Raw genomic sequence first — 1,093,845 nt, forward strand, 5'->3', positions numbered from 1 at the left:
AGATTCTTGTGGGCCCTGAACTTAACAGTGCCGATGTTCAATTGGGCATTGGCTATTTGCTTGTATTTCAGTTTATGTGGGCCATTTTCTTTTGCAAATAAAAGTGGAGGTAAGTCATTTTATATAAGGCCTGCATGGGGAGGAAGTTTCCTGCTTGTTAAAGGTGGTTATGCAGGGTGAAAGGGGGGGGGGGCAGTGTAGGAAATAGTCTCCCTCTGAAGGGGGGAAACATTAAAGAATGCTAAGCTTCCCCTGCGTTGAAACGGAATGCCATCTTTTAATGCCTTTTGAATTGCAGGGGCATTTATTTGCACAGGAAGCCTCTGGAAAGAAAAAAAACCTCCTTTTCATTTCTCCCAACAGGTTTGGAGGCAGCAGCAATGTGAATTTTGAGGGTTTTTTTGGTCAAAAAGATCATACCAGTAACACCCCCCACAAACTTTCCCTATGATGCACATGTTGGACAAGGCAGGCAACAGGATAATCAGGTGCCTGTAAAAGCTTTCCCTGGTGCAGAAGATGGCCCTGGGAGTGTGCAGCGATTCAGCAGACAAGCCACTTGTTAGTTGAGCCTAACTGGAAAAGGCTGAGTTTGCGCTCTGCTTCCGTCGGGTGCGTGCGTGCATGCTAGACACCCAATTAAATACAGAAAACAGCAACAGAAACCCAACTGCAGCAGGGTGGTTGTGAAATCACAAGGCCCAGGGTGCTGATGAGTGGAAGGGAACATAACCCACGCAATTGGCTTCTGAGCAGAGGAGCTGTAAGCGGGGCTGGTGCGTTTCATCACCAATGGGTCGATGTAGGAAATGGCCCCAGAGTCCAGATTTCCATCTCAAGCTGCTGCTGCTGGGTGAGCTGGGCAAAGAAGCTGCGCCTCTGCAGATAGGGCTATAAATGTTACAGCCAAAAGCTTTGAATGCGGAACACCCCCCTCCCCACTCCAGAATGACAAGCAGGATTTCTCACAAGATTGTGAAAGGAGAGGCCTCCATCCAAGATCTTCAGAGGCCAGCTGAACAAGAAATATCAACTTGCATGCATTTCCAGGCCTGCGATGTGCAGGGTCTCTCAGCCTTGTCTTCCAGAAAGGCAAAATGTGGGAAGAGCTAAACTTGGGAGGGAGGGTCATCCTTACAACAGCACTGTGTGGATTGCTGGTGGCGATCCTAGTCTTGCAAATGGTGATCTGGTGTGTAGAGCCACTCCCCAAAGGGAAGCATTCAGTAAATATATAACGGTGTTTCTCAACCTGGGCCACTTTTAAGATGTGTGGACTTCAACTCTCAGAATACCCCAGCCAGCTGTTCTGGGAATTGAAGTCCACACATCTTAAAAGTGGCCAGGTTGAGAAACATATAATGCATGTGAGACTTTCTACCAGGCATTTTTGAGTTCACATGCCTGCATCCTGCCCCAGTTCACTGTTGACAATTCCTAAACTCGGGCTACCTGCTGTCTGTACAGCCCAAGCCTTCACAAAGAGGCATGTGGCATTAGCCAAACCTACTATGACTCAGTTCAGTGATGGGAACGCTGAAGCTTGCTTTGGTGGGGTGGGTAGTCTTCAGAGCAGATCTGGGAGCCAGCGCCCATCCAGATAGTCCTGGTGAGTTTTCCCTTGTCTTCCAGCAGCCACCTTCCATGCTGTGGCTTTTGCTTTTTTTTAAGATAATTGCATCTGAAGTGGGGATGCATAAGTCCAGATCCTGCCTTTTGCTCCCCAGAAGCTGAGCAAAGCTCAATCCTTTCAGCCATGAGAGCAGGTGCTGAGGCTGGGCCTTGCTCAAAAGGTGTTTTGTTTTTGCAGTTTTGAGTTTCGCTAAAAAGGGCAGCACAGTAGGCTGAGCTGCAGAGTCAAACTCCTCCCTCACCCAAACACCCCCAAAAGGCAAGCCATGACAGCGTCACATCAAAGCTGCACAGGTAGGTTCATCTTGGTCACCAGGAACAGAACTCAACCTGAAGTAGACTTCAGTGGGGGGTTTTTCCTCCACAAGAAAAAATGGTGTTGCTTAGGTGACAGCTTTAATTCAGCATTTTGTATCCTGCCATTCACAGTTCAAGGACAAGCACAATTGGAGCTGTATGGTTGGATTGGAGCATTGAAGCAAAGGAAAACTGCCAGGCTGAAACGTGACATGGTTTGTGATTAGGTGTGAATTTGGTCTGTGTAGCTTATGATTGATTGTGTTGTGCAACTCCAGGCAACTGCATTAAGTAAGAGTCCCCCGTGAGGCCAAGATGGGCGGTGAATAATTTAATTAATAAAAATAAGTAAACTGGGTTAATGTGTTGCACGAACCTAGCCCCTTTTTTAGTTTATTGCTCAAATTTATATAGCCGCCCATCTCGTGGGAAGTGACTGGGCGGCATGCAATAATCAAAAACCATGGGTCTTAAGCCTCATAAACTCATCTTTGCAATGAAACTTGATGTGTGGAGTTTCTAGCCTCATGCAGCCGTTCTGGAAGCCTCAGTAACAAGAACAGGGATGCTGGTGTGTGAAGGAAAATTAACATGGTGGTTTCCTTTGCAGGATTTGAGCCATTCAATACAGTGCTGCCTACTAGTGTTGGCATATATTCATTTTGCTTTTTTTTTTTATGGTAGAGCTTTTTTCCTCCTTTCTTGCAGCTACTCCAGGATATTTTCTAAATGGAATAAAATAAAGCAGTCATCTTGTTCTGCCAACAAATTCAAAAGCACTCTTACCTCCCCTCCGTGTTTTACAACAACCTTAAAGACTGTACATGGACTGCCCCCCCCACACCCCTATGTAATGATCAATAAGTTGTCAGCTTTTTTCTTTTTAACATCCCCTGTGTCTTCTCATTAGGTCTGTCCTAAGAGCTGGATTACAGATCAGAGATGATGAGCGTTAGGATTTAATTCCTTTCTGACTCAGTCACTGGTGGCTTGACTCAGAAATAAACACAACAGGGTCATGAGCCAATCTGACTCACTTTTCCAGTCAGTAAACAATCAGTTTAAGATCCAGACGCCACATCTCAAGAGATCTTGCATCTCTGAGAAATGGGATCCCTCTAAAACAAGCTTCTTAGTGAATCTTCTGCGTAATCCCTGTTGAAGAGAGTAAAGTAATTCTTAAAATGGAATTGAGAAAAAGCCTTGTACGTTTAGGCAAGCTTGGGTGACTTCTGTTCAATCTGATACAGTGAATAGCACCCCACAAAAGTAACACTGTCAACTCGGCCTTTGTGGTGCCACAGAGTTCTTTGACAAACTCACCCAACCACCTCTGGAAGTTGGATTGATTAATCCAGACTGGGAATGTTGCAAAATTTAAATTCATCGAACTGCTTCAAAGCTACATTAAGGGTGGGGATAGGGAGATTTTTGTTGAGAGAAACGGGCTTCTGCATGCAAAATCTTTGTTGTGGTGCTCCCCTTCCAACAAAGGAGATTGGAAGCGCTTAGGGCTTTAAAGTGTGTCTAGAAAATGTTGAATAGTTCTGTCCATTCTTAGAACAAAAGCCGAAAATGCAGTAAAAGGCATTTTGCCTTTTCCATCCCATCAGTTTAAATCCCAGGGTGTACGTTTGACTAGGAACAGTGTTTCTCAATCTTGGCAACTTTAAGATGTGTGGACTTCAACTCCCAGAATTCCCCAGCAAGCCAGCTGGCTGAGGAATTCTGGGAGTTGAAGTCCATACATCTTAAAAGTTGCCAAGGTTGAGAAACATGGACTGGGAAGAAGGCAAGGGAAAACCATTTCTGTCCCATCGCTGGATAGCCCAAGTGGATGCATGCATCAAATCCCCAAGAGTCTGACTTTTCACCTTCCATGCTGATGGCTGACCAAACAAAGGCCCCAATTAAAATGGAGGATGCTCCATTCTGGCTCCCTTTAGAAATCGGGAAAGGTTAACTTCAAATACTTTCTCAGAAGAAACCAAGAGAAAAGAATTGCTTCACTGTTTAGAAGTGGAGGGTCCACAATGAATGTTTCAGGGCACCTCTTTTCAGCATCCCTGTAAAGAGGATCCCTGTCTCAAATATGAGGTTCCTTTTAAAGCCCGCCCTCTACTTGGCCCCACCTTTGCTGCTTTTCTCAAAGCCAGGCTATAGCATGTTCTATTTAGTTGGGAATGTGGGGTGCTCTGTGACGAATGGCCCTGTGGATGGGGGTGCGGCCAGCCTTTATCATGTGCAGGAAGGGATGTACTTCCAAGTTGCTTCAAAAGGCTGGAGCAGGAGGGACAGTTGAAGGGTCATTCGGAAAGTGTCAAGTTCACAGAGTTTTATTTGCAAGTGGTGTGTGTGCATGCAGGAAAACGATGGGTTTAAGTGTGGGATGGGATGACTGTGAAATGGTGTCAAGGAAGTCTGCCCTGTGGAGCTCAGTACAGACTCATGGGCTGCTAGGGGATCCCTGTCTTGTTTGCTTGATTAAAAGGGCCAAACTCTCATCTTGTGAAGTTTGGGGCTTTTAATGTTTTTCAGACTTTGAGACATATTTTTATAATGCTTTTAATAAAAATAATAATTCATCACATGCCATATCATGTGCAGTCACAGAAGGATGCTGGTTACCAGAAAAGCTTGTTCCACCCTATCTTACCAGATGATTTGTAGGATTGGGATCCGCAAATTACTCCAATTTCCACTGGGATCGCGTTTCCATACATCCAAAAGTTGCGGCCCGGGGGAAGGTGCTCTAATAGTACAACTTGTCCCATGAAGCTCATTAGATGGACTTCTGCAAATTAGTCCCAGAATTCCAACCTCCCAGGGTTGTTGTGTGGGTGTTTAGGATTAGATTCAGGCCCATGTTGCTTTCCTGCCCCTGTGACTCATGCTGACTGCCTGACCCACTTATGCACAGCTTATGGAATTCAGTTTCCTGAGTTTCCAGGACACATTGAACAATAAGTTAACTACCCATGTTTGCTCAGTATCTGGGCTGAAATGCGGGTGGCTACTTTGTGGCTTAGAAACCATCCCTTGTTTAGTTGCATCTATTAATGGTTGCAACAGTTTATTTGTTACAATGGTATCCCACCTTTCCTTTAAGATCCCAAGATGGCCTAAATAGCACTCCCCTTTCCCATTTTTTTTCACAACAACCACCCTGTGAGGTAGCTTGGACTAAGACTGCTCCAAAGTCACCCAATAAAATTCTGTTCCGGGGTGGGGGATGGGACCAGGTCCTGAGTCTCCCTGGTGCCTATCCAGCACCTTTACCATTATTGGTGAGATCTCAACAGGATAATACAAATGCCACCTGGCACCCCATGGAGAAAAGGGTATGAACAAAATAAGAATATAAAAATAAAAGTTCCAACATCCAAAAGGTACAATATATGGATTCATTTAGTGATGGTTTGGACTTACAATGGTGCTGAAAAAAAAACTTGTGACCAGTCTTCAAACTTACAACCGTTGCAGCATCATGTGATCATGATTTGGGTGCATCAGCGTGGAAGGTGAAAATGCAAGCCCGTCTGCATTTATGACCATCACAGCGTCCCGTGGTCACATCATCACCTTTTTTGACCTTCACGGCCAACCTCTGGCAAGCAAAATCAATGGGGAACCGTGCGATTCACTTAACAATCACATGGTTTGCTTAACACCCATGGTGATTCACTTAACAACCACTGCAAAAAAGGTTGTAAAATCAGGTCAGATTCTCTTAATGACTGCTTCACTTAGCAACCAAAATTCTGGTCCCAACTGTGGTAGTTAAGCGAGGACTACCTGGAAGTGGAAGTGGTTTGCCTTGCCTTCTTTTGGGCTGGTTTTTCAACAGCCTTGGGATGCCCTGAGGTATCCAAGGCCTAACTAGATCCAAACTTGCTTAGCTTTTTTCAAGATCAGCCAAGGTTAGATGGCTGCTGGTACCTGCTGAAACTCTCAAAAGGCAAGAGGATAATAAATTACCTTAAGACCATCAGATCCAATCTTAATGTCTTGGGCAACAGAGAGCAAGCATTTGGCAGCTATTTTCCTAGTGAAACAATGCTAAGGCTGCAGGTGCAGTTACCACAATGGGAGAACCATTAAAATATGGAAGTGTTCTGCCCGTGGATTGGCTGTCCAGTGTGTTTAACTGTGCCTGAAGCCTGCATCTGTGTCTGAGGATGGGAAGAATGCTGTTATTGTTCTCCTATACAAAGGGGAAAGTAGCAAAGTGAATGGAAAAACCACAGGGGGGATAGATTGTTAAGTGTGCCTGGGAAGGATCATATTTGCTTTTCAGCAGGTCATTGAAAAATGTAGGACTGTGAGAAACAAAGTTTATTATATGTCTGTTGACTTAAAGAAAGCATCAATAAAGGGAAGAGGCTTAATTTATGGGATGCTTTGCATTGATATAGGGTGGAAGGTTGGTTGTTCAATGTGATTAAAGTACAGGTAGTTCTCAACTTACGACCACAATTGGGACCGGCGTTTCCATTGTAAGCCATTGTGGTCATAAGTCACCACATGACCGATTTTATGACCATTTTTCTGGCATTTGTTAAGTGAATCCAGCTTTCCCAATGGGCGTTTTTTGCCTGGAAATGGCAAAAAACGTTGCAAAACGCAATTACATGACCACGGGACGCTGCAACTGGTCATAAATGCAAGCCAGTTGCCAAGCGCCTGAAATGCGGTCATGTGACTGCGGGGATGGTGGTGTGACATTTTGTGATGCTCGGAAGTGCTTTACAGGCCATAAAGCACCCATTCTAGACCATTGTAACTTTAGACCGTTGTTAAACAAACAGTCGTAAGTCAAGGACTGCCTGTAAAGCATATGAGAGAATACGTTGATTGTTTAGTGAATGATTCAGCATTAAGCATGGGGCAAGACAAGATGCGGTAATGTTCCTTTGGTAGTTGAATATATTTATGGGTAAATGTATAAAGAATGTTTATGGTAATAGTAGAGAGATGTTCCTTGCAAACATGAATATGCACTTTTGTTTGCAGAGGATGCTGTGCTGTTGACCGGAAATCTGAATGACTTGCCATGAACGTTAGATAGACTGTACGATGCAGCAAGAAGGACAAGACTAAAATAGTTGTGTTTGGCAGGGAACACATAACAAATAATTGCCAGCGTACTAAGGGGGTAACACGCTACAGCAAGTAGATGAATGTGTGTACCCTAGTAGAATCTTTACTAAAAGTGGGAAAATGGATGGGGAAATGTTAAGATGTGCAAATGCTGCAAGAAAGGTAGTAGGTTAGTGTGCAGTTTGTGGTAAGGAATTAACATTTGTCAAAAGAAGCAAAAATGGCTGGGTATAAAACTGTGCCTATCCTGAAAGGGAACAGCTTGAGGGGTATGTTTGCATGAGCGTATGTAAAGATGATAATCACCGGCAACTTTTTTTTTCTGGGAGTGATAAAGGGTGCACCCCAAACTTTACAAGGATTATGCTCTTGGCATAATTAATAGCATTAATTTCTCCAGTGTTTCTCCAGGTCTTCCTCAAACAAAAAACCCTGAGCTCTGAGGTGAGAGCAACTCACAGGCCCTTGTGACTGGTTTAATGAGTTCACTGGGGAATTGGAGAGAAAAGCAGGTTTCCCAGCAGTTGATGATGGTGTAGAAAGATAACGCAGTTAAGAGTAATATTTTGTTGCTGGCTTCAGTTATGGAATATTGGAGAAATGGAGCAAATGGCGTTACATTGTTTTTAAATGCGTGATCACATCAAACCAACTGGCTATCCCGTTTTCCCACCCCCTGACCATCCATCCACAAGGGCTTAGAAAGTAGATGGTGAAAACCATTTTATTTACTATTTATTTACTATGGTTTCTAGGCCACTCAGTTCCCAGGGCTCTTACATCCACCAGAAACATAGTATTAAAACGTAACAGCCATCATCACAACAAATATCTGCTAGATGCACCACCAAACAGGGAAAGGTTAATCCTCAGCTTCCCTCAAATGGCCTCCTGAACAGCCATGTCTTTGGGGATGTTTGGAAGCCCAATAGAGAAGGAGTGGTCCAGATACCTGGAGCCAGATGTTCCACAGAATGGGAGGAGCCACCACTGATGTCCCCTCAGAGGAGGGACCTTGAGCAAGCAATCTCTCCTAGAGTTTATCTGATGGGGCACAGTCAACCCAGAGAAGGCAGTCTCCAAGATACCCAGGCCCTGAACCACATAGGGCTTGAAAGATGATACCAACACCTTGATTGCACCCAGAACAAACATAATTATTATTTACATAGCTTCACTGAAAATGAGAAAAATAAGTTGTTCCCTGCCTCCAGGAATCTACAATTTGCAACAAAAATGGGGTGGGGAAAAAACATCAGAGGAAGAGACAATGTAATTGGAAAGGTATGTAAACAGAGGCAGTTATTCAAAATAACCTTCCCCTATACCAGCACATCTGGATGCAGCAGATCAGGGAGGGGTGGCTCAATCCTTCTCCTGCTAGTAACATCTTCCTGAAATCCTCCCTCCCTCCCACATCTGAATGAGCTGGGAAGGTACAACAAGAGTCACTTGTTGAGATGGTGGCTATAGAAATGAAATACAGGTAGCCCTTGCTTAATGACCACAATTCGGACCAGAATTTTGGTTGCTAAGCGAAGCGGTCATTAAGTGAATCTGACCCAATTTTACAACCTTTTTTGTGGCAACCTTTAAGCAATCACTGTGGGCTTTAAGCTTGCCAGAATCAGACTGGGAAGGACAAAAATAGCAATCGTAACCACAGGACTCTGTGATGATCATAAATGCAAACTAGTTGCCAAATGCCAGAATGGTGATCATGTGAGCGTGGGGAACACTGTAACAGTTGTAAGTGTGAGGACTGGTCGCAAGTTGTTTTTTCCAGCACCGTCGTAAGTCCGAACCATCCCTAAACGAACGGTTGTTAAGTGAAGACTACCTGTACATACATACATACATACATACAAGCAAGCAAGGGAGGAATGAAGCTCAGGAGTGCTGGGAGGATCAAACACCGGTTCTACCTTCGCTGTTTCAACACATCTGCTGCTCTGAGCATTTTACAAGGATGATGGAGCTTTGAAGAAGGACATCGGTGGATGTAAATCATTGTAACATGCTGTGTGCTATTATATTATAGAAGGTTTTCTATCCACACAAGGACAATGGGACTCCTGGAAGTCCAATATGGAGATGGGAAAGAATTTGCAGCCAGAATTGAATGGGTGTGGAGTGCTTAGATTTTCCTATGCCACTTTTTCTCTCCTGCAAATGTTCCCTTTGGTACTTTTAATTAAAGTTATTTTTTCCCCTCCAGGCACTAAAAACAGCAGACAGCTTATCTCCAAAACCTCCCAACTCAGGAGCATTTGGATGCTGACTGGGGGATTCTGGGAGTTGAATTCAACCAACTTACGTTCCTATGGTTGGGAAACACTGCACTATATAAACATATACCCCCTCATAAATCCTGCTTCTAATCCTGTATTTATATTACTTTACTTTCCCATAAGCCAGAAATATGTCAAGTAGGAAAACTCCCTCTCCACCATTGCCCAGACCTGATAATCCAGACTTCTCATTCACGGTGGAAGCATGCAGTAGGTTCTCTTTAAGAGACACTCCTCACAAAACACTGTAGATGGAAAGGAGATCTGAGGTGTGGAGGTTCCCCTTACACTCCGCACTGCAGAGGGAACGCCCAATCCAGATTCCCAACGTAACACAATGTAGGTCAACCTTCCATCCACAGCCTCGTCAGATCCTGAATCCTGACCCTGTTTCCCGCCACCCAAATTTTGGGGGCACAATTGGTGCAAAATTGGCAATGCCAGCATTTGAATTGGGAGCTAGGGGAAATCCTTTTAATGAGATGAGAAAACAATGAGAAAGATTTGTTAATGAGAAAACAAATGTAAAGATTTTAAAGCAAAACATTGCTACTTCTGCCTTCTTGCTGCTGTGAGGCAAATTAAAGGCCAGCAAGAATGCCTCTGACCTCGCATTTTATTTATTTGTTTGTTTGTTTATCAAATTTGTCACTGCCCATCTCCGACTCACATCAAAGCAGCTGGGAGAAAAAAAAACTCGAGAAGCTTGGACCCTTTAGCGCGTTAATATTTTGTTGGACATTAAAATAAAAGTGAGGAAACACGTCAGCAGACGATATTACTCTCAGCTGTGAGTGAAGTGGAAGAGAGAGATTTTGCTGGAATGTCTGAACCCTGGCTGACAGGCAGAACCTGTTTAGAAAAATAATAGGCTGAGAAATGGGAGGTGATCTCCTTGCTGTCAACAGGAGGATATGAGCCATTGGCATGCAGGTTGTTGGAGGCACAAGTCGACCATAGATCTAGATTTTCGCCAGAGCATCCTTGGAGAAGATGCTCTCAGTGGGCACAGTTTCTTATTCCTGTTCCCTATTCGTTCACAGGGCTTAATCTACAGCATTCCCCAAATGAGCAACCTACGGAACTTGCACACCAGAAGCAAACCCATGCTAGATTGTGGTTTCAGCAAATAATTGTGCCAAACTCTGATGCTGTCCCAGTATGAGTCCCAGCAAAATGATCCCAGTACTGAGAAACACCCTATGTAGAAATCAAGGGGTTAGACAAACAGGGGTCTCAGACTTGGCTGAGCTATAGGTCTAACTGAGAGCCAATTTGGTGTAGTGGTTGAAGCCTCCCTGGTTCCCACCTCTGACATCTCAAACTGGATCAAGTGCAGCAGTGTTTTTCCTCTCCAGGGCTGCAGCCAACTTGTCAATGGCCATCTGAAAATTCAGGTCTTTCCTGCCATATCTGTCAATCAGTTTGGTTAGCAGCAGCTTTCCACCGATTTCAGGAAACAGCAGCTGAGAGAGAGGCACCACAACCCTATTCCAAGCCCTTCTGGCCATCAATTTTGGAAGGCAGGAAGAGAAATGTGTACTGAAAGTCTATTTGCCTTTTAACAGGATTACAATAAATTGCTTTATATGACGCTGTCCTTGAAGACCACCTAGAAACTTCAACTGGTACAAAATGAAATGGTCTGTGTGCTTCTTGGACAAGCTTGTGAATGCCGTTACACCATTGCTATGGGAGTTGCATTGGTTGCTGGCATATTTCCGAGATCAATTCAAGGACTGGTGATTACTTGTGAAACCCTGTATGACTCAGGATCTGGGGATCTGTGAGAAAGCCCAGATAGAATCTGCCCATCCAGTCAGAGTGAACAGAGAATGTCTCTGGAAGGTACAATGGGGATGTGCATGGTAAGGGGCATACACTACTTTGTAAGAGTACTTCGTGGTCCCTCTCCTGGACCAACATCCCCCCACCTGAAGCAAGGGCACCTTACACACTCATGGCCTTCTGAAGTCTTGGGAAAACTTGGCTGTTTCAGAAGACCTTCAGGGATTGATTGTTGTCAGCATCAAATTGGATACTTGCCTTGTGCTTAATTCTAAGCTTTGATTTTATTTATGGTGTCGGTTATGCATTTGTAACCTTGTTATTGTTACTTGTATGTCTCTACATTTTACAAATAAAATAAATCCATAAAATAAATGTCATTGCTTTGAAACAATGCTGTGAAACGCAAAAACCTAAGGATACATTACAATTAACCTTTTGTGTGTGTGTGTGCAATTGGACAAACCGCTCGTACTGGTAATTAGTAAGAGCTCCAAATGGATCTGTCTTCTACGAACAGTCTTTAGTGGAGCATTTAATGGTGAGATGAGGCTAGTACGAATGTCTCTGTAATATAGGCAGTGGAGAAGCACCTGCTCTGTTGTATCTGTGTGTCCAGAGTCACAGGGGCATTGTCTCTCCAGGTAAGGAAGCTTCCTGTATTGGCCTTCAAGGACAGCTGTGGGGAGGTCATGACATCATGCCAGAGTAAAGGCCCTCTGGTGTTTAGGTGCTTCGAGTTTACTTAAGTATGCCATAGGGGAGGAAGAATACCTGTTGGATTCACTGGCAATAAAGATTGGGGTCCTGGCTAGATCCAATTGGCACACTGTGTCTGCTACACACTGTTTAATGAGTGCTTTGGCCTGATCATATCCCATGCTGAGTAGAAGACCTGGAGAGAAGCCCAAGGATGCGATTTTAGTTGCCACTGCCTGTTTCCATGTGGATTGAAAACCATCACTCATATGGTTTTCAATGGGGTGAGGCCAAGGGGAAAAAGGATAGTCTGAGTCAATAGTTGAGTATGGTCACCCACACTCTAGCCTCCACTTTCATGAGGCCTGTCTCTAGTCGCAGGGTGGCATTAGAGACACATTTTGGGACTTGAAGGGCCGATCTTATAAATTTGGATTGCACAAGTTCTAATGGTGCAAAATTGGAGAAGGGGCTCAGTTGGCCACCATAAAGAAGTTGTGCTATTGGCTTGGCTTCAAATGATTTGAGTGCTGCAGGTACATGGTGGCCACCTCTTGTCTTAAGGAATTTAAGGATGGCAGATGAGCTCCTCTGGGCATTTTCAGCAATGTAGTCCCCATGGGCTTTCCTACTGCCAGCAGAATCGGAGGACAACCCCTGGTATTTGAAACAGGAGACCTGCTCAGTCCTGTGGCCATCTATGCTCCAGGAGTGGCTCTTGGGCCTTTTGGCAAATGGCATGATTTTAATTGAGTTCTAGCTGGTCTTCCTTGCAGTACTGCATTAGTGCTCTCAGTGCTCTTGTAAGGCCAGCAGGTATTCTTGAAAGTATTGCTGCATTGTCTGCATAGAGTAAAACAGAGATGTGTCTTCCAGCAAGATTTGGGGACTGAAAGTTTGGCTTGAAGAGATGGCCCACCATAGAGTTGATATAAAAATTGAATAACAATGGGGCCAATATGCAGCCTTGCTTGACACCTTTCTCAGTTTCAGTGGCACTAGTGAGATGGCCCTGGGGGTTACATCTTACTTGACTGAGGTCCCTTCATGGAGCATACATATTAAATGAAGTAGACGTCGGTCAATCAAGGAGGCCTCCACCCAAACCTTCAAAATGCAGCCATCAGGCCAACCTCAATCTATTGGAGTCCTTCTGCTCACATCTCTTTTCTGGATCCAGGGCAACCCAATGCTCTCCATCAGCAACTGTCAGCCTTCCCAGATAAACCAGACAGGAAACACAACTAGATGAGCTAGTTCTACTTTATTGTAAGGCTACATTAACAAAATCTTGCAAGTCTGAAAGTACAAATCTCCTGCCATCCCTATTTACTGCCTGAGTAGTTAGGGCGGGTCCTTCCTAAGTTTTTTTCTCTGGCCATTACTCTGTTGTGGGCTCCTTTCTCCTTTATCTGATCATTTCCTAGGTGGCACCTCTCCACCCCCACCCCCATCTTCCAAGGTCACCCTCACATTCCATCACATCATCCTTCACTCTCACACTATCACCACCACCATGGTCGTTCCAGCATTGACTCCAATGATTTCAATCCACCACCTCAAAAGCCCAACAATTCACCTCTGGGCCCGCCTGCTAACATTCAGTAACATCTACTAACATTCAATTTCTTGTGGGTATCATCTTAAAAAAAGGTGTGCCCAAACTAGCACAACAGGTGCAAATTTTCAGCTTTTTTATCTAGACAGAGAGAGATCTCTCTTCTCTTGGACTAGAAATGGGGAGACCATGAAGCTCACTTCTCGACTTCTGGCCATCATTCTTTCTTAACCTAAGGTCCCCTGAAGGATTATTGTGAGAATAAAATCTAATCGCTTTGAGCTCCTGGAGGACAAATGGCATATAAATGCAACATTTCCTACCTAACCTGTCATGAGCACTGATGGAGAGCAGGAGGGGGCCCCTATCCAGGGGGGAAAATGCATGCGTAATATTGAGGAGTTAAGCAGCCATTCAAAGAGACACAGATCAGACCCACCTTGACTTTTACTGTCTGGGTTTTTCCCACGCCTCTTCAGTTTGTTAGGATTTTCTGTCTAATGTAGCAGTAATAAAACACTAGAGACCTATTCCTTGTCTCAGCGTGGTTCCTATTAGGACATAACCAGGCCAATTGTACATTCAAAAGTAAGTTCTATTAAGTTTGGTGGGAGTTACTGCCAGGTCAAGCCAATCCCCCCCAAACTTGGTGGGCTTGGACCTGGGTATGGAAAGTCCCTGAATTTGAAACACCCAATACCTTTGCAAAGTGGCTTTTTTGCCTCCCCCCCACCCCAATATGAACCACAAGTACTTGAGGCAAAGCAAAAGGCATTTTATTAAGGGGGGGTCAAGTCTTTATATAGGGTACAGAAGCAAATGATACATACATTTGATATATGTGATGCATCAGAAAGCAACAAATCAAACAATAAAAGACATTGATTAGACGTGAGAAAAGGAAAGATAGACCCCCTTAAAATAGGTTGCATCTCTTCCTTTCCCACCCAGGTTTGCTTCTTTAACACTTGCAACGCTCAAGGACTTCAGAATACAGCCCTAAAGGACTAGTTTTTGCACTTCAAAGGAAATGGCTTTGGTTCAAAGGAAAAACATGGCTTCCTAAACTTCAAAAGGAGGCCTAGATGCCATGCTAAAATGCTAATATCACCTTTATTAAAATGCTAATAATGAAGCCCAGAATTCCAGGTAACATAGGCTTGACATAGGTAACATAGGCTAGAGATGTTGAAAGAACCGTTCTGAAGAAGGCTGTTGCAAATCCCTTTCTTATCACACCAAGATAATGACATGGAAGTATCCACCAAGTCACCAGAAGCCTAATTTGAAGGCATCTCATTCTTCTTAGATGCACAGAGCATTGCGGCTTAGAAATGCAAAATTTTACTTCCAGCAAAGGAAAGCCTAGGTGCAAGATCAGCTTGCTCTTATAGTTTTGAGTGCGATGGAGGTTCAAGTGAGCTCCCCATCAAGATGAGTCAAACTGAGTCAACTTTGCCACTATCAGTAGAAGGAATCTCCAAAACGACTCCTATAGATTGGGGTAAAACTCTGCAAGTTAGAAAATCAAAACAATGACAGTTTCTAGTTTCAACCCCAGACTGAAAGAAATGCAGCTCCTCATTATCGCTAAATAATGGTTGCATGTACAATTTCCAACAGGATTCATTGTGGGCCTCCAGTGAATCTTTAGAAGGTTATTAGAGCTTGTTTTGGTTTAATTTTAAATAAGTATCTAGCAGGAAATAATCCTAGAGGTTTCATTATATGGATGCTGCAGAGAGAGGGGGGAAAAAAGTATCCTTAGGGGAAAACAAGCTTTTTCTGTATTTTCAAGGGATTTCTGAGACTGCTAGGATGTAGGACAGAAGATGCTTAGAGCTGACATCTGTGCCATAAACCAGTATTATAATTGCTTTTTCTTCCAACTAAGCTCTCAGGAAGAAGCTGAAAGACTAATCAGGAGTTTCTGAAAAACCTATTTTAGGCTTGTTTGCAGGTACTGAAATCTCTGCTGGTGGGCAACACATTTTCTTTAAACGAAGCCCCTCCCCAATTGCTTCTTAGTGGAGAGAGCCCAACTCAGAGGGATTTCTTTCTAAACGCGCATCTATTTGCAGGATGCACCAGTAAAACCTCAGCAGATGCCAATCCTTGGCAGTACAGCAGTGCATTGTGAGTTATTATTATTATTTTTGGTAGTTTTACTATAGTGTGGAAATTGATAGCGTGGAAAAGCATTTATGTAAAGCCGCCTGGCCGGCCTTCTGACTTCCAGGTAGGCCTCAAAAGGCCCGTATTCCCATAGCAACAGTTGAGCAAACGAATGGGCCAATAGAAAACGAGGTCTCGCGGACAGCCTTGAACAAGTCACTTTAAAAGACGTTGCGAAGGGAAGAAGGGGGAGGCAATCACCCCCCCGCTCACGTCACGCGACAACAAGGAGTCCGGGTTGCATTTGGAAGGGCCAACCAAAAGCTGAAGAAATAAAGAAAGGCGGGTTCTATGGGCGAGCCCGCCAATCGCCGCGAGGAGCAGCGCCATTCTATAAAGCCCCCCCAGAGGAGATCGGCCCCAATGGGAAGTGGGACTCGGGGGAAGGAGAGGGGGGGGCGGCCCTATCAGAGCGCGGAGGAGGTGCCCTCCCTCCTGCGCGAGCCAATGGCGACGCGGCCAGCGAACAAAAGGCGCTCCCGAAGCGCCCGCCCCTTCCCTCCTTTTCGGAACCATTTCGGATGACGCAGCGGTTGGAGTCGGAGGACAGAAGGCGTTCGCGAGCTGCAGGAGTCGCCGCCGCCGCCGCCATTTTGTGCGTGCGTTTGTGAGGGAGAGGGAGAAAAAGAAACGCGGCTGGTCGAGGAAACGGCGGAGGCGGCGGCGGCCGACGGCTTGAGGAGAAAACGGCGGCGGCGAAGCGGAGGATGCGCTAGAAGAGGCCGGCGGGAGCAGCAGCAGCAGCGACCACAGCGGCAGCGAAGGAGAAAAGGCTCGCCTGGCCTGCCCTCCTCGGCGGGGATCGGTCGTGTCCGCGGCCTGTCAGCCCTGCGGGGGAGAATGTCGGGCGGCGGCACGACGGCGTCCGAGGGGGCCGCCAGTGGCGGCGGCGCCGGCGGCAGCAGCGAAGACGCCTGCCGCGACTACCAGTCGTCGCTGGAAGACCTGACGTTCAACAGCAAACCGCACATCAACATGCTGACCATCCTGGCCGAGGAGAACGTGCCCTTCGCCAAGGACATCGTCTCGCTGATCGAGGCGCAAATCGCCAAGGTTTTTATATACTCTACGCCGAATACGCTCTCTCTAAACCCCCTCCCTGAACCCAGCCTCCTTCCCATCTCTAGGGCCAGTCTTTCTCCTTCTCCCCTCAACCCGTGTGTTTATTTTTGAGTCAGAGGATTAGTGGGGGGGGGGTCCGCCTATGTGTATGTGTGTGAGTGCGAGATTCAGAGAAGGTCACACGTGAGGGGGAGAAGCAGCAGGCTGGGGGGGCATATTGGGGAGGGAGGGGAGGGGTAGGCAAGGAGGGGCTGAAGGGCAGAATTGAAGCCTGGGATAGAGCCAGCTAGGTAGCCGAAGGAGCGTACGTTTTGGAGGGAGAGGACCAAGTCAGGCCAAGGAGGGGGGAAAAAGAAGAAGTCCTAAGGAGGTGAAAGGGGAAATAGTTGCAGGCAAGCAGCCTCCTAATCGGGTTCTTCCTTGGATCCCTCCGTTGCTCAAAGTCGAAGTTGCCCTCAGTGCAGACACAACCCTTGCAAAATGTGCCTTCAAAAAGGACATTTTGTGCATCTCCCAGTAAAAAAGGCCAAGTATGCCAGTGCAAGGGTATTAATAAACTGAACTCCAAGTCATACAAAAAGCATGTTTTTCAGGCAGCTGGGCAGTGATGACAGACATGGTTGGGTGGGGGCCTGGATTGTAGTGGTAAGCACTGTAGATGAAGTCAAGGTTAAGGGGGAGAGGCAGAGCAATTTGAAAGTTGAACTGCTAGGGGGCAAGAGTCTAGAGCCACCCCACCCCCGCACGTGGCAGTGCAGCAGTGCTAGGAACAGATAGTCATAACTACTTGCTTTCAGATATTTTTATGGAAGCCAATTTAGAAAAAAAGAGGTAAAGACAATGGATGGATTTTTTAAAAAAAGGTATTCTGTTAAAATCAGAGAAGAATAGGAATCACGTGTGAGAACACTGTAGCGAGAGACAGTTTACAGATAAAGGAAAGGGAATCAAGAATGGTAGAACAAACGAAGGTTAAGGTGGAAAGTGAGACTAGGCCGTAGTTGGCAGGAAAAAAAATATTTATGATGAAATTAAGGCACGAGGAGGATTAGTCCTTTCTGTAGAATAGTTACAAGGAAGAGATAAATCTGCCAAGTTCAGGAAGGGGGCTGATTCTTCCCCAAGTAATTAGTGAAGATGTGAAGGATTTTTAAGCCTGCATAAATTGGATATACAACATGGCGGCCTGGCAGGGATTGTGCAGTAATAACTGCTTGAAACATGCAATTTTAAGTCTCCCAGGTTACATATATCTATTTAATTAGCTGTACCAAATATTTTTAAAAGGATAAAATCATTTGAGGGACAGCTGGCTTAAATTCATGAGACGTGAAAAGGAGTTTTGTTAAGAGGAGTGGAATTTCCTCATTATTTTCAGTGGAATAAATTTCTACAGGTGAAGGAGGATTTTTATGCTCCTGGAATGCTTTTAGTAACATGCATGATAGACTAGGGGTGTGTGTCTGCATGTGTATGCACGATCCATTCCTTGTTAGAGCAGCCCGTTCATGAAGGCATGGAAAGAAATGTTCAACCCTGCCTGCAGGAACCACAGCAGCCTGGCTAATCTCAACATGGCGCCGGAGAAGCATACGATGCAAAAAGAGTAGGCTTCATATTCATCCATAAATTTTCTGACAAAATTCACCTATAGCTTGTGGTACAGGTTTATTCCATCGTTTTTTCTGGGGAGTCTTGGTCATTTAAGTAGAAGGGTAGCACATCTCCATTATAATTAAACATTTCTGCTTTCTTGCTGTTTCTTCCTCCTCACCCATTTTCCTCAGCTTCTTCCAGATCATTGGGTTTTTATTTTGCTAATTTAATCTGGGATATTAAATTATAATAAAATGGAAAGACAGGGTAGAGGATGATTGTTTACAGTGCAGATTGGTTAGTTTCAGTGTGCTCTCTAGAAACCTTCCCTGTTTACTTTTAATATTTTGAGTCTCTCTAGAAGTTCATAACACATAAATTCCAGTTCTGTTATTTGGCTTTGGGGTAATGGGGATGGTTACATAGCTATCCCTTGAGTGTATTTAAAGATACCTAAAATCTGTACTTCTAATTGGATTTGCATAGTTGTCTTTAGTGACCAGGATGAAACGAGATTTGAGTTCTCTGAAAACCACTTTTGAAAGAAAGTATTGTCTGGAGACAATTTCTATTTAGTGTAATGCAGAGTGGTTTGACTACCTTTTTAATAAATGATTTTGAAATGTGTGACTGGTATTAAAAATGTAAATAAAATGTATAAAATATGTATTTGTCTTTTTATTTACCGGGTGTAGTGCAGAATCTGTTACCGAAGTGTTAAATATTCTATGGTGTGGTTTACAGGAAAAAAAGTCTGAGGAAAGCTCAATTTTTAGGGAAATCTTAAGAAAAACACAGACCCACACATATTCAACACTCAATTCATATGATGTTTGAAGGAGTGCACCAAGCATTCTGTTGAGAACTCTGGACATGGTTTTTCTGTAGATAAGCTTTTTTAATTTTATCTCCACTTTCTTGGTGGTTTGAGTTGTCTTTCTCGCCTTCCACAGCTGCTTGATATCTGACTTGGGTTTGCCTCAGCTTGGGTGGACCTCCAGTATATCACAATGCATTTCTGTTCGGTGAATTAACTACTGCAGTTGTAAATCCTGGTTCTCAAAACGTGGCATTCCACTCATTTAAAGCTGGGATTTGCTTTCCAATTTCTAAAAACAGATTCTAGGATAAATTTGCTTCTTTGTTTCACAATTTCACACATAGTTTTCACAGCTTTGTGAATATAATAGGACATTTTCTAATTCTTCAAACAGTAGTTTTATGGCTTAAAAGGGAAATGAACATATACTTTTGGGAAAAAGATTTTAAAGGTCAACTATATTTCATTGACAGCTGTCCTTTACAGTCTTAAGAGCTACCACAGATGGGGTTTAAGAGCAGAGTACTGAAGTGTTCAAGAGGCTTAATACTTCCCATTCAAGAGGCTTAATACTTCCCAATACTTTCGAAGCCCTGTTGTAACAAGTTAAATTCAATCCTAACAGTTTGCACATTACACCTAGTAAATTATTTTCAAGTCCAGCTATTAGGGAATTGATACTTGACAGATGATGATATACATGCCTTACCTGTTCGTTTATATATATATATATATGAAGGCATGTTGTTCTCTACTCTTAACTTCTCCTTAAATGCAGTCAATAAAAGCCACGTGTGGTTATAAAGAGTTGCTGATATGCTTCCCTCTTGAGCAGATTTCAAACGAAGGTTTGATGAAAGGGTTTGAATACTAGTTTTGAGGAAATAAACCCTACACATTTAAGAGCAAAGAAGATAAAATGTGGTTTAGGTTTGTCAAGATTGAAAATAGCTTATGTGTTTGCATCTTCTATAAATATCTTCACAATCTGAGCTATCTTAAAGGGAAAGATGCTAGTTACAAGAACAAGACACTTGCTACAAGGACAGTCAAACAACATATTTGGGCAGTGGAATTTTGGCAATGAATGCAGACCCTCTTAGCTGCTTAATGTTAAACTGCCTGTAAATTTTGAGAATCATTGGGTGTTAAATGGGAATTAAGCTATTTCTGTGTAAAACATCAGTGTGCAGTGTGATAGAATCATTTAATCTCAACAAATCTATACATGCTGATACTTTTTGGAAGCTTGTGGCCCTTAATATGGATGAGACATTAATACTCATTTTGAACAGAAACGGGAAGGCTTCCGCTGTCTCAACAACAATTTGTACTACATGAACTTGGGGCGTGCCTTATGTTCAGAAAAAAGAATCCATCTTGACTCCTTGGGCATTGAGGAGTGTCCAGACTTTGAAGATTGTCTTCTGTGCCAGTCTTTGGTTCCAGTTATTTATAAGTGTGTCTGTTCAACACCATAACACCATTATGGATTTATATTTTTTTGGTTCCAGCTATATGGCTTGCGTATAATTTTGAGAGCGTCTGATTGGCATTTCTCCAACTGTCTAGAATTGGTAATACTTGCATTTGGATTACGGCAAGTCACTTTATTTGAAGCGTGGCTCACCTAACAACACTGGTATTCACCATCTTTCTTTCCACTGAGAATTCTCCCCTTCATTTTGTGAGATCTAGTTAATTGATCCATGTCCCATTTTATAGAGATCACAACAGAAACTACTGTGTGTTCCCTCAAAGTATAGTCCAATAAGATGTGAAGTGGCTCATTACAAGACCCCAATAGTTAATTTTTCATCATGGGCCAGTACTTTCTGCCACTGAGAATCACCTTAAAGGAAAACCTAATGTACCAAATAATAGCTGCATTGGTATCTATTGATTCTTTTAATAGTTCTAAAATTAGTAAATTACATTTTTGTTTGTAATTGTTACATAGCAGGGATACAGTGATCTAGGGTATGGTAATTCCTTGATTTAAAAAGATCAAAATGTTTTTGTTACAGCTAAATGTCTCAGTTTTCTTCTTATTACTCCAGGCTCCTTCTAATGAGAAACTTCCTGTTATGTACCTAATGGACTCCATTGTCAAGAATGTTGGACGAGAATATCTTGCTGCATTTACTAAAAACCTAGTTTCAACATTTGTTAATGTGTTTGAAAAGGTATATATAAATGTGCTTCCCTAAAACGTTTAAAATTGCTCTTGTATAAATAAGGACGTGGCACATTGTCTTGTTTTTTTGCAGTTGTAAGGGGAAAGAATGCAATTGATCCATGACTTCATTTATTTCACACCCATAAGAAAAAAGGATAGATAGATGGAACATATAGGACATATCCTCCATAAGAAAATTTGCATTAGAAAACAAGATGAATGCAATTCTGTTCATGTTGTTGTGTATTATGCTTTCTGTGAGTCGCTCAGTAGAAAGGGCTGTTAGTAAAAATGCAGCTCATTAAATTTTTCTTGTATATTTTTAGCTTTACAGAAGAATGAGTAACCAAGTGTATGTTTGCATCTTGTTTGTGTTAATTATAAAATAATTTCGAGTTTTATTTATTTAATAGGGAGAAAAGTAAACATTGAACCTGCCTGCCAAGATTTATAAAGATTTATTTTGATCACCCTTTCTCTAGCCATTTCAGTTTTGCATACCTGACTTAATTTAGGGCAATTGATCATAGACAGTATTTTTAGCACTAATTTGCTTGATGAATTTTAAAGATATCAAAAAAGGCAGAGTTTTCCTTTACAAATGTACTTTGCTGTGAATGTTAAAGGAAATTGAAGTAACATTTCCATTTCAGTAGGGTATGGTTGAAAGAGGCTAAAATATCTGAGTTGCTTAAACATTCAATCAATTTAATCTTACATAAGGTACAGCATTTTGCCTTACCAACTTTCAAAATAACGGCAATTGTATTTCTGTGTGACCTATAAAGCTGTAGGTGATGGAAAAGAATTCATCTTTTGACTGAGCTCTTTAGAGTTGGGTTCTTTGCACATTTACATACAAAAAAGCTTTGCCTTCAGTGCAGTAGTGCAGCCTCTTCAACCTGGCACCCTTCAAATATGTTGAATAACAATTTCCTTCATGCAAACGCAGCAGTGGACATGCTGTCTCTGGATAATGGGAACTCCAAATCAGGGGGGGGGGAACCCTAAGGAACTGATGAATATGCTTGTGTTTGGTTTTCATCATCTGATTGGAATACACCAAATAGTAAAAAACAGGAAATAATTATTTTATCCATGGATGCTGAGAACTTGTTTTGTGAGATATGTCAGCTTCCAGTTGGTGGTAGATACATTTTAAAAATAAAATAGGATATCACTGCTATACCTCTATAAGTCAGATCTGAAAGATGAAAGACAGACATTTGACTGCTCAAATGTGTGCTGTATTGTCTGCGTATTAGTATATCAACAGAATGTAGTACTTGTTTCAGTTGTGCTCATTGGAGTTCTATACTCTTTTCACTGGAACTTGAGTACACAAATGAACAGGGTATAACCATAGAACATCTATGTGATCTTGAGTTTTAGAAGGAAGGATAACATGTTATATTGACTTAACAAGCCATAGAATTGTTCTGTTGTTCTTAGGTGGATGAAAATACTAGGAAAAGTTTATTTAAATTGCGTTCCACGTGGGATGAAATTTTCCCTTTGAAGATTCTCTATGCTCTCGATGTGCGGGTGAATTCAGTTGATCCTGCTTGGCCTGTTAAGCCGCTACCCCCTAATGTGAATACTTCTAGCATCCATGTGAATCCTAAGTTTTTAAGTAAATCGGTAAGTTTCTCAAACTAATGTTAGTGTTTTTAACTGTGGCTTGGCTTTAGCATACCATGAAATGATACTTGAATGTCAACAGTTAAGGCAAAGAACTATCACAGATATGCTTTTATGTTGCATGATATGCCTGATACACATTCTAATTTATTTGTACAAATAAAACTAAATTACATAGCTATGAATAATAGCTGTTTTTCTTTGTAAGTAAGAATCATGTTATTTACCATTTTCTTGGTAGCCTGAGGAACCTGCTGCACCTAGCTCTACAGTCTGTTCTCTTCCTGTGTCCTGTTCTGCTGTGTCCTCCACTCCAGTTGTTCCTGAAATACAAAAGAACTTAACACAAGAGCAGCTAATAAGACAACAGCTGCTGGCAAAACAAAAACAATTGTTAGAACTTCAACAGAAGAAATTAGAACTTGAATTAGAACAGACAAAAGCACAGCTGGTGAGTAAGATGACTGTGGCTGCTCTAATGTTTCAGGAACGGATTCTTTTCTGGTTCCTGATAAGGCCGGTTTAGCTTTGTGGTGCTTGCAGCCTATTCCTTTTACTTTTAATAAACTAATAGAACTTCTGGTAGAATGTATTTTTCCTAGTTATTAATCATTGCTAAAGTGCAGATGATAACATGTTAACAAGGTGGACGTAGAGACTCACAGATAAAACTTCTCTTTCGTGGGAAAACCACCTGTTCTTGTACGTGTCACGATTGATATGTAAATTGCACGTAACCGGTGCAGCATCTTCCACATTCAGTACAGCCCTGTGCTTCACATGGGATTGTTCCTGCTCTGCTTGCCACTAGAAATGGTAGATTTAAGCTGCAGATTTAACGTATGACAGAGGCTATGTATGAGGATCACCAATTGTATTACAAAAGAAGTAGAAACAAGGTGGAGGATCTTGGTATATTTGTCTTCCTGAATGAAGAATTTCTATGACATACTTTGTAACGTGCTGCTGGAAGGTCTTAGGTTTAGAATTTTGAACAATTTTCATATTGTGGTATCATGCAGAACATTGAATCTAAATGACTGGATTGCAGAGCTTATATTTTGAAGACATTGTGAAGTAGTATGAATATTAGTTTCAGATTTGTGCTCTTTTATTAGCGTTACTGAAAAGCTAGCTGTAAAAATATATTTACATCTTTTACCACAATTAGATACTGAAAACTTTTTAATACATTTCAACTTACTGATAGCTGTGGGAAGAAAATTGACCCCAAACCTATGTTTATGTTGTTTATCATAAGCATCTAAATATTATTACATTGAAATTCTGGAATTAGTTGTTACATAAAAGTAATTTCCTTATGCAACTTACATTGTTTTACAGGTAGTCCTCCCTTAACAATCACAATTGGGACAGGCAACTCCATTGCTAACTGATGTGGTTGTTAAGCGAGACATCACATGACCGCAACTTGTGATTTTACTGCTGGCTTCTCCATTGACACTGCTTGTTGGAAGCCGCCTGTGAAGTGCACAAATGATGATCACATGGCCATAGGACACTGTGATGATTGTAAACACCCGCCAGTTGTAAAGCACCCAAATCTTGATCATATGACCATGGGGATGGTGCAGCAGTCCTAAGTGTGAGGACCAGTCATAAAGTTACCTTTTCAGCGCTGTCTTAACTTTGAACAGTTGCTAAACAGAGCAGTCGTTAAGCAAGGACTACTTGTATATTGTTGAACAACTAAGAGAAATAAAATGGTGCTTGTGTCTGAAATTCTTGTTTCCCCTTCCTCCTCATTTTAGGCTGTTTCCCTTAGTGTTCAGCAAAGTGGATCTACTCTGGGCCAAACATCCTTAAAACAACATGTGCCACAGCCACCTCACATACCAGTTAAAGCTCCCCATCAAGTTTGTCTGCCACCTGAGAAAAACCGTTTGTCTCCGCTCCATGATGCCAAAATAGCCAATAGAGATCCTCGTCTTAATAGAACAAGTCAGCACTCTTCTCATTCTAAAGATCAGAGTCATAGGAAAGACTTCATAATTAATCCAGTCAGTCAGCCTGACCCGAAGACTAGCAAAACTCCACAAAGTGAAAAGCAAAATACAACAAAGCAAGAAAAATTAAAACAGAATGAGAAACTGCAGAAGAAAGAGTTTGATCAAATAGATGCAAAATTAAAATCAAAATCACCATCTCCTTTGCAAAATAAGCTGCTTCATGTTAAAGAAACCAGAAATCAAGAATGTGAGAATCCCAGAGTCCTGGAAATAAGCAAGAGAGATCCCAGATTAAAAAAACATCTTCTAGAGAAGCCAGATGGTAAAGATGATGACATAAAAGAAAAAAGAAGAAGTGTGGAGAGAAAAGACAAAGAGGAACATAGATCAGTTGGTGGTAGAAATAAAATAATTAATGGCATTGTACAAAAGCAAGATCCCAATACAGAAGAGTCAGAGAAACAGAGTGGAAAACCAGGAAGGTCAAGTACTAGGAAAAGGTCACGTTCTCCTAGATCTCGATCACCATCTGCACATTCTCCAAAACGAAGAGAAAGAAGGTCACCTAAAAGAAGGCTCAGAAGTCTCTCTCCATCTGGACCTAAGATAGGGAAACCACGGCAGTCTGGGCCAAAACAATCCCATGTAGAAGAGTTTGCCTCAGGAGCACGGGATGAAAGAAGCTCTAATAAGAGGAACATTAAGCAGGAAGTGAGAGATTCAAGGAGGCTGAAGAAAACACATGAAGACCGACCACAAGAAGGAATGAATCAGCATTCTTCCAAGTCAAATTCAGAACCCAAAGAAAATGTGGAGAATTGGCAAAGTTCCAAATCAAGCAAAAGATGGAAATCTGGCTGGGAGGAAAATAAAAAGTAAGTTGATGTTTATGAGTGGCAATTGATTAGCTAAGTGTAAATCTAAAATTACTGCTAAAAGATGTCTTTATAAAGAAACAAAGTGAAATTTCAATTCCTGTGTGTAGGGAAAGTATGTAAAGTAACATGTTTCTATTGCTTTCAGTCCTCAACTTACTGAAGAGCATCAAGGACTTTGTAAATCACCTCATCAGAGGCACAGGGATACATGGGCAACTAATAAAGGAGTTCCTTCCCCTCGCACACCAAAGCAGCAACATCGATTAAGTGTAGATGCTAATTTGCAGATACCCAAAGAACTGACCTTGGCAAACAAGAGAGAGATACTTAAGAAGGTAATATGTTAACCTGTTCTTGAGGATTACTTTTTTCTTAAAAGCATTAAGAATTAACTCTTAATGTTTTCTTTTGACACACAGGCAAATGAACGTCTCTCATCTGGTGAAATAACACAGGATGATTTCCTTGTTCTGTGTCATAAGATTCGCCAACTTTTCCAGTATCAGGAAGGAAAGCATAGATGCGAATGGGATAATACAACAGGTGAAAAGGGGATTTCAAAAAAGAAGCCCTTATTGTCTGAATCAGATTTAATATATCATGAACATAAAGCTAAGCTAAAAAGAACACAAGTTCAACATTCATTTCCAAGACTCAATATGATAGATGCTGAAGAAATACTAGACTATCACTTAACTGATGGATTTCTTTCTGGAATGGACTGTGAGCAAACAAAAAACAAATGTGGGGGTCAGTTTGGTGAAAGATCAAGGCGACATTCCCCCGTTGGTGGTAGCAGACCATACTCTGATAACTCCCCACATGATGGCAGGAGAAGACATGATGAGCCAAATGCCTCGAAAGGTAAAAGTGTTTTGGAAAAATACTATCAGTATTTATATTTTAGTGAAGGAAAGCCAGTCAGTATATAATTGAGCTATAGTGGTGTACGTGAGCTTTATATAATGGATTTAGTGATTAATAAACATAATTTTAATCTATCTTAAAGGTCTTCGAGAAGAGCAGAGGATCAGTGACATTTTCAAGCGAACAAGATATGAAGATGCAGAGAAACCGTTCACTGACCTTCAAGGATCACGATTTGGGGTGTCTGATGGAAAGCAAAGATTTAGTTCATTGATTGAGGACAGATCTCATTTTGAGGGTTCTCCTAGACATCCTGGCACAAGGGCAGGTGGAGATGGGCAAGTTGGTCATTTTGAAGGACCAGTTAATGCAGCTTCTCGAATTGAAGGGCCACAAGCACAGACTAATTTAAGGTTTGAAGGCTCTCTAGGTCAGCCAGCCACTCAGTTTGATGGGCCCCCAGGACAGTCTGGAGGAAAAGGTTCTCACATGTTTGATGGCCCACCAGCACAGCTTGGTGGTGGTCCCTTGAGGTTTGATGGGCCCTCAGGGCAAGTTAACACGGGGAGTGCTATACGGTTTGAGGGTCCAATAGGACAACCAGGGGGAGGTTTAAGATTTGAGGGACCTTCAGGCCAATCTGTGGGTGGAATGAGATTTGAAGGGACCCATGGTCAACCCTCAGGAGGAATGAGGTTTGAGGGACCTCATGGTCATGCAACTGCTGGTATTAGGTTTGAGGGTCCTCATGGCCAATCGACTGCTGGAATGAGGTTTGAAGGGATGCATGACCAGCCGTCAAATAATATAAGATTTGATGGCCAACCTTCAGGTGGACTGAGGTTTGAAGGGCCTCATGGCCAACCTTCAAATGCCATAAGATTTGAAGGACCTCATGACCGGCCAGTGGGACCTCATGGTCCACCAGGAGGTGGAATGAGATTTGAGGGACCACATGGACAGCCTGTAGGACCTCATGGTCAACAAGGATCTGGTATAAGATTAGAAGGCCCGCTCATGCAATCAGTGGGGTCCCTTGGACAACCAGGAAGCAATATGCAGTTTGAAGCACCACATGGACAGCCTATTGGTCCTCATGGGCAGCCTGCAAGTGGACTGAGATTTGAGGGTCCTCATGGGCAGCCTGTAGGGCCACATGGTCAACCCCTTGGCTCTAGGTTTGAGGGGCCTCATAGTCAGCCTCTGGGGCCACATGGGCAGCTGGGAATTACTCCCAGGTTTGAGGCACCTTCTGTTCAGACTGGAGGTGGGCTTAGATTTGAAGGGCCTATTAACCAGACAAGGTTTGATGGCTGTCAGTCAAGATTTGATGGTCAACCTGGTCAGCCATCAATTTTACAAAGACTGGATGGATTACATGTACAGCCTGGCCCAAGGTTTGAAATGGTTCCTACTCAACAAACACCACCTCGATTTGATGGTCCACCTGGTCAGCAGGTCCAACCCCGTTTTGATACAATACTTCAGCGGTTTGATGATCCTCAACATCCGGCAACACGATATGATATCCTCCTTGGTCATCAAGGTCCAAGAATTGAAAATGTAGCCAACCTTCCTGCCTCAAGATTAGATACACCACCATATGGACAAACTGGCCCTTACAGTGAAGCTCCCAGTCAGCCACCTTATAATGGGGCATCACAAGGAATGCAGTTCCAGAGACCTGACCAAATATTTGATAACCCCCAAGGACCAAACTTCAATGGCCCACCTGTTTCTGGAGCACAGCACTTTTCTAATACAATTAACAGGGCACCAGGACCTTTTTACGATGACAAGAATCTTCAAGGCCCCCAGTTCAGAAATTTTAGTAATATGGCAGTGGGAAACGTTCAGCCTCCACAGCAGGTAAGAGTGTTACGGTGTTTCTGTTGGACTATTCTTCCGAAATTAAATCTCTACCTTCAGTTGGCAGCAAATTATTTTTCACTGAGATTTACTTTTTTATTTTTTGTGTTTGTACCTTTGAGTCAGTCTTAATTCCCAACAACTGCCTGGACTAGTCCGTATAGTTTTCTTGGCAAGGTGTCGGAAGTGGTTTGCCATTGCCTCCTTCCTAGGGCTGAGGGAGTGAATGGCCCAAGGTCACCCAGCTGGCCTTGTGCCCAAGGCTGGACTAGAACTCATGGTCTCCAAACTGGCTGCATCTTATTAAGAAATACTTAACATTAATAAAGTTGTAAAACAATACAATTAAGTGACTCAAGCATTTTCATTGAAGCTGATTGATGCCATGAAAAGTTCTGAATCTTGATTATTAATTTCTGACACAACGTCTGAAATGTTTTTGTTAGCATTAAAAACTTTTTACAGTATATTGGTATTCCTAAACTATTTCTTTGCTTTGCTAAATTTCTGTGCATGCAAAATTATATCAATAAAACTAGTGTAATCCCTTAAATTCATAGCTAATTTCATTGGCTAAATGAATATTATACATAATTTAGCAGTTGAAGAAAATATGATCACCAGTATTCTTTTGGGGAAACCTTGGGAGCAAAGCAAAATTACATTTTTTTTTAGATTTCTTTTATCCCACCTTTATTATTGGTGGCTAGCTTATATAGATTGTATAAAAGGGTTTTAAGAAGGATGTTTAAAATTTAATATTTATAACGTTATTGATAACACTTTCATTTCTGTAAATGGTTTTATATTCTGTTCATGACCGAAATAAAAATTTGTTGATTTTTGTCTTTAATGAGGAGGAGAAAAGGCATTTGAACAGGGTTGTTTCTCTTCACAGGTATCTGTTCTGTCAGTATCTTCTGGCCAGCCTTTCAGTCAAGGGCAGCCACTATTGCCGGTTCATACACAAAATCCTGGAGGTTTTGTTCAAAATCAGCCAGGTTAGCATTTACTTTTTTGGGGGGTTGTTTTACTGAAATACTACTTTATTTGAAACTTGAATAGGAATATTTTGTCTATATGGAGTTCCAAAGATGTGTTCAGCAGCAAGGGTCGGTACAACTGCCTGAAATTTTAATCTAATTCAGTTTGGTATCAGAGGGACTCTAAGGTAAAACTGGTGCGTACATCCTGCTTGTAGATAAGATACTTACGTACAGGTACTTTCTTCCCTGAGACAAGATGGGTAAGAAATTCAGAGTTCAAATTACAGTTCCTAACTGCACCCTAGAAAATGATCTGTACCCATTTGGATTGTGGATTTATGATTCTTGAACATAAAGTAATTCCCCCCCCCCATGTTCAACAATCACTGAAAACAAAAAAATTGTAACGATTGCTGTAGCTCTGGATTGTGATCTGTGATAGCAACAGGAACTTCATCCACTCCTGAAACTTTTGAAGATAGCAGAAATAAATAGTGATGGTAGGTAGGTGGCATATAAAAAAGGAGATTGAAGGGAGGTAGTTAATCCTTTGAGTGCTGGATATTAGCAGTTCAAAGTTTAGTTGGACTGCAGGGTTAGAGTGTGTAAGAGCTGTTTTGAAGTGTGCAGTACGCAGAGCAAAATGAGAGCAAAGGAGGATTAAAAATGGCTTTATGGGTTCTGATTTGAATTTTCTAGAACCTCAAGTTTACCAACCAGAACCAGATCTTTATTTAAGAATGTCTGCTATAAAATGGTTTCTAAACTATGGCCTATTTTTTCCACACTCTAAGAATATAACTAATAAATTTCAGTTTAGTACGTATTCTCTATATTTTAAGATAGCTTTCAGAGATTCTTACAGTCTGACCAGAGTTACATTTGTTTATATGTTAATAAAAACATATTTGTATTACTGTGGATTAATTTCTAGGTCTGAATTTATTAAATCTATTTCTGTGCAGATTTATTTAAATACTAAGGTTTCCAGAACATCAGAAGCAGAATTAAATTTGAGTAAAATAAATTGGTATTCAGAAAGCTATATTTTAAACATTATTAAAATAGACATAATTGTACCCCTGATCCATGAGGCTTTTTATGTACCCATTGTGATTTTTTACTTTCAACTTCTAGAACAGTGTATCGTAATACAGATAGTTTTTCAAGTTCCCCTTTAAAAGAAGAAAGCCATATGTATCTATGACCTCCAGTTTGGAAGAATAAATCCTAAGGATTTTGGGGCACACAAAACCATTTCAGCATTTCTTTATCACAGTCTTCTATAACATATGTTTGATAGATTCTCAAATGCTGTTTCTGCATTTATACATGCAGGGTTATTGTATAAATTAAAGTGGGAAGGTGGTTAAAGTAGTACTTAGAAGTTATTTTAAGAGGAGCTAAAGTTGAAGGTGGAGAAATGGATCATTAATGATTTTGTTTAACTTTTGACAGTTAATTATTTAAGATACTTGAATTCTATATTGAGTTTCTGGAGTAATATATTGTAAAGTGACATTTTCACCCATTTCTAGGGAACATCCCACTTTCCTACCCTGATAATCATCTTGGACAACTTGATGTGAATGAGTTGTTCTCAAAACTACTTTCTACGGGAATCCTTAAATCTTTACAGCCCGATTCATCTTCATCACGTAAGTACATCCTTTTCACTGTTTGTGTTGAATTTCCTTTCTATTTTAATCAAAATTTTTGAACAAGTTCAAAAGTAATGAATGTTCATAGCCACCATTCAGTATGAAGTATAAAAAATAATTTGGTTTTCTTTTTTCTGGGTAGAAATTGACCTGTTGAAAGTGGATCTTTCTTTTGTAAAAGCTTAGTTTTTAAGCCTATCAGTTGGAAATAGTGTGTATATATATGATTGCACAAATGTGTGTACGGTACTTCCAACTGATACATATCTGTATGTGTGTAGAGGTATATATGTATATAAAGAAAGTTAAACCAGGAGATAAAGTTAGATGTATTAAAAGAAATTTATCACAATCACTGTCCCTGAACACTTTACATTTTGGAATACTAGTCAGAACAATGCTGATCTTATCAGATAAAGCTATTTTAACTTTTTTTTAACAGTTAAAATTGTAGAAGCAAAGGTTATGTCCCAGTACTTAAAAATACATCTCATTTATTTAGAAGTCAGTGAAGTTTCAACTCAGCCAACTCCAGAGGAAGAAGAGGATGATCAAGATCAGAATGAGGATGTCCCAGACTTAACTAATTTTGTGATAGAAGAACTAAAACAGTATGTGCATTTATGGGGGAAAGGGGGGGTTATATCCAATAGTGTGGTTTAAATAAGTAGTTTCAAAGGAAACAAGGATGTAATTGTAAAAAAATAAATCAGGCAACTCCTGTTCTAAGGGCAGAAAATTGCTATAGTTGTGTATAAATTGAGAATCACTTTGGCATTTTACATACTGTGACATTTATTCAATTAAGCATTAATCATTCTAGATTAAAGGTCCCAAGGTTTGCAGTGGATTTCTTTAACGTGGCATGTTTTTATAACCAGTCTGAACTGTAAAAAGTTACAAAGCCAGATGCTTTCTGTCAGATATTTATCCTAATTCCATAATGTTCCTCTTCATTAGTTTATTGCCTGTTTCCAGTGCCTAGCAAGTTTATGTTCTTGCAACTGAACAAATCCCTTTTCACATCTTTTATACGTGAACTAAATGTATTTAGCTGCTCTATTTTTTGCCCTCTTATCATTCATACCCTATTCCCTGTGAAGGAAAACTATATTTGTCTTTGATACAGTAATTTTCAGATCCATACTCCTTATTGCATTATACAGTCTAACATTCACTGCAAATCGTTCAGGATTTCAGTCATCAACTAGCATCATTTACATGCAAAAATACACATAAACTCAAATCCCCAACTAACACAATTCTTAACATCGTAAGCACTTCTTATACATTTATCTTTAAACAGCCAAGGAGATAACACACTTTTTCACTTTTTTCACTTCCGATTGTCATTGAACATTGTCATTAAGCCTCCATTTATTCTCATGTGTGCTTTATTTCCATCATATGTTGCTCTTAGTGTGTTCATCGATCCATATTTGGGCAACACATCCCATAATTAAAACCTTTTGTATTTTCTCTAAATCAACAAATGTGCAATAAAATTCCTTTCCCATATTCATACATTTCTCATTGATCTGCTGAAGATTAAAAGCCTGATTTGCACAATTTCTGCCTGGCATAAAGCCATCTTGTACTTCCCTAATTACACTCACTGGCATCTCTGGTGTCTTTTCAATTAGAATTGTGCCAACCCCTTACGTAGGCACACTTAACAAATTAATCTCCCTATAGTTCTTACATTCACTCTTGCTACCTGTCACTTTCAGTGGGGGAATAGTAATGATGTTCTTCCAGCCATTGGCCAGATGCAATCTTCACCTACAGATTAAATAAGTTGCACAGCTGCTCAGTAAGCAGGCCACATCCATATTTTAACATTTCTTGAGTTATACCATCTGTACCTGCAGCCTTACTATTTTTCAACATTCTCACAGCATTTGTGACTTCTTTTTCATCAGTATTTTCATTAGCATTTTTCGTTTCAACTTTTTGACCTACCACTGTCATTTCTATACAAATTTCTAAAATATTCCTTCCAGTATTCCCTAAATGTTTCATTGTGAATCATCACTTTTATTTTTAATTCCATTCATTTTCATTCATCCATTCTCCAAATGGTCCAGTCACTTTCTCTATACTCTGTTGTACTATTCCCATATATCCATTTATACACAGACACACAGAGACACACCCCAATTTGGTTTGGAAACTTCACAGTTTTTCACAACTCACCTCTGGTTCTATTGTTGTCACCTTTCACCGGAGCATAATATGCAGCTATCACCAATCTGGATTCCCACCTCTGTGTGCAGCAAAACAACCTAGGTGATTGTTGTTGTTTATTCGTTTAGTCGCTTCCGACTCTGTGACTTCGTGGACCAGCCCACGCCAGAGCTTCCTGTCAGTCATCAACACCCCCAGCTCCCCCAGGGACGAGTCCGTCACCTCTAGAATGTCATCCATCCATCTTGCCCTTGGTCGGCCCCTCTTCCTTTTGCCTTCCACTCTCCCTAGCATCAGGATCTTCTCCAGGGTGTCCTGTCTTCTCATTATGTGGCCAAAGTATTTCGGTTTTGCCTTTAATCATTCCCTCAAGTGAGCAGTCTGGCTTTATTTCCTGGAGGATGGACTGGTTTGATTTTCTTGCAGTCCAAGGCACTCTCAGAATTTTCCTCCAACACCACAGTTCAAAAGCATCTATTTTCCTTCTCTCAGCTTCCTTATGGTCCAGCTCTCGCAGCCATATGTTACTACGGGGAACACCATTGCTTTAACGATGCGGACCTTTGTTGTCAGTGTGATGTCTCTGCTCTTAACTATTTTATTGAGATTTGTCATTGCTCTTCTCCCAAGGATTAAGCATCTTCTGATTCCCTGACTGCAGTCAGCATCTGCAGTAATCTTCGCACCTAGAAATACAAAGTCTTTCACTGCTTCTACATTTTCTCCCTCTATTTGCCAGTTATCAATCAAGCTGGTTGCCATCATCTTGGTTTTTTTGAGGTTTAGCTGCAAGCCAGCTTTTGCACTTTCTTCTTTCACCTTCATCATAAGGCTCCTCAGTTCCTCTTCGCTTTCAGCCATCAAAGTGGTATCATCTGCATATCTGAGATTGTTAATGTTTCCTCCAGTGATTTTAACTCCAGCCTTGGATTCCTCAAGCCCAGCATGTCACATGGTGTGTTCTGCGTACAAGTTGAATAGGTAGGTTGAGAGTATACAGCCATACTCCTTTCCCAATCTTAAACCAGTCTGTTGTTCCGTGGTCTGTTCTTACTGTTGCTACTTGGTCGTTACACAGATTCTTCAGGAGGCAGACAAGATGACTTGGTATCCCGATACCACTAAGAACTTGCCACAATTTGTTATGGTCCACACAGTCAAAGGCTTTAGAATAGTCAATAAAACAGAAATAGATGTTTTTCTGAAACTCCCTGGCTTTTTCCATTATCCAGTGGATATTGGCAATTTGGTCCCTAGTTCCTCTGCCTTTTCTAAACCCAGCTTGTACATCTGGCAATTCTCGCTCCATGAATTGCTGAAGTCTACCTTGCAGGATCTTGAGCATTACCTTACTGGCATGTGAAATGAGTGCCACTGTTCGATAGTTTGAACATTCTTTAGTGTTTCCCTTTTTTGGTATGGGGATATAAGTTGATTTTTTCCAATCTGATGGCCATTCTTGTGTTTTCCGAATTTGCTGGCATATAGCATGCATTACCTTGACCGCATCATCTCGCAAGATTTTGAACAGTTCAGCTGGGATGCCGTCGTCTCCTGCTGCCTTGTTATTAGCAATGCTTCTTAAGGCCCATTCAACCTCACTCTTCAGGATGTCTGGCTCTAGCTCACTGACCACACCGTCAAAGCTATCCCCGATATTGTTATCCTTCCTGTACAGGTCTTCCGTATATTCTTGCCACCTTTTCTTGATCTCTTCTTCTGTTAGGTCCTTGCCATCTTTGTTTTTGATCATACCCATTTTTGCCTGGAATTTACCTCTGATGTTTCTAATTTTCTGGAAGAGGTCTCTTGTCCTTCCTATTCTATTGTCTTCTGCCACTTCCACATATTGCTTGTTTAAAAATAATTCCTTATCTCTTCTGGCTAACCTCTGGAATTTTGCATTTAATTGGGCATATCTCCCCCTATCACTGTTGCTTTTTGCTTCTTTCTTGGGCTACTTCTAGTGTCTCAGCAGACAGCCATTTTGCCTTCTTGGTTTTCTCTTTCTTTGGGATGTATTTTGTTGCCACCTCCTGAACAATGCTGCCAACTTCTGTCCAGAGTTCTTCCGGGACCCTATCTCCTAAGTCCAGTCCCTTAAATCTGTTCTTCACCTCCACTGCATATTCCTTAGGAATATTAGTGAGCTCATATCTAGCTGATCTGTGGGTCTTCCCTAATCTCTTTAGTCTGATCCTAAATTGTGCAAGAAGAAGTTCGTGATCTGAACTACAGTCAGCTCCAGCTCTTGTTTTTATTGACTCTATAGAAGTCCGCCACCTTTGGCTGCAAAGGAGGTAATTAATCTGATTTCGGTGTTGTCCATCTGGTGAAGTCCATGTATAAAGCCGTCTCTTAGGTTGTTGGAAGAGAGTGTTTGTTATGCAGAGTGAGTTGTCTTGGCAAAATTCTATCAGCCTATGTCCTGCTTTGTTTTGTTCTCCCAGGCCATGCTTACCTGTAATTCCAGGTGTCATTTGACTGCCCACCTTAGCATTCCAGTCTCCCATGATGAAAATAACATCTCTTTTAGGCGTGTTGTCCAGTAGGTGCTGCAGATCCTCATAGCACCGCTCTACTTCAGCTTCTTCAGCATCTGTGGTTGGGGCGTCTATTTGGATCACTGTGATGTTAGATGGCTTGCCCTGAATTCGAATTGAGATCATTCTCTTGTTTTTTGGATTGTATCCAAGCACTGCTTTAGCCACTTGACTATTAATTATGAAGGCTACTCCATTTCTTCTGTGGTCCTCTTGTCCACAGTAGTAGATCTGGTAGTCATTTGATGTGAAGTGGCCCTAGGTGATATCAGTTCATAATTTCTGACATAGATTTTAGTTGTTTCATTCTTAAGTAAAGCCTTCCTGCATATATCTATCAACTCCTTTAAGATCAGCCCTTCATCTGTTCTAACATCTTTCACATTTCTTTCTGAAAACTCTCAACATACTAATTTTTCTTTCCTTCATTTGATAATTTATTCCTTTTACATTCCAAGTTGCAATCTTCCATATGCCACTGTAGGCACCAAGTGAGCTTATAGATGTTGACTTCCACTTTCACATACATAAAGGCTTTCACATACAGGTAGTCCTTGAGTTACGGCACTGAACAAAGGGACTTAAGACTGGTCCTCAAAGTTCTGGCTGTTGCAGCACCCCCAAAGTCACATGAACAAAGTTTGAGCACTTGGCAACCAGCTTGCACTTACAACTGGTTGCAGCATCCTGCAGTCACGTGATTGCCATTTGCGACTTTCCCTGCCGACTTTCCACAAGCAAAGTCGATGGGGAACCCAGCAGGGAAGGTTGCGCATTGCTCGGGTAAGCGTCCCCCACCTCTAGCCTTTCTTTGCTTGCACGCACTATGCCCTCCTTACCCCCTTCACTTACAGACACCCTGCGCGCTCTTTCCCTGGCCTCCCTGCGCTCGCTCGCACGCGCGCACCCTTCACCCTCGTTCCCCAGCCTCCCTGTGCTCTCACACACTCCACACACTGTGTCCCTGAGCTTGTGCTGCACTGCAGCACCCTACTCGCACAACTTGTGCAGGGCCTGTACTAGACCTCCCAGGGTCTCCCCCTCTCCCCTGTGGCACCTTTGTACTCTTCCTGGGACTCACTCTGCTTCCTGGCTTCCCACTTAACAACCCATGCATCTGGGGTGACAACAACAACCGGGACTGCCTGGATTGCCGTCGCTAACTGATGTGGTCACGGTGAATTTGCGTTTTAGAGCCGCATTGTTTAGTGATGGCAACTCTGGTCCCAATTGCAATTGTAACTTGAGGACTACCTGCATAACATTTTAGTAAGATAGAGAAGGTATAGAATAGGCTAGCTGCCTCTGTGTCATATGCATTGTTCCCTGCTAACAATAAGACCACTATAGGTCAATTTTGACATATTTTGGCCAGTATGCTAGAAGCCCAATTTTATTCCAAGCATATTCACACTATTTGATTCACGTTAGGTTCTCTAATTCAGAGACAGTCTTGCAAGCCTACATAATGTTGTTCTCATCCTACCAGCTACAAGGTATGTGTAGTGTACTGAGAATTTGAGTTTAACCATCTTCCACCTTGAAAATAAAATTGAACTGAATTTCCATGCCATAATAAGTATTTGAACTTCACAAGTTTCTCCTTCAGGTAGTTGCCATGAATCAGATGCTAAAAGATTTCTAACTTGATATTCCTGACTTGTTTTCAGACGCTACGACAGCGTTATAAACAGGCTCTATACTGGCATTCAGTGTTACTCTTGTGGAATGAGGTTTACGACATCACAGACGGATGTGTATGCAGACCATTTGGATTGGCACTATCGCCAGAACCGCACAGAAAAAGACGTTAGCAGGAAAATCACTCACAGAAGATGGTACTATAGTTTAACGGTAAGCAACCCATTACTCTATATGGTTTGCCATAGAGAATGTTTATTCAGTGTTCTTGGTACATCTTTTCCAAAGGATTGAGGTCGTAACTATATCACCAAAATCAGTGTAACAAAGAATCTTCTAGCATCTTAGAGACGAAGACGGTATCACAGACCATTTCATCAGATGCACAAACTCTTGTCCCAAGAGAGAGAGATTGAGGGGAGAAAAGGGGATAGTATAAAAATGTTACAAGCACTTGAGAATTACTTTTAGGCAGCAACAAGAAAATACTGAAATGCGGTAGACTTTCCTACACTGATAACTTGATAAATGCAGGTAATTGTCCTTGTTTAATTCATGAGGAATACTGTAAAATCTAACAAATTTTAGTTTGCTGTTTTGCAGGGAGATGTGATCTTTGTAATTCCTTTGCTTAAGGATGGACATTTCTAATAATGCATAATTTTTAAAATGGTGCAAGATTCTGCTGGGTTTGCTCGAACAGATTATTATGGCTCTGCCTTTGGAAGCTAAGACAAACATTAGTGTAAGCTGTGTAATTCTTTGAATCTATCTTAAATGAAAATTCTTTAACTGCTCAGCTTTCTTGGGAAAGAGAATTCCATATTTGGTATTAGCCTTTCAGCAGTATTAAATCTGTGACACTTTAATGCTTGGATCATTAAGATCACTTGCTGCTATTGTTTTAATAGGTCTTTGGATACTAATCCAGCTTCCAGACTTAACATACCTTTTTCTCTGATTCATATAAACAACAGTGTGTTCTCTTTGTAATCCACTGCCACATAAGTGCTCTCTGCTGGTGACATCTGGTTACAGCCTCTACCTCTAAAAATAATGCCATATAGCCTTGCAACTGTGTTAAGAAGAAAAGAACATGCCGTTGCAGCAGTTAAATTCTAAATTGAAAAGTTGAAAGCTGAGGTTTTAGTGACATCCGGAGTGAAAGCATTTTCCCCCGCATGCCTGATCTAAACATTTTCCTAGGTGCTATGTCATACATGGACCTTTGGTCTTTCTTTTTTGTTCACAGATGTATTGGTGGTAGGGTTTTCTTGCATGTGGCACCTATCAGGTGAGAACTGGGTGGCCTGAAGTTGCTTGCCTATTGCCCCTTTTCAGAAGATTCAGGGAAGGATCAAAAACGAGATAAAAACTTTATGTTAATACAGGTAGTTCTCACTTACCAACCACAATCGGGACTGGCAACTCTGTTGCTAAGTGACGCGGTCATTAAGTGAAAAGTGACCATGCCAACGTACACATCAGTTCTGGCTGTGGTCATGAAGCAAATCACTGACAGTTACTGAGCGCGATGTTATATGACCGCGACTGGTGATTGTCGGCTTCCTCATTGACTTTGCTTGTTGGAAGCTGGCTTTCATGGCGATCATGTGGGATGCTGTGACCGTGATAAATGTGTGCCAGTTGCCAAGAGCCTGAATCGCTATCACATGACCGTGGGGATGCTACAACGGCCGCAGCTTCGAGGACCAGACATAAATCTCTTTTCAGCGCCATCGTAACTTTGGTTGTTGAACGAGTGGTCAGTAAGCGAGGGCTACCTGTACATCACTGGGTGTATTGTGTTCCACATGGCTCACTGAATCAAGCACTTGTTTCATATACCACTAGAGAACTCAGATGGATTGAAGAATAAAAAAGCAGCATGTCAGTAGGTCTGTTTTTTTTTCAGGATAAGAAGACTGCACAAACTTGATCCTATTGCTGGAATATGATCATAAAGTACTGTTGGTCAGTGGGAACAAAAGACAAATACATATTCAACAGACAAAGTCATACTACCATTTAAAAATTTGGAAAGTGGGTCAAACATTTTTCAATGTTTTTCTTTAGGATTGGATAGAGTTTGAAGAAATAGCTGATTTAGAGGAGCGTGCAAAGAGTCAGTTCTTTGAAAAAGTGCATGAAGAAGTTGTATTAAAAACTCAAGAAGCTGCTAAGGAGAAGGAGTTTCAGAGTGTCCCTGCAGGCCCAGCCGGAGTAGATGAAGTAAGCATTGCTCTGTAACCTGCTTTCATGTAACTGATGTTTTCAATTTGGAATAATTTTACTGCAATCCTTGGTTTGGCACTTAACGTTTTATTAGCACTTGGAAAAAATAAAAAAACAGATCCGTTCGTTTTACATTGATAAAATTAAAAAAGTCTACTATGAAAAACTACATACTTGGCTTTGTAGATAAATATATTTACAGTAAGATTAAACCCCCCCCCCCCCAAATTATTCTTGGGAAGAAAATTTTGTTCACGTAGCTACTGCTTGTCTTCCTTTGGACTTCACATTTTGGAACTTAGTTGTAGCAGTAATGTAGCATCACGGTCAGCATTTGTAGATGACAATGGATTTTAAAATAATCTCCCAAGTTGTATATTAGTAATAATGATGGTGCAGAATTTTTGCATTTGTCATGGGCCTGCCAGTGTCTTAGGCTGAAAATGCAATTGTTCTGCTACTCACCTGAAAATATAAATGATATGCTGTAGGTATAATTAACTTAAATTGCTTTTCAGAGCTGTGAAATCTGCCAAGAGCAGTTTGAGCAATATTGGGATGAGGAAGAGGAGGAGTGGCACTTAAAAAATGCAATTCGTGTCGAGGAAAAGGTAATGTTGCATCTGTTTGTGTACGCAGAACGCTTAAAAAATGGCTATAATGTCCATTTTGGGCTGATATGCCTTTGTTATTTCTATGAATTTTAGGAATTGGTGTCCCTGAAAATATTCCTTCCTAATCATACCCATGCTAACTTACATCAGTCTACTTCTTTGAGATTGGCCACAGTCCAAAGTAGATTGAATCAAATATAGTGAAATACTAGCAAAGGAAAGGTAACAGCTATAACTTCCTATAGACATAGAAATAGTTTAGAGAAAGAGATGCCTCTGCAGAAACAGATACTGTGTAGCTTTGCAATATACTCTGTGTACCTTTTTGTATATTTGTAAACTAAGATTGGCTTGCTTTCCCTTCATAGATCTACCATCCATCATGTTATGAAGATTATCAAAAGGTAAACAAAACCTTTGCACTGATTTTTGGTGGGCTTATATGTTAACGCTGCAAAAGCTGTTACTTGGGTCATTAGTTCATTGTAATCCTTATTGAGCTTATTTGACTATTGCAATAGGAGCTAACCTGATGTCTTCTAGATCAGGTTTCATATTTCTTGCTGTGGATCATTATTCCCAGGGCTGATTGACATTGAAGGACATCTGAATAATATCTGCATTTTAAGTGTGCTGCCTTGACTGTACTAAAAAAAAAAAAGCTGGGTGACAGTAGGCACTCTCTGTTGTAAAAATCCTAAGTACAGAGAATCTGAAACACCTGTTCAAGATGGTATTAGTGTGATTTTTAAAAATCACAAAGATTTAAGCATGAATTTGCTGTAATAAGCTTTTAAACCTGTGCCATCTTGTGAACCAGTGTTACAACCTCTTTTCTATATGAAAGCTGAAATTCCTAGTATCCTAGCAGAACAAAAGTATTTTATCTGCTCATGAACAGTTAATGAAAGAGTACGCACCGATTGTGAGGGCAGCATTTTACCTTTTTCTTTTTATCGTATTAAAGAAAAATTCAAAGTCTATCCTATATGTGATGTTAATTTTGACTTGCAGACTTCATCATTTGATTCTACCCCATCTCCAAGCAAGACTCCTGTAGAAAACCCACTAAATATTATGTTGAATATTGTCAAACAAGACATACAGGATTCCTGTAACAGCCCCAAAGTCAAAGAAGAACCAGAGGAAAAGCCTAATGATTGCACCGATGGGAATACATCTGAATCTGTTGAAATTAAAACAGAACCTGAAAAGGTTGAGTCGGTTTAAACTGTGGGTTTTTTTTTTAATTACAGAGAAGAGCTTATTGTGTCCTACTGACTCTAGAATGCAAATAATTTTTATATGAATAAAGTGTTCGCCTGGGGCAGGGCCCCAGCTACTGACTTGGTTAATAAATACATTTTTGTATTTGAATTTCTTATTGCCTGCACCGTGTCAGGTGTCTATCGTGTGGAAGTTCTGTAGATGGCGTACAAATTTGACAGGAATAGACTGTATATGTAAGAAAAATTGTACATTTTTTTTTCATTTGTGGAAATGTAAATTATAAATAAAAATATTTTTGCTATCTATGGAGTGTAATGTTTATGCACACCATCCAATTAAAAAACAACACCGCACTTACCTTGGGGGTGTTTTAATGAAACGGAACTCAGGCTTCTCCACAGGGCTTGTGCTTCAATAGGATTCTCACAGAAATGGCAAGGAAGATTCTTTTGCTGTAAAGTTTGATAAGGAGAAAATTACTGTTTGAGAAAAGGTCTTTGAAACATTGGATTGCTTTTCTTAACTACATTCACATTAGACATTTAAAAAGAAAAGTAGGTTTACATAAATAAAACAGTTCTCTTTGGATACTTGCCTACATTTTACAGCTGGTCTAGATTCATAATTTCAACTACTCAGTACATAAAAGCTTAATACTTTTTTTTTCATTTTAGAGGAACAAATGTAAGATTGCTCGTTTGCAACATGGTTAACATTTTTGTTGGTTTATTGGATCTAAATAGTAGAAGAGATTACAAAGAAATGTTAATATTTATTTCGTGTAATAAACTAGAATGAAGCATTTAGCTGTTTTGAGTCTTTATTTCATGGGTTGGTTTGGGAAAATCCAACTTGTTACATAGCATATAAATAATAACTTGGGCCTTGAAGTGAATTGAACTGGATGGAGTTGCACTCAACGCTTGTTGAAATGTTATTCAAGCCCAGGTTTTCTAAAGCAGTATTTCCAAGTTGCAAGGCTACTTGAGGGAAAATCTCTAAATATCTGTCCTTTAAGAAAGCAGCTGTCTGGGGAGTGGGGATTTGAATTGGTATAATACTGGGGAGAGAAAATGTAACTTTGGAAAATGTATATGCCATTCATTCCTTTAATGGCTATGGGTAGCTTACAAGGCGCAATAAAACATCACAAGCATTCATAAAAAAAATAGTGGCATTAAAAGACATAAAAAATATTTGTAACCCCCTTCTGAACTATTGAGGACCTTGCTTCAATTCCAATGGCAATTCTGTAATACGGTTCTACTACAAAGAAATGTAGAAGGTTATTGATGCTGAACATCCTTGGCGGGACCTGTAAAACATGCTCCGTTTATGACTTAAGAATGCAGGAAGGGCTGTATGGAAGTAGGTCTTACAAACTTGGTAAATAATTTAAGATTATATTCCATTGTGAGCACTTTGAATTGAGTTGAGCAGGCAACTTCCAACTGGTGAAGTTTCATTACAGGAATAATGTAATGGGGGATATCAAGGAGGCCCCACTCACTAATCCTGCTGTTGGATCAGACCAGACCAGACCAGACCATCATCAAGGAACTGCCCCATGAAGAGTGTATTGCTATAATTCAATTTTGAGAATACCAACCTATGAGTACTTCCAGAGTTGCATATTTAATCTCAAAGGTGATGCAGCCTCATCCAGGCCGAATAATAGCTGTCTTGCCTGAATAGACTTCAGTTTATTTTGCCACATATAGTCCTTTACAATCTGGATTACATGAAGGCAGTGGTGATTGGACCCCAGGGTCTGCAGGAAAAGAGAAACAGATGGGTATCTTTAGTATGTTGATGACAACTCTGGTGCTTTCCAGTGGCTTAATGTGGGAGATACAATGGAAATCGCCAGTTTGCCAGGAAGCTTCCAAGAAGCCAAGCAGAAATCTGTCAATTTTACATCTATTTTGAAAATCTGCTTTCACAACAGGATTCATTTTTATCTTGCTGATGCTAATTAAATCATCACATGCTCTAACCTTGTTCTTAACCCATGCTAGGAACAAGGTTCTCTTCCATCGAAAGACAAGTTTCTAAATCAAGTTTCCATGAATGTGGTTGATACTCTTTAGAGGAAAAAGAAGAGAAGGCTAATGCTTGGTAGCTTTTATTAAGAGTTATGTCCAAATTGCCCATAAACCAAGCACACATTACAATTGTCCAGTTCTCACAACACACTAAGCTAAATCACTGTTGGTTAGCTTGAAGTTCAATGTGTCTTGCAAATTTAGCTGCAGTGACTCATCTAGAATCATCTAAGGAGCTTCAGTAGCCAAGTATGGACACCAACTTGGGTTTTCCTTAACCCCTTCCCCTCTATGCCACGTGCTATGCCTGTACAGTTGCTGCATCCCCAACCCCGTCGTCTGTGCCTGGAGGCCTCCATTCCTCCTGCCAGGAGGGAACATGGCCAACAGAGCATTGCAGGAAGTGTACACGGTTTCCACGGCAACCTCCTCCTAGCAGCCACAGAAGAGTGAGAAGCAAGCAGAGAGGAAGAAAGGAGGGCTGTGAGAATTGGGGGGACCCTGAACCATGCCTGCTGCTGTCACCCCCCAACAAGGTGAGATTTGCTTTGCTGCCTCCTCCCGTGGTCTTTTTTTTTTTTTGGAAAGGGGTTGGATAAGCACTTACTCTTTAATTCTCACTGGTCGTCAAAACTATCTTAAACTTCCTAGTATCTGTCCATTTGTTAAGGTTCAGGAAGTCCCTCAAGACCTGGTTATGCCACCAGGCTTGGGGGCCCCAGGGAACCGGCCACATTTTAAGGTGGCTCCCCTATTGTGGTTGATATATTTACTCTCTCCATTTGTGGTTTGTATACTCTAATTTTTATAATATTTTAATTTTTAATAATGATTGTATTTTTATAATGATTGTGTTTTTATAATGACTGATGGTTTTAGACTTTTTTTTATCCCGCTTTTATATTTTTTATGAATAACTCAAGGCGACGAACAGACCTAATACTCCTTCCTCCACTTATTTTCCACACAGCAACAATCCTGTGCGGTGGGTTGGGCTGAGAGAGAGTCACCCAGCAGGCTTTCATGCCTAAGGCGGGACCATAAATTTGATAAATCAATAAATCAATAAATGGGCTGAAGATGCTGCTCTGAACTGTTCTTTGGATTGTAATTTTCTACATGGAATTATGCCACCTCTGAAATTCGGGGTTTTAACACTCTAGCTCTAAAGGATCTGTTAAATCCAAATTGATCTTCAGTAGCTTATCGAGAATGGGCTGTAACTATTAATTTTATTTTCTGGTTTATACTGGGTTGATTACTACTGTTGAAATTTATATATTGCATGGGTGTTAACAATGACCTTGGCTTTTAGAATGATATAATATATTCAGTTACTTAAAACCTATCAGTGAAACACTGAAATTTTTCACCTGATTCTACGATGCTTGTTAACTTCCTGTTTATAAAACTTCATTTTATTTTTCTTTATTTCTTCCTTTTCTTTTCTTTTCTTTTCTTTTGTTCGTCGATCTTCTTTTTCATTTTTTTAAATACGTACAATAATAAAAATATAATTAAAAAAAATGAAGCTCTCTCTTTGTTCACTTCAAAGGTATTTTTAAAATGTACCCACAGTCACACAAGACAGACACAAATAACAGCCTTGTATTATTGATAGTGCAGTTTGCAAACCATCTCAGAGAGAAAGAGATGGTCAGAAATAATGCAGATGTTCATTACTTAAAATAAAAAGCAAAGAAAAGCAGACCGTTTGAGTTAATTTTCAAATGTCAAAGCACATGTATGCAGTTCGCCTTAAGTTTTTGCAACTATATCCTGAAAGGGCATCCTGTTTTTTGTAGTGCCCCCCCCACACAATTTTTTAAAGGAAAAAAGTAGTTTTACATTTCACTTTTTAGACAAATGATGTTAAAGATCTGTAATTTCTCTCATTCCCCCTCACCCCATACTTTCTGCCTCCAAACTCTTTCTTTCTGATTTAACTGTTCAGTTCAACCGTTAGAGTAGAAGTAGCATAGGAATTACCAGTAATAAAAAATAAATTCCTAATATCCTTTTACTTTTTGATGGTATTAGTAACAGCGGGTAACAATTGCATATCTTACGTAGAATTAACTTGCAACAATCAAATAACCTGTTTTTCAAACAACACATGCATCTTCAAGTTGTCAAAGTTGAGAAACACTGATCTAGACCACAGTGCAGGAAAACCAATTCAACTATCCGCAAGAGTTGTCCAGATTCTTCTTAAAAACTTCCAGAGATGGAAAAAAGAAAGTCTTTTTTACCCACTATAGGTAAAACACTGTAAATCCATTTAAACGTCCCTGTTGTGATTGGGTAATGGGTTCGTGTGTCTTTACCCAAGGAAAACCACTTTTATCCAATTTTGGGTAATTTATCCAGGTTTGGGAAGCCCTGCTCTAGGTAGACCAGACCATGAAACCAGCTCCACAGGAAGGCTAAAACTACTTTTATTAAGATGGGCTCTCATAACAGAACCTTACAAGTTTGACTGTGCTGAACCTCCTCCTCCTTCTTCTAGTTCAGAAATTAGGGGAGCTTCTGTATGAGCCATTTCTGAATGTTACCTTGTTCTGGACTTAAAAAATGCTTCAGCCCCTTTTGTCTAGGCAACAGCTCCAGTATAACTCAATCAAGGTCATCTCCCTTACTCTCTACATTAGATGACAACAAAGACTTAGGGATTTCTGTATCTTTTTGCTGCCATCGGTGTTCATCTGATTTTTGCAATCCAAAACTGGCAGCTGTGCATGTGAAGGTCACCTCAGGTACTCTTTCTCCAAGGTCAGCTCAAGTGTCACATTGACCTGCAGCCTGTGCCCTTAATGAGTTGGTGTCCCGTTGCTCTTCTGCAGAAAGGCCAAAGAAAACAAAGTGCAAAAGCATTCATGAGGCCGTCAAAACTGGGAACATAGAACAACTGAATGAAATGGTGACCTTTGGCATCAGCATTAATGAGGTGGATCCAGTCTACAAGTTTACACCTTTGCACTGGGCAGCCCATTCTGGAAGCCTGGAGGTAAGAGATGTTCCAAGGTGGCACTGTATTCTTTCTAACTGAAAAGCATGGAAGGATGGATGGATGGATGGATGCTTACATAAAGAAATCAATAGTCTCTATCAGTCCCACAAAAGCCTAATCACTGACCTTGGCTGATCTTGAAAGCTTGAGTAGAATCAGATCTAGTTAATATTAGAACAGGAGATCATCAACTACATTTCAGGATTGTAGATTAGAAGGAGAGGAAAAATCCCAGGAGAAGGCAATAGCACTTCTGCTCCATTGCCAAGAAAACTACATGGACATGTTGATGAAATCACCAGGACTTGACTTAGTTTAAAGTTAGGAGACTTTTTCCTTAATTCATGAGAGAAGGACCAAGCATTTTATGGAGGACACTTAACTGCCTTCAACTGAACATACTGTAATAATAGCCCCTTTTTAGACTATCAACAGTGGAAATCTGGGATAGAGGGATAGGTTGCTCTTCAGAGCTTCTGTTTCTTCCTAACCTGTTTACTGAATGTATTGATTCGGTATGTTGAAACATAAGCAAACCAAATGGGCTATATTCTCACAACCAACTCACACCTAGAAGGATGTTTTAAGCAAGATTAGCCTCTTGTGCAATGCAGCCACTAGGTCTTTAACTGACTGCGTAGTTTGAAAACAGTTGACGTTGCTGAGCAATGTAGCAATGAATTGGCAAACAGAGATGGTAACACAAACTCAACGTTTGTGTTCTTGTTTGCTAGTGCCTTCACTGGCTTCTCTGGCATGGAGCTGATCAGACAGCAGTGACAGTGAGAGGCTGGACAGGAACTCATTTGGCTGCGATTAGAGGCCAAGATGCCTGCATGCAGGTGAGTGTCCCCATTCAATCTAGTTTAAGGATTAAACTGGATTAATTCAAAATCAGGATTTATTTGGACAGAAGGGGCACATTTGTTCCAAGTTGATTTCTAGGACAGATACTGTACATTTCCTTTACGATTCTGCTGTCGGCTAGGAATTCTTTATTGGTTAGAGCAGTGTTTCTCAACTGGGGAGGCTTTAAGACGTGTGGACTTCAACTCCCAGAATTCCCCAGCCAGCATGCTGGCTGGGGAATTCTAGGAGTTGAAGTCCACACACCTTAAAGCCACCAAGATTCATATTGTAGTAGACCAGGAACTTGGAAGGAAGTTAAGGTTCAAAGATGTTAAATTATATCCCCCAAATTTGCAGCTTCTCTGGATATGAAGAACTTGGATATATCTTGCCTGGTGATACTATATTCCTGGAAAAATGAATTTGTACCAGATTTTAAACTTTGCTTCAATGAAAATTGACATTTCTTAGCCTGAGATAGCTTTATACCGATGGAGACTGAAGTTTCAAAAATTTCTCTATTGTTAGGTGTTTTTTTTAGATTTCACTCTTTTATTTAGTTAGTTTTTACACTCTTGTTTTTATGATAATAGGTTAAATGAAATTCAGTAGTCTTGTTTGTAGTTACCATTTGCAGTCTTTACTACCATTTGTATTGGCTTAAAAATAAAACAAAAGTCCTGCTCTCATCATTCCCAAAATGAATTCATTTATTTACTTTGCAAGATTTCCCCAATTGTAAGATGCGGGGGGGCGCTCACCAACTGAAAATGGGTAAACTTAAGTATCATGCATTTGATCTTAAACTGACATTGTTACCTCTTTTATCTGCTTTTTCCTGATTGCATAATATCCTAGGCTAGTTTGTGTGGAGGCCATTATTGTAGATTGTATTCTGTTTCCTCAGTTCTTTGCAAGCAATTAAAACCTTATTTAAAAATAACATTGTATAAAGATATGACACAGAATAGGGTGATTCTTTTTAAAGAGTCTATTGTGGGTGGAAGCACCTAACTGATGGTGGCTGATCTTGAAAAGCTAAGTACAGTCAAACATAATTTGTACTTGGATGGGAGACCACTAGGAAATACCAGGGTAGTAGGCTAGATGTAGAAATTGAAAAATCATCCTGGAAGAGAACAGGAGCAAACCAAGTACCAAAAAAACCTAAATAGATTTTCCTGTGTAATTACCAGAGTGCTGCTTGACTTGACTTCTTATTTCTCTGTTTTAAGGTACATCAGCAAAGGGCTCTGTGCTTAATTACAGAATGACTGCTTAGCTTGTTACTAGAGTGCGGTCCTTCCCTTTCCTTTGTTTTAGATATATTGGCTATCTCCTTTTCTTTTGCCCCCCCCTTTTTTTTACTGTGTTTGTCAATTGCCTCTAAGTTTTCTTAGCTTTTTGGCTGTCTTTCTAATAGGCATGATGCCAGTTTATTTTGTACTAGCATTCCTGCAGGGCAACAAAATACCCTTTCATTATAAGTGGATTTTTTTTTTTTAGTATCCAGATAAATAAATTTCACCCCCACCCTTTTTTATGTTTCAGAATTCCAAAGATCTGGATTTTGGTGCTGGAAAAAGAGAAAGAAATGTTTTCTCTATAGTGGTTTTATTCAGTGAAACCTATGGGGGACTGAAAGAATTCCTTTTTTTTTTTTTAATGCAGTGTGATTAATCTATGGAATGAGCTATATATGAGTTGTACTGAAAGCTGCAGTTGAGGATTAGACAAACTTATTTACGGCTATGAGCCAATCATAGTTTGGGAACTGTTCAACTTCCCTTGCTGAGAGCAGCAACAGAGATAAGATGCCAGGAGGCTAGTGGTTTATAAGTGTCAGGATGCCATCCTGCCAGACGCCATCCTGCCATGCTTTCAGATAGAGTTTGTAGTTGTTAGACAGATGCGGTTTGTAGTAATTAGATGCCTGCTTGCAGAGTAGTAAAAGTGCTGTAGAGATAGGAATGGTATGCAAGACCATTGGAATGCAGGAAGGAGGGCTGAGAGCAAGACAGCAAGGTCAGTGAGCCAGGACATCAAAGGACTGGCAGTTTAGGGGGGGGGGCAGAAATGGAATCGACGAGGAAGGGGCTAATTAGGAGGGAGTGAAACTGGAGGGTTTAAACTAGCGATTAGGCTGGCTTTTGCTTAATCTGCTCTTTATATGGATTCTACTCACTTGTATTCATTAAAGAGCTTTTCCATATCCTACTAAGGCTCATGGCAACAGTTACTGAATGCATAACAAACGGAGGGAGTCATCACAATAGGGTTGCTGTGTCTGGACTGCAAGGATCCAGGTCTCGAGTCGATGGCAGCAAAGTGGTAGATTTTTATGACTCTCTTTGCTGTCATCTGTTTTTTGAGGCCCAGATGTGACAACCATTTTCATATGGAAGTTTGAAGGGGCGCACTAGGTGGTCTAGAGATACACAACTTTGGGGAGCAAAAAGTCACACTAAGATTTTTTAAAATATTTATTTATTTATTTATTTATTTTCTATCCCGCCTTTATTATTTTTATAAATAACTGAAGGTGGTGAACATACCTAATACTCCTTCCTCCTCCTATTTTCCCCACAACAGCAACCCTGTGAGGTGGGTTGGGCTGAGAGAGAGGGACTGGGCCAAGGCCACCCAGCCGGCTTTCAGGCCTAAGGCGGGACTAGAACTCTCCTACCACGCCTGATTGGCTCTTGGGCTGAGAGAGAGGGACTGGCCCAAGGTCACCCAGCCGGCTTTCATGCCTAAGGTGGGACTAGAACTCTCGGTCTCCTGGTTTCTGGCCCATTGCCTTAACCACTAGACCAAACTGGCTCTGTTCTGCTGGTGTCAGCTGCACTGGGTAGATCGGAGCAGGAAATTTACTCCACAAAAGTTAAAACTACTTTTATTGAGATTGGCTAAAATAAACAGAATGTGCTATACCTCTTCCTCCTCCTTATACTCCAGTGAATTAGGGAGGTGTCTGTTTGAGTCACTTCTGAATATTACCTTATTTCCCAGGACTTAAAGAACATTTCAGCCCTCTTGGCCTGGGTCAGTGTTTCTCAACCTTGGCAACTTGAAGATGTGTGGCCTTCAACTCCCAGAATTCCCCAGCCAGCACAGAACAACTAAGGAGAGGCACACTCTTCCACAAATGTTGTGGAACTCCTTCCCTTTGCTCTAGGCCAGTGTTTCTCAGCCTTGGCAGCTTGAAGATGTGTGGACTTCAACTCCCAGAATTCCCCAGCCAGCATGCTGGCTGGAGAATTCTGGGAGTTGAAGTCCACACATCTTCAAGCTGCCATGGTTGAGAAACACTAGCTTAGGTAATGGCTCTTGCAAATTTCCCTCAAGGTCATATTTCTGCAGCTACATTAGGTTACATTCCTAAAAGTTGGGTAGAGCTAGATGGAACTTTAATGTGATTCAGCTGGGCTTATACTTACAAAGTCCTTAATCTAGAGCTCCATACAAGCTGAAATGTATGTAAAAAAATTCTTATTAGCGATGATGAGCTTCTCTATTACTTTCTCCTTATACAAATTAGGAGAAAGTAATAGAGAAGTTCCATGTGCTCATGAGACCTTCCATGCCATCAAATGGTAACAGTGAAATCTCCAACCAGACCTTGACACCTGGTAATTTAACAGAAAGCAATCCTATTCTTTTGGCTACATTACAGGAGTAGTTTGCCAGTCTAGCCTACAGCTTCAGGATTTCCTGGTGTCTCTACAAGTACTAACCAGGTACTTGTCTTGCCCTGTCTAGCTTTCTGAGATCAGCAAGGACTGCTAGATGTTGCTGCCAGTCCGTATGTTTAAGGTTGGGAGATATGATTATATATTTTCACAGGCCCTCCATCTCAACGGGGTAAATCTAGGGGCTCCGGATGACCTAGGGTGTACTCCAGCACATCTTGCAGCGACCCACGGACACTCATTCACTTTACAAACCATACTCCGGAGTGGGGTGGTAAGAAACGTAACTCCTTTTAGTTTTATTTCTATTGGGAATTGGTATAATTCACTTTGCTCTTAGTCTAACATTTTTGTCTTGTTCTTCAACAAGGGTGTCTGCAGGGGGGTTGAAAAAGTCAAGATGGCAGTCACAAGCATACAGTGGAAGCCCTGCCTTTTTATGTTCATTGCATGGTTGTGGCCTTGACTTTTGATTGTCTCCCGGTGGACACCCCTACTCTTTATATAAGGAGGTCAAGCTGGAGACAAATTTCATCCTCTCCTTTCCTACCTTCCCATGTTACGTTCATTGTCTTGTTCACCTGGGCGGTGAAGTCACTCATTTGGGAGCTAAAAGGAATATGCACCATGGTTAATAGTTTTAGTGGCTAACAGCTATCAAGGATGAATTTGGTTTTCATTGCAGAAGTCTTGCACTTGTGGTTTTCCTGTGGTTATGTGGTCACCTGGATCCAATACAGCCACCATTTCCTCTCAGTACTGGACAGAATTTGAAGCCATTATTTTCTGTGGAATTCAAATTTGAATCAGTGCTAACTGCAGAATCCACAGAAAAGTCACCAATGGTCACTAAGAAGCTAGGCCAGAAAGGAGTAAGATAATATTGCTAAGTGCATCAAGCAAAGGAGGAAGAAACATATGGTCTAAGGCAGGATTTCTCAACCAGGGTTCTGTGGCACCCTTGGGTTTCATGAGAGGTCACTAGGGGTTCCCCGGAAGATCACAATTTATTTAAAAAAATATTTCAAATTCAGGCAACTTCACATTAAAGAGGTAAATTTCCTTCTTTATTTTTAGTTTAAGAACACTGTTAATTTTATTTATTTATTTATGTGTTCAATTTGTATTGCCGCCCATCTCAAACCGGTTAACAACATCTGGGCGGTTAACAACAATAAAAACAGTAAAAACAATAACAAAAATTAAATATAAATATTTAATGCACATATACAGGCCTACCCCTGAAACAAATATAATAATTTTGTAACTTCTGGCCTATATTTGAGCCTGAATGTGCAGGGGTTCCCAAGGCCTGAAAAATATTTCAAGGGTTCCTCCAGGGTGAAAACGTTAAGAAAGGCTGGTCTAAGGGATACAACTCTTTTTATGCTCCTGTGTTTACTCTTTCACCTACCGTACTTGGCTTCCTCTGAAACATTGGCTTCTTTCCATCTTAAAAACCAGGATGTCAACGCTTCTGATAAGAATGACTGGAAACCTATACACAATGCTGCTTTCTATGGCCGGCTAGGCTGCCTCCAGCTTCTTGTAAGGTGGGGAGCTACTTTAGAAGATGCGGATAAAGATGGAAATCTTCCAGGTATGGTAGTGGAAGTATCCTGTCAATCCAGTGAAGCAGGGCACAGAGGGTGAACTTATTATTGTAGATTGCCAAGGGAGCTGGTGGTCTGTTGTATATTTCTGCTCTTCCCCAACCAGAAGTAGGATTTCCTGTCTAAAGCTTTTGTGTAATGAGTTGGGTGGATGGGTTTCAGGGACACTACAGCATGGAGAGTAAGACTGAACTATTCATATGGTTTTTGACTATTTGCAAGAAAAATCCTTTGGTTTTGATATTGCTCTTTCCTCTTGTTAGCAAAAATCCTTCCCCTCCATACACATCATACCTGTTTTGATAATTACCATCATACCTGTTTTGATTCCAAATTTACTTATTTTTGTTTGACTTCCAATGAGAATTGTACCATCCATCCATCCATCCATCCATCCATCCATCCATCCATCCTACTATTCCACTTTTCTATTCAGTTTGAGTTCTCAAATCTGTTACTTGCTTAGTTAGATAGATGCCATCCAGTCAGGTCTAAAGCCTGGTAATTTCATGAGCAACTGCTCACCATTTCAACCTGTCTTTAGTAATACCGCATAGCACTTTCAAGGACGGTCTTGTGATCTCCTTGAACTTGTCCATCCACCTTAACATTGGACAAGGAATTGTTAACATTTTTTGTCCCTCAGTCTTGCAGGCCTTTGTTCTGATCTACCATCTCATGTCAAAGTACACAAGTTGCTGCTTGCTGGTGATCAGCTCAAGGGAACTGAAGACCTTAGTTTGGTCCAGCATTGAGTGATTTTTCTTGCAGTCCATGGTACTCGTTTTCATGGTCTCCAAATCCATAATTCAAAGGAATCCATTATTCATGATCTATCGTGTCTGGTTTTTTTCCCCCTCTTGCTCTTTTTCAGTGTCCAGCTTTCACCGCTGTACGTTATCTCTGGAAAGGCTACCATTTTAACTGTTCTGATCTTTCTTACTACTGAAATATTATCTCAATCAATAAAATATAGTGCAGATTTTTTTAAAATGCAGAAAAAAATCACACACACACACAGGCACACATCTCTACCTTCTGGTACTCTACAGGGACTTCTACAATGTGGTGTCCTGCTGTGATCCCAGCAGGATGTGTTGTTAACCCAAAATTTTTGTCCAGTTTAGCTCAAATGTTGGATTAATTTTCCTTGTTGTGTCACAGTTCATTTGGCAGCTATGGAAGGTCACCTGCACTGCTTTAAGTATTTGGTGAGCAAAATGCCCACATTGATCCATTCCTTGAAAGCCCGGAATGACCATGGTGAGACCCCAAGGGATCTGGCAGAGAGGTTCTACAAGGAAAGTATCCTTGTATACATTGACCGTCTACAGGAGGAAGCAGATCCATTGGACAAGGAAGAAAGTAAGTGATGATGAGTTCCTTGGAAGGGAGAAAAATTGTGAGGGTAGGTCTTTGTTCTTCTCAAATGCAGTTCTCACTTTTACTAGAACCTGCAATACACAGGATCCAGGTTTTATTTAATTAACTTATTTATTTACATACCCAGACTTCCATTTGATCTAATCTGAAGGGCTCCCAAACCCTTAACTTTATTTTAAATAAATGATTTTTTAAAGTTAAAAAATGCAGTATAACTCCAAATAAACAAAAATAACAATAATCTCAACCACTAATCCTACAATGCCATTTCTTCATGAAAACAGTCAATTTTCCATTCCCTTGCTATAGGCCCTCCTAAAGAGCCAGATGTCGAGACCTAGTCACCGCCAAGAAAGCCAGATATTTACTAAATATCTTTAGTCAGGTATACTCTTAAGTTAAAAAGGGATTATGTATTATGGAATTTTGAAAACTGGATATGTGTACTTTCACCCTCAATTAGCAGTAAGTATTTAAGCACAGCCTCCTTGATGTCACTGATTCTCTTTCTAATGCCTCTTGACTCAACAGGACATCACTACTCATGTAGAAGATATGAAATGAATACCCATCTATTCTTGGTTTGCAGTGTTGGTTTGCTAACAAAATGGCTGCCATGGGGAGGGCTATATATTCAAAGAAATGGCTACCTTGATTTATCATAATGCCCCCCTTCCCCCCATTACAAGAAGGCAAACTCCTGGTGAGTTGCTTCTCGTTACCCCTCAAAAGTATTATCTAAATTGGGCAACAATTATTTCTCACAGTAATTTGTCATGTCAGCCCTTCAAAATGAGAAATATCCAAGTAATTAATATTCAGGGTATACCAATGCATTTTTGTATTATTTCAACAGACATGGTGAGTCACAAGAATGCTAAAAAGACAAAGATTCTTAAACTTTGTGGTGCCATGAACCCTTCAAATTTGAAATAGGATGGACCTTATCGCCTTGATATCACAGATTCAGGAAACTGTTAAAGTTACACTGAAGCCTTTAAGAACTGTGGTGGTTTTAGAAAGTAAGACTGATGGAAAAAACCTTCCAGATAAAGTATTTTATTTGGGCTGGACTTTTCTTGACAGCTAAAGGTTAGAGAATTTGGTCCTGATTGTTCTGCACAGACAGTTGAAGACAGAAGGAGAAATAATTTGATACCCCTCTTGAATGTGGATGGTGAAAGTATGGGTTTTGAACCATTTTAAAAAAAATTTAACCCTTCCCCTTGGGAAAAATATTGTTAATACTGTACACAGTTAGATAATCAAAATATGTTTAAAAGCTTTGCCAGTTAAAAGGCATCAGCTGAAATACTAAACTCCTTGGTCCCACTTTTGCTTAGAATTGGGTTGATAATGTAATACAGTTTTGTGCCCAGACTCCTATAGATCTAAATTTGGGATGAATTGTCATCAAGTTTTATTCAGAGTTAAATTCTTCATTAGCTTCTTAAGTCCCAGTACTTTCAATTCAATTAAAGTTATAAACTCTAATTTTCCCTGCTTTGCCTGGATATGCTCTGAGTTTTCTTCTTTACTCTTCCAGGATAAGGTTGAGTCTCTGGACATAATGGAAAAATTGAAGGTTTTGGCTTAGTTATAACATGTATGATAATTTAACCAAGACTTGACCAACTGGATAGATAATGGTGCTGTCACTTCCTCATCCTCTCCAACCCCCCAGCTTATTTTTTTTGGTCCTGATTTCAGGAAAAAAAACCCCGGGCCAGATAAGCATATTTCCCACCAAACGCTAGGTGTATCCATCCATCCACCCTCTATTAGATTTAGATTTCAATTCTCAGACTATTTCTGCCAGTTGATGATGATAATTATGTGCCATCAAGTTGTTTGCAACTCCTAGCAACCACACAGATAGATTTTCTCCATGATGATCTGTCCCTAACCTGGTCTTTCAGGTCTTCCAATGGTAACTGAGTCCATCTACCCTGCTGCTGGTCATCCTCTTCTCTCTCCTTCTACCTTTATATATTTGTTGGGAATTCTGAAAACCTTCAGATGTCTAGAGACTTATGGCTACCAAGCTGGAAAAGAATGTATTAAAGAACGTTTGATCTCCAAGTTCTTGAACATCTTAGGTGGACCATTATGTATCTCCCTAGAGATGATTCAAATTAATGGATTCCTTCTCTCTCTTTTTGCATAGATTTAAGCTCTCCAGGCCATGATGCTGCCTTCAGAGGGGACCTGGACACCTTAAGAATGCTACTGGAAAATAACATCATCAGTATTAATGAGCGGGATGATAAGGGATCTACCCTCCTGCACAAAGGTCAGGAGGAGCTGTGTTTTCCAGCTGCCTTGATCTGTTGCTTTAAGTTTTGTTTTCTAAGGGGTTTCAGACTTTATTTTGATTTTTTAAATTACATATTTATTTATTTACTGGACTTATAGGTGACTCTGGTCATAGTATACCTCCCAAAAACTCAGACTAGCTTTGATTTTCCTCTTCCCCATCTTACCTATAAGATGGCAACATCTGAAGAAAGAATAATTATGCTACCTTAAAGGAATCAGTTTTTGAATCACCTGGATGTTTTCAGGGAGTACATTCATCTGTGGTCTCATGGGAGGTTTCCCTCAACCTGGGACTTTCCAAATATTCTGGAGTGTAATTTCCATAGTCTTCCTCAACCAGCTGAAGGGTGAGAATGCAATCCATTTGAAAGAAAGCTTGATTTGGAGAAATATTGTTTTGGTTTCTTGATGGCATCAAAAAGTCACATATGCTTGTGAAATAGAAACTAAACTGCCTTAATTTGTCAGGTGAAAAAAAAAGTCTCCTTCAAGTTGAGCTGGTCCCCTGTGGATTCATGGACACATCTGTAATGTGAAGGAGCTTTGCTATTGGCTGTTTTCAGAAAAAAATTCTGACTCCCAGCCCAGCCTACTGCCCTGAAATTCCCTGGGAGTCGTAACCAGTCTGATCCTGCTTAGCTTTGCAGCCCAAACAAGATTGGCTGGTGCTTTCTATCATTTGCAGTAATGTTACTCTGGATTTCTTAACCATTCTTCTTTCTACATTGCTTTGTGGCCTTAATCTTTGATCCTCATAATCAGCCACAACTAAATTAACTGAGATATAACCTCAGCCCCGTGGTGGTGGTGGACTTTAGATATTAATCACCTGACTAAACAAGACCATGAACTAAGGTTTAGTAGGCAAAGCAAGTGATGCATTGGATGTTTTCTTTGTCTTTCACCAGCGGCTGGACAAGGTCATTTACATATCTTAGAGTGGCTGATCAACAGGGAAGCCAACTGCAATATTGCCAACGACAGTGGAGAAACACCAAAAGATGTCGCAAAGAGGTGACTGTAACTCTTCCATCTACAAGAGATGAGCAAATGGGGAGTACTTCCCTACTTGTTAAACCAACGGAACAGCCACTTAAATGGGGAATCAGCACAGTAAAGATGAATGAACAAAAGCTAAGTCTGGGTGACACGAGGCCAGGCAATGGCCTGTTTTTAACAGGTGGGGGCTGCTGCCTCCCACCCCGGCCCTGGCATCCACCAAATGCATCTGTAATGAAGTGCGCCAAGAACCCCACAACATGTACAGCCCTGGGGGTGATGCAGATAGTGCACTGCTCCTGCCATGTAAGGTGTGTCAATGAGTTCAGTCCACGTGGTAGTATTTTCCCCCTTTTAAACCCCTCCTGGCTTTCAAGGACATCAGGGCAATTGCATAAAAATGGCATGCTGTGTAGAATTTTAGCACAGGCTTTGAGGTGTGCTCTTGTTTCCTGAGGGGCATGAGGATATCTACAACGCTTGGCTATTGAGTCCTACAGACTGCATTTGCACTAAGCCAGGAGTGTATAAGCTGCCTTTGGCCACATCCCACCCCATCTTCAGTTCAGCCTTACAAGACTGCACACTGAAATTTAGAAGGTCAAATAGTGGAGCGATTTGGGGCTGCTTTTGGGGGGTTGGAAGGACAGTGAAGTGTGGGAATAGGAGCAGTTTATCTCCCAGGGGCCTCCCACTCCTACTCCCACTCCAACCACAGCCAGCCCTCCCAATGACTGAAATATTCACCTATATCATAGCGTTGCTGGGCAAACTCCTGTTGTCAGCCCAACTAGGTAGACCAAACGAAGCAGTCAACTGCACATGAAGGTTAAAACTACTTTCGTTGAGATTGGCTATGACAGTCCAGAATCTTGCAAGCCTGACTGTGCTGTACCTCTTCCCCCACTTCTTATAGTTCAGTGAATTAGGGAGGCATCTGTCTGAGCCACTTCCCAACATTACCTGGCTGTTGTTGACTTAAAATGTGTTTTGCCCCTCATTGCCTTGCCATAACTCCATCCTTACTCTCTACACCTATGGTCTTTCACAAGGTTCCTGCCCTGGGCAGAGAGTTGCAATAGAAGGCCCTCCTAGGTCCACTCCCACCCTATGATTCTATGGTTCTACTGTAAATTGGTAGGCCAAGTTGTGCTTCTAACTCTGCCCTAAATCATAATTATCTACGACTGGTTGATTCAGCCACGATTGGCTGAATTTACACACTAGGGTAAGCCATCATCCACAGTAGCTGGACTCACACAAGATAAAGGTAAGAATGCCTTTGAGTTGGGCTTAACTCCTGATGGCTCCATGCAGTTTTTAGGACTGCAAAGCAGTCCATACTCAAAGGGCAAAAGATTATTTGGAGTGTGCATGTCATAACCCGCTAGAAACACTTTTAACCATATGTATCATTTTCTGAGATTGGGCACTACAAGCTTGGGGATCTTGCAGGTTTTGACATCCCAGCCTCTATCATATGGCTGGAGCTTGGTTTCCCATTGTCTTCTTCCCAGGTGCAGTTTGACTTCTTGGTCTTGCTACATCCCTGTGATAGCTAAGTGTTCGCCCATCCAAATATTAACCAGAGTCTGATCCTACTTAGCTTCCAAACCAGATAAGGTTAGCCTGATGGTTAATAAGTTAAAGTTAACCTAGCCAAACCTAATAAAAATTGCTATGTTTGAATCAATTAAGTAGACTATTCTAACAGGTGGGCTTCCAACTAGTAAGCTACCTCTGAACCCAAGAGCAGGAATTGGAATTGGTATGGGAACCCTTTGTTTTTCAATTTCCAGTAACCAAACTGGTCTGTGAACTGTGCAGGTTTGCCCAGCTGGCTGCTGTGGCATATCTAAAAAACAAGATTGGAAATGACTCAGATGAGGAACTTGATATAAAAGATCCAAAGTTCTTTGAAAGTCATGGTGTGGAAGGGAGTACAGATGACAAGGGGGATCTGAATGCAGACAAGCAAGACAAAACCGACGCTCGTGGTAAGTCCAGGATTTTCTTGGTAAAGATTTTAACTTTTTATCTGAGAGGTGGGAAGCCACCTGTGGAGAACATAATAAAATTCTGGCTTATTTGGCAATGAGATCAATAACAACATTTTCACGTCGATAGATTGGCGCCATGCCGAAGAATTCTCCTACATCTTTTTCTATCAATTTTCATTCAGTTCAATGAAATGGAATGGACTGTGGTGAAGGACAGGTTCCAGGTTCATGGTGGCCAGATGACCTGCCAGATAGTCACAGAAGCAACCTCTTTGAAAGCAGAGATGCTGTTTGTCACATGGACACAGAAAGAGTCCCCGCCACCCCTCCTTCTTAGAGGAAAAAAGTTTGAGACACAGGGAGCACTCAGAAGGCAGAATCGGAGAAGGAAGATGGGTACCAAGGCTGGGGTTTTGTTCATGTCCACAACACTCTCAGAATTAACTTACAGTACTGGGATCCGCAGGAAATGAGGAGTCCAGGAATAATTGAGACAGAAAGAAATCTGTTTGAGGAAATTTGTGACATTTAAAAAAGCTTCATTAGGAATGTTATGATTAATTTAATTTGTTGTGTTGTGCTAAAGTCTCTTGTTTTCTCTGCACAAGATAAGGTTAATGAACGTAACTTCATTAAGTTACAGTATTTCTACTGAATCTTATATTAGGACATTATTAACTTGAATTCTGCTCCAATCTCTTTAAAGAGAGGTCTTTTCCTGCCTTCCAATGGTTTGCACGAGAGCCAGTTTGGTGTAGTGCTTAAGGCATCAGGCTCAAAACCAGGAGACTGTGAGTTCTAGTCCTGCCTTGGGCACAAAGCCAGCGAGCTGGGTGACCTCGGGCTGGTCACTTTCTCTCAGCCTTAGGAAGGAGGCAATGGCAAATCATTTGTGAATAACCTTGCCAAGAAAACTGCAGGGACTTGTCCAGGTGGTCTCTGAAAATCAGACATGACTGAACGGATTAAAAAAAAAGTTCAGCTAAAGAGAGCCAATGTAGCATAGTGGTTTAAGGCACCAGGACAGAAACCAGGAGAACATGAGTTCGAGTCCTACAAGCCACCTGGGGGACTTTGGGCCAGTCTGTCTCTCTCAGCCCAGGAAGAAGGGAAGGGCCATGTCCAAAAACACTGCCAAGAAAACTGCAGGGACTTGTCTGGGCATTGCCAGGAGAAGACTGTGACTCAAAGGCACCTCCAACCCCCATAACAGATTAATTCAAATAGGGATTTCTACAATTTCTTAACAGGGCCCTTAATACAGGGGTGAGACCCAGTTTGGTGTAGTGGTTAGGGCATCAGGCTAGAAATCTGGAGATCTTTTGTTCTTAGGCACAAAGCTAGCTGGGTGACCTTGGGCCAGTCACTTTCTCTCAGCCCTAGGCAGCAGGCAATGGCAAACCACTTCTGAAAAACGTTGCCAAGAAAACTGCAGGGACTTGTCTAAGCAGTCTCCAAGAATTGGACATGAATGAATAGATTAAAAAAAAATGGTCTGCATGGAAAATCTTTTTTGTTTGTGTATGTGTATGGTTTTCTATTTAGTTGCTGATCCTGATCCAGGCAACTCTTTTTATATTTTATATATTTTATATTTTATGGAAGGTTTGCATCTTAATATCAATAGTTACTGCAATTTTACTTCCCCTCCCTTCCTTTTCCTGCCATTCTTCCTTCCTTGATTTTGTTTCTGTTTGATGAGATTGGTCGATCTCCCGAGGAGGAAAGGAAAGCTATACAACCAGGAGTTAGTATCACAGAGCTATTTCTCACTCCCTCTTCCACCCCACCTTTTCTCTTTTAATTGCCAGAACGATAGCCCAGGTTGTAAAACCCCATTTTTTTCTCATATGCTGGAGTTAGAGGGAAAGTGCTAGGTGATCCCCCCCAGAAGACAGGTGCTGACAGCGGGAACTATATCTGCTAACCCACTACCAAGCAGGGAAGTTTAAAGACTCAGAGGGCTTTGGGGAGAAGAGGATTGAGACCTCCAGTCTTCCCCCTTTTGGGTTCCTTTGTTCTATTACATGCAACTCTTTATCTTTTTAAGGGATAAAGGCATTTTGATTAGAGTGTAGAACATGGAGCTCTCACACATTACTGTCAAGATATGAAAATCCTGTCTTTCATACTATAATTCCCCAGTGATCTGCAGCCTCCTTGGCTCCCTATGTTTCAATTAAATCCCAAGAGAAGAAGGAATTCCTCCCCTGGCTCTTATTCAGACTGGAAAGAGTGGGCAGCCAAGAGGCTTTAGAGGAATGGAAAGTTGCATAACATAAAACAGCTTTAGCTGCCTCCATTGCACCCTGATTTTTTTTTAATCCATTCAATTGTGTCCAATTCTCGGAGACTGCCTGCACAAGTCCCAGCAGTTTTCTTGGCAAGGTTTTTATTTATTTATTTTTATTTATTTTTCAAATTTCTATCACCGCCCATCTCTCCCAAAAAGGGGACTCTGGGCAGTTTGCCATTGCCTTCTTCCTAGGGTTTATTATTTGAGTTTGAATTATTATTTGAGTTTGCACCAACAGACTCAAAGAATAATTCAAAATAAACTTCCAAGCAGTTTGAGAATAAAGTAGAAGAGGAGAGAAAACTTTTTGGAAACAGCAGGATAGACTTTGACACAACTTTACTGCAGTTGCAATTTTAGTGGAGGGTGACACTGAGTGCGTGTGTGGATGTGTGTGTACACCTGCAATGTTAAAGCTTTGGGAGCTGCGCTGTGTACTATAAACCAGGAAAGAGAGTCTTAATCTGCCTTCTGTATTTTGCTCGTTTCTGTCCCTACAGAGTTTCTGCTGGTTCCCTCCTAAGAATTTTCTTGCGGCTATACTTTTACTTTTGCATGTTGCCAGACAAGGCCACCTGTTGCCACTATTACCATTATTACTATTTCTTGTAGCACCTATAGATTTGGCTTATATGTGTCACATCAGTTTTATTATCCACCTGGTGTATTATTCCTGAGTCTCTCTCCTGCCTCCGATTCTTGGCAGATCCTTGCAACCAGTGTTTCTCAACCTTAGCAACTTTAATATGGGTGGACTTCAACTCCCAGAATTCCCCAGCCAGCAAGGGGATTCTGGGAGTTGAAGTCCAAGGGGATTCTGGGAGTTGAAGCCAGCAGTTCTGGGGGTTGAAGTCCACTCATCTTAAGGTTGCCCAGGTTGAGGAACACTGCTTGCAACTATTCAAGTGCAACCAGGAACCCAAGCCAGGGGGCTGGAGTGAAACTGGCAAGGGTTATGTTTCTCCTTTGAGTCCCAGAGACAGATCCCAGGGACAGAAGGGGGGCATGCCTTGAAGTGGAAGAACAGCCCCTGATTGTTCATCACTGCTCCTCCTTTGACCCTATGATTTGTAACTCAGCCTATTTCTGAATGTGATTCCAGTGCTTTTTTGAAAGAGTGCTAAACCCATGTCAAAGAATAGCCTAGCTGACAACCTGCAGGCATGGGGGAGATATGCTGGGTGAAGTAGGAGAGAGTGTCCTTGGTGCTCCTCATAATCCCTCTTCCTGTGACCTATGCCTGTGACTGGTCACTTGGGTTATTTCTGAGCAGGATGGAGGAGAATGGAATTATCATTGCAAAACAAAGCAGAGAGACTTCTCCAGCAGTCCTGCCTCTTTGGACAACATGCAAATGCGCAGTGTGTGCATCCTCTTCTCCACCTAACATCTTCCAGATGTGTTTGGAACTCCCAGTGTTCCCTAATCAGGTTTGCTTAAATGGTTGGGGTTGTCACTTTTTTGGTTTGAAGCAGGTTCATAAAAAGGCTCAGAGAAAAAAAAAAAATCCCTTGCAGAAAGAGCCTACCAAAAAGTGGAAGAGTTGCAACGTCTCCTAGAAATGGCTACCAGCAACTTCAAGCAGCTTGGAGGCATCACTCTGCAGGAAAGGCAGATCAAACTGGAAGAGAAAAGGCTCAGAAGGTAAGTCTTTTGCAAGCAGCTGGGGATTCTGCCACCACTGCCTCCATGATGCCAAGGCAGGGGAAGTCATGGCTCATCATCATCTCACCCCCCTTGAATTCCAGAATCACCTTCATGGACAATTTAGGGTTAGCTGCTGAGATGAGACATTCGTGAGGCTTTAAAGCAGCCTTTCTCAACCTTTTGCCTTGTGCAGGAACCCTTGAAATATTTTTCAGGCCTCGGGGAACCCGTGCACATTCAGGCTCAAATAGAGGCCAGAAGTTACAAAATTATTATATTCCCTTCCATATGAAGTCATAGTGTTTGTAAACTTAAAATAAAGAATGAAACTTACCTCTTTAATGTGAAGTTGCCCAAATTTGAAACTTTTAAATAAATTGTGATCTCCCAGGGAACCCCTCGTGACCTCTCGTGGAACCCTAGGGTGCCATGGAACCCTGGTTGAGAAACCCTGCTTTAAAGTGTGGCAGCACTTCTCATTGTTTTCAATAACATGGTGATCACTGGTCTCTTAGACTTAGGTTGACTGCAATAGAGAGCAATCCTGATGTGATGATTGCCTTATCCCAACGAAGTCAGTCTCACCAGAGTTTAGTGAATAAAACTGATTTATTGAAAGGATAGTATGCAAATACGAAGAAAGCTGAGAATAAGCAAAAGCGCGCCAAATACAAACTAAAAACCCTCGCCTCTAAGCCGATCCCGCCCCCCACCCCACCATCGCAACCACCCCCTCCCGGGCCTGGCAAGCGTCACACATCTGCCTGGGAAAGTAACCTTGAATACATGTCCTAACCCAAACACACATTCCTTCAGGGCAGCAGAAAGATAACAGCCTGGCAGAGCTGAAATTCCCCACCCCGCAGGTGATCGACATGGATTAGAAACATGACATGTGAAACGTTACGATGTATGCAAACCATTGGAACGATGAACATGACATATCGCCCCCCTTCAATAAAGGAAATGACCTTACGGAGCAGGCTTAGCGGGATAAGCAGCGTGGAAATGGGTAACTAGAATAGGGGAGTGAACATCGTGGGCAGCAACCCATTCAGGATGAGGGAAATGTTTCCAGCGAACCAGGTATTGTAAAACAGAACGACATCGTCGGGAATCCAGGATTTCTCGGACCTCAAAGTGTTGTTGACCATCAATCATGATAGGTGCAGGGGGTGGAGGCTGTGGATGCCAGCGGGCTGATTCGTGGAAAGACTTAAGCAGGCTGCAATGAAAGACAGGGTGTAAGCATTTAAGATTTGCAGGCAAATCTAATTTAAAAGTAACAGGGTTAATTTGAGCAACGATAGGGAAAGGGCCAATAAACTTAGGTGCCAACTTTTTTGGAGGTTGTGTAGACTTGATGAACTTGGTGGAAAGATACACCTTATCACCCACTTGGAAAGGTGGCGAGGTGGATCGTTTGGAATCTGCATGTCGTTTGTAAGTGGCTTGAGCATCAGTGAGCGCTTGTTGTATTTTTGGCCAGGCAGCTGCCAAACGTGTAGCCCAATCAGCAGGTGAAGACGGGGGGGGGGGGGGGGGGGGAGGCTGGCTGCGGCAGTTCTGGGATCAGGACAAAGTCACGGCCAAAAACGGTATGGAATGGCACCTGGCCAGTGCTTTGATGAACAGCATTGTTGTAGGCAACTTCTGCGAATGGGAGGAGGTCGACCCAATCATCTTGTTGATAATTGACAAAAGCACGGAGATATTGTTCAAGGGTAGAATTGACCGCCTCCGTATTTCCGTCAGTCTCCGGATGCAACGCAGTTGACAATGCTTGATTAGTACCCAGTAATTTCATAAATTCCCGCCAAAACTTTGACGTGAATTGTGTTCCTCTGTCCGTCACCAAGCGGGCGGGGCATCCATGGATTTTGTACACGTGTACAATGAAGAGGCGGGCTAGCTGCTGGGCAGATGGGATGGAGGTACATGGGATGAAATGGGCTTGTTTAGAGAAAAAATCTTTCACCACCCAAATGACAGTTTTCCTCTGGCTAGGAGGTAAATCAACAATGAAGTCCATAGAGATCTCCTCCCAAGGGCGGGAAGGATTAGCCACTGGTTGTAACAAGCCCTGGGGTTTTCCCACTTTCCGTTTGGAAGCAGCACATACTGGGCAGGAATTGACGTAGTCTTTGATGTCGCGCCGGAGCATTGGCCACCAGAATTGGCGTCTAACCAGATGAAGGGTCTTTCCGAACCCAAAATGCCCAGCCATTCTGTCATCATGGGATCGTGACAGAATGGTTTTGCATAACGTCTCAGGTACATAGAGATGATCATGCTTCCATGCAAAATCTTGTTTAAAAGTAACCTTGTTGAGGTTTGCTTGCAACCAAGTGTCAGTTTTTAACTCGGAAAGAAACTGTTGTTGCAAGTCTGAGGGAACAGGCAGGCGAGGTGAAACTGAAGCGTCTGTGCGCTGCGCTCGGGTTTGGCTGCGAGTCACAGCTGCTAGACTCATTTGGGGCTCAGTCCAGAGAGTTCCCACTAGATCTGGCACCGTATTAGCATCCTGAGGCTGGCGCGAAAGCGCATCAGCCAGGAAGTTGGTTTTTCCAGGTATAAATTTCAGTTTAAAGTCAAAACGACTAAAGAATTGAGCCCACCTAATTTGTTTTGGGCTCAGGTTACGAGAGGCAGTCAATGCCTCCAGGTTTTTATGATCAGTCCAAACTTCGAACGGGTGGGTAGCACCCTCCAACAAGTGACGCCAGCTTTCCAAAGCAGCTTTAACAGCAAAAGCCTCTTTCTCCCAAACGTGCCATCTCCTTTGTGTCTCCGAAAATTTTCAGGAGAGGTAAGCACAGGGTTTTAACTGTCCGAGACTGTCCCTTTGCATTAATAGAGCTCCAATTGAGAAATCAGAAGCATCCACCTGTACCACAAATGGTTTGTCAGGATCAGGATGCTGCAGGATGGGTTCGGACATAAACAGCTGTTTAAGGGTGTGAAAAGCCCTCTGGCATGCGGGTGTCCACTTTAGCAGCGCTCCTGGATTTTTCACCCTCCATGTGTCCCCCAAACCTTTAGTTTTGAGCAACTCAGTGAGGGGTAGCGCAATTTCCACGAACCCCTGGATGAAGGGCCGATAAAAATTTGCGAATCCAAGGAGACTTTGAAGCTGCTTACGTGTGCATGGTGGCTCCCATGCCAAAATGGCTTCAATTTTAGCGGGATCCATTTCAATTCCTTTATTGGAAATCCTATAGCCTAGGTAATCAATTTGCGACTTATGAAATGCACATTTTGACAGTTTAGCATACAATTCTGCCTTTTTCAGTTTGCTTAGCACCTGTCTGACTAGATATATATGTTCCTCCATCGTTTTGGTATATATTAAAACATCATCTAGATACACCAATACCCCTTTAAATAGGTGGTCATGCAAGACCTCATTGATAAGTTGCATAAAAACTCCTGTTGCCCCCGCCAACCCAAATGGCAACACTTTGTATTGAAAAGCACCCAAAGGACAATTAAACACCGTTTTCCATTCATCCCCCTCCCGTATGCGAATACGGAAATATGCCTCCCTCAAGTCCAGCTTAGAGAATATTTTCCCCTTTGCCAGATGTGTTAGCATGTCCTTTATCAGGGGCAAAGGATATTTATTTAATATCGATACTGCATTGAGCCCACGGAAATCTGTACACAGTCTCAACGTGCCGTCCTTCTTTGGTTGAAACAGTACAGGTGCGCCTACTGGAGAGCTGGCAGGTTGAATGAAACTTCTAGCTAGATTTTTGTCAATGAACTCTCGTAGTGCTGCCAGCTCCTTCTGGGTCATAGAATAAATTTTCGGACTAGGCAATTTCACATTTGGAACAAATTCTATTGCACAGTCAGTTTTACGATGAGGCGGTAGCTGATCCGCCTCTTTTTCACCAAACACATCTGCAAAGTCCTGGTATTGCTCCGGCAGCCCCTCCAGCGGCTGGAGGACTTGCAGAGAAGTGGTTGCTGCCTGTCCCACCTCGTTGTCGTCTAGCTGGTCTTTCGCAGGGGCTTTATAAAATCCATCTGCGAACGTCACCATTCGATGCACCCAGTTTATGGAGGGATTTTGCCATACAAACCAGGGCATCCCCAAGATGACCAAAGGTCCCCCTACCGGTGCCACAATAAATGGTAATTTTTCCCAATGGCTGCCCATTTGCAAGGCAACCATCCCGGTAGAGTGGGTGACTGGTTTCCCCCCTGCCATGGTCCTGTCCAACTGGGTAAAGATCATCGGCCGCTTTAAAGGGAACGTGGGTAACCCCAACGCAGTAACCACATTGGGGTGCATCAAGGACCGTGAGCACCCCGAATCAATCATGGCCCACAGTTCTATGGTTCGGGTGCTGGACCCCAACTTCACTCTAACGGTCAGGGTAGGGAAATCCCCACTCACCGAAACATGGTCGCGCCTATCCTCTGCTTCTTCCACCTGCCCCATGGCGCCCTTTAAAGCAGGTGGCTGGCGTTTCCCGCCGGCTCATCGGTCTCCTGTTCCCCCTCATCTCCAAAGAAAGGGATGCCCTCAGGTTCCACCTCAGCCAGGGTGGCTTTCATCTTCCTTGGTAGGGATGGCGATTTCCCAGCCGGTTTAGCTGGGCGATCCCCGGCTCGTCTTTTTGGGCACGCCACCGCCCGGTGCCCTTCCTTCCCGCAGCGCAGACATTGCCCCTTTGCAAAGCGACGCTCCCTCTCCTCTTCCCACGCACGATGGCTGGGTCGTCCTGAAGAGATCGGAGCATGGGCGCTTTTGATGGTTTTGCCTTGCTTCACCGCCTTACGATGTGCGAAGGTTTCCAGGGCGTTTTCGGCGCTGCCCGCTAGTTGAATCCACCCATACAAAGTCTTTGGGTCATCACGCCCCAGAGCCCACCGAAGGACTTCAGTTTCCAGTCCATCTTTAAACATCTCTACTAAGGTGGACTGGGACCAATCCTCAACTTTTCCGGCCAGTGCTTTGAACTCTAACGCGTAGTCTGCCACTGACAGCAATCCTTGTGCCAGGTTCTTTAGAGCGTTTTGCCCTTTCTTGTGCTAGAGGGTCCTCGAAGTGTTGCTTTAGCGCCCACAGGAACTCCTCAAAGTCCTCTAGCTCTGGGGCCTCTGCTTGACACAGCTGGACGTACCAATCCGCCGCCCTCCCCTTCAGCCTATTTGCCACAGCATTGATTTTTCCCCTCTCGGAACGGAAACTCTGCTCCCAATCCTCCATGTAGCTATTAGCATTGGTAATGAAGAAAGACAGCTTCGTAGGGTCGCCGTCAAACTTCACAGGAAAGGGGGGGGGGTCTCGCCGCCTCCAGCCGTTTGGCTTTTTCAGTCACGTCTAGGGTCCTCCTCCCTGTCGCCGACTGTCGGAATCGAGTCTGACCTCTTCTCCGCGGAGATGGGGGTGGTGACTCCGGGTGAACGCTCTGATCCTTAGCGTCCTTTCGTCTCCCCTCAGCCGACCCCGACTTCCCACGGCTTTCTCTTAGCATCACCGCCAAAGACTCCAACTTCTCTTCCAGAGCCTTCATTTGCGTGGGGGTGACCGATTCTTCGGCTGCACCAGTTACCACTACCACTGTAGGTGACAACGGAGGTCCTGGTTTCCGGACCTTTTGGGCATCCCCTACAGCGGAGTCCTCGTCCTCGTCCCCCGTTCTATATTCGGCCCCTGACGTGCCCGTCGTTTCCGACATTACCAACTGCTCACCGGGTAGTAGCCCCAGCTGTTCCCGGCGGGCCGCCCTCTCCGTGCGGGCACTCCGGGCCACCGCACCATGGTGTCCGGTTCCTCTTCAATCCACTCGGCTTCCCGTAGTAGAGACATCGCTAGCGCTCCCCGTCACAGGTAACCTGGCTAGGGGCTAGCGGGATAAGTTTCTTTGATGATTCTCAGCTTTATGTAATGATTGCCTTATCCCAACGAAGTCAGTCTCACCAGAGTTTAGTGAATAAAACTGATTTATTGAAAGGATAGTATGCAAATACGAAGAAAGCTGAGAATAAGCAAAAGCACGCCAAATACAAACTAAAAACCCTTGCCTCCAAGCCGATCCCGCCCCCCACCCCACCATCGCAACCACCCCCTCCCGGGCCTGGCAAGCGTCACACATCTGCCTGGGAAAGTAACCTTGAATACATGTCCTAACCCAAACACACATTTCTTCAGGGCAGCAGAAAGATAACAGCCTGGCAGAGCTGAAATTCCCCACCCCGCAGGTGATTGACACGGATCAGAAACATGACATGTGAAACGTTACGATGTATGCAAACCATTGGAACGATGAACATGACACCTGAGGCACTTGAGAATGGCTGGTGGATGTCATCTGGAGTCTTTTATTGTGATACAGTAACGTGCTTTACATGTGGCTGTTTCTGAAGACCATCCAGAAGCTTCAGTTGGTCCAGAGAACAGCAGCCTGGTTGTTGCTGGGTATCTGCTGGCATGAGAATATTACAACTGAGTTTAGGGCTCTGCACTGACTCCCTGTTGTCTTCCAAGTACAATTCAAACTCCTACTTTTAACCTTTAAAGCTTGATGTACTGTAGCTTAGCACCAGAATACTTGCAGGACCCCTTCTCTATCTGGTTTTAACCCACCAAACGTAGATGTCCTGGGAGAATTTGCTAGCTGTCCCTCACATTCACAAGGTAAAAAGGGGGGAGGTTCATGGGAGCTGTTTTTTGGCTGCTGGTTCTACCCTGTGGAATACCCTTCCCCTTGAGATATGACCAGCCCCTATTTTATTACTAGCATTTCATAAATTCCTTGAGACACAGCCATTGAGGAGTGTGTCTGAACTGGGATTGCGACCCTCTATTTTTTTTCCTTTATCTTTTTGTAGTGGTTTTTATGCATTTTGTTAAGTGTTTTTATTTCTGTGTTACACAATACCACTGATGTTTTCATGTATTTGGCAACTTTGCAAGCCACTGAGATTCATTTGATTGCTGCAAGAAACAAACCAAATAAATAAATAAGCAAGCAAGCAAGCCGCAATAGCAGCTTCTTCTGAAGCTGGTTTTGACCTGGCTTTGAACAGATCCATCTCGGAGCTGAATGTGCAGCTGGAATACGAGCGGATGCGACGGGAGAAGCTAGAAGCTCAGCTGGACGAGGCCCGGGCAGAAATAGGAAGACTCAAAGAGTTACAAGAAAGAAACGAGATGGCTCTGACCCATAAAATCTCTGTGGTGGGTACCATTATTTTTTTAGAATAATGGAGGTTCTTGGCATCCCTGACAATTGGCTATCCTCCCTTTTTAAATTCCTGTGCCTCTGGTTTCAATGTATAGGAGTATTTGCCATTTGAATTTACCAAGATGACCCAAGTGATGAAACCAGGAATGATTTCAATTGAAGTAGCATAATTTTGTCTTTATTTGGGAGATTAAACAAAAGAGATGTTAAAACATCACTGGTGTACAGATATTTCCATTTACACTGATGTCCCCTTTCCTCTGGTTCTTTATCTGGTCAGGTAGTATCTTTGACATGGCATGGGGGGATTAAATTCTCTCTCTTTCAGCACAGCAGTTTGATGATGAATAATTAACATTTATTGAACAGCTTCATATGAACAAATATTAAGAGAGACAATAACTTGCTTGTCTTTATAGAGGAACATGAACATGCCTCCTCCGTGCTTCATTTAAGAATGTATGTTTAGCTCATCACAAGAGGTTATTACCAACCTCTTTCTTTTTGCTTTCAATATACTCCTTTCTTCTCATTTTACTCTGACCAGCTCTCCTTCCAAGTTCCTTTACCTTTCTCAGTTTATGGACAAGTGAACAGTTAGCAAGTTACTTGCATCCATCCTAGAATCCCAGCCCCGTAGGAAATTAATGTGGCAGCTGGGAGCCATTGCATATGGTGACGTTCCTCAGCACCTTCCTGAGATATTGAAAAGGCATCTTCTGGGACTTCCTCCCAGCATTTGGGACCTGTAGTCTCAACATACCTGGTATGGGATAACAGCCCTTTACGGTTTGTGCACCGGTCAGCTCTTGTGATGTCTCTTTCTCACTCTAAAAATATTACCTTTTTGTGGGAAAGGGAGTATTAATCAGTTGGGGAGCTTTTCTAGTTGATGCTAGAAAAAAATCTGCATATATCTAGTTAGGAGCACTTAGCTGACCATGGGAATCTTGACAAGCCAAGCAGATTTGGGCCTGGTTAGTACTTGGATGGGACATAATCAGGGAATCCCACAGGAATTTAGCCTGGGAATTGGAGAAAACATTCCTGAACAAACCCCTTCCATATTGTTGCCAAGAAAACTACATGGAGGTGCCCATGAGGTCACCAGGGTTTTTGGTCATCTTGAGGGAGTTCTTTACTTCTAATACTACATATAGAGGAAATCTGTGCCTTCAAGTTATTCGTCTCTCTTGGCGATTTTCTTGGCAAGGTTTTTCACAAGTGGTTTGCCATTGCCCCCTTCCTAGGGCTGAGAGAGAGGGACTGGCCCAAGGTCACCCAGCTGTCTTTGTGCCTAAGGTGGGACTAGAAGTCTCCTGGTTTCTAGCTTGATGCCTTAACCACTGCACCAAATTGGCTCTCTAATATTGTATCTAAAGAACACAAATAGTCAATTGGCTACTGCTTCCCTAGAACTTAGAAGGCCAAACTGCTATTGGGGTAACTGCATTTAAAATCGTCATTTCTATTTTGTTTATCATCAAGAGCACAGGAGTATGTTAATTTCTATTATCACTTGCAGGAGGCGTTGGATTCCTTTAAAGGAGGGGCTGACACAGACAAAGCGGCCTCTGACTTGCATCAAGTGACTTTTGACTCCCGGAAGGAGAAGAAGAAACTGAAGAAAAGGCCTCTCTTTAGCCCTGGTGGATCGTTTGTGAGAAGATTCTAAGAAAAGCAAAGAGCAAATAGAGGAGCATCTTACTCAGCGATAGGGAAAATTAAGTTCAGCTGCCTTCCCAGAGACTTCTCAGCATGAAGGAACGTCAACTAACAATGCCATGTCCTTAACTAGTCAAAGCATATCTTTTTTTTTTTTGATGTCATAAATACAGCATATTGCCTTGCAAGAATCTGGATTTGAAGGGAAAAAGGTAAATTGGAGTACCCATGGGTATGCACACGCCCACCTGTTGGAACTTAAGTTACATCTTTTCCTGGCGTTTAAGGGGAGACTAACAGGTTTAAGGCATGTGGCCCCGGTTGCCTCCAAATCACCTTTCTCCTTCAAGTCCAGATTACTTTATACCAATGTTTCTCAACCTTGTCAACTTCAAGCTGTATGGACTTCAACTCCCAGAATTCCCCAGCCAGCATTCAAGGCTGGCTGGGGAATTCTGGGAGTTGAAGTCCACATAGCTTGAAGTTGACAAGGTTGAGAAACACTGCTTTATACAGACTATTGAACATCATTCTTGTGCAAACTTGTAGATGTGAAACACCACAGCTTTCATACTGAAATTCTAGCAATTTTGGGGATCATGGTTTTAACTCATCTTGAGGATCCACAATTGGGAAAGGCTGTCCCTGAACCAGAAGTAGGTTTTGAAACGTACTGCCAATTACGATACACTAGCACTTCATTAAAGATTGATTTTTTAAAAACTATTTCTCTAATGCTTACCTCGCTCCTCAGCCAAGGTTCAGTACTATTTCTGCTGTATGAAGACACTAGTAAACCGAACAATTTAACATGAACAATGCATCTGTCTGATTTTTATATATCAGCAAGTACAAGAACCCTGGCAGAGATGGCTGAAAATGCAAGATTCCTTTGGATATAACATGTTAAAACTGTTCTTTTAAAGAGGGGGAAAGGAAAAAAAAATTGTTTAAGAAGATGAATATAAACGATGGCAATAAGAGGTGGGGAAAACAAGGGATCTTCAAAAGAGGAAAGCGAAGTGTAATGATAGGTTGAAAAAGCCATCCTATTTTGACACTACTTATATTGACCACCAGGAGGCAGTATGTGATTAGTTTTGTCCTATTTGGGACTCTTCAGAGGTATGTGGTCACAAGTCTTTCTATGGAATTCAAACCCTCTACCAGGGATTGAACTCATAGACCATTGAACTTTATAGACGACCGTATACAAAGCCTTAGTTTTAGGAGTTATCCAAGTTCTGGGGGTCAGCGGTGTGGAAGGAAGATACATATGGTGTCTATATATTCTATAGAGAGCCAGTCTGGTGTATTGATTAAGGCAACAGGCTAGAAACTGGGAGACTGTGAGTTCTAGTCCCGCCTTAGGCACAAAGCCAGCTGGTTGACCATGGGCCAGTCACTCTCTCTCAGCCGTAGGAAGGAAGCAATGGCAAACCACTTCTGAAAAATTTCGCCAAGAAAACTGCAGGGACTTGTCCAGACAGTCTCCGAGAACTGGACACAATTGAATGGATTAAAAAAAAAATCCTTTAAGAGCTAGAGTTCTATAGATTCTATTATTCCAGTGTCCAGAATAGTATATATAGTCCACCTTCCCTTAAGCTCTCGTAGTAGAAAGATATGGATGTCATCTTATGTCACATCCTTATGCACAGAAGACAAGGTGACTAAATGCTATCATTAATGACACAAGCAGGGGTTTACAAGAATTCAAAGAAACAATTGTTGAAGGCAAGCCTGGTGAAATGAGGTCTGTTGGGTCACAGATCAAGTGTAGGAAGGAACTGAATGATTAAGCAATTCTGGCATAATTGTAGCCAAGCTGAAAATTCAGAGGTGAACCCTAGGGGACACCAGAACCCTAATAATATTAAAACAGAGGCATTCCCTCAAAAAATTTCATTTTGAAAAATTCAGCAGCAGGAATTCTGAAGAAATCCAGCTCCTTATGCTTTGCGGCCACTCTCCTAACGCACCTTCCTTCAACATTTCAAACTAAAAATTCAATTATTTCTCCAACATCTGGAAAGCACAAGATGAGGCAAGACTGCTTTATAGAAGTACAATACACAATATTGCATTTTTAAAAAAAGTTCTGTATGATACACATACTGTATTTGGGGGGACTGGGGAAGTTAGTCAGCTGGGGATGCCCACTTAAGTCTACAAAGGAAAAAATCTGGCAGCTTTAAGTACCCTGTATTTTACAGACATTACAAGAGAAAATGCAAGTAGTACAGTCTTCTGCATCTGGAGAGGCAGCTTTAATGTTCCCATGAATTAATGTGGCATTTTAAAGGGTATCTTCAATAAAAGATCCTTCCTTCCTCCCACTCACACCAAAGCTTCTAAAACTGTCTTCTCAACGTGATACCTCAATATTCTGGATAGGCTAATTGGGAAAGTCCTAAAGTTCTGGAGTGGGTTAGATCAGAAACAAGTTGTATAAGACATGGTATCCTATTAAGGCTCCATATTCAGGGCCCAGGTTCACACCACCTCCTTTACTAGGCGGTGATATGTACATTGCCCTCTGCATGGTATGGAAAATCAGCCTTTGTCAATTGTGGAAATGGTTTCACCTTAATATGAGCACACCATCTTATGTAAACACTAATTGCTTTAACTAGTCCGGTCCTATCATGTTGTGCAAACTCAACCTCCATGTGGCTTATTTGCTGTTGGGAGAAAGGGGTGTCAAAAATGCAGCCCAGTAGCAGACTTTTTTGATTCTTCCAGTGATGAAGCCATAATTCTGGAACTTTTCTGCATTTTGGGGGGTGTTAACTATGTACATGCCCAAGGCACCCATTTCAGGCCTAGTGTCCAGTCCCTTTCGGAGTGTGTCGATGGCTGCTGGGAAATTTAGCATGGTCCTTGAATCAGCAAAAGTTGTGCAAATCAGACTACCAGCAACCGCAGTTTATGAACCATAGTTTTATGATTTAGTGTGCTGCGTGAACCCAGATAATCAAGACTTATTCAGTAAAATATGGCTAACAAGCCAGAGTGCCATGTTAGTCTGTAAGCGAGTCAGGGTGTGAAACCCAACCAAGTTATACTGGCAGCTGTATGGCTGCTCCAAAACAGCCGCTGGGATAAGGCAAATCCAATCAATTCTCGGCATGAGAAGAGTAATCTGGCAAGAACACCACAGGTTAACAAATACACTCAGAGAAACTTCCACTGAACTACCATGGAAGAGTTTGACTGAGAAGTCTGAAATTGCTCTGGCATTCTTCCTTCATTACACTGCTAAGCCACATTACAGAAGGCACTTTTTTGCTTAACTGAAAAAGGCCAGGATTTAGTAATAAAGCACATACTTTTCCTCAAAAGGCCGAGTTAGTTAGAATATCCTAGACCAGCCTTTCCTAAAATTACTAATTCTCCAGATGCATGCCTCTGTTCCCAGAATTCCCAGCAATGCCCATGGTAGTTAGGGAATTTTGGGAGATGAAGTCCATGCATTTGGAAGCTGCCCAGGTTGAGGAACATGGGGACAGAATTGCTGCCATGAAGTTCTGAGAATACTAAACATTTGCAGTACATTCAATCATCTTAGACATCAAGTAGAATCCCTTGTTTGAACATTCTCTGCTGGCTGGTTTTCTCATCCCAAGTGGGACAGGATCTCTGGTGGTGGTGTGTATGAGGGCAATGGAGTACCTGATGGGATGGTGATGGTGATGGTAAGAAATCTCTCCATCAGCAGCATTAAGCTCTGAACCACATCTGTGCACGGGGACCAGCATTCTGCTACTGGGATCTTCCAGATATGTTGGGAGTGCAACTGTGCAACTTGTTAGCCAATCTGAATTCTCAAAGCTATAGTCTCAATTCAGCTGGGGTAGACAGCAAGTAGATTCAACTCAGAAGATGATGACCAAGAGGACCAGGCTGGAGAAGGGAAAACCAGCTACCTGTACATGACATGACAACTGGTTGCAGCTTTTGAATCATCCAATACACCTTTACCTCCCTTTTCTAGATTTTCAAGCTCCACAGATCTCTTGGGCTCCAGTATATCAGCCTCCACAACTCTTTAATTGAGGACAAATTGTTTGAGCTGTTCTGTCCATAGCAATATATGATAAAAAGGGATCATGGCTGATAGAAGAGAGCTGAAAGGATCAGCCAGAGGACGTTATCTCAGATATGTTGTAGGTGTCAAACTAGGAGTGTTTTTGTTCTGTCCTCTTTTCCATTGGTGGGCTTCCTATTTCCAAAATCGATAAAATCCCAAAGCAATGGCAAGGCAAGTGAAAACAGAGGCTGAAATTAAAAGAAAAAACAATAGTGAATCTATTTGGGTGAAAGAGTTTCATGCAATATGACCTCCCCCTGTGATACCAACTAAAGATCTTCACTAGAGGTCTTCAAACAGAGGCTGGATGGTCATCTGTTAGAGATGTTTAGAGGACCCTGCATTAAAATGTACAAATTGGAGAGGATCTTATGGGCCATCTAGTCCAACCCCCTGCTCAGGAAAAGAGTCCAGTATGCCATTCCCAACAAATGGTCAACCAACTGCCCTGAAGAACTCCAGCCAGGGGAACTCCACTGTTTGCCGAAGACCACAGAGAGGACCTTGGAGAAGTTATGCAGAGACTGTTAGCAACACATGAGCTTAGTCCAGGAAAACATGTGTGAGAAAGAAAACAAACTCTGTATAACAGGGAGGGAGGGGGAAATGCTGACAAACTTTCCAGATTCTGTTATTACACTCTACGTCACTAAAATAGAGTTCTAGTATTCTTGTGGTGTCTGTTTCCTGGCCAGGCCTACTATCAGTCTTGAAAATCTGCCATGCTCTATTTCGAGAGGCAGAGAATCTTGCCTTTGATCATAGAGGTGGCTGCTGGACAGTCTGATGAACCACTTGCTGGAACATTACAGCACCACCCAAAAATGGATTTACAAATAACTAATTTGCACAATGCCATGGTGCAACTAATGTAGCACTTGGGACAAAGCTTGCTTCAGCCCAGAGCAAGCCGGCAGCCCAGCCAATATTTCTGCATTTCTCTACACTGATTTAGGCAGATGTTTGCACTGCTTAATAGCTTTTATAGGTTCCTTCCAACACTTGGCTTGAATCTGCTTCCTCTCCACTCAGTCTCAGGAGCAAGCAGGCCCACCCGTTCTTCTACAAGGCAGTCTAGTAGATGTTCAAAGATGCAATCGTGTCTTCCCTTATACTTCCCTTTTGTAAGCTAAATATACCCAATTGTAGAGACTCGTTTCCTAACCTCCTTATCCTAATAGTTCACCTCTGAACCAGCCTGGCCTTTCATATTTCTGTAAGGCCCCTTCCTTGCTTTTGATATTCCCATCACATTGTCTTTGATTAACGGTGCCAGGATAAAACATGGAAGCAAAGTAGCCCTCCTTTCCATTCTCAAGGTTCTGAGCACTACCGCCATTGTTTAAGTTACCCAAATAGTACTAGCCCTGCAAAGGAGAGGTATATCACAGTGAGGTTGGAACTCCAATATTTGGAAAAGTAAATCTCTCTCTCTCTCTCTCGCCTTGCTGGGGACAGTAGACATCACTAACTGCTAAAGCAAAAGAAAGCAGAAGACGGGTCTGGAATAGTATGAAGAGGCTGAAATCATCCAGCAATGACCAGATATGCTGCCAGTTTCAACTGCTAAGCATTCTACTTGGAAGCTGGATTTTAATGCACTAGGCACATACCTGCCAAATAACGGATGGTTTCCAGTTTATTCGACTCCATGAGAGTTTTGAGGGCTGCAATTTCAGCATCAATTTTATTGCCTACTTCTGTAAGGGAACTGTTGGTACTTGAATCCTAGAAGGACACAAGGCATCATTTTGCACCCAAGAGGAGCAGGGCAGTTAGCAGAGACAGGCAATTATCTCCACGTGGCTTGATGTGGCATCAACACTCTTTGGATACCAGGCAAAGGGAAGTCTGTTCTCTCCGGTCATTTAAAAATGTGCATCTCCTTCTCCCATGTTGCTGCCTATTACAAATGTACGCAGGTTTTTAAACTGCCCTGGAAACAACTTAAAAAAAACAGCATTCTTTATTATTGAAATAATAGCAGATGGAAGGACCTAACCAAGCTTGGCTGATCTCAGAAAGGCTAAGCAAGGTCAGACCAGGTTAAATATTGGGATAAGAGATCACTAGGCAATCCTAGGGTTGCAGACTAGACTAGACTAGACAATTGAAAACACATCCTAGAAGATGGCAAATGGCGAACCATGTCCCTATTTTTGGCCAGGAAACATAGATGGGTCCTTTGATTTACCAGAAGCCAACCTTGACTTGAGGGAGATTTCTCTTTCCATTAATTTAAAATATATATCTCCTATTATTCATTCCAAAAAAAGTGGGCTTGAGAGTAAATAACAGAAACCAAAAGTGCAAAACACTAATGCGTGTATTAGATAATGCTTCCAAAAATCACATCTGGAGGTACAAAGTACCCATCTTGCGGCATCCTGATGTTCTTCTCCTTTACTTCTGCGAAAGTCAAATATTCTACAAGAATTATGTCTTTGTAAGGAATATAAAATCAGTTGCTGTCTTTCCTTTACTCTAAGTTGTAAGGGCAAATGCTTGATTTATATATAATGGTCAAACATAGTTTTCTTAATCATGGTTTCTCAAACAATTCCAAATGGCCTGATTCATATATCGTGTTGAGCGTATGTAACCTTTCTTTACAAATTACAGAAGCTGGACTCATACTTAATGCTAGGCCAAAATTGAAGAAAACATATTCTGATCGACTGCACTGCACAAACCTAGAAGTATTATGGTACTTGCAATGTCATTGCTTTTGTTTTCATTGGCCAAGACGAGTTTGGGGTAAATACCAGGGAGAGAGAAAAGGAGAGAAATCTGCTCCACCAGCGCTCTGGACTGCAACTTAAATCTAAATTATGCTTTCTCTCTTTCTTTAATAAAAAGAAAATAATCTCAGGAACCTCAATAGGGCATGTAACTTTGCTTCTAGGAAGCTCAGTTGGTGGCCTGAAACAGCCTTCCCCAATCAAGGCACCCCCAGATGAGTGAACTTCAACTCCCAGCATTCTTAAGCCATTAGGCCATGGCAGAGAATTCTGGGAATTGAGGTCCACCCACCTGGAATGTACCCAGACTGTAGAAATCTGGCCCCAGTGCTTCCTCTAATAATTAAAAAGAAAAAAAAAGGAAATCAGAAGAATAATTCCAAGTAAGATAGATATATTTGTCCCACCTTTATTATTTTTATAAATAACTCAAGGCAGGGAACACACCTAATACTCTTTCCTCCTCTTATTTTCCCCACAACAACAACCCTGTGAGGTGAGTTGGGCCGAGAGAGAGTTTCTGGCCCAAAGTCACCCAGCCGGCTCTGTTTATTAAAATTAAACAGCTTTTTCTGGTATGCTTTAGATTGTGGACTTTTATTCTCAGAATTGCAGCTGGCATGGCAACTGAAGAGAATTCTGGGAATTGGAGTCCACCAAACCAGAGGCCTGCAGGGATAGGGAGCTGGTCAGTGAGCATCAGAGATCTGAACTTCCCCCCACCCGTCCCCATGTTGTCTGAAAATCAGCAGATGTAATTCAAACCAAAGATCTAAAAACTGGTCCTGGTTCAAACGCTTACTTTTTTATGGAATTCTGTTGAGGCTTCCATGAGCTTTCTTTCCTGATCTGCGAACTGGAGAATTAGAAAAGGAGAGACCAAAAAAAAAAAAAAGAATTAAAAAAAGCAGGAATACATACAGGCAGTCCTTGCTTAACAATCGTTCATTTAGCGACAGTTCAGACTTATGATGGCACTGCAAAAAAATAACTTACAACTGGTCCTCTCGCTTACGACTGTCATAGCATCCCCGCAGTCACGTGATTGTGATTCGGGTGCTTGGCAACCGGTTTGCATTTACTACCATCACATGATCACCATTTTCAATCTTCCCAGCTGGCTTTGGGCAAGCAAAATCAATGGGGAACCATGTGGCTCACTTAATGACCACCACAAAAAATGTCATAAAATCGGGTTGGATTTACTTAATGACCGCATTGCTTGGTGACCAAAATTCCAGTCCCAATTGTGGTCGTTAAGCGAGGACTACCTGTAGTCAGGTCAGAAAGCAGAGAGAAAAAAGACAGTAGAGAACTACTCACCATATCTGTCACTCTGCTTCTCTCCAAGTTGATGTCCAGCTTGTTTTCTGCTCTGCTCTGACTAGTTTCATTCTTTAAAAAGGGAAAGAAAAACACCCCCCTCCCTGTTTCAGGAAGGAGAAAACAGAATACCCTTTTCCTCCCTTTCAAGCCTGCCTGAAAATTCTATTCTCTTTGGAGATCCCCACTTGCTATTTTAAACCCCATTCCAGCAACTTGTCTGAGATGCCCATCTCCACTTTCCTGCTGTTGCACAGTTGCGGTTGGCAATCTTTATTTAGGCATTATTTACTCTGCACTGTTGCAGCATGTGGCAGAATGCAACAGAGCTGGGTGGGGGCCCTGCCCAAGGTTTTCCAAGAAGGGCGCAAGCAGTGTGGGGGCTCCATTTCTGCAGCTCTGCACAAAACCAAGAGGACAAGATTTTCTTGAATGAAAAGGTTTTCCGCAACTATTTTTAAAAGCAGGTTTAGGTCTGTCCTCAAACCTAATGGTTTGACTGATCCTGGTCTACTTACCATTAGTTGCTGTTTAACTTGATCCAATTCAATTTTCATTTTCTAAGGAAGAGAGGAAGGAAGTAGAGAAACAGCCGTTCGTGTATAGAAGCTATAAAGCAAAATGTATGTTAAATTTTGCAGCTGCCCTGACAATCTCTGGACAACGATGCAGCTGCTTTAAAGGGCTGTAGCCAGCCATACCATTCACACCCCCAAAAGCTCCTGTTTGGGACTGAACCTGAAACATTGCACATAGTGTATAAAATCTGAGGAGGTCAATTTTGCAGAGAACCATCATAAGCTAAACAAATACAGTTTAGGGCATTTCTTGGGATAATACCTCATTTTCTGCTCTCAAATTGGCAAATTCGCTCTTCTCAAGAATGACCATGTCCTTCCGAATGGAATCCAGTTGAGCCATTATCTGTTGCAAAGTTATTTCCTAAGAAAATAAAAATACACATACACACACACAACTCTCAAGGCTTCTTAAATATTCTTTGTTTTCTGGCAGAACGTTTAATTTATGAGATGGGAATCTGTAACGAGAATGTTCTGGGTAAGGACAACACATCTGATTGAACATTTTGGGGAAGCCGAGTGGCAAACTTCATATATAGTATCTATACATTATATACATACATATACATTTATAGACATTTCTGAAGGCACATATCTAATGTCAAGACCAATTGGGTTTCCAGCCCCACAATTTCCCCTCAGTGTGACATGACCAATTTATATATTCATTTATGATATTATGAAATGCTGGGCTATTGCATTTTAAATTTATTTATACTGCTTTCTGGTTGCTTGGTTCATGATTTTATCTGTAATTTATGGAGGGGGAGGCTTATTTTTAATTGTTATGTAATTTCAGTTGTACTGTAGACCTGTTATTGTTGGGACTGTAAGCCACTGAAAATCTCAAATGCAGTGGGCAAAAACAAAAACAAAAACCCAACATCAATAAATTTCATTTGCTGGATTGGAGTGTGCACCACTTAAGAGAAGGTTTACGGATGAAGTAGCATATAAGTCTGAGAAACAAAGACATTTAAAAATATGACCAAAACCAGTAAATTTAGAATAGCACACTTGCTATTATTGTGACTAAGCAGAACAGTCTGTTTCCAATTTTGGGAAATGCAGCCATCTTCCCCAGCTTTGGTAAATAAATTATCCTTGCTTAACTGCTTATAGGGTATCAGTGACCTGTAAACCACAGGCAGTACGGGTTGCCCATACAGATTTTCCAAATGTTGCTTTATGCTAAAGAACATAAAAAGAGCACTGAGGCTGGATGAGGCCCACAGCCAATCTAGTACAGGCTCCTAAGTCACCAGCAATTCAGATGTTGGATTTGGAGTGGGGAGACCAAGGTTCAAGTCCACCCTGAGCTAATGCACAGTATGATTTAGGATCAGTCACTTTCTCTTAACCAAATCTATCTCACATATATTTATAAGAAAGGGAGATCTCCATACTGACAACCCTAAATTCCTGGAAAAAAGGCAGAAAATCTAAAAGTTCAAAAAAAATCCCTGCAACATGTTTCATGCAACTGGTTTCAAGCTGGGAGAACCAGTGTGTGCTTAAGCTATGCATTGCCTAAAGAATTATGAAGACCATTGGAAGATTATGTCAAGGTTACTAATGCGTGTAAAAGGTGATGCACATAAGAACAAACCATTTGTTACCTGTTGGGCTTGGGTTACCATATCCTTGTAGACAGTGTCCAGGCTGACCGTTGACAAACTCATTAACGCTGAGACAACGGTTTCAGCCTGTTCTTTTGCAAATCCTGTTGAGTACACAAAGTACATAAAATTCTGGTGAATTCACAGTTAGGGTTAGCCAACTGAGAAGCAGAGCTCCATTTTTTTTTCTTATCCTTCTAATAATCCAAAATGTTTTATGCTATTTGCTATCAACACCATATTCAGGGATGTAAGGGAGTGGGCAGCAGTACCACAGTGACCTTGTTTGGGCTTGGAAGCAAAGCAGGGTCAGGCCTAGTTAATACTTGGATGAGAAACAATAAAGGAATCCTAGGGGGGTAAGTTAGACAGGAAAGTTGAGAAACTTTCCAGAAGACGACAATGGGAAACCAAGTCCGTGATACTGACAAGAAAGCTGTACAGTAGTGATATTCAATACAATAAGAAGGACGGACATTTTGGAGGGCTGATGTCAACCACTGAAGGACCCCACCAAGAGGCCAGTGCTCAGAACTCAAAGATGTCCACAGGTGGAATTTGCATGGAGGAAAGCTCTCTTAGACACTTTTCACCAGAGACTTTTGCTCACCATGGGCCTCTAGATCTCGCACAAGACGATGAGTGTCAAAGGTAAGTTTTCTTTGTTCCAGCGGAGTTATTTCGACTCTTCTCATATCGTACGACTGCGTTGAGGCAGAAGCAGCAAAACCTGAGAAGTGTGATATGATTGAGTTGTCTGCTTATGTCAAATAACATATGATCACCTTCTAAGGCAGGGTTTCTCAACCTTTGTAACGTTAAGATGTGTGGACTTCAAGATGTGTGGACTTCAACTTCAACATGCTGGCTGGGGAATTCTGGGAGTTGAAGTCCACGCATCTTTAAGTTACTAAAATTGAGAAATACTGTTCTAAGGTAAATGAGGAAAAGCATCACATGCATTTTCCTTGGAAGGAAATCCTGTTGTATTTACAGACTTCCTTACAGGTGAGCACGTGCCTCAGTTCTGCGACTTAAATCCCTGCATATGGAAAGCCTCTGAACATACTCCCTAAACCATCCTCCCCATTTTTTAAAAAAAACAAGTATCCAATATTAGGGTTGCTTCAAAGATATGTTTGAAGAGGTGCTCTGGATAGGAGCTGTGTCTTTTTTAAGGCTCAGAGTTTGCTACTGAGCTTTGTGACTTGGTGGAGACTGGAACCTGCTCTTGACTAAGCTGGGTTGGACTGATTAGTACTTGGATGGGAGACCATCAGAAAAGCCAAACTCTAGGCTAGATGCAAAGTCAAAAAAAAAGTCTTCTCCTGAAAGACTTTTCAGGAAATAATTTCTTCATGGAAAAGTTCTGTCCACAAATTCAGCATGTTTCAAGGGAACCTTTGTGTTTTTTTTTAAAAAGTTCTCACTCCTAATCCAGCCATTACAATAGCTTCTCCCAACCTGGGACTCTGTATCTGTGGTTGGATTCCCATTGCCAACGATCCCCAGCCAGCAAGGCCAACAAGCAGGCCAGCTGGGAATTATGGGATCTGACGTGCAAGTTGGAGAAGGCCACACTAGACCACATGGACTCTGCAGCTGAGTTCCTATGACCTTCTCAACCAAAATCAAAGAAGCCACTTGAGGGATTAATGGGATTAATGGGGATTCCACCAACATACACGGTACTCTTCTTCTGTATCTGTGTTTCTTAAATTTTTGCTCTCCGGACCCTTTCCACTTTTAAAAATTAAGGAGGACCCCAAAAGAGCTTTTGTTTGCATGGGTTATATTTAGAGATACCTACTGTATTAAAAGTTAAAACTGATTTATGCATTCATAGAATATTTACTGAATCATGTAAAAACAATTATAAACCCATTAGATATTAACAAATAAGATGTTTTTCATGAAAAAACCCTTTTTTTAACAAATAAAAAGTTGTAAGAAGATTAAATGTCTTCAATATCTGGCAAATAATTTTGATTTTGCAGAGTCTTATAGGGTCTTGGGGGACCCCCAGGAGTCCTCAGACCCCCCTTTAAGAAACACTGTTCTGGATGAAGGGCCTATGACCCAATTCACACGTTCCAACATGCATTATTGCATTCAGCTGTCCTTCTGTATTTATGTCTATAGTATTGGTTTGTGCATTGCTGGTTGATTGCTCGTGCATTCCAGCCTGCATTTCAGCATCACATATTTAGACAACGTTTGGTTTAGCTTGCATTTAGATTTTGTTTTGTTGCAAAATATATATATATATATATACACACGCACACATATATACGTACGTACACGCACACACACACAATAATGCATCTCTCTGAGCGCTATCTCTGAATGGTGGTTTTAAAACAGGTTTGATTTTGGTTCAAGAGATTGGGAGAATAATTACCCAGGTATAATTTTGAGAAACCAGCAAGCAAATCGTGTAATAACATAGCCTGGGAATAATACCAGGCGAAACGCGCTAGCTTTCTCGGTTTATCAGATTGCAAGCGAAGCAGACCCTGTTAATGGACTAAAAGGTCTCTCACCTCTTAATCGTGTAGAGAATCTGTGGGTCCCCCGGAACGACAGACTCACACCCCTGGCACTAATTTGCAACATCTTTCCACCGCCCTTGCTGGAAACACAGAATTTAAACCAAAAGAAATCCAAATCAAGTCTGAAAAGACTCACGTCCGGCCTGGAACCCAATGGGTCTCTGGGAAATGTAGTTCTTATCGGGCCGGCGCTCCTCCTTTCTTCCTCCTCCATCCTCAAAGCATGGTGGGAAATGTATGCAAAGCGGACTGGGACTCTTAGAAGCGAAGGAAACGAGGTGATAGTCGCTGGAAAAGCCCCGACCACTAGATGGCAGCACTTTCTATCTCTCTCCGTGCTTCTAGCTCTCTGCTGGATTTTTGCAGCTCAGATACGGTAGCTATGATAGATCCAAATACTTCATTTTTAAATCTGTGCCTGGCTCACCTAGCCGTGCTGGATTATAAATCTCATATTCCCAACTTCATGAAAGGATTGAATCTGCATCAACTCCCAGCCAGCATGGACAAAGGCGATGCAAGATGGTGATTAGATGATGATGATGATGATGATGATGATAGGGGTTTACATTTTTTTCATGCCTTTGATCGTGGTGACCAAAGCATTTTCTGTGGCTTCACATCCATAATCCACCAGAATCTTATTCCAGATTGTTTCTTTTTGTCAATCAAACATGGACGTCCTAGCTTGCCATCAATCAATCAATCAATCAATCAATCAATCAATCGATCAATACGGTGAACCTACTTGTAGAATCAAATGTGGATAGAATTTGGATTCTAAAGTCACAACTTCTGCTCAGCCCTGAGCTTCAGGAAACTCTATATTTGAACCCTGATTTGGAAGAATAGAGCATTTATTCTGACTCCCCTACCTGGGGTCTGGACTACAGACTCCATCATTCTCAGCCAGCATGTTTGTGCAAATGGAAGTTGGAGTCCCAACACAGGCAGCTCTGGTTTAGGGAACTCAGCACCACCTTGGAGAAGAAATGAACATGCATTTGGAACTTTGGAGAAAAGCTATTGTTTTTAACTATAGCTAGTAAATAACTTTTACTTTAAACTAATTTTTGCAAAAAAAGGTTATCTTAGCCATTAGAGGGCAGTGGTCTATAGCAGAACCACCTGCTGATACTCAATGTAAAAAGACACAACAGTCTTTTTCTATGTTGTTCTTCTTTAGGAGAAACAGATTCTACATTGTGGCATTAATAATACAGTTTATCGGTAGAAATATACAGAAGATTAGGGGCAGACCATTTATTAATTCTTAATAGTGGAGTGTTTTTAATGGTTTGGGACAAGGCTGTAATTCAGTGTTTCTCTATCTTGGGGACTTTAAGATGTGTGGACTTCAACTCCCAGAGTGCCATGCTGGCTGGGGAATTCTGGGAGTTGAAGTCCACACTTCTTAAAGTCCTCAACGTTGAGAAACACTGCTCTAATTCCTCAGTTTCCCTCCTACCTTATTTCATTTGCAGTCATGGGGATAATATTGCAACTTTGCATTTAGCTTCAAAGAACAGCCTCCATCCCAACCCAATAATTTATTTTTAAAATAAATGGGTAGGTAAAGGTAAAGGTTTCCCTTGACGTAAAGTCCAGTCGTGTCCAACTCTAGGGGGCGGTGCTCATCTCCGTTTCTAAGCCTTGGAGCCGGTGTTGTCCGTAAGGACCCGTCCGTGGTCATGTGGCCAGCATGACGACACGGAACACCGTTACCTTCCCGCCGAAGCGGTACCTATTGATCTACTCACATTTGCATGTTTTCGAACTGCTAGGTGAGCAGGAGCTGGGACTAGCAACGGGAGCTCACCCCGCCGCGCGGTTTCGAACTGCCGACCTTCCGATCGGCAGCTCAGCGGTTTAACCCGCAGCACCACCGCGTCCCTACAAAATAAATGGGAGGGGTGCCTTAAATTTGCTGAGGATATAGAAAAAGGAAGCAGTTAAGGGGTTTTTTTGGTCTATTTTTTATTTTGGAAGGAGTAAGATAAAGTTTCTTTGGAATGAAGCTCAATGCATAGACATGTCTAGATAGATTTCTTGGAAACCATATAGAAATTTGCTATGCATTCCCCCCTCCCTTCTACAATCCTGACTTTTCTGATGGTCTCCCATCCATACATTAACCAGATCTAACCTTGCTTAGTTTCCCAACTCAGGGAGGCCCATCCAGCAGCACCACCTATTGAGACAGCCCACATATTTATTGCAATGTGTAAATTTGCATTATTTTATTAAAATGACTAACAATGTTTTTCTGCAGTGGGGAGGGTTGTGTATGGTACAAAATGTTTCCAGGAGATATCTAGCAGGAATCTAGCAGCTGCCATCTTGGATCCTCTCTTCCAACTGTTAAAATGCAGCTCCAAATTCGCCAAAGCTGATGGACATGACATTTTAATGCAAGCTACAACCTCCACTGTTACTTTTGTTGGTATTTGTTTTTTCTGCCAGAAATTTGGCTGTAGAGGAATTAAGTTACTATGGTAACAAATCAGTTTGGCAGGGTGAACAGGTCAGACTTAATTGTCCTCAGGTTGGGGTGTGAAAAGGATGACCATATAAGCTAAAGCTGCTGATTGCCTAGAGGACGCTTGCCTAGACTTGTTACAGTTTCCTTTTTGCAGCCTTCCTTCCGGTCCAGCTTTGTGCGTGTGAATGCATGAGCTTGTAAATATGTTTATGTAAGAAGCTTTTGTGCCTATCCAGGATTTCTGGATATGGAACCTGTTCATGTTTTATGCTTTCTGTAAATACACTTATTTTTATAAAAATGCCTGGTGTGTGTTTTTTCTGATCTCTCGGGCCAAACGCTTTCCAGCACTCTGCCACAACTTTTACCTATTTTCTCTGCTTGAATAGATTAAAGGAGAACTTAACAACTTTTTGCACACTGTTGTCCTATTTATGAGCTTGGAAAGGCAGAGTGTAGATTTCGTTGTGAGTCGGCATGTGTGATTTTCCAAGTAGAACTTCACAAACCTTCAAGCTCGGGAAAAACGGGTGGAAAAGCCAAACAGCACTCAGCAGATGTTGATCTCAGATATTGGAGGGCTATCAAGGGAAACTATATTCTGTGGGCAAATTTCTGGGAAGAAAGGGTTCCTTTCTCAGGACCCTACTGTTACTGACACGGTAAGAACAGCGATTTCCAGCTTTTCGTTCTGAACAGATAACAGAGTTGTCGCAACACGACATGGGCAGTGAAGAAATATGATAAATAAAAAAATAAACTTACATGCCGTACTGATTTGTTCCCCGAGCAGTGTGGGCCTATGTGGCAATGTGCCAAATGTGGATAGTGCGGAAGAATTTAAGCCATTTCAATATTAAAAAATGTTTTAAACAAATATTTAGCAAGCACTAGAAGCAAGTAGGGACATAAGAACAGTTTCTATATTCTACTTAGAGTATATAGTGTAAGGTCGGAGAACCCAGAAGCAATAGCTAATTATGACTGGGTACTCTAACCTTACACATCAAGGGGAATGAAAGAGAGAAGAGAAATAATGGAGGGACGAGGGATGAGAAGAGAGCAGCTAGCAACAACCCCACTCACAACTGAAAGACTGCGAAGCCACCATCACACAAGCTGTCAACGCAGAGGAAGGGGTGGGACAAAGAAAAGGCAGGAGGCTTAGGAAGGGAGGCGGGAGGAAGGCGGGCTAGTTGTGGCTTTGACAGCCTGAGAGAAAGACCTAAAAACTTTGCATATCCATCGTGGCTTGTGCTGTGAGTTTCTAAAATTAGGCCTTAAAATCATAACTCTCACATATAGTCAGACTAGCTAGAAGACTAGCTAGAAGCTGTAGTTTGACATTTAGCAGGTACAGCGTAGCAATTTGGGTCTATCCTAAACTCTGTCTTTTTACAATTAATCTGTAACCAACCACAGTTATAATCTTGTATTTCCCTGTTGCTTGATTATAAATACACCCTGTTTTGGATGTGTTAGGATCTTGTCAATGGAATGTTGATGAACATCTCCATGTGTGCTTGACCTGGCTTTACAAACCCATAATAAAATGTATGGGGGCTGAACTACTTTTGAGGAGACAAAATGAACTCATCTTGAGAAGGGAGAGAAAACTTGTAAGTCTCAGATGGGATGGAACAGAAGTTCCTTCTCAGAGATTTTTCTCCAACCATCAAAGAGGAAGGGTTTCAAACTCATGGCCCATGGGCCGTATGTGGCCCTCCCAGGCATTTTCTGCAGCTCACACTAATAGCTTGTATGTGCTGGTTTTTAAAAAAAATATTGCATAACAACCCAGGAACAGTAGTCTGGCTAATGTAAACACTGCCAGGTAAGTGCCAGATATGAAACAACTCTGATCACAGCTCTGGTTTGCACAAAATGTATTGATTAATTTTAATGGAGTACCCTAATACTCATTACTTTCTTCCCTTTTGACTCACTGAAATCTGACTTCAACAGACCTCCACATAAAGATGGGGAAGCAGGGAGGTGTGCAAGCTGCAATCTCCTTTTTGCAACGTCAAACAATGATTTCCCAGGTATGAACCATCCATTTGTGATCAGGTCTGATGGAAATCTTCTGAAGTTGTCCTTTTTCTGCCCTGAACTTTCTGATTTCCTTTAGCAGTCTTTGATTGAGTCCTCTTCTGGAAGTGCCCTCCATAACTGGAGCAAGGTGGGGGGGGGGGCGGACTGTACCTCCAACACAATCCTAGGTTGAATCCCCAGGTTGAATCCCCAGTTTCAAGCTTCATGCACTTGTTAGCATTTCTGAAAATAAAGCTCTCCATGTTCAGTGCAGTTGGAAACCCTCATTGCTTCAGACTCCTGAGCACCAGATGTACAGCTTACTGTTCGGAACATTAGACAACACGTAACACTTTCTTTGTTTTGTGTTTTTTGGACTGTTTTCTTGTTTTTAAACATTTTAAATATTTGTAAACTGCCCAGAGTTGCTGGGAGTTGGGCAGCATATAGGTGGTGGTGGTGGTGGTGGTGGTGAGTGCAGGGAAGTTGGGAGGTGGAATATGAATCAGGATCCTATTCTTCCTTCCATCCTATTCTTTTTTTGCCCATCCTTCCTTCCTTCTGAATGCATGGAGATGGATGAATGGGTGAAAGAAGAGGACATTAAAGTAGCTAAATTCTGTGTTCATTGCTTTGTTCATCTTCCACCCCTGCAACCATCATACAACTTTCCCAGGAATAGTGGGCATTCCTATTCTTTTTATTTTAGATGTGTATTGATTTTTGACACCTAAGATGACAGTGTAATGGAATAGGAGGCACGTGTCCAAGCAAGTGACCCAATTTCCTTTTGCTCATTAGGGCACAATGGCCCTAGAGTTAATGGCATTTCTGGTCTCCCATCTCACTGTCCTTTTCTATTTGCTCTGAGAATTAATAGCCCCATCCCAGCCCAATAGGAGTTAGTGAGTTCCTTCTTTTCAGATCTCTCAAAAGGAACCCTGTACCATTAATCTGGCAGTAAATATAAAGAGAAATAAGTCAATGCAGCTAATTTCTAACAAAAAAATGTGCATTTGATTTCCATTTCCTGAGTAAAGAACTTTGCATTTGGCAAATTTCATTCAAGTATTTTCAGCCTATCTCAAGAAGCCATCAAGATTATTTTGAATGTTGCATGTTGTATCTGACTGCTACACTAGTAGCTGTGTTCTACCAAGTTCACAGAATCTGGTTTTGCAAACTCTCCACCACTTTAGGAAGTTCCAGAATCTGCAAATCTGCCTCTAGGAGATCACTTGTGTCTGTTCTCCACCTCAGCAAGATCATTTGTGAAAAAATGGAAGAGTATGAGGCCTAGGACCAAGCCCTGTGGCATCCAGCTGTTACTTCTTTGCATTGATGGCAAACATTGATAAGCACTGTCTGAATACGCTTTCCAAGCCAGCTGTGGATCTACCAAAAAGTCAGCTTAATGACTGCTTCGCTCAACAACCAAAATTCCGGTCCCAAGCCTGGTCGTTAAGTGAGGACTACCTGTAACTGAGCAGGGATGTAGCTGAATATGAGGTTGATTTTCCTGGTTTGAATTAATCAATGCTGAATCAATGAAGAATTATTCCTTGTTTCCCCTGAACCAATCATCATCATCATCATCATATTGATGTACAAAAGGCCTTTTGCTTCATTTTAATTCTATGGGGAAATAAAAGTGCAGAAAGAGACTCTGTGTTATAACTTCCTTGGAGTCGATTAAAATATTCTATTTAGATCTTTAATGAATCACTGCAGTCTGAAGCCGAAACTTTCTTGATACGCCTCAGTAACATTCAAAACCTGGAAACAACTTGAACAGAGGACAAAGAAGGATGGTGGATTTGTGTTTCATCAAGTCAAGTCCTTAGTGCCCTATGTACATTTGATTGTTTATATGGCTTGCGAGTTCCTTTGCGGACAATGGAAGTTGCGTTGTTGCTGGTTGGTTTTCATTTTTAAATATTGCACTATGGCTCCGTGTTTTATACAACCATTTTATGAGATGGTGTTACAGTACACTGACACTTATCAGTTTTCTGATAAAATCAGTTTCTGAGGCTTGTAAACAAAGCTGTTGACTTTGAGCTGAAACGCATCTCAGGATAGAATTAAGCTGGTGATTAGAACCCTTGTTAATGATAGTGTGTCTTTGTTTGTAGGTGTGCGTGCTTGCACCAGTGTTTTTATTTATTTGTACTTCAAATTTAGTCACTGCCCATCTCACTCAGGGAGCGACTCTGGGCAGTTTACAATAAAAACAGGAATAAATAATCATTAAAATACAATAAAACAATATTCTTAAACAGAAATATGATCCAAGACAGAAGTGTTAAAAAGTTCTTAATGTGTAGGAGCATCTTCAAGGTGCTAACCACTCCCAGGGTTGGTTACCCCTCCTCACACCCCTTGCGAGATGGCAGAGCCAGGTCTTCACCGCCTTCTGGAAGGCCGGGAGAGTGGGGGCCCGCCTACCTCTGGGGGAGGAATGTTCCATAGGGTGGGGGCCATGGCAGAGAAGGCTTTCTTCATGGCCCCCGCTAATCGAAATTCTTTCATACCCTCTCTGCCTGACTGGGTGGGATGGGTCAATGTAATGGGGATGAGACAGTCCCTCAGGTAACCTGGACCCATGCCATGTTTGGTGGAACAGCCTGAGTAGGTCCTTAAAAGGTTGTCCTAGTTGTAAGATCCTCAAGTATTACTTGAGTTAGCTAGCTTCATGGAGAGAGGATGAGAAGAAATATCCGTTTTTTCCCCATTCTACTTTGAATCAAATCTGAGTATGCTGTAGCAGTTAATGTAGGGTTAAGCCTGAGGCTGGCAAGGTTCCAATTCCCCCTTAGCCATAAAGCTCACAGGGACAGAATTAATCAAGTTGTTTGCTTATTTGTTAAATTTCTAGGCTGTCGAACATTTGAACAATTCTGGTGGCTTCACAAGTTTAAAAGACAATATTATATGTAGACCGAACACACAGTATTATATAAAAGCTCAATAGGCATATGAAGGGAGCAACAGAAACTAATACAGGTAGTCCTCACTTAACGACTGCCTTGTTTAGCAATCGTTCAAAGTTATGACGAAAAAGTAACTTTACAACCAGTCCTTGCAGTGTGCCGCAATCACATAATCACCATTTGCAGACTTCACAGCCGGCTTCCAACAAGCAGAAATGGAAAATCTGGCAGTAAAATCACAAGTCACAGTCGTGTGATGTCTCGATTAATGACCATGGGGAAAAGTGACATAAATCTGGCTTGGTCATGTGATGTCTCATTTAACCACTGCATCACTTAGCGATGGAGTTGCCAGTCCCAATTGTAGTCACTAAGTGAGGACTATCTGTACATCTCAGCATCACCCCTATGTAAAGCATCACCCATCCAACAAGTTATTATATGGCCAAAATTCAAGTGAGAGATGATGTACCCCACAGAAACCACACTATAAATATGAGCTGGTTATCTGAAAAGATTGGAGCCACTTTGTCTAACTGCAAAATGATACTCCAATAGGCCACTTGGGTTAGTTGGTGGCATAAATGACCCACCATTCACCATGCACTTTTTTGCTTTTCCATCTTAGCCTCTGATTCCAGTTGCTACTCTCTAACCCCCTTAAACAAGCACAGAACAACTAAAGAGAGGCACTTTCTGTTGTTGACTCCTTCCCTTTGCTCTAGGCCAGTGTTTCTCAACCTTGGCCACTTGAAGATGTGTGGATTTGCTGGCCGGAGAATTCTGGGAGTTGAAGTCCACACATCTTCAAGTGGCCTCTTCTCAAGGTACTCTAGGGTACTTGAACCAGAGTTCCAGAAAGGAATTAAAGACTGGCTTAGCTGAAACATGGGCAATATATACCTTGATCACTCTTCTCCTTCCTTTTTCTTTGAATGATAGACAGAAACTAGAATGATAGAAAGAAGCCAGAAACCATCCTGAGAACTTTGACTTTTATACTCCCTAGAAGACAGCATCAGGAAGTGAAGTGATTTAAGCAATGGCTGTTTCTGGGTTACAAATTCCTCTGTTTATAGTTCATTCATATTTTCCTCTTTTAAGCTCCCCCCTGAGAGACATAGGAGCCAGAGAGGGATTGCTGAGGCTTCAAAGCACATAGCCTTGGTTGGCCAGGGCATAGGTGGATGGGAGCTTTTAGTGTATACATTCCTACATTCACAAATTTGCAATGGAGATACAGGTGTTCAGGATCTTATAAGTGATCAAATGCTCCAGGTAACAGAACACAGACAGAGTGTCTGTTAAACTGGAAAAACTTCCTTGGATATGATTTGCTCAAGCAGTACTCATTCACACATACACATCGTTTGTTATTCATCTTCACGGTTTCCCCATGACAAAGTGGCCAAGTTTGTAAGGGGGTTGGGAATGATGAGGTGCCAAAATCCAGTGGTAATGTGATGAATGGTGAAGAATCTCAAAATGCAAAGACAAGTCCCTTACGGCTTGTCCCTTTAGCCTTTGCCAGCATTGTCCATCACACACCCGGTTCATGTCACCTCAGCCTTTTGCTTCATTTATTTTATTTATTTATTCAGATTTATTAACTACCCAACTCTGGTAGACTCTTGTTGAGCTTCACCCAACCTGCTGCTTGTCAGGTCCTATCTTTGGTACCTTCCATTCTGGTCATTGTCTGATCTTGATGGCTTGCTTCTCAGGGACCTGCTGAATGGTAGTTCTTCTCTCTGATACCTAATACCCAGATCTGGTCTGCTGTCCTCTTTGCTCTTCTGTTCATCTCCTGATATTTTATTTCTTGGAGTACTCTTTGAATATATTTGTTATGAGCTTGGTCTCCAGGTGCTTCATGTCCAGTCCAAGCCCTCAGACAAGGACAGACTCTGCCACTGATGGGAGATTATTCTCTGTACAGAGTTCAGAGTCTGCCCCGACCCCCGCACCTGAAGTTTGGAGCATTTAGGCAAACTGGAGAAAATAATGGTAGCCATATCCACCTGGAAAGCAAGCTTGCCTCTCTCCCATAAATTCACAGACACATTCACAACATGAACAGACTCCACAAAGTAGTCATATCAACTCCCAGGAATAAAATATTGCATAGGAACTTTTGGAGGCTGCAGACATCTCCATGAAAAAAATAACACAAAATGTTGTGAGTCCCTGTTTTGATTTACTGAGAGCAAGCTAATGCTCTGAAATCCACCGAGAGCCACAAACATTAATTTTGTAACCTAAATGATAAAGGCAGCTCTTGAATAAATGCATGCTGGAGAAAGTCAGTGACACTTATATTCCTAAGCCCTTTTTATCAGGTAGGACAGGACAGTACTAAATTCAACCCTGATAGAAGAAGAGTCACCTCCATTATTTAAATACTTTGGTAAGTCCTTGCAAAATAACATCTTTGCCTTTTGTTCTTCTCCTGGAATGGAGCCAATCTGTGGAAAGGACTATGGAAGAACAAACTTCTGAAGGATCGGCACACTCTAGTGGCTGAAATTGAGCTAGGCTAGTCCCACCTCAAACTTCATTTCAGCAACCCAGTTTTTGCCTTGTCCCTTTAGCTTTTCAATCTCCTTCAGGCTAAGGAAAAAGAGGGCTGCCTCCAGGTCTTTATACTTGAATTAAGCAGCAGCTCACTTGTGAGGAGTTCGTCTTAATTGCAAAGATGATGAGCAGATGCAGGGAAGATTTGCTCTGATAACACTGGTTGAGGTCAGAATCATAAAATCAAAGACTGTTAGGGTTACAAAAGTCCTTGAAGATCACCGAGTTTAACTCCCTGCTCAGTTCTGTTGTTTCTGTTACGATGGTAGTCCATTGAGTCATCCCTGACTCCTGGTGACTTCTGGAACAGGTCCCTGTAGTTTTCTTGGCAAGGTTTTCAGAAGTGTTTCACCCTTGCCTTCTTCCTTGAGTTGAGAATGAAACTGGCCCATAGTCACCCAGCTGGCTTCCATCATGCCTAAGGTAGAACTGGACCTCATGGTCTCCTGGTTTCTAATTCACCACTTTTAACCACTATATTGGCTCATGGCCAGAATCCAGTGTTACAGCATCACTGACAGATGGCCATCTGGCTTCCTAGCAGAGAGAGCCCACCACCACCCAAGATGGTCTGTTCCATTGCAGAACATTTTTTTTCCTGGTGTCCAACCAAAATATACTTCCTTGTAACTCAAACCCATTGTTTCTTGTCCTTTCCTTGGGAAGAAATCTAAAAAAAAGTTGCCTTGTCTTCTACTTGATAATTCTGCAGGTACTTGAAGGCAACCATCATATCTTCCTGCAGTCTTCTCTTTTCCACATTAAACATACCCAGTGCTGCCAAACTGTTGCCCACCCATAGGTTTTTTCTTCCTTCCCTTTATCATTCTGATTGCTTTGCTTGGAACTCACACCAGTCTGTGGTCTGAGTATGGTCTAACACAATATAAACAGAACAATGACCTCTTCAACCTTGTACTATACCTCTGTGGATGCATTGCATTTCAGATGGTCTCTTGTGGAGTAAATTTCTGCCAGAAGTAGGATTGACTCCCCAACCCCCAATTCTTTCCATTTTTAGAAATGGGGTCTATGCCCAGTTTGGCCTTTTAGATTATTTTGGCTTTTCATTGTGGATTTACATTTTTGCGTAAGGAAGGTTTTATTGCCAGTTTGATACCTTGGTGGGACTATTTCTTTGTTTTGCAGACTGATCATCATGTCAACAGCTTTTTAGCAGAATAAGTGGCCTCAAAATATTATAACTCAATCAATAAAAACTTAGTTGAAACAAACTCAGGAAAAAGCTTAGGCTGTTGAACTTTGGCTATACAAGAGGATACAAAGACTGCTTATGCCTAGCATTAATTTTGTGGCCTCCCCAAGTAGCCTTTGAGTCAATTGTTGGATTGATTAATTTATTATGTGCTTCATCATCCTCAAAGGAGATCTTTTTAAGTCAATAGGATCAAGATAATGATGACCAAGTTAAGTTCTTCTGTTTTAAATGGGTCTACTCTCAGTATTGCTAAGTCTAGGTGGAACTCAATGTTTTGTATGAAGATAAATCTCATGTTAATTAGTCATCGGGGTCATTGAAATTCTTAGGTCCTTGACTGTGCTTGAGAAACTCAAAGAGTACTAAACTGAGATTTACTGTAAGCTTTGTGCACTCATGTTTCTCTTGTGAATTACATAAACTTGCAGAACAAATCCTTTTTTTAAAGATGATTCACAGAGCCGGATCTGTGGCTTTCAAAATACGCCTGCAGCAATGCTGTCTGGTTCTTTCAGCTTGCCTCAGCTGATGTTCTTAAATACAGACTTTTAGCCCAAGACTCTTACCCATTCTTTTCTGGTGGAGAGTCCTGTTGGTCTTGCAATTCACCCCACTGTTTTAAAATAAACTCTCTTTCCATTATAAATGACCTCTCTCCATTGACCTCATAACTAGCATAACAAACAAAATATCCCTGACATTCCCATAGTTTTTAAGGTGCAGAAGCATGGACTTAGAGAAACTTAGCTTTCAATTTTCTCTCCAGCTTTAGTTCTTTTGCAGCTAATGCCACACCTCTAATTTTGTGCACACTGTCTTGATCCTGGGGTGCTGCTTTTTAAAAGAAATGCAGTAGTGAATACTACCCAGATTACAGTGAGGCATTCTAAAATCATGTTGACTTCATGGGAAGAATTAAGCACATAAATGAGGCTGCAATCCTGTACCTCAGTGGTGGTCATGTTGAAGACCAAGAACTGTTTCTTTGAGCTATCTGGGAGCCTGTCAGGGGAACAGGCAAAGAACCATGCTGAGCTGGATTTCCAACTCTAGTTCTTTATTGCTCTTGCCATAAAACAGAATCTTGCCAGACTAAAGGCAGGGCCACAACTAGGGTCTGTGTCACCCGGGGCAAACATGGATTCCATGTTTGGTGCCCCCCCAGCACTCATTTTGGTGCCCCCCGTGCTCATTTTGGCTCCGCACCAGTGTGGTGCCCAGGGCACATGCCCCGGTTGCCCTCCCTAGTTGCGGCCCTGACTAAAGGTACTCTAACTGAACTATGGGTAAATTTTCAGCAATGGCTCTAAGGCAGTTACCTTGAACCTCTTAACTTTCCCACCAGCAGAACCTGGACTGTGCAATCTTCCATCTCTCTGGAATGTGCCCCCTCCCTCTTGGGAAGGAGCAGTAGCTCTGAAACCCACCACAGGCCTTCCAGCTACACCATCAACTTCCATGTGCAGTTGTCTTGACATTTTTGAAGTTGAAAAATGGAAGATTTAATTCATATATGTATGTGGGTGCCTATATATGTATCTAGATATATATTTAAAGGAAACATCCCATCCCTATCAAAATAAAAGAGTTGAGTTGGTGTTTGAAGGTGGCATTATTTTTGCAAGTCTCTATTTTTTCAGGGTTGTGAGCATGAGCATTTGCCACATACTCATCCTGAGTGGGGTCCCTTTTTGCTGCTACTCTCTCATTAGCCCTCTTCTTCTGGACACAGTCTGCAGAAGAAATAAGCAAGGCATATAGACACAACTCTCCTCTTATGTCTCCTTACTTGGAAAGGCCAGGAAAACCAGAAATGAGGAGTAGAGGGCCTAGTTATAGGAGAAATGAACAGTGACCCTCCATGTATGGTATGAGGCTTTACGAAAGTAGCCTCTCATGGGGGAATGGTGCAAAGATGCCATCTAAATACCACAGAAGGACATCCCTAGCCAATGACTAACTCACCTTCACTTTCAAGGTCTCCTCTGGGTTGTTTTTTTAAAATTGGTCTTTTTCTACAAGTTCTCACAAAGAAGTAAAGATCAGGAGAAGAGGTCACAGCAAGTTTTGTATTTCGGTTTGTACGACTTGCAAATCCCTGCTGGGGGAAAAGATCACTGAGGGCATAAAACCAGCCGTCTCAAAGCAGGAATGTGAATGCAAGTAGAAAATGCAATCTGACATCATTCCCATCCCCCCCCCCAAAAACATTCTTGTTGTTTCTTTCTGCTTGGTGGAAGCCAAGAAAGAACAAACTGAAAAATACAACAATACCAACCCCCCCGCCCTTAATTTGAAAAGTAATTAATCTGTCTAGTCTATTTTAAAATATCTGTACAAATATTAACATATATCTTCTTTTTTCTCAATAGTGGTAGTGGTGATTCACATGGTTCAGAAAAGAAAATACACACAAACTTCTGAGATGTCTTTATATTGAGACCATTTGTATATCCAACCCAGTATCTTCTTACTTGGAGTCTTCAGCAGAGGTCTTTTCCACCACCTGATAATCTCTTGGGAGATACTGGAGATGTGTGTGTATGTATGTGAGTATGTGATTATACTGTATGTATATGGTGTGTGTTTGTGTGTGTATATGCATGCATGCCATGTGGCTTCTCTAGGACAGGCTAAGAAAATTGACACTTCTAGACAAAAATATCTCAGATGGTATGACCATGACAGTGTTCTTGGACAGATGCTGCCAGCCACAGCAAACAACTCTGCTTGAGCTTAATCAGCCATCCCTGATGACTTCACCAGATCTGTTGAGAATGCAAATCTGCCTCAGTCCAAAGTGACTTTTTATGTTCATCAGACATCATTCCATGCACATACCCTGCATGCTGAAAGCTCCAGATTCAATATCTGGAATCCCCATTTAAAGCAGATATTACTTTGTAGATAGACCAATGGCCTGACATAGCATTAGCTTCCTGTATAAGCAAATATGGAATTTTGCTGACAATTCATGGATGTGCATAGATGGTGATTTTGTGAGCTTTGATTTCATGAAGTCCTAGGCTTCAACCAATGAATAAGTAAGGATAACAGATTAATATTCCTTGCTGGTTAATACTCACATGTTAGTGTCATTTTTTTTAGAAACTTATAATGGTCCAAGTTGACCATTATATGTTATTAAGAGTATAACTTTTAAAGAGAGCCAATGGCTTACATTGCTTTGTAAAGTGAAGAGAGGCTGGTCTTTAGTATTGGAGGTAGAGCCTGTGGCTTCCCAGATATTGTTGGACCCCATACCATATGAGGCAAGCTGGAATGACCAGTGATCTGAAGTGGTGGGTGGTATATTCCAAGAAATCCTGTAAAGTGCTTTCTGACTAAGGGTTGAAGCAGATTAAAGTCCACTGGTATAATGGTATGTGGGAATGACCTTGGGAGACAGGGGAAGAACCTCAGCCAAGGGCAACAGTCGGATAAGAGGTGGCTTAGCCCACAGCAGGAATATGGACATGGCAAACATCTCAGAAGGGATCCTCCCTAGTTTCTTGGGCTGTAAAGGCGATGGGGGAGAAACTTTCAGACTTGCAGGATTGATGCCAGCCTTGCAATGTAGTCTAGACAAGAAGCACAACCAGATGAACTAATTCTACTTTATTGTAAGGTTGCTTCCTAACCACTGAGTTATGAAAGTCAGATTTTTCACTCCTTAAAAACAAACCAGCAAGAGGATATCTGTTAAATTAGCACATAGGTTTTACTGAACACCTTTTATCCCAAAATTACATGTTTCATCTTTCCTATTAAAATATAGTGGCCACGCTCCCAGTTAGTGCTCTTAAAAGTGATCTCTTATCTAATTTCCTTTCTTTGTGAAAACACAAAATTCTTTTTAATTAGTAACAAGGAACATATTGAGCAGATCACCAGACAAGCAATTTTATTTGTTAAAATCTGAAAAATAATACAGTTACGATAGGTTTTGCATGGTTGATGAATATACAGTATATTACAACAGGCTTGATTGAGTTCTGTAAATTACAGTATTAGGTCTTTTGTGGGTCCACATTTTATTCTTTTGAGCTGCCGCTTTAGAGCACTTGTCAGTTCATTTCCCTCTCTACTGACAGTTATGAAGCTATATAAGTGAAAGAGTCAAAATCAATTCTAGAGATAAAATTTCTCTAAGGCTGGAGGATTCTGTTTGGTTTTATCTTATTATTAGAAATGAACATATACTAAGTGTATTATATCAACCTAGCTAGGACTGCAAAAATGCCAGCCCATTGTTTTTCTAATGAGTAGGAGGTGTTTTTGTAATAGTATGTGGGAGTGACCTTGGGAGACAGGGGGAAGAGCCACAGCCATGATGTCAGGCTAGCAATTTAGTCCAGACAGGAAACACAACCAGATGGACTAATTCTACTTTACTGTAAGGTTACATTAACAGAAACTTGCAAGTCTGAAAGTACATTTCTCCCCCTTCACCTTTACAGCCCAAGAAACTAGGGAGGGTCCCTTCTGAAATGCTTGCCATGCCCCCATGCCCTCTGCTGCTCAGCTGCCCCTTGTCTAACCATTGCCTAGTCTGCAGCCCTTCCCCGTCTCCCAAGGTTATTCCCACAGACCTTTGCAGTTTTGCACAGAACTTTTGTGGTTGTAAGCAAGGGATGCAGTTGTCAATGGTTCTCTTATTTACAATTATTGGAAAGATTTAAATTAGACAAAAGAATTTAGGATTTTGAACATTGTAAGACTGCGTTTGAAATAGAATTGTGTATAAATGATGAACATGTAATTGCTAAACTGTATAAACTTTTATTGAAATTTGAAGCAGAAGAGGAACAAGTGAAAGAATGTAATAAAGTGGGCTAAAATTTTGGTTATAATATACATATGGAACAATGGGAAAATATGTGGCTGAAAGGATTGAAATTTATACGTTATAATTTTAAAGAGAATTTTTGTAAAATGATGTACTGTTGATATATGTAATCAGAGAAATTGTATAGAATGTATAAACGTACTTCAAATTTATGTTGGAAAAGTGAACAAGAAGGGACATTTTATCATGTTTGGTGGACGTGTAAAAAAGCTAGAAAATTCTGGATTGAAATACATATACAGATTCAGAGGATTTTAAAGATTAATATACAATTGAGACCAGAGGTTCTTCTTTTGGGATTTTGGTTGGCAAATAGTTGGAAAAAAGTCATGGAACTTTGTTTTTGTACATGGTAACCGCAGCGAGATTATTGAATGCACAAAGATGGAAAGATTCGGCATTGCCCACAATGGAGGAATGGATGGTGAGGATGACAGAATTTGCTGAGATGGCCAAACTGGCTTCTTTGATCAGAGAAAAGACAATGTCTATGTTTACTGCTGACTGGGAACCCCTTTTGGACTTTTTGCATGAAATAGAAAAAAATGAACTTAGGATTTATGGTTTTGGTGACCGGACAGGATAGGTTATAGAAAGAAGAGAGCTATGTTGCAACCACAGAGTAAGAGGTAAATTTATAATTGTACTTATAACTGCTGTAAAGAAGATTGGAAGCTACTTCTTTGTATCTTTTTTTCTTTCTTTTCTATTTTTCTTTTATTCCCCCCCTTGTTGCACTTTTAGCTTTCTTTTAGCTTTCTTTTCCTTACTTTATATTAGTTTGTATTTTCCTTTTTAAAAAATTATTTAATAAAAATTATATATATATATGTCTGTGTGTGTGTGTGTACTTTATGTGTGTAAGTATATGTGTGTGTGTGTGTGTGTATGTATATGTATATGTATATGCATATGCATATGTATATATATATATATTCCCTTCTCACCCCTATGGGTGGTGTGTGTCTCTCTCTCAACTTCGGGTCCTCTATCAGAAGCCTGGGAGTTTGAGGGTTCTGCGCAGGATCTTGGCTGTTCCTGGCACTGCACTCTTCTGGACAGAGAGCTCAGAGGTTGCTCCTGGGATCTGTTGGATCCACTCTCCCAGCTTGGGAGCCACAGCTCTGAGTGCTCCTCTTCCCACCACTGGGACCACAATTCCTCCTTCCTTTGAGTTTCGATCTCCCTCTGTAAATCTTCTGCTCACTGGTTCTTGCTCTACCCTTAGACACTACGTAGAATAAAGCCTTCCATGTAGTGGAAGATTGATACCATGTTTCCTCTTAGCCTTCTATTCTTGAAGCTAAACGTACTCGGTTTATGTTTAGCCTTTAACCATTTTTTATATAATTTAGCCCCCAAGCTCCTTGCCATTTTTGTCTTTCTTCTCTTCACTCTTTCCAGGTCCTCAGCATCCTTCTTATACTGTGACAACCAGAACTGGATGCAGTATTCCACGTGTGGCCTTGCTAATGGAGAAGACTTTACAAAATCTTTTTGGAACACTTGCATTAAGGCAGTTGTAGGAGCTGAGAAACTGGGCTGATTTCCAAACAGATGTGTTTATACCTTGTTCGAAGTGGAACAACTTGTCTTGGGGGGCCCATTGGAGGTATCTAGGCAGCAGCTGTAGAGCCATCTGTCAGGGAAGCTTTTGTGTTTTTTTCCATTAAGCAGAGAGTGGGATTAGGTCATCTTTCCCCAACCTGGCGCTTTCCAATTGTGTTCCCAAAATACTTAGTCTGCATGGTCAAATCATCATTTGGAAGGTTGAGCAGAATGAATTAGAATATGCTCTAAAATCTTTCCCAACTGAGATTCTATAAACATACGGTTCCTTTGATCTTGGGTCTTCATTTTTCGCTTCTTTCTATCATCAGCAAAACTTCTTTTCTGCCCTTCCTGAAATCTTATTTAATGCCTCTAATAGTCTGGGGCCTGGCCTAATCATATTTTTCCCAATCTGCTATATTACTTACAATTTTTTTACTAGAACTGTGATATGACTTTACAAAAGCAAAGATACCTGCAATTTAGGGGAAAAAAATGCCAGGTTTTCTCTCACTTGAAACAAATTAGGCAAGTGTTGAATGTGTCTTGTTCTAGGTCTTTCCTTTTCGATCTTCTGCCCAAGGATGCATTACCTCAAACTCTGGGACCATATGTTTTCCTTCAATATGTCCTCGGAGACCTATTGACAATTGCTGAAAAGAATGGGTCGTGATTGTATTTACTGTGCCTAGTTTGATTTAATTTTCAGTAAGTTAACAAACAGGCATATCTTTGGCTCTACCATTTGGCATGCATTCTGTTGAAAAACCATGTAGCTCACCTCCATGGTGACAGCATCACTAGAAAAATGCAAGGCCTGAATTTTTTGTTACCCAATGTCTTCAAAAAAGTTATCTTAGCTCTGACTAATCAACAAAGAAGAAGACACAGCCTCTACAATATTGTGTAGAATGTTTTTCTTGACCCAGTTATGTTTGTTACCTTATATAAAATTGAAGCTATCAAAGAACGGCAGATGGGAAACAACACAGCTTACAATGAGGCTAAAGTGGTCCAAGGGTATGAAAAGCTTTAAAAAAAATGAAAAAGCAAGCCAACAGGTTCACAGCTCCAGAGGGAGAATTACTAGGCTGGAAAATCCGATTGGGTTCTGTAACTCCACTATTCCACTGTTTTCTTGTAGCAAAGACATCTTCTAAAGATACATCTCATCAGCCTTGATGAGAGAAACATTTGTGACAAGTATTTCATTTGTCAGTCAAACGAGCCAAGGAAAATTTGCACTTCGCTTAAGAATAAACACATGTGCATTTTTAAAATGTCACTTCAAGAAATGTTTAAGGGCTTTCTGTCATTATTAATGCTTTTAGTGTTATTTTTTAAAAAAATATTACACATATTTTTATTTCACTTAGCTCCCAAGTCTCTGGATGATTTACAAATACTGTAAGATACCCCAAAGAAATCTCAGCTTCAGCTGACCTCATACAGGAGAATGGGAGCAATACAATGGTCCACTACTACAAATAAAGCAATTACAGGATTAAAAAGTAACAGCCCAGCTTCTCCATAAGACAATATAAAAGTACAAAAAAATCCCAAGAATCTGAAAATCCAGTCCCACTTTTTCTGGCAGCCTGGTGAAAAGTCAACAAAGGGGAAAGAGAACCATGTTCCTTAATCTCTCTCAGGGGCAGGACCCTAAGCATTTTCTCCCTGGAGGTGAATATAGGACAGGAATAGTGATTTGGGAGATTTTATTTTCCTCATCATGGTGGGAAATCATAGACATGATCCATTCCAGTAATATTAAAGCGGTGGGATTAAAAAGGAATCAGTTCTAGAGCAATGCGGGTGTTAGAATTAAAGATTTTAGAAGGCACAATGGAGACAGGTTGCATTTGTTGAGGAAGGACATGGCACCATTTTCCCTTGATTTTTGGTCTCAGAGGACTACATGGGTGGCATGGGGATTTATTCATTTATTTGATTTATATCCACTTGTATTTTGCACCACTCAAGGTAATGTACAGAATGTTTCCTCCTCCTGTTTTTCCCACAGCAACTATCTGAGAGTTGGGTTGGGCTGAGACAGATGGACTGGCTCAAAGTCCCTCAACATGCTTCTGTGGCTGAAGGAGGACTAGAACCTAGGTTTCTCTGCTCCTACTCCAGCGCCTTTACCACTGCTCCACCTGGCTCTTGGCCTGGGAGGGAGGCACTGATCCAAAGTCCCCAGGGAGCTTCTGTGTCTGGGACTCCCCCCTCCTAGACCAGCACTTTCACCACTACTCATACCAGCTGTTAGGCTGGGAGAGAGACTGGGCCAAAGTGTCAGCCCTCCCAGGTAAATCAGACAGGAAATATGACCAGATGAGCTACTTCTACTTTATTGTTAGGCTCATTAACAGAATTTTGCAAGTCTGAAAGTACAAATATCCTGCTTCCTTATTTACTGCCTAACCAGTTAGGGTGGATCCTTCCTAAGTTTCTTTCTCTATCTGTTATGCAGCTGTGGGCTAAGCCCTCTCTTATTGTTCCCTAGGCATCTAGCATCTCTTCCCCCCATCTCCCAAGGTAATTCTCACATTCCATTATACAGTCACCCAGATGGTTTCTGTGCCTAATGGAGAACTAGAACTGAAAGTCTCCTGGTTACTGGATACAGTCCAGTTTCAAACTGGCTGTCAAAAACGATCTCCTCCAAACTAGAATTGAACCAGGGATCTCAGGATTTCAACAAGACACATTCTTTGTTCTATCAGCTTTGCTACTGAAGGAATACCACAGTGATGACTCTGGAAAATTATTGGGATGAGCAGGGGCAAAAACTTTGGCCTTTTTTGTTTCCAGTCTGTCAGATTCCCTGATCAAATGTTCCCAGAACATCTTTATTAGACTCGCATCCATCTTCAAGAAACCCGTGTCTGCAGACTGCAAGTCACCAGCAGGGAGGGGGAGTTGGACTGGAGTGTGAATCATTTTGTTTGGGCTAGATGCTATTTGCCCAAGGTCAGCAGGCCAAATACTGTTCAGGCCATCTGCTGGCACTGAAAGGGGGGTGCATACCTCTGTGGGTAGTGGGGGGGGGGAATTAGAGGCTTTGTGATTTTAAACACACAGGAAATGCCATTCTCAACTTTTACCTTGTATCGAATGCTACGCTTCATTAAACAGTTAAATAAGCAAAGGCTTATGGACTGTCATTGAGTGAATGCTTGAGTGTTCTGGTCATTACACAGGAGTTCGAGATTTTAAAAAATAAATCAGTACACAAGAGCAATAAGCCGATTTTATTGCTCTCCCTCCAAAGTTAAGAATAGCATGGGCGAAAAAAGGCCATTTTGATCCTGAACATTGGTAGTACAGTCTTGGAGGATCGAAAAGTGCAAAAATGGGGTATGAGTTGCAGAAGAAAAAGTCAGGCTTTGAGGAAATTATGACAGCTGTCATTAAATATGTTTTATTGATGCATTGATGCCAAACACTTAACCTGGTTATTGAATTCACACTTTTTCTTGGTTTGAACAATACATTGAACTTTAAACTAACCAATGTCCTGGGCATACCATGCTAAAAACAAAAACAAACAAGCCAAGCTTAAACGTAGCCAAAGTTTGTTTATTATGCAAAGACAGCCATTAGTTTGTAACCTAGGGTGAAACATGTGTGAATCCAACCTCTGAATTCTTGGACTAAAGCCTCTAAAAGTTTTCTTCAGAAGCCAGTCAAAAGTTGTCACCATGTTTCCAAAAGATACCCTGTCTGGGAAGTGAAAGAAAACATGCCTGAAGGTCAACCTTATAATTAGGCTAGGGGTGCATCTTACCTTGGAAAGCAAATTTTCCAGAGAGAGGGAATTACTAAGAAAGTAAATGTTGGCATCCCAGCCTCACTGATCTCTTTCAGGGTGGATATCCAGAGCACGCTGTCCACCTGAAGAAGATGCTGGTGATGGTACAAGGGTCCAAGCTATAAAACACTTCTTTTTAAAAGGAATGGATAAACTGTCTCACTGGAGCAGAGCTGTCAGGCAGCATTATGGGAAAGTTGTTCCATGTTTTTTTATGAGAAGGATATCAAAGACAAGAATCATAAATTATTGTTCCCAAAATATTCTGATTACTTGGCCAGCAAGAATTTATTTGGAGTTGATAAAATGTAACTTTTCTCAGGAAAATTACAGGTGTGGATCTCTTGCTGTAATGTGCTTTGCACAAAAATGTTTTCTCTCTAGATTAGTGTTTCTCAACCTTAGCCATTTTAAGATGTGTAGACTTCAACTCCCCAGATTGCTGGCTGGGATATTCTGAAAGTTGAAGTCCACACATCTTAAAATGCCCAAGGTGACTTAAAAAAGTTAGGTCCAAGAAGTTGGCTCAGATCCAACAGTAAATGACCAATGAGAAACATCCTATATTACACTGTTTTTGTCATCCTGCAAGAATGTATATTGACAATACTCCCCTTCCACTTCCCTAATTTATTTGGTGGTAGGAAAGTACACAATTCTTTTACAGAGAGTGAATTCAGAAAGCTTCTTATTGAATAATATATATAAATTGCATGTTTAGTTGCAATTAAATAAGAATAAACATGTAACAAATATCAACTGACATGAGTAACAAAAGAAATTATAGATCATTTCCTACAGGGCCACAACTGAGGGGGGCAAGCGGGGCATGTGCCCCGGGCACTGTGCTGGGGTGGGTGCCAAAATGAGTGCGGGGTGGGGTCACCAAAATGGGCACAATATCCATGTTTGCCCCAGGTGACACAGACCCTAGTTGCGGGGCTGATTTCCTATAATGCCCTTACAGTCTCAACCCATCTCAAGCATCTTGACTTTGAAAAGAGTGGTTTTGATTTTATTGAAAATTAAATACAAATTATTGATTCGATCTGAGAATTCTTAAAGAAGTTAGATAGGGGCTTCTTGATCTAAATAAACATATGTCATTGATAGTATGGATTGGAACATGCCCAGTGCAACACCATTTTTTTTTCAAAAGAGATCTGTGAGATTTTGGAAATTACAAATTAATTAATTTAACCTCTGGGAGGACTTGAGAAGTAAAACACTATTAATCAAGAAAACTGTGAAACACATGGAAGTACAAGTTTTTCTGGTGATGCATGAACATGGCTTCGGTGAGACAAACACTGCCTTATTAATCTTACTGTAAACCAGGATTTCTCAGCCAGGGTTCTGTGGAATCCTAGGGTTCCACAAGAGGTCACTAGGGATTCCCTGGGAGATCACAATTGATTTAAAAAATTATTTCAAATTCAGGCAACTTCACATTAAAGAAGTAAGTTTCATTCTTTATTTTTAGTTTTAAGAACGCTGTTAATGCACATATACAGGCCTACCCATGAAAGGAATATAATGATTTTCTAATGTCTGGCCTATATTTGAGCCTGAATGTGCAGGGGTTCCCCGAGGTCTGAAAATATTTCAAGGGTTCCTCCAGGGTCAAAAGATTGAGAAAGGCTGGCCTATAATATTGAGAGAGACACGTGGGGTGATTGTAAAAAATTAAAAGCCAATGGACAACTTCACTCTCCCTAAACATAAGGAAATGCCAACATAAAAGATATGTCTCCTCTCCCATTGATGGTCATTCACCCCCCTTGACAAGAGCTACTGCCTGACTTCTGGTCAGAATGTGAAATGAGCCATTAAGAATTCATGGTACTTTTTTTTTTCTGTTTAAACAGGTTCACTGAAGAAAGTTAAAATCACTGTAGGAGAATAGCTTTGGTTGCTATGATGATAACCTTTCAGCTAGCTCAAAATCTGTAAATGCCAAAGAGCAGACACCTTTTAAAGTGCTGGAGCAAGCAACTGGTATCAATTGTGTTGAAATGTGAAGGAAGGAAGGGAGGGAGGGAGAAAGAGGGAGGGAGGATTCTAGCTGCAGAAACATCTGTAGGGGGGGGCAGAAAAAGTCAATATAGTGGGTGTGACCACATGATCAAAATCCCACATTTTTTAAAATGTTTGTCACCATGCATGTAAACAGGGACAAGCTTTGTGTATCAAGACTTCCTTTTCTGTACCCTTCTGAGGAAACACCTGCCTGGCTGCATACACCACCTGTATGTGGTTTCTCATTGTATCAGGATTCCAGGGCAATGAACCAGCTGTATCTTCGTACACATAACACAAAGTATCACAACAAAAAGTTATGTTAAATTAAGTTTCTCTGAGTAAGGCTTTTGGCTAGTGCTGAAAAGCTTGTAAGGTGGACACCAAAAGAGCCTCTTTAAGCAGCTCATTCTGTAACCTGGCTGCAACTGTTCAATAGATCATCCCTTTCACTTGTGAATCCAGAGAAAGTTTAAACAGGTTCTTAACATATGTGAGGGACCACATATTAAGAGATCTTTGTGTCATAGCCTGGACATGTGTCTAAGCAAGTTAGGAGAAAGAAAGAGAAGAGGGGGGGAAATGTCAAAAGATTATTTTTTACTTCCAAGTTACAATTTATTGAATGATAAGCACACAATGCCAGGGAAGAACAAGCTTATTCAATTAGCATTCAATTGCCAATCAAATAGCTAACCATTTCAGAGAAGTTTAGTCTTAATGTTCAAGTATGAAAACAGGATTGAAAGCTTACAGGATTTAAAATATAGAGATGGATACAGAGAATTTAAAGGCAATCTTCTACTAGAAAGGAAATGTTGTTTATTCGTTTAGTCGCTTCCGACTCTTTGTGACTTCATGGACCAGCCCACGCCAGAGCTTCCTGTCGGTCGTTGCCACCCCCAGCTCCCCCAGGGATGAGTCCGTCACCTCTAGAATATCATCCATCCATCTTGCCCTTGGTCGGCCCCTCTTCCTTTTGCCTTCCACTCTCCCTAGCATCAGGATCTTCTCCAGGGTGTTCTGTCTTCTCATTATGTGGCCAAAGTATTTCAGTTTTGCCTTTAATATCATTCCCTCCAGTGAGCAGTCTGGCTATATTTCCTGGAGTATGGACTGGTTTGATCTTCTTGAAGTCCAAGGCACTCTCAGAATTTTCCTCCAACACCACAGTTCCAAAGCATCGATCTTCCTTCTCTCAGCCTTCTTCCTCTCCTTTCACTAGGGCAAGCATTGTATCCTTGATGTATCAGGAAATGCAATTAAACAACTTCAAGTTGCACAACTGTACCCTATTGCTATCTTCATTAAGCCTAAGTCATGGGAGCCCTTGATGTGAGTACCTTCTCCTCCAGCCTACCGTTTAACCACGGGGTGAAGCTTTCTAGAACTCCAATCTCCCATTGCAAGGATTTGCATATCTGTATTTAACGTGCCATCCCATTCACATGCATGAATGCAGGAAGTAGAGAACATTTCTTGTGTTCAAACACACCTTGAACGCTGAACTCAGATCTCACGGGGCTAGTAATGCAGCTTTGGCCCAATGGAAGGCCTCCTTCCACATTGCTGAATGGGGTGTCTTTCTCTTGATCAGTAGGACCTCCATAAAAAGATGGAAACAACATCTTAAAGTCTGAGTTAGCAATCAATCTGTTAGCACAACAGTTTCAGCTTACAGAGTGCCCAAACCAGAGTTTGGAGGAGGTGAGTTAGGGACACTTGGTTTTTTTTTTATTGTGTGTTTATCTGAGAAACATGGACGCAGAGGAAATCGATGTTGTGACCTTGTGAATGCTTTCCTCGCCTTAAAGGGAAGCAAACAAAATCTTTTCCAGTAATAATAATACAAAAAAACCACCACCACCACCACCACCTGTTAGGGACAAGGATACTCACCTAGCTTTTCATAGTAGGTTTTTCTGCATTCAAGATGTTTCTCGAATAGAACTACAGGGGTTCTTTCCCACCCTTCAGCTCCTTCCAATATCTGAAATACCAGAGCCCAGGAAGAGGTGTTCCGTGTGAATCCTCTGACTGGGCAATAGCTCCATTCTGTCTTAGGTACAGAATCTCCAGACCAGGGTTTCTCAGCCAGGGTTCCGGGAGAGGTCGCTAGGGGTTCCCTGGGAGATCACGATTTATTTAAAAAACTATTTCAGATTCAGGCAACTTCACATTCAAGAGGTAAGTTTCATTCTTTATTTTTAGTTTAAGAACCCTGTTCATGCATAGAGACAGGCCTACCCATGAAACGAATAGAATAATTTTGTAACGTCTGGCCTATATTTGAGCCTGAATGTGCAGGGGTTCCCCGAGGCCTGAAAAATATTTCAAGGGTTCCTCCAGGGTCAAAAGGTTGAGAAAGGCAGCTCCAGAGCAATGTCCAGGTGGGAACCGAAATGGAAGGCCCCACAGTTCTATTTTGCTGCTTTTTCATTCTCTGTTTCATCCATGCACACAGTTCAGTGAGCAACACAGTTGCATATGGGCACTGGCATGATCATCTCAGCCCATCCTTTACGTATCACAGTGCGTACTGTTTTCTCCAAACAACACACGTAGGTTATTCTGCTGAGGCTGTGCAGGCTTCTCTGACAAAGATTTGGCTGGAGTGCCTCTGTCTTGTTTGGCTACATCTCTCAGCTGATTTTCTAAAATTAACCAGTGCCTCGAAGGGAAGCCATGTCCTAAGATCCAAAAATCACACACAATAATTTCAGATGATGCGTAAGATGCAGTTATTCTCACCAGCAAAGCGGAAGCTTCTTCGGTGGCAAAGACACTGATTTTTTTTAATGTTTCTGGGCTGAATTTGGCACTGGAAATATATTTTAGAAAACTTGTTTGACCAAGCCTTGGACAGATAAAGCTCTGGCCCTATAGCTTTGGGAATATTCTGACTAAGCACTGTGAAAAAAGGAGGGGTGGAGAGGAAAGGGATCTATCCCTGAAAGGTTTAACTTGAATTTTATATCATTGGCTTTGTTAGTGTTGTATCCCACTTTCCTTTTAGGAGGTCAAGGCAGAATACATAGCACTCCTTCTAACTTTTCCCCCAACAACAGCCATGTGAGGTAGGTTGGGCTGCAAGAGTTGGTCTGGTCGCACAGTGAGCTTCCATGACTTGAATCAGGGTCCTTCTTGCCTGAATCCCACCGAGGAAGGCCTGGCTGACCGGCCCAAAAGCAAAACATCATGTTTCTGTGACTGAGGGTGGACTAGAACCTGGGTCTTCCTCACTGTTAGTCCAACAGTTTAACCATTCAACCATACAGGCAGGAAATGTGTGCAAAATGTTTTCCACTTGCCAACAGTGAGTATTTATTTCCAGAGTCTCAAACAGGGTAGCCATATTTTCCCCAATAATGCCTACATTGAATTATCTGACTAAACTATGGCCTTATTTTTTAACTATGTCCGTTTGGGATTGATATTTATTGCTTTATTTTTATTTCTGCCAAGGGCAAATGAAATGTGGCTTGGATTTCTCCCTCTCCCTTACTTGAGCTTTCAAACTGTGTTTCAGGGAAATGAACAAACGCCTCACGGAGGAGCAGGCCAAGAAGACATATGACCGAGCCATGAAATTAGAACAAGAATTTGGAGAATATTTTACAGGTATGTTTGAAAAGGCTTCCTTTTTTCATGAAGGAGGGGAAAGTGCATCATTTATTCCTTGTGACACTTTGGGGATAAGACATGAGAAACTGAATTATCAGAGGAAGACAGGCAGTCCTCATTTACCAACTGCAATTGGGAGTGGCAACTCCATCACTAAGCAGGGCAGTCATTGAGCACAATGTCACGTGACTGCAACTCATGACTTCCTGCCAGCTTCCTCATTGACTCTGCTTGTCAGAAGCCAGCTACAGTATGAAGATCACAAATGGTCATCACACGACCGCAGGGATGCTGCGGTCGTAAGTCTCATTGTTCAGTGCTGTCATAAATTCAAAAAGTCACTGAACAAGTGGTTGGTAAACAAGGACTACCTGTAGTAGCATAAAAATGATTGTGTACAAGTTTATTTTTTTTTCCTGGGGCGAAACAATGATCAGCCTAGCTTTGTATGTTTCTTCTGAATGTTAGCAGCTCTCCAAACATTCAAGCAAAAATTAACTCTGGGATCAGCCAGAGACTTATCCTGAGGTATGCTGCATTCGTGTGGCTCTGTCTCAGAACTGTGGACCTTGTTTGCAACACAGTGTAAGACCCAGAGCCAACTCAGGACCAGACCTTCTGGCAAAGTTTCAGAACAATAGGATTCATGGTTTACAACTGGAGAGACTCAAAAAGAGTGGTTTATTCAAGCAAAGGAAACTTTATAGGAGGAGATCCATGTTAGCCTGTTGTTTATTCGTTTAGTCGCTTCCGACTCTTCATGACTTCATGGACCAGTCCACGCCAGAGCTTCCTGTCGGTCGTCAACACCCCCAGCTCCCCCAGGGACGAGTCCATCACCTCTAGAATATCATCCATCCACCTTGCCCTTGGTCGGCCCCTCTTCCTTTTGCCCTCCACTCTCCCTAGCATCACCATCTTCTCCAGGGTGTCCTGTCTTCTCATTATGTGGCCAAAGTATTTCAGTTTTGCCTTTAATATCATTCCCTCTAGTGAGCAGTCTGGCTTTATTTCCTGGAGGATGGACTGGTTTGATCTTCTTGCAGTCCAAGGCACTCTCAGAATTTTCCTCCAACACCACAGTTCCAAAGCATCGATCTTCCTTCGCTCAGCCTTCCTTACGGTCCAGCTCTCGCAGTCATATGTTACTCCGGGGAACACCATTGCTTTAACTATGCAGACCTTTGTTGTCAGTGTGATGTCTCAGCTCTTAACTATTTTATCAAGATTTGTCATTGCTCTTCTCCCAAGGATTAAACGTATTCTGATTCCCTGACTGCAATCAGCATCTGCAGTAATCTTCGCACCTAGAAATACAAAGTCTGTCACTGCCTCTATGTTTTCTCCCTCTATTTGCCAGTTATCAATCAAGCTGGTTGCCATCATCTTGGTTTTTTTGAGGTTTAGCTGCAAGACAGCTTTTGCACTTTCTTCTTTCACCTTCATCATAAGGCTCCTCAGTTCCTCTTCGCTTTCAGCCATCAAAGTGGTATCATCTGCATATCTGAGATTGTTAATGTTTCTTCCAGCGATTTTAACTCCAGCCTTGGATTCCGCAAGCCCAGCATGTTGCTTAATGTGTTCTGTGTACAAGTTGAATAGGTAGGGTGAGAGTATACAGCCCTGCCGTACTCCTTTCCCAATCTTAAACCAGTCCGTTGTTCCGTGGTCTGTTCTTACTGTTGCTACTTGGTCGTTATACAGATTCTTCAGGAGGCATACAAGATGACTTGGTATCCCCATACCACTAAGAACTTGCCACAATTTGTTATGGTCCACACAGTCAAAGGCTTTAGAATAGTCAATAAAACAGAAATAGATGTTTTTCTGAAACTCCCTGGCTGTTTCCATTATCCAGTGGATATTGGCAATTTGGTCCCTAGTTCCTCTGCCTTTTCTAAACCCAGCTTGTACATCTGGCAATTCTCGCTCCATGAACTGCTGAAGTCTACCTTGCAGGATCTTGAGCATTACCTTACTGGCATGTGAAATGAGTGCCACTGTTCGATAGTTTGAACATTCTTTAGTGTTTCCCTTTTTTGGTATGGGGATATAAGTTGATTTTTTCCAATCTGATGGCCATTCTTATGTTTTCCAAATTTGCTGGTATATAGCATGCATTACCTTGACCACATCATCTCACAAGATTTTGAACAGTTCAGCTGGGATGCCGTTGTCTCCTGCTGCCTTGTTATTAGCAATGCTTCTTAAGGCCCATTCAACCTCACTCTTCAGGAGGTCTGGCTCTAGCTCACTGACCACACCATCAAAGCCATCCCCGATATTGTTATCCTTCCTATACAGGTCTTCTGTATATTCTTGCCACCTTTTCTTGATCTCTTCTTCTTCTGTTAGGTCCTTGCCATCTTTGTTTTTGATCATACCCATTTTTGCCTGGAATTTACCTCCAATGGTTCTAATTTTCTGGAAGAGGTCTCTTGTCCTTCCTATTCTATTGTCTTCTTCCACTTCCGTGCATTGCTTGTTTAAAAATAATTCCTTATCTCTTCTGGCTAACCTCTGGAATTTTGCATTTAATTGGGCATATCTCCCCCTATCACTGTTGCCTTTTGCTTTCCTTCTTTCTTGGGCTGCTTCTAGTGGCTCGGCAGACAGCCATTTTGCCTTCTTGGTTTTCTCTTTCTTTGGAATGTATTTTGTTGCTGCCTCCTGAACAATGTTGCGAACTTCTGTCCATAGTTCTTCTGGGACCCTATCTCCTAAGTCCAGTCCCTTAAATCTATTCTTCACCTCCACTGCATATTCCTTAGGAATATTAGTGAGCTCATATCTAGCTGATCTGTGGGTCTTCCCTAATCTCTTTAGTCTGATCCTAAGTTGTGCAATAAGAACTTCGTGATCTGAACTACAGTCAGCTCCAGGTCTTGTTTTTACCGACTGTATAGATGTCCGCCACCTTTGGCTGCAATGGATGTAGTCAATCTGATTTCGGTGTTGTCCATCTGGTGAAGTCCATGTATAAAGCCGTCTCTTAGGTTGTTGGAAGAGAGTGTTTGTTATGCAGAGTGACTTTTCTTGGCAAAATTCTATCAGCCTATGTCCTGCTTTGTTTTGTTCTCTCAGGCCATGCTTACCTGTAATTCCAGGTGTCATTTGACTGCCCACCTTAGCATTCCAGTCTCCCGTGATGAAAATAACATCTCTTTTAGGCGTGTTGTCCAGTAGGTGCTGCAGATCCTCATAGAACTGCTCTACTTCAGCTTCTTCAGCATCTGTGGTTGGGGCGTATATTTGGATCACTGTGATGTTAGATGGCTTGCCCTGAATTCGAATTGAGATCATTCTATCGTTTTTTGGATTGTCTCCAAGCACTGCTTTAGCCACTTTACGATTAATTATGAAGGCTACTCCATTTCTTCTGTGGTCCTCTTGTCCACAGTAGTAGATCTGGTGGTCATTTGATGTGAAGTGGCCCATTCCAGTCCATTTCAGTTCACTGACACCCAAAATGTCTATCTTTAATCTTGACATCTCACCAATAACCACATCCAATTTGCCCTTGCTCATAGATCTTACATTCCAGGTTCCAATGGTGTGTTGATCCTTAGAACATCGGATTCGCTGTTCACCACCAGCACCGTTGGCCGCTAGCCGTCCTTTCGGCTTTGAGCTAGCTGCGTCATCACGTCTGGGGCTAGTTGACCTCATCCTCTGTTCCTCCCCAGTAGCATTTTGACCATCTTCCGACCTGGGGGTCTCATCTTCTGATGGTATACCGACATATCTCTGGTTGTACTGATCCATTTAGTCTTCACGGCAAGAATACTGGGGTGGGTTGCCATTACCTTCCCCAGGGATCGCCTTTAGTCTGACCTCTCTGTCATGACCTTCCCGTCTTGGGTGGCCCTTCACAGTTTAGCTCATGGCATCATTGAGGTGCTCAAGCTCCAGCACCACGACAAGGTAATGATCCTTTGCTGAAGAGAAAGGAAATACTCTACTTATATAGAGGGGAAATTGGAAGACAGAGTGGATTAAAGGTATGCTTCACCAGAATTTCTGTAGAATAGGGATGTTACAGAAGTCAGCAGATTGTTTTGCAGCCAAGCAGAGGCCCAATGTTTGAGGAGAGAAAGGCAAGAGAACTCTGCCAACATCACACACACAAACACAATGAGCAACAACAGAGACATGAGGACCTCATGAGGCAATGGGTTTCTGTTACAGCTACCAGATCTGGGTGGCAACAATCCAGAAGACCCCAAGATAGCAGGAAAGAGATGCTATCTATTGGTCACCCAGATTTTTTCAGAACTCTTTGCTGCCATCTAGCAGTCTTCTGAATTGTTGCTGTCCAGATCTGGTGGCCCTTGCTTTATTACCTTGTATCACGTCCAGCTCCTCCCAATCCAGGCCCTTGATCTCTATCTGGGATTCTCAATAGATGCTGAGATTTTTTTTGGCCCTGGGTTTGAAATTTTCCCCTTTTGGAAAACGTGCCAAAGATCCTTTTACTAGAGATCCACCATATGGTCTCACTCCTCAATTTACCTAAAAATAGAAGTCAACTTCCTGACTACGATCAGAAGTTATCTTGATTCTTTTGGAACAGGCCCTTCCTCATAGAATTCTCTTTGGTGGAGTCAGCTGTGATTTTCTCTTTGGTTTTGATGAAGGGACTGTCTCCCTAGGATTGGTACTCTCCTTAGTAATGGGATTTGAGCTTAACTCTCTTTTTCCCAATATGCCCAAGTCTCTCTGTGTCCATTTTCAGGATTACATTTTCCTTTGACTTTGGTTTCCAAATGCCACATTCGCAAGTTCATGTCAATGATTATATCACTGAAAAGCCTTAACAGAGCACTGTAGCAAAAGAACATAAAAGTCTTATTCCCTGTTGGCTTACACTCTGGTTTTTGCACTTGGTGTGTTGTTCTGCTTTGGAGTTTCGATGACTTGATCATAGAGGGATTTGAAGATTGCTTCAGCAGTGCTTCAGAACCAACAAGAACCAACAAGAACCAACAAGAACCAACAAGAACCAACAAGAACCCTAAGTCAGCATAAGAGGAGATGTCTGTAAGCTCTATATCTTCAGAAGCAATTCTTGGGGTTTTAAGAGCTACATCTTGTTTCAACGTTGCCTAGAAAGTCTATTGACATTGGTATTGATATATGACAATATGACATATTGATAGATGACATTAGGCATGGGATGGTTATGGAAGAGTGCCCCTTTCAAGTTAGAGGTCATTTGGGAGTCTACATGACTACAAGCTGCTACCCAGAAGTTAGAGCAAAACTGATTGTGGAATCTATACACAGCAAATGCTGTTTCCCGCAGCCATCCATTTAAATTTCATTGGCAGGGCCACTTGATGAAAAATCTCCTGCAATAATCTAAGCTTTATCCTCTTAACATCTGTGACATAAATTTAGCTGAGAGTTCTGATCAGTGTCACTCAGAAAGCCTAATGGCTAGATTGGAGTTTGAACTCAGGTCACATGCCTGCACTTTGCTTTGAGTCCTCTAACAACTCCAAGAAAGTTGGATTTTTCACAAATTTATTAGGAATAATTTATTGGGAGCCAAATATATTGTGAAGAAAAGGGGATTAGGTTACAGAATCTTGGAAACTAGGTACCGTATCTGTATGTTGGTCTACTTTTTTATCAGCTAGAGGATTAGTGTAAGGCAACTTAATGCCTTTGATCCTCTTTCTAACTCTCTCTTGGTTTAAAGGGGGGATGGCTACCTGTTCATGAGTTACCAATTTGTTCTTCTTCTGAAATTTTTGCAGACATCCATTCTTATTTCCTGTGACAGAGATTATTATTATTCTTTGTTAATTTTCTCCAGACCTACTCAACTGGAAGGCACTAAGTTCAGAAATAAACCTGATTTATTGGGTCTGCCTACTCTCTTGCTGCTGAACTGCTCCTGCCTGAAGAATCAGGACTTGTATTGCAAGGAAAGTCTCTCTGCTTTTTAGCTCCCAAATGTAAATTTATATTTTCTTTCATTTAATTTTCATCACCTTCTCTGATCTTCACCAGTGTTTGGGAGCTGGGACTCCCAAAGTTCCTTGTATTTGGATTTGAAAAGGAATGTGAAATATGTAGGTTGCCTCTCAGCCTAGATTCTTATGAGACTAAATGATGAATAATCCTGCCAAGATGAGCTGGCAGGAAACTCATAGCTGTTAAATGTTCTGCCCAAACCCAACTTTTTCTTAATATGTATCTTAACTGCTCATGTGACCTCAACTGAAAAACCAGGAGCAACCAAAAAGGAAATATTGGAGACTTGTGTTGCCACCAGGTGGCCAGCTAGAAGGCAGAGGTTCTTTTGAATTCAGACAGGATGAAATGCCAAAAAGGATGTTATTGAGCAAATATCAAGAGAGTTACAGAGAGGAAAGATATGCCAATCCACACCTCTTCAGCTTGCTAGGAATCCCAAGAATGGCAGGAGACGGACCTTTTGGAGCTAAGTAGTTGCAAAGCACCTTCCCTGGACTTTGGGTCTACAATGAGGTTCAAATTGACTGAAGGACAGAGTATAAGCAATAACACATGGAATGGTTTTGTAGCACATCATATTAGAGACTTGTTCATAACTTTAGACAGGGGACCCTCTGCCAAAGATATTTTTTAGGGAAGACAGGGTCTCTAGAAGACAACACCTGGGGATAGTCAGCAGGTCAATAAGTTGGAAACCCAAATAAGTGATCTTTCACTCAAAATATGCTTATGAAAATATTGCTTCTGGTATGCAGCTGTTGCTTTTTCTTGCCTGAGCAGATGTTAGATTAAGGAGCTGGTCTTGTCCTCTTTATCTTAATTGTTACAAGTAGGAACACAGGTAAGAGGTTTCCCAGCAAGAATGATGTACAATGCATTGATGCAATCCACAAAACTTGCTAAGGAACTTCTAAACACAGGTGTGGAGGAATGTGCAATACTATGCTTGCTAAGATCCCCAAAATTTGCCTCAGCTGGCTAAATAACATTGTAAGTATATTTAACCATTGTAAGCCATCCAGAATCTCTTTGGAGTCAGGTGGCTTCAGAAACCCATACATACATACATACATACATACATACATACATACATTCAAAGGGGGAAAAAGGGGTCCGCACACTATTTCCTCACCAATTTTCCAGGGTGCCAATACAAGACTTTCAAATAGAGGTCTCCATAAGCTTTGGGTATACATCTCAGAAAGCCTCCTGAGGTTCCCAATAGATTGCAGTATGTAATGTAACATAAGAGTAAATAAAATGCAGGGTTTATTTATTTATTTTATTTATTAATTTATTAGCTGCTCGACTGCAATGGACTTACAAGTAACATCACATCACATCTAATGGTCCTGTCTACATCTTTGTCTAGGTCTCAACTATGCATCATCTGGCATTTGGGTAGCTGTTAGGAGGGGTCAAAATCTCCAAGATGGTGGGTTGAATTACGGTTGAAATCTCACCCCTTTTGTACATGTTGTGACATTGCATGCATGTAGAAAAGGTGTGGGGCTTCGGCCACAAGGCTGTGCCTGCCATCTTGTAGATTTTGATGTCTCTACTCTGGCTCATCCCTCAAGGAGCAGTGTGGCCCTCAGACCAAAAAAGACTGCATGCCCCTGACTTAAGGCCTCAGTTTTCCTTTGCTTTTATTTATTAAAAGAAAAAAGAAAAACCAAAGAACTCAAACTGGCTGAAGGAAACAAAAGGAAACCATACCAGGCTAATGAGCATGAAAAATGGAAGTGAGTACATGACATTCTCTTTACCTGTCCTGTTTAGGTTGGGGAAAAAGGACATTTCAAAAGCCAGCAAATAGAAGAAAGTCCCTGAAGGCAATAGCAAAATGAAAATGTCAAATAACATTTTGTTTGGCCTTTAGCAGCAAGCAGCATTTTCTCCTTCTTTGTGTGGCTGTTTGTATGAGTTATGTTCAGTTTTAGCTTTGAAGAAAAACACAGCTGTCCATTGGGAAGCTGGAGTGAAGCTTTCATATCAATCTTTGAGGATGTCCAGATTTTGCAACTGAAAGTGGTGCAGAGGAAGGATTCGCTCTTTTGATGCTGTTTGAAAAAAATTATCCCACTGAGATTTTCAGAAGATGCTGTTTAGTGTAGCATCCTGGTTCTAGAGTGGACAATCCAGTGCTATCAGACAGTTCAAAAGGAGGACCAAAAATAGGGACAATGAGCTTGTACAGCAACTAATAAATTCATAGACTGATTGTAAGAAGTTAGCTAACTATCATGGGAAGTAGCCAATCACTAATTCTCCATGAATTTGTCTAGTACACTAGTGATGTGTTATTATTATTATTATTACTATTATTATTACAATTATTATTATTATTATGCCCAATAACAGATTTCTCAGGGGACCTTGCAAAATCATCTCAAATATTAAAATGATATTTTAATATCTGTCTGGTGTCATGTTTTATCTGTCTTTATCGATTTTTGTTTTTACATACCACCCAGAGTCCATTGGAATTGGCTATAATCGATCAAACAAACAAACAAACAAACAAATAAATAAATAGCTAGCTAGCTAGCTAGCTAGCATTAGGAAAATATAAGCACATGAAACATAAAAGTCACTCTTCTAGGTTAACGTGGATACTTAGAATCCATTAAACGATATAAAAATACTTTAGAAAAGAGGTATTTTAGTTAGGTACCAAAAAAGCATGAACATGTATGAATGTGTGAATACCCTTCCCTGTAGAGTATTCTAAAAGTGGAACCCCTTCAATGAGAGAACTTTCCCCTTGTAGTCACCTAGGTGCTTTCACTTGGTGAAAGTACCCCCAAGAGATCTGAAAATGACATTCAGAAGAGGCTTGAAAGGATGAAAAATACTTCTACAGCTTCTGCAATTTGTGTGTTCCTGGGCAGGGTGCAAGCAAAAGATGCCCTCCTTGCAACCTCATGATTCATGATTCATGAGACAAGTGGCAGTGGCTCCTGTCTAGGCTCAGAAGGAAATGGAGTTGCACCTGATTAATTCTTAGATGGAAGACTTCCAGGGAATCTTGGCTAGACTAAGAAAATGAAAAAAATAAATCCCAGAGCCAGTGGCAAAGCATTTCTGTATTGTTCACAAGAAATTGACCTGGGTCCATGAAGTCACTTAAAGTTGGGCTCAACTTGAAGAAAACTTTACCTTTATTTATCAGATCAACTCTGGACTGGAAAAATAAGGACTAGCTCCACTTTTTCCTCTTTCCCATGTCTGCACTACAGTGATAACACTCTGACTGTATTAGATTCCTCCAGCTTTAGCATACAAAGGAAGATTACAATGTACATGCTTCTGAATTGTTTTTGGAAAAACCAGAATGGAAGTTGTTCACTTTGGTTGAAGGGTTCATGCTAAGGTTTCCAGCTGGGAGTCAGCATCGAGTCTTCTCCTTTGCTTCCTCCCTTCCACTCCTGCAATGTCATGCAATGTCAACAGATCTGCTGGGCCTCAGATGCAGCATAGTGCTCAAATATTTGCAGGTATGTCAGCCAATCTGTGTTGGCATCTGTGGGTGAACAGGCTGTCCCCAAAGCATGTGGGGTGACCTCAGTGGCCTTTCTGAGGATGCTTAATTGCTCTATTCCTCTAGCACAGACTTTCTCAATCCATGGAAGCTCACCAGGGGTTCCCTGGGAGATCACGATTTATTTAAAACAAAAATTCAAATTCAGGCAACTTCACATTAAAGAGGTAAGTTTCATTCTTTATTTTCATTTTAAGAACCCTTTTAATGCATATAGACAGGCCTACCCATGAAACGGATATAATGATTTTGTAACTCCAGGCCTACATTTGAACCTGAATGTGCAGGGGTTCTCCGAGGCCTGAAAAATATTTCAAGGGTTCCTCCAGGGCCCAAAGGTTGAGAAAGGCTGGTCTAGCATATGCTTGTAAAGCATCCTGGCATCCCAACCCATCAGGGAGCACAGAAACAAGAAGGGGAGCTCATCTCATCATTGACTTCCCTCCATTCTCCTGGTGTTGGCTTCTCCAACTTGCTGCTCCCTTCTGTGTCAGCTTCCCACTTGTCCTTTCTCCACTTTTTATCTCCCTTTTCCTTTCCAATCTTCTCCCACCCTTGTTCTCTTTTACCAGAAGAAAGGAAAGAAGCTCAGTTCATTTTTAAGGCATTTGTATGAAGAAAAAAAACACATACACACAAGACTATAACACTTGATTTGCTCTGCTAGCTTCATTTTGTCAAAGGCAGGAGATCAGAATTGTTGAGCACACTTTTTTGATTTTCTTTTTAGCACTGAAATGTTTTGTTCCTTCCTTTAAAAAAAATAATTTATGGTGGAATTAATCAGATTTCAGTAATGTCACTCCAACCTGGCAAGGCAGTAAAAATTCAGAGATTTTCATTTCTTGTTTTAAAAAAATACTTGGAAGCTTTGCTAGGCGTTATTTGAGAAGGTTTCTGATGGCATGGGTTGATTACGCACATGGGACTTGCAGCATTTTTGAGGTGATATCACATAGTCATTTTGGTACGGTCGCATTTTGATGCACGTGCTGCTGATTATGCAACAGAGTCAGGTGTGGTATATAAGCAAGTATGTGTACATTGGGGGGAAATGCATTTGTAAACTGGTGACTTGCTTTCTTCATACTAACATCAAAACTTGGAGATTTAAATTTCAAAATGGAGCAGATGCTAATTCAAATTTATCCAAGGAGGATAGAATCACCTTTAATTCTCTTCAGTGCTGGGCATTTCACTGAAGTAATTTTGGAGCAGTTCCTCTCTTTCCCCTTAACATGTCTCAAGGGTTCAAATGGGAAGGAGTCATTCTTTGTACAAATGCTATGTGCCTGTGCAGGAAAGGTGGGATCCAAAAAATAAAATAAAATAATAAAATAAAATAAAAATCCTTTCAATCATGTCTGATTCTTGGAGACTACCTGGACAAGTCCCTGCAGTCTTCCTGGCAAGGTTTTTTGGAATTGGTTTGCCACTGTCTCCTTCCTAGGGCTGAGAGAGAGTGACTGGCCCAAGATCACCCATTTGGCTTCGTGCCTAAGGCAGGACGGTCTCACAGTCTCCTTAATCACCACACCTTAACCACTATACCAAAATGGCTCTCAAAATAAGAAATGTTAATCTCAGAACCCTGCCATGATCCTTTATGTTCATGATGGGCCTATCTGTTGATGAGCTAGATCCCTTCAGTGAGCTTCCTGCTCCTATTGTATGGGAAGCCACTGTTACTCTGCCTCAGCTCCCAAGTTCTTCTCAATGAAGACCAATCCCTTGGTTACAGTTCAACAGTTTGCAAATGTTTGCCAATCCCATCTGCTCCAAAATGCCAAAAGCACAGTTTGCATTCTGTCTACTGTGTTAGGAAGGGACGCCTGCTGTTTGTGTGGGCTTCGTTTCCAGTTTTGTAAGAGAAGAACCTTGTGGGCATTCATTTGGATGCATAAATGCCATCTGCTCCAAGATTTTATCAAGTTTTGCTCAGTGACCCCATAATGAGGATGCAGAACCATGGATCACAGAGATGTAGGACTGATTTCCCTTTGCTGAGGAGAATTGGGAGAGTATCAAGGGAAGCAAATTGCTTTCACTCAGGTTTGTTTGTCTGAAACTGTGAACATTTATGGTGCAGCCATATGGCATCACTGTCAGCCTGTCACATACTATTATTTTCTTTGCTTTCCATTGTTTTGTCAGAACTGATTTACGGGTCTGTGTGTGTATGGAGAAATAATGAAGGGTAATCCAGCACCATCTTGTCTAGAGTGGCAAGCGTTGAAGGAAATTTTAAATTGTGATTTTGCTGCTAGAAACATGGCACTTTGCAAATTCTACCCATTGTGGAATCCAGCACAGGACCCAAAGCAAATAATCAAGGCTGAACTGCAGTCTTTATTAAATAGTGCGCACTGGAGGGGCTCTCACCAAGATGGTGGGTGCCTCCCCTGCAGACAAAAGAAATTCACTGATATTTACACACTAAGGTAAAGGTAAAGGTTTCCCTTGACATTAAGTCCAGTCGTGTCTGACTCTAGGGGGCGGTGCTCATCTCCGTTTCAAAGCTGAAGAGCCGGCGTTTGTCCATAGACACTTCCGAAGCGGTACCTATTAATCTATTCACATTCGCATGTTTTCGAACTGCTAGGTTGGCAGGAGCTGGGACTAGTAACGGGAGCTCACCCCGTCACGCGGATTCAAACCGCTGACCTTCTGATCGGCAAGCTCAGCAGCTCAGCAGCTCAGCGGTTTAACCTGCAGCACCACTGTGCCCCCAAAAGGTGAAAGGTTGCCTGTGCAAGCACCGAGTCATGTCTGACCCTTTGGGGGGATGCTGCTTTTGTGATGTTTTCTTGGCAGACTAAAGCGGGGTGGTTTGCCATTGCCTTCCCCAGTTGTCACCTTCCCCAGCAAGCTGGGTACTCATTTACCGACCTCGGAAGGATGGGAGGCTGAGTTGACCTGAGCCAGCTACCCAAGAATCAAGGAAATGATGTAAGCACACATATTCATAGGATGACGCAGGCATGCATATGTATTCATAAGCAATAGATCTCAAGTTACTTTCTGAATCACTTACCTACTCTGAAGAAAGCCATTGTCTTAGTGGGAAGAAGGGAGGGAGCAAACTTCTTGAATACAGAGATCCATGGGTTAATATGGGAATGTCCTGATAACACTGGTGTGAGAAGCCTGCTTCAAGGCTATAGCACATTCATTACTTTGCAATTTGGTTTAAGTGAGACTATTCCCTGGAAAACTCATTTAACATTGAACTCCACAGTTCAACGCTGAGCTACATTTATTCTCTTCTATTGGAATTTCATTACCCAGTTAGGTAACATCATCAGGGCAGAGGAGAATGGAGTTTGCTTGTTGTTTATATCTAGCCATTTGTCCTACAAGTTAGGTTGGGATGTGCTTTCTTCCTTGATGATTCCTTGATTAGGGGATTGTTCCTTCCCTGTCTGATTGTCTGATGCTCATCTGGGTGTTGGTTGCTAAGAAGGATGGACTCTGACTCTTTGTTTCCTTCCTTGACTTTGGTCATATAATTTAAATGGTATGTAGATGGGGTTTATCTCTTTTTAACCTTGCCTGGAAAACTACAGTGGGTCCAAATACATTAGCTGATGATTTTCTGGTGCACATTTTGTTGGCCAAAACAGATTGGGGGCCCATCGAGCCCAATGATGCTAATTTGCTTCCAGAGATAATTCAAAAAGCTTATCCTTATAACGCTAAAGAGTTCTGAGCCAGAATATATGAAATATCACTTGCTGAGAGGATAAACCCTGCTGAGAGAGATTAAGTTGTTGAGAACACAGGACAGGTTTTTTTCTGTGCACAGTCCTATCTTCAAGGAAGTTAGACCTGCACCTTCTTTCTTTAGTTCTAGGGCATTTCTTAATATGTACTTGTTTGATCTGCATTGGTTTTAACTAATTTTGATCCCGTATCAGTTTTTCAAAGGATTGCTTTCTCATGTCTTTTCATGTTTTGCTGTGCATATCTGCCCATTGCACTGATGCTTTAAATTTGTTTTTTCTTTTTAAAATTTTAATTGTATGTTAGCTTAAGGGTTTTCTCATGGCCACAATCTGACTCAACAATGCTTTGAGAAACATTTGGAAGATCAAAAAGCAACAGTCTTTCCCACTACTGTAGGAATGGAAATTGGGGAAATTGTGCAGAACTGTTCTATTGACAAGATTTCATCTTTATAACTTGGTCCAACCTGAATGGGGCACTATGATGCTTTTGTTTTTCCATAGGAATTTTACTGTATTGCATTGTTTGTTTGTTTTAATGGTACTGTTGTTTTATTGTTTACCACCCAAAGGGAGTAGAGTGGCCTAGAAATGCCATAACATTAAAAAAAAAAAAAGATTGCACACAATTGCCAAAGAAGCATCCCTCAGACTATCTCTAATGATTTGTTGACCCTCTCATTACAAAGTTTTGGAACTGCCCATAGCAGAAGATCCATTCTTGTTATTTTCATTAGCATTATCCCCAGGTGTTTTTTTCCCATCCATATCTCAAAAGATAACTTCTAGGTCCTGCAGACTTTGGCAAGTTTAAGTGTATTAAAATTCACAGTCATAGACCAAACATTCAAAAGTTAAAAAATAGTATAATGCTGCATTCAGTTAAGATTCATGCCTGCACAAGATACACCTAGAAAAAGAATCAGCCCCAAAAAACGTCTGATTGACCCAGTGATGATACAAAATTTGGCTACAATTTTGTAGACTTCCTGAGCTTGGTAATTTAGGAGGTGGTGCATGACTGCCATATGATAGTGGTCTGCATAGTTTGTAATTAGAGAAATGTGTAATTTTGCCCTCCAAAAATGATAGATAGGGCATTTCAGAAGTATGTGTGCTACTATCTCAATTTCAGAGTCTGAGCAGATACATGGATGCTCTTGGTAAGAAATGCCATTCTATCTGGATTTTGGCAAAGTTTCTCAAACACATATTTCCTCACAATAAACTAATTGTCCTTCACTTGAAAGAGAGGTGCAGGACTATGGGTGATGGGTTTAAAAGTAAGGGTAAAGGTTTCCCTTGACATGAAGTCCAGTCGTGTCTGACTCTAGGGGGCAGTGCTCATCTCCGTTTCAAAGCCGAAGAGCCGGCGTTTGTCTGTAGACACTTCCGTGGTCATGTGGCCGGCATGACTGAACAGAACGCCGTTACCTGCCTGCCGAAGTGGTACCTATTAATCTACTCACATTTGCATGTTTTCGAACTGCTAGGTTGGCAGGAGCTTTACAAAGGGTTTAAAACAGGTGGAGTAATAAGGCCACAACATGAATGGTGGAATTGCAAAGGAGACAGGTTTATTAAGAGTCTAGATTTGGGTCTTGTTCAGGGGTGTTAGCCAGTTCAGCCTGTTTCTTGTTAAATTCTACCTGTTCCTTTGAGGAAAAGGTAGGAGGCCTATCAAGCTCAGGGTGCGTGGAGAGCTCACAACTCTAGTACCAAACTTGAGATGTTCTCCTCTACACCCTTGCTGCCTGGGTTCCATTGGCAGCATCCTCTACAGCCATGGCTTTGTAGGAATATGCTTTGCTGTGGCTTGGAAATGAGATTAGCCTGGTTCCCACTAGTCAATATCTGGGATGACAGTCCAGTGGGTGGACATTGCCTGGGAGGTGGATAGTGATGATCCTGTATTAAATCTTGACTGTTGCCAGATGCCTTTCTCTGTAGGTGACTAGATGTGAGTGCCTCTATCTGAACTTAGGCTTTATGGAAAATCTTGGAATATTGCTTATAATGTCTGTCCTATAGTGTTTCTACCTGAGTTCCCAGACCTCATAGCAGGACTGGTTGGCTATTGGTTCTGGAAGATTTCAATCTCCATGCTTTAGGAGTGGAGTCTGGAAAGGCTCAAGAGTTTATGGTCTCGATGGGCTTGTTCTTGGTGATATCAGGCCCAACTCATTCAACTGGGCGTATGCTGGTTATTGTCTATTTAACTTGGAGCAGATACCCTGTGATCTGAAAGAAGAAATTCAAATCCTTTGTTATGGTCAGATCACTTTGCAAGCATAGGGGACCAATTAGGGTAGTCCACCCTAGGTACCTTATGGATCCAATTGGTTTTCAGTGGGTCCTTAAGATTCCTCCCAGCAATATGGCAGGCAGCTCTGTCATAAGTCTTCTGGAGCTCTGCAATTTAGAGATGGCAAGGGCACTGGATGAAATTGCTCCCAAATGGCCCTTCTCAATATACTGATTTTGAAGAGTTCCTAGGTTCACCAGGAAGCTAAGGGAGATGAAGTAACAGACCTGACAGCTGGAGCATTGGCCATGAAAGATGAGGAATGATCATGACTGAACATGAATATGAGCCTAGATTCAGGCCACACTGTGACAGCAAGGGCAGTGAAGCATCAATAACTTCTGTGTTCCTCTTGCATCAGCAGAAAGTTATGTAGCAACACTTTTAAGCTGACCTCTTTTGGGGAATGATGGGGGAGACAGACTCCCTGCAGGCCACTGTCATATTTTTGTAAGTCATTTTGCTAAAAGATCATTCACATTTGCTGTGACTTGGACCCCACATGGATAGATGCAACAGAGGCGACTGGACAATTATCCTGTGAAGTCATATGTGATTCCTTTCAGCTTGTGGACTCTGAGGAAGTGGACAGGGTTTTCTGTGTGACCGACGCACTTGATCAATGCCCTGCCTGGCTCCTTCAGATGGTCCAGATCAGAGTGTGCAGCTGGATTTGAGAGAGGAATAAAGAAGGGGACTTGTAACTTCTGTCTTGAAGCTAGTGGTGCAATCCCTCTAAAGGACTTCTTGAATTTTCATTTTCTTTAATTAAACATTTTCAATACAATAGTAAAAGCAAATACAAATTAAACTCAGAAAAAGAGATAGAAAGAAGTGCAAAGAAAGAAAAACAAAAATAGGAAAGAAAGAAGTAGAAAAAGTAAAAGAAAAGAAATATGTAAAGAAGTGACTTCCAGTCTTCATCACACTAAGTAAAAAAAAATGGATAACTCATCACCCACTATAAAGTTACAAACAAATACTTCTTCTTCACATAACCCATCCCTTCTATATGCAAAACCATAAATCATCAACTTTTCAGTCCTGGTGTCAGCAAAATGTCTTGGATTTTTGGAAGAACTGTTTCCTCCCTCCTCTCTAGATCTGGATGGCTCCTTCAATCTCAGTGCTCAGGAATGTAGCAAACCAAGTTCTCTTCCACTGTGCATTTAGAGCTTAAACTTAAAGCACTGACTGTTTCTAGTTTTATTTTTACATGAGTGTTTTACTGTGGATTGTAATTATTAATTTTATTTTTAACTGATTGTGCAATGTTGTTTACTCTTTTGAATGTATGTAAGCAACCCAGAATTAACTGAATGGGATGGGGTGCATGTTTTGTAACAAATAAATAAATATGCTTCACCTATAAGACACTTCCCTGTGTTTCTGGGTCACTTCTTGACTCATTCAGGTTCACACTGCATGCTGCTCATGGCTTATTCAACCATGGTTTAAGAACCCAAAAGGCCTGGGTTTGTGCATGCACAAAACAATAAAACTGACCACTGTGTGTGCAATGCATTGGACCACTGAGCCAGTGAATTGCATTGGAGTGTAGAATGTTGTATAACCCCAATTTCTGTGTCAGAACCACCTAAAACAAATTATAATACTGCCACACCTGTTCAGTTATTGCAAAAGAAATAGCAGCTTTTAAAAAATTCCCTAATTTGCTCTTAATAATAAGGAAGCAAGCAGTCTCAGATCATAAACTGACATGAATGCCTTACCTAATAGTCTGCAACTGCTGGACAGCTGAATGGCTGAAGATAGATCATCTGCCAAAAAGGTTTTGTTTCTTAATCCATCTGAACTGGAGCTAGACCGACTGATTGTGATTCCTGCCTGAGAACTGGCAAGAAATTGTTTGCAAAGTTAGCAGCCACAGACTTACTTTACCTGAGCATCATTGGCTTTCTGATCCCATTCAAATTCTGCCTTGTTAAGAGCTTAATTTCCCCAAACTGGCATTGGCAAACAAGGCCAAGGTATTTAACAGAACTCTTTATGTTTCTGAAAGTTGGTGAGCATAATTTGAATATTCGTAGATATAGGAATCAAGTAATTTTCTTCCCCAATGACTGCTCCTGGCCATTCTCTATCTATATCACGGGGATCACCTTCATCTTACCAGATTCTGGAAGCAGTCAGCGGTGTCCTGCAGATGAAACTGGTGTGAAATTTGAAGAAAATATGGGATCATAGTAGTGATGGACTCCAATAATTCCCTGATAGCAATTCCATTTAGCAGTTGTGCCACAGGGAATATGGTTTTGCTAGAAAAGGGAGCAAAATCTTTGTAAAAAAGGAATCCAGTGGAATTCCAGTAGAACACTCTGCCCATTCCAATCAGCCTGTGGGCCACATCTAGGTTTTCCCCTGGGAACAGACTTGGAAAAGGGATGGACCTTTCCGATTGTAACCTATTCCTGCCTTCTTATCCCTGGCACAGCCTGCTGGTGTCCCCAAGAGATGTGCCTCTGGATCCAGAGTAAGATCCTCTTGAGTTTGGAGTCCCATCTCCACCTTCAGAGGAGAAAGTCTGAGGTACACTGTGGTTCCTGCTGCTGTTTCTCATCCTGACAAACACATTCTTGCCAAAGACATAGATGCTTCATTGTGTTTGGAATGAATTTCTAGGCCATATCCAATTTATCCGTGGTTTTGTTGGGTTGGCTACAGGCAAGATTGGCTTTATCTTCACAAGAAGACTGAGATCCTCATGTTCCTAGAGTGTCTTGAATGGAACCCATTGGCAAAAATTAGTCTGAAGAGACATTACATCTCTTTTGAACTGACAAAAATGGAATTGAATTTTCTTTTTAAAGGTGCAATAGTGTAACCTGCCCATCCAGACTTAGGGATTTCTCTCAGAGGGTGGCATGTGAGTGAATGTTGGAGCAACCTCACTGTGTGCATTTATCTGTGTGAGGGGGAGAGAGAAGAAGTATATAAAAAGTGTTCCTTGTGGTTGGCTTGGGTTGAACCATGGATGGGAAGGCTAAAGGGTCTGACTTACTTCCATGGCAATTTATGAGAGTCAGGAAACTTATGCTTTTCTGAAATTGGCTAAGATATTTGAGGTAGGATTTATTCATTTATTGCATTTATAGACCATCTTTCTTCTTGAAAGTTTGAGGTGATACAACAGGAACTCGCCTCATTTATCACAGCAGCCACTCTGTAAGATACAAGAACTGGCCCCAAATCATCCAGTGAGCTTGAGTGTGTAAGGACTTGGATCTGGCTCTTCTTGGTCCAGGTTCAATATCGCAACTGCTGCATCAGTGGCATCCATAGGCAGGCAAGGGAGACATGTCATACTGATGAAAGCAATGTTGCAATATAGGTTCCATCCTTTTTCTAGATGTGTTTTGATGATTCACACATGCCCCAAAGGGGCAGATTTGCAGCACAACACTGCAACACTGCTTTTGACCTGATGAAAACAACACCCTGCAGATACTGCTGTGGTGCACAAGGCATATACACAAGGCATATATAATGGGCCAAATGTCACCCTTGCCACCATACTGTTTGACAATTTTTTAACAATTTTATTTGTTAAATCTTTTGCAATTTTAATTGCCCCAATTGTACCCAAAGTGACATCTTCTAAATGTACTAGAAAACCCAGAGTTCTGAGCCAGCATGCCAACAGAGAATTCTGACATTCCGCAAACTTCTGGAGAACATCCATTTGAGGAAAGGCTACACTAAATAGTTCATTATTTTTCTACACTTTTCCACAGAGGTTTAATGATGCATTAGTGCTTGGTCATCAAATTAGATACATTAATTAGTAGCAGAAATATCCACCTAGGCATACATTATTGCTGTTAATTTCACCTTGAACCTCTGTTTTTATCTCCATTGGTATATTCAGTTTCATTAATTTCTACTAATAGTCAAATTCTGGGAGTTGAAGTCCACACATCTTAAAGATCCCAAGGTTGAGAAACACTGCATTGATGTCTTGTATGTGGTGTGAGAGGGATTGGATCTAATTCTGCCACTGTGTTATTATCCATTCCTTGAACATCTTACTTGCATTTCTAGCAAGTAAGAACTGCTGCATTTGAATGAGCTTGAGACTCAATAAACACACAAGGACACAGATGGTATGAAACATACATCTTAACTTTTTTTTTCATTGTGTGTGCTTTATTTTATTTTATTTTTTACACAAATGGAATGGATGCATCGAGTATTTACACTTAACAGGAGTGAAAGCTGTCTAGTGTATTTGTAAACTCCACTTTCGATTCAGAGTAAGCCCACCCCACAAGATTACATCTGAGTTAAGAAACATCCAATCAAAGCATGTGAAAGGAACAAAACATACAGGCTGTAATTACTCTTTAATGAATGAAGTAGCCAATTTCAACACAGGAAAAAAAAAGTCCTGCTTTTAAAAGTAATTGAGAAAGAGTGAGTTTGCCAAGATTCCACATTGCCATTTGTTTCAGAAATGAGGTCCGCTGAAAATTGAAGCCCTGCTTTTTATCAATAGAAAAAGCGATTTGTCCATCTAGCTTGGCAACCATCTATTCCCTACACAAATAAGCATCTTTCTGGGTCCCCTATGGCAAGGGCAAATCTAATATTTGCAACCAACTGATGTTTTTGTCAACAAATCCTGAGTTGGAATGGGATTTACATCTAACTTGATTAGCAGAATACAGGTTTTAGTTCTTGATTGGCAAAAACTATGGTTTTTCAAGCTGTTGGATCCTCAGATAGCTAACAAGGGTTCTTTAAACCTTCTGGGAAAGTGTGATTTTTAAGGCTTGCAGGAACTGTTGAAGGGGAGAACGTCATAATTATTTAACTGCATTATCCTATAGCAGGCAATTGGATAGAACACTTCCCTTTTTCTTTACATGAAAAATATTAAAGGTGAAAATTAATCTGCTAATCCTCATTTTGACTCTGTTCTTGTTCCTTAGTACATCGGAGCTATTAGAAACCATGCAGAGTATAGGATTAATTGTGAATTGTTTTCCTGATGCCTAGCAAATGGGCAAAACTATGGAAAGACCTCTATGTTCTGCATGTTCTCACGTGCTGTTTACAGGGGCTATGGGTATTGTAAGCTTCCAAAAGACTTGGCATGTACTCTTTCTATTATCTTGAATTTACTGATCTTCTTTCATTCCTGCATCAAGTTGTATTCCAAGTACTTAATGCACTACAGTCTGCTCACAGAATGCAAACCTGTGATTGAAGCGTTTGCTTCCGAAACACTTTCCAAGCCTGACAATTACTCCATTTTAGCTCAATAACTTTTGCACTGGCTGTTAGTGGCTTTCTAGACCAGTGTTTCTTAACCTCAGCAACTTAAAGATGTGTGGGCTTCAACTCCCAGAATTCCCCCAGCCAGCGATGCTGGGACTTGAAGTCCACACTTCTTAAAGTTGCTGAGGTTGAGAAACACTGTGCTAGACAGTAGTCTTCTTTAAACTAGCTATCTGATCTCTTTACTAGAGTTGTTAGGATCTGAACATTTTAAGTTTATGTTCTGCTATTGAGCAAAAGTTCCTTGTGAAAACAGGCTCAGGGTATCTTTGCAAATCAATTTAATCCATATTTGATCTAAGATAGTTGAGGAATTGAGATTTGTAATAGTTACTTCTCCTCTTCAAACAGAACAATGCTACCCATCCTTTTACCTAGTTGGTAAAATTTAGGCAGGCAGTTCCAAGATTTAAAAAAATAGCTTTGGAGGTTTTGCCATGACTGAGAGAACGATTCAAAAACTCCATCTCCTCCTTGGTGGGAAATCCTGACCCCGCTCTTCATGGGAGAGATGTGACATATCCTATGGTCTCTTGAACGCCCAATGTGGCATATTCTAAATTCTTCCCCCTCCAGTCCACAGGATTGAAGTGTTAGTTATTTTGGAAAGTCTGTTTTAACAGACTAGTTTGCCTTAAAGTTACATGCTGGAAATGTGGGAATGGGGCACAATCTAAATTCCTTCAAAGTATTGTCTTCATATAAGCTGTGGCCTAGGATTCTTTTTAATGCATTTGTATCCAGATGTATCATCCCCAAATTAAGCTTTGGATGCAAAAAGCTGTATTTAGAGTATATTAGGATCATGCATTTTCCTGGAGTAAGTATCTTAAATGTGATTTGTATGATTCTTTTTCCAACAAAACCTGCAAGCTTGTAGGCTTCATGCCTCCTCTGCCCCTTCCTTCAGCAAAGTTTATGGAATTCTAAAGGTAAAGGTAATTAATTTGCTGTTTTGTCTTTCAGTCTCTCACCACTCCAAGGCAGAACATGCCAGTCATATCCAATGTCCCTTTGTTTGCTAATGAAAGGCTCCCTTTTGAGAAGAGAAAGGAAACAGAACCTCTAGTTTTTAATTGTTCTGATTATATGAATTCATCCTGTGTTGCTCTGTTTCATTTCCAACTTCTGAGAGTATTGTCTTCAAGGAGCTATCAAAAGAATGGGTTGCACAGGAGAGCAGGATAGGCGCATCAAACCCATCCTTCCATCCTAATATCTCTATCTTGATGGGGAAGATCCAAAGAGAAACTACAGCCACATTCAGCCCAGCTTAGGTATTACTTCATTACGAAAATTCCCTCTACTCTACATGTTCTTGTGATGAATTCGTGAAGAAGACTGAATAGGGTAACGAAAAGGGGTATGAGTCACACGTGTGAAGGCTGAAATCAGGAAGACCAGCAGCAAAGGATGTGTGATTAGATAAAACTTTTATCAAGACAAAGTGGAGATGCTTTCAACATCCAAGCTGAGGAAAGAGTAGCAAAAGGTACATTGCCATGTAAGAGTAGGAGAAAGAGATGCAGGGACCAAACCCTAGAGCAGACATATAGATTCCTAGCTTCTGCAGGATATGATCTTAAGAAGTTCTTTTGCATCTGCAATAAAACCAACCTATCTAACTAAGCTTTGACCTTGAATCTTCTGATAAGCTCATGAGTGGGTGTTTAGATTTCTGGAGAAGGATTTATCCTCACTTTATTGTCATGAAGGTCTGACAGTAAAGATTGGTGGAGAGGAAAAGGAAGGAAGGACATAAGCAAATCTGAAAGGAAGGTGGAGAGACAGATAAGGAAGGAACTGGAAGTTAGATGATGATTTAATGAAGATGTTGGGAGAAGGTTCTTCCATCCCATATTTCCTTGTTTTCAAGGTTCCTGCTGTGGCAACCAACATAGAGATAGTGGTGAGGCATCATCTCCCTGAAAGCAGGGTATTTTTCCTGGCCATACATTGGTATTTCTGAATTCACAAAGCTATAAAAGAATATTGTTGGCAGGGTTTTAGGAGTTCATCTCCCATCAGTACAGGACAGACACTCACCAGCTTCTGCTTAAACACTCGAGTAGAACTGAGTTTTCTATTTCCCCAAATAGTTTGTTTCACTGCCAAAAAACTGTTATCATTCTAAACTTTCTCCTAATGTTTGGCCAGAATCAGCTTCCCTGAAATTTATGCCATTGGTTCGAGTTCTGCAACAAATGACACAACTCCTCCATTTTATGCCTGACAGCTATTTAAAAATAGCTATCTCTCTTTAATTTTTCCTTCTCCAGGATTAGCATATGCAGGCTTATTTTTCCACTGTGCCTAATAGAATTTTGTGACCTTTCCTTCTTTCCTTCCTCTGCCATACTCCAGTTTGTCAATGTTCTTAAAACATAGTACCCACTGGTCAGATTTTGTTGTTATGCATGGTCAGATTATGTTGTTATGCATGTTATGTAAGGAGCATGTGCCTAAAAGGAAAAAAGGCATCCTAAAAGCACACTGGAAAAAGAAAATCAGAATAGTGCAAGCCATAAAGTTCTCTGTGACACTCTGTGGAAGCGAAAGTTGGACTTTGAAGCAGGACAGGAAGAGTATTGACACTTTTGAACTTTGGTGCTGGAGAAGACTCCTAAGAAAACAAACTGATGGGCCATTGAACAAATCAACCTAGAGTTCTCACTCGGGACACAAATGACTAGGCTCAAATTATTATACTTCAAATACATTAGATGAAGACCCAGCTCCCTGGGGAAGGCTCTAATGCTGGGAAAGGTAGAAAGAAAGAGAAGTGGATGGCCAGCAGCAAGATGGATAGACTCAGTTACACTGACAATGGGTGCACCATTGGAAGAGCTGAAGGACCAGTTTAGGGACAAATTGTCATGGAGAAAATCTATCTATGTGATCACTAAGAGTTGACACCAACTTAATCAGTAACTCCATCAATTTTCCATATAAACTTTGATGGTTTTCTTATTAACAATATTTCTTTTTCTTATACAATGTTTGTAATCATTGTGTAATTTCTGGTGCTAACATTCCTGCACAGCATTGCATATTTTGAGGTTGTCACTCACTTTAAGGATAAGCCTTTCAATGGAACCGTAGAAATGTTGACCATATATGTCTGTGGATGTGTAAATAATTTAAATGATATGTAAGGCAATAGTTCAAAATGCACCCTCATTCACTTGGAAAATGGAACACCCACATTCTTATGAAGCAGGATACAGATGAGTTGTGATGGGGAAATGAGGAGAGATGATCACAAAAGGGGGGGACTGTAAACATTGGTTTAATTCCATGCCATTGTTTTCCTGTGGAAACAGGTCACAGGACAGCAGGAACAGCTCTTCTGTTCTCTATTTGCTATATTCCTGTGTGTTGATTTAGGTGCCATGGATCATAGTAGACTTGGAGGTAAAGAAGTTACATGATGGAGGACAGTCAATCTGCCCCAACGAAACCATTCCAATGAAGAGTTTCACTGCACAAGGAGTGGATAGCTTTTGGGCATAATTATTTGGGAGGAAGACCCATCGAAGTCAATGGCATTTACTCATGTGCCAATTATGCTGTAGTACATGGTCAAAGTGACACAGAACTCCCTCTGTAGAAGTGGCACGAAGTCACTGATTTCAAGGAACAGCAAAACTTCCCAAGGATTATTAAATTGGATTGCCGGTTAATCTTGCCAATCCTGCTAATTTGTTTTAGGCTAATGCGAGCTGAGGATAAGGGGAAAAAACTAGTGTAATCTGCTCTTTTTGGTTCACTGGCCTCAAAGCAAGGCTGGTTCTCTTCCAAGTCTTGGTTCCATTCTGTTTGCTTGCTTGCTTCTTTAATAATACTTTTAAACATTTGGAACCTCTTGGAAATTGACCATTAATACTTCAGAGAACTTTAGTGTTAGAGGCACATAGGGAGTCCTTTTCCCATACACAGATTTACTTCTGAGTAAAGCTTGAAATGGTTTTTGTGTGGAAAGGGGTTTGCAAGAGAGCTGTGGGCCAACTAACCAACCTTTTTTTTTTCTTAAGCTGCATCACTTTCCTTCTAAAAAAAGAACGGCCACAATTTACAAACAAAGGAATACAAAAAAGGCCAATCCTGAGGACATGTTAGGTGTGTAAAAAGTGGTTTGAGAACAGAGAGGAGAAACAAGTTAAAATCATGTTTGTCAGTATATGCACAGCAAGATGGTTTCTCACTGATGATAAAGCTATGGTTTATTTTTTGCTCTTTTTGCTGTTTGTTTTTGCCCTACAACTGATGGTGCTACAGTTTGTTACACATTGTGTTAAAAAAATAGCACCTGGGATGTGCTCTAACACATTTCCCTAAAGCATCTAGTGTTTGCCATCCAACTCATCCATGTCCCAGACCCTTGGAAGGTGTTTTTACATGGAAAATTAACACATGAATTGCTCTGAGCTTTAGCACCAATGATATCCAAGATATCTTCTGCTGAATCGTTAATAATTGCTTCTACCCCACTCCAAATCTGCTCACAACTGCAAAAGGTCATTCTGCATTCGCTTATAGCTCTGGAAAAATTCTGGTTCAACCTTGATTTGCAAAATAGCCACCAAGGGAGGGGGGTGGGAACATCCCATTCAGTGCATGCATCCTAACTTTTCTATCCTTGAACATCCACATTAGACTGTGATGTCTGAAAATGGTCTATATTTCTACTATTCAATTATCACTGGCCAAAAAGATACAATTCGTTACTAGGTTCTACTCAGTTCCACTTAAACATGGACTCCTCCCCCAAGCAATGTACAGAGATGTTAGGAACAGCTTTGCGCTTTGAATGAATGGGCAAAGGAAGATGTTGCCACATATGAACCAGACTGGGACTCAGGCATCATTCCACCAGTCTCTCCATAGATTATAAAAAATGGAGCTTTGCCATTTCAATAATCTTTTCAAAACAGATGACCTTTGCAGTTAGGCATTTTCTCTTTTGCATGAATCCCTACCTGTTCCTATGTCTCCATAGATCTTTATCAGGTGGATTAATGGAATACTTGAGAAGGACCAAGCTACCATATAGGACCTCCTTCAGCTGTCAAGAAGGACAAAACTCATTGGCATCCAGACATGAAACAAATGGAAATGTAAATCGTAAGGAGAACAAGACTCCTTGTGAGCTTATTATAGTCCTCTTTCTTTCAAAGCCTGCCTTCCTTCCTTCCTTCCTTCCTTCCTTCCTTCCTTCCTTCCTTCCTTCCTTCCTTCCTTCCTTCCTTCCTTCCTTCCTTCCTTCCTTCCTTCCTTCCTTCCTTCCTTCCTTCCTTCCTTCCTTCCTTCCTTCCTTCCTTCCTTCCTTCCTTCCTTCCTTCCTTCCTTCCTTCCTTCCTTCCTTCCTTCCTTCCTTCCTTCCTGGTAAAGAGCAATTCTAAACATGAAGCACAAAACCTAGTCACAGGGAAAAAAAGAAAAAATGGTTACTACATTAACCAAGGACTTGTGGACAAACTGATTGTGCCAAAGCACAGTGTTACTGCCAGATTGGAAAGCATTGCACAAGACAGAATAGTACATTTACCATTAGGTTGGTTCTCCTAAAAGATATGCATGCTTAAGAGAGAAACAAACCAGAACAAAACAAAACAAAACAGCTGATGTGAAGGCTAGAAAACAGCTAGATGAAAAACGCACAGGCTTTTTTTTGTTGTTGCTGTTTGTTTTTTTGCTTCAGGCCTGTAAGGAAATGTGCTGAGCCCTGGTCCTGAAACAACACTTTTATGCTGATGTAAAAATAAGCCATTGTTCTCAGAGGTTTGGATTTTTTTCTGCAGATTTCTGCAAAAACAATTCCAAAACTTCAACACTGATTGATTTCTACTTTTTTTAAGAAAAAAGTTTCTAGCCCTTTTGATCTGGTAAATAATTCAATGAAATCACCCTCCTTCCTTCCTTCCTTCCTTCCTTCCTTCCTTCCTTCCTTCCTTCCTTCCTTCCTTCCTTCCTTCCTTCCCCCTTTACCTAGCATCGTGAAACAAAATTGGACTTAAAAAAGGATTTTCCCACATTCATCTTAAATGGGTGGGAAATTTAAATCAGTCTGGTTGGGCAGAGCAAGTTAAACTGTGATGATGAAGAAAAATTGATTTTCAGTTCTCTCAGTGGCTCCATTTGCACAGCACATGAAACCCTAAATCTGACTTAACAAAATACAATTGCTGTGCTCACATGACATACTCTGTCCTAACAAAGAAATAAACCATATTACGGTATAACATGATTACAGGTAGTCCTCGCTTAATGACCACAATTGGGACTGGAATTTCAGTTGCTAAGTGAAGTGGTCATTAAGTGAATCTGACCCAATTTTATGACTTTTTTTGCGGCGGTTGTTAAACAAATCACTGTGGGCATTAAGTGACTATGTGGGCATTAAGTGAATCATGTGGTTCCCCATTGATTTTGCTTGCCAGAAGCTGGTCGGGAAGGTCGAAAATGGCGATCACAAGACCACGATGGTCATAAATGAGAAATAGTTGCCAAGAGCCCAAATTGTGATAATGTGACTGTGGGGACGCTGCAACGGTTGTAAGTGTGAGAACTGGTCATAAGTTGGGTTTTTTTAGCACCGTCATAAGTCTGAACTAAACGAATGGTTGTTAAGTGAGGACTACCTGTATACAACCTGCTAAGGCAATGACTTCTGCAAAAATGAGGAATCTCATCTTCCAAATGATGATTACTTGACCTCATTTTAATCTAACCACATGTGTTGTTCAAATCCAGCCAGCAAGAAGTTTTGGCCAAATCTCTTTGACTTACTCTCCTTTTTAAAATGGGAATAATTCACTTCAAGTGGTTGTTTGAGGACAAGCAAGTGGTTATGGACACCTTGCGTTTTGAGAAAGTGCTACATAAAAGTTTAAATTCCCAGAAGCATTGCACTCATTCATGTCCGAGAGCTTTCTTATTAGGAGTTCTTTCTAATTCTGCTCTAATGTAGCTTCTCAGTTGTTTTCCAGGGCACACATGGATTTTCCTCCTGTTCCAATATATGTTTGGAATTCCACTACTCACAGGAGTTTCAATTCAGGAAAAAACAACATTAAAAACACTTCCTTTTTATGGAGCACATGAGAGAAAATTATGTTTTAACCGTACTATTGTTTTATACTTCCAAAGGTATAGAAAGAAACACGACAGAATTAATTTTCTCTCCTCTGAAAAACAATCCAGCAGCTAAGACCAATTTGAGATCATCTGGTTTTGAAAGGCTAGGTTGAAACCAAAGTAGTATTTCTGTCCTTTCCAGCAGCGCTGAACAAATCAAACAACTGCTTAACACAGTCAAAGAATTTGGAATTATAGAAATTCAGGGCTGAAGAAACACTTCAAGGGGGTTGCATTGAAACATTAAGGCTGCGGCCTTAAAGCACCAGGAACAATGTTACGTAATCCCAGCTCTCTGCCATGACCCCAAAGGGGAGGCAGAGAGAATTAGTTGAAACAGTAGTTTCCCTAATTTTTTTTTTTTTTTTACTGAAAAGGAAAAAGAAAGGAACTTGGAAAGAGCAGAAACTTTTACTGGCTGGGTTTTAATTTGTTCAAAGTTTCTGAAGTTGGAACTACTTAGCTGTTCTGCAAATTAGATTGCTCTGTGAAGAAAGTGGGTGGTCCTGTGAAGTGGATTATTCTTTGAAAGTAGCTTTTATGTTCCATAATTAGAAAACCAAATATCTAGATGGTTTCTACAAAGTTGAACTTTTTGACTTTTTTAAAAAATCAAATGAATACTGATTTTCAGCTAGCCCAAAATGAATTATTTTGACTGACTCCAAAATCTGCTTCCAAAGTGTAGTATTTTGTTTGTGACTTTACCAACCACTTTGGACCAAACGACTAATTAGTGGCTTGCTAGCAACCATTCCTACTGGCAATTTCTCTATAAACCATTGTGGAAAAGCTGGTAAGAGAGTTTATAATGGCAGCTGTCTAATTAAAAAAATAAATCAGAAATTACATTCAAACCACCCCAATACTTTATTTTTTGGAGTGGGGGAGCAAGTGTGTGGTGAGGGTGGGGTGGGAGCTTTTTTAACCAAGAGATATATTTTCTTTTGCACTAAGTGCATTTTAGGAATATTATGCACAGTAATTTTTGTTAACTAAAATAAAATAGGAAAACATGAGATTTAAATTCATAAATTGAAACAAAGAGGATGAATACATAGAAGTTAAAATTCTCAAGAAACCTCCTGGGAAAAAGAATGAAATAGTGCAAATTGAAAATTCTCCTTTTGCATTTTTCTGCCAGGCAAGGTGAAAAACAATTCACCTTTCAATTACTTAATCTTTACAAAACATCTCACAAAATATTTTGTTACCTATAGAAATTAGCGCCTATACATCAATATAGATTCTTTAATAAATTATTCCATCTTTAAGTGCCTTCTATCTTCATATAAATGATAATATAGACAATTAAAATAAAATGTAAAGCTTCTCCCAATTGTACCCTTCTTGGTCAAGTTCAAGTACCCTGAATCTTGCATGTTCATATGAGTGCACTTTAGTATGAAAGCTTTCCTTCCCACCAAATCTCATCGAATGATTAAGAACCAGATGCAGTGGTGGGTCTGAAGTAGATGGAGAGACATTATGTTCCAGACTGGGCTGGGATGGGGGAAGGAGAGGTATGCATAGTTATGTGAAAGTCGAGGTGCTGCAAATACAGATGTACTATGATCAAAGTAAGTCCCCGATCCAACATCTGGGAAACAAATAATAATAAAAGCATTTAAGGTCTCAGCAGAGTCCAGTGGAACATGGATCAGGATCTGCAAGGCGCAGGCCATTCAGCTCTTCCTCCAGAGAACTGTAAAGTAGAACTTATGGCCACATCTGCTTTAAATGGGAGCTCAAAAGACATGTCCTGCAGGATTAAGACACCCAGGAGATTCTTTCAACCGTCAAAAAACAGACTGAGCTGAGCCAATACAGGCTGGGACAGAGGCAGCCTGCTGGCCATTTCTGCCTCCAACATCCATCCTTCCAAAGCTGTGTGGTGAGCACACAGAACAGTTTGTGTGTGTGTGTGTGTGTGTGTGTGAGAGAGAGAGATTTAATATGGCAGACTTTTTTTAAAAAAAAGGTCTTTCTTTTTTTTCTTTCCCCTTTATGACCAAATCAGTGTCCTTCATGGCTTCAATCAGTTTGTGTTGTATGCTCAGAAAAAAAAAATCACATTGACAGCAAGAAACGTGAAAGTAACTCCCCCTGCCCTCCCCAAAGCTTCCAAATAAGTTAGGATTAAATTTTCTTCTAAATACTTCTCCGTTGGGATGACAGGCGAATGGGCTACTTTATAGCTTTTCCTTGGAAGGAATCCAGATGAAAGGTCCCGATTGTTCTTCAATTACAAGTTTGGTTTGGTTATATATATCTTCTAAGGTTTCTCCTTGCACAATTGCTATAGGAAGGAAAATAGATTTTATCCCTTTTCAAAAACAAAATTTGTCAGCATTTCTTTTATCTATATATCATATACGTAACAGAGCTTCATTTTGAACAGGGAAGCAACCTATGGCTTGAAAATTCATTTTTACGAGCTGTGGAACCTAAGTATTGCACTCTGAACATCAGTGGAAAACTGCTGAAGAATACTTATGTATAATTTTTTTTACTGCTTTGGGGTTTTTCTTTGCAAAACAACAAGTAATTAAGTACACCGAGTTTCTGATGCACTTCCTGTACTTTTTAGTTAAAAAAAAGCAAATTAAGCTACAGATCAATGGAACAGAACGCAGAATTTCACTCCTGCCCACCTTAGCAATGTTGTTATATTAGTGGGATGTTGCTCCAATGTCCCAAACATTCATTATTTTAAAAAGTGTGTGATCCGATCCAAAGGTGGACAACATTTGAGGAGCTGCTGGCTACAACCTGGCCTCTTCAGCTCCTGAAAGGCCACCAAAGACTAAATCACCTGCATTCCCATCCTTAAAAATACCAGCCCCCTTCAAAAGAGGCAAGAATCAGGCCACCCCACATTTGCCCTTTTGGCATAATTTTTCTCCAAGGGACACACATAGTTTACTCAGCCGAATCTGTTTCTGAAGCTTCTTCTACTTTAAGTCCAGAACTGTCAAGTACAGTTGCATGCCTCCACCATGTTTGTCTCTCAGCTGATTTTCTAAAGTTAACCGATGCCTTGATAGACACCATGCCTTCTGACCCAGAAACTGCACACGCTGTATTTCAGCACAATTTGTTGGGGTCCTGGGATGTTTGGATTAGTTACGTGTATTGTATATCACCTTCCTTTAATCTTTTGGGCTTATGGAGGCAGGCGCTGAGAGTTTTGCTTGAATTATTCCAGATTTCCCCAACCTGGTGCCTTCCAAGTGTTTCAGACAACAGCCCATCACTTTAATTAGCTTTTGGCCTTGTTGGCTAGAACTGATGGAACATGTTGCAGCCAAACATTTCTGGAAATTCCCTGACTAGACAAGGATGATGGACTATGATGCCCAGAGTCAACAAACACAGAAACAAATGCCTTCCTACTTTGCTAGGCATCAGGAGACTGGTAACAGACTAACCAATCATGAAAGCTTATGCCTTTTAATAAAATTTGTTAGCTGGAAAAGGATCTACTAGACTTCTGATTATTTTTGCCCCTCGAGACTAACAGCGAGAATTGCCAGATGTACAAGCTGGGTTTAGAAAAGGCAGAGGAACTAGGGACCAAATTGCCAATATCCGCTGGATAATGGAAAAAGCCAGGGAGTTTCAGAAAAACATCTATTTCTGTTTTATTGACTATTCTAAAGCCTTTGACTGTGTGGACCATAACAAATTGCGGCAAGTTCTTAGCGGTATGGGGATACCAAGTCATCTTGTCTGCCTCCTGAAGAATCTGTATAACGACCAAGTAGCAACAGTAAGAACAGACCACGGAACAACGGACTGGTTTAAGATTGGGAAAGGAGTACGGCAGGGCTGTATACTCTCACCCTCCCTATTCAACTTGTATGCAGAACACGTCATGCGACGTGCTGGGCTTGAGGAATCCAAGGCTGGAGTTAAAATCGCTGGAAGAAACATTAACAATCTCAGATATGCAGATGATACCACTTTGATGGCTGAAAGCAAAGAGGAACTGAGGAGCCTTATGATGAAGGTGAAAGAAGAAAGTGCAAAAGCTGGCTTGCAGCTAAACCTCAAAAAAACCAAGATGATGGCAACCAGCTTGATTGATAACTGGCAAATAGAGGGAGAACATGTAGAAGCAGTGAAAGACTTTGTATCTCTAGGTGCGAAGATTACTGCGCATGCTGACTGCAGTCAGGAAATCAGAAGACGCTTAATCCTTGGGAGAAGAGCAATGACAAATCTTGATAAAATAGTTAAGAGCTGAGACATCACACTGACAACAAAGGTCCGCATAGTTAAAGCAATGGTGTTCCCCGGAGTAACATATGGCTGCGAGAGCTGGACCATAAGGAAGGCTGAGAGAAGGAAGATCGATGCTTTGGAACTGTGGTATTGGAGGAAAATTCTGAGAGTGCCTTGGACTGCAAGAAGATCAAACCAGTCCATCCTCCAGGAAATAAAGCCAGACTGCTCACTTGAGCATGATATTAAAGGCAAAACTGAAATACTTTGGCCACATAATGAGAAGACAGGACACCCTGGAGAAGATCCTGATGCTAGGGAGAGTGGAAGGCAAAAGGAAGAGGGGCCGACCAAGGGCAAGGTGGATGGATGATATTCTAGAGGTGATGGACTCGTCCCTGGGGGAGCTGGGGCTGTTGACGACCGACAGGAGGCTCTGGCGTGGGCTGGTCCATGAAGTCATGAAGAGTCGGAAGCAACTAAACAAATAAACAACAGGCTAACATGGATCTCCTCCTATAATGTTTCCTTTGCTTGAATAAACCACTCTTTTTGAGTCTCGCCAGTTGTAAACCATGAATCCTATTGTTCTGAAATGTTGCCAGAAGGTCTGGTCCTGAGTTGGCTCTGGGTCTTACACTGTGTTGCAAACAAGGTCCACAGTTCTGAGACAGAGCCACATGAATGCAGCATACCTCAGGATAAGTCTCTGGCTGATCCCAGAGTTAATTTTTGCTTGAATGTTTGGAGAGCTGCTAACATTCAGAAGAAACATACAAAGCTAGGCTGATCATTGTTTCGCCCCAGGAAAAAAAAATAAACTTGTACACAATCATTTTTATGCTACTACAGGTAGTCCTTGTTTACCAACCACTTGTTCAGTGACTTTTTGAACTTATGACACCACTGAACAATGAGACTTACGACCGCAGCATCCCTGCGGTCGTGTGATGACCATTTGTGATCTTCATACTGTAGCTGGCTTCTGACAAGCAGAGTCAATGAGGAAGCTGGCAGGAAGTCATGAGTTGCAGTCACGTGACATTGTGCTCAATGACTGCCCTGCTTAGTGATGGAGTTGCCACTCCCAATTGCGGCTGGTAAATGAGGACTGCCTGTCTTCCTCTGATAATTCAGTTTCTCATGTCTTATCCCCAAAGTGTCACAAGGAATAAATGATGCACTTTCCCCTCCTTCATGAAAAAAGGAAGCCTTTTCAAACATACCTGTAAAATATTCTCCAAATTCTTGTTCTAATTTCATGGCTCGGTCATATGTCTTCTTGGCCTGCTCCTCCGTGAGGCGTTTGTTCATTTCCCTGAAACACAGTTTGAAAGCTCAAGTAAGGGAGAGGGAGAAATCCAAGCCACATTTCATTTGCCCTTGGCAGAAATAAAAACAAAGCAATAAATATCAATCCCAAATGGACATAGTTAAAAAATAAGGCCATAGTTTAGTCAGATAATTCAATGTAGGCATTATTGGGGAAAATATGGCTACCCTGTTTGAGACTCTGGAAATAAATACTTACTGTTGGCAAGTAGAAAACATTTTGCACACATTTCCTGCCTGTATGGTTGAATGGTTAAACTGTTGGACTAACAGTGAGGAAGACCCAGGTTCTAGTCCACCCTCAGTCACAGAAACGTGATGTTTTGCTTTTGGGCCGGTCAGCCAGGCCTTCCTCGGTGGGATTCAGGCAAGAAGGACCCTGATTCAAGTCATGGAAGCTCACTGTGCGACCAGACCAACTCTTGCAGCCCAACCTACCTCACATGGCTGTTGTTGGGGGAAAAGTTAGAAGGAGTGCTATGTATTCTGTCTTAACCTCCTAAAAGGAAAGTGGGATACAACACTAACAAAGCCAATGATATAAAATTCAAGTTAAACCTATCAGGGATAGATCCCTTTCCTCTCCACCCCTCCTTTTTTCACAGTGCTTAGTCAGAATATTCCCAAAGCTATAGGGCCAGAGCTTTATCTGTCCAAGGCTTGGTCAAACACGTTTTCTAAAATATATTTCCAGTGCCAAATTCAGCCCAGAAACATTAAAAAAAATCAGCGTCTTTGCCACCGAAGAAGCTTCCGCTTTGCTGGTGAGAATAACTGCATCTTACGCATCATCTGAAATTATTGTGTGTGATTTTTGGATCTTAGGACATGGCTTCCCTTCGAGGCACTGGTTAATTTTAGAAAATCAGCTGAGAGATGTAGCCAAACAAGACAGAGGCACTCCAGCCAAATCAAAAACTCTGGCTTTGTCAGAGAAGCCTGCACAGCCTCAGCAGAATAACCTACGTGTGTTGTTTGGAGAAAACGGTACGCACTGTGATACGTAAAGGATGGGCTGAGATGATCATGCCAGTGCCCATATGCAACTGTGTTGCTCACTGAACTGTGTGCATGGATGAAACAGAGAATGAAAAAGCAGCAAAATAGAACTGTGGGGCCTTCCATTTCGGTTCCCACCTGGACATTGCTCTGGAGCTGCCTTTCTCAACCTTTTGACCCTGGAGGAACCCTTGAAATATTTTTCAGGCCTCGGGGAACCCCTGCACATTCAGGCTCAAATATAGGCCAGACGTTACAACATTATTCTATTCGTTTCATGGGTAGGCCTGTCTCTATGCATGAACAGGGTTCTTAAACTAAAAATAAAGAATGAAACTTACCTCTTGAATGTGAAGTTGCCTGAATCTGAAATAGTTTTTTAAATAAATCGTGATCTCCCAGGGAACCCCTAGCAACCTCTCCCAGGACCCTGGCTGAGAAACCCTGGTCTGGAGATTCTGTACCTAAGACAGAATGGAGCTATTGCCCAGTCAGAGGATTCACACGGAACACCTCTTCCTGGGCTCTGGTATTTCAGATATTGGAAGGAGCTGAAGGGTGGGAAAGAACCCCTGTAGTTCTATTCGAGAAACATCTTGAATGCAGAAAAACCTACTATGAAAAGCTAGGTGAGTATCCTTGTCCCTAACAGGTGGTGGTGGTGGTTTGTTTTTGTATTATTATTACTGGAAAAGATTTTGTTTGCTTCCCTTTAAGGCGAGGAAAGCATTCACAAGGTCACAACATCGATTTCCTCTGCGTCCATGTTTCTCAGATAAACACACAATAAAAAAAAAACTAAGTGTCCCTAACTCACTTCCTCCAAACTCTGGTTTGGGCACTCCGTAAGCTGAAACTGTTGTGCTAACAGATTGATTGCTAACTCAGACTTTAAGATGTTGTTTCCATCTTTTTATGGAGGTCCTACTGATCAAGAGAAAGACACCCCATTCAGCAATGTGGGAGGAGGCCTTCCATTGGGCCAAAGCTACATTACTAGCCCCGTGAGATCTGAGTTCAGCGTTCAAAGTGTGTTTGAACACAAGAAATGTTCTCTACTTCCCGCATTCATGCATGTGAATGGGACGGCACGTTAAATACAGATATGCAAATCCTTGCAATGGGAGATTGGGGTTCTAGAAAGCTTCACCCCGTGGTTAAACGGTAGGCTGGAGGAGAAGGTACTCACATCAAGGGCTCCCATGACTTAGGCTTAATGAAGATAGCAATAGGGTACAGTTGTGCAACTTGAAGTCGTTTAATTGCATTTCCTGATACATCAAGGATACAATGCTTGCCCTAGTGAAAGGAGAGGAAGAAGGCTTTACTTTTGAGGTGCTGGTGGCATTTCAGGGGACAAAAAGGGCAGAACTTTCAAGATGGACCACTTTCAAAATGAGCAAGCAGCGTAGTAGTTATTTTGTATAGGCCCCTGAAAAATAACAGATGCAATATGAGGACATTACAGTATCTGTCCAAACCTTCTGTTCATTGAAATATGATATTGATATTCATTGGAATAAATTTGGCTTGGTTGCCATGCACCTGTCTTACTTACTGTCCTCTTTGGCAGATGGTTTGCTCAGCTTTGTGGACAACATCTGTGGCATTTTCTTGTGCAACTCCCAGTTAGGAGTGGAAGACCGAGTGTGTGCTCACTCTCAGCTATGGAAAGTCACTGGCTTTGGGCCAGGCCCTCTAATCAACTTGTCCTACCTCACAGGGTTATTGTTGTAGGGTAGGGACAAAATTGTCACAGGGCCAAAATGAAGGGAGACCTGCCTTGGGCTGCTGGCAATAGAGTGGAATGTAAATGTAACAAATACATAAAATAGGGAAGATGGTCTTTTTTTTTAAAAAACAAAACAAAACAGCACAGTTTAGGACAGTGTTTCTCAACCTTGGCCACTTGTAGATTTGTGGACTTCATCTACCAGAATTCCCTTTGTCTACCAGATAATTTTGGGAGTTGAAGTCAGCAGATCTTCAAGTGACCAAGGCTGAGAAACATTGGTTTAGGAATATATGAAGTGCTTAGTCTAAGTGAGATCACTGGCCCATGTGGACCAGTGTCTCCACGCTAAAAGTGACTCTGACCAAGCCAGGATTGCTTCTAACATGAAAACATTTTCCACACACACACCAGCCCTTCCAAAGTGGTTCAAAAATGGACAGAGGAGCTCTGAATGCAGGTGTGGGCAAAAGGAAGGGGTCTGGTCTGGTCTACATGGGCCAGCACCCTCTCATGTTCTTTCAATGTCTGTGAGCTGGTTACAAGAACCACCACACTGCATGTCCAACTTTAATTGCCTTTTTAAATATTAGCTTTACTGTCCTGTCAGAAATAATTTACCTTTCATGTCTTTCTTCCCTTCCCTGAACATGGAGTGCTTCCACCTCTAACGGTGAGGGAAAATCTAAGCCTGTTTTGGAAACCTTCCTTGCAATTCCTGAAAAGGGTTCTTCTCCTGCAAAAGAGGCTTCTGTTTTTTTGCCCCATTCTCAGGAAGCTTCAGAAGGTCTTTGAGGCAATGACTGGGTTTGGGGGTAGAGTGGGGGACCAAGGGGGTTGGGGGTCTTGCTGGTGTTGCCTTCCTATCACTCTATAGCTTCTCTGGCTGCTTATTCTTCCCAAGCTAAGAAAGCTGGCAGATAGGAGTTTCCTCATGATGTTTTCCTTTGTGACTGAATGGAAGGCTGCAGACCTGCTGGGGAGCAGTTTGTGCAATGATATGTAATTTGCCCCCTTTGTAATTAAGATAAGGAAGCCCAGTCTTGACAATCTGATCTCAATTTTCTTCTCCTTTGGGAGAATTTCTTTCTGAATAAGAATGGACGGGGTAAAAAATAGAGAAGAAATATTTGGCCCTGCGTTAGCAAAACTCACCCAACATGCTTGCTGTTGAACATCATATGCTATTTGCATCATTATATGGAACTCTTTCAAGAGGACAGAAGTCATATGCTTTTATAAATATCTAAGCTGGTTCTTAGCTTTCCCTAAATTAAAGGAATTTAGACCTAGAATTGCATTTAGTATAATTCATTATTATATAGCACTTTCTGCATTTGTACCATCTGGGTCATTTACCCTTTCGGCCACAAATCTCACGGACTGCACGCTTGTTCCATACAGATTATCATTATACTGGCCAGCCTCGATGAACTTGTGCTCTTGAATGTCCTTTTCCATTTGTTCTCTGGAGATGACAAAGTGGTAATCTCTACCATCCACTTCATAATCACGCTTTGGTCGAGTGGTATCTTGGGGGTAACAAAAAATGAAAGAGGTTTTGCTAAGTGAACCAAGACACAGGCATTCTTCTTTTCTGATCCTCCTTCTTTACATTCTTAGTCTGAGGTCATTGCCAGCTCATGAGCTGATATATGCAAAGAGGGTTGTATGCCCTTGTGTCCCCCTGGACATCATCGGTCTTGGGATGTTTTCGGCAGCTGAGCTGATAAATATCAAGCAGAATTGCTCCAGACATCATTCTGCAAAGAACATTGCAGTATTTCTTTAACATTAAAAATGAAGCAGAGCATAGGGATTTGCAAAGTGAAGCACCAGGCTCTAGGGCGCTGTTTCTCAACCCTGGCAGCTTGAAGATGTGTGGGCCTCAACTCCCAGAATTCCCCAGCCAACAAACTTGAGTTGAAGTCCACACATCTTCAAGCTGCCAAGGTTGAGAAACACTGCTCTAGGGTCATCCTTCTTTCCAATGCTGTTTTCCAACAGCAAGTGGTTCTTAGAAAATAAAAATGAGGGAAGAGTTACAGCCAAATGCTTTGTACAGAATGGTGTCTACTTACCTAGGAAGAAGCTAAAGACAAGCCAGGAATGTCAAGAATCATTATGGGGATGTGGGAACATCTCTAGTCTGCCTCCTAATAAAGGGTATTTTATGACTAACCATGACCCCCTGGGCAGCCATTTTGTGAATGAGCAAGCCCTTTCCTTCGTGGTAACCATTTTGGAAGCATGCCCAAGGCATTCCCAAATGTGTCTACTGTCCAACAGAGATGAGGGCCACTGCCCTACTAGTTTCTAAGGGATACATTAGCATAAAATAAACATGGCTGCTAATTTTATAAGAGTTTCAGAAAGAGGACAACAACAGAGGCAAATTAGCTTGCTGCACCTGATTCTAACCCAGAAGTGTTGACAGAGATGCCTCCTGAAATATAATACTTACGTGGGACACAGGAGCCAAATTTGTCAGGGAATTCAGATATCAAATCATCATTAATCCGATCTTTCATTGGTCCGAGGATGATAACTGGCCTGGTGTAATTAACTGAAATGCAGAAAGAGGGGTTGATGACTAAACATTAATTTTGAGTAGATATCAATTGAATTCAATCAGTTTTGATTATGCATTTAGATCTAATAAATGGAACAATGGACAAATAATTCCATGAGATGAACTGACGATGTCTCTTCAAAAGGCCTGTTGGAATGCTTCTTCACTGAATTGTTCTCCAAAAGATGTAATGGCCATTATTTTTCTATGAAACTGGTTTTTCTTATTGAAAAACAAATGCTGAATAGTGCAATCATGAAATCTAGCAAGGTCCTTCTTACAGCATATGGGACATTGGGCAGATTAGGTTTTTTTTTTAAATGTCCTCTTCCATCGTGTACTTTGAATGGGGTTGAAGACACGAGCTGCGAACATGTTGTAGAACTTGTCCTAAAGAAATGTGAATGGATTCAACATCTTAGATCTGGGCTGCATGTAAAACACAGTGAAGTAGAAAATATCTGTACTGAGAAACTGCACGTATACAGCCCAGATCACAGAGCAAATCATAATCTCAAAAGTTGTAACTGATCGCACTTGAAGTTACATGGTTTAAATATGCATTAAAATGACTAACAAAGTGGAATATTAAAATTTGGAAGCAAGACGTTTGCTCCACATTCAGCCACTCTGTTATGAATGAAAGTGTGTCTTTAGATGGCAGGACATTAAATAATTGCTATCTCTGAATTGGAATGTGTAATGATTCATTGCACAGCTCCACCTCCTGCTTCTCTCATGCATGGATCTTGGCAGAGGCTAGATCTGTGTTTGCAGAAAGCGAGAAGGTGGAGTTAAAAAATGCAAGCAGAACCTGAACAGAGACGAAGTGAGCTAGAACCACTTATTCCGCCATGACAGACTTAGGGAGGGAGTTTTTAGGTGGTGGTGGGGACATATTTAAAAATGGTAGTCCCTGTAATCTACAGTGCAAAGTGGTACCACCCACTCTAACAGCCTAGGATTTTGCCACCTTGTTTTGCTATACAAATGGGCTAGGCTTTGGTATAGTTAGCTGAAACCAACTAAGGAGGACACCAGAGCTTGCTTACTTTCCTGCCTTGTTACAGGTTCATAGGACAGAATGCAGTCCTCTTGTCCTCCTGGCGAGAGAAGAAAATAGAGAGAAAATCAGCATTGAGAAACAGTGCTTGGAAAACTCTCTCAAAGGTCACACTTACTTCCTTGAATAGGCTTACACACAAGTTACTCCAGAATGCTTTCACGCAATCTACCTCAGTTTAAAGTCTCAAGTTACACCCTGACTTATCATTACAAACCAATAATAACACAGGAGTCACAGATGATCTAGTGGATGATCCTCTATGCATGAACAGGACAGGATGGAGAACCTTTATTCTAGACCTCCACACAAGCTGTAGAGTCTTTGCAAGTTCAAAGTTCTTGATTCAAATCTTATTAGACAAGTCAGCATTGCCAATAGTAATGTTTGTGCATATATATGGAGGGCACTAGCTTATCAAATCTTGATTCTTCATGTCTTGGTTCTTCTTTCATAGAGATGCAGACAACTGGAGAAACAAGTACAGCAGAAATACTCAATATCCTCTCCATTCAGGTGCGCCCTTTTTAAGATTGGGATTGAATTTCTATGAATATTGCAGTGGATTAACATAATTGGTATAGCTCAGTGGGTCCTTAATAGGTAAAGTGGTGTGAGAAGTTCATGTGATATAATTTGAATATCACACCTCACTTTAACTCTTCCCTCAATGGGCAGATCAAATATAAGCTACTATTTTAGATTTAGAGCCCAACACTTGGCAAAGGGTAGCAATTATCCAATCTATGGGTATTCTGGGGCAGCCATAGTAATTCAGTTCTCTGAAAATGTGAAGTTTCATTTCTTTTACCCTCCCCAAAGTTTTTAGCCCTTATGATTGCTAAGATGTTTTTAAAACTAAGTTAATTTCTTAATTATGAATGAAGCAGTTCAAAAACATGCAAATGTGAGTAGATTAATAGGTACCGCTTTGGCGGGCAGGTAACGGCGTTCCGTTTAGTCATGCTGGCCACATGACCACGGAAGTGTCTACGGACAAACACCGGCTCTTCAGCTTTGAAACGGAGATGAGCACCTCCCCCTAGAGTCGGACACGACTGGACTTAATGCCAGGGGAAACCTTTACCTTTACTAATTCTCTATATGATATCCATTACTGGAACATTACTCTGTTGCCATTCTTGAACTAAGTTACAAACTTTTTAAGCCCAGGTCTTTCTTTCTCTTTTTTCATTCCAATCCACTGCCCCCTACAGCTCTCATAAGACCACTAAACCTTGCAAGTATTCTCTCATGGGAATACTAGAATCCTGTCAAGTTCTTCATAGGAATACTTAGAAATCTTGTGATGTTCTGGGTTGTGATGTGAACTATTGTAAGATGTTGATACCTTGTGCAATTTCAATGATTTTTTTAAAATTAGAAGCATTCTTTATTTTTGTTTAATTTTGGGAGTTGCAAGTGCCATTTGAGGACCAGTGACAATATCCATGTCCCCCAGGGACAGGTCTTTATTTAAATCATGAATGCAAAAAATTTGCAAGTTGAATACTGTACTTGCCACTTCTAGTTTACAATCTACAATCTACACATTCCACTGCAATGGAATGAAGGAACAGCTGGCCCACTGCTCTTCAGAAGCTCTATCCTGAATTAACAAAGACATCGAATGCACTGACTCATTAGCGAAAGTTCCATACGTTCCCAAAATCTTCCATAGATCTGGAAGTGGAACTTTTTTTTCCAGGTGAGGCTATTGCTTAATGGCTAGCCCCATATCTTCAACATTCAATTGCTCCCTTTGCATTGCTTACTAAAGGATCTTCTGCAGCAGAGTTAAGGGAAAGTTCACCTTAAGCTGCTGGAGATCCATCAACAACAAGGTATACCATCCTGGAGCCCATGGATCACTTGCCAAATTGAGCATAAGCTACTTGAAAGTTATCTGAGATATCTAAGGAATCTTTTGATATGTTTTCTATGCCCTGACAACACATGTGTGCCTGAGTCCTGGGAAAAAAGCCCTTTCACGCATGGGAATGATTTGGAAGCTGCTGTCTGAGTGCTACATGAAATGACCAATAGCCAAATTTAAAATGAAATATAAACAGCTGTGGATGGTTAATATTGGATCTAGTACAACCAATAAGCAAAATTTGCAGCCAGAGAAATTCTGTTCCAGCCAAAGCCCATGAAACTGCTAGATCAGAATGGGGAAAAATTGCACAAAAAGCAGCATTTCAGAAATTCTGTTGTTTGCTACGGAACATTTAATTTCATTTGAAATGCAGAGACATGCACACAGGTACACGCACACACATTTCTTGTTGCAGTGTGACCTATTTAGTTGATTTGGGCCATTGTGACCAACTGAGCAATTAGGCAAAGTCGAGGCAGGAGTGAATGAACAATTGACGTTAATTGTGTTATTCATATAATTCAGTGCAGTTTAATGGAAATATGTTTCTGAACCCACACCTGTGTGCCGGTTCATGAATGCAGTGGAAAGATATTATTACAACTCCATAAAAAAATTTGGGCTGATTGGGAATTATGGGAGATGGACCCCATCCTCTTGCAGAAAAGCTGTTTGAAACAACCAAGAGATATATTCAAATTTGAAAGCTTTTTAAAAACCCACTTAATTGCTTTATGCAATTGGATTAATGAGAGAAGCTGAACTGGAACTTTTAAAATTCTCCAATGCTCTTATGGCCTTAAGTGATCCCGAATGGCCCTTCTTCCATTCACCCTGCCCTGAGTTTCCACATGCATTCAATCCCTGGTGCAGCTGGATTAAGCTCATGTATGAAGTCCTGGATTGCTGTTAATCAGGGCAGTGGTCACAGACAGTCAACATTTGTGGGGTGGGGGCAGGAGATACATTGAGAATTATGAGAATTCCCACAAAAAGGGTCCCTGATGCAATGGGTCTGGCCAGTCATAATGGATGATTGTTATTTCATTTCATTTTTGTAATTTTTTATTACAATTGGCTTTAATTATCATGTAAGTGGGTAGACAAAGCATTTGAAAGGCAGGATGAAGAGTTTCATTTAAATCAATAGCAGTTTCTTTTGTTAATGGTGGTGGAGACATTTGGCTTTGGTCAAATGGGAGAGAGAGAACTAGCCTATATGGACAACTCTTCTGATTAGATCTAAGGAAGCTTCCTGGGTTTTGGGAGAGTCTAAACCTTAATCGTAGAGCGTATGTAGAAGATTCTACAATTGTTTCTGGCTTCTGCAGATAAGCTTTCCAAGAACTGTAACTGAGAACATGGTGTGAAGGAATGTGAGGGTGACCTTCGAGGACCTTGGAGGACAGATTAACAGAATTCTTGCAAGATTCTGTTAATGTAGCCTTACAATAAAGTAGAATTAGTTCCACTTTATTAGAATTAGTCACGTTTCCTGTCTGGTTTACCTGCAAGGGCTGACATCAATCTTGCAAGTCCTTTCAGACTTACAAATCTCCCACCCTCCCTATTTGTCGCTTAAATGTTCAGGATGGGTCTTTCCTAAGTTTCTTCTTTAGATCTCTCTTGGACTCCCTTTCCTTTTATCTGATCATTCCCTAGGCAGCATCTCTTCCCTCCGTTCTCCAAGGTCACCCTCACATTCTATCACACATGGAAAGCTTCTGCCAATTAATGTTGAACTAATTGGATAAAACATCTAACGGGGTAAAACATGCAACTTTCCCATCCATCCAGCTGAGGCAGTTCCCAAGGGCTTAGATTCAGAAGAGAAACTGACTTGGGGGGACTATTAGGGAATCCACCAGTTCCAACCCTCATCTCTAATACCCCACAAAAGGGAAGGGGCAGGTCCCTCTTTCTTCCCAATTTTGATAGGTTTATTGCTTCCTAATATGCCTCTGAGCTTCTCAGATACATATGTGTAGGTATCATTGGAAATTCGTGTGCTGAACTGAAAGTGTTTGCTCCACCAGGGCTATTCTTACAAACCATTTTCTTGAAAGATGATGTTTGGATGTTGACCAGCTGGACATAAATTACAAAACAACATTAATTTTTGGAAAGGCCTTGCCAAAGGAGACCATGTCCATTTTCGAGGTGCATTAAAAAGTGATAAGCATTTGCAGCCAGTTATAAATCAACCTCTTGACACTTTCACAAGGTCTTTTTAAAGTCTGAAAAGCAAAGAGAAGAAGAAAGACCAAGGAGAGAAGGACAAGAAACCAAATCATAAGAGGCAAGCCAAAGTAAAAGGGCCCCAAGAAATGCCATAACTTACTGTAGCTACTTTCGCTATCGCTGGCATTAGAAGAAAGTTGTTCTGCAAGAACAGGACAGCAAATTAAAAGGACATAGTCAAGCACCAGAATGTCGAGCAATCACTCCGGTCATGCAGTCAGCGTGCAGAGTATGAATCAAAGAAACAGTGTGGTAGGTCAGCCAAAGAGTTTCAGAGGACTTGAGCATGAAGGCCAAAGACATTATCACTTGTGGATACCCTAAGAAAGAGTTGTAGAGCTGGGTGCCAGTCATATATTTAAAATAACAGCAGCCAAAGAAAGCATTAGTGATGTCTGTGCAAAGACATTTTTTCTTAAACTTCTCTTAAATGTTCTCCAAGGATGATGATGAAAAACCAAAGAGGAGCATCAGCCATGTGACACAACTCATACGCGATATACATGGACTTGCTAGTAATGTATGGGGCTGTCTACATCTTCTGTGGAAAGACAAGCACAATTACCCTTTTTCCTTGGGAAAAGCACTGTGGAGAAGGGGTGACTCAGTAGGAGCAATGTAGAGGGAGCAATTAACTCTTTCCTGACCCACCACTACTCTTCTTTCATTTGTTACCCCCTAAAGCTTCTGCTCTAAAAGGAAGGCACCATGGCTGCTACTTATATTGTTGTTGTTATTAGTAATAGTGGTAGAAGTCATATTGTTATCTAGATGGGTCTTTGATATTATACAATATACACAAAAGTTTCACATGTAGAGAGACATTGCAATATTACAATTTTGCGACTCTTCTTCAGCTTCTCAAGTTAGTTCAGAAAAAACTCAGGGTCTAAAAACTGTGCGAATCACAGGCACTGTTCTGTTAAACTCATAGGGACCATTCCTATCCTAGATACTCTTTCCAATGTAAGCACTAGCAGTCAATATGCAAAATTAGTTCATTCTCTTTGACCGAGTCTTATGCATTCAGTATGGTAATTACTTTAAACAACCTCACATACTTCCATTACGACAGCTTAAACTTCCCAAGTATGTGCCTAGAGAAAAGCCTGCAGCTTGGCCTCACGCTTGGAAACATGTTCGGCACTGGTGGTAGCCCACTGGGGTTAAAATTGGGAAGTAGAAATGGGAAGTACAAGTGATTTTCTTTTCTAACAATGTCTGATTTAGTCCTGTAGACACATAAATATATTTATTTACAAAATACAAAATTGTGTTATATTGTACTAAACCTTCAAAGCAAAGTACTATTTACTCTCCAATCTGTTGTTCCCCAGATGTGTGGACTGACAACTCCAGAATTCTTGGCCAGCATAGTTTTGGCCCACAGCATTATTACTGCATCATAGACATGCTCCTCCATCTCACAACAGAATGAAATGAATTTAGAAACTTACAAATAGTAGCCTACTCTTGTTGTAGACCAACATACCTGGGTTGGGAGCAACAGCCTTTGAAAGCTAGTCTACTTTGTCATTTATCTATAGGTTAGCCATGAGGAACATGTAACCCTACAGGTATTTTTGGACTATAATTTTCTTTAAACCTGATCATTAGCCTTCTGTCCAGGGTTGATGGAGTTGGAATCCAACATCTGGAGTATCACAGGTTTCTCCTCCCCTACTGTAGACTCCGAGAGAGATGTTTTCTACATCCTTGCTCCCCAGGATTTTTTCTTAGCTGGAGAGTTGGCATGCAAAATGTATGTTGTGTCACTGAAATATGACTCTGAGGAGACAGAAATCACTTCTAAGATTAATAATGATGCTTCTAGAAGCATCGGATTGCTTGACCTTCATCTGATCCAGGACATTTCTGCTCTAGGTCTTCTGGAGCAGGAAAGTAGACTTTCAACACGACACCTACTCTTCTATTGGTAGTCTACTGTTGTCAAAAGTACACAGAGTTTTACATAAATTGGGAATCTAAATTGGGAATCCTTACGACACAAACCTTGCAGAGATCATCTCCATTTTAAAAAGAAAAAAGATCATAAGCATAATTCTGCCTAGCTTTCACATGATGTGATATGGATGCTTGCTAGCTTTCTTTAGCTGTGACTCCTGAATGGATTAGCGTGCTGATGATGGCATCTGCATGAGAACTCCAGTACTGTGCTACTGAGCTTGAGTTCCACAAGAGATAATGTGTCTGCCTTTACAAGGGAACCAATTACCAGAAGAGATTAACTGATGCTCAGCAAGAAAAGAAACCCAAGAAACAGCATCTGATTGAGCACACATACCTTTTCCAGAATTAAAACAGCTTTCAGAGAAATAGGTGATGCAGTGGGAACATTGGCAACTGTTATTTTGTTTTGCTTGAACTGGCTTGTTCTTCAGGGAAACAAAGTCAGCAAACTCTGAAGGAAGCAAGTGATTGTTCTACCTGTTCTATATGGCTATTGAAAAGTAATGCCAATGGAACGCAATCGCAAGACACTGGCATATATAAGAATATTGACACCAATAGCAAAAAAGGATCCAGTTTGTTATATATAGTTTTCTGTTGGTCGCAGTTGGTTATTTCTGGATTGCTCTGCCTCTACTCTTGGACGCAAAACTATCCTTGCTTAGGGTGAGTGCCAGTCCTTACAGCTAGAATACCATTCCTTGTGAAAACTGAAAGCTTAGCAGAAACACCAAAGTTTCTGGAAACTTGTCAAATCTTTAATTGGAAGAAGCCTAAGGGGGAGGATAATCAAAGCAGTCCAGTGGTGACTGAGCAGGCTCATTGCCAGAGAATGCAAAAGGTTTTCTGGGGGAAGAAATAGAGTAGAGTAGCTGATACAGGGCGTGGTTGACTGGCTGACTGGAACCCTAATTAGGAACATCCACATATACTCTTATGTTGCAGATTTGTTAGCATTTAAAGGAAATTCAATGATATAGAATGATATAGAAGCCCACAGAAGAGAAGGTTAAGGGGAGACATAAGAGCAGTCTTCCAATACTTGAAAGGCCGTCATAGAGAAAATGTGTGGATTTATTCTCTGTAGTGCCTGAGGGTAGGACAAGAACCAATGGGTGGAACCTTGACAAAGGGAGATTCAAACAAAAAATAAGGAGGAATTTCTTGACAGTGAGAGCTATGAAGCAGTGGAACATCCTGCCTCCTGGAGTCATGGGTGCTCCATCACTGGAGGTTTCAAGCAAAGGTTACACAGCCATTTGTGTGGGATAGTTTGAGGATTCCTGCCCTGCACAGGACTGGAAGATCTCCAAGGTCCCTCCCAACTCTATGATTCTATGAAATAGACCAAAATATGGATTCTCTTAAATGTGTCTGTACAAACCTTCCATAGATGCTCTCTCCAGATATACACTGAACTAGCACACTGGTGCAACAGTAATGCACCAGTTAATGCCCTTTCCCCTTGAAACCTCTGCATGTCTGCAGCAGATGCTATATGTTCTGCAAAGAAGTCAGAGATAGGTTCTAGAGGGCATAGCTTCTTCAGAATTTTGAGCAGATGTTGAATGCAACTGTCATGCTGGATGAGACACCCTCCAGCTGTGTTAGGTTGTAACTCCTATCCCTCACCTCCAGCACTGCAGTGCTGTGATGGACGGGAATGAAAGCAGTTGTATTCTAGGACATTTGCAGGGTAGCAGTTCCAGAAAGGTTACTTTAAATATGATCAACATTTATCCATCGTTGCACTTTGTAGCAACATGATATTGCTACTGATAAGAGGACTTGCTTGCTGCCTGTACTCATTTCTGAACTCCTGCACAGTTTGAAAACCAGTAATCTAGAAGCAAGGATTCCATGCCAAGAAATAATAATGCATTTCTAGACTGATTTATTTAAAGAACGTATTTAAAGGACTTAACTAACTTAAATTCAGAGCAACAGTGGTAGCCTAGGCTCAGGTGCGAGGAAAATGCCATCCAATCTTGAATAGGTTTTCTGCGTAGGATTTGGCCGGCTTTATAACCATTTCTCTTTGTTGGAGTCTAAGTAAAATGTTTGATTCACTAACATGGGTCTAAAAATCAGTTATGTGTGGGCAAGGAAATGCTTCCAGATCTGACTTCTGCGAAAAACAGAACACTAAATAGTAATCTCTTAAAAATTAATAATAAAAGTGCTTCTTTTAATGTGTTGGGAGGAAGGATTAAGATGAAAGTTCAGAAGAAAAAATATTAACCAACTCCAACTCTTTGATTTGAAATGCAACCTAAGGAACGTAAGAGCCACAAGGAAGGGCATTCTGGGGTGCCAGTTCTGAGCTGGCAAGTCTCCAGAACAGTGATTTGCTACATTCTGGGAGATTTTTCCACAATGGCTTGTCTTTTGCACAGAACTGCTGGATTCTTCAGAGTGGGTAGTGGGCAGGCCTGTAGGTCTCCTTTATATCAACTCATATCATGAGAACAGGTCTTAGAATATTCTGACATCACCATCTGTCTCTGTATATGAAGGGAATACAGGAAGTGATGCCTGGACTAAGAACTGGTGCCATCAACTTGACTATATACTGTCTCACCTACTTTGCATGGTCCTCTTAAGTAAGCAGGAAAGTGATAGAGAAAGGAATAGCCGATGCCTCCATTTACTGCCACTTGCCTTCCTATTGACTGAATTAAATGATTTGTGTCCCACTTTTCTACTTTAAAACACCCCCTAATGTCAGTCTTGGAGAAGTCATCTTTTGGGCAGCTTCTTCAGCATCAATAATTTTCTGGCTGAGGACCTGTTAATAAGCTTCTCAAAAATCCTAAGCTTCTTTAAAAAAACACACACATTTTTTTAAAAAAAAAAAACCCTTTGTCACAAAAGAATCAATAATGCATTACTGGGAAACAGAGTTGTTATCTGAAGAGATAGACATACCCATTGCATATGCTATATGCTATTAATATTGTCATGCAGAACATAAAATACAATGGAAACTCCTCTTTTTTTTCCCCAGTGCATTCAAAGCTGGGGACCAAAAGTAAAATCTAATCTTGTGCATGCTAGGAGTAGAAGGTCCTTTGGGAAGGAACAAAAGCCAAACTTAAAAAAAAAATGAAATGAAAACAAAGTTATTTCCAAAGAAAGGGTTATAAGTGACCATTCCTGGGAACTTACTCAGAATCTTTGTTCCATAACCGTCGTCACCTAATCCGGGGAAGTCCTGCACGGCAGTCCCCAGAGAGAGCAATGAAAGGAAAGAACAGCCGCAGAAGAGGAAGGAAGAGGTCAGTGGAGTTGAAATGGATACTACCATGACAGACCATGCAGATCACCCAGTCTGGATTCCTGCTTTCTGAACAAATAAGGCTTAACCTCCCAATTCAAAGACCTTTATGGAAGCCAGAAAGAAGGAGATATATTTTGGTTAAAGTGAGAAAGCAAAAGACTCTCTTTAGAAACAGAAATATCTAAGAAATTGGCCATAATTAAGGTGTTCGGACTAGCAGATCAGAAGATAGCTGTCCTCAACCTGTTGTTGAAAGCCGTATGTGAGGACCAAAGGAACTGGTCAGCTTAATTTTAAGTCAGAGCGTCTCAAACAAATGAAGTTACTGAAGTTCAGGGAACGTATAATCCTTATGCCTGTCTTTTTTAAAAAGAAGCTTGCGTCTGTGTGGTAGCTCTCTCTCTTTCTCTCTCTGTGCTATAGACTTTATGCAAAATAAAGGAGTATCTTAATATAGCTGAACGTTGCGTTAAAGTTTTTGGAATTAAACCTTGTGATAATCTTGTTCTACCTTATTTATTTATTGACAAACATACCATATTTATCCATTTGTTAATAACAAATGAACATGACAAATGAAATAAATCTGCTTGTATCTCTGCATCTAGTCATGTTATTATAGAAATTTCTCAGCTTTGAGCATCAAACTGCCAGGAAGAATGAGGTTCACCTCATAATTTGAATTTGAAAATCATCCTGGACTGAATGGGCACCTGAGTGTTAAAGGTGTTTAATGGGAAGGAGTAAGGATTGATTTTTTTTTACTGTTTTATTGTATTACTCCTTTTATATTTATTTTACTACGGATGCCAGTTTTGGAGAGTTTTACCAATAAATGCATCTTAAATATAATAGATTAGGCTAGACTAGATTAAATTAGACTAGTTAAAAGGATGTTAAGATGCTCAGTGGTGGATATTAAATCCAGCTGGGGACTCATTAGCTTTTTTTAATATATGGCTCAGAAATCACTTGCATCTCAATTTCCCACTTTGGCTGCATTATGTGAAGCAGCAAACTGGCAACACTTCAATCAGATATCTGATTTTTGCTGATAAGATACTTCTCCTTTTTTCTAAAAATCTGGGAACCAGTCCAGGCAATCTCATTATCAGGAGTCTTCCAGTTCAATAGCCTCAACTGTCAAGCTAAGAAAAGTCAAAGCCATGGATGTTTGAGTTGGAACTGACAGGCAGAATCCACCAAGGAGTATCACTAGCCAAGGTGGAGACAGGTATGAAACTCCAATCACCAAAATGTTTGAAAAGGTGTGGCTTTCTCCTTAACCAAAATTTGAAACGGACCAAGTGAAGGACCAGTGGCCAACACATGTTTTGGATGCTTCAAGCAGTAGTGACAGATTATTTTCCTTCCCTCTCCTCCCATAAACCCCAAAGGGAATCCAGACTGTTATATACATTGGTCATAGTAGTAATGCCTCACCTGTCCTGAACCTGACTTTGGTTTCGCCTAGGTGTATGAGGATGACTGGTGCCGTGCATGTCACCCATGTGTTTCGCTGTGATGTTGTCGCTAAATATTTACTTACGTTCAGGGTCACTGGTGTCCTGCTCACACATCTCCTTGCTCTTGTAGAATGGGAATTTTCGTGAAAAGATGAAGTTCTTTTTACGCTTGTCATTGAATGACTGTGAAGGAAAAAAGGCATGGGGCAAAAACAAGGACGTCTAATTGTTGTCACACTCATGCTGACAAAACAACTAGTTTGTAAAAGTGGAAAACAACTGTGGTGACACTGTCCAATTTCTTTCTTTTGTTTCAAAGTAAAGCATCGAGGATTAAAAAAAAAGAGGGAAAGATCTGAAGGTGCTGGAGATCTTCAAAGGTTTTAAGATATCTGCAGACTAGAGCTTCAATGTTTCCTAATCCCAGCAGTAGGAAATCTGATGCTCAATAGATATTTAAACTTCCAGTCCCATTCAGCATGGCTGATTGCAAGGGCAGTAGAGATGGTAGTTCAAAATAGCTGGAGAACACTAAGTAACTCACCCATGGATTAATTGGTGAAGGCTCCAATCCTTTGTGGGACTATCTGGAAACTGGTCCTAATGAAGACACTGAGGTTTACTTCCAAGTTGCATAAAAGTATATATAAATTAAACAGATGCAACCGGGGTTTTAGCATTTTTTATGCAGAATCATCAGTCCATGTATGCTATTGAGCATATTAATGCAGCTGCAAGGAGGTATTTCAAATGTCCTGTAGAAGGCATGCCTCAATCAAAAAAAGATGAGGAAATGTGTTGTCCTTCAGAAATGGTCAAATTTTGTAACTTATCATCCAGGACCCCTGTCTGTGTTAGATCTGGCCAGTGGGAATTCTTATTCAGCTATTCCGAAAGCTGCAGCCCTTTTCATTTCTAAAAAGAGGTGTCCCTATTCTTTCTCCATCACAGAAAGAATGCTTCTTCTAAGAAGGTGCTTGCTTGCCACAAACCTATGGTTGTTTGTTTGTTTATTGTTCAAATTTCTATCACTGCCCATCTCCCCCAAAAAGGGGGACTCTGGACGGTGAGTTCACAAAACAGTCTTAATAAGATTAAAGACATAGTAGCTGCATTCACATGACCTATTAAGCTTGTTAGAATTATCCTTGGTTAGGCTTTTTTGTGTGAATTAGAGTCTGCTTGGTTAATTTACAATTTTGTGCTTTGTGCAGGCTCAGTAAGTATGTGAACCAGGTTGTGAATGCAGTCTAACTGCACATAGTTGACAACCAATAATGTAGTTATTTCCAACTTTATGAGAATTCTGTTAAATAATAATAGTAATAACGAGAAACATAATAGAATGCTCTTTTTATTTTGAGCTTTTATGCTATGTTGATTTTATACTTATATTTGCTGTTGTATAATATTATTTGATATTTGATTACTATTTCCTATTTTAATTGCTACACTATTACTGTTGTATTTCACTATTTGCTAGGGTATATATTCTTGCATTTTATACTTGTATACTATGATATTTGCATATTTGTATTTAATTATTATTATTTTTTAAAAAATCTATGAGCTACCTTGAATTTTGCAGGGAGGTAGCGCACCAATAATGGAAACACATACACATTCCTCATGGCATGCTGATTTCCTTTCCTTCTTTTGTTCAGACTTGATAAAGACTTTCCCCCCCTTCATTTCACAATCCTAATGGATTTACAGACCGTTTATAAACCTGCAGCATCTGTTCCTGATTCAAAAGTTGGAAAAGTATCTGCTTACTTTGGTCACAAAAGTTTCATGCCACTTTTACACTCCAAGGATATTTAAAACTTAGTAACAAAAAAACAAAGGGAGAAAAATTATAGACATAGAAACCTATGAATGTTCCATTAGGACTGTGAACATTTGGATTAGAAACAACATAACCATCATGCCAAAAAAAAAAAAAAGAGTAATGTATAAATCATGCAAACCACGAACCATGCAAACAAAAAATAAAGGCAGATGTCAAAAATTATAGGCATAAAAGGTTTCCAAATGTAATTTGGTTGGCAGGTGGGTGGACCAGCACACTGATAATATTGACAGAATGGCCTATAGAATCTAGAGAAATTAAAATGTGCTTCTCTCTCTGCCTCTCTCAGTTGTGATCCTTCTTTCCAGAATTAAACAATGTCATCTGATAACATTATTCTCATTAGGACAATGTCACTTAAACCACAACTCATCTGGCATAATTTGACGGCAGACATATTTCCATATATTCAAACAAAGCAGATCTAAAATTGGCAAGCTAAATGTCTTTTCCTTCTAGCCACTTAAAAGGTTCCTGACTGCTGTACAAGCAGACTGGCAATATCGAAGAACAGTAATCCAACTATCATCTTACACTGAAATTTGTTGCAGCTTCCACTCTTCTTCTTAGCATCAAAATGGTACATGTCAAACAGGACAGCAAGTTTGCATTAAGTTGCCTATATCTTAGGACAGCACATCCAGCGTCTGGTTATCTAAACCCTTGAGGTCAGAATGGTGAGCATTCTGCCCTGCTTAGGAGAAGAAATTGGTATATCTAGAATGTTTAGGATACTTCTGCATGCAATCTTTCTGATATGGTATGGAGTCTGTGAATTTATCCACTCAGAAGATACCTAGTAATTATCAGATAACATTAAGAATGATCTACTGTACTGTAGGTAGGCTGCAGATTATGGATACAGAAGTTCAACACATCTAGAATGCACCAGGTTAAGAAAGATTGGCCTGTTCAGTGTGCTGTACATGAAATTGCTCTTATCAAAACGCAGCAGCTGCATCTGGCACAGAACATGGTGGTCACCCTCTGACTGGGCATGGACCATGGGAAGAATTTCACATCAGTCTATCACTGTCTGCAAATGATCTTGGGGGATGGTGTTACTGGCACTCCATCTGCTTCCCTCCATCACTTATGAATCTTCTACTTAGCTAGGTGGGTCATCTGCTGCAAACATTGGCTGACCAGCATATTGTGATACTCACTCTGTATGGAACCAGCTAATATATGAAGTGGGCTAGAACCTACAGCACTTCTGTATATTTGAGGGATGCACCAAGTGATTTGCAGAATATTGTTGGCTGTGTTCCAAACATGGACAAGCCAAGCCCCGTTTGGGGAGGGAGGTTGAAAGCTTTGCATGAATCCCTCCCAATCTCCCCATGCAAAAGACAGAGGGCACAGATTCTTGGCCTCACTTGTTTGGGGCAGGGATGCTAAAAAACTGTGAGTAGTCCTGGACCACACTTTTGCACCCTGGCTTGGAGATACTGAATCATTAGAGAATTTCCCCCCACATATTTTAAACTCAGCAGAGAACTACAGCTCTCTTTAGTGTGTCATCCTGATGTGGCAATATTCCACCAGCTCAGTATGTGTTGCTGTATGACTGAAATGTCCTATGTTGCCTTGATCATGTTTGAAAGGCATTATAAAGGACATAAGCACACTTGTTCAAGCATAGGTGGTTAGCACATTCAAGGATTCTGAACACAATAGTGAGAAATTCTTTAAGACAAGGAAGGTGCTACACTTGATCTGAGTCAAAAGGAAAAGGAAGGCAGGAAAAGGTTGGAGGGGGTAGAGTAAGTAGAAATACAAGCATGCTAATGTCTCTGTACCCCGAAGCAGAGAACAACACATGGCCCACGAGGCTCTGTGCCAAGAATGCCAATTACTTCATCACATGGATGGACAATAAAATCATAGCTGGTATGTGCCATTGGTGTGCTTTTTGTCACTCTCCTCCACTTTTCCTCTTCTGGCACTGTTGAAAGCTAGTAAGAACAGAACCCTGGAAGAACATTGCTTTCAAGATCTTCTAATTGAGGGACTTCAAGGAAGCCCACATTTGGGTCTAGGACAATCTCAGAGACCAGCAAGTTGCAGTTCTTCCCATTGTCCTGTGGTTAATATATGTACTTAAGAAGAAATACGGAGGACTTTAATACCTAGCTGGAAAATGAATATGTGCTGCAGCTTTAAAAAGCCTCTTGAGATGTCAGATCCCTAATAGCAATTCACGCATGCCAGTCCTTCCTAGGCATTGTAATCATTGGCTTATAAAACTGTAACTTTGAACCATTCGCATAAAGAAACCTTGTTGGACACACTGGTGATAAGTGCCTGTTTTAGAAATTTGAGAAATGCTTTGATTTGAGAAAAACTCAACTGATAAGTGGGACCAAACACTGTATATAAATAGGATTGTGATATATTGCAATCTGGAAAAAAACAAACCAAATCGTGTTCTGCTGATAGAACCCCTTCATTTTCTTTTAGATCTATATTTGCTGCTAGTTTAACAAGGTCTTGACTGTTCTGCCAAGCAGATTGTCATATGAAATTGCACAAAGCTCATGACAGCTACTGTAAAGACTTGCTGCTATTAATATGGAGGTTCAGGTGATGCAAGTCTTGGATTCTGAAAGATCAGGAATTGTTGGTTTCGAAGTCAGCTGCAGAAACAAACAGAGCTTTAAGGGTGGCAAGGATAGTGTGCTCCATACCATGTTTAGCCCAGTTTAACCTCCTTTTGTCCAACTGGGAAAGAATATATGCAATATACCTAGAGGCCTCTTTTCCACCCTGGGAAGACATTCACCAGAAAAATGGTAAAATTTCTCAGTGGTAGCTCCATTGAATTAATTCTGAGATTCATTGAGTGCATGAATGAATGGATCAAGCCACTGAATTTCATACAAATCTTGGACAGTTTTTCTTGATAACCTAATGATTGGGATCCCATCATTCCTCTACCATTTCACTGATGATCAAGTGTGTGTTTGGGGAGGGAGGATGTTCTAAGTTCCTGTCCCTTTCCAAGGCTTAACAGATATTACAGAGAGATATCCCTAAATCAGCCATTGCCAACTTTTCACATGCTGGATGGAAATTCTGGAGTTGAAGGCACTAGGTAGCCAAAATTTTGTCATTTAAAAAACCCAGCAACCCTCAAGCAACATTATATGGAACAGAGAGTAAAATACTATTTTATTTAAGGATTAAATGCAACATATTTGTTAGCATAAATTGCTTAATTTAAATGAGGCACATTTCCTTATCCTTAGTTTTTGAAAAAGTATAATCAGAAAAGTGCTTTATTGTAATTTCATATATTTATTCATCTGTCAGAGCAATTCATTAATTGATAATGTACTTTTTTCATATTGTGGCAGACACCAAAACCAATGTGGAAGAAGGAGGAGGAGGAGGAGTGATAACAAAAATAAACCCCAAACCAAAGAAACTACCACATGGGTAAACATGATGGGTGACCTAGGTCACCAGTGTCACAAGATTAAATAGATAAGCAGTAGGTTTGAAAAATGGAAATTAAAATAAACACTTTTTTTCACAGAGTGCATGATTTGTGCCTGGATTCACTTTCATGGGGTGTAGCAATGGCTGCTAGAGCAGGCAGTTTTTAAAAGTATTAGACAAATTCATGGGGATGGAATGCTTAATATGTATTAAATGTGACAAGTAAGTGGAACATGCATGGAGATAGAATATTGATGAATGCAGATCAAACAACACCAGAGCACAGCGGCTTCCATGCCTTGTATGCTTCCTGGAGACACTGGTTTGGCAATTTCCGAAACCAGAATACTACACAGTACTGTATGTGATGCAGTCTTTCATATACATCAGTAGGACAGTTCTTATTACACCTCATCAGTATCTCTTATCAGATGCTCAAATGACATGGGCGAAGTTTTTTTCACAAGAGTATGGAATTATTCTGCCATTGCAAAATTATTTGCAATGTTTCTTTGACTTCCCTGTTTAGCCTACAGCCCTGGAATTTCCTTGTGGTTCCTTATCCAAATACTATCCAGCTTTTTAAGACTAGCCCCCAAGTCTATTCTTCCTGAATTTTGCAGTGCACTTGGCTATTCATATTAGAGAAAGGCTTGTAGATAAAACATTGAATGAATGACTTGCAAACATGCATTTATTAAGAAAAATACAAAAATCTGCACAGAGGTGAAATGTGCATGAAAATATTTATGTATATTTTAGTATTTATAATAATGTGCAGACTATTTTAAGATGAGAACCTGATGCAAACATGAAATGCAATGAACTTAAGACAATTGGTATCATTCAGTTTCTTTTATTTTCATTTAGTTCCTTATTTTTTCAATGTTCAGTCATGCCTACAAAGATTATACGATCCCTTAAAAACTGAGGCTGTAAATCCAGGCACACTTGTCTGAGAGAAGAAGACTCTGTCAGTGTCAGTGTGTGTCTGTGTGTGTGAGAAAGAGAGAGGGTGTAAAACTCAACAGTGGGGCTCCTTATTAATTATAATAATTAAAATTATTAAGGGAAATTTGAGAATACACAATAAATATACTCCCAAGGAAAAAAATAACTGCTTTGTATATAAAACCCCCCATTTCTAGCATAATCACTGAGATGGTATAAAGCTTGTCCACATTACTGCTTTTTGTCATAACAACAGTTTGATGACTCTACAAATTCTTTAAATCACCAGTGGGAATCTAAGCTAAGAAAAGGCTCAGCCTGAGAGACAAGCTGAAAGACCCTTCTTTTTTGTTCACACTTTGTTTTCTGCCTTTTCAGTTCTGTTGCAGGCAGAATGAACATTCCTTTGTTTTGCGTCTTGTCTGATTTTCTTCATGTGTATTTGCATTTTCTTTAGATCTAAATATACGAACCAGCATATTGATCCTAAAGGGCCAAAACAGAGCAGCAGATCCTTTTGGAAAGCTTGGGTTGGCACTCTGAAAACCTTATTGCTGCCCTACTAGAAGTCATCTATATTTGTCAAGCCATACAATCTTTGTCCACACCAGAAGATGTTGACTTGGAAACTAGGTAGTCATCTGCTGGGATGCTTTAATATGGATTCTTGCACCAAACAGGGGCTAGAACTCCATTATCTTAATGGCATCTTCCAAGTCTAGGATTCTAGGATGAAACTATGCCAGAGCATAGCCAGGTCATTTGATAGAATCAGACTGGAAACAAGGCAATATAGACCAGCAAGTTAGGATGACAAACCAGGGCTTAGTGAATGGGTTGACACTTCCAGCTCTGACTCCTCTAAGGAAGCATCTTAAGGCAATCATTTATGGACCATTAAAACTTGTTCAGCTAACAGAGTTAAAAGGCATCATAGCCAAACATAAGATAGGGTTCAGGTCACGGGGGACCCTCAGGCTACTAGGAGCTACATAGAGGCTACTAGATATGTTAACCAATTCCAGCAAAGACCTAGTAGTGGATTTGTACAACGTAAGTTTGGTTAGTATTAATCTTGGATATTTTGGGGGGTAACTTAGTACATTGTGTGAATCCAACTCCTGACACCCACATGGACTAGTCCATGCAGTTTTCTTGACAACATTTTTGAGAATGGTTTTCCATTGCCTCCTTCCTAGGGCTGAGAGACTGGTCCAAAGTCACTCAACCGGCTTTGTGACTAAGGCAGGAATAGAACTTACCATATCTTGCTTTCTAGTCCAGCACCTTTACCACTACCCCAAACTAGCTCTTAAGGTGTGGTAGGGGAATTGGCCCACAGTCACCCAGCTGGCTTTCAGGATTACACCACTCCCAGTTCTATTCCAATGTCTTTAACCTCTACATCAAACTGACTCAGAGAAATATTCCTAAACCTAAATGAAAACAATGGGAACGAGGAGAGATTCTTAGAGCATAAAAGGGAGGAGTCCTAAAAGGCTACAAATTTAGTGTCTGTGCCTCTGCTATCTTTGTAAAAGCCACCTACACCTGACTGTGGTTGAGCAAATTCACCCTACTTAACTTGATTTCCACCTCTGAGCTCCTTACAAATGCTTCCCATTTGGCATCCTACACATTCTAATATTTGACATCTCTATTATACTGTATTGCTTATTAAATGCTTTAAAAAATTACTAAATTTAGAAAATGGGGGAATTTCCCTTACACCAACACACATGAGTAATACTTGAGCAAGGCAGCTGCAGCAATTGAGAACCGGATTGGCTGGTGGCATGAAAAGGATCAGAAATGTTAACTGGATTTCCTGGAGGCTAATTCAGAATAAATTCAGGCAGGATTGCTAATCTTGGCTAATCTCAGAACCTAAGTAAAGTTAACACTTGGATGGGGACAACTTGGGAATTCTGGGGCTGTTGGTGAGACTGGGGGGTCAAAATCATAATCATCATGATCATCCTGGAAGAAGGCAAATCAATTCTATGACTCTGTCATGAAAACCACATGAGTTCCTATTGACTTGAAAGGATCTTTATTCAATCCTCAAGGATGTCATTATTAACCATGTTCAATTGTGGTTCTTCTCATATCTTGGTCTAAAGAAGAGTAAACCTGACAGTTGGGTTTTCTTTCATTTCTCATTTTTGTCCTTATTGTACATTCATTCCTCTGGTTTCTACATCAGTTTGCCAATCTGATTTTAAAAAACAGCATGGCACAAAATTATGCACACTTCTGTTTCTGTGTGTGTGTGTGTGTTTATGCAGCTGGTATGCCCATTTCTTCACAAGCATACTTTTTACAACTGAAGGTGGTTTTCTTCCTTAGTTTTAATGTGATAAATTTATGTGCAATACATAAAATGCCTGTTGGCATTTAAGTTCTTGAGGTGTAATGTTGAGGAGCCAGTAGTGGTGAAGTTGTTGGACTAGGACTGGGGAGACTCAGGTGAAGTCCACCATCAGTCATTGAAGCTACTTTGGGCCAACTTGTCTCACATGGGTGTTACAGTGGGGAAGTGTGGCCAAGGGAGCACTTTGTATTAGCAGGGTCCTCAGGAGGGAGTGTCAAGGGGGGTGCAGAATGATGAAAGTAGCACATCATGGGGGCACAAGCCCTGCCCCTTTCTGATTTCACTTGCATTGTGGAGTCACATCACAGTGCTGCTTTTGACATTTTGATGAAAGCAGGAAGCTTCTGCAGACAGACATGCTTTGCATGGAAGTCTAACAAGTAAAGACAGTTCCACATAAAAAAATTGGACTGAATTAATTTCTCCTCCATTGCTATCTTGGCAATAAGAGTCATCTTATCCTTTAGTTCTGAGGAGTTTAGACTGCACTCAGTACATTGATATAAAAATCACAACACTCTCTGCATGTCTTCTCTAGAAAGGACTTTTTCCAGGCCAGGAACTTGAGATACAAGATCCAGGTATTATGCCAAGGCATGAACATGGTCTAACCCTGGTTTAAGAATCAAAACTGGGTTTTGCAGTATGTTGTGGCTTCTGATGCTCACTCATGCAGTTTTGATTAAAATCTAATCAGAGCAGAGTCTAACTCTGCCCTTCCACTTTCATCCTTGCAAGTATTCACTGCATTGCCTTCATCTGTTGCTGCCTCCTCCTTGTCTAACATGGGGCAGCTTCTTTGATGGTTATGTACCAGTTTCAGGAGGAGCAAATCTGGAAGGATCATACCGGATTAGCTAATTTTCATCCTGGAAGTCTGTAGACTGCATCCGGCCTTCCAAGTAAAAATCAGCGAATTCAGGAATAAATCCAAATTGGTGTATTGAGCTCAAGAGTTTTTGTACAATAGATCCTTGCCACATGGTGCTCTAGGTTGGCTGCAGTTGGGAGCCCATCTCCTACAATTCCTGGACTCTCCACTTTGTTGACAACAGACCAGGAGATTTGCATGATTAGTATTTGAGAGAAGGCAATAGTGGGAAGTATACTGGTTAATGCATTTTACACTTTTCTAGTATTTTAGATAACACTCTGGCAAGACTTACAGCCATCCATGATTCCTTGGAGTGGCAGTATTTTTAGAATTTCCAGTAAATTTGGTTCAAGTCATGCAAACATGCTGGCTGGAGAATTCTGGAAGCCGAAGTCCACACATCTCATAATTGCCAAGACTGAGAAACATTGCCTTAGAACTTGCACTCCCTTCACTGGGGATTGCAGATTTGCAGAAAACACTGACTGTGAAGCTCTTAAGCATTTTCCATGGAACTAAAGGAAATGGAAACTGCTGCTGAACAGGGAACAGAAACAATTTAGACTGAAAGAGCAGTGAGAAACTGGGCAGGAGAACACCACCAGACTTTGTTGAGCTCTCTCATTGTGAAAAAGAAACAAACTGATGAGCGAAGTATCAGTGAAGCCAAGGATGCAGCTTTTCCCGTGCTGCCTACTTGAAGAACATGCAGCTCCTGTTGACAATTGTCCTGACTGAGAGCTAAAGTGCACCAAAGACTGGCCTCTAGTGTCAGCTAAGGGACCAAGAGCCACTCAATTATTCAATCAAGATTGCAAACAAAAAAGATCAACTTGGCCTGGACTGATGATAAATGTCCCAATTCAGCTAATTTGCTCTACTGTTTGGATTTAAACTTCTCTCCTTCTTCCCTTTGTTTCTTGCAGATCCTTTCTTCTTAGTAGAAATTCTCCAATTCAGATAGTTGCCTGCATCCCAAGGATGCTAGAGCCGTGGGGAGTACACAAAGCAATTTGCTCCGCACTGTCACAAATCAATGACCACCTCAGCTTCTGCATCTTGGATGTCTTTCTAGGTCTTCCACAATGCTCACCAGAATCCTATATATGTGAGCATCCTTATAGAAGTCAGCATCACATATGCCCAAGTCCCATAACATCTTTGCATAGATCCATCTCCAGGACATGCTAAGTCCTAAATCCAAGTTAACAAAACATAATTCTTGTGTCCATCACGCTTGCTGTACCCAACCAAATACATCCTATGAATCCAATGGCCTGGTTCCCTCAATATACCATGACAATACCTGGCTTTACTACAATACGTTGGAACCAAAACGTATTCAACCCCATTTTAGTGATGGTGTTATGGTAATATATAGCCAAGAAAAATTAACCTCTGAACTGCAGTAACTCACAATAAACTCTCTGTGTTCCTCATTTTTAGAAGAGCGGCTGAGTCATTCACTTTCTTGTTTAGGGAATAAGCATACATTATTCTTTTTTCTTAGCATTAACTATGGATTATAATGGTTACATTTTATAGGACCAGGATGCTTATCCACTGATAATCAGCTCCTGGGAAATAACTATGGGAAAGGGATAGTGTATACATGTCCCGTTTTTGGCCAGGGTGGATATCTCATTGGCCACTATCAAGCAGAATGTTTGACTCAACATGGTTCCGATCCATTTTGGGTGCACTATTGTACCTGCTGCTTGTTCTGTGTGATGTCCTAAGCCAGGGCTCCTCAACCTTGGCAACTTTAAGATGTGTGCACTTCAACTCCCAGAATTCCCTAAACAGCTTCAACTTCTGGCAGTTGACGTCCACGCATCCTAAAGTTGCCAAGGTTGAGAAACCCTGTCCTAAGCAATAGTTGCATACACACAGCTTTACTAACAAAAACACTTTGTGTGACCAGCTCCTCTGATCATGTACAATACAAAACTTACATGTGTGCAGTTAAACACAAGCCCAAACACTCACTCATGCCCACTCACTCACTCACAAACATTACACTGAAAAAACATTCATCAAGGCATTTGGTTAGCTGTGCAACCTTTTCCCACAACTCTTCAGAGCACGCAGATAGGAAATCTGAAAGAAGCTAAGCATTTTACAGTCTTAGAAACACACATCTCCTACATTTGCAACAGGAATTGTTGTTATTTCCCTGTGTTCTTCTTCAACAATGTTTGCATCTTCCATGTCCTGCCAGCAACACTGTTTCTTCAAAATATAGCTTTCTTTGAAAGGGCACATTGCATCAAGCAGTTCTAGCTTGCTTCATGCTGACAAGTGTTTGTGAATGATGAGCAGAATCCAGCAATGGTTAATATCACTTTTCAAATTCTCCTTTTGACTTCAATGGCAAAACATTGATGCATTTCTTTTCCCCGTTGTCTTCTAATGTGACTTTTCCCACTATTTCATATTTGAAGAATGCAAATGTTTGGTGGCCTCAGAAATGGAAAACTCATGTCCTGAGTTTCTGGATATCATATTCAGTTCCACACATGTGGCCATTTCAGGATGAAGCAAGGAGAGAAATGGAGTGATGGCTCAGCAGTAAAATAATGAACAGGCTGAGAGGCAGAGATTTTAATCCAGATTCAGAGTCAGAACATGGGTTGTGGGCAGGTGGGATGAGGTCAAGAGACAAGAAATGGAGGTATAGTCTAGGCCAGTGTTTCTCAATCTTGGCAGCCTGAAGATGGGAGTTGAAGTCCACACATCTTCAGGTTGCCAAGGTTGAGAAACACTGGTCTAGGCATGTAAAGTTAAAAGAGCAGAAAAGGAAGACCATAATGTCTATCTTCTAACTAGGATCTTGCATATCTCCCTAAAGGGAGGAAATGCATAATTCTAAAGAGGGGAGAAAAAATGACAACACTTTTAAAAATAAATTGTACATATCCTAATTAAGGAATAGCTAAAATAACGTAAATAGAAGTAAGCAATATAGTGGGGAAGACTGTAAGTAGGTGAGCTGTGTGTCTGCTCAATCTCCCATCTTTGATGGACAGATTCAAGCACTAAAGTTAGTATTTGCCATTTTTTACATTGGATTATTGTCTCATATCAGGAGGTATGGCCACTCTGCCTCCAGTAAAACAAAGCAAGTTGCAAAGGCCTTGGTGTGAGAAGGATTGGGGGTGAGGGCAATTTTGTTTCAATTGTGCCCCAGAATATCACACTATTGTGTGAGATTGTTGCATATGAAGAATTGCAGGGCAGACATACAGGCCTACTGGACTATTTCTTACAGGAACTCTGTGATGCTTGAAAGAGTGCGTAATTTTTGATTTAAAGCAAAGGGGCAGTTAGTGCCGTGACTGCCGATAGCTGCCACCCTCTAGCCCACATTTCTGGTAAATGTTTCTAGTGGAACTTTTGAATCAGCCTGAGCTTTTCTCCCTCCTTTTGGTATGGAGGTAGCTCAGAGAACATAATAGCTTAAAACTGGAGGAGATGTGTAAGTGCAGAAAATTTAACTTCCACGGCTCTGAAGCTGCAGCTGCTTTTATAATAGGGTTTCGGCATGTGGCAGAAACTGGCTGATGCTCACTGGGCTTGAAAGCTAAGCAGGGAACTTAGATGGAAGACCACCAAGGCTGTAGCTAGAATGGAAAGTTTTTAAAAATCCCCCCTCAAAAGGCAGTGGCAAACTGCTTCCCTATTGTTGCCAAGAAAACTACATGGAAATACCTAACAAATCACTAGGAATTACATTTTTACTTTTTTAACAATAGGGAATGACCCTGGGGGATCTGACAATGATTAGCTTAGCTCTTAGACTTTGTCATCCAAGTGGAAGATTGTCCACCAGTATCAAATTTGAACAAAATGGGACTTTTTTCTTTAAATGTCAACTCTCTCCTACTAATGAAGAGCATATTGTCCCAGAAACCCTACTGTTTGGCTATTAAAAACAGGCATAAATAAGGAAGTAGAAATCGAAATGATTAGACAAGTGTGATGCTATTAAATGCAATGAATTGAAAGGCTTAATAGGTAGCTTCAAAGTGATAATTTCAGGGTTTCATTCCTGCTTGATGAAATTATACCTGCTATTAATACCACAGGAACATTGCTATTTTTCTTCCTTCCTCCTTAAAAAAAACATTCTAGAGGCCAACAGGTCTAATTGGATTGATACTATTATCTTCATTAGAGCCACCAGAGAGTGATGGTGGTGTGGTTCATAATAACTATTGCTTTAATATTTCTTGTACAGTACATCTCAAGTATGTTGTTTTGGGAAGGGAAGGAGGAAGAAAACTTTTAAAGATATAAAGTTGAAGACATCTATCAGTCCTTCAGAGTAGACTAGACTAGGAAACCAAAGTCATGCAAGCTAATACTACTAATACTACTTAGAGGGTCTTGTCTAAGATGCTTGTTCTGGTTACAGCTCTGACCTGGACTCAATTTTTTATTATCTGACTGTTGTCTTGGTTGTGGCTCTTCCTCCTTTTCCTCAAAGTTATTCCTTCTGCTCACTACAACAGCTGACAAAGGGAATTAACTGTGACATTTCCTAAAGTCACAGCTCCAGGAACCAACGATCACCCAGTGCTACATATAATTTGATTAACAGGGCTCTGCTAATGAAACCTGGGAGAAGATGTCACAGAATGGAGAATTCTTCTTCAGAATCCAACAATCCACCCTCTTTCTTCCTGAGTTTTCCGCATTTCTTTTCTTCTCCAACTTTCAGCATTTGTCCCAAAGAACACAGTCAATTCACCAGGGCTCCTGACCTTTTCCTTTTCCTTTTTTTTAATTAAAGGATTATTGTTGTTGTTTTTCCGCTTTTAGTACATCTGCAAATTTTGGGGCTTCCTCAGGGTAGTTGATTGTCCTTGGTCATGCATGTCTAGTTTGAATATGCAAAGATCCAGACTTGGAAATGATTTTGGATTAGTATATAGCTGGTATGGCAAACTATGTCTCCTCTTTTGGGGCCTTGGAATCCTCCTTATTTCAATGTTTCAATGGTAGGAAACACCTCCAAACATTATAGTGTAAGCTTAAAATAGAAAAACTGAACTGCCCTTCCCAAAGTCCAGAAAACACAACCGTTCCCTCCACATGCTGGTTGCAGCTTCACCTATTTTGCACACTGTACTATTCCCTGTGGTCTCAATCACCCTAAGTCTATGAAACACAGTCCCTGCCATTTTCAGATTCCCATCCCTGATATGTAATATGTAAAAGAAGACTTAATGCATTTTCTGCCTCTGTCCCAGACCACAATAATTGATCCTATGCAGAACTTAAAATCCTTATTCAACAGGATTGCTTTGTGGCAGATAGACCACCAGCAGGACTATAAAGTACCGCTTGCTTTTTGCGGCTTTTCTGATGCATTGGGGCATGCAGCATAAAGAGCCGATCTATCAACAGGCATCGATAGATCTAGTTTCTTAGGCTAGATTTTCTTTGCCAGTTGTCAACAACATACCAGTTGGTAATTTTAAGAGTTGCAATCAAATGCACCTGGATGGCTCTGTCATGGGCTGGCTGAAGTCTTGGAGAGGCCAACTATATTTTGGGTAGTCATGCAGAGTGGAATAGGCTTGAAAAACAGGCAGAACAAGGGACATGGGAGAGCTCTTTAAAAGAGAATTGTTACTTCAGCAACTGTCTGAAGCCAACAGAGAACTTAAAATGCTTGGCAGGTGATTGCTTACATCTATGGTTTTGTTCTTCTTACTGTAGACTGAAAACAGCCCTTGCCTTTTTCTGGCTTCTGCATGGCTAAGAAACATGCTATGAAGGGCCATTCTCTAAGCCTTCAAATGATGAGAAGTTCACATCTTAAGACTGAGAGAACATAATAGAGGCTGCTGAATACAGAAAATCGTTCTTCAGCAATGGAGCAATGTAATCTTAATGATGGTCTTCAGGGCTATGCTGGGTTCTAGATCTTGTGGTTATGAAAGCACTAGGTCTTCCATCAGGTCCTTAAACCTTCCATAGACAAATCAGGCCACAACATCTCTCTTTCCTTCCTACATGTAACAGTTACTTAAAATACATTAAATTTTGCCTGTACCCTAGAGATGCCCTTTTCCAACCTGCTGAACCCAAAATTAAAAGCAACGAGGGGATAGCAGCTTGGCTTCCTAACAATGCTCTTTGCAAAATATCACACCCAATAAAGGACTTAGAGGTGATAAGATTGATAGTCCTTCTGCAGTGGATGCCAAAAAGAACGATGCACAAAATTAAAGGGTAATTAAATTCTTGACAGGCTCTGGCTTGTGTGAGGTATTGTTAGCCACATGAAAGAATTATTCCCTCCGGCTTTGATTGTAGACCAGAAAAGGGCATTTAAGATGTCATTTGTCTAAAGGCTGGGCACCTGCTAAAATTTAGAAAAAAACCTCAAAGGATCAAAATGATTATTTTTGACTAAGATATTCTGACCTTCTCATCCACTGTGCCTGCCCCTCTCAACTTTATGCCTTCAGATAGGGGTGTCTGCGGGGGGAGGGGGGGAGGGGTGTCAAAAAAAGTCACGATGCATGTAAAAAAAAGTGGGGCTTTGATCTCATGGTTGTAGCCACCATCTTGACTTTTTGGACCCTCTCCCTGTGGATACCCCTGCCTTCAGATATGTTCTTATCTACAGTGAAGGGCAACAGACTGGAGAAGGTTGCTCCATACTGTTTACTTCTCAACGGTATTCTCTATTACATTAAATCAGGACATGTCATTTCTGGCTCTTTGGGATGCAACTGTTCTACAGAGGGGGGCCAAGTGTTATTTTCTGTTAGGGCAGGTGGCATTTAGCAACAAAAGCTGTTTTAGCAGAGGGAGATGGACAGCCAGAGAGAGTTAGAGTTTGAAAGCACTTTATCCCTTATGATGTGAATGTACCTTTTCCTAACATATGAGCATAGCAAACAAACATGTATGGTGGGCTCACCAATGAAGCCAAGTGGGGATGGTGCCAGACTCAGTGTCATCATTACACCTCTCTGGTGGGGGCTTCTTGGTCCTCCTACTGATTCCAAAGTTGATTTGGGCCTCCACATTGATGTCCTACGAAAACTGATCAACTTCAGGATGGAAGCATCTTCAACATCCCCAGTGTCTTAGCCCAGGGGCCCTTACAGATTACGCCCTTAATAGTGCTGTGCCAAGCATTGCTACTACATCTTGTCCACAAGCAATCACATTTAATTTAGAGGGAAACTGTTTTCAGAACAACAAAAATTCAGGCCTTTTTAGTGAAATGTTCATGGGTAGGCTGGCCAGCTTGTGCATTTCCCTTAGTTACAAGATGGCAAGAAGTGTATATGTGTTGGATCTCTGATTATTCTGGCATTGCTACTAGGATTGCCTTCCTCAGTATAATGCCCTCAGATGTGTTGGTTTATATGGCAGGGTAGGATAGAGATTGTAGTCCAAACAGGGACAACTGTGTGTGTGGGGGGCAAAAATGTCAAGATGGTAGTTGAGATCACATGATTGAAGCCCTATTCCTTTCGTACATTTGTCAGTGTTGCACAAATGTAAACAAGGGCATGGCTGTGATCACCATCTTGACTTTTTTGACACCCCATGGACAGCCATGAATCCAACACTTATAGGAGCACCAAATTCAGGAAAGCTGTACTAGTTTTTAAAGTACTAGTTGTACTTCAATGGAGTATTATCTTAGTGGTTATTACTGAGAATGCAACTCCCTTTCCAGATCTCTGCAAATATGGAATCTGCCTGCCTGTCTGCCCATCTATCATCTATCAATCATCTATATCTATCTCTGCAAATACAGTATGGGAATACATCTCTCTCTCTCTCCCTCTCCCCCTGTGTGTGTGTGTGTGTGTGTGTGTGTGTGTGTGTGTGAGAGAGAGAGAGAGAGAGAGAGAGAGATGGTTCTAAATGAAAAATCCACATGACGAAGGGAGGAGAATAAACTCCTTTGGAAGGAATTTGGTGGTAGTACAAGCGTTATTTGCTACTTCTAGACTTTTCTATCCAACTGCTATGAACAATGCCAGCCACAACAATGTAAAAGAGAAAGCTTCATTTTATTAATTAATCAATTATTTAATGAAATAATTTAATTCAATTTATTAAACTATTTATTAATTACATATTATCAAAAGAGAAATTATTTTAGCCTTCTATTGTATTAGGAAGCATCCTTTTGCACGCATTTATTTACCCATTACTAGATGCTGTCAAATCCTTTCCCTAGCCCGCCCAAACTTTGGAGAAAGAGCAAGAAGCTTCAAGGGTAATTCTGTAATGCCCATAGCAATGATCCCCAAGAAATATCTGATACCAGCCATTGCTGCCCTCAGACAGAGAGATGCGAGCTTGGGAGTGGTAACTTGGTCAAAATCCTCTCTGCAATGTGCATCCAGAAATTTACACAGAAGGACTTTTTCAGGTGGCTTGAAAAATGATTGGAATTTTTGTGGAGGTCATGAAGAGATTGCCATAAGTTACGGCTGGGGTTTTAAGAATGGCCTGAGTATTTTCTGAATCCATAGAATTCTATAACCATAATATGCTTCATGTAAAGCTCCCTGTCCTTGAATGTGTGGTGCTGTAGCTGGAGAAGAATTGGCAGGCAAGAAAAGACTTAGAGCTGTTCATAACTTCAAGGATATATGTCAAAATAAAGGGCAAGAGCCTACTTAAGTCTCCAACCCACTCTTACCAGCTCAATTTTTTTTCCTCCTGATTATTTTTTCCACCTACAGCCTCCCCCAAAGTTAGGTAAGCAAAATGCAAGATGCCAGTTTGCACCTTAGTTCCACTTATAAATGCACATCAGGGCCGATCGTTATTGCTTAAACAGAAATGCAATATATTTCACAACAGGGAAGAAAACTGGGAACTGAGGTTTCCTGTATCTGCTGGGGTGCTAGGAGTTCATATGCAACTTGGAGTCCTTGTTCTGCCTTACATACCCTTCAACTTGTTCAAAAGAAGGATGTCTCCAAACTCAGCACTGACCTCTGTTCAGGGAGAGACTATCTTCTATAAATTATGGCACATGGCTCCCCAAGAGGGAATCTCTAGTGAGGTTCCTCCTTTACCTGTAATAGCACATCCAGTAGAATTGGTTGATTCATCCTTCCTATTTCCGACAATTGCAAAGTCATGGTTCCTCAGGGACATTGTGAGATATTAAAACATTATGGCTTGCCATGTGGTGCCCCTTCAAATGCCAGGGCAATAAAAATAGGGGTGGTGCTGGTGAGAGTAGGAACCTCCAGCCTTGGAGACTAGACTGCAGGGTGTGATCAAGGAAGCAAGAATCATACAAGCTTCAAGAAGGCGTTTTAATGCAAGGATTACGGTAAGGTAGAGGACCTTAGTAACTGTGAAAGGAACTGCTAGCTCTCTTTTATGTGTGAAAGTTTTGAATCTCTTCTTCCTGAGACTTCCAGGGTCTGCAACCCAGACTGAGCTACCATTTACGAGATAAGCTACTAAAAAACTCCTCTCCCACCTGCAGATTGTTTCTGTCTAGATTTCTCCCTGTTTCTTTTTCAGCATCCCCCTAATCCCTGATGATGCCAGATGACTTCCCTGTCGCCAGGTTGCCCATACACACATTTTCTATCCAGATGCAGCTGACCCATTGTTGTTTTGCGTGACATTAAAAAAAGAAAAAAGAAAAGAAAAGCCAAAACAGGGTACTCATAGAAAATGTCATCTTTTCAGAGCAGACTTTGGATAGATGAAGGGAGGCAGGGACCTGATTTCCAGCTGCTGGATGGCTGAGATGACACTTCTGATTCAAGTCTCAAAGTGCAGATCTTATTTTATTAAAACTTTAATGTAGGTCTCAGTGTGTGTGTGTGTGTGAGCGTGAGGGAGAGAACTGTGTAATAGTAACTAAAGTGTTCATGACGCAGTTGCATGATTTGACAGTAATGTTTAATTCTTTTACAATGCAATATCGCTTTCTTCTTAAAACAAATACCTTTCTCTGCTTTCACTCTTAATAAAATATTTCTTTTTTCTTTCTCATATTTCTTGAATGTATGGTAAATTCTCATTTTCTTTCCTGGCCTATTTTAAAATACCTGTATTTAGAAGAGTTCAGTGAACAAAAATGTTAGTTTTACTTTTACATACCCCTTTTGCATCGATCACACCAGGCTTTGAATTAAATTTCACTGTTTTTAAACGTGCTTTCTCTTTCCTTTCCACCCTGGAGAGAGAGGGAGACAAAAAAAAAAAGAGAAAGAAAGGAGAATGGAAATATGTATGAAATGTATTATGATCATTATAGTTGTATTCGTAATTATTAAATAAATTATTTCATTCATTATTTCTATTGGTTACACTGTTTATATAAAATTTCCTAGGTGTCACAACTCATGTTTTAAAAACATAATAATATACTTAGAAAAATCCAATAAAAAATTACAATCTCCGGATAAAAATTCAAATTAAGTAATGGGTGTACCATTAGAAGACTTCAAAAGGCCAAATTGGAGATAGACCATCCTGCAGAAGGTCTATATATATGGTCACTAACAGATGACACCAACCTGATGACACATAATCAATAAAAATTCAAATGCTAGGCAACACATATAATCATCAAAAGTTAAATAGTCAACAATGCCACAGGGACCAAACCCTCATAATCTTAGAAAACACTGGAAAACTATCACCAAAAGGTATATCTAGGATACCTATGTAGGTGTCCACCCTAGTTTTCTCAAGGAATAGCTTAACATTGTCAGAAATTCACTGAAGTTAGAAGATGCACTTGGGTACTGACACACTCAAAAGTGCCTTAACGGTGCAGTCTTTTATACATCTACACAGAAGCAAACCTCACTGAGTTCAACTTAATGTCACATAAATGACTATAAAACAGCATCTCTAAATGTAATACATTATTGTGAAGGTGCATGTGTGACTTCATTGTTTAACATGAGCAAGTATTTGAATAGTTGAAGGCTCCAATACTCTATTGTGGAGAAGTCCTACCACGCAGCAGATAGCAACATTTGCCCAACAATCTGGCCTTGGAAGCCAAGCAAGACTGAATCTGGTCTATGGGAGTCCAGCAGGATGTCCCAGGAATATACAGTAAACTAGAAACTGAAATATCATCCTGGAAAAAGGCAGTGGCAAATTATTTATGTACTGTTGCTAGGAAAACTGCATAGCCTTGTCCATGAGTGCTCCAGATGTTGTGCCTGACTTGAAGGAGACTTTATTTTTTTTACGTCTCAAAAGAATGCATCATCAGACACAGCTTTCTCAAGCACCCGGGAAAGTTGACTGTGTTGAATGTCTGCTTCCCCATACTTATATCCAGCTGAAAAACTAGGATAAATGATCAGTGCACAAAGTCAGCTTCTAAAGTCAAAGTAATGTACAAATCTGAACAAAATATTTACAGCTTCTATAGCATGTCATTTAAATGTCAACTTCTTCTTCAAAGTGCCAATGGAAATTGCAATCCAACACTCATCTAGAGCTATTTTTTTTAATTCCTGGTTTATATGTCTCCTAATTGTAAAAAGACACTCAATATTGATGAATCCCTTTCTCCCTGGTCTTTAATTCTACATTTGTGCCTTTCCATTTATCTGCCTCCACTTCCATTCATTCATTCATGGATAGGTCAAACTCTCTTTCAGGCTTACCATCACTTTAATGTTAAATGCATGGGTTTGGGCTAATATGCTCATCTCACTTTTGTTCCTCTGATGTGGCTGCAAGGAGACTAGAAAATTCATTTCCATTGTTAGTTTTCTACAAGATCAGTTCCACCATTGGACAAAGTGAGTTTCCAACAGGACCAATCCTATCATTGGACAAGTGAGATAATCACTTCAGGTGGCAGATGATGAGACATACTAGCAAAGTGTTTGAAGTCAGAGAGGTGCCATATAGTATGCCCAGATCAAACTTTGTTATTCAGGTTACTGCCTTCAGGTACAGAGGAAGATAATATCCCATTGTCTCTGCTGAAGACAAATTTGACTTGCTGTCCAGAGAGCTTTATATATGGAATTGGTGTAGGCCCCATCTAGTTTTTCACTGCAGCAGGAAAATGTGTTGGACTAGATCTATATAATAATAATAATAATAATAATAATAATAATAATAATAATAATAATAGAAGGCAGCTTTACTTGGAACAGCTTACATCCTGCGATGATACCTTTAATATTATTAAACAACATTTGTCTATCCGAGGTCCTTGGGAAGGACTCAACAGGTGGACAAAAATGCCAGATCCAGTCTAAACATCTAGCTGACTGTGTGACCAACCATAATTTATTAAACTTACATGCTTCTGACTCTCAGTGACTCTGGGTGGCTCACAACAATCAATCAATCAGTCAAATCAATAAAACATAAAAGATAAAGATAAAAGAATTGGGCAACCAGTGGCCCCACTTAATTGGTGGCTGGCAACCACATGCATCTAGGACTCAGAATGGGTAGGAGGTATCTCACAAGTGATAAAAAAGCAAAGATTTTAGATCTACCACTGTAACAGTAAAACCACAACAGATTCACTGAGCAGAAGAGATAGATATACTTCAAGAGAAACAATTTTCAAAGGTTACATAAGGATGGAGTTATTTTTGACTACAGGAGCAAGTGTGAAAACTACATGAGTTAATTATTGTGGAACAAAACGACTTGGAGAACATTATCTTCAAGAAGAAATAAAATATATACTTCTGTTTCAATACTGCCCGTTTTTAACATTGCCAGCTGCAGCACACCAAGCTCATGTTACTATAGTTACAGCTGAACTTTGGAATAAATCCCCCCCTGCCCCCCCAAGAAAGCAGCATCTATATATGGTAATGGCTGAAACGCAGCTTTCATATTCAGGGAGTGATCTTTGAACCATACAAAACTCTCAGTTTTAAATCTTGCGGATGACATTCCCTCTTAGGAAAGATACAAGGGAAAGGACATTGAAAGGGAATGAAAATTCAAAGACGGACAAAGTCCTAAATGGAGAAAGGAAGCAGTGCATATTGAAGAACAAAGATAATTAGGTCACAGCTAAATTCAGTATTTTAATTATTATTACAGGCTAATATTAAATTGCATTTTCTTTCTCTCTGCTAACCTTGCAATGTTACTCAATTTTACAATTAATTTCTGCTTTCAGTGGGAAACCTTCTTCAGATTGGGATCACACCATAGATTTTTAATCCAGCCTTTATTATTTTTTTTATAAATAACTCAAGGCAGGGAATATACCTAATACTCCTTCCTCCTCCTATTTTCCACACAACAACCACCCTGTGAGGTGAGTTGGGCTGAGAGGGAGTGACTGGCCCAAGGTCACCCAGCCGGCTTTCATGCCTAAAGCGGGATTAGAACTCACAGTCTCCTGGTTTCTAGCCCGGTGCCTTAACCACTACACCAGACTGGCTCTGTTTGCTTGTTTGTGGTTTAATTTGTGTTCTGTAATCCACAATTTATGATTTTTATTCATTTATATATATTATTTATTATAATTGATTGATTGATTGATTGATTTTGAATGTATGATTTAGCTTATTGCTTGAATCCCTGGGTTGTGAGTGCAGGATAGGGTACTATATGCACTAATTGGCTTTTCTGGATTTTAGTCTCATTGAACTCCAGGGATATTTTGGGCTAAACTGGTCAGCCACATTATGCAGACTGGGACAAGGGGGTTAACCCATTCTTCAGGAGCCAACAAAACTGGGCCACTCTAGGATTTTTCTCTGTTTTTTTTTGTTTTGGTTTTTAGCTCCCTGTGAATGATCGGGAGAGAGTGAAATACAAGCAGAAAGGAGTAGAGATGGTAATGATGCTACAGGTTCTATGTTTTTTACGTGACTCTGATTGTGATTCAGTGCTGGCTTGCACCTGGCCTGCACAGGCATAGCTAGATTGCTGCCAGATTGACAAAAACCTTTGCAGTAGAGATGCCTGTTCCCTGTTTGACCAGTGCTTGAGTATTGTCAGATAAATGGGTTGATCATAATTTATTTCCGTGTGGTAGCTGGCCAGTCAGACATATCAACTGGCTACAGCAAAGGAGCTATGCTGTACATCCTTGATTCCCTTTGGCCCGAGCTCTGACACAAAGCTTTTCCTTCACTGTAACTCATAAAGCAAACTTTCTTCCACTTTCCACACAGAAACTCTGGCACGTCAGGTGAAAGATGCATGCTAGCAAAAAAGGAATGGGCTGTTCGCCATACTTAGGAGATGCCATTGGAAAAACATTCTGGGCAAGGGGGTTTGCATTCCTGATCTTCTAAAAAAGCCCTCTAAACACAAAGAAACATAGTCTTTCCTGCTCTGCTTCTGTCAACCAGCCACTATTTTTCCCTAGAGACTGTATCAATATTGGATGGAGCATGAAAGGACCTGGAATGCCTTGATTTTTGCATGATCTTTCTGCCCCCAGCATGACTTCCCAGTACACTTCTCAAAGGGTGCCCCAGGTTTAGTGGTTGTTTGAGGGCAAAGAGCTGTTTATCAAACTATTTTGCCTAAGCTTAATGATTACGTTGTTAACAAAATTACACTACCCCATTGTCAATAACTTGTTATGGACAGTATGACAATTGTTAAAAATGGAACAGCGTTGCGGCTGTCCATCTTTCTTCTTTTGTACATTTTTATATTTCTTTGATTAGAATACAGGTAGTCCTTGCTTAACAACAACAGTTGGGACTGGAATTTCAGTTGCTAAGTGAAGCAGTCATTGAGCAAATCCAACCCAATTTACGACCTTTTTTGCAGGGGCCATTAAGTGAATCACTGCAGGTGTTAAGCCAACTATGTGGTCATTAAGCGAATCACATAGTTCCCCATTGATTTTGCTTGCCAGAAGCTGGCCAGGAAGGTCAAAAATGGTGATCACATGTCCACAGGACACTGCAACAGTCATAAATGCGAACTGATTGCCAAGTGCCCAAATTGTGATCCCCTGATTGGGGGGATGCTGCAGCGGTCGTAAGTGTGAGGACTGCTCACATGTCGGTTTTTCCAGAACCATTGTTAAGTCCAAACCATCACTAAACAAATGATTGTTAAGAGAGGACTACCTGTAATCTTTTAAGTATGATCTTGCAACAGATACCTGAAATAAGGCTTGCAAAAAACAAAAGAGGGGAAGATTATGTACCATACCTTCTTTTGCTAGGAATAACTCCCATCTCTTCACTGTCTCCTTCTAGCGTGACCCTTCTTGCTTGCCACCATTCATCATCGGAGGCATTGATAACGTGGAGAATGTCTCCATACTTGAAGCTGAGTCCTTGGCTTGGGAGGCCACTGTCCTTGCTTTTGTCGTAGTCAAACATGGCTCTATTGGAAGAAGATATACAAAGGATGGCTTGATAAACCCAACTTGGACAAGACAACTCTACCAACAATCAGAGTGGAGCTTCTGGAGATGATCGTAAGTTTCCCGTAGATACATATTAAGAAGAGCCTTCTTACAGCCTGAACGAACTAAGGAGGTAAGGTCTATGGTGAAGTGGCTACCAGATCTATGTGTGTGTTTGTGCATGCATGCGTGCATACACATGTGTACAAGAGGGCAACAAAGAGAAAGAGTTGTGTTTTCTTTGTCATAGCATAAATCTTCGATGTCTTTTCAGTTGGAGCAAATTGTTATGAACGATTCCATGGCATTAATCATCATCTGCTGCACACAACACTCCTATGCATCATTAAGAGCAGTCAAATAACACTATGATCTATTCATCCTAATGGAACGAATCTTTGCAAAATGGCTGTCATCATAGGAAGTGCTATTTGATGGCTTACTGCATTGGTAGAGCAAAATAATTTTTGAAGCTGGGAGTGTCCACCTAGGGTCAAATTAGGCTTGGAAGGAAGAAACTATTTTTAGATAGTCTCTTAGGAGAGGAATTGAGTTTCTGGATGTTGTTTTTTTTCTTTACTGAGGAAAAATTGTTCCAGGGTCCAGCCAAATGGTCCAGCCTCTTCTGTTTACTCAGCCAAGATACTCCAAATAGGTAATAAATAAACAAATCTTTAAGACTTGTCAAATGGGTAAGAACCACAAGTTTATCATTTATACTACTAGACTATAAAATAAAGTGAGCTAAGGGTTTATGGCTGAAATATGATGATTATACTGTACTTTATGAGAAAGTGTGGAAAAAGCTAGGCAACCCTACCATCTCGGTTATTTTGTACTATAATTTTCTTTTTATCTTTTTGGAAACTGTTTGTGGAATAAAAGCTAGGAACCATTTCCCAGGATTGGAGAGCTAAATTTCCAAGTTGCAAACTTTGCAGATAAATGGCTTGACAGTTCCTAAAGGGTAAAGGTAAAGGTTTCCCTTGACGTAAAGTCCAGTCGTGTCCGACTCTAAGGGACGGTGCTCATCTCCGTTTCTAAGCCTTAGAGCCGGTGTTGTCCGTAGACACTTCCGGGTCATGTGGCCAGCATGACGACATGGAACGCCGTTACCTGCCCGCCGAAGCAGTACCTATTGATCTACTCACATTTGCATGTTTTCGAACTGCTAGGTGAGCAGGAGCTGGGACTAGCAACGGGAGCTCACCCCGCCATGCGGTTTCGAACCGCTGACCTTCCGATCGGCAGCTCAGCGGTTTAACCCGCAGTGCCAACGCGTCCCCTTTGACAGTTCCTAAGGGTTGGAAAATTTACCATCAACCGGTCCCTGAGAAGGGACGGACAAGAAATTGCACAGTTCAAATGTTAACATGAACCAGTCTAAATCTGAACTTAAATTTGAACTCATACGTAAACCAGAACCAGAACACATACAAAACCCACGCATTTTAGGAAGGAAAAAAGAAAACATTTGGGAAACTTCTTGCAAAGACGTATCTGTGTCTGCAGTGGGGCCAAGAGGGGGCAATGATGAAAGCAGCATTGCGCCAAGGAGATGCGGACTCTGCCCCTTTTGTCCATGTGTTATAATGTCATACCCAGATACAAAATGAGTGGACTGCCTTTGACTTTTTTTGCAGCTACTGTATATCACATTGCTGAACCATATTCAGCTAGGGATTGATTGATTGATTGACTGATCACATTTTTATCACTGCCCACCTCCCCCTCAAAGAGGGACGCTGGGCGGTTTACAATAAAAACGGAGTTAAAATTCAAACAATTATAAATACAATAAATACCTAAAAGTAAAAATGAGATAAAATCCAGATGGATCAACAAGATACTAAGTGAAAAATGTTGCATTTGCCTCTGTTCAACTTCATTTGGTTATTCTCCAATGAGAAAATGCTATTTATTGTAGTGTAAAGCAACCTGCAACTTCTGTTAACTGTTCATCATAATTATTTAATTAAAAAAAACACACACTTAAATTCTGAAATCTGCAGTTTTCTAATTAGTCGCAAACTCAGTCTCATTCACTTGCCTAATGATTTGTCCATGCTAGAGGCTTCTGAGGAAAGATAATAATGAAACCCAGATCTGGGTCACCTCTTCAGACTGAGTTAGAGGCACTGTAGCGAAAAGCAACGAATTGATGCTAAGTGAGACTTAACACAGTTAGCATACACCCATATTGTGCACGTGGCACAATAACAGAATCAGTGGTAGCTTTGCACAAACTCAGAAACTGAATTAACTCTTTTTTTTTTTAGTTTGCACAGAACCATAGAGCCAGTTTGGTGCAATGGTTAAGGCATCACGCTAGAAACTGGGAGACCGGGAGTTCTAGTCCTGCCTTGGGCACAAAGCCAGCTGGGTGACCTTCGGCCAGTCACTCTCTCTCAGCCCTGGGAAGGAGGCAATGGCAAACCACTTCCAAAAAAACCTTGCCAAGAAAACTGCAGGGACTCACCCAGGCAGTCTCCAAGAATTGGACGTGATTGAACAGATTAAAAAAAGAAAAAAACTGAACCTTAAAGTGGATAGAGTTTGCAAATACGTTAACACTTAAATGACTAACCAAGGTTAAAACCAAGCAAGCTTATCATACTGGGTGAATGGAGCTATTAACTCTTATATTGCTCTGCTCCATGATGTTACCCAGTCACTCTCTCTCAACCCAACTCACCTCACAGGGTTGCTGTTGTGGGGAAAATAGGAGGAGGAAGGAGTATTAGGTATGTTCCCCACCTTGAGTTATTTGTAAAAATAATAAAGGTGGGATAAAAAAAAATTAAAAATGTTATGTAATGACATCCAATGCCTGCTCACTAGAGTCACTCAAATGAAAGCATGCCAGAGAGGTGGTGGCCCAATCTTCCTTAAAACCTCCCCTGGGTAGTTGGGTCCCACTGTGAAATGGTGCTCACCTTTAAAAGATCTTCTTAACTTTCAAATGGAATTTGCTTTTCTGTAACTGACAGTAATCATAATTAAACTTGCATGCCGTCAGACTCTCAATGACTCTGGGCAGCTCACAACAATCGAACAAAGAAATTACAATAAAATCAATAAAACAAACAAAAAGATAAAACTTGCTTGAGGAAGTGATGGGTCTCATTCTCCCTTGCCAAAGGCCTGGGTGAAGAGCCAAGTCTCCTATGCAACAGCAAATTGGGGGCCATCCAGATTGAGGGGAACCTCATTCCAGATATAAATTTGCCTTCCTGTAACTTATTCCTTCCCTTGAATGCTGATGGGTGAAAAATAGATAATTTTCTTCTCCTGTGAAACTCCTTCAGATATCCCAGATCTCTGCTCATGCTGATAGATCTTTTTCTGGAAATGTCTTCACTTATATTCTATGCAACAATATAGTATATACTCTACTAAATACACCATTTATTCCAGGTCTAATTATAACAAACTTTGCCCAAGGGCCATATATTCTGGAGGGTTATTTTTCAGTCCCATGCAGTTAGGACCAACTACATCATTTTAGAAGAAGCTCTTGATTTCACTCAGCAAAGATTTCATTTTATCACAATGGCTCTTATGGCTGACAAATCCAGATGGCCGCATTTGGTATGACTTCACACTGATCAGGGCTATTATGGGCAAAGCTAATTAAAGTACAATTAGAGACCCAAACCAGGTGAATTAGTGAATCACTCTCTGAAGTGACTGGATGGCTTCATTGCTATCGTGAGCTGCAAGGAGTGATTGGAAAGGAATACAGGTTTATTAGGGAGAAGATGGAAGGAAAATACTTAGCTGGATAGATATAATATGGCATGGCTGGATCAAATCTCCTGTTAAGAGACTGGAGAAGCTCTGAAAAGCTGGTTGAATCATCTGCCAACAAATGAGATCTGCTAAAAAGGTTGCAGCATGGGGTCTTGTCCAGCCATATAGGATTCCAGCCATTCTACTCCATTTCTCTTCCCCCCCCCCAATTTTTATTTCTCTTTCCCCCAATCAGGAAATGTAAACCAATCTCTAGTTATGCTCTTTTTCACTGGGACATTTTGGGAGCTCACCCTCTGAGGATTATTTTGTGTGTGCATAAGCAGAGGAGTATTTCTGTAAACCCTGGGGATCATTGAAGCCTGCTAATATCTCCCTCTTTGATTGTATTTATTTATTTTATTTAGTTAGTTTTTATCCTGCCATTATTATTTTTCTAAATAACTCAAGGCAGTGAACATACCTAATACTCCTTCCTCCTCCTCTTTTCCCAACAACAACAACCCTGTGAGGTGGGTTGGGCTGAGAGAGAGGGACTGGCCCAAGGTCACCCAGCCAGCCTTCATGCCTAAGGCGGGACTAGAACTCTCATACCATGCCTGATTGGCTCTTGGTCTGAGAGGGAGGGACTGGCCCAAGGTCACCCAGCTGGCTTTCATGCCTAAGGGGGGACTAGAACTCACCATCTCCTGGTTTCTAACTAGGTGCCTTAACCACTAGACCAAACTGGCTCCGATGTTGGAGTTTGAATACATAAGCATCAGCACTCACAGTAGCGATATCATTTGATAGATCCTATATAAACATCTGAACTAGGAGAAAGTTCATGTATCCTCTTTCCTGCTTTCAGAGGCAAATAACAATAATTTCAATTTGCTATGCTGATGCCTTCTTACTGTACTTGTTCAGTTTTGTGTATTGTACGTGTGTTTGTATCAAAATTATACTCAGTTATATTCAGAATCATTTCCCAAACTACACATTTTAATATCAACAAACACAAGCTAACTAGGGTTCTGTACTATAGCCATATGCTAGTAGTATGATTAAACATGCGCCTCTTACTCAAGAGAAATTATATGCTTATGATAAGAGCCTAGGCTTTGTATAATGGATATGAGGTTCCAGCTAGGGTTACTCAGGGATTTTATTCCACATTTCAGAATGTGCTGAAGAATAGGGTTTTTTTTTTCTTTTTAGCTTTTGCACTTTGCCCAAATGCTTTGATCTTAAACTGTGCCAGAACACATATTACAGTGGACATTACAGAATATAGAATACAGGTTGAATGGAATATGGAATATAGACAAGATATGGATAGAGACTTCAGCAAAGGATCATTACCTTGTCGTGGTGCTGGAGCTTGAGCACCTCAATGATGCCATGAGCTAAACCGTGAAGGGCCACCCAAGACGGGAAGGTCATGACAGAGAGCTCAGACTAAATGCGATCCCTGGGGAAGGTAATGGCAACCCACCCCAGTATTCTTGCCGGGAAAACTAAATGGATCAGTACAACCAGAGATATGTCGGTATACCATCGGAAGATGAGACCCCCAGGTCGGAAGATGGTCAAAATGCTACTGGGGAGGAACAGAGGATGAGCTCAACTAGCCCCAGACATGATGACACAGCTAGCTCAAAGCCGAAAGGACGGCTAGCGGCCGACGGTGCTGGTGGTGAACGGCGAATCCGATGTTCTAAGGATCAACACACCAGTGGAACCTGGAATGTAAGATCTATGAGCCAGGGCAAATTGGATGTGGTTATTGGTGAGATGTCAAGATTAAAGATAGACATTTTGGGCGTCAGTGAACTGAAATGGACTGGAATGGGCCACTTCACATCAAATGACCACCAGATCTACTACTGTGGACAAGAGGACCACAGAAGAAATGGAGCAGCCTTCATAATTAATAGTAAAGTGGCTAAAGCAGTGCTTGGATACAACCCCAAAAACGACAGAATGATCTCAATTCAAATTCAGGGCAAGCCATCTAACATCACAGTGATCCAAATATACGCCCCAACCACAAATGCTGAAGAAGCTGAAGTAGAGCAGTTCTATGAGGATCTGCAGCACCTACTGGACAACACGCCTAAAAGAGATGTTATTTTCATCACGGGAGACTGGAATGCTAAGGTGGGCAGTCAAATGACACCTGGAATTACAGGTAAGTATGGGAGAACAAAATGAAGCAGGACATAGGCTGATAGAATTTTGCCAAGACAATTCACTCTGCATAACAAACACTCTCTTCCAACAACCTAAGAGACGGCTTTATACATGGACTTCACCAGATGGACAACACCGAAATCAGATTGATTACATCCTTTGCAGCCAAAGGTGGCGGACATCTGTACAGTCGGTAAAAAGAAGACCCAGAGCTGACTGTAGTTCAGATCACGAACTTCTTCTTGCACAATTTAGGATCAGACTAAAGAGATTAGGGAAGACCCACAGATCAGCTAGATGCGAGCTCACTAATATTCCTAAGGAATATGCAGTGGAGGTGAAGAACAGATTTAAGGGACTGGACTTAGTAGATAGGGTCCCGGAAGAACTCTGGACAGAAGTTGGCAGCATTGTTCAGGAGGCGGCAACAAAATACATCCCAAAGAAAGAGAAAACCAAGAAGGCAAAATGGCTGTCTGCTGAGACACTAGAAGTAGCCCAAGAAAGAAGGAAAGCAAAAGGCAACAGTGATAGGGGGAGATATGCCCAATTAAATGCAAAATTCCAGAGGTTAGCCAGAAGAGATAAGGAATTATTTTTAAACAAGCAATGCACGGAAGTGGAAGAAGACAATAGAATAGGAAGGACAAGAGACCTCTTCCAGAAAATTAGAAACATTGGAGGTAAATTCCAGGCCAAAATGGGTATGATCAAAAACAAAGATGGCAAGGACCTAACAGAAGAAGAAGAGAGAAAGAAAAGGTGGCAAGAATATACAGAAGACCTGTATAGGAAGGATAACAATATTGGGGATAGCTTTGATGGTGTGGTCAGTGAGCTAGAGCCAGACATCCTGAAGAGTGAGGTTGAGTGGGCTTAAGAAGCATTGCTAATAACAAGGCAGCAGGAGACGACGGCATCCCAGCTGAACTGTTCAAAATCTTGTGAGATGATGCGGTCAAGGTAATGCATGCTATATGCCAGCAAATTTGGAAAACACAAGAATGGCCATCAGATTGGAAAAAATCAACTTATATCTCCATACCAAAAAAGGGAAACACTAAAGAATGTTCAAACTATCGAACAGTGGCACTCATTTCACATGCCAGTAAGGTAATGCTCAAGATCCTGCAAGGTAGACTTCAGCAGTTCATGCAGTGAGAATTGCCAGATGTACAAGCTGGGTTTAGAAAAGGCAGAGGAACTAGAGACCAACTTGCCAATATCCGCTGGATAATGGAAAAAGCCAGGGAGTTTCAGAAAAACATCTATTTCTGTTGTATTGACTATTCTAAAGCCTTTGACTGTGTGGACCATAACAAATTGTGGCACGTTCTTAGTGGTATGGGGATACCAAGTCATCTTGTATGCCTCCTGAAGAATCTGTATAACGACCAAGTAGCAATGGTAAGAACAGACCATGGAACAATGGACTGGTTTAAGATTGGGAAAGGAGTACGGCAGGGCTGTATACTCTCACCCTACCTATTCAACTTGTATGCAGAACACATCATGCGACAAGCTGGCCTTGAGGAATCCAAGGCTGGAGTTAAAATCTCTGGAAGAAACATTAACAATCTCAGATATGCAGATGATACCACTTTGATGGCTGAAAGTGAAGAGGAACTGAGGAGCCTTATGATGAAGGTGAAAGAAGAAAGTGCAAAAGCTGGCTTGCAGCTAAACCTCAAAAAAACCAAGATTATGGCAACCAGCTGGATTGATAACTGGCAAATAGGGGGAGAAAGTGTAGAAGCAGTGAAAGACTTTGTATTCCTAGGTGCAAAGATTACTGCAGATGCTGACTGCAGTCAGGAAATCAGAAGACGCTTAATCCTTGGGAGAAGAGCAATGACAAATCTCGATAAAATAGTTAAGAGCAGAGACATCACACTGACAACAAAGGCCCGCATAGTTAAAGCAATTGTGTTCCCTGTAGTAACATATGGCTGCGAGAGCTGGACCATAAGGAAGGCTGAGCGAAGGAAGATCGATGCTTTGGAACTGTGGTGTTGGAGGAAAATTCTGAGAGTGCCTTGGACTGCAAGAAGATCAAACCAGTCCATCCTCCAGGAAATAGACTGCTCACTTGAGGGAATGATATTAAAGGCAAAACTGAAATACTTTGGCCACATAATGAGAAGGCAGGACACCCTGGAGAAGATGCTGATGCTAGGGAGAGTGGAAGGCAAAAGGAAGAGGGGCCAACCAAGGGCAAGATGGATGGATGATATTCTAGAGGTGACGGACTCGTCCCTGGGGAAGCTGGGGGTGTTGACAACCGACAGGAAGCTCTGACGTGGGCTGGTCCATGAAGTCACGAAGAGTCGGAAGTGACTAAATGAATAAACAACAACAACAAATGGATAGAGAATGGAAGATGGGATAGAGAGTGGAATATAGGATGGAATATGAGCTGCTGGATGCTTTGCTCATAAAGTGTGCCACAACACAAATAAGAGCACATTATAGGATGTGAGATTTTCAGAAGTCTTTGGGAGTTCAAAAGGAAATGCTTTTTGGCACTGATATATTCAGAGGGGACTCAATGGTGTATCTGTGTCTATGGGAATGGCACAAAAGTTGGGGAAGATTTTTAGAAGGGTAGCAAGAAAGAGCTGTAACAAAATGTCTCTGTGAAGTGTGTTCTGATCTGCCCACCAGATATGCCCTCTTTCAAGATGTTCCAATCTCTTCCCTTTTGCCACCCAGTGTTCCTTTTCTTTTCTCTGCTTCCAACATACACCAAGTATTTTAAAGCAACTGAGCCTGGTTCATCTTCACACTGATCTTTTCCCCCTCTATCCTTCCCACTCAAAGTATTGGTGACTTCATTCTGGGCCTTTGTTGTACAATGCCGTTATCATTCCCAGGACAATTGGTTATCAGGGAAAGTAGAATGTCCCATGGTGATGTCCATGTAAGGCCCAGGCAGGCAGACAGAGTGAAAGCAAATGTCAAAGGAACATGGGAAACCCTTCCCCTCTTTCGTCCTTTCTGACCATGTTTAGATCTCAAAAGGACACACTGTCCAGGGTTGTTCTGTGCTGCCAGGCATGCCTGAAATTGGTAGGGTTTGAAAGGGCAGATGGAAATCTCTCATGGAAATGTCTGCCTGTCTCATCGCTGTAAGAGAGAGACACGGAACAAGTGCATCTCTGCACTGCTGCCCCAGGTCAAAATGAATGTGTGTGTAGTTTTCCCAGCCTTTGTTTGAGAGAGGAGACAAAAAAACACATCCATTTAAAAATAATACGCCCCTCTCCCTCCCACAAGCTGAGAGGAACCAACTGCTTCCATTTGTTACAGTAGAATATAAAAGGTCTTTAATTTGGGGGGATTAAAAATAGAGACCCTCCCATTGCAAACGATCCAGAGGGCCTTCCAAATGTTCTTGACAAACTGTAATATTTAATTATATTAAATCATTAATAGTGTTTGGTTAAAATAATTTAGATTACATTAAAATTAAATGCAAATTAGTTTTATCCTGGCCTACCTGCTTGTTTCGACTCCACCCACTTTGGGCAGTGCAAACACTAGCATGCCATTTAAAGATCTACTACAGCCCTTGCACCTGGAGAAACCCCCACCTTTTTGCAACTGTGGAATAATTTCAAAGGGAACTGGAGCTTTATTCTTAATTGCACAGACTCACTGGGAGTTGGGCAGCATAAATAGTAATAGTAATAGTAATAGTAATAGTAATAGTAATAGTAATACACCATCAGTCAATTGCAAAAGGTAGCTTTACTTGGAACAGCTTACATCCTGCAACGATACCTTTAACACCATCAAACCACACCATCTGCCTATCCCAGGTCCTCGAGAAGGACTTGATAGGTGGATAAAAATGCCAAATCCAGTCTAAACATCTGGCTGACTGTGCGACCAGCCATCATCATCATCATCATCCCCTGCTTCTGAGATCATACCATAATTCAGGAAGTATTTTCAAATTGCCATGATTCCCCACATAATCTAGGATTTTAGTTTCCTAGATTAAACAGAAATTAAGGGTCTGGGTGGAGTGCAAATCTTTGGATGGGGCTAAACAAGGTGTTTCCCAGCTGTATGTACTCATCTTAAACAATATCTGCAGAGAGTTTAATATGGCAAAATTTTATGCCAAAATCCCAAATAGCTGCATATATACATATACATATACATATACATATACATACACACACACACACACACACACACTTCCCCAGTCTGATATTTTGGAATTGTGAAATGTAACATACCTAGAGAGCACCTGCTTTGGAAAATAACATTTTGCGACCAATTAAATCTTAGGTTTTCTACTTCTTAGCCCCAGAGAATCTTTATTATTATATGGAACTAAAATGTAAAGAATAATCAGGTAAAGAATAATCAGTTGGCATATGTGAAATAATTAAAAGAAACAACCCTTGTAATTAGCCAAAAAGATGAATCTAAAAAGACAGGGAACTTTTCAGCATTTATCTTCTTTTTGTAGAGGACTATCAACATTAATGGTTGCTACTGAAAATATCTATGATTGCCTGATCAATCTCATTCCCATGAGAAATGGAGAAGAGGTAAGTTGTCCTATCTGTCATGAGGTATGTGAAGTAACCTAATATTATGTATTTGCATTACATATGAATATTTAATATGCAAGAAGGAACATCTATGTTGCCCTCTGTAATATAATTCTGGACTAACACAACCTGTTGGAATTACTGTAAAGGCTACACTTTCAGGCTTCCTAAGGTGAAGAATGGAACTAACTAACTAACTAAGGTTAAGTATGGTGACTGCCCTCTCTTAGTGCCTGGGGGCTGTGGGGGTCTGGATGGGGAACAGCAGGCTTCAGCTGAACCCTGGTAAGACGGAGTGGCTGTGGGTTGATGGGTCCTTGGTATCCGGGAAGTTGTCATCTTTAGTTCTGGATGGGATTGCACTGCCTCAGACAGACCTCGTGTACAATCTGGGGGTCCTCCTGGACTCACGGCTCCTGCCTGAAGAGCAGGTGGCAGTCATGGCCAGGAGGGCTTTTGTGCAACTTCGTGTTGTACACCAGTTATGCCATTTCCTGGATTGAGATGCCCTCCAGACAGTCACTCATGCCCTGGTCATCTCCCACATGTACTATTGCAATAGGCTCTACATGGGGCTACCCTTGAAGAGTATCTGGAAGCTTCAGCTGGTCCAGAATGCAGCCGTGTGGGCAATTATGGGTGCCCCAAGATTGGCACATGTGACACCACTGTTGTGCGATCTGCACTGGGTGCCAGTTTGCTTCCGGGTCCAATTCAAGGTGTTGGTTATTACCTTTAAAGCCCTATGTGGCATGGGGCCAGGCTACCTGAGGGACAGTCTCATTCCCATAACATTGACCTGTCCCATCCGGTCATGCAGAGATGGCATGCTATGGACCCTGATGGTGAGGGAATTCCACTTGGTGGGGTCCAGGAGGTGACCCTTCTCTGCAGTGGCTGAGGGTGCCTGCCCTCTGGAACATTCTGCCCCTGGAAGTGAGGCAGGCCCCTTTGCTCCCGGCCTTCCAGAAGAATTTGAAAACCTGGTTCTGCTGCCTTGCTTGCGATGGGAAGGGCAATAGCTCTTCTTGGGGGTGGCTGGTGTTGTAGAGTCCCCTCTACCAAATGTAACCTTTGCCACTTGGATTTCACATTAATTTATTTTTATCATGTTGGTTGTCTGTCTTGTAATTTATGAGTTGATGGTTTTAAATGATTAATTTTATTGCAAACCACCCAGAGTCCCCCTGTTTGGGGGAGAAGGGCAGTGATAGAAATTTGAATAATAAATAAAATAAAATAAATAAAACTAACCATGGTGCTGAATATCTAGCATGAAGTCCAGCTATTCTGAAGTTCTACAAACACTACTATATCACCTTTGAGTCAAGCTTGGTTTCTGGAGACATCACGGATGATATCCATGCAATAAAGCACATTTAACCCATTAGGCAGACATTTCCCCAATCGAGATCAAAGAGGCCATGTTCACACAAAACATTTAACCCAGCTACTGAATTAACCCATGTTCTGGATATTTATTTATTTATTTATTTGTTTGTTTGTTTGTTTATTTATTTATTTTTCATTCATTTATATGCCCTGCCTTTATTATGTTTAAAAATAACTCAAGGTGGGGAACATACCTAATACTCCTTCCTCTTCCTATTTTCCCCACAACAACAACCCTGTGAGGTGGGTTGGGCTGAGAGAGGGTGACTGGCCCAAGGTCACCCAGCCGGCTTTCAGGCCTAAGGTGGGACTAGAACTCTCATACCACGCCTGATTGGCTCTTGGGCTGAGAGAGAGGGACTGGCCCAAGGTTACCCAGCTGGCTTTCGTGCCTGAGGCGGGACTAGAACTCACTGTCTCCTGGATATGATAATACACATAACCATATAATAGCCTAATAGGTTTTTATTTCACCAAAGTTAAAACCAACCAACCATAGTATATTCTTCAAATACTGACTTTAGCTTTGTAACTCATTTGGTTAAGTGTGTTGTGTAAACATAGCTGGGTCTCCTGACTAGAGTTTAGGTGCATGTAAACCATTCTAGATGAGTCCTGTGCCTTTTCTGGTACCAGAATATGATTTAGTGGTGGAAAAAAATTCAATGGATCTGGAGAAACACCCTTTTGAAAGAAAATTCATCACCATCTATATCCTTTAAATCTATTTGTAGAATACACATCGGCCTGTAGGATGAGATATCCTGCAGTTTCCTCCATTGCTGGTAAGGATGAATCATCCCAAATGCAATTTCCTTGTTTGTGTGATGCTCAGACAAGAAAATAGAATTACTCCACCTTTATAGGACCTAGAGCTAATGACTTCCTATTATAACATGCCCACTAGTGCTGTTTCAGGTTAGCAATCAAGTAAAGCCCATTTATTTAAACTGAAGCCTAGTGGTATTCTGAATTAGCATCAAAAGACAGCCTGTCTTACTGTGCAGTTAAGACCAATTCTAGCACAGAATCATTCTTTTTATTTCCTATCAGGATGCCAGAATTGATATATGGATTTCAATTTGTCACACTAAAGTGGATAAAAGAAGAATTCAGCCAGCTCTTAGGAGATTGAGGCTTGCAGGTGAGCAAAATAAATCTTCTTTATTTGGCCTGCCTGCACTTCAGGGTAAAATCTATCTTCCACACGGGATGCTTAGCATCACTTACTTAATAATTGGCAGCTTTTAGTATTACAATTTGGGATGAAATGGGTCATTTGTATAGATACTCAATGACATTATGCTAAATCAGAGGATGCTTTTTGCATCTGACTACACTTTTCACCAGTGGGAGCCTGAAGGTTTCTTTTACTAAGAGGACAATGAAACTGAACACTTGTGTGGACTTTTCTGCCTTGACTGCTGAGAATTTTATTTTCTCCCACTGTCAACACAGTGCCATCAGTACATTTTTGCACTTGAGACTGTAACAAACCAAAAGATGGGACCCTGTCCCAAGGATTTTACAATGTAAATTGGATTAAAGGGGGTGGGTGGGTAGAAGATGGAAGATGCTGGAACACCAAGACAGAGGAAGAAAGCAAGACAAGGCACTTCTTGCATTATTTAATAGAAATATGCACCTCTTGCAGAAAAGAGATGCTTGATTTAAAAAGATGCTAGCATTGAAAAGGGTACCCATCACCCACTTTTCCCCTGATCCTGATCACTGCACAGCCCCATTATTGGGTGTATTCCATTTCTTAACCACTGGTGTTGTCAAAGAGCTTTGCAACACTGTAGAGTTCAGTGGTTTGGACCCAAACAAATGAGTTGATCTCTCCCCCTCCCCCTAATCAATGGGATGAGTCTTAAATCAATTGGACTTCTGTGGAAACAACATTCAACAAACTTAGTTTGGATCCAATCCAGTGATCACTTTGCACTATCCCCCCACCCCCCCAATATTTATTCTCCATGCAGGGTAACACTCTTCTGTAGCCTATAACACCCATTTCTGTTTTAGCTTCAAACTATTATGTACATATTCCCAAACATTGGAGTTGGGTGGCTAATAAATTCAAATGAATAAATAAATAATAAGCATGTGCCCCAGAAGTAGGGCTACCAGATCTGAGCTGCAGAACTCCAGACAACCATTAGATGGCAACTGAGAATTCAGCCCTTCTAATAGAAGAGAATACTTTATATGTAGCTCAGGGGTCAGTTGTGTAGTCGTCGGTGTTCTCTGGGCTTGGTTGTTTGCTTGCAGATGATTTATTACCCAACTAGGTAACATCATCAGTGATGTTGTTACCTGATGAGGTTACCTAGTTGGGTAATGAAACGTTTGCAAGCAAACAACCAAGCTCAGAAAGCACCAAGGATTCCACAATTTAGCCCTTATGTATCTCTTTACTGCCAGCCAGTGACTGGCTTGCCTTTGCTCAAAGGTCAAGTGGAGATTTAAATTTGCATCTCCCAAATCCTAAACCAGCACCTTTATGATTGCACACCATGGCTGCCTACTCTAGATGTCTATTTAAGAGCTAAGATCCATCAAACTCAAGGTGATTTACTACAGAACAGACATGTTCAAGATTAAACCAAATAGCAATATCAGCAAGGCATCATCTTTTGATACTGTTTGAGATGTAGATTGCATAATAAAATGGGACTATAGTTTTCTTTGAAACCACAGTGAAAATGGGTAGGATAATGTAGCAATTTTCAATTATTTTCATTAAGCTGATTTAGCTAAGAACTGCAGACTTTAATAAAAGGCAAAAGATTGTTATGATTTAGAAAGAAGCCAGGCTATAATCAGAACTATTGTTCTGGAAAGGGCAAATTCCAGTTCCAGTGAGAAACTTGGATGCCTACTTCTTGCTTCACATGGTGGCTAAGAGCTTTGAAAAGAAATCAAATGGTAGGAATAAACAGTAAGTGGGGAAGTAGGAATCATCCTTTTCATTCCTAGCACACACAGTTCTCAAAGGCTTTTAGCTGTCCATTATTGGAATCAGAATACTGAACCTGATGGTCAGATTTCTGATTGTTCAATATCCCTATAGTAGAGAGGACCCATCAAAGTAATTGCAACTGATAGAAATACATAGGAAGAAAAAGTAGAAGAGTCCAATCAGAGGCAGGCATTCAGTCGTTTTACACTGCCATATAGAGTGGATTATGACCTTTACTGACAATCAAGTCAGAAGTTCTCTTCTAGAAGCAACCCTGAGATTGCTAACTGGTTTGTAGTTCAAAAAGAGAGAGAGAGAAAGAGGAAAAGAAAAAAAGAAAAACAAAGATACCTTGTTACATTTGAGAAGCGATAGGGTGCTAGCAGTAAGGGTAAAAAGATAAATGTTAAGTCTCCAATAGCAGATAAGAACTCAGAAGGAGAGATTCATGATGAGTCTCATGAATTAGGTTTGTGGTCAAGAAAGTACAGTATGGGAGTCCATATACAGAATCTTGGAAACTGAACAAGCCAAAACTCTAGTACTCGCTTGTTAGTGAATTCATTAATGCAGGATCTCTCAGAGACATTTGAATATCTTTACCTAGAATGTGGGACTGAAGAGCTAACCACCCTTTCCCATGTAGACTGACACCAAACTATCTATCTGTTCGTTGTTATTAATGTTTTGAGATACTCTCATTTCTTCTCCAGCCCCAAAGACAATTCCAGAGTAAGTGAAATTATAGCATTTGAATATTAGATAAATCTATCTCTCTATCTCGTATCTACCATTAATGAGTAAGGTTTTAAATTTTTTTTTGGTGTTGTATTTAATTATTTTTTTAAAAATCCACTTTCGAGAAGGTCTTGACTCTTGGTGATTACATGGACAAGTCCCTAAAGCTTCCTTGGCAATATTTTTCAGTAGTGATTTGCCATTGCCTTCTTCCTAGGGCTAAGAGAGAGTAACTGACCCAAAGTCACCCAGCTGGCTTCTATGCCTAAAGCAGAATTTCCAAACAAACAAACTCAAATCAAATCAAATCAAATCAAATCAAATCAAATCAAAGAACCATCTTCCCCTGAGAAAAACTGACCTGCACACCTATTTTGCATTATCACTTCCACACAGCAGGCCTTGATTCTGCCCTGAATGTCACACATGGCCCTTAACTTCCTGACATAAGAGGCCCCAGCTTTCACCTGAATGTGGAAATTTTACATGCAAATAATCCAGCCCTTGGTGCCTATCTAAAAACAAAGGCAAACTTCCTCCTAATTTCTACATGTTTTTTTCAGACCTCATGACACTCTTTCATAGCTGTTTTCTGACACATATGCAGCAGTTGACATCCATGGAGACACCAGATAATCTGCCTGCAAACCACACTTCATTAACTGTCATTTGAAGCCACTGATAATTGAATCTGTTTGTTCTGTTTTACTGGTGCCAGCACATTTCAAAAAACAGCCCATTGAAAGCCACCACTGAGACTCAAAATTTCAACATTTTTTCAGTACTTTGGGATGTCTTCTACAGTCTTTGACATTGCCATCTTTTGGCTGGATTATTTTTATCCTTGTTGACAATTCCCATAAGGTTTTACAAGGAATGTAATCCCTCCAGAGATTAGGAAGCAGACAGTAGATTCATTATTAGGTTACTTATTTAAACCTGTGACAAAGTAATTGCTTGGAACACAAGACATTTCTCAAGTGTGCTGCAATCCTATTTCACCTGGCAGAATAGAATTATTAGAAGGGAGGAGGAGAAGATGATAATAGGGCAAGATTCTGTGATAAACTAGAATGTGGTTGGTTTGACTTGGGTTTAGCATTATCATATAAACCTAGCCACTGAAGTTTGTAAACCATGGATAATAGTTTAGCATTAAGAATGAACCAAGCCATTATGGACCCACAGATCAGCAGGATATGAGCTCACTAACATTCCTAAGGAATATGCAGTGGAGGTGAAGAATAGATTTAAGGGACTGGACTTAGGAGATAGGGTCCCAGAAGAACTATGGACAGAAGTTTGCAACATTTTTCAGGAGGCGGCAACAAAATATATCCCAAAGAAAGAGAAAACCAAGAAGGCAAAATGGCTGTCTGCTGAGACTGTAGAAGTAGCCCAAGAAAGAAGGAAAGCAAAAGGCAACAGTGATAGGGGGAGATATGCCCAATTAAATACAAAATTCCAGAGGTTAGCCAGAAGAGACAAGGAATTATTTTTAAACAAGCAATGTGCAGAAGTGGAAGAAGACAATAGAATAGGAAGGACAAGAGACCTCTTCCAGAAAATTAGAAACATCGGAGGTAAATTCCAGACAAAAATGGGTATGATCAAAAACAAAGATGGCAAGGACCTAACAGAAGAAGAAAAGATCAAGAAAAGGTGGCAAGAATATATGGAAGACCTGTATAGGAAGGATAACAATATCGGGGACAGCTTTGACAGTGTGGTCAGTGAGCTGCAGATTACTGCAGATGCTGACTGCAGTCAGGAAATCAGAAGACGTTTAATCCTTGGGAGAAGAGCAATGACAAATCTTGATAAAATAGTTAAGAGCAGAGACATCATACTGACAACAAAGGTCCGCATAGTTAAAGCAATGGTGTTCCCCATAGTAACATATGGCTGCAAGAGCTGGACCATAAGGAAGGCTGAGAGAAGGAAGATAGATACTTTTGAAGTGTGGCGTTGGAGGAAAATTCTGAGAGTGCCTTGGACTGCAAGAAGATCAAACCAGTCCATACTCCAGGAAATAAAGCCAGACTGCTCATTTGAGGGAATGATATTAAAGGCAAAGCTGAAGTACTTCGGCAACATAATGAGAAGACAGGACAGCCTGGAGAAGATGCTGATGCTAGGGAGAGTGGAGGGCAAAAGGAAGAGGGGCCGACCAAAGGCAAGATGGATGGATGATATTCTAGAGGTGATGGACTCGTCCCTGGGGCTGTTGACGACCGACAGGAAGCTCTGGCATGGGCTGGTCCATGAAGTCACAAAGAGTTGGAAGTGACTGAATGAATAAACAACAACAAAGCCATTATGGCTTGCTCAAAAAGTGGGGTAAAATCAAACCACAGATTGGTGATGTGAGTGTTCTAATCAAGACTATTCAAGGAAATTAGGACTATGTTTTATGCAAACACATAAGAACATAATTCTATAATAGTGATTCAAAAGTAAGTTTATTCAGGCTTACTCTCAAGTAAGGGTACCTGAAAACAGCACAAATGTTTTAGAATCCAGTGGGAATAAGTTTGGAAGAGTCCCTTTTGACTATTAAGTAACTTAATTGTGAAAGACCAGTTTATTGCAGGTGAAAAAAGATGACCCTACGGCATCAGTATCACATCTTCTTCCCTTTCCTGATTTAGATAATTAAAGGTATTGCCATTATTTTTTTTTAAATTAACTTATCAAAAGCCAAAGAGGTAACCTATTGAAAAAAAATGTATACTGGTAAAACAATGGGATGGGATGTGGAATGGCAGTCTTATTTTATTTTATAAATCAATGAAGCTTTATTAGTAGTTTATTTACCTGATGAAAATAAATAATGCAGGAAGGTTTAAAAGAAAACATCCCAGGCATCTTACAATTGTTAAATTAACTTCAAAAAAAAAAGGAAGGGAAAAGAAATATAAAAAATTGCCCAGACTAGTGGCTCATTTAGCTATGCACCAATAGCTTCCAGGATCTTCCCATCATTTGCTCTCTGATCCTTTTAAAAAAATTATTTCTGGAGCATTCCTGCACTTCTCCCAAAAGGGAAGTACGGATACACATAGAGAGACACACATACTTATACCCAGACACAACTTCTAAAACTTTCTGATCCTGAATGTGGAAGAAAGAGACAAAGTAAAATAACCTGTAATTCCAGTTTTCAAGTTCATCACTTCTTCTATTTTTGTTAAATCCAATCACTTAAGGCAACATCCTTCATTTAGGATCATCATTAATAATAGCTCATCACCAGTCAGCATACTAAATCACCTTTTTCTGTTTCCCTCCTCCTTTCATCCCAGGAAAGAGAAAGAAAAAGTATTTGTTCTCATGGACACCCGAGGAATCATATTTCCCATATCCTGAAGTGAGTCTTTGATTCTGATTGGTTTTAATTTTTTAATCCACACGAAAAGTATAAAGTGGCCTTCAACCATCCAGCCAGTCTGAGAAGATGATGGCAACCAACAATTATTCTTTCTCTCCCTGCTTCTTTTTATTCAGAGGGGGATAAGGAATGTGGCTTTCACCTTCTTCATATCCCTTTTGTTTTTATTCATTGCAAGTCAACAAAGTAAGAATGCAGTCTCCTGGAAAGATGAATCTCTTTTTTTTTCTGCTTCTCTCCCTCCTTTCCATGTTTTCTTCCCTAGAACATTACCTTCTCTTTCTTTATCCTCTGTTCTCAAGCTGGACTATGCCCAATGCCCTCCTTTCAGGGAGTGTATACAGTATATGTGTGAATGCTACATGCTTTAAAAGTTCTTGCCTTCTCTGCAGTGGCAGACAGGTTTAGCATTGCATCTTTATTTTTAGTTTTATTTCCCCATCTGTAGCTGAATTCTATGTGTACTCTACTGAAGTGACTCGCTTTGCAAAATATCCCATTTCCCCACTTTCTTTGAGCTCACTCTTTCTCTTCACTGAACTGAATGTATCTAATACCCCAAAGACCATTAGCTGCTTAAGATTTCTATATTAGCCTGTAGACTGTTAATTGCTTAAGACACATGTATTAGTTTGTAAATTGCCCATTGTAGATATTGAATACTAAGTAATTATTTGATTGCCTATGAGCCTCAAATCATGTTTAATGAACTTGATGGGTTATGAATGCTAGTTTCATTTTCCTAAATGCATGAGCCTGTTTAATGACCTGTGACATTAGGTGTCATCAGAGGAAGACCCCACTTTGCTACATGAGGTTTGAATACTTAGCTCAGACAAGATCAGCCCAGTGTTGGGAAACAAAATGTTATTTACATTTGGGATTCTGAAAAAATATTATAGGCACATTCAGCTAATGGCTACTATGGGAGAGATGGCCTAGACACAAAATAACTACCACATTGGGCATTGCCAGTCTTAAAGTACCCTTTACCAGAAGATAAATGGGTGGCTTTTGTTACCCTAACCCTAACCCCGGCAGGATTTTTTTTCTTTTTTCAATTAAAAAGCCATTTCCTAAAAAAAGGCCATTTTATAACCTTAACCTGAACCCTTCTAGCTTTCTAGCTTACTTTTTTTTTCTCTAGTCAAGAGGGAAGATTTTCAAGCAGAGTGCAACTATGCACTTTTCTTTTTCCTTCCTAAGAATGAAGAGAGATCTGGATGGAGCCACAAGCTTTCTTAGTAATAAAGAGAAAGCTGAAGGCTGGCGTTTGGAGCATGCCAGCTACTAATGCATTTTCCCCCTTTTTGAATACAAACAGTTGGGGAAATAAAATCGAGCCAAGTGGGGCATAGCATATAGTCAAAGCTGCAGTAGTAGTATACAAGGTATCTCTTGGTGGGCTATCCCTTGGTGGTAGGACAGCAAGGATAAGCTGGTCAAAAGTTCTCTTTGGCAGAATCGGATACCAAGGCCTTTTTCAAAGGGGAGGCTTGAGACTCCTTCCCCAAGGCCCCACACCCCAAGGAGCCCCCCCCCCCGAAGTATAATGCAGTTTTGAAACCATCAAAGGGATCGATGTTTTTCATCCCAGTCAGAAAAATTAAGCTATTAAAATATAATGGGAAGAGTTATTATGTGTCAGGTTTCCCTACACTCTGCTGATTAGAGCTCATAGCTAGTTTGAAATGGAGTGCCATAGAATTCTTAGTGCTAAATCAATAAACTCCTGGGCTATTGACTTTAATGGGCAAAAGACAATGGAGAATTACAGTTATGTAGGATAAAATGAGAAGGAAGGAGGGAGAGTGTTAAACTGGAAACGCAGCCCCCAGGGCCCTTCAGAGTCTTTAAAGGTCCTAAATCACACACTTGCAAAGAAACCTCCAAGATCATCTGACGGAACTTGTAGGCAATGCAGAAAATCTATTCCTACAGCAATTTTTGCAGCTAATCATCCATGCAGAAATAAACAACAAAAGAGGTTGTTTGTTTGCAGTCAATAGGATTTGAGAGGGAAAACTTTCACCCATCGTAGGCACCTGCAGGGGAGGATAAGGAGGCAGTGATGAAATGTGTGTCGTGACTTTATAACACAAATCCCATGGCTAACATAACTGCATCTGAAGTTAGGATGCAACTACGAAAGGGCAGGGATTACAATATTATGACAAAAAACCAGTTTTGCTTTTTCTTTGTCATTGTATTTAGCAGTGGATGCCAATGTCCCCTTTCATATTTCATTTTTCTTTAAGGGAAAAGGAAGGGTAATTTATAAAATGCTAATCTTCCAGGCAATAGCCATTCAGGCTTGTACAAAGAAGGGTGTCTGCAGGGGGAGTCAAAAAAGTCAAGATGGTGGCTGGGATTGGGCCATCAAAGCTCTGCCCCTTTTTTACACACAACAAACCAAGCCAAGCATTTTATGCACTAAATGTTTGCAACCAATGCTGGGATGCAGTTGTGAGTCTTCTGCAAAATTAGCTCCTGATGTTTGACCTCCTGAAAGAAGATAGGGTAATAAGGTGCAATTCATTTACATTTGTTCTTTCCACCCCACAAAAAAAGTTGAGCTTGTCTGGCATAACTGGCGACATTCCTCCAGACATAATTCATAAGGCTATTTTTTGACTCAAGTTTTCACCAGCTGTTAGCACAAGCCATGGCAGCAGCTCTATTTTAAGAAGTTCACTAAAGTGCACGTACTGCCGACAGCACCATGTGGTGTATTTATTATTCTGAAAACGGAGTCAGATTGAAAACTTTGATAACTCATTTTTTTTTTAAAATACATAAAGTATATTTACCCTAACTTCTTTCATTCCAAAATCACATGCTGAGCATTAGGAAGTAAAGGCATGACAGTTTTCAAAAATCTGAGATGGGTGCCACATTCCTGAGTTTGCTCATATTCAAGAACCAGTATGCTATAGCAGTTAAAGCTTTAGGTTGGAATTAGAGAAGGTTTATACTGTATCTATTCTGTTCCAATGCAGCTTGCAAAATACAAACAGTCAAATAGACTTTTTTCCCCAGAAAGATTATGAGCTCATAGGCACCTTCTGCTAAACAAAGCATGCAGTTGCCCTACTAACCATTTTTAGGAGACATGATCTCATGCTACAACCTTTGTCTCATCCCCAGCCCACTATGGAGACAACCTAAATCCATCCTTAGCTGTTCCAGTTTTAAATTAGCGTTTTCTATCTTCTCCCAACATGTCTTTGTGCACAAACAATCCTGGTGAGAACATGGTCAGAACTGGAATCTACTGAGCAACTAGTGATTGATTGAGACCACTGAGAGCACATCTTCCCTAATCATTGGTCACTGCCCTTTGTGGACATTTGGGCTTGGGCTGCTGAAGAAACCAGAATCTAGTTTCTGCAGCTACATCTGTCCAGGTAATGCTGGACCGACTCTTTGCAAAGCGTCATCCAGGCCAGACAAGCACTCCTTATATATATGGTTTTACCAGTCTTCTGGAAGACCATTATAGCTGTTATTTAACATTACATGGTCTCCTAAAAGCCTGGTAGGCTTTCTGTAAAAAACAAGGACTGCTGGTCATGTCCAACTTGGAAAGAAAAATATTGCTGGTTCTATCTCAAATGAGGTCATTAAAGGTTTTATGATGCTTTTTGTAACAAGTGATTTTGCACAGCCCTGTTTTCTATTGTTCTTACTGCTTTGGAAGGGAGGCAGTGACATTTTGCTGAATTTAATGTCGTTGTGTGTACTCCAGAGAATATTTTCAGGTGCTGCTGACTGTAGCTATCATTGTCAGTCCCCCAGCACTTACTGATTTGGGATATTCAATAGCTAAGGTCAAACTGACAAGAGTTCAGGTTCCCCTTTAATCCTAAATAGCAGAAATGATGGTAAACCTGAGCACCAGTTTCTGGAAGACTGATAATCTCTACCCAAAAATAACCCAGCTGACACATTGGCGGGCTGGAGGATGGCTGGAAGCTCCACCTCACCAGCCTGTTGGTTAAGCTATTTTTGGAGAGAAGTTTAATAGTCTTCTAGAGGAAAGCTGGATTGGAAGATGGGCTTATCATTTTTCTTGTCACTTGGGCTTTCCTCTCACTTGGGCTACCTGCCTTCATAAATTGCCCAAGTGACAAGTTACCAGGGTGGAGTAGGCAACTCAAAAGATAACCAAAGACTCTATTCCAAACATCTGCCCATATTCATCTAAGCCTGTCCTTGCCACACACTATGGGTGATTGGTTGTGTTTTTTTCTGCTGACTGCTGATGCTGGCTTGGGTGGGAAACAAAACCAGGGGAATCAACAAATCCATTCCCTTAAGTTGTCCCATAATAAAACTACATGGACAGGACTACTCACAAGCTTTGTTACTGAGGCAGATTAGAGTTTGGCCATCTGAACAGTGCAGATTCTACTGCATAGTCCTCTGATGACTCAAGGATTGGAGCATGAACCCTATGTCATGGTGGAAATCAGGACCTTGGAAAGCTCCCCAGAGGCTTTGCCTGCTCAGTAGGGAGAGAGGTTGCCTTAGCAGAGGATGAAAGTATGTGAGGCCTGGGGAATTCTGAGAGTTGGCCCACACACCTTAAAGTTGCTAAGGTTGAGGAACACTGCCTTAGAGAGACAGTGATTCTCCCATAGTTTGTTTGCCTTACCCCTCAGTGGGCACTGTTCAGTTAGTCATGCTCTGCTCCACTAATGTTTTAAAGAACTACTGCCAATTAATTCTTTTGACCCTCCCCATCCACCAACAGCCAAAATAACATAATCGATCTTCCCTCTAAGGTGCAGTGTTTTCTCCCAACAGGGCACTCTCCTTTCCCTATCCCTGTCATGCTGACATATTCTTAAGAGCCCAGGCTTAATTGGATCTATGTAAGGTCATCAGCTGAATTAGTTCCACCATGAGCAATCATCACTGCAGGGGAAAGGTGATGTCTGACAAATTGCCTTCCCTCAATTCATAATCATCAAGGTGCTTGAACCAAAGAAGCAGCACAAGGAACATGTCTTACCAAATGAAAGCACTTACAGAGATGTTAAAGTTATGAAGGACAGCTTCCTTCTTGCTCAAAATTCAGCTGAAGCAAGTTTTTACTTCCAGGAACTTGTATATACAAGGAGCACAAACTATAAAGCACACTGAAGCTACTCACTGTCCTGTTATTATGGGAACCACTATTCATAGGGGAATCCCTTTGCTTTCATACTATCTTTATTTCCTACAAATCCAAAAAGCAAATATGGAAGCTCTTGCTTGCATCAGCAGTTCTATAGACTAACACAATTGTTGGTCTTCAGGATTATTCCTTCACTGAAGTGGAGGCAAAAGAACACTGTGTTATGGTACACTGAATTTTAGCAGAGAATGGAATGTGAGGAAGGAAGTCCTGGTCACAACCCTCTTCCCCATCTCCAGAGTAAAGCAGGGGTGAACAACTCATGGGCTAGATGTGTTAGTTGTGCTTTTACCCTTTGCACATTATCCGTATTACTCCAGCACAACCCAGCTTTTGGATCAGAAAGGGACCATAGTCAAATATCAGGTGAGTAGAATTGGGTTCCTGCTTTGTCCCGCAGAAGTGGAGAAACACTGATAGCTCAAGCCCATCTCAGGCATTCTAGGTATGTGGGAACAGGCAGAAGTAAATTCCATGAAGTTGATTGATTTAAGACCATCATCTACTGACATCTCCTCCATCATCTAGCATGGGCAAGAGCTGTCAGCAGGTGGACTGTCTACAAAAATCAGGGTCCCTTCCCATCTTTTCTAAAATGATGCCTTTGGAGGGAAAGATGTTATTTTCTATCTTGCTGCACTGCACTCCTCACTCAAGGGAAATTAAGATTCTTTAATTCATAGAATAAGAGCTGGAAGGAAACATTTTTAGCCATTGAGACCAGCATCCTATTCAGTGCAGGAATGCGGATTCAAGCATACAACTACCCAGCTCCTGCTTAACACATCCAGAGAAAGTGGGTCCACCAACTGTCTGGATAACTGGTTCCACTTTAACTGCTAGAAGATCCAGCAGAATCAGCCTGCTTCTGGTTCCTCAATTAAACAATGTCAAGTGGGCCTTCTCTGTCATGGTGCTGCTCTCTGGAATAATATTCCCCCAGGGATCTGTATGGCTTCCATACTGATGGTGTTCGGTAAGGCATTGAAAATCTGATTAGGGCAGGGCAGGGTAGTAGGTAAACTCCTGTAAGTTTTTGTTTGGCATGTTTTGGTTCTGTTTTATATGATCTTGCTGGATGCATATTGTTTGTTTCTTTACATTGTTCTAGTTTTCTATCTGCAATCGGGCATTTTTTTTTCAATCCATGCAAACAAATAATTACATGTGTTTTTTTTCCTGAAATACAATCCAAATATTCCTGATCCATTATTCTGTGTCCTGCATTATCTTGATCTTCATCTTTGTGACACTACTTCTTAATTCTGAAATGTCCCCCCAGCCCCCAGTCAATCCTTCCCCAAGGTGAAATATTTCATCACCAGGTTATAATGAGAGGCAAAAATTCAGTGGATTCAAAAATGATGTTGGTTGGCTGAGTATGGATTTGAGCCTTGCTTTCTCCCTCTTTTGACTGTCACTTCAACCGTTACCAAGAACTGACAGCTGGTTCTACAGTATTGTCAAACTTCTCTTACCATTGCCAGGTTTTTCCTAACCTTTCCTTACATACAAGAATAATAATTCAACAAAGGCAAAATGGCCACTTCTTTGTTTGCTCAGATATTTTTTCCTTTTCAAACACCATCCCTTTCCAGTTCTTTCTACAGCATTTCTGTAACACCAAAAGAAATCTAAGAACGCTACGTGCCATTTCAGATGCAATTTCCTCTCACCGTTTATCACTGGCCAATGGCAGGGTTTTGTATGCCTACCTGACATAGAGAGAACGCTTTTGATTGGTTCGCAGGGAGCCTGACCCTGAACTCATGCTGTGATTCATCATCTGTTCGCGCAGATCATGGATTTTGGCCTCAAATCGAGCGTACTCTGTAAACAAACAAACAACATTTAAGACCCTTTTCATGGATTGGTTTACCATTTTATCTGGGTTTGGGTATATATCTCATGGTATTTCAGAACATCGGCATTTGAAGAAGGTGAAATAATATGACAGCAATTTTCCCACTACTAAAGTTAGTAAATATTGATTCCCAAACTTGATCTCCTTCTTCTAGGATGTTTTCAGCTATCCCAGTCTATCCTACAGCCCTGATAATATGTCATACAAGTTCTGACCCTTCTTAGCTTCTAAGAGCTGCCAAGTTCACCAAGTGCTACCACCTACAGTTATTCAACATACTCTTAGGAAAAGTAGTGGTTTTCCTCCAGAAATCCTGAAGCTGCACTCTTTACCTGGGATAAGTTCTGTGGTACACAGTGAGTCTCTACTGTGTGGTATAGGGTTCTGATGAGCACATATCCATCAGACTAAAATTTTGGAGTCCTTGGTGCTCTCTGAGCACTGATAATGTTACCTAGTTGGGTAACGAAATGGCTGCAAGCAAACAACCAAACTCAGAGAGCACCAAGGACTCCACAGTTCATTCCTGAACTACAGATATTCTCTTCTATCGAGACTCAGAATTCTTATTCTATAAAGCAGGTGTCTGCTGTGCTAAAATGAACCTTTTAGGTCAAATTAAGAAGCAGTAAAAATGTAGGGTAAAGATTGGTTAGCGATGGGTACAACATTTCAACTAGCACCTCCCTCTCCCGAACAAAGCACTACCTAAATCTGTTCTAAATGAGTACAGTTCTGCTTTTCCCCAGCTGGTTACCTTCTAAGGTTAACCATGTTGGCTGAAGCACTGCAACACTGACTCCCAATATAACTGGACAGCACCAGTTTGAGGAAGATCAGTTATAGGTGTCCATTCCTAATCACAGTGATGCCAAAATCATGAAATGGGTTTTGTAACATAACGAGACGAACTACGCCCTAGAGTATTTGTACCACAATGCCTCATGTAATTAAGTAAAGGGTGGAATTTGTGTTGTGACATCATATATTGTTATTTGTCCCTCTACCACTGATGCCTATAAGATCAGTGCAGCCCACGCCTTAAAGATGCCCTGGAAATGATTACAGGTAGTTAATACAGCATTCAGGTTTGCTCTTCAGTTCATAGATTGAAGATAAGGGCTTTGAAGATCATCTTGCTCAACTTTGTATTTCCCATGCAGGAAATCATAGTATTATAACATCATAGACTTAGAAGTAGAGATCATCTACTCCAACCTCCTATAGCACTTCAACTTCCCCATGGATTGTCATTCATTCTCTGTTCCAGGATCTCCAAAAGATACAGAATTGTCTCCATTATTAAGATAATCATCAAGACATTTCTCCTAATGGTTTACTGAAATTTACCCTCTAGCTGAAACCCATTGGGTCTTGTTTTCCTTCTTGGTATGATAATACACATTATTATTATATACATCTGAAATCTACATTTTAGGATTGTACTGCAAATGTCATGTCTCCAGGTATGTGAAGATGGTACCATGCTCTCACACATTTTTTTTTTAGATTTTTTTATCCCGCCTTTACTATTTTTATAAATACCTCAAGGCAGCAAACATACCTAATACGCCTTCCTCCTCCTATTTTCTGCACAACAACAACCCTGTGAAGTGAGTTGGGCTGAGAGACAGGGACTGTCCCATGGTCACCCAGCCAGCTTTCATGCCTAAGGCAGGACTAGAACTCTCATACCACACCTGATTGGCTCTTGGGCTGAGAGAGGAACTGGCCCAAGGTCACCCAGCCGGCTTTCATGCCTAAGGCAGGACTAGAACTCTCATACCACGCCTGATTGGCTCTTGGGCTGAGAGAGGAACTGGCCCAAGGTCACCCAGCCGGCTTTCATGCCTAAGGCAGGACTAGAACTCTCATACCACGCCTGATTGGCTCTTGGGCTGAGAGAGAGGGACTGGCCCAAGGTCACCCATCCAGCTTTCATGCCTAAGACAGGACTAGAGTTCACAGTCTCCTGGTTTCTAGCCAGTGCCTTAACCACTAGACCAAACTGGCTCCTGTTGATAGAAGCTGAATACACTAACAGTCACAACATTTATGAATAGAAAGTTGCCAACATAAATGCATGAATTCATAGGAGAAATAAGCAACATAATCTAATGTACAACATAGAAATCGTAGGTATACCTAAACTCATGAATTAATCTACAAAGTCTCTTGTCTAATTATGTTCACAATACCTCTTATGCAGCTATGACCCATGCAGAGAATGTCAGCTGATCGATGCACTGTAATACATAAATCAAGTTGATTTATGCTCCCAAGAGCATCTAAGAACAACCTCATAAATCAGGAATCAACCGGAATCATTAACAGATGGCAGGTTTTACTGGAAATCTGATGGTGTAAACACTCGAGGGAAGGTAATGAATAATCAGGAGCAAAAAGACAGTCAGATATTAAACACTAATTGCCATTACTCCAGTGGAGTCTATGTCAAGGTTTCCTTTGGATGGGAAATATTTATTTATTTTGGTACTTACTGACTTCTTCAATATAATTGGTCCCACCTTTTTAGCCAGAAGGCACTCAAGCCAAACATAATAGAGAGAATAGTACAATCTTGGACAGGAATGAGCCCTTCATCTGTATTTTCTGAACACCTTCCTTGGTGCACGGTAGCTGTGAGGGTTTGGATGGAGTGGAACTATCTGTGACTCAACCCTAGCAAGATGGAGTGGCTTTGGGTTTTTGCCCCCCCCCCAAGAGTCAGGTGTGCACTTTGGGTCCTCCTGAACTCACGGCTACTGCTCAAGGAGCAGGTGGCAGCTGTGGCAGGGGGGGGGCCTTTGCACGGATTCATCTTGTGTGCCATTTGTGACCATTCCTGGACTAGGGGGCCTTGCTACACTCCCTCATGCCTTAGCCATTTCCTGACTGGATTACTGCAAGACGTTTCACATGGGGCTGCTCTTGAAGACCACAACTGGTCCAGAATGTGATGGCACCCACAGTTCTGGGCACTGTGCGGTTTGTCCATGTTACCCTGCTGTTGTGCAAGCTGCGCTGGCTTCCAGTTTCTTTCCAGGCGGAATTCAAGGTGCTAGTTATCAATGTTAAAACCCTGAATGGCACATAGCCAGGTTATTAGTGGGACAGCCTCTCCCTGAGAGTTCTGCGTGTCCCACCAGATCAGACACAGTAGGTGCACTCCAGGTTTTTAATTAATTTATTGAATTTATATGACCACTCATCTAAAATACATGACTCTGGAGGCTAACAATACTTAAAAACAGACTAAAAACAATCTAACAAAATTATAAATAACAACAAAGTATAAATAACAAAAATAGCAGCCGGGGGGGGGGGGAACCAAAAATTAATATAACCATGCAATGTGCTCCCCCACACTTCCAGGGCCTCTTCCTTTAAATGCTGTCATCTGGTGGGACATTGAAGATGTGCACTCTCCATAGCTTCCCAGCCCTTTGGAACAGCCTCCCACCTGAGAAGGTTGTGAAGACCTGGCTCTTTCCCCAAGCATTGGGCTAGGATGGGGATGAGTCAGCGTATGTAGAGTGATGGATGTGTTAGCCCCACCAGGTAGACCAGACCAAGAATCACCTGCACAGGAATGCTAAGACTACTTTTATTGAGACTGACTATAATAACAGAATCTTGCAAGGCTCATTGTGCTGTGCCTCTTCTCTGTAGATATATCCATGTGAATTAGGGAGGTGTCTATCTGAGCCCCTCACACATAGTTTCTGCTTGTTTTGGACTTAAACTATGTTTTTCTCCTTGTTACTTTGGTAATGGAGCTGGCCTATCTCTGTCAAAGTCATCTTCTTTACTCTCTACAGGATGTTTATTTATTTTATTTATCACATTTTTATCATTTGTTACAGCATGTGGTGGGAAGCATGATGTTCCTTTGTACACATCCTATGATTGTTTTTCCAATCTTTGTTTTTAACTTTTCATTGTACTTGACTTAAAAAGGAACACTGGGTACTGTATTACTGGCTTATCCTAAGTTTTTTCTATCTTATTTAGTGTAACAAGGTTCAACTTGCATTGTGGTTCTGCCAGCCCGAAAGAAGGCCATGGATATGATTTTAATATCTTGTTACTTGTAGAATAGCAACCATGGGAGATTGTCCTAAACAGACAAAACTAGATTTTTCTTTTCCTCCATCTCTACCTTACATTTTTTCCCAGGCTAAACTTATCTAGTTCTTTCTCAGTTATTAATATTGCTCTCTTTCCACAAGACAAGACTAATACGAGATCCTATTACCAGATACCATATCATAATTCTATACCGTAACTAACAAGATCATTTCCCTGTATAAATCTCATTTTCTTCTTTTCATAAACCTTAGCAATATTTGCTGTTCATCTTGGCATGCATCCTGGAATGTATTGCCACTGCATAATAACAGGTAGCTATTTTTATTCATTAGCTGGAAATATTGATATTCGTAATTGCCATCCCGCCCCCCCCCAAAAAACAAAAACCCATGCCTCCCTCTCTATTCTAAGCTACATTGTTGAAATGTGTCAGAATCCATTTCTAGAATTTCCAAATTGCAGAATGTCATAGCCATTTTTCAAAAGCCTTCTCCTCCTGGCCTATTAAAATTTATATCACCTAGTACTTTAGTTTGCCTCTCAGTTTTAGCCATTTTGCTTTCTCTGCAATTGCTTCTCTGTCTACAAATCTATTTTGTAGACTCCAAGATCAAACAACTGACATGTGGAGTATTTTGGAAGTGAACTTTTTTTTGCTTGGGGGAAAACAACAACAGCAGCAAAAAACAAGTAAGCAAGCAAACAAACATTATGTTAAACATTTTGAAAAGTTTAGCTTACTTTAAGTAGGCCACAGCGAATCCCTTGCTACCTTCAAAAGTAAAACAAGATAAATCTGAAAAATTGGCCTCTTCCACTTGCATGGTATAATACCATTCACTACCCCACCTCATATAGCTCTTAGTTGACAGAGAGGGGGAGAAAATTATTTCGTTTACATTTCCATGCCAAGTTACTGGTTTTTGCATTTCTGAACTCACAGAAACCACAGAAGTTAATTAAATAAGGGGAAAGCATTTGAAAAAGTATGTATATTAGGCAAAATTACAAACAAGGATGTGCATTTTCCAGCTTATTCGCAGCAGGAACCTTCGTGATGGTAACTCACGCCCTCATCACCCTGAAGTTAGGTGATTGCAATGCATTTTACATAGGGCTGCCTTTAAAGACTACTTGGAAACTACAGTTGGTACAAAATCCAGTACCAATTTTGTACTTCTTCCCTGGGAGAGGGAGGGGAAGTTGCTATGGTTATGGAATCCCATTTCTGCAGATGCTGCACTGGTTACTGATAAGTGAATTTAATGCAGACTGTGAATTGAAGTGCTGGTTTTTACCTGTACAGTGCTATATGGCTTGGTTCCCAGGTATCTCTAAGATTGTCTCCTTCAGTTAGAAATGGCCCAACCTGTCTGTTCTTCCCATGAATTGGTGCTTGAAGTCCTTTTCACTCAAGAGGGTGGGACAATGTTTGTGGTGGTGCCTTTCCTCTGGAATAGCTTCAGGGGCTCACCTGGTGCCCCACCTCCTGTCCTTCGTAAAGGCAATTGAAGCAGTGTTGTTTAATAGTGTCTTTGGAATATGATGGTTATTATTAGAAAGATTACTCTGTTTGTGGTGGTGGGGTGCATCTGTTCAGTTTTTCACTGTTCTTACTAGTTGTTGTTAATTATTGTTGTAGAAATCACTGGCATACCAAATTGTACAATAAATCTCTCTCTCTCTCTCTCTCTCTCTCTCTCTCTCTCTCTCCTTCTTTCCTTCTGGAGAAATACATACCAAATACACATTTGATTTTGAATGTTAAAAGAAAGCTCTCAGTGAGCCGAATGTGACCTGCTCACACACAAAAAAGTAAGGAACAATCATCGTCATCATCATCATGGTACTTGTCTGGTTTCTCTTTCTCTAATTCAGCTACTCCTCATACTAGTCAGATCTCACATGGAGTACTGTGTTGAATTTTAGGTGCCACAATGAAAGGACGATGACGGCAAATTGGAATAGATTCAGAGAAGACTAATGACAAACATGAAAAGGTCCGTGATGAAAGGTAGAAGGAACTGTGTTTAGTTAGCAAAACATAAGTAGGTATGTTTAGCCTAGTTAAGCCAATACCCAAATTGGATGAGACAGATCTTTTCAAATACCTTACATTGTAACAGAAAAGAGGAGAAAAGTATGTCATCTGCCCACACAGAGGACAGGACTAGATGTAATCAATACAAGATGTAGGATTTGATTAAACTGCAGGAGAAACCTGCTAATGGAAGGTGGGATTCAAGAATCAGATCAATGGCATGGAGGAATGGTAGTGTCTCCTGATTTTAAGACTTCAGCAGAGACTAGATAGCTATTTGTTAGGGATGTTCTGATTTCTTGCATTAAACAGGAATTGGACTAGATGGTCTGCTAGAAATTGGAAAGAATAACCTTCCAACTCTACAATCTATGATTCTTCATTTGTTTTCCATGACACTCCCGGCACATGTAATGGATGAGACTGATGAAGCAGTCTATTCTTTGCATAAAGAAGGTTCAAATTTAATTGCTGGATGCTTCAGTTGTAGGTAATAGAAAAACATCAAGTAGCAGGAGGTAGAAAAGTCTTTCTGAGATCCTGGACAGTTGCTATTATTCAGTTATAGACAGGATTTGGCTTATTGAGCAAACCTGGACCTAACTGAAGGCCACTTTCTATGCACCTAAGCAAGGTTATTTGTGTGTTTTCATAACAGTTGGACCAACAATGGTTAACAAGTGTGAGTAGATCCCCTGATGCTCCCTAACTTTAGTAGAAGTGAATCCTAAAAAATTAGGACAGCCTTACCCAAATGGATACCTTCACACAAGCTATATTTCAACTTTCAGATTCCATAGGAACCACATGTGAGACAAGCCAAAGGTCAGCTCTGGATCCTGTCTCACATATGATCTGTAAGCTTGAACTAAATTTATTTGAAGGCCTAGGAAAAGAGTATTCTCAAGCATAAGCAGAGTGATTGCCTCCCTCCCATCATGATCAATGTCCCCCTTAATTTTGGTGGCCTGTACATGCTAGGAAAAAATGAAGTGCTGCTTCTCTCTTCCATGCTATAAAGACCCACAACCAGGATCTTCATTCTACAGAAACTGGAGATCTTGTGCCTGTATGTCTATAAATTCTGCAATGGCTCTGGTTTATCATCTTCCCTGTTCCTCTGCTGCTAATGTCTTAGCTAGATAATTTTAGTTCTGTATATGGATTCTATACTTGTGTTTCAGCTTTTCCTTTTAATAAATAGCAGAGACGTTCTGTGCACACAGACGTGGGAGTCAGCATCTAAATTTAGGCTCTGAAGTGCGGAGCAAAAAGTAGGATCAAAAGCTAGGGCTCAGTAATGTGTAGCATCAGATCATCACTACTCTGAGCAGAAGGTAACAGTCACAGAACTAGAGCAGAGAAGTACTTCTTTATTTCACTAAGTTCACATGGGCTTATCTGTGAGCCATGACTACTATCTTCAGGGATGTGCCTCAACAATCATTTCATTTTCAAGGACATTACCACACTCCTACTTCTTAATCAGGACACTTACCTGCAAAAGCAAATCCATAAGTAGTTGGAGTGTCTGTTATGTATGGCATACATCTTACCACTCCAACAGCTCAGTACATTCCAGAAAAAAAAATGCTTTTTACTTTCCAAGAGTATTTCCTCCTTTTCACATGAAGGGACAGGGGCCGTGGTGGCTCAGTGGTTAAGACACTGAGTCAGAGGACCAATAAAGTTGGCAGCTCGGCAGTTCGAAACCCAAGAGAGTGAGCCGCGTGACGGAGTGAGCTCCCGTCAACTTGTCCCAGCTTCTGCTAACCTAGCAGTTCAAAAGCATGCAAGTAGATGAATAGGTACCACTTCAGTGGAAAAATAACAGGGACATGAAAGGAGCCCCCTCGGGCATTCCCCAGGCAATGGTGACGTCACTGGCAAATCCTTTCAATACAGAAGTGCCTTGGTAGGTGCTACTAACACAAAGAAGGAGAAGGAGAAGGAGAAGAGGGGATTGCATACAGGTAGTCCTAGACTTATGACCACAATAGGGATTGGAAAATTCATCGTTAAGTGGTGCAGTCATTAAGCAAGGCACCATGGGACCACACCTGATTTTACGACACTTTTTGCAGTGGTTGTTAAGTGAACCATTATGACTGTTAAGTGAATCATGTGGTTGTTAAGTGAATCATGTGGTTCCCCATTGATTTTCCTTGTTGGGAACTGGCTGGGAAGATTGCAAATGGTGATCATGTGACCCTGGGATGCTGCAACCCTCGTAAATACATGCTGATTGCCAAGCACCTGAAGTTTGATCATGTGACTGTGGGGACACTGCAACAGTTGTAAGTGTGAGGATCGATCCATAAGTAACTTTTTTCAGTGCTGTTGTAACTTCAAATGGTTGCTAAATAAATGGTCGTAAGTCAAGGACTACCTATATTCAGGACATGATTCACAAATGTAGAGATATATGCAGTTTTTAGGAAGTACCACATGCTTAAAAATGATGTTGTGCTCCTTCTTCAGGATACCAACAATTACATATATCCTTACTCCCAATATAGCTATAAAAGAGCCGTTACAAAAATTCTGGAGAACAGCTGCTCTCTGAGTAGTCAGTAGTAGATGAAAATACTATTTTGAGTTTTTAGCTATTCACACAGAGTGTAGAATCACTATTAATTTATCTTATCAATTTATATCTCACCATTAAAAAGATACCCAAAACAATTTATAATATAATCCACTAAGAATTGTACAAACTCAGAAAAGCTATAAAAGAGCAATCGGTAACAAACCACAATTGCACAGCAACAACCTGAAAAGATGAAACATATCTAATAGCTAAAAGTAATCATCATTTGAAGCAGAAAAAACCTTTAAAAAAGGCAGTTGATCATCAATGTCTCTCTGTTGTTCTTCCGCTTACAGTCTTGTGGTTTATTTTTCTATCTTGCTACTTAGTTGACCTGGGGTTTCACACAGTTGGCCACAGATGCAACAAGTCATTAAGTTATGGAGAAGGGAAAGAATCCAACAAACCATAAGGACAACAGCTGGAGTGTGAAAATGAAAAGGATGCCAACTAGGAGCATCCATAAGATGAAAGAGTGCCAGATGTTTTGACTTTTCATCAAGAGGAGGATTCTTTTAAGAGTTTGGCTCTATAGAACAACAACAATTGACAGAGCATCTCGAGTTACAGCTCTGTGTAATATGTTGAACTTAATTTATGATTCTCTTAAATATAGACAACCCTTTCTCACCAAATGACAGTTAACAATGATGACGTATCAACTTGATGAGCCCGTGATGGAGCATGGTGTCTAATGATAGTGGCAAGTTCATTTCACCAGAGACAATCTTTCCCCAAGAGCTTTTCACCAGCTTGGGATATAGAATGACAGTTGCTATGTCTCAGAAACTTTCAGAACATGTTAGTTTTATTTATTAAATGTATGTACCACCAATTCCATACAGACTCCAAACAGACTCCAATAGTCTCTGTGCAAACAGCACAGCCTTCCCCACCTTGGGCCCAAATTAGTTCACTAACACAGTAGTAGCTAAGGCTTTTGCAAGGTCATGGAGATGAGTGGAAATTAACAATAAGTTGTTGTCTATACTGAAACTCAACTTTATACTTGTCCCAACTTTATACTTGAAAGGAGCACTTATACCACTGGAGGAGGCTAAAAAACAAGAGAAGAAGAAGATAACTAGCAGTAAGGTGTATGGACTCAATTACAGCACAGTAGTAATGTTTGATGGAAGACAAGAAGGACCAGGATGAGAGCCAATCATTCTGGAGAAAATCTGTCTATGTGATTGCTAAGGCTCAACATCAACTTGATGGCACATAATCATGATTAACACAGAGAAAGTCAATAGAGAAGGAAAAAAGAGAGAGAGGAAAACCCTTCTTCCTTCCTGTCTATCTTCTCAGGCAATATGGTAGACAACCAGTAACAATGGATGCTAAGCAAGGATATAAATTACTATACAACCAGACCATACCTCTCTTCCTCTTGAGTCCTGCTCATGTCAAACAATGATCTTCATGTGCACCCACCTTGTGGAGCATTCTCCCACTAAAGACCCTTCTGGGTTTGGAAAATGCTTTTCCACCTGAACTCTTACTCCAGGTAAGGTATCTAATAATCTCGATTACCTTCTGTCTCCTCCTCCCATACATTTCTGAACAGTTTGTCAAGGCAAGAGTTTTCCCAAGGTCACTTATTATGATGGAATGTGAGGGTGACCTTGGAGAACAGAGGGAAGAGATGCTGCTTAGGGAATGATCAGATAGAAGGAAAGGAAGTCCAAGAGAGGGTAGCGGTCTAAAGAAACTTAGGAAAGACCTTCCTGACCACTCAAGCAATAAATAGGGAAGGTGGGAGATTTCTACTTTCAGACTTGCAAGATTCTGTTAATGTATCCTTACAATAAAATAGAATTAGTTCATCTAGTCATGTTTCCTGTCTGGTATATCTGGAAGGGCTGGCAACAATCTTGTCAAAAAATTAAGGTGCTGGCTATAATCATACAGTTTAAAGCCCCATCCTTTTTTATGCATCAAGGGCATGGTCACAGCCACCATCTTGATTTTTCTAGCTTCCTGGATGCCTCAAATCCCACCTGTGGTAATTTTAAGGGCATCTCTCATTCATGCTGGATACCATTATGAAATGGTCACACTTCACTTGGAAAAGACATTAACAGAGTCCAAGAGATACCCATCCAATATCCAGTTCTGATGATAGGCTTGCCAGGTTTCCATATATTTTCATTTGCATTCAAGGCTGAGTCTTATTGTCCCATTCCCTTTGATCTTTGTGCAGTCCTGATTCCACATAATTCCATTTAAGACTCAGCATCTCAGCTGGTCTGCAACTGGGTGCTTTGAGCTCTGCCAAGAAAGTCTGTTTGTGGGGTGGGGTGGAGAAACTAACAAAGAAAGCCCATTTTAAAAAATAAATTAACTTTTTAAATTTCCTGCAGAAAATTGAGCAGGATGAGAGGGGAGCCATGCACAATCCCAGATTGTCCTTGATTATTAACAAGGGCTACTTGTTTGCTATTCTGCCTACATTAAACAGGAGCATATGAGGGTAACAGGGGCCCATGGACTCAGGATTTTACAAAAAAAAGGCTCCAATCTGAACCCACGCTTTTAACAGGAATGTGAAACCAGTATGCGGAAAAAAAAAATTTTGTAGCATGGGGAGATGTACCTACTATTAATACGAACATCAATATGCGGCTAAGGGCCCAGCATGAATTTGAAAAATTGTCAAGGTCTTTTGCTACATATATGCATCTTTTAAAAGAGTGTAATACTGAAGCTTCAGGTTTTCCAGTTCCAGCTTTCCTTGACTAAGGCTCCTGAGAGTTAAATTACATTTTTTAGTAGAAAACGCATGAGTTTCAAAAATGAAGTTGACGTGTTAGGATGTGCTTTAGGATGTGTATATGTGTTTAGTTTAATATGAATTATTGCAGCTACATTTTGCCTTTGTTCCTGAGGTTTCATAAGGGCGAGCTGGGTGAGACATAGAAGCAGATAGATTATTCTTCCAATTCTCACTGAATATCTTTAGTGAGATGGGATCTTGAAGCTGAGTCTCCCCTAACTCTTCTACACAGGGTATGATGCTATTTCATATATTATTACTGATGAGGTTTGTTTTAAAATATTTTAGCAGGTAGTAGTATCTGGGTGATCTTACCTGGGTTTAGAATCTAAACAGGGTCAGCATTAGCATCTGCATGAGAGGCCACAAGGGAATCCCAGAATTATTCAGGGGAATTATCACATAATTATATGACAAATAAGAAATAACAGTTGAGAAACCCCCGGAACATTCCAGCCTATTTATGTAATATGGTCCTGTCCAGAGCAGCTCTTGGTAATACTTAAAAAGAACAACCTGAAAACAGGTGCTCTTCTGTGAGCAAAAGATTGCCTGCCTGTCCATGATATAATGGAATTGAAAAGCTCCGTGCATATTTTATGGGGAAGAATGGAACTAACAGTGACAGAGACTTCCATAGCTCTGTTGTAGGGTCAAGCTGTTAGTTGTACCAACCTGCAAAAAAAGCAGGCAGGAAACAAGATTCTGGCAATTTGCTGGTTGGGCTGATACTTCTCCCACACTGCTCAATCTACAGCAGAACCTAGAAGGATTCTATTATAAGAAGGAGACAAGCTGAAATCCCTGTATCAACCTGAAAAGACATATGAGCAATGGAACAATCATCAGCAGCATGCCAGTCTGTCAGAAAATGTGCAAATCCAAGCTGTTACACCTCCCAGTTTCAATCACATCCTAAGTAATGAGAGCAAGAACCTCTTAATTAACATACATATTTGTAGTAAAGACTTTGCGGGAATTAGAATCAGACCTCCTGGCTGTTCCATCTGGAATCTAGATCTGCTATAGGAGCAACCTGTAAGAGCAGGCTAGAGTTTGTTTTTTGTTGTTGGAATGCTGGAAATTATCTCCTACCAACTATATGTCCTGGAAATATAGAGAACTGGAAATATAAAAGAATTGGTGATCTTGTCCTTCTGGCATAAGGAGAGACTTTGGAGCAGAAGTTCTACTTATCAGAATCTTGGGGCAGGCTCCCAAATGCAACAGAATTGGTATATCAGGTTTTTAAATGAAGCAATACATATTAGCATCTAAACAAGCTCCACAGGAAGATTATGAAGTACAGAGTCAACTAACTGCATCACTTTATGCAATAGTTTATCATAAAGAATGCCCATGTTGGCACTATCACCACTTCCAAAAGGTGAACAGGTCTATATAAACCAGGGTTTCTCAACCAGGGTTCTGTGGAACCCTAGGGTTCCACGAGAGGTCATTAGGGGTTCCCTGGGAGATCATGATTTATTTAAAAAAATTATTTCAAATTCAGGCAACTTCACACTAAAGAGTTAAGTTTCATTCTTTATTTTTAATTTAAGGACACTGTTAATACATAAATACAGGCCTACCCATGAAACGAATATGACAATTTTGTAACGTCTGGCCTATATTTGAGCCTGAATGTGCAGGGGTTCCCTGAGGCCTGAGATATATTTCAAGGGTTCCTCCAGGGTCAGAAGGTTGAGAAAGACTGATATAAACTCACTGTGCTGGTTTCCAAAATAATGCAGTGCTGTTCTAAGCTGAAAAGAAAACTTGGCAAATTTGCAAATTTATATAGTAGAGGAGAGTTAGGATTAGAATTAAGATTAGGGTTTCTCCATTATATAAATTTATGTTTTTAGGCCTAGAGACTGCAAATATTGTGCCACTGGAGTTGAGTGGGAGAGTACCCCATAATGATGGTATGATTTCCCACCATTTTCCAGGGTGGGGTGGACCGGGAGGAGGAGGAATTAAAAAAACCAAAGAAAATGTTTAACACATCTAAAAGTCCAAGAATCCTCTAGAATAGCTCCATATCTATGTGATTTCATGATGTTATCATATCTCCAAAAAGGTGTGTTTGGCAAGCCCCACTGCAAGAAATTAGGTTTTTTTTAAAAAAATGTATTTTTGTATTGTATTTTTTTCCTTGCTTTTACTTGTGAGTTGCCCAGAGTTGTTGAGAGTTGGGTGGCGTATAAATTTAATAAATAAATAACCTCTAAATTAACACAGAAATTGAGTTAACAAGGGAGAGTTTGATCTCCAGCTGCAAATTGCAGACAGAACAGACCATCTAGAATCACAAGCAGTGGAATTCAGGATTTGTTTTCCACTCTACTTACATATATTTCCTTGGCCATTACAGGAAACAAGGAACTAACTAACTAATGCAGCAGGGGTTTCCTCAACATCATACATATCCAGGAGGCAAATGCCACTTGCAATAGCTTTCATTATTCATGCCAATAATGCCTCTCTTGCATGCCACCCATATAAAATGATCAAACATCCTGTGGCAGAAGTCATCTCATAGAGTTGTTCTCCATGATGCTGTCAGCATGTGGAAAGAGCTGCTGTTTGTGGAAATGTGATTATGAATATGACTCACTCCATGCTGTCTATGACATATATTACATCCAGGTTAGATGGGATGCTATACAGAGTTTTGGCTGCTGCATGAACATAGCATTTATGATGCATTGGTTCCACACATTTGTCTCCTTCACACATGACCTCCTAAGGTGCATCACTAAAATAAATAGGATTGTTCTAAATCTGACCAAAGGTGACTTTTATTCAAACAATGAAGAACAATGGCCACTATATATTGACTTTGAATGACAGCCATGTAGACACTTTTCTGTTCTACAATAACTGTTCACCCTTACACTTTCCCTATACTTGACTACATGATCACTTTTAATATGCCCTTTATGAATGGAACCAAACTTACCGAAATGGCTGAGCAATGGGTTTGTTATTTACATTTTCTGACAATACCTGCCTCAAAAGATGAATGTTTCTCTTGGTAAAAGGAAACTTTCTGAACTGCAAATTAACTCAGAGATACTAAAATTTGCCCTTTGACAAGCAATTATTTTGCTTAGCTATTGAAGAACATCAAAAGAAAACGAAAACCAAACAAAAAGCTAAATTTCAAGTCAACTCACAAGTTTGTTTGATTCAGAGTAGCACTCCCAACCTGACACAGTTTTATTAAATTTCCTTCCCAGAAATAAATCGTAACAAGATAACTCTCTGAAGACTGAAGTACATATGAATATCAAAGGGGGCAAAGTACTGGATGCATCCAGAATGATCTCCTGATTAAGCAAATAGTTCTTGAATAAAGGGTTAAGTAGGGGACAGGACTGATTTTCAGCAGGAAATTAGAGACACTGCTGATGTGGTTTGGGAACTTCTCCAAGTCTATGACCAATCATGGTGGTGATGGTGGGAATTAGGAACTAGGTAACATGCAATTTGGGTTTTATTCTGGGACTGAATGATCATCTGTATAATTTGATTGAGAGACTGAGAGACCCTAGGAAGGGCAGAAGGCAGCTATAGATAAGGAGTTTATTGTGCTCAATGCATTTTGAATTAAAAACTTTTCTGGGAAGTTAAGATTAGTCTTCCTTCCCTCTTTGAATGATACTATTTTGAAATTTGGGGAGAGAGAACTTCATATGTTTTAAAATCTGCCATGTCTTGGATGAGGCTCAGTTTGTTAGGATGAGGGCTATTTTTACCTGTTGTGGTTGTTTGAATTCACTTTAACACAAAAATACATCTGAACTCAAAGTGATGTAAAGATCTCACCAGACCTAAACATCCACAAGCAGACATGCATATCCACATACAGATTCTTAGTATCCTCTCTTGGAACTAAAAAGTGCTTGAGTTAAGAGCTGAGTGGGTTGCTACATCTAGCAAAGTTGTAGTAAGTTTTATTTGGCTTGGAAACTAAAATGATCAGGGGACACCTTCCTTACAAGAAAATGCTAGAAAATTTGAAACTCTTCAGTTCAGAAAAAAAATGAAACCGGGGGGAGATACAATCAAGGAGAACAAAATCATGCATGGCATGGAATAAGTAGGCAGAGAGTAATCCCCTCTCTAGAAATACCAGCATTATCCAATGAAACTGACTGGAAAGAGATTTAGAACAGATAAAAGAAAGCCCTTCTTCATGTACTGCATCATTAAGCCATGGAATTCATTACCACAAGACATGGTGGTAACCATGGAGATTAGTCTATCAAGGGTGATTGGTCTTGAAGGTTCACTGTTGTATCTGGGCTGGGAACAAGCAGTGGGCCTCCATTAATGAGCTTCAGGAGAACAACATCAGGAGTGGGATATGTCTCCATCTCTTGTTATAAGCATTCCAGAGGCTTCTAGCTGGCCCCTGAGAAAATGCTAGAATAAAACAGGTCTTGACCTATACCAGAGAGATACCATATTTTTAGTTTCTTATGCTGTTAAGTACCAAATCCAACATACACGCATGAAAGGACACACCATCTATGGGCTGCAGAAAGCAGGGCAGTGATTTCTGGTCCATATTTCCCATGAGGGAATGCTACATGGTAATAGCTGATTAAAACAGTTGGAAGCTTTCATACCTATTTTATTTCTGGCCTAAATTGATAGGAAATTCCAGCATGATTCTTTAGTAGTTAGCTAGTGAATTTTAGTAGTGTAATAAGAGTCCTCACTCAAGGCACAAATGACCAGGCTCAAATGATCCTACTTCAGATATATTATGTGAAGACCCCAGCTCTCTGAAGAATGCTCTGATGCTAGGAAAGGTAGAAGGAAAGAGAAGAAGAGGACAACCAGCAGCAAGGTGGAGGGACTCAGTTACAATGATGGGTGCACTGTTGGAAGATCTAAAGAAACAGGCTGGGGACAGGTTGTCATGGAGAAAATCTCCATGTGGTTGCTAAGAGTCTTAATGGCACATAATCAATCAATCAATCAATCTTGGAGGAGACCAGGGAACACCTACAAAAAGGGTGAGGGGGCTACATGTGGTATATGAGCTGCAGTTTGTCTCATGGACTTCATAGTAGGCAATAATTGGAGCTACAATATCCACAGTCAAAAGTAATGGGGAAAAAGAGATATTGGTAAGGTGCTATGACAATCCAGGGAGGACCATAAAGTTGTAGGGATAAAAAAAATTAATAAAGTTGGATTAGAAATGAAGAAAGAGGGAAGGAGGAATCAAATCTGGAGCTGAAAGAAAGATGCTATTTTGTGATGCTGTCTAATAATGATTTGTGACATCTCTGAACACTCGCTATGTGGGTAACCTTGAAAGATCTAGGAAGGAATTATCTATACATTGTTGTGATTACTTAGGACAAGTGACTGAATGAATGTAGGAGCTGGCAATTGCAGGATATATTGGGTAGAGAAGCATCAGAATATAGAAATGTTTGTTTGGGCTATGCAACTCAGCTATCTACTCAACTGCTGCAATAAATACTACAAAGTATGGAATTAGTTTCACCTGAAGTAATTATGGCCAGCATGAGTATAATTAAAAGAAGATATATATAACTTACCCATTTGATAAATGTTTCCGGCATATGATGATTCATCATGCAAACTAAACTCTATTATGTGACTGAACATGATCATTAATAAAAGTAAACTAGCCCTCAAGTCAAGCTCAACTCTTGGGGTCTACACGGGTATGTCAAAGAAGTTTTCTTAGCAAAAATAGGAAAGTTTGCCAAGAAAACTGCAATTTTCTAGGATGATTTTAAAGTTTCCCATCTAGCCTCCAGCTTTGGAATCAGGTTCTAGCCAAGTCTGATCCTGCTTACCTTTTTCCAGATCAGTCTACTTTGGCTAGGGGCTGTTACTTGCTATGATATATAACCAGTCATACTAATCATGCGTTGAAATATACTACAAATTAGGAAAGCATGCTGATTACAGGAGTCACTTTGGATTTTGGCCATTTGGAGGACATCCCACTTTGTCTTGGCCTGATTTGGTGTTAAGCTGAAAGAGAAGGAATCCTTTCCAGAGTGGTGGTTTTCCAAAAAGAATGTGCTTAGCCTTCTAGACCATTTGAGGACAATTGTTACAAAAATGGTACCCAATACAGAAATGATCCCAGCTAAGAGACCTGCAACATGTCAGAAAAAAGGGCAGAGCTGTTGTGCAAAGGAAGTAATTGAATTCTTTCTTTCTTTTTAGCAAATTTTATAAAAAGGAGACTTACCAAGGAGGCAGAGGGAATAGAAATTCCCTTTTTGGCTTGATTGATTTCAACTCAGCCATGAAATCATAGAAATTGCAATAGGATATTGCTAGTATTTATAAAGAATCTTTTCAGTGTCCCAGACTCTTTCCAGCTTCAGGAAGACAGAACTAACAAACCAGGCCTGCAATGAATTACTTCAATCTTCTCCTCCCAAAGCACTGGGTTGGAGATGCTTTGGGAAGACCATGCAAATGGTTTTATTGGGATTAGAGATTTGTCAGTCATAAAACTACTTCCCACTTTCTCTGCCTCAGTGTTTTCTTTTCATGGATGGTTTGAGGAGAAATGTGTCCATTTTGCAGATGTCCTCTCTGGGTCTTCTTGCACTGTATCTCTGAACTATTAATGAAAAGTTGGAAGGCTTCTGATCCAAATTCAGTCTACTTCAGAGGAACCCCACCTAGATTTGCTCAGATCTGGGGCTAATGGCACTTGCCTAAACTTGAGTTCATACTGCCAGCCATCCCTGAATCCATTTCAATATCAGACAGGCTCTTCTGTCTTTATAAACTAAGAGCTTTGAAAACCTACCTAGGATAAAAGAAGGTGATGCTGAAAAAGAACTGTGCTGTTATCCGTTGTCTGTCCTTTGAAAGGAGAGAGGCACAAAGAGAAACACACACACACACTTCTGTCTCCAGCTTGCTTTAATTCTACTCGCCATAGTTCTGCTGAGCCATTTGTAAAGCAATATGGGGTTTTAAATATCATCTGGATCACAATCTGGAGTGATGTTACTACATTTAGAGGGTCCGTCAGCATTTTCAGAGTTGACAATGAACTAAATCCTGGCTTCCTGGGGAGGATGGGAGGTCACCTTTTGTTTAAAACTGTGGGCAACTCACATCTAGAAGCCTTTTGCACACATATGACACCTAACTCCCAAGGCAGTCCTTGAGCATACTACTGAATTCAAGGTGACTGAGTGTCAGTAAGCAATACGATGAATATGGCATTGGCACTGAAATGGTGAAGCTGTAATCCAACACCTCTTTTTGAAAGCTGTATTCTTGTGGCCTCAAAAGCCAATAAATAAATAAGCAAACAATCTTTAGAAGTTTGAAAGAGCTTGGAGTAAGCTTTCAGAAAGAGATGGTCCCATGCCTTCTGAGTAACTGGAAACCCATCAGAAATGCATCTGACTTCCTTGTGAGCTCAAAGCCCCATTCCTAGCTCCAGAACATACTCAGTCTGTGGGAATAGGTTTATCCAAATAGACCTTGTGGAATCAACATCATCATCATCATCATCATCATCATCATCATCATCATCATCATCTTCATCTTGTAGGGAAAAAAAGCCCTCTTTCTTTTGTCATCTTTTTTCCCAAGGCCCATTTACACATCCAGACTGCAGACCTCAACAATCAAATATAGGCAATCCCCCAAGTGAATACAAGGACAAAGGAAAGACTGCACTAAAACCACCATCCACTTTTCCATAGGGAGCAATTGGATGTTTTTTCAGAATCCCAGAAACAGCAATTCTGAATTTGGAAGCAATGCACTGCAGAATAATCATAAAGGAGGAGGAGGAGGAGGAGGAGATTTATATCCCGGCACGCATAGTGCTTTCTCCTGCTATTTTCTCCCTAGCAACCAGTGAGATAGGTTGGGCTGAGAGAGAATGACTGACCCAAAGCCCCAGAGGGAGCTTCTTGGGAAAAGGTGGCTGAGATCTTTGTCTCTCCACTCCTGGTCTACCACTTTCACCACTAAACCACATTGCCTTTATGATTACATTCAATATGCAATTAAAGCAGAATCTGTTGGGGACTCTAAAGATTTGTGGCCATTTCCAAGCAGCCTTGACCATACTGGGTGTTACAAGCAAAGATTTGAATCTGTTTTGGATCTTGGTCTGAAGCCAATTGGTATTTTATCTGGTGGACAACACTAGTTCTGATTATAGCAAAAAAAAAAAAAAGGAAAGAATGATTTAAGTTGTCAACCTATCTGTTCAAGTGGTACTATCGTTACTAATCTAATACAATAGCTATTTCTTGTTTTCTTCCTTTTTTTTAAAGAAAAATAATCAAGAGAGACAGCATGTTTCCCCATATTGTGGAACTGTCTTCAATTTCATTAGAGTTTCCTCGCTGGTGCTAATTAGACTGTCATGCCCAGCTACGTTGCTGGCCCAGTCAGGCTCTTTTAATAAATCCTGCCTCTTCCCCTGAACAGAACAATTTGCTTTAAAATGGAAAAATAAATATGGAAAATGAGAGTCCGTGCAGCTGATTCCAGATGGGAACAACCTAAGGATGTTGTGCAGAAGCTCTTTGACATGCAGCTGCACCCCGGACTCTATTCTTAAATCGATTCTTGATGATGCGTATCTGTCAAAGTTAACAGTCTAGCAGAGAAAAAAAAAAGGGGGGGGGAATTATCATTCCTCCCTCCCTTAATTTTTTTCCCATTTTTTACATCATATACTCAGCATGGTAATCGCTTGTACGTTGTCTTAGTTTTTTAAAAAAAAAATAATATCAAGAGTTTAGGACAGTGTTTCCCAATCTCATTGACCTTAAGATGTGAAGAAGAAACTTCAGTTCCCAGAATTCCCCAGCCATCTTAAAGTTGCTGGAATTGGGAAACACTGGTTTATGCAAATTCTCTTTTTGCAAGATTTTGGCAGAATGTTACCCTAGTAAGAGAAACCTGTATTCTACAACATACTCCACTTATTACCTGCTAGAAATTAGGTCTGTTAGTTACTCAGGGTTTTGGGACCCACTGAAATCAACTCCAGGCAGCCTATCTGGAGGAGCTTAGTAGCCACCTTTACTGCTGCTGGCTGTGAAAAAGGTTGCCCTAGGAAATTTGGTGCTTCTTTTCTGTGACATAATGCCCAGAATTAAAAAACAGGCAAGATTAGTGACAGTGTAGAGAGACACATGGATCCCACCAGTGGAATGTTGCTGAAGTCTCCTCTATCAGGTAAGTACCTCTTGGGTACAGATACAGACCAACAGATTGATTGATTGATTGATTGATTGATTGATTGATTGATAGACCAATAGATAGAATGAATCCTAGACCAATAGATAGAATGAATCCTAGACCAATAGATAGAATGAATCCTAGACCAATAGATAGAATGAATCCTAGACCAATAGATAGAATGAATCCTAGACCAATAGATTGATAGACCGATGGGATCTTTAACTATCAAACTTTACTTCAACCATTTGGTAACAGTCCCAGAAAAATGTGGTTAAACAATATATGTTGAGTAAACTAACTAACCAGAAATCTAGAAGTCTAAATCTAAAAATCTAAATAAAAAGGAAGAAATGTTCTGATTTCCTCCTTCAGTGGAATGCAGTATGCAATATCGCTCTTCTAGAGAAGAACATTCTCCTTAAAAATGGCCTTTGATGTATGAGACAGGTCTTAGATTTTTCTTATCCTCCATGTTGAGGCTATGTGGTATTAGAGTGTCCAATCTATCTGTCTATCTGTCTAATCTTTATAGTATAGCTAGATCTAGTAGCATTTCATTCCTAAGATGAGTGGTATCTCCCACACTATTTACTGCATTGTTGTTTGGAGAAGCTGAAGAATACTGAAGCCAAAATGTTTTGCTTTAAAATATCTACTTTTTAGCCACTATCATACTAACCTCTCAAGACAACATCCCTGGAATTGTGGGTGGCATGCCCTGTGTGTTTGCCTTTTCATGGTTGCTTTTCTTAGGGTAAGTTGTTATCATGTATATTGATTTGTAGCAGTTTGGTTTCTGTATATCTTATGCTATGAATTTGTGCAGAGGTATCAGAATCGTTCAAGTGATGGTTTTCCCTGTGACAAATCTGGGAAAGCTGAACTTGGAAGAAGCAGAATAGAAAGAGTGTATCTATGGAACTTGGATGCTGGAGAAGACTTCTAAGGATATTATGGATACTCAGGGAAAAAAAACCCAGTGGATTGTAAAACCAATCAAGCCAGAAGTCTCACCTGAAGCACAAATGATCAAGCTCTGACTATCATAGTTTTGACATATTATGCAGAGACCCAGATTCCCTTGGGAAATTCAAAATGCTTGGAAAAGTTGAAGGAAAAGAGGAAAAAGGTGGTCAGTGGCAAGGTGGAGGGATTTGATTACAAGAGCAATGAATGCACCATTGAGATGTTTAAAAGGCGAAGTTGAACATAGATCATTGTGGAGAGAATCTATCCATGTGGTTGCTAAGAGTTGCTGGCTCTTAATCAATCAATCAATGGACATTGAAGGCTAAATATATGAGATTCACACTAAACAGACCAGAGAAGCAGAAAGATTTGTTCTGGAAGATTTCAGGTTATGCAGCAGCAGGAAAAATGCTTAACTGGATACCTCAAATAAGACTCTACAAAGAAATCTGTCCGATCCTAACCACCAAAATGATAAAATGTGGGCTATGATGGTCCAGTGTAGGTTCCACCACTTGTTTCCTGATATCAGAACATTGCATGCAAGTACATAAGGAGTAGAGTTTGCATCGCAACATCATGATTTTATTTATTTTCTTTTATTTGTCCCCGCCAATCTCCTCCCACCGGGGGACTCTGATGCACATTCCATTATTTTCCCAATCTTAGTCCCTGACCTCTGCCATAGACAGGCATGTTTCTTAAAACCAGAGATAGTTCTAGATGCTACCAGAAGTTTGAACCGAGAGAGAGTGGAAACTGAGCTCAGACTAATTAGACTGAGAACAGCTGCCAAATACTCAGGTTTGCTGACCCCTTTCTTGAAAATTAATCAAGACCTAGGGGTATTTCAACACTGCAATTGCAATTTCTTAATTTATAATTAGATTAAGTTTAACATCTCTGAGGATTGCTTTGTTTAGTTTTTAAATTTTGCACTAGCAAAGTTGGCATAAGGCTTGTTGTTTGTATAATTATGCTGTTGCTAAGGGATGACTTTTGAAACACTTCTAGATTCTCACTGGTGCGCTCCATCAGGCAGTGCTTGTTTCTGAAAATGAACTCTAAACCGATCTGATTTTTCATTCTCAAATTGCTTTAAATCTCAAACAAACAAAACAGGTAGTCGCCCGTGAGTCCAACTTGAGTCAAGGGGACTTCATGGATAACCTCAAAATAAGAAATGCTTAGATTTTTGTGGCATGGAAGAACCCTCACTATAAAAAACTATTCTGAGGCAGCTCTTTATTTTCTTATAACTAACACACACACACGATGGGTGGGGATTTCCTTCAATAAGCATACAGGATTTTTATAAGGTACCCATGGACCATAGTGGGACGCGGTGGCGCTGCGGGTTAAACCGCTGAGCTGAGCTTGCCGATCGGATGGTCGGCAGTTCGAATCCGCGTGACGGGGTGAGCTCCCGTGGCTAGTCCCAGCTCCTGCCAACTAGCAGTTCGAAAACATGCCAATGTGAGTAGATTAATAGATACCGCTTCGGCGGGCAGGTAACGGCATTCTGCGTAGTCATACTGGCCACATGACCATGGAAGTGTCTACGGACAAACGCCGGCTCTTCGGCTTTGAAACGGAGATGAGCACCGCCCCCTAGAGTCAGACACGACTGGACTTAATGTCAAGGGAAACCTTTACCTTTACCCATGGACCATAACAAATTGTGGCGAGTTCTTAGCGGTATGGGGATACCAAGTCATCTTGTCTGCCTCCTGAAGAATCTGTATAACGACCAAGTAGCAACAGTAAGAACAGACCACGGAACAACAGACTGGTTTAAGATTGGGAAAGGAGTATGGCAGGGCTGTATACTCTCACCCTACCTATTCAACTTGTATGCAGAACACATCATGCGACATGCTGGGCTTGAGGAATCCAAGGCTGGAGTTAAAATCTCTGGAAGAAACATTAACAATCTCAGATATGCAGATGATACCACTTTGTTGGCTGAAAGCGAAGAGGAACTGAGGAGCCTTACAAGGAAGGTGAAAGAAGAAAGTGCAAAAGCTGGCTTGCAGCTAAACCTCAAAGAAACCAAGATTATGGCAACCAGCTTGATTGATAACTGGCAAATAGAGGGAGAAAATGTAGAAGCAGTGAAAGACTTTGTATTTCTACGTGCGAAGATTACTGCAGATGCTGACTGCAGTCAGGAAATCAGAAGACGCTTCATCCTTGGGAGAAGAGCAATGACAAATCTCGATAAAATAGTTCAGAGCAGAGACATCACATTGACAACAAAGGTCCACATAGTTAAAGCAATGGTGTTCCCCATAGTAACATATGGCTGCGAGAGCTGGACCATAAGGAAGGCTGAGAGAAGGAAGATAGATGCTTTGGAACTGTGGTGCTGGAGGAAAATTCTGAGAGTGCCTTGGACTACAAGAAGATCCAACCAGTCCATCCTCCAGGAAATAAAGCCAGACTGCTCACTTGAGGGAATGATATTAAAGGCAAAACTGAAATACTTTGGCCACATAATGAGAAGACAGGACACCCTGGAGAAGATGCTGAAGCTAGGGAGAGTGGAGGGCAAAAGGAAGAGGGGCCAACCAAGGGCAAGGTGGATGGATGATATTCTAGAGGTGATGGACTCATCCCTGGGGGAGCTGGGGCTGGGTGTTGACGACTGACAGGAAGCTCTGGCGTGGGCTGGTCCATGAAGTCACGAAGAGTCGGAAGCGAATGAACAAATAAACAACAACACCCATGTTCTGGGGTTACCCAGTTCAGACCACAAATGCAGCGGTGAGGAATGATTGTTTTTAAAACCTGCCCTGTCTTGTAAATGAGAACATTAAGGGTGCAGGATGAGATCAGACATATTCATCAACTTATTAGTTTTCTACCTGTGGTATAGAAATCTTTTAAAAACACATACACACAGAGAAAGGGGGGAGGGAATATAAAATATGTACTATCATCTCCTTGTGGTGTTTTCCCATGTCTTAAGGAAAACTCCAAGATTTCATATGAAGATGAATGGTCAAATTTGACTTCTAATACTTAGTAGAGAAATGTCAGCATTGGCAGATGCCTTTAAAGCAACCCCAGCAAGAACTGGATTTCTCTACAGATTTTATTTTGGCTTCATATACAGGTAGTCTGACCATTTGTTTAGCAATTGACAACAGAGCTGAAAAAAGTGACTTAATCAGTCCTCACACTTACGACCATTGCAGTGTCCCCACAGTCCTGTGATCAAAATTCAGGGGCTTGGCAACCAACATATATTTATGACAGTTGCAGCATCCTGAGGTCGTGGGATCGCCATTTGCAACCTTCCCAGCTGGCTTCTGACAAGCAAAATCAATGGGGAACTGCATGATTCACTTAATAACTACAGTGATTCACTTAGCAACCACTGTAAAAAATGTCATAAAATCAGGTGCAGTCATGCGATGCCTTGCTTAATGACCACACCACTTAATGACAAATTTTCCGGTCCCTATTGTGGTCATAAGTCAATGGCTACCTGTAATTATCCCTCATGTACAGTGAATGTTTGATGTCACTTGCCCCAGCATGGCTCTGTCTGGCAATCCAAACTTCAACTTGATGTCTGGGATCTCTGAGAAGGAGGCCCCAGCAGGCTCAGACATAAAGTATTTCACCAAAATGTTCAATGCAACTACTTCCCCTTTATATGTTTCATTGAAGAACAGAGGAGGGGCTTGAAAAAGTTGTTCTCTTGCTCTACGTTCCTGTAGATCCGATTCAGGTGAATTAATTTTCAGTTTCTTTTTTTTTTTAAAGAAAAATATTTGCCCTCTTTGTTAACTGTCCTGGTCATATGGCTCTGACGGGTGTACAACAAGGTAAAATGAAAAGACAAATATAATATGAAAGAAAAACCAATATAACATAATATAAAGCATGCAAACATAGACATCGATGAAATCCGACGAAATAGAGCTAAAAACCTTAGGAAATACAGTACAAAGGTTACATAACACAGGGTTTTGTTTTTGCTTTTTTAACCCAAAATGAAACAAAACAAGTGAGGCAAATAGAAATGTTTTGTTGCACCCCAAATTTTTAACGGCCTCCTGAACAATTGAGAAAAGAACACATTTCAGCAATTTGCAAGCTGGTTCACCATGCAGAGAATTCGCCAAAATGTGCAAGTATTCATACAAATACACATCAAAATGTAAACACTGGCAGATACTTTCACAAAACTGGATGGTGGAGAAGTTGTTTTCTCCAAAGGAACACAACAAGGAGTGAAGCATACAAATAAATACATACGTTTGCAGAATTGCACATGAAAACGTCTTCAGAGGTTTGTGAAGATGTCATTACCCACCCACCCTCCCACCCTCCCGGCGCCAAGTATATTACTGTACTTCAGACAGACCTAGGTCTCTGGAGAAGGCTCTAATGCTGGGAAAGATGGAAGGAAAGAGAAGAAGATGACCACCAGCAAGGTGGATGGATTCAGTTGCAGTGGTGAAGGAAGCACCTTTGGAAGTTCTGAAGGACCAGGTTAGGGACAAATCAGCATGAAGAAAATCTTTCTATGTGGTTGCTAAGAGTCAACAATGACTTGACGGTATATAATCAATTAATCAATCAGTCAATCAATATGCCCCCTTAGGTTTTATTTTTAAATATCTTGTTTACAATTACAAATCTATGGGTCCTTCCAACCTTCCATGCATCAGTTGTATCACTTTGTAGTCTACTCTGAGTCCTTCAAATGCCACTTGGGAATGCCATATTTATTGTATGATGGTAACAAAGTATCTATCATTGTTTGGCTGAGTCAGTGTGATCTCACAGAACATCACTCAACATTCCAATTGCTTGGGAAGCAAGCCATCATTTGCTTATGAAATTATTGCCCTGATTTTGCAGATCTTGTTTATTTCTATCTTATAGGCAGAGGACCAAGTCTGGAAGACAATTATTTGCCCCTGCTTATCCACTAAGTAACTCATCTAGACAAGACTAACTTAGGGTACAACTTAGCAAAACTCAACTGACAACCTTCACTTGCTTATTTCCCCAGCTGCAGTGTCTATATTTTTATGCTTCATTTCCCCAGCATCATTTATATTGGTACCCATGGTGATAAGCAAACTGCAAATACTCTGGCAGATGGATGCAGCTGCAGAGTCTGCAAAAAATAAGAGATGGCTCATACATGCTCAAGCTGAAGAAGAAAGATCTTTTTGATCTTAAAAGGTATTTCCATGGATGAGAGATATTTGAAGGAACTTAGATATATTGCTGAGAGGGGAGTGTGTTCAAAATGAAAGCTCTATTGGGGTGCTTACAGGATCAGTGAGATGCCCAATTAGCCCCCTCCCCATGACAATGTCTCCTGAGTTGGGGAGAGTAAAAATGCTTTGTCAAAAGATAGTCAGAAGAAGCTGGTATCTATTGTTGCCAAGAATCTTGCAGGCAATTGAACTCGTTATTTTTCAGCAGGACAGCTCTCCCTGCCCAATAAGTGGGATAATGAAAATCAATCATTTGCACAGAGGACATGTTCTGTCCAGATCTCTAGGTGTGTTATGTGCCCTCTCAGGAACAAGAGCCACATTGCATTAATCATGTAACGTGCTGCTGACTCTCTGTCGTTTTCTTTACACTAGAGTTGCAGTGAAAGGATCAGGTATTGATTGAAACCCACCACCAACAGGGTGGGGATGATCTGCTTTCAGGAATAGTACCACCCATGGAAATGAAAAGAACAACAGCAAGACCTCTCTATTTAGCTATGTTCCTCCTTGCTCCTAGCAAGCATTCAGAGAACTTAGGGCATTGTCAATGCAATTACCTGCTTTAATTTCTGTGACTTCATCTAACCTTTTTAAAACTTGCCATACTTTTACTTCACCTTATGGCAGAGAATTCCATAATTCAATTGGACACCATCTGTTCTGAATCTCTTACCATTCAGGTGACATCACCCTCTGATGTTGTTGGGCGGGTGGAATACATCCCTCTATCCTTTACATCATGTATAACTTTGCAAATGTTGTTTCTTCTTAGACACTTTTTCCCCACTAAGCCCCCCAAACTTGGCATCCTTTCATTATAGAGAAGTCACTCCAACCTCCAAATCCTTTTAGTTGTTTTTTTCTCAGCTCTGCAATGTCTTCCTTGAAATTCAGTAACAGAACTACACATAATTCACTTGGTTTGGAAGAATTATGATGTGCTTACTACATAGGTTTAAAAGCATCTTTAATTTTGAATCTTTTCTAGTCTGGATTGTGCTGTTTTAACAACTGCCATACATGTGATCACATATTTTCATGGAATTGTCCACAAGTCCAAGATCTCTTTTCTGCTCTGTCACTGCCAGCTTACTCGCCGTTGATGAGTAAGTGAAATCAGGACTTTTGTTCCAAAGTGCATCACTTTACCGATGCTGAGAACAATTGGCTATTTTGTTATCCATTCATCCACTTCAGAGAAATCCTTGTGAAGCTCCTTTCAACCCAGAGTTTAGGAAGCTCTTATAGTAGAATATAGACGATACATCTGAACATCTAATCATATCAAATCTGTGAAATGCTATCTGAGATTAGGGTGGGCAAGCCAGTCCCCTCCAACTCTTTTGGACCAGTCTGCTCCAGCTGACCCAGTCATAAAATTAAAAAGCAAAAAATAGAATAATAATTAAAAAAGTAAAATTCTAGGAGCTTCTTTCTAAAACGCCTGGAGGATACCAGATTGGATCTTCCTCAACCAGACCATAGAAAGTTACCTGGATTGATAATTGGAGTTCAGGGTGTAGTAGTTCTGCATGCAAGTATGTGGTAGATGAAAGAGAAATTAGAAATTACACCATCATATATCACAGGACTGGCATCTAAAATTGCTGCTATAAATTGTATGTACATAGGAAATACAGATGCAAAGTCTGTTTTCCCAGCTTTTTATATAACCAGGCTCCATTTAAGTGGGGAAAAAATGCTAACATGGAACACACCATCAGTGAAAAATATTGTTACACGCCTAAGTCTTCTCATTGCAGCCATCCTCAACAGCAAAGTAGATCATTTTCTCCCCTCCAAACTATAAAGTCAAAGAGTTTTAGATGCATATTAAGGATTGTTAGTATTTATATTGCTGTTTAGTATCTTGAAGCACTAGATGATCTTAGCAATTTGTACAACAATCTTACAAGGAAAGTCAGTGTCATTCCCATATAAAAGACCACTGAGGGGAATAGTTAAAACCAGTAGGAAACTAGTTTGCTAAAGGCTAATAAAAATGCAGCATAACATTTGCATAGTGTGTTCAAGTTTTCAGTGGTCTTCTAGGGAGTTCATAGTAGTGAAATTTGGACTGAAAACTAGCTGGTGGGTGGGTTAGTCTTAACCATTGTGCTACAGCAGCATACAATGGCAACTTTTACTATGGAAATCACAAGCAACGCAGAGAGCCGTTATAAAGCAATGCAAGTTAGATTGCTGGCAAGGAAATGATTCAGTTCTTTTTCCCGGTATTATCAAACCCTCAAGACATCAGATTTGCTATATTTTACACCAAGCTGGCTTGGATGAGAAGGAAAACAGATTTGTGCCTCAATAACGTTTTACCAGTCTTTCAAGTAAATTCAGAAACATTCTTAGGCTAACTTATTGAACTTGCAAAGTTATCAAAACAGACATGGAAGAAACAGGTACTGCTTTAACTCTGCAGTCTCGGAAGTAAAGGTGAATATGTGGTGGTGGGGAATTAAAGCTTATTTTTTCCTTTTTAAAGCATATGATGACAATGAGATAACAGAATAATAGGGACAGGGCAAGATTTTTTGATTATCATTATTCAGGAGCAAAGGTGATGATGTGTAAAGTGTGGTATGTGTGTAAAAAAATCCTTCATCTGAAACAAAAACAGGATTCCTACAACCAATTCTGTAGGCTACTTAAAGATTAACACCCCATTCTCTTCATCTACTGCATGAAGTAAACAGGGCATGTATCATCACAGTGAATGACCAGAATCTGGTTAAAGTTCACATTTGCATCTCCTTCTAACCTCAGTTACCTTTCAGGAATATCCAAATCCAGATATTTATTTTTCTCATGCTCTTCATAATAGCACTGACAGCTGCCAATCACCTTCAGATCAATCAGGTGATGGATCGCCCGTTCTTTCCCTAAGCTTTTCTAGACCTTAGCTTGGAAAGACAATACGCAAAATCGATACCTGCCAAATCCTGCACCTTGCCTGCAACATAAATGCATCAATATGTATGTTGCATGGAAATAATCTGCAGCTCAGGGTTAGCATACAGCGATATCTTAGCGAGCTGCTAATGAAAACTATTGTGCAAATCACCTCAAACCTTCTTGCTGCACGAACCCAACACAGGCAGTCAAAACACAATCTGAAACTGTAGGTATAAATTCATGGCAGAAAAAAACGTAGTAAAACCAATTTCTTCTCTTCCTTAAGCTCTGGTTGTCTTCCTTGTAACAGCGAAAGCATGCAGTTAAACGAACAGCGATGCTGTTGCCACTGGTGCCTCTTGGTCTTAATAGCGATGCCAAAGACCGACAGATTAAAAAAAAAGCCAAAAACTTCAGCTAATTTTTGCAGAATTCAATGAGGTACATGCATTCCTTCCTCATCTCCCCTGTCTCCTCATACGTGGACATAAAGGGAATGGTTTGACACGATGCTAACCCCCCTCCCTTGCCGGCTCCACCAACAAAGATCCTACGCAGAAAATCCAAGGAAAGCTGTAAGACAATTTAACCATCCTCTGTAGGAAAAACTGAAGCTGCATCACTCACCCCAAAAGGCAGGTTTCACGGGAACAAAAGCAGAGCCCCACTCAGCAGCAGCAGTAGCTTGTTGAGAGGCCCCCACCCCATCAGCTGCTGAGTTCACACTTGCCTGTATAATTAAGCCAAATCGCTCTGCACAGTCACTGAATCTGATGCATTATAAAATGGGTAGCTCCTAGACTCTCGTGTTTTACATCACAGAGGGAGGTCACACAGTGACACAGACAGTGCGTGCACGCACACTCACACACACATACACACTCAGATAGAACCAAGGTACGTGTGCTCAGTCATCACTCATCCCAGTCAATGTATTAGGTCCAGCACTAGGGATGTAATTGGTTTTCTGAATCAGCACACAAGCCAATGGAAATCTGCAATTCCTGCCCTCTACAAGTCCCAAGTGGGCTGGACACGACAACTTTAGTTGCCTCTCAAAACACCTTATTAAGGTGGAATTCTATAACTTAAGTCAAGGCTGGTGGGAGGACCAAACCAGATAAGCAATCAGAAGGTTGCTTGCCCCCAATTTATCTAGAGCAGAAGACAGGGTGCCATTCTGCTTTTCAGAACTTCTCTGAACTGTTTGGGGCATTGTGTGTGTGTGTGTGTTGTTGTTGTTGTTGTTGTTTGCAACAAACAAGCAAACCAACCAACCCAGTATATAGTAGAGGTAGTGATGAAGATGGCCTTTCAAGACAATGCCAGGGGCTACGATCCCGAATGGAGGGGGTCAGGAGAAGCTTCAATCAGTTTTCCTTTCCTTCCAGTGTAAGTAAAAATAAATCAAATTGACTGAGGCTAATAGGAAAGAGGAGGGGAGATCCATCTCTTCTACGTCTTCATCAGGGAGCTCCTCCATGCCAAAAGTCTGCTTTTTATCTTTGCGTTGGTCAGTCTCGGTCTCTGATTAGTCACACAATGGTCCCCCTCCCCTGCAGACTCAGAACTGGCTGCAGGTGCTGAAATGCGAGTGCATGGCCAGGAGGAGGCTTATGCTTGTGAGAGCAATACAACTGAACTCTTGCAGGGAAAGCAGAATGCCCATCCTTTCCTCTTCTCACAAGGATTCATTGTCTAGGTAGTCCTTCCAATGGCTCCAATATTATAGTGTTCCCCTTCTGTGCTTGGAGTCCAAACTACATCCTGGTTTTGATTTTCTTTCCACCCTGCACTGAGACCACAGGGCAGAGGTGCAGAAACAGCAAATGAAGCATTCCAGGACCAGAAAGGAATGATGGAAAACTGGGCATATTTTTTGGATAGTTGGAAACTGAAAGCAAATGGTCAGATGATTGATTGGGGCAATTACAGTGAATGGACCCATAAATGTGACATCCAGCTTCTTAGGCAGATATCCAGTGGGGAGGAGTTTGGTTAAAAGATAGGTGTCACGTTAGGGTAGGCAATCATTACAATAGGTATGATTTTTAATAGTACTGGGGGAGGAGGGAACAGCTTGCTGGCAATGGTGGTCAGCAGAGCACCTGGAGGAGACCTTTGCATGATCCAATGATCCTTGGGGAGGTATTGAGTGGCTTGGATTTCTTTAAGAAAATGGGAGTGCTCTGGAACTTGGCAGAGGTTGTGGATGGCTTGAAACAGCAACACCCAAGTTGCTGAACTGAGTTGTTATAATAAAACTCAACCATGGGTAAAAGGTCAGGACAATCGTCTAGTAGTTGGTAGTTTACACAGCTATTGTATTGCTATAAGGAGACATTTACCTCTTTCATGTTTCCATCCGATGATGGAGTCAATGACAGGTGGAATCTAATAGTTGAAACAGACCTTTCAGAATATCCTGTGAATCCCTACCAATAGTCCAAAGGCACAGCTCAGCTAGATTAGTTTCTTTGTTGCACACTGTAATGAAACTATACCCACACTAACTACTGCAGTATACAGAAGTCAAAGTCTCTATATAGGTCTATACTCTGGTCTCTGGAGTGCTCACCTGCAGAAGACTCCTCCCATTGTTCCCTGCAACTGGTATTTAGAAGCAGGCTGCTCCCAACCTGGACATCATGTGGATCCTTCAAGACTTCTACCCACTGAAAGATCTGTCCTTCATAAATTTATCCAATCTCCTTTTAAAGCCATCCAGGTTGGTGACCATCACCACAATTTGTGGTAAGGACATCTGTTCTAAACCTCCACCTAGTTGTCTTAATTTTATATTGGTTGGCCTGAGCTGATTCAAAGCTAGCCTTCTGTCATAACAACAACAACAACAACAACAACAACAACAACAACAACAACTTTATTACGGTCTTTGACCAGCCTTTACAATAAAAGAAAATAGTTTTATTCAACTATTCATTATCAGGAAAAAGGAAAACAATAAAATAATAAAACAATACATCTAATTAAAATTTTTGTGTAATTGTACAGCTTGGTAAAAATAGTTGGCCACCAGGAGTGTGAATCAGCATCCCTTAAAAAGAAATAAATGCAAAATCTGTCAGTGTGACCCACAAATTTAGAAATAACTGGGGGGATCAGAGCACATCTTGGGGCATCATAAAAAGGACACTGTATGAGGACATGGGCAAGAGTTTCTACCTCCTTGGATCCACAAGGGCAAAGCCTCTGTGATTAAGGAGTCCCTTGAAATCTTCCCACCAGCAGTACTGAAGGGAGGGCATCAAAGCGGGCTCTGGAAAAGGCCCATCTATATTTGCTTAGGGTTAGATTGTATAGATACCCTGCAGTAGAGGGCTTGCAGCTATCTAATATTTGGCAATAGAATCAGGAGCACTGGTAATATCATTTTGGCAATCAATGTCCCTAATTCTTTCTTTTACTATTGATTTGGCCTTCTCCAGAGTTAGTTGGCTCTTCTGTCTTCTGGCATGATGGAAGACACTGACCTGCGCTTAGTTTTGAAGGAAGATTCAAGTGCTAATCTACTTTTTCTAAATTAAATGGGAGAAGGTGCCCCCTTATGCCATCCTATTCCTAGATAGCACTTATTTTAATGCGTTCCAGGGTTGTGTTATTGGCTGACTCAGTCCATTGCTCTTTATAGGCTCATTTAACTGAATACTCAGTATTTCAATGCAGTACTACTTGGAGAAAATGGGCCACGTTTGTAACTCATGAATTAAGGAAGAAATAAAAGTAGGAAGTGAATGGTAAACTTTTGTAGGAATAAGCTGGAACTCCCAAGATCTGCTGTAGCTGTAGAATCCTTTCTTCAGGATGGAATGGCTCTGCAAAATACGTTACACAGGAAGAAGCATTCTTCTTATATTCCAAATCTTTCCATTATGCTTTTATGGACACACACACACACACACACACAATCTGATGTATCTGTAAATTAATGTCACTGGTGCCACCAGCTTTTGTGGAAGGACTTTTTCTATTTGTCCTGCCAATAATGTATCTTTCTGAAGGAGGAATTGAAAGTGCCACATAGGAACGAACTGAGAAAAACAAATAACATTAAAGTAGCTCCGTGGTGGATGAGTCTGAGGTGCAAGACACCAATCCTGCTTCACCCCTTATGAATGTAGGATGAGAGGTAGAAGAATGTATTAAAAAAAGTAATAACTCAGGAGAAAATTGGATTGCTTTTGGTGATAGAAGCAAAAGGCTCCTTCAATCATGAATGCATTGTGTACAGCTTGTACGCCAAATAGGTATGACAGAGTACTGAAAAATAGTTCAACTGTAGAATTAACCAGTTTGGTACCTCCCTGCAGGGTTTCTGAGCATAATTATCCAAAAATAATGAGGATTTATAATGGAACGCTTGTGAACATTTGTTTCCTGAGCCCACTTTAAACAGAATGCTTCTTTATTGTTTAAAATGGATTTCTTTCCCATGTCATCTCCAAAATGGAACAATAATTCCCATAATACTAAATAAATGAAACGAATTTCACTTTCTGATTTCAAGTTTTAATGGAATTCTTTTCAAGAAGATTTGGGCCATTTTTTATATATGGGATGACATTTACAGATGTGGTGATTTTTCATTCTTTCCAGAGTGAACATTTCAACAGTGATTTCCAGGGTTCCCTAATTTTTCTTTCCTAATGGCTGTTTTTGTTGTTGTTGTTATTGTTGCTGAATTTTGTTGAATGTAACTGGATGATGACAAAGAGAAAATCCATTGCATCTGAATTCTACATGTCTATAATAATTTTGTGTTATTTGGTGCATTATGCATAATTAACAAAAAATAAATTTATTTATCAATGTCATCAGTGCCCATCTCCTCCAAAAGAATATAAGGCTATGTAGAAGCGATTCAAAAGGCCCATTTTCTAACTTTTCAAACTTTGAAGCATACTACTCATAGAAATCTTTCTAAATTTTAGACTTGAGGAACTGTAGCCAAACTGGTATATATTATCATTGTTAATACTCATTGATTGCATTATAGCCAAAAATTGTTCTTGCTATACCCTTCCTAACTAGCAAAGCAACACCATTTCTTTGTTTTTCATGTCCTAAGTAATAAGAGGCATGATCTTCTGACCGGACGTGTCCAATTCCAGTCCATCTCAATTCACTGATGCCTAAGATGTCAATTTGTAGTCATTCCGTTTCATCTTTCATTGCGTTGAGCTTTCCCGTGTTCATGCTTCTTGCATTCCACGTTCCTACCATAATTCTATCTTTGCAGCTTAGGGTTTTCTTTTCCTGTATGGCAACATCAGCAACTAGACGTCCCAAAGGCTTTAATCTAGCCATGTCATAAACACCATGAGTACTCCAAAAGATCCTCAAGTCTTTCTCTGTAACATGTTGAGTGCCATCCGACTTGAATGGCCCATCGTCAGGCACTATATCATCAATCATTTTATATTTTCTATCCATGCAGTTTTCTTGATAAAAATACAGGAGTGGTTTACCATCTTCTCCCACACAGTATGAAGTGATGTCTTTGCCGTTGTCATGAAAGTGATCACCTGCCTCTAGCATCTTCCTATATTGCTGCTGCCAACATAGGTGCCTGCTTGCTTTAGCCGGGCAGCTGGGATGACCTTCCCGCTTTGGGTGACCCTGCTGGGAATATGTACTATTTGGATACACTCCCAGCATTGTTCCCTCATATCAGAGCCAGTTTGGTCTAGCGGTTAAGGTGCTGGGCTAGAAACCAGGAAACGGTGAGTTCTAGTCCCGCCTTGGGCATGAAAGCCGGCTGGGTGACCTTGGGCCAGTCACTCCCTCTCAGCCCAACTCATCTCACAGGGTTGTTGTGGTGGGGGAAACAGGAGGAGGAAGGAGTATTAGGTATGTTTGCCGCCTTAAGTTATTGATAAAAAAGAATAAAGGCGGGATAAAAATTAAATAAATAAATAAATATCTCCCTGGAACACACATACCCACCACGATGAGGCAGCACAGCAGGACTTGGGGCAGGGGGAACACATATATGCAAAAATACCAATAGAAGTATCGTTTGCTCCAACCCAGAGAAGACTATATTTTTAGATAATGTTCACACTCCTTCTTCTGAATATCCAAGGCACAGGAGCTGAAGTGGACTTTTATTTATTTTATTTTTCAATTTGAGGTGAACTGTTTAATGCTGCTCTTTTATATTCCTTTTTAGAATTCTTGGTAATGTTCTTCTGAATGTTTTTAATCTCTGTGGGCAGGATATAAACGTATTCTACAAATATAAAGTAAGTAACTCAAGTATTATGGTCTGCCACCTGTCAGAATGATTGCATCTGTTGTTTTGAAGCTTTGGAGGGCTTTTTCCTTGTAAAAGGGACATATTAACATGCATTATAAACATTGAACATGTTGCTTTAAAAAATTAAAGAAAATACCTTTCAAATTCTTCCTGTAAAGATTTATGCAGTTTGGACTAAAGACAATGTTTTAAAACTAGAAAAAGCAACCCTCTAACTGTCAGCCTCGCTTCTGCAACTTACGATCTCCTGACCATGAAGCAAACCAATCCATTTTGGTTGGTGCAAGGTTTAATTTTGTTTCTTGTTTTTTGTTTGCAACAACCCCAACCCCTAAAAAAGGACAAAAGATGAACCCCTTCTGTTCTGATGATGTTGCTGCATCTCCCATGCTCTCACAGCCCTTGGAATTGAAAATCAAAAGGAAAAATGAAGCCTTGGTTTTCTTTAACAAATGCCTTTACATAACTATAGTAGAAAAGAGATTTATTTAGAGAAATACAATATAGGGATAGGCATAGCCTTGGACCTAGTGAGCTACTTCCGACTAAGGGGAGGCAATGATCATATGCTCTGCGTATTTGTCTGTGTGCACATGTGCCTGGGAATTCAGGCAGAAGCAAGTGATCTCTGAAATCCTTAAATCTCTGTCTTTTGCCCCCTTGTGCTCTGAAGGTCATGAGGTGCTGAAAAGTCAGTGTAACTGGATTCACGCTTCCAATATATTAAGGTTTTTGTTGTTGTTGTTGTTGCTCCAGTTCCATAGAACTTTATCTCCTGCCCAGGGAAGGAAGCATGTGGAAAATCAGTGCAGCACATGGTTTATGCCCTGCAAGTCGAGCCCCCTCCACCCCACCACCAATCTCCTTTATAAGCCAATTGGATTTTGGCAGAGGAAGCTGAGGCAAGAAATGTTCACAACTGTCAGATTTCCTGGTACTAAAACACATACGGTAGATCCCGATCCCTAATCCTATTTCTCTCCTTATCTCTATAACACGGCCTCAGTCTGTGCCAGGGCTGAGCTGGGCTCACTATGTCCCACAAACCTCCAAAGTGTCCAGACGCAAGAGAAAGGTTTATAGTTTTGACGAAGAGAGGGAGCAGGATGAAAGGAAGTGTAACCATGTAGTGAGTGAGGACAGCGACAGAGATCGCCAAGCTCCGTTCCCAAGGCAACAAGAGGTAGAACATATTTTAAGCCCAGAATGTCCAGATAACATTTGGAAGTGGCTCAGACAGACATCTCCCCGATGCACTGGAGTACAAGAAGGAGGACCACGTACAGCACCATCAGACTTGCAAGGTTCTGTTATTATAGCCCATCTCAGTAAAAGTAGTTTTAGCCTTTCTGTGGTATTGATTTCTTTGTCTGGTCTACTTACTGGGGCTGACAGATCATTAAACGTAGTCCTCGCTTAATGGCCATTCATTTAGCGATGGTTCGGACTTACGACTGCTGAAAAAACCGACTTGCAGCAGGTCCTTGCACAGATGACTGTTGCAGCGTCCCTGCAGTCACATGGACACGATTCAGGTGCTTGGCAGCCAGTTTGCAGTTATGACCATTGCTGTGTCCCACAGTAACGTGATCACCATTTTTGACCTTCCCAGCCAAAATCAATGGGGAACCGTGTGATTTGCTTAATGACTGTGGTGATTTGCTTAACAACCACCACAAAAAAGGCTGTAAAATCAGGTTGGATTTGCTTAATGACCGCTTTGCTTAGCAACCAAAATTCCAGTCCCAACTGTGGTCATTAAACGAGGACTACCTGTACTGCCTTACATCCAACTTCTGTTACTGTTGAAACACAAAACGAAACACAGAAGCCATGACACAGAATCCTAACTCTTCTACCCAACTCATTTTAATAAATGAAGCCATCTCATGCTAATTGATATTAATGAATTTGCATGATCTATCCAGCGAAGGGCAAGAAAACCTACGCTAATATGCTGAATGGACTCATCACTTTTGACATCTCTCCCTTCAGAGGCAGTCAAATGGAAACTTGCCCTGCGTTGCTTTAAGCATTATTAGGTCAAATCTGATTTTCCACTCCACTTGCTGAGGAAGACTCCCACTCCTACATTTGTGACAGAAGTCTCTTTCGTTTTAAAATTTCAGATGGTCAGGAAACAAGGGCACTGTACTCGCTGACTTACATTCAAGTTTACATTTATTACATTCCCTCCCACACCCCCAAGGATTTTCTTTCAAAAAATCCTTTATATTATTCAGAGTGAACAAAGGACAGCTTTTGACCCTTGCTGTCCATATATTTTGCTTCCACTTCGCTTAAGGCACAAAGCTTGTGGAGTCCTTGGTGTCATCTGAGCTTGGTTGTTTGCTTTCAACTTGGTTGAAAGTTGAAACGGTTCAACTGGAAAGACCAGAACACCTCCTCTCCAGCAGCCAACACCCAGCTAAGCAGGGATAACACCAGACAAACAATCGAGCAGAAACCAACGGCCTAATCAAGGAACTCCCAAGGAGAAAGCCACACCCCCACCAACACTCGTAGGGCAAGCTACAGGGAGCAAACTCCACCCTCCCTTGCACTGATGATGTTACCTAGTCGGGTCATGAAATGTCTGCAAGCAACCAAACTCAGAGACCACCAAGGACTCCACTTTCAGAAAAATCTTGCTTGAAACTCAACTGAAAGAGGAAAAGCATTAAATCTACAAGGCTCATAGTGATCAACTTACTGTAAGACTTTTTCTTCCCATCTTGAGTTTAGGAAATAGGCAAGGATGGTATTAATGAAAAAAGGGAGGTGATTTCAGCCATTTTGATATGTCTCCTGTTGATCAGAATCCTTAAATCTTTGAATCCTTTATTTCCTTTACAAAATCCTCCTTGGAAAGATTCCCTCCATTTTATTATACCTTCAACATGCTTCTTGCAGTGACACATTCTGGCTACCATTCTACATACAGATATCATTCCACAGACACATTTCCAAAATTCTAGTTGTAGCAGCCAAAGCCAAATAATTGATGGGGATCTAGAAAATCTACCATAAGTTAAATCTAGATCTACTTTCAACCCCAGACAGAACAAAACCGCAAAAGAACAAACAGCTTAACGTTGATTTGCATGTTTTAAAACTCTCCTTGACAATAATAATCTCTGCTGCGGTGGACGCTCTTTTGTAAAAGCCTGGAAGTCAATTAAGAGAATGAAAGGCCTCCTGCTATAATCTTGGTGTGATTTGGCCAGCCTTTCCAAGCCAGACAACAAAAGCTCAGAAATATTCATGTCGTCCCTGGGTTGAAAAAGAAAAATGGCTCCATTATTTGAAAATTACTTTTTGAGGCCTGCCCCCCACCATGTGGGGGGGGGGGGGAATGTCCATGGGTTGTGTTAATGCAAGAAAACCTGAAACTATGTCACTCCCCTAGAATGGCTTGGTAAATGCCATTCAGCCACCTGCACTTGGAACGAACAAGCTCTGGGACATTGGCAAGAAGATAAGGATCACAGAGACAGAGAAATGTAGAGTACACAGGATCAGAATTCCTCCTCCCCACCCCCCACCCCCGTGTTGGGATGAGTTTGGTGAGAGTGTTTTATTTCCCAAAGTATATTAAAGCCTAAACGTAATGGCTTTGGTATATGTCTTACCCCAGCTGCTGTGAAACTATGACGGTGATTTTTTAGCAATAGCAAAAATAACTCTGGGACTGCAAAATAGGGATTTGGGGGCTGGGTATGGCTTTAAGATTGCTTAACTTAACCCTGGACTTCGGTGATGCAAATGCAGTACCTCTGCTTTCCATTGTCGAACGTCTTTTATCATCTCACAGTCACTCCTGATATTTGAATGTAATGCTCTCTTACGATTCTTTAGCCCTTTAAATCCAGTCCCTGTCTTTGGGGATGCAGAGATGTAATCTTCACCTTCTATTCTATTTTTCTGCTACAACTCCTTCAGAGATTGCAATCGTATTCTCTTTCCATCTTCTCTCATCACCTTTTTAAAAAATGACCTGATTTACATAATATAACTCTAAATTCTTAAGTTCATAAATTTTGATGAAGGACAGCCCATAAATCTTAGAAATGAATGGTCAGCTAAATCATCTGTTTTTCTCCAAGTGAAAGGCAATCACGATGTAGCAGATGTGAAAATCATTGCTAACCCAAAATGTCATCTAAAATGAACTTTTCAATTTCATATTGATGAACCAGTGCAATAAGGTCCGATCAATGCAGCAGTACTGCATATATTGGAGGATGATATTGCTACCTAGTATCCATAAAAAATAATACTGTAGTAACACAGATGGTGCATTCAGTTGAACTCATATTTGCCATGAAAGTTCGCATATCAGCATATAGCACACTCATTTCTCTATCACCTAACAGAATTGTGAATTTTCATAAGCCCTCAGTGGTAAATCATTAAGAAATGCTCTCAAGCAAGAATGAACATTAGATGCTAACTATTAAATGAGAACAGTTGTCAAATACCTGAAATGAAACTCCATCCCATGTTAAATAGTGACAGCAAACATTCAAAGATTATAGCAAATATTTGGTGAAAGCATTTGTACGAGAGAAAATAATTCCGCATTGATACCAAAGAGTGGTTGGATTTGAGGTCAAAGCCAAGGGTATTTATCAAGGTCCGAGGAACAATCCTGGATAAAATTGGTTGAAATACAAAATTGGGAGGAAACATTTAGACTACCTTCTCCACCGCATGCTAGTATCCCCATCCATGTATTGGAGATGGCTTCCCTGCCTCTGCCTGGACACATCTCCACTGGGTCCATGGTCAAAACAGCAGGTATTTTTTTTTCTAACAATTGACCACAATCAGCTCTCCTGGAATTTAAGATAATTATTCCATGTCCTGAATTATTATGATACCTGCATTTGTGGTCTTATTCTATGTGACATCCCTCAGATATTTGAAACACTAGCATTTTCCCCCTAGTCTTCGCTTCTCAAGGCTACTACCCCAGGTATCTCCTTATAAGAGAGATCTTATGACTAAAGATTTAGTTGCCAAATTCTTAGTCATTTTTGTTGCTCTGCCCTGAATCCATTCTGTGGTGTTTTTTTCCTAAAAAAATCCATTGTTTATTATTACAAATATTTGTATGCTGCCTACTCTCTGTGACTCCCTTTTATTTATATATTTGAAAACATTATATAGCCAGCTATCTTTTACAAAGCAACCCCAGGCAGCTAACAAACATACAAATAATAAAAACACAAGATTAAAACTCTAATGGATCATCAGTGTCATAACAGTACCCACTCAAAAAACACAAAAAATGCTGGTCTATCCTGACTCAAAGCTTGAGGGAAGAGTTGGGTCTTAATGGTCTTCTGGGAGGCAAAGAGGGTAGGGGTGCTCCATATCTCAAGGAAGGGACTGTTCCACTGGATGTGTGCAACTATGGAAAAGCCTCACACCTAGGTCCCACCAGATAACAACATTTAAGAGAGGGGACCTGGAGTGAGCCCTCTCTATCCATACTAGTGGAACAGATAGATGTCCTCAGGGAGGTGGTCCCTTAAATAACTTGGCTGTCATGCGCTGCCTGCCTCTGAATAATGCACAGACACTGGTTCGATGGATCAGGCTCTGGTTTATTCACAGCGCAGTTACAGCGTCGGAAGAAAAAAGCTGAGAGTGACAGGAGCGCGCCGGTGCGGGGTTTAAATACCCCGCGCCGGTCAGCGCCCCCTCACTCGCGGTCACGTCACCCCCCTTTGTCCAATACGTTGCCCTGCCGGTGGGTGAGGGGTTGTGAGGCCCCGCTGGCGTTCCGGGATCGCCCATCATCGGGTTTTCTATTCATCCGGTGATTGCTGTCAGCTGGGCGATCTCCGTTGTATTGGCGCTGATGGCTTGGGTGTGCTCCGTGATCCGTTTAGTTATTGTTTGTTGGCCGTTAGTCGTTGTGAGTTGATGGCTACTTATCTTGAGCCCCTTCTCCTATTTCCTTGCTATTGTCATGTGTGCCATTGCGCTGATGACTTCAGCTCAACGGCACTCATGACATACTGCCCCCTGTCTGAATAGTGCTCCCCCCCGGTTTTCTGGTTGTTGTTTTTTTTTTTTTTTTTTTCGGTGGAGCTGTCAAACGGCACTTTTTTTTTTTTTTCCCCCCGAAATTCCCGCCGGAGTAGTTGTCGCCCCTCCCTTTGCTCCTCCCTCTACCACGTGCCTTCCCAGGGTGTGTCCATAGTGCGCATGCCTGGGTCACGTCCTGGCGTGCGCATGCTCCAGCCACACCCTGTTTGTTTGGCTCAGTTCGGCGAGGAGAGAGGCGTGGCTGGTCGGGTGCTTATCAGCTCCAGGTAGGACCCTTCTTTTTTTTATTTATAGTGCGTCGCCTTTGTTATAGCTCCTGGGCGTTGCCCCCAGGTTGCCCTGTTGACTTGCTTGCCACTCCCCCGCGGCCGGGGGGCGGGGGGAGGGTGCTGGCGAACGCTTGTCACCGCCTCGTGGGCCCGGGGCGGGGGGAGTGAGTCCCGGGGGGGGGAGGTCCACCCAAGTCGCGGGCTTGGGGGGGCCCTTTCCCTTGGGGCACGGGAGGCGGGGGGGGCCTGCGGGGGGTTTTTTTTGCAGGGGACGGCTTGCTGACCTTGGTTGTGGCTTGTCGGGGTATGCCCGGTGAAATGCTCTGGTCAGGTCAGGCGCGTTAACGTTGTGCGCCGCCACCCATTCCGGGTGGGGGAAGTGTTTCCACCTGACCAGATAGTGTAGAGTTCCTCGTTGCTTGCGGGAGTCGAGTATGTCCCTTATCTCGAAGTGGTGTTGCCCGTCGATCATCACCGGTGAGGGCTGTGGCGTGCTTGGGTGCCATCGAGAGGTGGTTGCCGGTTTCAGGAGGCTGGTGTGGAACACCGGGTGGAGTCTCCGTAGGTTGTGTGGCAGGTCCAAGCGTATTGCTACCGGGTTCACTATTTGGGTGACTCGGAACGGCCCGATGTACTTAGGCCCCAGTTTTTTCGAGGGTTGGGGTGACTTTAGGAACTTGGTGGATAGGTAGGCCATATCCCCCGCTTGGAACGTCGGTTGTTGGCGCCGGTGCTTGTCGGCCTGCTCTTTGTAGGCTGCCTGTGCATCCTTCAGCGCCGCCGTGATTATTGGCCATGATTCCGCGATCTTCCGTCCCCAGTCGCTAGCGTCCACCTGGGGTTCCGGTGGTTGAGGTAGCTCCGGTATGGGGACGAAGTCGCGCCCCGAGACTACTTCGAACGGAGTTTTCCCCGTGCTCGTGTGGACGGCGTTGTTGTATGCGACTTCGGCGAACGGGAGCAGTTCAGCCCAGTCGTCTTGGTGATAATTAGTATATGAGCGTATGAATTGCTCTAAGGTGGCATTAAGAACCTCTGTGGCTCCGTCCGTCTGGGGGTGCCAGGCCGTAGATAGGGCCTGTTGGGTCCCCGTCAGCTTTAGGAAGGCCCGCCAGAATTTGGAGGTGAACTGTGTGCCCCTGTCGGTCACCACACGTGCGGGACATCCGTGTAGCCTGTACACGTGGATGAGGAAGAGTTTGGCTAGCTGTTGTGCGGATGGGACCGACGTGCAGGGGATGAAGTGGGCCTGCTTTGAGAAGTAGTCCTTCACCACCCAAATGGCCGTTTTCTTCTGGCTGGGTGGGAGGTCCACTATAAAATCCATAGAGATTTCCTCCCATGGGCGGGAGGGTTCTGCCACCTGTTGTAATAGCCCCGCGGGTTTGCCTGGTGCCCGTTTGGCCCTAGTGCACGTTGGGCAGGACGCTACGTATGCTTTTACGTCTCGCCTGAGCGCGGGCCACCAGAATTGACGCCGTGTTAGGTGTAGGGTCTTGAGGAACCCAAAGTGTCCCGCTTGTTTGGCGTCGTGTGACCTATGCAAGATCGCCTGGCGTTGCGAGTCCGGGACATAGATTCTGCCTTCCCCCCATGCCAGGTCCTGTGCCATCGTTACCTTGTCGGGGTTTGCCAGGAACCAGGGGTCGGTTTTGAGGGCGGCGGCGAGGTCCGTGCGCATTCCCCCTGGTAGTTGCGGTTGGCTTCTTCTGGTCGCAGGTTGTCCCGCCGTCGGCTGCGCCGTAGAGTCGAGCTGCCTCTGAGCGCCGCTTCGGGTGGTCACGGCCATCCCCAGTTGCGAGGCGGATAGGACCGTCCCAATGGTGTCTGGGGCGGGCTCTTCGTCTTGGGGCAGTCGGGAGAGGGCGTCGGCCAGGAAGTTCTTTTTGCCCGGCATGAACTTCAGCTGGAAATTAAAGCGGCTGAAGAATTGGGCCCATCGGACCTGTTTTGGGCTAAGGCGTCTGGGCGTTCGTAGGGCCTCGAGGTTCCGGTGGTCAGTCCAGACCTCGAATGGTTGGGTGGCTCCCTCGAGTAGGTGTCACCATGTCTCTAGCGCTGATTTTACCGCGAAGGCTTCTTTCTCCCAGACGTGCCATCGCCTTTCTGTCTCGGAGAACTTCCTTGACAGGTAGGCGCATGGTTTCAGGAGTCCCGTGGGGTCCTTTTGGAGCAGGATGGCCCCCAGGGAGAAGTCTGAGGCGTCGGCTTGGACCACGAACGGCCATTCTGGGTCCGGGTGCGCGAGGATTGGCTCCGTGGTGAACAGCGCTTTCAGCTTGTTGAATGCGGTCTGGCACGCGGGAGTCCAATTCAACACTGTGCCCGGGTTCTTGGCGCGTCGGGTGTCCCCCACCCCTTTGGTTTTGAGGAGGTCCGTTAGGGGGAGGGCTATCTCTGCGAACCCCCGGGCGAATGACCTGTAAAAATTCACGAATCCGAGGAAGCTCTGGAGTTGGCGTCTGTTGCGGGGGCGCTCCCAGTTGAGCACCGCCTCGACTTTTGCGGGGTCCATTTCTATGCCGTCCCCGGAGATTCGGTACCCCAGGTAGTCTAGGCGCGCTTTGTGAAACTCGCACTTTGTAGGCTTGGCATAGAGCTGCGCCCCTCTGAGCTTGTCGAGGACTTGCCTGACTAGGGTCACATGTTCCTCGTGCGTTTTTGTGTAAATAAGGACGTTGTCGATGTAGACCAGGACCCCTTTGAACAGATGTTCATGCAGTACCTCATTGATGAGCTGCATGAACACCCCAGGGGCCCCCGCGAGTCCGAAGGGCAGCACTTTGTACTGGAAGGCGCCTAGGGGGCAGTTGAACGCAGTCTTCCATTCGTCCCCCTCCCTGATTCGGATGCGATAGTACGCCTCGCGAAGGTCCAATTTGGAAAAGACTTTGCCCGTGGACAGGTGGGCGAGCATGTCCTTCACCAGGGGTAAGGGGTATTTGTTGGACAGGGAAGCCGCGTTTAGGCCCCGGTAGTCGGTGCAGAGCCGTAGGGTGCCGTCTTTCTTCTCCCGGAATAAGACGGGGGCTCCGACCGGTGAGCATGCTGGCTCTATGAATCCCCTGTCTAGGTTTTTATCGATGAACTCCCGGAGGGTTGCCATCTCCTTCGGGGTCATCGAGTAGATCTTTGGTCTAGGTAAGGGGACGTCGGGCAGTAGGTCGATCCGGCAATCCGTCTTGCGGTGGGGGGGTAGTTGGTCAGCTTCCGCCTCTCCGAAGACCTCGGAGAAGTTGGCGTATTGTTCCGGTAGGTCTGCTGTGGTAGCGGCGTTGTCCTGTATAGTCGCCTCCGCTCGTCCTACAGTGGGGTTGGTTCTGCCTGCTGGAACTGGTGCCCGATACTCGCCGTCGCCGAATGTGAAGGTGCGGGTCTCCCAGTTGATGCGCGGGTTGTTTGTCGCGAGCCATGGCATCCCCAGGACTGCAATGGGCCGTCCGATGTGAGTGACGACGAACGATGTGCGTTCGGTGTGAGTGCCCATTTGCAGGGTGACCGGCTCGGTTTGCAGCGTGGCTGGTTTCCCTCCCGCTGTAGAGCCGTCCAGCTGGTGGAATGCCAACGGCGTGGGGAGGGGGAAGCAGCGGAGGTCGAGTTTGGCGACTAGGTCGGGGTGGATGAGGTTTTTTGAGCACCCCGAGTCCACTAGTGCCGCGGCCGTGGTGGCTCCGTTGCCGGCAGAGAGTTTGATTGCCGCCATTATTACGGGGCTTTCGTCGTTCCGTCGAGGTGGTCCGCGCTGCTGTCCCACCGCCTGCCTCGCAACGCGTTTCAGGGCAGGCGGGGAGCTTTTCCCGCCGGCTGGTCGGGGTCTACATTATCCTCTTCCCCCCAGTAGGCGTCCCAGCCTTCCTCTGGTGTCGCTGTGGCCACGGTCATTCGGCGGTGAGGGGGCGGCCCCAGGTTGGGTGGTTTGGGGCTAATTTTCGGGGTGGGTTTAGGCGCACTGGTCGGCGGTCGGTTGGCGAAGCAATCCACCGTCTTGTGCCCTAGTTTGCCACACTTCCCGCAGGGCTCCCGATTGAATTTCTTTTTTGGGTATATGGGGCCGGCCATCCCCACGTGTGGTGCGGGTACCTTTTTGCCGGCATAGTTTGTGTCTTCCGTGGTTGTCATGAGGAAGGTGCGGTGCGCGTGTTCGGCTTTCCCCGCGAGGTGGATCCACCCGTGTAGCATTTCTGGGTCGTCGCGGTAGAGGGCCCATTGGAGAACGTCGCGATTGAGCCCCCTTTTGAACATTTCCAGCAGGGTGGTCTCGGACCAGTCGCTGACCTTCCCCGCGAGGGCTTTGAACTCCAGGGCGTAGTCTGGGACTGTGCGTGTGCCCTGTTTAAGTCTTTGGAGTGCGCTTTTCGCCCTTACTTTGGCTAGGGGGTCTTCGAAGTAGTTTTTCATCTCATTGATGAAGGCAGGGAAGGTGGCGAGGGCGGGGGAGCTGGACTCGTACAGTTGGACGTACCAGTCCGCCGCCCTGTCTTGTAGTTTGATCGCCACGGCGGCGATCTTGTCGGCTTCGGAGTCGTAGGAGTGTCCGTGCCTCCCCATGAACTCCCTGGCGTTCGTTACGAAGAACGAGAGTTTTGTGGGGTTCCCATCGAAGAAGATGGGGAAGTCCTTTGGGGCCCGGGCGTTTTGCGCGGCCCTGCCTCTCGCTTCCCGGCCTGTGGTGTCGTCCGCCTGGGCCGTCTGCTGACCCTCCGCTGGCCCGTGGGGGTTCGGTGCTTCGCTCGGGGTGTGGGCCTGTGCGGGGACGTCGTTGGGTGGCGCGGGGGGCATAAGCGACTGGAGCATGGTCCGGAGTTCCGTCAGTTGGGCCCGCATGGCCGCGAGTTCAGCTCGTGCCTCCTCGTCCACGGCCCGCGCCGCTGCTGGGGCCGGTTCCGTCGGTGCGTCGGCGGGGGTGGGTTGACGGCGGGGTTCATCCTCCCTCTGCCGCTGGTCCGCTTCCTCCGCCGTCTGCTGGGTGTCTCCATCGTCCTCCTCCGTGTTGACCGCCGTTGGGCTGTCGCTCCACGCCCGTTGCTGGGGTGCGATGTGGGGCGCGGGGTCCTCCGCTGGTTTCGGAAGGCATGTTGCTCCCTCCCGCGGTCGGGTTGCCTCCGTCGCCATCTCCCCTTGGGGTTGGAGCTGAGGCTCGGGTCGGGTGGGGTGGGCGTCCATGGCTCCGGGAGTCCGCGGTGCCTCTGGCCTTGGTCGGTCCTCCTCTGTCTCTTGCCGTGCGGCTCGCCCTCCTTGCCCGCGTCGCTCCGGCTTCATCTTGCTGGTCTTCTCGCCGTCTATTCCTCCCGCGGCTCGTTGTCGTCCGGTGGGGCTCGGCGAGGCTGAGTTTATGACTCTCAGCTTTATGTCATGCGCTGCCTGCCTCTGAATAATGCACAGACACTGGTTCGATGGATCAGGCTCTGGTTTATTCACAGCGCAGTTACAGCGTCGGAAGAAAAAAGCTGAGAGTGACAGGAGCGCGCCGGTGCGGGGTTTAAATACCCCGCGCCGGTCAGCGCCCCCTCACTCGCGGTCACGTCACCCCCCTTTGTCCAATACGTTGCCCTGCCGGTGGGTGAGGGGTTGTGAGGCCCCGCTGGTGTTCCGGGATCGCCCATCATCGGGTTTTCTATTCATCCGGTGATTGCTGTCAGCTGGGCGATCTCTGTTGTATTGGCGCTGATGGCTTGGGTGTGCTCCGTGATCCGTTTAGTTATTGTTTGTTGGCCGTTAGTCGTTGTGAGTTGATGGCTACTTATCTTGAGCCCCTTCTCCTATTTCCTTGCTATTGTCATGTGTGCCATTGCGCTGATGACTTCAGCTCAACGGCACTCATGACATTGGCCCCATGCCATGCAGCATTTGATAACCAGAATCTTCAGTTACACCCAGAAGGAAACTAGGAGCCAGTGCAGCTGACACAGCAGTGGTGTAACATGGTGAACTGTGTGGCTCTCAAAACTGCCCATGCTGCTGCATTCTGGACAAGCTGAACCTTCTGGGTGGTCTTCAAGGGCAGCCCCATGCACAGCGCATTGCAGTAGTCAAGCCATGAAGTGACCAGGGCATGAGCCACGAAGTGACCAGGGCATGAGTTACTGTTTGAAGGGCCCCTGATCTAGGAAAAGGCACAACTGGAGCACCAGATAAAGCTGAGTAAAGGCCTTCCTGGCTACATCTGCCACCTGCTCTTTGAGCAGGGGCCACGAGACCAGGAGGACCCCCAAATAGCACATTAACTCTGTCTGAGGAAGTGCTACCCCACTGATAATTAAAAACAGCAAGCCTCCAGATCCAGGTGACCCCAAACCCCACAGCCACTCCTTGCTAGAGTTAAGTCACAGTCGGTTCCACCCCATCCAGACCTTCCAAGCACTGGGAAAGCACCTGAACAGCATCACTAGTCTGACCTGGGGCAGAGATATATGATTGAGTACAGTCAGCATACTGGTTGATGACCTGCTGGACGACTTCATTTACTTCATGTAGATGTTGAATAGGAGAAGTGAGAAAACAGCCCTGAGATTAAGGAGCATAAGGAACATAAGGAGACTAGGGTAGATCTCTCTCTCCCCCAACAACACCAACTAGAGCAGGGGGAATGTGAACTGTTAATGGGGATACGACATTAATTTTTGCTACAGTCTGTGGCAGGTTGGTGGGACCCTAGATTTCTTCCAGGCTGATCATTCTGCTTTTGTCAAAGCTAAACAACTTTCAGTTACAAAAAGTATTTTGTGGAAGCATCATGAGTTAATCAGAAACATTACTTAGAGGGTTTTGTTTCTGAAGGAAGTTAATTAGTGACATCCTTTCCCCCATTTCCTTGATTGGCTGAGTTTGGAGAAGAGAATGTCAAGAACGAAACGTGGAACAGGCATACGGTAGTACTGAATTTGCACATGAGAGCACCGAGTGGGGACGCAAATGAATGAAGAAATGAGGAGAAAGGAAATGCACATGTGCAGATTGAGGAGATGATTCTTTGTTGTGTTATGACTAAGCAGAGGAACACAAAAAGGGTAAAATGAATTGAAAAATCACCCAAATGGAGCGAAACAATCAGGGTGCCAGAAAGTGACTAATTAATTACAGTGATTAGCAGAACTTGATTATGGTGTCTATGCACAAAACATCCTGCTGGCCCTTTGCCTACTATTTACTACGAGCTTTATGAAGTCAGGCCTTACAAACCTCTTTGCTTTGTGTCAATCTTCTGGTATATCTCATTCATGCAACCATCTCACCGAGGCACCAATGACTATTAGCTGAGAACTGGACTTTTAGAGGTACCTCCCATGGAATTATCAGCTTGGAAGGGGCCATTTTGACTTTCGAATCCAATCACCTGCTCAGTACAGGAATCTAAAGTAAAGCATCTCTAAAACTGCAGACATTGCAATATCCTTAGCAACGTAGGTACTGTAAATCTGCATCTGGAATACAAGCAGTCCTTGCTTAACGACCACATTGGGACTGGAATTTTGGTCACTAAGCAATGCAGTCATTAAGCGAATCTGACCTGATTTCATCATTATTTTTGTGGCGGTTGTTAAGTGAATCACATGGCCATTAAGCAAATCACACAGTTCCCCATTGATTTTGCTTGCTGGAAGCTGCAAAGAAGATCAAAAATGGCAGCCATGTGACTGTGCGATGCTGCTATGGTCACTGTGAACCAGTAAATACGAACCAGTTACCAAGTGCCTGAATTACAATCATGTGACTGTTGGGATGCTGTGACGGTCTTAAGCGCGAGGACCAGCCGCAAGTCAGTTTTTCAGTGCTGTCGTAAGTCCAAACTGTCACTAAATGAATTGTCATTAAGTGAGGACCACCTATACTGTTTACAGTTCTGGTCACCATATTTAAAAAAGGATATATCACCAAACTCAAAAGTGCATAGAAGAGGGCAACCAGAATGATCAGAGGGCTTCTATACTTTCCCTATGAGAGTAGGCTAGAATATTTGGGATTTGTTAACTTGATGTAAAGATGACAGAAGGGGACAAAATGTAAATCAACAAGGGCTGATTCGCAATTTTGTCACATCTGGAATACACCATATAATAATAAGGTGTAACAATGAGGTGTTATCTAAATATTTCAGATGTTGCAAACTTGTAACATTGATGGAATAAAATAAAAAATTAAAGAAACAATGACAAAAAGAAGGTGCCATGTCACCTCTGGATTGGAGGACGCATGCTTCCAAGTATCAGTTGCGGAGGAACAGTGTCCCTAATCGTTTGGGTGATAGATAAATATAATCCAAATCTATCATTTGGAAGATAGACAGACAGACAGAGAGAAAGATGATAGATTATCTATCTCATCTATCAATCTATTAAAGATGTATATGCCACCTGATTTCCCAGCCTCCAGGTGATTTAGACAAAACAATGCAACCATTACAAAATATATATATATATATTCCTAATATTGTATCCCAGATGCTGCTATTCAGTTAAAAATCCTTCTCACCAAACACTCTACAAAAGACTCTTCACCCTTCTAATGAATAACAAGGCAAGGGCTAGGCCTGTCTCTATCTCCTGCTGGTGAACATCTCAGAAGCATCTGACGGGTGACTGTGAGAAACAAGATACTGGTGTAAGATAGATCTTGGCCTGATCTTGCAGGGCTCTGCTTCTGTTCTGGTAGACAGCTGTCTAGCTTCAGCCTGAAGGTAGCCAACAAAGAAGTCTGTTCCTATCACTCAGGTGGTTTTCAATTGGTGTTGCCTGGACATACGTAGTTGCCTTGGAGTTGAATTTATTAGATGGTGTTCCTCACGGCTCTGTACTGTATCCAGTGCATTTCTATATCTACATGGAATTCTTTGGGGAGACCACCTGGACAGATGAAATGGGATGCTATCAGCATAGTAATCGTTTGCATCTCTTTCTGTGTCACATCTTCAGGTGGTGATGTAGCTCCACCAAATGCTTGCCTGCAATCAGTAGTGGATTGGATAAAGGCTAATAAACTGATCTCAATTTCAGCTGTTCATTGTATGGGATCACAGCTTCAGAGAAGCAGTAGACTTTCCTGACATGAATGGGATTACATTGTCCCAAAAGGAAATCTTATGCAGTTGGGAGATAATTCTGGATTTCTCTGCTTGAAAACCCTTGAGGACTCTTTCAGGACAGACTTTCCTGGAAGAAATGGCCAAAAATGGTGGTGACAGAAGTTAGCTCCAAGCTTGTTACGGTAGTGTACTCTGTGTAAGGCTATCCTTGTGTCTTGTTTAGAAGTTTCAGCTGGTATAGAAGTCAGCTGCCAAGTTGGTCTCTAGAAGAAATCTAGTACGTCAAACCTATTCCAAAAATATTGTACTGGTTGCTGATTTATTTTCAAGACCAGATATGAACTGCTGGTTATTACCTTTTAAATCCTATATGGCGTATGTCCAGACTACTAGACAGGACATCTCTTTCCGTCTGATCAATGAAATCACCAATGGCAGTTCACGTATACAGTACTTGTTGAGGCTTCATCTCATGGCAAAGGGTCAAGCCTTCTGTACAGCCACCCCATGTTTCTGGAGCACATGCTGTATTATGTTGAGGAATATAACCTCTCTGATGATACTTAAAAGACCCCAAAAGACCCCTTTTAAAACAGGCTTTTGGATTAACTTTAATTTTTAATACTAATTTCTAATTGATTTTAATATTGCTGGTTTTAATCCTGGTGTTTTATTTTAAATCTCTGGAAGACCTTGGCAAGTTGGCAGTATAAGTTTAATCATACAAGATAAAGAAGGGATCCTTCTGCCCAATTTTTCCCCCTTAGAATGCTAGAGAAATTTCTCAAGAAAGACAGAGGGAAATATTATCTCTAGATTTCTTAGACCCCAAGGTCAAAAACAAAGTCCATTTTCAGATAATGCCTCAGAGCATTTCTTTTACTATTGCATGAGTACTGCCATTTTAAAGAGGAAAATTATTACCATCTTATCAAAGAAACACAAATAAAACTGTATATAAAAATAAATTTGAAAAAATAGTATTATCTGACAAATTAATTGGTTGTGCAAACAAAACAAACAAAAATAAAATCAAAACAGAAAACTCTAAAAACATTCTTCTAAATTGATACAAATAATCTATCACCTATTCATTTAATCATTTAATAACAGTGTACCAAATTGAGCATAAACATTTGTCTATTTTTGTAAAATCTTATGAAAGTTATGCCAAAGGGAAATATACTGTAACATTTTTGATAGTAGAAAAAAACAGCCTTTCCAAAAATGGATAAATTACATATTTTTTTTAAATCCAGCCTTTGATATCCAGGGTAATAGCACTTTCCCAATCTCTCAATATAATTCTTTTGACTATTTCCCATGCCTGCTATAACCAATATTCCTAAAAAAATGACCTGATTCCATAATTTTGCAATATCATTCAAAATAACACTGACATCTTTAACTGATCAACGTTGTCTGCTTCTACTGTGCTAGAAAAATCATAGACTATAAGAACATACAAGAAGGGAAGATGTCAGTGGGAATTACTGGTGGAGACTTCAACCGTCTTTGGCCAATTTTGTCTACCTCTGCCATCAGACTTGAGGCAGTCCTTCATCTGTGCCAGTAACCTTTATCATTTTTGTCTTTCAGCTCACTGATGCCCACCCCTTGAGAAAAAGCCTTGCTCAATAAGTCTATCAAAAATCCATTATTTTGATTGCCATAGCAACACCTCTGTAGCTTCTCAGGATGCTTCATTTATAAATGCAAAATGCAGTTGTAGGACTTGATTCTGACACTGGAGATGAGATAATTTTTAAGGGACAATTCAAGCACTTGAGAAGGGGGGGATATCACACCTATCTGCTATGCTTGAAAGCAGCCATGTCTTTTTCCAAGGATCACATATCAGCTACGGAGGGCAAGTAACTGCATGATCCTGGGGAAAGATGCAGCTGCTTTAAACAGCTGCAGACAGGTGCTACATTAGTGCCTTTATATGCTCTGAAGCACTTTTTGGAGTTGAATCCAAAGCAGTGCACAGCCGTAATATGAACTGCATTTAATGAATTTCATTGATAGGTTCCTTCCCTTAAATCTCCAAGTTTCCTTTAAAACTCCCTCCCTCCCATTATTTTGCAATAATGAAATACATCATACAAAAACATGTATTAAAAAAGGGCTATGAAGAGTTTTATTGACTATTCTAAAGCCTTTGACTGTGTGTACCATAACAAATTGTGGCAAGTTCTTAGTGGTATGGGGATACCAAGTCATCTTGTATGCCTCCTGAAGAATCTGTATAACGACCAAGTAGCAACAGTAAGAACAGACCACGGAACAACAGACTGGTTTAAGATTGGGAAAGGAGTACGGCAGGGCTGTATACTCTCACCCTACCTATTCAACTTGTATGCAGAACACATCATGCGACACGCTGGCCTTGAGGAATCCAAGGCTGGAGTTAAAATCTCTGGAAGAAACATTAACAATCTCAGATATGCAGATGATACCACTTTGATGGCTGAAAGTGAAGAGGAACTGAGGAGCCTTATGATGAAGGTGAAAGAAGAAAGTGCAAAAGCTGGTTTGCAGCTAAACCTCAAAAAAACCAAGATTATGGCAACCAGCTTGATTGATAACTGGCAAATAGAGGGAGAAAATGTAGAAGCAGTGAAAGACTTTGTATTCCTAGGTGCAAAGATTACTGCAGATGCTGACTGCAGTCAGGAAATCAGAAGACGCTTAATCCTTGGAAGAAGAGCAATGACAAATCTCGATAAAATAGTTAAGAGCAGAGACATCACACTGACAACAAAGGCCCGCATAGTTAAAGCAATGGTGTTCCCTGTAGTAACATATGGCTGCGAGAGCTGGACCATAAGGAAGGCTGAGCGAAGGAAGATCGATGCTTTTGAACTGTGGTGTTGGAGGAAAATTCTGAGAGTGCCTTGGACTACAAGAAGATCCAACCAGTCCATCCTCCAGGAAATCAAGCCAGACTGCTCACTTGAGGGAATGATATTAAAGGCAAAACTGAAATACTTTGGCCACATCATGAGAAGACAGGACACCCTGGAGAAGATGCTGATGCTAGGGAGAGTGGAAGGCAAAAGGAAGAGGGGCCGACCAAGGGCAAGATGGATGGATGATATTCTAGAGGTGACGGACTCGTCCCTGGGGGAGCTGGGGGTGTTGACGACCGACAGGAAGCTCTGGCGTGGGTTGGTCCATGAAGTCACGAAGAGTCGGAAGCGACTAAACGAATAAACAACAACATGAAGAGTTTAAACCTCTACATACTTTCCCCATCAGTGCTTAGTGAATTTCCAAAGGAAGAAACAGCATCATTCAATTTAAAAAATTAGTCCCAAAAGCTAGATTCTTTTTCCAGCCATCAGATCCTGGGAGTGGAGAAAGTACCATGTTCTGAAAAGCAGCCGGATGAACCAATATTTTTCCCAATTAAAAATGTTTCCCAATTTGTGAATCCCCCTGGTTTTTAGTAGTCTCTAGGAATGGTGTTAGCAGGTTCAGTTGGCTTTGACTTCTCAAGAATGTGTCACTCCCATTGTCCCTGTCATGAGTAAGGATGGCGAGCAGGGGGCTCCCATCCAGACTGTCAAGCGCATGCGTAGCACTGAGGAATTGTTCAGCCATTCAAAGAGACACAGATCGGGACCGCCTTAACCCTTGGGGGTTATATGTCTGGGTTTTTCCCACGCTTCTTCAGTTTGTTAGGATTCCTGTTAAGTACTAGTAATAAATATTAGAGACCAGTTCCTTGTCTCAGTGTGTTTCCTGGTTGTTAGGACATCAATCCTAACAAACTCCTACTCCCATCGAAAGAGGGAGGAACAAGCAATTAAGGAGATACGTTTAGAAATGTCTTCAGAAAACCAAGAAATGCGGCTCGCCATCCAATAATTAGCAGAAGCCACCTGGCCTGGAGGCGTTATCGGATTGGGAGGGCAGCACTGCTTCATCCTTGGAGGAGTTGTCCTTTGAAGACTTGCCTTCCTTGCCCAGTTCCCATGGGACTTTAGAAGCAGACAGCACATCTTATCAAGACTCTGGAGGGGAGGGGGCTGAAATGGAATGTGAATCTGGAGGGGAGGGTGATGTCATGAGTAAGGATGGCGAGCAGGGGGCTCCCATCCAGACTGTCAAGTGCATGCATAGCACTGAGGAACTGTTCAGCCATTCAAAGAGACACAGATCGGGACCGCCTTAACCCTTGGGGGTTATATGTCTGGGTTTTCCCCACGCTTCTTCAGTTTGTTAGGATTCCTGTTAAGTACTAGTAATAAATATTAGAGACCAGTTCCTTGTCTCAGTGTGTTTCCTGGTTGTTAGGACAGTCCCTTTGCATTAAGGATTTATGAGAACATACTGGGTATAATCCTAACTAACAACCTCATAACAGTATCAGAAAAATCATAGGACCAGCTCTTGATTAACAGACAGGGAGGGAGGTAGAGATGCTCCCTTTTCCTCTCAGAGATGATCCCAAATCATTTGGATGATGGAGAGTTAGTTGTTTGAGGTGCTATCTTGCCCCCTCTTGTAAGACAAGCAAGTCCTGTTTCGCTTGGTCCATTTCCTCCTCTTAAAACACATGTTCGAAGAAATAAAAAGCTCCTGCAGCCTACTTAACCTGGTTTCTTGAGGTCTCATTGGCAAATGTGTCATTTGTAATAATAACCTACCCACTGGGCATTGTCTCAATGCAGTATGCTTCTTTCTTAATAAATTCAACTCTATTGGGAAAGGAAATATTCTAATTCGGGGCTGAATATTGCTGTGAAAATAAACTTGCCAGAAAAACAAATGCTGTCCACGAACACAGCGTGTGAGCTCTCCGTAGCGTATGAAACATAGGGAACAAAGGAGATGCATTTAAACCCTGGAAAACATGCACGGTTTTGTTAAAGAGCTTCAATCTTGGATGTCCTTGTTTGTGGCTTCTCAAACTTTCTGTTCCCAGGATCTGTTTGAGATGGCTAAAGAAAATGACTCTGGCCGGTTTTTCACCAAATAATGCTAAGCATGTCCAGGGCCAGAGAACGAAGCTATGGTGACCGAGAGAAACATTAGCAACTTGCATGAGAAAAGCATTTCTTGGAAGAGCAATCAATATCACCCTTTCATCTCCCAAACACCTTTAATCTTCCCAACATCGTTAGGCTCTCTGTTTGCAACCCATTTTTTACTGTTTGACTGACGGTGAGCGGATGTCATGAGTGCCGTTGAGCTAAAGTAATCAGCGCAATGGCACTCATGACAATGACAAGGAAATAGGTGAAGGGGTACAAGTTAAGTAGCCATCAACCCACAACGACTAACGGCTAACAAACAATAGATAAACGGATCACGGAGCCACCCAAGCCATCAGCGGCAATACAACGGGGATCGCCCAGCTGAAAGCAATCAGCAGAAGAATGAAAACCTGAGGATGGGCGATCCTGGAAACCCTCAACCAATGGCAGGGCAACGCATGGGACAAAGGGGGGTGACGTGACCGAGAGCGAGGGGGCGCTGACCGGCGCGGGGTATTTAAACCCCGCACCGGCGCGCTCCTGTCACTCTCAGCTTTTTTCTAACAACGTTGTACCTATCCTGAAATAAACCAGAGCCTGCTTTGCAAACCAGTGTCTGAACGTTATTCAGAGGTAGGCAGCGCATGACATAAAGCTGAGAGTCATAAACTCAGCCTCGCCGAGCCCCACCGGACGACAACGAGCCGCGGGAGGAGTAGACGGCGAGAAGACCAGCAAGATGAGGCCGGAACGGCGCGGGCAAGGAGGGCGAGCCGCGCGGCAAGAGACAGAGGAGGACCGACCGAGGCCAGAGGCACCGCGGACTCCCGGAGCCATGGACGCCCACCCCACCCGACCCGAGCCTCAGCTCCAACCCCAAGGGGAGATGGCGACGGAGGCAACCCGACCGCGGGAGGGAGCAGCACGACTTCCGAAACCAGCGGAGGACCCCGCGCCCCACATCGCACCCCAGCAACGGGCGTGGAGCGACAGCCCCACGGTGCTCGACACGGAGGAGGACGACGGAGACACCCATCAGACGGAGGAGGAAGCGGACCCGCGGCGGAGGGACGATGAACCCCCCACCCCCGAGGACGCGCCAACGGAACCGGCCCCAGCGGCGGCGCGGGCTGTGGACGAGGAGGCACGAGCTGAACTCGCGGCCATGCGGGCTCAGCTGACGGAACTCCGGACCATGCTCCAGGCGCTTATGCCCCCCGCGCCACCCAATGACGTCCCCGCACAAGCCCACACCCCGAGCGAAGCACCGAACCCACACGGGCCAGCGGAGAGCCAGCAGACGGCACAGGCGGCCGACACCACATCCCGGGAAGCGAGAGGCGGGGCCGCGCAAAACGCCCGGGCCCCAAAGGACTTCCCCATCTTCTTCGATGGGACCCCCTCAAAACTCTCGTTTTTCGTCACCAACGCTAGGGAGTTCATGGGGAGGCACGGACACTCCTATGACTCCGAGGCCGACAAGATCGCCGCCGTGGCGATCAAACTCCAAGACAGGGCGGCGGACTGGTACGTCCAACTGTACGAGTCCAGCTCCCCCGCCCTCGCCACCTTCCCTGCTTTCATCAACGAGATGAAAAACTATTTCGAAGACCCCCTAGCTAAAGTACGGGCGAAAAGCGCACTCCAGAGACTTAAACAGGGCGCACGCACGGTCCCTGACTACGCCCTGGAGTTCAAAGCCCTCGCGGGAAAGGTCTGCGACTGGTCTGAGACCACCCTGCTGGAAATCTTCAAAAGGGGGCTCAACCGCGACGTTCTCCAATGGGCCCTCTACCGCGACGACCCAGAAACGTTACACGGGTGGATCCACCTCGCGGGGAAAGCCGAACACGCGCACCGCACCTTCCTTATGACAACCACGGAAGACACAAACTACGTCGGGAAAAAGGTACCCGCACCACACGGGGGGATGGCCGGCCCCATATACCCAAAAAAGAAGTTCAACCGGGAGCCCTGCGGGAGGTGTGGCAAATTAGGGCACAAGACGGCGGACTGCTTCGCCAACCGACCGCCGACCAGCGCGCCCAAGCCCGCCCCGAAAATTAGCCCCAAACCACCCAACCCGGGGCCGCCCCCTCACCGCCGAATGACCGTGGCCACAGCGACACCGGAAGAGGGCTGGGATGCTTACTGGGGAGAAGAGGACAATACCGACCCCGACCAGCCGGCGGGAAATGCTCCCCGCTTGCCCTGAAACGCGTGGCGAGGCAGGCGGCGGGACAGCAACGCGAACCACCTCAACGAAACGACAAAAGCTCCGTAATATTGGCAGCAATTCAACTCTCTGCCGGCAACGGAGCCACCACGGCCGCGGCACTAGTGGACTCGGGGTGCTCAAAAAACCTTATCCACCCCGACCTAGTCGCCAAACTCGAACTCCGCTGCTTCCCCCTCCCCACGCCGCTGGCATTCCACCAGCTGGACGGCTCCACAGCGGGGGGGAAACCAGCCACGCTACAAACCGAGCCGGTCACCCTGCAAATGGGCACTCACACCGAGCGCACATCGTTCGTAGTCACGCCCATCGGACGGCCCATTGCAGTCCTGGGGATGCCATGGCTCGCGAAAAACAACCCGCGGATCAACTGGGCGACCCGCACCTTCACATTCGGCGACGGCGAGTATCGAGCACCAGTACCAGCTGGCAAAAGCAACCCCACGGTAGGACGAGCGGAGGCGACCACACAAGACAACGCCGCTACCACTGCAGACCTACCGGAACAATACGCCGACTTCTCCGAGGTCTTCGGAGAAGCAGAGGCAGACCAACTACCCCCCCACCGCAAGACGGATTGCCGAATCGACCTACTGCCCGACGTCCCCCTACCTAGACCAAAGATCTATTCGATGACCCCGAAGGAGATGGCAACCCTCCGGGAGTTCATCGATAAAAACCTAGACAGGGGATTTATAGAGCCAGCATGCTCACCGGTCGGAGCCCCCGTCTTATTCCGGGAGAAGAAAGACGGGACCCTACGGCTCTGTACCGACTACCGGGGCCTAAACGCGGCTTCCCTGTCCAACAAATACCCCTTACCCCTGGTGAAGGACATGCTCGCCCACCTGTCCACGGGCAAAGTCTTTTCCAAATTGGACCTGCGCGAGGCGTACTATCGCATCCGAATCAGGGAGGGGGACGAATGGAAGACGGCGTTCAACTGCCCCCTAGGCGCTTTCCAGTACAAGGTACTGCCCTTCGGACTCGCGGGGGCCCCTGGGGTGTTCATGCAGCTCATCAATGAGGTACTGCATGAACATCTGTTTAAAGGGGTCCTGGTCTACATCGACGACGTCCTTATTTACACAAAAACATACGAGGAACACGTAACCTTAGTCAGGCAAGTCCTCGACAAGCTCAGAAGGGCGCAGCTCTATGCAAAGCCCACAAAGTGCGAGTTTCACAAAGAGCGCCTAGACTATTTGGGGTATCGAATCTCCGGGGACGGCATCGAAATGGACCCCGCAAAAGTCGAAGCGGTACTAAACTGGGAGCGGCCCCGCAACAGACGGCAACTACAGAGCTTCCTGGGATTCGCGAATTTCTACAGGTCCTTCGCCCGGGGGTTCGCTGAGATAGCCCTCCCCTTAACGGACCTCCTCAAAACCAAAGGGGTGGGGGACACCAGACGCGCCAAGAACCCAGGCACAGTGCTGAATTGGACTCCCGCGTGCCAGACCGCATTCGACAAGCTGAAAGCGCTGTTCACGACGGAGCCAATCCTCGCGCACCCGGACCCAGAACGGCCGTTCGTGGTCCAAGCCGACGCCTCAGACTTCTCCCTGGGAGCCATCCTCCTACAAAAAGACTCCACGGGGCTCCTGAAACCATGCGCCTACCTGTCAAGGAAGTTCTCCGAGACAGAGAGGCGATGGCACGTCTGGGAGAAAGAAGCCTTTGCGGTGAAATCGGCACTAGAAACATGGCGTCACCTACTCGAGGGAGCCACCCAACCATTCGAGGTCTGGACGGACCACCGGAACCTCGAGGCCCTACGAACGCCTAGACGCCTTAGCCCAAAACAGGTCCGATGGGCACAATTCTTCAGCCGCTTTGATTTCCAGTTGAAGTTCATGCCGGGCAAGAAGAACTTCCTGGCCGACGCCCTCTCCCGGCTGCCCCAAGACGAAGAGCCCGCCCCAGACACCATTGGGACGGTCCTATCCGCCTCGCAACTGGGGATGGCCGTGACCACCCGAAGCGGCGCACGGAGGCAGCTCGACGCTACGGCGCAGCCGACGGCGGGACAACCGGCGACGGAAAGAAGGCAACCGCAACTACCAGGGGGAATGCGCACGGACCTCGCCGCCGCCCTCAAAACCGACCCCTGGTTCCTGGCAAACCCCGACAAGGTAACGATGGCGCAAGACCTAGCATGGGGGGAAGGCAGAATCTACGTCCCGGACTCGCAACGCCAGGCGATCTTGCATAGGTCACACGACGCCAAGCAAGCGGGACACTTTGGGTTCCTCAAGACCCTACACCTAACACGGCGGCAATTCTGGTGGCCCGCGCTCAGGCGAGACGTAAAAACCTACGTGGCGTCCTGCCCAACGTGCGCTAGGGCCAAACGGGCACCAGGCAAACCCGCGGGGCTATTGCAACGGGTGGCAGAACCCTCCCGCCCATGGGAGGAAATCTCTATGGATTTTATAGTGGACCTCCCACCCAGCCAGAAGAAAACGGCCATTTGGGTGGTGAAGGACTACTTCTCAAAGCAGGCCCACTTCATCCCCTGCACGTCAGTCCCATCCTCACAACAACTAGCCAAACTCTTCCTCATCCACGTGTACAGGCTACACGGATGTCCCGCACGTGTGGTGACCGACAGGGGCACACAGTTCACCTCCAAATTCTGGCGGGCCTTCTTGAAGCTGACGGGGACCCAACAGGCCCTGTCTACGGCTTGGCATCCGCAGACGGACGGAGCCACTGAGGTTCTTAATGCCACCTTAGAGCAATTTATACGATCCTATACGAACTACCACCAGGACGACTGGGCTGAACTGCTCCCGTTCGCCGAAGTCGCATACAACAACGCCGTCCACACGAGCACGGGAAAAACCCCGTTCGAAGTAGTCTCGGGGCGCGACTTCGTCCCCATACCGGAGCTACCTCAACCCCCGGAACCCCAGGTGGACGCCAGCGACTGGGGACGGAAGATCGCGGAAGCATGGCCAGTAATCACGGCGGCGCTGAAGGAGGCACAGGCTGCTTACAAAGAGCAGGCCGACAAGCACCGGCGCCAACAACCGACGTTCCAGGCGGGGGATATGGCCTATCTCTCCACCAAGTTCCTAAAGTCAACCCAACCCTCGAAAAAACTGGGGCCTAAGTACATCGGGCCGTTCCGAGTCACGCAAATAGTGAACCCGGTAGCAATACGCCTGGACCTGCCACACAACCTCCGGAGGCTCCACCCGGTGTTCCACACCAGCCTCCTAAAACCGGCAACCACCTCCCGATGGCACCCAAGCACGCCTCAGCCCGCACCGCTTATGATCGACGGGCAACACCACTTCGAGATAAGGGACATCCTCGACTCCCGCAAGCAACGAGGAACCCTACACTATCTGGTCAGGTGGAAACACTTCCCCCACCCGGAATGGGTGGCGGCGCACAACGTTAACGCGCCTGACCTGACCAGAGCATTTCACCGGGCATACCCCGACAAACCGCAACCAAGGTCAGCAAAACCAAACCCCCCCCCGCAGGCCTCCCCCCGCCTCCCGTGCCCCAAGGGAAGGGGCCCCCCCCCAAGCCCGCGACTTGGGTGGACCTTCCCCCCCCCGGGACTCACTCCCCCCGCCCCGGGCCCACGGGGTGGTGACAAACGATCGCCAGCACCCTCCCCCCGCCCCCTGGCCGCGGGGGAGTGGCAAGCAAGTCAACAGGGCAACCTGGGGGCAACGCCCAGGAGACACAACAAAGGCGACGCACTCCAAATAAGCAAAAAAGGGCCCTACCTGGAGCTGAGCAGCACCCGACCAGCCACGCCTCTCGCCTCGCCGAACTGAGCCAAACAAACAGGGTGTGGTTGGAGCATGCGCACGCCAGGTCAGAACCCGAGCATGCGCACCATGGACACACACTGGGAAGGCACGTGGTAGAGGGAGGAGCAAAGGGAGGGGCGACAACTACTCCGGCGGGAACTTTGAAAAAGAAAAAAAAAAAAAAAAAAAAATGTGGCGTTTTGACAGCTCCATGGGGAAAACCCAGAAACCCGGGGGAGAACACTATTCGGAAAGGGGGCAGTATGTCATGAGTGCCGTTGAGCTAAAGTAATCAGCGCAATGGCACTCATGACAATGACAAGGAAATAGGTGAAGGGGTACAAGTTAAGTAGCCATCAACCCACAACGACTAACGGCTAACAAACAATAGATAAACGGATCACGGAGCCACCCAAGCCATCAGCGGCAATACAACGGGGATCGCCCAGCTGAAAGCAATCAGCAGAAGAATGAAAACCTGAGGATGGGCGATCCTGGAAACCCTCAACCAATGGCAGGGCAACGCATGGGACAAAGGGGGGTGACGTGACCGAGAGCGAGGGGGCGCTGACCGGCGCGGGGTATTTAAACCCCGCACCGGCGCGCTCCTGTCACTCTCAGCTTTTTTCTAACAACGTTGTACCTATCCTGAAATAAACCAGAGCCTGCTTTGCAAACCAGTGTCTGAACGTTATTCAGAGGTAGGCAGCGCATGACAGCGGAAATGGGAGCACTGCAGAGATCCAGCGGTGGGTTCAAATCCACAGTCTGAGAACATCTGCCCTAGATCTCTGCTCAACAACTAGTTCTTATGAATTCCCAGATGAATTCTACGTAAATCTTTTCTGGCAGAGAAAGAACCTAACAAAATACAAACTGTTGCTAAGTTTCCATTTGCCTGCAGAACCTGTGCTTTACTCATGGCAAATTAATTTTGGATTGATTTGAGGCTGTAGACTGTGGAGCAGAATATTGTGTAGAGCTTTAAAGTCTTACATCGTCCTTACTTTATTTGACTATATCTTTTTGCCTTTGTGTTCATTTTCTTATCTTGTTTTACTGTGGTTTAACTTTTTGTTTTTATTCTATTACGGTTGGTGGGTCTGTGACCTGTACTGAAGTAGTCATTCAAATCCAAATGAATTCTACACTGACAGGGTATTCAGGGGGATGGAAAATGGAACTATAGGCCTTTGCATGGTTCAATATACAGAACCACCCCTGCTACCATATCGGAGAGCAATGTCAGAAAGTTTTTAATCTTCTTTTCCCATTACTATGTACCTTTGAACTTTCCTAGTTTTTACTGAGCGATGTTATTAATTCTGCTACCCACGTTCCCTCCTCCTGGCCAAGTCCTGCTGTGCTGCCTCATTCTGGTGGGTATGTGTGTTTGTGTGTTCCAGGGAGGTTTGAGGGAAGAATGCTGGGAGCATATCCCAAAAGTATATATTCCCAGCAGGGTCACCGAAGCAAGAAGGTTATCCCAACTGCCCTGGTAAAGCAAGCAGGCACCTGTGTTGGCGGCAGCAATATAGGAAGATGCTAGAGGCAGGTGATCACTTTCGTGACAATGGCAAAGGCATCACTTCATACAGAAGACAATGGTAAACCACTCCTGTATTTTTATCAAGAAAACTGCATGGATAGAAAATATAAAATGATCAATGATACAGTGGTGGATGATGGGTCCCTCAGGTTGGATGTTGCTCAACATGCTACTGAGGAAGAGCTGAGGATCTTTTGGAGTACTCATGGTGCTTATGATGTGGCTAGATTAAAGCCTTTGGGATGTCTAGTTGCTGATGTTGCCATACAGGAAAAGACAATCTGAAGCTGCAAAGATAGAATTACAGTAGGTATGTGGAACGTAAGAAGAATGAACATGGGGAAGCTTGACACGGTGAAAGATGAAATGAAACAACTACCAATGGACATCTTAGACATCAGTGAATTGAGATCGACCGGTATCAGACTGTGGAACATGCTCAGAAAAATGGGAATCCCACAATGTCTCATTGTCCTCATGAGAAATTTATATACAGTACAGGTCAGGAAGCCACCGTACAGACAGAACATGGTGAAACAGACTGGCTCCAGGTTGGCAAAGGAATGAGATAAGGCTGTATACTCCCCCTTACTTATTCAACCTATATGCAGAATATTATATTAAGGGAAGCTGGATTGGAAGAAGATAAGTGCGGTTTTAAAACTGGAGGAAGAAACATCACCGGTGCTATGCTGATGACACTACCCTAAATGCAAGCCAAAAATGCAAGGATCTTTATGCCCTAGTAATAAAAGTCAAGGAGCAAAAAATGGTACTAAAATTAAATATAAAGAAGACCGAACTAATGACAGCAGGTATAACAACCAGCCTTAGAACTGACAGTGAAGATATTGAAGTGGTGGAGAGCTTCTGCCTTTCCCACCATCAACTGTGGAAAGAAGAATGTTTAAATTTGTTAAGGAAGCCAATCAGCTTCCTTAACAAATTTAAACATTCTTCTTTCCCACAGATAGATAGATGATAGATAGATATTGCCTGTTTATTTCATTCAAAAAATACTGCAACTAAGGCAATATTCCAAATTTAACTGTCCCGTTGGTCCATTTTTTGTTCGTTTTTTTACTTTCTTGCTTTAAAATCCTGGCAAGCTTTTTGCATTTAATTCTTTTAAAATCTTTGTAACTGGTTCCTTCCTTTTTACTTCATTTTTTCACAGATCGAAGGTACACTCACCCAGGCGACATTAGGTACTCTGCTGCTCTGAAGGTCTCTTTACACTTTGAATTTTCTCCATTGAAATGTGCTTTAGAAAGTGGATCAAGCAGACCCACTGTCCTTTAAACAGGCTTTGCATAAGGCTGTGAGGATGATGTCTTCTCCCACGGCTCCTGGTGCTCTACTCGTAGGTCACCCACAGGGTCCCTTTGGACCCTGTGGGCTTCCTCACAAGGAGCTGCCACCCACCCCCTGTGGTGGATTTCAGTAGTGCCACTAGTTCTCAGGAAGGAGGGAGCACATTCCAAGAAGGGGGACAAGATAAGAGGAAACATAGTCCAGGAGGCGATTGTGGGAAAAATAAGAGGCACAGAATAGCCCCACCCTAGAGCATTCCCAGATTATTTCCCCTTAGGTTAGGTAGTGTAACTTTAGTCTGGCAAGTTTATGTCTATACGGTGTGAACAAATAAAGAGCTGAAGTTTGGCTGGACTGGTTCTTGGTCGTTCTTGGGCTGGGCCTGTCACCCCTGAAGCTCATGTGGGTGATCTCATGGCTTCCCCTTGTCTGGAGAAGCTCTGTTAGCTTGAGCATATTGTCCGGCTGTTGTTCTTCCCTGCTACTTCATGGAGACATATTAGTCTGCCATGTTTCTACATGGAAGTCCAAGACCATCTAAAGTGTTATCCAACAGGTACAGGCAGGGCCCACTTTAGGCTAAGACTAAGTACAGACTGGGGTGCCAAATCTTATGGGGCTCTAGTGCCAACCTTTCTTCCAAATCACTGTAAAAATGCAAATCTTTGCATGGGTGGGAGGTGGTGCTATCAGTCAATGTGGCTTAGGGATGTCATTGGCTGCAGGCGAAATAGTTTTAGTATTAGGACTGTGCTGTGCTTTAGATACAAAAGTGAAAAGGTGTTTTGGACAATGCAGGAGCATGCAGATAGAACCTGTTGGCAACTCATTCAAGCCATTGTGTCTTTTCCTGGGACTGCACAACTACTCTCTGCAGTTTAAGGAGTTACCAACAGGTCCTCTGTTCATATCCTTGCTTACTCTGAAGCACCTTTTTTCTTTTACATCTGAAACAGTGCATACTTTTTAAGCAATCCACTATCAAATTCCTTCCAGAAATCCAAGAAAAAGAAATCCAGGTCTGCCTGTATATTTAAGACCGCCTTGCCCACTTTATAGTATCACTGCAAAGTGGCATCAAGAACAGCTTTCAGCCTGTTGGATGCTCTAGGACAGTGTTTCTCAACCTCAGCAACTTTAACTCCCAGAATTCCCCAGCCAGCCATGTTGAAGTACACACAGTTGCTGAGGTTGAGAAACACTGCTCTGGGAGAAACAGACCAGATCATGTTGCACAAGAATACACATAGGAAGATTTTATCAAGCATCCATAATCCACAATGTGTGATTTTTCCCATGAGTACAGAGTTTTAAAATCTGAGGGAAAACACCATTCTCATTTAAAAAAAAAAAACATTTATCCTGGTTCATACACTGCACCTTTTTGGCTGAAATCAAATTAAATAAAATATTTTTATTTGTTTTTAAAATAAAAATTACTCATTTCATTGCAATCAATGATGCATTAAATGCTTTATCACTTTCTGTAGAATTTTTACACGTTACGAGGCCAGACCACTTTTCCCTATCATTTAATTTTCTCTGTGAAACTTATTCTCTCTTCCCCTATCTTTTTGATGAGATTGTCATTCAAGAATGTAATCTGAAGTGGCAGAATCCAGACAGTTTCATTGCCTCTCTAAGCAAAACCATTTTAGATTTCCCCATCAAAATATCTGTCTGAGCTGACTTATACAACACCCTTGATCTTAGAAAACCACAGGTATAAGATAGTTCTGAGTTATAGCCACTATTTCCACAAGCAAGCACCATAAACCAGGATGTCGATTCCTACAAAGATCAGAGTTATGCAGGGAATGGTGTTCCCTGTGACACTCTATGTTAGCAAAAGTTGGACTTTGAAGAAGCAGAATAGGAAGACTATTGATGCTTTTGAACTTTGGTGCTGGAGAAGACTCCTGAGAATACCATGGACAGCCAAGAAAACAAACTGATTGATCATCAAACAAATCGGTTCAAAGTTCTCACTTGAGGCACAAATGACCAGGCTCAAATTATCATATTTTGGACACACTATGCAAAGATCCAGCTCCCTTGAGAAGTCCATAATGCTGGGAAAGATGGAAGGAAAGAAAAGAGGAGGACAACCAGCAGCAAGGAGGATGGACTCAATTACAGTGGTGATGGGTGAGCCATTGGTAGCCCTGAAGGGGAAGGCTGGGGACAGATCATTATCGAAAATGTCTATCTATATGGTAGCTAAGAGTTGACACTGATTTGATGGCACATGATCAATCAGTTACCCACAACACCCACTGATAACTTTGCAGTCATTAATTTCCAAGTGAGTCTAAATTAAGGCTGCAATATCTGCCTGCCAAAATCCAGAACACCACTAGCTAGCAGTAAAGGGATAGAACTGCCTGTGAGAGTCTGCTGCCATCAAATGGTTGCCTGTATTATTCATACCTAGACATTGTAGTCATAATCTAAACTGCTCTTTTTGTGGCTGAAATATTTAGCCTAATCTTAGAAGTTAGGGCAGCCTTTCTCAACCTCTGACCCTGGAGGAACCCTTGAAATGTTTTTCAGGCCTCGGGGAACCCCTGCACATTCAGGCTCAAATATAGGCCAGAAGTTACAAAATCATTATATTGGTTTCGTGGGCAGGCCTGCATATATGCATTAACAGTGTTCTTAAACCAAAAATAAAGAATGAAACTTAAATCTTTAATGTGAAGTTGCCCCAACTTGAAATAATTTTTTAAATAAATCGTGATCTCCCAGGGAACCCCTAGTGACCTCTTGCAGAACCCGAGGGTGCCACGGAATCCTGGTTGAAATAACCCTGAGTTAGGGGTTATTTTCTTCCTTCCGTATCTTCTGTTTTCCTAACGATGAAAAATTCTGGTGAATTGTTTGTCACACTGTTTTTTTGTGGCTAATCCTAATAAAGCTATGCCCATATGCTCTGATTACTCATGCCAGTGATGTTTGTAAAGCTGTAGAAAATGAAGAAAGCTGAAGAATAGTATAGTAGTTAAATTTCTAAGGAATGGTTAGCTGTGTATCTTAACCATTACAAGGCTAACCATATGATTATTTTACAGGACCTGGCCCTTACATTGGGAAAAGTGAGACAATTGCCTAAAATGATGGATGCTGAAAGACATCTGGCCCTTTTTTCCTGTTGGAAGACAGAACTGCTTACGTTACAAGGCCTGTTCTGCACCCTAGCCTGTCTGTTCTCAGGGTGAAGGACATTATCTGATCATGAGCACTGAAGGTATATTTAACTGTCAGCCAACAGTGTAAGGAAACTGGCAGGATGCTATCTGGTTCTTTGTCTCTGGTAGCAAAATATCTTGGGCTGGCCCAGATATTTTCCATCCGTTGACAAATCATTTGAGCCTGTACAATATAGCTTATCTCCTTGATCTGAGCTGCAGCATGCAAGGATGCTGTTCAAACTCTGGAGTTGGCACTTGCTAATATATGACTTTTAGTAAACTCTGCTAGGTCTCATTTAAGGAATACATTATTTTTGCTTGTAAACAATTGTTGCAGCTATTCCCCCACCTCACCCCATAGATTTAATCAATAAGTAGTCATTGGGTTTCCTTAGAACTATTTGTATATTTCTAGTCTGACAAGGAAAGAGATATTGGGACTTGTAGAGATCTCAGTGAAACTATTAATTAAATGTTCAACAGCAACAATGAAGTGGCATGTTAAAAACCATTCGTTTTCTCCTTGAACATTTTTTCATCCAAAGGTGTGTTTATTTCCTGAAAGGCTGAGATGCTTCTACAGGACTCTGAATCAAATCTGGAATCCTGGGTCCTCTGGGGATGCAATCTTGGATTCAAATTTTGTAAGGTCAGGGGACCCTCATCTTAGCTGGATGGTAAAGCTGAAGGTCATTTCCATCAAGATTCACTGTGTTCAGGTGACTGAGGGCTTAGCCTGACAGATTTACTCAGAAGAAAAACATTAGTCCATCTGTGAGCCTCAATTTCTTCTAGCCAGTACTAGAAACAATTTTAATATACTACCCTGCCTTGTAATTGTGGCTTTTCTTTATTGTTAAAATGTGGATACATTTTTGTTGTTGTTTATTCGTTCAGTCGCTTCCGACTCTTCGTGACTTCATGGACCAGCCCACGCCAGAGCTTCCTGTCGGTCGTCAACATCCCCAGCTCCCCCAGGGATGAGTCCGTCACCTCTAGAATATCATCCATCCACCTTGCCCTTGGTCGGCCCCTCTTCCTTTTGCCCTCCACTCTCCCTAGCATCAGCATCCTCTCCAGGGTGTCCTGTCTTCTCATTATGTGGCCAAAGTATTTCAGTTTTGCCTTTAATATTCCCTCAAGTGAGCAGTCTGGCTTTATTTCCTGGAGGATGGATGGACTGGTTGGATCTTCTTGCAGTCCAAGGCACTCTCAGAGTTTTCCTCCAACACCACAGTTCAAAAGCATCGATCTTCCTTCTCTCCGCCTTCCTTATGGTCCAGCTCTCGCAGCCATATGTTACTACGGGGAACACCATTGCTTTAACTATGCAGACCTTTGTTGTCAGTGTGATGTCTCTGCTCTTAACTATTTTATCGAGATTTGTCATTGCTCTTCTCCCAAGGATTAAACGTCTTCTGATTTCCTGACTGCAGTCAGCATCTGCAGTCATCTTTGCACCTAGAAATACAAAGACTTTCACTGCCTCTACATTTTCTCCCTCTATTTGCCAGTTATCAATCAAGCTGGTTGCCATAATCTTGGTTTTTTTGAGGTTTAGCTGCAAGTCAGCTTTTGCACTTTCTTCTTTCACTTTCATCATAAGGCTCCTCAGTTCCTCTTCACTTTCAGCCATCAAAGTGGTATCTGCATATCTGTTAATGTTTCTTCCAGCAATTTTAACCCCAGCCTTGGATTCCTCAAGCCCAGCACGTTGCGTGATGTGTTCTGCATACAAGTTGAATAGGTAGGGTGAGAGTATACAGCCCTGCCGTACTCCTTTCCCAATCTTAAACCAGTCCCTTGTTCCGTGGTCTGTTCTTACTGTTGCTACTTGGTCATTATACAGATTCTTCAGGAGGCATACAAGATGACTTGGTATCCCCATACCACTAAGAACTTGCCACAATTTGTTATGGTCCACACAGTCAAAGGCTTTAGAATAGTCAATAAAACAGAAATAGATGTTTTTCTGAAACTCCCTGGCTTTTTCCATTATCCAGCGGATATTGGGAATTTGGTCCCTAGCTCCTCTGCCTTTTCTAAACCCAGCTTGTACATCTGGCAATTCTCGCTCCATGAATTGCTGAAGTCTACCTTGCAGGATCTTGAGCATTACCTTACTGGCATGTGAAATGAGTGCCACTGTTCGATAGTTTGAACATTCTTTAGTGTTTCCCTTTTTTGGTATGGGGATATAAGTTGATTTTTTCCCATCTGATGGCCATTCTTGTGTTTTCCAAATTTGCTGGCATATAGCATGCATTACCTTGACAGCATCATCTCGCAAGATTTTGAACAGTTCAGCTGGGATGCCGTTGTCTCCTGTTGCCTTGTTATTAGCAATGCTTCTTAAGGCCCATTCAACCTCACTCTTCAGGATGTTTGGCTCTAGCTCACTGACCACACCATCAAAGCTATCCCCGATATTGTTATCCTTCCTATACAGGTCCTCCGTATAATCTTGCCACCTTTTCTTGATCTCTTCTTCTTCTGTTAGGTCCTTGCCATCTTTGTTTTTGTTTTTGATCATGCCCATTTTTGCCTGGATACATTTTAGGGAATACATTTTAGATGTCCCATCATCTCTAAACTGACACTGGGACACAGCTTAGGGCCTTGGCAAGAACTGCTGCAAAAATGTAGATGACTGTGAGGTGACCACAAAGTGTTCACATTTTTTGGCTTTTTCTTTCTCTACCATCTGGTGGTCCTTCAATTTTAGTAGCCCAGATATGGAAGAGTCAGACTTGACCTAGTTTGGAACTTGCCACACCTCAGAAACAAGATTGCAGGGATGAAAATGTGCAGAAAAAGACAACTCCAATGATGATTGGGCTCCCCAGGAGGAATGTTACAATATTCAGCTTACATTGCAAGCTGGAAAGGAAGCAGTTCTTTCCAGAGTCAGGAGCATCTATGGTGTGCATGTGTAAAAAAAGTCAGGATGGCAGTTTTGATTGTGTGATTGAACCGCCGCTCCTTTTAAACATGCACGCAATGTCATGTGCATGTAAAAAAAGGGGGGTATCATCACCTATGCAGTTGCAATGCCATCTTAACTTTTCTGACCCCCTCCCACAGGCATTGCTGCAACACAATGCAAGAAATATGGCTCACCAACCTGAGGGACCACCTATCCCCAATGGTTTCTATCCATCCAACCAGATCAGGCAGAATGGGCATGCTCTGGGTCGCCACAGGGACGCAGTGTCACCTGGTGGGTCCTGGGAAGTGTGCTTTCTCTGTCATGGCACCTACCTTATGGAACAGCTTTCCCCTGGAGATTCAGATAGCCCCCACTCTTTAGAAAGGCCATGAAGATCTGGCTTTCTCCCAGACATGGGGGCTGGGATGTAAATGGAGTTGGGAGGTATGTGCAGGATAAGCTAGTAAGGTGTTTTTACAGGGACCTTGATTTGGTTCTTTTAATTGATTGTGTATTATGTTTTATGTTTGTCACCCAGAGTTCTACTGGTATATGGGTGGTTAAATGTGTACACAGCACAGCACAACAAGCTGGCATGAAAAGGAATTGAATGAGCTGCTGAAGGTTATCAGTATCTGAATACCAGTTTTTGCAGTAAGAAAAGCGTCTTACCAGCCACAGTGAAAAACAGGATGTTGGACTTTGGTATTCTAACCTGGCTTTTCTGCAGCCTATATGTTGATCTTTCTTTTCGTTTGTACCTCTCCCACCCACTCACTGTCATAATTACTACCCTGTACTGTAGAAGCACATCGGTGAACCTAAATGAACAGATTCTATTGGCAGGAATAATGAGGTAGAAAGCCAGTGTCAAGATGAGGTTGTTAAGCAAAAAAGAAACCTTGGTTGAAAGGAGACATGCTTGACCTAAATGAAAGAAAAGTGGCTTGAAACAATAAGTAACTCAAGGTGGGTCGAAATACAACCTCATTTTCAAACTCCATTGACTTATATTATGTGATTCTTCTTTCCTTTATGGCTATGGGCCAATATCTGCAAAGATCTCAGGAATCATCTTACATGCAGCAGCTTCTGCACATACAACAGGGAAGGGGTTCAGTCATGATGCCTCACCTGCCATATTGCAGAGTTCAACACACACACACAATACCTGCCCCCTAGATGCCAATGCAAGCATGCAAGAGGAAATTACGTCAAGCTGATCTTGCAGCCATTTCATTTGGCCTCCTGCAGCTGAGGAAGAACTTCTCCTGAGCATGTACTTGGAAGTGTACATGTCATCCCTTTTGTGTCTGAAAAATAATCCAGACTGATATTTAATACAGCAAAAAAAAAAAACTGGAAGCAAAACCAAATTACCATTTATTTTCTTTGACTGGAAGAAAGTGCTGGTAATAATTTATCTTGCATCCTATTCATGTATTATGCAAAAGTTGCAAATACCAGTAGAGCAGAGACAGTAACAATTCATTGATGAATGAGCCTGTATAATACATAGATTTACATATACACCTAAAATGGAAAGGGATCTAGGGACTCTTAGCATACTCATGAGTGCTACCAGGTTGAAAATTTAGTATTTCAGAGACAACAGTGAGCATCTTCTGCTCAGTTTGCATTGAGAGTAATAGGAACTGAGAAGGAACTAGGACTCAACTCACTCAACTGCTAGGATCATTTCAAATATTAAGTCCAAACCCTACTCAGTACAGATATCCAAATTAAAGCATCTTTGACTGATGGATGTCCAACCTTTTCTTGAACCCATCCAGTAAAAAAGACCCCACCAGCTCCTTAAAAAATTGGTTCTATTATCAAACTTCTCTTACTATTAGGACATTTTTTCTACAATGCAATCAGAATCTTTGGGCAATCCAAGACCATGATTTTGTGTCTTGCATTCTGGGACCTTGGAGAAGAGATATTGTCCTTCTTCCACAGGACTTCCTTTCAGATATCCAAAGAATGCTATCAAATCTCCCCTCATTCTTCTCTTTTGTAGGATAAACATGGTCAGGTCTGTCAGTTTTTCAAAACAGGTCAATAAATTAGGCTTATACTCTTCCATTCCAGTATTGCTTTCAACATCCAGATGGTTGGAAAAGAATCCCCAGGCTTCTTCTGATAGCTCTTGATAACATCTGTCCCTCATGCGGCTAAAGCTGTCAGATGAGACAGCATCTCTGCAGCATCCCAGAGAGTTCCATTGTTGTAGGGTCAGTCTAATGGAGCCCTGCTATTTAAATAATCAATAATTGAAGTAATTAATGACATGGAGATACTATCTTCTTTGAATAAGGCATGCCAAAAAGATGCCTTTGGGGGAATGGGATTTTTTTTTCTTTTTCTTTTTTAAACAGGCTGTATCTAAAAATAATCACACAAAACTGTGTTTCGATAAGCAAAAGTGAAGATAAGTGAGACTGACACGGTCATCCTCGGGGAATCAACAGGAAAGTGCAGGATGTCCATAGCATTCAGGTCCAATGTATTTCAACTCAAGTTGGGGCGGAAATGTTAGTCTTCTTTTGCTGACGTACATTTCAACTCATCCATTTGCAACCTGGTGCCCTCCAGGTATGCTGAACTTCAGGATTTTTTTTTTTTGCACTTCTTATTTGAACACAAAAACAAACAAAAATAAACACCAAGTAACAATGAAAATTATGACATGTATTAACTGAGACAATATTAAATATTCTCCAAACCCATATGGAGTCTCTGTTCTGCCCCCAGTTTAAAACCACTCATACCTTCAAGTCCATGCCTGAAAAGCATTATGATGGTTAAGTGAAGACTTTTTAGAGTCAGGCTTGGTTCTTGGGGATTTCATGGCTCTGCCCATGGAGTTTTTGGGTAACAGAATGGAAATGGCTTGCCGTTGCCTTCTTTTGGGATGTTTTCTTGACATCCCAGTTGCCCTTATAGCTTGGATATTCTCCCATCCATGTATTAGCCAAGATTAACTTTGCTTAGCTTTTTGAGCACAGCCAGGATCAGTTAGGTGTTGCCACCTAAGTGAGGAGACCAGGAAAGCCAAGGTTGAAAGGGATGGGTAACTTCAAACCAATCATGATGGTCATTCTTGAAGCCAATTTAGTGGCCTGCTAGAACCACTGAAATGGAGCAGAGCTTATAACACAGCTGAGAAGCTGGCACAGAAAAATAAAATTATCTTAGATAGCTTCAGTGAGCACATCAGAGAAACACAGGTTATTGATCTTACACGCAGCCCACCCAAGCATAAAGAATCACACACTTAGACAGATTAGGCTAAGATAAGTAAAAGAATTCTTACTGACTTTATTGTTGCTTCTGTAACATCCATCTTGGTGGAAAAGATGAAGTTCCTTTGTTCTTCTGTTCTTTCTAAATACTTAGTTTGCCCTAAACTCTCAGCCCTACAGCTGCCAAGAGCTGTGAGGAAGAAAGGGGCAGAATCCTTCATCAAGGCCCAAGCACATGGCCCAGATGAATGGAGAGCAGAGCAGCATGCTTGCTTCTCCCTGGGTGGAAGAAGGAGGAAGAGAGGGAGAGAAAGTGGGAGTGGCAACAAACAGCTTCCTCAGAGTTGCATTGTGGGACAACTCAATTTACATGCTAATTCACATGCTAATGAGGCATGCTGGATTTGCCAGGACTTCCAACAATTCTAGCTTAATACAGTTTGTTGTGCTATTGTGGGGACAAAATTGGAATGGGTGGGGAGCCCTATTATCCCTGGCTCTTAAAGAATAGGCAGCATAGAAATGGGATAAATAAAATTATATATATGCACCATCACCCCTCCTCAAAACTCTTCAGTGAGAAAGGGATTTAACTTGGCCAGGAAAAATGGATTTCTTTTAGAAGCTCCACAATACATCCAGACAGCCTCTTTTAAGATTCTGCTCCTCTTCTCTATTTTTAAATATAGCCGAGAGAGACGCATGTTTACTTTTGCCCCTATTTTTATCCCTTGATGTTTCTGCAGATTTGCTCCAGGTCAGCCTTTTCCAAAATCGCTCTTTTGGTTTATCCTCTTGGAAAAGATGGGGGTGGGGTAGGGGAGTAAAAGAAAATATGCTTCTGGTTTCCCCAATACCCAGTTGTATATCACCTTCCAGGAGTGTCCATAGAGAGGTCAGAAAAGTCAAGAAGGCAACCATGTGATCAAAGCTTGCCCATTCTTATGCCCATCGTAAGAGCAAAGAACTTTGGCGAGGAGTGGAGCTACACTTTTAAAAATATATTTTTGGGGGGGCCTTGGAGGATGCAGTTGGGCGTGGTAGTAACCTGGCGTTATCTCTGGTGAGAGTAGGGCTATAATTTTCAATCCACACTTTGGATTTTGCCAGGGTGTAGGGAGCAAAAAATAGATGTATTGCGTTGTTTGGGGCTTAACAAACCCATTTCAGTAGGGTTCAGTTCTTTTAAATGAAGAAAAATTGCACTAATGTAATTTTGCAGTTTGGGAATACTTATATTGAGTGGCAAATAGGGAGTCCTACATGGATTCCAACAGGGTGTACACCCCAATAATATTCTCATAGCAAAATCTAGCCTATTTAATTTCTGGGGCATCCACAGAAGAGTGTCAAAAACATCAAGATGGCTGCTGTGACCAAGACTTGCCCCTGTTTCCAATGTATGTAAATGGTGTAGGGTTTGAGTGCATGTTGTGGTTGACATCTTGACTGTTTGACACCCCCTACGGATGCCTATTTCATTTGATTAGACTACTGTTCCTTCACCCCATGTCCTCCTGACTGATTATGTACCATCAAGTCATTGTGGAATGTTAGCAACCACCTAGATAGCTTTTCTCCAGGATGATCTGTCCCTGACCTGGCCCTGCAGATCTCCCAACACTGCACCCATCGCCACTCTAACGGAGTCCATCCACCTTGTTGCTGGTCATCCTCTTCTTCTCTTTCCTTCCACCTTTCCCAGCATTACAGCCTTCTCCAGAGACCTGCATAATGTGTCCAAGGTAGGATAATGTAATTTGAGCCTGGTCATTTGTGCCTCGAGTGAGAACTCTGAGTTGGTACGTTTGATGGTCCATTTCTTTGTTTTCTTAGCTGTCCATGATATTCTCAGGAGTTTCCTCCAACAACAAATTTCAGAAGGGTCAATGCTCTTCCTTTCCACCTTCTTCAAAGTCTAACTTTCACTCCCTAGACTGTCACAGGGCATTGCTTGCACTATTTTGATCTTTGTAGGTATATCTGATGACATGTGGACATTTAAAGCAACCCAGTCTGGAAATCCACTTGTGGTATAAGCAGATACAAAGAAGGTACACATACTGTAGCTTCATAGATACTTGTTGTGTGGTAGAAATCAAGGCAGCTACTATAGCTTGGAACTGTGATCTATAGTTTTACAAGAAGTTTACTTATGGAAGCATGAACATTTCAGGAGTGATGTGCTTGCTCTATGGCACCATCTAGGGGCATAGCACAAGCATTACAATGGCCAAGCTTTCAAAGGAGTCTATTCTGAGTTCCATAAACTAATTTAAATTTACTATAGCTAACTTTGCTACGGGATATTTTGGTCACTTGAAATTATAGTATGTTCTTATTAAAGATGTAAATTATTTTATTTGCATGGAAGTAGATCTCTCAGTATTTGCAGTTTTATTTACTGTATTTGGTAAAAGGATTTTTCTCCACCTCTATAGTTAGTCTTCAAATTAGAAAGCAATTAAAGGATGCTTCAGAAAAAGTAAAGCAGTTGTAGATGAACACCAATAACATCAGTCTGGTAAATCCTGCATTGCAATTACTTTTGACAGACACTGGCTTGATTATTGTTTATTATTCTTACATATGTATATAGCAACATTTGTATAAATGGTTCTTTACAAAATAAGAAAATTGCTCAGAAGGAACAATTCGGTGTACAACGCTGGTGGAAAAACTGAAGTCCATATTAGCAATCAGTAAGGAAAAATAGAAAATTAGGTTAGCGAGGCTGAAGTTTTATGGTGCAATAGGCTATATATATATGTCTAGCATATTTCAAAAAAGGATGTTGTAGAGCTGGGATGACATGGAAGAAGACAGTGGAGGAATAGACTGGAGGATCTCAGGCTATGCTGACCCCAGCTTCCCAGAACAAGGCAGAAGCTACTTGGCCCCCCAAAAGTTGAAGAAGCCCAAGAACTATCTTGAAAAAGAGGAGGTAGATTGTGGTGGGTGGGGGGGGTTTCCCTGCCAAGAAGAAGTGAGGCCACAATGTACAGATCTGGAATGACAGATCTTTTGGGGAGCGGTATTTGTCTTCTAGCTGCCCATATCTAGGGTACTGTCATGAGTACTGATGGTGAGCAGGAGGAGGCCCCTATCCAGGGGGGAAAACACATGCGTAGTTTAGAGACTTTGAACTGTCCTTCAAAGAAACTCAGAGCAGACCTGCCTTGCGTTTTGGGGTTTATCTGTCTGGGTTTCCCATGCTCCTTCAGTTTGGTAGGATTTTCTGTCTACTTTAGCAGTTAATAAACACTAGAGACTGTCTCCTCATCTTGGTGTGGTCCTTGCTTAGTCAGGACAGGTATGATGAATAGGAAGCTAAGACTCTTCTAATCCACTAATAACTATCTCTTCCTACTGATTCAAATGGGGATGAATGACAGTGCCCGAAGAGATGTTGAACTAATTTCTAGAGACTCTGAGCTCTGGACAAGAAGATGAAGGACCTGGAGCACAAATTATGTTTTCATTAAACCTTCTAGTTCTAGTTACTCCAGTGTAAGGGTAGAGAATAGGATCCTGCAGGTGAACAACTGACTATGAAGGTGACACTACTGAGGAAGCTTTATGTTATTCAACCATGAACTGTTCCACCTACATGAAGAATTCCTGACAAGAGATGGGGTACATCACATGAAGACTTGGAAGGACCTGTTCAGCAGGCACTTTGCTAATCACATCAAGTGGTTATTAAAATAGAGAAAAAGGGGACAGTTGAAAAAGTCCCAAACCAAATATAATTCCAGAGACTGGGACCAACAACACAGGAGCCAAAGGAGACATACAAGGGCAGTGGAAGTGGGGTGGGGACTTAGATATTGACAGGAAATTACAATAGAAGAACAGCAGGAGGTACCACTCACAACCTCAGATGTTTCTACACCAAAATGCAGAGGATGAGAAACAAATAGGGAGAACTTGAAATCCTAACACAAGAGGACAACCTTGATGAGATGGCACACATGATTGGAACATAGTCCTGGAAGGCTACAATTTATTCAAAGGAACAGACTCAAGAGAAAGTGGAGGCATTGTTTTGCCCATAAAGAAAGCATAGGCCTGCCCAGAAATTTACAAATTTAAAAAACCCGTTGAGCATGTTTGGGTAAGAAAAAAGGGAGAGAGAAACAAAAGTGATAACTGTTGTGGGAGTTATTGTAAACCACCATGGAGACAATGTAGACGAGCCTTTTCCATGTCATCTGATCAAACTTTTGAAGAAGTGCATCATAATGGTAGAGGGAGATTTCAGCTAAACAAAGATTTCAGATAAACAGAGAGCAAAGCCCACTCCCTTTTCGCACTGAAGATGTTGCCTAGTCTGGCAATGAAATGTCTGCAAGAAAACAACAGGCCTCAGAGAGCACCAAGAACTCCACAGATTTCAGCTATCCTGATACCTTCTGAAAAACTAGCTCTGCCAGGATCCAAAAATTCATGTCCTCTGGGGTGGGTTGGAATAAGAACTCAGGTTGAATCAATTTGTATTTTTACTTATATAGGTGTTGCTATCAGTGTATTTGAGAGCCAGTTTGGTGTAGTGATTAAGGCACCAGGCTAGAAACCGGATGACTGTGAGTTCTAGTCCTGCCTTGGGCACAAAGACAGCTGGGTGACCTTGGGCCAGTCACATTCTCTCAGCCCAGGAAGGAGGCAATGACAAACCACTTCTGAAAAACCTTGCCAAGAAAACTGCAGGGACTTGTCCAGGCAGTCTCCGAGAATCAGACACAACTGAAAGGATTTTAAAAATCAGTGTATTTAAGTTCATAGATATCCTTCCCTGTACCTCTCATTTAACATCTTGAAGAAAGGAATTTTCATTGTTGTGCAAATCTGTACCTGTTAGTGACTAACTGGCTACTGAGTTTATGCCTTGAGAGGAGGCAGACCTCAAGAATATATGCTGCCATTCCTCTTTATCTCTTCCTGCTGCAAATGCAGAGTCAGCTTGTTTGAATACCAGTTAGGACCTTAACTCAATTTATATATCAAAGCTACTCTGTTGCTTTTCTAGGAATGTATCTGTAATATTTTCACACCCTAAAAGATACCTTGTGGTTGTGATTATTTTGCTTCCTTATCAATATTAAAGCAATTCTTTCCCCTGTATTTGGGATATTTCTGCTAGTATGTATATGTGCTCAAATTCTCTTTGGTGAACTTACTATATAAGATCTATGTAACCTTGTGGCTCTTACTCCTGGGTGCAAGAGACTGGTTGCAGTCTCTGGCATTTCTGGGTGCAAGAGACTAATAAATCACTGTAACCTGCTAGCTTCAGACTAAGAAAATGGTGGTTTAGATTTTCTCCAGACTTTTTTGTTCTCTTGGTAAGTGATCCTTACCGTGACTCCTCTCTTGCTGATAACAGTCATCTGTCAGAAGGTTGAGGAAAGAAGAGAATGGAAACAGGGGTGAACAATCAGAGATAGAAGGCAGCTGCCAGAAACTCTAAAGATTGTGTCAGAAAGGCTAAAGCTCAGAATGAGCTAAAGATTAAAGAAATGTCCACAGTGACAACAAAAGCTTTTGGTGGTATGACAGAAACAAAAGGGAAAATGAAGAGACTGTAGTTCTGTTGCAAGGAGAAAAGGATGAATTGGTAACAGCTGGTGGTGGGAAGGTAGAAGGCCTTACCATGTATTTTATGTCTATCTTCTCTCCGAAGGGAAACAAAGCTGTAGCTGGCCATTGTAGTGTCATCAGTGAAAAGAAGAAGCTACAGTTCAGATGCATCAAGAAGAGATAGAAAAACAGTTGCCTAACATAAATGAGTACGAATGTCCAGGGGCAGATCAATACATCCTACAGTACTGAAGGAACTAGCAGAGGTGATCATAGTACCATGAACTTTAATCTTTGACAGCTCCTGGAGAACTTGGTGAGGTCTTTGACCACTGGGGAAAAGGCAGTATTGCCCCTATCTTCAAAAAAGAGAAGAAGGATCTTGGATATTACAGACTCTCAGCTTGACACCTATACTGAGCCAGGTCCTCAAGCAGATGATTAAACAGCGTGTGGTTCCTTGGACAAGAGTGCAACAATTAACAAGAACCAGCATGTGTTTGTCACAAACAAGTTCTGCCAAATTAACCTCATCTGCCTTTCTGACAGAAATACAGGCCTAAAAGATTGGGGAAATGCTAGGCATCAGAAAAGCATCTGACATATCTTCATCAGTAACATGGTAAAATATGGGCTAGCTTTTACAACTGCTAGAAGCATTAATAACTGGATGAATGCTAACATTCAGAAAGCATTCATAAACGGTTCCAGATCTTTACACAATAGAAGTGGTGGAGTGCCACAGATATTTGTCCTAGGCCCTGTGGTAATCAACATTTTGATTAATGGCCTGGATGAAGATGTTGAGGGCATGATTATCACATCTGCAGATGATACAAGACTAATGCTCTAGAAACTAGCAGGTATGCTTAACACTTCGAAAGTGAAAGAGAAGATTCAAAAAGATCTAGACAGCTATAAAAATGGGGCAAAGTAAATAGGAAGATATTTAGCAGAGGAAAATGTAAAATTCTGCATCTGGGGAGGGAAAAAAATGGAGGGCACAAACAGAAGATAGAGGAGACCCAACATGGCAGTAATACATGTGAAAGGCACCGAGCTGTTCTAGTAGATAACAAGTTGGACATGAAACACCAGCGCGATGCAGTTGGTAAAAAGGCAAATGCTATTTGGGGATGCATTCATAGGAGCAAAAAGTCCAGATCACAGGAACTAATGGTCTACTCTACTCTGTCTTGGTCAGGTCCCACTTGGAATACTGTATCCACTTCTCGGAACCATCGTCTAAAAAGCATGCTCACAAACTGGAGCAAGAGAGCTCCCAAGATGGTGAGGGAACTAGAAACTATGTTCTGTGAGGATGGTTAAAGGAATGTGGTGTGCTTAGACTGCAGAAGGGAAGAGTGAAAACATGATAGCAGTTTCAGATGTTTAAACATTGCCATATAGAGAAAGAAGGAGCCCTGTTCTCTGTTAACCCCAAGGGCAGGACCAGAACCAATGGGTTGAAACTATAGGGAAGTAGATTCAGATTAAATTTTAGGAGGGATTTCTGGATGGTAAGTAACTTGCCCAAGAATCTGACTTAGAAGGTAATCTTTAGACACCGCAGTTCAGCTTCGAATTTACCGTTCTCTCTTATTCTGGTACATTCCCCCAATCCCCAAAACACACATACTCTCTCTCTCCCCCAATACTCAATGTACAAAATCCAGCAGTCGCTCATTTCTTACAGGTAGTCCTCGCTTAACAACCATTCATTTAGTGATGGTTTGGACTTAGGACGGTGCTGAAAAAACTGACTTGCAACTGGTCCTCACACTTAGGAACATTGTGGCACTCCTGTGGTCCCATGATCATGGTTTGGGTGCTTGGCCAATTGTCTTTTTCATGTGTACTTGCCACACCTCAAACAAGTGCACACCCTCCTCAGTTTTCTCTCTGCCCAATTGCATCACACAATGGTCTTCGTGCTTTATCCTCACTTCAGAGTCTTTGCTTCTTCTCTTCCCATTTCACTGCTTTCTCAGGTCTTTGCAATTCAGCCTTGGTTTCCCAAGTTGCTCCTCTCCTCTCCTGCCCGACCATGTCTTCTTTTTGTTTTCTGGCAGGATGGGTGCATTTCAAACCTTTGTGCTTGTCTCCATCAACCTTCATCTTTACTTCCTAAGCATGTCTCTGTCATCAATTAAAATAATGATGGTAATCAAGCAGCTAGATAACTGCTCTCCTCTTTGAAGTTCTCTCAGCCACCCATTTCTTAAAAGCAAAACAAAATAAGTGCTATCTTTAAGTATGTTCTCTCATCTCACCCGTCCCAAGGAACCATTCTTTGCTTTCCAATCGATACGAAGGTTGATGAACATTCTGTTGCATCTGGTTAACCAATCAACAAGAGCTGTTTTGGTGCACAACTGTGGCACAATTTGCAGAAGGAGACAGCTAAATGACAACGTCCATTTGCTGCAAAGAGCTGCAATGTCACCCCAAATACAAAACTGATCTCTTGCTAGAGTAGCACGAAAGGGTCCTCAGGACCTAAGACGAAGTCATAATTGCAAATATCATGGCCTTGGGTGAAAGAGGTGCGTCATATCAGAACTGTAGTATGAAATGATCCCTTTTGATGGCTGGAGTCCCTTAAACCTTTACCTTTACTTCCTATTCCTAATCCCCAGAAGCAGCTAACCTCTTGTGACAGCCCTTCAGGATGCCTTGGCCTTGCAAATGCTCTTGTGTTTATAGCACAGCCACACCTGCTGTCTCTCAAAACCATAAGGCTACAGCCAGGATAGGGAGAAAGCCATGATGACACCAGGGTGGTTCAGCTCTTCACAATGGCAATGAACGACTATGTTTCCTCTGCAGATATTGTTAAACAGGGTGCTCATTTGCAAGCCATAACACTTGATGGATGGGGTGTTTTCTTCCTGCAGAGATGCTGCATTGCAGCATACAGGCAGAACACAGACGGAGTCCGGCTCTGGGCTCTCTCTTCCCATGCATGAGTAGGTTGTGGCCACCCCCCACCCTGCATTTCTCATTCCTATTCAACAGCAAGGCAAGCTTTGCATGTTTCCCTGTCCATTTGCCCCTAGCCTGGGGGAATATTCTGATTTCTAGTTGGAAGACAGCTTTTCTTGGGGACAGACAATATCCAGTTGGCTTCTGCTGTGTTGCTCACGCAGCAAAATTTTGTTCAGAATGCGTGGCCTGTGTCTGCTCCAGAAGGCACCCTTCTTGCTCTCATAGATCTTCTGCAATCTCCTGGGGATTTGTGGCTAGCAGCCAAATATTCACAGCAATGCTTGGAAATGTGGTTCTTTTTCTTTCCCATGCTTCTGTGATGGGAGGAAAGCACTTAAGAACATTGGATTAGACCAAAGCTTGTGTGAAGAATGACTTTTATTGTATTATACCATATTTAGAACCATTTAGGATTGAAGCTATATATAAATTCTATAAATAAAGCATTTTATACACCTTAATTGTTTCTCCCTCAGGCATTATTTTTTTACCAAGCTATAGAATCCCAAACATTCTAGCCTTTTCTAGACCATTTTGGTTGCTTTATTTCGCACTTTACCCAACTCTGTTATATACTTTTTTCAAATGTACACAGCTGTACACAGAACTGTATACAGTATTCCAAATGAAGATGTATCATACTGTAGACATGTGTGAGCACTGTAGACAACCTCAGAGCACTCTGTCCAGAAGAGTGCAGTGCCAGGAACAGCTAAGATACTGCGCAGAAGCCTCAAACTCCCAGGCCTCTGGTAGAGGACCCGAGGTTGACGAAGACACATACCACCCATAGGGTTGAGAAGGGAATACACACACACACTATATCTGTCTGTCCGTCCGTCTGTCTATCTATCTATCTATATACACACACACGTACTGCCTTTGCCATTTGGTTGGCCATTCACCCAGCTTGAAGAGATCCATCAGGAGTTCTTCATGGGTTCTTTTGGTTTTCGTCACTTTGAATGATTTGGTATCAGCTGCAAACCTGACCAGCTCATTGCTCACTCCTAAACTTGCCCATATCTTTAATCTCTTCCATTCTGAGTGGAGATAATGGCTTTCCACCACATCACCTGCCTCCAAGTCTGTGGCTTGCAAACTCTGAATGTGGAGGATTGGTGGGGTTTGTTTGCTCTCTGTTGAGGAAGTCTTATATCTGCAACAGGTTGCAGTGTGTTAAGGCTCAGTGTGAAGCTTCTCCTGGAAAACACCCATGCTGACTTCCAGTTTCTTTGAATCCCAGAATAGTTTTCAAGGATATGATGCTACTGCGTTGAAGCTAAGCCAATCTAAGAACTGCTTAATTCCTGGAGATTATATTGTCAAGAAGTCACAATGGAAGAGAGGCTGGATATAAACATGGCAACAGAACTGAATGTTTTGTGCTTGCATCATTTAGCATCAAACTCTCTTTTCTTGTGCATCAGTTAATAACAGCACTAAGTAATTAGCAACAGAGAATATTAAGTACTAAGCAAGTACCAAAGAGTATCATGAAGAATCATCATTCCCTAGCAGGACCTGGGAAAGGACCTGGGAAAAGAGATAGGACTCTAGAACTACAGCAGGTAGGGGTGGCCAATATTTTCTGGACCACTTGGGCCTGGGGTCCAATGGCTGCATTTCAAAAAGTAGATGGGGGAAGGGTAGAAATGAACATTAATTTAAGTTCCATTAAAAATTCCTCTCCATGTGTTTCATAATGTCTGTCATATTAAGAGATACAATTTGGTGGTAACTTCTGGAGGGACTCAAGAGTCCAGGGCCAGTGTGGTGCAGTGGTCAATGTGTTGGACTGGCACCAGGGAGACCCAGGTTCCAGACCCCTCCTCCCAAACATAGAAGCTTTCTGTATGAATTTGGGCCAGTCATTCTCACTAAGCCCAGCCTACTTCACACAATTGTGTGTTGTGGAGAAAAATAAAGCACCATCCCTGTTGCCTCAAGCAACTGGACAAATTCTGCACCTCTGATAATGGGCTTAATGTAATGGTCCATGAGATAACCTTGGGAGACTGGAGGAAGAGCTGCAGTTTAGACAAGGGTATGATAAACAAAATTTGAGTCCCAAGGAGGAGGGTGGTGAAAGCGTCCCAGAAGGGACCCTCCCTAGTTTTCAGGACAGTAAAAGTGAGGGATGGGAAGGGTACTTTCAGATTTGCAAGATTCTGCTAATGTAACCTTGCAATAAAGACAGAGCTAGTGCTCCTGGTTGGGCTTCTTGTCCGGATGACCTCACACGGCTAACACTTAAGCAGCACCCAAAATGGCTGGACTTAGTTTTCGTTTCTCAGATGACTACCTCTTATCACTGTTACTTCCTAATTCTGTCTCTTGGTCTTTTATTAGAGATCATCCCTGCTGGTCTCTAGTAAACTTAGTTTCTTTCTCTAATTGTCTGCTGCGGGCTATTTTTTGGTTTGATTCTTCCAGAACCTTGTTGTCTCAACCTTGCTAGAATTAGACACTCTTTTCAAAATTCTTGTATGTTGCCTTGGGAACACATGCAGCTTAATTGCACTCCCAGTTTGGGGGACAAACAGTACATCAAAACTATACCTATCTAGCTCATGTTACATTTATTTATTTTTTCCTTAGGCATTATAACTTATTTGTGAACAACTGGCATACCCTCAACCAATTATCTTGAGCATAGCATTGTAAACAGCAAGAAGCCAATTTAAGGCTCCCTGTGAATTTCTGACAAGCTAAAATAAAACACTGAGTGGCACAACAATATGGAGACAACATAAAATATTAACTGTACTTTATATAAAATAAACCTTTCTCTTTCTTCATTTAAAGGGATTGAAGGAATGCAGCACGCTACAGAGGTTAATGTGTTCTGAAGTCTAAGAGGCAACTCATTTCATGTCCCATATTGCAGTGGATGTGAGCTACACAAAGAATCAACTGCCCTAATTTTAGTGAGAAAATCCCCACAATCCATTATTTCTTTCCTTTTTTGTAATAGTATTGCCAGAAATATGAAGTAATAGTGTTCCAACATCTTGGGTTGTGACAGTGAATCCCATATAAGATACTAAAAATTCAGTTGAAAATTTTATGCAGTAATTCCATCTTCACTGTGCTAGTGATGTTTGCATTTCTACAGTCTTTGCCAGGATAATTTTCAAAAACTTTGTTATCTTCCCATTGCATGCATTGGTGGTTGATCTAAATTCTGTTCTTCCACTGGCATATTCCTTTGGGACCTTCCAGGGACAGGATTTCCTCTTTGCTACCCAGAGGAAGGAGGGAGCTGGTGGACAATTCCACCTTCTCAGTTCAAAGTCCTACTTCTCATCTTGAACTTCGATTTTCTGAAACCATAATTGTTCAAGTTCTTTGTAGAATAGATTTTCTTCCTTCCTTCCAGCTACCTGGTGATACTCTCAGTCCATGGAGAAAATAAGGATTCTCCTCACCTAATCATTTTATTCCCCACATACCTCTTCTAAAGCAATTATTTCCACCACTTGAAAAATTCCCAGGAGACTTTTGATATTTTAATGTTGACCACTAAAGAAGAAAGGGCTAGTCCCCTCACTCTTCCTATGACCTTTAATAAGACTTCATTTCCTGGATTTTTTTTTTCAGGAAGGGGTGAGATTGGTAGGGGAAACAGAAGTGGGTATGACCCCCAGTTTGAATGAGGCCCATGATTCAAGGTTGCCTTATTCATAAGATTTGAATGCCCACCCATCTTAAACAACTCAGATTTATCTGAGCAAGGGGATGTCATCGACCATTAGCTCCAGCATTTCCAACCAAGTGTTTTGCATCAAGTTGCAATGCAGACCTGATGAAATGCATTACATGGATGCTCGCTGAAATGGAAAGATAAGGATTTATACTGATGGATCTAGGACATGTTTATCCTCAAGTTATGACCCATAAAACTTTAAATAATTCTCTGAACAAGTTTTTTGAGAAGTAGCCAGAAGCCCATTTAAGTTCTTTTTTTTTTCTTCTGGTAGAGAGTTGAATAATTTGGTCTTACAACACTGGTCCTCAGCAACGAGACATGACAGCTTCACATAAAGATTGTAGTTCTGGATTTAGTGTCACCAACGGAGTACTTTGAAGTGAATAAAAGTCAGCTCCTTTTCTTTTATACAAGAAGCACATATGACAACAGATGATAATTTTTATAACCAGGGGCATAGGGGGATCAAAAAAGTCAAGATGGAAGCTGTGATAATTTTTGGAACCAGGGATGTCAGGGGAGTGTCAAAATAGTCAAGAAGGCAGCTGTGACTATAAGTTTGCAGCCACCAACTGTGACATTTTTGACACCATTCCCCTATTAACTGATGTAAGCCTTCTCTCCCAAATGGAGCACACAGTAAGGCCAATGCATGGGTGCAAATTTAATCAATACATAGACACTGAATCCAAAGCAAGCAAATGAACAAGAACCAGCTGGTCCAGAACGCAGCAGTACAATCAGTTGTGGGTGCACCTCAGTATGCCTACATAACACAAGTCTGCTAGCAAGCTGCAAAGTGATCTTCTGAGTATAGTTCAACATGCTGGTTACCACCTATAAAGTCCTTCATGGCACAGGGCCTACCTGACCATCTGAGGGAAACCCCCCCCCCCAATCTCTCTCGCATAATTTCTGTCTGCCCCATAAGATCCAGCACTTCACATCCCATCCATTAAGCAGTGTTAGGTCCCTGTGTCAGGGAAGTGTGCCTTCTCCATGGTGGCACCTTCACTCTGGAACTGCCATGTCTCTGGAAGTTCACACTGCCCTGACCTTGCAAGCTCTTAGAGGTTATTTAAAAACTTGGCTTTTCCTCCTCTGGGTTAGGTGATGATCATGGTTTGTTTTGCCTGTGATATGTGATTTCCCTGTTATGTTATGTCCTTTTCTGTTTATTTCGTTTGCTTTTTTAAAAGATTTGGACTGGTTTGAATAATACACCACCCAGAGTTGGTTTTGAGTGAGGGTGGTCTTATAAATTGAAATTGTTAACTAATTAACTAACTAAAAAATAAATACCTACATATAACTCATGATCTAGTGAAAGATTCACTGAAACCCAACCAGCTTCTGAAAAAAACTGTCCCTACCATGATCCGTACCTTTAAGATGATGTGACACATCAGCAGGTTCGCCTGTTTTGTGCCCTAAATCATTTTCCTTGCTTGTTTGAACTTGCTGATTTATGTGTATTATGCAGGTCAAACTTATTCAAAGATCTGAATCCTTTTATGATTTATTCCTTAAGACAATAATGAAGTGATGCACACTGACATTTTCTACTGAAACTTTACTGGATGGATTGACCCCTTCTTGTGTTTTATATTCTGTACACAAAAGAAAGACTATCTCAGTACAGCTACGGGGAAGAGATATAGACATACTCTCGTGCTGCTATCAGTACACGACGACAGGTGATAACTAATGATAACAGCGGGTAACAATAACCTGAGAAAGATGAGTACTATAGGAGAAGTAAACAAGAGACCAAGTACTGGGGAGGCAATTCCAACATGCAGTCTCTTCCTCCTACTTCTGCATAATCCAATATGGGTTAACATTAACCCATATTTCAGCTAAGAATGTCAAGAGGATCTTCTCTCTATTCAACAGGGGGATTCTATTTTATGAATGAGAAAATCTGCACTGAGTTCTAAGAGGAGGCCATGCGCTCCAGACGCTTCTGAGCATCAACGTTTTGTTTTGCATCAGCCTTCCCAAGGACCTGTGCAGACAGCAGGAAATATAGTGATGGCCTCTGGGTTGACATCTGGGTTGATGAAGCCTTGAAGTTGTTTTTTTTAAATACTGCTTGCCATAGGGAGGGAGGAAATACCCATCAACATGGACTACAGAAGATCAGACTTCTGCCAAACTAGCAAACAAATGGTTGATCTGTAGCCGTGGTTTTGTTTTGTTTTATGTTCTCCAAAATAAGGATAGAGATCAGAGCAGCATCTTCTACACTCACCCTATCCTCAAAGAACCGGAAAACCCACTTTCAAAATTTGACTTATTTTGCCATTCAATTTCAGCAACGCAGCTTGGAGCTATTTAGCGGGTTTGGATAGGGGAGGGTTTCTAAGGTGGAAATGAGATCAGCCATCTCCTAGGTGTTACCCAATTCCATTCTCATCCTCAAAATCCCCTCACCAAGAGCACTGATTGGCCCCTCCATCCTTTGATATCTCCAGGCTTTGAGGGACATCAAGTGCAGTCCTCCAGATGATTGAAAGATTGAGTTGGGGCTTGACAAGACTGTCCGGTGCTTCAGAAACAATTAGGGAGAAAAGTGTGGTTGCTTTCAAGCAGTACAGTCAGAAGCAACTTTGTGCTCCAGTTCATTTTCAAAGTGTTAGATAGCCTTAACTTTGGTCCTCCTAAAAGATGCTCTGACTGTTTACGTGTGAGCAAGTCACGCTTGGTGTTATACCTCCTGTTTTTGTGGTTGTCACTGTACATTTTATCAAAATTGAACACTTGGCAGAATGTCTACAAAAGGTACCCCAGCAGCTCCCATTGCACTATTCTCTGCATTCATGGAGTAATTCATGAGTACATTCCTTCAAACATCTAGGGCAGTGTTTCTCAACCTTGGCGACTTTAAGATGTGTGGACTTCAACTCCCAGAATTCTCCAGCCAGCAAAGCTGGCTGGGGAATTCTGGGAGTTGAAGTCCACACATCTTAAAGTCGCCAAGGTTGAAAAACACTGATCTAGGGAAACACAAAGCCTGATATGAAAGCATTACACGGCATGGCTGCACCCAAATTTCCTACTTTGGGCTCTGGGCCATGAAGGTAGTAGAATGCACATCACAGGTTACATCTCACTGCAGGGCTGGACAGCACATCATTCGCTCAGACGGAGAAAGGCAAGCAAGCAAGTTGCAAGGAAAGCCAATGTTTAAAGGTACTTTAGCTGCCACAATTCACGCATGGCTTTCTGAATGATAACCTTATAGCTATATTCCCTGATGGTTTATGTGCCACCCCTTCTCCTGCCCAGCATCTCTGGCTCTTTCTTGCTATTATGCTTCATCGTTAGTTTTGTGAGAGCCTGGCCAGCCACCCTGCCTCCCACCTATCCTTTTCCCTCTGTTTTGCAGAGACAAATGAGAAACACGTGCAAATGAAGAAAATAGAGGCAGGCAGATAACATACATAGTAAAGGTAAAGGTTTCCCTTAACATTAAGTCCAGTCGTGTCCGACTCTAGGGGGCGGTGCTCATCTCCGTTTCAAAGCCAAAGAGCCGGCGTTTGTCCATAGACACTTTGTGGTCATGTGGCCGGCATGACTAAACAGAATGCTGTTACCTGCCCGCCAAAGCGGTACCTATTAATAGGCAGGCAAATAAAAATTCCTGGAAAAACAACTTGTTGGGGTGGCAGGTAGAATATCACATTGCTACTGGTAGACGCATCCTGACAGCTTCATGGTCCACACTGAAAAACCTGGGAATCTATCTTTGCACATGGTTCAGAGCTTCACCCCCAACCTCAGACATTTAATTGAAATCATGGCGGACCAGGTTTCCAGAATTTTTCATTAGAATCAACTCCAGCTATGATCACCCATGCAATCAAACCAAAAGAGCTACTCTCCCCCTGTAGCTGATTTTGTTTGCCTTTATAACAGTCCATAGCTACACCTAGTAGGCTCTACTGCACTGCGACATAATGACCTCCCAGATTTGATTCCTGATTGCTGGAAGGGGTAGTAAGAAACAGAATAACAACCAAACAGAAAAGGAAAGGAAAAGAAGAAATCATTCCAAAAATAACTCTGGCCAACATTTGGCTCAGCCGTTCATTTACTGAAACCTTATGGAAGCTTATAATTGAGAGACAAGTAGTAATTCCCCACCTTGCATTAATACTTAATTCCTTCCTGGAAAACTTTTCAAAGTCAGAATACAATATGAAGCAGGGAAGAAGAGGTAAAGTTGAAAAAAAAAAACAGGTTCAGCATTTGAAAGATGCCCTTTCTATCCCTCACACTAATTCTGTTTCAGCAAGTGGGCCTAGCCTACCTTCAGGCTGGTATTGTGCTATAATGGTCACCACCTGGCCTGCTCCTTTGAGTGCCGCAGCAGCTTGTTCATGTGTAGCACCACGAAGATCGATCCCGTTTACCTGCAGGGAAGAGAGGAAAGCCAATGCCACGTAACTTAAGGTCCATCATCCAGATATGGAGCTTTCTGTAGAAGCATTTTTTTTGTTTCTCCTCCCACTTCTCCAGACATAACTCTCTAAATCAGTTATACTTAAGGACTGATGGATTTTCACAGAAGTTTGGAATTGGACCTTGGTGTCCTGAGTACGGATGCTGAGCAGGAGGAGGCCCCTATCCAGGGGGGAAAATGCATGCGTAGTTTAGAGATTTTGAGCTGTCATTCAAAGAAACCCAGAACAGACCCGCCTTGAGTTTTGGGGTTTATCTGTCTGGGTTTTCCCACACTTCTTCAGTTTGGTAGGATTTTCTGTCTACAATAACAGTTAATAAAACACTAGAGACTTTCTCCTCATCTCGGTGTGGTCTTTGCTTAGTCAGGACACTTGGAGATGATAGCTTATATGGTAAAAACACAAGCTCTGCCCTGCTCGATCGGACTCTTGGACTACCTAGTCCAGCAGTTTGTTCTTATAGTGGCCAACCAACTGCCCAACAAAGCAACTTGTCTCCCAGCAGATAGCCTTCAGAGGCAGTCACATTGGGTGGTGATTTACAGGTGGTCCTCGACTTTCGACTGTCCGTTTAATGATGGTCTGAAGTTACAATGGCCTCGTAATGGGTGCTTTATGGCCTGGAAAGCACTTCCGAGCATCGCAAAATGTTGCACCATCCTCCTGTAGTCACATGATCACATTTTGGGTGCTTGGCAACCAGCTTGCATTTATGACCAGTTGCAGTGTCCTGCAGTCATGTGATCACGTTTTGTGACTTTTTTGCCATTTTCTGGCAAAAGATGCCCATTGGGGAAGCTGGATTCACTTAACGGCACTGTAAAAATAGTTGTAAAATTGGGTCCAGTCACATGGTGACTCGACTTATGACCACAACAACTTACGATGGAAATTCCCAATTGTGGTCATAAGTCGAGGACTATCTGTATTTACTTTGTTGATTTGCTAACTGCATGGCTAACATTCAAACACAATTTGTAAGTTAACTGTTATAACATAAATACAATAATAACCTAAAATAATGAAATGGCAAAAACACACCAACAGGAACAGATAACTCTTCAAAATCAAGACCAACACTTAAATTGTGCCAGATTGGCAACTAGCAGCTGGTGAGAATCTTTCAGGACGGGCATCATACAATCTCTGTACCTTGTACTATTTAGCAGCCTGCCTAGCTGCTGCATTTTGCATCACTGCAGTTTCCAAGAACTTTTCAAGGAATGCCCTGAGTGAAGCACACTGCAGTCCAAGACTGGGTAAACTGAAATCCAGAGGTGCATGTAGCCTTTAGCATTATTTCTTGGTTTAAAAAACTTTGGGTGAAAGTTACCTACCCCTTCTCTGCAACCATAATGCTTAGAAGATAGAATATAAGAGTGGTCCAAAAAAGAGGGATAAAAGGGAGGTCAAAGAGAGAAAGGGATTGCTTCCATCAGCTTGTTTACAGCCACGCCCACTGCTTGCTTCAGCCTCACCCACTTGTTCCTCAACAGATTGCTTCTAGGGCAACATGTCTCAGCCTTGGCCCCTTGAAGATGTGTGGTGTGGACTTCAACTCCCAGAATTCCAGAATTCTGGAAGTCCACACATTTTCAAGGGGCCAAGGTTGAGAAACACGGTCCTAGGGAAATGGAGGCCTCAACAAAATTAAAAACTTGTCCACCTCTGATTTAATCCAGTCCCAGATCAGTGACTTCAGATGAAAGCTGGAACTGACAACTAGCATCCCTGAAGGAGACAGACTCTACCATGATTTCTTGTGGGAATCTATTCCAGGGTCAAATACTTAAACCACTTAACTGAAATCAGCTGCTGCAGCCAGACATATCTTTCTGATGTCATGTCTTTCTGATCTTTGAAGAGCAATATAATGCCTCCCTTCACCTTCTCTCCACCAGGACCTGCTTTTCTATATCCTTCATCAGCCCGGTCACTCTCCCCTGGACATGCTCCAGTCTGGGCCTGTGCTTTTCAAAATGTGACAGCACTCTCTAGTGGTAAATCTATGTCTTTCCAATTTTGAGTGTTAAATCCCAAATGCTACCTTTTTTCCCTTAGTCCACAGTGTACATTTCACGCGTGGGAGCCTGTATCTCAGGGTTTCTCAACCAGGGTTCCACGAGAGGTCATTAGGGGTTCCCTGGGAGATCATGATGTATTAAAAAAAACATTTCAAATTCGGGAAACTTCACATTAAAGAGGTAAGTTTCATTCTTTATTTTTAGTTTAAGAACACTGTTAATGCATATATACAGGCCTACACATGAAACAAATATAATAATTTTGTAACCTCTGGCCTATATTGGAGGCTGAATGTGCAGGGTCCTCTGAGGCCTGAAAAATATTTCAACCGTTCCTTCCAGGTTAAAATGTTGAGAAAGGCTGCTCTATCTGGAAGCTAAAGTGATTCAACTTTGGTGTAACCCTGCAATAAAGACACAGTAGTAAAGGTAAAGGTTTCCCTCGACATTAAGTCCAGTCGTGTCCGACTCTAGGGGGTGGTGCTCATCTCCGTTTCAAAGCCGAAGAGCCGGCGTTTGTCTGTAGACACTTCCTCTGTGGTCATGTGGCCGGCATGACTGAACGGAACACCGTTACCTGCCCACCGAAGCGGTACCTATTAATCCACTCACATTGGCATGTTTTTGAACTGCTAGGTTGGCAGGAGCTGGGACTAGCAATGGGAGCTCACCCCGTCACGCAGATTCGAACCGCCGACCTTCTGATCGGCAAGCCCAGCAGCTCAGCGGTTTAACCCGCAGCGCCGCCGCGTCCCTGTTTAAAGACACAGACTTTCTTCTCCCCTTTCCTCCACTAAGGTAGCACGAGTGGTAGAGAAAGAAATGTTGCTTATAGGGAAACAGAGAAGGTAGTGTGAACATCTAGTTCAGAAATCTCAGCAGAATTTGGATGATTTTTTTTTCTGCCAAGAGTGCAAGCAATTCCTGATTATATTATATAATAGAGGTAGATGTTGTATTTAGCATGTTTGCTTTCTTGTAGCAATGGCATGTCCGAAGGTGCACATGCACTCTACTCTATTCCCACCCACACATCTTTTTTTTCTTTGAGATCTTTGCCTTGCACTACTACTCGAGTCCAGGGTTTCTCAACCTTGGCAACCTTAAGATGTGTGGACTTCAACTCCCAGCATGGCTGGCTGGGGAATTCTGAGAGTTGAAGTCCACCCATCTCAAAGTTGCCAAGGTTGAGAAACCCTGGACTAGTCTAAGCACATCTGTTGATTACTTGACTCTTCACCCCATTTAGGTGCAAAATGGTAGCAGTAAAGAAAGAACCGTAGCCCATACCTGAAAACACACAGGGCGATTTCACAAAGTACGTAGATGCAGATTTAATATTGACAGTAAAATATTCTTGAAAAAGGTCTTCCAGAAGACTTCTTTCAAAACCTAGTCTCTGTTAAGGTTTCCCTACTAACAGATTAAGCTACTATTATACCTAATCATTTGGCCGGGTGAAAGGTTGCAAGTGATTGTCTCCTCTCACGTGCTTCATGCAAATAGCCTGGGGGAGGGGAGAATCCTGCCCGGACTTGTCTTCTCACTTCTTCTTTTTCTCTCTGCTGGAAATGTAGCTCAGCAAGGCTTGCTCCAAAAAGGGAGCTAGGTCCTTTAAATGTTTTGCTTTTGTTTTTGTTTTCTGTAAATAAATTATTTTTATAGAAATGCTTGGTGTGTGACTTTTTTGACCTCTCCTGGGCTAAAGGCTTTCCCAGCATTCTGCAACAGGTTATGGGCCCAGTAAAACAACGCAGTAAAACCCAGAGAGAAAAGAGAGATCAACTCCACACCTCATGCACAATTTAAAGGCAGGTAGCAAAGACCTGTGAAGATTTTCTTTGGAGCCACCTGGAGATTTTCCAGCAACTGCCGGTCTGCAGGACTTAGAAGCTAGCTGAGGTGCCTTGCAAAAGAAGGAAGAAGCCATGGCTGCCTCCCAGCCCTCAGCGATGTCTCTGGAGCGCCTATCAGAGACCAACTATTTGAATTGGGCCCTGAAGATGGAGATGTATCTTCGCAGAGAGAATCTTTGGCTGCAAATTGGTGAGCAAACCCCCCAAAATCCCAGTGCTGAATGGCTGAGACAGGATGAGCGGGCTAGAGCCACCATTATCTTGGGAGTTGAGGACAATCAGCTAGTCCACGTGCGAGGCATGCAGTCTGCAAAGCAACTTTGGGACGCTTTGAGAGACTTATATGTAAAGGCAACAGCAGGGAGTAAAGTTACTCTGACGAAAAAGCTGTACAGAGCCTACCTTGCAGAAGGAGAAAGCCTTCCTGAGCACCTGCATTATATTCAGCAGCTGTTTGTTGAGTTGCAGGAGAGAGGAATGGAATTTACACCTCTCACAAAATCCTATATCCTCCTGTCCTCACTGAATGCAACGTGGGACACGCTGATTTGTACCCTGGAGGCTATGCCTGAAGCAGACCTCACCCCATCGTATGTTACACAGCGCTTACTCGCTGAATGGGAGAAGAGAGAGGAAAGATCCCCCCCCATCTCTTCTGGAAAGCTGCAAGACCAGAAAATGAGGGAAAAGAAGGGAAAGGAACCTGAGGCCACAGCTCTAGCAAGCCAGAGATGCTTCACTTGTGGTTCAGCTGGACATTTGCAAAGAGACTGTGCCATGAGACCCAAGAGTAGAAAGACAGAGCAGAAGAACACAAGGGCAACACAGAAGAAGGCTCTTCAGACAACCCAAATTGCACAGGTTGCTGAGAAGGGTAATTCTGATGTAAGGGTGTTAGATTCTGGGGCCAGTTGTCATTTATGTAATTGTAAAAGCTCTTTTGTGTCACTGTCTAAAACTGAAAGACAAAGTGTATCTTTGGCTGATGGGTCTGTCACCAAAATTATGGGACAAGGTGACTTATATTTATCCTGCTTAGGAGAAACTGTAAAAGGTGTGTTGTATGTGCCAAATTTACAATCAAACCTTTTATCTGTGGCACAATTGGCTGCAACAAGGTATATCATAACATTTAAGAAAAATGGTTGTGAGATACGTAAAAATGGGAAATTGTGTGCTACTGGTATGTTAAAAGACTCCTTGTACATTGTGCAAAATGCAAGGAAGCCAAGCTGCAAGGCTGCAGTTGGCAACACACCATATCATGACCAATGTGTACACCTGATGCACAGGAGATTTGGTCATGCTAATATCAAGTATATAGCACAAATGCCACAGCTGTGTGCTGACCTAAAGATAAAACCCTGTGATAAATACTTAGATTGTGTAGTTTGCAAAGAATGCAAAACACTAAAAGCTCCTGTGAGTAAGCACAGTGACAGAGTTACAACTAGACCTTTGGAAATTGTACACTCTGATATTATTGGTCCTTTTGCTCCAAGTCTTGGACAAGCAAGGTATGCAATGACCATCATTGATGATTTCTCAAGATACACATTTATCTACATCTTAAAACATAAAGATGAGGCATTTGAGAAATTTAAAAGTTTTGTGACATGGGCAAATGGAAAATTCCCTAGGCCTGTATCTGCACTCCAATGTGATAGAGGAGGAGAATACCTTTCTCACAAATTCAGAAGGTTCCTAGTGGAAAAAGGGATAGAACAAATTCTTTCTAACCCGTACACCCCTCAGCAAAATGGTGTTGCTGAAAGAAAGGGCAGAACCTTGCAAAATGCGATGGAATGCATGTTAAAAGATTCACGATTATGTTTTAAGTACTGGGGAGAAGCTTTATCGACTGCTTGTTATGTTCAGAACAGGTTGTATAACTCTATGATTCAGGACACTCCATTCCATTTGTTTTATGGTGTGAAACCAAAGGTAAACCATCTTAGAGTGTTTGGTAGCACTGCATGGGTTCACATTCCAAAACAGCAGAGAAGGAAAGGAGGCCCCACAACAAAGAAAGCCATCTTTGTTGGCTATGAACAAAGCCAGAGGAGCTACAGGTTCATAATGGGAGAGAAATTAATAATTAGCAAAAGCGCTTCTTTTGCTGAACAAAACTGGGGGAGATTAAATTCTAGCTCTCCAGTTGAACTGACCACCACAAGAGAACAGCAAGGACTTGCTGATGGTGATCTTTTGCCTGATGAGGACAATGAGACAGATGCTTCTCAGGAAAGTGATAGGAGTCAAAATTTAAGCCCTGTATTACCTCGCAGATCTCAGAGGAGTAATAAAGGCGTTCCTCCATCACGTTTTCAGGCTGAAACAGTAAAGGCTTTTCACATATTCACAGAACCTGAGTCTTTAGAACAAGTGAATGCTTTACCACCTGAGATTGCACAAAATTGGCATTCTGCCATGCAACAGGAATTAGCATCCTTGAAAGAAAATAAAACATGGAAACTGGTAAATCTACCTCCCAATGAACGCTGTCTGGGTTGTAGGTGGGTTTTCAAACTGAAAAGGGATGCTGATGGCAAAATCCAAAAAATATAAAGCAAGGTTGGTTGCAAAAGGGTTCACTCAAAGGAAAGATTTAGACTTTGACAAGACTTTTGCACCAGTTACTAAAGGTGAATCAATTAGATTACTGTTAAAAGTTGCTGCACTCAAGGGAATGTCAGTTAACCACTATGACATTCAGACTGCATTTCTCTATGGTGATTTAGACCACAGATTATACATGCAGCAATCCCCTGGCTATGAAAAAGGGGAGAATCTAGTCTGTGAACTGCAGAAGTCAGTCTATGGGTTAAAACAAGCTGCTAGATCCTGGAACCAAAAAGTAGATGAAAAACTGCAGAATTTTGGTTTTGAAAAAGGAAAAGCAGATCCCTGTGTATATATGAAGAAGGACAAACAAGGCTGTATGTATCTGTGCATTTATGTTGATGATTTGCTGCTATTCACATCAACAGAAAAACAAAGGCTTGATTTTGAAGCCTGCATAAAAAGCCATTTCATATTAAAAAGCCTTGGAGTTGTGACCAATTACCTAGGTTTGGAAAAACACAGGAAGAAGAATGGTAGCTTTCTGTTAAACCAAAGGGGAGATAATGGTAATGTGAATGGAAAGACATATAAAGTCAGAGAAGATTGGTTTGCATCTTAATCTGTAGTGTAAAAAGGGGAGTGTTAAGGTTTCCCTACTAACAGATTAAGCTACTATTATACCTAATCATTTGGCCGGGTGAAAGGTTGCAAGTGATTGTCTCCTCTCACGTGCTTCATGCAAATAGCCTGGGGGAGGGGAGAATCCTGCCCGGACTTGTCTTCTCACTTCTTCTTTTTCTCTCTGCTGGAAATGTAGCTCAGCAAGGCTTGCTCCAAAAAGGGAGCTAGGTCCTTTAAATGTTTTGCTTTTGTTTTTGTTTTCTGTAAATAAATTATTTTTATAGAAATGCTTGGTGTGTGACTTTTTTGACCTCTCCTGGGCTAAAGGCTTTCCCAGCATTCTGCAACAGTCTCTGAGTTTGGTAGATCTCATGGGAAAAATAGTTTCAGTGGTGGGCAATAGTGATGCTGAACAGTCTGATCTTTCTCGGTCTTGAAACCCCAAATATTGCAAGACTACAAAGCCAATAAGATTATATTGGCTGATGATGATGGGGCAGGTGTACAAACCAAAATGAGGACTTCAAGAGAGATGGTAGGGACAGTTCCTTCAATTGCCTTGCAGTTTCTCAAAAGTGTTCTTTTTCCGTGTGAAAGAGGCTTCTGTTTTTCTACCTCATTCCCCAAAGTGCTTTCAAATTCCCCTGGCTGCTGTTTGGGAGCTGATGTATGATTGGAGATGGTGGAGCAGAGGCCACTGTGGGGGGAAGGGGTGTTGGAGGGGGGCAAATGTTAAAAACAGCATTGCACCACTGCAATGCAAGCCCCTTTGGTTTATGTGTCATGATTAGCTCAGAAAGTTAGCAACGTAGTTTTTAAGCAGCTGCTAGGCTCACATAACTTGCTATGCCCAAACAAATACATTATATTATGTCTTACATCCATTTCTTGTGCAGTGGATACAAAGCACGCAAAGGCATGGATTTAAGGCTTCTTTAAACTCAACTGCAAACGACTGAGCTCCTCTTCAGCCTAGAGAGGAGTAGAATGCTATGCAAATCTCTCCCTCGTCTGACAACAGAGAGAAAACTTTTATATAAAATGGTGTACCATACAAATGGAAATAAAACTAAAAGACACTTTGCCCCTAAAATACCCCCATCTTTATAAAGTGCCTTTTTGTAACGTTAGCTGGACAGGCAGATCTAAAGGACCACCATAATTTCATAGCAAGAAGAGCAGAAATTATGGGGGAGGAGAGAGAATCATTTGGTTCTGTTTGATTTTGGAATGAGCTCCCCCATCAAGGTACAGGTAGCCTCAAACCTTCTAGCTTTTCATGGAGCAGTGAAGACCTTCGTCTTCCCCTGCACATAGGGTCCTTATGGTAACTGAGCCCATTCTGTTAAGAAAAGGGAGCGGTGGTTATTTTCAGCCTGAGTTGTGTATGTGTATATGATTGTGGTGTTTATATTGGGTTTATATGTGTATATTCCACCCAGAGTCATAAACTATGAGTTATGCAGCCTTACAAATCCTACAAACAAACAAGCAAACAAACAAACAAACAAAGCTTGTTCCCAGTCATGGTGGCAGCACACAGGCTGAACTCAAACTTAATCAAGATTAGGACTATAGAATACTGTGGGAAGTGGGCTAAAAAAATCTTGGAAGAAGACAATGCCAAACGCCTTGACCATTATTTCCAAAACACTGTGCATGACAGTGTCCATGAAGTCACCAGGACTTGAGCACAATTCCAGGGAGAATTGATTTTGTTATTAGAAATGGCTGAGCAAGCATGAGTGAGTAAGGCAGCATGTGCTGCGGGCTGACCTGGAAGATAAAATGAGAGAATGGCTAGGAGAAGAACACCTAACCATGTATGGAACCAAAGTTGCTGAGGAGGAACCTCAGAAACAAGAGGGACCATCATAAAGACACAACCCAACACAGCAGGAGATATTGACTGCAAAAGTCACTGATGAAATTATGATTGCTTGAGGGTAGAGAAGGCAGGACAGGAGCAAATGTGTAGGAAAGGACATTTTTTTTCCTTGCTGGACAAGCAGAAAAACACAAGGCAGCAATATTATGGGGGAGAATGCCTTTCCTTTTCTGCCACAGAGATCCTGAACAAGACCTGCTAAAGGTCAGGTATAGGTGAGACAAAGCAGGGAAGACCTTTGCCTCACTTGGAACCACAACCTGGATAAAAGGAATATTAAGGAAAATCCATCAAAGTAATCAGAATGATTGTCACAACGCTACTGAAAGCCACACCTTGGTTGATTTCACCCAAAGATTATTGCTAAGGCCCTCGGATCTCTGCCAGTAGGGTTGTTGTTGAGATGGGCGACTATATAAATTGATGAAATAAATACTGTACATAAGTCTTACTGACATTGCCAATTTTCCTGGATCTCCAACTGGGGCATCCCTTATGGCACTTTTAACTTCCCACAGTGCTGCAGAGCAATACTAGGTCAGCTGCACTAAGGCAGTGTGCAAAATGCAGAAGGTTGGTACCATAACCTCAACTGAAATGCAGCCTGGAACTAAATCATTGGGAAATGGTTGAAACTTGATGGTAATGCCTACAAAAATTCTCTGCCTAAAAGGTGAAGGTGAAGGGAAGTTCAAGGCCTGGGAGAATAAATGAAGAAGAGCTCAGTGGCTTGATTCATCTTGAATTGTAGACAGAAAAAAACTGGGAGCCAACACTGCGGGTGCCACCGCATTCTGGATCAGTTGTAACTTCTGGGTGGTTTTCAAGAGCAGCACACTGCAATAGTCCAATTGGGAAGTGATCAAGTCACGAGTGACCATGAGCAAGGCTTCCCGGACCAGAAATCTAACTATGTCGAGTCTACTTTGGCGGCGGGGTGGGTGTTACATGACTTTTTCATGTGAAAATAGTCCAAGTGGCCAGAGACTGTGTTGGAGGGGCTCTATGGGTTGAAAAAAAGGGAAGGAGGGTGCATGGGGTCCTATGGCCTCAGGTTGCTGACCCCTGCAGTTCTAGATCCCTTTCCGTCACATGCTGCTTTGCATTGGAGTGACATCATTGGAAACTACTCTCCTTTTAAAAGACTTTTACTATTTTAAGTCCTGTTGTGGTTCAGAAAAGGCCCATGATACATGTTGAAATGATCTGAATTGTGTTTCATATTTCATCAGACAATTTCAATTTGTCTCAGTTATATTAATAGTTATCTGAGTTATTAAGGCTTCCTTAACCCAAGGAGAAACCAATCCTATGCTGCCACCTGGTGGAATTTAAGAGAAAATGTAACTAACATGAAATAAAACCCATTAACTGAGCATTGCAGTGAGCTAAGGCTTATCTGGCCTGATTAGTACTTAGATGGGCGAACACAAGGAAATCCCACCACTGTAGACTAAGTAGGAAAGTTAAAAAAGAATTCCTGAGTAATGCCATTGGCAAACAGCTTCCATCTTATTGCTGAGAAAACTTTTAATGTAAGTCATCAGGAACTGAATACAACCCAAAGGTAATTTTATTTTTTAATGCTGTATTCCTGAGACAATTTTATATTTTCATTCTAGTTTCTCCTGGAAATCTGCAGACAATGAGTAAAATTTGGGGAGACCAAGGCAAGTGCCTTCTCATTTAAGATTGGTTGCTGGTTAATCTCGCAGGCTGGAATGGATGTGGCAGACAAATCAGATGTTGAGCGGGAAATGTAGATCGGTCCCTTGCCTTACACTCCAAAGTGCCCTGAGCAGTTGGTGTCAGAATAGGGGAGGACTACTTAACCTTTTTATCTCCTAAACCAGTGTTTCTCAACCTCAGCACCTTTAAGAAGAGTGGACTTCAACTCCCACAATTCCCCAGCCAGTATGCCGGGGAATTCTGAGAACTAAAGGCCACACATGCTGGCTGGGGAATTGTGGGAGTTGAAGTCTACACATGTTGAAGATGCTGAGGTTGAGAAACACTGTTGTAAGAGTGTTTTAATAGTGTTGAGAAACACTATTATCGGGAAACATCTGAAGAGGACAAAACATCTGAAGAGGAGAGAAGAGCTTCAGGCAATAAATTAAAGCAAGACACTGATTTAATCAACTCTCCATGCCGATTTTAAGCTTGTTAGAGGAGCTTCTTCTGATCTCATTGTTCAGGTTTCAGTTTCAAAGAGGCAGTTCACATAACTTTTACATCTCCAGCCTGCATTTAGCTGAACAGGCTTGGGAAGGACAAATTGAGCTCAGGGACAAATTAACTCAAACTGGAGTGACTCTGGGTGATATACCACAAAAGAGTTAAACACAAATATAAGCAACTATTAAAAACAATTAAACTTATATAAAAAACCAAGATTGCAGGAGAATGGACACATTCTAAGCATAACACAACCAGCTTACAGGCTGGCTATTCCCATGGGATCCCCATGGTTGCTGGAAAAACCATGCTTAAGGGCTTTCCCAAAGGCTGGTAGGGATGGGACTAACCTCACCTCAGGAGCAAATCATGTTTAAAAGGGTGGGGACCACAGCAGAAAAGGCCCATTTCCTGGGTCCCGTCAGATGGAACTCCTTGGCAGATGGAACCCATAATGCACCGCTCCTGCTGGACCTGATGGGATGGGCAGATGTAATTGGGAAGAGGCGGTCCCTCAAATAACCCGGCCCCATGCCATGAACAGCTTTCAAGGTCAAAATCAGCACCTTGAATTGAACCTGGGAGCAGACTGGTGGCCAATGCAGCTCGCAGAGCGGAGATGTAACACGTGCCATCCTGGGGCACACATAACTGCCCACACTGCTGCATTTTGCACCAGTTGAAGCTTCTGGGTGCTCTTCAGGTAGGCAGCCTGATATAGAGAGCATTACAGTAATCCATTCTGGAGGTGACCAGGGCATGAATGACCATGAGCAGAGTCTCCCGATCCAGGAAAGAGCAAAATGGGTACACAATATGAAGTGGTGCAAAGGCTCTCCTAGCCATGACTGCCACCTGCTCCTCAAGCAGGGGTTGTGAGTCCAGAAGAACCCTTCTGGGGCAGTGCAACCCCATCTAGTACTAAAGACACTGAAGTCCTAGTTTCTGGAGGCCCTAAAAGGCCACTTAGTTTTGCCAGGGTTCAGCTGAAGACTGTTGTTTCTGAAACCACACTCCCATAGATTCCAGACATCAACAGCATTGCTTAGTTCATCCTTATAAACCTAAGGAAAGGTATTCTCACTCCAATAATAAATAAATACATAAACAAACAAACAAAAAAATATGATGCTAGAAGACAGTGTTTAGCTTTGCAGCATGCCAGCTTCCTATGTACCATTTCTCTAAAAATTAAAAGTATATATTTTAAAGAAAAAGTCAGATGAGATAAGGAGGTTGGGAAGTGTTCTGTACCATTTCTCACTGTCTTCTCTTTAAGATAGAGCAACAGCCAACACTGTACTATTTTATGGAGCTGTCCATAGTCCTGAAGCAAGAGCATTCAATTTCCAGGTCTCCAGGACATAGATTTTAGGAGTCTTTTTTTACTGACCCAGAAGGCATAGAATCTTGGCCAAATCCTGCACCATGTCCTCAAAAATAAGGGAAGAATGACTGGTCATATGAATGGTCATTCTCATTGGGAGTGAGAATGCCTTCCCTTAGGTTTATAAGGATCAATAATTAAAGGACAAAACAAGAGAATCCATTAAATATATATTCAATATATTTTTTATTTTTTATTTATTCATTTATTTGATTTCTATAGCCGCCCATCTCAGCAAGTGACTCTGGGCAGCTATAGAAATATATGGAAAGAATAATTAAGATACATGAAGACAGAGCAAATTAATTTAACCAAGTCAACATAAACGTTCTTGAATTCATCACCAAACCTAGACAGCCCTCTGGCTTGAAGAGATCATTAACATTCTGATATCAAAAGAGACAATAGAAAAGCCAAAAGACCAGAACACCTCCTCACCAGCAATCAACACCCACATATGCAAAGATTACCACTAGGATTAACACCAGATGAACAATCAAACAGCACAACATATCCTAATCAAAGAACTATTAACTCAGTCTTGGTTACCAAGCAGCAAACAACAGCCCAATCAAGGAACCCCCAAGGAGAGAACAATACCACCACCAACACAAGCTGGACAGTATATAAACTGAGAGCAAGGCCCACTCCCTGTTCGCACTGAAGATATTGCCTAGCCTGGCAATGAAACATCTGCAAGAAAACAACAAGGCTCAGAGAGCACCAAGGACTCCACAGTTCAACCCTGAGCTACAAATCTTCGCTTTGATTGGTATTCTGATATCACTCAGATAAAAGAGGTTTTTGCCTATTAAAAGATACCTCTTTTCATAACTTTAATCATTTATACTAAATTATTCTACCTTAAAAGGAAGAGATAACTGGAAAAATCAGCAAAACACTTTTATGACCTATTTTCTAATTTTTGTGGTTTCAGCTGGTGTGTGTAATGATTTAGCTAACCTACAACAACTTTGGTCATTCATAACCAAACATCTTTCTTTTTCTTAAGATAAAGGTAAAGGTTCCCATTTAGTCGTGTCCGACACTGGGAATGGCTAAATTGCTGATACAAAGAAATTGGTGACCCCTGGCTTCTTCTTGAAACCTAGCCATGTTATTGTCTAACCATGTTTCAGTGAATACATGTAGTATGTATGTATGTATGTATTTATGGTTTATTCCATTTTTTTATCCCACCACAATCTTGGTGGTCTTGTAGGTACCCAGGTGCCGAGTCATGGATGGGGTTATAGGTTAACACCAGGACTTTAAATTATACTTGGGACTGAACCAGTAATCAATGTAGGGCCCATAATATAGGTGTAACATGCTCCCAGTGTTGAGAGTCATGTAAAACACAGGCCATGGCATTCTGGACCAACTGTAATTTCTGGATAGTCTCTAAAGGCAGCCCCATGTGCAGTGCATTGCAGGGTCCATCTGGGTGGTGAGGAGAAGATGAGTTACTGTTACCAGGTCCTCCTGCACCAGATAAGGATGTACTTGGCAGATCTATATCTTGACTCTCTTTCCTGAAGGTGTATTTACTAATAGAAGTGGGACTCTCCATTGGCTATTTTTGCTTCTTTCGTCTTTTGACAGGGCAATCTGCCTCCCCTTATGGAGATGTTCAAACTAGATGTATTTTGCCATTCCAGGGTTCCAGTGATGTGCAACCTTGTTTAAGGCTATAGCTGGCCTTTAACCAGCATGCAAGGAGTCTGTGCTCCCCCAAATAACCAGGATTCTGGTAAACAAACAGGCCAGTACAAAACAAAACTTGACTAAAATGAAATCAATGAGATAGATGAGTTCTCCTGGTGTGTTTTGTAATTCCCCACGGTCATGATTAAACCTACAGTTCAGCAGCAAGTTGTACAGGTCCTGGAGGGCGTAATATAGCCCTTGATCCTCAGATTGCACACCCTTGATGTAAACCATTACTTTTTTCATTGCTAAACCTAGTGCAGTTTAGCATAAGGTTAACCGCCGCAAGAACAAGGACACAGAATGACCTCCCTAGTTCCAGAATGAACTATTACAGTAAAGGAAGCAAAGCTGCTAAAAGCTTTAAGCCTCCTGACACACAAGAAGGTATTGCTAGATGCTGTCCTGAATCTAAATTAATAGATTCCTGGCAGGAATGTGATAATTAATCCATTCATCACATATGAGGATCTGTGGTTTGCAGACTGCATGAATCTTCCACTACTTTGAATGAGTTCTGCAAATCTGATCCCCAGTGGATTCATCTACTACAGATTCCTCTCCATATTAGCCTTTCATCCTGCAACCTGCTGATAGTTTCTTGATGGGCATTTACGATACGCTCCTGCATGCTGATGAGTTGCCCTCCTGCATATTGGCCAGATTCTGGATCCTTTTCTGCACTTTCAAAACTTCTCCAAGGAAACTTAATCTCTCTCGATGAAATGCACCTTTGGACTTGCTTCAGTTAGCTGCTTAATGAACTTCATCTCTGGAACAGGCTTGTGCAGCTTAACATAAGCTTTGCACAGGTCAGAGATAGAAGTTTGTTTTTTTTAATTGTTACTTTTATTATTGTTCTCCTGAGGGCAACACATGAAGCTTAACTGGATACTTGCTTCAATTCCATTTAACAGATGAAACACAGAGCTTTTTTTCCATGTCAAGACAATGAGTCAAATACCTTGTCTTCTTGTATGTAGCATGACTACAAAGATAAACCCCAACGTTTGTTCCCCATATATTAGTTGCATGAAAAAGAACTGCAACGCAGTGGTTAAGGTGGGAATGCCCATTGGCATCCCCACCCAAACCTTATTATGCAAATAGGGAACCCAGTTGCTGTGCACAACCCCACACAGTGAACAATCCTGTGGATGCATTCACACAACATATTAAGCTTGTTGACTTTAACTGTGGCTTCTTTTCTTCTCTGTGTTGCTGTATTGTGTGAACTCAGACCATTTGGCTAGGTTTTGGTTCAGTATATTGTTCTGTAGCGAAACCATAGCCTGAAACAACTGAGGTCTCTATAGCAGGGATAGACTTGACTGTGACTGACCAGGAAATCAGGAGAATGAGACACACCAAAGAACGCAATGCAAGGAAGGAAGAATAGCAGCTGAGTGAAGAATTATTCCTTCTTTTTAGGCTAATGGAGCAGCTCGTACCCTTAAGAGGGTGGTAGGGGGCAACCTCAGCAGTTTGCCTCCTGTTAATTTATTAATTAGACAGTTTATATGAACACTCATCTCACTTACATGACTCTGGAAAGCCAACAGCAACAACAACAACAAAACAATCCAGGTAAAAATAGCTACAAGAATAACATTAAAACAATGCAGCTGAGTGGGTGCTTTGTATCTAGCCATGACCATCAAGGCTGACTTTTTCAGAATAAGCAACCTACTTATGAGCATCCACAGCATGTTCCTAAAATTCTAAATTGGACTCTCTCCCAGATTGTCTATCTTTGTTCCTCGTTGCAAAGAAATCCCAGCTGCTGGGATGACTTGTAGTGCTTGCCTAGGCTGGCCGCCGTCTCTTCAAGAAGGAAGGTTGCCATGATCATTCTGTTCAGACTGACAACACTTTGTGTCATGACCATCTTTCCTGCCTCAACTTTATTTATTTATTTATGTTTGTTTGTTTATTTTTCCAATTTCTATCACCTCCCACCTCCCCCTGAAAAGGGGGACTCTGGGCGGTTTACAAGAAAATTTCTCTTTCCTTACTTTCTCTTTAAAAATCTCCTTACAGTTTCTCTTTCCTTACTTTGAGACCTGGCGGGAGGTCACAAACCTTCAGTTCTGACTGTGGCTCCCCAATCAATGGTGTGCAAAAAACCAACCAACCAACCAACCAACTCATATTGAATAATTTGTTCAGGGCTATTAGCAGGGAGTGTAAAGAGGCAACTAAAAGTTTATAAAGTTCACTTAAATGTGGTTCTGGGCATCACTGTTCAAGCAAAATTCAGAGGAACTGGCACAGGTTTAGAAAATATCAACAAGGATGAACAGAAAACCGAAACTTAGCCTTATGAGGAAAGATTGATTTTTATTTTTATTATTTTTATTATTTTTAGTTGAAGTAGAGAAGGCTTAGGAGTGGGAATATGATAGAACCTTTCAAGACCTGAAAAGATGTTACACAGATATTGGTCAAGACCTGTTCTTTATCATCCCCAGACTTTACAATTCTATGAAGTATCTCCAGAAAATAGAACTGAGTTCTTATATCCCAGGCATTCAGCTATGGAGCTGCATAAATAGAAAATGTCATACAAGTAGCTTTCTGAGGGAACAATTACCATCATTTTGAGTGTCCTATTCTCGGAAGGGAACAGACTGCTGTTGACCTTGTGAGTCAGCCACGTAGGGGGCTTAAGGATATCAGGCCATCTGCTGGAGCCTCAAAAGTATTCTTACCCAAATTGACAAAATCTTCTAAGTTCTCATGAGAATGAGAACATTTCATGCAAAGTTATGCCCTTTCCTGGAGCAAGAGGCTTTTTGAACGGTCACTTGTGCCATGGTTACCATAGACTACTGTAATGCACTCTACATGGGGCTACCCTTGAAGAATATCTGGAAGCTACACCTGGTCCAGAATGCAGCCATGCGGTCAATCTTAGGTGCCCCAAGGGTGGCACATGTAACACCTTTGCTGAACGAGCTGCACTGGATGCCAGTTTGCTTCTGGGTCTAATTCAAGGTGTTGGTTATGACCTTTAAAGCCCTACATGGCATGGGGCCAGGTTACCTGAAGGACCATCTCATCCCCATAACATTGACCTGCCCCACCTGGGCATACTGAGAGGGTATGCTACGGACCCCTTCTGTTACAGAATTCCATCTGGCGGGGTTACGGAAGCATGCCTTCTCTGTAGTAGCTCCTGCCCTCTGGAACATTCTGCCCCTGGAGGTGAGACAGGCCCCTTCGCTCCTGGACTTCCGTAAACAATTAAAGACCTGGTTTTGTCACCACGCCTGGGGTGGGAGGGAGAATAGTCATTCCTAGGAATGGCTAGTTCCCTAGAATGGCCCTATTTTACTTGCGGATTTATGGAGAACTTTTAGCCATCTGGTCTTCATCATATTTATATTTTATTATGTATTATATTTATTGTAGAGTTTTATATTACATTGTTTTAACCGTGTTTTTTATTGTAAACTGCCCAGAGTCCCTCCTTGGGGGGAGATGGGCAGTGATAAATTTGATCAATCAATCAATCAATCAATCAATCAAATGTCATGCTAGGAGTTAGAAATCCAAGAGATCTCACCGAAGCCCTACATGAGTTAGACAATTGGGGAAGATGCAGCCTGGGACATGAATGCATGATTGGCCTCTGATGACAAAAAGGGTTTCTAACTCTTGTTTGGTCACTGAATAGATTAAATGCATTTGATGACATCACAACTCCCCCCCACCTTACATACTTGTGTCTTGATGTTGGACGTAAGTACGTAAATCATTAGGTTGGTGTTGTGATGTCCGGATGGATATTTTGTTGTTTGCTCCCTTTGGCTTTCTCTGCAGAAGTCTGGGCAGGACAATTTGTATCTTGGATGCAATTTCTGTTCTCTGAGAATGCTGATCAGAGGAGTTGCCCCAATGCTATTGACTGTACAACTTCCATCTTCGACTATCCATAGCAGTGGAATGCAAGTACAGGATGTACTATCCTGCATAAAGCTTAAGAACTGAACACAAGTCTTCTTATTAATAAGTAGATTTGATTTGATTATATGCCATCAAGCCAGTGCTGATTGTTAGCAACTACAGAAATAGACTTTCTCCAGGATGATCTGTCCCCAGCCTGGTCTTTCAGGACTTCCAGTGGTGTTAACCATCACTGCAGTAATTAAGTCCATCTACCTTGCTGGTGGTCATACTCTTCCCTTTCTTTCTACCTTTTCCAGCATTATGGACTTCTCAAAAGAGCTGGGTTTTCACAGAATGTGTCCAAAGTATTTTAATTTCAGCCTGGTTATTTGTACCCCAAGTGAGAACTCTGGATTAGTTTGTTTGATGTTCCATTTGTTTGTTTTCTTGATTTTCCATGGTATCCTCTGGAGTCTTCTCCAACACCAACATTCAAAAGTTTCAATACTCCTCCTATCCAGCTTTTGCTTTCATAGAATTCAAAAATAAATAAAATAATAAAAATGACACACATTGTTTATCTACTTCTGTGTACTTACTGGGTATGCTAAGAGTCAGAAAATGCATATAAAGCTCACTCATACTTTCTGAAGCTGGGGTCTTTGGCAAAAGCCATAGCCAATGGGCAGTTAGAAGGAAAAACTGGACCTCCAGGCACAGGGCTATTATTTGCCCCTTAGGAGTGAATGGGAGTACATGAGTAAAGTTGCAATTATAAACTGGGGACCAATGCCTCTTAGACAGATCACTCCTTAATGTCTGTAATTACTGGATACGTAGGCAGCTATTACCTGTATTAGAGCCAGTGTGGTGTAGCGATTAAGGGATCAGACTAGAAACTGGGAGACCGGGAGTTCTAGTCCAGCCTTAAGCACAAAGCAGCTGGGTGACCTTGGGCCAGTCACTTTCTCTCAGCCCTAGGAAAGAGGCAATGGCAAACCACTTCTGAAAAACCTTGCCAATAAATCTGCAGGGACATGCCCAGGCAGTCTCTGAGAATCAGACACGATTCAATGGATTAAAAAAATAGCCTCAACACTGGCCATCTTTTTTGGCCACCCTTCAGTGGGAGAAGGAGAGAGAGAAATTTAGAGACATACGTTCACAAAACTGTTGAGGAGCCTGAAACAGTGAAGCCTTATTTCTTATTTCCATGCTCTCAGTGTACAAATGAAAGAGCAATTATGGTAATGTCACAGGGACTAAATGTGCAAAATGTAGCCAAAAGGCTTTTCATAATCCATGGCAAATTTGAAAAATGAATTGCGGAGCTGCTGCTCAATTCATTATGACTGTAAGAGATAACAAGCCTGGCAAATCTTCTCTGAAGTCATGGCTGGGATAAATGCAACTGATTCACTTACAGTAGATGGCAGACTTGGTCTTTCCCTGCTCAACCACAGCACTGTGCAGGCTGCAAAAAAGCAGATGGCATAGCCTCTGCGGTTATGAAGAAGGGGAAGAGCACAACGTCAATTCTGAATCCTCTTCAAGGCCATCCTCTTGCAAATAGTAGATTGGTTACTGATATTGGAAAACAAAATGTCCTTTCCTACCCAGCCATGGAGCTCATAAAGAAATAAGTAAAAAATGAAGATGCAGGCTGCATTTAACAGGGTCAGCCAAGGCACTGTAGAACGATGGACGTGCAGAATTTCTGTTTAGAGCAAGAATCCAGATTAAAGCATCTCCAACAAGTGGTTGTCTAGCCTTCATTTAAACATACCCAATGAAAGGAAAGTCCATCACCCCTCCATGGAATTTATTCCACTATCTATCTGCCCTTACTCTTATTAAGTTTTTTTCTAACCTTCAACTGGAATCTGCCCTCCTGTAACTTAGTTCATTATTCCATGTCCTGAAACAACTGAGAATAAGTATTTGATTTTTCTGTGGGACATAGTTTGAGGATACGAAAGGTCCTACTTCTCAAATGTCTGTGGCCCTGCCACGATCCATAAAGACAAGATGGCATCAGGTATGTTTGCAGAGAGCCCGCAGAGACAGATCGCCTAACCTTTTTTTGGTGTAGTTCCTGGTGGCTGGACTCTGTAGTTAATCATCCTTCCATTTTTTTTTATTATTCAACCCACAGTCACAGCTTGGTTGGTACAATCTATCATAGGGACGGTCTTGGCAGTCCATTAAAGGCAGCAGCATCATTCAGGAGTATACATAGATAATTTACAGAGTTTGTCCATTATTCCATCTGGTTCTAAAGCAAGGTTGTACAACTTGAGGGCCCAGGGTGCCCTGTATCTCCCAGAAGGCCACAGGTACAATCCTCCCCTTATGTTGCCCCCAAACTGTAATGTTTAATGTGGTTGAAGGAGGAAATTATTCATAGCATAAACTTAAGGAATCACTTACTGCATTTGATAAAATGGAATCTGCATTTTGTTCAAGTATGTCTGGCCAAGACCCACCTACTTCTCTGTCCTGGCCATCTCCAATTTTTGGAGGGTGCTTCCACTCTAAGTTTTCTTTTCAAAAGCCAGAATTGGTCTAAAAAAGGTTGGGCAGTCTCTTTGAACTGACTGCCTTAAAGTCAAGGGCTCACTCCCCCACCTGGCTATTTCACTTGCAAAGTTAATCCTTGCCACTGAAACTTTCCCTTTGCTCAGCCAAGCCACCCAGCATTACTTAATATACAAGTCTATTGCAAGGAAAACTTTAGTGCACCAAGAATTATATAATGGAAGAAATATGTATTTAGCCAAAGTTGGCTGAGAAAGGAGGAAGACATGAGATCATCAGTCCAAAAACCTGCTCACATGCTTCCCTTCATCTCTCTACAGGACCACTGACACCACTCACTCTGCTGGAAGGATCCTGGAGTTTCTTTCTCTGCTTTTAAACTATATTTATTGAAGTGCTATTTCCAGTTGTTCACATTTCTTGTAAACCACTTTGGAAGGCCTTTTTAAAAAATTCTGAAAGGATTGTAGTTTTAATCATAATTGTATGACTGACTGACTGACTGACTGAATCAATTAATCAATCATTGTCCCGAATTTTTAGAACTGCTTTCTGCCACAAGGAAAAAAAAAGATAATTCTTGGGCAATGGGACAATGGGTGATTAAGGTAATGATTAAACCAAAGCAAATACAAGCCAACTAACAAACAGAATGAAAAGCCAGTGTACTGTAATGGTTAAGATGTTGGATTTGGACTGGAGAATCCCAGGTTCAGGTCCCATCCTTTGTCATGGAAATTTGGTGAATGACTTGGCCCATCACCCTCTCTTTCAGCCCCATACACCTCGGGAGGGAGGTTGCTGTTGTGGGAATAAAATAAGGGGATCCCCAGATAGGTTGGCTTGAGCTCCTGAAGGAAAGCAGGTTGTGGTGGTATATGAGTCAAACAATGCTGCATTATGTTTTTGCTTTAAAGCCTTACAAAGGAAAAAAAAGACAGATCATAATTACTTACAGATAAAATTTGATCTCCTCTCTGCAGTTCACCACTGAGGTCAGCTGGTCCACCTGCTAGGATGAAGGATACAAAAATGCCTTCCCTGTCTTCTCCTCCTACAATGTTAAAACCAAGCCCTGTCGAGCCCTTATGTAAGACAACTTTTCGAGGTTCCCTGTGAAAAGAAAAGAAAATTGCTTACGTCATACGTCCTAGGCAAAATATATGCCATTAAATAGCTCTTCCCATATTCTTTTCATAACAATATCACTTTGGCCAATTTCACTCTTTGTAAACATGCAGAAGCTTATTTAAATACCCTTCTACTTACAACTGATGCATTTTCCTATTAGTTCCATCAGCTAAACATTGACAGCATTTTATAAAGCCCTGTATCACCTAATTCCAGTGCCTTTTCCTGTCATCTGTAAGGTGCCCATCTTGCTTGTTCACTGTGCAAACAAATGCACGTAGATTGTTTCAGGGGAAATTTATCAACTGTGAAAGTTTAAATTCCAAACCAGGGTTTATGTTCCTGGCTATCCCCAGGTGCTATTCAAACCAGGCTTCTAAGGATAGAGCAAGTCCTAAGATGTGCTAGATTTCTTTGGACATCATGCCTAACTGTAAGGGTAGATTATAGCCTTTCCCCTTCACACCAATGCAGCAATTTTGCTTTTATTAGAAAGCTCCCATGTCTTTCTTCTCCTCTCAGAACTGATTGCAGCCTGATGATAACTTTGGCAGAATCACTCTCTCCTCCCTATCTGCAACCCTAATCCAAATTTTTCCTCCCTTGCAGAATCAATTCAATTTTTAATTGCATAACAGTTACAGAGCATAATTGTTACAGGCGGACTATGGGACAGCTGTTCAGTGCATGGTGCAAGCTTTTTCCTCTACAGGGACACCCTTCCTGGCAATTAAAATGTTTCAAAAGGAAGCAATTTAAAATCTAAATGTTACACAGGGTTGTGGGGCTGGATGGAAGGGGTTCAAAGTCACCATCTGGCCTCTGGATCAAAAATTCCTGTCTGCAGTGCAAAACTAGCTTACCAATAAATAGGTAAAATGAAACATAAGGGTTTTAAGAGGTCTTAGATCACAGCAGGTAGCATTGTGACTCACACAGTGATTGTTGATCGGTTAGGTGAGAATGAAAGATAGGACCTTGATATGCTAGAAGATATAATATTCCAGACTACATGTCTGCTTTGGTCAGATGCCATTTCAAGTCCTGTGTCCAGTTCTAGAGAACTCACTTGAAGAAGAATTCTGAGAAGATGGAATAAGTCAAGAGAAGGGCAACAAGGGTGCTGAGGGGACTATAAATATTTATATTTATAAATAAATAAACAAACGCTGTCTTACGAAGAAGAGAGAGACTGAAGGAACTGGGAAGCTTTAAGCTGGAGAAGAGAAGCCTAAGGCTGAATATGAGAGCACTCTTCAAAGAACTGAAAGGATTCCCTTGGATGAAAGTCAAGATCTGTTCTCTGTTGTTTCAGAGTACAGAATAATAGCTGCAAATTATAGGAAAGCAGATTCCAGTTGAATTTTAAGGGGAAAAAACAGTCTCTTAATGGTAAGAGCCATTTGACAGAGGAGCAAATTTTCCTTCATTAGATGTGTTTGAGCAGAGGCTGGGTATCCTTGAAGGACCCTCTAACTTGGACTCCATATGATCAAGAAGTTGGCCTCACTGGCCCCTTCCAACTCTAGAATTGTATAGTTCTATGGAATTTTTTTTTTAACTTGACCTCTATAAACAACAGTCTGCCCTTTATGCAGAAAATGTGTCATATCTGAGAGAACATTGGACCAGGTTTTTAAATCTGTTTGATACTTTTTTTTTTGAAACAGAGTTATTAAGCAATGATGACGACAACAACAATGTCCCTAATCAGCAAATAGAAGTGATGACATCAATTCCACTAGCTCAAAACATTTCCACCCATTCTTATATAATGAATAGCTTGGGCTGCTATCAAATATTGTCAGTGCTTGCATAATACCAATAGGTGGAATTGATAGGTAATCTCCCCAAGGATCAATGCTTGCCTCCCAGTTCAACATTCTATTATTTAAAGTCTCGTTTTAGTTGATCTTGACTCTTTATGACTTCAGGAAACATCCATGTAGGGTTTTTTTTACAATTGCCAGAAGGGGTTTATAGGAATCCCCCCCACCCCAATTTCCCAGTCTAGCCTATAAACTCTAGATATCCCTGGTGATGTTTGGCTCTGCTTAGCTTTTCAAGATCAGCTACAGTCAGATGTCATCCAGTTGAGATTCCTTCCTGTTTTTCCCTCTACTTATTTACTACACTCAGATTATTTTGGACTGATGTATTCTTGATGCACATTCCTTTGGAAGATCTGACTGTGTACTAACCAGGTCCAAGTATGCTGCCATCATTCTGAATGGGCAGATATATTGTCCCATTTCACAGCCTCTGAAAGATCACCAAAATTGGGAACACATATCTCATGAGGGACAAAGAGGATTGAGAGAATCCTATAAAAAGCGAATAGGTGGAAAAGACAACTTATTCTGAAACAGCTCTGAATCTCTTAACTGTCTTGAATACCGCACAGACTAGGGAGCAATGTACACACCATTCTGAGCTCTTAAAGAAAGGAGGTAGCATTTGTGATGTCATGAATTACATTCAGGTGATAGTGTATACCTAGACTCAATGCTTATGAAATAAAAAAAGCTTAAACAAATGTTAATAGTAAGGATCCAAACAACATTGTAATATAGGTTCCCCCTTACCCTTCTACTGAAATGGTCCTCTGGATATTCACGGTGGGAGGCTGAGTTACAGTACTATGCCTGGAATGACTGCATGAGAAAGGAAAAGAAAAGGAAGGAAAAGGAAAAGGAAAAAAAAGGAAAAGGAATTAATAAAACCAGCATGGGGTGGGTTTTTTGCTCATGGAGGTTCTTGGTCTCATTGTGACAAGAGTGGTTGGATCATCCAAAATATCAGGTAGCTGTAGTTCCCATGTGGATGCGCATGGCACAATTGTGCATCCAGTGAGACTGAAGGGAACCAAAAATATAAAATGGGGCAATGGCAGTTGATATTGAGGCTCTGACATAATGCAAGTCAAAGAACTCTTTGGGGAACATGGAACATATATGTTTGATGTCTTGACCATGCTTTGAAAATGGTTATCTTTGGCATTACTTTCCCACTTGGAATGTACCGAGATGGGTGGACTACCAAAGATGTCAATTTATGGAATAGCCATCCATCCATCCATCCATCCATCCATCCATCCATCCATCCATCCATCCATCCATCCATCCATCCATCCATCCATCCATGATTTTTAAAGGAACAAGCTGCAATATTTCAGCTTGCCTTGCTCTCAACTATCATTCTGGCCAAATTTTCCAGCCTGTAAAGCATGTGAGTGGGAAACCACTAGCAGGGCTATAGCCAAGACTGGGCATTTAAAACAACAACAACAAAACAGCCTAGAATAAATGAACAGTAAACCAGTTCCATATTGTTACCCAGAAAACTGGATTTTTCTATATAATGACTAAGAATGGGGCTTTAATGGAAGGACATTTTACTTTCTCCCTTAACTGTAGCAGTGCCCTTGAATTTTCTTTCTTCTCAACTACAGTCGAGCCGCTCATTCAGAGAGGAGGCTCAGTGTCGTAGCTACAAGAGGAAAGGTCATACCACAGATACCCATGTCCCATTATATTGGCTGTGTTTGTATAATACAATGAAACTGCTTGTTGAATGTATTCATTTTCTGAGTTCACATAATACATTGAGCCATAGAATAGCTATATATGTTGGATTTGTACAGCATGCCAAGGATGTACACTCAAAACAATTAAGTTTAACGCTAATCAAAGGCATGTGCAAATGACTTAAACTTACCTGGTTGAGCATGTTGTGTGGACTCTACCATAATGTACCTCTGGGCTGAGTTTACCCAACATGCTAGGCTAAAATGTGGGTGACTCATTTGTAGTTCTATGTATTCTGCAAGCCCAGGCCATGCAGTTAGGGTATGGTTCATGAGTTATGTGAATACAGGCAATTCAATCCAATAAATGGCAGTTATAAAGACTGCAAGTTGGTGTGTTGTGTTCACATGACTTTAAATTACTTTTATGTGATTTCTGTGCTCTGCATGAGGACTGCCCCTGGAATGCATATCTAAGATGGCTTTCTTTTTATAAAGAGGGAACAACAGAGCACAACTATATTGTGCTAAAAGTCAAACTGGATTTTTGGTGGCTACATGGACATGCCCATGTTGATTTCTTGGCAAACATATGGAAGTGGCTTCCCATTGCATTCTTCCGGGATTTTTTTTTAAACTTCCAAGTCTAGCCTAGAGCCCTGAAATTTCCTGATGGTCTCCCATCCAGGTACTAAACAGATCCAAGCCTGCTTAGCTTTTCAAATTCAGCTAAGTTCTACTCTGAACAAAAACATAAGTTGGGAACTCCTAGGACTTTTTAAGATGTCAGAGCCCCAGGAGCAAAATGTTAATTTAAACACTTGTTCTGCTACCACATCTTACTGTATTGTACCTCAATGAATTTTTTTTCTCCTTTTTTTGAGGGCAGGGGTTGTCCATTGAAATCAATAGACAAATAATCAGGAACTCTTGGCTTTATGTTTTAACTGAAGGATTTTTCTGTCTTGGATATAAAATATGTCAGTTGAAGTTGTTTGCCTATCCTTGATTCATCATTTCTTTAAAAAATAGTGGTAGTTATTTCAAGATCTTTAGGTGAAAAAAAAACATGCATTCTGATTAAATGCAAGGTTCCTTTTTCTACTCAAAGAGCAATTATAACTACATCACTGACAGAAAGCCCTGATGAACTAAATGGGGCTTTATCTGAGTATATATAGATGGAATCACATCAAGCCTAGATTTATGGTTCCATGCAGATTAATAGCATGCTGAAACACAGCTACCTGTAAATATTAGAAAGAAACAGATAAAAAACATACAAACAAACAACAGCCACCAGGGGAGAACAGAATACAGAAATAAAAATGACAAATGGGCTAAAAGAAAATTAGTTTGAAATAATGGGTCATAGGGAATTAGATCTCATATTCAAAAACCAAGTTCTACCGAAAATATATGCTAAGGCTTTAATTTCATCCTGGTACACTTCTGGAGATGTGACTCAGACATACACCAGAAAGTGCTGAAGTCCCTTCTGAGATTTAGTTGCTTATTAAACTTCAGCACAGAGGCTAAGCTCAGTATATTTCTTTAAGGCCTGGAAGGGTAGTTTGCGAAATTTGAGAAACCATCATGCCAATTTGAATTAATAAGAACAGCTGTATTAAGGTTACAATCCTATGCAGCATGACTGCACCCACTGTCAATATAATCATCACCTTTCTATAAAGAAAGCTGTGCAAAGTGATTTGGAAAAGTGTAAGACCAAGAAAGTAAGATTGAAAACCAGCCCTCTAAAACAGTGATGTAATGAATGGGATCATAGAGATAGCAGGAGAATTGAAGAGGAAAAGAAGAAGAACCCTATGCTTTATTCAGTGTCAGTGGGAAACTAGTGAACTGCAATAGATCATCAGACAGAAGAAGGGACCCAGTTGAAGATGGTCCATTTCCTACAGCTAACAGTAAGAAACTAATAGCCTTGGGATAAACATTTAGAAAGAAGGGGGGACCAGGGTTCTATCCTTCTCTAAGTAAGCCTATTTCCAGTGTTTTTCTATAATAATATGATTACTCTGCTGGATGTTGTTATTATTATATTTCCATTATTATAGTATCTAATAACTATGATATCAGAAATATGAGATAGCTGTTAATTTAAAATTTCAACACATGGCAACTTTTGAGGGTGCTTTGGGATGCTTCAAAGCTTTCAAGAACCATGGCATGTTCTGTACCCATGCCCCAACCCCCCGTTTTATATATCTATATCATCTATCTCCATCTCCATATCTTGCTATATCTATATATCTCCATATCTATATCTCCATATCTTTATGTCTCACTATCTCTACATCTATACTTAAATCTCTTGCTATCTATATTTATACTGAATCTCCATTATATCTTCTGCTATCTATCTATATCTATCTAATCTTATCTATATGTTTTGATATCTATATCTATAACCATACCTATAACTACCATCTCTCTCTCTTGCTCTCAATGAATTGTACTTCAGTGTTCATATATGTGCAAAGTATATGTCATGATCTGATCTAGTTTTGATTTGAATCTGAATCCCAACTACATCCTGATCAGGCCTTGTTGACTATTGTCTTCTCTGCCTTTAACGACCAAGGCTTCAAATGAAAACCCACCATATACATTTTTATTACCAGTATGATTGTATTCTAGATTCCACATATTTGATTATGGGAAGAGTCACTAATATCCAGGAGAATCCTGAGTCATTTGGGATAAAAGGTAAGAGATTGCAGACCTATTCCATCATTCCCTCCTTAATGGATGTTCTCTATTAAGAAAGAGAAGGAGGAGATGGAAAAACATGGGACAGTGACCAATTAAACACAATGTTTTTAAACTGAATGAGGCAAGCATGGTGCTATGATTAAGAGGTTGGACTAGGGAGTCCTAGATTCAAGTGCACCTTCAGCCTTGGAAACTCAAAGAGGCCAGTTACTATCTCTTAGCCTAACCAACCTCATGAAGTTATTGTTACTAGGAAAAATTGGAAGAGGGAGTGCCACGTTCACCAAAGAGTTCCTGGAAGAAAGATGGGATATAAATGTATCAAACAAACAAATGTCACTGTTCAATAAAAGTCTTCTGGAAGTATGGCTAGAGATCTTGACAGTGATCTACCTCCTTTCTACTTCCTCATAGTAAAAGACATGATGTTTTTTCAAAATTACGTGCCCATTCTCCATGAGTTTTCTGCATTGCCCAGGCCACATACAAACATCCTACACACTGAATCCCACCTCCTATCAACAGTATGATAGATTCCTCTGGGGAGGGACCAAACCAGAAACCTGTCACACTCGATAGGGGAATTAGAGGTCCCATCTCTAATTGCTGGTATCTCCAGCTAAAAGACACAAAGAAGATGGGGAGATCCCACTCTGCCTGGGACCCTGGAAAAAGCATACTGGTTAGAAAGGAAGAAGCTATAAATAGTAGTATGATAAAACTACAAACACAGATAAATGAAAGAATAGTGCAAGCAAATGGAGCACATCAGTGAAAGAAACAACTAACTGCTGAAGAAAATTGCCTTTCTTGCCTGCATCAAAGCAAGTAAAAAGAGTGTCTAAACATTGGTGGCCCTTGCCTGTATGCCAACTTTTGATGGTGATGACAACAGAGGAAGCCCTCTGACAGCTATATTAGCATCAGCATTTGGCAGGTTCTTTGGAAGGAGAGACTTATGGAAGGAGATATTTTTTTAAAAAAACAACTTTATTGCATTTTGAAAGTAAAGATAAAACATGAAACGATAGAAAAAGATTGAAAGAAAACTGAAGAAAAAAGAGGCAAACTAAAAAGGAGATACTTCTTAAGGTATCAGACCTATATTTATATTTATTCAGCATTTCTCTGCTACTTTGTTGGTGAAGTAATAATGATCTAAAGTAATAATGATAAATGCACATAAGAAGATGAACCATTTGTGGAAGAATGAAGGCCTATCAGAATTCTCCCTCCCTCCCCCCATTATCTTTCAGAATTCTCTCTTGTCAGGTTGCCTTGCATCTTTTAGAATGAGTGAAAGAAAATGTCTTCCTTATTGCTCATTTCACCTCCTTCCATCTTTCATTTATAAGCACTAGAACTCAGCACCGAGGAATGATTTTGACCTGAGGGCACAACGCATGTTCTCTTTCTGTCTCAAGGAGAACTTTCATGATATGAGAGATCGTGTTTCTTTGGTGGTCATAAATCAAGAGAGTTGGAAGCCAAGTCTTGGTTCATAACCAAACCACCAAGAGATAGAAGACTGCAGAAGACTTCAGCTTGAATCCACAAAATGCTTAGCAGAAATGAAAAGTTCCTTAAAGTGGAATTGTCAGCACAGAGCTAGATATCCAATTCCATGTAGTGCAGTTCCTTCCCACCCCAAGGGGCTTAGATGCCACCATGGCTACCAGCTCTCCAAACTGAACTTTCTTGATATAAGAGATCATGTTTCTCTGGCGGTCAAAAATCAAGAGAGTTGGAAGCCAAGTCTTGGGGGAGGGAGGCATACCATGTGGTGGAATGTACAGCCTATTTCCTGTGCACTTAAGTGACACCCATGCATTCTTGTATGTGGAAATGAGGAATAAGCACATGCAGTACCTGATGATTTCAGAGTCAGGGAGCAGGCCTATGTGGTAGTGGGGATAGGGAGCTGAAAGGAGGAAGCTTTTGTCACACTCGACAGGGGAATAATGCCTAGGAGAAGGTGGCTTATCACAGAATTTGTTCACAGTGCTGTAAACGGGTTCAGGAGGCCTGGTGATAACAGAGACAAGAAGAAGAGATTAGATGGCTTCAACATGCATACGCCATTGATTGCACAGCTAACTGTACTCTGAGGCATGCAAAGAAGGTTGACAAGAAAAGGGTTAGATACACAGAACTCTTGTGAAGTGACAATAATGCTAGTCACAAAAATTGAGAGCGCAAAACGCACAGTACTGTACACAAGACAGCCAGAGGAAAGGAAACTGGTAACAAAACTGTAGTAGAACATTCAGGTCTTAGCTTGTGAGCCGGGCTGAAGGCTTCCTTCTTACCTTCTGGAACCCAAGAGAAGAAGGTTTATCCCCACCCTGAAATTTCTTTGCTCCACCAGTGCATTTATACTGAAAAGTTAGACACAGAGCTTTAACAGCCAAGGAAGAAAATTAGGAACACACCATGGGGACAACAGTGCATATAGGTGCTCAGTAATCAGAATTTTGAAGGCTCTCAAGTGTACATTTATGGGTGATGCACTCACAAGTTATGGCAAACTGACATATGTGAATCCATTCTCTACAGTGGGTCATAAGGTGTTTTAAGAAGAATAAGGATACATGAGGCCAAACTGGTCCAGAGTTGGCCTGTTACACAGTGGACCAGGTAACTTAGGATAGTCCCGTGTTACAGTTGTAGAGCAATTCTTCTCTAGAAAAAGGAACAGACTAGTGTAGGAACAGAAAATATTTTTAAATTTAAAGTAGTATTTAAAACAGATAAGGTTCAATATGAACAATATAGAATGCCACCTTCTCTTCTGTGGGCAACAGAATTGAAATATTATCATTCAGTAATAGAAGATATTTAAACTATTATTTGATCTTGGTTTTAGAAGGGGCCAAGTTCTAGCATGGTAATGAGAGCATAGTAGCAGATGGTGGCCATAATTTGAGACAGGGTGCGTGATTTCAACCAGAAAGTTACAGATGAAGACCTTGACATCTTCTGTTAAATTTGGGTTACCAGATCTGTGCTGTGAACATCTGGATATCTAGCCCTTCCTATTTCACATCTTCATAAGGCTTCTGGGTGAGGCTGCTGAGTTTGGGATCAAATATCAAATATATACAGATGATACCGAGATGTGTACCTCCACAGCTGGGCAACCAAGTGAACTTTTGAGATCTTGTCTCAGTATCTGGAGGCTATTTGGGTCTAGACAGGGTGGGATAGATTCAAACTCAACCCTAGTGACACTGCTGGCTGTGGGTATTTGGGCTATTCAGAACTGAAAATTTTCCATTCTTTGATTGGGATTTCACATTTAGGACTTGTACACAATCTGGGGGTCTTCCTCGACTTGCAGCTCCTGCTTGAGGAGAAGATAGTAGCTTTGGGGTAGAAAAGCCTTTGCACAGATTCATCTTGTACATGAATTATTTCTGGACTGGGAAGCCCTCCGAACAGTCACTCATGGTTTGGTCACCTCGGATGTGGACTATTGCAATGTGCTGTATATGGGGCTGCCCTTGAAAACCATTCAGAAGCTGCAGCTGGTCCAGAATGCCGGGGCATGGGCAGTTGAACCCTTGCTTGTGAGCTACTCTGGTTACTAGTAGGCTTCCAGTTGCAATTCAAGGTCACATATAAAGCCCTCCATGGCATATGGCTTGGCTATCTGAGGGACCTATCTCCTGTAATGTCTGCCCATCGTATACCATCTAATAGAGTTGGCATACTTTGTATCGATTGAACAGTGTCATCTGATGGGATACAGGAATTGGGTTTTCTCTGCCACAGTGTCTGTCATCTCTCCAGTGATTTGTGTGGCCCCTACCCTGATTTCATTCCAAAGCCCTTAAATCCTGCTCTTCCCCCAGGCTAGGGTGGGTGACAGAATCTTTGTGGGAATTTTTTATGCTAAAGGGGTCTGTTTGTTTTGCTCTTCCTAGATGTTTGTCACTCTTTTTGGTTTTTAATAGTATATCCTGTCCAGAATTGGACAGCCTTATAAACTAGCTAGATAGCTAAAGTTTTCTGTATCTCTTTGCTGCCATCTAGTGGCTATTCCTATTTTCACCATCCAGATGTGCTAACCTTAGTTAAATAGTGATTGGAAAGACTTCTGTCTGAGATCTCCTGCAAATCAGAGTAGGCAATAGTATTCTAGATGGAGGAAGGAGAATATTATCATAAGGCAGTGTCATATATTCATACCACTCAAGAGAAATATAAACAAAAAGTTAATGGAATCATTGACAGTTATTCATAAATTCTAGAAATAGTCTAGACAGTGACATCACAGTTCTAGATTGGGAGTTTCCATCTTTCATAGTTACATTTTAGAATTAAGGTATTAAGGAATACACATTCTATGGCCTGATAGTTTAAGAGTATTATTTTCGCTCTGTTCATGTCAACCATTTGAACAGCTGTTGAGCATCTTCCTTCAGTGCTAAACACCATGTGCAAAGAATAAATACAGTCCCATGGAAACTGAAACAAGCAGGCTGGGCTGCATGTTGGACCTTGGTAGTATAATGTGGCAGCTGATCCAGCACTCTGAAGTCTTAAAGAATCATTGCACCAAGTCACCGTTTACAGTTAGAGTTTCCTCCTGCCGGCAACTGATGGGCTGTGCAGTCTCCTTGTTTTTCAGAAAATTCAGGCAAACAATGCACATCTACAGAGGACCTATGTTCAGACAACCCATCTTTATGGGCTGGTTTTTCCTCTACTTTTATTGGGTAATATGATAAACTGAGCAATCAAATGATATAGTGTGCCTAATGGTGAAAGAACAGAGGCCTTATTTCTGGAGAACAACGTATTAAAAGCAAAATAACCTTCTATGACATCAAGAAAAAAACAACACTGATTCTTAATCCAGACCAGATATCACCAAGATGCTTTTGGTCTATTTAAAACTTCTTTTTCAGAGAAGCCTTAAATTACATGGAAGCAAGCCACAAAATCTCAGCAAAGGAAGGATGGAAGGAATTCTGTCCTTTATTTTCCAAGGTTCAAAGCATTTTTGAAAATACAGGATTGGGAACAAACAACAAGGCTGACTTTCCCAAGAGAATTTGGATGGGAAGTGCCAAGCACCTTTGATCTAATGCAGTAAGTTGCATTTTAATTTTTCAAGTATTTTTATATTTTATGGAGCCTAAACTGTGTCTATCAGAGGAAACACTTGGTAATCTTCTTCAGAATATACACGCTGGGACTAACTGCAGTAGGCTTATCTTTTCAATAGTCTGCAGTACTTATCATCAAAGGACAGATGTACAAGTTCATTTTAGTCTGTCAGGCAGCCATTCATTCTATTTTGTTTAACCTCTTTAACTTTTGTTGAGAACAACTGTGACAAATCATGTTAAAGCATGTAATATGACTTTTTAAGGATTTTACTGTTGTCTTGTCATCAGCATCATCAGCGTTTTTGTTATTCAACTTTCTCCAACCTAATGCCCTCTTTTTTTTTTGCATACTAAACACATCCTTTGTGAATTTTAGTTAAATTGTGTTCAAAATATTTACAGGTCACCAGGTTGGGGAAAGCTGACGGCGCTTTCTCCCACTTGACCCAAGATATATTTGTCTAGAATTGCAGCTTCAGTCAGGATGGTTGTTTGTAAGTAATGATATCGGATTGGGCAATTGTAGATGATGGGGAATTTCCTAACCATGCCCCTGAATTGACCTAGAGTTTTGTTTTTTAAGAAAAGGTAGAGAGGTCCTTGAGTTAAGCTCAGCTGCTTGGGACTACATGGATACTTCCATCCTGATTATTGGCATTTATTGCAACACAAGCTCTACCCCTTTTGTACATGTGTTGTGCCATCGCATGCATATACATGTGGCAGAGTTTGCATTGTGATGCTGGTTTTGTCACTGGTGACAGTGTCAGGGTCTGTGGATGCTACTGGTGGTCTCTCATCCCATAACTAACCAAGCCTGGCCCTGCTTTGATTCTTAGTTCAGACCAGATTACCCAAGTCCTTCTACTTGCTCAGATGATTTTCAATTTACATAGACTTTATTTTAGGGTATACACCATTGGAATATACAAAAAGATGCAGTACATCTAAATATGTTTAGACATTATACTCTAATGGATTTGATCATTATGGTTTTATGTTATAGTAGAAAAGCAGAGTGCTGCTTAGCTGACTTCATTAAAACCCCCAGTCTGACTATTCCTGACCATTCCTGATACAGCACAGTTAGCAACACAGTCAATGTCTTCAATAGTGCTGACTAGATCTTATGAACTGTTAACTAGACACTGATGTGCAGGGTGTGTGCATCAAAAAAGTCAAGATGGCAGTCACAACCATGGAATAAAAACCATTTCCCTGAATGTTAAAAAGGACGGGGGCTTCTACCATGTCGTCGTGACTCCTATCTTGACTTTTTGACCTCTACATTGATGCCCCTGTGATCAGACTATGTTTGCATGACACCCTAAGCTAAAAAACTCAGTTAATTACCTGTATCTGCCATTGCATCCCCCATTACACATGGATCTTTAACCAAGCTTTGTCTGGATCCAAAATAGCTCCCATTTTGGGTTTCCAGAAACTATATCTTGTACCTAAGATCTCTTGCACATTAGCTTCCTGTTTTCAGCCTCCCCAAATAGTGGTTGTTTCATATTTGGACAGCTCACTAAGCCACAAAATTTGGTCAACAAGCTGTAAAACAGCGGAAGGATTTGTAAAATAGTGGCTGTAAGATAGCTGAAGGCCCAAATTTATTAACTGAGCATTTTAGCTTACTGTAATATATTGTGCAAAGATAGAGTTGTGTAGTCTGAAAACTTTCTGAGGAAAATAGGTTGAATCCAGACATCTTCTGGATCATTTATAATACCAATTTCAAACATAAAAAACTGGTGAGCAAGACTATCATGAAAAAGAGGGTAAATCCATCCAAAATCTTCTCTAGAAGATCTAAGATCTAGATCCAAAGTCTAGGAATAGATTTTTTCTATATGAAGCAAAGGCTTATCTTGCAAATGACACAGAATATTTTCATAACCCTTTAGGAAAAGATGGCAGTTTGGCATTTTTTTACTTTTTCAAATTCATGAGATAATTAAAAGCATTTTTTTCTTCTGAGCAGAAAGAATACTGCAATTTCTTTTTGAATTCTGCAGCAAAAGAGAAGGCACACAATTTCTAATCTTGACATTGGAGCCTGAGATCATGGCATTATCCAGATCCATCTTCCCCAGTGAATTGTATAAGATGAGACACAAGTAGAAAGTCAAAGCAAAATATTTGACCAGAATATTTTTGGAATGGAAACAGCAGGAACCAAAGCCCATATCTTTGCTAGATCACAGTACTGAATGGCAGAACTGTAGATAATATTGCATGCTTTTGAAAAGATGGTTAATGCAAAGGGATGAGCAGGAGTTATACCAGGGTTTCTCAATCAGCATTCTGTGGAATTCTAGGGTTCTGCAAGAGGTCACTAGGGGTTCCCTGGGAGATCACAATTTATTTAAAAAAATATTTCAAATTTGGGCAACTTTACATTAAAGAGGTAAGTTTCATTCTTTATTTTTAGTTTAAGAACACTGTTAGTGCATATATACAGGGCCACGCATGAAGCAAATAGAATAATTTTGTAACTTCTGGCCTATGTTTGAGCCTGAATGTGCAGGGGTTCCCCAAGGCCTGAAAAATATTTCAAGGGTTCCTCCAGGGTCAAAAGGTTGAGAAAGGCTGAGTTATACTGTAGGCAAGGCAACAAAAATTAGGGAATTCTAGGCAATCCTATGCTTTGGTTACAGTTTTCTCAAAAGAGAAAACCCAAAAGAGAACTGCTAAAAGAAATTTTGCAGATGGAACACCACTACATGGTGAAATTAAAGGAAGTTTATATAAAGATCAGAACCAGGGTGGCTGATTGAAAAGGACTCATGAACTTTTTTATTAGGCAGCACTACCTCTTCAGATGAATTTGAAGATGTGCAGGGAACCAAATAAAAAGGCATTAAGGAAAACATGAAAAAGAAAAAGAAAGAAAAAAAGAAAGGATAAGCATTCTTTCATGAGCGACTCATATTATTTTATCCACAACCAAAGCACTTTCAAAGACCATACAGCTGCTCAATTTATTTATTTTATTGTGATTAACACAAATACAAAGCATTTGTTACATTTTATGATTAAAGAAATTACATAACAAATGCAACCCCCATCCCTGCCCCCCAGCATCTGGGAATGTCCTTCCCTTTCAGTTTGTACACAGTTGTCTTTTAAAGCCAAACATTTAACTTTACATTCTCAAGCACATCCTGAGACAAAATTTCACATTATTTCATACAAAGTTGTCCACACCAGCTGATTGGTCAACACAAATGCAAATGAACTTTCTGGCTGCTTGGTGTATTTTTTGCTACATATTTACAGTAATTTGACCACCCTATCTCAAGGCTTGGTTTGAAATTATTCTACCTTCCACAGACTGGACTTTTAAGAGCACATTTGAATGAGCAACTCCAGATCAAGTACACCCCCAAAATATTTCAATTTATGTATAGGCTAAGAGCTGCCATGAAGTGATTATAAAAATATAAACAAGTATGAGAGTTCACATGTTTAAGGACTAAAAATGAGTCTAAATGGCTTGCAGTAGTGCAGGAAGTAGCATAAAAGAAAAATAAATGAAACAATATAATTAAGGATCAGCAAAGGGAACTCCAATATTTCTTTTGAAAAGATCTTTCTTTGCACCAAAAATAACCGTCATCCATTAAAGTTTCATACACTGGTTTGAATCTAATTGAGATGTACAAGTACCATGGATTTCAATGAGTTTGTCCTTAGCATGAATAAAATTGGATCCAACCCATTCTGATTACAAAATTTGACCAGAAATATTATCAAAATACTGTAGCCATTCAAGAACTTGGCAAAACTAAGAGTTTTAGAAGCAGGCAAATGAGCTAAATATGTAGTTTATTATAATTTTTTGTTAAGAGTAAAATGATAGACTTAACGATGCCATTTTACAATAGGATTCTCCCTCCCCTCCCCCGTTGGTTTTCCTATTTATCTATTTAATGAATTAATCTCATTTTATTGATTTTCCACAATTGCACTTAGGTCTAAGCTTTTTATCTCTCTTTCTTGTTCCCTTCCACTTATATTAGTTTTTTATAAAAAAAAATTTGTTCACAAGTTGTGCTGTGAAGTTAGTTTTGCTTCTCTTCTAATTTTCAGGACACGAGGTGGTATTTAATCTGTCGTTTTTACTTGGGATTTTATTTTGCTCTAGCAAAGTTCTTTCAAGTAGATCATCTCTGAAGCAAGATCCTGAAGATCTTGGAATGTTACCCCCAGCCCACAGATAGAGAAACCCAAAGAGACACATGCACACAGGAAGAGGCACCAAATTTTCTTTAACACAAAATTAAAACAAACTTTACCAATTCTCCACTTGGACATTTTTGCCAGTTTTAAGATACTAACAAATAAAAGTGTGTTTGCACTGACATACTGCGAACATGAAATGAAAGGAGACCATCACAACATGTAAAAATGGTAGAAAACCAAAACAGCAGTGGTACATAAAACCGTCTCTGATGCAGAACAGGATCAAATTGAAAGAAGGTCCAAAAGCAATTAATGCATCTGACAGGTAAGGAAAGGGTTTGCCTCTGAATTACCAAACGGTAGGCAATATTAACGGGAGGTTAATACCCTTCTTGTGGATTCCCAAAAGAATGTGGTTTGCCCATTGCAAAAAAATACATTGCTGGAATACACTAGTCCTTCATCTGATCAAGGGATCTCATACTGTTAATGAAAGAAAGATGTTGGGCAAAATATCTCCCCCACAATTGGGATAATTTGGCAAGCACCACAGAGAAGTCTTGGTGGTGGTGACCACTTACTGAAAGTACCCAGAGAAAGTCTAAATAAAATGTTTAAGCATCTGGGTAGGTTTAAGTTTGAGGCAGTGTTCCCTCAAACATCTGCTTGGGTAGTGATAAAAGTTTTAACTAATAACTAATGAAACTCAGGGCAACAAACCAAGAGATTAAATTGGAGCATCCAACTGATTCATGCTGGAAGGACGAGTTAAAGTCTGGAATTTTTGGTACAAGAGTAGAAAACTCTGTCTGTTGTGGATAAGCTATCTATACAGCCTTGAATTAGGCCATGGCTTGCTTTAACCATGATTTGTTGAATAGACCACAGTGGAATGGTTCAAGCCAAAAACCAGGATTATAAAGGCCAGGTTCACCCATGTGAAAAATCCAATCCAAATAATCTGTGTTATAGGTTAGAATAATGTGTGAGCCCAGACTATATTTCAGTAGAGGAGGCAACCTGGAACAGTGTATATTAAATTGCTGCTAACAAATATCAGAGAAAATAGCCATTTATATATTCACAACCAATCTAGATAGTTTGTCAACATCTGAAGTGCTCATATATTCTTCAGTCCTCATTTAGACCAATCCAGGATACTAATTACCATTACTTTAACTGGCTTTGTGATGGTTTTGGTAGATTCTAGATAGTTTGTCAATTTGGTAGATTCTAGATAGTTTGTCAACATCTGAAGTGCTCATATATTCTTCAGTCCTCATTTAGACCATCCAGAATACTAATTACCATTACTTTAACTGGCTTTGTGATGGTTTGGGTAGATTCTGCTCCAGGTTCTCCACTGTAAGCTGCCTTAAGGTCCTTGTGATGGAAATGTGGAGTAATAATATTAGCAGTAGTAACAATAAATATAATATTAATAATAATGCTACCATGCCTGGGCTGCAAAAAACTAAATGACCACCAGAGGGCAGCAGGACAGAGTTAAAGATTTCTCCATCTCATTGCTGCCATCTAATTGCAGTCCACATATAGTAGTTCTAAATAATGACAACGATAACAACAACAATAATAATAAATCTTCAGGATATCATCATGCTCAGATCATTGTACAGAGAATAAAAGGAAAGCATTAAGGAAACAAATGCGGTACAGAAAAAAAGTAGTTCTGATTGTGGCTTTACCACTGAGAAACTAAACCAGGGAAGCTTTTACTCAAACAACCTACCGATGCACTAGTTCTGAAATTCTCATTCTTCATGGCTGAAATCTGCATTTGCCTTTTTCTCTTCCCACCTATTTTATTTGATTATTTTTTTGCTGCCTCAAAACCCCATCCAGCATTTGCAAGACACTATGGCTCAATGACCTCAACTAATCAATATTCACTCCAAAGATCTGACATTACACAGGATTCAACCTTTGCACTGGGGCTCCTTTGGGGAAGCAAAGCATCCAGTCATATTATACAGTTTATGCAAAACAAGCAAGCAGCTGGCTGCTCTTGGTAAAGAAACAATTCCCAGGGTTTTCCACTTGAGGATACTTTTCATGTTTTCATTTGCTCTTTACCTTGCCATAACATCACCATATCCGAGTTGGAAGGAATTATATAATCAGGGATGTATCCCATGGGAAAATATATTGCTTCTAGAGTTTTTTTTTTTAAGAATCTTCAACACTGAGCCATAGCTTGGTCACGGAATGCATCCTTAACCTGCTAAGACTGTAGATCTGATTCTTCAGAGATCCTTTTCTATGGTTGCTACGGAGGTCCTTCAAGCCCATCCCAGCCCTCATGTTCATTATCAGCAATGTATGGGCACACCTCAGAATGAACATTCAATCTAACATGGTCCACATCTTCTGTCATTCACTGAAGCCCTGCATGAATGGAGTATAAGTCCCAGATAAAATCTATTTTCCTGTAGATGTTAATGGCCTGGAGATCATTAACAGATTTATTTATGTGTTTGTTTGTTATATGGCTGCTCATCTCACAACAGGAAGTTTCCATTATTACTGGCTATTACTTTGAATAATTCCACAAGGCTTCTGAGAACCCTCAGGTTTAAACCTTCAAAACAACCTAATAGGGCAGACTTCTTAAGTCTCAGTGCCTTTTGGATATGTAAGTTCAGCTTACAGACTTCTCAGAAATGGCAAAGTTAGTTGGAATTCTGGGAACTGAAGTCCACACATCTGGAGGGCATTCAGGCTGGGAAAGATTGGAAGTTGAACTTGGCCTCTAGAATGTTGTTTTTATATTCCTATTATCAAAGTTCAGAAACAAAGTTCTTAGCCCTAAACTATAATCTGTTGTAACAACAATGGGCTACAAACTCAAAAGCACCCCTCTTTCTGCAGAACATGGTTTCCAAATTTGTTAAAAATATTGCTTCTCCACAATGTTCTCTACAATATTCAGTCTCAGAAACAATGACTGGTTCCACACATCATGCTAAGCTATAATGTGGCTATTTGGTTTAGCTTTTTGGATGGTTAGTAAACTTAAGCATATGATTTAGCACAACATGTGAACCCATCCAATTGTGGCTTATTCAATAAAGCAATTCATAACTAAGGATGTGTGAATTTAGCAAAATGCTTAAGTGCTCCTGAGAAGCTAGGCTTTTAAATCCTGTTTAAGCCACACTTTGCTACCTCAGACATTAACTGTGAACAAGCCTGGACCTTTCCTTTCTATCCAGGTGAAAGAAAGGAGAGGGGAAAAAAGGGAATTCACTATTCATTGCAGCAATTTATTTGCAAAAACTGGATAGGGACATCATATGTAATCTTTGGGTACCTCATCCATTACCCCTGTTACGTCTTCCAATCTCAGTTAAAGACAAAAAAAGGCAAACATTTGAATTAGCAAGGAACAATCCAGGTCTCATTCTAACTATAATCAAATTCATTTTACAGAACAGTGATTCCCAGTTTTCTCAATAAAATTAGTGTCTTTTTCCCTCAGCTCCAGTTGCACCATGATTAGACTATGGCTTTTATGGAAGAATAATTAAAATCAAAACATATCTCCAGGCTGTTGATGGCTGATAAACCAGGTGACAATTCATAGTACATTTCTTGCTACTTCCTGATTTCTATTCATGCATCATCTCATTTGGAATCATTATTTGCTTTAATTAAAATAAAACTATGGCAATAATATAATCACAGTAGAAGAGACAACAGATCTAAGGAGGGCTACCTGCAGAACTACGGTATGTTCTAGTTTCCAACACAATACCATGTTGCATACAGTGCAGTTTTGAATGAAACATATTCTTCAAAACCACACAAAAAGGAGTTTGGAAGAAGGTATAGCAATAGGATTTAGGTTATTAAAAGAAAGTTCATCCTAGACAATATGCAAATATTTTGAATTCTTGGAATTTCCATTGAAATGATTGGAAAATCTTTCTGACCACAGCAGTCATCAAAGCAAGTTGGAGCTGGCTCTAAAGCAAGGTTTCTCAACCAGGGTTCTGTGGTACCCTTGGGTTCCACAGGAGGTCACTAGGGGTTCCCTGGGAGATCATGATTTATTAAAAAAAATTATTTCAAATTCGGGCAACTTCACACTAAAGAGTTAAGTTTAATTCCTTATTTTTAATTTAAGGACACAGTTAATAAATAAATACAGACCTACCCATGAAACGAATATGACAATTTTGTAATGTCTGGCCTATATTTGAGCCTGAATGTGCAGGGGTTCCCTGACACCTGAACAATATTTCAAGGGGTCTTCCAGGGTCAAAAGGTTGAGAAAGGCTGCTCTAAAGTATTGCCAAGCTGGGGAAAACTAATATTGTGTCTTATCTAGAAGATCCCAACTCAAATATTACTCATTGGATGTATATGGATTAGTAATTTTTTTCCTCAAGGGCTTCAGGTTATTGTGAAGATGAAGTAAAAGCAGAACTATGAGTACCATCATGTCTTTTGGTTCCAGAAGTATGGACCCTACATTTTTTATCCTTCTGACCGCTAAGGGTGCTAGGGTGGAGATAACAAACAAGGAACTCCCTCTTTTTGCTTTCTCCTGATTGGAAGATGGCTAGTCTTTGCAGGCCTGCAACTAGGCTGTGTCACCCAGGGCAAACATGGATTCTGCACCCATTTTAGCGCCCCCCCCCCAGCATGGCACCTGGGGCACATGTCCCGGTTGCCCCCCCCCCCCAGTTGTGGCCCTGAGTCTTTGTCTTGATTCCCACAGGAAGAATAGAGCTATTTTTGCTTTCTTCTCCTTCCATCCACCATACAAACTTCCTATTGGAACATGTGTTTTCCTTTATAAATTTTATTTGTTCTTTTGGACCTTAAGTCTCTGTCTGTTAACAGCTTTGGTTCTGCTTATAAAATGAAGCCTGGCCTACTATGGACCCAGTGAATGAAGTGGAAGGGATGTGCAAGTATTTGGATATGAAGAAGGAAAGTAGTTCAGGACCAGTGTGGGTGTCCCTGCTGTATCTGTTAGTGTCACTAACTGTAAAGACACTGCAGCTTTTTCTGGTGTCTCACAGTAGCTACACAACCCTAGGAAAGCTCATGCTTTTCCTGGAAATACTCAGCTTCTATAAAAGACCAGGAAAATATGGAGCACCCTCACTGGGCTCAAAGTAACTTTCCCAGTTTGGATAGGAATATTGCATGCCTCTAGTTATCTCAACAGTTTCGTACAGCAGGGTTTTCTCAATCCTGGCAAGTTTAAGATGTGTGGACTTCAACTCCCAGAATTCCACAGCCAGCATTCCACAGTCCACACATCTTAAATTTGCCAAGGTTGAGAAACACTGCCATAGAGAAAGGTAAAGATCTACTCAAAAGAGATACAGGATCACTCACTGAAACTTCTGTTAGCAGATACCCACCTGGATGGTGGATGATATTACTACACTATTTAGTTTCAGTATTGTATGATTTTGTTGTAACTCAGTATAGGTGTAGCCTGTTGGGCCCCCAAATCCTTCCCCATTGCACAGAGCAATGCCTGGGTCTGCAAACTGGTGGCCCTCTGGAAGTCTGGAAACGCAATCAGTGCTTATTGCCTTCAAACAGGGCTACTAAAACAACCCAGTCCCAGACTGAGATGGGAAAGCTAAACACAGAAGTTGGGATAATAAGGGGTGTCTGATACCAAGTAAACAGTGGGGACCAAGGGCTTATTTCACTGCCTGATTCACGTGATGAGAGCTTCGGCATCCTTGATAACATCAGCTGAAGAAAAGTCCCTCCTTTTTACTGAGTCAGTCATTGTGGCCAGATAATTCTAGCTGCCTTTTGCTTCTGCACCCTACATATATTCAGGCTGGCTCCCTTGATCATTTAGGACTCCCTCCCCACCCCTCCAAAAAGGATTATGCAATTTAAAAGCAAAACAAAACATACAATCTTGTGATTTGCCAGCGTTGAGCTGATACCTAAAAATTGCATTACAACACACAATCAAAATATTGAGCAATGAATCATTAACATTCAACATGAGAATGAGTGAAGAAGCAATAGTTCAGAAGTACAATCAAAATATTGCGGGAATAATAAATAGACGACCCCATCCACAACCCCTCCTAATCGGCTCTAAGTGGTGCATTAGGGCTGAACTGCAAAAAATGCATATAGTTTGGTTTACACTGCAGGATTTGTTCGTCCTGCTATAGATTCCTAAAACAAGAACAGCTGAAGCATGATAGCACAGCCTTGATGGTTGGCCAATGTACAGAATTCTGTATATCATTGTTTGATGACATCACCATTCAGAATGGTGTAATGATTCTTCAGTAATGACCATGCTTCTCTCTGTTTTCCTCTGTTCTTCTCCTTTTTTTTTTTAAATGCACAGAGACGCATAACTGCAGCAAACAGGAAGGGTGGGACCAAGATCATGTACCCCACAGTTCAGAAATGTGCCTTTTGTATTTGTTCATCCAGCTCAAAATTTTCTGCTCTTTCCTATGTCTAAGGAAAGCACCTTTAGCAATGACTTTTTAAAAAGGGAAATGCAGAGAATTGAATTTATGGCCTTCAGCTCAGGTATCTCCACATGTCACCCAGACCTGAACATTTTAAAATTAGCTTCTGTCATCAGCAAAAATGCTGGATTGGACAGACCTTCAAGCCAATCAAGCCAGCTTAGATTTGCCTATATGGAAACAAATCAGCTTTTCTTTTTTTTAGTAAAAATATACAAATACGGATATGCGATATTATCTGACTGTAACATCAGAAGGCATTAGGAAGATCTGAAAAACAAAATACATAATTTATGGACAGCCCATTCCAACTTGCTGCATATTCAGATCCTTTTTTGAAAGTGGCATTTACTCAAAGGCGTTCCAAACCATTCCACTTTTCTCCCCAATGCACAATGAGTTCTCACCAAAGCTTTACATTGTTTCACATGTTTCATTTACAGGTTACAAACTCATTACACAAGTAATCAAACTCTCAGTACAATTCGGCATAGCATCAAGACAGCTGCAAAGAGTAAAGGTTTAAGATGAGCCTTTAAAAAAAAATAAAAGAATGAAAGAAAAATCAACAGCCATGAAGGCAACCAAGGCTGACTTTCTAGCTTTTCAATCTAACCACTGGCACATGCTGCCTTCTGTTTTGTATTTTGCAAACTGAGCAACAGGAAAATAATTGCGCTGAATAAATAGCACTACATTTAAGCAGGTTCCCACAAATCTTGTGTCTGAGCACTTTAAAGACACTCTAAAAGAAGGCATAAATTCTTCTCCCTTTCCAGCAGGTAGAAGTGAACAAAAAAGAATACAAGAGTTGGTTTTTTTTGTTTGTTTGATTCAATGATTGGATTTCTTGCACTCATGAAATTCCCCTATTGGATGGCAGCTATCCCTGCTCCAGTGGGACACACCTACCAAGGGAAGTCATATCTGCAAAGAGAGAGAGAAGTCACTAGGGCCAGATCCACAACAGCACTCAAATGTGGAGTGTCTTGCTCAAATGCACCCAAATGAGGACGCTTTTCACTTCTTACAGGTTAAGCACATCCATGAGATCAGTGTCTCTCAACCTTGGCTACTTTAAGACGTGTGGACTTCAACTCCCAGAAGCAAGGCTGGCTGAGGAATTCTGGGAGTTGAAGTCCACACATCTTAAAGTGGCCAAGGTTGAGAAACACTGCACTAGATGCTTGGGGGGCAAACACAGGTCTAGGAACCTGGGCTGTCCAGCACTCTCTGGCAACTAACCATTACTTGTTCTAGGTCCTTGAAGAAATGCTCAGCTCATCCTCTAGCTAGTAGATTTGTTTCTGCCAATTTGCCACAAATGAAATTGTTCTGGATGGGAACATGGGGGGAGGAGGAGGAGGGAGGGAAGATGAATACTATTCGTGAAAATGGCCATTTTAAAGGGCATGTTTGCCATTTTTTTCTATAGGGCCATAGCATGACTTAATGGCCAGGACAAAGCAGGTGGCTGAAAACATCTGATTGTTAGGTGCCATCAAGGTCAACGTTCCCATCATTTCTGCTGACCCTGGCGATGGGGACACTCACAGCTCATCCTTCTGCTCCAAGATGCCAGATTAATGCAAGCCATTTTGCTACCTAAGATGAAAGCCAACAACCCTCTTATTCCACTGACTGAATGCAGCAGGCAGTTGAACTGGAACATGTTCACGACTCACCTGAAGGAAACAGGCTAAGTTGGGGCAGACTGTGGTGGGATTTATACACCTTCCCTACAGTAGAAGAAAATGGCTAACAGAAACTCTCCCAATGGCTTCTATGTACCATCCATCATCTTCCACTTAAGGGAACTGCATAATAATACAGCCAGCCTTGACACTTCCGTGATGAAATGGCTGGGGTGTATATAGCTTTCCAGGAAGAAGTATCAGGTGGGAGATTTTAAAACTTTTCTTTCCTATTGTTCTTTTTCTGCAACTATATGTCCTCAAGGCACCCCTGACCCATTTCAAACAGAGAAAAAGCGTATTTATATTTTAGCAAGTGATGCAGGAATAAAACACTCATCATCTGTCGCTTCCTCTGATCACTCTTTTGGTTGCACAGAAATTATAATCCAGGTTCCCAGGTGATCTGTGTTTGCTTCCAGCTATCTAGCTCCATCCTAAATATGAAACATTTGTTTGCAAACATCTGCTAAACCAGAACAGGCAAACTCATTAAAGAGCCATGATTAGCTGAAGCTTTCTGCTGAGTGTTTAAAGCACAGGGTTGTCTTCATAATAGGCAAGCATCTGATGCCATTCTAGGGAAGCAGATTTGTATCAATACATTTGGCACTTGATTTTCTCCCATCCACCTCACTCAGTTAGCTTCTTGTCTCTAACAGGTTAATGGATACAAATTTATGTGATACATATTCTAGAATGAGTCACATCAAGAGAGATTTGTTGGAAGAAATAAAAGCATTCTTTGGATAAAAATGGCATTTATCTAATTCCACCCTGTCATTGTGCACTGACTGTCCATCAGTAGAATCTCTCAAATATTTTTTTCCCCTAGGGAACTATAATATGGTAAGTTTACTTAGAATTTCTCTTACAGATCCTGAGGCCTACCTTTTTAAATAAAGTCTAGAAGGTACAACTTCTCTGCAGCAGTTTTAAGAACATGCAAGCAGACTTATTAATTCTGTTGAAAACTTTTGCAACAGATCTGGATATGAATGTGAACAATTGCATCCTCCATCCAATTGTAGCACAGACAAACCAGCAGAAATGAAATTAACAAGACTTTGGCAGTTTCCTCCTTCCCTTGAGCAGGGAGCCAGTCTCCAAATTGCCAGATTACTGGGTTGATTTGGTTTTTATCTTTTCTCCTCCATGTTTTGCCTGGAGATTTGTGTGGCTGCAGCATGAAAACCTACAGCAGTTTGAGAAGGCTGTGGATTTTCACTCCTTGTTATGAGCATTTCACTGTCTAAAGTACTTCTGAAAGTTTGGAAAGTGAAAATGGCAGCAGGGTAGACTTGCCTTAACTGTGCCCCAAGTCCACCATAAAGAAAGACTTTTAAAATGATAGCCATTTTAATATTTTCAGCAGAAATATCAAAGGCTCTTGTAGCACCTTAAGCCCTACCATGTGGAGTTTATGTGGAATAAACATATTCTGCTTTATCTCCAGGGCTTGTCAAATACCCAAAGTATCCTCAACATACTAATGTCACTTAAAATTAGTGCACAGGAAAAGAATATGCACAAATTGAGGAGGAAGCGGCATAGCCTACTCCAGGGTTTCTCAACTAGGCTTCCTAGCAGTTCCCTGGAGGGTACTAGCAGTTCCTTGGGAGATCACAATTTATTTGAAAAATTATTTCAAATTTGGGGAATTTCACATTAAAGAGGTAAGTTTCATTTTTTATTTTTAGTTTCAGAACACTGTTAATGCATATATACAGCCTACACATGAAACGAATATAATGATTTTGTAACTCCTGGCCTATATTTGAGCCTGAATGTGCCGGGGTTCCCCGAGGCCTGCGAAATATTTCTAGGGTTCCTCTGGGGTCAAAAAGTTGAGAAAGGCTGGTCTACACACTACTACAAATCCAAACAATTAAGATTTCCTGTCATGAGTACTGATGGTGAGCAGGAGGGGGGCCCTATCCAGGGGGGAAAATGCATGCGTAGTTTACAGACTTTGAGCTGTCATTCAAAGAAACCCAGAACAGACCTGCCTTGAGTTTTGGGGTTTACCTGTCTGGGTTTTCCCACGCTTCTTCAGTTTGGTAGGATTTTCTGTCTACAATAGCAGTAATTAAACACTAGAGACTTCTTCCTCGTCTCGGCGTGGTCCTTGCTTAGTCAGGACATTTACATGCCGATTAAATCAAAACAATCAGGGTTTCCATGTCTGTTGAATCAAAACAATCAGGGTTTCCATCTCTATTTAGTTCTATTTCATTTTGCATTTCTGGTTAGGCCCAAGAGCATCTGAAAAAGGATTGCATAATATACCCAGACCTCTACTTCATTTTCTAAATAGGGAAGTATTTTTTCTGCTACTTCAGCAACAGAGGAAAGGGAATTCTTTTTCCAATCTACCCTCGAGTGTTCACTGCAGTCACATATGAAGACCAAAGAATCTGTGAGATCTGCCAGTAGCAGCATTGTGGGAGGGAAAATGCTGCCTCACAGGTCCAAAACTGAGGGGAAATCGTAAGGATAGGGCAAACAGAAATGCAAATGATCTATTGCTAAGTTAAGGGTAACAAGGGACAAATGAGGTATCACAATTATTATGTAAGGCAGAATGCAGTGGGCAGACAAACAGCAAAGGGGATCAAATGTGATGTTTCTAGATGATCAGACAGAGAGAAAGAAGAAGAACAGAGTGAAAGTCTGACCTTTTGGACAGGATGAGGAAAAATCTATGATCAAGAGAAAGAGTGACGCAAAGGAGTTCCTCCTGGTTATTGCCATTCCAAATGTTAGCCCCTCTCCAGTTCGGTTCACTTTTCTAACCGTTCATTCAATTCCTGAGAGCAGAATCCCTCTTCCAAGGTTCAAAGAAGCGCACGTCCTCCTTATTACCTTAAGAGACAGCTAGATGGATGACAACAGGATGTCTCGTTCCTGTATAATATGATCATTCTAATGCTTAGAAACCAGTGATTCTCAACCTTGGCAATTTTGAGATGCGTGGACTTCAACTCCCAGAATTCCCCAGCCAGCATAGCATAGCTGGCTGGGGAATTCTGGGAGCTGAAATCTACACATCTCAAAATTCCCAAGGTTGAGAAACACTGTTATACACTGTTGATGCCCTAATCACAGCATTAAAGTCATGTTCCTGGAAGCCAGTAATCAATCAAAGGCATTCGATAAAGATGAATGTCTGACCTGGTATAGTCATCCTCCACTAGCATGTGCTTTGGGATAGGCGAATATCTCCCAGGTGAGATGGGGGCCAAAGACGTCTTGTATTCTAAAGTGCCATTGTTGACTGAAGACAGCATATGGTTTTCCAAGGGTGGGGAATAAGCTAGAGGTTAGAGAACAAATGCAAATATATTTACCATTCAATTTAATGCTGAACAGTCTCACCTATCACAGCAGATTCAAGGCGCTTCTCTATTGTTTTGCAAATATGGACGCATGGAAAGGATTTTAGGAAGTTTACAGGCTCAATGCTGGGGGCTTAAGCAACTGCCATTTACCGTTTACAGGTAGACCTCACTTAACAACCACAATTGGGACCATAATTTTGGTTGCTAAGTGAAGCAGTTATTAAGCGACTCTGACCCCATTTTATGACCTTTTCTACAGTGGTCAATAAGCAAATTACTGTGGGTGTTAAGCTAAGCACATGGTCGTTAAGTGGATCACATAGTTCCCCATTGATTTTGCTTGCCAGAAGCTGGCAGGAAGGTAAAAAATGACAATCATGTGACCATGGGACACTGCAACGGTCATCAATGCAAACCGGTTGCCAGGCCCCCAAACCATGATCACGTGACTGCAGGGATGCTGCAATGGTCATAAATGTGAGGACCGGTCATAAGTCATTTTTTTCAGCACTGTCATAAGTCCGAACCATCACTAAACAAATGGTTGTTAAGCGAGGACTACCTGTCCACTCTTCAAACCTTTAAACAGGGCTCAAATGTTTGGCTCCACCCACTCTGAGGGGCCTCTAGGACCATAAAAGAGATGTTGGTAAGTCATGTATATCCCCTGGGCCACCTTTTTTCAACTTTTCTGGGTTCTTGGCCCCCTTTGGAAAATGCCAGTCTGTGGTCCACATCGTACTTTGTCATTCCAATGGTTAAAAATGAATCTTTCATTTTCACTGAAATAAAATGATTTTTTCTTCTTCTTAGCTAATGTGTTCATCTAGCCATCACCACAGCAGTTCTCCCCTCTTATTTGCTGATCACACTTCACTTGGCTACTGAATAATTTTACAGGTTCACGCTATACACTGAATTGTAAGCTAAATTGTCAAGATTAACACTAACCATGCTGACTATGTGGGGCAAAAGCAAGCTCATATCACGTGAGTGTAGCCAAATGATTCTACCCACTGCTGTTTTCAAAGTCATTATTGATAGGCTTGGCACATGTTCCTGAAAGAGGGAAAGGCAGAATGATCTCCCATAGCAGTTCATCTGGTTTTCACACTTGCTATAGAGGAAGAAAAAGCTGGCCTTCTGTAACCAGCATGGAAACCAAGAAAAACTAACCCCTTTCACTTTTATTTGCTAACCCACACAGCAGAAGGGAATTTCTCTTTATTAGCCTTCTAGGATTTTGCTGGTTGAAACAATGACTAGGATTTTGTTGGCTTCCCTGTCTGCCTTGAAGGCCCAGGTTACTAGCTGCCTAGCTATTTACTAATACACCAATTGCTTTTATAAATATTTTTTTACAAAACTGAATTAAAAGTATCTCTTGGGAAGTCCCAGTGCCAGAAGGGAAGGCAATGCCATTACTCTGGTTATAAATATATAACAAATCCTTATAGGCACTGTTTCCCCAACTATTATTGTGACTATTCTGATTTTTGGCACAATCTGAGTGGTGCTGGACCTTGGCTAGATTAACCTCCCTCCGTCCCGAAGAATTATGGTTTCAATCAAATAGCTTCCTATCTCCCCTCTCCCCATACATTCCTCACTCAATATGCTTCAGGAAATTTGATCCTGGATCATTTATTCTGAATCTCTATTTGGATCTTTATCCTTAAAATGTCACACAAACCCTTAGAATTGGACAACAACATCCAAGAACAGCCCGCATATCGTGACTTACGATGAGTAATATCTGGAGGGCCATAGGGGTCGGTCATATAGATGGTGGTCGGCTTCCCCACTTTTAAATAAACTACGTCAGATGTATTCTTCAATATTGCTACTGCTTCTTCATGTGTTACTTCTTCTAAACTGTAATTATTTACCTAAATGGGAGCAAAGAGAACGGTGCATTAAGCTGGTCTGATAGGGAAACCAAGCAAAAATTTGTTCACATGCTAATAAAAAGAAAAGAACAACGGTTTACTCAAGGAATAAAGTAAATTATGCTAATTCTGTTGCTACAAATAAGATTTATCATTGAAATGCAGTCTTCCAGATGGCTGGTAAGGGTTAAGAGATTTGGACTGGAACAGCTAAGCAGGACTGGATCTGGTTAGTAAATGGATAACTATCAGAAAATCCCAGAGCTGGGAGCTGGGCTGGGAAGTAAAAAACAAAAACAAAATGTAATCCTGGAAGAAGACAGTGGAAAGCCCTTTCCAATTCTCACCAAGAAAACCACATGGACTCAGGTTTGATTTGAAGGAGATTTGAACTTTAATAGTCCAATTTATCTAGAGGGCAACGAATCAGGGAAAATAAATTCTAGGGGTAAAGAAGGCTGTTTAAAACCCAGGAAATACAAGACAAAAAATGGATATTGGTGGCATGATTAAACCAGGCTAGTTCCAGGCTTGGAGGAGTGGACCCCCTTCCCATGTTAACAGCCTCCTGGCTTCCTTCAATACTGATTTTACCTTTCCTAAAATATCCCTGAGGCTCAATTTATTTATTTATTATTTATTCATTTTATTTTTATCCCCCCTTTATTATTTTTATAAACAACTCAAGGCGGTGAACATACCTAATGCTCCTTCCTCCCCCTATTTTCCCCACAACAACAACCCTGTGAGGTGGGTTGGGCTGAGAGAGAGTGACTGGCCCAAAGTCATCCAGCCAGCTTTCATGCCTGAGGCGGGACTAGAACTCACAGTCTCCTAGATTCTAGCTGGTTGCCTTAACCACTAGACCAAACTGGCTCTGATACATTATACAAAGACCAGCCCTCAGGAGAAGTCTACAATGCTGGGAAAGGTGGAAGGAAAGGAAGGAAGAGGATGACCAGCACCAAGGTGGATGGACTCAGTTACAGCAGGGATGGGTGCAATGCTGGATGACCTGAAGGACAGTTTGGGGGCCGATTCTCCTATCTCTGTGGTTGCTAAGAGTCAACACTGACTTGATGGTACATAATCAGTCAATCAATCAATCAAAATATTCCAGGGCCCCGGGGGCTGCCATTTTAACATGCTCACAGTACAGTGCTGAGCACTCTGGGATATTCTGGGAAATTTCAAATGGCATTGCAATAGATTTGTTCTACATCACATTAGAATCTATGGTGGTGCTTGTAGCAGGAAAATCAATTACATGCCAACTTTGATCAGTCATGCTAGATATGCAGTCCTCCACAACTTTCCAGGGGTGAAGGATGTTAATATCTAAGGATGGACATTATGGTTACACCAAGAATAACCATTGATAATTGGCTTCTTTCTAGTAAAGTTTCCAAGGGGGCAGCCATGATAATCAATTGTTAGTTTTTCAGGTGTTATGAGGCTTCTTGTTACTGTTGCTGCAAAAGACTAACTTCCAACTTTAAGAATTAAAATGGAAAGCAGCAGATCTATCTGTACAGAGTGAAAAATTCGCCTCCCAGCACATCCTCTATGCATCTGATGAACTGAACTGTGATCTATATGTACTGTTTTGACACAGTTCTCAATATTCATTCTTAATTCCAAGTTTAATAGTGAGTTTTAGTCTGTTAGGGTGATATAATACATTCTATTATTTACAACTAATTAATGTTATAGCTGAAAATTAAGACCTCCATGTCATTTTAAAATCCCCAGTTTATTCATTTGTATTTTACTTTTTATTCCTTCTTCTTGTTCTCTTTTTTTAGGTTTCTTTAAATATCTTAATGTTTAAGAAAAATTTTAAAAAATTGTACATGTCAATATACAGGTAGTCCTTGCTTAACGACTGCAACTGGGTCCAGAATTTCAGTCACTAAGCGATGCAATCATTAAACGAGGCATCACATGACTGAACCTGATTTTACCACCATTTTTACTGCGGTTGTTAAGCGAATTGTGGTGCTCATTAATTGAATCAATGATCTCCTATTGATTTGGCTTGTCGGAAGCCAGCTGGGAAGGTTGCAAATCATGATCATGTGACTGCAAATGGATGTAAATGTGAGCCAGTTGCCAAGTGCCCAAATTGTGATCACATGACTGTGGGGGTTGTGCAACAGCTGTAACTTTGAGGATGGGTTGTAAGTAACTTTTTTTAGCTCTGTCATATCTCCAAACTATCATTAAACAAATGGCCGTTAAGCAAGGACTACCTGTATTGGAGATGCAACAAGCTGGCACAGCGCTATTAATTTCCCCCCTTTCTTTCCTAAGCAAAGGCACACATTCAGGATCTTGATAATATGGTTTTGTAAAAAAAAAGTTCTCTCTCTTTCTATATAGGGACGCGGTGGCGCTGCGGGTTAAACCGCTGAGCTGCCGATCGGAAGGTCGGCGGTTCGAAACCGCGCGGCGGGGTGAGCTCCCGTTGCTCGTCCCAGCTCCTGCACACCAAGCAGTTCGAAAACATGCAAATGTGAGTAGATTAATTGGTACCGCTTCGGCGGGAAGGTAACGGCGTTCCGTGAGTCATGCCGGCCACATGACCACGGACGGGTCCTTAGGGACAACGCCGGCTCCAAGGCTTAGAAACGGAGATGAGCACCGCCCCCTAGAGTCGGACACGACTGGACTTTACGTCAAGGGAAACCTTTACCTTTACCTTTACCTCTTTCTATATATATATATATATACACACACATACCAAGAAACTTCGAACATTTATGAAAATCCCCAGCATATAAAAAGGTTTGAATTTCCCTAAAGAGTCTCTCATGCAACTCTTTTTGTGTTGAAATAAAAACAATAAATAAATTAGTACAAATTAGTATAATAAATTAGTTATTATAACTCCAGTTCTTTGCTAATCCAGCTAGAAGTACCCAACTTTGCTGCCCTCAGCTACACAAAAAGAAGGAGAAAAAGAATATAATAAATAAGTAATCCCTCATGTTTATTTTACTACATGCATTCCTGGTTGACCAAATGAAGCCTTTTTGGATCCTTTCCAAAGTCAATTTAGAAGAAAAGGCTTCATGATTTAGGCTTCCTCCCTAGAATTTTTCTTTGCACTCTAGAACAAGCAAGCTGGAAGGAAGAGCAGAAGGCAAGCAAAGAGGAATTTAGAGAAAATGAGCAAATTATATTTCACTTTCCTGTTCAAGTGGAAAATTGTCCTTTCATTTTGCCGCGTGTCGATCACTGGGACTTGATTAGATTGCAACTAAGAGGAAGACAAGTGCTGGTCTCCCCCACTTCTTGCCACAGGAAAGTTTCATCTTCATTGTCAAAACCTCTTGAAAGTAATTTCTTCTTCTTCTGGTGAGTGCTGAAGTGTAATGCATGAGCCTCCTTCTAGGGAACATCTGAATTGGCAAGCTGTAATTGATCCTGCAGTTAGTGCTCATGGACTTTTGAAAGCTGTTTGGATTTGCAGAGCTTGCAAATAGAAGCAGCTATTTCTTTTTCTTTTGTAGAAAGCCCAAAAAAGTAAATGCCACCACTTGCCAATTAGATCCATGTCCCTCCTGGCTGGTGAAAGCAGCTCGGGAGGTGACATGTGGTTGGGTCCAGGCAATGGTTAATACATCCTTGAGGGAGGGGGTGTTTCCAGCTGCCTTTAAGAAGGTGCTGGTACAACCCCTCCTCAAGAAACCATCGTTGGACCCTACTGTACGGGATAATTTTCGTCCAGTCTCCCACCTCCCCTTTTTGGGGAAAGTGGTTGAGAAAGTGGTGGCGTTACAACTCTAGAGGATTCTGGAGGAAACAGATTATCTAGACTCCTTTCAGTCAGGTTTCAGGCCTGGATATGGGACAGAAACAGAATTGGTCACACTTATGGATGATCTCTGGCGGGAGGGGGAGGGCTGTAGTGCATCCATCCTCGCTCTTCTTGACCTCTCAGCAGCTTTCGATACCATCGACCATGGTATCCTTTTGGGTCGGCTCAGGGAGTTGGGGGTGGGTGGCGTAGCTTTGCACTGGTTCACCTCCTTCCTCCAGGGCCGGTCCCAGTCGGTGGTGATGGGGGGGAGAGATCCGACCCTCAACCTCTCCTTTGTGGGGTGCCGCAGGGTTCGGTCCTCTCTCCTCTCCTATTCAACACCTACATGAAACCGCTGGGCGAGATCATCCGTCACCATGGGATGAAGTATCATCAGTATGCCGATGATACTCAATTGTATATCTCCATCCTGGGTGAGGTAAGTGATGCTGTGACTGCCCTCTCTCGGTGCCTGGGGGCTGTAGGGGTCTGGATGGGGAACAACAGGCTTCGGCTGAACCCTGGTAAGACGGAGTGGCTGTGGGTTAAGGGTTCCTCCGTATCCGGGACGTTGTCACCTTTAGTTCTGGATGGGGTTGCACTGCCCCAGACAGACCCAGTGCATAATCTGGGGGTCCTCATGGACTCACGGCTCCTGCTGGAAGAGCAGGTGGCAGCCGTGGCCGGAAGGGCCTTTGCACAGCTTCATGTTGTGCACCATTTGTGCCCTTTCCTGGATCGGGAAGCCCTTCGGACGGTCACTCATGCCCTTGTTATCTCCCATATAGACTACTGCAATGCGCTCTACATGGGGCTACCCTTGAAGAGAATTCATAAACTTCAGCTGGTCCAGAATGCAGCCGCGCAGGCTATTTTTGGTGCCCCTAGAAGGGCGCACATAACACCTTTGCTACGTGAGCTGCATTGGATACCAGTTTGCTTCCAGGTCCAATTCAAGGTGTTGGTTATCACCTTTAAAGCCCTACATGGCATGGGACCGGGTTACCTGAGGGACCGCCTCTTCCCCATTACATCGGCCTGCCCCACCTGATCATGCAGAGAGAACAGGCTACAGACCCCGTTGATAAGGGAATTCCATCTGGTGGGGTCCAGGAGGCGGGCCTTCTCTGCAGCAGCACCCGCCCTCTGGAACATCTTGCCCACGGAGGTGAGCCAAGCCCCATCGCTCCTGGCCTTCTGGTGGAAGTTGAAGACCTGGCTCTGCCCCTGGGCTTGGGGCAGGGAGGAGAATCGACATACTTGGGGTTGGCTGGTGCCTTGAAGTGCCCCTCCTACATGATGGTTGAAGAGATCATAGCCATCTGGATTTTATGAGCTGGGGTAGTTAAGAAATTGTTTTGGTTTTAATGGGATTTTATTAGAATTTTATCGTGTATTTATTTGAGTTTTTATTGTATATTTATTCTGTGTTGAGGAGATGTGCGGTGACAAATTTCATAGATAGATAGATAGATAGATAGATAGATAGATAGATAGATAAAAACGGCCTTAAGGAAGCCAGCCAATTGTTTCATTTACATGTCTGTGTCGTATCCCTCAAACTGACCAAGTTGCATCTGGTGCTGACAGAACATCATAGATGGGGGAAGGGAAACAAGTGTTTGTTTGTTTTACATTTGCTTGGCATTTGGAAAACCTGGGTGCCATGGCACTATTTGGTTCAATAGGTCTCATGTAGACACACACAAAACAGGATTAGAACTGATCAAGACATTTTTTTTAAGGAGGCTTATAAATGAGGCTACAGAAGAATATTCCTATCAGAGAACCAATATCTGTAAAGCAGTCCATGGCTGGTCCTCTCATACACCTTATTAACCACAAAATGCCATCCACTAGATAATGAAGAATGGGAAATGAGAAGGTAAAAAGAGGCACAGGGAACTACAAGAACCTGTATGTATTGTGTTATATTTCATCACACAATCCACAAAAAACCAAGGGTTGGCTGCAAATTCTCACCATAAGAAGCCGGTCTCCTACTTGCAACCTTCCATCCTTCTGGGCTGCTCCTCCATCAATAATTTTTGTGACATAGATGCTGTTGTCTCCAGGGATGTGCTGATTTCCTATGCCTCCAGCAATGCTGAATCCCAGACCTAAATGGAAATGGAGAGGAGAATACACTTTATTGAAAATGGACTAAGGACAAACTAAAAAGCAGTATCTCAGGCTAGCGTACAAGAGAGATCCATATTGGAGAAAGATTTCAGAAGTGAGATTTGTTGCAACAGAAAATTGGGCATAAGGATCTTGAGTTCAGACATGGCTCTTATCTAGTGCAGGAGGTTTTGTTCTGAAAGGGCAGGGCTACAAGGAAGTAGCTAATATAAGGCAATATAAACTGTGGTTACACGATCACCATTTTTGACCTTTCCAGCCAACTTCTGGCAAGCAGAATCAATGGGGAACCATGTGATTTGCTTAATAAAAATGTGATTTGCTTAATGAAAACATGGTTTGCTTAACACCCATAGTGATTCACTTAATGACAGCTTCACTTAGCAACCAAAATTCCAGTCCCAATTGTGGTTGTTAAACAAGGACTACCTGCATTGCAATGCATGCTTTGTCAGTTGCCATCATGCCGACCCCTAAATGCCCATGACTTCAGCTGTCTACCATGGACAACTCCCTTTTTCTTACTTGCATTTTTCTACAAGTTTAAGAAAAGATCGTTCAACAACTACTTTGTGACTCTTAAGGTAGACAGGTATTAGTGACTTAACTGCTGGAATATTGTGCCTGTTAGCTTAACTTGGAAGCCTGGGATAGGCATTCTACATATTTTAACTTGTACTAGATTTGTGTTTCAATAGCAAGAATAGCACGTTTTGCCTCACGGAATGATTTCAAAATCAATACTGTGTGTTTACGACCCCAGGAAGACACACTTCCTCAGGGAAGTTAGATGATGTATTTCAAAGACTCTAAGCATGTCAGGTAACTGCTAAGCTCATGTCTTAACTAAAACAGAGATATACAAAAGGGATTTTTGATGAGAGCAATCAACTCTACTTTACTCTTCAATCATTTTCACAATGCTTGTGTTCCAGTCTAACAGCAGTTCTGGGGTCTGAAATCTCCTTAATGGATGAGTAATGAGAGAGGGGGGGAAAAGAAACCGAAGAACCATTTTTGTGCTATTTCTGAGAGATTGAAAGGGAAGAATTAACAAAAGAACCTCTTTTTCTATCACTTGCTCTGTTTCACCCACCCACCGACCCACACACACCCCTTCTTTGCTTTAAATGGTTTTTGTTCTAATTATATTGTGCTTTTTATTCTTATTTGCTGCCTAGAGTTCCTTCTGGTAGATGGGCAGTTTAATAAACAAACAAATTAAATATTTATTCCATTGCCTTTTTTCTCCCAGAAATATATCTTTGGAAAATGCTGCATTTTGATATGCAGGCTGACTTCACACAACATGCTAAGACAATGTTTGCTTAAGCATGGTTTACTAAATGAGATAAAGGCTGGATTCACACAATATGTTAGGTCATATATATACCGTACAACATATTAAGCTAAAATAATTTTCAGGCTTAGAGTGATGTTATAGCAAATACTTGAGTTCCGGTCTAGTAAGATGAAGTAGTGTTATGCCAAGCAATTATTCTACTGTATTTTGAATTTACCCCCTGATCATAATGGAGATAAATTGAATTTTTGAAGAGATGGAAGATCACACTACTTTAATAGTGGCCAATGATCCTTTTTTCTCTTCGTAAATTAACATGATCCCATCTCCATCTTTTCAGAGACAACCTTATTTTCTTACCTGCAATGGTCAGGAGACTATGGAATATTATATGGTCAGATGATCATTATAAAAAGAAAGAAGGTGGAGGAAACTGCGTTTTCTATGGTATAAACCCATACTATTGTGTATTCAGTGTGCATGTTTGTGGTTAAAGCAATGGGCTAGAAACCAGCAGAATGTGAGTTCTAGTCCCGCTTTAGGCATGAAAGCTGGCTGGGTTGCCTTGGCCAGTCCCTCCCTCTCAGCCCAAGAGCCAATCAGGGGTAGTAGGAGAGTGCTAGTCCCGCCTTAGGCATGAAAGCCGGCTGGGTGACCTTGGGCCAGTCACTCTCTCTCAGCCCAACTTACCTCACAGGGTTGTTGTTGTGGGGAAAATAGGAGGAGGAAGGAGTATTTGGTATGTTCGCTGCCTTGAGTTATTTATAAAAAATAATAAAGGTGGGATAAAGGTAAAGGTAAAGGTTTCCCTTGACATTAAGTCCAGTCGTGTCCGACTCTAGGGGGTGGTGTTCATCTCCTTTTCAAAGCCGAAGAGCCGGCGTTTGTCCGTAGACACTTCCATGGTCATGTGGCCGGCATGACTGAACGGAACGCCGTTACCTGCCCGCCAAAGTGGTACCTATTAATCTACTCATATTTGCATGTTGTCGAACTGCTAGGTTGGCAGGAGCTGGGACAAGCAACGGGAGCTCACCCCGTCACGCGGATTCGAAAAGCCAACCTTCTGATTGGCAAGCTCAGCAGCTCAGTGGTTTAACCCGCAGCGCCACTGCATCCCTTTTAAAGGTGGGATACAAAATAAAAAAATAAAATAAAAAAATATGAATCTTTCTCATTCAATTGTAAACTTGCAAGGAAGGATGATATTCCATTTCTACTTTGGGTATGCAATCATATAACATAAAGAAGTCCTACACAATTAGGAAAAAAATCCTACTGATACGTATTCCCAATTTGCCACCATAACAAATTATAGTTAATCAAAATTCCACCATGGATCCTACTGGGAATAGGTGGAGGGATTTTACTGTACTGGGTCTCTAATGGAAGCAATAGCATCCAAATGAAATTTGGCTGACATTTGCCTACAGAGGAAAAAAAATCAGACTGGGATTTGCTTGACAGGTTTCTTTGCTCATTTTTAACTTTAAAAAACCTTGATACTATTCTTTGTATAAGAAGATCTTCTTCCCAGTAATTCCAAGAATAGCTATGGGATCAAGCAACACTGTATAGCCCCATGGACATTCCAAGAAGTTCTGGACAATCCTACCCTGGCCTGCTTATCCTAATAATGAGAGAAGACTTCACTAAATGTAGGCAAATTTTAGAATATCTAGTTATCCTAATCTCTGAATCCACATTTCTTGCCAATAAAATTTCAAAGCCAATCTTCTAAACAGCTTGAGATCTGAATACTTGAAGAATGGCCTCTTCCCATATCATCCTGCTTGACCTTCTGATGCAGTTTTCTTGTCAGGAGCACCAGCTATAGATGCTCTTTCTAAAAAGGCTCACTTGACTCCCATCTTCTTTACTGCCAAAACGTTTTAATGAATTTTAATGAATTGTGCATTGCCTGTGAATGGTTTATGTTCTGTTGCATTGTTTAGTTTTATAGCTCTATTGTGGATTTTACCTTGTGTTTTATTATTAATTTAATTTATGGCAGACCATCCTATAATCCTGCTAGGAAGAGCAAAGAAAGGAAGCATTCTGTCTCCCCATATATCTCTGTCGTTTCATTCTACTCTGTTGTAAGGCAAGGCAGAAACCTAGCTCCTAATCAATTTCTCTGCCTTTTCCAACAACATCAGGACTTTGCTGCTGCTTCAGAGCAGCAGTTGTTAACAATGTGGACACCTGGGTTCCCTCTTATTTCCAATTGCTCCCTTTCAGAAAAATAAGCCTTTTCACCCTTGCAAAGACAATGAGAAAAAAAGAAAGAAGGCCATCTGGATTTGGCCTAACTTCTAACAGAGTTCTTGCAAAACATTGTGGAGGTTTTGCAGTGCAGGTAGTCCTCTCTTAGTGACTGACTCATTTTGTGACCCATTCGCAGTTACAACGGTGATGAAAAAGTAACTTTGTGACCAATCCTTGCATTTATGACCTTCATAGGTCTGTAAAAAAAAAAAAAAGCTGAAGTGAGATCATAAACACAATGGTGGTTTCATTTAGCAACCGCTTTGCTTAACAACTGAGTTGTTGATCCCAATTGTGGTCGCTAAACAAGGACTACCTGAATTTGCAAAGAACACTTGTAAAACGCTGAGAGTTTCCCTGCTTCCAAGTAAATGTTGCCTGTTTACTCAAGGAGAGATATTTCTTGGGCTCTGCTGCAATGATTTCCCCATGTTGCAATCATTTACCTGGGAATCGTCAAACTAAATATGCAGGTGTACATTCCATGTGTAAGCAAAAGTCTGCACTGCTGAGCTGTAGGTAACAGCCCAGATAAGCTTTTCCAGTGCAATTGTTAAGTGTTTGGGTTATTTTAGAAAAGTATGCAAATACTGCTTTGGTCCTAAAAAGGGCTTACAAGATGGTTCACATAAGACCACATGTAAAAATATAATTCAAACAATGGAAATAACAAGCTTATTTTTAAATTTCCATTATGTTACAATTTAAAAGAGAACTTCTATAAAATGATGCATTTTTGGTATATGACACCAGAAAAGCTTTATAGAATGTATATAGGTACCTCAAATTTATTTTGGAAATGTGGAAAACATGAAGGGTCTTTTTATCATGCTTGGTGGACTTGCAAAAAATCTGGAAAATTTTGGGTTCAAATATATACAGTAATACAAAGAATTTAAAAGACTAAGATTCAACTGAAACCAGAGTTTTTCTTGCTGGATGGACAATTAGAAAAGAAAAGAGCCATGGAAGATATTTTTATATATGATCACTGCTGTGAGACTACTATATGCGCACAGATAGAAAGACTCAGAAATACCTACAATGGAAAGTATTTCCAATGGTTGGTGTAGATGACAGAATTTGCAGAGATGGCAAAATTGATCTGTTTAATTAAAGAAAACTACATTTGTTAGCAACTGGAAACCCTTTATGGAAAAAAAATGTACTTGTGATTTATGGGTTTGATGATTAGAAAAGGGAAATTATGGAAAGAAGGGAGTTATGATGTAAACTTAGAGAGAGAGGATAAAATTTGAATGCATTTATAACTGCTGTAAAGAAGATCAGAAGTCATTTCTTTATATCATGTCTTTCTTTTCTTTTTCTCTTTTTTCTCCTTCTCTCCTTTCTCTTTCATTTCTTTATTCTTTTCTCACCACTTTTCTTTTCTTTTATTCCTTCCTTTTCTTTTTCCTTTAAATCTTTTTATTCTGCAAAAAATTCTTCAATAAAAAGTCATTTAAAAAAAGAAATAACAAGCTTATTTTTCTTATTGTCTCCCTAGAACAGGGTGCACTGACTTGTTTTATGGATATTTTGTACTATGATGTTTTTCTAAATGATGTAAGTCTTTGATGTTCTTCCCTGGGCATTCGTGGGGGTACATTAAAACCCTGCAAAGTAGTGGGTGCAGTGTTGCAATTGAAGCTCCACCCCTTTGCATGTGATGCTGTGCCCGCCATCTTACAGATTTTGACCCCTCCCCAGATATTGCTATATGTTCTGATTATCACCAGTTCCAGCCATTTATGGAGCAGGCAGTGATACTGGGTTCAGAGTCAAGTGTGAAGCAGAGACCACCAAACCAGTCCAATAGTTGGAGGAAGAAATTGTCCAGGAAAAACAAATGCAACTTGTCTAGAGATAGTTATCGGAACTAAAGTGACAGGGTGGAAGGATATACTGCAGCAAGACTGTTGAACATGAGAAGGAGGCATTTTCTGTTCTGCTGCTGAGTGCTTCATCATAACTGATAAAGTTAAAGCTGAAAGGGAGAATTTTGTGACAGCTTTATAGTTGACAGGCAATATTCCAGGAAGCAAACATTCCGTTGATAACACAAAACTGTTTATATAACTGCAGTCTTCTGGAAGACCATCACATAACCTTGAATGATGTTTCTCTTAAGAACTTTGCATTACTATTGATAAACACTGAAGAAGGGTGTGACATCCATGGAAAGTTGGTTGAACTTTCCCCAATTTTGATCATAATTCTTTATTTAACAAGATTTGTATGCCACCTATTCTCACAGCTCTAGTATCCTCTGGATATGTTAGAATTACAAGTCCCAGAATTCCCAGGTAGAATTCCCAGGTAGTAATGGCCATGAAGAATTCTGCAAGTTGTTGGGAAGTCTTAAGTCCCAATAACTTTGGCAATACCTGGAAATATTTGGGAAGACTGGAATAGATCTTGGTCTTAATCCAGTCGAGCCCTTCTTCTGGAATGTGCTTTAGGCCACAAAAGGAAAAATATACTAGACAGAGCTGACAAAGTGTAAAGTTTTACATTTACATGAGAGAGCAGAGGAAAAAGAAAAAAGAAAAAAAAAAGAAGAGTTTTGTGCCATTTGGCTAGCTATAACACCAATGAGCACTGGGCTTGGTAAACTATTGACCTGACTCAAAAAGGCTAATGTTATAATATTAATTCAAGTCTGTACTCTCTCTTAACACGTAGGTCCAGGAGGAAATGAAACAAAAGCAAAGTGTAGGGAATTGCAATTTATTCTAGGTCACTTGACTGATGGCAGCTGTCTCTTTTTCTATTAAGGCCACACTGCACACTCAGTCAAGAATTGGGGACATCATTTATCCTAGATGGATGAGGAAAAGCAGATCTATAAACTCATATTTGACATCTATGATTGCATAAGCTGTATAAAGCAGACTTTTTAAAAGGCAAGTTCAAAGCACGATTATAAAATAAGATGGCTTGAACTCCAAAGACCTCCACTGGGAAAAAACAAGGCCCATTTAGAGTTGAGTCCAGCCTATTTTAATTTAGGGGTAATCTACTACCCAGATCTGTCTCGAGAGATCTCCCTGTTACTGCTCAAGCAAGCAGCTTTACATGTTGCTGTAGCCTGGCGCTACTAGAACTGGCTTGCTAATATCTGAATGATCAATAGAAGGCAACAAAGAGTTAGATTTTTCTCTATCTCTTTGCTACCACCTAGTGGTCATCTAAACTCCAGTTGATTCACTGGAGGTCCATCTTCATTGTATTGAGTTTGGATATGTCTTCGAACCATTTACACAAAGATTTGTTCTCATGACATGCTTGATCTAGTCTTGTGCACACCATGAAAAATTAGCTTTCCTGGTAATCTGGGGTTAATTGGACATTCCAAGCAATGCCCCAAATATGTTGAGAACAGCCATTTAGGACAGTGTTCCGGCCATCTCTGTACTATCTGGCAAGTTTCTTGTATATGTGTGTGGGCATGTGTTTAGGGAAGTTTTAAAAGAGCAGAGATAACCTCAAATTAAATTTTTCTTTTGGACCTGAAATATCAGTTTAAGGAAAAGTACCCCCAAATTAACTGTGCTTATAAGGGGAATAAAATGGCCTCCTTCCTTATCTGGATTCACACAGTATGCTGGGGCTTCTGTTGACCCAGTTACATGGGTTTTGTGAATACAGCCAAATTTTCCAAGCCTAAGAACACTTGAAGGGTATTTTAAGGAACAAACTTAGTAGCAGTTTGTCCAAAACATCAGCTGAGCAGCTCAAGGATGTCTGCAGCGTGTGGTAAAAAAACTCAAGGTGGTGGCTGCAACAGTGTGATTGAAGCTCTGCCTATTTATTATGTGCAGAGCTTCAATTGCATTGCCACGGCTGCCATCTTTATATTTTTTACCATAGCTTGTGGACACCCCTGTACTGGAATGGAATGAATGTACAGGATGATCAAGTCCTTTGGAAGCACAGGCCACATGGACATGTGTGATGAAGCCATGGGCACATCTGGAGGAATTTAAAGTGCTTATATTAAGCCTTATAAGACTTTGGTCCAGTTTTTCTTTGGGACTGTCTTTTTAAAGAATATCTGCCCATCCTGTATGATCAACCCAGGAAGGATGTTCAAAATCCTATCCTTTAGGGGGTGAGGAGCCAGGAAGCAGATCTTCTCTGTGGCTGCCTCAGAGATTTGGAAAACTTACTCCCAAGGTCTGGATGACTCCCATACTCTTAGAGTTCTAGGGAAGCAGCAAATATTGTGCTTTTCTGCTGTGGGGCTTAGCTTTATATTGGTAGTTTTGTTATATTGCTCTCATTATAAAGATACCTGGCTGTAGCTGAAAACGTCCCATCTAGATTTCCAGGTCACCAGGATCCATTTTATTTACATTTGTTATCTGATCACTGTGATTTTATTTCTCTTAATGGGACTACATTTTGTAAACTATGCCATACTTCGATTGCCCCCACAATATGATTATTGGGTTTTACTGTGGTTTTTATTTGCTGTCTCAAAATTTGTTTTCTTGTGCTGGTTTCTTGTGCTGGTCAATGACTGCAATATTGACTACTATTACTATATAATTTTGGGATTAGGGTTAGGGTTAACTGAATTGAACAAAACTTTAAAAAAATATACCAGACTTCCCCATAAACAGAAAGCCCCTCCTTGAAACCCTTGACTTTGCCACATTGGTGACATGGCCATAGTGTCTTAAAAGGGCAGTTATCTTAGAACTTGGAATCAATAAAACCTATGCAATTCTTCTTGAAACACCTTCTGTTATCTTCAATGGTTCCAGAGATCCTACACTGGCTCCAGACTATTCACACCTCATGATTTCTTCCTTTATCAATGGACTTTGGAGCAAAAAGAACTTATGGGGAAAAAGGTCTCTCTCAGCAATGCAGAAATCAAGGGGAGAAAGACTTCAAAAACTACCACAAGTATTCAGGAACCAGTACAACTTAGATCCAGCCAGAAAGAATCATAATAATCAAGACTGATTGCTTCCTCGAGGAGCCTTTTCATCTGCCTCCTTATTTTTATGGGTGGGCTTCTTTGGCAATAGGAGTAGACATGACCACCGTTTTGAATTTCCCACAATGCATCACTCCAGAATGGCTTTTAATTGCAGACCCCATGCGCCCTCAGAGATGTCCAAAGTTTGCACATCTCTGTAGGTTTCTACTGACTCAAAACCTGCCTTTTTCCCTTAAACTCCTGCCAGAAATTGGATTGCAGAAGCTCACACTTAGGAAAGCCCATGAACTATTCCCAGCTGTAAGGAATCTGAGAAAGAAATAGAAGAACTCCAGACATGAACGGTAGTGGATTATCTAATAAATGGCAGGTCAGTCCAGACTGCAGAAAGCTTGGGAAGGATATCTTCAAAACTTTCAAGGAATATCTGCTTTGTGAACTTGCTAATAAAAGAGGGCTGGAGTTCTTACTGCAATTTCCAAGATTCTGTCCCTTCCCCCTAATCTTTGCATTAAATTCCTTGCTGAAGTCAGTGTTATTCTTGCTTCCTTGATCATGCCCTGCTGTATGGGGTTTGACACCAATCTACTTTCCGTTCAACCTCTTCGCAGTAATGGGAATTTAAATGTCATTCAGGTTAACAGCAACACTAATGCATGGTTTCCAAATAAATCCTACACACTCAGAACTTTGTGAAATGTCAGGATATCAAAACTCCAGGTTTTTAAAAATGCTCTTTCTCTTTAAAATAACTTCATTGTACTAACAATAAGTAAAGCAAATTGATCCAGGCAACAGAATTGACCAAAACATTGATGCTTGAATGTTTCTCTAAAAATAAATGTAAATTTACTGAAGCTAAAATCTGCCCAGGAAAGTAGAAATCAATCTGATTGGATTTACTGCACTCTATATACCTTTTCTTACAACTGGTTTATAAACTGGCAGTAAACCAGGATTCTCTGGTTCAGATGCAATACAGAATTCTGGTTTAATAAGAGGCTGGAATTCTTCACCAAAACAGTTGGACAAAGGGGAAAAAGTAGCATGCAGGCATATTACCAACCATATTATGAAGCATTGAATGAGCTGAAGGTCTAAAACAACCACCAGAATTTCATTTAATTTGGAAGCCATTTTTAGATTTCAGTTTAATACATGGATCTGTACCACATCCAAAATGTGGGGTTCCCTCTACATAAAGTTTTAATATTTCAGCTTTGTAGGACTTCTTCAATGAGAACAGACATCTAGTAGTAAGGACAGAATTTAGCAGTTCCTGCTAAGAGTTTAATAGTGATTTCCAGGTTTTTAAAATAATATAACATACCGTACTTTGTTATCTATAGTCAATTCATGAACTCCTGAAAAACTGTAACTTTGCAGGAAAATAACCAAGCTCAGAGAACACCAAGAACTTAACAAACAAACAGATAAATAAGTAAAACACCCACTAGAAACTGACCTGTCCCCAAGGCAACTTTCTGTATTTTTCTGAATACTGTGTTTGCCTTATTGTTAATAATTACCTTTTGGTCCTTTGAACAGTTTGATTTCCACAACAGTCTCCAGAATAGGTCTCCTCCGACGGACATACAGTCGCACTATGGAGCCGGCTTCCTTGAGTGCCTCAACAGCTTTGCTGTGCGAAACTTCGGATACATCGACCTCATTCACCCGCAGAATGCAATCATTGACTCTGCAGAAAAAGAAGGACCATTATAGTGACACTATACATTGTAATTTCAACATGAGAAAGTGATCATCAGCAATGCAGCAAATATTTTCAGATTCTTGGAATATTTTCAAGGGGAGGAATTGGCAGGGGATATATACCCATATCAAGCCATTGTGTCATTGATGTAGAAACAAATGAAATATCCCTGAAGTCTCCTTAATTGGCATTACAGAGGTGGTTTCCATCAAGATCAATACAATAAAATGAATGAAAAGGTTTCCTCCTTTCATATTCAGTATACTTCCTACTAAGCAGGATGTTAAAGACTCCATGAGTAGTACCAAGGTGGGCAAGTCACCAGATTAAAAAAACATTATATTTTTATGTAAGTAATAGTAAAGTCCCCCTTGAATTGATTCTGGAGTCCTTGGTGCTCTCTGAGCTTGGTAGTTTGCTTGCAGACATTTCATTACCTGCCTAGGTCATCAGTGCTTGTTATATCATGATGTAAACATCATCAGACACTGATGGTGTTACCTAATTGGGTAATGAAATGTCTACAAGGAAACAATGAAGCTCAGAGAGCACCAAGGCCTCCACAGTTCAACCCTGAGCTACAGATATTCTCTTCTACTGATTGTGATTCCTGGTGATTTCATGGTCATGCCATGTAATTTTTTGTGGCAGCAATGCATAAGTGGTTTGCTATTGCCTACTTCCAAATATTTTTCTTAACTTCCCTGTCTAGTTACAACCCCACTTTCCCCCTTTTTTTCCTTTTTTGAATTTTGTTTGTTGTTGATTCGTTCAGTCGCTTCCAACTCTTCGTGACTTCATGGACCAGCCTATGCCAGAGCTTCCTGCCGGTCATCACCACCCCCAGCTCCCCCAAAGAGGAGTCCTTTTTTGAATTAAGTATCATTTATTTAACTTTCATAATGACTTGGTGACAACAGAAACTTAATCTGCTTGTCATCTTAAATTTCATATGGTCCTGCAATCATTTGGCATTTTGGAAGAAGGTCTTTGAATGTATATAAGTAGTTTTACAGGAAGAACTTTAAATGTTAAAGATGTTAATGTAATGTTGAATTAATACCAAAGCTCTAGAATCTGACTGTTGATCAGGAATTATGGTTGTATAGTGCGTGGGTGGGGGTGGGGGGTGGCTAAAAGAATTGTACTGAGAAATTAGAAAACTAATTCAAATTCTAGACATTATTCCAGATGTTAAGGAATGCCTTTTGGAAATGTGTAACTTATCCATCCTGGAAAAGGCAATATTATCGACTAATCAAAGGATGAAGCAATATGTGCTACTGTAACGATTGCCTATTCTAAACACCACCAGACTCATAAGCAGGATCACAAAGATATCTGATTTATTAAAGAATAGTACGCAGGTTCACAAAGAAAGCTGAGAATGGAAAAACCCTTGGTACAAACGAGATCCCTCCCCCTGTAGAATCTTCCCAGGCTCACAATCCCAGGTGCTCCTAACGGCTTCTGATGGTCTGCGGGAAAAGTCCTTGACCAGAGCACATAATCCAAACACATTCGATTGAAATGAACACAGATACAGAGCTTGGCACAAGGTCTCACAGCAGCTCCCTCCCAACAGAAACGTGCGTCAGCACCATGGCATGGGAAACGTTATGATGTACAGTGCACATTGAAACAGTGAACATGACAGCTACTTTAGCAGAGATTTTATGATATTTTACAATAATACTTTGTGTTTGATTATACTATAGTATTATATGTAATATATCAAATTTATGATAAGTAAACCGATGACTGATCATAAGTTTAATATATTTATTTATTTTGGAATTTCTTTCTCCTTTTCTTTTTCTGGTTTTTTATCAGTTTTAAAAAAAGTTTGAGGATTGTTCCATTTAGTATTTTTTTTCCTAGTATGTCTTGGTGTTTTACTTATATTTTACATTTTTCTAAAGTTAAATAAATAATAGATAAAATAATAATATGTTTCATATGGGAAATAACAAGTACAATCAAGTAACCAGGAGTAAGTAATAAATAACAAACTTAGTATTATGCATAATTTAAAAAACCCTAAATAAAATAAAAATTCGAGCATGGGAAAAAATTTCTGAATGTGATAGTCAATAAATGACTGGGGAACTTCACATTAAAGAGGTAAGTTTCATTCTTTATTTTTAGTTTTAGAACACTGTTCGTGCATATATACAGGCCTACCCATGAAAAAAATATAATAATTTTTTAAATCTGGCCTGAATTTGAGCCTGAATGTGCAGGGGTTCCCCGAGGCCTGAAAAATATTTCAAGGGTTTCTCCAGGGTCAAAAAGCTGAGAAGGGCTGATCTAGAGCATAGCTGATGGAACAGAAATCATGGTAGGTGTTTGATAGCAGTCTCCTAAATAATGAGCAGCTGAGCAAATCTTTTTTCAAGAGACAGCAAATGCTTGCCATTTCCTTCTTTGAAATATTCCAGGATAGAGAGCTTGATCAGCTGGACAGTAAGAAAAGTAGGTGAAGTAGATGTATCTCCCCAAAGCTCCACAATCTGCACATTTTGTGGAGGAGGACATAAATGGTCCAACCTTGTTCCATGGCAAGGAGCACCACAGTTTGGCATGTGTCCCTCAGAATTCCTCCAAAATTTGCCCCCTAATTGTAACTTTGAAGGCACCAGAAAAAGAAAATAATCTGGGGGTGGGTGGGGGAGAATAATTCATTTAATTAGTTCAGCTTGAATCATATTAAAATGAAGTCAAATTAACCTTTGTTTTGGTCCAGGGTCTGCTCATTCTTTTTTTTTTTTTTCCTGCAGTGGTGGGGAGGGAGGGCTGGTCCATCTCTACCTCTGGAGTACAACCTATGGCTTGTTACTCAAAAGCTGAGTGAATCCTGCAGGCCTATTCTAGGTCATGGTGGATGGTTCTACAGTAACTAAGTTTTGAGGGAGGAAAGAGAAGCTTAGCTCCTCTTTTGACTTGGGGGTGGCAGGAGGGCAAAAGAGCTGCTAAATTTGAAAGCAGCTCCAGATCTCGGTGCTTTTGTGATGCCATCTGTGCTGAACCTAAGCTGAGTTAGCTCTGGCTCAGCTGTGGTGAAAAATTCAGGTGGTTGTTGTTGCGCTGCTGCTGTTCCTGTTTTTGTTTTGAGATACTGTGACTCTGTTTCCCCCTTGGAGATGACTCTTATTTCACCTCTCCTCCTGGCTCCCAAGCTTCAGATCCTGCAAGAGGAATGGTAGCTTGGCAGCTTTTAAGCTCCCACTCATTAGCAGAAGTGATTTGGCAGTCAGTTTTCCTCCACATTTTCACAGCTCAAATGAACTGATTTGAAGGCAATCATGTATCACCTTCAAGCCGCTTCTGAGGGTTTGGGGTGAAAATGGTGACTGTGGAATGTATCCAGAGGCTGAATCAGTAGAAGATACGAGAACTGGAATTTCAGGTCTTGCACAGCCAGCCTGGTGGCTTCTGTTAAAAATTGGTTGTCAGTTGGATAGCTTTATTTACTATGTACATTTATTAAATAGGCTGCCAAATAGTACTGTTGTCTGGGTGGTTCACAAACATAAAATAAGAAAACATACTCTTATTTAAGTTATGTCATAAAACAACAAACCCCAGAATAAAAATTCCCAGCAGGAGAGGAAAAGTAATAATTAAACCACACACATGTACACATTATTTTTATAGCCTAGTTAAATATAAGCAACATCTAAACAGAGGATCAAATCAGAATTCATAGTATTAATAACAATTCACTAGGTAATCTCCTGCTGGAGCAGTTACAAAACACCATGCAATCTGTGTCCTATATGAAAACAAACTGCTTTCCATCAAATAAACGATGCATGATTGGAAATATATCTCAGCAGACATTATTGAGACGCACGGAACAGCAGTATGAGTTCCCACAAAATTTTATTTCGATTCTGATTCAGAAGCTAATACATTTTGCTAATCACACAGACACAGACGCACTACTTGAAGACATACTTCTTTAATTGACAAAAGATTTCCAGGTGAGCTCAGTGACTCTCTATTAAGCTAAATACTAAAGCCAGTGGTACAGGTACAGCAAGACTGCAAAGGTGTGGCTCCTGTTTGCTTTTTTTTTTTTTTTGCGCGAAGAGACTGAGAAACACATTTATTACAACTCCATGACTGCTCATTGTCACCCCCCATTTTAGGACCTGAAATTCAGGCTGAGCTACCTCTGACATGTGGCTTCCTTTCCTTTTTGGTGACTTTTGTGGGCCAATTTATTTAGACCCCTGATAGTGAATGCCAAAACTGCCCCAAACAATAATATGGAAACAGACCAAAAATGGATTCAAATGATTTGTTTGACCTACTTGGCAAGGTCCTTCCTGCAGTTTTCACAAACTGAGTTGGGTGCAATTACCTGGGTATTTCCATAACGATTAATACCCCACCAATCAGATGGGAGTGGATAGAGAAAACTTTGTGTGAGACTTGAATGGACACATCCAGTTTACAGTCATATTTATAGACATTTCACAAACAGAACAACTCCAGAAAATGTGCTATTGTGTGGCTGTGATAACTGCATGAAAGTGTTGCCAGTGTTACACAACACAACACTGGCAGGCGCAGGAGCATTCCTTGTTAGGACATATACTGTCTGCAGATCTCCATAATGATGTTTAGGTTAAACACGCAAATGATTGAAAATAATCACTGAAATCTCTTTAGGTCTACAAATTCTGTAACATTTCTGTGTTCTTGTACAAGATCTGAGCATTCAGCATTGTTGAGTGAGATTTTCAGTGATGTTGCTAGAATATTTGAGATATGGGGCAATGGGAGCAATTACAAGAACTGAATGTGGCAATTCATGTTTTGTCACTTTGATGGCATTATGGTTAGCTGAAAATGCCTATATTTGAAAGGGTGCACAGCAACCATATGGAACAATATGCATTCATTCTTCGGAGTTTGAAAAAAAAAAATCTTGTTATAAGTTATTCTTCCCTGCAATGATTTCAGCCAGGCTTGATTACATGTGTGATTCCTTAAAGGTTTCCAGAAAGACCAGTTGTATCCAAATCTTGCAAACTAAGTGGCTTGGATTTGGACTCCAAAGAACCATCTGACTATCAGTTTCAGCAGCCATCTGTCCATTATTTAAGACTCTATCTTGAAGACATCTACTACTTGTTCCACCTGAATCATTGGGAGTCAACCTCATTGTGTGAAAACAGCCTGTCAAATTCTAGTCTTACCAGTCCTTTTGAGGCCAAATCAAAATAGATAATAACCTGTTAGTAGGAGGCCCAGAGATCACAAACCCTCAAAGTAGCAGTAATAGGAGTAATAATGAAATGTATTGCTGCAGTCATTTCTAAGGATATTTAAAAGTCAGAGTCTTTGAGCAGTATCATACTGGACAAATAGGAATATTCAGACTAAATTAAAACAGTAATGTATTAAAAATCTTTAATTTTACATCCATTCAATTCATAATTAATTGATGGATCAGATTGAGCAAGATTCCACCTCATACCTTTTTTAGGTACAGGGAGAACTTCTTCAAACTTCACAGCATTGCTCAAGAATGTCAAATGTTTGGACTGATCAGTTAGCTGGGGTTGGTTTGTGCATCTTTTCTATTTTGTCAACTGTCAAACAAAGGAAAGATGCTGATTGGGCAACAGGTTGCCAGTCAATCTGAAAATCTCTTAACAGTGGCACCAGAAATGTGGCAAGAAGATGGCACCCCATTTTTTTTTCAACAAAACTACATGGGGAAAAAGATGTTTCCCCTTTGATTTGACTTAAGCCTCCATGGAAACAATAATAATAAGACACCACCTCTAGTTGCTCAGGTCAGTCAAAAATGTCAAGAAAATTCTTTCCAGAACCCACAAATCCTATTTAATCTTTTTCTATGGCATGGGAAGGGAATTCAAAACTATAGGTGGTGGTGATGGTGATGGAACAGTGAAGATAATGCCACTTACCAAAACACAGGGGCACTGTTGTTATACAGAGTGTCATCAAGAGGACAGAGCTAATCCTTCATGCTCCTTCAGCCCTCTCGCACATTCAGAAGTATATGCCTGAAGACAGCTTCAGTGCAAAGCTCAAACAAATTAGCTTTTTGCATAAAGATGGAGATATGCACTCATCCTATTCATCCTCAGCTTGTTTGGAGGAGGGACAATAATTCAGAGGGAAAGTGGACATGCTACACTGTTTCCCCCCCTGAATTGCTGACATGCTTTTCCCCCTTCAAATGAAGCTTCTGCTTTTCTACCTTACTCACTGGATGCTGGAGAATTTCTGTCAGTTTTCTCTTGGTGATGTTTCTGAGTTTACTTTAATGTTGGAGGTGGCCAAGAGGGTTACACCTGGGGTTGTTCTCTTAAATTTCATGTCTTTCCATCACTCTGAAGTCTCCTAGTTGGTCATTAATTCCCAATCTGAAAAATGCCCATGGGAAGACCTTCTTCATGATGTTTTCCCTTGGGTTTAAGGGAAGGGTGGGAAGCCAGGAGCCTGCAGATTGTTGGAGAAACGATTGTGTAAGGAAATTCAGGACATCATGCATCAGAAATATCCTTTACACCCACAGGAATTTTATGGAAAAGTGTCTACTCATTTAAAATAAATTTTGAAAGCAAATTCTCTTTCATTAAACTGAATGAGAACCGGGAGGGGAAAAAAATGCAGGGTTAATTTTTCTGCATGCAATGTTTGACATAAGAAGGTCCTAGGTATGATGCCTACCAATTTTATCAAAAAGGGATAATTTAAGAAGTGATGGGAGAAGAACCACCCAGGAATTTTGAGAGCCACTAGCAGGCAAAAAATTCAGTGTTTGACTGTCAGTTTCTTATAGCTTATTCATTCAGATGGGCTTTTTGAAGAACTTCCCATTTGACTGTGCTTTCAAGTTGAGCTCTCACTTCCCTAATATTCTTAAGCAGGTTTTTCTAATCTGGCAACCTCCAGTTGCACTGATACTGCAGTTCCCCAAACTGGCCTACACTGGCTGGGGACCCCAGGAGAAGCGATCCCAACAAGTGTGGAAGGTGCCAAGCTGGGGGAGACCACTCCGACAGCCCCTCTTCACACCTAGACACTAGGAATGCTAATTTTGTCAATCAATGCTTCTCCTCCCTCCTGAACAACTAAAACATCTATTATACTTTCAGAATCCCCAGTAGTTAGAGAAACTTGATATTAAGCACCCATTCTGCCAGGGTCAGCAAGCAGTAAGCAAGGAACAATATGTGCTGTGTTCATCAGTAGAAGGCAAAGGAAAGGGGGATAAAGATCTTCCCATTTTAGTCTCTCTGCATCTGACAGAATGACAAAAGCCTTAAGAGAAGTCAGTACTTACTCCTTTGCTCCAGGTATAATCAGATGTTCTCAGCCCTTTGAACTCTGGATATTCTGTTTTTTTCAGAAGATAATTCAGAGCTGTTCTTCTCCATAACAGGTGAGCAACCCAAGTGATAAGTGTCCCAAGTAGATCCAATGAAATGAAAATGTCACTTGTGATTAAAAAAGTGAACCCTGATGAAGGGAAGGTGCCTTTGTAGTTACCTGCTACCTATCAATTGGAGTTTCAGAAAAGTCACTCCTGTAAAAGTCAAAGCAGATTCTCATTCAAGCCAGAGAACTGGTTGCAACACATGCTCCTATTCCAAATTGGTATGTTGCAAGCACCTTTCATCTGTCTCTTTCTTTTTCTCCTTAGCTTTCTGAGTACTTGACAAATCCATCAACAAATCAAAGAGTCACAACAAGCCTGGGGGCCAAAATTCCACCCATTTCTTCTTTTAATGGAGAGACATAATCGCTTAGAAGAAAGAGGATCCTCAGTCTGCCAAAGGTGGGAAAACTAACTTTGCAGAATCTTGTTCAAACAGGTTGAAAAAAACAAAATGAAGCCACACCCTCTGCCAGAGCATTCTCAACACTAGCAATCTAAATTAGAGCTCCTTAAAATGGGCTCTTCAGCCCTGAACTCTGAGAGTGACTGGAGATTGTTACCGACAACAAAGAAAAACAGAATTCCCCATTATTTGCAGACTTCGTAGACTTCCAAAACTACTACAAATTGCTCTAGCTGAAAAAAAGAATATTCAATGGCAGAAAGTGCCCTGAAGGGTACTATGAAATTTTTGAGAGTGCTTAATATATGCAATGAAAAGGGGCAATAATTGCTTGGCATTGGAATCAAGAGAAGGTCAAGTTGATATAGTGCATGGACCTCATGTTTCACTTGTATGTTCTTAAACTCATGGCCAGAACCATGTTCTGAAAGTTCAAGAGCCCAAATTCAGTACTTTCCATCTCTAGATAAAATTCATCCTGGCAGCTAGTGCTATAAATCATGTGGGAACATGAAAAGAGCTCTGATGGATGACACCAAAGGCTTATGTCCTGCAGCCTGATTCCCAGCTCGAAGCCAGATGGAAGCCAAAAGGAGAAAAAGAGGTCAATAAGTTAATCCAGACCTCCCCAATCTGGATACATGACTCCAGATACAAGGCATGCAGTTATCAGAATTCTCAGTAATGACCATGATGGCTGAGGGATTTTGGGAACTCAAATCCACACATTTGAAATGCACCATCTCTGGCCTGGTCCACTGTTCTCACACTTCAGTGGATAATATTGAGAGACGGACTATCTCTGAAACATAGATGCCAGTGTAACTTTCAGCTATTGATAACAGGTTGCAACCTTCTTAACTCTGTAGAATCATTTTTGCAGCTACTTATATAATCTCTATTGGTTGCTAGCATGAAGTGAGCAAATGCACAGTGCTTAAAGTACAGGACTAGGAGCAGAGAGACCCAGGTTCTAGTCTACCTTCAGTCCCAGAAACTCATGAGGTTGGGCCTGTCACTTTCTGTCAACCCAACTAACCTCACAGAGCTGCTCTTCAGGGGAAAAATAGGAGAAGGGAGTGCTCTGTATGCCACCTTTAGCTCCTGAATGAACGGTGGGTTATAAATCTAATTAAAATATAGGTTCCTTATGACAGAAACACAGAACCAAGGCCACAGAGCCCTATCAGCTCCTGAAAGCCTTGGATACAATACACCCTACCCAAGACCTCCAGAAATGGTAATTTTCAATGTGATAAAAGGAAGGAATTGTTAAACAGAAGACTGAAGAATAGACGTATCTAACCAAATGTAATTCTAATTAAATTTAAATGCAAATCAAATCAAACCAAATGTACAGTGGCTTGCTTCTGGAATGAGTAGGTGTTTTTGGAGTGTGACTCTGGGCATGCAGCCTAGAAAAGAACTGTGCACACTTGCTTTATGAAATCCCAGATATATGTGGGGAGGGACAGAGGTCCCAGCCCTGGCTGCAATCTCATTATATGAGGTAAACACAAAACTAAAGAAGAGGATATTGAACAGAAAACTGATTTCCCCAGGAACTCTTGCCCTGGCATTATAGGACTGGTGGCAGTCAGTCAGAATAAAATGAACAGTGTATATGCTTAAAACATAATCTGGAGGACCTGTTTCAGTCCTTGGATGAAGGCACATCACTCTGCTCATCTTTAAAGCAACTGAACTTTTTTTCCCCATCAAAACTGTCTCATAGCACTTAAAGAATTAACAAGGTTATTATGGCATAGACTTCTCCATAACTTGTTGAGTGCACTTACCATTAAATGTTGTCCTTAGCTGTCAGGTATTCAGTTAATGGCTGGATTGAGAAAACGTAACTGCTGTGTTTGTATAACTTGTTGCTGTTGTTATTATATTTTTTAAATCCCATCTCTTTCTTCCTCATTCTCTCTCTCTCTCTCTCTATACATACATACTGTGTGTGTGTATGTGTGTGTCTATGTATATATGTATGTATGTATGTATGTATAACCCCATGAGGTGGGTTGGGCTGAGAGACAGTGACTGGCCTAAAGTCAACCAGGCAGCTTTCATGCCTAAGGAGGGACTAGAACTCACGTCTCCTGGTTTCTAGGCCAGCACCTTAACCACTACACCAAACTGGCTCTCAGTTGTGTTATGTCCAAACAAATAAACCATATAATGGTTAACCTGATGGTCTGGTTTATACAACATGCCAACTTCTTGGTTTGATTCTAAGGAATAAAGTTTGCTCCTCTGATTGGAGATTTGTGACTTCTAGACTGGCTTTGGTGAAAGATCTCTTTTATGATACATATTGTTTACTTGATTTAATGAATTATATGTGTTTTAGTAGGTTTTATGGGTCTAGTTATCTATTCTTTGTATCATAAAATGGTTTCCTGCTTGGTATTCCACTATTTCCTTAGAGCTGCCTTAGGTTTTAATGTATCTACATTGGATTTTCATATATTCAAATTCAGCTGATATTCTGAAGAGCCCAGCAATCAAGGAGGGACTGTTCTAGTATGTAAGAAGTTCCAAGCAATGTTTTCTTTAAAGTCAGTGAATTTAAAACTTCTAAATATTTAGATAAAAGTTAATAGTTTGATGTGTAGTGTTTCAGGGGCCTGTCAACCTGGGTTTTAAAAACCCCCCACCAAATCTTGCCATCCTCATTTTCTACGACTGTCAGGTGAGTGGTCTCAGCAGTCTTTGTTAACAGTAAAGCTAAACTTTCTACATAAATTGCACAATTTTTGCAATTTTATCATGGTGTTGCTTATATTCTCAGTTTGAGCAATTTGCTACAGCCACTAATGCGATGATCTGCGGTTTCATCTTTGAACTTACAGAGTCAGCATTTGTTACCTTTTGAAATATGTTCCATTTTGGCTTTAATGATATGCGTTTGCATAGCCTGTTTTGAGCTGCCATGACTGTTCCTTCAGTTTCTTTTTTAAGAATTCCAGTTTTCAGCCACTGCCAAGTCAAATTGTGATCTGATTTTCATTCTGTGTCATGTGTATATTAATCATGAAGAGGTTTAGATTTGTAGATATCAATTTAGCTTTCAGTTGCTTCCTTTCTATAATCTTCTCTTGATTTTATTTTTTATTTTTATTTATTTTCTATCCCATGTTCATTATTTTTATAAATAACTCAAGGTGGCGAACATACCTAATACTCCTTCCTCCTCCTATTTTCCCCACAACAACAACCATGTGAGGTGGGTTGGGCTGAGAGAGAGTGACTGGCCCAAGGACACCCAGCCTAAGGCAGGACTAGAACTCACAGTCTCTTGGTTTCTAGCCCGTTGCCTTAACCACTAGACCAAACTGGTTTCAGCGGTAGTCTTCAGCAGTTTTTCTTTACCAACTTCCACCAGTAGTGATTCCTTACTGTGCCTGATATACTATAATAATTCAAGATGTATTTCCCTTCTTCCATTATTCTCCTCCCACCTTTACTTCTGGCAAAGAAGAACTTGTCAACATCACTTCCTGGATGAAAAGCATGATTCACAGTCACTGATTTTCTCATTTTCCTATCCAATATGTCTAATTCAACTTGTGTCCTATCAATTATATCTGGACTATATCGAATAATTGCTACAGACCAGGCATATGATTCATCTATTTCATTTTGTTTTCAGCTGGGGTGGGGATGGACAGTGGGGATGATGATGATGATGCAAATCATGGTCTGCGGAATCTCTAGAAATCCATCTGCAGCCCCATAGCCCCCTGAGATTTGCTGCCAAAATTTAACATTGCATTTATGTTTTTCTAACTAGAGGCCTCCATTCCAATTCACACCATTAAGCCGCCATAGCCCCAAATTATCTTTTTAAAGGCTAATTTCACCCCACCTCTTGGCATTTTAAACTATTCCCAACCCCACACCTTTACCCAAGTGACTGTAAATCAACTACCAAGAGGGAAATTTAGAGCCATTTGCTAAAGCTGTGGAAAATAAGGATGGGACCCGGAACACTTTGCTTCCCCTCAGTACCTTTCCTTACCTTGACACCTTGAAAAAAGTACAAAAAGATTGTGCTTTTGCTAGCCCTGATCTCTTAGATTATGCACATCACTGTTCTAAGACAATAGCTGGGTTCCCACACACTGAAAACTAGCTCACTGCAAAGATTTTCTCAACAAGAATTCCTGGATTATTTATTATCTTAAAAGCTGAAGGTCATAATGCAACAAACACCCTTGTATCACAGAGGATGGGCTCCTACCATCTTCTAAACCCCAAATCTGGGTTTATAGAACATGTTATGCTCTGCCCACACAATAAACCATATTATAGCTGGACATATAGGCCTTATAAGGTGATGGTTGAGTACTTACCAATGACCCAACCCCATTCTAGCCTAACCAAGCTAAGTTGTGCAAACTCAGCCAGGAAGTCTGATTATTTTTGTCCCTTCACTTGATCCAATATGATGGAATGAATCCATTGGAGCAATTTCTAGGTTGGAAGATACTTTTATTCTAAGGAACAGTAAGAGCTGGTGCTGCTGGTAGGGTGAACCAACCTAAAACTGAAAATGTCAGAAAATGTCCAGTTGATACATGCAGAAGCCCACGTACACATACAGACCATACCATCAAATGTGGGACATGATAGAAAAGTCCCAAGGTAGGCCAAAATGTCATTTCAAAAATGCTAAAAATAAAACCAACAAAAAACATGGGGGGAGAAACTTTGCTTTCATGACAGGTGAGACAGCATGGGTATCCTGTGATCATTATAGTTGGGCTGGAACTATGTTACCAGTTTGTGCTGAGCCCCTCAAAATGACGCTCAAGCTTACCTGTGTAACAATACCCTGTTTCCATTAGATAAAAAAATTATCACATCTTCATAAATGTGCAGAGGTGGATGAAAAAGCATGCAGAAGAAGGAATGGGAACATGGACTCATTGTATATGCTAGGCTAAGATATGTGATATTTTCTTCATTTTCTTTATTGACAAATATTGGACCTTAATAGTTCCTCTCCGCCCAAGTTCATCTCTAAATGACTACAGGGCTATTTAATCCTCATAAATTGGTCTAGCAGTGCAAACAGCTGTTGATGAAGTTGTTGGCATTTCCTTGTTTTTTGCAAAGAGCAAGGCATTAAGTTACTATGGTAACAAATCACTCTGGCAGGGTGAACAGGTCAAACTTAAGTATCCTCAATTTTGGGTGTGAAAAGAATGACCATATAAGGAAATTGCCTGGAAGGAATCTGCCTGGGCTTCTTACAGTTTCAGTTTCCTTTCTACACAGCTTTCCTTTCAGTCCTACTCTGAGCACATGTGCGTGTACGAGCTTGTAAGAAGCTTTTGAGCCTGTCTAGGATATCTGGATATGAAACTGTTTATGTTTTTATGCTTTCTGTAAATCCATTTATTTTTAGAAGTGTCATCCGGGTTAAGACTCACATTACTCAGTCAGCTTTTGCAGTGTTCTCAAGCTCACCATGTAATTTCCTGAGAGAAGTTAGCAATCAAGGCAAATTGTTAACTGTTTAATAGATTGAAAATTACTGGTTAGGACTCAATTTGTTAGCGGGGAAAAATGAGGGGTTCACAGAACCCCTGGATGTGCCTTAAACTCATCTAGAAGAAAAAAGGACTGCCTGAAAGGAGGCAAGGGGGGGAGGAAAATGGGTGCTAAAACAGTCATTAGGTTTAGAATTTGTAGCTGAGATAGTGGGTAATAGCCGGTGCCAGCAAGGTCACGCAAGGGGGAGGGATTATTAGGATTGTGTAAACTTTTGTGTGAAGGGGGAAATGCAGGCCCTGATATATGTATACAAACATTAGAATTAGGATGAAGTTAAATACATTCCTGAGGATGTGATCGATATCCATAAGTGTCTCAAGGATGTGTTGATTACTTTCATCACATGTCTGTTCTTCCTCTTCCTGACAAAAAGGCAATCACGGTTATCTTGACCTTATGTAAATTAAACTAGGATCTGGTGAGCCATCAGAGTCAAAAACAACGATAAGGATTGTAAGAACATCCTGACATCCTGCTGGCATTGTGAATTTGTAAATCAAAGTGGGTACTTCAAGGTAACAGGAAGAATGTGAGCTGAACCCTCCAAGGAGGGGGATGACAGGCAAGGAGGGTATAAAGGTATAGGGTTAACTTCATTCAGGGTTCCTTCTTGCACGGAGGGACCCGCCTTTGCAAACGCGTTACCAAATAAACTCCTTTCTTTGTATCATCGAACCTGGGTGATTGGAATTCTTCAGGGACATTTTTCCCGCTGACACTGTTTAATAGATTGAAAATTACTGGTTAGGACTCAATTTGTTTTTAACCTAGACATTTCCTGTATAACTCCATCCATCAATCAGTATGTAGTATTTCCAAACAAAGGTCAGGTAAACTTTGATTGACTCAGATTAAATTAAATGTTTCCTTCATCCCATTAAAATTGGGAAATCTGTTCTGATCCAGAATTGTAAACAGGTTGAAATTTGATCCTCCAAGTTCCTTCAAATTCCAGCCTTTTCCGAGTTTCGATCAAGTGCAAGTGCTGTACCTTTTTAAGATCCTTTAATCCACCCCAATCCAACTCCAAACAAAAAAAAAAGGGGGGGGGTAAATATTTTGCTCCTGTTCACTCCAGTGACATCATGGCATCACTGGATACACAATGTCCCTCTCTCAACAGACAAAATAAGAGTATTTATCTCAGTTCCAGAATGTAAATGAGGATTCAGGATTGAAGAACCACCAAGAATATAAAAACAGGTCAATGTTCAGAGAAGGCACTTCCATGTAAGGATTCTGAATGACTCTGAAAACTGCCCCATATCTCTATGTTTGATGTTGGACACTAAGATCTCTCCTGTACAGAAAGCTTAACCTACTTGTCTCCCATACTGAAACTGGATGGAAATGAAGCAGGCACAGAATTGTTGCCTGAATAACAGTAAGTGCAACACTTGGCTGTGGTGCTGGCCAGGTGAGTTGTTCAGATGGTGGTTATCCTGGCCCCTGATTGGTTGATCCCTCAGTTTCTTTCCCTTTCTCACCTGTGCCAGGAAAGCAAGCACCAATTGCTGTCTTTTTTGTGGGCTGCCCTTTATGCTCATGTGGTTTCCACTTACAGACCTCTTAGATGAATCCCCCTTCTATTTTTTACACCTTTGAATGTTCCTATCCTAGTGCATCAACCAAATGCTAGTTTTTCTTTGTTCACACATTACCAGTCTACTGTTGGATGAGTTAAAAAAAGTCTAATGTTCCAGTGGTTCACCAATCAGCCAGGTTTTTTTATAGTCCACTGATTCATCAATCCACTGGTAAATTCCAACAGAGTCCTACAGAACATATGCATCTCACACCAGGTGCTGTTGCTCAACTTTTCAATGGACACAATTGCTCCACATGTGTATTGTCTGGATGCCACAGGCTGCATTAGGTAAGCAGACATATCTTTAATTGGAACATTTGAACAACCTCAACCTCTTTTGTGGCAAGTGGGTGAATGGCTGCCCATCCTTCCTTTGACATCTTTAGTCAGGCAAGGCTTCTGCAACTTGTGAATGTGGGCTTTTCTATTTGAAAGGATTCAAATGCTGAAGAAGTTCAAGAAAAGAAAAATTAGAGGATAGAAGAAAAAGCTTACTGTATTGATTGGATGAAGAACAAGGAGAAAAGATGGAACACTTTGCTCCTCCTCTCTATTGCCATCATCACAGCTGTCGTCTTGCAATTCAAAGATGCAACATTTGTCACAGTATCATGGATGCTTCAAGTGTATCGTTCGAAGATCACTGGGTTTATTTTCATTAGAAACTCAAACACAGTGAATTGGACCCTCTCCAAATATGAGGATATTTCCGAAGAGGGGTGGGTGCCAGCATCATTTCATTTCAGTTAGAAAAGAAAAATAACATACCAAGACATCTGAAAATATTGAAGTTAAGCAAGCTGGCCAGCAAAAGAGGGCAATATATGAGCTCAGTGAAGACAAGTCCCTATCTACAGAGGCCTCCAATGCAAGTATCTTATTATCAAGAGGAATGCTTACACCTAAATAATTATGCACTGAGTCAACAGCATTACAGTACCAGAAGTCTATAAAGAACTGGGAGGAAGGAAGACCTGAACCAGAGTAGCAAGTTGAATCTCTGAGTCAGGGTCAGTACCAGCAAGGGGCAGGGAGGCAATTTGCAATAGGAGGGAAGAAAAGGGCAACCAAAAATGACGAGGATGCGGCATTTGGAGAAATTCAGTTTGGGGTGGGGGAGGGGGTGGAACAGTAATTAAGAGGCAAATGAGAGAACTAAATGTCCAGCTGAAATGCCTGCCATTTTGTCACCCGATTTATGTAAATCCTCAAGCCAACCTCAACTGATGGCTATAGGGACATGTCCATGTATTGTTGGCAACAACACAAAAATGATTTGCCCTTGCCTTCTTACAGGCATTCATTCCTAATCCTGATGATGCCCAAGTGATGAAGCATGACATGATGTCACACAGGAAGCCCCATCCTTTTGTATTAGTGATGTGACACAAGTATGTAAGGGACTGAGTTTGTGTCATGATCTTGCAATGCACATTTCATCACTCATCTCCCACCTTTGCCCATACTATGGATGCCAGCAATCTTCTTCCAGAAGCTTTTTTCAACTTCCTCGAGATTGCCTGGTGGAGTCCTACCCAAATCCTAACCAGGTTTGACCCTGCTGAGCTCTTTCGAGATCAGCCAGGGTACCCCATTTTAAGCAATAAAATGAGAGTGATTTTGAGGATTTCATAGGACTGGGTGGACATAAGTTTCCTTCCAATCTAATGAGAGTTTTTTTTGGCAACTAGCAGCTGATGATAGCTATTACTGTCCTAAAGTATGGCCTCGGAAGCACAGGTCATGGTTGAAACTGACAGTTGACGACCACCACCTGCCAAGAGGATGCTCTCTCTATTGTCCTAACACAGAAAATGAATGAGGGTGGTTTCTCTTCCCCTTTTGTCCACCAAACCTGACCCCAGTGCAGGTTGAAGGGTGAAGGTAATGCTTTCTTTCTCTTGCACAGATATCTTATGGAGGATGCTGCATCATTGTTCTACTGAAAACATCTGCTTTCCAAGCTCAATTCAAGGTGCTCATTACAGTGTTCAAAGCCTTACACGGCTTCATCCCAAAGGACTTGCAGGAGTGCTTCTTCCCACACAGTCTGCCAGGAGCTTTTGAGTTCATTAATGGGGTACCTTTTGCAAGTTCTGCCACAGGCAAATTTAACGTGAACAATTAATTCTCCTTTTTCTGTAGCAGGATATAGATTATGGAGCAAATTACCATTGGGACTGAGGAAAGACCTCTCCTCATTAGAGTTCAGAAGGGGGGTTAAAACATACCTTTTCCCAGAGAATTTTTAGCTTTTTAAAAGCATTTTAAAAATTGGAGATTGAGTGACATAGACATTTACTAACTAACTAACTAACTAGCTAGCAACAACAGCAGCTATAGATCAGGAACAGATATTATTTTAATAGCAGGGGGATTTCACTATTTTTAATTTTTTGGAATGGGGCATTGAGAAATACAGAGGACGTAGTAGTGACAGCAAAGCCTCTGGAAGGATGGGATGGGAATGGAATCTGTAACATTTTATTCATTTATTTATTTTGAAATTTGTCACATTTTCGAAAATAAAATAGGTTGCCTTTCCCATCCACCTTTCTCCAGAGGTCCCCTGGATGGAAAAGATACTGAGAGAAGGAGCTTGATATGGCTGAGGAGAAGTAGGGGAGAGAGAAGACAGGAAAAAGAACAAGTTCCAAGGGATTGAACCAGGTGGGCCTTTAATCTGACCCAACAAAACTCTTTATAAATGACCAGTTGTGATGCAGCTCTCTGACCCTGGGAATAAAAATGGATGTTCTCAAAGTATTGCAGAACAAGAACAGATAAGGCATTTTTGTGGTATCATGTAAGCGATTAGTGTTGGCCCCATCAAGCTAAGACTTGGTTAGAAACAAGATTAAAGGCAATAGGGAGGCCACACCTTAACATACTCACTGATAAATTAGGGCCAAGGTAGACATAGCCAGTTTCCAAGGTTTTGTAACCTAACCTCTTGCTTTGTGCAATAAATCTGTCCTCTCTGATTCTTTAGGAATCTTGCTTTCTTGGCTATTTGTTATAAAAGATCTGATAACCCTCTAGACAATGTTCTATTTTGAAAAGCATCGCTGTAAGACACCCTATAGAGATGTAACTCCAAGCTCTGTTCTGTGAGGAAGCCATGAACTGTTGCAGAAAATGAAAAGAAACAAAAGAAATCAAATGTTAAATTGGGGTGCCAAAGTATCTGCACAGAGTGGAGATTATCAAAATGACCTCAGCATGTTTGGTTGCCCTCCCTTCCACACTCTGTCTCTGCTGAGTGATTTGTGGAAGGGTTGTTGAAGAGAACATTATTTCATCACTGTCAGGGATGGCTAAGTTGACAGGTAGCACTTCTGAGTGTTGAGCCTTTGAACTGCAGAGGGTAACTTCAAGGCCAGGACTGAATCAGCCCAACTCAGCCAGCTGTTTGATCCTACAGCCCAAAGGAGTAGAAAATGATCCTATGATCACAAGGGCAGTTGATGGGAGTGAACCAATGGATTCCGAAGTTTGACCTTGTCATCCCCTGCTTTCAAATGGTTTCTCTGCACATGGTTCCATCATTTCCTGACTGGGAGTGACACAAAAAAAGTTCTACTTAATTTATGGGAAGATAGAAATTAATCATTTTGCTGTTGAATTTTGCCTGCACAATCTTGGGATTCTGGGGGGATGCAAGTGTGGCATTGGAGATCACGTTCAGCCTGCAGTTATAGTGGAATTGGGACTTTTTCCATTCCTAGATTGGCCACTTTGGCTGGTGATTGATAAGAGTCTTAGAATAATAGAGATAGCCGTTAGGTTGGAAAAGGCTATTCTACCAATTCTTTGGCTCCCCAGAATCTTGGTTAAACTCCAAGTCAATTTTTCGAAGTCTACATTTTATTGGAGATGGCAGGGACTGCATTGGGGCACATTCAATACTTGGAGCATGTCCTGTACAGCTGAGCTATAGAGACCACAGGGGCCAAACTCAAAAGTGTTTCAAAGCAACTCCCTTGCAGCTCAGATGATATATCAAATGTCCCAAAAGCAAGGATCTCTGTCTTTTTCTCCAAGGGGGAAATAACTGCAATCAAATGATCCAGCATGGAGAGTTCAGCATTGCTCCTGGTAAGTTACTATATATGTATATGCATATGCATTGAAATATTGAAAGTACTGTTTGTGCTGTCAGTAGGCATTGTGCATATGTATACATACACACACAGAGAGAGAAAGACACACACACACTGGAGATGGGCAGCTAATAAATTCAAGTGAATGAAATAAAATTATACACACAAACACTACTGAAAAGATTTTTCCACTCCAGTCTTCTGCAAGCCAACTGACCATCTCCTTTTCTGGGATATCCCAATCGATCATGATCCCCAGTTTGCAGTTTTTTCCCCCCTCTTTCCTTTTAGTTAGCATTTAGGACATTCAGCAAGCAGAGACCTCATTGAGTAATCTTGGTCATTCCCTCCCTTTTAGTTTGTGATCTTCCTTCTTGCCTGCCTTTTAAACTCCCAATGTTTCTTTTTATTTCTGCACACCTCAAAGTACTTCCAACCCTGATGATATCTCAAGATCCTCATGGCGCCATGTGGGTTACAGTTGGATTCCTGCTTGGGCAATGAAGCTGTGGCAGTTATGTCAGATTTATCACAGCTGGATTTCTCAAATCCTGTGTATTAAACAGCAGGCAGACCTATAGTTGACTAAAATTTGCTTCTCCCACAGGTTCCTTTTTCCCAGTGCCTGAGTCATACTGACATAGCCAGCTTTCTCTCAAATTTACCACCACTATGCAATACGCTTCTTTCAAGCCACATTTTACAAGCAATTGAGTTACTATAAAGGACAGCAATGATGGAGAATTGATTTCCTTGCTTTCCCCTGGCAACCAATTCACTGACACAGTTTCTATTCAGACATGCATATGTAGACACATAAGGTAGACTGGAGGAATATGACACTGCTGGGAAAGCAGTTAAATGTACATTTTCTCCATTATATTCCAACTCTTTTTTTCTAAATCTACTGCTAGGTTGCTTATCTTTACATTGTTATCCAAAGCTTTTGAGCACACATGACTCCCCCACCAACCAGGTGCTGCCTGTGGGACCCCAAAATTGGCCATCAATTTAATTTAATTTATTAAAATAACTGAAATTGAACAAGACAGCCAAATCTCTCAAAATGCTGAGGTCCACATCTGAAATTTTGCAAGATGACTGCAGATGAGATAGCAATATCACATGGGATTTAAAATGAGAATACCAATCTCTTCTGGCGTTTCATAAAATTTTAGCCTTAAAAAAAAAGTAATATGCACTTATATTGTAGTTCCTTATGGAAAATAACTCTGGTGTTTCTGGAGCCATACTTTGACAATCATGGCTCTAAATTAAATCAATAAAATCCATATACGTAAGGAAACATTTCAAAATTGAACTAATGAAAAAAATGAAACTCTTACCCAAAAAGAAAGAAGCGAGATTTTTGAAGCCCAGGATGTGTTTTGACTATAATGGAGCAACAGAAGTAATTTGAAGTATGTCTCCAGCATCAGAGATTTGGTGGTGGCCACAGAGGAGAACCTTCCCCCCATTTTTTTAAACTGAGTCTCTCACTTCATTAACCGTCCCACATAATTATGTTCCTCAGTATCTTCAGTATTATCTTCTGAGCAGCAGATGGAATTCATCATAATCTTGCTAACTTCTAGTTATTCTTTTTGTAATTCTTTTTGTAATTCTTTTAATGCTAATCCAACAATGCCTAATTGTTATGTTCCTTCTTCCCCATCATCCTAAAATAGGCTGCTTTACATTTTGACCAAAATTCTGCACCACTGTTTTCCCTTTCCTTCCCCCTCTTCCCTCTTTCATTATCTCTATTTTTCCCTTCCCTGCCCCTCCCTTCCCTTCCCCCTCTTCCCTCTTTCATTATCTCTATTTCTCCCTTCCCTTCCCTTCCCTGCCCCTCCCTTCCCTTCCCCCTCTTCCCTCTTTCATTATCTCTATTTCTCCCTTCCCTTCCCATGGTATTTGACATTTCCCCCCTTGAATGCACCCCCAAGAGCATTGCTGAAGAAACAAAATGTTGGCCAAGCTATCAAAATGATTTCAGCAAATTCCCAAACCAAACCTAAAACAAAAACCTATTTTTTTAAAAAAAACTGTCCTTTTTCAGTTTCTAATGGTGGAACAATCTTCCATCTACCCTGAATCTGTTGGTGATTTTTTTTTTAATATCCCTGGAGATCTTTGGTAAAATGTTTTCCCCAATTTTTCTTTCCATAAATAGGAGGTAGATAAAGAGTTCGTTCTTGCATAGCTGTATTTCTTTCTAAGATTAGGATTCAATTTTTCTCAACTGGGTTTATTTTGATTTTTAACTAGTGCTGTAGGCTATACTGGAACAGGCAACCCTGAATTCACATAATGCACCACCCAATTTTAAACCAGCATTGTTACATGTATGCAACCATAACAATTCTGTTGAGTTTTTCCTGCTTACAATTATATTTCTTATGGTTAGCTGCTTGGAGGTGTTTGAAAAAAAGCTATAAGCCACTAAGGAGGGTCTCCAACCTGGGTCTGTGATAGCTAGCCTCGTGCTACCTGTATAGCCAACACTCTGGAAACTTAAAAGGCCAGGAGGACAAGCCTTATACCTTAAAGGTGACAAGTCTTGGTTAAATGGAGACCCTTGCCCAACTTTCATTGCCATGATGTTTTCATCATTTCAACTAAAGTGGTGAGCTCCTGTAGATATCCCTGATGGCAGTGCTGGTGCACACTGAGAAAGGAAAACATGCTTAACAAGAATGGTGAGGAACTGGGGAAGATAGCTTCATGTCTAGCCACTTCTCAGAAGGTAAAGCAGAATTGGGGTTAAGTAGGCATGATCTCAGCAAGAGCCATGGATTTTGAAGATTTTTATCAGGCTCGCCACCAGCCCCACCTTGGTCCTGTTAGAATTGAGGAAGAATGCAATTAACCAAGCCGATTAATGGACCTACTGTGGTCAGCAGTTTCCCTGCTTCATGAATCTATTGGCTGTTAAAGCTCTAACATGTTTTTTTTAAAATATATTTGGTTTCTAAAATCCTCTACAGGACTGCTGACAAGTATCTCTAAGACTGTAAATCCATGAATGCTACTTTGCAACACAGGCATGACTCCAGGTTCTCCTTAACCACCAGCATAGATTATAAAGAGGAAGGCAAGATTAGAAATTCCTCACCAACAGCTTCATAATACTTCAGTTGATTCCATAAACCAAAATGGAATACACTAGCCCTATAAAATCAATCTGTCTGATCCAGCTGTGACAAAGAATTGCTTGTTTCATGATTCTTGCATACAATCCCTTGGAGGTAAGTTAACGGTGGCCTCTTCCCCCTTTGTTCTTTTTGTTTGTAAAAGAACCTAGCAATTTAGTGTGTGATACCTGTGAAAAAGGCAAATTCCATGTTAAGCGTTATTAGGAAAGGGACTGAAAATAAATCTGCCAATAGTATAATGTCCTTACTTATGTTTGCATGTGGGACCTTGCACACAGGTCCAGTCACCACATTTGAAAAAAAAAAGATATAATGGAGTTGGAAAGAGTGCAGAGAGCAATCAAAATGATCAAGAGGCTCAAGTTCTTTTCTTATTGGAAAAAGCTAGGACATTTGGAATCGTTTAGCTTGGATAAAAACATGTATAAAATCATGAATGGCATGGAGCAGGTGGACAAACTAGTACTAAAAGGCATCTCATGAAATTGATTAGAATGACATTTATTTATTTAATTTATCCCTGCCCATCTGCTCCCATCGGGGAACACTGGGTGGTTTAAAGTTGACAAAAGAAAGAACTTCACACAGTGCACAATTAGTCTGTGGAATTCAGTGTCACAAGATGGGGTGATGACTACTAGCTTGTATAACTTAGACAGATGTAGAGTAAGAAGGATGATCTTGATAGAGCTAGGCCAGATCCATTAACAAAGCAACAAGGAGAAAAACACAGCTTAAGTCTAAAACAAGCAGAAAGTATGTGTAAGTGGCTCACACACACATCTCCCTATTTCACATGGGTATAAGAAAGGGAGGAGGCACAGCACAATCAAACTTGCAGGATTCTGTTATTCTAGCCACTCTCAATAAAAGTCTTAACTTTCCTGTAGAGTTGATTTTTGGTCTGGTCTATTTGGTGGGGCTGACAACTCATCTGTAAAGGGTTATTAGTCTTGAAGACTTAAGGTAACCTCTGGGTTGGGGACAAGATGCTTCCAAATATCAGTTCAGACCCAGGAGAAGGCTAAGTCTCCATCTGTTGCTTGTGAGCATCTCCCAGCTTTTGGGAAAAACAAAACATTGGATGAAGAATGCGCCATAAGATGACCTGATAGAGCAGGGCTATTCCTTATGTTCTTAACTTGGCTTTTCAGATAGTCTCAATGCAGAATCAGACCTGACAAAGATGGGTTATATATTTAGAATATAAAAGAACAAATTACCTAAGCCTTCCGTCCTCTGCAGCAGCTCCTCCTGGTATTATCTTAGTAATAAATATTCCAGGATCATCCCCAATATGTGGGTTATCTGTTCCTCCAGCAATACTGAAACCCAGGCCAGAATTGCCCTAGAGAAAAGAAAGAGGGAGAGAAAAAACACAACACAAATGTTACAGAAAGAATTGTGATTGCTTACTAATTTAAAATATAATTAATAAAGCACTTGGCTGTTTATACCAAAGCTTGCGGGAACATTTGGACTTGCAATCAAATAAGTTTTACAAAGAAAAGCAGATTGGGCCAAAGATTGCTAAGTGCTGTCTATTGATTCACTTCCCATTTGTAAAAGAGCTGTGCTGCCTTGGCACAAGGGTTTTTAGAGTGTCATACTTTAATAACCCAAGTTCAGCTTATCATTGCAAAATAACTCTTCTCTTCATGAAGACAAACTGAACAGGATTCCAGCTGCTCTTCACATCATATTCCAAAGCATCCTAAAGGTAATTACAGTTCCAGTGGTTTGCTAAATTGCTTTGGCTTATAAAAGTTCTTGTAAGGCACATTGTAGAAAAGCATTGTGCCAAACAACAATCAGTGATGCTTTGGTGCTGACAAATTATGGATTCCTACGTCTGTGTGAATTCTGGAGTGGATGTTGGTACAAGGGAAATAACCCAAAAGAGTTGATCAGAAACTCTTTGTTTTTGCTTTGTGCTTTCCTTGCTGATAGGATAGTCTAATAGGACTTGGTTTAGCTTCTCATTAGAGAAGAAGAGGTAGATACTTGACATAAAGGGGGAAGTCTTGGAATCTTCCAGGGCACTTTAAGATCAGAGAGGGGAGGAAAAACTGAGTAAAGGAGGAAGTGGCTGAAACTAAAGTTGCTACCATGATGAAAATGAACTACAGTATATTGGTTTCTACCCAGAGTAAGGCTGACTGGTAAATCTACAATGGACTGAGTAATTTTTACTAATTACGATTTATGGGATGCTGGATGAAGCAGGTCAAGACTCACTGCAATGTTTGAGAATGTAACCTGGGGAAGGAAGGGGAAGAGTGTTGTGGGGACACTCAAGTAGATTACTCTAGGTTTGGTTGGGATGGAAGATATAAGAAGGTCAAAGGATTTCCTGCCAGAAAATTAACCAGATGGTCACCTATCATCTTGAGCATGGATAGTAAGCCCTTCTCCTGAGTACAATGCCAATTAATTTATGTAAGCCCCTTTCGTTAGTCGATAAAGAAGAGTAGCATTAGTAATAATGGAAGATGGGATGCACTTGTTAGAAACATGCATATATAAGGCATGTATTGTATTGTGTTAAGATCTGCTTCCTTAGAATGTTTTTTGGAAAAAAAAAAGTACCCTTACTTTAGTCTGGGTCAGACTATCAGTTAGGAAACTGCTGAAGAATGCAAAGCAATTAGCCAAGTTGAAGCTGGTGAAAAGTGAAAGCATTTGTCTACTGTGATAAGGCTTGGCTTATATCCAACTGCTTATTTCTTTGTTTCTAAATAAAACAACAAAAAATGGAAATGGTGTGACCTTGCCCTGAAGCAATCAGATCTTGAATCTGTGATTGTGTAACCCCAAGGATACCATGGATTTGGCCCACTGGGGTAGGGGGGCTGGTACCAGGAATTGGTGGGATCACCTAAGACCAATGAGAAAAACCATGCATCCCTGCTTAACTTTGCTCTCTCTCTCTTTAAGTAATAGTGTGCATAGGACCCTGAGGCAGAGGACAATAGATGAATGATGATGATAATGGTGGGGAAGAGAGGACATCTTGCTAGTCCACCCTCCACCCAAAAAAAAAAAAAGTAATTGAGTTGATACTGCCTTGAGTTAATTATCCAAGAAAAACTGGAGAAGAAGAATTCTGAAAACAATCATGTAATAATTTTAGGAAGGAAGAATGGCAAGGCTAATTTGCTAAGTCCAGCAAATACTTCCTTGTTTCCTCTATTGTGTGTGGAAAGAGCAGATGAGCAGAGCATCTGTTTTCTTGATATATCTTTAACTAGAGAACATAATGCTCCCATTGATCTTGAGACTGGCTGTTGCAGAGAAACTAAATACAGCGTATTAGGAAAAGTCAGAAGCAATTGGTGATGGGAGAGGAAATCTTTCTGTTACAGGGATTGTACAAGGGTACCCTTGGTTTCATCTATGAAGTGCTGGATGGTACACCATCAGGATTAGCCACAGGACCTTAGATGGTAAAGTGAGAAAGAGTTGATGACATTACAGTTGGTTTTGGTCTAGTGGTTAAGGCAATGGGCTAGAAACCAGGAGACTGTGAGTTCTAGTCCCACCTCAGGCATGAAAGCCGGCTGGGTGACCTTGGGCCAGTCACTCTTTTTCAGCCCAACTCACCTCACAGGGTGGTTGTTGTGGGGAAAACAGGAGCAGGAAGGAGTATTAGGTATGTTCGCCGCCTTGAGTTATTTATAAAAAAAATAAAGGCGGGATAGAAAATACGTAAATAAATAAAAATAGATATTATATAATGAGTGGAAACAAAGCTACCAACAGGAAGCCAAAGAAAACAATATAAATCTGATCATGGCAATACAAACACCTTAGTTATATCAAGTAAATTGCATCCTAGGGGACTGAAAGAACTTGTTGATATTTGGAAACTCTGGAGAATGATTTTGAGAATCTGTGGTGAAACAATGAGTGACTGGAGGAGAGTAAATAATCTATCTTCCAAATGGGCAAAAGATAGATCCAAGAAACTACAGACAAATCAGTCTGAACATGATACCTGGGAAGATAATACACTGAGCCAATCATAACTGGTCAGTTTAAAAACATGCAGTGATTTCTAGGTCAGCATGGACTTATCAAAAAAATTCTCATCAAACTAATCTTATTTCATTGTTTGGATAACCTTAAGTAGTGGGCATGCTGTAGACATGTATCTTAATTAGAACAGCTGGTGCAGAATGTGGCAGTGCAGGCAGTTATAGGAGCCTCTAGGGCTGCGCATGTAATACATCTGCTGCACAAGTTGCATTGGGTGCCAGTGTGCTTCTGGGTCCAATTCAAGGTGTTGGTTATGACCTTTAAAGCGCTACCTGGCATAGGCCCAGGTTACCTGAGGAACTGTCTCGTCCCAACTACATTGACCCATTCCACCTGGTCCAGCAGGAAGGGCATGTTGTGGGCCTTGTCAACTAAAGAATTCTGGCTGATGGGGTCTAGGAGGAGAGCCTTTTCTGCCGTTGCCCCTGCCCTGTGGAACATCTTGCCCCCTGAGTGAGCCTGGCCCCAACTCTTCTGGCCTTCAGGAAGAGTGTCAAGACCTGGCTTTGCCAACTAGCCTGGGGATCCAGGAGTGATAGGCAGCCTTGGGGGTGGTTGGTGGCTGAAAGACGCTCTCTCCACCTTTTAGTTTCCCTCTTTTATCTTCTTTTTTTGTATTTTTATAATGCTTTTTATAACTTTCATTTGTAAGCTGCCAAGAGTCACTTTTATAGTGAGATGGGCAGTGTATAAATTTAATAAATAAATAAATAAATAAATAAAGCATTTAAATCATGATATCATGCAATCATGAGATGTCATGGACAACATATTCTTGGTGAGTGGGTGGGCATATAAATCAAATAAATAAATAAATACAGATATCTATTAGGTGGATAAATAACGGCTTGAAAATTGCATTCAAACTGAAAATTAACAGTTCCTCATCAAACTGGCAGGAGGATTCAGTCCTGGGTTCTATACTCCTCAATAATGTTATTAACGATGTTGATGAAATGGTTGAGAACATGCTTGTCAGATTTGCAGAGTTGTGGGGGAATAATCAGCAATATGATATGGCTACAAAAAATGAAAACAGAGTTTAAACTGCACTCATATAAGTACAGTTCGCAAATCATGAAAAGTAATTGTTCCACTCTATTCTTCTTTGATGAGGCCCTGCTTCAAGTACTGTGTCCAGTTCTCGATGCCACATTTTGAAAAAGAATTCAGATATTCAGGTCTAGAGAAGAATAACAAGGATGATTAGAAACTAACTCCTATGAGGGCAGACCGAAGGAACTGGGAATGCTTACCCTTGAGGATAGTTATATTGACCACCAGGAATCACTGCATGATTGGGATCATCTTTATTGGGACTCCTCAGGTGTGAGCAGCCAGAAATCATTCTATGGAATTCAGACCCTCTATCAGGAATTGAACTTACAGATCTTTGCACTTTAGATGACCATATACTGTGCATTAGCTTTAGGAATTATCCAGTCCTGGTGCTCAGTGGTTGCAGGAAGGGGTATCTGGAAGCTAGAAATCTAGATATTTAGAAGGTTGACTGTATGTACCACTTTGATAGCTTCTTGAGAACAGAGGAGGGATATAAGAATATTATTCAAATACCTGAAAAGATGTCACACAGAATAAAGTCAAGACCTGATTTCTATCATCTCAGAAGGCAGGACATAGAATATTAGTCTTCAGTTACTGGAAGATATATTCTGATATAATTTTAGGAGGGAAAAACCTTCCTAACAGTAAGAGAAGTTTGATAGTAGGACCAATTAACATGACAGATGATGGACTTCATGTGATAGAATATAGACAACCAGCTGTCTGGGATATTTTAATCTGGATTCCTGCACTGAGCAGGGGGTTGATACAATGGCCTACATGACCTTTTCCAACACCAGGATTGTTTTTAAAAACCGTTATCAAAAGTCATCCTCCCCAAAGATGCTCCAAAATAGTTTGATGAATGCAAACATCAGTATATCAAGGAAAGTAGTATCTGAAGATGTGGAACATCCAACATTCTGTACAGTAGCAATAGCTGTCTAGATTGTTTTGTGCATTTTTTCAGTTCATAAAATGTTGCAAACGATTTGCAGAATGGACTTATGACTGAGTATATATAGAAGTGAAATGGTCTAGATGTAGACCAATTCATGCACTCCAACACAAAATTCTTCAGTAAAAAGTGTCACTTTTCACTCAGGGATGGGAGGATCTTTGCAAAAATATAGGAAGTAGTTTAATTCTATATACCATCATTCCATTCTATCTTGTTATCCCTCTGTCTCACTGTCAGTTACTTGATGTATAAGTGTGGGTACCAGCAAAGAACAGGAGGAGGAGGAGGAGATGGTGGTCGTAGCAAACCAAGGTTTCCCTTGACATCAAGTCCAGTCGTGTCGGACTCTAGGGGGCAGTGCTCATCTCCGTTTCAAAGCCGAAGAGCCGCCGTTTGTCCGTAGACACTTCCTCCGTGGTCATGTGGCCGGCATGACTAAATGGAACGCTGTTACCTGCCCGCCGAAGCGGTACCTATTAATCCACTCACATTGGCATGTTTTCGAACTGCTAGGTTGGCAGGAGCTGGGATTAGCAAAGGGAGCTCACCCTGTCACGTGGATTCGAACCGCCGACCTTCCGATAGGCAAGCTCAGCAGCTCAGTAGTTTAAAAAATGGATAATGGCAGGTTCCAAGAAATTATCCAGTATTGTGAGTCAGCAGTATACTGAAGGCTCTTTGGAGTCTACCCAATGGAAGCAAACTCACATAAGGAAGGGTCAGCACCTTTGCTTGTACTCCAAATCCTGAAAATTGCTAGTAATTAATTGTCTTGTAAACCTTGACCTGATCAACCATCAGCAAAGCTCTTGCCTTGGTTTGTTCCATTATTGAGTACCTGTTCTTCTAAAAGGCATTTTGAGATCACATTAACACACAAAAGGGCAATGTGTGGGTAAAAGATTAGTTGTGGTTCTTTTCTCCTGGGGAAATTTAAGAATCTACTCCAGGTTTTAAAAAGGCACAGTAAAGCTTTTGTCATCATTCACAGAATAACATCCTCAATGGAAGGTTAAGAGCTTTAAAAGTGGGCTCAAAATTGGCTTGTAATTGGGTTGGAGAGTGAGATTCTGATTGTCAAGCGCTGAAAGCAGTTTCTAGAAGGGATGTGTGTCTCTCTCTGTGTATGTGTGTCTGTGTGTACTATACCAGCAACGTTCCTTTTTTATAACAGTCATTGGGCAGCCCATTATGCCACCACAGAAACATTATAATTCCTAATATATAGTATTGATATTGCATGTTTATGTTCTTGATATGTGTTGTTACTTATACACCCAAACTGACATTGTATTATATTTGGTGTGCACTAAGTGAATACTAAATATAGCATCTGGGTTACAACTTCAGATGCAGGACCTTGGATTCAAATGGATTTTGTTTCTGGATCTTGGCCCAGAATCAAGATCTGGTGCTCCTGTACCACTAATTTGGAGGACAATATTCCCTCCATAGGCAGGGTTGACATAATTACTGGCAATCTGGACTGTGGCAGCATCTTTTAATCCAATGTGTCCTCCATGGTTTCTGGAGAATAATGGGGAACTACCCTGAGCTACTCAGAGGAGTGATGTTGTGGTAAATAAAGAAATGTAATGGAGTGCTTCAGTTTCCATCAATCCTGCCATCTCCAATTTGGAGAAGACTAACACTGATATATTTATTTCTTGGAGAATTCTGAGCAGAACTCTGAGCAGCTTTCCTTTCCTTCTTACAGCAGGAAGAATACAATAATAAGGCAATACAGCAAAATAACAGTATTGACAATAACAAAACCAGGAGCAAAAAATTACAAAGAGAATTTAGAGCACCAAAGAACAATAAACATCCCAACACAACCCAAGTTGGAGACCCCAACTTATACTCACTTCTCTCCCAGGACATTAAGAAAACAAACAAACAAACAAACAAGTTTTTATGGCTCTCCTAAAGCTCATTAGTATGGGAGCTTGTCTGATTTCAAAAGGTTAGCAATTCCAAAGAAGAGGCGCTGCAACTGAGACAATAGTCTCTAATATCGGATGATCTAATTAAAGCCCAACTGGGAGAATATAATTGGCTAGATCCCCCCTTTGCCCCCATCAGTTGCAAATTCAGGGACTTCACAACAGGCTTGTATTGCCACACATGGCACATATTGAAGAACATCTGGAACATCTGGAAGGTTTAGAATTCAGTGGCACATGCAGTTTTGGGTGCTCCGCAATTTGCCCATGTTATACTACCGCTACATGAAGCGCATGGGCTCCTGGTAGGCTCCCAGGTGCAATTCAAGGTGCTGGTTGTCACCTTTAAAACCCTACATGGGGTGGGATCAGGTTACTTGTGGGACTACCTCTTCCCATTGATTTCTGCCCACTCCACCAGATCTGGCAGAGTAGGCATTCTCCTGGTACCATCAATAAAACAGTGTCATCTGCTGGATCCCCAGAAGTGTGTCTTCTCTGTAATGGTGCCTGCCATGTGGAACATCCTACCTCCTGAAATACGGACAGCCTCTACTCTATTGGCCTTTCGCAAGGCTGAGAAGACCTGACTCCTCCGCCAGGTGTTGTGGTCAGGATCTTAGCATGGGGGAAGACTCTGTGAAAGAACCATCCCTTGGACACCTTCTAATCCTCACCAACCTTCCAGCTCTAAGCATTTCCAGCAGAGTAGGCACAGCTATTTGTTCCTTGCTTATTGTTTTTCAGTTCCACCCTGAGAGTTTGTTTGTGGCCAAACCATTTTTGCTGCAATAATGACAGCACCGGGAATAAGAAAATGTCAGAAACGGCTGAGACAAGAGGCACCCACTGATATGCAGAGCAGCAGCTGACTATAATTGAGCATGAAATGTTTACACAGAAGCTTGGAGCAGCTGTCAGTCAAAAGGCTGCTTCCAAATGACATTTCAAAGCTTAGTCGCTACACGAAAAAAAGTCCTTAATGGCAAGGAAGTCAAGAATCCAGGCCTAAAGAGGACTGCTATTCTGGCCTCAGGGCAACTGCTCATGCCGCACGTTAAGGGCTGAATTCATTAGAGTGATGTACCATATATCCAACATGAAAATGAAAGGAGTGCATTTGTCATTGTGGACAACAGGATCACATGCAGGAACTTATTTCAAAATAGTTACCGTGCTGTACAATGGGTCTGCAAAGGAAGATAGTTTCCCTTTATGACATCAAGTGTAGTCTTTTCAGGATTCTTGAAGAATTCAATCTGTGGGACTTGACCCTGATCTTTGCTGAGTCAAAACATCAATTAACATTTATTCCCAGCTCGAAATGAATACTTTTCCACTATACTGTGGACAAAAGCCGGGGAAGAAAAGACTCTTAATTTATATTTGTGAATGTGTTTGTCAGTTTCTTCTTGCAACCTCATTTTCCCAACTACTGTCTTGGGATCTGTGTGAGTCCAATATATGATTAGAAATGTAGTTTTGGTAATGACATAAATTGGAGGTTAAGTCATCCCTTCCAAAAAATATTTGCAGTGCTTCTAATCAAGGATTACACTTGAATGCCTTTCTTTCTTTTCCTTTCCTTTCAATCTTATTCTGTATTACTTTATGTTTATCTTATGCAATGGTGAAAATTTTCAGTAAAAATTACTTTAAAAGAAGGATTACAGTTGAATGTCAACTTGCACCAAGAAGGGGAGGCCTCAAGTATAAGTTTATTCTCTGTAAGACCATCCTAAATTGGCCCTGAACCTTTCACATGCACAATATTTTCCTCTATCACCAGCCTGTCCTCTTTGCTACCAACTCCAATGTGCCAGACATAACTTGCCAAGAGGAAGAGCAGACAAACAGAGAAAGGGGGAGGTTGACAATCTGAATCCCATGAGAACCCGAGAGCGTCCACTGATGCTCATATTTCTCACCATTCCGAGCAGGGGTGCCAGGCTGGTGTCTCAGTTGTTGCAACCATCACTGAGATTTTAGCTCCTTACCAGGTTGCATATCTGTAGCAGGACCTTTTTCCACTGGCTCAAACCCTACTCTTTCCTAGCAATAGCAGGAGGGCAGCAGCTGTCAACCAAGGGCTTGTGCAGACAAGCAACCTTTCCAACTCCCACCGCCTCTGAATCCAGTTCAAAATGTACTGAAATTGTCTTGAGGTGTTCTGACTACTTTCAGATCTATTCAGACAGCAGAACAGTAGGAGCCGAAGGACATATCTCCATTTGTAAGTCTGGAGCTCAAAAAAACCATCAACCAATCAGTGCTTATGTTTTGGGCTAATACCCAAGGACAGGAGAAGGGTCACCAAACTGTGTTCATCTGCTGGCCAGAAACTGAATATCTTAGAACACCCCTTGAGCTCAATGCCCACCCTAGAGACCTATTTAAGCACACAACCTTCCTCCTTTTTGCAGAAATAAAAGAAAATGAATTGCTAGCCTTTCACAGTATTTCTGTGCTTGCCATGGTTACAAACCACCATTGCATTCCAAACTCATATTGTTGGCATGGTGTTGATTCTGTATTTGGGCTCCTTCATGTAATCATGACAGGATCTTAGGAGTTGGGAGGCACCACAAGCCAGAAATCTCTTCTAATGAAAGCATAGACTGCCTTTTCAAAAACAAGGAATATATAGGTCTGAAGAGAACTGTGGGCTGTTACAGGTAGTCCTCATTTATCAACCATTTGTCTAGTGATGGTTTGGACTTACGAATGTGCTGAAAAAACCGACTTACAACCGGTCCTCACACTTATGACCGTTGCAGAGCCCCACGGTCATGTGATCACGATTTGGGCAGTTGGCAATTGGTTCGCATTTATGACCATTGCAGTGTCCCATGGTCATGTGATTACCATTAATCACATGATTACCATTTTCAAACTTCCTGGCTGGCTTCTAGCAAGCAAAATCAATGGGGAACTGCGTGATTCACTTAACAACCACATGGTTCACTTAACCATTAGCAGTGATTTGCTTAATGACTGCTGTGAAAAAGGTCATAAAATTGGGTCAGATTCGCTTAATTGGGTCAGATTCGCTTTACATAGCAACTGAAATTCTGGTCCCAATTGTGGTCATTAAACAAGGACTACCTGTGTATGTTCTGAAGCAGCATTCAGTGCCTTTAAACTGCAACCATGCTTGCACCCAGAAATGTCATCCTGGGCATAGGAATCCTTTATGTTTTAAATTTTTCAGATACACCTAAGTCATTAGCTAGGGTTTGGCAATTCTTATTGAGCAATTTGGTCAGCTAAAATAAATATGAATGTTAATTGCATGAGAGATGATGAGAGTCATCCCAAAGTAACCATTACATTTATCTTTTACATCAGATATGGAAGAGAATGAACGTACAGTATCACATTTAACCAAACACATCTGTCTACATAGATCCTGCTCCTAGGAGCTGATGAGTCCTTCCTCCTTCCTGCGTCCTTAAAAGGTAAAGGTAAAGGTTTCCCTTGATGTAAAGTCCAGTCGTGTCCGACTCTAGGGGGCGGTGCTCATCTCCGTTTCTAAGCCGAAGAGCCGGCGTTGTCATAGACACTTCCGGGTCATGTGGCCAGCATGACGACTCGGAACGCCGTTACCTTCCCGCCGAAGCGGTACCTATTGATCTACTCACATTTGCATGTTTTCGAACTGCTAGGTGAGCAGGAGCTGGGATTAACAGCGGGAGCTCACCCCGCCGCGCAGTTTCGAACCACCGACCTTCCGATCGACAGCTCAGCGGTTTAACCCGCAGCGCCACCGCGTCCTGCGTCCTTACTTCCCCTTAATTATGGGAACAAGGAACAAGCAGCAGAAGAGATTCTAGAACAGCAGTCAAATCCCAGTTCAGTTGGATTTGGTCTCAAATGAGTCAACAGAAGAATCCCCATGGCAACTTGCCCATCAAGTCTTCTTTAGACCTGAGACAAGCATTTGCCATTACAGTTTTGACAAGCAAAGTTGGTGCAGCTAGAATATTCCGAAGCAGGTGGATGAGTCAGACAGTGACTTGGTTGGACCTTTGAACTGACCCCTGTACAGACTCTTCTTCATAAGATGTTCGGTGAAGGCTGATGTCAGTGCTTGCACTGTGCACTTCTCTTTCTAGATTTCCTTAGTTGCTGACAGACACAAAAGGAACTCTTCCATTCCATCACAGCAGGAACACTTTCTCCATCTCTGAGTAAACATAATTGATCAAACAGACTGCAGCTCAGGCCCTTAATGTTTCTGCTTAGCAAGCTTTGCCTTTATTGGCACACACTTCTCCCAAATCAATTACTCAACTTAATTCCAAAATAAGAGAAAGTGAGCAGGGAGCAAGGATGGGTCATGGAGGCAGAAGCAGCAAAGGAGAAGGCAGGATGGTGATAAATAGACTGAATTCTTCCCAGGACTTTCCACCCTTATGTCATTTTTGCTAAGGTGACTGCCAGCATTTGAGCAGGGCTCCTTTATAAAATCCTGTTCTAAACCTAACTTTCAAAAAGTGTGAAATTGTGATTCACTGGCAAAGAAAGGAGGCAATGGACCTCAGACAAGGTGGGACCCAAAAGTTCAATTCGTCCTTCTTCAAATTCTTTAACTTTTGTCTCTCCAAGGCCATTCTGGTCTTACTGCCTTCTATTTTGAAATGGAAGAACTGGAATAGAAAGCCTAAAGGGGAGCTTAATATGATTTGAAAATACAAAGCAAACTTCCACCCTCTCCAAATCCCAGAAAAATTGAAAGTGGTTGCTCCACTCATGAGTTAAGGTAAAGGTAAAGGTTTCCCTTGACGTAAAGTCCAGTCGTGTCCGACTCTAGGGGGCGGTGCTCATCTCCGTTTCTAAGCCTTGGAGCCGGCATTGTCCCTAAGGACCCGTCCGTGGTCATGTGGCCGGCATGACTCACGGAACGCCGTTACCTTCCCGCCGAAGCGGTACCAATTAATCTACTCACATTTGCATGTTCGGTGTGATTTCTGGCCATCCAAAGTTTATACACCTATCAGAACAGCCTCCATGGGAAGGAAACAAAGAGATCCAAGCAAAAAGCCCTGGAGCATATGCAGATTTTCTCTTTATATTTATGGGGAGTGCAACTTGACTGAACATGGTCTTGAAACTTTGCACAGAGTCAAGGTGACACTGAGCATGGATAATGAATGCTTTAGGCACATTGGTTGGGGAATTCTGGAAGTTGAAGTCTGCACAACTGAAAGTTGCTAAGGTTGAGAAACACAGCTATAGGCCGTGCATTCTCAAAGACCGCTAATTCTTCCCTGTGGTCCTTTACACACCAAGGGGAATAACCTCTATTGATCCAATAAAATTCTGTGACAGGTCCAGATAATACCCTGCAATGCCTAAGGCAATTGTAATGGTCGGTTCCTAGGCTGCTCAAGATTCAGGAGACAGTTATGCCAACAATAAGCTGCAAGTTCCTTTGTTATCAGCAAACACATCCACCACCTTGCCAGAGGCAGTTAAAAACCTTAATGCACTTTGGTATATATTGGTTCTAACTGGGAAATAATTCAGTGGCTAGAAATGTTGTGATCTCCCCCCTTGACTCTCAATCCATCTTGTTAAAGAGACTCTGTAAGAATTGGGCTTGGAAAAGAATCACTTCCAATTACAGGTGGAGGTCAAAGAGCCTGACATAGCATCCCCTTTGAAGGAGTGCCAAGAATTTGTTTTGCTGTTTTCTAAGGAATTAGGGCAAGTATTCTGGAATTGCCTAAAACAGACTGCAGGCACTAAGGTTCTGTTTCATTCCATTCTTAATGCCTTAAGAAAATTCAGCCATACACTGTTTTGCCAAAGTCTCTATCGTTCTTTTCTCAACTGGAAAATCCCTTCCTTTTCCTTCCCTGGCTAAAGAAGACCACCTCGTTAAACAGCAGTCTGTTCAGAAGAATATAGATGTTGCAAACCACAAGGGTTGTCAAGACCAGGGGTTTTCAAACTTTTTCTGGCCACAGTTAATTAAAAGAAAAGAAAAATCCTAGAATCCTTGATCAAGTGAACTTTTTCTTTTTGCCTTTAGACCAGTGTTTTCCAAGCTTGGCAGCTTCTAGATGGGTGGAGTTCTATTGCCAGAGTTTGCAGGAATGGCCATGCTGGCAGGGGAATTCTGGGAATTGAAGTCCACCTATCTGGAAGTTGTCGGGGTTGGGAAACACTGCCTTAAACCTTATTTATTGATTTGATTTGATTTGATTTCTGTAGCTGCCCATCTCAACAAGTGACTCTTCTTCTTTCATGGAACCTCATCAAGTTTCTCAGTTTAGAAAACCCAGGTTAAGACTACAGCAGCAGAGAAGGAAATCAATCACTGCATTTTGCTAAAAATGGCCAAACTTAGGTGCTTTGAAGGCAAAATCTGAAGTACATGATTGCCTAAACTGGAAGCCGATTATGCTTCAAAACCATGTGGCTGAAATCTTGAAGGCATTCAAAGCATTTATACATCGCTTAGTAATTAATGGAAGCTGTACAAGGGAAAAAGGAGAAATTAATAGCTGAATAATCTTTGCCATCAATGGTGTTTTAACTGCCTGTGGAAGGATGGCAGAGCCTGACGCCATCATTTGAGTCTGTCTACTAATATGATTTGAAAACAAGTAACAATTTATTTTTACTATGGTTTCAAAAGCATAGCTTTGAGGATGCACACCGTCTGAGCCTAATTTTACTTCTGAATTTTCTGTATCAATAAGCAGAGAGATTAGCTTTCAAGAGATGTTTCCCTGAAGGTATTTTTCAAATGAATAGCAAGGGCAGGGCACACTTCAGCTTGAGAAATAAAGATTGCATTTTCTGTTTATTTCTTAGGCATCAGCATATGCATGCATTCGCAATAATTTGAGCAAGCAATTCTTCTGTTAAGAGTTCTACCCTCTCACACCTGCAATCTGGCCACTTCGAATACTTAAAAAACCAGAGGAACAAGGAGACACCCAACTGTTAGATTTCATCCAACTGTTTCTAAGGGGACTAGATTTTGCAGGTTATGACAGATGCAAATAACAAACAAACAAACAAAAGCAGCCAACCATTGTTTTCACATGTTTTATGAATCACATCATCATGTTAAACTATCATATGGTTAGTTTTTGTGTGCCACACATACAGACATGGGGATTGTTTCATTAATCTAGGTTTTGAGTTTAACATATTGTGTGAACCAATCCACTAAGTGAAAGCAGGGTTTTCAGGACTAAGAAAATGTAGGAAGAAATCTTCAGAGGCAGGGAATGTCGGGGATGAAATGATTTTAAAAAGGGATTTTGAAGAACCTACATTCCATGCTCAGTGAAAGTATGTTGAATATTTTAATTTTTACAGAAGATAACTGGGATACAGCTGGTCACCTATCTGAGGAATTTTTTTGCTCATCATATCCCAAAACCAATTCAGTGTAGCATTCATATCTAGCTAGGGATGGATGGATGGATGGATGGATGGATGGATGGATAACTAACTAACTAACTAACTAACTAACTAACTAACTAACTAACTATCCATCCTACTGGCATTCAATTTTGGAAATTTGCTTGACTTTTCTGGATGAAATAAAGTTGGATTGATAGTAGGTTTGACCAAAAATACTCAGAATCTTTCCTGTCACAGGAATGTTAAGCCCTGCTCTCCTTTGACTTATTGAGTTTAAGTCAAAGGGGGTTTTGTATGCAACTGTTCATTGAATGTGTGACAAGAAGATTTTTTTTTATTTGTTTATTTTTCATTTTAGCAGCTTTTGCTGATTCTTATTTCAACTCACATTGACGCTGAATCGACCTCTTTGGGATTTGCACACTGTAAAAGACTGCACAAGGGTTTTTAAATGCAGGTATTTCCACAAAGAGTCTTTGCACTGTATCTCCAAGATTAGCTCCAGACCATGTGTTGTTGTATGTACTGGGCAGCTGATTTGATTGATTTCCAGTTCAGCTATGGGGCATCAAAAAACATTAAACGTGACTTTTCCATCTGAAGTACTGAAGCTCTGTTGAGTTTGTTGGCAGACAATTTCCCCACTTGTGGGACATCTTGGCTCTTCTAAGCATCCCCTTTCTATAGCAATCACTTCAGTTTTTGTCAATGACCAGACATGGAGAATGAATAATGACACAACCATGGAAGAAGGGGATTTATTTTCTTCTTCTTTTGAGGATGGTAAGAATGATAGGATTTTTGAAGATGCAGTACTAGTAATAGTACCATGGATGCCATGGGAGGGGGAATTGCACTTCTTTGGATTACTGTGAAAAAGCTAACAGGGTTTGATCTGATTAGTACTTGGATGGGAGATGATAAGGATTTTAGGTTAGATTTGAGATTGAAAAAACTCCTGAAGTTGGCAATCTCAAGTCACTTCCATATTGTTGCCAAGAAAGTGGCATGGAAATATTCATGAAGTTCCCAGGGGTCAAGCTTGACTCAGGAGACCCTTCGTTGATCAGCCAGAACACCCATCAGTTGGTCTTCTCAGCATTTCACGGCTAGCAGATATGAAGATGATTCTAGATTGGCTTCAAAGTGCATTATATAAATTGAGGAGTGAAAAAGCTTTTACGACAACGAACGGTTGTGGCATTTTCTCGCCTCAAGCTACAAATACGGTTAATTTCTAATAGCCGCTCTTTTTCCCCAGCTGTGTGATGAATACTTCAGCCACCCTTATGCCAGACAAGGATGCCATGTTGCAAAGCAAACTTTGCAAAATCCTTAGGGCCAGCACTGGATATGCAGCTTGATTGGTGGCCACTTCACAATCTCATTTTTTCCCGCTGGCTGCAGTTGGTCTCTCTCCGATGGCCCTACCTAAATTATCTTGCTTGGAATGTAAAGATACTTCTCACACTGGTAGAAGAGCTAGCAGAGAACAAAAGAGGGAACAGATGGAAGAAGGGACTATCAGATGTTTGGCACAGAAACACTGGATGAAAAGGGACAAGGATTTTGCTGTCCTAAATTGCCTATATACAGGGGTTTCATTTGAAAGTAAAGTCGTTGCTGAAATTCTCCTTGATTCTTGTTCCTTGGATTAACTGTTTCCAGTTCAGCCTGCTAGGAGAAGTCTGAGGTAAAGAACTGTAAACCCAGAGACCAAGAAGGGAGAAAGGGGATCCCTTTGGAGCATTTTTTTTAATCCGTTCAATCGTGTACAATTCTTGGAGACTGCTTGGACAAGTCCCTGCAATTTTCTTGGGAAGCTTTTTCAGAAGTGGTTTGCCATTGCCTCCTTCTTAGGGCTGAGAGAAAGTGACTGGCCCAAGGTCACCCAGCTGGCTTCATGCCTAAGGCGGGACTAGAACTCCTGGTCTCCCAGTTTCTAGCCTGATGCCTTAACCACTGCACCAAACTGGCTCTCTTTTGGGAATATACTGTACATTGCTAAGAGCAAAAGTGCTACATTTGGGTTGTAATTTGGTATATAATTAGCAACATCTGCAATAAACTGAGCATGTGGCTCACTTTTTACCATCATTTACTGAATGATTCCAATTGGATGTGGTTGCACAAAATGCTAAGCCAACATCAAGCTGTTTTATGTGTTAACAGGATGTGCTAATCTGTCTGTGTATGGATAGTGACTTTTAAAAAAAGCTGACATATTAGGCTAATTACTTGATATAAGTGAAAAGTTAGGTTGCTTCTATTATATGCAGGGCATTTGAGAAAAGAAATGAATTTGAGTCTCCTCCAAAACACGACTAACCATAGCATTTTATTTATTTATTTAATTTATTTATCAAACTTTATCACCGCCCATCTCCCTCCCAAGGAGGGACTCTGGGCAGTTCCAGACTTCCATTTTAGAGTGGAAGTCTGTCATTTCAATTTGTGCATTCCCAATCAGTGCAGCTGGACTACACACACACACACACACACACACACACCATTCCAAAAGCTTCTGTGTAATGTTTAATATAAAAGTAACCAAATATTTGTTCTGAAACCAATGCAATGCTTTTGGAAGTACAGGTAGTCCTCACTTAATGACCATTTGTTTAGTGATGGTTCGTACTTACGATGGCGCTAAAACCCCAACTTGTGACTAGTCCTCTCACTTACAACTGTCGCAGCGTCCCGCGATCACGTGATCTCCATTTTCAACCTCAGCTGGATTCCGGCAAGCAAAATCAGTGGGTAACTGCATGATTCACTTAACAACCACGTGGTTTGCTTAACAACGACGTGGTTCACCACTGATTTTGCTTGCTGTAAGCCAGCTGAGATCGAAAATGGCGATTAAATGGTTTGCTTAATGACCATGGTGCTTCGCTTAATGGCTAGTGCAAAAAATGGTAATAAAATCAGATCAGATTTGCTTAACAACCACATCGCTTAGTGACCAAAATGCCAGTTGCAGTTGTGGTCATTAAACGAGGACTACCTGTAGTTTCATGTGAGGCCCAAACCATGCAGTGGGCAAAGCTCGGCAGACTCGCTAGAAGGAAGTTGTTAGTTGCTGCTATTCTTGCTTGTTCAGAGCCCATCAGGTATTAGAGGAAAGTAGCTGGTAGAAAAAACTGAAAACATAAAACCATGCAGGAAGTCAACTCCCTTGTTGTAGTGAGAGCCTTCCAGAGAGATACAATATAATTCTCTTCCCAGTGTAGGGAAACAAAAGTTTGAGAAATCTTTTGTGGGCTCTCTAGCTTGTCCAGCCCTCAGAGAGAGACGTGCGGGAAAAAAAGCTTCTGATTTTTGCCAGACTGTGTCCTACACAACCCACGTAAAGTGACTTCCCTAGTTCAGATCTCACATGGACCACGAATTGTGTGGCTGTGTCTTCCTTCCTTAACCTGCAAGTAGAAGTCTGATGAGTATGAATGGGTCTTGAGAAAAGTTCTGCCTGAATGTTAAAAGAAGGTAATTTAAAAGGAGGCTTAAAAAAATTAAAACACGCCAAAATGGCTGGAAGACTACTCAAACTGTGCTGAAAGTTGTTTTTGTGGAACTCAAAAACACCAGGGCAAGCCAGAGAGCATAACTGCATGAGAAGGAGTCTAACTACCACACATCAGAGCCTCCTCCAGAGATTTGGGATCTTGCTTTCGGTATCCAGCTTTTATTTGCACCTTCTCCAATTGCTATCTGCAAATTCTAGGATGCACTTACTCAAACCAGTTATCCCTTTGTTGGGCTACAACCTGGCCTCTGTGATGTGATGTTCTTTGGGAAGCCGAATGGGCATTGCATTCAACTACCTTCCCCAACATAGATTATGAGCCAGTGAAATTTTTTTAGAATGCTTAGCATATTTCAAGCTCAAATCTTAGCTCCCTATGGACAGGGACAGTATGCTGCTTTCTAGCTAAAAATGCTGACTGCTAGCTTGGTTTGTGTGATAAGGCTATGGCTTGTTCTATTAGTAGTTCCTACTCAGTGCCTGGGGAAAAAATTCAATGCATGCATGAGCACTAAGTTATGCAAAATAAGTGCCTCTGTATGCATTCACTTCACAGTATCAATTAGCCCATTTTTAGGGAGAAGACTTAAATGAATTTGGTAGCTAAAAGTCTACAGCTATAGCCTGACATTTTAATGGTTATTGATTCTGAGACTATATTAATAATGTAATGTGTAGTGATTTTCTATGGTTTAGTTTGATCTTATGTCTGTGTGTTTGTGTTTGTGTGTGTATGTGTATGTATATATATGTATGTGCCTATGTGTTGTGTATACGAACACACATTCATACACACACACGTACACACACACCGTATATTCCAAATGATGCAAATTAGATGACATCCAGATGTGTCAAGCATTTGTGAGAGGGTTGGTGTTTGGTTCTGAGGATGACAGGAAAAGGTGACTTTGTAGATGCGATGGAAGATCTGGCCATGTCCCCATCTGTTTGTAGGTGGGATGTGGTCCAGGTGAGTGGTGGCAGAAGTGATGACAGTGGTAGGAGGCATCCAGCAGATGAGGAATCAAAGTGGAAATCAGCTTCAGCTTTGGCATGGTTCAGTGAGGTGTACCTTGGCCTAGCATGACCTGGATATGGTGCTGGCTCTGCTAGCTGTCCCATTTGGGTCCTACCAATCATCTGGATGCTATTTGATTTGTGGTCGGTGCCTGGCTGCTGTTGAGTGCTCAACCCTCAGCAAAGTTGACTCATCCCTGGTCTCCAACAGCATTGACCAGCTGGAGTGGTGTGAAGTCTGATCAGAGGTTTTTGTTTTTTTTTCATCTTGAAGGACACAGTGAACTGGTGAGACAACAGTGACAAACACTTATGGCAGGAAGCTGGGACAGTGGGAGCAGAGTCATGGTGTGGCCTACATGCTTCAGGGTGTAACTCAAAGTGCTGGCCACCACCTATAAAGCCCTTCACGGCATAGGGTCTGCCTATCTGAGCAAACACCTATCTCTGATATTTCCTGCTTGCCTTGTATGGTTGGACTTCCTCTGAGTCCTGGCAATTAAACAATGTCACCTGGCACGTGCCTGGGCTCTTGTATAGCATCCCCTTAGAGATCTGGTTGATCCCACCCTGACTATTTGTAAAAAGTCTTTGAAAACTAGCTTTTCCCCAATAGCTTGTGTGGCAAGCCTCTTTTAAGAATTTTTAATGTTAGTTTTTGCCAAGAAAACTTCAGGGACTTGTCCAGGCAGCCTTTGTCAATCAGACATGATTGATAGGATTTTAAAAAAATGTTCATTTATTGTCTTCTTCTGAGACATACATTGTTCTTGTCTCATTAATTCGGTTTTGATTATTTTTAATGTTGCACACAGCCCAGAGGCTTATGGAGCTGGGTGACCCTCTAAATTAATAAATATAAATAAACAGATCAACTGGAACCTGGGATTTTCTGCAACTCTGTCATGCACAAGTGGAAACTCAGCCAAATTGATTGTGCCTTAAGTCCAATCCATTCTTACCTGGAAACATAAAATGATATAATAGGAACATAGAGTAATAGAAAATCTGGAGCACCTAAACAAAAGACTATCAGTCTCTACTTGATGGACTTTCTAGGTGATTGGTTTCATTACTAAACTGCTCTTGTTTTGCCTAATGTCCAATCAATCTACCATCCTGTAATGCTACCTTTAAATGGTAGAAACTTGTTTGACATCTCTTTTCCTATCCCATTCTGTTGTTCAGCTAAACACCCTTTTACTGTTTCTTCTTAGGCACTGGTTTATCTGCCACTGGTCATTTTCACTGCCCCCCTTTTTACTTTTTCTATTGGGTATTCTGGGTCTTACTCTCAACTGAACCTCATTACTACCACCTCTTTCCACAAACCTATTCTCAGGCGACATATTACTTTGGGCAGTGACCAGTCTCTTTATACTGATGCTGAAAAATGCCTTCCAGATTAATAGTGCTGTAAATATCAACAACCAATTCTCTCCGTAAATTAATCATTTAAATATCCTTCACACACTGTGTTGTTCAGGAATGAGGCAAGCATAATTACATTATAAAATACTAAAGTTTGTGTCAGCCATACACCTGCAACTATGAAATTACAAGTGGGCACGCAAGATGGGAAAAATAGGGCAAGCAATCAATCGAAGGCAATTTTGTAGTACAAATATTATTGCAGAAGCTGACTGTTTTTTATAGCTGCTGGGAGAGAAATTAAACATCAGCTAGCCTCATTGCTTTATTAAACCATTGCTAAAATCTACCACTTCACATCGTCCAAGCCAAGACCTTCCATGATTCAGAGTGAGTCAGCTGGCTCAAGGAACAGATCTGGGGTATAAAAACATTGTTATGTGTTTTTATCACCGAGGATGGAAAGGGGAGCTTATGGACTTTTCTGCTTCATGTCCAAAACAACACAGATCAGTTTTGGTGTCAGGTATCAAGGTGCCTGATTGACCTTGACAGGGCATAGATGCTTAGTACTTGGATGAGAGATCTTAGAAAACCAGGGCTGTGGGATCAACTAAGAAATAATAATTAAAAAAACATCCCAGAAGAAGCAGTGGCACACCACTTCTGCACTATTCAAGGAGTCACCAGGAATTGAACTCTACTTGAAGGAGACTCCAAACAGGACACTCCATAGAGACTCTTGACCTGAATGAATCCAAACATTTCAGGAAAAATTATATATGGACTGTAGTATGTTCTGCTCACTTATGCCCTTCACCTGGTTCTTGAAGGGCAACTACCTTCAACAGCCAACTGGGAAATCATCTCCCAGTGAGATGCTTGTTCAGCATTTCCTCCTCTTTTGCACATGTACAGATGCAAGAATTTGCTTAACCACCTGTCAATTATTTATTTTTCTTCCTTACTCGAAAGAGAACGGAATACAATTAGGTATAAGGAAAGTGGAGGATAATTGTTTGCAGCAGTAGAATAATAATATCTGTGTTGAAAATTGAACCTGGAAGATTACTCCAAGGTCCCTAATTGCAATTTCTACATCTCTGAGACTCTTTGCAAGCTTTCCCCCCAAAAATTCCCAGCAGCCCCAAGGACAAGGACAAATCCAGTAAGTCACTGTGTTACCAGCTACTTTACACAATTAGAAACAAAAGTGAGGCTTCTGAGGGAGGTGGGGAAGAGAAGAAAAGAGGCTTAAATCTTTGCAAACAAATGAATCAGTTGAGGCTTCCACAGATGTGTCCAGGTTTGAAATGCCAGAATTAAGTGGTGGTTTCCAAAACCATCTGTCAAGATCCTAGCCAACTGGTGCTTAGCAAATTCATGTAGGAAAAAGGACAATTTTTCTGACACTGAGACATAATATTTAAGGGAAAAATGCTATACAATCTCCAAGACATTCAGTTTACTTCATATATTCTAACTCTAAGAATCATGCTAGACTAAGATAGGACTTGTCTGATCCAGCAGAGCTATTCTTATTTCCTGATGTTGTTATGGACTCCTAGATTCCAGCTGTTGCAAGGACAGGGCTTCCCCTCTCTTCAGATAACACCTACTCTTAAGACTTGAGAACAGAATTGGCCCACTCTTGAACCTTTCTCCTGTGGTTACCTCTGTCAGTCTCAAATTCCTGCATAAATATCAGCAGACACAGCTTTAGCTAGAATTCCTGGATAATACACACCTGTGTGGCTCTACCAAAAGCTGATGCTTTCCCCCACTTTTCAAGCATAGCTCTTCCAAAGTTGCTGATATCAGTTTTGAAGGGGAAGGAGGTCTGTTTTTGCAACTCAGCCATTTTGCTACCAAACTTTAGGGATCAAACAAGCACACATACAGTACTATGGGGCTATATGCTGACCAGCTATACCACCCAGAGCAATCTGTTCCAACGCCTACCAGTCAAGGCAATCTGTTCCAATGTTTAGTAACCCCAGTAGTTACTCTGGTAGACTTCTAACTGAAGCAACTGCTTTTCAACAGTGCTTATGTTTCCAACAAATGTGGTAGAGGAACAGCATGCAACTTTAGTCATGGCAGTTCTTCACATCCACATCTGATAAATCATTATTAATCAGAGGTGCATCCAATTACTCTCTTCTGATTGTCCATGATGTCCTAATAAATGGGATTATGTCTATTTATATGTTTAACATTCAATCCCAACACTTTTCTGTAGACTTTAGTTAGTCAAGAAGTTCAGAAAAGATAGAAGGAAAAACCTCATATGGAATTAACTGTATTTTGTTTTTGGGGAGGGGAACTATCTAAACACAAAGAAAGCAACTCTGTCCATGATTACTAGCCATAACTGAATAAAATACCCATAGCAATAATTAGGAATGAAAGCTCCTTGTTCAAAATCAGCACAGTTCAAAATACCAGATGGTTGGGATAGGTTATTCACTAACCATGTTTGTAAGTCTTACTGTGACATTTGGTTTCTACCATTGTTGAGAAAATTTAGAATAATCGTTTTTATCCAGCTAGGCAAATCTTATTTTGTAAATGGCCTGGTCCTGTGCATCTTTATTCCAATGGGGCTTATTCATGAGTAAATGCATGTAAGATTTCAGCATACTTTATGTAGGACAGCTTGATGCCAACCAGCTAAATGTACAATACGATAGACCATCTGGCACTAAGGGAGACAATTACTCCATCTCTATTTTTATAGATTCTAATAACTGCAGTTCAGATTATGGGATACTTGAATTTATCTTACATCACATAGCTGATGAAAATTTGAGTGAAATGAACACGAACACATCTCATGTCCCACATCTATAACTGGGAAATAGAGTCTGCCTTTTGCCACCATGTTTCTTGGGTCCCAGGTTGAATGTTATGCTGCCAAGTCATTGCATAAACTATTTTGCAGATGTGGAACCTGTGATGTTTTGGCTTTCTATACCAGCACCTCAGCTAACAATCTCAGAAAATTATCTCAAGTTGTTCATTGACGAACATATAATTTTACCTTCATAGCAAACAAGGCAGAATGCAGAAAGCTGACACACAAGAAGGAGAAGAAATAGCTTGTGCAACAGATGGATGAAGAAAAACAGAAAGGATAATCCATTTCATCCAAATGATAAAATACAACTTTGCTAACCTAAATTTATATGACTAGATAGGAGCAGAAATAGGGACAGTGCAGGGAATAGAAGATTGGACCATATCATTGTGCATTTATGTCTGTTACATTTTACAGAAATCTTCACTGTTTCAAAGGTTATGCAAGATTAACTATTCCTGAACAGGTATATTTAGAGATGACAGAAATTTGTTCAATTTGGATTATAATGCAGATTTGCCCATTGAACTTCCTGAATCAACACCAACCCCCCCCTCTTCTATTCTGAAATCCACCTATTCCTATGAATTGAACAAAAAATGCACACAAAACTGTTTATATTATGGAAAATATGCAGAAATGACACAGATTAAGGAAAATAATTTTCAAAAAATGTTTACATTAGGAAAAGGGAATACAAAAAATTGTAAGAGTTTTTGTCCAGATGATTTTTTTTAAAGCAAGCTGATATCATCACAACGGAACAGACATATAATAGAAAGTGTACTGAAACAAGCTTGATACATTCTGCCGAGAATCCCTATTGATCTCACGCGTGTTTGCATTTGTGTTGACATTTCCTGGGCTTAATTCCTAGGGTTAACATAATTATAGGAAAAAACTGGATAATGCATAAGGATTGCAAAGCTTCCTGAAGTTCAGGTACATGCTTGACCTCCTTCTATCACTTAGATGGATAGATACCAGGGATACAAATTCTTAAGTGATGACCCCAAGATTATGGAATTTCTTCCTCAGAAGAAGTCCTTCTGGATTTTTCTAATTTTTTTTTCCAGGAAAGAGGTTTCCAGCAACTTTTTGAATATATCTCTAAATATTCTTGTAATGGAATGTGAGGGCGACCTTGTGGAACAGAGGGGAGAGATGCTGCCTAGGGAACGATCAGATAAAAGGAAAGGGAGTCTGAGAGAGGGTAACCATCTAAAGAAGAAACTTAGGAAAGACCCACCCTGACTACTCGAGTGATAAATAGAGAGGGCGGGAGATTTGTACTTTCAGACTTGCAAGATTCGGTTAATGTAGCCTTACAATAAAGTAGGATTAGCTCATCTGGTCGTGTTTCCTGTCTGGTTTACCTGGAAGGGCTGACAAGTCTAGATAGAGGATTGATTGATTGATTCGTTCATTCATTCATGGACATAAAAAGAGAGGCTTAGAATCCCAGTTCCAGGAGAAACCAAGGAGACATGGGTCTGTAGGAATCCTGCTCTCTAATGGTCCCCATGCTATGGAACACTTTCTCCCTAGAGGTATATATGGCACCCTCCGTATGAGAGTTCATTGCCCCATAAGGCAATGAAGAGGATACATTCTGAATGAGCACTTGGGAGTTGACTGATCTGTGTGGTTTTGATCAGGCAGCCATACAGTATTTCTTTCCACCATGGCATGTCAGCTATGGTTAAGATTTTGCTGGAAGGCTGGAATCATGGTGACAAATTAGCCTGTCCAATTGCGAAACAAAGGCTGGCGACCAACACGCATACTTCTGCCAGTGCAGAGGTGTCCAAAAAGACATAATTATATTTTCTAGCATTAGCAGACAAATCAGTTTGTGTCTGCTTGTAATATGCCTCTCCTGAATTGCAGATGGCTTCATGTGAAGCCCAGGGATTTTCTAGAAGCAGACACAGGGTTGTCCCCAGGTGTGGTAGGGCAGTAAGAGTGTGCTTTGTAGCACATTTCACATAATGGTCAATTAGACTTTTTAAAAAACAAACAAAACCTCCACCCGCTTCCTTTGGCAATAGACATCATTGAATTTTTACTGCCAGTGATTCACAGAGCTGCTTACCAGGCCACCAAACTACGCAAGTGATATTTTTGGGTTTTTCAGCTATGGCTTTTGCTAAGAAATGGAAGGTGCTAAGCAAACACTCATTATATACCATCTGAAATTTAACACAAGGGATAATCCATTATCTATGCCAGGTCAAGCTGCAGTGATGCACACCAATCATATAGACTGTGAGTTCTAGTCCTGCCATAGGCATGAAAGCCGGCTGGGTGACCTTGGGCCAGTCCCTCTCTCTCAGCCCAACCCACCTCACAACCTGGCTGGGTTGTTGTTGTGGGGAAAATAGGAGGAGGAAGGAGCATTAGGTATGTTCGCCACCTTGAGTTATTTATAAAAATAATAAAGGCGGGATAATAAATAAAAAAAACTAAAAAATATATAGGTCTTCATTCAGTATCAACAAATAACTTGATGCATCTATTCAAAACAATGTGGCATTCCAAAATATTAACTTGGAAGGCTTGTGCACTGTTCAATGACCTTTTGATACTCTAATTAAGGAGTGATGATTAAAAATGCCCCAATAACTCAGGGTCAGATGTGTCCTTTGCTGTTTCCCATTATTCTTTGTGACGATCTGGCCAATCTTCCCTAAACCTTTTAAATGTGATGGGAATATAGCTCTGTGGTAGCCCAAATACAGCTACTCTAGAGCAGCCTTTATCAACCTTTTGACCCTGGAGGAACCCTTGAAATATTTTTCAGGCCTCGGGGAACCCCTGCACATTCAGGCTCAAATATAGGCCAGAAATTACAAAATCATTATATTTGTTTCATGGGTAGGCCTGTATATATGCATTAACAGTGTTCTTAAACTAAAAATAAAGAATGAAACTTGCCTCTTTAATGTGAAGTTGCCTGAATTTGAAACAAGTTTTAAAATAAATCATGATCTCCCAGGGAACCTCTAGTGACCTCTTGTGGAACCCAAGGGCTCCACAGAACCCTGGCTGAGAAACCTTGTGATAGAAGGATCCATAAAAATATCCTATTAATTCAGCATTCAGTTTAAGAGCGTTGGGAGAATGTAGCCAGTATGCACATCCTATATATGCCTATGTATGGAACTTTAGTTAAAATAAAATGCAGAAATATTGCACTGTAATACAGAGAACAGTTGATGAATTTCTAACCACCATGCTTAACAGTGTCAACATTTTAAAGTAAAAAGGCAAGCATCTTTATAAAGGAAAAAGCTCCCTTGCAGCCCACCATGTATTTTTGAGATTCCAAACCTATAATAAATCTGCGTTGATGGGCTTTTGTCACAGTTAAATAATATGAATTCCACTCAGACTACTTAAATGGAAAATGAAGGCTGCCATCTAACAAGTGTTTTATTTGTATTTCTAAGTATGCCTCTACAGAGTGAAAATAATTAACTTACCCTTTCCAATGTAATTTCTTCAAATTCATATTCAATCTCTGTTCCATTGACCTAGAAAGTGATACAAAGAAGTCTATTAATACATGTTTTGTGGAGAGTTAGTGTTCTTTCAAGTGTGATTAAACAGTGTTATCATGTTTTTTTTTCTAAATATCAGTAACACTTTCTCACTCAGAATCAAGGAAACATTCCACCCAGGGAAGAGCTGAACTGCATTATGCTACAGACAAAAGCACTCCATGAGAATTGTTCTGTCAAAAACTTGTAGCATTTTATTCATCTGGCACACAACAAAAACTGAAGAAGATGGTGCAGTGTTGACTCTTTGGAAGTTAAAATAGATAATCTATACATGAGTCATGCTGGCAGGATTAAGTGATTGAAGCCCTGCAATCTACTAGCAAGCCGGCATGAAGTTTGGCAACACTGGAACTTCTCCCTGTTCAGTGCCTCGGTGTTCTGCATGGTTTTCTGCACCTCAAACAGGCCCCACCTCCACGGTCCTTTTTCTAAGCTGAAGCGTTCTCAAAATCTAGCTTTTTTTCATAAGGAAGATGAGCAAGTCCCCCATCATTTTAGCCGCCCTCTTCTATGCTTTCTCCAACCCTACTACATTCCTTTTCAAGGCAGCCTTCACTTTATACAGGATTCCAGATGCACATCTACTATAGATTTGGACAAGGGTATCACAGTGTTGACAGTTCTATGTTCAATTACTTTCCTAATAAAAGGAAGTGTTTGGATGAGGGACTACTAGGAATTCACAAGGCTGTAGGCTAGACAAAGAAATTTTAAAAATTCTGTTGTTGTAATTCATGAAGTCACTAGTAGTTGATCTTGACTGAAAAATAAAGGCTTTACTTTTTTTCAAAAAAATGATTGATTGATTGATTGATTGATTCATTCATTCATTCTGTGCTATGAAGCTGGGGTTGACTCTTAGAATCCACACAGATTTTCTCCAGGGTGATACTTTTTTCACTTAACCACAAAAGGCAGAAACAATTTTGTTTTTACCTAACAAATGTCGCTGGACAAATTTCATATTTTTTTCTATTCCACCAAGTTCTACACAAGTTAAACCTAGAACGTTTATTTAGTGCTTTGTCCCTCTTTAGCTGTTGTTCATTCACTCACATTTTAATCAGCATTTTGGGGCTTGACCCAGGTTTCAACCATCTGGTGAAAAGACTCATTTTATACTCGGAACAGTACAGAAAAATCTGTGACCAGCTCAGATAGTGAACAAAGCTTCTATAACATAGGAACAGATAAGAGACCATTTTCTTCTAAATATCAAAGCTTTACATTCTCAAAATATCCTGTCCATGCCTAAAATACTGTGCCATGTTCCCATAACACCTAGGAAATAGGATCCCTAGGAATGCTCAAATGTATTTTTTGGGAGAGTGAGGCAAAAGAACATGAATCCCTATTATAATACTTTAGTAGAAGCTTTAGATTATGTATTTAGTGTCCTCCTCTTGAAATAACTCCATCTTGCCAACTCTGTTCCATAATGCTTCTCTTTGCCTCACCAATACAGCCAGCTTTCCTTTGTGTTAAAAGCAGTCCTCAAGAGTTCCATGAAAGCAGTGGTCAGTGTCTTCCTGCCCCCTTGCATAATGTCAGAATTATGAAAATAAGGGCTTATATAACCCATGGACTGCCTGTACTGTATTATTAATGCAAGAAAACTGAGCAACAGAAAAAGCATTTTCAGAGTAAGCTATTCTTTTGGATCATCCTTCCCCAGTGGCATATTATGATTATTTATAAACTTGCTGTTGAGTTGCCATAAGATGCAGTAGTGAATATGAGAAAGATGATATTGGCTAGGTGGCTGGGAGACAGAATCAAAGAAGTTGGAATAGGCAGTTAGGAACTAGGATCCCTGGGAATGCTCAAATCTATTTTTTGGGAGAGTGGGGCAAAAGAGCTGTATTAAAATCTGCTCTGGTGAACAATATAACCCAGACAATGGTCTTGTAGTAGAGACAGAGATCTGGTACCCTCTGGATGTTTTGGAGTTCAATTCCCATGAGCCCCAGCCAATGGCTAAGGATTGTGGTTTTGTACTCTAGAACATTCAGGTTGCCTGTCTTAAATCTTAAAATTATGAGTGAGCAATAATTTGTAAGCCACACTATCATCACTGTGATATCATCATGCAAATACCACAATTCATACTTGCATCCTAACATCTGACACAATTATTAAGTCATGACATTTGTGTGATGATGTCATCACTCACATTTCATCATTTGCCTCTCTTTGCTCTGGGATGCTCACATCCTAGTTCTACCAGCTAGGATTGTGCAAGCCTAATATTTTTCTTCCATTACAGCTTCTCCTTTGCCTTATAGCAGAGGCATCCTTTCAGAAAGAATGTTGCTCAGAAAAAAGACCTGTCCTCTCTTATTCTAGAGATAGAAAGTAATGGAATAATGGATTTAAGTTACAGAAAAGCATATTTCAATAGAAAGGTAGGAAAAATAGTAACAGCAGCTCAACACTGGAAATGATTTAGCTAGGAAGGAAAAAGATTCTCCATTACAGGTTGTATTCAGATGGAAGCAGGATAAGCTATCTGTTGAGGATGATTTAATTTGGTTTTCTTCTCTGAACAGCAGACTAGATGTGATGACATAAATGGATCCTTCCAACTAAGTGACCATTTGTTTCATGAAACAGTTTATGACAATGAGTACTCAAGTGTTGTTAGATTTCTACCCCTCACCCCTTCTTCTAGAAGCTCAAGGTGGCTTCCATGGGGATAATTTTATCCCCATAAAAGAACCCTATGAGGTGGCATGGTCAAAGAAAAACTAGCTGTCCCAGAGTCAACCTGTGAGTTTTCATCTAGATAACTTTATAATGTAGACAACAAGAAAGGCAGAATATTTTCATTGTACCATTCACAAGCAAACATGTTAAAGTACTCTTAGTTTCATTGAAGAAAAGAAGATAAGCTTAACTGTTTGTAGTTAATTTTTATTTGGAAATATTAGGAAGCCCACATAATATTCAGAGTAGCCATATTTCCTAAAATATTGTGGTGTTATTGAACTAATAACACATGGAATATAATAAATATTTTCAATATCTGAACTTTTTATTGTTTCTTCCAGAGTTACTGAGAACTGTGGCTTAACCTAACCCCTTGTCTGTTAATGCTGGGAAGATTCAACTGAGAACATTTCAAGCAATAGCTCACACTCTTGACTACAACATTATTGTTTATACTATGTGTAAAGGGTTGTATGGTCATGCTGAAAGAATGAATGAGGATTGAATTGGGAAGCTAATGTATGATGGAAAAGTGAATGGGTTGAATGGAAGAGGAAGACTGAGAAAAGCAGTGCTGGATGGGGTTTGTTGGGATCCTTAAAGAGAGATGAGAAGCTTAAAGAACAAAAGGCAATGTAATATGTAATTTAACATATAGATGCAGTGGAAGCAAATATGGTTTGCAAAGATAGAAAAATATGGCAAGTAGAGTGAAAGTTTGAAATGTAAATTTGATTTAGCTGGATTTTTTCCCCTCTATTCTCTCCTGTCTTTAATTTCCTTTGCTTATTACCTCTTACTCTTTTCCTACACTTTGCATAATGTTGTTTTCCCTGAAAGTGAATACTGTAGTATGAATTTTGTTGTTTATTCGTTTAGTCGCTTCCGACTCTTCGTGACTTCATGGACCAGCCCACGCCAGAGCTTCCTGTCGGTCGACAACACCCCCAGCTCCCCCAGGGACGAGTCCGTCACCTCTAGAATATCATCCATCCATCTTGCCCTTGGTTGGCCCCTCTTCCTTTTGCCCTCCACTCTCCCTAGCATCAGCATCTTCTCCAGGGTGTCCTGTCTTCTCATTATGTGGCCAAAGTATTTCAGTTTTGCCTTTAATAGCATTCCCTCAAGTGAGCAGTCTGGCTTTATTTCCTGGAGGATGGACTGGTTTGATCTTCTTGCAGTCCAAGGCACTCTCAGAATTTTCCTCCAACACCACAGTTCAAAAGCATCGATCTTCCTTCTCTCAGCCTTCCTTATGGTCCAGCTCTCGCAGCCATATGTTACTACGGGGAACACCATTGCTTTAACTATGTGGACCTTTGTTGTCAGTGTGATGTCTCTGCTCTGAACTATTTTATCGAGATTTGTCATTGCTCTTCTCCCAAGGATTAAGCGTCTTCTGATTTCCTGACTGCAGTCAGCATCTGCACTAATCTTCACACCTAGAAATACAAAGTCTTTCACTGCTTCTACATTTTCTCCCTCTATTTGCCAGTTATCAACCAAGCTGGTTGCCATAATCTTGGTTTTTTTGAGGTTTAGCTGCAAGCCAGCTTTTGCACTTTCTTCTTTCACTTTCATCATAAGGCTCCTCAGTTCCTCTTCACTTTCAGCCATCAAAGTGGTATCATCTGCATATCTGAGATTGTTAATGTTTCTTCCAGCGATTTTAACTCCAGCCTTGGATTCCTCAAGCCCAGCATGTCACATGATGTGTTCTGCGTACAAGTTGAATAGGTAGGGCGAGAGTATACAGCCCTGCCGTACTCCTTTCCCAATCTTAAACAAGTCCTATGTATGAATCTGTATGGATACATTTAAGTAGTCCCCCCGCCGCCGCCTCCTGACTTTGCAACATTGCTAATCTCTTCCTTTCCCATCATCCCATCACTGGGGAGTTATATATAATAACCTTCATGTGAAATCTGGCCTCTCCAAAGCCAATTACCTTTTCTGTAATAAGAAATAAGAACCACCTAATTGATTTACCAGGATTCAATAATGCCATAATCACTTCTGTACTGTTTGGTGGGTTTACTGGACACCTTCATAAATGTTTGACTCAGTCTGCATTCCATTTGGTTTTCCATTTTCTGACTTCAGGGAATTCTCACATATAACTACACCTTCCATACAGAACATGCAGTGTCCTATGCAATATGTTTACTTTGGAGCACTGGGTATAACTCTTCTGTTGTCAGTAGTTTTATTTTTCAGTTGACTGGATTATTTACATCTTCCTACTCAGGTTCTACTCAATGTCATTGTCCTAGTCCAGATACCATCTCTTAGTTTGTGACTTCTTCCTTCCCTTCTCTCACAATACATGCAGAAGCTTTCTGAACCTTATGTTACAGGTATGATCTCCCAGCAGGGTGCAGTTTATTGTCTACAGTTGTGAGGAGAGGACAACCTCTTTTACAATGCCTGAATAGGGCTTCTGTGAGTTCCATGTAGGAGTAGGTGTATGTGAGAAAGAGAAGACAAGGCAAGGTGAGACTATAAATCTAGTGTAATTACCATGTGCACACTCCTACCATGAACCGCTTTGCGATCACGGCTGAAGTACAGCAAACTCACATACCTTTCTAAAGATAAAAGAAACCTTCGAATGCAAGCACCTGCACAGTGATGCTGTCTTGCTTGTTATGGCACTAAACTCATCCAAGTCACATTTGAAGCAGAAGGTAGGGTTATAGGTCAGCTGTTCCAAGCATGTTTCTTACATTAAAGGGTACAAATTAGATCTGAACGCTTTTGGGATAGAAGTACAATTGTAACTCTTATTTGTATGATAAATATACACTCTGCAAGTATTCTGGGTTGAAAATGGCAGGTAAATCTTTGGTTTGGAAATCATGAGCAATCAGGAATGTCAATACACTTGATCAGTTTACTGCCAATCGAGTTTTGTAAATATTTGGCATTACTAGAAGAGGAATTTGGATTGCCTAAAAATGAAATGGCAGTATACTCAATTAAAATATCTCTTGATTTCACTATTTGGTCCTTCTACAACTCATGCATCACTCTCTGTAATGGCCTATGTTTTAGATTTTCTAAATCTACAGTATTTAAAAATAAATGAATAAATAAATAATGAGAGAGTATCACTAAGATGGATAGTTATTTGCTAGTACCCTGAATAATGAGTTGAAATATCCCATATTAATAAATCAATGACTAAGGGTCTAAAATCCTATTAAGATTCTTTTTCTTGACTAGATTTCCCCAGAGAATGTTTTAAAATGCACAAGAGGACCCTTACTCATGTTATAGGGGCTTGTCCTACTATTATTGGTTTGGTTTGAGATCCATAAGTTGGTTAATAAGATGTTAGAGGAACAATATGATTTAAAGACATCTATGCAGTTTTGAATTGTACACTAAAAACTTGGAACTTATCCTTTTAAGAGGAATTAAAGATTTGTTGAGCATAGTGGACAGAAAAAAAGAAGAAGATCAGAACTAGAAAAACATTGGGACCCCAGATTTACAATGCTGGATCACCAGTATCTGTTTTCTGTTTATGATCTACTTCACTATTGATATAATGAAAAGATTAATATAATTTTGGATGATCAGGCTTTAAATACGCATTTAGACCTGAGCTGAATGAGTTATTATTTTACCTTTTGGGTTGCTTCTTTTTTGTTTCTGTGTTTCCTTTTCTCTTTTTGTATTTAAAAGCATTTTTAAAAAAAAAAATCCCAAGCAGATCTGGAATGTGCTGTCATTTTCTTGCCATAGTTCCACACATACCTCTTTTGAAATAGCAGATTGTAATCTGAGCAACCTGTAAAATGTTTTATTGGGGCAGGCAGCCTTTTCAGATCCAAAAGCTTCATTCAGTTTTTTTGTGGGATTGAGTGGGCTCACCATGTTACACATGATCTGACTCCTTTAGAGCTCACAAAACAGATTTGGTATGCTCTCTATCTCAAAATGACAGGAAACTATGCTGTTGGTTTTCAGCAATGATGATCAGATCTGGCTTTGCAGGCCAGAAAAAAGGAAGGCTTGTGACCATATTGTTCAGTGCATGATATGAACAATGATGGAACCGTGTTTGTTTTTGCACAGAGGCAAGTCTGCCCTTCTGTCAGAAGACTGCAGAGTTTAAAGGCTTAAGTACCAAGACATAAACAGTTTTATGGACATTAATTTGCTGATATCTGCTAGACTATATTAGCACAGTCAAACAAATAGGTCCATTTCAGTCTTGGTTTTCCATTCTGAACAGCCTGTATAAAGCAGGACAATTACCTTGCAGTGCTTGTCTAGGATTACTTTAACCTTCCAATCAAGTCAATCTTTTGGAGAAAATTATTCAGATCAAGTATTCACGAGGCAAAGTTAATTTGCATTATCCATGGAGAGGTTTTGCTTCTCTAGTGCATTGGGAATATGGACATGCCTTGTTTGATTGAGTGCCAATTATAAACTAAGCCAGAGGCCAGGTGTTCCTCATTAAGCTCATGGTCCTTGGTCAGTGAATCCCTCAATTATGTAAATTATGGTATGAAAGAAAAGCATGTTGGTGTCACCCAGGTTTTATGGGTATATTCAATACCCATCCTGCTATTCCCTATCTTGAAAAGCAGTGGTATGCAAAGCCCAGGAAAAGAGCAATAAGTCATAACCAAAAGAAATCAAAAGCAGGAATAAGAGAAAAAGAAAAATTAAATCTCATTTACGCCAACATTGTTCCCTAAATTTCTCCATACCATTTCATCTTTGCAAACACTCCTAAATAATCTCCCCCACACACACCACTTTTATTTTTTTCTTTAAATTTCTCATCTCTTTCTTTTGAGGATGTTATAAAATCCATCCCTCTATGACACTTGGTCTTCTCCTTCCTTTCAGGCTGGTCACATCGCTTTTGATTTCAGCCTGCATTTATTCAGCACCTTTTCATTCTTGATCCTCTTTCTTTTCATTTTATTACCTACACTTCTTAAGGATCCCATTTCCACTGACACAACTATCAGCTCTTCAAGGTAGTCCGGGTGAAGAACAGACCCACAAGTTTGATTGGAGCTGTAGTTGATGGATATTTATATGATTGTAACATGGTGATTATATTTGTATTAACTCATAAAACCATAATGAGCTTCCTTGGGGTCATGAAGCTGAAGTGTAGGATATACTTGTTGATACTTGGATTTAAAAAAAACAACATCAAAGTCACTAATAGCTGTAATGATTGTAAAGCCATGTAATGATGGAATTTTTACTTTAAGAGAAATGGAATCATCACTTACAGTAGACATCAAGAAAGCATGCTGGCTAAGGAATTCTGGGAGTTGAAATCCACACATCTTAAAGTTGCTAAGTTTGAAAAACACTGATTTAGATTCATACAATCATATAATGGTGGAGTTGGAAGGGACAAAAAAGGGTCATCTAGTCTACATCTCTGCAATGTGCAGGAAACCCAGTTTAGCCATCCTGGAAACATGGCTGATCAACTATTTCCTAAAATCCTCACAACCATACAATTTCTATCCCCGTCACACAGGACTCGGCTATTCAACTTTTGAAAGTATCTATTCCTTGATGGCTTTTTTCCCCTGTCTTTTTCACGAAGAGGGGACAAAGTTCAAAGCAACATCATGGTACAGTGGAATAAAAGAGAGTTGTACAGGTAGTCCTTGACTTACAACCACAATTTGGACCAGAACTTCCATTGCTAAGCGAGGCAGTTGTTAAGTGAGTCACGCCCAGTTTTATTACATCTTTTGCTGTGACCATTAAATGAATCATGTGGTTGTTAAGAGAATCATGTAGTTGTTAAGTGAATCTGGCTTCCCCCATTGACTTTGCTGTCGAAAGCCCGCTGGGAAGGTCACAGATGGCGATCACATGACCCTGGGACACTGCAACTGTCATAAATACATGCTGGTTGCCAAGCACCTGAATTTTGATCACATGACCACAGGGACGCTGCAACGGTCATAAGTGTGAGGACTGGTCACAAGTCACTTTTTTCAGTGTTGTCATAACTACAAACATTCGCTAAATGAATGGTCATATGTCCAGGACTATGAATGAATGGTCATACGTCGAGTAATTATTTTGTGTGCAGGGTAGCTGAGAGGCATTTATTAGATCTCCCTTTTATTTAGTCTATTAGCAAGTGCTGATAGAAAAGAAGTGAGTAGTATGTAGTCTATTATGAGGAATGAATGTTTATTGAACGAAGCAAAACTGCCTGTCTATGAGAGTGCTTCCGAGTAAAATAAAGATAAAAGTGGAACGCCATGAGAATGTGATACTTAGGAAGTGCCAAAACAAGAAGAAAGTGGTTCAAAAATAAAGGGATGTTAAATGAATGTGGCCTGAACACAAAAATGAATGATTAGTAGAAAAGAAGTGCTTTGAGATGGTTTGGTCATAGAGATAGAATGAGGAGGACTGAATCAAAAATAAATATTTGAAAGAAAAGTTAATAGGTGAAAAGGAAGGAGAAGAAGATGAAAGTAGTGGTCAGATGGAGCTGGTAAGTTCCTGAAACAGAAGGAGGTGAGCCGTTTAAAGAAGAGAAGTCAATGCACAAAGCCGCGTAGACATGCTGGGGAAAAGGATACTTTGGAAGGACGGAAAGGCATGGACAGATATTGCAAATGGTATTGGCAGGGGGGGCTGCAAAGGAGGGGTCCAGCATGTCAAGATGGCTGCCACAACCATGAGTTGGAAGTCTACACTTTTTTACTTCAATTGCATGGCTCTGGCTCCCATCTTGACATTTTCTGTAGATACCCCAAGTATTTGTGTAAACTAGATTTACTATCCTGCTAAAATAACTAATTGGACTTTAAAATTATTTCTACAGTCCCCTTATAAAGTGAATCATCACCACCACCATCATCATCCACATCATAGACTTCCTCTCCCTTGACAAACCCAGGTCCTTAGCCATTTGCCAAATAAAGGAAAAGCACATTTTCATTGCTATCTTTAATTAAATCCTTAATCTTGGCAGTTTTGATTTTTTGTTTCCACAATAACAGATGCTTGAGGCAGGTATAAAATACCATCCGGAATAAATTAAGAAAAACAAATATCCAAGTATAAACAGAGAGTTTTGATCAGCAGAGCCTATTAAGAATATTCTATCAAATCACTGCAACTTAATTAAGTTAATTTCTATTGATTCATATGAAGAATATAACTGGATAATGAGGAATGAATCTGAAAGCTCCTTTAAATTGGCCTATGGCAAGTTTCTCACCCATCCTGAACAGGAATAAATCAGACAGGTTAGCAAATAAACAAAAGTTTATTTTGGAATGACTGGAATTTATTTATTTCTAACGTTTCTTCACCGCCCATCTCACCAAGTGACTCTGGGAGGTTTACAATTCAATTAAAATAACAAGAGATTGAAATCATAAAAACAAGTGCATGAATTGAGTTGTAAATGGGAAAAAAGGATATTGCATTTCATTAATTAAGAATATTCTATCAAATCACTGTAACTTAATTAAGTCAATTTCTATTTATTCATATGTATGTTCAGAAAACATTCTTTGTTTTCTTTAACTGGAATGTGGGCAAGGGCCTTAATAGTGGAAACTTCCGAGATTTCTGTCTTGAACAGACAAAGCCTACACCTGCTGGGAATTTTAAGAGTTGAACTTCAGTGTATCAGGAAACCTGCAAAATAGTAGCTTCTAAGAAAATAGTGACAACAAGTTGCTTGCTGTCAGGAGGTAGGCCATTAATGTAGGAAAAAAGCAATCTTAGAATGAGCAGAATTGATCTGAAAACGGAAAAAAGAGACCATGTTTTTTTAATTGATTATTTTAATTAGAGTGCGAAAGAGGATCTTCTTGCTGAAAACTCCCTTTTAACTACTTCTTACCAAGGAAGACAGTTTAAATTAGTTTTGTTATTTTCTGTGCGCAGCAAAACACATTTCTATCTTGGGTCCATCAATGACTTTAACTCTGTGCAATCATTGAGGTTTTACATCAGGTTGGATTTTTAACAGATCTGCCTTTCATTGTTGTTTTTTAATCTGCTTTTTATAGTATACTTGTATCAAATATTGCCTTTTTATTCCAAAGCACAAATGAGTCTCTATACTCCAGGACAGCACAGAGCCCATGAAATCTTGAGTCAAAATTGTTGAAAATCAGTGGCAGACTTTCCCTCTATTTTGAGACATGAAGCACAAGGAGAAATATAATGTATGATCTGAAACAGGCGAAGGAAGGAAGGAAGGAAGGAAGGAAGGAAGGAAGGAAGGAAGGAAGGAAGGAAGGAAGGAAGGAAGGAAGGAAGGAAGGAAGGAAAGTTTTTTCCCAATCCCATCCATATGTGACATGTTCCCCTGTTCTTTGCAAATTTGCTGTTATTCTTTTGTACTATTTTCTCATTTTAACATGCCATCTTTTTTATTTTAAACCTTTTACTTTATGAAGGGATTGTAAACTGCTCAGAGTCCCGTTGGATTGAAGCAGCATATAAACCAAGGGAAATATATGAATAAATAAATAAATGACTTCTTCAATCTCTAACTCCCCAGATGTTGCTGAATTATAACATGCAGCATTCCTGTGAATGTGAGGGGCACTGAGGGTTGTACATAAGCAATATCTGGAATGGCCCAGATTGCCTATCCTCTGCGTTAGAGTATCTGTGCCCTCAGAAGACTTAGGTTTTCTTTTCTTTTCTTCTTCCATGTTCAGTTTTCTTTATTGCGGTGGCTCATGTTGAAAATGATGCTTCAAGTCATTCAATTGCCTGCAGCGGACATGCTTAAGCAGTCTTGAAAGTATGTGCTCCAGGGAGAGGAGAAAAGAAATTCACTCTCCAGTAAAATAAGTCCTATGATGTTGGAAATATCGTGGAGATGTTAGAATTAATGGATTTTGATCCTGAACCCTTTGTAGTCTTCTCCTGATACTACTACCAGCAAAAGAGAATTGAACAGTGAGCCACCTTTAACTCTGGGATATACGACTGCCTTCCATAAAATTAAACTCTATTTACGTTTTGTGGTATTCAGTGTAGCATTGATGGGAATGAGGCAAGAGGCACTGCAGACCATTAGTTCAACAACAGCAACAAATCGTCCACTTATAAGAGAAAGTCTGGACAATGGGTTTCAATACCTAAAAGCCATATTGTAGGAACACATGGTGCCTCAGCTCAGCTGAGGGTTGAATACAACAGATCCAATCAAATTTGTGATGAAAGGCCACTAGGAGAAAGGTCTTCTCAGTGGATGCCCCAGAGCGGTAAAATGCTTTCCCGGGACGGGCTCACTAGCATCTACTTCAATGTCTTTCTTTCAACAAGTAGTGACACCTTCTTGGGCCTCTCAATCTGGTTCAGCTTGATCTTTGTCATTTGTTTACACTAGTGCTGTTAGAGCTATAGAATCGTAGAAACGGAAGAGGATATCTAGGTCATCTCTGCTTGGTGCAGACATCCAAATTCAAGTACCCCAGACAGATGCTTCTCTGGCTCTTCCTTGAACACATCTGAGAAAGGAAACCTACCACTGGTCTGGGTAGGTCATCCCACTGTCAACTGCTCCTACTATTACGAAGTGATTAGGGATCTACTTTTGTATAACTTAAACCATTATTCCACATTCCATGCTCTGGAATGAGAGAAAGTAAGACTTGACTTCCTTCTTTTTAACATCCTTCCAGGTATTTGAGGAGTGCTATTATACCCCTTTCTAAGCCATTTCTTCCTAAGGCTAAACATTCTCAGCACCTTCAATCTCTCTTCCTGAGGACCCTCTTAATCCTTGTTGCAATTCTCTGAACCTGTTCCAGTTTCTCTGAAACCTTTCTTAAACTGTAGTGCCCAGAACTGGATACAATACTCAAGATGAGACTTAGCCAGCACAGAATGAATGAATGAATGAATGAATGAATGAATCAATCAATCAATCAATCAATTACTTTTCATTGTTCTTTTTATTTTGAACATATTTACAGAAGCCCCTTTTCTGGCTATTCTATTCTTAGCATCCTTTGCCTATCTTGGCTCATTCCAGGCTGTAGCATATCAAACAGAATAAATTAAAAGGCTGTATATAAAAATAGAATAAAAGAAACAAATTAAATAAGAAAAAGAATTAAAATGCAAATCATATTTCTGTATCACCCCTACAGTTTACCCCAATCAGACTCACATATGCAGATCTCAGCTGAACTGTTTTGTTCAAATAAAGGGCCGTATTATATGTAATTTTTGAATTCTGACTGCATATGAAATATGTTGTTTTAATATAAGGATCCCAATAGGTCATTTGTCTAATGTGCGGTCCTAGATACCAATCTCTTACTTACACAATTGACATTCAAATAATATGTGTGTTATGTCTTCTATCTCTGGAGCTCTGCAAATACAGGTATGTTCATTGTAAGGGACTTGTTTAAATCTTCCATATTTAACAGTTGTATCCAGCTGCTCAAATCTTGCTTGAGTAAATACTGCCCTAAGATGTGTAGGCATCTCTGTGTTTAAATACTTAGCAGTTTACCTCTTAAATGTATCCTTTATTCTTTTGAAAACTTCATTAATCTGTTTGTTAGCCACATTGGCTGGTTGTGTTGTCCACCTGTCTTCCCACTGAAAGAAGTCTACTTCACTGGAAATTTGCCCCTATTTTGAACTGCCTTTCCCAGTAGCTTCACTACCATGCAAGGAATCTGACTGATCGGTGCTCTGATTTTATTAAAACCTGCTCTCTTGAAGTCCACTGGAAGTATTTAACTAGATTCAGATTCCATTTCTCTTAAAATAAACATTCCATCATTACATGATTTTGCAATCATTGCAGCTATCAGTGACTTTGATTTTTCTTAAAATCCAAGTATCAACAAGTATATCCTACACTTCAGCTTCGTGACTCCAAGGAGGCTCATTATGGTTTTATAAAAATTAATGCAAATATAATACACGTAATACATTTTGTGCAATAAAGCCACAATAATATGGCAACAGAAGTAGAAAAAATATTAAATATATGTTAGGCACAAGAGAGTATGCACCTTCTACTCAACATGCCTTGCAACAACACTTTTAAGTGGAATTATTTGAGTGGTATATATTATACAGCTGTATCAAAACTCTTTTTGTATGTTGTTTATTCGTTTAGTCGCTTCCGACTCTTCGTGACTTCATGGGCCAGCCCACGCCAGAGCTTCCTGTCAGTCGTCAACACCCCCAGCTCCCCCAGGGACGAATCCGTCACCTCTAGAATATCATCTATCCACCTTGCCCTTGGTCGGCCCCTCTTCCTTTTGCCCTCCACTCTCCCTAGCATCAGCATCTTCTCCAGGGTGTCCTGTCTTCTCATTATGTGGCCAAAGTATTTCAGTTTTGCCTTTAATAGCATTCCCTCAAGTGAGCAGTCTGGCTTGATTTCCTGGAGGATGGATTGGTTTGATCTTCTTGCAGTCCAAGGCACTCTCAGAATTTTCCTCCAACACCACAGTTCAAAAGCATCGATCTTCCTTCTCTCAGCCTTCCTTATGGTCCAGCTCTCGCAGCCATATGTTACTATGGGGAACACCATTGCTTTAACTATGCGGACCTTTGTTGTCAGTGTGATGTCTCTGCTCTTAACTATTTTATCAAGATTTGTCATTGCTCTTCTCCCAAGGATTAAGCATCTTCTGATTTCCTGACTGCAGTCAGCATCTGCAGTAATCTTCGCACCTAGAAATACAAAGTCTTTCACTGCTTCTACATTTTCTCCCTCTATTTGCCAGTTATCAATCAAGCTGGTTGCCATCATCTTGGATTTTTGAGGTTTAGCTGCAAGCCAGCTTTTGCACTTTCTTCTTTCACCTTCATCATAAGGCTCCTCAGTTCCTCTTCGCTTTCAGCCATCAAAGTGGTATCATCTGCATATCTGAGATTGTTAATGTTTCTTCCAGCGATTTTAACTCCAGCCTTGGATTCCTCAAGCCCAGCTTGTTGCATGATGTGTTCTGCGTACAAGTTGAATAGGTAGGGTGAGAGTATACAGCCCTGCCGTACTCCTTTCCCAATCTTAAAGCAGTCCGTTGTTCCGTGGTCTCTTCTTACTGTTGCTACTTGGTCGTTATACAGATTCTTCAGGAGGCAGACAAGATGACTTGGTATCCCAATGCCACTAAGAACTTGCCACAATTTGTTATGGTCCACACAGTCAAAGGCTTTAGAATAGTCAATAAAACAGAAATAGATGTTTTTCTGAAACTCCCTGGCTTTTTCCATTATCCAGCAGATATTGGCAATTTGGTCCCTAGTTCCTCTGCCTTTTCTAAACCCAGCTTGTACATCTGGCAATTCTTGCTCCATGAATTGCTGAAGTCTACCTTGCAGGATCTTGAGCATTACCGTACTGGCATGTGAAATGAGTGCCACTGTTCGATAGTTTGAACATTCTTTAGTGTTTCCCTTTTTTGGTATGGGGATATAAGTTGATTTTTTCCAGTCTGATGGCCATTCTTGTGTTTTCCAAATTTGCTGGCATATAGCATGCATTACCTTGACAGCATCATCTTGCAAGATTTTGAACAGTTCAGCTGGGATGCCGTCGTCTCCTGCTGCCTTGTTATTAGTAATGCTTCTTAAGGCCCATTCAACCTCACTCTTCAGGATGTCTGGCTCTAGCTCACTGACCACACCATCAAACCTATCCCCGATATTGTTATCCTTCCTATACAGGTCTTCTGTATATTCTTGCCACCTTTTCTTGATCTCTTCTTCTTCTGTTAGGTCCTTGCCATCTTTGTTTTTGATCATACCCAGTTTTGCCTGGAATTTACCTCCGATGGTTCTAATTTTCTGGAAGAGGTCTCTTGTCCTTCCTATTCTATTGTCTTCTGCTACTTCCGCGCATTGCTTGTTTAAAAATAATTCCTCATCTCTTCTGGCTAACCTTTGGAATTTTGCATTTAATTGGGCATATCTCCCCCTATCACTGTTGCCTTTTGCTTTCCTTCTTTCTTGGGCTACTTCTAGTGTCTCAGCAGACAGCCATTTTGCCTTCTTGGTTTTCTCTTTCTTTGGGATGTATTTTGTCGCCGCCTCCTGGACAATGTTGCGGACTTCTGTCCATAGTTCTTCCGGGACCCTATCTACTAAGTCCAGTCCCTTAAATCTATTCTTCACCTCCACTGCATATTCCTTAGGAATATTAGTGAGCTCATATCTAGCTGATCTGTGGGTCTTCCCTAATCTCTTTAGTCTGATCCTAAATTGTGCAAGAAGACGTTCGTGATCTGTACTACAGTCAGCTCCAGGTCTTGTTTTTACTGACTGTATAGATGTCCGCCACCTTTGGATGCAACGGATGTAGTCAATCTGATTTCGGTGTTATCCATCTGGTGAAGTCCATGTATAAAGCCATCTCTTAGGTTGTTGGAAGAGAGTGTTTGTTATGCAGAGTGAGTTGTCTTGGCAAAATTCTATCAGCCTATGTCCTGCTTTGTTTTGTTCTCCCAGGCCATGCTTACCTGTAATTCCAGGTGTCATTTGACTGCCCACCTTAGCATTCCAGTCTCCCGTGATGAAAATAACATCTCTTTTAGGCGTGTTGTCTAGTAGGTGCTGCAGATCCTAATAGAACTGCTCTACTTCAGCTTCTTCAGCATCTGTGGTTGGGGCGTCTATTTGGATCACTGTGATGTTAGATGGCTTGCCCTGAATTCAAATTGAGATCATTCTATCGTTTTTTGGATTGTATCCAAGCACTGCTTTAGCCACTTGAGTATTAATTATGAAGGCTACTCCATTTCTTCTGTGGTCCCCTTGTCCACAGTAGTAGATCTGGTGGTCATTTGATGTGAAGTGGCCCATTCCAGTCCATTTCAGTTCACTGACGCCCAGAATGTCTATCTTTAATCTTGACATCTCACCAATAACCACATCCAGTTTGCCCTGGCTCATAGATCTTACATTCCAGGTTCCAATGGTGTGTTGATCCTTAGAACATCGGATTCGCCGTTCACCACCAGCACCGTCGGCCGCTAGCCGTCCTTTCGGCTTTGAGCTAGCTGTGTCATCACGTCTGGGGCTAGTTGAGCTCATCCTCTGTTCCTCCCCAGTAGCATTTTGACCATCTTCCGACCTGGGGTTCTCATCTTCCGATGGTATACCGACATATCTCTGGTTGTACTGATCCATTTAGTTTTCACGGCAAGAATACTGGGGTGGGTTGCCATTACCTTCCCCAGGGATCGCCTTTAGTCTGACCTCTCTGTCATGACCTTCCCGTCTTGGGTGGCCCTTCACGGTTTAGCTCATGGCATCATTGAGGTGCTCAATGGTACCACGGCAAGGTAACGATCCTTTGCTGAAGATATATTATACAGCTGTATCAAAACCTCTTTTTGTACAGTGTTTGACTTATACACACATCCCTGCCCTCATACCTTCTTTTAAAACATTACACAAAAAGAAGGATACAAATGTGCAAGTTCAACCTCATCAGGTTTGCCATTTGGGGGGCCTCTACCAATATACTGAAGGCCACCAGTAAAATACTAAAGGATGAGGAACTTCTCTGAAGCATTGTTAATTGATTATGGGTTGCTGAAGCACATTAGCAGCTGCCTCACTGGTTCATTAAACATTAAGGAAAAGTTATAATTTAGCTGATCTTAATAGTTTTTCTCTCTCATAGCTCTAGCCAACCTTTTAGACAAGAGCCCATCTGTTTCTTGAACTGTAAATTAAATGAACACTGATAAATCAGGCAGTGCATTGAATTGGGAGGTAGGGAGAAGGGGGAAACCAGAATCTGCTCTAAAAAGAACAGTCTTGGTTAGTGGAAGATTCTTTATTAGGTTGGTCATAGAGCTGGGGAGAAGGGAAGGAACAAGTCTTTCTCCAGTGTAGACAAGCAACATTCAATGTCCTTCCATGTTTGTTATTTCATTTTTAAAATCCTTTCTATGCTATCTCATTGAGGATTGTAGGCAGCTTACCTTTCACAAAAACAATGCAGTGATATATTAACCACCTCTAGAAAGGTTCAATGGAAGAGCACCATATTGATGGTTTTCCTGAAATTAGCATGGAGGAGGCCATTCTATTGTCAGGGAAGTCGGGGGGAGCTCTTCTAGAGCAAAGGAGATACAAGTCAGACAACATCTTTGAGGAGATGGTGGGAAGCTATAGCATTCCCATGCACCATCCCCTTGACTTGAAGCAAATGGCCCTGAAAGTAATGAGGCTGAGACATAAAGGGTTGGGTGATAGCATGCTAAATTAGCTTCCGCATTAGAAGCCCTTCAGCTGCCTTGTTTGATTGGGGAGGGTGCATCAAAGAAGGTCTAACACGGCCAACCTACTCCGTACTACAACCCCAAAGGTGAATCAATACACTTTAACCACAACCTTCAGATGCACATAAGTAGCACGGCATTTTTGTTTTTAGAAGGTTGTGGATTTGGACTTCTGCATTTCCTACAGCCTATTTTATTCTGGTGTGGTGAGGAGAGAGAACAAAGTACACTAATGCTAGGTGGTAAACTAGAGTTGCAGATCTTGAAAGCCCAGAAACTGTGGTATCCTAGGTAACTGCAGGTGCAACTCCCCAAAATTACCAGATGTGTAAGGTGACATTATTAAAGACTTGTTACTGGCTCTTTTAATTTATTCTTTTCTCTGTAATTAAATTAAATCTAATTTAGGGTTTGACCGGGCAACAGCCATTGCTATTTGGAGGGCAACCACCCACAGGCCAGGCAACAGTTAGGTTGTCTGGCACAAGTTCCCCACCTGTTAACCCAGAGAAAAACACAATGAGAAAACACAAGAAATGCTTTTTGACTTACGTAAGGGATAGTGTCCAGCGTATCTGTATTGACAATTATAGGAGCAGGGCTGGCCTGGGAAAGAGAGAGACAGTGACTTGTTTACAGTACTGATAAACTATGTACATCAAAAGCTGTTAGTGCCTTAATCACAAAAAGGGTTATAACATGGCTTGAATGGCATTCAGGAGAAAAACCATCTCATAGCAAATCAACAATACGCACTCATTATACAGAGGAACATAAAACTGAAGTTTGCATTTTGGTAGTAGCACATGTAACTTACATGGTCTAAAATCCTGCATATAATACACAATAGGCTTATATCTGGATGTTTTTTTTTTCTTGTGATCTTTTCTTTTAGTTTTGGGGGGAAGGGGTAATTTTTTGGCTGGCTAATGGCTGTGAGTAGTTTAAATTAAATTCTGTAATAGGCAGAGGGCCAAAATCTGAGTACTACTATAGAATAGGATTTATTTTTTGAGATTTATGTTATTTCAGTCTAAGAGGTGTACACCAGAGCAACAGTGCAATATATCAATGCAAAATATTAATGAAACCAGCACATTAGATATGACAATTTTACATGTTCCACATCAATCTCTGCCAACATCAGTCTCTGAAGACCTTCTGAAATAACTAGGCCTTTATGAGTCTTTGGAAGGCCATGAGAGTGGTTGGGGAGAAGATGGTCTGAAGAAGGAACGGGAGCTCCCACAGAGAATGACCATTTCTGTGACCTGTCCCATCACACCCCACATTAGGAGGGGTCCTTCAGCAGGCATTGTGTATTTGCTTGGATTGGGCTGATCTGGGAAACCCCAGGCCCTGAACCATATAACACCTTGAATTGCCCCGAGACTGGCAACCAGTGCAGCTCCTATAGCAGTGGTGTTACATGGCAGTAATCAGACTTCCCCATTAGCATATGGGATTGCTCCATTTTGTCCTGGGTGAGTTTATGGCTGGTCTTCAAGGGTAGTTCCATGTGGAACGAATCACATTAATCCAGGTGCAAGATGGCAGAGGCACGAAGGACCTTCTTCGGGGCCTCCTGCCATAACAAAGCTGGGCAAAAGCCTTCCTGGCTGTCATGTTCATCATTCCAATGTTCTGAATACATCGTAACATTTCGCATGTCACTTTCCTGATCCGTGTTTGCTGGGTGGAGATTTCCAGCCGTGCCAGGCTGTAATCTCCTTGCTGTAACTGTGGAATGTATGTTTGGGTTATGGAATGTGTTCAAGGTTACTTTCTCAGGCCGATGTGGGCAACGGTTGCTAACACCTGGGAGGGGGTGGTTGCTAAGCGCGAGTGAGGGCGGAACCGGGTTTGAAGCGAGGGTTTTTAGTTTGCATTTGGCGCGCTTTTGCTCATTCTCAGCTTTCTTTGTATTTGCATACTATTCTTTCAATAAATCAGTTATCCTTAAGCACCTACTTGTGAGACTGAGTTTGTCAGAATAGGCAACCATTACATAAAGCTGAGAATCTCAAAACCCTTATTCCGCTAGCCCCTATCCAGATTCATCTGTGAAGGGGAGCGCTAGTGAGGAACGAACCGTGATTGCAAGAGATGGAGAGAGAGGCATCGAGCGAAGGGGAACTGAACTCCACGGTGGTTAGAGCGGAGAAGGTACCCTGCAGCGACGCTCCGGGGGTCCGGGCAGAACCCAACCCCAACTCGAAGGAGAAGGAGGGACGTCAAAAAGTACCCGAAACGACCAGTACTTCGGCTGGTGACTACCTTACTTGGGAGGAGGAATCGGACCCTGGGGCGGCTCAAGCCTCCTGGAAGCGGCGGTACCCGCTGTCACCCAAGGTGGTCAGGAAAGAAGCGCCCGAGGGGTCCCCCACCCCTGATCGTATAAAGGTGTTGGAGGCAAAATTAGACTCGGTCGAATTCATGCTGAAGAAGATGTCAATGGGATGGGGGTCGCCTGAAAAAGGAAGGGAAGGGTCCCGCCGTAGGCATTCCCCCTCACCGTCACCCCTACCATCCCCCAGAGGGAGAAGCAGGGTCCGGCGTCGAGAAGAGGAGAGGGGCCCGAGGGTGACAATTTCGAGGTAAGTGATGCAGTCGTAAAATGACCATGATTTCCCAACCGCAAGCTGGTAGGGAAGGTCGCAAATGGCAATCACATGACAGTGGGACACTGCAACCTGTGGTAAGTGCAAGCTGGTTGCCAAGTGCCCAAATTTTGTTCCTGTGACCACAGGAGTGCTACAACAGCCAGAACTTCGAGGATTGGTCTTAAGGCCCTTCATCCAATGCCGTTGTAATTTCGAATGGTTGTTGAATGGACGTTAAGCGAGGACTACCTGCATTTATTTTTCAACCACTGGGATGACAGAGAGTTGAGTGGGAGATAGTTTGTATGCTAAGCTAGTTTTCCAGGAAAGGTTTTATACTGGGTCTTCGACTGGAATTAGAAAGGAAGACTTCATTTGAGGAGCCCAGGTTCTGGTAGGTGATCCAGAATATTCCCCCCAATGTGTTCAAAGGCAAACTCTTTCAACTCATTCCTTGTCAATTGCTTGTCAATTTAAATTTAAATTTAATAATTTAAGCTGCAGTAAAGTTTCTTATACCTCAAACAACATAACAGGAATATAATAAGGAATCTATGCTTGGAAGAGAACAGCTTATAAAACAGACAGTGACCTATTCAAGGGAGTTATGAGTGATTTTAATAGATTAATAGCAAAATCCTTTGCATGCTTACTCAGAAAAAAGGGCATATGTTCAGTGGAACTTGCTTCCTATAAAAGTGTGTACAGAATAGTAGCCTTAAATTTCTTAACATATCTTTCAACATTTTTACTGTAGCCTTTGAAGATCCAAATATATCTTACATACATACCCATCATGCTACAGTATTCCCTTTTGAGGTAAGTAACATTAAGCAGAGTGCAGAAAAGTAATAACCCAAATCCTAAGCTTAACAGAATATTCCCCCGTACCCCCAATTCAAATTCATTCAGAATGTTGCACAATATTTTCCAATACTCATCTTGCTTCTTCCATTATCACCATTCCAAGGGCATAAAGGAATAAAAAAACAGTAACCAGGGCAATGAAATGCAGACAGGAATATGAAAGAAGAAATGTAGAGTTAAATCTATATTTATGCCAACAGCATTCATTGCATCACCCATATCTTTCTCTCCTTGAAAACCCTTTTTGTTTTCACCACTTCCATGAATAACTTCATACATTTCCTTTTGTTCTGTACACTTCTCACCTCTCTCTTTTGGAGGATCTCATCAATCTCATCCAACCACCCTTTCTCAATCTTCCTCTTGACCCATCTGACTCTTCATTTATGCTGTATATGTAATGGTATGTGGGAATGATCTTGGGAGACAGGAGGAAGAGCCACAGACTAGACAACGGTCAGATAAGAGGCAGCTGAGCCCACAGAAGGAATGTGGGTGTGGCAAACATCTCAGAAGGGACCCTCCCTAGTTTCTGGGACTGTAAAGGTGAGGGGGGAGAGATGTCCTTTCAGACTTGCAAGATTCTGTTAATGTAACCTTACAATAAAGATAGAGCTAGAACTCCTGGGTGTGCTTCTTGTCTGGACTACCTTGTAGAGCTGACAATATATTTCTTTTGCTATTTAATCCACATTCATTCTCTCTAAAGGACCAAACCACCTCAATGTATTTCTTTTATACTGGTCATTCAGTTTTGCATTCAATCCACCTTCCTTTAGGACCCACCCACACGGGTGTTCTGGGGCGGAGGGTCAATGATGGCATGTACATCATCACATAATTACGCAAGTGCCATGACTTTTATATTTTCATCAGATGCCATGAGTTCACTACATAGCCCATCATTGGTGTAATGACATCACAACACCTGTATTGTCATGTTGACGTCATTGTGGCTTGTTACGGACATTGCTGTCCATCTACTCTTGACCCCGTAGCTTCTTGTTTTGTGGCACACACACTTCTGCAGTACTTCTAGGTGTATGTGTGTGAAAGAGAATGATATATGTGTATGCCGGTAGAGGATGAATTAATTTTTTAAAAGAGGTGCCTTATTTTACTGGCAATTCATTTTAAAAAGTAATTATCAACTCAGTGAATATTATCTCTCTCTCTTTCTTTTCATTATAGTCCTGCCTTTTTTCAGAATGTAGCTTCTGGCTCCATACATATACAGTATGAATTTACAAGAACGTCTCATGCACTCTTTTGGTGGTGGCGGGATCTCCAGGGTTGGTTTCAACTTGAGCTAGCAAGGGTGTAGATGGGGAGTGGCCAATGGGTGGTGGGAAAAAGGTTTTTAGATTCTTTTCATTTACTCTTTCAAGATGGTATTTCTTTATGTAAATATAGTAAAAGAAACTCACAATACCTGACCTTCCTACTCAAGGGAAGGAAGCAAGAGAGTAGAGCACTTCACCATGGCATGACATTTCCATAATTAAGCATGAATATGCATAACAAGAGCTGAAAACTAGGAACCCTATCCCCAAACTGCAGCTTACTTAAAATTAAGATAGATCTTTAAGAATACAGTCCAAGAATCAAAGAACTGTGAAATTAGAAATGACCACTAGGCTAATCTTAAACCTCCAGAAATGAAGAACCTACAACATTTGTAGGTAGGTTGTTCCACTCTTGTACAGATCTTACCATCAGGAAGTTTTTCCTTATATTTAAACAAAATCTAGGTAGATGCAACATCTATTATTTCTGGTCTTAATTTCAGAAAACAGTTCATGACCATCTCCCTTATGGTGCCCTTTATGTACATCGACACAGTTATCGTGTCTCCCTTCACTCTTCCTTTTTGCAGACCGATCATCCCAAATTCCTTCAGCCCATCCTCAAGAACGTATCTTCAAGTCCCTGTACCATCCTCCTCTGAACCTTCTCCAACCTCTCAAAATCTTTCGGAAGAATCTTGGCTTGGAAAGTGCCCAAATCCGTGAAGAATTCTTGCTTGTCCACCTGTTGAATGCTTTTCATTCTATTTCTTTAGCATTTTAATTCACTGAGCTTTTTTCTCTGTCCTTCTTTTCTATCCAAAATGCTTTGTATTTTGAGTTCATTCTTCCACCCTTATATCTCTCCAGCATCTTACATGCCACTTAGGAGAGCTGACTAAAGATTATTTTCCTTCTGGCAAATCTTGTTCTCCCCTGGGTTTAATGGGGTTGCTTAGTAGCCTGCTGCTAAGACAAATGACAGTTGCAATGACAGATTGGAACCGGATCACTGGAACAAGGAAGCACGTAGGCCATCTTTTAAAAAATGGGAGATCAGTCACTCTGAGCTGTTCGAGGGAGGAAAAAGAGGTGGCTTGTACAAAAAAATAAATGCTTTTCTTTTTATCCAGATCACACCCTCGCACAAATACATATGCATTCACACACAGTGTTTTTCATTATCTACGCACGAGGTGTCTGCAGGATATGGTCAAAAAGATGGCAGCCACAACAGGGCAAATGAACCAAATGTTTTTGGGGTTTTTTTTTTTTTGTGCATTGCACTTAAATGTGTGCCACCTGTTTTTTATATGTGCTGCAGCCATCTTGACTTTTTTTTTACCACACCCTGCAGACATCATCCTGACCTTTTTCCTTCTAAAAAATAGAGAAACATAGACATGCTCACATACCCTGTGTTTTTGTTTTTAAAATAGATCAAGATATTAATATGGTAACTGGAAAAGGAATAAATGCATTTATAAACAACACTGATTTGTAACTGCATACAGGGTAGTACAGGTAGTTCTCGCCAACCAACCACAATTGGGATCAGCAACTTTGTCGCTAACAGCTGAGGTCCTAAGCGAAAAATCATGTGACCGTCCTGGACTTACAACATCACTTTTGCTTCCATCATTAAGTGAATCACAGTGGTTGTTAAGCGAGACATTGACTGCGGGATGCTGCAACACGATCATAAATATGAGGATTGGTCTCAAATCTCATTTTTTCCCCCCAACTGTCATAACTCTGGTTGCTAAACAAGGCAGTCGGTAAGCAAGGACTACCTGTACTTCTTAAGCCAGTGCAGCACTGCAGATTCAGTTCCAAAAAAGTTCATCAGAGCACACAGGGTGTGAATATAGCAGCTATCTGAAACTCTTTAAAGCAATTGCACATTTTGGTGCATGATTTATTTATTTATTTGTTTGTTTGATTTCTATAGCCGCCCATCTCAACAAGTGACTCTGGGCGGCTTACAACAATAAAACCATAAAACAATTAAAACAATTATAATTAAAACAGTTAAAATGTAAAATAAATACAAAATAAATATACATGGCTGCCAAGTGAGCAATGCGTAGATATTAATACCGCCAAGAGACGGGACCATCCACATGCTCAAGGCCCCAGGCCTGGGCACAAAGCCAGGTCTTTACGGCCTTATGAAAGGCCAACAGGGTCGGGGACATCCTAATTTCTGGAGGGAGGATGTTCCAGAGGGCAGGCGCTACGGAGAAGGTCCTTGATCCTGGATCCAAGGAAACAACATAGAGTTGCAGATTCCAAAGGGACTTTTTGGAATCAAATCCAAAGCACATCGAAGGTCTGCTGTCATTAACTGGGGCAACCTACATGTGTTCTGTTCTCTGAATAGAGTTATCTAGTACAAACCATTTCCTAGATGCCAGGCAAGCCTTCAGACATAGGCATCCACAGGGTGGCAAATGAAACACTTGTACTATGATGTAACAACACGAACCACATGACTTATGGATTTGCCTTCAGCATCAGGATATAAGTACAAAAGCTCAGGGGTTGTGTCATGTTGTTCCAGGGTACATTTTGTCATTTTTGTGTCACCTCTGCTTACACAAGTTAGTTTCTGAAATCTTGCACTTGAATGCCCACAGGTCTCCAGTTCTGGTGAAATAACAGGACCAAGCATGATTTAAAAGCAAAGAATTCCTTTGGTTAATGAAACATAAACTTCACAACCTGTAATGGCAGACAGCATTGCAAGGAGAGAAAGAAAGTTTTGTTTCATCTGCATTGTTAAGCAAATCAATTAAATTCACTTTCTGCACCAACAGATAGAGCTCTATGCAGTCATCCTTTGGACTCATCCCTTGCAGTCATTCCCAATTTTGCAGTGCTATTATGTATGAACTAAATATGTACACTGTATTAGAAAAGGTTATGCACAAAAATAAATGGCTATTAGTATATTATTTTCTAAATATTATCTTGAAATGAGAGGAAATGGATACAGATTGGGCAAGATATGGAAAATGGTGCAGAGCAAAAATGGGACAATTTGTCCATTTCACACATGGTGTTTTAGTGTCCATGTGAGTGCAGACAGAAACAATGGGGGAATGTAAGAATGTGTCTTATATCAAGGGCAGACCATGGATTCCGTGTGCTTTTTTTGCTTTTAAAAAACAACCAATAATTGATGCAATATTAAAAATAAATGGGTCTCAAGAGTGGAACTTCAACTGTATCTGCCTGGGTACTCAAGGAAGCAATTCCCCTGCAAAGAAAGACACATCAGCAGCCAGATTTTCCTCTTTCTGAACAGTTCTTGAAAGCAGCTTGAAATTAGCAAGGATTTATGTACTTGTTAATGTAGGAAGATTCAGTGGGTTGCACCAGAAGATAGCATAAATGTCAAACGAGAGCTACTGCAGATTGTGAACCAGCGCACCAGAATTTCAGTATGCTGGTATCATTCACCAGCTTTCACCTCTATGCTTTCAAATTTTATTGTTCACTGCCTAGACATTGTCAGTTGTCGCACTGTCCATGAAAACACAGTGTAAAAAATAAGTATGTTTTCTACTTAGCTCTAAGGTTCTCATATCCACTGAGGGGATGGTAGAATCTGAGCCAGCATTCTATATTTTTGGATGACTCTGCCTGGGCTGGGATACTAAGCAGGGTACAGCCTGGTTAACACTTGGATGGGAAACCTACAGGGAATATCAAGGCTGTAACTAGGCTTTGAAACAAACAAGCTAGCAAACAATCCAGGAGAAATGCAATGGGAATTCACTTCTATACTGTTACCAAGAAACACTGGTGTGTCTATGAAGTCAAGAGGAGGTGAACTCAATTTGAAGACTTTACCTTTACTTTGTTAAATGAGCCTCAATGGCTAGCTACTTCACACCCAACACTGAGCTAAAAACTATCCTTTACAAACCACAATGGCTGGATTCAACAGGCAAGGTGGATCTGCCAGAGCTTGGAAGTAGGCCAAGTCAAGAAACAGAAAAGACGTGGATTCCAAGAATGCTCTTTCTTGTACTAAGAGATAAAATAACAGAATCTTGAAAGCCCGTCCAAGTTTCTCTCTGTCCTGGTTTATACTTCTTTCTCAAGCTTGTTTCAATCTCTGGACTGTGTCATGTCTTCTCCAAGTCCCTCCTTAATGGCTCATTCATCCTTTTTCCCTTTAACATCTCTCTCATAACTTCCCCAAGATCAGCTCTACATGGCTTTCCACAATCAGGCAAATGCAAGAAGTGTTGTGGCATCACAATGCAAGCCCCACCCTTTTTCTACATGTATCACAACATCCCACATCTCTGCCAAAGGAGCGGAGTTTCTGGCGTGGTGCTGCAACACTGCTTTGAGCACTCTGATGAACTTATGAAGAGGGAACTTCTGGATGCAACCCACTAAGCCAAAATGAAATGAAACACATAATGGCATAGCAAACGTGTGCACCCAGATGCTAGTTTTTCTGGAGTCATTTTCTACTTTGTTTCCTAACTGTCCCTGTCCTGCTTAACTGCAATTGATCTTTTTCTATATTTTGGACTGGACTGAATTGCTGGCCAGTGTGATAGACCCTAATCCTGCAAAGGCCTGGTACTGAGCCCCCATCCTCAAATTTGATATAGATATAATATTCACATCTAGCACTGCATTATTCTGTCTGAATTAAATGCAAATTAAACAGGCAAAGAATCTTTCCAATAGAAAGAGGCAGGCAGGAAGGCAGGAAGGCAGGAGAAATGTGTCTTTTCACATCGCCTGCATCATACTGAAAGAGACAATAAAAGTTTTCCAGAATAATTATCCCTACACACATCTGTGTTGTGTTTTCTTTTTTTCTGAAGCTGAAGCAAAGCAAGTGAATATGAAATATTAATAGATGTCTATTCCCAAAAGGGTGGTGATGGTGGTAAAAATTAAATAGTAAAAAGCCAAACAACAAGGAATAAAATAAAGATATATGGAACATAATTTCTGGTTCAAATCTCATCTCTACTTAAACTCTCTAGGTGGATCTCTTCTCCATTATTTAAAATATTTTATAGGATTGTTGCATGTTATAAGCAGCATGTTACATTTTTGGGTGGCACCAGGCTGCACTTGGGCATCCTTGCCTGGGTTGAAGATAAGCAGAGTGAGGCCATACTTGGTCATACTTGGATGGGAGATCATCCAGAAAGGTCAGATCTCTAAGCTAGCCAAAAAATCTATATGGTTGCCCCCAGAAGTCCAACTCAGAAAGTGGGAGTTGGATCTTATATGAACCAACTCCTATTTGATTTTGAAAAACTAGGTGTCAGACCGATTTAACACTTGGATGGGACACAACTAAGAATTTCCAGGACTATCGGCTACAGTGGGAGTTACTCGTGTGGGTTTGATGAAGAGGAATGATCACAGTGATACAGAAGATGAGATGGTTTCAGTGCCATGAATTACAAGAATTTTATGAATCAAAGCTCTCCACAAGATCCATCTAAGAGTCGGACTGGTGTGCTGGTAAAGGTACTAGACTGAAAACTGGAAGACCATGAGTCCTTGTCCTCCCTTAGACGCAGAAGCTGGCTGGGTGCCCTGGGACAGTCTCAGCCTAATCTACCTGACAAGATTGTGGTGGGAAAAATAGGAGGAGGAGCATTATGTACTCTGTATAAAATAAAGGGGAGATGTAAGTCAAATAAATAAATAAATAAATAAATTTCCAATCCTTGTGATGGAGATATTAGATACAAAGTTTCATAGCACTTTTTGGAGGAAATAACTTCATTCATTGAGTGAGAGGGTACATCAAGGGACCGAGCATTCACTTGACTGAAGAAAGAGACAAAATTGGATAATGAGATCTCCACAAGTATCATCATGAATAAATGAACAGATAAAAGCTATAGCAGAGGATCCCTAAAACAAATTTCTAAAATTAAATATTCTAAGACCAAGTAGAGTTTGCAGCATCTGTTCATCCAGTAATCCTTTCAGTCCCTACAGGCTCTATTTGTCAGCAGCTCCTTTAGGTAGACCAGTGCGTGTCTGATATGCTGAACCACAATTCCCATAATGCCTGGCCAGCAGGGGCATCTGTAGGAAGAGTCAAGGAAGTCAAGAAGTAGAGGTTGTCAAAAAAAGTCAAGATGGAGACTGCACCTGCACAATTGAAGCCTCACCTCTTTTGATGTAAATCTTGACTTTTTTGACCTCCCTTGCAGACACCTATGCTAGCCAATGTGATTGCATGCGCTTCAGTATCTTCACTCTCATTTTATCCTTCTCTAAAGTTCTAAGAGGAAATAGGCCTCTAAAACTGTCCATAGACTGTGTCAGTTCTTAGACCAATTTCAATATTTACTCCAAAGCTTGATTTTTCCAATGCAAATGCTTTTTTTTAACCCACAGAGTCACATTCATTGTAGTGAGACAGTTATACCTTCACAAATAACCAGCTACCCATAGAATTTTAAAGTTACAAAAATCCATGGATGAGATTCCTAATGATATAGTACATTGAGATTTCATCAGTTTAAACCAATTAATTGGCAGTATTGATTATCGGTTGCTATATTATAGCTTTCTGGAAATTGCTAAGCAAATATGGTCCAGGGAGATTTTTTTATTGTCATCAAGTCAGGGTACGTAGACCTTCTCCAGGATGATCTGCCCTCAGTTATGTGAGTGGAGTGAGTGACCATAAGCCAAGCCTAGTTATTTTTTAACAATTGCCACCACCTTGACTCTTTCGTTCCACTCCCTATGGACAACCCTGTGATCATGTGTGGCTCAGGGTTAGACCAACTTCTGGGCAAATATCCTTTGCATCAGGTGTTGATGGGAAGACCATGTTCCTAAATTAGGAAAATATAGAGATGGATGAGGATTCTCATTGAAGTGGGATGTTATATGATCCATCTGAAAGTGAATCTGAATCCTCCTTTGCTAGGACAACAAAGCAGGAGACATTCACCCTGATATGTGGCTGTAAAAAGTATGTGGACTAAAATGGATTTATAAGCATACTGCTCTTTCCCACCCTTGCTTCAAATAATTGTTTTATGTTTATGATCAATCTTGCTCTGATTAGAGCTCATTGTCATGTGTATTCTGCATAACTGACTGCATTTTGAGGGCTTGTGACAATGCCTTCGAGAATAAAGAGGTACTGTCACACAGCAGTGCGGCAAGGCGCACTTGAAGTTCCCTTTTCAAAATGCACACCACATGGGCAGGTGTCCGTTACAAAGCATGATGTGGATTTTATAATCTCTCTAGCCTATATTTCTGAGAGTTAGGAACTCAACAAGTGAATGGCTTCAAATACTTTTTGTTAGAAAAATCTAGGGACATCTTTCCACCTTTATTTGCATAGGTTTAACATTCCTTTAACTAGAAACAAAGCTATTTAACAAAACCTAATCATGTTTAAGATTTAGCCATGAGGGTAATCAATCAGTAGCCTCAAAGTTGTATATAGGCAGTCTTGAATTTTTTTAAAGTCTTTGTAATAATACTAAAAGACAAGCCAAATACACTGCAGTTCTTCCTCTCTCAGGGAGAATGTCATAGTAGTTTAGTAACGACTGTGTCCAAAACTTTGCTTACACATTTCAGCAGTGGTTCTGATCGATCTCTAAATCAGAAAGTTTGGCAGAAGTCTGTTCAGTGGAATTAATTAAGAGAAGTGTTTATCCAGATTAAAGCATGAAATTGATTCTGAGTCATCTGAGGCAAACGCTTTGCAATTAGTTTAAGTCACTGTTACATCCTGCCAAACAGCAGTGGGGGGAAATGAATGGAGAATTGAATTGGCAACACCGGCAAAATTCAACAGCAATCAAGACTGTCAATGGGATACAGATTAATGGCGAGGAGCCCATCTTATCTTCAAGTGAAGAGCTGTTAAATGGTGTCTCAATTTCTAGTGACAGAAGTAGTGTGATCAGAATAAAGAACTTGGCCATCTTCTAAGAGAAGAGGGTCCTTAACTGAATTGTTGTGTTCAACTCTTTTGAAAGAGATTCTGACAGAGCCAGGGTGACTTTTCTGTATCCTTGGATGAACAGAAGGTAGCTGATTATTTTTTCCAAGCAAAGAAAAAAAAATCACTACATGATTACAAGAAGAGGAAATATTGTCTACTTGTTTGGGGTTACAGCTTTGTAAGCATTTTTTTTAAAGCCTTTGACTGGCTAGTCTGAGATTTTTATGTACGTTCTATAAATTATGCAGAGATGACTCAATCTTATGTAGCCCCCAATGGCCCTTTGCTGTTACTGACAAGACTTGGCCAAGGTCATACTTCAAACAACCTAGTCAGAGAGGTAGCTATCAATTCTAGTGGGTCCAGAATTGGGTATGAAATGCAAGAGAGAGAGCATTCATGCTCCAAAGCAGCAGGAGGCTTATAAATTACACATGAGAAAATGAATAAGACCTTGGGCAATGCAATTATACCAGATGAGGTGATCAAACGGAGAAGGAAGGTTTGTGGTTAGAATCCTGGTTGACCACAACTGGCATTTGGATCAGCTAACCCAGAGCGTTGACATTGGAGATCAGATGGTGTCCAGCCTTAAACAATAGAGTTTAATTTGGCAGTGTTCTAATGAGAGAAATGAGGAACTGGTGATAACATGGATCTGGCACTAGAAGAGGTCTGCAGGAAGTCCCAATTCATGATACACACATGCTTGTCAGAGACATAGAAATCAGTAAAACGGAATGGACCAACCATAAGTATATTCTGTTCCACTTCCACATCAGTCTGCAAGTTCAAACATTCAGAATAATCACAATTATTTTTGTGCACAGCATTTGGACTGAGAACAACACTGCAAAATCCAAGGATGGAAAAGTGAAAATTAAGTCTGAAGAAACAAGGACCAAAGGAAATTCTCCATCTTAATATATGGGTGGTTGTCTAACATGTTCATCTTTCTGTCTATTGATTGCCTATCTGTCTGTCTGTGTATCTATCTTCTACATTTAATAGTACTTCTCTTCTATAGCTTTCTTAATTTATCTCTTCTGAAATAGAACCCATTTTGTGGAGAGGAATTCCGAGTCAGAATATATTTCACTTTGCTTTGTGCCACCAAGCAGATGGCCAGAAAGAACAATTGTCTTTCAGTATCACACAGAACAATGATCAACACATAATGAAATGTGATGAACAAGACTTTGACATATTTTTAATTGGATTCCTATAACAATTCATCAAAGCTAATTGTGTAAAAGCCATCTACTGATTTTGCACTACATTAGCTTGGTGGTTGGGTTTTGTGTCCTTAACATACACACATACAAAATCTCTGGAAGCATTATAAAATAAAACAAGGCTGAATGTTACTCATTATGCAAAGAGAGGATTCTTCTTTTTAATGAAAGGTTTCATTTTGTTCACTCAAGCAATAAAACACTGCAGACAAACTGAAAAGGTGAATAGCTGTAAAAATACAATCAAAGGTGACAGCTTATCTTTACTTTTTCACAGATTCATCAGCTCAGAAATATTAAAAAATTCTTGGGCTTATCTCCTGGAGAACCTTGACAGCAGTGCTTTTAGAAAATCACTGAAAATGGAATAGTTCTAACTAGTATAAACACAACTTACTGCATTCAACTTCTTTGCATTCAAAAGGATCATAGCAAAGAGATAAAATGCCAACATTCTCTAAGGCAAGGTGCCTCACTTCTTTGCTGGAGGGGAGAAATTTTACACTACGATTGCTCTGTGGAGACTCTTAAGTGGACAACCTCTTTGGATCTTTAGATACGATTCATGGATTATAATACTTCAGTAGACCAAAAGTGTCTCCTACCTTCACTGCTTTCACTGGCTTAGTCAACCCCTTGGCATTCTAGCCATTTCCCAATAAATATTCAAGGGGAACAATTCTGTATCATAATGCAGCTTTTTTAATAAAGAAAAAGATGGTTGACTGTATGGAAGCTTGGAAAAATAATCTCCATGCTTTGGCCTCCAGAAATGCCCTTGGAACAATGCCATTCTATTTCAGTCCTGCTATTTATTTATTTAATTTATAAACTGCCAAAATCGTACAACTCCTGGTAGAAAACTTCTCACCTAGCACAGTTTGCATTTCCAAATTCAAACACAAATTAAGTACGATAAGAAATATTTTCTCAAACCACTTCTGCTGATGCTGGGTCTCCAGCTTATTGGTAGCTGTTCCATCCCTTTCTACATGACAAGAATTGAGTGACTTGAAAACAACACATTTTCCCCACCTAAATAAATTGTTTGGAGCAAAAGTATTATGCTACTTGTTTTGCATTTACTAAGAGTAACATGCAAACGAGGATGAAAATACACATGATGATGCACATTCATCCTTTACCCTCCCTCCCTGCCCCTCTCCATATACTGTATGCTTCTCTTAATTTATTTGCCTTACTCTTCCTTAATCTGTTTCTGCATTTATCATGATGCTGCCTACAGCCTCAATATGTTCCCAAGGAACAATGCCACTGCTTCATGAAGTTGCAGACCAGTGTAATGTTTCTGGCTCTGCACCCCTCTGCACTCTGAAGCACCTTATTGTCTTTGGAGTCAAAGTAATGCATAGACTTAACTATCATCCCCAGAAAATCTTGATCTTGTCTCATTACTTAAGTGGAGAAGTTCGTAGACTGTTAAAATTCAGGTAGGAGCATCAAAAATTAAGAAGGCATCCTATATAACTACAGCAGAATTGTCAGCAAAATCGGAGTAGATGGGGACTTAAGGATTGAACCAACCCATGCAACAGTTAATAGACAGTAATTTGAAGAAACCAAGTGCATGTGGTACATAATAATCATTGCATTTAGTATGGAGAAAGAGAACAGTTGGAGGTATAAAAACTAGGCAAGGAAATGCATTGAATGGGTAAAATACTTCTCACAATATGTCTTAGAAACCACCTCTTCCATTGTGCCTTGAATTATCCATGACTGACATCAGGGGTCAGACCTACGCCACTGGAAGGCAGCTACCTTCTTTGATCATTGAAGTATCTTGCTATTTCTCCTCCCTGCTGCAGCTACCAACTTGGACCCAGAGAGATTGGGCTGACAAGAGGTTCTGTGGCCCTGATACACAAGACACCGCACTTTGCACATCAAACATTATTATTGCCCTGGTACTTGTGAGGGAATGAAGCTGGGGTTGCTGTCTGCATTTGGGAAAAGCAGCTGCAGCCAGGCAGAAATGCTTCCCACTCCCATTCCCCAAGGACAAGGTCAGGTCATCCCTTCTCCTCTCAGAAACTTGAGAGGAGGTCAGCTCATTCATTCATTCATTCATTCATTCCCCACTCAAAGTTTACTCACAAGCATCCACGCCTGTGTTCCAGAGTGTTGGGCTAATTGAGCCACACCTTTACATTTTTAGGAATGTACCAACATCCACAGGCAGCTTCACCCCACACAAGCTCTTAGCCTACAAAAGTGTGGCTGTGTAGGACAGAAGAAGAAGGAGAAGGAGAAGGAGAAGGAGAAGGAGAAGGAGAAGGAGAAGGAGAAGGAGAAGGAGAAGGAGAAGGAGAAGGAGAAGGAGGAGAAGACGACAACAAACAGATGAGGAAGTGGGAAGAGACGTCTGGAATGTATGACTATTACAGGCAAGCAAGAGATCTATTGGTCAACTGCCAGGACCACCAGCTATGGTTAGCAGCCCGTTGTGGTGTGATTCCTGCCTGGAGCTTGGCTTAGAGCTTGGCCTGGAGTTTGGTAGCAACCAGAACAGGAGCAGCCATGCTGAGGCAGCACCGAATCCGAACAAGTCCAATAACTTTTTGAGGGAGGCAAAGGTTGTATGCCACTTTACAAACATTAAGACTTTTATTTGTTATATGGACTAACCATCTAAGATTATTTATGTGGCTACACCAACATGCAGAGCCTAGGAGGGTAGAGTTAACCCAGGTCAAGAGGAATGGTGTGTGCTACAATAAAGTATTTTGTACAGTTATCTTCTATGCTGCGGTGTGTCCAGTCTTTGGAAAAGATAGAACAGAGCTTCCCACTGCTTACCAGTATAAACCTGAGGACATTTTGCCAATAATATTACAGCCTACTTGTTTAGTATGGCCTTTGGACCATAGCTGAACCTGCATGGAAGACTTAACTTTATTTACACTGGATTATTTTTATTCCAAATCTCCATGAAGGAGAAAGGATCACTTTGGCTACTCGCTCCAAATCTAGAGCGTATTTAGGACTATTAAGGTTTTCTTTCTTCCATTTTGACAGTGAAAAACAATGATTTCTAATATGCAACATGACAGTATCAGGTTCCATTTACTTTCAGCTATTCTGGGGATCAATTTCTGGTGCCACTGGGACACAAGGTCAAGTGTAGGAATTACAGATCATTGAAGCCAACGCTTTCACATTGCAGCCCATAATAGATTAGGTTTGGGGAATTAGGTGGCACTAAAGGATTAATACAGTACTAATCTGGGATGTGCAACAAGGACAAGCCAATCCTACCTGGTAACTTAGAGTTATAATCTTTCCTTGTAGAGAATGCGTGACATGGGCACATAAGTAAAAAGGGTGAGCAGACCATGTGTCTGAGCTCCTCAACAACACATTGATATTTCAGCAATAAAATAATTCAGTGAGGTGATTTCAGCAAATGAACTAATTTTTTTGGAGAGTCAGAGGGAAATGAAGATGCCTTTAGTACATTTCTTCTCATCTCAGAGAGCAAAATGTGCCTACTTCCAAACCTTTCCCAAGAGTATAATGTGCTATAACAGCTTATTAACTCAAGAATCTGTACAAGTGGCCCAGCTCATTTTGTCGAGTGTGATGGAATTTAACTTTTGGAAAAGATGGAAGTGCCCACTCAGGTGCAACTGCTGTGGTATATTTAATGAACCTTTGATGACTAATAGAAGATTCCAAAGGATCCTACAGATGCCTTCCAGAGGACCATGGGAAATAGGAATGCAGTTTGTATCTCAACAATTCTCTGGCTGCATTACTTACAGACCTCAGAGACAGCAAAAAAAAAAAAAAGTCAGTAAATATTGGGACTGGTTGCTACAAAATATCATCAATTAATCTCAAGATTTATAGGAGGATTCCTGCTAAAGAAAAATATCTATAGATTTTTTAGGGGAGGGGGAAGTAGAGAGGATTTTGATGAGGCTGGTAAAAATTTTCCCATTCTCAGGGAGAGGAGATACTGCATATATCAAAACACTGAATATATTTAAAGGAATGTATTTATTTTGTTGATAAGCACATTGGAATTATGTCTGTCCCTCAGATATTAATCATGAATAACAATGGTTGCTCCAGCACACTGAGAAGCAGATATTATACATGGTATGACTAAATGTTGCAGTTTTGAATTTGGGGGCAAATGGAGCTTCTCCAGCTATATAACCTTTCAGAGAGATGAGAGGACCTTGTAAGCAAGAAACAAATTACCCATTTCTGATTTTGTATGGAACAATCTGTGTTGTACAAATATTGCACATTTCAACTGCGTATTTCAACTCTATGGAGATAAGAGGAAGATAGCATAGCAGTTAAAACAGAAATTACTACGGCAAGATTGAGCGAAAACCACTTAACAGGGCATTCAAAATGCATTATTTAGCAGATGGCTCTATAAAATATTTACTAGCAAGGTATTCACACAGATAGACACACACAAACAGCAATCTCCAGATATAAATAAATACATATGACAGGGAAAATCGGGAAGAGTGAGATCTTTTGCAAGCAAAGGCTACCATAGGGGTCCAAACAAGAAAGTCCATTAACAATAGACCCTGTAAGAAAAGGCGTTTTCTAACCTTAAAAACCCACACCAAAACACAAACAGCCAACCAATAACAATTTGCAAATAGTGGCTGTGTTGTGTACATATAACCAGTACAGGTATCCTCATTTAGCAACCACAATTGGGACTCGCTAAATGAAGTGGTTAGTAAGTGAAACATTATGATTTTATGATCTTCCTTCAGCTTTCCTTGCTTTACAGACCTGCGAAGGTTGTAAATGTGAGGACTGGTTGCAAAGTTATTTTTTCATCACCGTCGTAACTGTGAATGGTCACTAAATGAGGCAGTCGCTAAACAAGGACTACCTGTATACATGAGGAAAACAGTGGTCTCCTTCAAGCTGAACTTGACTCCAGGTGATTTCATGTCCTTGTCCATGTATTTTTCTTGAGAATAATACGGAACTGGTTTGCCACTGCTTTCTTCTAGGGTAACTTTTCCCAGTCTAGAGGACAGCCCTGGGATTTCTGGTGGTCCCCCATCTAAATACACACGAGGCCTTACCCTGCTTAGTTTTTTAAGGGTGTCTCTGTGCTGACAAATATTGTAGTTGCTTAAATATGAGGTACGCTGCATTAATCCAAAGAAGCCATAGGGCAGGAGGCACTACACCACACTTCTGGTGCAAGCTAGCTGTCATCCTTTCCAACCAAAAGGAGAAAAAGTCATCTGGGTTGATGGCTACTCACTTCCATTTGCAGGAAAACAGGGATAGCTGAAAGGAGCCATCACAAAGAACAGACAGACTCCTCCCAAAGCAAACAATTCCCCCCCCCCATATTTTCTCCTTATCCTGAAGTATTCTTAAGAAGTCCAGTGTGGCAGTAGCCAGCTTTTGCAACTTATCTTCCTTCCACCCTCCTAGGCCTCCCCCAATTCACACGCAGCCTGCACTGGCCCTCCTAGGGCCTCCCCTGGACTCCTCCACCTCCCCGCGGCAAGCCCGCATCCTCCCAAGGCACCCCACGCTCCTTACCTGGGATTATTGACGCTTCCCACTTAACAACCTGTGCGTCTTGGGGTTATATTGGCAACCAGGAATGCCGGAATTGTCATCACTAAGCAATGCAGTCATGTGATGTCATGCTTTACGACTACATTGCTTAATGACAGCAGTCCTGCTCCCAATTGCTGTCGTAACCCAAGAACTACCTGTGAATAGGAAACCCTGGGTTTGAATCCCAGCGGTGCCTACGATCTCTGTTTCAACATAACAGCACATTAGTTTAGACAGCCAGTTTGGTGTAGTGGTTAAGGCATCAGGCTAGAAACTGGGAGACCGTGAGTTCTAGTCCCACCTTGGGCACGAAGCCAGCTGGGGGACCTTGGGCCAGCCCCTCTCTCTCAGCCCTAGGAAGAAGGCAATGGATGGCAAACCACTTCCAAAAAATCTTGCCAAGAAAACTGCAGGGACTAGTCCAGCCAGTCACCGGGAGGCAAAACTGACTCAAAGGTACAATGAATGAATGAATGAATGAATGAATGAATGAATGCAAGCTTAAGATCAAAACCTTTATTATATAACAAATACCTTGATGCAAGTTGCAGTGTGCTCTTTTTTATTTTTTTTTCCTTTCCACTGTCATACTTAACTTTGAATGAAAAAGCCAATAATTTTAATGCTCATAACCTTGATATCCTAAATTGTAGCTAATACTGATAGAATATCTACTGCACTTTTTTCTTTTCTTTATCTCCAATACGCTAACTTATCTAAATAACAGAATGTCAAGAATCTGTAAAGATACCATATAAATATCATTGTATTGAAATAACACAATGTATCAAGATTTATAACAATAAAATAAAAAGGAAAAAAAATAAGCAGAAGTCCTGCCTTGCCCACTTCTTCCTTGAAAAAAATAAAGAAAAAAGGAAAGGTGGCTGATATGACAGCCAGAGTTTCTCAGGGCAGTGATGCCCACAATTTATTTGTTTATTAAAAATCTTAAACCACCCAACAGCCACCTCTGTGTGATTTATAATAAAACCCATTAAAATATAATTAGAATTGTAAAACATATACAATAAATTCAAATAAAAGGCAAAATAAAAACAACACATAAACAAGGCAGCAGCAAAATATAAAACAAATTGCATTAAAATAAAATTTAAAAGCCTGGGAAAATACAAAGGCCTTTGCCTGGTGGAGAAATGATGCTCATGTGCGTACCAGTCATCTCTAAGGAGGGAATTGCAGAAATGGGATGCCACCAGAGAAAAAGCTGTCTCCCTTGTAGACACCTAACAGTTGCCCAGTTCCAAGGATAAGATCTGTGGTAAGTCTAATAATGGAAAGGACAATCAGGCTGTCAGATTTACTGGCAAGACCTAGGCAGAGATTCCTGGACATTGGACTCAGCACGGCTTGACTGGGCTCCAAGCTTGACCTTGGCTTAGGACTCTCAAACCCATGATGCAGCGCAGCTAGAAAAACATCTTTATTGCACAATAGAAGGGAGCCACTCAAAAAAATTGATTGCCCTATGTTAACATGCAGATACAATTCCCGTTTGATACCCACTGAAGTTTAATTCTGCTGCTTCTTTCTCCCGCCCTTTTCATGGTTGGTGGATCTTTTGCCCTGTAGATTATGCCCTTGAAGCTGGGTGGTTGTCGGTTGTGGACATATCTGACATCTCTGCCAGTTTAGTCTGGTGTAAGCTCAGTCAAATCAGTTTTAGAAGAAATGCAACCAGAATGTTCCCTAGAGGTGAAGTTAACTAGGCTTAGACTCTCATATCTTGGGCACATCGTCAGGAAAGACCGATTGCTTGAAAAGGACATCATGTTTGGTAAAGTCGAGGGCCAGCGGAAAAGAGGAAGACCTTCAATGCGATGGATTGATACAATTACCGCAACAATGGATGCAAACATTGGAACAGTCAGGCACATGGCGCAAGAACGAACAGCATTTCATTCTGTTATACGTAGGGTCGCCATGAGTCATAAACGACTCGACGGCAACTAACAACAACAACAAGCTCAGTCTATCTCTCAGTCTCACCAGCATCACAGGATGTGCTACTTATATGCTTCTTAAGAGTGAGGGGAAGAAAACAAATGTTGCATTTTTCTGCTGGAAAGTCTAACTGCTGTACACCCATTGGGTCCCAGTCTCTAGGGACTACCAACAACGAGGCTTCAGAGAATAACGTCCCCTTTTGAGTTGTTCACTGAATAGCTTGAGTCTGCCGGGTTTATCCTTTGCACAGGTCACTTTGAGCTTACAGTTTGCTCTCAGGCACAAGAGGAGAATTACATTCCTTACTGAAGTCATTATGAAAGAAAGCATATGGTAAAGCTAGGGCTACATAGGCCAATTAAACTGTTCTAAACCATCCTCAGAATTTCATTAATAATTGACAGGATGTTAATTAAACATTAAAAACTTGCAAAAATACTTGCAGTTTGACACCACAGGTGCACCTGCCAAGGACACCAACCAAAATGAACAGTGCAGTCCAAGAAAGGTTTCCTGGAAAACTTAAAAATTTCACTGGAGGCCTAACAGATGTTGAAGGACATAAGACAAAATGAGCTGATATGAAAGGCAATTGTGCCACTTAGGATTCTAGACTGCTACAGTCCGGTTAGAGAAGGTAAGAATATTAAGAAGTCAGTGGCATAAATGACACCTTTTGAAGGACAGCAGAATTTACACCATCCCTGTCACTACTGATCACTACGATTGAGCTTGCACATGTTCCAAAGAAGCTCAATATTTTTCTTTCATCTAGCAGATTAAAAAATAAACAAGATGTTCCAGAACTGCAGGGAGCAATTAAATAAACACAGCTTTGGCAGGGCTGTCATAAAAATATTGCCCAAATGGCAGCACCATGACAGCCTTGGCTGATATGGACAAGCTAAGCAGTAATGGACCTAATTAGAACTTAGATAGCAGAAGGTCAAGACAACATTCCAGATGGGTTGCAGCCCTTGAACCAAACTTGGCTGATCTTGAAGAAAGGGACAGAGGGTCAGACCTGGCTAATTCTTGAATGGTAGAGCATAAAAACATCCAAGAAATTGTAGGCTAAACCAGTGTTTCTCAACCTTGGCAACTTTAAGATGTGTAGACTTCAACTCCCAGCATGCTGGCTGGAGAATTCTGGGAGTTGAAGTTCACCCATCTTAAAGCTACCAAGGTTGAGAAACACTGGTTGAGAAACACTGGGATAAACTGTAAAGTTAAAAAAAATCTGGGAGGGATACAATTCCCAGCTATCCTAGAAGGTGCATTGATGAATGCCATTTGCACATTACTAGTACTATAGTAATAATAATTTTAAAAATGTATACCTGATCCTGCTTAGTTTTTTCTGAGCTCAGCCATGGTTGGCTACGGGTTCTTTAATGCAATGTGTTTTCTCACAAATGCACAGTCACACACCCTCAGATATCCATTCACCATTCATCCTTTCTCCCTTTCCCTTCCTCAACACAACCTTGCTCCACGATAACCCTGGGAATTTCCCTCACCCAAAGACCCACAACATTTCTTAAACAACTCCAGCAAGCATGCCCGCAGCTGAAAGTTAATTATCTTTTCCCTTAAAATGCAGCATTTTGCACTGGATTGTATCATTGCCACTTTTGATTTAAGATGCCATCGCTTGGAGATTTGTCAGCCCCCCCGTGCAATTTCACCCTCCTGAGAAACAGTATAATTTGCATCTCAAGATAACAAAACAATTAAACAAACAAACAAACAAAAACAGTGTGGGGAGGAATCTTGCATTAGATAGGAGCTTTTCTTCCCTTGGCTTTGAATGAGTGGTCAAAGTCTATGCACCAATCTCTCTGCCCTGATTGAGCTGAAAAGTGAAATTAATATAATCATGAATACATCAGATAAAATAAGGGCAAGTGTTCCCCAATCCTTTGCAAGAATCCCGTATTAGTAAAAAGAAAAAAGAAAAAACGAAATCATCTGTTATCTGAACGGAAGGAACTATTTAAACTAGAAGCAGGAATGCAGTATATTATAAAGCAGGAAGCACAAAAATGTAGGGACTGGGGCAAAACAGGCAAACTGCAAAGGCCACCTGAATATTGTCTACCCTCCCAAGATGCTAGTTGGACATCGTTCTCCCTGTAAAAATCTGAGTGCAACTTACAGAGCTCTCCCACTGATGCCTCATCCTAGCATTGATCAGACAAGCTCAGTCTCTTAGCATGAGCGTTACAGTGCAACTTTGCAGCACCTGGAAGGGCCAGAGATGAGTTCAGAGTCCAAATCAGCTAAATGTCAATATCCCAGAATGGCAAACAGACAGCAGAGGGGCTACAGGAAGGTATGCAGCTATTACTCTCCAAAGGATGCAAGTGTCAGGGAAGGAAATACAGATGTGGCACAGAAAACTAGGAACACTATAAGCTGCTTTACAGTATATTGAGGTAACCTAGTTCCATGTTATCTGTACAGGTAGTCCTCACTTAACAACCATTCGTTTAGTGATGGTTCGGACCTATGACGATGCTGAAAAAACTGACTTACAACCAGTCCTCACACTTACAAACATCGTAGTGTTCCCGCAGTCATGTGATCACAATTTGAGTACTTGACAACCAGTTCACATTTATGACCTTTGCAGCATTCTGTGGTCACGTGATTGCCATTTCTGACCTTCCTGGCCGGCTTCTGGCAAGCAAAATCAGTGGGGAATCTCATGATTTGCTTAACAACCACATGGTTCGCTTGATGACTGCAGTGATTCACTCAATGAACACTGCAAAAAGGTTGTGATGTTGGGTCGGATTCGCTTAGCAACCAAAATGCTGGTCCCAATTGTGGTCGTTAAGTGAGGACTACCTGTACTAACTGGCAAAAAGTTCTCTCAGGTCTCAGATGTTTAACCCTGGGCTCTATTAGTTATCCCCATCTACAGTATATGGTGGGCTGTGAAGACAGAGGAACAGCCTTAAGAAGCTATTTCACTAGGATCCCCAAGGTCACTATGGACTTCCTGGAGTGGTAGATGAGTCACCCTGCCTCCTTGGCCATTATCTAGAGTGGGGCTACAGCAAAGCAAAATCTCTCCCGCTGCCCGAGAACTGACTCACTAGCTTTCCTTCCCCCGTACTTCCAAGGTTGCTGGCTAAGCATCTGACAGAAGTTGGCCAGCGTGCAGATCACCACCAGCAGACCAGAGATGGCATATGGTGGAGCAATAATTGTAAATGCCAGCCAATTTAAAAAGTCAGTTCAGAATATCACAGTATGCACTTAGAGAAGCAGTAGAGAAAGAGTGGATCCTGCTATGGGCTGTCTGTTGAACACCTGGCCTCCTCCCAGTTCAAATTACCTGAAAGGCTATTTTATCCTTAAGAATGTAGGTCTCCCTCAAGAAAGCCTCCCAGAAAAGCCGGGGTGTTGATGCCAGGAACAAACAGCCCATTTGAGATGCCAAAGTCATATACAATGAAGAATCAAGATGTTATTTACTTACTACATTTATCTGCTAAGATCTCTCTGTGCCTTACAAAAGTTGCCATTAATGGATGGAGGAAGAGGACTTCTTACAGGAAGCCAGGTCTTAGTAAGGAAGGAGTGTTTCACATGGCCTGCTTTATAGTTTTACAGATTCCTGGAATCCGCGCTGTGAGTCTGAAAGTTGGCAGTGGAGAAACGATGTGAATAAAATAGATTAAATAAATGAAAATTATTTCTCTAAAAAATAAGCATGAGCAGTGTTTGTACCTCATGCCTTCTTCCTCCTACTTTTAACATTTTTATATGGATTCTTTGCAATGCAGTGCATCACAAATAACCACATTTCAGTATATATATTGGGTCAGAAGAACATATTTGAAAAAAATATTGCTTTCTAATTAACTGGCGTAGGAATATAAAGAAGCAGACGTATTCTATCACAGTAGGGTCCTCTGACATTTACAGTATATTGTTCTGCCAATTCAAAATGCAAGAAAAATCTGTTTTTCTCTCTACAATTACGTGATGTTCATAAATACACGGATTCCTAAATGCAATTTCCCACAAATACATGAGTTTCTATTCAATTTTTGACACCTTCGTGGATTCAGTGAATGAAATGTCCTTTGTGCCTCTATATTTGGACAGTTCTCAAGGGTAAAATGTTTTCTCAGTGAAGGAAAGGGATTATGAAATGACCGTCCAACAAGCCAAACCTTCTCTCCCTCCTATCTGCATATTTGAGAATCCCAAAAATCTGCCAACCAGGCCATGTTCCAAACTGCAAACTTTTCTACTGCTAGAGAGAAAAAGAACCTGAACATTTGCCGATTTTAAGAAAATATAGCACCTTTCCATTGACGTATTCAGATGGATCAAGAGAACAGAAGTGCATACTGTAAGAACAGCCATCTTCAGCCCAGCATTTTGTTTCTCACAATGGCCAACCAGATGCATCTCCAGTGATCATAAGCAGGAGATGCAGACATACTGTTCTCCTGCCCTACTTCTCCTGCAACTAGTATTTAGAGGCATAATGGCCCCAACCTCCCATCGATGCAGTAGCACATAACCCATCCTTCAACTGCCCTAGTCATTGGCAGAGTCCGCAGAGCAATATATGAGGTGGTGCCTTGGTTACCTTCGCAATACTTTGTATTGTGCAACTAGCCTACAGAGAGTTATGCACCCTAGGAATAATAAAGTAGCTCTCTTCTTGTACTTAATGGTAGGGCTGGTCCTGGTCTTAAGAACAACAAAGCAACTGGTTCATTCTACCTAATGGTAGAGCCAGTCCAGATCCAGGGGGCAGACTATGGGAAGTAGACCACAAAAGCAGTTTCAGGATTGTGATGCCAGCCCTGCCTTTTTTCTACATGCACTGCAACCTGTATGCATGCCTCAAAGGAACAGAACTTGTGGTGCAACACCACCACAATGCTGCTTTAGTCATTCTGATAAAAGCAGTGGGATCCTGCTGATGCTGCTCTCTTGATCTTAGGAACATGGAAGCAATGCTTCCTTCCACTTCATAGTATAGCCTGACTGGTGGCTATATTGAGGACAACACAGATGACCCAAATAGCCACCAGCAGAGGGGAAACACTACAGAGGGAAAATACTACCTCAGATGCCCCAGTTAGCAGCTGCACAGTTGGTTAGGAGCCTCTAACTTCCAGCCACTTTTAAAAAACTTGAGCAGGAGATAAAGCTCCTTCAAAATTGCTGTTTTTCTGACAAGGAAACAATAGCATCAATCAAGTTGGAATAGATAGAAATCTGTATAGGAAGTATTTTTAAAAAATGTGCTGATTCAGTTCCTCCTCTGTCTGAATAGCAGACCAGCTGGTTGATCTTACCAATACTCAAGAAACTGATGGCACGCTTCAAATATACCATGGAGACAATTGATAGGTCTTTAGTTCCAACTCATAATGACTTCTGGGTTCTATAAGAGTCCTGCGTGAATGTATTTATTTTATTTTTAAAAAAATACATCATGTGGTTCTTCCAAATGACACAGCTCCCCTACAGCACTTACACTGGGGATAAATTCCTCCAAGAGGATCATAACATGTTTTCCCCCAACACTGCCTGCCTTCCAGAAAAAGCTGAAGACAGAGCTTTTTTGGAGGGTTTTGGCCCCTTGATACCCTCTGTTGTGTTGCATTATACCTTAATGAGAGAGAGAGGGAGAGAGACAGACAGACAGACAGACTGATTGTGGAGTTATTGGTACTCTCTATGCTTGACTGCTTGCTTGCAGATGTTTCATTACCCAACTAGGTAACATCATGATAGATGATAGATGATAGATGATTGATAGATGATAGATTTATGATAGATAGAGACTGATGATAGAAAGATAGCAGATAGAAGATAAAGATCAAAAGGCCACTCCTGACACCAATTAATGCACCCACTGCATTAGGTTGGATCTCTTTCTTTCTGAACCCTCAGGTCAGCAGATGAAATGGGAAAAACATGACGAGGAATGAAGAAGTTTACTTGGGACCCTCAAGGCAATGGTTTCAGTGGCTGGTTCATACTGGATGTGCTTGCTAGTTATCTAGCCACTCCTGGGAAGATTTAAGAACAGAATCTAGCCTTCAATGGGTTTGTCATCATGCCAAGATATTGTAGCTCTAGCATGGCTGTATATGCCTTGCCTTGCCTTGCCTTTCTCAGGATAGTTGCCAGAAGCTGCATGTCCAAGGACTGTAAAGAGGCCAACTGGATGCCCATTTGAGGCATACAACACTTCCTTGGCTGGACAAATTTGAATTACAGTGACCGAAAGAAAATGTATTGCCAGGGCAATTAAAGAGATGACCTTTGACCTGCCAAAAGTTGATGGCAAAAGATCTAACCACCTTAGCAGCATTGTTCCATCTTAGATTGCTTGCTCCATCCTTTACAGCTCTTCAACTCCATAGCATTAACTGCATGCCGCTGTAATACATTTATGAATAAGCAGCCATCTGGAGGAGCAGAATTAATGTGATTTTTAAGGTGGCTGGGAATCGCTGGACTTCTAGGTCTGCAGCTTGATGCACAATGGCTTTCTTCTTCTTTTAATTCAGGAATATATACGGCAGTTCAGGAACAAGAGCTCCTATGAACTGCATAAATGGAGCTGTAATGGCCACTTATCAGCTATCCATGCTGTCTTATTCAATTATGTATCAGTGTACAGCAAACAGAAACACAATACCAAGGGAATACAGCAAGAATCTTACAGCCAAGAACAATCTCTGCTGGAAAAGCCAAAACTCTGTGTATACACTGAGCATAAGAGGGCCTGAGAGAGAGAGAGAGAGAGAAAGAGAGAGAGAGAGAGAGAGAGATTGAGATCTGGATCAGGAAGTTCCTCCTGAATGTAAAATAAAGTTAAAGGATTTCCTGCTTGTCCTCAGATTCAATTAGGTTTTTGAACATTCAATCTGAACTTGAAAACTCAGGGTGTTCCTCCCCATGCAAGCTTTTTAATTCAAGTCCTTGAAAAAACTCCTTTTCCTCTAGCCCGTTCAGGACCACATTTTGCCTCTGGGCTCCCTCTTTGTCCTCCTTATGGGAAGTGGTGTGAGTGTTCACATCAATGCATGAGCGTTTGTGGTGCTGGCAGGTAGTCAGAGGAGCCATGCGGGTGGCACTCAGGCCAGGTCTAGCTCACAAGTGATGGGCTCAACTCCAAATGGCAGGCTGCCCAGGGACGTTGTTTGTACAGAGCAACACCCTGTCACTTACTTGTCTGATCCTTAGCTGGCCTAAACTTTTGAATCAAGATAAGAATGAAACAGAAGGACAGATGCTTCTCTAAGATGGTGTTGCTTTCTTCCAAATGCTGCACAGCCCTGTGGGCTTGAGCAATGGAACCATCAGCTCTAGGATGGGTGGTATCTTTTGGGTCTTCCTGGACAGTCCAATTCCATTTTAATTTACTATACAAATGAAACATTAAAAATTGTGCCTGAGTTACCTTTCAGGTTGAAGTGTGGTGTATAATTGGTTTACACACATTACAAGTTATTGAGGAAAAGCCACTTTCACAAGCCTTGATCTTCCACCATCCCCACAAAACTGAATCCTTCTGCTCCTTCCCAATTTTTTTCTGATTTAGCTATTGATTCTATGACTTAAAGAACCCAAGTGAACTGCATATTGCACTAACCAAAAATTAAACTCCCTTTGAAGTAGATTCCAAAGTTTGCACATTCAAATAGAAATCACACTCATATTGGCCATTTTCTAGAGTTTGTACTCAATTCTGTATGATCCAAGACTCTTGTGTATCAATTTACAGGCTCAATCAATGGAAAGGACAAGAGCAAACATCCTGTTTCAGATCTAGGATAGGGAAGTTTAAGACTCAAGAGCATCTTAGAGAGGTCCTTAACACCCATTTCCACTCTCAAACTTTGAAAAAGACTTCATGCTAGGGATATTACGCAATATTGTCACAAAAAAGGTGCAAGGAATTCAACTTCTCATTCCTGCTAGAAATCAGAGTTTGACCCAACTCAAATTGTGCATGATCGTTCAAAAAGGCAAACTTCATATGGAGCAAAACGGTAAAATATAAAATTGTATTTTATATGTATTGAAATATTAGTATTATTTATAATTGTATTGAATTTTAAATTGTTTTTACTGTGAACCGCCCAGGGTCCCCCGTGTGGGGGAGATGGGCGGTGATAAAAATATGATAAATAAATAAATAAAATAAAAAATTCTGTGGGAATCTAAAAGCCTAATTTGGCAGGACCCATGTGTTACATTATTGGGAGGTTCAGATGTTTTATTTGCATTCATGGGGATGGCTGGCACTGTGACCATGCCAAGGATACGATTCTATCAAGACCCCATTACCCCATTACACCTTGAATTTCATACTCTATATTTTTTTGTATTTTTATATTTGTATTTATGCATATTTCTATTTGTATTGATTTCATACTGTACTGTTTTTATTGATTGTGATTTTAGTGTCTGTAAGCTGCCCAGAGATGTTGGGTACAAGATGGGCGGCAGAGAAATTTGATAAATAAATAAATATATGTGAAGAGAAACTTATACGCCATCTTTTTAGTACTTGGTCACAAACTGGTTGACTGTTATTTAAAAGGACAATGCAGTATTAAACTAGAGATTCCATAAAAATCCAACAGAAGCACGGATGCAGTAGGATACAATGATAAATGAAGCAGCATATGTATGTATGTATGTATAAATAAAATATATCAATTTATGTTTACTACCTAGCATATATCACTTCCAACACAGTAATTTTTGATTCTCTTTTATTTTCTCCATTTCCATCTTTCATTAACTGATGCAATTTAGGATGGATTCTCATTCTTTTTAAAATAGCTTGATAAAACCCTGTTACCAGCCCCTGAAAAATCAGCTCATATGAACAGTTGGTTTCCTTTTTCTTGATTTTCATCTTATATTATTTTCTTGCCTTCATCCACAATACCAAAACACTTTGAGAACAAATGCATTAAACTGAAGACAAACTCTTTCTAAGAACAGAACAGAAAAGGATCACAATTTGTTTTTCATTTGAATTTGAAATGCTGGTTCTGGAAAGCCAAAATGTCTGTCAGGAGATATAGTGATGTCCCTGGGAAGGATGGCTGAATTTTCTTCCCATTTTTGGCAGGTTGGCAGGGGGCAGAGAGATCAGCATGGAAAATGGTCACAACAATGGCAAACTTCCTTGGCTGGTCTCAAAAAATTAAGCAGGAACAGATTTGGTCATTATTTGGATGAGGGACATCTGGAAATCCCAGGCCAAAGCTGTAGATTAGATTGGACAGTCAAAAAAATCTTAGAAGAAGGCTGTAGCGAATCACTTCTGTAATTAGAAGTCACACTTGACACAGAGAGGTCTTTCTCTCACTGGAAGGAACAGGAACATGAGGTCCCTGGGGAATAAACCATTGCCATACTCACCCTTAACTCCTAGCCGCAACAGCTCAAATGGTACTGCTAACAATGCAGCCATTTTGTTGCCAAATTTTGATGCCACAATCTCAGGCTGAAAATGGGATGTTGGAGGCCAGAGATGGTCTATTCCAGTGTTTCTCAACCTCAGCAACTTTAAGCCCTGTGGACATCAACTCCCAAAATTCTGGGAGTTGAAGTCCACAGGTCTTAAAGTTGCAGAAGTTGAGAAACACTGGTCTATCCCTTCACCAGGGAGTCTAGTCAAAGTTCATTTTGCAAGTGGTGAAAATTTTTGAAAGTGAACTAAGAGAAGCCTAACCAGCATACCAAGTCCTTATAAAGCACCAAACAGCAAGATAGAAACCACATCAATTTTTAATTTAATTTTTTAATTAATTTATTTTCTACCCTGCCTTTATTATTTTTATAAATAACTCAAGGTGAGGAACATACTAAATACTCCTTCCTCCTCTATTTTCCCCACAACAACAATCCTGTGAAGTGAGTTGGGCTGAGAGAGAGCGACTGGCCGAAGGTCACCCAGCCGGCTTTCATGCCTCAGGTGGGACTAGAACTCAAAGTCTCCTGGTTTCGAGCCCGTTGCCTTAACCGCTAGACCAAACTGGCTCTAACCATTTCTTATGCTAATCAACAATGAAAACATTACCCTTGAAGGACATTATGATAAGAATATTACAATATAGGAGGAACGTTTTGAATTTTCCTTTCCAGCGTCTTTGTCTGATAATCTACTTTTGCCATTACTGTACGCACAAAGCTCCTAAAAGTGTTTGTATGTTTGGCTGAAGGTATTTAATACTTCTGTGTCAGAATCTCTATAGTGTAGTGGTTGAGGTGACAGACCTGGGTTCAATCCCATCCTTAGCCATGGAAGTTCACTGGGTGACTTAGGGCTAATCACTCTCTCTCATTCCAGCCTACTTCACAGGCTCATTGTTATGGGGTGAAAATTGAAGGAGGGAGTTGTTATTCAAGGAATCTTGAGCCCCTAGAAAAAGGCAGGCTATAAACTGAAATAAATAAATTGGAGGCTATCAGGATTTGTAGTCATGAATAGCTTGTAGGCATGTTCAACCAAATGTGCTTCCAAACTTTTTGTAATGGTATGTGAGAAAGACCTTGAGAGATGAGATGAAGAGATGCTGCCTAGGGAATGTGTCGTGAGAACTGTTAGGACAGAATGGTCAGATAAGAGGGGGCATAGCCCACAGCTGCATAATGGGAGGAGAAAGATGCTCAGAAGGGATCTTCCCCAACTTCTCAAACTGTAAAAAAGATGGTGGGAGATTTGTACTTTCAGACTTGCAAGACCCTGTCAATATAGCCTGACAATAAAGTAGAGTTAGCTCATCTAGTCGTGTTTATTTATTTATTTATTTATTTATTTATTTATTATTCAAATTTAGCCACCGCCGATCTCCCCCAAAAGATGGTGTTTCCTGTTGGTCGACCTAGGACACTTTTTCAGGTCTTCTGATAAGCATGTCAAGAACTCCAAAGCAGCCAAGTGTGAGGGGATATTAGAAGCCAGCATGGAATGTGTGCTTATGACCTCTTTACATCTTAGCCACCCTTATGTTACCTCAATATAGCCAGAAGTCAATCAAATCCAACTTCCTACTCAACCCTAAACTTTGCAATCTTATCAACAGACCATGTCAACCTGATGGGAGAGAGGTCTGGGGGAAAGGAAATGAAGCAGGAAAATGGAAGAAAGGAAAAGGATTATGCCTTCCCAGCACCCCCATGGCCACTTCTCCCAAAACAATGACCCTTTAGAAAGCATCCCAGAGAGGGAATTTCTGAGTTATTTGTGGGCAACAGTTAGGTCAGCCCAATAATAACGATGGGAAGAGAGACTTCGGACATCAGCAAATGAGTTGGTTGATAGAAGGTACAAGATTATACACCTTTTATTTCTGTTCCACCCACCATTGAATTTACTCAAATATTCCTTGCAAAGCAAAGTTGCAATAGTGCAACTTCTCAGGTGCGGGTCCAAATGATTATCACATCTCAGAGCTGAAGGCAAAATATAACCTGGAGTTTTAAAACCTACAATTAAGTACTGCCTAGTTAGGCTGCTAGATGCACAGGGTATTTTTAAATAACTTGTATCATTACACCACTGCTGCTTGCAAGGATGCAATGGGACCTCCTGGAAACATTTGTGAAGCTATTGCATAAAGTATTTCTTCAAAAGCCTCCTTCCCTGCCAAGATTTTATCACAGAAACTTCTTGGTGGGTAGAGACTGGCCCTTTTCATTTCTTATTTTGAAACTATAGGCCACCAGATTAATAAAATAAACAACACAGGGCAGTCCATTTGCATTTTAAAATTCCTTTTTAAGAACTCAATTTCAGAACTAATAATAATTGGCAATAAATATTAAAAATAGATTTAGACAAAATGACATTTTCCTTTAACATGTGCTCACATTCATTGAGTTGAAATCTATAGTGGCTCCTAAAATTCAGCATGAGTAGAAAGGAAATGAAACTATTCATTAGAAACTGAATTTTCATTTTTAGCCTTTTCATGTAACTACTAGCACTGCACATAGGTTCATTCATTTTTATAAAGTTTTCAGGAGCTTTCGAAACTCATAACAATCCAAATATTTCTCTTGCTAAAACATACACTATACTACCCGCACTTCTATATTGAGATTTAATTTTAGTGCTTTATTCTTTCTTTTAAATCAGAAAACCAGATTATTCTTCAAGGAAAACATTTATTTACACAATGTTCTCAGAAGGACCCTCATGCTAATTTCTTGCTTTACAGATTTAACAATATTTCTCTTTTTATTTCTTCTCCTTAACATTTCATAATATTAAGACAAGTAATAAAGACATAGAAATGAGTTTTTGAGCAAAATCTTAACTTTCTTATGGAGAAATAGAAAAAACGAATGAACTCTGATTTCTGCATGTTTATGGGAGACAATTACAGTTATTTCTCAATATTACCAGCGATTGGAGATCACTGTCATTTTATTTTTTGCATTGTTCAGATATCTCTTGTATGATGATTCTTAGCATAGCTTAATCTAATCTAAGTAACAGTGCCTGGGGTGTAATTTAAAAACTTCAGACCAAAACAAATTCATTATACATGCTGTACATAGAAGACAAGCACAATAAAAACCTTATTTGGTTGTAGATTTCTGCACATATTCCTCTCTGTTTGTCAATTTATTTTTCAGCCATTCTCTTTTTCTTCTTTCTCTTCTGAACCTTTTTAGCTGCTTAGCAGATACCATTTCGCGACAGAATGAAAACAACCCTATTTCTTTGCATCATCAAATGTTACAAAGCCACTGTATGCCAAGGAAAAGGGCACCAATCTATAAAGTCAGGCATTCAAAAAGGGAGGGCAAAGCTTAAACGGTACCTTAAGATTTCTCAGATGCTAGTTTCTGTAGAATTATGTCTACTAACATGGACAGTACATCTGGCTTTAATAAAATGCACTGCCAGGCTTGAAAACTTTTATCATTCCAAAAACTTTTATCTTATTCCAAAATAAAAGTAATTTATTTTACCTGGCTGGATTAGAGAGTCTATCAGTTCTACGCAAGTTGGGAACAAAACAGAGGCTCACCTGCATAGGTTCATACCAGCTGTGGAGACAGGTGCCCTCTGAACCCCTGTCTCTGCTTGCCCCTTTTACTTTTGCCAAGGTTTTCCTGGGGCTTCTCTGCACATTGTCCCATGTCGAATTATACCTAGTCCTGGTTTGTGATGGAGTTGGACCCAAAGGTCCTGAAGCAGTAGATGTTAATGCCTGGCGATGATGTTGATGCTGATGCCCACAATGCCCCTGGGCATTTTGCTGCCAACTGGAGGTGCAGTGGACACATCTAGGTAAGGTAGGCATCCCTCTGGCCAGCTCTATCCCATCAGGTTCACAACAACAGCTATGCTGCCGGGAAAGGTAGGTCTTCATTGTTCAAGATCAAATTCTTCTGCCCACCACCACCACCACCACCACCTTTCACTTCTCAGCAGACCGAAGGTCCTGTTTCCATAAACCAAGTACCTTTGGCAGCTGCTATCAGCAGTGCATCGTGGGAGCAGGGAGAGGAGAGCTTCACAGCATCATCTGCTGGCCCCTGTTTGTCAATAAATGGCTCAACTCGCAGAGCAACTTGGCAGCAGTCCTGCTTCATGCAGAAGCAATCTATGCTCCCCACAGCTGGCTTGCAAGGGTGAACTTCAAACCCGTCCCTTCTAAGATGATGGACAAGAAGAAGAAGGAATAGGAGGCAACCAGAAGAGCACAAATAAATGCAAGAACTGCAGTTATTGAATTCTGCCTCTTTATTCCCAGGCACACTAAGCACATTCTTGTCTCTCTTGCTCACTCTCTTCTTTAACTAAAGCAGGGTTATGCATTCAGCTTTCACCAACAGAGCCCTTCCCTCTGGAGGAGCTAGCCTATGAAAAATTGAGGTTAATAAGCACAACTGCCTTCAAGAAACAGTCATCCCGCCCCCCCCGTGTATACATATACACAGCCTCCCTCTCTTGCATAGAAGGAATCAGTGGCTGCTTTGAGTTTGACTAAAAGGGAAGGCTACTGTCACAGTAATTCGGCCAAAAGCTCTACAGATAAGGATTAGGGAGAGGCAACACGATCACGGCTTGTTGTTTTGCTTACCACCAGCCATCCCATCCTCTGTGACATGAAATTGGCTTGAATTAAAAAGAACCACCACCACTACCCCACTGAACTAGTTCTGGGTGTACAAGAGAGACTCACACAATCCTATCCATCACAAAGTGTGATTTCAGAGGTAGTTTTCATTGATTTTATTTATGTATTTATTAAATTTATCCACTGCCCAATCTCATTCAATGATGACTCTGAGTGGCTTACAATAAATAAAAGAATAAAAATTCATTATACAATACAATATAATAAATAGAAAACATAAAACGTAACATATAACATATAATATATAAAATCCAAGATGGAATTTACAGGGGCCACATCATGGCACCAGCCACCTCCACGATCTACTGTCCTCCCTCTTGCCCCAAGCGAGGTGGCAAAGCCAGGTCTTAACTCCCTTTCTAAAGGCCGAGAGACTGGGGGCCTCTACTGATTCCTCTAGTCCATCATGGTAGGTAGGATTAGGCCACTTCTATAATTAGAAGTATGCTTAGAGTTTAAGACTTGGGAGGCACAGAAACAAGTAGCAGTTTCTGTAATCAAGTTTCTGTAATCAAGCAGTAGCAAACAAAAAAAAAAAAGTTGAAAAGTTACTCAGGAACAAACACCAGCACTGTCTCAGACATATCCTATGTGCAATTTAGCTCCTGTGTGCAATCTAGGGGGCCTCCTGGACTCATGGCTTCTGCTGGAAGAGCAGGTGGCAGCCACAGCCAGGAGGGCCTTTGAACAGTTTCATGTTGTGCATCAGTTGCACCTGTTCCTGGACCAGGAGGCCCTGCTTACAGTCATTCATGCCTTAGTCACCTCCCAATTGGATTACTACAATGCACTCTACATCAGGTTGCCCTTGAAGAATATTCAGAAGCTTTAGTTGGTGCAAAATGCATTGGTGCAGGGAATTATGGGTGCCTGTCATTTGATCCGCAAGCTGCACTGGCTACCAGTATGCTTCCAAGTGCAATTCAAGGTATTGGTGGTTACCTTCATGGCTTGGGGCAAGGTTACTTACCAGACAGTCTCTCCCTGGTAGTATCTATACCCATCCCATTAGATCCAGCAGGAGAAGCCTGCTCTGGGTCCCATCCATGAGTGACTGCCATCTGGCAGGACCCAGGAAGAGAGCCTTTTCTGTCAAGGTGTCCACCCTCTGAACATCATCCCCCAGAGATCAGACTCGCCCTGACCCTGCTGGCTTTTTGCAAAGCCTTAAAATTTTGCTTTTGCCATCAAGCCTGAGGTCTTGATGGTGTGGGTGAGCCTGTTTCTTGGCTGTGTTAACTGGATGATTGTTAGTTTTGCTGTAGTTAGTGTTATTTATAATTTTGTTTACTGTTTTTATCCTGTCTTTGTCAGCTGCCCAGAGCCAAGGGCTTGAGATGGGCGACTATATAAGTTTAAATAATTATTTAATTTTATTAATTATTTAATCAATTAATCAATTAAAAGGAAAGATGCAGAAAGAAACCAGTACTCAGAAATACCACATTACTTAGACGAGCTTGGATAGATGGAGCCTGAAAGGTTCTTCACTAAGAAGCTGCCACTTTGATATGATGAGGCAACCAAGTGCAGATCCAACAAGCAAAGTCTCCATGGACTCCGGCAGAGGACCTAGTCATCACCTGCCATTTGATTATTTAATCAGAAGAGATGGAATGACCTTTCAAGCAAGAATTCATCTGATGGCCAAAAATGGCCTCCAAATACATGCTCCAGTTCTATGAGATAATTTCTGCAACTACGCTTTCCAATTTAGGAATAAGGAAAAATTGTGTAGGTCTTACCACACACCTCTCCACAATCACAAACACAAATCATCAGTAATTTTTGGTTCTGATTTGGAATCCTGAGCTGCTTCACCATCTGAAAACTGTACTCTTCGCTGTGCCCCATTTTTTTTTTTTTTTTATGTGACCCATGCCAGCAAAGGATGTACTACTTTGCAGTGCTTATAAGCATCTCCATCCCTGCTGACTCTGAGCAGCATGCAATTCCCAATGACATAACTTGGGTTAAAAATAAGCATAGATCAACTTCATCAGTGTAAGTTGTTGCTCTCCCTTGTGTAAGCAATGACTGAGCCTCAAACGTTTTCTGCTAAGTTTGTCAAAATATGCCTGGTTGCTTAGAACTGACCTGCTCCTAACTGAACAGAAGATGTCAAGTGATCAAAAATATTAAACTAGATGAAACAAATGGAGTGCACCAATGATACTTCATTAAAATTAAGGAAGCATCCCAGCCAAACATTACATAGATAAACTAAAAAGAAACAGCTAGAGAACTCTGCTCAAGGCTGAACATGCATAAAGGAAGCAAAGTCACATCTGGAAGCATTAAAAAAATACTAACCAGGTTCTGAGGTTAAAGGAGATCACAGAAACAAATGGACTCCACCTATAAATGGCATGGGTGCAGCTGGAACCACCTCGCTATAAAAAGTGTGAAAGTTGGTTCTCCCATGATCAGAGGAAAACAACTTGATATCAGATCTAGCCATTACCAAAACAGAGACCACTGGAGTTGGGTGGCTAATAAATTCAAAAAAACAAACAAATAGGACAATTGGAAATGGCTTCCTGTCCAAAGAGGTGGCCAAAGAACATGTTATATAGGGCAGTCAAAAGAAAAAAAAAATACAAAAAAGGATTTCAGTCTTGATTCTAGAAACTGCCCTTGTTCTTAGTCACCGCAGTCAGTAAAATTCTTTCATTATGGCTTCCTAACTTTGCATCAATAAAAACTACTTATCAGAATTTATTAGATTCTTGTGAGCTTGCCTGTTGGTTTCCAGTCTACTTGCTGGTTGAAGCCTGACAGAAAGGATATTCAGATTGAAAAACTAACAAGCAAGGGGCAGAAGCATGGATGAGGTTACTATTACAGGGTTTCATTCACACAACCTAATTTACCTGGTTATTGGATACCCATTTCCCAAGTTTGGATAATATAGTGATCCATTAACTGAATGGGCTGGGTTCACACAGCATACTGAGCAACAACAACAAAAGCAAAGACAGATCCTTGCTGGAAAAGAAAATATCTGCCTTTGACTGCATCATCACCAGCAGCATCACCAAAGTGCTATAGATTATTCATATGGCAAGATTTGTGTCAAAAGAGGGAACACACCACTTCCCACCAGAACAACTAAAGACAACACTAGGCTGCCTCCTCAGGAATTTGGAGATGAGACAGAGGCAACATCATGAGAACACATCACTTAAAATGGTTAGCAAATTGCCTTCATGCCTTGATAAGCTGGATGTGAGAAAGAGCTCTAAGTAAGGTAAAACTAATTGATTTTATCTTACTGTGGGCCATGCATTTTCTCGGTCTGTTCCTTATCTGACTAAATGTATTGAATGAACCCAGCCAACATTGCATAAAATAAAACTATTTTATGGAAGGAACAGAAGAAGAAGTGGATTCAAATACTCCTAAGCACCGAAAGGATACATGAAAGTAGATAAGAGGCATTTTAGGCTAACCATGATCTCTGTCCTCCATGCCAATACATTAGAAGAACAAGAGGCTGCCTCCCTTCATGAGGATTCAGTTAGGTGCCATCAATTCAGGCTCATTCCAACAACGATATTCTTTCTTGGAATAAATAATATCTCTTTCCAATGACAATCACCTTATCCATTTTCTTCCCCTTTTTCTATTTCCCAAAGTACCTCCAAGCAAAATCATTTTTCTACTCCATTATCACTTAATACCAATGTACTTAAACAGTGTATAGCTTCTGCCTTTTAGGATCAACCGTCAACAGTAAAGGAACAAGAGCCAAGAAATATGCCACAGACTAGCACTTGGTATAGCAGCCATGAAGACTGCTTGGAAAAGATATACAGATGCTGAGATGTCTCCATATCCACAAAGATCAGAATTGTGAAAGCCATGGTATTCCCTGTGACACTCTATGCAAGCAAACGTTGGACTTTGAAGAAGCAGGACAAGAAGAGTATTGATGCCTTTGAACTTTGGTGTTGGAGAAGACCCCTGACAATACCATGGACAGCCAAGAAAACAAACTGATGGCCATCAAACAAATCAACCCAGAGTTTTCACTTGAGGCACAAATGACCAGGCTCAAATTATCCTACTTTGGACACATTATGTGAAGACCCAGCTCTCTGGAGAAGGCTGTGATGCTGGAAAAGGCGGAAGGAAAGAGAAGAAGAGGACAACCAGCAGTCAGGTGGACGGACTCAGTTACAGTAGTGATGAGTGCACCATTTGGAGACTTGAAAGAACAGGTTAGGGATAGATCGTCATGGAGAAAATCTATTTATGTGATTGCTAGGAATTGAAAATGATTTGATGGCACATAATCAATCAATCAATATCACATGCCCAAAGTATGTGAGCCTCTGCTTGCTGATCAAGGGAGCAGTCCACTGATATGTGTTACAGGACTGACTGATTGGTTCTTCTTGCAGTCCATGGCATTTTTAGTAGGTATCTCCAGATCCACAATTCAAAGCTATCTTCTTTCTCTTGCTTTTTCTCTGTGCCCAGCTTTCACAGCTGTACATAACTACGGAAGGGTTATGTGACTTTAATATTCTGATCTTTGCTGTCTTTTTGCGTGATGAGACTGTGGTCCAAGCAGGATTTCTCTTCATCTGGAGAACTTTGACCTATTGAAATATAGGATTAGAGTTCCTTCAGATGCTGGAGAACTATATGAAAGGGAGAGGTGACTTCTTCATGCAGTGGCCAAGGTTTAGCTTGTGCAGTCTTGCAACCCCATTCATGCAATCTTTTAACCCATCTCCTTGTGGAAGCAAGGCTAAACACATATCCCATTAAGAGCCAATCCAAAGTTTAGGAACAGCCATGGACAAGTCCTACCACCAAAAGCCCAGTCTGAATTCTGAATTTTATTCTGTAGCAGGCCAACTAGCAATAATTCTCAGACACACTTTTCCCCCAGCCTTGAAACATTTCTATCCAGGGATGATAGAAATGTTTCACCACCGAAACTATCCCATCCATACCAGCTTTTAAAACCATCACTGAGATCTTTAAAAAGATTTACCAATTCCAAAAGCAGAGCTGTTTGCTTTTTAATGTCTTAATAACACACCCAGCAAGAGGTTCTTCCTTCCACCACCTTCTAACACAAATTCTCCCCAGCCACCTTGAACATGAAAAAAAAAATCAACATTTTATTTTAGATGGGAAAAAAACAAACATAGCGATTAAACCCCGCACTACACAAGGATTCTTCATTAAGGGTTTAAATTATTCTACCGATAATGCATTAACTGGGTGAGGATTCCAGTAATTGTAACATGTGAGCTAAAACAAATGCAGGGAATGCTTAACTTCTAAACAGGCATAGCTGGCAATAAGCATTAATTGGGGTTGAGATAATGGATGTGAGAGAGAGCCAATTTTCATTTTTCCCTTGGCATCGTGTCATACATTACTGAAGGTATTACGAACAAAACTCTCGTGGAGGCCTTATACCCAGATTTAAACAAGTTAACCAACCATGCTAATTAATTTCTTTAAAAGAAAAAAGAAGACAAACGAGAAATCCGAAATAGATCACATATAGTTTTGGCCTCCTCAGTCAGAATCCCAGCTTGCTTTGCTATGTGAAGAGGAGTTTGGAGTGCGCTTACAAAATGAGTGTCTTAGTGGGGAATGTTTATTCACAAATTAATGGTCCCAGTGATCTTGAACAGTGACAAACCCTCTAATTCCTCTTCTCTAGCATCCCCTTTACCAGGCACTGCTCACCCATTTTCCTTTTTAGGCAGGTAGAGTTAGTCCTCATTTAGTGACCATAACCAGGATTGGCAACTTGGTTGTTAAGTAAAGCAGTTGCTAAGTGAAACCACAACTGAGCTTATGATCTTACTTCAGCTTTGCAGACCTGTGAAGTTCATAAATGAGAGGACTGGTCACAAAGTTACTTTCCCATCACCGTTGTAACTGGGAACGGTCACTAAACAAGGCAGTCGCTAAACAAGGACTACCTGTAAAGATATAAAGATTTGTAAAGATACAAATAAAGCATTGGCTATAATCCTTCAACATTTTTTATTTGCTAAAATGGCTTAAGGAGCACAAAAGCATTTTTGGAAATAAAGGTTGTGCTATAGCTGTAGGGTCTTTGCAGCACTGCAACTTCATTTTTTTTTCAAAAATTAAAATATCTAAAATGAAAATAGGATGGAACAAGGAATGAAATGGATACTAATGGAAATTCCACTGGCACAAGAGGTACAATTCTGCCCCCTGGCGTTAGTGGGAGAGGGTAAAAAAAGCCAAGATGGAAATTTACTTTATTTATTTTTATTTTATTTGTCATATTTCTTTACCGCCCATCTTGTATTATAATGACTCTGGGTGGTTTACAAACAGTTAAAAATAGAAGAATAAAATGTCATTAAAACAATACAGTATCAATATAAACATATATATATATATATAAAAGTGTAAAATATATAATATAAAATTCAAGATGGCAAATAGCGATGTTATCATTGGTCCCATCGAGGAGCCAACCACCCCCATGATTGGCTATCCCCCCTCCCACCTCAGGTAAGGTAGCACAACCAGGTTTTAACCCCATTCCAGAAAGCCAGGAGAGTGGGGGCCTGCCTTACCTCCAGAGGTAAATTGTGACCATGATCAGAGCTCTGCCCCTTGGTACATGCAAGTGAGGTTGTCACATATACAAAAAGGTGAGGCTCTGATTGCATGGCTGCGATTGCCATCTTGACTATTTTGACCTCCCCTGCAGAGCCCCTGGCACTGCCTACTGCTGCCTGTAACCTCAGAGGAACAATCAAATCATGCCCAAGTAGTAAATACTGCGATAGTCTCATGGGTCTCATAATCATTGGATGGCATTTCTCATGGGGCCCAGAATCCATGATGCCAGAAAGAATGGGAAGCAGGAATCAAGCCTTAGCTTCTGCTATCCTGTTCTTTGAAAAGTTCTTTGCAGACCTCCATAATGTCCAGGGAGAAGCATGGGTTATAAGTCTCCCTTAAAACTCACTCAGCTCCTGGTGACTTTATGGGCATGCCCGTGTAGCTTTCTCTGCAATAAATGGAAGTGATTTGCCACTGTCTTCTTCCAAGATGTTTTTCAACTTCCCAGTTTAGTCTACAGCCTTGTCCTCCCTGGAGATATTTGATCTAAATACTAAGAAAGCCCAACTCTCTTTAGCTTTCTAGCCCAGACAAGTCAGCCACCTGGTGCTACCTGCCGAGAGAGAAGCCGCATTTAAGATGCATAAATGTCTGAGACTACGTTAAAGTCCGAAGTTGATAAAAGTCCACTTCTGGAACCTTGCATCCAATCTAAAATGGGTCAGAGATTTCCATGCTGCTGAAACACACTGTACCTCATCCTGAAGATCTAATTAACTAAATGTAACAACAAAACACTTCTATCTGAAAAAGACTAATTCCTGCTCTTCAGTTCAATTGAAATTTCAGTCCCGTTTTCCCAGCAGGACCACGCTCCCAGTTCAAATTTATTTTGCAGCTAAGCAAATGATTACTGCAGCTCATTAAGCCATCCATGAAACGAGAAGAAAAGGGAAATGTGATGTTTTAATACGCTGTTGCAGGTCTGAACCTCTGCTTGGGGAGTTGAATGTATTGCCTGCAGTTTCCACCAGGTGGCTCAGGGCGCACTCTATGAAGGGGAAAAATAAACAAGCTAAAATAACACATTTTTCAGCGTCTTGTCCCTTTAAGCCTCGGAGCCCTGCTAAATGTCAGGTTCAGAAACATGCCCATGATGAATCACTATAAAAGTACTCTGGATATAGTGGCAGTCAATCCTTTCTTCTCGACCCAGGGGAAGGTGGGCAGAGGCAAAATTCACCACCTCCTCAAAAAGGGAAGGATGCCTTCTTTTGTAGAGGATTTCCTCCCAAAGGAAAGATGTGGGGCCCTCAGTAACACACACACACACACATCAGGGTACAGAAAGACAGCAGCCTCCTCTAAGAGATCAGTGAAGCTCAAACCAACCATCACAATGTTTTGTTCATTTAAATTTCCTTGAATAGAGCCAAAAAAGAAAAGAAAAATAAGAAACAAGAAGCCAAGCCTCTTTTTCTGCAGCAAATAAGCTTTCAAGGAGTTGGAAAATGGATTAGCACAGCTGAACCTGAAATTTGCTGGAAAATTTTGGGAGAACTGTTAGGAAAACCCACCTCCGCTGCCAATGACTCATTTATAACCTTTTGAATTAAGCAACACCTTACACTGTTCACTTTTCCCAAAACTAAATACATCAGCATGAGCAGATTATATTTACCTAAAGGAAAGACTAGATTTTCCCCCCACCCTAAGAAGTTTACCTAAGAGGGTAATCATAGATATGATGAGAAAACAGCAAAGGAGACAAATGAGGGGTTTTTTTTTCCTCCTGACTGATCTTTCTTTTGAGGGAAGTCTTAAACTCACCTTCTTTGGGGGGAAATACGGTATTTTGCAGCATGAAACGCCCCACTTTGCTACATCCTCCTTCACACAAGATCACCCCATTCTGTTCGGACTCCAACCAAGTGTTCTCCCTTTCTCCCTAAGCCTGCTTTTCACTGCTACTGGGCATGCTTAGTCATCACGGGGCTATTCCACTGATTTTCATTCCTTTTGATGTATCCTTCTAGATTATGGGGTTGGCATCATTTTGGCTATGCAGACAGCAGCATTCAACCCTGAAAATCAAAAGTTGAGGGAAAAACGTGGTGCACCTCATCTTTGATGAAGCCATCACACTCTCCAGGCCTTAGCAATCCCTTTCTGCTTGTTCATCTTGTTTCTCCTACTCAAGAAAACAGCACCACATCCTGCTAGTCTTTAGGAGCCAACAGGATGCCTTTTCACAGCACTTCAGAGACTTATTTCATAAAGAGAGAGCAACATCACATCTTGGTCCCCTGATATTCCTAGTCCAGTTTCTAAATGTCCACGAGAGCCTTCCTGACCTAGCAGCAGCATCTTTTGAAAGTCATTGCCCCCCTTCTGGTTTTATTGGGCGGGAACCCTCCTTGAGTAACATGGAAATTCCATTCATGTTTTCACTTGCTAGTTAGGATGATAATGGAAAATCCTGATCTCTGGGCTTTTTGAGTTGAAGCACTCAAAAGGGACTAGACCTCAGCAAACAGTTTAGCCAAGTCTATACAAATATTGCTTCAATGCCCCAAAATAAGGACAGGGGAATATAACATTATAGAATAAATATACACACGTTTTAATACACTCTGAACTCATGGCATTTTACTAAGCCACTATTCCTTCTGTCTTTTGCTTCCTGGGAGCTATTTCAATTTTGATTGTTTTCACATGTATTAGAACATTTCATTGAAAGGCTAGTATAGAATTCCTGCATAGGAGGAACTTTGGGGTTCTCTTGTAGGGACAGAAGAAGATGAGAACTTTTCAGAAATGGCTGTTGAGATGGACGATAGTTAATGTAAGAGCAGGATCACCTCTAGAGTACAGAAAAGTATTGGTGACCATCAGTTCCCAGGAAAATCCATAGCAAAAACTAGAAAAGAATGAATGGGCAGCTTGGAATGGAGAAAAAAAGCATCTGTGATAGATTTACTTTGGCATTCTCACACTTTGGGGTGAAATTAGAAAAATTGGCTGTATTCCTCTGGACTTGGTGAGAGTATAAAACATTTAAGTGGTGAGGGACAGCTGTAGAAAGAAGATGCCAAGCCACCCAGAATTAGAATAAAATCAATTGTTACTCCACAATGCATTCACATTCATAAACGATAGAAATGAAAAGAAACATAAAATGATAACCACTTGGATTTAAAAAAACAAGCAAATGCCCCCCCAAAGCAAACCAATACTTGAAATTGTATGCAGTCATTAATCTCTGTGCAAGAAATTGAAAATAATATGCAAATGTCATGCTTCAATCAGTGACGATGTATGCAGGAAGCAGCCTCTGGTTGCGCTCTGCATTGAATACTCCTGAAAACACCTTGGGGTATGAAAGACCTTTGCTGACTTCTTGTGAGAATGGTCAGCCTGCATTCCAGCAGGTTATTGGTGTGCAATGGAGAGCATCCCATTCTGAAAGCCTTCGCTCACTGGACCTTCTAGATGTGTTAGGACTTCAACTTCCTGAGTTCTCAGCCAAATAATACAGTCTGGGATATCCAGAAAGTGTCAAAAATGTCAAGATGGTGACATATGTTAAAAAGGGGAAGGGCTTTGATCACATGGTTGTACCATCATCTTGACTTTTTTACCCCCTTCCTGCAGAAACCCCTGGGTATGGTCAAAGCAGAGGGTTACCACTTCAGGGCAAACCATGTTGGAAGTATGACTTCCACGGGACTTATTCTTCAGCATCTCATAGCTTATGGACCTCAAGGGGCAATGTGGTTTTGATAGAGTAGGGGTTTACCCTGTGTCTACTCCTTTATTTTTCACTCTGACTGCCCCTTCTCTATGGCAGTGTTTCTCAACCTTGGCAACTTGAAGACTTCAATACCCAGAATTCCCTAGCCAGAAGGAGAAGAAGAAGGAGAAGAAGAGAGGAAGAAGGACAGGAAGAAGAGGAGGAGGAAGACGAAGGAGGAGGAGGAGGAAGAGAAGCAGAGGAGGAGGAGGAGAGGAAGAAGAAGAGGAGGAGGAGAAGAAGGAGAAGGAGAGGCAGAAGAGGAAGGAGAGGAAGCAGCAGCATCAGCAGCCTGAGATTGTTTTCCCTTCTCTCTCTCTCTCTCTCTCTCTCTCTTATACCAAACAGAATCAAGGGAAGGGAATCTTGAGATTCTTTCTTACACTTCCCTGTTCTACTGGGCTAAATTCATGCTTTACTAATGGTTGTCACACATCTTCTTCAAGGCCATCATCTCTGTATTCCTTTGCACATGCCCAAACAAAGAGCACCTTTCCCGGAGTTGTTGTTTATTTGTTTAGTCGCTTCCGACTCTTCGTGACTTCATGGACCAGCCCACGCCAGAGCTTCCTGTCAGTTGTCAACACCCCCAGCTCCCCCATGGACGAGTCCATCACCTCTAGAATATCATCCATCTACCTTGCCCTTGGTCGGCCCCTCTTCCTTTTGCCCTCCACTCTCCGTAGCATCAGCATCTTCTCCAGGGTGTCCTGTCTTCTCATTATGTGGCCAAAGTATTTCAGTTTTGCCTTTAATAGCATTCCCTCAAGTGAGCAGTCTGGTTTTATTTCCTGGAGTATGGACTGGTTTGATCTTCTTGCAGTCCAAGGCACTCTCAGAATTTTCCTCCAACACCACAGTTCCAAAGCATCTATCTTCCTTCTCTCAGTCTTGCTTATGGTCCAGCTCTCGCAGCCATATGTTACTGCGGGGAACACCATTGCTTTAACTATGCAGACCTTTGTTGTCAGTGTGATGTCTCCGCTCTTAACTATTTTATCGAGATTTGTCATTGCTCTTCTCCCAAGGATTAAGCATCTTCTGATTTCCTGACTGCAGTCAGCATCTGCAATAAACTTCGCACCTAGAAATACACAGTCTTTCACTGCTTCTACATTTTCTCCCTCTATTTGCCAGTTATCAATCAAGCTGGTTGGTTTTTTTGAGGTTTAGCTGCAAGCCAGCTTTTGCACCTTCATCATAAGGCTCCTCAGTTCCTCTTCGCTTTCAGCCATCAAAGTGGTATCATCTGCATATCTGAGATTGTTAATGTTTCTTCCAGAGATTTTAACTCCAGCCTTGGATTCCTCAAGCCCAGCTTGTCGCATGATGTGTTCTGCATACAAGTTGAATAGGTAGGGTGAGAGTATACAGCCCTGCTGTACTCCTTTCCCAATATTAAACCAGTCCGTTGCTCCGTGGTCTGTTCTTACTGTTGCTACTTGGTCGTTATACAGATTCTTCAGGAGGCAGACAAGATGACTTGGTATCCCCGTACCTCTAAGAACTTGCCACAATTTGTTATGGTCCACACAGTCAAAGGCTTTAGAATAGTCAATAAAACAGAAATAGATGTTTTTCTGAAACTCCCTGGTTTTTTCCATTATCCAGCGGATATTGGCAATTTGGTCCCTAGTTCCTCTGCCTTTTCTAAACCCAGCTGGTACATCTGGCAATTCTCGCTCCATGAATTGCTGAAGTCTACCTTGCAGGATCTTGAGCATTACCTTACTGGCATGTGAAACGAGTGCCACTGTTTGATAGTTTGAACATTCTTTAGTGTTTCCCTTTTTTGGTATGGGGATATAAGTTGATTTTTTCCAGTCTGATGGCCATTCTTGTGTTTTCCAAATTTGCTGGCATATAGCATGCATTACCTTGACAGCATCATCTTGCAAGATTTTGAACAGTTCAGCTGGGATGCCATCATCTCCTGCTGCCTTGTTATTAGCAATGCTTCTTAAGGCCCACTCAACCTCACTCTTTAGGATGTCTGGCTCTAGCTCACTGACCACACCGTCAGAGCTATCCCAATATTGTTATCCTTCCTATACAGGTCTTCCGTATATTCTTGCCACCTTTTCTTGATCTCTTCTTCTTCTGTTAGGTCCTTGTCATCTTTGTTTTTGATCAAACCCATTTTTGCCTGGAATTTACCTCCAATGTTTCTAATTTTCTGGAAGAGGTCTCTTGTCCTTCCTATTCTATTGTCTTCTTCCACTTCCACGCATTGCTTGTTTAAAAATAATTCCTTATCTCTTCTGGCTAACCTCTGGAATTTTGCATTTAATTGGGCATATCTCCCCCTCTCGCCGTTGCCTTTTGCTTTCCTTCTTTCTTGGGCTACTTCTAGTGTCTCAGCAGACAGCCATTTTGCCTTCTTGGTTTTCTCTTTCTTTGGGATGTATTTTGTTGCCGCCTCCTGAACAACGTTGCGAACTTCTGTCCAGAGTTCTTCTGGGACCCTATCTACTAAGTCCAGTCCCTTAAAGCGATTCTTCACCTCCACTGCATATTCCTTAGGAATATTAGTGAGCTCACATCTAGCTGATCTGTGGGTCTTCCCTAATCTCTTTAGTCTAATCCTAAATTGTGCAAGAAGAAGTTTGTGATCTGAACTACAGTGAGCTCCAGGTCTTGTTTTTACCGACTGTATAGATGTCCGCCACCTTTGGCTGCAAAGGATGTAGTCAATCTGATTTCGGTGTTGTCCATCTGGTGAAGTCCATGTATAAAGCCGTCTCTTAGGTTGTTGGAAGAGAGTGTTTGTTATGCAGAGTGAGTTGTCTTGGCAAAATTCTATCAGCCTATGTCCTGCTTCGTTTTGTTCTCCCAGGCCATGCTTACCTGTAATTCCAGGTGTCATTTGACTGCCCACCTTAGCATTCCAGTCTCCCGTGATGAAAATAATATCTCTTTTAGGCATGTTGTCCAGTAGGTGCTGCAGATCCTCATAGAACTGCTCTACTTCAGCTTCTTCAGCATCTGTGGTTGGGGCATATATTTGGATCACTGTGATGTTAGATGGCTTGCCCTGAATTCGAATTGAGATCATTCTATCATTTTTTGGATTGTATCCAAGCACTGCTTTAGCCACTTTACGATTAATTATGAAGGCTACTCCATTTCTTCTGTTGTCCTCTTGTCCACATTAGTAGATCTGGTGGTCATTTGATGTGAAGTGGCCCATTCCAGTCCATTTCAGTTCACTGACGCCCAAAATGTCTATCTTTAATCTTGACATCTCACCAATAACCACATCCAATTTGCCCTGGCTCATAGATCTTACATTCCAGGTTCCAATGGTGTGTTGATCCTTAGAACATCGGATTCGCCGTTCACCACCAGCACCGTCGGCCGCTAGCCGTCCTTTCGGCTTTGAGCTAGCTGCGTCATCACGTCTGGGGCTAGTTGAACTCATCCTCTGTTCCTCCCCAGTAGCATTTTGACCATCTTCCGACCTGGGGGTCTCATCTTCCAATGGTATACCGACATATCTCTGGTTGTACTGATCCATTTAGTTTTCAGGGCAAGAATACTGGGGTGGGTTGCCATTACCTTCCCCAGGGATCGCATTTAGTCTGACCTCTCTGTCATGACCTTCCCGTCTTTGGTGGCCCTTCACGGTTTAGTTCATGGCATCACTGAGGTGCTCAAGCTGCAGCACCACGACAAGGTAACGATCCTTTGCTGAAGCCTTTCCTGGGGACCCAGGTGCAAATTCCTCTGAGATGCAGTTCCTGTGCTTGTTCTGTGGCTAAGCAAAGTTCAAGCTTCCACCATCACGTAGTTAATTTTCTCTCTCAACTTCAGCTCTCTGTATTATCAGAATGCTCCAGAAGAAAGAAATTCCAAGGGGAAAAACATCTACTGCCTTTCTGCATCTGTAGTGAACAATTCTGAATTGTAATGAATTGCTGGCAGAGTTCCCTTAGCTAGCAAGGTTTTTAAGTTAAAAAAAAAAGTGGGGGGACTAAATCTTAAACATTTACTCCTTGTTTACTTAATATTACCAAATGGATTAAACCAGGCTAAACCTCTCTCCTTGCTCGCTCTTAATTTGCAACTTCAAAGCATCGTCTTGCCTTGTTAAGCACTTCCATACAAAACGGCAAGCTCTTGACACTTCTAGCCTTGTGAGCTGCACCTGTTCCTCTCTAACAGGAGTTTTTTCCAATCTGCTACTACCGTAAGCCTCTTATATCCTCAGAGCAACAAGACAACATGAAACGAGCATACTGAGACAAGCTCATTTGGCATATATTCAATGCAACCCATATTCAAAAGTTGTCTTTTGCCTCGTCGCATAATTAAATTTCACGGGGCTAGGAATTCATTCTAACAGAATAGCTGAGCGTTCTGACTGAACTCATGCAAGGACAAATACAGACACCTCTTTGTACCAATTAATAAGTACCATATAAAACGGTATATACAAAGTCAACGTTCAATGACTGCAAAGACACATCTGATTTCTTTCCCACTATCTTCTCCTGGGAAGCTTTTTTGACTTTCTACTGTAGTCTCCCACTCTGGGATTTTGTAGTGGTCTCCCATCTAAGTAGTGACTAAGTCTGACCTGCTCAGCTTTTTGAGTTCACCCAAGAATGGCCACTGTGGCCACATACCTATCTGTATATATTTCCAACTTTCTCTATGTCAATGCTTGTGGCTGCATAACATGGTGAACCTAGTCAGCATTAACCATGGTTGTGAGTTGAATCTTCCTGCCAGTTATCCCAATTATCAAATCAACACTCCAGCATTCTTTGTTTCTTCTTCAGCCAGGGGCAAATATCCCAACCATCTTTCTTATAGTGATTTATACAGCCACCCATCTCACAAGTGTGACTCTCTGTGGTGAACCCAGGATTAAAAACCAACATAAACCACAAAAGTAAAGATTATAATAAAAACAATAACAAGACAATAATAACACAATGTCCACACCCCTTAAACTTGCCAAGGTTGAGAAACACAGATCTAATCTAATCTATACAACCGCAGTCATACTAAGAAAAAATTGTGTGAATATTTGTGTGAAAAAATTGTCTGAATGCTCATCCAACCTCCAGACATCTTATCGACTGTCAGATCTCCCGATCAAAGGTTTCACAGAAACCCTTATTAGGGCATCTCCCATCATTTCATTCTCTCATGTTGCCAGATGGGAGAGGGTGTGTGAAGTTGGAGTGTAAAATGGTTTATTATGGCTATGGAGCACATCAAGGACGCAGGGTTGAGATACGACAGGAATACCATCTGGATGGGAGGGGGAGTGACACACTTCGTGGGAAAGGGGACTAGCTAAGGGAATGTAGTTTTAAATTAGGTTTGAGCGGGAAATCTTTATTCACATCTTGCCTTCTGTACCGTTCATTACGCTTCATTAAAACAGTTTGAGGTCCAGCTTCTTGACTGTGTATGTGTGAATGCTCGAATGATCAGGTGCTGACATCGACCATGGTAAGCCAATCAGAGTTAGAGCCACTGCACACATGATAGGGAATAGCTAGGTTCACCCCAGCTCCATCTTCACGACTCCCACTTCTTTCTCACACCCAGAAGATGAAAAAGAAACTGAAGCAATAATGATGTGATCAAGATGTCTTCTAGGACGCGCCATTCGTGTTTTTTCAAGACTAAGCATGCTGACTCCTCTCAGCCTCACCTTGTAAGATTTACTTTGCAGTCCCCTGATAATCTTTATAGCCCTTCTCTGAATTTGTTCCAGTGCCTTTCTTAAAATATGGTGCTAGGAACTAGATATAAACCATTCCTGTGCTCTTCATAATGTCTCTTACCCTGAAAGGAAAGAGCACTATGCATATTTTATTTATCGTATGGCACATTCACTTTGCAGTTCAATAGAATAAAAACATAGGAGATAAAACACAAGGTATAAAATATAGAGTATAAAATTACAGACATATGTCTAGATTACAAATACAATTTTTTGCTTCATTTGTCACAGCCAGGAAATCAGCAAAGGCTCTGTTTTGACACTCTGTCACTATATGTTGGATAGTTTGTTTTTCAGCCCCACAGTCACAATTTGGTGATGTCATTTTGCCCCACTTATAAAGGCTGTCAGTACATCTACCATGGCTGTGTGGATTCTGTTCAATGTTGTTTATATTGCACGGGGCTGGTCAAATCCAGATGGTTTCTCTGGGATGCAGGGTAAACTTCAACACTGTGGAGAGCAATTTTCTAGCCAATTCTGTTTCCACATATTGTGGATGTTGAAGTCATCTTCTACAAGTGATTTAGCAGTTGAGATGGCTGGATGTCTATATCTCAGCCTATTTCGTTCCAGGCAGATTAGTAAAGGTAAAGGTTTCCCTTGACATTAAGTCCAGTCGTGTCCAACTCTAGGGGGTGGTGCTCATCCCCGTCTCAAAGACGAAGAGCTGCCGTTTGTCTGTAGACGCTTCCATGGTCATGTGGCCGGCATGACCAAACAGAGCACCATTACCTGCCCACCGAAGCGGTACCTATTAATCTACTCACATTTGCATGTTTTTGAACTGCTAGGTTGGCAGGAGCTGGGACTAGCAACGGGAGCTCACCCTGTCACGCGGATTCGAACCACCGACCTTCCGATTGGCAGGCTCAGCAGCTCAGCGGTTTAACCCGCAGCGCCACTGCGTCCCCCTTTCCAGGCAGATTACGTCACTCAATATTGGCAGCTGGGGGTTATCAATAATCTTCCGGTATTCTTGAAGGAGGGCATTTTTCCGTCTTGCATCCGGTGGTGGTATATGACTCAGAACAGGCAGCCAGTACGTGGGAGTAGATCGTATTGTCCCACTAACAATGCACATTGACTCATGCAACTGTGCATCAATCCTGCTTGTGTGAGAGCTGTTAAGCCACACTGGGGCACAATACTCTGCTGCTGAGTACACCAAGCCAAGTGCAGACCCTCGCAACATATCTACTGCCGAGCCCCAGCTAGTGCCACATAGTTTATGTAAGATGTTATTTTTACTTCTCACTTTGGCGGCAGTCTTCATCAGATGTTCTCTATGGGAAAGCGTCCTATCTAAAGGGACCCCAAGGTACTTGGGGTGCATATTATGATGAAGTCGATTTCCCTTAAATCTTACATTAAGCTCTCTGCCTGCTGATCTGTTACAGAGATGGAAGCGTGTTACTTCCGTCTTGCTTGGATTAGGCTGTAACCTCCACTTACAGAAATATTTAGTAGTAAGAACATCTTCAGTTGTCTCAAAAGATTTATGTTGGGTGGCTATAGCCCAGTCATCTGCGTAGCCAAAGTTCCTGGACGTTGTATAGGGTATGTTGGCTATGTATAGGTTAAAGAAAAGGGATGCAAGAACCGAGCCTTGTGGTAAGCTGTTATTTAGTATTTTAGGGACACTGAGATCCTCTCCCACTGCCACAGAAAAAGTTTTATCATATTATCAATAAGTCAGATAATTTTTCGACATGGGATTACTTGTATAAATTTATATAGCAATCCATGTTTCCACACTGTGTCATATGCTGCACTCAGATCTATAAAGGCAGCTGACATTTTTTGCTTCACCTGATCTCCTGCTTCTATACAGGTTGTTAGTGAAAGCACTTGGTCGATGCAGCTTTGGGCAGGTCAGAATCCAGCCATTCCAACCAGCACTATGCATAGACATGCCTGGATTCTAAATTCAGATAGAAAAGAATCAGAACTCAGACAAGGAGTTGTAGGAATCTGTTCGTATGGAAAGCTACATTTTTGGTCAACCCATTTTTTTTTAATTGCAAGTTTGTCTTTCCTTGGTCAGCCTTTGGTCCCAGAAATACTTCTCCCCAGCTTCAACTGCCTCAATATTTTTGCATTACTGCCAGTTCATCAGAATTGAAAAGCACCCATCGCTGATAAAGTTGTTACCCCGGGTTATGTGATCAAATTTGGAATGAACCTCAGGGGACAACTGATTTAATATTCTGCAATATGGTGGCATATTCTTATATTTTAAACAATCCTGACAGATGCCCATCCCTTGCAAAACTCTAAGGAGGAAGATATAATATCCTCAGGCATCTTTGCTAAGGAAGGCTGAAATTGCATCTCTTTGATCGTATCTCAGGAAGGAAAACAAACAAACAATATACAGCTTACATCTTATCCCAACCTCATTTACTCTAGCCAGGATATTCTGAAAGCAAGATGTGCCTATAATTGTAGCTAACCAAATACAAATATGTTTTCTGTACATTTTAATCTTAGAATTAATCATTCAAATTCTAATCTCAGAATTTTAAAACTTGGATGTCATAAAATCCACCCCTTTTTTCCATGAGCTGTCTTGGAACTGTGACATCCCTGGTTTAGTCTTACTATTTTTTATTCCCCACATTTGAGGCAATTAACATCCAATTTCAGCAATGAAAGGAGACTGTATGTTAATGAAATTTAACAACTGCCTCTCTTCTGATAAAAGATTCTGATCATGGAAGGAACTTTAAAGTCTCTGGCTGGTTGCATAAGGATGATGACCATATCTGATTTGTTATACTGTTCTACTGAAGAGTATTGTATTACTTGTGAGTAGAGGGTAATAAATAGATAAAAGGAGCCAACTGTGTGTGGAGTGGCTCTCTACTACTGATGTAACTTGCAATGTATCGATAAAACCTATCTGTGTATCAGGTTTGTCTTACTAATTTCTATTTGTGTTAAAAACAAACATAACATGGGGTCAGAAGACAACTGAGACATTCAGGATGGTGCCTAGGTAATCATGCATCAGCTGCAGCCTCCAGATAAGTTTTGTTGGAAATGTGTTGGAAAACTGAGGACGATGGAAACAAAGGTTTGTACTGTGTTATGTGGCAAGCGGAGCCGATAAAAACAAGAAATTACAGGTAGCCTTGTTTCTGCATCTTGCTGGGAAGGACGCAACAGAAGTGCTTAATACATTCCAGGTTGAGGATAAGTCTGATAAGCAGATGCTGCAGGAGTTGAGAAATTTGAACACTGTTTGCAGTAAGAAATAATACTGCATATGGGAAGCATATTTTTTTTACAAGGAAACAAAGAACAGGTGAAGGTATTGATGCCTAGGTAACAAAGTAAAAAATAATAGCACATGTTTATGAATTTGGACTATTATATGACTCTTTAATGACTATGTAGCATGTGGAATAAAATCTGAAAGGGTAAAAGCCTGAGAGATTGTTGAGAAGTGATTTAACATTGGAACACGCCATCCATGTTGTAGAGCTAAAGAGCTGGCTATATCTCTGTTAAAAGATCTCGGGAGTGGACGTACCCATGTTTGAGACATGGAGCATATCAATTTTACAGAGGCTGTCCTGAAAAAGAGTGCAGTAAATGCCAAAGGCTGAACCATTTTGCAAAATGTATAGAAGTACTGATAAAAAGTTATAGACTATCATGTGCACTGCAAAAATATGATCCTTCAGACAAAACTTTTTATTGGACTGATTAAAATGGAGGAAATAGAAGAGGAATGGACTGTTAATTTAGTTACCAAAGATTATAAAACTATAAAATTTAAGACAGATATATGGGCACAAGCAAATACAATGTTCTATAGATCGTATAAAACCTTGCAAGTAGGAAGACTATCTAAAAGTCAAATGTAAGGTTACAAATGTCCTGTAACATATTCAGGACAAAGGTTGCAAGTTATAGAAAAATGTGGATTAAATTGTAGGTATAGGGATAAAAATTTGATGCTAGTGGTAGATTTTGAAGCAAAGGCTGTTTTAGGATTAAAAACAGTAATTGGTTTAAATCTTGTACAAAAAGTTTTTGCAGTAAGCAAGCTTTCTATCACTGATGAATTTAAAGATGTGTTTTGAGGATTAGAATGCCTACAGGATATTATTCAATTAAATTGAATTCACAGAAATTACCTGTAGTCTTTGCTCTAAGGAAAATTGCTATGTGTTGAGAATAAAAGTTGAGCAAGAACTGAACAGAATGGAACAGATGGGAGATGTAGTAAAAGTCAATGAGCCTACCAAACTAAGCCCAGTTGTAATAGTGGAGAAACCAGGAAGGGAACAAATAAGAATACATTTGGATCCAAAAAAATTAAATAAAGCTATTTTGAGAGAACATTATCAGCTGCTGACAGTAGAAGAAATTACAACTAATTTCATGGGTGCCCAATTGTTCACAGTCTTAGATGCGAGTAATAGGTTTTGGCAAATTCAGTTAGATGACAGGAATTCAAAGTTGAGTATTTCATTGCACATTCTGGAAGTTTCTGATTTAAATGGTGGCCATTTGATATTTCTTTAGCTCCAAAAGTATATCAAGAGATAATACAACACTCTAGAATGTGTAGGAGTCTTTGGTTTTATTGGTGGCATATTGGTACAGGATAAGGATAAATAGAAACATAAGAGTTGGACAAGTTTTGGAATGATGTAGGGAAAGAAATTTGAAATTGTGGAGTCCTTGGTGCTCTTTGAGTTGTTGGCTTGCAGACATTTCATTACCTGACTGTAACAGCCACGACAGCATGTAGGACAGACAGACAGAAGACTAGCCAAGGGCCTCCATGAACACCAACTAGCAATCAGAAGACATGATAGATTAAAAACCCCTTAATCTCACAACACATGGACAGACTCAACCACAGTTTCAACTGGGAAGCTGTGAGCATCCTAGACCAAGCTAAATCCAAAAATGCTAGGGAATTCCTGGAAGCTTGGCATTCAGACAAATCAGCCATCAATAGACACATAGAGTTAAACCACATTGACACACCATTCAAGAGGGACAATAAAAAAGCTAAATAGGAAACAAAAAACCAGAACACATCCTCTCCAGCAACCAACACCCAGATAAGCAGAGATTAACATCAGACAAACAATCCAGCAGGAAACAATACCCTAATGAAGGAACTACTAAGGAAAACCACATCCCCACCAACACTGGCAGGGCAAGGTTTTGCTTTTTTTTTAATCGTATGGCATAGCAGTTCAGTGTTCATGCTGCTTTTTCTTGCTGGGAAATTCTTGTGAGGTCCAGCAGACAGATGTGTAGACTATTTAGCTGTGATAAGTCACATTGCCCAGGGTGCACCACGAGGAGGCTAGTCTACATTGCACTGAATTGGGCTGAGAGAAAGTGACTGGCCCAAGGTCACCCAGCCATGTTCCATGCCTAAGGTGGGACTAGAACTCACAGACTCCTGGTTTCTAGCCCAGCACCTTAACCACTAGACCAAACTGGCTCACAGGGCAAGGTACTATATATATAAACAGGGAGCAAACTCCACCCTCCCTTGTACTGATGACGTTACCTAGTCAGGTAATGAAACGTCTGCAAGCAAATAACCAACCTCAGAGAGCACCAAGGACTCCACAGTTCAACCCTGAGCTACAGAGATTCTCTTCTATTAAAATAAGACCAACTGCAATGCTACCTTCCAAATGCAGAGGTGCCATTCTCTTGGTTATGTTTAATTCCTACAGGAAGGACGAGATAGAACTTGCATGCTAGAGTTTAGCATCTTGTCTCCATTCCTAACTCTCTTTCAGGAGGTTCAGGTGATAATTGGTGTCAAGGCTGGCAGCGTGTTTTCTGTTTGCTCACTTTCTTCTTCTGCCACTACATGATTAAAAAGCACACCTAACCAATGATGACGGTAGGAATTCAAAGCAAGAAAAGTTCTTTGAGGTTCTGCTTTATAATTGTGCAGCAATAAAACATATATAGGAGTGTGTTTATTCAGGCATCAACAACAGAAAAACAGAAGAAATATGTAATGACTATATAAATGGAAGTTGCTGAGGTATTCAGAGGCTAGGAGAGAAACTCCCTTGCACAGGCATGGAGGACCCATGGTCCTCTCAGATGTTGTTGGATTCCCATCAGACTAAACTCAAAGTTAATGGTCACATCCAGGACACCTCATGAACAGCAGTGCTTATCTGGGTTAAGGCTGTCAAGCTACACATTCCCCTAAGTTTCATGCATACACAGACAGAGCCACTGAATAGATAGTGGCCAAAGGAGCAAGTGAAGGAGATAGAGATTGAAAACAAACTGAGTCAGATTCCAAGAAAATATCTTTGCAGTGAAAAATTCGAAGATGGGAATCTATAGAGACCTTCACATATTGGCATCCTTCTAGTCAACTTACTAAACTGTAGTTCTCCCTAAATAAAGTGGACTCTGATCTCCCTGTGCAAGCTGGCCCTGATGAGGCTTTGCTTCCTCCAGTAGGTTTCTCCTCCTATACTTCTCTGCTGGCCAGTTTAGGGAAGCTAGGAAGCTCCATGTCAGTGTACCTGGGGTGACTTCCATTGCTAGGCAAAATGGGACCTTCAGGAGGGCAGCAGAGCGGAGGAAGTTCCTTGTGAAGGAGGTGGAATGTTGAGCTCATCAGCTGATGGAGGATGGAACAGGTGGGATTTCTCTAGCTTGCAGTTCCCTGGTAAGGGCTGCCCTTAGGCTGTGCTGTGAGCAGGTGAGGAGACTTCTATGCTTTGGTTTAGATGGCATTGCAGGGGGCTTGGTCTGGGGCAAGAAGGGTCAATTTGGCTCAGATGGGATTAGGCAGAGAGATGAACTGGGTTTGACCATGGTCATGTCCAAAAGATTGGGGGTGGGGGGAGGGTACAGTCTCCATTTCATTTGGTAGATTTATTTCCTCCACTACAATGTAACACAGATGGGAAGTATATCAATATTCAGTTTTAGCAATAACAACAACTACAAAAGGTTTTGCTTCTGAGTAAATTATGCTCTAACTTGAATCCAGATCAAGAGATTCTGTTTTGGTTCCATTTTTGACAAGCTTGATTCAACAAGGCTCATCTACATTTTTAACATTCTACAGGCCAGAATGTTCAGTTGACATAAAGGACAGGCACCTAATTATATATGCAGCTTGCAAACCTTTAATCTAGGTTCCTTGTACATTCATTTTCTTCTGCCTATTAGTTCATATTTCATGTGTCTTAAAACCAAAGATAACATTTTGCCTTGAGGTACTTGCCTTGAGGTACATACCAAAAAAGGGAAACACTAAAGAATGTTCAAACTATCGAACAGTGGCACTCATTTCACATGCCAGTAAGGTAATGCTCAAGATCCTGCAAGGTAGACTTCAGCAGTTCATGGAGCGAGAATTGCCAGATGCACAAGCTGGGTTTAGAAAAGGCAGAGGAACTAGAGACCAAATTGCCAATATCCGCTGGATAATGGAAAAAGCCAGGGAGTTTCAGAAAAACATCTATTTCTGTTTTATTGACTATTCTAAAGCCTTTGACTGTGTGGACCATAACAAATTGTGGCAAGTTCTTAGTGGTATGGGGATACCAAGTCATCTTGTCTGCCTCCTGAGGAATCTGTATAACAACCAAGTAGCAACAGTAAGAACAGACCACGGAACAACGGACTGGTTTAAGATTGGGAAAGGAGTACGGCAGGGCTGTATACTCTCACCCTACCTATTCAACTTGTATGCAGAACACATCATGCGACAAGCTGGGCTTGAGGAATCCAAGGCTGGAGTTAAAATCTCTGGAAGAAACATTAAGAATCTCAAATATGCAGATGATACCACTTTGATGGCTGAAAGTGAAGAGGAACTGAGGAGCCTTATGATGAAGGTGAAAGAAAAAAGTGCAAAAGCTGGCTTGCAGCTAAACCTCAAAAAAACCAAGATGATGGCAACCAGCTTGATTGATAACTGGCAAATAGAGGGAGAAAATGTAGAAGCAGTGAAAGACTTTGTATTCCTAGGTGCAAAGATTATTGCAGATGCTGACTGCAGTCAGGAAATCAGAAGACGCTTAATCCTTGGGAGAAAAGCAATGACAAATCTCGATAAAATAGTTAAGAGCAGAGACATCACACTGACAACAAAGGTCCACATAGTTAAAGCAATGGTGTTCCCCATAGTAACATATGGCTGTGAGAGCTGGACCATAAAGAAGGCTGAAAGAAGGAAGATTGATGCTTTTGAACTGTGGTGTTGGAGGAAAATTCTGAGAGTGCCTTGGACTGCAAGAAGATCAAACCAGTCCATCCTCCAGGAAATCAAGGCAGACTGCTCACTTGAGGGAATGCTATTAAAGGCAAAACTGAAATACTTTGGCCACATAATGAGAAGACAGGACAGCCTGGAGAAGGTGCTGATGCTAGGGAGAGTGGAGGGCAAAAGGAAGAGGGGCTGACCAAGGGCAAGGTGGATGGATGATATTCTAGAGGTGACGGACTCGTCCCTGGGGGAGCTGGGGGTGTTGACGACCGACAGGAAGCTCTGGCGTGGGCTGGTCCATGAAGTCACGAAGAGTCGGAAGCGACTAAATGAATAAACAACAAAACTTTCTCTGTGTTTTCTCCTTTCTTCTGGCCATGCTTTTCAATAGGCGTCTTCTCAGTTATGAATGGATGAATTTGTCAGCTTAGCTTTTGTTCCAATTCTCATTTTCTAAGCTTCGGTTCACTCTACTCTCTTTCCAGACTGATTTCTGAATGTCAGTACAATGCTCATATAAAAACCTGCACATATTTTCATGCTGTATCTTAACAGGGTAGACTGTTGTATGTACAATATTCAATATTCCCAAAAGAAAGGCAATCCAAAACTGATGTCGACACCCCCACAAAAAGAAATGGAGACTGAAAAAATATCAGCATGAACAAAACCCACTTCCCCAGCTCATTAAGCCAAGAATGTCAGCTCCAACAGAAATCAGACTTGCAGGTCATCCCCACCAAATAAACATGCATGTGTGATACACCTCTAAATGTATGCATATGTATACATTATCTCTGTCTCTATCATCCATCCATCTGCCAGATCCATGCTTTAAAAAATAAGGAGAGGCAGGGATTGATACACCTGTGTGTGTGTACACACTTAAATTAATTGCCTGTAAAACAAGGCATCCAATTTGCAATATAAATTTATCCCTGTCTACATATACTAATCATTCTCTCTCACACACATCAACTACACACATACACATTTTATTCTTCCAACCAGAAGTCACAAAAATGAAGGAGGGAGGAAAAAGGAAAGGTTAGTTGCAAACTGCATGGAGTGGGGGCAAGAGGAAGGCGCAAGTAAATAGGGAAGAAAAAGAAAAGAATGAAGCACCATTAAGGGTTAAATTCAACAGGCAAACAGCCTATCAACCAGCAACTAATTTTTAAAGGCATTCCCATTGAGAAAAACCAAACCTCCTTAATTGTGTTAATACAATATTTTTTCCTTTAAGATATCATTTACAAATAATATTCCCTAAAGAATGCCTTTTAAGGACTTTTTTTCAAATTTGGAAGCTGTAATAGTACTAATTAATTGTGCGCAGTCAAATGTGGTTTTAGCATAACACAGAATAGAAGGTTCCTGTAGGTTATTTTGTGAATTCAGAGTCATACTCTTGCTAGTGATTGCCACAGTTGAAATGTCTGCTTCAATTTACAGCTCTGATACATTTTTTTCACCTTTAAATATTTGGCAACTCCAGCTCTGTGTCTACTAAAGGGACCAGAAGTAGCCAAAACTGGGTTTTGGCGTAATGGAATCACATAAACTATGGATGTTACAAAGGGAAATAATTGAAAGGAGACAATTTGGAAATTTGTCTTGGAAGCATCAAGCATCAAGGATGGCAAAGAAAAACATGCAGTGTGATGTTACAATACAAAATCTGGCCATCATCGTTTTGACAAAATCTCGGCTTGCTAAAGATATTTCTGCTTAGAAGGAGGTAGCTTTTGTTTCATTCTGGTCTGGGTGTGTGTGTGGTGTTGGGGATTTTTTTTTTTTTTTGCACTACACTGAATATATTTATTGCTTGGATTTATTTAACAATGTTAAAATGAGAAATAACTGCAGTGGTTGCCTTGAATTTTTTGCTGTTCATCAAGACTGGTAATGATGAGTACCATACCGTATTTGCTGAGACTTTCTTTCAGTTGTAAGTAATATTCAAGATGACTCACAAGAGGATAAAAAGCCATCTAAAATACAATAAAAATATAAAAGCACTACAGGCTCAACCACAGTAGAGGAAATCAACCATTAAACTATTCAGCAAGGTTCTGAAATGTACAAGTGCAACAAAACAAATCTGATACGAAACACAATATTTTAAAAGCAATATATTTACTAATGCTCAGTAAATTGACTATTATTTTAATCATTAAAAGATCAAATACAAGTGTAACTTTTTTAAAAAAATGGATACACAGTGGCTCAATTGCTGCAGTGACAGATCTCTTGTAGAAAGGTTTGGATTTAATGGAAAAAATTACTACTGGAACAAACCTGTCAGCCTAAAGCTATTAGAGGAGAAAGGAATTAAATGGATGGATGGATGGATTTTAATTTCTATAAGGTCGAAGTTGGATCATGGATAGACATATATATCATAAACAGTGATGTGTGTAGTACTCTATATAATTTGCTTTAAAATGTGGTTTTGGATTATTCTGGACATGCTGCATTTATTTTACAACTGCCATTTGATGAAAGACCTTGAGAATGTTTATGAAGTTTGAAATCATCATCCCTTCTCATTCTGAAATTCAGGGGTGAATGACAATGTTTTGGTAGCCAAACTGCAAAAGGAAGGTTGATTGTAAATTCAAAGGGGGAGAACCACCAATCCATCCCCTTCACATTGTACTTCAGCTCACTTAAGCAAGAAAAAAGGAGATCCCATGATGTGTAGCGGGGAAGGAGCTGGATTAGGAGAGAGGACCTCAGAACTGAAGTTCAGTCTCAATCATGGAAGTTCACAGGGTGATTCTCTCTCTCCTCAACCTAACCAAGGTGGTTTTGGGAGATAACATGAAGAGAGATCCTCATGTAAGCTGCCCCATGCTCCTCACAGAAAGGTGAGATATATAATTAATAAGGACCCAAAATGAAACCATAGAAATCCAGCCATGTTCTGACTTCCAACTGATCTCTGTCCCTCAAGTAACACTTCAGCCAGTCTTGGTGGATTGGAAGGCCTTAAAAACCTGGCTCTTCCCTCAGGCTTTAGGGCCAGGGTGTTACTGAGGCCTGTTTGCATGTTTTGCTCTGTGTTGAATGATGGGTTGATTCCTTTTCCCTGGTGCCTCTCATTGCTCTTTTCACTGTTTTTATGCCGTTGTTTTGTGTCTGTCCCTTGTCAGTCACACAGAGTTATTTGCTTACGGTGGGCAACAATATAAATTTGAAAAATGAATACATAAATAAAGAGGGGGAGGGAGGGAGAGGGGGAGGGAGGAAGGAAGGAAAGAGAGCAATAGGTCCTCCATATTTTCCAGCCAAGTCTGGCCAAACAAGCTGCATCTAGAAGAGTTGCTAGGAGACAGAGAGAAATGTATGTGTCCTAACTGCCAGGAACATGCCGAGACAAGGAACTGGTCTCTAATGTTTTATTGCTTGTACATAACAGGAATCCTAACAAACTGAAGAAGCGTGGGAAAACCCCAGCCATATAAACCCCAAAGGTTAAGGCGGTTCCGATCTGTGTCTCTTTGAATGGCTACCTAATCCTTCAGTGCTACGCATGCGCTTAACAGTCTGGATGGGAGCCCCCTGCTCACCATCCTTACTCATGACAGTATGAAATTAAAACAATAGGATGCCAATCCATTGTGGAGAAGAGGAAGAAGAAGAGGAAGAAGGTGAAGACTTCCTCAAATCAAACAGAATTCCTGGTAACACCATGGATAAGTCCATGATATTTTCTTGACAGTATAGAAGTGGTTTGCATTCTTCCATGCTTTTCCTCAATTCCCCAGTCTACCTTACAAGCTTGAAGATTTCCTGATGATTTCCCATCCAAGTACTAACCAGCTGCTTATAAACAAGGCAGAGAGTTGGGGCTGGGCCTTCTCCAGATTATTCACATGGTGATTGCTCTGGGTTCACATAGGATCATATGTAATAAGAACAGCCTTACTAGATCAGGACAAGATCCATCTTAATTCAGCACCTTAATCCAACCCTATTGGATACCAGTACCAATTCTATTGGTATATCTGCATATTTGTATCTGGCCATTTATTTATTTATTTATTTGCAGGACTTATATGGCCGCCTATCTCGTACAATGACTCTAGGAGGCTCAAAACAATCCATAAAACATAGTTAAAAACAAAGGTGTTTATTATTCCCTGTCTTTATTTCAATATTTCCCTCTTTCAAAAACATACCAATACTATTTGCATTTTAAATATTTTGATTTTTTTTTGTCAGTGAAAATATTTCAGAGTAAAATGGAATCATGCCTTTTGTACTCTGTTGTTTTTCTTGGCCATATTATTCCATTTTACCTGGGTGTTGACAAGGCAGGTAAACCAAGGCAAAGTTGGGAAATATTCTTGTAGTCTCACCCACTCATTCCTAATGGACATGGCATGAAAATGGTAAAGGGAAGGAATAGGACTGCTGAGATATCTGACTATCAGCTCTCTGAGGTAAGAAAAACCTGCAGCAGGGATCTGAGGAATGCTTTTTATTGTAGAATAACAAAAGGAAAGAGAAGATGAGGATGACCAGCAACTAGGTGGATGGACTCAATTATAGTGGCAATGGGTGCACCATTGGAAGATCTGAAGGACCAGGTTGGAGACAGAGTGTCCTGGAGAAAATCTATGTGGTTGTTAAGAGTTGACACCAATCTGATGGTGCATAATCAATATAACAATCAATCAGACAGTATAACAAGATCTTGAAAACCTGCCCAAGTGTCTCCCTGTTCCATCTTATACTAAAAATAATGGGGGGGGGGGCTATTTAGAGTTTCTGTTTTTGATGCTTCCCTCTTCCTCAGGACTGTGCATTCTTTTTGGCAAGTTGTCCCTTAATGGCTCACTTATTCCTTCCACAAGGTCAGCTCTACATTCCTTTACATTAACAGAATGAGTGTAAGGAAAGCAATTATAAGACACATGAAGAGCTCTTGTCCAAACATGGTCACATATGCTTCCCTGTAGTTATCAACTGAATGAAATATATGCTCAGACAGCAATGTTAGGGTAGTGGGAATTAGTTAGGGCTTCTGCAGAAGTTGCTTTTGGACAAGGTCATCACATCTGTTGGCTTAGTTTATGGATCCATGAAGAACATAGGTGGTGCCTTGCTAAATCAGACTTCGGGTCCATCCAGTCCAGCAGTCTGTTCTCACAGTGGCCAACCAACTGCACAAGGAAGCCTTCTAGAATCCCACTAGATGGCCTTCAGAGGCAGTCACACTGCCATCAGGGCTAATAGCCATCAATCCCCATGACTTCCACGAATTGGTCCAACCCTTCTTTGAAGCCAGTCAAGCTGGTAGCCAGTACCACATCTTGTGGTAACACCACATGAAATCATAAAATGCATTATATTATCCTGGATGCCTTGAAATCACCATACTGTAGTGAAAAATAAATCACATTTCTGAGGTTAATATATATATTTCAGACCAGAACTTGGAAACATAATTCTAAATCATACAGATAGATCCATTTGTGAACCAAAAAGACAAAAGGAAGGTATTTAAATTGTCTTCTGTGTATTTTGAGGACATAACCTCAATATCATAAAGCAGCAGAGTTTGTGAGTGTCACAATTTTTTAAAAAATGTCAGGGTGTCTCTCAACCCTCAGGCTTAAGGCAGGTCAGGATGAAGATATTTGAAGATCACAGTTTCAGATCAGCCATAATAGAGCAATTTGGTAATGATCTTTCCCATCTGTTTTTCCTTAAACATATTAGCAGACTATCTAAAGCAAGTTTGCAAAAGCTGGCACAGAGTTTTATGCATTTGCCAACAACAGAACACAAGGATTTGCCAGAGTGTGTCCTGGCCACACCCTGCACAGCATAATTAGGGCTACTAGATCCAGTTTATTCATCTATTCATGTAATTTATACCCCTGCCCAGACACACATCAAGCCAGTTAACAAATGGAAAGGAAACTATAAGGGGTCTGCTTCACCCCATCAGGCCTGCCACCCAAGCATGCCAACCTGGGGGGATATTGCAGGGGTTCCTCACTGTAGGCACCTTCATTTTCTTCCTTTAGTTCTTCCTTTAGTTAGGGCTACCAGTGCAAGGCCTAAATATGAAAAATGACTATCCTTTTAGTAAAATGCTAATAATAATATAATTCTCTTCTCACCCTTATGAGTGGTATGTGTCTTCCTCAATCTCGGGTCCGCTACCAGAGGCCTGGGAGTTTGAGGGTTCTGTGCAGTATCCTGGCTGTTCCTGGCACTGCACTCTTCTGGACAGAGAGCTCTGATGTTGCTCCTGGGACTTGTCTGAGCCACTCTCCCAGCTTGGGAGTCACAGCCCCAAGTGCTCCTACCACATCCTCTCTAGTTCTTCCTTCAGACCCTGGTACTCCTCCAGCTTCTCCTACTCCTTCTTCCTGATGTTGCTGTCCCTTGGCACCACTACATCTATCACCACTGCTGTCTTCTGGTCCTTGCCTATACATACATACATACATACATACATACATACATACATACATACATACATATATATATATATATATATATATATATATATAAAATTTTCCTAAAAGGATAGGTATATACATACATACATGCACACATACATTTATATATATATTTAAAAAGCCTTTACTTTCTTAGAAGATACACAACAGCAAAGAGAAACACAGACTGGGGGCTGAACTTAGAAGAAAAAAATGGAGTCAAAAACTAAGTTTAAACAATGGAACCATATGCAGGATGAGAATGGAGAACGAACTTCTGGGAAAAAAAAGCTGTGAAAGGAATCTGGAAAGCCTTTGAGCACATTCAAAATAAAAGAAAATAAACTAAGGCTCTCTGCTTATTTAATGCTTCTGAAGTTTTCATGTGACTGATTCTTCCTGAGTCCTCAAAAATTCTCACTCCTGCAGCTTCCTAACAAAAGCCTCCAGTCTCCTTCCTTGCTAATTAATCTCAGGTTGGGTTTAGCAAACATTTCTCGCCAAATTAGTCCCTTGTATTTTCTAATAAAAGAGTTAGTTCTCACCCAGTCGGTAAAAACAATACAATGGCAAATCTGACCATTCCGATAACAAAGAAAAAATGGCAATAGACAAACCTGCTCACAAGGTGGAGCTAAGCAATCCATTACATAGTGTCAGCCCTTCGTGACAGGAAACATGACCAGATGAGCTAATTCTATTTTATTGTAAGGCTACATTAACGGAATCTTGCAAGTCTGAAAGTACAAATCTCCCACCCTATTTATCGCTTGAGTCAGGGTTCCTCAACCTTGGCAGCTGGCTGGGGAACTCTGGGAGTTGAAGTCCACACAGCTTAGAGTTGCCAAGATTGAGGAACCCTGGCTTGAGTGATCAGGGCAGGTCTCTTCTAAGTTTCTTCTTTAGACCGTTACCCTCTCGTGGTCTTCCCTTCCTTTTATCTGATAGTTTCTGAGATAGCATCCCTTCCCCCTGTTCTCCAAGGTCACTCTCACATTCCAACACACACAGGATGGGAAAGAAAAAGAAACACAAGAGGGGTTGAACATTGTTTCTACATGTGGGGCTTGTCCCTGAATCATAGCACTTGCTGACATTCTTTGATTATTAACTTCCTTCAGCAAATATTACTTGACAGACATTCTTAGACATCTTTAGCTTGCCTAGGTGGCTCCAGTCCAGCCTGGTGGATGAATCCTAATAACTTTCTACGGTTAAAGGTATAAGGTTACAGTCAACTGAATCCCATTGGGATCTCTAGAGTTTAGCTGGCTTGTGATTCCCATTACAGAAACCAAATATGACATATTTAGAATTATATCCTCAAAGAGTGCTACTAAGTATAGGGGCTACATGCCATGACAATTAAGTTGCTTGTAAATCATACTCAAGGAGTGATCATTAAATGTTCTTCATCAGACCAAAAGGAGGTATGAAATGGCATGCTGACCCGGGTCCTGTCCTTTTCAACTTTTCAAATAATGATTTTGATGAAGAGCTGGAAGGAATGCTTACCATATCTGCAGTGAGTGGGATAACTAATACTCCAAGAGACAGAAAAAACTATCAGAATGACCTTAACAGGTTAGCAAAAATTATCTGAAAGTAACAGAATGGAACTGAGGAAAGACAAAGGTTAAGTTCTCCTTGAACCAAAATCAAAAGCATAAGTACCGGTGCAGGATGGGGGATACCTTGCTTGATATTTGTACTTGTGAACAATATCTTGAACCTGGCATTGTTTGCAAAGAGAATATAAGCCAGCAGTGTGATGTGAACAAGCCAAATGCACTTTTAAACTGTATCAATACAAATATTATTTGCAAATCATGAATAGTAATCGTTCCACATTAGTATGCTTTGGTAAGATCTTATCTCAAATAATGGGTCCAGTTTGGGGCACCACATTTTAAGAAGGATTCAGATAAACTGGAACAGTTTCAGAGAAGAACAGTGAGGATGATTAGAGTGCTAGAAACTAGGTTCTATGAAGAGAGACTGAAGGAATCTCTACCCTTAAGAAAAAGGTAGGGAGGAGAGAAATATGGTGGTACTTTACAAATACATGAAAGGCTGTCAGGCAGAAGAAGCCCAACAGCTGTTCTGCACCATTCCACAGTGGAGGACATGAAATAAGAAATTCAAGTTTCAAAAACATCCCAGCCATAATAGTAGTGAAGAGCTCCCCTTTATTGGGTATGTTCAAGCAGAGGTTAGACAACCATCTGTCAGGGATGCTTTAATTGGGATTCTGTGGCCCTTTCCAAGTCTATGACTCTGTGCTTAATGAGAAATAAATCTCCTGAGTTCAGTGCAAAAGGAACATTTATTAAGAACTAATTTTTGCTGGACGATGCCTGCCAGTTTTAAATTTCTTTGCACTTCCTGCTGATTGCTACAATTTATTTAAGCTGCATTAGCCTGAAATGATTTTAAATAGTAAGAAATTATGTTTTTCTATTTGAAGTCTAGATTAAAGTATTGAATACATATTTCTTAAATTAACCCCTTCTAAAAGTTTCAACCAGCTGTAGACCAAAATCTTCACAACTCCCAGAGGAATGTAATTGCAGGGCAATTCCTCCAGAGCACAATAAAATCTGTTTTCCAGACCTCTGTTCAGTGGACTTTGAGTGCAACGGACAGAACTTTACTTTGGACTTCACCTTCAAAGTCCATTGTTTTTGAAGCAGGCCATGCAATTGATGTAATGTACACAATTAATGTCAATTTGCATAAGTGCATAATTGATGTTTTATGCAAATCATACATTTATTCATATTCTTACATGACACAACTGATACCAATTCAGCCACCCCTTCCCCACAAATAATCTGTTCTCTTTCTCAGAAGACTAATCGATCATATTTAATAATAGTACTAATAATTTATTAAGTATATATGCTTCCTAATGCCCAGTGACTTGATTTATCTATTGATTGATTTATATAGCCACCTAGCGTGAACAATGTGACTGGGCAGCTTACAAGAAAAGAAGAAAAAAGATAGCAATCAATAATAAGCAATAATAATCAATGGCTCATATTCCATTGGGGCTTTTCTCATCCAGGGCCCAGCACCTGGACAAAAGGCCAAGTTTTTAAAGACTTTCTAAAGACCAGTAGGGTCAGGGTCAACCAAACCTTGGTGTGTGTGTGTGTGACATACATCATTCAAAGGGCAGGTGCTGCTCCCAAAAAGGTATATTTTCTTGATGCCATCAGATGATGCTGTTTCAGGGAAGGGGTATCTTCAGACTGTGGCTCCAAGCATGTATCATCAGCATCACACCTCAAATCTGCATGCTAAGGAAGAAAGTCTCAAGGGGGAATCCATGCATATATGGTTAGATATATGGGTCCTGATCACATGCACAATGTATTGCTTTCAGACCTTGGTCATTTGCTGGTGGAGCAAATGACACCATGGACATCATGATAGAAATGACTCATGTTACATGCTTGAATCTGATGTCATGATGCAAGTCCATGATTGTGCCTTTTGTGCAAGGACATCATGACATGTGTTTTGTCATGTTGAAGTCATTGCGACTTGTCACGGGCATCTATGTCTCAAGCCTAGCATAAAAGGGTATCAGAAGGGATTTATGGGAGGTTAAACTACAGATTAAAGGCCCATCTGTTTTATCCTAATTGGGATTCTAGTGTAACAACACAGGTGCTTAAACTCACTGTCTCCCACTAAGATATTGATCTGGTTTGAGCCCTCACATCTGCCATTTCTATTGTCAAAAGTAATCTATAGTGCACTTTTTGCCAGTGTAAATTTCAGGCTCAATACTCAAACCAAAGAAGAGACACTAGGTTTAAGTATTGTATTAATAGATACTAAACATTACTATTTTCTGCAACTTTGCTTGCTGGAAATGAAGAAGATTTGAAGTACTTGCTGATGAAGATCAAAGATTGTAGCCAGCAATACGGACTACACCTGAATGTGAAGAAGACAAAGTTTCTCACAAATGGACCAATAAACAATGTCACAATAAATGGAGAAGAAATTGAAGTCATCAACAATTTCATTCTACTCAGATCAATGATCAATGCCAAGGGAAGTAGTAACCAAGAAATCAAATGATGTATCATGCTGGGAAAATCTGTCATCAAAGACCTATCTAAAGTTTTCAGAAGTAAAGATGTCAGGTTAAAAACAAAAGTGCATCTGACTCATGCCATGGTCTTCTCAATTGCCACATATGCCTGTGAAAGTTGGACATTAAACAAGGAAGATAGAAGAATTGATGCATTCAAATTGTGGTGTTGGCGAAGATTACTGAAAATACCATGGGCTGCCAGAAGAACAAACAAATCAGTTTTAGAAGAAATACAACCAGAATGCTCCCTAGAGGCGAAGATAACTAGGCTTAGACTCTCATACTTTGGGCACATCGTCTGGAAAGACCAATCGCTTGAAAAAGGCATTATGTTTGGTAAAGTCAAGGGCCAGCAGAAAAGAGGAAGACCTTCAATGCGATGGATTGATACAATTACCGCAACAATGGATGCAAACATTGGAACAGTCAGGCATATGGCGCAAGACCGAACAGCATTTTGTTCTGTTATACTTAGGGTTGCCATGAGTTGTAAACGACCCGACGGCAACCAACAACAACAACAACCTATCCTTAACTTTTGTGTCTCTAGCTTTCTATTCCTATCACTAGTTTTCTTGCACAATCTTTTACAAAGCCTTACAACTCTCCATTTGGGCATCTCCTTCCCCTAGAGCATGGCTAGATAAAGGGCCTTTACACTTCAACAATCTTTTGTTTGCCACCTAGTATAAATCCATTTTATGATAGAAATCCTTGTTACTAATTTCTTTTTAACTAGGGTTGTCATACCTGGGTTGCCAAAATTTGGACAGCCACTAAATGACAGTAAAAAGTTAGAGTATTCTGCATCTCTGCAATGGTATGTGGGAATGACCTTGGGAGACAGGAGGAAGAGCTGCAGACTAGACAACGGTCATATAAGTGGCAGCTGAGCCCACAGAAGGAATGGGGATGTGGGAAACGTCTCAGAAGGGACCCTCCCTAGTTTCTTGGACTGTAAAGGTGAGGGGGGAGAGATGTCCTTTCAGACTTGCAAGGTTCTATTAATGTAACTTTACAATAAAGATAGAGCTAGAACTCCTGGGTATGCTTCTCGTCTGGACTACCTCACAAGGCTGAGATCAATCTGGGCCTAAGGTGGGACTCATGGTCTCCCAGTTTCTAATCTGGTGCCTTCACCACTAGACCAAAATGGCTCTCAAGGGTGTCCTTAAGGTGGTTCAATATTTTTTTCACCCATTCCCTTGGAGAGAGTGCAGGGATTAGCAGTAACTGTGAACAGAGGCAAGAGAAAGATCAGCAAAGGGGAGAACCATTTAGGGTTGGTAGGGTTTTCTCTTGATTCAAGGATGAGTGGAGAGCAATATAAGTACAAACAAACCAATAAATAAATGTGTTTGTGTTCACTTATTTACTTATTTATCAATTTCATATAGCCACCCATTTCACAAATGTGACTCTGGGGGGCATACAGTAAAAACAATTAAACAGTCTTCAATAACCATGAAAAACGATTAGACAAACAAGCCTGCAGGAGAATGCATCAGAACCTTACACAAAATACAACCAACTCATCAGTCTGTGCATGTGTGTGTTTATGCACGTCTGTATTTGTCAGTGCATGCATGTTCTTAGCAATCTCTACTACGACCTAACAGACCTTTTATTTGGATGACATAATAGAACCCTACTTAACGTTTGGCAAGATGTTAATAATTCATATAAAAATAATTACAATGGATTTTTGTTTTATGAAAAGGGATATTTCCCCCCAGAAAATATGGCTTTACAAGCACACTAATTATCTTGCTTAATGAAAGCAATATGTAAAAAGCAGCAATGTAAATTCACCTGCTCCTAGTCAAGGATGAATATTGCCTATTTACCTACCTATCCTGCAATCCAGGACAATGAAGCTTTCAGTTCCAACAAGGTACAGTTAAGCTCTTCCAAAGCCATTTTCTTTATTACCCATAATGTATTTGGCTCTGGGCCTGAAGCGGCTATATTGTTTGAATGCATGCATGCCCTCATAGAACTGAAGACGGGAAGAAGGGACACATGTTTTAAAATGGCAGAAATAATCAAGTTAATTATATCAATTAAAATAATAACTTTTCAGCAGGCAGAACAGAGGCTTTTTCAAATTTATAACTGTAGATATATAATTAGAGCCATATATGATCAGAATGAATGATTGGAACGACTAGACCCGATGTAAAGAAGAGGTTAAAGTGCTGGACTGAGAATGGGGTGATCTGGCTTCAAGACCATCTTCAGCCACATAAACTCGCTGGTAACTTTGGGTAAGTCAGACTCAGCCCAGGCTCCCGCCTCACAGGGTTGGTCTTGTTAAGCACAAAATAAAGGCAACTTTCCATGCAAGCCACCTCAAGCTCCTGGAGGATTCTAACAGGTAAATAATAACTGGCCCCATTCATAATTAAGCCATCTTATTCTTGATAGGTAGGTGGAGACCAGCCCTACGAAGTAGACCAGACTGCAGAAGAAACCAATGCCATATAGATCAGGACGACTTTTATTGCAACAGCCAGAGCAGTGTTTCTCAATCTCGGCAACCTTAAGATGTGTGGACTTCAACGCCCAGAATTCCCCAGCCAGCTAGGGTGTTGAAGTCCACACATCTTAAGGTTGCCGAGATTGAGAAACACCAAGCTAAAGTAACAGAAGCTTGCAAGTCTAAATATCCTTCCCCCCTCCCTCACTGTATCTTCTTGGGAAGTAGAGAGGGGCTTGTATGAGACATTTTCTCAAGCCCCACTTATCTGACCATTGCCTTGGGAGTAGCTCTTCAGAGGTGAGTGATCTGCTCCATAACTCACTTCTTGGCAGCTTACAAGCAACTGACCAGCGACTGACTGGTCGCTGGTCACTATAGGTGTATTGTATAGGTGACTAGATGATCTGGCTGCTGATTGATCTTTCCAGTCAAACTATTCTCTAATTGGACCAGGCTCAGAAGAGACCCTCCCTAGTTTCTCAGGCTATAAAGAAGACGGGGGGAGGATTGTACTTTGAGACTTGCAAGATTGATGCTGGCCTCGTGGGGTGAACCAGATAGGAATCCCCACCAGATGAGCTTTGTAGCTATTGTAAAGCTACATTGACAGAATCTTGCAGGTCTGAAGGTACAATCCTCCCCCACATCTTCTTTACAGCCTGAGAAACTAGGGAGGGTCCCTTCTGAGCCTCTTGCCCCACCCACTATCCAGTTCCAGGCTATGCTGCCTCTTATCTGACAGTTCCCTTGGCAGCGTCTCTTTGCCCAGTCTCCCAAAGTCTTTCCCACATACCATTACAGTAACACAGTAATCTTGAACGTCTCTACATAAAACCTGAATAGGGACCCACGCTTGATGACTAGCACCTTGCTCTGCAGATACTATACTTCCCAGCAAAGGCAGCCCTCCTCATATGAAGTTTGGGTCAGAGTTAGGACAGCAAAAGTGCAGGTGGGAGAAAAGGATCCACCTGTGCTTGCCAATATGAATATGGCAGGTAGGCTTGCTTCTGTTTTTAATTTATCCACCACTGTCCCAATTAATTGATACGTGTGTCATGTTTCCCATTTCAATGTTCTGTTAACATTGTAACGTTTCACATGTCAACTCCTTTCCCGTGTTCATTCGCCCGTTCAGGTTTTTTCCATTCCTCCGTCCTCTGTTGTTTTGGAGCCTTGGAATGTGTGTTTGGGTTTGCGCTCCTGTTCAAGGTTACTTTCCCAGGCGCGTGTAACGGTTCCTAGCACCTGGGAGGGGGTGAGCACTGACGGGTGATTGGGGCGGGACTGGCTCACAGGCAAAGCTTTAAGTTTGTATTTGGTGCGCTTTTGCTCATTCTCAGCTTTCTCTGTATTTGCATACTATTCCTTTAATAAATAAGTTATCTTTAAGCCCGAGCTTGTGAGACTGAGTATTTGGGATTAGGCAACCATTACAACGTGGCAGCCTTCTTGTCCACAACAAATTAGGGAGTAGCCATTCCTGGGGATGGTTAGTTTCTTAGAAGGACCCAGCTCTGCCTGCAAATCATAAAGAACTTCCAGCCATCGAGGTTTTTATTATATTTATTGTATTATGTATTATAGTGTTTTACAGTTTTATATTTTTATTTATGTTTTATTGTAAACCGCCCAGAGTCCCTTTTGGGAGATGGGCAGTGATAAATTTGATAAATAAATAAATTAAATAAATAAATAAATTGAAATCACCCCCTCTCTGCATTGACTCAGTGCCTCTAAATTAATTTTTTTTTCTTAGACTTTAATAATCAATTACAACTCCAAAATCTTCATTACTAATTCACCAGAAGCAAAGCAGAGGCTTGTAAAACATTTATGCAGCAGAAAAATGAAGAGCCTTTTGCCAACGATGGCACGGCATGTCTAATTTAATACACAGCTAAATATTTAATTTCTAAATGTGACAAAGCTAAAGGTGCTCCGTTGGAATTAAATCTCATCCTTAATGGCAAAAGACTTAATTGCATCCTCTGTAACAGCAGCAGCAGGCAGATGCATTGCAAACAAACCCTCCTGGACAAAAAGCTGTACCTCTTTTTAAAACTGGTGATGCAACAGCATCCACTGCTGTACTTGAAGCAATTAAGGACCAGGAGAGGCCCACAGAAGACACCTTGCCTGAATTTTATTAAAGCCAGAGAGAATTCTGGTTCCTCAACCTTGGCAACTTTAAGATGCGTGGACTTCAAACCCCAGAATTCTGGGACTTGAAGTCCATGCATCTTAAAGTTGCCAGGGTTGAGAAACACTGCTCTATTCTTTTTACTCATGTTACTTTATTTCATAACAAGTTTAATACCTCCTTCCTAAAAACAAAACAAACAAACAAACAAAAAAACCCAGACAAAAGTGGAGAGAGAGAAGAAAAAAAACTACAAGAAAGGTATCAATGGATGATAAACTAAACAAAGAAAAAGAAAACAACAAAATTACAGCATATTTTATTTATGTATTTAATTTGTCCCCACCCATCTCCTCCCACTGGGGGACTCTGATATAGATATTGTAATGGTATGTGGAAGTGACCTTGGGAGACTGGGTGAAGAGACACTGCCAAGAGAACAGACAGATAAGAGGCAGCATAGCCTGGAACTGGATAGTGGATGGGGCAAGAGGCTCAGAAAGGACCCTCCCTAGTTTCTTGGGCTGTAAAGGAGACAGCAGGAGATTGTCCAATACCTTAACCAGATCACCATATTGTAGAATGACAACTGTGTTAGTTTATTGTAACTCAAAATCAGGAGGAATCTGGTAACTCCAGTTTCAACTAGCAAATTTTATTAGATTTTTATTTGTGTAGCTCAGAAAGATTATGCCTTTTAATAAAATTTGAACTTGCAAGATTCTGTTAATGTAACTTACAATCAAGTAGAATTAGCTTATCTGGTCATGTTTCCTGTCTGGTCTACCTGGTAAGACTGACATATATAGAGATGTATAGTAATAGAAATATGTAAAAGTTTCTAATTTAAAGAGAATAAATAATCATATTCTACTGCTGTAAAAGAATGTGACACCTGTGCCTTAGGGAAACATATTGCATCATTCTTTGATTAGTAGATAAAACCGCCTTTTCAAAAGCAGATAGATTACACATCTCCTTAATAATTTTCCAATTTCTCAAAATAATTATCTTAGCAATACTGCACACCTGATATAGCCATTGTTCCTTAAAAACAGTCAGATTCCAAAGTTTTGGAACATAATTTAGTGCTCTCATGTAGGAGTCAACAGCCTTCCCCAACCCGATACTGTTGCAAAATGTTGGATTTGCAACTTCCTTAGGTGATGGGAGTTGCTGTTCCAACATGCCTGGAAGTTCCAGATGGGGAATGGCTGGTACATAGAGAAGGGGCAGCAGAAAGGTGAGGATGTCCCCAGGTTGTGCTCTACCTCAGGTGACTACATGGATATATTTATGTTGTTCTTGGCAACAATACAGAAATGTTTTGCTATTGTTCTCTTCCAGATGTTTTCTGACTGCCCAATCTAGACTACAGCCCTAGAATTCTTGATGGTCTCCCACCAATAAGCCCTGACTCAGTCCAGCTTCCAAGTCCAGACAAGTTTAACCAGATGTTGCTACTTGTTGGGACCAACGTTTTAACTGCCTGCCCCAAAAATCTGCCTGGCGAGGTAGAAATCCAAATTCTTCCTTCAAATAAAAGCACAGCCAATCTCCCTCCTTCTAAAACCCTATCCTACAGAAATCTCAACCTCTCAAAGTGATTTGTGTTGTAATATGCCAGTATACATTTCTTAAGTGCCAACAGGTCTATCTGCAAATTAATTTATAGATCCAGCTCCAAACTCAACGTTTTTATCCTCTCAAAGAGGGAGTGAGAAATCCTTTGGTCTAGCAGAATTTGAAGGGAAGACATGAATATAAAGAATAGATATGTAGAGTTGTTGATGGCTGTATAGCTGATCCACTTTGGATCCACACATATTTTCAGAGGGGCAAGAAAAGCCCAGCTGTTAGCTGTATTTTCAAAAATGCTTCTTTTGTGTGATTGTCTTCAGTTATATCTAAATAGAACTTGTCGTAGATCCTTTTATAAGCGGAGAATTGTCCGACCCTTGCATTATCTGGATCAAGTGGGGGTAAGCAATCCACAGATGAAGCAAGGCAGCAGAAGGGGATTCATTCTGACACAAGTGTGCGTGCACGGACACACACACACACACACACACACACGCAGATGCCCAGCAAAAGTTACTAAATGGTTTACACATGCAATTATGTGCATAAAGGTAAAGGTAAAGGTTTCCCTTGACGTAAAGTCCAGTCGTGTCCGACTCTAGGGGGCGGTGCTCATCTCCGTTTCAAAGCCTTGGAGCCGGCGTTGTCCATAGGACACTTCCGGGTCATGTGGCCAGCATGACTCACGGAACGCCGTTACCTTCCCGCCGAAGCGGTACCAATTGATCTACTCACATTTGCATGTTTTCGAACTGCTAGGTGAGCAGGAGCTGGGACGAGCAACGGGAGCTCACCCCGCCGCGCGGTTTCGAACCGCCGACCTTCCGATCGGCAGCTCAGCGGTTTAACCCGCAGCGCCACCGCGTCCCCGTCAATATGTTTTATGTGCATAAAACAGTATAAATTAATAGTGCCACCCTATTTGAATTACTTTCCATATATATACACCACACACACATATATACTCTTGTATATAAAGGTGCTACCAGATTCCTCCTGATTTTGGGCTACACCTCATTGTGTTGTTAATGTCTTGTAGGTTGGCTTCCAAGAGATACTTTGTGGAAACAAAAACCTGGATACTGATTCAGACCAAATCTATCTTCTTCCAATAATCTACAGCCTTGCACCCCATCTGCAGGTAAGGGCAGTTCAGATTACAAAGGGGATTGGGGCATCTGCAAGGTGGAGGGGTTCCAAAATTCAAAATGGCAGGTGTGATGGCATGATTGAAGCCCCATGCATTGTGATGTATGTAAAAAGGTGCTTTTATCATGTTGTCACAACCACCATCTTGACTTTTTGGAACCTGCCCCCCCATGGGTGCCTCTGGATGGGTTCCAATGATGCAAAACTGCTTGATGTGAAAGAAAGGGTGCCTGTGCAATTTGCTTAAACTTCCCCAGAGAATCCAGACAGAAGCATAGCTATACCCATTTCCTAATGCTCAAGCTCAGTGCACAGAAAGAAAGCACCAGTGCTTTCCAGTCCATGAACTATAAGCCTCAGCAACTAAATATACGTACTGGGGCTAAAATCATTTTATGCCATGCTGATTGGGCACAGTACTTTCTTAATACAGTTCTTTAAAAAAAATAGGGTAAATGTGTGTTTCTTTGCAGTGTTGAGGGCCAATCCATAAAAACACTGAGTACTTTCTTAATTAAATGCATTCCTAAGTAGTACTGCAGATGCAGCCGAATGAGAGCATAAATGTAAAGAGGAACTCTATCTTGATACCCAAACGCAGCCAGGCAGAGAATTTAGAAAGGGGAGATGAATGTATGGCCTCCCAGATGCTGCCAAACTACAACTCCCAGCAGCCCCAGCATGGCATGGGATGCTGAAAGTGATGGTTCAATGTCACCTAGATGGCCACATGTTCCCCATCCATAATTCAGAAGATGTAGGGTTTTGATTGTTAAGCATTTCTAAAGGGTTCAGAACAGAAAACAGCAAGCAAGATCGTTTTTTTTTTAGAGAAAACCCAGGATCCTATGCTCAGTGGTAATAAAGCTGGCTATACATTAGTAAGGGATCCAAATCAACTCCATTCCATTCACAGCAAGAACTCTCAAACTTGCAATCAGTGTACCCACTGGTGTGGAAGATGTTTTCCAAATGTCATGCTACTTCTTTTCTTTTCTTTCTTTTCTGCTATTTCACTTTGTTTAAATTGTGAGCAAGATTTTTTTTTAATTAGGTTGCTGGGGAGAACATTACATGAGCTTCTATAGGAGAAGGCATTGCACTACACATGGTTACATCTGCTCTGCTAAAGCTTGCTCTTCCAATGCGTTTCCACACCACCACTGCCTGGCCAGGCCAGGGTACAAGTGGGTCACTAGGAAGAGGGGAAATCTCAGTTTGATTTTTTGGGAATGTCTCCTAAATCTAGCCTGTAATTCAAGGCCTTACTATAGTGGCAAGCAGGGAAGGCACTTTGCTGGTTCCTCTAACATACTGCAAGATATACTTCTGGGCCACACCAATCCCCAGGTACTGTTTCTTAGAATAACTATAGGAAAAATAATGGATTGCATTTCAATAATAGAAGGAGCTACCACCAGACAGAAGCACAGGAATCCCCAGGAATCCACCCTACTTGGAGAACTTGGTTTCTTCAGTGGGACCTTAAAAGCTGGACCTCAAAAACCAAGAAACCCTGAAATCCTGAATCTTTGGTGAAAATTTATCTGGATGGTGGACTGATTACCATTGGCAAGGATGCTGGGGTCCATGAAACCCTAATTTAGAAACCATCAAAACACAGGAGGAAAGTTGAATGCCTTCCCAGGACTGTGCTGTTGGCTGCAGATTATGACATTGAAGTCAGCCTGTAATTTAGCAATCAGAACTGACAAGCTGACCTTAAAGAGATTCTTATCATGAGGATGCTTTCATTATTCATTCCAAGAAGCAGCAGCCCAAAGTGATGGTTTATGTAACTTTCTAAGGAGAATTAACTCCTTAAAGGAGGGGAAATAATTAACAACAATTGACCTCCATCCATTATCTCTACACTGTAAAACAAAAACACCTCGCTATTCTAAGTGTCTCTTCCTGGTACTTTAATAGCTACATCTCAGATTGATAAAGATTGCTGAAAGCTCCTCCATTAGAGAACCAACTGTTCATCAGATCACCAGAAGACAGTCAGAAGATTTTTTTAAAAAGTCTTCACTCTAATGTATTTGGGATATATGGGTCTAGATGGGAAATAGTTCAGTTGCGAGAATTCTTGTAACCCATCCCTTTCTTCTCAATAAATCTTGCTAAAAGGGCTCTGTGAGAACTATGTTTGGAAAACAGTACTTTCAGCTTAAGCAGGTGCCAAAGGGCCTGATCGGTAAGCTGATGGTTCTAGGATATTGACTCACCATAGCATCCAACCTTCCAGAAAGGTTTTCCCTAGCTGAAAGAAAGCTTATTTATATCTGTTGCACTGATATCCCTCTTTTCTTCGAAAGCTGAAAGTAGCTTACACACAAGTCCCCCTTCTGGCTGTTCGTACATTAACAGCCTGATGAGGCCAGTGAGTTGGGGAAAAAGAAAAAGGAAAAGCATGACTGCCCAAATTCCTCCAGTGGGTTTCAATGGATGTAAAGTCAGCATGAACTACTCTACCACGTTTTTGCAAAAGGTACAGTGGTTAATCGAGCCGAAGGCCCTGAAGCTGGTATAAGTCCATGAGGCCCATTGACAAGTTTTCTCCCAGCATCTCTAGGTGATATTGAACACCCCTGTGCTAGCATTCAAGGAGACACTACATTGGGCCCAATCTTGAGTGTTTCCTGCCACTAGAAGTATGGTTTGTGCATGAGATATATAGAAAAGACATTGTCCTTCTTCCTTTGGTGGCCTGGGAACATGAACCTCCAATCTGAAGTACTAAAGATGCTCCAGCACAAGATGCCCTGAAACAACAGCTGGATTTACACATTGCATAAAGTCATAATGTTTAGTTTGGCTTAGCTTGTTTTATAAACTCCCTCATTACAGTCTGCAGCTGCAATGATGGGGGAAAGGGGAAGCTGCCAATCAAAGTATGGCAATGCAGGGTACTTCTTCCTGCTGGAATATAAACTGGGACAAGGTGCCCTGAGTGTGGGCCTCCTTTGAATGGCAGTTCAACCACCCAATCATCACAGAAGCCTAATGGCTTAGCATAATTTGTGAATCCTGCTTTTGTAGCTTACTTAATACATCATAGTTACAACAAGCTATGACTTGCCACAAGAACTGACCTCAGTTCATCTAAATCCTATCAGTAGTTTTTAGTTCTTGGCAAGATGGAGCATTCTTCCTTCCATAGGGATTATGTTTCTAAACTTCTCTTCATTTTTAATAAGAAACTGAAGTGGATCATTCAATCTTAATGCATATTTATTAATTTTATACTTTTAAAAAGTTGGCTGTTTTTGAATAGCCACACAATGCAGTACTATGTTATGAGTTGCTATGAACATGATTAACATGAAAAGTGGCATAAAAAGAAACAGGAACATAAGGATGATGATTCTTACATCTCGCCCAGTATTAATCACACCTCTTCCAGCTTTTTCATATCATTATGTCCCTGATTAAAAAAACAACTGAGAAACAGGCAATGGGGTCTGAGTCTCCTACAACAAAGGTTACATTTTGTAACTGAGCAATGTCCTGTTCCTATAGCTCATCTTGAATCACCCAGGCAAAACTGATGTAGCCAATGTAAATTGGTTCATCTGGATTGGCCAGGATCAAGGTGGGAATCCTAAAGCTGGAAGTGGCCATTTAGGCCACTGAGTCCAAATTCCCTTGCTCAGTGAAGGAATCCATATTAAAATTCCAGATGGATGGCTATCTCCCCTTGGCTTCAACGTATTGAGTGACAGGGAGCCAACCACCTCACTGGATACCTTTAGTTGCAGACAGGATAAAATCTGCTGCATCTTTACATGTAAACACAACTCACATTGTGGCTGTCAACATTCTAGAAAATAGACATACCATTCCTATGGGTGGCATACCATAATTACAAGGAAGAAAAGAAGCTTCTAATGGCTGAATGATCTCCCTGTCGTTACTGCATTGTGCAGCCTGAAGAATAAGCCCACGAGACTTGCAACTCAGTGTGGAGGATATGCTTTGCATACAAAATGCCCCACGTTCAATTCCAGGCATTTCCAGGTAAGACTTCCATATTTTCCTATTAATTATTTACATGTTCTTCTCTCCTTCCTTCCTAGTCTGCATTTCCATGCTTAACTTAAAAGTGGAGAAACAGTTGCGCTGCCAATGTACTGTGAAAATGGGCTTCAGTAGAATTGAAATAATTGATAGTTATAGTGCAAATTAAGTATGCTGGAGGAGGGGAATATACACACAGAATTCCTCTCTTTCTCTCTATGTATGGTACACATATGTGCTTGTGTATGTCTCTCTCTTTCACACACACTGCTGAGATTAGTAAATCAACCTCCCAGATAGATATGTGCTTGCAGGTTTAAGCAGACTGGTGATCATAGATCTCTTCATTTAATATATACATTGGGACAGAGATAATTGAAATGAATAACTTTTAAAGATGCGCTGTTACACTAACATTCCTTTCTTTAACTGAATCCATGTATGCGGAACAACCGTTAGATGGCAGCAAAGACATACAGAAACTAACTCATGATGCTATCTAGTGGTCATCTGGATTTCTGCAGCCCAGGTATGGTATCCCTAGAATCCATAAGCTTTGTAAGGACAGCAAAGAACAAGTAACATCTAAGTGTAGAATTGACAAAGTTCAAACCAGCACTCTGCAAAATTCAAGATGCATTTCAACATTCTCTGCTTCAGTCACTTTATCTAAAATGCAGAGGCAGGATGTGAAGGCCACAGTCCACCTTGGTGAGCTGCTTAGCTTTCAAAACTATATCATACCATCTCATAAAGAGATAAGGATGTAATAGTCTCATTGGCCAAACCACAGCCTCTTTACATGTGTGGTCATACATGGAAGCAAAGTGTGAAGTGGGCACCACAGTTGCTCTCTGGAATCACTTGGAAGGGTTACTTCATTCAAACTTCTGTTGAAGCTAAGTGCCAAGAGTGATCAGCAAGATTTTATGCTGTTCCTCCAACAGTCAACCAGTTAATAAAGTTCCAGAAACTTTTTCAGAAATGACTTGGGCTTCGGTTTCACTTTTTGGGGAAACCATTTCTGAACTAGAGAATAGTTTGGTGTAGGAGTTAAGACACCAGATTAGAAACTGGGAGACTGTGAGTTCTAGTCCTGCCTTAGCCACAAAGCCAGCTGGGTGACCTTGGGCCATTCACTGTCTCTCAGTCCTAGGAAAAAGGCAATGGGAAATCATTTCTAGAATTTTGCCAAGAAAACTACAGGGACCAGTCACCAGGAGTCAACACTGACTTGAAGGCGCACACACACACAAATCTGAACTGGAATATGGCACAGCATCATCAAAAAGCATACAGAAGTATGGAAGTATTCCCACATTGTGTATGATGTTTGACTGCAGGCAAGAGATTTCAGGCTTTATTTCCAAGCCAGCATTCTCCTGTTGGATCACTGGCTGTGGGGGCCAAGTACTCCCACCATCACTAATTCCTTCTGATGGGCTGATCAAAGGAAAGTGGAATTGGTGTTAGGCATCTTCTTCTCAATCAAAGCATCGGCCATGGGCCTCTGTTTTTTGAGTTTCTCTCATCTCCTTGTAAGAAACACTCTGTTTCTCTGTATGGTTCATGAGAAGCTTATGGCTTGAAATACTGGATACCTTTGTATGATGCAGAGAGGATAAGATTATTTTAGCATAGGAATAAGCAACACAAGCTATATTTCTTCTGTGTCTGCCTTTCTGTGGCTTCCTCACATCATTCAAATGTTATGGTGAGCAAAGAGAAAACCCAAGTTGACGAATTTGACTTATTGGCTGTGATACATCCTGGCCCTAGACTTCTTCAGAATATACAATTTGGTTAATATATTATCCTAGTAAATAAAATGCTGAAGAGAATAAAGCTAAATGAATATGAAAAAAGAGTCTCAAGTGGTCCAGAGCTACTGGGCCAGAGTTGTTGTATAGGAGTCAGAGTTGCTAAGGGTCTCCAGCTTTATACATATTCAGATACACCTGATTTACAACAGCCTCATTTGAACTGACTCCAATCCTCAAGAATACACTCTCATTCATTGCAAAGAATATCATATTCCCTTGCTGAATTTCTGACCCTAATCATTAAATGCCCAGTTGACACTACCAGCAAGAGCACATGAAAACCTGAGTTGTAAAGACTACTGTTCAGAGAGAAAATGAATGGCTATCCCATGACAAGATCTCTAAGGGAAAACAACAAAAAATTTAAGGAGAGTATGTTTCCCAGACAACATGTTTCTTTTCTATATGGAGCAGGTCTTACTATGGGTTGTATTCAAATAGTCAAGCCCTTTTGCAATAGCAGTCTTGAGTGGTGGAGTCCTACAAAGGTTTAACTCACAGACTGCGGTCAGTTGTGCAAAACAAGTTTCAGAATGCTTAAATATTGGGCCAGTTTTTATATTATAATGAAAATGGGACATTTTTTCTAGATTTTATCTTCATAGGGTACACACTTGATCTTGGCCAAAAGGCTGAGAAGCGATCTTCATTGGGTAAGATTTGCAGGTAACCAATTGACATGTTTCCATATGCACTCCTCAAACAATCGTCAAAAGCACATTATAGTTAATCGCTTGGTTAATCTCATTCTTGATGCTCTAGATGTTTAATGTGCAGGGTGATTTCTTTCCCATATAGAAATATTCGTTCCCTGCCCATCTATAACCTAAGTAGCAGTGGATCAGCTTGAAGCTTTACCACTTCCCATTTGAATAAAAGAGTCCTTTATCATCTTTAAAGAAAAAAAAAATAGCACCCACTGCCTTTCTGACTTCTGTTTAGTACTTTAAAGTTCTCAGTAAATCCCTCCTTTAGTTTCCTTTGAGATAAAATTCTTGCTCTTCGGCAGCATTTCATTATATGATTCGCCTTTTTAAAGTGATGTCTTGTCTTGAATTGTCTTTTGATTTATCAGCATCCTCTTTCAGAACCCATCTAGGCATTGCAGAAGTGGACCACAACATTTCAGTAAATGAGGCATGTCAATGAAGCATGGGGCCATCGGGTCCGAAAGCTTTGATCAGATGCAGGATACAGCTTTATCTTAATAAGATAAGATGAAGAGTCTTAATGCATTTGAAAATGGCTTGTGGCTTTTATGTCACTGCACACTGCTGAGTCATGACCAGTTTCACTATCCATTATGGAACATAAAAACTTCGGAGTGATGGTATATTAGCCAATTTTGCCTCTCTGTATTATGACTATAAATTTGGCTCTCTTCCCTGGCATTAGGTATCATCCTCTCCTCAGTTTCTCTTTCATTATCAACCAATCTCCAATTTCCAATATCATCTTGGGCATCTGTTCTCCTAGGACAACCTTTCCCAGCCTGATATTCTCAAGATGTGCTGGCTATAATTCCCAGACCACATAGCCTTCAGACTTTGCCCACATTATGGTATATTAGGGAACATATATTAGGGTACTATTGGCAGGAATAGAATGAGGTATAACTTATGCTGAACCATTTGATGCCATGATTATATTAACTCCTTTTTTCTTTACTTTTTTGGGGGGTAAGAAGGTTAGGGGGTGTCACTTAATGCTCAAAATTCTTATTTCTTAGAAATCCTGGATGCCATCTTGTACAATGTCTAACTTGTTCAGCACGCTTTATAAGTGCTTAATTTATAAGAAATTCTTCATTCCATCTATTACATGATGCTTAAAAAATTTACATATTCAGGACCTTCAGCACCTAAGGAATCTTCTCTACCATAAGGATCCTTCTTTCTAATGCATTATTCCAGTTTTTCTCAGGAGAGTAAGCCTGAAGCTTTGTTTAAACCAGTAACGACACCTTAAGTTGCTGAAGCTTTGCTTAAATCCAGGTGTAACCTAATGGAATATTGCCCTAAACCAAGGTTTCTTTTATCTATGGTTTGTTGAACAAGCCACAATGAGTAAGTTCATATTATGACATACACTTTGGTTTCCAAGGTCAATAGCTATGAAGCTAAGGACAAATCCTTTTTGCCTCAGCATGAGGATGGCCCTCCAACAAATTCCATGGCCATCATTTGAATCTCGTTGTCCATCTATAGCTGAGGAGCCTGAGGCCAGCTTTAGGTTCTCTGTTCTGGAATTAGTAGCCACCAGCATAAGATGCTGCAGGGGGCAGTGCATGGCTCATTGATGCACATAAGGAAGACACCCTGAAATGACATATTCTATATTGGAAACTTCTGCATAACATTGGTTCTGCTTGTTTCCTGTGGGATTGCCCTTTTCCATCCTGTCCCTGACCTGTTCTCCTGTCCCTCAATCCCCTTTTGATTGTGAGGGAGACCAGAACCTGCTTCCACAGCCATTTTTTTAATGGGTTGGTCCACCATTGTCCAATGGTTGGCTCAGACAGTGGGAAGCCCTGAAATTAACTAGCTTATCTGTGGCTTAACAGGAAGAACTGGAATTGCAACTGAAAGGACAAATCTCTTGTACTTCTGTAGCCTGCATGGGGGGAATTCCCTTCACAATGGCCACTCCTCACATCCTCCCCTACCCTAATGCTCTTAGGGGAGTTTACAGCTTTCACATTGATCCACCCAGCTAAACTCCTTTTTCCAACTCCAGCTTTTCAACAGCACTTATCCAGCAGTTGCACAAATCCAGATGACTATGAGATGCCAGCCCAGAAACACAAAACTAACTCTATTGTTGCCTAGTCATCCATAGATCAAACAGTCAAGTGGTTGACCTATAGATTCAAGGAATTAAAAAAGGAAAAGTTCTATTGGTCAAGAGTACATTAATAAAGAGGAAAAAAAAATGCAGCATGTGAAGTATCCAGAGTACCAAGCATGCCAATTAGAGGAGGCATTTCATGTGGTGGATGCTGTTGAGGAGGGGCAGAATTTCAGCCAAGGGAATCATCAATCACAGCCCTTACAAGGTTGTGTGTTAAAGCAACATAGCACAGACTCTTTTTGGATGTATGGTAAGCGGCTTAAGTTTATGTCAAAATGCCTTGACATAAACTTAAGAAGTTTTCTGTGCTGAAGAATTAAAATCAACTGACCCAGCCTTTTAGGATTCAGAGAAACTGGAACAGGTTTACAGAAGAACAACAAAGATGATCAGTAGACAAGAAACTAAGAAGAGGTATTAAAAAAACAGGTATGTATAGTCATGAGAACAGAAGTCCAGGGTTGGTGGATGTGACAGCACTCTGCAAATACCTAAAAATATGTCCCACAGAAGAAGATCAAGACCTATTCTCTCTTGTTTCAGAGCTTAGAACATGAAATAATGGGTTTAAGCTACAGAAGGGCAAATTCTGATTGGATGTTAGAAAAAGCTTCCTAAAAGAGCAAATTTGACAGTGGAATCAAATCCCTAGAGAGGTGGTAGGCTCCCCTTCACTGGATAAGCTCAGGTGGACTCTAGACAGTCATTTGTCTGGGATCCTTTCAGTTGGATTCCTCCACTGAGCAGGGGGTTGGGGGATGATTTAAATGGGCCCTGCCAACTCTAAGATCCTATGATCCTACTTCCTGAATGCAGAGGTCTTTCAGTTTTCTGCATTACATCGTCTAACATTCATCAGAGAAAACTGGGAATATTTGTGTTATATGATGCATACAACCAAACAGAAACATAAGAAGCTACCTTGATCTGCATCTGACCACTCACCCATCTCATCTCTTTCCCAGCAGTTACTATCTGAAGTTTTTTTTTCTACAAGAACTACAAGAAACTCATATGGGGGTTTTCTGTGTACAAAGCAGGTATTTTGCCACTGAGTAACAGTCCCTCCATAACAGATCACAGAATCCTGATGTGCAGGTCCAGTGAGACTGAATTTTCCTTGTATCTGGTCACACAAAATAGTAAACTATTTTGGAAACTCTATTCTATAAACATTTTTCTGCAATTGTCAACATGCCTCAGCATTTTTTTGAGATCATGGGTTTCTGCATTTTTCTGACCTGTAGGATGACTTCAAGGATACCTTGTGAAAGGTTCTGTTTTCCAATTAGCTGACCTAAGAATCATGTCAAAAGCCAGAAGACTTGGAGTGGTATGGCAGGATCTTATGCTGGTATAAATCTTCCATTTCTTAAATTGACATAAAACGCTTTGCTGTCCATATTTTTGTATATATTACCTTGGTCTTTGGTGTTTCATTCCAGACATGATCTGAATTTTAAAAGCCAAGTCTTTTTGTCCTCAGATCTCTTATAGGACATAAAAATACAGAAGCCAAGGACATTTTAAAAAGCAGCGAAATGTGCTGAGGGCAGTAAGAAGACCCTCATTTTCCCTGGATTTACTCACTATAAATCTGTAAGCTATCACACAGTTCATATAGCATAATGGCATTCCGTACTTTATGGTAAATGTCGGTGGGAATAGCAGAAGGTGAATTGGATGCCATGGTGCCATTGAAAGGGGGTTCATCCCTTAAGAAAGAGCTTACTGCCAAATTGGTATAATGTTATCCTCTTTCATCTGACCCTTCACACTGCTCTCTTTCCTCTGAATACACACATTGTCATGAAGCTTTCCAAAGACGTAGAAACATTTACTGGGAGGGGGGCAGGGGGTGGGAGTGCTAGAAAAGAGAGAAGAGCAGCAAATAAAAAGGAGATCGCAACGATGACTCTGTGTAGAAACAGCTTCATACAATGTTTGCATGTGGGCGTGGTAGGGAGAGAATCGAAATGGCTCCGTGCCAAGGGTGGGCAGCATTTTTACTCAATGCATCATTATATTCAAATAGAAGATCTATTCTCCATGGGCATTGCTCTGGAAAGGACATGTGTAAAAATATGAATGGGATGGAAAGAACAAACAGATTTCCCTCCCTCTCTCACTTTCGCTCTTTTTGCACACACAGTAGAACTTTGGGTCATTTAGTGAAATTGTTTGTCAGTTGGCTGGGGACATGTTACTTTAGACAAGGCATGAGTCTCTGTAGAGAACATATTGCTGCATGATGTTTGTTTGTTTTTTAGGTAAAAAAGGAGGGATTGGACTCTTCATCAAGGAAAGGGGCATTATTCATAGTTGCCCCACAGTTCAGCAGTAGAATGCTAGAAGTTCCATTCCTGGCATCATCAAACTCTGGCCAGCAGCTGTTTGCCAGGGTCAACAATACTAGGGTTGATGCAGAAATGGTCTGACACAATATAAATCAGCTTCCAACATTTCTAAATCAAGTCTCTGAGGTCAGGGGCAGTAAAGACCAGTTGGTGCAGATCACAGAGTGGCTCCTATTTGTAGCTATCACAGAGACATTTCTTTGGCTCTCATTGGAACAAGATGCTGGATAAGGTGATCTTGGGTGGCAGTAGGTGTGTTAAATGTGCTTGCTTGTCATGGCTGGAGATAGGATAGTGGGATGGCAAAAGCTGCTCTGAACACCTAAAACATGAAAGTTGGTGTGTATTGGTATGGTGCTGCACCTGGTTGGGACAGGAAGCTCCACTGATGTACTAGAAACAGGATTTGATCAATAAGCATATTAACTCCAGGGGCGGGGGAGAGAGAGATGGCAATAGAGGAGCTAATGATAAGTAGCTGAAGCACTGGGCTGAGTGTGTTGTTTGCGGCTTTGTAGAGCAGAAGCTCAGGTACCCAAGTGATCCCATCCTTTTTCCATATACAAATTAGTAGCTTCTGTAGCTGATTACAGAATGTTTGGTTTGACCTGTAAAATGTAGGGGAATGAGTAATGCTGGACCAGGCCAATTACCCAACCCAAAAGGAGACCAATGGTAAGATGCAGCATGGGTAAGATGACTACTTTTGCTCAAAGACAGCAAATCCCCTTGCAGCAGATGGTCTCCAGCTACGATGGAGACCCTGCAGCTTCATATCTCCATCCTTTCCAACCTGATCCCTAAGCCAATGCTTGGAGTTCTTGAAAACATTGACTTGTCCCCCTTGGAAAACAGATGCGATCATTAGTTGGTAGCACACTAGGCTTGGTGTCAAAATTAATGGCCATCTTTTCCAAGTGGATGGTGAGATTTTGCTTTCCCCTACCTATCCCATGGGCTCCTGAGAGTGAATCTGAAAGCGCTAAACATTGCTGTTATCACACTGATACCCGAAGCACAACCCACTGCTATGGCTGATTGCTAAAACGGCTCACTCAGGCTGAAGGGTTCATATAGCTCAGTCTGAGAAAAAAAAAGATGCTGCAGTACAGAATCAAGTATGACCAAACCTTAGATATACTGAGTACCATTTAAGTTCCTGGGCCGTGTGCTTCTTTATGGTAAGCCTAATTAGTAGACCCTTAAAAAGGTTTGCTGAACTGCCTTCCAGCATGATGACGGCAACAAGTAATAGCAAAGGCTAGCCTCAAGCACCCACACATGGCCTTCATATCCTTACTGCATTGATGCATTTGGGATCGGTGCACATACCTTCCCGAGAACCTTCCTCATTCATAAATCACTCAAACGTGCCTTCTTTAAAAAGTAGAAATTGTATTTATACCCTGTAGTACAGCACTGCAACAAGTTTACATGCTCAGACCTATGCCAGATGCCCAGCAATTTCTTTCCCAAAACCAAAGGATTCTTTGCAAGACCTTGCAATGAAATCCAGAATAACCAGACAAGGGAGAGAGAAACGAAGGAGTCCCACCACACTTATATGAAAATGTTCAGTCCAATCAGCTCAGATATGGCAACAGGAAACTGATAGACCGCAGAGGTAGGAAGCAAAGCATCTCCTCCACCCCACCCCCCAGCCCACATACCTTCTCAGCCTTTGCTTTCCTGGCATTATGGACAAACCTGCGTCCCAGCTTCTTGGCATACCAGATCGAAGCAAACATCCTAGGCAGCGATCAGGATTTCGAACCAGCGTAAACACCGACAATAAAACTTCCGCCAAAGCTCAGAAGCAATTGTGAGAATGGCTCAGATCTTTTCACCCTTTGGCTGCTTTTGTCCGGTCTTTTGGATCCGAGTTGTTGGAGGGGGTAGAGCAAAAGGATAGGGGGAGGATCTTGGATGGCCAGCCAGCAGGTGTATTTATGTCCTGCCCACAGGAGGTCTTGGGTGAAGCATCTTTGCATCCAGCTCACATCTCGTCTGCTAAATGCCGGTCTGACGTTCTTGAGTAGTGACACCACAAACTACATGTGTTTGTTGGAATAAAAGGGGCTGCAGTCAGCTCACTGGCAGAGCAGGGAGCTCACCTCCTGCTTCGCTCGCTGGCTGAAATTTAACTCCTCGCTTCTGTTTCTGAGCTGGCAGCTATGTAGTGGAACTCCAAAACAACCATTCAGAAAGAGAAAGGATAGGTACGTGGGATTACAGTGGGCATGATGACGTGCAAGACACTTATTTTTATTCATTTCTATTTGGATAACATATTCAAGGAGGGGGAATTTATTCACAGAGGAGTGGGGCTCTGGGTTAAATTCCCTGCCCTATTGCCCCCAAAGCTTCTAATTTTGCTCAACCTTCCTTCCCCCTCATTAAGGAAATATGTCTATTTCTGCCTTCTTTCAACACAGACCCATTCTTTTGTTTCCCTGGGGAAGCGGTTTATTCTGCCCATTCCACACAGATTAAGGATCATTCTTGCTCTCAAGTTGTTCCATTCACATGCATGTGCTTAGCTCTCTCTTTCCCTTCCCAGACAGATGGGTGCTAAGTTACCAGAAGGTTTTGAAATAAAACAGAGAATGGTGGGCTTACTTATATAGCTAGGTGCCAAGGTGTTAAGTTTTGTTCTGGGTGACTGCATGGAGAAATGCTTGCTTTCTCAGTCTGGCTGCAGTCTCTGATCTTGTCCATCTAACTTATTCATTGCCTTTCTTTTCTTCTGTTGCCTTCCGTCTTGTCAAGCATAGCTGTTGGGCGTAGAGTCAAATATCTAAATTCCTGGATCCATTTCTCAGCAAGCAGCCTTTGGCAAATTATTATCCTGCAAACAAATCAGCTTCAAAGAGTACAAAGAGAATATTTTAAAGCACTTTGGGAATCAGGAAGTTCTGTAGAAAACACACACACACACTCCATCCAGCCAGCCATCCAGCCATCTTCAGTGAAAGTGAGTTTCAGGAACTTGGCTCACTCATTCCTTTGTAGTTTCAAATTTCTGAGCACAGAGGTTTTAAGCAAACAAAATACAGAAGACCAAACCATGAACAATATTTAGTAACAAGGCACCAAAATATTTCTCTATGTCAAGTCATTGACTGCAAATGCTATGCAGCTCATACACACAACAGATTTTGTACAAATAGTTAAATAGGACACTGTTCCATGGCAACATACTCAAGACAGCTCACAGTACAGTAACTTAAAAAAAGGGCAGCCACAGCAGAAATCTGCATTAAAGAAGTCCACAAACATTTAAAAGTTCATCTATAAAGTTCAAGCTTGGCCACAACCTGTGAACACAACAGTGAGGTGGACAAACCAACCACTTAGGGGAGGAAGTTGTACAAGGTAAACATTTTAATCAAGAAAAACTTCTATTCCATCTGCCATATTCAAGATGGAGGGCTAATATCAAAAGCTCCCCTCTTTGGTCACCATTGTTACAGGAAACCACCCAGAGTCCCCTTTTTGGGAGAGATGGGCGGTGATAGAAATTTGAAAAATAAATAAAACAAACAAACAAACAAACAAAATTCACCTTCAGCTGCTGCCTCTGTTTCAAGCTACCAGTTGCCAATTCTTCTCTGCCTGGCAGTTTTCAGCATGATTGAATCTCCTTTCCTGCATGTATTTTTTTTGGGGTGGTGGTGGGAGGAGTGACCCTGTTCATATCGCCTGTACCAAATGAGTCCAAGGTGGGTAATTTTGACCACTGCTTCCATTCCACTGGGAAATTCATTCTAAGACAACAGAATTCTTACAGACAAATAAAATGTTCTTTTCTTGGAATCTAAGCATGGATTTAACTTCAATCCTGTTCAAGACGGAGACAAGAGCCTTAAACAAAGTCCCCAAGTAGCTACTATACATAGAGAAGTTGGAGCTACAGGATGAATGTGGATGGTAATTGGGTCGTGACACATCCCAGGAAACCTTATGCTAAATTAGCAGGATAAATATTGGAGAAGGACATCCAAAACCTTTGTTGCTTAAAGATAAATGTGTAGGTTATTTATCTTATAATCTTCTACTGTATAAGCATTGAAAACAAATAAGGAAGACAAGCTCTTAATTCCTTGTGCACATAATGAGAAAGAGGAGCTTTTCCCAGCTGTAACTCATAATAAATAAATACATTTTTGTCTTTGGAGGCTTTTCAAGGGATTCTATCAGAGGGAAGGGAATGGTCGCAGACTGATTGGGGAAGACCATTGGTTGTCAGTTCCCTTCTCCTGACTGAGACTCTTACAAAGAAATCTGGAGGAAGAAATGGCAGAGTGAAGACGGTTCATCAGAAAGCGTAGCCGATGACTGTGGTGAAAAATGAAGAGCTGGTGAGTAGGCCGGCTCTTTGGAACCTCTCTAGACAAGGAGAGGATGGGAGAACGCCCACATGTGCTCTGAATAGTTGCTTCTCACTAGGAGACAAGACAGCAGTCCCCAGTGGAGGCAGAGCTGACATCAAAAATGGATGAGAATGACATGGAAACAAGTCAGAAACAATCTGTTGTTTTAAAACTCAAAAGGGAAATACAAATAATAAACCAAGAGAGTGACCTGGATAATTCTTTTCTACTGGATTTACAAAAGAGGCTTGTTAAAGCATTGAAGAATCTTATGAGAAGTAACAAAGAGGAAATGAAAAGAAATCAAATTCTTTGACATTATTTGAATGGACTAAAGACTAAGACTGTTAGAGGTAAAAGGGAGGAATACGAAGTTGGTTTATTTGATCAAGGTTAAAATAAGATATGCTGTTATTTCTGGTAACCCTTAATAGATTTTCTGCTGACATTAGGACTGAAAGATGATGCTTTGTGTATTTGTCTATAGATAAGAGATGTGATATGGGATAAAGAGATCATTGGTTGTAAACTAACAGGGGATGAGGAGTTACAAAAATGTTTATACTTGTGATGAAGGTTGGAAGTCACAACTTTATATATTTTTTCTCTTCACTATATTCCCCCTCTCTCTTTTTCTTTCTCTTTTTTCTTTTCTTTTGTACCTTTCACTCTTTCTTTCTATTCTTCTTTCTTTCTTTTAGCTTGTATTAGATTTTACTATGGTAATTAAAATCCTTAATAAAAATTATATACATAGAAATCCAGCTATTTACTCCTGGCCATCATCCTTGTGTTATGAAATTGACAGAGAGAAGAGTTTCCACCGTTGTGGCTCTGTGATAGCAGGATTCCTTTCTCAGTGGTTTTGAGTGCTCAAAACTATCCAAAAGCACAACATCCTTATGGAGGTTGATGTAATTGCTACAGATCTACTGCTTATTGCAGGATTCACTGTAGGTTTATTTCAAGGCCATCAATGTATTATGGTTTCCAGTGTCTATACGACTTAGAGTTTAGGTTTGTTACAAAGCCATCATTTCCTCTCACTGCAACCTTGTTGTTGTTTATTCATTCAGTCGCTTCCGACTCTTCGTGACTTCATGGACCAGCCCACGCCAGAGCTTCCTGTCGGTCGTCAACACCCCCAGCTCCCCCAGGGACGAGTCTGTCACCGCTAGAATATCATCCATCCATCTTGCCCTTGGTCGGCCCCTCTTCCTTTCGCCTTCCACTCTCCCTAGCATCAGCATCTTCTCCAGGGTGTCCTGTCTTCTCATTATGTGGCCAAAGTATTTCACTTTTGCCTTGAATATCATTCCCTCAAGTGAGCAGTCTGGCTTTATTTCCTGGAGGATGGACTGGTTGGATCTTCTTGCAGTCCAAGGCACTCTCAGAATTTTCCTCCAACACCACAGTTCAAAAGCATCTATCTTCCTTCTCTCAGCCTTCCTTATGGTCCAGCTCTCGCAGCCATATGTTACTACGGGGAACACCATTGCTTTAACGATGTGGACCTTTGTTGTCAGTGTGATGTCTCTGCTCTTAACTATTTTATCGAGATTTGTCATTGCTCTTCTCCCAAGGATTAAGTGTCTTCTGATTTCCTGACTGCAGTCAGCATCTGCAGTAATCTTCGCACCTAGAAATACAAAGTCTTTCACTGCTTCTACATTTTCTCCCTCTATTTGCCAGTTATCGATCAAGCTGGTTGCCATAATCTTGGTTTTTCTGAGGTTTAGTTGCAAGCCAGCTTTTGCACTTTCTTCTTTCACCTTCATCATAAGGCTCCTCAGTTCCTCTTCACTTTCAGCCATCAAAGTGGTATCATCTGCATATCTGAGATTGTTAATGTTTCTTCCAGAGATTTTAACTCCAGCCTTGGATTCCTCAAGCCCAGCATGTCGCATGATGTGTTCTGCGTACAAGTTGAATAGGTAGGGTGAGAGTATACAGCCCTGCCATACTCCTTTCCCGATCTTAAACCAGTCCGTTGTCCCGTGGTCTGTTCTTACTGTTGCTACTTGGTCGTTATACAGATTCTTCAGGAGGCAGACAAGATGACTTGGTATCCCCATACCGCTAAGAACTTGCCACAATTTGTTGTGGTCCACACAGTCAAAGGCTTTAGAATAGTCAATAAAACAGAAATAGATGTTTTTCTGAAACTCCCTGGCTTTTTCCATTATCCATCGGATATTGGCAATTTGGTCCCTAGTTCCTCTGCCTTTTCTAAACCCAGCTTGTACATCTGGCAATTCTTGCTCCATGAATTGCTGAAGTCTACCTTGCAGGATCTTGAGCATTACCTTACTGGCATGTGAAATGAGTGCCACTGTTCGATAGTTTGAACATTCTTTAGTGTTTCCCTTTTTTGGTATGGGGATGTAAGTTGATTTTTTCCAATCTGATGGCCATTCCTGTGTTTTCCAAATTTGCTGGCATATAGCATGCATTACCTTGACAGCATCATCTCGCAAGATTTTGAACAGTTCAGCTGGGATGCCATCGTCTCCTGCTGCCTTGTTATTAGCAATGCTTCTTAAGGCCCATTCAACCTCACTCTTCAGGATGTCTGGCTCTAGCTCACTGACCACACCGTCAAAGCTATCCCCGATATTGTTATCCTTCCTATACAGATTTTCCGTATATTCTTGCCACCTTTTCTTGATCTCTTCTTCTTCTGTTAGGTCCTTGCCATCTTTGTTTTTGATCATACCCATTTTTGCCTGGAATTTACCTCCAATGTTTCTAATTTTCTGGAAGAGGTCTCTTGTCCTTCCTATTCTATTGTCTTCTTCCACTTCCACGCATTGCTTGTTTAAAAATAATTCCTTATCTCTTCTGGCTAACCTCTGGAATTTTGCATTTAATTGGGCATATTTCCCCCTATCACTGTTGCCTTTTGCTTTCCTTCTTTCTTGGGCTACTTCTAGTGTCTCAGCAGACAGCCACTTTGCCTTCTTGGTTTTCTCTTTCTTTGGGATGTATTTTGTTGCCGCCTCCTGAACAATGTTGCGAACTTCTGTCCAGAGTTCTTCCGGGACCCTATCTACTAAGTCCAGTCCCTTAAATCGATTCTTTACCTCCACTGCATATTCCTGAGGGATATTAGTGAGCTCATATCTAGCTGATCTGTGGGTCTTCCCTAATCTCTTTAGTCTGATCCTAAATTGTGCAAGAAGTTCGTGATCAGAACTACAGTCAGCTCTGGGTCTTATTTTTACCGACTGTATAGATGACCGCCACCTTTGGCTGCAAAGGATGTAGTCAATCTGATTTCGGTGTTGTCCATCTGGTGAAGTCCATGTATAAAGCCGTCTCTTAGGTTGTTGGAAGAGAGTGTTCATTATGCAGAGTGAGTTGTCTTGGCAAAATTCTATCAGCCTATGTCCTGCTTCATTTTGTTCTCCCAGGCCATGCTTACCTGTAATTCCAGGTGTCATTTGACTGCCCACTGCAACCTGCCCATACATATATCTCAAACGTCCTGTTTTGTGCTCATTCCTTGTCAAAAGGAGGGAAGCTGAAATGTACTAGAAACAGGCCAAAATGGTCCCTGGTTTTACTATTTGGAAACTGTGAAATTAGGAAAGGGCAAAATGGGCACATTTATTGATAGCCAGATGTTCTGCAACTGTCTCTTGCCATTGTTTCCCTTCAGAGCTGTTAATATGAGTTCCAGAAGCAGCTTCACAAAACCAATCAGAATGAGAGGGATGCTTCTTAGCTCTCAGACTAAAACTTTACATGGGGAAAAAGGAGGGACATTGGGGAAATGCTCACTGAAACATTCAGCCTGCTGATCCTTTCAGGACTGTAAAACATGAAATAAAGATAAATGAATAAGAAGTGAATCTGAAATAATGTTCAGTCTATCCCTACAGAATACAGACCTTTCTGATGCTCCACGTCAACCAGGTACGGACTACCATAGGTCCTTGAGCTGCATAACCAACTGCAATATTTATGCTACCTTGGGACCCTAATTTTGTTGCGAAGTTAGACAGCAAAGCCTTTTTTCAAACTTAACACATCAACCCCCCCCCCAATCTAGCTCAGTACTGATTTCTCTTTTGCATTGTCTACTTTAACCCCATTTTTAAACCTTAGCACCCCATGCAAATGCTTTTCTCATTTACACTGAATTGCTCCACAATTCAGCATATCCTTGACAATCTCTTTTTTATGCTGTGTCCTCATGGCATCACCTTTATCAGCTCCCCAGGCCAGAGGCAGGCTTACTTTTTCCTTAGCTCTTCTGGTTTTAATGAACTGTTTCCCCTCTTATCTCAAACTGTGTTGGCCATGGATACAGTCTAAGCTTGGAACTGGTCCAGCTAGTCTCGGCTATTTTAGATTGGCTCAGGCGTGACCCCAATCCCCTCTGGTTGCTGAACATGGTCTTCTAGGGTCATTCTGGCCTATCTTCAGGAAAGATCAGACTCCTGGGTTTGGCAGAGACATAAGCCCAGATAATGCCCGACCAGCACATTGTAGCTGCTACATTGACTTTCTTTTGGCACGCACCCCTCTCAGTTACCCCTGAAGACAGGGATGTTCATGAGATCAAACTGTCCTTAAATTCCCAAGGTTGAAATGGTTGCAGTATTCTTAAAGGACTGAAGGATCTTCCTTCTCCAATGAAAATAGAACAGGAGCATGTTGCTCAGTTACTCCCCATTAAACAATAAACAATTTTTTACAACAAGATTATCTCAGCATTAATAACAAAGATAGCAAGTGTTGCTGCTAACTGGTATCAGTATTCATGAGATTCACAGGCACAGCTTAATTAGTTACTTAATGTGCCCATCAAAGGATCAGATCCCAACGTTTTTAAATGGAATTATGCTGAAATAATGCAAGGGAAGGACTGTTTGTTTTTCACAAGCATTTTCTAAATGCCTCCAAATGACAATGAACGCCATTTCGAAGAGTGGATGTCAGCACTCTTTAGAAACCTCCCTTGCCCCTCCTCACTCCCGTGACAAATTTGATTTGCTATGGAGGGTTGTAATACCATAGTCTCTGAGTGAAGATCATCCCTGTGATTAATCCAAGAAAGTAGTAGTGTAGTAGCCGGGGGTTGGGGGGCGGAATTAGAATCAAATGTGCAGCAGCCTAGGAAAATGGCATTACAAATCATTGTCTATGCAGGTCAGGAGAAAAGTGGGCAATTGACCAGGAATAACCTTTTATTCCAAAAGCTTGGAGAATTTATATCCCACGGAAATGCCACTCTATATGAGCAACTGTATTTAGTGATTTTTATAATGTGCCAATGGAATGATTTATAGAAATAATATTATGAATATGATATGCATCACACAGAACTTTTAACTGGGCACTGTACAACCTCCTCCATCATATCGCACAGGGAAAGTGTCAAGAACTGCACCTGATAGTATCCATTAAAGATACTAGGCTGTACCAGAGTTGGTTGGTGAAGGCTGCCTCAAATGACTACAGATTGCTACAATGAACATGGGAGAATATTGTCCTCTACAAGCTACTTCAAAACAACTATTCAGTTATTCTAACTTCAGAAACACATCAAGGTAAGGTTGTGCAAGGTATCCACTGGATGTGATCATGCTGGTGTGATCCTTTGTGTGATTCTCACAGCCTCCTTGTAACTACACTAATGGTCGGGATGAATCTCAGTCATTTGGAGAAATGATTTTGTCCTCTTATGTTCAAATCAGCATGCCCACATTGGCCAGATGTTACAAGATACAGACAGACTTGAGAAGCTTTCTACTGCCATCATCTCCTTGATGGTACAAATGGTGAGTCGTGAATAAAAGTGGGTAATATATTGAGTAGTTCTCAATATGGGGGAACTAATTTGCATTTAACAGCATGATGTTGTTTAGCTGAAATAACTGTCTACCCAAATGGATTGGATGGGGAACATCCAGAACTCTTCTCTCTTCCTTTCCCTGTGCCAATTATTTTGCTTCACTGTCATTATGCTGTCTTCTTATTCTTTTAACTTGTAATCCATCCAAAAAACATTTATTGGGCATATATGAAAAATATAATACATAAATAAAATAGCACAGCTAACAAAGATTACTCCATTGTTATTGCTTTCAGCTTGACTTTGTCTAACAGGAGTGCTTCTAGTATAGTTGGAGAAGTACAAAGTTATGCCTGGGACAACAGAAGACAAGGCCTTCTTCCTCTGACCATTTATCAAGGACCAAGTCTATTGATATTTCTTATCATCATCCTGGATGCCATTTCTTGGGTACAATTTTGATTGATTGTATCCCATCAAGTCAGTGTTGACTCTTAGCAATCACAGATAGACCTTCTCCAGAATGATCTGTCCCCAAACTTGCCTTTCAGGTGTTTCATCTGTATACTCACTTTGCTGTTGGTCATCCTCTTCTTCTTCCCTTCTACCTTTCCCAGTGTTATAGATTTCTCATGAGAGCTGGGTCTTCACATGATGTCTCCAAAATATGATAATTTGAGCCTGGTCATTTGTGCTTGAGTGAGAACTCTAGATTGATTTGTTCTATCATCCATTTCTTTTCTTGGCTATCAGTGGTACCCTACAGTATAGTAATTGCATGGCATGAAAACAGAGAATCTGGCCTGCATATATAGAATCTCAGAAAAAATACAGAGCAGCCCAAATAAAAAGGGAAAGGCAACAACATCCAAGGATTTTTCATTTGGAGAGAAGACAGGTAAGGACATGCATGACAGAGGCATATTAATATATATATATATATATATATATATGGTATAGGAAATGAGAATACAGAGAAGCTTTATTTCTCCCTCTTTCAGGCTCTTAGGACATGGAGTCATCCATTGAAACTAAATGTCGGGAATTACAGGATTGACTGATGCACCTTTATATACTGTTCACAGAGAAACCGTGAAATATGCTGTTCTCAGGAATGGTGGTGGCTACGAATTAAGATAGGACTGGACCAATTCATGGAGAATCATGATATCAATGCCTGTTATTCTCACTTGCTCCTTCTGGAATTGTAGGAAGCATGCTTTGAATATCCTCTTTCAGGCCACGTTTGCAAGCTTCCTGAATAATTCTGGATGGTTACACAGAATGCTGGTCTAGATGAACCCTTGGCCTGATTCAGCAACCATGTGGAGTGGGGTTGGGGATTGTAGAATTGACAAACTGCATATTGTAGCACCACAATGCAAACTTCACCCCTTTTGTACTTGCATCTGACACTGTATGCAAGTATATAAACAGCCAAGCTTGCATCATGATGTCATAACACACGCTTCATCATTTTGACAAAATATTGGTTTGTCCTGGATGTTTTTGCTGGTGATGCTGTTTTGATATTCTTATACAGATAGTACTTTTGTATCACACGAACACCTAATAGTAGAGCTTGAGCTGCAATATACAAAACTGTGCTGAGATCGGAAACACACAGACTTTGCATCTGAGACATCTCTTCCTTTTTAAATGCAATTCCAACATCTACCAACCAGAGCCCGTTGCAGAGAAAATATATACCTAGAATTAAAACATTCTAAATCTAGCAATTCTTTCTGAAGACCAAAAATGAATAGAGTTTATGGCTCTTCCACATAAAAATCTATATCTATTTCCACAGGCATTCTTAATTTTAGTGATATAAGATGGAGCATGAAAAGTCATTTTATTGTTGCTATTTTACACAGCTGAGAGTAAAACATCTTACTATAAATTTACTACAAATCAGTCAAGGGCCTATCAGTAGACCAGATCAGCCTCTGTCCTTCATCTTACATCTCATAAGTAAGACTGCAATTTTGGATTCTCTTCTTTTCAGCAAGAATAAAGGCTTAGATTCTCCTTTTATAAACAAGATTATGGAATGATCACAGGCTATGTATTTGGAAACACTGAGGCATATTGATCAGCCTTTGTCTAATTTTCTCACTTTGGTTCAAGGCCTATTATTTGACTTCAAGGGTTTAAGCTATGGGCTAGTTTTGTCTTTTTTTTTTGCTTCCCCCTTTTCTGCCCCAAATGGGTGTCAACTCTTTTTATTTCATATTTATTTTTATGTCTTATTTTAGTTGCTCACACAATTTTTATTTTCTCTTTGTTGCCTGTGACATCATCCCAGTAGTATACAAGCCACTGGCTTGATGACATGCACCAAATTTGCTTATCTGAGACATAAACATTTATTATAGCCCCTTTGCTAATGTCTGTTGTTTTAAGATGCCCTGCTCTGAATATTTTGGGGACTATTATTTTGTTGATCTACACATCTTTCTTAGAAATGACAATGAAGCTATCGAAGTGGTGGAAAGCTTCTGCCTTTTAGGAACAACTATCAACCAGCAGTTAGGAGAATAACTAACTGCTAGGAACCAGCAGTGGAGAATTATTTATGTTATTTATTATTCAAATTTAATTACCACCCATCTCCCCCAAAAGAGGGACTCTGGGCAATTTACAATAAAATCAAACTACGGCCATAAACGTTACAATCTCATAACTATGCCACAGACTAGCACTTGGTAGATTAGCTATGAAGGCCTTGCTAAAGATATTCAGATACCGGGATGTGTCTATACCTAAAAAGATCAGAATTGTGCAAGCAATTGTTTTCCCTTGGACAACCCAATGAAAGCTGGACTTTGAAGAAGCAGGATAGATAGCCAAGAAAACAAGTAAATGGATCATCAAACAAATCAACCCAGAATTCTCACTCAAGACACTAATGACCAGGCTCAAATAATCATATTTTGGAGATATTACTACTGCCTTTAATTTCTTCTCATCCCCCCTTTCTTTTCCCCCCATTAAAAAAGCAATACTAGAACTATAACCAAGTATTCTTTAGCCGTGGGAACATGACAAGATGTACTGGCTTAGAAGAACTGATATTCCCTGATGCAATGTGCGATTTTGTGCAAGAATAAGGCTTAGTCTCAGTTGGGGTGGTACAAGGACAATGAAATGTGCAACTGCAAAAAATGTGCAAAGAGTTTGGAAGAGATCAGCATGCAGTGAAGATATTTTTATAGGAGTCTTCACTGAGAACAAGGGAAGCCATCAAACTGCCCTGTCCTGCTGATACATTCAACAGAATTCCAAAATTTCTGGAGAAAATACGTATTATGAAAAAAAAGTAATTCAGCTGTCACTTCTAATGAGCCTTATTCTTTGAGGGGGAAGTCTACTGCTATTTGAGCTAAAAGAATGACCAGACTACAATTCAACATTACATCATATCCTGGCTTGCATACAAAGTATATCATTTGCACCGAATGGATTAGCTCCCTCACTTTTTTTCATTATTCATATCACCTTGGCATTAAAAAAAGAAAAAAGTGAATTGCGTTGGTTATATTAATTTTTACTGGTTAAGGCAGCCTTTCTCAACCTTTCGACCCTGGAGGAATCCTTGAAATATTCTTCAGGCCTTGGGGAACCCCTGCACATTCGAGGCTCAAATATAGGCCAGACGTTACAAAATTATTATATTCGTTTCATGGGTAGGCCTGTTTAGATGCACTAAGTGCTTTTAAACTAAAAATAAAGAATGAAACTTACCTCTTTAATGTGAAGTTGCCCGAATTTGGAATAATTTTTTAAATAAATCGTGATCTCCCAAGGAACCCCTAGTGACCTCTCGCGGAACCCTAGGGTGCCATGGAACCCTGTTTGAGAAACCCTGGGTTAAGGGGTGTTTTTATACCAGTCTATCCTATTTTGGCCCTTCTAGATGCATTGGGACTACAGCTCTGAGATCTCCTCCGTCAGCATGGCTTGACATCAGAGATGGATGTCTTTTAAAAATTATTTTATATATTGATTTACTTGATATTTATACTGCCACAATCATGCAATTCTCTCTGGTGTATTGTATTATATTTTTGCCCGTCAAAGGCTGCTGTGGTATCACTGAAGACAGATTAGGTAGGACTTTGAGTCCATTTTTCCTGTCTTTGCTTCCTATTTTTGGCAGGTAGTAACATTTTATAGATGCATTCAGCGCACAGTGTGGATTTTAGTTGTTAGAGAAAATGGAGCCTCACAAAATAAAATGCTCGCACATCTTTCTCCCTAAATCATTAGAGAGGGCTCTTGCTGAAATGTCCTGCCACTTGCCATTGAGTATTAAGGAGTATCCAAACTGAATTCCTGGGGGCTTTTCTCTCTCATTTAAAAACAAAACTGTATGGGAAAGGCTTGTAATATCAGGCACAAATTTTTGGCTGGCATTTGACTCTGTTGTCTGAAGAAGAGTTTTAATAAGCTTGGAAGCTTGCAAGTATTTTAACATTTTGATTAGCATATAATTGTAATGGTGTGTGGGAATGACCTTGGGAGACAGGGGAAGTGAGGGCAGTGAGGGCAACAGTCAGATAAGAGGCAGCTGAGCCTACAGTAGGAACAGGGATGTGGCAAACATCTCAGAAGGGACCTCCCTAGTTTCTGTAAAGGCGAGGGGGAGAAATGTACTTTCAGACTTGGAAGATTATATTAACGTAACCTTACAACAAAGTAGAATTCATTCATCTGGGTGTGCTTCCTGTCTTGGCTACCTCACAAGGCTGAAAATAATGGACCTATGAAACTTGTGGGTTTTTATTTTTTAAATGGCCAACCTAGCTACCATTCTATCAGAGAATTAACACATGCAGAGGCATCCATTGGAGGGGGGATCAAAAAAGTCAAAATGGTGACTTTGCATGGTTGAGGCCTCAGTCTTGACTTCTTTTATCCTCTGCCCCTGCAGATACTCCCCCACATGGCTATTTCATTTCCTGTTGAAACTCGGCAGGAAATCATGCTGCCATTATTTAGCAGTGTATCACCTTAATTTTGATGATGTCTGCAGAGATGATACTACTGCACACTACTTCTTGTAGTGTGCAGGTCAAGTATTGCCCATTCTTACCTTCTATCTATAGTTGCAGAAAAGTATGGATATTTCTGTATGTACTTTAGGAAAAGCAGATTAGGAGTGTTTGCATCAGAATTCTAATTTTCCTCTATCCCTGTCTATGAAGGTTGAAGAATATCTTCTACTGGAGGACAAAGGACAGCCAGAGTACTGTAGCAGTGATCAAGGGGTTGGTTAAGGACTGGGAAGAGTCTACCTCAGCCATGGAAGGTGGCTTTGGGCCAATGCTATTTCCCAGCCCAACTTAATCTCACAAGGTTGTTGTTATGGAGATAAAATCACAAGAACCTCGGTATGTATTCTGCTGTGTGCTTCTGAAGGAAATCAGGACACAAAGCTAATGATTTTGTTTTTAAATACCAACATTCAACAATATTAAAGTGGATGATGAATTGTCTCCAGGTTTCTCAGAGCCTACCTAGCTGTCACACTCCAGCACTTCATAGAATCACAAGGACTGGGTGAATAGCTTGGAATGGATCTGAGGTTGGTAGGGGAAATAAGAAGGCTTTCTCCTAAGTTGGTCAGACAAGCTCAAGGTCTTAGGGAATACACAAAAGCACTCCAAGCCCTAAACTAAGTTAAAAATTGGTGTGGGAAACACAGTGGTCCATGAAAGAAAATCTTCCAGTGCTTTCTAGAACATTCCCCTTTTCTCCCAGAATGCATCAATCAGACTATTCCAGGAGAGGTTGTTAGTACTTGGAGGGTCTCTATTTAAAGTACCTTGTTCTCATGAATGAATGAATGAATGAATGAATGAATGAATGAATACACACACCCACACACCCACACATTGTGTTTGTGTGTGTGTGTGTGTGTGTGTGTGTAGTAAAATGTAAGGAAAAATGGTAAGCCCAACATACAGCAATTGGATTAATGTGAGCAGCTATTCCTAATACTGAATTCTACTCGATTTACATGGATTTAAAAAAGGATAGAAAATAATTTAAAAGAACATTCTTTTTTTTTAAGTTTTTTAATATCATTTAGGAGGAAATTTTTAAAAATGAACTATTTCTCTGTATCTGCATTACAGGTAGTCCTCTGTTAATGATTGTAATTGGGAGTGGGAACTCTTGTCTCTAAGCAACATGGTCATAAAGTGTGACCATGCCAACTTACAACAGCAGTTCTGGTGGTTCCAGCTGCAGTTGTTAGGCAAATCCCCATCGGTTGTTAGGCGCAATGTCACATGCCATTTGCAACCTCCTGCCAGCTTCCCCATTGACTTTGCTTATTGGAAGCCAGCAGTGAAGGTCGCAAATGGTGATCATGTAACCACAGGACACTGCAACCATTGCAATTGGGAGCCGGCTGCCAAGCGCCCAAATTGCGATCACGTGACCGTGGGGACACTATGATGGCTGCAACTATGAGGACTGTTCATAAGCCTCCTTGTTCAGCCCCATCATAGCTTCAAATGATGGCTGAACAAGTGGTCGTTAACTGAGGACTGAATTGGTACAGTTATTTCCAGCATGAAGACTATATCGTTTCTGTTTGAAATGTAACTGTTAATGATGAAGAGCTTGTTCCCCCTCACAAAAAAAAAAAGAAAAAAGAAAAGAAAAAAAAAGAAAAGCAAGTGGCATCTCTAATTCATCGTGGCATAAGTGATTGAATTCAGGATTTAAAATCAGATTCTCCAGAGCTAAATACTTGAGCCCTTCTGCCTGGATGTACAAATTAGTACATGCAATATAAGTGTTTTTGGAGGCCACCTCAGACAAAATAGCAAAATAATGCTTCTCAATAGATCCTGAAAACACACCCAAACAACCAAAATGAGGGAAGAAATTTATTTGTTGTCCTTGGTCCAAAAAGGTATCTTTGCAAGTAATTAAACTTTTTGGAATTTGCCTGCCTCTGAAATACAAGGGTTCTCCAGCTTTCTTGGAACTATACCATTTTTGAACGAAAGACCCCATAAACACATCTTTCATGGCCTGGAATGAGCCATACCTGAGAAATAGAGCAGCGTATGAAATCCCATTCTAAGAGATTTATTAATACTGTAGTCATCTATTAATAGCAGAGAACATTGGTAGACTTTTTTCTACTATTTTCCCTTATGATTTTTTTCAGAATTTGTGGTATATGTTTGTGTGTATATATACACACCCACACACACAGTCTAGTCATATCAACCCTGACTTTTACAATTGTTTTCTTCCACATTCATTTATTAATATCACCTTTCCACATTTAAAAAGAATGCTTTTAAAAGAAGTATTTGACTGTTTTATTTATTGACTTATTTGTTTGTCAAATTCACAAAGCTGTCCAACTTTATAAAGACTCAGGGTGGCATGCAACATTAAAAACAGCAAGAAACAATATCAAACAGAGAAAAGAACAATGTGAATTCCAGAACAGGAAAAGGAAAACATTCAAATTAACCTGTACAATCGTGTAAGAGGTTCTTTGCCCACAGTTGCAACTTTAAAACAATGCACACTTTCAAAGGCTGCCATTATTAAACCCTTTATAGTTTCATATATGCCCTGGGGAGTTTTATATTAGCACCAAATTTGATTGATACCATGGGAAAAAAGCATAGCTGCTGTAATTTTACAGACCTGAAGTTAATGGAGCAGATTCAGGTTGACTTCAATTATCTCAGACAATCCCAGCACGTGAAAATTGTCGTCCATTCTTCATGGATGATCTCTCTTACTAATTTTAATATGATCTGCTGCAATGAAAGACTTGTCCCATGCTAAGTTTTAAAGCTGCTATTAAGATTGGGGATATGAATGGGACAAGAAATTATATAGTAGTTACCAAAAGGAATGGGGCTGTGAACTGAAGATAACTGCCCAGAGTCCCTCTGGTGGGAGGAGATTGGCAGTGACAAATTTGATAAATAAAATATAAAAAGTAAAGACTCTTTTGAGGTAAGCCATTGACTAAAAGGACTAGACAGAACATCGCCATTGGCTTCATTCATTCATTCCATCCATAAACCACCTCAGTCATACTGATTCTGCATGGTATACAAAAAAGCAAGAAACATCAAATATTACAAAAATCTAATATTAACAAAGAAGAACAATGATGGTCATAGAATCATGGAATCAATGGGTTGGAAGGGACCTTGGAGATCTTCTAGGCCAACCCCCTGCCCAAGGCAGGAGTCCTCATACCATCTCAGACAAATGGTTGTCCAATCTTTTCTTGGAAACCTCCAGGGGTGGAGCCCCCACAATCCCAGGAGGCAAGCTGTTCCACTGCTCAATAGTTCTCACTGTCAGGAAATTCCTCCTTGTTTCCAGGTTAGATCGCCCTCTGACGAGATTCCACCCATTGTTTCTTGTCCTATCCTCAGATGCTATGGAGAATACATCTATGTCCCCTTCCCTGTGGCTGCCCTTCAAGTATTGGAAGACTGCTATCATGTCTCCCCTCAGTCTCCTTTTCGTTAAACTAAACATACCTAGTTCCTTAGCTGTTCTTCATAGGATTTAGTCTCTGGACCCCTTATCATCTTTGTTGCTCTTCACTGCACTCTTTCTAGGGCCTCAGCATCTTTTCTTTTTTTATTGTGGTGTCCAGAACTGGATGCCTCACCAGTGTGTTATATGAGCAGTAATATCACTTCTCGTGATCTTGATACTGTCCCTCTGTTGATGCAAGCCAGGTTTGCATTGGCTTTTTTGGCAGCTACAGCACACTGCTGACTCATACTTAAGTGGTGGTCCACCAGGACCCTAGAACCCTCTCATAGGCACTACTGTTGAGCCAGGTACTGCCTATCTTGTACCTGTGCACCTGGTTTTTCCTGCCTAAGTGCAGGACCTTACATTTCTTGCTATTGAACTGCATCTTGTTGGATAGGGCTCAATGCTCAAGTCTGTCAAGATCCATCATCTAAGGTCAAAGGTGCCCTTGAACATGATGGCCTTCAAGGCCTTGCAAAATGGAAGAAGAAACATACCTCTGGAAGAAGAGCATTCCAAAGCATGGGGCCACTATTGAAAAGGCATACAGCTTGGTACATATCCCATATACCTCCCATGTACCACACATAAAAAACAGGCAGAGCTCTGATTGCACCATCATGGCTGCCAGCTTTTTTGACCACACTTTTCAGACAGCCCTGGGAAATTCAGTGTCCCATTCTAAGAGAGCAGTGCCCGTAGTGTCCACAGTAAACTGTGATAACATGAAAATGCTGATACACATGCAGTAATCCTTATGCAATCCTTCTGTAAAAGGAGCTGCAGAATAAGAGCAAAATTATTACCTCCTGCCAGTGCTCTGCTTTCATTTTTATGCAAAATCAGGATGTGAGAAAGAACAGGATCTAATGCATCTAGCCCTCATTCTTCAAATGAGACTGCTTATCCTGTGACTCTAGGGTAAGAGTACAAGCCTCTGAAAATTCAATCTCATCAGGTTTTGTTTATTTTTCCAATCATAAATCTTTTGCAATTTGTTTTGACATCAGCTTGCTTACTTGTTGAAAAGGTTCATGCAACTATCATAATCCATGTTCAAATAAAGGTAGTCCTTGACTTACGGCCATTCATTCAGTGACCATTCCAAGTGACAACATCACTGAACAAGTGGTACTTACAACTGGTCTTCAGACCATTGCAGCTTCCCCGCAGTCATGTAATCGCAATTTGGGCACTTGGCACCTGGCTCACGATTAGAACATAGTCACAGTGAGTCACAGTTATGTGATCACAATTTCTGATGTACCCTGCCAGCTTCCCACAAGCAAATTAAGTGGGGAAGCTGGCAGGAAGTCAGAAGTTGCGGTTATGTGAGGTCCTTGCTTAATGACCTGTGTGGCCCTCGCTTAACAACGGCAACCAGGACTGTAGGAATTGCTGTCGCTAAGCAGCATGGTCACATGACATTGTGCTTTATCACTACATCACTTTGCAATGGCAATTCTGGTCCTAATTGCTGTTATAAGCCAAGGACTACCTGTACTTTTTTATAGCCACTTTTCTTAATCCATGCATTTTGCCTGAAATCTTTGACAAAACGGCATCACAAAATCCAGAAATGAGGGATCACTGATAAACAATAGTACTCCAGGTCATATATAAGGTTGAGAAATGCAAATTAGATATCTTTGCATTAAAATTAAAATGCAAAGTAAGCAAATTCCTTACCTCTCCATATTCTACCATAATATTGCTGCTGAACTAAGCAAGATTTCATCTTGTCTGGTATTGTCAGTCACACAAAGGACAACAAAAACTGCAATTCTTTGGACTGGATTCTGGAAAGGTACTTTGCAGTATGTGAGAGGCAAGAATGAAGCATTGTCTGCAACTCTTTAAGGCAGCAACAGCTTTTCCCAGGCTTGCCCAGTTGGTGAAAAGATGCAGCTGCTTTAAAGAGTTGCATAGAAGTGCTATAATCCTGTCCCCACATGCTCTGAAGCACTCTTTGGAATGAAATAAGCAGCACATTTTTGGTTAGATTTTCTGGTTTTGTTTGGTAACTTTTTGGCAATATTTCCCACTGCCAATTATAATCAGTATAATTCTTTGTGGGTGAAATGTGCTAGAGAAAACTTTGCTTAGCATGTGTTTACACCAATAGGTTCTAGCACCAAGATGGAAAATCTGGTTTTAGTTTTGCTTCCATTTCCCAGTCTATCCCTGTCTCGTGCCCTAACCAAGAAGTGTAGCGTGACTTGCGCTTCCGTTTTGCCCATGGAATCGGGGGACGAACTCCCATATACATCATTCATTCATTCATTCGCCGTAAAAGCCATTCAGGGTTTTTTGATGTAAAAAATTCAGCTAACCCTCAGCTTTCAGTAGCAGACAGGCAAACCTTCTGAACTACTGCCCAAAATTTCTCAAGGAAGGGAGGATACATTTTTACAGAGGTGTTTTTATGAGGCAACACATTGAGCAATGGATAGTTTACTGTGGAGAGGCAGGCAGACTATTGAATATATTTCTGATTTATGAGAAAAATGTACTGGGTCTGAAGTGCAACAAGAGAATGGATGCATAAATAATAGCGCTTCTTATGCTCAATATTTTGAAAATGATGGCAGGATCAGAGATATCCAGCTCCAGCTTTCAGAGTTCTCTGGAGTGTGTGATGACTCCTCCAAGGATGAGTCAGCCAAGGTTATAGAAAGGAAGTATGGAATAGAGATCTGCAATCTTCTTCTTCAATAAAATATGGCAACACGTCTGTTGAGAGCCAGATGTATTAAAGACTCATTGTTACTTCTGAGTTGGAGACACCAAGCCTCCAATACTACCAGTTGCAGAAGAACAAAAAGGGGAGGGAGGGAGGTCTCCACCTCCTGCTCGTGAGCACCCCAGAGGAATGTGTTTGGATGGTGTAATAAATAAAATGTGGACGAAGGTGAGTCTTGGCTTGATCCAGCAGCATTATCCTTCTGTTCTTAGTTATTTGTTGATTGAAGAGCTATGGAGGCCACATAACCATCAGTCTAATTGGAGGAGATTTTTAGGTACCAGCGATGTCCCTTGAGATCCCTCGTTATACCCATTTCTGGGTTAGGGCCATGCCCCCAATTTTACTGCATTTTCCCCTACGTATTATTAAAGTATATTCATTCAATGTTCACTTCTTGAAACTAAGGTTTCAGGCCATATGTGCCATTCAAATTTCCTTTTTTGGCATAAATTCCAGTCATAGAAAATCTATTTGTACAACATCTATTTGGTTGCTAAGAGCTGACACAACTTGAGAGCACACAATCAGTCAATCAATCAATCAATCAATCAAAATCATGAAAATGCACTGCAAGCCTTAAAATAACTTTAACTTGGTTTAACTATTTCCCATCCCCACCAAGTCTCCATTCCCAAAGTCAAGAAGACATCAAAAATTGCCAACTCTATTCGTGAGTCTAGCATGACTCTGTCCATTTGTCATTCCTGCCCCATCTACTGCAAGCAGCCCCTCCCTTCAAAAAGTACACTCCCCAATTTGGCCCCTTTGCTATATATAACATTGGATGATTGGATGGATGGATGGATGGATGGATACACACACACACACACACACACACACATACATACGAACACATACGCACACATACATACACATATACATACACACAGACACACACAGACACACACTTTTCAAAAGTTTGCAACAAGACTCAAAACTTAAAATATATGCCCAGATTAAAGAAATCTGTACATAGGATTTGCATAGTAGGAAAGGTATATAGTTCAGTAAACTATTTTTGGGAAAACCATTTGCAAGATGCAAGTACCGGAAAATTTATACAAAATGTGTATATTAGAAGTACATTAAGTTGCATACCAATTTTGGTAGATTTTGTAAGCCAAAATTACAAACTGATAATGCAAACCTATAAGGACAATAATCTTGCACCATATAAAAATTCAACAAGATAGAAAACTGTTTTGATGAAGATCCAAGTTGGAAAACCCTATCTTTGTAAAAATACTTCATATCCAAAGTCAAGTTATAATGTTTGTTTGTTTAGGTGGCAGGTTACACCCTCTACTACAACATTCATGAGCAAAACAGGCCATTCTGATTTAGTCAACAAACAAGGATTGAAACATCCTGGTTTAATGTATTGTATAAATAGTTGGAAGATGCAATCAGGTTAAATTTCACTCAGAGTGAAGCAAATGGAGCATATTCACTCATTAACTAGCAAGGAGGAAACAAGTTCATATTGTTCTGCTCTTGGCAATTTTAATTATAATACAGAATACATATTGATAATAAATATAGAAATCTGTCCGACTTACTGATCATCCCCACATTTCCAAACAAGACAAAGATAGAGAACTTCATCAGAGATAGACTTCTAATTTTAATTGTCATTTATTTTTGTATTCTATTCTGCAAATCACGCATTGTCCATGCAGCTAAATTATGCACAGGGCATATTTCTGCAGCTTGCAGTTGTCCTTTTCAGTTTAGCCTCCAAATAATCTCAGCACAATTTGTTATTTCCACGTTAACATAACATGCCAATTATAGCATTTAAATATTTTAACAGATTACCTTTTCTTACAAAACTGTTCTTGCGACAATTTATCTTTTTCCCATTAATTCTTCACCTTCAGTCCTAACCTCCTCTTGAAATAAGTCAAAAGAGGAGGATACAGCTAAATACTAAGAGTTAATAACTCAATAATCTCCCTTACCCTTTGAACATTTCCCTCAGACCAGAGTCTTGGGTATCTTAGAGTCAGACACATGAATTATTCCAGGAATTTTTGTACATAAAATGCTAGGAATAAGCAGATCCACCCTGTGACTTTCCATTAATATTTGTGGCATAGTTATAACTTGGATTCTGCTCCAATTATTTCCAGACACAAAGCAACCATTTTGCAGTGTGAATAGTGGAATTTATGTAAAACTAAACAACAAACATAAAAGATTGAGGAAGAAAATAGGAATAATGTTGGGATTAAAAGAAAAAAGAGATGTTACCAAATATTTCCAAATATCTTCCTCCACTCCACCCCTTCCCATGATTAACACACATCTCTCAAGTTTTATATAAAGGCTATTTGTAATGCTTTTTAAAAAATTTTTAACAGTATCAATAGCAGAATCCCTTATTCATTCAGCAAGGCACCAATTTTTAAATCTAAGTAACCTAATTAACCTAATATTGTCCCTCTGATATTCCTGATCAGGATATATAACCATCCCCTGAATGTTCCCACAGAAAAAGGAGAAAGAAACTTTGGTTCAAGCATAAGCAAATCAATTTTTTTCCTCAGCAAAATAGTTTTTTAACTGTTATTAATTGTGTGCACCGCCTAGAGTCGCAAGTGTGGGATGGGTGGCTATATAAATTAAATCAATAAAATAAAAATAAATAAAATTAAGCCACATTATAGCTTTCTGTGAATCATGGGTTTGTCTTCTTTCTTTTAAGGAATAGCTTCCGTTTAAGTTCAATGAAGCTTATTTCTAGGTAACAGAACAGTAAAGTTGCACTCTTTAAAACAGAATTGATCAACTCAAGCAGAACTATCAGATAGCACCACTTATATCTGCAGCTTTGCAACTACGGATATATGTATATATGTATTTGTTGCTTCTGGAAAGGAACTTAGAGACGACCTTGGCATCAAAGAACCATAAAGGAGGCAATTGGAGATGTAGTTACATAGTCCAGAGGATGAATTGAGGGGAGGCTCCTCGGACAGTCATCCCTGCTCCGGTCACCTCACAACTGGACTATTGGAATGTGGGGAACATGGGGCTACCCTTGAAGACCATCTAGAAGCTACAGCTGGTTCAAAATACAAAGCTGTGAGCAGTAACAGGCACTCCTCATTACTGTTTCATGAGCTGTGGCTCCTAGTTGGCTTCTGGGCGCAATTCAAGATGCTGGTTATAAAGACCTTCATGGCATAGGACCTGGTTATCTGAGGGACTGCCTATCTCAAATTGTTTCTTCCCACTCTCTACGTTCAAGGAGATTGGGGATGCTCCAGGTCTCCTCAATTAAACGTTGCCATCTGGTGGGACCAAGGAAGTGGTATCCTCCATCACTGCCCCTACCCTCTGGAACATCATCCCCCAGAGATACAGATGGCACTCACTATCCTCGGGTTATGGAAGGCCCATAAAACATGGCTGTTCCTAGGCCTGCAGGAGCCCCCATTGTGTTTTTATTGGTAGGGTTGTTTTTAGTCTGGAGGGCCATTCGTCTTTCATGGTTATTTTTAACTGTTTTTATTTTGTTCATTTATTTATTTGGTAAATTTATATAGCGGCCCATCTCACATTTGTGACTGAGCAGCATACAAAGTTAAAAAACACAAAACAACACAACAAAATAACCAACCCCCCCATAAAAATAATTTTAAAAAGCATTAAAGACAGTAAAAGCCATTAAAAACCATTAAAAAAAACCTAAACATAATCTGTGGGAGAGCACACTCGATTGTGTATTTTAATTGTATACTGTATTTGTATACTGTAAGTTGGCTAGAGGCTTCCAGAGTGGATGCCCATAATAAATTTAAATAATAATGATGATGATGATGATGATGATGATGATGATGATGATGATGATGTAAGCATGAGATAGAAACTAAACATGATCCTGCTTTGATTTTGTTAGGATGGGAGAGGACTTGGAGATTGGGTTTTCAAGATGTTGTTATTATGCCCTACATCAGTGTTTCTCAACCTTGGCAATTTTAGGATGTGTGGACTTCAACTCCCAGAATTCCCCAGCCAGACATGCTGGCTAGGGAATTCTGGGAGTTGAAGTCTACACATCTTGAGAAACAAGGTTGAGAAACAGTCCCTTAAAACAATTAAATATTATTCCTAGAATCCCTGCAGTGTCTGTCTTTTGATCTGGCCTATCTCAAATTGCCAACATCCATCATACTTATGCAACACAAATAAAAAAACCAAGCAGGGCTTTGATCGTACAATTGTGGCTGCCATCTTGACTTTTTTTGAATCATACCTCACACGCACCCCTGTGCCAAAGATAGCTCGGCTGACTTACAAATCTCTCTGCTGTGTTGGTAGCCAATAATTAACACCCAAGGCCTTAGATGCAAAGGGAAGAGCCCGCCCTAACTTGCAGATGAGATGGAATTGGTTGAGGTTGTTAATTTACCATTTTTAACACTGTCAGGTTATCTTTGTCCTTAAATGGCTGCAAACAGATTGTACGTCCAGCATCAGGAGGAAGATAAATCTTCCCCTGATCAATTGGGAAACAATGAGCAGGGTTACAAGAAGCCAGATGAATCCTTACTTTTTAAAAATGAAAATAAATGGAATCTACAAAGAGCAGTATCAGTTTGGTTGTTTGGAAGCTGGGATTTGCTGGGATAGGGATTTGCTGCTGGGATTTGCAGAGAACGCTGTTGAAAGTCTGAATAGTGAAAGTCTGTGAAAGCAGGATGCCCACAACTCTACTGCCTTTAAGGGACCCCTCCTTGGGAATTAGTTGAGCCAATCTTTTAAAAGAAGGCTTGGCTAGGCAGGAAGTGTTGTACAGAGGCCTGAAAAAGATATAGCTGCTTTCAAAAGGTGCTCTGCTAATTCTGAAATACCTCTTCCAAATCATTTGCAATGCTTGCACTTTCCTAAATTCCAAATACAGATTCTGTCTGATTTAGGGTGCCACCTTCAGATACCTGGGGCACTGATTCTGCCTCCATTAACAGCTTACTGAAATTTCTCCATTCCTTGGACAAATACAAAGAGGAAGGAAGGAAGGAAGGAAGGAAGGAAGGAAGGAAGGAAGGAAGGAAGGAAGGAAGGAAGGAAGGAAGGAATCGATTCCCTGGTAGCCAAAAAGGTCATTAAATGTTAACCTTCAAAACCCACCAAATTATAAAATATTGATCGGTTTGAGACGGGGGAGAAAAATTAAAATCAAAAACTCCACAGGGCCGCAAAAGAAGTTGAATAGATAGGAAAGTCTTTCCATTCTTATTTCTCCCATAACAGTTACAGATATTTGGGTTTGGGATTACCAGAGCACACTGCTTCAGCTTTATGACAGCTTTGTTACAGATGTTTGGAACTACAGACTACAAGGGTAATTTTGTGGATAAGCACCTTAGCATTTTGCCAACAACCTTTGATGACTTAGTTAAGGTATTGCTCCAAACAGTTACAAAAAGAAGCATTTCAGATGTAGAAGTCAGAAATGCTGGCAAATTGCAGAGCAGCTTTTAAAAACCCTTGTAAATATTACATGCACTCCCTCTCTCTTAGGGTAGCATTTAATAAATTACATTTCTGACAATCAGTGTTGTTGTTTTTGTTGTTTATTCGTTTAGTCGCTTCCGACTCTTCGTGACTTCATGGACCAGCCCACGCCAGAGCTTCCTGTCGGTCGTCAACATCCCCAGCTCTCCCAGGGACGAGTCCGTCACCTCTAGAATATCATCCATCCATCTTGCCCTTGGTCGGCCCCTCTTCCTTTTGCCTTCCACTCTCCCTAGCATCAGCATCTTCTCCAGGGTGTCCTGTCTTCTCATTATGTGGCCAAAGTATTTCAGTTTTGCCTTTAATATCATTCCCTCAAGTGAGCAGTCTGGCTTTATTTCCTGGAGGATGGACTGGTTTGATCTTCTTGCAGTCCAAGGCACTCTCAGAATTTTCCTCCAACACCACAGTTCAAAAGCATCGATCTTCCTTCGCTCAGCCTTCCTTATGGTCCAGCTCTCGCAGCCATATGTTACTACAGGGAACACCATTGCTTTAACTATGCGGGCCTTTGTTGTCAGTGTGATGTCTCTGCTCTTAACTATTTTATCGAGATTTGTCATTGCTCTTCTCCCAAGGATTAAGCGTCTTCTGATTTCCTGACTGCAGTCAGCATCTGCAGTAATCTTTGCACCTAGGAATACAAAGTCTTTCACTGCTTCTACATTTTCTCCCTCTATTTGCCAGTTATCAATCAAGCTGGTTGCCATAATCTTGGTTTTTTTGAGGTTTAGCTGCAAGCCAGCTTTTGCACTTTCTTCTTTCACCTTCATCATAAGGCTCCTCAGTTCCTCTTCACTTTCAGCCATCAAAGTGGTATCATCTGCATATCTGAGATTGTTAATGTTTCTTCCAGAGATTTTAACTCCAGCCTTGGATTCCTCAAGACCAGCTTGTCGCATGATGTGTTCTGCATACAAGTTGAATAGGTAGGGTGAGAGTATACAGCCCTGCCGTACTCCTTTCCCAATCTTAAACCAGTCCGTTGTTCCGTGGTCTGTTCTTACTGTTGCTACTTGGTCGTTATACAGATTCTTCAGGAGGCAGACAAGATGACTTGGTATCCCCATACCACTAAGAACTTGCCACAATTTGTTATGGTCCACACAGTCAAAGGCTTTAGAATAGTCAATAAAACAGAAATAGATGTTTTTCTGAAACTCCCTGGCTTTTTCCATTATCCAGCGGATATTGGCAATTTGGTCTCTAGTTCCTCTGCCTTTTCTAAACCCAGCCTGTACATCTGGCAATTCTCGCTCCATGAACTGCTGAAGTCTACCTTGCAGGATCTTGAGCATTACCTTACTGGCATGTGAAATGAGTGCCACTGTTCGATAGTTTGAACATTCTTTAGTGTTTCCCTTTTTTGGTATGGGGATATAAGTTGATTTTTTCCAATCTGATGGCCATTCTTGTGTTTTCCAAATTTGCTGGCATATAGCATGCATTACCTTGACAGCATCATCTTGCAAGATTTTGAACAGTTCAGCTGGGATGCCGTCTTCTCCTGCTGCCTTGTTATTAGCAATGCTTCTTAAGGCCCACTCAACCTCACTCTTCAGGATGTCTGGCTCTAGCTCACTGATCACACCGTCAAAGCTATCCCCGATATTGTTATCCTTCCTATACAGGTCTTCTGTATATTCTTGCCACCTTTTCTTGATCTCTTCTTCTTCTGTTAGGTCCTTGCCATCTTTGTTTTTGATCATACCCATTTTTGCCTGGAATTTACCTCCAATGTTTCTAATTTTCTGGAAGAGGTCTCTTGTCCTTCCTATTCTATTGTCTTCTTCCACTTCCGCGCATTGCTTGTTTAAAAATAATTCCTTATCTCTTCTGGCTAACCTCTGGAATTTTGCATTTAATTGGGCATATCTCCCCCTATCGCTGTTGCCTTTTGCTTTCCTTCTTTCTTGGGCTACTTCTAGTGTCTCAGCAGACAGCCATTTTGCCTTCTTGGTTTTCTCTTTCTTTGGGATGTATTTTGTTGCCGCCTCCTGAACAATGCTGCCAACTTCTGTCCATAGTTCTTCCGGGACCCTATCTACTAAGTCCAGTCCCTTAAATCTATTCTTCACCTCCACTGCATATTCCTGAGGAATATTCGTGAGCTCATATCTAGCTGATCTGTGGGTCTTCCCTAATCTCTTTAGTCTGATCCTAAATTGTGCAAGAAGAAGTTCATGGTCTGAACTACAGTCAGCTCCAGGCCTAGTTTTTACCGACTGTACAGATGTCCGCCACCTTTGGCTGCAAAGGATGTAATCAATCTGATTTCGGTGTTGTCCATCTGGTGAAGTCCATGTGTAAAGCCGTCTCTTAGGTTGTTGGAAGAGAGTGTTTGTTATGCAGAGTGAATTGTCTTGGCAAAATTCTATCAGCCTATGTCCTGCTTCGTTTTGTTCTCCCAGGCCATACTTACCTGTAATTCCAGGTGTCATTTGACTGCCCACCTTAGCATTCCAGTCTCCTGTGATGAAAATAACATCTCTTTTAGGCGTGTTGTCCAGTAGGTGCTGCAGATCCTCATAGAACTGCTCTACTTCAGCTTCTTCAGCATTTGTGGTTGGGGCGTATATTTGGATCACTGTGATGTTAGATGGCTTGCCCTGAATTCGAATTGAGATCATTCTGTCGTTTTTGGGGTTGTATCCAAGCACTGCTTTAGCCACTTTACTATTAATTATGAAGGCTACTCCATTTCTTCTGTGGTCCTCTTGTCCACAGTAGTAGATCTGGTGGTCATTTGATGTGAAGTGGCCCATTCCAGTCCATTTCAGTTCACTGACGCCCAGAATGTCTATCTTTAAACTTGACATCTCACCAATAACTACATCCAATTTGCCCTGGCTCATAGATCTTACATTCCAGGTTCCAATGGTGTGTTGATCCTTAGAACATCGGATTCGCCGTTCACCACCAGCACCGTCGGCCGCTAACCGTCCTTTCGGCTTTGAGCTAGCTGCGTCATCACGACTGGGGCTAGTTGAGCTCATCCTCTGTTCCTCCCCAGTAGCATTTTGACCATCTTCCGACCTGGGGGTCTCATCTTCCGATGGTATACCGACATATCTCTGGTTGTACTGATCCATTTAGTTTTCACGGCAAGAATACTGGGGTGGGTTGCCATTACCTTCCCCAGGGATCGCATTTAGTCTGACCTCTCTGTCATGACCTTCCCATCTTGGGTGGCCCTTCACGGTTTAGCTCATGGCATCATTGAGGTGCTCAAGCTCCAGCACCACAACAAGGTAACGATCCTTTGCGGAGTGACAATCAGTAGACAACCCAATTTGCAGTCTCCCCAAATCTCCAATAATTGGGATGTTAAATACAACAGAGATGAATTCCATAAAATGGTTAAGCCATAGATTACCCCCATTCTTTACTTCCGCTAATAATGTTTTAATGGCCAGCTTGATTAATGTAAAGCAAAATGTGCAGACCTTTGGGGGTTCATGTTGGAAAATTACTGTGGTTATGTTTTAGTTAACCCACCATACTCCCAATCAATCTTTAGACCACAGCAGAGCAAGCACACATGCCACTCAGATCAGCTAGCAAAAATACATTTTTATTTTTATTTATTTATTAAGCATCAGCAAACAAAAAAAAATTAAGTGGCAAAAAAGGACATAAGGGAGGTAAAAGTAAGCGCCGAACTTTCTAGAGCCCCTGAAAACAATTTTGTAGATAATTAGCATGGAGAATCCCAAAGGGAGTGGCTTTTACCCTTTTATGTTCATAACAACAGCAGAATAGACATGGAAAATAGGACACCAGGTGATCCCATCTCTATTTTTCACCATGATCAAAACAAATTGCTGCATGGAGATGATGCATCCAACATCCAACAGTTTGGATACTTGGATGTCTTTGGTGTTATACTATGAATCAAAATGGTATAATGGCTAGAATGCTGGACTTTGCCTCGGAAAACTTGCAGAGCAGACCAAACACCAGGCCTACACAATTGGCCACAAAAACAGAGTTATGGTTTTCTGGTCACGGTGCTGCCATCTAGGAGTCATCCAGAACACTGCAACATAGATCTAGTAGTCCTGCAAGGCAGAAGATCTACCTTCTGTGGAACTCAGATACCAAACTTTATGTATCTGTCTGCACAACACTGGTTCTCACTTCACCAGCTTAAGCCTTTATGTATATACCCACCACATTCATCAGGTACCTAGATCAGTGTTTCTCAACCTTGGCAACTTTAAGATACATGGACTTCAACTCCCAGAATTCCCTAGCCGGTATGGCTCTATTACCCAATCAATTAGATATTACAGATCTATTACACAAATCTTGATCTTTTGCAACCCCCTCCCCCGCAATGTTTTTGGCCAAATCCACATTTTCTTAAATCAATTATTTGAGCCTGCAAAGATGGAGTGGGTGTGTCAGGGCCAAGCTATTGAAGGGCCATTTTGGGGGGTGAGGGGTGATGGTGGTTCCTGGGTGTGGGCTGTTTTAAGGTTATTTTTTTGTGTATGTGTGTGCCTTCGAGTCAGTCTTGACTCCGGGCAACTGCCCGGACAAATCCCTGCAGTTTTCTTGGCAAGGTTTTTCAGAAGTGGTTTGCCATTGCCCCCTTCCTAGGGCTGAGAGAGTGACAGGCTCAGAGTCACCCAGCTGGCTTGTGCCTACGGTGGGACTAGAACTCAGTCTCCAGCCCGTTGCCTTAACCACTAGACCAAACTGGCTGGCTGTTTTGTATTATTGGCATTAAACACAACCAGAATCCCACAAATTCTAAAGCTAGAGTAATTCGTGGTTTGTTCAATACCAGATATAGCTCCAGATAATCTCATCTGCTGTGTCCAAAAAGGATGGGGACAGCTGAGATCAAAGCTTACAGAGCATGTGATAGCACCTCGCTAAGCTTGGCTCATTGTGAAAAGGTAACAGAGACTTGAACTTGGATAGGAGGCTATTAGCAAAACCTAGGGTTCTTGATTTTTACTGGGAAGTAAAAAAATAATTTAAAAAAACCCAGAGGAAGACAGTGTTAGCTTCCATACTGTTGCCAGGAAAAGAAACTGGATGTCCATGGGGTCAGCAGGATTCAAGCCCTATTCATGGAAGACTCTTCCTTAAGCCCAAAACCTGAACTGGGTTCATCCATAGTTTCCATTATATCCAGAATACATCTCTACATTTGCATGAACCATAATGTTTTAAATAAAGAAACCTGGCTTGTTCAGATCATGCCATTTCTTCTTTCTGTACCCAGGGAATATGCATCACGCAGCCCAACTGCAGTACAACTAGGAAAATGACATGTATTTAATTCTACCAGCAAAGCAATAACCAGCCAGCAACAATAAATAGAAAGAATATTATCCTGCTCTGACTTTGCACATGATTAATTCAGATTGCCCTCCACAATCTCAGAGGAGACAAATTAACACACACACACATGCAGAGACCTTGCACAAGTTTGCCTATTGATTTTGACTGAGCCTGTTTCCATTTTCCCATTGAAGATCCCAAGGTATTCACTGTGCTAATCACTCATGTATTTAATTGCTACTTACTTGCTGCAGCATCTGAGATCTACCAGTGCAGCCTTTTTAATTAGGATTAAAGTAAAGGCAAATATGGTAGCTCATTGCTACTCAGAGAAAGGTAAATTCATATCACACTTCATTCTGTCCTGGCAGCAGCAGGGGAAATGGTCATAAGTGCTGGTAGGCCCGAATTTTTATCACATGAGTGTGTGTGTGGGGGGGGGGTGCTCCAACAGTTGTAAGTTTGAGGACCAGACGTAAGTCCATTTTTTCAGTGCCGTTGTAACTTTGAATGGTTGCCAAACTAATGGATGTTAATTATTGTTTTATTAATATTATTACTGTTCTTGCACTAACATACTAGATGTTCAAACATATTGGCCCTTTGCCTAACACAGGATTTTTCAACCTTAGCAACTTTAAGATGGGAACCTTAGCAACTTCAAGATGAGTGGACTTCAACTCCCAGAGTTCCCCAGCCGACTGGCAGGGGAACTCTGGGAGTTGAAGTCCACTCATCTTAAAGTTGCCAAGGTTGAGAAAGCCTGGTCTAATGCAATGACTTTATACTATTCAACTATAATGTAAATATGGAGTACCTGAGAACTTCAAAAGGAAAGAACAGGACATCTCCTCCAAAAAGATCACCAGTGTCAGCTTCAGCTAAGACACAGCTGAAGACATGGTTTCAGAATCACAATTAATTAAACAATTCAAAATGCTGCAGTAAAATATAAAAACAACAAACCCTGAGCCACGCAGAAGAAAATTCACTACTATTATAATGGCCTGCCTATTATTCAGGAACATAAATTCCTTAAATAAAAAATCAAAGCTGTAGATATCTTATGCAGCATTTTTTTAACTCAACCATGAAATGCAATCAGTAGACACAGAGCTAACTGAGCCATAGAGCTTCTAAACTTAGTGGGAGCATTATCTCTTGAGAGACAATCCAGGAAAATTAGATTCTTAGGTCTAACAATGGTTATTTTGTTTTCACTTCAAGAGCTGATTCTCTGCATTATTTTTTTATGGGAGATTCTCCAGCCAGAAAAATTGCGAGACCACACTCCACTGCCTGGAATAAATATCTTTGAGAAATATAGACTTGAAGACTAAAATTAATAATTCCCATTTTGAGTAACAGCAGCTTCTAAACAACGGCCAGCATTAAATTGTCAATAAACAAGAGAAAATATCATCTATCCTGCTTTTCTATTTTGAAGACCGGGGCAATATGCAGAATCAGCAGCTGAAGCTGTTAAGTGCCGTGGAACTAAATAACTGGTTGAGGTATTTGGATCAAAGCATTCAACTCAACATTGCTCACAGTTTGAGGGATGGGGAGAAATTTTAGGAAGGGGGAAATATTTTTGAACTATCTCTTTATAGCAGTTTATCTTCCTTATAAAATGGAGCTAATATAGTGCTACCAAATCTAGGGTACAAAAGACCACTGGATAACTACAAGCAATAATAGAAAGGTCTAACTCTTTGTTAGCATGTAGTGGTCATCCTCATTTTTGCAACTCAGATCTGGTAGCACTAAGCATTTCATGATTTCATGATGGCAGAACCCTGCATCACAAATGGTCTATGGAGTGTCTACAGACAAATGTGTCTCTTAGGAGGTCAGACTATTTGTTCATCTCGTAGCAATTTCCGTTCCTGGCACCTTGCTGATATGGGAACTTCATCTCCTAGAATTCATCAGCTAGCATAGTCATTGCTGAGAATTCTGGGAGTTGAAGACCACACATCTGGAAATTGTGCAGGGTGGAAAACACTGACAATCATATTAATTTATCTTGCTGTCTCCTTAGGCAAACTTCTACATTGTTATCTGCTACTAGATAATTCTTACTTGGAAATGCCAAGATTGGACCCAAAATGTGTGTTCTACCACAAACTTTTGGTATATCTAGATCAGGTTGCATTGATCAGTTGAAAAGGAAATATGGGGAAGGACCATTGTCCAGTTCATATCTCTGAACCCCTGTTCTTACGCACAATGTTGCATGGTCCTATTACCATTCTACGAAAGATGCCTGTAGGCTTCAAGAGCCCAACATTACTGTAAGGCCAAGACTTTTTAAAAATTAAAGTGCATCTAGAAAGTGCAGTTCCTGTCTCACCCTAAGCTTGGCCTGATAAATTTTTCTATGTATTTTTAATTTAAAAATGGGTAAGGGGAAAAAAAAACTCAGCCAGATTGACAATCTGCATCCAAAATGGGGCAGATAAATGGAGTGGACCAACAGTACTTTGATCCATTCATCCATACTGAACACTGCCCTTTCCAGCTTATAAATAAAAATTCTGCCTGTTAAAAGATATACAGTACTATGAAAAGGATTGACAACAGTACTCATCCTGAACTAATGCCAAAACTGAGGATGGGGATATATCAGAGGATACCAAGGGAGGTTCCAACCAGCAGAAACAGATGGAATATATGTATTAGTGTTAATGTGGAACTAAATCTGATCCCCATTCTTCAGCACTAGTACTGCTACTTATTTCAGAGGGGTGTGTGGCACCATGTCAGGGAAGCACCTGAGCAGGGGCTATTCATGACACAGGAGAAACCCTGCCAGATTGTGCATTTTCAGAGATTGGCCAACCCACAAGACAAAGGTATCTCAATTTCCACACCTATGGACATAAAACAAAATCTCCTTCAAGTGAAACTTACTTTCTGGTGATACCAGGGGCAGAACCAAGTTTTCTAGACAAAAATTGGGCATTCCCTTCTTCTCTCTGCATGTATTTTAACTTCCCAATCTAAACTAGGATTCATTATTGGTCTCCCAATAGGTTTTTCAAAGTCAGCTAGAGGCTGCCACCCACCACAACCTCTGATTTAACTATTGTGTTGCTAAAGCAACTAATGATTTTAGCTCCTGGATAAAACTCATTCATTGTCAATCCTGATACAAAATGTTGGCTGCTTTTCTCCTTCTCCTTCTCCTTCTTCTTCACACAAAGATGGAGACAGCACAGCTTTAAAGTTGAGCCTTTACTTTAAATAATTTATCTCAGCTATGGGACACCACTGTAGTGTTCTCTGTTTTGGATATGAGTGCAAGGAACATTAGAGGAGATCCATTACTAATGGTAACTGACCAGAAAGGAGTTGTGGAGCAATGGTGGCTCGCTCAGTGAAAATGTGTTACATATGCACAACATGCCTAATTAGGTCAATTAACAAACTAATAGATGCATGTGCTCAAAATGCTGAGCTTGGTGTCCTGTTTTATGGTCGTAATTGGGATAAATCACTGAGAAGTAATTGGCATAGCTGGTCTAATGCAGAGAAAAAGCCAAGAGAATCTGGCTAGAAAATCTGAGCTCAGAAGCATCTTACAAACAGAGTAATCCATTATTTATACCCAGGTCTTTCTTGGTTCACTGGCTGATGTCCGAAGGAGTAAGTGAGAACAGGAGGTCATGAGCTAGTCCTAGCACCCAGAACTGGCTTCAGGAGATTCAAGAAAGAATCAGTTGCAAGCAACATCAAAGAAGTTCAGAAGATAAGCATAAATGCTGGTGAAGTTTTGATATACCTGCTTTTTAACATCAGGCACTCACCATGTCTTTGTTCCAGCAGCTTCAATTTCCTCCAGTCTCTTGAACTCAGAGGAGGAACAGATTTTAGCAGTTGATCATCTCTGGCACTGTCCTCCCCAGGGGAAGTAACTGCCTCAAGTTCTTCCCCAAGAGTTCTCTTGGATGTCACCATCTCTTACAGGCCCTGATCTTGAGGAGATATCAAATTCTTCTTACAGTATCAGACATGACATCAGACATGACTTCTTAACCTTGGTTAGATCTGTTTAAGGGTTCACATGTTCTACAAAACCCCTATGGTTAATATGGTTTAATGCACTGTGCAAAGCTAGAAAACAGATTAAAGCAGGATTAACATGTTCTTTGAAGGCAGTCAGTATGTAGCCATTGTATCCAACTTGTTTTAAAAGGAGACTAGACGAATTCATGGAAAACTATATATGTTTACTAGTCACAAAGGCACTCCAGTACTGGAGAAGGCCCCAGAGCACAGCGGCAGCCACCTTTGCTTCTAAGCATAGGTAAGAAGACACCCCTTGAATATTTTTTCCAATTGATCCTTGAGTCCTTTCAATGAGTAGGTGTGGCATTTGGCTCCAGCAATATGGGTTGGAAAGTTGGCGGTTAAGACACATGAAACATTCTGGGCACTTTCTTGGTGTATCACCCATGCTGCTGCCCAACATCTTCCCTACCTATCTGGCAGAATTGGTCTCAGACTTGGTGCTGGGGATTCTGGGGAACTTTGTAGAGAACCACAGATATGACCTTGAAGAATGTATGCGGAGACCAAAATACAAATTAAGCCAGGGAAGAGAACGACTTGACTCTCTTTGGTATAAGAAGGAGGGAAGGGAAAATGCTTCAGGTTTCAAGATTCTGTTGCTCCAGCCTAAATCAATAAAGTAGAGTTTTAGTATTTCTTGTGCAGTCCATTTCTTGACCTGTCCTACCTCTCAGAGCTGACAAACTTGGACATTTATGCTGGGAGTGTCATAGTTGGGTCTACCCAGGATTTTATGGCCACCATAAAAACTCTGAATCTTTCTCAACTTATCCTAACCCAACACACTTGACAAGGCACACTCTACTAGGCAGGAAGATGGTGGTCTAAAAGTGGGGAACTTTACATCTGTCCACTTCTCATGGAGAGACCACTACCTGCTGAAATTTAGGTTTTCAGTAATTCTTTGCAAAAGAGGAGGGCTTTTTAGAATTGTCTGCCTCCAAAGATTGAAGGACATCCTGAAGAGTGAGGTTGAATGGGCCTTAACAAGCATTGCTAATGACAAGGCAGCAGGAGACGACGGCATCCCAGCTGAACTGTTCAAAATCTTGCAAGATGATGCTGTCAAGGTAATGCATGCTATATGCCAGCAAATTTGGAAAACACAAGAATGGCCATCAGACTGGAAAAAATCAACTTATATCCCCATACCAAAAAAGGGAAACACTAAAGAATGTTCAAACTATCGAACAGTGGCACTCATTTCGCATGCCAGTAAGGTAATGCTCAAGATCATCCTCAATCTCCACTGAGATTAAAATATAGTCAAATCTGCATAACATTATAGTTTAAATCCACTAACTACAGGATTCCTGACTGGCTGGAATAGCCACATGGACATTATTTTCAGATGTAATGCAAAGACAGAAAAACTGCACCCGACAGGGTCAATACTTGCATGATGTTAAAAAAACATAAGATATATTTTGACTGCTACAAAAGCTCACCTTTATTCTACAGACCAACAGTGGCAAGAGTTTAGCACAATTCTTGTCACAACTTTCAGTTCTTTGCCACTGCTATATATAGAGCTCATCTTCTTCCACAGCTGTAATACATTATGCTCCATTTTTTTTCATCTAGTCTTTTACTCTAATCTCAAGAAAATTCCTGGAAGTTATAGCCAATTCATCTCCACCTTTGATGTTTTCTTCAATCAACTAGCACAATACTTGCAAACTGAAAAATGTAGTATTATAATGTTCAGTACCAAATAAAGATTAGATAGATGCTAGCAACTGCCCCAGCTTTTCATCCCCAATGGTTAAGATCAATGGGTTATTTGCCTCCAGAGTCAATGGCATCAGCATTAAAGTTATTGTGAGAACATTATGGTTGCTTTTGTTGAACAGATATATTCAGAATGAACGTGGAAAGCGTCGAGATACTGTGACACTTTTCCGGACCATTACAAATATCCTAGAGAATGTATCACTCGCTATTAACTCCCATGCAGTATGTTCAGAAAGCATGGAGGTTCTGCATGAAAGCTTACATAGACAGGAATCAGACACATTAAACTATGACAACATATTACCAGGTTGTTTAATAAATCACAATCAGTTGAGTTCACAGAACGTATTAAGCAAAACTGAACAAGCCATTTTCTAGCTTATCATGATGCTGGAACCCAGTCATAGGCTCAAGACTGTTCGTAAAAACTGAAATTCTATGCACATTAACTTGGAAATAAAACTCACTGGACTTAATTGGTGTGCTTTCTAAGGAGGGTTGTATAGGATACACTGCACGCAGATGAATCTACTGGAACTGAAATTTGGGGTGAACATTGGCTGTTGAAGCAAACGAATTCTGTAGTTGAGTCAAAATTCAACTGATCAGAAAATTAGAAATGTTGGGAACCAATATGGCTTCCATTTAGGAAAAAATAAAATCTCCTTTGAGTAATTCAGCTACTAGGGACTTCATGGACATGGAGGTTTTTTGGTAAGAATATGGAGATGATTTCATATCCACTGTTTTCTTCTGGGGTGCATTTTCCATTTCCCAGTCTAGCCTACAGCCTTGACATTCCTAGATGGACTCTTACTAGGTCCAACTTTGCTTAGTTTTTTGAAATCAGCCAAGGTTGTTCTTGCTATTCTACCTATACCACTGACTCTGCCACCATTCTTAAAGTGGTCCAGATAATCTTTGCATCTGCAAATTTTTCTCCAGGTTCAGTTGTTGAAAGAGGAAGTTGTAGATTCTTGGAGGGGTGGATACATGGAGGCATCTGATTATTTCGGGCAAGGGGTACAAGTTCAAAGATAACTATCTCTACTTTCAGGGCTTCAGGGGCTTGGACTGGTATTCAGGAACAATGAAATCACACTGAGTACACCTTCTGAGCGGCCCAGGTGATGATATTCAGCAATATCTGGAGGATACCACACTGGAGAAGGTTGAACTACAGTCTATAGCCTGTTGTTGTGTGCACACAAAAGGTAATATAATGATTCTCATGGTAGCTTTTCCCGTTTTTTGGCCTTTTACCCTGAGGCTCTGGGGGGAAATGCAAAAAAAAAAAAAAAAAGCTAAACTAAGCTAAGCTAAGCTATTATTACTTGCAATTATACTAAAATGTTAACACTACTGCACAAGCACCGTCTTCTAAGCTTCACAGTCATCTTTCTATTGTCTTAATACATCCTGTGACAGCAGGAAAAATGTGGAATCTCAATGGGCAATACCTGACATGACCAAGCATCAAACTATGTGGTTGGTAATAAACAACCTCTCCTTCTGATTTAAGATGCTGCTCAAATTAAAATTATTCTTTAATGTATTCTGGACAGAACTTGGAGAAAGCTTATTTCCAATATTCATTATAGCAAGTTAAGAGGGGGAAGGGGAAAATAGCAAAAAGGGAAGGCTGTAGGCATTATCAGGAAAGTTTGATTTTGCTGCAGTACTGCAATGCCCAGCAGTAAATCATGTCTAAGAAATAACAGAAGTGGATGTGCCCTGCATACCTTCTCTTGAGTCAATCAAATGCCTCTGCTAGAACATTTGCTAATGAAATTGGGAGTTTGCAAGCAATAGGCTACTAATATCCACTCCGCAGAAGATGACAGAAGAGGCAAAGGATACAGACGCAGAAAGTCGTATTTAAAGCCACAACTTCTGGGCAAAGGACTCAGCTCCAGCACATCCACTATAAATTGTTCTGGAGCAGGCTAAGGAGGATGTAGGGGTCCATCTAAAGCCCATGACCAGATGTTCAAACCCACCTCCATTTCCTCTCTCACTGAGATCATTCGTCCAATCTGTTTTTGGGGTTACCAAGTGGTGGGGCAGACAGTGTGCTAAGGCAGAACTTTTTCTGAGCAGAGCTTGCATTTCATCCTTGAGGGTCATGGTATGGGGCTGCATTCCATCATGTAGTGGGTAGGGCCAGGACAAAAACTAAACCTGCTTTCATTTCATTTACATGCAAAACAGTTAATATAATAATTCTCCTATTTTGAATTTAATAAGTTTGTCCTTCTGTCACTTTTAATAGTTGACACCCTTAAGTCAAGCTAGACTTCTACTGACACATCTCTGCAGATATTTTTTGTGGTGTTATGGATGTGGTTAATGTCCCTTGCTTCCAAGATTTTTTTCAGTTTCCCAATCTAACCCTAACCTTTGGCACTCCACGGTGGCCCAACCTGCAGTTACTAACTAGGACCAATCCTCTTTAGGTTCTGAAAGCAGCCAAGGTTGACAAGGTTGCTATTACCTGCAGAGGCTTTCTGCTATATTAAAAATCATAATAAAGTTACAATTTGGGAGGCAATAAAAGCTGTACATTTCAGGCCAGGCACTTTTCTCTAAACTAACAGAGTGGGATATAGTTATAATAAAAGGAGTAGAGTAAAACTCTAGTAAATAATGTTAAAGCAAGCAGAGAAGCAACCTACTTTCCTCTGTGTATGTTCTGTGTATGTTTGCATACCAGTAGATCATCTGAGGTATCTTGGCTTCAAATTATACATGCCCACACATACATGCACACATACCTATACCTATACCTGTACCTATACCTTTGTATATACCTATAACATCCTGTCCCAGTACACGGCATGTAACTCCAAGTTGGTAAAATTTTAAATAATGGTCTGTATTGGCTTGCAAGATAGTCTCTAGACCAGTGTTTCTCAACCTTGGCAACTTTAAGATGCGTGGACTTCAACTCCCAGAATTTCCCAGCCAGCATACTGTCAATATAGACTATTATTTAACATTTCACCAACTTGGAGTTACATGCCAGGTACTGGCACAGGATGTTATAGATATATAGGTATACTGGCTGGGGAATTCTGGGAGTTGAAGTCCATACATCTTAAAGTTGCCAAGGTTGAGAAACACTGATCTAGATGAAAGCTTTTAGCCAGAGTTAAAATTTGGCTTTGGTTACACTTTGATTTTGGTTATCCAAAATCAGCCAGTACTGCCTTTACCATTAGTAGGAAATGCTCCTAAAGACACAAAATAGCAAATGAAATAAACAAAATTAGAATGCTGTATTTATTTGAAACTAAGGAAAGAATTTAATGGGTCTGAATAAAAGTAGCCTGATCTTATGGATTTGTTGAATCTATGCAGGGAAATGAAGGTGTAGGTTTAATTATGAAGGAAAGTACTAAAACAGATGTCATAAAGTATGAATTGGTGTCATCTAGATAGTTGTGGGTAGGTATGAGAGCAGGGGTTCATAGGTTGGTAATAGTTGTATGTTGTGCTCCAATAAATTGGCAATAGAAAAACAGAGGTGAGCATTGGAAAAATTGTGCAACTTTATGAATGAATGCTTAGCTGGGTGGGGTGGGGTAGGGTAGGGAATATGTTACTAAATGACATGAATGTATGGATGGGAGTGAAAAGGGATTAGGCCATTTGGAGTCCCAAGAATGAAGGAGAATGGTGATTGGTATCTGCTTAGAAATACACAATTTAAATATAAGTCCTCATATGCACACATGGCAAAGGAATTAATATAAATCTAAAGCATGGTTGTACTTGAACTATGGAATGTTTTGTGCAAGTGCGGTGTTGAGTGTTGGTTGCTAAATGCAATGTGATAGAAGTAAAGCAGGCATGAGAATAAATCGAAGTGGTTCAACAGTGAGCAGAGGATAAGCAGAGACTAAGGATGTATGATGTCACCTTTGTTATTGATGTATTTATGGATAAATACAAAGAGAATACTTGTGGTGACAGTAGAGATGGGAACATGAATTTAAGTATACTTTTGTATTAGACAATGCCCTGTTTTAGCTAAGACCATGAATGATTTGCTATGAATGTTACATAGATAATATAATACAATGGGAGCATGGATCTGAAAATCAATTATTAGACCTAGGTAGTTGTGTTTGACAGGAAAAGCAGAGTGAATGGTTGTATGATATACATAAATGGGGATAAACATGAGCAAACAGATGGATTTGTGTACCCTTGGTAGAAAGTTTACTAATGCTGGTAAAAAGTTGGTAAGTAGTATGTGGTCTGTTGTAAGGAATGAATTTATATCCCAAAGGGTGTGCATACAAATGTGCTTCTATATATTTGTCATATGGAAGTGAATGTGTGTCAGGGGAAATATAAAAGGAAATTGAATGCAGTCGGAATGGGGGACTTAAGAAGTTTGTGTGGCCAACAAGAAGACATGGAGTTAAGAATGAATGGGGCTGAATGCACATGGAATGAATACAAAAGTGACTAGTATGAAAGAACGTGAAGGTACTTTGGTCATATAGTCAGAATGAATGAGGATCAAGTAGTAAAACAAATACATGAAGGAAGAAGGAATGGGTCAAGGGAAAGGAGAAGACTGAGAAAATCAAGGTTGGATGCAGTTGCTGAGATCCTCAGAAAGAGAGAGGTGACAGGTTTAAAGAGCAAAAGGCCATCAGGTAGTCCTCGTTTAGCAACCACAAATGGGACTGGCATTTGGTCATTAAGCAAAGTGGTCACTAAGTGAAACCACGGCTGTGCTTATGATCTTACTTCAGCTTTCATTTGCTTTATAGACCTGTGAAGGTCATAAATGCAAGGATTGGTCATAAGATTACTTTTTCGTCACTGTTGTAACTGATCAGTCACTAAACGAGGACTACCTGTATGAAACAATATATGGGTTTGATGGAAGCAAGGATGTTTTGCAAAGATAGAAATGTAGAGAAAGGTGTAGCGAATGGTGGTATAGGTAAGATTTGGCTATATTTCTATTTCTTATCTCATTTCTTTAATTTCTTTGGCTTACTATTTTTTTGGGGGGTGGATAATGTTGCTCACACAAAATGAGTGATGTGTGATGGTGAATATATCTAAAAGTATACAGTAATCTTACATGTACTTGCCTGAGAATAAGAAAGTCCCACTGAATTCAATGGGTGGCTGAATAGTCATCTATAGAACTGAACTGCCACTGTTTTACAAATCATTGTTTGTGGGAGTTTGCCTAAAACTAATTCCACAGAGACATCCCAAAACTTCACAATAACAGCCTCAAAGCTTAGGTTTTATAGTCTTCCTTGCTGCTCTCATGAGACCATGTGATACTGAAGTGATATTTCAACATGAAATGTGGAACATTCTTATTTTTCAAGGGAGCACCTTTGTTACAGGGTTGGCCAACACCTGGGCCTTCTCACTATCTGGAGTCCATTCTGACATTTACCAAACTGTCATGTGCAGGATTGCTTTGATATTTAAAAGCTCAAAGTTCAGATCTGCAAATAAAAAGAAGATATAGAGGTGGGGAGTCAGGGAAGGACAAGATTTATGTTCATTAAACTTCCAGCCATTTTCCTTTCAGTTACCAAATCTCCAGACTGTGTAGAAGCCAAATGTTTTAATGAAGAGTCCATATAATCTCCTCCATTTTGCTGTCTGCCATCTTACAGTCAATATGTTGAACAACCAATCTCTGTTGAGTTTTCTGATGGTCTCCCACATCCTTTCTCTAAGCTGATCTTACCTGTTCTGAGGTAGCTCTGACAATTTCCAAGTACACAATATCACAGAATTAAAGAAATGGGAGAAGCTGTTGAAGCCAAGAAGCCTAGATCCCAATTCAGTGCTGGAATCCAGAGTAAACCCTTCTTGAGAGAAGACATGTTACCATCCAACATTTTTAATGTTAGGACCTGTTCCAATGATTCGCCTAGAAATTTTCTTTCTGCAACCTCAGACACATTGTTCTACATCCTACGTTCTGGAACAAGAGCAGAGATGTCTTCATCATCTTCTCTGCAACATCTCTTCGGGTACTTCTCAGACTTCAAAGAGAAACATTGGGGCAGTGCAGTGCTTCAGATTCAGTCTCCAAAATGATGCATTAGAGCCGGTGGGACTGCAGTTGTGGCCTTCTGCCTTCTTCATCTCCATGCAATTTTGGGAAAAGAGCTGGCTGCTTCAAGGAATTGCAGACTTTGGTTCAACTTTTGGGAGGTTGAATCAAAGCACTGCACAGGCCTAATAAAGATGTCCTATCTTCTCAGGGTCTCCTTGTAGATTCCATTCTGCGTATCGTTGTTGCCCTTCTTAGAACTCATTTGCACAGAGAATTGGACGTGATCCTCCAGGGGAGGTCTGACCAGTGCAGAACAGAATGGAACTATTACTTTTAGCAATTTAGAAACGATAAACACTATGGATTAATTTGTCTTTTTTGCACATCCACTGTCAATTCTGCTGCTCAGACTGTTCACAGCCCCATTGGAACACTACCCCATTCACATATATATTTGATGGCATGAAAATCTATTTTGTAGATAAGAACTTGACATTTTGGAAACAGTAGCCAATTAACAGTCCATAGGGAATATGATTCTCTTTCTTCTGTTATGTCCATTTACCGAATTTGACCTCTCTGCCTTTTCAAAGCACACGGTGCTCTGGCTTCCTGAGGATTTGCAGTGACATACAATCAAGTGGGTTAGCTTTGTAATATATAAATAAACTATCTGATAGAAAACCTTCAGGTCTTCTTGACTTCTACTAGGACCGGAACACTTACATTTGCTATTCAGTTCCAAATTGCCCTAGAGTGAGTAGTTAAGCCAAAATGAAATTTAAGGATGAGGGCATATTGATTTCTAAAAATCCCAGTTTCATCATATTGTCCAAAATGTGCAGCCAATTGAGTACTGCTTCCCAGGTCAGGCTGTGCTTCCCACTGTATCATTTAAGGTGTTTAGCTGCATTGTACATAATGCTTTTGAAATTAAAAACCTCAGGTAAGGCACAATTTGTACATTGCCATTAATTCAGAGAGCGAGAGAGGGAGAGAGAGATCGATCCTGAAAATCTGGGTGTCTTGTTAGACCACAGATTAAGCATGAGCCAACTGTATGTTGCAGCTGCCAAAGGAGCTGATGCAACAGAGATACAATGTCAAGATCACAGAAGAAGATAGTGCTGCTCTATGATACACTGGTCAGACCACTCCTGGAACACTGGAGTACTGTGTCCAGTTCTGGTTGCCACAATATAAAAGGGACGCTCAAGAACTGGAAAGAGTGCAGAGAAGAGTGTCCAAGATGGTAAGAGGCTTTGAGGCTAAATCCTATGAAGAGTGTTAAAGGAACTTGGTATGTTTGGCCTAAAGAAGAAAAGGCTAAGGGAAGACATGGTAGCAGTCTTCCAATACATGAAGAGATGTCACAGGGAAGAGAAGCTGAATTTATTCTCCATCACACACAAGAATCAATGGGTGGAAGCTTTACAGAAGGGGATCCATGCTTGAAATAAAGAGGAATTTCCTGACTGTTGAGCTATTTCAGAAAGAACAGCCTTCTTCCTGAAATCATGGGTACTCTGTCACTGGGGGTTTTCAAGAAAACATTGGACAGGCATTTGCCCAGGATGGTATGAAGATTCCTGCACTAGGCAGGAGGTTGGACTCAGCCACTTTGGAAAGCTAAGCAGAATCAGGACTGGTTAAAACTTGGATGGGAGGCCATTAGAATATAATGTACTAAAAGGTGCTACTTTGTCTCAGCTTCAATACAAACCTCACTTACCATGCTGATTTTTTTTTCCTGGATATGGTTATACCCAATTCTGCAATCCTTAGGGAACATTTTATTTCCTTACCTTCACTGCCAACCTTTCTCTCTATCTGTCACTGATAACAATTCTAATTGTCAATTCAATTCAATGTATTAAATTGGTTATGGCTGCCCACTCCATTAGAATCTGGAATAATTTTCTCATACTATTCACCATCGAATGGCCATAGTAGGGATAATCATAACAAAAGTTACTCCAGCTCAAATGTGATAGAGAGCAGATGTGACTAAGAACAATGAAACTATACTACAGGTCAAAGAGTATTAAGAAGGGACAACAATTGGCCTAAGAAGAAAGGTGAAAAACCTAACCAAGTAAATGCGTTAACGTGATAGCCTGGCCCACACCACCTGCCAAGCCAATTCCCACAACACACTCAACCACAAACAACTCAACTCCATTTCAGCCTAGTCTAACATGTCAGATAACCCTAGCTGCTGTGTAGCATTTAGTTCAGTAAACTAGAACATCTTATGTTTCTAACATTTGATTCTCTAGCTTCCAATCATTAATACTGCCTATCCATGCAAAGCCCGCTCTTTCAAGAACTCACTGATCCAAGGCTTATTCTTTAAAAAAAAATCAGCAGTCCCTGAATGTGCAATACTTCCTTCCTGCATATCTGGAATTCCTTCCTTCCTTCCTTCCTTCCTTCCTTCCTTCCTTCCTTCCTTCCTTCCTTCCTTCCTTCCTTCCTTTTTTTCTATCATCCACCCGTCCAACGTAGTCAGCAGACATGAACTTTCTCTTTATTAAGTACTGAAGCTGAAGAACTGTGTTGCCAAAGAAACCTTATAGCATGTGAAATGCTCATGAAATTCCATGGGACTCATCTTTTAATATGCAGAGGGATTTGATCACCTCTAAGAGTCCTGTTTAGGAAAAAGTCCAAGGAAAGAAAATTAGGAATCTTCATGTTGATACCTGGGTGCTATGTTTAATTTAGCGCTTAGAGGTATATGAAACCAACTTAGAAAATAATAGTCTGAGGCTGCAGGTGAAAGGGTAAGATTCAGAGAGATAAAGGATAAGATACAGAGAGAGGAGGTAGTGATTTCTCCTTTATTGAGTGTATTGAAATGGAGATTAGACAGCCATCTGACATGGATGCATTAATTTGGATTTCTGTGCTAAACAGGAGGTTGGTCTGAATGGTTGAAATGCCTCCTTCAAACTCTATTTATATTCTGTTTTTTAAAAGAACCCTTAAGAGATGAAATCGAAGACAGGCATTAGAAAAATACTTTTTTTCCCCTCAATGTGCTTGATAGATCATCATCCGTTAAATACTTTCTAAGGGTATAAAAAGACTACAAGTTTCATTGTGATCTGGTGATTTAGAAAACAATCCTGATTTCATCTCAAATTGAAAGCTGAGGCCCTCAATCTGAATCTTGTTCAGAAATTCTAGTCATCACACTTCTCACTGAACAGTAATGGAAATGCATAAATAGATGCCCCCTTTTTTCTGTTTGATATAATTAAATGGAATTTTCATAAGAGATCCAGTTAGGATGGGTAAAATGCACTAAATTTCAGGCAAATAAGTAGGTGGGATTTTGGGGTAGACAGTGAAATGAATTACCGTTTATTTGGTCAGTGACTAGCAAAAATTAACAACATACAGCACAAAAGTAAAATAAAATGAATGAAATAAAATACTAGCATAACAAAGAGCCTAATAACAAAATTTATTACACTAAAAAGTGTAATAAAAATATAGCATACACTACTATAGTGGTGTATTAATTACCTGTGCAAGTGTAAAGCTAAAATATTACAACCTTTAAGGTAAAAATACATATCACCTAAAACAAGATAGCTAACATGTAATAAAGCTGAAGTGAGGAATAAAACAGAATTGGTTAGTATTTCAGTGACCCGTTAGACCTTATTTTCATCACAGCAACACAGAATTTGGCTTCTGTATAAGTGATTAAGGGTTTCAAATTCTCCAAAAGATGGTTCAAATAAAAATTGTTCAGCCTTCTATTCTATTCTAGAGTAGCATACAAGCAGACCTGATATCCCTGTAGAATTTACAGTATAATGATACACGTGAAATGGTTTTGATCTCCTTGTCACCACATGGATAGGTATGCTCAGTTAGTGGATTGCAGGTCTAAAAGGCACATCCAGTGACATTTTCAGAAATGTGCGGGCTGAATTTTTTCAGCCCATTTTTGGCCTTTGGGTCAGTTTAAGATTAGGAAGAGAGATAGGAGGTGTCCCAGAAACTGCCACCATTCCCAACTCTTAAACTCTCCAAACTAGCTATTTGGTGACTGAAATTCAGCAGTGTGATCCCAGAGAACTGGAGGCCACTCTGTAGCCTGAGCTGTTCACCATAAACATCCATGGGGAGAGACAAGTGATAAAATGTAGTGTATGACATGACACAAATGCTACATCTAATGTCCCAAGATGGAAGTATAAAAGTGCAGACATCATGCTTTATTCCAACCTGGGCTGAATAAAGTCACTGATCCAACAGGCCAGCAGTGATACACCAAGCTCTATCAACCCCTTGCCTTTACAGCAACCTTGATAGACTCTCACGTTTGATTTTTCCAACTGCCTTCTACAGAATCTGACCATCAAGCTGGTTTGGGCCTCTCCAACTATCTCTATTCCTGTCAATCTTTCTTGCAATCCAACCATCCAAACTGCAGCTTCTCAGAGACTGACACTCTAGTTCAAAACAGACCATACCCACAGTGATATTTAAACACCCATTGAAAGGTTTATTGCCAGTCCTAAATCATGAATTCAGCCAGTATTTATTAACTGTCAGAGTTCAATTAGTGCTAACCAAACGTGAGCCTCATTTCATGGACTTATCAGAACAAAAAGCAGGAATGCAGAAAACATAAAGAAGTATCCATCATTGAACAATATTATGAGGGCAATAATACAAAAAACTCCAAATCTTCTTTTACAAGAGGGCAACACAAAAAGTTTGAAATCTGACAGGTAGGAACTATCACGCCCACTTGCTCAGAAACACTTAATTATCTATTATGGCTAACATTTCCTGGAATATAATATAACTACAATTGTAATCATGTTCATCCTTTTCTTTCTAACAGCCTAACAGATGCAACACTTTAGAGAAAATTTCAATGCAATCTCAGTAATCCACAGAAAAACTCCATAATGCAACTCAGGATAATTTATTGTACCTATATAACAGATGGGAAGTAAATAATTGTAGCTTATTTACAATGCGAAAACGAGAGATTTGAAGCTGGATGCTCCCCAATTTCTAAATCAATCTGTTCACTACTATATGCTATCATTCCTGGCTTGTTATATATTTTGTTATTTGTTTCTGTTGTTTAGATTGATTTTCCCATATGCAATAAATAATGCAATTAAAAAGAACCAAGTTAGGGCAGCCCTTAGCTGACTTGGCTGATTGCCTAAAAAGCCAAACAGGGACAGATTTGTTTATTACTTGGATGAAAGACCATCAGGAGTGGCTCTCAGCTAGACTGAACATTTTATACAAACACACACACACACACACCCTATAAGAAGACAATGGAAAACTACTTCTGTATTGTTTCCAAAAAAGCTACAGATTATCCATGAATTCATTGGGAAAGAAACTCAGCTTAAGATATGACCTTAAAGGAAAAAAAGATCCTCATCAAATAAAGATTTAGCATTGAGGGGGGAAAACAATCTATCACCTAATCCAAAATCCCCAGCATTATCCAACACACCATGTATATTAATATTTATTTATTTATCAAATGTATTTGTATGCCATGATCAAAAATGACTCTTGGTGGCTCATGTAGAAAAATACAGTATAAAACAAACCCCATAAACAACAACAACAACACACCAACATTTGAAAGAAAGTAAAATAGGGCAACAACAACTTAAATCAGGGGAAATCTCCAAAGAAGCTTTAGGAGTTTGTGGAAAACTAACAGTATTACAGGTAGTCCTCACTTAACAACCATTCATTTAGTGACAGTTTGGACTTACAACGATGTTGAAAAAAATGACTCATGACCGGTTTTCACACTTATGACTGTCGCAGTGTTCCGTGGTCATGTGATCACCATTTTCGACTTTCCGGCCAGCTTCTGGCAAGCAAAATCAATGGGAACCATATGATTCATTTAACAACCATGTGGTTCGCTTAATGCCTGGAGTGATTCACTTAACAACCTCCATAAAAAAGGCCATAAAATTGGGTCAGATTTGCTTAATGATTGCTTTGATTCGCGACCAAAATTCCAGTCCCAGTTGTGGTCATTAAACAAAGACTACCTGTATCCCATAAGCTTTAATGTGCACTGTTTTTTAAAGTCACTTATAAAATTTGACTGACATTCTGAGGTTTTATTTAACATAAAATAGAGGAAAATGTGCCATCTGCAATAGATGGAAGTATTCAAGGACTCTCACAGAAAAAAAAAAAATTATGAGGATTCTAGAAATGGTGAAATGGTGTGTTTCTGCTGTAATTTATTTCTAAACCAACTAAACACATCTGACACTTCCATACATTTATTGTACAACTGAAAGCTCCCTGAACAGCAATGTAACTGCTAAGATGCAAAAATGAATTAATCTCTCAGACCGGCTAATGAAGTTGCATTACTTCTGTTGCATTTTCTTAAAATCTCCCACTTAAACAATGACTAGACCAGGCCAGTTTTATCTTAGACTGAACTCCAACATGTTCTGCCATTGCCACATGAGTAGATAGAGTTTCCTCACACAAATAAAAAATCAAACCAAACCAAACCAAACCAAACTTCGGATGTTATCTAGTTTGCAAACTGGTTGAGAAATTCTTTCTCTTCCTCCAAGGATGAGACAATGGACCAAAGTGTTCAGAAGAAGAGCTGGGTTGTTTGCCTCCATGTTCTCACTGCCTGCAGCCTACTTGCTGCCTCCTATACAGCCATGGCCCTGACTGGCACATACACTGTGGCAGCTCAGGAGTGAAGTCCATCTCATTCCCCCTACACAAGATCCAGAAGTCCATCAAGCCAATGAAGCTGGAGGAAGAGGAGGAGGAGGAGGAGGAGCCAGGGCGGAACCAGTTGCTGTTCTCAGAACTCATTGTCACCTAATTTAGATAACACCCCTGAACAAACCAAGGCTAAATCCTATCCAACGGGTGAGGAAACTGAAGCCCTCCATATACTGTTGAACTTTAACTCTTGGTATCCCTTACCATTGGTCATCCCTGCTTGTGTAGATAAGTGTAGCAGTATAGCAACATCATGAAAGCCACAGCTTTCCCATGGCTGCTTTTCTACCCCGCTCCAAAATAATAATGCCATCATAAATCATCTTTTGGAGTTTCCTCAGTGAATAACCATTTTCTAGGGAACATTCTTTAATTAATACAGCAGTTTTGAGTATCTTGCTTAGGTTTAGTTATTCATGGAGCTTCAAGCTAGTAACATTTTACATATAGCATTAACCATAATTTTGGAGAACCAGTTTCCCTTTTTTTTCCTTGTATTTTAACTCTCTGGGGTGTTCCCTCACTCCCTTTTGTAGCCTTATAAAAGGTTCGTTTAGTTCAGCATTCTATTCCACTTGTGGCCAGTGAGGGGTCTCCATATTGGATGTTGGAAAGAGATATAATGGTAAGAACCTAATATTGTTTGGATATACAGTATTAGTGTAATATAATGGTTAGGCTACTGGATTAGGACAGGTAGTATAAGCAGTCCTATTAGAGCAGGTGGTAGCATCCAGCTGATCTAGGCTAGTCCTGGACCTGTTAAAACTTGGGTGGAAGCCCATCGAGTAATCCGACCACCTTAGACTATAGTAAGAAGTCTAAATTAATCCCGGAAGAAGGCAGTAGCATTTTTTAAAATAAAACTATGTCCATGTAAACATCAAGAATTTAGCTCCATACATTTGAATTCTGCCATGCATTCTACTTGGTGCTCCCACTGAAGACTATTTGGATATTTCTTACTGGTACAAAATGAAGCTTCCCACATGCTGACAAAAAAAAAAAAAAGCTGATTGAACAGAGCAACACCCCAGTAGCTACAGAGGGTATTTATTTATTTTCATACTTCAAATTTAATCACCGCCCATCTCACTCAGAGACCAACTCTGGGCGGTTTACAATAAAAATAAGAATAAATAATGATTAAAATACAATAAAACAATATTCTTAAACAGAAATATGATCCAAGACAGAAGTGTTAAAAAGTTCTTAATGTATGGGAGCATCTTCAAGGTGCTAACCACTCCCAGGGTTGGTTACCCCTCCTCACACCCCTCGCGAGATGGCAGAGCCAGGTCTTCACCCCCTTCTGGAAGGCCGGGAGAGTGGGGGCCCGCCTACCTCTGGGGGAAGAGTGTTCCGTAGGGTGGGGGCCATGGCAGAGAAGGCTCTCTTCCTGGGCTCCGCCAATCAGCATTCTTTCATGGATGGGGTCCATAACATGCCTTCTCTGCCTGACTGGGTGGGACAGGTCAATGTAATGGGCATGAGTACCTCTAGATTTCCAGGTACAATTTAAATGCTGGTTATTTCTTATAAAGCCTTTTATGGCTCCGATCCTGATGATTTTCAGGACAGTCTGCTTGAGGCAGAATCTGCCCATGGTACATTGTGATGGTATGCTGTGAAGGTTGACTCCCTGTGAAGCTAGAAGGATGGGAACTAGGAAACTGCTGTCTTATGAAACACTCTGCCTCCCCCCTCTCCTCATATAAAGATGATTCCTAGCCCTAACCCTAACCCTAACCCTAGCCCTTGTAACATTCAGATGGGAACTGAAAACTATCCTCTTTTGCAGAATATTCAGATCATAATTTATTGGGGAGGGAAATGCTATTGCCATGTTTGATACCAGTGTGTATTGATTTCATCATTCTTTTATTATGCATTTGTGGTTCTTACAGGTATTTTTATTTGTGCAAGTTGGCCATAGTATTAGGATGGGGCGGGTTTAAATCAAGCAAGCAAGCTCGTAACACTGCTCTCCGCAGATGTCAGTGATAAATGACTCACAGAATTTCTCTTTTCAAGTAGGGTCACTTAATGGAAAAATCTGTACCCTAAGCATGCAGCAGTAAGTGTAACATTTCTGTTTTATGGAGAAAACTTTCCATTGTACAGCAGATTTCTCTTCTTAAACAGTGTGCTTCTGCACCACCCTTGGCCTTGGAAAGGCCACTGAAGCAAGGTCTGCTCAATCAAAAGAAAACATGCTGCAACCAACTTCAACTTCTTTGCTCATCCCTGCTTCACTTGCTGCGTCAGCTCTCGAGTTAATCAATGGTACAGAAGCTCAGTCAGAAAGAGTAAAAGCTTTGCTGAACAAAAACTCCTGCTGAAGTCAGGCAAATTTACCAGCATATGTACAGATGAAAACTACCAACTGAGGATTCAGCCTTCAAGAACTGTTCCAGGAGCTTTGAACATTTTTAACAAGATAATATGTTTAGGAATATAATTTGAGCAAATGTAAATATTAGAATCCTTGCCCTTCTAAAAGTGGTTAAGAGGCTTAGAAATGAGGTAGGGAAAAAAGAATAATAAACACTGCCAGCCAACTGAAGCAAGGGAAATCTTGTACGTTCCCCCAAATTGTTATCACTTCCCCTTATTCCTGTGCAAAAAACACAGGAAAGAGAAGAGACAAATGTGTCTCTTATTTTGCTTAGTTCTTTCTGCATTTGGTTTTAATGTTATGAATACTTAGCAAGCCCAGCATAGGAGATCTGTATTTCTTATCATCCAGTAATATTGCAATATAAAGTTGATTTTGCTTGTGTTGTGGACACATTTTGTTCTTGCAGAGACCCTAAAGCTCAGGATACATCATCTGCACCCTGCATAGGAAACACATCTTGTCCAAAAGTGAAACCCCAAAATAGGAAGAACAGAAGAGATTAAGGGAACTCTTAGTACGGTACGGCATTTTCAAATGCTGTATAATTTTGTGAAACCATCCATCCATGCATTTCTCTTTTTCCCCATCTCACACACACACTCCCAAACACCCCCTTCCAAGATACAAAACAGGGAGAATGATTGCTCTGTCACTAAACATTGTGTTCCCTTCTTCCAATCTAATTATCTGTTGATCAAAGGTATCATTTATGGAATAAACAAGGATCTACATTTGAAGCTAGAAAGTGTTGGCAACATCATTACCATCCTCCACCTTCCCTGCTTAGCAACAGATTGACTGTCATCTCAGCAACATCTCACAAAGAAAATCACAATGTTTTTAATCATTATTTTTTGTAACCCCCAAGAGATTCTGAAATCTGAGAGCAGATGCCTGGCACACCAATGTATTAAAAGTTACTGTGCCTTAGAAGTTACTGTGGCATTCAAGGTTTTCAAATCCCATTCATCTGCAATTATCTGTCCACGTGATCTCATTGCATTCTGCAGGACATGGCACTTAATCCCACTAAGCTACTGCAATATCTGTAGAAACATGTGGAAATCGTACAGTCAAAAACATTGTAACCAGAGTTATGAGAGATTTGGCTTTCGCACCATGGAATATACAGGCAGTCCTTGCTCAATGACCACAATTGGGACTGGAATTTAGGTTGCTAAGTGATGTGGTCATTAAGCGAATCTGGACCTGATTTTACAACCAGTTTTGCAGTGGCTGTTAAGTGAACCACGTGGTCGTTAAGTGAATCATGCAGTTCCCTACTGATTTTGTTTATCGGAAGCTGGCTGGGAAGGTTGAAAATAGCGATCATGTAACCATGGGATGCTGCAACCATCATAAATGCACAGTGGTTGCCAAGCGCCGAAACTGCGATCACACAGTTGAAAGTGTGAGGAATGGTCACATTCAGTTTTTTCTGCGCCATCGTAACTCTGGTTGGTCGCTAAACAAATGGTCATTAAGTGAGGACTACCTGGTCATTAAGTGAGGACTACCTATTCTTTCTCTTAAGCTCAAGAACTAATGGCATTTTCAGAATCCCAGTGATCTAAAATTTACTTGTAAAGGTAGTCCCTGAGCTCATGGTTGAGAAAGTATGTCTGCTGGAGGCTTGGCTGCTAGTGAGCAATGATATGGATGCATACTGAATCAGTCCAGTAGTCCATCTAGCCAACATACTCTACTCTGATGGATAGCAATCGCCATTATCTCAAATAGAGGGATATCTTTTCTATGGTACCCAAGATTCAATTAAGATGCACAAGGTGCAGCAGCCAGAGTGAGCCAAAAGCAAGGAAGTAGGACTGGAGGGCCATTAAAGGGATATCAGGAACAAAGAAGAAAACCAGAGAAATAATTACCAATACTGAGCAATGTCAGAACTTAGGGAGTCCTTAATACTTGAGCAAAGAAATGGTGAGTCAAGAAATTTCATTATACTCTGTCCTCCTAGGATAAAGCTGTTGGGTGGTAGAGTTAAAGCTGAGCTAGAACATACTTTTCAGAGTATAGTTGCACATTTTACCACTTGGTGCAGAAATCAGTAACTGTTGGCTGCCCATGACTCCACCATGGAGCTGTGAGTTTTAGAAAATCTGTTTGTGAAAGGGATGTACCTATCCCCACATACATCCAGTTTCACCCTTATTCCTACCTGTACAATTTATCTTCTTAAATCACATTTAAGAAGGCTGATTAAACTGGATCTGTTAGTAGACAATTTAACTGAAGACTGAGCTGGTAGTGAGGATTCTGAAATTCAAAGAAATTATAGAAATTGAATTATTTCTACCCAAGAAAATAAGAAAAAGCCTCTTATGGACATCTGTGAAACAACATCAGTTAGCCAACCACTGAACCAGCATTTGCTGTTAAATTTACATAAAGAATTGATTTTAAAAAACCTATCACACTCCTTGAATGTTCAAGAAAAACATACTCCAGCCAGTGATACGGTTTGTCATGTCTTTCTGAATTAAAATGTCTTCTCAAATCTTTAAATTGAGAGAATAAATAATTCAGTAAATTTTGCAGATAATTATCTCCCACTTAAGCAGTCTACAGTGATGAAAAGCTAAAGGAACCTTTTGAAGGCCAATTTGGTGGCAACCAATATAGATTTTGACGTGGAGAAAATCTATCTATGTGGTCACTAAGAGTTGACACCGACTTGATGGCACATAATCAGTCAAACAAATATAAGTTTTATGCAGCTAATTCAATTTTTAAAAAGTAGAACAAAAAAACAAAATACTTCTTTTCCTTTCTTACATGTTTCAAAGGATAAGATGGGACCCCATATATTTCAGGACACCCCAAAAGATCCCAGAAAGCCAACAAGGCAACAACAATAGTTGCAGAGAATTAGGGATGATGGGAATCACTGTTTGGTCATCATCTCTAAGCAATGTAACCTACATTTCATTTTCCAGATGTATACATGGATGGGGACTCAGTTAATTTTGGGCATTACCTCTTCTCTGAATTTTGCAAAGCAGTTCTCCGCTTTTAAAAAATGCTTACACTTTGTGTATCTAAGAGGCAAATGTGCACAATTTAAATGCATATTCTCATGTTTTCTCTATAGAAAAGTTAATTAGGAGTAATTAATAACTGATCTATTCTTCTGAACTGGAAATGAAGAAAACAACCATTTGTTATTGATTGTTATTGACTCATTGGTCTTCCTAAAAGGTCAATTGACAGTTCATTAACCTGTACAACCTATGCATAATAAGATCCAATAAACAGCATTCTGCCTGGGAATTATGGGAGCTGAATTCCCACACACCTGGAGAGAAGAGATGTAAAAGAATCACACACAAATTCTGCTAGAAACAAATGTAGACATCACTTCCCATCAGACTCCCTTATAAGGGCACTTTTACACATACACTCTGCACCAGTTCGAACCCAGGCCTGGAATTCTGTGACCCTACAATCAATGAGTTTGGCAGTTGAACCAATTTATTTTTGGCTCACTGATTTACTTACTTATTTAAAAAAATTGTATAGCCACCCATCTTAAAACAACTCTGGGTGGCTTACAACCAATAAAATGTTATACAACCAACTTGGCTGCACTCTAACCAAAATCACCCTCCCTCCCTCCTTCCCCCCCCTGTTGTTTGCAATAATGAAACGTTGCAGAGTTTGGGGCACCCCATTTCCCCTCTTCCCTCTTTCTTTACAAGGAATACAGGCTTGACCATGGTCAATGAAGATTCTCAGTCATCCAGGTAGAATTGTCTGTAGGTTGAGTCATGGCAACTGGATTTCTTTCTTTTTGGTTGAAACATTTCGCTGCATCTCCAAGCAGCTTCTTCAGTCTGGGCAAAGGTTGGTGAGGGGACCCCATATATGTCTTCCGGGGTGGCTGCATTGTCCCCTCACCAACCTTTGCATGAATGGCTTGTCAATTGTGCCATGGAGGTGTGGATTGCCTTTGGGATGTCTTACTCCTAAATCCCTTGTTCATCCCCAAGTGGATCATTAAGAGTGGCCTTCCTGGTAAAGTTGTGAAGTGTGAAGTGGTCTTAATCTTCTGTACTATGGCACAATTGACAAGCCATTCAGGTGTAGGTACAATGCAGCCACCCCGGAAGACATATATGGGGTCCCCTCACCAACCTTTGCCCAGACTGAAGAAGCTGCTTGGAGAAGCAGCGAAACGTTTCAACCAAAAAGAAAGAAATCCAGTTGCCATGACTCAACCTCCAGGCTTGAAACCAGGGGCTTCATCAAAATGATGAGATGTGCATTGTGATGTTGCCATGCAAGATCCTCCCCTCACACCACAACATCACACCACAAGTACAAAGGGGCAAAGCTTGTGTCAGGACATCACAATGCACATGGCTTCATTTGTTCCCCTCTGCCCCCATAGACACCCATGGGCTTGACTAAAGATGGATGAAATTAACAAGAATTCTGTCTGTTTCCACCTTTTCTTTGGCAGAGGACAGGAGCATATGCAAAGTGACTGGCCAGCCATTTAGATTTTTTTCCTTTCCGTGTAGAGTTAGGCAGTAATATCGGAAGTGTGGAAGAGTCTTTACATTGAATTCTAGTTCCTGCCACCTAACATGTGTTCATTTTGTTTGGAAATAATTATCCCCTTTATTTTTATTTCAGCTGGCTGCCTGGTTGTAAAAAAAGTCTATGGTAAGTACATGATAACATACCCTTTTCACAGCACTCAATGGGAGCTTTTATACAAAAGGGCTTAATAGTCAAGCAACTACAAGGAGCTTTCTTACAAATGTTCTGTATTGAGTTATTTGAACAACCAAGATCACATTCAAACATATTCAAACTGAAAATGTAGAGGAGAGGGCTAGTAACTGATTTCATTTCCTTTTTGTGCAGAATGGCACCAAGGTGATTTTGTTTTTGTTCCATGACTTTCTGCAACATGGGCAAGGCATGGGTTGAATGATGCTTTGGGTGGACTCCTATTGGTCAGCTGGAGGGAGAGCACAGATTGGCTCATAGTGTTCTCAGAATGTTCCCAGGATTCCAAGATCATCAGGATTGGAGATGATCAGCACATATGCTTTGAATCACTTTGGAAAGACTGAAGAATTGAGATGCTGCTTAGTAGAAGTCATAGCTCTAAAACATCCTAACTCTGAGAGAAGACATCTGGATTTCGATACTAGATTCCCATGATTGAATCCACTCATCATAACAAAGGAGATCAAAATTAAGTTTGCCAAGTTTTTTATCTAAAAAAAGAAACAATCAAGGCAGATTCTGCAGGATTACTTGGGCAAGGCAGGATAGAATCTAAGAAGCTAGTAGGCTAGCTCAAAGGAAGAGCTTATGGTTCTTAACTGGACTGCATGCTGTACTCTTGACTTTAGAGTGAGGATCACAGCAGGGCTTTGACCAGGATTCAGAAAGTGAAGAACCTCTGGTTACCCTACTTCAGGGGAAGCCCTTAGTACTCTTCCTATGCCTTCCCAGTCTGAGGATACCTCCTTCCCATCAACTGAAAGCTCAGACTGAGACACATCTGTATTTTCTGCAGTTCAAATATTTCAAGTTTCATAGATTCTATAGCCCTTTAAATCTAGAGTCAGCAACAAGCAGAAATGAAGGGCTAATCTAATTCTTCTGCACTTTAAGGGTTGAACTTAGGCAAGTTCTGAAATAAGGCCTCCTACATTGAAGCTACTCCAACTTTCTGCAATGAGCTCTCCAAGGTACTGATAGCGCTATGATTTGCCAGAGACTAGACTTGCTTTCTCAATTCAGTATAAGTACCTTTCCTTCTTACTACATTGAGATTCTCAATCAGGCCAGGTCAGTTACTCCACAGAATACAATTTGACTAAATGCTAACTTTAAGGAGAACCATCCTCATACACAGAAAGGACAGGAGAAGGAAAACACCAGCCCTGTAATTACAAATCCCCAAGACTCATTTTAGCAAATGCAGTGTTTATTAGTCTGCCAACTGATTAGATCTATTCCCTGGAGGGACCGAAGATGATGGTGCTTTAATCAGACAGGGAATGAATGAGAGATCATTATAAACTGCAGCATTTGAATTGCAGATGCACTGAGGAAACAGAAAGGCATTCCTTGAATAAGGGGTGAAAATGCTTGCATTCCCACTGCCCATACTCTTTCAGCCAATGAACAAGCAGGCGATGTGATAATAGCAATCCAGAAATGGGTGAAATTCTACTCAGAGAGGGACTGATCTTTCTTCTCATCTCATCAAAAGTTCCTGTTCCTTTCAACAGACTTCAAAACATCTCCCAAGAAGTCTCAACTTTCTGTCTTCCACGTGATTGCTTCAAGCTACACCTTGTACCAGATGAGCCCCACTCTTTTGACTGCAAAAGACATCACCACCTTTAAAGCACTGCCACAGAATCATGACTGACAAGCGCCTAGCTGCTTTCCTCTCTTAGTATCAAGACTATTTCCTGGATTAAAAAGATTGCCAGTTAATTGCACCATCTAGTGTTCCATCAACGTATGGCAGGGATGAAGGCTTTGGAAGTAACGAGATCGCCACACGCTAAGCCTGATCCTTTTTGCTTTTAATTAGTGCAGATTGCAAATGGTGCAGCTCAGGGCTGCATGTAGCCCACCAGCAACGGTTCTGCAGCCCCCAGAGTAAGCCAGGTCTGTCATTAGAGTTCCAGTATCTCTCTTGTGCCCTCCAGAGCCCCCAAATAGGTGGGACTAGTAATTGGGAGATCTTTTCATACTTTGACTTCTTTAAGGAGTAAAATGGGTGTCTTAAGCCTTGCAGATGATGCTTTCTTCCCAGAAGGACTCTGGCCACACCCCAGTACAGTCTTTGAGCTGCCAAGAATTGTGATATACATGGGAGAAGCAAAGGCGTCTTTATTTAATTATCAGGCACTGTACAACCATTACATATATCTCTATTTCCAGTGGAAATGTTCAACAGTCATAGGAATAAATGAGCAAGACAACTTATTTATAATTTTAGAGAAAAAGGCAGGAGATCTCCAACTCCCTGCTCTGCTCCCTGCTGAAAATATGGCCAAGATTGCTAATGCCCAAGAGCACTATCAAGGAGAACATTGGAACTGAAGCCCAGAATCTCTCTAAGAGAGTCAGTTAGTGGCATCCTAGCTTCTACCAGAAACTGTTGTATATAACACTGAGCCCTTTGTATCCAAGACTTAGTGTCTTGGTAGACTGTTAGTTAAAATCAGCCTCAGATGGTAGTTCCCAGCTGATGCTCTGGAGTCCTAACAAAGGATTATAAATGATCAGACATGGAATCACTGCATAGAGTCTTTTTCAGCTAGCTGCCAATTGCCATCAGCAACACCAGTACCAAGCGTGCTATTCTCAGTTCCAGCAGCAGAGAGCCACCATCCCTGCTTCTGTGATGTACTATTCCTTCCAAGTACTAGGACCCAAACACCAACGGTACCACCACTTCTATCAAGAAGTCACCCAGGGTACTGCAACAAGAGCTCCTAGAGCAAGTAAATGGTCAGAACACAAGTATTTCTCCTGCAATCTATGGGAAAGCACTCTGCTTTGTAGATTCGTAACATGTGCCATTTTGTACGCCTCTGAACCTTAATATATTTCAATAGATCAGCCTTGTCAGGTGTCCTCAAGGGTCCTTGAAGACCACCCAGCCTCCCAAAATCTGATACCCTCCAAACATGTTGGGGCTAATGTTTAGTTTTGCATTGTAATCATAATTTAATTTTGATTTGTATCTTGTTTTTAACACTTACTTTCTATAAGCCACAAAGAGTCTGGCTGGTTTGGTAAATTATAAAAGATTGCTGTTAACATAGCTTACAAACTGGAAGGCTTATTCTCTTCCTGACAATGTTTATTCACGTAATTATGTCCTTCCTCTGCAAAACACAGCTTCTATAGAGAACAGGAACAAAACCTGTTGCAGATAAAATCTTTTGTCAGAGCTTAACCGCACTCCCAAAGGTTACAATTTGTACATAGCCTCATCAGTCAACGGCTTAAGACAAGACACACCTCTGGCTTTTAGAAACTCATTTTGTCCTTTTTATTTTAATTTACATCAGGGATTGGTGATGGAGGAACTTTACTGACCTTCAGAGGTGAGATGTGTGACTGCAGGACATATCCATGGACATTTTCTATCTGTGATAAGTTCTTTTCAGAAACATGAACTAGTTCTGGACCTCTCACTTCATGGGTTAAACGAGGTAAAGTATGATCATGTGGAGCATCCTCATCTTGGTAGCGATACTTCTGGAGGATAGAAGGAAAAATATGAGGGAACCATGAGAAATAAAACCTGCATTTTGATCATTACAAGGTCATTTGAAAAGGTCTTTTTGAGATGTTCCTGAAATTTGGGGATTGCAGTAATGACTAGCAAAACTGCTGTCAGTGCAGATGCACTTCACTGAGTGTTTGAAGATGTACTCTTCTAACACTTGTTCTGGATCATGTGGCCAATTATTGCTATTCCCAATAGGACAATGAGAAAAAGGCAACTTGAAATGCAGTATCTAGGTCAAAAAACACTACCACAATCTCTCTCCTTTGCATGGTAGAGAGGAAAGAAAGTTAGATGGTTTACTTCACCAGCTACCATGTCAATATTTATTTATTTAATTTCTATCCTGCCTTTATTATTTTTATAAATAACTCAAGGCAGCAAACATACCTAATACTCCTTCCTCCTCCTATTTTCCCCACAACAACAACCCTGTGAGGTGAGTTGGGCTGAGAGAGAGCGACTGGCCCAAAGTCACCCAGCCGGCTTTCATGCCTAGGGAAGGACTAGAACTCACAGACTCCTGGTTTCTAGCCCAGCACCTTAACCACCAGACAAAACTGGCTTTCTGTCTCTCTAAGGTGGGACTAGATATAGCTCACAATGGGCTGTACAGCTCTACATGGAAAACTAACAGTTATCCGTTTTGCATAATTGCTTTGCATGAAAACATCTGGAATCCAACAATACAAGAAAGCAATGAGATTTGGATTTTATGGAGTTGGTTCTCCTTCAAACACAGCATGCCTGTAGCAATGGTATCAGCAGTGGAAACAGCATGACAAGTAGTTGGGGAGTAAGGCTCACCATGTTTCTCACTTCCCAGGCACATCTTAGAAGAACAGATCAGAGATATAATAGCTCGTTCAGTTTTTAGTAGGAAAGCAGGGGAAACATCACCAATCCCACTAGGTGATGACCGTTTTGTTATTTTTTAAAAAATAATGTTTATTAATGTAAAGGTTTCATTAACCAACATCTGATGGAGTCACAGTTGGAATCTTGACCCTTGCATTCAAAAACTTCACCTCCCACATAGGAAAGTTTGACTATTGCTCAGCTATCTTTTTGTAACAAACATCATAGATCTGGACATAAGTGGCCTTTCTAAATGTTTCACCCAATGTAGATGGTGTTTTTTCTGAACATCTCAAAAGTAGGAGAAGTTCTCAAGAACTTGAATGAGCAGTACCAATTGAAACAACCCACATGCCTGAGGTATTATTTCATTAGAAATTCCCTTGAGATTTAATGATAGCAATCCAGGGAGGTAGCAGATGGCTAAAAGTTTGTTACTCAGTGAAAGACAGACCATTCTCTCTCTTTCTTTCTCTCTCTCTCTCTCTAACACACACACACACACACACACACACACCCAACCACAAACATATACCCTGACCATCAGATAACTGCAGGAACATCATGCTTCCATTCATGAGAATTCTCCAAAATTCTCTTCCCTTTTGAAAAAAAAAATCTTAAAGATTGTTCTGTATTCAAATAAACCCCCTCATATGCCTTTGCTTTAGTCAAACCCATCTTCTTAATAGCTTATGGGCATATTCGGATTTTTTAAAAATATTCCTTCAAGCTTTCCTGAAATCTTATGTCTCTCCAAGTTCTTCAACACCAAATATTTACCTTAAATTATTCTGTGAAGCCAAAAAGTTTCCTTCTCACTCTCTCTTTTTAATTAAAGTATGTTTGTCTTTTAGGTCAAAACAAGCACAAGTGATATCAAAAGATTACAGAAAGAACTGGCTGTCCATTTAACATAGCTGAAAGGTAGATATGAAATGGAAAAGATATTTCAGAAGAAGTATCTTCTGAGAAGATGTGGGCAAACCCATTGGACTTACTGGCACTTCCTTAAAGAAGCTGTGTCTTTTCCTGGACTGGCATGGATCTGAACTGCTGCAATTGTCACTGTTCAAATGGTGTCAGCATGAGTTCCCCTTTTATATTCTGCCTATTCTGATATTTATTTACTTGTTCCTACCTCATGTTAGACTGATATTGGAACACACAACCTGAAGTAACACCACCTTCTAGTCCAGATAATTGAAGATTTCTTTTATCAAATATTTATCATTGTAGATTTCTATGAGATTAATGTACATAGTTAAAATATACTCCCAGTAATTGGAATATCTGTGCAACTCTAACTTTCTGGTGGTCTATTTATCCAAGGATCAAACAAGGAATTCATGACCATAGTACCTCTGATTTTCTCTTTTTTTCATAATTCCGAATTCTTCTGATATGGTCTCCCCAGATGCCAGGAAAGGAGTTACAGTAAGGAACAAAAGTAGTAGTAGTAGTAATAGTTGTTCTTGTTTAAATCATTCCAGGGGGGGGGGGGTTTCTGACCAGCAATTGTTTTCTTTCATGGGCCTATGTGACCAACTTATTTTTCTTGGAAATTTTCTGTTTTCAATCACTGATACTCTCAAATTGGGTCATGCTGCTTCCTCTATTACAGAAAAATCTCTTTCTTCAAATTTAAAGAAAGTAATAATAATTCAATAATAATTTATTAAACTTGTACGCCACCTGACTCTCAAGGATCACAGGAGAATTTCTCTATCTTGCAACCTAAAGTTACACACCCATTCCAACCATGAGATAACCAGACATAGAGCTCACACACATATTCACACAGGCAGAATTGAAAACCTTTTATTAGTCCACCAGATCCTTAGCTGACAGCATCATGTGTTATACAATTTTTCACCCTCTCACCAGATGAAAAAGGATAGTCAATGAAGAAGAGTGAATAGCAAGGCCCTCCAGGAAGAGGTGGTAAAAAGAGTTGGAATCACCATTATTTATTATTCTTTATCTCTTTATGATATAGATATCCTATCCCTCTTCCAGGAGCTTAAGGCAGTCTCATTAGTTCTCTTCCTACCTAATAGGAAGTCTAGAGATTTGATCCCTGTCCTGAGACCGTGGACTCAAATTCTTTCCATTTTCCAGTTCTTCAGCTGTAGCCTTTAAGACTCAGCTCATCAACTGCACATGGCAGTCTAAACAGAATAGACTCTCCTTTGAGTCAGGCTTGACTTCTGATGACTTCACAGACACACCCATGGTGTTTTCTTAGTAACAATTCAGAAGTGGTTCTTCTACTGTCATCTTCTGGGATTGTTTTAGACTTCTGAGTCTAGCCTACAGCCCTAGAATTTCCTGCTGGTCTCCCATCCCAGGAGTAAACAGATCCAATTCTGCTTAGCTTCTTTTTTTTTTTTTTAGTTCAGCCAAGGTAAGCAAGGTCTTGCCAACTGTTATAAGTAAGGTCAAATTTAGCCCTAAATGATTTCATGTCCATGTCCATGTCCTTTTCTTGGCAACAGGGTGATGATGGTATACTATTGTTTTCTTCTACTATCCAGGTTCATGTCTTCCTGCTGATTTTTGTATCTGTTTGGGGTGAAGAACTAGGGTGGTTGTTGATCACTTGGCATCTAGCTTGGTAATTCACAAGGTAGGCAAGACTTGCCTTAAGATATGCCTACCCTTCCCCCATAATTAGTTGTGGTTGCTCGGAGAACTGCACCTTTCTAGGCATGTGCCTGTGCACGCACACACATTACTGCTTGCAGATACACAAAAGAACAGGTGGATAATAAATGATAATTACAAATCAATGCCTACTACTAACAGGGCATCATGTGCTGCCAACCAAAACAGATATTTTAAACCCTCTATAATTAACTCTAATAGTGCAGCACAGATTGTTCTACTGTGAGCTGTTCATGGAAATGTGGCCATTCTTGAAACACACTTCCTCACTAAAAACAAAACAAAAAAAAAAGAAACAAAACAAAACTCGACTCTGTTTGTACAAAATCATCAAACAGAAGCAGCCATGTTGCAACCCAGCTTTCCTGTTTTGTGGTTGATTATTATTATTACTTGCTTATGTGTGTGCATTTATGAGAAGATAGAAAAAGGAAGATAAAGCTGTCTGAAAGTTACTCAGTTTCAAAAATTAAATACCCATGGTGTTTCCTGCCACAACTTTCAGTGCCAAAACACAACAGTGCATCTGATAGTCTAAGAATGGCTTGATGAACCGCATGAATAATGGTTCCCAAACAGAATGAGAAGTGAAGTAAAGAGGAAATGTATGGCTTTGGAATTTACCTGGAAGAGCACAAATATTTAGCAAGCTCTTATCCATTTGTATGAGCCTCGGGTGGCATGGAGTGGTAGGCAGCAGTATTGCAACTGAAAACTCTCCCCACAGCCTGAGTTCGATCCCAGCGGAAGCTGGATTCTCTCTTGGGTAGCCGGCTCAGGTCGACTCAGCCTTCCATCCTTCTGAGCTCGGTGAAATGAGCACCCAGCTGGCTGGGGAAGGTGACGACTGGGGAAGGCAATGGCAAAGCACCCCGCTATAGCCTGCCAAGAAAACATTGCAAAAGTGGCATCCCCCCAAAGGGTCAGACATGACTCGGTGCTTGCACAGGGGACCTTTCACCTTTCACCTTCACTTATCCATTTGTATAATAATTTAAAGTGCTGCTGATTTAAAGTTTCCTCTGTAATTGGAGACAAAGTGATGATAGGATTTACACATTCAGTGACCACCTTTTCCAAGATATTCTTCTGAGTAGTTCAAGTAACCCAAGCATCTCAGATTGAATTACAAAGGATGCCTATAACTTGATGTAATTTTTTGGTTCTGATCAACCATGTTTAACCAAATATGAAAAATTTTGAGAAGAAGTGTCTTCATCTCCTCATTCCATGGACTGTCTACAAGATGTAGCCAAGCAACAATTGGAAATGAGATTTGTCTAATCCTGCATTTAAAACTCCACTCACATTATAGATTTCCACTGTGTCTTGAATTGCAATACCGTTCTGCCCTGTTGCATCATTTGCTTCATCTTGATGTCATTTCAGGTTTCGAACACAAGATGGCAGAATAACCATTGTGTTTAAGGTGACTACTTTGGCTGATTTTAGGAAAGAAGGAAGGAAGGAAAAAGAACAGCAGGATGAAGGGAAATAAAAATGTTTGCATTTTAAAAAAATACTAAATAGATATATACAAGAGAGAGACAGACAGACAAAGAAGAGGAGGGAAAGAGACAGTTCATATATTTAAAGGTTGCATTTATTTTTCTTTACAACCCTTTTCCAGGTGATGAATCATATGCAAAGGCAGCAAGGAAAAAAAAATCAAATTCCTTATTAAAAGCACCCCTTTCAATGAAATCCTCAAAACCTATTGATTTTTCTGAAGGTTAGTATCAAGAGGAACTTCATACAGTAGTAAAGCAGCAGGAAGAATGGGTTTGCTGATTTATGAAAGGTCTTCCAGGACCAACTTTCTAACTTGTTTTCTCTAGCAAATCCTTGAAGTGGCAGGATACCCAGGACAGTCCATTAGCTTGAAAAAGAATCGCTCCACATTTCAAAGAACTTGCAAAGATTTGGGGAGGTTATTCAGAATGAGGCATAATACCAAGGAGGTTAGAGAGATCTGATAGGGAATGATGGGATCTACCAGAAGGGATTTTGTTGTGCTGTTCCTGGAATTAAGTAAAGTCTCTCAACTTTAAGATGTTATGATGAAGATGTTGTTGGGCAGCAGATGGTACAGATGGTGAAAAATCTGGCACAAAGCTAGCCAGCTGTATCAGGGGGTTGAATTTGATGACCTGCTTAGCCTTTCCCAACACTATGATTCTCAAATTACTAGCAGGTCCATTTAGAGTCCTTACCAGTAGCACTCTAGAAAGAAAGGAGAGTGCTAGCCAAGCCCTCAAAATCTCTTTAAATATCCAAAAGGATGTTAGGTAGAAGGCCAAGATCTGTTCTCCCTTGTTCTAGAGGGCAGGACATGGAGTAACGGTTTTAAGTTACAGGAAGGCATATTCCAATTGTGAATGCAATGTGAGAATGCATTCCTGCATGAATCACAGTATTATTACTATTAGGATGATTATTATTTAGAGTTGTTATAGCCGTCCACTCCAAAAGACTCAGAATATGGAAGGGTACACAAAGATTTGGAAGGATGTGGATATGGAAGGTACACAAAGATTTCTATGCAGTGGTAACTGTAAAACCAAAATAGAACCTGCTGTAAAAAGTGCCAAAAATGTCTGTCTGAAAAAGGCAGATGGATTCATCACACCCTCTGACATAATGAGAACGTTGTAAGAGGTGTCCCTTTCAGGCACCAAAAAGATGAGTAATGAATCCAGCACACTGGATCCAGCCTTAGAGTAAACTCATTGAAATCAATGAGATGTCAGTTGTCATCATCATCATCATCTTACTTGCCTTATTTATTTTAGTAGCTCTGGTTGATGAACCATGTCTGGATCCAATATGCATTTCTTGCCTGTCATCTTAAAACAAATAAGTTACCTCTCTCCAAAATAAAACCATGATTTCTGATTATTTTGGCCACTTGCATTTATTTCTTGAAAGTTTATTCTGGGCTGAGTTTTCATTACCAAGTGCAAAGATATACTCATAGCTGAAAAGTTGCAATTTTCATGCAAACGAAGAAATTAGTCAAAAGGACACATGGGTGGGCTGATGTCAACTTTAGAGAGGCCCTTAAAATAGTAGGGAGACACAGAGAGAAACAATTTCCATTTGATTAAAAATGGAGCCACTCTCAACAGCAAAATGCAGAGCTTGATAACAAATTATCAGGCTTTTGCTCCTGGGAAAGATGGAGGAGTCACATAAACATAAAATTATAATTATTATGCTAACAGCAAAAAAGAGAGGGGATAAGTTCTATTAGAAATGGCTGTGGTAGAGAGCCTTTTTTTGTAATGAATCCTCGGTGTCCCTTTTAACACATTGATGCAGTAATATGGATCTGAATGTAAGAATAATTTTATGTTAGTTTTTAAAGGGTTTCCCTAATTAAATTTAATTACAGTAGTATTCCACCCTTCTACCAAGGGGCAAAAGCTAATATATACAGTTTCCTCTCTGGTCAATTTTTCCTTGCAACAAGAAAGGGCGGATCAGTCATCATTCCACAGCTTAAATCAGAGGTGTCCAACCTGAGGCTTCATTGCTGTATTTAACTCCTCAGAAGATCTCTAAAAGTTGTTGCCAAATTTGCAAGTAGAAGTGATTAAATATATGCCCGGAGAATCATTGTATGTGTTTAAATGGAATTAAAAAGAATAAAATCAAATGTTGTTCTTCTCATGGCTCCAGCCACTGTTCTTTAGAGTGTGACTTCATGCTTAAGTGCATTCTTCAAACCAGAAAAAAATGGAGGACCCTTGTCTTAAATTGACCAAGGAAGCTTCTAACATGAGAGAAATTGAATCTGAAAGCCAGCATTTCGACAAGTACAACAGTCATTCATTCACTCATTTGTTCATTGGGCTTAAAGGCCAATCAACCAAGTCTGAGTAGTAGACAACTCATCAAATCCATAATTTGGATTAAAATACATACACAGCATTCAAAGGTTACAACCAAGATCATGCAGTATAAAACAACCATATATATTCCAAACATTCCAACATCACAATTAAAAAATATATATTCATCCAGAGGTATAGTCATACTGTAGCAGCCCTGCCCCCAAGGCTTGGTGAAATAACAATATCTTTCCAGATTTTCTGAAGATTGGGAAAGAGGGGGGGGCATCTGAATGTTGGGGGAATACTATTCCAGAGCAGGGGGTGGTGACTCAAAAGGTATATTTCCATGGCTCCTGTAGGTGGCAGACTCTGACTGAGAGTGTGAGAACGTAAAGAGTCCGCTGTACTATATTTTATTGGGAAGTCAGATGTTACCTACAGAAGGTGGTCCCAAAGATATCCAGGTACTGAACCATGAAAGACTTTAAGGAGTGACAATCAGCACTTCAAATTACACTCACAAGCCAACTGAAAATCACTACAACTCTCAAAGTAGAGATGTTATATGGCACACTGAGGTGTACCCATAGCAGCTTCAAGGGCAGTCCCAAGTCGAGCACATTGCAATAGTCCAATCAAGAGGTTATTAAGGCAGGAATAACAGTGGGTAAAATCTCCCAGTTCAGGAAAGGTCATGACTGGCACACAAGATGGAGCTGTGCAATTAGCATTGTAGCAAAATGTTGCAGTGTATACTTCCTCCAAAAAGGAATATTCTACTTTAAATTCCAATCAGGCCTTCCACTAACTGTTATTCCTCCCTTATTACACTGAGTTATGGGTTAGGGGTGATGTCTTCTGAGAGCTTTTATTTTTTATATATACTTTAAGATGTGGCTGGGGAATTCTGGGAGTTGAAGTCCACACATCTTAAAGTTGCCAAGTTTGGGAGGAAAACACTGATTTATAGGATGCCTTTTTGGATGACTTGAAAGAACCCTTGCTAGGTTGCTAGCATTTGTTAGCCAAAGCTGGCTGATCTCAAAAAGCTATTGCAAGGTAAACTTTCCCCAAAAATATTTGGGAAAGGCACTACTAGGGAATATTAGAGTTGCAAGCTACCCTGGGAAGTCAAAAAGACAAGCCGAAAAAAGGCAGTGGCAAAGCACTTCCGCGTTGTGGCCAAGAAGTGAACACGAAGTCACCTGAAATCAGTGTTATTCTGTTACAAATGGGGAAGGAAACAGACAGCAACTCTTTTCCAAAAAGTGTCTTTCAAAAGGGATGTTTGTAGCCTTTTTGCTTTACTTTAGCTGGGTGATAACAAGAACAATTTCAATAAAGTATTGCCCTTCCAATACAAGTACTTTATTGCTCAATAATTGTGTTGTAGAGTATCTTGGGAGGAAAGGTCAACACATCATAATGCAAGACAAACTACATTTGCTTCTCAATAACCCTCTCTCTTTTTTCTAGAAGGCAATCTCGTAACTATTTACATACCCCAAGTGTGAGCATTGCCAGAACTGAAATAAGGTAAACTGCTTTGAGATATTCCTGATAGGAGAAACAGTATAAACATGGATTAAATAAATGAATACACCACCAACACACCATGCTGACTGACTAGGCACTTGCTTCTTCCAATCTATGACCAATTTGCAGTGAGTCAAACTAGATGAACGTCTGAGAAATCTAATGGAATATGGCAGAAGTACTGTAATTTCCTTCTTTTTTTCAGCAAAAGAAGATCGAAAGATGCAGCCCAATAACTAAGACCTAAATAGTTGGGAAAATGAACAATTCTTTCTTGGTGCCCCCCCCCCCCATTTACAGTAGATTTCTTTCACATTGTATCTCGGTAGCTCACGGTAAGGCACTCCATTTTCAGTTCAAAGCAACACTGCATGATAGGTGGGAAGGAAAGAGAGCTGTGGAAACTCACTGGGTGGATTAAGCAGCTGGAACTCCAATTTTAGGTCCATGATCTTCACGCAATTGGATGGGACCATGGCGGGAGGGAAAGCAGTCACTCACTCACTCAGTCTTGGTCTAACTAACTTACGAACTCCTGGTGCAAGAAGGCTTGTCAAGTAACTTGTCATCCCTTATTATTGCACTCTCAGACAGATGCGTCTCAGATTAACATAACCAGCAGATAGGCTGACAGCCTTCTTGCACCAGGAGTTGGTAAGTTAGTTAGACCAAGATTTGAAGACACCATCTTAGCTGTAATATCAGTGGATTCACGGTTACTGTGATACGTAAAGCCCTCTTCAGGTACTAAACTTACTGCTTGGAGGAGAAATAAAGATGCATGTCTGACCTAGATATTGGTAATGTCTAGCATACTTAATATCGTTCATGCTACTTTTTCAGGATAATCAACATTATGCAACGTGCAGGAAGGAGTCAGAGTAGGCAGAAGGAATTAAAGGCATGAAATGAGCAAAAAGAAAATGAAAATCTAAATCTACTTGACCCCCCTGCCCAACATTATTTACTCCACCTCTCCCAACTTCTATAATTCTAAACCAGCCTTACTCCTACAAAATGCATACATTGCTTTGTGTTCTTTAAATTTCTCACTTCTCTCTTTCTGAGGATTTCATTAAATCCATTCAAAAAGGACTTTCTCTCAACTCCCTCCCTCTCAACTCATCCACTCTTCCTTTTTTCTTAAATAAGAATTTTATTAAGTTTGAAACAAAGATAAAAACTACAAAAAAGCAAAAAACTACAAAAAGAAAAGAAAAAAAGAACTAAAAGAATGTAAAACACAAGAAAAAAGAATTTTGAAGATTACATAAAGAGGTGACTTCCGACTTTCAACAAGTATATACAGCAATTTCCATAATCAATCCCTTATCAAACCAGGATCACATTATTTCTATAAATCCTTCTATTAGCACATTATAAAAATCATTAAATGCAATTGCTCCTTCCCCTTATATTAAAAGAAAAAGAAATATATAAACCTCCAAATCAACTTCCTCCCAAAATAACATTTATTTAATTTTTTCCTTCCTACCAGTATTCTATATATTTCTGTCCACTATAATAGAAATCAAATTATAAAAATATTTAAATTGTTTACTTTTATAATTAATAATACTATAACAATTATACTAAACTTAATCCTATTACACCTAAAACCAAGCAAATATTATTATAAATCTTAAAAATCAAACAAATCTAAAAGCAATCCAGTAAATCTTAATCCAAATCATTAAAGAAAGATAAAATCATACAAGCCTTAATATTAATCAAAAAAAAATTTTTTTTACCCCACCTCAAAATATACCAAAACATTTAGATATCTCCATATTATACACAAGGCATTTTTCATACAGAAATCAAACAGCCCAATTGCCCCCCTTGGAAACTCAGACTTCTCAGTAAAAGAAAAAAAAACCTCCCACAGAACAAAGCCTCTTCTTTCCCATAACATTCCATCAAAAAAACAACTCCATTTGTGATTTGCAATTCAGTCTGTTCTTTTAACTCCTTCAACACCAAAATCTGGTCATCTGGCACAAGACCTTCAGATTCGCTGTCGGTAGAAAATCTCCTCCTTCATTAAAATTAACTTCTTCCACAAGCTCCTCAGCCAAATGAAACATTTTAAAGCTGATATTTTCTGCAATGTCCCAGATATCTTCCAGAATAGCTTGACAGGTATCATGAAAGATCTGTTTAAAGATATATTTAAACTCACAGTAAACTCCCAATGGAACTCTAAGAATGTCTCTTTGAAATCCTCCATGTTTCAGGCAGTAGATTATAGCACCCCCTAGGTACTTGACTGGCAGAGATTGGAGTTAATGAGTTAATAGAAGATCTCCAAAAGTTGTAGACACAAGACAAAGTATGCTAACAAGCAGCTCTCAGAGAAAGTGAGCAGAAAACTGAAGATTCAAAACAGCAGATTCATCGTGTAGGAATATGTTAAATCCTTCAAATTCAATACAAAAATAATAGCAGGGAGACAATTATTTATTTTCAATCCTCCTCAATATCCAAATGGGAAAACAAGCCAAAGCTTTAAAAGATTTTTGAAAATTAATCCCAGAAATAATGACAAGCACCAAGATAGTTTCTGCTTGCTGTAGAAAGTCTCTCTTAGGGTACATAACTTTATATATATATATATATATATATATATATATATATATATATATATATATATATAGTTAGTTAATTAGTTAGTTAGTTTATATAACTTTATATATAGTTAGTTTATACATATATAACTTTATATATATATATAGTTTATATATATATAACTTTATATATAGTTAGTTTATATATATATAACTTTATATATAGTTAGTTTATATATAAATAACTTTATATATAGTTAGTTTATATATATATAACTTTATATATAGTTAGTTTATATATATATAACTTTATATATATATATAGTTTATATATATATAACTTTATATATAGTTAGTTTATATATATATAACTTTATATATAGTTAGTTTATATATATATAACTTTATATATAGTTAGTTTATATATATATAACTTTATATATATATATATATATATAGTTTATATATATATAACTTTATATATAGTTAGTTTATATATATATAACTTTATATATAGTTAGTTTATATATATATAACTTTATATATAGTTAGTTTATATATATATAACTTTATATATATATAGTTTATATATAACTTTATATATAGTTAGTTTATATATATATAACTTTATATATAGTTAGTTTATATATATATAACTTTATATATAGTTAGTTTATATATATATAACTTTATATATAGTTAGTTTATATATATATAACTTTATATATAGTTAGTTTATATATATATAACTTTATATATATATAGTTTATATATATATAACTTTATATATAGTTAGTTTATATATATATAACTTTATATATAGTTAGTTTATATATATATAACTTTATATATATATATATAGTTTATATATATATAACTTTATATATATATATAGTTTATATATATATAACTTTATATATATAACTATAGCAATATATATACATAACTATATAACTATATAACTGTATGTGTATGTTTATGTGTGTGTGTGTATAGTGTGTGTGTGTATATATATAATGATTTAGAAATGGGGTGGCTTGACCTAATGTCCCTTAAGGCTAGAGCGCAGCTTGGAAATGATGACGTCCCAGCCTCCCAGCAACTCTTACCCGATCAGCGTGAACACTGTTTGTGATTTGCAGGCTACAAGTCACCATTCCAGAGGACAGAGGGGATGATTCTGAGCAATTTTTTTTTTTTTGGGGGGGGGGGGTCCGTGAAAATGCTCCAGGCTTCAGGGAAAAAAACCTGCCTGTGCCCAGGAAAAAAAAATGCTGCCGTCAGTTCTGTCTGCGGAGCCCACAGACACAGCTGTTCAGTCGTCCATGGCCCCACTGGAAGTCCAAGTCATCCACTCTTCCTTCATGTATTTGTTTCTAAATAGGATCCTCATTCATTTTTTCCAAAGAACTATTCAGTTCAGTTCCATTCAGTAGCCATTCATTCCTGATTCCATCTCTTCTTGTTTTACCACACATACTTCTTAAATAATCCATTTTGACTGGGCTGAAGCTTAAATACAAGAGCCAAGTCAATCCCTGTTCAGTTGCCTGTACACCAAAAACAAGTCACTCTGCCTTTGAAGATGCCAGCCACAGCTGCTGGTGAAACATCAGGACAAAAGAAAAGTAGACCATTGCCATTCAGCCCAAGAACTCATCACTGCTTCATTGATGGCAGCACTGAAGCAAGTCTACACCAATACATTACAGCTTTATACATTTACAGCACTCTTCCAGTTGTTAGCATTCACACCAGGCCTCAACCCCACAGTTTTCTATGCTTTCCTGCTGTTATGGAGTGAGGAGCCAGTTTGAGAAAGGGGTTTTGTGTGTGTGAAACAGATGTTAAGCCATGATAGTCTCTCAGATACATCAGTTCTGCTTCCAAGACAGTAACCTGTAGGTTAAGTCAATATTCCATTAAATTACCATGAATTTAATTTCACTGCATGCTTTTGTCTTCTTCCCATCCATCTATTTATGTCACTTAATATCCACCTTTTCCTTATATCACATTCATTAAGGAACTCTGCAATTTCCCCAAAACTAATACCTTCTTCCATCATCACCATTCACTGGAGCATAACATGCAGCTATTACCAGCTAATGGATTCCTACTTTCATGTGTACCCACCACAATCTAGATGACACCACTACAACATTTCTGGCATATAGTTTGGCCTTTTCATTCATAATTAATACTACACCTTTACTTCCCAACATGTACTTATCAGCTCCACTGTACAAGATCAAATCACCCTTCTACTACCTTCAGAGGCAGAACATGTGACTATTTTCTTCTTTCATTTCTTTTGTTAATGAAGGCTCTTTACCATTTACTGCCCTTACATTCCAAGTCACAATCTTCTATATGATGCCAGATGAACCCACACACATTCATCTTCACTTCTTGTCAGGCTTTCACATAATACTTTCTAATAAGATAGAGAAGGAGTAAACTATGTTATCTTGCTTAATCTTAAGCCACATCTAGGAACCCATACTAACACTCAGGGTATTACTGGTCAGTTTGGGCACATCTGGGGCTGTTTCCTACAAACACACATGTGAAGGTCTGCAGATATCAAGCCCCATGAAGCTGGCATACCCAAGAAGGAAGAACCACTCAGAATTCGGAAAGGTATCTTTAATGCTAATCAAGAGTAAAAAAAATAATAACCTTGAAAGCTGTGAAAGCAAATTCCCAGGTGGACTAAGAGTCAATTAAGGTGGAGCCTGTTTGAAACATTGCCTTTCTGTGACCCCCATATTTGGATTGTTCTAATTCTTCTCACACCAACTGAATTCCTCCTCCCCTTCCTGCTTTCCAGAGTCTCTCGCATCAGGGACATGGCAAAGATGCTCCATGGTTTCTGGAATCACAGGCCCCAATCACAGCCCTCCATGGCATAGGGCCAGGCTGTTTGTAGGACCACCCTTGTCTCTGCTCACCTCACAAGATCTAGCAGAGAGGGCATGTTCCAGGTCCCTTCTACCTAACAAGCTCATCTTGTTGGACCCCATGCCTTCTCAATAGTAGCATCTGTCCTGCGGAACAGCATTCCCAGGAGATTTGGATGGCCCCAAAACTGTTACTAAGGCACTGAAGGGATGGTTATTTCCCCAGGTGTTTGGATTGGGAAATTAGATGAGCTTTGCTGTTGTTGATGTGGGTGATGATGGTGATGGTGATGAGGTGGGTGGGGTTATTGTTTATCCTTGGGCACCAGGGGTTCTTTTTCATGTATAGGCGTGTGTGTTTAATCCTTGTATACCACCCAGGGTTACCTGTGTGAGATGGGCAGCCATATAATCAATCAATCAATCAATCAATCAATCAATCAATCAATTAATAAAATCTTGGCTGAAAACAGTTTTCAAATATACCTTCCCCTGTAATATGGAAAGATCAGAGCCAGAAGGGATAGGACTGGAACATGTGAGCCTATTTTTCCTTTGTAAATGAAACATTTAATACCCAAAGAGGAATGTTGACTGCTACGGTGGTCATAAAATGGCATTTTTAGAAAGCAAAGACCTAAAACATTACATCTGCATATGAATGTCATCCTGGAAGTGAAACGAAAGTGCGTTCATAACCTTTTTCTCAAAATATGTGCCACACTATAGATGTAAATATATAAATATATTTCTCTCTCTCTCACACACACACACACACACACCAACACACAATTTTGGCTCCATCTTCCCATTTCAGAAATAACTTTCTGTTTTGGCTGTAATATGCATAAATTCTTGTTGGCAGATGCTGGGAAAGCCTTTAGCCCAGGAGAGGTCAACAAAAGTCACACACCAAGCATTTCTATAAAAAATAATTTATTTACAGAAAGCAAAAACAAAAGCAAAACATTTAAAGGACTTAGCTCTCATTGAGAGCTACCTGGCTTGCTACATGCCGGCAGAGAGAAAAAGAAGAAGTGAAGAACAAGTCCGGGCAGGTCCTCCCCCCAGGCTATTTTGCATGAAGCACGTGAGAGGAGACAATCAAATGCAACCCCTTCACCTGGCCAAATGATTAGGTATAAAAGTAGCTTAATCTGTTAGTAGGGAAACCTTAACACTCCCCTTTTTACACTACAGATTAAGATGCAAACCAATCTTCTCTGACTTTATATGTCTTTCCATTCACATTACCATTATCTCCCCTTTGGTTTAACAGAAAGTTACCATTTTTTCTTCCTGTGTTTTTCCAAACCTAGGTTGTTATAATTCCAAGGCTTTTTAATATGAAATGGCTTTTCATGCAGGCTTCAAAATCAAGCCTTTGTTTTTCTGTTGATGTGAATAGCAGCAAATCATCAACATAAATGCACAGATACATACAGCCTTGTTTGTCCTTCTTCATATATACACAGGGATCTGCTTTTCCTTTTTCAAAACCAAAATTCTGCAGTTTTTCATCTACTTTTTGGTTCCAGGATCTAGCAGCTTGTTTTAACCCATAGATTGACTTCTGCAGTTCACAGACTAGATTCTCCCCTTTTTCATAGCCAGGGGGTTGCTGCATGTATAATCTGTGGTCTAAATCACCATAGAGAAATGCAGTTTGAATGTCATAGTGGTTAACTGACATTCCCTTGAGTGCAGCAACTTTTAACAGTAATCTAATTGATTCACCTTTAGTAACTGGTGCAAAAGTCTTGTCAAAGTCTAAATCTTTCCTTTGAGTGAACCCTTTTGCAACCAACCTTGCTTTATATTTTTGGATTTTGCCATCAGCATCCCTTTTCAGTTTGAAAACCCACCTACAACCCAGACAGCGTTCATTGGGAGGTAGATTTACCAGTTTCCATGTTTTATTTTCTTTCAAGGATGCTAATTCCTGTTGCATGGCAGAATGCCAATTTTGTGCAATCTCAGGTGGTAAAGCATTCACTTGTTCTAAAGACTCAGGTTCTGTGAATATGTGAAAAGCCTTTACTGTTTCAGCCTGAAAACGTGATGGAGGAACGCCTTTATTACTCCTCTGAGATCTGCGAGGTAATACAGGGCTTAAATTTTGACTCCTATCACTTTCCTGAGAAGCATCTATCTCATCAGACAGATCTTCAATTTGCTTTTCTGGTTTAATGTCCTCATCAGGCAAAAGATCACCATCAGCAAGTCCTTGCTGTTCTCTTGTGGTGGTCAGTTCAACTGGAGAGCTAGAATTTAATCTCCCCCAGTTTTGTTCAGCAAAAGAAGCGCTTTTGCTAATTATTAATTTCTCTCCCATTATGAACCTGTAGCTCCTCTGGCTTTGTTCATAGCCAACAAAGATGGCTTTCTTTGTTGTGGGGCCTCCTTTCCTTCTCTGTTGTTTTGGAATGTGAACCCATGCAGTGCTACCAAACACTCTAAGATGGCTTACCTTTGGTTTCACACCATAAAACAAATGGAATGGAGTGTCCTGAATCATAGAGTTATACAACCTGTTCTGAACATAACAAGCAGTCGATAAAGCTTCTCCCCAGAACGTAAAACATAATCGTGAATCTTTTAACATGCATTCCATCGCATTTTGCAAGGTCCTGCCCTTTCTTTCAGCAACACCATTTTGCTGAGGGGTGTACGGGTTAGAAAGAATTTGTTCTATCCCTTTTTCCATTAGGAACCTTCTGAATTTGTGAGAAAGGTATTCTCCTCCTCTATCACATTGGAGTGCAGATACAGGCCTAGGGAATTTTCCATTTGCCCATGTCACAAAACTTTTAAATTTCTCAAATGCCTCATCTTTATGTTTTAAGATGTAGATAAATGTGTATCTTGAGAAATCATCAATGATGGTCATTGCATACCTTGCTTGTCCAAGACTTGGAGCAAAAGGACCAATAATATCAGAGTGTACAATTTCCAAAGGTCTAGTTGTAACTCTGTCACTGTGCTTACTCACAGGAGCTTTTAGTGTTTTGCATTCTTTGCAAACTACACAATCTAAGTATTTATCACAGGGTTTTATCTTTAGGTCAGCACACAGCTGTGGCATTTGTGCTATATACTTGATATTAGCATGACCAAGTCTCCTGTGCATCAGGTGTACACATTGGTCATGATATGGTGTGTTGCCAACTGCAGCCTTGCAGCTTGGCTTCCTTGCATTTTGCACAATGTACAAGGAGTCTTTTAACATACCAGTAGCACACAATTTCCCATTTTTACGTATCTCACAACCATTTTTCTTAAATGTTATGATATACCCTGTTGCAGTCAATTGTGCCACAGATAAAAGGTTTGATTGTAAATTTGGCACATACAACACACCTTTTACAGTTTCTCCTAAGCAGGATAAATACAAGTCACCTTGTCCCATAATTTTGGTGACAGACCCATCAGCCAAAGATACACTTTGTCTTTCAGTTTTAGACAGTGACATAAAAGAGCTTTTACAATTACATAAATGACAACTGGCCCCAGAATCTAACACCCATACATCAGAATTACCCTTCTCAGCAACCTGTGCAATTTGGGTTGTCTGAAGAGCCTTCTTCTGTGTTGCCCTTGTGTTCTTCTGCTCTGTCTTTCTACTCTTGGGTCTCATGGCACAGTCTCTTTGCAAATGTCCAGCTGAACCACAAGTGAAGCATCTCTGGCTTGCTAGAGCTGTGGCCTCAGGTTCCTTTCCCTTCTTTTCCCTCATTTTCTGGTCTTGCAGCTTTCCAGAAGAGATGGGGGGGGATCTTTCCTCTCTCTTCTCCCATTCAGCGAGTAAGCGCTGTGTAACATACGATGGGGTGAGGTCTGCTTCAGGCATAGCCTCCAGGGTACAAATCAGCGTGTCCCACGTTTCATTTAGTGAGGACAGGAGGATATAGGATTTTGTGAGAGGTGTAAATTCCATTCCTCTCTCCTGCAACTCAACAAACAGCTGCTGAATAAAATGCAGGTGCTCAGGAAGGCTATCTCCTTCTGCAAGATAGGCTCTGTACAGCTTTTTCGTCAGAGTAACTTTACTCCCTGCTGTTGCCTTTACATATAAGTCTCTCAAAGCGTTCCAAAGTTGCTTTGCAGACTGCATGCCTCGCACGTGGACTAGCTGATTGTCCTCAACTCCCAAGATAATGGTGGCTCTAGCCCGCTCATCCTGTCTCAGCCATTCAGCATTGGGATTTTGGGGGGTTTGCTCACCAATTTGCAGCCAAAGATCCTCTCTGCGAAGATACATTTCCATCTTCAGGGCCCAATTCAAATAGTTGGTCTCTGATAGGCGCTCCAGAGGCATCGCTGAGGGCTGGGAGGTAGCCATGGCTTCTTCCTTCTTTTGCAAGTCACCTCAGCTAGCTTCTAAGTCCTGCAGACCGGCAGTTGCTGGAAAATCTCCAGGTGGCTCCAAAGAAAATCTTCACAGGTCTTTGCTACCTGCCTTTAAATTGTGCATGAGGTGTGGAGTTGATCTCTCTTTTCTTTCTGGGTTTTACTGCGTTGTTTACTGGGCACATAACCTGTTGGCAGATGCTGGGAAAGCCTTTAGCCCAGGAGAGGTCAACAAAAGTCACACACCAAGCATTTCTATAAAAAATAATTTATTTACAGAAAGCAAAAACAAAAGCAAAACATTTAAAGGACTTAGCTCTCATTGAGAGCTACCTGGCTTGCTACATGCCGGCAGAGAGAAAAAGAAGAAGTGAAGAACAAGTCCGGGCAGGTCCTCCCCCCAGGCTATTTTGCATGAAGCACGTGAGAGGAGACAATCAAATGCAACCCCTTCACCTGGCCAAATGATTAGGTATAAAAGTAGCTTAATCTGTTAGTAGGGAAACCTTAACAATTCTGTCCATAGATTCAGAGAATTGCGATGATGGAATGTTAACTACTCAGTGATTTCATGTAATTGCAAGGATAATCAAGCAAGCATTATATTGCTGAGATAATTAGGATACAGTTGGCAGGTGTCACGTCATGCCAAAAACATCATCAAGGACTTGATTCAAGACAAATCAGCTTATCTCCAGATAATACAAATGACCTAGCCCAAATTCTTCTACGCGCATCCCATCAAAATTACTTATTTGATCAACAACCTACCTTTCTTCTCTAGCAACTTTTCAAGGTGGCTAACAAAAATATTAAACAACTGGAAAGTTGAAAACATAAATTAAAACTGAGGTATTACATTTTGCCTTAAATACTAAAATCAATTAACAATTTAAAAAGATGATGCAAGAGTCAGCTTGTTAATGATTTTCTAGAGAATGGAGGCCACATGCAATTCTGGAGGGCCCGCAAGAACAGCACCAAAGAAGGTCCTATCCCTCCTGCCAGAAAGATGTGCCTCTGGCAATAGAGGCATATTTGAAAGGTCTTCTCCTGCAGACCAAAATATTTAGACAAGTTTGTAATGGGAGAGATGCTTTCTCAGAGAATCAGGGTCTAAGCATTTAGGACTTTAAACGTTAACACTAATAGATTAAATTATACCCAGTAAGTAACTGGCAAACAGTTCAAATCCTTAAGTGCAGGCATCATGGGGACTCATACAATATATCATTTAACAGCCTATGTGTTGCAGCTGGCACCTACTGCATCTTCTGGACACTTTCCAACAGTAGCTCCATGTAAAATGCACTGTAGTAATCCAGACAAGTTGTAACCAAGGGGTGAAAAACAACAGTTGAATCTGACCGGGCCAGGAAGAATAACAGCTGGCACACTAGACATAATTGTGAGAAAGTATCCATCACCACAGCTACCATCTGTGTATCCAATGACAACTGGGGATTGAGGATTATTCCCAGATTCCAAACCTAATTTTTCAGGTGGAGTGCCATACCACTCAAAACAGGCTGAATATCAGTCCACAAGTCCAGCTTCTGATTTAGCATTCCTTTCCAGATGGTACAAGATAAGCCCATGGTACCAAAACTCTAACAGCTTCAGGAGTACTAGCAAGGCCACCCTGCCCTCACTTAGTTGCAGTTGTAGGTCATCCATCAAGGTGATCAGAGGACTCTCTGTATTATGTCCTAGCTCAATGCCTAACTGAAATGGGTCCAAGTAATCAGAATCATTTAGAAGTTTTGGAGCTATGAAACAATGCATTCTGGATAACCTAGTCCAGAAAATGAAGTCTGAATCTGGCATATAATGGTATAGACATCTTGGATCAAAGGTGGGTTTCTTTACAGCTTTGTGTTTAGATACAGGGAATAACACATCCCAACTGCAGTGAGGCATTGTACACCTTCCTAAACCATGAGCCATGCTTGTGTACTTATCCTCAAGTTCTGCAAGCCAAAAGAATCCAAAATAACAACACAAGACGTTGCTGGGATTACATTCCCATGACCTGACCCAGCACTGGAATAGAAGTCAGGTCAAATGTCAGGGCTGGTTCTAGGCCTAGGCAACCTAGGCAGTTGCCTAGGGTGCCAAATTTTAGGGGGCATCAAAAATGAAAAGACTTCTGAAATTTACAATATGAGTATAAAATCTGATAAAACTTCGTTACTTTAGAACCTTTCTTTTATTATTCTTTTCAAAAACACTTTCCCACAAAGTCAGTCAAGTGGTAGAGAACAGCACAGATGTTGCAAGTCATGAAAAATAAATTCTTATTACCGCTACAGACCTCAGGAAGCTGATCCTATTACTGAAGCAAGACAAAGGTCTGATACACAGGTCCTGAGCAAGCAACTCTCAAAGTTATACCTGAAAAAGTGGTAATGGTGCACTTCATGTGGCAGCGCATCCACTCAATATAATTTAAATATACCTTCACAGAATTGTTTCCATATGACAACAATGGGTGCTGATGTTACTGAAATTATTTACTGTGATTCATAGTAAATAGGGTGAAAATGTCCAAGAAAAGACAAAAACATCCAGGGCTGAAAATCATAAACACAAGGCCCCAAAACTCGAAGAAAAACAGAAACAAGAGGGCACCTTTCTGAAATTCCCAACAAAATCAGAAGATGAGATAAACCATAGGGGGCACCAAAATATGACTTTGCTTAGGGCACCAAAATGTCTAGAGCCGGCTCTGCAGAGGTGATCACCTTTGTCCATGAAGAATTATGCACATTGCTAACAGCAAGCCATCAGCAGTTTTGGCTCCTCATGCCTACATTTTGGAACAATGCTGTCTTATTCTTTGTGGATGTAATAGAAGCAAAGAAGTAAACAGTTTTCAGTGCTTCCACTGTCATAGACTAGAATTTCAAATGGGCCTGCAGATAGGCATCACTTTATTTTCAGGTGGATCCATCTCAAAAATTTATTCACTTGCACTCAACAAACATCCTATCAACTTCATTGCTCTGAGCACCTAGTGAATCATAAGACTGATCTGGCTGTGTGAGAGGGAAGAGGGAACAAGAGTGATAATGGTCCAGCCTGTCTCCATATTCCACAGATCAGCCAAAGCATTAACAGGTTCACCAATCAGACAATGTGGGAAATTCCTCAATTTGTATCAGCCATAAGACTAAAACTAATCAGGGAGTGATCTGTCCACGATAACCCAATCACATGGGGCTCCTTGAACTTCAGATTGCTAGTCTATCCAAAGAAAGTACCAAATACACTAATTGTGCTGCTGCATGCATGGGGCCCAATACCAGTTGGGGCAAATCCATGGTCAGATGTAGAACACGAACTCCAGATGTGCCCCTGAAGTCAGCTTCAGCACAGTGATATCCTTCAAGACTAGGAGTCTAGGGTAATTCAGTGCTGTTCCCGAGATTAGCCTGGATAGCTCAGGAAATGAGACAGTTGGGCATAGGCAATACTAATGGTATCCCCACATGCCCCAGCCCCCTAAATATAGCAGTGTGTACTCAAAATTGGCAGTCTGTCAAAAGGAGTTTCTGGTCAGGGGGATGAAATTCATATTGATAATGGCTATATACCTAAAGTTGACTCCATAGGATAATTTTATTTTCCTGTAAATAAGATCAAGCTGTTAACATATCTGGCAGTTAATCATATACAGAAAAGACTGATACTTACATAAGCATTGCTAGTTACATAATATTTATTGATGGGTTGGAAAAAAATAAATTGAATTTTGACCAATTGTTTCAAAGGTTTGCCTAGTTCAGCATCTTATTTCACAAGCAGTCAATCATAAGTATCTGGGAAATCCACAAACAGAGCAGGAGGCAATAGCCATTGTTTGCTATTGCTCCCCAGCAAAGCTGGAATTTCCAAGGAGCCTTTGTGACTAGTAATTTTGGATGCTAGAGGGTATCATTTGGCCTGTTTTTTAAGCACCCAATTCACACTTAGGTGATCAGGATACTTTTAAAAATTTTCCAATGCCTATTTGGGCTGTATTTAAGGAAAAACACATGCTATGTTTGTAGAGGAACATGTGGATTTGTATGCCTTTAAAAAAAGCAAACACAGAGATTGATGTTGAAATAGGATAGAAAAGACTTATAATGAAGCAGATGCAAAACAGCTACTAAATTTAAACTAATTTGTTCATACCTTCTGGTACAGAGTAATAAACTTAGTCTCCACAAATGAGTTTAACACGCCTTGATGACAAATTGTATAAAAAACTTTGTGTTGATGTGTGATTCTGCTACTGGTTAATTTTACGGGATGACTCCAAGTTAGACTAAAAAATTCCCAATCCAATCCTTACCACCTTTCTACCCAGAGAGTTTGAAAACTTTGAAAAACCAAAAGATAACCCTGCAGGGAAACCCCCCATAAATTCACAATAAATGGCTATCACCTTCAATTAAAATAAGTGACAGGATTAAAGCCATGAATATAAGAGAATGCACATAAAACATGCTTTCTTCCATGACTGTTTTTAGCTTACTACCAACAAGTGTATGTCCCACACAAACTGTTGTGGAAGAAAACCTGCCATCTGTGTAACTGTCATGAGTAAGGATGGCGAGCAGGGGGCTCCCATACAGGCTGTAAAGCGCATGCGTAGTACTGAGGAATTAGGTGGCCATTCAAAGAGACACAGATCGGGCCCGCCTGAGCCTCTGGGGTTTATATGTCTGGGTTTTTCCCATGCTTCTTCAGTTTGTTAGGATTTTCTGTTATGTAGCAGTAATAAACACTAGAGACCTATGCCTTGTCTCAGCGTGGTTCCTGGCTGTTAGGACAGTAACATTTAACAGCAGGGAGAGTCTCATGCAGGACTTTCGAAAGCCCATGATCAGCACCATGGACAGTACAGTGATCCTCCAGCTGCAGGACCTTAGCTACTATCACAAAGATGCTGTCCAGGGATAGTGAAGTTGGAGAAAGTTAAGAGAGAGAGAGAGATCTGCAAGCAATAAGTGAAATTGACTTTCTGGTGGAACGCCATGAAAAAGAAGGGGTCATTATGTATGGGAGGTATTTTGAAGAGAAGCTGGAATTTTTGAGGGGGGAATTTTTGAGGGGCTGTTTGATTCTTTCAAGAGAAAAGCTCTGTGCACGTTGTGGGGATATGTAAATGCTCTGGTTTATTTTGAAGTCGGATACGGGTTATAGAATGTTTATCTGGATTGCTTTAAGGGTTCGACTGAGGTCACTTGCTTTTAAGGATTTGGATGGTTTCAAGGATTTGATTTAAGGCTACTGTTTTGAATTGTTTTTGTTTTGGGGGTTTATTAAGATTAAGATTATTACACCTGTTGTACTGTTAAGTATAATGGCAGACAATTTATGTGCTTTTTAGTTTGATTCTTATTATTGTAGACAGAAATGTATAGAAGAGTAGTAGGAAGGGAATAAATAAATGTTACCTTTTTGCGGGGTGAAGTTGTTCAGGAGGTCTATATGAATATTTGTTATTTATTTTAATATGGAGGGAGTAACTGTACTTAGTGATTTTTATAATGTGCCAAAGTGAATTTATTATTTAAAGAAATAATGTGGTTTTGGTTTAATATAGGGTAAGAAATTGATTATGAAATTTTTCGATATCCTTGCTGTTAAAAGTTAGAAGTCACATCTTTCTGTAATTTTGGGGAAAAAAAAATTCTTTTGTGTTTTCACATCTTTTTAGTTCTTTTTTCTTTTTCCGTAGTTTTTTGGTTTGTTTGTTTGTTTGTTTTTGCTTTTCTGTAGCTTTTATCTTTGTCTTGAAACTTAATAAAATTCTTAAAAAAAAAAAAGATGCTGTCCAGGGGTATATATTTTGAGCTCCCAACCTAATTTCTTGGGAGAACTGGAATAATACGGCTGGACTAAAATGCTGTTATGAAAAAGGAAAAAAAAAATATTTTAAATGATGGGGAAAATATTAAGGGTTAAAATAAATAGAGTATTACTGTCAGATTCCCTGATCAAGGGTTTCACAGAAGCCCTTATCAGGGCATCTCCCATTGTGTCATTCTCTCATGTTGCCAGATGTGTGAAGTTGGAGTGTAAAATGGTTTATTATGGCTATGGAGCACATCAAGGACGCAGGGTTGAGATATGACAGGAATACCATCTGGATGGGAGGGGGAGTGACACACTTCGTGGGAAAGGGGACTAGCTAAGGGATTGTAGTTTAAAGTAGGTTTTGGCGGGAAGTCTTTATTCGCAGCTTGCCTTCTGTACCATTCATTATGCTTCAATAAACCAGTTCAAAGAAATCCAGTTTCTTGACTGTGTGTGTGAATGCTTGAATGAGCAGGTGCTGACATTTACAGAGTTTGAACAGGATATTTGGGGTATTGAATCCACCACCACCACCCCTGTGTGGTATTAAATCATCCTTAATAGTTGTCCAGTTCTGCTTACATACATCCAGAGACTTGCATAACATTTCTATCGGTAATTGGTTCCATTAACAAACTCCTCCTAATGTTAGGTTAAACGAACAAAAATCCACTCCTATTATTCAATTAGAATCTGACTCCTGGCAACTACATGGATAAGTCCTTGCAGTTATCTAGGCAGCATTTTTAGAATGGTTGGTCATTACCTTCTTCTCAAGGTCACCCAGCTGGCTTTCATGCTTAAGAACTAGACTAGAACTAGAACTAGTTGGACTAGAACTCAGGTGTTTCTGCTCTTAGTCCAGCAAATTGGTTCTCCCCTTCCTAGTACTTAACACTGTTATCCTATTTCCTGTACCCTGGGATGATGGAGAACATATCATGACCTTCTTTTATATGACATCAATTTGTGTGCCATCATATCCCTCCTTGTCTTTGTTTATTAAGGATAAATATTCTGAGATCCTTCAATTGCTCATACAAGGATTTAATTTCTAGTCCCCACATCATCATCCTCACTGCCCTTCTATGAATCTATCCCAGTTTGTCTGAATCCATTTTGAACTGTGGTGCCCAGAACTAGATAAGATACTCAAGGTGAGTCTGACCAAGTCAGACCAAGTCTGACCAAGTCAGAATTAAATTGAATGATTACTTCCCATGTTTTAGAAACTATGTTGTTGTTGTTTATTCGTTTAGTCGCTTCCGACTCTTCGTGACTTCATGGACCAGCCCACGCCAGAGCTTCCTGTCGGTCGTCAACACCCCCAGCTCCCCCAGGGACGAGTCTGTCACCTCTAGAATATCATCCATCCATCTTGCCCTTGGTTGGCCCCTCTTCCTTTTGCCCTCCACTCTCCCTAGCATCAGCATCTTCTCCAGGGTGTCCTGTCTTCTCATTATGTGGCCAAAGTATTTCACTTTTGCCTTGAATATCATTCCCTCAAGTGAGCAGTCTGGCTTTATTTCCTGGAGGATGGACTGGTTTGACCTTCTTGCACTCCAAGGCACTCTCAGAATTTTCCTCCAACACCACAGTTCAAAAGCATCGATCTTCCTTCCTTATGGTCCAGCTCTCGCAGCCATATGTTACTATGGGGAACACCATTGCTTTAACTATGCGGGCCTTTGTTGTCAGTGTGATGTCTCTGCTCTTAACTATTTTATCGAGATCTCTGCTCTTCTCCCAAGGATTAAGCGTCTTCTGATTTCCTGACTGCAGTCAGCATCTGCACTAATCTTCGCACCTAGGAATACAAAGTCTTTCACTGCTTCTACATTTTCTCCCTCTATCTGCCAGTTATCAATCAAGCTGGTTGCCATCATCTTGGTTTTTCTGAGGTTTAGCTGCAAGCCAGCTTTTGCACTTTCTTCTTTCACCTTCATCATAAGGCTCCTCAGTTCCTCTTCACTTTCAGCCATCAAAGTGGTATCATCTGCATATCTGAGATTGTTAATGTTTCTTCCAGAGATTTTAACTCCAGCCTTGCATTCCTCAAGCCCAGCTTGTTGCATGATGTGTTCTGCATACAAGTTGAATAGGTAGGGTGAGAGTATACAGCCCTGCCGTACTCCTTTCCCAATCTTAAACCAGTCCGTTGTTCCGTGGTCTGTTCTTACTGTTGCTACTTGGTCGTTACACAGATTCTTCAGGAGGCAGACAAGATGACTTGGTATCCCGATACCACTAAGAACTTGCCACAATTTGTTATGGTCCACACAGTCAAAGGCTTTAGAATAGTCAATAAAACAGAAATAGAAGTTTTTCTGAAACTCCCTGGCTTTTTCCATTATCCAGCGGATATTGGCAATTTGGTCTCTAGTTCCTCTGCCTTTTCTAAACCCAGCTTGTACATCTGGCAATTCTCGCTCCATGAACTGCTGAAGTCTACCTTGCAGGATCTTGAGCATTACCTTACTGGCATGTGAAATGAGTGCCACCGTTCGATAGTTTGAACATTCTTTAGTGTTTCCCTTTTTTGGTATGGGGATATAAGTTGATTTTTTCCAGTCTGATGGCCATTCTTGTGTTTTCCAAATTTGCTGGCATATAGCATGCATTACCTTGACAGCATCATCTTGCAAGATTTTGAACAGTTCAGCTGGGATGCCGTTGTCTCCTGCTGCCTTGTTATTAGCAATGCTTCTTAAGGCCCACTCAACCTCACTCTTCAGGATGTCTGGCTCTAGCTCACTGACCACACCGTCAAAGCTATCCCCGATATTGTTATCCTTCCTATACAGGTCTTCCGTATATTCTTGCCACTTTTTCTTGATCTCTTCTTCTTCTGTTAGGTCCTTGCCATCTTTGTTTTTGATCATACCCATTTTTGCCTGGAATTTACCTTCGATGTTTCTAATTTTCTGGAAGAGGTCTCTTGTCCTTCCTATTCTATTGTCTTCTTCCACTTCCATGCATTGCTTGTTTAAAAATAATTCCTTATCTCTTCTGGCTAACCTCTGGAATTTTGCATTTAATTGGGCATATCTCCCCCTATCACTGTTGCCTTTTGCTTTCCTTCTTTCTTGGGCTACTTCTAGTGTCTCAGCAGACAGCCATTTTGCCTTCTTGGTTTTCTCTTTCTTTGGGATGTATTTTGTTGCTGCCTCCTGAACAATGCTGCGAACTTCTGTCCAGAGTTCTTCCGGGACCCTATCTACTAAGTCCAGTCCCTTAAATCTATTCTTCACCTCCACTGCATATTCCTTAGGAATATTAGTGAGCTCATATCTAGCTGATCTGTGGATCTTCCCTAATCTCTTTAGTCTGATCCTAAATTGTGCAAGAAGAAGTTCGTGATCTGAACTACAGTCAGCTCCAGGTCTTGTTTTTACCAACTGTACAGATGTCCGCCACCTTTGGCTGCAAAGGATGTAGTCAATCTGATTTCGGTGTTGTCCATCTGGTGAAGTCCATGTATAAAGCCATCTCTTAGGTTGTTGGAAGAGAGTGTTTGTTATGCAGAGTGAATTGTCTTGGCAAAATTCTATCAGCCTATGTCCTGCTTCGTTTTGTTCTCCCAGGCCATACTTACCTGTAATTCCAGGTGTCATTTGACTGCCCACCTTAGCATTCCAGTCTTCTGTGATGAAAATAACATCTCTTTTAGGCGTGTTGTCCAGTAGGTGCTGCAGATCCTCATAGAACTGCTCTACTTCAGCTTCTTCAGCATTTGTGGTTGGGACGTATATTTGGATCACTGTGATGTTAGATGGCTTGCCCTGAATTCAAATTGAGATCATTCTGCCGTTTTTTGGATTGTATCCAAGCACTGCTTAGCCACTTGACTATTAATTATGAAGGCTACTCCATTTCTTCTGTGGTCCTCTTGTCCACAGTAGTAGATCTGGTGGTCATTTGATGTGAAGTGGCCCATTCCAGTCCATTTCAGTTCACTGATGCCCAAAATGTCTATCTTTAATCTTGACATCTCACCAATAACCACATCCAATTTGCCCTGGCTCATAGATCTTATATTCCAGGTTCCAATGGTGTGTTGATCCTTAGAACATCGGATTCGCCGTTCACCACCAGCACCGTCGGCCGCTAGCCGTCCTTTCGGCTTTGAGCTAGCTGCGTCATCATGTCTGGGGCTAGTTGAACTCATCCTCTGTTCCTCCCCAGTAGCATTTTGACCATCTTCCGACCTGGGGGTCTCATCTTCCGATGGTATACCGACATATCTCTGGTTGTACTGATCCATTTAGTTTTCACGGCAAGAATACTGGGGTGGGTTGCCATTACCTTCCCCAGGGATCGCATTTAGTCTGACCTCTCTGTCATGACCTTCCCATCTTGGGTGGCCCTTCACGGTTTAGCTCATGGCATCATTGAGGTGCTCAAACTCCAGCACCACGACAAGGTAACGATCCTTTGCTGAAGTTTAGAAAGTATACTGAATAAAAATTATTATTCCAGTTCTCCCAAGAAATTAGGGTTACGGTTAGGGTTACCTCTGGGTATGAAATGTCCAGTTGACCAAAAGACATAATTAATGTCCATAAGAGTCTTTTGTAACTCTTTACTGCCATCTAGCATTCATCTGAATTTTTGCAACCTAGATCTGGTAGCCCTAGGAGAATACCCTAAAGAGTGTACCTTACATGTCTTAATGTGAATTAAGTGTCTTAATGTGAATTTCAATTATGAGATTTGCCCTCACAACAGAACAACAAAGAAAAAAATACACACAGGCCCACAGAAGACTTTCAGATGCTCACACCAGCCAATGGGATACATATATAAGGCAGTATGCGTGCACCTTCAACTCACACTACATTGCAGTATCTAACCAACCTTGGACATTCTCAAAGAATGCCACGCAACTCAGACCTAATATTTAGATGGCAAGCTACCAGCAAATCCTAGGGTAAAAAATGGCAAATCATTTCAGTATGTCTATATGAGGTCATATCCATGTAGTCACCAGAATTGCGCTTGATTCATAGAAGTCTTGACTATTCTTTTTTTTTAGTAGAAAATTGTAAGGTCCACGTGCTCATTGCAAACACAGGATATGACCTCTCATCAAGAACTGGCAAGCTGCTTCTGGTGGGCCCCAATATGTCATAGTCACTCCCCTCCAAGCTCCCAGCTCCACCTGGGTTTACTTTTCTTCAGTTACTGTATTTTTTAAAAAATTAAACAGGAAGCTGGCATGCTATTAAGTAAAATGCCCACCTCTTGCAACCTTTATTTTTAAAAATACATTTAGGTCTCATTGAAGCATTCTTAGAAAATAAAAATGATGGATGATTAATTGCCAGTGCTTTTTTGAAAAAGTGGCAATCTAGCCAAGACAATGGCAATGGTAAGCTGAAGATAGGTGGCATTCTAGATAAATCTCCCTAGGAACCCTTCTCCTAAAAGAGTATTTTCTGACTGGCTTTATCTACTATGGCCATTGTCCTGTGAACAGACAAATGTCCCCATGACAACCATTTTGTGAAAGTCTGTTTTTAGTGGACAAAAAAAAAAAAAGGTTTGGGCTTTAAGCTATAAGCCTGATAGAAAAGGGGCCAATTTAATACAGAATTACTATGAGCAACAAACATTTAAATACAAGTACTATTTGCAAGCTTTATCAACATCACTAATATATAATGACTTCTCTGAGTTGCTCTTTCATCATTAGAAGAGCAGTAGGATGTATCTGAGAGACAGTTTGGTGTAGTGGTTAAGGTGCTGGGCTAGAAACCAGGAGACAGTGAGTTCTAGTCCCGCCTTAGGCACAAAGCCAGCTGGGTGACCTTGGGCCAGTCACTCTCTCTCAGCCCTTGGAAGGAGGCAATGGCAAACCACTTCTGAAATCTTGCCAAGAAAACTGCAGGGACTTGTCCAGGCAGTCTCCAAGAATTGGACATGATTGAAGGGATTTTTTTAAAAAAAGGATGTATCTGTTTTCTTTCAATTTGGGAGATCTGGTCTCTCTTCCACCTGAGGGCCAAGACTCTCCTTTCTTCTCAGAATGCCACTGGGAAGTAATTCTATAATTCTAGTAATTACAGAAACATAAAATTGGAAGGGGCCATTGAGTTCAACCCTCTGCTCTGTGTAGGAATCCAAATTAAAACTTCCCAGACAGATGGCTTTCTCACCTCCACTTGAATACATCCAGTGAAAGAAAGTCCACCATCTCTCAGGGTCACTGGTTCCACTGCAAAAATACTCATGTTCTTAGGTTGGATTTTTTTCCCCCTGAATATTCAATCAGAATCTGCCTTCCTGTAATTTAAATTCATTATTCGATGTACGTCCTACATTCTGGAATGAAGGCGAGCAGGTTCAGAGGTGCTTCTATGTGACATATACTGAGATATTTGAACAGTGTTATCATATCCCCACTCAGTCTTCTTTTCTCAGGGCTAAATATTCCCAGCTTCTTCAAAATTGCTTCACAGGGCTTAGTTTTCAGTCTCTGATCATCTTTGTTGCCTTTCTGTGTACCCTTCTGAATTTGTCTTTTAAAGTGTGGACCCTGAACTGGCCATAGTACTGGCCAGTCTGCAGAGTTGGAAATCTGTTTGATGTAGCCTAAAATAACATATATCCTTTTTTTTTGCATCTGTATCACAGGGATGATTTATACTCAGTTTGTAATCAACTCAGGTAATCCTCGACTTACGATCACAGTTCAGACTGGAACTTCCATTGCTAAGTGAGGCAGTTGTCAAGTCAGTCATGCCCGATTTTACAACGTTTTTTGCTGTGGTCGTTAAGTGAATCCAGCTTCCTCCATTGACTTTGCTTGTTGGAAGCTGGCTGGGAAGGTTGCAAATGGTGATCATGTGACCCTGGAATGCTGCAACCATCATAAGTGTGAGCCAGTCACCAAGTGCCTGAATTTTGATCATGTGACCACAGGGACACTGCAATGGTCGTAAGTGTGAAGACTGGACATAAGTCACTTTTTTCAGCGCCATCATAACTTCAAATGGTCGCTAGATGAATGGTCGTAAGTTGAGGACTACCTGTACTTTAAAAAAAAAAAGTTTAATGCTGGGGAGCAGAAAGAAAAAGAAAGTTTTAAAAAACACTGAAAACATAACCAACCAAAATAGTTTAAAGGGTAGAATACTAATGATTGATATGGGGCTGAAACATGGAAGTGGGATAACAAATTAGAAGCTGCTAGCTCATTCCATCTTAGTACGAATGTGAAGAGCTCCTGAGTTTTTATACGCTGGTCGATAGAAATGGCAGCTTCATTGTAATCTGTCTTAGGCTTGCAAAGGTTCCAATTAACTGGCAAGCAGGCAGATAGAAGTTCCTATCACTGCTTTAATAGCCTTTTGCAATTTTCCCCCCCATGATTTAAAGATGCCCCAAAACCATGGAGGACAATTAGGGCAAGCAAATACATCATTTCTTCCTCGTGGTAGGACCAGACAACTAAATTACCTTTCTATGAAACATGGCGGTGACCTTGTGCATCAGGTACAATTTATAAAAACCTTGTGCTTGGGTAGGATAAGCCATTACCCTCCCACGCCTCTTCCACTGGTGCACTCAGTCATGAAATTCCAGAGGCACCAAGATTACAAGAAGATTATTTGGTCTAAAATTAAGAAGCCTGATGAAAAAAGAAGTGACAACAGGGAACAGTGTTCTACTTTCTCTTGGGTGACCTAATTAAGGTTTCTTTAGAAGCTATGCGGTGATGCTCTGCTATTTCTCGTTCCTGCAAGGAGAGTTAAGCATGTGTTCATTCAGTTGCAAAAGATGTTGAAAACCACATGAAAGGAGAGACACAAGGCCAAGTGAGACAGGATGATGGCCAGAGGGGCCTATATTTTTATCTAATGCAGAAATGCAAAATCTTTTTTAGACGAAGGGACAAACCTATCTTAGAAGCAGCTTTTGGGAGACTCTCTCCCCAAAATGGGCAGATATTACAACTGAATTAAAATGCATTTGAATTAATTACTTATAGTAAGTATGAGTGCTCTCCACCAATTTAGTAATTTTTTACTCTGGATGCATCATAAATTATAGCTCACTGGTGTCTTGAAAAGACACTCTGGAGATTGAATGCCAGACTTTTAGGGGCTATATGGGGCCCTGATATCCCAGGTTGTGTGCACTTGCCCTTAGTTCAGACTTCGTCAACTTGGATATATATAAATTCCCTTCCCACCCCTATGGGTTGTGTGTGGCTTCCTCAACCTCGGTCCTCTACCAGAGGCCTGGGAGTTTGAGGGTTCTGCACAGTACCTTGGCTGTTCCTGGCACTGCACTCTTCTAGACAGAAAGCTCTGATGTTGCTCCTGGGATCTGTTGGATCCACTCTCCCAGCTTGGGAGTCACAGTCCCAAGTGCCCCTACCACCACTGGGACCACTTTGGCCTTCACTTTCCACATCCTTTCTAGTTCCTCCTTCAGGCCCTGGTACTTCTCCAGTTTCTCATACTCCTTCTTCCTGATGTTGCTGTCACTTGGCACTGCTACATCTATCACCACCGCTGTCTTCTGGTCCTTGTCTACTAGCATGATGTCTGGTTGATTGGCCAGTACCTGTCTGTCTGTCTGGATCTGGAAGTCCCACAGGATCTTAGCCCTGTCATTCTCCACAACCTTCCATGGAATCCCCCATCTGGACTTGGGAGGGTCTAGCCCATATGCTGTGCAGATGTTCCTGTACACAATACCAGCTACTTGGTCGTGTCATTCAGTGTATGCTGTTCCTGCCTGCATCTTACACCCTGCCACTATGTGTTGGACTGTTTCTGAGGCCTCTCTGCACAGTCTGCACCTCAGGTCCCATCTAGTGTGGCAGACCTCTGCTTCTATGGATCTGGTGCTTAGTGCCTGTTCTTGTGCTGGTATGATCAGTGCCTCAGTGCTGTCTTTTAGTCCAGCCCTTTCCCATAGGATTTCCCAATGTCAGCCACCTCAGCTTTATAAGACAAGGGAACCTGGAGAATATACTGTATATATTCTTCATTTCATCATTTCCAAGAGCTGAAGGTTATCTGAGCTTTTTTGCAATGTCAGTTCTGTCAAGGGGAGCCTTAATAATAAATGCTTGTGGTATTTGCTTATAAATATAGCAGTTAGGCACTTACATCTTCAACACTGCATTAGTTCCCACAAAAGCAGAAAGATAGGATAGAGTTTTTTCCAGGCATGACCCTGCCAACAATAAGCAAAGGAAGATCTTTAGTCTCCTTTGACCTTCTAGAGGCTAAACTTTGAATGTTAACTTTCTCTGTGACTGCTATCCATCAGTTCAGCAAGTTAACAGCCTAATATAACCATTCCAACAGCTAAGGCCCGCTCCAGCTTGAAGAGACATTTGTTGGGTCCCTTCCGGTAAGTGGACCTTGCAGATTTTCCTCCCACTGCTGGAAGGAAGCAGCACCACCTCCACGCATCTCAAGGCTGCCATTTTAATTTCTTACAATTCTAGAGTGAATCATCACGAGAGATTGGGACAGCAATTCCCAGAATTCCTAGCCAGCTTCTCTCACTCCCTCTAGAAACTTTGGAGATACCAGTCCCAACTCATCTGAGGTGGCCAAGATAGGAATGGCTGATTTACCACCACCACCACCACTCCACAGGATTGCATCAGATGGCTGCTACACTGCAGGAAAGGAACATAGAGTAGAATGTCCCACTGGCCTGTTTTGACCCATTTTGCTGACTGTTCCTTTGCTTATCTGTCACTTAAGCATTTTTGTGTGGTAAGGGCTATAAAATTGAGGTGGGGAGGGAGGGAAATAAGAGAGAGAGAGAGAGACTAAGCTGACCAGATACCAAAAATGATATAAAATGCAACTGTTCTCTTTCACTCTGGATTTGTTTTTCTCTTTACAGCTACTTATACATACAACTAATGCATAAAACATGTAGGGATAGCAAAAGAGATTAATTGTAATTTCTAAATTTAAAAGCACACCTAACAGGCAGGAAAGGAATTTTTCCCCCCCCTTACAAACAGCTGTTGACACATAGGAAAAGTCAAGTCAGGGCCAACTGACTCACCATCTTTCTCTTTTGCTCGGTCTTTGGAATCAACCTTTTTTCTCTCTTTTATTCTGATGGTATCAAGAACACTCACACTAGCAAGCTAAGGGTACCCTGGCTCATCTCACAGTGAAAGCATCCTCCCTGCTGCCACACTTCCTGCTGGGCAAATCTTTGAGAGGGGCTGTGGCTTTAGCAAAGACTTCTAGCTGAAGCACCCGCTTGACACTGCTTTGTGAAGCAGCCCAGCTCCGTTGCTTCAATAGCCCCATTGCCTAACCTCACCGTTCTTCTGAGACTTTCCCCAGCAGAACCAACAGCCAGAACAAGCTTCTGTGCATGGTTGGTGCATGTGAAGAAGTTTCTTCCAGCTTCTCATTGAGGCTACAACATGGGCAGAGCTCTTCCTCGTTGAACATGGCCTTGTCTCTCTGCCTGAAGAAATTGTTGACCCACAGCATGAAGCCCTGTGCTGCAGTGAATGGATGCTCCCATAAAGGACATTCTTCAGCTACTTTCTCCCTTAAGGGACTCATCCTAGCAGCCAATAAAATATCAGTTCAGGATGCAAAGGAGATTCAGGGTTTTAATTAAGTTAGAAGGCCAGTGGGCATGCCAAGCTCATATACAAAGCATCAGTCCCAACTCATGCCTCCCAGAAGGTATCCAATGGTTAAAATTCTTTTCAACTCTAAGGACAACTTCTTGTGCACCTGTTGTCACCAGCTTCTTCTGATAAACACAGGTTCTTCTTCTTCCCATAACAGCTTCTTAGCTTCTGTGGTGGCCACTGAGAAAGAACAGCGCTTCTCTCCAGAGACCAGCCGAGCTGCCAGAAAAGGGGCAAAATGATCCATATCTCTTCTATCTTCCTTTGTGTCTCTGGCTGGGTATGAGGTGAATCTCCTGTGTGCTCAGCACAGAAACGGGACATACTAAGGTTGGAAGGAGCAGCAAAGCAAATTAATAAATAGGACCAGGGAGCTAACAGCAGAAAGCCAAAGAAAAGGGGCACAGAAGCAGACTCCAGGATGGTGGCAAAAACAAGATCTTTCTATCTGGCTTTCTGAAGTAGGTGGGAGTAGCAGGAAGGTCCATATTGAAGGGCAAAAGTCTGTGGGACAGAAATCCAATCTACATCCCAAGGGTTCGTTGTTGTTTTTTTAATCCATTCAATTGTGTCTGATTCTCAGAGACTGCCTGGACAAGTCTCTGCAGTTTTCTTGGCAAGGGTTTTCAGAAGTGGTTTGCCATTGCCTCCTTCCTAGGTCTGGGAGAGAGGGACTGGCCCAAGGTCACCCAGCTGGCTTCGTGCCTCAGGCAGGACTAGAACTCTCAGTCTCTTGGTTTCTAGCCTGCCCTAGGTTAGCCTGCCCTAACCACTGCACCAAACTGGCTCTCAAGGGTTCATTTAAAATAGTTTCAGATGCGTTTTCTTCACGTGCACCGTTATTAGAATACAGGTTGCTTAGATATGTGCCTCTGGAAATGCCAGCAATTTAGTAGAAGAAAAGGGGAAAATTAGGACATGTAATTAAGGATTAGCTATTGTGTTGGCCAACAGAAAAGGGTGGGGGAAGAGATTCAGAAGTATCTCTCAGGCTGCAACCTCAGTTCCCCCCCCCCCACCAATTATCTCTAATTCTATTTCTTCTGTTGCTGTTTACAGATATTACACCACTGCAAAGGGGGTGGGTGGGTTATGGTTTGATTAGTTTTATTATAGCATAAGCATTATGCAAAAGTAAATCAAAAATAGAGATGCAAGAAGTTATAATACAGTGTAATTAAAAATACATCATAAAAGCAGTGTTCACTACCACATTCTCCCCTTCCTTTCATTTTTCCCCATCTACTGACTACTACTTAGATATTTATATTTTGCTTTAAACTTTAACAGTTGTTGCTTCCATCTATTTCAGTCATTTTTTTGGTTTTTTAAAAATGAGTTCCTCTCGTTTCTTCAGAAGCTATATTCTAAATGTCTTAGCTTGCCTTGCTGTGTATATATTGTGTACAAGCGAGCCATTCCTGCTTGAATTTGGTTAGGCTTCTATTATGAATATATACAATCAATTTTATGTGGCATTGGAGAATATATTCCATTGTGAATGTATACAATCAATTTCTCCAATGCCACATATTCTTGCATTTTGGTTCCCCAATCTTGTGTCATTAGCAAGATTTTTCTTTTCCAACATTGTGCCAGATTGATTCCTGCCACCACCGACATATATTCTCAATAAATTGTGATACTTTTCATTTATACTCTTTGGAATCATTTCTAATAAAATATTTGTGGTTTCAATTCAAATTTTATTTTTGGAATTCCCTGAATAGTTTGATGTATTTTTGCCATTGTTTTTGATGTATTATTATCATTATCATTATTTTGCATAACCACCATAATGTTCCTTCTTTCTTATGGGGTTTCCGGCATTTACTGTAATATGATTTATCCATCTTGGCAATCATCGACTAACGTTGTTGTTGTTGTTAGTTGCCGTCGAGTCGTTTATGACTCATGGCGACCCTATGTATAACAGAACGAAATGCTGTTCGGTCTTGCGCCATGTGCCTGGCTGTTCCAATGACTGCATCCATTGTTGCGGTGATTGTATCAATCCATCGCATTGAAGGTCTTCCTCTTTTCTGCTGGCCCTCAACTTTACCAAACATAATACCCTTTTCAAGCGATTGGTCTTTTTGACTAACGTACCATCTATAAAATGTTTTATACCGATTTTCCCTTAAATTATAGCTCGGAGTATATATTATTGATTTTTTTCCCCCATAACTCTTCCATTGATCCACTGTGATGACTTTGAAATTTTGCATCCATTTTATCAAGCAATTTTTAATTTGTTCTGTCTCGTATTTCAGTATTTATAAATACAACCTAATAAGTGATCTTGATTTTGTACAAGTGTTTCAAATTCTGTCACATCTTTGTCAAGGTTCTTCCTTCTTTTTTAAGATCACTTTTTATATTTCCATGCTATACTTTTTAATACTTTTTATTAACCATGGTATATTCCTTCTTTCATGGAGCAATTCTTGTTGTGTCTTTAATCTGTTTCTTGAATCCGAATATATCATGTTGGCATACTACTGTCTTTTTTTTTTTTTTTTGGTTTTTGAAAGATGGAAGAAATCATCCTGTTGCCTAGGCAACATAGGGTCACTCTGCTTTCCTCAAGTATTATGTTCTGTAGTGCATGGGAAGACAGCCAAGCATCCCTATATTGCCAAGGACACAGGGTGACACTCCAGTTTCTCAGGTGACTGTTGTAACACAGTCAAGAGATGACTATCATGGGAGTAATCACTGGAAGTAAGATCCATTACCAGCAGAAATGGGAGGACAGGAAAATTCTCCCCCTTCAAAACTGGGACACAACTTAGCAAATATCTCTAAATACAACTGAAGTTATGTCCAGTTTCAGCTCAGTCCTTTTATTAACAGAAAAGGTAGATATGTTCAAGCCTGGAGATATACCTTCTGGTCAGTAATACTGGACTTAATCTACCTAACTCCAACATCTCAAAAGCAGAGGAACTCTTTTTATTGGTATGTTATACAAGGCTTCTCCAATTTAGGGTCCAGATGTTCTGGATTGTTGATGTCCCAACATTTCTGATGAGAGGTGAAATCCTAACACATTTGGAGAGCGCCAGGCTGAAGAAAGCTACATTAAAAATTTACATGTAAAACAGTCATCTGAGAGTGAGTCTCTGGTAACTGGAGCCCAGGTAGGGAATAGTTCCTGCCTACAGAAACAAGTTCTGCTCAGTCTATGACTCCATCACACATTTCTCAACATAAGCCTGTTTTCGAGGCTGTGCTGTTCCTCAACTGCCCAAACTGTTCCTTTGCTTTATTAGTTCACACTGCAGGTAGGTGACATTAACATTCAGTGACTGATTTCTATCACACACTTTCATCCTGAAAGACTACAAAACCATCAATATTTTAAAAAAAATCAACCACACAACACGCTTTCTCTTGAAAGATGATTAGGAAATATCGTTTTTACTAAAAAGATTGTATTAAAATGGGCAAAGAATTTAATTTGTAGCCAAAGTTGTTCAATAAACCAAGAGCAGAATGTGCAGTTGAGGTGCCAGGATGCTGAAGGATCTGGAAACCAAGTCTTTTGAAACAAAGAGTCTTGTGGCATTTTAAAAACTAACACTGCAGAATGACTATTATTGTGTAAGATTTCATGGATCATAATCCAGAGCAGAGACAAACATCTGAAGATGAAAAAGGCTTTTTCTGTGTGGCTCCAGACATAAAATAAAGGGTCTGATGGACATTGCAGGCAGATGTCATCAACATTTTCCAGTGGTAACCCTTCAGCAGTGAGAAAAGAATTTCTTGGGAGTTGGTGCACTTGCTTTGGCTACCTATTAGTACTACCCTAAACAAGGGATTCAACTAGATAATCTCTAAGATTTAGTCCAATTAGGCAGTATAGAAATCCTCTAGAATAGGACACAGAAAATATTCTCGAAGAATCATAAAGAAGAGGAAAATGAGCTTCAACAAACAACAGCCTTTTTAAAAAACTATCTTGGGAGTATCATATCTCTATTAACTATTCAGCAAAGCCTCCCTCATTAATAAACCATCTACTGATGGCATATTGGAGTTTATATGAGAAACCAGTATTATTAAATATTATTACCACACAGTAGAATAACAAACTCAGCACTATGACAGGAATCTTCGTCTTAGCTCCATTGGGAATTATAGTACATCAACTTAACTGAATAGATTTTTGGCTCAAGACTTCACTGAATGTCACCTTCTATTAATTCTTTCATGCTATTGACAACAGTAATTATGAATTCTTTGCAAGGAAAGTATTGTGTCAGTTTGGCTTAACTGCTCACAATGGCAGTAGTATAAAAAGCATGACAATTGGTTGTTAATATAGAGTGGTGTGGAATATGAAAATCCCAAAGTGTTCCACAATCTCTGTGTCAGCCCTTAGGGGTAGTCCAGCTAAGGAGCTCCAACATGACCTTTATTGTAAGGTTACAGTAACTGAATCTTGCAAGTCTGAAAGGACATCTCTCCCTCACTTGCCTTTACAGTCCAAGAAACGAGGGAGGGTCCCTTCTGCCATGTTCCCATTGCTTCTGTGGGCTAAGCTGCCTCTTCTCTGGCCATTTTCTAGTCTGCTGCTCCTCTTTCTCCTCTTCCTGTCTCTCAAGGACATTCTTACAGACCATTACGCTCTGCTCTTTGCTTTCTTCACAGGTTTGGGAAATCGTTCCCATTTTACTGATATGAAAGCAGGATGCAGAAGTACTTTTACTGCATTTTGTGTGAGGTCCTTCATCCAAGAAAATCCGGAAAAGAGACTTATTCCTCCCAGAGCTTTTGAAAGAATTGCACTGAGATAGTTCAGAAGAGATGCTGATCTTGGAATGTCTATTTTATCTCAATGGAGGTGGGTTTTTATACTGCAATGCTATGCAGTAAGCTAATTCTAAAACAAAACAGAACAACTGTCTGCAAAAATGTTCAAAACATTCTATTCATGGACAATTATGTGCACAGAATAGCTGTTTTCTGGTGGTCCGTGCCTGAAATGAAACAGGTAGAGAATGTTTCAGATGTTTTGGGCCATACATAGAAAAGAGTGGAGCTGCATGAGTAAAGAACAGGACTACTCTGGGCAAAAATTACTCCAGAAGAAGGTGGGGCAGGAGGTAGGGCAGGGGGAAAAGCCAAGGACATTGGTGTTAGCAGCTAGGGGAGGGGAAGAAGAAGGAGAGAAGCACAGTGTCCCCTTTTTTCAGCAGCTCCAATATATCCCACCTGTCTACCCCCTAATCTTCTGAGTTCCCTCTCTTTCCTGGTTGAATGCATTCTATATGTCATCATTAGATTTTGGGAACATTCACATGCAGAAAATGAGAGGTCCGGGAAGATCTTTTCTTCCCATGTGGAGTTTAACGTACACAGTCACAAACTGTGGATACTTTCTTATTTCTTATTCTTTTTTCCAGATGACGTCAGAAAAGTTTTATGGATTCATTTAGGAGCTTAATGCCTTGCTGGTCCAGAAAGCCCTGTGTATTGCAGAACATTCCAGGGAGCTCTTCTACCACCCCATTCCCTAACCTGAAGATCTCTTGCTTTGAAAAAGCTAAAATCCCACAGTATAGTTGTGATGGGCTGCAGATTACAGTATCTGTAGCCCATTACTTCTAGAATGTGCTTTTAGTTTATGGGGGGAGGTGATGGAGCTGTTGAGTCTTCTTCTTGCCTGAAATAAGGCCAACCATCTTCTGCACCGATGCAGGAAGGAGGGAAGAGAAAATGCTGAGAAGATTGGGGGCAGGTGGATGGGCGAGATATGCTTTTCTAGGCCATTGGTGGCAGCTGAGGGGAGGGAGGAATGAAGGGGCTAGAAAAATTGGGAGCAGGAGGGCCAATAGGATACACTGCACTGGGACATCAATTTGGTGGCAGAGAGGAGGGAGGGAAAATCAAGGAAAGGTGAGCTTGGAATATGTTGCACTGGTATATCAGTGCTGGCTAAGGAGAAGGAGCTTGAAATAAAGGAGAAGGAGCTTGAAGGAGCTTGAAATATGAAGGAACTAAGGAGAAGGAGCTTGAAATAAAGAGGAGAAGGAGCTTGAAATAAAGGAGAAGGAGACTGAAATATGTTGCACTGGTATATCAGTGGTAGCTGAGGAGAAGGAGGAAGAGAAGGGGCTCTAAAGTTTGAAGGGTATGAGGGCCTCTGGGATATGCTTCCCTGACAGCTCTAGATTGCTTACTTCATCTGCTCCAGACTAAAAATAAGTGTACAAAAGTCAAGAGGAGAAGTCATTAGCCTTCTCCTACTCACTGTGTTCAGATTTTGTTGCAGCCAAAATGTGGAACACCCAAACATTCTGGGATTTGCTTCTGCCAAATTACAGCTGACCCAATTGGTTAGCAGAACTTCCAAAACTCAAAGGTTTAATTTGGGTTTGAAACAAAGAAGTTTCAAATGGCCTTCAAATGGACATTTCATGCACACCCCTAACTACCTGATAAATTTTCTGATAGCTCCAGTGAAATGACTACTGAATCCCCCATTCTGTTTCTGAAAGCAGCTAACCAGACTTATTTATTTTTTTTCTATCACGCCTTTATAAATAACTCAAGGCAGCAAACATACCTAATATTCCTTCCTCCTCCTATTTTCCCCACAACAACAAGCCTGTGAGGTGAGTTGGGCTGAGAGAAAGTGTCTGGCCCAAAGTCACCCAGCCAGCTTTCATGCCTAAGTCAGCACTAGAACTCACAGTCTCCTGGTTTCTAGCCCAGCACCTTAACCACTAGACCAAACTAGCTTTTAGGAATCATCTAGAAGTGAATATCTCTCTCTTTGGCTAATGCGTCAAACCTCAGATTCACACACACACACACACACACATTTATTTATTTCAGAAGGCCATGTGAACAAACTGAGTAAGGACAAGTATGCATGTTGGTCTCTGACTTCCATGCCTATAGAAGGGTACCAAACCATGCAGATAGCTGTATTTGCATTCAAGCAAATATGTCTTCTCTTTGGAGTTGACTAAATGGATGGGCATGTGCAATTCCATTCTATATCCATTTTCCCTCACCCTCACACATTCAGGCTCCTTTCTTCCCAGAACGGAAGTACTGTACAACTATCAACTAGTAAAAGAAGGAGTAGATTATAAGATGTGTTAAATAGTGGTGAAAGTGTTGGAACCAGGTTCACATCCACCCTCAGCCTTGGAAACTCACTGGGTGACTACAGACTAGTCACTTTCTCTCTTTAGCCAAAGCTAACTCACAGGGTAGGCAGGATATAAATTAAGCAATAACTTAAATAAATTTAAGACTGCTTGGTCAGAGTTAATAAGCTAATTGAAAGGGATTGTACCAATTTATCAGAAGCTTCTGATGAGTTTTACAGTTACTTGCAGGGGCCTGATCCTAAATAAAAAACCTTTTATATATGCAATGGTAGGAAAGCAAAATCCCATATAGGCAAGCCCTCCACTTTCACTGCTGGAAGAAGACTCACTTTCATTTTTAAACCCAAGAAGTGAGGTTGGTGAAAGAAAGAAAGTTTAAAGAAAGTTTAAACACACAACAATAGAACAGTTTAGTCCAAGACTGGGGTGCTGCATGGAGAGTTGGCACCTTAAAAAAAATCAAAATAAATAAAATAAATGATATCACTGGGATGCAAGAATCACAGTCCAGGTAGAGCAAGTCCTCCTAGCCTCAGCATAAATTTGGATTTGCATTATCATCCTAATTAAAGATTCCTGTAATATCAGATTAGGATGCTGTTTAGTGGTACAGCAAGTGCAATTCATTGTGCTCTTTCTCCAGCATGGCTTAGATACATTCATTCCTCACTTTGTTCTACTGAAAGTGAACAATTTCATGGCAATAACCAGGTTAGCTTTATCTATTGAAGGCACAGGGTAATAGATGAAAAATCCACAAGCAGTAACACTGCACCACTAATGACAACGGGGGATGTCTTGTTCACACAATGTGAGGGATCAAAAGGATTTTCTCCTGTTATTGAGTCCTGTAAAGGGCAACTTCATGCAGAGATCTGATTCACAATTCCACCTACATACAAGGGGATCTTTGAACACAGTTCAAAATATGAGGAGAAGCAAAGCAAAGGATCCTCGCTGCCAAGCAGTTCCCGCTACGAACCTGTTCAAACTTGGTCAGGAGATTATTAAAACACACACACGTATTAAAACTATTATTACAAAGTGCTTCATTTTGAAATATAAATCTGAAAGTAATTATATTGGCTATTTCAAAGGAGGCAGTTGGATATAGGCTAGAGAAGCATGTTGTTATTTACGCACCGCCTACTAAATCTAACTGGATTTGGTACTTTTGACTATCAGACCCTTCCCAAAGATCTAGGAGAGTTAAAGATATCATTGTAATGTACTGTGTATGTGCTGTTCCAAGTAATGCAACTTTTTGTAACTGTTGAGATTCTGTCCATTCTGAAGGTGCTCGTGTGTTTCTCCAGGTCATTTGGAATGGTACCAACCACTATTAGCACCAACTGCTACTTTATTTTTCCATATTTGCTTGATCTCTATTTGAAGGTCTTTATATTTCCTTGTTTTTTTCCTACTTCTTTCTTATTCACCTTTCTATCTCCAGCCACCACAATCTCAGTTACCCATACTTGTTTCAACTACACTCATGTCTGCCTTATTACGGGCTAAATGTTTATTATTATTCTGAATCACAGAGACTACCATATTTATTTTTGCATACATTTTCATGGCTTATGTCCATTTCATCACATGGGTGGATTTAAGTCCTATGCAAGATTTTCTCAGTCTACAGCTTTGGGCCGAGGGAAATAGGCAGGACTGTTTTAAGAGTCAGGAGTCAGCAGACAGAACTGCTAGATAATAGTCATAAATAAATTAAAGAGAGTCTGGATTACTCAAAGGGAAGTAAACCCATTCTTGTATTGGGGGGGTTGGGATCTGAAGAAGGGAGGGAGGGAGATGCTTCCACAAACTACTTTTAAAAAGGTCTCACACACATATATTTGTCAAGTTCTTTGAAATATTTTATCAAAACACGTAAGCATATTCCTTCCAAGAACTAGTTCTCAGTTTGCTAATGTCAAGTTAGGTCAGAAAATAAGCCAAGTTTTAGTTAGAGTTAGAGCCTCTTTTCTTTATTTTTTGGCAAGACAAGGAAGGGATGTAATAGTTCAGCTTCTTTAAAGAGCCAGTCTGAATTCCTCAATTGCTTACTTAAATATTGCTGTCCCTGATGCCTCCCAAGGGCTGCCAGATTTTCAAGGAGTTTTACAGAAAGATTAGATTAGCAACGGTTTTGGACTGAACATGAGGACAAGCTTACCTTCTAAAGCACAGGGTGCTCACAGCTGCACAACATATAAAATGATCGCACCCCTTTCTGTTCCACGCTTTGAGAATTACAAGTAAATAATGAGGAGAGAGCAAACTGTATCCTTATATTCCTTCGTGTTCAATCACTCCAAAACATCCTTCAATATGGAATTTAACTTTATCTGCACAGACACACAGATGATAACAGTTCAGGCTAATCCATCAAGCTGCCAACACACATGATTAGTTCAACCTTTATATAATAGTTCATAATTCAAAATAACAAAAAAAGTAGAGAGAGAAAAACCTGGTTTGTGAATAAGAGGCAAAAAGAATGAACCATCCATCCCAAACAGAACAAACTGGAAGCCCAAGAGAGAAGGTGTACAGGAAGTTTGTCATAGATCTGTTATTATTGAAAAGGAATGAAATATGTCTTAAACTACTGGCCAGCTCCACCAAATACATGAAGATTTCCCGCTTCTCCATTTTAAATTCAGCTCCCCAGACAAAAGCAGAGCAGGGACATTTCGTAATTCATACCTCTCCTTTCTAGTTCCTGGGAATGGCAAAAGTTTGAAGCACCAATGCCCTGAGGCAGTCTACCTCACACATTATTAGATTATTTGCCTCCTATCAGTCAGGAGCTTTCCTATAAGAATCGTACATGCAGTCTACATTCCCTTCAGCTCTTGGAGTAGAAAGATATGGATCACATCTCATGGATGAGGTTTCATGTGGTCTCCACCACCATCCTCTGGAGGGAGGGGAAATTTCTCTATTTTTACACAGTGCACATCCTTTGTGGTGTTTTCAGTGACATTGCTCACCAGAAGGCAGTACATGACCAGTTTCATTCTTATTGGGACTCACCAGATGTATTTATCCAGAACTATTTTTATGGGGTTCAAATCCTCTACTGGGAACTGAATTCTACTGGGGGGTGGAAGTCATGCAAAAACTCCTACACCAAGGATCTGGTATAATGTAACACCAATATCTGTTCATAGTTTCATCTGGTACAACACAGGAGATGGGCCTTTTCTGCCAGGGACCCACCCTGTGGAACTTCATTCCCCCCCCCGAGGTAAGATTGGCCCCATCCTTGATATCCTTCTGGAAGGCCCTCAAAACATGGCTGTTTCAGCAGTTCACAGAAATGATGATCTAATTAGATGGCTGCATTGCTTTTAACATCAATCTTCTCTACTGTCATGCTATTGATAATATTGTTGATGTTTTTAATTGTACATGTTTTAACATTTTGATTTTATGATTGTTCTTTATTGTGCGCTGCCTCAAGTCAATTTTCTGTGAGATGGGTGGCTATATAAATATGATGGATGGATGGATGGATGGATGGATAATAAATATCTAGCCTGAGAGCTTAAAGGAAGGTAGCCCATATATACCATTCTATATATCCACTCCTACAATGCTGTTGAGGAACACAACCTGAATATCTCCTAAACCTAATGCACAGTATATAGTCATCTAAAGTGCAATTTCCATGAGTTCAATTCCCAGGAGAGGGTTTGAACCCCATAGAAAAAAGTTTTGGTTATGTATGCCTGATGAGTCCCAGTAAGAATGAAACTGGCCTCATACTGCCAATGTAACCGAGTTCTTCTGTTGAAGAATAGGTCAGCATAACTCCAATCCACTTCACTCTCCACTACATCAGTATCATGTAATATTACACACAAAATAAATAATGGTAAATTCAGCCCTTGAACTTCAAACAGTTGCTCACCCCTGCTTTTAAAAAAAAGTTAAGGAAAAATGAGGGGTAGCTTTATTTTCAAGGAGTGGAAAATATAAACCCACACTCAGTTCTAATGATGACATAATTCTTTTACCTCTTACTTCTAGAACACAGCTGAAAAATGGGCTAACATTAGTATTTTTCTTTGCTCCCATCTTACCTTTAACCCTACTTGGAACAAAGATTTATGTGGCCCTAACTATTGCTATTGGGATGTACAAGGCAGATGCATTTCTTACGTGCATGCTAAAACTAATTATGGCACCTGATCAAATGAAAGACTAGTTTGAAAGCACTAATTATCTTAGAGTGGAGTCGAGTAGCATAAGCTCCTATTTCTGTGGCCTGTTTATCAGAATGCTTTAATTTTAAAAAAAGACTCTTAAAATCAGAAGGTTGTTGTTGCAGACCAAATCTCACATGGTTAGTTAATGAGATGTCCATGCTATGAGCTTTTAAGATGTGATTATACCATTCTGGACTCTCTTTCCCCAGACAGAGAAGATGTAGCATGGCTACAATCAGTAAAACCCTGACATACCACAGGGAAAGTCAGTGACACAGATGTATGACCCACTGAAGCCATTACATCCAGCCCTCAGTTTGATGCAGGAAGAATCCAAACTAAAATATTCCCAACAGCTGTCTGCACTGCCTATTTCCAAATATACACAGCAAAGAGTTGTTCAACCTCTCTTTAAATTTCACTGTCAAACTCTTCTTACTATTTGGGAGTATGTTTGAATAGTAAATCAGGACCCCAAATCTACCTTCCAATAAATGAAATACATTATTCAGTGTTGGGTACTCTGGGATGATGAAGAACCAGCTGTGGCTTTCCATTTTCTTTCACTGTAATAGTACCCCTTTACAGCAATTTCCTAAAATCCATAATTAGAACAGTTTTTAGAAATGCATCTATTACCCTCCTGCCACTGAAATAGAATAAAATAGCATATGAGGCAGAAAGACTGTTAATAGTTTATATCCAAAACCATATCTTGAAATCCCAAATGTGAAGCTATGACTTAGAGTTGGGGGGCTCTATTTGCTTCCCATCCTCTCAACATTCACCTTCAAGTTGCAGCACTTTTGGGGAGTACAAGAAGCACTTCAATTGATTAATACAGGTATCTCATACAACCGTACAAAGTGTAGTTTCCACCTCCACAATTGCATGCCATGGTTTGTCAATTCAGAGACATCACAAAAAGCAATCGTTGTCCTTTTCTGAGATTGACAGACTAAAGACATCTTGCCAAACCATTGCTGGTCAGCAAGGAAAAGAGACTTCCAACCCAAAATGAAGATTTATGGTAGTCAACTCAATAATCAACCATACTTTCTGCAAATCTTAATTTTAATGTTGATGGCACACAGAAGATGATCAAGATTTGTAGTCCATTGTTCAAAAGTGACATAGAATAATGGATTTAAGTTAGGAGAAGTCAGATTCCATGTTAATGTTACCCCCTCACACATACTTTCTAAAATTAAGAGAAGTTCAGCAGTAGAACCAGTGACCCAGAGAAGTTGGGTCCCTTTCTTTAGATGTGTTCAAGCAGAAACCGGATTCCTGAATAGAGCAGACGTTGGATGCAGTTGCATCAACCAACACTTCCAACTTAGTTTTAATTTTTGCACTACAAAGCATGAAATTTCAGCTGTATCTAGAGATATCAATCATCATGCTGGTAAATGAGCAATCAGATTCAAATAGAAGTTGAGTATTGCTTCATTTTGTGGCAACACTCCATCATATACAGATCAGTTCCATTGTATATAATAGTGTGATATTGTTCCTGTAATTACTATTACCTTTTCAAGATTAGTAAAGAGCAACATAATAAAAGGAACCTTACTATTATTTCAAACAGAAATACAATGATTCCAAACATAAAAGTAAAAAAAAAAAAAATTTTTCTAGAAAGAATAAGTTCAGAAGAATTGGGTAACAAATACATAACAGAACCCTCAATTTTTTACTTCATGTATGCAAACTCAGTGAGATTTGGCTACAACAAATTTAATCATCTGTGCTTCAAAGCCCTGTGAGATCTAACCATTGTTTTAGCATATATAAAAAAGGTGGAATAATAAGATGATGATGATGTAGATGTAGTAATATAAACCAGGCCATCACATTAAGTCCCATGGGTGTTTACAGGGGAACAAATAATGTCACATGTGTCATGACATCATCAAACAAATTATGTATCTTATATAATTTATGTCATTTGCATATAACATCATATAGCTTGTACCAGATGCCTTTGGTAAGCTCTAATATGATCTGTTTGGACATATAATGTTATGAGAGACAGAGAGGGAAGGAGGGAGGATTTTTGTCCAAGAAAATCTTTTGCAGAAGATGGAAGAGCTTTTTCTTGAAATGTAGGCAAAATATTGCTTTTCACTCCAATGTAATAAAGTCATATATTCCATAAGTCCTTCAGTTATTGACGAAGCTTTTCAAAAGTGGCTATTACTTCAACCCTCACAATTTAATGGTCTTTCACCTCTAATAATGACAGAAATATTTTACTGCTGACCTTTCCAATGACACTTTGAAATCTATAGAGAGAACACCATGGAGTCCAATTTGTTAAAGTACTAAATATTAAGCTTGCCTCATGACACATGGCCCAGAAAAACAAAGATATATACATTTCCTAAATATGATTTTTGTTCAGTTTCTAAAGTCAAAATAGGTAAGATTATAGGCAAAAACACTGCCTCCTTATATTGATTGCTGATGCCAATGATTTCTCCAAGTTTTCCTATCTATGCATATCTAGGTAAAGGTAAAGGTTTCCCTTGACATTAAGTCCAGTCATGTCCGACTCTAGGGGGCGGTGCTCATCTCCGTTTCAAAGCCGAAGAGCCGGCGTTTGTTCATAGACACTTCCGTGGTCATGTGGCTGGCATGACTGAATGGAACGCCGTTACCTGCCCGCCGAAGCGGTACCTGTTAATCTACTCACATTGGCATGTTTTTGAACTGCTAGATTGGCAGGAGCTGGGACTAGCAATGGGAGCTCACCCCGTCACGTGGATTCAAACCGCTAGGCTTAAGTGAGCAGTCTGGCTTTATTTCTTGGAGTATGGACTGGTTTGATCTTCTTGCAGTCCAAGGCACTCTCAGAACTTTCCTCCAACACCACAGTTCTAAAGCATCTATCTTCCTTCACTCATGGTCCAGCTCTCGCAGCCATATGTTACTACTGGGAATACCATTGCTTTGACTATGCGGACCTTTGTTGTCAGGGTATCTCACATCCTACTCCAGAAAATTTCACCTCAGTTTTCTTTATCTTTCACATTTTAAAATTAACATTCGACATTTTAAAATTGAAAAGTGTTTCTTTCTTATCCAAGTTAAAGACAAAAGGGGGAGAAGATGCAGAGGAACATTTGAAACAGCTCTATATTTTTACTGTCTCCAGATGTTTGACTGAAACTCAGTGCTTACTCTACTAGGTTAGAGAATGATGAAATCTTGTTGATGCATTTGAACTATTTTGGAAATAATTAGAGATTTGTTGAAAAAATAAAAGTACAAAGAACTTAGAATCGCAGAATCTCAATGTTGGGGCCAAATTCTGAGGCCATCAAGTCCAAGGTGTTGCTCAGCATAGGAATCCAGATTGCAGTATCTCTAACAGATGGCTGTCTAGCTGGGAGTTGGATGTTATTTAATTTAATAGTAACAACAACAACAACAACAACAATACACTCCAGTGAAGGAAAATCCACCACCTCTCTAGGAAGGGGCAGGTTAATAGGTTCCACTGTTGAACTGCTGCTACATTTAGGAGGGTCCTCCTAACATTCATTCAAATGTGTCTTCCTGTAACTTCAACCTATTAATCCATGTCTTCTACTCTGAAACAACAGAGACCAGGTCTTGATCTTCCTAGGTGAGACATTCTTTCAGATATTTAAAGAGTGCTATCAGATCACTTCACTTTGAAGGTGTATCTACAGTATGTGGTCGCTAAAAGTTGACACTGATTTCATGGCACATAATCAATAATTAAGCCTATCCCTCTTCACAAATTTTTCCTCTGCACTAACCATATGCAGCATTTTATAGCACTTACTTTCTAGTACCCTGATCATCCTTGTCACTCTTCTTTAAACCTGTTCCAATTCCTTTTAATTTTTCTTAAAGGTGCTCAGAACTGGACAATATACTCAAGCTGGGATCTGATCAATGCAGAATAAAGTAGAAGAATTACTTCCCATGATTTCGAAATTATACTTTTACTTATGCAGTCTAAAATTACATTTGCCTTTTTTTTGCAGGTAAATTCCACTGCTGCTCATATTTAATTTGCCATCAACCACTCTTCCAAGATCTTTTTCACAAGTACTAGTGCCAAATCAAGTACTGCCCCATCCTTACTGATTGATTGATTGATTGATCATGTGTCATCAAGTCATTGTGGACTCCTAGTGACCACACAGATTTTCTCCCTGATGATCTGTCCCTCACTTGGTCCTTCTGGTCTTCCAAAGGTACACTCATCACCTCTGTAAAACTGAGTCCATCCACCTTGCTGCTGGTTGTCTTCTTCTTTTCTTTCCTTCCACCTTTCTCAGCATCAGAGCCTTTCCCAGTGAGATGAGTCTTCACATCGTGTCCAAAGTACGATAATTTGAGGCTGGTCATTTCTGCCTGAAGTGAGAACTCTGGGTTGATTTGTTCGATGATCCATTTGTTTGTTTTCTTGGCTGTCCACAGTATTCTCAGGAGTCTTCTCCAACACCAAAGTTCAAAATCTGCCTATCCTGCTTATTCAAAGGCCAATTTTGCTTCCACTGCTTATTACATTGAACTTTGTAGGTACAGACACATCCTGGCATCTACACCAGTACGTTTTATTTTTGCTTCCTAAATGAAAAACTTGATACTCATCTCTGTTCACTTTCATTCTGTTACTTTCAGCCCATTTCTCTAGTCTATCAATATTGCTTTAAATTTTATCTCCAAGTTATTAGCTAGTAAAGTTGCACAGTGCTTCAGATTTGATCCCACAAAAGTGTTTTGGGGCATTTAGGGCTGGAAGCATAGCATTCATCTTGCAACACCTTAAGGTAGAAGGACTCTCAAATTGAGTTGCAAAACTATGGACAGCCACTAGATGTTGGGAAAAAGTTTTCTGTATTCCCCACAAATCTATTTGTCATAAGTTAAAGTCTCTACATTCTTCAGGCATTCATTGTGGCAAACAGGAACTAAATTTGCTGCCATTTGTTCTCATGGAACTGGTTATTATCCTTGTTCAAAAGGACATATAAATCTTACACTTCATCTGAACTTTTCCAGTAGAAATAAAGAATCGCTGACCAAAAAAACCCCTCTTGTGCTTTGCTTTAATTTTCTCCTATTGGAAGCAGGGCAATTCATCCTAATCAACTGCATTTTGGAAGAAAATCTCAAGTGTGACACTTGACACTTCACTTCTCAGTCAGCAAAACTTGGTATCAAACTTTTATTTTAAAACATGTGCCACAACCAGCATCCGTTCTCAACAGAACTGTATCCAGGAAGGGATGGATTAATTATTCATCCCCTCCTACTGTATAGTTCAATGAAAGTTTGAATGGTACACCATGATTTCTTTTTAGTGCAATGCATCGATTTCTTTGGTGAGGGGAAGTGTGAAAAAATCTAACAAGCTGATACTACCCACGTGAGGTCTAAAGGATCCAAGGCCAAAGTACAACAATTGTCTAAAGAACATAATTACTTTTCCAGGAAAAGCAGCCCATAGCTTGGGCATCCCTGTCATGCGCTGCCTACTACTGAGTAAAACACAGACACTAATTCAGGGAAGATCAGGTTCTGGTTTATTTCAGCATAGTGCATAGCTAGAAAAAGCTGAGAGTGAAGGGAGCGCACCGGTACGGGGTTTAAATAGCCCGCACCGGTCAGCGCCCCCCCACCTTGGGTTGTGTCATCCCCCCAAGTCCTGTATGCTTCGTTGCCGGTAGGTAAGGGGTCGCGGGGCCCCTGCTGGTGCCCCGGGCTTCTCTCGTAATCGTCTTCTTCCTCTGGCCGGTGATTACTTTCAGCTGGGCGATATCCTTTGCGTTCCTGCTGACAGCTTCAGGCGTGCCTCGTGATCCGCCCTGTCTTTGTCGCTCTTTCTTCCCCCTTTGTGTTCTCTTGACTGGATTTTCCGGCCGGGGTCGTTCCCTTCTCCTCGGGGTCTGTGTCTGTTGTTGTGCGTCGCTTTGCTTATCTTTTAATCCCTTGCTCTTGTTTCCGTGGTATTGTTATGAGTGCCGTTGTGCTGATGCATTCAGCTCAACGGTGCTCATGACAATCCCCAACTTACAGTGTCAGCTTCCTTAAACTGGCCATTTTGGAAACTGTATTCCAACACAGCTGGAAGTCCCTGTATTAGAAAAAGTTAGCATGAATTCTTCATGTCTACATTCTTCATGTGTACATTACGAGCTTTCTATGTGCTATTTTTCCTGTAAAACCTTGCTTAAATCATTTCTCGGTTGCACTTCGTCCAATCAAAAGCCATTAATCCCAACTTTAATTAAGTGAATTGGCAATATTGTTAACTATTGAAGCAAACTGTACCCAGGAAGAAAAGACCACTAATTAATTGGGAGGCAGGTAGCATAAACCAGAGACATGAGTAGAAAGGGAGGATTCAAGTGACTCATTCCGTATTTCCTTTCTCTTTTGAAACACCTTATCAAATACTGAATCACTATAGCCTTGCTCAGTTCCAAGTCAATACTGAAGAAAGGGACATTTAACCATCAAACAATCTTTTGAAAAGCAGAAATTTGAAGTCAGAACTACAGGAAAGGGGGACTTCCTTGATCTGAACAAAATTTTCAACAATAGAAGCAATTATGAGAACAAGCACAGAATCCAAATACGAATGAAGTTACTTTATGCAACAGTACAGGTGCATGCCCACCCAATATTTACAAACCCGTAAATGGCAGAGAAAGAAAAACAAAAAGACCACACGAACCCATCCTGAAATTTCCCCACTCTTGCACATAGAGTGATAAAAGTACACTCCAACGCTATTTCAAATGCTGCCAAATTATGCACAGTCAAAACAAATGCTTATAAACCCACAGAAATAAAAAAAGGTTCTACTGAATAGATCAGACAGCAGGGAACAGAATGACCACAAAAATTACATACTACTCAAGCTATCATTTCTCCATCCCAAACAAAGCAGAAAACATTTTATTATTTTCCTGTTACAGTCCATCCTCTGAAACTGGACTTCAAAGCAGTTAACTACAAAACTCATGTAACTCCATTAAATACTTCTAAACTGTCTTACCCATGAAGTACAAGAATAAAAGTGTGCTTCAGTAATACTGAAGTATGACAGCTGCTCAGGATCATCCCCACAATGAAGCTGGGGTGCTAGATAGTTGGAGGGAGGGGAGGATACATTCCAGAAGGCACTGGAACGAGATTGAGGTGTCCAAGATTAGTTTCTTGCTCCTATGCTCTTTCAAACAGAAGGGTTGGAGAGGGAGGTTGTCATGGTCCAGTCTCAAGAAGCCTCCTCCAGTGAGAAGGCCCAACAGCCAGGTGTGATACTCCAGGCCCTTGCCACTATGTGGAGCCAGCAACAGACCCCACCATCTTGCCCTGATCCACCAGATCTGACCCAGACCAGGAGCTTTCTCTACACAGTCTCCGAGAATAGCATCATCTGATGGTAGAGAGTCAAAAGATGGAGATGGATCAGGACCAGTTATGCTTAGGCAAGTTCAGAAGCTGCTGGTATTTAGAGAGAGACTTCACCATGTCCAAATTGCTAGAATGATGCTCCATCAAGGCAGTCCTTGACTCTCAGTTTAACAGAATCCTTGCTACAAGAAAAGCTTTGGCACTGATCTTTGGTTCATCACTTGATTTCTCAATACGTTTACTCTTTCAGGTACAGCTTTTGTCTTCTGTACTAGGACTGGATTTATGACTGCAAGGTTAGCCTGAGGGATTTGTTGCAATAATAAACCAGATAAGGAGCTGCAATTTATGAGGTCACAATACACGCTACTTATGTTTTCCATATACCTTGTCACCTTTCTTTTTAATTCTATTTATTTCTAAATCAAATGTATAGGCCGCCCAATTCATAAATTACTCTGGGCAGCATACAAGTTAAAAGCAACATCCAATACAGTAACAATAATTTTATAAAATCAGAAGATGGTCCTCAGACTAAAACACCCAACATATTAATAAAATTCACATAAGGGCACATATTTCCAAATTCAGTGCCTGGGGGGAAAGCCAGACTGTTTTTTATCCGTGTCTTATCATTTCTTGATCTTGAACATCAACTTATTGACCTTGACCATCTTGAGAATCAGAACAACAAAATCAATCAACAATAAAAGCCTTTATGTTACAGGTGGGAAAAGTCTAAGGAATTAGATTGCCTGCTCAAGAGCCTGTATAGACTTTATTCCCCTCGCTGACTTGGATTGATGTCAAAAAGCTAAGCAGGATCAGATCTGATTAATATCTCGAGAGGAGTTCACCAAGAAATCCCAGTGTTGAGGGTAGCCTTAGGAGTTGAAAAACATCCTGGAAGAAAACTAACCAATTCCATATTCCCCTGAAGAGAATTATATGGACATGTTGATGAAGTCAAAAGGAGTCAAAATTGACATGAGGACTTTACCTGAACCTTTCCTGAAGTCCCATTGCTGAGGGACAGATTATTCTGTGTCTGTTACTATCTTTTTGCAGAAATCACCCCACATCACTTTGGCACATTCCTAAGGATCAAGATCAATCCTATTTCCAACTAGATAGTTGAAAGAACTAAGACAGATTTTGGCCAGAAATTTCAGATAGCTATTTTTAGTACTGGATAGATAGTACCAAACTAGATAGATCAATGGTCTGACCAATATATTAGTCCAGGCAGCTGCACATGTTCTATAAAAAGAACATCTTTGTGGGCTTATTCATTGATCTGTTTTTCAAAAGGCAGACTTCAGGGAATAAAATCCTCTCAAAGTGACTCATTGAATAATATATGGACCCACCAAAATGTTCCATAAAAGGTCTTACTTTTGATGGACCCCCACACACACACAATTTAAAAAAAAAATACCTATCTCAGGTGCCTCTCAGAAGGAGATATATAGGACCATCTTGTATCATGTGTAGCATCCATACCAATTACAGCACAACCTCCATGATGTGCAATTTCCTTTGTTTTGCATATAGGCACCAATAAAATGAAGGGAGAGCAACTTGATGGCTTCATCTCTTAGAGCTCAGCATGACCAAGTTGTCTAAATAATACAATGTCCAGTAAAACAGAAAGAACTAATACAGTACCAGTGCTGGGAGACCATGTTTTGTTAATACAATTGCTTGCTAATATTGTTTTTGCTTGCTAATTATCAGGGGTGGTCAGTAGAGGAGTCATCTAATGAAAGCTAAGAGTAGAGATTTGTGTGTGCCTCTGTGTGTGTGTGTGTGCGCACACACACATTCACCTTTGAACATATGAGCAAGTTAGAATTTTCTGGCAAAGGAAACCAAAAGGTTCTCAGCTTCATACTGGTAGTCCTTGCTTAATGACTACAATTGGGACTGGAATTTTGTTTGCCAAGTGAAGCAGTCATTAAGCAAATCTGACCTGATTTTATGACCTTTTTGTAGCAGTTGTTAAGTGAATCAAGCATTAAGCAAACCAATGGTTGTTAAGCAAATCATGCGGTTCCCCATTGATTTTGTTTGCCAGAAGCTGGCTGGGAGGGTTGAAAATGGCGATCATGTGACCATGGGATGCTGTGACAGTCATAAATGTGTACTGGTTTCCAAGCACCCAAATTGTGATCACATGACAGCAGAGACACTGCAACAGTCATAAGTGTGAGGACTGGTCATAAGTCATTTTTCAGCACCGTTGTAAGTCTGAACCATCACTAAATGAATGGTTGTTAAGTGAGGACTACCTGTATAGCAGACTTGGAAGACTGTAAAGACATCCTCTGATGATTAGTCATTTTACTGTTCAAAGGAGCTCAGCCATGATTGTCCCTACATACATTAAAAGAGAAGAGAAGACAGAGCTTTGAAAAGCATCCAGAAGCCAGAAGGCACAGATTGTAGCAGAGAAGACTGTCTATATTTCTTTTCCAGTGGTAGGACTCAAAGGAGTTCCTTCCATGGCATTCCAGATGCTGTACATTCAAATGCCTTCCTAGCCACCAAGTCACTGTCCCAAGTAGACCATTGACAAATACTTTCTGAAGTATTTCCTCCCCAAGGCAGAGAAGCCCCTCTTACCATGTTCTTTCTTTCATTAGATTTAGATGCTACCTGACTCCAAAGTGACTCTGGATAAAACAAAACAGCAATATACAAAATACAATATGTCATATAACATATGCAAAAAATCAACATCTGTCCAAACAACACTATATATACAAACAATACATTTAACAAGGGGACTACATCCACCCTACTCCACAGCCAGGGAGAACACACATTCTAGGTATTGCCATAAATAGTCAACCAGACATACTGTATCTGCTCAGCTAACTTTAATACAGAGAGCCAATTTGGTATAGTGGTTAAGGCACCAGACTAGAAACCAGGAGACTGTGGGTTCTAGTCGCACCTTAGAGACAAAGCCAGCTAGGTGACCCTGGGCCAGTCACTCTCTCCCAGCCCTAGGAAGGAGGCAATGGCAAACCACTTCTGAAAAACCTTGCCAAGAAAACTGCAGGGACTTGTTCAAGCAGTCTCCGAGAACTGGACACAATTGAACCAATTAAAAAAAAACCTTTAATTCAGCCAACCACCCAGGGACTCCATTTAGATCTCTCTTCATTTCCCAGAGTCAAATGGGTGATGCCTTCATTATTTCCCACCCTTAGTTTGTTCCTTAATTTCAGCTGTCCTGGATATGCATGTAATAATTACCTTTCATCCATCCATCCATCCATCCATCCATCTGTGAGTCCATCTCTGTGTTAGATTATTAGAAGTAGAATCTTCCTTCTACTATTATATGATATTACAATGTCATTAGATTTTTTAAAAGTAGGGTAAGCTTTTTGTCTTTCTGGGCAAAAATATTTATGATCAGAGAATGATACTGATGTTTTTTTCTAAATGGTTGACACAAATTCCTTGCCCCATTTAAAATTGTTATTTTCCCAGTGTGTTGAAACACACTCCAAATGACCGCAGCCCTTGAAAAGGATTCATCATTCCTACGTTTGTTAAGTTTTGCACGCATGCTCATGTCCACATATATATGTGCAGAACAGCCCACACCGCCTCCTGCAGCCATCCATTTGCTTCACTGGAGATTGCCTGATTATGACTAAAGAGATTACTCTGTGGCCCCTTTGAGGCCCTGGGTTCTCCTTACAAATATCTCCAGTGCATTTGCCATCTCAAAATAAATAGACCTATCTCTATTGGTCCCCTCATCACTCTGGAGAGCATTTAATACTAGAGATGTGCAGCACTTTGGATCTTTGGATCCAAAAGGGGCTCAGGAGTACACGGCACTCCCTTAAACAGAACACACCATTTCCTGGGACTGTGCAGAGCAGCAGCTCTTATGACAAGCTGCACATGTGCCAAAGCACCTTTTTGTCCTCGAATCTAAAACACTGCACAGCCCTGTTTAATAGTGTTGTTCTCATAGATTCTGGATGAATATTCCTTTAATAACTCTTTCACTCAGCAAGCAGATCACTGGTGGTGGGGGAGGCGGTGTGAAATGTATGTTAGCTGCTTGCAAAAGTAGAATGGATGAAAAATGCTATTGGAACCCAACTGCTAAGAGTCATTCACATAGTTATTTCTCCACATTAAGAGGGAAATGTAGCTGAGTCCCATGGAGGGGGATTGGAAAAATCAGGAAACAGAATGCTACGTTCTTGAAAGAAACAGAAGAGTGTCATTGGTCATTGAAGCATGCAGTGGCAAAGAAACAGATTAAATGAACTCAATTTCCATCTCAATAGCTGACGTTTAAGCACCAAACCTTCAGGCTATATATTGTTAAAGATATCCTTTGGGTCTTGTTGATCTAAAAGTTTAGGTCAGTGGGCTAGCCATACCCTGCTGGATCAGACCCCTGTCTCATCTAGTCCAGCAGTCTGTTCTTGCAGTGGCCAACCAACTGCACAAAGAAGCCCACAAGTCTCTCAGAATACATCCTTCAGAGGCAGTCCCACTGCCATCAAGCTAACAGCTTCATCCCCACGCCTTCCATAAGTTGTATCAATTGAAGCAAATATCTGTAGCTCAGAGTTGAACTGTGGAGTCCTTGGTGCTCTCTGAGCCATGTTGTTTTCTTGCAGACGTTTCATTGCCAGACTAGGCAACATCTTCAGTGTGAGGAGGGAGTGGGCCTCGCTCTCAGTTTATATACCGTGGCTTGCCCTGCTTGAGTTGGTGGGGGTGTTGTTCTCTCCTTGGGAGTTCTTTGATTGGACTGTATAGCATTGCTATATAAAAACCCACCTCCATTTAGATAAAATATAAGACAGACATTCCAAGATCAGCATCTCTTCTGAACTATCTCAGTGCAATTCTTTCAAAAGCTCTTGGAGGAATAAGTCTCTTTTCCGGATGTGATTAATAAATTAATTAACACCAGATGAACAATCAAACAGCACAATACACCTTAATCAAGGAACTATTAACTCAGGCAATCAACCAAGCAGCAAACAACAGCCCAATCAAAGAACTCCCAAGGAGAGAACAACACCCCCACCAACACAAGCAGGGCAAGCCACAGTATATAAACTGAGAGCGAGGCCCACTCCCTATTTGCACTGAAGATGTTGCCTAGTCTGGCAATGAAACGTCTGCAAGAAAACAACAAGGCTCAGAGAACACCAAGGACTCCACTTCCATAAGTTGGTCCAAGCCTTTTTGATGTCAGCCAGGGTGGTAGCCAGCACCACATCTCATGACAGCAAATTCCAAAGTTTAATTATATATTGTACAGAAAAATATTTCCTTTTGTCTGCCTCAATTCTTCCAGGATTCAATTTCATGGGTTGACCTCCAGTTCCGGTTTTGGGAAGGGGAAAATGCTTTCTCTACTTTGTTCACACCACACCATTGAAAACTCACTTAGATTCCCAGTTGTGTATAGTAGATATCCCACTATAACGTACAATTTTTGTCTCCCTTAAGCAGTCTTTATTTACTTTATTTAAAAGATTTTTATGGCCACCCATCTTAAGCAACTCTGTATACTCAAGTATGTATTTGGAACTCTTAATGGCTATCAACATGTAGGCTGTTTTACACTGTTCCCTCGTAGTTTGGGCATGTGTGTGGGGTTTTAATGTGCAGTCAGTGTATCAGAGGCTGAATATACTACTTTGCAAGAGAAAAAAGGGAAAATTGCACTGTTATTAAGTTGCTTGGTCTCAAGGTCCAATGGGGCACTCTTGGGAGGCACAGTTAAATAAAAGGATTGTGGCTACAGAAGAAATAACAGTCGTACTAAGAAATTTCCTTCAGTTTCAGAGTTCAGCACTAAGTCCTTGCTGAATTAATGTACAAATATCTTGTCCTATCCCCACAATCTTCTTTCAACTACATGAGTCTTCCTTTTCAACAGCATCCTCTCCAGTAAGTTAAGAGGGTACAGTGAGACACCAAACCTGCTGGGGCTGAACTTATTCAAAGGGGTGAATAGAAAGAGCTTTAACTGAAAATGATAAATGCAGTTAGTCCAAAGTGAAAAGCGATCCTTCCTTCCTTCCTTCCTTCCTTCCTTCCTTCCTTCCTTCCTTCCTTCCTTCCTTCCTTCCTTCCTTCCTTCCTTCCTTCCTTCCTTCCTTCCTTCCTTCCTTCCTTCCTTCCTTCCTTCCTTCCTTCCTTCCTTCCTTCCTTCCTTCCTTCCTTCCTTCCTTCCTTCCAGAATATTTACAACTGTAGGGCTATCAGATCCAGGTTGCAAAAATATGGACTACTAGTAGACGTCAACAAAGAGAGTTGTCTATATCTGTTGTTACCATCTATTGGTCGTTCATCATTCTGCAGCTCGGAAATGGTAGCTTCTATGGGTAGAATGCAAATCATATCTGCTTGTTCTGCACCATTGGGTTGCTGGTCATTAACTGTGCCCTAGAAGCAATCATAATTACCCTTCTGTAGCTACATGTACATGAACTTTAAGATCATAGCAAAGGAAAAAGCAGGGCTGGCCTGCTTAAAACCTTCAACTGTCTTAGGCCATGAAGTATCTGCCGATGACATTTGAGCACAGATTGCTCTGAAAGAATTAAATAGCAAAGCACTTAAGAAATCAGCTTGAGCTGGCAATGTTCTTGGACCATGAAATGGAATTTAAAGTATGACAAGGACAATGGGCCTGGCTTGATCAGTATCCACCATCCGCTGTAAGAACTTATTTATGTACGGTTACAACTGAATCAGCTCAGTGCTGGTGACACTTAAATTTGAAAAGTGGGTGTGCTTAGCAGCTAAAGATAGAAAGCGAGGGAACAAGCATAATCAGAGGCTCTCCAATGAACCTTTTCAAAATTTAGCACACCCTGGCTTTTAAAAGTCCTTGTAAAATTACAGATCTTAGACTCCCCAGAAAATGACATTTAAGAAAATATGTGTGCACAACAAGCTTTTGACTTGCCAAACAAGCTGCTTAGTTTTGGCTTCTGAAATTGCCGTAAAATTTAGCTCTTGAAATACCAGCTACCAGGATTTTTATATGGCAGAGGCCAGAGTTAACAAAGTACCATCAAGTCCTTCACAATCAAGTGTGTCAACTGGAGTCTCCTATCTTCATATAAGGATCTTCTTAGAGTAATAAGGTTCCTTCTAGTCCAATATCCTCTGACAAAACAAAACAATCCGGAAGCTCAGGACTATTACACAAGGTCCTCATCTTCTCTGAACAGTATATAGCATACTGTTATAGTTGATAACATACAGTATATAGTTAACAGCAGTCTCAAATTTCCTGACAATCAGTTAAATTGGACCAGCTGACCATGTTCTGGGATTCAGGGTTCATTTGTTTTTTCTGAATGAGTGAATGGCAACCATGAGAAGATGTGTCCACGTTGCCAACTAGCTTAGAAGTAAACCAATCTTCCCATTGCACCTGGAAAACAAGCCCACCAAAACTGGTGCCCTCACTTGAGGATGGAGTCAATGGTTTCTGCTGCTGGAGGATGGGAGCGAGAAGCAGTGAGAAGCAGTGGGTGGCAGGGAGGGATCCATCCATGTATGTTTGGCTGGGGAAGAGATGCAAGCAGCATAGCAGAGGTATCCTCAGGCATGTAACACAAATAAAAACAGGTGGAGCATTAATCACACCATTGTGGCTTCCACCTTGACTTTTTTGACTACATCCTGTGGACACCTCTGCATAAGAACATTAGTAGTCTGCTGGACTGGACCCTGGCCCATCTAGTCCAGCAGTCTGATCTCCCAGTGAGCAACCAACTGCCCAAGGATGCCCACTAGTCTCCCAGCACATGATCTTCAGAGAAGTCCCACTGCCATCAAAGTTAAGAGCACAGAGAAAAGGTTAAGAGCCACTGATCCCCAAGACTTTCATGAATCAGTCCAATCCTTTTTTTAAAGCCAGCCAAGCTGGCAGCCAGCACCACACCTCATGGTAACAAATTCCAAAGTTTAATTAAGAGTTGCATAAAAAAAATATTTCATGTCATGTGTGCTGATTCTGCCAGGATACAATTTCATTAGGTGACCATTGGTTCTAGTATTTTAGGAAGGGGAAAATAGCTTCTCCTAATCTACACCATGCTTAATTTTGCACATCTTGATTCATGGTTCATGTCCCATCTGATTCGCCTCCTTTCTAGACGAAACAGCCACAAATATCACAGCCTTTCCTCATAGGGAAGCTGCTCCAGCCCCTTGATCATCTAGTCACCCTCCTCTGGACCTTCTCTAGCTTCACTATATCCTTTTTGAGGTGCACTGACCAGAATGGCACACAATATTCAACTGATTTACACAAGGGCACTGCAGCAGTGAATCTGAGAGTTGGAGTTCACTTTCCCACTCCTCCTTTCCTGCATAGCAAGTTCAGAAATAAGGGTTAGGTTTTATTTATTTTTATATTTATTGATTGCATTTATGTCTCGCCAATATCAGGGAAGACTCTTGGTGGCTACCGAGATGATGGAAATGTAGGAATATGATCTTGCAGAATGCCACCCACAGGGTCAATATTCCTACCAGAGCTCAAACCAGAAAACTTTGCTGGGTGAGTCTCTGTTCTCTCCAGCAAGCAAAGAAGTAGTCACAGAAATGAACTCTTCAGATGAGAACCAGATAAGGCAGGGTGGTCCTACCTGAGCTAACATCTCTGTGTGAAATGGACATGAGCACAGAGAAAAGTATGATCTATTTTATGATGGGAAACACTGGTTTCCTGCCAGATCTCTTTGGTTCGGTCTTGGGAATCTGGCCTCAAGATGCAAGCTCAAGGGTAAGAAGATGCTCTAAGTAACCATTAAACATCCCATCTTGGAGCTGGGGCAAGGGGGCAAGGGGGATGAACCCCGAGATAAATTAAGTACATTTTTCAGTGTATCTTCTCATAATAAATCCTTCACATTCACAATTTTCTCTGGTGTTTTGATATATGATATGGAACTGCAGAGATCAACCCTAGATCTTACTCTTTTTTTTTAACAAATAAATAAAAATGTTTATTCTTGTTTGCATATTGTCATTTGACAATGAGCATTATGGCATAAAAGTCAGAGAGCTGTGAGTTATCAAAACACAGCGATATTTGGCATTCCATATTGGTTTGGAAAGTACAAAATACAAACTGAATCCATCTTTCCACCATTCCTGCTTCTGGAAAACCACAGAACAAATGTTCCCTACTGCAAAGTGAGAGGAAGAGAAATAAACAAGACTATCGTTTTGAACTGAAAAACATCTAAGATTTGGGATAAAATGAATCAGTGCAGTTCTATTCCTATCCATGCCTTCTTAATAATATATTTTACCAGTCAAGAAATGCAATCCAGTTTTAGCTACATTGCCTGCAACAAGAAAAAAAGACAGATAAAAAGGGAAATAATATAATAATAATAATATAGAATTCCATAATAACATCCTAGAAAAAGATTTGTGTGTGTGAGAGAGAGATGAGGGGAGTTTACATAAATCTGTTCTGTTCTAAAAATGTTTCATAATACTCTGGGTAACTCTCCTCCTCTCTCCTCCACTAACCCTGAATCTATTTATGTGCCTCATAGGGAATCTAATAGCAACTAACAATGAAATACATATTCTGAGAACCAGTTTTAAAGGCGTTATTAAGGAACAGTGAACCCAAAGCCATGGAAAAGCTGCACATCCACCAATACTGTTCACTCTCCTAGGCCTTACCTATGATTTCCACAACCAACAACCTTTCTGAAAAGAAAGAGTTCTTTACGCCTTCTCATGGTTCAAAACTGCCAGTAGGTAACTGAGACTTTGACATTGCCTCTGCTTGAAAAGGATGGGGCTGGTTCAGAGTCAGGTCCAATATCCAGCCCTGAATAAATTCAGTCTTTCTGAAAAACTAAGCTTGATTTTTTTTTAATCTGTTCAATCATGTCCAATTGAAGGGATGGTGAGGATTTTCCAAAGTGGTTTGCCATTGCCTGCTTCCTAGGGCTGAGGGAGAGTGACTGGCCCAAGGTCCCCCAGCCGGCTTTGTGCCTAAGGTGGGACTAGAACTCACAATCTCCCGGTTTCTAGCCTGATGCCTTAATCATGACACCACACTGTCTCTCTAAGCTTGATGCACTTTGGCAAAAAATGAACGATGACTCCCCAGATACATCGAATTTTCTTGGCCATTTTGCTAAGCCCACAGTTCAGGTCTGCACAGTTTGAGGCAATTTCTCCTGCCAGGATTACCCAGCAGATCTTCAAAATGGGCTTCCTTTTTTAAAAAAAACAAAAAATTCTTAAACTGGAATTTTTTTTTTCCTGCAAAGACGTATTCATGTGAAACTGGACAAGCTTGACTATAACTGTCTTGGAAATGTAATTCAATTTTGCCAAGAGAGAGAAAAGTAACAGCCATTCCCTTTCTACAAAATCAAAAGTGAAGATACTTAGAACAATCCTCCTACACCTATTTGCCTGAAATTTAGAAACCTGTATTCTTTTATTTCAAGTACAGTTTACTTCTAATATCAATGAGAATCACAAAAGTGGATTCAGATATCCAAACTGAGATTTGGATTTTGACATGAAATCAAAATAGGGGATCTCTGAATCAGGATTTGAAATTCAACAGGACTGTGCAGTCCTTTGGGTTTGATATCAAAATGTTGCCCTGGAATGCATGGGGGTGTAAGCATAACACCCACAGCAGCTACATTTATTATGGAGTGGGCTACCATGATAAACTTAACGAAATCATAACCATCTTCAACATCCTCCTCCTCCTCCTCTGAAAATAGTCCGAATCCTCTATACTTGAGGACACTTTTATCCACATTTTGAATATCAGCAATGTAACACAAAGGAAACACAATTTTAAAAATAAAATTGATAAGAGGTTTCTGTAAATAGCATCTCCTTCAAAAAATAGAATGATGGTACTTGGAACAGAAATAATTCTATGAATGGTATGCTGGAAATGCTATTGCTGGTTTGCTCCAACCCTTTGCTAAACAATGCATGTTTGAAAGAGATGAAAAAATGGTTCAAGGCTATTCATCGTATGATAGCAACATGGTACATCAATAGAACACCCAGTTCTTCACAAAACAGCAATTGCGTCGAGTGACTTGCATTGAATGAGTGGATGTATTTTGAACATACACCAAATAAAAATGATGTCATGACACTTGAGGGTTGCCAATGTAGAATCACAGAATTTGTGAGTTGAAAGTGACTTCTGAGGTCAGCTAATCCAACCTGTTTCTCAGTATAGGATTCCACTAAAGCAATGCAGATATGTAGCCATCCAGCTGCCCAGCACTTGAAAATCTCCAGCAAATGGCAATCCACCGTTGCTCTGAGCAGACTGCTCCACTGCTTAACAGTTCTGTCTGCCAGGAAATTCCTCCTAAAGTGCAGCATGAATCTTTTTGTTTAATTTAACCTACTGGTCCTTTAACTTAAGTTCAACCCATTGCTCTAGTTGCAACAGAGAATAGATCTGCCCTCTTGTCCATGTGGCCCCATTTTAGATATTTCACAGAATCACAGTTGGAAGGGACCTAGTAAGTCATCACACTGCAGGATTAGCTACACCATCCCCACTAGATGACTATCCAGCCTCTGAAAATCTCCAGTGAAGGGGAAGGGACCACTCCATGCAGTAACCCATTCCACTGATTGACAACTTTTCCTGTCAAGATGTTCTTCTAATGTCTCATCTGTATTTACATTCTGGAAGTTTCACCCCATTAGTTCTAGTCGTACCCTCTGGAGCAAATGAGAATAAATCCAAACCCTCTACAATGTGACAGCCCTTCAGGTATTTGAAGACAGCTATCATGTCCCCACTCAACCTTCTCTTTTGTTGTAGACTGTGATCTTCTCTCTCCTCAGCTGTCTCTTTTGGGAGCTAACTATACCCAGTTCCTTGAACCATCCTTCCTACGATGTTCCTTGGCATCGTTTCCAAAACCTTTATCATCCTGAAAGCTCTGCTTTGAACATGCTCCATCTCCTCTGTGTTCCGTTTTGTTTACAGCATCTAGAACTGCACACAATATTTCAATATTACACATAAATGTCCACTTTCTTTCTACAAGTAATCCTCAACTTATGACCATTCATTTAACAACCATTTGAAGTTACAACAGTGCTGGAAAAAGTGACTTACAACCAGTCCTCACACTTACGACCATCACAGTGTCCCTGTGATCAAATTTCCGGCACTTGGCAACCAGCATGTATTTATGACAGTTGCAGCTTCCTAGGGTCACATGATTGCCATTTGTGACCTTCCCGGGGGGCTTCTGACAAGAAAAGTCAATGGGGGAAGCTGTATTCCCTTAATGACCACATGATTCACTTAACGTCTATGGCAAAAAAAGGTTGTAAAATCAGACATGACTCATTTAACAACCACATCGCTTAGCAATGGACATTCCAGTCCCAATTGTGATCCTAAGTCAAGGACTACCTGCAACTGAAATCATCCTTGGGGTGCTGGGATTTCGAGTAGAGGAATGGTAGAATATTGGATGTAAGTTTTTCGCCACCAGCTATATTGGGTGTTTGGAAGAACAGCAAACAATTTCAGGGAAAAAAAAACACAGTTAAGCATACACCAAGCCTTCAAGCTTCTGTTTAAGATATTGAGCTTCCAAGATTTTGTTTGTTTTAAGAAGTCAAGCTTATATAGTATGCATCTGTGTGCAGTGCTTTCCCTTGGAATTAAACAAAACCATTAAACAAAATGAAGAAGTTCATTGCTTGGAACAATATACAATAGATCCAATTATGTTATCTCAATATAACATACTGTTAAATGAAGGCAACACGTTTTAGAATCCTAATTTGATCTCCCTTTAAGGGAGCTTACTACAATTCACATTTTTACAGATGGGAAGCTGAAAAGTTTAGACTTGCCCAAGCCAGCCAGCTGGAAATTAAGGTTTATTGAAAAACAAAGAAAAATATCAAAGATAAACAAACAATATTTACTATCTACAAGTCCGTGTGCAATGGCCGTTTCTTGCTAACAATCAGTGGCAATAATTGCAAAAAGATCTTTTTGCTCAGCAACCATGAAATCCTATAGGCAAATTTAGGATCAATAAAACTCAGCATTTTGACTCTTATCTATAATTCTTCCACTTGTTTTACATTATAATAAATCTAAACTGCAGAGAAGTTCATTGCCAGTTTTCAGAAAAAGCCAAATTCTGGGGAACAGATAAATTTCAGTGTTACATTAGTCAAGGCACAGATTATGTCACAGCAGGAAAGACTATGAAAAAATTGGATTCCTTAAGCATCTCTAATTCTGATTTTCTCTTTTCTAATAAAACATAAAGAAATGTGTAAATTCACCAAACACAAAATAATGGTATTTGGAGCATTTTAAAAATCATATACAATAAATATTTGTGTATGAAACTCTATATATTAGGGAACAACATACTTAACTGGATTAATGTAGGAACACCAAAAAGAGGTCAATTGACCCAGTCAACTAGTTATATTTAAACCAAAAGAGACCCAGTTGTACATAGGGAAAAACTCATTCCAAAGTCAACTGTACGGTAGGAACCTCTACATCAGTTGACTTACAGTATTTGCCATACCAAGTCCTCCAAGGAAAAAAGCTGGAGTGAAAGAGTGGCTGGAAGAAGCAAGCCTCTCAAACACACTGTTGAGCTTTGGCAGTACAGAACACCCTTTCCAAGCATTGATTGGCTGCTGTCACCAACCACATCTATTGCTGGCCAATGGGAAAATGGCCAGAGATGTCTTGAAGCCTTACCAGCACACTCATGGCAAAAAGGTTCAAGGGATACTAAGACCTCCCAAAGAAAGTAGGTAAAGCTACCGTATTCCTCATATGATGGCTTTTAACCTAGTTAGTATGAGTGTCTGCTTTCAGAAGTGCCATATGGAGATTTTAACTGGGTTAGTGGCCAATTGGGCTAAGAGCATTGTGGGAACTGGGCCAATGTATAATACGAAAAGTCATACATAACTCTATATTAGAGAAAATTGCAAGCAATGTGGATTTCTCAATGGTTCCTTTTTAAAAATGATGTAATAGATTTATGTCCCAAATCTTGCATCATTCTGACAGAGATTGAATTTAGATTGATCTATATACCTCTAAAGTAGATGTGTTGAAATCAATGGGAATTCTTAATTATGAATAACTTAGTTCTCACTGATTTCAGTGGGACTACATCAAGTATGATTAAGTCTTGATTTGATACCGTATGTGTGAAAAACGAGGAAAAGATGGGAACAGTTACCACACTATAAGCAAAATAATGCCACTTCTGAAGTTTTAAGGGAAAACGCCATTTTAAAAAAAGACCTTATAATGATGTGTGAAATTAACTGTTAATATGGATTGTGTAACACAGGTTAATTTATCATCAGTAGTTAATCTAGAGTCAAAAAAGTCTTTGGTTGATGATATGTTACATTGTGGTAACACCAGCAAAGATAGCATGTTTCAAGAATATCAGTTGTCAATGGAAAAACAAATCCTGAAAATATTATTCCATATAAATTAGTAGATGCTTTTCTTTCTCTATATCTATATATAGATTTATTATTTTTAACTTGTTGCTGGTGAGTTGTCCTTGAACTATAAGAATCTCCGTTTGCTGGTTTGTGATTCATTTATCATGAGACTGTGCCTTTGTTTCTAGAGTCTGGATTTTACTTTCATAAGAGTAAATAATTTTCAGTAATTCCATTCTGAAACTTAGTAGTTTTCCAGTTTCTGGATGATATTGTTAAATGGATCATAATAATTAGAAATGAAATGAAATAGTCCTGAAGCCTACGTTCTTTAGATGATGCCATAGACGATGCTGGTGCTTTTCAAACAGCCTCTGTGGAATATCTGGACCAGATGTTTTTGGGGAACCAGCTACATCTACAGTCAGGGTGGAGGTGAAATGAAACAGCAGAAATGCCTTACTCATAATGACTCTTCCACCATAATCCCAAGTGATGGCACATATGTGTGGTCTGAACCAACGATATAGGAACTTCCCCAAAATTCTGCTCCCACTCCACAAAAGAGTTAAACATTTCAGTGTAGGATGTGCCAAAACCTGGTACAAACCATATAATTTACATAAATCTTATAATTTAACCAGAATTAAATAATTCAACATTGCTTCTGAGTATATGGCACTACCCAAAAAAACTAGCTGTAGGTCATCATTTAGTATAACAAATTGGAATGGCCTCAGATTGGTGACACACATGTGATGACATCATCACACCAATGTTCAATTATGTAATTATTTATTTATTAGATTTACAGTATATCCCATTTTTATTTTATACAACTCAGGGCAGTGTATATAATGCTGTTTCCTCCTTTTCCCCCACAACAATCACCCTGTCAAATGGGTTAGGCTGAGAGAATGATGGGCCCAAAGTCACACCCAGCCACCTTTTATGCCTAAAAGATGATTAAAACTCAGAGCACTTGCAACAGAACATTGTACCCACACAAGTACATTAATTACAGCAATTGTGTGATGAAGTCATCATACATATATCATCTCCCCTCTCCCACATGGAATCCATGGCTATGCTCAAGAAGCTTAAAATCTATTTCATTCATTCATTCATTCATTCATTCATTCATTCATTCATTCATTCATTCATTCATTCATTCGTCTGTCTGTCTATCTATCTTTAGGCATAAAAAACCCACATCCTGATGACAGCCAGATTTGATCAGCATCACCAGACCCCAGGTTATCTCAATGATACACCTTCACACATCTCCCCAGATTGGAGAAAGAAAAAATGGCTAATGGCAAGCAACCTTTATAAATTAGAGGGGCAATCCAGAAAGCAAATAGAAGTCAAATAAAATAACTTAAAAGGAGAGAGGCTCAAACATAGGAGATTCCAGATAGTAAATTCTCTAAAATGTGCATATGCTGATTTACATATCTAAAAGCTGATTAGGAAATAGGAGGTCAGGTGGCTGACATTGAAATCATTCTCAGATCAATTAAATTGCATTCATTATATTGTTAGTTCATTAAATAACAGCCTCTAAGACTATTCTATGGGAAAATTTACCTCCCAGTCAACCCAATCAACTCCTCTTCAATCTATACCCAACCAACCAAGAGCCACTGCAAACTAATTACTCCTAGTCATTATTCTTCTAAATCAGTTCTAAATAAATTAACCTAAATGTAATTTATTGCCTTGAAGTAATATCCCTCTCAGTAGACCAGTAGCTAGTTAATTCCCTAGCTTTTCCCAAATTCATTACACAGAGCTCCTGCACTAGATCAGTTCCTAAACAGTATAATACTCTCAGGCCCTTTAACTTTTCAGTTCCAATGCCATATGTTTCAACTCTGTGCAATCATTTGGATTTGATGTTTAAAAGGTGATGCAGAAACACCAACATAGCACTATCTGCATCTATTTACTAATACAGAATGATTAGTAAATGAGATTAATACAGAATGAGACTTACTAATACAGAACGAGGCAAAATATTTTAACATTGGAGATATCAAAGGATATTTTTGAACAATGGACCAGAAATTAATTTTAAGAGTGTCTGCCTCTATAGATAGACTGTTTTTAAAGACTGTTATGAAAGAGGAACAAGTTTTACCTGACAAGATTCAGACTGATCTGAAAATGATTTAAAAATGACAAGCTACAAGAATGACATGGAAAAAGATGTTACACTGGACATACAAAAGAAACTGGCTGATGTCTTAATAATTAAAAGAGATATGCAAACAATAAACCAAGAGAGTGACCTGCATAATTTTCCTATATTGGATTTACAAAATAAACTTGTTCAAGCTTTGAAGAATTTTGTGAGAAGGGACAACGAAAAAATGAAAAGAAATCAACTTCTAGGACATTATTTGAAGGGACTAAAGATCAGGATTGTTAAAAGTAAAAGGAAGGAATATAAAGTTGGTTTATTTGATCAAGGTTAAAATAAATATGTTATCTCTGGTAACCTTTAATGGACTTTTGCTGACATCAGGACTGAAATAACAAGGCTTTAAGGATTTGTTTATAGATAAGAGATGGGATATGGGAAGAAGAGATCATTTGTTGTATTTTAACAGAAGGTGATAATTTACTAAAGTGGTTTATACCTGTTATGATAAGGGGGAAAGTCATTTCTTTATATATGTCTTTTCTTTTTCTTTACTATATTCTTATAGGAGAAACTAGGAGATTGTATCAGAAGCTTCACAAAAAAGGTGGGCTGTGAGGAAGAATTTGTTAGAAAGAAAAATACAGGTCAAGGTTAAAGATATTCCTGAGTTTAGCTTAGTTCTGGTGACCATAGGGATGCGACCATGAAGTTTTCTTTGGGGTCCTCCAGGAACAGGAAGATGTGTAGATTATGATTGCTGCAGATATTTCCTTCGCATTCCAGCAAAGCTTCATCAGTGCAAAAGTCCAGAAGTGGAGGTTGCTTTGCTATATTTATAATCTGTGTAGGACTGGAATTCTGTGGGGTTGGTTGGTGATTGGATGCTTCTTGGAAACTATCCAGGGATTGAAGATTTGGTGGAACGCATAGCAAAACATCTCCAGCACTCATGATCAGAAGTTCAGTGTCGAACTTCTTGAGCCTGGAGAACCCCAAAGAAAGTATGTACAGAAAGTGTGATCTATCAATCTTCCAGGAGAACAGGATGGGAGTGGATTGCTATTGCTTTCTTCTGGAATATGTCCTGATTTCCCCACTTAGTCCATAGCCTTGGATTTCCGGCATCTCCCATCCAAGTAACCAGTGCCAGCCCTGCTCTTCTTCCAAGCTCAGAAAGTTCAGCCAAGTGCTGCCACCTGTTAAAGCAGTATTTCACAAAGATCCCTCTACTTTCATTGGGTCAGCTGTGCCACACATAGCCCATGCATACATCAGTGCTATTTTCAAAACAGGTAACTCTAACATTCTTGCACTGTATAATGGAAATGACATAACTCAGCGCCAGCATCTACAATTAACAGGAAATGTCTCTGACAAGATGCCTGTAGTACATGGGAGGGACAGGATTTATGCAAGAGAGGAGGGGAGAAGAGAAACCATGTCATCCTTTAAAATCAGAACAAATCCTTTCGTCCAGTTCCAAGCTTTAACTCCAGGATACTTGACTATGTAAGACTCTGTGTTCCAAAGCAGCACTAAGTGAATCTTACTTCTTAATCACACAAACACAGATACACACTCAAATGAGCATTAAACAGGAGGAAGCAACATCATTTCATGTATCAATTTTTATCCACTGTAGGTGAAGAAGGGGATTAAGTTTGCATAGCTTGGCCTATTAGGTACAAATCTACAGAAACCACAAGGGGGACGCTGGCTGTTGAAAAATCCACAGGTATTTGAGAGATCTCTTATACAGATTTCAGCTTTGTGGAGCTGTTTTTTAAAAAATTAATGTCACTTTCTCTCAATATCCACCAAGTAGAACCAAGAAAGAAAAAAAGCAACAGGGCATTGTGGAATACTGGATGTGCTTGCAGAAGCAAATTCTTATTTTATTCACCTTAAAACCAACTCCTGATTTTCCCTATAACACCTTCCCTTCTGAAGCTTCATTTAGAACTGAAAAAAAGGCTTCCCTCATTGTGCCTGGTGAACCTTTGCTAATCTGTTCCAAGATAAACCAGGTCTATGCATAACTGGTATAACCGTTTTTTCACAAGACTTATTCTAATAAAAATAACCTCCCTTTATTGTTGCAGAATTAGGGGCAGTTCACATGGAATTGCACAGATGAGTTGCTCTAAAACTTTGAGGTGGCTTTTTATAATCACACTTAATTCAAACAGCCATATATCAAAGCCAGATAACTTTATCACCAGAATGTGTCTTTCTGCCTGATTATATTGGTGCTGAACTGTTCCCAGGAAACAATTTTCAGTATTTGTTTGTTTGTTTGTAGCATTTATAAGGCCAGTCAATTCAGGCATTATGACTCTGGGTGGCATACCAAAAAAAAAAAAAATCATCAAACAACAAACACCAAAGAAAACAATACATGCTGTTAAAAACCGACTAAGACAATAAAATGGCAATCACAACTACACTACCCATCCAACCGGGAGCTCTACTCATCCTGACCCAGAGGCCTAGGGAAGGAATCTGTTTCTTGTCCCCAAAGCTCTGGGTTCGTGGCCTGGCATGCAATTCTGCCCAATGAAACACAGCAAGGGTGGAGATAATAAACTATTTATTCAGCACAGAAGGCGCAAGGGGAATAATTCTCCAAAGCTAAGCACACAGGCTCTCAGATTAACAGACTTTTTATACATTTCTGCAACGAGATGCAAAGTAAAATTCTTGCAACAAAATATGAAGGGAAAAGCAGCTTTTCAGCCTTGAAGCAGTAAACTACCCAGACTGTGGAATTCTCAGTCTTGGACAGTGTTACTCAACCTTGGCTGCTTGAAGATGTGTGGACTTCAGCTCCCAGAATTCCCCAGCCAGCATATGCCAGGATTACTTTACTATCTTAACATGCTTATGTGTTTGGGGAATACCTATGCATACCACCCTTATCGGTTACTTAGCTACTAATTTGCGTCATCTAATTCCTGATTCTTGCTCATGCGCATTGTCACTTTTTGCACATGTCCCTACTCTAGCTCTCATTACTAAAGCTAATTATAATATTTATTCTCCACCTAGAAGCTAATTACAATGTAGAGTCTCCACCTAGGGGTGTTGAAAACTCTTGAACTTTAGTGAACTCTTACACAGGGTTCTCTACTGCACAGCTACCAGAGACATTTTTTTTTTCCTGCTTATTGCCTCATCATGTTCTTAAATGCCTTTTTGAAAAGGTTGGGGCCAACTATATGTTTGGAGAAGTTTGTCCCTGGGTCCCATAAGGTGACATTCTTTCAGTGAGGGGACTGGAATTAGGTGATTGAGTGAGCAGTTAGACTCTATGGTCAAATGCAGATGATTCCATCAAGTGCCATATTCTGACAGAACCTCTGTTTGTGGAGCATCAGAAACAGAAGACATTGCACATGTCCTGTTTAACTGTCAATTATATGCCTCGGCAAGGGCTCAGTACTTGCAGACACTATTTGACAGAACCACATATTGGGATTCTACCCTGTTGAAAAATCCACAGGTATTTGAGAGATCTATTATACAGATTCCAGCTTTGTGGAGCTGTTTGTTAAAAAAATAGCGTTACTCTCTCTCGACACCCACCAAGTAGAACCAAGAAAGAAAAAAAGCAACAGGGCATCGTGGAATACTGGATGTGCTTGCAGAAGCAAATTCTTATTTTATTCACCTTAAAACCAACTCCTGATTTTCCCTATAACACCTTCCCTTCTGAAGCTTCATTTAGAACTGAAAAAAAGGCTTCCCTCCTTGTGCCTGGTGAACCTTTGCTAATCTGTTCCAAGATAAACCAGGTCTATGCATAACTGGTATATGTGATTTCCTTCAGGGCACACATATATATGTAGTCACTAGAACCATTAAGTTTATAGTCAGGGCTGTCCAACAGAGAACACCTTGGGGTTTTATGGAACACCTTGGGGTTGCATGCAAAGGTGATGAATTCATCTAAACACATACTGTCTTTGAATTTAATATTCATCTTCTTATATACCTCTGTACTCTATTTTATCTCATATTATTTTATCTTATTTTTTATCCTTACTTTACCTTACCTTATCTTACCTTATTATAATTTACCTATTTTATCTCACTGTACCCAATTTTATCTCATTTTATTGTATCTCACTCTGTTTTGTTTAATTGTATCTTACTGTGGCTGATGCCTATGCTTTGATGTGGTCAACTGACTAATCAATAAAGTACACTGTTACTGGTCCTCACCCCACTTTTCATCCATGTTCCTTGGGAGTTGGGAGCAGACATTTTCCAAAAGTTTCAGAGTTATTACCAACATCAGTTACTTTTAAAACATTTTTTAAAACCTGTGTAAGAACAGAACATTTATTGTAATCCTGCAATTCTTGGAGGTTTACAACGAAAAATATTCATTGATCCATTGTATAATAACCCCAAAATAGTAAAAAACAATTATAACGAATATTTAAATCATCTTAAGACCAGAGTACATAAAGAAATTTGTTGCAGTTTTAATACCTAAAAAATATCTTTAGGCAGCAGTTTAAGATTATGAAGTTCAATATGATGAAAGAGGTTTTTAGGGGTTCCTATTTTTAATTTTAATTTCTACTTTTAGGGGATCCTAATGGTGTTGTGTGAAAAAAGTTGCCTGCAGCCACATTGTAGAATTCCCAATCCAGATACAAATGTTGTGGGTTGCTAGTAAAGACAGTGACAGCATTTGTGGGACATGGTGGCGCAGCGGGTTAAACCGCTGAGCTGCTGAGCTTGCTGATCGGAAGGTCGGTGGTTCAAATCCACGTGACGGGGTGAGCGCCCGTTGCCAGTCCCAGCTCCTGCCAACCTAGCAGTTCGAAAACATGCCAATGTGAGTAGATTAATTGGTACCGCTTCGGCGGGCAGGTAACGGCGTTCCGTTTAGTCATGCCAGCCACATGACCACGGAGGAAGTGTCTACGGACAAACGCCGGCTCTTCGGCTTTGAAATGGAGATGAGCACCGCCCCCTAGAGTCGGACACGACTGGACTTAATGTCAAGGGAAACCTTTACCTTTGCCTAAGAACAGAACAGCCCCAGTGCTGGCAGCTTAATTTCCATTTTGATTTTCCTGCACCTGCTAGATATTATTTGTCATGCCAAATCCTCCCCAAAAACACAATTTGAATAAGATGTGGAAAAACAACTTAGAATAAGGAAGTTGGGGATGATTATGTAAGACCACCAAATGCTGTCACTGTCTTTACTAGCAACCCACAACATTTGGATCTGGATTGGGAATTCTACAATGTGGCTGCAGGCAACTTTTTTCACACAACACCATTAGGATCCCCTAAAAGTAGAAATTAAAATTAAAAATAGGAACCCCTAAAAACCTCTTTCATCATATTGAACTTCATAATCTTAAACTGCTGCCTAAAGATATTTTTTAGGTATTAAAACTGCAACAAATTTGTTTATGTACCCTGGTTTTAAGATGATTTAAATATTCGTTATAATTGTTTTTTACTATTTTGGGGTTATTATACAATGGATCAATGAATATTTTTCCTTGTAAACCTCCAAGAATTGCAAGATTACAATAGTTTAAAAATCTAATCACAAACAGTAAGCAGATCAAGGCCATTTTGTTTATCCATCTGCTTTAGGGAGCTGAGTTCCTCTAGATTTTTAATATTCTCTGTAAAAATTGGCTAGATTCAGAAAACAGATTTCTTTTTTCAGGATGTTGTAAGGACATGTAACAATTCCAAGAATAAAACAGCCAAATACAATCTAGCACTGTTCTAATGCATAGGGCTTTTTTTACCATTAAGAAAAGGATATATAAAAAATCCCAAGGCAATTCGCAGAACTGAAAAAGTAATAAGATATTTTCAATGTGAAGACAAATGCTAGCCAGGCAGTGCCTCTATTAGCATTGGTAAGAACATGAATCTTTTGTGAACAAAATATGCAGTTTTAATTCCTAGCATGTTCTATGGTAGAAATCTTTTCATATCTCTATATGCCACATAATTGGGACCTCTCGAAGTACAATGTAAACTAATAATATTTGGGAAAGTACAATTTCATAGAAATATAATATATTCCATATGCACGCTCCTTCCTCCCCCCCTCTATATATGGAAGTCTCTTTATGCTTCTGATCAAATTCCAATCAAATACTTAAGTTCCTTAAAGAGGAGTGATTATGTTCTATTTCATTCATTTTCCTAGTCTTAAATTCAATCCATCCCATTTCCATTTTAGTTTATGATTTAAAGACAAAATAAAAAATAAGATCCAGTTTGGGTAAAGATTGCCTGCATATATATCTCCAAATATGTGCATTATTCTGTACACCATTTTAACCTATGCATCTCTGTGCACATTTTACCTTAATATATGCATTTTCCACCCATTGTGTTACAAACTTCATCATAAAGGTTTTTTTTTAATTATTTTTTTAATTGATAACTTTAACAGTCTAAAGAACTTAGTAATGAAACAAAACTTTTACTCTTTGGGGAAAGCAACCAATGAGCACTAAGTCCTGTTTTCAGAACAAAGCTAATTCTGCCACATTGATCTAAATCTGAATTAAGCCCCTTGTTTAAATAGAACATCAAACCTTGTTGCTCAAATTGCAACTGATGGATGAATTACTTCAATTAATTAATTCAGCCACCGCAAATTCTTTCCGTTCCAGTTGTTTACAAAAGGCTTAGCAAAGTGTGCGTGAAAAATGCTACAAATTGATAATTCAAGACCACCCTTGGAAAAACAGTCTAGCGCCACTGTTTGAAATTCCTGAGCAGCCAAAGACCTAGGAAATCGGGGAGCTGCACTCGCAACACATCTGGAGAGTTGAAATGCAAACTTTTTTTTGCACAGAAGTAATATCCTCCATTTAGAGAAGAGGCCATGATTCCAGCACAGAACCTAACCTAGCAATATCTCCTCCAGCCAACTTGAAGATGGCTTCTAGAAAGGAATCACTTCAAGCAACAGCCAGAAATAAATCTCTGCTTCTCAAATGAAACTTTCTTTCACTAGTAATAATTAGATCTAGGCAGTGCTTTGGTTTTAAAGATAAAAAGGTGCTTCAGAGAGCATTGGGAGGAAAGAGAAGAAGAGAACGACCAGAAACTAGGTGGAGGGACTCAGATATAGTGGCGATGGAGACACCGTTGGGAGTCCTGAAAGACCAGGTTAGGAATAGACCATCATGGAGAAAAGCTATCTATGTTGGTGCTAAGAGTGGACGCTGACTAGATGGCACATACTTAATCAATTAATCAGAGAGCATGGGGTGCACATAGAGAACCAGTCTGCAATTCTGTCAACAAACACGTATTTTCCCAGGATTTCACTGCAGTGGCCTAAATGGTTGTAGATAGGGGCTAGGAATGCCCTTCTGCACTCTGGAGCACCTTTTCCCCTGACTTGGTGGGTCTCAGGTCTTAGGCAGAGATCTGACTCAGTGCTTGCTCTCCAAATCCATTATGAAAAGAACAACCAAATAGCCAAATGTGGTTTGTTTGATTTATTCTCCAACACATTTATTGAAAGAGAGCCAGTTTGGTGTAGTGGTTTAAGGGACCAAGAGAGAAACCGGGAGACTCTAAGTTCTAGTCCTGCCTTAGGCACAAAGCCAGGTGGATCTCTTAGCTCTAGGAAGAAGGAAATGGAAACCATTTCCAAAAATAAAAGTTTGCCAAAAAATAATAAAAAATAGTGCATAGCCTTTTGAATCTCTTCATCCTAAAAAAATAAGTAGCCAAGATGTTTATATAAGATGCTCTTCAGATGCTCTTTGCACATTTTAAAGTGTAATAACAGCATTCAGAAATGCCTTGAACTTTCTATTAGCACTTCAATCTGTGACCAACATTTTTACCAGGTCCACAGTGGAATTCTTAATGAGCCAAAATTGCAAGATCAGAATTAAAATAGAATAAGATGCAAATCTAGGTTTTCTTCATACCATTGAAAAAGGCCAATGTGGATTGGAGCAGCTCTAGGACAAGAAGTATATTTATATTTTTTCTCTTCAGAATAAGAAATGGCAGATTTGGAAAAAAAAATGTAGATAGTGGAAGTAATGTATAGGTTAAACCTTCTCTTCCTTTGTTTCACTGCTATAATTCAGTACAGAGAAAGTGCATGGCATCTTTCAATTGAAATTACAAGTATAGAAGGTTTGATCACATATTTTCCCGTCTGTTCTCTTTTGGACTTAAATGATCCCACTTAGAGGTACAAGAGGGGTAGACCACTTACCCCCCATCAGAGGTCTGTCATTTTTTAAAAAACCATCTAGTTCCAGGGTTCCAGATGAGAAGTGAACCTTCCTAAAAACTACTACCTATTGATGGCCTAAAAACCACCTGCTGGCTGATTTGTACTGAAACTGAAGATCATCTTACAGAGCTCAGCAGAGTAACAGTGGTAGACAAGGACATTTGGCTTTGTGCTTCCTTTAATATTAAAAGCTGACAAGAGAGAGAGAGAGAAACAGAGACAGAGACAGAGAAACTTGGAGGAACTTTGTGTACTGAAACAGCCATTTGCACCAGATTGCTGCTCCACACTGGAACTTCTGCAGACGAATGTCACCAATTTTGCTGCAGTTTCATCAGATTTAGAGCAGCATAAGGTATATTCAACATGGCTCCTTGCTAGTTTTGCGAGCTATGGCAGATGGGTGTTAAAAAACGGTTCAAAATGCCACCTGTTGAGATCCATGTTCCAACTTCTCACTTGCCCCACACAATAAGCAGAGGGCCAGGCAAGCAAAACACGGTACTTTGTCTCAGAATGACCATAATTGGAATCTGACACATCTAGAAGGCACCAATGTTTTAAAATATTGATCATGGATGTGTTGCTTGACCAATCGTTCTACCTGTTTTCTTGTACTGGAAAGTCGCTAGGAGTCAATGGCTGAAACAGCATACATGTTTAATAAATGAATAAATACAGTTAAGTCATCCTGATCCTCATTCACGTAATTCAGTTAGGTGGCAGCATCTAGTCAGCCTTGACTGATCCTGAGAAGCTACATTGGGTCTAATCTGGTTAGTACTTAGATGGGAAATTACTAGGAAATCCCACAGCTATAGGGGGGTAGATTAAAAAAAATCCTGAAAAAAAACAGTTGTTACTTTCTTATTGTGCCAAGAAAAGTCCATGAAGTGGATCCAGAGGCCTTGCTCATGGTGACTTATGCCTTAGTCACCTCCTGTTTTGATTACTGTAATGTGCTCTACAGGGGGCTGCCCTTGAAGAGCACTTGTAAGCGGCAGCTGGTCCAGAATGCCGTGGCAAGGTATAATGATATGTGGGAAAGACCTTAGGAGACTAGGCAAAGAATTGCTGCCAAGGGAACAGTCAGATAAGAGAGGGCATAGCCCGCAGCTGCATAATGGGCAGAGAAAGAGGCTCAGAAGAGACACTCCCTAGTTTCTTGGTCTGTAAAGGAGATTGCGGGGGGGGGGGGAGAATTGTACCTTCAGACTTGCAAGAGTGATGTCAGCCTTATGAGATAAACCAGAGAGGAAACACAACCAGATGACTTAATTCTACTTTATTGTAAAGCTACATTAACAGAATCTTGCAAGTAGATATTATGATATTATATTTCTCAAGGTCTGATTTTTATCCTTGGGACATTTAACATCTTCCTTTATGTTTAACATAAAGAGATACAGGATGTGTTGTCATCAATATGGAGCTGATAATGAAGCTCTATCACTCTTTTTCTGTGGGTGTTCTAAATGTGATGGTACTAATGGGCTGGATGAGGACTAATAAACTGAATCATCTTCCCGCAAGGTAGAAATATTCCTTGTCAGCATATAGCTTTAGGAAGATGATTTCAAACTCTTTTGGAGCAGTACTTTTCTTGACGAATCCGGTTCATGACTGGAGCAGCATATAAGCAAACTATATGAATAAACCTAGCGGTGTGTCTACTTTCAGATATGCAGCTGGAGGCTCAGGTGACATCCATAGCCAGAAGTGTCTGTGCCCTTTTTAAGCTGATGTACCAAATGCGTCCCTTTTTGGCTGCAGTGGCACTGGTGTTTATTGGGTTAGGTTATTGCATATCTCTAGTCAGGGCTTCCTTTGAAGATTCCTCCTAAATTGCCACTAATCCAGAAATGAGACCACTGGTGGACACTTGCAAGCAAGGCTCTATTCAATGCTTTAAGCCTCCTTGAGTGTTGCCTTAGAAGGGCAGAAAGGAACATTGTAAATAAATAAATAACAAAATCAATAAATAAAATCAAATGACTCAACTATAATGCTTCCTAACTATCTGACGTGGCTTCAATTTGGCCACATTAATAACCTTTCTTGGCAATTCTTCAGCCATGGGGACTTAAGGCTTGTCATCACTGGGCTCCACGATACCATTATGTACTGTGAAATAGTTAGCATAAGGAGCAGATCTGGGAAGTTATGAGAGACCACCAGGTAGTTAATCATTTAATTAGCTGTTATTTCATTTACTGTCAAAGATGGAAAGAAATTCTTATGGGATTTTTTTCCTTTGCCAATATTAACTTGGCCAACTCTCGATCTTATAACCTTTCTTGGATGTTGTTCTGGAGCGGAGAAACCTTTTTACCTACTGCTGAGTCTCAGGTAGTCAAAATATTTTGACTGAGCCTATGTGACAGCCCCAGTTCCAGGATCTTAACCTTAGAAATTCTCCAGACATTCCATTAGGAAGCTTAAAGAATTCATTTATTAAAATCCGATTACATAGGACAGTTGCAAAGCTCTGAATAACGTGTTGGTGCCAAAGCATTCAAATTAAATCATTCCCTCTGACATAGTCTCTCCTCCCTGTCTCACAAACAAGCCTGTTCTCCCTCCTGATCTCCCCACTCCTAGTTCCGTAGACTTACTTAGAGTCCAGGTGTCTTATCAGCCTGCCCTTGGCTCCAACAGCTTGTGAAAGAATGTGATTAACAATCCTCTCTGTCTGCAAAGTTGCAAAAGCTAACACGGGTTTGCTCTCGCCTTGGCTGGTGTGTGTAGCAGTAGTTTCATGGCAGGAGTGCAAAGCGAGCCTGACAGCCTAGCTCTGACCTGCACAGCTAACAAACTGGGGAATACCATTGTTTGCAGTGGTTGCTTCCCACAATTCAGTCCACATCCAGGGCAAGCTGTTCATCCAGTTTACATTCTATGGAAGTCATAAACTGACATTTCAATCCAAATTTCCCTGTTGGACTAATGGCAAGCCAAATGCAGCTTCAGTTGGTAATAAATGAGGTAGCTCACCCATTCACTGTGAGCTGGCAGCATGGGAGAGAGAACACCATCTACTGACACAGGAGCCTTTTATCAACCAGCAGAAGAAGGGCCAGAATAATCTCTGGAATTATCACCAGCAGTACCTGGTGTTAGCAGAGGAGAAAAGTTTTTGATACATGAGCTGGCATCATCTGTTACAACACTGTATACTGTATGTTATGTTTCATTTATTATATTACTGTGTTTTATTGTTTGTATAGTAGATGTTTTATTATTTTGTACTAATGAGTTCTGGAAACCATGGGGAGACTCCTTGATTCCGGTGAAGATAAATCTAATGAACAAATTAACAAGCAAGTAACATTTTTAGATGCAATCAATCAACTACCTATATCTATTAGAACATTGCCCAAACTCACAGTCAATATGAAATGCACTGGTGCAAAAATTGCAAAGGGAAAAAACTGGTGAATTTTATATGGTGTCCCTCTTCACAAATGTGCCAATCAAGGAGACATTACTACATATCAAAGAAATCTTCCCTGAGGGCATCACCAAACTGTGTCACCACTGCCTCACTATGTGCTACTTCCAATAGAATAATGAATTTTTATGAACAAATTGAGGAAGTCACTATAGGAAGCCCCCTGAGTCTGGTCATAGCCAACTTCTTCATGGAAAAATTTGAACAACAGGCAGGAACCAACACCACCAAAACAACCAATTGGGATTGGGCACAAAGAACCTATCAGAGACAAGCCTTCACCAACTTGCACCAAACGGAAACCAACTCAGCTAAAGGCCAATCAGAAGTCAGGTCACCTGGCTATAAAGACAGGAGCCCAATCAGTCCCTGCTCAATTGCCTATGTGTAGCAGACCACCTTGCCTCTGAAGATGCCAGCCACAGTTGCTGGCAAAACATCAGGAGATCTGTTCTCTAGACCATGGCCACTAACCCCTGAATTCCAACGCTGCCCCACAGATACCAGCCATGAAAAACTACACTAGGAGAAAAGTTTATTAAAAAATACCACTATTTTACATGAAGCAAAACCTCAGAAGAAGAACAGATGGGACTGTCTACTGTTAAACATAGCGCCTGTTCCAAGAACATTTTGTTTTAACACTATGTAGTCACAAATGCACAGAGAATTGCTCTAGGTTCTTAAATTTGGAAATTCACATGTTGAGATTAGTCTTCTATGCATCAATGCCCTAGATCATACCCATATATCAACCCAAAGCTGGACACCTTTCTGTTGGAAGGATTATATTTGTAGCTCCCAGGCAGAGCAGACACTGTGCATATAGGTGGATTTAAAACTTACTCTAATTTGATGCAATTCTGAGTGCACTTTGTTCTAATATACAGTAGAGTGTTGTATATGCATTTTTATTGGAAAATTGCATGACAAAATTGAGGGACAAGCAAATGTTGAAGGACATTCACTTTTGCATATCATGTCAAAATGCAAGATCAGATTTTTTAAAAAAAATTGCATATGAAAATGCAACTTGAATGGATTTATCTCCTCCAGATTCTTAATTTAGCTCCATTTCTTCTATTAATCAATTCCTTATTATTGCCAAGGCATAATACTGACAGTAGAAAGTACAGAACCTGACTGATCCCTCCTCTATTGCCTCTCTTTTCTGGCTACTATTTTTGTTACCAGTCATACTCCTTCTTTCCTACATTTGTAACTTTGCATCTAATCGTCTGTCTTCCTGAATCCTTCTTTTTTCAGCTTCATCTCCCTACCACCCAACTGCTCCAGCTCCTTCATCTTCTACTGTCTCCTAACCAGCTTCCCTAAAACTCCTGTTCCTTTCCTTTGTCTCCCTCCCCTCTCTAAGCAGAAGATGGTACAAAAAGGAGCACAATGGACAGGTCAGTCCCTAGCTGACTTGAAGATGACTGGCAAAAGGCTCCAATTTCTAGGAGATCTAACAAGCTCAAGTCTATTTCTGCTACCAGGTCCTTGTGCCGATCTCCTATTTCACAGATTCAAATGTCCTCATCTGTAAAATAGGAGCATTCTTTGGTCAAAGCTCTGTGCAGTTTTGCTTGCCCACTTTAAAGTTGTAATTGTGTATTTGTATCAGTCCTTGACATACAGTAACTCAGACCCTGCTTGGTACTTGCATTAGGTGACCAGATCTTGGCTGCAAAATCTAGACCACCACAAATGGCAATAAAGGTTTGAGTCTTCCTGTCTCTTTGCTGCCATCTGTCGGTTGTCTGGAGGTTTACGTTTCAGATATGGTGACCCTAACTTGTATATGCTAATTATTGCAGTCATCCTAGTGATGCAGGTGCTAATTAGCTACCTTTTGGGATTTTAACAAAAATCATTGTTCTCACTTCTGCCTTACAGCATACATCTATTGTCACTGTTGAAATGCAATGAAGTTTGTTTGAAGTCTTCTCTCTCATTGTTCCCTGCTTTTTGCAGTATTCTCAGCCAAGCTCCCATGAAGGTATCTTTCCCTTCCCTCAGACCAAGCTTTGTCATTCAATTCATACCCGGCTCAAAGTCACAGGTCAGTTACACACTATCTGTGAGGGTCAAGGACTACATGGCATTCTCATCTGAGATGCCATCTGCCAACTCCCCAGATTAAATAAAAATGTATAAAGATACATTAAAATGAATTCTAAAGTGGCCCAAATTTTATAAGGTCACCAAATCTCACAAGACTTCCATGTTCTCATAAGGTGTCATAAGATCCCCAATCACAGGACCTACATTTTTCTTAAACAAAGATGACCAAATCTTGTGAAATTTTTGGGCAGTCTTGGAAGACTTCGTCCCTTTTTAAATGCACTTGTATTCTTTTTTTTTTTAATTATGAATTTTATTAAGTTTAAAGAGAAAGATAAAAGCTACAAAAAAAAAAAACTACAAAAAGAGAATAAAAACTAAAAAGGTATGAAAACACAAAAGAAATTTTTTTTACAACATTACAGAAAGATGTGACTTCCAACTTTTAACAGCAAGGATATACAAAAATTTCCCATAATCAATCTCTTACTCTATATTAAACCAAAATCACGTTATTTCTATAAATCATTCCCCTTTAGCACATTATAAAAATCACTAAGTACAGTTATTCCCTCCCCTTATATTAAAATAAAGAAAAAAATTCATATAAGCCTCCTAAACAACTCCTCCCCCCAAAAAACACTTATTTAATTATTCCCTTCCTACTACTATTCTATACATTTTTGTCTACTATAATAAAAGTTAACCTAAAAAGCATTATACTAAATAATACAACAGTTTTAATAATCTTTATCTTAATAAACCTGAAACAGAAAAGCAATTCGAAACAATGACCTTAAATCAAATTCTTAAAACCATTCAAATAAACATTTTTATACCCTAATAATCTTAATCCATATCCTTAAAAACAAATAACATCAGTCAAATCCTAAAAGTGATCCAGATAAACATTATTTAACCCTTATCCCACTTCAAAATAAACCAAAACATTTACATATCCCCACAATGTGCACAGAACTTTTCTCTTGAAAAAACCAAACAGCTCAACTGCTGTCTAAAAAATTCCAACTTCTCTTCAGAAAACGTCCTATACATAATGACCGCTTCTTTTTCATAACATTTCACCAAAAAGTCAATTTTACTTATAGTTTGCAAATCCCTCTCTCTGCTGAATTTCTCCAATTCCACTATCCAATCTTCATCCAGCATCTCAACAGAAATCCCAATCTCATTCTTAGAAGAAACATTTCTATCACTGTTGAATTTCTCAGTTTCATCCACTACATCCCCAACCAGATGGCACATTTTAAAACTCATATTTTCCACAATGTCCTGAATGTCTTGTATAAAAACTTGATAGGAGTCCGAAAAGATCTGTTTAAAATCCTCCATGTCTCATGCAGTAGATTATGGCACCCCCTAGGAGATTAACAAGCAAAAATCGAAGATATGAAAAAGTTTCTGGAGTATGTTTACACAAAGTGAAAGTGAGATAGACAGTTCCCAAGGGAAAGTAGAAACAGAAAGCTGAAGGTTTAAATCAGCCAATTCAACACGTAGGAAAATGCTAATATCTTCAAATTTAATACCAAAATAATAACAGGAAGACAATTATTTACTCTCAATCCTCCTTTATATTTGGAAGGGAAACAAATTCCAAAACTTAAAAAAGAATTTTTTAAAAAAGTAATTCCAAAAATAACGATAAGCACCAAGAAAGCCCACTTCTCCTCGCTGTAGGAAAGCCTTTCTTAGGGTACCCATACTTAAAATATATAAATTTGGTGATTTAGAAATGGGGTGGCCATTTCTTAGTCTTAGTGTCCCTTTAAGGCTACAGCGCAGCTCGGAAATGGTGACATCCCAGCCTCCCGGCTAGCTCTTTCCAGCCAAACACGAAACACTGTTTGCGATCTTCTGGCTGCAAGCAGCTATCCAGAGGACAGATGGGGTGATTCCCAGTGTTTTCCTTTTTCTGGAAAACACTCCTGGGCTTCAGGAAAACCCGCCTGAGCTCGAAAAAAATTGCCACATTGTCAGTTCCACCTGTGGCGCCTGCAGGCACAGATGCTCAGTTCGCCATGTCCCCACCAGAAGTCCCAATGTACTTGTATTCTTAACAACACTTGAAAGCATGACTCCTACTCCACTAAGGCCTAAATTGGCTTACTGTATTGTGTGAACCCAACCAGCAATGGCTTTTTCAACAAGGCTTATATATAATGCTCACAGACATGAGCAGAGACTTTTTACTTCTTTACTTTCCCTTCCAAGAAGAACTATGACACTACCCCATACCTGAACTAAAATTCAGCAAGGCCAGTGATGAAGTGTATGTCTGTGTGACAGTAAATAAATTGAGTTCTGAACTTTGTCTGGTCTGAAGATCGATCAGTTGCTTGCATTTTCACTGTAGATATATTCCTTATGCTTATGAATAATGGTAGTAAGGTTAGGATTCTTCAACTGAATGCAGGCAATGTTCTGGCAGAAGCAGTTGTAATGAACTCCGAAGCAGATCAAATCAAATGTCAGTCACGCTATGGAACATAAAGCCAGTCCCTTCTTGCTTTGTCAAGTTCATACCCATTCGAGCTGGCAGCTTTGAGTGTCAGATGCAAGAAAAGTCACACTCTTCACTTCATCTACCATGCATCACACCCTGAAAAAGCAGTCACTGTGTGGGAAACATTTGCCAAAAGCTGGAATACACCTGCCCACATAACATTGCAGGAAGGCAAGGGTAAAAAAGGAGGACATAAAAATCAAAAGAACAGAAGGCAACTGTGGAGGTTAAAGCAGAAGCAGATCAGAGCTGGGAACAATGTACTTTTCATTAAAGAAAAGGTGAGCTGGCAATGACGTTATAAAGCTGCCTTATATTTGGGTGGTTCATCATTCATTCCAGCTCAGCCTTCCCCAACTTGGTGACCTCCTGCTGGTGGCTATGTTGATTGCGGATTATAACAGCAGTGCCCTGACACATTTAGAGGATATCAAGCTGAGGAAGGACAATGAACTCTGAGCTCTTCCAGACAAAGGTACAGTTCCAGCATTTAGGTAGCATGAGCCCACTAGCACAGTGGGGGCTTGCAACAGGAACCTACCTTTCTGCCAGTGGTTTCCATCATACAGTAGTGAAGGCCACTCCAGAAACAGCAGCATATCACTACTTTATCCTCTCATTGGAAGGAATTCTTGCCTTGATGAACCTCTCAGCTTTTGAACTCTTGATACATCAGCAGCTTAGTTTTTCTTCCCGACAATATAACTTTTTTTGAAATGGAAACTTTAACTTCCATTCACCAGCATAGCGACATGCTGGTATGGTCTGGGAAAGGTGCCCAAATGCAAACTGGCTGACGTGACAGCAATACAGGCCCCAGTGATTTCCAGTGCAATGGAGGTTTGTGATAAGGCAACTAGGAAGCTACTGAAAGTTTCCAAAGCATTTCTTTATATTTGTTAATAATCCACCTTCTATCACACAGCTTCTTCTCATTCTGACTCTGTACAAATGTACAGCAATACACAGAGAGTGTAGGAGGGGGAAACATTAGGCCTTTATTTTCTTTTCCTTTTGAGAAGGAGAGAAAGGATGCTTATTTAGCCAAGTAGACCCAGTAGCTTCAGCAAAGGATTGTTACCTTGTCGTGGTGCTGGAGCTTGAGCACCTCAATGATGCCATGAGCTAAGCCGTGAAGGGCCACCCAAGATGGGAAGGTCATGACAGAGAGGTCAGACTAAATGAGATCCCTGGGGAAGGTAATGGCAACCCACCCCAGTATTCTTGCCGTGAAAACTAAATGGATCAGTACAACCAGAGATATGTTGGTATACCATCGGAAGATGAGACCCCCAGGTCGGAAGATGGTCAAAATGCTACTGCGGAGGAACAGAGGATGAGTTCAACTAGCCCCAGACATGATGACGCAGCTAGCTCAAAGCCGAAAGGACGGCTAGCGGCCGACGGTGCTGGTGGTGAACGGCAAATCTGATGTTCTAAGGATCAACACACCATTGGAACCTGGAATGTAAGATCTATGAGCCAGGGCAAATTGGATGTGGTTATTGGTGAGATGTCAAGATTAAAGATAGACATTCTGGGCGTCAGTGAACTGAAATGGACTGGAATGGGCCACTTCACATCAAATGACCACCAGATCTACTACTGTGGACAAGAGGACCACAGAAGAAATGGAGTAGCCTTCATAATTAATCATAAAGTGGCTAAAGCAGTGCTCGGATACAATCCAAAAAACGATAGAATCATCTCAATTCGAATTCAGGGCAAGCCATCTAACATCACAGTGATCCAAATATACGCCCCAATCACAGATGCTGAAGAAGCTGAAGTAGAGCAGTTCTATGAGGATCTGCAGCACCTGCTGGACAACACGACTAAAAGAGATGTTATTTTCATCACGGGAGACTGGAATGCTAAGGTGGGCAGTCAAATGACACCTGGAATTACAGGTAAGCATGGCCTGGGTGAACAAAATGAAGCAGGACATAGGCTGATAGAATTTTGCCAAGACAATTCACTCTGCATAACAAACACTCTCTTCCAGCAACCTAAGAGACGGCTTTATACATGGACTTCACCAGATGGACAACACCGAAATCTGATTGACTACATCCTTTGCAGCCAAAGGTGGCGGACATCTATACAGTCGGTAAAAACAAGACCTGGAGCTGACTGTAGTTTAGATCACGAACTTCTTCTTGCACAATTTAGGATCAGACTAAAGAGATTAGGGAAGACCCACAGATCAGCTAGATATGAGCTCACTAATATTCCTAAGGAATATGCAGTGGAGGTGAAGAATAGATTTAAGGGACTGGACTTAGTAGATAGGGTCCCAGAAGAACTATGGACAGAAGTCCGCAACATTGTTCAGGAGGCGGCAACAAAATACATCCCAAAGAAAGAGAAAACCAAGAAGGCAAAATGGCTGTCTGCTGAGACACTAGAAGTAGCCCAAGAAAGAAGGAAAGCAAAAGGCAACAGTGATAGGGGGAGATATGCCCAATTAAATGCAAAATTCCAGAGGTTAGCCAGAAGAGATAAGGAATTATTTTTAAACAAGCAATGCGCGGAAGTGGGATAGGAAGGACAAGAGACCTCTTCCAGAAAATTAGAACCATTGGAGGTAAATTCCAGGCAAAAATGGGTATGATCAAAAACAAAGATGGCAAGGACCTAACAGAAGAAGAAGAGATCAAGAAAAGGTGGCAAGAATATACAGAAGACCTGTATAGGAAGGATAACAATATCGGGGATGGCTTTGATGGTGTGGTCAGTGAGCTAGAGCCAGACCTCCTGAAGAGTGAGGCTGAGTGGGCCTTAAGAAGCATTGCTAATAACAAGGCAGCAGGAGACGACGGCATCCCAGCTGAACTGTTCAAAATCTTGCAAGATGATGCTGTCAAGGTAATGCATGCTATATGCCAGCAAATTTGGAAAACACAAGAATGGCCATCAGACTGGAAAAAATCAACTTATATCCCCATACCAAAAAAGGGAAACACTAAAGAATGTTCAAACTATTGAACAGTGGCACTCATTTCACATGCCAGTAAGGTAATGCTCAAGATCCTGCAAGGTAGACTTCAGCAATTCATGGAGCGAGAATTGCCAGATGTACAAGCTGGGTTTAGAAAAGGCAGAGGAACTAGGGACCAAATTGCCAATATCCACTGGATAATGGAAAAAGCCAGGGAGTTTCAGAAAAACATCTATTTCTGTTTTATTGACTATTCTAAAGCCTTTGACTGTGTGGACCATAACAAATTGTGGCAAGTTCTTAGTGGTATGGGGATACCAAGTCATCTTGTCTGCTTCCTGAAGAATCTGTATAACGACCAAGTAGCAACAGTAAGAACAGACCACGGAACAACGGACTGCTTTAAGATTGGGAAAGGAGTACGGCAGGGCTGCATACTCTCACCCTACCTATTGAACTTGTACGCAGAACACATCATGCGACATGCTGGGCTTGAGGAATCCAAGGCTGGAGTTAAAATCTCTGGAGGAAACATTAACAATCTTAGATATGCAGATGATACCACTTTGATGGCTGAAAGCGAAGTGGAACTGAGGAGCCTTATGATGAAGGTGAAAGAAGAAAGTGCAAAAGCTGGCTTGCAGCTAAACCTCAAAAAAACCAAGATGATGGCAACCAGCTTGATTGATAACTGGCAAATAGAGGGAGAAAATGTAGAAGCAGTGAAAGACTTTGTATTTCTAGGTGCGAAGATTACTGCAGATGCTGACTGCAGTCAGGAAATCAGAAGATGCTTAATCCTTGGGAGAAGAGCAATGACCAATCTCGATAAAATAGTTAAGAGCAGAGACATCACACTGACAACAAAGGTCCGCATAGTTAAAGCAATGGTGTTCCCCGTAGTAACATATGGCTGCGAGAGCTGGACCATAAGGAAGGCTGAGAGAAGGAAGATGCTTTTGAACTGTGGTGTTGGAGGAAAATTCTGAGAGTGCCTTGGACTGCAAGAAGGTCAAACCAGTCCATCCTCCAGGAAATCAAGCCAGGCTGCTCACTTGGGGGAATGGTATTAAAGGCAAAACTGAAATACTTTGGCCACATAATGAGAAGACAGGACACCCTGGAGAAGATGCTGATGCTAGGGAGAGTGGAAGGCAAAAGGAAGAGGGGCCAATCAAGGACAAGATGGATGGATGACATTCTAGAGGTGATGGACTCATCCCTGGGGGAGCTGGGGGTGTTGACGACTGACAGGAAGCTCTGGCGTGGGCTGGTCCATGAAGTCACGAAGAGTCGGAAGCGACTAAACGAATAAACAACAAAAAGACCCAGTAGATGCTTATTTAGCCAAGTAGGCCCAGTAGAATCTGAGATGGGAAGAGAAATTCAGTTATAGAAAAGTAAGAAGCTATATTGATTGGTTAAAAGTTCTCTGTGATATCCAGGCTTGCAAACATGCAGATATGTTCATAACATCCTACTGTCCAAAACAATGTCTCCAGAGTCAAAACACTCCAATCTCAGAACTGTTTTAAACTGGACTGAGAAAAGGAGACAGAAAGGTTGGCTATTTAGGGTGACATGATCCTTACTAGGCAGGGATGAGCCAAGGGGGCATCTGCCTGGCCAGTGTGAGGAAAATTCTGGCCTTTGCACAGCCAATTGTACCCTTTCTGGGATCAGAAGGCTCTTCAGACCGTCACCCATGCCCTAGTCAATCGTGGCTTGATTACTGCAATGCCCTCTACAAGGGACTGCCCTTGAAGACCACTCTTCAGAATGCAGCCATGTGGGCAGTGATCAACATGCTTCAGTATGACCATGCATCACCTCTGCTCTGCAAACTGGGCTGGTTGCAAGTTTGCTTCCAGGTGTGATTCAAGGTACTGTCACTACCTATGCCTGGTTATCTGAGGGACTGGCTATCTCCTGTGGTGTCTGCCCAGGTGATATGAGCCAACAGGCTTGGCGTGATCCATGTCCCTTCAGTTAAACAGTACAGGTAGTCCTTACTTAATTACCACTTGTTTAGTGACAGTTCAGACTTACAATGGTGCTGAAAAAACTGACTTACAACCGGTGCTCACACTTAACAACAGTCACAGCATCCCTGCAGTCACGTGATCACGATTTGGGTGCTTGGCAACCAGTTCACATTTATGACCGTCATGGCATCCCGCAGTCATGGGATCACCATTTTTGACCTTCCCGGCCAGCTTCTGGCAAGCAAAATCGATGGGGAACTGTGTGATTTGCTTAACAACCATGTGGTTCACTTAATAACTGCAATGGTTTGCTTAATGACCACTGCAAAAAAGATTGTAAATTTGGGTCAGATTCGCTTAATCACCACTTCACTTAGCAACCGAAATTCCGGTCTCAATTGTGGTTGTTAAATGAGGACTACCTGTATCATCTCTCAGGACCCAGGAAATGTGCCTTCTCTATGGCAGCACCTGCCCTCTGGCATGAGGTTCTCCTTGTGGTCCAGGTGGTTCCAATCCTGGTAGTGTTCTGGAGGTCCTTGAAGACCTGGCTATTCTCCCAGGCTGGAGCCCCATGTGGGGTGTTTCTGTATAAGTTTTTGGTGTTGTTGGTCAGATATGCCATGCTGTTCTCTATTTTTTACTTGTTCTCTATTTAGCGCTTCCCCCCCCCCCTTTCCTTATTCATATTGTATTTTATTCCATTTGTTCTGTTGTGAGCCAGTCCAGTCATTCTGGAGTTGGGCAACACCTAAAGTGAATAAATTAAAGGAAATGGCTACCTGGAGTTCTCCCTAAATGATAAGTTTTGAAGGTTTCCATACATTTTTTTTCTCATCTGCCACTTGCCTTCCCACCTACCGCTATAACGTATACCAGGTTTGCAAATCAAGCTTAAGGTTGGTTTATTGAATAAGATTCCACAGCCTAACAAACAAAGCCTCATTGAGGCACAGTGTCCTGATCCTTCATGTCCTGATCCTTCATGTGTCCTGATCATCAATACCATTTTTGAGCAAGAAGTGGGGAAACTCAAGCTCCATTGTGAGCCCCAATTCTGATCTGTTTTTATTTCCATGCTGCAAACATGGGGATGGTCAGTAGTTACAGAATAAGAGGAAAAAACATTTCATATGCTTAGGGCAGTGTTTCTCAAGCTTGGCAGCTTGAAGATGTGTGGACTTCAACTCCCAGCAGGGCTGGCTGGGGAATTCTGGGAGTTGAAGTCCACACATCTTCAAGCTGCCAAGCTTGAGAAACACTGGCTTAGGGGCTTCACATTTCATACATAGAAAAAGAGGCCTTTGAGTCAAGCTAAACTAGTGACTTCATGGAAGTATCCATTTGAATTATTTGGGAACAATACGGAAGTATGTTGGCATTACCTTTTCCCTCTCTAGCCTGCAATCCTACTTAACTTTCAAAGCCAGCCAGCATTGGCTGGTCCTGCCACCTAATGAGACTTCAGATACAGAGAAAGATGAGCAAATTAAGAGAATGAACAAAGGTGATATTCAAGGGAGAGAGGAAAACAGTTCAGCAATTAATAGAGTTAATATATATCTCTCCTCTAGCCATGAATTCAAGAGAGACTCAGCAAGCAGTGAATTTTGCCATGCAAGGATTTTTTTTCTTTTTCCTTTTTTTTTTGAGCCTTGGAGTCAGTGTTGCTTGGACAAGCCCCTGCAGTTTTCTTAGCAAGGTTTTTCACAAGTGGTTTGCCATTAGGGCTGAGAGAAAGGGACTGGCCCAAGGTCACCCAGCTGGCTTTGTGCCCAAGGCAGGACTAGAACTCAGGGTCTCCTGGTTTCTAGCCTGATGCCTTAACCACTGCACTAACCTGGCTCTCTCAAGGAATGTTTTATTCCTAAAAGATAGGCATCTGAATACTATTTTACAAGCTGGTTATAAAGGACTGAGGTAATCAATGTGAATTGTTCTGAATGGGCAGGAAAAGATCTATCAAACCCCAACATTGACAAGAGGTCACACCTCAGGGCTAGAACACATGTGTTGCCTCAGGAAGGCTCCTGGCATACTTTGGCACCTGCAGTTGAAAGCACCTTACGGGGCAGCGCTTGAAAAAAATCAAGCTGAACAAGGTATCAAAAAATCACTGCTGGCAAAAAGACAGTACCAGGCTTTGTATGGATTAGTGATTGGAACAACTCAACCTGGCATCTTCCAGATATGTTGGGACTTTAATGCCCAGAATTCCCAGACTACAGGTAGTCCTCACTTAACGACTGTTCAATTAATGACAATCCAAAGTTATGATGGCCTTGGAAAAAATGCTTTATGACCTGTACTTGCACTTATGTCTGTCACAAACCATCGCACCACCCCTGTGGTCACGTGATCGCAATTCAGGCACTAGGCAGCCAGCTCGCATTTACGACCAGTTGCAGTGTCCTGTGGTCACGTGATAGCGATTTGCAACCTTTTTTGCTGTTTCCAGCAAAAAACATCCATTGGGGAATTTGGATTCGCCTAATGACTTCTGTGATTTGCTTAACAACCTGTGATTTGCTTAATGACCATCATAAAAATGGTTGTTAAATCTGGTCTGGTCATGTGGTTATAACTTAATGACTGCACCGCTTAACAACCAATTTTCCAGTCCCTATTGTGGTCATTAAGTGAGGACTACCTGTACCTTGCTAAGCCCTAGCCTTGTTTGGGCAGGTTGTTAGCCGAAACTGCAAGCGCTATGAATTCTGGTGGTTGTGCTCCCAACTCATTTATAGAGCATCAAATTAGGAAAGATCAGTACACAAGGCAGTTCCAGAGGCCCAAGGAAAAGAAGCATTAGAAATTACCTTCTAGAGTAAATTGTAGAAAAAAACTTCTTGAATTAACAGTATATTAAATTCTTATTTTGTCCCCCTTCTTTTTTACTTCTCTGAAAAGCACATTATTTAAATTTCAGCAAGAGAGAAAAGCAATAATCCTGGAGTAATTAGTCATGCGCTCCAGGAAGCATTTTAAAAATTATGCATTGGAGACACACAAGCCTTCTGGCTAGCTTTCTTTCACACTGAGGGGAAACAAATCATTGCCAAGACAGTGTGTGTGTCTGTGTGTCTGTGTGCGCACGCGCGTGCATGGGGGTAACACAGTTAGACAAAGGAAAAATGCAAAATGCCTTATATTTTTCAGCCCCAATTCACAAATGCTTCTGTGACCCACTTCTGTAAAAGAAGGCTATTAGACTAACTAGCCATCAAACTGACTACTTGCTTTGACAAAACATTTTTAACACAAGTGACATAACTTTGTCTTCCTGTTGCCTTATATGACACCACTGTACTACTAAAGAGCTGTGTGGGAGAACTGAGTTTATTAAAACTGTACAGATTGGCACGAAGAAAATTCTATTTGGAGTGTGGACTCTCAAGTGACTTATTCCTGGCTCAGAGGCCTTACTTACAGTCACTCACACCTCAGTCACTTCTCATCTGCATTACTGCAACCTGTTCTACGTGAGGCTGCCCTTAAAGACTACCCAGAAGCTTAGGAGTTCAGAATGCAGCCGTGTGAGCAGTTAGTCGGAGAAGCTGCATAGTTTTAGACAAACGTATACACACAGTGAGACTCAGAACCAATGATTTCCAAATAAAAGGGATATCAGAATGCATCTGCTTTGCCAAAATAAATACATACTGCTATGAGGCAGAGCCGGGTTCTGGTGGACATCAAATCTGGGCCCTGAATTATCCTTCAGTCAGGTCCTTGGTAATGACAACGTCCAGATCCAAAGGGTCTCTAGGTATGTCAACCTACCAAAGGCTCTTTTGCTCTAGACAAAACTCTAAAGAGTTCATATGAGGCCAAGGGAGACGCCCAGACTCCTCAGTTCAACTCCTCAGCCTACGTGATGAAAGTTTACAGAGCCAAAGGATATATTTTTTTGCCATATAGGAGCTACGAGACAGTGTGGCATATAAAAATGACTCACAATGCAAACTTCATGAGTCACAGATAAGCCAGGGCCACCTCAGGCAGTTCAGGCTTTTGACAAATTAGGAAAGGATGACATGTTACCCACAAATTAATCTAAGAAAGTGATATAGCTATCTCCCAGAAAGGAAAAGCTGATGGAGTAGGGGCATAATTTTGAACAACAACAACAAAAAACCCCAGTAAAGAATTATATTCCACTCCTTCAAGGGCAGCCTCCCAAGATGTTGTTATTGTGGCTGCTGTTATTTCTGTGCTCTTTTATTTAAAATATGTGTATTGTACTACAGCACCCAACCTTATTTTACTTCTGTTAACCAGGGTTGCATGGTGAAAACAACCAGCACAACTGCCAATGAATATTTTACTTGGATTTTTCTATATTTCATAGAACAGGGAATGTTACAATCCTAAAAGCTGCATTCACAACTTAATTCCAAAACTTAATTAATGGAGTTAATTATTTTCACAACTTAATTAATGGAGTTAGCCGAATACAGAGCATGTTACAATAATCTAGACCAGTGTTTCTCAACCTCGGCAACTTTCAGATGTGTGGACTTCAACTCCCAGAATTCCCCAGCCAGCATGATGTTTTCTGAAAATAAACATAAGAAGTGATTGTCTAGGAACCCTTTAAGTTAACTCAGTGTTTTTCAACCCTGGTAACTTTCAGATGTGTAGACCCAGCTGGCTGAGGAATTCTGGGAGTTGAAGTCCACACATCTGAAAGTTGCCAGGGTTGAAAAACACTGAGTTAAATCAATCAGTCAGGCAAATCAGCCAAACTAGTCAATAACTGGTATAGTCCAAAGATTATGATTGACAGAAGTGATTATAAGCATCTGATTATGATAGAAAACATTAATGGCAAAACTCCACTTTAACCCTCTTCTGTACCTTCTTTTGTCTAAAACCATATACCTCCACTATGAGAACTTTTGGAAAAGTAGTTTTGAACAGGGCAGAGACTGCCTAAAATCCCAACCTCAAATATTTTAGTTCAGCTTTATATTAGTGTTTACTACTGTAATTACAATTCTTAATAAAATTATATTTTAAAAAACTTTTGGTGACAGATTCTCCCTTTCCCTTCCATATTTTTTCCTCCACCCACAACCACTACTTAAATATTTGTGCTATATTTTAAATATTCAACATTGGAGATTTTTGCTTATATCTGTTTAAATCATCTGTTGTTTTTAATTAGTCTCTTAACTCTTTTGCTAAAAACTGAATTCCAAATGTTTGAATTCGGTTGTGGGATGTGTTGTAGATAACAGAGCCATTCCTGCTTAAATTTGGTTAGGCTTCTATTATGAATACATACTGCCAGTCCTGCCATCCCTGCATACTCTCTAGTTTTGGTCTCTCAATCCTGGATCATGGCAAAATTTATTTATTAAAATAAATTGATTGTAAACCACCCAGAGACCCCTTTTGGGGGGAGATGGGCGGTGATAGAAATTTGAAAAATGAATAAAATTTCCCCGTTCCAGTGTTGCGCATGATTCATTCTTGCAGCTGTCAGCACATATATATTTTAGTAAGTTGTGATACTTCTTGTTATGTTTTCTGGCCAACCTCAGTTGTTTGATCAATTCCTTTGCCAGACATCATTTCAACTGTAACAATTTTTGCCATTTTTTAATTGAAGAGAGAAGAAAGCAAATTGCACACTAATTACTGGTGGGTAAGAAGGGAAGGAATCCTTACTTTTAATTGTGGTTTGGCTGATGGCAAAATGACACAGCAGAGACCCACCTCGACAGAAAGAGACTTTTTTTTTTTTTACAAAACGTTCAAATGTGAAATGGAGCAAGTGTTTGGCTTATGCAAAAAGGTGCTGTAGGCGTATTAAGTGTTGACTGAGGTGCAATCATTAAGACGTGGATATTAGCATATTTCCCTTGAAGTGATAGTCAAATCCTTCTGGTTTTATTTTCCTTTTTTCCACACCCAAATCAGCTCTGAACTCTTAGCTTAAGTTGCAGAGCAGAGGAGGAGCTGGCGTCTCCATGAGAAACCCAGATGGAGTTCTTGAATGAGGCCACTGATGGCATCAAAAGGCATAATTCATGAAATGCATCACCTAGAAAATGATCCTGATAGAGAGATGAAAAAGAGAGATGTATTTTTAAAATCTTCATTTCATTTTTTTAACGTAAAATTTCCTTTTGGGTAGCTTTAATCCTTTGGCAAGTACACTTTTTGAAAATGTGTCTGTCTAAACAGCAAAATAGAGACACGAAATGAGACTGGAGCTAAAGTTGAATTATCTCTCATATATAATAAGATAACTTTTCACACCTATTCTGAAACCCTTTCATGAATGGGTGAGCAACGTCAAAGCAGAGCCTATAGAAAAAGAGAAGCAGAATCCCTTCCAGAATTCAAAATATGGGAAGAGGAAGCCAACTTCTCCAATGTCTTTCAATACCCTGAGTTAACTAAAATTCTAACTAAAATTCCTCTGCTGTCTTACCTACTTCCTCTCTCCATCATCCTTGTAGGCCCTGCATGAGCTTTACTGAGTTATTTTTACATTTTATAGGCTGCCATTCAAAACTCAATGTTGCCTGTCTCCCAACTCTGGTGGACAAAAGCTGGGCAACTTTTCCTTTTGTTCCAACTCACTACATTTGATGCTCTTCCAATTCTATTATTTCTACCTTGTTGTATATAAATAGTGCCATTTGGGCTATTTGCACATCCATATTTGCAGAATGAAGTCATTCTTAGGATGTAGGCCTGGTAAGAGTAAGGAATAAGATATGGGATTGGGAAGAATAAGGACACAAGAATGCTAGGAACTCAATTCTTTTGTTTAAACCAGAGGACAAATAAATATTGCTCACATCTCTGAGAGATATCTCCTATTCTCCTGCCAGTTTAAAGATTTCCTTAGTATCTCAGCATGTAGCAGTGCAGGCAACCCTGTCTGGGCTGAGACCCTAAACAGGACTGAGCTTGGTTAGCATTTGGATGGAGATGACTCAGGGAATCCCAAGGCCTAGACTGGAAATAAAAAAAATTATGGAAGAAAGCAGTGGCTAACCATTTCTGCATTGTTACCAAGATCATTGCATGGATGTGTCCACGTAGTTAGGTGACATGAGTTCAATATGACAGCATTTTTATCTATATGCAGAAAGCAAGCATTAATATCTTTAAGCATGAGTCTCAGTGCAGAACTTCCTTAGACTATTAAAGAATTGGAGCAACTACAAATCTGCTCCAAAATCCGAATCACAAAGGAAAACTGTGTTACTGCTAACAGTAGGACAGCAGCAGCACATCTGGGCCCTGCAAACAAGATACATTCCCTGACCCAACAATAACAGCAACAATTTTGGATTTTAGATAAAGGAATACTAGGTCGACTTTCATGTACTACTTAGGATGTGCTTGATAAGAGACAAAAGCAAATGCTGATTTAGGAGCCTGAACAACCAACAGAAGGCAGAAGCTGAAAATGAAGAGGTATTTTGAGATACTTGAATATTCATCTCTGTTCTTACAAGGAATGGCAACCACATCCTTATAGGCCTCACACAGAGGTAAATGGCAGAATCCTAACATCTCTCCAGAGTTTCAGATCAAATTCTAAAGAAATTGTTCAGCAGCTCTTAACTGAGAGAAAAACAGCCATTAAGAAGCCAGAAAAGAAAGAAAGAAAGAAAGAAAGAAAGAAGCAAATGAGAGTTAAGATGACAGAAAGAGGTCTGAGAAGAGAGGAACAGTTTTCTATAACATCCACTTGTATTTCTTTTGTATGATACTCACTTCAGGTCGAACAGATTTCAGCGATTTAAGAAATAATACAATCAGTAGCCAAAATTATTTCCCAAAAGGGACAACTGACCTTCTTATAGGTTAGAAACAACAGTCCTTCTTTTATACTTCCATTCATTTTCAGAAGAAGGACTATCTACCTCTGTCACACTGGAATTTAAGAGGGAACTGGACATCTGGTCTCATATCTTGTGCTATAAGTCCTTTTTTTTTTATAAAGCTTTATTAATTGTTTTCAACTTATACGTAAAATACAGAAAAACTAAAAAGAATGAAACAAAAAATACTACAAGAAAAAAAAACTTAACAAGTGGGAAAACACAGAGCAGACGATTACATGGTGGCTTCCAACTTTCTACAACAAAGATATATAAATTTATTTATTATTATTTTTTATTTTATTATTCAAATTTTGTTACCGCCCATCTCCCCCAAAAGAGGGACTCTGGGCAGTTATATATAACGCATTATCAATCTCTTACTCTAATTCGAACTAAGATAAACATTATTTCTATGAAGCATTTCCATCTCTATATGACATTCTCCTCTAAAACAAACTCTCTCTCCCTCTTAAAAAAATAAAAAACCTTTTCTAACACAATTATTCACCTAATAAGCAAATACGCAAATATTATCCTACTTCACTAAAATTTTACTCCTCTCTGCCTACTAAAATGACAAAAAAATAAATTATCTACATTTGGTTAATGTCCTTTTACCCAAGGTAAAATTATTATCCCCAAAACAAAAACATCAGTCTAAACCTTTAAGAGACCCTCCTGATAAACACATTTAAACAATCATCCGACTTCAAAACAGATGAAGGCATTTACGTATCTCAGTACTACACACAAAGCTTTCCCCTTACAGGTCTCAAATGCAGCAGCCAGCCTTGATTTGGGATCTCAGTTTTCCAGGAACTCAGCCAGTCATCTCTTTCCCTTTGCCCCCGAAACTCTTCTTTCTTCAGAATCAAAGTTAACTCTCCACAGTCCAATTTTTCTCCCTTCACTTTTTACCTTGGAAATGTTAATCCTCATTTTCTTCTGTAAAGAAGGAGCATTATTCTCAAAGTAGTTTTCACTTCTTTTTCAAGTTCTTGGTAGGCTTTAGACTCCACAAGTTGTAGATGATGATCCAGGGCTTAGGTGACGTCAAGACAGAGTTCTTTAAAGATTGCCTTCATTGCTTCCAGGTCTCTCCACAGTGTGTTATCAGGAGGAAAAAGATGTAAACAAGAGGCCTTCTCGCAGGAAAGCAGAGGTATTTTGAGATAGCTCAAAATTCCACTCCACAGATTCAACAAAGTAGATAAATCTTTTATAATCCTCAAAACATTAAGAAAACGGCAACAAAACAGCAAAAATCTTTAAATCCCAATATTAGAATTTAAATATTAAAAAGGCCAACCTTCCAAATTAGTAAATTCCAAAAATAATGAAAATCACCAAGAGCTTTGCATTTCTTTGTTGCAAAAGGCCTCTCTTTGGTAACAAATAAACAAAACAAACAAACAAACAAAAACACTTGGTGTTTTAGAAATGGGGTGGCAAGATTTAGTATCCGTTTTATGGCTTCAGTGAAGCCCTGAACCTGACGACATCCACGCCTCCCAGCATTCTCAATCACGGATTGATCTCAGGGACTCCGTTCCACGATCCCCACACAAGAAAATGCTGTCCGGAGAACAAAAGGGACGATTTCCTGGATTCTCCTTACCCGGAGAATTCTTCAGGCTGCAGGGACCCAGCCTGCACCCAGAAAATGGTGTGCCGTCAGCACTGCTTAAAAAAGCAGTACCGCTCAGTCTGCCATTCCCCACAGGAAGCCACTATAAGTCCATTTTTGATGGTCTGGGATTGCTGTTAACAGTTTTTGGTGTGAAAAAGTGTGATGAAGTGGACGTAGCACTGACACAAAGTGTGTGAGTTTGCCTCATATATGTGGGTTTGGCTAAGATTTTCTAAGATTGACTTTCTGACCAGGGAGAGAAAGGGAGCAATTTACCACCCACCTTGCAGCTTTGGCATTAACACTGTAGAACTATTTTTAAACTTTTCTTTTCTGCAATTAAGCCAAACGGGGGGACCTTCAGTACAATTTTCAGGTGTTACCTACTCAAAAAGGCAGGACTACAAACACACATTCACGCATGCACACATACATACATACTGTAGATACACAGACACTTTGGGTGGGTTCCTCATCCTTGTTTTATGGTACAGAAGGGCCATGCTATAGAACAGAGGTTCTTCTCAGTGATCTCAAAGAAGTAGATCTCCAGTCCTACCATAAAAAAGTCCTACCATCTGGGTTCCCAGATCCTGAGTCAAAGCCATCAGTCTCAAACAACAAGATTTGCCTTTTGCGGAGCCAGCAAGAGAGTTTAGCATCCATGAAGATGTCTACCTTAGCTTCCCCTTAAGGGTCTTTTTTGGGATGCCTCTTGTGACTGCTAGGTCTGGGAACTGTCATTTTAATTTCCCATGATGTCCTTCAAACAGCTTCTCTCCAAGAAATGATAGAAAGGTTAAATTCAGATTCAGCCATCTACAGCTGGTCAAATTGCTATGAACCCCCAACCCTGCAATAAGATAATTTTTAAGTGGGGACAAAGGTGGGTCAAAGGACTTCTGAGACTTGAAACTCCCAGAGCTGTTGGGAGTTGGGCGGCATATAAATTTAATAAAACGAATAAATAAATAAAAAACTGAACTGTACAAAAGTCATATATACCACCATCCCTGAGTTACCACAAATATGAAATGAAGAGCATTGGCTTTGGGAAGATGGTTGCATTTTGTACTTGAACATAGATATTTTAGCATGTTATTAAAACACACGCGCACACACAAACACACATATCATACAGACACAAACACAGAAATAATAATATATAGCTGTTAAGGGAAATAAACCAGTATACAGATCTATCATTGCATTATGTAAAGATCAATTCCTAAATAAATTACCTAAAATCCCTGAGGTAGTCCTATTTGTGACCCCATATAACTCCTGAACTGATGCTCCATCAGTTGATTTAACAATTCCATTGCAAGAACCAATTGAATTGTTTAAAGACTCAAAGCTATCAAGAAATATGCAGAGACTAACACTTTGTAGAGTAACCATAAAGGCCCTGGAAAAGATATTTAGATGCCATGACATGTCTATATACCTACAAAGATTAGAATAATGCAAGCAATTATATTCCCTGTCACACTTTATGAAAATAAAACTAGGATTTTAAGAAGCTGGATAAGAAAAGTATTGGCATTTCTGAACTTTGATGTTGAAAAAGACTCCTGAGAATACCATGGACAGCCAAGAGCCAATGGATCATCGAACAAATCAACTCAGAGTTCTCACTCAAGGCAAAAATGACCAGGCTGAAATTATTCTGTTTTGGATACATGATGTGAATATCCAGCTCTGGGATGCTAGGAAAAATAGAAGGAAAGAGCAGAAGAGGATGACCAGCAGCAAGGTGGATGCACTCAGACTGGCGATGGGTGCACAGTTGGACGTCCTGAAGGATTGTAGTGAGCAGCGGGAACAGCCTTGAGAGACAGGAGGAAGAGTCACTACCAAGGCAGTGATAGTGTAACATGAGTTAACATCTCAGTCAAGCCCCACCCTAATTCACAAAAAGATAAAGGGAGGGAGGGGGAAGCACATTCAGACTTGCAAAATTCTGTAACTATAGCTTTACAATAAAAGTAGTACCGACTTATATGGCATGGGTTTCCTAGTCTGATCTACCTTGAAACCTGACAGAGATCAGGTTAGGGACAGATCATCATGGAGAAAATCTACCTACCGTATGTAGTCACGAAGAGCCAACACCAGCTTGATGGCGCATCATCAATATAATCAATCAAAGACTCAAAACGACCTTCAATTTATCACAGCTGAACAAACCCTAGGAGGGATGAATCCAATAATGCTCCTTTTGAAAACCTTCTTATTCATGTTATTAAAATTTCAAATTGCCAATAACAGTACTAACGTAGAGATACAGATAGAAGTGGAGATTAATACATGCATAGACTCACTGGCCTTTCGTTCGTTGCTCTGACTCAGCTCCAACTAATCTCCAGATAAAAGTTCTCCCTTTTCACAATGGGCTGGGCTTTTGGAGAAGAGGAGGATATAGCAGCTGCTACTTCTGATTGAGGAGTTGTTTAAAAATGTGGTTTTAAAAAAAAAAAGGACTGCTGGCATTAGCTTCCTCTGAACATTCACCAACATTGCCCCCTAATTTTAGCACCTGCTAAATGGGCAGTTTGGATGGCAGCTCTTTCGTGCAGGCATAGCTCCAGTGTGGAAGCCAGCTGAAGCTCCCATTATGGGAATTTCCAATATAGCCACAATGGCAGCTTTGCCCTGGCCTTCCACCAGTACCCTTAAGGCACGTTCATTCCCAAAAACTTTCATTTGTTTTTGACATGGCTAAAATACATTTGTGCCGCATTCTTGCTATCTCATTTCCTCCACCACCCCTTGTTCAAATCAGTTACGTACTGCTAAGTTATCACAGAAAAGTCTTTGAATATTTGCACATATCCAAACAGCCATGTAGGTCTTTGCCCATCTTCAAACACTGAAAAAAATAACAACTTTGTTTTACACTAGGGCAGTATTTCTCAATCTCAACAACTTTAAGATGAGTGGACTTCAACTCCCAGAATTCCCCAGCTAGCATGCTGCCTGGGGAATTCTGGGAGTTGAACTCCACTCATCTTAAAGTTGCTGAGATGAAGAAGCACCGCACTAGGGCATCCTAAATCCTATTAAAATGTTGTTTGAACATTTTTGGATGCATGCAACAGAAGCTCATGAAGTACCATATCAAAACCATCACCAGCACCATCTTGGGATGGGGGGTGGTGAGGATAAAAGTCACAATAGCCGCAGCAACTGTGCAATCAAATCCCTGCCTCTTTTTAATGTGTGTGTGTGATCCATGTAAAAAAGGGGCAGTGCTTCAGCTGTACAGTCACATCTACCCTCTTGAGTTTTTTGAACTCCTGAGGATGTCCTCGGAGAAACTAGAATTGAGTTGGATTGATCAGGCCACTATATGGTTGTTGCTCACAAGCTCAAGCCATCATAGAGAAACTCTGCAAAATGATATGAAAAGCAGTTATGACAGAGCAGGTAGAGATAAACATATACAATTAGGTTCCCTCAGAAAAGGACTGAAAACACTACAACAACTTAAGTAGGACAACTGTATAACAATATGACTGATGCTATCCTGGTTGAAAAGTAATCTCTAAATATTTAAATATTAATAATAATGTAATTGCAAAAGGTTAAGCTGCAGAAAGGAGTTAAGGGGATTAGCTTCTTAAAGCAGATGCATTCATCCTTTTTGTCCCCAGGGAAAAAATACATGCCATAGATGGGGAATTGGTGGAGTTGTCCTTTTAAAATCCCCAAATCAAATTCTTGTCTCAATGCATGATCTTCTCAGGAAAAACAATTTAATTCTGCTCAAAATACAATCTATGTTCCATCTATGTCTCTGAAAGGGTGTATATGTTTTTGTTTTTTTTAAACAGAAGTTACCTGGCTTCCACACTGGAGCTACGCCTGCACGAAAGAGCTGCCATCCAAACTTAATTTGCTTACTTTCCACCTAATATATAAAATTTGCTAGAATATCAAGAAGCTGGATGGTGGTGGTAAGTCTCTCAGATGTTAGGTAAATCAGTGCAGAGGAAAACATGTTGATGTTTTCAGACATTGGCTGATATTGTTGTCCTCACATTTGGAGTAAAGGCAAACAAATTTCAGAGAAAGAGACTGAATGTGCAAAAAGGAGTCTTCACAAAATTGGGAATTTTTAAAGAAATAATTGATCCTCCTGATTTTGGGACAGATGAAAACTGGAATCAGTGATTGGTATTCCTTCTAGTACATAGGAATATTTCCAAAGTATCTTTTCTGAATTTCCAAATGGAAAATACAACCAAGATGAACTCAGAACTCCACTGTTTCTGGAGTATATTGTCTGTAGACTATAGTTGGTTAAAGCCAACAGAAATGTTTTTTTTTAAAAAAAAAAAATATGTAGGCAACTTAGTTATAGTTAAATATTTTTATCTATCCATTTATTTATTATTAAATTTATATGGCCACCCATCTCACTGCCATGACTCTGGGTGGCTTACAAGGTTAAAAATCCCTCCCCCCCCCGTATAAAAACCATTTTAAAAAATAACCACAGAAATCATTAAAAACATTTAAAAAATAAAACTGTTTAAAACCATTAAAACACAATCTGCGGGAAAGTACCATTTATTTTCCTAGACATATAGCTGTTTAGCTGGCTCTTCACCGATGTGCCACCGACTTTAAACGTTATGCATTGGATTTACATCCTATCTTTCTATTTTCACTGAATGCTCAGCAGAAGACATTTCCAGAACTTCTAGCTAATACCACTGTTGTGGGAAACAGTGATGGTTATCTTGCATGAACTACAAAGCTGTTGTCCCAGTGATGCAAGCTCTCTTTTGGGACAACAGCCATTTTGAAAGTTAACGAAAAGTGACCATCTAGAAAATTCCTGGCAACAAAATCACCAGGTAAGATGTAACCTGCAGAGTTCAACAGAGGAACAGTTAAAAATGGTGCTGCATCTGGAGTTCTGGAAAGAAGAGACCACAAAGAAGAGAAGAAGTGAATAAAGTGCTTTGAGAATGACAAGAGCAATTCCATATAATAGGCGGAAGGAGAGATCTTCGAGTCTATTTTTATCGTATCTTAGTATTGAAAGTTCCTTGTTGCAACCTGACTAACCTTTGCTCATCTAGTTCCCTCTTGATGCCTGAAGCCTCAATTCCACAATTCTCAAATGATGGCTGTTTTGGCTGGGAACTTATGGAAATGAAATCCCACAGAACAAGGAGGCACCATATGGGAGAAGGCCAACTTTGTTAATTAATGTAAGAAAACCCCCTCTTTTCTCTGCTTTTCTCAGGAAGTCAATTACCTTTTCTCTTGGTATGGAAGATGGGCTGGGGGAAAAAAACCAACTTGGAGAGAAGAAGATTGAAGAGACAGCTGGGAGATTTAAATAGGAGTTACCAAATGGAGCAGGAAAACATTTGCATCAAAGCAGGGAATTATTGAAGCAGTTCTGGATCATTTGCAAGGACATTGCTTAGGTAAGGCACTCACTTTGCTGATGGGTTTTTGTTGTTGTTGCAGTCCTGTATAAGCCACACATCTTGGACAATAGTGCAGAACTGACTCCAGAGGACTTTAAAGAGAGTCTTCATCCAGGCCATTCATTGTTTTAGGGGTTGTCTAGCTTCTGTTGAAATATTTCCAAGGGAAGGCGAGACCATCAGCTGCTTAAGGTAGCATGTTGCTCAGCCAAATGGTTCATAGCATTACAAAGTTCCTGCTTAATATCAAGTTGAACCTGCGTCAGTGTCACTCATTCAAACAACAAATAACAAATCTGTTATCTTCTGCATAATTATCTGATGTAGATAGCAAATCTGTTAAGAGATCAGCAGTGGTTCTCACAAAAGAAAAATGAAGACCAGTGACCTGGCTGCCAGAGAGGCACTTGCTGCACATTGCCTTACTGGCACTTGTCAGATCCTACGTGGACTCCTTATAAATACAGTTTTAATGCAATTTTGAAAGAGTGCTAAACCCATTTTTTAAAACCTAGGTTCAGTGCTCTTTTGGAAGAATCATAGAGCTATATTAGCACTCTCTTGAACAATTGCTAATCTTGGACTTCTGGGGAAGAAATGGCGAACTGAAGACAGCTCCACTGAAAGTGGAGTTGGTGACTATAGCAGAACGAAGAGCCGGTGAGTAGACCGTAATTCCTATCTGGACAAGGAGAGGACTGAGATCGCCCAAGAGTACTCCATACAGTTGCTCCTTGCAAGGAGACTGCAAGACAGCAGTCTCCAGCAAATTCAGAGCTTTGGGAGATGAAGGAATAGCCATTTTGCTCAAACCACAGTTGGCACCTTTAAAAGAACACTGAGTTCTCATACTTCCTTTTCTAATCACTTTCAAAAATTGCTTGTTAACTGCTTTTCAGCTATTAGGAACCTTTGGATCAACAGGTTTTACAGCACCGTATGAGTTTCCTTCAATCCTTAGTGAAATAAGTTTTCAATACAAGTTTAAGGACCTTTCTTTTTAATAAACAGCAAAAGGGTGATTAGAACTTTGATTCTGCAAAGTTACAAATGGACTAAGGATCCAGATGAACTTGAAATAAGACTTTGGAATTAATTGTAAGAATCCTTCCTGTGGGAATATGCTTTCATTTTGGATTCTCTTTTAAAAAAAACATGATAGGATGAGACTTTGAAGGTTGGACACTACAGGGAACCAGAAGGATCTAAAGAGTACAATGAAAGGAGAAGAACACTTAAATTTGACTCACTAATGCAGAATGAAGCAAAACACTTTAACTTTGGATATACTGAAGGAAATATTTTTGAACAATGGACCCAGAAGTTAGTTTTAAGAGTATCTGCCACTGTAGGCAGATTGTGTTTAAAAGGTGTTATGAAAGTGGAACAAGTTTTATCTGACAAGATTCAGACTGATCTGAAAGTAGATTTAAAAATAACAGGCTACAAGAATGACATGGAAAAAGATGTTACAATGGACATAAAAAAGAAACTGGCTGATGTCTTAATAATTAAAAGGGATATACAGATGACAAAAGAGTGACCTGGATTCCTATATTGGATTTACAAAAGAGGCTTGTTAAAGCTTTGAAGAATTTTGTGAGGACAAAGAAAAAAATGAACAGAAACCAAGTTCTACAACATTATTTGAAAGGACTAAAGATCAAGGTAGTTAAAAGTAAAAGGGAAGACTATAAAGTTGGTTTATTTGATCAAGGTTAAAATAGATATGTTATTTCTGGTAACCCTTAATGGACTTTTATAGGGACGCGGTGGCGCTGCGGGTTAAACCGCTGAGCTGTCGATCGGAAGGTCGGCGGTTCAAAACCGCGCGGCGGGGTGAGCTCCCGTTGCTCGTCCCAGCTCCTGCACACCAAGCAGTTCGAAAACATGCAAATGTGAGTAGATTAATTGGTACCGCTTCGGCGGGAAGGTAACGGCGTTCCGTGAGTCATGCTGGCCACATGACCCGCAAGTGTCCTATGGACAACGCCGGCTCCAAGGCTTTGAAACGGAGATGAGCACCGCCCCCTAGAGTCGGACACGACTGGACTTTACGTCAAGGGAAACCTTTACCTTTTTTACCTTAATGGACTTTTGCTGACATCAGGACTGAAATGAGTCTTTAAGGATTTGTTTAGAGATAAGAGATGGGATATGGAAAGAAGAGCTTATTTGTTCTATTTTAAGAGAAGGCGATAAAAGGCGATAAAATTGTTTATACATGAGATGAAGGGAGAAGTCATTTCCTTATATATTTCTTTTCTTTTTCTTTACTGTATTCTTATTTTTTCTTTATTTTCTCTTTTTCTTTCTACTTTTTCTGTTCTGCACTTTCTACTTTTTCTTTTTATTCTTTAGTTTATATTAGTTTTCATCTTTGTAATTGTAATTTTTAGTAAAATTACTATTAAAAGAAAAAAGAACAAGTGCTAATCTTGTGCTGCACAGAAGGTCAAGTTCAGACTGAGAAATACAGACAGATTCTGCCAGCGGTGTGTTGTTGCTGATTTTGTCCATCCATTGGGTGCACAGTGGGTTTTCTGCTGCTTCTGCAAATAAGAGGTTTCATGCGGTCATCGCTTTCACTGTATTTATTCTTTGGTGGAACAATGCCATTTTGCCTACTGCATTCTATTCTCCATGGGTTGCTTCTGGATGCAAAACAGGACTCACTGCCAGTATAGACTTACACATGCAGTATTGGCTGGAGAAAGTTCACTTATTATTGATCATTTTCCCCTGCTTTACACCTTGAGTCCCTCCTCCATACCTGCCACCAGGCAATTTTTGAACACAGGTTTAACACTCTAACACTAGAACCATTTTCAGACATAACCTAGCTGATAGGTCACAGGGACAAAATATCTCTGCACCTCCAACTAGTTAGGCCACTTGGCAAGGATCTACTTACACTTCCCTAATGTACCCCATTACATGTTCCGAAGAGTGCTTGGTAGCGATGCTTGGTAGATAGCAAGAAGAATTGCTTTCCTTAATTTGTCCTACATTAAAACAGTAAAGGCAGCACCAGTCACCAGCCTCCTCCCTGTGGCAAACAGGGCTTGGAAACCAGGGCAGCAGATTTTATGCTTACCTACTTTCCTGTCGGCTGAAGGACTGATGGATAGCACTGCTCGGGCTGTGTCACATTTCTCTAATTAGAAAAGCAGTAAAATGCATCCAGGAGATGGAGGAGACTTCCAGGCAGGTAGTACAAATGGAATAGACATTCCCAGGACAAACTGGCCCTTCTTTTCTAGATGAGCACCTTGCATTTAATTTCCCATCATGAATAATTTGTTTATCCTAACATTAAGGAAGAGATACCTAGATTTTATAAACCAATGCTCTTATGAAGCATGGTGGATCAGCACTCTGATGCAGAAATTAAAGAGAGATCACTTAAGATACTTTCAGGCTATTCAGAATGCTTGTAAAGGCAATGAAAAATGGTCTAATCTTTCTCTTAGGCAGTATATACAGAGGTTGCAAAAATAAAACTTAGAGCAGCTACCTTGTTGAAAACATGAAGTAGCTTGCCTACACCCTTTCAAAGCCAGTGTGATTTAAGTTAAGATTCCCTTCTGTTAGCCTGGCATCTTCCAGAGAATATGTTGAATTTCAAATATCATAATCCCCAACCAGCACAGCAATGGCTGTGATTATATTGCAAATTTAATTGAATTCCAATTCCAGCAACAGTTATATTAGCAGGATACATTAATACATAAACTATCCAGTGAATGAATGAGCATACACACACACACACACACACACACACACACACATACTTTCTCTGCTTTATACAGTATCCCTCCAAAAGATGATGGTCAAAGATTTAGTCTGGGTCAATAATCTGAAGATAAAATCTACAACAATACAGGGTTCATGTTTATTAAAAAAAAGTTGATAGACTTGCTATATTTCCAACAGGCAGGTATAAAGAGACATGATGTGTGAATTTATCTACTGACTGGTCAGGAGACGACTAGTATTGATTATGTTATCATTTCAAGAGATTTAGTAAAGTCAGTAGCACAGCTAAGGGGGAGGGATATCAGCCTGTTAACTATTATTTATTGATGAATATCAATGTATCTGTATCAACTAATACTGTCAGAATGAGTTACTCATCTTGAATAAGCTTGCATAATAACTCTGATCATACATGGGAAGATTGGAATTAAAGAGAATAAACAATTCTTCTGAAGCTATAGATTTTACTCTAAGGCCACATTAGACTAGCACATATTAAATTGAAACAGCAATTACAGGTTTGAGACTGTTCATTCTCAGGCCCAAAATTTAAGACTTTGATAGTGATTGTATATTACCCTCCAAAAAGGCTTATTGCAAATTACAGGGTTTATAGAGCTGTTAACTGTCCCTCATTGCTGGAATATTTATCTAAAGCTTTGCTATGAAAGAAAAAGAGCCATGCCCAGAGGAGTGCATGGAGGAATGCATGGAACCATTGAACAAGATCTAGGATTCAGCTCTTCTTTGGCATTTAAGAGTGAATTGATCAAAAGAAGCAGTGATGAGAATGGATAGTCATATCAAGGAGGACACATCAGAGCCCCAATTCTATCCTTTCTTTCTCTATAACTGAGCTTGATTCCCCTTGCTGTCTGTTAAGCTAGAGAGAGATTCCTTACCTGTCTGGGTAAAGAGTCTCAATTGAGTGCTCAGCTGAAAATGGGAAGGGCCAGGTAAGAGACGATATGCTCCTCAAGAGGAATGCTGACGGATGGACCCCAGTTCTAACCACTCTTTTTACACACATAGACCAAATTGTTCAAGCTTAGCTATCAGAATTCCAATGGAAAGAAGGAATTGAAATTTAATCTAGCCAATATCCAATTGCCCCATGAAGCATAACCAGCAAGTTATGCATTAGGTACTCATGGAAATTAATGCATTGGAATAAAAGGGAACATAATCTAACAGATGAGCAGGTGAGATTCAAGGCAGGGCAATCAACTACTGACCTATCTTTAATTTTACATCATTTGTCAGAAAAATGTATCACTTCAGCCCAGGGATTCATTGCCTTTATTAATCTGGTGACAACTTCTAAGGACAAACCCTGGAGAAAGCCATCATTTTGCTTCATGGATATTTTCTTTGCTCAAAGAGTTCCTGGAAATACTTTGTCCACTCCTGAAGCCAAATGCATTAAACAGGGAAGAATACTTGTCCCCTGTATCAATTAAATGGTGTGAAGTCTTACCTGAGAACTTAAGAACAGCTTGGTTGGATCAGCTCAAGGCCATCTTACTCTAGCACTTTATTTCTCACAGTGATGTACAATATCATATGTGCCTCTCCTGCCGCTGTTTCCCCACAACTGGTTTTAGAAACAGGCTGCCCCCAACCTGGACATAACACTGAGTATTCAGAACCTTGATGGATCTGTCTTCCTTGAGGTTATCCAATTCCTTTTTAAAGCCATCCAAGTTAACACCTATCACCAGGTTAAGTATGGAAAGGTTAATCATTACCTATCTTGATTTCTACTGTCCTAAACTGACCACTGGCATATATTGCTACTGTTTTGCACAGATAATACAGGGGTTCTTTTCACAACAACATCATCTATTTCATGGAGGATGGACTACATATAATCAAGGTAGCTATTGATTCAAATTCTTAGGAGTCAATTTTTTCTATCAGAGGTTCTTAAAGAGACATCTGGAATATATAAGTGAAACTGCCACAAGTGTCTTGGACATCTTTAAATTCTTAATGGGTGGCAATATCTGTCTTTGATTATATATTACAGGCAAAATTTTGCATTTAGTTACTCTGTAGCTCTTAGTTATGCATTTAAGGAATATAAAGATGACTAAAAACAATTTGTTCCAAATTATAAAGAAGTATACTATCTATTCTGCAATATTGACATGCAAACAAAATGAAACAAGGCACCTAATGGATATCTGGTCTGGCAGGATGAGTATGCTCCGGGTTCTGTCAGCCAAGGAATGTTGGCTGGCGGGGACCAGGAGACGTGCCTTTTCTGCTGTGGTGTCTGCCCTCTGGAACATCCTCCCTCCTGAGATTAGGATGGCCCCGACCCTTTTGGCTTTTCAGAAGACCTTGAAGACCTGGCTTTGTACCCGGGCCTGGGGCCCCAAGTATGCTAAGGGCCCCATTTCATAGTTGTGCTGACACCGATGGTTTTTAAGATCTCTCGGCTGTACCTATATTTAATTTTCTGTATTGTTTTTGTTTGTTTTTATTATTGTTAGCCACCCAGAGTCACTGGTCTGAGATGGGCAGCTATATAAATTATACAAATAAACAAATAAACCAACCAACCACTGGAGCTTCCTGCAATAATCACACTATTCAAACTGTTGCATATTTCAGAAAAAGCATTTTTAAGAATATGTTCTATGGTTCTCCACTGGTCTTTTGAGAGAGAGGATTCCAACACATTCAATCCTCAAATCAGATTTCTCTCTCCAAAGCACATTCTCCCCTTCAAATTCAGACCTCTGTACAACCCCCAGGACTGTTTAGATCTTATAATTCTTTTTAGCAAGATACCAGGAAGGACGGAAGAATATTACATACATCTTATTTATAATTTAGATTTCTGAGGCCACCCAATTCAACAGCAACTCTTAGGAGAGTGATGCCTGGAGAGGATGCAGAAAGTGTGAAATGTTACCCAGAGCCTGTTGAGCTTGTAAAGTGGTTAAGCAGACATTATTTCTGGCCAAGGAATAATTGTGATCAAATTTTGTTCTGATACGTTTTTCATTTTTCACTTTTCCTCCTATGTTTGTGTTGATTGTGACTTGTAAATCACATTTTCTGTCTTTCTAGAGCAGTGTTTCTCAACCTTGACAACTTTAAGTGGTGTGGACTTCAACTCCCAGAATTCCCCAGCCAGCAAGGGTTGATGTAGACGGTTGCAGTTTGGAGAAGACTGGATGAAGCTGTGGGAAAAAGCTGGTCTGATGTAGTGGTTAAAGGCACTGTGCGCTTACTCCTGCCTTAGGCACTGAAGTCAGATGGATAACTTTGGGCCAGTCATTCTCTCTCAGCCCTAGAAAGAAGGCAAAGGCAAACCACTTCCAAAAATGTGAGCATCTGTGTCGGTGTTTCTCAACCTTGGCAACTTTTAAGGTGTGAGGACTTCAACTCTCAGAACACCCCAGCAAGTTGAAGTCCACACACCTTAAAGTTGCCAAGGTTGAGAAATGCTGATCTATGTAGTCACCAGGAATCAAGACCCCCCAAAAGCAAAGCTACTGTATGGAAACAAAGTGCCAACATTCCTCACCCTAAACTCTGTTACAGGATTTTGCAAGAGATTCTCTGAGTTACTCTGCACTCTTTGAAGGAAGGGCAGGATAAAACTATAGAGAACAAATATAAAACCAAAGAGGAGGACTTATCCACTCAGTCATTTAGAGAATATTCAGAGAACAGTTTTGCTCTCACTTGTTGGAAGAGGAGACATGATTCCTGTGCAGAAATAAAATATAGAATGAAGCAAAAAATCCCTAGATGCTTGATTTTTAAAGTATGTGCCCTAAGAGAGCAATTCTATGATTCTTGGTATTGATCTTCCTTCCTTCCCTTTGAAATTCCCTACCAAAGGAACTTTGATCGAACTGAATCTGCAGCTTTTGCGACTCACTTTTAAAAGTGGGTTTCTCACTCCCCATTTTCTGGGAATAAAATGGACTTTCTGAGATTAATAATAACCTTACCCCTATAATAACAGAAGGGGATAACAGAAATTGGTTGCATTGTGTTGTAAAACAACCATGTGACAAAAGAAACATGAATACATATTGGCTGCATTTATACAATCCACTAGCTGAACCAGTGGGCAATTTTCTGTATTTCCACAGTACATTGACCCATAAACTAATTAGCTTGGATTTATATAATAAATTAGTTTCTAATACAGTGGTCATTTCCTACAGTACTTTTCTTCAACCCCCAAACTTGCCCTCCAAATAAATGCTTACAATTGGGGAACTCTGCAAATTGACATTCTAATTTACCTAGTTGCAAAATTTTCTATAAAAATGCTGTTCTGCAGAACACAGTTGTTACCAATGAACTGCTTTAATCTGTTGCCTCTTTGCTGTTTTGCATTCCATGGTATCTTTTCGTTGAACGGCATGTATCTTTGAGCCATTCTTAATACAATAATAAATAAATAAATGTGCTAGGTGTCACTGAACACTTTCTGATAAAACAGCTAGAATGTTATCTGTAAATTCATCTCAGTTTCACACTTTCTGGACAGAATTAACGAAAATAAAATAGGGATTATGATATTAGCCAAGTTGATTAAACTGTCAGGTTTACTGAGAGTGTTGTGAATTAGGGGGGAAAGAGTGGTTTCTCGAGCTTAAAGTGGTTTTTTTTGTAGCCATTTTCAACTGTTTTTTTTCTTTCCATGTTAACTTTTAAATGAGCTATTAAGCACGAGATCAGCAGTTAAACCTAAAGTCCACCTGCAGTACACAATTATTAATATGGCCAGACTTCAACTATTATCCTGCCAGCTTTTATCATATTTATACCTACTATAAATATGAAAAATGAACACCTTTTTACAGAAGCAAACAATCCAAAACAATGGAATTAAATGAATATATAATTGTAACATTTCCCTGCACTGAAATTTTGTTGGCTTACTAAAGTTGCCTTGTAAATATCATTTAGTTCTAAATTAGGTAACCCAAACTCACCTCCCATCCCACTATATAAATTAAGAAGCGTGGCATCCTGCCAGGCTGTCATAGCTTCACTTTAGGTAAAAATTAAGAAATGAAAAGTTTCATCTTGCTTTCCTAACATTGCCTGCATGGGTAAGAGAAACACGGTATTTAATTGTATTGAAAGGATGGAAGTGTGTCCCAAACCTTGGAGGTCAGAATTGCTTCTAATCTTGCAGATTGGCCTTATCTGGGAAAGTCTGCCATCTCTTGACTACACTTAAAATTAAGAACTGTCACTCAAAGAGACTTCTGCCAAATTCTGCTCTTTTCCAACCATTTTGGGTAGATCCTTCAGTGATCCTCCAGTCTTCCTACTTATTTGGTTGTCTTTTAAAAAAAGGTATGCACAAAACTGCATTTGCCAGCATTTCTCATCTAATTACCAACAACAAGGATTAATCAGAAGAGACAAGGAGATCTATTCCTGCTACTTCCCCTTTGGGGGAAGGGGGTTAGGAGAACAAGCATCAATGTCAAACTCACAGTACAGAAATAGCTACATACTGTCTTCAGTTTTGTTAATCAAGTATGTAGTCCTTCTCAGGAACAACATGATACAAAACCATGGAATTCTTTATATCTCCATTCATACTCTTCTGGACAACATGGAAAATATTTCTTCCACTGGTTTGCTCCTTAAAAATAAAACATTGTTTTTGCACCAATCTTGAAAGAAAACTCTTTCACTCTCTGCCTTTTACACATGTGTATCCTGCTTTCTCAGATTTAGCCCAAACCTTTATTACTTAATTGCCCAGCTTAATTGCAAAAGAGCCCAGTTCGGGGAACAGCCCAAGGCTACCCTCCATATCCTACCTTGCATCCGAACATCAACGACAACGTGTTGTTTGTACAGGCAACTTTGCAGTGGCAAATCATTGGTGTAATGCGGTCAGAATAGTTAACAAGCCGGCACATTCCTTGAGGGCTGCAGCTGAAGCAGCCAGGAGATTTTAAAAACAACAGCTAACCCAGCACACGGAGAATCAACATATTCAGCTCAACAGCTAACAAGATTCTCTCCCTCTCTGCCTCCCCAGTCAGAAGCAGTCTTCTAGTCTCTTCGCCACCTGTGCCCCCAATTCAACCATTCCCTTGCAGATGAATCAACATTGCAGCATTAATCGTGAAGTGACAGGGGTTCCCCTCTTCCACTGGGGGAATTCATTAAAAAAAAAATCTCCCTCCCCCCTTACATTGAGCTGAAAATGGAAATGAAGGTAGAAAAGCAGGTGGAAGCACATTAACATGTGAAACGATGTTCACGCCTACTCAAAATAATCACATAAGATTGTCATGCTAGCTCAAGTGGGCTGAAAATCATGCCAGGCGAAGAAAAACACTGCAGCTCTCCGTTTGGTAAAAAGCCAGTGCCTTGCTGCAAGACACAGTCATTGTGGAAGGGACGAAAAGTAGACCCTTGCCTCCGAAGCTTTTCTCAAGCTCTGTTCAAGAAGGGTTTGCCCTCATCTTTCTCTCCTCCCTGCCACAGCAAGACTCCCACAAAAGAAGAAGGATTGATCCAGTCTACAGCAGCTGCAGCAGCAGCAGCCTCCTCTTGGTCTGAAGGATGAATGCCCACTGAAAGAAACTGAAACTGAATTGGAAGGAAGACAAGATGACAACTCTACTCTGTTGCAAGTAATGTTCATGTTATGCTGGCCAGACAGGGGGTGGGGAAAGAGAGAGAGGATATCTCCAAATATTTCATTACCAGTACAGAGTTCATTTATTGCATCTGGCAGCATCTAGACAACCTTAGCTGATCCTGCCCCAAAACTAAGCAGGTTAGCACTTGGATGAGAAACAACCTGACAGTGCTAGGACCAGGGAGCAAGCTACTTCTGAACTTTTGCCCCAAAAGAATGTCTTCAACAATCAAGCTCAGCTCAAGGAACACTACTTTTTCTTTTAAGAATTCACAGCAGGTTACTTGGGGATCTCCTTCCTAATATTATCCCTGTAAGGAAGGCTGGCTTGAGAGAGAGGGACTTGGCCAAAGGCTCCCAATAAGCTCCTTGGTGAGATGGGGATTTGAACCTGGGTCTCCACAGGCCAACTCTACACTGTCATATAAGGGATACTTAAAGTCACTCTGAAATGTTTCCAGTAAGATGCATCCGTATAACTCCACTACATACATGTCAAGTGAAATAGAAAACAGTTATGGAATTAGCTCATCAGCTCCTAATCTTGTTTTAAAAAAAGAAAAGGAAGTAGAAATGAACTTTTTGTCACAAAAAGTTGTGCATTTGTAAGGAACAGAAATAATCAGGAAGCTGCGTTCAAAAGACCAGGAGCACACCTGTTCCGTGATCTAGAAGGGGTTCACCTGCTCCAGAAGTATCCTTCTGCTTACCCTCATCTCCAGCTTCATGCCATCATTTGTGATGAGATGCTGTCAATGGACTAACCTACAGGAGAGAGCATCTCTTACTAACATCATCTGTAGTACTTTGAACAAAGCTAGAAAAGCTTTACATAAATACTAATGACAGAGGAGGAAACTTTATATCACATTCACCCAGGGGTATCTGCAGGAAAGTGGGGCAAGTTATGGCAAGCCCCACCATACTGCAATGTCACTGCACAAACTCCTCCTGCATTATGTTGCTGCTGTGATGTGGGGCTTGGATGACACTGCACATACTCAGATGCCATAAAAACATGTTTCATTCCTTACTTGCTGACAAAAAACAGGCCAGCCAGCTTGTTTTCTGCTGATAATTGCCAATTACTACTGCAACCTGTTTTCTGCCTGCAAGAAATAATTAAAGCATTATTTTGGGGTATACATCCTCTGGTTACTAAGTGTAATTTTCACCTCTAGGAGATATTAACAGAAGAAGAACTGTCAAAGATTGGGAAAACTAGGAAACTAATCCCAAAAAATGCATTTAAAGCAACTATCAATGTGCATGAAATAATATGTTTGGGGCTGTTGTAATATTGATGTCTTTGGTATAAGCAGTATTCTTCTTCTTAAAGAAATAGATAACCAGTGATATAATCTGGGAATTAGGAACAAACTCCATTAAATAGGTGGGACTTTCTTCCAGGAAAACACGTAGGGGATTGTGGTGGTAATTTTCATAACATCTTAGAATCCTGGAAAGCCATTAAATGTGTTCTGCTGAATCAAACCAATAATCTATTCTAATCCAGGATGCTCATGATGGCTAAAAAGATACTTCCAGAAAGCCAGAAAGGTATGTTAGCTCCTGAAAATGGAATCTAGCACCGTATTGTCTCTGAACTATTTTGGTCATCCTCTAAAAAAGGAAGACTACTGATCCATTGGCAGGGGAGAAGTGGCAATAAGAGGCTACAACATGGTATTGCTCTCTGTTGAACTCAAGAGGCTGAGTACCACTGGCCTCATCTAAATACATCGAGATGAAATCTCGCAAGCTTCCTCTCCAAAACCAAAGTCAAGAAAGGAAAGGCTTCTTCGCTTGCAGTTTTTGAAGCTTCCCATGACCCAACTGGTCTTGATTTACTAATAACATGCAGGGCAAATGTGTGGCTCTTGGAAGAAGAAGAAGCTACTACAAAAATTGTAGCCAACTTTTTAATGTGTCCAGCAGGTGGCACTCAGGAACTTTTGTAGGCCCCAACTTATTAAATTCAGACAAGGCTGTGAGAAGATAGTCTGGTCTTTGATCTCATACCAATTATAGTTGACAGAAATCTGTACCTGTAAAGCTATGTTTCTATTATTCTTTTTAATAGTGGCAACATTATTTATTGTTTCATGATACTTATCAGCTACCCCAATCCCAAAGGACTCAAAATGCTGTAGAACGATTACCAACTAAGGAAAAAAAGAAGAGAAAGAACATCAGAATAAAGCCCCATCAGAAAGAAAAGATAAAAACTCCAACTAGGATGCACAATCAGCTTCCAATTATTCTTTCTTCTTAGAAATACTATATAGCCCAATTAATACATTGCCTTAAGACATGGTTCACTTAATGCTGGTTTATTGGGCTTTATTTTACACCTGGCTAGCATCACACAACATGCCAAGCCAAAACCAAATAAAACACAGCATGGCTAAGCACAACGTATGAACCCAGTCTACAGCTAACTGGGTGACCTTCAAGAAGCAGCTTGAGAAAGGTTGTCTCAGCAGGTAGCAGTACCTAGCTAATGCTGAGCCCAGAAGCTAAGCAGGGTTGGGCTTGGTTAATAATTGGATGGAATTCCTTCATGGAATACCAGGGCTCTTGGCTAGACTGGGCGATTTTAAAAAAACCAGAAAACATCCTGAAATCATTCCCTTATTTGTTTATCAAATTAATTTCTTCACCGCCCATCTCGTATGGCAACGACTCTGGGTGGTTCTTCACTGATTCCAAGAAAACTACATGGACGTAGATGTGTATTTCACCTTGTCTTGAAGGAGACTTCATCCTTTTATAAAATTCAGTAATTGTACCATTCGTATTTAACTATCCAAGAAAACAGCTTCTTCAACAGAAGTTCTCATCCAGCCATCAATGCATGAACTATGCTAATCCTCTGCCCGTTGTTTTGTCAGTTCAAAAAACAAAAATGTATCAGTTCAGCCAAGTCTATGTGTTATATAGTGGTGCCCTTGCCAACTGGACATTCCTATAAATGCCACATTGATGGCCATTCCACAGATCGTATCACCAAATCTGGTAAGAGGGAGAGAGCTTCTGAGTTGAATGAAACATTCCAGTACATGGATACCCAGCCCACTGCTCTTTCTCTCACTGACAACACGAAGCATGTAGTTTGCACAGTGATATAATGAAGCAATACATTTTTCCCCCATCTTGATCAGTGGCGTGGAAGGATATTAAGCAGATGTGACAGCATCCTGTGTATTTTCCTCACAACATGACATCACATTGTAAACTCTGTCAGGGATTTAATTTTAACAGCAGCCATATGTTTCGCTCAACTTGTAGCAGTCCTTCTGGTTCTTCACATCGTTTTGGCTCCCTCACACATGAAGAAGGGCATCCTCAATTTTTGCAAGCTTCTCTCTCATGCCTCACATTTCAACATAACCTGGTTTTAGGTATGTTTTAGTATGAGTGGGCTCCATAACAAGGAAAAGTGGTATATATATGATGTACAAGTATTCTATGTGAAGATATCTACAATCATGGAAGGACTAATCAATCATGTTTTGAGTGTATGAAAAGATAACACAGGCACACTTAATGTATCTGTACCTATTGTCACTCAATACATTTAACCAGATAAAGGCCAAACATTTGCATTCACTTATAGTCTGCTCAGTTAGGGTTAACCCTGGTTAGTTTTTCATGGCTTAACATGTTCTGCAAACCCAGCCTGTTTGGTTAGCTCACAACCTGTATTGTGTAATCCCAGAAAATGAATTAGTTTATTTTTGTTAGTTCAACTTTGACACCACTGCATCTCTTTCTCATTATTAAGCTATTTAATGGGAGAGATTCTCTTGGAAGTCAGCTTGTGCCATCTTTGCCTCTCCACCCATGTCTCTCTCTCTCTCTCTCTCTCTCCACCCCCTCCCCAAGAAGTGCTAGTATAAATTTAGAAAAAAGTAGTGTGGTTTCCATGACAATCCATTCCATAGTTACAAGCAAGCAGCCGCTCTTATTTAAAACAAACAAACAAACAAACAAGGATCACCTATCATTACCTTAAAGGTGGGAGTATCTAGCATAGCTGATACAATAATTAGCCATTTGGCATGGGGTCAGTATTTCAGCATCTTTAAAAAACATATCTATTTTGAATGCCTATATAGATAAGATAGACAGATACATTTTCACATTTCTGATACTATTGTTTTTGATAATATATTGCCCCATGCAATAATAATCAGCCATGTAAAATTGCTATTTGCTCTATTCTTTTTTTAAAACACACACACACACACAGAGGATGTCAGCCTTGTGAGGTATTCCAGGCAAGAAGCACATCCAGAAGTACTAGCTCTAACTTTATTGTAAAGCTACATTAACGGAATCTGAATCTGCAAGTCTGAAAGGACATCTCTACCCCCTCTCCTTTGCAGGCCAAGAAACTAGGGAGGGTCCCTTCTGAGACATTTGCCACACCCCCATTCCTTCTGCAGGCTCAGCTGCCTCTTACCTGACCGTTGTCTAGTCTATGAGTAAAAGCCTCAGACTTTTACAGGAGGTTGAGTCAAAGCTGCAGACCACTTTTACAGGAGGTTGGTTTTGCTGGGACTGTGCAAGTACAAATTTACTCAGTTGAGTAAAACAAAGCAGCAGATACACAAAAGCCTCTTTTACATATTTTAATCCAATTAAGAGTGGAAGATGCTGGAGAAGGGCAGTTATTGATTTGCTTCTTGCTGTCCATCCCCACACACTTGTTCCAAAATGAAATAACTTACTAATCTCTCTGCAGGTCATCCTCCCCTCCCTCCTCAACCTTTTAAAGCTGCACATTTCTAGCCCAATGTGGGTGCTGCTTGCATTGCCTTTTTATGAAGGGACAGGAACTTCAAATGAAGATCTGCATACTTGAGTTAGATAGAGGACAATTGCCTGCAGGAAACATAACAAACTGTTGTTCCAAAACTTTTGAATCTACTGTTTTTTTTAAAATGTTCACCAAGATCCTGCATCTCTCATCTAAAGTTAATACTAATACTGAAACTGCTCCAAGTTTCTGAATACTCTTCACTCTGTTTCAACAGAAAACCAAGATTTGTCTTTTGTGGCATACATTTTAAACACTGCATTTTGGTTGATTCATTCATTGCTTGGACTAAGGTTGATGGAAGAGTTGGACATTTCTAAATGTAAAGCAAAACACTTTTTTGCTTCTGGAACAGCCCTTGATACAAGGAAGGTGGATTTATTAAACTCTTTGCTGCTAGTGGCCACACAGCTAATTGTGATGAGGGACAAACTTTTGCAGATACATGGCAAAGTTGCCAGATTCCACCACAAACTTAGTTTTTTGTTGTTGTTGTTGTTGCTGTTTTATTTATTGATAACAAGGAAGAGGAAGAATCATCTGCCTGGCAAATCTAAGCAGATCTTTAGTTCTGCCTTATCAGGAGTTGTTCAACAGACCACAGTGGGCTAAATTTGCTATAGTCAGCTCAAACCAGAATACCTAACAACATCTACCAGAGCATTAATGGTGAAGCTTACAGAATTATTTTCACTTAGTAGCATCTGTACAATGGGATTAGGAAAGCAAATGAAGCAATATATCACCACTCATATTTCTGGCAGGAGATTCCCAGGAGCAGTAAGAGATGATGGCCCAAGATTTCTCCAGAAGCACAATCCCAGTTCTTTCATGAACAACATCTACAATGTAGTTATATTTATCACAAGTCTCCCAGTTTCTTCCTATGTCATAGCTTGCTAGAGCAAAACCATTTTTTTCCCACCTTTTTTTAACAGTGCTTTGAAAAACTCCTTATCACCACTTCCACAATTATTAGAAGCTCTGAAATGACCAACTAAGCCAAATAAATTTGGTCAGCCTACCCACCTAAAATAAATTAGTCTTCAAAATAAATGTGATTTGGGGATTCAGCAGAGAGCCACTCTGACTTCCTGGGAGCAAAGAAGACCAGGTCCTCACCAAAACCAATTCTCTGTTCAAGAGGAATGGGAAACTCTGGTTAGTTCATGATGCATATCAAGGGACAAGTGTGCTTAAAGCTGAGTTATACTCTATACCCTTTCTGTCAACAACAGGGCTCCCTCCACCATCCTGGAGGACAAGAAAGCAATTTGCATCAATAAGGCACAGAAGGATGGTACCTTTTAAACTCTTTTGAATTTCTCATTAAGTCAGTAAGCATATATACATAGAGAGAGAAACACAGAAACCCTTAGATGCTGATGATCAATTAAGATGGGAGAACACTAGAATCTAATTTCAGATACCTAGTGATATCCCAATTAATCTAATTTTCCCACTTTAATTATGAACCAGACAGTGTGGTAGTGCATCTATCCATCATTACGAGTCATTAAAAAAGGTGAAGTCTCCTTTCAACTAAGCTGGTGATTCAGTGATGCATCCATTTAGCTTTGCTTAGCAGCAGTATAGAAATTATTTGTTACTGCCTTCTTCAGGGTTGTTTTTTCAATTTTTTAATATTGTCTAGACCAGTGTCAATTTGCTGGCTGGGGAATTTTGGGAGTTGAAGTCCATACATCTGAAAGTTGCCAAGCTTGAGAAACACTGGTCTAGAGCCATGGAATTCCCTGACAGTTTCCCATACAAATACTAATGTGGCCCTTGAATGTTTAGTTTTTTTGAGATCAGTCAACTCAGTCAAACATTCAAGCAGTAAACAACAACCTAATCAAGAAACTCCCAACGAGAGAACAACACCCCTACCAACACAGGCAGGGCAAGCTACTGTATATAAACAGAGAGCAAGGCCCACTCCCTCTTCGCACTGAAGATGTCGCTTAGTCTGGCAATGAAACATCTGCAAGAAAACAACAAGGCTCAAGGAGCACCAAGGACTCCACAGTTCAACCCTGAGCTACAGATATTCTTTTGACTGGTAAAAGTAAGAATATAATAAAGAAAGAGAAAAGAAATATATAAGAAGCAACTTCCAACCTTCATCACAACAAGTATAAACAAATTTAGTGACTCTTCAACCCGTCTAAGGTTACAAACATTTATCTCTTCATCCCATATCCCATCTCTTATCATGATTTCAAAAACTGGACACTAGAGGGGATTAAATTTTTTAGATAGAGGAAAGATCTACAGGCCTGTAAAATGTTGCAAAATGTTATAGCAATGAAAATACTGAAGGAGACTTTTGAAGAATGGAATCAAAAAATAGCAGCCACAATATCAACAATGTCAGTAATGATGTCTGCTTCAATGGATAGACTATGTCCAAAAGATGTTATTGAAGAAATGGCAGATATAGAACAAATTTTATCTGACAAGATAGAAATTGTATTGAAAGGAGATTTACAACTGATAGACCAAGAGAATGACTTATAAAAGGATGTTTCACTGGATCTACAAAATAAACTGGCTGAGGTTTTAAAATTTTAAAAGGGAAATAGAAAATGACAAACTAAGAGAATGATCTGGGTAATTTTTTTCATACTGGATTTACAAAAGATGCTTGTTAAAGCCTTGAAGAACTCTGTGCTATGTGACAAAGAAGAAATGAAGAGAAATCAAATCCTTCTACAATATTTGGATGAACTAAAGATTAAGACTGTTAGAAGTAAAAGTAAAGTTGGTTTATTTGATCAAGGTTAAAACAAGATATGTCGTTATTTCTGGCAACCCTTCAGGGATTTTTCTGCAGACACCAGGACTGAAGAGATGATGTTTCACAGCAGAGCCTAAGCTTTTTCTTCCCATCTTTCTGAGTTGACACCTTGATGGGAGACTGCTGAGAATTGCATAACATTCTCAGCCCTTAGAGAAAACCCTCTCAGCAACCCCAACCAACATCACTAATGCTGAGTAGTTACTGTATGGCAATTGTAGTTCCCCAACATATGGAAGCCCCATGTCTGTCTAAGGGTCAAGCTACACATTACATAGGTAGCACGCAACTCAACCTCTTATTTACAGTGGAGTAAGCTTTCAAAGTGCTAATCCAAACTAGTATTACAATGCTAACTGTTCTTCCCAATTGCTTGATCTTGGAAATACCTCTTCCTAAAAGATTTTCAAAATTGTTCAGTATCAGAAGAGTAGGAGAATTCTGAAACAAAGCTATGGTTCACACATCATGCTAGCCATAATGTGGTCACTTACTTTTAGCTTAGTGTGCTGTATGAATTGAGCCTCTGAGTGTGTATATCATGGTTTGTGGCTTGGCATGATGACAAATCAAGGTGCTACTTTAAAATTTTTTTAAAAATCACGGTTTCATGTGAGATATGGGGGCTGGTGTGGGCTGGTTTTTTTTTAACTATCCTCAGATAATACTTATGTAGACCAAGCTTTGGCTGTACACAAAAAGAAATTTTAAAAAACTCTAGACAACTAAGAAAGTTGTGTTTGCATTACATATGGGCAGATCAGGTAATTAGAGGGAGATTTTCTTTCAAAATGGAAGATCAGCAAATCAGAAATCTCAAACAATTCATCATCCCAGGCAAGATGTTGAAAATTAATTTCTGAAGACATTAAAATGTGTGTAGGAATAAAAACAGCAGGAAGATTCAAGAATAACAGCTGAATCATTGACAAGGTTTGAGATACACACACAGATAAAGCTTATTTAGGTAAAGTTACTTTTCTACCCATTTTTGGATAAAGAGATTTCATTCCAGCTATGGGATAGCACAGCAGTTTAGCACAGAGAAAGCAGACTTCAGCAAGCTTGAGGGCTTCAGAGTCCTCTTGCAAGATTATTAAATGAGACAGAAACATCACAGACAATGCACACCCCACTCTTTCTAAATTTCACCGATTTTTCTGTTGCAGAGATTTTTGGGTAGATAATTTGTGTGTATTTCCAATAGATACAGTGGTGTCTCCTTAACAAACCGTACATACATATTTCTGTAGCTACAGTTCCAGCCAGATCTTTTGTTACGGCATCTGTCATATCTATTTCACTCCTTCCTTCCCTGACTCACACAGCTTGTTTCAATTCTTTTACTTTGTGGCTTGCTTTAGCCCAGGGAGGAAAAGAGAGAAACACAACTCTTTCCTGAACTTTCAGATTCCAGAAGTGGGTGGCTATAATAAATTTAAACTAAATAAATAAATAACCCCCTTTTTTTAATCGTACAGCATAGCAGTTCAGTGTTCATGCCGCTTTTTCTTGCTGGGAAATCCTTATGAGGTCCAGCAGCCAGATGTGTGGACTATTTAGCCCTGACAAGTCACGTTGCCCGTGGTGCACCACGAGGAGGCTAGTCTACATTGCACCGAGTTGGGCTGAGAGAGAGTGACTGGCCCAAGGTCACCCAGCCAGACTTCATGCCTAAGGCAGGACTAGAACTCTCAGTCTCCTGGTTTCTAGCCCAGCACCTTAACCACTAGACCAAACTGGCTCTCCTTCCTAGGGCTGAGAGAGGGTGACTGGCCCAAGGTCACCCAGCCGGCCTTCATGCCTAAGGCAGGACTAGAACTCTCTGTCTCCTGGTTTCTAGCCCAGCACCTTAACCACTAGACCAAACTGGCTCTCCTTCCTAGGGCTGAGAGAGGGTGACTGGCCCAAGGTCACCCAGCCAGCCTTCATGCCTAAGGCAGGACTAGAACTCTCAGTCTCCTGGTTTCTAGCCCAGCACCTTAACCACTAGACCAAACTGGCTCTCCTTCCTAGGGCTGAGAGAGGGTGACTGGCCCAAGGTCACCCAGCCGGCCTTCATGCCTAAGGCAGGACTAGAACTCTCAGTCTCCTGGTTTCTAGCCCACTGCCTTAACCACAGTTGGTCTCAAACTGGCTCTCATAATAATAACAATAATCCCAAAATCTTTTAGAGAACTCGTTTCCAACAGTTGTTGAGATCCAAACTATATAAAGCAACTGTATCTGTGCCCTGTAGGAAAAGACTGGTGAAAATAGGGAACCGTTTCTTTCAGCACATCTGCCATTGCTGTTTTTCTCAGGGCATCAGCTTTCTGGAGAAGCCAAACAATCTCCTTAACAGCAGATTAAAAACAACCACAGGCTGATCATATTTGGTTGCCTGAGATCTGGGTTGATGTTGGGATTGTCCATGCCTTGGGTATAGGGTTGAGTTACTCAGAATTTCATGGCTCCCGTGACTGCCAGGGGATTGCCCCAGATCATCTTTGCTGCCCATGTTGGAGCAGTGACAACTTGATCTGAAAAAAAAGGACACTGTCACATGTCCTCTGCTGTGGTCAGTTCATTCTCCTTGCTTCACCTTCATGGAAGTGATGGGCCAGTTAAAATGGTCCATCCCAAGAACCCTAGGAATCTGGAAGATTTCCTGAGGGTGCTTAGAGATCTTCCTAGCAATCAGGTAGGTGTCTAGAATTGGAGACATCTGACAAAATTGCCCTTGATTTTCCAAGATGCTCTGGGAAATGAAGCAGCTTAAGTGTTATTTGCAGCAACACTGCTGGAAAAGAAAGAGCAAATGCAATCAACACAACTGCATAACCATGTTCAGAAGTATTCCATGGTAATAAAAGCCACAAAGCATCCTTATTTCTGCATTGGCAGATTTACATCCAGCAGCCTCATTTAGGATTACCCATACCCTCTTGGGTAAAGAGATGGAAGAAGGCTTCCCTGCTGGCCACCTTGGTATTTTGTGAGATTCTTTAAAGACAAGATCACTTCCATTCATTTGGAATTAGATACCAGTTGGGCTGAGTCTTGTGAGATGCAACACTACCTGGACTTCTTTTGAGCTTGTATAGATCCAATAAGTAGACAGGGTTCCCTGCAGTATGTGAGTAGGCCCATGGATAAGATACATGTAACTAGCTTTGGAAGGTAATTACAGGTAGTCCACACTTACAATCTGCCTCGTTCAGTGACCATTCAACTTTACAATGGTGCTGAAAAAATAACTTCATGACCAAAGTCTGCATTTATGACCTTTGCAGCATCCCCCAGTCATGTGATCACCATTACAGTCAGTATGCGTTGTCCTGTGCCTGACCTGTTGTTTTTCTTCCCCCGCTCCTTGTTGAGTAGCGAGATTTAAGAGGAAGGTATTACAAGAGAGTAAACAGGCACACAATGGGGAATACACATTGAAAGCACTGCGCTGGAACCAGCAGCTACAGCCGGGCTACACAAATAGCGCTTTGTATTCCCTGCCTGCTTACTCTCTTGCAATACCTTCCTCTACAATCCCTCTGCTTTGTAGGGGGGGAGAAAAAAAACCAAGTGATTTCTGTGGGCAAGTTCTCCTGTGCTTGATCCATTCCCCACCTCGCAGAGTGGAGAAAAAGGGATTACAAGAGAGTAAGCAGGCACACAATGGGGAATACATCAGGCTGTTTGCATAGCCCACTCGCAGCTGCCAGCGCCTGCACATTTTGTTTTCAATATGTATTCCTCATTATGTGCCTGCTTATTCTCTTGTAATCCCTTCCTCTCCAATGAATCTAAATACTGTGGTGGATTCTGGTGCTGCTGCTAGTTCTCAGGAAGAGGGGAGCGCATTCCAGAGAGATAAAAGGATTCACAATCCAGAAAGTATTTGTGGGAAAGCTAAGAGGTTCAGGGTTGCCCCGCCCTAGAGTCTCCCAGGTTATTTGTGCTTAGGCCAGTTAGAGTAGCTTTAGTCTGGCAAGATTCTGTCTATATGGTGAGAACAATAAAGAACTAGAGTTGGAGATATCATTTCAGCGTGGTTCTTGGCCTGGTTCCTGACAAATACAAACATAAATTTCCTTCTTGTTAATTATCCCAGTGTCAGGGTGAGCATTCCAAAGGATGGGGGAATGGTTAGGAGACAAACAAAAGCCAAAGGTGTGAAACTGATTAGTCTTGTAAGTTTTGAGTCAGAGAACAATCATGGTCACGTGATTTCCCACTTATTGACCACTTCGCTTAGTAAGAGTTGCCAGTCCCAATTGTGGTCGCTAAATGAAGTCATGTGTCTCGAAAGGGAAAAGTACCATCTGCCTTGAGGGAGGGGGGGACATCCTAAAAGTGCCATTCTAAATCCAGCTGTATTAGACAATCTTTGCCCAATCTCCAGTTTTCCCTTTGTGGAAAAGAATTTGAAGAAGGCTGTGGGGAAATTGATTATCCAGATCCTGTTTCAGGAGTTCAAACCTGTGTGTGTGGAAAATGTGGTTTATTTGTTCATAGCTTAATAAGTTGAGTGAACGTAACAATTTTTCTTTCTAAGCAGGGGCATCTGCAGCAAGGCATAACTTTCTCACAATGCAAGTTCCACTCCTTAGATACATACAATGTCATGACAAATGTACAAAAAGAGTGGAGTTTGTGGCATATTATGACAATTTGCCATTTGCCCCTTCTTGACCCCATCTTTGTGTGCCCATGTTTGTAAGTCATGGATTTCAATAAATTATTAGTAAGCATATCATGGCTTAGAGTGTTGAATGAACACAGCCTTTCTAGATCAAGTACAATCTTATTTCTATAGGGGGATGGTTCCAAAAAGTGCAAGTCTAGCCATTAAGGTGATAAATTGTTTTCTCTTACATGTACCCCAGGAGTTTGCTAACCAATGCATTTCTGCAAATTGGTAAAAAGTAAACAACAAAGGAACAGCTCCACAATGGGGCTCACTTTTGCTGCATTTGGCAAAGGAATGTGCTCTAATTGGGAGGGTGCATTTTCCACTCTGTAAGAAAAATCAAGGAGTTGCTAGATGTTGCTAAAACTGCATCTGACTCAGCATTCTCCTGTGGGTTTTTCTTCTTAGTCTCAACTTCAGGGGGAAAAAAACTATCACTAAAATATTGGAACCTGCTTGATAGTTGTAACCAGATGTGTGGACTTCAACTCCCAGAATTCTTCAACTGACATGACCATTGCTGAGAATTCTGGGAGTTGAAATCCACACATTTAGAGGTGCCCAAGATGGGGAACACTGGGTGCTAAGTGAACTCAGTCATATGAAAGTATGGTTGAAATAACCATGTATGAACCAGGCCAGTAAGAAGATAAACCAAAATCTGGCCTCCAGCAAGCCCTGCAAAAAAAAATCCTTGAGTGTATAGAGCAGTGTTTCTCAACCTTGGCAACTTTAAGATGTGTGGACTTCTGGCTGGGGAATTCTGGGAGTTGAAGTCCACACATTTTAAAGTTGCCAAGGTTGAGAAACACTGGGATAGAGACTTAACTGTCTTTAGGTAATGCTTTTGTGACTCTTTAAGATGATACCAGCATAATTCATCACTAACAGCCATTCAAAAAACTTTGCTTACTCCTGATATACAGTATGACACCTTCAGAGACCAGAAATATGCTGCCCTCTAGATGTGTTGGACTACAAGTCCCACAATCTCTTGCCATTGCACAGGGGGAAGCTGATGGGAGCTGAAATCCAATACATCTGGAGGAAGCAGATGGTCTACTCCTGCTAGTCATTAGAAGGATGACCACAAAACAGGGACAGGCCCTTATGTTTTATTAGCCATGTAAAACCAGGAGCGTCAGCAAAATAGCTTACCATGCACAAATTGCCAAACTGTATTTTTGTCTTTTGGGGTCGTGTTTAGTTTGTTGTGTGAACCACCCTTTACCTTTTGCAAATTCTTGTTTGGCATGTTGTACGAACTTCAGTCAATTGTTATTATAGTCATTAAACCATGGTTAAGCAAACAAAATATCACTCTGCATATGGTATGAAAAGAGGCTATGTCTGTTTACCCTGTAATAAATCCACTGAGCTTAAGTAGGACTTCACCTAATTAGGATTGTAGCCTTAAACAGCCTAGTGATGTCTACTCAGGAGTAAACCCCAAAGCATTCACTTTGACATAGGTTGTTTTGCAGCCTTAATATCTGTGCTCTCCAGAGTTTTCTGTGAAGTCCATCAATAAATCACAGAAGTCAACTTTAAACTCAAAGTTTAAGGTTTAATCTATAAACACATTAAACATTATTTCCCCAAAGAAATGCCCTTTTATGATGTAACTGAACTGATAGCTACAAACATTTAATTCACTCTAGCACAAAATTTCTACTGTCCATCACAAACTATTATACTTCCAGTCAGTTGAAGGAGCTAAAGCCACATAAATCAACACAGATGGGTACTCAATGGCAATGGATACCTAAAATCTCTGTTATTTTTGGAAGTGAATTCTTCTAAAAAATTAGTATAAACAGTTCCCTTACCAAAATGAGCTTGGGGGAGAAATGGAGGCTTATAGACTGTATTCCTGCCCAGCATTAAACCAAAGTGGGCAAAACTTGACAAGTTCACATTCAGTTGTGAACTGAACAAAACTCTTCCCATTCCTTAACTGCAAAAAAACAAAAAACAAAAGCATGGTCCAAGGTGCAAATTCCAAAGCTGCTGATTGAATGCAACTTCAAATTCAGCAGCTTGGTTCATGCATGAAATAAAATCATTATTTGTTTTAGGGCTCTTCAGGGATCAACAAACCTACTTCACAGCCAGATCCTCAGTTCCAGAAGTAATCCAGCCTGCTTATTTCAGCTCAGGGAATAAGTGAGGATTCTTCCTCATCCTAGTGTTTTCCTGCAGGTGCAGTGCCCACTTTTTGGATCAACGGAGCCATTTCACGTGATCAAACACAGCAACTGGATCCAACTGGATGATTTTCACGTCTGCATTAATTGTGTCCTGACACCTTTACTTCAGTCTCCCGCTCAGGCATTTGCCATCAATGTTAAAGTGGTAGGTGGTGCAGGCAATGGTGTGGGGTGCTGCGCATAGAATGTGGCCATACCACTGTAGGCATTTCCCCCACATTTTCTTGTTATTGGTGCAACACCCATCTGCCAGACTGTATACTTGCTGATGCGGTCAAGAAGGAAATGCCTAATGACCAATGGAGCATGCACATCTCCACGGCATGTGAAGGGTGCTCAGCACTTTTGGTGGTTGGCCAGCACTCAGCGCCATACAGTGCTACTGGGCAGACCATCATTTTATACACTTTCGATTTTAGGTGAATTGGTATACGCCTATTGCAGAGCACTCCAGTGGGAATAATTGATGAATGAATCAGGAAAAACAAAGCCTTTCCTTTAGTGTTTTTTAAAGTAGAAAAATGGGGTTGGGGACACTCTATACACAGACAAAGTCATAAAGACAGAAGACACACCCAGCTATGTTATTGTGATGACTGGAACACTTGAGCATTCACTCAATCATGACTCATAAGCTTTTGCTTATAAATCTGTTTAATGAAGCGAAGCGTTCACTACAGAGAAAAAGTTGCGAATGGAACTTCCCGTGTGTTTCTATATTTTAAAATCACAGTAACTTCAAATTCCCCCCCACTACCCACTTAGGTATGTGCCCCCTCCTTCTCGTGCCAGCATCTGGCTGTAACGTTACTTCCTAGATGACCTTGGGGCAAGGAGCATCTGGCCCAAACAAGATGATTCCCACTCCATCCATGCTCCCCCGCCCTGCTGCCTGCTTGCGACTCGCAAGTTGACATGGGTTGCTGGAAGATGGATGCGAGTCCAATAAGATGTTCTGTGAACATTTGATCAGGGAGCCTGACAGTTATACAATTATTTTACACAGTAAAGAAAAAGAAAGCTAATTATTGATTTCCAAGAGAGAGAAAAAGATTGGACTGGAAAGTAATATATAGGTTGTGAAGAGTTATAGGTTCCCTGTGAAGGGACGAGTTGGGAAAGGAAGTGGAAAGAAAGTTGAATTAGATCTAGGGAAAAGGATGATGCTTACAAGAGAGAGATCCATCTGAAGATGAAAGACCAAGTGGCAGTGAGATATCTCTCCTCCACCATCACCCATGATTTCCCCACCTTTGCAGCATGCTGCAATTTTAGGAACAGGCTGATTGCAAGGATCACTCTGATTTGACGGCATACCTATCACTGAACCTAGTTATTCCCCCGTTCTTTTTCCCCATCAAGGCATTTTACAGAAACGCTCCTTCCCTTTTAGCATGGTTGCTGAAATTGCCCACCTTCTCAGCAATCAAAAATCTTGTTCAACATTTTGAAGGTAAACTTCAGGGAAGATTTTGTAGGGGAATAGGCCAGATTTGTGACTCCATCCTAAACTGGATAAAAATGACTCTGAATCGCCCCAACTGAATTCAGACTTTGCCCTGAATCAAAGCACAACTCTAGTTTGCTTGAACTCTATGGTGCTGAATAAATCATAAGAAGAGAAAGCGAAGTAGGTGCAGAGAAAGACAAAGAGGAGTGTCCAGGGAGTATAAACTAAATCTTATGAAGAGAGATTGAAGGAGGTAGCAAGCTTTGAGAAGAGAAGGCTATGAGAGCACTCATCTAGTCCTTGGAAGGACTTGACATAGCAAAAGGTCAAAGCAGTTTTCTACTGTCTGAGACTCACAGAAAAATGAATTTAAGTTACAGAAAAGCAGATTCTGATTGAACGTTAGGGGAAAAAAAACATCCAAACAGTAAGAACAGTGGAACCAGTTACCCAGACACATGGGAGGTGTCAACCCTTTGACGTAGCCCAGACAAGAAACCGAAACCATGAGTACTAATGCTACTTCTCGCCTCCCCCCTTGCCTTTAGTTTCTGGAGAACGAAGGAGGGTCCCTTCTGAGGCAATTTCTCTACCCTAATTCCTTCTGTGGTCTGAGATATCTTTTGTTTGACCACTGTCTAGGCTGTGGTTCTTCCCCCTGTCTCCCAAGGTTATTCGCACAGCCCATTACAGCAGACTGTCCTTCATTGGGTGTGTTCAGAGAGAGGCTAAACCTCCAAACCAGGGATACTTTAATTTGGATTTTTGTAGTGAGCAGAGTTGATCTCAGTGGCTTCTTCCAGCTCTAGGTGCCAAATGGCCATGGTCATATATCGTGATTCATTATGTGCCAACAAGTCATTTTCAACTCCTAGCGACCACATACATTTTCTCCATGATGAACATGTATCATGCCAAGGCATAAACTCAGAGTTTAACTAACTTCTTTGCAGACAAAGCTTTAACCTGGCCTTTCAGTGGGATTCCAAGAGACATACTCCAAAAGGCCAGAAGAAAGAATAAATACTCCTTATTTACTTATTAATGCTTCCCTTCTGTAATGTTAAGTATTACAACTGGGCTGAAACTTTTAGTGGGGCTCCAAAGGCTGCATCCAAAGTTCTAAGAGATTGTATCTGGTCCCGTAAACTGTATATAAATCACAATGACTGTTGTAGTTTTTCACACCCAGCATCTGTTGGGGAGTGTTGGGCTTCAGGCTTTAGTGACCGTGGTCTAGAGAACAGATTTTGTGATGTTCTGCCTGTGGCTAGCATCTTCTGACCAATCAAGATTGAGCGCAAACAAAGAACCAATCAGAGACTAGCCCACACCAACCTGTACCAATTGGAAACCAGCTTGGCTAAAGGCCAATCAGAAGTCAGGACACCTGGCTATAAAGACAGGAGTCCTGCTTAGTTGCTCGTGGTCTGCATGCCAGCCACAGTTGTAATCAAGAAATCTGTTCTCTAGACCATAGTCACTAAACCCTGAAGCCCAACTCTACCCAACACAATGGCTGGCTTCATGGATTGGACCAACTCATATGGTTTGTTAGATTTCGCTTATGAATGGACCAGCCAAATGTGGATTATTCAGCAAACTATGACTTTCTCTTATATGAGAAGCAGATCATGCACTGCATTCATACAGTCTTCAAATATCACATTATTAACCTTTGGAATTTATTAACCCCCAAAATGTGGTGATAGCCACTAACTTGGATGGCTTTGAAAGAGAATTGGACAAAATAATGGAGGCCAGGGCTATCAAGGACTATCACTCTTGAGATTCCATGCTATCTTCAGGTTGGGGAGAGCATGCCTTCAAATACCAATTATAGGGGAACAACAGTAGGAAAGAAGCATGTCTCCATTTCTTTCCAGAGGTAACTTGTTGGCCACTGTGAAAGACAAAATGCTGAACTAAGTAGAGACTTAGCCTATCAATTTATGTTCTTGTATCAAGCTAAGCCAAAAAGATGCAAATCACTTATGGTTAATACTATGGGTGAACCGTGCCACACACTCAGCAAGCTGCTGCTGAAAATCGAAAAGCCTATCTGATTGCCCAAAATACAGAAAGCATTGCTGTTGCCATTTTGCTCAAGAAAAACACAGGGAATCAATTATGGCTTACTAAACAAAACACAGTTAAACAAGCTATAGCTCAGCATAAACTATGAATCAAATCTCTTGATGTAATATAATAAAACTGAATTTTGTGTAAACCCAGGAGACACTCCAAATACTGGGTGTTAGTAAGCCTAATCACTTTCAATAATTATATAAGGTCTAGTTGCAATCTGAGTAGTTAATGGACTCTCATGTTGGTCTCTAGAGGACATGGCTACTGAGCTTTATCCAAGCCTATGTGCTGGTGGAGCACCACTTTCAAAGCACAGCCCTATGAAATAGCTCTTTGCAACCCCTGCTTTCATTTTGTTCTCTTTTCTTTCCTTTTTTTAAAAGCAGCTTACTGTATACAGTTCAAAAAGACCCAATTTGGTGTAATGCTTAAGGGACCAGGCTAGAAACCAGGAGAGAGCGAGTTCTAGTCGTACTTTAGGAATTAAAGCCAGCCAGGTGACCTTGGGCCAGTCCCTCTCTCTCAGCCCTAGGAAAGAAACAATGGATGGCAAACCACTTCTGAAAATCTTGCTAAGAAAACTGCAGGGACTAGTCAAGACAGTTGCCAGGAGTCAAGACTGACTCAACAGCACAAAAAAAAAAAAAGTCCACATGCAAGAAGTAAGGCTACTCAGTAAGTTAAAACTATTTGCAATCTCACTCCAGCAGCTAGCAGCCAGCGTTCACAAGTTAGGTCACCATACTTACTAACTGTTATGCAAAAGGCTAAGCAGCTACACCTTTAAGCACCCACTGAGCAATTATAATGAGTCTGGGTGAAGCTTATTCAACTACCACCCGGAGCCACTGGATTGACAGATCACACCATGACTATTTTTTAATATCTCAGTTGTTATGCAATTAAGATAAATGCCTTGTCACCTCTTAGAGATGTCAAGCTGGAAGTGAGAAAATGAAACAATGGGATGAAGGGGCTCCAGCTATGAATATTGGTAATGGATTGGAAAGCAATCAATTCTTGCTATAATTAGTTGAGGAAGGAAGCCTTCTACTAGGAGAAGCAGGTTAAGATTGTAAGCAATTCATACATTTTTTGTTATTTTAAATTAATGAACGTTTAAGAGAACATTTCAGATCATTCATTTTATTAAAAAAGTAAACCACTTCAGATGAGGATCTAAGCAAAAGTAGTGTGGCTTAATGTAATTTATGAATAGCAATTTGTTCAACACATTTGTTCCATATAACATGGTTAAACTACTGGTTGCTGTGTCATGTAAATCCATCTGGAATTGTATTACAGAAGGGATAAACATTCTGTGGTCAAGTTCATGCTTTGTCTGCAGAAGATCAAAAATTCATTCCTCAAGATTCCCACTTTATCGGTGATGGCAAGGAATGCTGAGATTCTGTACAATGGCTGGCTGCCACAACATGCAACACAAGATTCCTAGCCCCTCTGTTCATTTATTACCTTGACCATCTACCTCTCCTCTATCCAGTTCTAGGCAACTCAGAACAAATAGTTTGATCTCATATCTGTGTCAGGCTCCACACAGCTGGACAAGATCAAGAAAGCAAGAACTACACAAACTTCAGGAAGGTATCTCTATTAGATATCTATATAATTATTATATATATATATATATATATATATATATATTGATATTGATATTGATATTGATATTGATATTGATATTATATATATATATATGTATGTATGTATGTATGTATGCATTATATATATATATAGTCTTGGGAGAATTACAACATATTGGGAACTGCAAGAGGAATTTCCCATCTTCATTCATAGTGAGCTAATTAATGTGGAGTCCCTTTGATAAGGGACGCGGTGGCGCTGCGGGTTAAACCGCTGAACTGTTGATCGGAAGGTCGGCGGTTCGAAACCGCACGGCGGGGTGAGCTCCCGTTGCTAGTCCCAGCTCCTGCACACCAAGCAGTTCGAAAACATGCAAATGTGAGTAGATTAATTGGTACCGCTTCGGCGGGAAGGTAACGGCGTTCCATGAGTCATGCTGGCCACATGACCCGGAAGTGTCTATGACAACGCCGGCTCCAAGGCTTAGAAACGGAGATGAGCACCGCCCCCTAGAGTCGGACACGACTGGACTTTACGTCAAGGGAAACCTTTACCTTTACCTTTACCCTTTGATTCACTTCTTCCCAGGTTTCCTGGCATCTGGGCTGAGTTGACACTTACAAGCTGACAGTACACATACCTTCTACTGTATCTCTTTACCTTCTATTCTCCCTTCCCTTCCCGGTGTCCCTACAATTTTTCACAATATGGGAGTTCCTTATACCACCCCCCCAAACACAGTACATTCCAAATGTTGTATATTAATGACCTCATGTATTTTTCTATTACTAATGAAGACAAAGGAGGCAGAACAGAAGAGTCTGATGTCCTTGAAGTTCTATGTTGAGAGAGTGCAACATTTCATCAAAGCTTACCTGCACTGAATAACAACATGCAGAGAAAGTATATGCAGCATTAACTTCTCGGATCAGCATCTGGTCTCCTCCAGGTCAATTCCATTTGATCTGGTTATCATTTGTAAGGAGTCAAGCAATGAATTGGCTTAAATTGGGAGGATAATTTATTTTGCTTTATGAGTTTAAAAAGCATTTAAGCATGTCTAGCTTTTTTAGGTCTGAAGCTTTTACATGGGTTCATACAATGAACTAGCCAAGGTGTGCTTCAGCCACTGATTACTGGGTAAACCACAGCTCACTGAGTTTACATTAGTTGTAAACTATGGTTTACAAGCCACAGTGGCTGAGCTGACATAAGAAACTTGGCTGAATCCAACTTATACTATAGTTTAGCTCAAGGTTGTGAACATGGCCTATCATATTGCTCCTGTTGCATTGTTTTATCACCAGAAGTCAAGACACAAAGCAAGAATTTGTTCCAGTTCTAACCTGAAAGAATCTGCTTTTTTCCTTTGCAGCAGAATTCTTTCTTTCCCACTAGATGGCAGCTACTCTATGGCTATATCCTCAGGAGTTGGTGATTATTAAAGTTGCCTCAACTAATGACAGAATTTGTAAGTGTGTAAGAAAAAGATAAACTTCTGGAAGCTGATAATCTTGAAGTTGAAGAAATGCAAAGCAGGCAGGTAGGGGAAATGAGAGTGATGAAAGGAAGAGGGGAAAACATACTCAATTAGAAATGCATTAGTGATATTGCCAAACTTCTCCATTGCCCAATATGGGAAATGACTTTTACATCCTTTTATTCCAACCTGTTCAGCCCTCCCTGCTCCTCAATTCTTACCCACCTTGGAAAGAATCCACCTGAAAGAACCTTGGGTAGGAAAAATCAGATACTCAGGTGTATGGTAGGTGGTACTTGAAAAAGCCTACAGTCTAAATTGTAGGTGGTGCTTGCCTTGACAGTAGTTTTTGTGAGAAGGATTTGGGTGTCCTGGTAGACCACAGATTAAGCATGATCCAACAGGGTACTACAGCTGCCAAAAAAGACAATGCTGTCTTCGGCTACATCGTACAATACTGAAATAACAGGAAATGATGGTTCCACTCTATGCTGCACTGGTCAGATTGTATCTAGAATACTGTCTCCAGTTGCCACAGTACAAGAAGGATGCTGAGGAACTGGAACAAGTGGAGAGAAGAGTGACAAAGCTGGGGATGGGCTTTGAGGCTAAATCCTAAGAAGAACAGTTGAAGGATCTGGGTATGTTTGACCTAAAGAAACAAAAGCTAAGAAACGAAACCATTAGTGGACAGCTAGGACCATGGAATGGAGCAGAGCTTAACACAGTGGAGAAGCTGCACATAGAAAAAGAATATTATCTTAAATAGCTTTAATGAGCACATTAGAGAAATACAGGTTATTGATCTTACATGCTCAGCCCTCCCAAGCATAAAGAATCACACGCTTAGACAAAGTAGGTTTAAAGGTAAAGTAAAAAGAATCTTACTGATTTTATTCTTGGTTCAGTTACATCCATCTTCGGTGGAAAAATGAAGATTTTTTTTGTTCCTTCTGTTCCCTAAACTTAATGAACTCTTAGCCCTAACAGCTGCTAAGAGCTGCATTCAGATAAGGGCAGAATCATTCCCTAGGCCCATGCATGTGGCCATAACGGAGGGAGAGAGAGCAGCATGTTTGCTGCCTCCTCAGTTGGTGGAAGAAGGAGGAAGAGAGAGAGAAGAAGTGGGAGTGGCAACAAACAGCTTCCTCATACATAGGAGTCTGCATCCTAGAGCAACTCATACATATGCTAAAATGAGGCATGCTGATTTGTTAACCAATCAAAGCAAATATTTGTAGCTCAGGGTTGAACTGTGGAGTCCTTGGTGCTCTCTGAGCCTTGTTTTCTTGCAGATGTTTCATATGATTTGTTAACATCTCCAACAAAAAATATATGGTAGTAGTCTTCAAATACTTGAAGGGTTGTTACAAGGAAGAGAGTGTAGATATATTTTCCAGAGCTCCTGAGAGTAGGACAAGAACCAACAGGTGGACTATTCACAGATGGGGATCCAAAATCAAGATAAGAAGAATTTCCTGACCATAAGAGCCATCAATCAGTGAAGCAGCATAATGGAGTTATGGGGCTCTGTCACTGGAGGTTTTCAAGAAAAGGTTGGAAAGCCATTTGTTTGGGATGGTCTGAGGATTCCTGCCTTGGACAGGAAGTTGTCTTAGAAGACCTCCAAGATCACTTTTAATCCTATAATTCTATGAATCCTGCCTTCAACTGATTTACTTTTTAAAGCTAGGTAAATGAAGAGTCAAATCTTTTGATCTCCCTCTTCTTCTTCTTTCTTTATGGTGGTTAGACAGTTATGTAGCTGGGATCTGGATGCTGAAAACCAGCGATGCAGAAAAATACAAGTCACTGAATGAGGAAAAAGAGTTAACTGGATTTCGGTAAGGGAGGTCCAGGGGGAGGCACTTTGGCCCCTCCCATTTCATTTTGTTCTTCTCTCTTTTTTCCATCTTCTTTCAGTCCAGGCTAATCCTCACCCAGAAAGCAGCTTCTGGAAGTTTACAACCAAAGGAAGCAAACAGGGAAATTTTGCATGGAAGTTTGGCAGGGAAGATCCAAGAACCATAGACAATGAGGGAAGCATCATTATGACCTGCAACGGGCAAGGTTTAACAGGGCAGGGGGGACACACTTTGGCAGAGGCTACCTTTTGGACTTCAAAGAAAAAAGAACATCAAGAGGCACCGGGTGTCAATGGAACTTAGGAGCTGATACCAGGCTCTCCCTCTGGAGGGCGATCAATGAATCAATGAATCAAAAAACCTGAGCAAACCATGCCACAGAACATTGTTGAAAACACTTGGGTCATATTCATCAAAGAAACCCAATAACCACTCTGAAAAAGAAAGTAATTCCCTGTCAAGGGCACCTGAGTAAACTGTACCCTGACCCGATATGATGTTGCAGGAGATCTATTGCCACAGGATGTGACAGAGAGGTTACTAAGACCATCGAAACCCAGATGACAACTATCCTTCTCCTCTCGATCCATGTGGGAATGAATGACACGCTCCTATGCATTCAAAGTCCTTCCTTTAGTGCTTTGCACAGTCCTATTTTCCAGCATTCCATAGTGACCTTTTTTTTTCCCCTTTCAGCTTTTCTGGAGAATTATTCCATGTTAAGATCCTTGGGATAGTGATTTCTCTTAATCAAGTCCATATAAATAACAACAACAACAACAATAATAATAATAAATCATTTTCCTATTTTCAGAAACAGTCTTAAAGAATAGCGGTCTATCTAATCCATACTGGACTCCGAAAATTAAAAAAAAAGTTAGCTTTGTATCCATCTATGCTAATGAAATATGTGAAATCTGATTATTAGTTCATGCACAACACTGACAGTTCAATCCAATTACTGAGGTTACCTCAGATACTGAAACTATCAGAAGCATTAAACTGATCTTCCTTTCAATGCTTTGGAAGCTTTTTTTTTTAAAAAAAAACAGCTTTGATACAAAGAGAAGTTTTTGGAGTTAAAACCAGAAAAAACAGGGAAAAAATCTGTCATATTCTTTCTTATCCTACTTGCTAATTAGTCAGTTTTCAAGCCACCATTTGCTCACTTTGCTCTCAACGTTCAGCCCTTTCTTTCAGAAATTCATGTTTCTTTTTGGTTTGGACTTTCATCAAAGTTATTTAAGTAACATACTAATGATCATCAAACCCACACATTCAGGATGGTTGTCTGGCATAGCCAATAGCCCAAAACTATCAGTCTGTCTTTATTATAGTATTAAACAATAAAGGGCTTTGTTCTGGGCAGAATTAAAGATCCAAATAAAAAATGAACAAGGCAGATCTATGTAGCTAGAACAGAGTCTGTGAACATTGCAAAGAAGAGAACCTAAAATGTGATTCTTCTTCAAACATACACACATACCTGCTTTCAGACACTATTATAGCTGTGCTATAATATTGTTTATTTAGTTTTGGCTTAATAAATTGCATGGACCCAGCCACTGTGGATTATAAACTATAACTTATGGCTTACAAATACAGTTTATTCACTAAGCCACAGTTAAGTGAATTGTGGTTTAGCATGATGTATGAACCAGTTACCAAAAAGCTGGGTTTGTGTAATATGCTACACTAGAAACCATACATTGTAAACCACAATGACTGGGTGTTTACATAGGCTAGGTTCAGATAATATGCCTGAAGTGGTCAGTTAAAGATGCAGGGTTTCCATTTGCCAAGATACTAAACTTACAGTTTTAACTTTGCCTAGTTATTTTGCAGCTTGACTACTGCATGAACCAAACCCAATAAATAGATTAAATCATTAACTAGGTTAAATCTGTTGTTGAACACAGCCCAGGAGATAAGCCAAAACCACGCAAACTCTGACAGCCAGTTTGGTGTAGAGGTGAAAGGCATCAGGATAGAAACCGGGAGACCGGGAGTTTTAGTCCCACCTTAGGCACAAGCCAGCTTGGTGACCCAGAGCCAGTCACTTTCTCTCAGCCCTAGGAAGGAGGCAGTGGCAAGCCACCTCTGAAAAACCTGGCCCAGAAAATTACAGGAACTTGTCCAAGCAGTCTCCAAGAATCGGACACGATTGAACAGATTTTTTTTTTAAAAAGCAAACTTTATGATGGTTTAATGCCTAGATCCACAAGGTGGCACTGATCTGCATTAATGTGATCATCAATCCCTTCCTTTGGCATTTTGTGTCCAAAGCAGTAAATGCCAGTCAGGCTCCAGCACTCTTAAATGTAAGCCAGTGTCAGATTTAGACAGAAGCTAAACTGACTACAGCTTAGGGCCTCACAATCCACAGGATCTCACAGATTTTCAGAATATTAGTTTTCTGATTTTGCAAACAAGTTCATTATTACTCACATTAATGTCAGGACCGGACCAAGAGACAACACTGGTCAGTGCCAACTCTGGTTCTTTATTGTTCTCACTGAATAGACAGAATCTTGCCAGACTAAAGCTATCCTAACTGACCTACGGGGAAATAGCCCGGGAGAGTCCAGGGTGGGGCTACCCTGACTCTCTTTGACCCCCTGCCAAGGCTTTCCAAACTGCGAATCCTCTTATCAGCTTGGAATGCATTCACTCCTTCCTGGGAATCAGCGGCAGCACCGAATTTAATAGAAGTGATCCTGATTACTTATTTTGTCAGCATTTTGTATATATGTTAATATATCTTAAAATTATTTTAAAACTTACACTTAAGTGTTATTTCCAGGGTATACGATATTATAATCTATGGGAGAGATCAAGCCAGCCAAATGATAAATCAGTAAATGAATTCATTTGAAAATAATTTGGATTGTTCACTTTACCTACTATTTACTATGCTATTAAATAATTAAAAGGCATATATGGTGTATGTCTTCAATTTTTTGTGGCAACCCAAGATCCTGTTTTGGTATGCACCTTAGTGAGACCTTCTGGTGTAACTTTTTAACAAGGGGCTCCAAGTTTTATATAGCTTAGGGCCTCCCCAAGTCTAAATCCGGCACTGTGTGAAGCTATCAATTTACAAAGCAACCCCTACCTCTGAGCATAGTCCTTATTTCCAAGGATGCACTTGGCTTTCAATGGCAGCTATTGTGTGAAAGTGCCATGATGGGTTCTAAAAACTCCAATCTACTTCCAAGTCTGTTAAAGTTTGGGCCAGCTTTGTGCACTTTGTCAACTAGCCGTATGCCTGAATGCACAAAACTGGTTCAAACTGGCCTGAGATCTCAAAGTTTGGCCCCTACTTCCTCTGTCAGTCCCCTTTCTCCAAGTGGTAATAGGAGAAAGTGTTTTATATAATTGCGAACAGGACAAGGAGAAATCAGAGGTTTCAAATCACATGTCAGGGGACCTAGGGTTTCACTAGAAACTATATTTCACTACAAATGCTACCCCTCTGCCTAGCGAGCTGCATTGGCCGCCAGTTTGCTTCCATGTCCAAGTCAAAGTGCTAGTCTTGACCTTTAAAGCCCTTCATGGAATGGGGCTGGGTTATTTGACAGAGCACCTCTTCCCGATTACCTCTGCCCATCCCATCAGGTCCAGCAGAAGAGTTACGTTGCAGTCTCATCTGCTAATTGGCGGAACCCAGGAGATGGGCCCTTTCTGCTGTGGCATCTGCCCTATGGAACATGATCCCCCACAAAGTGAGATTAGCCCCATTTCTGCCGACCTTCTGGAAGTCCTTCAAAACCTGGTTGTGTCAACAGGCCTGCAGGTCTCAAGGGAATGGTGATCTGATGAGGTGGCTCCATTGTTCCTAATATCTGATGTTCTCTCCTAGCCTTTTAATAATAACATTAACTTTTGTAATTGTAGAAGCCACATTTTGTGAGATGGGCAGCCATATAAATATGATAAAAAAATATATGATCCTTGGCAGAATATACAGCTTAGTTTACAGGACAGATGCCTTCTACAGCTCTGCTTGGTTCTAAAGAAGAACATGAGGGAACCAAAGGCCCATCAAGTTGAATCTTGTGTTTCCATAATAGCAAATCCAATGCCTCAGTGAAACTGTTAAGTTGTAAAAGCTCACTTAGTCCTGAGAAAGGGGAAAGCATGAGAAAGAGGCTCAAGGTGACCCTGCCTTAATGTTGTTTAGTGTAAGAAGGACTACAGGGAAACTTTGGCAGGCTTTCATGATTTTGTTTTAATACCCTACAATAATAAGCACCATTTCTGGAAACCCTGCCATGCCTGCTTTTTATCTTGCTTACCTCAAAGGGCTGATACAAGCGATGCAAAAGTCTTCACTCTCACTATTACTAACCACCAATTGAGATTCAAACGCTTGCTATCTCTGATCCTGGAGGCTCCACCATGACATGAAACCCAACTTTGGAAAGGAGCAGAAATTGGCATGGAAGCAATGGAATCCAGAGACTTAGGATTGTGGGAAATTCAGTTTTTCCAAATGGTTCCACTGAACATTTTGGGGAGGGGGAGTACCCTCAAGTAGTTTGAATATCCAACTTGCTCACTCAGCATGCAGAGCAAGCAAAAAGTCTCTTCCTCTTCTAACCATTAATTATCCTGTTGCACCTCCTGGCATTTTTCATTGCAGTTCTTGGTGACTCCCAGCAGTCTTTAGTGAAGTAGAGACTGAGAATGCAGCATAGGCTCTTTGTGATAGGAATCCAGTACTCTTTAAACCAGTGTTCCTCAACCTTAGCAACTTTAAGATACGTGGACTTCAACTCCCGCATCTTAAAGTTGCCAAGGGTGAAAAACACTGCTTCAAACATTACTGGGTGGGAAAGGAAAAACACTTGTTTCTGATAGCTTCTATTTTCTCCTGTTTGCATTTATCCATGTGAATGCAGCTGGAGCAACAGGAATTAATTCTACAGACACCACAAATACAGAGATTTCTCTAAGCAACTGTCTTCTTCAGAGGCAGTTCTAGTGTGAGATAATTTACAGCAGTATGACTTATTCATTCCAATTTGAAAGGAAGCAAGAGAAGACAAGGTCAATTTAAATGTCTTTTCCCTACTGTTAAGAAACAATATTATTATGATAATCACCCTACATCCTGATATCAAATTTCCAGATATTTAAATCCCTTAAATGTTCTTTTCATTAGCATAAGCCATTTAATATTTTTAAAAGACCCAGCTTCTTTGTTTTCCCAAGACACTGGGGGACTGGAACATTAAATAAGTGCCATACAGGTTATTCTTCAGGCTTCAAGACTATCCCAATTCGAAGAGAAGAGAAATGAACTTGAAAGATAACAAATGGAGGGCAAATAGTGCCAGAATTCACTTTATTTTTACTCCCATTGCTCTTGCTGCCATCTTGTTTCTTCTTTTCTGTTGTATAAAATAACCTGATTGCACAGCTGTGATGGCTATGCAACTCTGGACAGTCAGGTTCTCAGGGTCAAGAGAAGAAAAGATGGTAACAGAAACTGTGGGAAGGGAAGGCTGCCTCCTCTGAATTTCAACTGAAATTCTTTTTTAGTCCCTTTGATTAAAAAAAGGAGGGGAAAGAAACATTGCCTCTTTTAAAGGGAATAAAAAGTCCCCATTTTGGTCTGGCATTAATCAAAACAAACTCACTATGGAGTCATAGCAGATGACAGATGAACCAAGGACTCATTCTGATCTCCAAAAATGTCAAAAGGTCCCAGGCAGCTCCAACTTATCTGCTGGATTTTTAGTTTGTTTTTCAAATGATCTCCAGAAGCAAATAAACCTAAAACCTCTGGAACTCACATATCTGGTTTGATAGCTCTTTGTTGTGGTAGAAAGCAAAGACCCCAAGCGTCAGTCTCATAGCTGAAGCATAAAACCAAGATGTAGAATGCAGTGCCTAACATTCCCCCTTCTGTCAACTTGGGTGATGATAGTTTACTTAACTCCTCACAAGTCTGAATTTTGTAAGCATTCAAGGACTTTCTAGTGTCTTGACCATTGGTGGAAGTGAGGTTTATTCCATATTTCTGAATGGAGGCAAAGTTGTTGCAACTAAACTAAGGTTTCAAAAACTAGAGTTGGCCCAGAACATTTTTCTGAGGCCTTCAGTTGTTGAGGCATAGGAGATGGTTGCCATGGCACAGTTCTTCTGAAATGTTTTACTTCTGGCTACTTTATATGGTAGGTGTGCCATTTAAGAAGAAAACTAACAAAATGAGAACATACTGCAAGTTACTGTGGGGAAAAAAAGTATCAATATAGACTAGAAATTCTACAGAATGTAGCAGAAACACATTCCCATGTCCTTCAGAAGTTAATAAACAAAGATCATAGAAAGACATCTGTTTCTCTTGTAGTGATCAGATTTTTTTAGTATTCCAAAAGCAGTTCAAGAATTTACACATCAGAAGGCACAAGGCAGCAAGACATGGGAAACATACAGTGCACTCAGCTCATGACAATTCCTCGTCATGCCTGCTCAGCCACCGGTGGAGCAATTATTAAGAAAATGGATGCTGCATTCGGGTCTGTGATTAGATATTCAACTCTAGTGCAATAGATTGACTTGCGACCATATGCGGATGCTTACCAAAGCATTCCCAAAAAGAATATGCTATCCATAGCAACCATATGTTTCAGAACGTTGCTGCAGTCACCTGAGAGATGCACAATTAGTTTTCTTTAAATATGTGTACCCAACCAGTATAAAATGAAACAAAGTGAGAGCTTGTGTGGCAGAGTGGGAAAGAGACCAAACTGAGATGTCCAGCTCAATGGTCACTTTCCCCATAAGCCTACAAGACTGAAAAATCACCCTCTCCCAGCCATAAGCCACCATTTTCTCAACCATAAGAATGCAAGTTCTATTTCCCATAGTTGTTTCTGGGAAACCCACAAGATGACATAAGCTTGACAATCTTCTCCCTCTGTTCTGTCCCATCCACAAGTGTTCAACAACCTTGGGTTCCTGTAACGGAATGAGAGAATGACCTTGGAAAATGGGGAGGAAGAGATGCTGCCTAGGGAATGATCAAATAAAAGGGGGAGGAGCCCACAACTGAGTAACGGGAAGAGAAAGAAACTTAGAAGGGACCCGCCCTAAGGATCAGGCAGTAAATAGGGACAGCAGGAGATCTGTACTTTCAACACTTGCAAGATTATGTTAATGTAGCCCAGCAATAAAGTAGAAGTAGCTCATCTGGTTGTGTTTCCTGTCTGGTTCACCTGGGAGGGCTGACATCAGTCAAGTTTCTTTCTCTTCCCATTACTCAGTTGTGGGCTCGTCCCCCTTTTATCTGATCACTCCCTAGGCAGCATCTCTTTCCTCAATCTTCCAAGGTCATTTTCACATTCCATTACACTTCCATACAACAAGGTTATGTACTATCCACCAAATTCCCAGCCATTGATTCCTCTATTCTCATCTGCTTCTCTTTTAAAGCCAAAATAACATCCATTCCACAGTGATTACTTATCACAAATCAATATGAGAGCAAGACAGCATGAAATCCTACCAACCCTATTTTCATGTAGTGCACGTGGACTTGCCTACTGGTGTTTTTATGTTCAATTAAATGCAGGCAAGGATAAGACTATTGAACTGGGAGGGGGGCAGGGGCAGATGGAACTTTGTATGGTCAAGGTTCCCAGTGGCACTTTTGGTAGACAAGTCATCAGCACCAGGCTGAATTATGCGGTGCAGGTGTCCTGTCTTTCTCAGCCCTTAGCTAAAGCATTCTGTTTCAATGACCAGCCAATTATAATATGTTGTTACAATTATTGTTTAGTCCACCCTAACCTGAGCAAGCTTGCAGGTGAGAAAGTGATTTAGAACATTACAAACAGGAAAAAAAATGACAACAGTAAAAATAATAATACACATCAATGGATGGCACAAACAGCACAAAAGAGCAAATAAATCCAATAAAGATGAACTCCTGGAAGACCCCAATCAGGGAGAGAAGACAAGAGGCTTTTCCCCTTGTTGCCTCCTTCCACTTTCCCAGTAACTAGCAATCAGTTGCATGTGGATGTCAAACATGCACAGATGCAATGACACAACACTCTTTCCGATTGTAATCTGAGTCCTTCATTAGAACAAATGGGAAGCCCTTGGAGAGAAAAGGGCTCAGTGCCATGACATGTTCCTGCATCCATAAGCAATTTCTGGATCAGGCCATCTGCCATCTTTGGCTTTTCCTTTGCAGAAGACTATTTAGCCCCTTGCCATGCACTGTTGACCTACAGCAATAGATACCTTAGGAGTCAACAGAGGGTGAAATTTACTCTGTCTTCCTTTCTGGCACCATGCTCTGTCAAACATATCACCCCAGATCACCATGGAAGTTATCCTTTTTAATTTTTTGAAGTTAATTGAGCTGAGAATTGAACTAGTGGACCACATTTCTTTTAACCAAAGTTGCAGCTGTTGAACGATATTTGGCCATGAGTGATACTGAGTGCATAGAAATATTTGCAAGGCTATCCCTGCTTTAATAGGACCACAGAAAGTTCTACCACAGTGAAATCACTTGTTCTTATATTCATTGTATAATGTATTCTTCAAGCCCCCCAAGTCCTGCTGTGCTGCCTCATCATGGCGTGTGTGGTGTGTGTGTGTGTGTGTGTGTGTGCCAGAGAGGGATGAGCGAAGAACATCAGGAGTGTATGCCAAGAGCATATATTCCCAGCAGGGTCACCCAAAGTGAGAAGGCCATCCCAACCGCCTAGCTAAAGCAAGCAGGCACCTATGTTGGCAGCAGCAATATAGGAAGATGCTAGAGGCAGGTGATCATTTTACTGACAGCGGCAAAGGCATCAATTTATACTGCACAAGAGAAGGCAATGGTAAACCACTCCTGTATTTTTATCAAGAAAATCACATGGATAGAAAATATAAAATGATTGATGATATAGTGCTAGATGACGGGCCCCTCAGGTTGGATGGCACTCAGTATGCTCCTGAGAAATGCTGAGGATCTTTCAGAGTACTAATGGTACTTACGACGTGGCTAGATTAAAGCCTTTGGGATGTCTAGTTGCTAATGTTGCCATACAGGAAAAGGAAGTCCAAAGCTGCAAAGACAGAATTACAGTGGGAACATGGAACTAAGAAGCATGAACACGGGAAAGCTCAACACAGTGAAACATGAAATGAGTCAACTCCAAATTGACATCGTAGGCGTCAGCGAATTGAGATGGACTGGGATCAGGCACTTTCAGTCAGAAGATCACACTGTTTTTTTACTCAGCATATGAAAAACAAAGAAAGAATGGCATTGCTTTTATAGTTAGGAAGGTATAGCAAGAACAGTACTTGGCTACGATGAAATGAATGACCGAATAATATCAATTAAACTTTGTGCATAAACCTTTAATATGATGATCATTCAAGTTTATACTCCAACTGCTCATGCAGAAGAGGAGGTTGATGAGATTGAAATTGACAGAACATGAAAGCAAGATGTGCTGCTTGTGACTGGAGACTGGAATGCCAAAGTTGGAAACATGAAAGAGGAAAATGTAGTTGGATTGTATGGCTTAGGAAAGTGAAATGAAGCAGGAGACCAACTTATCCATTTCTGCCACTCCAGTGATTTCTTCATAGCTAACACTGTCTTCAGTCAACCAAAACAATGTCTATATACATGGACATCACCAGATGGAGTAAATAGAAATCAAAAGGACTATATCATCGCTAAATGGAGGTGGAGGAGCTCAACTATAGAATCAAAGACATGTCCAGGGGCTGACTGTGGAACAGATCACAAACTGCTCATGTGCAAGCCCCACGTTAAGCTAAAGAAGAAGAAAAAGCCAGGCAGTTTTCATGATACGATCTTGAACGTATACCCACCATTTTCAAGAACATCAGGAATTGCTTTGAAGTCCTGAACCTCACTGATATAGAACCAAAGGAATTATGGCATGAACTTAAGGAGGTTGTTAAAGATGAATGTGAAAAGAGACTGCCAAAAATTAAGAAAGAGAAGAAAGCAAAGTGGATGTCAGAACAATCTGTGGAAATTGCCAAGAAGAGAAGAGAAGCCAAAGCCAAGAAAGACAAACATCTCAGAAAGCAGCTTAACAAAGAGTTTCAGAGAGCTGCAAAAAGAGACAAGAAGCAGTATTACAACAATGTCTGTAAAGACATCAAAGACGGAAACAGACATGGAAAAACAAGGAAAGTCTTTCAAAAGATCTCTGAACTCCGAAGGAAGTTCCTACCTCAAATGCCAATGGACAGATAGGATCTGATTCAAGGGAGATCAAACTAAGCCATCTTCTACTTGTCCCAGAAACCACTAAGAAGGTTAACAGCCTGCCCCTTTCTTCCCCACTTCTTTCTTATTTCCCCTTAAAAGAAAAAGAAAGGTTTAACAAGACTTACAAGAAAAGAATCAATACAACCTGATTCATTTTCTGTATTTTAGCTTACACTAACTCTGCCCTTCTCCTTGCCCCGACGTAGCCATGAGGATAGGTAAAGGTAAAGGTTTCCCTTGACGTAAAGTCCAGTCGTGTCCGACTCTAGGGGGCGGTGCTCATCTCCGTTTCTAAGCCTTGGAGCCGGTGTTGTCCGTAAGGACCCGTCCGTGGTCATGTGGCCAGCATGACGACACGGAACGCCGTTACCTTCCCGCCGAAGCGGTACCTATTGATCTACTCACATTTGCATGTTTTCGAACTGCTAGGTGAGCAGGAGCTGGGACTAGCAACGGGAGCTCACCCCGCCGCGCGGTTTCATGAGGATGGGTGAAACAAAAGGAGCAGAGACTGAAGACAGAGTTGTGTGCCAAGAGAAATGCTGGTTTCATGATGTCTGTCTATCCCCATGACTTGACCAAAGACATTAGAATGGACAGTTAACCCTCCAGTAAGTAATTTGCAAAACACAGGGAATTAGTCCATTGAATGAAGTTAACCATGCAAAACTGGGTATGTTTAGGGCTAAACTGACCTGCTGGATATAAAATGATTGGATTGATTGAACCATTATTTTATGGTGCTATAGCAAACTAACTTCCTATTGATCCAGTTGAATGTACTGTGAAAGTATATTTCTCATAAAAACTTCAGGCACATGGATAAAAAATACTCACATCTTTAGAGAAATAACCTTCCCTTCCCCATTTTAACATCCCCTCCTTATTTTCATTAGAATGAAAATTAGAAACAATGAATGCCAAAGATAAATACGCATTTCCTAAGACCAGTGTTTCTCAACCTTGGCAACTTTAAAATGTGTGGACGTCAACTCCCAGGATTCCCCAACTAGCATGCTGTCTGGGAAATTTTTGGAATTGAAGTCCACACATCTTAAGGTTCCTAAGGTTGAGAAACACTGCCTTGGACAGATATGAAATCTGGGAGCAGGGGGTTCATATATATTCTGATTTAAAGGAAGAATCAAGGAACACTCTCAGCTTTTTAAACAACTCTCAGGTATTGAGCAGCATGAAACAGAAGTTATAGCGCAGTTTCCATCTTCTCTTCAGCTGTGAACAAGCCTCTTCCTGCTATTTTGACACAGTATGAAAGATAGTAAATAACCAAAGTGCTAATTCAATAGGAATGCCCACCCAAACCTTTACAAGCCTTCTTCATGTGTTTTTGTATTTATTTTTTAAAAGTCTGTTTTAAAAACACAACTTAGAAGCAGTTTCCCTGGGAACCATAATTCATTTTTTAAGCATGCATAAGTTTTTCAGAAATTTTCAGAATTCCCAGGCTGCATCAATGACCATAAGCAATATTCAGGAGGTGTTTCAACTTACAATGTTGAGAAATAGGACTAGAGTCACACAACAGGCTATGCCATCTTTTGTTTAAACATGGCTTACAAAAACAAACACATCTAACTACATTTACATAATATAGTAAACTGTAAACAATGGTTCACCAGTCACAGTGGCTGGGCCCATATAATGCTTTGTACTACTACCGTATGGCTTGATTTTGGCTTAACATTTTGTGTGAACCCTATCATAAAGGTGTTTTTTTTCCCCCAGACCAAGGCATAAAGTTTCTTTTTCAGGCCAAGCAAAATGGAAGGGTAGGAGAAAACATTTAGAGAGTTGATTTGACACCCTAATTTACCTATATATTTTAAAGGATAGAAAATAAATAAATAAATACACTACTGCAAATTCAGCTAAAAGCAATTAGGCTATTAGCAATTAGGCATCTGGAACTCTCAGCCACATCTGACATTACAAGGTAGTAATAAGACAGTGAAAGGGTTAGTGGCAAGAATGCTAGTTAGCCATGAAAGTTAACAACGAGCACATGGGAACCATTAACATTAAACTCTAAGAACCAAGACCGTTTAGATAACAGTTTAGCTAAAATAGCAATTTAGCTACAAATTCTTAGGTCCTTTGTTAAATTAAAGGTCCCATTGTGTAGGGGAAGTGTGATTTCATTTTATCCATCCCTTGTTATATATTTAAGATGCATATGATTACTGAATTAACCCAATCAGTAAGCTCAATCTTATAAATCATGTTGTCTGTAATATCCAATTGAATTGCTAATTAACCATAATGTAATGTAACCAATTAAATGAAAGCAATAATTTGCATAAGTTTATACCAAGGACCTGTAATCCTACCTCTATTTAGTCTTCTGTTTCCTAGCCTCCAGAGCTAAACCTGGCAATAAATAAATTTGTGCTTCAATGTAATTGTGTTTTGGTCTCCAGTTTAGGCTTAAACATATTGTTAATGGGAAAAAAAAATCTCCAACTGAAGTTTCACATTTTCCGTAAAACAAGACATGTATGACACTACCACACTGGGTTTCCAGAACAAAGCCCTGCTAACTCTTTTCTTTTAAATTTCTGCACATCTCTATCTTCAACTAAGGTTCTTCATACATAGCGCAAACTCAAAATTTGAATGCAGGAATCCCAGTTAAATCTGTGCCTAAGCAGTCAGTCAACCGGCATCAAGAACCTATTCCAGCTCACCAGGCCCTATAAAGTCAATTAAAAGCTCTGAGGCCCAAAATCAAACATTAAATTTGAGTCACCAGAGTGGGACACAAGAGAACAATTATTATTGTTGCTGTCATGCCATTACCATGTCATGCCAATCACTTTGATAGTGTGATTGATAGTAGTTTGATAGATAGTAAAGTACTAAGTTTAGTAAACTTTACTAAGTTAGAGAGAGAGAGAGAGAGAAATCTGTTATTTAAATGTGTATTTGGTTCATTGGTTCTTATACTTAGTATCAATAGGTTATGAACTAAGGGATTCAGAGAAAAAGTAGATTATTGTGGAAAGATTCATTTGAAGGAAGAGAATTATGGGATAGAGTTAGGTTTGATTCAATATGAATCAGTTTCTGTCCTTTGCATTACTTTCAAAGTCCATGCACAGGTGAACAATAAATGCCTTCCTATCTCTATCAAAGTGATTTCTTCCTTTCATCGTCTTCCAGGTCCTTCTCTAAGTAAATCTCCTCAACCCAGTAAATAAAGCTAAGCAATATGACAATTATTGATTTCATTACTTACTACCCAACTGAAGATTATTTCCAGTCTTGATAATAGAATCCGTTTTCTCTATACTTAGGAACTCATGTATTTGTCCCTAAGACTGGAGACGGTTTGGTTCTGAAAATCAATTGGATTTTTATTTTATTGTTTTCAAACCCAGGAAATCAACACAATCAGTTTCTTCATCTCAGTCACCATTGGAAGAATTCTAAGTACTATTTAAAACCACCTCAATATTTGACAGGGCTTTTTAAAATTTAAATGGCTGCAGCCTGCTCCCATGTTCTATCTTAAGACTGTGGCTAAATGTAGGGCTCATGGTTTGAACATTAACACTCTGTGCATTTTCTCTTCCCACCCCGCATCTTGACTTTTGCTTTATTTACCATCTTGCATGATAAAGACTTATAAGAAAACTCTTTTGAGTCCTTGAATGGAGTTAATAAACGTTAATAGGCTAATATGGATTTTGGAATCTTAATCAAAAGTTTCTCTGAACCCACCCTAACTTCACTGCTACATCAGCAGTATAAACATTAAAACCCGGCAACATCTTCTGAGTGCTTGAATACACTGCTTGAGTAGAACTCTTTGGAGAAATTCATGACGGATGGAGCACAGCCAATATGGCAACACCCAAGCCAACCCTCTGTGACCTGGCCTTCCCCAAATATGTTGTGAATGTTACATAGTGTGTTTCCCCAGAGAAGAACATGGAGGCTCAAATCTTCTCTCCACTCACCCATTTCCATCGATGCTTCAAAAAGCCAGTTTCAGAAACCAGTTTGGGAAATACCTCTGTGTTTAGGGTGATAGAACTAGCTGTGGCCATGATGATGCCTAAAACAGCAGAATGAGCTACATTGCATCAATTAAAAATTAATTAATTAATGCCTATGGAAGCCAAGGGACGCGGTGGCGCTGCGGGTTAAACCGCTGAGCTGTCGATCGGAAGGTCGGCGGTTCGAAACCGCGCGGCGGGGTGAGCGCCCGTTGCTCGTCCCAGCTCCTGCTCACCTAGCAGTTCGAAAACATGCCAATGTGAGTAGATCAATAGGTACCGCTTCGGCGGGCAGGTAACGGTGTTCCGTTTAGTCATGCTGGCCACATGACCATGGAGGAAGTGTCTACGGACAAACGCCGGCTCTTCGGCTTTGAAACGGAGATGAGCACCGCCCCCTAGAGTCGGACACGACTGGACTTTACGTCAAGGGAAACCTTTACCTTTACCTATGGAAGCCAAAATCTACAACTCCTGGCACATGCTGGCTGGAGAATTCTGGCTGTTGAAGCCCACACATGTTAAAGTTGCCAGGTTTGAAAAAAAGTTGCCCGGTGTTAAGTCCTGGCAGTGTGTTCTAGAATGGAGGTTTTAGGTGTTTCCCAAACCATCTGACCATGCAATTATTTTAACCTTGTATGTGTTTGAGATTAAAATTCACCCATTGAGGGTCAATTGACTGTGTGAACTGACTCCTTTTTGATAATCCTACAATGCATTTGACCCCTCAGTGACCCAATGCCAATGTATTGTTCAAACCGAAGAAATGATTTAATTCAGGAGCCAAGGAAGTTAGTGAATGCAAGTGCTGTGTCGACTTTAGGTCAGACAGGAGAACGATTCTCGAAAGATGAAAACAAATGGCTCATGTACTGATCCTGCTGTAATTGGTTCGTGTGTGTGTGTCTGTGTGAAAGAATTAATGAATGCTCTCTTCCCCCCACCCCCAATGTTTCTTTGCAAAAACAACGGAGCCATTTGACACTAAAGGTTAATTAAGAATTACATCAGGGATTAACCAAAAGCTTCTTAATGTTTGATCCCAGTGTTTTATTAGCATGCTTTCAAAGATGAAGTATGTTTTCCTTTCAAAGGAGTCATAGTTCAAAGTAATTAATGAATGCATGGCAATCTTGGACTTTGGAATGTTCATCCTTGCTTTTCACTGGGACTATTCCAGCTAGATATGAGCTCACGAATATTCCTCAGGAATATGCAGTGGAGGTGAAGAATAGATTTAAGGGACTGGACTTAGTAGATAGGGTCCCGGAAGACCTCTGGACAGAAGTTGGCAGCATTGTTCAGGAGGCGGCAACAAAATACATCCCAAAGAAAGAGAAAACCAAGAAGGCAAAATGGCTGTCTGCTGAGACACTAGAAGTAGCCCAAGAAAGAAGGAAAGCAAAAGGCAACAGCGATAGGGGGAGATATGCCCAATTAAATGCAAAATTCCAGAGGTTAGCCAGAAGAGATAAGGAATTATTTTTAAACAAGCAATGCACGGAAGTGGAAGAAGACAATAGAATAGGAAGGACAAGAGACCTCTTCCAGAAAATTAGAAACATCGGAGGTAAATTCCAGGCAAAAATGGGTATGATCAAAAACAAAGATGGCAAGGACCTAACAGAAGAAGAAGAGATCAAGAAAAGGTGGCAAGAATATACAGAAGACCTGTATAGGAAGGATAACAATATCGGGGATAGCTTTGACGGTGTGGTCAGTGAGCTAGAGCCAGACATCCTGAAGAGGGAGGTTGAGTGGGCCTTAAGAAGCATTGCTAATAACAAGGCAGCAGGAGACGACGGCATCCCAGCTGAACTGTTCAAAATCTTGCAAGATGATGCTGTCAAGGTAATGCATGCTATATGCCAGCAAATTTGGAAAACACAAGAATGGCCATCAGATTGGAAAAAATCAACTTATATCCCCATACCAAAAAAGGGAAACACTAAAGAATGTTCAAACTATCGAACAGTGGCACTCATTTCACATGCCAGTAAGGTAATGCTCAAGATCCTGCAAGGTAGACTTCAGCAGTTCATGGAGCGAGAATTGCCAGATGTACAGGCTGGGTTTAGAAAAGGCAGAGGAACTAGAGACCAAATTGCCAATATCCGCTGGATAATGGAAAAAGCCAGGGAGTTTCAGAAAAACATCTATTTCTGTTTTATTGACTATTCTAAAGCCTTTGACTGTGTGGACCATAACAAATTGTGGCAAGTTCTTAGTGGTATGGGGATACCAAGTCATCTTGTATGCCTCCTGAAGAATCTGTATAACAACCAAGTAGCAACAGTAAGAACAGACCACGGAACAACGGACTGGTTTAAGATTGGGAAAGGAGTACGGCAGGGCTGTATACTCTCACCCTACCTATTCAACTTGTATGCAGAACACATCATGCGACAAGCTGGTCTTGAGGAATCCAAGGCTGGAGTTAAAATCTCTGGAAGAAACATTAACAATCTCAGATATGCAGATGATACCACTTTGATGGCTGAAAGTGAAGAGGAACTGAGGAGCCTTATGATGAAGGTGAAAGAAGAAAGTGCAAAAGCTGGCTTGCAGCTAAACCTCAAAAAAACCAAGATTATGGCAACCAGCTTGATTGATAACTGGCAAATAGAGGGAGAAAATGTAGAAGCAGTGAAAGACTTTGTATTCCTAGGTGCAAAGATTACTGCAGATGCTGACTGCAGTCAGGAAATCAGAAGACGCTTAATCCTTGGGAGAAGAGCAATGACAAATCTCGATAAAATAGTTAAGAGCAGAGACATCACACTGACAACAAAGGCCCGCATAGTTAAAGCAATGGTGTTCCCTGTAGTAACATATGGCTGCGAGAGCTGGACCATAAGGAAGGCTGAGCGAAGGAAGATCGATGCTTTTGAACTGTGGTGTTGGAGGAAAATTCTGAGAGTGCCTTGGACTGCAAGAAGATCCAACCAGTCCATCCTCCAGGAAATAAAGCCAGACTGCTCACTTGAGGGAATGATATTAAAGGCAAAACTGAAATACTTTGGCCACATCATGAGAAGACAGGACACCCTGGAGAAGATGCTGATGCTAGGGAGAGTGGAAGGCAAAAGGAAGAGGGGCCGACCAAGGGCAAGGTGGATGGAAGATATTCTAGAGGTGACGGACTCGTCCCTGGGGGAGCTGGGAGTGTTGACGACCGACAGGAAGCTCTGGCGTGGGCTGGTCCATGAAGTCACGAAGAGTCGGAAGCGACTAAACGAATAAACAACAATTCCATGCAGGTGGAAGTAGAGGGTAAGCAGAGGCAGGGTGTACTAAAATTCTGTTGGTAAGATGGAAATATGTGACTTATCCCCAAAGCAGAATATTTATTTAATTTTCTATCCTTTTATTATTTTTATAAATAACTCAAGGTGGGGAACATACCTAATGCTCCTTCCTCCTCCTATTTTCCCCACAACAGCAACCCTGTGAGGCAAGTTGGGCTGAGAGAGAGTGACTGGCCCAAGGTCACCCAGCCGGCTTTTAGGCCTAAGGTGGGACTAGAATTCACAGACTCCTGGTTTCTAGCCCAGCACCTTAATCGCTAGACCAAACAGGCTCTTAATGGGAGGAGACCCCAAAAGACCTTGTTAACATGAGACTCTTTGAGAGAAAGCATCAGAGAATACCATAATTAAAAACTTTTAACATCTGTATCTTGGATTGTATATTTTTTATTTAAGAACATTGTTTTTATTGTATTTTAGTGTCTATTTATACTGGTTTTATTGTAAGCTGCCCAGAGTCACTCTTTGAGTGAGATGGGCAGTGACCAAATTTGAAATATAAATAAATAAATGAAATGAAATAAAATAAAGTCCAATGGTTAAACTCCATACCTTGATATCCTGCCTTTTTACCCATGATGTACCCTCATATTTCTGATTTGGTAAAAATAATTAAAGCAGTGCTGCATCTATGTAACAGCTGTCAGAACCACGTATTATAAGGATTCCCCTAAAAGAAAGAAAAATAGCCAAATGGGGATAGAAGAGTATAATCATCTGCTGTATAGACTATTGCAATGTGCTCTATAACAGGCTACCCTTGAAGAATATCCGGAAGCTTCAGCTGGTCCAGAATGTGGCTGCACAAGCAGTTTTAGGAGCCCCAAGGATGGCGCATATAACACCGCTGCTGCACGAGCTGCATTGGGTGCCAGTTTGCTTCCGGGTCCAATTCAAGGTGTTGGTTATCATCTTTAAAGCCCTACATGGCATGGGGCCAGGCTACCTGAGGGACCGCTTCTTCCCCATTACATCAACCCGTCCTACCCGATCATGCAGAGAGGGCATGCTATGGACCCTGTCCATGAGGGATTGCCGATTGGCAGGGTCCAGGAGGAGGGCCTTCTCTGCCATGGCCCCCGCCTTGTGGAACATGTAACCCCCAGAGGTGAGGCAGGCCCCCACTCTCCCAGCCTTCCAAAAGAGAGTGAAAACCTGGCTTTGCCACCTTGCTTGGGGTGGGAGGGGGGATAGTCAATCATGGGGGTGGTTGGCGCCGTGATGTGGCCCTCAGGGAATTTATATTCTATATAAATTTTCTATATTTTCTATATTTGCTATTTATATTTTTATGATGTACTTGTTTTTACGATTTTAATCTCTTGTTATTTTAATTGAATTGTAAACCGCCCAAAGTCGCTTGCGAGATGGGCAGTGCAGAAATGTAAGAAACAAACAAATTAAAAAAAAAATAAGGAAAAGCAGACAAGAAGAATAAAGAAATAACTTGGAAGAAATAAAGATCTTGCTAAATTCTGCATAATGGCCCTCTAATTATAGACAAGTCACTTGGTTTCTCAAAGCAGACCAAGGCAAGTCCCCATTCCCAGACATTTTTCGTTCAGCTGGAGTTTGAGATATGCTGGCCGTTATCAGTTGTAGAAGTGGGCAGGGGAAAAGCATACTAATAATAGTAACAACAATAGTGACAATCTTATGCTTCTTCCTTCCCCACTTCAGTCATGTCCTTCCTTCACTCAGGAAAGAGATTTGGTAGCTATGCATGTCCCTACACCTCTCTTTCATACAAACAATGAGGAGTAACAGGTGCTTGTATGGAACTCTAGAGGGCAATAGAGTTTAGGGTAGTACTATGTCAGAAAAGAAATCTTTAGAATATAGTTCCATGCAATGGAACATAAATGGCTTTTTTTTCCTCCAAACTTACACAAAATTTCAGAAGAAGAATTCTCATGGGTGGGGTAAGGGTATTTTTGGACTTACCTAGGTCAAAAGGAGGCTGAAAGGTGTGCATCACTTATCATTTCATCAGCTTCTTCCACTTCAATAATATTGCAAGGCAAGAATACCTGCCAGGGGACTTTTTTTCTTTAATGGGTAGTATAGATAGCCAGGGAATTAGCAAAGAGAGGAAGAGAAATGTAACCAAACCATGCCAAATCAAAACCAACACAAGAGCATCAGTTACACGGGCTTCAAAACGTCACCAAAGGGGCTGGAGAAAATCAAAAGCATCCTGTGAATGAGGAACGAAAAAAATGTATAGTTGTATTAAGCATTCCCCTTTCCCTTTCATACATGATTCATGGAAGTTCTTTCAGAACTGTCTAGATTTTGTACCCCAGATGTAGTAGTAGCAGCCCTACATTAGTGTCCATTTCACAAGCAGGGTTAAATTATTTGATTATTCCATTATTCTACTGTTCTGTTTGGCAGAGCAGTTTTCAGATTTGTCTTTTTCTGAAATAGGGTTGTTTTAATGTTAAAAATAATAATTATAATAAAGTGGGCTAGACAAGGAATGTATTTGCTTTTTTTCTTGCCAAATTAAGTTTGGATAGTGGCTTCAAAGGAGATGACTTCTCAGACGTGGGTCACAGTGGAGTCCTTGGTGCTCTCTGAACTTGGTTGTTTGCTTGTAGACATTTCATTACCTGACTAGGTAACATCATCAGTGCATCAACATGGTCATATCAACATTCACTGCAAGCAAACAACCAAGTTCAGGGAGCACCAAGGACTCCACTGTTCAACCCTGAGCTACAGATCTTCTCTTCTACTGGACCATCTCTACAGTTTCCCTCCTTAACAATGCTCACCAAGAACTATTATGGCTATCTTTCTGGTCCAGCTAAGCTGTTCCTCATAGGATACTAGGACATTCTGTTCTATATGGTCAGAATACTGGTTTGCCTAGTCCAATACTTTCCACATGTACTGGCAATGATGGGTTGACCAGGGTTTCTTAACCAGGGTTCTATGGAATTTCCTCTGGGAGATCACAATTTATTTAAAAAATTATTTCAAATTCAGGCAACTTCACATTAAACAGGTATGTTTCATTGTTTATTTTTAGTTTAAGAACCCTGTTAATGCATGTCAACAGGCCTACCCATGAAACAAATAGAATAATTTGGTAACTTCTGGCTTATATTTGAGCCTGAATGTGCAGGACTTCCCTGAGGCCTGAAAAATATTTCAAGGGATCCTCCAAGGTCAAAAGGTTGAGAAAGGCTGGTTTAGACTTTCAGTTGGGATTTTTTTCCATCCCTACCAGGAAATACTGGGGAAACCTTCTCCATGCAAATAAGGTTTTTTGCCACCAAGCTATACCATCCCATCCCCTTTCTGGCATCTTAAAGTCTGAGAGGTTAATTCAGGGGTCCTGTGTCCCTGCTTATTTTGAGATACACACACATACATACCCATTGTACTATTCCCTTTCAGGGTAAGCACATTATGCAAAGCACTACAAAGGGGTAAGAAGTTTATTTTATTTTATTTATCAATCAAATTTTAACCACCGCCCATCTCCCCCCACAAGGAGAGACTCTGGGCAGAAGGAGCTGGAGGCAAGACATAAGAGGAAAAGAAAGGAAATATAGCTAAATCTAGATTACATCAACACTGTTGTATTCGCCATGTCTCTCCAGAGCATTCTGTCATTGTGTCTATTCAACGCGTACTCATTCTTAGACAGACACCCTCCTTTCAGAGTTAGGAACCTTGTGCAAAGAACAGAAGAGGAATGAGAAATAATAAGCAAAAGAAATAAAAGATAAAATAATTTAATTATTTTAATAATTAGATAATATAATTATATTATCTATAAATAGATAATATAATTTCATCTATTTCACTATGCTTGTTTCTCTGTTTCTATCCATGTAAATCATCTTTGTTTTCACCACACATCGGTATGTTGATACATGGAGAAATAGATTTCCTTGTTTTTTTATGGTTCTTTTTTTTTCTCTTAGTATCTGGGCAAGCTCACAGAACAACGCCTCTAATAGACAAGCACAGGACTGAAGACTAAGTGTGGAATTTGAATTTGCAACTATTCATACAGCTCCTTAAGCTGTGTTTTGCTTAGCAGTGATTTACAGATTGAACCATAACTCGCCTGAGTTTGTTCAGGCCTAAACTACAAATAAAGAAACTTAATTTAGCTTAGTCAAGTGCATGAACCAGCCCTTTGTCAAGCAAGATGGACCAAAGAAATTTGGTAAAAACCAAGGAGAGAAGCAGAGAGTAACAGTTGTGATCTGCCCCACATTTTAATTGGGGGTGTGGGAGTAGTTTGCAGATTTGAATCTTGACAAATGTAGATGACAGATTCCTCAGAGACTGATTAGAGGAGGGGAAAAAGTAAAAAAAAAATACAAAAAAACAATTTTCAGAAATATAAAATCGAACTCTTGACACAATCTAAACAGGAGACAAATTTTTCCCAAAGGATTTTTCAACAAAATGGTCAGTTCCTTGGTTGAAATACAGAGTGCCCCTTTTCCTGTTTCACTCTGACACCCTTAACAGGGAAAGCATACCAGAAGGTTATGAGAAGCACACAGTCTGGTATTGCTCACACCAAGAATCAAGAAGACAAGCTAAAAGTATTCAACAAACACAATCTTTGGCAACTGGTACTTAGTGAACAGGCTGGTTTGCATAAGGACAAACTGCTGTACATCTTTGCAAACAACAAATCAAAATATTTTCCTGCCAAAGAAGATCAGAGACAAAAGGCCAGATGTTCCTGGGGATTTATTTATTTATTTGTTAAAAAAAAAAACTTTGCATGTGGGAGTATCAAAGGCACCAAAAGAGCAAGCTTCAAAGAGCCTTAAGTGCTCCTGTTATTTCCTGATGATTTTTAAAGAGACAGATTGCAAATGTGTGTGGGAAGATGGAGTGAGAGTGGAAACAGGTGGCCCATTACTATGGCTTGTAATGTAGGCATTTGTGTACTTTGAAAAAAAGAAAGAAAAAAGAAACCACAAACAAGAATTAGAATTCCTTCCAAACCCTGACACCCCAGGAACCTCAAAATTGGAGAGGTGTGGAAGCGCCACTCAAAAAACCCAAAAAAACAAAAAACACCTGATCCTATCAAATTACTCTCTTTTTCACTGTGTACATGTGTGTGTGTGCTCAATTTGAAAGTGCTTTAACTTCCTGCCTGATGATGAGTCAAATAAGCCTCACTTTCCCAAGTCACTTTTTCTGACGGAACGTCACCATCCTAAAAGTCTATTGACAATGTCTCCTTCACAGTGCTGAGTAACAATTAACCATGAATTGACAATATGGACTCACAGGAGGATGTTCTATTCCAGTCTGAAACCTCTACATATCATCCATATTATGTGCACAGCTATTTTGGAGTAAATTAACTGGTGTTTTCACTCTTTCCTACTATGCCCAGAAAAGGGGAAGGAAGCCGGAGATCTAGAAAGAGATTGTCCCTGGGAGGGAGACCTAGGAGGAAACCTGACACTGGGTGAACGCTGGCATTGGGTTCTATATACCTGTTGTAAATCCTTGTTGTAAATACCTTCATTGTAAATTATAAAAACCATTAAAGCCTCCGCTGTCCTGTTTTCCTGTGTCAGCTGCCACCCTTGCAAAGCAAATCACACCTCCGGTTCGAAAAGAACCCCGTCACACTGTGACACAGTGATCAAAGCAGAACATTTTTTTCAATCCAGGAAAAAGGTATGTTATGTGGTTGTTTTTTAATCTTATTATAAAGGGTATTTTGTTCCTTTGGGTTTAATGTTTTGTATGGTGAGATGGGCAGCTATACAAAGTATATAAATAAATTAAAAATAAATAAATGTCAAGCTACACAAAATGAGGAAAGGTAGATTCATCTCTCATTCTCATCCCCACTACTTCAGCAACATCATGGTGTTGATGAAGAAAGTAGATGTTCTCCATTTTGTGCAATTGTTTACAAAATAAAAATAATAAAATACAAAGTAACAATTGAAAGCAACCCTAGTCCTCTTCCCACAAGGTGAATGACCCAGCCATTCTTTCTCTTAGTCAAGTCACTCACCTAGGTGCACCAACAACACACAATCTTGGATGACTTTTTCCAAGGAAAATCAAAGATTTAAATTTTGCACCACCACAGACAAAATCTACCCACAAACATTTCTGCCCCTTTTTTACTGCTTCATGTCATCTAGAGAAACTCCATTTTTGTGGGCTGCTTCTTTGTCTTGATCACAGACATCAGAAAGTGTATTTAGGAGCTGATACAGTAAAAATAAAATGAAAAGGTCTGACTGGGCAGAGTTATTTAGCGCTAGGTAAGGTCGGGTCACTTTGGGGCCAAATCTAACTTTAGGGTTAGTTGACTGTGTCAAATGATCTCCTGGTATTCCCATGATTCATTAGGCCCACTACTGGCTTAATTAAGTGTGAATATCTTTATTCTTTATTGTGGTCATTGACCAGAGTAATATACCATTCTATGTTATGGTTTGCAGAGCTCAAAAATTAAGTGTTATAGGAACAGGGCTCTATATCAGCAGCAAAGTACTATCAACACAAACCAGAACTCTCTTAAGAAGTCTATCATGCTGGGAAAATGGAAGGAAAGAGAAGAAGAGGATGATAGGTGAGTAGACTCAATTACAGTGGTGATGGATACATCACGGGAAGACCTAAGTCCAAGCTGGAGGCAGATCATCCTGGAGAAAGTCTATCTATGTAGTTCCTACGAGTTGACACCAACTTAATGGCACTTAAGCAATCAATCAATAAAGCAAAACAAATGAACCATGGGTGAATGTCCATTGTCAAAAATACTAGATACTCCTCAGTGAGGGGTCGTGCTATCGTGGAAGACCAATTGTAATGGTGAAGGTAATAAATAGTGTGCACCATGTTTCTCTGTGCTTTCCTGTTTGAAATGGCTTCTGTCTCTATTTTTGCACAATGCATGGCTTGAAAAGGTCTTAGAGGTTTAAAACAAATCTCCGAGTTTCCCCCTTTGTTACCTGGAATTTTTAGGCTTCATTGTTAGTTTTTTAAAAAGGTTAGCCTTTCTAACATGGCAGTCTAGGCCTCTTTTCTAACTTTAGGAAAGCATGTTTTTTTCTTCTGGGCCAGGGCCATTTCTTTTGGTATGTGAAAACTTGCCTTTTCGGCAACTAAACAATAGGGAGCGTTATTCTAAAAGTCCTTGAATACACTTGCAAGTTTTAAAGATACAAAGATACGATGTTTTCTATTGTTCAGTCCTCACACATAATCAATGTCTTTGTTTACTTGCTTTATGACGTATCACATAGACTGAATGTATTTATCATTTGTCTCTGTACCCTATAAAAGGACTTGACACCCCCCCCCCAATAAATGCTTCTGCTTTTGCCTGAATTACTCTGTGACTCATGTTTCCAGGTAGGCAAAAAGCCACTTTGCAAAGTTAGAGTCTCCCCCAAATTCAGGGACCAAGTTTTTATCAGCTCCACGGCAAACTCAGGGTGCCTCAGTTTCTAGGCAACACCGCCTTCCTCCCCCTACTGCAGCTGTTTCCCACCAATTAGCTGTTCCCTTATTATCTGATATAGTCTGGCTTAAGATGTTATTGCTTTCTTTAAGAAGTGCTCTGCCAACTCCATGGTAGGCACCTGTAGCACAAGCTGATATTGTCTCACATTTTCTAGCTGATATGCAAGAAACAACAACGATGATAGAGCTCTCTATAAACCCTGAAACCTCACCTAGATATGAACTTTAGTGTCAAGCTGATTCTGCAGAAATGTCCTGCATGTTACTTGGAATAATCTGGGGAATGTTTGCTGTCATCTCTGATGAAGACAGAGCTTCCAACAGTCAAAGGAAAGTGAAATTCCGTTCTCTGTATCCATTCCTTTATTGAATGTTGCCGTTTCTTGATTTATTGCCATGTCTGTGATTACTTCCTACCTCTATTACACTTTGCAACTAAAGTTTTGGTTGTTGATATTTTTTGGGGGGGGATGTTGCTTTGCTTTGCACTGCTCTGTCCAATAAATCCTTTCAGCCTCTACCTCACTGATGTGTTCTTTGCCTTCAGATCCCCAAATCTATTGACCACACTTCGTTGTGGCAAAACACAGGAGTCTTATTAACCCATTGCCCATCCCAAGCATTGTCCATCAATAGTAACTCTTCTATAGATGTTAAAGGCCAGGTTGAGATGTTCCCACAAATACCTGGACCCCAAATATTGAGAGCTTTATAAATCAATACCTGTAAAAAGTTTCTCTCTTTCACAGTATTAGAACATAAGAACTGCCCGATGTGGTGTTGGCCACGAATTAGGATAGTTTCAAAAAAGATTAGACAAATTCATGGAGGATTAAGGTACCAATGGCTGTTCACCTTGAAGGCTCTTTGCTACCTCTGGAATCATAGATGGCATACCATAAGTAGCCACTGTAAGGGAGGAACAGTGGAAGAATGTTCACCTCACCTTCTGAACCTCATTCATTAATCTGAAAGAGATACTCTTCAGATTAATGAATGTTGGATCAGGCAGGTCCTTGGCCTAACCCAGCCTCAACATTCTTCTTATGCTTTTAGATACAGCAAAACGTCCTTTAGCCAGGTGATCTCTATTTCTGTGCCTTAACATTTTATTCTGAGGATTTTTGCTTGTTTTTGTTTTGAGTTTTGTTGAATCTTCTGGGCAATCCAATTATTTTGGAACTTACAGACTTTCACTTTTGAGAAAAGTTATTGTTTTTTAATTATTTGAAAATGATGGAGCGATAGCTAATCAATCTTCTTTTTGGAAGTTTCAGAACAGTCGCAGTATATTTATGTCTATAGTTGGTCAACTATAACATTTTATATTATGGAAATATCTGTGGAATCATTGCAAGTCTACTTCTCTCTCCCTCTCTCTGTCTCTCTCTATATATATGATTTTTATTGAAAGTTTTAAAAAGAAAGATAAAAACTAACAGAAACTAATACAGAATAAAGAGAGAGAAAAAGAAAGACAAAGCCAAAAGTGCAGAAAAAAGAAAAGAAAAAGAAAATAGAAAGAAGTAACTTCTGATTTTCTTTACAGCAGTCATAAGTAGAAGTATAAATTTACCTCTTACTCTATGATTACAGCATAACTCACTTTTTTCTATAATCTATTTCTTTCTAATCATCAAAACCAAACATCATAAGTTCATTTTTCTCTGTTTCATGCAAAAAGTCTATAAAGGGTTTCCAGTCAGCAATAAATGTAGATAACGTATTTTCTTGAATCAAATAAGTCAATTTGGCCATCTCAGCAAATTCCATCATCTTCACCATCCATTCCTCCATTGAGGGTAGCATTGAATCTTTCCACCTTTGTGCATATAATAATCTCGCTGCAGTTATCATGTATAAAAACAAAGTTCCATGACTTCTTTCCAACTGTTTGTCCATCAGTCCCAAAAGAAAACCTCAATTTCAATTGTATTTTAATCTTTAAAATCTTCTGAAAGTGTATGTATTTGAATCCAAAACTTTGTCTTTTTTACATGTCCACCAAGCGTGATAAAATGTCCCTCCTTGTTCACATTTCCAACATACATTTGAATTACCTTTATACATTCTAGAAAATTTCTGTAGTGACATATAACAATGATACATTGTTTTATAAAATTCTCTTTAAGTTTATAACATAATGTAAATTTGTCCTTTCAACCACATATTCTCCCATTGTTCCATTTGTATATTGTAACCAAAAATTTTAGCCCACGTTATCATACATTCTTTCACTTGTTCTTCTGTTTCAAATTTCAATTAAAAAAAATATATATATTAGCAGTAACATGTTCATCATTTGTGCATAGTTCTGTTTCAAACTTAGTTTTACACTGTTCAAAACCAAAAATTCTACTTTAAATCTTTCTAGTAATTGTATATAGGAAAAGCATTGACAAATATATTCCTCTGTCATCAGATCTGCTCTCAATCTTATTTTACATTCTCCTTGACAAAATTCTAATATCTCACAATAAGTTAGCCATTTGTGTTTACTAATCATTTCTTGTCTAGAAAATGCTTCTCATGCTGAATGCCACAGAGGTGTTTTTGGGCACAATCTGGGTTTGTATCTGTTCTATATTCTCAATATGGAATGTCTAACAAAATGATTTTTAAAATCTACATTAACCTTAGCTTTATCGTACCGTAAATATCCATGCCACTCAAATCTCAGGTCATGTCCTTCTAACTCCAAAGCCTTCTATTTCTCAGCAACACCCACGCTTTCATCCAGATTAAGCAACAGGCTGCAAAATATACTTTCAAATCAGGTAGACCCAATCCTCCTCTTTCTTTTATATCTTGTAATACCTTATATTTAACTGTTTTTTTTCCCTGCCACACAAATTTAGATATGTCCTTCTGCTTTTGTTTAAATGGTGCATCAGTTGTCAAACAGGTATTGTCTGAAACAAAAATAGCATACTAGGTAAAACATTCATCTTAATCACAGAAATTCTCCCCATCAATGACAATTATATTTTCTCCCATCTTAACATATCTTTTTTAACTTCATTCCATGCCTTAACATTATTATTTTGAAATAATATACAATTCATATTTGTCACAGTAATATCCAAGTATTTTACCTTCTTTTCAATCTTAAAATCTGTTTTATTCATCAATTCTGTTTGATCTTGCATTTTCATATTTTTTATAATATCTTTGTCTTCTGTTTATTAATCTTAAAGCCTTTTAGTGCACCAAATTCTTTTAATTTACCCATTCATATTTCAATTTCCTTTAAAGGATCTTCCAAAATGAGGACCAAGTTGTCTGCAAAAGCTCTTAACTTAAAGTCTCTTTTTAGAGACACAATCCTCTTGTCTTGTCTTATGTCTCTATTCAGTATTTCAAGAACCAAAATAAACAGAAGAGGGGACAATGGGCAGCCCTATCTTGTTCCTTTTTATATTTCATGTGGTTTTGTTAGATCTACACTAACAATTATTTGTGCTTTGTGTGAAGTATAAATTGATTTTATCCCTTTTATAAAGTTCTCTCCAAAATGTATATCTTCCAAAACTTTAAATAAGAAGGTCTAATTCAAATTGTCAAAGGCTTCTCTGCATCTAAGAAAATCAATTCAGCTTGTTTTTCATTAAGTTGCTCCAAGTATTCCAAAATGTCCAACACAGTTCTAACATTGTCCTTCAACTGTCTTTTAGGCAAGAACCCAGATTGATCCTCGTGAATAAATTGCAACTGTTGTAATTTTTGTGTAATCTCTTCTGACACCTCCATTTGAATCTTTTCCAATTCTTCTTTACTTTTTTTTAGAAACTCTCTCACCTTTTGAACAGAATTCAGTCGGAATCTCTGCTTTTTAAAAGTAAAAATCACACCTTCCAGTTTGTCCCATCTGAATGGAATCTTTTTCTGCTTTAATCTTTCAGTAATATATATATATATATATATATATATATATATATATATATATATATATATATATATATATAGTCTTTTCCCTTACATAGAATTCTAGTAGTACTTTCTTTTAAGACAATTATATCTACATAGTCAATCTTCAGTGTTGTATTAAAATGCTGTTGCAAAACATGATCCCTTGTCTTCTTCCTAACAAAATGCACCAAAACATCCCTTGGACTATTTCTTGTTCTCGCAAATCTATAATTTATTCTATGTAGTTTATCTGTTTCTGACTCTATATCCTCCTGTTCTCAATCCAGAAAGTTTTTATAATATTTTCTCTAATATCTTCATCAGAAATCTCTGGGATAGCTCTAAGTCTCAAAGAGAATTCCAATAAAGCCAGATTATCTACTTCTCTTTCCAACTCTCTGTCTGTAACTTCTATCTTACTCTCAAAAATTTCCACTTTGTCATTACTTTGTTTTATATCTCCAGAATCTTGTTTTACAGATTTTTCCATCTTTTAAACTTTTTCTTTCTTCTCCTTTTTCTTTACAAGTCTTTCATCTATTTTTTTTCCAAAAGCTGTAAATTTAGTATCAAGTGACTCAGCCAGTTTGCTATCAAGTTGGCCAAACATCTTCTGAACTAAATCTGGTGTAATTCTGCCAGCTATTCTAATGATTCTCTCCTTCCTTCCATTCTTGCTGCTTTTCATGTTGTTAACATTATATTGTAATCCAAAAGTGAAAGTGTCTTAAACAAGGGAAAGGGGAAAGGAAAACTTCCCCTTTTTTTCCCTTTTCTCTTCCTGTGCCTTTAATCTCTAATGACACTGTAATTTCAGTCAACATCACATCCACATCCCCATCGTAATATTCAACCGCACGATCTACTCGAACGCACTTATCTTTTGTTTTGTAAAATCCACCAGTTGTCTGCAGTCTTTAGTAGTAAGCAAAAAGCTAACCCCGGAGGTCCGGTCCGCTTGCCTAAATTAATTGCCATTTATTCCAATGCACTTTCATCAAAACATAATCTTTAAAAAATAATCTTACAAAATAACTGTCCCCTTTGTCTGTTTTAAACTTTCTTAAATCATCTCTTTATTAAACTTTTTGCCAAAAATTTTTAAGCCTTTAAGTCCTTGAAGCCTCTTTCTATTTTCGTAATCCAGAAAAAATGAAACTCACAAGAGGAATCTCTTATCCTGCTGTAAGGAAAATCTCTCTTTATCTGTAGAATAATTAAATCCAAAAGTGAATAAGAAATAAGGTTTGGCTGGGCCTATTGTCCATATAGGCCACATTATAGCTGTGAGCCTAGATGGAATCCCGTGATTCCCAACCACTCAACTCATGAGCTGACTGCAAAAACTTCCATTCTTGCAGTTTACTCATGAGAAGCAGCTGTCCAGAGTACAAGTGGGTTATCTCACAATCTCTCCTTTATCTGGTGTCCAGCGTTCACCCTCTGGGTGCTCATCTCCGCTGCAATGTCATCTCTCTTCTCAGAGACATCTAGTCCGCCATAGAGCTCACCGGAAGCCCTGCTAAGTCTAATTCTCATACTTCTGTCTTTAACAAGACTAAACCTTCCTCAATCTCAATTTTGTCTCCTGGTGATGGCAACTCATGCTTTGATCATCACTCAGCTAGACTACCATAAAACATTCAACATGGGGCTGCCTTTGGAAACAACCCAGGAGCTACAAAATGCAATGCTGAGATTCCTGACAGGATAACCCCATCTGGTTAGAATAACACCATGCTTGAAGTTGCTGCATTGGCTACTGGTCGGCTTTGCGACCCAGTTCAAAGTGCTGTTATCACTGTTAAACCCTTCAATGGTGTAGCACCACAATATATCAAACAACATCTTTCAAAATGGAATTTGCCTGTCTGGTTTGATCATCAAGAGAAGCCTTGTTGTGTACCACCCCTCTCCTACTTCAAGAGGTCCAAGGGACATGGACTGGGTGATAGCCTTTCTCAGTAGCAGCCCCCATTCTTTGGAACAATTTTCCCTCAGAAGTACAGATAGCCCCTTCTGTATTGGTATTTTGAAAACTAGTCAAAGCAGTGCTGTTACAATAGACATTTGGCCCTTAGGGTAGTTTAAATTAAATCATGAGGCACCTGAGATTTTTATTTATTGGAATTTTTAATGACTTTTTTATGACTTTGCTGTGCCCAACCCAGAGTCCTAGTTGACTGAGGCAGGCTATAAATATTGTAACCATAATATAGCTGTCCAAGATGACTTTGCACCCTAAAATTGACTTAAAACCTTCTTAGCCATATCACCATTCCCAAATCTTCTGATTGTATCCTCTTCATGTGATTTTCCTGGAGAAATCTGTTCTCCCTTTCTTCAATTTCTTTGCCCATAAATAAGGTAGAAAAGGTTGAGGAGGCTATTTGCACACAACCATCAGCCTTTGCAGGGAGATATTAAAACAAGCAAAAAGTGGATGTGCCCCATCCCTTTTATCTCTGTGACAACATCACCTGTGGCCAAAGGGGTAGGGCTTGGATAACAACATCACATCTGTGTCCCCCCCACCCCCATTATACACAACTCTGATGGAACACAAGTGATTATCATAATTATGGAATGGGAATACTCAACATCTGATTTTGTTTTTGAAATCTTAAATTCTTGAAAGCTTTGCTGTATGAAATGCCAGTATAGCCTTTTCTAGTCAGATAATTAGTCCCATGCTAATGTCCCATGAATCAAAAATTTAATTATGTTCTTCGTGAAAGTTAATATCCATGAAATTAATTTCAAAAGACAATTTGATATACATGAGATACTTAAAGAACTGTAGTAATTTTTAATGTCGTTACTGGAGAACTCAATCCACACATTGTGAACCATAAAGTGTTTTCATTTGGGTGAGCGTTTGTGTGAACCTAACTATTTTAAATCATAGCCCATTGCTTAAAATGTTGATGAACCCCCTCAGCTGTGGCTTATTAAATAAACCATAGTTAAACCAAGGTATGACCTAGTCAGTGTTTTATTTAAATTTTAGACCCAATGCTAGGAATCTTTTTTTTTTTAGTGAATTGTATAAAAATAGCAATGGATGATTTGGGTGCAAGAAAATAGTGTCCTTCATGAATTCTAAAGTTTTAAATAATTGTTCCATCGCTATTTTATGTTAAGATCAACGTTTGCAACACAACAGAATAAAAATACAGTTCATGAAGAAAGTGCTGTATCTCACATACTAGAGATCTGAAAACAAAATAATCCCCATTTCAAATTAATACTCCTACTGTAAATATTATTTCTCAGAAATTAGTTCTAATGATTTTAAGGTGAGAGAATTAATTTTCAAACACACGTGCCTAGGACTACAATCTGACTTTAATTTCCAGTTTAACATCCAGTTATAATCAGTAGATGAAAAGATGTCTTTCCTTGGTAACAGAGGGTTAGCATTTGCAGGTACCATCTACTTATTGGGGTGGGGGGATGTATACCAGCCCCTCCCTCTCTCTCAGCATAGCCTATGGATGAAACTGGCCCCGATGCCCAAAACCATTGATCTCTTCATGAAACTGAGCGAACGGAATGAATTTAGTGACTTTAGTCTTTGCATGAGAGAGACAAGAAGGTTGGGAGGTAAGGCGACTCATCCTTTAATTCTCCCTCCCCACTTTATACTGATTGTAGAAATGTAATCAATTAACCTGTTGGTATTTGTTATCGATTCAGTTTCTTAAACTAGAACAGTAGTCTTTGGTAAAAACACCACTTCTCAGTATTTTTTTCATCATTCCAGATCTCCCCCTGCTTTCTTACCAGACCCAAATCTGAGGAGCATACATGGAGGAAGGATTTAAAGCTGCCTGCTCAGCACCCTCTAAATGGAGTGGTGCATTGCATCATGCAGTACTAACTCTACTTTAATCTTGATCTCATTTCTTTCTACAGGGAGATTATTTAAAGGGAAAGCAGTGGAAGGACTAAGTAGAAAAAGAGCACAGGAACCACAGAGCCTCACTACTCTGTGAGGGAGAGGTCCATTGTCCCTTGGCTGTTCTCAAAATGTTAAGCAAAGTTGGACCTGCTTAGAATATGCTTGGAAGATCAACCAGGAAGCTCCCAGGCTGTGGCCTACATTGGAAGGTTAAAACAAACAAACAAACAAACCGCAAACCACTTCTACATTATTGTCAAGAAAACTATTTGGATGGATCCATGGCATCATCAGGAACTGAGCTTGACTTGGAGAATTTACCTTTATTCATAGGTGTCCAGAACCAGCCCTGATGACATCACATGCATCAAGACATCATCATGCAAATGACTTGAATTAATTTGCATAGTTAATATTGCATAATGATGTCATGTTGCATGGAATGTCACTTTCCCTCCTATCCCACTGGAAAGGCACACCTGTAGCTGGTTGATTCAAATTCAGTTCTCCATTTGGGTCTACGGATGAAGTCTTTATTCTTTCCATAACTTAATGACAAGTTGAACAGAAACCAGGACTGATCCTTAAAAAACTGAATGGCATTACACAATAATTAAAACAGTTTCCTCAGTCAACGTCACCACACATCAACTGGCCCAGTTTTCTGCAGTTCAGTGAATGTTTTGGAGATGAAAGTGAAGTACATTCTCACCCAAAAATTGTCTTCCTTCTATTTCTGCCAATAGGAGCTTGATGGAAGGAAACACATCAGCTCTAAGAATGGTGATATTTCACCTCCCACATAGATGCATCCTAGTAGATCTAGAAGGATATTTCTAAATAAAAGAAGGCTCCAGTTTCCATAGTAACACGGAGATAGAGCCCCTTTACAATCCAAATTTAACAGAATTATGTGAGTTGGTCGATTCAAATTCTCTTCTTCATTTGAGTGTACTGGTGAAGCCACTTAACTATTCTACTTGTGATAACAGGTTGAATAGAAACCAAGACTGATCTTGTGGTCTGTTACACAGCTACAAGTATTGGCCTTCAGATACAAAAAAAAAATGTGATCACAGTAATTACTCTTGGAATATTAAAACGAAATAAAACTATATTCTAAGAATTCTTGGGAAAATAATTAAAGCTTTGGTTTACAAATTGTCTGAAGCCAATACAGAACAATTGGATATATTCGTTTTATCTCCCCACACCCACCCCACCAATGGCTTGGAACTACAGATCACACACCAGGATGGAGAAAATGAATGCACATTTTCAAAGGTGGTTAAATGTTTCCACTCAAGCAACCCTTTTCCCAAGAGCTGGCTTTAAAACCACTGAAATAAATTAAACCAGCACTGTGTATTGATTGATCCACCACAGATGTCCCAGATGGACATTCCAATCAAACAAAAAATAACTTTTTCCAACTGTTCTATAGCTATTGGTTTTATTTTTATTGTAGTTGATATCTCAATTAGGTTGACAAAAAGCAACACTGCTTTGCTTCTTAGAGCTATCTTAACTCCAGTCATTGCAGCAATCTTCTCTGACATGGCACCTGGCATTAAAAAAGACAGAGAGAGAGGTCCAGATGAAGTGTCAAGACAAGCCACTTTCCTTCTGCGGGCAACTTTGCACGACTGGATCACTAATGGAAGTGACTTCTATATTTCTTTATACGTGCACCAAATTAAACTGCCTCTTTGAGACTTTGCATAGGCCTAATTCCTCATCAATGATATCTCCTTTTATAGGAGACCTCATTGTAAAAGTTTGTTCAGCAGCAACAAGTCTCCACCACTCTCATTTTCCTAGGTACTATCAGAAGACCTGTTCTTCTGTGATGCAGGGTTTCATTTTCTACATTATATTATGTTTTCAGATTATTAATTGTAAACTCATCTTCTCTACCGCCATCCTGCTATTAAAGTTTTCAAACTAAAAAGACAAAACAGAGAGGAGTGGCAAAGAAAGGTAATAGAGGGAGAGAATTCATATGTTGGCTGTGGATTATGGAAGTCATATTCTAACCCAACTAGAGGCCATTAGGTTGGGAAAGCCTCTCTTATATCTAATGCTATGCCTAACCTCGAACACATTGGTCTTTATAGTCCATGCTGCCTACATTGATAATTGATGCCTCCCAAGTATGTTCAGTGATGATCTTTCCTAACCATGTACTAGAAATCTTTGTAACTGGAGAGCCTGGGAAGCATGGAATAGGGAGGCAGCCGGGGGCCTGGATAGGATCGCGCCTGTGCAGCCTCTCTTGCCTCATTTAACCCGACACTCCCCTTGCTTTACGGAGGAGTTGAGGGTTTTGAAGAGGCTTAAGAGATGTCTAGAGCGCCGCTGGAGGTAGACAAAGACTGAACCCAACCAAACACAAGATAGAGCCGCAATTAAGGCCTACCTTGTGGCGGTGAGAGAGGTGAAACGTCAGTATTTCTCCACTCTTATTGCATCCGCAGAATGCCGCCCAGCAGCCCTGTTTAGGATCACACGATCCCTGTTAGGGAAAGGGCTCCTGGAAAATCATCTACAGGGCTGTGCTGAGGAGTTTTCGGAGCATCTGCAGGATAAAATCGCTGGGATTCGCTCTCAGTTGAACTCCAAGCGTGAAACAGGGTCTGGGGAGATGCCTAGGGAACATACTTACCCAGTTATCTGGGAACAGTTTGATCCTGTTGGACTTGAGGAATTGGACAAGATCCTCTGGACTGTAAATGCCACCACCTGTCAATTAGACCCATGACCCTCCTGGCTGGCGAAGACAGCTTGGGAGGTGACGTGTGGTTGGGTCCAGTTGATGGTAAGTACATCCTTGCGGGAGGGGGTGTTTCCGACGGCCTTTAAAGAGGCGCTGGTGCGCCCCCTCCTCAAGAAACCATCACTGGACCCTACTGTGCTGGATAATTTTCATACAGCAGTCTCCCACCTCCCTTGTATGGGGAAGGTGGTTGAGAAAGTGGTGGTGTTGCAGCTCCAGAGGATCCTGGAGGAAGTGGATTATCTAGACCCCTGTCAGTCAGGTTTCAGGCCAGGATATGGGACAGAAACAGCATTGGTCGCACTTATGGATGATCTCTGATGGGGGCAGGATGGAGGCAGTGCATCCATCCTGGCTCTCCTTGACCTCTCGGCAGCTTTCGATACCATTGACCATGGTATCCTTTTGGGGGTGGGTGACATAGTGTTGCACTGGTTTACCTCCTTCCTCCAGGGCTGGTCCCAGTTAGTGTTAATAGGGGAGGAGAGATCATCTCCACGGCCCATCCTTTGTGGGGTGCCACAGGGATCTGTACTCTCTCCTCTCCTTTTTAACATCTACATGAAACCGCTGGGTGAGATCATCCGTTTCCATGGAATGAGGTATCATCAATATGGTGATGATACTCAACTATACATCTCCATCCTGAGGGAAGTAAGGGATGCTGTGACTGCCCTTTCCAGGTGCCTGGGGGCTGTTGGGGTCTGCATGGGGAGCAACAGGCTTCAGCTGAACCCTGGTAAGACGGAGTGGCTGTGGGTTAACGGCCCCTCGGCGCCTAGGAATTTGCCATCTTTGGTTCTGGATGGGGTTGCACTGCCCCAGACAGACCCGGTGCATAACTTGGGGGTCCTCTTGGACTCACGACTCCTGCTCGATGAGCAGGTGGCAGTCATGGACAAAAGGGCCTTTGTGCAACTTCGTGTTGTGTGCCAGTTATGCCCCTTCCTGGAGTGAGAGGCCCTTCGAATGGTCACTCAAGCCCTGATCATCTCCCATATAGACTACTGTAATGTGCTGTACATGGGGCTACCCTTGAAGAGTATTCCGAAGCTACAGCTGGTCCAAAATGCAGCCGCGCAGGCAGTTTTTGGTGCCTCAAGATCAGCACATATTACTCCCTTGCTCTGCAAGCTGCATTGGGTGCCAGATTGCTTCCGGGTCCAATTCAAGGTGTTGGTTATCACCTTTAAAGCCCTACATGGCATGGGTCCAGGTTACCTAACGGAACGTCTCATCCCCGTTACATCAACCCGTCCCACCCGGTCATGCAGAGAGGGCATGCTACAGACCCCATCTGCAAGAGAATTCCATCTGGTGGGGTCCAGGAGGCGGGCCTTCTCTGCAGCAGCTCCTGCCCTTTGGAATACCTTTCCCCCGGAAGTGAGGTTGGCCTCCTCTCTTCTGGACTTCAGGAAATGGCTGAAGACCTGGTTTTGTCACCATGCCTGGAGTAGGGATAGGATGAGCCACTCTTGAGGCTGGTTGGTTCCCTAGTTCTGTGGAGGCCAGTCTGGTCCCCCTTTGGGTGGAATTAGATCTGCCATCACTTGGATTTTATTATATTTTATATTTTATATGTATATTTATTGATATTATTCTGATTTTATTGTATTTTATACTGTTTTATTGTGAACCGCCCAGGGTCCCCCAAGTGGGGGAGATGGCGGTAATAAAAATATGACAAATAAATAAATAAATAAATAAATGTGTGTCATATGAGAAGATCCACCACTAAGCAGTGGTGCTTATTGCTTCAACATCCATTTTTCTTAAGAGCATTGCACATGAATGTGACCATCAGTTTAAGTCTTTTAGTTCAGTTGCAACTTTCTATTTACAGAAATCATAATTCCTCATTGGGGGCGGGGAGGGGTTGACTTGCTTTGTAAACTTTCCAGGTTGCCCCACTGGATTTTATGCAGGACAAACAAGCCAAACTTCGTGCAAAAAAAAAAAAAAAGAAGAAGAAGAATGGGCATTCCATTACAGATCTCAAAGTAGCCATCTTGGAAAAATAAACATTGCCAGCATAACTGGACAACAGTCCTGGATTCACATATTTCAAAAGATTTCAGGCCATCTCAGACTTCAACAAATACAATGGATATTTAACACATTGCAATTGTTATTGATGATGTACTTATAATCTGTCTCACAACCAGCAACTGCATAATTATTCTGTCCCCACCCTCCTTTCCCCCTCCGCCACTTCATCCCAATTTAAATCCTATATTAGTTTAGCCACTCCATTGCATCTGACAAAGTGAAGTAAACTCATGAAAGCTTATGCCTTTTAATAACATCTGTTAGTCTGAAAAGGTGCCACCAGACTTGAGTGAATCTGCCAGAGCCAGAAAGATATTAGCTTCAATGTTCTTGTGAAGAAGTAAACAGTTCTGTTTTTGCCTTGCAGGTCCGTATACGGTTTATTTTGCTTGGTTGTGAAATTTTCCAGGACAGTAGCATCTTGTAGCCATTTCTCATTGTCAAGTTCATGCAACTGCTACTCACAGCTGAAATGAAAGGACCTCTGTGATGTTTGATAGAAAAGACCTGAGTTCCTTTCCTTAAGTAACCACCTTTCATCTGTACAGGGGGATAATTCTCTCTGGTGTACATTTGGTGTAACTTTCCAGTTGTTAACTGAATAATTGGCATCTCAACTTTCATTCTCCGCTAGACCTATTTTCTAATGATGACCTCTGTTCAGTACTTATCACATACTGGTGCCTGAGCATATTTTTCTTTTTGCATATGGAAACTAATATCCATCCTCTCTCTCTCTCTCTCTCTCTCTATCTCCCTACTTTACAAGGAAGGAATCATGAAATTTATTTTATTTATTTATCAAATTTTATCACTGCCCATCTCCCCCCAAAAGGGGGGACTCTGGGTGGTTTACAACAAAAACAAAGTTTAAAATTCAGTGCTGTTAAATACAATAAATATGAATATAAATAAAAAGTAAAAATATAAAACGTAATAAAATCCAGATGGCTAAGACTGCATCTCAACCCATGAGTACAAAGGGCCCTTCTAGGGCACTAGCCATCCCCAAGGAACACTGTTCCCCTTCCTGCTCCAGACGTGTTGTCACAACCAGGTTTTTAGTTTTTTGCAGAAGTCCAGGAGCAAGAGGGCCTGTCTCACCTCTGGGGGAAGAGTCTTCCAGAGGGTGGAAGCTATTGCAGAGAATTTAGAGCCATGATGATGCTGGGCCTCAAACAACCTTAGCAATCCAGAAGAGATGAAGAAGCACCATTTAAGGACTTTCAGCCTCACTCATTGGCATTTGCCATCATCGTAGCATATACCCTCATTTGCTCCCTGTGTTATTTCTCTGTAGAAGCACTGATCACCTTTCAAGTTCTAAGGAGTGAATGAAGACATATTACTTCCTTGACTTAGGAATTGGGTTTCTATAGCAACCTAACAATTATTTATTTTCTGACTGGCATTGTTTTCTTGTGATTCTTTTCTCTGATTATCATTATCTTTCTCTTTGGCACTGCATTGTCCAATTTAGTCTAGCTAGTTCACAACACATAGAAAATCTGGGCAGTGTGGAGAAGTTAGTATGCCTTAGTAAGCAAGAGACTAATCCTAAGGAGGAAGGCAATGACAGCAAAAATCATGGAGAATAACAACATTTTAATTATAGCAAAGATCAATAAGCCAAGCAATGGCTTTTCCACTGTTAATATACAGTTCTGATAGCAGGACACTAAGAGTGAGAGAAAGAAGATAGATGCCTTTCAATTATGTATTTGGCAATGTTTATTAAGAATGCTGTGGACCGCAAGAATAGCCAATCAATCAGTCTTGGACCAAATGATGACTGTTCCCTTGAGAGATGATCAAGGAGCAGAAACTCACATATCTTGGTCAGGTGATGTAGACAGATGATGATCCAGAAAAAAATATTTGGCAAAACTGAAGGAAGTAGAAGAAGAGGAAGACAATGGATAAGGCAGATCAAACAAGTTACTGGATTGTCCTTGGAATCGCTATTAGTTGTTACTGGAGTCAAATCAGGGTGGCGCGTGCTTCTCCAAATGCTCACTAACCGTCAGCCCAACTTGGTGGCCCCTAACTAACCATTTTATTTCAAGGCTGAGAAGAAAAGGCTACAGATATATATTCCACAGAGCAAGAAACCCACTACTGCAATCTTCTTCATAGAAGCTGCAACATCTGTGCTGACAGAGACCAGTTTGTCAACTTGCTCTCTTCCACAGATTCCTTAGAAATCATCAGTATACTCCTCATGAATGTTCTCACCAAAGGAACTGCTTTAACATCACTTGGTTTGAATTCTGAAAGACTGCTATAAGGAACGTGCATGCTGAGAAGCATCAATCATGCCAGTGGGCTTAAGTTGTTCAGAGAAGCAGCAGGAGAGCTCCACCATTTGCTTGACGGTCACTTACTCAGATATAAATTTGGGGTATCTCAGAATTTAGAAAGCCACAAATCATTAGTTACCAATATGCATTTAATGTTTTCTGTGGTGGAAGGCCATGTATTTAGTATGATGACCCAGACTTAGCAGGGAGTGTAGATAACTTACATAGGTATCAGCTGCAAACTTTCATTCTCCTAAATGTGTATGTGGGGAGTGCTTTTTTAAATCTGTGACAACCCTATTCTAAAGCCTAAGCAACAGTTTATTGTGTTTTCACCTCTAAATGGTATGAATTTGGACCACTGCTTTGTGGCTGAAATGTAGTGGTGCAACCAGAAGGGGCATTTGAAAGCAAAGGGTGTACCTCGTCCCTACTTTATAATATGAAAATATACGGACTGACTGCCCTATTAAAACGCAGCTCCTGTTGCATAACTTGCTAAATTCTTGCCCATGTTGGCTCCTATATTGAGTAGGGGCTATGTCATTTGCAGATAGGTGAAGGGGGGATCAATCTGTAGTACTTTTAGATGGCTTTTCTACTATAATAGTTTGTCCAGGGAGTTACCATCAACTAATACAAGGAGACACATGAAAGTTCAGAACACAGAAACAAGCCTGGAGCCCTTTATCTGTCTAGGTTGATTTGGAATGTAAAGCCTTGCAGCAGTTTAGAAAGTTGACTTAGGGGAGGGCAGAAGGGGATTTTCCATGGCTATGAAACGGGCCCATTCTCCACTGTAGTCTTTGACCAATCATCCCATTCTGCAGATATTTGCCTTGCTCTGCCTTCTTCTGTTATAATTCTTTTCCTTCCATCTTGAATGCCAGAAGACTAAGCCTCTCGTTCTCTCAAAAACAAATGAGCATGTAGGAAAAGAAAGAATGATTTTTCAGAGTTAAGCAAGCAAAAATTGTTGACTTAAGTGTATATCTACCCAGTGATTAAAGTTTTACTAAAGCCATTACAGCTGATCTTTACTAAGCTTTAGCTAATGAATTTGGGATCAGTCCAAATTGTGTCAAATATTATCTAATCCTTGCATTACCTTTGAAAGCAGTATGTCTGATGCACCCAAATAAATTACTGAAAGGACACCTCACCATATATTTCAGCTCATTTGCTTCTTCCTACATTCCCTATCCTCAGTGTCTTGTACTTGTACTAACCTTTATTCCTGGAGCATATAACATTGCAGTGTACAGTACTCACTTCATACTTTGGTTTGGTTGACCATGTTTTCTTGAATAAGCCATAGGCACTTTATAAAGCCATAAATCACAGTTTCCATACCAATTAAAGCTGGGATCATAGAACAGGCTAAGTCAAAGCCAACAAATCACATTCTGGCTTGTGCCATGGGCAATCTCAGGTTATGCATCATGCATCGGATGTACTATTATGAGTATGGATGGCTAAGAAAATCACAACATCTGAATTTTTCTACTACACCTAGAAACTCAAATGCACATGCATGCCAAATTCTAACTTTGGGGAATTTTGTAATGCAAGACATGACTCAAGAAAATACAGTATGTATAGAACTGTACATATTCTGGAAATGCAGTGTTTTATGTTAGGAAAAATTGCTTGAGGCAGAGAAAATAGCAAGAGAATATAAATATATGAATATGGCTCCAACAGATCCCAGGAGCAACACCAGAGCTCTCTGTCCAGAAGAGTGCAGTGCTAGGAAGAGCTAAGATACTGTGCAGAACCCTCAAACTCCCAGGCCTCTGGTAGAGGACCCGGGGTTGAGGAAGACATATACCATGGGCCTGAAAGAGGAACTAGAGAAGATGTGGAAAGTGAAGGCCAAAGTAGTCCCAGTGGTAGTAGGGGCACTTGGGGCTGTGACCCCCAAGCTGGTAGAGTGGCTCCAACAAATCCCAGGAGCAACATCAGAGCTCTCTGTCCAGAAGAGTGCAGTCCTAGGAACAGCTAAGATCCTGCGCAGAACCCTCAAACTCCCAGTGTTTGGAAGAGGACCCTAGGTTGAGGAAGACACATACCACCCATATAGGTGAGAAGGGGAGATAGATAGATAGATAGATAGATAGATAGATAGATAGATAGATAGATAGATAGATAGATAGATAGATAGATAGATAGATAGAAAAATAGATAGAAAAATAGATAGAAAAATAGATAGATAGATGGATGATGTTCAATGAAGAGTTCATTAATAGACATCTATAATATGTCTATTATCACCGCCCATCTCCCCCAGGTGGGGGAGATGGGTGGTGATACAATTTGATAAATAAATAAATATTTTTGTGTGTCGTTTTTGGACCTTTTCTCAAATTTAACAAAACGGTGGCAGTGAAAATGACTTGGACCAATTTTCCCGATCCTACTTTGAGGTTTTCAAACTAACTGACAACCTTCAAAAACCAGTTCATCCAGTAGGACTAGATAGTAAATAGAACTAAACAGGTAGAGCAAACAAGGAGGAAAAGAAACTAGTAGCCCTGAAACAATGCATTCATATTTGCAGTAAGCTATTATGTTCTAACCCTCTTCAACACAAAGCAGGATAAGTGGCTTAAACACAAACCTTCCTTCAGTCTTTGCAAATGACTCTTATTTTAAAATGAAGGTGCAGCCACAACACAAAGCAGCTTTGCTAATAAGCAGAGTATCTTTATAAGCTACTACTGTAGATATTAAGGATTATGCAGTTAATGTTTACTCATTTGCCATTCAGCAAACATGGCCCTGAGTACTTTTTTTTTTCATGAGAATGATCAAATCAACCATGGACAAAAATGTATGATGCAAATTTATGTACACAACTTCAAACTTCAACCCCACTTGGGTTTTATATGGAAGCAATGCTGAAATTACTTTATGCCACGGTGTAAAATGCTATATCCATTCCAATAATATTATCTAGTGTCCGGTTTCTTAATCTGTTCAAGATCATTTCAAGAATATATAATGACCATTTCAATATGTATACATAGGTTTTTTAATGACTTTTTATTTGTAAGCTGTCCAGAGCCGCTTCCATAGTGAGGTGGGTGGTGCATAAATTTAAATAAATAAATAAAGTCTATGAGAATATTTTAAAACAAGGAAAAGAAATAAAACATAGAAATAAAGTTTTGTTTTTGTAATATTTCTTTTCCCTTACATTTAATGCACTGATTATACATATTAATAAAATGCATGACCTTGCATACGATGGCATATTTCATCAATGTCCAATCTGTTAAAAAAATGTGTTGGACTCAGCATAATATTCAGCCTACTTCAATATTGATGTTTGGCTTTAGCAAGTGATAAAAATCCAGTTTTCTGGTTAGGGTTTTCAGCATCTATTGCCTGGTGTATGGTGGAACATAATTTAAGAAACATTGCTCTAATGGGCAGGGCTGCAACTAGGGGGGGAAACCAGGGCATGTGCCCCGGGCGCCGCGCTGGAGGGGTGCCAGAATGAGTGCTGGGGGCTGCCAAAATGGGCACAGAATCCATGTTTGCCCTGGGTGACACAGACCCTAGTTGCGGCTCTGCTAATGGGCAATCCCTAAACTTTAAGCGCTGCTGCCTTGTGACTGGCTATAGCATCACCACTTATCCATGGCCAAGCAGTAGTACTGTAGCTAATAACTCAACGTTCAGAAGACATGAGCATCTCCATTGGACCTATAACATTCCTGATTCTGGCCTTGCTTCTCAGTCTAAAAGACGTATCTCTCTGGAATAGACAATTCTGATTGCAGAACCCTAGCCCAAGCACCTTTATATGCATCCAGTCCTACTTACTAGTGTATCAGAGTTATGAATGATCAACTTATTTCTATTAAGAGAAATAAGTTGATCATTCTATGAAGAGTTTGAACAATGAATACATTACTAAGGTTTTGCTTAATAGACTCGATGCCTGGATATGGGCCACATCGTGAATTCTATAACTGATGCACAGCACAAGTTAAGAGTACTGGACCTGAGTCCCCAATCTGCATCTTCCGATACCCATAAAATAATTTTTATTAGGGGACAGTTTCACATCCACTCACAATAGCTATTTAGAATTCTATCCCTTCTATGTTTGCATTGTTTTTTATATTAACGAAATGCAAAAACTGCATTTCTTTTAACCTGAAACATACATTATATCTAAAAACATACGTTTTGTAAAACATGCATTTTATGTGAAATACACAGTTTCCACATCTCCCCTAATTATAACAAATCTAAAATATATCCAGAGCTCTATTGAAAAATTTAGAGAGCTAAGAAAGATGAAACATAGTTGTCTTCCAACCCATGTTTTAGTTTGGCCAGTATGACCTAGAATGGTTCACTTGCAAATCGAGACCGAATGAAATGCTTGAGCATATTTGTCTTTATTAGTCAGGCTCCAACAGAAAAGTTCAGCAGGTCAGGAGGTCCATCCAGCTCAGAGATAAGTAATCTGGTACTGATGGTATATGACACCAGCTAAATTGTTTAAATGTATAAAGGAATATCAATTAATGTTGAAAGTGTGAAAAGGAAGAGGGGACTTTTTATTATGCATGGTGGACTTGTGAAAAAGCAAAAAAAAATTGGTATAATCTCATAGTAAAGGTAAAGGTTTCCCTTGACATTAAGTCCAGTTGTGTCCAACTTTAGGGGGTGGTGCTCATCTCAGTTTCAAAGCGAAAGAGCCGGCGTTTGTCCGTAGGCACTTCCATCGACTCGAACTTCTAGGTTGGTAGGAGCTGGGACTAGCAACGGGAGCTCACCCCATCATGTGGATTCGAACCGCCGACCTTCCAATCGGCAAGCTCAGCAGCTCAGCGGTTTAACCCGCAGCGCCACCGCATCCCTTTTATAACTCATACAGTGATGTAAAAGATATTATGGACTAATATGATGAAATCAGAATGATTCTTTATGGACAAGGAATTAGAAAAGAAATATGAGAAATTAATATTGTATATGGTGACTGCATCAAGATTATTGTTTGCAAAAAGTTGGAAAAGCAATGAAATGCCTACAGTGGAAGACTGGATCATAAAATTAACTGAACTTGCAGAAATGGCAAAGCTGACCAGTTTGGGCAGAGAAAAAATGATAAAGACTTTTTAAAAAGACTGGAACCCTTATATGGACTTTTTGCTGAAATAAGAAAAAAATGAATTGATGATTTCGGGATTTGGGGACTAAAAAAGAGTCAAAGAGGTTGGGGAAAAGTTTCGATGACAATTACTCGATAAAAAGAAGGTGGGAGGTACAATTGTATGTTTTTTCTTTTTTTCATTTCTTTCTTGTTTCTCTATTTCTTGTTTTCTATGGTATGGACACGTCATACATGGCAAAGAAGACTCGGCAGCGAGAACAGCCATGTGCCTGGACCCTGGTGGCTGGTAGCCGTGTGGTAGACCCAAGAAACAGTGGATGGACTGCATTAAGGAGAACATGGAATGCGTGAACATTACCCCTGAATATTTTATTTCTTTTTTATTTCTTTTATAAATTTATTCACCGCCCATCTCTCCCCCACGGGGGGACTCTGGGCGGCTTACAATAAGACAGGATTAAAATTCAAAACCATTCCAATACAAAATACAATAAAAATACAAATATAATAAAAAAGATGCCTTGGATCGAGCCAAATGGAGACGGATATGCTGACAAGCAGACCCTGCCATAGTACGGGAAAAACACTAAGAAGTAGTAGTTGTGGATGACAATTCCTACCAGCCCCATTCAGGACAGAATGGGTAGAGAGAACAGGAATTATTACTGCGACAATAGGGCATCAGGAGTGGTTCTCACCTTGGAGAAACAGGAGAGTAAATAAAAAGCTGAGAAAGCAACCAGAAATCATAGTTGTCTGGAAGCTGTTTGGGGACAAGTGGCTACAAAGTGACATCATTTATATACCATTTTCCATTATTGAAGAAACGAGCAAACACATTCAATGATCAAGACTGCCTTGCCCAATGCTTTTTGAAGAATCAACGATCTGAATCTGGGACAAAGACTAGCAAAGTTCTCCAAAGCTTCTCTGAGTTTCAGACTCTGATCTGCACATCTTCATATGGCAAAGGGGCCATTTTTAAGACTGCTTTAGGAGACCAAACAAGGAATATGATACGGGCGGAGACCATAAATATAGGATTTCATGGAAGGAAGCCACTGTCTACTTTCATGCTTTTAAAACTGGCACTTTCTTCATCAGCTTTTGCATCTTTTCTATATTCATTGCTTTCATGCATTTACGATGAACGTGGTCCTTCACTTCTTATCACCCACCTCCTCCTCCTCTTTTCAACTTCCAGGAGCTTTGCCGCCAATACACCTCCAAAATAAAGCCTTTATCTTTTTCTTCTGCAGCTAAAATAGATTAATCATGCATTGTTTTTGTGTGTTTTTTTTAAAAAGGCTCCATCTATATCTTGCATCCTGCCCATAGTACAACTGAAATGTTAATTTACAGATCTCTAAGGCATCCCACATAAATAGTTGTTTATAACTACTGTTCCTGTAATTTGTTTTGCCTCTATTCCTTTTCAGTTGTCTGCATTAACTCATCATTCATGACATCATTCTGTATCCAGAGCAAAACTCCATTTATGCAGAAGAGGGGGGGAGAAAAAAGTAAACGATCTGCAATTTGCTTTCAATAGATATACAACCCACACATGTCAAGTTAGGATTCAAAACTTTTACTGGCAGCAAGCTAATTGGGAAGCTCATTACTTTAAATGCCATCATTGTAATACTGCTTTCCATTAAAGTAAATCTGTTTACCAAGTTGGAAAAAAAAAAATCAAAGAACTGATTATGATATAATTTCAGGGTAATTTGGTGTAGGCAGACTGAGGATTTGGGATGACAGAGAGAATGCCCCAAAAGATTTCGTGTTAAGGAGGTGTGAAATGCCTTGTGAAATCTAGCTGGTTTTATTGATGTGATTTGGCTTCCCTTGAAAATCCACCATTTTCTCCGAAAATTCAGCGAAGCTATCTTGGATCAAGACAGGCTATGTTCAGGTAGTCTAGTATTTTGAGTTACCTGGTGGACAAAGATTCTCCAAAGTTTCAGGCAGTGATTTTGATAGCCATTGCTCTGTGATGCCCATGACATTTCATGCACTCTTGCATTGAGCTTCAGTCAACCCCAACCTAGCAGATAACAATGATAGGAGCCTATGGAAATTGTTAGCTCAACAACATATGGAGCTGTCACCCATTTCTCAATCTTGGTCAGCAGGAATGGCAAGACTTGAATTAGATGTAAAACATGCTCTGCTACCTATTCTGATGAATTCCTTATGGGGATAAGGAATCCTCATATTCAAGTTACATACAATTCCATGCAAAACCTGTTGACAGGAAGGGATGTGTAGAAACTACCACTATCTCCTTTATAAGAAATTTAGCTCTTTTTTATATTTATTTCCCAACTCACTCAAGGCCACAAATAGGGCTGCTGTTCCTCCATTTTTTTCTTCACAACAGGTATACCAACAGTTGGGCAAGTACTGTACTAGTACTAGAATTAACAACCCAAAGTCACCCAGTACTTGGAAGGGTTCAACACAGTCCTAGTCCAACATTCTAGCAGCTATACCACACTGGCTCTCAGCTTTTAGGAAAATTCAGCTTCTGATGACAAATGCAAGCTTTAACGTTCGCGGTGATTTTTTTCTTGTGATGATATGACTGAATAAAAGGGCATTCTGCATTCAGTTTGAATTTTACTTGAATTTTATTGCAGCTGTAGGTCAGTGTTATTGAAACACAGAAGCTCTGATTATCAGGAATGGAGGCAACATCTTCCACAATTCACTCACTGTGTTTTGTCACCATGTTTGGTGGATGCAGTTCTGGAAAACTGGCCATAACATAAGAAAAATAATGTCCACATTTTAAAGCAAACTGACATTGTCTGCAATTCCAGCATCAATATGCAGAATAGAACAGTTTTTTCTTGGGGTCTGTGTTTGTGTGTGTGTGTTTGGAAGAGGGGAGAAAGAGAAGAACTTTTTGGTTAAAACAAAATGCACATAATATTGAAAATATGTACAGAAATTAATACATTAGAGGAAAATGCAAACAAAAATGTGTTCACATACGAAAGAACATACTTTGGAGGAAGTTGCATATGGAAATATATATATCCATGTGGGAGTAATTAACAGATTGATTTAGAAATTGGGTACTCTTATGACTGTCATTTCAATATCATAAAAAGGGTATTTCAACACATGGCCCCTAATTTCCCTTCACAGAATTTTGACCAAGAATGCTATAACACAGTTATGTCCTTTTCGTTTAGCAACGGGGTCTAGGAAGCCAATGCTACTTCTGGAGCTCTCCACCAATTCTCACTCCTCTAAATATCCCAACATCCCCAAATCTCCAAGTTTTAGAGATGTCCCTCTCAGATAATGTCTCCATGCACTGTGGATGACCTCCCTTGCACATTACAGTTATTTCAGATAACAAAAATCTCATAAGAATCTTAGGGGGAAAGCAACTTAAGAATTGACTTGGCATTGCTTATCTATTACATACACTTCCCACTGGACCTTAAACTGGAAATACATATTTCATGTTTCCCAAAATGCAATTTCATGCCCTATGAAGAAATAATTCAGGGTGTATTTATCATAAATAATGATTCCTATAGTGCCCATATATACTAAATGCATTTAAGAATGTTAGAAGTGGATTTACAAAGCTAGAAAAAGCCTAAACTGTTTATCATGTTGAGCTGTGAGATAGATACAACAACAAAGGGATACAGGCAGTGATGGAACAGGAGAATAATAGCTTTGCCTCACCCAATCCTGTATCCACAGCTTTGCGTGGAAAAAGTGAAGGACCCCAAATGCTCATTTGCATCCTATCCTTAATATTGCAATTCTTTTACGTTACTGAGATTGGTGCCGGAAGATGCAGTGAAAGCTACTAATTTGCATAGTTTGGGGTGTGCTCTTGGAAATTACAGCTATTAATGGTTACAACTCAAATTATCTCCAAGATCTGAAATTGCGTCCCTCTTAAAAGCAGGTGCAGAGGAACATGGGGGCTTCCCATATGCCTCTCATTGGTGATTCCAAGAACAGAACATTGGATCTCAGTAGCCTCCAGAAGACGTCTTCAAGTGTCTCTGGTTCTTAATAGGTTTTGCATAAGGCTCCCTTTAAAGGCAGTTTGAAAATGCAGCTCAGAAGCTGGTTGGTGCACAGGGATTGGCATAGATCTCTGCCCACTGACCCATTTCCACCTGGTTATGAAACCAGCTCTGAATCAAATTGTTTTAAAGGAGGGACTGAAGAAGATATGTGTTCAATTAGCACTTGAAGGCACTCAGCTGATTTTGCACTTCTAGCCAATAGAAAGGTTGAATGGCAAGTTCCTTTTCTGAATTTTGCTATGCAGTTCTCCAATTTAAAAAGTGCACGAACAATACATGTACTACGATAAAATGCAAACAAAAAAGTATAGTAATCACAGTGAACTAAATGCGTTATATTAAGGAAATGACTTGCGAAAACATATATGTTAGGCAAAATTGTACTTTTTTTGTTTCTTTGTTTATACCACTTTCTGTGCAATCAGTTCACGAAGCAATTTACAGTAAAAAAATATTAAAATAAATCAATAAAAACAATGAATTTTAGAAAGTTAAAAATACTCAGTAGAATAACTGATAAAATATAGTATGAAACAAAATAAAGCCATTCATTCGAACTTCACAGGCCTGGGAGAAGAAAGAGTTTGCCAGCAGGTGCCTAAAAATGTAGTATTAGTTGCAGAGAAGATCATTCTAGAGTACAGCCACAACTAGAAAGAAGTCCCACCTGAAAGTTACTACAACCTAGCACTGTGCCAGTCTTGGCACATGGAACTGAACTTTATATGCAATCAGAAAAACCTTATAACTTGACTTAAACCCAGCTTGGTAACTAATTTAGACGGTATGACTGATCCACTTGCAACAGCATGGGCAGTTTAAGGTGTTTTATGATACTTCCACATGAAATCTCTGCTCCATGAACTGCATTGGCTCCATGGCTTCCACGTGCAATTCAACATGATGGCTATCACCTATAAAGTCCTACATGGCCGGCGGCTAGATGTTTATGAGACCACCTGTCTCTGTTTCTGCTCGCCCCACCAAAACTGGCAGGGTTGGCATGCTCCAGGTCCCGTCTGTTAGAAAATACCATCTTGTGGGACCTTAGAATCATGCTTTCTCTTTCACAGAACTTGCCTTATGGAACAGGGTCCCCCTATAGATCTAACTAGTCCTACCCCTTTCGGCCTTACATAAGGCATTAAAGACCTGTATGTTCCCTCAGGCATTTGAGCTGGAAGGATAAACCAGCCCCATTGGTTTTGGTTTTGTCTTCATTGATTGAAAATGGAATGTATTTAGACCCGACTGTATGTTGTTCTAGTATTATTATTATTATTATTATTTTGGATTACCATTTTGGTTGTTATTCTCTTATTATTTTATTTATTTCTTTATCATATTTTTATTACTGCCCATCTCCCTCATACGGGGCACTCTGGGAGGTTCACAATAAAATTATGTTCTTACTTTTTTAATTTTAATGCTTTATGCATCACCGAGAGTCACTATTGTGATATGAGTGGCTATTTAAATTGAATGAATGAATGAATGAATGAATGAATGAATGAATGAATGAATGAATGAATGAATGAATGAATTGCCAAGCAGTTGCTTTCATAAAAATGTAATATGTCTCATTCAGCTACCTGGTCACTGCATTCTGCACCAAGCGTAAGGGAAGCCAAGATAGAGTGTATTATACTAACCAAAACATGGAGTTAGCAATGAGTAAATTACAGTACTTAGGTACAGGTAGTCTACCAGCCAAATCTGGCAATTAGTATCCTAGCCACAGAGACCACTTAGACTTCCAATGAGAGTGATGATTCTTGGAAGATACTTATAGGGTTTATTATTGAGAGAGTACACCTGATTCTGAACAGGCAGACTTCCCAACTGCCTGATCCAAAACCTATCTCCAAAGAATCTCTTATCAGGATTCAGTTTCGATTTATTGGCCCTCGTCTTCTTAGAACAAGTTCAGCCTCTCCTGATCCAGTTGTGATGGAGAAGTTACAGAAATTACATATATTCTCTTCTATTTGCAATGAAAATTCTCAAACCAGTGTTAAATGGGGCAGATGGCAGGTTTTAAAAATGAAATGAGAGAAATCAAATTGGATAAATCAAATTTATCACCCCTAAATTAAGCATTCCATATAAACCTTCTCTAAGGCTTAAGATCAACCCAGATAACTCACCTCCCAATCCTATCTCAACATAGACAGAACAAGGACAGCAAAAAGAACATCCCCTGAGAAATTCTGACCAATTCCATCTTTTTCCACTTTTAGGCAGGCAGCAAAAAGTTTTATTTTGACAAGGGCTGGAAGCTGTTTCACTGCTGTAATGCTATTTTATTATTGCATTACTATTTCTTTTTTAAAAGTTGCATAATGACTTTCTTAGTGCTTATTTCGGTATTCCTTCATACCACTTTGGAGTGCATTTTGTTCATTAAAATAAATAGAGTTTTTAGAATAATGGCCTATGGACATTTTTACCCTGCATCTCTGGTTCTTCCAGCCTCCTGGGTGACTCAGTTAAATCAATTGGCAGTATTTTTTTTAAAAAGTCTAAAGCTATTCTCATTTCTTCATGAGCAAGACAGTCAGTAATACCTTTGCAATAGATACTGAATGTGGGATTAACTTTAGGTTCAAATTCCAGCACATCTTAGAATGCAAAGGCCTTGGGCAAGTTGTTATTCTCAGGTGCAGTTCCCCATTTGTAATTGTAAGAAAAAAATTGTGGAAGAGACAAAGGAGGCCATACAGTTGGCATACGCTGACAGTGCTATTCTATCAATAAATAATCATTACAAGCACATCTGTAATTTATTACACTAGGTAGTTCCCACAACATGCTGAAGTGAATCCATGACAAAATGAGTAAATTGTGGGGACACCAAAAAACAGTTTCAAACTAAACAGACCCAGTCATGCAGTTAGTTGTTTTCTGGAAGCAACTGCACACTTCTGCAAAACTCTGTTTTGCAAAACCAGTCCTCCAAGAAAAAGAGCTGGAGAGAAAGAATGGCTGAACAAGCAAGCCTCTCCCTTACAGAACTCACTGCTGAGGTCTGACAACCCAGAGGACAACCTCCCAAACTTGGATTGGCTACTGGCTTTGCCTGTATTCTAGTGGGGAAGGGACTAATAAAGTCATGAAGCCTTGCCTGTATTCTCTTGGTGCAAGGCATATTGGATACCAGGCAGTTCCTAGAAAGCAGAGCGTGGTAATGATGATTTTTGAGCTGGATAATGTGAATCTGTGCCGCTAGAACCTTTGAAAATAGATTAGGTTATATCTCAACAGATAGCAGCTTCTAACTAACCTTATTTAGAATACGAAGGACAGTCAAGTCTACTTGGCTCTTGTCTGGGAGACCATTTGAGAAGACTACTGCTGTACACTAAACTAGTCTGGGAAGTTAAAAAAAAAATCCTGAAAGGCAATGGGCAAATCCCTTCTATCATGCTGAGAAAACTGCATGGATATGTCCATGTAAGTCACCAGTGACTTAACTGCAAATTATTTTAGTGGCTGACTGGGTTAATTATTTTGCAGGAACAAGGCCAACAAGTCGGCTTCATTTGCTAAGGAACCATAAGCTTTCCCAAACCCTGCCACTGCTTACATGGAATATGCTAATAACTTTCTTGGCCTTTGCCCTAGCCATCTGCAGATGCAGATGTCTTCTCCCAATAAGCTCCCAAAATGAAAAGATGCACGTCTGTTATATATATGAAATCCACCTTCCATTCTGAAAATTCAGTGTATTTTTTCATGATAATCCCTATTCAAGACATGATGAATTTATTAAAGTCTCTTGGGGATAGGTTTGGTGCCAAATGTAAGAATGTCTAGAGAACTTCCCAATACTGCTAGGAATGGTAGTCAACGTTTGAAGTTCTCCATCTCTAGAAACCTTTTTCCTCATAATATGGAACACAAACCAGGTAGGATTGAAAAGATGGATGGGTGGATGGATGGATGGATAGATAGGTATAATATTTATTTTTGTCAATGACTAGATAAAACAGAACTGTCATGAGTACGGATGGTAAGCGGGAGGGGGCCCCTATGCAGGGGAGAAAACACATGAGTAGTTTAGAGGCTTTGAACTGTCCTTCAAAGAAACTCAGAGCAGACCCGCCTTGACTTTTGGGGGTTTATCTGTCTGGGTTTCCCACGCTCCTTCAGTTTGGTAGGATTTTTGTCTACTAGAGCAGTTAATAAACACTAGAGACTAATTCCTTGTCTCAGTGTGGTTTTTTGCTTAAGTTAGGACAAGAACATGTGTAAACCAAATACAGAAATGAAAAAAAAAACATTCACATAACCATCAGAAATTGAAAAACTTAATATTTGTATAAATGTATTATGAATTCTAATAGCCCAAAGTATTGAATTGTTAAATAGAGTAATGGGAGTCAGTATTTCATGCCTATATAACAGAGGATAAGAGAATCAGGTATGAGGATGTCAGACATGTGGTATATAGTTGTTTGCACATATTCACCGCCGTTACACTTTGCTACATTATGGGAGATAAAACTTTTCTCGTCTGATAAGAGAAAACTGACATAAAGTTCCTCAGAATAATTTGGTGTACGTAGCAAGAGATGGAAAATGAATCTTCTTCGGATGTCATTGTAAAAGTAGCAGTGCAGCAGCATGTGGAGAATAGATTCAACTGAACCATCACCACAAGGCCACGTTCAGCTAATCATGGGGGTTTTATTAAATCTCCCATATAAAAGCACTGAAGGTAGACTATTAAATCTGGCTCTAAAGAAGAACCTTTGCTGGGCTGGAGAGATGAGTGAGTTGATGTAGTTGGCTGGTTTCCACCTTACATGGTTGAACCAAGTTTGGATAGAATTTGGGATGAGTTCTCTTTCATTCTGGGCTTCAATGTCTAAAAGCCTTTCTTTAATAACTCTCCTAGCCTAAGTGAAATCAAAAAAATATAAGGAGTCAAGGGAAAGGCCACATGATAGACATTTTTTTAATGTTTTTATGTTTGAGTCCAAGAAGACTCAAATTTCTTAGAGAGGTGGGATGGAATCAGCCAGCTTGAAAAAGAAAATCAGTTTATTTCCTTGAGAGCTCCCATAAAGCATTGTTACAGTCAGTTCTTACAGTATGGCTGAAAAGATTTGCAGCAGCATCCCCATATTAGGGCTGGATGCTAGGATCCAATAATCAAAATAATTTGAAGAATGTTCTTGAACTTTAAAATTCTCAGAAAAGGACCTGCAGCCAAATTTGGGTGGAGGGCACAACTGAAATGCAGATTGTTTTCAGTGGTGGTAGTAAAACAACTCCACCCACTGCCCCCAATTAACCTTAATCTGAGCTATCACATAAAGTCATCCCTTGGGGCTTGGGAAGTGAAGAAATGGCAAACATCAGTTAGCAATTACCAAGGTAAGCACTACATTGAGCTGGTGAATTCTGCCCTCCACTGTTTGAACTTTACTCCCATCCCACCCCAATTATGATCCCATAACCCAAAGTATTGGATTTCAGATAGGCTTTAAACTGATACAGGATCTTCTGCTTTGGGGAAAACTCAGATAATTTTCAAGTTGTTCTAAGAGAACAAAAAGAAGGATATGTCAGCAATGTCCTCTCCACCATCTTGCATATATAGAAAGGGCAGGGCTTGAATTGTGATGTCACACTGCCATCTTGCAGATTTTGACACACAAATCCTGCAGATGTTGCTGAAATCTGTCCAACCTTCAGCACTTTGAAGGAAAGCCATGAGATAGGAGGTTGAACATGACTCTCCAGTTCAGTTTACATGAGTCCAAAGAAACTTTGGGTAGCAAAAAATTCTGAAGTAGGGAAGAGATTAATTTTGGCCCTCACGTAATGTCTGTGCCTTCCCCAAAATGACATTCTTATGACGATAAAATAAAGGCTGTATGCACAAGTCACATTAAACCATGCTATGCTTAATAAATCTCAAGTATCTGGCTTCACACACCATGGTAAGCCATAAACTACAATGTGCAAACCACAGTGTCTAAGTTCACTGATATGCAAAGCTTACAATGGCTTAGTCTAATTTCTGAAGAGGCCAGATTCTAGAATAAAGATCCCAGTTTATAAATTCATCAGAGATGGGTGAGTGTGTGTGTGTGTGTGTGTGTGTGTAAAAAGTCAAGATTGAGAAGCCCTGTGCCATTTTTATGTGTCATATGTGTGACATGTTAAAAAGAATGGGGCCTTAATGACACAGTCATAGCTACCATCTTGACTTTTTTTTTTACTCCCTTGTGAACACCCCTGATCCTTCCCTCAGTAGAAGATACTTTGTGTAGTGGACATTCAATAAAGATTACCAATGCACATTCAGTACAGATAACTATTCCCTCTTTTTTTAAAAAAACAAACTATTTGGCACAAACTAAATGGAGAACGTCAGCAAAGAACACACTCTAGGAAAGCAGCAAATTCTAGAATCCAAGGCTGTTGGCCCACATGAGTCCAGTTAGGTGTGGAAGGGAGTAGAAACAAGTGAATGCTTCAAAGCTGTACAGGAGTTAAGAGTTTGTTCCAAATGGAAAGTTCAAATTTCAGGAGTTAAGCTCAAAAGCTGAAAAGCAAAGCAAAAGAATGGTGGTACTAGAGAAAAGTTGGAGGCATACCCGAACTTCCTTTCCCTTTCCCTTCTTCTATTTCAGCAATTGTCACAAAAACGGTGGCTCTATTTTGGAAATACCATTATTTGCCATTTTATTTTTTAATTTTATTTTACAAACCTTATAATCTGTTCCAACCAAAGCCAACTCTGAGTAGCCTACTTTGAAGGAAATGGTTGGAAGGATTCCTTTAGCTTAGAAAATGCTGAGATCTTTTGTTGGTTAAAGGCAATATCTTGCCAAGACTTACAGCATGCTCAGAGCAGCAGAGTATGACCACAATTTACTCACTTTAATTGCAAATGTGATATATATTTCTAGAGTAACCAAAAGATCAATATCTTCTTTAACACTTTTTTTTAATGTGCAGCATGAAACATGGATCACACCAGCATAGCAGACCTTCCAGTCCTTTTCTGGATAGCCCTATGTTTCTAATAGTGATATAAGAAGTTCTGGGTAGAAACAAAAATTGAACAGCGTCCCTAAGGAATTTTCCCTCATAGTTCCTATTGACTGAAAAGCAAAACATGACAACTCATACTTCTTGCTGATTTTCACATCCTTTTCTTCCTAAACCCTTTCAAACAGCAACTCAATATTATCCTCTAGTGAAATCTATGCAGATGAGTCCTTCTCCCTGAAAAAAAACATAGGTTTTCTTTCATTAGTTCTACCTTAGCTGCTAGTCCTTTGAACTGGCCACACAGGAGATCAATTTACTACTTGCAAAAAGCTCATGATGTAGGAAGGGAGGCCTTTGGTATAAATCCTTCATTTCCTGTTTAACTACTGCTTTCTGTGATTCCAGAATGAAGACCACCATGTACCTTCTTTATGATCACAGTGATCACAGGCAGGGCAGCAAGACGCTGAGTAATCTTTGAACAACATTGAGTCTATTTTATTTACCACATATTTGAGCCTGCTTTTCATGAACAGTAATTACAAAATGGGACACGGCCACACAAACCAATAAAAGCATTACAAAGATTAAAACAATAAAACAACACAGCAAGGACAAAGGCAATAACATAATAGACAGGGATGCTCAAGTTGGAGCCACAGATGGTCCCACATGGGTCCCAGAGCCTACTAAAGATGCTCCAAATTTGTAATTTCTTATGTCAAAGAAGAAAAAACTACTTAAATGCAATGGCATTAATCATTACTTACAGATAATGAGTTCAATATATTTTGCAGCAGTTAAATGAAATCAAATTTAGTTTTTGCCCTAGTCCCATATACTGTATTTCTCTATTCTGATCCCACCTACAGTTTCCTCACATGCCACTAAAAGAAAAGTCACAGCAGCATATTTTTCACCAAAAGCTTTGGTGAGCAAGCAGTCTTTGTTTTGTTTATTTGTTTAGTCGCTTCTGACTCTTCGTGACTTCATGGACCAGCCCACGCCAGAGCTTCCTGTCGGTCATCAACACCCCCAGCTCCCCCAGGGACGAGTCCGTCACCTCTAGAATATCATCCATCCATCTTGCCCTTGGTTGGCCCCTCTTCCTTTTGCCCTCCACTCTCCCTAGCATCAGCATCTTCTCCAGGGTGTCCTGTCTTCTCATTATGTGGCCAACGTATTTCAGTTTTGCCTTGAATATCATTCCCTCAAGTGAGCAGTCTGGCTTTATTTCCTGGAGGATGGACTGGTTTGATCTTCTTGCAGTCCAAGGCACTCTCAGAGTTTTCCTCCAACACCACAGTTCAAAAGCATCTATCTTCCTTCTCTCAGACTTCTTTATGGTCCAGCTCTCTCAACCATATGTTACTACGGGGAACACCATTGCTTTAACTATGCGGACCTTTGTTGTCAGTGTGATGTCTCTGGTCTTAACTATTTTATCGAGATTTGTCATTGCTCTTTTTCCAAGGATTAAACGTCTTCTGATTTCCTGACTGCAGTCAGCATCTGCAGTAATCTTCGCACCTAGAAATACAAAGTCTTTCACTGCTTCTACATTTTCTCCCTCTATTTGCCAGTTATCAATCAAGCTGGTTGCCATAATTTTTTTGAGGTTTAGCTGCAAGCCAGCTTTTGCACTTTCTTCTTTCTTCTTTCACCTTCATCATAAGGTTCCTCAGTTCCTCATCTGCATATCTGAGATTGTTAATGTTTCTTCCAGTGATTTTAACCCCAGCCTTGGATTCCTCAAGCCCAGCATGTCGCATGATGTGTTCTGCGTACAAGTTGAATAGGTAGGGTGAGAGTATACAGCCCTGCCGTACTCCTTTCCCAATCTTAAAGCAGTCCGTTGTTCTGTGGTCTGTTCTTACTGTTGCTACTTGGTCGTTATACAGATTCTTCAGGAGGCAGACAAGATGACTTGGTATCCCCATACCACTAAGAACTTGCCACAATTTGTTATGGTCCACACAGTCAAAGGCTTTAGAATAGTCAATAAAACAGAAATAGATGTTTTTCTGAAACTCCCTGGCTTTTTCCATTATCCAGCAGATATTGGCAATTTGGTCTCTAGTTCCTCTGCCTTTTCTAAACCCAGCTTGTACATCTGGCAATTCTCGCTCCATGAACTGCTGAAGTCTACCTTGCAGGATCTTGAGCATTATCTTACTGGCATGCGAAATGAGTGCCACTGTTCGATAGTTTGAACATTCTTTAGTGTTCCCCTTTTTTGGTATGGGGATATAAGTTGATTTTTTCCAATCTGATGGCCATTCTTGTGTTTTCCAAATTTGCTGGCATATAGCATGCATTACCTTGACAGCATCATCTTGCAAGATTTTGAACAGTTCAGCTGGGATGCTGTCGTCTCCTGCTGCCTTGTTATTAGCAATGCTTCTTAAGGCCCACTCAACCTCACTCTTCAGGATGTCTGGCTCTAGCTCACTGACCACACCGTCAAAGCTATCCCCGATATTGTTATCCTTCCTATACAGGTCTTCTGTATATTCTTGCCACCTTTTCTTGATCTCTTCTTCTTCTGTTAGGTCCTTGCCATCTTTGTTTTTGATCATACCCATTTTTGCCTGGAATTTACCTCCGATGGTTCTAATTTTCTGGAAGAGGTCTCTTGTCCTTCCTATTCTATTGTCTTCTTCCACTTCCGTGCATTGCTTGTTTAAAAATAATTCCTTATCTCTTCTGGCTAACCTCTGGAATTTTGCATTTAATTGGGCATATCTCCCCCTATCACTGTTGCCTTTTGCTTTCCTTCTTTCTTGGGCTACTTCTAGTGTCGCAGCAGACAGCCACTTTGCCTTCTTGGTTTTCTCTTTCTTTGGGATGTATTTTGTTCCCGCCTCCTGAACAAGGTTGCGAACTTCTGTCCATAGTTCTTCCGGGACCCTATCTACTAAGTCCAGTCCCTTAAATCTATTCTTCACCTCCGCTGCATATTTCTTAGAAATATTAGTGAGCTCATATCTAGCTGATTTGTGGGTCTTCCCTAATCTCTTTAGTCTGATCCTAACTTGTGCAATAAGAAGTTCATGATCTGAACTACAGTCAGCTCCAGGTCTTGTTTACCAACTGTATAGATGTCCACCACCTTTGGCTGCAAAGGATGTAGTCAATCAGATTTCGGTGTTGTCCATCTGGTGAAGACCATGTATAAAGCCGTCTCTTAGGTTGTTGGAAGAGAGTGTTTGTTATGCAGAGTGAGTTGTCCTGGCAAAGTTCTATCAGCCTATGTCCTGCTATGATAAAGCAGTCTTTAGTTAGCACCAAAACCTAACAAAACCCTTCCCCAAATATTAAACAGGGAGGGAATTCCAAAATTTGTCTCATTCACATCTTTCAGCCAAAGAATGAAGTCACCATCTGAAATGTGTACTTCTCCAAAGTTTGCAGTGTAATACTTTAACTTTTCAAAAAGGTAGAATCATAGAGTTAGAAGGAGCCATGTTTCACTCTGCTTAGTGCAAGATTCACTGGATCATCTCTAACAGATGACCATCCACCTTCTACTATAAGACTTCCAGAAAATGAGGCTTTTCCCTCCCCTTACCTACCCAGCTACTAATTCTATCAAGGAAGATTAGGTTAGTCTGGTACAATTGTCTGCAACAAACCTGTGCTGGCTCCTATTAATTGTAGCATGTTTTAAGTGCTTGCAGACACTTGATAATCTATTTGAGGTCTCTGCCCAGTAGAGACACCAAACTGATAAGTCAGTCCTCCTCCTCCTCCTCCTCCTCCACCACCCCACTTTTGAAGATGAGGAACAGTATGTGCTTTCCTACCACCACCATGTCATAAGCACTGATGGTGAGCAGGAGGGGGCCCCTATCCAGGGGGAAAAACCCATGCGTAGTAGTGAGGAGTTGAGCAGTCATTCAAAGAGACACAGAACAGACCCACCTTGACTTTTGGGGTTTATCTGTCTGGGTTTTCCCACACTTGTTCAGTTTGTTAGGATTTTCTGTCTAACGTAGCAGTAATAAAACACAAGAGATTTAGTCCTCGTCTCAGCGTGGTTCCTGCCTGTTAGGACACCACCACCCCTTTATCTGTCCTAAATGTCCATTCCCTTCTTCTCCCAGTAGCATAAGAATGACCAGCTAGGGCACCAGTTCCCTTCCAGGGGAAGTTAGATGCAAAATAACAGTTAAGAAGTTCTGCCTTCTCACATTCCCCCATTAGCAATTAACCACTTTCTCCTTGCAATGGACTGCCATCCTCTTGGGCTTTCATTTTGTTTCTAATGTGCCCAAAGAACCCTTTGGTGTTGTTTTTGATACGATATCACAAGTTGCAGCTCATTCTGAGTTTTAGTCTGGATAGTGAGTTGTAGAGTAAAGAGGAGATTTCTCCTAGGGAGAAAGGCCATGACAAACTTAGATCATGAAGAAGAGCATTTCTGTGACAGCAAAGATCAAAATAGTCAAAGTAACATTTTTTCCAGCAGGAATGTATGACTGTGAAAGAAGGGCCTAAAGAAAGCATGAGATAAAGAAGACAGATGCCTTCAAACTATGAATTTAAAGATGGTTATTATAACTACCAAGGCCTTGAAAAGGAACAAATCAAGAAGCATTTGTTAGAAGAGAAAACGTTGGGAAAACAAGTTGGTTAAATTACAAAGATTTGTTAAATTTTGACAAGAATGAACCTAAACTTAACACAAGGGAACAGTTAGAGTTGGAAGGTCTTACATTTCATTGGGTTATATATGTGCAACTGTCAGAACATTTTAAAGTGCATAAAAATAATTTTAAATTTGTTAATGAAATAACTCATATGCTTTATACTTTGGGCATGGACTAGGAGTATATGAGGTGTCAGCCCTTCCAGGTAAACCAGACAGGAAACACAACTAGATGAGCGAATTCTACTTTATTGTAAGGTTACATTGAACGGACCTCTGTATAAATGATGAACATGTCATTACAAAGACGTGTAAACTGTTGTTACAGATGAATTTACAAATGGGCTAAGAATTTTGGATATAATATTATGCTGGAGCAATGGAAGAACATGTGGAACAAAGGTCTGAAATTTACTTTGAATTATAATTTAAAAGAGAATTTTTATAAAATGATGTATTGTTGGTATTTAACTCCTGATAAATTGTCAAAAAGGTATAATGGAGTAACAAATGTTTGTTGGAAATGTTCTCTTGGTGAAGGAACTTTTTATCATCTTTGGTGGACTTGTGAGAAGGCTAAAAAATTCTGGGATCAAATATGTGTTAATATTCAAAAGATTCTCAAAGTGGACTTACAAAAAAAACCAGAACTGTTTCTTTTGGGACTGTTGGAGAACAGTTTGAGAAACAGCATGGGACTTTGCTTTTATATCTGATTACAGCAGCAAGACTTTTATATGCACAAAGATGGAAAGATCCATAAATTCTTACAGTGGAGGAATGGATGATTAAACTGATGGAACTGGCCCAAATGGCCAAGTTAACAGCGTTGGTTAGAGAAAATACTATGTCTGGATTTGTCTCTTTTTGGCAACCACTTTTAGATCAACTTTAGACTACATTGTCAGAAAAAAAGTATATGATGTATACTTTTTTTTCTGACAATGTATATGATGGTGTCAGCCCTTCCAGGTAAACCAGACAGGAAACATGACTAGATGAACTAATTCTACTTTATTGTAAGGTTACATTAACAGAATCTTGCAAGTCTGAAAGTACAAATCTCCAGCCCTCCCTATTTATCGCTTGAGTGGTCAGGGGGGTTACCTAGACCGTTACCCTCTGGTGGACTTCCTTTCCTTTTATCTGATCATTCCCTAGACAGCATCTCTTCCTTCTGTTCCCCAAGGGCACCTTCATCTTCCATCACAGATGGACCAGAAAAAAACACCATGATTGAAAGGAGAAGAGCAAGACAGTGGATAAATTGGACGGATGGAATCAAGGAGACTAAAGGAAAATCCTTGAGAAAGCTACCAGTTACTGTAGATAGTTAAGAGTTGTCCATTTAGTTATCATGAGCTGGAAACAAAGACATCTAAGTAAGTAACCCTATTAGAAAAATCACCACACAGAGACATTGACAGTGTGAAAAAAAATGCTTGCAAAAATGTGCTCATTAGATAATCCACCATCCCCTCCCCACCCAAAAGAGAAAATTGAATAGCACCACAGGGGAAACACTCCACAAGATAAGTAGGGTGAAGACAAAAACTATTTTTATTTAATTTAATACCATTAAGTGATGACCTCCTATGTTCACACATTAAAAGGTACAGTTACTGCTACTTTAAGTGGTGGACTTCAGAGGCTTTCAAAGACCACAGCTGGATTCTGAAATAGCTGGGTTTGGTCTTGTTTTTTTCCTCTGAAAAATGGCCCATCTTCCAAACTAGGAAGCCAAAATTCCTGGACACTTCTAAGAGATCTGAAGAGAAAGTAATAATAAAGGAAAATGCTAAATACTGTTGCAAATTCACAAAATACTTTACCTGGAAAAAGAAGCTTTGGTTTAGCTCTGCACATCTCATCCCTTTCCACTATAGTCCACATTGCTTCTAAAATATAATCCACTTGAGATGTTCCACTGGCTGCATTGTGACTTACAAGATAGATATAGCAGCTATGTCTATAAACAGCAAAAACTCAGATCTTGGGATTACACCATCTATTATGTCCTGAAATCTAAGCTGGGAGTAAATGTGTTAATGGCACTGGTATATCCAAGATAATTTTATGGCTGTTATTTTGAAATCTTGGAAGTAACAGATTTTTGAGTGCACCATAAGTTATACATCTTGTACTGGAAGACAACAAGGCTCAAGAGGCTTGCTTGACAGTCAGTTTAAACTTATCACATCCTCCCAAACACTCACTTCACAATTTTCTGATATGTGCAAGAGGTATAACAAAACAGAAAGAAGTTCTCTGCTAGACAAGCTGATCTTTAAGAAAGAGAAGGTTTGAAAACTACTGCTTTATGATTGTGGGTGTTGGTGATTTTTAATTTGCATTGCAATTATTTTATAGGAACAGAGAGAGAGGCCTGATACTTAGAGCAAGGTTTCATCTAGCCCAAAATTGTATATACATAAAAGAGAATTTTAGGTTTCAATCTAAAATCTTGCTTCTAGGAAGATCTGCTCCAACTCCCACATGCCTGAAAGATTACGGAAGCTGAAGTTTAATACATCTAAAAGGCCTCAGGTTGAGAAGGGTGCTTTTGGATTTGAGCTGCCAGTGTTGAACCCAATGGAAATGCAGTTATTTGTTTTTATTAAAATGTATTACCTACCATTCTAAAAAAACACATGCATTGCATGATTCAGGTTGCTTACTCATTGCCATGTAGGAAATTCATAATCAACATTTGCCAGAGGGGAATATCTACTGTACACTGCTGTCTTTTTAATGTTTTGCTAGCTGCCAGAGTTACAGAAAAGGCAAAGGGAAACAAGCTTTTCCTGAAATACAAGTAGGCTTTCTTTTATTTACCATGCTGTTTTAGCACTCTGGCCCTGATCACTTGATCCAATAAAGCATTAACCTAGTCAAATCTCCCTTTCCAAAAGAACAAAATCACACTAAATGGGTAAAAAGTCGCCCTTTGGGGAAAACAGAATCCCTGTCTTTTTTCTCCAAGAAGTGCCTTGTATCCCAAAAGCCTGGCGCCAGGAGAAGATTAGCAAGGCTTTGTAACATCATTAGCCCCTTTCCCATTTGGGCAGAAAGGAAACAGTAGCTATGTCTTAGCCTCTGAAGTCAATCCGTATTTGGGAGATGTGTTCTCTATTGCCAGACCTTGGCACTGAGTTCCAGAAGGGAAACATTTGCTAGTGTTATTCTTTGTCCCCAGCACTTTTTCTTAGAGGACTACATGCACAAAATGGGTGAACCAATGGGTTTAAGTGGTCCCACAATACAACAGTCTTGATTTTGTTTATCTTTTTGCACAGCTGGATCTCTTTGGGGGCAAAACAGGTCAACCAACTAAGTTGAATTGTTCCTGGAATATGGCTGATTTAGTGGCCTTAGCTTACTATATTCTTGCTCTCTCTGTGGGGTTTGTATATTTTAAAATTTTTGATATTTTTATTTTAATAATTACTTTTTATCTTTTTTTTATAATTGCTTTTTATCCATTTGTTGTTTCACCTCATCGTTGCATGCTGCCTAGAGTCGCTTTGTGTGAAATGGGCGGCCAAATAACTATGATTAATAAATAAAATAAATAAATATAAGACCGTTTGGGACTAACCACTCAATTTCCCCCTTTTTGGTGTTTTTGCAACGATAGGCTATCATTATCAGACATGTAAGTAACACTTATATGCTCAGTGACAAGGTAGAACCATTCTGTGCCTCAATTCCAGTCCCGTTTACTATTGCTTATTATTTGTACTGTTCTTTTCTGGGTGATAGAGAGAACATACTGTACTGTATGTTTTCATGTTGGCCAAATATATGACTCTCACCAAGTTTATAAATCTGAATGTTCACTGCTTGTAGCTGAGTATCCAAGGGAAACTAAATTTCCCCCAAAGGAAGACAAGTTCCATCCCCAAATTATTACCTGTGAATTGGGGGAAGAAGGTCATCTCATCTTAGTTAAGTAGTTGATGATGACGATTTTGTCTGTTCTCTCTCTCTGCCTTTTTTTTTTCTAGAAAAGGTAGGAGAATGTATGTGTGCATAGTTGTGACTTTCTCTGTCTGAGAATAATCTGTGTATCAGAGAGATAGACAAAGATGTATCTCTTGATATATAAAGATGGGGGAATTTTTATAAATTTTATAAATGTACCTTATTCTATCAATAGTTAATTTTAATTACTGATTTCCCACTCCCTTTTCTTTTTCTTGGTCCTTTTTGTTCAGGGGCAGAAGGGGGAGTGTATATGCATACATATATACAAATTTGTCTCTCACACATTTATGGAATTGACATCCCTATGTTGACAATATGTGAAAGCTGGGCATTGGCATTACTTTTGTCTGTTAGTAATGTTCCCCCTCAGGATGTGGTGGCGCTGTGGGTTAAACCACTGAGCTGCTGAGCTTGCCGATCGGAAGGTCGGTGGTTCAAATCCGTGTGAAGGGGTGAGCTCCCGTTGCTAGTCCCAGCTCCTGCCAACCTAGCAGTTTGAAAACATGCAAATGTGAGTAGATTAATAGGTACCGCTTCGGCAGGCAGGTAACAGCGTTCCATGTAGTCATGCCAGCCACATGACCACGGAAGTATCTATGGACAAGCACCAGCTCTTCGGCTTTGAAATGGAGATGAGCACTGCCCCCTAGAGTCAGACATGACTGGACTTAATGTCAAGGGAAACCTTTACCTTTACCTAATGTTCCCCCAGTGTCTACTCTTCTGTGGAAGCAGATTGTATACAGGGTTGTATCCCCTTTGGTTAAACATTTGATGTTGTTCTCTCACCTTTGTGCTCAGTCTTCATCCATAGCCAAATGCTACTTTAACTTCTTATTACTCATCCTTCCTTCTCAATCTCTGAGTTTTCATGTTGCCATTTTCAGGGGGCTAGGTAGACTTCCTACTGACATTTCTAAAAGCATCTAACTTTGCTGCCCTTCTTCCATATCGTAATTCCTAGGGAACACCTCTGTCAGTTACTAGCAACAGGATCTATTTCCAAATAGGAGAGATTTTGGTGTTGAAGTATCTGCCCCACAAGATTCTGCTATAGCTTGGCAGCTATTCACCATTTGATGGGTACGACTACCACCTACAAGATCTTCTGAAGTCACCACTACATTCCAGAAGCCAGTGAAAAGCCAGAGTATCATGATGCCTGAAGAACAAGTCCATTATGGAGTCACATTGGAAATGCTCTATCCCATCTCCAGACCCCTTTAAGTGCTGTCATGAGAACAGGTAAAATACACAAAACGTATATAGCATCCCCACTCCCCCGTTCTTCAAGAAGGAAGTTTATAATTCCAGTACAAGCACAGCAGGCTGCATCTATCACTAGAACAATATTGGGAGACATAAATGTCAACACCATAACACCAAAAAAACATTTTACATGTGGCCATTCTTTTGTTTTCTGCCTTGACTTTATGATGTATTTGAAAAAATTGGCTAGCACCCAAATTACATTTTTACATGCTCAATTAAGATAGATGAATTGTTTGAAAGTTCATTATTCACTGAATCATTGAGAAATTAGTCCAAAGCTGCTACAGCACATGTCTGGGATCTCTGAATCAAGCAAAGAACATTGACTCTCTGACTTGATGGAATCAGTGCAAAAAACCAGCAAAGATTAGAGAAACTCTGTACTTGATCAGCCTGGTCTCCTCCAGATATGTTGAAGAAAAAGTCCCATAACTCCTAAGCAGCCATTGGCCATATTATCTAGGAATTCTGGAACTCCAAATATGACCCAGCCGTAAAACAGCCTGGGTAGAGAAGGCTGCTGGAGGTTAAGTGGAATAAGATCAGTTTCAGGACCAAGGACAACTCCAGAACAGGTTTCTGAATGGAAACTAATAATGGCCAGAGAGATATATTGGTTGTATTCACAGAGAACATCCTTAACCAAGTCAGGTAAATATATATTTGCACAGCATACTCTGCTATGTTAGTATTAACTCTGGTTAGTTTGTGTGTGTATTCTGAGGTATGTGTGTGCCTTAAGGTAAAGGTAAAGGATTCCCTTGACATTAAGTCCAGTTGTGTCCAACTCTAGGGGGTGGTGCTCATCTCCGTTTCAAAGCTGAAGAGCTGGCGTTTGTCCGTAGACACTTCCATGGTCATGTGGCCCGCACGACTAAATGGAATGCCGTTACCTGCCCGCCGAAGCGGTACCTATTAATCTACTCACGTTTGCATGTTTTCGAACTGCTAGGTTGGCAGGAGCTGGGACTAGCAACGGGAGCTCACCCCGTCATGCGGATTCAAACCGCTGACCTTCCGATAGGCAAGCTCAGCAGTTTAACCCACAGCACCACCACGTCCCTTGTGTGTGCCTTAGGGTTATGCAAATCCAATTTGTTTGGTTAGCATGGCTCAGTGCATTGTCACATACCAGAAAATGGATTAATTTAGCAAACACATTAAGAGTGTTGTGTGAATATAGCAATTAAAGGTAAGCACACATTACTGGACTGTCAAAGAGGCTGCTTGTTTCTGTCCTTAATGGCTCCCAATTCATTACAAACAGAACATCTCCTTTGCCAGAAATGTGCAGTCCATTGAATAATGACCTGCAATATTGTATTATGTACATCTCTGGATAAACATAAACAGAGAGGTTTCATACCCAAGTGCTTAGTTAACTTGAAAAAAAAAATCTGACACTCCCTCAAGAAGAATACATGCTGATGTAAAACAAAATCACCCATTGAATACTGATTTTGTCTTTTTCTCAAGAACACCATTAAAAGACATATCCCAGGAGGACCAACAGATGCTAAAGCACCTAACTTTTACATCTGTTACTTGTGCTGGAAATGTTTATTTGCGTTTAAAGGCTTCAAATTACAATCTAATGCCACATTGTTTATTCATAGCCATTGAACATCAATGCTAACACTAAGAGAAAGAAAGTACAAATACAGGGAACCAACAGGTTGTCAGGATCACTCTGTGCCAGCCTAATTAATAACAATGCCAGTCCTCTAACTAACTTCAGTACAGTATATTTTGGGAGGAGTAATGGCACGGAATTTTTTTTTTACAAAAATTATATTTAATAAGCATCTTGCAGTAGCAGAAGAATAAAACAGGAATTACTGTAAATGTTAGTGGTAAGCAATGCTACCTCAGGCACCCCAATTTGTATAAATGTTACAGGGAAATGGCTGATCAATTTTACTTAAAAGGAAAATATGTCACCAATTTTCCCAAGTCAAAGCTTTTATGGCAAATTGGGCAGCTCCCATCCCTCCCCTACCAGAGTGAAACACCACTTATTGTAAATGGGGGGTAAGGCAAGAAAGAGCATTACTGATCATTAATCCATGATTTACTTTTAATTGGACCAGATATCTGAGGTCTGCATTACATTTCCTGATTAGAATATGACTTGAGTTGCCATATGAATTTACACACATTTTATTCATTCAGCAAATGGTTTAGTGCTTACACATTACAGTGTAGCATCAACGAAATATATGAAAATTTAAAGGAATACTGTATCATCCAAGGACATTAACCATAAGATCCCAAAATCAACACAGCAACAGTTGTTTTGTCAAAGAAACTGAAAATGCTCTAGTGACTATTAAAACTTCATCCAAACCATTTTATATGAATAAAAAACAAAATGTTATTGGTTTGACTAACAAACCCAGAGCTGTTCAGGCAATATACTGCAATATCAGTTACTGGAAAGTATTAAGAGCCCCTGACAAAACAAATCAAAGTTTCTTTCTACCAATAAATGGAGCTAGGAGTGCAACATTAAAACATGAGATCGTAGAACAATCCCTGCCTTTTCAACACATTGAGAGTACATTGTATCCTTTTTTCCAATGAAACTTCCAGAAATAGCATTAATGTAACATCATAAATTAAGATAAAAGCAAACACCATTTCTTAAAGAGAAAGGAGACAACATTTGAATAGCTATATACATTTTAGCTCATTCTTAAAGTCAGTGGTTCCTAAATGTCTGCTAGGGAAAAATTAATGTGCCATGTGATAAGGCATTTTGCACCAAAAATTGAAGTTCCTAGATTAGAAACTTCTATTATCCTGTGCATAGTGGAGTAAAGAAGTATAGTGGGCCATTCATCTTTTTCCCCAATATACAGGAAATTATATCATCTCCTGGGAGGAAATCAGGAGCTGCCAGGATACTCTGATGCTGCCTCAGCTACATCTAAGCAGCATCAGGGAATCCCAAAAATATCACCATTGCTGAGCAACCTCAGTATGATCTCTTAAACCCTGGCAGACTGGAACAGGGAGAACCAAATCATGATATTCATTGGTATATTTTATGGGTGCTCTGAGATGATATGCCTATTATGCAGGATCTAAATGAGAGCAGATCTAGGTCATTTGTCTAGACATGTTAAAAACTGGATTAATAAAAGTTTACTATAAAATGATCCAGGGTTAATGTCATGTTCCCCGTTGCAAGGCATAAGTGCATCACAATGGGGAACGTGCACATCAGGAAAGAGGAAGGGATAACCATTATCCTTTAAACACACACATCATCCCTTAAGCACCCAAACCCATAAAATCAATCACCAGGACAATAGGAGCGCACCTCGGACAGGACATGGAAACCATTAACAGATCGGGGGAACTCCCACCCATTACCCCGGGGGACGCACCTGCACCGGACGAAGGCAAAGAGACAAAGGGGAACATCAGAGATCGCCCGAATCGCCCATCATCAGACCCATACCAACTCTAATCACCCATCTGGACCCGGCTTGGGGGACAATGGGGGGTGGAGGAGGACAAGGTCCACCACCAGGGTATAAACAGGACACTCTGCTACCACACCCGCATTCCCGTCTTTTCTCTCCATATGCATTCTGCTTCAATAAACTTGGAAATCCTTAAACCCTTTAAGTGAGTCCGTGTTTTATTCGAAGTAAGGCTACCCTGACAGTTAAGCTATGAACACAATAAAAAATCTACTAGTATTATCTGCATTAACAATAGCTTTCTTCCTTTTTGTTTTTAATTTTTTTCCTCATATTTTATTTCCCCTTCTAGAAATAATTTATTTAAATAAATTAAAATAAATTAAAATAAACATGTTGCATATATTCTACCCACACCTCTCTCAATATACGGAGTGTAACAAAAGTCAGGTCCCATAGACAATTTATTAAATTAAACTAAAAGTTCATATTGGTTGCCATGTTCTTCTAAACACTTCCCTTACTTGTTTGATGCATGACCTTTGAACCTTCCTGAGTACAGTAACATTTACTCTGGAAAAAAAAATGAATAAAACATATTATGATTGCCCTATGGGGCCTGACTTCTGATACACCCTGTATATTTTTGGCATGCTTGACTGTATTTAATGACTGCTCTGTAATAATATAATCATAAATTTGGTGAATGTTGACTTATATCTATTTTTATAAGGAGTAGGAGAGATTTATTATGGTATATTCATGATAAATATTCATCATACCATTATGCGTATAAAATTTAAAACATACTAAATTCTTCTGGCAATACTTTTGCATTCTTACCAGTCAATATTAAACAAGTTTCTGGCATTTACAAAAAATGTATAGGAAACCTGCTTTCCAACTCCAAAGTTACTGAAGCTATGTATATTATGTAACCAAAGTTAGCTGGATACTGATTGTACATATAAATAGTGATGTTTTCAAAGCATAGAAAATGGGCACATAAACAATTCAGACAAGTCAAAATAAGACTGTACATGAATGATGTTGTAGAATACCCAAAAATTATCATTAGTCAATCATTGTACTCTTGTGGAGGATCAGGCAGTGCACAAAATTCTTCTGGGTACTCATAATGTACAAAATATCAATGGAAATGATTTATGCATTAAAAAAAGCCATTTCATGTTTCTGGCTTGGAAATTATATACATTGTGCAGGCTAATGTGCAAAATTCCCTGTGGCTGCTCCAGACTTTATTGGAAATTCCTTGGCAAGTCAACCCACATTAACTGCCTGTAATCACATAGAGGAGACACCTAGCTCTCCCTGATTCACCTCCAAGTTTTCAGATTTGCAGAGAATTTAACCAAACTATACAATGTTACATAAAAATGTTCATATTCAACACATTTTGAATATTCACTGTAACATCATTCATAAAAAACATTTGCTAATCAAACATCACCTTATGACCTCCATTAGCTTTATCAATATATCTGTCTTAGCTTTGTCTTCCGATCTAAAAGTATAGATAGACATTTTAAGTTTCTCACAAAAATTAGAATATATTTGGGTTGCAAAACAAAACAAAACAAAAGTTGTGCATCTTTCTCTAATTCCCCAACCCTCACAGCTGAGTGCTGCTATCTATTTATGTACATACACACACACACACACACACACAGTCACTCCACATACACAGTGCTATATATGTACAGACACACACCGAGACATACAATGGCTTCCCCCTGCCCCCAACCAAGACACACTGACAACACTTCCTCTTCAGGATGACAGGAGAATGCAAATCACTTAAATTTTGCAATTCCAGTCCCAATAATTGGTTGGCCACTTGCTTAGTGTTAGCTTGAGCACAAAGTCCCCAGTCATTTCCTCTTCGCTGGTTCCCAGCTATAGAGAAGAGGATAGATTCAGTAACTTTTATGTTGGAAGTTTGGAGGAGAGAGGAGATTAATTAAGCAAAAATAGCCCACAGATGCCAAAAGCTTGTTAACAGTAGAAAATAGGTTAGAGGTAACCTAAAGAATCTTCGGTGCCAGCATTTTTCATGGGCAGTGCCCCCTGCCCTAAAGGGTTAATGTAGCCTCTGGTTTCTATGCATTTTTGTGACAAGTTAGAAAGAGATCCTGACCGAAGTGTAGCTCTAGCAGGTCTCCTGCTTTCTAGACAGATCATTAGCAGCAAAACAACCTCCCATCATTTGTCCCCCCCTCCCCCTTCCAGCCAATGATGCAAAGAAGCAAAACTGTACGGATTCTTATTTATCTGCCTCTAAATCGAATGCAGCAAACGAGCTCAGGACCAGCGTGCTGAAGTCACCTCCCTGGCCTACTGAGATCTTTTCAAAACAAACCCCCCCCAAAGAAGAAAAAGAAGGAAACAAGAAAGAAAAAACCCTATTGAATATTCTGCCACACGAGAGTCAGCCCAAATCGTGAAGAGTCGCACACCAAAGGTCGTTATATACCGAACATTAAAACATGCATTTCCAGTTAAGCCAAGCACACACGATAATACAGATCCTCCACAACCACCTGTAATAAAACGCCTATTCAAAGCGGCATTTCCAAAGTGCCAAGCAAACACAAGGTAGACATTTTCTGCAGCTGGCTTGGTTTAAAAAAGAAGAAGAAGAAGAAGAAGGAAGGAAGGAAGGAAGGGAGGGAGGGAGGAAGGGAGGGAGGAAAGGAGAGAGGGAAGGAAAGAAAAGAGAAGGAACAGAAACAGTTCTACCGAATTACTGTCTCGTCTGCTCTTACCTTCACATTAGTCCGGAGCGCACAGTAACATGCAAAAAACATTGCAGTAAACAAGGAGCATATGGGCCAAGATGCAGCTTCTCTCCTCTGCACAAACCATACACACACACACACAATCGATCCCCGGCATGTGCCTAATAAAAAGCATTCGTTCTGTCTGTCAGTTTCAAATGCATCGATCTCTGGGAATTGTTTAGCTCCCCTATCAAAAAGACCCGTCTCGAAGGCACTAAATGAAAGCTACATGTCTCTTCTTCCCTGCCTATACCTAGCATGATAGCCAGCAATGGCAATTAGGAGAGATTTCAGCAGCTGCAACTTAAAAGACCTCACTTGCTTTGCATTCCAGCATTTTAAAATCGGGGGGGAAAAGGAAGCCAGGAATAGGAGAGGTTGAAACCAGGAGTGTTGGGAGGGGGTGGAAGAGAAGGAGGAGGAGGAGGAGGAAGAGGGCAGCGTGGAGAAAAGAAGGAAGCGATGGAGATGCTCATCCAGAAAGGTGAGGATTTAAAACTGTCGTTAACTGAGTTCCTTTCATGCTATATACTTACACAAAAGGAGTTGGAGGGGGTTGTTTTGTTTTTGTTGCTTTTTAATTATTTGACAAAGAGAATAAAAATGTCACATGGGTGGGGAAGGGGAAGGGAGATGGAAGGAGTTCTCCATTCGGGGATTCAGAGCGCAGCCTGCAACGTTTCTCCCTCGCCTAGCTAACGACGCCGCGTTCCTTTTCACAGAAGCAACGTCACCACCCACATCAGCTCCAACCTGTTCTGCTTGCCAGTTTAATGCCCGATTAGGGACAGCAGCGGGCGACTGTACAGGACACTCGGTTGTGGGACCCAAATTCACTCCCTTGTACTAATCTGTTTTGAAAGGAGAAAGATGGTCTCCAACTCTTTCACTCCGCTTCAGCAAGTCAAGGAGGCTGGCTGGTTATAATATACTGACCGTGTGGGGTGGAGGAGGGAAGCTACTATAAATCTCTGGTGCTAATTGTAGTTAATTTTAATATGAACCTTTTTTTCCCTTTATTTTTAAAGGTTTAAGTTATCTAAATCATCAGGGTGTTAATAAACTCCACATTGTATAAACATCACCATACCCAAATAATAGAATGTATTATTTGGGTTTTAACATAATAAAAAGGAAAAAAAAACGGAAATGGGTTACTTATGTTGAAAATGAGACTGGGTGGTGGGAAGACAGAGTTGAGGAGGTTATGCCTAGTTTATAAACTCATATTTGGCAATATTAACAATTCTGAAAAGATCATGTTCTGAAGTCAACTGAAAATGAATGCCAGATGCAAAAGCCTTAATTCAGAATAACAGCCTAGTTCACACTGAGCTGCTGAACTTATGGAGGTCACCTTAAACTGCAGATTGAGACTCAAGATTGAATTATCCCTTGTTGTTGCTGTTGTTTTTAATAGTTAACTCTCTGCACACAGACAGCTTGGAAAGTAATGGAAAAGCATAATCTGGAAACCATGATATCAAGATGTCTATGTGCAGTAATGAAGGCTACTCTATTAATTGTGAGCTCCCAGCAGTGGGTTGAAATGTTCAGGCCTCTTTTTTCACCATGGTAAAAATTAGGCCAAAAAACAGAGCAGAAGCTGTTGTGTCAATGAAACATATCAATAATATATAACACTTCTTTCCCATCATCAGAAATATTAAATATGTCTTGTGGATTTCTGAAGCTTCATTTAATCCCCAAAAGGCAGAGGAGTCAAAGATGAGAAGGAGAAGTCTTTCCTTCTGGAGGGAAAGACAGAGATGGTCAGGAGAAAGAAGAAATGGGTTCTTGAATTCCACCCCCCAAATTCTGATTTTCCCCTTTGAAAACCTTGTCAGCCCCAAAGAGGTCACTTTTAGTCTGCCATTGATTGTGCTTTGTTAATGGGATCACAGCTACTTAATATCAGAGCAGTTGCTGACTTTTAATGGAAAGAGTTTAGGGACATATTAACCAAAAGCTCTTACAGCACACAACAGTTTTCTGATCTGAAAATCTAAAAGCTTGGTTTTAACAACATTTTTCAAGTCAGGCTTGTTTGTCAATGTAATCTTTTTAAAAGAATAACCCTGGACTATCTGGAGGCATCTGGCTAACCTCAGCAAGAAGTCAGATGTTGAGCAGGTAGATTCTTTGTAACTGCCCTTCCTTGCCATCAGTCCCCATTGTCAACTGTTATTATTATTTAACATGTACATGAAACTCATGATAAAAGTCAGCTAAAAATTTGGACTTGATTATCAAGAATATGCAGCTCAAGTATACTTCCCTCATTCCTTCCTCCAATCAGGAGGAAATTTCAAAAGTCCTGAACTAGAGTCTTATGTCATCTTTTTCTTGATATAGGGCAGTGTTTCTCAACCTCAGCAACTTTGAGCTGTGTAGACTTCAACTCCCAGAATTCCCCAACCAGCATGTGACTGGGGAATTCTGGGAGTTTAAAGTCCACACAGCTTAAAGTTGCTGAGATTGAGAAACACTGGTATAGGGCAAACACACTACAGTTTACTAATCAAAGAGAATATTTGTGGCTAAGGGTTGAACTGTGGAGTCCTTGGTATTCTCTCATTGAAGTTTAATCTGGACAAGAACAATATACTGTTGGCTGGGTAAGATGGTGGATGTGGAGTAGATAAATAAGCTTCTATAACTGGTGCCCCTGATGCATCTGACTCGCAGGTTGAACGTACTCATGGATCTGGTCTTGCTTACAGAAATGATTTACAGGAATGCTTTTTACCCACATTGTCTCATATGCCAATTGCATCCTTTCTGGCAAACTCTGAACTCAGTCTAGTCATATCTGGCTTAGACAGTATTAATGTGAACTACTCTGAAGGGACCTTGAAGACATTCTTGAAACTCCCCTTGTTTCAAAGGAGCTGACTGATCAGATTATATTGACTGGTGTCATTATGCCAAGTGCCAAATTGTTTATGAGCTCAATTCAGATAGCTGGCTTTTGTCAATCAAGTCTGTAACAGGCTGGCACCAGAACATCTCAAGAATTGCCTTGGTTCAGATGAGTCTGCCTATGCCTCTTCCAACATGCTGTCTTTGGTTCTACTCACTATGCACAATAGGGAAAATAGTTGATGGAAGATGGCCAGGTTGTCTGTGGTGCCCAGGTCTGGGAAGAGCTTGCTAAAGACGTATCCACCTGGCTCCAATATTATTTGTTTCTGCATTTGTTTAGGCAGGAAATTAAAAGTTTTACAACAGGAAAAATTTGCAAAGTGCAACAATTTCTTCCATGCTCCTATTGCCTTTCAGTTTTGTTTTTAGTCTATCTTAAATTGCATAGTGACGTTACTGATTTTCCCCCACCCCGGCCTTTTCTCGTCCATGTTTCTTTTATTTTCAACTGCAAGTTCATTAAGTTACTGAACATACTTTAGGAAGGCTGGGCACAAGCAATTTTATGCTGTTATTAACTAGCATCTGGCAACATTATTGTGTGATAAATAGTGCTATGACATCATTTTGTTCCTTACCCATGATCTGATTGCATGAATCATTCAGCAAACTAATTTAGAAAGGCAGATCCATTGAAGCTAGTCCTGAGAAATGGCATCAAGCTATTTCTACCCATTTCTAATCATGCCACTTTTGAAAATGCTGATTATCTGGTGTAAAAAATCATAGAATTTTAGAATTGGAAGGAGCTTTTGAGGCCATCAAGTTCAGCCACCTGCTCATTGCAGGAATCCAGATTAAAGCATCCCAAACAACTATCTAGCCTTCAATTGAACCCCTCCAATGAAACAGAGCCCACCACCTCTCATTGGTTTTTCTGCTCCTACTGTTAAGGTTTTTTTTTTCAAGTATTCAAGTGGAATCTGCTAAGCCTACTCTTCAGATTTCTTTTCAAATCTTTTTCAGATTTCCTGACATTTCTTATAGCAAGTTGCCTGAAAAGAACACATCTGATACCAATAAGGTGACAAAAATCATGGAGACAGTAAACACTACTCCAGCCTAAAAGAGGATGGGAAATAGTATTCTAGGGAATTTCCTTGGATACCAGACAGAGAAATTGACGCGGAGAGTGCTCCAGATGCATATTTGCTATAGTGATTGCTGCCAACTGTTCCATTAAGGCAAAATGAAACCCTGTCCTTCATCAAGACATTTCAGAAATCTGAGGAAAGATCCTGTAAGAGTGAAGTCCTCAACTAGGAACTGATTCACATACTCACAGTATCTTCCAGTTCTATACCAGTATTTTCTGAAAAGCAGTAGTAGTATCTGCAAGCCAAGGCTTGAACTGTTACATTTGTTTTGCTCTGATCTTATGAAACCTTGGGATGGATATTGGAAAGTCAGTGGACAGTCAGTGTGATGCAGAGGCTGGAGATGTGAATTAGAATCAGGGGGACTTAAGTTTTAAAAAATCTCAATTATGAAATATGTATGTCTGTGTGTAATTATTTTTGCTTTATGACCATAATAATGAAGACTGATTGAACTCCTCTTTTATAGAAGGATTGGTGGGAGAAGCTGATTTTAGTTTGTTGGAGGAAAGTGGGATATAAAAGAAATACATGAATAAAATTCAGGGGACTGTAGGAACTGCAGAAGTTTGAACCAGTAAATAAAGCACAGCATTCCATTCTGAGGGGGCTTCAAGAACCTGATTGGCTATAAAAACATGAGTCAAACTCAAAAGCACAGACATACCAAAATTGCCCCAAAGCAGACTTTGCCTATTTAACACAAAATTTAAAAATGGGGATGATCAACTACACATAGACCTACCACAAAGCAAAAGCACAAACAAAGCTTTGTAAGACTTTAGAAGACTTTGAATGCTTTATTAGCCTTATAGCAGTCTTCCCTCTCTGTGGCGGCCCCTGTCCTTTCACCCCAACATAAGGTTGGCCCCAATCCTGCAGGACTTTAGAAAAGCTTTTGGTTCAGGATGAACAGGGTTCCCAATTTACTTACTTACTTACTCATAGGACTTACACGGCTGCTTATCTCATATAATGATTCTAGGTGGTTCACAAAAATCCATAAAAACAATGAAAGCAAAAATGCCCTCCTCCCCAAGTGCCAGTCCAAACAGCCTCCCAGGTCAACCCCCACCCCAGCCCAATGCTTGAGAGAAGAGCCAGGTCTTCACAGCCTTCTGGAAGGCTAAAAGGAGAGGGATCCCTCAGATCTCAGGTGGGAGGTTATTCCAAAGGGCTGGGGCAGCTGCCAAGAAGGCACACCTCTAAGGCCCTATCAGATGACAACATTTAAAGGAGAGGACCTAGGGTGCACCCACCCTATCTAACCTAGTAGGATAGGCAGATGCCCTCAGGGAGAGATGGTCCCACAAATAGCCTGGCCCTGTGCCATGTAGGGCTTTAAAGGTGATAACCAGCACCTTGAATTGCACCTGGAAAGCAAGTGGGAGCCAGTGCACTCACACAGCAGAAGGGTAACCCAGGTGAACCACAGGGCAACCAAAACTGAGTGTGCCATTGCTGTCCTTACTCATGACAATTGCATTCTGGACCAGTTGCAGATTCCAGATGGTCTTCAATTGGATGGCTTAAAGTTTATTTTAGTTCTGATTGCCATTTTATTGTCTTGGTTGGCTTTTAACGGTATGTGCTGTTTTCTTTTGTATTCGTTGTTTGATGATTTCCTGTATGTCACCCAGAGTCACATTGTCTGACTTGGGGGCCATATAAGTATTCCTAATAAATTAATAATGAAATGGTAAACATACAAACCCCACTGTGGGGCTAATATAGTCTCTTTCAAGATGAACTTGACTCCTGGTTATTTCACAAAACATCTATACTGTCTCCTTGGCAGTGGTTTTCACCTGCTTCCTTCCAGATTTTTTTTGACTTCCTAGTCTAGCCTACAGTTCTAGTCCTAGAGTTCCCTGGAGGTCTCCCAATTACAGGTCCCCCAGTAAGAAACATATTTGGAAATGCAGTCCCAAAAATACATGTATTTAGAAAGTTAAGCAATTACAGATGCAACTTTATTACACATTAAATTAAAATCAATGGGGCTTATATTTGATAATGTACAGTACTGTATGCTATGTTATGCTATGTTGTTGCATTGATATTACTTGCATTATATATTACGTATGATAGCATAACATATAGCGTGCATAGCATAGCATATGACTGCACCGTCAAAGAGCTTGTAATGGTATATGGGAAAGACCTTGAGAGACTGGGCAAAGAGATGCTGTCAAGGGAGTGGTCAGATTAGAGACAGCATAGCCTGCAACTGGATAGTTGGCAGGCAAAAGGCTCAGAAGAGACCCTCCCTAGTTTCTTGGGCTGTACAGGAGACGGTGGGGAGGATTGTACTTTTAGGCTTGCAAGATTGATGCCAGCCTTGTGGGGTAAATCAGATAGGAATCACCACCAGACGAGCTAATTCTATTTTATTGTAAAGTCTGACTGCATAAGGAATAGCTCTTTCCTTATCTATATTGGAGGAATCTTCATGTTTCCTATTTCCATGTTTAACTATTGATTAGAGATGAAAAGTGGGAGGTAGAGGAATGGAATGGAGTGGAGTGGAGTGGAGTGGAGTGGAGTGGAGTGGAGTGGAGTGGAATGTCCTGGAGAAGGACATGGCAAGCTGGCCAGCCCACTGAACAGGAGAATCCCATACTGCAAAAATGTTGGTGCGAGTCCCGCAATCATCCACACAGCCAGGAGGCAGCTCCATCCCATGCCCAGGGCCCCAGGCTCAGGCACCAAACCAAGTTTTCAAGGCCTTATGAAAGGCCAACAGGGATGGGGCCAGTCTAATCTCAGGGGAGGTGATGTTACAAAGAGTGGGTGCCACAGCAGAAAAGACTCTCCTTCTGGGCCCCACTAGCTGACACTCCTTAGCTGACGGTACCCAGAGCATGCTCCTCTTGTCAGATCAGGTAGGATGGGTAGAGACAAGCCTTACCAGGTAGACCAGACAGGAAACATGACCAGATGAGCTAATTCTACTTTACTGTACAGTTACATTGACAGAATCTTGCAAGTCTGAAGGTACAAACCTCTCCCCACTGTCTCTTTTACAGCCCAAGAACCTAGGGATGGACCCTTCTGAGCCTCTTGCCCTGCCCACTATCCAGTTGTGGGCTATTCTGTCTCTTATCTGACCACTCCCTTGGCAGCCTCTCTTTGCCCAGTCTCCCAAGGTCTTTCCCATACCATTACAGAACCAAATATGCTACAAACATATACAGAATTAAGCCCTGATTCCAACAACTAATGAATGAAGGGAAATATTTCAACACCACAACTTTCCCTACATTAAAATAAAATATATTATTTAAATCATGCTTCACAATATTTGACCGGTGACCTACATAAGTCTTATGATGGCCCCTGTGGAGCAGGTCTGTTTTATGGAGAGACTAGTTCCCTGTGTTCATTATTTGACCAAGTTACATTTCTTGGATTACTTGGTTGGAAACCCAACCAAAACCCAACCAAGATACATTTCTGAGGTTTCTCAATGATGGGTTGATCTTTTAGGATATGAGGAGAAAGGATCTGATGAAGAAACAGACAGCTCTCTCGATGTTGAATTGTCACTTTCCTTTGGCATCTCTGTTTGTGTTCCTGTCCGAATGGAGTGCCATTTTTTCAAATGGAAAAAGGACAACCTGGCTGGCTGACTATATGTGGTTCATTATTCTGACTGCCTCTGGCAGATTGAGGTCCACTTGCAAGGAGTGAATCTGTCAGAGTTTCTGGAAATAGCAAAGCAGCACAAACCCTCTGGGCTTTTTCCTTTCTAGGACTTAAGCTAGGACAGAGCTGTTCTGCAGAAAACATATCACATTTTCCAAGGGGGAAAACAAGGTTAGCTACAAAGAATAAGAGGAAACTAAATACACCTCCAGGTTAAAATGGAACATGTACAAATTATGAAGGGATCTGAGCTAAAATTAGAAATAAAGATTAGAGCCACACGGAAGGGTTGCTGGCAATTATTTTTAGCATGAAACATTTGTGGTAAGACCCCTTCATCATTTGGCCTCACCTAATTGATGCTTCTTCATGTTGCCAATCAGTTTCTTTCTGGAATTGACACAATCAGTGTCAATGATGATTTCTCTAGGGGCAAAGCTAACACATCCTCAGTGACAAATGAATGCCTGCATGGCAACTTGTGAAGAAGAATCAGTTTATAGTGAGTTAGATGGACCACTGATCTGAATTAATATTGGGTACCACCTTCAGTTCTTCATATTGTTTTGGGATAAACTATCATGCTAAGGAATCATTACATAGCTTAGGCCTGGTTTACCCACAGGACCACCTATTTCTAGACAGTTCATCTTGAACTCTTAGGTCCTCAGCGTGGCACCACAGATATTAACAGGAAAAAAATTGCTTTTTCCATGGCAGGGCCACTATTATGGAATGAGTTTCCTTTGGAGATGAGGGAGATTCCCTCCTCAACTACTTTTTCCCAGATGCTTCAGAGTTGGAGAGACTTTGAGCAGTTGGTTTTGAACTTCATGTTTAAACTTATGAATTGATTTTAGCATTTTATTTAAGTTGTAGATGCTGTTTTGTAGGTTATCTAGAGCAAAATGGTGCAAGCAAGCGAATATGTAAGATACCCCCTCCCCCATTTCTAGAAATGGGTTTGTTTTGTGCAGATATAAATAAGCATTCCACCCCCACCCCTCATATCAACTTATACAATGATACAATTGTCTTTAATGGTGGTATATTAAATTATAAGGAAAGGTAATCATTTAAGATTGAGCACATTTAAGATTTTGCATGCCTCTCCAGCCTGGGTCAGTAAGGAATTCTGCCTAAACTCTTGGAAGACCCTGCTAATCAGATTAGACCAGCGTTTTTTAATTGAAAAACACTGGTTTTGATCAAAAAACACTGGGTTAGACAATATTGAGCTAAATTAGCCAATGGCCTGAATCAATATAAAGCAACTTTCTTCCTGACCGTTACATTATGATATACTTCCTGTGGTTGTGCTACCTGACTAGTACTCTCAAGTTCACAACTATGCTAAGTGTGAAATTTAGTTCTTATGGATTCAAAAGTAAACAATTTGATTTTAAACCAGGTGGTTACTAAAAGAAAGAACAGATGAAATCTCCCACCCAAATGAGAATCATTTTTAGCCCTTTGCAGCCGATGGAATAAAAAAAGTGCAAAAAACTTGAACATTGATTGTATAACTAAAGTTGGCATTTGATACACAGCTGGAATCCTTTTTGAAAAGCTAATTAGCCATTTTGAAATAAATAAATAAATAGCAAAACTATCTTATCAGAAGTTCCTGGATTCTTGCGTGCCTGCTTAATTGCTTCCAGTCTAGCCTAACAGGAGGTAGGAATGAATGAATTAAACTATTTATGGTATGTGCATGAAAATTAATATGTATGTATTTATAATTAAATCTTTTTGCTCTTTAGAGGTATTTTCTTTCAAAATACCTTTAGAGATATTTTATTTCAAAATACACCAGTCTACCTGTATTTCTTTTCAAGATAGTCAATTTGAAACTTACTTGGGCAAGTTTTGGAACCACGGTGGGACACTCAGGAGGTAGAATCAATTTGCATCTTATTTCAGGACCTATAGATTAGATTCTTCATACTGGAACTCAGAAAAAATGGCATTCCTTGAACCTCCTTAATGACAAATTGAAAATATATTTCATTTGGCTCTTTTATGCATTTTTATATTCAGATGTGACTCAGATTATAGCTTTTCTTATTTTGCTTACATTTGGCTTGCTAAAACCTGGGAAGCCTCAGTTCATCTTCATTCTCCATTTTGTCTTACATTTGACGCAGCTCTTGAATAACAGATATTTATTATACATGTATACATGACTAGTGGTGCCTAAAAGTGCACAGAATTCAGCATTTTCACACAAAGGTTAAACTTCCTGCTTCTGAAGAGAGCAAATATATCACTCCACGAGAAGGGGAGGAGAGGGAATTAGGAAAGATACAGCATATTTTAATGATTGATTGAATCTTTATCTTTCCTCGATCCAGCACACATAATTTCCTTTCATTTTATCCACTTACTGACTGTACAAGAAACATTAGCCTGAGAGGAAGTCACCTCATGGCTGAGTGAGAATTTGAACTCAGAGTTTTGTAATTGAGGTCCAAAACATCAGGAGAGCATCAGGATCAAGGCTGGGGGATGCTGATTTATAATCTTAGAGTCAGACCAGGAAAATTCACATTCTGATGTTGCTGTGTGGGTTAGTTTGAAAGCAGCTGCCCAATCTCAGCTTAATGATCTCACAAGTTTGTTGTAGGGATAAAATGGGGTACAACAGTACCCATTATTATTAACAAGGAATAAATAATATGGCTGTGCAGAGATCTGGATTCAAAGAGGAAAAGGGTTTTTGGAGGGAAGCATGGTGTGCTTGTAGCATTGGTTAACACCTCCTTAAATCAAATGCATCTTTTCCGAGTAACATGTGAGCTCACGTAATCTTCTTGGTGCTGGCAGGACATGCCTGCCCCCCTATGCTTTGAAACAGCTTTTGTTCTTCAAACCAGATCTTTCCATGGCCCTAATAAATAATAAACTCACTATTCTCAAGGCAAGATCTACAATGTTTTCAAACGATGATGCTTGTATGGGAAAAGAATATAGCATCATTCAGGTACAAGTCGATCTTTCTGAGACGTCTTTGATCTGAGTTTTCTTCTTTAAGTTTTTTTCAAGACAGCTACTTTATCAAGCTTTTATATCAACGAGTTGAATCAGTGGCTAAGCAGGATCAGGGAACTCCAGGCCTGTAGACTAGAATGGGAAACGAAAAACCATTCTAGAAGAAGGTGATGGCAAACCATCACAAAAACTGCATGAACGTGTCCATGAAGTCCTCAGGAACTGAGCTGAACTTAATCCAGCTAGTCTATATTGATTGACCAAGTTTGAGGGAAATTGAAATAGAGTCCTCCCATTTGTCTTTGATGTTGTTCTCCGGTTCCACCCTCCTACCCCCCCACTGCTAATATGATTTTTCTTTCAACCTAGACAGCCATCACCACTATCACCACTACCAGTACTACCACCTCCACCACCATACCATTTCCTCTTCCTTCTACTTCTCTCCACTGATGCTGTCTTCTCCACCTATTCCCTTGTTCCTATTTGCTTGTCATTTTTAAAAACTAGCTTGGCAGCTGCCTTTTCTTCCTCCTGCCTTACTCTAAAGTTCTGTGCCAGCCAGCCTACTGAAACTCAACTATGCACCATTTTAAAATGTGGTCCACCAAAAGGCCTGCCCCTTTCTGTGCATCAGAGTGATTCTACATGCTTCACTCAACTTCTGAATGGGCCAATTCTGGCCCAGGTTATGCCAATGTTAGGTGCCACAAAGATGGAGACTCTGGGAGATGAAGAAATGAATAGGCAAGAATTTTCTGAGGGTCCACAGCAGGATCCTCCGAAAGAAAAAGGAAGTAGCTACATAAATCTATTGGCACGGATTTTCTTTACATTTCAAGTCCTTGTTGCTTTATTTCATATTTATGGGATTATACATGAGAACATTTCCCCCCATTTTTCAATATGGCAATGGGATTCAGATTCTTCTACAGCTCTTCAACAAAAGTGCTATATGATTATAGCCTCGGTTTCATGCCAGGAATTCCATCTTCCGTGACAGAAGGAACTAGAGCTTTTGCAGTCACTATAGGATACAGGGTTCCAACATCTGCATCCGGAATTATAAAAGGATGAATCGATCAGAATAAGATTCTGAAAGTCCTTTCTGTCCTACGTCATTACATTAGGAGTCCTGTTCTTCACCAAGCCATTCTCCCACTAAAAACCTGCCATCTCTTGTGCGATAAACCACTGCTCTGTAACCATGCATTCATCATCATCTACCTCTTCCTTGCTTTATAACACAACATGACAATGAAGCATCCCTGCCTTAAACACTCCTGAACAGCAAGAAGAATATCAACTTGATCTAGATGATGAAGCTCTTCTTCTAGACGTTTCACGGACACTGCTGAGAGTGTAGACCCCCCTTTGTTTTGCTTTCTTTTCTTTTTTTCCCTTTCCTTTTTTTTTACTTTGTGTTATCTTTTATTGTTCTTTCTAAAAATTTTAATAAAATTATTGGGGGAAAAAAGAGAAAGTGTAGACCCCCATTTAACAGATTCAAGTGATATATCACCACGCTATCTATAACTTGGTTGGCTGCTATACCACAATGAAAGCAGGGTGGATTTTCGAAGGCGAAAGGGTCAACTTCTTTAGATTGCACCCCCTGCAGGGCTGAAGGGCCTGACATCTTTATTAGCTCTTAAAGGAGCGCTTAAAACATGTCATTCTGTACAAGCTTTTAACCAATGATTTAACTGTTAATTTTAATTAGTCAATCTCCTTGCTTTACTTCTTTGCTTTAATTGCTATGTTAATTGCTTTTAATGACTTTATTCTAAATTTGTTTTTTTTAGTGTAAATTGCGGAGAGAATTCAGTAGTTAGTATATCAGGTTAAATAACGAAAGAAAATCTTGTTTCTCTGACTGTCAAATAATACATGTAATTTCTTTTGCTTTCTTGTGTGGTGACATATCACTTGAATTTGCTAAATGTGGGTCTACACATTCCCTTTTTTTGCAATAATTTTATTAAAATTTTTAGAAAGAACAATAAAAGATAATACAAGATAATACGTGAAGTTAGGAGTGTCAGTATATGTCTCCTACCTAATGATGTTACCTAGTGGGGTAATGAAATGTCCGCAACCCAAAAACAAAGCTTGCAGAACTCCAACAAAGCCACATGCAACCCTGAGCTAGACATATTTGCTAGCAGCACATTATGTTGGCCTAGAATTCTCATAGTCTGACCCTCATCTTGAGCCATAACGTTTCCTCTAACAAAGAGGAAAAGAAATCAGTTGGACCAGAAAGACTAGCAGGAACATTTTAAGACTGATGAATTCAGATTGCAACTTTGGAATCAGAAATTCCCAGAGTGGGAATGCTCCTGTACCATGTGTACCTAAGAGACATACCATATTTATACAGGAGATTAACTAGCGCCTTTTCTTCAGCATAAACAATACACAAAAGAAAGAAGAACTAATGGAATAGGCCAAGGCTCATTTTAGTCTAGAATTTTGTTCTTCATAGTAGTCACCCGAGTAACTCCGGAGTGCTCACCAACAGGAGCTGGAAATGCACCCCTCTCTTGCTGTTGTAATGGAATGTGAGAATGACTTTGGAAGATGCAGGGGGGAAGAGATGCTGCCTAGGGAACGATCAGATAAAAGGGGGAGGAGCCCACAACTGTGTAATGGGCAGAGAAAAAAATTTAGGAAGGACCCACCCTAACTGACTAGGTGGTAAATAGGGAGGGTGAGAGATTTGTACTTTCAGACTTGCGAGATTCCATTAATGTAGCCTAACAGTAAAGTAGAAGTAGCTCATCTGGTCATGTTTTCTGCCTGGTTTACCTGGGATGGCTGACAGTTGTCCCCCTGTGTGGTATTTGGAAACATGCTTTCCCCAACCTAGAGATAACACTGAATCTTCAAGACTAATAGTTCTTAATTGATCTGCCTTCCATGAACTTATCCCCTTTCAGAGCTGCCCAAATCAGTGACCATCACCATGTCTTGCAGTAATGAATCCCACAGAATAATACCCATACCAAGAGATCTGCTCTTTTGTCTCTTCTGAATCTTTCAGATGGTTCCTACAAGGTAGGAGATGACTATACTGTAGTAAAGTGCTGGGCTCCAGGTTGGTATGTGAGGGAAATTCTGTGACTGTACTCAATCATATAAATTTCCCAAATTTCATGTTTAAGCCAATATGCAATCATTCTTCAGCATGTGCATTTCTTGAACATTGTGATGCCCTTTTCACACCAAAAATTGTGCATATTAGAAGTACAGTCATTGTTAGATACAAACCTGTTTTACAGCAGGCAAAATTGTTGGCAAAAATAGGTATATTGGAAGAAATATACACAAAGTTTTTACACAATTGTATCAGGGAAAAATGCTCACATTGAATCAGGAAATGGACCAATTGAACAATATTGGAACAATAATAAACGAGGAGAAACAAAATGGATGAACTTGCCTGTGCCTCAATCCAAGTGAGAAGACTTCTTTAAGACTTTCCACACTTCAACGTCTGGCTGAAAGGTATCAACAGCCTAGCTGAGAACCAGACATTAGAGCAACAATTGGCTTGGTATTGTCCAAGGTCCTGCAGCTCCAGCATGATTCTGTATCATGAGCAAGTTGGGCAATTCTTATCTCATGAATCCTAGCCAGCATGATTAACAGTGAGGAATTAAGAGAGAAATCCGGTGAAATTTGGAAGGCACACTTACATTTGCCTGGGCACCTATCCAGTTGACTAATGGAGCTATGTTTAGCTTCTGCCATGGTCCATGAGCTCCTGATAGTTATCAAGATAGGATATTGATCACCATTCCATGTGCATCCTTTAAATGCATTTTGGTTTTCCTTTAGGGGATGGGTTTTGTTGTTGTTTTTAGTGAAGATTATGCTTGTTGATTAGACTGTTCAGCCATAAGTTGAAAACGTACATGAATTCACTGGATAAAAGACAAGAGAGTCTACAAACCTTAACAGGTTGCATTGCCAGTGCAAACAGTATATTTCTTTGAATTTGCCTTCCCATTCATTTATAATGGAGCCTCATGCCAACATTCATGAGACACAACATAACCTGAAGATCCTCTTGATTCTGCCAGCAGCACCCTCTCACCCTTTCTGTGCTATAAAATCCAACAATTGTCTTGAGACATGGAAAGACAAGCATCAGGAGATGTTTCTAAGCTTTTCTCATTAGGGGTGAAACTAAGACTTCCCCTTCCAGTAATTCCAGAAAAGGATGAGATTATGTATACCATTCTTTTTCCTCTTCAGTGGAAATCACGCATACTGCTTCAATTTCCCATTATGCATTCAAGGATTCCTAATTCTGGTCCCATCAGCAGTGGGGAAAGAGAATTACTGCTTTCACTGCATTTTTCCACTCTGCCCCAAAGTAAGCAATTGGCCCCAGGTTGAAAAATGAGGACGTAATAGCAAAGGACATTTTATAAGCAATCATTATTATTATTATTTTGCAAGAAATCATGCAGGATATTCACAAAAACCTCAAGAGGGTTTAATCTGAATACTTAAAAACATTTACCACCTCCTGAGGCGAGCAGCATAATGTTCATGCAACTTTACTATTTAATCAAGACAATCAAAGGATACCTTTTGAAAACAAAATGTTCCATTCCCAATGAAAACAGAATCAATACCTGCTTCTCTTGTAGCCAATATGTGCAATGGAAATTTGGATAATAATTAAATCTCAGTGGCCACAGAAGGTGTCAGGACATAACCAGTCTTAATTAATCCCAAATAACTAAGCACAGACAGATTTGACTAATAACTGGATGGGAGGCCGCCAAGAAAACTTACAGCTATAAGCTAGACTGATAAGTTAAAAAAAGAAAACATCCTGGAAAAAAGGCAATGGCAAGATACTTTTGTATTGCATGGTATCAACTTAAGAGAGACTTTGCTAATTATTTTCTGCATGCTATGGGTGTGTTCTTTGACCTTTCCAGTTTTTCTTGAAGACCTTCAGGCCCATTGATTGGGTGGCAACTCTGCAGCTTGAAGAGATACTTCATCTTAACTGACATCTGCATTCCAGCACTCATATAAGGCTGTTCCATCTATTTTAAAACACATTGTCCTCTGTAAGTGATTCATTCTTTGTGGTTCGATCAATAAACTGTTTTAATTTTCTCTTCTCTTCCTATAGAAATCATCATTAGTGTATACAGCATATTAAGGAGAGATATGAGCAAGGTACATAACTTCTTGATCCTAAGGAGTTTATAATCTAAGAAAGACAAGGCAAGAAGGACAAGAGTTAGGGAGGTGAGCAAGTGAAATTGGATCAATTTGGATCATTATAATGAGAGAGAATATATAATGAGAGAGGTGACTGATATAGAGGGGCAGTATCTGAGGATGCACAGTGACATCAAAGGAAGCAGGAGACCTCTGGTTGAGGGCAATGTGGACATTTGGAACAGTTCATATTTCTTCGTTTGCTACATCTGCAAAGAAGACTGCATTTTGTTTTTCCATACATTATTTCAAGCCACAGAGCTTGCAACATTTTTTAGAAAACAAAATCTGATCACCCAGGAAAGGGACATAATAGAACATTCCTGGGCCATCTTACCTTTTCTGAGACGAGTGCTTTGACAAATATCCACAAAATTTTCACTTAATTGATTCCTTCAGAATTTGGCAAAAAATGAGGAGAAGTCTGGTAGCACTTTTTCCCACAACCCAATCTTATTAAAAGGCAAAAGCTTTGGGGAGTTACAGCTCACATTATTAGATGCACAGATTGGTTGGCTGATGTAGGAGTGGTGAGGCAAAGAGGGAGAGGGAGGGGGAGACAAGTTGGTTATGCAGATGCAGGTTACATGTGAGACAGATTACATGGTTTTCCCTGTGAGATTCTATGGAAGTGAAAGTTGGATTTTGAAGAACAAGATAGGAAGAATATTGATGCTTTTGAACTTTGGTGTTGGAGAAGACTCCTGAGAATACCGTGGACAGCCAAGAAAACAAACAAATGGATCATTGAACAAATCAACCCAGAGTTCTCACTCGAGGCACAAATGACCAGGCTCAAATTATCCTGCTTTGGACACATTATGTGAAGACCAGCTCTCTGAAAAAAAGGCTATAGTGCTGGGAAAGATGGAAGGGAAGAGAAGAAGAGAACGACCAGCAGCGAAGTAGATAGACTCAGTTACAGTGGCGATGAGTGCATATTGGAAAAGCTGAAGGACTACATTAAAGACATGGAGAAAATCTATCTATATGGTCACTTAGAGTCGACAATGGTTTGATGACACATAATCAATCAAAAATTTACAAGTACCTTATCAATTAGCAATTGTAATGTACTAAAAATCCATTGTGTTTGCTGAGATCTTCTGAAATTGCCTGAAACATTTTGAGTGGAGTAACGTTATACCAAGTTTGTACCAACACACAAGTCGGTTTTTTACTCTATGTTACAAAAACATTGTATCACAATTGCCTGAAACCTTTCTGACTTGAGTGACATGTTCCAAGTTGCACAATGAAACTGTTGTGGGCTACTGGGAGCTTGGCAGTTTGCATAATATTACAAGGACAGAACATCTGCAATTCTTTCTTTATCAAGAAAAACAGGTTACCATTTCCCCAGTGCATCAATGAGTACTTAGCATGAAGATTAAAAAGAAATCTCTCCTCTAACAAACTCAGAGATAAATTGGCTGCTATGCTAAAGTAAACATATCCATTTGCCAAGATTTTTGAACCTAATCATTTTTCTTTTTCAATATCTTTGGTTAAAGATGACTCAGGGAGAATCTTACTTTTGGTTGTAAGTGGCTGCTAAGAGGCTTAATTGAAGCTATCATTATCATTACAAACCGCAGAATATTTTTAGATAAACCAGGTGAAGTCTAATGGAAACCTCCTGCCAATCAAATGAGTTCTATCACAAGAGCAAGGGATTATTCTCTCCCATCTGCAGCTCCTCCATAACCTCCAAAATTGCTCTGGAAGGTTGGATGAACTCCTGAAGATTTGCAATGAGTGATAGAGAGACAGGTAGGAGACAGGCAGAAAGAATGGAGGGAGAATTATTTTCATTTGGGAATTTGGGACAATGAATAGTGGGCTAGAATAGCTCTTCTAAATAAATAATAAACATGAAGTAAACATTCACTCATGTGGTAATGGATTTGGCTGTATAATGTGATCTCATACCGCATGTATGATAGCTAGGGTAAACAAATAAATTAAAGTAGAAATCAAAGCTGTAATTGTGATTAGGGCCAGACACTCTGGCTGCTGCCTAAAACTGAAAATGATTTTCTTCCCCAATTTTATTCTTACAAGGTTCTCTTTAGCAAGATTTACTGAGATGAAAGAGATGGGATTACAAGAATTCCAGCAACTGAACGATTTTCTGTTTAAAACCAATCTATCCTTATGTGTATATAATGTTTTAGCATTTTCTTTCTGTCTTTCTTTGACCTGCGAGGGGGCAGGTCTCTTCACTGACAACATAGTAGCTTGCAGTTGGGTCTTTACGTAACAGTCTCCTGAAACTTTATCAGTCTGGAAACCAAGACCTGAACTCAGGATGTATGCCTCTCTCAGCCCTGTGGAAGTTAATTCTGAGTAACTGTGCGTATGAATGGACTATAATTTCATTTCACTACACTTCCAATTTCACTTCCAATTTCAATGTATTAAATGAGTTATGGCTGCCCCCTCCAATAGACTCTGGGTGGCTGACAGAAGCCAAAACACAATTAAATAGTTAAAACACACATAAAAAGGCAGCCTGGACTAAAACAACCAGAACAATAAACATTGCAATATGACAGGGCCCCCACAAGTACATGAACAAGCACATTAACCTCAGGCCTGGCCTGGGACCAGAGTCAGGTCTTAAGAGCCTTCTGGAACCCTAGGATAGTGGGCATCATATGTATCTCTGGGGGATGCTATTCCAGAATGCAGGGCCAATGGCACAGAAGGCCTATTTCCTTGGTCCTACAAGATGGCAACATTTAACTGAAGGGACCTGGAGTGCAGGCAGGAAGAAACATTTGAAAATAGGCAATTTATTCAATTTAGGCACAATGCAACTCCAGAACAACCCTGGGTGGCTCATAAAATACTATGTGAATAAGAAAGCAACATAAATAAAGAAGAAATAAAGAACAAGATGGCAAATCTGATCAACAACATAGAAAACATATACCAGTACATGACACAAAGCCTCTAGCCATCCTACCTCAAGGCCTGGGAGAACAGCCAGATCTTTAAGGCTTTCTGGAACAACCATCAGGGTGGGAGTCTTAATCATGCAAAAGATATACAGAGAAATAAATCCAAAAATGTTATGGAACTTATTTCCCAGTAAATGGGTAAAGATTTCAGACTAAGTTTTTTAGAACCCCAAAAAGTCCAATGAAATCAAGGCTATAGTCCCAAGATGACTTGCTTGGAAATAAGTCAGCAGGACATCAAAATAATCTGGTGAATAAATGGACTTAAATCCATTTTTGATAAAGCCAAGATATCTCTGTTCTGAGTCCAAAGCTTGAAAGGAAAAATGAAGAGTACAATAAATAAAGGAGAGTTAAAAATGATTTGAACTTAACTGATCTTGAATCTTACCAGAGAGCAAGGTAAATAAATTATTTATAAATGTCCTGTCCTATCTGCTATGATGTAGCCTCACAGACATGACCATATTAGAATGCAAAGGTTGCTATGGCAAATCCATTTTTTCTACATTTCAAAAGACTGGTAAATAACAAATACCACCCTTTAATTGATACAACAGCTTGTCCTTTTTTAATTTTATTTTTTTCCCTTCAACGCTCCTTCCTGAATACTGTAAATACTGTGTTTGCCCTGTCAAGCAGTTAATTCCGGCCTTTAGATCATGTTGCCTTTTAAAGAGTTTTGTATTCTTTGTGATGTGCACTAGGGAACCTGTCTGATGGGACACTTTGAGGGGAAAAGCCATGGAATTTCCTTACAAGCAGTATTTTCTAAATGTAAAAGATACACAACTGTATGAATTGAATTTTGAGACCAGGATTTCTGAAGAATGTGATAAGACTACACAAGATCCATAATGAAAGCTTTTTGCTTAAAGGACATTTTTTTAAAAATCTGCATTTCAGATTTTTAATTTTTCAACCTGTGTTATTCACATAACTTACCATTTTCAAGTTCCATTGGATTAACCTGTTCCAGGTTAGATCAGACCAAAGATCTACCTTGTCCACCATTCTGGTTCTACAAAAAGCAGATGTTATCATGACACCCACAAGAACCAATCATAAAGCAACAACTGATTCTACTATGTTGCCCAGCAACTGGTTTTCTGGGACATGTTAAATTATGGAGGGAATATCAAGATGTGCAGTTTAAAAACTTCTGCGTCTCAGGGGAAGACATAGAATTCCCATCAATCAGCCAGCCTGTGAATCCATCTCCAGCCTTACTCCCACTTTCTGGAAGAAACAGTTTGGAACCTGTGGAGTCCTTGGTGCTCTCTGAGCCTTGTTGTTTTCTTGCAGACGTTTCATTGCCAGATGTTTCATTGCCAGACTAGGCAACATCTTCAGAATGATGTTGCCTAGCCTGGCAATGAAATGTCTGCAAGAAAACAAGGCTCAGAGAGCACCAAGGACTCCACTGTTCAACCCTCAGCTACAAATAATTGCTTTGATTAGTTTGGAACCTGTTTGCATGAGAGGTAAGGTATCGGAAGAGGTTCTATGCTGTTGTAAATTTTTCATCATTGAGCTTTAAGCTCCTTCTGCCCCTTGGTTTTTGTTTCTTTAAGTGTGGTCTGAGGACCTAAGACCCACTCAGGGGTCAGTGAAATCAAAATTATTTGCCAGTTATTGTAGACCTTTGCAAAAAATTAAAACAATGTCACTCTTATTATTATTTTTATTTGTTAAAAAAACAGGTTTATTCATGAAAAATATTTGTTAATATCTAGTGGGTTTAATATTGTTATTTTTACATGATTCAGTAAATAAATATTCCATGAATGTGTCAATTTTAATTTTTAATATGGTAAATATCAATAAATATAACTCATACAAACAAAAGCTCTTTTGGGGTCCTCCATGATTTCTAAAAGTGGGAAGTGGTCCTGAGAGCCACAATGTTTAAGAAACATTGATCTAGAGGAAACAATGTATTGACTGGATTGATTTTTGAATTTATATCCCACCTTTTTGTTTATTCCACAGCTCAGTGCATATAATATAATATAATCATATATTTATCATATAATAAAAATTATATGAATAAAATCAAACCAAACCAAAGAAATACAATTACAATCAAAATTGTTTTCTTATCTCCAACTGTCAGGAACAGCAGGGGTAATAATACACATCCCCAACAAATTGTATTACACCTCTGTGTAAATTTGTTTTGGATTCACTTGGGAAGCTAATGTCATTTGAAAAACAGGACATAGTCATTTTACCAAAGATGTTCATTAATTTCACTTGTAGGATCCCACTCAAGGTATTCTGCTGTTGCGTGGAAATAAAAGGATCTTTATGAGAATTACATACAGCGATAAACTGTCTCTATTAATCCTGGTTAATTGGTTAAGGTTATAGAATATTAAGATGCACCATTCTGCTTAACAACTGTCCAACTCTTCCAGCCATTTCAAAACATAATAAAACATTCTGTTTGTCAAGTGTGAAACTTTTTCACAAGCACTGCCTGTCACAAGGAAGGATGGAGGATAAAATCTAACACATTATCTTACAGTAAAATGACCCACAAACACACACACGCCCGTACACACACACACACATTTCAAAGTTCCCCTGAGTTAAATGTGTCTTCTTCCTGCATAACCTGAATCTTTCAAAAATAATGAGAGTTTTTGATAGGGAATTCTAACTAATGCAGAAAAGAATGTGGAACTCTCCTGTATTTCTGTTCATGCTATTACTGAGAGAATATTGATCTTATAAATTTCAAATCCTATGTGCACTGAAAGTATATTTAATTGCAGGAACCAGCACCATAGCTCATAAAATAAGGGGATAAACTGAGAAGTCACAATCATTTTATTAAGTAATATAAACACTTGGCACAGTTTCTTATTTTCTGCCAATTTCCAAGACAGCCATGAATGAGCAGAAATAAATCTGTGGAACTGTGAGTTTGCTAAATAAAATCAGGAGGGTTGAGCCAACTGTTTATTGTTTCACAAGTAGCAGCTCTACACCCCAGCTTAAATTTAGTGGAAGGTGAATATCTACATCTTCTACTGGATATCTACATGCTAGATATTGTTCTGATAAAGTTGAGTGAATCTCATTTCAGCATCCAGACCCAAATGTACATCTCACTGAAAGTAAGATAATATTTCTATATTTGGAAATATTTCTGATTTAGGCTCACTGTTCCTGATAAATATGTAGGCTTCCGCCCAGGGAATAGAAATTAAAATAAAATGTTTCCCAATCAGTACTTGTTGGAGAAATGTGCAAATCAGGATGTAGATATTAAGACTGTGTGAATGTTCTAGTCAAAGATTCAATTAGAAGGTGATTAGACTGAATCACCCCTTCAAACTGAATCTTTGAATCAAATCATCAAACGCGTTCAGTGTGTTGAACTGGGCACCTTAAACATTTCTTTGGAAAGTCTGAGACACAATCTGGAAATAAAGCTATTTTCAGATGTGTAAATCCACATTTGCTCCATTGATTTGAAAGTCCAAATCAATCTGAATCCATTTCCCAAATAAATCTGCAACACCAAATTGAATCAAATTGATTTTCCAGATTGAACTGCAAATTTCAGTCAAGGTTAATTCATACACCCCTCATAACTGTTCTGTTGTTATTGTATTGCAGAAAGGCATACATTGCGTTACATATTTTTAATGTTCTACACAAGTGGGGAAAGATTTTTCTGGAGGAGGAGCAGATGAATATTTTAAATATATAGTACCTTGAACACTTCATGCACTCAATGCACACTTAAATACTATTTAAATGTCTAGTATTTAAAAAACAATGTTTTTTAAAATATTAGTGTTTTTGGGGGGGGGCAAACCAACCAATATCCTCTCCAAGCATTTAAATTAAAGGGAAATGTGATCCTTCTGCACAATAAAGGATAAATTTCTGAAGTGGGAAGCTCTTCTATTTACGGAGACTCACTGCAGTCGAAAACACTTTCAGGGTTAAAAATCAGACAAACAACATTATCAACTTCAAAAATTCATCTTCCAGGTTACAGATTGATGCCAAAGAAGATGAGCAGTGGGTGGGTATATATTGCTAGTAACTCTCAATGCATTCTCACATGGAGGGGAACAGAATGTCAGTGTCCTAACAGGCAGGAACCACGCTGAGACGAGGAATAAGTCTCTAGTGTTTTATTACTGCTACATTAGACAGAAAATCCTAACAAACTGAAGAAGTGTGGGAAAAACCCAGACAGATAAACCCCAAAAGTTAAGGCGGGTCTGATCTGTGTCTCTTTGAATGGCTGCTCAACTCCTCAGTACTACGCATGCATTTTCCCCCCTGGATAGGGGCCCCCGCCTGCTCACCATCAGTGCTCATGACAGTCAGTGGAATAAAGTGATGGTGAAAATCTTTCCTAGACCTGGTCAATTTACACAAGAGTTTTGTGTGACACATGTATTTCAACCTGATCATTATGAGCTGGCAAGGCTCTAGATTGGGGTGGGGAAATCTGACAGTTGCATTTTCATGGATTGTATCCACAACATTTTCTTCTTTAGCTTCCCTGTTTATGAATTTATTCATGCCTGCTTCTGATAATGTACATAAGCATTTTTGTAAGCTCTGACACATATTGCTTGTCTTACAAGCATCCTGAGACAATATATATTTAATATTGTACACTAATACATTAAATGTAGGAAAATTAAAAAGGAGAACACGTAACCCTTAAAATGATATTACTGATGGCCATGCCATCTTTCTTAATGTACCCTCTGTTGCACAACTTTGTTTGAAATATACATTTTTGGACACATTTTCCTAGCATATGCATTTTTGAGTGCCTTTTTTTTTTGCTGTGAATTATGTCATAAAATTCTGAAATTTGATCTAAACATTCTGATAGACCACGTTTCTCACCCATCCCATTCCCAATGTGATGGTGCTCCTTCACTGATCTCTAACTCCCCATATATTTAGCAACTGCAATTGCTGATATCTTGGAAGGGAGAAAGAAGTGAGAATTTAAAGATCTGCTGGCCTTCTCTCAAGTAATTCCCCTGAATAGACTTGCTTCCCACTCAACCAAATGAAAGGAAAGCAAGTGAAGAGGGAGATTGCTGGGAAATGTGAAAAACCAAATGAACCAAGAACCAATATTCATATAATAATGAATGTGTGAACTTTCCAGGATCTCAACACCCCTTTCATAGAGCCTGGGGCTCATTTCTTTGTCTCACTGGGTCATTCATAGAAAACTGTTATAATGTATGTAATCGTACTCAGAGAAATTGTGTCTCCATGGTAACTCCTAAAGAAGCTTCTGTGGCATTTACAGAGGGGAGATGTTCACTACATGAACCAGCAAAATGACAGCATGTCCATTCCTTGCAGTAGGAAAAGCATCTTTCAGAAAAACCACGATGCTGGGACAGTAGTGTCCGACCATGAAATTAATCTTGAGCTATGTCAGTAAAGGAAATGTCTGTACGTGGTTTTCTTAAAAAATAAAGCAGAAGTGTTTTTATATGTACAGTATGTGAATATTAGGAAATACTGCTTCACAGACATGGTCTAGATGTCTGGTACCCAGAAACTGGTACCCAGAAGGCTTCAGCTGTAGCAAAAAGAGCAGAATATTTAATGTATAGAGTCTTTTTGTGTTCGGAGTAATTCAAAGGTATTATCTCACTTCACAATCCTTACAGTAAAAGTCCTTTTATTCCCATTTATGGAAAGCTACTAGCTCATCTAAAGTGTAAAATCTGCAGCTCACTGGCTTACTCATTATAATATATAATATATACAGTACTTTATACTATACTATACTATACTATACTATACTATACTATACTATACTATACTATACATTATAATACGTCCATGGGTAAATTAAAACTTGTGATTCTATACATGTTTCCTCAAAAATAGGCCCTGCCAATTCAATAGGAATAATGTGTACTGAGGATTTTATCCTTAAGCACATACAAAATTGGAGTACTGGCATTTATAAACTGACTCCCCAAAATAAATAGGTAAAGATGCCACTGAGTTAAATTTGACTCCTGGTGACAACATGGACACAGCCCTGCAACTGGCAACTATATAGAAATGGTTTGTACTATCTTCTGGGATTTCAAGATGGATGTCAGCCCTTCAAGGTAGGCCAGGTCAAGAAATAAACACCACAGAGATTTCAGGAGTGCTACTTTAATACTTTTGTAATAATTGATTCTTAAAAGCCTGCCCAATTTTCTGTCTGTCCCCTCTTATACTAAGAAAACAAGCGAGTTTTTTGAGTTTCTTTTTCATGGTTTCTTCAACCATGAAACTCTGGTTGTAATCACTTCTCCAAGTTTCTCCTTAATTATTATTATTAGATTCTAATCCCACCATTTATTTATTTTTAGCTGGCATTGTGTACAGGAACATCTGCACAGTGTACGGGCTAGACCCTCCCAAGTCCAGATGGGAAATTCCACAGAAGGTCATGGAGAATAACAGGGCTAAGATCCTGTGGGACTTCCAGATCCAGACAGGCAGGTACTGGCCAATCAACCAGACATCGTGGTAGTAGACAAGGACCAGCAGACAGCAGTGGTGATAGAAGTAGTGGTGCCAAGTGACAGCAACATCAGGAAGAAGGGGTAGGAGAAGCTGGAGATGTACCAGGGCCTGAAGGAAGAACTAGAGAGGATGAAGTGAAAGCCAAAGTGGTCCCAGTGGTGGTGGGAGCACTCGGGGCTGTGGCTCCCAAGCTGAAAGAGTGCTTCCAACAGGTCCCAGGAACAACCTCAGAGCTCTCTGTCCAGAAGAGTGCAGTGCTAGGAAGAGCTAAGATACTGTGCAGAACCCTCAAACTCCCAGGCCTCTGGTAGAGGACCTGAGGTTGAGGAAGACACATACCACCCATAGGGGTGAGAAGGGAATTTTTTATATATTGGTCAACTCAATCTGGTAAACATACCTAATACTCCTGCCTCCTATTTTCCCCACAACAATAACCCTGTGAGGTGGCTTGGGCTAAGAGAAAGGGACTGGCCCCAAATCATCTCTGAATTCCTTTACGGTGAAAGAGAAGAAAAATCAACAAAGGAATCCTCCCAAAGGTCTGGTTTCAACATCCAATTTGGCCAGCATAGTACTGGGAAGGATTTTAGGCCTACAAAACATAGCTCTGGGATGTGGTTCATGGGCCTTGCCAATCCCTATCTTACATACTCGCTCTTATTCCCCAACCCAATGTGTGGAGCAAATGCCTTCACCGGATTTCAGTAAACATCCATGAACACTAAACCCATTTATTTAAAACACAATCCTATATCATCCACTTAGAAGTACATGTAATCCTCACTTAACAACTGCCCTGTTTAGTGACCATTCAAAATTATGACAGTGCTGAAAATGAAATTTTATGACCAGCCCTTGCACTTACAACCATCGCAGTGGTCATATGATCAACATTTGCGTACTTCACAGCCAGCTTCCGACAAGCAGAGTCAATGGAGAAGCTGGTAGTAAAATTCCAAGTTGCGGTCACATGATGCCTCACTTAATGACCATGGCCGATTCGCTTAATGACTGTGGTGGAAGTGAGGTAATAAGTCTGGCATTGTCAGACTTCTAGGGAAGAAATAGTGAACTGAAGAAGGCTCTGCGAAAAGTGGAGAGGATGACTGCAGCACAATGAAGAGCTGGTGAGTAGACCGGCTCTCCAATAATTCCTCTCTGGACAAGGAGAGGACTTGAGATCACCCACAAGTGCTCCAGGCAGTTGCTCCTCACGAGGAGACTGCAAGACAGTGCCCTCCAGCAGGTTTAGAGCTCTGGGAGATGAGGGAACAGCCATCTTGCTCAAACCACAGTCGGCACCTTTGAAAGGACACTGAGTTCTCATATTTTATTTTCTAATCACTTTCGGAAATTGCTTGTTAACTGCTTTTCAGCTATTAGGAACCTTTGGGTTGATAGGTTTTACAGCACCAGGTGAGTTTCCTTCAATCCTTAGCAAAACAAGTTTTAAATACAAGTTTAAGGACTTAAAAATCTTTTTTTAAATAAACAGCAAAAGGGTGATTAAAACTGATTTTAGAAAGTTACAAATGGACTAAGGGTCCAGATAAATTTGAAATAAGATTTTGGAATTAACTATAAAGAATCCTTCCTGTGGGAAAATGCTTTTGTTTTGAATTTTAAAAAAAATGTAATAAGAGAAGACTTTAAAAATTGGACACTACAGGAAACTAGAGGGAACAAAAGATTATAATTAAAGGAGAAGAACACTCAAACTCAACTAACTGTTACATAATGAAGCAAAATATTTTAACATTGGACATATTAAAGGATATTTTTGAACAATGGACCCAGAAGTTAATTTTAAGAGTGTCTGCCTCTGTACATAGATTGTGTTTAAAAGATGATATGAAAGAAGAACAAGTTTTACCTGATAAGATTGAGACTGATTTGAAAGTGGATTTAAAGCTACAAGAATGACATGGAAAAAGATGTTACACTGGACATACAAAAAAAAAACCAGTTGATATCTCAATAATTAAAAGGGATATGCAAACAATAAACGAAGACAGTGACCTGGATAATTTTCCTGTATTGGATTTACAAAAGAGGCTTGTTAAAGTTTTGAAGAATTTTGTGAGAAGGGACAAAGAAAAAATGAAAAGAAATCAAATCAATTTCCTCCTCCTAAGAAAATTTACTGAGGAATATCTTAAAGACTGTGTGACTTGAATTCAATCATAATGTCATCACAAATCTAAGTTTGTTTGACATTTCCTACAAAGTGTTTATTGAAAACTCCATTTAAATCATACAATGAATTTTTATATTGTACCAAATCCTTCAATTACTATCCTCTGAGAAACAAGATAAAAACAGGTTGTAAATTCAGCCCCAGTTCTTGCTAGTCTTTGAATCATTGCTTCATGAGGATAGGATTGCTAGAAGCACACCTTATGTTCAGCTTGACACAGGGCAATCATGTTATCTGTTCATTTTCCGTTCCTTTCCAGAAGCAAGAAGAAAGATGAAAAATGCCCATTGTGAGTCACTTCTTTGTAGTTGGTCTATAACCTGAAATAGACTAACCTTGAGAGGTTCTAAAGATATGGTTTGATAGGCCAAAAAAGGAACAACAACAACAACAAAGGGATAGATGGGCCAAAGGTTTTGTGGGTCAACAGGCAAAGAGGAAGAGGAAGGAGTATTAGGTATGTTTGCCGCCTTGAGTTATTTATAAAAATAATAAAGGCGGGATAGAAAATTAAATAAATAAATAAATAAATAAAAATGGAACTTTATTTTTATTTATTATTATTTATTTAAAAATTATTCAAATTTTGCTTCTGCCCATCTCCCCCAAAAGGGGGACTCTTTGCTCAAAGTACCCCAAAAAAGGGGAAAAGAAAACATTTTGATGACCCTCAAAATAAATTTGAGATTAAACAATCCAAAGGATCATCCCACTTGGCAAAAGTCACTTGGGATTAGAAAACAAGGATTCTTGTCAGAATCAGCACAGCCAATTAATGTTTTCTTAAAAGGCCAAGTCTGCTCATAATACCGTCCTGCAACCATTAGAAACAATTTACCATCCTGGAGAACACAACTCAAAGACTATGCAAATAGTTCGTACATTTCCTCATTTTCATAGGATCATCTAGGAATTATCACTGTCATCAGGTAGTCCAACTGTTTGTTGAGTGCAGAACACTCTTATGGCATCCCAGTCAGATGGCCATCTGGATTCTGTTTTAATATGTCCAGTAAAGAGAATCCACCATCTCCCAAAGCAGTATGTTTCATTCTTAAAAATTCTTACCATCAGAAAATTGTTCCTGATGTCCAACCAAAATTCCCTTCTTGCCCCTCTGATCAATTATGGCATGACAGCCATTCCTACTTGAAGGCAGCTATTGTGTCTCTCCGTTTCTTCATTGGACATCTATGCATTAAAGCAGGAATACTCAACCAGAGACTCTAGTATCACACATGACCCTTACATAAAGTTGTGGTTATAGTTTCCTGAGTTTCACCAAAAGTATCCATTGAATAGTAATGCTTAATGTAACAACAGATGAAGTGTCCAATATATGAAGAATCATTTAAATGGAGTTGAAGTTTAATCAAGTTTTTGTCCTGGCTTTACCCATCTTCCAGAGTATAGCTCCTGAGATGCCATTCAAACCTCAAATTCATCAACACGGAATTATGGTTTCCAAATCACAAGAACTAAGAATTCCACTTTATTCTACTTTAGGCAGAGCTAACCTTGAGTATTGTATTTAGTTCTGGTAACAGGTTATGAGAAAGGCTCAGAGGATTATCAGAAGATTAGAAACTAAATCCTATGAAAAGTGATTGAAGAGGGATTGAAGAAATTCAGAATGCTTAACCTCAAAAAGTGAAGATGATCCCACTCTTCAGATACCCGAAAGGATATCACATACGGTCATAATCTATCCTCTATCACCCCACACTGCAGGATAGTTGAAGACTGGGAAAGATTTCCAAACAGTAAAAGCAATTCAATAGTGCAGTGTTTCTCAACCTTGGCAACTTTGAGATGTGTGGATTTCAACTCTCAGAATTCCCCAGCCAGCATGCTGGGAGTTGAAGTCCACGCATCTTAAAGTGGCCAAGGTTGAGAAACACTGCAATAGTGAAAGTAGTGACTCAAAGAGAGGGTGGATTCCTCATCACTGGATGTCTTCAAGTAAAGTAAAGGTAAAGGTTTCCCCTGGCATTAAGTCCAGTTGTGTCCGACGCTAGGGGGCGGAGGTCATCTCCGTTTCAAAGCCGAAGAGCCGGCGTTTGTCCGTAGACACTTCCTCTGTGGTCATGTGGCTGGCATGACTGAACGGAACGCCGTTACCTGCCCGCCGAAGCGGTACCTATTAATCTACTCACATTGGCATGTTTTCGAACTGCTAGGTTGGCAGGAGCTGGGACTAGCAACGGGAGCTCACCCCGTCACGCGGATTTGAACCGCCGACCTTCTGATCGGCAAGCTCAGCAGCTCAGCGGTTTAACCTGCAGCGCCACCGCGTCCCTTGTCTTCAAGTAGAGGTCTATTAAATAGAGGCCATCTATCAGGAAATCCTTAATTTGGATTCTTGCACTAAGCAGGACTCTGCGGCCTTAATGGCCATTCCAAGTCCAGGATTTTAGGAAAATAGGGCTGGAAGAGGTGACTGTTCCAAACACATGGGAAAGTATCATTTGAAACCTCAAAACGATAGGAGGAAAGACAAAATTGCTCAATGGTAGCAGCACATTTTCCTCTTAAGAAGTAGTATAAGAAGGGAAACTTGAGAGGAGGAGTGAATTGGGCTGAGTAGACTTTGAACATCATTTGGAAAATGTGCTTCAGACCTCGCAAAAGTATCAGCCCAGCATGCCTCTGCTCTTAGTTAAAGCAGCCATGTGTTCTTCAGGTTTCTGTGTGAGCTAAAACCTCCTTTCAGTTTCCTGAAGAAGCTTGGAAAACAACAGGCTCCTTTAATTAAGAGCAGAGACACACTGGGCTCAGAAGCCTTTTTCACAAATTATTTCTGAAGCATGCACTACCCTGTTAATGGACAGAGGGTGGGGGAGATCACAGATTAGATAATACAGATCTTCCTTGGAAGAGCTTGGTCCACAGACACCTTTTTAAGTTAATTATGTTTGCCTCCAGAAATATCACTGCACCCCTAGCAGCAAGGAAGCACATAAAGTAAACAATAAAATCAAAAGCTATAACCGAAGTTCCCCTGCAAGACAGCATTGCAAATGAGAAAAGGACCTTAGCTTTACAGCTGCTGAGCTGTCATTCATACCGGTAGCCCTCACTTAACAACCATTTGTTTAATGACAGTTCAGACTTGCAACAGTGCTGACAAAACCAACTTAGGACCAGTCCTCACACTTACAACCGTCGCAGCATCCCCACGATCACTTGGCAACCAGTTCGGATTTATGACCATCACAGCATCACGTGGTCAAATGATTGCCATTTTTGACCTTCCTGGCCAGCTTCTGGCAAGCAAAATCAGTGTGGAACCGCGTGATTTGCTTAGCAACTACATGGTTTGCTTAACGCCTGCAGTAATTCACTTAACGACCGCCACAAAAAAGGTCATAAAATTGGGTTGGATTCTCTGAATGACCACTTCGCTTAGCAACCGAAATTCCAGTCCCAATTGTGGTCATTAAGTGAAGACTACCTGTACTGGAACACTGCAATCTGACAATAAAGTAGGATTAGAATTCAGAGCTATTTTGTTTTAAATGGAAGTCACACACTCACCTCAGCAAGCCTGAAAGGCCACTAACACTGGTCTAGGAACTAACTCACTCTTCTATAACCAGGATGAGGAAAAAATCACTTAGGTTACAGTTTTAATGTAAAATCAACCAACTTCTCAGTTCTCAAGCGGGAAAGAATGTATTTCACAGTTTTCGTTACCTGCCCCCATCTTCAGATTCTGGTGGCATACAACAGAAGAAAGCTACAGAATAAAAATTAAAAGCAAGGTGTACAACAAGGAAGAAACTTTCCCAAACTTCTCAAGGTTTTATTGTCTACACCAGTGTTTCTCAATCTCAGAAACTTTAAGATGTGAGGACTTTATCTTCCAGAATTCCACAGCCAGCATACTGGGGAATTCTGGGAGTTGAAGTCCACACATCTTAAAGTTATTGAGATTGAGAAACACTGGTCCACACTGGGTCAGCTTCCCAAATAACTTGGTCTCTCCCCAAAGCGTTTTACATCAGGACTTTGAGATCCAGTGCCTGATTTGTTCACTCTTCTCTTCTCTTCTCTTCTCTTCTTCTCTTCTCTTCTCATCCCATTTCCTCTTTGTATAGCGCTTTTTAGATAGTAAACCTATAGGTCCAGTTATGGATACTATATAAGCTGATATCAAAGCCTTTTCAACTAAAATAATGGCTGGCTGGCTGGCTGGCTGGCTGGCTGGCTGGCTGGCTGGCTCAATGAATTGGTTGGTGAACATTACAGATTGCTCAAGGAGCTATTTATTTATGTTTGTTTATTTAATGGATTTATAGGGCCACCCAACTCCAAAAAAGTGACTCTGGGAGGTACACAACAAGAACAAACAATAAACAAGGAAAAAGAACCACGTAACATTAAAGAAGACCAATATGTATACTGTAGAGTGGCTACGTTGATTGTTGGTGGTGGGTTTTGGTAGACAGTATCTTGGCTACAGGTTGTGTCACTGTATCTTTTTTATATTGAAGAGAGAGAGAGATGATAGACAGACAGACGGATGATAGGCAGGCAGGCAGACAGACAGTATTGTGGCTCATATATAGTTTTAATTGCTGTGAGCCACCCAGAGTCATGTATTTGAAATGGGCAGCTGTATTAATTAAAACAAACAAATAAACTTTTTTTATCAGTATCAGGCATGCAGGGCCAGATCCAGTCTGAGAAACCCTTAGCAAAATACCCTCCAGGGACCAGCTCATACTTCCCTGGAGTTATGGCTTTCCTGCTTGTAGGGGAAGGGCACTGCCAATCTGGATTTCCCATATTGCTCAGGAGTGATTCCCTGTGAAGCACGAGTCATACATAAACCACATCCACAAATTCCCTCGCTGCGGGAACAATGGAGGCATCATTTATATAAAAGGAGGGAAAAAAATACAATATTGCAGCTAAGAACCTTCTCAGAGATGCACTAAGCAAATCAGATATTTGAAACTACAAAGGGATCCTGGATAAAATTTCTGAGTTCTGAGTTTCTGAGTTCCTCACGCCTGGTCACCACTATAGGTTTTGTGTAAACTGAACACATGGCAGCAAAATGGGCCGGATTTCACAAGAACAGTAAGTATACTGTATAGATTTTATATTTTTACTTTTTGTAGCAATAGTAAAAAGGAGAGAGAGACAAGCACACAATCCTTCTAGTAATAGGCCTGTGGAGAGGGAAGTACAAAGACACAAATAAATGCAGTTTCTAAATGTAGACATTTCATCAAATATTCATAAGCTTTTGCAACTACTTCTCCAAAGAGGCTAATCTTACTCTGTAAATAATATATTGTTTGAAATACAGGTAGTCCTTGCTTAAAGGCCATTCATTTAGTGATGGTTCAAACCGATTTGTGGCCAGTGCTCACACTTATGACCATTGAATCGTTCCCCCCCAGTCACATGATCACAATTTGGCCATTTGGCAACTGGTTCGCATTTGTGACCATTGCAGCGTCCCATGGTCACGTGATCACCATTTTCAACCTTCCCAGCTGGCTTCTGACAAGCAAAATCAACAGAGAACCATGTGATTTGCTTAATGACCAAGTGGCTTGTTTAATGCCTGCAGCAATTTGTTTAATGACTGCTGCAAAAAAGGCTGTAAAATCAGGTTGGATTCGCTTAATGACCACTTTGCTTAGCAACCAAAAGTTTGGTTCCAATTATGGTCGTTAAGTGAGGACTACCTGTAGACTTTTGATTCAGCACCAGGTACAGTAGGTGGTAGCCTAGACTTGTATAAAAGAAGGCCGAGTTTCCTTCCTGTAGTACAGGAAGTTTAAACTTTGTTGCCTGGGGTTCTATAGCCATCAAGACTAGCAGCCACTGATAACTCTTATCCTTCAGGACTTGGGGACCCCAACTCCCTTTTGCTGCTGCTCCCCAGAAACCGGCATTCTCTCAAAGTTGTGTGTAGCCCTTCTCCAGCAGTGAGTTGGACAAATTGGATGCCTCCTCCAGAGACCTGCATCCAGTGAGGTCTTACATTGCAACTGTAAGGCTGTTGTCCTCATTGCTTGATGTGAACGTGCAGAAGGAGCTTCTGATTTGTCAAGCTATTGCTCATGGCCAGATTAAAATGGCACTCACGGCCTGGACCGGTTGTTGGGCAGAACTTTTTTTTTTTTTAGCCGCCACTGGTACAGCACAACCACATTGTGTAATCATTGCTTCTTGTGCGGGAAACCACTTTAAGGTACTCTGCACTGCAAGTAACCTTCTGAAGTAAACCTGGGCAGGAGCCTAACATGGCCCACAGTAATTATACTGTTCCCTCACCATGGGAATACCCTATTGTATTTCTGTTTAAGTTATTCAAATATTATGGCAATATACTGTATGTCTTCCTTTTTGAGTTACATGATCAAAATTGCATAGGTCCTGTAGCATGTATTCTCTCATACATGTAGCGGACAGTGTGGCTGTGGATCCTGAAATATTTATTTGGAAACATTTCCAAGTAAAAATATTACCATGTGGGAAAATGGTATGAAAGCCTTTGCTGCAATCTTATGTGATCCAAAAATACATTGTTACATTATTCTATTTGGGCTGAAATTCTATCCATACTCAGATGGAAATAAGCTCCATTAAACACTGCAGGACATACCTTTCAAGGGTTTTACACTTATACTTTATACATACACCATCCAAGTTAATATTCTAAGCATCATTTAAGGCTTAAACATATGTCAATCAGTGGGCTAAAAGGCTCCTAATTCTGTATTAGAAGAGAGTTTTCCTGAAAAGCCTTTTGACTCATTTCAAGTGCAAGTGTCTGTCTGTCTGTCTGTCTGTGCCAAAAGAGTCAACCAAACTCATGATGAAATATAGAAATTCGTAACATCAGAACCATCTACGTTACATCTTGGAGAAGAAAGGAAGGGGAAAGACAGTTCAAGAATCAAAGGCAAGAAAGCTGTAGAGATGAAACAAACTTATTAAGCACTTTTCTATGGTGGAGAACAGCAGAAAAGGGGAATAACAGCAATCATGAGGCCAGTAAAACATGCTGGGTTGCCTCAGTTCTGAATGTGGTTTTGAAGACCATTTCATGTACTTTTCCAAACTACTCAAGGAATACTTTTGGCTGGATAAGTATAGTGCATGTTTTTACTTACGACTGGAAATGCTAACCCAACCCAAACGTTTGTCTACAGAACAAAGATATTTCAGAGGCACCAGGTTAATCTGGAATTCTGGAATTGTCCATCATAGACAAAATTTGGTAGGACAGGTGACTCTTCTTCCTGCCACAACTCCAAATTCTCTCATCAAATGTCCTTTTCTTCCCTCCATAGAAATAACTGGAGTAAAAAGGTCTAGTAACTTTTCTGGAGGAGAAAAATGGGACATAAAAAACTTGAGAGGTATTTCCCTGTGAGGAAGTACTACTGAATAAGTTGAATAATTAAACACTATTTTAGCAATAGTAGCCAACAAACCCCCAGAATCAGAAGCGAGCAATCTGGCCAGTGATGAGACAGTCCAATTTAACTGATCAGTGTATCTAAATGAATCAAAGATTCATTAGGAAGAAATTCATCCTTGATGATGTTCTGAATAGTATTTCAGCCCCCCACTATCCATTTTGTGTGAAAAGGTTATGCTAGGACAAGGCCTAGAAAATCAGGGTTACCAGAAACAACAGTATGCCCAGAATTTAATGCAGACCTTTAAAATGACTCTATCTACCATGGATGAGAAAGCTCCAGAGCATTTAGACAGTTACCTCCTTGCATTGTTCCTAGTATAATTAAGTTGTCAAGTGGAGTTTATTAACTAGTCCCCCTAAAGCCTTACCAGGAATATCACCATGCCTAAAATACTATGCCAGCCACAGGTAGATGCATTAGTGATTGCCTAGTTTTAGGAACTACTCTATAGATATGTACACAACTCTCCTCTTGTGCATATGTACCAGGCTCAAGCTTAAACCATCAGCAATCTTTCCTGCAGTCTGTCTTTCAGCTTAGGGCAAAAGACCTATTCCAATTAACATTGGTAAAAGCAATGCTCCACAGAATGGTCAATACGGTGGTTAATACCTTATTATTTACTTTCTCATCAATATACAAAGGCAGTCCTTGGGCTACATAAGGGTTCCATTCCAGGAAACCATGCACAAGCTGATTTTTGCACATCCTACATAGCCTACCAGGGCATGTGCAAACAATGGTAGCCCTTTTGTAATGTCACAATGATGTAACTCAGAACCTAGATAACCTGAAGGCTACCTGAATACAACTCCCCTTCCTACACACACACACACACACACACACACACACTTTGGAGACCTGTTTCCAAAAGAATGGGCAGAGAAAGTATTGCTTGTGTTCCTTTTCCTTGCTAGAAATGTAGGGCCTAAAAGAAAAGAAAGAAGACATTTAGCTGATCTACCCAATCTACCCAAGATAGAGACAGGGGATGCCCTTTATTTGAATTCCAGTTTACAAATCTTCATGGAAGACTTTTGTGCCCCCTTTCCTTCAGGATAGGTGGGACCTATATATTAGCTTCTTCCTTTTTCCAGTCATGTTTTTTTTTCTCCCTCCCTCCCTCTCTCTTCCTTTTCTCTCCAGTATTGACATGGGTTCCTTCTACACCAGTGTTTTTCAACCATGGCAACTTTAAGATGTGTGGACTTCAGCTCCCAGAATTCCCTAGCTAGCATGCTAGCTGGGGAATTCTGGGAGTTTAAGTCTATATATCTTAAAGTTGCCATGGTTGAAAAAGACCGTTCTACACTCTGTCACATCCACATCTTGCCCTTTATTCTTTCATCCCTACTTTCTATAGAACCAAATCACTGCTGATCCCTTCAGAATATATTCATGTAATTATTTCTTTACAGATTTGAAAAGAAAAACATCCATGTGGGGCCCAAAAGAGGATGCCTGTTATTTATATAGTCAGAAATGGTCTTTCTGAGCCAACTGCCTCCAAGCCGGTGCAGAAAATACAAATGGGTGGGGGGGGGGAAAGGTCACACTTCGAAATCCCCAAAAAGCAAAATTCATGCAATATAAAACCATTTCTAAAGTCACACCAATAAAACATCAGTGAAACAGCAGCGAGACAGAAAACAACAGGAAGATAAAGCAAGGATGTTGGTTTTCTTTTTTAGAACCACAAGGGCAGGCACTGGCTATACCACTAAAGAAATTCTAAGTCACACTTTCCTATCTTAGAATATGAAGAAACAGATTTTTTGTGGGGGGGGGTGTTCTTTTTTTTTCAAGGAGATATGTTCTGTTATTTTGCCCTGGCAAAGTCCTGATGTAGTTGAAATTCCAGGATAGAGGCAGCATTTTATCTTTTGCTAGTTGTAAAGGATGCTGATTAGATGGTTTAGAAGTTTTTTGAAGAGAGCATAGCATTCTCTTTGGCTGCAGTGTGTGTGGTATGCAGACGGTAGACGGTTCTTCACTTCCCATTCTTTAGGAACGATATCAAGTTTGCATTTGGCTAAAAGAATGATGTCTCTTGGTATCTGTGCCAGTTTCTTGGCACGTTTTACGGATTTCCAGTATACCTGGCTGGATGTGGTACACCTCACCTTAGGCATTGTAGAATGAGTCTGGTAGCATCTTTTCAACCATTTCATGTTGTAGCTCACTTCATCAGATGCATAGAGTAGCTACTGAAGCAGAGCTGAGATAGGTTCCTTCTGATTTTTCACTATGAACAAGTGTCTTTTCTAGGTTGCTTGCAAGATCTAGTTCTCCACATTCATTAACAAGGGGATGGTAGTGACCCACAGGAAAAACATGCTAGTATTGGTTAATTAAACTTAAGCATAAGTTGTATATGAGGAGCAACCCCTTCCAAGGTATGAAACCCCCTGGGAATTTAGGCAAAGCCAGTAGTTCACAGAAAAGACTTTGTGCAATCCTTAAAGGGCAAAACTGAAGGGACCCAACATCAAATATGGGGCCATCATCTTGTGTTTATCAACACGATCTATTTTACCAGTGGGCACATGAGGAAGCCTTCCGTAATAAATATTAGTATATAATCAGAGCCATAAACATAAAACTAAAAAAAAGCCAATTAAGAGTGAGATTAAAGCATCTTGGTATACAGTATATCACAGCCAATAAAATTTTCAATTGCTTTTGTTCTGCATGGCAAAAAATTTTAATTATCTTAGTGTAAAATGCTAAATAATGCCAAGTAGATGGGGTGCTTCTTGTAGCCAAGCTGAAAACAGTGTTTTCTTTCCACCACACGCTAGTTAAATTTCATTTTTTAAAGCTTACTTTTCCACATTGAAGTCCGTATGCATAAAAATCTTTGTATATCAAACTCAAACTAGCATTTTATTTTCACCTTCCACAAAGAAGAATAAAATCAATCCTTTTTCAAAAATTAATTCAAGGGAAAACAGTTTTCTAATAAGCAAATTAAAAAGATTTATCCATATGGAAAGGGATTAAACTTCAAGCATGATTATAGAACCAGGGTCCAGAGCTTATGGTATGCCTTTTTAAAAAATGTTCTGGTGTAAATTAAATGTTTAATGTTGTAAATACACAAAGAAGCAAGAAAGACTGAATGTGTCCCTTTCATCAATAATACTATAATGTGATTAAAGGAAGTATATCAAGTCTAGAAATCCAGGAGTGAAAACTACTTATTATCTGCAGGAAATGTGCAGGTATCCTACTTAATTAAGCTTAAGTTATTATGGAAAATTCAAGAAAATCCAATGATAAACATCAGCATTTAGTTGTCAAAATACTTCAGATACCCCCCCTCTAGGTAGTCCTTATTTAGCGACAATTGGGAATGGCAACTTGGTGATTACACGAAGCAGTTGCTAAGTGAAACCGCAACTGTGCTTACAATCTTACTGCAGCTTTTCTTTGCTTTACAGATTTGCAAAAGTCGCAAATGTGAGAATTGGCCACAAAGTTACTTTTTCATCACTGTCGTAACTGCGAATAGTCGCTAAATGAGGCATTTACTAAACAAGGACTCTGCATGTGTATGAATGGGTGTCTGTCTGACTGTCTGTCCCATAATATTAGTGACAACTAATTATCTGCATATTGTAGACATTGAACAGATTAAGGCTACCTAGTAGGCAGGACTCATTTTTTTTCAATGAATAAAAAACAAAACCAATTATACCCCTTTAGTTTAATTTCTTTTCACTATAAAAATGAATGAAGTTTCATTCTATCATATTTGAACAATGCTTGTCAAACAGCTCATTTGGTTTTCGGTTCTCATTTGCTTCTACTGGGATAAGAGGTGCTCTGAAACCATTATTGCAGGCTGAACAAAACTAACAGGAAGGAGAAGAGGCAGAAGATGAAATTGACCAGCATAAAATGATGATCTTTGAGCCTATTATGCTGCTGAAAAACAGCAGGGATTCTTTCCCCAGTCTGTCTGACGTTTGGCAAATCCAGTGTTTTGAATAAAATGCCTGAAAAGTTTTAATCTCACTGAAGGGAAAATATCAAAATAATTGGCTGCAAATAATTGACAGAATCTCCCATTGAAATCAGTGGGAAATAAGAAAAAGGGGGACCTTTTGAAAACCTCAACACATAATTCTTCCAAAAGTACAACCATTGTAAAACAAATCCTTTTCATAGTTAAATGGGCTTTTTTTAATATTTAGTAAAACATCTTGCACATTTCTACCAGTAATTTTTCATAGCTGATATGTAGAACCACTATTCCAACTTCCTCCAATCTGCTTTCCGCCTGATGTTTTGGGACTACAATTCCCAGGATGCACCCGAACCCAGGCATATTTGGAGGGTAGCAAGATTGGAAAGGCTTAACTTTAATGCATAGAATCACATTTGAGGGATTGCAGTGTTGAGATACCCATTTATCTGATTGCTGTCAGGCTCACTGAAATGACATGTGTGAATATGTAGTCACTCATAAATGCTTAAAAATTAATATGAAAGCAGGCTGGAAAGGAAATGAGCTCAATTTATGGATACCCATCAAAATGGAACTGTTTTGAAATGCTGCAACTCTGCATTTCCAAATCAAAAGATCATATTGGTTGAAGTAGCATGGAGAGAGAAGACAGTCGATCCTCATTATTTGTGCATTCCATATTTGCAAATTGGCCTATTTACTAAAATTTATTCATAACCCTGAAATCAATACTTGTGATGCTTTCACAGTTATCTGCGGTCATGCGCAGAGTGGCAAAAAATTTGAGTCGCCCAACATGCATGGGCCCAGCTCAGGTTCAGTATTGTATTCACTAATTCAGTGTTTGCAGTGACTTTATAGAACCTCAGTTAATGAGAATCAACTGTATTCTGATTTATTATTTATTTTATGTATTTAAATTTGTATCACTGCCCATCTCCCCCAACCGGGTACTCTGGGCGGTTTATAATAAAAATAATAATAAAAACATAAAATCATAAATTACATAAATATATATATATATATATACACATACACACACACATACATACATACATACACACACACACACACACACACACACACATATATACATAAATAAAATATAAAATCCAAGATGAGATAAAATCAAAACTAATAAGGGATGCTATGGCACCAACCACCCCCAGGTGGAGCTGTTACCCTCCCCATCCCAAGCAAGGCAGCAGAACCAGGTCTTCAATTTCTTCCCCAAGACTGGGAGCGAGAAAACCTGTCTCAACTCCGGGGGCAAGATATTCCAAAAGGGGGGCGCCACTGCAGAGAAGGCCTGCCTCCTGGACCCTGCTAAATGAAATTCCTTTGCTGATGGGGTCCGTAGCATGCCCTCTCTGCTTGACCAGGTGGGACGGGTCAATGTTATGGGAATGAGACAGCCCCTCAGGTAGCCTGGTCCCATGCCATGCAGGGCTTTAAAGGTGATAACCAACACCTTGAATTGGACCCAGAAGCAAACCGGTACCCAATGCAGCTCGCATAACAGTGGTGTCACATGTGCCGATTTAACAGCACCAATAACTGTCCGCGCAGCCGCATTCTGGACCAGCTGAAGCTTCCGGGATACTCTTCAAGGGTAGCCCCATGTAGAGTGCATTGCAATAGTCTATGTGGGAGATGACAAGGGCATGTTCAGAGGGCATCCGAAGTTTGGAAAGCAGGCATTCACACAAATCCATTTGAAATCAAACTGAAAGGTCTTCTAAGAAAAGTCCAAGGAATTTTTAAAATGAGCATGGAATAGCATAACAGAAATGTTTTATATGGATGGGCCTCAACTGTGTGGTGGGATATTCAAGTCCTAGATGGTCAGATATTCAGAACAAACCATATTTATATTTACTTAAAAGAAAGTTCCAGGGTTCCTAATGAGCATAATCCCTACTCAATATGTTTAGAATTTCAATCTTTAATGGGGAGACCTGAACCTCAATTCTTGGCTCCATTATGAAGTCATCTAGTCCCAAGCAACCTGAATAAATGGGGGTAATATCTGTGTACACTGGACCTAGTTTCAGAGACAGCTAACATACCCATAAAATGAGCTTGTTGCCAAAACTCACTTTAAAATCTTGAAGGAAACTAAAAGAGAAGGTCAATTGATCCAGTCAATTCCCTGGGGGCTAAATTTACCCTCAAGCAGACCCTGTAACACAGGGTTAAACTGATTCTACTCAGTCGGTCATGTTGTAGGAGCACCTAAGGTGGACAACTGATCCATTTTCTATAGCTAGTCCTCCAAGAAAAAAAGTTGGAGAGAAGAAGCGGATGAAAAAGCAAGATTTTCCATCACAGATTCCATGGTGCGGGTATAGAGAGTAAAAGAGGTGACCTTGACAGAAATACGCAAGGACCATTATCTAGGCAGAGAGAGCTAAAAATCTTTGTATTTCAGTGTTTGGAAGTGGCTCAGGCAGATGCTTCCCCGTTTCACTGGAGTATAAGAACAGGGAGGAAGTATGGAGCACTCCGATCTGCACAATTCTGTTATTGTAGCCAACTCAATAAAGTGTAGTTCTAGTCTTCCTGTGGAGTTTCTACTCTGGTCTACTTGGTGGGGGTGACCCAAGGTTGGCTTAAATCAGGGTCTCCCCAGTCCTAGTGTTAACCACTACACCACACTGGCTCTCTGCAAAATCACTCTTTAGTAGAAAGGCAGGATATACATTATGAAAACAATAATATATCACATGCCTTGCTGCTTTTTCAGGCTGGCCATAAATTGAAACTTGGCTGTACAAAAGCCAAGAATTCCAGCTCTTAGCCTGGGGTTATCTTAGCAAACATCATCACCTTTTTCCAGAAGAAGACCATTTCTGATTTCCTTTACAGTGTATCATTCTCTTTATTTACAGTTCAGGTTGCAAGCAGTACTACTTATGTCTCTCAAACAGCACCGATGACACACAAAGGGAAGGCATCTACATATCTGAGAACTCACAAGTCTGCAAAGGATGTGTACAAAACACTTTGGGAGAAAAAAAAGCAGGATGGGAACACATGGGGTCTCAGATGTGTCTGAACGTAACTCCTAGCAACCCTAGCCACCATGGTAAAAAGTGAAGGATAGTAGGAACATTTAGCAACACCTGGAGGATCCCAACTCTTATCATAAAAAGAGGAGAACTTCAAGCCCACGAAGGATATTTGTTGGCTAGTAGTTGTCGTCGTCATCGTCGTAGTAGTAGTGTGTGTAGGAAAAAAAAACTGATAGGCGACGGAATGGGAAGTGGTGTGATTAACTGATTAGAATGATATGCTGGAGCACTGCACATGGCAACCTTCTGCTGCAATTTCTTCTTGTGTGTTATAAATGCACACAGCATGAAAAAAGCCAACTGAAAGTATAATCTATGAAGATACACATAATAATCTAATCAGGTGAATCCATCGCTAAGCATCAGATCAAATGATGTGTTCAACCTCACTGCACAAATTGGAAAAAAATGATGTTCCCAATGAACAGGTGCATTGGGACATGGAATACCTGCATGGTCCCCTGCCCTTACCTAAGCATGTTTATCTATTTGTTTGAGCAGAGTTGGTATATACATACATACATACATACATAATGTTTTGTTCTGAAATGATCACATAATTAATGCATCTATAATGCTGCTGCAACAATGATCTGTCCTTTTGCCATCCAAGAAAGCAGAATCTTGAGAGTAGCAAAAACTAAATCTCAAAAATAACTTCACATCTCCAGAGAAACTGCTTATTCTTGCTTCTGGTAAAAATAGAGTATAGGAATTTGGGCTCACCATATGCCAGCAAATAATACAAACAGAGCTAAATATACAATTAACATTCTCGGCCTCATTATCCACCCCACCCCACCCCACCCCCACAGAGTTAGACACAGTTATAGTGCAACAGAGATCTTTATGAGAAGAACGCCAAGGAACATTGAACAGCCAGACCAGTGGAAGGCAAACAATTTCAAAGAGAGGGTGGCATGTAGCAAGTTTGAAATAAAATGAAATAAATCACCTGAAAATAAAATGGAAACAATAGTTTTATGCACAAAGGTATAATCATTTCTCATCCATTTACCTGGTTTAATTTTAACATTTAGATAGAGAGGTAGAGAGTTGAAGAAAAAGATTGAGGAGTGGGTGGGTAGGTAGGTAGGGACTGTGACAGAGAGAGAGAGAGAGAGAGAGAGAGAAATGTAAATAAAATTAGGAATGGTAGAAATATTAATTGATCAGGCACCTGATCCTCCAAGTAAGCCTTTCTCAACCTGGCACCTTGCAATCAGTGCTTGTCCAGGCATCATGGCCTTTCCCATTTCTCTTCTTTACTGTAAAAGCTAAATATGACATAATATCCAGCCAACATGAATGAAAAATAGCCAAGCCATACACTGATAATCTCAGCAACATGGAACAATACTTGTACATGTGCAACAGCTGCTACACACCAAACTTGACAAACTCAATTTTCTGTCACATCAGTCCAAAGTTTCAGGAGGACTTGCTATATGCAGTTCAAGGAACAGAATACTATCTGGACACCGAAAAATAGTTTGCAAGCCTGTGATGGGACCAAAACCTGGAGGAGCAGAGTAACTCAAGTGTTGCTGCTGTATTAGCAGTCTTTTGGTTTTGAAAATAAGACTTGGGATAAAGTTGAGGACTTCTTCTAATAGTAGCGGTGTTAAAAATATCTTGCCATGAATCACTGTACAAAAGGTCTTCTTAGATCTCCTTTGGCTTTTGCAACAGTAAGCCTGAATTAACAGGGTTTGAAAGCTCAGAAGGAAGAGCTGCTTTGGCACATTAACAGTGTAACTGCTGTGCTTTTGTTCTAATAATAGAGTTTTGATTGCTCTACTGAGAAAACATAAATAGCCCTTATTCATTCTGCATGTGTTCAGTACCAGACACCAACACTTGGCAGACAAAAAAAAAAAAGGTCCAGAGTTTTCAACACTTCTTATATTTTAAACCCAGATTCATCCATTAGTTGCCTTGGTTTATCCAGCCTTCCTCTTAGGAACAGCTGATGGTTGGATGGCACCTTCACTGCAGATACTATCCTTTATAAAACTTTGATCTATTAGTTCCTTTCTGGCAGGGAGTAGCAAGGATGGGTCATTTGTCACTGTTAGACAGCATGTTTTATGTGTAGAAAGTCAAGGGTTCAATCTTTGCCAACTCCAGGTTCCAGTGGGTAAACCTGGAAAGCTAGATGACCCTCTCATTGAACTTGGTGGTCTGGTTCATACAACACTTTTAGCCAAAGGGTGGATTCTCCGATTTGGGCATAATGTCATGTGAACCCAGCAGACTGTTTCTTATTCAATAAACATAGTTTAGTTGTAACATCAATCTTGCAATTTCAGACTTGCAAGACTGATGTTAGCCCTTTGAGGTAGTCCAGACAAGAAGTATGACAATGAATACTAGCTCTATCTTTATTGTAAGGTTAGATTAACAGAATCTTGCAAGTCTGAAAGTACCTCTCCCGCCCCTTACTTTTACTCTCCCGAAAGGGATGGTCCCTTCTGAGACGCTTTCTCCACCCCTCCTCCTTCAGACTCAAATTTCATTTATCGGACCATTGTCTAGGCTGCAGCTCTTCCTCCTGTGTCCCAAAGTCATTTCCACATACCATTACAAATGCTTTATGGTTTCTAGGAGAAGCTGGACATTCTTCCAGTCTATTCAGAAAACAGAATCTGCAGGTTAGGAGATAAAGTCAATCAAGTCCAAAACAAAAACATTTTCAGTCTCCCCAAGTCACTAGAAACAGCCGTGCAATCACTGCAAGCTGATATTTTAAAATGGGTAACTCTGCACAGACCAACACTAAAATTCGGGATGTCGCATACTACCAGATCAAACCCTTTAGTCTTGAAAATAAGTTACAGCTCCACTTACTTGCAATAATTCTTTGTTGTATCCTCATTTAACATGTTCACGTATGTGTTTCTAAAATTCCTGCAGTTCGACAACTGCCCGTGTGGTGTTTGGCAAGATTAGAAGTCCAGCCTTCAAAGGTTAAGCTTCAAGGTTAACTTTCAGACAGGGAAACTCCATTCAGGCAACAGTGCCAAAGAGGCAAGCAACTGTCTGGTTAAGGTTGGATACTTGTTTTTGTGACATCCTCAACCTATCTCTCAACCAAAATAACTCTTTCTGCAAGGGCTCTATGCTTGTGCAACAACTTCTATTGACCTGCCTGCTAGTAGTTATAGTTGGAAAGTCTCCTTCTACTATGGTTACAAGCTGTTTACTCCCTCTGTAGCCTAACCAAATGCTTCACCATCTGCTACTAGCAAATTCTCACTGATTTCAGACTGATTAATTCCAAAGTAAGTAAAACCTCTTCTGAATCAAACTTGATTCCTGATGACCTCACGGACATTTCCATGTGGTATTTTTGACAGCAAAGCAGAAGTGGTTTGCTGCTCTCTTCTGGGATATTTTCTGCCTTCCCAGGTTAGTTTACCGTCCTAGGATTCCTCTGTTTTCTTGTATCCAAAGTCTAACCAGTCCAACCCTGCTTAGCTTCCAAGCCCAAGTAAGATCACCCAGGGAAGATAAACCATAAAAGAAAAACCTGGAACACTCTGGCTTTGCTTCTTGCATCTCTGACTTCCCTGTGTTTGATGGGAAGTCTGTAAAAAGATGTCTGGCTGAAACAGGTTGTGCCCCTCAAAGGTAGAAGGTTTATGCAAACACGGTTTTCTCACTGCAAACTTTCCTTGTCCACAAAGGTTCTCCAAGCTGGAGGAAACGTGTCCACCATCTTGCATGTGTTCTTCTGAAAAACACAGGAAAAGGCCATATGGCTGCCTCTAGTGCAGAAGCTATGTTCGTACACCATGTTAACCAGGTCATGTAAAGATCTAACAGCACTTGTTCAGCTTACGAAACTTGACTGTGTGTGTGTGTGAATATGATTTAGTATGCTGTGCAGATCCTGCCTGCTTAGTTAGATTATGGTCTTATGCATTGTGCCGACCTAAAAGATGGGCTAATTCAGCAGGCAAATTTAACACAGCCACTAAATATACCTAGAACAATACACTAGTATTATGGTACTGAAATCCACTGAAAGGTCAAGGAGGACCAGGAGGGTCGCATTCTCCTGTTCCTGTTCACTCTAATTATCAACAAATGAAACCAACGATACAGTTTCCATGCTGTATCCTGGCTTTAATCCTGACTGCCAAGGGTCCAAAGAATCCACTTCCTGTAGTGTTATTTATAGCTGTAGGGATACCACTTTCTCCACAAACTTTCCTAGATTGTGGACAGAATCTACAGTTGTCCAAAACAGTTGCATAGAGTAAAGACTTCTTCAGCAGGGGAACACTATGGATCCTTCAGAGGTGATGGAAATCTTCCTCACTCAAAGAAGCGTTGATTCCTGCCCATTTCCAATCTCCTGGCACTTCATGGGAGGCCTTAAAGAGCCATGAGGACAGGGATCAAACTGAGAGGTGGTGACTGGAACTAACATGCCAGTGGACCCTATCCTCTTCCTCACAAACTCAAAATGGCCCCAGATCATTTCATAAGATGAGGTCCCAGTCATTTCCATTGGCATTCTTCAGAGGGAGTCCAGCTCCTCTTTAATCTGAGCAGCTTAGTCCACCAAATGTTGTGAGAATTCTTCACAGCTGCCCTTCAAACTGTTTCAGTAAACATCCTTCCCTAGAAGGTAGCAATATGCTTTAAAAGGAGCATCTGGGTAGCATTTGGCCAACACAATAGGGGTGCTGAAATATTTCCTTTTTGCCTCTTAAATTGCCACTGTGTAGGCCCAAATGTGAACTCAAAGCGGTGTCTGGCTAGACTCGATATAGGTCTTCTTCCAGTAGCATTCTAGGTGTCTCCTTTATTTTTTGTCAAATTTATAAGGATGCCAAACTCCATAAAGTCTCATGGCAGCCTAAAACATTAAAAACAGCAAGAAATAATATAACAAAGAGAATACTTATGTGTGTCCCCTGCTGCTTCATCTCCCTGAGCTCCTCAGTAAACCAATGGATCTGTGAGCAGATAAAGACTACTTGGGTGTAATCTGGTCCTGTGGCCCAAATAACCTTTTATTCAGTGAGCTGGTGGCCAGAGTTACAGCCAAACTGCCCATTAGTTCCTCAGGAACTCCCCAAGAGCCTTCTGGAAACCTCTGTCCATCAGGTACCTAGGGTGGAGGCCTAATGAGTTCTTTGCTATTATAAAGTGGGGAGGGGGTTGCACTGTAAAATCCCATATCAATCAGACAGTGATCTATCCATGACAAGGGGTGAAGTTCAGTGCTCCCAACTTTCAAATCATGTTCCATTTGCCCCAAGAGAAAAATCAGACTAGCGTCCATGGTTATCATGGCAGCCCTGAAATCTTGGGCTCTTCCAGACCTCTCAGTGAGGGAAGGTAGGTTGAAGTCCCTAAACACTATGAGCCAGGGGAACTCCACTGCCATCCCAGCAATCAGATCAAGCAGTCATGGCCAGAATGCCACTATGCAACAATAGGGGCAGTACATGAAGATAGTCAGGAAGGTGACCTTGACCGAGATCTGCAGGATCCATTGCCTGGACAAAAGGAGCTGAAGCATTTCTTTTAAGTGCAGAACAATGACATGACATTCAGAAGTGTTTCAGGCAGATGCCTCCCTAATTCACTAAAGTATAAGGAGGAGGAACAGGAGGTACACACAATCAGACTTGTAAGATTCTGTTATTATAGCCAATCCCAATAGTTCTAGCCTTCCTGTGGAGTTGATTTCCTGGTCTGGTCTACCTGGTGGGGCTGACAGCACACAAGCAACAACCACAGCTGGCTCCTCTGGCCCACAAACAGAAGCAAGGACTCACATCCAGTTATCTTCAGGTAGTGCCTATTGATACCAGTAGAGTCTTCTGGATGATAACAGCTACTTCCCTCCCCTACCAGGGGACTGCAGGGGCCAAACTTGAAACCCAGGGGGCTGATTTCTGAGAGAGAAACTCCCTCTCTTTCCCCACCTAGGTTATGGTAATACAAGCCAGTGAGCCCGCTCATGCCTAATTAGACCATGGATGAGGAAGATCTCATTGCAGACCTGGCACTTAATAGAAACAGTGCCAGAGCCCTGATCTCCAAGGATCTGTAACCCTGGCTCTTGGTATGTGGACTGAGTGGAGGGAGGGGAGTCAACTGAAGATTTTGAACCTGTCTTCTGGTTCTTCACCACTAATCTCTCAGTTAGGAATCTCATTCATTCTCATATAAAACTATGAAATTCTTAGCAATTTTTTTTGACATTTCCAATCATAATCGGCAAATAATTCCATCTCCTACTTGCCTACTGCAAGAGAGCTTGAAGACATATTTCGGTTTGCTCTAAACAAACGTAGATCCTGAAAAAAATAAGATGCTAGAATAGGATACATTGCAGATACATTTAATAATGCTCCACAACATGGAGACCCCTAGGGCAATTACATTAAAATGAATAATACAGATGAGATGCCTAAAAATGTTTCAAATATCTGAACACTTCTGCGTTTGTGTTCATAACTAAACTCCCATCAAATGAAAAATTAAGTACATCCACATAGCTAATTCCCCAAGTGCAAAATGTGCTCTTTTCATCCTACCATTAGATTATTTATCTGTTGCTAGTAGTGTGGCTTATTTGATATTAAGGATTATGCTGAGTGATCCAGATATTTTGAACTATTATTTATTTATTGGGCCTCAGAATCATACAACTCAGGGCAGCTTACAGTAATAAAAATCATTAAAAACCAATAACACAGCATTATCCAACATGAGGAGTTAAAATAATCTAAAAACTATAATCATAACCTGTATCTAAAAGGCCCACCTGTCATGAGTAAGGATGGCGAGCAGGGGGCTCCCTTCCAGGCTGGAAAGTGCATGCGTAGTACTGAGGAATTAGGTAGCCATTCAAAGAGACACAGATCGGGCCCGCCTTAGCCTTTGGGGTTTATATGTCTGGGTTTTTCCCACGCTTCTTCAGTTTGTTAGGATTTTCTGTTATGGAGCAGTAATAAAACACTAGAGACCTATGCCTTGTCTCAGTGTGGTTCCTGGCTGTTAGGACACCACCCATAACTGGTCAACTTCAGTTTCCAAAGGCCTCGTGGAATAACTCCTACCTCAGTTGCTTTTCAAAAAGAGGTCAGAGACCTAATCTGTGGTGTAAAACTTCATGATATTTCATTTGTTTCCTGCAGATGCCACCACCTGCCCCATTAGGATCTGACTTCTGACTGAACTCTCCATCTTCCCCTCAAGGATCCTGTTGTAAAATCCAGCATCTCCACCTAAGACATGGTGGAGTCCACACCCCAATTATTTCTCAAAATTACAAGTTGGACTTGTTGTTTATTCATTCAGTTGCTTCCGACTCTTTGTGACTTCATGGACCAGCCCACGCCAGAGCTTCCTGTCGGTCGTCAACACCCCCAGCTCCCCCAAGGATGAGTCCATCACCTCTAGAATATCATCTATCCATCTTGCCCTTGGTTGGCCCCTCTTCCTTTTGCCCTCCACTCTCCCTAGCATCAGCATCTTCTGCAGGCTGTCCTGTCTTCTCATTATGTGGCCAAAGTATTTCAGTTTTGCCTTTCATATCATTCCCTCAAGTGAGCAGTCCGGCTTTATTTCCTGGAGGATGGACTGGTTTGATCTTCTTGCACTCCAAGGCACTCTCAGAATTTTCCTCCAACACCACAGTTCAAAGTTGAGCTATGTGAAGGAAAATATGTATTTGATTTAAAATGGCAGGGCAAGAACCTTTTTATTATGAAATTCCTATGAAATGTAAGTAACTCCAAGTTACAATGGCATGATGAATAATGCACAAGTTAAAGCCTTATGTTCAGACTGCCAGAGATCTCCTGGGACAGAAAATAGATCAACATACACAATAGATTGCACCACAGAATGGATAACAGCAGCAAGCTGTACTAGCATTCCTACACTGCACACGTTTAAGCATTTTAGACCCTTAACTAGTGGGTCAAGTAACGTGATTTCCAACTGTTCATTCCGCTTTAATTCAGCATTTTAGACCCTTAACTAAGTAAGATGATTTCCAACTGTTCATTCCTCTTTAATTTATCCCATTTGTAAGCTAAAGAGGAATGAATAGAGAGAGGATGTGTGAATTCCTCTGATAATCCTTTCGCTTACTTAAAAAAAGCCACCTATCAAATTCATGCTTTGTGTCCACACAATGATCAAATGACCATAGAACAATGTGCAATCAGGTGATGATTACTGGAAAAAAAACGCATGAGATAGGAAAGCATTGACTACTAAACCACTGTAGTCAAACAGGAGGGTAAGGGCTGGTTGGTCGGTCGGTCAAGAAAAAGAATGAAAAGTAAAATCCCATCAGCCACTGCCCCAAAGGCAAGGTAACCTCTACTTTCCACCCCTTCACTCTGAGAATCATTTTACGATTCTTTTTCTCTATGAAAGGAGCTGAGATTCTTCAACTCACGGTGAAGAAGTAACCAGTCTTGTTTTGCAGAAAGTGGAGAAGCCCCAGATTCCGAAGCTGGTCTGCCCACCTTTAAAATGAAGCAAGGATTGAATTGGATGACTTTCAAGATCTCTTCTATCTCTATAATTCAGCCTTGGCATCAACTATTGAAATGACTTGCTGACCTTCCATCTTTTTTTGGTTTCCAACCACTGAAAACCCTATTTCTATAGGTATTTGTTGAGATCACAGCTCTTCATAGTCTTTTCCAAGCTGTATTTACTGATAATGAAACCTGACCGCTATTTTTAAATGTCAGTACAATATAGTTTAATTAGTGTTATATTGTTTTGTTAGTTGCTTTATTACATTTCTTAGCTGCCTTGGGGCCCTCATTTTGGGATATCTAAATAAATAAATAAGGTCTGTTTTTTTTAATCTTTTTTTTCCCAGCGATAAATGCTGAATCTCAAGAATCTCCTGTCTTTTTTCTTTGGGATCTTCCATCTTCGATAATTGCTCTGACAACAATTGCATATCATCTGATGTGGATGTATTTTATGTGCTGTAGTTTTTGCACAGCTCCCTTTTCCATTACTGGAATTGTTCTCAACCATGGGGTGGCCTAGAAGCCTGCTGTTCTTTCTTCTATTTGCAATAGATTGATATAGAAGCTGGATTAAAGGGAGCGGTTGCAAACAGAGCTGACATGACTAATAGCCTCCCCTGAGAACTGAAGGATCCTTCTTCCTCTCCAGTATTTAAGACTATAAAACCACAGTATTTAAATGATTTATGTTCTGTCATGGGTTAAAGAACATAGGAAGAATTCTACTGGAAGAGACCAGAATCCTGTTTCACACATGCAAATGAAAGCGTACACTGGAACAGTAATGTGGTTGCACCTCAAAAACAGATCAACGTATACAGGGCATCTATTATGACTAGTACCCACTGGTCTTCTATGAATTGCTCTACTCCTCTTTCAGAACCTTCCAGGTTGGTGACCATCAATACTTGGTAATTGATAAAACATTTGATAATAATTTCAAAAGAACAATGTCAGAATTAGGACAGCAAATAACAAAAGAAGTTTACAGTTGAGAGATCTTACTCACTCACCCAAACAAACAGTGGCAACCTCTTTTTCTGCCACATTCCTGTGATGTTCTCTTGAATTCATCTCCAGCCCATGCATAACCCATCCTTAGCTGTACTGGTGTTGAAACAGTACCTTCTCTCTTATTCCAACACCTTCCAGGGCAGCTTCAAAATATATACAATTTGTTAGGCTTTGTCATCCATTACCTTGGAGGGAAACAAGTGCAATGCTTTAAAGCAAAGAAGTAGATGCAGGATAGGGATCAGTGATGGAGACAGTAAATTTCATGCAGATATAGTCTTCCACTAACTCAACGATTAGTTGAGAGCACTTCAACTCAGCCATGGGGACTTCCAGTGGGGAAATGGCAGACTGAGCAGCTGTGCCCGCAGGCTTAGCAGGCGGAGCTGACAATGCGGCAATTTTTTTCAGGCTCAGGCAGGTTTTCCTGAAGCCCAGGAACATTCTCTGGGTAAAGGAGAACACCTGGAATCACCCCATCTGTCCTCTGGATGACTGCTTGCAGCCAGAAAATCGCAAACAGCATTTTGCGTTTTACTGGTAAGAGCTATAGCTGGGAGGCAGGGCTGTCATCACTTTCCAAGCCATGCTGTAGCCTTAAAGGGACACTAAGACTGGCCACCCCATTTCTAAATCACTAAATTTATGGGTTTTTTAAAAGTATACATCACCTAAGAGAGGCTTTCTATAGTGAGGAGAAGCTGGCTCTCTTGGTGCTTATTGTTATTTCTGGGATTACTTCTTAAAAAATCTTTTTTTAAATTTTGGACTTCATTTTCATTCCAAATATAAGGGAGGATTGAGAGTAAACAATTGTCTCCCTGTTATTATTTCTGTACTAAATCTGAAGATATTAGCATTTTCCTACACGTTGAATCAGCTGATTTGAACCTTCAGCTGTTTCTACTTTCCCTTGGGCACTGTCTGCCTATCTCACTCTTACTTGTGTAAATACATTCCAGAACTTTTCCATATCTTTGACTTTCACTGGTTAAGCTCTTAGGGGGCGTTATAATTACTGTGTGAGACATGGAAGATTTTAAACAGATTTCTTCTGACTTTTACCAAGCTTTTATGCAAGATATTCAGGACATTGTGGAAAATATGAGGTCTAAAATTTGCCATCAGGTTGGGGATGTGGTGGATGAAATTGAGGAATTCAACAGTGACAGAAATGTTTCTTCTAAGAGTGAAATTGGGACTTCTATTGAGATGCTGGGTGAAGATTGGAGAGTGTCATGTTCCCCATTGCAATGTGCATGGTACATCGTAATGTTTCACATGTCAACTTGCTGATGCGTGTTTCGGTTGGGAGGGGAGGAGGTTTCTTCTCCTGGGTTTGTTATCTGTATTCAGCTGTATGGAATGTGTTTGGGTTATTTTGTGTGTTCAAGGTTTTCTTCCCAGGACATCAGCAGAAATGGTCAACAGCACCTGTGATGGGGAATTTGAAACGGTTGGGAGAGGGGAGGGATTACATTTGCACCGAGGGTTTTTAGTTTGTATTTGGCGCGCTTTTCCTCATTCTCAGCTTTCTCTGTGTTTGCATACTATTCTTTAATAAATCAGATATCATTAAGTTCCTGCTTGTGAGTCTGAGTCTATTAGGGTAGGCAATCATTACATAAAGCTGAGAATCTAAAAGTTTACCGTTAGCCCCTTTCCAGATTTATCTCGTGAGGGAGTAGTGCTAGCAATGACTGAACCAAAACCCCAAACCAGTGGAAGCGAGGACACGAGCGATGGGGAACCCAATTCCATGGTGAGGAGAACGGAGAGGGTCCCTACGTGAGAACTATCTGAAGTACAGGAGATTTCGAGTTCCAGCCTGGAGGAAGAGGAGGTTGGAGAGCAAAGAGCACCTGAACCCACCGGAGAGTCGCCAGGCGAGCTGATCACTTGGGATGAAGCACAGGGACCCCTACCAGGGACGTCCAAGACGTCCTGGAAGCAGCGGTACCTGATGTCCCCAATCGTGCTGAGGCAGGACAGGGGAAGGAAAGAGGATTCCCAACCCCCTGAAAGGATAAGACTATTGGAGGCCAAATTTGAGTTGATGGAATATATGCTAAAGAAACTGTCAGTGGGCTGGGGGCCCTGGGAGAGGAGTAGAGGAGAATCAAGCACCAGGTATTCATCCCCTTCTCCCCCCCCCCCCCTCGGTGGAAAGAGGCAAGAGACGGCACAGGGCTGAGCCAAAATCTCACAGCGTGAGAATTTCAAGGTCCCCTCCTCGAGAGCGGAGATCCCCAATAACCAAAAGGAAGACCGGCCACCCAGATGTGGCGAGGGGCCCACCTGGAGTGGGGCTTAAAGACTTTGCAGTCAAATTTGATGGGGATCCAACTAAGCTGTCATTCTTCCTTACAAATGCAAGGAGTTATATGGACGAATTCGGACCGTATTTCCGTTCCGAAAGGGCCAAGATAAATGTCATTGCCAACAAACTCAAGGGGCGGGCTGCTGACTGGTATGTCCAGTTAAACAAGGTAGACGCTCCTGAGCTTGAGGATTTCAATGAATTCCTGTGGGCATTAAAGTTACACTTTGTAGACCCATTAGCCAAAGAAAGGGCGAAGAGGGCTCTAAAAGAACTCAGCCAGGGGCAAAGGTCCGTAGCAGACTATGCCCTGGAATTTAAGGCTTTGGCTGGGAAGGTTGATGACTGGTCCCAGTCTACCTTAATAGAGCAATTTAAGGAGGGTCTGAACATGGAGGTCCTGAGGTGGTCGCTTGGCAGGGACGACCCAGATACCTTGTATGAATGGATACAGTTGGCAGGGAAGGCTGAACATGCCCATGAGACTTTCGCACACAGTAAGAAGGCGTTGAGACACGCGGCACTCAGCAAGGGATCCCGATCCACTGCCACGACTGGGAAACCTGGGCAACATGCCTGGGAGGAGGAGAGGGAGCAGCATTATGCCAAAGGGCAGTGCCTCCGGTGCGGGAAAGAGGGCCACAGGGCGGCTACTTGCCCAAAACTCAGGGCAGAAGATCGGTCAGGAAAAGCGGCGGGCAAATCGCCCTCAGTGCCCAGGAAAATGAAGGCAGCCAAGGCAGAAACCGAAGTGGAGGAGGTTCCTTACTTCGGGGGAGAGGAGGAAAGCCATCTTAAAGAGCCGGCGGGAAACACCAGCCACCTGCTCTGAAAAGGGTGCGAAGATGTTTTGGTGAGTGCAAATTGTCCCATGCTGAATGTGAAAGTGAAGTTAGGCTCCCGCACTAAGACTGTTGAGGTTTGGGCGTTAATCGACTCGGGGTGTTCGCGATGCTTAATGCACCCCAACGTGGTGGCTGCTTTGGACTTACCCAGCTTTCCCCTGCAGCGGCCCATGATTTTCACCCAGCTGGATGGGTCAACTGCGGGAGGGAGACCGGTGACTCATTTCATGGGAACGGTGGTGTTGCAATTGGGCAGCCACCGTGAGGGGTTACAGTTTGTGGTAGCACCTGTGGGTCATCCCCTAGTCATCTTGGGGATTCCCTGGCTGGTCCAACAAAACCCCTACATAAATTGGGAACACAGGACTTTGACTTTTTCTGATGGCTTTTACCAAGCCCCTGCAGTGGAACAAGTTCCTTGTGCTGCAGTGGGGAGGGCTGCGGCAGCAACCCCGCATTTTAATGTGACACCACTGGAGGGCTTGCCGGAAAAATACCAGGAGTTTGCGGATGTGTTCGGTGAGATGGAAGCGGACCAACTTCCTCCTCATCGAAAAACTGACTGTGCGATAGAGTTGGTCCCCAATGCTCAACTGCCCAAGCCGAAGATTTATGCAATGACTCAAAAAGAGCTTGAGGTGCTGCAGGATTTTGTTGATAAAAACTTGGCCAGGGGCTTTATCGAGCCAGCGAACTCTCCAGTCGGAGCCCCCGTGCTGTTCCGTGACAAGAAGGATGGCACGTTAAGACTTTGTACAGACTACAGGGGGTTAAATGCCATCTTGATATCAAACAAATATCCTTTGCCAATAATAAAAGACATGTTAGCACATCTGTCAAAGGGGAAAATCTTCTCAAAGCTGGATTTGCGGGAAGCCTATTTCCGCATCCGTATCCGAGAGGGGGATGAGTGGAAGACTGCTTTTAATTGTCCATTGGGTTCTTTCCAGTATAAGGTCTTACCTTTTGGGTTGGTGGGAGCACCCGGGGTGTTTATACAACTGATAAATGAAGTGTTACATGACCATTTGTTTAAAGGTGTACTTGTGTATCTAGATGATGTTTTGATTTACACAGAGACTGAGGAGGAGCATGAACGCCTAATTAGGCAGGAGCTTAGCAAGCTTAGGAGTGCCAAACTGTATGCCAAACTGTCAAATATGAGTTTCACAAAACTCGACTTGACTATCTGGGGTAAAGGATATCTGATCAGGGAATTGAAATGGACCCTGAAAAAATTCAAGCGATATTGGGGTGGGAACACCCACGTACCAGGAGGCAACCCCAAAGTTTCCTCGGATTTAGCAACTATTATCGCCAGTTCATCCAGGGGTTCACTGAAATCGCCTTGCCCCTTACTGATTTACTACGTACCAAGGGGTTGGGGGACACACGCAAGGTAAAAAACCCGGGGGCAGTACTCAATTGGACTCCGGAATGCCAAGCAGCTTTTGAAAAACTTAAAAGCCTTTTCACTGCTGAACCCATCTTGCAGCATCCCAATCCCATGCGACCCTTTGTGGTTCAGGTGGATGCTTCTGATTTTTCAATTGGGGCGCTCTTGCTGCAAAAAGATTCTGACAGTCATTTAAAGCCTTGTGCTTATCTGTCCAGGAAGTTTTCTGAAACTGAACGGAGGTGGCATGTTTGGGAAAAAGAGGCTTTTGCAGTCAAGGCAGGTTTGGAAGCATGGCGCCACCTCTTAGAGGGGACTAAATGCCCTTTTGAAGTTTGGACTGACCATAAGAATTTAGAAGCACTCCGCAGCCCCCGCAAACTCAGTCCTAAACAGATTCGATGGGCTCAATTTTTTAGTCGTTTTGATTTTCAGTTGAAGTTTATTCCAGGCAAGAAAAACTTCCTGGCTGATGCTCTTTCTCGCTTACCCCAAGATTCGGTCCAAGCGACTGAAATAGTGGGTACTGTGTGGACGGAGACCCAGCTGGGTCTCCAAGCTGTCACTCGCAGCCAAACCCGTGCGCAGCTGCCTCCTGCCTCACTCTCGCCGGCTGGAAGGAGGGCGTCAATTCCCTCTCAATTGCAACAGCAATTTCTCCAGGAACTGAAATCTGATACTTGGTTGCAGGCAAACAGAGACAATGTAACTTTTGACAGTGACAGTGGGTTAGCTTGGAAGCAAAACCGCCTCTATGTGCCTGAGAAGTTGCGAGGGGAAATTTTAAACCGTTCTCATGATGATAAAGTGGCTGGGCATTTTGGGTTTGTCAAGATGTTGCACTTGGTGCGGTGCCAGTTTTGGTGGCCCACTCTCAGGCATGATGTAAAGGAATATGTCGCTTCCTGTCCTGTGTGTGCAATGTCAAAACGGAAAAGGGGTAAGCCGCAGGGGCTCCTGAAGCCAGTTGCGAGCCCATCCCGCCCTTGGGAGGAGATTTCTATGGATTTCATTGTAGATCTACCTCCTAGTCAGAAGAAGACTGTGATTTGGGTAGTCAAGGATTATTTTTCCAAGCAAGCCCATTTCATTCCATGTGCTTCTATTCCTTCCACCCTACAATTGGCCCACCTTTTTCTAATCCACATCTACCAGATCCACGGTAGCCCCTCCTGTTTGGTCACAGACCACGGGACACAGTTTACTTCCCAATTTTGGAAATCATTTTTGAAATTAATTGGCACTAAGCAGGCATTGTCCACTGCTTCGCATCCTGAGACTGACAGATCTACGGAGGTTTTAAATTCGACCCTTGAACAATTTTTAAGGGTATTTATAAACTACCAGCAGGACAATTGGGTTGACTTTCTCCCTTTTGCTGAAGTGGCTTACAACAATGCTTTCCATCAGAGCACAGGGCACACCCCTTTCGTGTTGTTTCTGGGAGGGATTTTGTGCCCATTCCGGAGTTGCCGCACCCTCCTACCCAACCTTGTTCTCCTTCTGATTGGGCTGCTCAACTGGCTGATTCGTGGCCAGTGATTCAGCAAGCGTTAGCTGATGCCCAGTCTGCTTACAAATTGCATGCAGACAAACGAAGAGCCCTTCAACCTGATTTTAAAGTTGGGGATCAGGTGTATCTGTCCACCAAGTTTATAAAATCTCCACAGCCATCCCGGAAATTGGCCCCAAAGTTTGTGGGTCCTTTCCCCATTCTTGGGGTTGTCAATCCTGTCACTTTTAAATTGGATTTACCTCACAATCTGAAACGTTTGCATCCTGTTTTTCATTGCAGCCTGCTCAAGCCTGTCAGCCATTCTTCCCATTGGCATCCGCAGCCTCCCCCTTCTGCTCCAATCATGATTGACGGGCAGCAACATTTTGAGGTGAAGGAGGTCCTTGATTCTCACAGGCTTCGTGGCACCCTTCAGTACCTGGTTCGCTGGAAGCATTTCCCCCACCCTGAGTGGGTGTCTGCTTGTGATGTTACCGCTCCTGTTCTAGTTAGATGCTTTCATTTGGCTTACCCTTTGAAACCTGCTCCCTGATGTCTCAGGGGTTTTTGGGGGGGGCGGTATGTCATGTTCCCCGTTGCAATGTGCATGGTACATCGTAACGTTTCACATGTCAACTTGCTGATGCGTGTTTCGGTTGGGAGGGGAGGAGGTTTCTTCTCCTGGGTTTGTTATCTGTATTCAGCTGTATGGAATGTGTTTGGGTTATTTTGTGTGTTCAAGGTTTTCTTCCCAGGACATCAGCAGAAATGGTCAACAGCACCTGCAATGGGGAATTTGAAACGGTTGGGAGAGGGGAGGGATTACGTTTGCACCGAGGGTTTTTAGTTTGTATTTGGCGCACTTTTCCTCATTCTCAGCTTTCTCTGTATTTGCATACTATTCTTTAATAAATCAGATATCATTAAGTTCCTGCTTGTGAGTCTGAGTCTATTAGAGTAGGCAATCATTACAGATAGTGGAGTTGGAGAAATGTAATGGAGAGAGAGGTCTGCAAGCAATAAGTGAAACTGACTTCCTGGTGGAATGCCATGAAAAAGAAGGGCTCATTATGTACGGGCGGTTTTTTGAGGAGAAGCTGGAATTTTTGAGGGGGACAGTTGGGCTGTTTGATTTTTTTCAAGAGAAAAGCTCTGTGCACATTTTGGGGATATGTGAATGCTCTGGTTTATTTTGAAGGGGGATAAGGGTTAAAGAATCTTTATCTGGATTGCTTTAAGGGTTCAACTGATGTCACTTGCTTTTAAGGATTTGCATGGTTTTAAGGATTAGATTTAAGGCTACTGTTTTGAATTGTATTTGTTTTTTGGGTTTATTAAGATTAAGATTATTAAAATTGTTGTATTATTAAGTATAATGGCAGATAATTTATGTGCTTTCTAGTTTGATTTTTATTATAGTAGACAAAAATGTATAGAATGGTAGTAGGAAGGGAATTATTAAATAAGTGTTATCTTTTGAGGCTTCAGCAAAGGATCGTTACCTTGTCGTGGTGCTGGAGCTTGAGCACCTCAATGATGCCATGAGCTAAACCGTGAAGGGCCACCCAAGACGGGAAGGTCATGACAGAGAGGTCAGACTAAATGCGATCCCTGGGGAAGGTAATGGCAACCCACCCCAGTATTCTTGCCGTGAAAACTAAATGGATCAGTACAACCAGAGAGATGTTGGTATACCATCGGAAGATGAGACTCCCAGGTCGGAAGATGGTCAAAATGCTACTAGGGAGGAACAGAGGATGAGTTCAACTAGCCCCAGACGTGATGACAAAGCTAGCTCAAAGCCAAAAGGACGGCTAGCGGCCGACGGTGCTGGTGGTGGATGGCGAATCCGATGTTCTAAGGATCAACACGCCATTGGAACCTGGAACGTAAGATCTATGAGCCAGGGCAAATTGGATGTGGTTATTGGTGAGATGTCAAGATTAAAAATAGACATTCTGGGTGTCAGTGAACTGAAATGGACTGGAATGGGCCACTTCACATCAAATGACCACCAGATCTACTACTGTGGACAAGAGGACCACAGAAGAAATGGAGTAGCCTTCATAATTAATAGTAAAGTGGCTAAAGCAGTGCTTGGATACAATCCAAAAAACGATAGAATGATCTCAATTTGAATTCAGGGCAAGCCATCTAACATCACAGTGATCCAAATATACGCCCCAGCCACAGATGCTGAAGAAGCTGAAGTAGAGCAGTTCTATGAGGATATGCAGCACCTACTGGACAATACGCCTAAAAGAGACGTTATTTTCATCACAGGAGACTGGAATGCTAAGGTGGGCAGTCAAATGACACCTGGAATTACAGGTAAGCATGGCCTGGGAGAACAAAACGAAGCAGGACATAGGCGGATAGAATTTTGCCAAGACAACTCAATGTGCATAACAAACACTCTCTTCCAGCAACCTAAGAGACGGCTTTATACATGGACTTCACCAGATGGACAACACCGAAACCAGATTGACTACATCCTTTGCAGCCAAAGGTGGCGGACATCTATACAGTCAGTAAAAACAAGACCTGGAGCTGACTGTAGTTCCGATCACGAACTTCTTAGTGCACAATTTAGAATCAGTCTAAAGAGATTAAGGAAGACCCACAGATCAGCTAGATATGAGCTCACTAATATTCCTAAGGAATATGCAGTGGAGGTGAAGAATCGATTTAAGGGACTGGACTTAGTAGATAGAGTCCCGGAAGAACTATGGACAGAAGTTCGCAACATTGTTCAGGAGGCGGCAACAAAATACATCCCAAAGAAAGAGAAAACCAAGAAGGCAAAATGGCTGTCTGCTGAGACACTAGAAGTAGCCGAAGAAAGAAGGAAAGCAAAAGGCAACAGTGATAGGGGGAGATATGCCCAATTAAATGCAAAATTCCAGAGGTTAGCCAGAAGAGATAAGGAATTATTTTTAAACAAGCAATGCGCGGAAGTGGAAGAAGACAATAGAATAGGAAGGACAAGAGACCTCTTCCAGAAAATTAGGAACATTGGAGGTAAATTCCAGGCAAAAATGGGTATGATCAAAAACAAAGATGGCAAGGACCTAACAGAAGAAGAAGAGATCAAGAAAAGGTGGCAAGAATATACAGAAGACCTGTATAGGAAGCATAACAATATCGGGGATAGCTTTGATGGTGTGGTCAATGAACTAGAGCCAGACATCCTGAAGAGTGAGGTTGAGTGGGCCTTAAGAAGCATTGCTAATAACAAGGCAGCAGGAGACAACGGCATCCCAGCTGAACTGTTCAAATCTTGCAAAATGATGCTGTCAAGGTAATGCATGCTATATGCCAGCAAATTTGGAAAACACAGGAATGGCCATCAGACTGGAAAAAATCAACTTATATCCCCATACCAAAAAAGGGAAACACTAAAGAATGTTCAAACTATCGAACAGTGGCACTCATTTCACATGCCAGTAAGGTAATGCTCCAGATCCTGCAAGGTAGACTTCAGCAATTCATGGAGCGAGAATTGCCAGATGTACAAGCTGGGTTTAGAAAAGGCAGAGGAACTAGGGACCAAATTGCCAATATCCGATGGATAATGGAAAAAGCCAGGGAGTTTCAGAAAAACATCTATTTCTGTTTTATTGACTATTCTAAAGCCTTTGACTGTGTGGACCATAACAAATTGTGGCAAGTTCTTAGTGGTATGGGGATACCAAGTCATCTTGTCTGCCTCCAGACGGAAGCGACTAAACGAATTAACAACAAATCTTTTGAGGGGGGAAGTTGTTTAGGAGTTCTATATGAATTTTTTTCTTCATTTTAATATAAAGGGGGGAGTAACTGTACTTAATGATTTTTATAACGTGCTAAAGTGGAATGATTTATAGAAATAATGTGGTTTTGGTTTAATATAGAGTAAGAGATTGATTACGGAAATTTTTGTATATCCTTCCTTTTAAAAGTCGGAAGTCACATCTTTCTGTAATTTTGAAAAAAAAAAATTCTCTTGTGTTTTCACACCTTTTAGTTCTTTTTTCTATTTTGTAGTTCTTTTTTCATAGCTCTTATCCTTGTCTTGAAACTTAGTAACATTCTTTAACAACAACAACAACAACAAAAACTCAGCCATGGGGAAAGGCCGTAAGAGGCCAGATAGATTTTCTGTAGAAGTCTATGCCTGTAAAGGTAAAGGTAAAGGTTTCCCTTGACGTAAAGTCCAGTCGTGACCGACTCTAGGGGGCGGTGCTCATCTCCGTTTCTAAGCCTTAGAGCCGGCGTTGTCATAGACACTTCCGGGTCATGTGGCCAGCATGACGACACGGAACGCCGTTACCTTCCCGCCGAAGCGGTACCTATTGATCTACTCACATTTGCATGTTTTTGAACTGCTAGGTGAGCAGGAGCTGGGACTAGCAACGGGAGCTCACCCCGCAGCGCAGTTTCGAACCGCCGACCTTCCGATCGGCAGCTCAGCAGTTTAACCCGCAGCGCCACCACGTCCCTCGTCTATGCCTGACCTCAATATAAATGAGTTTTGTGTAGTCTTTCCTCTTATTCTTTAGTTTTTAAAAGTTGTGATTTCTTCATCTCCTGTGAAGTAAGTTAGCATGTTAAGGCCACAGCTCCAGTCCAAGAGTGAATAGGACAACTAACAAAACCATCATTCTGAATGAGGAATAAACAGTAGCCCCAAATTAAAGTTAGTTAGCATCACCAGTATATTTGTTCATGAATTAATACATAGAAATTAAGGTGCTATTTAAAGGTTAATTCTTTTCAATCATTAAGCCATTGAAGACATTTAAAATAAATGTTTCTAAAATTAAAAAAGCCAATTATCTTTCTCTAGCAAGAGTGAGGTGTGAGAAGTAGCCATTTTTTTTAGTCAGTGATTTAGTTTTAAGTAGTCCATTTATTCAAGAGAGGTTGAAAAAAGGTTAGTTTGCTGGAGAAAATTTAACTCTATATTCCTTTTCTTTGCTTTTAACAATCTTAATCTTTAATCCCTTCAAATAATGTCCCAGAACTTGATTTCTTTTCATTTTCTCTTTGTCTTTTCCTATAACATCCTTCAAAGCTTTAACAGATCTCTTTCGTAAATTCAATATAAAAAAGTTGTCCAAGTCACTCTTATGGTTTGTTATTTGTATTTCCTTTTAATTATTAAGACATCCGCTGATTCCATTTGTAGATCCAGTGTAGTATCTTTTTCCATATCACTCTTGTAGCCTGTCATTTGAAAGTGGATTTTAAAATGACAGGCTACAAGAATGACATAAAAAAAGATGTCACACTGGAAACCAGCTGATGTCTCAATAATTGGATATACAAATAACAAGCCAAGAACGTGACCTGGACAAATTTCCTATATTGGATTTACAAAAAAGGCTTGTTAAAGTTTTGAAGAATTTTGTGAGAAGGGGAAATGAAAAGAAAAGCAAGTTCTAGGACATTATTTGAAGGGATTAAAGCTCAAGATTGTTAGGAGTAAAAGGAAGGAATGTAAAGCTGGTTCATTTGATCAAGGTTAATATATTTATATGTTGTTACCTCTAGTAACCCTTAATGGACTTTTGCTGACATCAGGACTGAATGACGAAGCTTTAGGATTTGTTTATAGATAAGAGATGGGATATGGGAAGAAGAGATCATTTGTTGTATTGTAAGAGAAGGTGATAAGTTACTGAAATTGTTTCTACTTGTGATGAAGGGGAAGTAATATTCTTTACAATATTCTTATTTTTTCTTTTCTTTTTTTCTTCCTCTTTTCCTTTCTGCACTTTCTTTTCTTTTCATTCTTTTCTATTTTTAGTTTGCATTTTTTATCTTTATATGTAATGTTTAATAAAATTATTATATAAAAAAGGGAAAATTTTAACTCAAAAATTGTCACTCAAAATTCTCCAATGCCTAAGGATTTTGTAGCAGAAGTAGAAACTTTCAAGGAATAAACTAGTTGATACAAATAAAATATACTAATGATGTCAACGAGTCTTGGACCTCACCTGTTTTAGGATTGGGAAGGTAAAAATGGCCCAGCTTTCAGAGGATGGAACAAAATGACATGCCCTCAAATTGAGGTTGAACCTTTTCTCCCCAATTTTTAATTTAAGGCAGATACTCTATCTTATTCAAGTTATTGAAGGTAAAATCTCCTTCGAGTTGAACTTGACTCATCCACATGGTTTTCTTGACAACTTTATGGAAATAGTTTACTATTCTCTAGGGTTTTTTCTTTTTACTCAACTTCCTCGTATAATTTGCAAACCTGGTAGTCTCCCACCCTCCCAGTCCTAACCAGACTTAGCTCTCCTTAATTTCCAAGTATGGGCAAGGTTAGTCAGATGCCACCACCTCCTGACAATTACCATGACTACTCAAAATGCAATATATGTATTCAAGGTTCTTTTATGTTTGATGTTTCAGTAATGTTCATAATCCTTGATTATCATGGAGAAGATAATATTCTGGATGACCTGTGGGCCCAATTTCTAGGAAGGAAGACCCATTGGAAGGAGGCTAAGTACCATTATATATATAAGCAAACCAAGGCATTTTTTAAAGGAGGAAAAATACTGCAGTCACTTTCTTGACCACATAAATAACATAAATCTCCTTCACAAGGGATGCATCTCCTTCAAACGTATGGTGGGAGATTTCAGCTGGCTTTGGCCTGCTACTCCACTTTAGAAGTAGCAATAGCCAAGGGATTTCCCCAAGAGAGCTGAAGTTCCTACACTGCTACCAACTTATTGTTCTGCAAACAATAAGTCAAAGAATAAGACTTATCCCTTGTTCTGAGTGCATTCAGCAGCTGCCCTCTTCAGTATCACTGAAGTGCTGCTTGGGCTCATAACAAAGATTTATATTGGACAAACAGGATAGCCTGTCTCTCCAGTCCAACATGGTCTCCAGTTATCATACTCCTAGGTCAGAGGCATTAGAGAGATCACTTTCGGTGTGATTTCCCATCTAACACCAATTCTCAGGTATTTTTTGAGAAGGCGCAAAAATCAACTTCATCATGAGCAAGTGATGCTGATAGTGGGAGGCAACCATCTGGTTTGGCAAAAGCATGACCTGCTGGCCTCCTACCTCTAAGATACAGCCTCTTAAATACTTGAAATAGATTTTGTTTCTGAGCTCCACTGGAAGTGGAGTGGAGTGGTCTGATTTGCATTGGCTAGACTTTCCTTAGGTACATCATTTAATTCCAATTCCCCTTTCCTCTAGTTTTCCTGATACTTTTTTGGTAACACCTAAAGAACACATGAGCATCTTAAGTGGTTCTGCTATAAATAGTATGTGCCATGAAGACACAATATTGACCAGTCCTACTTATAGCAAGAATAAACATGCATCTCCCATATTGATCAGAATACTCTTTTTTCTTCCTTAATTTTAAAAAAATCTTTTAATTTTAAAAAACAAGAATAAATTAAAAGATAGATTACTGCAAAATAGGAGCCAGCTCTTGGCATCACCTTTCTATACAAAATATCTCTGGTTCATATACGATACTACAGGGAAAATAATTGTATGCTTGATTCTGACCTTTGTAGGTATAGACATGTTACAGCATCTGAATATCTTTTCCAAGGCCTTCATCGGTACCCTATCGAGCACTAGCATATTTCTTGAATGGAAGATTACTCCAGGGTATTTAAAGCAGTTTACTTGTTCCAAACTGTACTGATTCAGTGACAAATTTAGTGTCCTTGGCCTTTTGCAAACACTAATATATTGGTTTTATCATAGTTTATCTCTACAGATTGGCTGTCAGAGTAGAAAGCAAGAGAGCACTATAGTGTTCTTAAGCCTACTGGAGTTTGAGAGAATCACAGCATCATCCATGTAAAGGTGTACGCAAAGTTATTTATTTGCCAGTTTTGGTGGATAGTAGCCTGGGTGGTCTGTGAGCAACAAGTGAGTTACTGTAGAAATAAACAATAATGAAGCCAGTCCTGCCTAACTCCCTAAACGTTGGGAGGTGAGGTCAATGAAAGAAAAAAGAGAAGCCGGAATTGGGGGCTCACTATTCCAGGTTGTTCCTGATTACTTCCAATGTTATATAATTATATTCAGGGACTTTGCCAGATTTAATCAAGGAGTTTATTTCAGTGCCAGTTACCGGTGACCACATCCAGATATACTGTATAATAATAATGGCTTCCTCATCCCTCTTATATAATGCCTGATAATGTTCCTCCCACACTACTGCAGGAACAAGGCAATCAAATTGGGGTGGTTTCTGCAGTGAATGAGAAGCAATAACACTCCAGAAAGGTGCTTAATTTTTGGACAGTGCTGCAGGAATGAATTGTTGGCAAACCATCCTTACAGCCTCCCTCTTTTGGCTCTTGAGCAACTGCTTATATTAGGGGGGTTGTTTTTGTGAATAAAGTACTGCGGGAGAAAGGTATGTTTGGTATGCATTGATAAGAGCTCTTTTGGCATTTATGCAATTGGGGTCAAACCAGGTCTTTGAACAATAAAAAATACTGTTCAGACAAGCACAAACACACTGCAGCAACCCAGAACACCAGAAAAAGGAAACAGCTTGCCTATACAACATCTTCCAGCAAAATGGATACCCACGCAACTTTATCAAAAGGTGCTTGACCACTCAACCCACTGCAGCACAACCAACGCAAGCTATGAAAAGGATAACACTGCCATATATCAGAAACATCTCAGAAACTACCAACAGACTGTTACAACCACACAACATCACCGTAGCACACACACCAACCAAAGCCCTTCAGAACATCCAAGCAAACCAAAAGACCCAGTAGCCCAAGAGGAAAAAACATGAGTTATTTACAACATACAGTGCAAAGACTGTAACAGCCTGTCATGAGTGCCGTTGAGCTAAAGTCATCAGCGCAATGGCACTCATGACAATGACAAGGAAATAAGTGAAGGGGCACAAGTTAAGTAGCCATCAACCCACAACGACTAACGGCTAACAAACAATAGCTAAACGAATCACGGAGCCACCCAAGCCATCAGCGGCAATACAACGGGGATCGCCCAGCTGAAAGCAATCAGCAGAAGAATGGAAACCTGAGGATGGGCGATCCCGGAAACCCTCAACCAATGGCAGGGCAACGCATGGGACAAAGGGAGGTGACGTGACCGTGAGCGAGGGGGCGCTGACCGGCGCGGGGTATTTAAACCCCGCACCGGCGCGCTCCTGTCACTCTCAGCTTTTTTCTACCAACGTTGTACCTAACCTGAAATAAACCAGAACCTGCTTTGCAAACCAGCGTCTGAACGTTATTCAGAGGTAGGCAGCGCATGACATAAAGCTGAGAGTCATAAACTCAGCCTCGCCGAGCCCCACCGGACGACAACGAGCCGCGGGAGGAGTAGACGGCGAGAAGACCAGCAAGATGAGGCCGGAACGGCGCGGGCAAGGAGGGCGAGCCGCGCGGCAAGAGACAGAGGAGGACCGACCGAGGCCAGAGGCACCGCGGACTCCCGGAGCCATGGACGCCCACCCCACCCGACCCGAGCCTCAGCTCCAACCCCAAGGGGAGATGGCGACGGAGGCAACCCGACCGCGGGAGGGAGCAGCACGACTTCCGAAACCAGCGGAGGACCCCGCGCCCCACATCGCACCCCAGCAACGGGCGTGGAGCGACAGCCCCACGGTGCTCAACACGGAGGAGGACGACGGAGACACCCATCAGACGGAGGAGGAAGCGGACCCGCGGCGGAGGGACGATGAACCCCACCGGCAACCCACCCCCGAGGACGCGCCAACGGAACCGGCCCCAGCGGCGGCGCGGGCTGTGGACGAGGAGGCACGAGCTGAACTCGCGGCCATGCGGGCTCAGCTGACGGAACTCCGGACCATGCTCCAGGCGCTTATGCCCCCCATGCCACCCAACGACGTCCCCGCACAAGCCCACACCCCGAGCGAAGCACCGAACCCACACGGGCCAGCGGAGAGCCAGCAGACGGCACAGGCGGCCGACACCACACCCCAGGAAGCGAGAGGCGGGGCCGCACAAAACGCCCGGGCCCCAAAGGACTTCCCCATCTTCTTCGATGGGACCCCCTCAAAACTCTCGTTTTTCATTACCAACGCTAGGGAGTTCATGGGGAGGCACGGACACTCCTATGACTCCGAGGCCGACAAGATCGCCGCCGTGGCGATCAAACTCCAAGACAGGGCGGCGGACTGGTACGTCCAACTGTACGAGTCCAGCTCCCCCGCCCTCGCCACCTTCCCTGCTTTCATCAAAGAGATGAAAAACTACTTCGAAGACCCCCTAGCTAAAGTACGGGCGAAAAGCGCACTCCAGAGACTTAAACAGGGCACGGTCCCTGACTACGCCCTGGAGTTCAAAGCCCTCGCGGGAAAGGTCTGCGACTGGTCTGAGACCACCCTGCTGGAAATCTTCAAAAGGGGGCTCAACCGCGACGTTCTCCAATGGGCCCTCTACCGCGACGACCCAGAAACGTTACACGGATGGATCCACCTCGCGGGGAGAGCCGAACACGCGCACCGCACCTTCCTTATGACAACCACGGAAAACACAAACTATGTCGGGAAAAAGGTACCCGCACCACACGGGGGGATGGCCGGCCCCATATACCCAAAAAAGAGGTTCAATCGGGAGCCCTGCGGGAGGTGTGGCAAATTAGGGCACAAGATGGCGGATTGCTTCGCCAACCGACCGCCGACCAGCGCGCCCAAGCCCGCCCCGAAAATTAGCCCCAAACCACCCAACCCGGGGCCGCCCCCTCACCGCCGAATGACCGTGGCCACAGCGACACCGGAAGAGGGCTGGGACGCGCACTGGGGGGAAGAGGACAATACCGACCCCGACCAGCCGGCGGGAAATGCTCCCCGCCTGCTCTGAGACGCGTGGCGAGGCAGGCGGTGGGACAGCAACGCGGACCACCTCAACGAAACGACAAAAGCTCCGTAATATTGGCAGCAATCCAACTCTCTGCCGGCAACGGAGCCACCACGGCCGCGGCACTAGTGGACTCGGGGTGCTCAAAAAACCTCATCCACCCCGACCTAGTCGCTAAACTCGACCTCCGCTGCTTCCCCCTCCCCACGCCGCTGGCATTCCACCAGCTGGACGGCTCTACAGCGGGAGGGAAACCAGCCACGCTACAAACCGAGCCGGTCACCCTGCAAATGGGCACTCACACCGAGCGCACATCGTTCGTAGTCACGCCCATCGGACGGCCCATTGCAGTCCTGGGGATGCCATGGCTCGCGAAAAACAACCCGCGGATCAACTGGGCGACCCGCACCTTCACATTCGGCGACGGCGAGTATCGAGCACCAGCACCAGCTGGCAAAAGCAATCCCACGGTAGGACGAGCGGAGGCGACCACACAAGACAACGCCGCTACCACAGCAGACCTACCAGAACAATACGCCGACTTCTCCGAGGTCTTCGGAGAGGCAGAGGCAGACCAACTACCCCCCCACCGCAAGACGGATTGCCGGATCGACCTACTGCCCGACGTCCCCCTACCTAGACCAAAGATCTATTCGATGACCCCGAAGGAGATGGCAACCCTCCGGGAGTTCATCGATAAAAACCTAGACAGGGGATTCATAGAGCCAGCATGCTCACCGGTCGGAGCCCCCGTCTTATTCCGGGAGAAGAAAGACGGGACCCTACGGCTCTGCACCGACTACCGGGGCCTAAACGCGGCTTCCCTGTCCAACAAATACCCCTTACCCCTGGTAAAGGACATGCTCGCCCACCTCTCCACGGGCAAAGTCTTTTCCAAATTGGACCTTCGCGAGGCGTACTATCGCATCCGAATCAGGGAGGGGGACGAATGGAAGACGGCGTTTAACTGCCCCCTAGGCGCCTTCCAATACAAGGTACTGCCCTTCGGACTCGCGGGGGCCCCTGGGGTGTTCATGCAGCTCATCAATGAGGTACTGCATGAACATCTGTTTAAAGGGGTCCTGGTCTACATCGACGACGTCCTCATTTACACAAAAACACACGAGGAGCACGTAACCTTAGTCAGGCAAGTCCTCGACAAGCTCAGAAGGGCGCAGCTCTATGCAAAGCCTACAAAGTGCGAGTTTCACAAAGAGCGCCTAGACTATTTGGGGTATCGAATCTCCGGGGACGGCATCGAAATGGACCCCGCAAAAGTCGAAGCGGTGCTAAACTGGGAGCGGCCCCGCAACAGACGGCAACTACAGAGCTTCCTGGGATTCGCGAATTTCTACAGGTCCTTCGCCCGGGGGTTCGCTGAGATAGCCCTCCCCTTAACGGACCTCCTCAAAACCAAAGGGGTGGGGGACACCCGACGCGCCAAGAACCCAGGCACAGTGCTGAATTGGACTCCCGCGTGCCAGACCGCATTCGACAAGCTGAAAGCGCTGTTCACGACGGAGCCAATCCTCGCACACCCGGACCCAGAACGGCCGTTCGTGGTCCAAGCCGACGCCTCAGACTTCTCCCTGGGAGCCATCCTGCTACAAAAAGACTCCACGGGGCTCCTGAAACCATGCGCCTACCTGTCAAGGAAGTTCTCCGAGACAGAGAGGCGATGGCACGTCTGGGAGAAAGAAGCCTTCACGGTGAAATCGGCACTAGAGACATGGCGTCACCTACTCGAGGGAGCCACCCAACCATTCGAGGTCTGGACGGACCACCGGAACCTCGAGGCCCTACGAACGCCTAGACGCCTTAGCCCAAAACAGGTCCGATGGGCCCAATTCTTCAGCCGCTTTGATTTCCAGCTGAAGTTCATGCCGGGCAAGAAGAACTTCCTGGCCGACGCCCTCTCCCGGCTGCCCCAAGACGAAGAGCCCGCCCCAGACACCATTGGGACGGTCCTATCCGCCTCGCAACTGGGAATGGCCGTGACCACCCGAAGCGGCGCACGGAGGCAGCTCGACGCTACGGCGCAGCCGACGGCGGGACAACCGGCGACGGAAAGAAGCCAACCGCAACTACCAGGGGGAATGCGCACGGACCTCGCCGCCCTCAAAACCGACCCCTGGTTCCTGGCAAACCCCGACAAGGTAACGATGGCGCAAGACCTGGCATGGGGGGAAGGCAGAATCTACGTCCCGGACTCGCAACGCCAGGCGATCTTGCATAGGTCACACGACGCCAAGCAAGCGGGACACTTTGGGTTCCTCAAGACCCTACACCTAACACGGCGCCAATTCTGGTGGCCCGCGCTCAGGCGAGACGTAAAAACCTACGTGGCGTCCTGCCCAACGTGCGCTAGGGCCAAACGGGCACCAGGCAAACCCGCGGGGCTATTGCAACGGGTGGCAGAACCCTCCCGCCCATGGGAGGAAATCTCTATGGATTTTATAGTGGACCTCCCACCCAGCCAGAAGAAAACGGCCATTTGGGTGGTGAAGGACTACTTCTCAAAGCAGGCCCACTTCATCCCCTGCACGTCGGTCCCATCCTCACAACAACTAGCCAAACTCTTCCTCATCCACGTGTACAGGCTACACGGATGTCCCGCACGTGTGGTGACCGACAGGGGCACACAGTTCACCTCCAAATTCTGGCGGGCCTTCCTGAAGCTGACGGGGACCCAACAGGCCCTATCTACGGCTTGGCATCCGCAGACGGACGGAGCCACTGAGGTTCTTAATGCCACCTTAGAGCAATTTATACGATCATATACGAACTACCACCAAGACGACTGGGCTGAACTGCTCCCGTTCGCCGAAGTCACATACAACAACGCCGTCCACACGAGCACGGGGAAAACCCCGTTCGAAGTAGTCTCGGGGCGCGACTTCGTCCCCATACCGGAGCTACCTCAACCCCCGGAACCCCAGGTGGACGCCAGCGACTGGGGACGGAAGATCGCGGAAGCATGGCCAGTAATCACGGCGGCGCTGAAGGAGGCACAGGCTGCTTACAAAGAGCAGGCCGACAAGCACCGGCGCCAACAACCGCCGTTCCAGGCGGGGGATATGGCCTATCTCTCCACCAAGTTCCTAAAGTCAACCCAACCCTCGAAAAAACTGGGGCCTAAGTACATCGGGCCGTTCCGAGTCACGCAAATAGTGAACCCGGTAGCAATACGCCTGGACCTGCCACACAACCTCCGGAGACTCCACCCGGTGTTCCATACCAGCCTCCTAAAACCGGCAACCACCTCCCGATGGCACCCAAGCACGCCACAGCCCGCACCGCTAATGATCGACGGGCAACACCACTTCGAGATCAGGGACATCCTCGACTCCCGCAAGCAACGAGGAACTCTACACTATCTGGTCAGGTGGAAACACTTCCCCCACCCGGAATGGGTGGCGGCGCACAACGTTAACGCGCCTGACCTGACCAGAGCATTTCACCGGGCATACCCCGACAAACCGCAATCAAGGTCAGCAAAACCAACCCCCCCCCCGCAGGCCCCCCCCCGCCTCCCGTGCCCCAAGGGAAAGGGCCCCCCCCAAGCCCGCGACTTGGGTGGACCTTCCCCCCCCCGGGACTCACTCCCCCCGCCCCGGGCCCACGGGGTGGTGACAAACGATCGCCAGCACCCTCCCCCCGCCCCCCGGCCGCGGGGGAGTGGCAAGCAAGTCAACAGGGCAACCTGGGGGCAACGCCCAGGAGACACAACAAAGGCGACGCACTCTAAATAAGAAAAGAAGGGCCCTACCTGGAGCTGAGCAGCACCCGACCAGCCACGCCTCTCGCCTCGCCGAACTCAGCCAAACAAACAGGGTGTGGTTGGAGCATGCGCACGCCAGGTCAGAACCCGAGCATGCGCACCATGGACACACCCTGGGAAGGCACGTGGTAGAGGGAGGAGCAAAGGGAGGGGCGACAACTACTCCGGCGGGAACTTTGAAAAAAAAAAAAAAAAAAAAATGTGGCGTTTTGACAGCTCCACGGGGAAAACCAAGAAAACCGGGGGAGAACACTATTCGAAAAGGGGGCAGTATGTCATGAGTGCCGTTGAGCTAAAGTCATCAGCGCAATGGCACTCATGACAATGACAAGGAAATAAGTGAAGGGGCACAAGTTAAGTAGCCATCAACCCACAACGACTAACGGCTAACAAACAATAGCTAAACGAATCACGGAGCCACCCAAGCCATCAGCGGCAATACAACGGGGATCGCCCAGCTGAAAGCAATCAGCAGAAGAATGGAAACCTGAGGATGGGCGATCCCGGAAACCCTCAACCAATGGCAGGGCAACGCATGGGACAAAGGGGGGTGACGTGACCGTGAGCGAGGGGGCGCTGACCGGCGCGGGGTATTTAAACCCCGCACCGGCGCGCTCCTGTCACTCTCAGCTTTTTTCTACCAACGTTGTACCTAACCTGAAATAAACCAGAACCTGCTTTGCAAACCAGCGTCTGAACGTTATTCAGAGGTAGGCAGCGCATGACACAGCCACTATGTAGGACAGACAGGCAGAACACTAGCAGAGCACATCCACGAACACCAACTAGCAGTCAGAAGACACGATGAAAACTCCTTAATCCCACAACACATGGACATAGTTTCAGCTGGGAAACTATGAGCATCCTAGACCAAGCCAAATCCAAAAACGCTACAGAATTCCTGGAAGCTTGGCACTCAGACAAGTCAGCCATCAACAGGCACATAGAAGTCAACAGCATTTACATACCATTCAAAAGAGACAATAGAAAAACCAAAAGACCAGTACACTCCCTCGCCAGCAATCAACACCCAGATATGCAAAGATTAACACTAGGATTAACACCAGATGAACAATCAAACAGTACACAATACCCTAATCAAGGAACTGTTAACCCATTCAATCAACCAAGTAGCAAACAACAGCCCAATCAAGGAACTCCCAAGGAATGGGTAGTGGAACTCCCAATCAAGGAACTCCCAAGTTTTCTATAGACTTCTGACAATGAAGACTGGCTGCAAAGCTTTCTGTTCTGTTGTAATGATCCAGGGTGCTACTTATTACTTCAGAAGCTGACCATGTAAAGTGAAGATGGAGAAGATGTTGAGATAATCTGTTCATCTGGATTTTTTTAACTGTCTTGCACAAAAGTGTTGGATCTCCAGCAATGACTCTGCAAAAGAAAATTCCTAGAAAATTCACATATAACTTGCCCAGGAGATGATCAACCTATTTAGCAATTTTAAATGTGATTAGATGGCTCAACAGGCTTGGAATATGGCTGTATAGTCAACTGTAGAGATCCTAGATCTGCTTAATAGAAATACTCAGTTGAATAATGGTCTGTTCTGGCACCAGTGAGTAGATACAAATTTAATATATCAAATGTTTGGGCCAGATATAGACTGGTGTTTTCCCCTATTTTGTCCTTAAATTGTCAGGGTAGAAGTGGTGTTACTTCATTATAACAACAGGGAAAACAATGAAACTTAGGGTAGAGTGAGGTATCATCCCTCCCTCATCTAGCCTTACAGTCTCCAGCAATTGATTGCACTTGTGGCTAAGAGCAGTGTCACATTTTTATATCACATTTCAAGTTTGAACCAAGTGGATTTAACCTCTGGACATTGACAAAGGGTTGATATACAAACATTTATCAACAGCAAATACATTTTACCAATCTTGACTATTAGACCAATTGTATAATGCTCACATGATGGGAGGGTGATGATTGTAGCCTGAGTTGCCATAGAAATAAGCAGGGCCATCTACACAACCTGCCTTTTCCAGCACCTGGAAGCACCCTTAATGAGAACACTGCAAACCATCCAGGAAAGGATATTCAGACAGCCAAGTCTCTTGTAAAAACAGCAGGTCATAATTAATGGTATGTCTAACAAATGAAACATGATTAAGTCTGGCTTTCCAACCAGCAATGCTCCATGAAATGCATGCTAAAAAACAGTGCTGAGATAGAAGTCAGTCTGATTTCTGGAATGAAAAGGTTGCCTGGTTGGAACTCTTCAGAGTCCTCAGTGTCCCACAAGAATTCTCCCTGTGGTATTTTTCATAATTGGCTCATGGCAAGTATGAATCAGTATGACATCCTTCAGAAACTGATGACGTGTACTGTATAGCAGTCAAGAGGGGAGGGTAAATGCAGTTACTCATTTTCTAATAAAGAGAGGCTGGTGATTACTGTCTGTCCATCCACAAGTCCTTGAGCTACCACCTGCCTCAATATTTTCACCTGACACAGTAAGTTGGAGTTATTCTCTGCCACCTGTGCTGAGTCAAGATAGGCTCTTTCTCATTTGGGGGCTTCTGGAGTTGATGTCAGCCCTTCAAGGTAGACCAGACTATAAAACCAAAGTCATGCAGGCTAATACTACTTTTATTATGAGCTATTGTAACAGAATCTTCCAAGTCTGAATGTGCTTCCCCTTTCCCTCCCTTTATCTTTGTAAGAACTAGGGAGAGTGTTAGTTTGAGATGCCTTCTTGGGTTACAGTTCTGGCCTGGCCCCATTATAGTTAATGAGACATCAGTCTTGATATTCATAACATCTTCTAGATTATTCAAGTCTTTCAATGTTATCAAATTTGTTCAAAGTTTGGGGAAAAAAATTAATGCAGTCTGTTTAGAGTATCTTTGCAGTGCCACAGAGAGAAACACAGAGAAACCTTTCAGTTGGTCTGCTTCATCTGTGAGTTCATGGATCAGCATTGCCTGTGATGAGTCAGTAAAGTTGACGTTATCAAAGTCATAAGTTCAGTTGCCTAACATGCCTTCTTACCTCCAAGCATCTGTGGAGGAGTTCCCTGAACCTGAGGCTCTACAGCAGTTTTCAACACTGAATTATTGCCTTCTTGGGAGCAGGGGGCTGCAATACAAGTTTGAATAGTTCTAACATCTTGGCAGAGAAAAAGTTTAATAATGGAGTTATGAAAGCTGTTTTGAGAAAATATTTGAAATTTAGCCCAATAAGGTCCAATCCACAGTGTATAAAGTGAGGGAGTAGACTGACAAGTTGAGAACCAGTTTGGTATGATGGTTTAAGGCACCAGGCTAGAAACCAGGAGACTGTGAGTTCTAGTTCTGCCTTAGGCACAAAGCCAACTGAGTGACTGGGCCAGTCCCTCTCTCTCAGCCATTGGCGATTTTTCTTACTTATTTAATATTATTTATGTGCACTACCATCATACAATTCTGCACGGCTTAAGAGTTTGCCATCCTGAGACCACCACCTCTAACTAGCTAAAGAAAGATTATTACTGAATTGCAGAAACAAACAAAGCTTAGAAGTAATTATAGAGCTGGGGAGGGGAAAACTCCTCACTCCATCCTTCCTCCTCTGCAACAGGCTTTCCTTGATTGCGTAGCTACAATTCCCATTAGGCTGTGTGAGACGATAAATATCTGCTGCTGCCTACATCTCACAAGGGGCAATAATAGTTGCAAACCTTGCCTTAACTTGCTTTTGCATTTATTACCCTGGTTGCCCATAATGTTTATAAGAAGCATTCGTACCATTATAAAAATGCAGTCTCTCCTTGAGAAATCATCCGTATGACGTGTACATTCAGTCTTTTGTCCAATGAAAGGCATTTAATAAAAAATCACTTCGCTTTCATCTTCTAAAACAAGGAGGGTTCCTTAATGCAACAATACATTCTTTTGATACAGTCTATTTTAAATAAGCTCCCAGCCTTTCATACTTTGCTGCATTAATCATTTCCACTCAGCACAAATACAGTAAGATTAAGTTTCAGGAAGAAAGAACGATAAGCAAATCACACTGGGTTCCATTCACAATACCGTGCTGTACCAAACTGAATATACTAGCTCATCAAACTACAAACTCACGTGGGATGCAAAAGTGTCATATAAATATGTAAATGGGGAACAAAACGTTCTTCCCACTGTTATTCCTTTAACAAGCCCAAGAGATCAAAAGAATGAAAGTTCTTTGTCACAACCAAAAGGACATCTGTTTTCACTGAGCAATGGTCTCCTTTTGCTGGAATTATATCACATCTTTGAATTTTCTTTTTATATATATAAAAAAGAGGTAATGCACTTCAGCAGTAAAGTCTTCTGTTGCATTTTAGCCATTCTTTTTCATTAACACAGACATCAGCAAAGCATCCTACATGCACCCTTTAGCAAGGGCTCCGATTTCCGCATACATGTACACACACAATGAGATTTGGTGGGGATGCTGAAAAAGTAATGGAAGGAAAGTTCAGCCTCAGCAGCCAGGAGATAGGATGGTAAGCCTGTTGGTAGCTGATATCATAAATAGCAATTCAATTCAGCTGGCAAGACACCTGGGAAGAAACAACTGAAAATGTTCCAAGAGTCTTAATCTTAATGAACTCTTTTATAAATGAGAGTAGGAGATTCTCCTTGCATTTTACAAAATTCTGTATTTACCTTAAGACTAGCATTAAGAACACCTTGCTAAAGTCTGTGTAATTCTTGGTTTCTTGATCTTGCCCAGCTATGTGGGTTCTGAGGCACAGGTCATCCTTCCCCCCTCTCGATCACCCTTGTTCCCTGTGTGCTGGGAAAGAGGACGCACAAATAAAGTTTGCACTCCCTTGGAACACAGTTCTACTGCATAAGGGTACACCTCTCTAACGTGACTGCACCATAGCGTTGGCCTTCCACCAAATATTATTATACGGTCTGCATGACCTTCCTATCGAAATTGAAGAGGAATACCGTTTTACTGAAATCTGGAGTTCCACAGAAAGTTGTCAAAATTCGTTCAAAGATAAAACCAGCAGTGGGGGACTAGCTTCGCACAAAGATGGCTTTCCCATCACTACCATCTTACTACTAACTTCCCCAAACTTTAAGCAGTAGACTTCATTTCAGTGGCAGTGTACAGGCAGGACCAGTTCAAATGAGCAAGGTTGGAGTGTACCAGGTAAACCAGACAGGAAACACGAACAGACGAGCTACTTCTACTTTATTGTTAGGCTACACTAACAGAATCTCGCAAGTCTGAAAATACAAATCTCCCGCCCTCCCTTTTTACCACCTGATCAGTTAGGGCGGATGCTTTCTAAGTTTCTTTCGCTTCCCATTACTCAGCTGTGGGCTGCTCCCCCTTTTCCTAGGCAGCATCTCTTCCCCCATCTTCCAAGGTCATTCTCACATTCCAATACATGGAGTGAATGTGAAAACACGCACACACACACAATTCAACCATATTGCTCAATTAGGACCTTTCACTATTTACAGATTCCAAAGGGGAAAGGAATGGAATTTTTGTTGGTTGGTTTGACCTGAAGGTAAGTAAAAACTAGCCAAGAACATCTGCTTTTCACATTTATTTATTTATTTATTTATATTTCAAATTTCTGTCACCACCCATCTCCCCCAACGGGGGACTCTGCATTCATTTTCCTTAATTATCTGCTTCATTTTCCTTAAAGGAATAGTTGCCAAAATTGGGTCTACATTCAAGAAAGAGCTAATAGAACATATATAAGGTAAGCAATTTGGCCAGTCTTGTTTGAAAGTGGATTGGATCTAATATGCTGTCCATCCTGCTACATTTTCCATGATGCCCCAGAGCATATGCATCTTGTGGCCCTCAAATCCCTATTTACTTCCTAACACATTTACAAGGCTTATAGGCCACTATAATCAACAAACTCTGAGTAGCATATAACTCCCCAAATCCATAATTCGGATTTTAAAAAATGTAAAAGGTAAAGGTAAAGGCTTCCCTTGACATTAAGTCCAGTCATGTCCGACTCTAAGGGGTGGTGCTCATCTCCGTTTCAAAGCCGAAGAGCCGCCGTTTGTCCGTAGACACTTCCTCCGTGGTCATGTGGCTGGCATGACTGAACGGAACGCCGTTACCTGCCCGCCGAAGCAGTATCTATTAATCTACTCACATTGGCATGTTTTCGAACTGCTAGGTTGGTAGGAGCTGAGACTAGCAATGGGAGCTCACCCCGTCATGCGGATTCGAACCACCAACCTTCCAATCGGCAAGCTCAGCAGCTCAGTGGTTTAACCTGCAGTGCCACCGCGTCCCATAAAAAATGTATGCTTCTTCAAATCCCCCTTGAGTGGCACGATTACCAAAACCTGATGCTGATGTTTCATGCTGTTTTTATGTCAACATGAAAGCAGGATGAAACTGTGCTCTTGAACAGACCTTTAATCTTTTATTTAAAAAATCCCAAAGCAGCCTCCGTATCCAAAAAAAAAAAGGAAATCCCACATTCGTGTTTCAAGCCTGTCCATTTCACTCACCACACACCCCCTTCACCAAGTGTCATTAAAGGCAGCTTGTTGTCATGAACTCACCATTGTTAACAGACTTCTTGCATCTTTAATTTTGCGCCATCATTACTACATTGTTTTACATAAAAATGATTTTTACTGCTGTGGAACATTGTCCCCAGAGATACTTTCCTGATGCTGCCTATAATCTTCTTAGTGCCAGGTAATAACCTTTTTCATTTCCTAATGAAAAAGCACCATATTGTAGTGCTTTTAAATTTTTACACTGTTTTATTTTGCCGCTATCATCATGGTTATATCTTGGACATTTTCTCAACATTTTCATTGACTTGCACATAATTCAGACAACAGTAGCTATTGGGCAACCCAAAGATGCAATAAATAATTAAAACATGCCATCCAACTCTACAACTATCTCAATCAAAATATAGTTTCCACACAAATATTTGAATGTAATATATCAACTGTGTTTTCTTTGTGTATGTGTCTGTGTGTCTGTGTGTGTGATTAGAAATCCAATTTTTCAATTCCAAAAATTGTTCAGCTACTGCAAAACTTTTAAGATGTTTATCTGGTGCCAATAATTGGCTTAGCTTGTTTACATTTTTTGTATTGTTGGAGGTCACCAAGCTTGGATTGTGGCTGCAGGTGTGTCATCACCTTACTAAGACACTGCAGGGTTTTTGGAGAAATGAGATTTATTGGTTAGCTGGAGCAATAGAATCATCTGTCTTAACTGTTGCATTTGTTTGAATGGGATGGTCAAGTGGGTAGTTTTTCTTTCATTTTGCTTATTATCTATTGGGTGATGCTCAATTTTAGAGCTCTTCCTTAGGGCCAAGTTAAAGGACTATCCACCAGTGTTTTGAGCCAGCCAAAAAAGATGCCAGCAGAAAACTGACTGCCTCCATTGCCAATCCTCATTTTGCTATGGCAACAAAGCCAGAGAAAGTAAGCCAAAGTCCTTATTTTCTTACTGAGGGCTACATTAGGAAAAGCAATTGATGGATTCCTCTGGCTTTGTTTCTCTTTCCACTAAGTGTCACTTACCAGTAGGAAAACAACCATCAATCATTCTCCATAATGTAGACAAGTTTGCCCCAATGCTTTCTTCAGGTCCCATCAATTAAACAATGCTGTCTAGCAGGACCCAGGAAGTGGGCCTTCATTTGAAACTGCTCTTTGGAACAACATCCTGTGCAGATCAGGATTGTCCCCATCTTGCCCACCTTCAAGAACTCTTTAAAAACCTCATTCTTTGCCCGGTCCTTGGGCCAGATTGCATGGATGGGTCCCTTTTAGTTGGAGGTGATGCTGAGATCTGTTGTGTTTTGTTGTTTTCCTCATATTCCTGTTGATGTCCTCTGTAGATGCTATGAATGATACATCTTCATTTCTCATTTGTTTGCACTCACTAACTAGAGAGTTATAAGTGTTAATATATTTGGGTTGCACAATAGAGGCCTCAAGACTTCCCCCAGAAAATTTTGTATTCCAGTGGTTATCAGCACTGACCACTTGGAGGTACTATACGACCATTTTTGTTCTTGTTGGTACTCTTCAGACATAGGTCACCCCCATGAGTAAGGTCTTAGATATTGATATAGATGAGTATTTGGAGAAACAAAAATTACCAAAACTCTCACAATCACAGAAATTATTAATGAACAATCCTATAACTACTTTTGAAATAGTGGAAGCTATAAAAAGAACCAAACTGGGGAAAATACCAGGTCCAGTTGGTTTGCTAGCATTGTATTATAGGTGCTTTGAGGATCAGCTTCTTCAGCCCTTTCAAAAATTGATGAATTCTATTTTGCAGGGCTCTGCAATGCCTGACTCTTGGAAAGAAGCCAATATTGCACTTTTTACCAAAAGAAGGCCAAGATATTACTCTAACTAAGAATTATAGACCAATTTCATTGTTGAACAATGATTATAAAATATTTGCTTCAGTATTGGCTGAAAGTATGAAGAAAATTTTACAGGACTTTATTCACCAAGATCAATGTGGGTTTCTACCCAAAAGGCAACTAAGACAATGTGAGAATAGTTTGGACATTATAGAATATCCACATCACAATGAACACAAGCAGCTCTCATCTTTTTAAATACAGAGAAGGCCTTTGACAATCTGAACTGGACTTTTAGTTCAAGGTTTTGGAAAACATGGACTTTGGAGATAATTTTATTCAAGGAATTAAATCAATTTATGTGCCTCAAAAAGAGTGTATTATTGTAAATGGCGATTTAACTGAGCCTTGTCATATACAGAAAGGAACAAGGCAAGGGTGTCCTTTGTCACCTTTACTCTTTATCCTAGTTTTGGAAGTCATTAGACATTAGACAAGACATTGGACAAGACGATCGAATAAAGGGTTTGAAGATAAAGAAGGAGGTCTTCAAACTGAGGGCCTTTGCTGATGATTCAGTTTTAATATTACAAGACCCTTTGAATGTTGTTGAACATTTGATGAACAAATTAAAGGAATTTGGGTGGCATGCCTACTTGTGGTATGATAAAGTTAAAGTTAATGAAGATTTTAAAAATCATTTTGTTAGGCATGCCATACTGAGGGTTTGGAATAAATATAAATCAATATTGTCTCCTAATGTACCTATGTGGTTGTCCCCTCAAGAAGCTTTTTTAGAAGAGAGATGGCAGACAAACCAAGATTTGCTGAATTTTGAAGAAGGGATACCTAAACTTAAAACAAGGGAACAACTAGAACTGGAAGGTTATATTTGTCACTGGTTTAATTACACACAAGTGTCAGAACAGTTTAATTTGGATAAGAAGGAATATAATTTTGTTTATGAAAAAACACAATTTGAAATGGAATTTTGTACAAACAATGAGCATCTTATTAAGAAAATGTATAAAATGTTGTTGCAGTTGAATTTAGAAGATGAATATGTTAAAGATTGTATAATTAGATGGGCTAAGAATTTTGGGTATAATATTATGCTTGAACAATGGGAGAATATGTGGAACAAAGGTATGAAATTTACTCTGAATTATAATTTGAAAGAGAATTTTTATAAAATGATGTACCATTGGTATTTAACTCCTGACAAGTTGTCCAGAATGTATAATGGGTATCAAATGTTTGTTGGAAATGTTTATAGGGTGAAGGAACTTTTATCATTTATGGTGGACTTGTGGAAAAGCTAAGAAATTCTGGAATCAAGTATGTATGTATTATTCAAAAGATCCTCAAAGTGGACTTACAATTGAAACTGGAGCTATTTCCTTGGGTTTGATGGACCAACAGCTTGAGAAGCAACATGGAACTCTGTTCTTACATAGGAATGTGTATAAATCCGTACACACCTGTGTACAAATCCTCAGAAATAATAGAAGTAGTAAAAAATAATAAATACAGCCACATGAATACAGCCTTTGTTGGCAGAAGCAGCAGAAAATCTGCAATGTACCCAATGGGATCAGAATTAGCAACACACAGCTGGTAGAACTTGGCTTTCTTGCTCAGCTTAAGTCAATGTTTTTGTGCAACACAGGACTAACACTCTCTCAAAATAGTGCTAAACCATGTTTATAAGATGCCTGCATTAAGACCTGAGAAGTGTTAGGGAAAACAACAAAGTTTTACATGGGTAGTTGCATCTGTAGAAGCTGATATCCAGTTCTTTCCTACAGTTCAATTCAAAACTTTAGTGACCAGAGGAAAAAGAGTGTGCAGGTTGAGCAGATCCCAAACTCAAATCATGTCAGCAAGCAAATGGTCAATAGAGTGTACCAGATCACATCCAAGGCAGAGATCATATTAGAAGAGGGAAAACATTGCTCTGAAACAGGGTGACTTTAAATTGCCTCAGCTATGGACTGGGGATGAGATGAAACCAATGTCATCTTGAAGACATGACCTTAAAAAAAGGTGTCCTATTTTAGGATGACACCTAAAATAGAACAGAGCAAAAGTAATACACTCAAAATGTTGTATGCAGTGTTCACAATAGGAAGAGACAAATGTCTGGATTTGTAGAGCAGGAAATGTGGCTATTTGTTTCTTAGCTGTGAAGACTTCTACCATATGCCCCTTGTTTACATCACAGTTTCCTTTGGAGTGAAAATCAGAGATTCCTGCCTCATCAGTTTCAGGCCTCACATTCCTCCCAAGAAGTTTCTTCCACGATGATCTGATCGTTAATCACATGACTTGTATTTGGTCCTGAAATTAGATACACCTACATTCCCTATGGTGTTTATACTGTCCTCCAGCCTCAAGTAAGGAATCCTCTGACTCATGGTTTCCGAAGCCTTTGCATTTGAGACCTCTGTCACATCCAGTGGTTCAGATTCATATCCTGAAAGGGTTCTTTCACAGGGACATGACAGACTAAAAGCATTGGGGTGGGGGGACATCTGCAAAATATGCAGACTCAAATCATTCTAGAAAACCTGATATGAGTATAAGCCAGGAATATATTTTATGTAGGAGCAGGAGGAGGTTTCCATCCATTCTATCAGGTAGATAGGATCATGTGAACTAGGTTGCATTTTTATGATTAGAACATTGGATCTTCATGGAGGAAACAGTGTTCAGATTCCTGCATGCTCTTAATATGAAATACATTATCTTCAGTCAGTTCCAATCAGGGGAGTAACATAGAGAAAATACCCCAAGTGTCAGTTTTAACTCTGCAGAAGTAGAAATACAGAAGTATTTCTGCAGAAAGTACAAATAGAACAGTAAGTAACTACCAAATCAAATAAACAAACAAAAATTGGGTTAGGTTGTAGGTTGCCTTATATTGAGTCAGATCACAGATTCATCATATCCTCTAATTATTCTCCCAGGAATAGAACTCAATACCTAGTGATGACATGTCCACATAGTTTCCTTAGCAACTATGGATGTGGATTTGCCATGGTCTTCTTCCAGAAAGTTTTTCAACTTCCCAATCTAGCCTACAGCCCTGGGATTTCATGGTAGTCTCCTATCCAAATACTAACTAGGTCAATCAAATCTAGCCTTCTCAAGATCAGCTAAGACCAGTTTGCTACAAGACTATGATGGTAATAATTAATGAACTGAGACATTGGGATATGAGCTTGGTAACTAGCATTTAGCACTACCATTCAACATCCCCATTGAGCACCATGAAAGGGTCACAAAAATGCTTGTTTTAGATTTTCTCTTTGGAAAAAGGACTTAAACTCAAAATCCAATGCTTTATCAACAGCAGTGTTCTACCATCTTTGCTACTTGGTGATCCACCAAAGTATAATAAATATAAATATTTATATTATAAATATTAATTTATATTATAAATAATAAATTTAATGATTCCCCCTGAGGACATTTTATCTGCAAAGCAAGGTCTTTGCTATTCACTGCAATCACAAAGAAAAATGAAATGCATTCCCTAGTTGCTGATATCAGTAATAGCTATTAGCCAACCGGTTAATACTGATGATGTTAGATGCTTAAAATTAAGCATAGCCCATTGGCATTTGCCACATGTGAATCAAAATTGGTTTACCACTGTCCTTTTTGTACCACATCTGTCACCCTTATAGCTGTTGATGGTGGTAATGAAAAATAATGAACTTCTCAAGTAAACAAACAAATTATCCTTTATAGTTTTTGATGGTACTAACAAAAAATGTTGATGACCATCTCAAGAAAATAACCAAATTACATCAAATTTCTATTCTGTGCACTTGAAGTGAACAGTGACCAAGCGACCATTTTCTCACAATGAAAAATCTATTAGGTCAACTAGTTTCTGGAAAGCATTGAAACTAATAAATTATCTTCTTTGGAGAAGCATTTCTAATCAACCACTGCAATTGATTAGAATCAGCTTATATTACTCCTGAATGAGCATCAACACTTGAAGATATTGCGCAGATGTTGTCTCTTTCACATGAACAAGGCTAATCAAAGATCACAAATAACAGTTTGAACTCTATAGAGTTGTATCAACTCCATTCAACAGATGCAGAAATCTATCTAATGTGGCCTCCAATTATTCATGCTAACTAGTGATATCATGATGTTACACAATTCCTTCTCCAGAAATACACATCTCAGGAACTACTAATGCTCATCCCAAATACAAGAGAATGATGAAACCACTAATTCAGGAGTAAGGATTTAGGATTGATGAAATGCTTACCCCAAAGAGAAATCCCATCTCTATCCCAGTGGCTGCTTTGAGGAGACCAGTAAAAATGTTTTAAGTATGCAAGATGATTGTTTCTCAAAACAGCTATGAGCTGATTTGATTTTATAACTGTGGGAGTCTCTAGGCACCTGTTAGTTAATCATGATGTGTCTGTGGTTCCACAATGTGTCTCTCTGTGTGAGTTTAGTGTTGTAAATTGCATATTTATTATGTAAGACATTTCGGGACCATTGCTGGGCTAGAAGTTCAGTAAATAATTACTTTCCAACTACAATGTGAGATTATTCACTGCAGCTACATTTTGTAATTGCAGGACACTTTGCTGTTTTGATTCAGCCTTCTAAAATAAATAATCTCATTCTGGCTGTTGAATTGTGTACTTAAGCATGATTGTTTTCGTGTATCTAGCTCTACATAAAACAAAAAACCTCTTTCAGGGTTCTTTATAATGAGAAGTACAGAATATATTTAAACGACTATCCCTCTACATGAAGAAATAGCTTTATTGTTTTTATAGGGTTGCTTTTACTTCTGAAATCTGATTGTTTACGTGTTTGTTTTAATCCCAAATTATGGATTGGGGAAGTGTATACCACTCAGAGACAGCTGATTGGAGCAGCCTATAAACCCTGTAGATTGGTAGATTGATAGATTGATAGATAGGAGGTGGCGTGTTTCTATGATATGAACATAAGAATAATCCTGATCAGGTTAGATCCTATCCAATGTTTTGTTTCTCATTGTAGCCAACCAGATATCTCTGAAGTACTTGCAAGCAGATAATAGCATTCCAACACCCTTTCCCCCGCCTTTATTTTCTCCTACAATTGGGTTTGGAAACAAGCTGTCCCAACCTGGAAGGAGTATGGAGTCTTCAGAATAAATAACTTGCCTTCTGTGACTTCATCCAATCTTTTCTTAAACCCACCCAAATTGGCAGCCATCAGCACATCCTGCAGGAATGAATTCTACAGATGAATGATACAGTGTGAAGAAGTACTTCCATTCTTCCAGTCAGTTTCATTGGATGGCCCTTGGGGCTAGCACTTTGGGAAAGGAAGAAAAAAAAATCTGTACCCATTTTCTCCATGCCCTGTATAGTTTTATATATAGGGTGTATCAAAAGTCAGGCCCCATAGGCCTATCACAGTATGTTTTATAAAAATAAAAAATCAGAGAAAATGTTACTGTTAGGAATGGAAATGTTAGGAATGTTCAAGGGTCATGCATCAAACAAGTAAGGAAGTGTTTAGAAGAAAATGGCAGCCAATTCAAACATTTAATGTAATTTATGTAATAAATTGTCTATGGGGCCTGACTTTTCATTCACCCTGTATATATGTTTGAGCCCCTAACAAGACAACAGGAGATGGTGAATTCTAGTCCCGCCTCAGGCATGAAAGCCAGCCAGGTGACCTTGGGCCAGTCACCCTCTCTCAGCCCAACCCACCTCACAGGGTTGTTGTGGTGGGGAAAATAGGAGGAGGAAGGAGTATTAGGTATGTTTGCTGCCTTAAGTTATTTAAAAATAATAATAATAATAAAGGCGGGATAAAAATAAAATATAAATAAATAAATAAATAAATAAATAAATAAATAAATAAAATTTTCCGACTCACTTATATCTGCTTTCAAATGTGGAACTAGTATAGAGTTGTTGAGAGTCAGGCATCATGCAAGTTTAAATTATTATTATTATTATTATTATTATTATTATTATTATTATTATTATTATTCCTAGCTTTAAAAGAATTCTTAAAAAACACCAGATGGGAAACCCAATATACAGAGTAGTATAAACAGGCCAAATTTCTATTACATTCTATTCTATTCTATTTATTATTAAGAAAATTAAAATTTTCTTAAATTGTTGCCTTTTTGATGGGACTTGGAGAGTATCGCTTAAGCCTCTTTCTGGATATTTCATTCAATTTACTTGCTTTCTTCCAAACTGTCTCTCCTTAAGCTTAATTTGTTGGCCCTTTATCCAGTGGACTTCACAATGATTCAAATGATGTACTTTATGTTACCTTTGGGCCATCTACCTAATGACTGATGGACTGATTATGTGCCATCAAGTTGTTCTCAACTCCTAGCGACCACATGATGCCATTATATAATGGTGATGTCATCACACAAATGACGTAAAGCAACATGACCCTGTGCAAATCCAAATTGTTAAAGATAAATGAAATCAGCCAAACGCTAAAAGCAATCCAAATAAATGTTCTTAAACCTTTATCCCATTTCAAAATAAACCAGAGCATTCACATATCCCCACAATGCGCATAGAACTTTTTTCCTAAAAAAAAAAAAAACCTAACAGCTCAACTGCCCCCCTCAAAAACTCCAACTTCTCTTCAGGAGACCTCCCATACATAATAACACCTTCTTTTCCATGGCGTTCCACCAGAAGAACAATTTCACTCGTGGCTTGCAACTCGCTCTCTCCCTTAAATTTCTCCAACTCGACTATCCAATCTTCATCCAGCATTTCAACAGAAATGCCAATCTCTCTCTTAGAAGGGACATTTCTGTCACTGTTAAATTCCTCAGTTTCATCCACAACATCCCCAACCAGACGACACACTTTAGACCTCATATTAAGCTAGTCTTTAATTACATTTTGGCCCATGCCAGATTCAGTTTCTATTTGCAACACATGAGTGACAAAGAACATTTGTACAAACTGCAGAAAAATGGGGCAAAATTAATAAAACAGAGAGAAAAGGAAACACTAACTTACTAATAAGGAGGCCACAGGCAAATTCAATTAATGAAAGATGGATAAATAAAGTTGCAGAAAATGTTTTAGATGGCTTTAGCTGATTTTGGCACATCTTTAAAAGTATTTAAGTAGTGAACACTAAAGACTAAGGCATTAGAAGAAATTGACTGCAGAATTTTACAAAATTTGCTAAAATAGGCTCTACCACACAGAGAGTTACCAGACATCTTGAAAAAGGAGGACATGTCCTTCTTTTTGTCCTCATGTCCTTTGTGTGGCAGGCATAGCCTTAAAATCAAATATTGTCTGGCTTTTTGAATATCTTGTGAGGGTTTTGGGGGGGGGGCATTTTCACAACAGTAGTCATTCAAACTTTTGTGTATTGTGACACAACAACCACTTCTTTGCATAGGTAAGGGGTGAGGAAACCAAGGAGCAGGAGGAGGAACTGGCAGGACCAAGGCTCTCAAAGGTGGGGGTCACCCCTCTTCCAGCACAGCTCTCTGGGTCCTTCTAACCTACCACATCCCACCAAAGCACAAAAAATTAGCAGTCAGTTCTTGCCAACTGATCCACCTGCCTTTGAAGTTGCTAAGTGTAGTGTGTTTTGCCCTGTAGATGCTGTTTTGCATTTTAGATGTTACCATTCAATTTTATTATATTGCTTTCTTTCATGTTTGAGAAACCTCTGGCTCTCCAGATGTTGCTGACCCATAATGCCCAACATCCTCCATCACTGGCCCCAGAGGTGGGGACTCCCAGTTTTGAATGAGTTTATTCATTGATTTGATTTATATCTTGACGCTATCCTAAAGAGACACTCACCTTAACAGAAAAGATAAGAAAACAGATGTTTAAAACCCAGAACAATATAACACCTCTTGTCGTGTTCAAAAAGCCCTCCAAAAAACCTCTGTTTTCAACTTTTTCTGGAAGGCAGTTGGGGACACAGTTAATGTCTTCCTGGGTGAAGGTCGTAAGAGAGACAGATATTGAAGTGGATGGACTGATTGCCACCACCAAGAAGCAGCAGCTTACAGTTGGTAAGCAGAGATTCCCTCATCTGTTTTATTCATCTGACTAGGTATCATCCCGATATGCAAAAATATGGCTGTTAATTCAGAACAGTACCAAAACCAAAAAATAACACAGCAAGCCAAGATCAAACCCCAAATCAAACCCGGACTTGCAAGATGCTTTTATTATAGCCAATAAAAGAAGTTGGAGCTCTCTTGTGGCACTGATCTCTTGATGTGGTCTACTCAATCTTGCAGATCTCTGTGCCATACTTCCTCTTCCTCATCATACAGTGAATTAGGGAGGGGTCTGCCTGAGCCGTTTCTGAATGCTATCTCATTTCTCTGGACTTAAAAAATATTTTAACCCCTTTTGCTTAGGTAACAGTTCCTGCACATCTCTGTCAAAGTCAACTTCCTTACACTCTACATGTATTGAAAGAACATTTCAACCTGTAAGTGTACCCTTTCTCAACCTTTTGACCCTGAGGAACCCATGAAATATTTCTCAGGCCTCAGGGAACCCCTGCACATTCAGTCTCAAATATAGGCCAGACGTTACAACATTATTATATTTGTTTCATGAGTAGGCCTGTCTATATGCATTAACCATGTTTTTAAACTGAAAATAAAGAAACTTACTACTTTAATGTGAAGTTGCCTGAGTTTGAAATAATTTTTTAAATAAATCATGATCTCCCAGGGAACCCCTAGTGACCTCTCTCAGAACCCTAGGCTGCCACAGAACCCTGTTTGAGAGACCCTGGTGTAAGTGAAGCAAAGTGAGGGCTGCAAGGACTTCAGGGAAGAGTATTCCATAGAACAGGGACTATTGCAGAGAAGACCTGCCTTCTCATCCCCACCTCATGTGGGGAGGAAACATATCAGGCCCTCTCTTGATGACCAAATGGGACAGGCAGGTTCAATTCTGGCAAAGGGTTTCCTAATGTTTCCCAGAGAAAGTCTGTTTCGGTGTTCCTCTTTCTTTGTTTCTTTGTTTATTTAGTTATTGCTCTGTTCTTATTTTTAACTCTGTTCTTAGTTTTAACCCCACTTGACAGATATAGTTTCACAAAGCAATTCCCAGCAGTTTAGGGAAGGAAGAAATGCACATTAAAGGATGGGACATCAAGGCACAGATGAAGGGAGGGGAGAAAGGTAGAAGATTTGTTCTACTGAGAACAAAAACACTGAGTTGCAACCACTTGGTCTTCCTTGAAAAGAGGTGTAATGAATTCAGCATCCTGACCTAAGAGTAAGACTTTGCTGGAACTGGGTGCTCTCTGTGGTGCTGGGAAGTGCTTTAGCTACTCCTTCTCTGACTACAGGACAAATCCATGCTGGTGTCCCACTTGCCTTGATGTTCTTCCTGAGACACAAAGGTTACAGCCTCCATGAAGGGCCCTGAGTGATGGATGAGGGATGAATATATTTCCCTTTGGTTCTTCAATCACAGAGCAACTTTTGATTCAGATACATGGGTGACATTCATACACAGCAGTAACAAGACAACAATTTTTGACACAAAGACCCCTAGATACAGCAGAGGCTGGCTTGGGAAAGACAGTTTGAGGATAAGTGGCTTGGATTTTTATGCTCCCTGGGTGTGAGCCAGGAAGGGCAGGGAGGGCCCAGGGTGAGAACACAGGGAAGGTAACCTCTAAGTAATGGACCCTAGCAAAGAATGGGATCTGAGGAGATGGGGATTGGAACTGGATGGGAAAAGGGAGAAAAGGGTGAAATGATTGAGATTGCTATGTTATAAATTGAGATTGCTAGGTTGTAACAGAGAGGAATGGTGGCTGGTGAATCAGTGGCAGTGGGGAAGTCGGCCCTGTGAGCCCTTACTTGTGGGATCCCATGGGGTTCAATTTTCCCATCCTTTCTGTTTAACATCTCTATGAAGCTACTGGGAGAGATCATCCATTGGTTCAGGGTGAAACATCATCAGTACGCTGAAGACACTCAGCTATACATCACCCACCCCATGCCAAGCTGGATATGCACTTGAAGTCTTGAACCAATGTCTGGAAGCTCTTCAGATCTGGATGGATCCAAGCATGATGGATTTGCTGTTTGTGCACAAGGGATCTCTTTCACCTCTGGTGATACACTTGGAGGGATGGTCCATGACTTGGGAATCCTCCTAGACTCACAGCTAATACTTGATAGGCAAGTGGAGGTTACAGCTGAGAGGGGGGGTTGTCCGGATTTGCCTTGTGTGTTAGTTGCAGCCCTACCTTGCCACAGTAACTCATGCTCTCATCACTATCCATTCAGATGACTGCAGTACGTTCTACATGGAGCTCCCTCTGAAAACCACCTAGAAACTGTAATTGTTGCAGAATGCAGCAGCCCATATATTACTTAATCAAAGCTGCTTTAACACCAATTTTATGGTTGCTGCATTGATAATCCTCAAGTGTCCAGGAACAATTCGAAGTGCTGGCCTTAACCTTTAAAGTCCAATATGGCTTGGCACCAAGGTACTTAAAGGAGCTCTTACTGTACATAGAGATGGCCCACCCAACTCATCCAGTACAGACCTTCTGCCAACATCATTTTAAGGTTTCGGGTCGGGGGGTGTCTGGGGCTCACAAGAAACTCGCAGTGTTTCTCTGCCCCTATATCACGAAATACTCTCCTCCTTGAGATTATGTTGGTACCCTAACTGTTGGCCTTCCAAAATTGTTCAAGATGGAGTTTCTCTGGAGGCCCTTTGAAGAATAAATGGTTACTACTATACTTACTATTCAGAGTTGTTTATGTCTCTGTTGATTTTGGTGTTTTTATTCTGTTCTTATGTTTTTAGGCTGTAAACTGCCAGTGGTCATTTTTGTTGAACCCAGCAGGATATACATAAACACAACAAATAAATAAACAAATAAATAAATAATATACCCCTGAAACAGGTCTATTCTGGAGTAGGTGTAAGAAAATCCATAACCCATATGACAAGTGGTTGTGCTTCTTTCTACGTGAAATTTTTTGTATTAAATCACTAAACCCTAAAGAAAGCTGCTAGGAATCAGTCTTCTTTACTCATTCTGCGCAATGCAGAGGGAATTAATCGGCCTTCTTTGGCAGGTGCTAGTTGAACCCTGCTGGAAAAGTTCCAATGAATTACGCACTCAGCATATGGTTACCAGAGCTCAAACAAAAAAAAAAATCTAACATTTCTTCTCTCTCCAAGTGGTAACAGCATTAATGCCTGTCAAAGCTAATCTTTGGCTTGCTGCAGGCATCTTGAGAACTTAATTGTGGGAGAGGTCTAACCCCACACTTGGCTTCAGGATCACTGTTACAAGAAACAAAATAGGGGAGTTGTGCTACCCTGTTGTAAAAATACCATGCATCTGGTGCCTTAAAGACAGACAGATTTATTAGCACAAGATTCTGTAGCTGAGAGACCATTTCAGACATACCTTCTCATGCTTCAAATGAATGCTAGAAAGGTTACAGTATTCATTTATTTATCTGTTCATTCATTCATTCATTCACTCACTCACTTCCTCACCAGGGTTTATTTACATCCCACTCCTATCTAGCAGGATACCCCTCTTACAAAAAGAAGGTTAAAATACAAGGGACAACATTAAGAATTAAGCTGCAATTAATACAGTATTTAAATACATAGTAACAATAATAATAATATTACAGGCTACATGCAATAACATGGAAGTCCATAGGGAATAGGGAACTAGTGACATCATGTACATCATGACATCATCATGCAAAGAACATGATTGGCATCATTTGCACAAGAACATCATGATGCACGTGATGACATTATTGCTTTTAGTGGACACATACAACATTTAGCCTATATGTGTATTTAGCTGAGTACTTTCTTTTATTTATATTAAGTCATCATTTCCCATCAAGGTTGCTAGCTGAGAAGGAAAGGATGACTTAATCTTCTGTTTTCACCCATTTCCCCCAGACCCTTAGAGGTCAGCTACCAGTCTTCTGCTAGTATGTCCAGAGAGCTCTTGTGCTCTTTATCCACAAATAGCAAGCCTCCTATAACACCAGTGGAGAGCCAGTGTGATGTCATGATTAAAATCCCAAGTTCATGTTCCCCCATCAGCCATGGACACTTCCTGGGTGGCTTTGAGCCAGTCTTTCTTTCTCTCAGCCCAACCTAATTCACAGGGCTGTTAGCAGCATAAAATGAAGGAGTTTCTCATGTAAACTGCCTTGAGCTTCTGGATGAAAGCAGGAATATAAATTTAACCAATAAATACATAATGAAGTACCTTCAATGAAATCAACAATCAAAACCTGTTCTTCATCCTTCTCCCCAATTGAAATTCAATCTACGTTTACTTGAACGGAAAATATATTCCCCCGTTAATTCTTGCCTTCATATTTCTTTCCCCACTCCATTAGCCATCAGAAATCAGACAAAAACTTGGGGGTGGGGGGTAATATCTATATAAAGTGCACTTCCACTGGGAAGAAGAAATGTGGGAAGATCAGCCCACAAGACATATAGAAGAACATCCTATGAGAGTCATATGATTGAATGATTTCTTCCCCTACCCCCGTCAAATAATTTTATCAGAGAAAACAAAAATCCAAGCAATTTTTGATAACTAAAAATAATATATGACCTCATTATCTCTTCATCAAAAAGAAAGAAATTTTATTGTTGGAATACTAAATCATAGGGATATGAACAAGTGCAGAAATTAAAAGCACCTCAGGAACAGCTGAGCTAGAAGAGGGTAGAATGAGATGGAACATGTCCAAAGTAGATAATTAAGAGTTTCTTTGGGAATTCTTTACATAATTTTAATTCATCAGTTTTTTCCCCTTTTCTTTAAGACATTACATAATCAGATACAGTATCTTTATGTCATTGTTTTATTGCTCTTTTAGTTGCCATGGTGATAAAAATGATTTTAATGAGCGGCTTTTTCACCATCAGTTGCTTTGGAACTGAATTTATGTAGGGAGGCTGGGGGAGATTGCAAATGCCAAATTATTTAGCTTCTCTGCCAACTCATATCCAATTGTCAGCAAATGAAAAAGTTTTGGGCTTTTGGATTTTTTTAGAAGCTGATGTCTTGATTTTAATTGATCATTTAACAGTTTGAAATAAATCATCTGGCCTCACTTTTCACAAGCTCTTGAAAGTATTTAACTAGCAAAGACCAAAAAAACTGACTGACTGGGGGAAAACACTGTGTATGAGCAATGCAAACTCAAGTGGTTTCGGTCAAGATGCAAATCCAGCTCAGTACAGATTACTTTTCCTTGGTGGGGGTGAGAGCTACGAGAGATGATTTCACTCTGCTTCTGGCCATATTTCTGTCCTAGCATGGTTCATTTATTTATTTATTTATTAAAATTTCTAAACATCCTAATTGCTGAAGCTGTCTGGTTCTGGTCATAGGCAATAAAAAAAGTCTATGTTTTACTTAGGCAGTGAAATCATCTGGCTCTGCGGCAGTTCAGAGTCCCACCAAAAACCGCAGCACCTGCTTGTAACATCCTGAGGAACCATGTTCAGATGTTACAAACAGGTGCTGTATTCATGTTCCTATGCAGTCTGAAGCACTTTTTGGAGATCAGACCTGAAGAACAGGACCACCTGACTGCAGAGATGTATATCAATTTCCATTATATGAGAGAAATAATTTCCTTTTATACATCTTCATAAGGGGTTTAACCCCTTTTCCTAGCAACTATTGCCTCAACCCTGATCATGCATAAAGAAGTAACAGCCATCTAGGGTGAAAAGAAGCAGATTTTGTTGTCATGTAGATCTTTGTGGTAAGGCAGAGGAAAAACAATTGGCTGCCTTACTTGGATAATAGTACAGGTAAAGGTTTCCCTTGACATTAAGTCCAGTCGTGTCCGACTCTAGGGGGCGGTGCTCATCTCCGTTTCAAAGCCGAAGAGCCGGCGTTTGTCCGTAGACACTTCCGTGGTCATGTGGCCAGCATGACTCACGGAACGCCGTTACCTGCCTGCTGAAGCGGTACCTATTAATCTACTCACATTTGCATGTTTTCGAACTGCTAGGTTGGCAGGTGCTGGGACTAGCCACGGGAGCTCACTCCGTCACGCGGATTCGAACCGCCGACCTTCCGATCGGCAAGCTCAGCAGCTCAGCGGTTTAACCCGCAGCGCCACCACGTCCATGTTATTACTTGGATAATACTGGAACACAATTTTGCAAACCTGTAATGCAGAACCCCTTGGGTCTAAACCTTCACCCACCAACCCATTCATTTTATTTCTATCCAGCTCTTCAAACATCCAGAACAACGTATTACAAGGGGAAAGTCTCCATTGGAGAATTAAATTCCCTTGACACCTAAACCATCTGCTTTGAAAGATTAGTACAACTTCCAGATCAAACTTGGGAGCTGCAAAGGCATGAAGAAAAGGGCTTCCAATCTAACAGGGTACAAAGCACAAGGGGAAAAAAAAGGCAAGGGAGAAGAAAAACAGAATACAATCAGTTCTTATTTTAATATGGTTCCTGTATCAGCTAGCTATAAAATAATAGGATTTCAGAATTCAAAAATCAGGTCTTGATAAACTGAAGAAATTGCCAACTCAGCTGATCCTTTCTAGAAATGGATTTTACTCAAAACACAGGGTAATAGGTCAACATAAAATAAATATATTTTAGTACAAGACAACAACTTAGGCAGATATTTTATACAAAACCTAACTATTAAATTAAGAACATTATGGACACAATTTTCACTATAAATTTATTGTATCAGCACAATGTTCTGGCAAGAGGTCCTTTGAAACTTTGGAAGAAATTGTCATAATTTCTTCTGGGTAAAATTGATTAAAAAATTATTAGAAATAGGAATGGCTTGTTTGATGTTCAAACAACCCCATGAATCATTGCAAGAAGGCTGTGTGATGTATCCTAAAGAGATAATTCTGTTATCTGTCAGACTTCCAGATAACAAACCATATGAATTTTGGTACGTCTGATTATATCTGCTTATTTTTAGATAGCGTCTAGTATAGCCAGCATATCTGGCACGCTGTAGGGATTTCAGTATCTATGCGTGTAGATGTGTGTGCATGTTTAACAATTTCTTTTGATTTGTACAATCCCAAAGGAAATAAAGTGAAGTTTCTTTAAGGGAAACGCTTTCCTTTGACAAACATTTCTCTCTGGAATTTATGCTACACAACCTGGCCTTGATTTTGACCTTCTGTGGTTCCGTCCCTACTTTCACATCACATCTTGCTGCTTCCCACTCCCCACCGCCCCCAGCTCTTTTTGCAAATTGCCCTATAGGGATTTCAGCTTCTATCAGAAAGTAGAAACTTAACTAAATCTCCAGGGTATTACATCCATCTCCCATTGAATAGGATTGTAGTAGAACCCCTTTTAATGACCATCCCAGCTGTGTGGAATCTCTAATTTGTTCAGCAACATTGACCTAATGGCTCAGCCTCTCAAGAAGATGCTAATGCACAAACAAATCAATAGAGGCAATCTTCAGTAAAAGCCAAGTTGTATCTAGAAATGCTCTGGGCCAGTTCTGACTTGCCCAAATCAGGCACATAATAGTCATAAGCTTACAGATTTTATTGGCATCTCCGTAATAGCATACACGTTCAGCCACCAGGAAGTTGTACCCTAGCTATGCAACAAAGATTAGTTTGAAGAATTCTCTCTGGATCCTTAAAGTTTATTCCCAAGTTTGACAAGCTTATACCATTAGGGTTCCAGGGCCTTTAATACTGCTTGGAAGTGAGAATTTTACACTCAACCAATGCGCTAAAATCTTTTTTATCTGCTAGCAAATCTGGGTACATCAACCAGAGACCCAACAATACAGTTTCCATATATTACTGTCCTAACAACCAGGAAACACACTGAGACAATGAACTGGTCTCTAATATTTATTGCTAGTACTTAACAGGAATCCTAACAAACTGAAGAAGCGTGGGGAAAACCCAGACATATAGCCCCCAAGGGTTAAGGCGGTCCCAATCTGTGTCTCTTTGAATGGCTGAACAATTCCTCAGTGCTACGCATGCGCTTGACAGTCTGGATGGGAGCCCCCTGCTCACCATCCTTACTCATGACAATTACAATATGGTAGTAGATAGTTTTGTCCATAGATTGTGAGCCACAGTCAATAACTTATGAGGTCATGGGCATCCATGAAATGTGGAAGGAATTATGAAATGTATATGACAATGTCATCAAGTAAATGCCAGAACTCATGTACTTGTGTCAGAATGCTAGTGCATAATTATGGTATTTTTTTAATGACATAACTGCATGCGCAACATCATGGTTTGCCGTGGGTGCCACTGTATGAGGTAGCCTTAGACAAAATAGTGCTTTCTCAGGCACAGCCCCATAGATGTTCTTCTGTACTGCCAACAGAATCCTGTCTTGTTCTATTTACCCCACCTCTGACCAGCAAAATAGGATTCACCAACCAACAAGATATACAATTTCAGCTTTCCAACAGTAATCCTGAAATAACATGCAAGGTAGCCAGGGTTCGCATAGCAGCATGCAAAATCAGGCAAAGGGTAAGTAACAGCAACTGAACCTGTGTGAGTATGGATAGCCAGGAATGGCCCAGTCTCAGCATTAACTCTTGGTTACTTATTAACCCCTTGAAGGTGTTTACGCCTTGGTGTGTACATGCCATGTCAGTTATTATGTTATTGTCATGTTCACTGATTCAATGTAGTTTATACATCGTAACGTTTCACATGCCATGGCGCTGACACGCGTTTCTGTTTGGGAGGGAGTTGCTGTGAGACCTTGTACCAAGCTCTGTATCTGTATTCATTACAATAGAATGTGTTTGGTTTATTTTGTCTGCTCAAGGACTTTTCCCGCAGACCATCAGAAGCCGTTACGAGCACCTGGGATTGTGAACTTGGGAAGATTCTACGGGGGGATCTCATTTGGCGCGCTTTTTTCATTCTCAGCTTTCTTTGTGATCCTGCATACTATTCTTTAATAAATCAGATATCTTTGAATTCCTGCTCATGAGTCTGATGGTGTTTTAGAATAGGCAACCATTACAGTTATATTCTTTTTTTTAATTAACGGAACACAAAAAAATGAATGAAAAGAATACATCAAATTGTAAAAGAAGAAAAAACTGAAGGAAACAAAAACATACAAAATGTTTATTTGCAGACATACATACAGTATATCAATAAACTGAAGCCAGGATTCACTAGTCATGAATGGTTGATCTATATTAATCAATTCCCACAAACTGCTAAATAATTGGAGCCATATGTTTGCGTTTCCAATGCTGAACAATAAGTCTTTTGATTATGCCTTCATTTTCTCTGTCCAAAATATGACTGAGATAAATCTCAAGGCTAAATTAGTACATGTAATCACTTCTTACCAAAATGGAACAATGTATTTAAATAAAGTGCTAGTTTCACTGCATATATTCTTTTACAGGGGACTTGTAAGTGAAGCTTATAATCCCCAAATCCCTTCAGGATGCTTTTATTGCTTTATTTATTAACATTTACTTGAATTTTATTATACCTTTTTAAATAGTAATTTTATTAAAAATTCCAGTTGCAAAGATAAAAACTAATACAAACTAAAAGAAATAAAGAATGAAAAATAGAAGGTGCAGAAAAGAAAAAAATAGAAAGAAAAATAGAAAAGAAAGAAAAAAATAAGAATATAGTGAAGGAAAAGAAAAGAAATATATAAAGAAATGACTTCCCCCTTCATCACAACAAGTATAAACCATTTTAACAACTTATCACCTTCTCTTAAAATACAACAAATGATCTCTTCTTCCCATATCTCATCCCTTATCTATAAACAAATCTGTAAATCCTTGTTTTAGTCCTGATTAGCAAAAGTCCATTAAGGGTTACCAGAGATAACAACATATCCATTTTAACCTTGATCAAATAAATCAACTTTATATTCCTTCCTTTTATTTTTAACAATCTTGATCTTTAGTCTCTTCAAATAATGCCCTGGAACTTGATTTCTTTTCATTTTTTCTTTGTCCCTTCTCTCAAAAATCTTTAAAACCTTAACAAGCCTCTTTTGTAAATCCAATATAGGGAAATTATCCAAGCCACTCTCTTGGTTTGATATTTGTATATCCCTTTTAATTATTAAGACATCAGCCAGTTTCTTTTGTATATCCGAGGTAGCCTCTTGTAGCCTGTCATTTTTAAATCCACTTTAAGATCAGTTTCAATCTTGTCAGGAAAGACTTGTTCCTCTTCCATAACATATTTTTAACACAGTCTATCTATAGAAGCAGACACTCTTAAAATTAACTTCTGGGTCCATTGTTCAAAAATATCCTTCAATAAGTCTAATGTTAAAATATTTTGCTTCACTCTGTATTAGTAAGACAAATTTAAGTGTTCTCCTCCCTCAGTTGTAATCTTTAGTTCCTTCTGCTTCCCTCTAGTGTCCAACCTTCAAAGTCTCATCCTATTATGTTTTTTTTTAAAGAATTAAAAATAAAAGCATTTTCCTATGGGAAGGATTCTTATAATTAATTCCAAAATCTTATTTACAATCCATCTGGACCCTTGGTAACTTTCCAATATCGAAAGTAATTTTCCAAAACCAAAGTTCTAATAACCCTTTTGCTGTTTATTCCCCCCCCCCATATATATATATATATATATATATATATACATACACACATACATACATATATACATACATACATACTATATACTATAACTATAACTATATATATACTATATATATATATATATATATATATATATATATATATATATATTACATACACACACACACACATATGCACAGTATATATACACAAACATATACATACATACATACAGTTCATGTGTGTGTGTGTATCCTTAGGTAAAGGTAAAGGTTTCCCTTGACGTAAAGTCCAGTCGTGTCCGACTCTAGGGGGTGGTGCTCATCTCCGTTTCAAAGCCTTGGAGCCGGCATTGTCATAGACACTTCCGGGTCATGTGGCCAGCACGACTCACGGAACGCCGTTACCTTCCCGCCGAAGCGGTACCAATTAATCTACTCACATTTGCATGTTTTCGAACTGCTTGGTGTGCAGGAGCTGGGACTAGCAACGGGAGCTCACCCCGCCGCGCGGTTTCGAACCGCCAACCTTCCGATCGACAGCTCAGCGGTTTAACCCGCAGCGCCACCGCGTCCCTGTGTGTATCCTTAAACTTGTATTTAAAACTTCTTTCACTAAGTATTGAAGGAAACTCACCCGGTGTTTTCAGACTTGTCAACCCAAAGGTTCCTAATAGCTGAAAAGCAGTTGACAAGCAATTTCCAAAAGTGATTAGAAAAGGAAGTATGCAAACCCAGTGTCCTTAAAAGAGCCAACCGTGGGTTGAGCAAGATGGCTGTTCCTTCATCTCCCAGAGCTGTAAACCCACCAGAGGCTGCTGTCTTGCGGTCTCCTCATGAGGAGCAGTTGTCTGGAGCACTTGTGGGCGATTTCAAGTCCTCTCCTTGTCCGGAGAGGAATTACAAAGAGCCAGTCTACTTGCCAGCTCTTCGTTCTGCTCTGGTCATCGGCTCCGTCTTCAGTTTGCCATTTCTTCTCCGGAACAATTTTATGATAGTTTTTAAAGTTTATACTACTCCGATCGTTAACCTTAATCCCTTTTCTCTTTTGTCACATATGTATAGCTGGAACAAGCCTCTTAGCGTTCTCTAGTTTTTAATATTGTTTTTAGCCAAATTCTTTGCATGTATTTCACCTAACTATTCTGATATTGTCAGTTCAGCTTCAGATATTTCATTTGTGCTGATTAATGACTACAAATCTTTCATTCTAATGTTAAGTCCACATTTCAAATTTTGCAACTGCCATTAACTCTCCAGCTAACCATTTAAGCTACCTGGTGATGCCAAACATTTAATCTATTCTAGTGGACTAAAAAAATCCACCCTCCCTTACACAAATGTCATGAAGCGGAGGTGTGGTCTCGGAGTGCATGAAAGTGGTCCCTAGATGCACACTAAATGAACTGCCAAAATTCAGCCCTACCATTGTGAAAAATCAATGCATGGTTTTCCACTATTTTGAGGTGTGAGATAGATAAAATCTGTACTATTAACTATAATAGAATTAGGATAGTTTCTAAAAGCAGGAAACAAATCAATAACCACCCCCCCAAAGAAAAAAATCTAAAACCCAAGGCCCTGAAATAACTCCTAGCTTTGTCCACGTACATGATGTGCCTCTGCCTGAATTTATCACTACCCATCCAGAGGAGCCCCTGCTGCCAAAAACTGTTATATGTACCCGGAATCATCAAAGGTAGGTAAAGGTAAATGTTTCCCTTGACATTAAGTCCGGTCGTGTCCGACTCTAGGGGGCGGTGCTCATCTCCGTTTCAAAGCCGAAGAGCCGGCGTTTGTCCGTAGACACTTCCTCTGTGGTCATGTGGCCGGCATGACTAAACGGAACGCCGTTACCTGCCCGCCAAAGCGGTACCTATTAATCTACTCACATTGGCATGTTTTCGAACTGCTAGGTTGGCAGGAGCTGGGACTAGCCACGGGAGCAGACCCCGCCACGTGGATTCGAACTGCCAACCTTCAAAAGGATTATAAAAATTATTTAATGAGGATTATAAACAAGAGCCAGTGTGATATAGTAAGGAAGATGTTGGACTAGGACTAGAAAGATTCCGGCTCTAGTCCCCCATCATCCGTGGAAGCTCCCTCTCTCAGCTCAAGAACCAGAGTATTTAGTGGTGGAACTGTTGGGCTACGAGTCCAACACCCTCAGCCAGGAAGCTCTTTGGAAGATAAGTTCACAAGATTTTTATGGGGAAAATAGGAAGGACTGTGATTTATACTGCCTCAAAGTCCTGAAAGAAAGGAGGGATAAAAATTACAAAGGAAGGGAGGGAGGGAGGGAGGGAGGGAGGGAGGGAGGGAGGAAGGAAGGAAGGAAGGAAGGAAGGAAGGAAGGAAGGAAGGAAGGAAGGAAGGAGCAGCTTTGATGTTGTTGCACGAAAACTTTAGTCTGGATTTCTCCCAGGAGGAATAAATGTCAGGATCAGTTTCCAAAAGGAAAGGTTTGTTGCAGCCAGCTGAGTAGGAATGTGTGCTAGACAAAAAGTGCAGCGTATACACCTTTCTATCCTAGTACACATCTGCACTATAGCCCCTTTTTACAACCCTTTGGAATGTTCTTATCCATTTTACTCCTTATATGGATTCTAGAAGTTAAAAAAAAGTTAAAAAGTTAAAAGCTGCCAAAGCCCCACTGGGTATGTGCCTCTCTTGCTTAAGCCTAATGGAGATTTCTGTGCAAGTACTGTATATTTACAAAAGCACATAGCATTTAGCAGATTTAAAAATTCCCTCCTTCAATGTAAAAGACATCAAGAATTCACAATACAAGGAAAAGAGTTCTTGGCTCATTCTCAATTGCCAAGAACACCAAGCTGACTTAAAGTAGTTATTTAAAACCTACACGATTTCTACTTGCTATAATGTTTTTTTTACAAAACACTTTTAGATGTTTATAGATCTGTTACAACTCTGTTGAGGGCCTCGGTCTTATGCTGAAGCAAAATATTGCTGGCTTATTCTTATTATACTTATTCGCTTCAATTGGTACTGCTGGTGTCCTAACTGCCAGGAAACATGCTGAGACAAGGAACTGGTCTCTAATGTTTTATTGCTTGTACATAACAGGAATCCTAACAAACTGAAGAAGCGTGGGAAAAACCCAGCCATATAAACCCCAAAGGTTAAGGCAGTCCCGATCTGTGTCTCTTTGAATGGCTACCTAATTCCTCAGTGCTACGCATGCGCTTAACAGTCTGGATGGGAGCCCCCTGCTCACCATCCTTACTCATGACAGCTGGCATCTCCTGAAGGTAAACACCATTTGTGCTTCAAATTTGGCCTGATTTTCACTGACTGCCTGAGAAGATTCTAAACACCTGGGCTCCTTCTTCCCCTCCCTTCTTGGTTCTCCCCCATCATCAGGACAACCCAGCTGCCAATCAAATAGTAGCTGCCAATCAAACAGCAGTACTAGGCAGGAGGCAAGGAAGGGAAGTAAGATGACTACTTGGGACTTCTGCAGCCACATGCCTCATGAAGAAGAGGCTGGATAAACATGTCCAAAGCCCAGGAACCAAAATAAGGAGCAAATTAAAAGATGGATGGCCCTGATGAGAAAGAGGCAGCAAAAAAGGAGGCAGCAGCTGAGAAAACAGGGGAGAGAGAGGTATTTTTTCCCTTCTTCAGACTGGCGTGACATTCTTTGAGCCATTTCCTTCAGACGGACCAAAGATTAGGAAGAAGAGGAGAAGAATCAAGAAGCCCAGCCAGGAACAAACAAGCAGAGAAGATAAAGAAAAGACTTTGACAGAAGTAGAAAACAAAAACTAGAAAAAGATAAAAAAAACAAATCAAACTGTAGAAAAAAGGAATATAACTCTATAGATAATGACCATTGAGATATAGAGGGGTTAAGGTAACAGAAATAGAGAGGTCAGCAATAAACAGATCAGAGATATAGAATAGAAAGATGTGAAAATATAGTGAAATTGGACTTTAAGGAACATGGTGTAGATAAAGAGTTTATAGAAAATAGTTAATCAAATCAGGAAATAGTTTTATTATTAAGATTAATTTCAGAACTAGTTGAGGGCATTTATAGTTTACAATTCCTTTTCTTATTTGTAAGCTTTCCTTTGGTAAAATAAGTCTTCCCCCAGCCACTGAGGGGACATAAAAAACCCAACCAGCTGTCCAAGTTTCCAGTGCTTTGTGTCTATTGAGTCTGGGTCAATCTGGTTATTGTTGGTTCAAAAAAGGAACTGAAAACAGCTTCCTCAACCATTCCTCCCTCCCTCCCTCCCTTCATTTGAATTTATTAGCTGCCCAATTCCAGAGGACTCCTTCATTCCTCCATTGCCATTTCCCCTTTCACTTTCCATCTTACATTTCCTTTTTGGCCCAGACTTCCTTTCTCCACCTCTTCCCCCTCCATTTCCTGGCTTCCTGCCCTCCTTGTACCAGCAGCCAAGAATTTGGGGGGGGTAATAATCAACATTTAGCTTATGCTGCAAGTGAGCAATTTTGTAGACATGCCGCATCATTTTCTTGCTGGTTCCCTATCTGTCCTGCCCTCGTCCTGCCTTGCACAAGAACAAATATGCATACTTTTCAGTTACCTTCACCAGAAGTAATTACCCCTTTCCAATTTTTGTTAATTAACAATATTTTATGCTTGCCTCAGCATTCTCTCATGTCTGTTGGTCTCCTTCCTCTTGTGACAGTGGGAAATAAAATGAATGATCCCTAGTTGTATATTTGAAGGCTATATTAGTGAATGGCTACACAAAATAGCATGGACAGTCACATGGTATGGTTAAAAGGTCAAGGTGGCAGGCACAATGGTATATTTGAAGCTCTGCCATCTTTGGGGTGCACATGGATAGAGCTTCAATCACAATCACAGAGCCACCATCTGGCCTTTTTTTTTTTTACCACCCCCTGAAGGTAGCCATTTCTGCCTCCTATAATTATGATATTGTAACCGGCAATGGTTAGAAAACTTTGGGTTCTAGGGCAACACCAAGTGAAATCTTGCAGCCCTGCAATCTTATTTATTCTCTTTTATTCAAGAAAACACCCCAGAATCCTTTGTAACATAGTAGATTTCTAAGGCAGATGTACAGGCTTCTTCCACTGAAAAGCTTATAAGGGAAGGATAACCTGGCAGCAATTTCACACATTCCTAGACTAGAAGAGGCAAAATACCTGCTCAGTGCTACAATCCAAATTATAGTTTCTCTGGTCTTGGTATGCTATGTCGAGTTGCTTCAGCAACTAAAGGAGCTAATAAATTGATTAAATAAAGTAATAAATAGATCTAGTCTCTGGCTGAACAAATCCACTAGAAATGAGACCAACCACTTCTCTGGGTCTTTGGTTTCATTCTCAGATTTCTCTTACTCTTAGGAATTAGTCTCACTGTTGTCTCTCAGTTGGAGTCCACTTACCTTCAAAAATCTCACTTGCAGGGGAACAATGGTTGGAGTGGGCCATGTCTCCATCTCCTGTTGGTAAGCTCCCCAGAGGCATCTGATTGGCCACTGTGAGAAACAAAATTCTGAACATGGACATTAGCAGTTCTTATTTTCTTATGTACATGGATTATGGTGGTGAACAGGCTCTGGATAATATGGTGCTTGCCTCGGGGGAATGTGGTACAGGAGTGTTCCTACTTTGAGAAATTCTGATTTCAATCTGGATTCACCATTCTAAAACTTCTACTGCTACTCTTTCTATCCAACTCTTCCTCTAGATATCAGACCTATGACTATTCTAACCTGACAATCATGTAAGAGATGATACATGTTGATAAGCCTGATTTCACCTTTTATTTGGCAGAACTTGCCAGACAACAAGGTCTTATATATTCATTCATTCTTTCATTCATTCATTCATATGATAAACAACCAAAGTATTTCAGAAGTTTATTTACCAAACCTTGCCAGATGGACGTTGGATTAAGATGGGCCTTGGCCTGATCCAGCACGCCTACTCTTACGTTACATTCTAGAGAGGGGGGAGTGAGTGTGCATGCATGGTTATACATCACACTGAAATCCCAGTTTGCCCTTCCTTTTCCTTCTTTGGATTGTTATGACTTTGTTGTAATATGAAGCTCACTGTCAACTATCCAGTACCAGTAGCTTGAATCAGAACTGATGCTGCTATTTTAATCTGGAAACCTAAGGCCTTTTGGAAGAACAACAAATGATAGATACAATGGATGGATGGATGGATGGATGGATGGATGGATGGATGGATGGATGGATGGATGGATGTTCAGACATGTAGTATCAGCTAGTACAATCCCATTAACTTTTCAGTAACTCTTATGGAGAGAAGCATCATTAGGCACCCACTTAATGATTTCTAGCATTTATTAAAACCTTAAGCACAACAACCGGGCAATTGGTTTATACACTTCATATACATCTCTGTGGAATCCTAAAATATCATTATATGTTGGCTGCAGTGATGGATTTGATGTTCTGTATACATTGAGAAGCCAAGAAATGAAATTAAAAGTCCTTCTGCCTAACAGAAGGGTCATTAATGTTACAGTGATGAAGTGAGACAGATGCCTGGATGCCATTAAGATCAGTGAGAATATTAGCCAATGTCATGCCATCTGGAATTAAAGTTCTCCTTGCAAAATAAATTCCCTCTAATCCTTCCACTTTCTCCCAACTTTAAACATAGGATGGATCTTCCTTAGCAAACAATGATGTATTACCTAGGATCCAAATATCAGAATGGGACTCTCCAAGAGAACAAACAGAGAAAAGAGAAGGTATCAAAGATATCCCCTGTTTAGAATCTCTGCAGTAATTCAGATTTGATTCCAAAAAGTATGTGGGAGTATGGGACACTTCCTAGAACTAAGTTTCACTCGATGGAGAAACAACAACAAGAACAATAATAATAATAGTAATTTTTTTCTAGCATTTTTCCCCAGGTGCAGGATCTGCTTTTTTCAGATCAACCAAATGTTGATTCTTTTGGTTGTGACAGGAATTGACTGACCGGCTTGTCGCCCGAGCCTGACATTGTGGGCTGAGAGAGAGGGACTGGCCCAAGGTCACCCAGCTGGCTTTCATGCCTAAGGCAGGACTGGAACTCACAGTCTTCTGGTTTCTACCCTGGAGCCTTAACCACTAGACCAAACTGGTTCTCCAATCATCATCATCACCATCATCATCAAGTAGCAACAATGGTGCATTGGAATATCTGCAAGAAACACCACTTGCCTACAAGCAAGAATTGGTGGGACCGCAAAATAGACAAATTAATAGAAAATGAAGAAGCTAAAGTGCTCTGGGACTTTAGAATTCAAACAGACAAGTATGTGCCACACAACATCCCAGACTTAACAATTGTTGATAAGAAAGACAAAAAAGTCTGGATAGTGGACATTCCAATACCTGGAGACAGCAGAATAGAAGGAAAAAAAAAACTGGAGAAAATCACAAAATATAAAGACCTGCAAATAGAAGTAGAATGACTGTGGCAAAAGAAAGCAAAGATAGTGCCAATAGTAATAGACGCCTTGGGTGCAATTCCAAAACATCTGGAGCACCACTTGAATGCCATCAGCATTGACAAAATCACCATCAGTCAATTGCAAAAGGCAGCTTTACTTGGAACAGCTTATATCCTGCAATGATATCGTTAATATCATTAAACGATAACATTTGCCTATCGCAGGTCCTTGGAAAGGACTTGCTAGGTGAACAAAAATGCCAAATCCAGTCTAAACATCTGGCTGACTGTGCGATCAACAATAATTTATTAAATTTATATGCTGCCCAAGTCCCAGTGACTCTGGGTGGTTTACAGTTACCGTATTAAACACAAAAAGATTTAATTACAAAAACACAAAAACACCACTAGACAAAAGAACAACAATGGCAAAGAAAAGAAACCTGGAGGGGAACAAAAAGGAAGAAAGGGGCGTCAGTCACCCTCTCCAAAGGCCTGGGTGAAGAGCCAGGTCTTTAGGGCCCTTCAAAATACCAGTAGGGTGAGAGCCATTCAAATCTTGTGGGGGTAACCTCAGTCCATAGGGCAGGTGCTACTACCGAGAAGGTGCACTTCTAGGGGTCCAGACAGATGGCATTGTTTAATTGAAGGAACCTGGAGCAGGCCAACCCTGCCAGATCAGATTGACCAGGTGGACACTATGGGAGACAGGTGGTCCCTCAAGTAATCAGGCCCTATCCATGTAGGGCTTTATAGCTGGCCACCAGCACCTTGAATCGCACCCAGAAGCAAACCAGCAATCAGTGCAGCTCATGAAGCAGAGGTGTTACATGGACATACCAAGGCATGCCCATCACTGCCCACACTGCTGCATTCTGGACCAGTTGAATCTTCCAGGTGGTCTTCAAGGGCAGCCCCATGTACAGTGCATTGCAGTAGTCAAGCCATGAGGTGACCAGGGCATGAATGATTGCCTGAAGGGCAGGGAAGATTATTTCACTAATTTTAGCCAATCTTGGAAAAAACACATCATGATCAGTCCTGCATAGGGCTTGGATGGAAACCACCAGAAAATCTGCTATAAACGAAATTGTATAGTTAAAAAGAATCCCATAAGAAGGTGATGTCAAACCACTTCTGTATTGTTGCCAAGGAAACTACATGGGCTGGTGTTATGATGACACCAGCATTCATAAAAATGACAGCCAGCTTCCCAGACTGGGAATACATATTCATTCTTCTCAGGCAGTATCAACATTGCGAGGCAAGGCTTTTGTCATGTAAAGCAAAGGCAGATATCCACCCTTTCTTCCTCAGCTGGAAAAAAAAAAAGCTTTGCTCTTTTAAAGTCAGTGGCAGAAACATTTCCACTGGTGGAAACAAGGAAAGAACTTCTGTGCCTAACCTGGGGTATACCAACTCTCCAACATATTGGATAAATGGCTGGAATTACCTCTGACGATCAGGAAAGGTCCAGGAGAAAGAAGGTGACTTTACATTAGGATCTTTAAGAAAGAGGTAAATGTGTGGGGCAGAAGCTGTTAAATTCCCATTTCTTTTGTCTGTGTGTACTTAGGTCTGATACTCTTTATATCTATGTACCAGCTCAGTGATTATATATACTTCAGTCTTTCATGTACTTACTGGTTTGTGCAATGAGGATACTTACTTTCCTTCAAAGCTCTTGAGATCATAATTTCCCCCTGAAAAATGCTTTTGAGTTCTGTAAAACTCAAGAGCCTGGAGGGAATTGTAACAGATCAGTGCCATCTTTTGGATTTTTTAGTTTATCCAATTTGTCAGCAACTATAAACTGGAAGTGGAGCAGCTCCGCACTCCGGATCCTGCTACAGGGCGTACTTGCAATGTTAAAATTTTAGAGTAAAAAAGTAGAAAGAGTTAAAGTGTAACTCTTTAAAAAAGGTGATTTTATATTTTTACATTTTCTTTTTTAAAATGAGGTTTGGTTTTTCTTTATCTCTGTGAGAGTGATCTATCTCCCATGAGGGAGGAGTGGTGCTGATACCTGTGGTCACATGACTTGACCATAGCAATTATTTCATAATTACAGTTTTACCTGTTTTACTCAACAGAAAGGCAGCAGAGTGTGGGAACCCTCTCTCTCTCATACATCAGAGATCAAGGGAGGAAATTAGCTCAGGACCCTGTTGGAAGATACTGTAGTTGATGCAGCGGGAACTACCAAGCTATTACCCCAGGTAGGAAGAAAAACTAGTGTGTGAAGACCCGAAGGGTTTCTAGGGGAAGATATTTGAAACATCTGGCCTTCCAGGGTTCAACCCTCTTTACTATAAAATTACCAGGAATTCAGTTCAACTCAAGAGAGCCTTTACTTGTTGGATAAATAGACTTTTAGCAGAGTCAGAATGGCAGTAATTTATTAGCAAGGAATAATTATGACACTAGCCATAAAATTCATTCATTTCCAACTACTATATAGGCAATGGATGGAGTTTCGCTTTACTTTTCTCTGCAGGAGATTCTTCTAATACAACCTCTGCAAGACACCCTGATCAACAAGGAACAAATGTGGGAGACGGTCCAGCATCTACTGGCATATTTTGTTAGTTCAGGAACAGCAAACTGAGCTTGTTTACTCCATGATTGAAGATCAATATGCCTGCAAGATGAAGAAAGGTCTTGATTTGGAATAGACCAAGATAAAGGTCAGAGTTGTCTGTTTGAAATGACAAGCAGGATATTTTACAATGATTATTTTTAAGGTGGCTTGAATTATAAGCCAACTGACTGCAAGTGGAAGCTAATATGGTCAAAACAGTGGCCACAATCAAAGTTCCACCTGTTTTTTATGTGTGTTGCACATAAGTGGGCCTGGTTAGTACTTTGATGGGAGACCACCAAAGAATTCCAGGGCTCTAGGCTAGTATGTGGAGTCAGAAAAACATCCTGGGAAAGGGCAGTGTCTGGGCTCTGAATAGTGGCTGTCAGTCAAAAGAACACCGACGAACCTTTACAATAACAGAAAGGCAGCCCTTTCTCTCTGTGTTTATTCATGTCCAATTCTGTTAGAAATATATGTTTTGTGCCCCTTAAGATACAGTGTACGCTAACCTCAAATTAAATAACAACAAATAACTCTTGAAACTTTTCTGATCCTAGGTTTCTAACTTTTTCCAACACACCCCAGCAGTTCTCCTAATGGTAAACATGAGCAGAGGAAGAAGGACATCATTCAAAGCTATGTCTGCATGTCGGAAGCCAGATTTCCCACAGGCAAACCACTTAGTATTGAACCGCATGCTTATCTGATCTTCACTGTTGATACTGTCTCCAAATACTGAAACCCTATAAGAAATAAGAAAGTCACTGGAGCTTGCCTTATGCACAGCTACTAAATCTCAATAATGCACACATAGCAGTGGCCTTTATTCCCCTTACAGCTCAGATTAAAAATGTCACGTTTGGTTTGCTGTCTACTTAAACACTTGAATCTAGCTCTCAACATTAACCATACATAACCCTCTTCCTCCTCTGCTGTAACTTGAGTTAGGATTGCCTTGTGTCTTTCAACAATTCCAAAGAACCTCATTTTACCCCAGAGAGGGTATCTTTGTTCACATTTGCAGGTTGTATGCTGCAAGATACTTCAAGATAGTTGAAAACGGCTGTCACATCTCTGCATCGTCTTCTCTTTTCCAGGCAAAGCACCTCTAACCATTCTTCAAGAGCTGAGTTTTGCAGTTCCCTTATGAACTTGGTGGTGGCCCTGATGTCCAAAACGTGAGTCCAAAACTGGAGACAGCAATCTAAGTGTGGTATGTGCAACACAAGTAGAGAAACACAATGACTTATTTTGACCTTTAAGGTATAGTTCTGTTGATGCTGCCTAGGACTACAGTTGCAGCCTGCTCCATTGTTGAACGGTCTTACAGTTAGGACTTTTTTCCAAATGTCCAACCAAAATCTAATTTAAACCTTTTTTTTTCCCTTTTGTCTTCTGGAACAATTCTGCTCTACCTTCTACATCAGTTTTTCAAGCTGAGTTCTGTTGAACTATAGGTTTCTGTAAGGATGGGAATGGGTTCTGTAGAACTAAGGGGAAAAATAAAAATCTTTCCACAGGGAGCCAAGAGGTCACTAGGGGTTCCCTGGGAGATCACAATTGATTTTAAAAATTATTTCAAATTCGGGCAACTTCACATTAAAGAGGTAAGTATAATTCTTTATTTTTAGTTTCAGAACACTGTTAATGCATATTTACAGGCCTACCCATGAAATGAATATAATGATTTTGTAACTTCCGGCCTCTATCTGAGCCTGAATATACAGGGGTTCCCCAAGGCCTGAAAAATATTTCAAGGGGTCAGAGGGTTGAGAAAGGCTTAGTCTCTTGTGAAGACGTTTTTTCCCTTTTAATCACTGAGGTACAGCAGAAATTGTGGGCCGCATCAAGTGATGTTCAGAAGCCCCACCCCACTTGATCAGGAGTTCTGGGGAATTTTTTTTAATGAATATTTTCCACAGCCTGAAAACATTTGAAAACCTCTGTCCTACACCACAAAACTTCAAATACCTGAAGGCAGCTATCACAGTCTTCTCCAAGTTAAATATAATCAACCACCTCCAACTGTTCCTCATAAGTTTTCCTTCTAGCTCTTTATCATCTTGTCATCAAGGCTGCTCTCCTCTGGACACGCTCCAGTTTGTCATCCTTCCTAAGCCCCAGTACTAACTATTAGGAATGTTTGCAAAGAGACCAGGAGTGCAAAGCGCAGAAAAAGCTGTTCGACAGATGCCAGACATTCTGAAGAAGCCCATAAAAATACTGCTTTTTGCCAAACATAGTACCCATAAACCATATTGCTTCGGCATACATGGTACTTTGGAGTGAAACATTAAAAATGCCCCTACTTCAGGGAGCTTGCAAACCAAGGGATAGCTAAACAGTACAAAAGCAGCCCAAAAACAGCAGATGAAAAAATTATGGAGTTATGCTAGCTTTAATTTAGGAGGGAAGTTGGATTTGCAAGTAATGTTGAAAGTAGAATTTTCAGCTATATCCTCTTCCAGGTTACACTATTCTATTCTTTCTCAATTCCATTCTGAATTGCTGTGGTCACTCAACACACTCAGTTCTGTGTGGACCATTTAATTTTAGCATTTTTCCCCTAAAGAGTTGTTTTTCTATCATTCATTTGCCATACTACAAGCAAGAGAAAGAGCAGAGACATCACACTGACAACAAAGTTAAAGCAATGGTGTTCCCCATAGTAACATATGGCTGCGAGAGCTGGACCATAAGGAAGGCTTAGCGAAGGAAGATCGATGCTTTTGAACTGTGGTGTTGGAGGAAAATTCTGAGTCCCTTGGACTGCAAGAAGATCCAACCAGTCCATCCTCCAGGAAATAAAGCCAGACTGCTCACCTGAGGGAATGATATTAAGGGCAAAACTGAAATACTTTGGCCACATAATGAGAAGACAGGACACCCTGGAGAAGATGCTGATGCTAGGGAGAGTGGAGGGCAAAAGGAAGAGGGGCCAACCAAGGGCAAGGTGTATGGATGATATTCTAGAGGTGATGGACTCGTCCCTGGGGGAGCTGGGGGTGTTGACGACCGACAGGAAGCTCTGGAATGGGCTGGTCCATGAAGTCACGAAGAGTCGGAAGCGACTAAACGAATTAACAACAAAACAACAACTACAAGCTTTAGGGTTCAAACAAGCTTTTTAATATTTCTTCTTCTACCTCAGAGATCAGCAACCTTTTCCAGATGCCATCATGCTGTTTTCTATGAAGGGAGGGTGTCAGAATATAACAAAAAAATAATTTAAAAAACTTTTGAAATCTTTAAGATTTCAGCATTTTTGCCTGCAAAGCTCTGAATTCTTGGCATTTCACTTGAAATGCTATTAGAGTTCATGCAAGAACTCAGAAATCTCACGAGATTTGGCTATCTCATGATATTTTGCGCATTTTTATATTCTGTCGGCCAGGTGGACCCTATCTGGTAACAAGGCAGCAAAAGGGACTCAATTGCCAACTACATTTCTACATTTTGCCTACACAATGATCAGGTTGGGGAACTAGGTTTACCATTAGATTTTAATGTATCCATCTAGCACACTGAATTACAAACTAGCCAACTCCATGTTAGCTTAGTGTATTCTAAAAACTAACCCATGTGGTTAGTTTACGGTTCAATGTCTTGCAGACCCAGGAAATTGAGTTACTAAAATAAATCATGGTTTAGTTAGCCCAGAGAAAGAATATGCAGGGATAGTCAGTACTATAGCTATTTAAAGGATTAGGTCAACAAATACATACATACATACATACATAGGTAAAGGTAAAGGTTTCCCTTGACGTAAAGTCCAGTCGTGTCCAACTCTAGGGGGCGGTGCTCATCTCCGTTTCTAAGCCTTGGAGCCGGCGTTGTCCCTAAGGACCCGTCCGTGGTCATGTGGCCGGCATGACTCACGGAACGCCGTTACCTTCCCGCCGAAGCGGTACCAATTAATCTACTCACATTTGCATGTTTTCGAACTGCTTGGTGTGCAGGAGCTGGGACGAGCAACGGGAGCTCACCCCGCCACGCGGTTTCGAACCGCCGACCTTCTGATCGGCAGCTCAGCGGTTTAACCCGCAGCGCCACCGCGTCCCTCACATACATACATACATACATACATACATACATACATATTGTTGGCAGATTGCTAGGGAAGCCTTTAGCCCAGGAGAGATCATAAAAGTCACACACCAGGCATTTCTATAAAAAATAATTTTTATTTACAGAAAGCAAAACATATTTAAAAGGCTTGGCTCTCAGTGAGAGCAGCTTGACTCTCTACATGCCTGCACAGAAGGGAAACAGAAAACTAAAACAAGTCCAGGCAAGTTTTTCCCCCCAGGTGCAAAAATCAACATCTGAAAAGGGGACAGTTGAATTCAACCCCTGCACCCGGCCAAACTTCAGCAAAGGATCGTTACCTTGTCGTGGTGCTGGAGCTTGAGCACCTCAATGATGCCATGAGCTAAACCATGAAGGGCCACCCAAGACGGGAAGGTCATGACAGAGAGGTCAGACTAAATGCGATCCCTGGGGAAGGTAATGGCAACCCACCACAGTATTCTTGCCGTGAAAACTAAATGGATCAGTACAACCAGAGATATGTCGGTATACCATTGGAAGATGAGACCCCCAGGTCGGAAGATGGTCAAAATGCTACTGGGGAGGAACAGAGGATGAATTCAACTAGCCCCAGACGTGATGACGCAGCTAGCTAAAAGCCGAAAGGATGGCTAGCGGCCGACGGTGCTGGTGGTGAACGGCGAATCCGATGTTCCAAGGATCAACACACCATTGGAACCTGGAATGTAAGATCTATGAGCCAGGGCAAATTGGAGGTGGTTATTGGTGAGATGTCAAGATTAAAGATAGACATTTTGGGCGTCAGTGAACTGAAATGGACTGAAATGGGCCACTTCACATCAAATGACCACCAGATCTACTACTGTGGACAAGAGGACCACAGAAGAAATGGAGTAGCCTTCATAATTAATCATAAAGTGGCTAAAGCAGTGCTTGGATACAATCCAAAAAATGACAGAATGATCTCAATTCAAATTCAGGGCAAGCCATCTAACATCACAGTGATCCAAATATACGCCCCAACCACAAATGCTGAAGGAGCTGAAGTAGAGCAGTTCTATGAGGATCTGCAGCACCTACTGGACAACACGCCTAAAAGAGATGTTATTTTCATCACAGGACACTGGAATGCTAAGGTGGGCAGTCAAATGACACCTGGAATTACAGGTAAGTATGGCCTGGGAGAACAAAACGAAGCAGGACATAGGCTGATAGAATTTTGCCAAGACAATTCACTCTGCATAACAAACACTCTCTTCCAACAACCTAAGAGACGGCTTTATACATGGACTTCACCAGATGGACAACACCGAAATCAGATTGACTACATCCTTTGCAGCCAAAGGTGGCGGACATCTGTACAGTCGGTAAAAACAAGACCTGGAGCTGACTGTAGTTCTGATCACGAACTTCTTCTTGCACAATTTAGGATCAGACTAAAGAGATTAGGGAAGACCCACAGATCAGCTAGATATGAGCTCACTAATATTCCTAAGGAATATGCAGTGGAGGTGAAGAATAGATTTAAGGGACTGGACTTAGTAGATAGGGTCCCGGAAGAAGATAGGGAGAAGAAGATAGGGTCCCGGAAGAAGATAGGGTCTCTGGACAGAAGTTCGCAGCATTGTTCAGGAGGCGGCAACAAAATACATCCCAAAGAAAGAGAAAACCAAGAAGGCAAAATGGCTGTCTGCTGAGACACTAGAAGTAGCCCAAGAAAGAAGGAAAGCAAAAGGCAACAGTGATAGGGGGAGATATGCCCAATTAAATGCAAAATTCCAGAGGTTAGCCAGAAGAGACAAGGAATTATTTTTAAACAAGCAATGCGCGGAAGTGGAAGAAGACAATAGAATAGGAAGGACAAGAGACCTCTTCCAGAAAATTAGAAACATTGGAGGTAAATTCCAGGCAAAACTGGGTATGATCAAAAACAAAGATGGCAAGGACCTAACAGAAGAAGAAGAGATCAAGAAAAGGTGGCAAGAATATACAGAAGACCTGTATAGGAAGGATAACAATATCGGGGATAGCTTTGACGGTGTGGTCAGTGAGCTAGAGCCAGACATCCTGAAGAGTGAGGTTGAATGGGCCTTAAGAAGCATTGCTAATAACAAGGCAGCAGGAGACGATGGCATCCCAGCTGAACTGTTCAAAATCTTGCAAGATGATGCTGTCAAGGTAATGCATGCTATATGCCAGCAAATTTGGAAAACACAAGAATGGCCATCAGATTGGAAAAAATCAACTTATATCCCTATACCAAAAAAGGGGAACACTAAAGAATGTTCAAACTATCGAACAGTGGCACTCATTTCACATGCCAGTAAGGTAATGCTCAAGATCCTGCAAGGTAGACTTCAGCAGTTCATGGAGCGAGAATTGCCAGATGTACAAGCTGGGTTTAGAAAAGGCAGAGGAACTAGGGACCAAATTGCCAATATCCGCTGGATAATGGAAAAAGCCAGGGAGTTTCAGAAAAACATCTGTTTTATTGACTATTCTAAAGCCTTTGACTGTGTGGACCATAACAAATTGTGGCAAGTTCTTAGTGGTATGGGGATACCAAGTCATCTTGTCTGCCTCCTGAAGAATCTGTATAACGATCAAGTAGCAACAGTAAGAACACACCACGGAACAACGGACTGGTTTAAGATTGGGAAAGGAGTACAGCAGGGCTGTATACTCTCACCCTACCTATTCAACTTGTATGCAGAACACATCATGCGACAAGCTGGGCTTGAGGAATCCAAGGCTGGGGTTAAAATCGCTGGAAGAAACATTAACAATCTCAGATATGCAGATGATACCACTTTGATGGCTGAAAGCGAAGAGGAACTGAGGAGCCTTATGATGAAGGTGAAAGAAGAAAGTGCAAAAGCTGGCTTGCAGCTAAACCTCAAAAAACTCAAGATTATGGCAACCAGCTTGATTGATAACTGGCAAATAGAGGGAGAAAATGTAGAAGCAGTGAAAGACTTTGTATTCCTAGGTGCGAAGATTAGTGCAGATGCTGACTGCAGTCAGGAAATCAGAAGACGCTTAATCCTTGGGAGAAGAGCAATGACCAATCTCGATAAAATAGTTAAGAGCAGAGACATCACACTGACAACAAAGGTCCGCATAGTTAAAGCAATGGTGTTCCCCATAGTAACATATGGCTGTGAGAGCTGGACCATAAGGAAGGCTGAGAGAAGGAAGATAGATCCTTTTGAACTGTGGTGTTGGAGGAAAATTCTGAGAGTGCCTTGGACTGCAAGAAGATCAAACCAGTCCATCCTCCAGGAAATAAAGCCAGACTGCTCACCTGAGGGAATGATATTAAAGGCCAAATTGAAATACTTTGGCCACATAATGAGAAGACAGGACAGCCTGGAGAAGATGCTGATGCTAGGGAGAGTGGAAGGCAAAAGGAAGAGGGGCCGATCAAGGGCAAGATGGATGGATGATATTCTAGAGGTGACGGACTCGTCCCTGGGGGAGCTGGGGGTGTTGACGACCGACAGGAAGCTCTGGCGTGGGCTGGTCCATGAAGTCACGAAGAGTCGGAAGCGACTAAATGAATAAACAACAACCCGGCCAAAATGATTAGTTACCATAGTAACCTTAATCTGTAGTAGAAAACATTAACATATAGATAGATAGATAGATAGATAGATAGATAGATAGATAGATAGATAGATAGATAGATAGATAGATAACTGAATTAAGTATAATAGTAGTCAGTTTATCTACTTGGAAAATAAATTTCCTATGACCATAGAGATGGCTGCATCTGCTAGGTCTATATGTATCTGAAACTGGTCCTAACTGAAGGACATGCTTAGAATCTTGAAGTTGTCCTTCCCTTCTCAGGCCTTTTGTTTTATGGCCCTGTCTGGCTCTGCTCTGGAAAATATATTGCTGCTCTATGGATAATATATGATGTTGATGCCAGAAGAATAGCCTTCATCATAAAAGATTAATAGCCTAGCCAATGTTGTTTGCACAAGGAGGAAAAAAAAATCAAGCTGCTATTTAAATAGCTCCCCACTTTTTTAACTCAATTAGCAATGCTTTGGTAAAAGTGGATAAATGCAACCTTGCCTTCTTCTTCTTTCCACTCCTCCTTATAAAGCTGTCTAATAAGACTAGGCCATTTGTAATGATGGACTTCCAGTAGCAAAGCCCACCAAATTTCACACCTGCAGGTTTACCAACCATGCGAGAAGTTCTATCATATTCAAGCGGGCATAACTTGAGCATACCTCTTCTTCAGATTTTGCCATTCCTTCCAGCAAGGAAGAAAAGATTGAGTGTGATCCTTAGGATATTAGGGAGAGACTCAGTTTGCACACTTCTTTATGCCATGCATCATTCCTTTACACATCCTATTCATATATTTACACCAGTAGAAATGGAGTATTCCTGGATCACGGTGCCTCAAAGTCTTTTTCCTTGACCTCCTAATTTTCTAGGTGCCAGGGGAATGGGGTGAATTTCCCCCCATCTCATAGCCACAATGGTGAAATGAAATTTGACACTTATGGCTCTGACTGGGGTGCTCCGAAATTCTTCAGCTGACCAAGATAGCCACTTCAAGCAGCAGTATGAAGGGTTCAGCAGAGGAAAAGCCCTAGCTATTTCTTGCCATCAGAGGAAACATCTGTATATTATGGGCCATTTGTCAGCAACATCTAAGCAAGCTTCATCCCTCTTAGGTACAGTGAAAAGGAAGATTCTATGCCAATCATGTCAGCTTCTGAAGCTCTTCTCCTCCAACAGGATCTCATGTACCACCAATGAGTTTTAGAACCGACATCAGATATATTGCTAACTGATCAACACAGGCACAAAGTCCACAATGCTGATTTCTGGTTATTCCTCAAAACATTATTTCAGGAAGCTTCCCAATCTTTGGCCAATGTGGCACCATGAAAATCAAAGGGTCCTAAGTGAGGTTCTGTCTACATCCAATTTTAAGGAGTGTGCCTCTAAAGCAGAAAAGAAGCATTCACTGAATACAATTATAACTTCATTTCATACTTGAGTATGAAATGCTCAAATTACTATCTGCAGCATCGTAACAGAAAATGAAATTTGAAGAAGGATCATCTTATGTCTGTAGTTCAGAAGCAGAAAATTGATACGAGACGTACCATAATTTTTCCTGCCAATCTTTCTCCAAAACATCTCCTGTTGGAGCGCCCAAATCAAAGTATTGCTCTTGACTTTTAAAGTCCTTGATGGCTTAGCACAGTCTCTTCTATATTCCCACCTGATTGTTAAAGCCAACAAGGTGGCACTATCTACGATGAACCAACAGATGTTACCAGGGCAAGAAATAAAGTGCTCTATCTTGAAAATGGCTTCCCTAATGAAACAGCTAGGGCTTTCTTCATGTATAGATGCAGATGCCAAGTTTTGCTGCTGATTGATTAACTTTTATATTGGCATTATCATTGTTACAAATTTTGTCAATTGCATACATCATTCTCTCTCTCTCACACACACACACATACATAACAACACAACCAGTGTTATATAACAGTGTAATAAATATAACTAAGATGTTCTCACAGACATATTTTGTTGTTGCTAGTCTTTTTTTTTTTGAGCTTTTAAAAAAGCACATAAAATATTTTAATATATAAATACTGCTGTGCTTTTCATATCAGTTCAAAGAAGCTCGAAGCCATTTGGCTAAAAACAATTTTTAAAAAAAAAAATCCCACTTCCATCTATTTTTGCAGCATATGTATGTGGGGAAAATAAAACTAAGCATTTAAAACTAAGCAGTCAGGACTGCTGAAGGTTGCATCCTAACCACATTACTTCTCATTAAATTATACCAAGGCATGGTATGGTCTGAAGTCTTTTTAATGAGAACCAATGTCTTGAACCACAAAACTCCCCTTAATTGCTAATCTGCACAATTTGGGGCACGGAAGCAAAGAAATGCCAGGTTATCTACTGACATTATGTTTCAGATATAATGAAACCTGCAAGTGGAGATAAAATTTAAAAGTTGTAAGAGAAAGATTCTCAAATCAAACTACTGTACAGATGTTCACAAACATGTTTGTGTGTGTGCATGTGTGTATGGTCTGTCTCTCACTATGGGTGATATAATACACCTAGAATCATTGGGAGTCAGGAGGTATATAAATTTAAATAATAACAATAACAACAACAATACAAACATACTGTATATATTAGATACACACAAGCAAACACATCAGCTAAGCTATGTGTGTACATAATATATATGTTTCCTGGTTATGGGAAGATTGTTGGTTTTCATGGCTGCTGTGTATTTTGATTTTTGTATTTGTATTGTTTTATCTTCATTATTGTTTGCCACCCAGAGCTGCTGTCGAGATGGGTGGATATACAGTATGAATGAATGAATGAATGAATGAATGAATGAATGAATGAATGAATGAATGAATGAATGGCTCGCTCGCTCACTCACTCACTCACTCACTCACTCACTCACTCGCTCGATCCCTGGACATTCTGGCCCATAATAAAATGTTTCTCATATTCAATAAAAGTATGGAGGACTGAGAAAATATCTTCTACAACTTGATGCTTTGTGATCTCAATAAGTTTGGAGAGAGCCAGTCTGAAGAAGCAGAGATAAAGGCAGAGAGACAGAAACAGTGATACAATCAGCAATTACACTAAGCATGTTTTCCTTGGCTTTAAGGGCCCAGCATGCCACAAAGTGTCTCATATTGTTAGCCCTGGTGTGAAACATTAAAAAAAAAACATAGCCAGTCCAAGGCAACTAAAGTGTATTGGGATCATGGTGCACAAATAATTTCATGCAGTGCTCAAAGCAGCCCTAATTCTAACCCATTCCTGCTAGCCACAGGAATTTTCACCCCACTTTAGACTAAACGTACAAATGCAAACCCATATTTTTACTAAGCCAGGAATCTTGGGCTTACAAACTACAATATGAATGAATACCATGTCCTTGGTACTAAGAGATATACACTATTCTAACTACAGAACAACTTATAATGCCAGGTTAGATAAAATGCAAAGCGATTCTTTCTAGACCTGTTTATCAGGGTTGCAACAAGGATGGAGTGTGTTGGGGCTTGAATCAGAATCTGTATTATAAGGTTATGTATAAAAGCAGCTACTAAAGTCCTTGCCAGAATATTTATTTATTTGTTTGTTTGTTTATTAAATTTTGCCACCACCCATCTCCCTCCAAAAGGGGGGACTCTGGGAAGTTTACAACAAGGATAAAAACATTAAAATAAATATAAAATACAAATATAATATTGAAGATAAATACAGTATAAAATCCAGACGATGATACTAGTTGGAATATCACTCACAGGAACCTAAGAGGCCATTTTAGGGCATATGTATATCTAACCCTTAGCACAGAAGATGCGTTGATTCAAAATGAATGAAAAACAGTATGCTGAGAAAATCTGCAATTCTCCAGACATCAGAAGTTCAAAGCTACATTCTGTATTATAAGCAGAAAGGTGAGATACAAACTGAAATACATCATTTTAGGCAACCTTAGAATTGTTTTCATCATATTCCATCTGAAGGTCTGGATAGTCCTGAATCTGCAAATTATACATTTTAAAAGACTTCTCTGATAATCAGCACCCATAACTGCATAAAGGTATTTTCATTCTCATCTATTAAAGTGATTCTTTTTTAACCTTAGGTGATGCAAATTGCCAGAAAGGTTCCATGGTTTTATCAAAGCCTGGCAGAAAGTCACTGCTGCACATGATTAGATTATCTTCCTTCCACAACACTTTTAAACCATTGTTCTAGTTCTTTATGTCATGGAAGGCTGTTCACCTATTTCCACATTTCAAATGAAAAGCAGGGAAGATTTAAACATTAAAGTCAGCTCAAGCTGTTTCAACAAGAAGCAAAAACACTTAAGATATAAAGTATGGGTTGGGTTAAGGCTACATTTTATTAGAACAGAAAGGTTGCATAGAAAGCTAGTAAATAAAATAAACGGATCCATACACACTTGTACACATACCTCCATATCCATCACACTATTCTCCTTTGATGTAAGCAACATTATGCAAAGAAATACTAAACCAAAGACATTGTGAAGGCATTAGATATGAAAAAGCAATGGAAACATACTGTAGCTAAAACTAGTAAACATCACTAATTATCACCTTCCATAAGTTTTTAATCTATTTATTCTATTTTTGCTCCCACTGCATCCACACGTCATTTCTGTGACAGCTATGGAGGAGTCAAAATAGACCCAGTGGTAGTCATAGCAACCCAAAGCCCCATCCCTTGGTACATGTCTGGTCATTCCACACATGTGTAAGAGGGTCCAGCTTCAGACATGATGTTGTGACTGCCATCTTGCCTGAAAAGCGGCAACCAACCTTCAGCTCCATATTTGTGCAAAAAAAAATCCATAATTCACACCCAATCACTTTATCAAATGCTTTTTTTAACAACTGTATAATAAACTTTTTTTCTCACAGTCATATATTTCTCAGTGACCTGCTGAAATCAAAAATCTAGACTGTGCATCTCTGCATGGTTTATAGCTTTCCCAGATTTGCTTCTTGCCCCCTCTTGTAATATGAAACAAAACAGTTGCAAACAGTTTCCTTAACGTGGCCAACAAACTGTATGTTGCAGTCATTAGAATTTGAACTTGTCTTGAGGGCCATTTTATTTTAACTCTTCTCTCCTGAACATATATTCACACATAAAATTGAGGCTAGTTCACCACACGACTGGACTTAATGTCAAGGGAAACCTTTACCTTTACCTTTACCTTTACCTGATCCTGCAGATCCCCAACTTTCCTCCTGCTATCTTCTAAACCAGTGTTTCTCAACCTTGGCAACTTTGAGGTGTGTGGACTTCAACTCCCAGAGCTCCCCAGCCAGCAAAGCTCTGTTCTGGGAGTTCTGGGAGTTGAAGTCCAACACCTTAAAATTGCCAAGATTGAGAAACACTGTTCTAAACCATTCAATCCATCCTGCTATTCTTGTATTAGTAATGACAATTGAGATGGGTGAAAAAAAGTTGAAAAATAGCTTGTTCTCTCCTCTCCTAGTGTCTGATGTCATCCTATGTAATAAGTCAGAGCAAAGTGACCTGGGTACTCCCAAATACTACAAATTCTCCTTAGAAGTCTTCGGCAAAAATGGAATAAATAGCAGAATTTTTTTTTCCAATTAAAATCCAAGCTGCAGAAAAGCTAGGCTGGAGGTGGTATTTATGGTTCATCTTACAAACCTGGTAGGTAAATAGTGTGTCTACTATCTTCTAATTTTCAGTGGCAGCTATACATTTAGAGTAAGATCCAATTTGGCTCTTAACCAAATAAGAATTATGAATCTGCTTTATGGCTGGTCTTCCTGCTGCAGGCAATAGTTTAGCTCACTTTATGGACTGAAATCCCCAAGGATGATAGGATCAAGGAGCCAAAAGTAAATTACTTGTAATTGGCTAGGAAAACAAAAAAGACTATGAAGTTCTTCTGACTTCTGTACTCTGTGACTGGAAAACAATGATGTTTCAATTAGTTTCTACACTTATTCTAACTATTATTCAGTGCCATAGATATTGTTTCAATGGTTGTTCTAATAATTCCTCCCAAGATCTGTTATGTCTTAAATTTCCTGCAAGATCCATAAGACAATCCACATGGATTATCCTTCCTTCAAACCACAGCTTCAAATTCACCTCTTCCATACAGCCTGTGACTTTAACTTCCTTGGTTCCTCCTCTCACTGAAACAAAATTTAAATGCAGAAGACCAGCTCTCTGACTTTCAGACTTTCAAACCAGCCTTGGGATTATTTTGCGATTCAACACAGAGGGCAAACCCACATAACTGAGTTTGGTTTCAACCAAGTAAGGCGGTGCAATGCTTTGGATTCAATTCCAAAAAGATTCTTTAGGATACAGAGAAATGGAGCAACACACTGCAACTCTTTAAAACAGCTGCATCTGTTCCCAGGATCACGAATGCAGCTGCTTTAACGAGTCTAAGAGAGGTGCAGTGTTCACACTCCCATTCATTTTCCAATTATTTCCAAACACTGCCCAGCCCTATTAAATAGTTGCAGACAGGAGCTATAGTCACATTCCCATATATTCTGTATTACCTTTTCCACACCATATCTAAAGTATTGCATATCTCTAACACCCAGACACTACTCACACTTAGGCACAAGCCTTCATTCACATAATTTCAGCAACCTGGGAGGACAGCAACCATATTAAATAAATATGCAAGGGTATAATATATTATTAATCCTATATCTATGTTGTTGTTGTTTATTCGTTTAGTCGCTTCCGACTCTTCGTGACTTCATGGACCAGCCCACGCCAGAGCTTCCTGTCGGTCGTCAACACCCCCAGCTCCCCCAGGGACGAGTCCGTCACCTCTAGAATATCATCCATCCACCTTGCCCTTGGTCGGCCCCTCTTCCTTTTGCCTTCCACTCTCCCTAGCATCAGCATCTTCTCCAGGGTGTCCTGTCTTCTCATTATGTGGCCAAAGTATTTCAGTTTTGCCTTTAATATCATTCCCTCAAGTGAGCAGTCTGGCTTTATTTCCTGGAGGATGGACTGGTTGGATCTTCTTGCAGTCCAAGGCACTCTCAGAATTTTCCTCCAACACCACAGTTCAAAAGCATCGATCTTCCTTCGCTCAGCCTTCCTTATGGTCCAGCTCTCGCAGCCATATGTTACTACAGGGAACACCATTGCTTTAACTATGCGGGCCTTTGTTGTCAGTGTGATGTCTCTGCTCTTAACTATTTTATCGAGATTTGTCATTGCTCTTCTTCCAAGGATTAAGCGTCTTCTGATTTCCTGACTGCAGTCAGCATCTGCAGTAATCTTTGCACCTAGGAATACAAAGTCTTTCACTGCTTCTACATTTTCTCCCTCTATTTGCCAGTTATCAATCAAGCTGGTTGCCATAATCTTGGTTTTTTTTGAGGTTTAGCTGCAAACCAGCTTTTGCACTTTCTTCTTTCACCTTCATCATAAGGCTCCTCAGTTCCTCTTCATTTTCAGCCATCAAAGTGGTATCATCTGCATATCTGAGATTGTTAATGTTTCTTCCAGAGATTTTAACTCCAGCCTTGGATTCCTCTAGGCCAGCTTGTCGCATGATGTGTTCTGCATACAAGTTGAATAGGTAGGGTGAGAGTATACAGCCCTGCCGTACTCCTTTCCCAATCTTAAACCAGTCTGTTGTTCCGTGGTCTGTTCTTACTGTTGCTACTTGGTCGTTATACAGATTCTTCAGGAGGCATACAAGATGACTTGGTATCCCCATACCACTAAGAACTTGCCACAATTTGTTATGGTCCACACAGTCAAAGGCTTTAGAATAGTCAATAAAACAGAAATAGATGTTTTTCTGAAACTCCCTGGCTTTTTCCATTATCCAGCGGATATTGGCAATTTGGTCTCTAGTTCCTCTGCCTTTTCTAAACCCAGCCTGTACATCTGGCAATTCTCGCTCCATGAACTGCTGAAGTCTACCTTGCAGGATCTTGAACATTACCTTACTGGCATGTGAAATGAGTGCCACTGTTCGATAGTTTGAACATTCTTTAGTGTTTCCCTTTTTTGGTATGGGGATATAAGTTGATTTTTTCCAGTCTGATGGCCATTCTTGTGTTTTCCAAATTTGCTGGCATATAGCATGCATTACCTTGACAGCATCATCTTGCAAGATTTTGAACAGTTCAGCTGGGATGCCGTCGTCTCCTGTTGCCTTGTTATTAGCAATGCTTCTTAAGGACCACTCAACCTCACTCTTCAGGATGTCTGGCTCTAGCTCACCGACCACACCGTCAAAGCTATCCCCGATATTGTTATCCTTCCTATACAGGTCTTCTGTATATTCCTGCCACCTTTTCTTGATCTCTTCTTCTTCTGTTAGGTCCTTGCCATCTTTGTTTTTGATCATACCGATTTTTGCCTGGAATTTACCTCCAATGTTTCTAATTTTCTGGAAGAGGTCTCTTGTCCTTCCTATTCTATTGTCTTCTTCCACTTCCGCGCATTGCTTGTTTAAAAATAATTCCTTATCTCTTCTGGCTAACCTCTGGAATTTTGCATTTAATTGGGCATATCTCCCCCTATCACTGTTGCCTTTTGCTTTCCTTCTTTCTTGGGCTACTTCTAGTGTCTCAGCAGACAGCCATTTTGCCTTCTTGGTTTTCTCTTTCTTTGGGATGTATTTTGTTGCCGCCTCCTGAACAATGCTGCCAACTTCTGTCCAGAGTTCTTCCGGGACCCTATCTACTAAGTCCAGTCCCTTAAATCTATTCTTCACCTCCACTGCATATTCCTTAGGAATATTAGTGAGCTCATATCTAGCTGATCTGTGGGTCTTCCCTAATCTCTTTAGTCTGATCCTAAATTGTGCAAGAAGAAGTTCGTGATCTGAACTACAGTCAGCTCCAGGCCTTGTTTTTACCGACTGTACAGATGTCCGCCACCTTTGGCTGCAAAGGATGTAATCAATCTGATTTCGGTGTTGTCCATCTGGTGAAGTCCATGTATAAAGCCGTCTCTTAGGTTGTTGGAAGAGAGTGTTTGTTATGCAGAGTGAATTGTCTTGGCAAAATTCTATCAGCCTGTGTCCTGCTTCGTTTTGTTCTCCCAGGCCATACTTACCTGTAATTCCAGGTGTCATTTGACTGCCCACCTTAGCATTCCAGTCTCCTGTGATGAAAATAACATCTCTTTTAGGCGTGTTGTCCAGTAGGTGCTGCAGATCCTCATAGAACTGCTCTACTTCAGCTTCTTCAGCATTTGTGGTTGGGGCGTATATTTGGATCACTGTGATGTTAGATGGCTTGCCCTGAATTCGAATTGAGATCATTCTGTCATTTTTTGGGTTGTATCCAAGCACTGCTTTAGCCACTTGACTATTAATTATGAAGGCTACTCCATTTCTTCTGTGGTCCTCTTGTCCGCAGTAGTAGATCTGGTGGTCATTTGATGTGAAGCGGCCCATTCCAGTCCATTTCAGTTCACTGACGCCCAGAATGTCTATCTTTAATCTTGACATCTCACCAATAACCACATCCAATTTGCCCTGGCTCATAGATCTTACATTCCAGGTTCCGATGGTGTGTTGATCCTTAGAACATTGGATTCACCGTTCACCACCAGCACCGTCGGCCGCTAGCCGTCCTTTCGGCTTTGAGCTAGCTGCGTCATCACATCTGGGGCTAGTTGAGCTCATCCTCTGTTCCTCCCCAGTAGCATTTTGACCATCTTCCGACCTGGGGGTCTCATCTTCCGATGGTATACCGACATATCTCTGGTTGTACTGATCCATTTAGTTTTCACGGCAAGAATACTGAGGTGGGTTGCCATTACCTTCCCCAGGGATCGCATTTAGTCTGACCTCTCTGTCATGACCTTCCCGTCTTGGGTGGCCCTTCACGGTTTAGCTCATGGCATCATTGAGGTGCTCAAGCTCCAGCACCACGACAAGGTAACGATCCTTTGCTGAAGCCTATATCTATAGATCATCCTATATCTTTAAATCTTCCTTTCAACAGACAAGCACTTACCAAGTTGGGTTCCTGCCCAACCTGGAAGCACCCCAATCAGTCCCAAGGCACTTGGGAACTTAATTTTGTCTTTTTGAGAAAAAAAATCTACCCTGTCCTTAAACACTCTAAATCAGTGTTTTTCAAACTTGGCAACTTTAAGATGTGTGGACTTCAACTCTCAGAATTCGCCAGCCATGCTAGCTAGGGATTTCTGAGACTTGAAGTCCACACATTTTAAATTTGCCAAGTTTGAAAAACACTGTTCTAAATAAATCATTTCAGAAGCTGCAGATTATTGGTGGAACTGAGCAAAGGAAGAACGGTCACTGCAGACACGAAAATAAAAAAGAAGCAACAAATTGCATCCTGAAAGAATCAGTAAAGATAAAAGTGTGAGAAAGGGGGGATAGCGATGTTGTTTTTGCAAGGCCTACAATAGAACAGAACTTGCTTTTTCAGTAACTTGCCAACTGAAGCTTGCTTTCTAGTAGCTAGGCTTGCTTGTCAGTATATTGAGGATGTGGGATATGTGGTTAGGAGAAACAGGAGACTGTATCTCCATAAGGGGAGGTATAAAGGAAATAAGCTGCCTAACCAATGCTGAAAATATGCTCAAAACCAGTTCTAGCGAACTTTGTGGTCAGACAAGACCCTGACCTACTTACTCCAAGGGGGCTAGCTGTCTTATAAGGAAAAGAATAAATAGGGGACTGGGGGAAAGTAAAAAGTGAGGAATGGGAGATATAAACAAAGGCGGGACTTTGTCATGAGTACTGATGTTGAGCAGGAGGGGGCCCCTATCCAGGGGGGAAAACGCATGCGTAGTACTGAGGAGTTGAGCAGCCATTCAAAGAGACACAGATCAGACCCGCCTTAACTTTTGGGGTTTATCTGTCTGAGTTTTTCCCACGCTTCTTCAGTTTGTTAGGATTTTCTGTCTAATGTAGCAGTAATAAAACACTAGAGACCTATTCCTTGTCTCAGCGTGGTTCCTGCCTGTTAGGACAGACTTCCTGCAAAATCTAAGGCGTCTTGGATAGGCTGTGAACTCTCAAGTACCTATCCAATGGGGAACAGGAGGAGGGATTTCACCGGCCGCGGGTAGGGAATAAAACTGCATGCTTTGTGTGAAGGGGTGTGCCTATTTTGGCTGGGCACCCGTCCTTGCAAGAACGTTAATAAAACCTTTTTGCTGCTTCTCAAGACTTTGTCAAATTTATTCCATGAGGGACTTTTCCCACAAAAGGAAATCTTTTTTCATCCAACACGTAATTCAACTTTGGAATTGGCTACCACAAGATGTGGTGCTGGCTACAGCTTAGCTGGCCTCAAGAAAGGTTGGATTAATTCATGGAAGTCATGGGGAACAATGGCTATTCGCCTCGATGGCAGTGAAACTGCCCCTGAAGGCCATCTCCTGGAGGACTGGTAGACTTCCTTGTGCAGTTGGTTGGCACTGCTTTTATTCTTAAGCAGATGGTGAATTGCTTGTAGCCATAAATAAAAGTATCTTGGTTGTAAGAAAACCTTGAGCACTAAAAAAAAAACCCTGCAGAGAACATTAACATTAAAGACCACCTTCTTTAAAACAGAAAGGCACAGAAATCTTAATTAGCATTTACTAGCAGCCCAATACTGACCATATTAACCAGAACTTGCTGATTTCAATGGGGTGTACTTCCTAGTAATTGTACATCCAACTTTAACATCAACAAAGCAGCAAAATATGTTTAACGCAACATGGGCATTTATCTATCCATTCCAGAATGTGCTCCTCGCCACCTAACTTATCCAGGGAATTCATTAGCTAACGTGGTGTGAAATGGACACAGGCTTCATGCTCGGAAATGGGAGAATTCCTCCGTGAATTACTGTATATTATTTTCTGTAAGCAGATATGTTTTATTTTATAATACAATTCAGGACAAAAGGGGGGAAATGAAGGCACTGTGCTCTGGTGTGCAAAAGCAACTATTGTATTTATTTCATATTCAGGAAAAAGAGATATATAACTTACGAATGATTGCCCTGGACATGCACTCTTAAAAAAAATTAAAAATACAGAACCCATGTATTTGCTACAGTACAAGAATTGTGTTAAGCTCTGCTGGATAAGCCTTTTTTAAAAACTTTTTAGAGAAAGTGTAGAAACAAACAAATAGAAAATAGAGAACAGATGAAGAAAATAAAAGAATAAAGCACAAATAAGTAAATAAAGGATCTAAAAACTGTCAGGGAGATTATTTATTTCTATTTATTTCTTTATCAAATTTTTATCACCGCCCATCTCCCCCCACAAGGAGGATTCGTTTTCCAATACATCATTAGTAAATTACAAATGGTTGAATATAATCTTTAAATGAATAGAAATCACCATTAAGTTTTAAGAAAGGATAAATGCAGCAAACATGGCCAACAGAGTATACTGTGTATACTCGCAGATAAGCCAAGAATTTTAGGTGCCAAAATACACTAAAAAAATCTGGTTCGGCTTAAGCAGATGGGCTTATCCACAAATATATGCGGTAAGGCACCAGGAGTCTGTGAGTTCTAGTCCAGCCTTAGGCATGAAAGCCGGCTGGGTGACCTTGGGCCAGTCCCTCTCTCTCAGCCCAACTCACTTCACAGGGTTGCTGTTGTGGGGAAAAGAGGAGGAGGAAGAAGCATTAGGTATGTTCCCCGCCTTGAGTTACAGTATTTATAAAATAATAATAATAATGATGATGATGAAGAAGATGATGAAGATGATGATGATGATGGCGGGATAAAAATAAAATAAAATAAATAATACTTTTTAAAAGTACCTGCATTTCCCATATATACTCATATACAGTATAAGCCCATCCAAGGATAAGCAGATCCTCAAATTTTTAACCAAAATACCATGAAAAATGCAGGTCGGCTTATCCACACTTTGGATGGAATTTTGGTTAACAATTTGAGGATCATCTTATCTACAGATGGGCTTATCTGCAGTTTGATTTACACAGTAAATCATCACATAAAATTATAAGATACAACAGAATGAGTCAAAACTGAGATTCTGTTCTGCTTTAAATATCAGATGACTCTGAAGTTTAAACTCTATACGTATGTATTTTTTAAAAAAAAACAACTGCCAAATTTTGGATGAGGTACAAATCCATCCAGTCCACAAGTGGTTTCCACTTTGAATTAAATTCTATGTCAGACTTACTTTTAAAGTAAGTTATTTTGGACATTTATGCATGCTGCCATTTGGTTAACCATTCTTCCAACAAACAACTTTTCTAGTAAGAAGCATAAAACATCCTTGCAGCAATGAGCATATTCAAAGCAAGTTCAGTAAACAGTACTTACAGGGAACCTGTTGGTTAAATCTTGCAGATGAGCATGGTTGGAGCAAAACCCCCATTTGTTTCCAAAATACCAAAACCTAAAACTACCCATTGAATTTACAAGGGGCAACTGAGAAAGACAAGAAATCTTTTGTATAACTAGTTGTGATTTTATCCAAATAAGATCACAAGTCCCTGCTGTACACCAGGATATAAAGTGACAGCAGACATTGGACAGGAAAAAAGAAAGAAAAGGGGGTGGGAAGACAAAGAGGTGTAGTTACAACTTGTATTCAGTTATTAAATGTCAAGACTGATTTCCCCTGCCGTCCCACCCCACCCCACCCCACCCCACCCCAGGCATTCCTTTTTGCTCTGCTGGCAGATCTACAGCATCTGGTAGATCATGCATCACTGCTGTTACATAACCATCAGTCGCTGTAAGTCATCATTTCATATCCAATTTTCTCATATTTGCTAATCGCTGTTTGGTATATTGTTTTCTGCTACAGATTAAGGTTACTGTGGTAACTAATCACTTTGGCCAGGTGAAGAGGTTAAATTTAATTGTCCTCTTTTCAGGTGTTAATAGCTGTATAGCCTGAAGCGAGGGCAGTTTGCTTGTTAGTTTCACTTCCTTCTCTTTAGGCTTGTAGAGAGTAAGCAGCTCTCAGAGAGCCTGTGAAAATGCAAAGCCTGTAAATACGTTTTTTGTGCTTTCTGTAAATAAATTTATTTTTATAGAAATGCCTGGTGTGTGACTTTTCTGATCTCTCCTGGGCCAAATGCTTTCTAGCACTCTGCCAACAATCGCTCCTGTCATTAAGATCTTTGATTCTGTTTAGTGGCTTCCATCTGTCCAACTGGCCACCGTAGGATTGGCTTGCCTTATGATGTCCTTATTTAAACTCATTTCAAACAGGGAAAGCCTAAACTCTAATTAATTGCCGGAGGAGCAGGCTTTATCTGAAAACTTGGCTCCTTTGCAATGATTTGGTCAGCATCTGAGTTATGACATGCTCCTAGAATTCTCTGTATATGGCACGCATGACACTCTGGTGGGGTGTATCAAGTACGAGAAGAAATTTTATTCAAAGACCAGCATAAAATAAAGGACAATAAAACAGGCAGGCAAATATTATTAAAATATGACTAAAATGTATAAAACTAAGCCAGACAGCGAAGCCTATAGTCCTATAAAAGCTTATCAGCCTATAAAAAATGAAATGAACAGAACCTAAGATCTATTAAAACTAAACTACAAGACAGCACCTATAAAACCTGTAAGTCTGTAACAAGAAAAGGGGTCAATTATTCTAGTATATTGGGACTCACGTTTATACTACAATGCAATAAAAAATGGTGCATGATTTGTAACATCAATGCAAATTATATCTAATAAACATAAATGCAAACCACAAAATGAATGAATGAATGAATGAATATAAAATTAGCTCAGCTTATTTCTAAGCACAAGTAGTCCTCGCTTAACAACCATTCGTTTAGTGATGGTTCGCACTTACGATGGTGTTGAAAAAAATGGCTTATGACCAGTCCTCACAGTTACAACCGTCACAGTGTCCCTGTGGCCACGTGATCACGATTTGGGTACTTGGCAACTGATTCCCATTTATGACCATTGCAGTGTCCCATGGTCACGTGATCCCCATTTTCAACCTTCCCGGTCGGCTTCTGGCAAGCAAAATCAATGGGGAACCACGTGGTTCACTTAACACCTGTGGCAATTCGCTAAGCAACTGCTGCAAAAAAGGTTGTAAAATCATGTTGGATTCACTTAATGACCGCTTTGCTTAGCAACTGAAATTCTGGTCCCCGTTGTGGTCGTTAAGTGAGAACTACCTGTAACATGTCCTCTGAAAGTAAGTTTGCTTATGGAAATGATACGGCATTAATGCAGGAGCTGCATTAATCATTCTTTCAGATGACGAAGTTTCCAAGCAGATATTGGAAAAGATGCCCTTCGAATGTAAGAACATATGAATGGTTCTGCTGAATCAGGCCAAGGCCCATCTTAATCCAACCTTTGTTTCTTATAATAACCAACCAGATGCCTCTCATGTGCTCACAAGTAGGAGGTGGGGATAGTTAATGTCTCTATCAATCCATCTCTGTAAGACAATCAACAAGGACAGGCGATTATTTCCAATCCCTTGGTGCATACGTTACATCGAGTTTCCATGCATTTCAGGAACTGGATTCCTGATTATAAAATTCTCTTTTCCCATTACCCTGGCTCCATACATTTTTGGTTACATTTTTTAAAAGTGGCAGGGGTATTAGGTTTATTTATACCTTTAGGATTTTTTAGCTGTGTTTTTTGTTTCTGTTTTCACTTTTTTGCTGTAAATATATCCCAGTGTACACTGATTTTATTGCTTTTGTGTCATTTTAACTGTGGTTTAATTTTTATATGTTAATTGTGATTGTGGTAGGTTATGTCTCAAAGGGGGCATTATAAATAAATATGTTGTTTGTTTGCTCCCCTGCTGCTGGAATTTGGAGGCATGCTGTCCCCAGATCAGAACAAAGACAAGGTTTTCAAGACTGATAGCCCTATTGATTTGCCCTCCATGAATTTTTCCAGTATCCTTGAATTAAGCTAGAACCTGGACCTGAACTTCATGGACACATGCTGAAATCAGTAATGGAAGAGGCACAACTGAAAACTGAGATGACACCTAGTTGATGTAGATTCACACAATTGGTGCAGCATGAAAGGGCCAGAGGGATGAATTTTGTCCCCCAAATCCCCATCTCTCAAAATCTGTGAAAACAAGAAGTACTGCTTTTTTATTATTTCAGTTCTGCATATTGATATTTGAGCCTCACAAGCAAGGAACAGGATTCACAAACAGGTTCTAACCAGGTCAGCTAAAGACTCAGTGAGTGCATTCACAGAACATTCTAAACTGAGTTAGGGATGTACACAGAGAGGACAAAAGCCAGGAATCTTGTCAGAAAGATCCTTTCAGGAGGTAGGAACCGAGTCATTAAGGATCAGCAGAAGATGGACAAAGAAGGTTGAGCTTCTTTGAAACTCCCTTCCCCCAGTCCCATTGACTGCTACCAGACTTGTGAATCAACAAGGCAAAGGCTTTGGGGGATAAAGTGGATACTGAAGCTCACCTGCTCTTTGAGTCATCCTGGATCTGGACTTGGTAGTTCTGTCCCTCTACCTAGGGCCTGGCAGCCTAGCTGAGAAGGACATGAGTGAAGATGAGCATGTGTGTATAAGACAGAGCAAATGTACATTGTAACCAGCAAAGTTTTGCTGCCATTTTGAATTCACTGGGTCTCCATGTATTCCATTAGAACTTGACATATCTTAGTGTTTGGTTGAAAGTGATCTGTGAGTGTTCCTAATTACTTCCCAGCTGTTGACCAGGACTGTGTGTCTCAAGTGGTCTAGCCACACCTATCTGGAAAACCCAGGGGGGCTGTGAGATCACATGCCTCAACTGGCTGTGTGTGCATGAGTGAGTGACTGTAAGTGCAACCTGAGAGTACAGGTAAGAATTCATAAAATATGCACCATGGAGATGCATGCAACTTGCTTCCACTTCCTCTTACCTTTGTCCTATTTCTGGACAGGTAAGCACATTTACAATACCCACAAACACTGTGTTGTGGCTGCCCTTCAAGCCCATCAGATCTAAATGGGAGGCAGAAGTATTCTTAAAATAAGGGTAACCCCAAGATCCCCAACGAATCATCGAACAAATGAACCCAGACTTCTCACTTGAGGTACAAATGACCAGGCTCAAATTATTCTACTTTGGACGATCTGAAAGACCAGGTTAGGGACAGACTGTCATGGAGAAAATCTATTTTTCTGGTTGCTAGGAGTCGAAAATGACTTGATGGCACATAATCAATCAATCAACCCCAACATTCCTACTTTGCTTAACACTATGCTGGTTTCCTATTTATTCTTTTATGAACAAAGTCAGATAGGGCAAGAAGCCTGCCAGGTGTCAAAGCCAGTGGCAACCTGGCCCAGAGGCAGGCAAGCTTGTACTCTCCAAACATTTTGCACAACCATTTTCATAATCCCTTGTCACTTTCTAGGCTGGCAGGAGCTGAGGAAAGTTACCGAGAGAGTACTATAGGGTGCCCTAGAAGAAATGAGGATGAAATGTGAATGTCAGCCAGGGGATATTACTTGTATTATGGTTACTGTGAGTTACAGGCATTACTTGGATTGATGGCTAGCGCTGTGAGAACATCAACAGCACAATCTTAACGAAAGCTTGCATTTTATAAGCTTCTTTGCAAGTAACCGCACATTTTGGTAAGTTACAGAGATTCAGCGATTTGATGGAACAGCAGTAGAGGGCATAATTTTTAGATTCTCACAGTCTGTGTAGATTAGCAATCCTTGCAGGAGAAATTTCTCTTTATAGCGCCATAGAAACGATCACTTCCTTTTCCTTTAGGCTGTAGCAAACCTTTGCCCATAAAATCCCGAAGGCAAACATGATTGGGAGGAAGGATAAAAAGGATCCCTTCCTTTTTGTACATCGTTCACAACTGCTTTTTCTCCCTGATTAGCAACTGAAATATTATTTTTTTAAAAATAAATGCCGTTCCAAGTAGAACCTACTAGGTTATCTGATGATGTCATGTAGTCTTGCAACTACTATGAATTGGCTACTCGATACTATCCAAAAATCTAATTCTAGCTGGCTTTCACTGCAGGGAATGGAACTAGAGCAGTGTTTCTCAACCTCAGCAACTTTAAGAGGTATGAACTTCAACTCCCAGAATTCTCCAGCCAGCACGTTGGCTGGGGAATTCTGGGAGTTGAAGTCCACACTTCTTAAAGTTGCTGAGGTTGAGAAACACTGAACTAGAGGGAGAAGCCAGTATGCTGGCTGGGGAATTCTGGGAGTTCAAGTCCACACATCATAAAGTTACCAAGTCTGAAAAACACTGCTCTGGTGGAAGGGTTTGGCTTGAGGCTATATAAGACGGATAGGCATACAGGCGTGGTGGTCCAAAACTTATTTTTGAACCATCTATTTCTGTTCTGGCATATGTTCCCTACTTCAAAGTAATGGCATTGAGCCTGACAGACAGTCTGTAGAATTTAGTGACCCCACTCCCCCAAAATTGGTCATCTGAGTGTCAGACTTGTTTAGGCCTGTTGTGTCCTACCAGTTCTTTCAATTCAAAATAAGATCCAGCTGATTTCACTACAGCCCTTGCATTCTAAAGTAGAGCTTCACCATCTTGGAATGGAAAATGAATCTTAGTTGATATACGATATTATAACATTATTTTATTTTTGAATTACAAATATAACTGGTGCATCCCAACACCTAGTATAAAGGGAATCAGAAATATTAAGGAAGGAGGTGAGATTGTACTAATTTGCAAATCCTGAATTTAGGGCTGAACCCAAAGAACACTGCCTTCTGGTATCCAACTTCTTCAAAGCTTGCAGTGCGGTCTTGCAGAAATGTGTACATTAGAGGAGAATGTATGAAAAATACGGATATTAGTTTAAAATGTAAAATTAGGCAAAATTGGTATATTAGACAATGTGCAAAAAATGCATATATTGAAAGATATATGTCATGGAAATCCATATACATTTCCAGCTGACTCAAGAAAAAAATAGTAGAAATCAGTGTAGGAATATGGGACAAAACCTTATCATCAAGGAGTAGAATAAAACATGACAATGTAGGAATCACAACTACTAAAACCATATAGCCCTAACTGCAGGCTTCTGTTACACTCTATAAAACTTCTTTACTGTGTTGGCAGAGAAAGGGACAGATTAACATACAGGTAGTCCTCACTTAGTGACCACAATTGGGACTGGCCACTCCAACACTGAGACATGGTTGCTAAGTGAGACATCACATGACCGCCATGGCCTTACCTCACTTCCCATTCGGCTGGAAGCATGTCACCATATGTTGTTAAGTGAGACATCATGTCCCCTCAGTCTGCCCTGACAGCTGAGTCTCCTGACGCACTCTGGAGAATCCTTACCCAAGAGCTCCCCCAGCATCTAACCAGTCATAACAGTGCACCCTTGAGGCAACAACAGCACCACTCCAAGCCATGGTTTGACAAGGACTGTGTTAATGCCAAAAAAACTCTTACTGCCACTTACCAGGCTTATGTATCCAATACTACACCGACAGCTGCACTGGACCTCCTCCAATAGAAGAAATACTACAAACAGCTGCTGGCACACAAGGAAAAGGAAGCCATAAAAAACAACCAGACACGACTCATTCAGGCAGTCAAATCCAATGATTCAGCCTCATTCTAGCATATCACATCAAGCTCCCAAAGCAATGGTGGACTATCACCACCCCCCCCCAGGGACCTGGAAGGCATACTTTCAGGAACTCTACATGGACACCTCTATTGGAAGTGGACAATCCAGACAAACTGTAGACAACCTGCCAATGTGGGCACCAGTGACGGTGACAGAGATCAAGAATCTTGTTGCTCAGTTAAGACCAGGGAAGGCCCCAGGAGAAGACCTAATCCCTCCAGAGGCTATTAAAAACAACTTGGACTTCTGGGCCCCCCACTCTGGCCTCACTCTTTACCTTCATTGACACCTATGGCTGACTGGGATTGGGGGCTTGCAATTATTGTCCCCATATATATATAAAAAAGGGAAAAGGGATAATCCTGCTAATTAAGATCAATCAGTCTCCTCAACACAATCAGCAAACTCTACACAAGGCACCTGAAGTGGAAATTCCAGGACTGGCTGGAACAAGAAAGCATACTTGCAGGGGAGCAAGCTGGCTTTAGGGAAGGCCGACCCACCATTGATCAGTGCCAGTACTCCATCATTTCATTGAAAAATACTCCTCCCACAACACAACCTCCCTTCATGCTGTTCTCAGAGACTTCAAAGTAGCGTTTGATTCCATATCCCAAGCTCAATTGTGGGAATAACTGCAGGCCTCCTTGACTGATCAGCATCTACTTCATTTAATGCGTACGCTCCATGAAGGGACTTCACTCAAAGTAAGATGTAATCCCCAGGGCTGCCTCGCCAGTGCCACTGAAACTGAGAAAGGCAGTCAAGCAAGGCTGCATATTGGCCCCACTCTTATTCAGTTTCTGTATCAACTCCATGGTGGGCCATCTCCTCAACATGAACTTTCACTTCTCAAAACTTGCTGGAAGACACATCTCTGTTCAACTCTATGCAGATGATGCAGCAATACTTTCAAGAACACCTACTGGCCTTAGAAGAGCACTGAGAGCCTAATACAATACTGCAAGGAAGACTAGCTAGAACTAGTCTTGGGCCTTTTGGCAAATCATGCCATTTGCCAAAAGGCCCAAGAGCCACTCCTGGAGCATAGATGGCCACAGGACTGAGCAGGTCTCCTGCTTCAAATACCAGGGGTTGTCCTCCATTCTGCTGGCAGTAGGAAAGCCCATGGGACTACACTGCTGAAAATGCCCAGAGGAGCTCATCTGCCATCCTTAAATTCCTTAAGACAAGAGGTGGCCACCATATACCTGCAGCACTCGAATCATTTGAAGCCAAGCCAATAGCACAACTTCTTTATGGTGGCCAACTGAGCCCCTTCTCCAATTTTGTACCATTAGAACTTGTGCAATCCAAATTTCTAAGATCAGCCCTTCAAGTCCCAAAATGTGTCTCTAATGCCACCCTGTGACTAGAGACAGGCCTCATGAAAGTGGTGGCTAGATTGTGGGTGACCATACTCAACTATTGACTCAGACTATCCTTTTTCCCCTTGGCCTCACCCCATTGAAAATCGTATGAGTGATGGTTTTCAATCCACATGGAAACAGGCAGTGGCAACTAAAATCGCATCCTTGGGCTTCTCTCCAGGTCTTCTACTCAGCACGGGATATGATCAGGCCAAAGCACTCATTAAACAGTGTGTGGCAGACACAGTGTGCCAATTGGATCTAGCCAGGAGCTCAAACTTTATTGCCAGTGAATCCAACAGGTATTACGCCTCCCCTATGGCATACTTAAGTAAACTCGAAGCACCTAAGCACCAGAGGGCCTTTATTCTGGCACGATGTCATGACCTCCCCACAGCTGTCCTTGAAGGCCAATACAGGAAGCTTCCTTACCTGGAGAGACAATGCCCCTGTGACTCTGGACACACAGATACAACAGAGCAGGAGCTTCTCCACTGCTTGTATTACAGAGACATTCAAACTAGCCTCATCTCACCATTACTGCATAAACACGCAGGGCATGCAGGACAATTCTACACCTCCCTTCTGCTTTCAGATGCCAACCCTGCTACAACATACAGTGCTGCCAGATTCTGCACAGCAGCGCTTAAAATTCATCGGATGGTGACCTGTGCCATAAACTAGACTTAATGAGCATCTAGTTCACCATATTAGAGTGCTCTGTAATTTAATAGATACAGTCTTTCACCTATTAGCCTTTATGCTCCCCTGCACCCATCCAATGCTCCTAACTCTCCTTTTAGACTCTTGTTTTTAATACATACTTTCTGTTTTAATATATTTTTTATATCTTCTAACTTTTTATAATTTTTATTTTCAGACTTTGATGTATCTTCTATGCTTTTTAATTGACTGTACCCCACCGTCCTTTTGCTGGTCTATGACTGTAATAAAGATTTGATTTGATGATCATGTGACCATGACTTGCAATTTTACTGCTGGCTTCTCTGTTGACTCTGCTTGTCTGAAGCTGGCTGTGAAACACACAAATGGCAATCACATGGACCATGGGACTCTGCAATGGTTGTAAATGCCCACCAGTTGCAAAGTGCCCATATCTCAATCACGTGATTGTGAGAATGCGTCAATGGTCATAAATGTGAGGACTAGTTGTAAAGTTACTTTTTCAGCACCATTCACTAAATAGGGCAGTCATTAAGCAAGGACTACCTGTACATTTAAAAACCACCTAAATACTTTTCCATCCTTATCCCTATATCCCGAATGAGAACTAAGGCATATATCTGATACAGAAACCAACCAACGAGAGAAAAAAACATATGGCCAGCTATCTGAAGTATAAGGCTATGTTTCTCCTGGCAGCACAAAACAAGAAAACAAGAAAGCAATTATATAGGCTCAGCTAACCTAGGATAACATCCCTTTCTGACCCCAAACCAAATGTTCTTCATTATAGCAAATCATGCAAAGAATGAACACGGCCCTTGCTGATACCAGTCCAATGGAGCCAGCAGTTAGCAACGTTTAAGCCTCTACGTTGAGCTTCTGAAAAATCCATTTCTGCCTGTCACTGATTTGTAATAAGCAAGTGTGATGAACCGAGGGGGTTCTTGTAAAAGAAATGACAGAGGATTGATCATGAGAAACAGCCACCAAAGAATACAGAGCAAAATTCAATAGTATGACCACCTCTTAAAGGAGGGCCTCATTCTCACCGCTTCCTGATTGCTCAAATACATAAAAGTACTCATTTTTAAAAAATCACCCTTGGCATCTGAAATGGTATGAAAGGAAGCCAAACAGCATCCTACAGCAATAGTCCTTTTCTACCTCGAAGTGCAGGCAACAAAAGTAAATAATCTTAAGTTTTGCTAATAATTTATCAATAAACATTTTTCCAGTAGCCTTTGCATATTTCGAAATTAACGGTACACTTCCTGGTTTTTCTAACAATCTCAGCAATGCTATCAGATCCTAAGCATGTTTACTTGTTAGCAACTTCTGGTAGGTTTTTTTGGTCTTAATACCTCTGATCAGTTTGTATTGCGATATTGTAGGTTTTGGACCTATCTGTACAAACACACTTAAAAGCCTCTCTGTAAATAATTCATTGAGATCAGAGATTTTTGGGGAGAATTTACCAATATAAGCAGTGCTAAGGCTAGCATAACACTAACACCTTTATGTAAAATGTCTTTATTTAAGAGAAACTAAACTACACAACTAACTATCACATCACTGGAGTGCAAATACTGTCTCTCTGTGAAGATGCCCAAAGCTTTTTAAACTTCACATCAGTCACACAGTCTGGAGATGCAAATGTTCACATAATTGTTCCTCTGTTTATACCTATCCAAATTACTGTATTTTCATCATAAGGTGGTAAAATGACAGTTAAAAAAACCCTGAACAATCAGGAGCGATTTTTTTTTTTAACTCAAAGCATTTTCTGCACAACATCTTGGTCATGAAAATATATTGAACAATTTTACAATATACTGTTCAAAAATCAAAATGTACAGGCCTCCAATTTGACCATTTAAAATCTCCTGCTTTTGACAGGGAGGCTCAGCTGCTTCACATTGGCCACGGAGCGCCAAAACTCAAACATCAGTTTTCTGGAACACATTTTTAAGTTGGTCTGCGCAGTATATTGACGTATCAGCGATAACGCTTCAACCAATTCTTATTTGTGTTTACGGAGGAATAAATCACACTCAGCTTAATGAGACATTAACTGCACTGCAATTCATGGGCCGTCTGAAATGTGGGCTACAGATGAACAGAAGCAAAGAAAACCACAACAGCAGAAAACAGTATCTTTCTCTCTGAACTTACGCAAGCCATCAACAGCAAAACATTTACAGATTTTTCCTATCCTATGCAAGTGATCCTTAATGACCACTCATTCAGTGACCATTCAGACTTACGACAATGCTGAACGAGTGGTACTTACGACTGGACCTCGTACTTACAGCCACTGCAGCATCCCCATGGTCACATGATTGCAATTTGTGACCTTCCCTGCCAGCTTCCCACAAGCAAAGTCAGTGGGGAAACTGGCAGGAAATCAGAAGTTGGAGGCCCATGACATCCTCACTTAACAACCTGCGTGGTCCTCGCTTAACGACAGCAACCAGAACTGCCGGAACTGCTGTTGCTAAGTGGCACGGTCACATGGTTGTTCAACTTAAGACTGCATCGCTTATTGAAAGAGTTTCCCAATTAGTGTTGTTAAATGAGGACTGCCTGTACTGAAAACTAGCAAGCTAATATTCTGCAGATTGCACGCTTATAAAGAATTATAAAAAATCACAGCTATAGCAAAATTGTTAAAGCCAAATTTCAGAAGGAATCCATACAGATCAATGTGTGTCAGCCCCCCACTTGGGGTGGGGGGGGCTTTTCTGAGAAATTACTGTTTTATTGCTAGTCCCTTGTGTCTACTTCTAGCATACAAGCATTTCCATCATTCTTTCAAACCATCACGCCAGAGAGAAAGAAAAGGAAGTGTTCTCACTCACAGATTGTTGAATAGGCAACCATCCAGGTGATTCAACTGAACATTTGTGGGCGGGACATCTTGTATGACTCTGCTGCAAACAAATGAAAAAAGGAGAGGCTTATGTAAGACTATCTGTGCACTGTAATACTTTTTTTTCCCTTTATCTAATACAGGGTTTTTCAGATTTGACTACTTTAAGATGTATGGACTTCAACTCCCAGAATTCTGGGAACTGAAGTCCACACGTCTTAAAGTTGCCAAGTTAGGAAAACACTGATCTAATAGAACAGGAAGAGTAAGAAAAAATATAAAAGAGAGAAAGCAATGCAACTACAAGGTAAATTATATATATAAGAGCTTATCATGCATATATAGATGCATACAGTATGTGTGCGTGTGTGTGTGTGTGTATATATATATATGAAACTTTTTTGTAACAATTTCAATAAATGATCACTGCATTTCATTGTAATGGTCCATGCATAATCTATGTCACTGGCAATTCATTCATAGGACATATATGTAACCGCCCAGAGTCCCTCTTTTCGGGGAGATGGGTGGTAGCAAAATTTGAATAATAAATAAATAAAATATTGTCTTTCCAATGTTGGAAGAACTAATCTCTTCACAATAATAAGGGCACAGAGAATCCATTTGTGTTGTACAACTGTCAATTTCCATGTAGGAAATATGTAAAAGAATGTGTGCATTCAAAAATATTAAACACTGTTTCAAAATCAAATATATGTCATTACTTCTTCTCAAAGTATGATTGTTGTTTATTCATTCAGTCGCTTCCGACTCTTTGTGACTTCATGGACCAGCCCACGCCAGAGCTTCCTGTCGGTCGTCAACACCCCCAGCTCCCCCAGGGACGAGTCCATCACCTCTAGAATATCATCCATCCACCTGGCCCTTGGTCGGCCCCTCTTCCTTTTGCCCTCCACTCTCCCCAGCATCAGCATCTTCTCCAGGCTGTCCTGTCTTCTCATTATGTGGCCAAAGTATTTCAGTTTTGCCTTTAATATCATTCCCTCAAGTGAGCAGTCTGGCTTTATTTCCTGGAGGATGGACTGGTTTGATCTTCTTGCAGTCCAAGGCACTCTCAGAATTTTCCTCCAACACCACAGTTCAAAAGCATTGATCTTCCTTCTCTCAGCCTTCCTTATGGTCCAGCTCTTGCGGCCATATGTTACTGCGGGGAACACCATTGCTTTAACTACGCAGACCTTTGTTGTCAGTGTGATGTCTCTGCTCTTAACTATTTTATCGAGATTAGTCATTGCTCTTCTCCCAAGGATTAAGCGTCTTCTGATTTCCTGACTGCAGTCAGCATCTGCAGTCATCTTCGCACCTAGAAATACAAAGTCTTTCACTGCTTCTACATTTTCTCCCTCTATTTGCCAGTTATCAATCAAGCTGGTTGCCATCATCTTGGTTTTTTTGAGGTTTAGCTGCAAGCCAGTTTTTGCACTTTCTTCTTTCACCTTCATCATAAGGCTCCTCAGTTCCTCTTCGCTTTCAGCCATCAAAGTGGTATCATCTGCATATCTGAGATTGTTAATGTTTCTTCCAGAGATTTTAACTCCAGCCTTGGATTCCTCAAGCCCAGCACATTGCATGATGTGTTCTGTGTACAAGTTGAATAGGGAAGGTGAGAGTATACAGCCCTGCCGTACTCCTTTCCCAATCTTAAACCAGTCCGTTGTTCTGTGGTCTGTTCTTACTGTTGCTACTTGGTCGTTATACAGATTCTTCAGGAGGCAGACAAGATGACTTGGTATCCCCATACCGCTAAGAACTTGCCACAATTTGTTATGGTCCACACAGTCAAAGGCTTTAGAATAGTCAATAAAACAGAAATAGATCTTTTTCTGAAACTCCCTGGCTTTTTCCATTATCCATCGGATATTGGCAATTTGGTCCCTAGTTCCTCTGCCTTTTCGAAACCCAGCTTGTACATCTGGCAATTCTCGCTCCATGAATTGCGGAAGTTTACCTTGCAGGATCTTGAGCATTGCCATACTGGCATGTGAAATGAGTGCCACTGTTCCATAGTTTGAACATTCTTTAGTGTTTCCCTTTTTTGGTATGGGGATATAAGTTGATTTTCTCCAATCTGATGGCCATTCTTGTGTTTTCCAAATTTGCTGGCATATAGCATGCATTACCTTGACAGCATCATCTTGCAAGATTTTGAACAGTTCAGCTGGGATGCCGTTGTCTCCTGCTGCCTTGTTATTAGCAATGCTCCTTAAGGCCCATTCAACCTCACTCTTCAGGATGTCTGGTTCCAGCTCACTGACCACACCGTCAAAGCTATCCCCGATATTGTTATCCTTCCTATACAGGTCTTCTGTATATTCTTGCCACCTTTTCTTGATCTCTTCTTCTTCTGTTAGGTCCTTGCCATCTTTGTTTTTGATCATACCCATTTTTGCCTGGAATTTACCTCCAATGTTTCTAATTTTCTGGAAGAGGTCTCTTGTCCTTCCTATTCTATTGTCTTCTTCCACTTCCACGCACTGCTTGTTTAAAAATAATTCCTTATCTCTTCTGGCTAACCTCTGGAATTTTGCATTTAATTGAGCATATCTCCCCCTCTCGCCGTTGCCTTTTGCTTTCCTTCTTTCTTGGGCTACTTCTAGTGTCTCAGCAGACAGCCACGTTGCCTTCTTGGTTTTCTCTTTCTTTGGGATGTATTTTGTTGCCGCCTCCTGAACAAGGTTGCGAACTTCTGTCCATAGTTCTTCCGGGACCCTATCTACTAAGTCCAGTCCCTTAAATCTATTCTTCACCTCCACTGCATATTCCTTAGGAATATTAGTGAGCTCATATCTAGCTGATCTGTGGGTCTTCCCTAATCTCTTTAGTCTGATCCTAAATTGTGCAAGAAGAAGTTCGTGATCTGAACTACAGTCAGCTCCAGGTCTTCTTTTTACCAACTGTATAGATGTCTACCACCTTTGGCTGCAAAGGATGTAGTCAATCTGGTTTCGGTGTTGTCCATATGGTGAAGTCCATGTATAAAGCCGTCTCTTAGGTTGTTGGAAGAGAGTGTTTGTTATGCAGAGTGAGTTGTCTTGGCAAAATTCTATCAGCCTATGTCCTGCTTCGTTTTGTTCTCCCAGGCCATGCTTACCTGTAATTCCAGGTGTCATTTGACTGCCCACCTTAGCATTCCAGTCTCCTGTGATGAAAATAACATCTCTTTTAGGCCTGTTGTCCAGTAGGTGCTGCAGATCCTCATAGAACTGCTCTACTTCAGCTTCTTCAGCATTTGTGGTTGGGGCGTATATTTGGATGGCTGTGATGTTAGATGGCTTGCCCTGAATTCGAATTGAGATCATTCTATCATTTTTTGGATTGTATCCAAGCGCTGCTTTAGCCACTTGACTATTAATTATGAAGGCTACTCCATTTCTTCTGTGGTCCTCTTGTCCACAGTAGTAGATCTGGTGGTCATTTGATGTGAAGTGGCCCATTCCAGTCCATTTCAGTTCACTGACGTCCAGAATGTCTATCTTTAATCTTGACATCCCACCAATAACCACATCCAATTTGCCCTGGCTCATAGATCTTACATTCCAGGTTCCAGTGGTGTGTTGATCCTTAGAACATCGGATTCGCTGTTCACCACCAGCACCGCCGGCCGCTAGCCATCCTTTCGGCTTTGAGCTAGCTGCGTCATCACGTCTGGGGCTAGTTGAACTCATCCTCTGTTCCTCCCCAGTAGCATTTTGACCATCTTCCGACCTGGGGGTCTCACCTTCTGATGGTATACTGACATATCTCTGGTTGTACTGATCCATTTAGTTTTCACAGCAAGAATACTGGGGTGGGTTGCCATTACCTTCCCCAGGGATTGCATTTAGTCTGACCTCTCTGTCATGACCTTCCTGTCTTGGGTGGCCCTTCACGGTTTAGCTCATGGCATCACTGAGGTGCTCAAGCTCCAGCACCACGGCAAGGTAACGATCCTTTGCTGAAGCAGAGTATGATTACTTTAGGAAAAACATAGGCTTTAATGAAGTGTTATTCTGGTAGCAACTCCAAGACAATGATAATTTACTAATTCCTTTTCTATATAAACACAGTGGGCTCCAATAAGTCCAAAATATTATTTTTTGCTGTATAAACTATGATCCAAGATTTAATCTGAAGTTAAAATATTTTCCCATTGTTTTAGCAAAATGGGGTCTCCTGTTCTTTATTCCATTCAGTCTTTAAAGTTTGCCTATTAAATTGATTTATTGATAACAGACATTTGTAAAGACTGACTGTGATGCAAGAATGGAAAGATTTGACCAGAAGAAGAACCCAATTTTACAGCTTAATAATAAAAGTGGTATCTTCTTGCATGAAACAACTTTTGGCATATCCAGTTTGGGGTGTATTTTAGCTAACTTGAGAAAGACATTTGCCTTCTATCAGTTAAAGTACAACTTAGTAAGCTATATGGATCATTTGGGTTTGTTAGCTGAGATGCGACTATAGCTCAGAATTAGAATATGTTTACTATGCAGAAAGTTCTTAGGTTGACTCCCTGATATTCCCATTTGAGCAAAACAGGTATTGTCTTCTGTCTGAGAATATGGAGAACTGCCATCAGGCAAAGACCCCAATATTAGACTAGATCATCAGTTAGTCTGCTGTGGCATATCTTCCTTTCATAACTCATGAAACATTATAGATGTTCACTCAATAATCGTATCCTCAAGATTATTTAGAATCTTTAAAAGCTTACATTACAGCATAAGCCGCTTAGAGTCACATACAAGTGGGCAGTTGTATAACAGGGCAAAAAAAAAGGCAGCTATATGAATGAATGAATGAATGAATGAATGAATGAATGAATGAATGAATGAATCAGTGAATGAATGAATCAGTGAATGAATGAATGAATGAATGAATGAGTGAGTGAGTGAGTGAGTGAATGAATGAGTGAATATGATTGAATCTATGAAGACGATATTGTACTTTTAGTACATCTGAAGGCATTACCAGATACTCTATTTAAGCAAAACTTTGCCATCATATGAGGAGGAAATCAGGAGCTGGTGTGAAGAAAGGAGCTCAACAGGGCCATTAGCTGATCAGCAGGGCCTTCAGTTTGCTTTCCAACCACATCTGGGACCACTCTGGTTCAGTACTGTCTACTCTGACTACAAATGGCTTTCCAGTATCTACGAGGTTAGGATGTCTCGACGTGGCATGTTCTCTACCTGAGTTCCTATGAGAGGCAATCTGCTAGTTAAAAGTGTCCTAATGTCTAGAGATGCTGCTAGTGTTTTGTTTTGTTTTAATCAATGTGCAACACTTGACTCTTGTTTACCTGGAACTGCATTTGCCCATTCATCCAGTCTGGAGAGATCCCTTTAGAGCTCTTCATGATTCTTTATTTACTTATTTGATCAACCTGAGCCATTTGGTACTACCCGCAAACATGGCCATCTCGCTTTAACCCTAACTCCAGATCATTTATCTACAAATGAAAAAGCACCGATCCCTGGGATACCTCACGGTGCCTATCTCAAACACTTTGAGAACCACCCATTTATCTGTACACTCTGTTTCTTATTTTTTAGCCAGTTGCCAATCTGTGAGAGCTGCTCTCCCCTTATCTCTCAGCAGTTAAGTTGCCCAAAGACCTTGGATGAGAAATTTCATCACAGACTTTTGAACGTCTGTGCATACAATATCTACTGTATCACTCTTGCTCAAAAAAGAACCCCAGACAATAAAACACAAGAGACCCAAAGTTTCCTTACACAAACACAGCATAGAGACAAATCACTGTTCACCATCTTCCCTGTTAATGCTGCTGCTTAATCAAGAGCCAGACAGTTTTGCCAAGCTACTGATAGTAGCCCAAGGTTCTCCTTTTCAATATAACCTACATGTGTCTACAGCCATTCCATAGCATAAGAAAATATCATGAGAGAAGGGGGAAAAAATACAGTTTCTATTTGAACTACTGTGCTATGTTATCACTGCAGTTCATTAGTGTCTGATCAACTGGAATCTAAAAGAATGAAAAGTAATTTAATATCCAGCTTCCTGTAGATGGAGTACATTTCTACTCTACAAAAGGCAACATGAACATTTTCCTCGCTGTCCATTGCAATTTAATTTTATTTATCCAAAGACAATGAACTGGCTGAAATTAATAAAACCAAGGGCAATTCAGTAATTGAATTGTAAAAGCTCAAGATGATTTAACTCTGTTTTCTAATTACTCCATAAACTATCCTGTGTGATCAAAGTGATAGAAAATTAATATTCTCCACAGAGGCTGATATCCAACTTCTGGTGTTTAGCAAGAAGATATTCAATAAAACAGGGAGGGCAAATAATAGATTTGAATTTATCAGGAGATCCCAAGAGGATTATTGGTGGCCTCTGGCTCTCAATTAGCAGCAATGTTAATTACATACCAGCAACTCAAGTTCGACCCCTAATGACACATGGTCCCCATTGTATTACTGCTTAAATTATATTGTTGAGATAAAGAGTGCATGGAGTAAACAGAAAGGATTTTTATGTAGAATTTGAAGTGAGTCCTTCACGGTGGATTCCAATTCACAGATCTTGGGATTCTAATTCTCAACTTCCTCAGCTTGAAATATGACCTTTCCTCTACTAAAGGATGCCAAATACTCTTAAATTTGGGATGTCCTGCATTTATTTACTTAGTAGAAAATTGCCCATGATTGAAGAACTATAGATATATCTTCAAACATTAATTAATAAAAGCATCATCATACTTTCTAATGACCCTATTCTTACCGAGGATTGTTATCCAATTGTGGTTAGCATCACATCAGGCAGATTTTGAAAAAGAGTTGTTCCATCTGCTGTCTTCGTTCATTTTGACACAGCTTGTCCTGCGATGATTTAAAAGCCCCACAAGCTTTTTTTTTCCTGCTTGAGCTTAAAGCCACTAGAAATTATAATGGGCCATCAATATGGCAACTTTTGGATGAGATTATGTTTTAAAAGAAAAAAGAAAAAATTGAGCAAAGTGTAAAAGTTGAGGTTCCTGGATAGTTATTGTTGTTGTTGCTGCTGTTATTAAACTCCTGGCAGGGATCAGGTGTGTGTGTGTTTGTGTGTGTGTGTGTGTGTAGTATATATAGGCCAAAAGAAAACTTATACACTCTTATTATTTTCTCATCAGCTTTTTCAGCATTCTAGGGCAGAATGATTTGTGATCCGACACTGATATTGGAATATTAACCTCTTGGTATTTATAATGCTTTCCTTTCCCAACACAGTAATTAAAACGTGCATTTTGGTGTTGATCTGTTGGTACTGTACATCACCTAGAATTGTTTTGGCAATTAAGATGGATTATAAATTGAGGGAATAGACTAAATAAATAAATAGAAATTCAGTCACACCGTTTTTAAGAGGGTCTGGAATGCTAAGAAAAAACACTTTGAGAGATTGTCCTCTTATCAACTGCCCAAAACTAGCCTAACTGGCAGATGGCACATTATATATTACCTCAGTGTTAATGGAATTTATTTTCCTTATTTGTTTATTTACACAGTGAAACCTTGTTTTAATGGGCTAATTGGAGGACGATTATTCATGCATGTCAGTTAACCATGAAAGTATATCATCAGAGAGATTAATGTCATTTGCACAATGATCTCATAACACAAATGATGTCATTTATCTCACTGGGGTCACCACATCATGACACAACATATAAATTGACACAGACGTTTGATCTGCTGCATGCAAATCCATGGTATTAAGGTCTGCTAAATAACGTATAGCATTTTTAATTTACTTATTTAAATCAGGTATGTATCTATGTATATATGGGGGGGGGTTGCTTAACTTTTCCACCCATATGGCAGAGAATATACTCTTTCTTCCTTTCCTATCTGCATTGCCAAGGGGAACTGGGAGCGTTTCCCCACAACTGAGTTTGCTTGCTTGCTTGCTTAATTTATAGCCTGCCCAACTTCATCCTGACTCTGGGCAGCATATGACATGAGACAATTTAAAAATAGAACAATACAGAGATCCTACACAACAAACATTCAGAAAAAGAATGCCAACCCCACCAAAACAAACATCCCACGAGGGACCCAGCAGTGGTCTAGCCCAACGCCTGGGAGAAGAACTATTTTTAGAGTCTCATTTAAACAGGATTGTGATGGGGCCCATATGAATCCCTTGAGGGACACCATTCCAGAGAACAGGTGTTGTGGCAGAGAAGGCCTGCTTCCCTGGGTTCCATCAGATGACATTGTATAATCAATGGGACCTGTGTAGGATAGGCAGAAGCTATAGAAGACAGGTGGTTTTTCTCAGATAACCAAACCCTATGCCATGAAGGGCTTTCCCGTGATAACCAGCACTTTGAATTGCACCCAGAAGTCTACTGAAGAGCATCCGGAAGCTTCAGCTGATGTAAAATGCAGCAGTGTAGGCAGTTATGGGTCTTTTCATTTGACACGTGTGACACCTGCATTGGTGGCCAGTATGCTTCCATGTTCAATTCAAGGTACTGGTAGTGACCTATAAAGTCCTTCATGGCGTGGAGCTGGCATGGAGCTGGGTTATTTGTAGGACTGTCTCTTCCCAGTTGTATCTACCCATCCTGTTACATCTGGCAGGAGAGACATGCTCTGTGTCCTGTCCATTACAGAGTGCCAGCTGATAAGATCCAGGAAGAGAGCCTTTTCTGTACCCTCTGGAACATCATTTCCCCAGAGATTAGACTTGCCCCAACCTTGCTGGCTTTCCATAAGGCCCTGAAGACCTGGTTTTGTTACCAAGCCTGGTTGAGCCCACATCATGATTATGTTAATTGATTTGATTAGTTTTTATCTTGGCTGCTGATTTTGTTATCATGTTTTTATCTGATTATTATTCTTCGTTAGCCACACAGAGTCATGTATTTGTCATGTATAAATTGAATGAATGAACAAACGAACGAATGAATGAATGCTGACACCAGTGCAGCTCATGTAGCCAAGGTGTTAGACAGGCATATGTAATACTTGCAATGCTATTCACTTGAGTCAGCAGAAAACCACATTAGCATAAATTTGTATGTCCTTAACATGGTTGGTTCTTTTGAGTCACTGCCATTCATCTAAGTTTCCTCCAAGACAATGGGTAATGCAGCTTAACAGATTTTATGCACTTCAATGCTGCCCTTGGATGCTGTCAGAATGAAGGAGAAAAAAGTACTTTAGCATTGGTACAGCTCAGGACAACTTAAGCCTCTCACCCACATGGGCTGGAGATGAGAAGACAACACCATGGAGATAACAGCTAAGAAAAGAGGTTGCCAGGGTTCGTTTTGCTGTGATAAGTTGCATCTGGGAAGAGATTACTAGAGGAGAAAAGGAAGATCCCAATACCAATTTCAGTTCACCTGCATCTCTGTGATAAGTGGAGGCTTGAACAAATGAAGGACCAGTTAATTAAGCATTCTGTTTATTCAGACACAACACTTTCATCATTGTGCAACCCTAAACTCTATTATCAGCAACATGTAAACCTTTTCATCTCAAATTAAAACAATGGGACACTGGGCATTAGCTTTCATACTGTGTGTAGGACCAGACCTGACATGGATATGCCACACTTTTTCAATACAGCGCATGAAGGAACAGCTCATTGAAAGCAACCTTTCAAACAATATACACTCCAAGAAAGGTTTGGTATGGTTGACTGTTGCTTTCTACGTTTTGTTTCTTAACCTCGAAAGCGGCTTAAAACAAGACCCAGGCAAAGATCACGGTGCTCTCAAAATAGTACTCTGAACATGCAGCTCTAGAAAAAAAACTGTAAATTCACTCATGATATTATATGGAAGAATTAACAATTGCTGTAAGGACAGAGATGAAGGCAGCTATTGAATTAAGCAGCTGACGCCCAACAGAACAGAAATCATGGGGATTGGGAAGGCAGCATTATCAAATAGCTGTGGAATTCCTTGGCCTTCCTCCTTGCATTCTTACATGACTTTCACCTGAATTTAAGTTGGGCCATGACAATCCCTGGCTAGTGCACTTGGCACAACACTGCATACTCAGTTATGTGCGGGCTCCATGGCCATAGTAATCCAACAATCTAGCATTGCATTCAGTCCCAATGAATTGATTGTACTTGCCCCATTAAGCTCAGCTGAGCTTCCTTATTCTCTCTCCTACTTCTGACCTGTATTTAAAGCCATGTTAGAAAGCTGCATATAATCCTGTCAAAAAAAAAAGCATGCAACTGGGATCAGCAAAATTCAACAGACAACGGAGCACTGAGGTGCATTTCCCCCATTACACTACATAATTCTCCACTTTACAGCAAACCCAACCTCCCAGTCAAGTCTATCTGTACAATGCACTTGTTTGCCAGCCCTATTCATAATTGCATCACAACTTCAAGGGTACAGGTATTCTACAACTCAGCATAAAAATTTCTGTAGTGATCTTAAATATAACGTTTCCTATGTGTTTCTCCAGTCTTTCCATTAACATTTCCCTCTCCATGTGAAACAGGTTTGCCTAAAAGAGTGATCAGAAAAAAATTACTCAGTTCAGTTCATAACTATTTAAACTCAATAGTTATTTCCCTAAATTAGCCTTCCCTAGTCTGGGTATCGTCCAGGTGTGTGGACTTCAACTTCCAGATTTCCTTAGCCAGCACCACCATGCTAGAGAATTCTGGGATTTGAAGTCCCTACAGCTGGAGGTTGGGGACAGCTGTATCATAGAATAACTCTAACACTTGATTATTTATTTTATTCAGACTGTGCCTTTTTCTTCTGTCCTGACCATCACTCATGGGGGTTAAGAAAATCTAAGCAACCAGAATACAAAGAGTTAAAAATACAGATTAGAAATAACAATAAAATCAGCACTAAAAGTTAAAAGCTCTAACAGTTAAAAGCCCAAACAGTCTACATTTTGGCTGTTGTAAGCGCAGTGGCCATATTTTCTTGGGAAAAAATAAAGGACAAACGTGAAATAGGGGCAAATCTGAAAGAGCTTCATAAGTATTTTTAAAAATGTAATTGTTTCTGTTTATAACTTTGCTTGACAAAGGACAATTCAAGAGCAAAACCAAGAAAAGCTTTACAAAAACACATACTCTAATAAAAATATCTAAAATCAAACCGTGTATGTAAATGTATTTTAAAAAGATAATTCAGTTAGTTTCACATTCATGTGAAATTTCTTTTTCACATGAATGTGAAAGACTGCGCATTAAGCGGTACCGTTTGTACAGTAAAGGGGAAATGACCAAAATAAAGGACCAAAGTCAGTTTTCGAAAAACAAATCAATCTAAAGGTCAGCTTTCTGAAATAAAGGACTGTCCTTTATAATAAAGGACATATGGTCACTGTAGTTATAAGAGAGAGAAGCAATTATTCCTTTGGGGTTCTTTTTTTAAATCCATTCAATTGTGTCCAATTCTTGGAGACTGCCTGGACAGTCCCTGCAGTTTTCTTGGCAAGGTTTTTTGGAAGTGGTTTGCCATTGCCTCCTTCCTGGGGCTGAGAGAGAGGGACTGGCCCAAGATCATCCAACTGGCTTTGTGTCTAAGGCAGGACTAGAACTCAGAATCTCCTGGTTTCTAGCCTGGTGCCTTAACCACTACACCAAACTGGCTCTCAGTTCCTTTGATAGAACACATATATCTCTATTTGCCTGAATTGTTACAATGCTGAAATCTACATGGTCTTCTTTGAAAGTTATTTGGCAGTTGCTCAATTTTTGACTGAAGTCAGAAGTGCATAAGAAAGACACTGATGCATCAGATGCTATGCAGAGCCCAAGCATCTGGGAAACTTTGAAGAACTCAAACTTCTTTAAGAAAAAATAAACTTCTAAAAACCTATGCTTAGAAAAGCTATGGATTGCACCTTAAAAACACCAGACTCTTAAAACAAGTTTATAATTGCTATTTAAGAAGACAAGGTTCAATCACCAAGTCTATCATTTAATTTCTCACAAGGGTGCATCCCCATTGGCAATAATATGTCTCAGTTGTTTCTGATCTTCTACTATTGCACAATAGCTGAAAGCTTGATGTGTGTCTTTCAACAGTATTTCAGTTAATTCAGGATATGACCCCTATTCAAATGTTTAGGAATAAAGTGAAAAGCTTTTCCTACCTGGGTGTTCTCCAATTTCCAGAAATCCCTGCTTTTGTGGCTATATGAACGTGTAATTATAATTATAAATGTTGCTTAGAAACTTTTTAACTACAGCTATTGCTTTTGTTTACATTATTGTGTATTTTAATCGTGCTGAGTTTTTATTTTATGATTTTAGCATATTGTAAGCTGCCCTGTGGAAACCTGCTCTTGCTACCTGCAGCATACAAATTTAAAAAATAAGTATTGTACAGTTTTCTCCAACCAAGTGCATTTTAGACCTGCTAGAAGTCTCATGTTTTTTCACTCAGCTGGCTCGGAATTCTATGAGTTGTAGGTTCTTGGAGAACTTCAAGCTGGGGGAGAAAGCTCTGCCTCTCCTCTTTTGGCTTTGGAGAAGTCCCAAAGTGATCATTGTGTTGGTGCTTCTCTCCTAGCCCAGTGCTACAGTTGGGGTTCATGGCAAGTTGTGGCTTGTGAGACATAACTTGGCTAGAGCTGATCCTCAACAGAACTGCAAAACCTTGCCAATGCAATCCAGCAGTTAGAAATTTTCAAGACATAGGTAGGTAGGCATAGACTACCTAAGCATTTCACCTCCTCCCATCCAGATAGTATCTACAACAGCCTTTCTCAACCTTTTGACCCTGGAGGAACCCTTGAAATATTTTTCAGGCCTCGGGGAACCCCTGCACATTCAGGCTCAAATAGAGGCCAGAAGTTACAAAATCATTGTATTCGTTTCATGGGTGGGCCTGTCTCTATGCATTAACCATGTTCTTAAACTAAAAATAGAGAACAAAACTGACCTCTTTAATGTGAAGTTGTCCAAATTTCAAGTAATTTTTTAAATAAATCATGATATCCCAGGGAACCCCTAGTGACCTGTTGCAGAACCCCAGGGTGCCACAGCATCCTGGTTGAAAGACCCTGATCTACAGTATAGCACCTTAGATTGCACAGGAAGAAGTTCAGTAGACCATGAAAGCTCAATCCCTGGCAATTCCAGTTAAATCTGGGAAATACTTTTCCTAAAAAGCAAACTGCCTAAAAGAGAACAGGAGAAATTCTACAGACTGTGGAATTAGGATATTTCCGATATGAAGAAAAGCATGCTTTTTCTTAACATTGTGGTACCAGAAATGCACATTTCCATAACTGCAAAGCATTATGTTTGCAGTTGGCTTCTTTTTCTTATGAAGGATAAACTGTAATACCAAAGAAAATGAATGCTAGAAGAGAATGTTTGTAGCTCACGGATGAACTGTGGAGTCCTTGCTGCTCTCTGAGCTTGGTTGTTTGTTTGCAGATGTTTCGTTGCAACATCTTCAGTACTAGTTGGGCAACAAAACATTTGCAAGCAAACAACCAAGCTCAGAGAGCAGCAAGGACTCCACAACATTAATACTGGCAATCCTTCCCATTACAAGGAGACAAGTGTGTCTGCATTAAGTACACTCTAAGAGGGTTTTACAGGGTCAAGTTTTGTTTCTTTATGAATAAACGTTCTGTCATTTAAAACTCAGACTGCTGGGTAGAACTATTTATTTATTTATTTATTTATTTATTTATTATCCCACCTTTATTATTTGTATAAATAACTCAAGGCGGTGAATATACCTAATACTCCTTCCTCCACCTATTTTCCCCACAACAGCAATCCTGTGAGGTGAGTTGGGCTAAGAGAGCGCGACTGGCCCAAGATCACCCAGCTGGCTTTCATGCCTCAGGCGGGACTAGAACTCACAGACTCCTGGTTTCTAGCCCAGCACCTTAACCACTAGACATCCTGAACAGCAATTTTGGATTTCAGGAGGACAATTAAGAAACATAATATACTGGACATTTCTCTTTCATGCCTTTCATGGCTATAATGCTTCCTTGCCAGATTAGGACCTCCTGTGGTAATATAGCACTGAACGAGCCAAGGAAGCATTTTGTTCCAAGAGAAATACTAAATTAGTTTACTGGGATACTGGATCTGGGCTGTAAAAATCCAGGCAACCAATAGGTAGTAACAAAGACACCCTGAAAACCCTTTGCAGCCAAAGCTATAGGCCAAATCTTGACCACAAATGACCCCAGTGCCCCTTCCCCATCTCCACTCATACCAAGCAGTCCCTTGGTGAGATATTTGGGTTTTTTGAACAATTTCTTCTCCTTTGCAATTTTTAATGAACCACAGACATATTTAATACTTTAAAAACAGCAGTATTATTAGTTGCCGAAAATTGTATTATAGTGGTTCTGTGATTGGGGACAGGGGATGTAGAGGAATGCAGAGATAGCCTTGACAAAGGAATGTAAGAGTCCATAGGAAAACCATTACTTACTTAATTATTTTCTATCCACCTTTATTTATTATTTATCTATTTATTTATCTTTATTCATTTATTTATTTTCTATCCTGCAGTGAACATGGTTTTTGTTAAGATTTTTAAAAGATTTTTGTTAAGATTTTTAAGATTTTGGTTAAGATTGTTTTTGTTAACATTAAGAAAAATTAAATGACAATGCAGTCCTGGGAAAAGAGGGAACATGAGAAAGAGACTCAAAAAAACCCCACCTTGATTCTGTTCGGTATAAAAGGGGGCAGAGGGAAATTCTGGCAAGCTTTCAAGATTCTGTTATTATACCTCACAACAATAAAGTAGCATTCCTGTAATCCTTATGATTTCTATTACTTGACTTGGCCAATAGGGTGTTAAAATTCTATTCATCCATACTTCCATCCATCCATCCCTCCCTCCCTCCATCCATCCATCCCATTCATTCTCTCTCACCCACCCATCCATCCATCCATTTCCAGCACTCATCAGCTAATTCAAATTTTTAGCCATTCATTAAAAAATCCTGTTAGTTGCCTTAATCATCCAATAGGGTCACATTTGCTTCAGAACATATATTTTGATAGGTTCCTTTTAAAAAAAAATACCTTTTTGCCACAGATACCTCTGGATGACTATTAATTTTTCTTCAGAATGCCCCAGTGTTGCATCTAACATTTTTGGCAAAAAAAAGAAAGAGGAATCAAACAACCCCCACCAAAAAAAACCCAACCCCATCTCCTGAGGCTGTAATCATTTTTTTTCTTTTTTTATGAGAGCCCCCATTTTTCCTAAAATGCTCTGGAATAATGCAACAATCAAGGTGATAGAGGAAGGTAGTAGCTAACTGGAGAGAACTAATTGCCCAACTTAGCTCTAAGCCTCCCTAGAAAATCCAATGGCATGGATATCTTTTGTGTCCATTCATCATTTCTTTCATTCATTTCTTGCCTTTAGGGTTCTTCATTAATTCCAAACAAATGCACTCTCAGCTTACATCAGAGCAGTGAGGAACATTTCTGTGCCAGTTTTTGCTACCTGCCCTCATGCAGTTTGATGGAAGAGAGCTGTTTTTGAACTTTTTTTCAAAAGAGAAGAACATTTCAGCAAATGTCTTGGGGGATTTGGGATTCTTGTAGTTATTTAGTCATGAATTGGCCAAGGGCCTTGCATAAATGACTTGTCTTACTGCACAATCATCTCTCCAGTGGGGCAAAACTGGTGCTGCTCTCCCACCCCTGATTTTATAGGCATTGTAGAAGGACAGCCATGGTCTAGGCTAGCTAAAAAAGTGGGAAGAAGTCTTTTAACACCTTTTTAAAATAACACGTTGTATGAAAAAGCACAAGCTTCTGAAAAGGTGTCACCCACTCCTTCTGGCCCCAGTCAGGATTCTTTAAAAAATAATACTTTGCCCCATCCTTTGGCTGGACACAGCAGGAAAGCAAAAAGGCAGGTTTGGCATGCCACATCTAAATACGCCAGGCATCAGCTGCAGAAGAGGAAAAATGGCATCCACTGCATTTCCATCCAAGAAAGTTCTGGTGTGGCAGTCTTATGGAAACATAGTCTCATGCCAAATTATCACTCTGCATTTTCTCTCAAGGAAAGGAAGTGTTTGCCATCTTGCACACATGCCATTGTTGTGTTCAGACACAAAACATGGCAGTGACGGTAGTCCTGCAGAATGTTCATTGATTCCAGGCTCCAGGCTGGGGAATAATTTTGCTTTCCTGTAATGAACCCTTCCCCCTGTTCCGTTAAATCCCAAGGAAAGAATTCACGGAAATCCTTCCCATGGCCATGTGGGGAATTAGGGAGATTCAGAATGATAGGGAGATGCACTACCAAAAACTATGCTAACTAAAACATGCCGCTTCAAACAATGAAGTCCTTTAAAAAAAAACTCCCGGAAATTTGGAAGGAGTTCTTGAGCACTCTGAGCATTAAATTAAATTTAAGCAAAAAACAAAACCTCTTTTGCAGACCAAGAAAACTTCTGAGAAACAGCAAAATAAACCTTATTGCATATTTCATGGTATCACTCCGGCTTTACTGAGCTCATCCAACCACGGGCATTAATTTTGTATCCCTGATGGTAAATGCATGATCCATAATTTGCAAGATTAAAATAGCTAAGGTTTCCAAGGCGCAATCCAAGCTGAGGAATTTCACTATACCTTTAAACCCATTGCTGATTTGAGAGCAGCTGCATCTTCCTTAATCCTTCTCCTCGTCTCTCCCTTCCCCCTACCCCCAAACTTTTTCCTAGCTGTCTGCCGTGTCTGTTAAATACAACAAAACTCTGACTGAGCCACAAAACAGGCAGAGGAGAAAGATGATGGAAGGGACCAACCAAACCCAAAAAAATGATCCCAGCCTTATCTTGTATAGCTTAGTTACAGATGTAAAGTAGAGGCCACTTGGCAACCCAACTCTGGGGCTGAAAGGAATTTAAAGCATAGGATTGCATCCTCTTGCAGAGCAAAGTTTTAGCTGCTGCATCCAACCACACTTCCTGGTTTGTATGTGTAGGGCTGGATTCTGATCGAGCACAGCAGTTGCAGGGCCCAGTTCGCATTAAATGCAAGAACGGTCTTTGGACCGCTCATGTGTTACTTTCTCATTTTCTGTCTTGCAAGATGTAGCCCTGAGATGCTACGCAGTATTAAAACCCTAATGGGGTCTGACCAAGCAGCTAATTGCAGACTTTCTGTCTTAGTTGATGGTGCTTTTCACTGGTTTTCTAAAAAAATCACCTTTTATCTTTCAGAGCTAAAGCTGTTCTCCCTGAAAACAATTCACCAAGATCAACAAATGATAAGTTAATGCAATTTTATTAGAAATTTCATTCAACTAAACAACATCAATGCTTGGAAGAAACGAGATACCATTTAGACACCGAGATCAAAGTAAACCTATTTTTTGTTGCTACCATAGAGACCAACAAGAGAGAAAAATGAAGAGATTTATCAAGCTTGATTCCTCCAGAAAATTACAATTAAGTACAGGGGGCCTGGGGCAATTGGCATTTTTTTAAAGGAATAAATATAGGGGAAATAGGTTTTTTTGACAAGATATAATTACAGCATGTTCTACATATGACGTGTATAGCCAATGAGCATAATTTCCGTGAAGAATCCCTAAAACTTTATTTTCTTGGAATAAGTGTCATTGGTTTCAAAAATTTATATGTGCCAATCCAAAACTAGCAAACTGTTAACAATTATTATAGAGGAAGGAAGGAAGGAAGGAAGGAAGGAAGGAAGGAAGGAAGGAAGGAAGGAAGGAAGGAAGGAAGGAAGGAAGGAAGGAAGGAAGGAAGGAAGGAAGGGCAGAGTTGAGCCAAAATGACTTGTTCTGTATGTGTTCATAATGCCAAATACATTTTCCTCTTTTGTGAACAGCCTTCCACATTTTGGTGTTTTGTTTTGCTTCTTGGACCTCTTTTCTTCCTTCTTTACCTTCCCTGTTCTTGTCCTCATTTGCCCTTGCTGACATTTCTTCTGTGGCCCATTTGTTATATGAGACATGTAAGCAAAATCATATATGTCAATACAACCAGTTGGGTAACATGGAAGTGCAGACAAGTGAAGCTGAAGATAGGAAGAACTGGACTGGCAAAAATATATGTGAAAAGGTAAGGAGCTCAGTGTGAGGCAGAAGTGACTCATGGCTCTGAAAATCAAACAAAAGACTGTATTTGCCTATAGAAGTATTGTTTTAAAATCCACCTAAAGTAATAATTCCACCTTATTTTGCATTTATCATGACTCCACCTCAACTGCCATGCCTCATTCTGATCCCCATAGAGTACGTTAGGAATTCAGAAACACTAGAAGACAGGAAATGAAGGGTAAGTTAGCTGGGTCCTATGGGTACTGACTAAGAAAATAGTATTTAGTCTTGAAAAGAAAAGACAAAGGAAATGACAACACTGTTCATCTATTAGAAGGATACCAGAAAAAAACATCTGTTCTCTGTCTGAGTGCAGGACACAAAATAACAGTGCTAATAGGGCTACCATACCTGGACTGCAATAATTCTGACTGCTACTAGATGGTGGCAAAGTGTTGGAGATTTCTGTATTCCTTTGCTGCCATCTAGTGGCTCTCTGGGTGTCTGCAACCCAGATGCAGTAGCTGGAGTGCAGTTTCAGAGAGGCAGATTCCTTCAGGAAAGAGCAGACTGACTGTGGAACCTATTCCCTTGAGAAATGATGACACCTTCATTGGATTTCATCAAGCAGAGGCCAAATAGGTCTTCATTAGGGAGGCTCTAATTTAGACGTCTGAGCCAAGCAGGGGATGGGCCTTTAATGAATGGCCTCTTCCTAGTCTATCATTCTAAGGGCAAAGGGGGCAAGGGGGATGCGCCCCAAACTGCTGCGTCAAGCAAAAGAACACCCTTGACACCATGCAAATGGCCACACAAATGAGTCATTTCTCAGTAAATCATTTGGCAGCATGAAACTCCCTCTTTTCAAGGTGAAGATTTAAATGGGAGGGCATTCTTTACTGCCTCACTCACAATTGCCATTGCTGATGCATCTGGAAATAGAGTCGTGGTAAGTGTGAACTGGATTCTGATTCATCTCAGAGTGCATTTCTATACATGTTTAATGCAGAGCCTCCTAATCGAAAATTCTATCTCACACCAGTTCCCAGCCTAATTACTTCATTCCTATGCTGTTTTACCTGCCACCACTCCTTCAAGAAGTCTAGATTTTAATCAACAGCTTAGCCTTAGGGAGCTCACTCTAATGGATCTTACCTTACCTCTTCCATTCTATGATATAATTTGGGTGGAAGGACTTTCAGAGGTTTAAAGGGTCCTATTCCGTCTGCTTCAGAAGAATTTCAGTGTGAAAGGATATGTATGAGCTCTGCAGATCCAGCAATATTTTAGCAGGTGGTGAAGAAAGGGAAAAGCTAAAATCAAAATTAGATATGAAAAGACAGGACAAGTAAATTATCTTCTGAACATCCAGGCACAGAAAAAGTTTAGTAGATGATATGGGAGAAGAAGAGATAGATACTTTTGATTCCAGTCAGAAGATTTGTGATGTGGTTGAGAAAATGACATATTGCAGTAATGCAAACTAGGCTATCTGACAACCAAAGTGCACATTATTGGTAATTTCATTATTTTGTTTTTGGAAGGAGGGATGATTATTGATTGACTGATCACAGTGCAGATTCTGAGGCTACTATTTGAAATAAGACACTTTCACACTTACTTTTTGTTCCATGCTCATCCATACCACCTTGTTGTCTCTAGATCCCACAGGGAAAGATTTTGATTGGATTTCGCTCTCCTGCTATATGGTCCACTGAGTTCAGTTAGCCTCAATGAAGAAATAGTAATGGATCTAAGGAAGCAGCAGATATACCATCTCATTCTTCTCAAGCAGAGTCCTCAAGTAGAGTTCTCCACTGAGAAGGACTCTTCCCATGTAGAGTCCTGGGAAAGTACTACAGTCATCAAATTATGAGTAGGACTATGACTCTTCTAATGAGTAGGAAGGCCCTGAAAATAATTACCCAATTCAGTCACTTCAATCTGTGAAAATGTTCTGACTTTTAAAAATGATTGAATGTGGTTATTCAAGGGGACAAAGCTTCAGAGTGATTCTCTTGGCCAGGATATAAACCAGTCCAATGTCCTGATCACATTTCCATAGCTCTCAGTCTGCTCCTACTTTCCCTCTTGCCATCTCCCTTGAGCTTAAACTAGGGCAGTGAAATTCATGATGTGTAATGACAACAGGTTAGGCCAATGCGTGACTCAGAGATACACTAATTGTTTCTGGGGTATCACACCAGGGCCTGCTGATCCTTTGTGAACAATTCAAAAATTATAAACAAATCTTCATTTTTACAATGAAGGGAATTACTCTGCAGTGGGAAGTGTGGTCAGGATAATTTACTGTACTCTGCATTCATAATTCAATCCACTAACTCATATCAGCATTAGTGCATCAAGAAAAATGCAGCTGAAAGCCTTGTACCATCTTAAGAACTGCAAGGTAGACTACAGGTGATTCTGAAAAATGTACAGTACCAAGAAAGATGTTAGATTTACTCATATGGAATGGAAAAGTCTGCCCAGCATTTGTTTATACCATACTAAACTGGTTAATCTTTAACACTGTAGGACACAAAAGCTGATTCCTCTTCATAGAATTTGTTGTCTGAAAAGGTGCTACAGACTCCTTCGGATTTTTAGTTAATCTTTAAGGTGCTCAAAACTGGACGCAGGAAATGAACTTCCACTGACCATTAATCCTTCCAGGTCAGTTAATTCTATGTCATCCCTTCTAGTCCTGCAATTTTTTTAATGTGCCTGGACAATCACTTCCCAGTCAGCATGTTGTAGAGATGCTGACTGGGTATACTGGGATTTGTAAAGCAATATGCTTAGAAAACTCAATCTGTTCTTCATATATTGATTGACAGAACGTCTGCAATGAGGATTAACAGGACAACTTCCTGAAGTTTCTGATGATTGAACCAAGGACCTTTTGCAGGTAATACATGTGTCTGGCCACCCTCCTATGGGCCTTCCTAAAATAATCTGGTTGTTACCAGAGAAAGTCATAAGTTGTATTTTAATCACACCAACCGTTTATTTTGTTTTTCAAGGCCAGGACTGGAAAACAGATTCACTAAACTAAATGTTCCATGGGACATTTTTCAGCTGATGTTTTCTGAATTGCTGTGCACACCGACATACAGTAGCTCCAGTGATTCTTTAGTGTTCAGCCAATATATAGCATTTGAGGCACTGCCCCCATAGCCCCCATAGGTACTAATGGGATTGGTAGCTGCCCAGAGTCAAGGTTGAGATGGGCAGTGGAAAAATGTGCTAAATAAATAAATAAATAGGTCCATTTAACAGGAAACATTTATCTGATTTAACATTCTTATCCACATTTTATTCAAATTCCTCATAAAAATGGAAGGGAGGGAGGGAGGAAGGGAGGGAAAGGCATACCATAGTTTGACTTAACATGTTGTCTGTTCCAAGATGGTGGAACCAATAGTGATCAAGCAAAGACAACTTAACCACAGTTCCTAATCATGGCTTGTTACAGGTTAGAATATCTTGAACATATTCCAACAGTCACCCAAACCCAGAATAATGGCTACAGGTAGTGGTTCTGACTCTATCACTTCATTAGAGGCTTATTTGATGTTGATTTTTATAGGAGAGGAAAAAAGAACCAGGAACTGCCAGGTAGTATGAAGTTGCTGAGACACAGTCTCAACAGGAAGGTGATAGAGAAGAAATAGTTTCTTGTGTCCTCTGAGGCACATTCTCTGCCTGAGAGCCTTAAAGCTTAGTTAACAATAAGCCAGTTTTAGTGAGTCTAGCTTGCTTTGAAAAGTTTTCAGAAATGTTAGCTGGTTCAGCATTTGGCAGCCCGTTTGTGGATCAATACTTGCTGTGATGAACACACCAACTGCTCCTCTATTTCTACATTCGATAATTCACCCTTAAAGGCCTGAACTGTATATAGGCAACCCATATTCCCATAGGCTGCATGTAGCTGTAGTTTGGGTGATTAGCAAATCTGCAGGAGTCTCACCTAGTTTGCCCTTCTGCCTAGGTAATCAGCCTGCAGACTTCAGTGGAAAGAATACTGTTTCTTTGCAGACAGTGGCTTAGAAAACAGTGGTCCAAGGCCAGGATTACTGGCAGGAGAAGGAGAGATCACTGGAGAAGGAAAAGGATAAAGCTTCTTCCTTCCCGGTGATCCTGGAATATAGGAGGAGAACATGTGAGACCTTTCAGATGTTTTGAGCTTCAGCTGTCACAATCCCTTGCCATTGGCTTAAAGTCTAAAATACCCAGAAAATAATGAATTCTCTATCACAGCTAAAGTAAATGAATGGGCCTATGATAGAATATCAGATCTGGGCTGTAAAAATCTGGATTACCACTCAGTGGCAGGAAAGGTATTTGCTGCCCATCTAGTGGTTGCCTGGAGTTTTTGCAACTGGTAGCCCTAATGTATATTTTCTTGATTGATCATTTACATATGTATCCCACCACAATCTAGAGATTCCTGGTGTGTGTATGTCTCTCTATGTCTATGTCTATCTCTCTATCTCTATCTCTATCTCTATCTCTGATATTTTCCCCCCAGTTTCAAACAGATAATGAATTCTTTCGCAAAGAGTGCTATCTAATCTTCAGATCCAGAGTTTCACATTAATTCATCTGAAGCAATCAGACGTTTATTTAGATGGTTATAGCCAGATCTAAGTTATGCCCTTTCTCCTTTGGATGCAAAAAATCCCCCAAGAACACATCAATCTGTCTATATTATCTTCTGGATAATAGAAGGAGCATTATGATCAATATATTTAGAAAGAGCCACTTACATTTTTTAAAAGGTTACGGAAAAGAATTCTATTGGATATGTGCTGTAGGTTATCTACTTAAGAACTGCCAACAAAGGAGGACGCACATCATCATCATAAAAAACATTCAGAAAAGGAGAGTTGCATTAAATCTGCAAACTCCAACAAGATGCAGATCCGGATATGATTATGACTACAGAGAAAAGACTTAACAAGTGAATTGTGTGTCTGTTTTATGACCCCCTCGCCTTCTCTTCTTACGATTCTTCATTTTCAGGTGCGATTTTGGCTGGTAAACAAGTAAGACAGAACAGTATACAGTAGAACCAGTACTTCACCCATTCTTTAGGATTTCTCTAATATAATGAACAGAGGTTCTGCCAGACCATCAGCAAATTCTTTCAGTTTCCTAGGGTGCGATCCATCTGACCCTGAGACCCAAAGTGAATAGGCATTCATAGACTATGCATCTATAAAGTCTGAGCTGGAATCCTCATCTTTCAACCATCTGTTCACTAATGCCTGGTAGAACATATATTTCAGAAAAGGGAAAGTCTCCTTTGAATCAAGTTTGACTCCAAGTAACTTCATGGACCGGGACATCCTTATGTAGCTCTCTCTGTCTATTATTATACAGAATTCAGGTGCTATTTCCTTCTTCTGGAACGTTTTTCAGCTCCCCAGGCTAATCTACAATCTGAAGATTCCCTAGTCTTTCCTCCACGTAGCTTTAGACATCTCCCAAGATCAGCTAGGTGCTGCCACCTATGTGAGCCAAACGTAAAATCTTCTTTGAGTTGTGCTCAATTCCTGTTGTCTACAACGACGTTGACTATGTACTTTTCTTAAGAGCAGTATGAAAGGAAGGCACTACCTTCCTTCAGTGTCTTTCCTAGTCTAGTCTATAGCATTTAATAGTATCCAAGTATTAATCAGGCCTGCCCCTATGTAGCTTCCAAGACAGGGTTGATCAGATGCTGAAATGCTAAAAAGACACCACAGAAAATAAAGAAACAAGGAAACCTTCCCAATTCCACCCCCAAACTCACTTTTGCCTCCGTGTGGTTCCACTTACTTCACAGCCTTCCACCCCCACCCTCCAATGTTGTGGTCATCTTATCACTGGCCACCAAAAGGTTGCTGATTGACTTCAGATGGTTCAATTGCAGTTAAAGCACATAACTGTGAAAATAGAGAAAAACCATGAAGGCAATAAGGTTTGTTACCTGGAACCTATTGGACTTTTATTCCTATAATTCCAGGCTAGCATGGCCAGTGACTATGGTGGCTGAGATACATGGAAATTGAAAGCCCAACAGACTAACAAGAAGCCAGGTTGGGAGAAGCTGTTATAGATAAAAGAAAGTACTGCAATTTGAAATGCAGCCAAGTCTGCCATTTCAATAAAGAGAACTAGGATATGTGGCCATTCTCTAGTTCCTTGACATATGTCTTTTATGCCCACTAGAGGCCCAAGGAAGAGCCTTTTTCAACATATGAAATATAGGACAATATTCAGTTATCAAAAAAATCTGAAAGAATTCTACAGTATTTTGACCTGCAGAATAGCAATTCAGTGGCTAAGGTGATGGTGATGGTACAATGATATGTCCAGAGGTCTGGAGGGTGGAAGTGGGGGGGAATGACAAAAACAGTGTTGCACCATTACATCACAAGCTCCTCCCCTTTTGTACATGTGTCACGACATCTCATGCACATCTAAACAGAGTTTGCAGTGCAAAGGCACAATGCTGTTTTTGTCGTTTTGATGAAATGACAAAAGCATCAGATCATGAGGATTTCTTCTTTTCCACTGATGTGAGACTCTTTGAGAAATAACCATTACTGAAAAGCAGAGGAAACTATTAAACATAATCCTGAGTAGCTTGAAGCAAGGTTACATGAAGGATCACCTGTCTCATATCTAGGCTTTATCATCTTTCCTGGACCAGGAGGCCTTGCTCATGGTCACTCATGCCTTAGTCACTTCCAGTTTGGATTACTGCAATGCACTTTACATGAGGCTGCCCTTGAAGACCACTCAGAAGCTACAACTGGTCCAGAACACAGTGGCACTCACAGTATTGGGTGTTTCTAGGTTCACCCACATTACACCTCTGTTGCACAAGCTGCATTGGCTTCCAGTTTCCTTCTGGGTACATTCATGGTGCTGATTATCACCTTTATAACCCTACATGGCACAGGACCAGGTTATTTGTGGGACCTCCTCTCCCTGAGAGTATCTGCCTATCCTAACAGATTGGGTCAGGTAGGCACACTCCAGGTCCCTTCCCCTAAATCTTGACATCTAGTGGAACCTCAGAAGCATGACTTTTCCGTGGCTGACCCTATTTTACCGAACACCCTCCCCTTGGTGATCCAGCAGGCCCCCACTCTTTTAGCCTTCTGGAAGGCCATCAAGACCTGGCTTTCTACCCAGTCACTGGAATAGAGTGAGGATATCTGGAGTTGGTTTGGGGGCATCGCAAGGGGTTGAGTGAGGCACTGGGTTTTGTCTTGGTTTTATGTCTTACGGATTTTTATAGTTCTGGCTTTTATTGTTGTTAAGAGCCACCCAGAGTTGTGTTTTAAGATGGGTGACCATACAAATCTTTTAAATAAACAAACAATTGAAATAAAATATTAACCAGTTGTTTAGATGATCATCTGAACTTCTTCCTTGGTGCCTTTGCCAAAGGGAGTTCAACATCTCCAGATGTTCCCCCACTGATACCTAGTTTGAGTATGAATTTTTTTTTTATTTTGTTCTGGTAGTGGGTTATGGAGAGTTTTTTTTTTTTTTTGCAGGTGATGTTATTTATTTTAAGCTTCCATTGTGGTTATACTATTGTTTACTGCCATCTTTAATTTTATACTGTACATGTTTATAATTAACAATTTGAAGACCATCAGTTTTTCGGAGATATACAAATATAATTAAGTAAATGAACGGATGAATGAATGCATTAATAACGTTTGAAAAGTAAGTTGGGAAATGAGAATTTACAAAGTGTGTCCCTGTGGACTTGAAAAATTACAGTACCTAATTCTCTCTGTGTTTAGTTAGACTCTTAAGTAAACATACTCCATATAAAGATTGGAGATTGCACCCTTTCTCCCCGCCGCTGCTGCTGCTGCTAGCAATTCATTTGGGGACAAGGACGAAGATGGGGCAGCTCACAGTGGGGTAAGGTCATCAAAGCGTCTAACTGAAATTCCAAACCATTTTCATACCATAAAATGCCTGTTCTTTCAAAACACAGTCCTTTAAAAACTTGATCCCCTTTTCAGCTTTGTGAATTTAAAGTGATAGCTGTAAAACTACTCTGCCTCCTCTTCCTCCTTATTAGGGCTTAATTTAAAGTACTTATTTTGCAGGCTACTGAATGCAGGCTATGTATTTGAATAAAGTCAAAATAAACAATCATTCTTAACATACATCTTGCAGTTCAAGTATTCAAAATGTTGTCTGTGCATAATCTAGTATAAGGGTGGCCCACCTTTAGGAGTACAGTAGGAGTACTGTAGTTGGTCCTTGGGAGAAAGAAAGAGGACAAGGTAATAATAAAATTCAGTGTAGCCTTTATGTACTATATTTAAATGTATGGCATTATTCACAATGTGATTTGCTTCCTAAGCTTCCTTGTGTAAGATGTAGTTCTCTGAATTTAAACCAAGTTGCTTTTTCATGATGCCAGTGTGAACTAATCCTCTTTGTACGTTTGATGTTTAGAACACAGGGATCCAAATGTGAATCCATACTTGTAATTTGGCCTGATCAAGAGAGGGGATGTTTCAAACAGCTTGCTTATCTGGTGGCCTGTGAAAGCCAGCACGGATAATACAGCAGGTTTCCTAAAGGAGAAGGCTGCGAACTGTCTCTTCTGTGTAAGATACACTGTGTGATTTATCTCCCACGCTGTAGATCAGAGTGGAGTGAGAGAGAGAGAAAACTACTAAGGCCACTTAATGAATCCACACTAAAGAACATATTCAAACTATGCATTTGAGATCTGTAGCTCAGTATCTTAGCCACTACAGTAGGCCCACTCTCACAGAATCAAGAATTGTGCTGGACAGCTGATGGCAGTAATGAACAACTTCTCCCTTCTCCATTAATTGGAGACTTTCAAGATCACACACTGTGGCTGGGTTCACATAATACATTCAACTAGGGATATGCAAAACTTACTCTTCTGGGGTTAGAATATTCCAGGGAACATTGGAATGTTCTGGGTTTCTTCCTGGCCATGTTGATCTGCCTCTTCTGGAAGTGGTCTGGTAATTTTTTGGAAGTGAACTTATATCTGGTCCAGCTTGGATTAGCCACTTTGGCATAGTGCAGAAGAAAAACAGAATGTTCCAGGATTCCCATGAATTGTGAATTTTCTACACAACTACCCTTAGCTCTTAATGAATCAACTCGTATCTTGGGTTCACAGAATACACTGAATATAAACTCACGCAACAGGTTGCATTCACCAAAAAAACAAAGACATGCAGACCAACACACCACACTAATCAAAATTAAAACTAACCACACTAAGCACCACATGCAAGTATAGTCACAAAGTCTTTCAAGGATCATCAGTGAGTTATACAAGGATCAAGGATCAAGCATCAGTTATACAAAGCCAGCAGAACTCTCTGAAGTTCAACATCCACAAAGGAAGTTGACTAACCTCACTTTACTTGCCATGTTGTGCTAAAATGGTAGGAAAATCTCCATGAATCCAGGCAAAGCTAAGGCCATGAAAGAGGATGCCTTACCGGCACTGGGAAATTTCTTTAGCCTCAATCTGCATCAAAGGCCAGCTTTCTGCTCTTCCCTTCATATATGTCCATCATTCTCTTCTCTGTGTCTTGTCATCTTATCTTTTAACTCCTCCCTCTTGTTCTCTCTATCACTTAAACATGCTTTAAATGGAAATTGTAATTGCAGCATTGGAGTAACCCATCTTACAAAGGCATGATTCTAACAACTGCAAGGTGATACATTACGCAATCTGTGCTCTACAGAAGCATACACAAGCCAGGTTATTATTTGCTGTTTCTGTTGCAGAAGCTCCCACAGCTATAGAGATAAGGCACTATTCCACCTTCAAAGAGGGGCTTGTCTCTTTGGCAGTGGGGACTGCTGGGAAGAGTTAGCAGATTTCTGACTGGGTGTACATTTTATGCTCACATGAATATTCCCCCTTAGCATTATGGTTGGTAGAAGCAAGAAAGGGTCCTGAAAAAGCAAAGAAGTTCCTGAACATTGTTGGAATCCAAGATGAAAGTTGAGTTCCATCACTTAGTGCTCCTCCAAGAAAGGAAAGTCTTACTTTTTGTAATCTATTCTAAGGACAAGATTGAAGAATGATATCAAATACTAGTAAATAGATAACAGAAAGTGCTAGATTCACAAGAATCCTCTTAACAGAGAAGGTGGATGATGAGGATAATAACGATCCTGTTATACACATGGTGCTTTACAAAGTATCCCAAAAATAAATCCTACCCCAGAAAATTTACAAAGGAAACAGGAGAGGAAGAAAAGTATCTCTGAAGCTTTCTGGTCATGTTAAATCCATGTTCTGAGCAATGGTAAGAATTCCTGTCATCCTGCTCTTTTCTGAGCCACACACAATTTTTTCATTTTTGTTTTATCTTTTGCCTTCCTCACTTCCAGCATGAATGTGATTTCAACAGGTTACAAGCAAGACTTTTCATACACCGCCCTGCAAAAATAGTAACATCTTCATCTATTACAAGGATTTGCAATCCTTTGGGGTGGTAATCACATTTGGAATTTTTGTTTAATTAAGAGAAACTTTTTTAAGGAAAAAAAAAGTCATAACAAGGAATTGGCTGGCAACCAAAAGAGAGGGTATCAGGCACTGTGGTCCCTTTGGGCACCACACTGGGGACCCATCCAGGACACATTTGAATGATTAAGAATGGCCTTGCCAGGTCAGTTGAAAACTTTGTCCAGTTTGGCATGCTGTTCCCCAGAACAGTAATTCAAGGAACTAGAAAGATGAAGACAACAGGCCACCCCTGTTTTACAAAGGAAGTTGTACTGCCTTTAAATGTGGTCATCTTTGAAAAATCATTAAAGCCAGGGGACACCATAACTTGGAGTCATGAATCCCATCCCTTGTCAATAAAACCTGATTTCCCCCATGTGTTAGGGTTCAGCTGATTTTCATTTCTAAGGCTCCTTTTTTAGAAATCTAAGATGCTGTTCCGTTCACCCCCTTGGCTGTCCCCCACTGAAACTGCGAATTCTCCAATCAGAAACCCAGCTTTTATCAAAACTCCGTATGATTGGCTTTTAAAGAAAAGAACAAAAGGTGCACACAATGCTCAGAGTTCAAAGCAAAAACTGGCAAAAAGCCATTAAATAATTGCATTAAAATCAGCCGGGTTGTGCACCCAAAGGTATCTTTTCTTAAGGTTGTCTAGGACCTGAATTATTAATAGAGGTGAGTACAAAGCCTAAAATGTTACATGCATGTAACACACACACACACACACACACACAGCCCCATACAATGCAGGCCTGCTTTTGCTAAAAGGCAATTATTCTATTATTCAGGAAAGAGATATTTCCTCCCCCAGCCCAGCAATCACATCAATGCCCACCGAAGCGCGGTTTAATTAGCACTTTCATCTTGCAACCTGCGACCGAGAACATTTTCCATCCGTACAACCCGGAGGAACCCCCGGAAAAGCCGGCAAACAGCCCCTGCTTGCGCTTCCTACCTTAGTAGTCACAATGCACAGGCAATCCATTCTGGAAAGCTTCCCCCGAGGATGTGGCAGTCTTCAAGGAAATCCACAAGGGTTGGGCAAGAAATAAAAGAAGAGCAGGCACAGAAGAAGCAAAGACTTGACTCTCGCTCGCCAGGCTGCTGCTGTGTCGTTCCCCCCCCCCCTTTACTCTCCTACCAGGGCCCGCGTTAGGACCCCTCCTCCCCATAGCTTAAAGGCAGTTGTGATTCTCCCAGCACTCTACAAGCGCACTAGGAAGCATCTCCAGGAAAAGTTCCAGATGGCTTCGTTTCTCAGCCTGCCATCGGAAGCATCCTACGGTATAAGCGATGCATTTGGGGAGGCGAGAGGCACAGGATGCTCAAGAGAACGGGACGCATTATGGAGCATCTCTACAATTCTGACCGGCGTTTTCCTTGCAGTAACCCAAAGAGGCTTCGGCTGCCAAGCCTGTCGCTCTCCCCGTTTTTTCTTAGCAGACATCTCTCTTGATGTTGCCTGTGCCTGAAAACACAAAACTCCTTTTTTTTTTTTTTGCAGATGTAGACCCCTCTGAGGGAGCGGGGTGAAGAGCCATGGAAGCTTAGGGCAGAACTACTTACACTTTGAAGTGCCAGAAAACTCTTGGGCAGTGTCACCCCCCCCCCCGCATTTTAACTGCAAAAGGTTAATGCAGCTACCTCTTTGAACATCCCCAGATGCTGCATCCCTGCATCAAATGAATATAGCTGCGCTGTGAATTTACAACTACCGGTTTGGCTTACAGATCTCCCTCCGAGGAGCAGGCTTCTCAAGCCTCAGCTAGCTGGGATGCTGCGGTGTGCAATGCAGGTTTTTGGGGGGGGGGGTTGTTTTGTTTTTGCCTTGCCAATATAGTTCTCCAAAGGAGAGATGCACAGCCAAAAATTGGCTGGAAAGAGACAGGGGTGACTTTTTAGAAGTTTGGATGGTCAAAATATGCTGGGCCTCCCTGATGTTCTTCACTGGTGGTTTCTCTGCCCTTAAGAAGGACTAAGAACTGGAAGTCCCTGAGGAGACTGGCTGTATGAAATAAGTTTGCATTGTACTCATATGGCAGGGATGTAGAGTAAGGAAGACTGCGACTATAATACGGTAGTCAATTCACACTTTTAAGGAAGTTGGAAGGTCTTTGAAGGAAGCACTGCATGCCACGCTTCACATGTAGGTTTCTTTGGTCCCTGTTCTGCTGCAATCAAACAGGAGCAGGGAAACAACCTTACAGATTCAACTTCTGATAAATGGCAGTTTGATCTCCCCTATCGTGGCACCTACTTTCTGAAAGTACCCATACTACACATTTGAAATTCGAAGTCTACTGATTGGCCCCCAAAATTGGAGGTCTTTGTTTTGTATATGCTAGAAAATGGCAACAATTATTTCAAAAATCAGATTATCTTAAGAACCAATGCATATACAGTATATTTTGACTTCCTTTGCTCAGCCCATTCCTTTTTACCTTTCCTGTTGTATCTTTTAAGACCGCAGGCCTGGATACAGTTACTGTCTCTCTAATTAATCTGCAAACCATGCCAGAAATCTTTACAGCCTAAGAGCTGAGTATAAATGTTTACATGATTAATTAAACAATCATGGCCAGTCTTTCAAAATACAGAAGCATCCCTTGATCGGAAGAGTCTGGGGAATTGTTGATCCTTTTTATCTGGCAAAGAACCAACCTTCCCACCAATGCAGCAAGATGAGGAAGATCTCAAGTGATAATTACCCTCGCAGTATAAGCCTAGATGCCTGATCACACTGAATATACTGTAGGTTGCTCATTTTATGAAAATACAATATTAACAGAACCGTTGTTACACGGTAGATAGCCCCTATTCATTGGGGCAGTCAGCCAGCTCTGATCTCCTCTGAGATATTCCATTACATTCCTCCACACATCTAGTTTTCTATCATTCTCAATATTTAGAGACCCACCTTTCAAAAAAAAAATCTAATTTTTAATTTTTGCACTTTAGGTCAAGACTAATTTTGCCTGTGTATTTCCCCCAGAGGTGAGGCAGGCCCCTAGTCTCCCAGCCTTCCAAAAGGGGGTAAAGACTTGGCTTTGCCATCTCACTTGGGATGGGAGGGGGGATAGCCAATCATGGGGCTGGTTGGCAACTTGATGAGGCCCTGGGAAATTTTATTCAGATTGTTGTTTCACCATCTTGGATTTGATATTTGATATTTATATTTTTATAATGAATCTGTTTTTTGCTATTTTAATCTTTTATTGTGAAAGGTGAAAGGTCCCCTGTGCAAGCACCGAGTCATGTCTGACCCTTTGGGGGGATGCCGCTTTCACAATGTTTTCTTGGCAGACTAGAGTGGGGTGGTTTGCCATTGCCTTCCCCAGTTGTCACCTTCCCCGGCAAGCTGGGTGCTCCTTTTACCAACCTCAGAAGGATGGAAGGCTGAGTCGACCTAAGCCGGCTATCCGAGAATCCAGCTTCCGCTGGGCCGGAACTCAGGTCTTGGGGAGAGTTTCAGTTGCAGTACTGCCGCCTATCAAGGTCAGTAAAATAACGTCCTCCTCAAGGCTAGAGGTAAACTCCTCTCCAAAAATGGGAGGAGGGAATTAAATTAATTAATTAATTGTCTAATTTACATAGCCACCCATCTCACTTTTACAAGCAACTCTGGGCAGCTTACAGCAAGTTAAAACAGCAATAAATACCTAAAAAGCACTATAATTATGAACAATTAAGACCATCAAACTTATAAAAAAGCAAGCTGAAAACAAAAAGGCAAAGGGATGTTAATAATAACGGAGCCACTCACTCACTTGCCCATCCCCTGGGTTTCCTATGTATGCCACCTTGAACCTCTGAAAAAAGGCTGGATATCAAAGAATTTTTTTAAAAAAAGTCTAGGCAGCAAGTAACTATATAGATTTTTTTTCCTCCATACCTTGTAGTGATTTTTCCAGCCAGCCATAGCGCATTGGCTGATTAACAGCAAGAATGTCTCTATGTGTATAGAAAGCTTATAACCTTATTTACTGGAGGATACTTGCATATGAAAGGGACCATGTAGGCAATCAAACTTAAGAAAAAATGTTGCTTGGTGAGTGGGCAGCCATATAAATTGAATAAATAAATCACGCAGTTATGATAAATACAACTCAACAGGCTGATGCCAATAGATGACTTGTGAAAAGTATTTTATGAACCCATAGGATCCAGAACAAATTCATCTGAAATGTTGCCTGATATTTTAAAATCATATTTCTAGATCAGCTTTAGCTAGCCTGAGCGAGTTTCAGAGATGTGGACCAGAATCCTCAGATTAGCCATGTGGGCTAGAGAGTTCTGAAAGTTGAACGCTGCATGTCTGGAAGACACCCAAGACAGGGAAAGCTAGTCCAGAGAACTTTCCACAATCTGATGTCCTCTGGGTATGCTGGACCAGCTCATGGTATCTTCAGTCACTGGTCATGTACGCTAAAGATTATGAGAGCAGAACATGCTTGGAGGACACAAGGTTGGGAATGGGTGGTCTAGAATGAAAGGAAGAAGGATGGAAGGAAGGAAGAAGGATTTATTCCAGGTAGAGTTTGTTTCAGATTTAAATAGTGATTGGTGAGAAGAAATTTAACAGTTTAAGTAGTGTGAACATGTATATACTGAACACCATGAAAACACTTTCCCAAATAGCTCCAAATGATTTCTATCACACTTGCATTGCAACCATATATCCGTTTACCTAAATGCAGATTCCAGGGCAACTTAAAATGCAATGTCTACATTTATTATTTGGTATGGAAGCTGTCTAGTGGTTAAGGTGCTGGGCTAGAAACCAGGAGACTGAGAGTTCTAGTCCCAACTTAGGCATGAAAGCTGGCTGGGTCACCTTGGACCAGTCCCTCTCTCTCAGCCAAACTCACCTCACAGGGTGGTTGTGGTGGGGAAAAGAGGAGGAGGAAGGAGTATTTGGTATGTTCACCCTTGAGTTATTGATAAAAATAATAAAGGCGGGATAGAAAACGAACAAACAAATAAATTAATGGCATTTCCAGAAGGGTGACTCTCTGAAACTTAATCCAAAACCCATAGAGGCAATGCCTTTATTAGGCTAAACAAGTTTTGCAAAAGTGCTCAAAGGTTTTCAGTTTCAAAAAAAAATCTTCATCAAGCTACCTGGGGGAAGTTGTCCGATCTGGCAGCAATGACTGTATCAGGTTATTTTATTAAATGAAGGGTCTTCCAGACACTTACATTGGCTCTTACAAACATAACGTTGTGCTAGGCTGTGATCTCCCAAAGCTTTCAGGGAATAAGCAGCAAGCACATGTTTGAACATTTTCCATCTTTGGAAATATAAACTCCAGCTGTTAAAGGCAAAACTGTTTCTAGAGACAAGACTGTATATGAAGCTTCGTAACTTCAATAAATAATTCAATTTCTTTCTACCCTGCCATGTATATTCTTGCTATATAAAAAAGCCATTTCTTAAGAACAACTATTTTCTCTTTCCTATTTTCAGAGTGCTACCATTTACCCAGTTAAAAAGTAAGACTCTATAAATCATTTTATATTTTTTTCAATTTTTTTCTGAAAACAACAGTTCTCTAGACAAAGAATTCTTTTCTATGTTTCACAACCAGCACCATAAGTATAAACTTCGTTTTCTTTTATTAATGATTCCTGATTTGTTGTTTACCGCCCGCCCCCCACAAAAAAACTCTTGCCAAACTCAGTAGGACTGTTTTCCAAGACAGTATATAAAATGTGTCATTCAATCCTACACTTTTCTTCTAAGAGGTAAAGTTCATTGAGTCCAATAGGACTTACTCCCCAATAAATTGGAGTAGGTTTGGGGACTCAGTCTGTAATTCCATCCAATTTTTGCTGTGTTAAACTGTTCTATTACCTACAAAGATCAGAATCGTGCAAGTCATGGTATTCCCTGTGACACTCGATAGAAGCAAAGTTGGACTTTGAAGAAGCAGGATAGGAAGAGTATTGATAGCTTTGAACTCTGGTGTTGGAGAAGACTCCTGAGAGTACCATGGACAGCCAAGAAAACAAACTGATGGATCATCAAACAAATCAACCCAGAGTTCTGACTTGGGGCACAAATGACCAGGCTCAAATTATCCTGCTTTGGACAAATATGCAAAGATCCAGCACTCTGGAGAAGGCTGTGATGCTGGGAAAGGTGGAAGGAAAGAGAAGAAGAGGATGGCCAACAGTGGTGATGGGGCAGCATTGGGAGACCTAAAAGAACAAGTTAGGGACAGATCATCATGGATAAGGTCTATCTATGTGGTCACTAGCAGTTGAAAACAACTTGATGGCACATAAGCACTTAAACTGTTCCATGTTACACCTCCAAATCCATATACACATCTTTTTCATCGTCCTTGAAAAAGGCTGAACTTCTCTCATGGATTTTCAATGCTCCCTGGGATGAGGTTTAAAACAGTCCCATCTTTATGTCTCATAAAGCTGACAATAAACCAAGCATGGACGTGGGTGTGAGGCCAAAGGAGCTGAGGCAGGAAAACTCTAGGGCAAATGGGAACAACCCCCAAGCCAAAATCACAGGCAAACTGTAGGAAAGTTACTGTGGTTAATTTCCAGTTGAGTGTGTGTTCTGCTCACCCCCAATCAATCCTTATATCCATGGATCAGCTGTTGAACAAGCAAGAAATGCTGAGGCAGAGCCAAAAGATTGGGAAGGGTTGGGGGGAGAGATTAACCAGCATCTGCAAAGAAGCAGGAAAGGAGGCCAGCTCAGTAAAACAACCAAGCAAAGTTATGCCACTGATTGCAGGATGAAAGGACTGTGAGTGTTGGGGGAAGAAAGGGAGGAAAAGATTTTCAAATGTAAATGGACTGTGTTTGACTACAAGAGCTGAAGACAGGAGAAAATTGGAAAAACTCAAAAAGCTAGGAAACATTGGAGATGGGAAATTAGAGAGCTCAAAAATTGTACAGATAGTAGAATACAGAATCAGCACATATTTGTGGAGGTAGAAATTCATAATTAAATAAAAGTAGGTTCAGGAAACTTACAGAAATGTACAGTGATAAGGGAGCCTTGCATTAAGATAGGCAGTAAGAAAATGAGAAACAAACATGGAGTTGTTTTAAGATTAAAAGTAAAGTATAGGATAATTATGAGCATCTTATTTTTCTATAATAACACAGCCTCAACTGGGACAAAACCAAACCTAAGTCTTTGTATCTGTGGCCTACATGCACCCAAGAAAACTCTACAAGCCACACTGTTGTGAAGTTCACTTTTCCAGTAGTATTATTTGCTTCCTGCTTGAGTGTTAAACCTTCCCCTGCTCCCCCCAAAAAAGAAAAAGGAAACATGACATTAAATGGAAATTCTATTTGAAAAGTGAGAAAAATCAATCGGTAGCATTCATTGAAAGACAGCAAGAACTGTCTAGACATTCATACCATACGTTCCAAATTTCTGGCATAACGGAGAGCCTCTAAATTCTTTTCCCGGTGTCTCTTATTCTCAGCCTAGTTGAAGTATGTTTCCAATAAACAAAGAAGGAGATTCTAAGAGTCATCTTTCTTTAAATTATTCAGGTTATAAACACAATATTATTGTGTTTTCTCAAGAGGCAGGCAGTTCAATCACCACTGGTTACCAAAGATGTAATGCAAAAGTGTAAACATCTGTAACATTTCCAATGCTTTAGAAAAGGAACCAAGGAGGATTTGAGGAGGGGAGAAAACTTTGCAAAACCGCAAATAACTTATGAACTTCTAAACAAATAATTGTTGCTGTTCCTTCATTTCTTTTGCAATTTTAGAGTTCTCTCAATAAAAGCTCCAACTGGTTTCAAGACAGCTCCAGCATGGAGACCCCACAAAGCCCATCAAATCAGCAAAACAAACAGTTTTGCAAGGCAGTGAGCTGAGCCCCACCCACAATTTTTATTTGGTCCAAATACAAACTCCAAGTTCCTTTACTGGAACTAAAACTCATGGATTTTGCTTTGCAAAACATCAGCTTCCTATTAGGGTACGCTTTAATTATTTAAATTTTCTTTTATGTAAAGAATGTGGAAGCACAATCAGTGTCAACATCAACATAGCTCTTTTCAATAATTCTACTGTGATATGTAACTCCCTAATTAAAAGCCTGAAAGAAGAAATTTTTTTCATCAAAACTAATCAATGTCAGTGAAGGGACATCATTCCACAGTTGAGCTACCAAAATTGAGAAGACTCCATCCCAAGTTTTAGAAGTCCAACTTTATGCAGCAATACTTCAAAAACAACATTTCATGCAATGATTGTACACATCACAACCCTATTAGTGGGTTACTCTATTTAAAGTCATGTCAAAAGTCGGGCAGAAGAAATCTCCTGCATTTTTTTTTCTACCATTTGTCACTCAACCTGATGGAACAGAATTTGCTTTAGAAATTCTTTCAAAAGAGAAGAAAATCTCAGAGAAATAGTCACAGGTGGAGTATGGAGTATGGGTGTGATTCTCTACCAAGGAGGAAACCACACCCCCACCAAAACTGGCAGGGCAAGCTACTAGATATAAACATGGAGCAAACCTATATATTTATTTTGTATTGTTTTAATTGTTTTATGTTTTTTATGATTGTACACCACCCAGAGTCACTTGTTGAGATGGGTGACTACAGAAATCAAATAAATAAATAAACCCCACCCTCACTCACACTGATGATGTTCCTTAGTCAGGTAATGAAATGTCTGCAAGCAAACAAGCAAGCTCAGAGAGCACCAAGGACTCCATATATACTTATATATTTATTTTCTTAGATTTATTTTCAACCTTGCCTCCAGGAGCAAAAAAAAACCCAGTGTACCCTCCCTCTGTTTTTTTCCTGATAATAATCCTGTAGAGTAGGATGTGCTAAGAGATAGCAATTGGCCCCAAGTTACCCAGGGAGTTTCCATGAATGCAGGTGGGTCTGCCTGATCAGACCAATATTAATGAAATATATTTAATTGGCTAAGATCTTCTTAACATCATAAGAGCTCTCATTATTAATTCTGAGTTTACCAATCCATGTTTTAGCCATGATTGCTTTCCTATTACCTTTCAACAAATACATAGAAAGCAAGATTGCCGAAATGGCATAACTTGCATATAATTGCCTTATTTACATCATAGTATCCATCTTTGAATCTCTTTTGATGTGTTTTGAATTTTTACAGTGAGTTGAAAGGCAATTATAATTGAGCAGGCTATGCTCAATCGCTTTGCATTCTGTAGTTTTTAATGTCAACTGCCGAATATAACTACTAAAGTCAAATACTATTCTACCCTTTTCTTTAAAGGTTAAATTTGGTGTTTTTATTGCAGCTTCCTGACAGAGCTGTCCTACATATTAAAACCTAGAACCATATAGACTAAAAGAAAGAACACAACATACAATTCGTTCCAATCTTAATGCTATGGAAAACAACTAATAACTCCAAACCCACAGCCTCAGACAGACCCAAAATCTTGCCCACAGACCCACACAACTGCAAACACTAAAAAAACCTCTTTGAACAAATAAAACCTAAAACACTTAAAAATGCAGCCTTGGAAGTAAACATCATTGGTCTGTAGCCATCAGAGAAATGAGCTCTGTTCTAAACTGTTAATTATCTATCCATTGAGAAATAACAACTGTATTGGGTCAAGGCAGTGTCTTGATAAAATAAAACAACTTTATGTTGTATGCAAAGATGTTTTGCATAATGTTTGGCTGTTCTTATGTTTTCAACAGAGAATTTGGAAAGCATCTGTGGATGTAGACTCTGAGTATTTACTAGCCCTTGGTCACTGTTCAGAAGCCTTGTGACTTTAGAACCATTTTAAAAGAATGGTCTTGTATTTCTTAGGAATGGTGTGGTTGTTATGTGAACAACTGAAACTGGCTTTGTTACAAGGTTACTGAGGGCAAATGAAGCTATTCACGGTGAGGGCATTAACCTCCTACTGGCTCACTATTTCCTCCGAGGCCTGATAGCCTCACTGTTTTTAGGAAGAAGGCTGTATTTTTTTTTTTTTAAAAGGAGATAAATACACCCACAAACAGGACCAGATAACCAAATGAAAAAAAGTGTAAGTGTGTGTGTGTGTGTCTTTGTGTATGAGGGTGGGGATGGTCATGTCCATAATATGGCCATGTCCAAGAACATATTTTTGCCTCTGTTGGACAATTTTGTACAACTTTATGTATGTGGGAAGTCAATTAACAAAATATTCCTGCCTATTTTTATTTTTTTATTTTTATTTTTTTTGGTTTAAACTCAGAATTATTCCAAACAATGGAACCACTAGAATAGTTTCTAGATATAAAGGAGCAAGGAATGTTATTTATAGATGACTAAATCTCCAAGTGTGATCTGTTTTCCTGCGGAAATTTTCAGGGACTTTCCTGATTAGTAGGTGATATTCTCCAAGAGAGACTTAAACATCTTAATAATATATAATTTGTGTCTCTATAGTTGAGCAGAAATTATAAGGGTAGATAGAAAGGGGAGGAAATGATCTGATCTAAAGTAAGAGGGAGAGATCCACTTAATTAGCAGCCTTTCAGAACTGAACAGATAATGGGCACGCTTCACCAAAGTTAAGTCACACTGACTTCAGTACCAAAGGTTGAAGCACAGGTTTATCCCTGCTGAAGATAGATACCTTGCTTGCTATTGTTGATCGGCTTTTGGAGCTGGTAAGGATTGGAGTTGGGGTGTATTGAAACCTCAGGCTCAAATTCTCTTACTTTGGACATATTTATGCAAAGACCCAGCTCTCTGGAAAAGGCAATAATGCTGGAAAAGGTGGAAGGAAAGGGAAGAAGAGGATGACCAGCATAAAAATGGATGGACTCAGTTACAGTGGTGGTGAGTGCACTGTTGGAAGATCTGAAAGAGTGGGTTGGGGATAAATCGTCAGAGAGAAAATCTATCTATGTGGTCGTTATTACTTAATGACATGTAATCAATCAATCAATCTATTACTGAAACCTAGGTAAACAAGACCATTTGCCACAGACGGGCCACAGTGGGACCAGTTTAACAGCTTCCGAAAAGTTGAACAAGTCAGTGAATCAAGTGTTGAACAGCATGGGCACCATACAGAAGTACTAATGCCCCAGTGGCTTACAGAAAGCAATCATAGCTTTTTGTAATCACTCTGGGAGCCTCATCCTTCCTGATATTCTTTTTTTTTTTAATCCGTTCAGTCATGTCTGATTCTCGGACACTGCCTGGACAAGTCCCTGAAGTCTTCTTGGCAAGGGTTTTCAGAAGTGGTTTGCCATTGCCTGCTGCCTAGGGCTGAGGGAAAGTGACTGGCCCAAGGTCACCCAGCTGGTGTTGTGCCTAAGGCAGGACTTCAACTCCTGATCTCCTGGTTTCTAGCCTGGTGCCTTTAACCACTACACCAGAATGGCTCTCTCCTGATATTCTAGCGAGGATCTAATCTTAGTCATGTTTAAAGGGGCTCCTGATCTCCCCACACTGAGTCCGGCTTGGCATCTGAGTGGCTTCTGCTACACTCTTGGACCTGAACTTATTGCCATTCCTGTTCTTAGGGTTCCAGAAGTGCATTGTGCAAGAATGCATTATGTTCCCCTCAGTCAGAAGCTTCTCTGGATGATCAAGCCCAGACAATATCATTCTTGTATCTGCAGACAAACAAGGGAAGTGTGACCCAATTAATTATGTTTTTTTTAATTTTCATAGTTTTCATATCATGCATAATGGTATCCCTCAGAAGGAATTCAGTGTGTTGGGAATAGAAAATATGGTACTGTCTAGTTGTGAGTCCATTCTTATCTTCAGGGATAAAAAAAGAGCGATCCATCAGTATCCCTTTTATGGCCCCAGTGTGACTGACACCCACCTCATTTTGCTTTTGAAAAATAAGTTTTAGAGTAGATGCTGGGAGGAATATGCTTTAAGTCTAGCAGATGGGAGGAAACTATTCTGCCCTATCCCTTAAATCCCTTGAATCTACCCTCTGTCTTTGTGAATATTTGGAGTGAAGCTCCTGATGGGCCAAAGTTTGGTGTGGCCTTGAAACTGATGGAAGTTGCATGTTTCTGTTCTAGAGGAGAGCTTTGGAGAACTGTCCACAGTAACCCATGTTCTGATAAACTTCTGGCTGCAGTAATACATTCTACAGTGGACTCCCCTAGAAGATTTGAACACTGCAACTTGTGCAAAAATTCATCTACAAGACTTGGCAATCTGAGACCACATAACACCAATTTCTATGCAACTGCACTGGCTGCTTATTTGTCATCAAGCTGAGTTCAAGGCCTTAGCTTTGAACAGACCTGAATACGAATGGCCTTTTGAGATTCTCTCCTGAATTTGCAGGCAGAATAATTGTATGGGCAATACTCTGAATTTGTCCAGGAAAGGAAACTTTTCAACCCTTTATGAAGGGCAGAAATCCCTTTTAGTGGTGACAATAGTATCTTTAGGGAAAAAGCTTCATGAAGTTCTCTCTTCATATCTCCTGTGTAATTTAATGAGTCAAGAATCCATGGAAAACGGATTGTTCAGATGATTGAACAATGAAAGACAAAATCTTCACATGCATATTCTCTCTCTCTGTCTCTCTGTCTCTCTCTTTCTCTCTTCTTGATTATGCTGTAACTGAAGAACACCATACTCCATACTTTAGACCAAGCTAAATCCAAAAAATGCTAGGGAATTCCTGGAAGCCTGGCATTCAGACAAATCAGCCATCAATAGATATATGGAAATAAACCATATTTACACACCATTCAAAAGAGACAACGAAAAAGCTAAGAAGGAAACAAAAAGATCAGAGCACCTCCTCTCCAGCAGCCAACACCCAGATAATCAGGGATTAACACCAGACAAACAATCAAACAGAAAACAATACCATAATCAAAGAACTACCCAGGAGAAAACCATACCCCCACCAACACCGGCAGGGCAAGCTATTGTATAAAAACAGGGAGCAAACCTCACACTCACTTGCACTGATGATGTTACCTAGTTGGGTAGTGAAACATCTGCAAGCAAACAACCAAGCTCAGAGAGCACCAAGGACTCCACAGTACAACCCTGAGCTACAGATATTCTCTTCTATTGGACATATGGGTATACACATGTATACTGTATGAAATATTGACAACTCTTGTCCTTTTGAGATAATATTCTCAAGAAGGTGGTAGTAGGGGGAGTCTAAAGGGAACACATTATCTGGACCCATTCCTGCTGGTCATGGGACAAAATCATTCTAGTCCAGTAAATACCTTGTTCTAGATGGGGGAGTGTATCCCTCTAGTCCTTTCAGACCTCTCAGCAGCCTTCAATACTATGATATCCTGCTGGACAGCCTCCAAGGGGTAGAATTCAGAGGCACTGTTATACAGTGGTTCTTCTTCCACTTGAGGGGTCATGGGGTTACAGTGGTCAAGCCATTGGATGCTCCAGTGTTGGATAACAAAGGCTCCGTGGTTTTCTCCATGTTATTATCATCTGTATCATAGAAGAGGTCATCTGTTGTTTGGGGTGACAGGTGATCAATATTCTGATGATGCTCAGGTTTACATCATTACTTTAGATGAAGCTGGAGATGCTATAACCATCTTAAATTTTTGTGCAGAGGCTGTTAGAGTCTCATAGGTAAGATGACATTACTGTATGCCTCTAAACATCAGAGCCATCTGCTATGGTAGTGGTTCTTGATTGCGTCAGCTCCCCAAAAGGAGCTACTCTGTGACTTGGGAGTCCTCCTGGACTCCCAGTTCCTGCTAGATCAGCAAGTGGAGACTGTGGTGGGAGGTGGACTTTGCAGGTTCAGCCAGGGCACTAGTTGCAACGTTAGCTGGACCCTGGCGAGTATATATCTGGGAACACTTTGTCAAGGTGGTTCTGCCTGTCTAATCTGAACATCAAGAAATGGCCTGCTCTGGGTTCCTAGCCTCCAGGAGGTCAAAGGGGCTTGCACCAGGAGACAGGTCTTCTTGGTACAGGCCCCAGTTTTTGGAACAGAGTTCACATAGAGGTTTACCTGGCCTCTACTTTTCTTGCATTCAGAAGGTCCTCAAAACAATTTTATTTCTTGGGCCAGATAGATATTGGATAGGCTCTTATATCCTCTGTCTGTTAAATCTGATATTTGGTTTGCATCTTCATTTGTCTCATAACTTGTTCTGAATATCAGCCTGCATCAAGCCCCAGGTAGCAGGCAGGAAGCAAGAACAACACAGAAACATCAGTATTTATAATGCTTTGTTGTTGTTTATTCGTTTAGTCGCTTCCAACTCTTCGTGACCTCATGGACCAGCCCACGCCAGAGCTTCCTGTCGGTCGTCAACACCCCCAGCTCCCCCAGGGACGAGTCCGTCACCTCTAGAATATCATCCATCCGCCTTGCCCTTGGTTGGTCCCTCTTTCTTTTGCCCTCCACTCTCCCTAGCATCAGCATCTTCTCCAGGGTGTCCTGTCTTCTCATTATGTGGCCAACGTATTTCAGTTTTGCCTTTAATATCATTCCCTCAAGTGAGCAGTCTGGCTTTATTTCCTGGAGGATGGACTGGTTTGATCTTCTTGCAGTCCAAGGCACTCTCAGAATTTTCCTCCAACATCACAGTTCAAAAGCATCGATCTTCCTTCTCTCAGCCTTCCTTATGGTCCAGCTCTCGCAGCCATGTGTTACTACAGGGAACACCATTGCTTTAACTATGCGGCCTTTGTTGTCAGTGTCATGTCTCTGCTCTTAACTATTTTATCGAGATTGGTCATTGCTCTTCTCCCAAGGATTAAGCATCTTCTGATTTCCTGACTGCAGTCAGCATCTGCAGTAATCTTCGCACCTAGAAATACAAAGTCTTGCACTGCTTCTACGTTTTCTCCCTCTATTTGCCAGTTATCAATCAAGCTGGTTGCCATCATCTTGGTTTTTTTGAGGTTTAGCTGCAAGCCAGCTTTTGCACTTTCTTCTTTCACCTTCATCATAAGGCTGCTCAGTTCCTCTTCGCTTACAGCCATCAAAGTGGTATCATCTGCATATCTGAGATTGTTAATGTTTCTTCCAGAGATTTTAACTCCAGCCTTGGATTCCTCAAGGCCAGCATGTCACATGATGTGTTCTGCATACAAGTTGAATAGGTAGGGTGGGAGTATACAGCCCTGCCGTACTCCTTTCCCAATATTAAACCAGTCCGTTGTTCCGTGGTCTGTTCTTACTGTTGCTACTTGGTCGCTATACAGATTCTTCAGGAGGCAGACAAGATGACTTCGTATCCCCATGCCACTAAGAACTTGCCACAATTTGTTATGGTCCACACAGTCAAAGGCTTTAGAATAGTCAATAAAATGGAAATAGATGTTTTTCTGAAATTCCCTGGCTTTTTCCATTATCCAGCGGATATTGGCAATTTGGTCCCTAGTTCTTCTGCCTTTTCTAAACCCAGCTTGTACATCTGGCAATTCTCGCTCCATGAATTGCTGAAGTCTACCTTGCAGGATCTGGAGCATTACCTTACTGGCATGTGAAATGAGTGCCACTGCTTGATAGTTTGAACATTCTTTAGTGTTTCCCTTTTTTGGTATGGGGATATAAGTTGATTTTTTCCAGTCTGATGGCCATTCTTGTGTTTTCCAAATTTCCAAGTAGATTAATAGGTACTGCTTCGGCGGGCAGGTAACGGTGGTCCATTTAGTCATGCCGGCCACATGACCACGGAAGTGTCTACGGACAAACATCGGCTCTTCGGCTTTGAAATGGAGATGAGCACCACCCCCTAGAGTCAGACACGACTGGACTTAATGTCAAGGGAAACCTTTACCTTTACTAGCATGCATTACCTTGACAGCATCATCTTGCAAGATTTTGAACAGTTCAGCTGGGACGCCATCGTCTCCTGCTGCCTTGTTATTAGCAATGCTTCTTAAGGTCCATTCAACCTCACTCTTCAGGATGTCTGGCTCTAGCTCACTGACCACACCGTCAAAGCTATCCCCGATATTGTTATCCTTCCTATACAGGTCTTCCGTATATTCTTGCCACCTTTTCTTGATCTCTTCTTCTTCTGATAGGTCCTTGCCATCTTTGTTTTTGATCATACCCATTTTTGCCTGGAATTTACCTCCAATGTTTCTAATTTTCTGGAAGAGGTCTCTTGTCCTTCCTATTCTATTGTCTTCTTCCACTTCTGCGCATTGCTTGTTTAAAAATAATTCCTTATCTCTTCTGGCTAACCTCTGGAATTTTGCATTTAATTGGGCATATCTCCCCCTATCACTGTTGCCTTTTGCTTTCCTTCTTTCTTGGGCTACTTCTAGTGTCTCAGCAGACAGCCATTTTGCCTTCTTGGTTTTCTCTTTCTTTGGGATGTATTTTGTTGCCTCTTGAACAATGTTGCGGACTTCTGTCCGTAGTTCTTCCAGGACCCTATCTACTAAGTCCAGTCCCTTAAATCTGTTCTTCACCTCCACTGCATATTCCTTAGGAATATTAGTTAGCTCATATCTAGCTGATCTGTGGGTCTTCCCTAATCTCTTTAGTCTGATCCTAAATTGTGCAAGAAGAAGTTCGTGATCTGAACTACAGTCAGCTCCAGGTCTTGTTTTTACTGATTGTATAGATGTCTGCCACCTTTGGCTGCAAAGGATGTAGTCAATCTGATTTCGGTGTTGTCCCTCTGGTGAAGTCCATGTATAAAGCCGTCTCTTAGGTTGTTGGAAGAGAGTGTTTGTTATGCAGAGTGAGTTGTCTTGGCAAAATTCTATCAGCCTATGTCCTGCTTCATTTTGTTCTCCCAGGCCATACTTACCTGTAATTCCAGGTGTCATTTGACTGCCCACCTTAGCATTCCAGTCTCCCGTGATGAAAATAACATCTCTTTTAGGCGTGTTCTCCAGTAGGTGCTGCAGATCCTCATAGAACTGCTCTACTTCAGCTTCTTCAGCATCTGTGGCTGGGGCGTATATTTGGATCACTGTGATGTTAGATGGCTTGCCCTGAATTCAAATTGAGATCATTCTATCATTTTTTGGATTGTATCCAAGCACTGCTTTAGCCACTTGACTATTAATTATGAAGGCTACTCCATTTCTTCTGTGGTCCTCTTGTCCACAGTAGTAGATCTGGTGGTCATTTGATGTGAAGTGGCCCATTCCAGTCCATTTCAGTTCACGGACGCCCAGAATGTCTATCTTTAAACTTGACATCTCACCAATAACCACATCCAATTTGCCCTGGCTCATAGATCTTACATTCCAGGTTCCAATGGTGTGTTGATCCTTAGAACATCGGATTTGCTGTTCACCACCAGCACCGTCGGCCGCTAACCATCCTTTCGGCTTTGAGCTAGCTGCGTCATCACGTCTGGGGCTAGTTGAGCTCATCCTCTGTTCCTCCCCAGTAGCATTTTGACCATCTTCCGACCTGGGGGTCTCATCTTCCGATGGTATACCGACATAACTCTGGTTGTACTGATCCATTTAGTTTTCACGGCAAGAATACTGGGGTGGGTTGCCATTACCTTCCCCAGGGATCGCATTTAGTCTGACCTCTCTGTCATGACCTTCCTGTCTTGGGTGGCCCTTCACGGTTTAGCTCATGGCATCACTGAGGTGCTCAAGCTCCAGCACCACGGCAAGGTAACGATCCTTTGCTGAAGATTTATAATGCTAGTCAAGGATAAATTCAGAATCTTGAAAACTGGGAAAAATGTCCCAGTTTCAGGTATAGTTCATTAAGGTAAAGTCTAGTTTGAAATGCTGCATCTCTCAGCATCTGGACTGATTTGCCTTTTCTGAGATAAAAATGCAACTGACTGATCCTCAGCTTTCCCATAATCCCTCACTGTTTGCCTCATGTCTTCTGTAGACTCCATAGCATCAACCTTGTCACAATCGACCAAACCAAGCCTGCCCCCAAGCCAAGTCCTAAAGACATTTTAGTTCCTAATATCAAAGACACCTAAATGGAGGCCCTCCAAATATTCCATTTCCCAGCAGTCCTGGGAATCACAACTGATAATCAGGGATGATAGGAATTGTTATAACAGCTTCTAGAAGGCCTAGGTTTCCTACTCTTGGCTTACATGAATTTCAGCAAAGACTTGATCAGAGATATGGTCATCTGCCTCAGCTGGTTCTTTGGTAGAGGCTGTTGCCACTGTCAGATACAGCGCAGGGCCTTTGTGTCTTTCTTATCTGAATGGCTTTCTAGTCCAAATCTGATTTACAGGTAGTCCTCGCTTAACAACCATTCATTTAGCAATGGTTTGGACTTTTGTTGTTGTTGTTTATTCGTTCAGTCGCGTCTGACTCTTCGTGATTTCATGGACCAGCCCACTCCAGAGCTTCCTGTCAGTCATTGCCTTCCCCAGCTCCCCTGAGGATGAGTCCGTCACCTCTAGAATATCATCCATCCACCTTGCCCTTGGTGAATGGATGGATCTTCTCCAGGTTGTCCTGTCTTCTCATTATGTGGCCAACGTATTTCAGTTTTGCCTTTAATATCATTCCCTCAAGTGAGCAGTCTGGCTTGATTTCCTGGAGGATGGACTGGTTTGATCTTCTTGCAGTCCAAGGCACTCTCAGAATTTTCCTCCAACACCACAGTTCAAAAGCATCGATCTTCCTTCTCTCAGCCTTCCTTATGGTCCAGCTCTCACAGCCATATGTTACTAGGTTTGGACTTACAACGGTGCTAAAAAACAACTTGTGGCTGGTCCTTGCATTTATGTCGCAGGGTTGGCAACTGGTTTGCATTTACAACCATCTCAGCATTCCTCAGTCATGTGATCGCCATTTTCGACCTTCTGAGCCGGCTTCCGGCAAGCAAAATCAACGGGGAACCATGAGATTCACTTAAAGACCAGGTGGTTTGTTTAATGACTGCAGTGATCCGCTTAACGACCACCACAAAAAGGGTCTTAAAATCGGGTTGGATTCACTTAATGACCACTTCACTTAGCAACTGAATTTCCGGTCCCAATTGTGGTAGTTAAGTGAGGACTAATAACAGATAAAAAAAGCAAAGCAGGAGCAGTAGGGATCTCGATGCTGTCCATTCTCAGTTAGCTTCTGTACAACAGATTATTATGAGTTGCCTATTCACAGGCATCCCCTGTAGTACAGCACAGAGCTATGCGTTGCGCTTACATTTCAACCATTGCTTATGAATTTACAGTGATACATGAATATTAAAATACGTCCATTTTATAGATCTCTTTTTTTTAGTAATGTTTTCCCTTGTTTAGCAACATTTCAGTGGTCATCCTGTTCCCATAGACGGAGCACAGATTTTGAAAAACTGCTTCTGTGTCAGGACATGTAACAGGGAGAAAGGCTAAACCATTTGGTTTTCTTTTGTGTTCTTTTCTGTCATTTTTCCTTTCTTTTTCTTTTACTATTGGTATTTTTTCAGGTGTTTTTAATGTTTTTAGCTACCTAGAGTCACTTGCAAGTGGACAGCCATACAAACTGAGTTAAATACATACATACATAAATGGGGTGATTGCTACCAAAAGCTGTTGACAGCAACAGTTGCTTATTGTTACAGTCAACATTAACTTATTATAAGAGACAAACTATATATTCCATTCAAGATATATTTGAACCTTCAGCTTTGAATCCTTCCTTCCTTCCTTCCTTCCTTCCTTCCTTCCTTCCTTCCTTCCTTCCTTCCTTCCTTCCTTCCTTCCTTCCTTCCTTCCTTCCTTCCTTCCTTCCTTCCTTCCTTCCTTCCTTCCTTCCTTCCTTTGGCAGAGAACCTCTTCCTCAGCAACATTTTTCCTCCTAAAATTTTCCCTAGCATTTCTCTTTCCCACCATACCTCCTGTTTCCTTAATAGGAGCTTTGGAGGGAGATAATTTCCACTGAGAAAACAGTGCCCAGAAAGAGGTCCTGCGATTCTCACACAACATCTGCTTTTTAGAAAGGAAGATACGTTGGTTGCCAAATGCTTATTCCATCCAGCCAAGCAGCACCTGTGCAGTGTAAGGCCTTTTTCCTATCTGAACACTTCTCCTCAGAACAACAATCAGCATCTGCTGTCAAAGTTACACAAATTACTCAAAAGTCCTTAATAACTTTCCTTTACATATGTTACATATATAAAGAGGAGAAGTCCTCTCCAGAGGAGGAGTCTGAAGACCTGGTTCTGCTGCCTTGCTTGGGGTGGAGAGGGGAATAGATCTTCATGGGGATGGCTGCTATAGACCACTCCTCCCACACTTGGACTGTTTTTAGATTCTTTTGCCACTTGGACTTTTTATCTTTACTCTTATTTATAGTATTTATTATTGTAATTTTATACTGTATATTTTATGATCGTTGTTTTAATTGATTGTTGTAAACCGCCCAGAGTCCCCCGATGGGAGGAGATGGGCGGGGACAAATTGGATAAATAAATAAATAAGTAAGTAAGTAAGTAAGTAAGTAAGTAAATAAGTAAGAAGTTTGCTACTAACCCAATATGATTGGATGCTTTTCTAGGTGGACCCCCAGTTATCAGTCCCCTCTCCTGCCTTGTATTTTATACAACTGCTATGACCCATAATGATTACAACTGCTTTTCTTTCATTATTATGTGCCCTCTTAGTATAATAGGAGCCAGAAGCAGATAAATTATGCATGCAGTACCAGTTTCTGCAGCAGGGAGGGAAGATGAAATTGCAAAGCAATTTACAAAAAAAATACAGGATACTTTACAAGGCATGGTCCTTTCCAAAGCAACTCTCAGCACTGAAGCAAGGCTACATTCCCCCAATCCCATCTTAATTTTCCTCCACTCTTCTGGTCGAAGGAAGCAGACAGCATTATTCAAACAGTGCCACGTGTATGCTTTTTAAAGAAATAACCAGTCCTCGCTTTGCTGTCTTTTAAGCTAATTGTCTTGGCTCAGGAATTTTTAAGAGCAGAACTATTATCTATTCACTTGGATCATCTTTGAGGTCCCTGTACCATATTAATTCATTGTGTGATAGCTGGTGGATAATTACAGATATTGGCCTTTTTAAATAATAGCAACTCAATGTCCAGGTATTTTCTTAGCAACAACATGGAGGTGGTTTGTCACTGCTTCTTCCAAAATGTTTTCTCACTTCCCAATCTAGTCTAACAACCATGGATTTTCTGGTGGTCTTCTATCCTGACACTAATCAAGCCTAACCCCGTTTACCATTTCTGAATTCGCTGAAGTAAGGTAAGTGTTGCCACAGATGTTATCATGGAGTAATGTTCTGTACATGAATAACTTGTATTTTCCATAGTATTAACTGTAAAGCAAAGATAATGGATGACCTTTAGAATATCATAAGCATTTCAACCCACCAGCTTCTATTTTCTTCCCTTTTTATTTTAATATTCCTTTTATGGATATTAAAATAGGAGAATCCACATATTTTTCTTTTTTTCTGAAAAGAGCCAAGAAGAGGAATGAAATGATTTGGAGAGCCAAAACTCTTTTACAGCACTTAAGAATGAATTGAGAGAATTTTTTTTAACCAAACTCTAAACCTATAAAAATACTACACGTTATAATAATGGAAAACTTGACTTTTTAACTTCACCCTGGCTAGGAAGCTAGCCTTTATTACAAAAGAGAGCTATGACAATAAGAAATAATGATATTAACCGGTATCTCCATTCACCTTCACTGCTGAGATGTACACAGCTATAATGATCATGGCTATGTCAATATAAAAGTAATTTTGCTTCCCAGAGCATTCTGTCTTCTTGTCCACTTATCTGGAAACTGAGCCATTATTTGCTAATAGAGCCAAACAGAGTTCTAAAGTTAAAAGCAACTGCAAAATGATTCTGCCCATACATTAATTTTGGCCCTGGGAAAAGCTCTGTTTATTTATGCTTACAAAAGAAGCAATTCAGGATGTCATCCTGTGCTTGCCTCCAAGAAAACTGCTCACTCAAAGCATATTCGTTTCTACTTCTCTAATAGCCACTGAGAACACATCACACAAAACCTATGTACAGGGCAGGAAGCCACAGTATGGATAGAACATGGCAAAACCGACTGACTCCAGGTTGGCAAAGGAATGTGACAAGGCTGTATTTTGTTTATTTATTTATTAAATTTATATCACCGCCCATCTCCCCCAATGTTTGGGGGACTCTGGGCGGTTTACAATAATGTTGTTGTTCAGTCATTAAGTCGTGTCCGACTCTTCGTGATCCCATGGACCAGAGCATGCCAGGCCTTCCTGTCCTCCACTGTCTCCCGGAGTTTACTCAATTTCATGTTCACTGCTTCGGTGATGCTCTCTAACCATCTCATCCTCTGCCGTCCCCTTCTCCTTTCGCCTTCAGTCTTTCCCAGCATCAGGGTCTTTTCCACTGAGTCCTCTCTTCGCATTAGGTGGCCGAAGTATTTGAGCTTCAGCTTCAGCGTCTGTCCTTCCAGTGAACAATCAGGGTTGATTTCCTGTAGGATTGACTGATTTGACCTCCTTGCAGTCCAAGGGACTCTCAAGAGTCTTCTCCAGCACCACAGTTCGAAAGCATCGATTCTTCAGTGCTCAGCCTTGCTTATGGTCCATCTCTCACAGCCATACATTACTACTGGGAAAGACAAAGCTGTATACTCTCCCCTTATTTATTCAATGCTGAATATATATTAAAAGAAGCTGGATTGGAAGAAAACGAGCATATTTTAAAATTGAAGGAAGAAACTTCAGTAACCTGCACTATGCTGATGACACTACTCTGATAGTTGTCTATAGGTTGAGTCATGGCAACTGGATTTCTATCTTTTTGGTAGAAGCATTTCGCTGTTTGTCCAAACAGCTTCTTCAGTCTGCTTGGACGAGCATCGAGACATTTCTACCAAAAAGCAAGAAATCCAGTTGCCATGACTCAACCTACAGACAATTCCACCTGGATGACTGAGAATCTTCATCAACATACTCTGATAGTTGAAAATGCAAAGGATCTGTAAGGCCTGGTAATAAAAGTCAAAAAGCCCAGTGAAAAAATGGGACTAAAATTAAACATAAAGAAGTCCAAACTAATGACAACAGGTACAACAACCAGCCTTAGAATTGACAATGAAGATACTGAAGTGGTAGATAACTTCTGCCTTTTGGATTAACCATCAACAGTAAAGGAACAAGCAGTCAAGAAAAATGCTGCACACTAGCACCTGATAGAGTAGCTCTGAAGGCCTTGGAAAAGATGTACATCAAACGCCATGATGCATCTATACCTACAAAGATCAGAATAGTGCAAGCCATGGTATTCCCAATGGAAACTAAAGTTGGAGCTGAAGAAGCAGAATAGAAGGAGCATAACGTTTTTGAACTTTGGTGTTGGAGAAGACTTCTGAGAATACCATAGACAGCCAAGAAAACAAACAGCTCATCAAATAAATCACCTGGAATTCTCACTGGAGGCACAAATGACTAGGCTCAAATTATCCTCCTTCACACACATTATTCAAAACCTAAGTCTCTGGAGAAGGCTCTAATTCTGAGAAAGGTATAAGGAAAGACAAGATGAGGGTAACCAGCAGAAAGGTGGATGGACTAACAGTGTGATGGACAGCACTGGAAGACCTGAAGGACCAGGCTCTGGACAGATTGTCATGGAGAAGATCTATCATGTGGATGCTAAGAGTTCAGCACCAACCAATCAATCAATCAAAAATAGCCACCAATTAGTTTCTCCATATTCCATGAATTTGCCTATGAATCTTTGAAAAGTATGTTACCCGTAGCCACAACAGTAGACCCAAAAAATCATAACAGCCTCTCTTGAATACCACAGAAAATAAATTCTTGACAACCTTGTATTCTAGTGTGGTGGAAGATGGGGAACCAAAAAAGTTGCTTCCACAGTGTCTAGTTGTGCAAACCTCTATCGTATCTTTCCTTAGTCAACTTTTTTCTATTGACTTCTGGCTGCAAACACATCCTATTGATGCCCATCTCCCCATTCCCGACTTCTAATATCTTCATAGCAGTGTTTCATCTTTGTGACATAAGCCGCACCACTTTCATATGTGCATGCAACATCAACACACAGGCAAAACGGGCAGAGCTTGCTTTGCAATTTTATGTCACTGCTCTTATCAATTGCCACCCCTTAATCCCCTTCCCCCTGCAGTGACCTCTGATCACCCAGCCATTACTGATTTAGAGGCTTATTACTAATTACTGTAACATTGGCATGAGAATGGCTCCATGTCTCTAAAAGATGCTATGAATTGCTAGTGGGGAAATGACCTAAGACATCATAGAGCAAGGCAGAAACCTGGTATGACCAAAGAAAGAAATTCTAAATTCTCTCAGACATTTGGGCTGGGGTGTCAGGTCAGCCCTATTATTTGGTTGGCTGGTTAATTGCCTTTTCATATTGATTGTAAGTTGGAATTATCTACTTTGACCTTTGGCACATGATATATTGATTGACTGTGGTTTTAATTTTAAAAAAAGTAAAATTGTTTTCTTTTCTACTCTAAGTTTCTTGTTAGACACCCAGTAGCAAGAAAGGAAGCCACATGAATTGCTTAAATAAATGCATAAAAATAAAAGTTGCCCAACCTTTGTAATGTTCTCTGCAGAACAGTTATCATAAACTGGCTTTCCCTTATTCTGATTTTCACATGCCTCCGATCTGTCAGACCCATCTGAAACCACCATCTAAAGATGACAAAGGGAAACATTGTTAGTATTCACCAAACAGTATTCCCACCACCCAGATTAACTTTGCCTAAAAACAATATCCCATCTTTCAGTGGCCAGTCAACATTCTCCTGTGAACTCTTAACAGACTTACATTAGAATACTAGACCACAAAGGTGGCTATGGGGGGAGGGATGTTGAATGGTGAAAGCAATGTTGCACTGATATAACACGACAACACACATGTGGACCAAAAAAGTGGAGCTTACATCGCAATTGTGTGATATTTTTGTCATTTTGGCAAAAGCATTTTTCAAGTCAGACCAGTAGCAGGCACCTAAAAGTGATGGGGGAAACCTGATCAGCCTGTCTCTCCACTCCCATCAAGGTTCCTTAATATTTCTTTCCTCCTCTTTCAACCAATACTCATCTTGCAAGGATACATAATACAAACAGTTTGTTCAATGCATTATAAACCATAATATGGCATTTCCTGTGAATAATTCTATTTACTATGGTGCCTATAGGGTAATAATCATTACACTTAGAAAATAGCTGTCCTTGTTTTGAAAATTCAGTGGATGGGCTATTGCATAGTAAACCAACATATTAAGTCAAATCAAACCTTTATTATGGCCATAAGACTTTTAGTTAGACAGACAGACAGACAATGCAGATGGACAGAAGATAGATAGATAGATAGATAGATAGATAGATAGATAGATAGATAGATAGATAGATAGATAGATAGATAGATAGATAGATAGATAGATAGGCAGGCAGGCAGGCAGGCAGGCAGGCAGGCAGGCAGGCAGGCAGGCAGGCAGGCAGGCAGGCAGGCAGGCAGGCAGGCAGACAATGCGGATGGATGGATGGATGGATGGATGGATGGAAGGAAGGAAGGAAGGAAGGAAGGAAGGAAGGAAGGAAGGAAGGAAGGAAGGATATCTGGACTTCTGACAACTTACAGTTGGCATACTAACAACAACTAACAAAATGGTTCCTGTGACATGAATGCTAAATCACCATTGTCCAAAAAACTATCACCCTTCCCCGCAGCCCAGGATCCTCTCTACCACCCTAGCAGTATCTCTGTGAATTCTGAAAGTCATGCTGTGGATAAATATACTGCTGGAGGCTGGCACTTTCTTTTACTGTACAGTATATCTGCTTCCTCTTTAATTGTTTTATAGTTTAAAGGATCACAACATTCATCCAGGAATCTAGTGAGCATTAATGGAAGTCTGGGATCACATGTGTGCCTGTGGGCAACTTGTTGCCTTTCTTTGCTATAAACAAATTGCATCTTAAAATACTGCCCCCAAAATGCTGAAGCAATTCTGTCTTTATGTAGCCTTCTCTAACTTCACTCAGTCCCTTTTTTCCCTTGAATCATAAAGTGTCCATCTCCATAATCATTTGAAGAAATAATCACCATTCTCTCAAGTTCATCTGATATTATGCCTATGACATACATGAATAAAGCTTCTAAATGTATTTCATCTTGATGGTTGTGATGAAAAAGTTACAAATTTTCAGCCTGATAATGTCATTTGCAGACAATAATTCAGAGCTTTATGCATTTTACAGCTCATAAAACATCAGCATGTGCTGACAATATATTTTGAAAACCTACCAGAGAAAGGGAACAGTATCTTCTGAATCCAGAACGCCCACACTTTGAATCAGTCAAGGATTTAACCCTCTTATACTCTTCAGTCACATAACAGAAAAGCCCTGTTCAGTTGTTTGCTCACCTCTAAGGAATGCATGGCCGCAGACACCATCTGAATACATTTTCGTCTTGTTAAACAAGGTCTGAACCAACTAGATTCAAAATCAGGTTGAACATACAGTAATATGGCTTTATGGGCATCTCATCTAAGGATGAACCTGAAGAGAGTTGGACAATTAACTTAAACCCAGAGCCTCGACCTAGCATGACAAGCGGGGAAGAGATGGCTCCCATCAGTTCTTTAGCTGGTAGTTGGCTCAAATTAGCTGAAGGTGGCTGATGCTTGAAATGGCACCGCTAGTAAGAATCTTTATACAGCGCTAGGCTGAAGCCATTACAAACGATCAAAAGTTGCCTTGGAGGATAGAAAGACCATTGATGAATTTGAACTTTGGTGCTGTTGCAGCTTTAAGGATATCATGGGCATCCAGGAAAACAAACAAATGAATCATAGAAAAAATCAGGCCAGAATTCTCATTCAAAGCCCTAATGATCAGGCTCCATCACATTTTGGACACATCATGTGGAGATCCAGTTCCCTTGAGAAGTCAGTAATGCTTGGAAAAGTCGAAGGAAAGAGAGGAAAAAACAGCCAGCAACAAGGTAGATGAACTCAATTACAACAGCAATGAATGCACCACTGAGAAATCTGAAAGGCCAAGTTGAACACAGATCATTCTGGAAAGAATTGATCCATGTGGTCTCTAAGAGTTAATAGTCTTGATCAATCCATCAGTCAATGACAAATTTCTTTGGTCTGGCATTCCTGCCCTGCAAAACTCTCGCTCCCAAGGTATCTTCCACAGCCCCTGCTTAGCTCTCTGGGAATCATCTAAGGTCAGCCCCTGCACATAATAAGCTATAAATCATAGTTAACAACAGTAGCTGGGTTCATGCTTCACACTAAGCCAAGATCAAACAACCCTATTAACGTAACATGTGAATCTATTAAGTAGCTGCTTTTATTTGTGCCTGCATTTTATAAATTTGTGCCAGTGAACAGTAAGAAATGTCTGTTAAACCAATGTCAAAACAAATAATTGAAGCTCCAAATCCCAAAACACCATGTAGAACCACAAGGAACTATCCTCCATGCAGTTAATCCTGTCAAACAGAGGGCTAGAAAGCAATTCAATTACTACTTGTTGCTCTTGTTGATCCAAGAGGCTCAGACACAGAGGAACAAATGCAAATTTTCAAGTATTATTGTTCGCTTTCTGAATGAAAAGCTCCACTGATGTACACGTTCATATACACATTCATATCCTCCCAACTCAAAGTCTACCTGGTCATGCTAAGTTTGAGTTCCAGAAGGATCAAGGTGGTCTACCTACCAATCACACTACTTCATTTGATATGATGGCTACAAAGGACTACAGATCCCATACACACATACAGCTTTATACTTTCCAACAAGGCTTGACCAGTTAGCCAAAGCTTGGCCAGGCCTAAATTGGCATTTTTCTCACATTTCCTGGTAAGTTTCCACCATATCAGTTGTTTTGCAAAACCATGAAAGATTCTTGTTGTGTCTTCTTCAGACTCGGCATTCTGATCCTTTTCCACATCCTGTATAAGGTGAAATCTTCCTGAGCAATCCTTCTGCCTCCATGTCCTGCTCTGAATGGGTCTCATATCCACTACCTTTTATACATGTTCATTCAAACAAACACATGCCATAAAACTATACTATACCCTTGCATTATATACTGACCAGCATTAGTGATCATAATTGTATTCATTTATTAATCCAATGGATAGAAATGTGGCATGTATACACTCTTCATTAATTAATGTGGATATACCTGATTAACAAGTTCCCACAAACTGGTTGTTTTACTTGGCTATTAGATGTGGGTATTTTCAAGACAAGTATTTTCAACAAGTTTTAGTAATCTGAGGCTTATACAAAAAAAATTGCTAAGATTTACTCCATGCATAATGGAGTAAAAGCTCCATGCATAATGTATATTTTTGGTGCATTGCATTGGACTATTTGGGGAATAAAGGATAGAGAGTTGATTAGAGGACAACGATGTCATATAGTGAATTGTAACTAATTGTTACCATTGTAATTAATTACGTGATCTAGTTAGCATAGCAGTTGAAATCTCCCTTGAATAAAAAGTCATTATTCATTTGGAAATGATCTGAAAAATCCTGTTCAACAAGCTGGCTATTCTGAGGAGCACTGGGAGAAACCCACTTCTAGTGCTCAGAGCCAGTGGTCAGTCCCTCAATGCATTACAGTGTTTTTCAAACAAATCTCAGTGATGCACTGACTTTGGACATGGCTGATAGGGGAATTTGGGGAGTTGAAGTCCACACATCTTAAAGTTGCTGAGGCTGAGAAACACTGAGTTATTCACATTCAGACACACCATTATTTCCACGGAACCTCGCCATGAAATCTCACAGTCCTATGTTGTTCCATCCCTTGTGTCATCCCTTCAAGGTAGTCCAGATCAGGAAACCAAAATCATGAATACTAATGCTACTTTCATTGTAAGGTTACTGCAAGAGAATCTTGCAAGTCTGAAAGCACTTCCCCCCTCCCCTGCCTTTACATTCCAGAGAACTAGGGAGGGTAAATTCTGAGACACTTTCTCAAATTACATTTCTGGTTTGGGCTCAGATTTCATTTATCAGACCGTTGTCTAGGCTGCGACTCTTCCTCCTGTTCCTCAAGGTTATTCGCACAGCCCATTACACCTTGTCCTCAGTCTGGTGGTGATGGCATTTCCCCAGACCCGAATGTTGCAAGGCTGTTTGAGGATCAGAGAATTACAGGTCTGAAGTAGTAGGGAAGATCCGTTCCACCCCAACTCCAAACTAAAGGGTTTTCAAGAAACACGATCCTCTGATGCAAATTCAACCAAAGTGCCATGGCATTAGGACTGTATGACAGTCATTTCATATATGCTAATAGTAAACTTTTTGTTTTCGTTTTATTTCAAGTTGTAGTAAACTTACTTTTTTACACTGGTGCATGCAGGAGTTTTTTTGTTTGTTGGTTTTGGGAGGTTATTTTTTTGGGGGTGATGTCTTTGAGTCAGTGATGACTCCTGGTGACTGCCTGGAGTAGTCCCTGCAGTTTTCTTGGCAAGATTTCAGAGTGGTTTGCCCTTGCCTCCTTCCTAGAGCTGGGAGAGAGTGACTGGCCCAAGGTCCCCCAGCTGGCTTTGTGCCTAAGGCGGCACTAGAACTTACTTACTTACTTACTTATTTGTTTGTTTGTTTGTTTGTTTATTTCTCAGATTTATACTACTGCCCATCTCCCCCCAGAGAGGGACTCTGAACAGTTTACAATAAATTAGAACTCAAGGAGAACACATGGTCTCCCGGCTTCTAGCCTTGTGCCTTAACCGCTACGCCAAATCAGTTCTCTATGCAGGAGTTACAGTATGCAAAATATTGAACGAGTTGCCATCTGACAAATTTTGCTTATTTTTTTTCCTTGCCGTAGGCAGGCATCAATTAAAAATGTGCATATATTTAATGGATGAACACATTTGCACAGACCTCCCGTAAACATTTTGATCCTTAACAACACGTTACAAAATAGATCTTTCTAGAATACCAGTCTATCATGCTGATTTCTGTTGTCATCACAAATCTGTAAACGAATCTATCCTCCTTATAATCAAAGATTCTGAGGACTGGGAAACACTGTCTTTTATTATTAAATTAACAGCTTTGATTATACTGATCATTAAATCCCTTTAAATAGCTACAGGCAAAAGAACAAAATACATAATCGCATATGTCCTGATTGCTAATTTCACAATAGTGTAATACAAATCAATTAATTTAGCAAATATACATCAAAGAGGGACCCCTCCCAAGATGAATAGAGGGAAAGAGGAGAAAAAAGATAGAATAAAGCAAATTACATGCTTGGGTATCATATGATAAATTAATCCATGGGAGCATTATAGATTTAGTTTGAGTATAGATCGGTATCTATATGGTCAACAAATGTCTTTTATACCAATGATTTCTGGTTTGGTCCGAACAGATTGGATTGGAGGGGACTTGGAGATAGAAAGGTCTGCAAGAGGAAAGGTAGCTAAAGCTTATCAAACTACATCTAATCCTGACCCCAGATGAGATTTTCTTATATGAGGCAAAGGACAAAATGTTGCCCTATGATTCCATTACACAGAATTTACTGGATTGGCAGCTGAATTTGATAACAATATAGGCAACAGGAGAGAGCCAATTTGGTGTAGTGGTTAAGGCTCCAGGCTAGAAACAGGGAGACCAGGAGTTCTAGTCCTACCTTAGGCACAAAGCCAGCTGGGTGACCTTGGGCCAGTCACTCTCTCTCAGCCCTAGGAAGAAGAAGGCAAGGGCAAACCACTTGTACAGTAGAAAACAGTCATACAATACAATTTTTTAGAAAAATCAAATCCCAACAAAAAGCAGCCATCATCACATATACAGGACCTGCCATCCACTCTAAGCCAAGATCAGGAGAAAAAGCCAGATTTTCAGAGCTTTTCTGAACGCAGCCAGGGTAGGGTCAGTGTTACAACGAGAAGACATGCTTCCTAGGTCCGTTCAGGTGATAGTGTTTGATGGATGGGACCTGAAGCATGTTCACTCTGCCCCATCGTACAGGCTGGGCAGAACCCATGAACAACAGATGGTCCTTTGGAGAATTAGGTCCAATACCATGAAGGGATTTATAGATCTTGAATTGCACCTGGAAGCCTACTGGAAAGCAATGCAGTTCATGGAGCAAAGGTTTTACCTGGGCCTGATGGGATATGCCCATATATTCCTATACTGCTGCATTCTGGACCAAGAGATATGTAGAACATTTACTCTAGCTAATCCAATATATATTATGTCTAACATTATTTAAATAAGAAATGTTATTTTAATAACTATGAATTCTCTAAAGCAGCTTCTTCAGATCTGAGCAACTTCCAGATGTGTGGGCTTTAATTCTAAGAATTCTCCAGCCACCATCGCCATTGCTGAGAACTCTGGGAGCTGAAGTCCACACATATGGAAGTTGCCCAACTGTAAGAAATAGACTTAGTCCAACTCCAATTTGTGTGAAGTTTTGTTCAATGGTTTCTTTCCCTACACTTTTGCAAAACTGTTATGTTTATCACTACAGTAAATTGTAATAAAAAGTACCCAACGGCCCACTCCATTTATGCCTCTAGAAAGTTAAGGATGTTTTCAGTTTGACTTTGAGCACTGAACAGATTGTTCAGCCTGTTGGTGTGTGAAATAAATCCCTAATTCAAAACAGAATTTAAAATAAGGAATGAAATTAGAAATTGAGCTGATATATTTAGCAACAAGAATAGTAGACGTCCAGTGAAAAATATAGAGATTTTGCCAACAAAGATTTTGAATAAAGAAAAGAACCATGGGGAGGTTGAACACGTTTGCTTAGGGCAAGAAATGGAACTTGAGTGGAACTACTGTATATTGACTAGTTGCAACCAGAATGGAAAATGACTTCTTCTTCTTTCATATCCAGATCAAACTCGAAGCTGCCAATATGGTGCCACCTTCTTGGCTTTGTCATTGGCCAAATGGAAAATGACACAACAACATGTCTAGTTTAAGAATCAGATGTCCGTAAAGCAAATCAGGCACTCTGAAGAGGTACCTATGGAAAGAAGATTTGGCATTGTGTGTATCAACCAATCTCCTGGTACCCTACTTTAAAAAAAAACTAATTATGAATAAAAGACTGCATATTTGGATTTTCATATGGGAGGGTATCATTAGATATTTTAATTATATGATTGCTTAGGATATTTCTTTCTAATAGAGTAAATAATATAAGATATATAAGTGATGTAATCATTTAAATGAAAGATGGGAAAGAGAATTGTAAGGATTGGAGCAAGGGAACAGGCAAATAAACATGAAATTACATCCACTGCAATTAATGTTTCTATTTCAAAACATACAGTGAAATTTTGCTTTAATGGCCTATTCCGGGTGTCCATTAAATCCAGTTCATTAAAGCCAAATTTACATCATTTGTGTCAATGTATATCATTTGCATCATTACAAATGATTTAAATTTACATTTGGACTACATTAGACACAATGGCTTTGTCCATTATTTCAAGGTGATCTCTGGCTGCAAATGTTATCCATTGCATAAAATCAAGGTCTGCTAAATCAGACATAGGAGGGAAGTGGAGCAGATTAGAAATGAAGCATGAGAGACATGTTTATCCATGGTATTGTGGTGCTAATTCAGATCATAGCTCTGATTCCACTCCAAGACATACCATCCATACCAATATGCTTTGGGTATTTTTGTCAATTGCTAGCCTTTAGCTAGTTCCTAAAAATAAGTCCAGCTGGATTTGTATTCTTACTTGGCAGTGACCCAAATGTGCCATTTTTCTCCCTTTATTCTGCAAGTGCAGTGAACATTATACAAGATCTGCTTTAATGGGCTCAGAATTCTTACAAGCTGGTAACAGGGAAAGTGGAAGATCCGATAGCATTCTGTAACGTTTGTCTTTAATAGTGAATTAACACCTTTCACCTGAACCCTGTGAGTGGGAACGGACTGTTTTATAACTGTCAACAAGACTTGGCCAATCCAAGTTTGATAACTTCTTACATCTTCTGCTACTTGTTTCCCCAAAATGCTACTGTATCATCCAACTCATATGGGTACTATCTCTTATTTTAAAACTACCTTTTATCGTGGGAACCAGTACTGTATGTCCTAACAGCCAGGAAACACGCTGAGACAAGGAACTGGTCTCTAATGTTTATTGCTAGTACATAACAGGAATCCTAACAAACTGAAGAAGCGTGGGAAAAACCCAGACATATAAACCCCAAAGGTTAAGGCGGTCCCGATCTGTGTCTCTTTGAATGGCTGACCAATTCCTCAGTGCTACGCATGCGCTTAACAGTCTGGATGGGATCCCCCTGCTCGCCATCCTTACTCATGACACTGTGTACCATTCTAGGCACCATGTTCCCAGAAGGATACAGAGTTTTGAGGTGCCCTGTGACAGGCTGAGGGAACTTCAGTCTTGAGAAGAGACTGAGGGAAGACACCAGAGTTGCGTTACATAAAAGGATGTCGCATGGGAGATGGTCAGGAACTATTTCCATTGCCATAGAAACTAAGCCCAGAAGTAAGTCACAATTATCTCAAAAGGGGATTTCCAACCTTTTTAGGTTCTCCGTATCTGGAACTGTCTAAGACAAGGCTGGGCAGCTACCTCTCAAAGATGGTCAAATCCATTTTCCTGCATATTGGGAATTGGACTGAATGAACCTTGTGATCCTTTCCAACTCCACAATTCTGGGATTCTGTGGTTCTTCTTATATCTTCATTGTAGTGATTTTCCACATGCTACATAACCCAATCCCTTCCAAAATAATCTTTTGCCTCTATGCCTGCTTTGAATGGATCTCAGTATTTTGACTTTTACATAAGTCCATTCATACCTTCACACAAGTACATGGCACCAGTGTGTGTGTGTGTGTGTGTGTGTGTGTGTGTGTAAAGCTAACACTACAGATCAATATGTGAGATTCGTTACATACTAGCACAGATAACAATAAGATTGAAGGATCACTGTTCAGTGTTAACAACAATTGCTTACTGAAGGATCCATGTTTAATTCCCAGCATACCAGTTTGAAAAAGTGTAGGCAGCAAGTGATGTGAAAGGCCCTTATCTGAAAGTCACAGCAGGAGAATGGGTGATACAGGGCAGAGCAGTGTTTCTCACACTTGGCAACTTTAAGACATGTAGACTTCAATTCCCAGAATTCTGGGAGTTGAAGTCCACACGTCGTAAAATTGCCAAGGATGAGCAACACTTGGCTAGAGGGACGACTTTTACCTGGCTCATGGTGACTTCTGATCAGCCAGTTTTGAAATACATGGATACAAACACAACAGGAAAAGTGGAAAATACTTGCAGCTTCTACTTAATAATTTTTTCAGCACAAGCAGGTACCTTGGGATTTTTTCCCTGCAAGAGACACTTCAGAAATGTAAAGTTAACTATGAATTTATATTAAAATATCTCTGCAGAAGATAATCAATTTGAAAATCCATTTGCAAATAAAACACTGTAGAAGTTAGGAGGGAAGGGAGGGAATCCTTGGTGGAGGTAGATTCAGGACTTGATTCAAAATTGTAAGCTGAATCATGGAACAGGAGCAAGGAGCTGACTTTATAACTTGTGGCATCCAGAGCAAGGAAACACAAAAGACCAACCCATCAACAGAGCTGGGGAAATATCTGAAATCTGAGTGAAAAAATCCAGTCTGTCCCCTACAGTGTCACCACTGGGTTCCAGCAACATGCCTGGTTGTTGAAAATTTTTATTTTTTTTGTTTGTTTTGTAAATGTAGTATCCATCTCTATTAGATGTAGATTACATAATGTAGGAAGTGTGTATTATGCTGATTTGGATGGTGACTAAGTACAACTAATTAGTATGGATCCAGCCTGTTAAATTTTTGTACTTTTTCCCCACATTCCTTTGCTTTCTTCCTTAAATAAATATCCCCTCTAGAGTCCTTCTTCTATCACCCTTTTTCAGAAGCAGAATCACACACACATATCAGTCCAGTTATGACTTTCTTTTAATAACCCACTGGTGAATAATTTTGCAAATTATATTATTATTATTATTATTATTAAATGTTTACCCTGCAACATGCAAAATGTGCATTGAAAAATAGTAACATTAAAATTACTTACAGGGTCAAGCAAAAACAGGTTACTATTTTTCAGTTTTGTCCTCATGGAAATGAAATAACTCTCTTTTTCTATAGTTTGGCAATTCCAGTGAAAATATTGTGCTATGAATTTATTTTGCCCGTTCCTCTCATCAGGCCTTGTTTAACATCGTAATTGATTGATTGTGTGCTATCAAGTCAGTGTTGACTCTTAGTGACTACATAGATAGACCTTCTCCAGGATGATAACATCGGAAAGCCAATTCTAATTGAGTAAGCAGTAGAACAATTTATTTGCTTCACTGCTTTCCACAAGGTAGGAGATGAGAGTAACAACTGGCAACCAAAAGGGAAAACAATTGCATTAAATAAGAATGGCAGGAAAAGTGAAGCTAATCTTCAGAAATATATTTACATAAAGGACAAAACTAATTGCCTTTAGGAAGGCAACTCAGAGAAAAACAGAATTAACTGATGAAATAGTAAGAAAGTTTTGGATATTCTATGAAGGGTGGATAAAAATCAGTTATTTTATAACAAAATTAAAGCATGGATTTTTAGTACTGAAATCAGATTTTACAACTTTTTCTTAAAATGTTTCATTAAAAGTGAATATAGCTCAGCTAACTTCTAATTCTATTCTGCTTTCTCAAATACATGTAGGATGTAAGCTAACACACCTGACAACAGAAATTTCTCTAAGGTAGAACAACGAAGAAGATCAGGGAACAGAGAATATGAGGTGAAGGTGTAAAGCTGAGCAAGGAGGCAGGAGCTGGTTATAAATGGATGAGCCAGGGGAAAGGAATTGAAAATTACAGTCAATTAAAAATAAATAGAACCCATTCCTACAGTCCTGGGGAACAGATTTCTGATCCTGAAGTGAACTTTGATTGACCAATGTCTAATTATGGCAACAGGGTCTATTAAGTAAAATTTGGGCAAGATAGTCAAGTCTACAAAATGCAAATGGACAAAGAAAAGCCAGACCTCATTGCCCTAATGAAGCAATTATGATAACTGTTCCTTCCCTGAGGATGTTGGAAAACTGCCAGCCTCCTTTGTTCATAGCTAACGGATGGGTTCCTCAAATTACAACTGAAATATCATTAATGCATAAATATCATGTAATGTGTTTAAAGCTTCAGAACTGATTCCGCAGCAGTGCTTCATTGTGTTCAGGGACACAAATACAGTGCCTGTTGCAACTCTTTAAAGCAGCTGTGTCTTTTGCTGAGATCACCAGCAGCTGCAAAACACATTGGTGCAACACTCTGAAAAGATGCAGCTGATTTAAAGATATGCTTCCACACATTTCTGGAATCAGATTCAAAATGCTGCACAGCCCTAAAGCAAAACAGGCAGACATTACTTTTATTGTTCCAGTTCTATTAGTATGTACACCCAAAAAAACCTGGGTATATTAACTGTTACTTCTTTTATTTATGTGGATCCACCTCCAAATAGAAGATTCTTATTACTGTCTGCCTGCACTAAGTTCCATGTTACCATCAGTGCCTATGATATACAATATCCATGTTCTAGCTATATCATATATGTAACAAAGAGTTTATTATTCATACCTGCAAAAGAAAAAAAGAAATATGCATAGATTACTTTGAATATAAACCAGTAGATTACAGCCTGAAGCAGTTGATGAAAAAAAAATTGCTTGATTTGTTTTATGCAAAATAGTCCCCTTTTGGTACAGTTGAGAATGCATACAGGTAGTCCTCGTTTAACGACCACAATTGGGACCAGAATTTTGGTCGTTAAGCAAAGCAGTCATTAAGCAAATTCAACCCGATTTTATTATCTTTTCTGTGGATGTCATTAAGCAAATCACTGCAGGCATTAATAACCACATGGTCGATAAGCAAATCACACAGTTCCCGATGGATTTTGCTTGCCAGAAGCCGGCCAGCACGGTAAAAAATGGCAATCACGTGACCACAGGACACTGCAACGGTCATAAATGCAAATCAGCATAAATGCAAAAGCACCCAAATCACGATCATATGGCCGTGGGGATGCTGCAACAGTTGTGTGAGGACTGGTCATAGGTCTTTTTTTCAGCACCACTGTATGTTCGAACCATCACTAAACAAATGGTTGTTAAGCGAGGACTACCTGTATTTCATTGATTTGGTTCAGTCACTTTGACTAGGATACCATACATCTCAAAGAACATATACTGAAGGGGAAATGTTGGATAAAGAGCACCAGAAATAATCAGAGAAGTGTGCAAATAACTTAAATGAAGAAATGATGGCAGAGCAATATCCACACTAATTTCATTATATGTGCTTTGAGTGTTAGCAGAAGGGAGCATTTTCCTTATCAAAGCAATTGATACATCAAGAAATGTCCACATTACTATGTCAGAAGCAACAGCCTTCCTGTGGACTGTCTGAAGTGCTCTATAATGAACCAGCCTCTTCTGATAGCAATGAATGAATCAAGCAATGAAGAAATAAATAGAACTGTCAAAGCCAAGATGGAACTAAGGAGAAATATTGAACTTTTGATAAATATCATCAAGTCTATGTGTGTGCACTTGAACAACATGCAGAGAAATAAATATCTTTTGGATGTTGTTGAATTTTAGATAGAACTAAGCATAACCTTGAATGCAGGGATTGACAATTTAACTGTACATCATAAGAAAACAAATAGAACAAGTTTCATCTCCATTTTCTTGCCAATATTATTAATACACAGTCAATCCTCAACTATGAAGAAGACAACTTGGCAATGACATGGACATCCAGGAATCGTAATATCAGCTGTAATAAATTTCGGGGCAAAGGACCATCCATTCAAGAAACACAGGTACTAATGACATGTTAAAGAAAGTCGCATCAACAAGCTTAAGCATTTTAATTCAGTGATCACTGAAGTAATAATCTGAATTTTGAGAGCAGTAACTTCTTATACTGGTACAGAAAAAATTGTTGTTGGGTTTTTTAGAGGAGTTCATTCAAAATTGAGAAATAATTTGGGACCTGAAGAAGTTGGAAAGCTAGTGTTTCTTTTCTAGTCTGAATAAATAAGATAAAGACTGTGGAGTCCTTGGTGCTCGCTGAGCCTTGTTGTTTTCTTGCAGACGTTTCATTGCCAGACTAGGCAACATCTTCAGTGTGAAGAGGGAATGGGCCTTGCTCTCAGTTTATATACCGTGGCTTGCCCTGCTTGTGTTGGTGGGGGTGTTGTTCTCTCCTTGGGAGGTCCTTGGTTGGGCTGTTGTTTGCTGCTTGGTTGATTGCCTGAGTTAATAGTTCCTTGATTAGGGTGTATTGTACTGTTTGATGGTTCATCTGGTGTTAATCCTAGTGTTGATTTTTGCATCTCTGGGTGTTGATTGCTGGCAAGGGAGAGTACTGGCCTTTTGGCTTTTCTATTGTCTCCTTTGAATGGTATGTAAATGCTGTTTACCTCTATGTGCCTGTTGATGGCTGACTTGTCTGAGTGCCAGGCTTGGGGACAGTGTCCTGGAGAAGATCTATGTATGTGATCACTAAGGGTTGACATTATCGTGATGGTACAGAATCAATCAATCAAAGAAATGTAATGAATAAACCATCATGTATTTCCACTCAGGGTAAACAACATTATGGAGAGCACAGGAAAGGGGTAAGAGGTAGTAGATCAAAGAAATTAAAGGCATGAAATAAAATAAATGGGAACAAAGCTAAAACTAATTCATTCTACCTCTCCATATCTTTCTGTTCTTGCAAACCAATCTTGCTTCAACCATGTCCATCTACCACTTCATACACTGTTTTTGTTCTTTAAACTTCTTTTTCATGATCTTATCAACAAATCACAACTTTCTCATCTTCTTCTTCCTCTTGGCCCATTCACTCTTCCTTCATAAATCTGTTTTGTGATTTTATATTCTGCATAGAGCTCAACCATCTCAATGTATATTTTTCATACTGGTCTACTTTGCAAGCCAACAAACTGTTACCCACATCCCACCAGCTAGGAGGTATATGTGGTGTCCTGTCACACACTCAGGAAGTGGGTGCATTGAGTTAAATGTAAATATATATAAGATTTCATCTTTAATTTTAGAATTAGTATACTCTTTGCTCCTTGTGGTACCTGGGAAGGTGAGGGTGAAAGGCAATATTATTTATTTAAAATGTAGAACAAACAAAATCTTTAAAGCTATTTTAGCAGAGGTTTAGCCTGTGACAGGCTGAACCTCAACATGCTCTTAGCCATATAACCACAGTGGAAAACTTTTTCTTTGAATGGAATTTTCATACATAATGGCTTAGATTTGGAAAATGATCAGAAGTGATAGACGTGTAAGTAAGACAAATGACTCTAGGATTCTTAAAGAAGAACCAGTTAAGCACCACAATCCTGCTGAGATTATGCATCACTTTTAAACAATGGCTGCTAAAGGAGAAGTCATTTTTAATGAAGTGTCAACCTAAGTTTATTTTTTCCAAACAGTTAAAATATTGATGTTATTAGGAGAAATGAATAAACCACAGCTTTCTCTCCCCTCTGTGGTAGCACTGCCTATCTGTGGGAAATCTGCAGGGAAACACATTTACAGAACCTGAATTCTTATTATTTTAACTAATGTTTACATATAAGTTATCTTCATAAAGGAAAATACTGCAACAATGGCAGAACATAAAAATGTAAGAAGACCCACCCTGGATCAGATAAGTTCATCTGGTCCAACAGTGGATAATACCTATAGAAACTCACAGCAATCCTCTTCCTTTGACACTTTAGAAAAAGTAATATTGATAGAAAATGACCTCTGAACCTCAAGGATGCCTACATACAGCTAACATATGTCATTAGTAGTTCTTGATAAACATTTCCTCCATTAATTTGTCTAATGTCCTTTGAAAGCCATGCCTGTTTCTGTATGCATGAATTTATTTATTTATTCGATTTCTAAAGCCACCTATCTAGCAATACAGTGACCCTATGTGGCAAACAAGAATTAAAACCATCTTTGGTTCTGGATGGGGTTGCACTGCCCCAGACAGACCCGGTGTGGAATCTGAGGGTCCTCCTGGATTAACGACTTCTGCCCAAAGACCAGGTGGCAGTCATGGCCAGGAGGGCCTTTGTTCAACTTCACATTGTGTGCCAGTTGTGTGCCCCTTCCTGGAACAGGAAGACCTCGGGTCAGTCATTCATGCCCTAGTCTTCTTCTGTATAGACTATTGCAATGTGCTTTCCATGGGGCTACCGTTAAATAGTATCCGGAAGCTATAGCTGATGCAGAATGCGGCCGCTCAAGCAGTCTTGGGTGCCATAAGGATGGCACATGTAACACCTTTGCTGCAGGAAATGTGTTGGGTGCCAGTCTGCTTCCGGGTCCAATTCAAGGTTTTGATTATGACCTTTAAAGCCCTACATGGCATGGGGCCAGGCTACCTGAGGGACTGTCTCATCCCCATTATATCAACCCATCCCACCTGGTCAGGCAGAGAAGGCATGTTGTGGACCCTGTCTATTTATTTATTTATTTATATTATTTATTTACTGTCTATTTCCTCTGCATTACTTTATATCTCTCTAATACATTGCTCCACATTTTGCCTTGTTTTCTGTTTGTTTGTTTGTTTGTTTATTGTTCATTTATATCACTGCCCATCTCCCCCAAAAAGGAGAACTCTGGGTGGTTCACAATAAAACCAGCAATTAAAACCATAAAAATATAAATTACAATATCAACAACCAGGATAAATAAAGAATAAAATGGGCTTTCTATACTAAAAAGCCCAAATGATGTAAACTTTCCTCATAGGGAAGTTTTTCCAAATCTTGATTTTCTTTTCTTTCTTTTTTTTGCATTCTTCTCCAGCTTCATAATACCCTTTTTGAGATTTAACAACCAAAACTATGCAGCGTATTTCAAGTTAGAAGCCCCATCAATTTTTATTGAATTCCTTTGTAAAACAGTTTCCTGTGGTCAGCCTCTTCCCTATAATTTTTGCAAAAAAAGAAAAGAGAAGATTTGAAACAAGACAGAGCAAGTCATTTGGCTGATGCAGTAAAAGAAAATTGTATGTTTCAGTTGTGGGGGGCTTGGTTCATGTTATTACAACCATTTCAAATCAAAAGGACCATTCTGAATCAGAAAAAGTGTTTCCTTCAGTTGCCTATACAAAGTATGCCCCACTGGCTACATTCATACATGCTTAATTACATTATTTTCTGGGTTTTCACAGGACAGGGAACCATAGCTTAACTCAATAGACTAGGATGACGCCACGTAAAATTCCACAAAAACCTAACCAAGGCTAATGCTAACCAAACTTAGCATGCTGTCCAAACACAGCTGCCAGTCTGTAACTGCCTTGATTAAATGTGTTGTCCAAAAACAGAGACAGTTCAACAATGGTTACCCACAAGCAAATGCCATCAGGGCTACAAGTGGGTATAGGCAGAGTATGGATTCTCAGCAAGGGTTTAGAGGGCCAAAACTATGAAGGGGCTATTTGTGGGGGGAGAGATACAAAACTGGAATAGTATTATCAGCAGAATTTTATTCCCAGACATGAGTGAGATGGGTTAAAGTTTGAGCTTTTGAGAGGCCAGGAACTGGCAAGCTTTCCATTTTTGTTTGAAGGACAGTGACTGGGGCTACAGACAGTGGGCAGTGGAGTATTCCTACAATATAAGACTAAGATTTTCAAGGAGGTTGTGTTTGTTTGTTTGTTTGTTTGTTTATTTAAAGATTTATATGACCGTCCAACTCACCAAAATGTGACTCTGGGTGGTATACAACCACAAAACCAGATCACAACATCCCAGCCACAATAGCCAATAAAAGGAACAAATCACACAGTCAGGACATAACATGTACTCCACCCTCCAGAACCAAGCTCACCTAGCATCCTGTCCCTAATGCCTGAGATCATCTGGTTCAACAGTGGTTGATACCTATAGAACATATGCCTGAGGAAACATCCAGGTCTTTAAAGCCTTCTTGAAGGCTAACAGGGTTGGAGCCAGTCAAATCTTGGGGGATGTGGGGAGATTATTCCACAGAGCAGGCCCCATAAATGAAAATGCATGCCTCCTAGGACCTATCAGATGACATTGTTTCAGGGAAGGGACCTGGGGCATGCCCACTCTGTTGAAGCATGTGGGACAGGCAGACACAACCAGAGACAGACGGTCCATCAAATAACCTGGCTGGTGGATATGTTTTTAAAAATTGCACCATTTTATTTAGTTCCTGCTTCCTTCCAGTTGTTCACTAACTGGCTGCACTATTTGCTGATAAAGTTTCTGGAAAACTAAAAAAAGGGGTCCACAGGATGCAAATTATGACTGTCCAGGACTTCAGAATCCATTTCCAAAAGGTGCTTTGGAATTCAAGAGCCTCACAATTCCAGGAAAATGAGCATCAGCTATAAAGAGTCACTGATTGAGGCTACGCTTGTGCTTCTGCACACCCCAAAGCACTTTTTGGAGACTTACTCCAAAGTCCTGCACACCCACTGCAGACTATGTGTTCCTGTGGCAAGGTGAGCTGCCATGACTGAGGCTGGGTGGTAGTTCGTCTCAAAGTTAGAATTCTATCTGTTTCCAAATGCGTGAAAAGCGTCATGTAGACATCCAGAAGGGTCTTGACTAATTAAGACACCTCTGAGCAGGCGTGCCTTCCTTCTAGTGCAAGATTTATAAGGGTCAGATTCGTTGAGCGAAAGGGTTTTGAGTTTGTGCTGCATGCTTCTGTGTGGACTGGAAGTGCTGTATGGAAATCAAGGAGGAAAAAAGCAGGCCAACACAGTGGGAGAGAGGATCCCTGGAGGAAGGAGGAACAAGAATGGACAAGCAGAAGTTCGAAGCAGAGATCTGCAAACCTGGTGCAAGGACTGGAGCTTCATGGGAAATGACAGACCAGGAGTAATAGCATGGAGCAGGGGCATCCACAAGGAGTAGGGATGTCAAAAAAATCAAGACGGTGTCCACAACATGCAATCAAAGCCCCATCCTTTTTTAGGTGCATCACAACGTACCTAAAACAGGGTAGGACTTTGACTGCATACTTGTGGCTGCCACCTAAGTTTTTTGACACTCCCAGCAGACACCTTGAGAAGCATGGCCAAGTTGCTGGCTTTTCAAGAGGCTCAGGCAAAAGTATTTTTTCCATCTTTACCTCCTCCTTTCCAGGGTAAATCAAAGCTGTCCCACAAAGGAGTTAACACAACAAAGCAGTTTTACCCTTAAAATATGTTCAGTTGCTTTTGACATGTCAGGATGCTCTCTAGAAACATAATACATTTTTTTCCTAAATCACCACCAAGGACATCACTTTTAGCTCAAAAAAGCTGTAAACTCATTGCCATCTGCTCCTTCAGTGAATGAAATCTAGGCATATCCAAGGGAATATGTCCCAACCCTCTGCCACTTTGCCTAATGTAGCCTTCCCAAAGGCTCTACAAATACTGCAATTTGATAAAACTGGGCATACATCTATGCAATAACTAATCCCCATCCAATATGTTTGCAAGTTCTCCTACATGAGGGAAAGACTGGTTTACTGTTAGGCAAACTTAGGCCACTCATTCCACATGGAGCTTCAGTGCTACTGTTGGCTCAACATCATGATCCAGCATTCACAAATCATGTCCTTGGACAGCCAAGATTTTTCGTCCAGCTCTGGTGCAGCACAGTTCTAATTGCAGAATGTTGGATTTGGAATTTGAGAGGATGGAATCATAGAATGCCTTGGCTGAAGGGATCTTGGATATTGACATCTGCCCAGGGCAGGAATCTACTACCACAGCAATCCTGACCTCCACCTCACCTTCCTGAGGTGCTCTCTTCCATTGCTGACTGACTCTTAGGTCTTCCTGATCTCCAACTGAAATCTACTTCACTACAATTTAAACCCATTCTTTCTTTGGTCCATTTTCTGGAACAATTGTGAATAATTCTATATGACAGCTGTTCAGATACTTGAGGACAGCTATCATTCTCCCTGCAGTCTTCTTTACTCCATATCCAACATTGTTCCTCATAAGGTTTTTCTTCCAGGCCTTTATTCCTTTCCTTTGCACATGTTCCAGCTTGTCAGTGTACATCCTAAAATGCAATGCCCAGAATTGGACTCGATATTCTGCAGAATAGAAAGGAACAATGACTTCTCTTATTTTGACAGCCTAGGATTGCTTTAAGCATTTTTGGAACTGCAGCTGGAAAACCTCAAAATGTGAGGAGGGCTGGCCTTATTGTCTATCTCCCATCTGACTCCATGGCTCTCTCACTTGAGTGCCATGGTGTCCTCACACTGGGCTTCAGAGCTTTTTGCAGACCCAAAGGCTTTCTTCTTCTTTGTTCCTTACTGCAAAAACAAGAGGCAAGGATGAGGAGGGGGCAGGGGGGCTACTAATTTCAGCATCTTCCCCCAAGAGGTCATCTGGAAGACCGCTGGTTGACTAATGAGGGGTCCTCACCATTGAGGGGACAATAGTGGTAAAGACACTTGCAAAACGACACATCTGTTTTGGGAAGTTTAGGGGGAAAGCAGTGGCTATATGGAAGTACCCTGAGAGGCAGGGAAGCAGCAACAAGCTTTGGAAGGCAGAGCTTCCACAAGACCCTGAATCCTTGTTACCCAAACTAATCCACTCCCCTCAAATGCCGCAAATAATATCTGTGAACAATGCGGAACTAAGACAGAGCTATTTGTCAAATTTGTCACCGCCCATCTCCTCCGAGCGGAGGAACTCTGGGCGGTTTACAATATAAAACAATAAATACACAATAAAATTTCAATATAAAACACATTATAAAAATGTTTTATTCCATTTCTAGATGGGGAATGGACTGAAGGACATCTTTTTGTCCTTTCTCTTAGGGAGTCACATTTGTTCAGGCAGTTTTGTAAGGCATTACTACTAAACCAGTCTGATTCTCCAGCCTCCGTGGCCCCTGAAACCAACGGGTGACAAAAGATTTTTCTTCAATGTGGCTGAAGCGATGCCAGTGAATTAGCAGACTATCTGTGTGGTAATATATAAGCACAGCCAGGCCTGCTGTTTGCAGCTTCGTAGCAGAGGCCGACAGCAACCAGCCGCTTCCTTTCACCTCAATTTTCTCCCTGAATAAAAGGGCAGGAATATTAGTTGCTAAAAATATGGCATGCCACAGCTTCACCTGATGAAAGGAGAGGTCAAAAGTGAAAGTGGAGACCTTTAATGAAAGAACAGACACCTGAATAGAAGGCCAGTAATTGAGAAGTTATTGCTACCAAAACCAAAGAATATTATTGCCTGGTTTTATTTTCTTTCCTACTGAAAGGATGAGCAGCTTTATTTTCCCAAACTTAAACTTTCATTTACACAAATGATCCTCCTCCACCACCTCCTCCTCCTCCTCCTCTTCTTTGAATAAAGTGTAATTTTTTAAGGTTGCGATCATTTTTTTTACTTTAATTTTTAAAAAAAAAGAACAAAAAGGACAAAAAGAAGGCACTGGAGTTTTACTAGAATGAAAGACATGTGTCTTTTTGGGGAAGTGATTGTTATGGTTCCAGAATTACTGTGTGAAGGCCTGAAGGCAATTCTGTTCTGGGGTCTACGCTGTCTGCCTCTCCTGCTGCTCCTGGCAGTTTCTTAAGCCAACTTCAGAAATGCCAAGCTGGACTGCAGTGCGTTGGCAACAGGACAGGGCTGGTGCTCAGTCTGGACTATGGCCACTGCAAGCATGATGGGTCATTACTCTGCTTGTTACTCTGCCCATCCATGCAGAGAAAGCAACTCCTGCTGGTCGGCTCCTGTGTGGACTAGTCTACTGCCTGCCTTTTTCTTTTAAGGATGGCTTTCTCCTCACTTGTCTCTCTGCCTTTCCTTTGCTTTCCCAGATATTTGCACAATGGATGCCATCATCCACCTCTCCAACATTAGCTCTTTGACACTAACACAGATCCTTTGTTGTTGTTTTCTATGGTTCCATTATTGCTGTTATGCTACAATAATCAGAGCAGTGGGGAAGAGGTTGATCTTGATCCTACTGATGGTTGAGTTTCATGGAAACCAAGTACAACATTCTTACATTGCCACTCAAAGCTGTTTTTTTAAAAAAGAGAAGCTTTGCAGCACTGTGTGAAGGGGTGGGAAAACAAGGGGATCATGCTTCACCTAGCCTGGGCAGAAACTAAGTACATCTCAGTTCAGCTTCATAGCAATGTTCTGGGAAGGGAAGGGAAGGGAAGGGAAGGGAAGGGAAGGGAAGGGAAGGGAAGGGAAACTTTGTAGTATGGTTGGCAGGAAGTGGGAAAACAAGAAGAGCATGCTTCACCCACCTGGGCAGAAACCAAAAGAGTGCTGACTGGGAGAGGTAAGGGTTGAATGGAGCATGAGCTTTTAGGGGTGATAAGACTTAATCAACTTATTAATTTTTCAAATGCAGAGAACAGAGCTGGCTGGCAACTCAAGATAACTCAAGATAAAATGGCTTCCTAGCTGTTGGAGGGGAGGGGGCATACCAGGCAGGGCAGCCAGTTGCATCTGGGGCTGCTATCAGAAGAGAACGAAGCTCTGAAGAGTCAGAAAGCAGCAAACCGGAACTGAAGCTGGAAAACACAGGCATGGGATGCATTTGAAATGGGATGGAAATGAAAGAAGGACAACATCATCCATTCCTGCACTATTCCTCAGGGAGTAGTGAGTGGCCCATACTGGTAATGAGCTAAGCAGAAAGTGTTGCTCTGCCCTGAATCAAACCATCTTGTTGGAAATCTGTGAGGAGACAGACTAAAGGAGAGTTTTCTTGAATGAGGGGACAAAGGAAGAAGTTGAGCAGAATCCTGCAGAAGAGGAATGCAGTGGTGGGGGGGATTATAACAGAAAAGGTAGGATTTATTTACACCAGAGCAGGTTTAGAGTTGCTGCTTTTTTCAGCAGTAAGAGGAACTTCAAATAGGATGACTCAGGACAAAGTGCTCAACGATGGTTATTTATTTCAATTTACTGTAACCGCCCAACTCCGATGGACTCTTTTATCCACTGTTGCCATCACAAAGGGTCAAACCCCTGGCAGAGGTGTCTGCAGGGTGGGGTGTCAGGATGGTGCCCACAACCGTGTGGTTGAAGCCCTGGATTTTTCTATGCAATACAAGATTGTGGCCATGGCGTGCAGAGGCAATATGGTGTAAGGTCTAGCAAGTTTGGGACTAGAGAGACACAAATTGAAGCAGTTCCTAAACCACTGACATCTAAGAGGGTACGACTGATTTCTTCTCAAATGGCTTGAAGTGCACTCTACAAAGCTGGGGGTTGCTTGTATTTAAAGAGTGCCTACTCAGCAGTCATAATTTATGCCATAGTAACTTCCACCCTAAATGGCTCCCTGGGGCTACCTTTGAATACTGCTTGGTTGTACACAGCTGCTGCAAAATGCAACAGTCCACCTCTTGAACAATGGAGCCCAACTGCCAAAAATATATTACAGCAGCCCTCAGAATGTGCCAAGCCTCCTGATGATTAATGGCAAGGATTACAGGGACTCTGCTTGTAAGAATGTTGGGAATGCAGAAGAAATGTTTATACTGAATGAATATCAAGGCTGCCTTTGGTTATTTGACTGAAGGAGGCAAACTTGTTTGCTGTGGTGTGTACCACCTTGTGCAAGGAGATTGCTCAGGAACATATGCAGACACCCAACACATGTCCAGACATGGTACCATCCATCATGCAAGCCTCTTTATGAACCCTGGTTGGAGGGCAGAACTGAAACTGAACCAATGCCTCCAATGAGCCCTAAATAATGCATCTTAGCTAAATCATTCAGCTTCCATTACAAACCATCCTGTGGCTACAGAAACAAATGTAAGCCCTCTATCTCAGTGTTGGGGAGATGTACAAATTATTGCCTCCACTCATCCATCGATTATGCGGTTATTATGGGATATAGATCCTGCCTTTCCAAGTCCAAAATAAAGCCCTCAAAATGGCTTCCAAAAATAAAAAACACTTGATCATCAAAACCACCCAAAAATCAATAACAGAAACAATCTTTTTAAAACAACCATATGGTTGTAGTGAAGCAGAGAAATGCAAAGTATACAACAGCAAAAAACTGAAAGCTGTCCTTTTTAAAGCAAGGTGTTCAGATTGGCTGGTGGAAGAACACCAGCAAAAAGGAAGGAAAAAAATAGTAACTTTTCTGGAATTAAGAGGTTCTTACAGATGCAGAATATTGTTTCACCATAGAAACAAAACAAGGCATTTATATACAGATCAACTTTCTTAGGATCAAACTACATGCAATGCCAAATGTTATGTTCAGCGAATCCTCTGATCTTATTTCCCTAAAACAGGTATGAAGAAAGAAGCAACCAGGGTCCAGTGTTGGGAATTACTGGGGAAAGAGAGACCTAAGAGATCTAAGAATACTGGGGAGACCTAATCTCTTCCCACTGCATCAAATCCCTCCTGAGACCCTCAAACATCTGATACTAACTAAAGAGAGAAAATAAGTGAATTTTTATATTAGAACTGAAGTCTCTCTCTTTCTCCCTCTCGCATCCTAAGAGTTGACAGCCAACATGATATAGAGTTAAGCTGTTGAGCGAAGAGATGGGGTGTTCTAGCCCACCATCAATTATGGAAGCCCACAGGGTGACTTGGTACCATTCACTCTCAGTCAGCCCAACATGCCTCACTGGGTGGTTGTTGTAGAAAAAATAGGAGGGGAAAACACTACGTATGCCACTTTGGGCTCCTGAATAGAATATATACATCTGATGCAGCCTTGTTTAACCTTTTGACCCTGGAGGAACCCTATTTTTTAGGCCTCGGAGAACCCCTGCACATTCAGGCTCCAATAGAGGCCAAAAGTTACAAAATGATTCTATTCATTTCATGGGTAGGCCTGTCTATATGCTTTATTGCAAGAGGGAATGCCTGAGTCCTTTGTGCTGTGTGAAAAGGACAACGTTCTCTTCTGAGGTTTATTTATTTGTTGGTTTGCTGAGCTTAGGTGCTGCTCCAATCATTCCAGACTGTGAATTGCTTACATACTCCATTCCAGCCTTTCTCAACTTTGTGACCCTGGAGGAACCCTTGAAATATTTTTCAGGCCTCAGGGAACCCCTGCACATTCAGGCTCAAATATAGGCCAGAAGTTATAAAATGATTCCATTTGTTTAATGGGTAGGCCTGTATACAGTATATGCATTCACACGGTTCTTAAACTAAAACTAAAGAATGAAACTTACCTCTTTAATGTGAAGTTGCCTGAATTTGAAATATTTTTTTAAATAAACCGTGATCTCCCAGGGAACCCCTAGTGACCTCTTGCAGAACCCTAGGGTGCCACAGAACCCTGGTTGAGAGAACCTGATCTAATTCCTTAATTAACTAACCTCAGGGATCTTGAAGGATAAGGGAATATTTATACCTTTCACATTTAGGAAATTGTCCTATATCACACTGACACATGCAGAAGCTATCTGTGTGCTTTAACAGTCAATGGCTGTAAGGGTTTAAGGCACTGTTCTTTCCCTGCCTTACTATCTAATGTAACTTGGGATATTCCGCATAGAATGGATGTCCTCTTTACTCTGGTCACTCAGTCTGTGGTCTTACACTGTCATAAAAACACAACAGCTGGAACTACATAAAATTTTGTTTTTATTCGTTTAGTCGCTTCCGACTCTAAATGACCTCATGGACCAGCCCACGCCAGAGCTTCCTGTTGGTCGTCAACACCCCCAGCTCCCCCAGGGATGAGTCCGTCACCTCTAGAATATCATCCATCCACCTTGCCCTTGGTCGGCCCCTCTTCCTTTTGCCCTCCACTCTCCCTAGCATCAGCATCTTCTCCAGGGTGTCCTGTCTTCTCATTATGTGGCCAACGTATTTCAGTTTTGCCTTTAATATCATTCCCTCAAGTGAGCAGTCTGGCTTTATTTCCTGGAGGATGGACTGGTTTGATCTTCTTGCAGTCCAAGGCACTCTCAGAATTTTCCTCCAACACCACAGTTCAAAAGCATCGATCTTCCTTCTTTCAGCCTTCCTTATGGTTCAGCTCTCGCAGCCATATGTTACTACAGGGAACACCATTGCTTTAACTATGCGGACCTTTGTTGTCAGTGTGATGTCTCTGCTCTTAATTATTTTATCGACATTGGTCATTGCTCTTCTTCCAAGGATTAAGCGTCTTCTGATTTCCTGACTGCAGTCAGCATCTGCAGTCATCTTCGCACCTAGAAATACAAAGTCTTTCACTGCTTCTACATTTTCTCCCTCTATTTGCCAGTTATCAATCAAGCTGGTTGCCATAATCTTGGTTTTTTTGAGGTTTAGCTGCAAGCCAGCTTTTGCACTTTCTTCTTTCACCTTCATCATAAGGCTCCTCAGTTCCTCTTCACTTTCAGCCATCAAAGTGGTATCATCTGCATATCTGAGATTGTTAATGTTTCTTCCAGAGATTTTAACTCCAGCCTTGGATTCCTCAAGCCCAGCATGTGGCATGATGTGTTCTGCATACAAGTTGAATAGGTAGGGTGAGAGTATACAGCCCTGCCGTACTCCTTTCCCAATATTAAACCAGTCCGTTGTTCCGTGGTCTGTTCTTACTGTTGCTACTTGGTTGTTATACAGATTCTTCAGGAGGCAGACAAGATGACTTGGTATCCCCATACTGCTAAGAACTTGTCACAATTTGTTATGGTCCACACAGTCAAAGGCTTTAGAATAGTCAATAAAACAGAAATAGATGTTTTTCTGAAACTCCCTGGCTGTTTCCATTATCCAGTGGATATTGGCAATTTGGTCCCTAGTTCCTCTGCCTTTTCTAAACCCAGCTTGTACATCTGGCAATTCTTGCTCCATGAATTGCTGAACTCTACCTTGCAGGATCTTGAGCATTACCTTACTGGCATGTGAAATGAGTGCCACTGTTCGTTAGTTTGAACATACTTTAGTGTTTCCCTTTTTTGGTATGGGGATATAAGTTGATTTTTTTCCAGTCTGATGGCCATTCTTGTGTTTTCCAAATTTGCTGGCATATAGCATGCATTACCTTGACAGCATCATCTTGCAAGATTTTGAACAGTTCAGCTGGGATGCCGTCATCTCCTGCTGCCTTGTTATTAACAATGCTTCTTAAGGCCCATTCAACCTCACTCTTCAGGATGTCTGGCTCTAGCTCACTGACCACACCATCAAAGCTATCCCCGATATTGTTATCCTTCCTTTACAGGTCTTCCGTATATTCTTGCCACCTTTTCTTGATCTCTTCTTCTTCTGTTAGGTCCTTGCCATCTTTGTTTTTGATCATACCCATTTTGGCCTGGAATTTACGTCCAATGTTTCTAATTTTCTGGAAGAGGTCTCTTGCCCTTCCTATTCTATTGTCTTCTTCCACTTCTGCGCATTGCTTGTTTAAAAATAATTCCTTATCTCTTCTGGCTAACCTCTGGAATTTTGCATTTAATTGGGCATATCTCCCCCTATCACTGTTGCCTTTTGCTTTCCTTCTTTCTTGGGCTACTTCTAGTGTCTCAGCAGACAGCCATTTTGCCTTCTTGGTTTTCTCTTTCTTTGGGATGTATTTTGTTGCCGCCTCTTGGACAATGTTGCGGACTTCTGTCCATAGTTCTTCCGGGACCCTATCTACTAAGTCCAGTCCCTTAAATCTGTTCTTCACCTCCACTGCATATTCCTTAGGAATATTAGTGAGCTCCTATCTAGCTGATCTGTGGGTCTTCCCTAATCTCTTTAGTCTGATCCTAAATTGTGCAAGAAGAAGTTCATGATCTGGACTACAGTCAGCTCCAAGTCTTGTTTTTACCGACTGTATAGATGTCTGCCACCTTTGGCTGCAAAGGATGTAGTCAATCTGGTTTCGGTGTTGTCCATCTGGGGAAGTCCATGTATAAAGCCGTCTCTTAGGTTGCTGGAAGAGAGTGTTTGTTATGCAGAGTGAGTTGTCTTGGCAAAATTCTATCAGCCTATATCCTGCTTCGTTTTGTTCACCCAGGCCATGCTTACCTGTAATTCCAGGTGTCATTTGACTGCCCACCTTAGCATTCCAGTCTCCCGTGATGAAAATGACATCTCTTTTAGGTGTGTTGTCCAGTAGGTGCTGCAGATCCTCATAGAACTGCTCTACTTCAGCTTCTTCAGCATCTGTGGCTGGGCCGTATATTTGGATCACTGTGATGTTAGATGGCTTGCCCTGAATTCAAATTGAGATCATTCTGTCGTCTTTTGGATTGTATCCAAGCACCGCTTTAGCCACTTTACTATTAATTATGAAGGCTACTCCATTTCTTCTGTGGTCCTCTTGTCCACAGTAGTAGATCTGGTGGTCATTTGATGTGAAGTGGCCCATTCCAGTCCATTTCAGTTCACTGATGCCCAGAATGTCTATCTTTAATCTTGACATCTCACCAATAACCACATCCAATTTGCCCTGGCTCATAGATCTTACATTCCAGGTTCCAATGGTGTGTTGATCCTTAGAACATCGGATTCGCCGTTCACCACCAGCACCGTCGGCCGCTAGCCGTCCTTTCGGCTTTGAGCTAGCTGCGTCATCACGTCTGGGGCTAGTTGAACTCATCCTCTGTTCCTCCCCAGTAGCATTTTGACCATCTTCCGACCTGGGGGTCTCATCTTCCGATGGTATACCGACATAATTCTGGTTGTACTGATCCATTTAGTTTTCACGGCAAGAATACTGGGGTGGGTTGCCATTACCTTCCCAGGGATCGCATTTAGTCTGACCTCTCTGTCATGACCTTCCCGTCTTGGGTGGCCCTTCACGGTTTAGCTCATGGCATCACTGAGGTGCTCAAGCTCCAGCACCATGACAAGGTAACGATCCTTTGCTGAAGTACATAAAATTACTGAATGTAATCCCTCCTCTCTGATAGGAGACTGTCCCATCTGTGCTTAGAAGTATTTAATAAAGGAGAATCTTCTATCTTCAAAGGAAGTCTCTTCCATTGCTGAACATCTCACATTATCAGGAAGTTCTAAGTATTTAATTAAAATTTATTTCCTTGAAATTTCAGTTGGATCAAACCTTAAATTAGGATCTTCTTCAATCTGACATTCCAATGGATTTTATACTGCAACTTCCATCATCCCTGACTGGGCTGGCTGGGACTATGAGGATCTTGGTTGAAAACATCTGGTGAGCACCAGATTGGCAATGGCAAAAGATTGATAGAAAAACACTTTTCTTCTTCATTCTCTGTCACAGATTCAGAAGATATTAGTTAACTTAAGATATAATAACTAAATATCAGAAGGACTTTCATATAATAGAGAAGAGGGAATTTGCAGTACTTTAAATGTGCTGAACTTCAAGGAATGCTAAGAACTGTAGTACAGTAACATCTGGAATACCAAAGGTTGCTTACCCTTCTATGTGAAAATTTCGTATCTTCTATAAGCTAAACATATTGTCTTCAGGCTCTTCATTATCTCTGTTCCTTTCCTCTAGACCTGTTTCAATGTCCTGTCTAATCCAGGGCATCTACTCTGATTTGCAGTTATCTCTTTCCCACCATCCTGTTGTCTTTCACAGAAAGTGTTTGGACTTGAATCCGGGGATTTCCATGGCCTTTGAGTTCTCTATATGGAAAGGTTCTCATCCTGAAAGCCTGAAATCTCATAGTGTGATATATTTCTGACCGGGCCGATGATAATACTTTTCCAGTTCTAAAAATACAGTTATTTAAGTTTGTGTATGCTGGTTTCTCTGTGAGTGTATGTGTGAGAGAGCAAGAGAGAGACAAAGAGACAGAGAGATCAAGTCTTTAAAGAATGATACCTCTGGAGTTTTGTGCTGATTTTCCTTATCAGTTACTGGAGACGGTGTCTTCTCCCATTTCTCTGCAATTTGGTTGGCTTCTTCTATCTTTTGCTGGCAATTTGTCTGAGAGTTCAGTAGTGTCACCTCATAGAATTCTTGAATGTCTGTTGACAGAAGATAAATAATGTGTTTTTAAATAGAACAATGGAATTTGATGTAATGGATACAGAGGTTACCAATTTTTACTTAAAATCAGGATATATTATGTGCTTGCTGAAAAATACGTTATGCTTGAATATGGGTAGAAGGTGCTGAAATAAAAATTATCCTTCTATAGGGCCTGGACATTTTATAGGGCCATTTTCCTTAAAAATACTGCATTAAGCTTTTCATAAATATTACATGAATATATAAATAATGCATTGTTCATCATTACTGAATGAAGACTAAAAATAAGCATATTCATTGGAAAGACTCCACTATATGCCAAACAATATACTGTTGTCACAATGTGCATAATGTGGTGGTGAAAGATTCCGCCCCCAGACACATGTAAGCTCCATTCACTACCAGGCCTACAAGATGCCCTTGTAGGAAAGCATCCACAGCAAGCTGAATTGACCCTGAGTGGTGACAGGGAGAAGATTCAGTCAGAAACCTGTGGCCCAGTAAGCCATACTGTTTCTATTCACTGACCATATCTCAAAGATAGTACAGGTAGTCCCCGCTTAACAATTGCCCTGTTTTGCAACTGTTCGAAGTCACGACAGTCCTGAAGAAGTAACTTTATGACCAGTCCTCACACTTACGATAGGCACAGCGTCCCCACAGTCCCATGATTGAGATTCAGGTGCTTCACAACTGATGGCTGTTTCAAACCATTGCACCGTTCCATGGTCACATCATTGCCATTTGTGTGCTTCACAGCCAACTTCCAACAAGCAGAGTCAATGGAGAAGCTGGCAGTAAAATCACAAGTGGCAGTCACGTGATGTCTCGCTTAACGACTGTGTGTGATTTGCTCAACAACTGTGGCGGAAGTAAGGTTGTAAGTCCATCGCAGTCACATGATGTCTTGCTTAACAACCACGTTGCTTATCAACAGTTGCCAGTCCCAACTGTGGTCGTTACATGAGGACTACCTGTATGGCTAGCACGCTGACCTAGTACGAAGGGATAAATAAAAATAAGGTCACAGAGATGGGTTTATTTAAAGCATCTCAACATCCCGCTGCAATTTCCCTTGTGTCTGCTTTTTTCTGGGTCTTGTCTTTGTAGTGCAGCGGGCCAAAAGGAACAGCTTTTGCTTATGGCTGTTCAGCAAAGTGTCAATGCTTTGCTGGGAGCCCAGTGTAGACTGTTTATTGATTGCATGCAAATAAAATTACGTTGTATCTTCCAATTGCGTTGGTTGCTATAGGTGAGCCAGGTTTTGACCACAACAATACACTCACCACACACACACACACACACACTCCATCTCTGTCTTGGGTTGATGTAATACATGTTCAATAAAATATATACCTGCACTGAAAGATTTTACCATTTGTTTGAAATCAGTAAGTAAGTAAATACATCAAAATATAACTGCAAGACTGCCTTCAGACTAGTCATCAGAGAAAGTAGGAAAAGAGTTTGATGGTAGAATACATATTTTGAGGCAAATATTCTTATATTCAGTTCCTGGCAGCTCAGGGTATTGCTGGGAAATACTGAAGCCAGTTTCCAATTCTGGACTTCAACTCCCAGAATTCCCCAGCCAACATGGAGTTGAAATCCAGACATCTTAAAGTTGCCAAAGTCGAGAAACACTGGTCTAGTCACAAAATGGTTCCCATGATGGCCTACCTATTCACAAAGAAGGCTTCAACACTGACTTGCCACATCTGTTGTTTGTTCGTTTGTTTGTTTCTTGTTCAGATGCCTCTACAACCAAACAGGTCACAGGATAAGAAAGGGAAGGGAAGATAAAAGAAAGGAAGAAAAGAGCAGCTGGAAACTGGAGGCCCACTTTCTAGTCCTGTAAGGATGTTAAAAGTTTTTTACCCTTCAAAAAGATTTAAATTTTTGTCTTTTGTGAGAGCTGGGGACTTAGCAGGCACCTAGGAAAGGGTCCAGGGGAATTTGCATTGCTTGTGCTGGTTCTCAACCAGCCTTTCTCAACCTTTTGACCCTGGAGGAACCCTTGAAATATTTTTCAGGCCTCGGGGAACTTCTGCATATTCAGGCTCAAATACGGGCCAGAAGTTTCAAAATTATTCTATTCATTTCATGGGTAGGCCTGTAGATATGCATTAACAGTGTTCTGAAACTAAAACTAAAGAATGAAACTTATCTCTTTAATGTGAAGTTGCCCGAATTTGAAATAATTTTTTAAATAATTTGTGATCTCCCAGGGAACCCCTAGTGACCTCTCACGGAACCCGAGGGTGCCATGGAACCCTGGTTGAGAAACCCTGTTCTAGATGATACTGGCTGCATTTAACTGTCACTAAACCAAAACATATGACCTAATAACCCATAATGTGAACAATCATTTTTATTGCATGAGTAAGTAAATGCCTGGGGGGGCATGGTGGCTCAGTGGTTAAGACACCAGGCTTGCCAACCAGAAAGTTGCAAGTTCAGTGGTTCGAGACCCAAGCGCCATGTGACTGAGTGAGCTCCCACACTCGCCCCAGCTCTTGCCAACCTAGCAATTTGAAAGCATGCAAATGCGAGTAGATAAATAGGAAGTAACAGTGTTCCATGACTGTCATGCTGGCCACATGACCGCGGAAGTGTCTTCGGACAACGCTGGCTCTTCGGCCATGAAACAGAGATGAGCACCGCCCCCTAGGGTTGGACACGACTAAACGGGAACCTTTACCTTTTTAAGTAAATGCCTAAGATGGAATAGTGTTGTGTTGAGTCAAAACTTGCAATTATTCATGTGTCCAAATACGTTAGAAGTCATAAACACTTCAGGAACCCTGAATTAAAAATGGCTCAAGATCCTGACTAGTTTGGGCCCAGGAAAATTGGGATGTGCATTGGATTTGACCCTAAAAGAGAATGGGTGTCCAAACCTGAAATTTAAAAAAAGATTTGGCACATAAAAGGGGAAACGGAAACACTAAAACTCTTTAAAAGAATATCCTTAATATTACAACATTCTTCTAATGTTTAATGCAGTTGGAATGGAATTCAAAGGGTAGGGATGTAAAGGGATTTCAACATGGATTCCATGAGAATAGATCTAACCACACTGTTCCTACTTGGCACTAGCATGGATGTTGGCATGAAAAGAAGTTCGCTAACATGCCTCTTTCTGCAATCATAGAATACTACATTTCAACAAAAAGAGTATTCTGCTGAAAGTTCTATTCCACAATGGTAGTTACATTTTTTAAAAGAGGTTTCATTGGGGGAATTTTTAAAAGCCTGCCTCAGGAACTTATAACATCAAAGAACAAAAGCAGAATAATTTCCATTTCAAAAAAGATTCTTGTGCAATTTACATTAAAAACTAGGTAAGCCAAGGAAAGAGGCTCCATATGTCAAGATGCAGATGATGAGAGTTGTGAAATTTTCTCCATTTATTTTGTAAAATCCACTTTTAAGTGACAGACCAGAACACTAGTCTATTAAAAAAACTGAGGGAAGAAAAAAGGAAGAAGCAGAAGAAATCAATGCGGTTGCCCACAAAACCTAATGAAAATCTGAAAATCAAAAAGGACACAAATAGCAAATGGAAAGAAAAGGAGGTCATCAAGGAAGATTACATTCAGGTAGCCTGGAACTGTAGAGATGGTATCAGGAAAGTTAATGTTTAGAATAAACTGTGGTTAGTAAAGGATGCTAACATCAGAAAAGGCTTCTTCAGATACAATCCAAAATAAATGAAAAAGAAGACATACATACTGTAAGCCACTCATTGAAAATGGCAGGACCAAGATTACAAAAAAAAAAATCTTAGTTTTGATTTGGGCTGCCTTCTCAGTATTTCACTGAAAGACCATCAAAAATATCAAGGCTGGAGAGTAGAAAGTCCAAAAATATCCTGGAAGAAAGGATGGGAAAATCTTGTCTGTATTATTCCCAATACTTGGTTACATTTCTGAAGTCACCAGGAATCAAGCTTGACTTGAAGGAGATTTCACTTTTAATTTGGGGGATCTGTGTTCTATCAGACAATTCTGAAGGTGAAGGGACCATCACTGCAGCGTGAGCATCACAGAAACAGAAGCAGGAAATTCCTATTGACTTTGAATGAATTCAGGTCTCCAGGGATAAATGAATGGCATCCCAGAGTACTGAAGGAACTTGCTGAAGACCTAGCAGAACATCTGTCCATTATCTTTGAAAAATACTGGAGAATGGGTAAAGTACTGAAGAATGGAGGAGACCATCTTCTCTACTTTAAAAAAAGGGAGGGGGGAGGAGGACCCAGGATACTACAAATGATTCAGTTTTACATTGATATGTACAACTCAATAATTCTAATGACTCTAGGTATAAGCAAACCCGGTATTATTTCCAAACCATCCCCACCACACGTACCTAGAACTTTAGGGTCATCATCATTATTTTCACTGGATGCAAATTGCAAAGCAATCAAGGACTGCTGAAGTCTAACCTTTGCAACTCCAAATGTTTGCATCTAGCTGAAAATAACCATGACGATTCCATATGTAAGAAGAAAGATCAGGTCAGCTAACCATTATATTCCACAGCTGGTGGAAAGAAAGGCTTGCTGTAGTTCTAACGTTTTGCTTGTGGAATAGGCCACTAACTGACAACATAGGTCTGCACAGATTATTAGTTAGACATATCAGTTCTGAAAAAAACTGAAAATGAGACCGGTTTGGCTGTGCAACTAGATAATTTTAGAAACTAGACTTAGTAATATGTAGTGGAGAAGGAGGGTTTAGACAGAGGTGTTTATAATTTCAGCAGCGAAATACAACAGAACTTATTTCTCATCTGCCTTCCTGATTGCTTCTGCTTTCATACATACAACCAAATAAGGAGGGGGAAAAAAACCCTGCTGGCTAAAAATGAATAACCTGAATGTGTGAAATGTCTCATTTTATTATAGTATGATTATGACAGAGATAACATGAAATTTGCCTCTCTGTCTTGATAATGAGCGCATTTACTTGGAGAAAGTTTCCATTTTGTTGCAGAAAAGGACTGTGTGTGGTTGTATGCATGTGTGTGTGCTTGTGTGTGCATATTACACATGCACACACAAGCAAAAAAAAGGATGGTTTTGTAACCATGTATGCGGAAGCCCTATTGGCTGCCTAAATTGATGCGAGAGAGGGAGAGGGAGAGATTAAGATGAGAATAAGGTGTCCTTTCATTTTAACTTTATTTATTTACACCATTTCTAGCCTGCCCCAGTCCCAAAGGACTCTGGGCAGCCAAGGAATTAAAAAAAAATCCAAGTAAAAGAAATCATTCTGTGTGTGGGTGTTTTTCTTCCCTTTGGAGGACACAGACGCAACAGCAATTTTTATTAAAGATTATAATTACAATAGTAAAAACTAAAACAAACTAAAAGAAAGATGGAAGAATAAAAAGGAGTAGAAGGTGGAGAAAAGAAAGAAAAAAAGAGGAAGAGAAAAAAATATAGCAAAGAAAAAGAAAAGAAACATAAAGAAATGACTTTTCACCTTCATCACAAGTAGAAGCAATTTTAGTAACTTATCACCTCCTCTTGAAATACAACAAATTATCTCTTCTTCCCATACTCCATCTCTTATCTATAAACAAATCCTTAAAGCCTTGTTATTTCAGTCCTGAAGTCAGCAAAAGTCCATTAAAGGTTACCAGAGATAACAACGTATCTTTTAACCTTGCTCAAATAAGCCCATTTTATATTCCTTCCTTTTACTTTTAACAATCTTGATCTTTAGCCCTTCCAAATAATGTCCTAGAACTTGATTTCCTTTCATTTTCTCTTCGTCCCTTCTCACAAAATTCTTCAAAGCTTTAACAAGACTCTTTTGTAAATCCAATATAGGAAAATTATTCAGGTCACTCTCTTGGTTTGTTATTTGTATATCCCTTTTAATTATTAAGACAACAGCCGGTTTCTTTTGTATGTCCAGTGTAACATCTTTTTCTGTGACATTCTTGTAGCCTGTCATTTGTAAATCCACATTCAACTCAGTCTCGATCTTGTCAGTAAAACTTGTTTCTCGTCCTTAACATCTTTTAGACACAGTCTCTCCATAGAGGCAGATGTCTCTGTTTCACTATTAATGTTAACTTCTGAGTTCATTTGTCAAAAATATACTTCAGTAAGTCCAATGTTAAAATATTTTGCTCCATTCTGTAATTGTAAGTCAACTTTATGTGTTCTTCTTGTTTAATTGTAATATTTAGTTCCCTCTAGTGTCCAATTTTTAAAGTCTTATTATGCTTTTTTTTAAATTCAAAACAAAAGCATTTTCCCACAGGAAGGATTCTTAATAATAATTCTTAATAATTAATTCCAAAATCTTATTTCAAATTTATCTGGACCATTTGTAACTTTCAAAAATCAAAGTTTTAATCACCAGTTTGCTGTTTATTAAAAAAAAATCTTTTAAATTCTTAAACTTGTGGTTAAAATTTTCTTTTGCTAAGAATTGAAGGGAAACTCACCCAGTGTTGTCAACCTTGTCGATTCAAAGGTTTGTAAAAGCTGAAAAAACACTTAACAAACAATTTCCTAAAGTGACTAGAAAAGAAAGCCTGCGAAGTTAGTCTCCTTTCAAAGGTGCTAACCATGGTTTGAGCAAGATTTCCTCATCTCCCAGAGCTCTAAACTCACCAGAGACTACTATCTTGCAGTCTCCTCACAAAGAGCAGCTGTCTGGGGCACTTGGGGGTGATCTCAATCCTCTCAGTTTCTGCAGAGGTTTGAAGAGTTGGTCGCTGGCTCTTCATTCCGCCATGGTCATTGGCTCCGCTTTTCACAGAGCCATCTTCAGTCTGCCATTTCTTCCTCCAGATTGTTTTGTTTTGTCTGAGGGACTTTGTTACTGGGGAGAGATGAACACTAACAGATTATGTTTTATGCTCATGTCCATTACTAATGAGAAGGCCAACTGACAGAGAATGTCCCAATTGTTCTCAGAAGAATCTGTTGTGAATTGCTCATACATAAATCTCCACTATCAGCATGATGGTCTTTAATACCCATGCTGGTTCAGTTGTTGACAACTAGGTTGGTTTGCTGTTGTTTCTATCAGTTGGAGAAATCTAATCACACCACTGAAGTAGGATCCATCTTATTTTCCATTCAGCCCAAGAAGGCCCAAAATCCTCCCGGTCATAAATGAGGGAGGCAAGAACAATATCAAAGCAAGAATTTGACACCCTCTGAAATGGATCTGGTGCCAAGCTAAGAAGACCAAACTCTCTGACCAAGTTCTCCAAATTGCTTCTGGTGAAAGCAATGACATCCTGGATGACAACCAAGATCAATTAACTATTATCTTAGCTTCACGTGCAGGAGAGCATAAAAAATAGACTTAGACCATGCCAAAGATCAAGGAACAGCAACAACAGTCAGTTCACCACCACGCCTGAAAAGATTAAGAGCAACAATTGCACGAGGAACTTCGTATTTCACAGATCTAGTATTTATTATAATTACTTATTTATTGTCATTATTTGTATAGATATGCGGGAAGTTCACAAAGTAGTAAAAACAATAAGAAACATTATCCAAGAATCATAAAATCATTACATGATAAAAAAAAAAAAAACATTTCTCAGCCATCACAGAACGGTAAACCAATCTTGAAGCCAGATGTTTCCCAAATGGTTTGAGGCTTTATACTCTGAGGGCTATACAAAACATTCTGGAATATCAACAGGACCTAGCCATAAATAATAACTAATTTATGAATTAGACCTTTTATCAATGCAGCTCCTGCAATACCCACACTGTCCTACAATAACTGCTCTTATCCATTATTAGCCAGGCAGCTGCATTGTGTACAAAGTGTAGCTTCTAGGATGTCTTCAAGGGCAGCCCCATGTAAAAAAAAATACAGTAGTCCAAACATGACATGATAACAATATGAGTCACTTTTGCCAGAACTTCCTACACCAGAAAAGAACACTGGAATATTTAGCTTTGCAAATATTAAAATGTGATATATGATTAATATACTCAATTGGTTTGCTTTATAGTAAGAATTAATTAATAGGTAAGCTTATTATAGAAGGCCTAAAACTGAAATTTACATTGATAGGTTAAAGAAATGGGTTGAAAGTAACAGAATGAAATGTAACCGAGTCAAGTGCAAAGTCCTTCACTTAGGAAACAAAAATCAAATGTACAGGCATAGGGTGAGGATTTCTGGCTTGGTAATGGCACTTGTGAAGAAATCTTGGAATAGTTGATTGATATGAGCCAGCACTGTGATATAGCTGCAAAAAACCCCAAAGAAATGCAATTCTAGACCACATCAACCTCTTTTCTGTGCATGCATGGCTCTGTTCTGGCTACTTAAGAGACTACACTTGAAGTACTGTATGACTTCATGACTAGTATATAAGATTGTGTTAAGAGTTATAGGTGTCATGCTCCCTGATCAGATGTTCCCAGAACATCTTATCGGACTCACATCCAACTTGCAATAGCCTGTGTCAACCTGCGAGTCAACCAGCAGGGAGGGGGAGCATGGATGGAGTGGCAATCATCTTGTTTGGGCCAGATGCTCCTTGCCCCAAGGTCACCTAGGAAGAACCATTACAGCCAGATACTGGCATGGGAAGGAGGGGGCACATTCCTAAGTGTGTAGTGGGGGGGGGATTTGAAGTTACTGTGATTTTAAAATGTAGAAATGTGTGGGAAATTCCATTCGCAACTTCTTCTCTGTACTGAACACTTCGCTTCATCAAACAGATTTATAAGCAAAAGCTATGAGTCTTAATTGAGCGAATGCTCGAGTGTTCCAGTCATCACAACAGGCATGTCCACACAAGCCTTGCTATTACCCCCACAACCCTCAGAAGAGTTTTTACACTACCAAGTCTCCTCACTGTTGCCATCTTTGAATAACTCTCTGTGCTCCCTCCAGCTGACCGATGGGAGAGTGCAAAAAGATTGGCCTCATGGCTCTCCCCAGTGGCCTCATGGCTCCTTGACTTCAGCACAGAAGGGAAATGCTAAGAAACTAGAACACAACAGGAAACTCTCCCTGCACAGCTCCAGTGTTAATCTGCAAAACTATTAACCTGAAGAAAATCTAATCAGATCAACAGCAAAGGACTCCCAAGGTCCCTGGGGAAGGGTTGGACTGGAAGGTCTTCAAGGTCCCTTCTGTATGTGAGAATGACCTTGGACGATGGGGAATGTGAGAATGACCTTGGACGATGGGGGGGGGAAGAGAGGCTGCCTAGGGAACAATCAGATAAAGGGGAGGAGCCCACAGCTGAATAACAGACAGAGAAAAGAAACTTAGGAAGGATCCACCCTAACTTGGCAAGCAGTAAAAAAGGATGGCAAGAGGTTTGTACTTTCAGACTTGTGAGATTCTGTTAATGTAGCCTAACAATAAAGTAAAATTAGCTCATCTGGTTCTGTTTCCTGTCTGGTTTACCCGGGAGGGCTGACATCTTCCAACCCTATGATTCTATGGTTCTACGACTACTGTCTTGTGGGAACACTGGGGCAACCCTGGATATAATGCAAGAAAGAAAAAAAGGGGCCTTGTTTGACACTGAGACTAGAGATGTCAAGATGTGATCCAAATAGTCAAGATGTTACTTGCAATGGTGCAATCCAAGTTCTGTCTGTTTTTATCTGTATCACACTTCCAGCCCATGTCTCTCTAGCATTTTTAGGAGAATGTCTTCTGGAACAGAGATGTCCTGAAGCCGAAATACAGTATTTCCCTCCCCCTTCCACCAAAGCTTATTACGCTTGTCAAATAAATAAGGTTTTATCTGGCATGATTTGTTGAAAGATCCAGGTTGGCCAAGACAAATCATCTCATCTAGGCTACAAACAGCAGGTACTTTGAAAACACACAGTTCTGCCAATTTGTAAGTGAGAAAGTTAATGTGTCCATGCGAGAAAAAGAGAATATTTTGAAGGCAGGCTAATCTTTTTCCAGGGCTCTCTCTCTCGACTTAATAAACTCATGTCTATATTCATCTACCCTTGAGACACATTGCCAACAGTCTCTATTTGCCAAGGATAGTCCCTGGAAAGTCGTGATGACGACGATGACGACGATGATGATGATGATGATGATGATGATGGATTGGGTATCTCACAGCTTTATCAGAGCAAAACAGTCACCACTGTGTTCCAGATCCACATCTACAGTGACCTTAGAATGTGTATTGTATGTTGCTGATGGATTAGAGCTGATTCCACTAATCCTGCTAACTGCCTGAAATGGTGGTGCTTAGGAAGAGAGGGTAAAAGCCAGATGTGTTTAATTATAGCCCGCTTGACAAGTGAAGATGTAGTGGGCTCTTCAGAAAATACTTAGAGGATTCACAGTGGTCACTGGAACTTCAGTAATCCTAAAGAAGATAATTCCACATTTCTTTTTCTTTTGTGATATTGTTTTATTGCATGATCGTAAGACACGTGTTACATGATATTATTTGGGTATAGTGGCATTTATACAGTATTAACTAGAGATTATTAACACTGTGATGATTTCGATAACCTAAACCTTTCAAGATAAAGAGAAAAAAAATAAATCAACATTAACTATGGTTTCTAATAGATCAGTGTTAATAAACGTAAGGTTGCTTAAATTGTACATCTAGAGCTGAGTGTAGCATTGATAAACAGCTGCAAAGGGCATTAAATTATTTGTTATATAATAAAGGTTTCTATCTTAGGCTTAATATTTAATACTAAGGACTCCACTGTATTGTTACTTATTCTTGTTTGGAAAATTCCACATTTCAAGAGCCGTGGCTCTTTTGCTGCAGAAGGTAAAAATGACCTGTTTTGCCCTCAGGGCACAACACTAGGGCAACCGTCAAGACTGTTCTGATTTAGCAGACTGATCAGGGTGGGCCCTAAACACAACCCAGCTGGTTTACTACATTTTGGAATGAATTTACTATTTGGTTTATTTATTTATTTTGAAATTAATCACTGCCTTCTTCTGGGATTTTTTTTTTTAATTTCTCAGCCTAGTCTGCAATCCTGGGCTTTCCTTGTGGTCTCCCATCCAAGGAGTGGTCAGTTTCCAAACTCAGAGAAGGGCAGCTTGGGGTGCATATAGGGTCAAAAACAAGATTACTTTACCACGTTACTGAGGAATGGTAAGAGGCAGGAAGGAAATAAAACTGTTACCAATGGCCCACCTGCTTATTCCGAAGGAGGAGGCTGGCTCAGGGAATGCAAAGGTGGCCCTTTATTTCCTGAGGCCTGATTTAATTTTTGTTGTTTTGTTTTGTTTTTAGACACATTGGTTTACATTTCCATGTGTTAGAAGCCTGGAGGAGAATCTCTAAATCAGGAATGCATTTGTCTTGCAAAATCTAGGGGAATCAAACCCGGATTTCTATTCATAATGAGGAGTTACGGAGCAAGCCAAAATAATAACGTTAAATTATTCTCCCAACCTCAAAGAAGCCCCAATCTCTCTTAGACTGTGTGTGTGTGTGTGTGTGCGTGCTCACGCACGCGCTTTATATCACCTTTTTTTATGTGCTACTCAAAAATCAAACTATTTTAGTTAATGGAATTGTGACAAATGTCATAAACAAAAATATTAAAATGAACAAGCCAAGAAAACAATTCCAGCAGTGAAGCGGAGCGTACAGCTTATTATTTTTATATTCTAAAAACAACAGCCCTCAAACAACCATCCCCAAGCCATTTTCTATATCCACATAAGGCGGCACAAACCGTCTAATGAGAGAAGGGGGAGATGACTGATTGCTAACGTCTTGTAACCCGTAAAGAAAAGACAAATAGGAGGAGAGTTGCAAAGGGACAGAGTTGATGATTAAAGGGACAGGGGTGACAACAGCAAGCAAAGATGAAAGGTGCAGAATAATAAGGCTCTGTCCTTCCACCACGCCTTTCTGTCCCAGAATCTTAATGCACAAACAGCAAAGCATTTAACAAAAATGTGCCAAATTCTGTGTCCTACAGCTTTAAAAACAGGACCATCAAGCAATCAAACTGATTTCAACACCAATATCAAAGGTTACATTTTCCATCCTCAAGGTAAACCTAACGCAAGAGGTTCAGAGGAAGAAACCCCTGTGGTAGAGATTATAGGTTTATAAAGGCAAATATAATGGTATGTGGGAATGACCTTGGGAGACAGCAGGCTAGGCAATGGTCAGATAAGAGGCAGCTGAGCCCACAGAAGGAATGGGGACATGGCAAACGTCTCAGAAGGGACCCTCCCTAGTCTGCAGCTCTTCCTCCTGTCTCTCAAGGTCATTCCCACATACCATTACATCATGCAAGCCAAGATTTTCATAATACTAGGGCTTTCTTCCCCACCTAAGCACCTTCTAGATGTCTGGACTTCAGCACCCAAAATTCTCAACAATCACCACACTGGCTCAGGAATTCTATAAGTTGTGAAACGCATCTATAGAAGGCTGCAGGGTGATGTGACTCAGCTTTTCCCACAGATTACCCAATACACCATCCAGCCAGGCTGTGGAGGAGAAGCAGAACTATTACATCTAACACAGAGACCTAATCGTTCTCTGGAGCTTAGCATTGCAGGTGAGAGCCAATGGAACTGTGTTAATCAATTTCCAGAGAAAGTTGCCCACTGCTGTTGACTTTCTCATCAAGACACCTTAAGGAGATTCCACAAAATAATATTATTTGTGTCCAGAAGGCAGAAGTACATCTAGTGGGTTTAAGTTTCAGGCTCACATGAAGGTTAGGAGAACATCTTGGCAATAACAGTTTGGCAATGGAATCGAGGGAAAGGGTTTAGATTTTTTTATCCCACCTTTATTATTTTTATAAATAACTTAAGGTGGGGAACATACCTAATACTTCTTCCTCCTCCTATTTTCCCCACAACAACAACCCTGTGGGGTGAGTTGAGCTGAGAGAGAGGGACTGGCCCAAGGTCACCCAGCCGGCTTTCATGCCTAAGGCGGGACTAGAACTCTCCTACCACGCCTGATTGGCTCTTGGGCTGAGAGGGAGGGACTGGCCCAAGGCCACCCACCCGGCTTTCATGCCTAAGGCGGGACTAGAACTCACCATCTCCTGGTTTCCAACCTGGTGCCTTAACCACTAGACCAAACTGGCTCTCCATGTTTTTCTCACAGTTCATGTTTCAAAAAGCAGTTTATCTATCTATCTATCTATCTATCTATCTATCTATCTATCTATCTATCTATCAATCATATTTTTATCACCACCCATCTCCCCCACATGGAGATTTATGCTCTTTTCTTTATTCAAAATAGTTTATCCAGAATAGAGTTTTGGCTAAGTTTAGATAGTCTGGCTTGATAAATCAAAGTGTAATCCTGAAGAGAAGTTTTAGATTAGATGCTTATACAGTTCACTTACTTTTCTTTTTCTTTTTTAGTAATGTATTGTGAGCATATGCCTTATTTAAAATCTATATAATTAGGTTTTAATTTATTTCTGTTCTGTTTCCCACTCATAATATTTCATTTAATTTTATATTAAACTGTTTTCTGTTTTACCTCATTAATGTGTTAGATAAAAAAACATTTTAGGTTTTTTTTTCTCTATAGATTACAATATGATTACCATTTTAAATATTTATATATAAAATCTCACTGTGGAGAGTGCAACTCCTCCATGTTTATTTATGACAACTTTTTCACAATAGTTATTCAAATATATGTATCAGTAACTAAAGAAAAGGAGAAAGAAAAGGACCTGGTGGCCAAGGTACAACTGAGAAAATAATTAAAAAATCAGATGAAATCATAGTTAGATGAAGCACATAATTAATTTTTATGTAGTATTTACAGATACTTAATTCAGCTCAGTTCAGATTATAGATATAGATTCTACATATCTTAATCAAATTTTCAGAAATGTATCTGGTGATTAAGCTTTTTGACATTAAGTATGATCACTCAGAATCACTCAAATCTCCTCTAGGGTGATGTATAGACTGGCATTTGTGAAGTGGTCATAATCTGACCCAATTTTACAATCTTTTTGCAGTGATCATTAAGTGAATTGCTAAGGCCATTAAGCGAACTACATGGTCATTAAGCGAATCATGCAGTTCCCTATTGATTTTGCTTGCCAGAAGCTGGCTGGGAAGGTCAAAAATGGCAATCACATGACCACAGGACACTGTGACAGTCATAAATACGAACCAGTTGCAAAGAGCCCAAGCCGTAATCACATGACTACAGGGACGCTGCAATGGTCATAAGCGTGAGGACCGGTCGTCAGTTTTTCCAGCACCGTCATAAGTCCAAACTGTCACTAAAGAAGTGGTTGTTAAGCGAGGACTACTGTACCTGTAGATTTTTCTCCCAGACGGTCTGTCCTTGGCCTGGTCCTTCAGGACTTTCAACAGTGCACCCATTGTGACTGTAACTGAGTGCAACCACCTTGTGCTGGTCATTCTCTTTTTCTCGTTCCTTACACCTTTCCCAGCACACAGAAATCCAAAAGAACTACTTTTGGCATTGGATTGGCAGAATCAGAATGCCAACCAGTTGCAGGCATATAGCTCAGAAGCCCAAGTGTGTGATTTAGAAACCACCACATACGCTTAGGCAAGTTTAAGGTGAATTCAAACCTGTGACCAAAAGGATGCAAAATAGGGCAGACCCGTATCTTAATGCCAGAGAACTCTACGATATTTTGTGCTGGCAACAACATGGGCCATCAGTGAAGTTTTTTCAGCAAAGACTCTAATCCAGTGTTTCTCAACCTTGGCAACTTTAAGACGTGTGGACTTCAACTTTAAGACGTGTGGACTTCCCCATGCTGGCTGGGGAATTCTGGGAGTTGAAGTCCACATGTCTTAAAGTTGCCAAGGTTGAGAAACACTGCTCTAATCAGTTACTTAATGGCTTTTCCTTCCTAGAAGTTGGGCACTCATCTTTAGAGCAACACACTAGCACAAAATTTGCTACGATTCTCCAAAATGAAAATTGCAGTTCAAAACCCAAGACCAAAGGCAATTGGACAAAAATTTACACTGAGCTAGTTTTGAACTTTGCATTTATCTGTTTATTGCTATAATTCCAAGGTTTAAAGGTAAAGGTTTCCCTTGACGTAAAGTCCAGTCGTGTCCGACTCTAGGGGGCGGTGCTCATCTCCGTTTCTAAGCCTTAGAGCCGGCGTTGTCCGTAGACACTTCCGGGTCATGTGGCCAGCATGACGACACGGAACGCCGTTACCTTCCCGCCGAAGTGGTACCTATTGATCTACTCACATTGGCATGTTTTCGAACTGCTAGGTGAGCAGGACCTGGGACGAGCAACGGGAGCTCACCCCGTCGCGCGGTTTCGAACCGCCGACCTTCCGATCGGCAGCTCAGCGGTTTAACCCGCAGCACCACCGCGTCCCTCAATTCCAAGGTTTAATCAACCATAAAATCAATTTTCCATAATGCATTGAAGAAGAGAAGCATTAGAGTGAGAAAGAGAAGATGCACTGCCCCTAACAATTTGGAAACACTTCCAATCACTGTGACATGTCTCATGTCTGACACAGAAGATGTATGCTTTTTTGGAAGGGGAGGGTGTCCTTTTCTCCTTTTCTAGGAGAAAATGTCTGCCTCATTTTTATGCAACCCCCTTTTTATTAATTAATTTATTTTATTGGATTTATATAGCCGCCCATCTCACATATGTGGCTGTGGGGGGCTTATAATAAAATAGATAAAAACAAATAAAATACATTATATAAGAATTTTAAAAAGTATGTAACGATTGCCTAAACCCAAATACTCAGTCTCACAAGCTCGGGCTTAAAGATAACTGATTTATTAAAGGAATAGTATGCAAATACAGAGAAAGCTGAGAATGAGCAAAAGCGCGCCAAATACAAACTAAATACCCTCGCTTCAAACCCAATCCCGCCCCTCGCCCCACCATAGCAACCACCCCCTCCCAGGTGTTGGCAACCGTCACACATCGGCCTGGGAAAGTAACCTTGAAGACATGTCATAACCCAAACATACATTCCTGCAGAACAGCAAGGAGATTACAGCCTGGCACGGCTGAAATTCCCCTCCCCGCAAATGACAGACACGGAACAGGAGAGTGACATGTGAAACGTTACGATGTATTCAAACCATTGGAACGATGAACATGACATATCGCCCCCCTTAAAGAAACTAAACTAAGCAGCAAGTTCATGCGGCTAGGCAGAATAAAGACGGGCTAAGTGATTTTACAGTGTGGGACACGCATCAAAGAATCCACATGTGAAACGCTCCCATTCATCTCTACACAAGATCTAAGCATTGGCATGAAAATTTTCACGATGCAGATATTAGCATTGAACATTGCGATCATGACAAAACGCAAGGAACAGGTTACAGTGGTTAAACAGCATATAAATGCAAAAGGCTAAACAGCATGAGAATGCTAAAGCAAACCACAGAGCCCCGCCCCTCCACTCAGTCCGGAGGGACATGCTTCCAGCAAACAAAGCCCTGAAACCCACCCCTATCTCGCCCGAAATCCAGGATTTCTCGCTGATCGCCAGCCTCGCTCGGTGGGTCCACCTCCTCCGCCCTCAGTGCGATGAATGCGTCGCCTTCTTCCTCAGGCCCCAAGGCGGGCTGTCTCACCTCGGCCTCTCCGCTGCATCCCGCCCGACCGCCGCCGCTCTCCACGCAGCCCAGGCCCCTCGAGGCCGCACCCTTCTTGGCGCTGACACAGGCAGGAACGATGGCTCTCTCCTGCCGCGCTTGCATCCCGTGGAGCAGCGCCATCTCCAGCCACAGGAAGTTCCTCATCCAGTCCCGCTGCGCCTCCGAGCGCTCGCACCGCAGCTCGGCTTCGGTCAGCAGGAACACCCACCACTCCAACGAAAATGCCGATGTGCCGCCCTCCTTCGCCGGAACCATGCAGCCACGCCGCGTCCCAGCCTGGGCCATCAAGGATGCCAGCCACTCCGGGGACCACACCGGGGCGCCGCTCTCCACCTCCAAACCCATCCCCGACTCCGGAACATCGCTACCGGCCACCGCGCTGAGGTCGCTCCCCCGCGACTCTGCCCGTTGCGGCCTGACCCGCCGATCAGCGAATTCCTCCGGAAACGTGGGGTATTGGGGTCTCCAGGTGGCATGAGCTAGCCCCGACCGAGCTTCCGCCATGCCGTCCCCGCTGGAGCGCTGTTGCGCCCCGATTCGTCCATCCATTGTTAAAGTCATCGCTAGCTCTCCCCTTCACCAAAGGCTTGGATGGGGGCTAGCGGAAAATTTCATTATGATTCTCAGCTTTATGTAACGATTGCCTAAACCCAAATACTCAGTCTCACAAGCTCGGGCTTAAAGATAACTGATTTATTAAAGGAATAGTATGCAAATACAGAGAAAGCTGAGAATGAGCAAAAGCGCGCCAAATACAAACTAAATACCCTCGCTTCAAACCCAATCCCGCCCCTCGCCCCACCATAGCAACCACCCCCTCCCAGGTGTTGGCAACCGTCACACATCGGCCTGGGAAAGTAACCTTGAAGACATGTCATAACCCAAACATACATTCCTGCAGAACAGCAAGGAGATTACAGCCTGGCACGGCTGAAATTCCCCTCCCCGCAAATGACAGACACGGAACAGGAGAGTGACATGTGAAACGTTACGATGTATTCAAACCATTGGAACGATGAACATGACAGCATGGTTTCCAAATACATCAGCAGTTGTTTATACTTGCAAAATGATTTTTTTTTTTTAAAAACAACAACTAATTGTTTTCTTGGTCCTAAAAATTCAGACATTTGATTGGGATCCTGCCACGTCTCCCAATCCTTTGGCTGAAATGCAGTTTTAATACAATTTTGAATAACAAAATATGCCTTTTTCGAAATACTTTCTTGAGGAAAAAGCCAGCCCTGAGAGCAATATAGGCTTGTAAGCCTGACAGCTTCTGAAGATGAAAATAAATCCCATCAGGAAATTTAAAATCATTTCATTAGCTAAAATTAAAGGGAAAGATTTAAAATGTAATCACAGAGGCAGAAGCAAGATTAGTAGGTATTCATCATCCTGCTAAATTATTGAAGTGCAGTTAGATGGCAAACAAGCACTATCGGCTATTTATAATAACAGGAATGGGAAGCGCATCCTAAGGTCTCATTCATACTAATTAAATGTTTTCATAAGGAAGTGGCACAAACACACACCTACATTTCCTGACAGCTCTACAGCCACAAATGTAAGGGTGTGTCTGTTCTGCCTAACGACAGCTATTGGAATTTTCTCATCAACCGGGACTCCTACCAAACATAAAACCAAAACTGCAGTATCATCAGCTCCCTAAATCAATGAAGAGTGGACTTTGAAGGAGACATGGGTTTCAAACTCCTTCCTAAGTACGTCTTCCTCCGGTGAGGATCTGGATGTGACAGGCCCTGCAAATGACTCAAATTATGAAATTTGCATCAGTGACTCCATGAGACAAATGAACAGTTCATCATTCGTATCCTTTCCATAATGACATGGGTGATGTCACCCTCACTTGCCCTCCACCTCCCAGATGACCATGCCTAAGTTATGCAGGTGCTATAGGAATCATCTAGAAGACATTTGATCAAATCATCCAAGACACTAACTAGTCAGCTTGAATTTTCTTCCCAGAAAGCTTCACCCAAAACTAACATGTGTATAGACACACACACACACATATACACACACACATATACACACACACATATGTATGCATGTGTGTGTATGTATGTGTGTATGTATTATGTGTGTGTGTGCGTGTGTACATATATATATACACACACACACATACACACACACACACAAACATGCTCTCTGTTGGATTCTTTATTAAGGGAATGAAATGGGAGTTAACTTAGTCTTATCGCCCAGCCTATGGATGGTCTTGCCCCTAAGCCCTTTTCCCTCTGTTGGTCTCATGGGTTGGAGTCTCAAAACACTATACAGGCATACCTGGGAGGTATTGCAGGTTCAGTTCCAGACTACCCCAATAAAGTGAATATTGCAATAAAGTGAGTCACACAATTTTTTTGGTTTCCCAGTGCACATAAAAGTTATGTTTGTACTATACTGTCTGTTAAGTGTGCAATAGCATTATGCCTAAAAAATGTACTTACCTTAATTTAAAAATACTTTATTGCTAAAAAAAAAAAATGCTCCTCTGTTGGGAAAATGACACTGATAGAGTTGCTCGACACAGGGTTGCCACAAGCCTTCAATTTGTAAAAAAAGAACGCAATATCTGCAAAGCACAATAAAACTAGGGATGCCTGTACACCGTAGCAAAGCCATTGCAATTTGTGAACTGTGAATGATGTTTCAGCATGCAGGCAATTGTGGTTTATTTGGTTTAGCATGTTGTGGGAATCCAGGCGATTGTGGTTTATTTGGTTTAGCATGTTGTGGGAATCCAAGTGATTGTGGTTTATTCAGCAAGCCATGACTGAACAAATCTTGGTTTAACATGGTGTTTAAAGGAACCTTATTCTTATCTATTCCAGTGGTGTCTCCAAAAGCAGCCTTTAAGGGCAGTAGACCCAGGCATGCTTGGTGGGCATACTTCATGGGCTTTTCTTTTTATTCAACAATTGAAATAAATAATGCAGATACTGTGCATGCAATTGGCTGGACCAAAACTGAAGCTGAATCAAATTGCAGGCTTACTGATATTAACTGTAGTATTGCTATATGTTTCTATACATTCCTAGATGCCCTTCTCCATGCCCCTCATGTCACATCCTCAAGAACATATATTTTTTGTTGTTTTTGCGCTAATGTGTGCCTGTTAGCAACTAATTGACTACATACCTCCTTATCTCTTCCTGCTGAATATGCAGGGTCAGCTTGTTAGAATAACACCTGCAGCTCTGGCTCAATTTACATATCAAAGCTGCTATGTTTCCCTTCTAGGAATGTGTCTGTAATATTTTCACACCATGAAGAATACCCATGCCTCCCTTTGTGGTTGCCTTGTTTTCTTATCAGTTGCAAAGCAATCCCTCCTCCCTTCGGGATCTTCTGCCAGTTTGTGCACATATTCAAAGTATCTTTGATCAACACACTACTGAAGATCTGTGCAAACTTTTTTCTGGGTGCAAGGGACCAGTGAGCCACTGTGACCTGCTACCTTCGGTCTAATAAAACAATTGTTTGGACCCTCTCTGAATCACTAGCTTGCTTAGTGGGTGAACTTCGCCATGACATGTGACATGAAAAAGATGCAGATTTCCAAGTCCTAAGATGCTACTTTTATCATTTGATACGACAGCAAACACTTTACAGCAGCCTTTCTCAACCTTTTGATCCTGGAGGAACCCTTGAAATATTTTTCAGACCTTGGGGAAACCCCTGCACATTCAGGCTCAAATCTAGGTCAGAAGTTACAAAATTATTATATTCATTTCATTATATATATGCATTAACAGGGTTCTTAAACTAAAAATAAAGAACAAAACTTACCTCCTTAATGTGAAGTTGCCTGAATTTGAAATAATTTTTTAAATAAATCGTGATCTCCCAGGGAACCCCTGGTGACCTCTCGCAGAACCCGAGGGTGCCATGGAACCCTGGTTGAGAAACCCTGCTTTACAGGGTACCCTATAAAAAAAGCTATAGATACAACTAAAAACAAAACAAACTTGTAAAGGTGAACTAAATGGAGGAGATACAAGACCATCCCCGGAGCATGATTTAGTTTAATTCTAGTCCTGCTGATTCATCATTGTGATAGGCAATTTGCCCATGTTTTACCAACAATTACCTTTTTGAGAAGGAAAAACCAATTGCTCTTTTGTGAACTGTTGAAAACACACTGATTAATGTGCTCAAAGGTTTGATAAGATGAGCTGATCTGAAAGGAATAGCTGCTGCTGAGATTATATGTCTTTTAACCCACAAGGGTCCCTCAACTGAGCATTTGGGAAAGGGTATAGGAACGTGTGTTTCAAAGTCCTTGCAGCTTCCTTGTCAGAAAAGATCCTTGGGTGCAAAAGGCAATGTTATACATACTAAGTGACATGTGAGAAAAACCTCATTTTTCAGCAACTTCCCTTGTCGAGCCAAGAAAACTGCAGCCTTGATGCCCCTAGAAAACGCCTTCAAGGCTTCTGTACACCTCACATGCAAACCATGTATTTTTAGCACAAGAGCCCAGGAGGTAAATAGCATGATAACAGGGGTGGGGGGTGGGAATCCTAACAAAACTCAAAATGTCAATTTAAACTTTCAGATTGCTGGCCAACAGATCGGCTGATTTGTATTTGTATGGTCAAATTAGATCAAGAGATGATAAATCCAGCGGAATTGATTAGGAAACATAAAAAAATTAATAGAATGGAAACTTTCCACTCACATAAAATGAAACTGTGGAATTAATAGTGGAAGATGTCAAAGAGATTCAGAGTTGCTGTGAGATTAGAATTAAATATGGAGAAAACCTGTCGAAAGTTTTCACTGGCTGCATTTGTTGACTCTGACAATCTGCTATGTTTGACTATTAGGACACAAAACTTGATTTCCACGGAGCTTTTACAACACCCTTTATTCTCCAGGGCCCTGCAAAACATGTTCCACCTTTACTGGAGTACTGTGAGATTGGGCCACCCAATTTGGCAGGTTTCGAGCAACACAGGGTTTTGCTACTCCAGAGCTATGTTCACACAATATGGCTTAACAGGGTCAGGTGAAAAGCTAGCCAATGCATATCAAGCTAAGCTAAGGGTTAACCTTGGTAAGGGGTTTGGCGGGGCCATGTTGTACAGATCCAGCTTGTCTGGTTTATGATGCAATGCATGATGGGGACCCAAAAGCTGGATTAATTCAATAAGTGTCAGCCCTACAAGGCAGACCCAGCTAAGAAACCAATGCCATATAGACTGCTTTTTCTGTAACGGCTATATAGGTAACTCTAACCCTGAATATGTCCATAGTGGGGCAAAGCCCAACTGCAACATTATGGATGTTTAAATTTCCCCCTCTGTTTTGGAGAGAAAGAAAAGGCAGGAAGTGGGAAGGGAAGTGAGAACTTCCCAGCATCCTTTGCAACAGTTGGGACAAATGGCCCCCAGGTGACTGATGGCCAGTCATATGGACCATTGGACTGAAATAGGGGGTATCAGCAGCTGCATCTGTCACGTGCATGCAACATTGATGCATGGACAAAAGAGCTGGGCTTCATCCATTTACCATCTTGCAAATTTTGACCACGCATTCACACACATCCCCCCAACAAAACAACTGAATGTGAGCCACTTGATTGCAAGAGGGAATGCCTGAGTCCTTTGTGCTGAGTGAAAAGGACCACAACGTTCTCTTCTGAGGTTTATTTATTTGCTGGTTTGCTGAGCTTAGGTGCTGCTCCAATCATTCCAGACTGTGAATTGCTTACATACTCCATTCCAGCCTTTCTCAATGTTTTGACCCTGGAGGAACCCTTGAAATATTTTTCAGGCCTCAGGGAACCCCTGCACATTCAGGCTCAAATATAGGCCAGACGTTAGAAAATCATTATATTCATTTCATGGGTAGGCCTGTCAACATGCATTAACAGTGTCCTTGAACTAAAAATCAACAATGAAACATACCTCTTTAATGTGAAGTTGCCCGAATTTGAAATAATTTTTTTAATAAATCAGGATCTCCCAGGGAACCCCAAGTGACCTCTCACGGAACCCAAGGGTGCCACGGAACCCTGGTTGAGAGAACCTGCACTATTCTGCAAAGAAACTAGAAGAAGACAATGTCAACCTTCTTCCCTACTGCTGGCACGAAAATGTTTTCATGAAGTCACCATGAATTTAGGTCTACTTGACTGAATATCTCCACAGTTACTGGTGTTCTATATTTGAATTCTCAATAGAAGAGGAACTAGTATAGAAGATTCTTGCCTTCATACACAGAATTTTTCTAGAAGCAGCTAGGTGGCCACACAGGAAACTTTGCTCTGTTCTTTTTAACAGGTAACCAAAGCAAGAAATCATGCTGCAATGCTGATTTGAAAACCCTACAGTGATGGATGCATCATAATTTTGTCAGCCCTTAGCTCTCAAATAAACCTTCAATAGTCTAGCCCAAGATTGCTTATAAATCATGCATTTAGCCTATAATATATGATCTCTGTGGTACAAACTGTCAAAACTCTCCATTAAAGATATACTGACAAAGTTCCAGTTCTGAAACAATATCAACATTTTATCTACTAGATATTACTTAGGGCCTGTGATTCTTTCTGACATATAATTTATTTATTAGAAGGCTGAACTTCAAGGAGGTGGAGTGGGAACAGATCACTGGTTGGTGAGAGACATTTGACCGCTTATCCTTTATCAGCAAAATGCAGCAGGGATCCAACAAAGCAATTCATTTCATTAAGAAACAATCAATTTAAAGAAAAAAGAGGGGGGGGGAAGAACAGCTATTCTCAAAATTGCTGCGTGACATGAATGTTTGCTGCTAGATATTCACTGTGATCTTAGCAAGAATTACAAGGTGGCCACCAACTTCATCTGGAAGAACATGTGGGAGAATTTCTGTGGCTAATGGGATTCTACCGGGAGAAAATATTGATTCAGCAGTGTGATTAGAAGCTACATTGAGCAACATCTTCCAATTACTTATTTACTTACTGTTATTTATATGCTGCTTTAATCCAAACCAGTGGATTAAAGGCTCTCAGTGACTTACAAAATACTACGAACATAAAACAGTAGTCAAAATAATAGCAAACAAAAGAACAGTGCCCATGGAATAGCCCACAGTTTCCAAACCCATAGCAGGAAGATCTACACCTGGGTTTCTCAACCTTGGCAACTTTAAGATGTGTGGACTGCAATTCCCTGAATTCCCCAGCCAGCATTCTGGGAGTTGAAGTCCACACATCTTAAAGTTGCCAAGGTTGAGAAACAGTGGTCTACACCATCACACATCTGGTCCCAAGGCTCTTCGGAATAGCCAGGTTTTAATGACTCTCTGAAAAAGTGGTAGAGTAGGAAGCCACTCTGATCTCAGGAAGAATGCTATTTCTGAGAAGCAGGGCTGTGACTGGAATTCTAGAGATGACATTCTTTAAGGGAAGGAACCTAGAAATAGACTATTCTTCCTGTCTTATAGGGCAGGTAGAAGCAATTTGGGGGAGGCAGTCCCATAAACATCCAGGTTCTAGACTATGTAGGGGTTTAAAGATGCTACTGGCACTTTGAATTGCACCCAGAAAGAAACTGGTAGCCAGGGCAATTCTTGCAGTAGAGGTGTTAACAAGGGAAAACCTAGAGGCTCTCCTTCCCACATGTCAGCCCATCAAGGTAGTCCAGACAAAAGGCACTAACAGGGGTATCAGCACTATCTTTATTGTAACGTTATATTAAACACAATCTTGCAAGACTGAAAGTATTTCTCCCCTCCTCTCCTTTTAGTCTCTGGAAAACTAGGGAGGGTGTCAGGACACTTGGCGAAGAAACAATGCTGAGCTGAAGTTGCAACTCTAGATTTCTTTATTGTTTCTACCATACACAGAATCTTGCCAGACTAAAGGTTCCTTAACTGAGCTAAAGGGAAAAATACCCTTGGGAATCTAGGGCAGTGCCAGTCTAACTTTCTTCCTCACCCCCTCCCCATACTCTCCAAGCTGTGCAAGCTGTGAGAACACTTATCTGCCTGGAATGCGCTCTCTACTCCCTCAGCGTTGAGCTCCATCACATCACCCTCCTCTTCAGGGGCACATTCCATCACAAAGGGTCCCTTCTGAAATGTTTCCTATGCTTTCCCACACCTGCGGATTGAGCTGAGCTGCCTCTCATCAGACTGTTGCCTAGGCTGCGGATCTTCCTCCTGTCTCCCAAGGTCATTCCCAAAGTCCATCACACCACATGAGGTGCTGCATTCTGTACAAGTTGAAGCTTCCAGTAGCCTTCAAGGGCAGCTCTGTCCAGAATGCATTGCAATAGTCCAAAGGAAAAGTGATTAAGGTAACCATAAGCAGGTCCTCCAGATCCCCAAAAGCCTAAAACTGGCACAGTGGAGGTAGTTAGCCAAAGACCTTCTTAGTCAGAGCTCCCAGCTACTCTTGCAGCAGGAGCTGAGTTCCAGGGTTCAACTGAGGCCAGGTTTTGAACCAGTTCTGCCCAGGACAGTGTAAACCCCTCCAGAGCCAAAGATGGAATATCCCTAGTATCAGAAGACTTCAGAACCCAGACTCTGCTCACACCTTAAACAGGAAGCATGTAAATCATCAGTGCACACCACTGTATCTTCACAACCTCCCTCCTCAACCTTTTCTAAATGATTGAAGAGGAATTTACATGTGATACTCATGAGTGTACAAGAGCACATCCCAAAGGCAATGAGATTTGTATGTTAGGTCTGTGAACATTTCTGACAAAGAATAACATATGACTATTCTAAGTAAACTTTGCAGTGTATTCCCTTGTTTTTTGTAGATTTTTTTGGGGGGGGGGGTTTACTGGTTATGTGGCTGCTATGCGTCCACTTGATTTGTTTTAAGGCACTTTTATTGCTATCTGGCTTTATCATTGTCCTCTGCTTTGAGAACTGATTTCAAAAGTGGGATTTAGGTCTATATTTACTGTATAGACAGATATATCTCTGCCATTTCGCCTAGTGGTTATGGGAGTAGAAGTCAACGCCTTTGAAGGGTACTAAGCCAGCAGGAGGAGGAGGAGGAGGAGGAGGAGGGGGATGATTTTGGGTTTGATCCCATATGGTTTTCAATCTATGGGAAAGGTAGAGAATGCTAGAAATGATGAGGATGAGGATGGTTTGAGGTAGTGGTTGTAGGCATCAGGCTAGAAACCAAGAGGCTGAGTTCTGGTCCTGCTTTAGGCACAAAGCCAGCTGGATGACCCTGGGCCAGTCCCTCTCTCTCAGCTCTAAGAAGCAGGCAAGGGCAAACTACTTCCAAAAGTCTTACCAAGAAAACTGCAGAGACCAGTCCAGGCAGTCGCCAGGAGTCAGCATTGACTCGAAGGCTGTAAAGATCTGTGGGGACATCCTTGAGAGACGGGAGAAGGAAAAGCCGCAGCCAGGGCAACAGTCAGATAAGAGACATCTCAGCCCACCGAAGGAATGGGGGAGTGGAAAGCATCTCAGAAGGGACCCTCCCCAGTTCCCTGGAGAGTGGAAGAGAGATGTGCTTCCAGACTTGCAAAATTCTGTTACTGTAACCTTACAATAAAGGTAGTGTAGGTACTGGTTTCTTGTCTGGACTACCTCGAAGGGCTGACAAAGGCACACAAAAATTACTATTATTATTACTATTATTACTATTATTACTATTATTACTATTATTATTATTATTATTATTATTATTAATAATATTTCATATTGTTTCCAGTCCCTGGGAAGGATAACTCAGCTGGAAGCCTTTACAATTACCTAAAGAATAATGGTTTGTTCCTTCAAGTTGTAGCTTGATTTTGTTAATTGTTTGTGCAACAGACTCATTTTAAATTAAGCTCATTATAGGTAGGAGCCATTCGCAGTGATGCCTCTATTGAGGTAAGATTGGTTCATTCTGTGCCAAGCTTTGCTAATTAATCCATCATTATCCAGGACCTGAAACATGTGGTTCTATTTGTTTAAATGATGGCTACTGTGAACTTCACTCATTGGGGCACCGGATTAAATATCCATTTAATGACCGTCACTTAGTTAATACCAGTATGACTATAAATGCTGCTGATATATTGGCAAATGTATCAGAGTTCTCTGCTTCTATTTTCCTTAAAATGCTGAAATCATATTTCTCTCCTTATTAACTAGCTATTGCAGTGGGAGGTCTTTAGGAGGGAAGAGAGAGTATTAGATGCCAGGGAGGTAATAGTGTCAATTAAGCCAGGTAAAAGCACCAATAAAACAGAGGATTCATTATTGTTGTGAATAAATGTCCTCTTCCTCTGACAAAAGACATAGTAACTGACTGCCCATGCACACCTACTACAACCTTCGATAGCCAGTGGGGTGTACTCTGGATTGAAATAATTGTCTTCTCAATAAAATTATCATGGGGACCTGTCCTATCTTAGAGTGAAGGATCATGATGAGATGGTATCTTGAGTCTCTAGTGATTTATTGTCCTACTCTACTAGACAGAAAATCCTGCCAAACTGAAAGGCCGTGGGAAACCTTCACAGATAAACCCAAGAATCAAGGGGGGTCTGTTCTGGGTTTCTTCAAAGGAAAGTTCAAAGCTTCTAAACTATGCATGCATTTTTCCCCCTGGATAGGGGCCCCTTCCTGCTCACCATCAGTACTCATGACAGGACCCTCACGGGTGTGGAAGATTCTTTGAGGGAGGAGCTGAGAAAGGAAAAGAAGGGAAAGTAAATAAGCAATCAAGAGAAGGTGAGTCAGAAGATACCTTTGAGGTAGTCCAGGCAAGAAGTACAAACCATGAGTGCTAACACTATCTTATTGTAAGGTTACAGTAACAGAATCTTGCAAGTCTGAAGGCATTTTCCCCTCTTTTACTTTTACTCTCCAGAAAACTAGGGAGGGTCCCTTCTGAGGTGCTTCCCACTCCCCTTTTCCTTCTATGGGCTGAGATACCTTTGGCATGATGGTTATCTAGTCTGTGGCTCTTCCTCCTGCCTCCTTCTACATCCAGTCTGGTTTCTTTCACTTTCTTTTTCTTCAATGTCCGTTTTTTCTCCAGGATCTACTCTTGACACTACCAAAAAAAGTCTACATTCAAAAAGTGTTATCATTCTTGTATTCTTCACAATTCTCTCACTCTTTCATCAACAATGCAATCCATCATACTTTTAGATTTTTATTTATTTCTTGCTATGCATACATATAAACAGAGTTTGATGGATTATGTGCCATCATGTTAGTGTCAACTGTTAGCAACCACATAGATAAAACTTCTCTGGGTTAATGAATAGGCTTAAGTTTACATTTATTTGAAACAAATATAGCTTTTTTCTAAAGAGACACTCACCCAGCTGCCACAATTCTCATTCCTTCTTGGATCTCCAGTTGGCCCAATCATTTTTTCTTTACTCTACCATCTTGTCCTACCCATGTCACCCAGTAGAATTATTTTTCCCCAGATCACTTTCATTCAGAATGTTGTGCAATTTTTCCCAAACTCTAGTTTTTCCATTATCACCATTCACTAGAGGATTACATACAGCTATTATAAACCAATGGATTCTTGCTTTCATATGCACCCACCACAGTGTAGATGGCACCAATCCATACTTTCTGACAAAGCCCTTTCATTCATAATTAAACCTACATCTTCTCTTTCTTGCATGTATTCATCAACTCCAACAAGATCAGACAGCGCTACTTTACATGTATTACATCCTTTCCCTTTCTCTTAGTTTCACACACTCTTTCTCTATTTTTTCTTTCTTTTCTTTCAAATGTTAACCCAGGCTCTTCACCATTTCCTTCTCTTCCATTCCAAATCACAATCATCATTATGCCATGATCATCATGAGATGGGCCCATAGATATTGATTATTATTGTCCAGCAAAGGCTTTTGCATAAACCTTTTTATAACCTAGAGAAGGTGTAAACTAGTTTACCAGTATTAGTTGCAGTTAATCATAAGTTTTGCATATTTTGGCCAGTATATCACAAATTCAACCAAAGCCCACTTCTACTCTCAAACAGGCTCATGCTATTCTGTGTGAGCAGGGACTACCCTGCAAGCCAATATACTATTGACCCCCCCCCCCAAGTAGGAGGTACTTGAAATGTAGTCAGGAACACTCAGAATGTTTGCAAAGGATTGCATTATGAAACTGTTTTCCTCAGCAGTTTTAATACAGATTGCTGTATTAAGTTTGCAGTGTATCTCCAGATGCTATATTTTATTCCTTTTGTGTTTCTTATAAAGTGCCCTGCTGTTCACCAAAGGCCAGTAAAACATCTAGTGTATAAATAAGCCATATAAATAAACCAGAATAGATGGTTTTGGCACTACTGCACAGGATGCTCATTAGCTTGAGCACAACTCAAGGAAACTTAAATGAACGTTGAGCTCATGAGCTAACCTTCAGGAGAACATCTTGGCTATGTGGGGGGATATGCGTAAATGGGTGAGGGGGCGAGTTAGTGTTTGTTGTACAGTTCAGTTCCACTGAAAACAGCCCAGAGAGAATTAGTTTTTGTCCAAAATGGTTTACAGGAGAGGCAGGACAACATGACCTCCTTTGAAGTGGCTGGTCAACTTAAATAATAACCAGTTGATTGGGTCATGAGTTGTCAAGACTGCTGGCACATGGTATGGGTGACTCTGTTAATCAGCGGAGTAACCATGTGCGGTCATTTGTGTTATATAAATTATATAGATTATGTTTCAGTCTGCTTTTCAGCAGTACAGTACAGCTTTACAGAAGAATATTTCATTGCTTCATTGTTTTACAGCACGTATCACCTAGCTGCGGCCTCGTTAGTGCATGGATAGGAGACCAGTAGGAAATCTGAGAGCTATGGACTAGAGTGGGCAGTAAAAAAAATCTCAAAATAAAGCAATGGCAAACTATTCTCATATTATTGCCAAGAAAACCATATGGCCGTGTCTATGAAGTCCCCTGGAACTGAGTTCAAATCAGATCCTTTATTTTTTATTTAATGTCACTATTCTATTTCTTTTTTACATTTTAAGATGTTCATCAGTCTCAGTTGTGCTTTCTAACTTTTACTTTTGCTATGCCAAAGTATGATCTAGAAAACATCCCACCTGAATTTAGAGATCACCTCAAAAATAGATTCGATGCACTAAACACTGATGACTGAAAACCAGAAGAGTTGTGGGAAGACATGAAGAACATAATACGCAAAGAAAGTGAAAGATCATTAAAAAGGCAGGAAAGAAAAAGATCCAAATGGATGTCAGATAAGACTGTGGAACTTGCTTTTAAACACCGAGTAGCTAAAGCTAATGGAAAAAAGAATGAAGAGAGCTAAATAGAAAATTTCAAAGGGTAGCTCGAAAAGATAAGGAAAAATATGATGAAATATGGAAAGACCTAGAGTTAGAAAATCAAAGAGGAAGAACACGATCAGCATTTCTCAAGCTGAAAGAGCTGAAGAGAAAATTCAAGCCCCAAGTTGCTATCCTTAAAGATTCTATGGGCAATACATTAAATGACATGAGAAGTATTAAGAGAAGATGGAAGGAATATACAGAATCACTGTATAAAAAAGAGCTAGTTGATGTTCAGCTATTTAAGGAGGTAGAATATGATCAAGAACCATTGGTACTGAAGGAAGAAGTTCAAGCTGCACTGAAGACATTGGCGAAAAACAAGGCTCCAGGAACTGATGGATTACCAACTGAGATATTTCAACAATCAGACACAGCAGTGGAAGCACTTACTCTTCTCTGTCAAGAAGTTTGGAGGACAACAACCTGGCCAACTGACTGGAAGAGATCCATATTCCTGCCCGTTCCAAAGAAAGGAGATCAAACAGAATGTGGAAATTATTGAACAATTTCATTAATTTCACATGCTAGCAAAATTTTGCTGAAAATAATTCAATGATGTTTGCAGCCTTACATCAACAGAGAACTACCAGAAGTCCAAGCTGGATTTAGAAGAGGATGCGGTACGAGAGATATTGCTGATGTCAGATGGATCTTGGCTGAATGTAAAGAATACCAGAAAGATGTTTACCTCTGCTTCATTGATTATGCAACGGCATTTGACTGTGTGGACCATAGCAAGTTATGGTTAATATTACAAAGAATGGGAATTCCAGAGCACTTAATTGTACTCATGCGGAACCTGTACACGGATCAAGAGGCAGTCATTAGAACAGAAAACGGTGATACCCAGTGGTTCAAAATTGGAAAAGGTGTGCGGCAAGGTTGTATACTTTCATCCTACTTATTCAATGTGTACGCTGAACAAATAATTCGAGAAGCAGGAATGTATGAAGAAGAACGGGGTATCAGAATTGCTGGAAGACTCATAAACAACCTGTGATATGCAAATGGTACAACTTTGCTTGCTGGAAGTGAAAAAGACTTGAAGTACTTGCTGATGAAGATCAAAGATTGTAGTCAGCAACACTGATGAAGATCAAAGATTGTAGTCAGCAACACAGACTACACCTGAATGTGAAGAAGAAGAAGACACTCACAAATGGACAAGATCCAAAATAAACAATGTCACAATAAATGGAGAAGAAATTGAAGTCGTCAACGATTTCATTCTATTTGGATCAATGATCAATGCCAAGGGAAGTAGTAACCAAGAAATCAAATGACGTATCACACTGGGAAAACCTGCCATCAAAGACCTATCTAAAGTTTTCAGAAGTAAAGATGTCAGCTTAAAAACAAAGGTGCGTCTGACTCACGCCATGGTCTTCTCAATTGCCACATATGGCTGTGAAAGTTGGACATTAAACAAGGAAGATAGAAGAAGAATTGATGCATTCGAATTGTGGTGTTGGTGAAGATTATTGAAAATACCATGGACTGCCAGAAGAACAAACAAATAAGTTTGAGAAGAAATACAATCAGAATGCTCCCTAGAGGCGAAGATGACTAGGCTTCGACTCTCATACTTTGGGCACATCGTCAGGAAAGACTGATCGCTTGAAAAGGACATCATGTTTGGTAAAGTCGAGGGCCAGCGGAAAAGAGGAAGACCTTCAATGCGATGGATTGATACAGTTACAGCAACAATGGATGCAAACATTGGAACAGTCAGGCACATGGCGCAAGACCGAACAGCATTTCGTTCTGTTATACATAGGGTCGCCATGAGTCATAAACGACTCAACGGCAACTAACAACAACAACGCTCCTGGTATTATATCTTAAACATTTTTTCTTATTTTTCTTTTTTCCATTTTTTTATTTTACAATAATTATTTTTAATAATTGATTTGCACACCACCTACAGAAGGGCAATTATTAGATGTTTTAAATCAAGGGTACTCTTCCAAATATGTATTTATTGAGAAAATATATTTGCAACCCACTCCCCTAACAGCAAAAAAATAATTAGCATCTATTTAAAAATTTAAAATAATAGATAGCTAAAATAGTGGTGGTATTAAAAGGCCTGGAGAAAAACCTATACTTTAAGTCCCCGTCTAAATGTTAGTAAGGAGAAGGCTTGCTTCAACTCTGGTAGGATTTTTTTCCTATAATATGTAGTTATTTTTATTTATTTCCTGAGGCTTCTGTGCTACTAAATACCCATAGGCCCTAAGCCAAGTACAGAATGCCTAAATATAGAATTAAAAATATTCAACATATAGAGAGCCAGTTTGATATGGCGGTTAAGGCAACAGGCTCGAAACCAGGAGACTGAGAGTTCTAGTCTCGCCTCAGGCATGAAAGCCGGCTGGGTGACCTTGGCCGGTCCCTCTCTCTCAGCCCAAGAGCCAATCAGGCATGGTAAGAGAGTTCTAGTCCCACCTTAGGCATGAAAGCCGGCTGGGTGACCTTGGGCCAGTCACTCCCTCTCAGCCCAACTCACCTCACAGGGTTGTTGTCATGGGGAAAATAGGAGGAGGAAGGAGTATTAGGCATGTTTGTCACCTTGAGTTATTTATAAAAATAATAAAGGCAGGATAGAAAATAAAGAAAGAAAGAAACCATGACAACGTTCCCATCCCCACATTCATTCCTAAGGAATCATGGCCCATCAGAAGCTCAATAAAATGGAGGAGTGTCAAAGAGCTAGAAGTAAGCTGTTCCATAAAAAGGGGGCCACCACCGAGAAGGCTCACTCCTTAGCCTCCTAAGATGACATTCCTCAGCAACCTCCCTCTTGTGGATCTCACTGGACAGGCAGATTCAACTCAGAAAATGTGGTCTCATAGGTATCCACATGCCAAACCAGGAAGAACCTTAAAGGTGACAACCAGCACCTTGAATTGCACCTTATGGAAAAAGCTGAGTCGACTGATGATTATATGATTATATGATGATTATATATCACTGGCATGACCAAAAAAAACATGCTTCATTGATGACCAAAGGGTGCAAAGGAATAGCTTGGATCTCAGCTGTGACTGTGTAATCCACCTTCATGCTTGAATTGGACTTAGAGGCAGCCATGAACTGGTGATGTTGTTTCAATTACAGGGATGCGAACATTTGGATCATCACTTAATGATGGCAAACTAATACAGAAAACTCTAGCTCTTTGCTGTCAACTTGTGGTCATTAAGGTTTACACCAGATCTGAAATCTTAGAAAGGGTCCCCACTTACCATTAGTGCTATTGTATTCTGGGCCAGAATACCACCTATAAGGGTGAACCCATGAAGAGCACATTGCAATAGATCAGTCTTGAACCATCTTCTTGGTACATAGGTCTTCTCTGGTACATGAGTCACCAAAGTTAAGTTACTCTCTGCTGTGTATGGATGCATTTGGGAGGCAGGAAAATGGGTGGGGAAAAGTGTAGGTCCTGGCTACCAACAGCTAAGCCCTCTTCTTAAGAATTATGTGATGAGCAGAAACTCAACAGGTGCATCCTTTCTATTTCTATGCAACCACGGGCCAAAAAATAACACCATGCTCCATCTATGCTGTTAAAGACCCAACAAACCTAGCCAGTAGAATCTGGCAATCATCAATGGCCGCAATGAAGAGATTACTACAAAGGGGATGAAGGTGGCTCATATTTGTAAATCCAGTAGCAAGCGTACAGCCAATGTGACAAGACGAGAGGCTATTTTCATACAAGTGCTTCTGTTCAAGGCATTTCTGGGAACTTAAAGCAGCACATGCTCTGGTCACCCACACAGCTGCAGGTCTGATTCAGCCAGTTATGAACAAACTTGCACAGCTGTTTGCAGTAAGCAGCTGTCATTTTACTCAATTGCAGTGATGCATTAAGATAGACACCCACCACCTGCTGTAACCACTTTCTAAGCAAGACATCTTAAATATTATCGTAGAGGGTGGGGAGGGACTGAATTCCAAATGTTAACAATTTCCAATTTTTCCCCAGTCAAGCTAGCATGGGCCTTGGGGATGTGATCATGTCATCATTTCTACTCAATCTAAACAGCATTATTTATTCTTTGAATGGAATATTTGCATTTGGACTTTTAAAAGAAATAGGAAGCGTGGTGGTTCCAGTGCAAACACTGTTTGAAAGGGAAGTTAGCTCTTTCTGCTCCCATCCCACATGGCTAAAGAAAGTCATGAAGCTCTCTGAAGCTGATCTTAACCTTCATTCAAGCAGCTTTGAGAAAGCAGGTCAATTACTAGCGGGGTGGCATGAAGGAGAGTTGAACCCCCTTTTTATATTTTAGATCTAGATCAAGGAGTCTCCCAGCTAATATTCATATATATTATGGAATATTCATAATATTCCACACTTATATATGTGGAAACAGTTGGAAAGAGTGATTAAGGAGATCAAGTCCAACCTTCTACCAGAATCCAAAATTAAAGTATCTCTAGCTGCCTTGGAAGCATCTATTTAAGAGGAGCCCATCAATTATCTTACTAATTGGTCCCCCTCTTCAACTGCTGTTGATGTGAGAAGGTACTCTGGATAACCACAAGGTAGCTGTAGAGAGATTCTGAAGATCCTAACTCCTTGCTCCCATCTTATGATTATTCAGTTTCTAGCACAGATTGAGTAGCCCTGATTCTTCTTGCATCACCTGAAGGCTTTCTGTAACTTATACCATTATTCCATGTCTTGGTTTTTGGAATTATAGTGAACAGTTCTTGAGCATCTTCTGTGTGTCACCACTTCAAATATTTGGAACGGGCTATCATATCTCATTCATATTTCCTTAGTTCCCTCCATCACTCCTTAAGAAATTTAGTTTCAAGTCATTTGATCATCCTCATGGTCTGTCTCTGCATCTGTTCTAGCCTCTCTGATGTTTCCAAAAGATGCTGTCCAGGATTGGACATAAGGGAACAGTGGCATGCAGAGATTTAAGGCATACATCTGGCCTTTTAACGTCCCTACAAACCAGAATAAATAATGTGTTTTTATAAGGAATTTTATTAGATTTTTAAGTGTGAAATGGATGCCTTATAACAGTGTTTCTTAAACTTGTTTTTCTCAGGATCCCTTCCCACTTTTAAAAATTATGGAGGACCCCAAAAGAGCTTTTGTTTGTATGGGTTATATTTATTGATGTTTACCACATTAAGGGGACGCGGTGGTGCTGCGGGTTAAACCGCTGAGCTGCCGATCGGAAGGTCGGCGGTTCGAAACCGCGCGGCGGGGTGAGCTCCCGTTGTTAATCCCAGCTCCTGCTCACCTAGCAGTTCGAAAACATGCAAATGTGAGTAGATCAATAGGTACCGCTTCGGCGGGAAGGTAACGGCGTTCCGAGTCGTCATGCTGGCCACATGACCCGGAAGTGTCTATGACAACGCCGGCTCCAAGGCTTAGAAACGGAGATGAGCACCGCCCCCTAGAGTCGGATTCGACTGGACTTTACGTCAAGGGAAACCTTTACCTTTACCTTACCACATTAAAAATTAAAATTGACGCATTTGCTCCTGCTTCTCACGATTGTTTGATGGGATTTTAATATTGTATTATTTTCAACAAAGGCTGGCAAATAATTCTGATTTTGCAGACCCCTGAGATGGTCTTGGTAGACCCCCATGGGTCCTAAGACCACTCTTTAAGAAACACTGCCTTATAAGAAATGGTACTTAGAAATAAAAATAGCCACAAAGCGTTGGTTCCTGCCAAATCTGGGTGGTATTTTAAAGAAAGGCGCTGAAAGAGGCTGCTGAACACCTGATGTAATATGGATTTGGCCCTCATGTATATCCATTTTTTCACTGAGCCTCTCAACAGAGTAAGCAAGGCTGTTCATGGCGTAATGAAATATGTCTTTAAAATAAAACAGCAGTAAAGAGAGTTTTAAAGCTTCAGCACTGTTCCAAATGAAATCAATCTTCTCAGGCAACCAGGATGAATGGATCTGTCTTTCATGAAGTGAGGGGGGGGGGGACAAGCAGAGCAGACTTCAGCCTCCTCCCATCCCCCCCACCCTGCCTTTCCTTCCCTTCTCCAGCAGCACTGAACCACAAGGCACTCCCAATTCAGTAATAATTGTTTCCTTTGAATTACTGGCTACAGCTTATCTCATTGCCCAAGTCTTTATTTTTTTAATCTTCCAAACAAGGGCACTGGAGAGGGGAGGGGATTGTTAAAACCTCAACATTCATCCATTCATCCATCCATCCATCCATCCCATTTATATAGCCGCATCCATGTGATCAAAGTTCCATCCTTTTTCTGTGCATCATGGGTGGTGGTGGTGGTGATCACATGGTTGCAGCCGCCATCTTGACTTTTTTGATTCCTCTCCCATGGATGCTTCTGCTTCCCAACCTCCCTGAAAAATTAATCTTGGAAGAAAGGCAATGTCTGGCCTAAAGTGGTGTTGAGAATTCTTCCTAATGCAAATAGAAGCATTGAGGGTATCTTCTTTCATTGGGAACCTGCCGTACGCAAACCCAGCCATTATGCTGATTTGATTTACTGATTGATCGTGTGCAATCAAATTGTTTTCGACTCCTAGCGACCACATAGCATCAATGTTTTTCAAACTTGGCAACTTTTAAGATTTGTGGACTTCAGCTCCCGGAATTCCCCAGCCAGCAAGGTGGGAGTTGAAGTCCACACATCCTAAAGTTGCCAAGTTTGAAAAACAGTGATTTACATCTTCCTCAAATGGACATTAATGCATTTCATCTCTCACCAAGCTGCTTTTCAGTGATTTTTTTTTCTAAGCCAAATGAAAAACATCTACCCCATATGTAAAATACTCAACAGTTGTATTCTGTGTGTGATGACGGAGCAGAAGACATTTGTTAATTATAACAGTGTTTCTCAACTTTGGCAACTTGAAGATGTATGGACTTCAACGCCCAGAATTCCCTAGGCGGCATGGCATGCTGGAGAATTCTGGGAGTTGAAATCCACCCATCTTCAAGTTGCCAAGGTTGAGAAACACTGAATTATAATAACGACAAGAAAAATATTACACTTCATCTGTAATGTTCTTTTCTTATGAAGCTTTACACAGCCAGATTCTTGGCACCGCAGCTCTTTGGATGAAAGGATCTTGTTAGCCAAAAGTTTGAAGGGCAAACTGAGCCCCCCCCATATATACAGTTCATATCCCTTTGCTTTCTGACTGCCAGAGTGGTTTCAGATCTGATTTCTATCCTTTCCCCCAAAAGCTAGCCTTGCCCAATTCCCTGTTTTCCTTTGCTGAGTGCAATCAGAAAGTAAATTAAGGCACTTACAGTGAACCAAAACTTCCCGAGTTTCCATGGAAATGTTTAGAAGACACAGCTCCAAGTTAACCAGGCTGCTAAACACAGATCCCTTTTGTTAATGGTGAGTCTAATTCTCTCCCCCTTTGCCCACCCCACCTCCTCCCTGAACTGCCTCCAACATGTGCACACCATCTCTCCTGGGATCCTTCCACTCTGCAAAGCGTGCCTTCATGACAGCTGACATCCTGTTCCACTTTGCTGGCTTGTTCAGAGCTTCAGTGGACGTGTTGAACAGTGCTCCAGAAGCCAAGTGTGTATGTGAACATCTGTGGCTATTTATAATTCCTTCCCCTGAACTAGATTTCTCAGCAAAAAACAACAAAAAGTTTTATTAGAACTTCAGTCGGGAGCTAAAGCCAGTCAAAATGTGGTGGCACATGTAGTGATGGGCACTGCTGTTTTGCAAATGGCACTGGTTGCTAGTGGGCTTCTGGATGTAATTCAAGGTGCTGGTTATTACTTATGAAGCCCTCTGTGGCATAGGTTATTGCTTACGTTCAATTGTTTTTGCCCATCTGGTAAAATCGGGCAGATCGGGTGGGCTCCAGGTCCCCTCAACTAAGCAATATCATCTACTGGGATCTAGGAAAAATGCCTTCTCTGTTGTGCTACCTGCCCTATTGAATAGTATCCCCCCAGAGATCTGTATGCCTCCCACCCTGATGCTCTGAAGGTCCCTGAAAACCTAGCTATTCTCCCAGATGTTGGGGTAGGATGGCTCATTTTTCTGTTCTGGGTGTCTATGATCTGTTTCTCAATTTTTATCGTGTCTTGCTTTTAAAGTGTAAGCCACCCAGTCATTTGGAGTCAGGTGGCTGCTAAATTATGGATGGATGGATGGATGATAGGTAGGTAGGCAGATGATAGGTAGCTAGCTAGGTAGATAGATGGTAGGTAGGTAGATAATAGGTGGATGGATGGATGGATGATAGGTAGGTAGGTAGGTAGGTAGATAGCTAGGTAAATACATAGATAGAGCCTTGTTGGATCCATTCTTGAAAACATGTTTTTCCTACTGCTCGCTAGCCTTTGGAAGCTCAGAAACAAGGCAAGGTGCTAATGTGGGGAGACGTGTGCTCTTTCCTTAGTTCTAATACCAAAAATGGCACAGTGGCCCCTTATCATGAGCTGAACTGTAGTTGTGTTTTTATCTTTGACCCAACTGACTGGAAGAATGATAAAATGATGGACTTTTCTTTTTCCCAATCATTGATTGGATAGGAAGGTGTCATGTTCATGGGGAAGGCCATGGAAGGCCTCGTCCAAAAGATCTACCAATGGAAGCACCTGTTTTCAAAGACCTGTCCATAGAAGGAGTGATTAGTGTTTGATTTCCCCTCTTTGTGTTTGGAAGACACAAAGAGAATGGACTAATTAGAAGCCAGGATAACCCATCCAGACAGAACACCTGGCCCGTGTTGTTGCCAAAGCAGAAGAACAGCGATGAATTCACACAGCCATTTCTTAAGCTGGTTTCATTGCCAACCCATTTTAGCACAGGAGGCAAGCATCTTCAGGTTGCTCAACAGAAGGCCAAAAGAGATGGGTACCACTAGGACCAAAATGTAGAAAACTGTGTCCACAGCTGGTTCACATCTCCTCTCTGCTCTAGAGGCACAGAGATAGAACTGGGCTGAAGAAAAGAAGACCCAGAAGATGCACGGAGGGGGAGAAGATGAGTTGGATTAACAGAAAGCAACAGAACCTGCAGGGCACATGTAGTTAATCACAGACTCACCCCTGCAAACATAACATAGATATGCCCCATCTTAATATCTTCTGTGGTCACTGGATTTCAAGCAAGTAGGTTTTCAATGCATTTAAGCACATCAAGTTGGTGAAGAATCTTTTTTAATTAAAGCCTTAAATACAGATATTTAGACCTCCAATCCATGCTGGCAGTTGTCCCTGTTAATCTAGAATGCCCTATTTTGCAAAGGGGGAGGAAAAAAGAGTTTGAAAGCATTTTGATAGGGCTAATGGGGAAAACTAATTGTTCCACAGTGGCTAGATCAGCCATGTATCACTAACCAATGTGGAATTATAAATATTATTTTTTCATTCAATTTCATCCCCATTATAAGGCACAAGGCAGCTGGCAACTGAAGGCTGGGGGCCAAATCCTTTTTACATGTCTCCCGGGGGCTGTTTTACTTGATCTGCTCTGATTACAGGGTTAGGCTACTAACTCACAGCAGAACGGCTGAATGGGGCAGAGTTCGCAAACAATGCATGGAGCAAATGTGAGTGCCTTTTGCAAAAAAGCATCTGGACCAATTTGATTGATTGATTGATTGGATGATTCTGCAGTGGCACATAAAGTATGCATGTGGCCTACCACCAGCAGCTCAAACCACTGGAAGCCTTGTCCAACATTCTTTCTGGCTTCCAAAACTTAACCAGAAGTGGCCAAATTAAAGACAAAGATGGTAGAGATGACTGATTTTTGCATGTCTGCTCCATTCATGTATATAGGCTACCTTCACATGTCTAATGGTTTGGCTTCACACAGTAACTGAAGCAGAAACTAAACAAACAGGCCTGAGTTTATACAAGAATCTAAACCAGAAAGCAAGCTAAACCAAAGTTAACATTGGTTGAAAATCAGTGTGGTTTAGCAGCTAAGATGTTAGCTTAGGACTGAGGAGACACAGATTCAATTCCACATCTCCTGTGGAAACTCACTGGGTGGCTTTTTCTTAGCTCAGACTACCTCACAGGGTTGTTGTTGCAGGAATGAAATAAAGGGAGGTTCCCATAAAAGCCATCTTGAGCTCTTTGATGAAAGGTAAGACCTACGTCTAATCAATCAGTAAACATCATGCTAGCTAAGCTTTGGATGTTGTGAGAATCCAACCAGGTCTTTCCTCGTTCAGTGAGTTGTGTGAGCCAAACCATAAGAAGGGGGGATTAAGTCTTCCTTCATTAACATAATCTCCAATATTTTGAGACAGATTAAAAGGATGGCTGTAATGCCCGCTTCTTCCTTAAGGTCTCTGTAAAGGTCTTGGGAATGACCTTGGGAGACAGGAGGAAGAGCAGCAGCCTAGACAACAGTCATGCAAAAGATATCTCAGCCCAGAGAAGGAAAAGGGGAAGCGCTTCAGAAGGGACCCTCCCTAGTTTTCCAGAGAGTAAAAGGAGAGGAGGGGAGAAATGCTTTCAGACTTGCAAGACTCCGTTCATGTAACTTTACAATATAGAGCTAGTATTCATTGTTGTGCTTCTTGTCTGGACTACCTTGAAGGGCTAACAGTCTCTTCCTACTTGCCATGGCAAGCCCAGCACAGCTGCCAACCTCATGAATGAAATGAGATGAAATGAGTTGAATGAAAAGCTTGGTCCTGATATCACATTGCAGGCAACTTAAAGACAGAGAAGCCCTCTCAAGACATCTAGATCTAAAAGGAAGCAGAGTACCTTCAAGGCAGGCTTCAAGGAGTATGGGTGGATAACCAGGTGGATAACGTAGAACAGAAGAGATAGGTGTCGGGAGCCATGCAGAGGATCTTGGAGCAGCCATCCAGAAACCGTGAAGACAACAACAGGTGCTGAAACATGTGTAAAGCCCATGGAGGTGGAAGCATTGAGACTGACTCCCCCCGACTCCTGGGCTATCAGGGAGGGGGAAGGGAAAGCACAATCAGATTTGAAAGATTCTGTTATTATTTTAGCCTATTTCAATGAAGTGGAGTTCTAGTCTTCCTGTGCAGTCAGTTTCCTGATCTGGTCTACCTCAAAGAGCTGACAACAGGAGAAGAGAATAAACAGGGTGGCCCGTGGAGGGAGATCAAAAAAAGTCAATGTGACAGCCAAACCCACAACAGAGGACTGGCTGGTGAAGGTGACCAAATTAGCAGAGATGGCAAAACTGACTTGTCTGATTAGAGAAAGGACAGTAACTACATTTATCAGTGACTGGAAACCCCTTATGGACTTTTTGCTGAAAAAAAAATGAACTTGTGATTTATGAGTTTGATGATTAGAAAGGGTAGCGTATGGAAAGAAGGAAATTATGGTTAACCTTAGAGAGAGAGGCTCAATATACTTGTAACTGCTGTTAAGAAGATTAGAAGCCACTTCCTTACAGCCTTCCCTTCCCTTCCCCTTTCCTTTTTCTCTATTTTTCTTTGCACTTTTTAAACTTACATATTACTTTTCTTTACTTTCCTTACTTTTCTCTCTCAAAATTTGTATTGTTTTTATTCTTCTAAAGAATTCTTTAATAGAAATTATACACACAGTCAAGATGGCAGCCACGACTGTGTGATGGAAGCTCCTCCCTCTTTAGGGGCAAGGCTTCCATTACACATCACAGCAGTCAATTCAAGAGGTGGTATGGGGAAACAATTTATGTAACACTTTTCTTTTGAAACAGGGAGAAATTCAGAGAAAATAGAAGAAACTAAAAAGGAGAATAACTATATGGACATATGCCTCTGGTCTCCCTGGCAAGAGTATGGAAGTAGTTTGCTGTTGTCATTTTCTGGGCTGGATTTGGTTGGTTCTCAGTTTAACCTATGGCCCTGGGATTTCCTGGTGTTTCCCCATCCAAATGCTAACTAGGACCAGTCCTGGTTCTCTTCCAAACCCGGACAAGGTTGGCCAAATGCTGCCTTCTGCTAGGATTTAATTTCTTGCAAGAACTATATGAAATTTGGGAGCAGCATACAGTCCAAGAACATTAGGTTGCCCTCTCAGGTTCTGGCCTTCGAAGGAAGGCTGTACACCATCACTTCTGAACCCTCTATTCATTTACTTCCCACTTTCTTTTTCTGTCTTTTTATAATTGAGGAAAAAATTTAATTTTAGCCCAGTCTTGCTTCTCTGCTTCTTCTAAAGACCCAAGTAGTCATTAAGATCCAGTTGCTATATCATTTTTTAATAGTAATTTTATTAAAGATTATAATTACAACAGTAAAAACTAACTAAAAAAAGAATAAAAAGAAAGTGTAGAAGTTACAGAAAAGGAAAAAAAGGAAAAAAAATAGAGAAATAGAAAAAATAGAAACAGAATCAAACTGTCAAACCTGTCAATCCAAAAGTTCCTAATAGCTGAAAAGCAGTTAACAAGCAATTTCTGAAAGTGATTAAAAAAGGAAGCATGTGAACTTAGTGTCCTTTCAAAGGCGCCAACTGGTTTGAGCAAGACGGCTGTTCCCTCATCTCCCAGAGCTCTAAACCCACCAGAGACCGCTATCTTGCAGTCTCCTCTTGAGGAGCAGCTGTCTGGAGCACTTGTGGGTGATCTCAACTCCTCTTCTTGCCCAGAAAGGTTTCTAAGAGCCGGGCTACTTGTCGGCTCTTCATTCTGCTGCATTTGTCAGCTCCGCTTTTCACACAACCATCTTCAGTCCACCATTTCTTCCTCCAGAAGTCCGGCACAGTTGCTATATCCTGAATATAGCAGACAATAACAATTCAACCCAGAATCTCAGCTTTATGCGATCCTAGAGCTCTTTCTAATTTAAGCCAGATCATTCCAGAAGATAAAGCTGACTAGTTTACAAGTTGTTAGGAGTTTTAATGATTTGTTGTAGAGAGTAAGGAAGATGACCCTGATAGAGATATGTAGGAACCATTACCTAGGCAAAAGGGGATGACACATATTTTAAGTTCAGAAAACATGTGGAAGCAGTTCAGGCAGACGCCTCCCTACTTAACTAAATTATGAGGAGGAGGAGGAGGAGGTACAGCACAATCAGACTTGTCAGATTTCCAGTAAAAGTAATTTTAACCTTCCTATGGAGGTGATTTCCTGGTCTGATCTAGGGAGGCTGACATTTGTAGATATTCATACCTGGGAACTGAAGTACATGCCTAGACTTGGTAGAATGGCCTAACTCAATTTTTGCTAGGTATCGTATTCCGCACCCGTGGACATTTCAATTCCTGACATTCTGCTCTTAATTACCTTCACTTGCTTGTAGTGACATCATCATTTAGCCAGTCTGTCTATGAAATATTTCCATCCCATTTATAGTGTGATTCCTGATTGGTTTAGACTTATGTGATTAATTGAAAATGGAACTAGCAGTCAGGGTAAAATGGAACAGAATAAGGTCAGAAATAAAGCCTTTCAGAAGACCATAATCAAGAGCAGAGAATATTTGACCATAAGGCAAAAGCAATTTGGAGCAGCACCAGTAAAATAGATGCATGGGGAATGCTCACTGATGTAACTTTGCTGGATACAATCATCATTTTTTTAGAGGAAAACAAAATTGGAATCCTAAGTGGATTTCTAAGTGGAGCTGACAGTTTACAAGACCCTAGTTCATATGTCAATGCTGTTGCACTGTGTAGAACTTGCTCAGATTTATCATGACTTAGTTTGCACAAGCTCGATTAAACTTTAACTTATTCAAGAACTGGAAACAAACTGTAATTGTTAGGGAGTAGGTGCAGATGCTGACTGCAGTCAGGAAATCAGAAGACGCTTAATCCTTGGGAGAAGAGCAATGACCAATCTCAATAAAATAGTCAAGAGCAGAGACATCACACTGACAACAAAGGTCCACATAGTTAAAGCAATGGTGTTCCCCGTAGTAACATATGGCTGCGAGAGCTGGACCATAAGGAAGGCTGAGAGAAGGAAGATCGATGCTTTGGAACTGTGGTGTTGGAGGAAAATTCTGAGAGTGCCTTGGACTGCAAGAAGATCAAACCAGTCCATCCTCCAGGAAATCAAGCCAGACTGCTCACTTGAGGGAATGATATTAAAGGCAAAACTGAAATACTTTGGCCACAGAATGAGAAGACAGGACAGCCTGGAGAAGATGCTGATGCTAGGGAGAGTGGAAGGCAAAAGGAAAAGGGGCCGACCAAGGGCAAGATGGATAGATGATATTCTAGAGGTGATGGATTCATCCCTGGGGGAGCTGGGGGTGTTGACGACCGACAGGAAGCTCTGGCATGGGCTGGTCCATGAAGTCACGAAGAGTCGGAAGCGACTAAACGAATAAACAACAACAGGTGGTGAGGAGTATTATGGTGAAGAATGTTTGTTAATACATATCATGGCAGGCTCACAACTTCTGGGTAATCCAACAAACTGAAGCACACAATCTGAGAAATGGAGCCCAGAAACTCTGCTTCATCAAACCTTAGATCCTCCTCATCTAAGTCATATCATTCCAGAAAGAGACTCTTGGCTGGCCTACAAATCATTTGGGAATTTCAACCAATATAGTTATGAATGTAGATATTTATATCCAGCTTATCAGCTTTCTGAAAACTTTGGCCAAATCACTGTGGGAACCAAGAAATTTGGCAAGCAGGGCAGAATTGCAAATTCAAATTCCTGATGGAATGAAAAGTCTTGGTGGCAGGGAGGCATCCTATTTTCCAAGGATTCTCTGCCAACAGTAGCTGAAATTTATTCCCTAAAAGCAAAAGCTCAGAGGGCTTCTGGAAAACGGAGGACACCCACATAGGTCACTAAATCCCCAAAATAGCCATGTTCAAAGGATGTCAGCTGTTCTATTTGTGCTTGTTATGACCCCTCCTTGAACACAGGTCTGCCCCTGAAGATATATTTGAAGCAATTCTGTCCAGATGTCCTTTTGCTTGCTGCTTAGCAAATTACTTTCCGGGGTTTTTTTCCCCCATATGAGCGTTGAAAAGAAATGTACAATAAGAATCCAACAGGAGAAGGCCAAATGTGGTTCACTTTCCCTTATCCCCCAAATCTCACAGCATAATCTGTGGAATATTGGAGTGTGCCTGTATTTTTGTAAGAATTTTTGTGGTGGCCCTTGCCCCTATGGAACACTTTCCCTCTTAAGATCTGACAGGCCCCATGGATTTGTAAAAAAGCTAGAAAGTTTTGGATTCAAATACACACACTGATTCAGAGGATTTTAAAGATTAATATACAATTGAAACCAGAGGTCTTTCTTTTGGGATTAATGGACAAACAATTAGAAAAAAGTCATGGAACTTTGTTTTTGTACAGGATAACTGCAGCGAGATTATTGTATACACAAAGATGGAAAGACTCGGCAATACCCATAATGGAGGAATGGCTGGTGAAGATGATGGAACTTGCTGAGATGGCCAAATTGACTTCTTTGATTAGAGACAAGACAATATCTACATTTATTGCTGACTGGAAACCCCTTATGGACTTTTTGTAGAAAACAGGAAAAAAATGAACGTGCAATCAAAGCCCTACCCATTTTGTGTGTGTGTCATGACTTGATGTTTTTGGCCCTCCCTCTTGGGCATCCCCAAGGGAAGATATACAGTACATTCTTAACATGGACAATTTAGTTAAAACATAGCCCCCTTTTTAAGAAGATTGAGGTGGTCACAAAAGGCAGAAGATTTTGAGCTTCAAGAAAGATTCTTAATTACTTAATCCATTATTATAAAGAATTAATCTCAGACAGAAGGAGAAAGGTTTTCTGGGATTTTCTGCTGTAAGTAACGAATTTAGCTATTACACACTCTTAGATTTATTTATTTCTTTTATTCGGTCTGGTGCTGTCCAACTACCGAGGGACATTTAGCAAGAAGATGGCAAGATCGGCTACTCAGTGTCAAGCAGCAAAATGTCTGGAATCAGCCCTAAAAAACGGTTAACACACAAGATGTATCTATTGTAGCCTTCCCCAAAATGGTGATGTTGCAGATGGGTTTCATTCTGGAACGATTTCACTCCGGAGTCGTCTTCTGAAACAGGCTTCCAGAATTCGAGTCTGTGCTAGAGACTATCAAATCCAACAGGAAATGGTCACCCTCTGCTTTCATATACTGTTGAGGTTTTCCTACTAACAGATTAAGACAGCTATATGTGCCTAGTCATTTTGGCCGGGTTGAAAGGTTGTATTGGATTGTCTCCTCTCACGTGCTTCATGCAAATCACCTGGGGGGGGGGGGAGGAAACCTGCCCGGACTTGTTCTCACTTCCTTTTTTTTTCTCTGCCGATATGTAGGCAAGCAAGGCTTGCTCCAAAGGGAGCTAAGTCCTTTAAATATGTTTTGTTTTTGTTTTGCTTTCTGTAAATAAATTATTTTTATAGAAATGCTTGGTGTGTGACTTTTTTGACCTCTCCTGGGCTAAAGGCTTTCCCAGCATCTGCCAACAGGTTATGTGCCCAGTAAACAATGCAGTAAAACCCAGAGAGAAAAGAGAGATCAGCTCCACACCTTGTGCACAATTTAAAGGCAGGTAGCAAAGACCTGTGAAGATTTTCTTTGGAGCCACCTGGAGATTTTCCAGCAACTGCCGGTCTACAGGACAAAGAAGCTAGCTGAGGTGACTTGCAAAAGAAGGAAGAAGCCATGGCTACCTCCCAGCCCTCAGCGATGCCTCTGGAGCGCCTATCAGAGACCAACTATTTGAATTGGGCCCTGAAGATGGAAATGTATCTTCGCAGAGAGAATCTTTGGCTGCCAATTGGTGAGCAAAACCCCCCAAATCCCAGTGCTGAATGGCTGAGACAGGATGAGCGGGCTAGAGCCACCATTATCTTGGGAGTTGAGGACAATCAGCTAGTCCACGTGCGAGGCATACAGTCTGCAAAGCAACTTTGGGACGCTTTGGGAGACTTATATGTAAAGGCAACAGCAGGGAGTAAAGTTACTCTGACGAAAAAGCTGTACAGAGCCTACCTTGCAGAAGGAGATAGCCTTCCTGAGCACCTGCATTATATTCAGCAGCTGTTTGTTGAGTTGCAGGAGAGAGGAATGGAATTTACACCTCTCACAAAATCCTATATCCTCCTGTCCTCACTAAATGCAACGTGGGACACGCTGATTTGTACCCTGGAGGCTATGCCTGAAGCAGACCTCACCCCATCGTATGTTACACAGCGCTTACTCGCTGAATAGGAGAAGAGAGAGGAAAGATCCCCCCCATCTCTTCTGGAAAGCTGCAAGACCAGAAAATGAGGGAAAAGAAGGGAAAGGAACCTGAGGCCACAGCGCTAGCCAGCCAGCGATGCTTCACTTGTGGTTCAGCTGGACATTTGCAAAGAGACTGTGCCATGAGACCCAAGAGTAGAAAGACAGAGCAGAAGAACACAAGGGCAACACAGAAGAAGGCTCTTCAGACAACCCAAATTGCACAGGTTGCTGAGAAGGGTAATTCTGATGTATGGGTGTTAGATTCTGGGGCTAGTTGTCATTTATGTAATTGTAAAAGCTCTTTTGTGTCACTGTCTAAAACTGAAAGACAAAGTGTATCTTTGGCTGATGGGTCTGTGACCAAAATTATGGGACAAGGTGACTTGTATTTATCCTGCTTAGGAGAAACTGTAAAAGGTGTGTTGTATGTGCCAAATTTACAATCAAACCTTTTATCTGTGGCACAATTGGCTGCAACAGGGTATATCATAACATTTAAGAAAAATGGTTGTGAGATACGAAAAAATGGGAAATTGTGTGCTACTGGTATGTTAAAAGACTCCTTGTACATTGTGCAAAATGCAAGGAAGCCAAGCTGCAAGGCTGCAGTTGGCAACACACCATATCATGACCAATGTGTACACCTGATGCACAGGAGATTTGGTCATGCTAATTTCAAGTATATAGCACAAATGCCACAGCTGTGTGCTGACCTAAAGATAAAACCCTGTGATAAATACTTAGACTGTGTAGTTTGCAAAGAATGCAAAACACTAAAAGCTCCTGTGAGTAAGCACAGTGACAGAGTTACAACTAGACCTTTGGAAATTGTACACTCTGACATTATTGGTCCTTTTGCTCCAAGTCTTGGACAAGCAAGGTATGCAATGACCATCATTGATGATTTCTCAAGATACACATTTATCTACATCTTAAAACATAAAGATGAGGCATTTGAGAAATTTAAAGGTTTTGTGACATGGGCAAATGGAAAATTCCCTAGGCCTGTATCTGCACTCCAATGTGATAGAGGAGAATACCTTTCTCACAAATTCAGAAGGTTCCTAGTGGAAAAAGGGATAGAACAAATTCTTTCTAACCCGTACACCCCTCAGCAAAATGGTGTTGCTGAAAGAAAGGGCAGAACCTTGCAAAATGCGATGGAATGCATGTTAAAAGATTCACGATTATGTTTTAAGTTCTGGGGAGAGGCAATATCGACTGCCACTTATGTTCAGAACAGGTTGTATAACTCTATGATTCAGGACACTCCATTCCATTTGTTTTATGGTGTGAAACCAAAGGTAAGCCATCTTAGAGTGTTTGGTAGCACTGCATGGGTTCACATTCCAAAACAGCAGAGAAGGAAAGGAGGCCCCACAACAAAGAAAGCCATCTTTGTTGGCTATGAACAAAGCCAGAGGAGCTACAGGTTCATAATGGGAGAGAAATTAATAATTAGCAAAAGCGCTTCTTTTGCTGAACAAAACTGGGGGAGATTAAATTCTAGCTCTCCAGTTGAACTGACCACCACAAGAGAACAGCAAGGACTTGCTGATGGTGATCTTTTGCCTGATGAGGACATTAAACCAGAAAAGCAAACTGAAGATCTGTCTGATGAGATAGATGCTTCTCAGGAAAGTGATAGGAGTCAATTTAAGCCCTGTATTACCTCGCAGATCTCAGAGGAGTAATAAAGGCGTTCCTCCATCACGTTTTCAGGCTGAAACAGTAAAGGCTTTTCACATATTCACAGAACCTGAGTCTTTAGAACAAGTGAATGCTTTACCACCTGAGATTGCACAAAATTGGCATTCTGCCATGCAACAGGAATTAGCATCCTTGAAAGAAAATAAAACATGGAAACTGGTAAATCTACCTCCCAATGAACGCTGTCTGGGTTGTAGGTGGGTTTTCAAACTGAAAAGGGATGCTGATGGCAAAATCCAAAAATATAAAGCAAGGTTGGTTGCAAAAGGGTTCACTCAAAGGAAAGATTTAGACTTTGACAAGACTTTTGCACCAGTTACTAAAGGTAAATCAATTAGATTACTGTTAAAAGTTGCTGCACTCAAGGGAATGTCAGTTAACCACTATGACATTCAAACTGCATTTCTCTATGGTGATTTAGACCACAGATTATACATGCAGCAACCCCCTGGCTATGAAAAAGGGGAGAATCTAGTCTGTGAACTGCAGAAGTCAGTCTATGGGTTAAAACAAGCTGCTAGATCCTGGAACCAAAAAGTAGATGAAAAACTGCAGAATTTTGGTTTTGAAAAAGGAAAAGCAGATCCCTGTGTATATGTGAAGAAGGACAAACAAGGCTGTATGTATCTGTGCATTTATGTTGATGATTTGCTGCTGTTCACATCAACAGAAAAACAAAGGCTTGATTTTGAAGCCTGCATGAAAAGCCATTTCATATTAAAAAGCCTTGGAGTTGTGACCAATTACCTAGGTTTGGAAAAACACAGGAAGAAGAATGGTAGCTTTCTGTTAAACCAAAGGGGAGATAATGGTAAAGAAATGTGAATGGAAAGACATATAAAGTCAGAGAAGATTGGTTTGCATCTTAATCTATAGTGTAAAAAGGGGAGTGTTGAGGTTTTCCTACTAACAGATTAAGACAGCTATATGTGCCTAGTCATTTTGGCCGGGTTGAAAGGTTGTATTGGATTGTCTCCTCTCATGTGCTTCATGCAAATCACCTGGGGGGGGGGGGAGGAAACCTGCCCGGACTTGTTCTCACTTCCTTTTTTTTTCTCTGCCGATATGTAGGCAAGCAAGGCTTGCTCCAAAGGGAGCTAAGTCCTTTAAATATGTTTTGTTTTTGTTTTGCTTTCTGTAAATAAATTATTTTTATAGAAATGCTTGGTGTGTGACTTTTTTGACCTCTCCTGGGCTAAAGGCTTTCCCAGCATCTGCCAACATATACCCCTTTCATTCAAGTAACTGACACCACTCCTCCTCTCTCGTCTTCCAAACTGAGCAAATGCAAGACAGTGATTGATTGATTGATTGATTGATTGATTGATTGATTGATTTAGAGATGCAACAGACAACTGTATCTGCTGTGGATTCCCATCAGGAGCAACTGAATTCTCCTATCACCCCCAGTGCAGAGAGGGGACAGGATGGCCCCCACTTCAGGGGAGGAGGATGAGGAAAGGAATCAACATGGACATGAATTGCAGATATAACCAGAAAGCAACTTCCAATATCAGGGGAGCTGAGAGGAGATTCAAATTGTCGTGATCACTATCAAGAATCTTAAAATCGTTTTCCCACATTAATCATTTTCTATCGTTATTAAATGAATGCAACACACTAACAAAAATAAGAATCAACAATAAACAAAATTATGAAAAAAGATAAAACGACAAAATAATACATTCTTATAATGCAATCATTACAGCAGTGCATTTACTCTCTCTCTCTCTCTATATATATATATATATACTGTATATAATATAAATATATGCATCCCACATTTCCACATACTCATCTCGTATAGATATGGCTAATTCCCTGTCGTTAACTCACAAGCTTTGTACTGTGGAAATCTTCAAAATGGCGTCCAAATTAGAACAATAATTAGAGAGATTCCTAAAAGCAAAACAAGGACTGCAAAATAGAGCAGGAACACAGGGAATGGGAAAACAAAAACAGGGCACATGTGCCAAAGATGCATTCTCTGTTTGGTGGTGCCAGGCAGGTTTCCTTGGGGGGTGGATTCCACACTCAGCTGCCTAGAAAGACAACGTCCAACCAATATATTTTTTTAAAAAAAAAGGGGGGGAGGATTCCAAGAAATTCTTCTTCCATTTGCTTTATTTTGACATCTGGACAACTGCCCCCTCCATCAACCACTCAGTCCCTGGTCTGATGTCATTGCATATATCATTTTGTCCTTTACATATATGCCTGTATATGTGTAAATCTCCCCCCCACACACACACAATTTCTAGAAAGATTATGAAGCCGGCACATACAGAGGTTATCCCAACAGAAGCCTAATTCCATTTTTTTTCCCTTCAGATTTTTCTAAGCCATCAAAGCCACTTCCAAGCCAAGCCAATTTGGATGCACTTTGCCAGGTTTTATTTTATTTTATTTTTTTCTGGGCTGTCTGCAAAATTCTCCAAGCATAAACAAGCAGGAAAGCAATTTTCTCTGTCAAGATTTGTTCTCTGCCTTGATAATGCTTTAATTTACTCTGGAGGGAACTGCTGGTGCTTTATAGTCTTTAGAAAGGTGCTGGTCTATTGACAAGGCAAAAAAAAAAGGGGGGGCTGGAAATTAATGCGGCAAGTACAAATGTTATAACCTAGAAGAAAATTCACAGGATAATCTATTTCACTGAATGGAAAAGTGCTCGTTTTTATGTGTGCAACTACGCACGTTGTGGGCAAGAGCTTCTCATGTGCAGGAGAAAAAAAACCCCACCTTTCTGAGTGTGGACTATGTAGTCCTGCAAATCTCAGAATAAAGGCCTATTTTCAAGACCAAGTTCATATCCTTTCCACAATCCTCCAAAAACTCATTGTCTTTTGGGGGACAACCCTCCACAATCCTCCAAAACTCACATTTTGGGGGGACAGGGTGGGAGGAACAGCAGAACCTGCCCTCTTAGGTAGTGGCCCAACCTTCATGGAAGACTAAAACTCAAACTTTGCTGTCCATGGAAAATCCCCTCTATCTCATAGGAAGCTCTTGGCAGCCCACTTCAGCAGAAAGCAAGATGCTTCTGGATTGCCTTCAAGCAAGAAAGAATATGATAAATTATAGAAATCTCAACAACTGAACAATTCCTACTTCCCAAATCCAATTTATCTCCTGACTAGCTAAGGTAGAGTCTCTTAACCACAGCATCTGCCTAAACTGGTGAAGAAGTTGTTCTTTGATTGATAAGAGAAGAATTTCCAGGTATCCAGAATTGGAATCTTTCTCAGTTTTTGAACATATCATCCAACACTAGTGTTGTGAACTAAAACTCCCAACATCCCTAGAAAGTATGGCCAATGGAAAGGGATGCTGGGAATTACTGTTCAGCAACATTTTGGGTGATTTATGATTGATTGATTGATTGACTGCATTTGTAAAGGCCACTCAGCTCCAAGAAGACTCTGAGTAGCTTACAATATGTCCAATACATAAGTTAAAAACACAGCTAAAAACCACATGAATACCTGGACTAAAACAATACTCTCAAACATACAAGAAAAGAGCCAGTTTGGTCTAGTGGTTAAGGCACCAGGCTAGAAACCAGGAGTCTGTGAGTTCTAGTCCCGCCTTAGGCATGAAAGCCGGCTGGGTGACCTTGGGCCAGTCACTCTCTCTCAGCCCAACTCACCTCACACCGTTGTTGTTGTGGGGAAAATAGGAGGAGGAAGGAGTATTGGGTATGTTTGCCGCCTTGAGTTATTTATAAAAATAATAAAGGCAGGATAAAAAATAATAATTAAAAAAAAAACCTTGACCAGGGGCTCCAAAGACACCCTAATTCCAGGCCTGGGAACAGAGCCATCTTTTAAGAGACTTCTAGAATGCTAAGAAAGTGGGTGCCATTCATATCTCTGGGGAATGCTGTTCCATAGTGCAGGGGCTGCAACAGAAAAGGAATGCTTCCTTGTTCCAGAAAATGATAACATTTAATTGAGTGGACCTGGATATAACAAAAAGTGCCCATTACTGCTCAGGCCACTGCATTTTGGACCAGCTGTAGTTACTGGATGGTCTTCAAGGGCAGCCCCGTGTAGACCATATTGTGATAGTCCAGATGTGAGGTGGCTAGGGTGTGAGTGACTATGCAAAGGGCCTCCAGGTAGAGGAAAGGGTGCAACTGGCACTGAGCATAATTCGTTGCTCTGCACAGATCCACCCCCCTTCTGTATTTACATGATGCCCAGTTGGGTACCATTCTTTGATTATGCTGCAGTGTGATGGAATGCTTTCTGATGCTTCCATATATAGAGATAATACAAACAACTAATATATCTCCAGGATCATATCTATGTGTAGTGCTGACACATTACTCTAAGAGAAAGCACTTTTTCAGTGCAACTTGAAAGATTTCCAAACCTTTCTCCTCAACCCTTGCAAACCTACAGCTATTTTCGTGTAGCTCCAGCGTATCCACAAAGTTGTCATTCTATCTGCTTACAGACACCAGAACGTAAACAAGCTCATCGTTTTAAACGAACACAAAAGCTTCAGTGTTTGATCAATCGTATTGTTACAAACACAGCTGCACCTTCTGGGCCAACTAGATTTCAACTGCTTGTCGTTATTTATTTTCCAAACATTAAAAATAATAGGATCCTTTTGATTGAGCCTAGCTGTTGCTTTTTTATTTTTGCAAAAAACAAACCCTGCTTTCACAGTACAGGTTTATACTCACTAAAATTTGTTCCCATATTTCAACTCACAACATATTTCATCTGTTTTTTTCCCTTTCCCCCCCTTTTTTTAAATATGTTGTCTGCAGGAAGAAGTTAATTTCTTTCTATTCCCTCTTGCAGAATTCTCTTTTCTAAAGCTTTCAGCTGGCTGCTTCTGAGCAAAGCTCACCTTTGCCTCTTTATCGCTGGGGGAAAATGGACTGTATATTCAGCAAAAGAAACACCAATGGCTAAAGAGCAGCCTCTCAAGAGGACGGGCAACACAACACAGCACAGAAGCTTTAATGAGCCTCTTGAAAGAAAGGCAGAGCAAGACAGTAACACATGCATTTAATATTGATCTCCACCATTCCCTTTTGCATGAAAAACTCTAATTCCAACAGAAGTTATATGTAAGCTCGAAATTAAAACTTCTACAGAAAAATGCATTTGGGAAGGGAAAACTGTATGTTACACCATCATACGCACACAGGGTAAATAATATCCCAAGTTATTCCACTTGTTGTTGTTTATTCGTTTAGTCGCTTCCGACTCTTCGTGACTTCATGGACGAAGAAGTCCATGTTGGAAGTTGGACTTCCTGTCAGTCGTCACCACCCCCAGCTACCCCAGGGACGAGTCCGTCACCTCTAGAATATCATCCGTCCACCTTGCCCTTGGTCGGCCCCTCTTCCTTTTGCCTTCCACTCTCCCTGGCATCAGCATCTTCTCCAGGGTGTCCTGTCTTCTCATTATGTGGCCAAAGTATTTCAGTTTTGCCTTTAATATCATTCCCTCAAGTGAGCAGTCTGGCTTTATCTCCTGGAGTATGGACTGGTTTGATCTTCTTACAGTCCAAGGCACTCTCAGAATTTTCCTCCAACACCACAGTTCAAAAGCATCGATCTTCCTTCGCTCAGCCTTCCTTATGGTCCAGCTCTCGCAGCCATATGTTACTACGGGGAACACCGTTGCTTTAACTATGTGGACATTTGTTGTCAGTGTGATGTCTCTGCTCTTAACTATTTTATCGAGATTTGTCATTGCTCTTCTCCCAAGGATGAAGCGTCTTCTGATTTCCTGGCTGCAGTCAGCATCTGCAGTAATCTTCGCACCTAGAAATACACAGTCTTTCACTGCTTCTACATTCTCTCCCTCTATTTGCCAGTTATCAATCAAGCTGGTTGCCATAATCTTGGTTTTTTTGAGGTTTAGCTGCAAGCCAGCTTTTGCACTTTCTTCTTTCACCTTCATCATAAGGCTCCTCAGTTCCTCTTTGCTTTCAGCCATCAAAGTGGTATCATCTGCATATCTGAGATTGTTAATGTTTCTTCCAGAGATTTTAACTCCAGCCTTGGATTCCTCAAGCCCAGCTTGTCGCATGATGTGTTCTGCGTACAAGTTGAATAGGTAGGGTGAGATTATACAGCCCTGCCGTACTCCTTTCCCAATATTAAACCAGTCCGTTGTTCCGTGGTCTGTTCTTACTGTTGCTACTTGGTTGTTATACAGATTTCTCAGGAGGCATACAAGATGACTTGGTATCCCCATACCACTAAGAACTTCCAAATTTGTTATGGTCCACACAGTCAAAGGCTTTAGAATAGTCAATAAAACAGAAATAGATGTTTTTCTGAAACTCCCTGGCTTTTTCCATTATCCATCGGATATTGGCAATTTGGTCCCTAGTTCCTCTGCTTTTTCTAAACCCAGCTTGCACATCTGGCAATTCTCACTCCATGAACTGCTGAAGTCTACCTTGCAGGATCTTGAGCATTACCTTAGTGGCATGTGAAATGAGTGCCACTGTTCGATAGCCTGAACATTCTTTAGTGTTTCCCTTTTTTGGTATGGGGATATAAGTTGATTTTTTCCAATCTGATGGCCATTCTTGTGTTTTCCAAACTTGCTGGGATAAAGCACGCATTACCTTGACAGCGTCATCTTGCAAGATTTTGAACAGTTCAGCTGGGATGCCATCGTCTCCTGCTGCCTTGTTATTAGCAATGCTTCTTAAGGCCCACTCAACCTCACTCTTCAGGATGTCTGACTCTAGCTCACTGACCACAACATCAGAGCTATCCCCGATATTGTTATCCTTCCTATACAGGTCTTCCGTATATTCTTGCCACCTTTTCTTGATCTCTTCTTCTTCTGATAGGTCCTTGCCATCTTTGTTTTTGATCATACCCATTTTTGCCTGGAATTTACCTCCAATGTTTCTAATTTTCTGGAAGAGGTCTCTTGTCCTTCCTATTCTATTGTCTTCTTCCACTTCCGCGCATTGCTTGTTTAAAAATAATTCCTTATCTCTTCTGGCTAGCCTCTGGAATTTTGCATTTAATTGGGCATATCTCCCCCTATCACTGTTGCCTTTTGCTTTCCTTCTTTCTTGGGCTACTTCTAGTGTCTCAGCAGACAGCCATTTTGCCTTCTTGGTTTTCTCTTTCTTTGGGATGTATTTTGTTGCCGCCTCCTGAACAATGTTGCGAACTTCTGTCCAGAGTTCTTCCGGGACCCTATCTACTAAGTCCAGTCCCTTAAATCTGTTCTTCACCTCCACTGCATATTCCTTAGGAATATCAGTGAGCTCATATCTAGCTGGTCTGTGGGTCTTCCCTAATCTCTTTAGTCTGATCCTAAATTGTGCAAGAAGAAGTTCGTGATCTGAACTACAGTCAGCTCTGGGTCTTCTTTTTACCAACTGTATAGATGTCCACCACCTTTGGCTGCAAAGGATGTAGTCAATCTGATTTCGGTGTTGTCCATCTGGTGAAGTCCATGTATAAAGCCGTCTCTTAGGTTGTTGGAAGAGAGAGTTTGTTATGCAGAGTGAGTTGTCTTGGCAAAATTCTATCAGCCTATGTCCTGCTTCGCTTTGTTCTCCCAGGCCATGCTTACCTGTAATTCCAGGTGTCATTTGACTGCCCACCTTAGCATTCCAGTGTCCTGTGATGAAAATAACATCTCTTTTAGGCGTATTGTCCAGTAGGTGCTGCAGATCCTCATAGAACTGCTCTACTTCAGCTTCTTCAGCATCTGTGGTTGGGGCGTATATTTGGATCACTGTGATGTTAGATGGCTTGCCCTGAATTCGAATTGAGATCATTCTGTCGTCTTTTGGATTGTATCCAAGCACTGCTTTAGCCACTTTACTATTAATTATGAAGGCTACTCCATTTCTTCTGTGGTCCTCTTGTCCACAGTAGTAGATCTGGTGGTCATCTGATGTGAAGTGGCCCATTCCAGTCCACTTCAGTTCACTGATGCCCAGAATGTCTATCTTTAATCTTGACATCTCACCAATAACCACATCCAATTTGCCCTGGCTCATAGATCTTACATTCCAGGTTCCAATGGTATGTTGATCCTTAGAACATCGGATTCGCCGTTCACCACCAGCACCGTCGGCCGCTAGCCGTCCTTTCGGCTTTGAGCTAGCTCCGTCATCACGTCTGGGGCTAGTTGAACTCATCCTCTGTTCCTCCCCAGTAGCATTTTGACCATCTTCCGACCTGGGGGTCTCATCTTCCGATGGTATACCGACATATCTCTGGTTGTACTGATCCATTTAGTTTTCAGGGCAAGAATACTGGGGTGGGTTGCCATTACCTTCCCCAGGGATCTTGAGTCTGACCTCTCTGTCATGACCTTCCCGTCTTGGGTGGCCCTTCACGGTTTAGCTCATGGCATCATTGAGGTGCTCAAGCTCCAGCACCACGACAAGGTAACGATCCTTTGCTGAAGAAGTTATTCCACTAGTCTCTCTCTAAGTGGGCTTTTTAGGTACTCTGATGCCAGTGTTTTAAAGGAAGGACCATGTTCACTAACACCTGCCTAAGAGATCAACTTTAAATGGGTATCTGCTGAGAGGTAAATGATGGAGAGTCACAAGGTAAGGGGCAGAGCTTGCATCACAACCCAGCAGCTTACAAGTTTTCTCCTCCTCCTCCTCCTCCTCCTCCTCCATTTTGTCCATTTGACAAAATGGCAGAATTCTGCAGACACCCATGCCTCTTTAAAGTGGCAATAACAGTTGAGCAATGGCTGCCTTCAAACCACCCCTGAAACGTACCATGCAACCATGCCTAGTTACAACATCGGGTACTGTAGGAAGTACATGATGTTTCAACCAAGCTCAAACTTCCATATACACAGCCTGCAGATCTAGTTGGTTGCCTTACATTTCTACTATGACCATCCCAGTTGATAAGCAAGATTTTTAAGCAGCCGCTACTCAATCCAAAGGTTTCTCTGAACCTTCTAATCAAAAATTTAGAAGAACAGCCATGCCACTGTATACGTAGCTACTAACAGACAAATATTATTGGCTCATTAGGACAACATGCTCAACCCATTTTTTCTGAGTTTGCACATTACAATGAAAAATAAACTAACCACATGACATGTGTTTGTACAATGCACTGAGCTATACACAAAAACATCTAACCCTAAGCATAATCAGGCTCAGTACATTGTACAGTCATGAGGTTTGTAACATAACCAGTTGAGTGTGTTGTATGAATACAGCCATTTAGTTCAATGGCCATCAACAATATATATGAGTATGACAAAATTATTTTGCAGAGATCTACTGACTCTTTTGGCAACATCTTATATAAGTATTGGTTTCATAAGCTCAATGCCACTGTTCTATAGGCATTATTAATTTCTTGCTGCAGCTAAGAAAATGCACATCTCATCCAAAGATATAAATCAGCTGAACATCTTGGAAGGAGAACATAACTCTTACAAAAAAAAAGTATTTATTTGGAACAGCAGAATGAGAAAAACAAGGTGATTATGAATGCGATATTACAATCGACATTTTAATGCATGGAGTAACTTTGTTGTAGAGGAAAAAGCCACTTTCCAGATAGCAATAGGTTGATAGGGTAGATAGATGGGGTAGACATTGGAAGGTGTCTGGCTACCAATAGCTGTAATGGTATGTGGGAATGACCTTGGGAGACAGGAGGAAGAGTCACAGTCTAGACAATGGTCTGATAAATGAAATTTGAGTCTGAAGGAGGAGGGGTGGAGAAAATGTCTCAGAAGAGACACTCTCTGGGTTTCAGAAGAGTAAAAGTGAGGCACAGGATGGGTAGTTTCAGACTTGCAAGATTCTGTTACTGTACCCTTACAATAAAGATAGAGCTGGTACTCCTGAGTGTGCTTCTTGTCTGGACTACCTCACTAGGCTAACAGTAACTGACAATGTTATGTTTTATAAAGATCCTGCCATAAGAATAGAAAGGGCTGGGCTGAGACACCACACAAACTGTACCAAAGTTTGGTTTTGGCTTATCTTGTTATTTGAATCCAGCCATTCTGGCTTGTAAACCACATGTTAAGGATTAGCTCAATGTTAGAGTCTAGATACCGGTTTTCACACTAGGGTATTTTTTATCAATATCACATTTTTCTAATCCTGTGGAGCTGACAAAACTATTGCACGGGCCATGTTAGGCCCATACTTTTGCAAAAACCCGTTAGACTGTGAATGAATCAGGATACCCGCAATGTATTTCATGGCTAAATAGGAATTTATTAAGTAGGAATCCTATTTAATATCCAGATCCTTCCAGCAAATGCTGGCCTAACCTCCCTAACACCATATACCAGCATGGATGCTTTTCCATTCAGATGCTTGTGGCAGCCAGACCAGGGAAACCACCACCATTTCCCAGAATGTCCCAGGATGCTTTGTTAGTCCTGGGGGACTGCAGGAAATTTACCTTGATGGTTTCCAAGACCTGACTACTTCTGCCAAGAAGCTTCAAAGCTAGGAAAAGGCACAACCAGGGTGCCCCTTAAGCAAGGTTTTCTCCAAGCTGGGTATGTATGTGCATGTGCGCACACATACACACACAGAGGATGCAAACCCAGCATGCAGGGCAAAACACAGAAATCACAAAGCCTCCCTGCAATATTGCAAAGAAATATTATTAACTTCACCTTAGTTTGAAAATCAATTAAGAAAATAGAAAATGATCCTCTGGAAACCGAGTGATCTGAAGGCCCCAAGTTTTAGCACGCTACAACTCGACCTGCACAATACACAAACGTCCCCCTGCTTCCATCTCCCCTCCCTGAGCTGCCTTTTCACGGATTGGTCCGGCAGCGTCCGCAGAATCGTGTTGCCTTCATCAGAATGACGAAAGCAACGTCGCAGCGTCACCCCGCAAGTTCTGCCTCTTTGGGGCGGAGGTGCGACGTCTCAACGTGTGTAGAAAAGGAGTGGGGCCTGCAGTGCCCCTGGCCTCCATTGCCCCCAGCGGATGCCCACGCCCGTGGATCCAGCCTACCAAATGTCTCTGTGGCTCCTGGGCTGATCCTGAAGGTGTCTGGTTGATGGAACTGGGTTTGCAGCGCTGCCAGTCAAACTAAAGCTGGTGGGGCGGATTCACTCACACCCAGATAGGGAAAGCTTGGAGATCTGCTTTCTGTTCAGGCTTGTGCCTGATGAGGAATGCACTCTTCTAAATTTTGTTCAACCCCCCTACCCCCCGTTTATCTGATTGAATGGTACAGCCCACTCCAGGGACCTTGCGTGACTGGCTGCTGCTGTTCGGGAACTCCATTTGCTCCTCTTTACTTATGTGCAAGCACCGCATGCTCAGTGAATTTAGAGCGGGTAAACTTCCATCAGCCACGGGAGCATTTCTCATGCGGCTGCAATCTGATTCCTTGCGCCTGGGAATTTAATGCTGAGAGCACTAATTTTAACAGGTATCCCTTTTATCTGTAGTTGATGGAGGGAGAAGCAGAAATTAATGTCCTACAGCTTTTTGCTATCACAGCTCTCTTTAGTGCGGTGTTTCTCAACCTTGGCAACTTTCAGAAGTGTGGACTTCAACTCCCAGAATTCCCCAGCCAGCCTAGCACACATCTGGAAATCGCCAAGGTTGAGAAACACTGCTTTAGTGTAATCTTAATGTACACCCCCCTAGAAATCCAAACACCAAAATGAACACAAATGGACAATGAAAAAAATACAACGAAACTTTTTTAATAAAGACTTAAAAAATAAAGAAGTAAAGGTTCTTCACACCTCCCCAAGAGAGATACACCTGCACTTCCCCAAGGGAGATACACCTCACAAGTTTGGGAAACCCTGCCCTAGAGGAAGCACCAATGTAAATAAATCATTTGGGGTTTTTTGCAAGGGGGAATTAGGATGTTCAGTATTTTATTTTTTCTGTTGGACAGAAGGAAAAAAAAAGCTAAGAGTTAAGACATTACTGGAAGTGCTTTTATTGCAGATAAATCAATTGTGGGGTTTCCTTGAGGGGGTGATGATGAAATTTTAGTTTGCTTTGTTTTGGGGGTGGGGGAATGTTGCCTGATTTGCTCCCCTCTCCCTAAATTGCAGCCCCTGTTTCGTACAATATTTGAATATTGCCCCAACCATGGATAAAATGATATTACAAAGGACCCAAGGATGTTCTTTCCAAGCAGATGTGACCAAACAAATCTAAGTCTCCCCATTTACTTACCTATTATTAGATTTCTCTCCCACCTTTATTTTGTACAACTCAAGGCCGTGTACATAATGCTCCTCCCTCCTATTTTCCCCACAACAACCCTTGAGGTAAGTTGGGATGGCGGCACGGCTGATGGTTGCAGGATAATAGAAGATCTAGCAGAAAAATATTTGCGTTACCTATATCTGGCAAACCCCTTTTGACAAGCAAACAAACATCCGTATTCTCTGACAATATCTGTTCAGAGATTGTGGGGAGGCTCAAGAAAGGAATGGGAGAGAGAATAGATATAAACAAAGAGGTAGAAGGCCAATCCTTGACAATTTATCTCATAAATGGTAACTTAGCCCAGGTGGAGAGAAACCTGGGAAGAAATGTTTCAGATCATTCAAAGAGACGCTGTGTTAATGAACTCACGATAAATGAGAGTTAGAAATTCCTGTTATGGTTTCCAAGACATTTGTCGTAGATTACCCTGAAAGATGCTTTACTGAAATCTGTGTAGTTCTTGCTTCCTTGGTCTTGCCCAGTTACGTGGGCCTTCACAATACCTTTGATTCACTGAACTGTTATTATATATAGCCCAGCATCTTCTGAAATATGACTTCCTTGAATTAATGCTTTCCTTCTTTAATCTATTTTGTCATTTTAGTTTCATAATCTGGAATCTGTTCCTAAATATTGTATGGCCTTCCTCTATCCTTCCAGTATTCCCTGTCAGATTCTGTCTGCCCTTGAAAACTCTCAACTTACAGGAAAAGCCATGCTTAAGTTTAAAAAAATAGGAATTGTGGGAGTAATGGAATTGATGCTATTGAAGCTCAAGCAGAATGTCAGGCCCAGCCCAAGAACAACAAAGGATCAATCCAGCCAAACTTCAGTTCTTTATTTGCTCACACCGTAGAGACAGAATCTTGCCAGACTAAAGCTACTCTACCTGACCTCAGGGGAAATAACCTGGGAGTGCTCTAGGGCGGGGCTACTCTGAACGCCTTAGTCTTTCCAGGTTCCAGCTCCGGACTTTGTTTTCTCTTGTCTCGCTCCCCTCCTTGTAATGTGCTCCCTCCTTCCTGAGAACCAGCAGCATTACTGGTCCCCCTTTTTGGGAGGAGATGGGCGGTAATAGAAATTTGAATAATAAATAAATAAATTACTGCAGGCCATCACATCAAAACAGTTTCGGGGTTTTTTGGATTTTATTTGGCCATGAGAATGACTATAGGAGGAGGTGGGGGAGTTTGGATCTGCTGGATCTATGGAAGCTTTACCTTGTAATGGTAAGGATAGCCTGGAGCTGAAAGGAGAAGGTGGCATTCCAGCTTGGTGAAAGCACTTTTCATAATGGAAATTCAGGCAAGGCCCTTCCAAGATGTATCTGTGAGCTTCTGCAAGCATTTTCTGCCCTTCTGTGAACCATCGTAATGTTTCCCATTCTCTGATGAACAGTTATAAAATTGCAAATACAGGTACAGGACTTATGACCACAATTGGGATGGGAACTACTGTGACTAAACAATGTGGTTATTAAGTGAGTCATGCCTGATTTTATGGCATTTTTTGACATGGTTATAAAGTGAATCATGCAGTTCCCCATTGATTTTGCTTGTCAGGAGCCAGCTGGGAAGGTCGCAAATGGCAATCATGTGATCCTGGGATGCTGCAACCCTTGTAAATACATGCCGGTTGCCAAGTGCCCAAATTTTGATCACGTGACTGCGGGGACGCTGTGACAATCGTAAGGGTGAGGACCAGCTGTATGTCACTTTTTCCAGTGCCATCCTAACTACAAACGGTTGTTAAACGAATGATCATAAGTCAAGGACTACCTGTACTGCTTTAAGGCAAAAGTCATAGAAGCAGTTACCAAGAAAAACCCATGTTGGTTTGAACCTTCCCATTCATTAGCCTCCATAGTGTACCGCAGTGTTGAACATAGTCACTCTGCATCTGATGAAGTGAACTGCAGCTCGCAAAAGCTTATACCTTTTAATAAAATTTGTTAGCTAGAAAAGGTGCTACCAGACTCCTGATTCCTTGCCACCATAGACTAACACAGGTCTCCTCCTAGAAAGTCTGGTCAATAATGTCTCCTTCTTTCTTATCTATGTCCTTCTTTAGTTCAAAAGAAGCTAAGTCAACTTCCATAAACCAAGACGTACAGATGCAAAAATGTGAGTTGAATGTAAGGTTACATTGTTGATTTAAAATATGTCTGCAGATGGCTACCCTCTTAATTCTCTAGCTGCTCCCCAGCCAAAGACTTCTGGTTGAGTTACAAGCCTGCTTTTGTTGAGAGCAAGCTATGCCATTATCTTTGTAATAGTAAAAGTAACTTTTTAAAGATAATGTCAAAGGTTTTTTAAAAATCCCCCAGATGTCACTACAGTATCTAGAAGTCTGAAGCACAAACAAACAGCAGTGTTGTTTAGATTTGAATGGCTGGATATGTGTATAGAAATGGCTGCGCCAAAATCCCACAGCATGTTGTGTGTTGAACTCTGAATTAATCACGTATGAAGACGATGGAGCTGTTTGCATGTGTTGTTGAGGTGCCAAAACTCCTGCAGAATTATCCCCAGAACATGTGGGAGGATGTATGGAGCTGGAAATCTTTAAATGTCATCTATTGAGTAAGTCTCATGTAGATGGTGTTTTTGAAACAAAAGCCTTTCTTTATGAGGACTGCTGCTTGAAAGTCCAGCCAAAAAGAAGGCAAATTAATCTTGAATGCAAGCATTCAAATCCGGAACAAATCAAGATAATGATGATGAATTCAGTATATAATCCACCTAAACACAAAGCAACTCAAGGTTCTTGTTGAGAGTAGTACTTCGTTGTCTATTAAAACAAATTGTTCAATGCTTCCCACTCAAGATATTAATTCGCACAAGGAAAAGTACATCCATGTCCAGAGAGCTGGAGAAGTAAGAATTAGGCTTTTGAATTTCTCAGAATTACAAACAACATTGTACTGAATATAATGGATGAAATAGGCAATATTTCACATTGATGAAACAACATCCAAATATTTAATCCTCTAATTTAAGCAAAGACCCATAAATTCTACACCAGTCTTTCTCAACCTTTTGAACCTGGAAGAATCCTTGAAGTATTTTTCAGGCCTCGGGGAACACCTGCACATTCAGGGTCAAATATAGGCCAGAAGTTACAAAATTATTATATTGGTTTCATGGGTAAAAGGTAAAGGTTCCCGTTTAGTTGTGTCCGACACTAGGGGGCGGTGCTCATCTCCGTTTCATGGCCGAAGAGCCAGCGTTATCCGAAGACACTTCCGCGGCCACGTGGCCAGCATGACAGTCACGGAACGCTGTTACCTTCCCACCGAAGCGGTACCTATTTATCTACTCATATTTGCATGCTTTCGAATTGCTAGGTTGGCAAGAGCTGGGGCGAGTGCGAGAGCTCGCTCCGCCACGCGGTGCTCAGGTCTCGAACCGCCGAACTTGCAACCTTCTGGTCTACAAGCCTGGCATCTTAACCACTGAATGAAATTGACCTCTTTAATGTGAAGTTGCCCGAATTTGAAATAATTTTTTAAATAAATTGTGATCTCCCAGCGAATACCTAGTGACCTCTCGTGGAACGCTAGGGTTCCATGGAACCTGGTTGAGAAACCCTGTTCTATACTCGATAAATCTTGTTCGGTGGAACTTTACAGTTATAAATTAACAGCCTGTGATGTTAATATTATAGTCTCTACAGTCAAAAGTGCTTTATAAAGATAACCTTGACCTAACAAACATGATGATGTTCACATCTGATATCTCCATGATGTTGGGCAGACTCTGGTGTAGTAGCATAGCTGAAATATGATATTCCATACTTAGTCGGGTAATATCCCACTGCAGACTGTGAAGACTTTGGAAGTGCACTTTGCTGTACTTACCTCAAAGTGCATGCATTTGAGTGCTGGCTGAGGAAACACACACACACACACACACACAATGAATTGTGCACACAGCCTCCCCAAAACTAACAGGAACACTGCCCTTGAGATCCACCCTGTAACTATTATTGGCAAACCAGTGACTTCTATATTGACTCTTGAACACTTGCTACACCAGCTTTCACACAGAGCAATTGCACAAGTCCAGAATCAGCAGCTGAGCTCATCTATTTCCAACTCAGCTGCAATACATCTAAAATTGCAGTTGAAATGCTGAAGATCTCCAGAGTTTGTGGCTACGCTTTCCCCATCGGCAAGAATCTCAGATTCACCCAACTCTGTTCTTCTTGTCAGCTCAATTCCATCCCAATCAGACCATTCTGTTCCATACACAAACACAACAAAGGTAATGAAAGAATGGTACCAAAATGTATCTCCTTTTCTTTTTGGGGGGATGGGATGGAGGTGAAGGCAATTTTGTAGCTCTGAGATCAGCAATACTAAGAATGCGACGCCAGCTGAAGGCTGTTTTTCACCTCCTCCTATTGTTTGGCTGGAGAAGGCTCTAATTAGTTTTTTTCAGCTTCCTGAGTCCACCCAACTGGAAGACTTCTGCAGCTCACTTTCTGAATGGCTTTATAGAGATTGGGAAAGGATGGTGCCACAGAAACCCCCACAGAACCTCTGCATGAGAAAGTTGAATGAAACCACAAAAGAAATCAAGAAAAGAATGTCATGACTAATACCCTTTATTGTGGTATTAACATCTGAATGTTTCATGAACATTCCCAGTTTAGACTAACAAATATTTAATGCTAGTAATGTTGTTTTAGAAAATAAATTACAGTTACAAGGCCAAGATAAATACAATTCTTGGGGATACAACAGATAAAAAAAGAAGTCTTGGGGATTTAATTCTCTCTAGCAGCCACTAATTACATTTCTTTCTGAATATGTCATAGCTTATTTTCAAAACAATGTATTTTCCTCACTGGTGTAACTGTCCTGATCCTAAACGCATTTGATCTATGAATTGGCTGGCTCAAAAAGAATTTTCTATAATACACTGTGGATTTCTAATAAAACATGTATTTAAAATTGCACAACTAATCTTTGTCAAGCAAAGAAATTTAATAGAAAGTCTTGGGTACCATAAACATAAGCTACATTTTAAGGACAGTATTTCACCATACCATGTAATATCCTCTACACAGTGAGAGAATTATGCCAGAAACCGAAAGTGTCAATATAGTCTTTTAACAACATGTTGGTAAAGGTATCACATCCTATTCTTCATTTTGTTTTAGTATTAAATTACTTTTAATATTGAAAGTAATCCTTCTTTTCTTGGGGGATCTCAAGACAGCTTACCCAGGAGTCTCCCCTAATTTTATCCTCACAGAAA

At 40.8% G+C, this 1,093,845-nt stretch overlaps 4 protein-coding genes across 4 annotated transcripts; 2 read left to right on the forward strand and 2 right to left on the reverse strand.

The window, feature by feature from the left end:
* Positions 1 to 16,033: 16,033 nt before the first annotated feature.
* Positions 16,034 to 42,319, forward strand: PCF11 (PCF11 cleavage and polyadenylation factor subunit). The gene is made up of 16 exons (XM_063305889.1): positions 16,034 to 16,593; positions 21,079 to 21,204; positions 22,650 to 22,838; positions 23,080 to 23,289; positions 24,611 to 25,683; positions 25,832 to 26,021; positions 26,106 to 26,550; positions 26,696 to 28,422; positions 29,321 to 29,423; positions 30,947 to 31,066; positions 31,572 to 31,680; positions 37,470 to 37,653; positions 39,517 to 39,672; positions 40,194 to 40,286; positions 40,658 to 40,693; positions 41,304 to 42,319. Exons 1-16 carry the CDS (start codon positions 16,381 to 16,383, stop codon positions 41,517 to 41,519), a joined length of 5,190 nt encoding a protein of 1,729 aa, XP_063161959.1. The 5' UTR covers positions 16,034 to 16,380; the 3' UTR covers positions 41,520 to 42,319.
* Positions 42,320 to 44,072: 1,753 nt separating this feature from the next.
* Positions 44,073 to 72,641, forward strand: ANKRD42 (ankyrin repeat domain 42). Its single transcript, XM_063304739.1, has 12 exons — positions 44,073 to 44,100; positions 46,408 to 46,571; positions 47,309 to 47,416; positions 51,270 to 51,389; positions 52,580 to 52,715; positions 53,893 to 54,093; positions 56,279 to 56,404; positions 57,339 to 57,444; positions 59,257 to 59,426; positions 63,243 to 63,369; positions 70,417 to 70,567; positions 72,100 to 72,641. The coding sequence occupies exons 1-12, from the start codon at positions 44,073 to 44,075 to the stop codon at positions 72,247 to 72,249; spliced, it is 1,587 nt and encodes a 528-aa protein (XP_063160809.1). The 3' UTR covers positions 72,250 to 72,641.
* Positions 72,642 to 75,163: 2,522 nt separating this feature from the next.
* On the reverse strand, positions 75,164 to 85,286 carry CCDC90B (coiled-coil domain containing 90B). Its single transcript, XM_063305888.1, has 9 exons — positions 85,140 to 85,286; positions 83,207 to 83,326; positions 82,597 to 82,700; positions 81,237 to 81,338; positions 80,915 to 80,956; positions 80,397 to 80,468; positions 79,876 to 79,929; positions 77,946 to 78,060; positions 75,164 to 76,520 (listed from the first exon to the last, which is right to left on the reverse strand). The coding sequence occupies exons 1-9, from the start codon at positions 85,210 to 85,212 to the stop codon at positions 76,465 to 76,467; spliced, it is 738 nt and encodes a 245-aa protein (XP_063161958.1). The 5' UTR covers positions 85,213 to 85,286; the 3' UTR covers positions 75,164 to 76,464.
* A 56,228-nt stretch (positions 85,287 to 141,514) lies between these two features.
* On the reverse strand, positions 141,515 to 945,512 carry DLG2 (discs large MAGUK scaffold protein 2). The gene is made up of 24 exons (XM_063304740.1): positions 945,498 to 945,512; positions 945,021 to 945,092; positions 590,751 to 590,912; positions 440,826 to 440,879; positions 422,230 to 422,280; positions 395,795 to 395,919; positions 372,138 to 372,307; positions 361,925 to 362,061; positions 355,992 to 356,136; positions 354,081 to 354,222; positions 335,277 to 335,432; positions 329,731 to 329,799; positions 326,971 to 327,127; positions 305,203 to 305,305; positions 213,730 to 213,844; positions 187,652 to 187,828; positions 182,621 to 182,696; positions 163,090 to 163,189; positions 152,159 to 152,209; positions 150,999 to 151,100; positions 149,894 to 150,066; positions 147,992 to 148,101; positions 145,698 to 145,789; positions 141,515 to 142,543 (listed from the first exon to the last, which is right to left on the reverse strand). Exons 1-24 carry the CDS (start codon positions 945,510 to 945,512, stop codon positions 142,437 to 142,439), a joined length of 2,661 nt encoding a protein of 886 aa, XP_063160810.1. The 3' UTR covers positions 141,515 to 142,436.
* Between the last annotated feature and the right edge of the window lie 148,333 nt (positions 945,513 to 1,093,845).

The sequence above is a fragment of the Candoia aspera genome, chromosome 5 (genome assembly GCF_035149785.1).
Source record: "Candoia aspera isolate rCanAsp1 chromosome 5, rCanAsp1.hap2, whole genome shotgun sequence".
Taxonomy (NCBI): Eukaryota; Metazoa; Chordata; class Lepidosauria; order Squamata; family Boidae; genus Candoia; species Candoia aspera.

What these genes read in the sequence shown, in the direction of transcription:
- ANKRD42 (XM_063304739.1), top strand. Translation starts at nt 44,073, where the DNA reads ATGCCTGCTGCTGTCACCCCCCAACAAG. An exon ending in CCATACTCCGGAGTGGGGTG is followed by an intron (nt 51,390 to 52,579) that starts GTAAGAAACGTA and finishes CTTAAAAACCAG; the next exon opens with GATGTCAACGCTTCTGATAA. An exon ending in TCCATTGGACAAGGAAGAAA is followed by an intron (nt 54,094 to 56,278) that starts GTAAGTGATGAT and finishes CTTTTTGCATAG; the next exon opens with ATTTAAGCTCTCCAGGCCAT.
- DLG2 (XM_063304740.1), bottom strand. An exon ending in GCAGAGGACGGAAGGCTTAG is followed by an intron (nt 372,308 to 395,794) that starts GTAATTTGTTCT and finishes CTTTTTCTGCAG; the next exon opens with AGTCAATGATTGCATTCTGC. An exon ending in ACTGTTCAAAGGACCAAAAG is followed by an intron (nt 362,062 to 372,137) that starts GTAATTATTAAC and finishes ATTTCCATTTAG; the next exon opens with GTCTGGGATTCAGCATTGCT.
- PCF11 (XM_063305889.1), top strand. Translation starts at nt 16,381, where the DNA reads ATGTCGGGCGGCGGCACGACGGCGTCCGAGGGGGCCGCCAGTGGCGGC. An exon ending in ACGTTCAGCCTCCACAGCAG is followed by an intron (nt 28,423 to 29,320) that starts GTAAGAGTGTTA and finishes TTCTCTTCACAG; the next exon opens with GTATCTGTTCTGTCAGTATC. An exon ending in CAATTCGTGTCGAGGAAAAG is followed by an intron (nt 40,287 to 40,657) that starts GTAATGTTGCAT and finishes TTCCCTTCATAG; the next exon opens with ATCTACCATCCATCATGTTA.
- CCDC90B (XM_063305888.1), bottom strand. Translation starts at nt 85,212, where the DNA reads ATGTTGCAAATTAGTGCCAGGGGTGTGAGTCTGTCGTTCCGGGGGACC. An exon ending in AAGTTAAACAGCAACTAATG is followed by an intron (nt 80,469 to 80,914) that starts GTAAGTAGACCA and finishes CCCTTTTTAAAG; the next exon opens with AATGAAACTAGTCAGAGCAG. An exon ending in GAAGCAGAGTGACAGATATG is followed by an intron (nt 79,930 to 80,396) that starts GTGAGTAGTTCT and finishes CTAATTCTCCAG; the next exon opens with TTCGCAGATCAGGAAAGAAA.